Genomic DNA, 1153433 nt, shown 5'->3' with positions numbered 1-1153433 from the left:
ATCAGGAAATTGGCTCATCTCTCCTCTTCTCTGGATTTTTCCAAAGTTTTCCAAGAGTGACTCCACAATCCCAGCTGAAACTTCCATTAGTGCCATGAGATGAATCTGTAGCGATTTAAGGCAGCTAGGAGGTAGCTCATTTACAATCTCTACACCTCCTTGTGGTTTTCAGGTTCTTTTAGTTATGGTTGTGCTGCCCTTTCTAATTTGAAAAACCATTATCCTTTACAGAGAAAACAGAAGTTAAATAGAATTTAGTAGTGTTTCTTTCTCTGTAGTCATCTTTTAACATTATACCATCTGTTCCAAACAATGCAAATCGGCAAATATTTACGAAACGCCTGGAATGTGCAAATATTTTTTATGAGAATGAAAGGAACACAAAGATGACACAGTGTGCTTAAAAATTAGGAAGGAGGTGGGGCAGAAAGCTGAAAAGGAAGTTATAGAGAAATAAATGGATTAAGTATTTTATGAAAGAGAAATGAACACATAGGAGAACAAACTGCTACAGGATCCCATAGAGAAGGAGCCAACTAAGCAATGGGCTGGGTCTTTTTTTTCCTTTTCATCTGTTTCCATACACAACTTTAAATCTTTTTTCATGGTTCTATGTTTTACATGTGTACCCTTAAAACTGGTGTGTGATATGTTTCAGACAACCATTCTCTTCTTCTTTGGTTATCAATTATTGTCAGAATTTTATTATTAGAACCTCCCATATCCACAGGCCATCACTCAATCACCTTTTCATTCATTCATTCATTCATTGACTCATTCCATGAATATTGCTATGTCCACTGAATACCATGCAGTCTTTTACAGTCTTAAGTCATAGGATTACACATATCATATTTTTAGATTATATACTATGGGCCAAGTGCTACAGAGCCACAGGCTCTGTATTTAAGAAACAAAAAACTTTTTTGATTTGGATTGCTTAAAAATCTGCTTCCTAAATTCTCAGTTACAGTTCTAGCTCTATACAGTCTCCACTTGACCAACAAAGTCTCCCTTAATTTAAAATTAAATTGAGGGTTTTCAATTATTCAATTGTTTCCTCAATCATTTGAGAGATTGTTTTTCAAGGCAAAGCATCAATTTTTCAGATTTTGGGAGATAATCTGTAGAGATGAAATTCCCCAACATTACTATACCTACACGATTAACAGTTTTACAATCCCGATAATTAAAAAACTTTATTCATTTCAAAAGTGGCCAAAAACTACTCTTTTCAATTATTTTATCCATACCCAAGTGCTTTCTACTCAAATATGTTTTGATATTTCTGGAATTTCAAAATATTACTTAAATACTATTTATATTGTCAAAGTAATATATGTTTACTGTTGAAACATCTAAAAATACAGAGAAACAGAAAAACAATTACCCACAATTTTACTGCCTGTAGGTAATTTCTTTAGCATTTTAGTGTATTTCCTGCTTCAGAATATGTAGCGTGTGTATGTAAATACACACACTTGTCTGTGTATGCATATATATCCTGTGTGTGTATGTATGTGTGAGTACCGCATGTACATCTATGTAATACATAGCGGGTCCTCTGTATTTTGTAATCTGCCTCTTGCAAAGAGAAAGGTTAGTCCTTACAGTGTAAGTCCTTCCCCTAAATCCTTGGGACAAGATTAGCTCACACTCCTTATGCCATAATTTAGTTTTCTGCTCAAAACCTCTACTTTGTACTCAGCATACAGATATCTGATGGTATTAATTTCATCCCCATATTACTATGGTTTCCAGAGAATTTTCAGGACCTTCATTCACCATCCCTTTTTGTTGGTCAGATATTAATTTTATGTTTTGCTCATTTACTTTTATTTTCTTCTCTTTACTAGCCCCAAATTTCAATTTAAAGCCCTCTTGGTCCTAACAAGCAGCCACTTGTGAAGGTCATTCTTCCCAATCCTGAAAACTTGAAAAACAAATGACGACAGTGTGTCTCAAACCTTGTAAGTTAGAATCTAAAACTTTAGAGATACATTCTCAGGCCTTTCTAACCATCTCACACCTACCAAGGGTAGCAGCCCTTGGCTTGAAACAGATTTAACAGACCAGTCACTAATTCTAATATTGTCACTCCAAGAATATGGTCTATCTTTCATAAAGCAATTTCTGATCCACATACAACCTCCTGCCACTTCCCAAGAGAGATTACTGTACTGTATCTGGAGTATACTAAGAGTCTTATACAACTCAGCACCTGTGAATACTCCTTACAGTTGGGCATAGTACAGAACAGTGCTTCCTCCCAAGGCCTGGTCTCATGCTCCCAGGGAGTATCCCACACCCGCTGCCAGCTCTGGTGAGGCAGAAGTATCTCTTCTCTTCTATGTGGAACCAAGTTCCTATGCTCACCAGCCTCTTAATGTTGGTTTATAATTTCCCACTGATGTTCTTTTCTTCTTGGAATGTTTATTCCATTCATTTTGCTCTCATCAGAAAATAATCTAAGAAGTAATGTTATGACCCAGGTACCTAAAACAAGCAAACCTCTCTCTCTCTCTCTCTCTCTCGGTGGGTCAACAAATTTATTTACTAAAAAGAACAAATACAATTTGTGATTTAATATACTAAGTTTTTATTGTTTAGTCATTTAAGATATGTCATATATCACATTTCAAAGACTATATTAATAATGACTTTCATATAAGTATGTGATCATTATCTTGAGATCAGTTCAAATGAATGGTATAATATTTTATCACAATTGTGGCATTTGAGTAGCTTATTTTATATTGAGGATTAGAAATATATCTCTACAACTTTAGAAGGAACAAAAACAAATTTATATTTCTCTACAATTATTTATATATTTTTCATACTAAAAGCATTATGTTATGAAATAGAATCCTTGAACAAATAGTATATTTGATAAATAAACGATTCCCTTCCTTCTTTGTCTCTGCCATAAAAATGCATCTTAGCATCATCCCCAAATAATATGACAATGTAACATTTTACTATTATCTAAAAATTAACATTTTTTCTTTGTCTATTCCAAACAGGTTCTGGGAATAATTTTTTAAATAAGCTTTTCTAATTTGAGTAATACCTTACCAGAAGGAATAAGGTGAATTAGACTGATCCTGCACTTAAGATGTTTTAGACTAAATTTTGTTGTTGTTCATTTGGACATATATAGAAAAGTGTAAATAGTTTTATTTCTTTTTTCAGCTTATTTTGTAGTGATATTTCCATGTTGTTACTGACATGAAAAGAAAATGACAAAAATTCTGGAGAGTAGTTTGACAATATTTATCCAAATTTAAATGCATGTTCCACCTCTCTAAATTTATCCTAACAAATCTAGTAACTGACAAATACATACACAAATGCAAAAAAGATATCCACAGCATTGTTTATAAAAACAAAATACTGAAATCAGGTTAAACATCCATTAATAAGGAACTGCTTACAGGAAATAATATGCGGTTAAAATAGTACACAACTATAGAAAATGTTGATGTAAAGATTTCTAAATTACATTATTAATTTTAAAAGTATATGAAGATCAATGTATATAGTAAAATATATTTTAAATGGATAGATGTATAAAAAGTTTACAAGATTATCACCAAGTATTTTTAAACGGCTATTTCTATGAGGTGGGATCAAAGGTAACTGTTTTTGTCTTTAAATTTCTGTACTCTGTGTGACACACAATAAGTATGTATTACATTTAAAATCAAAAAAGGGAGACAGTAAAACTATCTAAAATGTAAAATTTTCTTTAAACTCATTATCTTAAACTAGTTAAATGAGCCAAAATATATGATTCTGAATTCCATTTAAGACTTTTTCTTTGAATAGAAATGCTAGGTCTGGATCATTTTAAAACATTTATAAGGGAATCTGTTGTAAACCTTTAATAACTAGAGAAACAGACAAGACAACCTCCAGGGGTAAAGAGATACTGGTATTCATGAAATAATGGCAAACATTCTCATTTGTTGTATGATGAAACCATCTAATCTGATCTGCATGTATTCTTTAGGTATGGAGAAAGTGAGTGAAGAATACAATACTTTTTCTGACTCATTTTACTCATTTAATCAGCATATTTTATTAGCAAGCAGACAAAGGTCCAGTGGAGTAGACTGTTGGGATTTGCTATCCCACAAGGGTATGGAACATTTTCAGTCAGAAAACCCATCTATCCCCACTGCTTTCTCAGTCCCCAAAACACTCACATTCCACTGCTCATGATACTAATCAATAAAGCTGGACAGTGAATCCTCTTTCATGCTTTGCTATGGTTTATATATAAATACATTCATCAAAAGATATGACTTTGAGGCCAAAAATAATATATGCTTTTCCTGATACTGTTTAGTTTGAAGATTCTCACAGGCTCTAAATCTGAAAAGTAGAACTCTAAGTTAAAAGACAGAAAACAAAAAACATGGTTCCTGCTATTTAGCAAGTTATTAGTTCTCTTTAAACTTTAGTTACATCCACCAATACATGGCTTCATTGCAATAATATTAGAAACTGATTGAATATTTGAAGTAGATAGCAACTAGTAACTTTGTTTTGTGCAAGTAGGGTCTCAATTATCTTCCACTCTATACCCCTACTACTTGAGATGAGAAAAGTTAAAACCATAACAAGTGTCACAAAACTCACAGTGCTCCTATATAATCAGTGAAATTATAAGGGATAGGGTAAGGCTCTTTATAATTGTTCTGTGCAGAGCCTGGATGGAGGACACAGGTTGGAGAGAGGAAGGGAAGTAAAGGCAGGCCCCAGGCGTCACTCAACCTAAGCAGCACTGCTCCTATCTGTTGTTCATGCTGGGCTCCTATGCACGGTTTCATTTGGAGAAACAGGCCTATTGCTTAGCGGGGAAAGGGAGAAGAAAAAAGAAAGAAAGAAAAGAAAAAAACCTTTGAGGTGAAAAAGCACATGCTGATCTTTGACAAACCTGACAAAAACAAGCAATGGGGAAAGGATTCCCTATTTAATAAATGGTGTTGGGAAAACTGGCTAGCCATCTGCAGAAAGCTAAAACTGGACCCTTTCCTTACACCTTATACAAAAATTAACTCAAGATGAACTAAAGATTTAATTGTAAGACTTAACACCGTAAAAATCCTAGAAGAAAACCTAGGCAATACCATTCAGGACACAGGCATGGGCAAAGGCCTCATGACTAAAACACCAAAAGCAATGGCAACAAAAGCCAAAATAGACAAATGGGATCTAATTAAACTACAAAGCTTCTGCATAGCAAAGCAGTGTGGACAGGCAACCCACAGAATAGGAGAAAATTGTTGCAGTCTACCCATCTGACAAAGGGCTAATATCCAGAATCTACAAAGAATTTAAACAAATTTACAAGAAAAAGACAAACAACCCCATCAAAAAGTGGGCGAAGGATATGAACAGACACTTCTCAAAAGGAGACATTTATGCAGCCAACAAACATATGAAAAAAAGCTCAGAATCACTGATCGTTAGAGAAATCCAAATCAAAACTACAATGAGATACCATCTCACACCAGTTAGAATGGCAACCGTTAAAATGTCAGGAAACAACAGATGCTGTAGAGGATGTAGAGAAATAGGAATGCTTTTACACTGTTGGTGGGAGTGTAAATTAGTTCAACCATTGTGGAAGACAATGTGGCAATTCCTCAAGGATCTAGAATTAGAAATACCATTTGACCCAGCAATCCCATTACTGGGTATACACCCAAAGGATTAGAAATCATTCTATTATAAAGACACATGCAGACGTATGTTTATTGCAGCACTGTTCACAATAACAAGGACTTGGAACCCACCCAAATGCCTATCAATGATAGACTGGAGAAAGAAAATGTGGCACATATACACCATGGAATACTATGCAGTCATGAAGAAGGATGAGTTCATGTCCTTTTCAGGGACATGGATGAAACTGGAAACCATCATTCTCAGCAAACTGACACAAGAACAGAAAACCAAACACCACTTGTTCTCACTCATAAGTGGGAGTTGAACAGAGAACAACACATGGACACAGGAAGAGGAACATCACACACTGGTGCCTGTTGGGGGTTGGGGTGTTAGGGGAGGGATAGCATTAGGAGAAATACCTAATGTAGATTATGGGGTGATGGATGCAGCCAACCACTATGGCATGTGTATACCCATGTAACAAACCTGAATGTTCTGCACGTGTTCCCCAGAACTTAAAGTACATGAAAAGCCAAAAAGGAAGACACAAACTAAATAAATAAATAAAATAAAATAAAAATTAACAATTAAAAAAAAAAGCACATGAACCCTGGTCTTTCTAAGCTAGAAATCTGAATTTTTTACTCATGTCTGCCACAAACGAAGAGTACACCTTGGGCAGGCCATCTCACTTCTCACAGTCTGCAATTAGAGTACACCTTGGGCAGGCCATCTCACTTCTCACAGTCTGCAATTAGAAGCAACACTGAAGTGGAGAAAAATACAAAAGCAAAAACAAGGAAGGGAAGAAAAGAGTGTATCTAGTTTATAAGTAAATTATTTTCTAAGCATAAGTAGGACAGAAAGACTACTGACAATGGAAAAAGAAGTAGGAAAAGCAGGACTCTGCTTTAGAAATTGCTGATTTCTCATGAATTACAGCAGGTCCTCCAATAATGTCATTTTGTTCAACCTCATTTCCTTATAACACTGATAGGAAAAAAAAAAGCTGATTTCTAGCCAGGGTTGCTGTCTGTGTGGAGTCTGCAAGTTCTCCCCAACTCTTTGTGGGTTTTCTCCAGATTCTCTGCTTTCCTTCCACATCCCAAGGCTGTGCACGTTAAGTGACCTGGCATGTCTAAATTGTCCCAGTCTGAGTGAATGTGCCCTGTGATGGGATGACGTCCTCTCCAGGGCTGGTCACCACATTGCACCCTGAGCTGAGCTGCCAAGATAGATAGGCTCTGGCCACTCATAAACCTGAATTGGAATAATTGGGTTGGAGAATGAATGGATACAAATAATTGTCAAATAAAAATGAAAAAGTATGCAATAATCACACAAATACATGGCGAAAAATGATGCAGTACAAAATTGCTCAATGTGCCACCATATTAGTTATTGTTTATTTTTGAACTGCATGATGGTTGGAAGTGCTTCTTACAATTTTCACTTTTGCAAACATCTATTCCTCGATTTAACTCACCACCATAACTGCGGTTACTCAATGATTCAACAAAAGTTTCATAATTTAACTATCTTGCTTGTTTGTATCAGTCTTTCTTAAATTTATTTAGAGCTCACATTTATGTCAATGTTACTTTTTTTTTTTTTTTTAAGAGACAGTGTTTGGCTCTGTCACTCAGGCTGGAGTGAAGCGGCATGGTCCTAGCTCACCGCAGCCTCAAACTCCTGGATACAAGCGATCCCCCTGTTTCAGCCTCCCAAGGAGCTCAACAACAGTACTGCAGGCCACTACTCCCAGGTTTGGTTTTTTTGTTGTTGTTTGTTTGTTTCTGCCCAGGCTGGTCTTGAAACTCCTGACCTTAAGTGATTCTCCCACCTTGGCCTCCCGAAGCACTGAAATCACAGTCATGAGGCAATATGACCAGCATACTTCAATGTTTAACAGTAGAAGAGTTTGGGATCCTTATTTAGAAGCTTGGTGATGTTTTTGCAACCAGAAATATCTTATGGAACTTAATTCTTATTTCTATCAATTAGCCTATAGTAAAATTGTTTTTATTATGTATCATTTTGCTTAAAGTTACAGCTTCCAAGAATATATCAATAACATTAAGTGATGGGCTTACTGTATTTTTAAGTATGTACCTTCTTACATAGATTGGCTTGAAGTTAGTTTAAAGGAGAATTGGCTTGTACACTTCTCACTTTGACTACTGAAACTATAAATGTTGGTGCTTTTAGAATGCTACTGCCAAATATAACAGATATGCAGTTACATTTCAATGAAAAAGAGGATCTCTCACAACCTATCTCCCTGGTTATGACCCACATCTGTAGGGACGTTCTCCACCCTAGATGTAAACAGAGAGGTTTATGCTAACTATGCAACATCTCCTTCATCCAGAGTTCAGGGTGCAACCAGTAGAATAAATGTTGAGGCAATTAATTAAACTGGCTGTTTGATGCTAAGATGATAATCACATTTTATTTATTGGGCTCTAAAATTTTACCGAATGTCTACTGTTTGCCTGACACTGTTCCATGCATTAGCTCATTGTCTCATCCAATCCACACATACAATTATTAGCCCCATTCTCTGAGGAAGTAACTGAATCATGGAATGAATGCAATGAATCTTGAAGATTATACTGTCTGGGGCCTTTATTTTGTGATGGAGGAAAATGAGGCAAGGAGTTTACTTAGAGTCAGAACCAGCACTAGACCATGGTTATCCTCTGGGCCAGTCTGGTCTTAGAGGTTTGGGGCTCTGGAGTTAGACAGAAAGTATTTACATACCTGCTTTGGCACTCACCAGCCAAACGTTCTTGGGCCAGTTTTGTTATCTCTGTAAACCTAGAATCTTCACCTTTATAATGAAGAAAAAGTGGTACTATGGCCTTGGGCTTAGTGAGATGGAAAAGATAATGGTGTAAAACACTTAGCATCCTGCCTGGCATAAAACTCCTGGTGAAAAACACAGGACTGTAGGGTTACTACTACCACTATCTATGCTACTGCTGCTTCCATTATACCAGCACCAGCGTTAATGTCATTATTGTTGCCACCGTCATCATTACTTACATTAGGCTCCTCTTCCAAAGAGATGCCTAAAGATGCTCTCTGCCTCACTGTCATTGCCTGCAATCACTCTTCCTCCTGAAATAAGCCTTTCTGTCTCCCCATATCAATCCAAACTTTGCACTGAGTTCCAAATCAAGACACAATTCTCTCAAGAAGCTGGCCCTCAACTGCCCACAATGGTCCCCTAAACTGCTTTCTATATTACTGTATGCTTCATTGGTGTTTAAAACTGTGTTGTCTTTCGGTTCTATTTAATTTCTTCTTATTCCCCAGTGAGGCGGCTTGCTCTTTCAGGAAAGGAGCTGTCATTCACATTTCTTTTATTACCATTTATTTTTTCTAATACAGTGAGCAGCTCATACTAGGCCCTCAACAAATACTTGCTAGCTTGAAAATAGAGCCTCTTCTCAACCTATAAACAAGATTCTTTTTATGTTGTTATCCAGTCTGTGTCAGGAATCACATACTACACTAGTTTATAACAGTCACATTTTAAAACAATGTGATGCTAAATTAAGGTACACTGGCATCAGATTCTCACAGATTTCACTTGAGAAGGTAGCATGTTGCAAAATAAGTTTCCCTATCAAAATGTGACACAAGCACAGGTGTAAATTCCTAAGGCCAGACTGACCATAACACTGACATACAGCTCATAAATTGCTGACCACAGTGGTCAGTCTATTACCTTTGCTAAATTATTGAGTTTCTCAAATTTCATAATGTTCAAAGATTTTCTGTACATCCAAGGCCTACACAATAAATAAATCACATGCCCATTCTATGGGAGGTAGAATTCTTACCTAACGTTCATTTCCTGTATTTCCTATAAAACCCTCAAAATTACAAAGACTATAAATTTCATGTGCTACAATTTTAAACTTAAAAATTAGAAGTCCTTATCTTTTACACTGTTTCAGAATGTAAATGTCTGTCTAGCTTTTGTGTATGCGTCATTCTCTAACGTCTTTTTAAATTTTGTGATTTTACATTCTCTTTAACCTTTGACTAACTCTCCTAGGCCCAGTCTCTGCTCAGAGATAATCACTGTTATCAAGTTGGTATATATTCCCCTACGTTTCTTTCTATAAATTCACAAACATACTTTTAACTACAGAAAATATACTGTATTCTTTTGTGACTTTTTGTTTAGCATAAACAGTGTTGTGTTGTATACGTCACTCTAGAACTTGCTTTTTTAACCCTCAAGAAATGATGCTGGGTATAAATTTCCTTGTCAGTAAAATAGTACATGTAGTTCGTTTTGTTAACGGTGCAGATTTCCACAATTTGTTTAACTAGTTCTCCATCAATGAACATTTGGGCTGTTTCTCTTTCTTGCTTTTATAAATAATGTTGCAGTAATAATCTTTGCTAGTGTATCTCTATTATTCTTAGCATTTTATTAGGAATTATTTTAATTAAGCATATATCCTAATTACATACAATTCCTTGGTAAACAATATGATCCAGGGTATTTTTTTTCTTTCTTCTTTAACTGGAATAAATTTAAACTACGGCTTTCATCTACGTTAAATTTAGAGCTCTATCCTCACGCTAGAACAGGAGTTGGCAACTTTGGCCAACAGGCTAATCTCACCCATTGTCTGTTCCTGGAAATAAAGTTTTATTGGAACACAGCCACACTCATTTTTTTACATACTGTCTTTGCCTACTCAGAGCTGAGTGGTTGTGACAGAGACCATATGGCCTTCAAAGCCAGAAATATTTACTATCTGTCCCCTTTCCGAAATATTAATACTTTACCAATCCCTATAGTAGAACATGAAACACTTTTCCTCTGAAATTTTTCATCTGTTTGTATAAAGTATAAGTTAAAGGGTATCTTTATATTTTAAGTGTAAAGCCTGTAGTAGCACTTGTTTCTAAAAACCAAACAAAAAGTTCACATCTGCAGAACAAAACAATACCACTTTTGAATTCCACAACTGAAACTATGTAGTAGAAAGTCATATCTGCTTTGGATCCTTCATAACTTTCGAAGATATTGAGTAAATTAATTAAATTAGAGATTTCCCTTTAAAATAGGAAGTTATCCCTCAGTCTGACTGCTGATTTAGGTCAGCATTTTGAAAAACTATATATAAATTTTTTTAAATGAGGTACCTGCTATAGCCTAGTAGTATTTAGTAATATTTAAGATACTAAACAAAATTACAGAATGAGGCAACGACTTAAGCCAAGTAACTCGTGCTTCAGGGCTTCCCTGCACCTTGTGGCATCTGGGATGCTTGCGCCAGATGCTACTAAGACCCTTCCCAGTCCTCACATTCTGTGGCTCCTACAATCCACACTTAAAAAGGGGTGCTTATAATAGGAACCTCATTTATTTAAGTCAACACTTAAAATTATGACAACATTAACTGACAAGCTCTTTATCATATGTTGCCACTGACTGTGATATTTACGTTAATGTTGGAAAACAGGTGCTAATGGGTAACAAAAGTCATAATTTAAGCTTACTCTATGCTCATGTACAATAAACTAGTGTTTACAAAATTAATTACTAACAGATTCTACCACTTATTTAAAATAATACAAGGAGACCCAAAACATACATAGATGAATTTATACTATTAGAATTATAAATGTTCTCATTGTTTTCATGTTGGCTTGCCAGGTTTTGTTATGCTTGTAGGAAAAAGGAATAATGCTTCCAGCCATTGCCTGATATAAATGTTTTTTTCCACATTTCTCATTATGAAACATTATGGAAGGTATACAGAGGGTCCCAACAGTTATATATAGCACTGAATTCTCATTTTGTTCTTCCCTACCAAGAGATAGAGAAATGAGTCCACCCGTTGCATTTGGTCAAAAATAATGGTAATAATAATCACTTATCAATTATTTGTTGATTGACAGTTGGCAGACTTTTTAACCTTTTCAGATGTGTTTGGTGGCCAGATTGCTTAGTCTCTTAGAAGACCAGGGTGAGGTAACCCACGGTTGCCCCTCCCCCTGCCAACTGCTCACAAAAAAATTAGCACATTAATTTGTTGGTAGTGCTGTTGTTGTGTGGAAAGAGTATGGAAGAGGGGTGGAGAAATAAATGCTTTTCTCTACCAAAGTCTTAGGTCCAGGGTGGATGCAGTTTGCCCAGGACAACCAGGTTTGTACCAGGTTGTCCTAGTGTTATTATGAATTGCCCCCACTTTCCCCTCAAAATGTCCCAGGCAGAACCACAAATTATGTGATCATTCTCTCTAGGCCCAGCTTTTCTCCCTTCAGCTTTGCCTTCTCTAGTCCCTCCTCTCCATCTTTTCTTTGAGAGTCCTGATTAGGAAGGTTCTGAAGGGAGAAGCAGGGAAGCACTGGGTTGGAAAAATCAATAGAGCCAGAGACAAGTAGGCTCCAGAGAGCAAGAGGAGATGAAGGAAGTGGTCAATGTGCCGAGTTAGGGGAGGAGGCTGAGGTCAATGTCAATGGCTCCCAGGCTTCTGGTCAGCCAGCTGGTTCATAGGAAGGGAGTTACATGCTTCCAAGTTTGGCTGCTGAAGGTTAAGTGTGAGGGGCAGAGTTTCTGTGGAAGGCCTTTTGTCATAATCATAAGGACACAGGTCAGTATCATGAGGACAGGTTGCAGGAAAAAACTGAAAAGAATATCCTTGTCCAAAGGTCTAAAATGAGACTGAAGACTCGCAAGTGCTATCATGAAAGCTGATATTTGAAACAAATGAGGAAAGCTCTCTGAATCCTGAGGACCTAAGCACCAAGCAATGTCCAAGGAGCAGTAGCTTTAACGACTTTGAGACTTCCACTGCCTATAAATTTAGAACAACTCCCCACTTCAACCCCAGTCTGCCTCATCCTCTCCTCTAAACTAAAGGTTTTTTTTCTATTTTCCAGCACAGATTATTTCAGAATGAGTTTCCTCTAGAAGGATGCCTTCCCTAGGTGGAAAATGTCATCTGGTTGGGGTTCCAACTCTCTCAGGGGCTGGGGACCCAACTCTCAAACCTACTTCTCATATTAATTGTCATCAGCTGAGTACTGGGCAGCTGAAGAACTGTGAGATCATGTGACTTGTGCTCCCAAAAAAACAACATAGATGCACTAAATGATCACAGAGTAACAACATAGTCCTGTGACACAGAATGACTTTTTCAGTCAAAGGCAGAGCACATATAAGATTATAATGGAGTTGAAAAAAAATCCTATCACCTAGTGACATTGTAGCTACAGTCATAACACGTTACGCACGTGTTTGTGGTGATGATGGTGTAAACCAAGCTTGTCCAACCCATGGCCCACGGGCCACATGAAGCCCAGGATGGCTTTGAATGCAGCCCAACAAAAATCTGTAAACTTCCTTAAAACATTATGAGTTTTCTATGATTTTTAAAAAACCAACAGCTCATCAGCTATTGTTAGTGTTAGTGTGTTTTATGTGTGGCCCAAGACAATTCTCCCAACATGGCCCAGGGAAGCCGAAAGATTGGACAGCCCTGGAGACAAACCGACTGTGCTGCCAGTCACATAAATCATGGCACATACAATTATGCATAGTACATGATCTTTGAAAATGATAATAAGTGACTAAGTTACTGGTTTAGGCATTTCTTATACTGTATTTTCCATAATTATTTTAGAGTGTATTCCATCTACTAACAAAAAGCAGTTAACTATAAAACAGCCTCAGGCAGGTCCTTCAGGAGGTATCCAAAAGAAGACACCGTTAACATAGGAGATGACAGCTCCAACCGTGTTATCACCCCTGAAGACCTTCCAGTGGGACAAGATGTGGGGGTGGAAGACAGTGATATTGGTGACCTTAATACTGTCTAGTCCTAGGCTAATGTGAGGCTTTGTGTCTTTTTTAAAAAAAAAAAGTTTTAAAAGTAAAAAAAAAAAAAGCAACTTTTTACAATAGAAAAAATCTTATAGAGTAAGATTAAGAAAAATATATTTTTATACACCTATACAATGTATTCATGTTTTAAGCTGTTATTATGAGTCAAAATGTTTTCAAAAATCAAAAATATATAAAGTAAAAGTTACAGTAAGCTAAAGTTAATTTATTATTGAAGAAAAATATTATTAAAACAAATTTAGTGTAGCCGAAGTGAACAGTATTTCTAAGGTCTACAGTAGTGAACAGCAATGCCCTAGGCCATCACGTTCACTCACCACTCACTCACTGACTCACCCAGGGAAACTTCTAGTCCTGCAAGCTCCATTCATAGTAAGTGCCCTATACAGGGGCACCATTTCTCATCTTTTCTCTGTATTTTTACTTATCTTTTCTGTTTTTAGATACACAAACACTCATTATTGTGTTACAACTGCCTACAACAGTCAGTACAGTAATATGTTGTACAGGTTGGTAGGCTTTGAGAAATAGGCTATACCACATAGCCTAGTGTGTAGTAGGCTATACCATCTACGTTTGTGTAAATGTGCTCTATGAGGTTCACATGACGACAAAATCGCCTAATGATGATCTTCTTAAAATATATTCTTCTTAAAATGTATCCCCGTGATTAAGCAACACACACTGTACTAAAAATTATTACTATAGTTGTTGCACAGCCAATAATAGAGTGTTCTCTACATATCAGGCTCTGTTCACAGTGACTATTAATAATTCATTTAATCTTCACATGCCCCTAATAACGATGGCATAACTCCCATTTTACAGATTAGAAAACTGAGGTTAACTAATTTGCCCTAAGTCACATGTTAATAGGTGCTGTGACCAAGATTCAAATCAGTGTACGACCCTAACCAGTTAACCACTTTACTACAATACCTCTTTTATATCAAACTCTGCTGAAATTTCAGGGTGAATGCAGTGTTAAAACGAGTTTTAATGTTCAACTTTAAGAGACTAGAATATCAAACTGCCCTAACCCAACATAAGTCCAGCAAATCACATATACTATTCTTGAATTTCTCCCTTGAAAATTAAAATTAAAATGTAAGGGACAATGCTTTGTACTTTCCCCTACTCCTAAGAATCACATAATAATCTTAAATCGTTCAACTGTTGCAAAGCTTACACTGTGAAAATCTTACTTGGATTTCTTCTAAACCAAAATAACCTGCCAAAATATTCAGGGAAGAGAATTCATGATGGTGTTATAGTTCTTTCTGAATGCTTCATTTAGACACCTACCAGAGATCCCTTCATGGACACAGAAAAAATCTTAAACTGTCTCTATTTGATTGTGCTTGCCTAGGGCATTAAGTCCAATCCACCATGTCGCACCTCAGTAACTCAACACAGACTAGAAAATTCTTACAGTCAGCTTCCCCAAGGGATTTGTTAAGTTTCACATGCATTTAGTTGTGCAGCTGGCCTGCTCAAATTGATAAACTTGTAGCTAAATTCTTTCTGCAGCAATGGCCTGTTGGGCTTATTTTTTTTTTTTTTTATCAACAAGAGAATAAATACTGCAAAAGAAGCTGTTACTGTGTGTTAGTGCTACCCATTAGTTTTAAGCATAATTGAGTTTACATTCCAATTTCTCAGTAACTGATAAGTATTTACTTTTTGGATGCAGTTAAAGGGTGAAAGGGTTTAAAAAGGACTAATACTGAAATATATTTATAGCAAAAAAGGGAAGGAAATGTTTGTCTTCAATTCTGCAAAAAAAAAAAAAAATGAATGAAATCATTATTTGTATTAAAACTCTCAAGTTGCTATGATGCACTCCTATACAGGGAGACTCTCAATGATCTGCCCCATGAAGATGCTTTAGCCAAACTCAATAATACACAGAGTGTGAATGACTTGCCCAAGGTCACAAACGCCAACAATAACAAAGTTGGGATTAGATCACTGGTCTGCTAACTCCACAATCAGAGCTCTTCCAAACATACTATCCTACCAATGTCTGTAGAACATCTGCATCTGAAATCCTATTTCAACCTAAACCTGAACATCTATTAAATCAACACATTACAGTCATTCAAATCATCACTCAGTCCCAATTTGTTACCATCAATATTACACTGTTATCAGAATCTGCGGAAGCCACCTATTCCTTCAGTCTCCAGGTATCAGTAAGTCCTATCAGTTACTTTTATATCCTATGTTTCACAACCCAAAAGCCTATCAGAAATCTCTGGCTTCAGACTTCTACTTTCTCTAATTCTGTAGGGCACAGGGCCACTTTGCTGTCTGAAAAAAGCAGGTTCTTTGCTTTGACTCCATCTCTAACATGTTGTATTTGTCTATTTACAACTTGACAGGATCCTACAAACAACCATAAGAATTCTCTTCCCTGAGTAATTTTTGATGCCTGTTCTCAAAAGCCATCAATGGCTCCCAATTGCCTCTTGAATCAAATGAAAACTTCTATCCAAATTATTATCTTTACACCTAAGTGTCTTCATCATCATTCAATACATTTATTCAGCAAGTATTTGTTGAGTAATCATTTTGTGCCTAGTTATATGCTAGGCTCTGTAGGAAATTATGAGCTATATGACATAGTCCCTGCCATTATGGATTTTAACTCTCAATGTGAAGAAACAAAACATGCACACAAACATTTTTATAGCAAAACGAGGCTATATAATTCTAAGCACCCAGAGAAATGAGTAAAACACACAAGTCAAATATTACTGGGAGTTAATGTCTTTCTGTGTAAGGTTCATGAGTTACACATGACATGAGCTGAGACTTGCTCCAGAAAGGTACAAAATAGTACATTCTCTGGGTCACAATTAGCATCCTCTAAATTCAGAGACTAATGTGACCAGTCTGCCTGGAGTAGAGCTTTCCTGTGATTAGTTGTCAGACATGAGGGTAGGAAGGAGGTGATGGGAGGTAACAGTGATTCTTTAGGTACAGGCTGAGGAATCTGGAATGCATCCTCACACTAAAGGAAGGAAAAGTGATTACTAAATGAGAATGGAGCAAGAAGAAAATGATTATTTATGAAGCAGCAATATTTGGGTGGAGTTCTAGGTAGGGACTTACTATACCCATGCCACCATTGGGAGATAAGGTCACTAACAAGAGGATGCATAGTTGGAAGAAGAAAAGAAAGAACAGGCTCAAGAGGCATCCTGAAGGAACACTGTTAACCATGACTGTGAGGTATGTGCTAAGGTAATAAAAGAATAGAGAGACCATTGATTAAAAAAAAAATGAAGCCATGCAAGGAGAGAGTGGTGAGTATGAGGTGATGGCAGGGCACCTAAGTTCCGTAGGAAAATTGGAGAGACTCAAATCATCTAAATATCAGGTGAAAAAGAAGGACGTGCTCTAGATTCATAAGATGCTAGCATAAAAGTGATGGCAAGAGATGATGTGTCCCCAAAGTCCATGCCTTTTTTTTCAGAGGCACCCACCTACATTACCTTTCCCAGGCTCCTGCATGGAGGTGGGACCACAAGACTGAGTTCTGGTCAGTAGAATGTGGGAAGTGTTACTTCCAAGCTTGGCCCATATATACCTCCATTTTCTGTCCATTTTACCAGCTGAATGAAAGAGGCTCTTAGAACCTACAGGAAGACTCCCAGAATCCAGAATTTAACTATTACAAACCTGCATCCCTGAATAATAGAGACCCACAAACACAAAGATTCCCATTGGCTCTGATGTAAAAAAGTAACCTTTTATTATATTAAGTTACCTATACTTGGCACTGTTTGTTACAGCAGTTAGCCTACTCTAGTATAGCTGGTTTTCCAAAAGAAATGTATGTCCTAAAAATACTCAGCTGTTCCAGCAAACCTTACTGTCATCTACAATAGCCTGCCTGATCTCTCTGTATTTTCATTCCATTCTTACTTCCTAGAATAATTTTCTCCACACTAATCCTTGTCCTTCCTGACCTTAAATATTTTTGCATAAGTTTTACATCCGGCATTAAAACAGTTCCTGACTTTCCCCAGCTGACAATAGTCACTGCAATAATTTTCCCAATTCCATAGCACTTGTGCAAATATCTCTGTTCATCTGTAACTGGTTATGACTATGTTTTTATGTTTATTTTATGTTATCATGTATCTCCATTTATATTTGTTTCATTAGATTATAAACTCAATATGAACAAAGATTGTGTTTCCTATTTCCTTTGTAATTTCCTACATGCCTCATATATTGCCCTACACTGTCAGTGCTTCATAAACCCAACTAATTGAAGTTCAAACTTCTACTCATATACTTGCACCAGATGCATAACAACTCACAAAATCTGTGTCTATAACATGAATACATGCACAGTCTTGCAGTGGCACCCTCGTTTATCCAGCACATCAGGGAGTCAGCTGACCCACAGAGTTAATCTTGGCTATCAAATATAATGCAGCAAGGAGAAACAGTGGCTAAACAACCTACCACACTTAGTCGGCATCTGAGTCTGAAATACTCTCTAGTAAATCACATTTTGTCAATGGTCAGTAAAATAAATCCCTACTAGACTTGATAGCAAACAAGTTCAAACTGATCAAAATTAGTGTACTTGTGCAACCTGGACAACTGGTAAAAAAAAAAAAAAAGTATTTTATTTAAGAGGCTGTTGACACTCTCCAGACACCATTAAATCATCTCCAGACACCAGCAACTCCTTCTTTGAGACTCAATTCCACATGGTATGGTGCCACCTCCTCTATTTTCCCAGCAGAGTGAGGGGTTCTCTTTGTGTTCTAGGTCATTTTGTATAAATGTCAATTGCAGCAGCATCATTCTATGTGGCAACCGTGAGCCTTTCTTTCCACTTCATCCCATCCCACTACAAGTATCTTGGAGACAAGGACTGAATCTTTTTCCTTTTCATATCTCCAAAACCTATGCAACACTTATACCATCCTAAGCTATAATATTCAGGATGTTTTTTATTACAAGCAACAGAAACACAAGCTAAACAATCTTAAGGGGGAAAAAAAGAATCATGTAAGAGTAAGGATAACTGGGTCTAAGAAAATATATCACTAACAGGTTTCCCCCCGGCTATATGTAATTTCTGGAGCATCTTTACCAAAGGTAAGAAGCTTATGTTTGAAACTGTTTTCCTCCAAAATACCAAAGGAAATAATTAGAAAAGTATACATGTAATTATTAAAAATAAAAATACTTCAGTAGGGAAATACAGACTGGGTAATCATTTGGAAAATGCAACTGTGTTAGCCAAGGAATATAACATTTATAATAATACCCATCTAATTCCTCACAGTACTCCTACTGTAAATCAAGGTATAGAAAAGAAGTTCAACTGGATTCCTTTTTACCACGATCAACAGCTGAAATAAAGAAACAAAAATTACTGTTTACAAAAGTAAATTACTGTTTAAAAGAAAATTTTGAGTACCCACTATGTTCCCTACACTATACTGGGCATGAGAAATAGAAACATGAATAGGATGTGGTTCCAGCCCTGAGGGAGCACGCAGTGTAATGATGGGAAGAGGCAGGACCATCACAACCCTCAGCACAGTAAGAAGAGGCTGTGAGGAGGCCTCCAGAGCAAGGATGAGCAAGGCGAGGGGGCCAAGAAAGAATGTTACTGCCTGGGGAGGGGCAAGGCAGGGGCATGCACTTCACAGAGGAGCCAGCACTGCTGTTCTTTACCAAGAAAGGAGTCAGGAAGAACAGCATAAGCCAAAGTAGACAAGGATTAAACAACAACAACAATAAAGTGTTTAGACAACAGCAACTATTCCCCTATGGGTGAGAGGAGACTACAGGAGAGGGAAAAGCAGGACAGAAAATGCAAAATTAGGTTGCAGGTGAATTGTGAAGGAAGCTGGGGAAACTGGAGCTTCATTCTGTACACAAGGGGGAGCCAGTGAAAGTTTGGTGAATTGTTTTAATTGAAGTGAAATTCACATGATACAATATTAATCATTTTAAAGTGAACAATTCAGTGGTGTTTACTGAAGGAGATGTGAAACCACTGCCTCTCTCTAATTCCAAAATATTTTCATCACCCCAAAAGGAAACCCCATGCCCATTAAGCACTTGCTCCGATTTCCTGCTTCTCCCATCACCTGGCAACCAGCAATCTGTGTTCTGTCTCTATGGATTTACCTTTTCTGAATATTTCATATAAATAAAATCATAGCATATGACCTTTTGTGTCTGGCTTCTTTCACTTAGCATGGTTTTGAGGTTCATCCACATTGGTACATTTATAAATACTTCATATCTTTTCATTGCTGAATAATATTTTAGTGTACATTTATAACACAATTTCTTTATCTAACCATCTGTTAATGGCATTTGGGCTGTTTTGGCCTTGTGGCTATTGTAAACAGTGCTGCTATGAGCATGCATGAGCATGTACTTGTTTGAGGATCCATTTTCAAACCTTTCAGGTATATACCATGGAGTGGAATTGCTGGGTAATAAGATAATTCTATGTTTGACTTTTTGACAAACCACAAAACTGTTTTCCATAATGGCTGAACCACTTTACATTTTTTATTAGTTTGCTTTCATGCTGCTGATAAAGACATACCCAAGACTGGGCAGTTTACAAAGGAAAGAGGTTTAATGGAGAATTCACAGTTCCACGTGGCTGAAGAAGCCTCACAATCAAGATGGAAAACAAGGAGGAGCAAGTTACATCTTACATGGATGGTAGCAGGAAAAGAGAGAGCTTGTGCAAAGAAACTCCCATTTTAAAAATCATCAGATCTCATGAGACCCATTCACTATCAAGAGAACAGCATGGGAAAGATCCACACCCATGATTCAATCATCTCCCATAATATGGGGGAATTGTGGGACTTGCAAAATGAGATTCAGGTGTGGAACACAAAGTGAAACCATAACATTCCACCCCGGCCCCTCCCAAATCTCCTGTCTTTACATTTCAAAACTAGTCATACCTTCCCAATAGTCCCCCAAAGTCTCAACTCATTTCAGCATTAACTCAAAAGTTCACAGTCCAAAGTCTCATTTGAGACAAGGCAAGTCCCTTCCACCTATGAGCCTGTAAAATCAAAAGCAAGTTAGTTACTTCCTGGATACAATGAAGATACAGGCATTGGGTAAACACAGTCATTCCAAATGGGAGAAATTGACCAAAACAAAGGGGCTACAGATCCCATTCACATCCAAAATCCAGCAGGGCAGTCAAATCTAACAGCTCCAAAATGATCTTCTTTAACTCCATGTCTCACATCCAGGTCACGCTGATGCATGAGGTGGGTTCCCATGGTCTTGGGCAGCTCCATCCCTGTGGCTTTGCAGGTACAGCCTCCCTCCCAGCTGCTTTCATGGGCTGGCATTGAGTGTCTGTGGCTTTTCAGGCACACAGTGCAAGCTGTCAGTGGATCTACCATTCTGGGGTCTGGAGGATGGTGGCCCTCTCCTCACAGCTCCACTAGGCAGTGCCCTGGTAGTGACTCTGTGTGGGGGCTCTGACCCCACATTTCCCTTACGCACTGCCTTGGTAGAGGTTCTCCATGATAACCCTGCCCCTGCAGCAAACTTCTGCCTGGACATCCAGGAATTTCCATACATCCTTTGAAATCTAGATGGAGGTTCCCAAATCCCATTTCTTGATTTCTGTGGACTGGCAGGCTCAACACCACATGGAAGCTACCAAAGCTTGAGGCTTGCACCCTCTGATGCCACAGCCAGAGCTCTACATTAGCCCCTTTCAGCTATGGCAGCAGTGGCTGGGACATAGGGCACCATGTCCCTAGGCTGCACATAGCACAGGGACCCCGGTCCTGGCCCACAAAACCAATTTTTCCTCCTAAGCCTCTGAGCCTGTAATGGGATAGGCTGCCGTGAAGACCTCTGACATGCCCTGGATACATCTTCCCATTGACTTGTGAATTAATACTCGACTCCTTGTTACTTCCACAAATTTCTGCAGCTGGCTTGAATTTCTCCTCAGAAAATGGGATTTTCTTTTCTATTGCATTATACAGCTGCAAATTTTCTGAATTCGTATACTCTGCTTCCCTTATAAAACTGAATACCTTTAAAAGAACCCATGTCACCTCTTGGATGTTTTGTTGCTTAGAAATTTCTTCCACTAGATACCCTAAATCATCTCCCTCAAGTTCAAAGTTACAAATCTCTAGGGCAGGGGCAAAATGCCACCAGTTTCTTTGCTAAAACATAACAAGAGTCACCTTTGCTCCAGTTCCCAACAAATTCTTCATCTTCATTTGAGACCACCTCAGCCTGGACCTTATTGTCCATATTGTTACAAGCTTTTGGTCAAAGCCATTTAACAAGTCTCTAACAAGTTCTGAACTTTTGCACATTTTCCTGTCTTCTTCCAAGCCTCCAAACTGTTCCAATCTCTGCCTGTTACCCAATTTCAAAGTTGCTTCCACATTTCCAGGTATCTTCAGCAACACCCCACTCTACTGGTACCAATTTACTATATTAGTCCATTTTCACACTGCTGATAAAGATACACCCAAGGCTGGACAATTTACAAAGGAAAGAGGTTTAATGGTGAACTCACAGTTCCACATGGCTGGAGAAGCCTCACAATCATGATGGAAGGCAAGGAGGAGCAAGTCACATCTTACATGGATGGTAGCAGGAAAAGAGAGAGCTTGTGCAGAGAAACTCCCATTTTTAAAACCATCAGCTCTTGTGAGATCCATTTGCTATCAAGAGAACAGCATGGGAAAGACCTGCCCCCTGATTCAATCCTCTCCCACAATACATGGGAATAGTAGGATTTACAAGATGAGATTTGGGTGGGGACACATAGCCAAAACATATCACATTTCTATCAGTGAAAGCTTTTAGAGAGTCCACGCCATAGAACAAATAAGGCAGTTAAGAGGCTGTTCTGGTTATCTGGATGAAAGATGGGAGGGCCTCTGCTAGGACCACCATGTTGGGAATCAGAGAAGTAGGCACAGTGAGGGGTAAATAGGAGGCAGAAATACCATGCAAGGAAGAGCCAAACATGACTCCCAGGTTTCTGGTTTAAGTAACTGGATGGATGATTCAACCATTAACTAGTTTACAGAACAAAAAGGATAAAATTGTAGTGAAGGGAGGGAGTTAGATGGGCTGATTTAGACGAGCTGAATTATCTACCAAAGATGTCCAATGTGTCATCAAGAATTCTGGTCAAGGGATGAAAGTTGGAGCCCATATTCCTTTTTCTGTGCTGAGCTGCCCAGCTTCAGTTTCCTACTGAAATAGTCCTCTTTCTCTCCTGTCTTCTTTATAACATTCCCAAGAGCCACTTGTTTCTTTAGTAAAATAACAATTGCTCCAAAGAAAGAATCTCGATTCAAGGAACACAAAGAGTTTAAATATTTAAAATAGAAATACTAGAATGGGCTGGGCATGGTGGCTCCTGCCTGTAATCCTAGCACTTTGGGAGGCTAAAGTGGGTGGATGACCAGAGGTCAGGAGTTTGAGACCAGCCTGGCCAACATGGCAAACCCCATCTCTACTAAAAATACAAAAATTGTCTGGATGTGGTGGCATTACACCTGTAATCCCAGCTAGTTAGGAGGCCAAGACAGGAGAATTGCCTGAGACCAGGAGGCAGAGGTTGCAGTAAGCCAGGATTGTGCCACTGCACTCCAGCCTACACAATGAAGCAAGAGTCTGTCTCAAAAAAAAAAAAAAAAAAGAAAAAAAAATTCTAGCATGGCTAGGCTATCAATTTTTTTTTTTTTAATTTAAGGTCCCAGTAGCGAGCAGTTATTTTGCAAACCTCATCAAAGATTAGCTTCTCTTTAAATCATTTTTATTAATTTAAATTAACATCTATCATGAAAAAATATTTTGGGCTCTAATCTAAAATTTACAAGAGTTTAGTATGTTATTTTTATTTTGATATGTTATTTTTATCTTTTGCTGAAAAGACAAAAAGAAATATGAGTAGTATTAATTTGTCATAATTTTTGTTAACAGGATATTCATTTAATACACAGGAAGTCAGCTGGCAAGTATTCATTGTAACAGAACAGTGAAGTACCATAGAATGCTCATTTACATTTTGTTCTCAATAGTGTACATCAAGTACACTTGCACATTTAAAGTATTTATGGAATTCACAATAAAGTATTTCAAACAAAATAACAAAAACTTCCTATCCCAGTCCATCATCTATACCTGCTTCCTTCAACTCCCCCAGAAAACACCAGCCGCTCTATCACCTTTTAACCTACAAAACTCAAAGGATGGTATCCCTGCATATTTACTGGTTCCCTTTCCCTGGGGCAGAAGGTAATTAATTTGACTTAAAAATCCTCCTCTTCAAATTCCTTCTGGGCTAGATAAGCTAAGATCCTGTTTATGTAAACAAAAGTGCTTAATTAAACAGAGCATGTGAGAGTGCCAAAAAGACCTGGAAATATTTTCATGCTGCCATTTTATTGATCAAAATTTGAGTATATCTACAGAACCACGAAGATACATCAGTCTTTAAAAGGGTAACAATATCTTAATTTTTTCCGTTTCTTAAACTAACTTCACCTTCATTCAAAATTGAATTCAATTTCCATAAAAATTCATTGGAAAGAATGCTTAAATGTGGAAAATAAAAAACCCAATCTGTCAGTAAAGCCCAGTACTTCTGCCTATCAAATGGAAAATAACTCTTAGTTATTTGAACTAATATAAAAATATAAAAGTATTAATATTAATAAATGAATCTTTTGCCATATATGACACTGTCATCAAATTCAGTGACCATTTCTAGGTTTAAAATCTTTTCACTTTGTGCATTTGCTTACAATTTTTTACTAAATTTCTCACCACTTTAGATCTTCTGTCCCTACACAAAGGAGGGAATTTCATTGTATTTGATTATATTTCCCTCTGGAATTCCTCACCTCTTTGGCTTTCCTGACTCTGTTTTCAACTGCCTCCTTGAAAGTTTATTTCATATTTCCTTCCTAGAAATATGAAATATTTCTCTTGTTCTTCCTACTGTCAAACCTCTAAAACTGGTCAGTCCCAAACCTACGTATTTATCCCTGTTCTCACACAGCTCCCGTTCTTGCTTTAAGGGCCCACAGGCATTTTTGCTTTAATATAGCAACATCAATCAAATGCAGCATAGTCTCAAGAGACTATCAATTTCTTTCTTTCTTTTTTTTTTTTTTTTTGAGACAAAGTTTTGCTCTTATTGCCCAGGCTGGAGTGCAGTGGTGCAATCTCGGCTCACTACAACCTCCGCCTCCTGGGTTCAAGCAATTCTCCTGCCTCAGCCTCCCAAGTAGCTGGGATTACAGGCATCTGCCACCACACCCGGCTAAGCCAAACCAGCTCCGTATTACAATCTTCCTATTTTGAGTATTCATATTACCATGCTTCTTGTTATGCAAAACTTTGGAGTTATCTTTGATGCAATTCTCTCCTTCATTCTAAATTTAATCATGAGTTTATATATATTTCATATAATTTTTTCAATAAGGATAATATTTAGAACCTTCACATGAAGATACAAGCCAGCCTGAGTCTTGATATTTACATCAGAAAAATATGGTCACTATACTCCCTGATTCCCTACTTTCTCTTATACTTCCAAAACATCAATAACTACAGTAACTTACCTGTCAGACAGCCTCATGTCAGGCTTTAGGACAAGTGTGGTTTCTAGGCCAAGGACAAGCAGAGAATTAGCCTTGGTTGCTCAGGTCTAGACACTACCTGTACCTGGGTGCTAGGCAGTGCATACCCTAAACATGTAGACATTAAATACCTATGAAATTTCTACCTTAACTAGAACATATCAGAGCGGAAGTAGGCAAAGTCATCTTAAGGAAACAGAATGGCTTCTAAACCATCAAAATTTACTACCTGATGACCTAAAGAAAGAATATGGTAGAAAAAATATTCCTTAACCACAGGTATTACCTAGAAAATGAGAGCAACAGATACAAATTTGAGATGTGCCCTTCCATACCATTCTCCATGGAGGAGCAGCTTTGGTTAATAGACTTTTAGGAGTCCAGTATACTGACCAGTCCATGTGCAGATAGCAGCATCAGATCATTACAGTTTGATTCCTCCAACTCTCCCATTCTGACTCCATGCTCACTGGGCCCCTTCTAAGTGTAATCTGGCTCTTTATTTTGAAAAAGCATGTTTGAGTCTAGCTAAGACAAGCATTCCATCTGTGTGATTGTATTTCTAATGGTAAGTGAATAATTTGGCATTCTGGTTTTATTAGCCTTATGAATGTAGTTAATGTGAGTTCACCCAAAAGAGACGGATTTGCCCTCTGAGTGCTGACAACACCAGACTTCTGAGCTGGCAAAGCTGAATGACAGACCCTGCACCAAACACAGTCAAATTACCAAGGCAACGGATGCCTTACTGTGAGGCCCAAAGGGAGGTGCAATAGTATTTTTTTTAACCAATCCTGAATGATATTTTCATATGTTGAATGTATGGGACAGCATTTACAATTCAAATTGCTTTAAACTAATCGTGGGTTATGATCTAAATGATGCAAATTAAGAGATGGACAGTAAAGTAACTGTCATATTATTTGTTATCTACTCATTAAATGAATTACGTGTATTATTTGTATAGCTATGGAGAGCCGGGGGAAGATTTCTACCTATATTTGATCTCCACTGCCATTACAAGGATATATATGAGCAATCCAGGACACCACTACCTTGTACAGCTTCAAAGGCAGAGGCTACTAGTGTTATTGGGCAAATTATGGCAAACGGACAGAAAGCTAAAGATATGGATGCTGTGTTTTGCCAAAGGGCCAGGTATCCCTTGAGAATCTTCATTCTCCAGAGTGAAGACCTCTAAGGTAGTCTTACAGGGGGATATTACCCTCCATGTCCAGATTACAGCTTACATGGGACTTGATTCTACTGGAATTATAGCCCCAATACCTAGAAAGGCTTTCTGGGGAAGCATCAAGAACATAAAGCAGGAGTTTGAGACTAGCCTGGGCAACATAGTGAGACCCTGTGCCCACAAAAAAAAAATTTTTTTTTTTAAATCAGGCATGGTAGTACATGGCTGTAGTCCCAGCTACTTGGAAGGCTAGAGCAGGAGGGTCACTTGAGCCCAGGACTGTATATAACCATCCTGTATCTATCTCATTGGTCCTGATAAGCCTCCAGTAATAAACTTTGCCAAGAACAAAGTTTGACCTATGGATTAATCCTGCAATCAGAGGCATTTTTTTTTAATGGCATATCATTCTTTTACCCAACCTGTAGTGCAGAGGCATGATCATAGCTCAGGGCATCCTTGACCTCCTGGGATCAAGTGATCCTCCCACTTTAGCCTCCCAAGTAGCTGGGACTACTGGCGTGTGCTACCATGCCTGATTAATTTTTGAATTTTTCTATAGACACAGGGTCTCACTATGTTGCCCAGGCTAGTCTCAAACTCCTGAACTCAAGCAATGCTCCTGCCTTGGCCTCCCAAAGTGCTGGGATTATAGGCGTGAACTACCATACCTGGCCTGACTTTTTAAAATCTGTACTTCTAGTTTATTGGTCATTTCTCTTCAAGTTATTCCTCTACCTACTGGATTTGCCACTGGTAGCCTTCCATTGTTACTAAAACATTCAAAAACTGGGCAATGAGGGAAGGAGGAATAATGGTAGCATCTAGATTAACCAACTTTAAGTACAGAGTTTTGTAAAGTCACATCGACCTATCTGGAAACTTTAAAGCAAGAAAAAGAATTGTTTGCATGACTTATTCTTTCACTTTTATAATACTTAGAATGCTTCCTATTGTGCTGTATGATTTAAAAATAATCATAGCAAGTCAATAACAGTCATTTAAATCATAATGATTGAAGGTTAATCACATCCACTCAATCATTCAATAAGCATTTGCTTGTCAAATACATTCTATTATTTTCATATTCTGGATTAGTCTACAAATATCTAGCTTTCTGCCATTTCATGTTTTCATGGAAGACCTTGGTAAAGCATCCAAAATAGGACTCATGATCTTCTGGCACAAATTTGCTCCTTTTCCCACATTCCATTTCAGGGAATAGAAACACAACGTACGGAGTCAGAACCCAACCTTTGCTTATCCTTACTCCTCCTTTACACGCACCCCTCACATTCATTCACTAATTACTTTGTGTAGATTTGCCTCCGATAATTTATTAAGTCCATCACTATTCACACTGCTTTCAATGCGAGTACCAAGTCTTGCCTGGAACACTGCAGGAGCTTCACACTGTTAGCCCTTTCCGCCAATCTCACTCCCTTCCTTTTTCCTCCACATCACCACCAGAGTCATCTTTCTGAAAGTCAAATCTAACTAGCTCACTCCCAAGCTGATCCTTTCTTTCAGCTTAATTCTTAATTCCTTTCTTTTAGTTTAATTCAATTCATAGGTATGGTGACAGGAAGTAGAAAATAATGGTCAAAATTCATTGCATAGAATACAAAGTTTTAATAACTTTTCAAAATATAGTTTGTCAACCTCATTTCCTGTATATGACTACGTCTGTCCAGTCACAACAGCCTGTATAGATTTCCCTATGGCATTTCTGCCTCTGTGCCTGGAATGTCCATCCCAACTTTATCTACTTGCTTAGTTCTTTCTCATTATTCAAGACTCACAGGGTTCCTTGCACTTGAAATCCACTCCTGAACATCCACAATGCAGCTAGTAGCCCAGCTCTATGCCACCAGAATATCCTCTACCTGCCTCTTGCACAGCATCCATCACACTAGTTGCAACTGTTTCTTCGCACATATTTCTTTGCACACATTTCCACTCCTGCCCCTTCACACTCAGACTGGGAGATCCCAGATGGAAGATACCATGTCTAGGTCATCTGTGATCTCTACTACCCTGCTTAGTGGCTATGCTATAGTGGTACTCAATAAATAATGTGCTGAGTGACTAGATGATAGGGAAGATTCTATAGGAGTTGTGCCATGGGTTACATAACTAGAGATACAGAATAAATAAACCTAGAGAAAAGTATAAATTGGAAGGTCTTCTTGAGAGATACAAATTGAGTATTCCAGAGATTAAGTAAGCCCTAAAGAAGTTTTGGAGAATGTTAGTCAAGTGACATCAGTGTATGAATGTGAAGACAAAAGGACATGTGTCCAGTCTACTTAGTTGCCACTGTGGCTAGTGAGACTTAAAGATGATACACCCCATTGGTGGTATAAAACCAGATTCAACCTCCAGGGTCCTCATAAAAAAGGTATCATACAAATATAAGATTTTCTCATTTCTCTCATATAACAACAGACCAGTTGAAAGACCGAATCCTAAACGTGCTTTTGGATCAATCAGTTTCTTATCCATCATTACATTTTAATCAATCTTTTTTTCTTTTTTTAAATTTTCATCTTAATGGAGAAAAGGTTTTCATTTTAATGTATAGGATGTGTCTGTTTCTAAACTACTATCATATACCAAAAGAATTACTTTTTATAATTTAGTTTTACTGAGAAGATAAAAGATTAAAGAAAATTGTCCTTTTGCTTTGACGTAGGTCTGCTGTGGACATACAGAAAAGGCAATCTTAGAAGCTAAAAATAATCATTTTTTGACTTACATGATGACCAGATCAACTATGTCAACTGCTCAACTAGAAAGGCTTCAATCAATTGTTACCAAAGTATTCTAAATGCTATACACAACTACAAACTTCCCAAATTATTTATAATGTACCTACAAAAACTGTAAGCACATACTTACGAAGAAATTAATTACCAGAAAAATGTGTTAAAAGAATTAAAGTCAAAAGGGCAACAACTATTGAGGAATAAATGGCTTAAATCCATACAAGCGGAACATACATTCTGAAGTGTATCAAAGTTATGTGCTTTGCCGTCTGTGTCTATAAACTTCTCTCATTTTGTTCTAATATTAAAGCAGCTATATGCTTGCCCCCCAAGAAAGAGCCATTAGTAGGCAGGCACCTAAGATATGCAGCACAAGTGACAGGTCTGTGCTGTCCTATCATTTTTTTTAAATCATTTCTCATAGCTCAATTTCCAGAAAGCACATATAAAAAGTAGCCAGAAGTTGCCCTATGCCAGCCTCTGTCAACTGAGACTCTAATGTCTAGTTAAGCAAGAAAACTCCCTTTTCACAAACTCCACTTTCCCACTCACAAGGCACACTTTGAAGGGCCATGGGATAGAGAGGAGACACTCCCTGCCCTTGCCCGTGTTCAGCCCACGTGATCCAGCCATTTGTTTTCTCTGTTTTTCCTTTTCTTAATGTTTAATGTTCTTTCTTTCCATGGAGACAGAAATCCTTTGATTTATTAATACTCTTCTTAGTGTAAACAACTTTACCATCTATTACATAATGATTAATACTTCAAGTCATAATTTAATGGAGAATTACAATACTCAGACATTATGATTTTTAAATATATAGGCAACAAATCACCCAATCAATGTTTTCTGAAATCTTATTTAAGTATTTTACATATTGGCATTTTAATATATTTTACTGAAATTGTTTTTGTTAAAATGTTTTCCAGAACTTCCATTTTCTTCTACTGATGTGGAATCAGGAGTAGAAATTAATAATAATAATTAACTTTATACGGATACCAATATTAAAAAGGAAATAAAAGAAGCATGTTTCTTTCATATGTTGAAACATGACAGAATGTTTAGTTGTTACTTTAATCAGTATGTACTTTATTCAAGTATAAGAAATTTCATGAAAATGCTCCAAATTAAGTCATGGTAATAGCTAAGAAGAGTAAAAAGAAATGTAAAGTATTTTTTGCATATAATCATTTAATGCAAGTCTTGTAAGTTCATAAAATTATACTGTGTAAAATAAAAGGAAAGATTTGATCTTTAAAACTTAGAGTTTTAAGTTTGTAATTTTTATAAAACATAGAATTATATGTTGTCCGATTGTTGTTACTGTCAACAATTATTATCATTTGTTTTATAAAGACCACAGCACATTTCCTGTTTCAAAAAATGTCATATTACTAATGTTCAAAATCCAATTTTGTTATGTTTCTAATCATTGGAAATAAAAAATAAGAAAACTTCTGTAAAGTTCTGAAACTAACTCCCTGCTCTCAGGGATCATCCTTAATTTTTTAATCCATCCTGGAAAATGTAACATTTTTTTCAAGCAGCTGATGCTTTCAAACATGCAGGACTGGGCTGAGCATTCCTTCATCCTGATGTCATGGACCAGCATTTGTCTCAGAAGACATCTTTTGTAGTTGTAACCAAAAGGCAAAAGAAATCAGAGCTGTGAACAGGGAGAGAGGGGGAGAGAAGGAAAATTGCTTAGACCGATTCACTAAAAAAAAATTCTGACACAAACTTGTATATTTTTAGTCACTCAACATGCATACTTTAAAATAAAGCCTTCCGACTTTTATAAGGTATTGTGCTTACTTTCACACTATTGGTTTAAAAAATACTCTCTGCTCTATGGTAATGTGTCACAGGGAAGTTAGCTATAGTTTCATGAAAGACGTTTTCATCCCTGACTGGCATCTTCTCAATAGCTGGGGCCCAGGCACACCACTCTCTTCCCGGCAAGGCCCTCTGCACTGAAAACAGTGCAGCATTCATAACTTATTCTCAGCACTGCGGGGCAGCTCCACAGAAAATCTTCTCCAGCCTAATGGGTTACATCACTGAAAAGTCTTCCATTTGGCCTAGGTGAAAAACATGAATGCATGCCTCATTCATTTCTCCACCTTAAAAAAAAAATAAAGTAAAATCATATCCATCCTTAGCTAAAGACTTGCATTCCCACAGTCCAGCTCAACCAAAGCTACGACGCTGCTGTTAACTAAATGTTACGCAGTGGAACTGCTAACGTTTTTAACTACCATTAAATAATTTTTACAACTATGCCACTATTAAAAATGTCAAATGAGACACCAAAAATAACTTTAAATTTTAATAGAAAAGTCTTGATTAGCGCTAGCATTACCTCTAGATTTAGGTCACATTTTAGAATATAGCTGACATAGAGTAATCAAAACCTCACCCTCCCCACTGACATCAACACACAAAAACCCGTGCACACAGAGGTTTTCCTTTCTCCGTCTCCATATTTTTCCTGATAGTCAAAAGAAATCAGCTGTATCCAACTCTTTTAGAATGTGTCAAATATCCATGGTTCCTTGGAAGGAAGGCACCCAGTAGCTGTCCAAAATATTTAAAATTAAAGAAAATACATTTTCCTTTTTCCTCATTAAAATATGCCTTTTAAGGCTGAATCATAATGAATGACATGAGAACATTCCCACCCTTTTCTCAAAACACAAGCTAAAGTGTGAACACAGGTCACACTTGGAGGGAAACAAAATCAGTTTTCATATTCTCTCCCCTAAATCATACAAATGAAAGTGAGAAACTTAAAGCTGGAGCTCTGGCCATGATTTCTAAAACGATGCGACACATCCAAAACCACAGCTGCACACAGACGGTTCGCAAGGCACACGGTGTTCTCCTGCATGGAGAGTTCAGAATCCTCACAGCAGTACCCATGTGGACTCTTAGGGCTGCTGTGACAATGGCTGCAGCCCCATGTCCTTACTGCTGTCTGTCTGAATGACAAGGGGAAGTCATGTCAATTATGAAGAATCGTGGACCTTATGACTAACGACTCACTCAAAGCCATTTATATCCTTGATCATGTAAATCCATCCTTGCTCACCAAGCCATGACATGACAGAACTTTATAGCTTCTTCTAAGCTATTTCCTTGCATTACGGAGAATCAGGCTGCTTCCACCCATGTTCAGAATCTGAAACCTAAACATCCTTGTAAAATACTTACAGAAATCGACTCTTTGCACTTCTACAGGCCTGAGTTCTTTTTTTCTGCTTTCTTTTCCCTTCCAATGATGTATCTTTTCTTATGAGTTTGTTGATTTTTGTGTTTTGTTTTTGTTTTTAAAACATAATCCCTAGCTGGCACACATTAAAGAAAATCTTCCCTAGAATGTCTGCACTGAAAATTCCAAAAGAAGCTACATTTTTTTACTAGACATATATTTTTGACATTAGATAAACTCTTTACAGAAAACAAGCATAAAGATTAATTCTTGAAACACTAAAAGTTCCCATTTGCAAAAGAATAGCCTAACATCAACAAGGCAGACTATTTTAATAACCAAAGGTCCCCTCTCTGTGTTATTTGGATAATTAAAATTTATGTGTACTATAGATTTCTGATATTTCAAAAATGTTCCATAGCCTCTAAATTGTGTAGCTACACCTCTGTCCTTCAAGATATATCACACAAGCCCTACCTAAATTAAGTTAAAAATGAGTCACCAGCATACATAAAGACCACAGTTACCAAGCCCATCTGTAGGATTCCTTTCTTTGTTCACCATTTTCTCTCAATATATATGAATTGCTTGTTATCTGACTATAAGCATATCGTGCTGAGACAGTGTTACGCCGTGTCATATCATATGGCTCCCATGAATATCAACACATAATCATTACCACAATTTAAAGAGCTCCCAGTATGAGAGAATACATATAATTTGGCCCTCAAATTATTTACATTTTAATGCACATTATACCCAGGACTTAATTTGTTTGCAGTGTAGATATCAAATCAGAAAATCCCCATTGATGCAATTTTCCTTAGCAATTAAATCAAATACTGAGCTTTTAGAACACAGGAAATGGCTACACTGGAGCTGTATACTAGGTGGCTATTCTCCACAAACTCTTTTAGAAGACAGGGCAAAAATTCACAGAATATTCACATGACTATGGATAATTAAAGTCAACCATTTCCACCCTACAAAAGAAAATGGAGCTTCTGTTAAGAATGAACAATAAAGACATTATTTCGGTTCCACTGTGCTTTTTTAAGGAGTTTTCATCTCTAAAAAACACAATAGTACTCCTGCTATCTCAATGTTATACAATTCACAGATAATGTTGTTGGAAAGAATTGTGTGAATACCAGAAGAAAATAAAATGCTTTAAATATTATTTTCATTCAAAATACAGCACAAGAAAGGCTTATAGAGAACTGAAGCATAAGTATTTAGGTAGTTACTCGACTTAGCCACATCTCCAAAGACTCAATGAAACAAAATGTTGATGAAAGAAAACCAGATCTCTGTTATAGTTCATCCCTTTCCCTCTTACTTTTTTTCCCAAAGTAAACTTGTATTTACGTAACCCTATTTGAGCATTTTCAACCTTATAGAAGCACTAAAAATGTGGCAAGATTTATATGACCACATTACTCCAATCTAAGTGGAACATCCTTGAAGAACAGTTGGAGAAAGAATCCTTGCTCTGCTTCTAATTCCATATAAAATTCTAAGATACAGCAGGGATTAAAACCAAACAAAATAAGATTGAGCCATTATAACAGACCCAGGTTGCATCTAAAGATTGGCAACTCTCTTTCACAACATGGGACAACATATAATGTGTTACATACACTAAATCCAGTCAGTTAAGCTTCACTTTACCAAACTGCATTAAATGACTTCTCATCTAAATGAGTTTTTCTGTACGATACTTAATAATTCTATTTGGCAGGGCACAGTGGCTCACACCTATAATCCCAGCACTTTTGGAAGCCAAGGTGGGCAGATCACTTGAGGTCAAGAGTTTGAGACCAGCTTGGCCAACCTGGTGAAACCCCGTCTCCACTGAAAATACAAGAATTAGCCAGGTGTGGTGGCGTGTGCCTGTAATTCCAGCTACTTGGGAGGCTGAGGTAGGAGAACTGCCTGAACCCGGGAAGCAGAGGTTGCAGTGAGCAGAGGTTGCAGTGAGCCAAGATTGTACCATTGCACTCCAGTGTGGGTGACAGAGCAAGACTCTTGTCTAAAAATACAAAAATTAGCCAGGCATGATGGCATGTGCCTGTAGTCTCAGCTACTAGGGTGGCTGAGGCAGGAGAATCACTTGAACCTGGGAGGCAGAGGTTGCAATGAGCCGAGATCATGCCACTGCACTCCAGCCTCGGCAAAAGAGCAAAACTATATTTAAAAATATATTATAATAATAATTCTATTTCATTCAATATGTGTTATAAATTGCATGAATATAGCTCAGCATCAATAATATACAGCCATTATTGAAAAAGAAGGGAAACCAGCATATATCACACAGTTTTAGCCAAAGATTTAAATTTAGACTGTTTAGCAAAAACTTTTGGAATGAATACTAGTGTATATTATTTTTTCATCTATAAAGGGAAATTTTGCACTAAATATTATTGTTAAAGGAACAAAACTGAGTGGAAACCTACAATGACAAATGAAAGGGTTTATCTCAAAAATAAATGATTTAATACAAGTGAGTGTCCTACCCTGAATAGTGGGAATATAAACAGGTTATTTAATGTACTAAATCATTCCATCAATATAAAGCATGTGTGTACACATGCATGCACACATACACAATTTGGTGAAGTAAGGAGTGGGGGAATTTTTATAGTCTAAAGAAAAACACAACATTTCACAAGGAATTTTTTTTCAGGTATGTAAACCCTACAAAATACTAAAGACAGAACTTGAGGATTTTTTAAAAAATAGTCTTTGATGGAAAATATATTCGCTATTGTTACTAGTTGAAGGCAGTGAAAATACCATTTGCTACCTTTGTATGATAGCAATATGATACTCAAACATTTACAATTCTTTGTGTTGAAATAGGTTTTTCTTCTCTAATTATACCTAACAAGCTTTTTTTCCTTTCTCTTCACTTAAGATAACTTATAATTGCATGCCATGCTATAAACTGTTACAACTGGCCAAATCAGACACACATCATTTCTGCTATAGCCTCAAACTTTTAAGTTATTTCTATCATTACAGAACAATAAGTAAAAGCTGCAAGTTACCTACAGCTTTATTTTGGCCAATAGTTTTAACCCTGCCTCCAACATCTGAGTGATATTAGCAACTGGGAAATTGAGTGATGTGAGTTTTACCTTCTTTCTGTTCCTTTATCCTACAGCTAGCAATAAAATGTCCACTGACTGGTTCATATAATGCAGTGGACAGATGCAAGGGACCATGCTGAAGATAAGTGTATAGAATTTAGGAACTAACTGGATTTTAGAAGGAAGAAGTTGTCTCAAGTCTTGAACATTTATAACAGAAGTAAGAGCATGAACATAAGAGGTCAGTTATTTAAATAGTGCATATAGAGATTTTTTTTTTCTTTTGGTAGAAATGAGCTCTCGCTATGTTGCCCAGGCTGGTCTCAAACTCCTGTGCTCCAGCAACCCTCCTGCCTCTGCCTCCGTAAGTGCTGGGATTACAGGTATGAGCCACTGTGTTCGTAAGATATTATTGTAAGGGATATCTTATTTTGGAATTTGAAAGTGCTATGGTTTCAACATGTTTCCCAAAATGCATATGCTGTAAACTTAATCCCTAATACAACAGTGTTGGGAGGTAGGGCTTAGTAGGAGGTGTTTAGGCCATGAGGGCTCCATCTTCATGAATGGATTAATGCTGATTATTAAAGGGTATGAAACTGCAAGTTTGGTCTCTTGCTCTCTCAAGCTTTTGCCCTTCCACCTTCTATCATGAAATGATACAGTAAATAACTCCCTCACTAGATGCCAGCACCTTGATACTGAACTTTCCAGACTCGAGAACTAAGGGATTTAAATTTCTCTTCTTTATAGGTTATCCAGCCTGTGGTATTCTGTAACAGCAACATAAAACTCAGACAGAATTCCTGGTGAGATATCTTGAGAAAGGAGTTCATCAGACAGTTTGAAAGATTAAGCAGAAAATGAGGCAAGAGATGAGAAGAAGAGATGAAAAGGAATGGGCCATCAGCAAAGCTGCTATTTGACACCCTAGGAGTGGATGAGATCATCTAGGGAGGAAGCCTAAAGGGAAAAGAAAATAGCCTGGATTATTTGCATTTGTGCAATTAAGAGTTGAGTGTGCATTGGTTCTGTCCATCAAGATAGTATGCTGCTGAAGTTCTTATCGCCCCCTGCTCCACACCACCCCAAGATGGTGAAGTAAGACTTGTACTGCTGTAAGAACACCTGAGACACATCTATGTGACATATTAAGGAATCTTTTTTGGGTTGACAGAAAGACTCAACAGAGATTTATTTTTAAATACCTAACTTTCTGAGTATTTTTCTAATCAAAAGAACATGTTATTTTTTAGTAAGAATAAAAATAAAGTCTGAAAATTTTCATGTGATATATAATTTATAAAGTTCCTCAGCAAAACATTTATTGCATTATGATACAACTGTGCTTAATATGTAGCTTGTTAAAAATAATTAAATGGCTGCCACATTTTACTCCAGAGGTAGATTCATTTCATTTCCATATTGGACTCAAAGATCACTTTCTATAAAGTAGTCTCAAGATGCATGTTCCATTTGCAAAAGCTCTTCAGATGAAAGATGTTTTTGCAAATGCAAAATATGAATTATTGTCATCATCATCATTTTTATTGTGCTAGGCATGTGAATGGATTTTGCATCTGGTGGCTCGGTTAAAATCTAAATTCCTAAAGCAATACTGTAATACTTTGAACCATAGTGACATCCAAGAGGGATAATGACTTTCTGATGAAGTGAGCAGCTCCTCCATGGTATGAGGAGAAATGCCAAACCTGGAACCTGGTGCAAACTCACTGCTAACTCCTAGCTGAAAGTGGATAATAAATGGCTGTAGGCATTTCTGAGTTCTTCTGTGTGAGCCTCTAACAGCAAGAACCACTGGAGGTCACAGTGTTGAGGAACGTAACAATTTGAAAGATGTGTGTGTGTGTGTGTGTGTGTGTGTGCATACGTGTGTGGGTGTATATATAGCTAAAAAATAAACTGAAATACTATTTTCTAAATACCTTACACAACATAAGTGGCCTGTATCATCTTTCAAGACAGAGTATCAGTTTATTTCAAATTTAGAGATACTGGCCTCGATTCAAATTCATGGCAGTTATAGAAACCAATGTTCCGTGCCTTGATTCAGGTGGCAAGCATTAAATCTTTTTCCGGCTGTCATGCAACAACAACTTTAATACAAATTAGCACTGCCAAACTCAGTTTCCTGGACTCAGAGGTCCTTGATGCTACTCCGTGAATTTTATTCAGACTTTCACATGAACTGTATGTTTTTTGAAATGGTAGCATCCAAGAAGAAAAATCTAAGCAAAATTTAATTTAATTATTCTAATTTACAACTCATTACAAAAAAATGTAATATCTCCCTTGTATTATTTTAATATGAAACAATCATTATATCATACAAGAGAAGGTACTCAAATAAAAATTCCATTTCTGTAACTGCAGTCTGTTTAAGCTATTTACATTGAACAGAGACATGTCAATCAATAGTAACTCAAAAATACAGTGCTTGTGTTAGTACCTCACGGTGTCTAAGTCAAACCTTTTTAAAGCTCAAAACCCTGAGAACAACCGACCAAAATAAGACAGCCACCTCTTTTCACTAGATAGAAAAAGTCAATCAACTCTGAACCTAACATTCCAAACAACTTTGGAATGACTTCCAGGAAAGAAAGATCTGTCAGGGAAACAATATTTCAAGGTAGGAACCAATTCTTGTTTCTTACATTAGTTTTTAATTAAGACACACAAGAGGAAACATAGTAGTTATTTTAACTCCCAGGTCTCTGGATGTATGTTCAAAATTATCATTCTCTGGCAACATTGTAACACTCATAGAAAAGTCTGTCTAGCTGCTTTAGAATTCATAATGATAGGTCATTTCTTTTCTTTACAACAAAAGTGTTTGACAAGTCAATTGGCATAATCCTAAAACAAAGTGACCTCCCAGTTTAGTAGCTGATTTTACTTAATAACCACTTCAAACCCCACAAAATGGGTAATGTAACACACACACAAAAAAAACCTAATTTCAAATTCCGGCCAAGTAGTTTTACCTTTTCATGATCTTGGAAATACAGGATTCAGTATTTTTAGACTGATCATTATAAGAAAAAAAAAAGTTTAAAATTTCAAAACCAAAGAGAAGTTTGGGAAAGTATAATTTCTTTAAATATTTATTCTACTATGATTCATTTAAATCCCTAAACAGGGCACATAAGGACTCTATTATATTACAGCCCTCAGACCCAAAGAAAGAGATGCTACAATAATGGCCCACACATATGTATGGCCCTTTTAAATGGCCTTAGAGATTGTAAAGTACAGAACAGTGGCTTCAGACAGACACTTGCTGTTACTACCTATGTGACCTTAGACTGAGACCTTCATTACCTGAGACCTTCATTACCCGAGACCTTCATTACCCGAGACCTGGTAAGCAAAATTGTAAAATGAGAACACTGCTACCCACCTCAAAGGATTTTTTGCAAGGATTAAATGAGATAGTGTGTCTAATTCAGTGGTGCATATAATACACACTAAGTAACTGTAAATTCTAAATCTTATTTAAACTTTACAGCAATCAGTGAAGGAGGTATTAGTTGTATCCCTATTTTATATAATAAGACTCAGAGAGCTCAATTAGTTTGTTTGAAGGCATAGAGGTTTTAAGCAGCAGAGTCAGGAGTCATCTTTTAAAGATAAACCACAATAATCAGAATAATAACTATAAAAAGAAAGCATTTATTGTATACCTACAGTGTGGCAGGTACTACACTAAGCTCTTTAATGTGTTATCCAATTTAATCCTCTTAAGAATACTGTGAGATTCACACTATTATCCCCATTTTATAGATAAGGAAAACTGAGGCTCACGATGGTTGAGCAACTTTAAATTACTCAACAGTTATTTTTTGAGCCCTTATGATGTCCCAGGTATGGGAGATACAAACACAAGCGGACAGATGGGATTCCTGACCTCTTGACTTGAAAAACATCACACCTAAGAAATCTTCAAAGGGTGTCATCTTAGAGACAAAGGAAAATATCAGCCTAAAACTGCAAGTAGTCATTATCTGACACTGTCATAAGAGAGACAGCAACCAGCAACTTGAAGACCTTTCTCACCAATCCATCCAATGTTTCTCTAATATACAAAGAAATTATCATTTTCATTTCAGAGAGGAGTAAACTGAGATGCAGAAATACTAATATTCTTGGATCAAACGATGGAAAACAGTTTCATCAGTGAAAATAAAATGTTTCAGAGAGAATGGAACCTAGACACCTAGTGAGCCCCACAAGTGTCAGAGACCCAATCTCCTACCCAAGGAGTCTAGGTGGCCCTTCCTCCACCTAGCTTCCTAGCTCCCAAATCTACAAAAAGCTGCTGATATTTATAAATATAGAAACTCCATAACCCCTTCCAACTTGTTGCGCTTGAGACAGAAGTTCCCAGCCAGTACTATCACTTTGCAGAGCTCTGGGGAACCCTTCACGCAAATACAAGTGAATGATTCTTTCTGAGTTGTATACGGAGAGCCTTTCTCCCAGCTGTGTGTTTGGGCTTCTCCTGTGGGGCAGGGTAGGCTGTGTTTGTTTTCCCCAAAGACGTCTATCCCCATCCCAACTTGCAATCTTACAAAAGAGCCAACCCTGCAGTCACAGTAGAAAGGCAGAATAATAGACACCTAACAGGCACTACGTATAATAATATACATTAAGAGGCAGAATATATATACATAGGTAAAAAAACAGACCCTTGACATTTGGAGTCCTGCCTCTTCTCCAACTGACTAGCTGAGTGTCGAAGGCAAGTTTTCTCACGTCCCCACATCTTCACTTCCTCATTTGTAAAGTAGAATAATAATGATAGCACTCACCTCACAGGGTTATTATAAGGATTAAATGAGATAATACAGTGCCTTGCACAGTGCCAGGCACATGCAGGCTCAATAAACAGCAGTAGTAGCAGGTATATTTATTATCATTTTAAGTCCAATTTTGCTAGTCCTCTTCAAATTACCCAGACCCATGCAACAATAATTCTGAGAAATATCAGTAATAAATGGCGTTAAAATAAAAGATGATTTTTAAAATAAGAAACCAAAATAGATTCCCGATCTTCAGACACTGCCTGTGCTATGTGGCTACTAAAATATTAACAATATTAAGAGAAACTGCTCAAGTTTTTCAAACCAGAAATTTATTTATTTATTTAGAGACAGGGTCTTGCTGTCACCCAGGCTAGAGAAGAGTGGTGCAATTATGGTTCACTGCAGCCTCCACCTCCTAGGCTCAAGTGATCCTCCCATCTCAGCCTCCTGAAGGGGTGGGACTATAGATGCACATCACCATGCCCAGCTAACTTTTTTTAATTTTTAGTAGAGACACGGTCTTTGTGTATTGCCCAGGTTGATCTCAAACTCCTGGGCTCAAGCAATCCACCTACCTCAGCCCTTCAAAGTGCTAGGATTACAGGCATGAGCCACTATGCCCAGCCTCAACCCAGAAATTGTATATGTTTACATGTGCCTTTTCTCCTTTATTTACAATTCCATTAAATAAATAGATTGGGGTGGTGTGTGTGTGTGTGTGTGTGTGTGTGTCAGAGAAAAACTCATAGAGCTGGGCACAGTGACTCATGCCTGTTACCCCAGCACTTTGAGAGGCCGAGGTGGACAGACTACCTGAGGTCAGGAGTTTGAGATCAGCCTGATCAACATGAAGAAATCATGTCTCTACTAAAAATACAAAAATTAGCTAGGCGTGGTGGTGCATGCCTGAAGTCCCAGCTACTCTGGAGGCTGAGGCAAGAGAATCGCTTGAACCCAGGAGGTGGATATTGCAGTGAGCCAAGATCACGCCATTGCACTCCAGTCTGGGCAACAAGAGCAAAACCCCGTCTCAAAACAAAGAAAAAAAAAACCTAGAGGGAAAGGTAATAATGGTCTTATGCCTAGAAATACTGACTAGAAAAACCTAGATAAAAATACATGGCATCTTTGGATCCTACAGACTGTTTTAAAGAATAAAAAATATGAGGAGGCAGAGTCTTGATGCTAGCTTCAAAATAAGAAAAATAAAGAGTTTACCCATTGGACCATATTAGTCATTATAGTGACAAATCAGTGTTTTTAGTTGTTGCCATCTGAAAGTATATTTTAAAAAGAAAATTATGCAGTGAAAACAGTGTGTGTACATATGTGTGTGTGTGTGTGTGTGTGTGTGTGTGTGTGTACCTTGACCAGATAATACTTTATAGGAAAAGGTTCTGTGTGAACAGAAGAGGTTAAATCAGGTTTTAAAGACAAAGAATGAGGAGACTCTCTAGAATCCACATTTATTTATATCCACTCGAGTCACTGGGTCACCGTTACTTGAAGGTAAGCTCTATTCACAGCTAAAGTGAGAGCCAGAATCTGAGAGACTGAAAATATCTTAATTCTTCTAATTTCTCCGTAGGAGTTTGTTCAAATAAAGGTGTTAAGTCAGATAACTAACCTTAGCACACAGATATTTCTAGTTGCCATAAATTGCAAACCCTTTTTGTCCTCCCAGTCTTTTGCTCTGCTCTGTGTGTATGTATATAGTAGTAAAAGAAGCATTGACTAATGTTGATACCTAAATGAAAAACAACTAAGGAACAATAAACTCTTGCAAACAGTTGGAAAGAGATACGGATTTTCGCCTTCGAAATCATTGAAAGCAGTGCTCGCCAAACTTCTTTGATCATGCACCACTATCAGTCAGACATTTTCTAGACCAGGCCCTTAATAAATGTGTACCACTCTATTTCTAAAGTATGAATACATAAAACTTTACTAATACAGCATGTATGTTACAAAACACACACAAAAAGTAAATTTTAAACGACAAAGTTAAAAATAAATAGAAATAGAAGTTTCATTATTTCTTTTCTGAATCAAAATGAGTCTCCCTACAAACCACCTGGAGTGATCACACAGCACTTCGGAGACGTCAGATTTCAGAGACCACAGCAGGTGAGACACACTGAGGCCCAGTGCAAGAGCTGTCTTCCTAGCTGCCCCTAGCAGCTCGCTCACTGGCTGCAGGAGTGCTTCTTAAAGCGGAGTCCAGGGACTACCTACAGCAAAATTGTTTGGAATACCTTTAGGTTCCCAATCTCCACTCTTGCCTGACTTAATAAATCAGCAGGCCTGTAAGCCTTCATGTTTATCAAGCTCCCTGAAGGATTTTCACACACACTAATGTTTAAAAGCCACTGATGTACACCAATCACCAGGAGTTGATTGTCTTTGCTCCTTCATAGTTGTGGTCCCCAAGGAGGCCAGAGGAAGAAAAAGGCTACGGTTAGGGTGATTCGGGTAAAACACACGTGTGCGTGCTCTCGCTCTGTCTCTCTCTCTCTCTCTCACTCACACACACACACGCCCCTCACCACAAATTATCAAGGAAGAAAATTACCTTTAAGAAGTAGAAATGCTGTAAAACACGCAGCGCTGTTTGTTCCTGTTGTTTTGTGTTGTTTTATTAACTGCTGGAACTATCAGTCCTCCATGATCTGCTGGACTATAAAGCACTTCATATTCCTCTACTAAAAAATTGTTTTTAAACCGATGTTAGACTAATAAAAAACTGTGAGCAACTTTTGCTCCATCACACTGGTCTAATGACTTAAAAGATAGCAAAGCTTTTTCCTTATAAATCTTCTCTGTTGGCAACACCAGCAAAGGTGGCGATGACCATTTGAAAAGAATAACAGAAACAAGTCCCTTCTAGAAACTGAAAGAAGCCAGGCACAGTAGTTCACATCTGTGGTGGCTCATGCTATTCAGGAGGCTGAGGCAGGAGGACTGCTTGAGCCCAGAAGTTCAAGGCTGCAGTGAGCTATAATGGTGCCAGTGTACTCCAGCCTGGGCAACAGAGTAAGACTCAGTCTAAAAAAGGAGGGAGGGAGGGAGAGAATAGAAGGGAAGGAAAGGAAGGGCAGACAAAGAAAAAAACAACCATGCTTTCTCAAATGGAGACAAGAAATCAGCCAACTGTTAATGCAAGTTCTCTATGCTGGTAGTATTACTGGTAGTATTAAAAGACTTGATCTGCAGGTGACAGGTTCTTTATTCAGATATCGAGCTCTGTGATTAGAGTCTTTAATCATTCAAGTGCTTGTTGTAGACTTTTATGTCACATTTTTACTAGTATGCTACTCCGTAAAACTATTCAACCAATAGCATCCTCTAATATAGACAAATCTAAAGATCACGATTGATTACCCACTAGATTCTGACAGACTACTTTATTAATCAGATACTCCACATTTATTCTCACTAGTAACAATAAAGAAAAACTTCTTTAGTTTGTTCTTTTCTACTGGTGTTTTGTTTTTGTTTCAGACTGATATTTTTAGACCTTCCTAGTATAGTCTGGATGCTACTATGATAATTAAAGGTAGGCATGTGGCTCTGTTCTGACCGATGAGATGTAAGGAGAAGTGAGCTTGGGGCTTCTGAGAAAGCCTTTGCTTTTCTGATAAAAAGTATGAGAGTGGCTAGACCTACAGGTGCCCTCACCCTTCCTGCCTTGAGAGCAGACATGATGGAGCTGAAGTATCCATGGAGAAGAGACCAAGAGAACCAAGGGAGACATTAGCTCTGCCTTCGGTTGTTAAACCAATGTTAACAGTCACCCACATCTATACTTGTAATTATTTGAAAAAAAAAAAACAAACAAACCCTAATCTTTGTTTAAGCCACTACTGGCCACTTTTTCTGATCTCTGCAGTGGAAAGTATCCCTTGCTTTTCTTTTCCTTCATCACATTTCCAAATTCAAATTCAGATATCACCAAACACCTCAACAATCCTTACACTCTGCTGAACTACAAAAGCATTATCTGTAACTTAGCTGTGACTGTCATCATGTTTTTGTGTGTCTTTATTATCACCATTTTTCCAATGGAAAGCAAACTCTTTGATAATGGCATTTGTTTCACTCATCTTGTTTCCCCTCAGAGCACTCAGCACAGTGACTAGCAATCATAAGGGTTCAAATAAATATTTATTGAATGATTTGATAATAAATAACTTCTTTCATCACTTAGATGTCAATAATCAAACTCATTTATAGGTCTCCTCATGTAAATGACCTCTTGGAAGTTTCTTTCTACGCTCTATAGAGCCATTCATGTACTAATTCCTCAATATTAACTGATCACTTCCCTATGTATCAAAGGAACAGAACAGAAATTCATTTAATACAGTTCTTGATTTCAAATAGTTCCTAGAAAATAAAATTTTGTATAGAAAATGAAAATATATTCACTAAAGTTATGCCTTATGGGCTATTTCAGATGTCAGCACTTGAAATAGTTACTTAAACTAGGTTTCCCTGTGATAGAAATGACATTCAAAATTCAAAATGTGGCCACACATGGTGGCTTACACCTGTAATCCAAGCAATTTGGGAGGCCATAGCAGGCAGATCACTTGAAGTCAGGAGTTTGAAACCAGCCTGGCCAACATGGTAAAACCCCATCTCTACTAAAAACACAAAAAAATTAGCCCGGCATGGTGGTGTGCACCTGTAATCCCAGCTACTCACGAGGCCGAGGCTGGAGAATCATTTGAACTCAGGAAGCAGAGGTTGTAGTGAGCCAAGATAGCACCACTGCACTCCACCCTGGGCAACAGAGCAAAACTCTGTCTCGGGGAAAAAAAATCTAAATAGTTACTTAAACTTAGTTTAACTATTTCAAGTGCTGACATCTGAAATAGCCCATAAGGTATAACTTTAGTGAATATATTTCATTTTCTATATAAAATTTTATTTTCTAGAAACTATTTGAAATCAAGATCTATATTAAATGAATTTCTGTTCCTTTGATACATAGGAAGTGATCAGTTAATACTGAGGAATTAGTATATGAATGGCTCTACAGAGTGTAAAAAGAACTACTCATAGAACTAGAAACAGAATTTCATTTACAAGCAATTCCAAACTTAAACAAATAAAATTCTAAAAGTACATTTTTAGATGAAACTTGGAACACTTGTTTCAAATAAACAACTTTTTAGGTTGTAGTTAGGTGTCTGATGAGCCCCAGATACCTGTTAAACCTTAACGTGGCAAAATAATGGACTACATATTCCCAGCATGAAGACTAAGTCAGTAAAAAGGAAATTTAAAAAAATAATAATTAAATTTTTTAAAATCGAATTTTAAAAATTAATTTTAAAAATTAAAAAAATAATAATATGAGACAACAACCCCATTCTACCCCACTCCTTGTTTGGGCTTGGTGTTAGCTCAAGGCAAAACCTCCAAACAGATGAATGTGTCCTTAGAATGTCTCCTTTGTTTAGAGTCTTGTCCTTCTTATACTAAGCTGAAAGTGCCTTTATTCAAATCTTAATCACCATTCCCATTCTCTACATCACAAAGCCCCACCACCACCAAATCATTTTCCCCACCCTAACAGCCAATGCAAAACTCTCTTTACCTCGTATATAAGAAAGAAGGCAACGTGACCAAACTAATCTGCAAGAATGCCTTCCAGCAGTATCTACCTTATAAAAGCAGAATATGTGCTAACCATTAAAATGAGCTGAGTATTTCAGGTAGAATAGCAGTTTTCCATTGTGTGTGTGAGAGAGGGTGCTTTCTTGTGAGTAATCCTGAAATGAATGGAATCTGAGGGTAAACGATCCGATTCCAAACCTTCTGTCACTTCTACCCATTTCCAGTTCCTGAACTCTCGGTTCTTGATGACTCTTCTAAAAAAATGTATTTTGTTCAACAAAGAAATATGAAGGATCTACTCTGTGACCAAGTGTTTCGTTTTTCCCCTTTCCTACAGCAGGTTCCACAGCAGACGAAGTAAAGATTTTAGTAAGGGGGAGAGCAATGGGTGAGCAGGGGCAAACTGCTGGATTCAGCAGGGGTCATTTGAAATTTGGCAACCATCTGTACTTACAGGTTGAAGACTTCAATTAAAACAATAATGTGATTTCAAGGAATTTAGTTTAACTGTTCTTTAATGCTGCAGAATTTAGCAAAAGCTGTATGTGCGTGTGCACGTGTGTGTATGTCACATTGAGCAAACCTGATTTTAGGAATCTTCAAAGATAGAACAGAGATGAATTATTTTCAATATTTTTAAAACTAAATGTTACATCCATTCCTTAATAAAGCTTAACAGGGTCACTAAAACTTCAAGTTTCTTTTCTTTTAACTAGTATTGTATCGGCAGTGTTTTACTACACCAGATAACTCAGGCTGATCAGCAGTCCCACTGATTTAATAGATATCTGTCACTAACTCATAAAGAATGATAATATTTGAATATATCTTAATAAATGCTGCTTACCAGATTAAAATATTTCAAATGGATTTAGAAGGAACATGGTAATTTGAGTTCTTAGTAATAAACAGTTTGGAGACCATGATCATGGATTTTGTTACAATATGAATAAACTGCAGAAATAAAACATATTCTAGAAAAGTGTATATGGATATTAGTCATCAACCGAGGAGGTATTATCTGTGCATAAAAAAATTAAAAGGTGATCCAAAATAGAGTTCACAAAATATCACTTCTACTATTATGCCTGCCGAAAGCTATCAGTATTAAAGTTATTTATCTTCACCTATAAAAGTAGGCATTTTTAATAAATATTATCTCAGAAAATTGAAGATAACATTACAAATGATTTATAATTTACAGTCCTGCTTTTCAAAGCTTATCCATTTCATTTTAAAAAGTCTTAAAAAAATCTTTAAGTTAGAGATGATGCACAGGTAGTAAGACTACAAAGAAAAACAAAGGCCGGGCATGGTGGCTCATGCCTGTAATTGTAGCACTTTGGGAGACCGAGGCAGGTGGATCACTTGAGGTCAGGAATTCAAGATCAGCCTGGCCAACATGGTGAAACCCCGTTTCTACTAAAAATACAAAAATTAGCCAGGCATGGTGGTTCATGCCTATAATCCCAGCTACTCAGAAGGCTGAGGCAGATTTGTCTGAACCCAGGAGGCAGAGGTTGCAGTGAGCAGAGGTTGCAGTGAGCCGAGATTGTGCCACTGCACTCCAGCATAGGTGACAGAGCAAGACTCTGTCTTAAAAAATAAGAAAAAAGAAAGACACAGAAATCATTTTTACTAAAGTCCAATCTTGATTAACCACAGAGAAGAGAGCACATACTTCCAGGTGGTCATTTCTGAAATGATAATAACACCCTGGGTAGGTGTCATGGGTTGGACTGTGCTCTCCCCAAAAAGGTATGTTGAAGTTCTAACCTCTCAGTACCTACTTAGAAATGGTGGTTTTGCAAATGCCGTTAAGAGGAGGTCATTAAGGTGGGTTCTAATCCAGTATGGCCAGTGTTCTTACACAAATGAAAACTGTGTTACAGATACACACACACACAGGAAAAACACCACGTGAAGATGAAGGTAGAGATTGGGATGGGGCATCAACAAGCCAAGGAGTGCCAGAGATTGCCAGCAAACATCCAGAAGAAGGTAAGAGGGAGGCAAGGAACAGTTTCTCCCTTACAGCCTTCAGAAGGGATTAATGCTGCCAACACCTTGATCTCGGAATTCTAGCCTCCAGAATGAAAACACATAAGGCTGCGTTGTTTAAGCCACCCAGTCTGCAACACTTCATTACAACATCCCCAAGAAATGAATACAGTAGGGTAATTATTTTTTATAATTACTTTTAAACTATATATGTGTTCTGTGTGCATTTTTCTGACTGTATTTTTAATTAGCAATAAAAAGCAAAAAGGAAAGGCACTTCTTTGAGAAAGGCAAGAGAAAACCATGAAACTGTGCAAGAATCAAAAGGAACATATTATGTTAGGTCTCTGACTTGGAAAATTAATCAAGTTACACAATTTGAGGGTACTACAAGCAACAATAGTCAGCAACAACAAAACTGTAAGGAAAAATATTTTGTCTTTTCTCAAAAATTGAGAATTTTCAGATATGAATTTCATCTATCTCTAGTTTAGGGTAAAATGATAGAAAACAATCTATCCTATCCATGTACAATGCAGAAAGAGGATTTGGTCCAGACCTTTTGATATAAAATGCAATATTTATGTCACAATACAGGCAATATTTCCTCATGAAAACTTTGGCACATTGTTAGCACATTTTTTTCCTAATACTTGTTGTGACAATCAGTCCCTGGAATGGTTTGCAATAATCCCCACCTCCTAGTAACTGGCACCTTCATGTACTCCCCACCCACACTACACCAGAGTTGGGTCTCTGAGTCCAATAGAATATGGTCTGACATTTCCAAGATTAAGTTCTAAGAGACTACAACTTCTGTGGGGGGTTCTTTCTCTCTCTCACCACTGTACTCTCATGTGAGTAAACTGCCATTATGAGGACACTCAGGCAGCCTCTGGGCCTGAGTACTCTCATGTGAGTAAACTGCCATTATGAGGACACTCAGGCAGCCTCTGTGGCCTAGGAGGTAAGGGACTAAGACTACCAGAACAGCCATAAGGAACTAAGGCTTGTCCACAACCACAAGTTGAGCCATCTTAGAAAGCAGCGGCTTTCGTTATCCTCAGCAAACTAACACAGGAACAAAAAACCAAACACCGCATGTTCTCACTTTTAAGTGGAAGCTGAATGCTGAGAACACATGGACACATGGAGGGTATAACACACACTGGGCCTAACAGTGAAGGGTTGGGGGCAGAGGGAGTGGCAGCATCAGGAAGAACAGCTAATGTATCCTGGGCTTAATACCTAGGTGATGGGTTGATCTGTGCAGCAAACCGCCATGGCATATGTTCACCTATGCAACAAACCTGCACATCTTCCATAGCTACCCTGGAGCTCAAAATAAAAGTTTAAAAAAAAAAAGAAAGCATTTGACTCCAACCTCCTGACAGACCTTGAGCCAGAACCACCCAGGAAAGCACTCCAAGATTCCTGCCCCTCATAGACTGTGTTAAATAATGTTGTTGCACAAGCATATTATTATGCAAAGTAATATGATTTAAAGTGTGGAAATGTACTATTATTAAACTTTATTACTGGATTTAGAAAACATGTAATTCATAATTATATTCCAAGAACAAAACTGATGAATCCATTGATACTCAAGTTAAATTTCCTATATAAGACATCAACCTACATCACCTTCAGAATTTTAATACTAATAGTTCAAATCAAAACATTTTATATATGTTTACATTATATGACAGGTACATTAAAAATTTTTTAATGTTTTATTTTTAATTGACACATAATGATATATATTTATAAGGCATAGTGTGATTTCCAATATATATACACACTAGTTAATGATAAAGTCAGGGTACTTAGCATAGCCATGACCTCAAACATTTGTTTATTTCTTTGTGGTGAGAACATCCCAAATCCTCTCTTCTAGCTATTTTGAAGTACAAAATACATTATTATTGACTATAGTCACCCTACTGTGCAATAGAACACCAGAACTTATTCTTCCTACCTCTCACTCTGCACTCACTGACCAACCTCTCCCCATCGCCCTGCTCCTCCAGTCACCCAGCCTCTGGTAACCACTAGTCTACTCTCTACTTCTATGAAGTCAACTTTTTCAGATTCCACACTAGTGAGAAATGCGGTATTTGTTTCTCTGTGCTTAGCTTACTTTGCATAATGTAATGTCCTCTAGGTTCATCCATGTTGTCACAAATGACACACTCACAATGTAATACTATATGCGCAATGGTATCTCCTCAACATATTAATTTCATTTACTGTTGATATCTATCCAGTATTGGAATTGTTAGATCATATAGTACTACTGTTTTTAATTTTTTAGGATCCCCCCATGCTGTTGTCCATAATGGTTGTACTGTTCCCACCAACAGTGTATAAGAATTCCCCTTTCTCTACGTCCTTGCCAGTATTTGTTACTTTTTCTTTTTGATAATAGCCATTCAAACCAGGCTAAGATGATGTCTCATTATGGTTTTGATGTGCATTTCCTTGATAATTGGTGGCACAGAACAGTTTTTCATGTACCTGTTAACCATCTGTATGTCTTCTTTTAGGAAATGTCTATTCAGATCTCTTGTCCATTCTTTAATCAGATTTTTTTCTATTGAGTTGAGTTCCTTATACAGTTGAACCTTAAATAATGCTGGGGATGGGGTCACCAACCCTTGACAAAGCTGAAAATCTGTGTATAACTTCTGACTCTCCAAAAACTTAACTATTAATAGCCCATGTTGATGAGAAGCCTTGACAATAACATAAACAGTTGATTACCACATACTTTGTAAATTATATGTATTATATACTGTATTCTTATAATACAGCAGGAGAAAATGTTATTAAAAATATTCTAAGAAAAAGAAAATATATTTAATATTAATTAAATGGAAGTAGATCATGATAAAGGTCATCATCATCTTCTCATTGAGTAGGCTGAGGAGGAAGAGGAAGAGGAGGGGTTGGTCGTCTTGTCTCAGGGGTGGCAGAAAATTCTCATATAAGTGGACCTGTGCAGTTCAAACCCATGTTTTTCAAGGTTTGACTGTATCTTCTGGATATTAGCCCCTCGTCAAATGCATAGTCTGTGACTATCTTCTCCCATTTTGTAGGTTGTCTCTTCACTCTGTTGTTTCCTTACCTGTTCAGAAGCTTTTCAGTTTGATGTAATCCCATTTGTCTATTTTTGCTTTTGTTGCCTGCTCTTTTGAGGTCTTATTCCAAAAATCCTTGCTCAGGCCAATGTCATGAAGTGTTTCCCCTATGCTTTCATCTGGCAGTTTCATAGTTTGGGTTCTTGCGGGTAAGTCCTTAATCGATTTTCAGTTAATTTTCGTAAGTGGTGAGAGAGAGTGGTCTAGTTTTATTCTTCTGCATGCAGATATCCAGTTTTCCTAGTACCACTTATTGAAAAGATTGTCCTTTCCCTAAGATGTATTTTTGGTACCTTTGTCAAAAATCAGTTGGTTATAAAAGCACAGATTTATTTTGAGCTTCTCTATTCTCCTTCATTGGTCTACGTGTCTGTTTTCATGCCATTACCATACTGTTTGGTTACTACTACTTTGTAGTATATTTTAAAGTTCAGTAGTATGGTGCCTTAAGCTGTGTTTCTTTCTTCTCAAGATTGCTTTAGCTATTCAGGGACTTTATGTGGTTCCACACAGATTTTAGAATTGCTTTTTCTATTTTTATAAAGAATCTCATTGGTATTTCTATAGGTATTGCACTGATTCTGTAGATTGCCTTGAGCAGTATGGCCATTTTAACAACACTAATTCTTCCAATGCCTGAACATGAAATATCTTTCCATTTGTTAGTGTCCTCTTGAATTTATTTAATCAGTGTTTTATAGTTTTCATTGTATAAAGTCTTTCACTTCCTTAGTTAGATTCTTAGGTATTTTTAATCTATTGTAAATGTGGTTTATTTCTTTTTCAGATAGTTTGCCCTTGGTCTATAGAACCACCACTAATTTTTGTACATTGATTTTGTATCCTGCAATTTTACTAATTTATTTTTTAGTTCCAGCAGCTATTTTTAAATGGAGTCTGTAGAATTTCCTATATATAAGATCTTGCCATCTGCAAACAAGAACAATTTGCCTTCATTATTTCCAATTTGGATGAATTGTTTTTCTTTCTCTTCTCCAATTGCTCTGGCTAGGACTTCAGTACTGTATCAAATAGAAGTGGTGAAAGTGGGCATCCTTGTCTTGTTCCACATTTTTAGAGAAAAAGGTTTCAACTTTTCCCCATTCAGTAGGATGTTAACTGTGGGTTTGCCATTTCTGGTTTTTATTGTGTTGAGATATGTTCTTTTTATACCTAATTTGTTGAGAGATTTTATAATAAAGAAACATTGAATTTTTTCAAATGATTTTTCTTCATCTATTGAAATTATCAAATGGCTTTTATTCTTCATTCTGTTAATGTTATACATCACATTTATTGATTCGTATATGTTGAACCATTCTTGCATCTAGGATGAATCCCACTTGATCACGACGAATGATCTTTTTTAGATGTGCTGTTGAATTTGGTTTGCTAGTATTTTGTTAGAAACTTTTGCATCTATGTTCATTTGTGATATTGGCCTTTTTGCTTTTTGTTATGTCTTTGGTTTTGGTATCAAGGTAATGTTAGCCTTGTAGAATAAATCTCAATGAACTCCCTCTACTTCAATTTTTTGAATAGTTTGATTAAGAATTGGTATTAGTTCTTCTTCAAATGTTTGGTAGAATTCAGCAATGACTCCATCAGGTCCTGGGCTTTTCTTTGCTGGGAGACTATTTTTCATAGTTCAATATTTTGTTTTGTTAGACTTTCAAAACTACCATTTCTTTCTTTTGTGTTTTAGAGACAGGGTCTTGCTCTGTCACCAAGCTAGAATGCAGTGGTGTGATCATAGCTCACTGCAGCCTCCAACTCCTGGGCTCAGATCCTCCCACCTCAGCCTCGCTAGCTGCTCAGCACCACCACATCCACCTAATCTTTTAATTTTTTTTTTTTTGTAGAGATAGGGGTCTTGCTATGTTGCCGAAGTTGGTCATGAACCCAGTTTCAAGCAACCCTCCCGCCTCGTCCTCCCAAAGTGCTAGGATTACAGATGTGAGCCACTGTACCAGGCCTCAAACTGCCATTTTTTTAGGCTTCTCTAATTACACATTTTAAAGTATATAAACTTTCTCTGCAGAATATATGGCTGCCTATTTACAACTCATGTGTCTATTAAATCTTTGGAATTTCTTCTACTCATACAGAATTTTTTAAATCCTCATTGATACATTTCATTATTTATATCATATTGTATGTATATATGTAACCACTGGACTTTTTGAACTTAAAGAAATAGGAGGTGCGGGAGAGTTCAGCACAGTTTTCATAAATATGGTATATTGGACAGGAATGTGGGATCTGGAATCCAGGAGACAGAGCTGCAGTCCTGGCTGTCAAATTTGCTAGTTGTGTGATCTTGGCAATTTACTTAACCTCTCTGTTCCTCACATCCTGATTTATTAAGTGGCTACAACACCTACCCCATAGAGTTGAATAAGAAATGAAGAATGCATGAAACATTCTTAGCACAGAGTATAGCATATAGAAAATACTAAATCAATCATGTTGAGTTTTTTTGTTTTGTTTTGTTTTGTTTTCAGTGTAGTAAAATGTGGAACAAAAGAGCTGAAGAAACTTTCCCAACTGGGGACAATACTGTTTTGGAAATTATCATTTTGTCTGTATTCTGATCAGCAGTTTTTGTAAATGTGATTACTCTGGATTTTTCACTTTAGTAAGGGCAAAATAATTATTCTTCGAATATTGTTTTAAGGTATACCAAGGAAGGATAGTGAAAAACTGAATCTTCCATTAATTAATGGTGTCTCAGACCTCCCAAATCATGGCTTCTCCTCAGTGTATTTTTCTTTATCCTGTAACAAAAACAAAAATCCTAATACTGAAGATCAGGGTGATTCATGCCATGCAATTATCATATTACTTGGTACTTACAGAGAACTTTAGAATCTATAAAGCATTTTCCAATGCATTACCTAATTGAATCATCTACTAAGTTCTAGTTGAATACTAAAGATTAATTTTAAATGTAAAATTAATTTAAACATTAAAATGGGGAGTCCAATTCTGTCTAACTTCAAAGTCAATCATGGCACTAATGACTGCCTCTGTCTCTTGAATTATTTGTCCAGGAGAAGAAGGGTACAAACTGGGTGGAAACTGTGGACGATCATGTCAGTAAGTACATGCAGGGGTTGCGATCTACCCTCCTCAGCATCAATTATACAGGGAATACCCAGTCCATTCCCTCCCCTCACAGCCAGTACTTTGTTGAGGTAAAAGGAAAACCTATCATTGAAAAAGCTGGAGAACCCAGTTTCAAAGTTTCTCTCTTCTTTTTTCCCCCATGATTTTCTTTGGAACAGCCTGATCCATTATCTTTTTTAGCAGCTCATTATTTCAATTTAATGTCCTTATCTGCTGTCTCTTTCCACTTGGCAAAGCTCCTCTTATCAAATGTTACTCTGTATTTAGAATCTGAAAGACAGCTAATGTGGGGCCTATTACAGAAAACACAGAAAAAAATGGATTTTGCCATTATTTATTTGCATTCAGAACTGCCTTCCTTTTTGAAGCAAGTTCTTTAGCCTCAGAAGGTATAGTTTTTATCATTAAATTCTATCTAGACTTTCTTCAGAATCGTCAGCTATCACCACTATGAGAAAAGCCACTGGATAGTACCCACTTAAACAACAAATAGCTTTCCGAAAGAAAGGAGATGAAGGGATCTTGAATTAGAAGGAAATGTGCACTTTAGAATTGTGGTCAGACAGCTGAGGCAGAAGGATCACTTGAACCCAGGAGCCTAAGGCCAGCCTGGGCAATATAGTGAGAACCCACCGCTTTAAAAAAAAAAAAAAAAAAAAAAAGCTTCCCCTGGCCAAGTGTGGTGGCTCATGCCTGTAATCCCAGCACTTTGGGAGGCCAATGCCTGTAATCCCAGCACTTTGGGAGGCCAAAGCGGGCAGATCACTTGTGGTCAGCCAAGGCAGGCAGATCTTCTGAGGTCAGAAGTTCAAGACCAGCCTGACCAACATGGTGAAACCCTGTCTCTACTAAAAATACAAAAATTAGCCAGGCATGATGGTACATGCCTGTAATCCCAGCTACTCGGGAGGGAGGCTAAGGCAGGAGAATCACTTGAACTCAGGAGGTGGAGGTTGCAGTGGGCCAAGATTGCACCACCGTACTCCAGCCTGGGCAATAGAGCAAGACTCGGTCTCAAAAAAATGAAAGAAAAGAAAGAAAAGGGAAGAAAGAAAGAAAAAGAAAAAGAGAAAGAAAGAAAGACAAATCACCCCCCAAAAGTTTGTGGTATAAACTCCAAAATTTTAGCATTTTCTTAGATTTCATAGTTGTTAGTAATCTATCTCTTGTTAATACTTGCATTTAATACACTGTCATTTATAAACACAATATCTTCTTATTAAGACATTTTTATCACTAATTAATGGTTTATTAAGTGGTTTGTCTTGTTCTAGCTTTATGCCAATGTTATTACTTGCAGTTTGAAATAAATGACTCAGTAGTGCTTAATAGTTTAAAAATTCATTTCAATAACAAAAATATAGTCTTGTATTTTTCAATTTAAACCAATATTAATAAACCAACTCACTTTTTGGCATCCTACTCTACAGGCAGAAAATTCTTCAGAATATCACCCACATGTCCTCTCTTTCCCCTTAATACGGTAAGACCCGAAACCCACATAGAAACAGTTTCTTACTAACATCAAAAAGCAACACAACATTGTACCAAAATATTTGTTAATTCAGCCTTCCTTTTTTTCTAATCACTTGTTTTGACTTCATTACTGCAAATGACCATTATTTGAGGACTTTTATATTTGTGTTTATTTATTTATTTACAGTAAATAATTAACTTGTGTTAATTTGTGTTATACTTAGGCAACAGAATATCATATTCTTTTCTGTATTTGAACTTTCAAGTCACTGTATTCACTCTTTTATGTTTTATTTACCCCTAAAATTTAGCTTCCTAAAAATAATCTAAATGAGACTGTGACTGATTAGCAGAGTTCATAGCTTCTAAAAGAACTTGTTCCTCATCTATAAAATGGGGATAGACCTTCCTCAGAGGGTTACTGGGATAAATAAATGAGATAATGTATGTAAAGCTCTCAACATGGTGACTGAGACAAAGCTCAAGAAATGTTGCATTCATGATGACAAGGATGATGAGAATGAGGATGATGATGATGGAGGGTGTGTCCCTGCAGGATATCACATGATACACATAATATCAATGACCAAGAAGCATCCTCAATTGGAGATATGGAGCTATTGATCACAACATGTTACTGAGATTCACTGTGAAAGACAGCAGGACCAACATAAGGTGGCAGTACTGCAATCCAATATGAATTCACATTTTTTTCAGAGAACTGTTATTAGGTTTCAAACTACTGGTCAAATATTACTTTGAGTTTTAAATATTTGTTTCTGTAATGGAAATAGTCACAAAATATTTTCAAATATAAAAATGTTTATTTCAAGAACTACCATGAAATTACCATTTACATGGAGAATTAAGCAGCACAAACACTTCTCTAAATACTTCCAGAGGTTAGTGAACATGTTTAAACACATGTGCCGAGGAAAACAAAACAAACCCAAACTCAAAACGCTGCTGCCAGGGTTCTTGTGATTAAACGAAGCTGTCTTATTACAGGTTTCCATCTGCTAGTATTTCTCAAATGATCACTACTGGGTTTTATGTAAGTTCTTTCCTTTTTTCTAAATCCATATTAAACGTATAAGTATATATGTACTATGAATAAAATTCATGGACATGAAATGATTTTGTTCTACAGTAAAAGATCCAAATAATGTTTTAAAAAACAAATAAATGTATGACTGTATTTGACTAATCGGTAGAGTAATGAAGAAAACCCATTTTTATTACTTCTGAATTAATGAAAGCTGTAAAAGTGCATGAAATAGCTGCTCACCCTTCCCTTTAAAAAATGCTCTACAATTTGACATTCCACTGTGGTGTTCTTGGTCATCTGTTGGAGACACTCTCTCAGCCAACCACCATTAGGGCACAAAAAGAGGTACGTCTTTTTAGTTTCCATTTGTATTCAAAAATGACTCTTTTTACATTAAAATCTGATTTTACTTTTACTTTTCTCCTGCTGTTCCCAGAAATGTTCAAGGATACAAACATAAGACGTGGCTTCTCCATGTCTACTGTAATAAATAGTATTTTTCCTGTTTCTCTCCAGAACTCATTACATGAGTTTGGTAATCACTATAAAGAGCATGTAAAGAATATTTAAGTCAATGAAAAAAAAAACTATATAAATACAAAGAAAACATAAAAGTAAGTAAATCCTCGAGTTATTTCTCTTTTAAAGTTCTTCCACATGTTTTGATTACTATCATATAACCAATATATTACCCTTCTCTTCCAAAGTTCCCTAATACATACTTGGAAGGACAGGAAGAACTATAGATTCTGCCTAATTCAACGATTAAGTATGCATTACTCACCAAAAAAAAAAAAAAAATGAAAATTGAAACTCACATAAAACATTGTTAGACATGGTGTGTCTCTTACGCATCATTTATAAAATGTTTATGCCAGCTGACATAAGCTACCTGACTTCAGTCAGCATATCTCCTCTTTGTGGGTATAGGTAGGCACAGAAAGAACACAGAATCACTAAATGAATGCTTACTACTTGATAAATTCAGCAAATAGAGTTTTTCCCCTCAATAAACCCAAAAATACTCAGGAATCTCCACACAAGGTAGTGATGATGGTATTGAGGAAATGAAGTACATCTGACACTTCTAAAACCAGCACCATGTGTATATTCATGCAGCTACATGAAAGTGCTCACTCTCTTACATCACAGTTGCAATTAATTCTATGTCTACCCAAAACTTGAACACAATTCATGCAGGCTGCAGAAGGTTTCATGACAGAAAAGAAGTTTTAAACTGGCAAAATTAAAATAAAATCAAAGTACATGAAATATTTACTCACATAAATGTAAACAGTTTTCTGAAGGCTTAGCTTATTTCACTTTTCTAACTTTAATATTATTAGACTCAAGGTCATTACTTATGTTGGGAATCTTTACTTGAACTACAGTTGAAGTGTGAACACACACGCACACATGTGCAGACACACCACCTCACAAATGTATTGAATACCAGGCAGCCCCTAGTAACAATCAGGCCAGGTGTGGGATTAAAGGTTTTGTGGATTCTGGGGCATAAGAAGCAAAGCAAAGGTTTACAGCAAGAACACTGAGGCAGAAATAAAGAAGTTCAAAAATCAGTCAAAATAAGCAAATAGTGTGTCTAAAAAACCAGGAGGTCAAAGAGAGAAAGACAGGACAAATTTCAGTGGTCAAGGCAGACAAGACTTACATCAAGTGTGTTCAACCCACGGCCCAACACAAATTCGCAAACTTTCTTAAAGCATTATGAGATTTTTTTTTTTGCAATTTCTTTTTAGTTCATCAGCTATTGTTACTATTAGAGTATTTTATGTGTGGTCCAAGTCAATTCTTCTTTCAATGTGGCCTAGGGAAGCCAAAAGATTGGACACCCCTGACTTACATGTTATAGTCTGGCAGAGCAAAATAACACTACCACCATCACCATTTTGTTATGAGCCTGTTCTGGAGTACTTCATTTTCCAGAGTTTAGTGTTTTTTCCAGCCCATGTATTTATTTATTACCCACTCACTCATTTGATACGTAATATACTGAGCAGGTACTATGTGCTAAATATTGTATAATTCAGTTTTGGATGCCATTGAGTTTGAGGTATCCATGGGAAGTTTGAATGGCCATGGACAATACACAGCTGTGTATATGGGTTTAGAGACTAGGAGAGAGATCTTGATTAGAAATGAGAAACTGGTGTTGTCAGCATCTGCACTCTTTTTTATGAAGCCATGAGAGTGAATTCCAGGGTCCTGGAGGGAGTGCAGAAAAAAAAACAAGGTAGACCATAGGGGTCACAGGCTTTTTTTTAAAGAGAAATAAATCTTTAGGTGGCAATTAAAAGGGCCAACTTTGAGGGGAATTGATGAAATATATTTAAGGAATCGCTGAGTGAGTCTGAGATAAAGGAGTACAGTAAAAAGTGGTTATAATGTTAAAGCTAAACTGGAGCTTTTCTGTACTAAGTTGGAGTGGAGGACAGTGAATGTAACTGCAATAATTCCAAAGCTAGTTTTTCTACACTTATGCTACAAAATGTCCTATCCTATAAATCTCAAAGACAATGAGAACTTCCGTAAGCCCATAATGCTTACTGTGATTTTACTATCAAATTCAGAATTAAGAAGTGTACAGTCCCCACACTAAGAGACAGAAGTCAGTCCAAAGGATAAGGAAGTATCTTTGTTAAACAAATCTGAAAATTAGGCCTGGCATGATGGCTCACGCCTGTAATCCCAGCACTTTGGGAGGCCAAGGCGGGCGGATCACAAGGTCAGGAGTTCGGGACCAGCCTGACCAACAAGGTGAAACCCCGTCTCTACTAAAAATACAAAAATTAGCCGGATGTGGTGGCACGCGCCTGTAATCCCAGCTCCTCTGGAGGCTGAAGCAGAAGAATCACTTGAACCTGGGAGACGGAGGTTGCAGTGAGCTGAGATCACGCCATTGCACTCCAGCCTCTGCGACAGAGTGAGACTGTGGCTCAAAAAAAACTGAAAATTTTTAGCTTTCAAAAATTTTAAGAGAATAGGCAAATGTAAAATAAAATGCTGGAACAGAAAATGAATACTTACAATAAGGCAAACTTAAAAGATGCCAAAGATAAGTTACAAATAACAAACTCAAATGTTAGAAAGTTAATTAAGACTTTATCACTATGTTTGATATACAATAACAGTGAAATAACCAGTAATTATTAAAATCTTATTTTCAAAACTATAAAACATATTTTACACAATTTTTTCCAGGAAGAAGAGCATAGTACAGAGATGGCATATGTTTATCAGAAAAAAAGCTCAATCTTTGAACATAGAAGACATTGAACATAGAAGACCAGTTTCATCTGGACCTGAGAAACCAGAATTAATTTGGACAAAGTAACTAAAATCATCATCATGCTAAAGTGTGGGGCCTTAGCATGATGATGATTTTAGTTAATTTGTCCAAATTAATTTTGGTTTCCCAGGTCCAGATGAAACTGGTCTTCTATGTTCAATGTCTGCATGTTAAAAAAATTGAGCTTGTACAAATGGCCATTCATGGTTATATTTGTTTCTGGAACTCAGTGCTCTCACTGGAAAAACAGAAAGGTTTTGACCATTATATTGAGTTTTCATTATTAACACTGAATAGAATTTCTAACTGTGTTACAGAGTAGACCTCTGTCTGTATCTGCATGGTACATAGAGGGGGCATATTTTAGATGTATTTTCAGACATACTTAGGTATATACATAAACGTAACAAAAGTAATTTGGGTTTCAGAAAAGTGGATGTGTTTCCTTACCTGTACATTAATAAACTGGTATTTAAATTTTATTCCAAAATGTATTCAAGACATATGTCAACATGTCTGAATAAGGCTAATATGCATTAAAGACAAAATTCAGTGTCTACAGATTATAAACTTTGGAGAAAGTAAGCTATGTCCAGAGTAAAGAGAGAAAGGGATAAGTATATTTGAACTGCTGATCCACTCCTTCCCTGGAGCTATTAATGATTTCATTTCTTTTAATATATTAAGTTCAAGCAAGTTTATCAAGGTTTAGCTCACTACTGGTTTGTATGAAATAACAACGTTCACCACTATCAATCAATCATGGTAAGGACCTAAATTAATTGTGGTTATTTCATGTACTCTTGCATGATATTTTCAGTGCAAAGATTTGTGTTATAGGTACTATATACACAAGGTCATGTGATGACTGAATTGTGTCACCAGAGAAGAAATCCCTAGAAAAGCTGTCAGCCCTCTCTGTAACCTGTTCTATTTTACATGATTGAATTTTTCAATTTTAGCCTAATCAACTTAAATTACTATTGGTACAATTTTGTGAAATATAGAATTAATGGAATTCAAATTTTATGGAATTATAATTGACTATAAAATGGGTTTAATATGATTCTAATTTGAAATCGTTCATTGTTCCAGAATGCATGTATTTGGTGGTATCATTTGGAGGTTTTAAAAAAAACATCAGCAGTATATGTGGTTGTAACTGATTTTCCTGATTCCTTGCTTAATAGAATTGTGACACATCTTGAATCTAAAACTATTCTCCATAGAATTACAGGGGTATAATCTTCAGGAAATCCACAACAAAGCATATAAACAATTCAACTTTGAAACCCAAAATACACTAGGAGTTACTAAGCATTGGTTAAAAAATATATTGAAAAATGCTTATATTTCTTCATTATTTTCTTTTTTACATCTGAGATCATGGGGTATGTTAAGTGTGGTTGTAGATTTTTGACAGATATGGGAAATTCCTGGGGTAAAATGTAAATATCAATAGGCAGAATTAGAACTGAAATTCATTTTATTCCTTCATTTTCTAACTCTGTTCCAGGAAGGTGTTTCAGCACTAAAGGCACAAAATAGAGTCAATTTGTTCCCTTCTAAAGAGGTCACAATTTATGTAGAAAGACACATACAGAAGAAGACTATACTTTATGTCTTCATCATTCATCATTTTGGTTAACGGTCCTCAATACTGGTTGTGATATCTTGAGTTTTAGCAATAGGTTCTGATAGTGAACTATAATCAGCTTCTCAAAAGACAGGTAATTTCTATGTTATGTTGTCACCTCTTCATCAGCGTCTTACAGTGTGATGTCTTAGCATATTCTGTAAAAATATTGGGCTGACATTTATGTAAGTAGTCCCATTGCAAAGAAAGACTGCAATGTATCCAACAAAGAATATTTTGGTCTGTGTAATCTCACTATTAGAGTACACTTTGATAATTTGCATTAAATTATGTTAATATATATTGTTATATCCTATTGAGATAAACATTGAGCTAGAAGACTAGAAAGGGAAAAAGCAAAATGCCAAATCAATGGGCATTGATGGCAGGTGAATGCTTAATTTTAAAATTGAATCTGAGCTGACCAGACGCCGCAGGTTCTTTTGGCCAAGCCTTTTAAGTGGACTACAATAACAAATTATGGTATATACAAAAGTGTGATTCCATGCAAAAGATAGGAATATATTATGACCATAAGAATGCCCATGCCACCATAATTCACAAAATGTATGCCTATTCACAACTGAAAAGGTTGTAATAAACTATGCAGGAAACAGAACTACAGATTACAACTTGCTAAGCAAGATTTTAATCTCCTCATAGCTATCTTTTAATGTAATACCTCAGCATTATGCTAGGCGTGATCAAACTTTTGGTCAACGTATTTATGTAATAATTGCAATGATTAGCTTTACAGGACAGTTACTATGAATTCAGAAGATAAGGAAGGTGATGATTTAGTACAATTTGAGAGTGCAAAAATGCTCAATACCTACAATGTCTATGGGAGGTATTACAAGGCAAGATAGTAGAGGAGAGCTACAGGGTCAGCTAGCTTCATACTGGGATGAGAAGAAGGGTATGGGGAAGAGAAAAACAGTATGATGCAGAAAGGTTATGTTGGGAAATGAAGGAGCCCCAGAAGAAAGAATGAACTAGAAAACAACTTTACAAGAGTCAGAAGGAAGCTAACATGGTAAAATAATGTTATTCTCATCAATCCAGACTGAGGCTTAAATCCAGTTTCAAAACTTTATTAGCTATGACCTCATCTACAAAGGAGAAATATTACAGGACCTATCTTATTAGGTTATGGAGAAATTTAAGTGATCTAATATAAAGATGAAAAAGTAAACTTTAAACAAGTTAAAGTTTATGAACAAACCAGGAAGCGAGAATGCTTACAAAAGAGAACAAACACCTACTGTGATAAAATAGAAGACATGAGAACAGGAATACATTAACATCATTAGGACCCCTCCTCTACTGAATCAGCTAAACCAAAACAAGCCTGGTATACTCCATCACATGGTTAATGCTTAAGAAATTTGGAGAAGATTACATATTTGGAACCTTCATCATTTTCTCTCCAAATTGTTAACTTTGTGTTGCATTAAGCTCTCAACTACAGGACTACGCCACCACTAGATCCTCTCATCCCTCTATAATAATCTCCATTTTAGTGGTTCACACTGTTGAGAGACAAGTCTCTATGTCTCTCACATTTCTGCACATCTTGCAGAAAATGTACCATTAACTGTCCTTTGTTAAGGACAAATTAAGGTTGTACAGAGAATAGCCTTGGAAGACACAGTGTCTTCCTCCAGAGTAAAAGGAAGATATGTTTACTGCCTGTTCTAAAAGGTTCAGGTTCCCTAAACTCAAGGGTCCTCTTGTAACACAACCCACTGCACTACTGCATATGCAGGTATTATTTGACCCTCTTTTTATCACCGTGTGGGAACTGGGGCTTAGATAATTAACTTACATGCCAATATCCTGGCTACTGTTATGCTGTGAGTAATAAACTGTCCTTCATCTCTGGCCTGGCATTCATTAAAGTGTGACAGGCCAACTTGTTGGCTTGCAAGTTAAAAATCTAAGATCCTTCACAGTTCTTGGCACAGATCTTTAGGGAAAACAGACTCACTGGAGTAACTGACAAAATGGCATGAAGATGCTGTTTCAGTAGATTACTGGATTTCCTGAAGGCCATTCACTGACTGCTGCAACACTGATAGACCACAGGACAGGAGACACCCCACTCAGTCAGGGCCTACTGAAAGTCTTTATGACCATGTATGAAATAGATGCTGCTTACAAGTGAATAGCAGCAAAATACAGCAGCTTCCCATGCTGGAGACGCCCCACTCAGTCAGGGCCTACGCCACCTGGGCTCAAGCTACCCTCCTACCTAGGCCTCCCACCAAGTGCTGGTATTACAGGCATGAGTCACGGGTATTTCCAACTTTGGTTGATACCACATATCACTCAATTCTAAATTTCTTCACTTGCTGGTAATTTTTACCACAGTTAGTGGTTTTTAAGTCGATAAAAAAATGTGGTTACCAATGAAAATACGTACAACAAATGTATTTAACCCAATTCATGACATTTATCCATTTTTATATTCAATGTTGTGAAGAAATTATTTTTCTAAAATAATGTCACTATGAGACATTGTTTCCAGGGGAAGTACTTCAAAGTATTGACTAATGTTATCTATATGTGTGGTATGGGAGACAAGCAAGGGCACACTAAAGGTTTTTCATGTTCTATTAATTGAAAACATGTTTGTTATGATAGGCTCCTTTTAAAAATTCAGAGAAAGTTCACCTCTAACTCTGAATTGTTCTAATCAGATAATCTAATACCTAGCCAAAATTAGCTTCAAGAAAATAGAGTTTTGACGAGTGATGAGGGGGGAAAATGGAGTTGCGGAAGTCTAGTCCACATTATAACATTTTAAAACATTTTCCTAACTGTTTTTATAAAAGAAAAATAGAAAATTACCTTTTATAGAACTGAGTATTTCTTTAAGGAACAATATTTATCAGTGGCATATTCAATTATTACTGACAAGAGCACTATAGAGTTATAGGGATAAAATACTCTTAATCCACATATAATATGATCTACATATGATTAATCTAATGTAATCTAATGCCATTGGAAAAACAATCTGCCATTCATAGCACCTCATCTCATTATTTTATGTTATATATCCACATAATTCAAATCACATAATCATAGATTTTTGTAGCTGGAAGTAGGTATTAGCAACTCAATATGCAAATATTGAGAATATCTATATAGATAATCCACACACAGATACAGAAATTAAGCAAAAAAGTTAACCATCTTACAAAAATATACTTGCAATACCTATTAAGTATCATTATTGGAAAATTTCAAGAAAACATAAATACGTGATACCTCTATTTTAAAAGTTATTAATCTACTAGATGTAAGAAATCTTATCCACTCGTAAATCTTTAAATCTGTCTGCACTACAAACACTAAATCAGTTCACCTTTACAAGTAAGGGAGCAGAATTAAAAGAAAGTGCTTTTTAAAAACAAGGTTAAAAAGAAATAAATAACTGTTGTAGTCTGGGTAAATATCTCACTACAGAAATTTATTCCTCTATAAACGTTTTAGGAACACACAAAATCTTCAGAGATTAGTTATTCCCTTAAGCAGTTGCCTGTCCATCAAATATTACATTGTTAACTTCCTTCTTCATGGTATATCATCTAGTTTTCCAATATTTTCAGAGTTATTCTTCTGTCTCAATTGAATTTAACCAACAAATGTACTTTTCTCCAAACATTTTTGGTATTTTTCTTTAGTGTTACATTGAGTCATGTGCATCATATGTCACTTTAAAAGTTTAACTTAAGGCATCCTATTTGCTTCCACTGCCACGTACTCTGGACATTCTTGAGATAAAACGTTTCCTTTCAAAGATGTTTTCACAAAGAAAAATATTTAAATACTCTGTATTTTATGGACTGAAACCTGTATGACAAGCATATTTGATATAAAAAAGTTTAATCATTTTATAAATACGGAATTTTTTTAAATGTTAATGTCATTGGAAAAACAATCTGCCATTTATAGCACCTCATCTTACTATTTTATGTTACATATCCACATAATTCAAAGCACATAATCATAGATTTCTGTAGCTGAAAGTAGGTATTAGCAACTCAATATGCAAATGAAGAAACTGAGGCTCTAAAAGGTTAAAAAACCTGTGTAGAATACAACTTCCTACAAAGATAATGGAAGACTGACACTGGTGACCAGGATTTATGCCACTCCATGATGCTGCACTAGTTCCCAAGCAGCAAGTAACCAGTGGTAATTCATAATGTATTGCCCTGACAATCTCGATATCCATGGGCTTCTGTCTTACGTACACATTTATTATTGAGTAATGGTACTCTTGCTTTTTGCCTGCCCATTGTTGTACACAAAGATTGACACCCTTTGGTGCATCTTGACTTCGAGGGCTCTCTACTAACTTCTGTCCTAGTATATATTACGGGCAGTTTAAAAATCCTGATTCAGCAATGCTATGGCAATATTACAGCTATCGTTTAAAATATACAAAACCGCATTAGCTAGAGGATGGTGTCACTATCATAAAAAGGGCTATGTCCCAATCATTTGTTTCAGTTGCTATGCAGCCACATCAATACGGCACAGATTAAGGCCTCAGGAAATTCTTAACACTCTGAAGCAAATACAAAGATGTGGGAAGATTATATCTTTTTGTTAAGAATGTTCTACCTTGCTAGTAGTTGTATCACATCTGAAATGGATGCTGAAACGTAGACACACCTAAATTTTTATAGTTATAAGCTTCCCTACATTTTATTTTTTAAATGATCCTGATTTTTCTTGTCCTAAAGACAATAATATATGTACTGTATGAAATTAAACCCTATGGATGAAACCACATGCAAGAGCAATATAAGTTATGGAAAAATATGCCTTTATAATGTCTTCTGTTATCTGTGCTGCTAACTATAACTCTTGCATATATAATTCCATTATACTTTTATAATTCAGGGTTTTGAAAATGCTTTTGAACCATTAATATATTTTCCTGGTTAAAATTCTTTGAGATGTTCTTAACAAGAGTCTTAGATAATGAATTTGGGCAAACTCTGGAACAGTCTTTACAGTATTATCATTCTCATTAATTTTCAGAACTACCCACTGTGTTGAGATGATTGTCATGGACCTAAGACTTCAATTTGGCTAAATATTTTTGCATATATTTCAACATATAAGTAACAGATGTTTAAATGTTAAGTTCATATGGAAGAAATGGTTAAATATATGTTTAATCTCATGATTTCTTTGCCACACTAATTCTTATTTTACTATTTCTTTATATATTACACAATTTCCTCTATACTTTGGTGTACAATAAACCAAAAATACCAAAATCCCTTCAAAGATAACAATCCTTCCTTTAAAACATTCTAGAATGACAGGCATCTATGCATATATAAATTTAATATATATAGCATAACTAAATTTTTTAAAGAATACCTTAAACAATGATATAATTAGTAATATAAAGTAATTATTTTTATAAAATATATAGTGTTCATATAAAGTATAGGGCTGGACTTTCCCTATTTTCTTTTTCTTTTTTTCATTTACAGAAAGAGTGGTTTCCATTTATATTCTTATTTGGCTTTATCAACCTGATGTATGATACTGCCCTAACCTGCCAGTAAAAGATGGGTAGGAGACTAAAAATAATATTACTTTAAGAGAGTTAATGCAGTACACAGTTCCCTACTTTCATCTAGTTTATTCTTTTCTCTTTGCCTTTTTGGTTATCTCTGAAGACTGCTTCTGTTTCCATTGTTTCATCCTTTAGCATTCACATATCAGAGCAATAAGTATTTCATTACTGGTTTATCTGTCCAGAGGCTTGAGAAGCGGTAACAATTAACCCTCCCTTCACAGTGATTGATACAGGCTTTGCTTTCAATTTGTTCCACTACACAGATCATGAAATTCTGAATGCAATCATCCTCATTGACCTACACTTTCAAACACACAGTTACAATGAGACTAAAGTAATTATTAAAAGGAACACAGGACTACTGAGATCTGAAACAAAGTCTTTTAAAAATCTGTTAGATGACCTTCTGGTAAAATTCGCAAATTTTGATGCTAAGGAAAATGATAGCTTAGTGTCCCTGTCTGGAAATATTCAATGCAAGCTGATCAATGTATATTATGGTGATTGCATTGGCTGTAGTATGCACACAGAAAATAAATAAAGCCATTCTAGAATTGTTACAAACAAACAGAGTTAAACTGTTGACATTGTGCCTTACTCTGTATAAAATTTTTCAAAGAAACTAAAGTTCCTGATTTCTGTAAAAAGAAAAATACACTGACCATAGCAAAGAATCAAGAGTGGAAATGCAAGGGTTTTATTGTCTAAGAGTTGCATACCTGAGCCCTACATTTTCCCTCTCCCCCCTCCCTTTAGATGAAGAGTCACAGTAAGAAATGAATACATTTTTCACAAAGTCTGGAAAAATGGCTTCAAATAAATATTAATCTACTGCAATCGATATATATGAGGAATGGAGAGGGGCTGGTAGGAGAGTGGTGACTACAGAACTATATTAAAACAAGGGTTGCAGTTAAAGAAAATCAGGGCAGAAAGCAAGGCAGCAGGCCTGAGGCTCTAATCACAGAACAGAGTGATGGAGATGAACCAATACTGCATGGATTAGCGACGAATTATTTTGAACCGTAATCATATGCCTGCACAGGAGAGAGGCAAAAACTAACCATTGCCCATAAACTGATCTGCTGATTTCCAGAGACAGAAAGAGAGAGGCAAAGAGAGAGAAAAGAATAAATTCACATGCTAAACTAATTCAGAATACTGAAAACCTAGAGATCTGGTTATACTTCAAGTAACATTTTATTTTTAAAGTTGCCACATACTACATAATATGGAGTGTTTAGAGTATAAACTGTAAAGTGCTTAGATTCAGAAGGATTAAACCAACCATTTCTTCTAAGATTAGGATGCAATATATCTACTCTACATTCTTCGTCATCCAATAAAACCATTTTTGGACAACTTTGACATCTTCCAAATATAAATTTTTAAAGTATTTACTTATAAAGAAGAAACAGCATTCAAGGAATTAACTTTCTTTGGATAATCTGAAAAATTCATATCAAACGAAGATTCAATTGTTAGAACTAATTTTGTTAGGAAGAAAAAAATCAAAACTGCTGGTAGCAAGAGATTCCTAAGATTCTTATGAACAGACTGTTTAAATGAAGAGCACTTTAATCAGTAGAGGAATCCTCACGTTTCTAATGTCTTGCTGTGCATTCTGCAGGTTATAGTAGCAGCTGGTAGAGGTCATATATCTTTTGTGAGCATCCCAAAAAGGCTCACTGCCAGACTGTTAAATTATGAATAAGCAATGAACAAAAGAATGCAGATACGGTGGTGACAAGATAATCCAAGCAAATTTATCTATGACAAATTTCACAGGATTAACAAATTACATTTACACAGAACAATAAAAATGTGCAAAAAAAATGATGAGCCTACTTTTCCTTACAGCATTAGGAAAACAAAAAAGTCACCAATCCACTGCATACATTTAAATTTAACTTGATCTAAAGTAAGACATAATGTTCAAGATATCTTTGTAACATTTTTCCATTTTAGATAGACAAACACAAACATGGTATATCTGGTATATGTTTTATATATAATTTATGTTGTAAACAGTGTGTATATATGTGACTTATATATAAGCTGTGCACACTATATATAAAAATCTTGTATAATTTTTTTAAAAACCATTCATATACATGAATAGAATATATGTTTTTAGAAGTGGATTCTGATGAATAAATTATATTTGTAAAGGGAAAATGCCCCCTCAATCAGTATAATACATACTAGTTAATAAAATATCCTTATTCATTGATGTCTCCATTTTCTAGGACCAAAGAGAGAAGTTCTGCAAACAGTTTCAACCATTCCACTTGCCACCACCAAACTACTGCCATCTTTCTGAGTTAAAGTGCTTCTGAAAGAAGTGTAGAACTAGTGTCCAGCATCCTTTTCTGCAGTGTTACTTTAGCAGAAAGGAAAATTCGGAGATTTGGGGAAGAGAGTGTTAATTATAGCTAGATTCATACACAGATGACCCTTAATGCAATATTAAATTTTTCTTTATAATAAAATTATTTTTATAAATCTTACAAATGAAAATGCCCTAGTTCATCAGATATAATGAACTATTACTGAAATGACCTATAAGTTTATAAAGTGGTCTTAAAATGTGAGATACTACTTTCCAAAATATGCAATTAAGATTTGTAAGTTTAATGTTCTATACTAGGTACCCAACTCACAGCCCTTTAACTCTGCATGAGCATACTGGTGATAATATAATACTGTAATCAGATATAATTTCTTTTAAGATGATCTGATGGCTGTTTAAAATTTTTAAAATAGTCTATTTTTCACTTATACTTCCTATTGACTTTTGTTTTTTATCTTTAATATTTCAGTAAAACATTCCTCTAAGTTTTAAGTCCTTTGCAACATTTTATAAGGCAACTTATCCTTTGGTAAACAAGATATTTGCTGAATGTAGAAATGAATCCCATACACAAGCAAATTACCTTGCAACCACAAATACTCAAGCACTGCTTATCTAGTCTTTTCAAGCCTGAAATTTCTATTATACATGTTATTTTCTAAAGAAGCTATTGAGTTGACAAAATTACATCCAAAAACGTAAAGATGAATGTGGCATGTTTGTCTACTACTTCAATCTTGCATATATGCTGCAATGAACAGCCATGTCAGATGCTATGAAGTTTCCTAAAGTATAGTTTTTGTTAAAGAACTGTTACATATCAGACCAACCCCTAGGGTTCCTGGCATAGAGGAAAAAATGTTACCAAAGGCTGACTTTCCCTTCTTGAAGATGACTCTGTGTGTGTGTGTGTGTGTGTGTGTGTCTGTGTTGTGGGAATGGAGGACTAAAGAATAACTTACCATTTATGTATTTATTGTGGTCCATTTTAACATGTTATGTTTTTAATTAAATGAATTAATGCACGCAAAGCTCTTAGAAGAGTACCTGTCTATTAGCCCATGGTACTATATAAATGCTAGCTGCCATTATTATAATGCCAGATAATTTGGCAGGAGGCCAACTTGTACAAATCCTCATATATTTCAAAAGACAGTGTCCAGAAATAGTTAGGTACTAAAGTGAGTGATTCAGAAAGCTTTATGAAACTTTTTCTCCACAACCAGTGGCAAAACTATTACAAAATAAAAATGCTTCAGCTATAATCTTTAGACAAACTTGTGGCACACTCTGAGCCATGAGTTATACGAGCAGAAGAGGGCCTTGAGAATTTCATATGCTGTGACCAAAGAGGCATATGTACGTGGCAAACTGATTCTTCTGACACTACTCAGCTACAAATCTGCCCTAAAGTATGCATAGCTATGGAGCTTGCCCACAAAACTACTGGAATAGTAAAGGGTGAGGTGAGAATGCTTTCAATATTGATTCTTTCTCTAACTTCATAAACACTGTATTTCTCCAAACATCTGATAAAGGACCAAAACAGAGGGCTATCGTTCACTACGGTCTTTCTGCCATTGGAACTCTCTGATGTTGGCTCAGAAATATCTGAGTTTGGACAGTCTAAAAATGCAGACCCTTCCACACTGGTGTCAAGGTACATTTCTACAAAGACTGTACTGCCCAAGTTCACCTCAGAGACAAACCTGAATTAAGTCTCTAACTATCATTCCTTGGGAACACTAAACCTCTATTTTCTCATGCATAAATGGGGATATTAGCATTTTCCTTGTAGGTCAGTGGAAAAACTCAAGAGAAAATTATAGTGAAGCATGTAATATAGTGTCTGAAATATGGCAGTGTCCAATGTTTATTATAATAATCATCATCATACATAATCTATTTTTATTTTTAAATCCCATCTTTTATAAATTTTGCTATAATTTCACTTCAATTTACATACCATCTTTTCTCTCTCTTTCCTCCAAGAGCCTCTAATCACTTTACAGTCACTAATTACAAATATTTTACAAATTGAATAACTATCCTCCCAGAACACTAAGCTAACAGAAGTGAAAAAAGATAGAAAGACATATATTTCAATGAATTCATTACTTCTTACTCTTTTAGGTGTTTTCTCGCTCTCTACAGTATTTTGTATATCCAATAGAACAGCAAGCCTATAACCAAAGCAACTGCTCTTACAAGGTATATATTTAGTACTGTACCTGGCACATATCACCATGGTCCACGGTACAGATTCAATAAATGAAGCTGAATGAAAGAGCCAATCATTACAGTCTAGGGCCAGGAGAACTGTGGGCCACAGTAACATAAGATCTTCATCTTGCTTCTCCTGATTTCATATACTACAAGACCACTGTATTTCAATTAATTCATCAAGACATGTTTTACAAATGTATATAAAAAACTTCAAGTATTGTTTAATGCTGTCACTGCCCTAGTCATTTCAGACACAGTAGCAGTTACTTTATTCTTACTAAGCCATGTCCTGTTTATGCACTGTAACAGTACTAATATTACTACACATTATTCTAACTATTCTATCAAACTTAATAGTGCAAGCATCCTATTCACACTAATGAGGCCCAGGGCAGTAAAAATACCATTCAGTTACAGTTGGTTTATTACACTGACCAATGAGGGGGAAAAAAAGGCCACTATTTACTGGAAAATACTAACATCATCGAATGCAAACAACTGGATTCTCCCATAAATTCTAATTCTTACTAGTCATAGATTTATATATTTAAAGTTTCACAAATTCCATTATGTATAATTTTGATAGCATTTAAAATTTAAAGAATAATATTTAGTGAACTAAAATTTAACATAATAACTTATTTACTAAGTTTCAGCCTTATTCATCCTAAGCAATTAAAGACATGGCTATAAAACACCTGAAGTTAGGCTGCAGCCCAAATACAATGCAGAACTTTAAAAAATCAATTAGAATGATTAACTGTTATAAGCAGAAAAAGTGACTGTGTAAACATAGCATGGAGGAGGCGGGGGCTAGTTCTGCTTTCATGTGTGCTTAATTTTCTTTAAATTTAGTGAAATTCTGCATAAGACATGTTATTACTAGAATTATAGAAAAATAAAAACAGACTAAGGTCATTATTAATAGTAAAGCACTTAAGGAAGTTAGTAGCTGAAAGTATTAATAGGATTTTGAAACTTCTGTAATATATTCCCCAAATAAACGCCAGGCACAGTGGCTCACACCTGTAATCCCAACACTTTGGGTGGCCGAGGTGGGCAGGTCATCTGAGGTCAGGAGTTCAAGACCAGCCTGGCCAACGTGGTGAAACCCCATCTCTACTAAACATACAAAAAGTAGCCGAGTATTGTGGCATGCACTTGCAATCCCAGCTATTTGGGAGGCTGGGAGGCTAAGACAGGAGAATCGCTGGAACTTGAAGGGCGGAGGTTGAAGTGAGAATCGCTGGAACCTGAAGGGCGGAGGTTGCAGTGAGAATCACTGGAACCTCAAGGGCAGAGGTGAAAGATTGCACCACTGCTTTCCAGCATGCCTGGGCAACAGAGCAAGACTCTGTCTTAAAAAAAATAAATAAATAAAAATAAATAAATAATCACCTATAGCTTAAGAAAATAAATAATGCTTCCCCAAAAGTGTTGCTTTACAGAAGCCATAGAAGACCTCACCACAGAGCAGGGGATCTTAGCAGCAGGTCCCACGTCAAACAGACACAATTTTGACATACCACTGAATGCCAGATCAGGATTTGGCACAGAGAAAAGGAGTCAAGTGGTTCATTGCTATTCCGGCATTCTCATAAAATAGCTATGTTACAGTATAAGGGCAGCCACTGGGTAGAAGAATTGCAGGGGAAAATCAAAATTCACATGACTGAAACTATCAAACTTCTCCAATTTGTGAATTATATTTAAAGTACAGAATAAGTCTTACCAATTCATTGCTGAGATATTAATTACACATAATTTTTGCCATATTTTTAAGAGGATATAAAGACCCAGGAACCAAAACCTTACCAATAATATCACTAGTTGCTGAAAATACTTCATGTAACCAAAAAAAACAAAAACAAAGCATCAAATAATGTTGAATGCAAGTTTGCTCATTTGATCCTCGTAACGAATCAAATCTAGTGACTGGCATATTGCATGTATGGAATAGTCATATGCCTTTCAATTCATAAATCAGAAATTGTAAAGCTGAAAGGATGTTGTAATGTGGGAGGGTCTTACATAATAAAGGTCATTATGACTCCTGGCTGTGGAGCTATACGATCTAATATCCTCTCTGGTGGATCTATGATATGCCCATGCATTACAGTTCTTGTTGACAGTCTGTTGCCTTGGAAATATTTCATTATATCAGTTTTTCCATTTGTAGACCCTTGGCCTTGTGATATGAAGGGCATCCTATTTCATATTTTCGATTATCATTTAAGCAATCTTGTGGAGCTATTTATATATATAAGCAAGTGTTAGACAACACATATAATCATTTATCACCCTGTTTAAGCTTATACTGTAAATAGAAATACCTCCAAAAAACAGTCTCCACCACCACCTTTACTTTTTAAACCAAAAGCCTTGTGCTAATAGGATATGGTCTGCAAATCAGCTTGGGCAAATCACATGCTTGACACTTCTCTAATTTTCTTGGTTATACATCCACATAGTACAAAAACTTCATGGTAGTGCTATATAATTTGCAGTCTATTGGAGTTTAAAGAAAATCAAACAAGTTTATGTACACAAGGTTTTCAACTTGTTCTTTCAGACTCTAAAGAGGCACTTTCTGTATATATCATTCAGAGAAATTTAAGGAGCACTAAATAGTAACCAAAGACATTATCAAGAACAAGCTTCTTTTTCTGAAATTTACATTATAAACATTACTATAAGGAAATGACTTTGGTACTGTATTACTATACACAGGTTAGACATTTCATAAATAAATAATGAGAGAATTCAAAAGATATATTTTTCTCTGTAAGTTTCTGATTACTAATATATTTGAAAAGCAGTAAATAATAAACTGTCCATAAATGCCTCTGTAAAATCAATGATTTGGAAATGATTTTTTAAAATAAATAGGAGGATACTATTTAAAACATATCCACAGAAAGTTATCTTTTATAAACATGCTTGTATTCAACTGCTACAGGGAAATACTACAATTAACCAACAAGTTCTAGGCACAATGTGCAAATAGAGGTGGAATTACTCACTTACTTGAAGCAAGTAAGTATGAAAAACAGCCCCCCCGAACAAACCATCTGATTTCCCATTTCTCATTACAAAACCAAATCAACTTACATGTGTAATGTTTACACTTAAAGTGTTAAGAACATCTAAAACCCTGATAAAAAAGTGAACCCTTGGGGCATAAAACAACTGTTTGCATAACGGGCTAAGTTTGCGGTTATTGCCTTTTGAAAGGCATAGTTTATAACTCCTTCCTTCCTATCTTCTACAAGGCTCCTTCTGCCCCCTACCCCACTGTATTACTCTTCCTTCTCCACACAGGTTAAACCTTCTCAGATCCAACCTTTAAAATGACAGCATCCAAGCTGAACAAGAAGATGCTATTAAAGGGCATTAAATTAAATACAGTATATCCTCCTACAACTTCAATCAGAATTTCAGACCAAGTGTTATTTAGTTCAGCTCTCAAGTGGAGCAGAATAACAAATCGCACACTTTGATTTACCTTCTTCGAATGCCAAATGGAGACAGGTGATAAAGAACGCACTCATGCACAGGCTATGAAGTTTCCCCTAGAAATTAATTCTATCTCCGAGATTCTTATCTCAGAGAAATTCCCAAAATGGCACACAAATAGGCCTCTGCTAGAGAGATTACTGGGGCCATCCCAGTAAATACATTTATTAACAACAGAACTGTGAAGAAGGCCGGAAGGAAGGGAGGGAGGGAAAGAAGGAAAGAAGGAAGGAAGGAAGGAAGGAAGGAAGGAAGGAAGGAAGGAAGGAAGGAAGGAAGGCAGGCAGGCAGGCAGGCAGGCAAGAAGGGAGAGAGGGATGGAGGAAGGGAGGAGGGGAGGAGAGGGGATAGAAGAGGAGAAAATGAAGATAATCAATTACAAACTTTGATGATTTCAAAAAGTACTCATGATCATGTTAGATAAAAAATAATTTTTAAAATCCTTGCACAATGTTCTGAGAAATTATTTTTTCTACTACAAGAGTAAAGTAATATGTGAATTCTTCATGAAACACTAATACTTCTTAAGTAAATGCTCATTTTAGCTACAAGAGTTGTCAGATTTTCAGCAGTTTGGGAGCAATTGTTAATGCTGTACACATTTAACATATTTAAAAACTGGATTATGTATGATTTACCCTGTGATATATGATGTTTACAGAATCATCTAGAGTTAAAAATTAGTCAATTATGTATCTACTTACCAAAATATTTCCTTAAACCTGACAATTCTGCCTTCCCTATTGTATGAAAGAAATAAGCAACAGTACAGTAGAAGCTTTTTAAATGAATGGATGTGTGAATATCTCCTTATTGTCTTCTGATGTAAGCTATAGGTTAAATACTATGTCGCATCAAAAATAAAACCATGTTATAATAATTAAAACTTGCAACTAAGCACACCTCTTGGCTTCTTTTCAAGTTCACTTAAGCCTCAGGAAAATCAACGCGCCTGCTGGGGGTGGGGGTGCATATTTCTGACTGTGTTTGTTTTCCTTATGAATCAATGGGTAACGTTTCATACTTCCTACTGCGCCTTTCCTCTTCGGAGACAGAAAGAGATATCCACTTTGCTCAAACCAATATGCTATATGCAATTAATGTCATTAACGCTACCAATTAATAGTAAATAGGATTCCAAAGAAAGTAGGCTGGGTGGACAGCAGGAGGGAAAACCACGCTGGTGGTGACGGGGAGGGGTGCTGAGTTACTCTGAAAAGCTATCAATGCTACTCACGTAGGACAGTTAAGGGTATTTTGAACACAAACTCCCTTTCCCTGTGGCTGTACTAGTTTAACTAACTTCAAACAGACATGCTCGACTGAGCCCCTCGCCTGGATATGCAATTCTCACCAGGAACTTTTTAAAACACAGATCCCCAAACAGTAACTAACGGGGAATAGATGCTCCAACTGCTGACACATTTTGGATCTCGCTGTTTGTTTGCTTATTTGGATTTGAGGGTTTTCTCCTTTATTTTTCTTTTTCCTTTGGGAGGGATATGGAGAGCAGGGAAAGATGAGAGCGGAGGGCAGAGCCGGAGACCCACAAGTTGCCGAGCGCAGGGCGCAGCCCCGGAGGCAGGGAGGCAGCGAGGCGGCAGCAGCGCTCCTCTGGGCTCGGCCCGGCCTAGCTGCTCGCGCGGAGACGGAGCCGGAGCCGGCCCCTCCGCGACACATTCCGGGCCTGGCGCGAGCTCTGCGCTCCCCGCCCCCGGCCTCCTCCTCCCGCTCCTCGCCTCTTCCCCCTCCTCGCGCCTTCCCTCCCCCTCCCCAGCCTCATTCCCTTCCTCGAGAGCAGCTGCCAGGGGACCGGCGGCGGCCCCGGGGATCCCCGGCCCCCCACCCTCGCCGCTGCTCCCGTCACACGGCAGCGCCTTCGCATCTGTTTGTTTCTCTTTTTCTTTTTCTCTTTTCTGTTTCTTCTTTTTCTTTTTTTTTTTTCTTTTTTTTTTTTTTTTTTTTTTTGTCAGCGAGTCACTCTATTCGCCGAGCCGAGGAGGTGCGACTGCTCGGAGAGCCCGGCCGCCGCCGGAGCCGCTTGTTGCCGCAGCCGCCGCGGGGACAATGCGCGGGGCCCCGGGCGAGCGCTGCGCCCAGACGAGGTCCCCGCGGGCTCGCGGCCCAGGAGGCGGGCGGGCGGGCGGGCGGCGGAGCGGGGCCCTTGGCGGCGGCGGCGGCGGCGGCGGCGGCGGCGGCGGCGGCGGCGGCGGGAGCAGCGGCCGGGCGGCAGGTTCAATAAACAGAAAAGTGTTACCGTTCTCGCCTGGAAGGATCCTGCTGAAAGCTGGGCTTGGTGGGCGCCATCTTCCTGCTATTTTTTTTCCTCTCTTACTTTTTGCCTCTCTCCCCCCTCCCGGGTGGGGGGCGTGGGCGGGCGGGGGTGTGCGTGTGCGTGGGGTGGCGGGAGAGTGCGGCCGTGCGCGGCGCTCGGGGCTGCCCGGCGGGCGGCGGCCGGGCCCGTGGCCGGGGCCGTGGCCGGGGCCGTGGCCGTGGCGGCGGCGGCGGCGGCGGCGGCGGCCGTGCTGCTGAGGCGGGGAGGCTACGGAAAAGTAGTGGGGCCGGAGCCTCGCAGGCGGCAGGCGGTCCCCTCGCGCCGCCGGTGCTCCACGCCGCGGCTCGCCGCCTCCTCCGCCGCCTGCGCCTTCTCCTCCCGCTGCTCGCCCGGCGCCGCCGCCGTCCATGCGCCGCAGAGCGCCCGCGGCCCGGGCGGCCCCGGCTCCCGAGGCTTGCCCGGCGCGGAGACAGGCGACCGGCGGCGGCGGCGGAGGAGGAGGAGGAGGAGGGGGAGGCGGCGGAGGGGGGAGGCGGCCGCGCGGTCCCGCGGGCAGCCCGGCCCAGGGCCCCGCCGCCTCCGGGTTCTCACCCCCGCGCCGCCCCCCGCCCCCCCGCCACCCTCTCCACCACCCGGAGCTGCCCGGTGGCAGGTGGGGCGCACACCCTCCCGGCGAGGGGCGCGGGGCCTAAGCTGGGAGGAGCGGGGAGGGGGAGGACACGCAGGGGGTTCCAGCTTGACCGCTGTGAAAGTATTTCTGGGCATTTTCCAGCTGCTTTGCTCCAGAGCGCTCTCTCGCACGCAGACACACACCCCCTTCTCCTTGTCTCTTCTCTCTCTATTGCTATCTCTCTCTCCTCTCTCTTTCTCTCTCTCTCTCTCTCCTCTCTCTCTCTCCTCTCTCTCTCTCGTTGGGGAACTGGGAGGCTCGGCTGCCGGCGCAACAACGCCACTCAGTTGCAGTTTCAAACACTTCCCTTCTCTGGAGTATTGCAGCCAGGAGAAAAGAAAGAAACAGAAAAAGGAACTGGGAGGCCTCGGGAGCGAGCTGGGGCAGGACGCAGTACCGGGAGCTCCTTGCCGACAGCGGGAGTCAATGCGGGTGGGGGGCGCGCTGGCCCGAGCGAGCGGGCCCCAGAGGCCCAGGGGGGCGCAGCAGCAGCAACACAAGCGCCTTGTGGCTCCGGCGCTCTCAGCAGCGTTTCCAAAGCTGGAGCATCTGCTTCAGTCACGGACGTACAGGAGTGCAGACCCCAGGGTTCACAGGTGAACCCCCACACATTTAAACCCGCATACGGAAGCCCTCCCGACTCCGGTCCCGGGACCTTGGACTGGACCGCCGCCCTCTGGGATCTAGCCCAGCCGCACCCGCATTTGACAGTTCACCAAGGCCTAGAGAAAGGCTTGGCTATTCAGTGCAGGGCCCGCGCTAGAATCCTGTTACCTGGGTAGACCCTGGTCAGAGCGTTTTCTCCACTAAACCAATCAGAAGCGTGTGGACAGCTTTTTACGTAGAGACTTGGGTCTGCCATGTGTCAACCAGGCAAGCAGAAAGGACTCTCAAAGCATTTCCACTTTGAATGAATGAAAGTGCCTGATGGAAAACATCAGTCCTGGGTGAGGTTCTGCATTTGACTTTAAACTTAAGAAAAAAAGACCTGAAAAGGGGTCTTCCATTCGGTCTCTACGACTCCAGTAAAGTAGGGCTGGGAGTTGGAAACTTGCAACGAACATGTAAATGTTTTTTGTGGTAGAGGTGTTTAATCTGCGTGATGGTGTTTAAGTTCTCTTTGAAGTACACTCTACAGGTAGGAGAAAATGAGAATGAGAAATGAACTGGGGTGGAGAGTGTTATGTACAAGACATACATGAGCTGGCAGAGAAGGGAAAAAGTTGCCAGTTCAAAGTTTTGGCTCCAGAACACCCAATCTGGGGCGTTTCTGCCCGAAAATGGCAAATGAGAGAAGCTTGTATTCTCCCAACAGGCCACTCTGCTTGAAAATCCCCCACTGCTGTCACTCCCTTGGCAGACTCCTCAAGAGTACTTAAAAATAATTTTTTGGTAAAATGATATGTCACCATTCACTTAACAAATCCAGATGGAAACAAATCCAAGCAGAAACTAAGTCTGCCCCTCAGAACCCCACAATCCTGTTGTGCCAGAGGACAGGGGACTCCTGACTCACACCCTACCTCCAACACCTGCCAATGACCTTGCCCTACAGGGCTCACTCTCTGCACCCCCTGCCCCCGAAATTTAACTAAAAGACAGTAACAGGTATCATTATGCCTGATTAACGAAATCAAAGAAGGCTATATTTTTCACAGCTATCATCTTCTCTTCTGTCAATATAACATAAAAATCGAAGGAGGGAGTAATACACCCCTAAGGCTGAAGTTTAGAGATGCTAACAATAAATAAATAGCCTTAGTCTTTAGAACTGCAGCGGGATTCAGAGACTTAATAAGGGGCCCAAATGCAAAGTTGAAAGTGGAAAGCACCAGTGCAGCTCTCAGTGTTGAGGTGGCAGACTATAGGGGACTACCCCTGGTGCTCCTGCCTTGAGGGAAAATTGTCTCTGAGGCAATCTTTATGGTAAAGGACAACACCAACCCTCAGAGCAAACCTGATGGCAGAAAATTCCTAATTCCCTGCCCATTTATGCCCGATTTATGTGGTATAGGTTAGCTCAGGTCCCTGAAATCGTCCAAAGGTCAGCTGACATTTCTGACCCTTGACTCCCTATTTCACAGACCCTACTATTGTGACCATTGCCTGCACTTCCTAGTTAAAGTGACCACCAGATTCTATTGTCATTTAAATGTTGTGTAAGTGGCAAAAAAAAAAAAAAAACAAACAAACAAAAAAAAAAAACACCATACCTGAACCATGAAAAGGAAAAATCTAATTATTTTCTAGTCTTTTATGTTTGAAAGATTCCCAGATCTTTTGTATTAAAGATTCCTGTAATCACTGAAGTAAAACAAGACTAAAATAATGTAAATCAAAAATCTCTTTGACAAGGAATAGTCTCTTTTGAATTATTTTCCAAACTCTCAAAAAAAAAAAAAAAAAAACACTTCAGACCGTACGCAGAGCATATAATGAAGTCTTCTACAGAATATTTGCAATACTGGGTATCAACTTGGAAAACACTCAATGTGTTATGCAAAATCTGCTCTGGTCACTGGGCCATTGGTTGGAAGGCACAAAATATGGCAGTGATAGATTATCTTAACCTTTTCAGTTTAAATACTGTTGGTTCAAATCAAAGGTTCTCAAATCAATGAAGTTTGAACCACAAGGTAAAAATAGGAACTGCTATTTGAATTATGCATTGTGTATATTTTAAGTTAAATATCCACTGGCAAATCTCTCAGATGTTTAATCTTGTGCAATCTGGGAAACACAAATATTTAATTTCACACTTTCATGTGTTCTTTTTTCTTCCATCTTTTATAAAACCAAGCCCCACAAATGGGGAGTTTACCTTTCATAGTACATTGTTAGTTTTTCTCAGCGCATTTTCGTGGATTACATATTCAATAAAATCTTGGAACATCAAAAGTTGTCCTTCAAGAAAAAGTTCAGGGTTCTAAAGCTATTGGTGGTGGTAAATTGCTTTCCCTTTCTTTTCTAATTGAATCAAATTACTATTTTAATGTCACATCCATAATTTTTAATAAAAATCTGTACTTTTAGGAGAAATACAAACAATACTTTAAAACTTGCTTCTCACCACCTAGCCTGACTTTGTAAAAATTGCTTCCTAACTTGTAGCCCTGAATCTTAACCATTTGCATTATAATGCGTTTAAGATGCATACTTAACAGCGCCGAAGAGACTCGGATTTCCTGCTGTATTTCCCTTTAGTAACAGGTGATATGATAACACTATTATGTTGAATTGCAAGTCTGCAGCTACACGTGAAAATCGTTCCTATTCTGTTTGGAAACAAATGATCAATCAGCCTCTAGTGATCAATTGCCCCCCTGGCTGTCCGTTTGCGTGGGTCCGCATCCGGCTGAGGCATTGAGAAAATTCCACTGGAAAGGGAAGAGGATCCTAAACTTTGCAAAAGCACCTTGTGCGGCGTCTCAGACTTCGCTGCAACTCCTCCGCTACTCGGAGCTGAGGCTCTGGATTTGGGAGCCAGGCAAAGGGCAAAGCATGATTTCACTTCGCCAGTGCACTGGAGTGCTTTTCAATACACCAAAGTGAAGTGCGTTTTTCTTCCTCATCTGTAGAACGAGGGGCAGGCAAAGTGAACCCTGGCAATGTGCATGTGTGTTGTAAGACACAAAACAGGAGGCAAAGTGAGTCCCACCCCAGCACCCCGGGGCGGGGGCACTATCCCAGCCCAGGCGGGACTACTCACCGCTGCTGGTAGGAGGTGATGCCCTGGACGTTCTGCGGGGTGCCGTTGGCCGCTGCGCCGGCCCTCCCCATGCCCGCGCCGGCCGGCACCCCCGCGGCCGCTCCGCCGGCCGCCGCGGCCGTCACCTGCACGCTGAAATCCGGAAAGATTCGGATCATCGCCGCGGCTTCGGCCCCCGGGCGCGGCGGCTCTGGGCTCGGGCTGGTGGGGGCTCGGGCTCGGGCTCGGGCGGCGGCAGCAGCAGCAGCGCGAGCAGCGGCGGCGGCAGCAGCGGAGCCAGGCACCAGCCTGCAATCCCATTAGTGAGCCGCGGCCACTGTGCGCGGCGGAGAGGCGCTTTGATGTGCGCGCAGCGGGCTGGGTGCGGGGGGGGGGGGTGCCGGGAGCTCGAGGAGGAGGTGCGGGGGGCGTGCGAGGGACTTGCAAACAGCAAAACGTGTCAGGGTGGGGCCTTTTTTCCCTTTTGGGGGGCGGCAGTGCTCCCCCCTCTTTCCAGGATGTTGCTCTCACTGGCTGCTCCGGCTGCGCCGCGCGAGCCCAGCTGAGGGAAGAAGGGGAGGGGGTAGCGGAGGAAGGATGCACCGGGAGGCTTGGCGAGGACTTGGCCGGTGCAAGGGAATGACGGGCAGCGGAGGGTGCGTTTCTTTCCCGCCCCCCTCTACACACACACACACACACACACGCCGCGCACTTCCGACCCAAAGTGCAAGACTCAGGCGCGCTCTCTCTCCCTTCTTTTCTCTGGAGAAATAACAACCATCCAGGCAATCTCGCGCCTCCCGCGGCTTCCAGCAACCTGGAAGCCAGCCCGCGTGTGCAGGAATGGGGCGTAGAGCCTCCCTTCCTGGCCGGAACCCCTCTCTGCCCATCTTATGCACATCGGGCAGCGCGAGGGCTGCCAAGCGCAAGTTGGGCTCCTCGAGAACTTGATACTTATCGAGGAGGGATGGTGGGCAAAGGCGGAGAGAAAAAAAGAAGCCGCTTTTGTGCAATGGAGTTTGTTCCCTTTATAAGAATGGGCTCTTCCCGCTGCTGGTGGGCGGGCGGGCTGGTCCTGGACAAACTTGTGAGGTGAGGACTGTAGGTCCGGCTAGAGGGATCCGATTGTGCCCCGATGACCCACCTCCATACGCCCCTTTCGACCGATGAAACGAATAAATTAGCAGCCTCAACTGAGACGAACTCTGCAAATTCCAACCACTAGGGAAACAAAAAGAGAAAACACGTGCATTTAATTCCTCGCGTCTCTCAGTTACTTCTCCACACTGTTACATCAGTGTTTCTTTAAGGGGTATGGGGGGATGCCTGTGGTTTGGGTGAGCCTTTTTAAGCGACAACTTGCATTCCTTTTCATCCGGCTAGTGGGTGGGGGCGGTTTCCCCCACCCCCTACTCAGGACCCCCGTTGTCCCACTTCCTCTTCTTCCTTCCGGCTCGCGAGCCTGGAATGGAGTTGCGGGCGGTGAGCGCAGCCCTCTTCGGGATGCAGGGCTCCGGCTTCCCTCATCTTGTGCGCGCCACCCTCGCCCCCTTTGCTGGTGCGGCTGGTACTTGCCCCTTCTCGTTTTTTTCTCCTACCCACTCCCCGCGCGCCAAGACCCGGGCCCCGCAGCCGCAGCCAGGGGACCAGTGGCCGCCTTGCTTTCTGCAGGAACCCAAGTTGAGATCGGCAAAGCGTGGTGACCGCGGCCGCGACGCCCCAGCCCTCGGCCAATAGCGCCTCGCCCGGCGAGGCACCTGCTTAACCCTTTGAGCCTAGGGCGCAGCAGGCCCGCCGGGACCTAGAGGGGCAGGGCGGATTGGCCAGAAGTTGCCAAGGCAGAGAGTGGCAGAGGCCGCCTAGCTCAGTGTCCCCCCACAGGGTCTAGGGGCCAGACGCCTGCCCTTGCTGCAGACCCGGGCGTCCCCTCCCACCCTGATGGCTCTCGGGAAACAGCCAAGCCGCACAAAGGCGAGCCTTTACCCTGGCGGCGTCCCGCGCCTGCCGGGGCAACCTCTGAACTCCCCTAACCCAAGTCAGTTTCCGGAGGCGCCTCCTGCGCCCCGCAGCCGTTGGGAAACAGAGGGAGGGAGCCCCAGCTCTCTCTGGCCGGGCCCACGGCGCAGCTGCGTTTCCATTTTCCTTTCAAAGAAAATGCTTTGGACGGCAGATAATACCAGGAGATATGAAACTGCTTCGTCCCCCACGTGTTGCACGTAAAAAGAATCGTAATGAGCATCTGTGCCTTGTGCGAGGGATCCCACGAGTTTGTTGAAGACCTAACCGAGGTCCTGACTCCCTCCTTCCCGGGAAGAGGTCATTTTCTAGCTTAATGGCATTTCGGGGATGCTTATTGTGCAGAGGCCAAACGCAAGGTCTTTTGGGCCGGAATTGTGGACATGTGGGCAGAGGCCCGGCTGGTGGAAAAGATTTGATCACAGAAGTGGGTCCTCATTCCACCCGAAGCACACAGCGCTGGGCGTCGCAGGTTGACTTGGATCTCAGCGCGCTCTCCTCCCTACTTCTCTTGCTCTGAAAAGATCACAAATATCCGCCCCCCCCAACCCCGCCCCTGGCTCTGCGCAGGCTTTCTCAGGACAAGAAATGGGAGTTTATGCCAATTCGAGAGAGGTCAGGAATGTTTTAGGAGTTGGGAAAAGTTTCTATCTCTGACTGCATTGGTCAAGGCCGGCGGCATTGTAGGCCAAAGGAAGTCTAACATGTAAATAACTCATGAAAGAGGCTGAAAATGAACCCCAATCCAGGCAGAACCTTTCTATAAAATAGCTTTTGTTTGAATTATTGGCCCATTGTGGGGTAGTGCTGGGCCTGCCACAGATGTCTAGGCCAACCAGTTGATGGAGGCTTCCAGCAAGTGGCTCCTGGACCCATGTGTACTCCAGGAATATAATGCAACATTCCTCCTTGATCCGGTGCATCCAGAGGCAGCCTCAATGTGCCAAGTGAGTCAAAGGAGGGAAAAGCCTTCTGTGGCCAAAAAAGCACAACTTTTAGAAGATTAGTTTTCCTTTTAAAGGCTTTCTGCACAGTCAACAATGAGTTATATTTACAAAGAATATTACAGCTCTTCTTTGTTTCGATACCAATTCTATGACTAGAAGAGGCCAGCAATTATTATTTTATTTTATTCACTACTTATTTTACAACATTTTATTCACTACTTATTTTACAAAATTTTTGGCTTGAAAATATAGCATCCTGTTTCTCATCCCTTTCAGAGGGCAATTTTTTCTTGGAAGCCCAAAGGGCAAAACTGCCCCAATGGAAAGAAAATGTGAGATTTGTTGTTAGACATTTAAAACTACATAAGCTGAAGCCTTTTCAATTATATGTTGTTATTAAAATAGTTTAATGAGCACATTCAACTTCAAAGTTCCAAGCTTTCAATTACCCATCTTTACGAGAATTAATATGGCTCCTGCCCTCGAGAAACTTTCTTTTCTAAAACAGGAATACACAAAATACTCAGAGAAGATTTGCACAGGTTACCTTACAATGCACATGTTAAGTCTGGTTCAGTATTTTATCCTTACATGTATAGTTTCAGAAACTATATATACCTGAAACATATATAGTTTCAGGTTTGCATGCATGAGAGACAAATTCCTTATTGGATCTGCTTATCCCATGTTCATTAAGGACTTTAAGCAAAATATAAGTTTATTCTCTCATTAGTAATTCAGATTTCATTACTCTGCTCCTTCAGTTAAAATCTTTACATGCTGGCAGCTGTTTTGAAATATTTTGAAAGTTGCTTTGGCATTCACCGAACCAAAAGGACTCCAGTTAGCACTAAACTGTATACTCTTTCATTTTATACCCCTGCCATATCTACATTTTAGTGCATGTAGAGACTTGAAAAAAGATTATATGATATTTTAACCCCAAATACATGCCTATGATATATAGATACACAGCGATCATAATTACATATGTAGATCTTTATCCTTGTTGTCAGGGTACAACTCTGCCTTTTCCTCATACAATACAAACAGCTATTTTCTGAAAATTCATTTCCATGTACTTAAATTGTTTGACTTTGAATTTTCACTATTTACTATCAGAAGGTACCAGTGACAGGTAGGAGTGAGAAGTCTACAAAGCCTGAATGTATCAAATTTTTGCTTTAATTTGGTCACACATTTAGGCAGAAAAAAGTATATACAGAGATGAGGATGAGGTAAAGCAAAACAACATACGTAGAATAAAAATATAAGTAGAATAAAATACTATATGTAATGAATAAAGTAAGAAATGCTTTTCTCTGAAATGTTAGATGTTTGTACTGAAGTAATTATACAGCAAAAGGGGATTTTATTCTATAAAGAAACTCATATAATTTCCAACAACCTGAGAGCTGAGTCTTAATTATAAGAGAAGCCATGAACTAGTATTACACAATCCCTCCATCATATCTTGGGAAGAAGATTTTTATATTCTGAAAGAACTTAATGCTTTGATTTAACCAACTTTGCATTTTTGCTCCTCAATCCAAATGGAATTCTAGCTCTTACTGCTAAATCTGCCATGCTATTAGTATGTCCTTAGTACATTCAAAAGCAAAACAATAATGTCAGGGGAGAAAAAAAAAACCCATAAACTTAACAATATAATCATTCTTGGTATTCCAGAAGAGAAACTAAGGAATTAAGAGATAATTGCTAATAAATTTTTGTTATATATGTGTATCCATATATAATATATAAAGAGTTCTGAGGATTTTTTCATGTTAGTACTACATATATCAAACTGAAATATCTCAAGTGATTATGCTAAACTAATTCTCAGAGGACTTTATAAATATAGCTAGAAAAAGAGGAGGTAGAGTTAGAAAAGTCTGTTAGTTTTTAAACTCAGTAGCAGGCATTAGGGAAGGAGACATTGTTTAGAAAAATTAGTGTGAGTAGGGAAGGGTTTTAGAAATCCATATGAAGATTTTAGTTAAAATCTTTACACACTGTGGCACACATAATTCCAAAGCATATGCAAATCAATATAACTATAAATGAACTTAGATTTAAATGCAAAATAACTACTCTTAACATATTTAAAATAAAAATTTGTCTTTAAACAACAATCTTTTAAGTTTCATTTGCTTATTTTTCTCATGATAGTGGGTTTGATTTGGGGATTAAAATATTTCTAATTTCTTGAAAACTAATTTGAAATTTTCCTGTGAATATAAGATTCCTAAATGTTGCTTCTAGTTGTTTGCTGCATCTATTACTGTCAGTCAGCATAATTAGAGCTTCCATGGAACTACTAAGACATAACTTGGTACCTGGACCACAGATCTGTAGATCATAGCTAGAATATGTTTCACTGGAAATTACACCCAGTACAAACTGGAACTTGAGTTTCTACTTGACTTGGTTCTTCCAGGTAGGCATACTCATGTAGCCATTGGACTCTGTTCTTCACTAAATTTTCTTATTGATATAAAATTATTCATTCAGTGCCTGATTGATTGAAGGAACAGCTAATTGCTTTGGATTGAATTAAAAAAAAAAAAATAACACTAGAGTTCTAGGATGAATTTTTCATTTTTCAATAAGATAGAATATTGCATAAACCTAATAATACAGCAAATCAAACAAATGGTTTTATTAAGCTGCATGCTGAGTCAACTTTTCTGTTTTTATTAAACTGTTATGTTCCTTCACCCTAGAGAGATGATTCTCAGACTTTAGGGTGCATCAGAATTAAAAGAAGGGTTTTTGAAAACACAAACTTCTGGGCTTTTCCTCTACAAAATCTTATTCTGCAAATCTGGAGTGAGACCAATAATTTGCATTTCTAACACGTTCCTAGGTGATGTTGACGCAGTTGGTCCATGCATCATATTTGAGAACCACTGACCTAGCGTGTTTATGACAGAAGATCCCAACTTTGCTACACACACTGACTGAGCAGTCAAGGGCATATTATTTAAGCTCTCTTTGTGTCTGCAACTTGGTATTAATTCAATCCAGCAAAAATAGATTTGTCCTGTGTGGTGGGAATCCAGACATAGTTTCCTCCTTTAGTGAGCCAAGAGTTTATTAGAAGAGGTAGATATGTAAATAAATACATTATAACAAAATATCATAAGGGCAACAATAGATCTATGTAAAATAGACAAAACTGGCATGGGGTTGGGAGCCAAGCCAGATGAGAAGAGCAATCAAACATGGTCAAGAGCACAGGGTGTGAATTATGTATCATTTACAAGCTAAGTGACTTCAAGCAATTTGCTTTCTTTCTCCAAGTCTCAGTTCCTTTATTTTTAAAACTAATAATATAGGCTAGCTACAGTGGCTCATGCCTATAACCCCAGTACTTTGGGAGGCTGAGGCAGGTGGATCACCTGAGGTCAGGAGTTTGAGACCAGCCTGGCCAACATGGTGAAACCCCATCTCTACTAAAAATACAAAAATTAGCTGGGCACGGGGGCATGTACCTGTAATCCCAGCTACTCCGGAGGCTGAGGCAAGAGAATTGCTTGAACCAGGGAGGTAGAGGTTACAGTGAGCCAAGATCATACGATTGCACTCTAGGCTAGGTGACAGAGTGAGACTCCATCTCAAAAAAAAAAAAACAAAAAACTAATAATATAGATCTTAAAGGATTGTTGTAGGCATTAATTGATATGAAGTATGTAAAGTACTTAGTTCAGTGCTGAAATCATATTAATTACTCAATGTAAGGCAATCATTCCCGGAAGAACAACATCTAAGTTCTCTTCCACATTTTTTTCATGGTGATGGAAAAGGTCTTGGTGATTACTCAGACAACTTATGAAATATTTACGTGTTCTTTTTATGAAGGTTGACAAGTCTAAATAGTTATTTATTCTAAACTTACAATATGATATACCTGGAATTATGAGTGACTTTTTCACCAAAGTCAGGAAAGATGCCACATAAAAGTATTTCAAGTGTTCCCTGAAGTCAGGAGCACTTTTCTGGAGGCTTGTAGTTTTGCTTTACACAAAGGGCAGTAATCTTCTGGTATCAATCATATACAAGAAATGTAGAGGCATAAAATAGCTTCACAAAGTATAAATACAATTTGGATAATAGATTCTATATTGGTTATTATTGGAAATAAGAATATTTGGGTTTTATTCCAAATCTTTTTGAATCAATGAGGGTAAGGATAACTGAAATCTTTCACTAAAGTATCCCATAGTGCAATGATTCACATTTTTGTCTCAAGCCCCCTTTAATATTTTTGAGCCACTAAAAGAGATTTGGATTATATACATCACATCTATAAATATTTACTGTATTCAAAGTTAAAACCTATCTATATAAACTTATTTCATTTAAAAATAACAATGATAAGCTGGTCGCTGTGGCTCATGCCTGTAATCCCTGTACTTTGGGAGGCAAGGCAGGTGGATCACAAGGTCAGGAGTTTGAGACCAGTCTGGGCAACACGGTGAAACCCCATCTCCACTAAAAATGCAAAAATTAGGTGGTCGTGGTGGCACATACCTGCAGTCACAGCTACTCAGGAGGCTGAAACAGGAGAACTGCTTGAACCTGGGAGGCAGAGGTTTCAGTGAGCTGAGACTGCACCACTGCACTCCAGCCTGGTGACAGAGTGAGACTCTATCTCAAAAATAAAATAAAATAAAAAATAAAAATAACAATGATAAACTCATCACACAGCATAACACTTTTTATAAAAAATATTTTATCCCAAACAAAAAAATAGAACTGTGATACTGTTTTATATTATTGATGATCTTTAATATCTGGCTTAGTAGAAGACAGATATCTCTTCTGTATTCAATCTCTTATAATGCTATGTTGTTTTGATTGTGCATGAAGAAAATCCAGCTTCACACAGATATGGAGTTAGAAAACAGATAAGTTCAAATGTAACAGTCTTTTCAGATAATTATGGATATTCTTTGCTATTACACCAAAACTCAACAAGTAGTATTTTCTTAAAAGTTAGTTGTAATGTGGAATCTGAAACTGTAGTAATAAGATATTCATAACTGTGGCCATTAAAATCCATTGATCTATGGATTTTTTGTCTATGCATTTTTTTTTTTTGAGACAGGGTCTCACTCTGCCACCCAGGCTGGAGTACAGTGGCAAAATTATAGCTCACTGTAGCCTGAAACGCCTGGTCTCAAGCAATGCTCTTGCCTTAGCCTCCCAATTAGCTAGGACTATAGGCATATACCACCATGGCTGGCTAAATTTTTGTCTATAGGGAAAAGGGAAACTAATGTGTTAGTTTTATTATAAAATAGTGGTGCCCTCACAGGCACCCAAAAGGGTCCTCAGTCCACACTTCAAGAACTGATGCCTTAATACAATGCAATTCTCAAGTTATTATTACTAATAAATTAAAAGATTTAAATTCTCTTTGTGCTATAATTTTTTTAAAGAGTGAACATGTACTTTACAATTCTATATTGATTTACTATCAAATTATAAATAAGTTATTACCAATGTTGTACTTAGAATTTCTATTTCTTCTCCTAGTTTTTATTGTCATGGGTGCAGAGTAGGTGTATCTATTTATGGGGTACACATGATATTTTCATACAGGCATATGATGCATCATAGTCACTTCAGGGTAAATGGGATATCCATCACCTCAAGCATTTATTCTTTCTTTGTATTATGAACAATTCAGTTATACTTTCAGTTATTTTAAAATGTACAATAAGTTATTGTTGACTATAATCACCCTGTTGTACTAGCAAAAACTGGGTCTTATTCATTCTAACTATATTTTTGTACCTACTAACCATCCCCACTACTCTCATCCCACTATCTTCCCCACACTCTGGTAACCACCATTCTCTCTCTAACTCCATGAGTTAAATTGTTTTAATTTTTTGAGCTCTCACAAATAAATGAGAATATGCCAACTTTGTCCTTCTGTGCCTGACTTATTTCACTTAACATAATCACCTTCAGTTCCATCCACGTTATTGCAAATGACAGGATCTCATTTCTTTTTATGGATGAATAGTACTCCATTGTGTATATGTACCACGTTTTCATTATTAGGATTTCTTTGAAACAGATAATAATACTATTATTATCATCCAGGAAGTGACTACCATTTTGATCAAAGGAACTCAATTACTTAATGTTGAAGATCTCAGGTGAAGGATTTCATTTTTTCTCTATTTTCTGAGAAAAGGTATGAGAATGCATAAGTGAGAATGATATTCCAGAAGGCTGGAAAAATGAAACATGTAAGGAGCTAGACTAAGTTTCAGATCAGAAAGAAGTTTCCATGATTCAGAATGTGAAGAGTGCCACCTCTGAAAGAGCCGAGCCTCCCTTACCAGGCACATATTTTAGCAGACAAGAGGACTACCTTCTGGGTATTTAGAAATTTTTGCACTGGGGGTCAATGAGAGTCAATTTCCTCTAAATTTGTAACTTATATAGACATAATCTTTAACCATATCATCTCTATATCATAAACAACACATCACAACACTGTTTTCAAAGTACACAATCTTTCTAACATGTTTTCCACAGGCAACCACAAATAATTCCTTTATGTTTATCATTATTCTAAGACAGGATGATTTCAAGTTCTTGTTCAAAATGGAAAAACTGAATTGTTGTGCAAAGCATCTTTACTTACTCAAAAGAATAAGGAAAAAGATCTGTAACTTAAGTATTTTCAATAATTAATTTTATTTAAGTACCCTGGACAGCTGCTCAGGGTACAGACCAAATAGGGTAAGGCAACCTTTTAAAGTTAGGTCACTATCTATTATCAGTGACTCATATTCAAATCAAGAATATATTTCAAACAGGTGTTAAACCACTGAAGAATTAATCAGCTAACATAGAAATGAATATAATCTTGCCCCAAAATTATACCCTGTCAGATATATACTTAATGGAAAGTTCTAGAAGAATATGCTTCTTGGTTTATTTATAGAGACAACTTTTCAGTGTCTGTGTCTGGAGGGATCAAGAAAGGAAGTGTAGAGAAATTTTATCTGTGTACCTTTGCACAAAGCTAATACACTAACAAAACTTTTAATTCTACCTATTTTGACTGATAAATGATCCCTCCTACAAAGTTACTTGTGTGGTCATGGCCAACAAAAACTATAAACTTGAAGAATATTCACTGAGAATTACAACTTATTATATATAAGGGAAAACATCTAAATCAAAGTTTTGTCATTTTTTTTTTTTTTTTGAGATGGTGTCCACAGTGCAGTGGCATGATCTTGGCTCACTGCAACCTCCACCTCCTGTGTTCAATCAATTGTCCTGCCTCACCCTCCCAAGCAGCTGGGATTGTAGGCACATGCAACCACTCCCAGCTAATTTTTGTATTTTTAGTAGAGACAGGGTTTCATCATGTTGGCCAGGCTAATCTCGAACTCCTGACCTCAAGTGATCCATCCACCTCAGCCTCCCAAAGTGCCGGGATTACAGGCGTGAGTCACCATGCCCACAGTGTTATTTTGTTTGATTTTGAAAAGTGATATTAAGTATTTTCACTTGGAGATTTCACTGTTGCTAAAGATCTTGGCTCATTATGATTTCCTTATTTTTAACTTTTTTCTTAAAAGATATATTAAACAATATAGAAGGAAAATACACTGTATATAACATTACCTTAGCTTTGTGTAACACAGACCCAAATTAATAATTGCTTATATAAGACAGAAGTTTGTTTCTCTCTCATGTTAATATTTAAAAGTAGATGGTTCAAGTCAGATATATTCTTATTCAGGAGTCTGGGCTCCTTCTGTCTTCTTGTTACACCATGTCAGGGGTATTGGGCTAGTCCACAGAGTCCAAGATGATCAGCTACCACATTCACATTGCAGGATAGAAGTACTGGGAGTGAGGGAGAGAAGGTCATCTACACTGCCCTTCAGAACATGTTTTGGTCATGACATGTACTGCTCTCAAATCTCATTGGGCATAATCTAGTCACATGGCCACAAATAGCTGGAATAAGCTGGGAAATTAAGTCTATATTATAGATGATGTGGCCACATAAAAATCAAGGGTTCCATTATTGTAGAAGGAGAGCATTCAATTCAAAAATCCACTTAAAATTAACAGACAAATAGAAATCCACTTAATCTGAAATGAAAATGATAGAAGTAACTCTTCATTGATGCTTATGAGGCTTAAGTTCAACAGTGTTTATTTGAAATAACCAAATTTGAAAGTATTCACCAGTGAAGGAGATAAAGATGGTTCTGATTTTCAATGAAGCCAAAGGGGAAGGGATATAGGAGTAAAATGTGGTGACATTTTTCCTTTTATTAAAAGCAAAAAGGTAATACATTTCTAAGAATTCTAGTGTAATAAGAAGTTTTGTGTTATGAGGTATGATTTTCATTTGATTTATGATTTAGAACTTAAAATCAGGCAACTGTACACATCAATAATACTGTGTTCCTTTGCCCTATATCCGTAATATGAGGGAGGGATATCAAGAATCAAGTTTATCCCATCACCATGTTTATACTTTGTGGCTTCAACCAAGCCTCAACCACACCCTTCATTGCAGAAGAGACTGCAGTCACTTAACAAGTTGGGAAAGAGAGAACCCCCATTGGTGATACCAGATGTCTTACCATTTTCAGTTCAGTTTTACACAAAGACAGGTCTCAGAGTAACTTGCTTCCTCCAGTTTTCTCCATGAAAGATGCTCTTACCTTCACCCTGAGTTTATTTTAAGCTTTTATCTAAACTACACATTTCTTTTCAACCACATTTTGATATGACATACACTATTCTCAGCATTTGAAAGCTGCAAAGAAAGTAATACAAATCCCTCAGATATTTTTTAAATAGTTGAGAAAAGTTCATCTTCTGCAGGGTATATGAAGGGTCAGGAGGGGAAAACTTGAGTTAGAGCTCCTAGATTTTAATATTGGCCAGGGTCTTGGGACAAATTGCTTAACTTCAAGATTTCCTTTCACTGACGCATGAATTTATTTTGATAAAATCTCCTTAAGCGCCTACTATATGCCAAGTATTCTTTTAAGCAGCAGGGCTACTGCAGGGTATAAAACAAAGCCCCTGTTCATCATAGCTTTCACTAGAGGTAAGAGGAGATAGCAATGAACAGGTATGTGTAAAAGTCAGGAAAGACACCTCACAGGGTTATTATATAAGGATGAAACAAGGTAAGCAATATAAAGTGTTTAGCACAGTCTCTAACATGTAAACATACTTCCATGGAAAAGCTATTATTGGTAGTCTTACATGGATTTGGTATAGAATCAATTAAAAATTGGATTTTTAATAATAGTCTAAACTAAAGTGCCTAGTCTGTATTGAAGGCATTGTTCCTATTATCTATTTTTTTTCTGGTAAAAAAATTTTTTAAAAAAAATCCCCAATTCCAATTCTTGCAATATATTTAATAAAATTTGTAACTTCCCCCCTATTTCTCTCACTTTCAGTACAAAATATTTTTTTTAAAATATGACCATAAAGAATTAATGGGGCCGGGAGTGGTGGCTCATGCCTATAATCCCAGTTCTTTGGGAGGCCAAGGCGGATGGTTCACCTGAGGTCAGGAGTTCAAGACCAGTCGAGCCAACATGCTGAAACCCCGTCTCTACTAAAAATGCAAAGATTAGCTGGGCATAGTTGCATGTTCCTGCAATCCCAGCTACTTGGGAGGCTGAAGTAGGACAATCACTTCAACCCGGGAGGTGGAGGTTACAGTGAGGTGAGACCACACCATTGCATTCCAGCCTGGGCAACAAGAATGAAACTCTGTCTCAAAAAAAATGAATAAAGTACAAAAATTAGCTAGCATGGTACCACATGCCTATAATTCTACCTACTAGAAAGGCCAAGACAGGAGAATGGCTTGAACCTGGGAGGTGGGGGTTGCAGTGAGCCAAGCTCACGCCACTGCACGCCAGCCTGGACAACGAAATGAGACTGTCTCAAAAAAAAAAAAAAAAAAGAGAGAGAGAATTAATGGTGTTGAAATGGTTAAAGAAATGAAAACTTAATATTTCTTGATTATCTGCTACTGTCAGACACTGTTAGGCATTCTGTACAGACTCTTCGTTTTAATGTTCATAACAATCCTCCACAGTGCATCTTAGTAAGCCTTACTTTTACAGAAAAACTTCATAAACTACTATTGACTTCAGTAAGTATTTGAGACAACTAAAGAGTGTTCAACATAGCTTACACTTTTTAGTTTCCAGTTTTTATTTTCCAAAAAAACATATACTTTTTTGCAAAAAGCAAAGGAATGCAATATCACCCACCAGACTGAGAAGATAAATGGCAGTTTTATCTGAATAATTATTTGTCCTAAAACAAATCAGACTTTGTAACTTTCCCTATTAAGTTAATTCCGTTATGACATAAAACAGTCATAATCCCCTAGTTCAATTAACCAGCTCTTAGAAATGTGAGGTTTTTTGATTTGTTTTGTTTTGTTTTTTTCCTAGTGGGTAATGACAGCAATGGCATAGATCAGTAGTTCTCAAAGAGTGGTCCCGGGACCAGCATTATCATCATCACCTGGGAACTTGTTAGAAATGCAAATCCTTGGCCTTCCCCTATTGAATAAAACATGCTGAGAGTGGGGTCAGAAATCTGTATTTTAAAAAGTCCTCTAGGTGATTATGATGTGCTCCAAAGTTTGAGGGTCACTGGCATGGACGCTTACTGATAACCAATAAGCAGTGTTACAGATCATTATAATACTGTTTTCTCTGAGGCAAGACTCCTTCTCCCTAGCCCACAAAATGCATGTCATTCGTTTTTACCTGTGGAAAGAGAAAACAAAAAACAAGATATTCCTTTAAAGACTCAAATTTCAAGAAATTTCTAAATATTACCGGCTTGAGAGCTGCTCTGATAGTAGAACTAGAGCAAACATTTCAAAGGCAACCAAAGTCCAGTTTCTGTTTTATATTCTTCTGCTTCTAAAAGGGTAGGGAACATATTGCAAAGACCCAAGATCCTGAAAGTACAGAAGAACAAACCAAAAGAGCGAGTAGAGAGCCCTCACCAGCGTGCTTTAGAGGCTCACCTTCCTACCTGGAGGGCCAGAAAGAACAGGTCCTGTTCAATATGTACGAGGCCAGAGAGCGGGATTGGTTTGTTAAGGCTGTCACTGAGATTAGAGCTTCCCGGAGCTCCTGTCCTAACATCAAGTCAATTTCTTGCTAAACTCATTCTCATTTTAAATGGGAAAAAGATTAGACTGTTGAGTGCTTGGGGAAAAAATATAAAACTAGCTGGTAGGCAAGCTTTCTTTTTTTAAAAAAAAAATTCTCTCTGCCTTCTGAACTCAAAGATAGCTTAATAAAAGCAACAGAAAAGACTAATACCAGAGGAAGAAAAAAATAAGAGGACAAGAAAAAAAGAAACTAGATCCCCCTTAAAATCAGCATTTGTTAAATACTGGTGAAAGAAAACGCCTTTAAAGTTCTTATAAAGGTACTGTTGAGACAGAGAAAGAGACTAACAAATAATTCAAGTAATATTTTGAGACTTGAACTCAAAATGATATAGGAAACAGGAACTATGGATGCAAAAATATGCTTACTATTAAAAGAGGCCATAATTCTTACACGAGCACCTGCCCTTCCATGGTGTTGACGCCCTTCTCACCATGTAATCAGAAATTGTCCTGAAACAGACCTGTTGCACGATATAACTGGAGGAGAGCAAAAATAATTACATTTTATTTTCTTACAAATGTGAAAATAGTAAAGAAAGGATTCCTGGAGGTTACCTTATCACCCCAGTCCATTCAGGAGGCAGGAGTGCAAGAGGATTTAGGGGGAAGGTGTTTTAGACCAGCTATAGAGTCGAGATTTATGAAAGGGAAGTGGGGAGAACTGAGCAAAGAAAGTCTCAGATGCTAGAAAAGTAGGGAGTTAGATAGTGTGTTAAAAGAATCCCCCCATGCCAGGCAGAAGTGGCTGGCCCTGGTACCCGCATCATGTTTGGTCATTGTTTGAGGACCCTCAGAGAAGAGTATGAGCTTGGTTCAAAAGTTGTAACATACCCCGAAGATACTGCTTCAGAAAGCTGTCAACCATCTGTGCGCCTCACAGCTGAGTAGCAGGCTCTTTCTGGAGGAGAGCTGCATCCAGTGCACCTCCCTGGCAGCCACAGGACATTCCTGCGCAGTGTGGATCTACTTCTCCAAAAACATTCAGGGGCAGCCCTGCAGGCTTCCCAAGGGTTGTTCTTCTGAAGGCAGTCCTTCTTGCAGCTGATATTCCCTTCCCTTCTCCTCTCCATTCTCTTTGTCCTCCCTTATCATCTCTACTGGTTTTGATGGTTTTTGAAAAAGTATTTATTTCTCTTTTGCAGATGACTTGGATTTGTTTCAAAATCCCACGGGTCTGGATTGAGATTCTCCAACTGGACATTTCCATAAATACCAATGTATCTTTTCCCACCACTAAACAAAATCATAGGGTCTGCCTGATCACGTGGTCCGAGCAGCAGGGTTGCTTGCACATGAAGTGTGGATCTGATACCTGTCACCTGATATATCAGCTGAGGTAGTATTTCTAGGTATGGAATGTGTTGTCTACAGAACCCAAAGCAGCTTACAAGGCACTGTGCTCCTTTCTTTTTCCTGTAGGGTATACAAGATGCCACAATTTGTTTCTTTGTTTGTTTGTTTTTTACTTTAGAGGGGAAGTCTCAGATGTCTCAGATGTCTCAGCATGTCTCAGCATGTCTCCGACTGTTGGGTCCCTAAAAACTTTACCCATGTGTCAGGCCCCTGAATCTTCAAAGGGTTTATTTCCTGTCCTCTGTAGTACATGTACCTTACTCAATCTGTGTGTCTCGTCAGCATAATATCATCAATGCAATGGATAAACATGATATTCTGAGGGCTCTGCAGATGGTTCATATCACTTAGGACTATATTATGGCAGAGTTAACACAGCCCTGAGGCAAAGCTGTAAATGCATTCTGCTCTCCATACTATATAGATATGGACTTCTTCTGTTCCCCTTTCTTGATGAGAATCAAAAGTAGCATATTTGCTAAATCAAAGGCTGCATATCATGTACCCAAGGTCCTTGCCAGGGTGAAATCCTATATTCCAAGAGAGAGTACCCCTAAGTCCATAAACTCTACTTCTTCCAATCTTATGTTCTGGTCTCCTCTGTCTAGCACCCTCAAAATCCAATCCCAGGAGTACTTCCCAGCTTCTGCTGGAAGATGCTGACTATTTTTTGTAGCAGCTTTTGGACATGATTGCTGTCTCGTTATCAGGCCAGCGCAGATGTGAATTATGCAGAAACTTAATCCTAGGTATGAAAATGTAACCAGGAGAAGTGCAGGCAAACCCTGAGTCAACCCTGATGCCTTGCTGGAAGAAGCCCTTACAGTGTCCCCTCACATGCAGAGAGTTCTAGCTCTTAACAGAGATAAGTGGGCTCCCTACATAGGCTCTGAGGAATCAGGGAAACCAGACTCTTCAAAGGTATCAACTCAGATATCCCTAACCAATATTCAAGCTTCCTAAGATTCCCAACTAGTGCTCGATTATTAGTCATGCCTCTACTAAACATCTCATCATCTCTGAATATCAATGATTCCAAGCCCTGAGGTTGGTTTTCAGATTTTTCTGATGCTTTTTAAGCTGCCAAAGAGACCTCCTGGACCACTTACTGAGTTTTCAGTTTGTTAAATGCCCTTAGCTTTTCATTATTCTTCTGCAGGATTTTGATTCAATCTAATAACAGCAAGCCAACTTTATTGTCCTCTTATGCATTATTCTCTTCTCATCTACTCAGCCTTTTTCAAAGTCCTGAATCATTATAGCAAGCACGGTGTTCTCTTCCCCTCCAACACTGTCCTAGGTCACTGCCTGTGAAGGTATGAGCAATAGGGTCAGCACCTCGTGTCAGTAACTATGCGTGCTCTGTTTACCACCCACAATGAGGTCCTCATTGCTAGATGAGTGCTGAATGACCCAGCCTGAAAGTCCATCTCACCACCAGTGTAGGTTGCCAGGGAGGTAGATGCTGAGACAGAGCCGGGAATGCACAAGGTTTACTGGGAGGGGGTAACACCTGTGAAAGATACAGGGCAAGAAAGCGGGATTAGACAGGGAAAGCTTTCAGACTTGCAGACACACTCTGAAAGTGTGTAAGGAAAATGGGAGGAAGCAAATTGGAGAGCCTCAGACTGCCAATGCAGGCCTATCCGAGCCTTGGCCAACCCAATAGGAAGCTTCCAATCAAAGATTGCCCATAGAGGAGCACAGCATTGGGCAGAAGTATCAGGCCCCAGAACCCCGCCATGCTAAGTCATGAAGATGGGGTTGTGCAGGAAGAATATGGTCTGAGCCGAGGTGCTATGGTGGATCCTGAAGTCAATGCAGATGGAGATCAGCTGATTGAAATCTGAGTGTCACACTTCCATAGCTGCTACAGTTATTTAATGAACAAATATTTATTTCTCACTTCAGGAAACAGTGATGGGGTCAGACTTGGTGGCTCACACCTGTAATCTCAGCACTTTGGGAGGCCGAGGTGGGTGGATCCCTAAAGGTCAGGAGTTTGAGACCAGGCTGGCCAACATGGTGAAACCCATCTCTACTAAAAATACAAAAATTAGCCAGATGTGGTGGCAGGCGCCTGTAGTCCCAGATACTCAGGAGGCTGAGACAGGAGAATTGCTTGAATCTGGGAGGTGGAGGTAGCAGCGAACTGAGATTGTGCCACTGCACTCCAGCCTGGGTGACAGAGCAAGACTCTGTCTCAAAACGAAAGAAAGAAAATACAGAAAAGAAAGATGAGGCAAGCCTGGAGTTACCAGAGAACAGCACGGGGAGAAAACCTGCCTGAGAATGAAGCCGAGGAAAAGGAAAGCAGAGAGGAGGAGAACTTGAGGAGCTGGATTTTGAGGACACATTTGGAGCCCTTTGATCCCTCCAGACTTCAAAAATCTAAATCTACTCCAGGACTTTTCAATTATGTGAGCCAATAAAGTGTTTCTTTGGCTGTTTGAGAAGGGTTTACTTTCAACTAGAAGATTCTTAATTCAAAACTGGCAGAGAAAGGGTTGAGTCTGGAACAGGGGTATGTTATAAGGCATAATCCTCTTTAAAACAAGTCCAGAGAAGAGTCATTTCACATTAGAGCTGGAAAAGACCTTACACAGCCCTAGTCCAGCCCAATCCCTTTAAACAAGAGTCAGTGAAAGGTGAATAACTTGTCTAAGGTCACAAAACCACTTGGTAGCGAATCACATTTTGATTTTAAGTCTGCAGGTTTCTAGGCCACAGTTATTTTCACTGTAAAACGTTATGTCCCTTGAGAGAAAGAGGGAGATTACACAATGTTTACATTCACGGAACTCTCAAAAAGTGGAAAAAATTATAAACAATAGCAGCCAGCTAATGCTAATTTAGTATTAATGCCAATAATCCTGGATAATGTGGCTATTGAAGAACAGTTACTGACACAGGCTTCATACTATAATTTAGCATTATTTCAGCAAGAACAAAATCAAAATACGCACTTTTGAACACAGTGCGAAAAATGTTTAATCCTTATTTTCTTTTTTGCAACTTGTCTGAAAGTGTTTCTTCCCTTTGTTCAGCACATTTCTGTTCTTTAGAACTTGGTGATAAAATCTGGAATGCTGTCAGAGTAAAACTGTTTGGAAAATTAACTTTTTCTAGTGCATTGTTATTTACTTCATTATTGCAAAGCACTACAGGGAGACTTTTCTGTCTTAATAGTGCCACTATCTTGTATTTATAATATATTCTTATAACCGATTTTTAAAAAATCAGCCTTCCTAGATTTTAAAGGTTAAATTAAAAGGTAAATTTTTGAGTGATGACTGCGTCCACATAAAATACCTTCAGGAAAAGGTGAAGAATTTACACATTTATAAGCAATTGATTCCTTTAAATTTTTTTTTATTTTCTAGAATAGGGTTTATGAATCATTTGGGGCTTTATAGGTCGGAGAAGATTTATTTGTAGATTTTCATTTGTTTTACTTAGGCATCATATTTTTAACATTTTTTCTGATTTTAACATTTACAAGGATTTTTTTTTAATATACCATATTTTGAGGGGATTGTCCAGATTTTTCTGAAAGCAACATTATGACCAGTCACACCTCACTCCTGCATAATTAGGTTAGTGCATCCGTTTTACACTGTGGAGTGGAAACAGGAGCAGGCAAAGGCTGAGGAGTGGCCATGAAGACAGTACACACCTTTATGCACACTCCATTTGGAACTCTCTGTGCTTCTATGTTTTAAAATAAATTTAATTTCAGGAATTTTGTCTATGATCTTTTATTCAAAGCCTATTGTTCAGTCTCACCATATCCCAAGTCTTCGTATTCATGGACGTGATAATTGCAAAGAGAAGGTTAAAATATATACAGAAGCACTATCATTGCAAACACCTAGTTAAAAAATACTGATAAGTTGGCCAAGCGCAGTGGCTCACGCCTGCAATCCCAGCACTTTGGGAGGCTGAGGTGGGCAGATCATGAGGTCAAGAGATCGAGACCATCCTAGCCAACATGATGAAACCCCGTCTCTACTAATAATACAAAAATTAGCTGGGCATGGTGGCACGTGCCTGTAGTACCAGCTACTCGGGAAGCTGAGGAAGGAGAATCGCTTGAACCCAGGAGGCGGAGGTTGCAGTGAGCAACTTCAGAGATGGTGCCACTGCACTCCAGCCTGGGCAACAAGACTGAGACTCTGTTTAAAAAAAAAAAAACAACTGATAAGCAAAGAAACAAAACTTGATTAGAGTAGTAAGTAATGAGAAAAGTAGTATATTTCTATTCCACTATTAAGAAAGCCCATTTTTGCCTCCTAGGATTCAAGAAATTCTTTTATACATTCAATAAATATTCACTGAGCATCTATGTTCAACAATGAAAATATGAACATACTAGATCATCACTCACCCCCGAGGAACTCAAAGAAGTAGGGAGGCTGGATGCATAAACTAACCTCTAGGGGACCATGTAGACAGGTGGCTGCAGAACTTAGTGATGATTGATGTGAAAACAGATGAGAAGGTGAATGTGACTTGGACAAATGGAAGGGAGGACAGAAGTAGCCTTCATGGAGGAGAAAAGCAGTCACAATTGCACAGGCATGGAAGCAAGGGCATTCTAGATTAGTAGTTTCTAGCAGGTGAGTGGGAGCATGCATGTCTCATGCAGGGAATGGAGCACAATGAGAGAAGACGGGGTTGTGATGGGCTACAGAGGTGAAGCAACAGAGCAAAATGAGCAACACGAAATTAGACTTGGGTTTGCAAGCTTAGCAGGAGTCATATTTTAAAGACTTGAATGCCAGATCATGGAATGTGGGTTTTTTTCTCACATACATCTGTTAACTGAAAGTCACGCATAAGAATGTTCATGGCCACACTGCAAGCCCCAAACTGGAAATTTCCCAAAAGCCCATTAACAGTAGAATGGATAAATAAATCAACGTACATTCATGATAGAATGAGAAAAAAGTGAACACAACTCCATACAATATGGCTAAATCTCAACAACGAAAGAAGTCACACAAAATAGTATATACGTAACGTTTCAATTTATAGAAATAGTTTCAAAACAGGCAAAATTACATTGTGCTGTTAGGGGACAGGAAGGGGTTACTTGCAAGGTGGAAGAATGAATAGCTTCAGGGGTGCTGATAATATTCTGTTTCTTGATTTGGGTGCTGATTTTACAAGTATAATTTATAAAAATTCATGGAGCTCTACACCTAGATTTTTTTTGCATGTATGTGATACTTCCATAAAAGGTTTTAAAAAATCTTCCCAGTGTCTAACACATGAGTAACATTCTGTATGAGTAAATGTTTTTAAATATATCTATGTATTTACCTTCCAGGCATCCATCTACCTTCAGATTAGGTCAGCATGCCTTTCTGATCAGGTCAGTCCTTCCTGTACAATCAATGGTTTGTTGCAATGTGGAAAAATGTCCAGTTTTTTTTCTCACAGATTGTGACTGGCAATGCTTCCTAGTGGACAAGTGCTGAACTGGGACACCATACAGTGTTTGCTGTGAACTATGTGAAAATACCCTGCTCAGGGCCTTGCATGTGAAATGTGCTTAATATATACCAGCTCAGGGACTATGAAAAATTTGTCCCTGAACATAAAAACATTAAAACCATAACCAACTAGGTTCTTGAATGAATTGGCAATTAAATCATTTTTAAGAGTTGATTTGAAAGCACCATATAAATAAATACATTCCATGCTCTAATCCTCCTTGTACACTCTATTTTATTTTCATCATAATTTACATCATAGAAAATTAATGTTGATTCTACTGTAAAAATGCTTTCTAATTATTGTATCCTGGCAGAAGTTGTCCTATTGATTAGATTACCTTGCTAAAAATAACATGAAGTTTTACTAATTAAAATATTGAGGCAGGAAAACCAACACTTAAAATTAGATAGTTTTAAAAGTTTAACACTGTCAGAGGTTTAAAGCCATGAAAACTAGGGAAAGATTTTTTTTTAATTTCATATGCTGCATTTTTGTGATGATATTAAAAAAGCATCCAGGTTTCTAATTGAATTTTCTTCAGGTATTTAACATGTTTTACTTTGACTTAGTTTAGGGTAAAATTAATGAACCGAGATTGGAAACTTATCTATCAAACTTGAAAGAAAGCTTAACATTTGTTAGATAAATTAAGATTCAAGGATGGAATATAATAGTACCAAAATCTTCTAATTCTTTAGCCCATTTTCCTTGTCCAAACTGAAATAAAAAAGGATTCTAGGTTTGAAATCCTACATGATTTCTTTAGTTAAACTGCTTTATATTTAAAAATCATCTCTAGTAAGAGGAATCCTCCTGTTTGTGTCCTTTCTTATTTCCTTGAGCAGTGGTTTGTAGTTCTCCTTGAAGAGGTCCTTTACATCCTTTGTTAGCTGTATTCCTAGTTATTTTATTCTCTTTGTAGCAATTGTGAGTGGGAGTTTGCTCATGATTTGGCTCTCTGTTAGTCTGTCATTGATGTATAGGAATGCTTGTGATTTTTGCACATTGATTATGTATACTGAGACTTTGCTGAAGTTGCTTATCAGTTTAAGAAGATTTTGGGCTGAGATGCTAGGGTCTTCTAAATATACAATCATGTTATTTGCAAATAGAGACAATTTGACTTCCTCCTTTCCTAATTGAATACCCTTTATTTTGTTATCTTGCCTAATTGCTCTGGCTAGAACTTCCAATACTATATTGAATAGGAGTGGTGAGAGAGGGCATCCTTGTCTAGTGCCAGATTTCAAAGGGAATGCTTCCAGTTTTTGCCCATTCAGTATGACATTGGTTGTAGGTTTGTTGTAAATAGCTTTTATTGTTTTGAGATATGTTCCTTTGATATCTAGTTTATTGAGAATTTTTAGCATAAAGGACTGTTGAACTTTGTTGAAGGTCCTCTCTGCATCCATTGAGGTAATCATGTTTTTTTTTTTTTTGTCTTTGGTTCTGTTTATGTGGTAGATTACATTTATAGACGTGCATACATTGAACTAGATTTGCATCCCTGGAATGAAGCCTACTTGATCATTATGGATAAGCTTTTTGATGTGCTATTGCAATCAGTTTGCCAGTATTTTATTGAAGATTTTTGCATCTATGTTCATCATGGATATTGGCCTGAAGTTTTCTTTTTTTGCTGAGTCTCTGCTGGGTTTTGGTATCAGAATGATGTTGGTATCATAAAATGATTTGGGAAGGATCCTCTCTTTTTGTATTGTTTGGAATAGTTTCAGAAGGAATGATACCAGCTCCTCTTTGTATGTCTGGTAGAATTCAGCTGTGAACCCGTCTGGACCTGGACTTTTTTTGGTTGTGAAATAAAAGAGGACACAAACAAATGGAGAAACATTCCATGTTCATGGTTAGGAAGAATCAATATTGTGAAAATGGCCATACTGCCCAAAGTAATTTATAGATTCAACACTATCCCCATCAATCTACCAATGACCTTCTTTCCAGAACTGGATAAAACCACCTTAAACTTCATATGGAACCAAAAGAGAGCCCACATAGCCAAGACAATCCTAAGCAAAAAGAACAAAGATGGAGGCATCATGCTACCTGACCTCAGACTATACTACAAGTCTACAGTAATCAAAACAGCATGGTACTGGTACCAAAACAGACATATAGACCAATGGAACAGAACAGAGGCCCTGGAGACAACACCACACATCTACAACCATCTGATCTTTGGCAAACCTCACAAAAACAAGCAATGGGGAAAGGAGTCCCTGTTTAATAAATGGTGTTGGGAAAACTGGCTAGCCATGTGCAGAAAGCAGAAACTGGACCCCTTCCTGACACCTTACACTAAAATTAACTCCAGATGGATCAGACTTAAACATAAGACCTAACACCATAAAAACCCTAGAAAAAAACCTAGGCAGAACCATTCAGGACATAGGCATAGGCAAGGACTTCATGAAAAGCACTGGCAACAAAAGCCAATATAGACAAATGGGACCTAATTAAACTCCAGAGCTTTTGTACAGCAAAAGAAACAATCATTAGAGTGAACTGGCAACCAACAGAATGGGAAAAAATTTTTGCAATCTATTCATCTGACAAAGGGCTAATATCCAGAATCTATAAAGAACTAAAACAGAATTAAAAGAAACATATAAACCCATCCAAAAGTGGGAGAAAGATATGAACAGACACTTTTCAAAAGAAGACATATATGAGGCCAAGAAACACATGAAAAAATGCTCATCATCACGGGTCATTAGAGAAATGCAAATCAAAACCACATTGAGATACCACCTTATGCCAGTTAGAATGGTGATCATTAAAAAATCTGGAGACAACAGATGCTGGAGAGGATGTGGAGAAATAGGAACACTTTTACACTGTTGGTGGGAGTGTAAATTAGTTCAACCATTGTGGAAGACAGTGTGGTGCTTCCTCAAGGATCTAGAAATAGAAATTCCATTTGACCCAGCAATCCCATTACTGGGTATATACCCAAAGTATTATAAATCATTCTGTTATAAAGACACATGCACATATATGTTCATAGTGGCACTGTTTACAATAGCAAAGACCTGGAACCAACCCAAATGCCCAACAACTATAGACTGGACAAGGAAAATGTGGCACATATACACCATGGAATACTATGCAGTCATAAAAAATGATGAGTTTGTGTCCTTTGTAGGGACATAGATGAATCTGGAAACCATCATTCTCAGCAAACTGACACAAGAACAGAAAATCAAACACTGCGTGTTCTCACTCATAGGAGGGTGATGAACAGTGAGAATACATGGACACAGGGAGGGGAGCATCACACACTGGGGTCTGTTGCAGGGGACTAGGGGAGGGGAGGGACAGTGGGGGTTGGGGAGGTTGGGGAGGGATAACACGGGAAGAAATGTCAGATGTAGGTGACAGGGGGATGGAGGCAGCAAACCACATTGCCATGTGTGTACCTATGCAACAATCCTGCATGATCTGCACATGTACCCCAGAACCTAAAGTACAATAAAGGATGAGGAAACGGAAAAAAAAAAAAGAGGAACCCTCCTGAAAAAGCATAATTTTAGGTTTCTTGCAGGAGATAAATAATTTAACTGCAATATGTCCCAAAAAAAGGGACAGTTAGTGGTGACAGAGGTAGCTGCACAATATCCCACAGAGAGGAAAACCAACACAAGAAAAACAAGAAATGTGAATATCTGTTTGCCTAAAAGAAGTTTTAATATGGTCACCTCCTGCTGGCCGCGGGTCTTCCTCTCGAATGTGTATCATACACGCATTCTGTATGAAACATTCTGCTATTCAGCTGTCCTCATGATCAGGGATCAGTGGATTGGTCTGGAGGCATTTTTAGCAACTTGGATTTACAGGTACCTGGATATGGCTTTCTAATAAATTTGAAGAAATCCTTTGGTTGCCTGCTTCTGACTGTCCTCTAACTTCTGACTTGGTGAGGACATCTCTAGCAGCATCCCTGATTCTTCCCACACAATTTCTCCTTCCCCTTCTCCTTTTCTTTATTCACCCCATGGTTAGAGTCTTAATGGGGTATTTTTGTTTCAAGCCTTTGTTTCACAACAAAACTTATTATGTTATTTTCTCTTTTGTAAACTTTTGGATTCTCAAAACAAATAACACCCTTCACTAGCTCCCTACCATTGTCTTACAGAAAAACACTAATTCAAAGAAGAAAAATGTTAATGTAAAAATTACAACTTTTAGAAACAACCATTCATTTTCAGTGTTAGAGAAAATGTGGGGGAAATGCAAGTCTTAATAAATAGGAAATTGCAGTGTTAAAGAGGAAAGTGATCAGCAGTTTCAAGTTTCAAGTCAAATAACCACCAGTACCAGAAAGTAATGGCAAAACAAAGGTTAAAAAAGAAGCTGACAGATACGCTGATTAGAAATGATCTTAAAAATGAGCTTCCCTTGAACATTAAATGGAAAAATCCACAGTTGGGATTGCCAACTGTTTACAAAGAAAAGATTATTCAGAAGGACTACGTGACTTAAACAATAACATCTTTCACATTCTTCTGGGAAGATTGGTAGATAATATGAAATTTAAACTAACATTTGGACTTTGTCCATTTTGTGCACAGTGAAGACATTTTTGGCATGCTATTTAAAATATTTTCATATCAGTTTGTCATTCCAAAATATAGTAAAAACACACTTCTGCAGTTATATTCTGTAGTATAAAGAAAAAAAGTCAAAGGCAGAGGCCACTTTACCTTATATAGAAATAAACAACAATTCTTTGTATCTACTTTGCATTTATTTGCACCCTCTAATGTATGTAAGATACAATATGAAGAAATTCTTTGCAAGAGCAAAATCATCATCTAATCTTGACCAAGTTACCTAATCCCTCCCCCCAAAACCATACTATGCTTTAGTTTTCCAGTCTAAAAAATGGAGACAATAGGGGTACCTATTCCTTGAGTTATTATGAGGATTTGATAAGTTGATACCTAAAAACTACTTACCACAGTGCATGCCCATAATGTCAAAAATAAAGAGAAAAAAAACTAAGACAGACGATACTTACTGTTTATATGACTACAAGCTATTAAAACATTTATAACTGCTAGAAAAAGTAAAAAGAAGGTGTGACAGGCCATAGGAGGCCTGCAAAGCATAAACTATTTACTATCTGGCCCTTTACAAGAGTGTTTACCAACCCCTGCTCTAAAAGATCATCTCGACTACAGTGGATATGTTGATTAAGTGTAAGTGAATAATATACATGGAAAACCACCAACATTTAGATTTTCTCTGGGGTTACATAGCATTCACTAAGATTAAAAACTGATTCTATAACCAGATTACAGTTTCTTCTATAACTTCCTATGTTACCAAAGTATTTATCAAAGTAAATCATTCTGAAGTATGCCTGACATCTGATGCCAACCAATTGCTAGTCAGGGATTGTTTTGTTTGTGTTGAACTCTGGCCTATGAACATAATCACCAGGAGTAGCAGAGATGCAGAGAAGGTTCGAGGATATTATTGTCAAGTTAACCTCATTCAGCCTGAAGGGCTGCACAGCTCCAGGGCAACCAGTCATACTATATTTCATGCATATGAGTTATGCTTAGGGGTTACGTTTTGGGCAAAAGACAAGATGAACCAAGCCCCTCAAATTGTGCAAAAACAGTAGCACTGACCTCAGCTCCATTTTAAGTGGAAACAACTTAGTAAATGAAAACAATAATTTGGACAATGTATTTTTATTTTAGCAGACTAACAAACTCAGCCTTGATATATTCATATCAAGAAAGAGAAATATAGGTTGGATGTTAACATAATGATTTCAGCAGATTGAGTAATTTTTTCCAAAGATTTAAGGATCATGGACTCAAGGACAGATGCCAACTGGTTGGGGGTCAGGACGGTAGGACAAGTGGCCTACCACAAAACAATTATCTTGGTCCAGGAAAGCTTAGCTAAGTTTCAATCCACGGTCTAAATGAGGACATAGACACCATGATTATCAAATTTGCTTATGATGTAAAACCGGCAAGACTAGAGAATAGTAGCTACGGTTGCCACATGAAAATTTTAACAAAGGACCAAAAGTAAGCGAAACAATTATAACAGATTTTTTTTTTTTTTTTGAGACAGTCTTGCTCTGTCTCCCACATTGGAGTGCATGCAGTGGTGCTATCTCAGCTCACTGCAACCTCCACCGAGTAACTGTGACTACAGGCATGCATCACATGCCTGGCTAATTTTTTTGTATTTTTAGTAGAGATGGGGTTTCCCCATGTTGGCCAGGCTGGTCTTGAACTCCTGAGCTCAGGCAATCTGCCTGTCTCGGCCTTCCAAAGTGCTAGGATTACAGGCATGAGCCACTGCACCCAGCCTCATAAAAGAAATTGATCCTCTGCATTAAGAGACCTGTCAAATCATGGCTTTCTCAATATTGATATGTGTAACTGATTTTTTAACCTAACTGTATTTAGGCTTCAAAAGAGTCAAGGAATATAAAGAAGACTGGGGTAAGTATAGAAAAAAATAGTCCTAGATATTTAACATTTTTTATTGAGTTTAATACATTTTTTCCAGAAGTGAAGTTGTAAGGGAGAATTTTAAATCCCTAGTTATAAAAACTGAAGGACCACATGCCAGATTTAGTCCATAGATGGGTTTCATTTACTACCCTCCATGTAGTGTCTTACTTAACCTTTTTAATTGGTTGCTCACATTAAAAAATCCCATGCTTTCACATAAGCATTGGATTTTCAGCTTCTCTTGAGTCACAGTAGTGCTGGTGACATGGGCCCCTGACTCCCCCTGGAGCATGCCACTGGGGTATAATACCACCCATTCTCCTGAGGCCAGGCCTGTACCCATCAGGTCCTGACAGCTCCCACCACTTCCTACTGTTTTACACCTGGTCTGCCTTCTCTATGTGCCCAGTACCTCAGCATTTAAATTTGTGCTATTCCTGTAAAATTCAATTTTCCTGAAAAAATGGAATCTGTCTCCAAACACAGTGGGTGCCCTTGAGAGGAAGTGAGCTTCCTATCACGGAGGGCAGCACTGTTGAGGAATACAATGTGGCTGTTAGAGAAGAGTCCTGCATGGGGCCAGAGGTTAGACTACATCAATGTTTATCAAATTCCATTTCATTTGTTTTATTTTTTGAGATGGGGTCTTTCTCTGTCACTGAGGCTGGAGTTCAGTGGCCTGATCATAGCTCACTGCAGCTTTTAAGTCCTGGACCCAGTAGCCCTCCTGTCTTAGCCTCTGAGGTAGATGAGATTACAGACTCAAGCCGCTACCTGTGGCTCTCAAATTTCTTTTTAAAAGAAGAGGCTTGCAGTGTTTTTGCTTAAATTCTTTTTTGCTTTAATGACTCTTAAAATCCATAAGTATACAACCTGCAAAATTCTTGGTTTAGGTTTTTGATATAAATTTGAAATATTTAAATCAAACTTCAAAATTATTGCTGTCAAATAGCTCTACAAATTTTTTTAAAAATCAGATGTTATGTTTTTAGACACTTATATTGGCATTTATGATGTGTAGACACAGGCTATATTTGTGATATTTTATCACTGACATAGTTTTGAATGAACACTTAGGCACTGTGCTTGGTTGGAACTGTAAATTTAGGGATGAGCCGTATGGTCCAAGACTCATACAAAGCTTAGTCATTCACAACCAACATTCAGTAAAGAACAAGAAGATAATCTTCATCATGCCAATTCATTCCAATTATGAATTCCAAAGTGCTGGTTTATACTATTTGAGATTCAGCTGCACATGTGTAGGTTCCTCTTTGAAAGCTCTGACTCACTGAAATGAAGTCAAAGGATATTCATAGTAAGTACTTAATAAGTGGCCACCATTGTTGGGAATACAAAAGATACATAAGGTAAGCCTCCGCTCCTAAGGAGCAGACTCCCTCATTAAAGAGAAGCCACAAAGACAAATAATAATAAAAATAGTGCATAGTCTAATATACTCCAGACTATATATATGATCGATGTTGGGAAAAAGGGAGGATGATCACAAACCGATGTAATTTGTGGAGAATGAATACAATGTGGATAATCCAAAGAAGGGGGTAATGTTCCAAGTAACAGATACAGCATGTGCTAAGAAACATACCCCTCCTACTTGATGTGAGTATGTGGAGAGCTTGATTATAGAGGTCCTGAACACTATGCAAGGTTGCATACTTGAGCACTGCTTTAGTGATTGATGAAAGAAATGATATGAGGTCATGAATGTGACAATATCTGAAAGACCAGCAAGGAGGCCAGGGCCCTGATTCAGGCGGGCATGAGAGGACTCCTCCAGGAAGGCACAGACGGGAAAATATGATTTGTTTCCATATGTGGATATGTTGTGGGTGGCCATGGATTGGCGTAGCATGATAGTGACACATCCAAGAGAAATGCCATTTAAAGTATAGAAGAGCCAGAGCAATCAGGCAAGAAAAAGAAATAAAGGGTATTCAAATAGGAAAGGAGGAAGTCAAATTGTCTCTATTTGCAGACTACATGATTGCATAATAGAAGACCCCATCGTCTCAGCCCAAATCTCCTGAAACTGATAAGCAACTTCAGCAACGTCTCAGGATACAAAATCAATGTGCAAAAACCACAAGCATTCCTATACACCAATAACAGACTTAAAGAGAGCCACATCAAGAATGAACTGCCATTCACAATTGCTACAAAGAGAATAAAATACCTGGGAATACAACTAACAAAGGATGTAAAGGGCCTCTTCAAGGAGAACTACAAACCACTGCTCAATAAAATACTGGTCAACATGGTGAAACCCCATCTCTACTAAAAATACAAAAAATTAGCTGGGCATGGTGGCACGTGCCTGTAATCCCAGCTACTCAGGAGGCTGAGGCAGGAGAATTGCCTGAACCCAGGAGGTTGCGGTGAGCCGAGATCGCGCCATTGCACTCCAACCTGGGTAACAAGAGCGAAACTCTGTCTCAAAAAAAAAAAAAAAAGAGAGGACACAAACAGATGGAGAAACATTCCATGCTCATGGTTAGGAAGAATCAATATCATGAAAATGGCCATACTGCCCAAAGTAATTTACAGATTCAACGTTATCCCCATCAAGCGACCAATGACCTTCTTCACAGAACTGGAAAAAACCACCTTAAACTTCATATGGAACCAAAAGAGAGCCTGCATAGCCAAGTTAATTCTAAGAAAAAAAAAAAAAAAAAAAAAAAAGCCAAAGCAGGAGGCATCACACTACTGGACTTCAAACTATACTATAAGGCTACAGTAATCAAAACAGCATGGTACTGGTACCAAAACAGAGATATAGACCAATGGAACAGAACAGTGGCCTCAGAGGCAACACCACACATTTGCAACCATCTGATCTTTGACAAACCTGATGAAAACAAACAATGGGGAAAGGAGTCCCTGTTTAATAAATGATGTTGGGAAAACTGGCTAGCCATGTGCAGAAAGCAGAAACTGGATCCCTTCCTGACACCTTACACTAAAATTAACTCCAGATGGATTAAAGACTTCAACATAAGACCTAACACCATAAAAACCCTAGAAGAAAACCGAGGCAAAACCACTGAGGACATAGGCGTAGGCAAGGACTTCATGACCAAAACACCAAAAGCATTGGCAACAAAAGCCAAAATAGGCAAATGGGACCTAATCAAACTCCACAGCTTCTGTGCAGCAAAAGAAACAGTCATTAGAGTGAATCGGTAACCATCAGAATGTGAAAAAATTTTTGCAATCTACCCATCTGACAAAGGGCCAATATCCTGAATCTACTAAGATCTAAAACAGATTTACAAGAAAAAAAAAAACAAACAAGCCCATTCAAAAATGAGCAAAGGACATAAACAGACACTTTACAAAAGAAGACATACGTGAGGCCAACAAACATATGAAAAAATGCTCATCATCACTGGTCATTAGAGAAATGCAAATCAAAACTACATTGAGATACCATCTCACGCCAGTTGGAAGGACGATCATTAAAAAATCTGGAGACATCAGATGCTGGAGGGGATGTGGAGAAATAGGAACACTTTTACACTGTTGGTGGGAGTGTAAATTAGTTCAACCATTGTGGAAGACAGTGTGGCGATTCCTCAAGGACCTAGAAATAGAAATTCCATGTGACCAAGCAATTCCATTACTGGGTATATATCCAAAGGATTATATATCGTTCTACTATAAGGACACATGCACATGAATGTTCATTGCAGCACTGTTTACAATAGCAAAGACCTGGAACCAACCCAAATGCCCATCGATGATAGACTGGACAGGGAAAATGTGGCACATATACACCATGGAATACTATGCAGCCATCAAAAACGATGAGTTCGTGTCCTTTGTAGGGACATGGATGAACCTGGAAACCATCATTCTCAGCAAACTGACACAAGAACAGAAAATCAAACACCGCATGTTCTCACTCCTAGGTGGGTGTTGAACAATGAGATCACATGGACACAGGGAGGGGAGCATCACACACTGGGGTCTGGGTCTGTAGGGTGGAAATAGGGGAGGGACAGCGGCGGGTAGGGAGCTGGGGAGAGATAGCATGGGGAGAAATGCCAGATATAGGTGATGGGGAGGAAGGCAGCACATCACACTGCCACGTGTGCACCTATGCAACAATCTTGCATGCTCTTCACATGTACCCCAAAACCTAAAATGCAATAAAAAAAAAGTATAGAAGACTGTGAACATGCTGACAGAGATAGTTTAATAAAGAGTGCATACTGGACCTGTTGCATTTCATTTGACATCATAGCCTTAAAGGGTAGAATTTGCTCCACAAGAAATGGGCCCGTTTTTCCTCAGAGACAGACGCAAAGAGAGTTTGGGTAAGGCTACAAAGTTTGAGATGAAAATAAGAGAAGTTGAGGTGGCTTATGTCATAATGTCACTGTTTTGTTTTTCCAGTTAAGTAGAAAGCAGGGGCTTCAATGAGTACCTAAGATGAAGGGTTGAAGTTCAGGGAACGCAGAAAAGGCAAGCAAGGCACCCACTAGTACAGGGATTCAAAAACACATAAATAAGATCGTTGTTTAAGCAAAGATGAAGGAGTATGAATTTGTAGCTGAGTGTGGCATCATGGTTTTGAGAATTTTCTCCAGCACCTTGATAATAACCAAGGATACAGAACCAAGAATACAGACAGTAGGAAAATGTGATGTAGGATTTTAAGATAATATCTATATATTATTGACATGGTTGTTCATTTCAAGAAGTCCAAGCTAGGTATGAGAGCAAGACAAATCAGAGTTGCTAGGACGTGGACCGGGAAGAAGGAAAGCATTAGAGGGCACAGCAGAACAAGAAGAGTAGAGGGGACAAGAAAGGAAAATGTTGTGTACCAAAATAATCATTACAAATTCCTGTGTTCCAGCTTTACAGTAAAGAAGCCCTGGGTGATTCTATTACCACAGATACGGCTGTGCTGGGACTCACTGAAGTTGGCTGATGACTAAGAAGATGAGGAATTGTGATGCCAGGGAGTTACACAGTCATCACCGTGTGTACTGAAGCCACGGAAAACAGTGACAGAGCCCAGGTTACAGAGGAAGATGGAGGCTTTAGTGCCACCATCATTGAGGAAGTTGGAATAGCATCTTGGAAACAGAAGTGAGGGAGAGAGTGGTTTAGAGAGATGTCATGGATTCCAGAAGATGATTGTTGACTGGGTAACCATTGTTACAGGGGATTGGTTGCCTCTTGTATAGGACACTTCATGTGCCTCTCTTTATATCCTCGTGAGCCACTGCTTACTGCAGGAACTGCTGCAGCAACCAGCTTCGAGTAAGTGTAAGCAGACAGCATCTCAGCTCAACTACACCACTCGGTTCTTGTCTTCTGTTCCAGAGCTTTCTTGACAATGCACTGATGTGGCACTCACTTACGTGCGATCTAAAAACCAGGCGGTAACACTGACTAGAATGACACTTGACCAACACTTAGCTGGTGGATAAATACTCCCCTCTTCCATCTCTTAAGCAAACAATGGAGATGCTTTTTTTCTTTTCTTTTCTTTTTTTTGAGACGGAGTCTTGCTGTGTCGCCAGGCTGCAGTGCAGTGGCACAATCTCGGCTCACTGCAACCTCCACCTCCTGGGTTCAGGCTATTCTTCCGCCTCAGCCTCCCGAACAGCTGGGATTACAGGCGCGTGCCACCACACCCGGCTAATGTTTTTGTATTTTTAGTAGAGACGGGGTTTCATCATGGCGAGGATGGTCTCAATCTCTTGACCTCGTGATCCACCCGCCTCGGCCTCCCAAAGTGCTGGGATTACAGGCGTGAGCCACCGCGCCCGGCCCTGAGATGCTTTCTTTAAGGTTTCTAAGAGCATCCCAGATGGATTGCACTTCAGCTGTCCATCACAGTGATCAGTTTGAAACACATCTTTGTATTGGCTTTCCCTCCTTCCTGATTCACTTTTCCAGTTCACCACCCTGTGCTCTGGATTGCTTCCTAAAATGTCCTATCAGAATGCAAGCCCTTGTTGCAGACCTGCTATCTTGGAGAAACCCAAGACCCCTTATCTGTAAATGAAGCCATTGAGCGAGTAATAAGGAAGGTTTCATGGTCAAGTAAAAGCCAACTTTCAGTTAAGTAGAGGAGAAAGGAGGCTTAAAAGACAGAGAGGGGGTTTTTATAGAACACAAGTAACAAGCGAATCCTCCTGGAACGGGTGGAAGGTCAGGGCAAGAGCAGGGCTGACACAGATGAACGCATAAGAGGAAAAAGAGAAAGGTTAAATATGAATCATATACATTAAACAGGCCCCTCTGCATCAGAAAATAAAGATACTAATATCTATGATGGGCACGTTTTAGACAGTTGTATTTATTGCTGTAGCTTTGTATTTGCCTTCATTTGTTCCACCCAGGCAGGACATCAGTCTCGCCTTGCTGCATATCTCCCTTTCTTGCCAACATGCTGATGTCATCCTGTATCTAGCCCTTAACATCACTTTGAGTCACATTCGTGTCTTTTGTCTTTTTCTTGGTGTCTAATTTACTATAGTTTCACTGAACTTGCTTTTCTCTAAATGGGATACATGGTCAATTCATCTTAGAAAAAGTGTCAAGAAACAAAACAAAAAGTATCCACAATAATACCATGTAGCATCCATTGGGGAAATTTTTTAAATATACATTTGTATATAATTATATAATTTTTAAAAATACGGTATATTTTTTAAAAGCATGCAAACCTTACAGAATGATAGATTCCAGTGGGCAAATTTTTTGAATATCACCACCAAATTTTACCATATTTCTTGAACTTTCAAATTTTGAACCAGTAAGTCAAGTTCTTTTGAGTCATATTTATTCTGAGCTGAAGATGGTCACTTTCAGACATTTTGGTTTAAAATTTTAGGTCATCAGAGGCATTGGTACTAAGTTATAACTGAAAAGCTGTCTGTTGCTACTGCCTGAATCTGCTGAGTCACAAGCCCTACGTGTACACTGGTCCTGTCACAGCTATAGCAGCCTGCAGGCCTGGAAGGGGACCCCATATGTTTAATATCCAACTGAAACTTGAATTGTTATTGCTTAGAAATAATTCACAAATGAGACACATTTGGTCTGGAATAATAGAAAACTGAGATCAAGAGTCATTAGCTCTCTATCTCCTGCCAGTCTTTCACACAACTGTTTAGGTTTTTTTTTTTCTCCTGTACCGCTTACCCTAGCCTTACACCTTTATGCTTAGTGTTCCATTATTGGAAATTATTTATATCTCCATTATATAAATAACTCCATATATATACAACCACATATATATATATATATATATAAAACTACTATATTATATTCTACTATTCAAGGATATAATATAGGATATAATAATTCTATTATTGGCAGTTATTTATATCCTACTGTTCAAGGTCATCACCAAGGTCTGATTTTTCACACAAAATTTTGCAACCTCTAGCATAGATTAAACTTCTTCCTAGATGAGCCTTTATGAAATTATTCCGCAGGATAACATTACTGATAAATACATTTGTAGGTCTCGTGCCCACAGTAATACTAGGTCTGGTCTTTCTAATGGAAAGCAAAGTTTTGATTACTCATTTCTATCACCCCATTCTCTTACCTGCTCAGATTTATGTACACAGAATCATCTCCCTTTCATAGTCATGGCTTAATTAGTACACGCAGCTTTTAGAAGTCATCTCCTTTACCTGGGTTCTATCAGTTATTTCTGCTATTTTTTTAATGCCTCCTATTTTATCTCTCACCTCTCATTGATGATGTTTTAGCATTTTTTTCTTAACGATAATTCATCATCCCATCATCATAGTTAGTGGTGTCAGTTTAAGTCATGAATTTCAAAGCATAAGTCAACAAAATGTAATCCTAACCATCCAACAGGCTCTAATTCAGAAACAGTTTTGTTAGGGCTCCTCCATCCTTCCTTGAATAGCCAAGCTCTCCAAAAGCTACTCGGTCATAGCAATACTAATTATCAAGATTAAAATGTATTTATTAAGCATGTATGCCTAAGCTACATATAAAACAAGTTAGCTTAGTGCTCTGTCACTAGGAGGTAGAAATCTAAGATTGTCCATGAACAGCTAGTTGGAGGGAAATAGTATTTTACTAACATTTACTTATGTGAAATAGATAATGTAGTAGATTTGGGCTGTTTAACATGACCAACATATTGATTTTTTTGTCAGGAGGGTGGGATCACTCCCTACTCCATAGTCAATTCGTGGCATGTCACTGGAACTGTCCATGACCAACACCTCCCAAACCACAAAAACATATGCTCATACATGCTCCACACAAACTCATCTGGAGGAAGGGGAGGGCTGGAGGAAGGGGAGGGCTGGAGGAAGACGAATTTGACTCTGGCCTGGCCATTCAGAGCATTGTACCCACTGGCCGTGGAAACTGTCTTTGGGATTGGAATGTGATACAACTCAGTCTTTCCAATGTTGAATAAACTATACCTTTCCAATGTGGCATGAATTTCCCACACATGAATAATTCTTCATTTCTTAAGAGCATCAGTACAAGAAAATATCCTTCCTTTTTGAGGACCCATGGATCCTTCTGCTTCTCTGGGTGTTTTCTATAATGTTTCAATACAGATATGCAGTTTTAATTAGCTCAGTTTTTGGAACAGACATTTTGAAACTCAAAGAATTCACTTTCAAACCAGTGTCAGAGGAGATGGAATATATGGAGCAAAATCAACATGACTGTGTCAGCAAGTCAATAGATAAATATATTGCATTATATACTGAGCAAAAAACAAGAGAAACAAACAACTATACTGATGAATCTAAAAAAAAAAATGGGACTAAGTAAAATAATCCAAACACAATAGAGTACATAAAGTGTGAGTCCTATAGGAAGTTCTGGAAAAGTCAAAACTATGAGAGAAAGCAGGTCACTAGTTACTCAGATTTAGGAGTAACTTCTCCTGAGAAGGCATCCACTATAAAGACGCACAAGGAAACATTTTAAGGGGATGGGATTGTTCCATCTCTTGCTTGGGGAAGCGGTTTCATGACTGTGTGTAATTACAAAAATGTATGAAATTATACATCTGAATTGAGTGAATTGTATTATATGTGTAAATCATTCTTCATGAAAGTATTATTAAAAAGTGAAATTTAAATGGAGCAAGAACAGACTTTATCAGAGCAGAAGAAGGAAACAAGGAACAGTCTGCAGTGGCATGGGCTGCAGTCTGGGGAAATGGTCTAGGCCTGGAGATCTGGGCAGGTCCCAGCAAAGGAAACACCCTGGCGACTATAAGGAGAAGAGGGTGAAACTCTTCTCCTGGGGTGGCAGCTTCCTCATTTTGCCTTGTCTTATGTTGCTTGTCAGCTTCAGTGCCACACTGATCAGACCTAGAGGAGGCCTGAAGCTCTACCTGAAGGTGATCAAGATCTTCGGAATTTTCTCACTGATAGGAACATAGTAACATAGGAGATGTGGACCAGGAAGGGCTGAAGTAGATGACAGTAACATTCAGAGTGGCATCCCAGTATGGGCACGTGTGGTGTTCAGCTAACGGATGTACTGGGAAGGAAGAGAATACTTTCCAGTCTAAAGGACGTTTGTCCATGGCCTCTTTTGCAGGCTAGTCTCCTTGAAATTGTTCTAACGATGTCAACAGATTATTTGATCTGGAAGCAAGCTCCAAGCTACTAAATGATGTTAGAACAAAGTTCCAAGCCACGAAGAATGCTAGTAAACATAGATTGAGTTAGAAAGTTATTCTCTGGGAAAAAATAACGTTGTAAAAGATACAGAAAATTGCTTCTGAAAAACTGAGGGCATTTAGCAAGCAAGCTTGATTACAGCAGCTTTACCCCAGACCTCTCCAATGAGAATGGAGGCTATTTTTTCTAGAGTACTTTCCCATAAATATCCTGTCTGCATGCAAAGAGAACAAATGAGAACAGCTGAATTCTGTCCATTTCATGAATGCCTTAAAAATAATGGGGTGTCCCCATCAGTAGTGTTTTATGAGCTAGACAATAGATTTGGGCTGCCACGTGGGATAACTTTTTATTTAAACCCCAATTTTCTTATTCACTCATGTGCTGTCATAAAGCAAATGAAATTTGGCTCTTAAAAAAAGTGATAACTCATGTAAAGAAACAATTAGAGGGATTATTAAAAATCCATAAATCATATTAAATTTATAAAAAGCTCTTAGTGCCAATAAATAAGTCATGTCCTTATCTAGACACATTCAAACTGGGCATCCATAAAAAAAAAAAAAGCCCAAGGAAATGAAAAGTTCAAATGGAAGAAGAATCACCAGATGAATTACTTCATCCTAAATGTTGCAATTGGCTTCTTTTACAGGAACAATCTTTTTTCCAGAGGTGATGCAGAACCTCATCAATCTAGCTCTTTACCCTTGGCGGATACTTGTCTTTCTATATGCATATATTTTTTTCTCTTTGGCTCCAGACACAAAACAGGGTATCATTGTGATCCAGGATTTGTTTGAAGAGATTTCATCTGGAAAGAAGTCAAGCAGGGCACTAGCAGGGGAGCTTTTACAGATTATGACCTGTAATCTGGTTAATACTCCGAAGCACAAAGATCCGAATGGTGGGATAAGACTACTTCATACGTGGCCATGTGTCCCACCTCCCCCAGCCCCTAGGAAGTCATCCCAGAGACTGACAAGAACCCAGTTCTGGCATGCTGGCAAGCTAAAAAGAAAGATAATGTAAATACAACGGCATATATTCCAAATCTTGCATAGGATAATAATCTAATAATAGGATTCACTTACTTTGCTGTTACTGCCCTAGGAATCAATTTCCTTTTTGGTTTAAGGACTTTATACCATATCCGTGGTCCTTGATAAAGAGAGGGTATTGGGGTTGAGTGTAAGGCTTTATTTTCATTCAGATAATTAGATGAAACCTTCAAGTTTTACTTTTTTACTAAAAAGTATTTTACTAAAAAGGTTATGTAAAACCAATGTTTAACTTTACATATCCATTTGGAGACCAGTAAATTTTAATTCATCCTCTTTTAGGAACCATCTGCTGAAAGTAAATCTTCATAACATCTAAGTTAAATTGTGAATGTTTTCCTTTATTTAAATGCAAAGAAGTTTCTATAAGACACTAAATGATACAATTTTTTTCAACCCAAAATAAAAGATTAAAGTTTGTTTCCCAAGTCAAACCTCAGGAGTTTTTTAGGTGATTTAGCTTACAAACAGCTTATTAATGGCCATTTTAAAGTCTAAGGACATTATTTCTGTTTTGAAAATAAGAACTGCTCATGAGAGACTAAATCTCAAAAACTCTTCTTTGTGCAAATCCATCTTCCAACATGTTCACCTGCATACCCATGCCCTGTGATCATGGCGTCCCAACAGTGATTCGCCAAGAAATAAATACTTAACAATTTCCATGCAGAAAAAGTTATCAGAGGAAGCAAACTCCAAACCCGTAGTTCCTATGGACACTATCCCTTTATTTCTTAGTCATAATTGAAACTAACCCATTCAGAGGAATACTTTATCTAACAAACATAGTAACAGAGTCACTGGACCTCAAAAATATTTATCCATCTGCTCTTTGAAGGAGTTGTCCTTTGAGTTTGTTCCCTTTAAAGCTGATGCCACTGAAGAAGAGAGATGTGTGGGATGCTAGAGTGCCTGTTGCTCTTAGAATATTATTAGAGCTCCTAAAGGTGTACATCAGCTAAGTACCCACAAACATTTTTAAATTAAAAAAAATAGACCTGCTGATTCACTGTCAGTGAAGTTTCTGTAGACTAGCTGGGGAAGTGAACTGCATTCCTAAAAACACTGCCAAGGAAAGAGTAAATACAACATTTCAGACAATTACATATATACTGACTCTTGGAAGTAGCCCACTTGTAAATCAGAAGCATCTGGGATTATTCTTCTGAGGTCAATTATTTGCCAGTTTGGTTGAGAAACTGAAGTTAGGCTGAAACTAAAGTTAGGCTGAGTAATTTCTGCAAAAGTTTCAGAGACCAAAAACGAGAAATTTGCAGACATGTCTATTCTACATATTATTTACCTCATTCATCCAGCAGATTGTTATTTTGTTCTTATATAGACTTACTTGCTAGAAAAAATGAGCCAAAGCATTGCTCCAAGTGAAATTTTAAATGTGAACATTAAAAAAAATCATTTTGGGTAGGCAGGACAGTAGATTTTAACTGAATTTTTCCATGACTCAATGGAAAGAATCAGATCTAACACTACTGTCACCAACCCAGTGTTCGAATAAACATTATTTTAAACTCCATGTTTTGCACATTTTGTACTTGTAGAGAAGAAAAAGGAAATGGAAAAGCGAGCTTCAATCTGAAGATGTGTGGCTGACTTTGGCACTTAAGAAGTTTGTCTGCTCTATTTTCTCTATTTATGAATGTTGCTTCTCAATGTATTTTTACACTGAATATTTTAAAAACAGATTTATTTTAATAGAGAAGCAACAGAACAAAATTTAAGACATCACTAATACACTTCTGGGATGGAGCAAAGTGTTAATGCAAAATGAACATACATTAGAGAAAATGTAACCTTTCTCAGGATAGACTTCCCACATAAATCCTCCTCTTTCTCTGAAGGCTGTGCGACAAATATCTTGGCTGTCAAAATCAGAAAGCTTTTGCCATGAGGCCCAAGGCAAATGACATATTTTTTATACCATTTATTTCTAAAATGAGGATAATACCACCTTCCTTCTCTACAACACAGTGAAAACTGAAAATTAAAAATAAATAAGTAGTTCCAGTTTTATAGAGGTATGCTCTAAAATATCAGTCTTTAAATTCAAAGACCACAGGACCATTTGACTGTAACTTTATTTATTTATTTATTTTTGAGATGGAGCCTCTCTCTGTAGCCCAGGCTGGAGTGCAGTGGTGCAATCTCGGCTCACTGCAACCTCTGCCTCCTGTGATCCGGTTCAAGCAATTCTTCTACCTCAGCCTCCCAGGTAGCTGGGATTACAGGCACAAGCCACCATGCCCACCTAATTTTTGTATTTTTCAGTAGAGATGGGGTTTCACCATGTTGGTCAGTCTGGTCTTGAACTCTTGACCTCGTGATCCGCCTGCCTCAACCTCCCAAAGTACTGGGATTACAGGTGTGAGCCACCGTGTCCGGCCTGACTGTAACTTTTAAATGCCTGAGCAGGTGACTTCTAGTTCTTTTGAACATCCAAAGCTTTTTCCCTCCTTTCTGTTAATCAACAAGCTAATTAAGTTTGGATATTTACTCTGTTCTCATGAGTCTTTGATGCACTTCAACATACATTATTTCATTTGCTTCTCAACGGAGCTCTGTGAGGTAGATGCAATTTTTTTCAGTGAGGAACTGAAGGACAGAGAAGCTACTATCTTGACCGAGCCTCATAACCTGGCAGCAGTGGAGGTCAGCCTTGAATCTAAGTCTGTGGGGTCAAATTGTCATGCAGACAAAAAACAAAAAATAACAAAAAAACCCTCCAGAATAACGAGATGAGTTCTTGGGAAGGTGGAGGTATATATGGATATATCACTAATAGAATAGAGATTTCGTACAGGAAGCCATGGGGTTTCACATAGCTCAACTAAGAATTGCTAATAATTCCTCTGTTACCTTATTCGTTCCAAACATTTTTTTTTCAGACAATCAAACGGGGAATGGGAGCAGGAGGGAATGATCGAGAAAGAAATGCCAGTAATCACGGTGAATAACAGTCGTAGGGGTAAAGTGACAGCTCAAGGTTTTATTGTTGTCATAAAAGTGGTGCAGTTTTAGAGCTTTAAGATGAGCGAATCTCTGGGGTCTATGTCCACCGTGGTTCTAATAGCATTAGAAAGGGTGACTTGGTATAAACAATAACAAGATTTATGTTAGTGCAAACTGCTGACTATTGACTCTGATTTTGACAAGAGGAGAAAAGAGAAAGCAAACTAGACCAGATTCCTGTTACATCCCTATTTATGGGAAAGTGAGAAACTTGACCGATTCTAGTGGACATTAACAACAGGAAGGCAAGCAACTGATTCTAGTGCCTTAAGATTATAGTCAGTAGAAATAAAATGGAAAAAAGGACAATAAAAAAAAAAGCTGTGGTGTGACTGTTTTGAACTGAAAGTTTCTAACCACAGAAAGGAGCTGACCAAAATTAGCTGGACTAGGTCAATTGTACACCCAGAGGAACAGAGGTTTTGAAATCCTACTTTGTGAAATGTACACCTAACCAAAAGTGGCTACCAGTAGAAAATAAAGCCCAAAACAGTCTTTCATGCTGACTTTTCTTTCAGTTTGTAAAACGTTTTTGAGACAGAAGACATAGGATTGACTTTGACTACCTGAACTTCACTTTTATGCCAAATTAACATATGAGGATGCCATCTCCCTCCCTTCTTCATTAATAAAAAGGAGCCTGAACCAGACTGTTCTCTTTGCAGTGCATTATCTGTTACAAGAGGTACTTTTCTACCCTGAGGAAACATCCTGTTGGGTTTATGGTTATTATTGAACTATCACAAACATTTTGGCTTCATCCATTTATATTAACAATCTCATTAGCTCAGCTAGATATTTTCAGCAACAACAAAAAAATATGACCCTTATTGTATTTGGGAAGTCCATCTTCTTAAAAACAACCACATTATTATAAAAACAAATATGGAGGAAAGAAGTCTTTGGCCACAGGAGGGAACTTAACCAAACTTCCATTGACAGATCTTAGTACAGTAAAAAAGAATTCAAGCTTAAGACAGAGAACTGAAAATTGAGCACAAGATCTGTTCCCATAATCTGGGAATTTTTTTTTTCTTTTTAAGGGAAAAAAGGAAGGAAGAAAGAAAAAGAAAGAAAGAGAGAAAGAAAGAAAAAAAAAAGAATGAAAGAGAGAAAGAAAGAGGAAGAGAAAGAGGGAGAGAGAACGGGAATCTTGCTCTATTGCCCAGGCTAGAATGCAGTCGAAAAATGGGTATTATAATCTGGGAATTTTATGACCTCCTAAAGGAAAGAGTATGTGTTCTGTTAAATCTGATCATAAAATATCTCCTTGAGGCCTTCAAATGTAATGTGTCAGATGCTCAATCCATTCGGTGTGGGCCAATTGGACAGCTAAGATGCCAGCTCCCCCCAATTCCAAGGCAGTCCTTCTGATATTATTGCCACAGTATACAGCCTTCAGAAAAAGGATGCAAACTATAAAGCCAATGAAATATTACAAATATTAGGATAGAAATATACTTTCATTATATATTTATTAAGTGTACCTGAATATTACATCTATATATCCACTTTTCTATATAAGACCTGGAAAGATAGAAACTAAATTTTTAAGTGGTTATCTATGGAGTGTGAGATTGGTAAGCAGTCTTTACTTTTTATTTTGTACATTACTGTATGAGATTTTTTTATAGTGAGAATTTATTAATTTAGCAATTAAAAATAAAGTCAACACAGTTTTTTTTCCTAAAAACATATTACCTAATAGGAGAACAACAAAAAAAAATCTGATTGTCTCAGACAAGTTCAGTGCACAGGTAAAACTAATTATTTTGGGGTGATCTTGTGTCTAAAAAATCATGATGTGAGAAAGGTATTTTTATATTTACTAGAACATCTCTATAAATTCACTAATTTGTCCTAATTTTTATTGCCTTTGAGATTCATTTAGATTCAAGTAGTTAGCAATTATTTCTGCCTCAGGAGGATAAATTATTATGCTAGGTAAAGCAAGTCAGAACCATTACTAAGGGTTCATCTCAAGCAAAGAACATTTTAGAGTACCAATTCTAGAGATGCATGCTGTAAATAGATACACACCAATGGTTTGGGATTGGAAGCTCATGATCAAGAAGTAGAACAACAGCAAGACCATAGCTTTTGTGCAAGATCATCATCAACACTAAGCTACTTAGAAAGTTGGAATATTTGGGGCCTGGAGCCCTCTGTATCTTGACATGTACAGTCTCACACTGAACAAAGCTGGTGTTTAAATACACACATTCCCTGTGAGAATGGAGACTAATAACCAGAGTGCAGTTAGATTTGTTTGCCAGTATTTTTTAAATGCGTAGTAGAAACAAAGGATCTGGTGCTGAGGTACTGAGGTGAGGAAGGAGAGGGGGAATGAAGGGTGAGAGGCAAGGGGGTGCTTAGAGTTGTTCCAACCAATTTCATAAATCAAGCCACTGATGAAGGTATAAGAAGTAAAGACCAAGTTCATGAAAGCCCAGAAATTGAGGATTTGCATGAGAGACATACTCTCTAAAACAATTGAACAAGGAGAAAAAGGGCAAGAAAGAAATACTTCATAAAGCCAGGCCTAAACTAATGCTTTTTGCCCTACACCTTCACATTTACACTTAACCCAAAAAGATTAAAATATCATAATAATTCTGAGATTCCTAGCTCTCAAGATTTCCATTATGACACATCAATAAAGCAAGGCAAGGTGACTGAGGAAGAGCGGCTGGCTTTCATTTCCTGCTCATTTGAAGGTCACTTTTGGAGATAAAGATTATATTTTTGCAGAACCAGAGGATACACGAACATTTCTAGAAACTTGTAACATCAGATGTTCTGAACGAGCAAAGGAAAATGAATGATCCTATTAAGATACTTCTGACCATAAATCAGAGGTGTTAAGCTCTGACTGGCTAACTTCAGCTTCCCATTTGACTCATTTGAAAATGGAACTGATGTGAATGTAGATTGGGGGAAGATGCTCAGTGCCATTAGAGGTGGCTCATAAGCTGCTCCTCACGGATCTCAGATTGAAATACAGTGTGCCTAGCACCCGGGGACAAATATTTGCATCGTATCATTGTTAAGTGACTCTGTCCAAGTAGCAGAAAAACGGGTGTCATGGCTGTAATACAAAAGAACTGCCTGTGTTAAAACATACAGGCTTGCAGGGAAGGGTGGTGAACAAATTACTAATGCCCGGCACTTGGAAAGTGTGATTGCGGTTTCAAGGTTTTTTAATAAAAGACTTTTTTACCCCTCTACTATTTGCATGAGCATCCATTTCTCCTTATGCTCTGATGTCACAAAATTTGCTTCCTCTAATATTCATGATATTTTGCTTTGACCCTCTAAGGGAACAATTCTTCAGCAAGGTATATGTGGACTCATTTTCTGCCATTCTTTCCAAGTTCTTAGTATCCAGGGACTAGGTAGTATCCTTGGTAGCATTTTGAAGTTCTACCACTCACTCACAGGTAAGTGACTTCACCTTTCAGAGCCCCAGTTTTTCCATCTGCAAAATGAAGCTAAAATCATTCTCAGCCCAGAGCCGTGCTTTGAGGCATAGAATTGGATTTGTTAAGTGAAAAAAAACCAGGCACTTAATAAATGGCCAATGAATGTTAGATTTCTTCTACTAAAAAGGTGCCAGATGGGTAAAGAACTCCTTGACAACAAAAACCCCAACAATTCAGTGATCAGATACTTATTTTTCATTGCTGAAAACACTGAATGCATTACCTTTGCTTTTCCAGGGCTCCATGCAGTGTCGGGCACAATAGCTACTCAATAATGTGTGTCTCATAACTGTTGCTTTAAACGACCCCTATCAATGCAAACAAATCAGCCATTTCAGTGGTCAACTGAGGGGCCAGAAGCTACCAAAACAGTTGAAGAAACGTCACTGCGCATCTGTGATCGAGGCGAGTGAGAGTCTCTGAAGGCCTCTCTTCTGAACCATGTGTGATCGCCATGCCACGTGCCACTAATCAACACAACACCCAGGGCAGAACATTAGAAACAGCTGTTTAAGGACTTCATAAATATCGCTTATCCTTAAATGTGCCATGGTGAAATACGTATGTACTGGTCCCTGCAAAGAACAGAGCAGAGACACCCAGCCATGATCTTTAAAAGAAACCAAATGGTATCTTACATATTCTAATAAAACTACCACAGGCATTACAATTAGGAAACCCACATATGAAGGCAATTAAATTATTAATTATTTAAAAAACACCCTAAGAACTAAATAATGACTCAATCTCTAAATTACAATTGCATCTGGCCAGTTTCTTAAACTGCAAGTTGTTGAGAAATAGTGCTAAATATTTTTCATACTTAGAGTTTGAATTGTGAACTATAGTCCTTTAATACCAACACATCTTAAAGAAAGAAAACATATTGAAGGAGAATTCTTTTTATAATAAAGGATTTTTTGACAAGTCTATTAAATTCTAAAAGAAATACTTCAAATTAAGTCAGTCCTTACTGAAAACCCGTAGCACAACTGAACTGAGATTTTTTTTCAGTAAATAAATGATCAAAATGTCATGTTATACATTTCAGAATTTCTGTTTCTATCCCCTAAGAAATTCCTGAAGAGGAAACTCTAATTTCATTTTGACGCGTTTTTGGTGCTTGTGGGGATGACTTTTGCACCTAGGTACAAATACTGTAGTTTGTAAGGCTTTGAAAGTTATTTGTTTCTTCATTCAGTGGCATGCCAAGGTTTTCTTTCTCTCTTTTCACAAGACTAAGTTTTCTTCATTCAAGTTGGAAAATTAAACTAAAATAATTAAAATATTAAATATTGCTCATAAATTCTGAAACTATTCACTAAAGTTGTTGGGTATAGATATCAGAAGCAGAAAATATTTGACAACTAGGCTTGTCAATTTGCCATCTGTGAAAGTACTTTCAAGATCTTTCAAACTTCATCAAAAAAAGAGAATATCATTTCTTGTCTTTATTATGTAATATATACTTGATCGCATACTCCAAGTAAGTTCATACATTCCTCTGAATGTACAAATTTATATTCACACATTGATTTTTTTCATTTGTGTTCATTTTGAAAAATTTTGTTGTTCTCCTATTATGCCCTAAGCTCTGGATATAATTATGAACAAATGGCCCAGTACCCACTGCCTTCGTGGGGTTTACAATCTAATATGGGAGAGAGATGTTGATAAAAAAAAAAATCATAGAAGATAAATAATTATACACCATGGTAGATGCTCTGAGGAAATGCGTTAGGTGTGATGAGAGCAAAGAGCAGGGGATCTGACCTGGTTTGGTGGCTATGCAGAGACTTCGGTGAGAAGGAGAGATGGGTTCCGGTATGAAGATTACTGATGAGACATTAATGATGGAAAAGGCTGGAAGAGAATGCAATTTACTGACCTAGTTTCAAAAATTGGGAAGAATCATTCTACTTTCAAGTAAGCAGAAACAAGACCAGCGTAGCTAGAGACTTTGAAGCAGTCATTCCCCGCCCTGGCTGCACCTGGAAGCTTTTAAAAATGCAGACACCTGGGCCCCATCCCCCAAGATTTAGATATCATCATTAGAGGATGAGGCAGGACTCCAGTATTGTTTTAAAAGTTCCCAGCTGAATCCAATGCATAGCCAAAATTCAGAGCTACTGCCTCAAAGTTAGAGGGAGTGTGGCAAAGAAAAAGCTTGGGGTTTGACCATGTAAAATCTTGAGCACCTTGTCAAAGTTTTCGGTCTTTAAGCTAAGAGCAAGTAGAAGCCTTTGAAAGAGCATGTAAAAAATGAATATGCAAATATGATGGTGGCTGAGACCACGCCTGGCCTTTTCCTCCTGTATTAAATCCTTCACTTCTACTTCAACCTCTTGTGTCAAAGTTGAAGTAAATGCTCTTCAGGCCAGGCTCGGTGGCTCACCCCTGTAATCCCAACACTTTCAGAAGCTAAGACAGAAGAATCCCTTAAGCCCAGGAGTTCAAGATCAGCCTGGGCAACATATTAAGACCTCTTTTCTACAAATTTGAAACCATTAGCTGGCTGTGGTGGTGGGCACCTGTGGTCCTAGCTACTTGGGAGGCTGAGGCAGAAGGATTTCTTGAGCCCAGGGGCTCAAGGCTGCAGTGAGCCACGATCATGCCACTGCACTCCAGCCTGGGTGACAGAGCAGGACCCTGTCTCCCCTGTCTCAAGTAAAACAAAAACAAAAGCAAAAACAAACAAACAAACAAAAACAAACCCCCCCTCTTTTTTTTAAAGAAATTATTTTATTAAATTATTTTATCCTAGAGTGGAAAGGAGGAGATGGCAGTGCCTGCAAGGATTAGGGTCAGTTGGGGTCAGAGTCAAGCAGAAAATCTCATGGGATAGTAAAATGATGTTACAGTGGTGTTTTGGGAGTCCCATAGCTGAGGAATTTAAGGAATGCTTAAGAGTTGGTAAGGATACCTTCCCAGAAATCTATCCCCTCACCCCCCATGAACAACCAATAATTTCTCACTATCCATGTGAGAAATACAGTGATGGTGAGATAGTGAGGGTGTGGATTTAAGGTTCAGTTTAACTTGATTTAAAGAAAATGAAAATATGTGACATGCCTTACATACTAAAGTTATTGTTGTAGATTTGTACCCTTTATATTACATTGAACTATGTACAGTAAGCACCAACTACATGGCAGTCATCATGCTGGAAGCTAGGAACAGATCAGTGTGCAAGACAGACCCTGGATACAGCTTATAGCACAGTGAGAAAAGCAGACTGGAAATAAAATAAATGTTCTGTAAAGAAAAATACTAGGAAGCAAATTTGCAGGGATGGTAAATGCACAAGGAGAGTCTATGGAATTCTATTCCACTGATCTATTTTTCTATCTTTACAACAGTGTGACACTATCTTGATTACTATAGCTTAAAAATAAGTCTTGAAGTCAGTAAAAATTCAACTTTGTTCTTTATCAGTATTGTTTTACTTATTCTAGGTTTTTAAAATATCTACATAGAATCAGCTTGCCAATTTCTGAAAGAAAATCCCAATGGGGTTTTGATTAGAATGATGTGTTATTGGGATTATATCACAAAGTAAAGTTCTGGGGAAAGAATGCCTTGCCAATGTTGAATCTTCTGATCCATTAACACAGTAAATATCTCCATGTACTTAGGGCTTTTTTAAAATTCAGCAATTTTTTAATGTTTTAAATGTACAATTCTTATGTTTGTCAAATTTATACCTAAATATTTTATGATCCCATTGTAAGTGGTATTTTCTAGTTTTAATTTCTAATTATTTGTTGCTAGTATGTAGAAATGCAATTGATTTTTATATGTTTCTTCTACAGTCTCACTAAATTTGCTCAAGTAGCTTTTTTGCGGATTGCTGACATTTTTCTTTTTCCTTTGTAATTAGTATGCCATTTTATTTCTCAACTTATTGCACTGGCCAGGACCTCCAGAACAACTGTGAAAAGAAGTAACAAGAATCGTAGGGCTTTTATAGATGCCCTTTATCAGATGAAGGAAGTTCCCTTCTATTCATAGCTTGCTGGAAGTTATTAACATGAATGGATATTGAATGTTGTCAGATGCTTTTTCTGTGTCTATTAGAATGGTCATACAATTTTCCTGCTTAAGTCTATTAATTTGTTGAATCATCTTAACTTATTTTCAAATATTAAACTAACCTTGAATTCCTGGAATACTTCAGTCATTTTATATTATCCTTTTTATATATTGCTGAATTTAACTGCTACAATTTTGTCAAGAATTTTTTTGTTCATGTTCATGAGGAATATTGACCAAGAACTTTATTATAATATCTTTGTGTGGTTTTGATATGAGGGTAATGATGACCTCATAATATGTATGGGAAAGTTTTCTTACAGTTATATCTTCTGGAAGAAGAGGTGTATATTCGTATTACTTCTTTCTTATATGCTCTGTAGGATTCACCGATAAAGCCATCTTGGTCTGTTCAATGTTTTTCTGTGTTACAAATTCAATTTCTTTCAAAAATATGGGGTTATTCAGGTTACATATTTCTTCTTGAGTGAGTTTTGAGCATTTGTATCTTCAAAAAATTTATCTATTTCATCTAAGCTTTATTGGCATCAAGCTATTTACACTATTCCTTTATAATATTTTTTAAAGTATCCGTAGTGATCTTTTATTTTTTCTTTTCTTTTTCTTTTTCTTTTTTTTTTAAAACCTCAGAAGGACTTGCTCTGTCACCTAGGCTGGAGTGCAGTGGCATGATCACAGTTCATTGCAGGCTCGACCTCCCAGGCTGAGATGATTCTCCAACCTCAGCCTCCTGAGTAGCTGGGACTACAAGTGGGCCCAGCTAATTTTTGTATTTTCTTGTAGAGACAGGGTCTTGCCATGTTTCCCAGGCTGGTGTCAAACTGGGGCTCAAGTGACCCAAACACCTTAGCCTCCCAAAGTGCTGGGATTATAAGCCTGAGCCACTATGCCCAGCTGATATTTCCATTTTCATTCTTTTGGTGGGTAATTGATGTGTATTTTTTCTTTTTAAACATTGTTTTATTTTTATTACTATTTTTAAATTATACTTTAAGTTCTGGGGTACATGTGCAGAATGTGCAGGTTTGTTACATAGGTATACATGTACCATGGTGGTTTGCTGCATCCATCCCCCCATCATCTACATTACTTATTTCCCCTAATGCTATCCCTCCCCAATCCCCCGACCCCTGCTATCCCTCCCCTATGCCCCCTACCCCCTGACAGGCCCTGTTGTATGATGTTCCCCTCCCTGTGTCCATGTGTTCTCATTGTTCAATACCCACTTACGAGTGAGAACATGCAGTGTTTGGTTTTCTGTTCTTGTGTCAGTTTGCTGAGAATGATGGTTTCCAGCTCCAAGTGCATGTTTTCCAGAGACCAAGGAAGAAACTGTATGCCCTTTCATGACCTAGCCTCTGAAGTCACACGGCCTCACTTCTGACCTTTTCGCCTTTTTGAAGCAGTTAGAAGCCCACTCAGATTTGAGGGAAGGGGATAGATCACAGATAACACTGTTTACAGTTGTGTATATATGTAAATAGTAACTTAAATTGCTAGCATTTACAGTTGTGTATATATATACATAGTAATTTAAATTGCAAAGTAAATGCTCTCTTTTATCTGTTTTTTTTTTTCTGCTCAATATAATGATTTTGAGGGTCATCTGTGTTGTTGCAGGCATCAATCAACCTGCTGGACAAACACTAAGGTGACTCTCATGAACCACATCCTTTTATAAACCCCTCCCTTGAGCATGGGTGGAACCCATGACTTGCTTTTAACCAATAGAATGTGGCAAATAAGGGATGCCATGCTATTTATTTTATTTTTCCTCACTGTTAGATTTGGATTTTCAATTCACCTAAAATTTATTTTGAATTATGATGTGAAATGAGGTTCTAAATTTTAAAATAGCTAATAAGTGGTCCCAAAATAATTTATGGATTTCATTTCCTCATCATTTCATAGTGTCTGTTTTATTGTATATTAAATGCTTATATAGAACAGATTCTGGATGAGGCAGGACTTTTAAACCTGAAAAACAGTTTCGAGGGTGGGAGTGGGAATCATAGAGAAAATATAATGAAAAGATAAAAAGCAAGTACTTGAGTCTGGGAGGCAGAGGTTGCAGTGAACCAAGATGATGCCATTGCACTCCAGTCTAGGTGACAGGAGTGAAAAAAAAGCAATTAGTGAGGCAAAAATTTGGCAATAAAAATGGGAAAATAAAGTTTTGTTTTCTATTATAAAGTTCTACAATATTCTGTGTAAAGAAATTTACAAAAAAGAAATTGAAAAAGACACAAATGGAAAGATATACTGTGCTCATGGGTTGAAAGAATTAAATTGTTAAATATTATTGTTAATTTGGGGGTTGGTATTGTCCATACTACCCAAATCAATCTATAGATTCAATGTAATCTCTACCAAAATTCCAATGGCATTTTTTATGGTAATAGGAAAAACAATACTATAATAACATACGTATGGAATCACAAAAGACCTAAAGAGCCAAAGCAATCTTGAGGAAAAAAAGAACAAAGCTGGAGGTACCACACTACCATATTTCAAAATATACTGCAAAACTCTAGTAATCAAAACAGCATAGTGTTGGCATAAAAACACACATATAGACTGATGGAATATAACTGAGAGCTCACAAATAAATCTACACATTTATGGTAATTGATCTCCAATAAGGGTGCCAAGAACACACCATGGGGAAAGGACAGTCTCTTCAATAAATGTTGCTGGGAAAACTGGATATCCACATGCAGAAGAATAAAACTAGACTCTTATCTTAAACCATGTACAAAAATCAAGGCAAAATATATTAAAGATTTAAACATAAGACCTGAAACTGTAAAACTACTAGAAGAAAACATAGGGGAAAAGCTTCTTGAGATTGGTCTAGTTAATGAGTTTTTGGATGTCCCAAAAAGCACAGGCAACAAAAGTAATAATAGGGAAATGAGATTACATCAAACTAAAAAGCTCTTGCAAAGCAAAGGAAACAACAGAATGAAGAGACAACCTATGGAATGAGAGAAAATATTTGCAAACTGTACATCTGATAAGGGCACAGAAAGATATTACCTCATACCTATTAGAATGGCTATTATAAAAAAGACAAAAGCTAACAAGTATTGGCAAAGATGTGGAGAAAAGGGAACCCTTGAACACTGTTACTGTGACTGTAAATCAGTACAGCCATCATGGAAAACAGTATGGAAATTCCTTGAAAAGTTAAAAATAAAACTACTATATGATCCAACCATTTCACTACTGAGTATATAGCTGAAGGAAATAAAATCAGTGCCTCAAAGAGATATCCACACTCCAATGCAGTTTTATTCATAATAGACAAGATATAGATTAAACCTAAGTGTTCACTGAGGGATGAATGAAGAAATAAAATGTGAAATATATGCATACAATGGAAAACTATTCAGCCTTTAAAAAGAAGAAAGTCCTGTCATGCAACAACGTAGATAAACCTAGAAGACATTATGCTAAATGAAATAAATCAGGCACAGAAAGACAACTACTACATTATGTCACTTACGCATAGAATGTGAAAACATTGAACCCACAGAAGCAGAGATTAGAATGGACGTTGCAAGTGAGAAGAGTGAGGTAAAGGGGACTGGGGAGATGTTGATCAAAGGATACAAAATTTGAGTCAGACAGGTTGAATAAGTTCCGGAGAGCTATTATACAGTGTGTGATGGCTATAGTTAATAATAATGGATTGTATACTTGAAAATTGCTAAGAGAATAGATCTTACATGTTCGCAGCACACACAAAAGAAGATAAGTATGTAAGGTCATGGCCATATAAATTAGCTTGATTTAATCATTCCACAGTGTACAGCAGTCTCCCCACATCTGTGGGGGATAAATTCCATGACCCCTATTGGATGCCTGAAACCATAGATAGTATCAAACTCTGTATATACTATGGTTTTCATGTACATACATATCTATGATAAAGTTTAATTTATAAGTTAGGCACAATAGGAGATTAATAGCAAGAACTAATAACAAAATAAACAATTTATTTTGTTGAGACAGGAACTTGCTCTGAGGCACAGGCTGAAGTACAGTTGTGTGATCACTATAACCTTGAACCTCTGGGCTCAAGTGATTCTCCCACATCAGCCTCCCAAGTAGCTAGGACTATAGGCATACACCACCAAGAATAATTTTTTTTAAATCACAAAATACTGTAATTAAAGTTATACGATTGTGGTCTCTCTCTCTCTCTCTCAAAATATTTTATTGCACTATACTTACCTTTCTTGTGATGATGTGAGATGATAAAATGCCTATGTGATGAGATGAAGTTTGCTGAATGATGTAGGCCCGGTATGTAGAATTAGGCTACTACAGACCTCTGACAATATGCCAGGAGAATCAGATGCTTCAGGTGATCCTGGATCATCAAGCCATGCTGATGCCGAGGCTGTATGTCAGAAGCAGATGATGCGGCTGACTAATGGGTGTTCTGACCTAGGCATACAGTGTGGAGGTACTTGACAAGGAAATGATTCATGTCCTGGGCAGTGTGGATCAGGACGGCTTGAGATTCTTCACACTAATCAAAACAATGAAATTTAACAGTTATGAATTATTTCTGGAATTTTCTACATAATATTTTTTGATCCAGTTGACCACAGGTAACTGAAACCATGAAAAGCAAAACCAAGGATAAGAAGGAACTATTGCACACCTATGTCAAAACATCGTGCTGTATGCTGTAAATACATCCAATTTTTATTTTTTAATTATACTTTAATAAAACTGCAGAGAGGAAGAAATTTACAAAAGAGAAAATACAACTTACTGATAAACATAAACATATTAAAAGTTAACGTGTTGAATAGTTCATGTGCCCCAGTCATCAGACTCACTGCTTTACATGGATCTCATTCAATTCTCACAACAACTCCAGAAAGTAACAGAGGCTGAATATACTTTTAATACTCACAATATATATTACTCATTTTCACTTGGGAAATCAGCAAAGTTTACTGAATTTCTGGTGGTAAGACAATTTCTTGGGTGTAACACAAAAAGCACAAGTCATAAAGGACAAGCCACAAAATGGGAAAAAAAAATTGCCTTACATATATTAACAAAAGTACTTATAACCAGAATACATAAAGAAGTCCCATAACTCAAGAAGACAAACACCCCTTTTAAAAAAATCTGCAAAAGATTGGAGGAAGAAACACTTCTCCAAAGATGTAGAGATGGCAAGTAAGAATCTGAGAGGGTTCCACATCAGCCACCATGCGGGAAATGCAAATTAAAACCACAGTGAGATGTCACTACGAACCCATTAATATGGCTAATATTAAAAAGATTGGTCACATCAGGTCAGGTGCGGTGGCTCATGCCTGTAATCTCAGCACTTTGGGAGGCCGAGGTGGGCGGATCATTTGAGTTCAGGAGTTAGAGACCAGTCTGACCAACATGGTGAAACTCTGCGTCTACTAAAAATACAAAAATTAGCTGGGTGTGGTAGCACACACCTGTAATCCCAGCTACTTGGGAGGCTGAGTCAGGAGGATCGCTTGAACCTGGGAGGCGGAGGTTGCAGTGAGATCATGCCACTGCACTCCAGCCCGGGCAACAGAGCGAGACCCTGTCTCAAAAAAAGAGATTGGTCATACCAAGTGTTGTCAAAGATTTGAAGCAAGTGGGACTTTCATACACTGTTGATAGGCACATTCAGTGGGTTTTCACTTTGGAAAAACAGTGTGGTAGTTTCCAATAATATCAAGCGTCCACTTACTATATCATTAGGAAATCCTACTCCTAGGCGTATGCCCTGAAGAAATGAAAGCCTCATATGAAAACCTATAAGCAAATGTTCATAGTGGCTTTATTCAAAACACCCCAAACCTAAAGCAACACAAATATTCCAAAGGGAGAAAGAATAAACAAATTGTGACTCCGCCACTCAGCAAGAAAAAACTCAGCAACAATGAACTTGTCACAAATAACAACTTGGATGGATAGCAAAGTCATTAAGCCGAATCAGAAAAGCCAAACCCAAGAGCATATACACTGTGTAATTCCACAGACAGGAAATTCCAAAATAGTCATAGGTTATTTAGTGACAGATCAGTGGTTCCCCAGGCCAGGGAAGTGAAGGACATTAAGGGACACTTGTCTGATTGGAATACTCTATGTTCTAACTATAATCGTGATTATATGTATTACATATATCGGGTATATGTATTACAAACTCCTTGAAATAAAACTTTAAAAGATTGTTTGTATTATATCACAAGCAAATTATAGCTAAATAAATCTGATCAATAAAAAATATTTTTTTCAACCCAGTGGGATTTTTTTACATTATTGAAACTGAGAAAGTAAAAAATAAAAGTTGAAAAGCAATTTTGCTCTGTAAAAGAAAGCTTTGTTAAAGCAATAATGGCATAGCCCCATGTTGAAGTATTACACATTTATTCTACAGCGTGAATAATATTTAATGACATATGAAAATGATCAAAATGGATTTTTAAGGGAAGAGTCGCACAACAGTATGTGAATTATACCTGTCTTTAATATTTTCAAGTCAGTCCTCACAGCTTAAAATTTAATTTCTTTGTGCCTTCATGCTCCTTCATTCATTTTTCAAATCTTGGCAAAATGCTTGTGTAACTGCATAGCCTTTTCACAAATTATTGTGTGCCCAAAGATACACTTTTTTGTGCCTGCATTTCTATCTCTAATAGAGAATATGGAAAAACATATATACATAATCTGTTTCTTCACAACCTGAGAATTTAGCCACATGGGAAAATACATTTTGCAGTCTTTTTTGTTGTTGTTGAACAGGCCTGAACCAGGCCAGACACACTAAAATTATTTTATATTAAAAATGTGGTATAAATGATAATGTGTTATGTTAAAAACACATTTAGGAAGGGAGTGTAGTGATTATGTGATTTTTCCCTCTTGAAAATTAAAGTTTGTGAATTTTTGCACAGAACACAATTTTATGTCACAAAGTAATTATAAACACGCAGAAGAAATTGTTTGACTTTCTTTCCCATTTAACCTGACATTTTATCATTTTAATTGTCCTTGTGATTGTTTGTGTGTCAGAGAAGAATTTTACATACAAAAAGTTAACCCAATTCTCTTTAATTGAGGGAGTAGAATCAGATATTGAGTCCTTGGGCAAACCCTGGGAGAGAAACTGAGTATCAGCTCCATTTAGGTTTCAGAGAGGTAAAACTACCAATTGGCTATTATAATTCAGGGCATGAAACTTCTACTAATTATATATCTTAAGAATTATTTTACTTTGCTCAAAACACCCTCAGTGCCTCCCAGATATCAATTAAATCAAGTCTTCATTCTCAGTATGGAATTCAAAGCCTTCTACAACCAACACCCGGTTCTATCACTTACCAACTACGACTCTGGGCAAGGTACTTTTTTTTATCTGAGCTTCTGGTTTCTTAGTTGTTTATTTTTTAAGTTTTTGTGGGTACATAGTAGGTATATATATTTATGGGATACCAGAGATATTTGGAAACAGGCATGCAATATGTAATAATCAACATGGAAAATTGTGTATCTATGCCCTCAATCATTTATTCTTTGTGTTTCAAACAATCTAATTATACTTTCAGTTATTGTAAACATACAATTAAATTATTATTGACTATAGTCCATTTGTTGTGCTAGCAAATACTAGCCCTTGTTCATTCTTCTATGTATTTTTTGTACCCTTTAACCATCCCTGCCTCCCCTCCACACCCCCACTATCTTTCACAGCCTCTGGTAACCATCGTTCTATTTTCTGTCTCTATGAGTTCAACTGTTTTGATTTTTAGAACCCACAATTAAGTGAGAAAATGTGATGTTTGTCCTTCTGTGCCTGGCTTCTTTCACTTAACGTAGTGACCACCAGTTCCATCCATGCTGCAAAGGACAGAATCTCATTCTTTTTTATGGCTCAATAGTACTCCATTATGTATAAGTACCATGTTTTCTTTATCTTCGTTGTTTTGAAAAATATTGGCCAGCTACTGTGGCTCATGTCTGTAATCCCAGCACTTTGGGGAACTTTTTTTTTTTTAAATTAGCTGTGCATGGTGGTGTATGTCAATAGTCCGAGCTACTCTGGAGGCTGAGGTGGATTGCTTGAGCCTGGGAAGTCATGGCTACAGTGAGCCATGATTGTGTCACTGCACTCCAGTCTGGGTGACAGAGTGAAATCTTGTGAAGAGAAAAGAAAATATAGAGAGAAAGAAAGAAAGAGAAAGAGAGAAGGGAGAGAGAAAGAAAGAGAGAGAGAGAAAGAAAAAAAAGAAAAAGAAAGAAAGGAAGGAAGGAAGGAGAGAGAGGGAAGGAGGGAGGGAGAAAAAGAAAAACATACAGGGAGAATAATATAATAATATCTTGCTTATAGAATTGTGGGCAATAAAATAAAATGTTGCACACACTATGTGGTATATACTGACTAGTCAGTACATGGAAACTACTCATTTTATGTGTTACTGGGTTTATTTATTTATTTATTATTTTTCCTACTGAGTTATAGCTTAAAGGACTGCTGTTGTTTTTCTTTTTCCTTTTCTCTTGTCTATTCAATGGATATTTATTGAATGCCTACAATTGCCAGGCATCATTCCAGGTGAGGTCACAACAGTAAAGAAAACCAACATGGCTCCAGCCTTTAAGAAGCTTTCAATCCAGTGAGGAAGACAGTCAACAAACAAGAAAAGAAATTCAAAGGGCAAAATAGCTGAGGGGACATTAGCATAAGGTTAAGGGATAGAGACACCATTTCCTCATTGTTGTTTTTAGGGAATGGGCTCTAAAAGGTAAGGCTGAGGCCTGAGAAATGAGGATTTGGACACCATGCAAAGAGCAGAAGGGAAGTGCAGCCCAGTAAAAGGAAAGCTATGGGCCATAGGGCAGATTGAATTAAGAGTGCGGCATGCAAATGTGCAGAGAAGAGGGGCTGGAAATTAATGAGTGGAGGGGAGAGAAGAGGAGACAGTCCTGAGATGTGCCTATAGAAATCTGCAGGGACCCAGGTCTTCATTGTTTGGGAAGCTTTCCTAGGAGTCTGGGTACTATTCTGAATGCCGTGGGAAACCCTGGATGGATGCTAAGCAGAGGAATGGCAGCATGCAATTGACAAAGAAAAAGAACATTCTGCGGAACTCTGAGGACCAAATGAATGGGGCATGGGAGTCAGGAGGGTAGTGGAGAAGGACAAGAGTGGAAGAGGAGTTCTTTCACCTGCCTCCCTGGGAGGTGTGACTATAGAGTATGTTGGGTAGGGCCAAATCTAGAGCACTCAGATTCATAAAGCAAATATTACTACTAGATCTAAAGAGACAGCTAGATTGCAATACAATAATAGTGAGAAAGCACATATTCAACACTCTACTTTCAGCATTAGTCAGATTATCCAGGCAGAAAATCAACAAAGAAACATTAGATTTAAATTGGATTTTAGAACAAATGGACCCAGGAAACATTTACAGAACATTCTATCCAATAACTGCAGAATATACATTCTTTCCATTAGCACACAGAACATTCTTCAGGATAGACCATGTGTTAGGCCACAAAACAATTTCCAACAAATTTTTAAAAATTGAAATTATATCAAGTATCTTCTCAGACTACAATGGAAAAAAACTAGAAATCAATACCGAGAAAAACTCTGAAAACTATATAAATACATGGAAATTGAACAACATACTCCCAATCGACCATTGGGTTAACAAAGAAATTAAGTAAGAAATTTTAAAATTCCTTGAAAAACAAGTAAAAATGGAAACAAAATATATCAAAACCTGTGGGATACAGCAAAAGCAGTGCTAAGAGGAAAGTTTATAGTAATAAATGCCTACATCAAAAAGAAAGATCACGCCTGTAATCCCAGCACTTTGGGAGGCCGAGGTGGGTGGGTCACCTGAGGTCAGGAATTCAAGACCAGCCTAGCCAACATGGAGAAACCCCGTCTCTACTAAAAATAAAAAAATTAGCTATGACTATTGGCAGGCACCTGTAATTTACTTGGGAATCTGAGGCAGGAGAATAGCTTGAACCCAGGAGGCACAGGTTGCAAGTGAGCCAAGATCGCGCCACTGCACTCCAGCCTGGGCAACAGAGTGAGACTCTGTCTCAAAAACAAAAAAAGAATTAAAATTAATGATCTACAACATACCTTAAGGAACTAGAAAACCAAGAACAAACCAAACCCCAAATTAGCAGATGAAAAGAAATAATAAAGATCGGAGCAGACCTAAGTAAAATGGAGACTCAATAAATAATAATAAACAATACAAAGAATCAACTAAATGAAAAGTTGGTTTTTTGAAAAGATAAACAAAATTCATAGTCTGCTAGCTAGACTAACCAAGAAGAGAGAAGATCCAAATAAGCAAAATCAGAAATGAAAAAGGAGATGTTACAACTGATACCACAGAAATATGAAAGATCCGGTGACTGCGGAAGATGGTAGATAGGAGGCAGCACTAGCCTGCAGCTCCTGTTTGGACGAACAGAGCAGCATGTGGAGACTCACATGCTTTTTGTTCCAAGAACTACTGCAGGAATGTACCAGGAAAGCCAAGAGAATCCACAGACCCTTTGAAGGAAATGGAGTACCATTGCAGGCTCCCCGAGATGCTGAAAGGGAGTCTGCTTGCTTTCTCAACTGGGAGGCTTATAATCTGGGCCAAGTTCTCAGCCCTGTTCACCAGCTGCCTGGAAATAAACTCGGTGCTGTTGAAGGGGAACGATGGGAGTAAGACAAGCCTTTAGGACGATGGGCTGCGTGGAAGCAGGCTGAGGCCTGTGACTGCCAGCTTTCCCCCACTTTCCTGGTGACCTGTATGACTCAGCAAAGGCAGCCATAATACCCCTGGGAATATAACTCCATTGGACTGGGAACCACATCCCCATTTCACACAGCAGCCATAGCAACTCCACCCAATGAGACACTGAGCTCAGACACACATATCCCTGCCTACACCTGGTGGTCTTTCTCTACCTGCCTTGGTAGTGGATGACAAAGGTCATAACCTCTTGGGAGCTCTATGGCCCTGCCCAGTGCCTGAGAAACCTGTAACCAGGTGTCCCAAGGGTAAGTTTGCATCCTCCCTGTAGCATGGCAACTGATGCGCTCTTGAAAGCATCACCCCCCGGCTGGAGGCCAACCAACACAAACCCAGTGCACTAAACAAAAACAGAACCAAGGACCCTCACAGAGGCCACTGCACTCCCCTGCTACCTCCACTAGAGCAGGTGCTGGTATCCATGACCAAAAAACCTGAAGATGGATCACGTCACAGGACCCTTTGCAGACACTCCCCAGTACCAGCTTGGAGCTGGTAGCTCCACTGGGTGTCTAGACCCAGAAAAGCAAAAATATTCACTACAGTTCAGGTCTCAGGAAGCCCATTCCTAGGGGAAGTGGGAGTACGCCCCATCAAGGGAGCACTCTGTGGGACAAAAAAATCTGAATAGCAGCCCTGGAGTCCCTGATCTTCCCTCTGACATAGTCTACCAAAATGAGAAGGAATCAGAAAAACAATTCTGGTAATATGATAAAACAAAATTCTTTAACACCCCCAAAAGACCATAACAGCTCATCAGCAATGGATCCAAACCAAGAAAAAAGAAATCTCTGAATTGCCAGAAAAAAAATCAGAAGTTTGATCATTAAGCTAATCAAAGAGGCACAAGAGAAAGGTGAAGTCCAACTTAAAGAAATCAAAAATATGATAGAGGATATAAAAAGAAAATTATTCAGTGAAATAGACAGCGTAAATAAAAAGCAATCTCAACTTCTGGAAATCAAGGACACACTGGAAAGTCTCAGCAACAGAACTGAACAAGCAGAAGAAAGAACTTCAGAGCTTGAAGACAGGCTTTTTAATTAACTCAGTCCATCAAAGGCAAAGAAAAAAGAAATTGTAAAAAAAGAACAAAGCCTCCAACAAGTTTGGGATGATGTTAGACATCCAAACCTAAGAATAATTGGTGTCCTCAAGGAAGAATAGAAATCTAAAAGTTTGGAAAACATATTTGAGGGAATAATCAAGGAAAACTTCCCCATCCTTGCTAGAAAGCTAGACATCCAAATACAAGAAGCTCATAGAATATCTGGGAAATTCATTGCAAAATGATCATCACTTAGGCACACAGTCATCAGGTTATCTAAAGTCAAGACAAAGGAAAGAATCTTAAGAGGTGTGAGGCAAAAGCATCAGGTAACCTATAAAGGAAAGCTCATCAGATTAACAGCAGATTACTCGGCAGAAACTCTACAAGCTAGAAGGGATTGGGGTCCTGTTTTAGCCTCCTTAAACAAAACAATTATCAGCCAAGAATTTTGTATCTAGTGAAACTAAGCTTCATAAATGAAGGAAAGATAGAGTTATTTCCAGACAAATGCTGAGAGAATTCACCACTACCAAGCCAGCACTACAAGAACTGTTAAAAGGAGCTCTAAATCTTGAAATCCACAAAATACATCCACAAAAATATACCAAAATAGGACTTCCTTAAAGCATAAATCTTACAAGATCTATTTAACAACAACACAATTATAAAAAAATAAATAAATAAATAAAATAAAAAAACAAGGTACTCAGGCAACAAAGAGCCCTACTTAAAAGATACAGAACGGCTGAATGTATAAGAATTCACCAACTAAGTTTCTGCTGTTTTCAGGAGACTCACTTAACACATAAGGACTCACATAAACTTAAGGTAAAGGGGTAGAAAAAGATACTGCATCTAAATGGATACCAAAAGTGAGCAGGAATAGCTATTCTTACGTAAGACAAAACAAACTTTAGAGCAACAGCAGTTAAAAAAGACAAAGAAAGACATTATATAATGAAAAAAGGACTAGGTCCACCAGAAAAATATCACAATACTAAATACATATGCATCTAATACTGGTGCCCCAAATGTATAAAACAATTACTAGTGACCTAAGAAATGAGATAGATGGCAACATAATAATATTGGGAGACTTTAATATGCCACTGACAGTGCTAGACACGTCATTAAGACAGAAAGTCAAAGAAACACTGGACTTTACTCTAGAACACACGGGCTTAACAGATATTTACAGAACATTCTACCCAACACCTGCAGAATATACATTCTATTTATCAGCACAAGGAACATTCTCCAAGATAGACTATATACTCAGCCACAAAACAAGTCTCAATAAATTTAAGAGAACTGAAATTATATCAAGTATATCAAATACTGTTTCAGACCACAGTGGAATAAAACTGGAAATCAACTCCAAAAGGAATCCTCAAAACCAGGCAAATACACAGAAGTTAAATAACCTGCTCCTGAATGATTGTTGGATCAATCATGAAATCAAGATGGAAATTTAAAAATTCTTTGAACTGAACTATAATGGTGACCCAACCTATTAAAACCTCTGAAATACAGCAAAAGTGGTGTTAAGAGAAAATTTCATAGCATTAAATGCCTACATCAAAAAGTGTGAAACAGCACAAATAGACAACCTAAGGTCATACCTCATAAAACGAGAAACAAGAACAATCCAAACTCAAACCCAGCAGAGGAAAAGAAATAATGAAGATCAGAGCAGAATTAAATGAATTTGAAACAAACAAAAAATACAAAATATAAATGAAACAAAAGGCTGGTTCTTTGAAAAGATAAAGAAAATTGATAGACCATTAGTGCAATTAACCAAGAAAAGAAGACAGAAGGTCCAGATAAACTCAATTAGAAACAAATGGGAGCTATTACAACTGACACCACAGAAATTCAAAAGATCATTCAAGGCTACTATGAACATCTTTATTTTCATAAATAGAAAACCTAAAGAAGATGGATCAATTCCTGGAAATATACAACCCTCCCAGATTAAACCAGGAAGGTATAGAATCTCTGAACGGACTAATAACAAGCAGCAAGACTGAAATGCTAATAAAAAAAAAAAGCCAAGAAAAAAAGTCCAGGACCAGATGGATTCACAGGTGAATTCTATCAGACATTGGAAGGATTGGTACCAATCCTGTTGACACTATTCCAAACTATAGAGAAAGAGGGAATCATCCCTAAACCATTCTATGAAGCCAGTATCACCCTAATATCAAAATCAGGGAAAGACATAACAAAAAAAGAAAACTCTAGACTAATATCCCTGATGAACATAGATGCAAAAATCCTCAACAAAATACTACTAGCTAACTGAATCCAACAGCATATCAAAAAGATAATTCACCATGATCAAGTAGGTTTCATACTAGGGATGCAGAGATGGTTTAACATAGGTAAGTCAATAAATGTGATACACCACATAAACAGAATTAAAAACAAAAATCACATGATCATCTCAATAGATGCAGAAAAGCATTTGACAAAATCCAGCATCCCTTTATGATTAAAACCCTCAGCAAAATCAGCATAGAAAGGACACACCTTAAAGTAATAAAAGCTGTCTGTGACAAACCCATAGCCAACATTAGACTGAACAGGTAAAAGTTGAAATAATTCCCCTTGAGAACTGGAACAAGACAAGAATCCCTACTTTCACCACTTCTATTCATCATAGTACTGAAAGTCCTAGCCAGAGCAATCAGACAAGAGAAAGAAATAATGGATATACCAATCAGTAAAGAGGAAGTCAACTTGTCACTGTGCTGATGATATAGTTATATATCTAGAAAACCCTAAAGACTCATCTAAAAACTCCTAGAACTGGTAAATGAATTTAGCAAAGTTTCAGGATACAAAATTAATGTACATAAATCCATAGCTTTGCTGTACACTAATAGAGACCAAGCTGAGAATCAAATCAAGAACTCAACTCCTTTAATAATAGTTGCAAAAAATAAAATAAAAGACATAGGAATATGCCTAACCAAGGACATAAAAGACCTGTAGAAAGAAAACTATAGAACATTGCTGAAAGAAATCATAGACAACACAAACAAATGGAAGCACATCCCATGCTCATGCATGGGCAGAATCAATATTGTAAAAATGACTATGCTGTCAAAAGCAGTCTACAAATTCAATGCAATTCCCATCAAAATACTACCTCATTCTTCACAGAACTAGAAAAAACAATCAACGTTTTTATGAAAAAAACTTCATATAGAACCAAAAAAGAGCCCAGATAGCCAAAGTAAGACTAAGCAAAAAGAACAAATCTGGAGGCATCACATTACCTGACTTCAAACTATACTATAATGCCATAGTCATCAAGGCAGCATGGTACTGATATAAAAATAGGCATACAGACCAATGGAACAGAATAGAGAACACAGAAATAAAGCCAAATATTTACAGCCAACTGATCTTCAACAAAGCAAACCAACACATAAAGTGGGGAAAGGATACCTTATTCAACAAATGGTGCTGGGATACTTGGCAAGCTACATGTAGAAGAATGAAACTGGATCCTCATCTTTCACCATATATAAAAATCAATCCAAGATGAATCAAAGACTTAAGACCTGAAATCATAAAGATTCTAGAAGATAACCTCAGGAAAAAACCTTCTAGACATTGGCTTAAGCAAAGACTTCATGACCAAGAACCCAAAAACAAATGCACCAAAAACAAAGATAAATAGATGAGACTTAATTAAACTAAAGAGCTTCTGCAGAGCAAAATAAATAATTAGCAGAGTTAACAGACAATCCACAGAGTAGGAGAAAATCTTCACAATCTATACATCTGACAAAGGACTAACATCCAGAATCTACAAAGAACTAAAAAAATCAGCAAGAAGAAAACCCAAACAATCTCATCAAAAAGTGGGCTAAAGACATGAATAGTCAATTCTCAAAAGAAGATACACAAACAGCCAACCAAGCATATGGAAAAATGCTCAACATCACTAATTATCAGGGAAATGCAAATCAAGGCCACAATGCAATACTACCTCACTCCTGCAAGAATGGTCATAATCAAAAAAATTATAGATGTTGGCATGGATGTGGTAAAAATGGAACACTTTACACTGTTAGTGGGAAGGTAAACTAGTACAACCACTATGGAAAACACTGTGGAGATACCTTAAAGACCTAAAAATAGATCTACCATTTGATCCAGCAATCTCACCACTACGTATCTACCCAGAGGCAGATAAGTCATTATACAAAAAAGATACACACACGTTTATAGCAGCACAATTTGCAATTGCAAAAATATGTAACCAGCCCAAGTGCCCATCAATCCATCAGTGGACAGCCAAAATGTGGTGTGTGTGTGTGTGTGTGTGTGTGTGTGTGTGTGTGTGTAGTGGAATACTACTCAGCCATAAAAAGGAACAAAATAATGGCATTCGCAGCAACCTGGAAATGATTACTCTAAGTGAGGTAACTCAGGAATGGAAAACCAAACATTGTATGTTCTCACTCATATGTAGCAGCTAAGCTATGAGGACCCAAAGACATAAGAACAATACACTGGACTTTGGGCACTCAGGAAAGGGTGAGGGGTAGTAAGAGACTAAAAAGCTACACATTAGACACAATGTACACTGCTCAGGTGATGGGTGCACCAGAATCTCAGAGGTCACCACTAAAGTAACCAAACACCACCTGTTGCCCAAAAACCTACTGAAATAAAATTTTTTTTAAATTTTAAATATAAAAGATCATCAGAGACTATTATGAACAACTATATGCTGAGAAACTGGAAAAACCTAGAGGAAATGGATATATTCCTGAAAACATACAGACTACTACGTTTGTACAGCCTTCTAAGATTGACTCCGGAAGAAATAGAAAACCTGAACAGACCTATAACAAGTAGCAAGATTGAATCAGCAATACAAAGTTTGCCAACAAAGAAAAGCCCAGGACCAGATGGATTCGCAGCTAAATTCTACCAAAGGTACAAAGAAGAACTAACAGCAAATGAAGCCAGCATCACCCTGATACCAAAGTCAGACAAGGACACAACAAAGAAAAGAAAACCAGAGGCCAGTATACTCGATGAACATAGACACAAAAATCTTCAATAAAATACTAGCAAACCAGATCAACAGCACATCAGAAAGATAATGTAACACAATCAAGTGGGTTTTATTCCAGAGATGCAAGGATGGTTCAACATACACAAATCAATAAACATGACACACCACATCAACAGAATGAAGGACAAAAACCATGTATAGAATCATATCAATAGATGCAGAAAAAGCATTTGACAAAATTCAACCCTCCCTTCAACATAAAAACTCTCAAAAAAGTAGGCATGGAAGGAATATATCTCAAAATAATAAAGGTCATATACAACAAACCACAGCTAATCTAATACTGAATGGGGAATAGTTGAAAGCCTTTCCTCTAAGAACTGAAACAAAACAAGGATGACTACTTTCACCATTCCTATTCAACATAGTTACCAGGAGTCCCAGCCAGATCAATTGGGCAAAAGAAAAAATAAAAGGCATCCAAATTGGAAGAGAGGAAGTCAAATTGTCCCTCTTTGCTGATGCTATGATCTTACATCTATAAAAACTGAAAAAGATTCCTCCACAAAGCTGAAAATAGGCCAGGTACAGTGGCTCACATCTGTAATCCCAGTGCTTTGGGAAGCCAAGGCAGGAGGATCACATGAGGCCAGGAACTGAAGACCAGCCTGGGAAACATGGCAATACTCTATCTCTATAGAAAAATTTAAAAATTAGCCAAGCATGGTGGTTCATGACTGTAGTCCTAACTATGTGAGAGGCAGGAGGATAGCTTGAGTCCAGGAGGTTGAGGTTACAGTGAGTTACAATTAGGCCATTGCACTCCAGACAAGTGACAGAGCAAGATCCTGCATTTAAAAAGATAAAAAATAAAAATAGAATTACTATTCAGTCCAGGAGTCCCACTACTGGCTATTTATGCAAAGGAAAGTAAATTTATCAAAGGGATACCTGGTACTTGCATGTTTATTGCAGCTCTTTTCACAATAACAAAGATATGGAATCAACCTAAGTATTCGCTAACAGATGAATAGAGAAAGAATATGTGGTATACATGCCAAGCACACAAAGACAAATATCTCATGTTCTCACCTATATGTGGGAGCTATAAAATTTGATCACATAGAAGTAGAGAGTGGAAAGATAGATAACAGAAACTGGGAAGAGTGAGTGGAGGTCAGAGAGGAGGATGAAGATAAGTGGGTTAAAGAGCACACCCAAAATACTCTGACTTGATCACTGCACAATGTAGACATGTAACAAAATTTCTCATGTACCCCATAATTTGTACAAATAAAAATAAATAAATAAAAATGAATATTCAAATACTAACAATGTTCTAATGATAGACCTTTTTCTGTCACTGATATTGTTACTCAGGTTAGTAATGCAGAACATCTACATGATCACCCAACCAGTAACAACTGACAAGTTTGGGGATGCCAAAAATGACCTCGAAGCAGGTCTTCAGCTATTTGGCCTTCCCAAAGGCTGAGGTCAAAGACAGCGTACAATGTGAAGACCCAGAAAAAAATGTAATACCTCACTACCTACTGCAACTTTATGATCATTACTCTACTCATAACTAACTGGTTTTTCCATGTTCTTACAATTTTCTGTGTTCTTTGTTTAGAATGTTGTTCCATGGGAATAAGGACTCTCATCTGTCTTGTTCATAGACATGACTCTCAAGCCCGGAAAAGTAACTGGCACATTGTGGATGTCCTATTAATGCCTGCTGAGTAGATGGGCAGATAGATCGATAGATAAATACAGCTGTAGTACAGGCAAGGAATGATGGTGACATAAACTTTTGCAAAAACCAAGATTTTGTTTGCATATAGAGTCAATAGGACTAGCTAAAGGAAGTCCTATTGGAAGATGAGGGAATGTTATTAATCAGGGTGACATCCAGGATTCTGGCTTGAGAAACTTTCGTATCTTCAGTAAGATACAATAGTACTAAATATCATCTAGCCTTACACATAATAGGTGACACCCAAATTCTTGTCAAATTAGTGAATTGACCTGAGCTTCAACTTCGATAGATTAAATTAGTAGGTATGAAATTGAGAAGTACCTGTGAGAATTCTGGATATGATTTTCCCAAGTCTGCCCACACCACTGACATTTGAGCTCACATTCTCCTCTCAGTGACTGAACTATGAAGGCAGAGGCTGCTGAGTGGCAGCTTGTTGAACCTCACTGGCCTAGAGAGAGACACAGAAGCAGTACATTGCCGTTGCTATCCTAACTTGTGGTCTTTACCAGGTTGCTATAAAGGTAAATGGTTTGCAGTTCCCCATCTTGTTCCCTGGAGAAAATGAAGAACACGAATTCAGAAAAATATGGTAAATTTTCGAATTAATTATTGGAACAGTATCTGAACCATGAAAAATTCTGTTTCCAGAGAAGGATTAAAAAAGAGCATACAGCACTAATTGTCATAGAGTCCTTGTTACATTTTATGGATTTTCCATTTTGTAAAGCAGTGACTCATTTAAAAGAAAAAAGTTAAACAGCAATTCCAGCAAAACGTGAAATTAATACAGACATTAGCCCAGACTCCGCGTGTGTGATGTTGGCAGGCTCCACACAGCTCTCGTTCCTGTGGACACCACACATAGGGAGATAACCTCCTGGGCTCACTGCTACTCAAGCCATTTACTAGAATGTGATACTTGATGTGTCCTTGCCCCTGAAATTCATTATGTGGGCTTCATGGGCCTGCTGGCCCTCCAATTAGCCATGTTTTCTTGCCTGATTTCTTAAGAAAAGGACAAAGCTATTTGAATGCAGCAGTATCTTACACAATATGGAGTCTTTATCATTTTTCCCCTTTTGATTTTACAAGTAATGATGTGTAGAGCAGAGGGAAGATAACCATTCCAGCAAGCCACCAATCATCTCTTATTGTTTACAAAGAATGGGCAAGTGTTATTCAACACTTTGGGTCAAAAGAAATTTTTAAAAATTTGCTAGAGTTGTATGCACGCATAAGTAGAAAAGTTTCATTCTTCAAACCAACAGTATCACAGTATCTTCTCCCAAGTGGCCTCACTACATCAAACCTTCATTGCCTGTAATAATCCTGAGAAGCTGTAAACCTGACATTGTTTTCCCACTCCTCCATGCTCCCTACGCTTATTGCTTCTGTGCACTTCAGGTGGCAAGCAGGGCAGTGCAGGGTAGATGGAAAATAAGAGGCTTTAGAAGAGATGGGCCTGACTTCAAATATTGGCTCATCCTCATCGTTGCTGTTTGACCTCAGGAGCATTGCTTGTCATAATCTGTGGAGTGGGTTTAATAATAAACATAAAGTGAGTATTAGAGACTGTATATGTATTAAACATCTTGAAAGGTGAGCATCAGAAATTGTACGTGTATTAGAGATAGTATATAAGAAGTTTCTGGTGGGGCGCGGTGGCTCACGCCTGTAATCCCAGCACTTTGGGAGGCCGAGGCGGGTGGATCACGAGGTCAAGAGATCGAGACCAACCTGGTCAACATGGTGAAACCCCGTCTCTACTAAAAACACAAAAAAATTAGCTGGGCATGGTGGCGCGTGCCTGTAATCCCAGCTACTCAGGAGGCTGAGGTAGGAGAATTGCCTGAACCCAGGAGGCGGAGGTTGCGGTGAGCCGAGATCGCGCCATTGCACTCCAGCCTGGGAAACAAGAGCGAAACTCCGTCTCAAAAAAAAAAAAAGAAGTTTCTGCAATGTACTAAGTGATCATAGCTGTCACTGTTGCTGCCTATGTCATGGCCTAAATTCTCACTGCACCCTGATTTGCTCATTTATCAATACCACCATCTTCCCTTCAGTTCCATACTATGAAACTGTCTCTTCTCTTCCATATATTGAGCATCTCCCTGTCTTTCCTCATTTATTCATTTAACAAATGTGAACTGTGGAATTATGATGTCCAAGTCTGACATCAGTCAAACTGCTCTGGAAATCTCCCTGCCTTTTGAAAAACTGTGTCAAACCATGTTTTTGCATATAAAAAATCCGCAGCATTTTTATTTAAATATTTACCTGCATTTCAATGTTAGCACCAATTTATTTATTGGATGCTACTACTTTGGAAGGCATCAGACGGCTGAGATACAGACCACTAGGAATTTGTATTCTAATAGTTGATGCAGCTGTGGGTAAAGTATTTCAAACAAGTAACTTAGTAAACATGTTCATAACTTAGGTCTGGAATATTATAGTTTATTATCTCTATTGCGGGAGGCCATGTAAGATCCAAGGAATCGGAGAACAAAATGTGGAGGGGCGGAGCCAAGATGGCAGACTAGAAGCAGCTCTGGTGCAAAGCTCTCTCAGAGAGGAAACAAAAGAGCTAGTGAACACTGACCCTGCAGGCCGATCACCTGGGAAACTACCTGGGGATCCGTCAAGGCAGCAAGAGGACACAGAGAGCAGAGAGAAGCCAAGCTGGGCACCAGCTTGTCTGGGCTCAGTGCAGAGCCAGGAAAACCTCTCCAACACAGAAGACAGTCAGTGAGTGAGAGCTCTCAGGGGAATTCATGCTCTCTACAGGGACCTGTGCAACACCAGGAATGGGAGAATCCCTCTGAACACCCTCCACCACCCACTGCACTTCTAGACTGATGCAGAGAGCCATCCAGCTGTTTTGCAGGGTCAACTAAGAGGACCTCTACTAGACTTGGGCTCCAGAGCAAACCAGCACATGTGCCATAACACCAATAGAAGCCACAGTCCAGGTGCCTGGAGGCAGTAAGATTGCGCTCGGTGTCAGATTTTTGGCCCAGCAGTCCCACGTTGCCTGAACACGTCCAGCTACTCCACCCACCCCTGCTACTGGTAGCCAGGCAGTCAATGCCTGCTAGAGCTTCTAGCCTAGTGGCCCCACTTCTGTGTAAACTTGGCTAGATGGCACAGCCTCCTGTTGTCCCAGAATACACATGGATGGCAGGGTGCATGACACACCACCCAACCCTGCCACAGACAACCTGGTGGACAACACCTGCTAGAGCTTCTGGCCCAGCAGTCCCACTTCTGTGTAAATTCAGACAATGGACAGTGGACACAACCTTCTGTTGTCCCAGAAAGCACCCATGTGGCAGGGTCGATGACCCCGCCCATCCCTGCTGCTGATAGTGGGTGAGCAATGCCTGTCAGAGCTTCTGGCCCACTGGTCCTGCTTCTATGGAAACTCAGCTGGAGGGTACAGCCTCCAGTTGTCCTGGAAAACAACCATATGGCAGGACAGGTATCCCCACCCACCCTCTCTGCTGTTAGCCAGGTGAGCCAGGCCTGCTAGAGCTTTTATCCCAGAAGTCCTACTTCTGCCTGAATTTGCTGAGGGGGGACAGCCTCCTCTTGCCCTAGAAACACCCAGAGAGCAGGGCAGACAACTCCACCCACCCCTGCTTCCAGTAGCCAGGCAAGCCACACCCACAGGAGCTTCCAACCCAGCAGTTCCACTGCTGCTTGAATTCTGTGGGCAGGCACAACCTTGTGTTTTCCCAGGAAGCACAGGGACAGCAGATTAAGGCCAATCTGGCAAGGATACAACTTCTCTGCCAACTGTGGCCCCTGCCTAAGGGAGCTCTGTGAACTGGAACATCCAACAAAAGAAACATGCACACAGAGACAGTAATTGGAGGGGCCTCCTCCAAGATAGCAACTTAAAAGACTGAGGGAAGATAATGCCCACATAAATGAGAAGGAACTAGCGGAAGAACTTCAGTAACTGAAAAAGCCAGAGTGTCTTCTTACCTCCAGACGATCATACTAGTTCACCAGCAATAATTTTTAACCAGGCTAAAGTGGCTGAAATGTCAAAAACAAAATTTGGGAATACAGGCCAGGGGCAGTGGCTCATGCCTATAATCCCAGCATTTTGGGAGGCCAAGGTGGGTGGATCATTTGAGGTCAGGAGTTTGAGACCAGTGTGGCCGATATGGTGAAACCCTGCCTCTACTAAAAACACAAAAATTAGCTGGGCCTGGTGGCAGGCACCTGTAGTCCCAGCTACTTGGGAGGCTGAGGCAGGAGAATCACTTGAACCTGGAAGGTGGAGGTTGCAGTGAGCCAAGATCACACCACTGCACTCCAGCCTGGGTAACAGAGCGAGACTGTGTCTCAAATAAATAAATAATATACAGTTTCCTCATCCACACATGGAACATACTCTAAATCAACCATACAATGAGGCATAAAACAATTCTCAGCAAATTAAAAAACAAACAAAATCATACCAACCATCCTCTCACACCACAGTGCAATAAAAATAGAAATCAAGGCTAAGAAAATCACTTAAAACCATACAATTTAATGGAAATTAAACAACCTGACCCTGAATAACTTCTCAGTAAATAATGATGATATTGAGTCAGAAATCAAGAAATTCTTTGATACTAATGAGAAAAAAGACACAACACATTAGAATCTCTGGGACACAGCCAGAGCAGTGTTCAGCAGGAAGTTTACAGAACTAAATGCCCACATCAAAAAATTAGAAAGATCTCAAATTAACAGTCAAATATTACAATCAGAGGAACTAGAGAAACAAGAAGTGATCCAAATCAGAGCCGAATTGAAGGAAATTGAGATGTGAGAAACCATACAAAAGATCAAGGAGTCCAGGAGCTGGTTCTTAGAAAGAATTAATGAGATAGGTAGACCACTAGCTAGACTAATAAAGAAAAAAGAGAGTAAGATCCAAATAAACACAATCAGAAATGACAAAGCGGTCATTAGCACCAACCCCATAAAAATACAAAAACTCTCAGAGCCCATTATGAACACTTCTTTGCACACAAGCTAGAAAACCTAGAAGAAATGGATAAAACAAAATACAGGGTCCAGGAGCAGATGGATTCACAGCTGAATTCTACCAGATACTCAAGGAAGAAATGATACCATTTCTACTGAAACGATTCCAAACAATGAAGTGGTGGGGTGGGGAGGGGCGATTCTTTCCTAAGTCATTCTATGAGGCCAGCATCATCCTAATACCAAAACCTCCTAGAGACACACACAAAAAAGAAAATGTCAGACCAATATCCTTCATGAACACAGATGCAAAGTACTTGATAAAATACTAGGAAATCAAATCCAGCAGCACATCAAAAACTTAATCCACCACAATCTAGTAGGCTTTATTCCTAGGATGCAAGTTTGGTTTAACATGCACAAATTAATAAATGTAATTCACCACATAAACAGAACTAAAAACAAAAACCACATGATTATCTCAATAGATGCATAACAAGTTTACAATAAAATTAAACATCCATTCAATCCATTTGTTAAAAACCCTCAACAAACTAGGCACTGAAGGAACATACCTCTAAATAATAAGAGCCACCTATGAAAATCCCATAGCCAACATCATACTGAATAGGCAAAAGCTGGAAGCATCCCCCTCGAAAACCAGAACAAGACAAGGATGCCCCCTTTCACCAGTCCTATTCAACATAGTACTGGAATGCCTAGCCAGAGCAACCAGATAAGAAAAAGAAATAAAACACATCTAAAAAAGAAGAGAAGAAGTGCAACTATCTCTGCTTGCAGTTGATATGATTCTATACCTAGAAAACCCCATAGTTTCTGGCCAAAAGCGCCTCAATCTGATAAACAAATTCAGCAAGGTTTCACAATATAAAATCCCAGGAATACAGCTAACAAAGGCAGTGAAAGAACTCTACCATGAGAATTACAAAACGCTGCTCAAAGAAATCAGAGATGACAGAAAGAGAAAAACATTCCATGCTCATGCACGGGAATAATCAATATTGTTAAAATGGCCATACTGCCCAAAGAAGTCTGTAGATTTCAATGCTGTTCCTATCAAACTACAAATGACATTCTTCATGGAAGCAGAAAAAATATTTAAAAATTTATATGGAATTTTAAAAAGAGTCTGAATAGCCAAGGCAAGCCTAAGAAAAAAGAATACAGCTGGAGACATCATATTACCTGACTTCAAACTATACTGCAAGGCTGCAGTAACCAAAACAGTATGATGCTGGTACAAAAACAGACACAGAGAACAAGGGAACATAATAGAGAATCCAGAAATAACATCTCACACCGACAACCATCTGATCTTCAACAAAACTGACAAAAACAAGCAATGGGGAAAGGACTCCCTATTCAGTAAATGGTATTGGCATAACTGGCTAGCCATATACAGTAGATTGAAACTGGACCCCTTCCTTTCACCAGATGAACTAAAGACTTACACGTAAAACCTAAAACTAAAAACCCTGGAAGATGACCCTGGAAGAAATGCCATTCTGGATATAGGACTTGGCAAAGATTTCATTATGAAAACACCAAAAACAATTGCAACAAAAATAAAAATTGACCAATGGGACCCAGCAGTGGTTCTAGGAAGCTCCTGTACAGCAAAAGAAACTATCAACAAGGTAAACAGACAACCTAAATAATAATAAACTATCAATATAGTAAACAGACAACTTAATAAGTATGAGAAGACATATTTGCAAACTATGCATTCAACAAAGGTCTAATATCCCAAATCTAGAGGGAACTTAAACAAATTTACAAACAAATCCCAAACAGCCCCATTAAGAAGTGGGCAAAGGACATGAACAGACACTTTTTGAAAAAAAAAAAATACACATGACCAACAAGCATATGAAAAAAATGCTCAACATCACTAATCATTCGAGAAAAACAACTCAAAACCACAATGAGATGCCATCTCACACCAGTCAGAATGGCTATTATTAAAAGGTCAAAAAATAACAGATGCTGGTGAGGTTGTAGAGAAAAGGGAATGCTAATACATTGCTGGTGAGAATATAAATTAGTTCAGCCATTGTGGAAAGCAGTTTGGACATTTCTCGAGGTACTTAGAATTACCATTCAATGCAGCAACCCCATTATTGAGTATCTGCCCAAAGGAATATAATGGTTCTACCATAAAGATACATGCACGTGTATGTTCATTGTAGCACTATTCACAATAGCAAAGACATGGAATCAACCTACATGCTTATCAATAGTAAACTGAATTTTTAAAATGTGCTACATATACACCACAGAATATGATGCAACCATTAAAAAGAACAAAATCATCTTTTTTTTTTTTTGAGACAGAGTCTCTCACTCTGTTGTCCAGCATGGAGGTGCAGTGGTGAGACCTCAGCTTACTGCAACCTCCATCCCCCAGGTTAAAGTGATTCTCCAGACTCAGCTTCCTAAGTAGCTGGGATTACAGGCACCTGCCACAACGCCCAGCTAATTTTTCTAATTTTAGTAGAGATGGGGTTTCACCATGCTGGCCAGGCTGGTCACGAACTCCCGACCTCTGGTGATCCACCCGCCTCGGCCTCCCAAAGTGCTGGGATTACAGGCATGAGCGCCCAGCCCAAGATTATGTCCTTTGCAGCAACATGGATGAAGCTGGAGGCCATTATCCTAAGCAGACTAACACAAGAACAGAAAAACAAATTCTGCATGTTCTCACTGATAAGTGGGAGCTAAACAAGTGTCCTTGGAGTCCAAGGACACCAAGAAGAGAACAACAGACACCAGGGCCTACTTGAGAGTGGAGGGTGAGAGGAGGCTGAGGACCAAAAAATTACCGATCAGGTACTATGCTTATGACCTGAGTGACAAAATAATCTATACACCAAACCCCCATGTCATGAAATTTACATATGTAACAACCTGCACATGTACCCCTGAACCTAAAATTTTAAAAGTAAATAAAAAAAGAAATGTGTATACAGCATGTCCTCCACTTTACGTAAGATTACAATTTCCTAAACGATACAAAATACACAATTTTTATGTTCAATAGAGCATCAGAAACAGTTGGATCCTCAGTTATATCTAGAAATAAAAGTACTATTTCTACATGTTACTCAGTTTTTATGTTGTCCCGTAATCTCTAAACTTTTGGGTCATAAATAGATTTTTATAATTATAAATATTCTGGGAGGAAGATATTATAGCCCCATGCTTGATTCCCTGGGTAGTTCTGGGACAGATAAAGCATGATAATTGTTACCTGCAAATAGTATCTCCAAGGCCATTTTAATTGATAGTTTTAATGTTTACCCCTAGTGAACTTTCTACCAGAGCTACTGACAAATAGCAAAATAGATGCACAATGTTAGTGATCATGAACCCGCAGGTGTTGGAACACAACTGCTGTAGCAGTGAGAGTTTAGGACTATAGGGGAGTGTATTAGGGTTCTCCAAAAGGAAAAAACTAATTGGATATATGTACATGAAAGGGAGTTTGTTAAGGAGAATTGACTTACCCAATAGCAAGGCGAAGTCCCACAATACCCTGTCTGCAAGCTGAGGAGCAAGGAAGCCCGTAGTGGCTCCGTCCGAGTCCAAAAGCCTCAAAAGTAGGGAAGCTGATAGTGCAGCCCTCAGTCTGTGGCCGAGGCCCAAGAGTCCCTGGCAAACCACTGGTGTAAGTCCAAGAGTCCAAAGGCCAAAGAACCTAGAATCTGATGTTCAAAGGCAGGAGGCATCCAGCACCGGAGAAAGATGAAAGCCGGAAGACTCGGCAAGCCAGCTGATCCCACCTTCTTCCGCCTGCTTCCTTCTAGCCGCTCTGGCAGCCGATAGGATGGTGACCACCCAGATTGAGGCCACCCTCTTCCTCTCCCAGTCCACTAACTCAAATGTTACTGTCCTCTGGCAACACCTTCACCGACTCGCCCAGAAACAATACTTTATCAGCCATCTAGGCATCCTTCAATCAAGTTGATTGACACCTAACATTAACCATCACAGAGAGGATCCAAGGCTTGGCCACCCCAGAGGGAAGTGAGGTATTTGCCCAGGGCCCTGTAGGGAAGCCTGGTCTTCAAGCAGAATGACAGAGCAACAGAGGGAGCCAGGAATATCTGTGAGGTCCAGTAACTCAGTTTTATAACCTGAGGGAGAATTTCCAGCACACTCTGTGAAGATAATTAAAACCCCTCTGGGAGGAGGGACCCGAACTTCTGAATGCTCACAATATTATATAGAAAATTCCTGGAAATGATTACGCATTTAGTAATAATTAAGTGCCTACTATGTGCAAAAACTCTAGCCTGTGCAGTAATCTAGCATTACATGTGACCTTGAGTCTACTTTTATTCTCCTTGAGAGAGTCTACCAGCAAAATCTTGTTAGGGGGAGAAAAGTGCTCTATTTGTCATTTCTGAACTGAAATGCTTCCATCAACCTTGAATTACAGGAAAAGTCTCTTATACTTAGCTATTGTTTGCATCATCATCGTCATCATTATTTCAGGCTCCTGAAAGGGAGCAGAGAGTGATTCTTTTAATGCCAACTGTGATTTGCATGTTCATAGAAGGTTTGAAGTTTCAGAAATTAAATGTCGGGGTGTAAAATTCTCTTGAAGGAAGAAAGTATGATTGCATCAAACTTTCAAAGTACAATCAAAGTCTAAAGGAAATATAATTATTATTGTCGGTTTATCACCTCAAACATGTTGTTGTAAATGTCATTATATCAGATGAGTTTGGTAACAGGTTTTCCATTTTGCACTTTATTTGACAAGGTGATTCATTGTTTAGTGCAGTTTAAGATGTCAGTCCTTCTGGAAGGAATTGAGCTGAGCGGATGTGCATAAGAACATTCTTCCATCAAAGTATATGATTAAAGAAGGGTTAGACTCCTGAAATATTGTTTCCAAACTTGTTTTGAATAAAAGTGGTTTCTTTGTCGAGATATAATTTATCACAGTTTGCTACATCTGGGAAAGTGTACCTAGACTCTACATGCTGTCTATAGTATAATACTTTGTACGGCTCTAAGCCTGGGCAAGATAATCCTATCTTGGGTAAGTTTGTCTCTATCATGGAAACCTATCTCGTAATTGCCGCTGTGGTTTTTTTTTAATAAAATATCTCACAGTGAACCAGAGTGATAGGGCAAACTATTTGGTTCCGCATTATTGTGTATAGTGTATTAGACTACCATGTGTTGGTCGCCTAATATGAGACACTTCACAACAAAGCATTCAGGTTTTGAGCACTAGAAGGGAGCCAGGGCCCTCTTTTGCCATTTTGATGATGCCACAGCATTTCCTTTTTCTCTTTGTTAATGTCCCATATCAAAATTATAAATAAGAACATAGATCTTCATAATAAAAAAGAACGCCATTTTTATAACTATACCTACAAAATGCCAGGAACTGGCCTTACCTCTCATATTCAAAGTGATCTTGTAAATTATTTGAATCTTCATTATATAATGGAGGGATCTGAGGCTCTGATGGAGGAAGCAATTTGCCTAAAGACATACAGACAGCTAGTGGCAGAGCTGGGACTCCTACCGAGGCCCTGTGACTCCAACGCCTAGAGCTCTTTTCTTTATTGTGGCTGGTGTGTGTGTCCAAAAGGCATCAGGTTTACCCACCTTTTAGCAATGTGGCCTATAGGTTTTACTGTTTGCCTGAGCAATGCCTATATTTATATATGGTATCTTTTAAAATTCCTCTTGATACCTAACTGTTAATGTCTTATTTTAGGTGCAGTAGCACACAACAAACGAACACTGTAAGGGGGAATATTCTTTCCTTTCTCCAGCTGAAATCTATGCTGATTTCAACAAAGGTCAAAATGTCTCCAGCTTCTTAAAGGAAAATTAGATGTAAAGGAACTCCCAAATATCTTCCAAATTACATTATTTAAAATTAACTAGGTGGAGGGTGTCATGTGATGAAGATGTCTTGTTTAGATTGAATTGAACAGCATTTTTATGACAGATACAATAAACAACATTTGAGAATATAAAATAATAGTGATGTATTTATGCAGTTGCCATTAAAAAATGACAGATATGTCATAGCTGAATAATATCCTCTTCAATGATGAAAAAGAGGCAGTATTGACACTTCCATGGGCTCAAGGCTGAAATATTTTCAAGGCCCCTCAGTTTTCCTTGAGTGTAGAAAGTTCAGGATATTTGCAGAACTCTCTGTCCTAACGTGGCTCTGCTGCTTGGAGTTAAGGTCAAGACACCACATTTCAGATCCACTTGAAAACATGTATACCATACGAGAGGAAGGGTCTTGGTGACAGTTCCTATTTCTGTTACTGCTCTGGAAGCTTTGAAATTTGACGTTTGTATATGTGTTTGATCATAGGTTTCTTGGCTTATATTTCTATACATAAAGCCATGTCTTGATAATAGGGATTGTTTTTGTTTTATTCAAAAATTTAAAAGGTGTATCTGTATGCATATATCTACCTACACCCACATATCAACAAATGGACACTTTATGGTTTTAAATTCCCTCATAGAATTAACATGGTCATCATACTTTCTTTATATAATGCTTTGCTCAGCAGGCAGTAGAGGACTGTACAGTGGTTATACACTTGATTTCTGGTGCCTAGGTTCAGATCCCAGTTGTCACTCCACACTATTTCTGGGATCTTGGACAAGTTCCCAACTTCTCTGTACATCAATTTCTCCATTTTTAGAGTGGTGTCTAATTCATAGGCTTATACGAGTTTATATATGTATTTTTTTGTTTTGTTTTTTTTGTTTTTTGATACTGAGTTTCACTCTTGTTGCCCAGGCTAGAGTGCAATGGCGCATCTCAGCTCACTGCAAACTTCACCCCCCAGGTTCAAGCAATGTTCCTGCCTCAGCCTCCTGAGTAGTTGGGATTACAGGCACCCGCCAACACACCCAGATAATTTTGGTATTTTCAGTAGAGATGGGGTTTTACCATGTTGACCAGGCTGGTCTCAAACTCCTGACCTCAGGTCATCTGCCTGCCTCAGCCTCCCAAAGTGCTGGGGTTACAGGTATGAGCCCCTACACGTGGCTGTGGGTTTATATTTATTGAAGAATATTTGGACACATAGTAGTGCTATGGAACTAGGTGCTTAATAAATGAAGTTTTCTTTTAGAAGCAATATAAGTATAATGGATTAGGATAATATGTTTAAAAGCATATTTTTGAGAAGCATGCATTTTTTCAATCCATGTGAGTTTTTTCAATTCAATATTGTTAAAATGTTCATGCTATCCAAAACAGTCTACAGAGTCAATGCAATCTCTATCAAAACACCAATGATATTCTTTACAGAAATAGGAAAAAACAATTCTAAAATTTATATGAAACCACAAAAGACTCAGAATAGCCAAAGCTATTCTGAGCAAAAATAACAAAACTGGAGGAATCACATTTCCTGATCTCCAAATATACTAAGAATTAGTACTTAACCCAAACATCATGGTACGGGCATATAAACAGACACATAGACCAATAGAACAAAATAGAGAATGAAGAAACAAATCCATACATCTACAGCAAGCTCATTTTTGACAAAGTTACCAAGACATACACCAGGAAAACTGGATATCTATATGCAGAAGAATAAAACTACACCTCTCTCTCTTGCCATATAAAAATATAAAATCAAAATGGTTAAAGACTTAAATCTAAGATCTCAACTATGAAACTACTACAGGAAAACACTGGGGAGACTCTCTAGGACATTGGACTGGGCAAAGACTTTTTGAGTAATACCCTGCCAGCACAGCAACCAAAGCAAAAATGGACAAATGGGATCACAATAAGTTTAAAAGCTTCTGTACAGCAAAGGAAACAAGCAACAAAGTGAAGAGACAACCCACAGAATGAAGAAAATATTTTCAAAGTACCCATTTGACAAGGAGTTAACAACCAGAATACATAAGGAGCTCAAACAACTCTATAGGAAAAAATATATGATCTGATTAAAAAATGGGCAAAATATCTGAATAGGTATTTATCAAAAGAAGACATACAAATAGCAAACAAGTATATGAAAAGGTGCTCAGCATCATTGATCATCAGAGAAATACAAAGAACAACTACAATGAGATGTCATCTCACCCAGTTAAAATGGCTTCTATCCAAAAGACAGGCAATAACAAATGCTGGTGAGGATGGGGAGGAAAGGGAACTCTCGTTCACTGTTGGCTAGAATATAAATTTGTACAACCACTATGGAGACTAATTTGGAGGCTCCTCAAAGAATTAAAAATAGTACTGCCATGTGACCCAGCAATCACACTGCTAGGTACATATTGCCCCCAAAAGGAAATCAGTGTATCAAAGAGATGTCTGCACTCCTACATTTACTGAAGCACTATTTACAATAGCCAAGATTTGGAGGCAAACTAAGTATTCATCAACAGACCAATGGATAAAGAAAATGTAGTACATATACACAATGGAGTACTATTTGGCCATTAAAAAAATCAGATCTTGTCATTTGCAACAACATGGATAAAATTGGAGGTCATTGTGTTAAGTGAAATAAGGCAGACACAGAAAGACAAACATTGCATGTTCTCATTCATGTGTGGAAGTTAAAAATTAAAACAATTGAACTCATGGAGATAGAGAGTAGAACAATGGTTATCAGAGGCTGGGAAGTATAGTGGGGAGCAGGAAAGGGGAGATAGCTAATAGGTACAAATATATACCTATTTGTATATATTTGATATAAGTACAATATAGATATTGCATATTACATATTGTTTATATTATTTTATATATAATATATAATAGATACAAAAATATAGTTTGAATGTGGTCTAGTATTTGATAGCACAAAAGGATAACTACAGGCAACAATAATTTATTGTATATTTAAAAATTATGAAAAGAATATAATTGGATTGTTAGCAACACAAAGACAGGATAAATGCTTGACATGATGGATACCCCTGATGTGACTGGATGCCTGTGCCAAAATATTTTGGGTACCCCATAAATATACAAACCTACTACGTACCCATAAAAATTACAGATTTAAAAAAAAAGTAAAATAAATTGAATTGACATCCACAGCAGGGTAACTGCAGAAAGAACCAGAGTAAGATACACAGTGCAAGTCTGTGTGACCATCATTATTCTGAACTTCAGTTCTTGAAAGCAGCAAGGGGCAGTGGTCAGATAATTAATCTGCTTAAATCCAATGTCACTTGGATAAGTTCCCAAATGTTCCCAAATCTACCTAACAGGTAGATACCTGTTAGGTTGTTATGAGAATCAAATGAGATCATATTTGTTAAGCACTATTAATTTAATAACAGCTGTGATCAATACTAGTATTGATAGTTTTATTATTTGAGGCCCTTGTTTGCATGCTTTTCTCATGTCTTTTAAGAACAATTGTAAATAGTATCAATTGACTGAGCTTACAATGCAAATATTCACAAGAGTGATAGTGGACCACAGTAAGAATTGAAGAAGCCCATATATACATACAGAGTGACAGATAGATTTTTATAACATAATTTGTCAAGCTTTGATTTCTGTATTTTAAAAAATATGTGGATAAGTCACAGTGAATTTATAGAAACAAAAATTAAAAGAAGAGTAGATAAGACAAAATAAAATGAAATATTTAGGAAATAGGAAACCAGCCCTGAAATAAATGATGGAAAGAAGCAGCCTCATTTACATGAAGAGAGACTGACAAGTGACCTGCACAAGGCTTCAAAGAATAGTTTTTCTGAGAATGTTGACTTTAATTTATGAGAAGATAAAAGTATTGACTGGAGATAGTGGAGATCAAGTTGGGCCACTAAGGACTTTTAGACACAAATGATGTTCCCACAGCAGGACAATCTCTCAACAGAGATGGTATAATAACGACTTCTAGAATCTTTAAACATGGGATTAACAACCACTGTTCTGAATGTTTAGTAATTAAATCTAATTTCTGGACATGAAAAACTGGAACTGATAACCACTTTCTACTCCAAAATTTTGATTTTGTATGTCACAGACTAGAGCCTCTCCAACTGAGTTTTGTGGGACTCCAGAATGCAGCATTACTGTTGTGCTGAGGTTGGACCTTCTTAGGCCCACAGGGCCAGTCACCACAAGCAGCCTCCTCCATTTACCCTGGTGTGTGATACCATGACTTATGTACGCCATGAGGCCAAAAACATAAAGAAGCATAGACCTGGATGCGTAATGTACTGAAAAATAGCTGGTATCTAAATTCAAATATATCATCAATCAACTGAAAGCTATTTGGAGGCCAAATACAACCATTTGGTATACATATGGGAGCCAGGACAGAAATGAGAAAATTAATGAATTTATAGCTTTCATTATTCAGACCATCTAGGTGTTCTTTGTATTTTTCTCAGGAAAAAAACATTAGAGGAATCCAACTGGAACATTGCAATCACTCGGCCAAAGTGACAAGGCCTGTATCTCCATGTCAAGGGCTGCTAGAGCTAAAAACCATTTTCGAAAATCCATACCTTGAAAGTCTCAAGTGATGTGATTCCGTATTTCCTTGACAGAAAGCCAAAACAACTTGTTGAGCTGAAGGACACAGATCACATTCATCATGTTCTTTGAATGTTTGCCTCTTTCTTCTGTGTTTCCAAATTGTCTGGTTAGAAACTTTATATTTAATCACAACTAAAAGAAGGAAATATTTATCCATTTATTCATTCCTCTGCTAGTCATTCATTCTTTCATCAGACATTTAGAGAAGACATATATTTATAGGATGACTGTCAAAGCTTCAAAGAATCTAATAAAATAAAAAGATAATTCAAGCCATAAGATGTGTGCAAACCTAACTATAATACAAGAGAGTATAAAGAAGAGGCCTGCAGACAGATGAGGAAACAGGTTGTGGACAGTTGGGAGACAGGTGAGAAATCAGCATGCAGCGTATATGCCTGGGGATAAAATGCAGTCTCTCAATCAGTTAGGGGCAATGATGGAATTATTGATCCATCATTGGTCACTGAATCTATAAAGAGGCCTAAGTGTATGATCTCAACAGAGATTCAAGACTTATAATTCTCTCTCAGAGCCATTACTGCTGGCAATATGGCACAAATTAACGTGGATAGGAAAGGCCTTCTTTTTGACAGATGAAATGTCTATGTTAAATGTTATAAAACAGGGCTGGATCACCTAGCCACAGTGTGACAAGTATCTCTCGTGTGTTGATGACATGCCTTCCTATATGATCACAGAAGGGCTCTGACAAACAATTCAACCCATTGGCCAACTTACATGAGGAAAAACTGCTAAATCTTAATTTTTCTAATTAATTTTGGCTGACACACTTTGATGTCCAGATGGATAATATCAAATTAGTCTACTCAACTAATAGCCATAGTTAGTTCCCAAGGACCACAATTGGTGATTTACCTGGTTAACCCTTGGGATGCAGTTGCATTTTACAGGAGTTATGTTAAGGATCTTCTCTGGTCAAGACAAACCTGTGGTACTGCTTATCCTCAAAAGCTTTCAGGACAGGTCAGCTCTTTTGTGCCTTATGGTACAGAGTTATGGTGTTTGCATCAACAATTCGTGCAGATCCTGAAGTGTTTTATGAGCATTGCACTTGATCCCTTTGAAAGTGCTCATTTGGCTCACTGTGAGACAGAAGTGAAGTGACCTTCCATTAAAATAAAAATATCAGATAAGTCTGTTTATTTTCACAAGGAAAAAACACCCTTGTCATCTTCACTCTGGGTCTTTTCTCAGTCAGCAATGTGAGCTGTGAGTAGAAATGGATAGTAATCTCAATTTTGAATTGTCTATTATTAATCTCCTGTCAAAAGCATAGCTGAAGCTATTTAAGGGGGCCACCAATAACTCATCTTCAAGACTCTTCAAAATGCAACCATATTATGCCTTTAGTTCTCATGTAAGCTTATTCTACAAAGTAGCTCTGTGTGGACTTTTCAAAAAAGAATTTAAATTATAGTATTCATTATGTCATTCAGTGACTCTTAAAGAAAGACATATAGGGTGCATTCTCCCAAAGTTCAGGTGCAAGACAAAGTTACTCCTTTTATTAGACGAAGAGTACTCTCATTAGTCATGTTTTCTTGTTTACTTTAACGGCTAAGAAGCTAAGAGTAAATTTTTACGCTCAGTTTCAGTATTTGTTCTCTGTCTGGATTTTCATATAATTTTTCCTTCATCACTTTTATTTCTTGGCTTGTGTCTTTGATTATATTAATGGTTTCCCAGTTAACCGTGATTTTTATTGTAAGCTGCCTAACATCACACATCATTTTTGGAAGTAGAAAGTGTGTAGATGCATATGAAAAATATTTCTTCAACAGATTGGATACCAGAGCAGGCACTCTCTGGAGGACTGTCTCAAAAAGTGTTGTCAGTGTGATACCTAGAAAAGAATATCTTGGGATATTTGTTCTGCAGATTCCTAGGCTCTATGCTAGGTATACTGAATTAGAATCAAGATAGATTGGGAATCTGCCTTTTTGCGAGCAACTCAGGTGAGTCTTCTACACACTAAACACTGAGAACCACTGGCCTAGAATCATTCTCCAATTGATCCACAAGTTAATTGTGTCTCCAAGTTGGAAAATTGCCTTTAAGAGTAGGATATACCTTATGTTTCATCAGCATTGTTCATAGCTCTAGCAGGGGGCAAATTTAGATACTCACCATCAGTCACCCACAAGTGAAAGATACTGTCAGTGACCCACAAGTGAAATATATATATATATTTCCCAATTCTTTCTTTTCTTTTCTTCTATCTTCCTCCTTTCCCTTCCCTTCCCTTCCCTTCCCTTCCCTTCCCTTCCCTTCCCTCCCCTCCCCTCCCCTCCCCTCCCCTCCCCTCTCCTCCCTTCCCCTTCCCTCTTTCTTTTCCTTTCCTTTTTTGAGATAGGGTCTCACTGTGTCACCCAAGCTGATCTCAAACTCCTGGGCTCAAGCGATCCTCCCACCTTGGTCTCCCAAAGTGCTAGGATCACAGTTTTTAGCCACCACACCAGGCCAGAATCAGGAAGTTATAGCCACCATGTAAAAAATCATAGGAGTCTTGTTTTCAGAGTGGGAATGGAAATGAAAAGTATTTAAAAGGGTTTCAAAATGTGGGGAGGAACTTCAACCAGTACCTTTCTAGTCACATTAGGGGATTTAGAACGAGAGAAAGGAAGAGAGAGAGAGAGAGGGACAAGAAGAGAGACAAAGATCAGACACATCCCAGAGTTCGAATCTGGAACAATTAGGAAAATATGAACGCCCTTATCTGAGCTAGGACATGTTATATAAGAGTAGAAAATTATGTTTGATTTTACAGTATGAAGTCCTAAGGAAACCACCAAGTGGAAAAATGGACCTAGACCTGAGAAAAGTCAAGGTTAGAGATGAAATGCTGGAATTTTACACCTTGAGGTGAACTGATATTATAGGAATACAGAATAACTCAGATAGGAACTACAGAGTGGAAAGAGAAGAAGGCTAAAAAGAAAACCTGGAAGAAGACATTCAGTAGATAAGGAAGGAGATGTGTCAAAATGAAGGCGGGAAAGGAGAATTTTAGGATTCAGAAAACAAAAGAAAAGTGGCTCTCAAGAAAGAGTTCAAGCACCAGAAGCTTCTTTGTGTTGGGTAGAATCAAGATTTCCTGAGGAATTGTGGTTGAGCAGTTTCATTAGAGGGAAGGGGGCAGAATAAGGAAGAATGAATGGAAGGGATGCGGCTAGTATGAAACTCAGAAGTCTGATCATGCAGGGTGGAGAGATGTGACGGTAACTCAACAGGGAATGGGGGTTGAGTACACAGCTGCTTCTAGACTTTACAGTATCTTTTTGAAAATTAAGAAAATGCATCCCTTCCTCTTGGTAGATGTTTTTCCATGTGTGTGCAGGCATGACTTGGCCAGATGAATATTGGATGGATATTATCCTGACTGGCCTCTCCAGCTGGGAGTCTTTGTGCAGTGTGCAAGTCCATGCTTAAATATCTGCTGCCATCCAAAACTTTCTCTCAACAGAGGATGCACACTGCACTGGCCTAGGAAAAGTTGCCAGTTGTTGGTAGAGGTGAGGGGGGCATCAAATGTAATTAAGAGACAGGAGAATAGGGGTAACTGCCAGAGGAAAGTCAAAGAGAAGCATGAAAAGATGGACTTAAAGCACAGTAGCTCTTAGACTATGAACAGAGCAGATATGGCCATTTATGTTAACACCTTTCTTGAAAAGTTTTTCTCATGTCATTAATCCTTTCACATAATACAGGCATAGAATGAAATTCAATTTTCTTTTGTATTTTTTCAAGGCCCTCAAAAATGTTGTGATACCAGTATGTGTCATATATTTATAAAAGAAAGACTGAGGAAGATATATATGAACTAATATGAAGTGATTTCCAGAGGATATTAAATTTAAAACTCAAAGACAAAAAAATACATTTAGTATGATAATTTTGGGGCCAGAAAGGAAAAATACAAAAATATACATATATCTGCTTATTACTACAGTAAGAAACAGACGAAGAATCAGCCAGAAGACAATGAATTTGCATATTTACAAGGGCTGGGGGGAAATGGGATGGTAGAGATAGTGGAGGGGGTGATGGTTGTTTGAGTACAACTTTTTGTATAGTTTTAAGTTGGAAAACATGTGTATTATTCCATTTGTGTTGCTATAAAGGAATTATCCTGAGGCTGGATAATGTATAAAGAAAAGAGGTTTGTTTGGCTCACCATTCTGCTGGCTGCACAAGAAGCAGGGCTCCAATATCCACTTCTGGGGAGGTGTCAGGACGCTTTCACTCACGGCAGTAGGCAAAGCGGGAGCAGGCGTGGCCCATGGCGAGAAAGTGAGCAAGGGAAATGGCAAGTTTTTTCCCTCCCTCCTTTCTTTCCTCCCTTCCTTCTTTTCTTTCTCTTTTCTCTCTCTTTTCTTTCCTTCCTTCCTTTTCTTTCCTTTTCCTTCCTTCCTTCTTTTCTTTTCTTCCTTTCTGCCTTTCTTTCTTTATTTTCTTTCTACAGGATCTCACTCTGTTACCCAGGCTGGAGTACTGTAGTGTGATCACTACAGCCTCAATCTCCTGGGCTGAAGCAATCCTCCCCCTTCAGCCTCCCAAGTAGCTAGGACCACAGGCAGGTACCACCACACCCAGTGTGTAATTTTTAATTCTTCGTAGAGACGAGGTCTCACTGCATTACCCATGCTGGTCTTGAACTCCTGGGCTCCAGCAGTCCTCCCACCTTGGCCTCCCAAAGCGCTGGGATTACAAGCATGAGCCGCTGCTCTTTTTAACAACCAGATCTCATGTGAACTAACAGAGTGAGCTCACTGCTGGGAGAGCACCAAGCCATTCATGAGGAGGGATCCACCCCGGCCCACCTCCAACATTGGAGGTCACATTTTCAACATGAGATTTGGAGGGGATGTATATTCAAATCATATCAGCATGTTAATGTCCTACAGGTTCAAAAATAAAATTAGGTCAATAAGAAAGAATGGGAGGGAAGAAAAAAATAAACTAAGCTGAAAGGAAACTGGAACAAATGCACTTAACTTTAATTATTTTAAATGAATTCCATAATTATATTGAAGGGAAAAAATAAAGAAATGAGGGAAAGAAGGAGGAGAGAAGGAAAGAAGGAAGAGAGGAGGAAGGAAGGAAGGAAGAGAGGAGGAAGGAAGGAAAGAAGGAGAGAAGGAAGGAAGGAAAGAAGGAAGCAAGGAGGAAGGAAGGAAGAGAGGAGGAAGGAAGGAAGGAAGAGAGGAGGAAGGAAGGAAGAGAGGAGGAAGGAAGGAAGGAAGGAAGAGAGGAGGAAGGAAGGAAGGAAAGAAGGAAGGAAAGGGGAGAAAGAAACCAATCCAAGTAGCTTATGAACTTTGGAACACAGTATTCAACCACACACCCTCAGTATTGAACAGCACTGGGTATTGGGAAGGGGAGGGTGGGAGATGGATAATTGTAAATGAATCCTGAACTCTTTTAAGTAGGTTGATCATAATGGTTTTGAAGCAACTCTGACATTATTTGCAATGTGTTATGCCATTCAGCAAATGGGTATATATGTTGATGTTGTTATCCAGGGTTCTCATAGTGAAGAAGGGAAGTACAAATATGGAATCAGGAAAGTCAAGAAAGAATCCTGTGAGAATGGACTAAAATTGGAGACATTAGTTTGAACTCTTGATTTCTAAAATAAGTATATGTATGTATGTACATTTATGTGTATGAATATTCCTTTGTGCATATAAAAATTGTATATATGTTTACATTAATGTGGATAGACATTCGCATATCTCCTAATCCTGTTGACTGAAAGCATCCAGAAGCAAAGATACCCCAGTAGCAATAAACACATCTAGCACTAAAATCTTGGCCTCTAATTCTCCATTAAAAAGAACCAGGGATCCTCAGAGACATGGCTGATTCAAGAGTTGGGACCCTTAGGTATATGATAAGACCAGAGCACTTTGTAAGAAATTAAGAAATTATTTTAAAAAGGTCACAAGGACAGAAGACTCAGATTGAAGAGGCTCCCACTGGCCAAATCTGGAACAATTTGAGCCCAAAATAATTTAAGTAATGACTTATAAATAATTGGGGAAAAGGAATTCATAAGTTTCTGTCTACAATAAAGAGGCAAATAAGTAGGAGTGAAGGGAGGGATTTCACTGGGGAATACAGAGGGCCAAGTGAAAAATGTGGACAGAGTACTAGAGTTGGAAAGACAATTTGGTAACCATCTTGGTAAAGATTAATTAGAAAAGAATTACCAATTGATGTTAAATATAGGAGAAAGCTTGAAGAAGGCAGGATATTCACATGGTCTTAAAGCATTTCTACATAAAATAATCAAAATTAACATAACTTATGGGGGACAGATGGGCATTGCATTTCTCCAGATATGATATTCTTAGGAAAGACCACCACCCATGCAACATTGCTGCTGAGAATGCATCATTTTTATCTCATCCTGAGGAAAGGGCAAACAAAAACTGAAGAAAAATTAAGTCAAAAAGTGGGGAGAGGGTCTATTCTTCAAAATTGTCAATGTCATAACAAGACGAATTAAAGCTGGAAAAATGGTTCCAGATTAAAGGAGGCTAAAGAGTAATGACACCTAAACTTAACAAAGCATGTACTGAAGAAGGGGAAAATGTTATAAAAGATACTGTTAGGAAAACTCACAAAATTGGAATGTGAAAGGATTAGATAGAAATAATGCATCAGTGGAAATTTATAAAGTTGATAACTGTACTATGGTTACGTAAGAGAATATAACTATATACCCATTAGGAAATATACAATGAAATATAAAGGGATAAAAGGCCACGATGTGTGCAACTTACCTTTAAATGGTTCAGAAAAGTAAAAATCAGATAAATACATAGATTGATAGATACATCGACAGAGTTCAGAAATGATAAAGGAAATGGGGTGAAATATTAAGAATAGGTGAATGTGGTTTAAGTGTACTATTTTTGGTTTTGCAATATTTTATAAATCTAAAATTTTTTTCAAAAAGTTAAAAACAGTCGTCATTTGTTATTTTAAATGTTTATAGCAGGTGTCCTGCCAGTGGTGAGTCTAGCAACCACGATGCACAAACCATGCTATTCTTGGAAAGCAGCTCTTGAAAATAATGAGAAATTTTGAATTAAACTTTTTGCACACTGAGACTTCAGTATTTACTCTTAAAGCCAGAATATCTTTGGGAGGGGAGGGGTGAAGCCTCCTGTAAAGAAGAATCACATGAAGGGTGCTAGGAATGTAGCAAAACCCACATTTTTATTTCATTACATTGAAATTTAAATTATACTTTATAGAATTTTCTCTCTCTTACCACCTCAGATATTAAACAAAATACACAATGAGAAGTTGCATGTTTTTAAAGTATTTCTTTAGCAAAATGTAATGATAAAAATGTATGTTCATACTAGAACATTAATCCTGTCCTTCCTAATTAACTATTGCATTTTTCTTTCATCAGGCTCTGACCTTTAAGGTGTTCCTGTTGTGTGTGTTTTTAACGTCTAACTTTTCTGGAAAACGTGCAGAGGTCATAATGAGGCATAATTATATACAGTATACAATTTTCTTTGGCCTTTTTCAAGTGCTAATTTAGCTATCATTTCTTCCTATAGAATTTTTATAAGAAATACTTTTTAAATGAAAGTCCTTTCTTCAGTTTTGGTATGAATTATATATTCAATAAGCATTTACTGTAGGCAGGAAATTTAGCAAGGTATATATGGATGTTAAATGAACACTGTTCACTATAGTAGTCCTCCCTTATCTTTGAATGATATGTTCCAAGACCCCCAATGGATGCCTGAAATCTGGGATAGTATGAAATCTTATATACATACACATACACACACACACACACACACACACACACACCATGTTTTTTCCTACACATACATACCTATGATAAGCTTTAATTTGAAAATTAGGCACAGAGATTAACAACAACGATAAAATATAACAATTACAATACTATAATAAAAAGTATTACACACTGTGGCTGCAATTTTACAGTTTGTAACAGCAAAACTAGCACGGATTTCTTTTTCTTCCTTCATAATTTCATAGACGAAGATTTGCTCTTAACATAGATTGTAGCAACCTGGGCATATTATTTGTTTTCTTTCCTTATTGAGAACTTTCATCTTCTCATTTAAAGAAAACACTTTACAGCTTCTCTTTGGCATGTCTGAATTGCCAGCAACACCACTCTGGCACTTTAGGTTCAAGGGTTACCTGAACGGAAGCACTGTGATATCGAGACAGTCACTCTGATAACCAAGATGCTACTGGGTGACTAAGGATTGGCAGCATCTACAGTGTGAAGACACTTGACAGAGAGAGGATTCGCCTCCAGACGAGACAGGGAGGGACTGAGGGAGATGTCATTAAGCAACTCAGAACCATATGCAATTGAAAATTTATAAATTGCTTATTTCTGGAATTTTCCACTTAACATTTTTAGACTGCAGGTGACTGAAACTGAAAAGAGACTGTGGATAAGGGTGGGCTACTGTAAATCCTTATTTATCTCAATGGCAAATGAGACAATTTCCTTATTATATAGAATGGATAGCATCAATCATAGAGCATTGTGAAGATTAAATTGAGTATGTAAAGTGCTTAGCACAGTGCCTGGCATACAGCAAGCACTCAAGGGATAATGATTTATTTTATTAGATTGATTTAAAGAATAATATCCACAGTGTGTTTACTTATTTAGCCTGATTTCCTGTAATTTACTCATCTACAACACTAAACAATAATTGGAAATCATATGGTGATGCTGAACCATCAAGGATTAAATCTTGTTTAAAAATGTTTTAGTTGCCAGTAAGTCACAAATGAGTTAAATAATCAGACCCTAGGTTTGATAAGAATAGTGTGTGGTTCAATCATTCTGAATCAAACAGAATCTGTTTTGTCTTTTTAAAAAACTTTTTACCCACTAGAACATTCTTTCTTTCCTATAGAAAATACCTCAACCTTAAATGATTAGTAATTTAACTTACTAAAAAATATTTTTAAATACGTTCGCATGGGAAGACATCACTGGTAAATTAGAAAAGAATATTTGTAACTTAAAACACTGATAGAAGTGTTTAGAAAAGAGGCAAATGATATATATGTAAAAATGGAGTTATTTCCTGAAAAGTTAAGGAGTTTTCACTTTATAAAACCTTGCCATAAGCATCATTAGTTATTTGAGATTGGCAGGGATAAGAGCACAAATATAAAGACTGATTTGATTTTCACATCATTTTAATGACAAGATAAATTTCAGCAACTTGGCTTTCTATATAAAAAGACACTTTAAATGAAACATATTCGCAAGCAAGCAAACACACACACACACACACACACAAAGGGAATTATTTGTTTTAAATTGCTGACAGTGTAAGTAACTTGATCAACTGATAGAACCAAACTAATTCTATAAACCTTAGAGTATTTTTTAAACCACTGGTTAGGGAATATTGGGATTTAAAAGACAATCTTATGCATTTTTATGTTCCTAATGCCTTCAATCATTTTAAGTCCTTGAATAAATTTCACTGAATAATATTTGTTTTACATCTGTAATGGCCCATTTGTTTATAGAGTTAGGTGTCTTTTAAAATGGCAGGTTAGGTTTAAGTAAAGGGAAATAAATGTTTTAATAATTTCAGGATTCTTATTACATCATATTTTTATGCATTTGTGTTAAATTAATAAAATCCACTATCATATATCTTCATGGCATGAAAAAAATTACCAAATTTACATCTGGTGATACTAGTCAAACTTCCCCATATAAAATGAATAAAGAAGGGAGAAAGAACAATGTTACGTCTAAAACCTTGATGAACATGACAGGTTACAAGGTATAGACACAAAAGGCTTTGAGTATATCTGGAAAATCTTGATGTTCCATTATCATATGACTCTGTAGTTAACAGTGGGCGAAGCAAGTTACCTGGACCAAGTCATCAGGACTGGCCATTTTTCCAATGTAACTTTGAGGCCAAGTTCTGTTGCATTTTACCTTTGCTTTTTGAATTCCTTTTTTTCTGAAGAACATACCAGAAAGCTCAAGTTCTTTGGGGCTGTGGATTTTCTGGGGTTGCATATACATGCACAGTGGGGTTGATTCTCTTGTTCTTTGGGCACCCTGTCCCAGGTCTGGGGGCACTTCATTTCAAGCAGGAGAGTGCAAGCCTCAGTAGCAGTGGTTCTTAAATATGATGTCACAAGCAATTTGTAATTAATAATGGAGTACCAAAATTTTGGACTACTTTGAGTACGAATTAGATTGCCTTTGAAGTTACCCTTAGAGTAATGTCACTCCAATCAGCTGCATTAAGATATTCTGCTTGAGTAAGAGAGAAGGGGGTAGAGAATTCCCTGCACTGAAAATTGTTTAGTAATGTTTGGCAAAAGCCTGGAAATGTCTCACTATCATCTGAATATTTGTGTACCCCCAAAATTTATATGTTGAAAACTAATCCCCAATGTGATAGTATTAAGAGATGGAGCCTTTGGGAGGCGATTAAGTTGTGAAGTCTTCATGAATGGGATTAGTGTTTTCATAAAAGTGGCTCAAGGGAGCTTGTTCATTGCCCCTTCCACCAGGTAAGGATGTAGTAAGAAGGTGCATCAACGAAACAGTGAGCCCTCCTCAGACACTGAATCTGCTGGCACTTTGATCTTGAACTTCCCAGTCTCCAGAACTTTGCACAGTAAATTCTGTGTTTTTAAAAAATTTTCATCTTTATTTTTTTAAATATATTTTTATTTTTGAGATGGAGTCTCGCTCTGTCGCCCAGGCTGGAGTGCAGTGGCGCGATCTCAGCTCATTGCAACCTCCACCTCCTGGGTTCAAGCGATTCTCCTGCCCCAGCACCCCCAGTAGCTGGGAGTACAAGTGCATGCCACCATGCCTGGCTAATTTCTTGTATTTTAAGTATAGATGTGTTTTCACCGTGTTAGCCAGGATGGTCTTGATCTTCTGACCTTGTGATCCATCTGCCTTGGCCTCCCAAAGTGCTGGGATTACAGGCAAGATCCACCGCACCTGGCCCAATTCTGTTGTTTGTAAACAACACAGTCCAAGCAGTCTGGGCAGACTATGACAGTCTTACACATATGAAGAGTGAATAAATAACTGAAATTCTTGATATGTTTTCCAGTTCACAACTTACCTTTATAGCCCATGCTTCATCCATGTAAGGCAAGGGTCAACAAACTGTGGTGCATGGGCCTATTCTGGTTTGACCTTTTAGCTTCAAATAATTTTTACATGTTTCAGTAGTTTAAAAAATCCTGTGTGTTGCAATGGAAAAAGAGACAAAAAGTTGTTTTATGCAGGCAATGATTTACTTCAAAACACAAGGACAAATAAGCTCTGCATAAGTTCTGCTTTGGTGAGAATTCATTAATTAAGGGCCAGAATGGTCTTACGGCATTGGCCAAAATGCTTTTGCCAAAGAAACCATACTATTATGGGCCTGACCCATACACATCACTCTGTTTTTACTCTGGAAATGCAAATATGCGGCAAGTCTCAAATTAAAGGGCCATTGTTATGTAGAAGGTACGTGGTTGCTTTTAAAAAAGTGGCTGGAAGTCTTCCTTGAATGTTCCCTTCCCAGACATGTGGCAGTAGGAGGTGGCAGTGCTATCAAAGGTGAATTTTAAAAAGAAAAGAATAACTATTCTTTTTGAACACATTTTTAATTAGAACGTCCACCTATGGCCACACCAGGATTTGTGGTGAATACTTAATTCCTTGGCAAATTCAGCATCTAGAAGTGAAGGTGTACACCTTCATGTACACCTTCATTCATCAAAATACAATATTTTGATCATGACTTTGCCTTTGTTTGAGTTGAAAAATAAATCTGAAAAAAACTGTGAAATGGACTGAATTTAATCTTGGACTGCTTTAGAAAAAGATGTAAAGAAAGGATTCCAGTTTATTGGTGCATGCAAGTGACTTTAAGTTGTGTCAATTTTTCTGATGGTTTTGATTGAACTAATTATTTAGTCTGTAATTGACTAATCCTCTAAATCAATCAAAACCAGGTAGTAATAGTGAACTAAATTTAAATCCTTAAACTGTGGATGTGAAACAATCTTTTAAGTGCACTTTATTTTTTAAGGTAATATAAAACAAGTTTAGAATGCAATAAAATCTAGAAAGTTAAAAAAAAAAAACGATTGCAGGTGTTTATATATTACATTGACTTGGCAAATAGAAATCCTAATAAAAAGTGTCAGAATTTAGAATATCATAAACCAGGGATCAGACAACTTTCTGTAATAATCCAGATAGTAAATGTTTTAGGTTTTGCAGGTCATATGACTTTTGTTGCAACTACATAACTTTGTATAGTGTAAAAGCATCCATAGACAATATGAAAGCAAATGTGTGTGGCTGTGTGCTAATAAAACATTATACATAGACACCAAAATTTAAATTTCATATGATTTTCACGTCATGAAGTATTCTTTTGATTTTTTTAACTACTTAAAAATATAAAAATTATTTGAAGCTAACAGGTCAAATCAGAATAGGCAACAGGCTGAATCTGCCCATGTGCCACAGTTTATTGACCCTTGCCTTAACATGGATGATCCTTGCCTTAGAGCATGGGCTATAAGGGTAACTTGTGAACTTTAAAACATATCAAGAATGTCAGTTATTCATTCACACTTCATTAAAGAGTGGCTTTGAATGCAAAGTCACCTGTGTATTTACTTGACAAAAAAAGTTTACCCTGAGTTCAATAATGAGAAAACAACTGGACCCATCAAGATTGTGGATCATTCTGTAAAACTGGCCTGGACTCTTCAGAACTGTCAATGTTATGAAAGCCCAAAGAAAAACAGAATAAAAGCACAGGGAAACTGTTCAAGATTTTTAAAAAAGATATTAAAAACTAAAAGCAGTATGTGATCTTTGATCATGGATTAAAAGAAAAACAACGGTAAGAGGACATAATTTGGGAAGAGAAATACTGTATTGATATTACATTTTTGTCTTTGAGATGGAGTTTCACTCTTGTTGCCCAGGCTGGAGTGCAGTGGTGCAATCTCAGCTCACTGCAACCTCCACCTCCCGAGTTCAAGCAATTCTCCTACCTCAGCCTCCCAAGTAGCTGGGATTACAGGCACCTGCCACCACACCTGGCTAATTTTTGTATTTTTAGTAGAGACAGGGTTTTGCCATGTTGGCCAGGCTGATCTCGAACTCCTGACCTCAGGTAATCCATCTGCCTCCGCCTCACAAAGTGCTGGGATTATAGCATGAGCCACAATGTCTGGCCAATGTTGCATTTCTGGAGTGTGAAGATGGTATTCATAGACTTGTAGAATAATGCCCTTGTTCTCAGTTAATACGTGCTGAAGTATTAGCAGATGAAGTATTATACTCTTTAATTTCAAATGATTTAATAATACAAAAAAGTGTGTGTGTATACAGAGAGATGAAGTAAATATGGCAAAATATTAACAATAAATGAAACTGAGTAATGAGTACCAAATATCTTTGTTCTACTCTCAACTTTTACATAGGACTGAAATTTTTCAAAATGAAAACTGAAAAAAGAATATGTAGAAAAAAGATATAGCAGTAAGTTTACTTAATTCAAGTTATATTTAAAATATAAGAATTATATGATATTTGAAAAGTTAGTTTATCTTTAAAATTCTAAAAAATTTCAACTTCATTTAGGAGTTAAAGCAAATTGACTTGTAAGAAATACCTGGATCATTTCACTGTTTTGATGTTTTCATCTAGTTTGTTCCTAGGAATTATAGAATAGGCAAAACCTAGTCTGGATGAACCAAACACAACAAAATCATCAAACTCAGGTTCCCAGAAGCCCTAAATTTAGACTGTTCTGTTGTTGTATAAGATGCATATTTATTCAGTGACCAGAAATCCAAAAAATATTTTTCCTTCTGTAATTAAGACCACTTTACTTTTTCTGAAATATTTTTCCTTCTGTAATTAAGACCACTTTACTTTTTCTGATCCAATCAGATCCAGATAATTTTATATACTGTTTTGCTCACTAGATTTTTTAAAATGTAGATCAATTTAATCAGAAACAAAGTAAATGAGATCATCATTTAATTTAGAGAAAAGTCATGATCACTCTATTCAAGGACACAAAAGGCACTTTCAGAAGAAAAACTGTAAACCTTTGGAAACAGATACCATGTGTTAGATATCTTTATATACTTAATGCCAAACATAGTGCCTCACATAGGCAGCCAATTAATGATTGTTTGCTGAATGGCTGAATAAATGAATAAACGGAGGGAGTGCCCTGCTTTATACGGAAACAGGTTGGGTTTGAATTTGATGTAAGGAGAAGATTCAAGATGACTTAGGCACTGGACTGGGCCACTGAAGGAAGTCGTGGATTCTTATTTATTTATTGGTTGAAATTTACAATAATAGAATAAACATATCTTGAATATATTTCTAGAGAAAACTTAGCACTTAAAGGTTCAGATACTTTTCTACATATATGATGATGAAGACAGTTCTTTAATTTCAAAAATTCTGTCTGTTAACATTCAGTCAGGCTGAAACGGATCTGAAAACCATGACATATGAAGGGCAGCTGAGGGAATAGTGGTTGGGAGAGGATAAGTAACTGGCCTCAATTATCTTCAGGTTTGCCATGAGAAAGAGGGAGTAGAGATACTCTCGGCTGCTCCATAAGACAGAACTAGGACCAATGAGCAAAATGAAACGTAGGGTAGCAGGGTACTGGGTGGATTTTAGCAACCTAAGAAAGAACTTTCTAACAAAGAGACATGCCCAACAGTGGAACAGTTTGCCTTAACAGACAATGAGCCACTGTCACTGGAAGTGTGTAGGCTGAGCTGCTGCGATCGTTTTCCATGGGTAACTGGGGAGGTAGTGCCTACATGGGGTGGGAGATTGAGGCTATTTTTCCTCTTCCAACCTGAAAAGACATTTGTTCAACAAACCTGAAAATCATTCTACAAATTTGGTGTTAATACTAAGCAGATAATTAACAAATACTTTCAATACCGCAAGGTCTTCTAGAGCATGTGACAAGTAAGTAGAACATCACAGACAGTTTGTTTTTTGAATGTTTTACCAGTAGATGTAGACTTGACATTAGTTACTAACCAAAGAAAATTTAGGTTGTCTCAGTATGTAAAATGATGCCATATCCCAACAGAGGTCTCGAAGGCCCTTAGGAATTTCAAAGACTCTAGGATTTGTTCTTTCTCTACATCCTGGGCCACTATACTTGTGTACTCTGTTATTGCAAACTGAGCTTATTTTCCCCGGCCGCCCCTAACTAGACAATTATCTCTAGTCTCTTTCCCCTATAATCCTCTTGAACACTGCAACTAGATGTCTGCCTAAAACCACTTTTGAACAAATTACTACCTATTAAAAAGCCTAGAATAATTCATCCATTTAGAAATACGTATGGAAAAGATTAGAAGAGGCATAAAATACAAACAGTTATTAAAGTGGTAGAATTACAGATAAGCATCATTTAAATGTTCTTGGTGTGGTACTAATGATAAATAAAATCAGGTGCAAAACAGACTCTACAAAGTGTCCCTATTACCTAGCATATTACATACAAAAGCTCCAAGTTAACTTTTTAAAAGACCTTTCATTAAGTCCTCCCAACTTACTTTTTCTCCTATTACCTCTGCAATAAAGTTTCATGAATATTCCACTAACCTTCCACTCTCTCCAAGCCCTTTTTCATCCTCCGTGTCCCTCACTGCTGCTTCTCTCATTGTGCCTCTACCATTACATTTGCTCTCTTCCTCAGCTCTGCAAAAAATACTTCATGTCATTTGTGTGTTCACTTGTACCTAATGTGGGAAAGCCTTCTGAGGGCAGGGCTTTGTCTCTTTGTTCAATATTGCATCTTCTGGATCCAGAACAGTGCCTTGCAGATAAAAAGTGTTTCTGAACTATCTGTTAAATGAATGATTGTCATTACTGTGACTACATGAACCAACAACATTCTCTACCTTTGAAATTCGATATATATTATCTATTGTGATTTTATATTGCATTGTACTTTTTTCTAGTTATGTCCATGTTTTAGTGTCAAAATAAAGAGATAGTTGTCACCATGTCACCTAATATAATCCTTTAATTCAATAAATTTTTATTGAATACCTACTGTGTCAGGCACTTAAGTAGGTGTTACGATATAAATTTAAAACTGCATTTAACAGAAATCAGTAAAGACCAAAGGGAATATTTCTTTGCTAATTTCTTTTACACATATAAATATACTTGAAATCTATAAATAATAGTCAGCTTTTCTACCATCTTTCTTTTCTACCAACTTTCTATCAAACTCATTCAAAATAAATATTTAAAATAAATTAAGACACTCAGGGTATCCTGATATCCAACATCAAATCATTAATGATAAGTAGAAATAAAAAATCTAGTATAAATTTTTATTGGTTTAGGGGAACTGACATTTAATTATTTGCTGTTTCAAGATCTTTATAGTGACCAGAAACATTTTGAAAACTGAAGGCTTTAAGTCTAGTCTCTAGTTTAGGTAATGTTAAGCCTCTTAAGCAATATGAATATTTTCGGAAGCTGCTACATGCTATACTTTTTCAGAACCAGATGCAACAATTTGGTAAAGAACACAGTAGAAGAGATCACTAATTTTCCTTTTCCCCCAATAATCTGTGTTTATTATGCCAATTTTAATTACCATGCAATCTAATGGATTTAAGGCTTATATTTTCCACATCACTAGACATCACAAACATGAAAGCATTTTATACTGTCATTATACATCAATGTTTGTACTTGGTTATACATATATACAGAAATTATTCACACATCTTAACCTTGCTATTTCCTCCTTTCAAACCAACATAATTTTACCGTGAAAGCAGCTTTTTAATAAATGGTATAAGAAATACAGCAAGGCACACTTTTTTAAAAAACTTTTTTCTCATTACCACCTCAAGAAGCATAAAAAATGAAAATGTTGTACATAATTCAATAGTAGTATGTCACCAGTTTATAATATACAACACCGTATTGTTGTTTCTTGAAGTGCTGCATAGATTATTTTTTAAATGAAATAAATAAAATGGCGCTTTTAATAGTTGCTTAATTTTGAAAGAAGGACCAGTGTTTCTTCTCTATGCTGCAATCAACTCAAATGTTGGCTTTTTAGGTAAAACACTTTCAATAAACACAGTCATCATACCATTAAAAAAATCCAGATTGAAACATGAAATTGGTCAAGTACTGGTGGGGGTCATTCTAGAGAGGAGAATTTAATGGACCACCAGTTGGTAAACTGCAGAACTTTAAAGAGTGGAAGAGAGGGGAGGAGGCAACAGAAAAGTCTAGCTGGAGAGAGAGGGTTGGTAGAGGTAGCTTGGGACAGGAATCCATGGGAGAACAAGCAGCTTTGCTGAACTTCAAAGACGATCACCTAAAGAGAACCAGCGCACACATTCAGATCACAAGGCTTGTGTGGAGAAAACACATTTGGAAGGAAGATTCATCTTGGGAGAAGTCAATGTAATAAACGGCAGTGACAAACATGATGGAACCAGAGACCAGCCCAGGGCGGGAGGATGAGGCCACCCCTGAGTTGCAGCCAGGCGTATCTACAAGAAAGAAAAAAGTGACAAGAAAAGGTTTCAGAAATGTCTTTTTCATGAGCAAAACAAAGCCCTTTGAGGAACCATTGAAGGCTGCAATTGTGGGACTACTTGCTAATGTTCTGAAATAAAAAAATACATAAAATATAAATAATAATTGTAATAGCCCAAGCTTCATATTACTGACAAAAAAAGTCTCAGTGTAGATGTGAAAAATACATTGATTTTTTTTTAAAAAAAAAGATATGGTTTCAAAGAAAACAAACAAAATAATAAAGTTTGACCTTTTCTCTGGATCTCATCCACTCTTTTGCCTGTGAACTCAGTTTTGAACATCAAAATAGCTTCAAACCAATATGAAAATGTAAGGCTGCTGATACCAAGTGATGTGGCAAAGTATTTACAATGTACAATGATTCCACAGACTGGGAACTGATAGGCTCTCAGGCTTAACCCTTCCTGCAGTGATTTTATGTATGATATCAAACAATTCCACTATTGTATAGTGGTGAAATATTCATAACATTGTGATTATCCTAAGTGTTTCAGCCCATATAAAGATATTAACTGGGGCTTCTAGCTCCAATAGTAATGCATCATTTAAGGTACATACAGCATTGTGGAAATGAGATGGATTCAATTATATTCGTATATCTCATGGCTTTGATATAAATTTGCTCCAAACTCTATCTGTTCTGCCTATTTCTAAATGGCTAAAAGCAACTGGTCAAATGTGAGGAACACCTAAATTCCAATTTAGGCAATGCAGGCTGCAAGTATTGTAAGTACCCTGACCAGCTCTCAAAGAAAGCCAGCTTTTGCTTGTCTGGGCTTAAACTGAGCTCTGACGTCTGAGATCAGGTTGTTTTACTGCCCTTCAAGAACAAAATATTCTCTTTATTTTTGTCTCTGTTTTTCCACAATCTTTAAACATGTGTTAAGATCCAGAAAAACCTGTTATTAACAAAAAGTGGTTTGGCTGGAGCCATGGGAAGGAAAGAAGAAAAATTAGATAAAAAACGGGGAGACAGACAGAAACAGATGGGACAAAATTTGGTATAGTAAAATAATGCAGTAACACAAGAAAGCCTCGTGCATTGTTCAAATGCTGAGGACATGACTCATTTGAAATCTGGCCACAGAGTAGGGAATCCTTAGGTGAGGCAAATCTGGTCTTACTAAATGCTGGCATTTAAATTCTCTCTGGATAATCAATTCTTTCAACTTGGCCCACTTGGAAATGGGCAGGCCAGATTGGCTGAACACAGATCTGGGGTGTGTGTGTGTGTGTGTGTGTGTGTGTGTGTGTGTGTGTGTTTGATAGGCGATGCCCAATAAGGTCTTCGTTATTTCGCATAGCAGGGCTAGTTATTCAGAAGTGCCGGATAATTTAAAGACACTTCACATCCAGCAAAACCTTGGTTTATGAAAGTGATTTTAAAGGTAAGTTTGAGGCCGGGCGCGGTGGCTCAAGCCTGTAATCCCAGCACTTTGGGAGGCCGAGGCGGGTGGATCACGAGGTCAAGAGATCGAGACCATCCTGGTCAACATGGTGAAACCCCGTCTCTACTAATACAAAAAATTAGCTGGGCACGGTGGCGCGTGCCTGTAATCCCAGCTACTCAGGAGGCTGAGGCAGGAGAATTGCCTGAACCCAGGAGGCGGAGATTGCGGTGAGCCGAGATCGCGCCATTGCGCTCCAGCCTGGGTAACAAGAGCGAAACTCCGTCTCAAAAAAAAAAAAAAAAAAAAAAAAAAAAAAAAAAAGGTAAGTTTGATAAGATTATACCTGTATTTTCTAGTGATAAATTAATACACAATCACCAAAGGCAGTTTCTTAAACTTGCTTGACCAGCTTTGGAAAATATCAAGCACTTGATGTCAATCCAATTAATAGAATGGGAATTTTGCTGTGTACATGAGAAATGTTTTCTCTTACAGCTTTCTCAGTTTGCAAAATCTGAGCAGCAGCATTTAAAACCCTTTATGTGTGTACTTGAGCGTTCACAAATACAAGTAATTGCCTAAAAACTCAAATCTACTGGCCACCAACTATCACATTTACAAACCAATAAAATAGAAAAGGCAATAAAGCTAAAAAGTTCTAAAGGAAATATCTGCACTGTAAGTAAATACAGCTCCTCACCCCACCCCCAAAACACCACACTCATACACATACACATACACACAGTAAAACAAAACTCCAAACCACCAGAGCAGACCAAAAGGAAATGGAAAAGCACACACTGGCTGCATGTGATGAGTTAAATTTTTATACCACGGGATTTATCCAGCCTGAAGTTTAGGGTTAAACCATTCATCAAAGATCAGAGGCTTATGATGAGGATTATGAAGAAATAACTGTCAGAATACAGCAAAAAGATTAGTGCAAAGTACATCTCTTAGGCAGGTCCTAGGAGGCACTCCAGACACACATTATATGTTTCCTCCAAATTAGGCAGAAAGATCTGGATCTATCCAGTTACCTTTCCTTTGATGTGATTTGCTGTAACTGACCTCTCTATTTTTATAGAAACATGACGCATAAGCGAAAATAGTGAAAAGCACAGCAGTATGCCTGGAAATCAGTGCAAATGCAAACTATTAGATCACATTAAAATTTCTCAAACAGTTTCAGTGGGTTTCTAATCAGAACACAGTAAATAAAAAACCTCTGAAAATCTGAAAAACATTTTTCGTTACTATTGTAGACTATCTGCTATTCTAAGTTATAGCTCTTCTGGATGGCATTATAAACATTTCATAATCTGAAAACTTATTTCTGGGGAGGAAAAAAAACCCAGCAAATGGAATTTGTTGAATTTTACTGTGCTGATAAAAAGAGCATCCCAACTGATAGTTTTCAAATGACTTTAAAAACCACAGCTTTTTCTTTTTCTTTTTCTGAACTTGTAGAAAGAACAATAACAATTAAGCTCTTATAGACATGAAACCTCATATTTACCAAGAAATTTTGCTATGTATTCTTGACATTAAATACTGAAGGCATGTCAACATTTCGAGATTAAATAACTCGCCCTGGTTGACAGTATTTTAACAACATGTGACCATTTATACCCAGTTATCCAATGCTAACGTCTGGTGAAAAATTTCAGACATCCAGATGTTTTGTCCACGTGATACCGAAAAAAACCCTGAATAGGACCAATAAATATGGCTATTTAAATAGCTCTAGGCCTATAACAAGTCACTTGGGGGCGATGTGAGTTCTGCAGAAGTAGAATCTGGCTGCTTCTCCCTTTCCCCGATATATGGCCAGGCATCACCAGGGCTTAACAAAAAATACCGCTGACCGGCAGGCGGACTGGCTGCTAGTTTTACACTGTCCCTGCTTGTAAAATGTGAGGGTTACACAGATCCATCAACGCATTCACTTCCTCCAAGTCTAAAGATGGAACTGCTCATCATTTACATTTCATTTCAATTCTATGTCTATGTAAGAGAGAGAAGAAATTCCCAGAGGATCAAAAAAGGGAGAGTGCATCGCAAAGGCTTCTCCAGTGCCAGAGCTTCTGGAGCTCCAGATCTCAGCATGACTGGTGACTTGAGGGTCACAGTCACATGATGTCATGCTTAGAATGGTGTTGCTTTCAAGCCTTTATCTCCTTTCAGAAAACAAAATCAGCCAGGCTCTACCAGCCCTTCTGCAGAGGTTGGCAGAGCCAGCAGCACAATCAGTTCTAATAGAACTTGTTTTGAAGCAGCTTATGGAATTGCAGTTACTCTCCCTTAATGGTCAGTTTTACTGCATACTGATGGAGAATGTGATTATAGGGTGGACATGTTTCACAGAAAATACATTTCTCTCTCTCCGACTTTTGTTCTCACTTGCAGCCAATTGTAAATAGAGTCTGAAACGCAGAAAATTAGTTGAGCTATATTAGCAACTGGGATGCCTTTCTTCAGTTTTGCATACTGAGTTTATTTTTAGGGATATATGGTATAGATGGCCCCCCTTAGTCCCCATTTCTAGCAGCTCTAAACAGAATCACACATTTTAATAAGCTTAGGGCACAGGTGTTGCAGGAAAAAAAATAATGATGTTTGCCATTCATCTTTCAAATTAAATAATGTGTTTTTAAATAGTAACTTTTTTCATAATACATTATGGGAACAACATTTATCTGTCACATTTTAAAAGATGTATTTGTAATAAATGTAAATTACTTTTAGAAAATCAGTAATTAGGCTCATCAAAAAATAAACAATCTGCCACAAAAAAGATAATCTTTAGCATAGTTAAGTATAATAACTGTTATTTGAATAAGTTAACAAATTAGGGTAGATTGCTTCTGTAATTCATTTCCTATAGCACGAGTTTAGGTGACGGCATTAAGCTTCTGGAGAGGGGGGTGGAGGTGGCATCAGGCACCTCATACTTGGGTGAAATATGACTCTCACATTTGAAAGCTCAAATTTTCTTCTTTAAACTTGATTGAGAAAGCATATTCATCACTGGGGCTTAGAAATGGGAAATAACAGAATCTTTGTGTCACTTTTAGAGATACATCATCATCCTGGAATTATCGATCAATAGCTGTCTTATTAAATATGAAGAGTGGAATGACTTTCTTAAAAAAGTTGATGGAAATCAGCCTGTCACCTTCAGGCAAAATTCAAAAATTCTGTTTTTATCAAAACGCCATTAACTTGTCAAGTATTCTCTCTGCATTTGCTTTCTGCGCCTGTTCTCAATCTGTGTGTGGATAAATAAGAGCCTCTTCTTTAGCACCAGCTTTCCCCTCCTGTTTGAATCCTTAGACATGGCCATGATTAGGACTTGTGACAGCACAGCCTTCCACTGGGGAAGCAAATGTGATGATAGTTACATTAGACAGAAGCATAAAAGGAAGGCCCAAATCAGGAGATGCAGCCTTTAGCCTAATCATTGTTCATCTCCAGGCACTGAAGAGAATGGACAGCTCTCTGTGCAGAAAACTGAAGTGGAGAGTATTGTTATTGTGCATGCATTTTGATCATGGAGTATAACTGCAATTTGGATAAGCTTTTTATTCTCCCTCAGTGGAAGAATTTGATGCCTTAAATTGTTCAACTACTTCCTCAAATTTTGTATTCTTGCCAAAATGATGTAATAAAGATAATGTCACTAAGAATGTCAGTGTTCCCTGTTTTTATTTATTTATTTATATTTTGCTTCACAGTTACTTTCATTGTTGGGGGCATTTCTTTTACCTAAATGTCTTATTCAGATAACTCTCTGCCATGATTGGTCATTCTGACTAGCTTTTTCTCCTACCATGGTTTTGTTGACCTGAACTTAATATTTTAAAGACATATATGGCGGAAGGACTATACATACCTTTTAGTGAGATGATTTTCATGCTTGGGGAGGGGGTACATTCTACCTATGCATATTTCTATGTCGTTCTTCACAACGGTTTACAAGATTTTCTTCACAGGTTAAAGTTTTGGGGCTGGGATGCAATGCAGCCTTTCCTGTTGGCTGATTTTCCTTCAAGGAGAGGTCTTGAACTTTTGATTTGGCTGAAGCAGCATTATGCTCTTCTGGCATTCCAGATTCACCTGGTTTTCCTGAACTTTCCTTTTCACTGTCAAGCCTTGAAGGGGTAAACTCTAAGTTTTCTGCACAGCCATTGGAAGTTTGGAGTAAACCATTCATTTCCTTTCCAACCTCAGCTCCTTTCTGAGGGGAAGAACTTGAAAGAGCCACTGTATCTGTATCATCAGCTAAAAGAGAAATATCACTGAACTCGGAAGAACATGCTGTTGCCTGCAGTGGCACTGCAGCTTCACTGGGAACTGCAGATTCATTTGGAGGAGCACTAGAGAAGCAAGGCTCCTCTCCATCAGAGTCATCCTCAACACAGGCCTCAAAGAAGCATTCAATGTCTTCCTTGTCATCTAAGCCTGAGTCAGTAGTGTCAAGTGGCAATGGAGTGCTGCTTTTCTCTTCTATGTAATTAGTGACCTCCCCACAATCACTGTCATGAGATGAGAGAGATAAGTATGAATAAAAGTCCCCTTTTCTCAGCTGGATGGGCCGGTGAGAATGTTCCAACACTTTCTCCTTGATTTGAGTTAATGAAGTAGGAGCAGCCACCTCGTGTTCAGGTTGAGATTTACTTTTTAGGGCTGTTGAAGCCATGTCAATGATTTCCTTAACAAAGTTGTGTACTGAACAATCTTCAGCATCTTTTTGATGGAAAACATCTGGCTCACAGTTGCAACAGGAAATGTCGCTGATAGAAGCATTTTCTTCTGTTCTGTTTTGTTCAAGTGCTAGGCAACAACCAGCAGATTTTCCAGCCATACTCAGTGCATCATCAGATGATTTCAGTGCATCAGAGTCTTGTTTGTTGTTAACCCTGGTTTCTAAAGCCAGTTCTGAGCAAGACTTCTCAATGGGAGTAGAAGCAGTGCTTTGATTTTCAAAATGGTGGTGATTTGGGCATTTCTTTGGAAGATGTCTAACAGCTTGGGAAACAAATTCCTTGCCAGCAATATTTGAATCATCTGAACTATCCATAAATGCTTTACACTTACCATGCTCACTCCCTGAAATCTCTTTCCCATTTGAACCAAGATTTTTTGATACCTTTGAAATTCCATTGAGTTTGTCCTTTTGCCTTTCTGGAATACTTTCAATATTGCCATTTTCCATGTCGGCCACATATGGATCTTTATTAACTTTGAAAATCGTTTTCTTATTTTCACCCTTTGTCCCTAACTCACGGGTATGAGATGAATTCTTGCCATTTCCATTATTTTCAGAGGCACGTTTTACAGAGCCATTTAGAAGAGCCTCAATGTTCAGGGTATCAGAAGGATTGGTCATCTCACTGCTACTAACATCTTTACTGCCCTTCATCTCATCACTGACACTGCACCTTTTCTTATCTCTTGTCAAAGACAATTTTGGCCTAATCCAGGTCTGTAACTCATTCTTTATATAGTCCAGCCCTGACATCAAGTTGCAGTCTTCGTAAATTTCATCATCTGTTGCAATACTGGAGTCATCATCCTCATCTTTGATGCACAGCTCTTCTTCAGTCAAGGTAAGAGTAGAGCTGGAGAGCAGGTCGCTGTCATCTTCATCATCAGTGCAAGCAGAGGTGCAAGAGACATTAACAATCATGCTGACATTGACATCGCTTTCATCAGCCACTGAACGAGTCAGACGCTTCCTGAATGATGCATTCGATTCCAGGATCTTGTTCTTGTGTAACACAATATCCTCTGAGCAAAGAGAGAGCTCGTCACTGCTGCTAAGTTCTGTAAGAGATGCCGCTGAGTCTTCATTGATAGAAGATGCTATGTCCAATGACATCTGGCCAGTAAAGGACATCTTTTGGGAACTGCTTTGAAGAGTGATATCAGAAACACTTCGCTTTATCTTTTGCTCGGAGGGGCTCTGGATATTCTCCAAACGATTCAGGAGATCTAATGTTCTTTTACTTAGTTCACCAACTGAGCCACTGCTCACGCTTATATCCCCAGAGCTGTGACAGCTAAAAAGATCTTCATTGCTTTTATAGGATGTCAACCAACTTTCTAAAGAAGTACTTCGCTGGAGGCTGTCACTGCCATTTTTAAAGATGCTCAATCCAAATAAATCACCCCCTGGAGAAAGGGAGTCAATAGATGAACTACGAGATAAAAGAGAGAGCTGTTTGGCACTCTGCATGCCAGTGTATGTCTTTTCTATATTGCCACTTTTATATGAAATGTGATCCATTTCATGAGATGCACTTGCCAAAATCCTTTCATGGGGAGGTACATCTGGTTGTAACTCTGTAGTCTGATGTTTAGATTTGCAAGATTTTTTATCAAAATAAAAACCACGAAGCAGGGGATCTTCCACATGTGCTTTTTCGCTTTGTGACTGTTTCATTATCATTGGTAATTTGAGTTTTGAGCCTTGGAGGTATGAGTAATCATAAAATGTAAACACATCGTGTTTTCCTTGTAATTCTTCTCCCAAACAATCAGGGGTATGTTTGGTAACACTGTTTAAATCTCCAACTTTTCCATTAACACAACCCACTGGTGAAATGGACGACTGAGAGCTATTTGGAAGCTTAATGCATTCCCCCTCATCTTTAAATTTTTGCTTTAACACGTTAACTGCATCTCCCATTTGTGGGTCCAGATGTTCAGTTTCAAGGTTACTTGGGGACCCATCCACCGCACTCAGCAAGCACATTTCAGAGTTGGTAGTGGTTTCTGTGTCTCCTTCACTGACAATTCCACTCTCACTGCCTGAATTCTGGCTCATGTCTCCTCCATGACATGCATTATAGGGCTTTACCAAATTGGAACCCCCTAGAAGATCTGGCAAAGATTTGGTAGATGAAAATGAAGAGTCTTGACTGAGACTCTTAGTTAAAACATTTGGCTGTGTCATGCCAGTGATCTTTGGACTGTTTTTCAGGAATGGCATGTGGTTATCCTCATAGAGTTCAACATTGTGGAGGCTGTACACCTGGTAAATGTGTGGACTAGAGGGGGCAGTAATATTTGAGGCATACTGAGATCCTCCATGGTTACCAGCCTCCTGGTCATAACCAGGGTCCTCATTACTTGTCTCTCCAAGCTTCAAGGAAGGGATGACAGGTTGAGGTTCTTGATCAAGGTCATTTGATTCTTCATTCAAACTAATTAACTTGTTACTTATATCTGTTTCATCCCATTCCAGGGCATCCTCACTCATCCCATTTAGGTCCATCAAGCCAGGATCAATCACATTCAAAGACTCCTGTGTGAGAGAAAGCAAAAAAAAAAAAAAAAAAAAAGGAGAAGAATTAGGGAACACAAGCATGAAAATTTTACCCATTGAAAATCTCTTGGAAGAGTCAGGAGAGAAAACTGCCCCAAGTATGGACTTGAAAGATAGCCTAATTATCAACTCTGTTCCTCTCTGGAATAACACCTGAAAATTATTGAAATAGGTTTTTCTATCAATAGTAATTTGTTACTGAAGGCAATAACAGAGATTAAAATGTAAGATTATTATTGTCAAACTGTAATTTATGGAATTAGCCATTTCCTATTGATTCATCTACATTTTTAATCTTGGATACAGCAAAGATGAAACTATCAGGTAAATGAAGGTAAAAAGAGTATAGCCTATGACATCTCCGAAGGTATATTTGCACTGATAGTATTTTAGTTCTGCAGTCCATAGTAGAATACTATCTGCAGCCACACGTGGCAAACTCCTTCTTGCCTCTATTCCTGGGTTCTCCATTTTAAGCAGCTTTTGCCTAGAAACTTAAAATAAGAGTTGTAGCCACCATGTAGAGCATTTTATGGGCCAGAGGCACATGACTGTGTACCCCTTCCTCTGTGTTCTGTTTAGGGATCTGTCTTTTCAGCTCATGGCCCTGCTCCCAATCAGATATAAAATTAGCAACACTTGTCTGGTTTCTTCACCTGTGTCTTCCCAGACCCTGAGTGCTCCAGGGCAATTTCTGAGTCAAAGTTCTCTCAGCCCCTTTCTTTTCCAATCTCTCTCTGTGACAGAGATTTCACTTTGGTCCTTGTTAATTTGGCTCACTACTGTTAGTCCTGCCACCATTTCTTATAGACAGGAACCTCTCTCTCCAGCCCACAACGGCCCCAGAATAACTATCTGAAGATGTTCCTGACCACCCCAGGATGAAGTAGCCCATATTCCTTCATGCTGCTCTCTGCCTGCCCACTGGGACCCTTGATGTTTCCTTGGACTTCTTGGCTCCGCCTCTGTTTAGATAGAGCTTGACATATTCTGGGACACAGTAGCTGGCTGGGCTCCTGGACTCTGTTCAGATTACTTCACTGCCCTTACTTGCTCTCCAGCTGTTTGAATTCACACTAGAGCCAAGAAAGGTATCTATAGAAAGGTATATATAGTATATATATAGTATCCAAGAAAGGTATATATAGTATATATATAGTAGGTATATATACTATATATATAGTATGATATATATATGATATATATATATATAGTAGGCCTCGATAGACTCACCTACAGAGAGAAACACAAACAGAGCTTCTAGTTCAGCTTATGCTTATGCAGGGTAGCCAAGCGGATGAGCATGGCACTAGAGCTAGCAGACTAGTTGAAGGGCTGACTTTGAAGATTACCATATACATGACCTTGGGCAAGTTGCTTAACCTTTCTGAGCACCAATCTTATTACCTGTAAAATGGAGATAGCACTACCGATTTTTCAAGATCATTCTGAGTATTAAATAAGCTAGTGCCTGTGAAGTGCTGAGGAGGCAGGCAGTTTTCGGTGGCTATAATTGTTTGTTTGTTTGTTTTTGACACAGGGTCTCACTCTGTCACTTAGGCTAGAGTGCAGTAGTGTGATCATGCCTCACTGAAGTCTCAACCTCCCCAGCTCAAACAATCCTCCCACCTTAGCCTCCCAAGTAGCTGGGACTACAGGCGTGTGCCACCACACCTAGGTAATTTTTTATTTTTTGTAGAGACAGGGTCTCACTATGTTGCCCAGGCTGGTCTTGAACTCCTGGATTCAAGTGATCCTCCCACCTTGGCCTTCCAAAGTGCTGGGATTACAGGTGTGAGCCACCACATCCAGCCAGTAGCTATAATTTTTAATACATGTAGAATTGCTCTAGTGTGGTCTTAAGTCAATTCATAAAGGGTTTTCTCTGCCTGCTTCATTCTCTCCTTTACATCATACCTTTCAATTTGCTATTAAAACCACAAAGGATTCATGACATGGTAGAAAGAGAGAGGTATCACACAGCATAACAACAGGCCAGCATATTTCTATTACAAGTCAGAATTATTTTAACTGTCTGGTTGAAAAACAGACCATGATGCTTTTATTCTTCAGTAGTGGGGGAATAGCTTCACCTGCAGCATATTAGCAAAACTTTCCTAAGAAGCCCTCAATCCTTCCTGAAACTAATAGTTAAAGGGTACCACACAAACACATTAAGTATAAAATACCCATTAGCACTTTATTATATTGGGTATGTAAGATATTATCTGTATAGCCTTCTTAAGAGTCCAGTTATAAGGTAAACATTAATTAAGGGATATTTTTAAATTTTCTAAGAGAAATCTTCCCTGCTGCCAATGTTACAGCAGTTAATCTAGTACACCAGCAATCACCATAGTCGCTTAGGTATGGAGTACATTCACTGTGATGAATTTTTATTAGAATTTCTGTTTATTCTTTGCTTGCTGATAAAGGAAGTACTAATGACCGGTTAGTATGGCTAATGAATGTTAAAATCTTCAGCTGTAGGAACAATCAATCAGTCTAATCAAATAGTATATTAATTTCAAATACTATCTTGGCTGACACTGTACTCTGAGAGTGCTAATAAATAATTGAATTAGTCTTTCAAAGGAGCTTTTTTTGTAACTCTCTGGTTGACTTCAACATTTAGCAGCACAGATTTTCCACAAGGATCCCAAACCTAGGAGCTCACATGGATATGCGGGAATTGTGCCATCTGGATGGGCTGGGAGCTCAGCCCAAGTGACACCTGCAACTCAGACTCATCTTCCATGACACAGTCATTTTCTGACCAAATGCTGCCTTTATGGCTTTACAAATTCAAGTCTAAAAAACTGTAAAACTTATAGCAGCATCTAAAGGAAAAAAATCCTTTGCTCAGTGAAGTACAGTTGACTCTCCATCTCCATGGGTTCCGAATTCATGAATTCAACCAACTGCAGATCAAATATATTTGCAAAAAAAAACTTCCACAGTTACAAAAAGAAAAACTTAAATTTGCCCTGTGTCAAGTGAGTCAAGTGATGTGTAGCCATTGTATTTAACTACTATAAGTAATCTAGAGATGATTTAAAGAGAGAGGATGACCGTAGGCTATATGCAAATAATAAACCGTTTTATATCAGGGACGTGGGCATCTGAGGATTCCGGTATCTGTGTGTGTGTGGTGGGGGAGGGACATTGACAAACAGCTGAAGCTGGAGTGGAAAATTTCCCTAGGAAAAGATTACACTTTTGGATGTAATATTGTTCTTTTCTTAACTCTCTCCTCTTATAAACCTCTTATATTTATTGTGATTTCTGAAAATTTTTTAAAATGTCAATTCCAGGAAATATCTGCCAGGATCCATTAGAAAATCATTCACTTTAGACTTTATATTTTTTCATATAAAAAATGCTACTCACTCTGCCCTCACTCACTCCCTTCCTGTTGTGGATTAAATTCTGTCAATATTTTCAATAAAATCTCCATTTCCTCAGGATTTAACCTCAACCATAAAATAGACCCCTAGGGCAAAAAAGTGGGAAAAGTTTCCAAGAAAGACATTAGAATATTTATATAACTAAAAAAGTTCTCTTTGGAAAAAAGATTTGCATATACAAAGATGTAACTGATGGGAAAATTATTTGGCTGAATGCTCTCTTTGATGATAGCCCAACATAGCCAATAATGCTCAAGCTAATCAAACGTTTGTTTTTGTTGTTTTCCTAGAGGAATTATTTGGTACTTTTTTTTTTAAAAGGTAGAATGTTCCTGTCTTTGAAATAGTGATAAATCTAAATGAATTTAGACAGAATCTAAGAGTACTTGAATGAAACAAATGGATAAGTAGTAGTAAATGAGGTTCAAAAGAGAGCCTGTAATTCCAGAAATAATTCTGAATTAATTCCTGTAAGGGTCTTTTATTCATAAACTTGCTGCATGGGTACAGAATGCTGACCCAAACCAGGCACTATATAAATAATCACACACACACACACACACACACACACACACACACACACACCCCTATTCAGATCTGCTCAAGAAACAATTAATTAATGCTAGTTTATGATTTTTATTCTTGAAAGCATTATTTATATTAGCATTATACAGAGAAAGTAGTAACAGTGGCTAGAGAAACGATGATGATGATGAAAAAGAAGAAAGAACCAAGATTCCAACTGTGGTAAGAAATACACATCTCAATTAACACCCTCTGCATATGTATGGCTTTAACTGAGTTAGGTCTCCCATGATTGCACTTCGATTTTCTTAAAGTTTTCGCTTAAATGGTGGGTGTGTGTAAAAGATGAGAAACACTTTATTAGCTAAAGAGTAAAGATAAAGGAACTTGACCATCTACAAAATGATAACCTAATAGAGAACTGATATAGCTACCTCTGGATACCTTTAATTCCCTTTACAAAGTTGCATCTTTTGAAAGATCTTTTTCTAAAAAAATCTCAAAAAGACTAGGATGAACAGAATGTTACAGTCAAACTTCCAGTACTCAGAATGTGCAGACCATTAAGAGGTCTCATAATATGTGTCCCCTGTTCATTCTAGATCCAAGAGTTTATTGAGCAGCACCACATGCAAAAACCAGGAAGGAGAGATTTATCTGGAGAAAAGTAGAACACAACAGTAACATACAAATAAATAAAAGTGACAAAAACACAAACAGCAATAACTGTAATTGAATAAAGATGTATGTATTTACCCCAGGGTGAAAAGTAGAACACACAGAGGTTCGAGAGGGTGATGGAGAGGTGGGAGATAATAACATATAGATCAGGATAGATAAATAAGGGAAAACTCCAACATTCATGTATTTACTCTGTTTTTTTTGGTACCCCCTCTACCCTGAACCTAAAACCTAAGTGTCTGAGCATTAGTTACATAATTATTTTCCTAATTATACTTAGGTAGAAATTTTATAAAAACAAAAACAAAAGCAGGACAGGTGCAGTGGCTCATGCCTATAATTCCTGCATTTTGAGAGGCTGAGGCAGGAGGATCACTTGAGCCCAGGAGTTTGAGACCAGCCTGGGAAACATAGTGAGACACTGTTTCTACATTAAATTTTTAAAAATTTAGCCAGGCATGGTGGCATGTGCCTTTTATCCTAGCTACTCTGGAAACTCAGGTGGAAGGATTGCTTGAATCCAGGAGTTCAATGCTGCAGTGAGCCATGATCATGCCACTGCATGCCAGCCTGGGCAACAGAGCGATACCCTGTCTCTAAACAAAGAATCCAAATAAGAGCAACGACAAACAACTGCTTCCATCTCTGAAAATGGAAAGATAACTTTTAAGAGAACTCTGAGTGCTCTTATTGAGCAGATAATGGATTCAGAGTTAGCAAGAAAAAATATAGAAGAAAATAGAAATTAGGATAAAAAGAAAAATGTTCACTGTTTATCAGCCACTTTGCAACTGGAGAAGGTATTGATATAGGTTTGGGTTTGAATCCTGGATCTGCTCTCCCATATGTTAGCTGTGTGATCCTGGACAAGTTATTTAACTTCTATATGTCTCACTTCTATCATTTGTTTATCTGAGACAATTACAGTACATTGTATCTACCTTATAGATTGTTGGGAGCTTTAAATTACTAAAATGTATGTAAAGTCCTATGGGAAGAGCCTGGTACACAGTAGGGTTACAATGAGTGGCAGGTATCAGCATACATTCCCTGTGCTGAAGTGAGGAGAGGAGAATATGGCTGAAACCTAAATAACTTTAACAGTGTTTAAGACTGGAGGTTGTTTGACTAATCTTTTTGGTACAACCATATGCATGGGATTCAATGAAATAAACATTGATTGGGCCCCTTACTTACCTCTACTGCCCTGTAAATGGGGTGATACATTTGCCTTTTCATATCCTAGCTGGATTTATCCCATAAAGATAACCAAATGAGAAAAGACACTTGCCCAGTCTTCAGCAAGGCCCAAAGCTCAAGGACTTCCTATTTCCTGAAAATAACCTTTTTTTTTTTTTATTTTTATTTTTTAAAAAAAAAGGCAAGTCCATTGTCTGTGAAATTCTATCACAACTGACACATTAGAGCAATCAAATCCTGCTCACTATCTATCAGATTGACAATAATGTTAAAGTAACTTGTCTCAGCTCAGAAAACGCTTTGAAAGTCTATCTCACACTAATGATCAAAAACTGTTCTGGTGAATGCTCTTTTTCAATAACAAAGCTGATCAGAAACTCAAAACAGACAAGTAAATTCTAAGTCATCTCACAAATCTCACTAAAATGAGTACTGACATGGACATATTTCCTAGTCTTGACTACACAGATATTTCTGAAATAGTTGAAAATGAAAAATCCATTACATGTGGCTTTAAAGTAAGTTTTATAACAGTAAAAATTGCCTTTGTTCTCAAAAGGGATCAGGGACAAAGGGGAGCCTGGTAATAGGAAGCAGGGGTTTTCTTCCTATAAATAAACTTCATGAGGACAGGGGGTCTGTCTGTCCTATCTCCACTAGAGCCTCCGTACTTAAAATAGTGTCTGGTATAAAACAGGTTCTTGAAAAATGATTACTGATTGCCCAGGCATGGTGGCATATGCCTGTAGTTCCAGTTACCTGGAAGGCTGAGATGCGAGGACTACTTGAGCCCAGGAGTTCAAGGCTGCAGTGAGCTACAATTGTACACTGCATTCTAGCCTGGATCCCACAGTGACACCCTATCTCTAAAAAATAAAAAAGAAAGAAAGGAAAAATTTACTGAGCGATTTGAAGGAAGAAAGTAAAAAGACTTGCCTGTTATCTCATGAACTGTTGAAGGGATCTGGAGAAAGATTCTGAGAGGAAACTGTGCTATGGCAAAATCACCTGGAAAATCTCTGACTTTCAAACTGCTGCAAACGCTCAGTTATAAAAGCTAATAGCCTCAAAAACATGTCTGATGAAAGAAGCCAGACATAATAAAGTCATATACTGTATGATTTCATTTATATAAAATATCCAGAATAGGTATATCTGTAGAGATGAATGAGACTGGTAGTTGCCAGGGCCTGGGGGTGGGGAAGGAGGAATGGGACACAATGGCTTAACAGGCCTGGGTTTCCTTTTGGAGTGATGATAATGTTTGGAAGTAGAAGTAGTGGTTGCACCACATTGTGAATGTACTAAATGCCACAGAACTGCTCACTTTCAAATAATTAACTTTATGTGAATTAAGGGAAAGCCACTGATTAAACAAAAAGAAAATCATTTGTAACCTTAGAGAGGACAGGTGTTAGAGGCCGGTGCACAAGGAAACACGTACAGGATGTGCTAGAAAGTAGCCTGAAAAAATTCCGGTTCTCTGGTAAAATTTCACTTGAAATTAGGAGTGTGGCCCTACCAGGTGCTGTTCACCACCTTGCTTGTCCTAGCACTAGTCTTGGAAGGAGAATAGAAGTGGAGAAATCACAGAGGTCATAGAATGTACAGGAAACTCTTCAATTGTTCTAACACCTCTGCCCTCAAAGTACAGTAGCCCATCTCAACTCTACATAACACCCCCACCCCGAAAAAAAATTCTATTTAACACTTTTGAATTCGATTTTGTGTGTGAAGAATAAGTTGCAGAGACCTCGGATGTTCTATAAACAGGGTGATTGTCAAGTTGTAGAAAGGAATTCCAAGAAGAAAGAATGATACCAAAAAATAAGCATTTCTTTTCTTCCCTCTCTTATCATAACTTCAGTTTCACTAGAGGGGCTGACCCACAGAAGAGCTATTTTGATGAAGAAGGAAAAAATGCTCATCATCACTGGTCATTAGAGAAATGCAAATCAAAACCACATTGAGATACCATCTCACGCCAGCTAGAATGGCGATCATTAAAAAATCTGGAGACAACAGATGCTGGAGAGGATGTGGAGAAATAGGAACACTTTTACACTGTTGGTGGGAGTGTAAATTAGTTCAACCATTGCGGAAGACAGTGTGGCGATTCCTCAAGGACCTAGAAATGGAAATTTCAATTGACCCAATAATCCCATTACTGGATATATATCCAAAGGATTATAAATCATTCTATTATAAAGACACATGCACACGTATGTTCACTGCAGCACTGTTTACAACAGCAAAGACCTGGAACCAACCCAAATGCCCACTGATGATAGACTGGACAAGGAAAATGTGGCACATACACATCATGGAATACTATGCAGCCATAAAAAATAATGAGTTTGTGTCCTTTGTAGGGATATGGATGAATCTGGAAACCATCATTCTCAGCAAACTGACACAAGAACAGAAAATCAAACACCGCATGTTCTCACTCATAGCTGGGTGTTGAACAATGAGAACACATGGACACAGAAAGGGAGCATCACACACTGGGGTCTGCTAGGGGGACGGATGGGGAGGGACAGCAAGGGTGTGGAGGTTGGGGAGAGATAACATGGGAAGAAATGCCAGATATAGGTGATGGGGGGAGGGAGGCAGCAAACCACTTTGCCATGTATGTACCTATGCAACATGTATGATCTGCACATGTATCTGCATGATCTGCACATATATCCCAGAACCTAAAGTACAATTTAAAAAAAAGCTATGGTATAATAGGAAATATATTCGGCCTTTGTCCCAGGTCTCTGGCACAGAGCCCCTAAAGCCATTGGAATTTCCTAAGTGATAGAATATCTTTGTTATTCATAATAGCCCCTTTAGATCACACCTGAGTTTACACTAATGAGAAAATTTAGGGTAGGGTCCTGAGATAGCCTCAGGTTGGGGGTGGTCACCAGAAAGACAAAGTGATCAGAGGGCTGGAACTTTCAGTCCCACCTAAGGACCTCTGGGAAGGAGAGGAGTAGAGCTAGAAATGAAAACGTAACTACTCTAGAACAAAGAGATTTGATGAGCTTCCAGGTTGCAGAACACCTAGAGATGCTAGGTGGTTAGTGTACCTGGAGAAACATGAAAACTTGGCCCACACCCTTACCCTGTGCATTTATTTTACATCTGGCTGTTCCTGGGTTGTATCTTTAAATAAACTGGTAATGTTAGTAAAGTGTTCCCTTAAGCTCTTTGAGCAATTCTAGCAAATTATAGCTAGAAGAACCTAAGGAGGGATTGTGGGGATTTACAGCCTGTGGGTCAGAAGGATGGGAACTTGAGTGACTGGCATCTGAAGTGAAGGTAGTCTTGTGGGACTGAGCCCTTTCACATGTGGGATCTTATACTAACTCCAGACAGAGAGTGTCAAAGTTGAATTAAATAGTAAAATACCCAACTCATGTCTGGAGAGTAGATAGTTGCTTGGTGTAAAAACAACACACACATTTGCTGTCACGGTGTGTGCATGGAATCTTTTAAGTGTGTATAGAGAGACTTTTTATAGAGAAGCAATATATTTGTGCCAATAAATTAAAGAATTAGATACTGTCATAATTTCTAAAGAATTCTCAGATGCAATAACTTCAGTGTTGATAGTATTATAGGTAGGTGGCAACAGATGAATGCCTTGCATCAAGCTATGTTTTTCTTAAACAAGTTAATTCTTGTGCAAATCATTATTCATAGTTGTTAAGCATCTACTGTAGAAAAAAGTTACTTTTCCACCCAACTCTGAATGTTTTACTAGAAGCAACTAGAAAAATAATCTGCTTTTCACATTGGCAAATAAATGATCTTGACTGTTGCTTTACATGTGAACATACTGAAATTTTTTTACATTCAGAAGAAACTGAATAGGAAAATTGGTTTATTTTTTTCTTCTCAGTCTGGAATTTCCCCCCAGAGTTTCAAGAAAACACCTAAATTTAGGATTGTTTAAAAATGAATTTTTTAAAAATGTAGGAGGAATTTTTCAAATAAAAAGAATTTCTCTTTCTTACCTCTTTAGTATTACATAGAACTGAAACAAATAAAAAGAAAGTTCAAGAGAAAAATACCATCAATGAAGTTGTAAAAATCCCAACTGCAATGAAATGGTGGCATTTTCTTCATTCTACCACATGGTCAATCTGTCGAATGACAATGACAGAAGCATACATTCTTTTGCATACATTCTTTTCCCCCAGTGATAACATCTTGTTCCATTTTTCTTCCCTGACATTGCTCAGGAATTGACGTAAAATGTGAGTTTTGTACCCCTGGATATAATTTTTGCCTCACTTTTGCCTTAGGGAAAAGTGTACCCTTCTCCCTCCTTTATGATAATGACCTTACATTTTTTAAAACCTATAATGCATATTGGTAGAAGAGAGGAGGTGAATCATCATGAAAACGAGTGAAATTTTCTAACATACGAACTTTTCTGTGAGATAGACTTAAGGTCCTAACTTTCAGACTCAGTTTCGAGAACACAAGATTCTTGGCATGATACCGCGGTAGCTGAATGTACAAGAAGAGCTTTGCCAACATGTGGGTGTACCTGAAAAGCCTTATATCAAATAACAGAGTTCACTCATGTGCCCTTTACAGTTCTGATATAAGGCTTTTCAAGTGAAAAAGCAACTGTCCACTCTCCAGACATGAGCTGGGTATCTTACTATTTAATACAACTTTACACTATCTATCTGGAGTTAGTATCAGATCCCATACATGAGAGGGCTCAGTCTCACAAGACTGCCTTCACCTCAGATGCCAATCACACAAATCCCCATCCTTCTGACCCACAGTTATAGCTGTAACCAAACCATGGGTACATATTTTATTTATTGAGAGCATTTTGTGTCTTCTTTTTCAATGAGGACACATTGGGAGCCAACACTATAACATTACTGTCCTTGTTTGCTCCTCTCAGATAAATAGAGTATGATTTTTGTTTTTGTTTTTGTTTCTTGAGACTGAGTCTCGCTCTGTCACCCAGACTGGAGTGCAGTGGCGCAATCTCGGTTCACTGAAACCTCCACCTCCCGGGTTCAAGTGATTCTACTGCCTCAGCATTCCAAGTAGCTGAGATTACATATGTGTGCCACCACGCCTGGCTAACTTTTTATATCTTTAGTAGAGACGGGGTTTCACCATGTTAGCCAGGCTGGTCTCAAACTCCTGACCTCCCAATCCACCCGCCTCACCTCCCAAAGTGCTGGGATTATAGGTGTGAGCCACCGTGCTCCAATTTTTGTTTTTTTTTTTTTTAATAATTGGATGATTGTAACTTACCATTCAAAGAAAAAAAATAATAAAATGTTGGTCAGTTTGGATTAGCAAATTAAGAATGACCAAAAATGGCACACATTATCTTAGTTTCTTTTTCATCTTAACTAATCCAGTCAAGGAAACTTGTCTTGCTTTCCTCATGCTTATCATCTGATTAGTCCAGGGTTTAAGCTAATTAATAGGCAGGTCAGCTATGATTCATTTTCTTAAGATGGTTTAACCCTTGTTCTACATCCGATTTTATTTCATTTAACATATCTTTGCTTTAATAGCCTCTCATAAAGATAACTGTGAGACCAAAAAGTCTCAGAATTGCTAGAACACCTCTGTTGAGTCCCCTCCATAAGCAGGGTTGGGAAGTTCACAGGTTATACTTGATGCTAGAAAGGTTGCTTGAAATTTCAGGATGAATTTTCCTAGAAGGCAATACACGTTTTTGAATTAAGTTTCCAAGAGATTTTATACTCTGATTCCTATGCTAGAGTCCCTAGACATATTAAAAACATAGGCTCCCTTGGGGGATTTTCTTTCTACGATCTCAAGGGAAGCACCCTTAGGATCCTAAGATCCAATTAAATTTAAGAACTAAATCTTGACTGGAATAGAAGTTCTCATCCTGGGCTCTTACACAGGCTTTCAAGACTTTCAAATGTCAGGACCTTAATTCAAACTGTAGCCCAAATCAAAGATTCCCAAATCAAAGAAATGTACATTTCAATCTAGAGAAAAATAATTTCATAATATGAATTCATTTTGTAAATTAAAAAAAAAAAAGGAGCATTAGGGGATTGGGGTCACTTTAATCCCCTAAAAGCCTTTGTATAAAATAACCAAAGTAACTACAAGTCCCAAACTCTAGGATATGGGTCCTTGAGCTAGCAACTAAGAGGCTATGACTCAGTTTATAGTACAGAGATGCAAGACACTGACCTGCTAGTGAAGCTAATTACCTGGGCCATACCTGCTGAATTTACCTCTCCAGGCACTGGACAATGGTAGCATTTGTGAATATCTCTGCTTTCCTTGCATTCAGTGCAGACTGCAGGATACTTGGCACTACATAAAGCTTGGATGCTGTTTTCTCTTAATAAATAGCAAGTAATCAGGCAAATAAAATACCAGATAACCTCTACCTTTTACCAAATCAACAATATTTCTTAAAGGCCTATTCTGCAAGACATTTTCCTGGCAAATGTCATGGCTGGGATTACTGAGCATAAGAAACACTTGGATAAATGGAGATCCTTTATGTTTACCTGCAGATAGTTTCCATCCTAAGCTGACAAAGACTTTTTTTTTTTCCCTAAAATTGAAGTTCCCCCCGACCCAACCCCACCAAATTAATCATTTTCCTTCGTTATTTGGTAAAGCCACTAGATGAGCTGTGTGTGACTCCATAAACTTTAGGAACTCATTTATTATGTTGCCTGATCAGACCTTGCATTTATTTACACAGTGTACCCATAAAACCCAGCTTTCATTAGTGCTGGGGAGGAACAGCCCTGCTCCTTTTTCTGGGGAAGGTGAAGCTGGAGAAGATAATTAACCATGAAACAATAAGGAGGCTTGCTGGGTAAGCAGTAGTGTGAAAACAGTTACTCCTCACAAAAGAGGGGAAATTAGCTTGCTGGATAAAAAAGGAAGTGTCAGATTGAAGACTGAAAGGCCTGCCAACAGAAGTAGATAGCTCTATGCATCATTAATGAAATTTTTTAACACTTAAACGCCACAGCTGTCCACATTTAAATGCATGTAAATGCCATGTGTTTCCAGAGATTAATATGCAAGTTAAAATATTTCTTTCCCTTAAACTTCTAGCTGTTGTATCTGTCTATTTTATTTCACCTACTTTCTTTCTAAGAATAAAAATGCGCCAGCATTCTCAGCTTTATGTCCTCATTTCCAAAGCCCACGTACACTGAGCATCTTAGAGATGGGCAGCGTGCTCATTATATTTTAACAAACACATTATTTTACATTCATAATACCAATATTTTAGTAAACAAAAAGTTTGTTTTGATTTTGCTGCTTCACAGAGTGAAGACTTATGATGTGCGTTTCCTTTCAAAACTTCCTCCTAGAGCATTAGTGCTCCCTGAAGCAGCCCCATTTTGGCAGAAATTCAGTTCTGTGCAGTGCCAAAAGAAATAGAATAAACAAACACTGCTCCATGCAGCTGGCAAGATAATTTACATATTACTGCACACCAAACATGAAGACCTGAATATGGATTAGAGCTACGGTGATGACACAAATGTCATATAGATAAAGAGAAACAAAATTCAACACATCGTTGTTTATTTTACCACTGCTACTGTATGAGTGCTGCTCAGAAAGAAAAAAAAATAGAGAATTGCTTTTTGAAAATTGGACTCCCTTCCATATTTGAAGTGGGTTCTTTCAGACCGTAAAACAAGAAAATAAAGGAGCAAAAAGCATGGATTATTTTGGATCTCTTAATATTCTCTGCTTTTGCTTTGCGAGTTAAAACAATTTTAATGTGCATCAATTTGGATAAGGTGAGTTAGTAATCTTACAAGAATAACAATAGCCTTTAAAATACAAAAACACCTGAATTCTTACCTAGCATTTTCTCTACCCTTGATAATTTCAGGTGAACACTGAGCTCTTTAATTGAGAATGAGGTCTTTGGTTAGGGAGGTGGAGTAGGCAATATGGGCCCATAAAAGTTCCTTCAGGAAACACCATCCAGTAGACAGGAGTTGTCTTAGAGTGCTCAGCTAACGTGTCTTCTCTCCTCATCCCTGCATGTGCAGATTTATGCAAATCAACTGACCCTTTCTGACCTCAGCTAGATGTAGAGGTGTACTCGGAAAGAAGGGATATCTCTCTGGATATTTATTGCTGTAACTCCTTTTCTAATTCTTGGGGGTGACAAGAGTAAGAAAGTAACATAAATAATAAGGATGATGATAGGGTGAGGCATAAAGAGAATGTGAGATGTTTTAGTCCACACCAAATTAAAAATTCTTTAACCTGCTTTGGACAAAGTTGACTTTTCTATAAATGCAAAACTGTTCTTGAAATGTGGTTATTTTTGGCAGCTTCTAGACCTTTAATCATTATGACCACTCTTTCTTAAGTCTAAAAATGAAGGGATAAGTCAGGATCACATAGGTGAATCTAATTATGTATCATTAAAGTTTAATAGTTAAGAAATGTTCTTTAAAATTTAGGAAACAAACTATATGAGAAGGTTCAAGGGAGTTGGTGTTATTTCACCAGGTGAGTAAAAGGCTACTTCTTTTCTACAGTATTTGAAAAGTTGTTGGACAGGAAAAGTTCATTATTTCTACAACTCTAAACTCAAGAAATGGAATGATATTGCCGCAAGTAAAAATAGGTAAGATACACAAGAAGAATCTGTTACTAAAAAGGCAATTTAATACTCTCATAGAGTCTCATGAAACTTTGTGAAAAACTTATCACTAGACTTTTTTCAAAACAGAAGAGACAACAATGTATTTAGGATAACTTCACACACACACACACACACACACACACAGACACACACAAACACACGTGTTTTTTCTTTGAGATGTAGTCTTGCTCCACCGCGCAGGCTTGGAGTGCAGCGGGGCCACCTTGGCTCACCACAGCCTCTGCCTTCTAGGTTCAAGTGAGTCTCCCACCTCAGCCTCCCAAGTAGCTGGGGTTACAGGTGTCAGCTACCATGCCCAGACAATAAATATTTTTTGAATAATGAATGAATACATAAATGTGGTTTCTACTGCTCTTACCCCAATCCCTCAAAATTTAATCTTAAACTCCTTTAACGATTTCTCTGGTAACCCAGACCTCAGTGATTTCCAGCTTACTTGATTCTTACACTAGAGATAGAATCATATAATTTAGCACTTGCATTCATTGATTCATTCAACAAATGTTCACTGAGTTTTTTTGTGTGTGTAGGGGGACAGGGTTTTGCTCTGTTTCCCAGACTAGAGCTTAGTGGCACAATCTTGGCTCACTGCAACCTCTGCCTCCTGGGCTCAAGCAATCCTCCCACCTCGGCCTTCTGAGTAGCTGGGACCACAGACATCCACACCAGTGCCCCAGGTTAATTTTTGTATTTTTAGTAGAGAAGGAGTTTTGCCATTTGGCTAAGGCTGGTCTCTAATTCTTGGCCTCAAGCAATCCACCTGCCTCAGCCTCCCAAAGTGCTGGAATTACAGGTGTGAGCCACTACCCTAGGCCTCACTGAATATTTATTACATAGCACTGCCCAAGCTCTGAGCAGATATAAAGGTGAATCAAGTAGACTCACCTCTCAAGTATCTTATAGTTTTGTATTTAGTTTTGTAATTGGTGCTGTCATTTTCATCCCAGACATAGTTTGGAATAATTATTATCTCATCTATGTCAATATTATCTTGCAAATTCCTTGAGTGTGAAGCTCATGTCTGGGTCTATTTCTGTGTAGGCAAATCCCAGAACAATGCTGAGCATATAGCAGGTACTCAGACGGTACTTCTTGATTATCTGCCTGCAGGTTCAGTTCCTTCCAATCCATGGAAACATACAACGAACCATCCTTGCAAATAGATTAAATATTTAGAATCCAATACTTGCATAATCAGCAGTGATACATTAATAGTACTAAGGCTATAGGAAGAATAGTTAATAAATACTACAATAGCTTTCAGACCTTTGGCCTATGGGTTTGCTTATACTATTTTGCACTGCTACTCTCCTCTGTGCCATAATTAGCTTTTTCGATATTGATATATCAATGTTAACTCCCTGGATGACTAAACATACCATCTTTTTTTTTTTATATTCTGCAAACTTACCATTTATACATTAAAAATTCACAAACACATTCGAGGGAAACAATGGACCTAAAATATTAGACCTAAATAAAAAAGAAAATTAGAGTAAATCTGATCTTCCTATAGTGGGATAAGAAAATTATTTGACCCCAGTGGCATTTCCACTTAGATGTTTTCTCTTCAATCAAAATTTGAATGTGACTACTGCTTCATGATCAGGGGTGATACTGAGGCTTAATATATATTATTTCTAAACCAATGCTTCTCAACCTTTTTCAAATCATAACACATAGAAAATGCTACTATATATTTGCATAATGGGAAGGAAGGAAGTTGCTCACTGCAGAAGGCAAATAGCCTATCGTTCTTCCAGGTCTCCCCTTCCCCACCCATCTCTCTGTCTTACATGCAGGATAACAATTTCAATATCTTAGCCCACATTTAAATGATTCATGGTACAGGGCTGAGCAATTCTGCATAAGATAAGTAGAGGATTCTTTGGTTGGTAAAACCACGAATATATGAGAAGATGAAGGGGAAGTTCAACGAAGGCTAAATAGATGACACACTGAGATAGGAAGAAAAACTAAATAAATAGACAAAAGCAAGTTATTACAAACTTTTCAGACTTCATTCATTCAATGAATATTCAACATATTTATTAAATACCAGGCATTGAATAAAATAGATATGAACTGAGTAGGTCAGATTAGAACTTGTGATAAAATACAAGACGTAGATTTGATCTATTCTAGGAGGCCAGGTAAAGTCTGCACGAGGAAATGGCTTTGAGCTAGGATAATAAGAATTTTCTTGGAAGGAACTCAGGGTATCGGTGGGTGATGAAGGCAGAAGGAAGAAGGCTCTAGGCAGGAGGGAGCATGTTGCATTTGAGGGCCTGACAGCAGGCAGAGGGTCTGGCCTGCAATGAGAAAGGATATGTTCCTGAAGAAGAAGGCAAGATAGGATGATCAGATTGTGTTTTTAAAAGATTACATAGGCTTCAGTGTAGAGAACAGCTGGAAGTGGGTAAAAGTTGATGTGGGGAAGGCAATATTACAGAGTACAGGTAAGTGGCACAGTTAAGTGGTATTGATAAGAACAGGAAGAACAACAGCTAATGTTTATTGGATACTTTCTTTGTGCCAAGCAATAGCCTAAGCAAGATATTAACTCATTTATGAGAGATTCTGGTAGGTTGGGCTAAGGTGGTGATACTGCAGTTAGAGAAAAGCAGATGGATTTATGAGCTCTTTAGAAAGTAAAACCAATCAGATCCATTAATGGACTAGATGGACTGATAATGAGTGAGGTGTCAAGGATGATCCATGATCTTGGGAAAGATTGAAGAGATTGTGCTGTCTTTCCTTGAGAGCCAGAATAATGGAGAAGAATCAGTTTGTCAAGGAAGATTGGGAGTTTTATTTTTGACAAACTGAGTTTGAAATGCCTTTAGGAAATCTCAGTAGAGCTGTGGAGCTGTAGGTAGGTGTTTAGAGCTCAGATGAGCCGTTCTTGAAGTTATGGGTATGGGTGAGATTGCCTAGAGAGAAAGAATAGAATGAAAAGAGCATCTATACTTGAAAGCTTGGAAGAGAAAGATGAACAGAGAAAATGGAAAGATCAATGTAAACAAGAGAAATCAGAGATTTGACCTCTAAGAAGTATCTACAAAAAAAAATAAGAGTAGTCAGAGAGAAATTTGGGAAGAAGAAGTATTTGAGTTGGACTCTGGGGGTTTGGCAGGATTTTTATGAGAACTTTTCTTCTATAAAATAATGCATTTTAAAATTCTGTAGGAATTTTTTTTAACTTAGCGAAATATAAAGGAGAAAATAAAAATCATTCTTTATAACTCAGAGATAACACCTGTAAATATTTGATGCCTCATTATGCATACATGACATGATCAGCATTACATGCATATCCTGTTTTTCATTCTTTGTGCATCACAAATATTTGTGTGTGTGGTTTTTTTTTTCTTTATAGAGATGAGGTTTTGCCATGTTGGCCAGGCTGGTCTCGAACTCCTAACCTCAGGTGATATGACCACCTTGGCCTCCCAAAGTGCTGGGATTACAGGCATGATCCACCATCCCTTGCCACAACAGTTCTTAATTCATAACATATTTCTTTAAAAACATTTTTTAAAAGACAGAGTCTCACTCTGTTGCCCAGGCTGGAGTGCAGTGGCACAATCTTGGCTCACTGCAGTCTCTGCCTCCTGGGTTCAAGCAATTTTCCTGCCTCAGCCTCCTGAGTAGTTGGGATTACAGGCATGCACCACCATGCCTGGCTAATTTTTGTATTTTGTAGAAATGGGGTTTCACCATATTGGCCAGGCTGGTCTCAAACTCCTGACCTCAAGTGATCTGCCCGTCTCATCCTCCCAAAGTGCTGGAATTACAGGTATGAGCCACTGTGCCCAGTCTTCATAAAATATTTCTAAGAAATATGATTTTTAAGGATGTAAAATACTTTTAAAGGCTTATGTAAAACCCATATTGTTAGAAATTCATATTATTTCCATTTTTTTTTGGTTTTGTAAATAAAGCATAATGGATAACTTTATATGCATTGCTCAGTTTATTTTCTGAGGGTAAATTTAATAAACATAGATACTAGGTCAAAGGGTGTGAACACTTTTCAGGATACTGATAAATAGCTAAAGATTATGTGAGTTTGCAACCAATTCTCACCTCTCTAACCCTGAAATCTGTCTTTAATTTTCCCTCTTTTTGATGAGTAAAAAAATAGCAAATGACAAACTGATACTTTGCATTTCTTTCACTATTATTTAGATTGGATGTTTATTCACAGGTTTAGTAATCATTTATATTTATTACTTTGTGAATCACTTGGTCATATCTTTTGCCCATTTCTGGGATACTTAGAACCAACTGGATCGATAGGCAAAAGATTTATATAGTCATAGTGGGACCAGACTATGGAGGTTTGGAGGGATATGAACTTTGATTTACAAGCAAAATGAAACTAAAACATATCTTTGCTGAGTGGTATAAAACAATTACAATAAATAAAAAATTCCCAACTGAAATGCAGAGAAAAAAGAAATAAAAAAGAATAAAACATCCCAAGAACTGTGGGACAATTTCTAAAGATATAACATATGTATAATTGGAATACCAGAAAGTGAAGAAAGAATGGAGTAGAATATTTGAAATGAAATGGTTGACAGTATTTAAAAACTAATGACAGACAAATCATAGAGCCAGGAAGCAGGATAAATACCAAAATATCTATGATTACACAAATCACACACAAATTGTAGAAAATGAAAGACAAAGAGAAAATCTGAAATGATGTCAGAGCATAAAAAACTGTATCATAGAGGAGCAAGGATAAGAATTACAGTGGGCTTCTCATCAGAAGTCATTCAAGCAAGAAGAGAGTAAAGTGAAATATTTAAAGTGTTTAAAGAAAAAAATCGCCAACCTATAATTCCAAATCTAGAAAATTCTCCTTTAAAAGTGAAGGATAAATAAAGACTTTCTCAGACAAACAAAAACTTGGATGAATTCCTTGCTAGCAGAACTGCTCTGCAAGAAATATTAAAAATAGTTATTTAGGGATATGAAAATAATATAGGTAAGAAACCTGGATCAACATAAAGAAAAAGCCTCAGAGAAGGAATAAATGAAAGAAAAATAAAATCTTTCAGTTTTCTTATTCTTAATTGATCTAAAAGAAAACTGTTTAATGTAATAGCAGTAACAATGTACTGGGTGATAAGGCCATATATCAATAAAATGAATGACAGCAATATTGTAAGAAATGGGAGAGAGGAATTGAGAATATTCTGTTTTAAGTTACCTGCACTATACATGTGAAGCAGTATAGTACTGTTTGAAGGTAAACTTGGATTTGTTTAAAATGTATACAGCAAACTCTAGGATAACCTCTAAAATTTTTTTAAAAAGAAGTATAATTGATACATTAAAAGAGGAAACAAAATGAAATGATATAAAATACTCATTAAAAATTAAGAAAATCAGAAAAAGAGGGAAAAAAGAAACAACAAATGCAATGAATAAACATAGTTATGAATATGATAGATATTAATCCAACAATATTAATAATCACTTTAAATATGAAGGGTCTAAATAATACAGTTAAAATACAGAGATTGTCAGAGTAGACAAAAAGATAAGACCTAACTATATGCTCTCTACACAAACTCACTATTTATTTATTTATTTATTTATTTATTTTTTATGAGACAGGGTGTCACTCTATTGCCCAGGCTGGCATGCAGTGGTACAATCATGGCTCACTGTAGTCTTGACTTCCTGGACTCAAGTGATCCTCCCACCTCTGCCTGCTGAGTAGCTGGGACCACAGGTATGCACCACCATGCCCAGCTAATTTTTTTTTTTTTTTTTTTTTGCATAGATGGGTTTTTGCTATGTTGCCTAGGTTTGTCTTGAACTCCTGAGCTCAAGCAATCTGACTGCTTTGGCCTTCCAAAATGCTGGGATTACAGGCATGAACCACAGCACCTGGTTCACAAACCCACTTTAAATACAAAGACTCTGCTATGTTAAAAGTAAAGAGATGAAGAAAAAGATACCATGCTAACACTAATCAAAAGGAAGCTAGAGTACTTATATTAATTTCAGAAAAATCAGATTCAAAACAAGAAAAATTATCAGGATAATGAAGGGAATGACACAAAAATATATAGGTCAATTCTCTAAGAAGACATACAATTCTAAACATGTATGTACCTAACAATGGAGCATATCAAAATATGTGAAGCAAAAATTGAAAGAACTGCAATGAGAAACCGAACATCCATTATTATTGCTGAATATTTCTTTTTTCTTTTTCTTGAGAGAGGGTCTCACTCTGCTACCCAGGCTGGACCGCAATGTGGGATCTCAGCTCACTGCAACCTCTGCCTCCTAGGCTCGAGCAATCCTCCCACCTCAGCCTTCTGAGTAGCTGGGACTACAGGTGTGCACCACCATGCCTGGCAAATTTTTGTTTGTGTGTGTATATATATATACACACACACACACACACACACACACACATACATATATATTTATATGTAATACATACACACATATATAGATATATGTATGTGTATATATATACACACACACATATATATTGTGTATATATAAATATATATACATGTATATATGTATTTATATATACACAATATGTGTATATATAAATATATATGTGTATATATATAAATATATAAATGTATATATATGTATATATATATATTTGGTAGAGACAGAGTTTTGCCCTATTGCCCAGGCTGGTCTTGAACTCCTGGACTCAAGCAGTCCACCCACCTCAGCCTCCCAAAGTGCTGGGATTACAAAGGCATGAGCCACCACACCTAGCCTCCTATTGTGAAATATTTTTCTTTCTTTCTTCTTCTTTTTTTTTTTGAGATGGAGTTTTGCTCTTGTTGCCCAGGCTGGAGTGCAATGGCATGATCTTGGCTCACTACAACCTCCACCTCCTGGGTTCAAGTGATTCTCCTGCTTCAGCCTGCAGAGTAACAGGGACTACAGGCATGCACCACCACGCCCGGCTAATTTTGTAGTTTTAGTAGAGACGGGGTTTCTCCATGTTGGTCAGACTAGTCTCGAACTCCTGACCTCAGGTAATCTTCCTGTCTCTACCTCCCAAAGTGCTGGGATTACAGGCCCAGCCCTATTGTTGGATATTTCAACACTCCCCTTTTGGTAGGTGATAGATCAGGCGGGCAGAAAACTGAACGGCATTATCACTCAACTTTGATTTAACTGACATTTATAGAATACTTCAACAACAGCAGAATACAAACATTTTTCTCAAGCTCATATTGAACATTCACCAAGACATACTATAACCTGGGCCACAAAATACACTTTAACAAATTTAAAAGAATAGAAATCATACAATGAATGCTCTCAGACCATTATAAAATTAAACTAGAAATCATCAACAGAAAAGTAGCTGAAAATTTCCCAAATATTGAGAAATAGACAACATATTACTAAATAACATGAGTTGAAGTCTTGATAAAAAATTTAAAATATTTTGAACTAAATAAAAATGAAAATATAACTTATCGAGATTGATGGGATGCAACAAAAGTAGTGCTTAGAGGGAAACTTATAGCATTAAGTGCACATATTTGAAAAGAAGAGAAATTTAAAATCAATAATCCAATCTCCCACCTTAGGAAACTGAGAAAGAAAAGCAATTTAAGCCTAAATGAAGCAGAAGAAAAAAATATTAAAAATAAGAGCATAAAAGTCAATGAAACAGAAAACAAGAGAAGAGCAGGGAAAACCAACTGTATCAGCCAGTATTGAAAAGGATGTGTTCAGAATTAATTCAACTGGTTTAGCTTTGGCCTACTCTTGCTGAAAAGGAGAGCAAGGATAATAGTGATGCCTACCATGAAATCCATCACTTAAGACAGGATTTCCTCCTCTATTCACTTCTCTGTCACTTGTTCCTGTGTTTACCAAGCAAAAATACATTCATTGCTTATGATCCCAGACAATGTATTATTTCTAGGCAATTACAAATATAAATAAGACTTAGTTGCTACAATAACATAACTAAACTAATAAAAGCAATTAACATTCATTGACTATGTGGCAGCAGCTGTTCAAAACACTTTTCACATATTAATTAATTTAAACCTCCCATTACCTATGAAATAGGTATTTTTTTCTCTTCCAACTTTTATTTTAGGTTCAGAAAGTACATGTGGGTTTGTTACATTGGTAAATTGCATGTTGCAGGATTTTGGTGTACAGATTATTTCATCATTCAGGTAATAAGCACAGTACCTGATAGGTAGTTGTTAAATTCTATCCTCTTTCTACCCTCCACCCTCAGGTTGGCCCCAGTGTCCATTGTTTCCTTCTTGAGTCCTTGTGTACTCAATGTTTAGCTTCCACTTACAAGTAAGAATATTGTGGTATTTGGTTTTCTGTTCCTGTGTTAATCCGCGTAGAATAATAGCCTCCAGCTCCTTCATGTTGCTGCAAAGAACATTATCTCATTATTTTTTTATGGCTGCATAGTATTCCGTGGTATATATGTACCACATTTTCTTTATCCAGTCTATTGTTGATGGGCATTCAGGTTGATTCCATGTCTGCTATTGTGAATACTTCTGTGGTGAACACATAACACATATATGCATCTTTACAGTACTATGATTTGGGAGTATACCCAGTAATGGGATTGCTGGGTCAAATGGTAGCTCTGTTTTAAGTTCTTGAGAAATCTCCAAACTGCTTTCCATAGTGGCTGAACTAACTTACATTCCCACCAGCAGTGTATAAGCATTACCTTTTCTCTGCAACCTTGCCAGCATCTGTTCTTTTTTTGACTTTTTAAGGATAGCCATTCCGACTGGTGTGAGATGGCATCTCATTGTGGTTTTGATTTGCATTTCTCTAAAAGTTAATAATATTGAACATTTTTTTCATATGCTTGTTGGCTGCATACATGCTTTCTTTTGTGAAGTATCTGTTCATGTCCTTTTAACCATTTTTTAAAGGGGGGTTGTTTGTTATTTCGTTCTTGATTTGTTTAAGTTCCTTTTAGATTCTTGATATTAGACCTTTGTCAGATGCATAGTTTGCAAATCTTTCCTCCAATTCTGTAGGTTGTTTGCTTTGATAGTTTTTTGTTTTTGTTTTTGTTTTTTGCAGGGCAGCACTGTAATTTAATTCGGTTCCATTTGTCAATTTTTGATTTTAGTGTCTTAGTTACATATCTTTGCAAAGGCCTATGTCCAGAATGGCATTTATTATGCTTTCTTCTAGGGCTGTTCTTTTTTTCTTCAACTTTTAAGTTCACAGGTACATGTGCAGGATGTGCAGGTACCTACAAAGATAAACATGTGCCATGGTAGTTTGCTGTACAGATCATCCCATCACCTAGGTATTAAGCCCTGCAACATTAGCTATTCATCCTGATGCTCTCTTTCTCACCTTACCACCCTCTGAAAGGCCCCAGTGTGTGTTGCTTCCCCCATATGTGTCCATGTGTTCTCATCATTCAGCCATTCATTTCCCACTTGCAAGTGAGAACATGTAATGTTTGCTTTTCTGTTCCTGCATTAGTTTGCTAAGTATAACAGCTTTCAACTACATCCATAGTATTCTATGGTATATACATACCACGTATTCTTTATCTAGTCTATCCCTGATGGGCAATAAGGTTGATTCCATGTCTTTGCTACTGTGAATAGTGCTGCAATGAATATACACATGCATGTATCTTTATACATTCCTTTGGGTATACACCCAGTAATAGGATTGCTGGGTCAAATGGTATTTCTGCCTCTAGGTCTTTGAGGAATCACCACACTGTCCTCCACAATGTTTGAACTAATTTACACTCCCATCATCAGTATAAAAGTGTTCTTTTTTCTCTGCAACCTCACCAGCATCTATTGTTTTTTGATTTTTAGTAATAGTCATCCTGACTGGCATGAGATGGTATCTTGTTGTGGTTTTGATTTGCATTTCTCTAATGATCAGTGATGTTGAGCTTTTTTCATGTTTGTTCACAACATGTATGTCTTCTTTTGAGAAGTGTTCTTTATTCACTTTGTAAGGGGGTTGTTTGATTTTTCTTGTAACTTTAAGTTCCTTATAGACTCTGGATATTAGACCTTTGTCAGATAGACAGATAGAAAAAAATTTCGCCCATTCTGTAGGTTGTCTGTTCATTCTGATGACAGTTTCTTTTGCTGTGCGGAAGCTCTTTTGTTTAATTAGACCCCATTTGTGAATTTTTGCTTTAGTTGCAATTGCTTTCAGTGTTTTCATCATGAAATCATTACTCATGGTTATGTCCTGAATGGTATTGCCTAGATTTTCTTCTAGGGTTTTTATAGTTTTGGATTTTACATTTAAGTCTTTTATCCATCTTGAGTTAATTTTTGTATATGGTGTAAAAATGGGGTCCAGTTTCAATTTTCTGTGTATGGCTAGCCAGCTCTCCCAGCACCATTTACTAAACAGGGAGCCTTTCCCCATTGCTTATTTTTGTCAGGTTTGTCTAAGATTAGATGGTTGTAGGTGTGAGGTCTTATTCCTGAGTTCTTTGTTCTGTTCCATTTATCTATCTGTCTGTTCTTGTACCAGTACCATGCATGCTGTTTTGGTTACTGTAGCCTTGTTACATAGTTTGAAGTCAGGTAACATGACGCCCCCAGCTTTGTTCCATTTGCTTAGGATTGCCTTGGTTATTCAGTCTCTTTTTTTGGTTCCATATGAATTTTTAAATAGTTTTAATTCCAATTCTGTGAAGGATGTAAATAGTAGTTTAATGAGAATAGTATTGAATCTATAAATTACTTTGGGCAGCATGGTCATTTTCATGATATTGATTCTTCCTATCCATGAGCATGGAATATTTCTCCATTTGTTTGTGTCCTCTCTGATTTCTTTGAGCAGTGGTTTGTAGATTTCCTTGAAGAGGTCTTTTACTGCCCTTAGCTATATTCCTAGATATTTTATTCTTCTTGCAGTAATTGTGATGGGGAGTACATCCATGATTTGTCTATTTACTTGACTGTTGTTGGTGTATAGAAATGCCAGCAATTTTTGTATCCTGAGACTTTGCTGGAGTTGTTTATCAGTTTATGGAGCTTTTGAGCTGAGATGATGGGGTTTACTAGATATAGGATCATGTCATCTACAAACAAAGATAATTTGACTTCCTCTCTTCCTATTTGAATACCCTTTATTTCTTTCTCTTAACTGACTGTGCTGGCCAGAACTTCCAGTACCATGTTGAATAGGAGTGGTGACAGAGGGCATCCTTGTCTTGTGCTGGTTTTCAACAAGAATGCTTCCAGTTTTTGCCCATTCAGTATAATATTGATTTGTCATAAATGGCTTTTATTATTTTAAGGTACGTGCCTTTATAATCTGTAGTTTATTGACAGTTTTTAACATGAAGGTATGCTGAATTTTATCAAAGACCTTTTCTGTATCTATTGAGATAATCATGTGGATTTTTGTCTTTAGTTCTGTTTATGCGATGAATCACATTTATTGATTTGCATATGCTGAACCAACCTTGCATCTTGGGGATGAAGCTGTCTTGATTGTATTGGATACGTTTTTTGATGTGGGGCTGGCTTCAGTTTGCCAGTAGTTTATTGAGGATTTTTACAAATATGTTCATTAAGGACATTGGTCTGAAGTTTTCTTTTTTTGTTGCATCTCTGACAGGTTTTGGTATCAGGATTATGCTGGCCTCATAGAATGAGTTAGGGAGAAGTCCCCTGTTTTCAATTTTTTTGGAATAGTTTCAGTAGAAATTGTACCAGCTCTTCTTTGTAACTTTGGTAGTATTCATCTGTGAATCCAACTGGTCCTGGGCTTTTTTTGGTTGGTGGGCTATTTATTACTGCCTCAATTTCAGAAATCATTATTGGTCTATTCAGGGATGCAATTTATTCCTGGTTCAGTCTTGTGAGGGTGCATGTGTCTAGGAATTTATCCATTTCTTCTAGATTTCTAGTTTATATGCATAAAGGTGTTTACAGTATTTTCTAATGGTTGCATTTCTGTGGGGTCAGTGGTAGTATGCCCCTTATCATTTCTGCTGTATTTGATTCTTTTCTCTTTTCTTCTTTATTAGTTTAGCTAGTGGTCTATTTTATTAATTTTTTCAAAAAATTAGCTCCTGGATTCATTGATTTTTTTGAAGGAATTTTCATGTCTTTATCTCCTTCAGTTCAGCTCTGATCTTTGTCATTTCTTGTCTTCTGCTACCTTTGGGGTTTGTTTGTTCTTGGTTCTCTAGTTCTTTCAGTTGAGATGCTAGGTTATTACCTTGAGATCTTTCTAGCTTTTTGATTTGGGCATTTAGTGCTAGAAATCTCCCTCTTAACACTGCTTTAGTGTCCCAGAGATTCTGGTATGTTGTTGCTTTGTTCTCATTAGTTTCAAAGAATTTTTTGTTTGTTTGTTTAAGATACAGTCTCATTATTTTGCCAAGACTGGAATGCAGCCACATAATCTCAGCTCACTGCAACCTCTGCCTGCTGGGTTCAAGAGATTCTCATGCATCAGCCTCTTAAAGAGGATTACAGATGTGCACCACCATGCACAGCTAATTTTTATATCTTTAGTAGAGATGAGTTTTCACCATGTTGTCCAGGCTGGTCTGAACTCCTGGTCTCAAATGACCCTTCCACCCTGGCCTCCCAAAGTGCTGGGATTACAGCTGTGAGCCACTGTGCCCAGCCAGTAAATAACTTCTTGATTTCTGCCTTAATTTCATTATTTACCCCAAGAGTCATTCAGGAGCATGTTGTTCAATTTCCATGTAGTTGTGTGGTTTTGAGTGAATTTCTTAATTTGATTGTGCTATGGTCTGATAGACTGTTGTGATTTCAGTTCTTCTACATTTGCTGAGGAGTATTTTATCTCTGATCCTGTGCTCAATTTCAGAGTAAGTGCCATGTGGCAATGAGAAGAATGTATATTCTGTTATACTGGGGTGGAAAGTTCTGTAGATATCTATCAGGTCCACTTGACCCAGAGCTGAGTTCAGGTCTTGAATATCTTTGCTAATTTTCTGTCTCAATGATCTGTCTAGTATTGTCAGTGGGGTGTTAAAGTCTCCTACTATTATTGTGTGGGAGTTTTTAAGTCTTTTTGTAGATCTCTAAGATCTTGCTTTATAAATTTGGGTGCTTCTGTATTGGGAGTATACATATTTAGGATAGCTTTTTATTTTTTAATTGAATTGAACCCTTTACCATTATGTAATGCCCTTCTTTCTCTTTTCAAATCTTTGTTGGCTTAAACTCTGTTTTGTCAGAAACTAGGATTGCAATCCTTGCTTTTTTCTGTTTTCCATTTGCTTGATAGATTTTCCTCTATCCCTTTATTTTGAGCCTATATGTGTTTTTGCATGTGAGATGGGTTTCTTGAAGACAGCATACTGATGAGTCTTGGTTCTTTATCCAGTTTGCCATTCTGTCTTTTAAATTGGGGCATTTAGCCAATTTACATTTAGGGTTAGTATTGTTATGTGTGAATTTGATCCTGTCATCATGCTGCTAGCTGGTTATTTTGTAGACTTGTTTATGTAGTTGCTTCCTAGTGTCACTGGTCTGTGTAATTCAGTGTGTTTTTGTAATGGCTGGTAACATTGTTTCCTTTCCATAGTTAGTGATTCCTTCAAGATCTTTTGCAAGACAAGCCTGGTGGTGATGAATTCCCTCAGCATTTGCTGGTCTGAAAGAATCTTATTTCTTCTTTGCTTATAAAGCTTAGTTTGGCCAGATGTGAAATTCTGGGTTGAAAATTCTTTTCTTAAACCACATGATTATCTCAATAGATGCACAAAAGGCCTTTGATAAAATTCAATACCACTTCATGCTAAAAACACTCAATAAACTAGGTAGTGATGGAACATATCTCAAAATAATAAGAGCTATTTATGACAAATCCATAGCCAATATCATGCTGAATGGACAAAAGCTGGAAGCATTCCCTTTGAAAACTGGCAGAAGACAAAGATGCCTTTTCTCGCGATTCCTATTCAACATAGTATTGGAAGTTCTGGCCATGGCAATCAGGCAAGAGAAAGAAATAAAGTATATTCTAATAGGAGGAGAGGAAGTCAAATTGTCTCTGTTTGCAGATGGCATGATTGTATATTTAGAAAACCCCACTGTCTCAGCCCCAAAACTCCTTAAGCTGATAAGCAACTTAAGCAAAGTCTCAGGATACAAAATCAACGTGCAAAAATCACAAAGATCCCTATACCAAAAATAGACAAACAGAGAGCCAAATCATGAGAGAACTCCCATTCACATCTGCTACAAAGAAAATAAAATATCTGGGAATACAACTTACAAGGGACGTGAAAGACCTCTTAAGGAGAACTACAAACCATTGCTCAAGGAAATAAGAGAGGACACAAACAAATGGAAAAACACTCCATACTCATATATAGGAAAAATCAGTACTGTGAAAATGGCCATACTGCCCAAAGTAATTTATAGATTCAATGCTATTCTCATCAAGCTGCCACTGAATTTCTTCACAGAACTAGAAAAAACTACTTTAAATTTCATATTGAACCAAAAAAGAGCCTATAGAGCCCAGACAATCCTTAAGCAAAAAGAACAAAGCTGGAGGTATTGTGCTACCTGACTTCAAACTATACTACAAGGCTACAGTACCTAAAACAGCATGGCACTGGTACCAAAACAGATATATAGACCAATGGAACAGAAAAGAGACCTCAGAAATAACAGCACACATCTACAACTATCTGATCTTTGACAAATATGACAAAAACAAGCAATGGGGAAATGATTCCCTAGTTAATAAATGGTGCTGGGAAAACTGGCTAGCCATATGCAGAAAACTAAAACTAGACCTCTTCTTTACACCTTATACAAAAATTAACTCAAGATGGATTTAAAGACTTAAACATAAAACCTAAAACGATAAAAACCCTAGAAGAAAAACTGAGGCAATACCATTCAGGACATAGGTATGGGCAACAAAAAAAGCAACTGTAGCAAAAGCCAAAATTGACAAATGGGATCTAATTAAACTAAGAGCTTCTGCACAGCAAAAGAAACTATCATCAGAGTGAACAGGCAATCTACAGAATGGGAGAAAATTTTTGCTATCTATCAATCTGGTAAAGATCTAATATCTGGAGTCTACAAGGAACTTAAATTTACAAGAAAAAAACAAACAACCCCATCAAAAAGTGGGTGATGGATATGAACAAACACTTCTCAAAAGAAGATATTATTGTGGCCAACAAACATATGAAAAAAAGTTCATCACTTGTCATTAGAAAAATGTAAATCAAAACCACAATGAGATACCATCTCATACCAGTTAGAATGGCAATCACTAAAAAGTCAGGAAACAACAGATGCTAGACAGGATGTAGAGAAATAGGAATGGTTTTACACTGTTTGTGGGAGTGTAAATAGTGTAAATTAGTTCAACCATTATGGAAGATAGTGTGGCGATTCCTCATGGATCTAGAACCAGAAATACCATGTGACCCAGCAATCCCATTTCTAGGTATATACTCAAAGGATTATAAATCATTCTGCTATAAAGACACAAGCACACTTATGTTTACTGCAGCACTATTCACAATAGCAAAGATTTGGAACCAACCCAAATGCCCATCAATGATAGACTGGATAAAGAAAATGTGGCACATACACACCATGGAATACTATGCAGCCACAAAAAAGGATATCCTTTGTAGGGACATGGATGAAGCTGAAAACCATCATTCTCAGCAGACCAACACAGGAACAGAAAACCAAAAACAACATGTTCTCACTCATAAGGGAGTGTTGAACAATGAGAACAAATGGACACAGGGAGGGGAACATCACATACTGGGGCCTGTCAGGGAGTGGGGCACAAGGGGATGGAGAGCATCAGGACAAATATCTAATGATTCAGGGCTTAAAACCTAGATGACAGATTGATGGGTACAGCAAACCACCATAGCACATATATACCTATGTAACAAACCTGCATGTTCTGCACATGTATCCCAGAACTTAAAGTATAATAGGCTGGGAGCAGTGGCTCACGCCTGTAATCCTAGGAGTTTGGGAAGCTGAGGTGGGCATATCACAAGATCAGGAATTTGACACCAGCCTGACCAAAATGGTGAAACCCCATCTGTAACTAAAATACAAAAAAATTAGCTGGGCGTGGCAGTGTGTGCCTGTAATCCCAGGGACTCAGAAGGCTGAGGCAGGAAGATCGCTTGAACCTGGGAGGCAGAGGGTGCAGTGAGCAAAGATCGCACCACTGCGCTCCAGCCTGGTGACAGAGCAAGATTCCATCTCAAAACATATATATACATATATATATAATAAATTAATTTAAAAAATTATTTCCTTTAAGAATGCTGAATATTAGCCCCCAATTTCTTCTGGCTTGTAGGGTTTCTGCTGAGAGATCCACTGGTAGTCTGATGGGTTTCCCATTGTAAGTGACCTGGCCTTTCTCTCTGGCTGCCCTTAATGTTTTTTCTTTCATTTTGACCTTGAAGAATCTGACGATTATGTGTCTTGGGGTTGATATTCTTGTGGAGTATCTTACTGGGGTTCTCTGCATTCCTTGAATTTGAACTTTGGCCTGTCTTGCTAGGTTGGGGAAGTTCTCCTGGATGATATCCTGTGGCATGTTTTCCAACTTGGTTCCATTCTCCCTGTCTCTTTCAGGTACCATCAGTTGTAGATTCAGGCTCTTTACATAATCTCATATTTCTTTGAGGTTTTGTTCATTCCTTTTCATGCTTTTTCTTTATTCTTGTCTGCCTGTATTATTTCAGAAAGAGAGTCTTCAAGCTCTGAGATCTTTCCTCCACTTGGTCTATTCTGCTGTTGATACTTGTGATTGCATTGTGAAGGTATCATGTTGTGTTTTTCAGCTCCATTAGGTCAGTTATGTTCCTCTCTAAACTGGCTATTCGGCTTTCAGCTCCTGTGTTGTTTTATCATGATTCTTAGCTTCTGTGCATTGGCTTACAACACGCTCCTGTAGTTCTGCAACATTCATTATTACGAACCTCCTGAAGCCTAATTCTGTCAATTCAGCCATCTCAGCCTCAGCCCAGTTCTGTGCCCTTGCTGGAGAGGTGCTGCAGTTATTTGGAGAAAAGGCACTCTAGCTTTTTGAGTTATTACTATTTTTGCATTGATTCTTTCTCATCTTTGTGGGCTTATCTCCCTTTGATCTTTGAGGATACTGAACTTTGAAAAGGGTTTTTGTGGGTTTTTTTTTTTTTTTTTTTTTTTTTGCTGATATTGTTTTCTGTTTGTTTTTCTTTCAACAGTCAGGCCACTCTAGCATAGGGCAGCTGTGGTTTGCTGGGGGTCCACTCCAGACTCTAGTTGGCTCGTTTTTTTCCCGTACCTGGAGGTATCACCAGTGAAGGCTGTGAAACAGCAAAGACGACAGCCAGCTCCTTCCTCTGGAAGCTCCGTTCCAGCAGGGTATGGACTTGTTGCCAGCCTGCACACACCTGTAGAAGGTGGCTGGAGACCCCTGTTGGGAGGTCTCACCCAGTCAGGAAGAATGGGATCAGGGATCCACTTAAAGAAGCAGTCTGGCTGCTCTTTGGTAGAACAGGTGTGCTGCATTGGGAGAGACCCTTCCTCATTCAGACAGGTTGTATTCTCCAAAGCTGGCAGGCTGGAAGGGCTGAGTTGACTGAACTGCAGAGATGGTGGCTGCCCCTCCCCACAGGAGCTCTGTCCTAGGGAGAGATCAGAGCTCTGTCAGTAGAACACTTACTGGAGTGGCTAAAGCTTCCACAGGGAGAGTTCACCTAGTGAGGAGGAATGGATCGAGGCTCCACTTAAAGAAGCAGTCTGACTGTGATCTGGCAAGGCAGCTGGGGGAACCTTCCTTGTTCATATGGTTTGTATTCTCCAAAGGCTGTAGGCTGGAATGGCTGAGTCTACTGAACCACATAGACAGTGGCTGCCCCTCCCCCTAGAACTTGGTCCTGTCTCAGGCACACTCCAGCCTGTTGCTGTTGGCTAGCTGGAATTCCAAGTCACTGGGTCTTAACTTGTGAGGTGACGTGGAAGTGGGGTCCACGGAATGACGCTGCTTAGCTCCCTGGATTCAGCACTCTTCCTAGGGATATGGATGGATGGATTGCCTGCCTGCCTTGCCAGAGATGCCAACGCCAGAATATATAAAACTCCTAGGTCTCTGTACGTGCCTGAGTGGCTGCTCTGCTGAGACTCCACACAGCTCTGTGTCTTGGATCCAAAGCCCTGGTGATGTGGGCTCACAAGGGGATCTCCTGATCCTCAGGTGGCAAAGATCCATGGGAGAAGCATGGTTTCCTGGGTGAGGTTGCACAATCACTCACTGCTTCCCTTGGCTGGGGGTGGGGGTTCCTTTGGCTCTGTGCCACTCCCAGGTAGGCTGCTGCTCCCGCTCCCTGCTTTTCTTCATTCTGTGTAGGTTGTTTGCTTAGTTATTCCCAATGTGAGAACCTGGATATATCAGTTGAAGGTGCTGAATTCCCTTGTCTCTTTTCATTCCTCTTCGTGAGTTTCACAGGCCACAGATCATGGCTGCTTCTAATTGGCCATCTAGAACCCCCTTTGTCGGGGTTTTATGGTTTATTATTATCTCTGTCTTACAGATAAAGAAACTGAGGCACAAAAAAGTTAAGTAATTTGCCATGATCACACAGCTACTAAGTGCGAGAGTCTAACCCTAGCTCTTAATCACTATATTCTATTATAATACTCAAAAAAATTCCCAGCTTTCTTGAAAATCTACTGTGCCACATTAAGGATACATGTCTTATATTCTTATATTTAATATCAAGCCCTTCATGTGTAATTTAAAAATTATTTCTTCCCTCCCTCCTTTTTTTTTTTGAGATGGGATCTCACTCTGTTGCCCAGGCTAGAATGAAGTGGTGCATTCCATTCACAGCTCACTGTATCCTTGAACTCCTGGGCTTAAGCAATCCTCCTATTTCAGCCTCCCAGTGATTTGGGACTACAGGTTTGTTTTTGGCTATAATAAGTGGAAACAGGAGGGAGGGCATGTAGATCTCTATGTAATATACTTGCACATATTTGGAAAAAATGGTAAGGGCTTTATGAAAGAAAAGTAAATTTATTGGAGATTACTTTAAAAGAGCTTTTTGGTATTGGAAGCTTACCTAGAAATACTCTAAAGAAGAGGGCTGTTTTTGACATGTATAAAGGTTTTTTTTTAACATCGATCTCTCTTGTAAGTAATTAAGTACAAGTAATTACATAATTACTTGATTATGTAGCAGCACTAACATTTTACAGGAGGTTTTTCACTTAAACTCTAGCCTTATAAAAATAATTGCCACAAGTCAAAATTATTTTCTAAATGTAGTAATTCTTTTTGCTTTTAATTTTTTTGAGGAGGTGAAATCTAGATCTATTTTTGTTCAGCAACCAAAGCCAGATAAATACGTATTTAATAATGTGTCACTGTGTTCAGACACTGACATAAAAACTTAGAATGAATCCTCAAGTTACAACTGTGAGGTACAACTAGATAGGAAATGAAATTATAAGCCAAGGTCACAATCTAGAGAATTTCTTTGGTCATATATTTCTGAAATCATTAGTCAGATTAGGATAAGAATGCTATTTATCTTAATATATGCATCACCAAATAATAAGATTGAAAGGCAGAAAAAGTGTGGGGTTTCCCCCCTTACTTTCACTGTTTCTTTCTTTTCTTTTGTAAAGTGAGCTGTCTCATCATTGCAAATTTTCTCGAGTTCTTAGAACTCTAATTAAAATGTGGTAATTGGTTATGTTACCTCAATTACCATGATGCATAGACATTGATGCGAAGTGACACCAATTGAATCCTTTGGGTGTTTTACCCTGGGGCCATCCCATTTACCGTGGCCTTATTATTTTCAATTATGTGACTAGATGTGTTATGTACTTCTGGGGCCAATAAATGTGTTAAGATTTCTCTGGACACAACATTCTGTTTTCGATGCTGGAGTTCTGGAGTGCCAGAGAAAATCAAAAAATACATTTGTGCAAAGAATAAAAACTTAAAACCCTAAAGTAACAAAGGATTCCAAAGCACATGCATTGAAATAAAAAGATTTCAAAGGAATTCATATTGTTTCTGTTTAAAACATTTGTTTGAAAAGCAAGAATAATTTACTTGCTACTGATAACTACTCGTCTGAACTACGAAAACAGTGATAGGACTATTCAAAGGCCTTATATGATAGACAGGTAAGGAAACAGATAGGAAAGGCAAATTTTTCTTGCTCTTAAAATAAAGGTCTGGGTCCCAAAAAGGGCTAAGTAGAGTTGTACTGAGTACTTTACAGATATTACCAGAGATCTGTCCTCAGCATGAACGTCAAAGTAAGAGTGCACCGAAATGGTTACAGAACAAAGTGTTTCCCAATGCGGACACTGCTGGCATTTGTGGAAAAATCTGTCTGCATACAGGGTTGTTTCATGCATTGTTACTGTCTCCCCAGATGCACCCATTCAATGCCAGTGGTGTCCTCAGTTGTTAGGAATGACCCCAGAACATTTTCCTAAAAAATCTAGATGTGAATTGGACATTACTTGGGGACATCATCAATAAATGTAATGCGACACTTTGTCAAACCATTTTCATTTTCTGAGAATGATACCTGCGTCTTCACCAACTTTAAAAAAAAATCACCCTCTCATATTTCTGACAATTAAAGAGAAATTTGTGTCCTCTTACTTATTAATTTATCTCTTGGTTTGACTGTCTCCAAATAAGTACAGCATTTGTTTATATGGTACAGATGACGTAAGAATCTGAGCTGGGAAAGTTGGGACAGAAAGAAGTTGTACTGTACAAAGATCTTTCAAAGACTGGCAGAGCAAGGATATTTACGGCAAAATCCCAGACTATTTCCAACCAACACTCAAAAAGCCTTATATTTACAACACTTTGCAAGTACTCTCCCAACTAAGCTTCATACACATATTAACTATCAGATCATTGTTCCCTTCATTTTTGTCTTTGGATTCAAGAAAACTGCCAACAGGAAACTCAAGAGAGTTTTACATAGAACTCATTCTATTACTTTTGGTAATATTTTAAAAGTAAAAAACATTGAATGATCATATGTGATGACCTTATACAAAGCATTTCATTCATAAAAATACATAAATTTAAAAATCTAAACTGTAACTTCTTATTCAATTATTCAAACTTTCCCAATTCAAAATTTAATTTTTTGAATTTCAATTATTCAAAAGAAATGTTTTCCCTCTCAAGATTTACTTTTTTTATTCAGTTATTTCTCATTGTTTGGTTTGAAATTTTTCCAAAGAATACCAATAGTTAATTCTATTCATGTATTTCTTCTGATGAATCCAACTCTTTATATAAGAGCCAATTTTCATTGGAAGGACATGCAATAGAAAAAAAGAGCCAATGAACAAGAATAGAGGGAAGCACTGGCTTTATTTCCAAATGGCATTCTCTAACTCAATCCAGTCTAACTTGAGTCCTCAGATCTTTAACATGTCACGCAAAAGACCTTAGAACTGATTAATGAATAGAAAATAGTATATTAACAAAAATTACTGTGCTATCAATTATTTATATAATTCTTCTTGTATTCAATTCAAAAAGCAATGCCAGGCAGTCTCCAATAAAAAGAATAACAATATAAATCATTAACACAAGCTTTGCTAACCAATCAAAGTAGTCTTAGGGGGAAGAAAGGCAAGAAATTGTTATCAATAAACCCTTTAAGAGCTAAAAGAACTTTAAGTCTTAAAGTCAGATATGCCTGCGTCCACACCTTTCTCCACCTACTGGCTGCATAACCTGGTGTAATTTATTTAATCTATCAAAAATTTAGTTTTTTCATCAGTTGTTGTGAAGATTAAATAGCACAATGTATTAAAAATGGTAACACAGCAACTGAGAAACAGTACATGTTCAATGCTGTCAGCAAGTAACACAACAGCCCCACTCTATTGGTGACTGACACTTAAGATATGCCACATGGCTTTTTAGAGGGATCTTTACAAGTAAATTAGACAGATAAAACTAATATGGAAAAAAATTAAAAACTGAGAAAGATGTCTCCTCACAACGTATAACACGCTCTTGTGTTAGCAATTTTGCAGATTCCTCTAAGGAAATTGTGTATACTAGACTGAACCTGTTCCGTAGAGAGGTTTGTTAAGATGGCATTTGAGAAGAGAGATTTGATTTGTTGTATATACAAATCACTGCTGGAAAACTGTCCTTCTTACTACAAATTCCATAAATGTCATGAGTTTCTGTGAAGCACGTGTGAATTTAATAGAAGTTCCATGTACTTACAGGAAATGCTTAAATAAGTGTCAGTGAACTATCAGTGGTCAACCAATTCACACAGCAGCCCAAATTCTCTTCTCTATTTTCTCCAGCACTTTAAAAGGGAAAGTGCTTTCTTATTCCTTTTTCTTAAAGTTCTCATCAGAAATTATTGCTTTTCAAAGCCCATTTAGATATAATTTTTGACAATTAAAATTTCTCTATGTCACATGTGATAAGAAAATTAGAATCACCTAATTTCCAAATCTAAGTCACTTAATTTGTATTTATAAGTCTTGTTCATTTACTTGATTTAAAGGTGGCTACATATGTACCATTCTTCTCATTAAAGAAAGCTTTGTGTTACAGAGGCAGTTTAGGATGTTGATTCAGGACACTGACTCTGAAGCCAGAACTCCCAGTTTCAAATCTCAGATCTGTTACAAACCAGGTGGTAACTTTGGACAAGTTGCTGAAATTTTCTTTGTTTCAGTTTTTTTTTCTTCTGTAAAATAGAGGATAATGGCATGTATATTATATGGTTATTAAGACTCTTAAAGGACTTAACATGTAAACTACTTAAAACAGTGCCTGATCTATATCAATTGCTATGTATTAACTGTTATTAGTATTGTTTGGTTCTTCAGAAAAGGAATACCCATTTTCATTTACTTAATCCAACAGAAGGGTACTCACTACCAGACTTCAGGGTAATCTATCAACTCCTTTGTAATTAAAATTCTAATATGTGTTTTTTAAAACAGTTTTATTGAGGCATAATTTGAATAAAGTAAATTATACATATTACAATGTAAAATTTTATGTTTTATATAAGAATACACATCCAAAATGATCACTACAAACAAGATCATGAATATATCTATTACTTTCAAAAGATTTCTCATTTCCCTTTGTAATTGCTCCAGTGATTACAAAGATTTTACCCTATGATTAATTTGTTTTCTAAAATTTTCTACATTTTACATTTAGGTCAATGATATATTTTGCTTCATTTTTATATGGTATATTATATAGATCAATCTATGTCTGTTCATATGAATATTCAATTGTTCCAGGATCATTTTTTGAAAGACTATCCTTTCTCCATTGAATTGCCTTTGTACTTCTGTTAAAAATCTACTGACCATTTATGTGTCACTCTATTTCTAAAATATTTATTCTGCTCCATTGATGTATTTGTTGAACTTGACAGCAATGCCGTACTTTCTTGACTACTGTGGCTTTATTGTAACTCTTGACATCAGGAGGTATAAAACTTCCAATTTAATGCATCTTTCTCAAAAATTGCTTTGGGTATTCTATGTCCTTTGCATTTCCAAATGAATTTTGGAATCAGTTTACAAATTTTTATCAAAAAAGAAAATCACTGAGATTTTCATTGGGATTACATTAATTTTATAGATAAATTTGGGGAGATTTGATATCTTAATATTGTGTCCTCTGATCCATGAACACAGTATTGTCCATTATTAATCTAGTTATTATTTGTTAATAATTTCAGTAATATTTTGTAGTTGTGTGCATACAGTATTTCCATATCTTTTGTTAGATACATCCCTAAGCATTTCATGCACTACTATTAATATTATAAATTCAAAGTTTTATAAATTTAAAGTTCTGATTATTTATCAGTAGTATCTGGAACATAATTAACATTTATATATTGATCTTGTATCCTAAATTCCCTTATTCATTCTAGTATCTTTTGGTAGATTCTGTAGCAGTTTCTACATAGATGGTCATGGAATCTCTGAGTAAAAATAATTTTGCTTCTTAATTGCCAAATAGCATGTCTTTAATTCTTTTTTCTTGCTTTATTGATCTGGCTAAAACTTCCAATACAATTTCAAATAGAAACAGCGAAAGTGTACATCTTTGCCTTATTCCTGATCTTAGAAGAGAAGCATTCTGTTTTTTACCATTAAGTATAATGTTAACTGTTGATTAGCTGTGGATCCCCTTTATTAAGTTAAGGAAGTTCTTATTTTTTTCCTTAGGTATTATTTTCCCCTTTCTCTCCTTCTTTCTTCTTTCTTTCCCTTTTTTTTTTTTTTTTTTTTTTTTTGAGAAAGAGTCATGTGCTATCACCTGGGCTAGAATGCAGTGACACCATCTCAGCTCGCTGCAATCTCTGCTTCTCAGGTTGAAGCAATTCTCCTGCGTCAGCCTTTCGAGTAGCTGGGATTACAGGCGAACACCACCAAGCCCAGTTAATTTTTTTTGTATTTTTAGTGGAGATGGGGTTTCACCATGTTTGCCAGGCTAGTCTTGAACTCATGGCCTCAAGTGATCCACCCACCTGGGCCTCCTAAAGTGTTGGGATTACATGTGTGAGCCACTGTGCCCAGCCATTTTTTCCTTTGGTTTCTGAGAGTTTTTATCAGGAAGGATATTGGATTTTGGCAAATGCTTTTCCAGCATTGAGATAATCAAATGATTTTCCTCTCTTTGTGTGGAAATATAGTGAATCATAGACTTTTTTCAAGTATTAAACTATTATGTATTTCTAGGATAAACCTCACATGATCATGATGTAGTTTCTATTTTATATATTTTTATTTGATTTGATAAAATTTTGTTAAGAATCTTTTTATTGGCATTCATAAGGGATATTAACCAGCAGTTTTCTTGTATTGCCTTTTTGACATCTGGGTAATGCTTGCCCAAAGAATGGGAATGAAAAATATTCTTTCCTTTTTAGCTTCTGAAAAACTTTGCACAAAATTAGTATTATTTATTTTGTAAATGTTTGGTAGAATTCACCTATAAAGCCAACCAGTCCTGAAATTTTCTTTCTGGGGAGGTTTTAAACTAATGACTCAATCTATTTAGTAGATAAAAGATTATTCATAAAATTATCTTCATATTCTTCTTTTAATATTAGTAGAAGCTGTAGTGATGTCTATATTTTATTCCTGATACTGATCATTTATTTCTTCTGTTTTCCCTAATCAGTCTGGCTAGAGGTTTATCAATTTCATTAATCTTCTCAAAAATAACCCCAGCTTTTCATTTCATTGATTTTTTTCTGTCTTCTATTTCCCTGATTTCTGCTCTAATTTTATTATTTTCTTTCTCTTGTTTACTTTGGGTTTAATTTGGTCTTCTTTTTCTAGTTTCATAAGGTTAAAAACTAAGATCATTGTTTCAGTGGCATCCTACAGATTTTAATATTTAATTACTATTACTATTCAGTTAAAAATACTGTCTAATTTCCCTTTACATTTCTTCTTTGGTCCATGAGTTGCATAAAAGTGTGTTATTCAGCTTCCATGTATTTAAGGATTTTCCAAATATATTGCTATTATTTATGTCTGAACAATTCTATTATACTCAAATAACACACTTTGGGTAATATGAATTCTTTTAATTTTTTAAAAAAAATAGATAATAGAGTCTCACTACATTACCCAGGCTAGTCTCAGGTTCAAGCCATCCTTCTGCTTCAGCCTCCCAAAGTGCTGGGCTTACACGCATAAGCCACTGCACCTGGCTGAATTCTTTTAAATTTAAGACTTGTTCTGTGACTCAGAAGAGAGTTTTAGTAGATGTTATGTGTGAACTTGAATGCATATTCTGCTGCTGTTGGATGGCATGACTGATTTTTAAATGTACATATTGTGTACAACATGATGATTTGATATATGTAGTGATTTCTATAGTTAAGCAAATTTACATATCCATTATCTCACATTGTACATTAGATCTCTAGATCTTTTAATCCTACCATAACTGTAACTTCGTACCTTTTGACCTACATCTTCCCATTTCCCTTGTACCTGATTTCTGGTACCTTCAGATTCTCTGTTTCTTCTTCTTTTTTTTCTTTTTAGATTCCATATATAAGTGAGATCATGTAATACTTTTCTTTCTGGGTCTGGTTTGTTTCACTTAGTATAATATCCTTCAGGTTTATCCATGTTGTCACAAATAGCAGGATCTCCTTTTTTTAATTTTAGGCCAAATATTACATTGTGTGTACGTATGTTTATATGCATGTATGTGTATATATATCTATATACACATATGTATATGTGTGTGTATATAGATCTATAGATATAGATAGATATAGATGTAGATCTATATATATATAGATCTATATATAGATATAGATCTATATAGATCTATACACACACACACACATATATATATATGTGTATTTTGATTTCTTTTTTCATTCATCTAATAGACACTTCAGTTGTTCCCATATCTTAGCTATGATAAATAATGATGCAATGAACATGTGAGTAAAGACATCCTTATGAGGTAGGGATTTCATTTCCTTTGCGTTATAGACTCACAAGAGAGATTTCTGGGTCATATGGTAGTTCTATTTTCACTTTCTTTAGGAACCTCCATACTGTTTCCCACTGAGGCTATACCAATCTACATTCCCACCAACAATGTATAAGGGTTCCCTTTTTTCTACACCCTCATCAACAATTGTTATTCATTGTCTTTTTGATAAAAGCCTTGGATAGAGTGTTTTTAAGTGCCAATTAAATTTCTTTGTAGTATCAAAGTCTTTTATATTTTTACTGATTTTTCTGGTCTGTCAACTATTGAGAAAACATCTCTGCCCAAAATGGTCTGTTTTTTTTTTGTCTCCTCACAGTTATATCAATTTTTGCTTTATGTATTTTTAAGCTCTGTTTTAGAGCATAAACATTCAATAATGTCATGTCCGCTTTATTATTTGGCATCTTTATCATTAAGAATGTCCTTTGTAACATGTAATATTCTTTGCTCTGAAATCTACATTGTTTACTATTAATATAGCCACTCTCTCTTTGTGTTAGCTTAATATACATTTTTCCATCTCTTTGCTTTATTATATCTTTATGTTTAAAGTGAGTCTCCCTTTTTTTTTTTTTTTTGGTCCTGAGACAGAGTCTCACTCTGTTGCCTAGGCTGCAGTATAGGAGCACAAATGCTGTTCAACTGCAGCCTCAACCTCCTGGACTCAAGTGATCCTCCTACCTCAGCCTCCTGAGTAGTTGATAGCTGAGACCACAGGCACACTGCCACAATGCCCAGCTATTTTTTTTTTTTCTGTAATGATGGGGTTTCACCATGTTGCCCATGCTGGTCTCAAACTCCTGGGCTCAACTGATCCTCCCGCCTCAGCCTCCCAAAGTGCTGAAATTACAGGTGTGAGCCACCATATCTAGCCTAAGTTCGGTTTCTCAGAGGAGCTTTATAAACTCAATCTGATAATTGTTGCCTTTTAATTGAGACTTTCAGTCCAAGCCCGTTTAACAGGATTATTTATGCAGCTGTTCTAAATCTTCCATCTTGCTATTCTTCTATTTATTGGATCTGGTTTTTATTCCCGTTTTCTTTTACTGTTTTGTTTTAATTGATTCTATTCATTTCCTCTGTTGGCCTAGTAATTATAGCTTTTTGTTATGTTTTTAAAGAGTTATAGCCTAGGGATGGTGGCTCATGCCTGTAATACCAATGCTTTGGGAAGCCAAGGTGGGAGGACTGCTTGAGGCCAGGAGTTTGAGACTAGCCTGGGCAACACAGCATGATGCTATCTCTAAAAAAAAAAAAATTAGCTGGGTGTACTGGCATGCTTCTGCACTCCCAGCTACTTGGAGACTGAAGCAGGAGAACTGCTTGAGCCCAAGAGATCAAGGCTGCAGTGAGCCATGATCATGCCACTGCATTGCGCCCTGAGCAACAGAGCAAGACCCTGGATCTAAAACAAACAAAAACTCAAAAGCATATAGTATATTTTATCTTATCTCATGTCTATTTTTTTCTTTAATTTTCTTTTCAAAAAAAATCTTTAAATGATATTATACTACCTCACATAGACTAAAAACCACATAGTTCCATTTCTTGCTTCCTGGCCTTTGCGATATTGTTGTCACACATTTGACCTCTACGTATGTTATAAATCCACAATAAACTGTTATTATCTTGATTTAAGCAGCCTATTACTGCTTAAAGAGATTTAAATAATACAAAAAAATTTCACAGTAACCCATAGCTACTGTTTTCAGCATTCTTCATTCCCTTGTTTATATACAGGTTTCCATCGATGTTATTTTCTCTTTGGCTGAAGGACTCCCTTTAACATTTTTTGTAGTACAGATCTATGAGTGATGAATATTTTCAGATTTTAATGAATGAAAACTATTTTGTCGTCCTTTTTGAATGATATTTTCTCTGTATATATAATTCTAGGTTATTTTATTCCAATATCTTTATTTTTATTTTTCTGAGACAGGGTCTGACTCTGTTATCCAGGCTGGAGTGCAGTGGCACAAACAAAGCTCACTGCAGCCACAGCCTCTGAGGCTCAAGTGTTCCTACTGCCTCAGCCTCCCAAGTAGCTGGGACTGCAAGCCTGTGTCATCATGCCTGGCTAATTTTTGTATTGTTTGTAGAAACGGGGTCTTGCTATGTTTCCCAGGTTGGCCTTGAACTCTGGGCCTCAAGCCATTCTCCACTTCAGTTTCCCAAAGTGTTGAAATTACATACGTGAGCAACAGCACTCAGCTTTCACCTTCCTTTTATTATCGGATTCTAATTCTAATATTCAATTAGGCTGCCTAAAAATACCTCAGAGCTCACTGATGCTCTGTTTTTATTTTGTATTTTTTTCTTTCTGCTTCATTTTGAACAATTTTTTATTGCTATGTTTTCAGGTTTACAAATTATTTCTTCTGTGATGTCTAATTGCCTGTTAATCTCATCCAGTGTATTTTTCATCTCAGTAATGATAGTTTTCCTCTTTATAATGTGATTTCAGATAGATATCTTTAATGTCTCTACTTAATATGATCAATATTTTTTCTAGTTGCTTGAATATATGGAATGTGAGTATAATAACTTTGATGTCTTTGTCTACTAATTCTATGCTCTGCGACATTCCAGGATCAGTTTATATTGATTAATATTTTTCTCCTCATCATCTGACTTTTCCTGCTTCTTTCCATTCTGGGTAGGTTTTGGTTGGATGTCAGACACTATAATTTTTATAAATTTTATCTCATTTTATGCTGGGTAATTTTATTCCTATAAATATTCTTGAGCTTTGTCCTGGGAGTATAGTTAAATTACTTTGAAACAGTTTGACCCTTTCAGGACTTGCTTTTAAGTTTTTTGGGTAAGACCAGAGCAGCATTTAGTCTAAGTTTACCCCATTACTAAGGCAAAAACCTTTCTTGGTACCTTATCACATACCTTGTGAATGATGAGGGTTTCTACTATGTGTGAGGGAAAACAGAACTATTTCTGGCTCTGTGCAGGCTCCAGGGACTGTTCCCTCTAATCTTTTCAGGTGGTTGCTTCTGCTGAGTACTTGAGAGCACCCCTCTGTATATCTCCGGAGCACTTTCCTGCCTGCGTAGCCCTTTCCTCTTTAGAATCCACTTAGAGACTGGCAGTTTCCTTGAGTTTACGAGATGGGTCTGGGAGTCTGGGGAGGCCTTACTAAACAAGAAAGGTTAAAGATCATCTTCTTGGTGTTCTTATAGAAACATAACACTCAACTACTTTGTGAAAATGTAAAAATTTAGAATATAGATACTCCAAATCAATAGTAACTCCAAATCAAATGCCAGAATGAAACAAAATTTATTAAATGAACACATGTACTCATTCATTCAGCAAATACTTGTTTGTAGACCTACTATGTACAAGTATTTCAGGCCCTGGGGGAATAGTAGTTCATTATTCTATTTTCATACTGCTGATGAAGACATACCCAAGTACCCAAGACTTGGTAATTTATAAAGAAAAAGACATTTAATGAACTCACAGTTCCATGTGGCTGGGAAGGCCTGACAATCATTGTGGAAGGCAAAAGGCACATCTCACGTGGCAGCAGACAAGAGAGAATGAGAACCAAGTGAAAGGGGTTTCCCCTTATAAAACCATCAGATCTAGTGAGACTTATTCACTACCATGAGAACAGTATGGGGGAAACTGCCCCCATGATTCAATTATCTCCCATTGGGTCCCTCCTATAACATGGGGGAGTTATGGGAGCTACAATTCAAGGTGAGATTTGGTTGCAGACACAGACAAACCATATCAAGAAGTGAAAGTCTCTATGTACAAGCAAGGATGAAATGGGAATGGGGACATACAATAACTGTACAGCCAGCTTAGGGGATTCTGATTCTCTGCAAAGGCAATCCCCCACATTCGTGACTTTAAAGCAACTTGGACTCTTCACTCAACCAATGATAAGAAGCAGAGAGGCCAGGCATGGTGGCTCACACCTGTAATCCCAGCATTTGGGAAGCCAAAGTGGGTGGATCACCTGAGGTCAGGAGTTCAAGATCAGTCTGGCCAACATGGTGAAACTCTGTCTCTACCAAAAATGCAAAAACTAGCTGGGCGTGGTGGTGGGTGTCTGTAATTTCAGCTACTCAGGAGGCTAAGGCAGGAGAATTGCTTGAACCTGAGAGTGGGAGGTTTCAGTGAGCCGAGATCACGCCACAGCACTCCATCCTGGGCGATAGGGCAAGATTTCATCTCAAAAAAAAAAAAAGAAGTAGGGAAATATCTCCCACTGAATGATGTACCCTGTGCTCACAATATTGTTGCATTCATTCACTCTTTTCCATTCCTTCTCTGACAGTGATTTTCAACTTTCTTCAGCATAGAGGACCTTATTTGCTACCTTCATTTTTCCAGTCTACACATTCTGTAGCCAGCATAAACAAAAGGAAACACCTTTCTCTGTTTGTAATTTGTATCTACTTGTATATAGTAGTTTGAACCTCTAAGAAGCAGCCAGGGTTTCCTCAAAGCTAAAGCTTGCCTTTACCATAGAAGCAGGATAAAAGACTGAGTACAGTGGCTTACACCTGCAACCCCAGCATGTCAGGAGGCCAAGGTGTAAGGATTGTCAAGAATTTGAGGCCAACCTGGGCAACATAGTGGGACCATGTCTCTATAAGAAGTAAAATAAAAATTAGGCAGGCATGGTGGCACATGCCTGTAGTCCTAGCTACTTGGGAGGTTGAGGTGTGGGGATCACCTGAGCCCAGGAGTTTGAAGCTGCAGTGAGCTATGATCAGGCCACTGCACTCCAGCCTGAGAGACAGAGCAAGAACCTATCTCTTAAAAAAAAAGAAAAAGGATAAAAATGGCTATAATCCCAGCAGGACACTATAAATGTGTATAATCTAGTCTGCAGAGAACTACTCTAGCACCGCGATCATATGATTTCAAATAAGTCCTCAAACGCGACGTTGTGTCCTCCAAAGCAGTCTGAATGCTTCCAAAATTTCAGAACTTTGCCTGCTGCAGTTGATTTCCGCATACATCTTATGGCCACTACCACAGATACAAGCTTAAAAGTATAGAAAGTAATAATAATCTCTTCTGACCTTCCAAACACTCTCAAAACAAACAAAAAAGATGCCAGCTAAATAGCTTTACAACAAACAGGTCATTTCAAGAAAAGACATCTAATTATGTCGACTCTGATTGCTAGTAATAACTTGGAAGTCTTAAGAAATTTAACAACTTCAGCTTAAAACAATTAAACAAAACTACTGAGGATAAAATCACCCCCTAGACTCCATATATCTACAGATGCAAAAAGAATTAGATGGCTTACTGATTCATTGTCCCTTCTGTTCCCAGTCCCCAATGCCAAACACGTCAGATAGCAAATATTAAAGCTTTGTTAAAATTGGAATTTATAGGAGGAAAGAATTTTTCAGTGGCATGATTTTTACATTTGATTTTTCAAGGATCCTGAACTTTCAAAGTTATAGAATTGAAAAATATAAACATATAAGAAAAACTTTCCATTCTATGTATGTATGTATTCCATTTATGTAAGTCAAACATGGGAGTTGGGCCTTCAACTAATAGACACTGACCTCAAGGTCATTTGGAGAATGCAATTATTTTATTGATAAATTCTTTCCCTTAAGGATATGAAGGCTCTCTGGACAAATATGCATCGTATATTACAATAAAACAACTTCTAATTATATCTATTTCCTTCATCTAGCAACAGCTTAAATCTCTATTCAATTTGGAAAATCCTTAAAAGGAATCTCTGCTCCCCACCTTGAGCACTGCATTGAAACTCCAAGAGGAAACCTGCCAATTCTCAGCAATGTAACTATCAGAAGATGCTCTAAGCAGGAACAGTGGGAGATTAGTGTACAAATAGATGATGTTAACTCCTGTCATGTAAGGGAAAGGTAAACTAGATAATTGATTTCATTGTATTATCTGCAGAGCATAAACATTGCTCCATATGTTCTGGTAGTACTATGCTATTTTCTAGACAAATGTTTATCGGTTATTGTATGATTAATATTGTTGGTGAAGGAATGATTAAAAGAATTAATGGCTTAGGTTGGTAAGGTTAAGCAAAATCCCCACGTGATTTTTTTTCAAAAAGGCAATGAGATACACTAAAGGCAAATAAATGTCTGTGTTATGACAAATGGAGTTTCATTTAGTGGACAGCTAGTTAGTAGTAAAAGTACTAGGTTTAGTTACTTAAAACCACTTGTAAGATGGCAAAACCACTTTAGGTTAGTTAGTAAAACCATGTATAAGATGAACAGTTTCCAAGCCTGAAATAATTATTTTTTTGTCTTGGAAAATGAGAGACCATTACACTTAAAAAAAAAAATCACTCACAGGTTCTGTTCCCATCTTCTTTTGTAGACGTGTTTGCCACTGGACGGCTTGCATGACTATGGCTTCCCACCTTCTTTCAAGATTTACAATGATCAGCTGCATGGGCTGGTGGTCTGCATTCAGATTGCAAGTCTCCCGGTCATCCAAAAGATGCTGGCATAGTCGCAGAATGGAGGCAACTCCTCGACGTCGTTGCTTGATTTCATGACACAGGGACTGCAACACAGAGAGAGACCAATCTATGAGTGTTTACAGGGCAGTTTCCCTAAAACACAAAACACCCTCTTCCATCATAATTTCAAATTGTAGGGATACACTCAGCTACCAACAATAGGACAAGAAGAAGAGCTCTGATGTCTCTTTTAGAATGGAGGCCTCCTACAGATGCCCAATATGCTAAAGAATTTAGCTGCAGCCCATTCCTCCACACTTTTTCACTAATTTATCCCTCTGAAATGTAAGTTCCCCCCTTGACACCTATGTAATTAACGATTTCTAGCCTAATGAAATAAATCACTTAGGTCAGATGAATGCCAAACAGATTGATATGTTTCGACATAACGTCAAAGGAAACACAAAATATTAAAAAAAAAAATCCTCCAAAAAGAAATAGAACTTTTCCAAATTTACTCCTACATTCTTCAGAGGGAAAAAGTTCAGTTTTCTACTGGCTGAGAACAAGTTAAACAAGATTGTAAAGATTTTTTATATATAAAATCTATTATCTCAAAAAAAGATAAGCAATATTCCTCTTCCAAAGCTTGATTAACAAATCAATAATGTTCTGAAAGCGAAAATTAAGATACTGGATTATTACTGCACTATTTGTTGGTTGCTGTGTTTCTTTTAATAGACATTCACACTATTTAAGAAGGATATGCATGCATCAAAATAGCATCTTGCCCCCAGAAGCATTTGTATTGCTGCAGTGACCCTAAACTGAATAATTCAAGCAAAATAGTGGGTACACATGTCTAAAAATATTATATCCTTTCTCTGCCTACAGATAGTGTGTAAGTGATATTCTAATTCAGAGCCTTCAGGAGAAATGATGATTATATCCATGAACATCACTGAATTACTAATCTTCTACTGCCACAATTGGACTCTTCTAACAGTTAACAGATTGCATATTAATCAACAAGGGTAAACAAGACAATGCAATTTCATTTAGTGTGAGAGTTTTAATGCCTGAAAGTATTTGTGCTTAAAATGTTAATCTAGATAAGGCTTCATTAGAAGAAATCTTAAAATGATTAAGTGTGGTACGCTGAAATGTGCATGGAGTGGGGGTAGGAGATCAGCAGGTGAACATTTCATACAGGTGTCCCACTTACTGATATAATGCATGCTATAGCCATTTAAATGACCCTAACTCAGTAATAGCTGGAATTCTATTATTTTTGTAATGAGAGAACGCTGTACCTTTAATATTTCTGAATTTTAAATAAGGTGAATGACAAATTTCCAAACCTCTATTTATGGCAAAATATGACTAGATATATTTTATTATTCAATTTATACCAATGCAGCAGTTTCAGTTATGTTTCTTGAACTTATCCTTACTTATTTTCCTAGAGTTTATTACTATTTTCCTGGATAAGTCCTGATATAACCACCATGTCTGACAAATTTCTTTACTGATGCTATTAATTTGTTCAATGTTGAATGACGAGAAATCCCTAAGACATTCAAAGAAAACCTAAGCCTACTAAGGCAACAGGCATTGTTTCCATCTCCTACAACCCTGTCAAATGACTCCCCTCAACCCCACATGCATATTCTCTCTCTTTCTCTCTCCCTCTCTGTCTCTTCTTCTCTCTCACTCACACACACAAGCATCGACACATATATCCATATACACCCTTCAATTTATCTCCTGCTCTAGAACAACTGTTGGGCAAGTCAAACTATGAAGGCCACCTAATACCTGCCAATTTGGGGCCCAATATTAAACACTTCAAGATAAATTATGGCCAAATGAAATTGGTCCAAATGAGCCCTATAAATATTAATATTAAGGATTTGGGGGTTTGTTTCTGTTTTGTTAACTTGTTAAGAGTAAAGGCCTGGAAAAATCAAAAGAGATGTTTCTGTGCCATAGAACTGAATTTTGCAAAACCCTCTTTAAAGTTAACTAAAGTATTTTTTAAGCCAACAAAAAGTCCCAAAGTTCTTAGCTGAATGAAAATTTGCAATGAATGGCACTAAGGGTATGTGCAGAGTTAACACAGGTCACATCAGCTAACATTTGCAAAGCACCCCAAATAGACTTCATTCACCTTGCAGGCATTTTCAAAGTTCTGAAACAGGACACTTGAGGTTGCTAGGAGAAATTTTCATAAAGGTCATTGGCCATGATTTTTTTAAAAGTATTTAGAATGTATCCAGTATTTAAGTGTCTAGATGATCCCCACTCCTATTTTAATATGAATCAATCAAGATGAATACAGTGGTTTAAAAACTGAGAAAGCAGTTACTGTTGATATTCAATATCTGGCTTTTGGATATTCACAATTCTGCAGGGTTTTCTCTTACTTTAAATGAACAAAGGGCTTAGTCTACATTCTGAATTAAAAATGTATGCTACATGTGCACTTGGGAAATATTGCTACTTTTAAAAAGGAGGGGAAAAGAAGCATAGAGAGAGAAGGGAAGAGTGAACAAACACAGGTGACTTCTAGTTTAAATATTGTTAAGAGGGGCCAGGCGGAGTGGCTCACACCTGTAATCCCAACACTTTGGGAGGCGGAGGCAGGAGGATCACCTAAGGTCAGGAGTTCAAGACCGGGCTAGCCAACATGGTGAAACCCTGTGTCTATTAAAAATATAAAAATTAGCTGGGCATGGTGGTAGGTGCTTGTAATCCAAGCTACTCTGGAGGCTGATACAGGAGAACTGCTTGAACCCAGGAGGCGGAAATTGCAGAGAGCTAAGATCGCGTCATTGCACTCCAGTCTTGGCTATAAGAGTAACACTGTCTCAAAAAAAAAAAAAAAAGTCAAGAGAGCAGCTCCATCCCCTAGTTGTAAGACTTCCCTACAATTTTCCATGTGTTTTTGTTTTCTCATTTTCTGTATTACCATTTTCATTTCCTGAGGTGGGCAGCAATCTCTTCTTTATCCACTACTTATGATCAGATTGATCTACATTTTACAACGGGGATCCTCAAAGTACTGTGCCCAGGCCAAGTAGCATTCACATCACCAAGAAACTTAGGACTGCAAATTCTCTGATGCTACTATACATCTTCTGAAACAGGAACCCTGGGGTGATGCCCAGTGAACCATGGTTTAACCAACAAGCCCTATAGGTGATTCCAATACATGCTAAAGTTTGAGAACACTAGTCTATGGGAAATAAACTTAGTTTTTAGATAGGAGGATTAATCTAGCTGAGTAGACTTTTTAAAGTATAAAAATATCAATAGAAGTTTCACATTATAATTCTGGAATGAAACTGATAGCCAAGAACCTAAGGACCACAATAGTTGGTGATCAGTTATTTTCTTATTGTTATCAAATGACTGAAAAGAATGAGTGAACCAATGAATAGATCTTTTCATCCAGTGATATCTTTATGTTATTTTCTTGATGATCTCCAGAATTTCCAGTGCAATTATGTGTTAGGTCATTTGCATCCAGTATTTGGTGATTTTACTCCTTTTTGTCATTTTTATCAAATAAGTCATTTGCTAATTAATGACTCTAATACATATGGCACTGTGCTAAGTCAAAAAGAAGCTCTGCTCTCAGACAGCACATATAATAAAGCAAAACGATAATGATTACTTGGAAGGTACAAGGAATTCAGGTGAAGATAATGTTAATGGCTGAAGCTATAGTCTAATAAGAGGTAGAGCAAGTGGGAAAAATGAGAGGCTATATTGGTACCTCTATGCTTCTTTAGAAGATGCTTTTGTCTGGTTGGTTTGGGATCACTGTTTTGGAGGCAAGGTTGGCAAACAATAATTTTCATAGCAATAAGCATTTATTGGGCATCATTTATGTGCCAAACATTATACTTTTCATTACAGAATTAGCGTTGGTGGATAAGAGGCATGTAACAAAATGTTGTACCTGTTATTAAGAGCTGGTGGCAAAAGAAGACACTGATTCCTCAAAGTGAGAGAAATAAATACAAAGCAAAGGTTTTTGATAAAATATAACCCATCAGGTTGTAGTAGGTTCTAAATAAGGTAAGGAAGGTGAATGTGCTTTGAGAATAGTGAGGCCATGACCCAAATATAAGATATGAATGGTATATATGTTAAACTGTGGGCATTGAGTTGGAGAATAAGGAAGATCATTATTAACTGGAGAAGACAGACTAGGATTCGTGGGACTAGAACCAGGTGTGAAAGTTGCCGAAGGTAAGAAAGGTGGGGAGAAGAGAGGATAGGCATTACAGTTGGGAGCACACATTTTAAAAGGCCAAGAAACCATAATATTTGTAACATTTTAAAACAAGATGGAAGTTAAAGTAAGGTATGGTAATAATCATTATTCAAGTATTGATCTATCCATCCAAATGTGCTTATGGAGTGCCTTTTATTGGCCAAACGGTGCTGTCAGTGGTGGGGATATAGCAGTGAGCAAAATATACAAAACGTTTACTTTCATAGAACTTACATTCAAATTTGTATGCATGTGAGTGATGAGAGGCTGGAAACAAAAGAAAGTATACAAGATAATATCAGATAGTAATAAGAGCTATAAAATAAAATAGGGTGATATGACAGAAAATGTCTGGGGATTTATTTTAGTTTGAGTCTTTGATAAAGCTTCTCTGAGGAGGTGACCTCACATAATAAGTTCAATGTAGAAACAAAATAACACTTAGTTGTCTGATGCCGTAATAGTATAGACAAGATAATGTTCATACAACCAAGACTAATTTATGCCATAAAAGACTTATTTTATGGTTAGTTATGGCATATTGATGATTAAATATAGGATACCTTTCCAAAAAATAAGTGAAATTAAAAAGCTCTGGTATAATTAAGTCAGGAAAGAATAGTCTTTTCAACAAATGGTGCTGGTTAATCACATGCAAAAGAATAAACTGAACCCCTATCCCACACCATCCACAAAACTAATACAAAATGGATCATACACTTAAATATAAGAGCTAAAACTATAAAAATCATAGAAGAAAATATAGAGGTAAAAATATTGGGTTAGACAATGGTTTTGTAGATATGACATCAAAAGTAGAAACAGTTTTTGACTTCTTAGGCAATGGTTTCTTATTTATGACACAAAAATATAAGAAAGCTGGGCATGGTGGCTCATGCCTGTAATCCCAGCACTTTGGGAGGCCGAGGCAGGTGGATCACGAGGTCAAGAGATCGAGACCACCCTGGCCAACATGGTGAAACCCTGTCTCTACTAAAAATACAAAAATAAATTAGCCAGGTGTGGTGGTGCGTGCCTGTAATCCCAGCTACTCAGGAGGCTGAGGCAGAAGAATTGCTTAAAACCGGAAAATGGAAGTTGCAGTGAGCCAGGATCATGCCACTGCACTCCTACCTGGTGACATAGAAAAAAAAAAAAAAATATATATATATATATATATTCAACTTTTATATATACATACATATATATATATATGCAACTTTTCAGTTTCATCAAAACTTAAAGCTTTTACATTTCAAATGATACTGTAAAAAAGTAAAAATCACAGAATGGGAGAAAATATCAAGACAAGTAACTCAATTTTTTTTTTGTTTTTGTTTTTTTGTTTTGAGACAGACTCTCTCTGTCACCAGGCACTAGGCTGGAGTGCAGTGACGTGATCTTGGTTCACTGCAACCTCGGTCTCCTGGATTCAAGCAATTCTTCTATCTTAGCCTCCCGAGTAGCTGGGACTATAGGCGTGTGCCACCATGCTCAGCTAATTTTTGTATTTTAGTAGAGATGAGGTTTCACTATATTGGCCAGGATGGTCTTGATCTCTTGACCTCGTGATCTGCCCGCCTTGGCCTCCCAAAGTGCTGGGATTACAGGTGTGAGCCACCGCGCCCAGCCAAGTAACTCAATTTTTTAAATGGACAAAGTATTTGAATAGACATTTCTCCAAACATATACAAAGCAAAAAAATATATATATATTAAGAGGCTCAACATAATCAGCCATCAGAAGAATGCAAACCTAAGCCATAATTAATTCACCCCACAGTAGGACGTCTAAAAAGGAAATAACACATGTTAATAAATATGTGGAGAAATTGGAACCCTCATCCATTAGTGGTATTGCAAAATGGTGCAGCTGCATGAGAAGACAGTATGACATTTCCTCAAAAAGTTAAACACAGATTTACCATATGATCCAGCAATTTCCTCTTGAAAATATACCAAGAGAAGTGAAAAACATACGACCACACAAAAGCCTACATACAAATATTCGTAACAGCATTATTCATAAAGCCAAAAAGTGGAAACATGTTAAACATCCCTCAACTGTGAGTAAACAAAATGAAGTATATATATATATACAATGTAATATTATTTGGCATTTAAAAATAAAGTACTTATACATATTATAACATGGATGAACCTTGAGAACATCATATTAAGTGAAAGAAGACACATACAAAAGGTCACATATTTTATGATTCCATTTATATGAAATGTCCAGAATAGGCAAATGCATAGAAACAGAAAGTAGAATAGTGGTTGCCATGGCCTCCAGTGAGGGGGAAAAAGGGAGCTCATGGGTAAAGGTTTCTTTTCAGAGTGGTGAAAACATTCTGAAATTAGATTTTATGGTATGTAAACTATATCTCAATAAAACCATTATTTAAAAAAAAACTTTTGTAAGGCCAGAAATTATTATCAACCCCATAAACAATTACATAATCAGAGAATTTGCCATTCTGCTAGGGTGTGTCATACAACAGATGCTAATGATATAACTAATACCATTCAATAACTATGGTTCTGCAACCACGGGTGGATATAAAGATTAATACATTTACAAATGCAAACTTGGAGCTTATTTTCTTTTTAAAGTAATGACTATAAGATGTCCTGGGATAGAGTCATTACTACAAACCTATAAATCTCTGCCAACAGATCAGACATTCTGCTGTATGATAAAAATAATGCAGTGTAATTTTTAATATAGCTATCCTACTTCTAGAAATAGCATAAAACATAAACAGAAAAGTAAACATAGAAGACCATAAATCTGAAAGAGGAGTTAAAGCAAATGTGATAAATGAAGAATGTTAACTAAATCTAATTATTGCAGTGATTAATTTCATATACAATCATATATACCTTATGAAACTATAATCTATTGTGGTGTTAGTTATCAGTACAAAATGAGAGACCTGACATATCAGATGTACTCACGTACTTTACCAAAGATCATTCTGAGTTGCCTATATGCTTCTGAACCAATACAAAATAAAAATAAGGTATGTTCTCTTCAAATATTTCATCACGATTCACTTGAATACAAAACAATAACCTATAATCATTGGGACTTATCAATTGCTGAAGCACTGTTTTTAATATTTTCTTAGTTGTTTTCACTAATCTCCAGTAATAATGACCAATTTTTTTTGTATATTTATGTGTGCCACACATTTTAAAAGGTATTTTATATGTATTGAATCATTTTATCCTCACAGCAACACTATGACGTGTGTGTGTGTGTGTATGTGTGTGTATTACTATTGTCTACCTATTTGACAAATGAGGAAATGGAAACACAGAGAGGTTAAGCAACTGACCATAGGTACACAGCTAATAAGCAGCAAAGGCAGGATTTTAACCCAGGCAGAATCCAAAGTTGATTCACAAAAACAGTATGCTACATTGTTTTTCATAAGAAAGCTGAAGAAGCTTGTAAGATTTCTACATGTTCAGACAATCTTGTCCCTGACTTCTAACTAGAAATGGCCACAGTCATAAAGTTATCATTGATAAGATAACCAACAATCTCTTTCTGTAAAGAGAAAGAGATTGAACCTTTTTAGAGATTCAATCTTCTAAACATTCACAGGCCTACAAATATGTAACAGTTAGTAATCTATACAAAATTTAAGCTCCGGGTGGTTATAATAACAGAGATGGAAAAAATCCTGATTCATTAATTGAATGAATTAATTAAATGAATTTATTCTAAACACTTTTTAGAATAAACAGTGTTGTAAGTACTTCAGATATTTCAGTGAACGAAACAGAAAAAAACTTTTCTCAAAGACCTCATATTCTTACGGACAGTGGGAGTAATCTTTTCCTGAGAAAGATATAAATTATATAAGTAATAAAGAAGAGATTAAAAGGTGGGAAACATTCATTTAGGCAAATGATTATAAACATTTCCAGCAAAGGGTCAGAAGCTCTTTTGGTCCTGATAGCTCTACTCTCTAGCCAATTAAGTGTTTATACCTTGTATATAAATGTTGCAAATAAGAATTTGTATCCTGGAATTGTAAGAAGCAATTCTTCAAAATAGCAAAAAATTAAAATACCTCAAATGAAGTATGAATTATGACTTGCATATTTTAAAGAAAATATAGGCAAATTACATCTGGGTATTTTAACTGATTACAAACTTAAAAGACAACGTCAGCCAATATAGAGATTCAGCTCAGTTGCAAACTCTGGAACGTAATCTATATTGAAGCTAAATATTCTATAAGCATGCAGTGAAGTGCAAAAAATAGCAATTGAAAAATGACATGATTAAATGGCATGACATGCAATCATTTGCTCTCAATTATATCAATGTATCTTCTTCATTTCTAGGAGTCGGGCAGAAATATTGTTTTTTAAATGCCTCTATTAAATTGGTCACCAATAATAAAATAGATGAGAGTACTAATAAGCTCATTTACATAACATACATCATATACTACTATTCTCTCCAAACAGTTTTGCTCATAGATTTGTCTCCTGGTTGTCATGAGTCTTTCCCACATTAGCAGATTTTAAAAGCATAACATTGTCTTCAGAACCATTTGTAGAAAAATGTTTATGAAACTTTTCTATTTAACCCTTGGCAGGATCCTTATTGCTAATTATGGAAAAGGTATTGATATAATATCTTGGCTGTCACATTTTATTATGGTGATGGTAGAAACAGAGTCTAAGTCTGACATTTTGGAAATAGCTAATTGCAAGTCAGAAAGAGAGAATGACAGTTTTAAGTAGATTATAACTTCTTTCAAAATAGCAAACTGGTTTATTTAATGTAAAAGCTAGATTTTAAAAATAGCATGAAGACTCCCTGAATTGGTTCACTAAGCATATCTCTATTGGCTCTTGAAGAGGAGCTGGGTAGTGTGCCAAAAGAGTTTCAACATTGTACATTATAAGTCTAGATTCAAACACTAAATTATTTCTTATAACCATTTAAAACAAAAATATTTTCAGTAAATATTTTCATTTTTAAGAAAAATTATCTTCCCTCTGTTTGTTTACCTAGTCAGCAGATATATGAGGTCTAAACATACTGCAATCACCTTTACCTCCATGGCCTTATTAGCCTGACATTTTGACCTAAAGATCTTAATTTTTCTTGCCATTTAGTATATTCGACAATCAAATTGAATTATTAAGGGCAAACAGGATTATTAATTAATACTGTAAATTCTTGAAGATCCTTGGATAAATAGTGTCATTAAGGGAAAATAATCATTCTTTTACAAACATTAACGTTTGTGTTTTAATAGTTTGTACTTTTTTCTGTTGTAAAAATATGTATTATTTTTACTTGAAAACAAGCATTTCTACTCCTCTTGGCTTTTGTTTAGCTATGGGCCAAAATATAGTAACCATTCTAAAAATGTAGACCCTCACTGAGTTATCCCACAAAAACTGGTTATCTCTGTGTGGCATTCTTTAATTTCTTTGTTAACTTCCCTAAACTAGGTTAGGTACTTTTAAATATGTTTGTTTTTCAGAATTAAGCTCAGTGGCCATGTTTTAGTTCATATTCACATGTAATTAGTAATATGTTATATACTTCCTTTTCTAAATTAAAAACACAATTAAAATTCTAGACATACAAAACAATATGAAGATTAAGTTACTCTAAAGAAAACTGTAATAGCTTACAGATTGCTTGTATCATTACTAAAATGCTGGTATCTATTACAGAGTCTCCCTGGAATAAAGTATGCACTTTTAGCAATAATCTGTTAAAAACATATCCATTATTGTTAAAATGCTAAACTAGTTTGCAATTATAGAAAGGTAACTTATAGCAATAAGGGGAAAAGGGTGCTGGATATAAATGCAACTTAGCCATTATACTAAAAAATACTTTTTCTTAAAACCTCACAATCACACTTTTTCTAAGCAGATAAATGTTAATTGTCATTTATTTTTATATTATTATATTTTGAAATCTATTTACAACACCCACTGGGCTTTTTATCTTTTACTGATTCCATGGGAATTATTTCAAAGTAATTCTGGGAAATGGATGAAGGTGATTTTCTTCTCTAGATTATTTGTTGATTCTAGATACCTGAAATCATCTTTGCTTTTAATAGATCTTGGGTATTCACTGGCCAGGTCAAAGGATATCCAGGACAGTCTTGAAAAAAGGAAGGAAATAATTCTGTATGACAGGGTACAGTGCCATACACCCAGTCAGTGAAATCTATAAAAAAAGAATCATAATAAAGGCCACAACAGGAGAATGAAATAGCATTAAGAAAGAAAGCAAGAGAACACAGAAGCCAGGATGATGACTCAAGAGAAATTCCTAGGGATGATGTAGAACACACAGGCAACCTGACTCATGGGAGAGGACAGATTATCTACTAGTTTCATGACTTGCTCAACCATGCTGCATGGTTATTTTTCTTGCTCTCTCATCCATAGTTGGCTATTGTCCACCCCTTTCCTCTATCAAGCCCTGTTTTTCCAGACTTATCTCTGGCTAACATATTCTTTATTTTCTAAGAAGATGTTCCTAGAACTGATCACAAATTTCAGTGTTACTTGCAGTACAAAAGCTAGGAAAAGATATTTTAGGAAAGTGTTCTTATTATTCCAGAATGCCACAGAAGGGAAATAAATGGATTCAAGAACTCTAGGGACACAACAAGAATGCAGGAAGAGAGTTAAGCTATGGGGACTAACACCTCTAAAGAGAAGGCAAACGATACTAGAGAGAAAAAGTCAACATTAGAAAAGACATACTGTTTATTCATTTACTCCTCTCTGACTCGGCAGAGACAAAGGTATAGACGGCTTTATAAACTTCATATTTTTGTTTCCATTTTCATAGCATCTAAAGTAAATAGCACATTTTCCTGTGAGTTTGGACTAGTGGGAATTTGCTACTTAGCTCTTTCCTTTGCATTTGTGGTGGAAGCTCAAGGCAACTTGACTCCTTTTCACCAGTTTTCAGTATTCCCAGATGTGCAATAATACTATACTCTCAGGATTATTTACAAGTTTAACCAATATATAACAGCAAACTACTCAAATATTATATTAGGTAGTAGAAAGATGATGACTAAATATTAATCAACTGGTAAATTGTTATAATGATTATTTAGCTCAAAGCAATATTCCAGAACCCTGTGAAAAGGAAATATAAGGACTTCATTCATCAAACACTCTCATACCTAAAACAAAGTGAAGATCCAGGAGAATTTTTCAAGACCATTTTCTTGATTAAAGCTAATTTTCCTTTAGAGGAATACATTTTATTCTCTTCTGGGAAAAGATACCACACCTCTCTCCTGTCTGCTCTCCCAAAGAAGATTAAATACTTGGGAGGGTAGTACTCTCATTTATTCCATCCAACATTTGGCAGCAAGACCAGAACACAAGTCACTAATCATAAAGGTGTTTCAGTTGAACATGAGAAGCAATTTGGATTGAAAAACAAACCACAAATGAGAATTTTATCCTAGTTTGGTAATAACCAGTTGTGCCTTGAATACTCTTTCTCTAAAATGCATTGATCCTTTAGCCTCTAACATCTTCAGGCATCAAATATTATATAACCTTATTCTGAGACAGGAAAAACGTCCTGTGGTGATCTAAGATGAACTTTTAAAAAAATTATAAAATGCAACTTTGAATATCTCTCAAATAAGATATAAGTTGGCTCTCATCTTCTTTGACTAGCTTCTAGGGGTGACAGAATATTAATTTCAATATGCCTTTGTAGTTGCCTTTAACTATGGATAGCTGCTTTAACTGGATAAGTGTGTTGTTGCAATAATTTGCATGAAACAACCTTGCTTGGTCTCAGATTCTGTTCATGTCTTGGTCATGTTGTAATACCTTCAAAGTCTAACTCCAAATAACATTATAATGAGAACCACATGTGTAAGCAAAGCAAACAAGAATGAAAATTTAACTTCCATTGTTGCTTTGATAAAGTTTTGCAATCTGTTGTACCAGCATTTTATTAAGAGTTAGAATGGCATGTGATACAGTCTGGATATCTGTCCCTGCCCAAATCTCATGTTGAAGTGTAAACCCCAATGCTGAAGGTGGGGCCTGGTGGGAGGTGTTTGGGTCATGGGGGCAGGTCCCTCATGATTTGGTGCTGTCTTCATGATAGTGAGTTATTGCAAGATATGGTCATTTAAAAGTCTGTGGCGCCTTCCCATCCCCCTTGCTTGCTCCTGCTTTTGCTTCGTGTTGTGCCTGCTCCCCCTTCGCCTTCCACTATGATTGTAACTTCCTGAGGCCTTCTTAGAAGCTGAGCAGATGACAGCACCATGCTTCCTGTGAAGGCTGCAGAACTGTGAGCCAATTAAGCCTCTTTTTTCTTTTTATATATTACCCAGTCTCAGGTATTTCTTTATAGCAATACAAGAATGGCTTAATACAGCATGACTAAACAGACACTCACTGGCTCTCTTGCTGGTGGTCTTGGCAGATAGATAAGGAGTAAATGGGTCTGGAAATATCCCTGATTTCCTAAAAGTCATTTCTCCTGATCATGACTAAAGAAAAACAAAAAAGAACATTTTGAGAAAAGGAGGAGGAAATGAAGGAAAAGAGGAACTTAGGTTACTGTCTAGTCTGTGTTTCTCAAACAAATGTTTAACATCAGACCTTTCAATCTATTACTACACTTTACAATGTTAAATTCAAAAAAGAAAGAAAAATCTACTTGGGAAAAAGAACGTGATATTCTAAATGTAGAGGGTATAACTTGGGATTTAATCAACCATTTAGAGCATCAGTAAAATTAAAAGAGATAAGTTAGGCTATTTTTTTTTCCCAGATGGGAATAATGATTTATGTCTACACCCTCTCTTAGAGTGGTTTTGGGAGGATTAATGAGCTAATGTCTGTAAAGCTCTTTAAGCTCCTTGTATGGAGGTGCAACATAAACAAAAGGTGAAAAATGATAGCAAACTCTATGCTGAGTTGAGCTCCCAAAAGTAAAGCCCCTGGGGATGAGAAACTGTTGCAAGCCAAGATGGTAAATCTCTGAGTTCCAATGCCAGAGGAGCCTTGGTTTGTTGTCATATGTGTTTTTAATTCTGTTTAAAGTTAATACTTAGTAGTGTTAATAAGCATTTCTATATCTCCTATTAATCATAGTATCCCCTGTGATCATCATTTTTTATTTCTATATATCAAATGAGATAGGTTTATTACCTATATTTTACAGAGTAGAAATTGGGATATAAAAGTTACAAAGCCATCAATGATAACCCACAAGAAACCAATGGTGCAACACTATTGGACTGTGGCCTGGATTGGCATTCCAATGTAGGCTGCCATCTGGCTTTGATTGTGTAATCTTGGGCGAGTCATTTAATTTATCAGAGACTGGGTTTTCTTCTCTTCAAAATAAGGAGGCTGACTCAGCTAGATGAGATCAGGTATCAATCAGTGAGGACATTCTACAATCTTCTAAGCACTTATTGAATACCTAGTGACTCCAAGGCATTGTCTATGATACTATAAAGGCCATGCAAAGCAAATAAAACTTCAAGATAGTTTCTATTCTTTTGTCTATTGACAAGATACACAGACTCATAAGTACACACATCTGAATAATATTTTTAAAAGCACACAAAACAACACAGAAATTTCTTCAATCACTATCTCCAGGCCTCTACACATGCACATATTGTTCTGTTTCCTCCTCTCCAGTTAAGATCTCCTTTTACTATCACTTATTCCAGGAATTTCCTCACTTCTCATCATGAGAAAACACCCTAGCCTCCCCAGGAATGTCTTGTGTACTTCCACAGGACACTATGTTAACTCTCATCTAACCACATGCTACATCCTACTCTACTTGCATACTTCACTGTCTGTATCTCCCTTTAGCCTGTGTGTTCCTCGGAAGAGGACTATACATGGCTCAACACAGTTTCTGCAGTGCCCAGGATTGGCACAGATGTTTGCTTAAGAGAAAGATATTGAATAAATTAAAAATATCTCTACCAATACTCCCCAAATAATCTTGAACTGGTCCTTATTTCTAAATGCTAGAATTCCTCCATTCTTACATACATCCTATGACTTACAGTGTCTTTCATTAAACATTCTCTTTGTTATTTAAAGGGGAGCCAGGGCTGATTCAACAGTTTCCATTCCAGGGACAGATGAACTCTTCATGGGAGTGAGGCTTTCTAAGAAGGCCTTCCCCACCCTACCAACAAACCAGTTCAGAATGCTATCATCTCTAACCTAGTTTCCTAGGAGGATGTCAGCAAGATGGCAAACTAGGACTTTCCAGTGCTTATCCCCTAGAAAGACACATTAGTTTGAACAACTATTCATACACAAACATACCTTCACAAAAGCTAAGGAAACCAGATGAGAGATTACAACACTTGGAGGTAGCACAGAAACAAAAAAAGATGTATTGAAAAGGGGAGGAAGGACACTTTTACATTACAGTTGTCACTCCTTCCCCAAGACTGGGCAGCACAGCGTGTAAAGACACCCATCACTTGAGGCAAGGAGAATGAATTGAGTACCTGACGTTTTCTGGAACTCTAGCACCAGGCCAGCCCCCACAACCCCAGGTACCAGTCTGGTCTCTGCAGCCCCAGACTACAGCTTGGCATTCATGGACCCAGCCTCCAAGCCTTCCCCACTGTCAGGCTGGCACATGCACACCCCAGTATGTGAGGTCAGCATGTACAACTTCAGACAGCAGGCTGGCACCCATGATTCCAGGCAGCTGGCTCATATCCATGGCTCCAGTCTCCAGGCCAGCCCCTGCGGTATCACACTCCAATGGACTCAGGGTCAAAATCCATCCCAGGAGACCCTAGCACCAGGGCAGCACCCGAGGAACCAGCCTTGGAGGCCCACTCCAGCATGAGGCTGGCCCCTGCGGCCTTAGGCCAGCTCCTGCAGAGATAGCCTCCATGCCAGCATGTACAAATGCAGCCTCTAGGCCCTCCCCTGCAGAGCAAGGCTTCAGGTCCACATCCATAGCCCCAGGCACCAGGCTAGAACCCATGGGCTGGAGCCCATTATAGAGGTTCTAGACCAACCCCTCCTGGACCCTGGCTCCAGGCCAGTCACTGTTGCCTTAGGTTCCAGTCAGCCCTAATATACTGCACTGGGCTGACACCCAGATATTGAGGCTCCAGGATTACCCCTGTGAGCTCAGGCTCCAGGCTGGTCCTAGTACAGCTCCAGAAGCCAGGTCCACCTCCATGGCCTCAGGCTCCAGGCCTGTCCCCAAAGACCCAAGCATTGGCCCCTCCCTGTGTTAGGCCAGCCCCCACAGACTCAGGGTCAAGGTCCACAGAGTACCAGGTTGACACTAGAGAACCTAGACTACACCCAGCCCCCACAGACACAGCTTCAGGCCTATCCTAGTAGATTCTAGCTCCAGGCTCATCTCAGTAGACCTAGCTTCAGGCATGATCCTATAGACCCAGGCTCAAGACCAGACCCTATGAACCCAGATGCCAAGCCCACCCACCTGCTGACCCAGGTAGCAGACCAGTCTGGCCATGGACTCTACCAGATGTACTCAGAATCTTTAGACCAGTTGACTGGTAAAGAGATTTCCCTGATGAAGTGAGTCTGTAAAAACTGGAATAGGTAGCTACTTCTTGAAATGTGCAGGCACAAATGGCTAGCCACAAGGATCACAAATAATCAGAGAAACATGACAGCACCAAAGGAACAAAATAAAGTATCAGTTAGTGACCCTGAATGTCTTCTTGGCAAATAATTAAAAATAATTGTCTTGGATGGGTGTTGTGGCTTATGCCTGTAATCCCAGCACTTTGAAAGGATCACTTGAGCCCAGGAGTTTGAGATCAGCTGGGCAACAAGGTGAAATCTTGTCTCTACAAAAAATTCAAAAGTAGCTGGGTGTGGTGGTATTCACCTATAGTCCCAGCTACTCAGGAGGTATTCACCTATAGTCCCAGCTACTCAGGAGGCTAAGGTGGGAAGAACCCTTGAGCCCAAGAGGTTGAGGCTACAGTGACCCAAGATCATGCTGCTACACTCCAGTCTGGGAGAAAGTGTGAAATCCTGCCTCAAAATAACAATAGCAATAATAATAACAATAGTCTTAAAGAAGCTCAGTGGGCTACAAGAAAACACAGACAGACAACTAAACAAAATCTGGTAAGCAATACACAAAGAAAACTACAGTTCAACAAAGAGAAACAATAAAAATGAACCAAACAGAAAACCTTTAGCTAAATAACACAATGACTGAACCAAAAATTCCATAAAGAGCTTCAACAGCAGACTCAAGAAGAAGAAGAAGAAGAAAAAACAGTGAGCTTGAAAACATCATTTGAGATTACCTAGTAAGTAGAACAAAAAGAAAAAATAATGAAAATGAGTGAAGAAAGCCTACAATACTTACTTAGCCCCACCATGTGAACTGATGTATGCATATGAGAGTCTCAGAATAAGCAAAGCCAGAGAAGGGGACAGATAGCTTATTTAAAGAAACAATGAGAGAAATTTTCCAAAATCTGAAAGGGGGCATTAACATTCAGACCCAAGACATTCAAATAACCCAAATCAATTAAATATAAAGAGATTTTCACCAGGACAAATTACAATCAAATTATCAGAAGTCAAAGACAGAGAGAATATTGAAAGCAGCATGAGAAAAGCAATTCATCACATACAAGGTTAGCTCTAAGACTATCAGCAGATTTTTCAGCAGAAACTTTGCAGGGCAGGAAAGAGTGGGAAGATATATTCAAAGTGCTAAAGGAAAAGAAAGTATTATTAGCAACCAAGAATACCATATTTGGCAATGATGTACTTCAGAAATAAAGGAGAGATAAGGACTTTTCTAGAGAAACAAAAGTTGTGGCAGTTCATCACTGCTAAGCCTGTCTTACAAGAAATGCTAAAGGGAGATCAAGTTGAAACAAAAGGATGCTAAAAACATGAAAACACACAAAAGTATAAAACTTAGTGTAAAGGTAAAGACATAGTCAAATTCAGAATATTCCAATAAGGTGTTGGTGCATAAATCACCTGTAACTCTAGTATAAAAGGTAAAAGTCTCTAAGCATTAAAAATAATTATAGCTAAAATAGTTTCATAATGAATACATCTTACATTATATATGTAAAATACATGAATTGTGACATCAGTAAAATGTGAGGGCAGGAGAAGTCAAAATGTAGTTTTTGTATGTGGTCAAAGTTAAGTTGCTAACAGTAGTTGCATACTCCATGCAAATGGCAGCCAAAAGAGAGCAGGGTGGCTATACTTTATCAGACAAAAACTTTTATAAGAGACAAAGATGATCATTTTATAATGACAAAGGGGTAAATTCATCTAAAGGATATAACAATTATAAATACATATGCACCCAACATCAGAGCACCTTTATATCTAAAGCAAATATTAACAGAAATAGAGGGAGAAATAGCAAACAATTATAGTAGGGATTTTAATATCCTGCTTTCAATAATGGACAGATTAAAATTTCAATGACATTTTTTATATAAACAGAAAAAAAATTCTAAAATTCATGTAGAATAAATTTTAATAAATTCAAAATTTATGTAGAATAAACCACAAAATACCCTATATAGCCAAAATAATATTAAGCAAAAAGAAAAAAGCTGGAGAGATCACACTCCCTGATATCAAAACATACCACAAAGGTATAGTACTCTAAACAGCATGGTACTCACATTAAAAGCACACACATGTAGTCCAACTGAATGAAACAGAGAGCTCCAAAATAAATCCACCTATTCATGGTCAATGTACTTTCAACAAAGATAGCAAGAATACACCATGGGAAAAGGACAGTCTCTTCAATAAACTGTTGGGAAAACTGAATATACACATGCAGAAGAATGAAACTGGACCTTTATCTCACACCAAGAATCAACTCAAAATGGATTAAAGACTTGAAAGTAAAACATAAAACCAAAATTTCTAGAAACTTTCCTCCTAGAAAACATAAGGGAAAAGTTTCTTGACATTGGTCTGAACGAGTTTTAGGATATGATCTCAAAAGCACAAGAAATAAAAATAGATATATAGAATTACATCAAACCAAAAAGCTCTGCACAGAATGGAAACAATCAACAGAGTGCAAAGAACCTACAGAATGGAAGAAAACATTTACAAACCATATATCTGATAAGAGGTTAATATCCAAACTAAACAAGGAACTTAAACAACCAAACAGCAAGAAAACAACCCAAATGGGCAAAGTACCTGAATAGATGTTTCTTAAAAAAAGACAGGTTTGTGAAAAAATGCTCAAAATCACTAATCATCAGAGAAATACAAATTAAAGCCACAAGGAGATATCACCTCACACCTGTTAGAATGGCTGTTATCAAAAAGACAAAAGATAACAAGTGTTAGCAAAGATGTGGAGAAAAGGGAACCCTTGTACACTGTTATTGGTAATGTATATTAATATAAATATTATGGGGAGGGGACTGGAGGGGAAGGAAAAAATAAAAAAAATAAATATTATGGGAAACAATATGAAATGTCCTAAAAAATTAAAAGCAGAACGACCACATGATCCAGCAATACCACTTCTGGATGTATATCCTAAGAAAGTAAAATCAGTATGTCAAAAAGATGTTTGCACTCCAGTTTTCATTGCATTATTCATAATAGTCAAGATATGGAAAAAACCAAAGTGATGAATGGATACAGAAAATGTGGGATATACACATTCATACACACACACACACACAATGAAATGCTATTCAGTTTTAAAAAAGAAAGAAATCCTGTCATTTGTGACAACATGAATGAACCTGGAAGACATTATATTAAGTGAAATAAGCCAGGTACAGGAAGACAAATACCGCATGATCTCACTTATATGTAAAATTTTAATAAATTGAACTCAGAGATGAGATTACAATGGCAGTTGCCAGAGACCCTGGTACGGTAGGGAGGGGTGAAGAGATATTAGTCAAAGGGTCACAAAGTTTCAGTTAGAAAGGAAGAAAAATGATAAGTATATGAGGTGATGGATATGCTAATCAGCTTGATTTAATCATGTTGTAACATATACATATATTAAAATATCACACTGTACATTGTAAATATGTTCAATTCTTATTTGTCTGTTATATCTTAATAAAGCTGGAGGTGGGGGGTGGAAATCCAATCTCTTTCCTCTCACTGTAATTGTCTGATATCAAGTCCTTAGGGCATATCACCTAAGTTACAGAATAGCAACCTCCTAATAGGACTTTCTCCTTTCAGGCTGGTTGAAATAATGCTCTGCAAGACCACCCTCCTGCTCTGAAACACTGAAGACATCCCTGGTGAATTAGCAAAGAGTAGGCTACTTGCTCTGCTTGCAGCCCCACTTGACATTAGACAGTTCACCCTACGCTTCAATATCAATAAACAATTTGCTATTCCATATATATGGTCTTTCTCAGCCCTGAAGTTTAATAAAATTGAAGAAAATCTAAAATTTTCAATTGGTTTTTGTCTTAGACTGAAATATTTGTATAGAGAGCTATTTATATAATATTTCAAAGAAAATCTATTCCAACACCCAGTGTTAGAAAACAAAAACTTAAAAATGGACAGAAAAATCCACACACACATCAACAGACACTGTAGTTCCAAAGAGGGTCGAATTTGAAGACTCAGAACAATACTGAAATAAATTAATACCAAAAAAGAGAAAACAATTCATGCCTTGAAAATATGCACAAAGATACTGCATTCATGGCACTGAGGTAAGTGGGCATTTTTGAAGACAGAACAGTTTAAGATCAGTAAAGATTATATAAAAATAAAAAGAACTTTTATTGAACTAAAAATTGCAGTGAAAACAATGAACTGCAAAATTAGGCACTGCAGAAACAGAAAACAAGCCTGAGAATTCTACTGGAAGTCCCTAGATGAAGAAATAAAAATAAAAATAGACTTTTTAAAGTGAAGGCAAGATCTAGGAGATTCACTATGCACAGAACAGGACTTGTAAAAGGGGGAACTAAACATATGGGAAATTGCAATAATCAAATAGTGGGTAAAACTTTCCTGATATAAAGGGGGACTTTCAAAATCAATTAGAACTCACCATGTTCCCAGAAAAAAAAAAAAGTGAAAAGAGACAAATACCCAGTCCTATATAAATAAATGAAATTAAAACAAAAGCTACAACTTACACATAAAAGAAAGCATATCTTCTCTTTTATGGCTATGAATTCCAAAAGAATAATTAGCAGTTTTGATGACAAAAGATTACATTGCCTTTAAAAAATGTTATATTCAGCCAAGCTATTGTTTATATTTGAGGTGAAGGTAAAATATATTTTCTGACACACAAAGGTTTGGAAAAAATACTAGAAATGGACTTTTCTTGTGAAAATTATTAGAAGATGACCCAATAGCCAGTACTAAAAATGCATTTTTAATGGAAAGTTGTGATATGAAAAAAACTGAAGTTCAGCAATGAAAACAGTATAAAGAATTAACTCTGAATTACTTTTATTTTTATTTATTAAAAAAGTTAATTAGCAACCCAGTCAGGCTCTCTTGCCCAGGATAGAGTGCAATATAATGAATTAACTCTGAATTACTTTTATTTTTATTTATTAAAAAAATTATTTAGTGACCCAGTCCTGCTCTCTTGCCCAGGCTAGAATGCACGATTTTATCTCACTGTACCCTTGAAATCCTGGGCTGAAGCAATCTTCCCACCTCAGCCTCCTAAGTATCTGGGACTACAACTACCCACCACCACACTCAGATAATTGAAAACAATTTTTTTTTTTTTTGTAGAGACGGGTCTGGGTCTTGCTATGTTGCCCAGGCTGGTCTCAAACTCCTGATGTCAAGTGATCCTCCTGTTTTGGTCTCTGAAAGTGCTATGATTACAGGAATGAGCCACCAAGCTAGGCCTGAATTACTTTTAATATAATGCAAGTGTCAAAAGAAGTTCTTGAAGGTATGAAAAAGGATATCATTATATTAGTAAAATAATAATACCTAAAAATTAAATCTAAGATTATATAATATCAATAAAAATGGAGAAATAGGGTAGAGAACACAGAAAAAGCCAAGCTCATTTTTAAATTTTAAAAGTGGCATCTGCTTTATTCTTGATACTGTAAATAAAGAAAATACGTAATTTTAAAAACTCCTTCCAATTCACTACAATGAAAATAAAGAAAACAACATTCCACGTAGCAAAATATTTAAACTAGCCCATAAGATAAGCTTCATGGTATTGCTCAAACCTAGCCCAGTGTCTGTCACATAGTAGGTGTCCAATAAATATTTACTAAATGAATAAATGAAAGAATGTGATAAGATGAAAAAAGATCAGTAATCTTAATCAAGGAAATAAATATGAATGGGGTTAATATTCTTATTAGAAGATACAGACTGTCAGGTTTGGTTAAAATGCAATTTGTAAGAAACTTGCCTAAAATAATACAATGTGAAAAATTGATAACAAAATGATAGGCAAGGATATATTAAGCCTCTATATATATTGTGAAGGACTTCAAGTTACCTAAGAGATGAGAAAGGAAGAGGCTAGGCCTATGATTGTGGGGTTTCTCATTAGCTCTACCAGAGTCAAATTCTCTCTCTCTTCAACTTGGTCATAATTTTAACCAAGAGTTTTCTGTCTTCCATGTCTTATAGATCTATACATTTGATTACCATCACTGCACTAGCATTTTATTAGTGTATTTCTTTTCACTTTAAAAATGACTTAATCAGAAGATGGCTGACCACTAGCAGCTCGGGATTGTAGCTCCCAGAGAACGCGCACAGAATGAGAGGACACCACACTTTCAGACGAATTTTTGTTACCCATGGACCAGAAGATTCCCAGCGGAGGAGCCCCACGGGTTGCCAGGGCGTCGCAGTTTTGCCAGCGCCCCGGTGCGGCGGTTCTTGGTGCAGAGTAAACGGGACTGAGTCCCCTTTTGATCGATGTTTGGAGCTCCGGGAAGGCAGAGTCACCCATTTACCTGATTGAAGAAGGGACTCAAGAGGGAAGCCAGACCAGAGATTCCCAGGCAGAAAAGCACCACGAATCTTAATGTCACTGTTTTGGCTGGCGCAGTGGGTTGCTCAGATTTCGGCGGTGGGAATCAACAAGTTGGACATCCACTCAGAGACCTAATTTGAAAGTAGGCAATTACAAAGACGACAGTTGGATGAACTTACAATGATGGGAAGAAACCAGCATAAAAAGGCTGAGAATACTCAAGATCAGAATGCCTCCCCTTCTACAGGTGATCGCAGTTCCTCATCAACAAGAGAACAAGGCCTGATGGAGAACGAGTGCATTCCAATAACAGATTTAGGCTTCAGAAAGTGAATAATAAGGAACTTTAGTGAGCTAAAAGAACATGTTCTAGCTCAATGTAAAGAAACTAAGAACTTTGAAAAAAGGTTTGACGAAATGCTAACGAGAATTGACAACTTAGAGAGGAATATAAGTGAATTAATGGAACTGAAAAACACAATACAAGAATGCACAGGTTTTAACAGTCAAATTTATCAACCAGAAGAAAGGATATCAGAGGTCGAAGACCAACTTAATGAAATGAGAAGACAAGATTAGAAAAGAAAGAGTAAAAAGGAATGAGCAAACTCTCCAAGAAATACGGGACTATGTGAAAAGACCTAATTTACAATTGATAGGTATACCTGAATGTCATGAAGAGAATGAATCCAAGTTAGAAAATATTCTTCAGGATATTATTCAGGAAAACTTCCCTAATCTAGTAAGGCAGGACAATACTCAACTCCAGCTAATCCAGAGAACACCACAAAGATATTCCTCAAGTAGAGCAACTCCAAGACACATAATTGCTAGATTCACTAGGGTTGAAATAAAGGAGAAAATTCTAAGGGCAGCTAGAGAGAAAGGTCACGTTACCCATAAAGGGAAGCCTATCAGACTCACAGCAGACCTCTCACCAGAAACCCTACAAACTAGAAGAGAGTGGGGGTCAATATTCAATATCCTCAAAGAAAAGAATTTTCAACCCAGAATCTCATATCCTGCCAAACTAAGCTTCATAAGTGATGGAAAAATAAAATTTTTCACGAACAAGCAAGCACTCAGAGATTTCATCACCACCAGGCCTGCTTTACAAGAGCTTCTGGAAGAAGCACTATACACAGAAAGGAACAACCAGTATCAATCATCCCAAAAACTTACCAAAACGTAAAGAGTATCTCTATAATGAAGAATCTACATCAACTAATGGGCAAAATAGCCAGCTAGCATTAAATGACAATATTGAACTCACAAATATCAATATTCATTCTAAATTTAAATGGATTAAATGCCCCAATCAAAGACACAGACAGGTAAATTGAATAAAAAGTCAAAACCCATCGGTACATTGTATCCAGATCTATTTCACAAGCAATGACCTACAAAGACTCAAAACAAAGGGATGGAGGAAGATTCACCAATTAAATGGAGAGAAAAAAAAAAACAGGAGTTGTAACTTTCGTCTCTCACAAAATAGACTTTAATAGTAACAAAGACTAAAAGAAACAAAGAAGGACATTACATAATGGTAAAAGGATCAATGCAACAACAGGAGTTAATCATTATAAATATATATGTACCCAATACAGGAGCACCCAGATACATAAGACAAGTTCTTAATGACTTATAAAGAGACCTGGACTCCCACATAATAATAGCGGGAGATTTTGACACCACATTGTTGATATTCTACAGATCAACGATATAGAAAATTAATAGGGACATCTATGATTTGAACTTAGACCTGGAATAAGTAAACTTAGTGATATTTATAGAATTCTCCACCCCAGGTCCACAGAACATACATTTTTCTCAGTATCATATTACACCTATTTTGAAAGTGACTACATAATTGGAAGTAAATCACTCTTCAGAATTTGCATAGCATTTCACAGACTTAAATGAAATATTGGTTGGCTGTTTGTTATTTTCTTCCCTTATTCCTTTCTGTCTCCGTTGTTAAGCACAATTATCAGCATAAAAGAAGTTTTTAATACCTATTTTTAGATTGCGTTCCAGCCCGGCAATAGAGCAAGAATCCTGTTCTCTCTCCCCCTTTTTCTTTCTCTTTCTTTCTTTCTCTCATTGAAAAAAAAAAAAATTCATCTCTTGAGTAGTTACACTGGCTTTGCATCCAAGCAGAAATAAATAAATAAATAAATAAGTTGTAGCTGTATCAGTGTTGAGCACTGAAAGCATTCTGGCCTTCAGTTTTACTCCAAAGTAATCAGATTCCTTTGACTTAAAACATTTTTAAAGGAAATAAAATAAAAAAGAATTATACAAAGCATTTTATAATAACTTCAGAGACTTAATTCTCAGGAATATTAGCATTTGATAACTGAATAAGTCAAACACCATATGCTCAAAGAATCTTCTCAATGCTGGATTTATTGGCTACCTAATCAATCATCCTTCAAAAATCATGACATATTAAAAAAAAAAAAAAGAGGAAAAAAAATGACTCAATCAAACATGTCTCTGTTAATTTATAAGCCAATAAAAATATATTCATGTTATCAGTACAACTTTCCAGACTGAAATTCATAACTGGGAAGACTTTTTACTTTCCCATTTTAGGCCAGTGTCTGTATTCAATATTGTAATGTTAGAAAGGAAATGGATACAAAGAGAAAGCTTGCTACTGTGGTACTAAAGGCAGTAACATTGCAATTTTGGTTCAAAAGATGCTTGTTTCCTTTTGAAGCATCATTTTCAATGAATGAAATATAAATCCTGGTATACAGAATTGGCTATTGGCTGATCTACCTAAAATTTTATGCCAAGCTGAAACGGTTTAAAGAAATTAAATGACATCTATAATTGAATACATTTGCCAATGGAAAAAGATAGCTCTTACAGTATCACAGAAGGTTAGAGTTGAAGGGAATCTTTTCAATCATAAAAACCTAAATTTATAAATAATCTTAGGCAAAGAAAAATTACTTACTGGAGATTACACAGCTGAAAGTCCAAGGTCATAATGTTGCCAACTAACAGAAACTAGTGATGATACTCAATAAATACTATTAATTGGAAGAATAATATTGTAGTAAAAGTTACAGAAAATGACCAGCAAATCAATATGGATATTAAAATATAAATTTTGTTTCTCTCCTTAAATGAAGGTCTAATTGTGTGTGTGTGTGTGTGTGTGTGTGTGCACGCTCATGCGTGCAAACATAAAGCAATAATTTTGGAGAAATCAAAAGTAAAAGGAGGGTTTACAAAAGAAGGTCAGGGAGACAGAAGTTGGGGTAGAAGAGGGACTTGAAGTAACTGGTGCCACCTTGCTCAAAAGCAGAAAAGGAGCCCGAATGTAGAGACCTGCCCTTCATAAACTGGGACTTGGTTTTTAGCACCCCAAAAGAGCTCTTCCTTCCCAGATCAAAGGGTAAACTTGGGAGGTATACTGACTACCTCCTTTTTTCCAAGTCTTGGAAGGGAAACAAGTTCTCTTATGGTTTTACCTAGATGGTAAGTAGGCCAATGATCCAATTAATAGATAATTCAGTTCTTAGAGATCATACAACTCATCAAAGTAAGTGAAACCCCAAGGAATTTGCTTAATCTATTTACTATAACCCTGTTTTATTAAATATAAATGCTTTTTTGAAAGTAGTGTCATGTTTTAGCAATTATAATGCTGACTGCTAAAATACATTGAGCTCTTAGTAGGCAGGCCCTATTTTAAGCAGTCTTCATTTATATATTATCTCATTTAACACTTGCAACCACTTCTTAAGGTAAGTAATATCATTCTCCCCACTTGTAAGATAAAAAACCTGGAGCTTTCAGGAAGATCATCCATCAGAAAGCGGTAGAGCCAGGACAAACACAAGAAACTTGAATCCACACTTAAGGATCTAAACTATGATGGATCAGATTCACTGTTCCCATCCTATATTTACTCGAGTGGAGAACATAGAGATACCTTTGCAATTATGTTCTTCCATTTTTTTCCTTATTTGTTTTTAATAACAAAGAAAGTTACATTTAAGTAATTTAAGAGATCAATTAAGAGTAGAAACATTCATTCTCTGGTTTCAGAGAATGGTGTTCTGTCTGATTTTCAAGACAGTAAGTAAAGATGGGTGAGATCTCTCCTTCCTCCTTCTAGGTTAGCATGACAGCCCTTGACTTCCATGAATCTGGTCTGTCTGATAGCAGCAGTACAAACACCACATATAAAATGAGTACAGAGCTGTATCTCTGCCTTCTCAAATCAAAGGCAGAACTCTCTACTTCATAGGAATCATTCAGCATCTTCTTCTAGCAAAATGCGTAATCAGAAAAAATTGGGCTGCTATTCCACTTTCTTTTACTTTAGAAAACTGCACTGGGACTGCCTATAAAAATTTCCTGTGGGTCTTCCCACTACCCTCAGACAGTAATGTGAATAACATTTATTTATAATAAATCTTTGAATTTCAACCTTAACCCTGCCAATTTTTCTTATAAGGCAGTTCTGAACTATATTCAGTTATTTAAAGTTATTTTCAAAGAAGTGCTAGGTGATGTGTTTTTAATATGTGGTGGGGGGAAAAATCTGGTAAAAGGCTGTTGATGAATATATGCAGTTTTCTTTTGATGGACATACATGGTTAATATTATAGTTTTTTAAAAAAATGTATCTATGACATGTAGAAAGGATTAAGTCCTGTTTGATGTACGTTGATTTTGAAAGTGTTTTGTATGCTTTTGTTATGGTTAGATTGAGTTACAGTAATTCTTTCTTTGCAACTTTGCCAACAGCATCATTACAAAGTTTGTAACGGCTCCAGGATAGAGCACCAGAGATGGTCCAGGCACCTGAGAAATCATGGCTACTTTTCTTATACATCAAAACTGCTAAAACATTCTATCCTGTCTTTCAACCTCATCTTCTTTAAATGTGGTTCTGGGGTCAGAGAAAATGGAATTACTTATGATACCATTTAAGATTGGTTATAGTGGATATGAGAAATTCCCCCTAAATTCCTTGATGAAATTTGTCTTATTTTTATTTCTAAAAATTATGCACTGAGGTTTCAGGAAACATTTCTTAAAGCATATGAACTGTTTAGCTCTTTTCTTTATTTATTCTGTAAAAGTGCATTAGTGATATTCCTTTTCAGAGTAATTACTTGGTAATGCTGCACATTTCATTGTTAATTTGAAATCCTTTTTTAGGCCCTATTCTATAAATTTTAATTTCCAAGATTTCAAACACTGATTCATTGACTTCTTCCAGCTGGCTGTCAAGTATTCAGAATGGAATAAGGAACAATAGAGTAAACTATGTGTTTTTCTCTTTTAAGAAATAGATCTTTGACCTAGGGACTTTTGAGTCTACAAAGTGGTAGATTTTGAAACAGTTTCTAGGTGTGACTAATGGCTCTATCACTTACTAACTTTATGACCTTGAGTAAGGTACTTCAATTGTCCCCACCTCAGTTTTCTCATCCATAATAGTGGATGGGGCAGAGCAAGATGGCAGAATAGAAGGCTCCCTAATTGTTTCCCTTGCACCCCTTGACAAGTACAGCAATTTAACAAGATCCACTCTGACTGTCCTGCATCTTAGATACCAGCTCAACCACAGCAGAACAGGGCACCAGTCACAATTTTTGTTGTTGTTGTTGTTGAGGCAGAGTCTCACTCTGTTGCCAGGCTGCAGTGTAGTGGTGTGATCTCGGCTCACTGCCATCTCTGGGATCTCGGCTCACTGCAATCTCCACCTCCCAGGTTCAAGTGATTCCCCTGCCTCAGTCTCCCAAGTAGCTGGGACTAGAGGCCTGCACCACCACGCCTGGCTAATTTTTGTATTTTAGTAGAGACAGAGTTTCGTCATGTTGTCCATGATGGTCTGGATCTCTTGACCTTGTGATCCTCCTGCCTTGGCCTCCCAAAGTGCTAGGATTACAGGTATGAGCCATTGTGCCTGGCCACCGGTAAAAATTTTAAGGCCCCCATTTCAGGCCCTTCCTCCTGGATGACATCTCTAGACATACCCTAGGCCAGTACCTTGCAAGGAAGATCCCAGTCCTGGAAGCATTAATCACCTGCTAACTGAAGACCCCTTGAGCTCTGAAAAAACCAGCAGTGATACCAGATAAGTAGAGGGCTTTGGATGAGCCTCTGAGATTTGCTGGCTTCAGGTGAGACTTAGCAGATTCCCAGGTGTGGTGGCTACAGGGCAAAACTTCTGCTTGAGGAAAGCAGAGGGAAAAGTAAAGGGGACTTAGTCTTGCATCTTAGATACCAGCTTGGTTGCAGAGAGATAGAGCACCAAGTGGGCTCTTGGGGTCTCTGATTCCAGGACTTGACTCTTAGATGGCATTTCTGGACTTGCTCTGGGCCAGAGGGAAGCCCACTTTCCTGAAAGGTGAGTCCCAGGCCAGGCAGCAGGCACCACAAGCTGATTTAAGAATGCTTGAATCTTAAGGGAATATGAGTGGTAGTCTGGCAGTACTCCTCATGGTCTAAAGTGGTGACCATGGGGTGAGGCTCCTCTGCTTTTGGAAAGGGGATGGAAGGGTGGGAAGGACTGCATCTTGTGATTTCAGTGCCAGTGCAGCCACAGCAAAACAGAACACCTGGTAGACTTCTAAGGTTTGTGACTTTAGTTCCCGACTCCTGGAAGGCACCTCTTGGACCCAACTGGGGCCTGGGAGAAATTGCCACCTTGAAGGGAAAGACACAGGTAAAGCTGGCTTTGCCACCTGTTGATTGTAGAGCCCCAAGGCCAAGTGCAAATATAGGCAGTAGCCAGGGAGTGTCTGCAGCAGGCCTTGGGTTGGACCCAGTGCTGTGCTGGCTTCAGGTTTGAACCAGCACAGTCATAGTGATGGTGGTCACAGGGTTGCTTGTGTCACTCAATCCCCAACTTTAGGTGGCTCATAGCGGAGAGACAGAGAGAGAGACAGACATTATATTTGTTTGGCAGAAAATAAGGGAAAAGAACAAGAGTCTCTGCCTGGTAATCCAGAGAATTCAGAGAATTCTTCTAGATGTTGTCCAAGACCATCAAGGCAGTACCTCTATGAGTCTGCAAGAACTACAGCATTACTGGATTTGGGGTGCCCCCTAAAGCAGGTACAGCATAGATCACAGCACCCTAGTCCTTTCAAACATCTGGAAAGCCTTCCTTAGAAGAACAGGTACAAACAAGCCCAGACAGTAAAGATTACAATAAATACCTAACTCTTCAATGCCCAGACACTGAAGAACATCTACTAGAATCAACACCATCCAGGAAAACGACCTCATCAAATGAACTAAATAAGGCACAAAAACCCAGTCCAGGAGAAACAGAGATATGTGACATTTCAGATAAAGAATTCAAAATAGTTGTGCTGCAGAAACTCAAAGAATTCAAGATAATGCAGAGAAGGAATTCAGAATTCCATGAGATAACTTTAATGAAAATATTAAAATAATTAAAAAGAATCAAGCAGAAATTCTGGAACCGAAAAAAATGCAACTGGCATACTGAAGAATGCATCAGTCTTTTAATAGCAGAATATATCAAACAGAATTAGTGAGCTTGAAGACAGACTATTTGAAAACATAGTCAGAGGAGACAAAAGAAAAAAGAATAAAAACAATAAAGTATGCCTATAGGATCTAGAAAATAGCCTCAAAAGGGCAAATCTAAGAGTTATTGGCCTTAAAGAGGAGGTAAAGAGATAGAAAGTTCATTCAAAGGAATAATAACAGAGATATTGTTAAATACCCAAAAAGATATCAATATCCAAGAAGGTTATATAATACCAAGCATATTTGACCCAAAGAAGACTACCTCAAGGCATTTAATAATCTCCCAAAGGTCAAGGATAAAGAAAGGATCCTAAAAGTGGCAAGAGAAGAGAAGCAAATAACACACAATGGCGCTTCAATATGTCTGGCAGCAGACTTTTCAGTGGAAACCTTACAGGCCAGGAGAGAGTGACATGATATATTTAAAGTGCTGAACGAACATTTATTCCTAGAATAGTATATCTGGCAAAAATATCTTTCAAACATGAGGTAGAAATAGAGACTTTCCCAAACAAACAAAAGTTGAGGGATTTCATCAACACCAGACCTGTCCTGCAAGACATTCTAAGGGGAATACTTCAGTTAGAAAGAAAAGGACGTTAGTGAGCAACAAGTAATCATCTGAAGTTATAAAACTCACTGGTAACTGTAATTACACAGAAAAACAGAATATTTCAACAATGTAGCTGTGGTGTGGAAACTACTCTTATCCTAATAGAAAGAATAAATGATAAACCAATAAAAAATAACAACTACAACAACTTTTCAAGACACAGACAGGACAATAAAATATAAATAGAAAAAACAAAAAGCTAATAAGTGGGAGGATAAAGGTAAGGTGTAGAGTTTTTATTAGTTTTCTTTTTGCTTATTTATGCAAACAGTGTTGTTCTTATTAGCTTAAAAGAACGGGTCATAAGATAATATTTCCAAGCCTCATGGTAACCTCAAACCAAAAAACATACAATGGATACACAAATAATGAAACACAAGAAAATGAATTATATCACTAGAGAAAAACATCTTTATTAAAGGAGAACAGGAAGTAAAGAAAGGAGAAAGAGAAGACCACAAAACAATGAAGAAACAAATAACAAAATGGTAGGGATGAGTCCTAACTTATCGATAATAATGCTGAATGTAATAGACTAAACTCTCCAATCAAAAGACACTGAGTGGCTGAATGGATGAAAAAACAAGACCCATTGATCTGTTGCCTACAAGAAATACACTTCAACTATAAAGACACACATAGACTGAAAGTATGATGGAAAAAGATAGTCCATGCCAACAGAAACTCAAAAAGACAAGGAGTAGCTCTATGTATATCAGATAAAATAGATTTCAAGACAAAAACTATAAGAAGAGACCAAGAAGGTCTCTATATAATGATAAAGGGGCCAATCCAACAAGAGGATATAATTTAAAAGATGTATGTACTCAATATAGAGTACCCAGATCAATAAAGCAAATATTATTAGAGCTAAAGAGAGACATAGGCCCCAATACAGTAATAGCTGGAGACTTCAATACCTTCACTTTCAGAATTGAACATAAAATCTTGTAGACATAAAATCAAGAAAAAAACAAACCAGTGGATTTAGCCTGAACTATAGACCTGATGAATCTAACAGATATTCTCAGAACATTTCATCCAAGGGCTGCAAAATACACATTCTTTTCCTCAGCACATGGATCATTCTCAAGGATAGACCATATGTTAGATCACAAAATGAGTCATGAGTCTTAAAACATTTTAAAAAATGGAAATAATATCAAGCATCTTCTCTGACCATAATGGAATAAAACTGGAAATCAATAACAAGAATTTTGGAAACTATACAAACACATGGAAATTAAACAAGATGCTCCTGAATTACCAGTAAGTCAATAAAGAAATTAAGAAGAAAATTGAAAAGTTTCTTGAAACAAATGATAATGGAAATACAACATATCAAAACCTATGGGATACAGTAAAAGCAATACTAAGAGGGAAGTTTATAGCTCTAAGTGTCTGCATCAAAAAACAAGAAAAACTTCAAATAAACAATCTAACAAAGCATCTTAAAGAACTAGAAAAGCATAAGCAAACCAAACCAAAAAATTAGAAGAAATAATAAAAATCAGAGCAGAAATAAAAGAAATTGAAATGTAGAAAAAAATACAAAAGGCCAATGAAATAAAAAGTCTAAAATTGAAAAGTCTTTAGGCAGACTAACAGAAAAAGAGAGAAGATCCAAATAAATACAATCAGAAATGAAAAAGGAAACATTACAAGTGATACTTCAGAAATTCAAAGGATCGTTAGTGGCTACTATGAGCAACTATATGCCAATAAATTGGAGAACTTAGAAGAAATGAATTTTTCTAGACACATACAACCTACCTACCAAGACTGAACCAGGAAGAAATCTAAAACCTGAACAGACCAATAACAAGTAATGAGATTGAAACCATAATAAAAAGTCCCCCAGTAAGGAAAAGCCAGGGATCCGATGGCTTCACCACTGACTGCTACCAAGCATTTAAAGAAAAACTGATACCAATCCTACTCAAACTATTCAAAAAAATAGAGGAGGAAGGAACACTTCCAAACTCATTCTATGAGACCAGTATTATCCTGATACTGAAACCAGACAGAGACACATTAAAAAAAAATCCTACAGGCTAATATTTCTAATAAATATTGATGCAAAAACCCTCAACAAAATACTAGCAAACCAAACTCAGCAATACATTAGAAAGATCATTCATCATGACTAAGGGGGATTTTTCTGAGAGATGCAAAGATGGTTCAACATATGCAAATCAATCAGTGTGATCCATCCTATCAACAGAATGAAAGATAAAAAATATATGATCATTTAAATTAATGTTGAAAAAGCATTTGATAAAATTCAACATCCCTTCATGGTAAAAACCCTACAAAAACTGGGGATAGAAGGAACATAGCTCAACATAATAAAAGCTATATATTACAGAGCCACAGAGAGTATCACATTGAATGGGAGAAAACTGAGAGCCTTTCCTTAAGATTTAGAACATGACAAGAATGTTCACTTGCATTGTAGGCCAACATAGTTCTGTAAGTCCTAGCTAAAATGATCATATAAGAGAAAGAAATAAAAGGCATCCAAATTAGAAAAGAAGTCAAATTATCCTTATTTGCAGATAATATTATCTTATATTTGAAAACCTAGACTGCTAAAAAACCTATTCGAACTGATAAATTCAGTAAAGTTGCAGGATACAAAATCAACATACCAAAATCAGTAGCATTTCTATATGCAGCAGTGAACAATCTGAAAAAGAGATTAATAAAAGTAATACCATTTATAATAGCCTCAAAGAAAATTAAATACCAGGAATTCACCAAAGAACTGAAAAATCTCTATAATTAAAACAATAAAGCATTGATGAAATAAATTAAAGATGACACCAAAAAAAGATACTCCACTTTCATGGATTGGAAGAATCAATATTGTTAAAATGTCCATACTATCCAAAGCAATCTACAGATTCAATACAATCTCTATCAAAATACCAATGACATTCTTCACAGAAATGGAAAAAACATTCTAAAATTTATATGGAACCACAAAAGACCCAGAATAGGTAAAGCTATCCTGAACAAAAAGAATTAAACTGTATACCTAACCTCAAATTATACTACAGAATTAGTAATTAACCAAAACAGCATGGTACTGGTCTAAAAATAGACACATAGACCAGTGCAACAGAATAGAGAACCCCAAAATGAATTCACGCACCTAGAGTGAGCTCGTTTTCAACAAAGTTGACAAGAACATACACTGGGGAAAAGACAATCTTTTCAATAAATGGTGCTGGGAAAAATGGATCTCCATATGTGGAAGAATGAAACTAGATCCCTACCTCTCACCATATACAAAAATCAAATCGAAATGGCTAAAAGACTTAAATCTACATAAGACCTCAAACTATGAAACTAACACAAGAAAACACTGGGGAAATCTCTAGGGCATTGATCTGGGCAAATATTTCTTGAGTTATACCTCACAAGCACAAGCAACTTCAGCAAAAATGGACAATTGAGATCACATCAAGATAAAAAGCTACCGCACAACAAAGGAAACAATCAGCAAGGTGAAGACACAACCCACAGAAAGGGAGAAAATATTTGCAAACCACCCATCTGATAAGGGATTAATGACCAGAATATATAAGGAGCTCACACAACTCTATAGTAAAAAAAATCTAGTAATATGATAAAAAAAATAGGCAACAGGTTTGAATAGTCATTTCTTAAAAAAAGACATACACATGGCAAACAAGCATATGAAAAGGGACTTAACACCACTGATCATCAGAGAAATGAAAATTAAAACTACAATGAGATACCATTTCACCCCAGTTAAAATGGCTTTTATCCAAAAGACAGGCAATGACAAACGTTGGCGAGGATGTGGAGAAAAGGAAACTCTTGTCACTGTTGGTGGGAATGTAAATTAGGACAACCTATGGGGAACAGTTTGGAGTTTCCTCAAAAAACTAAAAATAGAGCTACCACATGATCCAACAATCCTACTGCTAGGTATCTACTCAAAGGAAATGAGTACATTGAAGAAATTTCTGCTCTCCCATATTTGTTGCAGCACTATGCACAATAGCCAAGATTTGAAACAACCCAATTATCCACCAATAGATGAATGGATAAAGAAGATGTGGTATAGGTGAAAGGAGGCTGCAAAGCTGAGCAGAGGAGGCAGGAGCCCGAGCATGAGCAGTAGCTGGGTGGGCACCACGGCTGGGATAACCACCATCAAGGCAGTGAAGCGCAAGATCCAGGTGCTGCAGCAGCAGACAGATGATGCAGAGGAGCGAGCTGAGCGCCTCCAGTCAGAAGTTGAGGGAGAACGGCAGGTCCGGGAACAGGCTGAGACTGAGGTGGCCTCCTTGAACCATAGGATCCAGTTGGTTGAAGAGGGGCTGGATTGTGCTTAGGAATGCCTGGCCACTGCCCTGCAAAAGCTGGAAGAAACGGAAAAAGCTGCCCATAAGAGTGAGAAAGGTATGAAGGTTATTGAAAACCAGGCCTTAAAAGATGAAGAAAAGATGGAACTCCAGGAAATCCAACTCAAAGAAGCTAAGCATATTGCAGAAGAGGCAGCAGATCGGAAGTATGAAGAGGTGGCTTGGAAGTTGGTGATCACTGAAGGATACTTGGAACGTACAGAGGAACAAGCTGAGCTGGCAGAGCCCCGATGCCGAGAGATGAGCAGAGCAGACTGATGGACCAGAACCTGAAGTGTCTGAGTGCTCCTGAAGAAAAGTGCTCTCAAAAAGACAGATATGAGGAACAGATCGAGATTCTTACTGATAAACTCAGAGGCAGAAACCCATGCTGAGTTTGCTGAGAGATTGGTAGCCAAGCTGGAAAAGACAATTGATGACTTGGAAGATAAACTGAAATGCACCAAAGAGGAGCACCTCTGTACACAAAGGATGCTGGACCAGACTCTGATTGATCTGAATGAGATGTAGAATGCCCCAGTCCCACGCTGCTGCTGCTTCTCCCTCTGACCCTGACTCCACCTGAGGCCAGCCTGCGCAAAGCTGACCTTTAACTGAGGGCTGATCTTTAACTGGAAGGCTGCTTTCTCCTTTTGCCACCCTCTCTTCCCTGGATCTTTTTCGCCAAACTGTCTCCGCCTCTTCCCTGAGATTCCAGCTGGGTTAGAGGTTGAGCACCTTTGGAAACAACATTTAAGGGAATGTGAGGACAATGCATAATGTCTTTTAAAAGCATGTTGTGATGTACACATTTTGTAATGTCCTTTTTTGTTGTTTTGTAGCAACCATTTGTAAAACATTCCAAATAATTCTACAGCCTTGAAGCAGCAATCTAATCCCTTTCTCACTTTTGGAAGGTGACTTTTCAGCTTAATGCATATTACCCTCTCCATAGAGGAGAGGAAAAGGTACAGGCCTGTCTAACTGAGAGCCAAACAAAGCCCAGGGAAAGACTCTACTATGGGAAACCTCATTGCTCTGTACAAAGTACCAGCTAAACCAGAAAGGTGATTCCAGGAAGAGTTAGCCAAACAACAACAAAAACCAAAAAAATGTGGTGTGCAAGTTTTCAGCTTTAAGATATCTTTGGACAACATTTCTATTTTTTATTTTTTTCATTAGAAGTGACAGAATTAAGATGGTAAGACCTCTGAGACCAAATTTTTGTCCCATCTCTAACCCCTCCCAACTGCTTACAGAATGGATCACGTGCCCCTTATGTTGAGGTGACCACTTAATTGGTTTCCCGCCTCCTTGAAAGAAAGAAAGATTATGTTTTTGCCACTGATTTAGCCATATGAAACTCATCTCATTACACTTTTCTGGGTTTGTAGCTGCTGTCTCTAACCATCGCATTGTGCTTTGTGGCAGTCAGTGCTGGAGAAATCTTGAATAGCTTATGTACAAAACTTTTTAAATTTTATATTATTTTGAAACTTTGCTTCTTTGGGTTTGTGGCACCCTGGCCACCCCATCTGGCTGTGACAGCCTCTGCAGTCTGTGGGCTGGCAGTTTGCTGATCTTTTAAAGTTTCCCTACCCATTCCTCATTTTCTGGTAAGGTTTCTAGGAGGTCTGTTAGGTGTACATCCTACAGTTTATTGGCTTAAAATGTACTCTCCTTTTATGTGGTCTCTTTAGGGCCGATTGGGAGAAAGAGAAATCAATAGTGAAACTGTTTTGATACTGAATATTGACAAGTGTCTTTTTGAAATAAAAAACCAGTCCCTCCAAAAAAAAAAAAAAAAAGAAAGAAAAGAAAATGTACATATATATAATGGAATACTATTCAGCCATAAAAAATAATGAGATCCTGTCATTTACATATGAATGGAACCAGAGATCATTTTGTTATGTGAAATAAACCAGGCACAGAAGGACAAACATTGCATGTTCTCATTTGTGGGCTCTAAAAATTAAAACAATTGAACTCATGGACATAAAGAGTAGTGGGTATGGTTACCAGAGCCTGGGAAGGCTAGTAGGAGCAAGCAGGATGGTGAATGGTTACAAATGAATACTATTCAATACTTATTCAAGACTTAGTATTTGATAGCACAACCGGGGAACTATAGTCAATAATAACTTAATAACTAAAAAGGTATAATTGGATTCTTTATAACATAAAGAATACATACTTGAGGGGATGGATACTCCGTTCTCCATGATGTGATTAGTACTCATTGCACATCTGTAACAAAACATCTCATGTGCTGTGTACCCACAAATTTTAAAAATTCAAAAAATAAAAAGAAAGAAATAAGAGATCATACTATAATATGTCTCAGGATGGTGATGAGGAATAAGTAAATGAATGCAGATACAACATTTAGAAAGTGTGCCTCATACATAGTATTTGTGGTTGTTACAATTATTAAAATAACTTTTTGTCCCCTAATGCAATTGTAGCATGGTCTCCTTTCTTTAAAGAAGACACAGACTGTATCCATTCCCATGCTTATAGTAATTTTTGTAATCTAGAGAAGGGTCAGGAAACTATGGCTTCTAGGTCAAATCAAGCCCACTTTTTTTTTATTATCTGGCTTTTACAGAAAATGTTTGTCAACCCCTGATTTAGAGTAAAACAAAATTTAAAAGTTTATTTGAAAAGTCAGTGAAAGACAATCGTTTCTCCTTTGTCTCTGTTGCTTGTTGCTATGGGGATTCAAACAAGTCACATTACCTTCCCACAACTCAAGTTCTTCATTCATAAAAATAAATACCCACACAAATAAGAAGGTAATCCTAATTTTCTTACTTACATAATTAGTATATATTTCAAGTATAACAATATGCATAAAAGTGTTTGGCCCAATTTAAATTACTAAAGCAAATTTGAGGCATTAATCATCAACAAGATTATTAAATCTAATCCACGCATTCACCTTCTTGATGACAAATCTTGTAACAGGTCTAAACTTGCTCTGCCTCAGCTGATTTTGGGACCAGGCCAGTGCTGTGGCCTTCTTCAGCTGAAATAAATAATATCTTCCCATTTTGAGTCTTTAGAATAATGAATTTGGTTACGGGATACAAGGAACATATGATTAAGTAATTATTTTCTTTTCTCTCTGAAGGGTCATCATTAAAAAGTAGTGCTTTCCAGCCAATGGCATTGAAGCTGCACACACACAGCTTGAAGGGGCCCTTTGCCAGCTGGCCTCATTGAATCCCTGACATGCTCTCCTGCATTTTGTTGTCAGAGTGTGTTCACTCCTTGATAATTCTGCATTATTGTCCCAGGGCTCTTAGGTTCACACCTTCATGTTTCTTCCCTCCTGCTGGCTTTGGACTCTTTCTTTGTTGAGTAGAATTTTCTCCTGTGTCTAATCCCACATTTCTCAGACTTACTGCTTAAAGAAAAGGAAAATGTTCCACAATTGGTATGTTCTTTTTTCTGAAAACTGAAGATCCTGATCCCTTGTCTCATCCCAAACCAAGCTATTAGAAAGAAACGCAGTTCTGTCTACAAAGCAATGGGTTTTCCTTTTCATATGCAGCACCCTCCCTTCCATTCTCCTGGAGAGTACATTGTAGTCTATCTATCATTACTCTTAGTGTCATATAACGAAATTCAGTTTTGTTAAAAGCCTGAGGATTTATAGAATAAAGACTCAGAAAGCTAAACCCTGAGGATGAGGCCTGTTCGATTCTGTGTAACCAGTTATGGCTGGAGACCTTTGGGAACCCATAAGAGACAGAGCAGGGCAGAGGGTTTCTCACATGTAAAAAGGTTCTTCAGTCATTCTCTTGTCTGAGCTGTTTTATTACTTAGAAAAGCGGAATGTACCTGTTCCCTGGGTTTGTAGGAAGTAAAAACTTTTTACTCCACACATGCTTAATACCAATTATAATTTTGACAGGTTACAAACATTATATTATTATATTACAAACATTTGCTTCCATTCTTCCAGTGAATGTGGTAATACACAGAAAACTGGATTAATCACACACTAAACACTAAGAGTAAACAGCTCAGAATTATTTAAAATCCTGCCTTGGAAAGAGATTTATAACAACAGTCAAGAATTAAATTTTCTTTAAAAACAATAAAAAAAAAAGTACCATTATTCTAGATCCCCTTATCTTATCTGCTCAAACTCTCCCAGGTCAACTTTAGAAAGCAACCAGTTTCAAGTCATAAAGAAAAATCATCAGGGCCCCATAATCTCAAAAAGTTGGAAAAGTTTCATTAAAAGATCTGAAGACTCTATCTTCCTGCAGTAGAGGTTAGGATGGGTCAAGTAGAGCTATAACAGCAATTCATCTGGGTATTAAATTTTAGACCATAAACCCATTTGCCTTGGCAAGATACTTTAACTTCTAGTTTGGTCTTGTCAATTAAGTGGCAAAAGAGGAGATTTTCAACCAAAGCTAATTTATAGGTGTGCAATGCAGATAGTTTATTGGGAAGTATTGTGGTCTTGTCTTTGAGGGTGCCTCCTTTTGGGTTATGGAGGTGAACAAGATAACTCTGCCTGTTTGGCAGAGGGAGGGTGAATCACATGTGACTAAATTTTCTAATAAATTACTGGATGATTGCAGACAGGGTAGGAGGAATAAAACCTGGTCCTACAATGCTTAGAGAAGAAATGGTTGCTTGGTTCCAAAAAGTTCTTTCCTTCTTGGTTTACCTTTTTCTACTCCTTTAGATTTCTCATGCTGAAGACTTATGGCCACCAAATTCAAATTCTGCAGCCCCAAAGCCTCAGGCTGACACTAGCCAGAACCCAAATAATGAAGGCATTTATGGAAAGATTCAGCAGTATGGGCTAGGTTGGGCAATAAGAGAAAACATTCTAATGTTAAATCGCTTTTAAATAGATATTGTGTAAACAATAGAAACAAACCAGGGGAAATGCCTCTCCATGGACATACAGTGAATATGAACATGATTGTGTTGCTGAGGTTGGTATATTCTACAATGGAATACACCTGTAATGTAGGGACCTCTTTTACTTTATTTCTTCCCTCCATAAATAGTTGACTCTTTCATATGTAAAAATTATGTTTCCTTTTGTTAGCAGTAATGGCCTTCAATTAGATCATGTGTTTTTATCATATCAATTTGTGGAAGTATTTTTATTCAAGTTATTTATAGAACAGTTAGGTCTGTCTTTCAAAGGCCTTAGTAATCTTTAGTGTTTGCTGATCTGCTTTTAATTCATCAAAGTCCTCCCTCAACAAGCACTGCAAAAAACACAGATGCAGCAGATATTTCCCCTCTGCAATGTATATTTGATATGCTTAATGTTCATCTTTACATACACAGAGATGTTGGCATATAAGAAATATGGAGGTTGTCTATAAATTCAAGGAAACATTTAGGTGCACAGTGATACATAGATACATGGGCATAATACTTTATGTACTTGATAAATATTTCATCCCTACTATAAAAAGAGCTTTTTATCAACTTTGATTGTTTTTTTATTACCTTAAAGTATTGTAGTTGTTTCTCAGTATTCATTGTTCCTTCCTTTTCTTGTCTCAGACAGGAATTGAAGATGAAAAGCTCTGTATCTCTTAGCCACCCTTTCAGTTCTTTGATCCTGACCTCCAGCTGCCTTACCAGGCTTCCGCTTTCAGGAGAGAGCAGGTCACGTGGACTCGACCCACTGTGCCCTGCCATTGTGTCCTGGATCTTCTCTCCTAGGGTTTTCTAATGCATCAGATTAAAACACAAAAAATGAAACAAACGAAAAAACCCACCACGAACAACAACAACAAAAAAACAAAAACATAGATTAGCTTAGATACCAGAAACACATCACAGTTTAGTTGGTAATAAGAGCCACCTGGAAGTGTCCATCTATACCTGCCACCTCCCTATTGACATTCTGTTCAGATTAGGTCATTGTTCTATTTAGTATTTGAATTCTCAGACGGTGCACGTTGTTCTGAGTACCAGAGGATACTTAAGAAGACCTCATTCACTTACTTTCCTTTAATAGAAAGGAGATTTGGCCCATAGTTCGCCAAATAAAAATTCATTTGAATTTTTTGGTCACAGAGAAAAATTCATTTGAATTCTCATGACAAGAGTTTATAGTAAAGAAGTCTCCACATGAAATGTTCAGGCGATATAAGTTTAATAAATATACTAAAGAGGCCAAGAGTAGATCAAGCATGGAGAATTAAATTCCATTTTTTGTTTTGTGAAGTATTCCCAAAACCATATGACTAAAGGGTTTTAAGTAGAGGTAACCTCCCTGATAATGATGTTGATTTTACCTGACTTGTAAATTGTTCAATCCCACAATTATTTCCATTTTGCATTTGTGGATGCCTGACCTTCTAATACCGAATATGTGTTAAAATAATCCTCAATTCACTATGCTAGAAGCCTACTTAAATTAACCACTATGGCAGGAGAGTGTTCTTGGGGAGGGCTCTTTTCTTTTTTTTCTTTTTGGTGGAAAGCACTCCCAATCAATAGGATTTAAATCTATAATGATGAAGTAAACCTACAAAAATAAGCTTTAAAACACAGATAAAATTAAGTTAACAAACGTTCATCTGTTGTGTAGTGTTCCGCAAATAGTATCTTTAGGAGATCGTAGCAGAAAAATAGCCTTTCTTGGCAACACCCTCATATTTTCATGGCGAAAATATTGATAATTTGAAGACCCTCAGTGGAATCCAGATTTAGCTATTGTTTTTATGCTGTAACAAAAGTAGCAGCAGGAGGTGAAATCAATGCCCTTGGAGGGTAGGGTCACAAAAAAGAATTTATTGCCACTTTTTTGTTCTGGAACAGTTTGCAATCATAAATTCTTCATAAACAGAATACTTCAGAGAATGGTCCGTCTTCATAAATATACGACAGAGGACATCAATTTCATTTAATTCACAATTTGTGTCAGCACAGCAGATGCCAATGCCTGCCTTGATAGGGTTGTTTAATATGCAATTGAGACAGAGTAATATGCAGCACAGGGGACAAAATTTCACAGATTAAACTGTACGCACCACTGACATTTCATTCTAATGTATTTCCATTCCACACTGTTCACCTTAGATGAAAGTAATATTAAAAACCATATCCCTCTATTTTACTATTGTTAGAAGTTAAAATCCTTGTCTTTAATTTTTTTCATGCCAATTAAAATGTAATCATGCCAATTAAAACAGTATGCCTGGTGGTGTTAGCGTGGTTCAGGTTTTAAAAAAAATCTTCCCTCACCCTACTCTCTCATTGCAAACCTGCATGTTATATTTGAATGATATTTTAGTCAAAATGGCAACTAATTTTAAAGTCTCTGATTCATAAAGGATAGCTAAATATTATTTATTTTTTCAATATAATGTTGACTTAAAATTCTGTTGAGGAAGCAATACACATGACATACCTTAAAAATTTTTCTAACAATATTATTGTTATTTATCAAATTAGCAATAGATATATTAAAATGCAATGTAAACAGACTTATCACTACTTTTATCAAACACATAAGGTTGCCATTCTTATCTGTGTAGTAAACAACCTTTTAAAATGCCATACACTAACCACATTTCTCCTGTCTGAGATCAATGAATACTATAGAATTTGGCAGGTTTTAATTTCAGTCACCGTATTATAAAGTGAAAGCCATTAATTATTATTAAAAAGCAACAATACGTTAGATGAAAAACTTTTAACATTTTAAGTTACTTTGCACAACTGCAGAGTGTAGTGAATTTAAATGAGAAGGACTTAAACTCGTAGTTTTTTAATCACCTAGATTAAGCATGGCATAAACAGAATACTGGCATTCCTCCAAATCATCAAGGTACATGAAGAGCTTTTTATTCAAAATATTTTTGGAGTATTAGTTCTCTAAAAATTTTTTTAAAAGGTAGAAAAATGGAAGGCATGCAAAATTATGCTCCATAACTGACATCGCCCATACTTGGCTGTTACAATTAATTATTTAGGTAATTGACAAATATAGCTTACCCTTGATTTGAAGTGAAGGCAATTTAGGAGAGAAGCTGATGAAAAAATACAGTTTAACTTCTCTCTCAGCTGTCTTCCAACAAAAGGACAGTACTGTCTCCTACACAGTGCCATCCTGGTCTCTGGGTAACAGAATCTCTATATTGCCTTTTTGCCAGATTCTTGCATCTCAGTCTTTGGCTGAGACCCAGCCCATCATTGCGTGAAATGAATTACATGAAACTTTTTTTTTTTTGGCTTTTGTTAAAAGTGAGCTGGAAATTGAGGCACAAAACACAGGCTGATTCAATTCTGCAATTCAGATTTGGGTCAAATTTGCATCTTTGTTTTGGTAGCTTTAGTATGACTTGAAAGCTGTAGCGACAACTCCACTTTTCATCTTAAGGGTACAGTAAATAGTTAAACAGTAGATGTCTCTTACATGTACCTTCAGAATAAATTCTATTAACATTCATTCAAGCATGACAATCAGTATATATCAGCTATACTGTATTATAGTTGACTTGGTGCATACCCATAATACATGGCATATTTTACTTACTTTTTCATGTATTAAAGAACCAAAATTATTAAAATCTGAGAGGAGACAAGCTTAGAAAAAAATATCAACAGAAGAGGAAAAGCAGTGTCTTTCCCATAATAGCATGAATAGCTTGTTTGAAATGTAGGTAGTGAATTGAAAGAGAGAGATATTTGTGCCTCAAATTAGAAATCAGACAGATAGAGTACTTCACTACGCAAAAAATGTACACATAACCTACAAATAGTAATAAAAATGCAAATACCCCAAGCAGTTCCCATTTTTCATTAATTGAATCCACTTTTTCAAGGAGATCATTTGGTAGTAAAACGCCACCTTTCTTCAAAGCTTCAACCTTACTAAGCAGCTCTGTCTTTTTCAGGTGTCTGATGGACATTTCCACACTGTACCTCTAAAATGAAAAGAGAGAAAGAGATATCATCAGGGAGAGAGGTATTTTTATAAAATCATTGAACACAGAATTTGTGATGCTTATGAGCATTAAAAGTTTTTGTTCTCAATAAAACGTATGGGGCGGCTAAACCTACGTACTCTGAGTAGATGAAGAATATTGCTGATTACACAAACACACAAAGTTACTGCATTTAGTTGACTAAGATTTATGTCTTAAACTCAAATTATACACATATTTGATCTTTAATTTAAAACGGGGATTTAATATTATTGTTAATTTTGGCTATTATTTAGCTCCAGAGTGCTGTCGACCTCTCATCTCTGCCCCTAAAAGACCAGTCTCAAGGTGGAAGAAATAAAATTATTCATAAAGATTATGTAAGTTTTTTGAGTTCTCAGTTAACATTTTGTTTTCATTTTCTTTTCCTTAAAAATGCTGTGTGGGCTTGGAGAAAAGGTACATATAGAGAGAAAAAGGAAAGGCAACATTTTAGGAATAGTTACAAATCTATGCTTTCTTATTGATTATTGTAAAATATCCCCCAAATAATAACTGCCAAGAGAGTCTCTCCTAAAAGATGTTTTGCTAGAGATAATGTAAGTGCTATTTAATATGACAGTTACTATGGTGATTCTCTTCGAATAACTCTATTTGGATAACTTCATAATCCTATATTATGGATAGCTACAAATGACTATGACTGTACTTTATAAATGTACATGTAAGAACACCTCTGAGTAGACAAATTAGATTCTAGTTAAAATATTAAACATATTTTACATTTTTAGTACATTTCCAAATATAATAGCAATTTGAAAACTTTTTCTTTCAGGCACCAAATTTAGGTCACTGAGTTCCATGGTAGCATTTTGTTCCTTCACCCTAAATGAGCAAGGGTGCCCTAAGATAAGCACCTTTATCAGATTTAATGAGAAAAACTTTCCTCTGGGCAAATAAGTAAATCAGTAAGTTCAAACATGCGCAAGTACTTGGGTGATTTCATTCACCTTGAAAACATGGTATTATATAAGGTCCCAAACAAAAATACAATTGGAAGCAGATTAAAGGAAAAGAAGGTGTGAAATCACTGTTTCAGTTAATAGATCTACAGCATTTGTGTGCATATGTTTGCATACTTTTAGTTTCATATTTTAATCTTTCATTTACACTAAACATGCACATCATTTGTATTATGTAAACTTCTCCAAATGTTAGTCATTTGTGGATCACAGAACAAAATGTTTTAAATGAGGTGATTTAAAGCATTTCATATTATTAATGAATGTTGATCAGAGTGTCAGAGTATCCAAAATTACATGAATATGCATAGTAGAGAAAATCAAGGGTTGCTTTAGAGCGCTTTTAGAATTTGGCCTGTGATACATGAGAAATTCTGATTACGTTTTCTAATGGAAGGCAATTACCAGGACCATGTTACTCCAGCACTTAGAAAACACACTGTCCACTTGCGTTTTCTGGATTCAATATTCAGAAGTATTCTAGAAACCTGGATAGTGTTTTATTTGTCAGACTGATGATTGGAGGAGAGGACAATCGGCTTTATGTGATGAGATTCCCATCTAAAATGACAGAGCTGACAAAGAGTTACATAATTAATTTGGTAAGACTTCCACATAATATTGGGGGAACCAGTATTTTAGGCAGGCAGAAGAATCTAATTCAAATGTTTTACTTATGCCACATGGTATTACTCATCGACAGAGGGAGTCCTCTGGCTGTGCCACTTGGGAATGGCCTCTACCAGTTATCCCTTTAGCTTGTGATAAGCTCATCCCCCCTCTTCACCCCAACTTTAAACAGCTCTCACACAGCAGATCAGTCAAGAAAGGAAGCAGCTTGGATACGTCCCAAAAATGATAGTCTTGTAAAAATAAAAATATGAAAACCAATTAATTTTGGATGTAATAAACTAATCTTCTCTGTTAAATATATATAAGTAGCCACTGCAATAGCTATCATAAAAGGTTATTGCATTTAAAAGAAACATGCCTTTATGTATGCTCTCGGTCTTTGTCACCATATAGCCTACTGTCTAAACAGCCTGATGAAAGATGTGATTGATGGACAATGCCTTTAAACTATAAGATAAAAGCTCAGAGTATCTAGTTAATTGTTAGATGTATTGATATATGAATGAATGGTACTAAAATATTACATAATTTAAGGTGAAAATATTTATTTTAAATTTTAAAGCACTCTGAAGTTTGAATCTAATATGATTTAAGGGCTCAAGCTGTATGTGTAATAATGTCAGGAAGCTTATTTTTTGTTGATGCTAGTATGTTTTTTGCTCTTCTCTCTCTTAACATCTTTTCAGAAGCATTAGGTTCAGAGAATCAACTGCCAGCTCTATCAGTTTTCGGTCATCCTATCAAGTAGGGCTACTTTATCCTGTGGTGAGAAGATAATTTAATCTTCATATTCATTCCACCCACAGCAGTAAGTGAGCAGAGGCTGCCCCATTGTGTCCTGTAGTCTGGGGATGTTATGATATAGACTACTCTTCAATAGGCAAAAATGAGATTAGCAAAGTTAAAGTCAGACGGCTTTTCTTGAGTGCTAAGGTAAATAAGCATCCAGTATTTAATTTCCCTACAGCACCTGCTGTGGGCCTCTCTGTCTAGTCAAAAATAAAATACACTCTCTTGAAAGGCCATATTTACATTATTAAGTGTATTTGCTTGGCCAATTCAATTTTGACTAATGAAGCCTCCTAATAGATATGTGAATGATCTAAATTAAAGACACAGGCTAGTACTATTCTAAATGCCATCCCTGTGTATATAAATATAAAGAAAATTTTTATAAAAGAGTTAAAAACAACTACAAACACTAGCCCACCATTTTAACTAAGAACTGAAGAAGTTTTAGAAAATTCTTATTGAGTGCTTACTTTTAACAACACAAATGCTAAAACTGAATTATAAAGCAAAGCCAGCAAAAACAGGAATTTCTGAAATAAATATACTTAGAAATGCATGAAGACTTGATTGAGATAACTTTTTTGACAGTTATGCTAAAGGCTTCCCCCCCACACCAAAGCCCCCTCCTTTTTTTTTGTTAGAAATCACACCGAAAATTCTGCCCAAATGGAGACTGGAACAATGCCTTGAAACAGTGTTAATTGTCACCATGGAAACCAGAAGAATAAGCCATTTTGAAACTGGTATAGAAGGCACACATTGAGCAACTCAAGCATTTTTCTGCCTCCCTCAATGTTAAGGAACAAGATGCCTTGTCACTATGAGGTCAGAGAAAGAAAACATCATGAAAGGGTTGTAGATGCTCACTGTCTGGTAAATAAAAAAATAAAAATAAATAAACTATGTACAGCTAATGCTATAAGACTCTACTCAGTGAATCTTTTTGAAATAGAAGGATCATCAAAGGATGGCCAGGATTGGGGGATGGCTTCCACCTAAGCAAAACTTCAGGGCTATATTATGTGAACCTTGCCCCCAAAGCTCCCTGGGAATTCTGCTGTTGTAATAAAACTTCAGAAGAGGAAAGAAAAAAGGCAGCATGATGGAATTCAAAATAATGCTCTAAAAGCACACAGAGAGATTAAGACATCCATTGTAAGACTTTTGTATGGTGCTTCTGTTGGTTATGCTGAAAAGAGACCAGACATTGCTGAACAGAGAGTGAAGCTTTGGCTGCAAGAAATACACAAATTAAACTAAAGACACTTCATGATTATTAGAATAGGGCTGTTGTATTCTGTGTCATCAGGGTTCCAGCATTTACATATTACACCGTATTACTTTTAACTGAGCTTCAGTTGACTCTATATTAGGAAAAGTTAAAGCAAGGAAAATGATCTAGTTATTAGAATGACAGGATTGAATATCTTTCCTAGTATAAATAATGCCACAAACACCTGTTTATCCAGCAAGAACCCCCTCCCCATATATACATGATGGATTGACTGATTGATTGATTGATAAGATGGATAGATGGATAGATGGATAGATAGATAGATAGATAGATAGATAGATAGATAGATAGATAGATAGATAGATGGATAGATAGATAGATAGATAGATAGATGGATAGATAGATAGATAGATAGATAGAATACACTGAGAAAATAAAATATATCTTACTTAGTCTATCAACAAGAAAGCAAATGCTAGGAACATAACAAACACCAGACTACTGGCAAAATTATGTGCAAAAATATGCATTTTTGCAAAAAAAATTCAGGGATATGTCTATTTACAACTCTCACGTGTTTTCTAGCTAGTGTTTGCCCTCCTCATTCGAGGCTTCATGGTGGCCCCTCAGCAAGTCCATGCCTAATGCCATTCAGTGGTGAACAAAGAGTCCTTTTATATAAAAGTCCAGGGTCCAAGCTCAGCTGTACATGCAGAGTGCAGGAATCTGCTAAAAGCCAGTATTGCCTTTGCAGCAGCTCTTATGCTGCCCCCCTTTTCAGAAGACTAGTGTGCAGCATCTCACAATGCATATGATGCTACACGTGGAGTCAGTATCACCAACACTTCAAGAAGATGTTCAAAATTGAAGAAGAGGGTTCAAGGCCAGGACAAATAATAGTCATTATTTCTTGCAAACTCCTTGCATTTTACCATTAGAATTTATGGTGAATAACTGCGTAGAGAAATTATAAAGACTCCTACAATTGTCCTTGTAAATTAATAATAGGTTTTCCTGATTGGGATAAATTTGCTGCTGAGCCTTTGGAAAAATTAAAAAGTGCAATGTCATTTAAAATTGCCAGAACTCGCACAGCAAATTACACCTGAGGTTAAGAATTGAGTTTTCCCCCTCTTCTAGCTTATTCCATTTGCATGATCTGGAAATCACATTACACTGGCCATGTATTGTTAATTGGACATAGATTGCATTATCTTTAATATAAATCAAACTACAAATATTAAAATGAATTGCAAATTCCCTAATAGAAGATCATAAAACAATCTTTTTTAAAGTATCTCCCATTAATAATTTAATTCCAATTATATCACTCAGAAAACTTAAGTAGGAGACCTGGCAACTTATTTTTCCAATCATTTCTTTTAAATAACAAATATCTATGCCTTTAAAAATAAATATAGCTAGAGCAGAGGTCATTGTTATAGAACAAAAATAAAAACATCAATAACCAAAAACTTTCATGTCAATTTCATATAAAATACTGTATAAGGACACCAAGTCTACCTGTCTCCTTTCTTTCTTACCCACGTCAAGGGTGAGAAAAAAGTCTCCTATAGGTAAAACTTAGTAAGTTTAAGAACTATTTTGATCATATCCTGTAAAATTATAACATTGATCATTATTTTTCTATTTACTCTTTAAAAAGGTTCTCTATCCCCTTAGATATTTCTATAAATTTGATATCTTTCTGAAGCCTTTGTATGGCCGTTAATGAGTTTATATTAAATATTTAATACTGTTTAGGGTATATCCACTGCTACCAAAAACAGTTATATTCCCAGCAGTCCCACTGTTTCAGGCAGTGGACTTGATTGATCCTCCTTGCCTGAATTGAGTAGAATGAAAAGAAGCAGTTGGAAAATAGCTGCAATCATTTAATGCAGATGACCTCTGACAGCCTCGCAGCTCTTCTATCTGAACAGAAATTTGCATGGGGTCTCTGTGCAGAGGAACAATGTAACCTAAATGGTAGACAATCTTTATTCTAATGAAGTGGGTGTCAAGGTCAATGTAAAACTGCAATGATAAATGGTGCACCACTAGGCAAGAGAAGTTGCATAGGCATTGTAGTGCTTTCACATTAATTGAAGACTGAAATGCACTGCGTGAAAAGCACAAGCCTCTCTTTTCACCATAATGTGTTAATGTGCCAATACTGAAATGATTTCTTCAAGATGTTTGCCTGTTGACACGTATCTTATTGCAAAAATAATACAAATATAAAATTATGGCCAAAAAATTGACATTTTTAGAATTTAGTGTTTTCCTGTAATAACAAAAATTAAATAAAAATGCTCCCAAACGATGTCCTGACACCTAATGTAATTCCTTTGATCCCCTTTTCTTTTCTTTTTCTATTTAGACCTGTCTTTAATTAGTTTCAACCAAGCAACCTTTTACAGAACCCTTCATTTGGGTACTTTCATGTTGAGCAAACTGTAAAAGAAGACTGAAGAGAGGAGAATCATTCAAATATTATTTTTCGCCTTACTTCTAAGTTTTCTGCTTAGTCTGCAGTAAAGATCTTCAGGTGTTGTTTGTCCTGTATAAAAATGTAATGAAAAGTCTATGGTTTGTAAAAGAAAATAACTATTTTCTAGCATGGGAACTAGAAAACCTTAATCTGGTTGTTGGAAATTGCCAAAATAACTGTACAGAAATAATTACACCATTACTTCAGTTGGTCTAGCAATTTTGTGGCAGTCAATATTTGTCATCCTATAAAAATAAGGATAGTAAGCTGCTTTTTAAAAATCCTGATCTACTTAAGCCTATAAAGGGGACATTGTTTGCTAATACACTCATTAGCAATCAAGCACTTTAACTTCATCAATTAAACAGGAAATGGAGTTGCATCAGTTAGTTTCATAATTTGCTAAAATACCGATAAAAGCATATTATTAATGATTTGAGAAACAGTTCCAGGCTCAACTCATAATACCTTATAAACTGCATTTTTATGGTTGATTTTTTTTCAGATTCTGGTAGACTCTATGATATAGCTACATTTCCGACACTACACTTCCTGTTACAAATAGATTTTAATAAAGCAATTACAGTTATTATAGGAATGGTCTGCAGGTCTGAGGTCTTGATGACCAGAAGGCTATTAATATCCTTTACTATAAAATGAATGATATTGCTAGTCTGCAACTCTGATGTAAAAACAAATTGTCTCAAACAGAAATCAACATTCCTGAAATGGTAATTCAGAGAAAAAAAATCTCAACATGAAGGAGGATAGTGAAAAAGAAAAAAAAGTTACTGATGAAACTGTTTAAAAAACTGTACAGCTTCATCTGTGTGTGATTTGTCAGGTCTGAAGCTTTGACGTGCCCAAGGGGCAGACCCCAGCGGGGAGTAGGCTGCCGAGCTAAATAGCTGTGAAAGAAGTCTTAATGTAGGATGGAATTCAAACTAACCTTGACATGACCTCGGGAAAAATATGCAAAAAGTAAAATGAATGCTCTCTGCAAGATACATCCTAATTTTGTGGTAGAGCTGGTTAGTTTTACAAACATAACTGAGACCTTAAAAGAAAAATAGAAAGCTAGTAAAAGGGGAAAAGTTTAGAATTCAGGCAAAAAAAGTAAGCAGGCATGATGTGTTACTGTGAAGGCATGTGAACCATTTGGAAAGAATCCAAATAAAAACCCACACCGAACAATATTGTTGTCAGCCTGTCTATTCAGGAAAATTGGTTTTTTTTAGGTTGAATATAAATGACACAAAGCCAAGATTACATCATTGCATTACAAAGTCTGTTGTGGCTTTTAGCTGAACAAGCCCCATGGATCTATTGGTTTAGGACAGTAATTCAGTAAGGAGGTTTTAATGTGCTATTTTTCCCCCAGTGTCAATAAAAAATAGAGAAATTTAAGGAAGAAATATCCCATGTGCCCTCTAGTCTATTTCTTGCTTTTGATCTGTATTTGATAAGCTGAACTCCAGTTTTAGTTAATACATTCAGTCCTGATTTGCCTCTATTATAAATTTTGCCTGTTTTGAAGTGATCGGCTTAGTAGGAAGGCATTTGCTTAACTCTCCAGCCAAGAACTGGATAACTCACTGGATATATGGAAATTTTAATTGAGTGTCAACTTGTGTAGAAATTCAATCCTATTACCTTTTCAATGCAATTTTGTAGCAATACCAGTTATTTACTACACTACTAACCAGATTTTAAACATAATTAAATTGCTAAGAACATACACCCAAAATCTAATGACTTAAATTCCTACAGCAAGGATGTGAATTCCTGAATCAGGTGTATGAGCGTCTATTAGATTTTCATAAGCATAAAGTGAGCAGATGGATGAAATCATTAGGAAGCACAGAGAGTTTTACTGAGGACCTGTTGAACAATCATATGTACAGATCACTGTTTAATGCATGTTATGCCATAGGTCTCTTCTTTGGTTCATTCTTATTAAATATTTTATTAATGACATAGATAAGGAAAATATGAATATGGCATATTGATCAGATTACCAGATTATACTAATCTCATTGATCAATAAAGTATAACAAATATTTTAGCTCAGAGATCATAAACTCAAATACCTAAAGGTAGAGGTATGGAGTAAACTGGCTCTCTAAGAAAAAAAAAAAGAAGGAAGAAAAAAAAGAAAAAAGTAAAAGAACTGATTTGTAGTGTTCATTGATTCCCTTGTGTAAATACTCCCACTGTGGCTGATTCCAATCTACCAATGGTTATTGCTGCTGCTAAAGTTCCTGAATATTTAACAATATGCTTTCATAAGTCAGTATTAGCCAGCTCCACCTCACTACCAGGCAGATGGTATCAAGGAATTGAGTAGGGCAAGGATAAATCCTCTTCTCTCTTTCATATTCTAACTATTGCTACTGTCATAAAAAAGATAACTATTTTTTTACTAAAATAAAAACAATGCACAAATGTGATTATTACTAATATCTAATATCAGTAAGAGATAAAAGGGCATAGTGTGAACCATGGAGGATGGGAGAGCATATGCCTCATCTAAAAGGGGCAACCCTTACGCAGCTCTGCCAATTGTTACCATGTGGATATATGGCTTGAACATGGGTTCAGTATGGCCAGATACAAATTTTTTAAAGCCTATACATATTTATGTGAAGTCTCAAAATTGTTATATGCTGCATTAAAACTTTTTAACACTACACAGACCAAACTATGTCTCTGGATATGAAGCTGCAGGCAACTACTTTATAATGTCTATTTCAGACGATAATAGACTCTAAAAGGAAAAAACATGCTGCCATAATGAGTTAAATCTAAGAAGGAGAAATGACAAATGTAAAGTCGGACAGAGTTAACAACCATCCCATTTCACCCCACCACTCCCCCTTCAAAAAGATAAAATTTCAAAACTGCATAAAGAATGGAGGTGCCTAGGCTTCACTTGCCTTTAGGTTCAATGTGAGTCAACAGATAACGGAAGGTAGATGTATATCTTTTTAAAAAGAGAGACAGGAGAGTTCCCTTGACCCCTTCACAAGACTTGTGATACAGGTGTGGCTCATTTACTTGGCCACCTGTGCTCAAACCCCTTGCAGGAGAGGGAGCATGCAGGTAAGTGGGTGCAGGAGCCAGGCAAGTGACTTTGGGTGCCAGCAGGAACAAACCCCACACTGGACTGCGGCAGCATCTAGGAGTTGCCCACAACCTCTGAAGCCTCAGAGGGCAGGTGTTACAAACAATGGTCTTTTAGCATTTGCCATCCATAGATGGCTTAAGTGTTAAACAGCTTAGTGAAGAGTCAGGGAGACAGCCTTTTTGGGTTCCTGCACCTGGTGCATCTTGAATTCTTATCAGGCATCCAGGAAGAATGAGGTCACACAAACCCCACACTGGCCTGAGGCAGCATCTAGGGGTTGCTCACAACCTCTGGAGCCTCAGAGGGCACGTGTTACAAACAATGCTCTTTTAGCATTTGCCATCTGTGGATGGCTTGAGTGTTAAACAGCTTAGTGAAGAGTCAGCAAGACAGCCTTTTTGGGTTCCTGCACCTGATGCATCCTGAATTCTCTGGTGTCCAGGAAGAATCAGGTCACACAAACGGATTGAAAGGTGGTGTATGCAGAAGATTGTATTGAGTGATGGAAGAGGCTCTCAGTGCAATGGGGAGCTGGAAAGGGGATGGAGTGAGAAGATAATCTCCCTGGAGTTTGGCCATCCCCGGCTGAACTCCTTTCTGACTGTCCCCAGCCTGCTCAACTCCTCTTGGCATTCAGACATTTATTCTCTTCTCTCCTTCTCTGCTGCATTGCTCTGCTCTGTCAGTGGAGCTTGGGGTTTTTATGGGTTCAGATTGGGCGGCATGGTGCACCAGGATGGTTTTGGAACAGGCAACATTCAGGCAGGAAAACAGGAATGCATGTTCTCATTTAGAGCTGTGGGTCCAGGCTTGAGGGTGGAGCCCTCACCAGGGATCCCACCCTCTTCTACCCAGTATTTCCCTGCTTCCCGTCCATATCAAAAGGAAAAAAGATTTTGGGTTGAATTAAGACAAACACAGAGTTTAAAACAAAAAAAAAAAAAGAAAGGTAATGGATATATTAGTTTGACTGTGATTTGCTAGGTACCAATCTTATACTGCTTGTATTTCATTTTCTAAAAGGGACCTAGACAATGTATTAAATGTACCAAAAAAAAAAAAAAGTGCTCAAGTAAGGAAGAAGATTCAATACTTCCCCAAGGGTCAAGATGTTGAAGGAGCTAAAGGTATTCAGCTAAGAGGGCAAGTAAGAGTTAGAGGTGAGAGAAGAGAGGAAGGACATGTTAGCAGACTTTGAATATTTAGAGGACTTTTGCATAAAAAATATTAATTTGTTCCATCAGACCTCAGAGGTCAGGCTGGGGGTCAAAGGCTGAAGCATGAGTAGGAACACAGCATGGGAGATAGTGACACCAGAGGTGTTCAGGCAGAGATGGGAGGTCTACCTGGCTGGGATATGTTATGGGCAAATGAAGCACTGAATGAGGATTGGCCTGGAAGATAGAGCCTAAAGTTCCTCTCTGTTTTAGAAAGTTGAGCTTCTTTGGATCCACATTCATAAGATCAGCCATAACAATCACATTATTCCAGGTAAAAGAAATGCCAAGACTGAAAATCACCAAGTTAAGAAGAAGCTGTCACTTGCTGGAACAAGATTCTCATGCAGAAAAATCTGAGAGAACAACAATGAAGCAAAGACACAACCACATAAAATGTAAGCTGTATAATCTAAGCTCAAGATGGGATATAGAGAACCAAAAGAAAGGGCAGGGTTAACTGAAAATTCCAAAACTGTCTTCAATCCATCCTGCTTTAGCGAGGTATTTCATTGAATTTGAGGTACAGAATGGAAACTTTCAAGTCCTTTTATTTGGTAAATATAGGAGACTTCTACTACAGAATTCATGTGGTTAGGTGCGTATTTCAACAACGTCCTTCCTTTAAATTTTTTAAAAGACATAAATTTCAAGATAAATACCACCCTCAAAAATTTCCTTCATCTATACAGACATTCTTCAGTAGATATCGAAGATGTGCATTTAAACCCTTGCTACCAGCAGCATGGGCATAATTGCAATCTCTCCTCCATGCTATGAATCTTCATGGTTGTGTTATATTATGTTGAAAATCTACACATCTCAACGGGTTTTCTGTGCATTCCAATGCACTTTAGTGATGATGTGGATCATTGCCATAATACATCATGACTCCTCTAATTATGGTTTCATTATGATGCACCATATCAGGGCTGTTGTAATGTCATGTCAGCACATAGTAAAAATAGTTATGCAATTATGTAATATCTGTTAGAGTATGCAATGTAGAAAGGAAAAAAGACTTGAGGCACAGCAATTAATGTAATGAAACTCAGTTTTCTCCTTTAAACAAGTTTTCAATGTAAAAGTTTCATTTATTTTGTTTTCCATTTCCCAACCTAAACAAACATCTCTAAACATAGCTATTTCTGTTGAATTTGGCACCACTACATAATTTTTTAAGGTTTGAGACAGGTTCTTGCTATGTTGTCCAGGCTGGAGTGCAGTTGGCCATTCACACGCATGATGAGCACACACTATAACCTTGAACTCGTGGGCTCAAGTAATCCACCTTCCTCTCAGTCTCCTACATAGCTGGAACTACAGGTACATGCCACTGCACTCAGCACAACTACATAATTTAGAATTTTCTAAAAATGCAAAGTAAGAAGAAAAGGAAAAAGAAAAATCTTTGACTCTAGCTGTTCTCCATACGTAACAAAAGAAACCCTTTACCTAATATGTGCTATAAGAAATCCAATAACAAGTTAAGTGTAGTAAATAAAAGTCCACTGAAGAATTACTATTATGCAAACTTCAAACACAACAGTCACATTCTTCTATCTTCCTGACCTCTTGTGTGGGCATACCACTATTTGCCTTACCTTCTAAAACTTGATTGACAATCTATCTCCTAAATAAACTATGATAATGAAATGAGATAAAGCAATAATATCCATATTTACATCCCTAAACTACTAAGACCATAAATATTTACTTGCCTTTAGACTAGGCTGCCAAAATATACCCAAATATCTATAAAAGCAGAAATATTTGTCTTGTAAATTTGAAGAATAAACTTTCAAAAGATGGTGGTTATGTCTTCTTTGGTTGATCACAGAGTATCTTGAATATTTGAGACCTTCAGAAAGCCCTGAGTCAATGAATAGGTTCTCAAACTAAGTGATATATGAATTGCTGTTTGTTGTTTTAATATACAATCATAGGAGAATTTATATATCATAGCTTACCACATATCTTTATAGCTGAATTACAGGCCTGTTCAGTGCAAGTATTTATAATGAAAATGCTGATGAAGCCTGAACTATGGATGTGTATGGTTGTGCAGCAGCAGCAGCCATTTCAAATATAGATTTATTTTTAGCATTAGGAGGCACCAAGTTTGTTTAAATCTAAACTTTTTTTTCTACAATTGCAAGTAATGTTAATAGCACACTGTAAATGTTAAGGCTAAGTGTGCAATGTCAAAATAGACTGGATCTCTCTGAAAATTGGAAATTCAGGCTTTTCAGACATAATCCAGATGTTTGGCTTTTATTCAGATTTCAAGAAAGAGGGAACTAATATGATATAAAATTCATACATGCATATTTCATTAGGGCCTTTTGTATCGCTGAATTAAACATTCTGAAACGTGCTTTTCCCAAATCACATAGAGTTTTAAACCAAAGCAGTTGCCAGGATGCTCCACACCTCAAAAATAATGCCAAATTAATTTCATAAGGAAGAAACTATATATTTCTTATGTTAACTCTGTTGATATTTCCTCAAAGAGATATCTTTCTCTTTGAGGATAAGAAGAAAAATGAAAGGTAGAACACTGTAGCCATTGTAGTTTATCAAAAAAGGTGTTGCTGCAGAACATGGTAGCTTTTGAAATCTATGAGAATCAGTCACCTAAATAAAGACTGAATGCACTATTGCCCTTATTGTCATCATGAAAAAACCAACTTTTCAAGTTTCGTGCAAATGGGCATTCCCCAGGGACTATGGACTCTAGCACTGAGAATCTGCACCCAGAATTTACCATGTGATAGTCGGCGCTAAGACAGAGCTGATCAAAGCATTTCCAGGTTGCCTGTTTCCAGAACACAATCAAAGTGCCATTATACCTTTATGTATTCACATTGTGCCTTTTTTATTTTTTGCAGGGTATTTTCAGTGTTCAAAGTGTTTTCACATCTATAATCTTAACAGATTCATAATGCTATGGAGTTTTTCTTGGTGACTGCTCAAATCCCTGTATAGTGAAAATATCTGACTCTTTAGGCTACTTTTTAAGAATATCTCTGGTGCCTTCACTTCAGATGAGGACAAGTGTGGTTTCAGAATTAGATTGTAAGCTTCTACAATGGACTGTATGAGGTCAGAGACCACGTATTATTCACCCTTTACCCCCTGTAATTCTTAGCATTATGGTTTAAATGTAGGAGGTTGTTGGAAAATATCGATTCATTTGAATTTCTCCCAAAACAAAGTCTAGGCAGATAAAGAAAGCTGTTGAAATATATGCCAGATATAGCATTAATACACAGAAATGAGTAGAGTGTGATTGCTTTATCTTTGAGCTTCATTTTCTGTGAAAAACTCATTTGGTAAAACACCCAATACAGAAATATTATTCTCAATTTTCAGACAGAAACCATGAACAAAGTTAATTGTTTATCATGGCCATGAATGGTTAACACAAGAAAAGCTTCTGTAAATATCTATCAAAGAAAAGAGAAAGGTGGCAGTAGTTCTTTGAATATTTTAAAGGTACCTTTTATGAGGCAGTATTTTCTTATAGCAAGAATATTTGATCAAAATGAGAAAAGCTAAGTGTAATTTTTAGTGCCGATACCAGTATGCTACAGACTTAAAAACCTTTCTGTTCTACCCATCCCCTGACCCCTTGGGCCTTTTTGTTTGTTTTGGGTATCTACCCATATTTATCAGAAAGATATTTAAAAAAAATAAATTTTAGGGGCCGGGCGCGGTGGCTCACGCCTGTAATCCCAGCACTTTGGGAGGCCGAGGCGGGTGGATCACGAGGTCAAGAGATCGAGACCATCCTGGTCAACATGGTGAAACCCCGTCTCTACTAAAAAATACAAAAAATTAGCTGGGCATGGTGGCGCGTGCCTGTAATCCCAGCTACTCAGGAGGCTGAGGCAGGAGAATTGATTGAACCCAGGAGGCGGAGGTTGCGGTGAGCCGAGATCGCGCCATTGCACTCCAGCCTGGGTAACAAGAGCGACACTCCGTCTCTAAATAAATAAATAAATAAATAAATAAATTTTAGATATTTTGGGCTTAAAGGCTTAAACACTGTTGCTGCAGCCTCAGAAAACTTGACTGTCATTTCAATGAATGGTTCTTTTTTTTTGTTCTCCTATGGGAAGCCCATGGGGAAAGTTAGTAATATTACTTCTGTCTTACAGATTAAAAACTGATACATAGAAGCTAAGTGACTTGCCCAAGGTCAGTAAGATTCTACTAAAATCTGGAAAGAGAATTTCAGGAGGAATTTCAGCTTAGCTTGGTAAGCCATACTACTGCTCTTGAAAATACATCATTAGATCTCAGTCCAGAAGCCTGAAGAAATTGGTGGGCCCTAAGAATATAATGTAAATAAAGCCAAGAATGCCATTCAAAGTGACATTGGAGTGGCCAACACATACTTAAGAACCCTAATCTTGTAGTCTCTATAGCCAGATTCATTTGGTGTAGGCTCACCCTCTAAAACCCAATAGATTTTTAATAGCCTGAGGTTGAGGCTAAAAGGGCAGATAGAGTTCTCACTGATAGTCATGCCTGCCATTCAGAAAAATGACAACTCACAGTTTAAAGAAGCTCTGGGGTACAAGTGGAAATTCATTGGTATAAACTAAGACCATAAAGAGCAAACCTTGGTTATAACTGCTTTTGAACATTTTTTCTGCTATGTTAAGGAGTCTGCTATAAATATTCAAGGAAGTTTCTTAGAATAGCTCCATCGGAGAGAAACAGAATGTGTGTGTGTGTACACGTGTGTGTGTGTGCACGTGTGTGTGTGTGAGATAAGAAACAAGAGTGATAAAACTAAAGAGGAGGAAGAAGCAAAGATTTGGAGAATGTAATGGTGGAAATGCATAGATGCATGGAGAGAAAGTAATAAATAAATAGGGGAAGTTACAAAGGTTTAGCCAGATACGAAAAACAATTACTAGTCTACAGGGAATAAATCATAAAAACTGCATAAAAATAAACAGCATTGCAGAAAAGTAAGGAAATTATAGCTAGAGAAAAGGTCTTAGTGAATGGCTTCCCTGAAATAATCAGATGAGAGAATATGATGTTGACTTAAAAGTTTTGCATAAAGGCTGAAAAAAATTCATTAAGAGGATATTATAACTAAAAGAAGCACAAGTTACAAGGATGTGGCCATTTAGCACAGCCAAAACAATACATAAATTTTCAAGAAGAAATGAATACTATAGCATGTGATTTTGGAGAATTTTCCCTAAGCACCCTTCAGTGGGCACCATCAGTCCTGCAACTGTTACTTCTGCTTTTGTTCTCTCAGTGGCTTCCCACCTGATCCACCTGATCCAGGGAATGTCATTTCATATTTCCATGGTCACCCCATCTGCAAAACAGGGACAAAGCTATCTTTGCCACTTGTCCAACACAGATATTTTAAGAGGTAAATAGATCATATTTGTAAGAAATTTTAGATCTCTACATAAAATATATCATTAATAAGAAGTCTTTGATTTTAACACATAAGAGATTTGTAATAAAATTTTTTGGTTTGCTATTCATGTGCAAGCAAGACTGAAAATTTTCCATGGTTTTTATTTTCTGCCTTAGAAATAATGTACTGTAACTATTGTTGGAGAGTTAAAAGAAATCACACATCAGGGTAAAGTCATTAGAAAGGTAAATATATATATACAGAGAGAGACAATTAATGTATACCATATAATATATAATTAATATACATTATATAATATAATATGTAATTATATATTATGTATTTTCTTTCTTTCTTTTTTCTTTTTTCCTTAGCCATGCATGAACAAGCATTATGTATTTTCTAAAAGAACAGAATATACACATATTTAGAGAGAGTACATAGTATATAGTACATATATGTAGTATGTACTGAATATATAGTGTATACTATGCTATATACTAAATGTAATTGTGGCTTTTGCCATTATGAGCAATGGCAAAATCCCAATTACTTTTGCACCAGCCTAATAGTATATAGTACATAATACATGTAGTGTATATAAATATATATATACACACACACACACACACACTCTCTCTATATATATATAGAGAGAGATATCTACACACACAGTTACAAAGTGTTACTATTTTTCTCGATCCTTAATGAAAGGAACTTACTGATACTACCTAGTAATACTACTACTCAAAACCTATACACATGTAACCATTTAATCATTCATTATATGAGTGATTCTATAAACATGGTGACAGAAAAGGAACCATGTCAAACATTTAATTTGTAAATCAACGCGATAAAAGGATATTGGTTAAGAAAATTTAAAAATAAATTAAATACATGCCTGGAATCAGAGTGCTCATATTTAAACTTTGCTTGCATTGCTTACTAGCTGTGTACTTCCCTGTGCCTTAGTTGTTCATCTGGGGATACTGTTAATACTTCATTAGGTTGCTGTGAGGATTGATGAGCTAGTATCTGCAAAGATCCTACAACAATTTCTGTTACCTAATAAACACTATATACCAATATTTTTTAAAACTTTTCTTAGCATGCAGAGTTGCATGCTAAGAATATACGACCATTGACATAGCTTTTCTCATCTCTTTCATGCAATGAGTTCCTTTATTTGTGTATATAACTTCTCTTCACTATATGAAACATTGAATCTATGAATCAATATTCACTAGAATTTTAAAAAAATCTTTTCTTTTATTGACTTTCACTGAACACACGGGATAAAAGCTATATGGTTTGTCACTGGTTTTCCACTCCTCTAGCGTGTTTTCCTGGTTTTGGTAAGGTCCTAGGAGCATATCAAACTAATTTCCAGATCTGAGTTTTTCTCCCCATAAATTGCATTATTTTGCAATGCATCTATCTTCATTTCAATTACTTAAATTCTATCTGGTAAGATTCAGTTCAAATATCATTTCTTCCATGAGAACTTTCTAAGACTAGCACTTATTATTCATACCACAGAAATTTGCTATCTTTGCTAATATTTCATGTTTTTTTTGGTTTTGTTTTTCTAAGTAGATTATAAATTACTTAAGGATAAGGTTAACCTTCCTTTATTTGGTTTTCCATAGCACCACACAGCACCCTAACAAATGCTTATTGTCTCATCTTCACAGTCACTAAAATGAGATAACTTCATTCTTATTCTTTTTAAGTAAAAATGAAATAATTAGACCATTAATTCCTGATATATGTATTAGGACATATGGACATAAGTAATTTTCAAAATATATGTGATAAAATGAGAGAATTCAAGTGGAAAATGTCTTCGTGCTTAGACACACAGAACGTGATGCAAACTTCATAAATTGTTAGTTGAATTTGATACCAATTATTGCACTTTGCAAGGTAGAAAAACTTGTAATCAGTTTTTCCTCAAGCAAATATGTATCTGCCTTCAACCATATAGCTCTCCAGAGAAGCATCCCCAGTAGGGAATTTGAAATTAGAGCGATTGCCTGTCACTAGATCTCCCAAGGTGTAGACTTCGAATTCAAACGTGAGTCTGTTCTTTACCAAAATTCTTTAGGGACTATTCAGGTCCTTTCCTCACAGACAGCTAAATGTCTTTAGTCATATTTGCCATGACATCCAATGTGACAATTCAAATACTGTATAAACTACCAATGTGTGTACCACAATGCAAGCAGAAGGTAAGAAAAGGTTGCTCATGTTATGAAATGACCTAGTTTCAATGGAAGTGTAAGTGAATATGTCTGTTCTATGCTGTGAAGACAAACTGAGGGGCATTTGGTAATTCTGCCTAAAGAAGAAGGTAGAAAAATTAAAATGTGTGGAAAATAAGATGTCAAAGAGAAAGCTGAATTTCCATGACAGACAGCAAAAGACACTGCAGAGAATCCTATGGAAGTTATCTGCCACTGAAGAAAAGTGAAATGGAAAGGAAAATGTCTAAGAAGTTTCATAAAATACATATTTATATTTTTACTGCCTGAAATGAACCAAACTAGTGTTGTATTCAGAAATTACATACTTTTTATGGTGTTTTTAAAAAATACAGATACTTGGTTTTATTATGCTTTACAGATTTTACAATGTTTACAGATTGAAGGTTTGTGTGACAATCCTGTGTCAAGCAAGGTTATTGGCACAATTTTTCCAACAGCATGTGCTCATTTCGTATCTTTGTATTACATTTTAGTAATTATCTCAATATTTCAAAATTGTCATTATTATTTTATCTGTTATGATGATCTGTGACCAGTGATCTTTGATGTTACTATTGTAATTGTTTTGAGGCACCACAAACCACACCCATATAAGACAGTGAACTTAACTGATAAGTGTTGTGTGTGTTCTCATTGCTCCACCTACCAGCAGTTCTCTCTGTTCCTCAGGCCTCCCTAATCATTGAGACACAACAATATTGAAATTCAGCCAAGTAATAATCCTACAATGGCCTCTAAGTATTCAAGTGAAATGAAAAGCTAGAAATGGCTAAGCTTTGTGAGCAAGGCAGGTAAAAAGCTGATTTAGTCTGAAAATGAGGTTTCTTGTGCCAGTTAGCCAAGTTGTGAATGCAAAGGAAAAGTTCTCGAAGGAGATTAAAAGTGCTACTCCAGTGAGCACATAAATGATAAGAAAGTGAAACAGCCTTATTGCTGATAGGGAAAAAGTTTCAGTGGCCTGGATAGAAGATCAAACCAGCCACAACATTCCCTCAAGCCAAAACTTAATTCAGAGCAAGACTCTTAACTCATTTTAATTCTATGAAGGCTAAGAGAGGTGAGGAAGCTGCAGAAGAAATGTTGGACACTAACAGAGGTTGGTTCATGAGGTTTAAGGAAAGGCACCATCTCCATAACATAAAAGTGCAAGATGAAGCAGCAAGTGCTGATGGAGAAGCTGCAGCAAGTTCTCCAGAAGATCTAGCTAAGATCATTGATAAAGGTGGCTACATGAAATAACAGAGAAAAAAGAAAAGCCATCTAGGACTTTCATGGCTAGAGAGGAGAAGTCAATGCCTGGCTTCAAAGCTTCAAAGGGCAGACTGACCCTCTTACGAGAAGCTAAAGCAGCTGATGACGTTAAATTGAAGTCAGTGCTCATTCCCTGTCCTGAAAATCCTAGGGCCCTTAAGAATAATGCTAACTCTACTCTGCCTGTGCTCTGTCAGTGGAATAACAAAGCCTGGATGACAGTTTATCTGTTTACAGCACAGTTTACTGTATATTTTAAGCCCATTGTGGGGACCTATGGCTCAGAAGAAAAGATTCTTTTCAAAATATTCCTGTTTGTTGACAATGCACTGGGTCACCCAAGAGCTCTGATGGAGATGTACAAGGAGATTAATGCTGTTTTCATGTCTGCAAACACAACATCCATTCTGTGGACCATGGATCAAGGTGTAATTTTGACTTTCATGTTGTCTTATTTAAGAAATATATTTGGTAAGGCTATAGGTACCATAGATAGTCATTCCTCTGATGGAGCTGGACAAAGTCCATTGAAAACCTTCTGAAAAGGATTCACCATTCTAATGTCATGAAAAACATTAGCAATTCACGGGAGGAGATCAAAATATCAACATTAACAGGAGTTTGGAAGAAGTTGATTCCAACCCTAATGGATGACTGAGGGGTTCAACACTTCAGTGGAGGAAGTAATAGCAGATGTGGTGGAAATAGCAAGAGAACTAAAATTGGAAGTGGAGCCTGAAGATGTGACAGAATTGCTGCAATCTCAAGGCAAAACTTAAATAAATGAGGTGTTCCTTCTTAAGAATAAGCAAAGAAAGTAGTTTCTTGAGATAGAATTTACTGCTGCTGAAAATGCTGCGAACACTGTTGAAATAGCAATAAAGGATATAGAATATTACACAAACTTAGTTGATAAAGCAGCAACAGGGTTTGAAAGGATTGACTCCAATTTTGAAAGAAGTTCTACTGTGGGTAAAATGTTATCAAACAGCATTGTATGGTACAGAGAAATATTTTGTCAAAGAGCCAATCCATGTGGCAAACTTCATAGTTTTAAGAAATTGCTGCAGCCACACCAACTTTCAGCAACCATCACCCAGATTAGCGAGTAGCCATAAACACCAAGGCAAGACCTTCACCAGCAAAAAGATATGATTTGCTGAAGGCTCAGATGGTCATTAGGACCTTTTTGCAATAAAATTTTTTTTAATTAAACACATTTTTTAGATATAATGCTATTATTGCACACTTAACAGACTAAAGTATAGTGTAAACACAAGTTTTATATGCACTGGGAAATCAAATATTGTGATATTCTCCTTATTATGGTGGTATGGACCTGAACTTGCAATATCTCTGAGGTATGCCTGTATTATATTTACGCAAGAGTTTGTTCTTCTAGTCTGTGAAATTAAGTCTTAAAATTCTGATTTTGCCCAATTGCTTATAGGCAAAGTCAATTACTAATTGAAGTAATCTTTGATTTTTTTCACCAAAGAGAAAATATTGAAGTTCAAATGGACCTGAGAGACACTGAGTCCATCCCCCTCACTTTCCAGATGAAAAAAATGAGACCTGAGAGGATAAGAATAATTGCCCGAGGGGAATCTGGATTCCTTCTCCAGGGCTTTATCACATGGCTTCTCAATCTTCCTTTGCTAACACTGGTCTTTAGTGAAGCTTAAAAATAAGATCAAAGAAAGCTCAAAAGGAGATCTATAGAATAAAATAACATAAACTGGGGCACTGAGATGAGGTCCAACCATTCCCTTCGAGAGAAATTAACATAGAGATCTGAGCCTCTTTGGCCTTTGTCTTTTCCTGAGGAAGCTTCGAGATCAGTTAACTCTGTATATCTATGAGAGTGGGACTGAATCATGGCAAAGCTATTAGTGACAACCAAGCTTCTTTATTAAAAATCCATTTTGGGGTGTGTGTGTGTGTGTGTGTGTATGTATGCATTTAAAAGCATTAATTCATTTTATAAAAAGGTCAGTGTAAATTTATTTATGTTTCAAGGCCAAACATGAGGTGTAGGGTTCCTAGAACAATTTCAGAGCAGTCAAGCCACCAGAGAAGTGCTATATGAACATGGTGATAGCCGAAGTTGAAAGAAATGTATAGGATTCACTTTCTGAATTTTCTTTGGTTACCACAAGCACAATAGAGTATAGGAGGCCACCTGGTGGTGAAATGAACCAATTAACCATTTAATGTTATACTGTAAAGCAAGCAAAACAGAGTTTGGGTTGTTACAAAATGAAAACTAGAATCTGGGGCAAGAGAACAATAATCAGCAGATATTACTGTAATACAGCACATAGAAAATTGAGCTGATAAATAATTCAAGTCTGTAAAATAATTATCTATTCCTAAGTGTTACCATAATAGTTATTATTTATACCAGGGATTAGCAAACATTTTCTGCGAGGAGGCAGAGAGTAAATAGTTTAGGTATGCTGGCCACATGGTCACTGTTCACACTACTCAACTCTACCATTGTGTAAAAGCAGACATAGATATTTCATAAATGAATTCTCCTGGCAGTGTTCCAATAAAACTTTATTTTAAAAATGAGTGGTAGGCTGGATGTGACCCGCAGGTCATAGTTTGTCAGCCCCTGATTCTGTTTTATCTACTGAGCACATACTATTTACCAAGGACCAGGTAAAGCTCCAATATACATTACCTCATAGAATCCTAACAACAATCTTTCAAGGCAGGTGTTATTATCCCTATTTCCTAGGTTTAAAAACTGAAGCCTAAAATGTTTCAATAATTTGGAGGAAAAGGCACTAAGCTCATTCATTAGAAATGCTTTGTGTAGCGCCATGGCCATTTTTTCCCACTGTGATTGCACGTGCTTGTTCTGACCCTCTCTCCCATTTATCTTGCAGAGTCTGCTTTCGGTTTCCCTCAGTGGTGACTCTGCTCCTGTTTTTCCACCTCATGTTCCCTTGAAATGTTGTTTGTCTCTTAACATCTTTTTCTCCATCACTTCTTTTATGTTTAAAAACTTTATGTCAGTTTTCATAACAACAGATGTAAGCAAGCAAGAAAAAGAGACAAAAGCAATGTATTAAAAATAGCCACATATACAACAATAAGCCAAGGAAACTGTCATATTGTGTATGCTCCAAATGGAATGTGAGCCAAAAACGCAATGCTCCCTCTTACATAAATAGTATATTACACATCCACTGGGAGAAGAAGTAGCTCTGTCCCTAAATGGAAGAGGTTTTTTTGGTCCATTTTTTATGTCATATTCTTTTTCTTTTTAAAATTTTTTATAGATATATAATATAAGTCATACCATCTCAGACAGGTTACATTCCTCTTCCAAACCATCCATGAACTATTTTATTAACTGTTAATAAGAGATAGTGGAAAAACCTGATGGAGAAATCCATGGAGCTTGTTAAAGCCCCTCAAATATAAAGATTTACCAGCAGTCTTTCAATATTAGCATATTTTCTGCTACAAAAGAGGATGGAAGTGGTTTCAGTTAGATGGAGTGTAGACAAAACTGAAATAAATGACTTAAAAAATTTTTTTTCACCAACCAGCTTTGAGCACCAAAAAATTTCCTACTTGAAACTGCAAAAGCTTGAGAAATGTGACTATATAGAAAATAGAAGAGCTAATTATAGAGCATGGATTCTGGCTGATTTGACAATTAATCCCAACATCAGAGAGGATTTACACCAGATATAAGAAGACTTTCAGGAAAGGGAGAATTAAACATTTTAATGGAAGGTTGTGGAATTCCCTCTGGAAAGATCTTTAATGGAGGACGAATTCACTCCTATATGGATGGATAAAAACAATCCTTGAAAGAGAAGGAATAAAATGAAGGTCCTTTCAAGACACTTGCAGTCCTGAAACACCACTGAAATTCCCACTTTCCATGGAACTAAGTAACTGTACGAAATCTCTTAGAGATCAACTTTGGAATATTCAGGAGAAAAATCAGCAGGTGATTCAATTCAGAAAGTATTCACTGAGTGTCAAATATTACCTAGCACTGGGGAGATGTCTACCCCAGCAGGGTACAGGTCTGAGCAGTTCCCTGTCTGCGGTGTAGACAGCAGACAGGGAACACAATTATTCACTTCAGTTAAAAAAAAACATTGTGTTCCAATCAGCTTTTGGAACTATTTCCTGAACTTGGTGAGCTCAAAACTCCCACAAGAGCTGGCTGTTACATGAGATTTCTGGCATTACTCATGGTATCCCTGGATCTTTTTGTAAACAGAAAAAGCTTCTGACAGTGTTTCCATACTTTATTTCTTTTTCTAACCCAAACTTGGATGGATGGAGCCTAGTGAAACTATCATCAAAACTTGGATTATAAGATGCTAGCCAAATTTGAAATCTTTTGCGATATTTCCATGTTGCAGAAAAGATTTCAATTAACCCAACCCTAGAGACTCATTTATACTTAAGTTAACATGAGGATTTGGCTCCTGGTTTATAAGCATTACTTCACAGAATGGTCTTTAGTACCATCAGGCAGATGAGAGTGAAGAAGAGGAGAGAAAAAGCATACAGACAGGAATGTTTATCATTCATATTTTCAAATTGCAGCATGTCAGCTGAGGAAAGCTGAGGAGGAAGGACAAAGTTCAGTGGGAAAAGAGTAAACCCAAAAGGATGTCAAGGCGGACACAGAGAGAGCCAAGAAGCGAAGTGATTACAAATCTTTGTCAGATGCTAATTTTAAATGATGCATCTTGTAACATTTTCTTAATTGTTTAAAATCATTAAATTTCACAATTAATCATTAAGTAAAAAAAAATTACAAATGGCCATATGTGATTATTTCTTAAAATTATGGATAGTATAAAACTTAAAAAAATAAAAATGTAGGAGAAAGTTTCAAAAGTGTTTCAGCTCTCTCCCGGTATTAGAGCAGTGACATTTAATTTTTAAATTTCCATACTATGAATTAGCTAGCTAGAGCTTTGGGAAGATGAGTCACTCTTTTACTCTCTCTCTCTCTCGTGCACGTGTCTCTCCTTCTCATTATAAACTTGGATTAAAGAGCCAGCCCACAAGTCCCTTCTTGTTTTCCTCACCCCCTTCCTGACTACATTTTCGGAAGTATACACTCATCTGAACTCATATCTAATTTTCTTCAATGAATGAGTCAATAAACTCTCCTGTCAGCTATGGTACAAGAACAAATTGTGCTGCTATACCTACCATTTCTAATTACTATTCATATTTACCTACATCTATTGTCTGATTTTTGGGTTTCACATTTGCACAGCACATGTTATCTTCATATGTATAAGTAATCATATCCATATGTATCTAAATATTCAAGAATACATCAGAGAATACTATGGTTTGAGAGGCTGGAGACTAGCCATAGAATTATGGTGATTAGTTGTAGATTTTTGTACCATTTATGTCTCAGACATGGGTGTCTTTGTCTTTCCCTTCCTCTCTCCCTACCACTTTCTCTTTCTCCCTGATATCAACCTGAGCAAGCCTGAGTACTCTTGGCATTAAGAACTGTCTTTAATGCACTTTGATTTTGCAAGGAGAGAAATTTTTGTTTTATATATAATATAAAAGAAAATAAAGTTTGACATTCAATTATCACAGCATAAAAATAGGATTGTTTTCCTGAAAAAGTAATGAATTAATAGCATAGTTCTGATTAATAGAGTTTAATTAACTATTGAATAAGTGTTGCTGGACATACGTGTTTCAACATATATTTATTGAGTTTCTATTATGTGCCAGGTACTGTGCTTGGCACTGGAGATGCATTAATAACTAATCAATAAATAGACACAAACCCTCTGCCTGTAGTGTGAAGTCTAACAAAAAATATAATCCTTCATTATTAAATTTGGTCTACAAAGTCCATATTTATGATCATTATTTTAAAATATGCATTTAATTAATAAACAAGTATTTGCAGCTAAATAATCCCCAAGGAGAACTTTCTCAGGGAGGCACTTTTGAGTACTAAAAGGGATAATACTGTTGTAATGAAGGCCGTAAATTCCAATATGCCAAGATTTATAACATGGAAATGTGCTACAGAGTGAAACTTGGCACATATGAAGGAATTTTGTACAGTTATTTATATATGCATGATTTAAATGTCTTGGGACTATAGCATATCTGATTCAAAGAATCTGGCTTCATTCAAATTCAATCTTGGTGAAATATTTTTTTAATTAAATAAGTTAATACTTTGTATACATGTATATATGTGTATACACATAAAAGTATATGAATAAACACATTTTATATATGTGAATGTCTTCCACAAACTTCCCAGTTTTTAAGGCTAAAATGAGATGATGAGGGGAATATTAAAATTCACACATTTTCTTTACATAAATGTCTATAAGCATATGGAATCAACTACTTAGGAAAGCAGCTGAAATAGTAAGTTCAGATGAGTTTCAGTAGGGCATAGCTATCCTCCTGGAGAAAGGCTAGAGCTCTGTGGTTTGAGAAACTTTAGAAGTGAAATTGAAATCAACCCAAAGGCTAAAGAGCATTAGCCTGGTTGTTTCTTTCCTAGCTTGCATGTGTGTGTCTGTGTGTCTGTGTGTTTTATGTCTTACGTAAATGAATCAAGGTTTAGCAGGAAGACCACTCCTTCCTTCTTTGCTTACCCCAGTGTGACTCGTTAGGGATAGAGTGTCACTGAAGTGCCTAATTTAAGAATGTATGAGTTTCACAAATGCCCACATTATTAAAAATATGCTTAGGAAGGCTCTTGTTTCTAAGAACTGAAATTGCTTCCTCAACAGGACTGGAAAATGGTTTTTCTGCAAATGATATTCCTGTAGAGCATCTCTCCATGGGGACCCTCCTTCAGTAACTTCCTTTGGCATAATAGGATCCAGAAGGTTGAATCCTCTGAGGGCAATGCTGCCTTTAGTGCATCTCCCAAAAAGCATAAATATTTTCATCCTTAGCTTTCCTGAATCTAGCAAAATGCAGGAGGCCCCAGTGAGGCTCAGCATGGCAACACTTTCCCAGGGTGTTGAGGTACTTAAGAAAGCTTGGAGGCTTTCACAGAACAGTCTGATGATTAGCTATAAGAGCCAACCCAAGTCTATCATCTCTTCATTGCAAATGTACCATCTAACATTTCTTTCTTCTATCTTAGCATAAAAATCGCATATAGAGGAAGAAAATAATGTTCTTACAAGAATCTACCTGTTGGAGAGAAGATGATATGGGACAAAAATGAGCAGGCAAGCAAAATGCGAAGAAAAGACCATGAGCACTGGAGCCACCCAGATTGGGTTCAAACCCCCAACTTACTTAGTTCTTGTGGTAGTTATTAGTACAACTCAGCAAATATTTCTAGCTTTCTGCATTTCAGGCACGTGGTAGGGCTGCAGTTCCCCCTTCTACTTTGAAGTTGGTTGGAGCCATGCAATTAGTTCTGGCCAAAATTTTGAGTGGAACTGACATGTGTTTCTTTCGGGTAGAAGGCTTAAAGGCCAGAGTGAGACCCTCCAGAGCTCCCTTTCCTCTCTGCCATAGTAAGGGAATATTTAAGAGGGTGGCTGCTCCTTTAGCCTAAGTCTTAGAGTGAGGACAATGCTCAGCAGAGCCAAAAGCCAACCTGTGATGGACATGTAGTATGCATGAGAAATAAATCTTTGCAGCTTTAAGCCTCTGAGATTTGGGGCATGTTTGTTATCTCAGCATACCCTAGCCTAACCTGACTAAGGGACTAGTTCTGTGCCTTTCAGGCTAGCTTCTTAACCTCTCTATGTTTTTGGCTCAGTGTCTATGAATTAGGGAAAATAATCAAGATTCCTGTGAGCATTAAGTAAGATAATGTGAATGGGGCACGGACACAATCAAATGAATTAGTAAAATATTACTCTTTGATGAGTTTCTTTCTCCCTCTATCCTATTCCCATCTCAATACCACACAAACATACTCACTCAAATAAATCACACACACAAACACACTTCTCTTTTCATCAAACGTTGAAGAAGATAACATCTGTTTTTGTTCCCTTTTCTGTATTTCTTCTCTCTGCCCACTCTCTTACCTTCCCAATGCCTTTCCATTTTAGCTAGATATTAAAATTGATATTTAATTCAATATTATCCTCCTGCCCCCCTCCCCACAGAATATCTGCATTCAGGAGAGTGCATTCTTCTTTACCGCAAAGAAATGAATCTTGAGAATGGGACTAAAGGCAGTATAGACAGTTGGTAATGGAGCTAGTTAGGTTGGAGAATTCCCTAATACTCCAAAATTGATATCCCTTGGACAACCACAAATCTACTTCTTTCCAAAGTTAGGCATGATTATAAGATAAGGACATAAAGGAAAGAAGTTAATGAGTTTATGCGTGAAAGCACTATGGGAAAGCTTTTCCCTTGGGACTTACCATCTATTCTGAACAGGTACCAGGACTTCTTCTGAAATAACTGAAACGTTACCTAGGTACCTTCTAGCCCCACATTCCTGCTTTAGGAATACATTCAAGATTTTCTAATAAACTACAAAAACTAGAATGATGATAAAGACAAATTATTTAGAACAAATAGCATATGTATCATATATATATATATATATATATATATATATATATATACTTCCTTGTAGTTATAATTATGATAACCAATGCCTTCCTGATGTAATTACATGGAACATTAAGTCTATCATTTATCTTTTTTATATCAATACCCCTTTGTCAACTATAATCCTTGGTTTTCATCTGTAAACTTTGAAAGTTTTTTTTTAAACAAAATAAATAACCCCAATTCATACCATAGCTGTCTGTGAAGTTTAATCACATATCATATAATTTTTTCCCAGCCTCAAACCAGATTAGCCCCAATTTGAATACAACCACTAAAGATAAGTAATTTAAAAATAGGAAATGCTAAAATGTAGGTGATGGCCATTGCTATGAAGTCACTGACCTGAAACATATACATATTATGGAGTCGTTCAGGAGCCAAAGTTGGCAGTGATCCAAAAACCTTTCTTAGTAGGTATTTAAATATTCCTCTAATTTCTTTTCTAGAAACTAGAAAGAAATCTACAAATATCTGGGGCTAAAGCCAAAGCTCTCAGCTTAACAAAAGAGGGAATACTACACATTCCCATCTAATTAAGTAAAAGTCATTTTTCAAAAAATTAGAGGCTGAAATTTTTTTGCAACTTAATCCAAAGTTTTAATAGCAAACTCTAATTATTATCCTGAGTGGAAGTAATAAAATCTCCCAAACAGGTCAACTAATTTGAGTGCTATCTGTAATCATTTGGATTTTAACATGATGGTTATTACTTATTACCCTGAAACCAAGCAGCACAATGAGATATTGATTACTTTTAACCTTTAGATCCAAGGATTCAAGAAAGGTCAGAGGAGGGAAATACTCTACCTCTCTTGGCTGGCAAACAGATAGCCTTCAGGAGAATTCAAATGATTCCCATTGGCCAAGTATTTACTCGTTTATTCTCTGGACTAACAAGAAATGATGATACTTTTAAAAATAACACTCGGCACATATTTAGTGAGCATTATTACATTTATATAAGCAATAGCTTCAGATGTGCTTCACATCACAGCAAGTCTCAAACTGTTAACCCTTTACCAAGTTTTGTTTGTGGAAGCATCGTTATTGAAATGAGATAGTAAATATAGGAGCATTTATTGGAATAAACTTATCTCATTGGGCTCAGAGTTCTTAGTAGATTCCAAAAGGCTGAATACAATCATTGGCTACTGTTGGCCACTAGCATTTCTTTTGGTTTTCTTTTTCCATGACAGCATTTAGAAATATTTTTCACATTTGTGCTGCTAAAAGCAATGAGTTCTAGGTAGGGTCCAGCAGAATTACAGGCAAGAGAAACGTAACTGTTATGTGTTAGATTAATTTGCAGAACACTTGGCATTATTATTGCCAAGTCGTCAAATTGTTCCAAGTTGTTCCGGAAGGTTGTTATTAATAGTATGTTTTCTGAGGAAAGTTCTGTCTACTTTTGGAACTGCATTTCTGTTGCCAAGGAAACTCCTTTAAGCACAGTTTTCTAGGAGCACACTGCTGCTTTTGTTTGCCAGTGTCCTATTCATATCATCTAAGTAAGCGTTTTACGTGCTCCAGCCTTCAGTCCCAAATGTTGAAGTTTTAGCCCATTTAAGTTGCTTTTTCAAACATAGCTAATGCATGCTACGATTTCCCTCTCTCCCTTTCTCTCTCCTCACTCTCCACTCTCCATCCAAGCCCCCTCTCCCCGCCTTCTTCCCACTCTGCCTCCAACATGCCTAACTCTTACTATTCAAGTTTTATTTTTTTAAACAGTTGCATTAGGGCAGATAGTTTTCACAAGTTTTTGATAAATTAACTTTAATTTGAATAATAATTCCATAGGTTGTAGCATTAGTCCTTCAAGTGTTAATTATCTTTTCACTCTAAAATTAATGTACTCATTTCCTACTGACTCCTCTACCCCATTTATTGAAGTGCTGAGGAAAACATGTCATTGAGTCCTGAGCCAGCCCTGTTGTTGTGATTAAGCGTGGTCACATGGCCCATCTCTGCCAAAAGGAGGGCCCTGAGAAAAGGTGACAAAGACAGTGATTTCCTGTCAGCAAAGAGTACGACAGGGCTGTCTAGAAGTGATGCAAATGAGGGGAACTTTCCCCACGGCTTGTTTGATCCACTCTAGGCCAGAGCCAGCTAGGCCAGGGAGAGAAGGAGCAGCACAATGCCTCAGAGGCCAGCCCACAGAGCCAACGCACCTTCCGGACAGTAGCTCACCCGCTAGAGACAAAAACTGCTGGCGGGGCTTCCCTTCCTTGCCCCTCCACACACAGAGCCAACTATTTCTTGGCATCCTATTCTCTTAACATCTTTTTTTTCCTTTTAAAAGAAGTGATTCAAATAGGAATTACAGGCTCCAGCATGAACAGTGTTTCAAACATTGTTCAAAAACCACATTCATCTACTTTTTCTTCCCCTAAACATTTTCAGGGTAAGTTCTGCCCTCTCTCAAAAAAAGAAAAAAAAAAGGAAAAATATATATTCCAGTATTCATAGCAAACACTGATTCATCAAAGCTCAAATTAATATGACAGTTAATCTAAGGACTTTTCAAACTTTAATAAAAATGAAACAACAAATTCATTTCTAGATAAGCAGTGGAGACAGTCTAAGTCTTTCCATTCTGATCACTTTTTAAATGACTAGATAATGTTATTTGAAATATTATAATGAATTTAAGCATATTCTTCTTATCTTAATGGAGTTTTAATCTAACATACAATTAAGCTATACAATTAATCTACCAGGAAAGAGGTAAAAAATTATCATTAAATTCTTGTGCCTGATATATCTAGTACATTTTTACCTTGACTGCTTCAATAACTAGTAATTTGTTTCATTTTGAATATCAGGGTAGAGATGTAACACTCAGCACTGAAATTCCAATATAAGGCCTAATTAACAGAATTTAATTTTTTGACATGTTCTTCTATTCTATACACCAATATGTAATTTTTTTTTAAAGTTAATGAATTTTCTTCTATTTCAAGTCTACCTATGGAGACCTGGACCATAAACCAACCTAACATTACACTTTTAGGAACTCAAGTTTAGTTCTAAGAATGTTAAGTCACATCTGAAATTAGTTAGGTCAATTTGGTGCAGAACAAAATAAAAGAGAACTATTCCAGATTCCAGAGGGTTGAAATGTGTGAATTTATAAAATAGTGTGATTAATCTGTTTTCTGTGATCAGTTCACATGTACGACAACATCGTTTTGATATCAATAGTTATAAAATAGCAAGTCAACTATGTTCCATTTTTCTTCTTGTACTCTGTATTTCCTATTCCTCAGAATTTCTAATTCTATTCCATACATATTTCTATTTAAGAATTATTATGGTTAGGCCAACCGTGGTGGCTCATGCCTGTAATCTTAGCACTTTGGGAGGCCAAGGAAGGCGGATCACCTGAGGTCAGGAGTTCAAGACCAGCTTGGCCAACATGGGAAAACCCTGTCTCTACAAAAAATACAAAATTAGCCGGGTGTGGTGGCAGTTTCCTGTAATCCCAACTCCTGGGGAGGCTGAGACAGGAGAATGGCTCGAACCTGGGAGGTGGAGGTTGCAGTGAGCAGAGATTGCACCATTACATTTCAGCTTGGGGGACAAGAGCAAGCAAGACTTTGTCTCAAAAAAAAAAAAATTACTATTATGGTCAGAAATTTATTTACCATACCATTCTAAGCCCTTATATTTAAAAAAAATCCTAAAGGAAAATGTTTTCACATCTAAGTACCAAAACAAAATTTCTTCAAAGGAAGTATTATCTCTTTTTTTAATAGAAAGTATACATTCTTCAATTGGACATATTTCCCTCTTTGCTTTCACTACCAAGAAACTCAAAATATAATATTAGGATCATGTTTTAGTAACTATATAGGGCTTTACAGTTTATATGCAGGCATAATAACTCTTCCTAAAGATGCAACCTCTAGTCTATGTATATTTTCTCCAGTCTGATTTGTACTTATATTTTTAAAATATTTGTATTATTTTCATGTTGATTCTTACAAACAACCTCAAATTCATAGCAGGGTAAAAATGTAATTGATCTATCTGTTTAGTAACCATTGTATTATATAAATGAATGGTCCTTTTCCTTTTACACCAAGAACACATTTGGACTTATACAAACAGAGACATATGAGTAACTAACCTTCAAAATTAAGTACAAAATTTAGTATAAATTCTCTGAAAGTACAAAGGTCTTAGTTGAAGTGGGTACTTATTTAGTAGTACTTTTAAGCTGGAAGGGTAATTGTTAATCCTTTTGAAATCATGTACAAGTCATATGTTGCTTAACAATGGGGATATGTTCTGAGAAATGTATATCCCTGCTATAATCTCTCCCTTTCTCCCCACCTGACTTTCTGCTCTCCATCCAAGCAGTGTTTCATGATTTTGCCACTGTGTGAACATCCTAGAGTATACTTAGATAAACCTAGATGATAGATTAGATGGTAGAGCCTACTATACATCTTGGCTATACAGTATAGCCTATACAGTATTGCTCCTAGGCTACAAATCTGTACAGCATGTTACTGTACTGAATACTGTAGGCAACTGTACCACAATGGTAAGTATTCGTGTATCAAAACATAGAAAAGGTACAGTAAAAATATAGTATTATAACCTTATGGAACAACCATTGTTCATTGACCAAAAATGTTGTTATGTGGCACATGACTATAATCTTTTATTGATGAGGAGCAGCTAAGCTATTCATTTGAGGAACAAATCTATATGTGGGGTGTTTCAGTGAGCTTCATACTATCTGAAAACAACTCTTGTTCAATTATAACAATAATTATCAGGCTGCAACTTCTGAATTTGGCCCTTGAAATTAACCCTTGGACTCTGGAACTTCATACCAACCTAGGATCACTAGGATCTCTGTCATCTGTGCTCTGTAGGTAGCAGCAAACCGGCAGTCATTTGTGCATAGGTAAGGAGCCCCTGACAGGGCACACCCTCACCATACTACAAAGTCAGCTATAGCTGCTGGGGAGGATAGTGCAGCAGAAATGGCAGCAGTCTGAGCTATAACTCTCCAATCATTGAAATGCTTCTAGGTCACTCAGTCTATAACACTTATAGGGTGGGGGAGGAGGTGCCTTGAGCTTCCCCGAGCCAAAGAATAATGCCACCTTTGATCTGTAGAAATGAAAAAATGGAGCTTTTCCTTCACAAGTGGGTTTTAAATATTTCTCCATTAATAGTTAATGCACATGCAGACCAGCAGAGTGACAGCTCCCTGTGATTATGAATTCTGGCTTCGTAACTCTAGTCCAAATAGGAGCTGAACTTTCAAAATCATAGTGGTTACTTTTGACAAATTAAATTGTCCTACTTAGGAAGGTAGGAGGAATGAAGAGAAAGAAAGTGAGAGACTGGGTGCAAATGCTCCATGGAGGTAATTCTCAGGTTGAGGAAGGAAAAAAATGAGAAAAGACTACACTTGTGTTTTCTAGGCTGATGATCTTGCCAATGTTTGTTAGAAAATAGACATCGAAGGCTTCTATTCAGAGGACAGATAAGGGAGAAGGGAAGTCATTGGCAGTATAACTGTCTCAAAACAAAAAAGAAAGTATATTTAAGGGCATAGTTTTTAATAGGAATTAGATTGCTCTTGTGACTGCAGTTTAAAGTTAACTCAAAAAATGGTCTTACATTTCTAACAATATAAAAATAACAAGAAATGGTTTAAAGTCCACTTTATAGACCATTGCAGTATTAAGGTTTCTGAATTGTGTCATGTTATGCTAATGTAGTCTTTGCCCATTAAACCCAATTATTTGTCTTACAAGTTCCTTGTGTATTTTGCTGGCTTTGAATAGCCTAAATATCACAACAGATGCTCTACTCAGGATATGTGCTGAGTGAATAGTCTAGGGTTTCTGTTTCATACAATCTGTACTTTCATATTTAGGAGGTAAGGCTAGGTGATTTTCTAGTGGAGACCAGGATATAAAAATAGATAGGTAAAGCCAGGAAGGTAATACCTAATGTTGAAAAGGCTAAATAAGCTTCACTCTCACTGACTAGCATCTTACTAGATTTTATCTAACCTGACTTTCCAAATGCAAACCTTGGGGATCAACCTAGGACTCTGTAAGTGCATGAGTCAGGGTTTGGGCGTAACTACTCCAGGAAAAGAGTTCAGTGATGAAATAAAGAGCCACACAGAGAGAGGACAACAAAGGTTTTAAATGCTCTAATAAAAGGAATAAAGATTCAATCCTGCAGTATAGATTCCTAGGATTTTTTACCATCACTCAGCTGAAGATCTTCCTTAAAAGTTTCAGCTCATACCTCATCCTTTTCCTTAATACCAGGGATGATGAGCTTCATTTGCATCCTTCATTTTTAAACTCACAACTGTTAGTTCAATCTCAACTATATAAGGTGTTTGCTCAATAATGTATACAATACAAGTTTAAGGCATTTTCCTTGGTGTTATACAAATACTTTAAGGAATGAAGATGGTATAGATAGGTTGAGATGGAATTGGAAATGCTGTAAAATGGGTTGGGAGGTCTTGTTGACTTGTCACAATACTAGGGAACATGAAGAATAAATGTTCTGTAGTGTAAAAGGTCCACAAACTAACAAAAAATTGTTTTGCTCTAAATGTCAACAGTGCCCTTAATAAAAAATGTTGATAAAGCACTGGTATCTTTTGGGGTCAACAAATACAAAGATTAGAGATAAATAAGATAGTCTCAAATCATATTTAAAAGCTAGCAAGACCTGGGCACCTAGTTGAAAAGCTTTGCTCCTTCAGGGGTCTCTATGATTAACAGACCATAAATGACCCTTTCTCAAGGCATCAGTTCAGTTGATTCCCAGAAAAGCAGATTAGAACAGAGATTGAATAGGATATTGAAAATGTTGACCTAACCTGGAAATCCCTGAGGATTCTTGGGAAGACCTGAAATTAATTTTTCTTGTCAGTTTTTCTAATTTAGGAGCCACCTGAAGGTCTACACGACTCCTCAGTCAATATCCTCAGGATTATTCTGGAGGTTTCCAAGCCTCTGGAAGAATTTGGGGGCACACATAAAGACCCTACAGACTTGTAGCATTTTTTACTGGTTTCTAACTCAATCTTTAATTTTGCTTATAAGCCAAATGCAAAGTTAGTGCTGGTCTAATGAGCAGAGCTATGTTAAGTACCTAAAAGCAGAAGAATAGTGACAGGACATGAGTCACAAATGAAAAATCACAGTACAGAAAATGTTTGGAAAAATACTATAACCCAGAAGTTCTGAGTGGGTGGAATAATGGCCTTCGATATGCCAGAATGGGAATTTTCAGGCAAAGCACTCACAAGGAAACCGCGAGAAAAAGAAGACTGTATTTTTGTTCAATGATTTCCTATTAATTGTGATGTAAATTTTATGAATGTGATTTTGACAAAGAATAGCACTGTTTCTGGGAAAAAAAAGTGGCTTATGTGCAAAATACAAATGCATCAGGAAGAAAAGAAATGCTATTTGGCATCATGAGTGCAATAAAGTCCGAGATAATGGCTTAGGGTTAGGTAACCATTCATATTTTTCCGATTTGGCTCAAATTTTAATACTTTAGTCTTAGGGATAAAATATTTTTCTATCGGCCGGGCGCTGTGGCTCACGCCTGTAATCCCAGCACTTTGGGAGGCCGAAGCGGGTGGATCACGAGGTCAAGAGATCGAGACCATCCTGGTCAACATGGTGAAACCCCGTCTCTACTAAAAATACAAAAAAAAAATTAGCTGGGCACGGTGGCGCGTGCCTGTAATCCCAGCTACTCAGGAGGCTGAGGCAGGAGAATTGCCTGAACCCAGGAGGCGGAGGTTGCCGTGAGCCGAGATCGCGCCATTGCACTCCAGCCTGGGTAACAACAGCGAAACTCCGTCTCAAAAAAAACAAAAACAAAAACAAAAAATATTTTTCTATCACTAAATTAATATAGATTTATAGGCATGTTTTCATACGTAATTCCTGATCATGATGTGAAATGTGAAGTCATCTAGTTTTAGTTACATTAGGTTGAGATTGTTACAGTAACAATACGTTATGCCAGAAGATATATTAGATAGCTTTGTTGTTAATGTAGACAGCTATCCATACAGGAAACAGCTAACAGTCAACAAACTCAATTAATGTTGGATTGAATTCTTTAGAGAATAAAATGTCCCCATTTACTGGGTCCCTGGGGAGCTTATATCTTCTCCTAACTGAGATGATTCCTAGGGGACACTAATTAAAGTCAACCAGACCCTTGAAAAGTACGAATATCTCTCTTAAAGGGAAGTAAAAGTTAAAATAATTTATTAAAGAACAGTAATTTAAAATGATAACATTGAAGAAGAAAGAAGACAACTTTTATTTGACCTTGAATGTACTTCTTATTCTATAAGAAATTTTAAAAAACTAGAGGGTAGTTGTTTCTTGTCATTATACTGTTGCTGATTCCGTGGTTAGTTATTAATTTTATTTTTTATGATTCACAATCTGCTCTTTGAAATATGCCATATGCTCAAAGCAATTCAAGGATGACAACTGTCAGAATTACTCCAATAAAAATTGCCTAAATAAGGATGATTTACTGCAGTCTGATATTTCAGTGGAAAGTCCCTCTTCCCTCCCCATGACAGCTTTTTCAGGCACTGTGAATCCTGCAACCATTTTTGTTTTAAGTCAAAATCACGATTGCTTTATAAGAACTGCTAAGACTATTTAAGTAGAATTGGTAAAATACAGTAGGTTAAGGGTGAATTAGCAGACATGGAAAACAAAATAGATAGTTATTAGATGGATTGCCTGCAATCAATATGTGAGTTTCAAGTCAGTTTTCTTAAATCACACAGAAATGTATCAACTTAATATGACAACGTCTGCTCTATGTATCACTAATAAACATTAAATTGGATGAGCCCTGTACTTTGGCAGCAGCAAGCCAAACCAAAGGCAAATTTCTTTTTTCTCTGGGAAGATCTGAAGGGTAGATAGAATCCACCTGAGTACTCCAATCGTACCATGTTTTGTTAAATGTTACTAGTCCATTTATCCTTCATTTTGTTTCAGTCTATTTATTAATGCAGTTTCATTTATTGCTATTCATCTTGAAGATAAATCTTTGTCCTTCTATAGAATTACAGCAAATAGAATGTGATAAAGGGAACTTTCTTGCAATTATGATGTCGGTGCAGCCTGTCAGCACACAAGGGATGGAAATGAGTTTGGGGACAGGGAAGGGAATTCTAATAGACACCATGATACATACAATGAACAAAAAGATATCCTGAGAGAGAGAGAGACTTGTCAGGCTAATCAGATCTTCCACAGCAAGGTAAAGGCAGGAAGGGTAGCTCTAACCTTGTAAAGATGCTGCTGTTGCTCCTCTGACATCATCAGGTCGTGGCTGTCCATCACAAGGGACTCCATGTCAATCAGCCAATCCCAGAGCTCCTGATATTCTGAATCAAAGTCCAGAAGCCTGAAGATAAGGCACAAAATGTAGTATGATAAATACAGTGTAGTTGTTAAAATCTCATATTAGAATAATATATTCTTGAAAACCCATGATGTTCCTAGTGATATCTATAAAAAGAGAAGAGAAAATTTCTATGTTGTTACACAGTGGGCAAAATAGAAACTCAAACCTGCAAAACAGCCACCTCTTAGATTGTGAAAACATAATATGCAATTCCAATGCTCATAGCCGAGACATGGTATGGCTATTTCCATTTTCTAACCCTTTCTGAGGATTTGCAGCACTTGAACAAAACAATCACCACTGCATGCTTAAAAAAGAGCACTGCCATTTCATAGACTAACGGAGAGTCAGTGACTTGTAGTAGGTACATGGTCCAGAATTTAGGGTAAGAACAGCACCCTCAAAATTTGAACCCTTTTCCCCTCTACTAGATTTTCCATAGATATTACATCCTAATAGGTTTATGATTAAGAATAGCAATTGAATTAATTTCTCTATAATGATCACTATCAGATCCAAACATATTGATATATACTATCAGATCTAACATATTATATTCACTGGGAAATCACTCAATCATTTATCTGTCCCTCTGCTGTCTATCTGCCTATCTCTGCAAACATATATCCTACATTTATTGTTATGGATGAGTAGTCAGCATTTCAGCTTAACACTCAGAGATAGGCTTGAGTGACTCTGGTAAGCCAGTGAGAACCAGTGGCAGATCCAGTATTAGACAGGTGTTCCCCACAGACATGTAGGAAACAAAGGTAAGGACAGGAAGTCAAAACAATGAATCTTTGAATAGCCAGCAATCATTAAAATTCAAAGGAGGATCACTATGGTTTTCAACAAAATAAATCATTAGAATAAGGAGCTTAAAAGGATTAATGTGATTCTCTATTGAAAGCCTGGTGAATAAGTAAAGCCCAGATTCTTCTAAAACACTGTGATCTGAAAATGAAAGTACAGAATGAAAAACTATGACTTTGTCCTTTACCCCCAAAATCATCCCAACTAAAAGAAATCCTACAGTCTTGTCAAATTGTAACTGAGCAAAACCCTATCAGTACTAATGAGGCAGCAGCCTCAGGTATGAATCTGAATTTTTCAATTGAGTATTTTATTACTACCTGTTCCTGTCTCTATACATTAAATGACTACTTTTCATGAAAATGAAAATCTACATTTAATAACTTATAATTTAATCTTAATACATCTGTCAAAAAAAATGTAAGGTGCGCCTGGTGATGGGGGTAAGGGGGAATAGAGGATTGTCTATTTTATTTTAATTACTTTACCATAAAGATCCTTGATTAGAATTATAAGCACCCAAGGGCAAGAATCAATAGTGACTAACATGTGGAGTTTATTAGTAAATGTTTACTGAATGCCAATGATGGGTATAGTTGATGTAGTTAAAACCTTTAGTAAAGCTATGGTGGCCTAGAGCAGTGTTTCTGAAACTAAAATGTGTATATACTGCAACTGATCATCTTGTTAAAATGAAGGTATTGATTTAGTAACTGCTCTAGGGTAGAGCTTGAGAGATTCTGCATTTCTGACAAGTGTTGGCAACACTGCTGGTCTATGGACCACACTTTGAGTAGCAAGGGCTTCCAGCATATATGTGAAATCTGAACTAGTATTCCATTTCAAAATACTAAAACAAAACAAAACCCAACCATTGTAAAAGGGACAAGTAAAATAAATAAAGGGATAAATAAAAAATAAACCATTGACTCTGTGACTAATAAGGAATAACTAATAAACATTTGCTTATGTGATAGGTATAACCATTTAGAAATACTTCCTGAATTATGGTCACTATTTCTCTCTCCTTGCACACTCCCATATTTTAGCCATAAAGAAACAAAAGGTGGAATGCCTCACACAAAATTAGAAGAGTATGATTCAAGGGGTTATTAAAGCAAAGGAGAAAGGAAGAGAAAGCTCACTCTTTCCACGTCAGAGGATTTGGAGAATAAGAAAGAATAAGGCAGGAGGAGCAGGTGCTCAGATGTGTGTTCTCTTCTCTCTTGGCCTAAGACCTAGACAGGAGGTATGTGAGACAGGTTGAGAAGAAAGCCCAAAGCACAAGGATGTCCACTCCATTCCCTGGTCAGAATTCTGTGAGGAAATTGCCTCATACAGTGTCCCCACAAAAACCTGGAGTGGGGATGTTGTGGACAGAGAGAGATCTTTGGTTAGAACTTTCTTTGCTCTGTTGTTCTCCCATTCTCCCAAGAAAAGACTCCACGTTTGCTGAGAGTTCAGCTGGTGAACCTGACAGAGGCACTGCCGTGACAAAAAAGGCAAAACGACGCCCCTCCCCAACAAAAGGAGAGCCAGGTGGGCCTCTGAAGCCAGACCACAGGGAGTTGGCAGGGTCAGTGAGGGCTGAGTTGAGGCTTAGTAAGCAAGAAATATCACCAAAACCTGACCAAGCCAAGAGGTAACAACACGAGCTAGAACAGCTACAGCCCTCTGTGGGCGGAAACCTCATAAAACCCTTGACAAAACCCATTTCAATAAGCCCGCCCGGCTTGTACGTAAGCACTATGTTAAGCCAGGGGACTCCACTACACCCCAGAATTAGAAGATCATGTAAATCCGAATATGCTCAGATGTCATCTTGGAGTAAAGAATGGAGACAAATCAAAAATCTAAAAAACTGAGCATTGATTCCAAGAGAGTATTTCCTAAAGAGAATGTTAATTTATTAGGGAGGCTATAATGTGTGTGAAGACCTAAACTCTGATCTTAAAGCAAGTTTTTTCCTTTCCTTTCTAGAAAAGTGTGAGTGTAGGGTGCCTCATAAAAATGATCAATCAGCAAGAGAAAAGAAGCTTCTTTTTCATACATGTGTACAACAGAAAAAGAAGTTTTGATTACGACTAAGAAATTCAAGGGCAAGAGATGAATTTATTATCTTTGCATTCTCAGTGTCCAGCCTAGTCCCTAATGAATGACGATAAATGAATGTAGATAAAGAAACCAAAAACGTTCAGTGGGGTAAGAATGACTTCAGAAAAGCAGAATGTGTCAGACATAATAGTATCTCATCACCAAATGCCAATACAACCAGTGCAACATGAACAGGCTGCTTTACTCATTCTTAAGGTGAGATTTTGTTTTTACTGTACTAAAATGGTAAATACACTTACTTAAAATGATTATATGTAGTAGATGTTAAATCATTGTTAATTGCCTTCCCCTTTCTTTCACCTCCTCCTCTTTTCTATGGTGAAAGCTAAATAAAGGAGGTGTGTGAACATGAGAATTATTAATGAACAGTTTTCAAATAAATTTAAAAATATAGAAAATAATGAAATGCTCTGAACCATGGAAATTTTTTCACTTCATGCATTTATATCTATTGAACTGTTTCCTTCTATTATTCTCCTTATGATGGGCCTTAGAACAAAAGTCATTTTTTCTAGTTAGATGTACTTAAGACTTTTTCTCAGTCTATACTGGAGACCTGTAAGTAGCAAATAAACCTAATACAGATATTCATCCTTTATCCAGTCTAGTTTGTTTTCAACCTAGCTGAGAATATTTAGATTTGATATTTGATTTGTTAAGTACAGTAAATACTTTGGTACCACATTTAGTATCATTGGTACACGATGAACACCAATGTCCTAAACAACAAATTCTTACAAAGTCTCAAAACAGATGACAAAAACTTTTTTCTTAAAAGCATTTGTGCCTGATTTCAGATTCTTGGCCATGTGTTAATCCACAAGTTGGAAAAGACCTGAGATTTTTTCACATTTAGTGAAATCAAACATACAGTGGCAAATCACAGCCAGGCACAGTGTAATCTCAGCAATTTGGGAGGTCCAGCTGGATAGATCACCTGAGGTCAGGAATTTGAAACTAGTCTGGCCAACATGGCAAAACCCAATCCCTACTAAAAATACCCAAATTAGCCATGTGTGGTGGCACATGCCTGTAGATCCAGCTACTCAGGAGGCTGAGGCAGGCGAATCACTTGAACCCAGGAGCCAGAGCTTGCAGTGAGTTGGGATCATGCCACTGCACTGCCTCGGCGACAGGGCAAGACCGTGTCTCAAAAGAAACAAAAAAACTGGCAAATCAGAAATAAATCACCAAATTTCTTTGTAGGTCCTGAAATGACTACAATTGAATGTGCCCATTATTACAGGGAACTTCTTAAGTAAGGAAATAGTTCACTTTCTCATGTTTATATTACCTGCAAAGGTGTGTTTTTTGAGTGATTTTATAAAAGACAATGTGCTCCAGGAAAAGTTCCAGCTACTCTACAGGAAAACAGAAAAGACCACAAACAAATGAATTTATCAAGGGTAGGGCAGAACTAGTTAACAGTTCTATATTCCCTTGGAGAATATGCTGATTTTATCAGCTGAATTCAGAACCAGAATCTTGTCTTGAGTTTTTAGTGACAACTGCTCTCACCTCTCTGTTTTGAAGGGAGAGAGGTGATTAAAATTGTGGCAAGTAGCTTATAATTTTATAGGAATAGAACTATGACTTCATTTTGGAGGAACTTTTCTCATAAAATTTTCTTTGTGATTATGCTTGGGTTTATGTCAATACATTCACTCTCATTTGTAATCCAGATTTTAAAAGGCCTGTAAGTATTCCATTTTAATACTCTAAATATGTTATATTTTCTATGAAAGTATTATAAAGCAAACTCATATATACTCTATGAAAGTGTTATAAAGCAAACACTTAACCAAAATGTATTCTTTTTGATACTTTTTATTTAAATTGCCATATACTTGATCTTAAATAGGTTCACAATAAAAGAGCTGGACATTCTGTTGTAGGTAGCTTAATCATGTTATAGGGAGAAAAAGTCTTCTAATTTGAAGTCAGTTTTTCTTAGACAAATATAGAATTATAAATGTACTGGTTTTATAGTTTAAGCATCTAAACAGACAAGACTATGGAGAAATAGATGTGCAAAATTTGTCTTTAGTGTTTATTTCTAAGTTTGGGTTTAACTACTCTGGGTAATTGCTCTAAGCATTTCACAACATCTTGCCCACCATTTTACTTTGCCCTTTTAAGGTTAAAAAAGATTCCAAGGCTTTTATAAATAAATAAAGTACTAACAAGCTTATTTAGTCTCATTTTTCTGCAGATTTGATGGTAATATATTACTTGTGAGGCTGGCATAGTTTAAGAAATAATCCTTCCTCTAAACCCTGATGGGAGTTATGTTTGACTAGCTAAGTGTTTGAATACATAAATGCATTCAGCCTTTGGTATTTAAAGTGAGCATCATTAACTCAACATTTCAACTTAAACTTTGCTTAAACGATAAAGTTTCACCCAAGTGAAATCAATGGGAGGTGTGTGTGAATATATGAGGTTTCAACTTGGCTCACTAAGGAATTTTGATGAAAACAGACAACCAAATTAAGAAATCATCAAAATAGAGCAATTATTAGTTGAAAAAAATATGTAACATTAAAAGTCCTCACAGGTTTTCTATCTAAGGCTGAGTAATTTCGTGTGTGTGTGTGTGTGTGTGTGTGTGTGTATTTTGGGGCTCTTAATAATACATCTTTTTTATGCTTAATGTAAATTCACACTAAGACATCTAAATACACCAGACTGGTTCCTGAAATACCACCTGTCTATACTGGGAGTTCTATTAAATGATCCAATTTTCCTAGCTTCTTGAGCATATTGATTTCTTCCCCAAATATTCACTAAGTGTTCACTGTTCACATTACTTGCCTAGGAAAGTTTGCCTCTGTATTTCAAAAAAGACACATAAAGGAGTGGTAACAAAATCTTGTAAAAATGTAGTTTAAGTATTTTACTGAGGTAAACAAACAATAATAGATCAGAATTTCCCATCATCCTCTATTCCATGTGTCATATAAACACAGAAGGGAGATATAACAGTGGTGCCTGTTATATCTCCAATCATAATATCATCAAAGAATAAAATTTAGCTTTCCAGACATGGAATTTGATATGCACAGTTGCATGTAGAATCCCTTTCCACTCTAAACATATTAAAGTGTGGACACTAATTTACTATTTTGAATGAAAATTCATGAGCGACTTCCTCATGAGAAAAGCAGCCTGCCTTTGCCGTTAATAAATAAAAAGGAACATGGAGTTCTTCAGAGCAGTAATTTCCTCAATTTTTATATATACCCAGGTACATGCGAACATGTCTAAGAAAAATAAAATCAAGCCTACAAACTTGTTAATAACTGGCCCCGCTTTCTCATGGACCATCTGTCTATAAATACCTATTATTGAAATAAAAAGCATAAAGCACCAAGATAATATATTAAAAATTCTAACCAACAAGATAATCCATAACATTAGAAATATCAGTGTAAATTTCTGGGTGTATTTAGAGGATTCTGTTATGCTATCAGAAAGTCAAAGGCTTGTCCAAATTTTCAGATAATATGCTGGACTAAGTTCTATCTAGGGAAACAGAAAACATTCTGAAGAATTTTAAAATCAGTAGTTGGAAGAACAAATGGATAAATGTACTTCAAAAGACAAAGAGATGGCTTTTTAAAAAAGATAAACCTCCCTATGTTATCATTTGTGTGTTAAGAGGGCACTGGATCCTTGGGAGGCTGAGGCAGGTGAACTGCTTGAACCCGGGAGGCGGAGGTTGCAGTGAGCCGAGATCGCGCCACCGCACTCCAGTCTGGCGCCTGGTGACAGAGTGAGACTCTGTCTCAAAAAAAAAAAAAAAAAAAAAGGGCACTGGATCCAAACCTAATGGCACACTGGTGTAGGTTGGGCAGTTCACCCTTTCATAAAAGGATTTCCCTACTCTAGGCCTCACTAGTTTTCCAAGTTGTAATAGGTAATAGATCAACAACCTGGAAATAATTGTCTGTTGCCCAATTCTGACAAAAGCCTGGTAGCACAATTAGTATGAAAAGTTATCCTTTATTGAGGCTGACCCTACCCAGAGAGTGCTATGCTTGGACTACAAGATTTTAGTTACTTATAGAACAGTTCTTACTGAATTGTGGTTTTACATCACTTCTGCAGCCTACATCAAAAAACTGCTTTGGGGATTTGACTTCTCTTGTAGGGGTGTAGTATCACAGACACCTGCCTTTGCCTTAAATAACGACAGGAGAAATTCCTCTCAGGTCTCAACAGCATAAAAAGTTGTGCTTCATCTGATACAGATTATTTTTAATCATAAGACACTATATATTATCTGATAGGTAAGCTTCCATTTTATTTTTTGGGTGTGAATAGCACAGAGTCAAATCAGAGCCCTTCTTGAGGACATACATAGGATATACATTTGTTTATTTTCTTACAAGTACTTGACTTTTGTCTAAGTTATTTTAGTCAAACATTTATTCTATTTTACTGTCAATATTTTTGTAAGCTGACTGAAATCCCTGGTTGAAGGGGATAGGGGAATGAATAAAGGAACACATTTTAAAGAAAAGAATTAACCTTAGTATATTAAAATGAAGTAAATTAGATTTGTCTTAGGTGTCTTCTCATTGTCCCTGTTAGCAACTTCCTACTTTTTTCAACTTCATCAACTCCCCAAAACAGTACAAAAATTGATCATTGTTATGAAACGTGTGTGTGTGTGATTATATATACACATATGTGTGTGTGTGTGTATATATATATCTTTATTAGTTGACTATACTGTTAACTTTGAAGTCATACTTCTCCCAAAAGCATGCTTCTACCTCTCTGGTTTGCCCTTTGTTGGCTTTTGGCATGGATGGCATTAGATCACTGAAGTGGAAGACTGTCTAGGTCTCCAATCAATTTAATGTATTTCATATTAAAGGCGTATAATATCATGGCCCAAGTGAATACATTTCTACTGGTCAGATTTTTTTGTTTGTTTTAGTCCAGAAAGACCTATCTTAATAATTACGTAGTGGTCAGAATATCACTTATCCAGGAAGTAGCCAGGCACATTTGGCTCCTTTTGACTGTAGCCTACATTCTTATTTTACTATTTAACAGTTCCAGAGCACAAAGGAAGGGGCAAAAGGGGCCTGAGTTGAACAGGGATCTTCTATTAGACTGAGGTAAGGCTCAGGGGAAGGAAGTAGAAATGCAGGATGGAAATAAGATTTCTTTGGGTTGTCCAGTGACTTAATCTATATGTGAGACTGCTATCAACATTGGCACACACAAGAACAGCACATCATCTTATGGCTGGTATGCACCAAAAAGAAAACACTTCATGTAGTAGTGTTCTAAAAATACCCACTGGGCAGAAATTCAAAATGGTCAGAGTGTGTGTGTGTTTGTAAGAGAGAGAGAGAGAACGAGAGAGAGAGAGAAAGAGAGAGAGAGACTATGAGAGAGCATGAGTATTTTGGCCTGCTGTTCAACAGAAAACAATAAAGATCACTGCATGGCAGAAAATTCAGGGTGATTATGTCCCTTCTCATGTGGTTAAAGTCATCTGGCGTATCTTATCGCTTAATTAATTTAGAGAAACAAATTTGGTCTTTAATCAAGTGATATTTTAAATAATGATTCATTTGTTTTCACTTGTCAATTTCGCTCCTCTTTGGGAATGTTATATTTATATGTATTTTCATACCCATCTAGAGGCACTTCTTTTCCTAAAAGAAAATGAACTCACCTTTCCTGCCAAATTTTTAGACTATAATCCTATTTTAATTTAAAGATCATTTTATTCAGCCTGTTGTTCTTGGGATTAACCTATATATGCTGTTTCTATTTGGGAAAAAAATTTATACTAAAACCTTGTGTGATGAGGGATGAACTCTTCCTGTTATCTCAGATACAAGGCATAAACCTCAGCTATAGCTCCATCTGTAGGCATTGCCCAATTTCATTCACAGCTAGAGGAAGTCAGGCATACAGCTGATGAGACTGACGTATCTTAGCGGAAGTCTCTAAAAACTCTCTTGAAATCCTTCTAATTCCAGGAAGCAGAGTCAGAAATCACCTCCATGCCCTTCTGCTTCAATAGCATCAAATTATTTGTAGTAAACCTCAACAAATACAGATATTTCTCTCGTTCCTGTCTTATGGCTAAAGCTTACGTCTTACCTTGTTCCTGTCTTATGGCTGAAACCCTCACCCTCCCTCTACATATTCCTCTTCTAATTTTTATTGTATTTATTTATTTAAAAATTTTATTTTTAATTTTTGTGGGTACCTAGTAAGTATATATATCTACATGAGCTATTTTGGTACAGCAGTACAATGAGTAATAATCACATCACGGAAAATTGGGCATCCATCCCCTCAATATTTAGCCTTTGTGTTACAATCTAATTATACTCTTCTAGCTATTTTATAATGCACAATTAAGTTATTATTGACTATCGCCCCCCTCAACTTGTGCTATCAAGTACTAGGTCTTATATATTCTATTTTGTTTTAACCCATTAACCATCTACATCTCCCCTACTCTGATGCTCTACTACCCTTCCCCATCTCAAGTAACCATCTTTCTCTTCTCTGTCTCCATAATTTCAACTGTTCTGATTTTTAGATCTCACACAGTGAGACCATGCAATGTTTGGTTTTCTGTGGCTGGCTTATTTCACTTAACATAATGACCTCCAGTTCCATCATGTTGGTGCCTATGACAGAAGCTCATTCTTTTGCATGGCTGAATAGTACTCCATCCTGTATAAGTGCTACATTTTCTTTATCTATTCATTGGTTGATGGACACTTAAGTTGCTTCCAAAGCTTGGCTATTGTGAACAGTGCTGCAACAAACATGAGAGTGCAGATATTTCTTCACTACACTGATTTCCTCTCTTTGGAGTATATGCCCAGCAGTGGGATTGCTGGATTGTATGGTAGCCCTATTTTTAGTTTTTTGAGAAACCTCCAAACTGTTCTCCATAGTGGTTATACTAATTTAGATTCCTACCAAAAGCGTGGGAGGGTTCCCTTTTCTTCACATCCTCACCCGCATTTGTTACTGCCTAACTTTTGAATAAAAGCCATTTTATTCAACTACACAGACCTCTTCTAATGTCTAAAACCTATACATCTTTTAGCAGCTCAGCTATTCCCTCCTCCCCTAAGCCTTCCTGATGCCTTTCAGCTAGGCTGGATTAGGTAGTCCTTCTTAGTACCCCCACAACACCCTATATCTTAAAATTTCCCCATTCTTCATTAAGTAATTTATTTTTTGAGACATGGTTTCACTCTGTCTCCCATGATGGAGTGCAGTGGTGTGATCACAGCTCACTGCAGCCTCAACCTCCTGGGCTCAAGTAATCTTCCCACCTCAAACTCCTAGGCAGCTGGGACTATAGGTGCAAACCACCATGCCCAGCTACTTAAAACATTTTTTGGTAGGTGCGGGGGAGGTCTTACAATGTTGCCCAGGCTGGTCTTGAATTCCTGGGCTCAAATGATCTTCTTGGCTTGGCCTCCCAAAGTGCTGGGATTTCAGACGTAAGCCACTGTGCCCAGCCCTGCCCATTGTTTTATAAGGATGTATCTAAATGTCTGTCTGTATCTCTCTCTCTCTCACTACACTGAAGACCATGGAGATTAAGTCTTATGTATCTTTTTCATTGCTAGCATCTCATACTACTGCCTGCAACACAGTAGTTGCACAGTAAACATTTCAATAACTTATTTTTCATATTATCTATTATATTCTAGGTATTTTAGATATTTTCCTATCAATTATTGCATTTCCTTTCTCAAAAAAACATGAAGTAGACTAGGATAATCATTCACATTTTATAGACAGATATTATATCTTGGTAAGGTTAAATGTCTCAATCAAGGTTCCATAGCTACAAAGCAGCAGAGAGTTAACTTGAATTCTATTCTTAATTTTTAATCTACTTGCCCTCTCTCCTCTTAGGAAATTAGACTATAGTGAATGCATGACTTAACCCTAAAGAAAAACATTATTTGTGTAGTTGGAAGCAATCTGAGCAGACTCAATGCAATCTAATATCTAGGATCAGGAGCTTTTACCTATAGCTTCAAGACAGAAAATAATATAGTCAACTGTCATCCTCAATTCCTGTCTATCAAAAGATTACCTGGAATTCTCAATGGCATAGTCTTTATTTTATAATTATTGAATATCACAGCAGGAAATACTCTAAGTGAAATAAAAATGTTCTGCTTACCCATATTTTTAAAAATAAGCATTCCTTAAAGACAATGTTATGTTCACCTTGCAGGGAGGGCACAGTTTACCACAAGGTAAATTCTTGGCTGTCTCATCTTCTGCTACCCCATAGTTACCATGCTGTCCTTAGTGTTGGCTGAGAAGCCCAAAACACTTCTGAGCTCCAGATCTGCTTTCTGGGCTTTTCTACGTGGATGTTTCCGAGAGCAGGGAAAGAACTATGTCTCAAATACTCTGCTTTTCATCCATTTTACTCCTCCTCTGCATTCCCTTCCTCAGTGAATGCCACATCTGTCTCCTAGAGTGCACGAGTCTGAAATATGGAGGTCCATTCTCAAACAGCTCCTCCCTCAATAATCTCATCTACCCAGTGACCAAGGTTTGTCAACGGAGCTTTTTTCTTTCAGTTTCTATCGTTGTTGTCTTAGCACAGGGCCTATTTCTTGTTTGGATGACTGGAATAGCCTCTTAATTGAGCACTGTCTAGCCTAGGCCTAAACAATCTATTCTCCACACAGCTAGTAGATAATTGTTGCAAACTACCACTCTAGTCATGCTGGGCATCCTTTAGCGATTCTGGCTGTTTGCACACACTGCCTCCTCTGTGAGAAACACCTTTGTTGTCATTTCTGACCCTGGACCATCCTCCATGACACTTCTTCTGGTAGATTTTCCTGATTTCCATATACCTATCACCTTTTGTGTCCCACTGCCTCTATGTCCCCAGTGCCTAACACAGCCTGCACTTAATAGGTGCTCAATAAATATTACATGTTGAATGACACCAAAGTCATTTGAATCCAAATATTCCTGTTTTCTTTCTCTTTGAGCCAATAACTGAGGCATCAGAATGGTTCCTTCTCCCTCACTTTCTTCATCCCGTGAGTTACTGAGGTTTACTGATACTTTCTGGCTTCAGTCTCCATCTAGTATCCATGTGCTGCATTAACTGTCAACCTAAAAAATCTTTAATGCCCAAAGCGGCATTTCTCAAACTTCAGCATTAGATTCACCTGGGAGGGGCTGGGCGCAGTGGCTCACTCTTATATAATCCCAGCACTTTGGAAGGCTGAGGTGGGTGGATCATTTTAGGTCAGGAGTTCAAGACTAGCCTGGGCAATGTGACAAAACCCTGTCTCTACCAAAACTATAAAAATTAGCCAGGCATGGTGGCATGCATCTGTAATCCCAGATACTTGACAGACTGAGGCACAAGAATCGCTTGAACCCAGGAGGTGGAATTTGCAATGAGCCAAGATCATGCCACTGCACTCCAGCCTGGGCAACAGAGCAATACTTTGTCAAAAAAGAAAAGAAAGAAAGGAAAGAAAGGAAAGAAAGAAAGAAAGAAAGAAAGAGAGAGAGAGAGAGATAGAAAGAAAGAAGGAAAGAAGGAAGGAAAGAGAGAAAGAAAAGGAAAGAAAGAAAGAAAGAGAAAGAAAGAAAGAAAGAAAGAAAGAAACAACAGAGCAAGACTTTGTCAAAAAAAAAAAAGAAATAAAGAAAGAGAGAGAAAGAAAGAAGAAAGAGAAAAGAAAAGAAAAAAGAATCACCTGGGATACTTGTTAAACAAAGATTGCTGGTCTCCACTCCTAGACTTTCCAGTTCAGTAGGTCTGAAGTGGGACCTAGAAATGACATTTCTAACAAATTCCTAGGAGACACTGCTGCTAGTGGTCCAGAGACTATACACTGAAAACCACTGAAGCAATGGTTCTCAGCTGGTGATGAGCATTAAAACATAATCACTATCATCCAATTCTGCCTACTGAATCAAAATTTTCAGTAGGGTGGGGCAGGCTGGCTTTTTTTCTGCTTAAAAGTTCCACAGGTTATCCCTGATGCACTATCTTGCTTAAGAACCATGAATTCAATGGTTAACTTCTAGATCTGGACTTCACCTTCTTCCAAAGCCTTATTTTTCACATCTCCCCCAACTCGAATCCTCCTTTTCAGGCCTATGAAACAGTGAGCAGTCTGATGATCCCAGACCTTTTCTCCCTGTCTTTTGGCCCTTGATCAGTTTCATTTATTCATTCATACATCCATTCATTTGCTGAGTATCTAGCACTTGCCAGGCACTGCACCAGATGCAGGAGAGAGTGCAGTGAACATGACAGATGCAGCCCTGCCTTATAGAGCTCATCCTGTTTGCTCTAAGCTCCCTAGCATTCTCTATTTCCCCTTCTCTCTCACTGCACAGATCAACATTTGCTTAATGCCGCACTCTCTTGCTAGACTGTAAATTCAATGAAGGCAGGGACTATGGTATGTCTTTGTAGATGTTCAATATGTGTTTTTCAGGTTAAATTGAAAAGCACGTCTGCTGACCCAGCCCTCTTTCAAAAACCATCTCCAGAGCCTTCTCTCTCTGCTGTCTTTCCTGACCTGCTCTAATTCTACTTGACACAGTCAGAATTGAGCTCTGCTTTCAATGAGTCCTGCCCTCTTCCCCACACAGATTTCTAACTCAACACTTAAAATCCTTTATTATGTGCTGTTTACAGAGATATGGTTCCTCCTACCAAACTGTGAGGTTCTCAAATGTAGGAACCATTTCATTTCCACCATTTTAACCTCTGCACTTCATAGAGCCTGACATATAGAAGGTACTTTAAAATGTTTGTCAAATTCAGCCTGGGCAACATGGTGAAGCCTTGTCTCCACTAAAAATACAAAAAATTAGCTGGGCATGGTGCCTCATCTCCAGTGACTCAGGAAGTTGAGGTGGGAGAATCACCTGAGCTAAGAAGTTGAGGCTGCAGTGAGCCAAGATCACACCACTGTGCTCCAGCCTGGGCAATGGGAATGAGACCCTATCTAAAAAAAGAAAAAGTCTGTCAAATTAATGAATGAGTTAATTTTGTTTTGACTTTAACCTGCTCTGCAATGTTTCGCCCAAACTTCCTTGTGGTTTTAATAAACTCTACTTAAGACTTCCATTTCTCCATAGTAGAAAGATACCTTAATTTAAATATCATTTAGTATGGAATATGTACAAAACCAGATTTTGGGGAAAAGGTTATTAAGAGTCCACACAAATCCTTACAGAGAGGGCAAAGAGTGACTTTATAGATTATCTTCTGCATTCTTGACCCAGAGTTCTGAGTTGAGGTCTTAGCTCCACCTTAAACCTTCTATCCTTGCCTCTCAGTTCTCTCCTTTATATAGGACAAAAGACATGGGTTTTAATCTACATCAGTACTGACAGAAAGAATGATGCTACTTAGCAAATTAAACTGAATCTTTGAAATTCATTAGAAAAATAAAATCAGACAACCTCTCAATAGGAAAAGGTATCTGAAAAAGTTATGGTTACACTTTACAAAATATACAGAAAGTAAGTGTTCTTGATAAACAATGCCCAGAGCATCATGCTATGCACATAGCAGGCCCTCAGGGATATTTATTGGATGAAAAAAAGGCAACCGATAAGTGCTTTCACCTAAACTGAAAAGCATTGGCTTTTGCTACTGTTATAATTACTGGAAATTCACACCCTCCAGGAGATATGGTTCCACTTTGGGATGCTGAAGCCAGTTTCAAATGTTTCCCACAGGTGAACAAACTGTGTTACTAGAACTCATACAGCCTCACATATGATCAGGGAAATCCTCCTACCACATATATTCATAACTGCTAACTACACAATTCATAGTTTCATAATATATAAGCTGTGATATATCACCTTGATACATACCTTTTGTCAAGTTAGAGAGGTTATAAATTCATTTCTAAAAGATATTTTGGTTATGTAAAATTCTCAGAAATTTAAGATCACTATTCAGTGTAGCAGCTGAGTCTTCCCTGGAGTAGTCTTATTCATTTTTCAACTATTTTAGTACACATAATATTTTTAGCATGCATGTAGGCATGAGAAGGAAATAAAATGATATGAATTGTATCACCAACTTAATTTTCTCTTTAGTATATTGGATATCTGCATATGGAATGAAGATCCTTGAAAGCCCACACCATTCCCACAATTATTTATTGGAAACAATGTTCATTCTATGTAACAAAAAGAATGATTAATGAAGTTTATGTATCATTGGAGCAGATAATTTTACAAAGCTACGTTCTTAAGGCTTCAGAGTTAAGGATTTGACTGTGGGAACAGAGAGTTTTAAGGGCAGGACACCCCAGATAACCTCACCCACATGCATTTCTCAAACAATGCTTTTCTGTATGTAAACAGAAAATAGAAAAGAGTATATGGTTTTTGTCCTTAGTATTAAATAGCTGGCTTTCTTTCAGTGCACTCTTAAATTTCTGCACAATGCATAGCCTTCAGCACCCCAGGGAGCATAAACAAAGGATATCAGGCAAGTTCACCTACTCCCACTTCACAGAACAATGCTTGTTGTTAACTAAGCAATTCCCAGGGCAGATTTATGATTTGTGGAGCCCGGAGTGAGTGCTCAGGTTGGGTCCCTGGAATCTGGGGTCAGAAGCACGTGGTGCTGTTCAATCCCCAGGGCTTTACAAAACATGAAAATGTGACCTAAAGTTTGTGCTTGCATGTACACCAGAGGCTATTTAGGCATTTAGAGAAATTAAAGCACATTACAGCCTCAAAGCAGTTTATTGTTCATGCTTCAAGATTTAACCTTTTCTTTCTTATTTGCTACTATGATTTTCCTCTGGTGAATAAGTGACTACAGAATCAAGTAACATGAATTGACTACATATAAAACATGCCTCATGTATTAAAATATACTGATAGAGCAACAAGTTATATAAAGAGGTAAATGTGAAAACTTGAAAAATCCCTTTTCATTTCTTAAACAGAATTATGACTCCGAATGACTAAGAATACAGGAGTTATCTTCTGTATTCTTAGGCACTGGGTTTTTATAGTAAGAAAGAATTTTTCATCAGTGTACTTAATTTATCCCAAAACTTTATATGAGGATTGTAATTTCAGTCAGAACTATAAGCACTTTAAAAAATAAATGTAAACAAGTGGATGAAAAAGCTTCTTTCCTCCTGTTCCTTTAAGAAATATTTTGACTAGAGTTAAATCCCATAGGTTTATATAATGTTATTAACATGTAATGTAATTTTGGGGAGTAGTTTCTCTCTCCTTCATGTTGTCTGAGTCTAGAAGTAAAATAGGTTATTGTTTTCATTTTTATGAGTATAGCTATTATCAAGTAATTAATACTATGAAATTCATCACTACTCTTACTGTCTAAAATCACCTATTAAATATTACAATTGGGCTGTAAAATTATATGCATATATACATATATGTGTTTAAACAATATTCACATAACTTTAAAAGTCATTTGGAAAAATCTAAATACCTGACTTAACTGTTCAATAGTATAGTTAGTATAATACAAACACAGCCATATGTCTCAGGAAGAATGAATTGTTGATGGGTCACTGAAGGTGTTGGGTCCTTTCACATACCATAGATAATTCAAGAGCTAGTCTACTCCAATTGACTTCATGTGAAGCCCATGGTCTCTAAACAATTATTAAATTTCTACATTATTCAGGAAAATTATGTACTACCAAGTTTCCAATGTGGTTCTGGTGTTTAAAAGTTCCTCAAATTGGCTTTAAAATTAACTGTGAAATCTAAAAAAGGGCAAATATAAGGAAAAAAATAATTTATAAAGAAGACAGATCAATACTAAAGGCACACTGTAGTCATGAAAACACTTATAAAATCACCACACTCTATTTTAAAAATTAATATGAAGTCAGAAAGTTCTGAGTTAGATGGCAGAGGCTGATGAAATCCACAGTCTTCAATTCTGGCACAAATGGAAAAGAACATAAATGCCAAATCTATTGAGCTTCTTCTTGTCTGTTAGCTACAGAGGAAATACCAGCCTAACAACTACCAGTGGAAAATCATTGAAAAAGTAGATTAGTGAGAATAAAACAACAAAAAGAATAGTTCCCTACCCATTGCTTCCTACTGAATGAACTTTTGACATATCAGCAAACTCTTCTTTTCTCTTGCTGCTGCTGGCGTACTGCTCACTGTACAGCTTGAGGGACATCTGCTCAACAGCATCTCTTTGTGCTTCCAGGTAGCATAGTTGAACCTCAGCCTGAAAAGAGAAACAAAGAGAAATTGCTGTTTTAATCCAGAAGGAATGCATTTCAAGTGAGGTGTAACAACTCAAAGAATGGGAATTGTTCACATCATTATACGGTTCCTTTTCGAGTTGGATTTAATGGGATCAGTTGGGTATATTACAGAATTATATTTTTGATCTGAATCTTATAAGTTCTTCCTTAAAATATGACCTTAATAAATGAACCCTCAGAAGACTCTGTAAATATCACAAAATATCTCTGAGATCATAATAATGTATGCTAGGACTTTACATAAAAATTCTGTGAAATTCCTCAATCATATTCTTCCTTGTCACATATGTAGCACTTATTTTTTAAAGATCCCCCTCCAACCCACACATTTGCATGGATACATATTCTAAATGCTGCTCTATTATTTTTCCTATAGAGAATAAAAAAAGCTTAGTATTAATTCCAGCGCCTCTTCAATAATCACAATATATGTTCTTTATTTCATATTTTGGTTGTCTATGTTATTGTCTTAATAATTTTAAAGTAATGTGAACAGTGATTTTGCTTACACGCAGGTTTGAACTGTTAAATCTTTCATACTTAGGGCTCGCTGTAGTAAAGGAGAGGTAGTAAGTTCATCGTGCTGTTTTCTATCAAACCCAGGCCAAAAGAATGCTGAATAATATTTGGCATGAAACTGTATTGAATAGATGCTTTATTTATTGCAGCTGTTGTGATCCCTGTGGCTTTCAGGTTCCCTAGAACACCAGATGAGACCGAGAATGATGTCTTCTCAGGGGCATGCTTGGCCATGGTAAAGGGAAGGAAGCAATGCTGAGTTTATGTACATTGTAGACCACGGACTCTTCTTTTAGTGTACTTCACTAAATCCAAGCATGTCCATTAACATTTCTGATAAACCTTAAAACTGCTACTTTACAATTTTATTATATATTCTAAGAAAACATTTCTGGATCAGCTGTTGAGTAGTCACCAGAATTCTATAACATGTAAGAAGAAAAGTCAGGTCTGACATTACCTTCTACTCTTAGTATCCACAGCTGACCAAGGCCTTTTGCCTGATCTCTAGTTTTACAGCCTCGACTATGGAGAAAAAGTGAATATTATAAAGTGGCAGCTGCTTAAATTCCAAATTAGGACTCTATAAAGGAAATAGGTAACCTATGAAAAATGAAGTTTCCACAGGCCAGGTGTGGTGACTCATGCCTGTTATCCCAGCACTTTTGGAGACTGAGGCAGGTGGATCACTTGAGGTCAGGAGTTTTAGACCAGCCTGGTCAACTTGGCAAAACCCTGTCTCTACTAAAAATACAAAAATTAGCTGAGGGTCCTGGCATATGCTGTAGACCCAGTTACTTGGGAGGCTGAGGCAGGAGAATCACTGTACCCAGGAAACGGAGGTTGCAGTGAGTGAAGATTGCACAACTACACTTTAGCCTGGGTGACAAAGTGAGACACTGTCTCAATTTAAAAAAAAAGAAAAAAAAAATGAGGTCCCAAACCATTCTAGAATTCCTATGTTGTTGCTTTTTATAAGTACTTAATTATGAATGCTCTGAGTTGCTGGGAAAGAACTTAAAGAAACACTATTAAAATTATTATCATTATATAATTGAAGTTTCAGAAATCAGATCAAAACTGCAATCTATGTGTTGGTTCATATGAATTGTTCTTGCCCAAACCAATTGACTTGAATAAGAAGATACTCAATTGGATTAAGAACTATGTCAAACACTATAAACAAAGGATAATGTTATATGGAGTACATTCAGTTGGAAGTGGGGGATGTGGTTGGTGGGAAGGCACAAAGAAAATGCTAGATCTAGTGATTTTAGCATCTTTATTGATGATGTGGAAGAGGAGGTATGTGGAATGTTAATGGCACATATAGAAGAGTACCAACTAAGAAGTTTGCAAACATCATGGAACCTGAAAGAATAATAACTACTGATGTAATAATATTTTATTTTTAAAAGTCAACTAAATGTAAAGAGTCAATAATCAGAAACACAACAGGATAAATAACAGAATAAATCTTTTAAAAGAACATACAAATTTTTATGAGATAAATAAGATTACATAGATATTGAGCAATAGTCAAATAACTTAAGAATAATACTCTTCCCAAATGCCACTCCTTTACTTTCACTGCAAAGCTACAAAGTTTAACGAGTATTATACCCACGCTAAGTATTCCACTGACTCCATTAGAATAGTGCATTTGTGCCATTAGGTGCCAAGAGACATGTTTGATATCTAAAGGTTTCTGTTAGTAACAAGCTGGACCATGGTTCATTCCGGAAAATAACCTCACAAATGTGTGCCACTGGTCACAAAAAGGATCATAAAGAGAGAAGTCAACTTCATATAGACTCAACATCATTACAGAAAAATAATTTGCATTTATCTCTGTGATTCTCAGTCATTTCTGTGTACAAAGAGATATATTTCACATATGACAGGGATATGTGGAAAGAAATTCAGAGAACAAAGCTGAGAGTAACTTGAAAAATAATTAGTCATCTTACAAAATGATTGAAATGTTATAATCTATGACTTTTATTGCATAATATCTCACAAGCATTTGACAAAGGAAACTTCCCTGCACTAACAAGGAGATGAATTAGACGGCCCAGGTCTTTCCTATCCATCTCTATTTCTATTTCTGTTTTCAGTGATTCATTCCTAAATGAGACGATAAAAATAGAACCAAAGTAGTTCCTTCTGCTAAGGTTGAATGGCTTTGCCAGTCTAAATCTCTCTCAGTCCGTCTTAACTTTTTCTCATATTATATCTTAGTCCAAAGATAAATTTTTAAGAGAAAGAGTTGAAGAAAATTCAGTTCTTTAAAAACAGTAACACAATCTCTGGTTAAAGAAAAATTTATTAGCATCTATAACAGTAGATACTTTAAAAAGTGACTATATTTTATAAATGGAAACTTAGCCCGATTAAATAACACTTAAGGTGTATAATCAAAATAATTTGGCAACTTACTCATTAAACAGGGGGTTAGGGGAGAAGACTTGGTGATGGAATCTCCTCTTCTAGGCCACTAAAAGACCCATGATGCCATCAATAGGAGTAGGAGTATAAGAAGAGCAATTCAGGTGGATGGGAGAAATCAGCTGGATTTATTTGAGTCTATTAATTTAAGGTACTGGTGGTATGCCCAGAAGGAGATGTTCAGCAAGCAGGTGGAAATAGCAGGATTGCAATACAAACCTACAGGCAATGGGTGCCATTAGGAGATAAAGTGAGAATGCCATGGGAGAGAGTGAACAATGAGAAGAGACAAAAAGAGTTTTCACTTACTCTAGTCTAGGCCCTCATTACCACTGGCTCACCAATGTAACGGATTCTCAGTCATTCTCTCTTTCAAAATTCATTTTATTTATTGTTCGATGACCTTTTTATATCACAGTTGAGATCACTGGTGTGTTGTTGTTTGAGGGCTCGATTCTGGACCACTTTTCTCTATCTAGACTCTCTTCCATGGCTTTAAATGCCAACCAAGTAGTAATGCCTTCCAATCCTCTTCTCAAATCTCCATATTTATATATCCAACCAATCACCTGACATCACTATTTGAGTTACTTTAGACCTTACAACTTAAAACAGTACTCTTCATTCTCATCCTTACCACATTCCCCAAACCTTTCTGTACTTAGGCCTTTAAAAAAAAACAAAACCTTTCCTTTTAAATAAATGGTACTATCTATTGCTCATGTCAGAAACCTGAGAGTCAGTCTTGACTCTTCGTCTTCTTCATTTTCCTTAGCAGCTTATTCCCTAAGTTGTTGACTCCTCTTCTAAAACGTCTATCCAGTCTCTTTCTCCAATCTGCACTGCTGCCAGCCTGGTCTAAGCTTTCATAAACTTTCACCTGTACTACAGCAAATATCTTCTAATATGTATCTCCCTTCACTCATTCCTAGCCCTCTAATCGCTTCTCTTACACTGGCCCAAGTAGTCTTTATAAAACATGAGCTGGTTTTAGACTGCATTCAGACCCAAAAAACAAACTTCTCCCCATGGCCTATGATATTTGGTTCCTGCTGACCTTAGACCACATTTCCCAAGAGTCTCCCTCTTGATCACCAAGTCCCTGTCATCGTTCCCTTATTTCAATACTTTAAACATACTAGTTCTTTAAACAGCCTTTTCTTGCCTCAGGACCTTTACACATATTGTTCCCTTTTTCTAGAACATTATCTTGCTAATGTCTTCTCATCTTTCCAGTCCTCAGTTGACAAGCTACTTCTCAGAGAGGCCTTGCCTAACTTATCAAAAGTAGATCAACTCTATTTTTCCTCTATTTCAGATCCAGATTAATTTCCTTCATAACGCATATTAAAATTTAAAATTCTTGCATTTGTTGGTTTACATTTTTTTCTGTCTCTTTTTCTAGACTCCAAACTCCATAAAGGATTGTTTCTGTCTCCTTTGCCATTTTGCATTCCCAGTACCCTGGCAATATCTGGAACATGAAAGGGGCTTAGTAAATAATTGTTCAATGGATGAGTTGTACATTCTTGCATTCATCCATTTATTATTATTATTATTTTGAGATGGAGTCTCACTCTGTTGCCCAGGCTGGAGTGCAGTGGCACAATCTTGGCTCACTGCAACTTCCGCCTCCCAGGTTCAATTGAATCTCCTACCTCAGCCTCCCAAGTAGCTGGGATTCCAGGCGCCTACCACCATGCCCAGCTAATTTTTGTATTTTTAGTAAAGATAGGGTTTCACCATGTTGACCAGGCTGGTTTTGAACTCCTGACCTCAGGTGATCTGCCTGCCTTGGCCTCCCAAAGTGCTGGGATTACAGGTGTGAGCCACCGCACCGGCTGCATTCATCCATTTATTACTCATACGTTTACTGAGACTTTCTCATGTCTCAAGAACTGTACAAGGAACTATGGGAACAAGGAAGAATAAAACATAGTTACTTCTGAGGCACTGCACTGTAGTAGAAGAGAAAGCCATGCCAACAGATAACTACAAGTATCCAAGTGAAATTATTGTAGACAAGGATGAGAAAAATAATTTATTGCCTGAAGGTGGGGGTGAGGGGTAGGGAGCAAAGGCTTGATAGAAGTGACATTGGAGCCAAAACTGAGATAATGGGTATGACCTTGTCAGGTGAAGAAACAGATGGATATCTTCATAGACAGAGTAACTCATTTGCTCAGGGGCACAGAGTTGTGAAAGGATGTGGCATGTTCAGAGAATGGTGGCTGGGACTTTGGGGTATTTGGAAGAAGAGGCTAAAGTGTATAGATGATAGAGGATACCAGGTTAGAAAATTTGTACACTATCTTGACCACAGTGAAGTGCCAGCAGAAGCTACTGTCATTTCAGTGATGGCCTTAATCTTCCTCTGTCTCCCTTTTTATGTCATGACAAGATAGTTGCCTAATGGATCAGTGCAAATATGTTGGTATAGCTCCTACTGCCTGTTGTACTTAGAGAAAGCTGCACTGAGAAGTTGAATCAGCAGTTCCTATCAGGCTGGATGCCCACCATATCAAATAGTGAGAATGCCTAAGAGATTCTAGTAACTAGAACCTCTGGTAAAGTTTTAACATAATGTTATGGACTAAATTATATCCCCTCATCCTCAAATTCCTGTGTGGAAGCCCTAACCCCCAATGTGCCTATATTTGGAGATAGAATCTTTAAGAAGGCAATAAAGGTTAAATGAGGTCACAAGGGTGGGGTCCCAATCCAGTAGGGCTGGTGTCCTTATAAAAAGAGGAAGAGACACCAGAAGTGTGCATGCAAAGAGGAACAGCCATATGAGAATGCAGCAAGAAGGCGGCCATCTGTGAGCCAAGGAGGTAGGCTTCACCAGAAATCAAACTTGCAGACACCTTGATCTTGGACTTCCAGCCTCCAGAACTGTGAGAAATAATTTTTACTGTTTAGCCACCCAGTCTGTGGTATTTTGTTATGGCAGCCTAATAATATTAGAAATGCTGCCTTCTCATCTGAGATTTAATACAATTGTTTTGCTACTTATCAATAGTAGCATGTTCCCCCCATTTATTTTATTGCATTTAGCACCTAAATCACTAGAGATACTCCTTTTGAAATTTAGACTATAAATTAATAATTAGTAATTTAATAAGGACACAAAATGCAGTGCTCTAAAATATTTTATGGAAATTTGGCTTGGTATGTGGTGACCCAAATTCAATGCCTGGATCATTACTCAGTCATATACTTCCCTCTGATCTTGTGTGGATACATAATAATAAAATTGTGTATAACACATTTTGGGGAGGAAATTTCAGTCAGTCTAATAATCTTCAAAGATTAAACACATAATCACTTTTATAATCACATACAGAAATAGTACTTAATCTTTGTTATAAAAAGCAATTTTTAGTTTGCTTTTTGCTAATTTGACTGATTTATCACTGCATGTCTTGGAATTCTTTGTTGGGTTAAGCATCCTGAGAATATTCAAATTAATTTTACTTTTTCTTAACTCATACCATTGTAGATCTCCCTGTTCACTCATACTAGACTTCATAGGTTCCCACCACATCTACTACTGCCTATCTGTATCTGGGTCCATGTCCTCTTCTATTCCTTCTGTTTCTGCAGAAGCTGTCTATATTTCTAACGCTAATCCCTGTACTTTTGTACCAGACTTCCCTTACCTACACAAAGATGATCATGCCCCAAAATTGCCTTTCTTTCCTGCATCAAGTTTTTTCTTATCTGCTGTATTATTCCTATTACACATTAGCCCCAAAATGCTGTTGTTTTTCCCAATGGTAAAAAAAAAAATACAGAAAGAGAAAGAAACAAGAAAAATAATCCATTGGCACTAATCTATCCTCCAGCCATTTTTTCCACTTCTCTGTTCTCCACTATAGCAAAACCACTTTTACTTGCATTATTTATACTTGCCATTTCCAATGATCTCTCCTCTTTCTCTCTTGAACACACTCCAATCAGATTTTGATCCACATTCCTCATGCAGTGGTCAGTTCTTGGTCCTCCACCTAGTCTATCCTGATTCAGCAGGGCTAGTGGGTGTGCTCTCGGGGCATTTGCTTTTGTTTGCATGACAGCTCAGTCCCTCACTTCTCGCAGGTCTTTCCTGTAATATCCTCTTGCATCCAGTCTTCCCTGACCTGTCACTTAAAACTACAACTTATCCCCACCCCTAGAAATCCCTATCCTCCTTCCTACATACTTATCACATGTAGCCAAACATGTTACTTTTTTTATATTGTCCATCTTCCCTCGGTGGATTGAAAGATCCATGAGGGCAGGAGATTTTGTTTATGTCTTTACTGCTGTATCCCTAGCACCCAGCACAGCATATGTGTCAGACACTATACAAATTGAATAAATTGTACTGAGTTTGAACATCTAAAATGGTTTAAAATTTACAACGAAATAAAACAGATAGTTTGAAGGCTGAAATCTCAGCTTCATTTCAAAAATTATTGGCTTTGCCAGGCTCAGTGGCTCACCCCTGGAATCCCAGCACTTTGGGAGGCCGAGGTGGGTGGGCCACTTGACATCAGGAGTTGGAGACCAGCCTGGATGTGTTGAAACCCTGTCTCTACCAAAAACACAAAAATTAGCCAGGCATGGTGGTGGGCTCCTGTAATCCCATCTACTTGGGAGACTGAGGCAGGAGAATTGCTGGAATCCAGGAAGTGGAGATTGCAATTAACCAAGATCATGCCACTGCACTCCAGCCTGGGCAATGGAGTGAGACTCTGTCTCAACAACAACAACAACAAAATTGTTAGCTTTATTCTCCCTTATGGAGGAGACTTTTTTCTTTGACAAAAAATAAAATAATTGAAATATAGAACTTGTTTACTATTTTCCTAGGTAAAAAAAGAAGAAAAGAAAAGCTTCTTTAATTCACAAGCCATTTGGGCTTTTGGACGACCAACAATGGCAGAGTTTGTATCTGGAAGAGTCCACACTAGCTCAAGATCACCGGGATCCTCCAATATAATGGGAAGAAACCCTACTTTTTTGGTAATAATTTTGTTACTTGGGGACATTTTCCTTCTTTTACTACACTATCTTTTATACCTTAAATGCAGTATATCTAAGTCCCTGTCTTTTCCTTTGCTTCCCTATAAAAATACTTAACTATGCTTCCCTTCTTTCCTCCTGATAGTATCCCCTTTATGCAACTAGCCCAGAATCCTTCTTTCTTCTGGAAAGACCTTCAGGTCTCAAGACCTTCATGGGCTCCACCAAGGACTTTCAGGGTTGATTAGAATCTACACTTGATGATACGGTTTGGCTATGTCCCCACCCAAAGCTTCCTTCTACAGAATCAGAGCAGGGAGTCATAGGACTAAAGAAGCAATGTATTTATTTGGAATAAAGTTGATTAAGGGCCTTCATTTATTCATTCAACAAAAATATCCCGAGTGTCTCTTAGGGTAAGACATTGTGCATGATACAAATCTGGATCAGACACAGTATCAACCCTCAGGGAATGTATGATCTAGAATCACAGAAAAATTACACTATATAAGAGTAGCTCAAATATTCATCCAAGGGTAAGACCAATATTATACTTTGAAAATGTTGCCAAAGAAACACTAAGTTTGTTGGAATGTTCTTTTTATTACTGTATAAGAGTTATAAAAGTATTAAAAAATATAAATATCTCCCCTTGTCAAAAATTAAGTATATATCAAAAATTTAACAAAGAATCTCAAAGCTATTTCAATATTATTACTCAGCAAAGACCATGCATATAGTAATCTTTGTACATTAGGATATAAAACTAATCATAAAACCGATAAAACTAATATCACAAAACTAATCATAATCACAAAACTAATCATAAAACTGATCATATTGGCAGTTCCAAAAAACCTAGCCTAGATTCTCAATGTTTATTTATAGATCTCATGTCTAACAAAGTCAGGACAGCTGCAAATGATAAATGATTTAACTAAAAAATAATATATTGAAAGTTATATAATGTTACTTTAAAAATTCATTTTTATTTCTATTGACCTGGTGTTTGCAAATTATTAGAAACATTCACTATAACGTTTAGAATATTCAATTTTAAAGCCACATCCTTAATGATATTTGTTAAATGGTAAACATTTAAACACAAGGTTGAGAAATTAACATTAACACCATTTTCATTATTTCTTCTCTTTGTGTGTAGAGAAAAAAGTCCTTTTCTTCCATTTTAATGACAGATAAAATGTTTATTAAAAATAACAGCAACAAAACACCTCCAACTAACAAATGTGAAGAACAAATATATCAAACAATTGCATCTGTGAGGACCTTTATCTACTACCACCCTCTTATTTTTATAATGCATGTAGTTAAAAATCATTAAAAATTCAGCATTTTATGTCACGAGCTAGGGTGGGAAGGGAGTACAATTATACTGTGTGGACTGAATAGGATGATTAGAATTTTTGATGGTACTCCATTACTGTTTCCTTAGCAAATCTCTGCACAATAACATAGGCATCATCTGTTTATATTCTATGGCAGCATCCTTATTTCCGTCTTCTAAATTCTTCTACGGCAAATCCCTATTTACTTTCTGATGGAAACTAAACATCAAAGATGTATAATAGAAAGATACAATCTTAGTTTCTCTTGCCCTGCAGGACTGGCACTTCCTTCCTTAAGTACAATTATGCTGGCAAATGCTGCTATTAACTCTATGACTGCAAGACGTGCACACTAGTTCCTTTGAAATTCTATAAAATAGTTGTCCTTAAATGGTGATAGAAAGAAAAGAATGAAGCAGGAACAACAAGAATTACTTTACATACTAATAATAACAATTTAGTTATCAAAACAGAACCAAACAAATGTGCCTTTATACTATTCTTTAAAAAATTTAGCCTCCTAGGGTTCTAATAATCAGGGTCTATGGTTCAGGAATGCACAGTAGCACTCAGTTCAGTGCCTATATCCTCATTTCAAAGAGAATCATTCAAACCGACATCCATCCTGTCAAGAATCTAGACTTTGAGCTGCTAATGTAGAATAAAAATCAATATAAATTTTGATCATTTGATGAATATTTACTTCTTTCTTTAGCATTTGGGGATTTAGAATTGAAAAGTGCTGAATCAAGTTATTTTATTTTTTTGTGTTTGTGCCAACACCAATTTACTACCCTCCAGAAAGTTCCTGAACAAGATGTCTCAGGTGGCATGCATGTTGGTTTTTCCTGTCAATCATAACAGTTTGTCAGCAGGGAACCATAATCATTTCCCTTTCATACTCTTAGTGTTCCAAAAAGGAGTATTTTGATTACTTCCTTGGAAAAGGTAAACTTTCTCATTTAGACACACCATTGTAAACTGGGGTGTCTGTTGTTTTTGGCTTTCAGCTAAGCCTAAATTGATGCAATCTATTAAAAGTTAAACACTTCATTTTAGGCTCCAAGGGTCATGCACAATAAACACAATTTACAAATGGGTTCCTCTACAAGCAAAATTCAGTATTACCCCCAAGACAAAGAGCTTTTATAGAAGCTGCTATACTTCTCCATGTAGTTTCTGAAAAATAACAAGAAAGTATCAACTGACTGCTCTAATTAGCAGAAAGACTTCACAATAAAAAAAGGCTTTACATTTTTATTATAAGTGAAAAGTAAATGCATTATAGACAAATGAAATTTAAAAAGCTTAGCAATTAAAATATGATTCTTATATAAAGCTAGTTACGTGAGTAGAGGAGCATATCACCGTTTTTATTAGAATCTCATATCTGTAGGAAAATATTACTATTCTTACAACATAATTCCAGAGTGATTTTAAAAATAAAAGTCTTTTTCAATTTGTAAAAAGCCTAAATTAATTGCAAGCACCAAAAATGTAAGATATCCTCACTAAAAAAAATATCTTATATATGACATAGTGGCATGACTCTATATTAAGGATGAATTTATGATGGTTCCTTATAAATTAAATAAAAATGACAGCATCTGCCTTTCTCAAGAATGATATACCCCTGGACAATCACTAGATATTATGTAGACAGATGTTTTAAATAAAATGAACTATTTAGATTGCTAGATATGAAGGCAATTATAGGATGTCTTTGTTAAATTACATTTTTCATTTTTGTGAGGGGAAAAAAGAATTGTCCTGGAAACAGTACCAACAGGAAATGATCCTATATCTAAAACAGCTGGAGACTGTAACTAATATAAATTTACTTGAAAATAAAAATGCTGTGTGCCTCTGGAGACATGCAGTAACATGCCATAAAAACAGATGAGAATATAAAAGTATTTAAAAAGGAGAAAATACATTTTATCTAGATATTATACTGAGATGTGAGCCACTGATAAATGACAAATATATAAAGATGAAAAGAGACAAAATCAGATGAGCCATTTGAAAACTTATAATAGATATTTTATTTAAAACTATATTTGTAGAAAATATCAAAAAGATTCTTAGAAAAACCCTTTCCTTTTTAATATATTGGTTATTAATCAATTTAATCATAATAATAATAATGAGCAAATAATTATGTTTACTTAAAATTCTATTGGAAGCAGAAGATGCTTACTATGAATAAGTTAAGGACCTTAAACGTTAGATAAGAAAATTCTAGTAATTCTCAAAATCATATGTAACAGGTACCTCACAAAGGTTCCCCACATGTGTCCATCTCTACCTATCCCCACTCTTGTTAGCTGTTGAATTGGAAAGATATCTGATAGACTACTTCATACCAAATATACACAGGCATTAACAGCTTGTAGTGTTATGATATATACTGGTTTCCATCCAGAGCTCCTGGCTTATAACTCCCATAGCACTTCCTTGGTTATAATGTTGGGTATGCTAGGCCTCCGGGGCAGGCCTCTGACTTCCTGCTCTCCTTTCACTTGCTCCAAGGCAGGACTCTCATGTTGCCTGCCTTTCTGATTGTGACTCTTAAGACTCTCCCATGAGAAGGTCCCATCCTATACTGTGGGGGAATGAATGCTGGCATCATGAAGATTCCATAAAACGCCGAGAGGACAGAGTTCAGTGAGTTTCCAGATAGCTGAACACATGGAGGTTACTGGAGGGTGACACGTCCAGGAAGGGTGTGGAAGCCCCACATCCCTTACCCCATTTCTCACCCTATGCATCTCTTCATCTGTATCTTTTGCAATATCCTTTATAATAAACCAGTAAATGTAAATAAGTGTTTTCCTGAGCTCTGTGAGATGCTCCAGCAAATTAATACAACCCAAAGAGGAGGTCATGGGAACTCCAACTAGAAACCAAAATTTCGGCACTTTGATCAGAATTTCTGGAGGGCCGAACTTTCAACTGGTGTGTTGGGGGTTGGGAGAAGTCTTGGGGACTGAGCCCTCAATCTGTGGGATGTGATACTATCTCTAAGTAGATAATGTTGGAACTGAATTAGAGGGCACTCAGTGGGTGTCCACTGTTTGGTGTATGGGGAGAATTCTCCCCACCCCCAAATACGGTCACAGAAGTCTTCTGTATTGATGATTGTTGTGATGTGAAAGTAGAGGGAAAGCGCTGTTAGTTTTCTTTACACATAGAACATCTTAACATAAAACATCTCAAGTTCAGAATAACAATATTCTTCACTTAAAGACTGAAATGCATTCATCTACAAGATACTTTTAAGAAAAGCTATGGGTGGAAATCTATTTGCACACAGCAGGGGTGAGGAAAGCCTGAAAAAATACCTCCAAATCTTGAGTGTTTACCTCTCTTATCTATGCCTGAGACTCATCCTGGTCTAGTACCTAGGGGTCTGGGTCTCAGACAGAAGGAGACCATGTGAAGCTGGGACTTTCTATGGGCCTGAATTTGCACAGTCAGAGAAGATCACAGAGTCTCAGAAGCTGGTGTATCCACGTCAGCTGGAGAGGAGATCCCATAAAGAACATGGGATGAACGGAATAAGGGCAGAAATGGAAGAGCAAGTGAAAAAAAGCATGCATGTATGATGAATGAATGTGAATAACAATTATCACAAATATACCCATAGAACCCAGAAAGGAATGTTCTTAAACAAAATCTAATTTAAAATTCTTTTCTATGCTGACATTGCAGTAATATGTTCAAAAATAAAACTCTAGAACCTAAATTAAAATTAAAAAAAACATATCCAATAGTCTTCACTTTTCTCTACAAGATCATCCAATGTTAAAAGAAGCTACAGTATTTTCTGGTAGATCTGTGACAAAGCCACATACACACACATGCACACACACACACACACACACACACACACACAAACTCTACAACAATGATTCCCTTGAATTTCCTCTTTATCACAGTATAGATTGATCATCACTGCTGCTTAGAGCTGGTAAAGCTTGACTTATTGCTTAGTTGTTCCTGAAAATTTTCACTACCTCTTTGCTATGATATTCAGAGGAGACTAAAAAAAAAAAAACAAATATACATTTTTTTCTCTTCCATGGCTTGATTCCTATCCTCTAGGCATATTGATATTCTAAGTAAGAGACATGTTAAGCAAAATGATATCCTCCTGCTTTATCTCAGTTTTGCTTATCTCAGTTATATTACTTTCCTGCTACTTATTTTAGAGCTAGAGTGAAAAAAAAGACAAATTATAAAAAGGTTCCTCAACATTGATATTGTCCAAAGCAGACAAATTTCAACAAAAATTGCTCCATTTATTATACTATTTCCCCCCTTATGTAGTAAGACAGCACAATGGTAGGTATTAGATGCTACACTCAAAATCTATTTAAAGGCAAGATCTGACCTCAACCTCAACCAGTGTGTTGCAGACATATCTCTCCTTGGGTATCTGAGTCTCCCAGGGCTTGTCTTCCTTGGCCTTTGCTGTCCATCGCTCCAGTCTCCTCCCTAGCTGTTCTTGCCCTTGCCCACACACAGATTCTCAGGTTCTTTCCCATTTTGAACCTAGCCCCTTCGCACCTTGGACACGTTGTTTCTTCTGCCTGGAATTATCCTCCTATCTTCTTCACATGCAAAGTACCTATATATGCTTTAAGTTTCAGTTTAAATGTTACCTCCCATGGTGAACATCTACATGTACATAAGTCTCAATTTAAAAGTGATTTCTTTCCCTAATCAGCTTATCTCAGGTAGGTATCTCCTATTATACTCTCTTTCGGGCCTTATTTATTCTCTTCCTAACATTTACTGCAACTTACAATTGTATTTATTTAACTGGATGATTTCTACTTTTTTAAAATTTTGCTCGTTTTAATTCTTGCTTGTTTCATTGGGATCCATATCCCACTGATACATAAATACCATAAGGGAAGGCATCATATCTTTCTTGCGCATAATTGCATCCCCAATGCCCCGTATGTTGAATGAATTAGTGAATGAATGAGTTGCTGAGTGAAAATTCGTGAACTATCACAGTAGAAGGCTAGTAGGAGAGGTGATGACCTTGTAGAAAGCAGAGATCCTTGGCCAGTGCTGACAAACACCTCAGGTAGCCAATCTGAAAGGTAAGATATGAGTGGTCGAATTCAAAAGACTTCTTGAGCTGCGGCAGGATAAGGACCCTTAAAAGGGATGCTTTGACCAAAGTCTCCTGAGATTCCTTCAGTTTAAGAAGTGGACTGGGATTGTCTAAGAATTGCAAACAGAAAACCCTTGGAGGGCATTAAACCTCCATGTTACACATTTTAATTTAAAGTGATGATGTTTAATTTTAGCAAGTCTCTATGAAACTTTAACTCTGGAGATAAAAGACCCAGTTGAGCTAAGACATGGAGAAAATACGTCATACTCCAGACCACAGAGGGAAGCAGAATTCTCAAAGTCATAGGGAAGAATAGTTGAACAACACACAATGGGATAGGAAGGTTCAAATCATGAAGGAACCAAGGGAAAATGAAAATGCTAATAAACAGTCAAACACCCTAAACTGGGCTCTCAGTGACTCCCAAATGCACAGAATTCAGCTTCCAATTAACAAAGGGGAAACAGATGGAACAATTTACGTCTTGAAGTGCCAACAACTTTTTATGAATTATATCTCTTCCATTTAGGATGCAAGTCTGAGATATTTCACATCCTTAAACAGAATCTGTTCTATGGATAACTGTCAAAATATAACATCAATTATATACTCACAGGTATTATGGGTGCTGCTTTTCTTTACATGGTTTTAGACCCAGTGATTTTAAGGTTCTTATTTCTGACTTAACAGTTCATGCTCTTTACCACCTTGGAAATGGGAGAGTTATTCCTTGCAATTCTTGATGTGCCAGCCTCTAGTAGCTTGTCTCATCTTTCATATACGATATGTTAAATTAAGCTGAGAAACTAGACAACTTAGTTCTAATAAGTATATAAAACACAAAATTAAGTAGTCTCAGAATAAAAGCATAAGTCTCATTTCCGTTTCTAGGGCTTGGATTCTCAGCATTTTCGTTGTTCAGATCATTTTGCTTTTCTGCTACAGTTTGCATAATTAAAGTTGACCATGCAAGTAACACATAGAGGTATAACTTCAAATCAAGATTTGAAGGAAGAACCAAAAAGGAAGGAGTTCTATGCCTGGGAGAAAGACACCTGGGCTGTATAGAATTTCTCATGGTTGTGGGAAGTTGAACCTATCCTTATTATCAATTAACATTAAAACTCTTTTGATACTGTCTTGCTGTATATGAGACACAAATCACAGGAGTAGTCAGTGCCCTTGCACTTGAGTCATTGACCCACCCCTGGCCAGCTTACTCAGCATCCAACCCCATGAAAAAGGCTTCTATAGGAGGCGTACCATAGCACATCTTGGCACATCATTGTTTTCATTTAAAAATTAATAACAATGAAGAACAAAAGCATTTTAGGGGTTGCTATTTTCTTCAGAATAAAATCAAATGTCTTAGTATATTATAGTATTTAAACACCTGGGGTCATGATTGGATTCCAGTCTACCTTCTCATGTACCCGCATGACTTCCTTTTTTGACAAATAGCAAAACCCACCTACACTCATATTAGACCAAGCTGTGTCCTCCCAGGTACACAGCTTTTCCATTTCTGCTTCCCAGGCTTTCCTTCATTTCAGCAACTCTACATCTCACATATTCCTCTGGGCTCAAGAACCTCTTCCCCACCCTGATACGTGATATGTCCCTCTAATATAAAACATATCTCTCTTTACTTTATAGTACTCAGGACTCCTCTGTCCTATTAGATTTTAGGATCCCCTAGAGTACAATATGAACCAGATTTCTCTTGACATCACCCACAGGTTCCTGACTCACAGCAGACATTCAATAAGTATGTACTGAAAGAATGACTGAGGCAAGGAGAGGGTCTGATATGGCTCATTTCTATCTAAGAGCTGAAGATACTATTTTAAAAATTCTTTTAAAAGTGAAGGCAGGAAAAATATAAGGTGAGCCTGAGACATCTTCTTGTGCCAGAAAACAAAGAAGCATTCCTTGACTAGAAGGGAGCTGTCAAAAGGACACAAGTGTCATCATGAAGAGGCTCCCTTTTGGCAAATATGAGAAATATAAGCACTACAAAGAAAAATTATTGTAAGTAATTATTGTATACTGAATAAATAAAAATCAGTTAGTCCATAATTATACTTAAAGGAGAAAAAAACTGCCACCATTGAGGGTGACTATTACATTAACTCCTTACCCCCAAAATTGGTAAACAACAAGAAAAACATTTCACTTGCTTTTTAAAAGAGGAACTATAGCTCATCTGATGTTGATAAGAGAAAGTCTATAGGAAAAACTGCTAAGTAAAAATGTGGAAGAAATAATAGAATTAGCAAATCATCATTTTACAACCCCTAAAGAAATAACGGATTCCAGCAAGAATCATCAATGTATTATAAATACATTGATCTTAAGTAAATATTTGATGGAAAACTGAACATTCACACAATGCCCAAGCATTATTTTACAGATTACCTGCTAATTATAAAGGAAATCTTGTCTATAGAAAGAGGTACTGTGTCTGGTCATCAGCAAATTAGCATCACAAACAGTGGATAGCCTGGCATGATGGGATGCCATTTGAAGTACATATGCCAAAAATGTTTAATCTGAATCCAAACAAGCCTCTGGACCAAATTTCTAGTTTATAGGAAATAGTGAGTAGAGAAAAAAGTTAAGATACACCACAAGGAAACAATCAAACAAATCTAGAACAGGAAACATTCCAATGATTCACCTGGCTTCTTCAGACTGGTATTTAACAACTGTGAGGACCTCAGTTTGAGTGAGGTTCTAAGGCAGAATGAAATGTGTCAGAATAAAAGACGACAGTGAGAAATGGTCATCTTTTGTATTGGCAATCAGCTACTTCACACTTTGAGAATCAGTACTAAGAGAGAACTGTATTTTTTAAAAATGACATTTTACTATTAGTCAGAATCCCACACCCAAAATGAACCTCTCTACCATTTTACAGGACATTTAAAAAGAACTATAAAATTTTATATTGTACATAATTAGATATTTATATTTTATAGTTTCATTCTAAATAATCTATTATACTATGAAACAAGTATTGATTTTGTCCTCTTATTTGCAACAGTATGCAAATTAACAGATTAATTGAATGTGGTAATCCTGGGTTCACTCACTTCAGTTCACTGTTCACTGAGTACCTAGATAAATCCTTAAATCATCATTGAGAATAAAATTCTGCTTGGTGAGGAATCACTTGGGAATAGGATATTGATACTTTGATAATAAATTACATTTATACTTTTATGGCTTGTGATTTCATATCTATTATCTCATTTGACAATCCTAACAACCTGGTGCTATGCACAGGTAGATGTTATTATCCCCACTTAGCAGATGCAGAAGCCAGAGATCAAATAAATTAGTTTGTCCAAAGTCACATTGCTAATGAGAAGAAGAGTCAGGGGTTTCTGGCTCCAGTGCTTTTCTACTAACCATCCTAGGTATTCTCTCTAACCAGTAGTACTGAAACCACGATTTCCAGTCTCTAGCTAGTCCCTGGCTGAGGCTGTCAGCACAGACATAGAGAACTAAAAGAGCCTGGGTATGGCATCAAGTCTACTGAGTAAGGTATGCACATTGGTCACTTTCTGCAAGGCCTAATGTACTTTGTCTTATGAATCTTGGACTCAATCAAAACTCTCTGCTCCCACCGCCTCCAAGAATGACACTGATTCTGTACCTTTGGTGGTATGCACCACAGTGCGTTCCTTCTGCACACACTGATTACCTGGCCCTATTATAGCTTACCATGCAACCACTTTGTCACACTTTCCCTGTAAATGTCCAGAGTGTGGTAAGCAATGAAGCCTCATTGTGAGAATTTTTCCTTTCCAATTCTGATTGCTAGTTCCCAATCAGCAGCATGATTTATTATTATGTAATTATCATGATTCATTGATGTGATAGGGGGTCCTGTAGTAATTTGGAAATTCAGGGCTGAAGTTGCCGCACATGTGGAGCCCATGGCTTCTCTGCATTTTGACTTCCTACTATTCCTTTCTGGAGACACTACCCCCGTTCTCTCTGACCTCCTTTCTGCCCATTTGCCACTATTTCTCCACTTTCCCAAAATGAAATGTTACTCTCTCTGTGGTGAATCTTGAAAGATAGAGAGGTTATGAAAACTTAGGTGATCCTAGTGAGAAAGCAGGAGAGTGAGCAATGAGATACAGACAGGCAAGGACAAATGGCTGGAATTGGGGAAGGTGGGGAAGAAAAAATATAGAGCTAGAAATAGCCAAAAAGCTTTTAAAATTTCATCTAGATCCCAGAAGTCATAAGATAGTAAATTAAGAAACAGGAATGGTGAATTGAGTTGTTAAATACTCCACTTCCCTCATCCCAGTTTAATTAGCATTTCCATATTCTCTATGAACATCTAAACTTTATATATACTCTCAGAATCTCATGTTTTAAATAGTATTTATGAATCAAGTATCTTCCTAAAGTAGATTCCAGGTTCAGATAGGCCTCACAAACTCCTTTAAAAAGTTTGTTCTTGGCCGGGCGCGGTGGCTCAAGCCTGTAATCCCAGCACTTTGGGAGGCCGAGGCGGGTGGATCACGAGGTCAAGAGATCGAGACCATCCTGGTCGACATGGTGAAACCCCGTCTCTACTAATACAAAAAAATTAGCTGGGCACGGTGGCGCGTGCCTGTAATCCCAGCTACTCAGGAGGCTGAGGCAGGAGAATTGCCTGAACCCAGGAGGCGGAGGTTGCGGTGAGCCAAGATCGCACCATTGCACTCCAGCCTGGGTATCAAGAGCGAAACTCCGTCTCAAAAAAAAAAAAAAAAAAAAAAAAAAAAAAAGTTTGTTCTTATTTAGAACTTGGAGAGAAAACAAATGAATGTTCATAATCTATTTGGTCAGGCTATAAAGTCACTTCTTTCCAGAATTCCCTCAAATTCCTTAACTAGAATTTATTGTTCTGACCAACTTCTTCCTCTCAACAATCAACACATTGAAGTTTCTTTCCAGGCTTTTTGAGTGATTGCCCACAATTAGGAAGAACCCAGCGTACCCATTAGGTTGTCACTTCCTACCAGATGTTTTCCAGCTGTTATCAATGTCTTTTTGCTAATGCTGTGCCAACTGCTACCTTAATGGTGGCACAATGGGGAATGGATGGTTTGGTGACTTTGCTCTTCAAGTTATAAAGACCTGGCCCATTGCCTCATCCTGGGAAAGTCTGATATGCATATTTGTCACATTTCTCCAACTAGTTGTTGCATTTATTCCATCTACTAACCAATATTAAATGAGGTTGTGACATGAAATATGTGAGGTCTCACTATCAAATCTAAACCTGCATCACTCTTCATTAATGGACACATTCACATCTTATTTCCAGCCATCATAGGTCCTGCCATCAGAACAACAGCTGACATCTTCTTGCCCAATCAATACGATTCCCTTCTACCTTTCTTTTTGTTTTTGTAACCAGCATGCCAATAGCACATCAGTACTGTAAGCAGTTATGTATCTTTTGTGTCACCTTGTCAGTTACACCTTACACATGGAAATCTTATGTTTGTTTGATATTCTCTACACCTGAATGAAGACAAATCTTAGCCCTCTGAGATTGATAGTGAGTTATCAGAGTCAAAGTCTGCCAAAGCACAGCAGTTATCAATGCAGATTTGCAGGGACTGTAAATCAGTGTGTAATCTATTTGTATATACTTACTGAGGAGATTATTGCTCCCTTCAATTATGGAAACTATTTTTCTGAAACCATCATTATACTACGTGTCAAAAAGGTTAGTACCTTTAGCTCATAATCCCTTCCAAAGGCCCAATGGGAATGGTTGTTATTGGGACTTTGGCAAACATAACAATAAGTTCGGGAAAACTAATGTCCATACTAATTACAATGTACTTGTCTACAGTAATCTATATTTTTAATTAATTATTTCAAGATTTGAGCTGTTACCACATGATAACTCCATGTTATCTTCTAAAATAACACCAACCTTTGATGGCTCTCTTAAATGGGCAGCTTATTTAAAGTATTTGTGCTTATTGGTCACAAGCCAGATTTGCTTGCAGTAGGGTCAGATTACAAATCTAGGACAAAAGAGGATGTTAGCATCATCCCTGCCAGCACAAACACATGTTCTTTTGTCTCATAATACTGACTATTTTAACTTGAACAGGTACCTTCTTCCCCATTCCCGCTTATATTTAACAGAAACTAATGAAAACATCAATCTTTTATTTGATAAAGCAATAACATCTCAAAGAGCAACTTCATGTTTTACTTGGAGCAGTCATAAGTGTAGCAACAGTGTAATCATCATGTTTTAAAAGTTCACTCATATCCATTTTAGTCAATAAATGTATTTACTGGTTTTACACACACTTAAAGAGTGTCTTCAGCTTACAAAACATGCTAGTGTCTTGTCCAATATGCTGGTCTTTGCAAGTGGTAAAGACAAGGAACTTCTAATTAGCAAACGACACAAATTCTAACAACTAACTATAATACAAAACAGAGTAATATAAAATAAATAAACAACAAACTGAAGCTCTGGTAGTTGGTTGAGCATTGGAAAACACTTAACGGAAGAGGTGGTGTTTTAACTGGGTCTTGGTGGGTAAAAAGAATTTTGGCCAGTAAACAAGAAAGAAATATAGCTGGGCTTTTTTTTTTTTTTTTAAAGGAAGACTTTCTAAATGAACCTACCAAACTCCACTGTGCTTCATATAATCACTGATATTTTGCACCCCTAAGAGTGTTATTTAAGTTTTCAATGCAGTTAATTGAAACCCTACTAGATGCAAATCAAAAGTTTCAGCCTTAATTGAGATATTTTGAAAATTGAACCCATTGCTTCAGGCAGGTGCTACATGAGATTCCATTAATATAGGTAATTAACATTAGCCTCTGCTTTAATTAACATGCATACTTTAATTAGCAAAGCATTAACCAACATTAAAAAATCTGATCTTCATGCATCACAAAAAACTGCTAAGTTATGACTAGTATGTTATTTTTCTCCAAGGTTGTAAATCACAAAACAGTGATCACTTCTAAAGTACACATCAAATTTAAAATATTAAACAGGGAGAGATACAATATGAGTGAAATCATCATCAAAATAAAAACGAATGCTCTTTAGACATTATAGAGCCAACAGCTTTCACATTTTAAACAGGAGTTACATTATAATCTCTCAACAATCATTTGGAAGGCAGGAGACTTTTGGCTTGAAAAATCCCCACAGACTATCACCTTCCTTATATGTAATAAATCAATGACTATACTAGAGTAGCATTATCTATGTGACCATCTACCTCCTAACCTTTTCTTATCCTTTTCAGGGATCAAAGAAAGAACCAGTTTCTGAAGATATTTAATACCTGAGGTCTCAGACTAGCATAAACTTCACTTTTAAAACAATCTATGTTGCCTTGTTTTGTGTTTAAGATCCAAATGTGTTACACTAGTTCTTTATTATCAATCTATCATGAGTGGGACCACCAACAATTAAAGATGCCTTTTTAAAATACAAAATTGGCTTTCATGTTCTTTTCTTACTGTCATAATTAGATGTGCCAACTTTCAAATCCTGCTCATATGCTGTATAGAATTTTTTATTACTTTAATGAAAAGAACATCATCATTATATGGAATAGAAGTACTGTAGAAATGGATCCATGTAGCAGATCATTGTATTCTTTTATTCCAAGACATGATAAAATTATGGTAAAAAAATAGCAAGCTTTTAAAAACATATGTACATTCATAGAAAAAGTAATCATATCCTGATAAAGCATTAAGGAAAATAATCATAATATTGCAGATAGATCAAAATTAAAAACAACAAAGTCTCCAGAGTAAGCCCATACTGGATATAAGGCAGTATTTTAGACGCAGAGAAATCTGAAAGACTATGACAAAAAGTGTCCTGGATCTCATGAGCTTTCGTTTAAATCTAAACTGAAAATCCCAAAAATACATCCATTGTGGTAAATGTTGGTGCAATGAGAGAAAAAGAGCTGGGGAGTAGCACGCACTGATTTGTAGGCTGATTTGCTGCTTTAAACTCTTACTAACATTGGAATTGTTTGCTTCCATTGACTCTAACGAGGGTTGGGCTTCACTTCTCTGGTTCCTGCCACTGGCTATTTCATCACAGCCACTACAGGGTCAGCGTGAGTCAGCATCTTCTCTGTACTCCTTTTCAATTAACAGACTGGGAAATGAATTTTTCTTGGATTTGCAAAGCCATTCCCCAGGTTACAGTGATTTTCTTGGGCCCTTTTCCCTATGTCAAATCAGAGCCTGGGCTCCCAGGAGATCATGTAGGATCTGGCCATTTTTCTGGATCTGTGCTGAGGGCAGTACCCTGTAAATAGGCACATAGACAGCTTTCAATTCTGTTTAAGTGAATTTGAGGAGTCTTTATCAAATTCTGCCCCTATTCTATAAGCTGTATTATGACAAAATTTCATATATTGAATTGCCATATGTCAGTATTATCTATTCTCTGCTAATTAAATTTACTTGGGCTTTCACTCAGGAAAGGTAAAATATAAGCAGGATAAACAGAGAAAAGCATATTTCCACCCAGGACTTTAAGAAGCACAGAACCCTGCTTTACCTGCTTTGTGTGACAAACCCTCACAAACATCCTTGTGGTAGGTTTTAAGTTCATAGGGCCTTCCTTAGAGAAGACCTTCAAAGATGAAGGAGTAGACCAATAGCATCAACCACTGAGCCATTTACTTAACTGCATATAAACACTGAGGCATTTACTTAATTGTCAATATTATTTAAGACAATTGTCTATGAGTGAGAGATTACACTAAACTTTGTATTCCCCTTCCTCCTAGGGCAATGTTTCTCAGAAAGTAGTCCTCAGATTACCAGCTTCAGAATCAGCTGGTGGGCTCACTAAAATGTAGATTCTCAGGCCCAGTGAGGACTGAAAAAATCTTAGTTTCCCAGGTGAGTCAGTTTTGACTGGCACTCCTAGGTGATGTTTACTCAGAGTAAATCTCGAGAACTGTTAAGAAAGAGAGAAATCACTGTCTTCTATTTCTCAAACTATAGGCAGTGGTGATGAAAATGAGAAAACTATTCTGTACCTAATCTCATAACCTCTTTACAGATTAATGTGGGAGAAGAAAATAGGTTTTGTTGGGACAAAGCTTTCATTAAATAGAGTCACCTTTGATAATTAACAAAATCTGATGGGCAGATAATAAAAGTCACATAAAAGAGAAAGATTTATGTTTATGTTTAATATATTTTTATAGTCATACCTGCTATAAATATTGCTTCATGAACGCATTTTAAGCAAGAGATTTTTCAAATACATTTGTTTTTTAAAAATCAAAATTGCTATGTTGGTATTCTACTTTTAACAGTTACTTCATCATTAGATGGCTAGATCTTTATTATGTTTCATGTCAACCAACTCTGACTTTCACTGAAATATCTAGACGAGAGGTATTTATCTTGAGAAAAATAGACAGATTTATCTCTCAAGAGAGGCAGATTTTACACTGATTTTCTTTAGATTTCTGATTATATTCCATATGACATGATCACTATAAATCTGGGACAATATGGTCCATGCCACCTACATATACAAAAGAGTTAGATCGCAAGAAATGCTTTTCCCAGTCTGACCCCAATCTCCTTTTAAAATTTTCTCTCTCATTACTTTCTACATAACCTCCTCCCCCAGGCAATTTGTCTATTTATCACTGACTCCCAAACAGAAAGGCTTCCTACCCCTGAGTTTTTGCAAATACTTCTTTTGCATAAAACACTTTACCTAATCTGCTCTCTTACTTAGATGAAACCAAAAAGTCTTCTAAGGGCCAATACAAACAACTCTTCCATTTCCCCAATTCTACATCTCTATTAATCCACTGTGTATCACTGACCACCTTGCACTGGCAAAGATCTATCTGCTCAGTCTTAGCTTCCCAACTAAATTATGAGCTTCTTAAAGTTAAGAAGACCCTGCCTTACACATCAGAGTTACTTGAAGACTTGACCTCAACATTTAAAAAGATTTACTAAGAGATCCAATAACAAATTGTTCAAATATACTATATGGTTTAACCCTTAGCATTAGTTACACTTAACATCTTTCATCTACACTCTAGTGGAGAAACCACACCCAGTTTCAAAGAGTTTACTGGAGTCATCAAGGTATAAGGAAAATAACAGAATGTTAATTACTCATTCAAGTATTTAAGTAAGTAATTACTCACTTAAATAACAGAATGTTAATTAAGGTAAGTAGGGCCTTTATACCTTAATTCAAATAAAATTCATTTCTTTGGTGAAACAGTAATTCTCTGACACAGTCAACTGTTTCCTAATTTGCTGCATATTCACGCTTTTCCTGATAGTCAATATTTTTAGTTCATTAATCAATTTTACTCATTAATATCTTATTCTTATTTGATGAATTTTTCTGAAATCAACTTCTCAGTTGGGATTTCCTCATGAAAATATTTTACGACCCAAAAATTATCTAATAAACAAGATTGTGGTTGCAAATTCTGCAAACATTATTTTATGAATTTATAGATGTCCTTAAAGCATGATTTTTTTTGTATCCTTAATATATTGTAAAAAAAATAGCTCCTTTGTAATACTTTTTTTTCTCTCTTCCCAAGACAGGGTCTCACTCTGTCACCCAGGTTGGAGTGCAGTGGTGCAATCACAGATCACCACAGCCTCAATCTTCCAGGCTCAAGCTATCCTCCTGCCTCAGCCTTTTGAGTAGCTGGGACCACAGGCATGTGCTACCATGTCCAGCAATTTGTTTTTAATTTTTAGTAGAGACAAAGTCATGCCATGTTTCCAGGCTGGTCTTGAACTCCTGAGCTCAAGCAATCCCCTGCCTCGGCCTCTGAAAGCATGCTGGGATTGCAGGCCTGAGCCAGCTGGCTTAGCCCATAATATTTCTAATTGTGTACAAGGTATCTTTTAAAAAGACTATCAGTCTGGTATATTTCACTTTACCTAATTAATTCACAGAATTGTGTGTTTTGTTTTGATTTAATTGGTTTGTTGCATTTGTGATTGAGTTCTTTCAATATATTTTTCCACAGAGAAGAAAATTTTCATTTTAGTCAATTCCATTTCATTCCATGACAGAACATCCCTAGGGTAGCCCTCAGGGTATGAGAAATATTCTATGGGACTGTGTCAGAAAAACAGACCCAGAGCGTCAGTGGTGCAGGCTTCAGAGTCCAATTCTTGTGAAACTAGAGTTTGTAATGGCTTCACAAACTCCCCCAGCCAGTTGCAAACAACATACCAATAGAGTATGACATTTTTTGAAAGAAGAAATTACACAGCAGATATATAGCTGCTAAAAATCATGGGCATTTTATAGGGCAAAGTCTGATTTTTAATAGAGATCTAAAATAATGACTTTAAGTTTGAGTAATTAGTTAAGAGTTTAAGGTACAATGGTTTCAAATTAGACTTGTGCACATGGCAGAAGAACCCAAATGGCCCAAAGCATGGGCCTTCTGATTTGCTACTATGAATCTGTACAGGTTTTTAATAGACAGAAACTTGGAAAGTGACACTCATTCAACTTACAAGAATGTAAAATGATGGAAATCAATTATTGTTTTTCTGTTGAACTCAAATTATGACTATAAATAAAAATGAGGGAATATTATATTTGCTCTAGTTTTACTAACACAGAGCAGAGAAAGCAAATGAACAAATACAAATCTATTACTTAATACTTCTCGATTTCATTATATTCTTCAAGACAATTATTATTATTCCCTTTTTATAGATAAGAAAATTGATTACGAACTGTATTAGGCAATTCTTGCATTACTATACTTAAGACTGGGTAATTTATAAAGAAAAGAGGATTAATTGGCTCAGGGTTCTGCAGGCTTTCCAGAAACCATGGTGCTCAGCGTCTAAGGAGGCCTCAGGAAACTTACAGGCATGGTGGAAGATGAAGGGGGAGCAAATGTTCACATGGAGAATGAAGGAGCAAGTGAGAGAGTGGGGGGAGGGGAGGTGCCACATACTTTTAAATGACCAGAAAGTGATTTCATTTTATTTCATGAGAAATCACTATCAGAAAGACAGCATCAAGTCATGAGGGATCCAATCCTATAATCTAAACACCTCCTACCAGGCCCTACCTTCAGCATCCGTGATTATAATTCAACATGATATTTGGGTGGGGTTCAAATCTCAGAAACATATATATCCAAACTATATCACAAAACTTATTTATTAAAAAATAAAACAATAAGGAGAAAAAATGGTCAAACATGGTAACTAAACATTTGATGATAGAATACTTAAACTGAGGCCAAACATATGCCTATTAATTGTGACTCTTCCACACTTTAAATGTTATGACATGCAAAATTGTCTCTGGCAGTAAATCAGTGATGGATTTATTTATCTATATTTAATTTTATCTGAGAGAGGGTCTCACTTTATCACCCAGGCTGGAGTGTAGTGGTGCAATCACAGTTCACTGCAGCCTCAACCTCTTGGCCTCAAGTGACCCTACCACCTCAGCCTCCTGAGTAGCTGGGATTACAGGCATGTGCCACCATGCCCAGCTAATTTTTAAATTGTTTTGTAGAGACAGGGTCTCCCTATGTTGCCCAGGCTGGTTTCAACTCCTAGTTGCAAGCTTTCCTCCTGCAGTATTGGGATTATACGCATGAGCCACTGCGCCCCTCTAGTGATGGATATTTCAGAGATGTGCATTCAGAAAGAAGAATGGGAAGAAAATAACAACTCAGGAGAGAGGTGAACAAGTTTAGTGGATAGCAGTGGAGCTGTAGCTTGAATAGAGAGTAGAGTCTTTTTGACTGGAAATGAAAAATTAATTTGGTGTGATGTTTGGTAGTATCTTTAAAGAAAATGCAAAATATATTCGATTTAATCCAATATGATTATAATGCATGGAATTTCCTCATAAGAAATTTTGTGCTTTTATAAAAATCACAAGGCAAAAGAATGCTTTAAAATAATCCAGTGCCCTGATATTCTGGGTTTCTAAGAAAGAGAAGGAAAATTGGGTAAGAGTCAGGTGGAATAATCTAGACATATATAGATAAAGGCCTAGGCTCCTTGGCCAGATGGGGAAATAGAAAAACATGATCCCAAGAGGCTTTGTCAAGGAAGATGCAGCAGTTCTTGGTGGCTGATGGCTCCCATTTGGGAATTAAAAGAGAGAAGAACAGTGAAATTTATTTTCAGCTTCTATTGCTAAGGAGCCTGGCACGTTGGAAGGACACAATGACAGGAAAGGCAGAAAAAAAGGAAGTGGTAAATTTAATTATTATGAAAATTTTTTAGGCGACAACAGTATATAGAACTAGCAGTATTCTAGAGTCAACTGAAAATGGAACCATAGCATGCAAAGTAGGTGGAGACTAAACCATAGATGTAGACCTGTACACAACTGCCTATAGTGGTGGCTAAAATCATCCTAAATGATAAGATTCCTAAGGGAATACGCATACTCTACAAAGAAGAACAGATGGTCTAGAATCCACAGTCAAAAGGTGGCAGGAAAAAGAGTACTCAATAAAAAAATGAGTATAAGATGTAGGGGGAAAAGATGTAAAAAAAATTTGCAATGATTTATTGTTAATAATCTTAACAGTAAGTGGATGTTCTACAATACATGGAGGTACAAGTAATCCCTGCTATGGTTTGAATGATGGTATCCCCTTCAAAATTCATGCTGAAACTTACTCCCTGATGCAACAGTATTAAGCGGTATGGCCTTAGGGAGGTGACTAATTCATGAGGGCTTAACATTCTTATAAAAAGACTCAAGGTCGAAGGGAGTGTGCTCTTGCTTTTCCATTCCTTCTGCCATGTGAGGACACAGAGTTCACCCTCTCTGGATGATGTAGCAACCAGGCACCATCTTGGAAGTGAAGACTGGACCCTCATCAGACCCCAAACCTGCTAATGCCTTGATCTTGGTCTTTACTTCTCAGCTTCCAGACTGGAGAAAATAAACATCTGTTCTTTATAAACTACTCAGTCTCAGGTATGTTGTTATAGTAAAACAAACAACTAATACAACCCCACATAGCATAGACTACACTATCTGCAAAAATTAGACACTCTACTACCACCATAGTGATAAAGAGCCATTCAAACAATTTAGGAGAGTGATGAACACATTAGACCTATGATTCTTGGCTGCTGTGATACTATAATAATCATGAGCACCTTGCTTAAAAACTAGAAAGTGGCTGAAGGCAGATATTGCATAGTTTATAAGCGTATCTCAGTGGGTACTTGAGATGGGAACCATTAAAATATATGTTAAAGGCAAAGAGGCCTGGACAAATCCCTATGACCCATCAGTATGAAGAGCACCAAATAACCTATACAAGTGCCAAGGCCCTCTGATTCTTGTAGCACCATCTCTAGTTGTTTCTCTGTATTTCAATCAAAGATGGAATAATTAGGTATCATGGATACTTCTTTCCTTCATATGTCTTACCTTATGGCTTAAAAGAAGCAAATTTTATAATCCTCTTTGGTAAGTCACAAGGATTACATTTATAAAAATATAAAATAGAGTAAATAGAGTTATCAGAACTAACCAGCCTAAACTAGTCTTTTAAATAGGTTTTGTTACTTTCTCAAAGTATTAAAAATCTATGCACAGGGTACGTGAATGCAAAACAGGGTGAACAATGCTGCTTTCGTTATTATTCCGTCTTCTTGGGGAACCCTGGTCCAGTTACTATACGTTTGAGCTGGTCATTGGTTTACTTTTCTTTTTTAGGTAACATGAATTTTTATAAATTAATGGCATTTATTTTTAATTTTCATTTATTTATTTATTTATTTATTTATTTTTAAACAGAGTCTTGCTCTGTCGCCCAGGCTGGAGTGCAGCGGTGTGATGTTGACGCACTACAACCTCCACCTCCCAGGTCAAGCAATTCTCCTGTCTCAGCCTCCCAAGTAGTTGGGATTACAGGCACACACCACCGCACCCAGCTAATTTTTGCACTTTTAGTAGAAACGGGGTTTCACCATATTGGCCAGGCTGGTATTGAACTCCTGGCCTCAAGCAATCCACCCACCTTGGCCTCCCAAAATCTGAGATTACAGGTGTGAGCTAATGTGCCCGGCTGTATTTAGCATCTAGAAATTAGAATGCCACACTGGTATGTCTGAAAGACAAACTATTGTGATGTATGTTGGGCTTCTTGCATGGTACACAGCTACAGTGAATTAGGGGGAAGTAACACAGGGTAAAACTGGATATCACTGTTTGCTTTACCCACTACTTCAGTGTTTAGGGAGTTTCATTTTAGAAAGGAAAAACTAGAACCCAAAACAAGTTATCTTTTTTATCTCTGAAATGTATAGGTATGAGACAAACTCAAATCTACAAAGTTAAAATAAAAATCCAAACCCTAGATAATTAGTTCAACATCATTTTTGGGGAAAGGAAGAACAAGAGCCCTTTTCAGGCTCTGTTTAAAAAAGTGATCTATATAAAACATGAGCAGTGTGTGTTGCTTAGAGAAACCCAGTGTCACCATCAAAGACAAGGAACTTTCCTCTACAACACAATCTTTGTGCCTTCTCATTTGTTAAACTGACTTTAAAACATTTACCAAAGCAATTTGCAAACCTAGCTTAGTGACCAACCAGCTCTTACTTTTTTATATTGTTCTTATGAAATGCAGTTTACTTCAAGAAAGGGGCTATATAAAATTAACCATAAATTGTGTAAAGTGATTTATTGTTGCATATTTGCTTCATGTTTGCATCCTAAATTTACAGACTAAAACTTCTATTTTATTAATTCATATTTATAAAAAAAGAAACAATTCATAAGATTTGCAGTAAGAAAAAAGATGTTGATTTAACTTTATAAGTGATAAACACAAAATAACAAAATTACATTGAAGTGTATTGTAACTTTTCACTTTATGCCTTAGAAATACAAAGAAATTTCTAGAAATTTAATAAAACCTTTATAGCACAATTAAATGTAAAATAAGTTTTAACATGCATTTCTCCTGCCAATCGGCATACATAATAGAAAAATGGTAGAGAATAGGTTAAACAGTATAAAGGGATTTTAACCTTAAATTTGACAGAAGTTAAATGGCTGTGACATTGGGTTCTTCTGCTTTATTCCAGCTAGTAATCCACCCTCAAAGTTCCTGTCAGGTAAATGACCTTGTATTTCATTAACTGATAATTAAATGGATTTATTCCACTAACGGTTTTAATTAAAATGCTAGAAATATTGATTACCCCTCTCATCCTTATTCCCCCAGATGAAAAAAAGGTTTTAGGAATGTTTATTTAGAGAAGACAGAGAATTAAATTAGATTGAATCTCTATGAGACCCGAAGACTGGTTCTTTCATTTCTGCTGCTCAAGCAGAAAAAGGTTTCAATTTTTTGATGTTTGATTAATTATTTTGAAATCCATTTATGCTTACCTTGGTGTTTAATTAAAAATGTCATTTTTAGCATAATTAAATTGGCTATCTGTGGAAGACTAACTTCAAACTTATATTTTAAAAATGCAATGCCTTTTTTTTGGTAAAAGAAACTTTTTAGTTATTTGCTTTTTCAGTAGAGGTACCGCCTCATGAATGAAAAACTAAGGCGAGCTAGAGCTTAATTGGATTTCCTACATTTGAATATTAGGCCACATATGCTTATGACTAGTCTAAGTTTATTTGGCTGTGCTCTTTAATCTATTAGTGATTCATTCATTCTAACAAACACAGAGTATGCTTTTCCAAGTGTGTTGGATTTCATAGTGTTTACACTGACAAAATGTACCTCATAAAAGCTGTCTTCAACATGCCTGGCTGCTTTTCTACAGCACTGATTCAAGTAAGCTAAGATACAGTTTCTACTGTCAGTTCTGTCAAAGCACATCTAGGCAATTGGAAACCATTTTCACTAAACTTCAGAGCTCATAATGACAGAGTGAGAAGTGTAATAAACAAGACAGGAAGACCCAATCCTTCTTGCTTAAGGTGCTTTACCAAGAGGAATGCCCTCCTATGTGATCATCAAAAAGGCAATTCTGAAAATGATCACCACTATTATTAACAAAATAGTGCTAAAATACTAATTTCTATATAGGCAAATCATAATTTACAAGGAAGCTACAACCTGAGAGGTAACAAATAGAAACAGAACATTACTCAAGAATGAGTTATTTTATTGTAATTTTTAAGCAAATCTAGCTCAAATAAACATTCTTCTAAAATGTCTGTTTTTTAAACAATTCCTTCTAAATTCTCCTCCAGCTAAGTGTGGGACTTAATGCGTAGTTGTAACTTGCTGAAGTCACAGAAATGAGAACACATGCAATTCTCATGCTTAGGACTACTGAGGCCACAAGAACTCACAGTGTCCTTTTGCATTACTTTAAATGGAAAGACAATTAAGGGAATTATACTGATCTAAAGACTCTTGATAAAGCCTTATTTTGGTACACTTCCCTATAGCACAATTTGTCTTTTTTTTATATTGCTTAATGGTATACATTTTAGGGTATATTCTTGTGATGGAGAAAAGCAAGTATAGTCATGCTGATTATATGATACTTTGAACTGTTTCAGAAGGGCTACTGATTACGTTTGTGCTCTGAATAACAAAGCGTATTTCACAGAGTTGGGCAGACTAGAATCATAGTGGCCTAATGTCCCATACACCATGAAGTACTGTGTTTCAATTGCTACAAAGAATAGTAACTTAGCACTCGTGTGGTACCAATATCTGTTGCCTAGATTTTAGCAGTCTAATTTCAACATTGTGAATTTTTTAAAAAGACTTAGAAATCATTGGTGCATCTTTATCCTGTCTTATTAATTCTCAGAAGAAAACTTTGGCCAAAGCTTTTGCCAGATAGCGGCACTTAAAAACTGAAGATGCCACTTAAATTCTGCTCAGTCTTCCTACTAAAAGATAAGGAAAAAAGATTGGACATATTCATCAGCAAAAAGAAGACTGCAAAAAGTGAAAGAGAAGGATTCTCCGCTCTTATTTTTCTTACCAGTAAAAGGAAACAGATTTGGTCATACACCTCAGTTTTCTCATCTACCAAATGGAAACAATGCCTAACAATTTTCTAGCTCTAAAAGCACTGGCATCTGCAGATCTGAAGACCAATGAATACTATTTCCAAAATGATAACGGCATCAGAGGTTCAAATTTGCACAGAACAAAGACACAGAGATAAGGGATGTTGACCTGAGCTAATAAACACTTGGAAAATCTCACATTTAATTTTTATAATATTATATGAAGCAGGGTTTTTCATAATACGTACTATTCCTGGTATATAAACAGCATACACTTGTCAAGATTACTAATGGTTCTATCATAAATTTACTTTCTTGACTATTGTTTTGGGATATAGTGACATGGTATGACCTCAAATATATATGGTACTGCTTTCAAGGTATCAAAATAGTTGTAGTGCCTTTCCTATGAACTTTAAGAAACTACCAAGATTAGTAACTTTATTTTTAACACTGATATATGACATATTTTAACTTGTCTATATATAAAAGTAGAGCTGTTAACAATTGCAACTTTCCTCAAGTATGCCATGAATCACTGTATTCCTTTTCCCTTTTTTCATGCACCATTGCCACTATCTTACCTTCAGCAGTTTTGCTAGATTTCAATGAAGATGGAACTAGAGGGCACACATTAGAATTTTATATCAGTTCAAGAAGGGGAGAAAAGAAAGACATATGAAGGCAGAATGACATTCATTGAAGGTTCCCTAGGGAAGATAACACATGTTTTTGTCTCTCACCTGCTAGGCATGCTAAATCAGTGCAATGATAAGCTAATTTATGAAATATATTTCACTGAAACCTGGACATCTTTACTGTTGCTAGTTGAGTCATTAGAATATCAGGAATAATGGCAGCCTAATTTTTAAAACATAAAAGACTTGAATTTTCTTATATAATGCTTGTGGTAGATCTTGTATGCAGCTTCAGATTTCTAACTAAAATAATTGTTACTACACAGTTGCTTAGCCTAAACTCAGAATCTCTATTTATGTCTCTCTGAAACTTGTCATATTAGTGTTGAATACCATTATTTTTCATTACAGCATCAAAGTGATCGAGTTTGGGAGAATCTATATATCTGTTATATACTATTATAGATCTATTATATATTATTATGTATTATATATTATTATAGGTGTTCTCAAATACACAACTGACATTTAGTTTTTAAATGGTCCTTTACAATGCCTTATAGTTCCATTGTCCAAACTTAGCTTTCTACTCACTTTTTCAATACTCAATATTGACTCACTTTTCTTCAAAACCATGACTTTAACAAAGCTATCGGGCAATCACAACCAGAAGAGTTGGCCTGGAGATGATAAGATGATTCCAGTGGTGCATGCTTCAATGTTTCCAGGTGGGCACCATTAAAATATAACGCCATCATGGTAGTCCTTGAAACCAATCTTGTTTCGTTAGCAATAGAGCAGATAGTTTTTCATATAATCGATGCTTTCTCCAAGGAATGGCAAATTAAATGTGGATCAAATTAAAAGCATCTAAGCATAAAATTAGAGTCAAAATAAGAATTTTCCATTAAAAAGTGCTATTCAGCCTTGTGTGATTTTTTTCTTTCAGACTCCTTTTCCCTGCCAGGCTCTGATCCTCCTGCCAGGTTCCCAAGAATTGTGTATAAACACTGTCTGCCTCCTTTATCACCCACCTGCTTCTCTTGCCAGACTTACTTGAATTCAACACAGCTCTGGTTTGAGGCATGTGAGCTCATCAATACAGCAGTTAAGTTCCCCTGTCACTCATACAAGGCAGTGCCATCAAGAAATATACAACGTAGGTGGGTGTGGTGACACAAGCCTATAGTCCCAGCTACTCAGTAGGCTGAGGAAGGAGAATCACGTGAGCCCAGGAGTTCAAGTCTAGCTTGGGCAATTAGTGAGACCCCATCTGTAAAAAAATAATAAATTTAAAAAATAGAAACATAAATGATAGGAGAAGCTCAGTTATGAAATAGATTGTCTGTTCACCCACAAATATATTGACAATCAAGAATGATGGGAAAACAAATGCAACAAATATTACTGATAGCTTAGTGGCATTTAAATAAAATATTCTAGGTTGAAAATGTTCTCGGTGCTACATTGCCCTTTTAAGTGTATTCCTTCTAGGATGAAATAGCTTTACCTAATACTATATATACAAATAAATAATTGGGTTTTTATTTAATAACCTAATTTTCCTATATACAGAGTCAAAATTTAAATAGAATCGGACCTTTTAAGATTAGGTCCCTATCAAAAATAAACATTCTTTTTCTTTAGCTAGATAAAAGCACCACCTTTAGCTGTGTACTAACGCACGTTTTACAGCAAAGATGATGAAAGATTTAGGTTTGTCACAGAAATAAACCCACAAATGAGAGAGGACTGGCTTGTAACTTCTGTGTTTGAATGATCCATTGACTATGGTATATATACCTGTTAGTCTATCAAAGACCAGAAATATGGTGGCTTTTTAGAAAAGCAGAGGTCTCTCTTGACAAAAACTAAAGGGAATTTTATTGGGTAATCATATGGAGAACTACTGAGCTCTTTGTGAAAGCAATCAGGGACATTAAGTGAGAAGGCTAAAAATAAATTATATATTTAGAGAAATACAGACATTTCAGTTTGTGACGGTTGGTGAGGAGAGAAAATAGAGAAAAGAAAACAGAGGCTAAAGAGTTAAAAAAAAACTTGGTCCCCAAAATGCAATACAGAAATAAAGCCATCCAAGGCCTTGTTATACAGACTTTGTGCAACTTTATAGCAAACTAAGAAAAAAGATTTGAGTACTTAAAACCTTTTCTACTTTCTAGGCTAGCAGAACTCTCAGGAACATCCTAGAAAAAACTCCCCCTGGGCAGTATTCACAGAGATCTAACAAATGTCTCAAGAAACCAGCACCATGTTAGTTTTTTTGCTCCAGGATTGCCAGACATAACCTAGCTAGGTTAGAAATTACTGACAGCTTTCCTCTCTGATGCTAGCCTAGATACACTTGATAGGAGAGAGAAACGACCTTCACAGAAAGTGTCACTTCTCTGGATACTATCTGACAGCACTTGGAGTAGCAATTTCCTATTCCTAACACCCCTTCAAATTCCTGAAGAGTAACTCCAACTCCATCTGAACTAAGCTCTGTGTGGACATTGGACTTACAGTGCTTTTGTATCACTCTGCGGCAAATGGAAGAGCACCAAACAAAATCAGACCATTTAACATCAAATGATCCGTTAGAAATGGTCTACCCCAGCAAATGTCTCATTCTCAAGGGTCTGCAACTGAATAACTTTCATAAGTCAAAATTATGTGCTCTATATATGTACACACATGAGCATCACAGGATTCATTAATATTTCAGTGTGTCAGGTGAACATAGCTATAAGAAATAGTGGGAAAAGGCAAATAACTGTAGTCAGCATTATGAGTTTATTAAAGCCTACAGATTGAATCCTAACAGAAGATGAAGAACTATGCATTTTTAATTTCTATCTCAGATTGCTTAGTCTGAGGAGAGAATCAAGACTAAGTATCAAGTTCATCACAGTTCACATGTCCATTTTTATAAAGGACATGTGTCTGTCTTTATGTCTTCCTGATGACATACAGTTGGCATAAGGAAAACCTGTAACCCTTGATATACAGCTCATATATTTAAAAGCAGTAACAAAGAAAACATGCTCATAAATTAGGAGGGAGAAAAGGAAGAGAGAAAAGGAGAAAAGCAGGAGATAAAAGAATGTATGAAGAAGGAAGGAAAAAAAGGAAGAGAAGGTGGCAAATAGAATACCTTTCTCAACATAATATCCATCCTGGTAGATGGGTTTTACCATTGATTCCTACTTTGTACTTTCAGGGCTAGAAGATTTCAGTCATTAATTCGGACAACACAATGATAAAAGAGTACCTTTTAAGAGATTCAGAGCATTAATCTTCCTTATTACATTTGTTTCATAAGAGTTACATTGAAATGTACAGATTTTTTCTAGTTGCCCTAGTAAGTACAATTTATCCTTTTATGCTGTCACAAAAACTTTTTTATTGTAATGAAAACATTCTAATACTATGTGAAACTCTAATTGTATTGCCAATTTCCTTGTCATATGGTATTCCCATGGTACAGTATTAATACGGATATACTTTAACTGTGCTTCATGTGTAAATTTATACAGCCAGAGGGATATGTACTTTTTAATGGGATTTACCTGAGTAATGTTAATGGGGAATCACATGTGTAAATCCTTGTGCATCAAAATGAAAATATATGTCTACATATTTTCAAATAAGGTTTCTTGGAGGATCATTTAATGTATATGGGGAATTCATTTATATTTGTAACCAATTCTATTCATATGAAGGTCACAGCGTGTGGAGTATTTTTTAAATGTTCTTTTCTGTGGTGAATGAATGAAAGAGACTATGCTCAAATTTGCTGCTCTCCTCCAAGCCCATTTAAAAATAAGATGCCTAATTTTAAGGACATTTTCCCCTTATTTGCAAAATAAATCAACTTAGTGAAAGAAAAAACTATACAGCTGCCAAGTATATGTAAGTTCAAAAGTTTTTATATTGCCTGAAATAGAGACACACAAAATTATATTAAAGTTTTAAACAGAAACAGAAGTTTTCAGCCAATGTAGATCAAAATCTATTAGAGATAAAATTGTTTTGACAAAAACTGTGTAAATACAATGCCACTGGCTGCAAGCCTATTATTGAATGCAAGTGGAAAATAAGAACAGCACTCCTGAAGGGGCATTGCTAAAATGACACAAAATAAACACAACCATTTTGGTATAATTTTTCACATTAATTATGTTCTCTTATCATAGATGTATAACTAGCCAAGTAGAACAACAATAACAAGATAGCACAGAAGTTATTTTGCAAACAGGAAAAAGCAAATAAAATAATACTGATATGCTAGTTATTAGATTACTAGCCTTTTATCTTGTGGAATAGCTTCCCTGAACAAAAAGACTGTATTAATCATTTCTGTTCCTCCAAGTAAATGATACTATACTTTTGGAAAAATAATGTTAACAGTCTTTTTCCTTAAAGATACCTTCATGTATTTGCTGATTTGCTATTTCCAAATCTCTAGCCACTAAGAACAGTTTCATAAACAGCTTCTGGCATATTTGCTTTTTTTCTCTTTCCACATTAAAATGCAATCCCCTAAAAACATGTTCCCCTCCCCACTTTTCTTAGATGGAATTTTCGTGCCTGTTCTTCACAATTTTATCAAGGAAACACATAAAATTACACTATTTTTAGTTTCCTCAAATAAACTGACCTTTTCCTAAGTTCCAATTGTAGCTCTTCTTATTTTTCACAGAGTAAAATTTAGGGACCACATCAAATTCAACCAGTTTCCATCATCAGTCATCAAGGATTGCCCTCTGGAAGCCATTGTTTCTGTTCATTGCTCTTAGAAACAAGCCTAAATCTTAAGTCCAATAGACTTAGTTAATATTAGTCCTTCAGCTTTTACTTAAAAAATTAGCAAGAAAATTTCTTTTTCTTCTTCTTCTTCTTTTTTAAGCAGGGTTTCACTATTTTGTCCAGGCTGGCCTTGAACTCCTGAGGTCTAGCAATCCTCCCATCTCGGCCTCCCAAAGTGCTGGGATTACAGGTATGAGCCACTGCGCCCAGTAAAAATTTTCTTTTTCTTTGGCTAGAAGGTCCTAGTTTTCTGATTCTTTTTCTTGTATTGCATATTATCATATATTCTACCTCTTCCATTTATATAATTTGCATTATTCTTTTGCTTTCAGATCTACCCTCTGAACACTAAGCACACCAGATTTAAATGAATACACACCTGATCACTCATTACCATCATAGTTGGAGAATAGGCACGTTTTTCTTTATCAGTCCCAAAACGTTTTCAGTGAAATCATAAGGACCTTTCAGAGAGTAGAAGAGCATTAATCTATTTCTCCTGCAGTCCCATTAAATACAGTATTCACGACGTCTCTTGAAGGAAATCTGAGGATTCTCTAGGTAGTACATCCAATTGCAATAGTTTATAGAAACACATCACCAAAGGGTCATCAAAGAGAAATGGTGGCAGCTAATGATTCCTCACTTACGTATTTTACATTGTCAGACTTTTGTTTATATATTTCTGTTTGTTTGCACATTTTTGTTTGCATATTTCTGTGACAGAGTCCTATGCTACTATTACACAGATTCTCTGTAGTATTTCTGTATCATTTCTGAATCACATTCTTTGAAGCTTAGCATTTATAAGATTTAGAACCTTGATCTCTTTGGAGGGTAAAAGGATATTAGAATATACTACTGGAGGTACCTAAGATTCTCAATCAATTGAGGGTTATCTGTGAGGGCTAATGTGAGCAAAGGCAAGAGCAAGTTGGTCTCTACAACATGAAGCATATTGAATAACTGACTTATTTTAAGAATTGATTAGAACAGGTGTTTAGATTTGCATTTTATTTACGTAGACATTTATGACTTGTTACAAAAGAAAATTGTTTATTTTCATTTCCTTAAAATACGAGAACAAAAGACATGTTGAGAAGAAAATTGGCAGATCATAGACCCCAAAAAGAAATAACAGAACTCCATCCTCTCTAAATAACAGAACTCAATCCTCTCTAAATAACAGAACTCAATCCTCTCTAGGCCTAAATCAAAGCTCTGGAGTGATTTTAAAATGTTTTTAAAATGCTTTTTTAAAAATGATTTAATATAGTGAGTTGAGATACATTACATTAGATATAATTAGACTTAGACAGGAAAGGTGGTTCTGAGAAGCTAATGAAATATCATTAAGGTTGAATATAAGATTGTTGATTAGGATAAAGCTAATCCTGATTAGGATAAACAAGATAGGAGCTAGAGATCTTATTTTTCCTCTTATTTATTTATTTTATGAGTGAAGAAGAGGTGTGCTTTCTTGCCTTTATTGAAAATTAAAAAATAAAGAATATTTTTATTTTTACATCTTATTAAAATATTCTATCACGATAATGTCTTTTCCATTTTATTTTTTGGAAGGCATTTGCCTTAAGATGTACCTATATTCAGGTAAAAGATATGAACAAAAATGGAATTTACTTGCTGCATATTTTGCCTTCAAAGCAAATAACTACAAGGCTCCAAGCAATCTGGCTGCTCCCTCTATCCCAAATCTTACCTCATACCTGGCCCCGAGTTGCACTCTCCTCCAGTGCCATGGTCCTTCTCCAGTTTCATTATCACCAGTACTCTTTCAGCCTGAATATATTTTCAGTCCTCAGTCCCTTTCCCTATTTAATCTTTGTTTACATTTTCATTCCATTTTGCTTCCTTGGTGAACACTTGCCTAACCTCCCTGACTGGATCAAATTAACAACAAGTTCTTCTAATACTTTGAACTTTTCCCTTGTGGTATTTTTCACAGGTGCAATTTTATGTTTATTTGTGAAAACATGATTACACTCTATCTTCCTCAAGCCCCATGAGGGTACAAATCCTGTCTGGTTTTGCTCACTATTGTTTCCACAAAAGCTTTGTGTGATTTCCAGCACATAGAAGATACTCAATGAACATCTGACAACTGAATGAATAAATAAACATATGAATGATTCTCACTATTGATTGGGATTGTTGTGCTGTGTAGACACATTTCACTTACTCTCACCCCAACTGTGCTGTATAGACAATCATTAGTTCTTGTCTTGGGATAGATGAAGATGGCTATAGCATCCTTTTTCTAAAATTTTGATATATACTTGAAATCTTCTATTCTCTGAAAGCAAACATCTCTATTCTTTAAGCACATATCAATGATTAGCCACAAATCATAAATTCATGTATATTCATGTGAAAACAATGTACATACTTCTGGATCACCTATAATTCCTTTAATCATCTTCAGGGCTTATTCCTAAGTGTTAGTAGGTCATAACATTAGTGTGAATCACGTAGTAGCAACAGCATTTAAATTTTATATATTGTATGTATCTCAATTATCCATACTGTTGAAAGAAAACCAAAGTAAATCCTATCTATATAAAGACAGCTAGATTTTGAAATTTAGAGAGTGTTATTGCTAAACAAAAATTCCTACTAAAAAACAGAAATTCATAAAGGATTTCATATTCTTTAATTGTTCTTTCCTCTATACTTCCATAAGATATCATTTATTCCCTTGTTTTTGTCCATGTTTTTCTGGCATTACAGTTATGTTATATATTATAGTTATATATATTATGAATATTATCAAGTCTGCTTTCTTATCTATAACAATCTTGGGAGTAGGAACCAGGTTCTGTTCATTTTATACCACCTTTAGCCCTCTACCCTACCAACAACTAAGAGCAGTGCTTTGGTAGTTAAAACTCAATAGATGTGCCTTAAATGGAAAGGAGAAGAAAAAGAGAGGGAAAGAGAAAGAGAAACAGGAAGATAGATACAAAAAGTGGTCTTCCTACTTATAATACCATTTTGCTTGGATCAGGCCATTAGACAATATCTACTTTTTGCAGCAGTTATTTAACAAAAATTCAACAATTTTTTGAGGTTTCCTGACAATATGCAATCATCTAATGATTGTATGCTTATTTCTTCTCACTATGTCTGTCCCTCGATTATCCGGCTGAAATGCTAATACACAGTAAAACAGGAAAAATGTTGGAAGAAGAAGAGAAAAAGAAAGAAAACACTGGCATACAAAATACAGAGTTGAATGTATCGTCTGTTAGGCCACAGGCTGCTGACACTCTCCAGCGTCTCTGCCTTTGTCAGAATCAAAGTTTGGGACCAGTTAACTCTACCATGCCTCTCATCCTTGCCATTCTTCATCAGTACTCAAAGAGAGAGACCTTCTTATGTCTTTTCACTTACTCTCACCCCAATAGTGCTCCCAGCTCATGTTCCCCTTGACATCCCCACTAGCCCTTTCCTTAGATGTAGAGGCTGCCTGGTCTTCATCTCTCTACTCACCATAATATGCAGAAGAGAGTCAGTCTTTGTGTTCTTATAGCCTTTTCCAAGTCATTGCTTCTTTACCCAATTTTAAAATATGTCTTTTGAAACTCACCCTGAGTCTCTCTGTGTGACTCACTACTGGATTTATTGGTTGAGGATTATGGCACCTGCCCTGGAATCTTTGTTTCTTCCTCCTCCACCCACTTCCATTCTGCTTTGGACAATTTCAATGTAAGTGATATTGACTCTTCCGACATCCCAGTTTCTTGGTTTCCTCAGTTCCAGTGACCTACAGCATTCTGCAACCAACTCCCATAATCATATTTTTTGCCATTTCTAGAGTATAAACTCCCATGTCCCCCACTCTGACTACAAACTGATTCTCCCAATTCTCACTCTCCAACCTCACCTCATTGTTAACGCACATATTCTTTCCAGACTAGTTCTAAGTAATTCTAATCCCTGCCTCTGTATCAGCTCTCTTCTGCCTTCCTGTTTTTTCAACTTAAATCTCAGGGTTCATCATACCAATCAACCCCGTGCCACTACTTCTGGACTCTTGACTTGATTGAAAACAGTGTTATATGTTACAAATACCCCAATATAAAAACAAAAATAAAATAACAAAGAAAAAAACCTTATCGGCCACATGGGTGGCTCACACCTGTAATCCCAGCACTTTGGGAGGCTGAGGTGGGTGGATCACCTGAGGTCAGGAGTTCAAAACCAGCCTGGCCAACATAGTGAAACCCCGTCTCTAATACAAATATAAAAATTAGCCAGGTGCAGTGGTGGGCTCCTGTAATCCTGCTATTTGAGAGGCTGAGGCAGGCGAATCACTTAAACCTGGGAGGCAGAGGTTGCAGTGAGCCGAAATCACACCATTGCAATCCAGGCTGGGTGACAGAGTGAGACTCTGTCTCAAAAAAAAAAAAAAAAAAAAAAAACTTATCAAACATCTCACTTTGGCTATGATTTTATTTTCCTGCTTCCCTTCACAGTGAAATATCTTGTTAGAGTAGTCTATCTTTTCTATAATTTTTCACTGTAAATTTTATTCTTGAACCTGCTACAATCTGGCTTCTGGCTTTCAGAGTGAATCCTTCCTCTAAAATTACCTATCTCAGAATATTCACGCATTACTTCTTCAACAGTCCACATTGACTACATTCTTCCTTGCTTCCCATCAGTCACTCCGTTCTGCTGATGTATTATGACATATCATAAGCTAATATTTATAAATGTATTTTATGTACTAGGCCTTATGTTAAGTGGTGTTTTACATTTAATCCTTTCAACACAACCTATGGAGTACACAGTAGTAGTAGTATTCCCATTTCACAGATATGGAAATTACAAATAGAGATGATAGGCTAGGCCAAGACTTTTTACCTCTCTAACATCTCTTGGATCCACCCTGTCCTCTCTATATTCCCACTGTTACTGATTTGAAGCTTCATCTTCTCATTGCCTTCCCTGACTCCATTTTGTGTCCCCCTTCCATCCTCTGCACTGCTGTTAGAGACCCCTGTAAATTGCACAGCTGATCATGCCATCCCCTGCTAAAGTACCTTCACAGGTGCCTCTTAACTATCAGTGGTCACACAAGTCTGTTTGTAGTCTGCTCCTCTCTTGCCTCCTGGCCTCACCTTATGCCATTTACTCCTACTCCTACAGCCCAGCGGAATTACTTATTGTTTCCTGCCAGTGTTGTGTTGAACACTTTCTGAAAACACTTTCAACAGACTGATTTTTATTCATTCTTTAAAACTTGGTTCCTTGGGAGGCCGAGGCGGGTGGATCACGAGGTCGAGAGATCGAGACCATCCTGGTCAACATGGTGAAACCCCGTCTCTATTAATACAAAAAACTTAGCTGGGCATGGTGGTACGTGCCTGTAATCCCAGCTACTCAGGAGGCTGAGGCAGGAGAATTGCCTGAACCCAGGAGGCGGAGGTTGCGGTGAGCCGAGATCGCGCCATTGCACTCCAGCCTGGGTAACAAGAGCGAGACTCCGTCTCAAAAAAACAAACAAACAAAAAAAAAAAAACTTGGTTCCAGCACAGCCTTTCAGAAAGCAATGTGATTCCCAGTGTAGATACCCTTCTCTACCATTATGACTTACCACATTGTACTCACAGCACAGAGCAATATGCTGCTCTCTCACACTCACTATGATTACCTGTAGGGCCAGTAGGAACTTTGTCAACTTTGAACCATGAAATGCCACTCTCAGCGCCCATCTATATAGAGGAACTCAAATATTTACTTCATCTCTTCTAACTTAGCTGCCCTGATTCGAATTCACACATCAAAATAATGTTTCTCAAAATCTATCATACACCTAAGGAAATTTAAAAAGTAATTTTCCAGTGCGACAAATTATGTTTTGATAAGTTAACATTCCTAATGAAGACAGCACCCATGAATTTGGAGTAAAACAGACATCATTTGCTTGTTTTGATGGGCAAGTAATTTGATTGCCAGCAATTATGTTATATACGTATAGACTCTTCTGCACATGTACCATTTGCTGCATTTCAAAATCTGTTATTTTTAAAGGTATAGATTTTTTTGTTTCAAACGGCTAATAGATAGCACATTTATTTTGAATAATTTTAAAAATAAGTGCAAAACATTTCTGGGCAAAATACAAAGTCCTTACAAGTATTAGTCTATATACAACTGAGAGAAGAGACCACTATTTGCATGTAAATCAGTGAGCTTAACAGTGGATTTCAGTCTCTTGAGAACTATCTAACATAAAGCAAGGAATAAATTGAATGGTGCTGGATTGCTCTCACAAAAGCTAATAAACATGGCTTTATAACATCCTATGCTTTGAAGTAATCTTCTCTTCCACCATTATTTGGTTTAACCTATATATTCCTATAACCCTTCATGCATATATTCATACTTTTAAAAAATAAGTTTAAATTAATCACTCATTTTCAACATTCTTCATATGTTTATTAAAATATGTCCATTGAACACATAATTTTCTCATAAAAATGTTTGACATTCTTTTCTCCCACTATAATTATCAATTACCTTGAACATATCCACTGTCTATTTTTACCAGTGTCATTTCCATCAGGTTTTGTTGTAACTCATTCATCTAATCTAGGTACAACAGTAACTCCCAGCTTTAGGACAGCTTCCTAGCCACAGTTAAATAAATAAATGAGTTGTCTGTTGAGGGTTGTATTTTCTGAAATTACTTTTGATTTAATAATTACAGATGGATCAGTGATGTACTTGTATCATGTGATCTTTTTAGTGATTGATACAAATTAAAATAGACAATAAAATATCCATATGGAGCCCCAGTTACTTATTTTGTCCATAACTTATGTACCTGTTATTCCCTGAAGCAAGGATTTTTGCTCTATGACTCATACAGCAAGCTTTTCATAATTCCCTGTTCTTCACAGTTGCATAGAATTGGCAAGCTGCTTTTCCATGCCCCTATTCCCCTACTAAAATAAATTGATTCCCATAGTTTCCAGGAAAAGCTGTAATTTTATTTTCTAATCTGAAAACAATTAATAAAGTACTCAGCAGTGAGTCTTAAATAATACAAGACAACTTGACCTTGGCAGAACATACACTTCATTTAGCTAGCAATGATCTTCTCTTTCAAAATTCCCCTGACAGCAATACTGAGGTCGCTCTTGAGTTTACACTGAAAACTAACCCCATGATGGGGGCACCAAAATCTGGGAAATCACCGCTAAATGACCCCAGTACAGGCCTCGCCTAACGTGTTTTTATCTTAACACCAAACCTTAGCTTCCCTGGTGGTCTAGTGGTTAGGATTTGGTGCTCTCTTAACACCAAACCTCTTGTTATAGCTACAGGATTCTTTCAAATTTGAGGTCTATTTAGGAAAAGAACTGAATGACATGACAGGTGTTAACAAATTTCAGAGCAGTTTAAAAGTAATATTCTGTTAAAACTATGGCCATTTCTGCACTGACTCCACCCTACTCCCTAACACCATCCCTCCAAAAAAAATAACTGGCTCTCCAAATGAATAACTTCAACAGGGTAAATATTATCGATTAATTAGACTGGATAGCCATGATGTCCTCAGCCTGTAGGATACAGAGTAGGTTTAACTCACTGTCTTCAAGAAGATTAGAACCAGAAACAGCCTAATTCAAGGAAACAACAATGAGCAAATAAAGGACGCTATCAAAAAACTGTAAGGAAAGACGTCATAGAGAAATGAACTTTGAACTCAAACGTGAAGTTTGGTTAGAACTGAGATAAGTCAGAAGTAAAAAAAGCATTCCAGATAAAAGCAACAACCAGTTAATACTTCTTGAGCATTTGCTGAGACAGGTACCACACTAAGCATTTTATATGCCTTACATCAGTTAATATTACAGCCCTGTGAATTGGGTACTCTTATTATCCTCCTTGAATTATCCAAAATTGAAGCTTAGATAGGTTGAGTAAATTGTTCAAGTTTACCCAGCCAGTTCGTACTGAAACCAGGGTTCAATCCCAGGCTGTCTGAATCCAGAAGCTAGTTTTAACCACTGTATTCTACTGCTCTAAACATATGTGTAGAGATTGTGAGACAGTGAGGAAACTGGCTCAACTAGTGATGGAGGCTGTGTGGGGTAAAAAACGAAAGTAAGTTTGACACAGAAATTAGACTATAGGCTTGCCTTGGAAACAGACAAGTTTCACATTTAAAATAAGAAGCCATGGAAGATTTGTGAGCTCCCTTATTTGTGACATGAACAATGTTGGAGGAAGACTTAGAGATGGGAAAAATGAAGAAGTATAGACTGGTTTGATGAGGATGGGGAAATACATGGTCATGCTTTTGGTAATGGTAGATTTCCTGAAATGATAGAGGCATAGGAAAACAAATGTTTACTTCTCACTTAACATCACATGCCCACTTAGGACACCTGTGAGTAGGTTGTGGGTTTTCTCTATCTGCCTTCTTTCTTTCTTCATTCCTGGATGCAGCCCCTCTTTGGACATGCTATCCTTGTGTCAGAGGGAAAAGAGCCAGAGAGCTAGCGGAGACATGCAATGGCTGCTAAAGCATCCGCTCACTTACCATTGTCCAAAGCTCATACCAGCCAAGCTCAAAGTTGATGGGGCAGGGGTGCATCCTCCTCCACAGGAGGCCTGCAAGTCACATGGTAATAGGCAGGGGTGTATAATCCTCTTACAGAAAAGGGGAGTGCATAGTGGGAACAATAATGCAATCTACCAGAGTAAGCCTGTGCTCTTTGCAGATGCTGTCACTATAAATTAAAGCAACAGACCGAAATGAGTAAACTTCGTAGAAGGGGATGAAATCTCTTGTTTTCCCTGGATAGAGGGCTCTGTCCTAAAGAGAACAACTGCTGTTCTATTTCCATATTTTCTGACGTAAAAGCCTTATGCTGTATGATTTTTATCATTTTGTGCTTAAAAATCTGTCAAAGACTGAAATGTGAATCGAAGACAGTTTATATAAATTGATGGGGTGGATATGAATCCTGTATACTGTTTCATTACAATTAAAATGAAATCAAATTAGAAAAAAAGTAAACAGAGAAAGGATCCAGTTAATGTGTGCCCATACTTTCTTGATTTTTCTATCCTAGATAGCATTACATTAGAATGATTTTACTTGCTGATTCTTTGTGGCTGCTGATCCAATAAATTATTCCAGTCTCATACAAAATATATGTGATACAAATGAGTGATAGTTAAGAATCAACTAATCTAAATACATGTTAGTACAAACAAGTTATTCCCAAATATGCATATGATTAAATTAAATAAAAATGATATAACAGTATTCTTGGAAAGAGTCACTTCCAAACCTTTCTTTGGAATTTTTAAAAACATATAAAGCTAGAGTCTGAATCTAAGCTTTATGCTATCTGATTGGTTTTCCTGTTCAAGTCCCTTGCCCCTGCTCATCACTTACAGCTTTCAAGTCCTTTCCAGAAGGTCAGTGTTTCTGCGGTCCAAAGACTAGTTTTTTTGATCCCCTTCTCAGTTCCTCATCAAGGTCTCCTGTTTGGATTCTTTGATATAGATGCATATCTTTGCAAATTTACCACTTCCTCTAAGCATAAAGTTTGCTGATACCAGAAAATTCTCTTTAAAGATCAATTTTGCCTGACATACAATTAGAAAATGGCCTGTCTCTCTCCTTTCTTGCAATCCTACCAAATGTTTTATAGGAGAAGCCCAAGTTTCCCATGACACAAAACTTGAAAGTCTAGGGAAGACAACATATTGGGACGTATGGTAAGCATTAAATACTTAATAAATATTTGTAGAATAAATGAATACACAAAGGCTAAATCAATTGACTGATCATTCCAACAGTTAAGATCCTCCTATACAGCAAAAGCTCCTAAACTTTTATTCAAAAACATTTAAAAATAATTCAATATATGTTTTTCACATAAGATGCTCACTAAATATTTGTTATTGTTTACCTAGACCAGAAGGGAAGAGTATAGTGCATGGTTCATAGCAAAACAGACATCCCAGTTACATCACTTCCTAACCTTCCTCATTTAAAAAAAACACCAAAAAATGTTTATAAGGTTTGAGGGAAAATAATGAATATACTGCTGAAAATACCAGCATTGGGAAGAGAAAGTTGTCTCACATTCATCTTCTACAATACCTTTTCCTAAACTCTGTAGAATGCTATTACAATGTCATCAAAGTCCAAAAAGGCTTCTTTTGTATTTTAATGATCTACTATATGTCACCATCCTTATGAACGAACATTAACAACTCACAGCCTAACCACATCCAGAGTGTATTATATTTGCTTTCTAAAGACCTTTACCGAAATTGACAATCAAAATGTAGTTGTACATTTTAAAATCATTTTAAACATCTTATTTACATGCCAACTTCAACAGCTTATTCTAAAGCTACTTTCTGCAGAGTAACTCAACTAGTCTCATAAACTACATCTTACTGGTAAAATGCTAGAGTTCTAGGTTCAATCATAGCAATGAAACATGAAGGAATGGAAGAACAGAAATAGAATCCCATCTCTTTATGCTGTAATTACTGCTCTCAGGAGATCAATAAATGTATTTCTCCTAGTTTTATACAACTACACAACTGTAATATCCAGTGTTTACTGTCTTGCTACATTTGTAAAACCTATTTAAAATATAACCAATCTCAATCTTAAAAAATTAGAAACTTTTCAGTCATGAAATCCAATCAGGAAATCATAAACTTTCCAAAAAGGCATTCTGAAAAGTGGAAATTTGATAAATATAAAACCTGTCATTATAACATCATGAGTTTGTTTGCATAAACATAGAAGTGGTGCTAATCTTAATCTTACACACAGTGTGCAAATCTTAATCTTATATACAGGGTACTCAAAGAATAACTTTCTAAAAATAACAAGGTAAACAATAGATGAGGTATTTTATACATCATATGAAATTTTAGTAAAATAAATATGAGAACAAACTTCTCAAACAAAGTGAAATGTTATTTGTGGAAAAAGAGACATGGAAAATATATTTCTCAATAAAAAAGTGAAGTATAAAAAATATTGATCAATTTAAATCTCACCATATAATCTGTGAATTTTAAAAATTTCAACAAAACTATTCGCAGAGGAAAAAAGACTAGAAGGATGCTCAGAATGCTACATCAGACTGTTGTAATGGCTCCATCTAGAAGCCAGAAGAACGTCTGCCGACTACATCAGAATGTTAGCTAGCCTTGTCATTTGATGGTAAGATAGTTGTGATTTTATCTCTTTTGTATTATTTACTGTACTTTCCAGGTTTTCTTCAATGAGCATCTATTACAATTAATATTAAAAAAAATAAATTATTTAAAACATTAGAAGAACTAGCCCTTTCAATCAGGAAAGGGTTACATTGTTAAGAAGACTTTACACATGCTGTGTGGAAGGGCTTCCCTACCCTTTACCTCAGATTTCAAAGAACATTAGAGGCTCACATATCAGGTTATAATTTCACTTCTATTGGGATTATTGCTTGCTGTTAAGTCCTAGCAGACAACAGCCTCGATAGAATTTTTTTCTCTCTGGTCCAAAAGTATCTCATTTTTCCCCTGAACTATTGTAAACATTATTGCAAAAATGTCTTGGAAAATAAAACCAATGCTGATACCCAATTCCATTGCATTAACAAGTTTTTCATCAAATTCTACAAGTAACACATTATATTGCCTTTTTTCCCCACAATAGCAACATGAGGTAATTTCCATCATACTGTTTTTATAGTTGAAAAAAAAATCCTGCATTCTTTAAATGTTCACCAATACAATAAGCTGCTTATATTCTAATCTGGGACCTTATTTCTAATTCCAATTTAAGGATGGTTTGAAGTAAACCAAATGGGCCTATGAAATAAGATCTTTTCAAAACCCAAGTTTAAGATGAAATGAGATCTTCAGTTAAAAATTCTACATGTTAAATTGCGACAACTTATTTAATGGGAGCAAGAAGAGGCAGTTAAGAGCTGGTGCTTTTCGGCCTGTATACTGTTGAAGAGAAATTCACGTATCAGAATAAATTTCCAGATACCACACAGAAATGGTCATATAAACCTAACTACTGGGAAGCGGTTTTCTTTTCCTCTCATAATGAGGTCATTCCAAACTAACACTTTAGTAAGTCAATGAATTATAGCGGAGTATTATCATTATTTTTTTTTAATTTAATTTTCTGTAAAGACAGGATCTTGCTTGTTGCCCAGGCTGGTTCTAGCCTCAAGAGATCCTCCTGCCTCAGCCTCTCAAAGTCTTCAGATTACAGGCATGAGCCACTGTTCCCAGCCAGAGTATTCTCATTCTTAGAAAAGACATAATTTCAAGTCACACTGAACTATTGGGTTATATCGAAAACTCCAGGTTCTAGTTCTTCTGGCTTCCTGACAAAAAAATGCTTTTATGCAATTAGCTGCACTTGAACATGTCATAATCTTACCTGTACGTTCTCTTATTAACAGCAAAGCTTAGGGTTGGACCCTCACATGAATAAAAGAGACCCACTTACAGCTGAGCATCCAGAGATGTGTGACTAGTTTGAGTGCTTAGTTTTACAGGCTCTTGGGGGAAGAATATACTTGAATGCCTTTCATAATGTGAAAACAACATGACTGCCTTCTTTCTTTCTTTTTGTTTACTTTTTTTTTGAGAAACTCGCACTTCAGCAAATCACATTGTTATGCTGTGTGATGATGCATGATGTTTTCATAGTAATATGACACATTTAAATGACAAAATGCTGGCTATCTACCAAAAATGTAAAATAGCTTAAATTCTTTTCCAAAGAAAAAAAGCCATTATCAATTCTCCTAGCAAATTTCTTTGCTGTTAAATGGCAGCCAACCAACTTAACAGCAAATCATAAAGTTTATGATTACAAAGAAACAAAGGGTTTTAGGTATGTATGATTTTTGTTTATGAAATTGTTCACTACCCACAGCTCCTGCCTTGTTGGCTCACAGAGGTAAAATTATAAACCTCGAAATTACCTTTCTTTTGTTCCTATAGGAGTAGTAATAGAAGATTTCCTCCTCAAACTGCATATCCCTCCCGTTTCTCTAAGAGATATGACTGCAGGTGGTTGGTTGTTTTTATTTAGAAAACAGCTTATTTATAGATCATGAATGGTAACGTTCTGGCATTAATTTTCATTTTTATGTGGCTTAAATATTTTAACAAAGTGTTCATTTTATTCTGACTTCTCACAGATACTGCTACATTAATAGAAACAGCAACACACAGATGCATTAAATTTTTAAGAAAGATAACATTCCTTAAAATTTAAAGAAAAAAATTCTGGTGTTTTTGATTTTTTTTCTATTCCCATTGAGTTGCTGAAAAGGAATAAAAGGAAGAGAGAAAGGGATGAAAGGAGATATATATTGTGTTTTAAAGGCTTGGCAAATACATGTAAATCTAGCCATATAAATAGGCCTCTTCACCTTAAAAAAAAAATTAAAGACAAAAACAAAGGACCGAACTTCCTTCCTTCCTTTTTTTTTCCTAAACCTTTTAGTGGTCCAGGTTAAAACTATATCCTAGAATCATTCACCCAGCCCTAATTCTAATAGAAGACTTCAGAGCAGTTTGTGTCTAATAACAGCTCTGTGGAGGCCCTTGAAATTCTAATAAAGACCCATCAACCTATCAAAAGAACATGTAATTTTATGTTCATTACTTCTTGGTGCCCGACTGTAGAATTTGGATGGTTGCACCTCAATTAAAAGTTGAATTGAAGTTAATATCATTTAAATAAAAACTTCAATAAAAAGTTAAACTTCTATTCTTAATAGCATTAATATCCTCTAATGACCGCTACGGTCATTACCACCAGATAACTGACCTCCTTGACCCTTTCCTCACTGAGAAACCTGGCAACACAGTCAATTATTTAGCAGTAATGAGCACTCCATGGAAGATTATTGTGTAATCAAGTACCTTGACTTACCACTTCTGTTATCTCCAGTCTTCAACAACTGTTGCATTTTTCCATTACAGGTTTTTCTGTTTCTAAAAGAGAAAGCTGCTCGGGCTCCACATCCACCCCCCTTCCTTTCTCCTGCCATATAATCCTTTGCTGTATAATTGGCAGAAATTTTAGATGTAATTAAAATGGTGTAAATTAGAGAGGTCTACTATTTGTGGGAAGTGACTGCTGCCTGTTAAAGGCCTTAATCCCTACCATTCGAAACTACTCTAAAAAAGAGAGAGAAAAAAATGAAAGCTTAAAAAGGAAGTTAAATGTGGCTTTCTAGATCTCTTTCTAACTGGGCTTTGCATGTGGTGTTAAACTTAGAAGTGTGGGAGACACAAAGAAAAGTCCAAACAGGTGATTTTAACAAGAGAGACTTCCACGAATCCTTTAAGAACTTAATTTCCTGTTTTCCTTTCCTGGAAACTGCCATGAACTGAGGGTTGTGCTAGAAATAAGAGAAGGGACACTAACCCAATGTTTTGCTAAACAATGTTTTAGAAGCTCCTGAGAACACTGATAAATTCTCGTTCCATAATACACGTTATTTTAGGAGTACTGTTTAAGGAAAAAGAATAAACTCCCCATGATGCTCTGAAATTTTACATCTTAATGAAAAGTGGGTTAAGTTGGTAGAAAATAATTCTAATTTTTGTGGCAACTCAAACCCACAATCTTGGAAAAACAAAATAATGCCATATACTGATTAATTTCCACAAATTTTCTCACAAGTCAAACTGAGCTACAAATTGAAGTTAAGCAATGCTGATATATGAGATACCCCAATTCAAAGTTCATTTATTTTGTTCTTCTGATTTTCACACTGTTTATTTACTTTAGTAGGAGATTATTCAAAGAATAAGGGCAAAATAATCTTTGATTCCTCTAAGGACAGATACAAGATGAACTGAGCATTTGATGGAACATTCAGATGTGAGCAAAATAACAAAGATCTTCCCACTAACATAATGTGTTGCTCTGAGGAAATATATAATCTCTTCTTCCATAACTCTGTCAGGTATATTTAGATCTATATCCATGTTCATAAAGCCACAAATGTAGGGAAATTAACTTGATAGCCTAATAGTTCAGTGATTCCCAATTATTTCAAGTTTAAAAAAGTAAAAAGAAATGTTCATCCATTTGCCAATAAAGCAGTACTTATTACATGTTGTGTGAGGCATTGGTAAGAAAATAAAGATGAAAGGTATAGGTCCTGCCTTCAAGGAGCTTATAATCTAGTGAACATCATAGGATGAAATATGTGAGAAATCACACTGAAGCAATGTGCTTAAGGGATGCATAAAATGTGATTAATTTTGAATGAGGGAGAATTAGGAAGAGCTTAATGAATGAAGCAGTATTTGAGCTGAATTTTGAAGAAACAGAAGTTGGATGAACAGAAAGTAGAGAAGAGCACCCACCCTGAGGAAACATCACGTGTGCTGACTTAGACCGGTGGCTGAGTGTAGTGCTGGAGAAGCTGTGAGCAGGTCCAGTGGGCTGAGGTATAGGCCATGCAATAGAATTAAGGGCCAATGAGCCTGGAGAAGTGATTTGGTGCTGGATCAAGGAAAACTGCAAACATCTTTTCAAGTATTCTGAGTTTATTCATTGAGAAGTCTTTCGAGCTAGAGTTTGAGTGATCTAACATGTATTTTAGGAAGATGACAATGGAAAAGAGTAATTAGTATATTTAAAAAAAAAAAAAAAAGGAAAATTGAAGCTCAGAGACAATGAAGTCGGTGACATAACTCAGCCCTAACACTGCATATATGAAATACCACTGGGGTGGGGGTAGACGCTGCCAACATTAAGATCATAGTAAACGAGACAGAATACTCACAGAAGTTCATCTGTAAAATAAAAATTATTTGCAATGCAATGATTCTATATGTGAGAAACTAGGTCTGTAAGTAAGTCTGCAGCCCTAGCTGACTAGGACGATGAGGTCTGGAGCAAGTATTACCAGTGGGTATGAAAGCGAGAGGAGACATAAGGGAAAAACACCTCTGTGAACATAAGGGAAAAACGTCTCTGTGACTCCACCAAATGCTAGTGTTTCCACTTATTTGTAAATAAAACTACCTTTGACCCATGCTGGTAAGAATCCAAGTTAGACACATATTTTGCTATTATAATGGGCTTCCCATTTAGTCCATTTTGGCCTCTGCATATATTAAACTAAAGCCAGGCTAAGGTACGGTCACCTAAATAGTACCTGGAATGACCCCTGAAAGGCTGGTGAAATATTGTCCCTTTGGTTTAAAGGGTGCTTTAACTCATGTCTTTCCAACAAATGCCAGGAGCAGAAAGAGAAATGTTCTACACACAGCTGGTGCACAGGTATGACCAGAGGTGAAGTTTCCATAGACCAAAAAGAAAAACTGTCAGGCAAATATTTTTACTACACTGAAAGAAAATGGAGCAAGAAGGGTTTTTTTTTATTATTTGTATAAAATATATTGTTCTTCTAGGCTGCAGTGAAATAGTTTCTATTTAATTGCACAGAAATCCTAAGAAGGTTACAGCAGTGAAACATTAAAATTCTAAGGGCAACTAATAACATTAAAACTTTATAGCCCCAGATAGAATAATTTAGACAAAAACAACATGAACATATGTTTTGTGTAATAATAACAAACATTTATAGCTGTCAAGAGAGAAAAACACAGGTTTATGCACACCTTAATGGTGTGCATGGGTGAGCATGAGTATATTTAAAACATAATATATTACAAAAATGACAGCAGGCATGGCTCTTCTGGGTACTATGTTAAATCAATGAATAAATTACCAAAAGTGAGCTGTGGCTGTTTGGATGTGTAATTGAGCTTAACGTATGTAGTGTTATTTCAAAAGAAACTGTTCAAGGAGTTTCTAGCCCAATCCACTCTGAATCTATCCTAGGCAGTTTACAAATGGCAATAAATGAAACCTTTTCACAGTGGGAAGGAAGTTTAGTTACACACATTACTTAAATTGAGGAAAAGTTAATTTTAATATGCTTTGCAGGAATTGAAAACAAACTTATAATAATTTGCTTGTGTTCACCAAACTGGAAATTGAAATGTTAATATTTGAATTTAAATTTATTTTAATTATTCACTGTATGACTCACAAAATCACTAGGAATTATCTGTTCAACTTAAAACAAATACATATACAAACCCTTCATAAATATATGTTTATTATTCTACTTGTTTTAATTACACAATTTGCATGTCACACTTTCTCAAAAAAATTATTAGGACTACAGAATATAAAATAAATTTTAAACTTGTTTGTGCCAACAAGTTAATAGCAATTGGTAATAACCGAGCTGCAGACAAAGCCATTAATGTGATTTTTTAGAATAAAAATAACTTCTCATAATTTTCTTTCTAATTATAGGGTTGTTTGTCTTACTTAGCACTCTACCAAACTATTGTAAAACAGGGAAAGAAGTATGTTTTCTTATTTTTCTCTGCCTATTTTTCTGGCCTTAATCGTCTCATACTTTTCTGTAATATATAAAATTCTCTGACCCTTTTACATAGGAAATCTGAAATAAGATTCCAGAAGAATTAAATCCTGAATCTCTTGAATTATAGATTTTGCCAGGTAGCCAAAAGGGCCACTCAAGAACTGTAATTTCTTTTTAGGAGACTGCAACTTTAAGCAATTTAAAATGTTATTATGGGCTTAGGTAACAACCATCAACCATGCTGACTCCTTATTTTTCATTTCTTTTCTGTTAATGGGGTCATTATATCATGGCAAATGCAGGATGCAGAAACGTCATATGTTTTAAGAAAAGAAGATTATTTTTCTTGAACGGCATATTCTCCTCTGTCCTATTAGTCCCATGCTTTGCTGTCATTTATGGCCACCTAATACAACAAGTATCTTCTAATACTATTAGCAATTGTGTGGGTCCTTGACTCAAACACCCAAAGACTTGCTTTTCATTATGCACTATGTGAATAGCTTCTAACTAACACTAAAAATAAGTTTGTACTCACAAAGATCTGTTTTCTATTCAAAATCATAATACAATTAGATAGGAGTCCATCCCTCTGCATTTTCAAAAACACTTTTACTCATGTTATCACTATTAATTCACTTTGCTACTCTATTCTCTTCTCCCAAAACTTTGCAGAAACCAACCAATTTGCTGACTCTGCCAAACGCTTATTCTCCCAGGGTTTCCATGCTTCTGTGAGCAGATGATGATTAACACAGTCAGGGCAGTCAGATGCAGACAGACAGTGGAGCACACTTACTGCTCAGTGCTTGTTAGGAGACCAAGATATGAAAATTATTAGGATAAGGAATACTCCTTTATGAATTGGAAGTTTAAAGACCTGGCCATATATGCTGAAACAGGTAGAGCTACCTAGAAAAAATTCCTCCTCTCACTCTCTTCTGAGTCTTCTTTACCTGCAAATTATGCCATGGTTCTTTGTCTCCAGGCTTGACCCCACAGAGGTATCACTGGTTTTTAAGCAGCAAGTGTCAAATATTTTGGAGAAGGGAGTTTAGTGAGGCTCTTATGGGCAATCCCAATAAGGTCCAGAGACTTTCTCCAACTATACTCATTTTAGGTGACTCATTTTCCTTTCCTAATTCAAACTGAGTCCTATGAAATTAATGGGTAAGGAGTAGGGGGATGTGGAAAGTGAAAAGGGATTAGCAGGTAAGTCATTGTTAAATCACCAGCCAATTGTCATGTTTCAAATATTAACCCACGGATACTAGAACTAACAAGAGTAAATTATAACCATGGAAGCAATTTATTCCATACACAATCATGGAAGCAATTTATTCTTGATCTCTAAATACATGTTTATAGGTCTTAACATCAAAGGCTCTCAACAAATTATCATAATAACAATTTCCCACTAACAATTACAACAAATATTGAAAACATATTTCAAGATTTCAGACCCTGTATCTTTTAAATTTCAAGATCTCATCACCTTAGGGTTTAATGCTGGAGCTTAAAAGTAGGAAGTCACAAACTGAACCTGTGACATCTATAGGATCAGTATTTTCCACTGAAGAGGAGCCCCAGGAATCACAGGATAGTGTGTGGAAGGCATGGCCTGTGCTGGGACTGACCTTTTGCACACCCTATCATTATCACCACCACCGGTAGCACCCTTGGTCCTATTGTGAGGCATCTGGCTCTGAGTATTGGTCCCTCAAAGTTGTTCTTTGTTTTGAAAAACTTCCTGTTTTTCTTTTCAGATTCATTCTCTCTTCTTGTTGTAAACTCAGTCTTTAAACTGTACCATTAGTTCCCATGCCCACCTTCACCTTTGGTGCTGTGATTCTCCTTTGTTCTGTGTCCCACTCAAAGCTCCTCACCATAGCCCAGCTCATGGCCACAATTCCCCACCTGCCTTGCATGAGAACAAGGAGTCAGACTGCCACCCTGACAGTAACTATACAAGTTTAGAAATGTTATATAGAATAATGTTTGTCTTCTTAGCAAACAACTCTGATATTTTCATATATTTCATCTTATCTATTCAATAACCCTTTGAGGGAGGGAGAGAGGATTATCATTCATTTGCAGATGATGAAACAGATGCAGAGAAGGGATTCTTTGACTTCTTATCCCTAGGGTCAACATCTTACATTTTTCTTATGGCTGATGGTTATACGAGTTTATTTGAAGCTCTCAATTATCTAGTTCGGGAATTATGTCTATTTGTCTCTATCATTGTATCTAGTCTAGTCAATTCCTCCCCAGTGAAAATAACTGATAATACTGTTCTTGAAAAAATATTAAATTTTTCTTTCAAAGCATGTCAATCACTATATTATGACTTCTATATCATATGATATATTCTTATTACAGTTTATTTCAAAGCTCATCAAATCAACATTCCCTTTCCTTGTCATCAAAATTATTTAAAGATATTAGTGACATACATCAAAATTATGAAGCACTATGTAACTAAAATGAAATAGCAGGAACTAACTAGTAGTAGTACAGTGGTGCATTCCTTCTTTCACTGACTTTTGGTATTTTTATTAAAATTAATACAATTCTCAGGCACATTCTGTTAAGGAATGATCATCTTACAAAGGTTATAGGAAACAGGAAAATAAATAAAAAAGGATATATGCTTTATTGAGACTACATATTTGACTGTCCCCTCTGGGAGCTCAATAACAATTATAATACTTAAATGAAAATTAAGTGTTTAAAAATTACAGTATTAGTACATCTGTCACACTTACCATTAAATCATAACTGGTATGCCTAGGATATCAGTGAGCTAACAAACTCTTAAATAACCCTGCTTAAAATGTTCAAGTAGGCAGCAACACAACAATAGTGGGCAACTTCAACACTCTACCGATAGCACTAGACAAATCATCAAGGGAGAAAGTCAACAGAGAGACACTGGACTTAAACTGCACCAGAACAAATCGATCTAACAGGTATTTACAGAATGTTCTAATTAAGAACTGTTTAATTTACACTATTCTCATCAGCACATGGAACATTTTCCAAGATAGACCATACAATAGGCCACAAAACAAGCATCAATAAATTTTTAAAAAATGAAAACACTATCATCTGTATCTTCTCAGACTACAGCAGAATAAAACTAGAAATCGGTTCCAAAAAAAAAACCCTTAAAACTATACGAACACATGGAAATTTAAAAATCTGCTCCTGAATGATTTTTGGGCTAACAATGAAACCAAGATGGAAATTTAAATTATTTGAAATTAATGATAACAATAACACAAATTATAAAAACCTCTGGGATACAGCAAAACAATGCTAAGAGGAAAGTTCACAGCACTAAATCAAATCACTATATCAAAAATTCTGAAAGAACACAAATTGACAATTTGTTTATTTATTATTTATTTATTTATTATACTTTAAGTTCTGTGGTACATATGCAGATCGTGCAGGTTTGTTACATAGGTATACACGTGCCATGGTAGTATTTTGCTGTATCCAACGTCCTGTCATCTACATTAGGTATTTCCCCCAATGCTATCCTTCCCCAATCCCCCACCCCCTGCTATTCCTCCCCTAGACCCCCAACTCCCAGGCCCCAGTGTGTGATGTTCCCTTTCCTGTGTCCATGTGTTCTCATTGTTCATCACCCACTTATGAGTGAGAACATGTGGTGCTTGGTTTTCTGTTCTTGTGTCAGTTTGCTGAAAATGATGGTTTCCAGTTTCATCCATGTCCATGAGTGAACTTCCATTCACAACTGCTACAAAGAGAATAAAATACCTAGGAATACAACTAACAAGGGATGTGAAGGACCTCTTCAAAGAGAACTACATACCATTGCTCAAGGAAATAAGAGAGGACACAAACAGATGGAAAAATATTCCATGCTCATGGTTAGGAAGAATCAATATTGTGAAAATGGCCATACTGACCAAAGTAATTTATAGATTCAATGCTATCCCCATCAAGCTACCAATGACTTTCTTCACAGAATTGGAAAAAAACACCTTAAACTTCATGTGGAACAAAAAAAGGGCTCATATAGCCAAGACAATCCTAAGCAAAAAAAACAAAAAAAAGAAAAACAAAAACTGAAAGCTGAAGGCATCACACTACCTGACTTCAAACTATATTACAAGCCTACCATAATCAAAACAGCATGGTACTGGTACCAAAACAGAGATATAGACCAGGAACAGAACAAATTGACAATTTAATGCCACACCTCAAGGAAGCAGAGAAACAAGAACAAAGCAAACCCAAACCTAGCAGAAGAAAAGAAATAAAAAAGATCAGATCAGAGCTAAATAAAATTAAAACAAGAAAAAACACAAATGACCAATGAAATGAAAAGTTAGTTCTTTGAAAAGATAAACAAAATTGATAAACTATTAGCTAGATTAACCAAGAAAAGGAGAAGATTCAGATAAGCTCAATTAGAAACAAAAACGGAGAAATTATGATCAATACTGCAGAAATACAAATAATCATTCCAGACTACTATGAATACCTCAATGCACACAACTAGAAAATCTAGAGAAAATGGATAAATTCCTGGAAACATATGATCCTCCTAGTTTGAATCAAGAATAAATAGAAATCCTGAACAGACCAATAACAAGCAGTGAGAATGAATGTAATTAAAAAAAAAAAGCCCTGGGTCAAATAGATTGACAGCCAAATTCTACCAGATATTCGAAGAGGAACTGGTGCTAATCCTATGAAACTATTCTAAAATATTGAGAAAGAAGGAATCTTCCCTAACTCATTCCATGAAGCCAGAATCACTCTGATACCAAAGCCAGAAAAGGACTTAACAAAAAAGAAAATTATAGACCAGTATTTCTGATGAACATAGATGTAAAACTCCTTATCAAAATTCTAGAAAACTGAATCCAACCGCACATCAAAAAGATAATTCATCATGATCAAGTGGGTTTCATCTCAAGGACACAGGATGATTCAACATACACAAGTTAATAAATGTGATTCATCATATAAATAAAAATCAAAACCATACGATCATCTCAATAGATGCAGAAAAAACATTCAATAAAATCCAGCACCCCTTTATGATAAACCCTCAACAAACTAGGCATAGAAGGAGCATATCTCAGAATAACAAAAGCCATATATGACAAACCCACAGCCAACGTCATACTGAATGGGGAAAAGTTGAAAGCATTCCCCCTGAGAAGTGGAGCAAGACAAAGATGCCCACTTTCACCACTTCCATTCAACAGAATTAGAAGTCCTACCCAGAGAAGTAAGGTAAGAGAAAGAAATAAAGGACATTGAAATTGAAAAAGATGAAGTTAAACTATCTCTGTTTGCCAATGTTTTGATCATATACCTAGAAAACCCTAAAGACTCTTCCAAAAGCCTCTTAGATTTGATCGATAAATTCAGTAAAGTCTCAGGTTACAAAATCAATGTACCCAAATGAGTAACACTGCTATACACCAACAATGACCAAGCTGAGAATCAAATCAAGGACTCAATCCCTTTTATAATAGCTGCAAATGAAATAAAATATCCAGGAATATACTTAACCAAGGAGGTGAAAAATCTCTACAAGGAAAACTACAAAACACTGCTGAAAGAAATCATAGATGACACAAACAAATGAAAATACATTCCATGCTCATGCAGAAGAATCAATATTGTGAAAATGACCATACTACTCAAAGCAATCTACAGATCAGTGCAATTCCTATCAAATATCAACATCATTTTTCACAGAATCAGAAAAAAAAAATACTAAAATTCATAGGGAACCAAAGAAGAGCCCAGATAGACAAAACAATCCTATGCAAAAAGAACAAATCTGGAGGCATCATGTTATGTGACTTCAAATTATACTGCAAGGCTATAGTAAACAAAATAGCATGGTACTGGTATAAAAGCATTTACATAGACCAATGGACTAGAATAGAGAATCCAGAAATAAAGGCAAATACTTACAATCAACTGATTGTCAACAAAGCATTCAAAAACATAAATTGGAGAAAGAACACACTATTGGTGCTGGGAAAACTGTATAGCCAATGTGGAAAAATGAAACTGGATCCTTATCTTTCACCATATACAAAACTCAGCTAAAGATAGATTAAAGACTTAAATGTAAGACCTGAAGCCATAAAAATTCTAGAAGAAAACCTAAGAAAAACTCTTCAGGATCTTGACTTGGGCAAAGAATGCATGACTAAGATCCCAAAAGCAAACACAACAACAATAAAAATAAATAAATGGAACCTAATTAAACTAAAAAGCTCCAGCAGAGCAAAAGAAATAATCATCAGAGTAAACAGACAACCCACAGAATGGGAGAAAATGTTTGCAAACTATGCATCTGACAAAGGACTAGTGTCTAGGATCTACGAGGAACACAAATCAGCGAGAAAAAAGAAATCCCATTAAAAAGTAGGCAAATGATATGAATAGGAATGTCTCAAAAGAAGATGTACAAATGGCCAAGAAACACGAAAAAATGCTCAAAATCACTGATCATCAGGGAAATGAAATTAAGACCACCTTACCCAAACCAGAATGGCCATTATTTAAAAAGTCAAAAAACAATAAATGTTGTGGTGTGGATGTGATGAAAAAGAAACACTTGTTAACACAGCTGGTGAGAATATAATTTAGTACAATCCCTGTGAAAAACAGCATGGAGATTTATCAAAGAACTAAAAGTAGATCTATCATTCGATCCAGCAATCCCACTACTGGGTATCTACTCAAACAAAATGAAGTAAGTATATTAAAAAGACAGCTGCATGAATATGTGTATCACAGCACAATTCACAATTGCAAAGATATGGAACCAGCCAAGTACCCATCAACCAACAAGTGGATAAAGAAAATGTGACATGTATACACCATGGAATACTACTCAGTCATAAAAATGAAAAAATTAATGTCCTTTGTACCCACTTGAATGGAACTGGAGGCTATTATCCCAAGTGAAGTATGGAAAACCAAATACCTCTGTTCTCACTTATAAGTGAGAGCTAAGCTATGGGTATGAAAAGGCATACAGAGTGGCATAATGAACACTGGTGACTCAGAAGCAGGGAGGGTACAGGAAAGAAGAGGGATGAAAGAATTACATATTGGGTATAATGTATACTACTCTGGTGACAGGTGCACTGAATCTCAGGTTTCACCACTTTATAATTCATCCATGTAAACGAAAACCACTTGTACCCCTAAAGCTATTGAATTTTTTTAATGGTAGAAAAAAGTAAAAATAAAATGTCCAAGTATGGACATAGTAGACTGCTTTGTGAAATGCAAAGATATAAAATATTTTGCACTAAAAAGTAATTTCATCTGTTTTACTTGTTCTAGATTCCATCATATCAATGAAATTTAAATCAGTTGAATCCTGCATAATTTCAAAAGGTATGAATCAATTTACAAAAATGATGCAAACACTTAAAGAACTAAAAAAAGAAAAAAAATGACCTGAAGGGCTGGACGCGATGGCTCACACCTGTAATCTTAGCACTTCGGGAGGCTGAAGGAGGCAGATCACTTGAGGCTAGGAGTTTGAGTTCAGCCTGGCCAACAGGGCGAAATCCTGTCTCTATCAAAAATACAAAAAAAATAGCTGGGCATGGTGGCACACACCTATAGTTCCAGCTACTTGGTAAACTAAGGCACAAGAATCACTCAAACCTGGCAGGCAGAGGTTAAAGTGAGTCGAGATTGCACCACTGCACTACAGCCCGTGTGACGGATCAAGACCCTGTCTCAAAATATAACAAAACAATCTAAAGAACACACATAATTTAAGGGTTTTCATTTGTGTTACAAATTTTTTATCATTCAACAAGCATTTTGTTCAAGAACATTCTCTGAGGGATACATTATGCTGAGCACTGGAGTGTGTAGAATAATGAACAGGAAATGGTTCCCCACCTTAAGAAGCATGTAGCTTGAGGAATATCTTTAACACAAAATTCAAAGACAGAATGTGGTAAGTGCTATAAATGAGGTACAAATGCTATGGGAATTGATAAAATTGAGAGTCATTCTGGTATAGATGGGTACTGGGTGGCAGACAGACCACTGAGATAAACCAGGATAATGGGGAGGATTAAACAGGTGGAAATGAGCAAGGATAGGGAGCTGAATGAGAAGACCATGGCAAAAAAAGAAACTGGGAAGTTTTAGAGACTAGAGGTAGCCTCATGTGGCTATAGCAAAGGAAGAAAAGGGAGTGTCAGAAGAGCAAGGCTAGAAAGGAAGGAACTATTTAGGTAGGCAAAGCCACTGAAGAATTCAGCAGGACAGGCACATACAGTGCAAATGGAGAAGAGGCAGGAGAGGCACCAACATAAGGTCAAATTCGGAGGCTAGTTTTAGGACTATGCCCGTGGTACCTGTGAGCTTTGCAGAGGTCAGGGACAAGGAGCGCTAGAGAAGTCCTGTAGGACAGTAAGCAAAGGGCAAAACCCCAGGTTCTGAGTGAACTGAAAAATTCCACTCTGCTTTTTTCTTTTTTTTTTTTTTTTTTTCAATATGTTGGGGTTTTTGAAAAAAAAAGACTAATTCTTTATAACTTTTATTTAAGTTCAGTGGTACATGTGCAGGTTTGTTATATAGGTAAATCTATGTTATTGGGGTTTGTTGTACGGATTATTTTGCCACCCAGGTGTTAAGCCTTGTACCCCATTAGTTATTTTTCCTAAACCTTTCTCTCCTCCAATCCTCCATCCTCCTAAAGGCCCCAGTGTCTCTTGTTCCCCTCTATGTGTCCATGTGTTCTCACTGTTCGACACCCATTCATGAGTGAGAACATGCAGTGTTTGGTTTTCTGTTCTTGTGTCAGTTTGCTGAGAATAATGGTTTCCAGCTTTATCCATGTCCCTGCAAAGGACATGAACTCATCCTTTTTTATGGTTGCATAATATTCCATGGTGTATATGTGCCACAGTTTCTTTATCCAGTCCACCATTAATGGGTATTTAGGTTGATTCCATGTCTTTGCCATTGTGAATAGTGCTGCGATGAATATACATGTACATGTGTCTTTATGTTAGAATAATTTATATTCCTTTGGATATACACCCAGTAATGGGATTGCTGGATTGAATGGCAGTTCTATTTTTATCTCTTTGAAGAATCCCCACACTGCTTTCCACAATGGTCAAGCTAATTTACACTCCCACCAAGAGTGTATAAGTATTCCTTTTTATCTGCAATCTTGCTAGCATCTGTTATGTTTTGGCTTTTTAATAATTGGCTAATCATTTTTAATTGAAAGCCACCAATCAATGATTTATAGAAAAGAATTTGAGGCTCAGAAACTGATTTGGTAGCCAAGAAGTCATGAGAGAACACTGCTGAGAATAATTTTCACAGTGTAATTGTGAACAAAGTCACCATGTAGCAATAAGTTGAGAAGAGGTTAAAAAGTAATGGTTTAGCTTTGGGGGAAAATGTAAAAAAAAATTATTGTGAGATTCAATATTAAATAGGTAGAGAAATATTCAAATTATATAATACTCAACAGACTACAATCTTTCATTAAGACGGAATTTGTTTTGGTCCCTAATAACAGAAAATTCCAACTCCAACTAAAGGAAAGTTAAAGAAAAGAAAAGAAAAGAAAAAACTAGAGAGAGCTGGCAACCAACAGAATGGGGAAAAAAATTTGCAATCTACTCATCTGACAAAGGGCTAATATCCAGAGTCTACAAAGAACTTAAACAAATTTACATGAAACAAACAAACAACCCCATCAAAAAGTAGGCAAAGTATATGAACAGAAGGTGACAGTTATGCAGCCAACAAACATGAAAAGAAAGCTCATCATCACTGGTCATTAGAGAAATGCAAATCAAAACCACATTGAGATACCATCTCACACCAGTTTGAATGTCGATCATTAAAAAATCAAGAGACAACAGATGCTGGAGAGGTTGTGGAGAAACAGGAACACCTTTACACTGTTGGTTGGAGTGTAAATTAGTTCAACCATTGTGGAAGACAGTGTGGTGATTCCTCAAGGATCTAGAAATAGGAATACTATTTGACCCAGCAATCTCACTACTGGGTACATACCCAAAGGATTATAAACCATTCTACTATAAAGACACATGCGCACGCCTATTTATTGCAGCACTGTTCAGAAAAGCAGAGACTTAGAACCAACCCAAATGCCCATCAAGTATAGACTAGATAAAGATGATGTGGCACATATACACCATGGAATACTATGCAGCCATAAAAAAGGATGAGTTCATGTCCTTTGCAGGGACATGGTTAAAGCTGGAAACCATCATGGACATGGTTAAAGCTGGAAACCATCATTCTCAGCAAACTGACACAAGAACAGAAAACCAAACACTGCATGTTCTCACTCATAAGTGGGTGTTGAACAATGAGAACACATGGACACAGGGAGGAGAACATCACACACCCAGGCCTGTCAGGCGGTGGGGGACTAGGGGAGGGATAGCATTAGGAGAAATACCTAATGTAGATGACAGGGTGATAGATGCAGCAAAACACCATGGCACGTGTATACCTATGTAACAAACCTGCACATTCTCCACATGTACCCTAGAATTTAAAGTATAATAATAATGAAAATAAAATAAAACAGTGCTGAAGATCAAAGACCTCAAAAGTTTGTTCATTCAGTTGTTCAATAATATGAAGAACCCATCTTTCCCCTCTGCCACCTTTGGCATATTAAACATTATCCTCAACTTCGCTCCATTTATAGTGACAAAATGGCTATAGCACCTCAGCTTCTTATCCCTGTGAAAGCATCCAGAGCTTGAAAGGGAATCTTTTCTTCTTGTGTATCTCTCTTTTTTTTTTTTTTTTTGAGACGGAGTCTTGCTCTGTTGCCAGGCTGGAGTCCAGTGGCACGATCTCAGCTCACTGCAATTGCTGCTTCTCAGGTTCAAGCAATTCTCCTGCCTCAGTCTCCCAAGTAGCTGGGACTACAGGTGCCCATCACCATGTCCAGCTAATTTTTGTGTTTTTGGTAGAGATGGGGTTTCCCCATATTGGTCAGGATGGTCTCAGTCTCATGACCTCGTGATCCATCCACCTCAGCCTCCCAAAATGCTAAGATTTCAGTCATGTAATCAAGGCCACAGCACCTGGCCTTGTTTAATCTCTTTCTATGAGAAAGAAAACCTTTCCAAAAGCCCCATAGACTCTCTTCATATCCAATGGCTAGAGATGCATCAATTAGCTGTGCAAAGGGAGCCCTTACGGTTGCCTGATGGACTAACTGTGATTTACTGACTGGGCTGGAGAATAGGGTCTACTTCACCTGAACCACACACCATGAAAGAAGGTAGGTGTGTGGACAAAACAGGTCGTGCTGTTAGGAAAAAGGAGGAAAATGGCTATTGGTTAGGCATTCCACAATACCTGCTAAATTAAGCTTAATAAACAATATTTGTTACTGCTGTTGCTGAGTGTATCATTAGGGCAACATCCCCAACACATTCTCCTTTTACAAGGAGAAGTGTATCTATACTTCCTAATATCAAATGTTACCACTTATGAAAAGAAAGAACTATTGATTGCCTTGGAAAAGTACACAAAACAGGAGCTTTCATTTCAAGGCATTCATTGACAGAAGACGGTTATGAGAAAAAGTCTGCTTAAAATGCAGGATTTCCAGAGATTTCACCTTCAAACTCTTTTACCTGATTTCCCTTTTGTGTATTAGCCAATGGAGAATAGTTGTTAAGTTTTTTGTGTACATCTGAAACCAAAAGTATCTGTAGATAATGATAAAAGATGCCATTTGCCAAAGGTCTGAAGCAGGACTACAACTGAAAACCACCACACAATTGAAAAAAATTCAGAAATAATAAGAAATAAAAACACTTGGAATATCAAATTTATTTTTATTCAGTGATATCTTTGTTAACATTACTGTTCTCTTTGTCCTGTATTATACAGTTAATAATTCTTAGCCTTCAACCAAAAGTGAGGAGAAATTTTCAATTACTGATGAATAGTAATAGTTAAAAAGTTCTCACTAGGATATGAGATGAATTTACTCTAAATTCAACAAAAATTAGTAGCAGCACTATTGGATGATAATTTTGAAAAATACATTTTGTTTTCTGTTCAGTTATTTTAGCCTAATTGACTTGAGAGAAAAAAACATGTGTCACAAGAACTTCATTAACAAAGATGGGTATTGGGGCCCAGAAAGCTGCCACTTTAAATATATACATACAGCTCTCAGAAGAGTTTGTTAAGAAGAACAACAACATGTGATCAAAAAAGATGTTCAGTGTAAAGGTACTTGCTAGCTCTATAACAGGCCAGGTAATAGAACCTCCAAAATCTTAAGGAATGAGGAAAATTGCAACATAGGAAGCAGGTTAGCATTACTCTACAACAGTCATTATCACTGATGCTATTGAGCCTGCTTAGCATCAGAATTACAAGTTTATATCATACTATTAATAGTTTACTTTCAGCTAGAAAAGAAATGAAAGCTTTGGGGATGAACAGCAGAAAAGAAGAAAAGAACTGAGACAGAAAAGTTTTCTAAAATTCTTCATCGTTCAAAATGCATAGTCCCTCAAGTTATGAATAACCTTCAGAAAGTTCAGACAAGCACTGTAAGTTCAAATATGTTGATGAAGCTTAACTAATCCTTGTCTAGTCTTACAACTGGACCAAAAATTCCCGTTAGAAATGAATTGTCTAATTCCCTTAAAAATGAATGGTTTTAGCCCGATGAAACTATCCAGTGAAATTCCATATTTGCCCCCCATCTATCTAACGATAGCCTGAGTATATAGAGGACATATCAAATGAAAGACCGCAGGGAAATAAATTCAACCAAGCTGTTTTGGAAAAACGCCCAAGTGTTTGTGCTTGTGTCTAGTATAAAACGAGAGACTGTGTTCCAGAAAAGCAATCCAAGTCATTTTACAGAGAAGAGAGCTCCCCAACCCTGTATTTCCAACAAAGGTCTAGAAGTGTATAAACTATATTATATTAGCTAAACTTCATTCATCATTTACTAGAAGGATGTATATGTACACAAATTACAATGGACCAAATACAATATGTCAGAAATTAGAGTTTGTTAGAGATTCAAATAGTGGTATGATCTAGTTCTGCCCTTTGAATTTATGTCAATTTAGAGACCTTTACCTTCTCAAGTTCAACCTCACCTAATCTTGTTAGAGAGCTTTGGAGCAAAGACTACAAATTTCATCAACCAGTGTGCTGGTCAGCTACCAAATCACGTTAGATGCTTTTAGTGTTTTTCAAAGAAGCAACTCACAGTATATCCTTTCAGCAAGGCTGTTTAAACAAAGACTTTAAAAAATCTAACAATCTATTAACATAATTAACCAACTAGACCTGCCTCAAGGAAGTATGAATATAATAATAAACTCACACTAGAATAAAATCACATTTTTAAGTTAAAAATACCTAGTTGTTCGGAAAAAACAGGTGAAATGGCTCTTCTAAATGTTGATTTAAAGATTGTTTTATTTATAAGAAAAAACAAGCGGCAAAGGAAATGCAAGAGAAGGGTAGAAAGGAAGAACAGATGCTAAGATGGGATTATGTCATTATTTACACAGCTAAGATAAAGTATCATGAAAGATGAGAAGATAAAGTAGGGTTCTGTCTTTAGCTTTAAAAAGAATAACTAAACATGATATTATTATAATCAAACAAAATTAACTAAAATACATTTTAAAGCTCAAATAACGTGTAAAGTGAATAAAACAAAGCTTAGGATGTAGTTGCTGCCCAAGGAGTTTGCGGTCATGATAGATGGTAATCACCTGAAAAGTTAATTATGAAAGAGATAAATGGAAGTTCAAAACAACAATGAAAATTATGTTTTACATGGCTGTGTGAGATTAATCACCAAATGCATGTTACAAACAGTAAATGAAAAGTTTAGAGGGCACAGTGATCACACAGGACTGGAAAATTTTAGGAAATCTCTTTTAAGAGGATAGGATTCGACTTGTACTCTGTTCTCTAGGCCCTCCTCAGCTTCAACCCTCCCTCTACTCAAATAATTGCTCCACTGACTAATCTCATTGAGTTTGTCTTCATTCTAAATTCTTTGGCTTCCTTCCCTCTTTCTCTCCTATCTCAGAAGACGTATCCTCCTTTCCTGAAAATCACAGCTTCACTGATTCACTTCCTCTCCTCATCTGAATCATTGTACCAATAACTATTCAACTTCTTTCTTGTCCTTGAAATTATTTTCTTCAAGTTTCCCTTTTTTATTAGTCCTAGTCGTCAGTCTATAAACATGCTAAGTTCACTCTTACTCCATGGAAAGTTCCTTTGACCTGCTGTAATATTATTCCCTGGATGCCAGCATTCTGGGCAGCAGGGCCTGAAAGTTTCACTCCTGAGGATGCAGATTCTCACTTAATCCCCCAGTTTCAGTAGGGTACCCTGGCTCTTAGGTACCCTAGGCTTTCCTTAAAGTTCTATTGCACATCTACTTTATTCTCACACAATAGTCTCTTGTTAAAATCAACTTCCAAGGTTACAGCTGTTATTTCTATTTGGACTACCAAACCTACATCCTTAACACTGACCTCTACTCTGAGCTTCAGGCTTGCATCTTCGACTGTTACACAAGAACACATAGTTGATTTTCAGGTTTCTCCTTCTTCTAAATCTTTGTTCTCAAACCTTCCTGTACTTTAGAATCACCTGGGGAGGTTACAAAAATATCTATGCCCAGGTTACACACCTAGATATTCTTATTAATTGTGCATCAAGGTCACTGTACTAAACAGAGTTAATTATCTTCCCTTTCAAAGCTGTTCCTTATCAAAATGTGTCCAACCTCAGTTAATGGTAATGCCATTCTCCTAACTGCTCATGCTCAATTCCTTTAAGTCATTGTTAACTCTTCCCTCAGGCTCCATCCCCTAGATACCAAATCCTATTATTTCTTCTTCCAGACTATCGCTCTTTTTTCTTTATATTGTCACAGCCACTGCTTTGCCTTGGCCTGCCTTTAGTTATGATAGCAGTTTCCTAATTCATTATCTTGACTTAGTCCTTCCTCTTTCATCCTACTTTGCTATCTGTTTTCTATGACCAAATTCAATCATGATAAACATTCAGGGCACACTAGTAAAACATAACTCTTCAGCCTGATATCCAAAGTTGTCCAGTATATAAGTCAAACTTTTTCAGGATCTATCTTTCACTAAATCCTTATTTCTTGCCATAAACACATGGATGTTGTATGCTCAAAAAAGCCAAACTATTCACTGTTTGCTTTCTATGTCCCTCATATTTTCCCTTTTCCATACTTTTGACCATGCTGGTTCCTATGTTGGGAATGCTCTCCCTCCACCATCTTCCTATTGAATATTAGAGACCTCCACAAAATTCATCTTCTCTTAGGCCTTCACAGAGCTTATCAGATTGAAATGTTTCCTTCCCCAGTTTCTGTATGTCTTGTATTTATCACGCAGTCTGCCATAATTGAGAACTACATTTGTGCACATCTGTCTCTATGCTAGGCAGTGAGCAAGGAGAGGTACAGTATTCTGTCCAGAGCTACATCATGACAGTGTAGTTACATTTTAAATATTTACTAATTCTAAGGATGAATAAAAGCAGTATAGATGGAGAGAATAAGAAAAGCCATGAGCAAGAGTAAAGAACAAAGAACAGGAAACATGTATTTGGAAAAGGGTGGGTAAAGTAGAAGAACTAAGAAATAAAACATTGACACAAATCTTGAGTAAGCAGTTAAAATCAAATGATGGGCTAAGAAGTTTGTTCCTTCCCTTGTTATGGAAGGTGTCTAAGAAGACTGCCTTAATGATCATCTAATGCATTTGAAACCTAAGCTTTTTTTGTCAGTAAAGGGAAAATAATAATAGGAGCTAGGATTTCTGGCATTGTTGGGAAGAATGAATGAGAAAATCTAGGTAAAAGGCTTCACATGAACCTAAACCATAGTAAGCCCGTTGTGAGTGATAACCCCATTAATAGAACATGTTATATAAACACACACAATGGTTACACAATAATATCTATGATGTCAAAAGTAAAGAAAGTTTTTCTGGTTTTGACATCCAGAGACTGAGAAAGGAATGAGTGCATGTGCGTGTGCATGCATGTGTGCATGCGTGCGTGTGTGTGTGTTTCAGAGAGAGAGACCTCATGAACACATTAAGGTCTACGAAACAGACTTGGGCAGCCTGTGGAACCAATGCCTCTAAAGACAGCTGAGGAAATGTTTTTTAGCTTCTAGTACATTTCACTGGATACATGTTTCCTTCTTTTAACTTTCTCCTCTCTTCCTTCTCTCTCTTTTTTCCAGTCTCTTTTCTTTTGTCTTAGTTTCTTGATTTAGGCTTCCTTTTTTCCCTCTCCCTCTTCTCACTCAGCGAGGTCCACAACCTTGCTGAGCTCTGCAGGAGGCAATGCAAAACAAGTGTTGGCCTCTGCAGGCCAACTGAGTATAAAGATGAGAAGCCACTGCCCCAACCCAATGCAAAATGGCCTGGAACGTGCAGTGAGATGGTCCCTGAGCTCTAGCCCGGCAGGACCTCCAATCTAGTTAATGTTTCCTGAGAAACGTAAACCTTCCTTTAGGCACAGTGGGAGCTAAGACTGGGAATGTTCTCTGAGTACTGGTGGCAAAGAGCAGTACAGTACCTTAAGAAACACTCTGTCTCTGGCAGCATCACAACCACAAACATGGCTATATTCCAACTGAATTTCAAAGAGAAAGAACAAGCAAAATGTGGACAACTCAATGCCATTTGACTACACTAGATGGGAGAGATACTCTGGGTGTGAGAAAAGTTAAACAAGCATTTTAAGTATTTAGGGTGCTGAGTGCAGGTGTGTATACATTTGAAAGCTGCCATTTAATAAGAAGTCCTAGGCGACTCAATAAACACAAAAGCCAGAGGAGTAATCCCTTAAGCAGGCAGGGCTCTCCCCAGCTCAGCCTGCTCCCCTGCCAGAAACAACACGTTCCAGGAAAAAGTGTAAGTCACACACTGAGGTAATTGTTTCTCACTTTCAAAGAATTTACTTATTAATTTTAAAGTGTTTTTTAGAAGCAATTCCGTATCTTGCATTCTTTTTTGTGCTTAAATACTTATATTAATAGATTTTAGAAATGTCTGACTTCCATTATATAGCACAAAGTGCTTCTAATGTGTTTACTATATATTATCTTTAAAACAGATCAGGCTGAGGTACAAAATGTGAGATCTGCCAATAAAAGATGGCTGCTTTCCACAGACTATAAGTTTGTAAACAATACCAAGTATCTTGCAACTTTAGGTATTGCAGATTCAGAGATTAGGTGTTCTTGGACTAAATAGGAAAAAAGTAAACTACCTATTCCCATCAATGACATTTCCGTGTTGATTAGAGACACCAAAGAATTTTACTTCCAGATTCTTGCTGAGCCAAATGTTTCTATCCTCAAGGCCACCAGCAATGGAAGTATAGCTGAAAAACAAAATAATCTATGTTCTTATACACCATACAGACCATGAAGGGGTGACCATTAGCTGTCTTTTGACATAGTGAATACTTTTACTTTTCCAATCATTTTTTAGTCATCTCAATAAAGTGGCAGATTATTAAAAATTCCTCACCTTAGATCTACCCATACATCTTATAACATGCAAATATAAGTGCTTCAAGGAGGTTAGAGTAACTATTTTTTATTGGATTCTGTCACAAACTTAGTAACCACACTGATCTTCAAAGAAGTAACTCACTTTTGTTTCTGTCTTTCAAAAACTATTTTGAAGAAAAGTTGCCCTTCTGATAACAAAAAAAAAGGGGGCTATTGAAAAATCCACAGAAAAGAAAGAATTCTCCCTAGGTACTGCAAATCAGGACTATCTTTATGTAGTTCAGTGGGAAAGGAACCAGAGAGGATACTGGCTTTTAGAAAGATTTTTACACAGAAGAGGTGGAATTGGTAATGAATTTATTCTCATTTGCTTGCATCAAGAACCCCATTCCATTTCAATCTGCCAACATCCTAATTAAGATGATCTGAATCTTAGGTAATTTATTATTCTAGATCTAAGATAGCCCAAAGTACATTAGACAAGATGTTGCACTATGTGCTTACACTGAAACGATAAGACCACTAAGCAGAAAAGCATGTCTTCTCTCATGTCTGTCCCAGCACTGGGCAGAGTTCTCTGTCAGCACTCAATAAATAATGGCCAGGCCTTTGCCTATTGTTTTTCTTTCTACTACTTTAGGCACAATTTAATCTTACTAGATCATTTCTGGTTCCTTTCGATAACATATACCGATACTCTTTTTTAGCATAAGGAAGACAGCAAAGTGTCTCAAGCAGTTCTTATAAATGTGTGCATCAGTATATATGGGACTGACCTCACATAAATGCAATTCTCATTGATTACATTAACGCTGTTTCTGAAGATCTTAAAGAACATGCTAACTACATAAGCTTCTGAGCCAGAAAAGAAAAGAATGTAGAGACAATACTTTGTCTCACCAATGCTGTGGAAGAATCAGGATCTAGTTCTATTCTAAGAAAATATTATCCAGTTGTGCTATTACCAAGAGAAACCATAAAATACAGAGAAAACATCTTGCCAAGAAGCTCCCCAGATTGACTCCTTTACATCCCTTCAGTTAAAGAAAGTCACCCATAATTCATTAGCATAGACTCTGGGTTAAGACTTGGGCATCTGGTAAACAGACAAACAAAAACACATGCTAATACTGGACTTGCCTCTCTTGACATCTAAAGAAAGGTCAATCGGGTATATTGCTTGCAAGTCAAAGGTACATTCTCAGCCAATATCTAACACTTTCATTCGTAGGGCTGAGCAAACATATGTAAGGATATCCTTAAGCTTACTCTTCTGTTATTGTTGAACAGATAACATTGATGACCTTCATAGTCTGATATCCATTTCCAAAGGAAGATGACTTCAATCTAAGAACCTCAAAAAAGGCAGATAAAATGAGCACAATCCTAGAGTTCAAAGCAGCTAACTCTGTCTCCTTTCACTAAAGAAATGAACGTGTTGGTTGGGACTCAGGCTAGGTCACCCTTGTAGTAGCTGTAAAGTTTTCTGAATTTACAATAAAATCTTCAAATATGCTTCATTCTGGAAACTTATGTGTTTCTTTAAAAAGGGTGAAGGAACTGTTGTTCTGTGCTTTCAGTGATGCAAAGTTGGATAAGTCATATGGGGAAATCCTGGTCTCCATTCTAAGACATCTGTAATGATGCATGCTTTGTAAGTGAAAAGTAAAGAAAGAGAGGATAAGAACATTTTAAAGGAGGCAATGTACAAAATTTAAAGATGCTTTCTTGCTTTCAGAATTTTTGTTTGTTGCCTTGAAAGGACAAAAAAAGAATGTAGCCTTTGTTAGGTATTATTCACTATGTTTTGAAATCCCTCCAGCTATATACCATTAAAAAATTGAACATACTGAAAGCCTAATCTAAGGTGATAAACTTTCACCAATCTATCTTAAAGTAAAAATTATAATTATAAGCATATTTCCAGTTCTTAGATGTGAGTGCTGAAGCTCTATTTCTAGAACTGGTGAATTCTATTCTCTATTTCCATGTATAAAAGATTTCACAGTCCTGGGAAAACACTTCTTTAAAAAATGAAATACAACAAATAAGGTATGCTGCCGAGTCCTAGGGGAGAAGTTTCTCAGAGTCTTTGAATTTACTCCTATCCACCTTCTTTACAAGATTTCTAAAACCAAGTCCTTTTCTGCAGTCTCTCAAACAAGGCAAAAAAGAAAAATACCCCCTAGATATATTCCTTAGATTTTCTATTATGCTTCTCAAGTTCCCAGTAGCTTCTGAAGTAAACCTAAGATGAATTCTGGAGTTATTTTTTATCATGTTTTAATTTTAGTTCCTCTTTAGGTCTAAGATGAAATAGATGATCATAACTGCTGTGCCTGGAGATGCATTTCATGGCACAATTTATACATGACCTGTGCAAGGTCACATCATGGAAAGAGGACTGACATAATGGCTAAGAAGCCAAATCCAGCTTCTAGTAGTAGAGAACTTCAGGGTAACCTATTTAAGCTTGCTCTATTTATTATAATATGGCAATAAAATGTCAGCTTAAACAGTATGTTTAGTTTTATTCTGTATAGAGACCTCACTCTGACTTGGATTATATTAATAGAGACATAGGAAGAATTATTGTCAAACCACTAATTATTAAGGATCATTTTTTGTCACATTGTTGTGCCTTGGTGCAGACTGTGGAAGGCTGGCCTACTCAGCATCTGCAACAGGGTCCCAGGTTCCAGCCACACCACAGTTTCTACACCTCTCCATCTTTCCATATACTATTCTCTATGCCCATTATTTTCACCTTGGCAAAAATCCTGTCTACCTTTCATTTAAAACATGAAAGCCTCCCTGTAAATTGTTCTTTGATAGCCCCAGGTAGAGTTAGTTATTTCCTTCTCAGTGTATTCACAGCACTTTGTTTCTATCGCTATCAGAGTATTTATCAGATTACATTTATTTATTACTTATAATTTATTATTTATTATACTTATTTATTTGTCCCTAGAAAACAAAGTCTTGTCCATTATCCTCAGCAAACTAACATAGGAACAGAAAACCAAACACCGCACGTTCTCACTTATAAGTGGGAGGTGAACGATGTGAACACATAGATATGGGGAGGGAAACAACACACCCGGGGGCCTGTCAGTGCAGGGACGGTGGGGGGCGAGGCGAGGAGAGCATCAGGAAATGAAGCTATTGCCTGCTGGGCTTGATACCTAGCTGATGGGCTGATAGGTTCAGCACATCACTATGGCACGTGTTTACCTATGTAATAAACCTGCACATCTAGCACATGTACCCAGAACTGTAAATAAAATAAGAAAATGAAGCCTTGTATATTTACTCCTACTTAGGATTTACTATATACTGGGCACTCTTCTAAGCACTTTAGGTATGTCAACTCTTTTAAGTCTGTATTACAACCCTTTGAGGTGGATATTATCATTACCTCTATTTTACAAATGAGAAAATGGAGGCACAGGGAAGTTAAATAATTGTTCCAGTGCCACACAGCTAGTAAGTGCCAATCACTGAACTCAAAAAGTCTGGCCTCAGAATCTGAGCCCCTCTATTACTATTGTATGTGTTTGCCTAAGAGAGTAAAGAAGCAGTTCATAAACATCAAACAAACAGAAAGAATGAGCATTCTGTTTTTTTCAATTTCTTAAGCTTAAATTAAGAAATATATTTTCTTTTTCTTAAATTGATTTCACATTCATCCTTGAATATAGATGAGTTCATTTTTCCAGAGGAAATTTAGCCAAGACTAGGGAGAGAGAACAAGCTGGGAGGTAGAGTCCTGGAGTTTTGCTGGCTCAGTCATGTCAGGTTCTCAAAATCTCATAGCCTCCCTCAACTTCTACATCTGCAGATACCTACAAAAGCCTCTCACTGTAGCTGCTTTTAGATGCACTATGCTGTGCATATAATGTGACATGAAAATGCTATGGAATAGAAATACTATTAAGAAAAATACGAATGTTATTCTTGGTAAACTGAGGTCGCTCAAGGTATTTTCACTTTTGGAATAATGTAAGTGGAGAGTTTTTGTTTGGTTTTCTCTTAAGAAGTAAGGTACCCTAATCATTACGAACCAGATATATGGCCAGGTGTGGTGCCTGACGCCTGTAATCCCAGCACTTTGGAAGGCTGAGGTGGGCAGATCACAAGGTCAGGAGCGCAAGACCAGCCTTGCCAACACAGTGAAACCCTGTCTCTACTAAAAATACAAAAAATTAGCCATGCATGGTGGCAGGCGCCTGTAGTACCAGCTACTCAGGAGCCTAAAACAGGAGAATTGACTGAACCTGGGAGGCAGAGGTTGCAGTGAGCTGAGATCACACCATTGCACTCCAGCCTGGGTGACAGAGTTAGACTCAGTCTCAAAAAAAAAAAAGACCCAGATATATTTTTCTTCTTGATATTTAAATTCATATCTCGAGTCCCTTAGCTCAATGTCACCTATTTTACCTCTTAAATCACTTTTTAATTCTTATGTTTTTAAATGTATTCTTATTTTTTAATTTATAATAACTCTTGCACATTGAGAGGTTTGGAAAATTCAATATATTTAAAAATATGAAATTGCATATTATAGGTATCCTCCAATTTTTCCAATTCTCTTCCAAATCATTACTTTTTGTGGCTACACAACCATAATGTTTCATTAGAATGAAATGTAGTATAATTTAATTAAACAGTTCCTATGTTAAACTTTTCAGTTGATGCCAATTGTTTGCTATTATGAGTAACAATGCAACAGACATTCTCTTATTCATGTTGGGTGAGGATCATGTAATCCCTGCAGGAAAAGGGTTTTCTAGGTGCCTATTACAGAAGTTCTCTGAGAGTTTATTGGAATGCAGATTCTGGGACCCCAACCATGAGGTTCTGGTATGGTCTGAGGAGGAGCCTGGGCAGGTAAGTCCTCTATTTAAGAAATGCTGACAATGCTTCTCCTTTGTTAATACTTTCTCCTCACTGGGTTATCAAGTTCATTCTAGCTCAATGCCTCCCTAAACGATAAGCTGATTTCAAAGTGTCCTGGTGAAGGTACTCATTTTCAACATAGCCCTTTCATTAATTTAAGTCATTGTGCCATTTCTGCAGTCCACTTTGGCACACTCCCACCTTATCCCCTCTCACCCCACCCCACCCATGCACGCCCCATACTATAGCCAGTAAGGGGTTTTTATAGTACAATGCAACGACGTCATTTCTCTTCTTACTCCAAAAGCCTCCTCTCCAACAACAGGGCACCCAGCTTCCCTTGCACACTTCTCCCTTTCTAACCACACTGACCTATTCACAGAATGTCAATTCCTCCCTGATGCCCTGATCTAAATCACTTCTCCTGGCCCAACCTCCCTTTTCTTTTCTTTTATAGTACATCACAATCTGTAAAGGCATGCGTTATTGAAGTCTGTTTCTCGAACTTCACCACAAGCTTCATGAAACATGCACTGAGATCAATTGTTCATCTCTAATGCCTGGTCCCACACTTGGCCCTAAGCAGTGCCAGTGAAAGACCAAGTATGCTCTGTGATCAAAGGGCTCAGAAGCAAATCCCTGCTCTGCTACTTAGAAGCTGTGTGACCTTAAGGAAGTTTCCTAACCTCTCTTTGCCCTCATTTTCTCCATCAGGGATTGAAAGAGAATTACTTAAAAAATTTGTTGTGGTAATTAAATGAGATAATACAAAAGTGCTATAGAATAGCATCTGGCATGTAGAATGTAGCCAATACAGGATAGCTTTTAAATAGTAGGCACTCAGTGTATTCTTGTTAAATAAATAAAACACAATGAAGCTTTTTTTAAGTAACTCTCCCACCTCAGCCTCCAGAGTAGCTCAGATTACAGGCGAATGTCACCATATTGTACAGATACAATAAATAACTTTGATTTGTTTGTTTTTTAGAGACATGGTCTGTTACTCAGGTTGGGGTGCAATGATGTGATCCTAGCTCACTGTAGCCTTGAATACTGGGCTCAAGCAATCCTCCTGCCTGAGCCTCCTAACTAGGAGTGTAGGTGCATGTCACCATGGCCAGCTCATCTTTTTACTTTTTGCAGAGATGGGGTCTTGCTTTGTTGCCCAGGCTGGTCTGCAACTCCTGACCACAAGTGATCCTCCTGCCTCTGCCTCCTACAGTAAGTTTTTCACTGTGTCATTTCTCAGCATCTTTCCTCTCCCCACTTCCACACACACCATAACATTAGCCCAGTCAACTTCTCCCTACAGCCTACTCCTTAAAATAGCTCCAAGTCTGCCCTGAGAAGTCTGCTGAATGTACTCTCCATTCCATATTATTAGTTCCAGCTTTGAACCTTTCATTACATCACTTCCTAAAATAGTGCTTTTGTGCCAAGCTACCTCTCCTCCTTCCTTCAAGTATTTCCTGAAATGTGACCTTCTTCATGGAGCCTTCTTTAAGTGAAACTGAGCTCATCATTCTATCTTCTGTTTCCAACAAATAAGTTAAAGGCATAGTTTGAGATTCAAAAGCCATAAATTGTCTGAGCTTTTCACTGGCTGCATGGGTCTCACCATTGCCGGGCTAGTTGCATTTCTCCTCTGCCTGCATTTAAAAACGTGGGTCTAAGAGGGCAAAGTGTTTGTTTAACTTTCTCTGTATACATTTAGCACAATGCCAGTCCACGGGGATGCTGAATAAATGTGATTTGATGATGATTTACTTACTTTGTCCAAGTCAGGAATAAAAACCATGAACTCTTAAATCTGTTTCCCCCATGTTACAATATGTTTTATTCTGAATTTATTATGAGACTGGTTTCCTGTGTTTACTTTCACATAGGAACAGACACAAAAGAGTGATTACATGAAAATATCAAATTAATAAAATTATATTCCACACTATGAGTCCAAAGATACCTTTAGAACAGTGCCAGTTTGTATTAAAAGGTGCCTCATTTAAAGTTCAATTGCATATGTTTTATGGGTTATTTTGTACATCTAAAACAAATAACCAAAACACGTCAACACTCATTTTTAAAGTACTTGTTGTATTCGGTGCATGTACCATTATGGAGAACTTACACTCAGAGCAAAAAGATTTGTAGCAAAGCATATGACCTTCTTCCCACTACAATGACCATCCCCTAATTAGGCAATGCATCTGATAGTCATTAACAGGAATGAGATAATGAATCACTTTCTCTCTTCTTTGTTAATTTGCTGTAACCAAGCGGCTAATGGATGTCAGAGCTGAGTGATTGCACTGATTATAGTGATTTATAGTTGCAACAAAACAATTTAAAACCATTCTGATTATTCATGTTAAAGATGCTTTATGTTTTGTTTACTAAATGTTTTATGTCCCCCTTTCTCTCACCCCTAAAGTACAGTCCCCCACCTACCCTGCCACTTTCAAAGAAAGACCTCTTCCTGGAAAACTTGATAGTTGAAGGCTTTATTGTTTTAAACTAAGCCATTTCATTTTGTTTATATATAGAGAGAGATAGATAAAGTTTACCCAGTAGAAATGAAAAGCCTTAGGGTTGGAAAGAAAACTTCAGTGGTGCTTAGTTCAAAAGAAGACAGAAATAAGAGGAAATAAGGCAAACTTCAAGCCACTTACCTTGGGGCTTCCAGTCCCTTCCTCATCCTCCACAGACACATCAGTAGCCAGTATCTCGGCTTTGATGGTATCCAGAGCCCTGAGAATCCAGCTGTGTTGCCGTTTGATTTGCCTCTGCAGCTCCTTCCATTGACTTGCAATCATCCGCAGCATGTCCTTCAGTCCTTTTCCAAAAGAAGGGGAAAGTAGAAGTTGTGGACCTGAATGAATCTTTACTCATTATTTTTGTTTGGTAAATTAGATGGCTGTTTTAAACAATATAAATATTTTTAAATGACCATTAACAACACCTGCCATATCAGCATTTGTCACTCAGCATAGAGAAAGGCAATTCTTGAAATGAGGTATAAGGATGCAAAAATGTGTTAACCACATAGATGACTGGCTTGGAAATTGATTTAGACTCAGTATATTGATTTAAAAAGTATATGAGAAACAAAAACCACAATGCATAAAAATTAATAACATTACCACTTCGAATTCCAAATAAAAGACTCTGTGTGTATCTGTTAGAGACTTTATAATGATCAGAAATATATGTGGAAATAGGTAAAGTCAATTCAATAAGAAATACAGTAAATAGGCCAGAATTAAGACAACAGTCTTTAACATTGGCAAATCCAATTAATAGTATCTTTTTCCTATTTATCGGTGGTAAGCTCAAACCTAGAGCCAAACTGTAAGTCATCCTGTCTTACGGTCTTCTATTACCAGGATAAGCATAACCAAATGACAAAACTATTTTTTATTTATAATCTGTTCCTTATAAATATATTGATACTGGGCTAAGAACTGGTTGAAGGCCATAAACTCTGCTAATGCAAAGACCAGCAAACAACATGCAAAATGTTCATGTGTATGAAGCGGCAGGGAAATAATCTAGACTGCTTGCCTTATATCTATAATGGTATCTATAAGTACCCTAATGCGTATGCATTATAACTATATATATAATTCTCATTCATTATCTTAATGTTATTTCCAGAGCCCCTACATCAAAGAGCATGTCAATGTGAAGTTTTCAAGAATGTAATTTCAACTGAAACTCAGGCGAACAGCAAGTCCAAAATAAAATGAACAGACCATTTGGAGGCAGTATTTCATCTTATAAGTATCACAGCATTGTATGCAGTATATGAAACATTTATAAATCTTGAAGGTCAATCTGATAATGTAAATATTAATAATACATAAGGAAGTGAATATATGCAGTAATTTACAGCAATGCTTCTTCATTCTTAATAGTCTGGAGACATAAAGACTTGCAATATTTCAGGAGGATTTACCTGCTTTGTGAGATGCAATAAGCTCAAGAAGTTGGTGTCCTTCCTCCTCCACAGCTTCCTTGAGAGCACAATGACTGTCTACATTCAACTTAAAACTCTGTAAGGAAAAACATGAGCATCAAACCCTGGCAAGGCAGTTACACATAAAACATCCATATAAAATTACTTGCTACATTTTATCAAGAACCACACAGCCCAATTTACCCAATAGACAAACTAATTTGCAATACTAAAAGCTATTGATATTTGGGATCTGGGCTCAAAATGTTTCCATTAGATTAGCTAAGTGCATCTGTTTGGAAACAGCTGACAAATCTAGAAATTCATTAGGTTTTTATGAAAAGTCACCTCCCATAGGCTACATCAAGAGTAGCAGTGTTCTATAAAATATACTGAATTTCTACTAGCACATATGAGCTCTTTTCTTCATTTTTTAGAAATGTTAGTGATAGCACTATTTATGAAACCATAAAAAATTGGCAGCATAAAATATATTACCCTTATGTGCACATATATACATCCATTAATACAGTAGGGTTTGGTTCAACTCTGTTTCTCAGATATCGCACAACAAAGAATATAGTGGCAGATTCAGGTGCTGCACCAAGGAGTTAAATGTCTTTCAGGTCTTTGCTTTTTAAAAGTTTATTCCCTAAAATATGACACTGCTTTATAAATGAATACCTCAAGCACAATCAGGGGCATTTTTCACTCATGATGGTTATCCAAAAGACGAAAACTCCTATCATGGTTGAAATCTAACTCAGCGCCATTTCTTTCAGGGTGCCTTCCCTAATGCTTTATGCGGAATTAATTACTCCCCCCTCGAGATGCTCCTTATGTCTGCTTCTATTTTAAAATTTATCATACTATATGCTGCTTTATTACTATCCTTGACTACCAAATTATAAGTAATTTGAAAAATTCCCAGTTTTACATTTATCTGCAATTCTTGTCACATACAAGTTGCTTGATAGAAATTTTCATGGATATCTGATGACTTGATCAATAACACTCTGAAGGGGAAGGCTTCCATTTAATATTTCAAGAAACATAGATGGCTTTCCAAAGATTTTTCCATCTCTGGAATCTCATAAGGCATTCCAACCACAGGAGGTCTAGTGGAAAGTAATCACAGTAACCAATCTATTGAACCAGTGGTTAATTTGGGGGATGAAAATTCATTCCTTGACTTGACTAATTGGAACAAGCATAGATTTTGAAATACTGCGTGGCCAAATTTTGGCTTCTCCTTCTCCAAAATATGTATGTTTTGCTCTCACTAAACATTTATTGAGAAGGTATGCACTGCTCTGTACTTGGTATGAAGAATATTTGACAGAAGTTTGAAATGATACAGTTTCAGGTAGAATATAATTTTGGATTAAAGAGGTAAATAAATCATAAATTGTGAAATCATGTATTCATTCGTTCATTCACTTAGAAACCATGTACTGTGCCCATTCTATACACTGTGCTGGGCAACAGAGATTTAGGGGGTATAAAGCATGGCCTCTGGCACCAACGGGCAACTGCACATATTACTAGGAGAAGGAAGTATAGCCTGAGTCATCCTGGGTGGTCAGTGATGAGTCTAAACTCTCCTTTTCTTAGCAGAGAAAATGGATCTTTTTAAAGTTCAGAAGACTGAAACAATGATCAAAAGAACCTAGAAATGAAGGCGAGAGATGTGCAGATGAAGCCTTGAATTATAAAGAATTATACGCTATTATAATTATAAGCCATTATTAAAAGATGACTCCAGAATGATGAATCATTTCATCTGACTAGAGGCATAAGATACAATAAAGTTTCAGCAGCCAATATAACAGAAAGTGACAATATCAGGTTTCCCCAAGGCTGTTCACCATTTATTGTACTGTCCTATTTTAGCTACAGGTATTTGGTTGGATAAAATAAAATATGGAAATGTATGGGAAGCTTCATGCTTCTGATCAATCCAAACTATGTATTACCTATGAAAAATTAAATGTTTGTTATTTTATAGTTAAAACATGGCTGCACTTACTTTTTGCGACTGCCATGGAAATCCACAACTCTGAAGCAATACCATGCAGAATGAGATATATGTGTGTTTTAGGGAGCAGAGACAGGGCAAAGATAACACCTAAGATCAACCCAAGAGCACAAATTTAGGAAGAAACTTATTCTAGAAATTTCCTCATAACTGTACATTTAGCCTAGGGCTCTCTTTGAGTCACTGTTTACTTACAATAGACTTGTTTTGAATAGTTGGTAATCATGAGCCTCCAAAGAGGTGCATGAGGCCTATGTCTCAGAGCAAATGGGAATCTAAGGAACTGTAAGTAGGTTGAGTAATTTGATATAATTGAAGCCAAGAGTATAGAACAGATGCAGCTGGAACTGGCTCTGCTTCAAGATGACATGGAAGCATTTGATTAGGAAATTGGAAAAGATGAGGTATTCATTATTACGAAAAAGATAATCTGATAAGCTTGATGCTGTAGAAAAGAACCATTTAACATAACTATTACCCAAATGGTACAATATTGCTTGATTTTCAGGTGCACCCATTAACCATTAATAATATCAACTAAGGAATTCACAATGAACCTCTGAGAAGGCAGACTAGCAGGCATATTAACAAAATAGTCAATGAAATTTCTGGCTGCTAAAGCATTCTATAATAAGCTCTCTCCATTTTGTCCCCATCTTTCCCAAGGGAAAGAAGCTTAGATGAAAGGGTTTTATTTTTTTGTTACTGTTCTCTCCTTAAACTTGATACTTGAACATATTTCCATTCCTCAGCAATGTCCTATAGTGTACAGTCCCTCTGCAATATCCATAGCACTCCCTGAAAACGCAGAGCATTCTCTGGAGAACAAATTTATGGCTAGAACATTGCCATAGGCAGGCACAATGGTCCCATGGCACTGATTATATGAAATTCCATAAATACGAGTAATCTGGGTCCTGGATGACACCAGATCTTTTTTAGCATCTTTAAAGCAGCATGTAGCTGAATGACTAGAAGAGAATAACTAAGGAAATAGAAAACCAATGACTGAAACAAGCACAGGATTATCAAAGATTCATCAATGGGCACTTCTATTACTATAAGCACTAGCATCACCAGCTTGCCTGTATCTGAATGTACTACTTATTGGCAGGACCAAATTCGAGTATTTCCACTGACGGTACTTTGGTCATGATCAGACTTGCAAAGCAGATAAAATAATACATCTAATCCTTTCCACTCATATTTATGAATAGCCCAGTTTGATAGTCATGTGTACATAAAATCAAGGAAATACATGCCTTGATGGAATCAGATATCCTTGTACAAGAAAAAGTAGGAAAGATCATACGCACATTCAAAGGCTCAGATGTTCAGAGTGGTTCAATCTTAGCAGTATCAAATCATGAATACAGACTTTCAATCACCTGATGGAAATACTTTTAGTTTCTGCCAGGTCCACTGAGTTCCATGAGTCTTGTGATGTTTGTGAACAAGCAGAAAGGCCAAAAAGAGTTTAGAGGCTTTTCTGGCCTAATTTTTGTTGTTGTTGTTAATAAGGCATAAATTCATATAATAAATATTTATTGAGCAGTCTTTCTCAAGCCTATAGATACAAAAGTTAAATACAATCCTTGTCCTCAAAGAGCTTATATTCTATTGTGTAAAGGAGAAAAGAAAACAAGTAGCTTTATAAGACCCAGCATATAACAAATGTGTAATTAGGGTTTAGTGTATAACACAGAGTAGTGGAGCCTTAAGCAAACTAAACAGTGATATGCCTTGTCCTATTTAAGTATTATGCTGGCCAAGCAAAAACAAGGCTAAAATTAGCTGTGTGTGGTGGCACACACCTATAGTCCTGGCTACTCAGGAAACAGGTGGGAAGACTGCTTGAGACCAGGAGTTCAAGGTTGCAGTGAGCTATGATCATACCACTGCACTCCAGCCTGGTCAATAGAGCCAGACTGTTTCTCTAAAACAAAATGAAATAAAATGCAAACAAGATAGAGAGTTATATTCTGAATTAAGTGCTGGATAGGGGTTGTGGGAGCCCATGCTGGGATCCAGGTTCAGCAGAGCACAGCAGGGAGCTTGTAGAGAAGGAAGTGATTTGTACATGGGTCTGAAGATACTCCCATATTATAGCACAAAGCAGGGAGCCACAAACAGCTCGGTGTGGCTGGGGCAGGGGGCAAGCAGGAGAGACAGCAGCTATGGCTACACAGGACTTGACCCCAAGAACCATGAGAGAGTCAGGGAAGAATATGCCAGTGACATGGGAGAGTGGCGTGTGCAAATCTGTGATCTAGAAATCTTTCTAGCTGTTGCAAATAGTGTTGATTTTAAAAGGGCAGACTGGAGACGAGGAAGCCATTTAGGAAGCTGCTGTGGTGATACAGTCCAGATGTTTCTGCATGCTCATATTTTTTTTAATTAAAAAAGGTATGCTTTTCTTTCTAAATGAATAGAAGGAAAAATGGAGAAAATCTTCTGTCTTTTTAAGTTTTTCTCAGTGCGTGAGAGAAGCATGTGCCAGAATTTAGTTCTTTGGCTGTTCTGATGATAAATACCAGAGGTTATTAGTCAGGAGTCTCCAAATGTGAAAGACATATTGAACTGATGAACTTTTACTCCCACTGTCATTTTAAAGAGATGGTATATATGCTGATGAATAAGACACTTGATGACACTTTTTCTTCACACAAAAGGTTTTTACTACCCTAAGAAAATGAAAACTTGTCTTTTTACAAGGGCAGGAGGAAGAATGTGTGTTCAATCAGAAAAGCCAAGGCTTGAAAAGTCACCTGCTATCTGCCTCAGGCCATCTCTGCCCAGGCTCCACTCTGAGCTGTGCCCAGAACCACTCCCCATTCTCAGAGGGGCTCCTGGGGAAAAGAAAGCCATGATCCCCTGTGTTGTTTCTCTTCTCCCCTCCATAGTGCCATGCAAAGAGGATGGGCAGATGTACCAGTCTTCAAAATATATCTTTAAAATGCCATATATGCCAAGAATTGGAAGATTTATATGAGTAAACATTTAAGAACATCATAAAATTTGGTAAGACATTAGATAGCCATCAAAATGAAGACTACACAATCACATGGAAAATATATGGAGCATTTTACAAAAAAATGAAGATTCCAAATTATAGCTATGATAAAATTACATATATGTAAGTAAATAGTCTTAGTACATAGAAAAAGACTGCAAAGAAACACAACAAAATGTTAACATAACTTGTACAGGGTTAGACTTGGAGTTACCATGGTCTGATCTTATGGAACAAGTTCTAGGTGCTTTAGTTTTCTAAAATATAAAAAGAAAATAATGCTATCTAACTTCTAGGTTTTTGTAAGAATTAGAGATAATGAATATAAAGCAATGAAACAGTGAGAATTAGAGTTAATAAATGTAAAGCATTAAAGCAGTGCCAGGAAATGAGTGAGGCTAAAAAATCATTATGGATTTTAAAATTCATTTTCTCTATTTTCCAAATATTGCATGTAATAGATGGTACTTTGTGACATTTCCAGGTGATAAGTGTCCTTTATTGTTGAGGCACTCTGAATTCCTGAAGGGAACGTGCCAGGCTTCCTTTGCTGTTGTGCTTCTAAGCAGCACAAGTCGGCCCACAGAGGAGCCCCCAAAACATAAATGCTGCTGTATGAGACATGGGGAAGAGCAAGCCCAGACTGAGAAGCCAGTGATTGGGTATTCCTTTTGCCTCAAGTGTGTGCTCTTGGAGGAGTCATTTAACCCATCAGGGCTTCTGTTTCCTTATTTACCATCCAGGCATTTGGACTTAATCTTTTCCAACCCTGAATACTTCAGTTTTATCTTCTCCAAGCCAGGTAGTTAAGCATAGGCAGCTTGGGAGAATTTTTATTTATTTTATATCAGAGAATTTTCGAAGGGGAAGAACCCCAAAGGCTATCTAACCACTCATCTACCCAAGGGCAGCTCTGTCTCTCAGCCGTCCCAGGCAGATGTGTCCATTCTATTTTTAACCATCTCAAGGGAAGTCTATTCTAACATGTCGTTCTGAGTCCACAACATTTCTTCTCAGGAATTTAAGAGCTCTGTGAAGAGCAGGGTGAGCTTCCCACTGCTTCAGATTCTTTTGCCAAGTCATCCCTCCAGTGTATGGGTTGGAAAGCAGAAGCACTGTGAGAATATTCCAACAAAATCCACACATCCAATCAATCAGCAAGCCCTGACCATTTCTTTCCCCTTCTTCACCTCTCCATATTGACTAACATTGCCTTAGATTCAGGATTTCATCGTCATCCCTTGTCGGGTTAACTCAAGTCCCAGCCATCAAAACTAGACTTATTCCTCATTTGTTACATGCCTATGAAGGTTCAGGCACTGTCTTAAGCCTGAAGAATATGGCTATAAACAAGATAGACATGGTCCCTGCCCTCACAGAGCTCACAGTGGTGTGTGTGTGTTGGGGGGAAGGGGTGGGGGAGGGACATTATATAAACAAGGAATTGCAGTCAGCTGTGTCAAGGGAGTTATGACATGATGTGAAACAGGGCTATTGACAAGCAAGGGCTCTGGAGCAGGACAGTCTGGGTTCAAATCCTGGCTCCTCCTTTACCCACTGTGTAGCTTTGGCCAACCTCTGTGTACTCAGTTTCTTCAACTATAAATGAGGGGAAATGTTAATGCCTACTTCATGGGGTTGCTGTGAGGATGAAATGCCTTGATACATGTGCAACAAGGCCTGGCATATTGCAGTAATGCAAATGGTTTTATTATACAAAATGACCTTCCTACAAAACAACTCTGATGAAGATCCTCTTCCTCTTAAGACTATCTAATGGCTTGCCAGGGTACAGAGTAAGATCCAGGCCCCAAGCATGACCTACAAGTTCCTCTGAGATCCCAGCCAACTCAACTTCACAGGCCCCATATCTTCCTTGAAATGTGCCTGGATTGCTTAAAGTTTCCAGCTCACACCAGCTGTCTTGCTTCTCCAAGATTCTACTCTTGCTGGCACTTCTGCCTGGCAAACTCTTCCCCTTGAAAAGCCCGGCACATCCTTTAAGATCCATGTCAGGTATGGTCTTCTCTAGCAAGCTCTCTGACCACCTTCCACCCAACTGGTTTCTCTACCCTTGGCGCCCATAGTACTTATACAGAGCTCAAGCCTTCACTTACTATATTGTGGTAAAATTATTAATGTGTCTGCTTTGCCTACATGAGTTCCTTGAGAGTAGAACTCCTTTTTTCATTCATTTTTATATCCTCAGTGTCTACGACAGTGCCTGGCACACAACACACACTAACAAATGGTCAGGGGAATGAATGCATGTAGATTTGTACCAAAAACCTCCTACATAGCTTTTAAACAGCTTGTGGCATTTTGGGAGATACTGGTACCATCACTCTTCACTTGGAAGTAGTTGATAAATGTCCCCAAATTTTACTCAGTGAACACCATGTAAATGAGCTGTCATGTTCCTTTGCTTACAAAATTACTTACCAATTATGCTTAGATGATCCCAGTGTAATTGCCATGTAAACTGTGCCCTGGCTGAGATAGCCCAAATCATCAATTAACTTTGCCCTCTCATCATGTGGTACTTACCACATAATTAAATAAATGGTCAGCAGCTACCACAATTGTCTATTTTCCCAACAAAATGAAGTGGCTACATTTGTCATTGATTTATCAGTTATGACAATCTGTAACACACCTCTAGGTATAATAACAGAAGCTTTTAAAAAAAGAACTCTGTACTCTTGAGAAAGAAGTTCCAAGTTTTTGATCAAAAAGATAAGCATTATAAAATCTTTGTTTTCCTTTTGAAAAAAAAAACACTGAGATATGAAGACAAAAATCCTCTTTCTTCCTGAGGAGACTTTCTTCCTGAAGCCTCAGACAATAAAAATATTTCCAAGAATTTGAAAGTGAATTTAGCTCTTCAAACAAGTTACAATTTATTTCAAACAAACAGTTGGGTTTTTTTTTTTTTTGGTGCAAAGTAGATGCATCTTACTGAGGCTGACATTCTTTTCTGATAGAATGGCTAATATGTTATGCAAGAATTAGATAGATGGAAGAGATCCTGGATGTTGATGGCGGTTCTGAGTGACAGAATTTTCATTTGCTTCTCTGGATGCCATCTCCACACCTGACACAGGTTATCACATTCACTTCCCAGTATGGCCACATTAGGCCAAATGGATTCCCAAACAGAGGTTCTATCTAAAGGGACCATTTGACTTCCAGAACACACTGCTTAGAGGCCCTGATTGAAAAGGAGGTCAATGCTGGCCCAAATATTTCTCTACCCCCTGAGGTGGAATAATTGATGTGCAGCAGCCCCTACAGATGTGGAGTCACGAGAGTGATGGATTGATATAAGCATATTATTCACACGTACATCTGCTAATATACAGGTCCCAGTGCAAACACCAGGACTTAAGAATATTATGTGGATTTAGGACAATCCCTGAAGGACTCCAGTTCCATTAAAAATTTGTTTGGCAGCCTGGGGCAGATCTATTCCAACTCCCACATGCTTCATGCATTTGAGAGGGGGAACCAAACCACTTTAAAAATAAATTTAATAAATTTTGTAATGTCAAGTCATTAACATACTGTCTAGCCATACTGTCTTCATATTTTGAAACAGTAGCATTAACCTGTGAAATTAAAAAAAATAACTTTTAAATATCTGAGTTTACATTTTAATTTTCCTGGTGTTTTTTTTTTGTTGTTGTTGTTGGCCAAAAAAATAGCAATGTTTTCTTCTGTTTCAGGATCCTGAAACAGAAGAAAACATTGCTATTTTTTCCCACTATAGATGTTTTTCTTGTCACAAATATACCAGACAAAACCTAGAAAGCCCTGTGATGAGTCCATTTTGATTTTTAAGTCATAGAGGAAATAACTTGCAGACATGCTCAATTATTGCTTGAAGATTTAGAACATTAGTTAGAATCTGTTGCCCACAATGATTCTAACACTGCTTTTATAAATGCTCACTCATTCATTTAGCAGATATTTTTAATATCTATCATGCATGTGCAAGGCTAGGAGTTGTGGGAGACACTAAAGAGACAAAAGCCGTCCCTCAAGTAGGTGACAGCATCAAGAGAACAGCTGAGGGGAGGGTGGGCAGGGAGAATTTCAACTTTTTCAAGAACAACGAAGCTTCTCAAACGAAATGTTCTCAGGTCTCCAAGGAAGATGTGCACAACTTCCCCCAGATGATAAAAGCATCCTCATCCTCACATAAAACACGTTTATTTCATCTTCACAACAACCTTATGGAAATAGATCAGGCATTTTTCTGGCTAATGTAAAGATCTGGAACTTTAACTTAATGTTATTTGTATCAGGTGAATTATTTCAAGATTCCAAAATTCCATGTAATGCAGTGGAGATGTAGGATAAGCTTATGAATCTACACATGGAGAGAGATGGTTAGGTGACCACACCCCAGCTCATGTGAGTCTCATCCACACACAGTGTCCCTCAGCCTGGGCATGGACCCTCATAGTGCAAGGCTTGTCTGTAAAATTTCTCTTGAGTATTACACTGCCCTAAATAGGAAGCACTGAATAAATGCAGTGCTTCCCTGGCATTCTAATTTAAAACAGTCATTATTTCCTAAAAAGAAAATAAAGTAACAAATTAGTAAAATGGGCACTAACAATTTTCAAAACAATAACTGCTGGGTATCATGCCCAAGAGTCCTTAAACTAAGTCAGGCAGAAGTACATTCCCAGGTGCTTTAAACAGCACAGGAATTCTATTTAACTGAAAAGGGAAGACAACATTATTTGTCTCCTAGATGCACAAAATTAGAGTTACATAAGTAAAGGAATATAGTCCAAGACTTTTGTACATCCAAAATGAGCCTCCTACCTTACTGTTCCCACATGCCAACCTCAAAATGCCTGCATGCTAAAATCTCTGAAAGACCCTTCCATCCCTGTGCCACCAAAGGAAGAAACTCAAGGCTGGGAGCTGAATGGTATTTCAAGTCCCCCAAAGAGAATTAATGTTGCCACTTCCCACTAAATTCTCTGCAACTACCCTTAAACTGGTGGGAATCAAGGGGGACAAGCAAATGGGACTTCAAAGCCCCCTTAAGGCCACCAGCCTGCTCATCAAGGCTGAGGGAGGTGGGGCAGGCCAACCAAACTCTGACAGTTCATGCTTTTGAAGTTTGACCCACTGCTCCCATTAGCTGAGCAGCACAGCCAAATGTCAGCTGCTGGTCTTGTGAAGCTTAACTTGCTGGGGCCATAGCTGCCTATGGAGAGGCTAGGAGAGATGGGCACCAGGAAGTGAGAAAAAGAAAACCCTGTCATCTCTTAACTTCAAGCAATGAAAAATGGAGCAGAGGTAGAGACAGGAGGGCAAGCAAGAGAAACACAGCTGCAAGTATTTGGGGAAATTTTATTGTATAACTAAAAACTCTGTAAGAAGTATACTGGGTTTTCCATCATTCTCAGCAAACTGACACAAGAACAGAAAATCAAACACTGCATGTCCTCACTCATAGGTGGGTGTTGAACAATGAGAACACATGGACACAGGGAGGGGAGCATCACACACTGGGGTCTGTTGGAGGGAAATAGAGGAGGGACAGCGAGGGGTAAGAAGGTTGGGGAAGGATAACATGGGGAGAAATGCCAGATATAGGTTACAGGGGGATGGAGGCAGCAAACCACATTGCCATGTATGTACCTATGCAACAATCCTGCATGTTCTGCACACGTACCCCAGAACCTAAAGTGCGATAAAATATATATATATTTTTAAAAAGAAGTATACTGGTTTTTCTTATGAGACAAATGAAAGCTGTTTAATCAGAAATATAACATGAAGATCTAAAGAAATACAGATAATACATGTATATATATTTTTGAGAATTTGTTAGCTAGACACTTTATATTTAAATTTAATCTGTTTTTATACGTATTTAGTATGATGACACAATAAAGAAACATTTTCAAACCCTTCCTGGATACTAAGACTGTAAGCACTGTCTGGAGGAATTTGGTGCTCCTGTGCCATCATGTGGCAGCCACCTAAAATTGCAGGCACCAATCTTAAAAGGAACAACAAAGTTCAGGAAGTTGTGTTTTAAAAGTCTACTGCTATAAACATGGCCTGAAAACTCATACACACACAAACCCCACTCATTTTTTAGGACTTAGAGAAAAAGCTGTCCCTGGAGTGTGACAGATTTATTACACAGAGTCTCTGAGTTGCTGTTGTAGGCAGACACTAATGGGACAAGGAGGAGACTCTCAATTGATACTAAAATAAAGTTCATTGAGTATTATTTGCAAAAGCATAAATAAGAAGGCAGTTTAAATGCCCATCATCATATAAATGATTAAATAAATTATGGCATAGCCACAAAAAATATTAAGGAGCTGCTAAAATGTGCAATAGATCTTCATATACTGATAGAAGTATATCTGTGATATATTTAGATACAAAAAGCAAGTTGTTGAACAGCTTGTAAAGTATGAATTAAATAATCCTTAAAGTATATGCATTTTTCCATAAAAAGGTTCAAAAATATATAGAACTATTTACATTTGTTACCCAAGGGAGGGTAAGACTTTTTACTTTTAATTTTATGCTGTTTAACACAATTTGAAATTTTTTTCAGTGAGTATAATTTAATGTTTTTCTCTAAGTAAAGTTCCATAATTATAGAAGTTATATGAAAGACAGTTCATTCTACCTTTAGCACATACCCCTGATACTCACTGTACTTGTATGACATTTGCTCCCTCTTTTCCATGTAAATGCTACTTATAATGTCGTGTTTCCTGGTTTCACACACCCCTAGAATGGTCCTAGGGTCTTGGTCCTGCTCCACAAAAAGAGAGAGAAGCTCTCAGCAATTCCTGCATTCTTCACTACACTCAACTCTTGCCCAGCTGTAGAGCAGTGGGCTGTCCTGTGCTAAAGCCTTAGGGGAAACTCAGACAGACAAAATATGTTGGTCATGAGATTTCTGACTAGAAAAGAGTGAGCCTCAAAAAGAGAACTGTTGACATGTCTCTAATCTGTTCCTCTTTCTTGAATTTATTCCCTTTTCTCTATTCTTACCTACCCCCACCTAACCCTGATCCACCATTTCTCCCATTATTCCAACATCTTTTAATCTACTCATTCGATTATAGTTACCTTGACCTTTAGCTTGTTCCTTCCAAGTCTAAGCAAGCAAACTCCTTAGAACATACTGATCTTTCCAGAACTGGAATCCAAATATGCTTTCGCCCCAGTAGAAACCTATTACATGCTTATTAGCCTGGCCCTCCATGTCTGCCTAACCCTTGATTCTTCAAACTGTTGAGATAACCATACGCTTTTAGAACAGAACCCCAGAATGCTTTTTAAAAATTTCCCTTTCACAGAAAAAAGACTAATTTTCTCAATATAAAAATCCTGAAGCAAAAAAACAATGGCCAACAGAAAAACAGGCTAAGAATATGAGAAGATAGTTCTCAAAAAGGAAATACAGATGACTCCTGAAAACATGGAGAGATATTCAATGCCACTTAAAATACAAGAAATACAGATTGAACTACAGTAACATGCCATCTTTAACTATCAGAGGGACAAAGTTCAACAAATGTGATAACATACTCTGATAGCAAGAATGTGCAGAAATAGGCATTCTCATGCATTATTGAGTATAAACTGGTAAAATCTCTATGAAGGACAGTTTGGTAATACACCAAAATTTTAAATGTGCTTAACCTTGATCCAGAAATTTCGTATGTAAGGTATTTATTCTAAGGATATACTTATATTATCCAACATGATGAATTTCCAAGAATATGCATTAAAATATCAATTATAATAGAAAAACACTGTGAACAAACTAAATTTCCATCACAAAGAACTGGTTATGTAAATTATGGCTTATTTATAAGTGGAATACTGTGCAGCCATCCAAAAGGATGAAGTAGTTCTATTGATTTTGAAATATTACTAATAGAAACTACAGGAACAAAGTTAAATACACAGATAGATCTGTTTCTGTTTTTTGAGACAGTCTTGCTCAGTCGCCCAGGCTGGAGTGCAGTGACACAATCTCAGCTCGCTGCAACCTCTGCCTCCCAGGTTCAAGAAATTTTCATGCCTCAGCCTCCTGAGTAGCTGGGATTACAGATATGCACCACTACACCTGGCTAATTTTTGTGTTTTGAGTGGAGACAAGGTTTCACTATATTGGCCAGGTTAGTCTCAAACTCCTGGCCTCACATAATTTATCTGCCTGCCTTGGCCTCCCAAATCCTGCTGGGATTACAGGCATTAGCCACCTCCCTCAGCCTGTTTTTAAATACCTGAAATAAATCAGAAATAATATAAAGAAATAAGGAACATTGGTTGCCTCGAAGGAGGAGAACCAATGGGAACATGAGTAAAAAGGGGATTTACTGTTGACTTTAACTTTTTACTGCCTTTAATCTTTTATTTTAAACACAATTCACAAAATTAATAAAAGCTTGCCCATACCAGCATATCCTTCAAATACTCTACCTAAATCCATTTTCCTTCACGCACAGAGTTGTTCTCTCAACTAAGCCATGAACCTCATCCAGTTAATCTATGCAAGCTGACCCTACTCCCATCAAATTTATGGTTGATTAATGTTATTCTCCTGTTTAAAAAAAAAAAAAAAAAAAAAAAAAAAACCTTCAATGAGTCGCCATTGCCCTCAGAGAAAAGTTTAATCTATTAAAAAGACATTCAACCTCCCTTACCACCCAACCCCAACCTGTGAGACTCCAACCTAGTCTCAGCTACACCACATAGCTCACCATAGCTCTCTTACCATACTTACAAAGTTTCCTCCCATCTCACCTCCTCCCTTCCCTAACAAAATTACATATGGCCTTTGAGGTCTATGTCAAATTACCTCTTTGAACGTTCTCTACCTCCAGAAAGAACCAATAAAAATGTTCTCTGTACTCCTAAGAATACATTGCTTATCCTACAAAAAGTTTACTGATCAAAATCATTAGTCATTTATGGGTCTATAGATGACTACATATAATCTATCATTACCTCTCTTAGACTGAAAATCCCTGAAAGAAAGCAACCAAGCTCATTCATGGTGTATTCCTAGCACCTAAATAACCACCTGGCACTCACACTCACAGTTGTGTTATATATTTAGTTCACAGTCACCATTTCCCCCCATATTCCTAATTTATCAAATTGAATTAAGAATCTTGTTTCTCCAAGGCTATTTCAATGTGGTTGGTTAATGTGTGTCCAAAATAACATAGTGCTGCTGTCTATGCAACTATATTTCCTAAGTTTAAGCCAGCCCTTTGTGGTTGATTATTTTTCCTAAATCTTGCACAGCTGTCTGGTATTGGTTTGATTTCACTTATTCCTACTGAATATGCTGATTGGTTCCACATAAAGGAAGTGCTGCTTTGTCTTCCTGTGAATGACTACATTTGATGAATTAGGTATGCATAACAACTTGAGAGATCAGAGTTACTGTTTCAGGAGCAAATGGATATGAAATAATATCTTTAGAGGGGGAAGTGCTGACCTGCTCTGCTGCTTTACTCTTAGGCATTCTAATTCTAAAGATACTATATAAAAACTCTCTTAATGGGGCGGGGAAACTACCCAAGAACTATTTATGATAGTTATTTAGTATGTTTCTATTATGCTTCTACTCAAATAGCTTTTGGTAACTCTGTTTCCTTAGGCAGCAAAAAAAAAAAAAAAAAAAAAAAAGAATGGGGAAAACAGCTTGAATGTCCATCAACAGTGAATTTGTGGTATATCCATACAATAGACTACTTCTCAGCAATACAAAGGAATGAATAATTGATACATGCAACAACATAACATATCCCAAAATAAGTATGCTGAATGAAAGAAGACAAACTGAAAAAAAGTACATATTGTTTTATTCAATTTATATACAATTCTAGGAAATACAAACTAACCTAATAGCGTCAAGACGCAGATCAATGATTGCTTAGGGATGGAGGAGAGGCCGGGGTAGGAGGAAAGAATTACAAAGTGTCATGAAGAACATTCTGGGTGATAAGCATGTTCACTCTCTTAATTGCAGTGATTGTTTCATGGGTGTATATATTTGTCAGATTGTCAAAACATAAAATTGTATACAGTAGTTCCCTTTATGCACGGTTTTGCTTTCTTCAGTTTCAGTTACCTGTGGTTAACCATGGTCTGAAAATATAAATGCAAAGCTTCAGACATGAACATTTCATTAAGTTTTAAATTGCATGCCATTCTGAGTTGTGTAGTGAAATCTTGCACCATCCCGTTGTGTCCCACCTGGAATGTGAATCATCCCTCTGTACAGTGTCTCCATGCTGTATATGCTACCTGCCCATTAGTCACTTAGTAGTCATCTGGGTTACCAAATCAAAAACACAGTATACGTGGGGTTTGGTACTATCTGAGGTTTTAGGCATCCACTGTGGGGCTTGGTACATAACCACTTCAAATATGAGGGACCACTATACTTTAAAATGTGCCATTTATTGTATGTCAATTATACCTCAATAAAGCTTTGTGGGTTTTGTTGTTGTTGTTTGTTTTGTTTTGTTTTGTGGTAGGAAGAAGACAGAGCTTAGAGAAGGGAGAGAGAAAAGCCTGTCCAAGAACACACCTATACAATTCTATCTTAAAAGTGGTTTTCAAAGAAGAGAGAATGTTCAATACTTGCAAAATACCTTTCCGGAATGACATTTTCCTGAAAATGTCATTTTCTAGGAAGATAGGAATTGTATTTTTGAAAGGAGCAGCCAGGTTGCAAGCAGATGATTAATTATCATGGAAAATCATTTATGTATCATCGCAATTTCACAGTGTTTCTTACAGTTAAAATAAAGCTCCTTCATATCTCTCATAAAGGTATTATAAAGCTTTAATTGATTTGTGTTGGTGAAAACCCTTAGTTGCCATCATGGAAAATAATTGAATTAAGTATCAAAATATGAACATACAACTTTTGGTATTATTTTTATATTTTTATTCATAATAAATATTGGAGGGTGCCAGTTAGTCTAACACATTATTAACCCAGGGGAGACTCAGACCCTGCAGGCTTGCACATCTGTTGATTTAATGTGAAATTATAAAATCTAGAGACATGTTTAAAGAAACTCATGTAGCTACCTCTACTACTGGACAATCTTGCAAATACCACTTGCCTCCTCATTAAAAAGCAATAATGATTTATGCAGGGCTAACTAAGAAATATAAATCTCTAGCCTTACTCATATATTTTCTTTTATGGGAAGATTGAAAAGAATAACTTAATATTAACTCAGCATGACAGTAAAGAAATACAATAAAAATGACAATACTGATCAGGAGGACAATACAGACTCATATGGAAACAGAAAAGCTAAGAATTTGCTTGAAAGATATTTGAGCCACAGGCCGTATCTAAAGTAACAGACAAAGCATGCAGTAGAACAGTGACTCTTGATTGCGCTTTAAGAATATCGTTCAGTGGCAATCTACACACATTAGGTCTTCAGTAACTGTTAGAAATTATGATTCATTATTTTGGAAGTGAAACTTGAGACTGTAATTTAACATTCAGTAAACAGGTCTGGAGAACAAAGTCCCTCACTATTTGCAAAGCAGAAATAAGGAAGATGTTCCTGTGATAGCTCCATTCCAACCAATATAATCAGACATGGGACAGTAGAGAAAACTCATCCAAGAAGTGCAGAAACAAGACTGTTCTTTAAGAAATAAAAGTCTTAAGAAGGACTCTGCTGCAGATCTTTATACTGGTGACCCACAGCAAACTGGATAATGACTTCCACATTTTGGGATGAAAATGTCAGTATGAGTCAGGTACAGATATTGCAGTTCATTATGGTCACCCATAAAAAGCTCTGCAGTTTGTGAGGTTAGAGACAATACAGAAGTCACTAGTCAAATGTGGCAATTTAAATTTAAACATAATTCAATTAAAATTAAAAATTCATTTCTTCAGTTGCATTAGCCACATTTCAAATGCACAATAGATACATGTAGTTTGTGGTCCCCACATAGGACACAGCAATATAGAATATTCCATCATCACAAAAAACTCTAGTGAACTGCATTGGGCTAAAATGAGGTAGAGGCCAACGTTAGGATGCCAAGTAAGAAACCCTGTAATACCACATTTGAGAGAGTGCTCATTGGTTATAAAGGGGCCATATCACTCAACCTCCAAAGGGGAAAAGGAATCTTGGGTTCATACTCTCCTAGCCTGGCTTTCAATAAATAATCTAGAGTTAAAGTGCTCTTTATGCCCTTGTGCCCTCTGGGACCTTAAAAACTAAATGTGTGTTTTCCATAAAATATTAAGTCAAGAGAAATTAAGACAGCACACTTAATGTGAAATAAAGTTCATATACTCCTGTTTAAACACAGATTAGAATTTCTGTCAGAACAATGCCAGTGAAAAGTTGACATTCTAATTAATACAATTTACATTATAAAGCAGTGAATATCTTTATCTTGCTATTATGAAATGCCCTCTTTAAAAAAAAAATTGAAACTCTACTCAACAGGGAAATGAGTACTAAGGACAGTACGTAAAAACCCAAGTACAAGAGAGGTGGTTAGGGTCACTGGCATTTTTACACATCATCGACTCAGGTCTCTAAAAAGGGAAGCAACACGCTCATCCTCTAAGACCACACAGTCTTGTCATTCTTTATCATTCCCAAGGCTATTTGCAGGCAGCAGTAGGATTTTGAGCCTGTTATTCTCTTATAAAACACACTGCAAAACACAAACACCAAAAACTGAAACATTCTCTCTTGCCCCTCTTTTCTCCCTCTCCATCTCTCCCTTCGCTCTTTCTCACTTAACGTCACAGAGAACAACAGTTCTGGAAGCCTGCGAACTCGCATACAGGTAGGACTCCCACATCATGTTTATTCAATCCAAATTCTGAGTGTGTAAGAGGGGCAGAAAATCAACCCCACAGTTGGGTACCCAAGGATTCATGTTCATTGCCTTTGTCAATTTTATGCTATCAGTGAAAGGAATAAAGATGAGATCCTTAAAGCTTGAATTTTCATTTCCTATGACACGTGCTTTTTCTTCATGCTTTATCACACTCCACTACTTGGTTTCCACCCCTTCATAATTGATATCGGCCATTTGAAACATTCAGTAAAAACCTCATGAGGTTCATTGAATGTCCCTCAGTCTATAATTCTTGCTTTTAACATATTCAGAAGCAAATTCATCTGAGTGTTTTCCACTTCTCCTCCATGCTTTTCTCTATGCACAGGGATGAGTGCAATGACAGTTGTATTAATTGTATGCTGAAAAACTCATATAGCAGCAAAAATGATGAAGATCATTTTAAATATTTTATTAAAATAACCCAGTATAGAACAGATAATGTAGACCCTCTTGATAATGAGAGGTTAATTAATTTTATGAGAATTCTAGAAAGCTTAGAATGGTCATCAAAATTATCTCTTTTATTTGTTTGCTTTTAAGAAAGGGAAAAATCTTCAGTTGCTTTAGAGAACAAGGATCTAATAAAATTTTCTAAGGTATTTTTAAATAATTACGCTTCCAGAAAAAGCTTTGAAAAGGTAGCTTGAAATAGAGAGGATTTAGATTTCACAGTATTACTTGAAATGCCTGTAAATTTTCAGCTTCTGTAACCCATTAAAACTTGTTTTCAGAGGCATATAGTAACCTTTGATAAATAAAATTGATATTCCTCATAAACAAACAAGCAGTACAATAAATCCTTTGATTATTGACAGCAAGAACAACATAATCTCGCCTACCAAGTGTGTCTCCAGATACAGTTTAAGGCCATCCATCTCTGCTTTAGGGGGAGTCCAATTCTCTGTAGTTTCCATGGCTTCATTTAACCATTGAATGAATTCATCCAGCTTGTTTACAAACCCCTTGTGAGAGGAAAGAAAAGGAGAAAAAAGGGGCAAGAAAGGCATGTTAGTTAGTTATTCTGTAAAAAGCCAATATTGAAAGTTCCAAACTTTATCCATGATGAAATTGATCCCACCGCACTCTGATTCTAGTTTCATCTTTGCTGTGATGGGATTTCCACTATTCCTAGCTGTGAAGTCTATCAAAATGAGAAAGAAATTGTCAATACTTTCCTTTCAGTTTTTCTCTAGGATGACTTTTCTGAGGAATTTGGACTGGATTGTGGTGTGTCACTGTATTGGTGACCTCAAAACATCAAAACATTTCTGGTGTCTGACAACCATCCCCCTGCCAAAAAATCAGGTCAGGTCTGCTAGGAATGCTCATTGGCCTTGGGGATAAAAGCATTCCTGTAAAGATGGTGTTCTTCATTCAGAAGCCTATGGGGTTCAGTTACCATAGCTGAACTAGAAATATATTTTAAAATTACATAAGTATTTAAAGGTCCTTGGACCAGTTCTGTCCACAGCCCAAACATCTGTGTCTGAGCCTGTGTGCTAAGAGGGAAGGAAGCATAGAAGAGTGAGACCAATGAACAAACATAAACACTTGACTCCAGGTACCTACAGACATAAAGATATATTCTTGGCTAGGAAGCACAAATCACAATAATCTTGCAATTTTTCAAATAGTGGTTATAAAATTTTATTGGCCATTTAAAAGAATACATCTGTAGAAACAAAATATTTTGAAAATATGAAAGCCCAACTGCAAACCTAAGAGAAAGAAATGGGGCTGGGCTCCTGCTTTTCATGTCTGGGTAAATAGCACCACCTGGAGGTCATAAGGAGCAAGTGCAGGCTTCCACACATACTTAGGAATGAATTGAGATGTCATTTCCCTATTAAACTTAACCCATTCTTCAGATTTGCCTTTTAAATAATCTTGATTAATATTTGTAATGCTTAACTAAGAATGTCCTGACACTGAAGTGGAAAAAGGTAAAAATACATATTCTTTATGATGCTTCTCACAAGCTAGGTTTTTGACATTAAGGTTTTTCCTAGATAACATTTTAAGATTCATAACCCTTTAATTCAAGCATTAGATTACCTCAAAAACATTATGAGAAAAAAAGAAAATGGAATTGTGGATAATGGTAAATAAAAAGACAAATAACATCCAGGAACACAAATAGTCCATTAGAAGGGGACAAGGCAGAGATGTGGGCATAGAGTCCCATAGAGTCAGATCACACTGTCCTGCCATGCTCTGGTGTGTTGTCAGCCTGTGTAGACAGAGCTCAGTCTATCATCCCACACAGTGGTATATCATATGGTTTCCCAGATTCATACATGCTTCCAAAAGCTTTTCCTATTGAAAAACTCTCTACTGTACCAAGTCTCCAAGGACAATCACACCCAGGGATACTTATCACAACCAGATTTCACAAATGCAAGATTTCTCATTTATGTTCTTTTGCAAATCTATCCCAATCAGTTAGATTTGATAAAACTAATGATAAATATCATCTTAGAGACATCTTAATCACAAACTGAGACCTATACAATTGCAATTGGCTGAGCTGGGAACTATAAGGTCGATTAACATGCCTCCAATCCTAGACTCCAACCCTAAACTGATTGATAATATCACTGAGGTTTCCATCGGTTATCACTCAGAAGATTTTCTTCCAGGTGAGGTGAAAATACATCCAACAGAGAAGGTTTCATGAATTTCATACAAGGTATTCTCTTACTAAATGAATTTTCTGGAGATCTACCAAAATCAGCCTTTTTTTTTCCTAATTTTCTATATTGTGACTCTTTCTAAATGCCAAGAATCCATGCAAAATCATTCATTTTGCCCCGTCTCTTATCTTTAGGGTATCAGTTTGTCTGTTCTTTCTCCTTTCTTGAATTTGCATAAATTTGAGAGTTACTTTGCTTTTCATTTCCCCCAAATACTTGACTCTTTTAATGTAGAAGTTACACTTATTCAAGCTCAATCTTCTCAGTAGAGTGTCCCACCTGTTCAAAGTATTATTCCCCAATCTCCTTTGTCTGATAGACTACCTAGGGCTCAGAATATTTTACAAATTCATATCTGACTTGATGTTTACCATAGATTCCTTCAGATGTGTACAGTAAATCTGTAAGCAGAAGTAAGGGCAGAGTCTGTTAGAACTCTAGTCCTAATTCTTGATACTCTCATAATTAAAGTTTTGGTAAAAAATTAAGAGATCCTTTGCTGATCAGATGGACTTAGAGAGATATTGTTTGTCATCTGTGGATGCTAATCAGAAAACTAGAATTTAGATGGTTTATAAATGGAAGATGAAAATAGTGCTTTCCAGTACTTATAGCATTAAATGGTATTTACTATTGTATTTAGACTTGTGTTGTTATATCTGTATATATAAATTGGTTTGGGGGAAAAATTAAGTCAAAAAGTCTATTATTTAGGGAACAAGTAGTTAAATCCAAGAAGAAAAATAAAGAGGTTATCTGAAGTGTAACTAGTTATAAACTATTCATTATCTTCTTTCCCTTCAAAAACAAACAAAAATGACCTGTGTGTGTATATGAATGCACCGTTGCTTCATCGTAAAAGGTTAGTCTTAGCCAAATAGTATTAGACAATATGTCAGGTTTCCTAACAGAACCATGATTATACAGTTAGCTGAAATCTGTGAGATGCAGATTAGATAAAACCCACTGGTCCTGGGTGAACATTTCTGGATGACACCTCTGTGTATCCCAGACAGATAGCAAAACTAAGCTGTCTGATATAGGGGAAACAGGAGTCCTTTCAAGGATTCTCTCTGGGTTTCTTCTGAATTATATCCCATCCTCACAACTTTTTATTTATTGTACATTTCCTAACTCTTTTCTTGCCAATACTAAAAAGTTTCATCACTCACAATAGAAACCTGAGAAATCCCAGTGTTCCCAACTTACAATAAAAGCTAAGCATTCCTTCCCTTTAGGGAGATCTAGCTTTCTACCTCCCTTCCTGCTTCTAAGTGTAGCCTCAAGAATATAAATAGAAATCATGAAAGCAAGCAAAATTGGAGTCCATTCAATTCATGATACCTTTATCATCTGCTATTTTTCCACCTCACTCAGCCCCCTGTATCTGTGTACTCTCACCAGGTTTCTGTGTATAGTGGGCAGTGTACAGGTACTCTTCCCCCATCATGAGATGTTCTTAGAAAGACCAAGAAAGTGCCACTCTATATACAGACCATGTGGATGTGCAGGTATATTCACATTTGAATACATACAACAAATATTTGATGTCTATTTTCAGAAGTTCTGCTGGCATCTTTGTGGTGTGAATGAAAGATGATAAGGCTAACACAGGAAAATGGAGAAAAATATTTAAAAAATTATTTTGAAACAGATCAAATCCTAATGCAACAAATATCGATCACTTATTCATTTATTTAACACATATTTATTAAGTACCTTCTATGTGCAAAAAAGCACACTGCTAGACATTGTTGAAAATATAAAGATAAGGTAAATATCATTGTGGCAAAAATTTCAGCAGAACATAAAGCATGTCTAAGCCCTGAATTCAAGAAATTTTAAGAGTCAAAAAAGAATTTTACAATAAATAAAGAGTTGGGACATTCTCCTGGATATTGTGAAATTATTATATGTGTATCAGAATTCTGTGTGTATCCAAGTTTGTTCTCATTCTCAGTATTGGCCTATCTGTGTGTGTTTCTAATATTCTGAGTTCACAATCACTTCTCTGGAAAGCCAAAGAGGACTATGAAAATCAGATTTTCTTCATGACATAATCCAATGCCACCACTGCACTACATAAAAAGTACATTTTATGCATATTCTACTCTCTGCTACAGGCTGAATTACAAACCTGTAAAAGGCTGCATTTTAGCCTTCATTGTTCAAACTCCTGCCACTGTATCTATTCAGTGTCTTTCTTGTTATTTTCTACCAATGTCCTTATTGTCCCTTTCTGCTTCTTCTTCCATTACTTTTCTTTGACTCCCTGACAAGCTGTCCAAGAGCACAGGGAGGGGGAGGGTGACCCAGTCCACAAGATCCTGTTCTCCTGTCCACTCTCATGGATTAATGGTTTCCTTCTGAGTGAATCTTTGTCATACTCCTATTTTATATAGGCTCTGAGAGTGTAAACCCTTGTTTGGCACCACGCCAGGATTCAACCACCAGAAGAAATCCTGGTCATCAAACTTGGGAGAAAATGGAACAGTGGTTGCCCTTCTACCACTAGTTGTCAGCATACCTCCTACTTTCAAATCACTTGCATTTTGAAAGTTCCTTTGTGAGAGTAAAAACTTACTTTTAAACTTTCTAAAATATCAATCTCCTTAAAGACTAAGAAGCACAGTTAAAATACATGCAAAGGTATACTTACTGGTTTGTGAAAAATAATTTGCTAGAGGCTTTGGCTAGCTAAAATAATTTGAAGATTATTTTCACAGTGAACATTTACAGTCAAATCTTGCAAAGTGATATACTCTCACAAGTTAAGAATACTCATTATTTCTTTTCCTAGCCCTTTCTCCTCTATAACAAGCCTTGTTTGGTTAAATATAAACTAACTGGGTGGTTACCTTTGCCCTCTGGCAAGGCTGTCATATGCGGCTAGAACAAAAAGGAGGACCTTCCTTGTGCCATATATGGAGCCAGAGAACAGCCACAGTGGAAAACAAGATATGGTCCCTGCCTTGTGGAATTGAAAGTCTAGGGGTGATTTTTAAATGGAATTATATAATTATAGAGTAAAATGAAGTGGAAAACTGTCTCTACAAGAGGAAAGGGGAAATATACAGCAGGAAGTAGGTGCTGTGTTGTCACAACTCAAGATGGTGTTGATTACGGTCATTTTACAAATGAGGAAACTGAAGGTCAGAGAAGGTAAGTGACTTGGGATTTCAACAAGGATTTCACTCCAAAGTCTATTCCTCCCACAGTACCACACCACCCTCTAGAAAGTGTTCCTCTAGACAAATTATCAGACCCAGGTAATAAAGAAGTAGTATTTTTGGAAAGGCTGATATTGGTTGTTCCTTTATATGTATAGTGCTTCTTTCAGAAGCTCTTGTAAAGCAGGCCTGGTGGTGGTGAACTCTCTAAGTACTTGTTTGTTCGCAAAAGATTTAATTTTTCCTTCACTCATAAAGCTTAGTTTGGCTGGATAGGAAATTCTGGGTTGAAAGTTCTTTTCTTTAAGGATGTTAAATATTGGTCCCCACTCTTTTCTGGCTTGTAGGGTTTCTGCTGAGAGATCTGCTGTAAGTCTGATAGGTTTCCCTTTATGGGTAACCTGACCTTTCTCTCTGGCTGCCCTTAGTATTTTTTCCAAAAATATATCAAAAAGCAAAGAACTTTAACACAATAAAAAATTTACATCAACTAATGGGCAAAACAGCCAGCTAGCATCAAACGCCGGTATTAAACTTATATATATTTTAATTGGATAAAAAGCCAAAACCCATCGGTATGCTGCATCCGGGCCCATCTTACATGCAACAATACACAAAGACTCAGAGAGAAGGAGGAAGATTTACCAATCAAACAGAGAGTAAAAATAAACCAATAAACAAAAAGCAGGAGATGCAATTCTCGCCTCTGGTAAAGTGGACTTTAAAGCAACAAAGATCAAAAGAGGCGAGGAATGACATTACATAATAGCAAAAGGATCAATGCAACAAGAAGAGCTAACGATTCTATAGATCAACGAGATAGAAAATTAACAAGGATATTCAGAACTTGAACTCAGACCTGGAACAAGTAAACTTAATAAACATTTATAGAACTCTCCACTTCAAATACACAAAACATACATTACCACCTCACACCTATTCCAAAGGTGACTATATAATTGGAAGTAAATCACTCCTCAGTAATCGCATAGCATTTCATAGGTTTAAATTAAATATTGGTTGGCTGTTTGTTTGTTATCTTCTTCCCTTATTCCTTCCTGACTACATCATTAAGTATAATTATCAGTATAAAAGAGGTTTTCAATACCCATTACTAAATTGCATTCTAGCCTGGGCAAGAAATCAATACTCCCATTCTCTCTCCCTCTTTCTTTTCCTTCTCCCTCCTCCCCATTCTCTCTCTCTCTTTCTCTTCCTTTTTCCTCCTTCCTATTTTTCTCTCTTTCTCTTTAAAAAAATAAAAAAATAAAAAAATAAATAAATAAATAAATAAATAAAAAAAAAAAAAAAGAAGTAGTATTTACTCCCAGTTTTAAAGTCTTGGCACTGAGATAAAATTCCCTGAGTCCCAAGTCATTTACCCTTCTCACTCACTATTTTCTGTTGTTTTTCGGAAATGGGATTTGTGAAGACACTAAATGCTTAACGAGAAACACACTTATTTTTAGAAAGCAAAGATTACTGTAAAGTTCATTTCTAATGCCCAAAAAATTTAAATGAAAAATTTAAGGGAGTTACATTTGAGTGAGCCCATTCTACCAGAGCTCAGTTACAGATGGGCTTGACTCGGTTTAATCACACAGGAGATGGCCCCTAGTTCTCAGAAGGCAGTTGAGCCACCCTCCTGAACTGTTAATTCCTTTTGGTATTTGCTGTTTGAAAGTGTATGTGAGTGTGTGTATTCATCCTCAGCGTAATTCATATTTATTAGTGGACAGAGAAATTAGGTGTGATGTCTGATCCAGTCTAGATCAAGTTAGCTGCTTCTGCGTGCTGAAGAGTATCAAAAAGTAAACAATTTTCACTACATTTTATGTACTTATTTATTTATTCATCTATTTTTAGAGACAGGGTCTCTCTAGAGATAAGGCTAAAGTATAGTGGCACAATCATAGATCACTGCAGCCTCAAACTCCTGGGTTCAAGGAATTCTCCTGCCTCAGCTACCTGAGTAGCTGGGACTACAGGTGCACGCCATCACACCCAGATAATTATTTTTATTTTTGTAGAGACAGGGTCTCACTGTGTTGCACAGGCTGGTCTCAAACTCCTGGCCTCAAGCATTCTTCCACCTCAGCCTCCCAAAGAAAAGAAAGCAAAGGTATTACAGGCATGAGCCACTGCACCTGGACTATTTCACTATATTTAAAAAAAAAAAAAACATCTGCTGTTCAATCTTTTAAACTATTATGCTCTCATCTGGACGATTCTAGCTGAAACAAATAACCCTCAGATGGTACTCACTATGTGCCAGAACCTGTTTTAAGTATTTTGTACAAATAGATCATTTAAGTCTCATAATGGCCCTGTGAGGTAAGTACTATAGTCATCCCCATTTTACAGATGAGAAAAGTACGGCCCAAGAGGTAATGAAATCTGCCCAATACCCTACAGCTAGAAGGTGGCAAACTATGAATCCAGAGAGCCTCACTGGCGCCACATGAAATCATGAACAGTCAGCTGATTTAACAGCTTGACTATGTCCCTGGTAGAAATTAGAAGAAGAAAACATTTAAATGAGGATTAATTTTGGGGGCATGGGAGGGTACACAGGGGAAAAAGTAATTATCATAAGCTAGTGTGGACAATGTTAAGAGAACAGTTGCTACAGCCAGACAAAACTGAATTTGATTCATTTAGTTTAGGTGTAAACTAAATGAACACCTTAATGTCTCTGAACCTTAGTTTCTTCATCTTTAAGATAGGGACTGTAACATTAATTGTGGGGTTATATGAGGACTATAAGAAAAACATAGTTTAAAGCCTGATGTAACACAAGGGCTTGATAAATGATTTTTTTTAAATCATTCCCAATTAATAAGTTCCAATCGGACCTTTGATCTCATTGACTCAACAGTTTTTTATTATTCACTAAGTCTACAGCACTTACTAGGTGCTGGCAATGAGATGGATTTTTAAAGTCCCCACACAGTCACAATATAGGGGATGGCAGCAACTGCTCTGGGCATTTAGAAGAGGGAGACATGGCTTCCACCTCACGTCGTCAATGAGGCAGGATGACGGGGGCTGAAAGCAAGAATTTCACCACCTGCTACTTATCTAGTGGATCTGGCAGGGATCACATTTCTCTACTAATTGTCACAAGTTTCCGAATAATCCGACTTAACATGCCACATTCTTTGGAGCCTATCTTTACATCATCAATGGGGCTACCAAAAAGTAACCGCTAAAGGACATCATGATCCTCTTATCCACAGTAAAGGTTTGTTTAGGTTCTAAATAAGGTAAGTAAAACTAGAACTTTATTTAGAAAAGTAAGTAACATTAGAACTTTATTTAGAAGCAAAATTATGCATTGAGATTTTTACATATATATTTACCAACATCTGTATTTAACCTTCCATTTTTCACATAATTCTTTATGTGCATAGTTTCTACATAAAATGACTAGATTTAGATTTTTGCACATCAGCACTCAAATGCAATTTATCTTTCCCAACCAAGTATACACTTATACTTCATGTGCCACCAAGACCCAGAGGCTCAAGACAAAGTGCTAGACAGTTAAAAGTTGTGCTTTGGACTCTACTTACATACCCACATTTCTACCTAGAAAATCCAACACAGTACAAGTAATTGACAGAAGAGGAGAGAGAGTGTATGCTTTTAGAACAAAGATTGAAGAGAAAATAAAATGGTTTCAGTCAGTGTTGACTCTGATGCCACCAAAAGAAAACTCAAATACTGAAATGCCTTGTGAAATATTTAGCTTCTTTTCTAACGGTTGAATGAGATGGCTTTAAAATATAAAAATATTCCTAATAAAATTGTTCCAGAATAAAGGTAAACACTGTCAGTGGGAAAGAGAGATAAAAAAAGGAATGGAATGGTATTATCTAAAGCTATCCAGATGGGAAGTTCTATTCTGAACTCAGCATCATGTAGAAGGAATATCATACTTAATCCACAATTTATTCAAATACTATTTATTCACAGTGGTTTCAACTGAGAAAAGAAGAACCCAGAAAGATTCTTAACTCTCATGATGGGAAAGGGTTTCATCTATCAAATTAGAAATTTTGAGTTCAGTTGCTCCCTATGGTTTATAAAAAAATTATCAATCACTCTAAGGGCAAAATAAGATTGGAATTCATATTATCAAAGTCTAATAAAAACAGTTATGAATAAAAATGGGAATAAACTGGAACAAATGATAGGTTAATATTAACTGAGCACTTACCAGGCACTTATATAATCCTTACAACAACCCTATGACATAATATTCCTTCACTCTCCATTTTGTAGGGAGGAACTGAAGCACAGGCAAAATCAAACACTTACAAGCTCCAAACACGGTCAGATATGAAGCTGGGGACCTCTCACTCAGGTGAAAGAAATCCCCAAAGCTTTGCCAACTTCCTCCAGGTGAGACCTTGCCTCAATCACCCCCAATCCTCCACAGGCTCTGGATAAGCGGATCAGATCATCTTTATCTGCCTCTAAGTCTCAAATGAGGACCTGAGATACTCATAACTCAGAATTTAGGATTATGATAGTTTAATGGTTTAATTGTAGGTTTTTCATATCTAGTGTTATAATTAACAATACTTAACATTTACGTGCTGTCTACCAGCTATTCTAATAACTTGTGAAGTCATTGAATAGTCACATTTTCCTATTGTAGAGAAGAAGAGGTCAAGGCCTAGAGAAGTTATATAATTTATTTAAGGTCATATAGATATTAAATGGTTATTAAATAGTTTTGTTCCAGAGTCTAAGCTCTGGACTACTATGCTATAGTCTCTCTCTAACCAGATTTGTTCCGACAAGGTCCACAGAGAGAAAACAAAGGACAGGCACATTCTCTGTTGTTCACTCCTATTTCCCAAGCTTCTGTGAGAGCCCCAGCTCTTGTCACATAGATCAATCATTCCTATCAGAGCCCTATTTTAGATCATTCTTCCTATACTCTGTGGTCTTTCTTTTCTTTCTTCCTTGACTATTGCTTCTCTTTTGCCTCTTGTCTTCTCTCTTCTCCAGCCCCTCCTCTCCCTTGTTCCCCACTCCTCTCCTCTATTCCCCTACTTCTCCTCTTTTTTCCACTTTCTCAGTCTTTCTTTCTTTTTTCTATAGTTCAAAGTCTCCTACAGCCTTGTTAGGGCTAGTCAATCACTTTAAATCAACATTTCTGGACACGTCTATAAAGTTTTAGTGAAAAGGACTGACTCCTTGACGCTGAAGTACAGACCTGAAAATGTTTTATTCCTTGTTTAGATTAGCTCTAAATGCTTTCCTGATTAGTAAGAACTCCTTGCAAATCAGGTATCTGTAACAAGACTGCATGTGGCTTGATGGTAGTATTTGTAGAATACTAAGATACACGTGATTGTTGAGTTGTTGTTTATGTAAATATTCTAAATTTCCTCCAGGGAACATATAACAAAGATATTATTCAGTAATAACAAAGTTATTATTTTTAGAAAAAAATTGGAATTCCATGTGTAAAGTTTATTGTACTGAATGAGCAGGAAAATGCTATGGCCAACTTTCTACCAGAGAGCCTCAGGGCGGCAAGTCAGTAAATGGTGACAACTCAACCAGTGTACTGTCATGAGAACCAATAAGACAGAAAACAGTATTATCTAAACAAATCTGCTTGGAAAGGGGTGAAGGAAAAAGAAGAGTTCCCACAGAGATTAGAAGTACAGACCCAATTTTCAAAAGCCTCTTAGAATTCATCTAGTTCAAAGCTCCCTCCATTTTACAGATGAGGAATCTGACACTCAGAAAAGGTAAGTAGGCCGGGCACAGTAGCTCATGCCTGTCATCCCAGCACTCTGAGATGTCAAAGCAGGAGGATCATTTGAGTCTAGGAGCTTGAGACCAGCCTGGAGAATATAGTGAGACCCCATCTCTACAAAAAATAAAACATTTGTTGGGCATGGTGGTGTGCACCTGTAGTCCAACTACCCAGGAAGCTGAGGTGGAAGGATTGCTTGAGCCCAGGAGTTCCAGGCTGCAGAAGCTATGATTCACTACTGCACTCTAGCCTGGTGACAGAGCAAGACTTTGTCTCTAAGGAAAAAAAAAAAAGGTTAAGTACTTGACAGATAACATTCACTCACCAGTAGACAGCTGAGTCAGAAGAACTTATGTGTTGTATAATCAAGTAAAGAGACCTAATTATTCATTTTTAAAGTTTTCATAGACATCTTTTAGAAAAGATTTCTAGAGGCCAAAAAAAAAAAAAAAAAAAAAGGGAGAGAACTAGAGTTTTTAAGAACAATGTAAAACTTGAGAGTACTATTGATTTAGCCAATTGAGTACACTATTGGATAGCATTAGGGCAGCTGAAGTAAGGAATAAATTGACTTTTTTTTGGTTCAAACTCCATGTGTATGAATGCACATGCATCTGTGTATTAAGTTGTTTATTCAAAAAACATTTATTGAGAATTTACTATGTATCAGAAAGTGTACTAGGTCCTTGGGACTCACATATACATAACCCAGATTCTTCTCTTAAAGAGTTCAGAGCACCATGAAGTGTGAGCTGTATGATAATGCAGATTCATGGTTCTCAAATTTTTAATCTTTAGCCTCCTATTAAGAATTATTGAGAACCCCAGAAAGCTTTTACTTCTTTGGGCTTTATCAATATTCATTTTAGCAATTTAAAAATATGTATTAACTTACTAAATAATACATATTAACATAAATATATTATTATTAAAAAGAACTATGTTTTTTAAAACAGTGAAAAGAATGGCATTGTTTTAGCTGTATGCAAATCTTATGACTGTCTGGCTTAATAGAATATGGCTGGATTTCTATTTCTACTCTGCATTTAATCTGTTACACTATCACATGTTATAGAGCTTCTGAAAACTCTGCTACACACAGAATGAGAGCAAAAAGGCAAATAACATTTAATATTGATATGAAAATAGCTTTGACCTTGTGGACCCCCGAAAGGGTCTTGAGAGCCCCTAGAGGTGCCTAGACCATACTGTGAGAACCTCTTGCTGTAGATCATCCCAAGTGCTCAGGAGCCATTGAAAAGACATTTAACTCACTCTTTGGGCATCAAGGGGGACTTCCTGGAGGAAATCACAGGAAGTTAGGCCCTGACAGATAAGCATAAGTGATTCAGAAAAAGAATAGAAGGGAGTACGAGGAGCAGAGAATGGTATTCCTAAAATGAAGTTCAAGAGAGAACAGCTTATTCTGAGAACTCTAAGTAGCGGAGCCTGGCTAACTAACACTCTAGAGACAAATAGGCAACACTAAGAAATGAAGTCGCAGTCTGGCCAGGAGCTAGGCCACATACAACATGCTCTGGAGTTTGTATTTTATCCTGAAGACAATGGAATGGTCATTAAAGTTTTGATGCAGGGAGTGAGAGAATCTGATTGGCTTCTTAGAACAGTCACTGTGGCTGCAATGTGGAAAACAATCGCCAGTTGTAAGGCTGCTGCAGCACTCTGAAGGAGTGAGTTGATGAGGCTGAACTAAGGCAGCTCAGTCGACAAAGAGAGAACCTGCTGGGTTACAGAGAGTACTCAAAGGACGCATGAACAGGACTAATGGGATTTGATGGATGATGAGAAAGATGTTAGAATCTGGGATGACTGCCAACTTGCTGTTTTGGTTGGAAGTACCATTCCCTGAAAGAGGAAATAAAAAATTCTAAAACAGAAATAGTTTGCAGGAAGATCATGAACATGATATTATGTATCATGAATTTGGTTTCTAAACTTACTCAGTTGAAGCATCTAATAAGCCAGCTAGTTGTAAAAGCCTGGAACTCTAGTGCAAGATAGTCAGAGAAAGCAACATACAGGGTGTACTGAAGACCGTAGGCATAGATGAGATAACCTAGAACAGTATGTAAAGGGAAGATCCACTTGTATCATCTACATTATGAGGCCCAAGAATGCAATGCACTCAACTTTCTTCACTCTGTCCTTCATTCTGTTGTCTGTCTCAGTGATTCTGACACTGGCTGTGCCTCAAAATCAACTATGAAATTCTTAAAACGTAAACAGAATTCAGAGAAGTGAGATCTCCACAAAGTCTCTCAAGGATAGAAAGATAAAGAGTCAACAGCTGCAGAGCACTGGGAACATTTAGTTCTGATCTTGGGAAAGAAAGTATTTGCTGCCACTTTGTGACAAGCTTGCAAGATCTGGTAATAACCAGGAGACAGGATGCTCTAACAGGAAGTACTGTGGCTTGGGAGAGATAGATTCTACTTGTAAAATGAGGGCATTGAGCTGAATGATTTTTCACGCTTCTGACTGTTAACATTTGAAGTTCTTGCATACAGAGCTTCTTCCAAAGCCTGAGATGTTCAGACAACTCACCTCTCTTCCAGTTAGACAGGGAACTGATCTCTTTGGAGTCTTCTACATACTCCTCCAATGCCTTCTACTCCATTCACTATATCTATTCTTCAAGATCAAGCTCAAATGCTCCTCTCCCAACAAATCATCCCAATCTATTGCCACCTTTCCAACATACTTTCTTCATCTTTGAATAATTGGCAGTCAGGGGTTTGAGGGACAGTTCAAAACCTCTTACGGCTCCTTCCTTTTTCATCCCTTAATACACCGTAATGAATCTCCCTCTAGTTAAAGAGTGCTGTAAGAATTATTATTTATAAGCATATAATCATAAATATGTATTATAAATATAGTCAGGCCTCCATATCTGTGGGTTCTACATCCATAAATTCAACCAAGCTTGGATTGAAAATATTTTTTTTAAAAATAGTTGGTGACATCTGTACTGAACATGTATAGACTTTTTCTTGTTATTATTCTTTAAACAATACAGTATAACAACTATCTACATAGCATTTACATTACATAGTATAAGTAATCTGCAGATGAGTTAAAGTACACACTAGGGTGTGTAGGTTATATGCAAATACTATACCATTTTACATAAGGAACTTGAGCATCATTAATTTTGGTATCCACAGGGGGTCTTGGAACAAATCCTCCATGGACACTGAGGAACGAATGTATGTATAAATACCAATTATAAATAAGTAAGTATATATTATTCATAAGGTTGTTATGTGACAATATTATAAATTAGAATGCTGTTTGTATTTGTCTGAACACACATTCATAGCATAAATTTCCCTACATAAACTTCCTAAGATGTCAAAGAAGTACATTAATTAAAATTATTGGGCCACTTAGAGGAGAATTATCTCTAATACAATACAAGAATCATCTAACAAGGCAAGAAGCCCAGAGTCTTACAGAGAAGAGGGTTCAGGAACCTGGGGTGGCCATCATAGGTCCCACGAAGCGGGAAGGGTGCTCTTAACCATTGTAGGTGAGAGTTGTATAGGAGGCTGAAGCTTCAAAATAACCAAGGTGGCTGAAGGTGGGAGGAGAAAACAGCGTGGTGGCATTTGATGTCAAAAGACCAGTCATCTCTATACAAGGAGCTGCTAAGACCTGACCCCTCCCCTCCCACAGTAGTAATAATAAGAAAAACAATAACAACCACAAGAGCTAACATTTATTGAGTGCTTACTACATGCCAGGTACTATTCTGAGCTCTTTACATATTTTAAGGCATTTTATTATGACTCTCTGTGGCAGACATGATTTTTAATTCTCCTTTGCAGGAGGAAACTGGAGCACAAAGAGGTCAAGTCACCTGCTTACAATAGCACAGGTGATAAGAGTAACACAGGTGATAAGCTGGGACATGGTTTACACAATATGGCTCCAGAGCCCGCATTCATGGTCACCATGCTTCACAACCATCCAGCACCTAAGAACACCCTCACCAATTAACATGAATTCCTCCAGAAATCTCTTACTATGAATGTATCTTTTCCTTTACTATGGAGTTCCATCTACTACTTTTCTGAATATTCATCCTTTTGGTATCATGGGCAAGGTTACTCTTGGAGTTCTTCCCAGCCATGTTTCCCTTGTATAAAAGTGTGTCTAGAGAGTGAAATGGGAACAATATGATTTTTCATGGTCCCTGCATCCTATTAAGAAGATTCTGGTCAATTTTAAATACAATGGCATGCACCAAACAATATAGAACTTCAGATGTAATAAGGATAAGGAAAATAGCTTTAATGAAACTTTGTGAGGTGAATGTGATAACTACTACACTACAGAATCCAGCCTGAAACTTCATTGAGCTAAAGTCTCATTCTGTCACCCAGGCTGGAGTGCAGTAGCACAATCTTGGCTCACTGCAACCTCCGCCTCCCAGGTTCAGGCAGTTCTCCTGCCCCTGCCTCCTGAGTATCTGGGACTACAGGCACCCACCACTACACCCAGCTAGTTTTTATAGTTTTGGTAGAGACAGGGTTTCACCATGTTGGCCAGACTGGTTTTGAACTCCTGACCTCAAGTGATCCACTGCCTCAGCCTACAAAGTGCTGAGATTACAGCCGTAAGCCACCGTGCCCGGCCTGAAACTTAACTTTAAAAGAGTACCAATAGTCTTCTCTATGCTACAGAAAATACATCAAAAGAAAAAGTATTTTTCAACTTGTCAGCTTTATTTCGGGGCTCAGGTAGGAAGAAAAGAAAGAGTATTATGACTCCCTCCCTCTATCACACACACACACCTTTCTCAAGCAAGTCACACTAGATAGTCTCTAGACAAATAAAGAAAATGAGTGTCACCTATAAATGATACCTTTCCACTTTGATTTTCTTAAAGCATCAAAAAAAGAAAATACAACTTCCTTTATTCCTAGATAAAACATGAAGGCAAATAGTAAAATCACTGGGCTTCCTAATAAGTAATGCACTGAGCCTCATCAACCTGAGAATGTAAAGCATATGAACCTGATATTAAAGGCAGCACCTTTCCTGAATAAAGTCGCTTAATCACCATGCAAAATTCAAGCCAACCATTCTGAGATAGAAAATTCTATGACCTCAGACTTGGTCTGACATCATGAGTGACCTTGAAACAGAACCCACACTTTTGAAATGATTTTCCCTCATATTGTCTGAACAGAGCACAAGACTCAGTGCTTAATGGGTAATTTTAAGACATCACAATGACAAGTCTGCCAAGGCAAATGTTTTTAATCTTCTTCACTTAGCTGACCTTATTTACCATAAATTCAGGCTAATCCATATCCAATTTCTACAGGGTAACTCACTTGTTTACTGTCACCACTGGCCCTGGTCTCTTGGCCTCTTATAAACTCTAGCCAGGCCCCAAATTCTCTAGGATGTCTGGCTCTTGTCATATTACAGTGTTAGGAATGCAGCATGAATGGTTCATACCTCCAGGCTTGTTAATGTCACAGCCTCATGTTCACTTACCATTAAGATCTTCTAAGGGGAACTTGAGTTCACCCAAAGTTCCATGGAATACAAAGCCAGCCATGTTGAAGTGATATATGCCAAGGAATATTGTACAAAGAAATGGGTGCTTTTCTTAGTTATTCCTCCTAGTTAGCTTCTCATAACATTTCAGAACAGGTAAGTATTTATAAGTCATTCAATTCTATTCGTTTATTAATATTTATTTTTTAAAACTGAGGCTTGCAAGCTTACATTTCCAAGGTCATAATGCTACTTAGGGGCAGAATTAAAGTTCTTACCCTAGCTGTTTCTAATATATATGATGCAAATTTCCTGGATTCATAGGAAAAGTCACAATAATAATAAAACTAATACTTATGTAGCCTTTAGATTTACAATGACCCCTTTGCTCTTTGTAGTTTTATATAACAATCTGTGCAAAGGCATGACAAATATAATTAATATCTTATTTTAAAGACTAGAAGACTTAAACAGTAAGCTTTAAGTGACTTATTCAAGTTTTTGTAACTAAAAAGAGGACCTCTAAACTGAGCCCAAAGTTTAAGTTCCATATCCTTGAGTAAATTACTAACTTCGCTCTGTCTCTCCTCATTTATAAAATGAGAATATAACAGTATCTGCATCAAGGAGGAATTTTTTCTTGAGAATTAAATGGAGTGATGTATTAAGTGAACAAACCCCTTAGCACGCTGCCCGACATGTTGCAAGGGGGCATGAAATCTCAAAGTTTTGTTTTGTTTTTAAATTGTTGTCTTTGCAAAACATCCTACCACAACATAAAGTATGACTTTAGATTAAAGATAAAGAATAATTCACTAATGTCCCAAGAATTATTTTAGTTGAATTTAAAAATACAATGCTAAAATAAATAAATAAATAATAAAAAAGCAATGCTGACTTTATCCATCTTTTGAGTTCCATCACGATAGTAATATTTGCTATCAAATGCAGTTAGGCACTATCATCACCTTAATACAAGATATTAATGCATCATAGCCTTCCATACCAAGAAAATTACAAAGAACTATTTTCATCTTGATGTTTAAAGCTGCAAACAAAAGGGCAGATCATCTTATCTTCCCTGTATATTTCAGTCCAACAGCCATATGCAGTGACTAGATACAGCCTCACGGTGGTGCTAAACCATCACTCATAACAACTCAAGACCCATTGAAAGCTCTACAGAAACCAAACTGAGGCAGGACTGAAACATTCCTAACATTGTTAACCAGGAAGGAATTTGCTTTGGATCCCTGCGGTTCTTCTGGACCAAACTTGAGCAATGATCTTGACATGCTGCCTCAACAAATCCATTAGCAATGTTAAGTTACAGTTTTTGTCCTGGCATTGCAACCAATAAAATATACACAGAAGATTTTTATTATGCTTAGAAAGAATTGTGCAGCCTTACCTTTGAAAATGTTATGTTGACTTAGATTCTCAAATTGGATTTGGGCCCTATTCATCTACTGTGTATCTTAATTTTACATATCTCTTGGAGACATTTGTTAAATTCCTTGTATCTCCCAGTCCTCAAATTTCAGCTTGAAATTTCAACTCTTTTGACCCCTTTCTTCTTCCACTCCCTTATTTTAAACAGCCACAAAATTTTATCAATTTGTCCTTTATAATGTCTCCCACCTATCTATTTCTTTCTTCAGTCAGCTTCCAAACCCACAGTTCAGACCCTTTTTACCACATGTCTAGGGTACTTCAATAACTCTTAAGATTAGGCTTAGAAGACTACCTCCCAACCACAACGGTACATTACAAATCTTGAAGAACTTTAAAACAAATACCCAACCCCAGGGATTCTGATTTAATTGGTCTGGGGTGGATATAGAGGTTGAAGTTTTTTTAAAGCTCCCCTGTGATTGTAATTTGCAGTCACAGTTGAAAACTACTGCTAGAGGTGTGCCCAGCATGCCACAGTCAGATCAACCTTCTTAAACTACTGACTCTCTGGGCCAAACATTTTAAGTACCTTCTCATCTTCGCAAAGATTACAAATTAGTGACTCGAAGGCCAAACTATCCCAAAGATGTATTTTATTTGACTTGTTTAAAAATTGTTCAGACCCAATATCTAAAAATTGGGAGATGTCACATAAAACCCAGATTTCCTAATTATTTTTTAAAATTCCAAGATCTTGCCAAAAAGGGCCCACATTCCCACACAACTACTACCTGGAGCTGACTAGTGGCTGCCCTTAGACATGTCACATATCTTCCAGTTGATTCTGTCCCATCATTCCCCATTTACAGCTGGTTATATGATTCATTTATATTATCTGCCTGGCCTCTTAATTTTAGTTTGTAGCCCTGATCTAGAGAATAAAGTTCAAACTCAGTGATATATTCACTTACTCATTCCCTTAAATACTCATTTATTCATGCATTCATTATTGTGTCTATGCCATGGAAACACTTGAAATTCAAAGTCCCTCATATTTTGGTCCTATTCTTTTTAACTTCACATTGCCTTTCCTCTAACAAATTTCTTTCTAAGTAGTAGTTTAAGAGACATCCTCCTCCCAATATTCATAGCTTAGAGGCTCATTTCCAAAACATTTTTGAGGTCAGGTAATGCTATGTGACAAAGTGGGTCAGTGGAATGTGAGCAAAAGTGGCATGTGTAACTTCCAAGTCATATCCATAAAAACAAAGGTGGCTGCCCTCCATCTTCCCCTTCTTGTAAGCTGGAATGCAGACATTATATTGGTGGTGAGCCATAGAAGAGCAACAGGGAGAAGCAACCTGGACCTCAGGATGACCTCTATCTTCCCTAGACTACCTACTTCTAAGTAAAAGAGAAAGAGACTTCTATCTTATTGTATTTTGAAGTCTCTTTGTTTATAGTAGCTTAGCCTATACTCCAAAACACCAATGATTTCTCTTTATTATTACCCAAACATACCTTGAATATTCTTGCCCTCAACCCTGGCTTATGCAAAAGTTCCTGTCACTAACACGCCTCCTCATCCCTGCTATATAAATTCTATTCATCATTCAAGGCCCAGATCAAGTAATCCCTCCCCTGTGATGCTTCATATAGCTACACTTGTATTATCATCTTTTCTCTGTTCTCCCACAGCATGAATTTTCACTTGGCACTTACCAAATATTGTCTATGTATATAGACACAGAGCCTTGAATTATGTTGCCATATCTACCTCAAGTCCTAAGTCCAGGATCTAAAACAAAATTTCAGATTATGCATCATAAAAAGTATTCAGAGTTCCTACAGTGTTCAACTTCTATACTTCCTGTTTAATAATTTTGTGCACTGTCAACTCATACTCAATCTGTGATCCTTGAGGATTCTTCAATCTTCTCATTTTAATCACAAAGCTAAACTACCCAATTCTTTAAGAATCTGTCTTTTTCCTTGATATTTAATTAAATCCTAGTTCTCTTTATTCTTGTATCTAAACAATTCCTTGACTTTTTGGATACATATTTCAAGAACTAAGAAATGCACTGAAAAGATCAAGGGCTTAAGCTGGAACGGTAATGAAGAGACAACTCACAGTGCCATCATATTTGGAATCTAAGAATCTCTAGGACAACACCAGAGGAAGAAAGTAGAAAATTCTCTCAAGGAAGGAAAGTTTTTTTTTTAAAAAAATGGGCAACAGAGAGTGAAAACTAGGTCCAGAAGAAAAGTAAAGAAAAGCAATGGGAAAGAAGATATAAGGAAGAGAGAGAATACAGAGACAAGAAGAGGACTAGCAACTGTGAAAGAAAAAGTTAGCATAAGGGAAAGGCACATGCAAAATGGAATGCCGATGAAGAAAAGTGGAATTCCATATCCTGAAAATGCTTCCTATCTGATAAGGATACTCATAAGAGATCACTTCAACGCCTAAGTAGTGTATAGCACACTAGTAATCCATCAACACTAGGAAAACTGGTGTGTGGCGGGTATAAAGGAAACATCAAAGGCAAGTGAGAATTTATAGCAGAACCGTGATTGTAAGTCACTGTGAGTGAATAAAAAAGAATACAGCTGTGTTTCAAATGGGACTTATTTGAATTTCAAATCAAGTAAATAATAGATAGGACTTTTTTTAAAAAGTAGGCTATAATGGGCCAAGCGGTGGCTCATGTCAATAATACCAGCACTTTGGGAGGCCAAGATGGAGGACAGCTTGAGCCAAGGAGTCCGGGATCAGCCTGGTGAAATGCTATCTCTACAAAAAAATACAAAAATTAATATGAAAATTATCCAGGCATGATGGTGTGCACCTGTAGTCCCAGCTACTGGGTAGGCTGAGTTGGGAAGGTCAACTGAGCTCCAGGAGGTCGAGACTTGAAGTGAGCTATGATCACGTCACCAACTCCAGCCTGGATGACAGAGTCACCTGTCTCAAAAAAACAAAAACAAACAAACAACAACAAAAAGACTAACTCTCAAAGCATTTTTTTTTTTCAAGACAAATCCCAGAAGATGACTTAGCCTTAGCCTTGAAGCTGTGTCCTATCCTAAAAGAAGGCCTGGAGTGAGAGCCTTAAAATATGAATGGTAACTACATTGAAATAAAAAAAAGAGAACTCAAAGACTTAACCATAAGACCCAAAATGATAAAACTCCTAGAAGAAAACCCTGAGGAAAAGCTTCATGGTATTGGGCTTGGCAATGATTTCTCAATTATGGCTCCAAAAGCACAAGCAACAAAAGGAAAAATAGATAAATGAAACTACATCAAACTTAAAAACTTGGTGCTTCAAAGGACACCACCAATAGAGTAAAAAGGCTACAGAACAGGAGAAAATAATTTGCAAATCATACATATAATAAGGTGTTAATAGTCAGAATGGGCTAGGTGTGGGGACTCATGCCTGTAATCCCAGCACTTTGGGATTGAGGCAAGTCAACTGCTTGAGCCCATGAGTCTGAGACCAATCTGGGCAACAGAATGAAATCATGTCTCTACAAAAAATGCAAAAATTAACCAGGCATGGGGGTGCATGCCTGTAGTCAGCTACTCAGGAGTCTGAGGCAGGTGGATCGATTGAGCCTGGGAGGTCAAGGCTGCAGTGAACTGTAATCATGCCACCACACCCCAGCCTAGGTGACAGAGCAAGACCCTGTCTCAATTAAAAAACAAAAACAAAAAAAGAATATATAATGAACTCCCACAACTGAACAGCAACAAAACTCAAATAACACTATTAAAATATGGGTAGTGAACTTGACATTTCTCCAAAGATGATATACAAATATCCAACAAGCATATGGAAAAATGCTAAAGATCATTATTCATCAGAGAAGTGGAAATCAAAACCACAATGATATATCACCTCACACCCATTAGGATGGCTACTATTAAAAAAAAAAAAACTAGAAAGTAACAAGTATTGGCAAGGATATGGAGAAACTGGAACTCTGTACTCTGTTGGGATTATAAAATGGTGCAACTACTTTGAAAAACAGCATAGAGATTCCTCAAAAAATTAAAAACAGAACAACCATATAATCCAGCAATCCTATTTTTTAGTATATACTCCAAAGAAATGAAAGCGAAGAGATAATTGTACACCCACGTTCATAGCAGCATTACTCACAATAACCAAGAGGTGGAAGCAATCCAAATGTCTACTGATATGAATGGATAAAAAAAAGAATGGAATAAACATTTAATGAAATATTATTCAGCCCTGAAAAGGAAAGAAATCCTGTCACATGCTACAACATGGATGAACCTTGAGGACATGCTAAGTGAAACAAGCCAGATACAAAAAGACAAATACTATATGATTTCACTTAGATGAGGTATTTAGAATAGTCAAAATTATAGAGACAGAAAGTAAAATGGTGGTTACCAGAGACTATTAGGGAGAGGGAAAGGGTAGATGTTATTTAATGGGTATAGAGTTTCAGGTTGGCAAGACAAAAAAGTTCTGGAGATCTGTTTTACAACCATGTAAATATTCCTAACACTACTAAACTATACACTTAAAAATGGTTAAGATAGTATATTTTGTTATGTATTGTTTTATCACAATAAAGAAAACTAAGAAGAACATGATACTCCTTAATGACTGCTACCATCAGTATGGTGTCACTAATGGATGTGTCAATATACAATTAAAATGAGTGGTGAATGATAGGATGGGTCCCTCTGGACCTATTCTACCTCTTGGAAAATAAATGTAAACATGAATACCAAGGTTAATCACAGGGGAAAACTTTTCTACTTTCATATTGCATAGGTATCAACTACCACTTCCAAGCTCCATCTCTAGCAAGAGCAGTGGTGGCCACCTTTGTGCTGCTACCACAAAATTGGAAGCACACTTGATTGCAATTTTACACAGTCTAGTTAAAAAGAGCAAGCGCTCAGCTAAATATTTGCTGCAATGAGTACAATATAACTTATGTGCAAGGACATCCTTAGCTGGCACCAGAGAAGTTTGTTAAATTAGGTTATATATACAACAGGTAAGTAATTGAACTATAATCAAGATGCCCTAATTTGGCATTTGAAGACATTTACATCTCTTGTGGAGAAACTGGCTCAGATATGTCATGCATTCATCAACTCCGTATCACTGAATTCAACCTAACAAAGTCATATCTTCCAGGACAAATTTTGAGAATTTATTGGGAGCAAAAAGCCCATGATGTGAGAAGTGGACCATGCACTGTATCCCAAAGGACAGATCTCCTGAAATGCTTCACTGAGGTAGCATACCCTGTGCTGCCTTCTGCCAGCTCCCTTAGGAATTATACAGCTATTAACCCAGCATCAATAATTACCCACCTTGTACAAGTGGCTACTTACCAACCAGTTCATTTCTCTTCAGGTCATGAGGAAGAAGTCACTCTGTTTATTTACTTATCTAGTAGTAGTTTGTGGGCTTCATAAATAGTTTCATTTGCATATGTGATCATCGTCTAAATTCCCTGGCATTTGATTATATCTCACAGAGAAAACCAAGATATTTCTGGCATCCCTGCTAGAATTCCAGATCTCACATTTAGCAGCATTATAACCCTGAGCAAGTCATTTGGATTTAAGCCTGGAGTTCTCATCTGTAAAATGGGACCAATAACAGCTCTTCCATAGGGTTGTTATATAAGTTAAATGAAAGAATCTACTTCAGAACCTGGCACACAGTAGATGCTGATCAGAAATTATTTCCCTCTCTTCTTCCTTACTCAAGAGCAGAGGCCAGCAAATTTGTTCTTTTAAAAGGCAAAAGAGTAAATCTTTACTCTTTGTAGGCCATATGGTCTCTGTCACAACTATTCAACTCTATCACTGTAACACAAAAGCAGCCACTGACAAACAGCATGGCTGAGTTCCAATAAAACATTATTTTAAAGAGCAGGCATTGGGCCAGATTTGGCTCACAGGCCATAGTTTGCCAATCCCTATTACTTATATCACATATATCCAGGTATCACGCTAAGTTAAATTTTCACCATTCTGTTTGATTTCATCTGTTCCAGATATATTCTTCCCTTGTATCTCCTTATTGCTTTTATTCTACTTCTTGAATGTATCAGAACAAATGTGTCTGGTTCCATTACTTGACTTAGCTTCTCGTTTTGAATTTTAGGCCTTGAGAAGTTCTGGTAGGTGTTGAGCACGCAGACCTAAGATGCTCTAGTAATTTATTCACAAAATGGGTTCTGGGTAAATCAGCCAGAGTTAAGTAAAATCCCCTCAACCCACACAAAAAGACTGGGAAAGGGGCCATCCCTTGGGAACTCAGAGTTTACTAGGAGATTTTATTTGTGGAGAAGTAATGGTTGCAACTGATTCCCCAGTTTTAAAAATATTCCCTTAAAATTTTGTTTTCATTGGCTTATCTATGTAAAGGCCTTCTTAAAAAATATGTAAGTACTAAAAATGACAGTGATCATGTATGGTGAAGTGAGAACTCAAGATGGAGTGATAAGGATGAGAGGGAACTTTACTGAGTATTTTTAAATGTCTAATTTTAAACCATGTGAATATATTATCTTTTCAAAAATTAATTTTTCCAAAGAATAAAGAAATATTTTGGTTTACAAAATTAGCTTATTATAAAAAGACACAAATGTGAGGTGTGGGGACTGACAGGAGCCTACTGGAGATTCTGTCATAGCCCCACAGTCTTGCTGTTACTGGGCTTCTGTGTGCTTCTTGCCTTCTGCTCTGTGTGACTCAAAGACAGAGTAGAGCACTTTGGCATGACGAGTGAATGGACTCCACTCTCTGTTTGACAGAAGTGGAATTAGAAGCAGGACATATTTTTCAGCATTTGATCATTCTTTATATCAGGCCATAATTCTCCCCATGGATTCCACATACCCTCCCCTCTTTCTCAGTGTCCATATTTACATACTCTTTCTAGCTCCTTCAATCTCTCTTGCCACTTCTGCCTTCAAACAAGTGTCAACTTTTAAAAAAGAAACTTTTATTTGACTTTACTTTCAACTACTGTCGTTTGCCTCATACTGTGTTTTCAATCTAATGCCTGGAAATATTAGGAATGATTCTTTTTCACTTCTTAATTACCTGCAATTCAGCTTCTACTTTCATTCCTTCATTAAGTCAGTTTTTTCCTAAGGTCTTCATTAACTCTTTCAGTTAATAGGTTCCCCCCTTAGTCTTTATTCTTCTTGATCTACCTTTTGCAAAGAACAAAGCTGATGACCATTTTATTTACTATCTCTTTCTCTCTCCATTTAATACCCAAGAATTCTCTCTGTCCCTTCTGGTCCCCACAACTGGATCGCTTCCTTGTTCCTGTCTCATAACTGGGTTACAACTTGAATCTCATTCATCAATTCCTCTTCTTTTCTTCATCTAGCCTCCTTCTTTCAGGGATTCCATCTATTCTCAAGTCTTTATCTTGTGGGAGGAGTAAAGCAGATGGTGGCCTGAAGCCTGGCTCTGTGACTTACTAACTGTGCTGCAGAGGAAAAGTGGTTCATCTTTCTAAACTCAGTTTCCTCTGCTCTAAAATGGGGATTCATTCATTCAATAGTCTTTATTGAGCACTTACTATATACCAGGCATTGTTCTAGGTACATGAGATTCATTAGCAAACTAAACAGATAATATTCCTGCCCTCACAAAGTTCCCATTCTAGCAGAGAGACAGACCAAAAATAATAAATATATTAGAAAATTATATAAAATTACAGAATGTGGTGCGATCTATAAAAGAAAGAAAAAGAGGTCAGGTTACACCTTTCTTTTTTTTTTTCTGAGACTGAGTCTTGCTCTGTTGCCTAGGCTGGAGTACAGTGGCATGCTCTCAGCTCATGGCAACCTCCATCTCCTGGGTTGAAGTGATTTTCCTGCCTCAGCCTCCAGAGTAGCTGGGATTACAGGTGCACACCACCAAGCCTGGCTAGTTTTTATGTTTTTAGTAGAGATGGGGTTTCACCATGTTGGCCGGGCTGGTCTCAAACTCCTGACCTCAAGTGATCTGCCCACCTCAGCCTTCCATAGCGCTGAGGTTACAGGCATGCGCCATGGCACCCAGCTAGGTTACACCTTTTAAAAGATGTTCAGGGAAGACCTCTCTGAGAAGGTAATATTTGAACAGAGACTTGGAACCGGTGAAGGAATTATGAGGGCATCTTCTGGAGAGGATGTAGACAGAAGCAGCTGCCAACAGTCCTAAAGGCAAGAAGCATGTCAAGCATGTTCTAGGAACAGAAAGAGGTCGGGGGAAGGGATTGAAGTGAGCATGGAGAAAAGTAGTTGGAAATGAGGTCAGAGAGGAAATCAGGGGAACAGCCCATGTAGGACCTCTGAATACTGGCAACCCTCTATTGCAGAGTTTTGAGCAGAGGGATGATATAATCTGATTTACCTTTTAAAAGGATCACTCTAACTATTCTGTTGAAATAGACTGTAGTGGGAGCAGAATAGAAGCAGAGAGACCAGTTAGGAGGCTACTGCAGTAATCCAGGAAGAAGGTGACGGTGGCTGGGACCAGAATAAAGCAGGAGAGAAGTCGTTAATATAGGATTAAAAACCTACCTTAGATGGCTGTCATAAGAATTTTATGGGAGAGTTATTATAGGCAAAGTGCCTAGCAGATGCCTTGTATAAAGAAGATGTTAAGTAATATCCTCTGTCATTATATTTTGCAGGCAGACAGGTTCTCTGGGTCACTATATGGAGGAGACCAAAGCCAGAGTGTGATAGCCAAGGTCAGTTGACCTTGAGGTTGGCAGCTGCCCTCATCTGATATAGTAAAGGAGGCTGGCCTGAGGAAGAAACTTGGTCTTCTTTTAGCCCTTCTCTCATATCCCAACTCCAGTGTGGATTTCTAACTGCCTGTAAACCATTTCTTCTTAAAAGTTTCATCATATACTCAATATCTATGCACAGTTTTTAAAAAATTACCTGCACCACCTCTACCTCAAACTAGCTACCCATCCAAATGTCTCCTTCTATGAAAGACAGATCAGTCTCCAGATGCTAAAAACCTGGCTTCATTTTTGCAGAACTGTGGAATCGAATTGGATGTTGGTAGCATAGTCATAAACATCTCTTTTTACAAAACATGAAACAAGGCTTAGAATGAAACATGCCAATCTGTGAGCTACACCAGGCTTTAATCACCAAATGGCTCCTGAAATCTTTCTAGCAAGGTCTAGAACCAGTTTTCTGGACTCATTCACTTTCTCAACACTCCCCTCCATTCCACTTGCCTGATCTCTATTACAGCAGTTCCTCAGATTGGCTGCCACAGGCCAATATCTCTACCCTGGTCACGACCATGGCTGCCAGGACCATCTTTCTTTTATTGGCAATTAACCATTCTGGAAAGACTATGGGAGACCATGGCCTACACTGCTTTAAGAATGCTGGGTATAGGTTCAAATCCCAGCTTTGTACTTACTAGCTGTGAAGACTTGAGTAAGTTTTCTAATCACATTCTGCCTTAGTTTCTTCATCTGAAAAAAATCCTCCCTTCTAGGACTAAAGTAGAGCAAGACTTGTAAAATACTTAGTACAGAGCCAAACACAAAATAAGAGCTTAAGAAGTATTATTGTCAGTCCCTTTCAGAGAAGTTGCTGTGGATGCCTGATGAACAAATTCTAATTGCTTTGGTGCGGCCTTCAGGGCCTTTCCATACCTACTATAGGTATGGAAACTTTCACTGATCTCTGATGACAAACATTCCAATCAGGACAACTCTCTGTGTACGCCCATATCCGTGCTCATTCCCATTTCTACCTCTGTGTTTTAGTTTATGCTCCTTCTACCTGAAACGCCATCTTCCTTCTCCTTTATCTGTCTGAATCCTGCACATCCTTCAAAGCTCCACTTAAGGTTTAGTACTTCACAAGAACTGCCCAGGAAAATTCTAGCTCCACTGGTATTATTACTTCTCTATAATACCACAGTATTTACACTCAGTACTTACTGATCACTTCCTCATGAAGAGGAATGAGGGCATTTAGTTAATAGTATGGGCTCTAGAGCAGACTGCCCGGTCTCTCTCAGCCTTTCTCCTCAGCCATAAAATAAGGTTAATATCGGGGTTGTTTTGAGGACTGGATACACAAATACTTGATATATGTTAATAGTTAATATGTTATTACTGTTATATATTTGTTAACTTTTTCCTGTTTGTTTAATAAACCTGTATTTTCTTCCTCCAGGTTATTCTATCCATATGCACTATACCTTTATCTAGTGTCTAGCACAATGCTGGTCTCAGAGCAGTGTTCAACAATGAATGGATGTAAAAACAAAGAACAAAAACTAGGAGGAGTGCCCATGGCAGTTACATCAATATTCTCTATCCAATCTGAATGGCTCCTGAACTCTTTCTTCTCCCCTACCTTACAGTTTTCTAGTGAGGGAGAAACCACAACCCCTTTCAGGGAGGCAATGTGATACTATAGAATAAAATTGGACTAAGAATCACAAGACATGGGTTTGCGTCTCAGCTTCCCACACAAAAGGTCTGTCTGGTTTGTCTGTCTCTATTTCTGCCTGTCTTTTGGTTTCTGTCTATCTGCATCTATCTGTCTCTATCTATCTACCTACATTTATCTCTGTCTATCTATCTATCTATCTGTATATTTATTTTAGCTTAGGAAAAATCACTTAAGCTCATGGACCCTCTGTTTCCATCTCTGTAAAGGGAGAATAAACTGGCATGACCTGCCGTCTTCACAGAATAGCTGTGAAGATCAAGTAAAAACAAAGAAAAAAATGCATGGGCCGGGTACAGTGGCTCACACCTTAATCCCAGCACTTTAGGAGGCCAAGGTGGGTCGATCACCTGAGGTCAGTAGTTCGAGACCAGCCTGGCCAACATGGTGAAACCCTGTCTCTACTAAAAATTCAAAAATTAGCTGGACATGGTGGTAGGCGCCTGTAATCCCAGCTACATGGGAGACTGAGGCAGGAGAATCTCTTGAACCCAGGAGGCAGAAATTGCAATGAGCTGAGATCATGCCATTGTACTACATCCTGGGCAACAAGAGTGAAACTCTGTCTCAGAAAAAACAATGCATGTGAAAGAGCTTCGCACACCATTAAGTCATACACAAATTATATGTAGCCAGGTGTGGCCATTTATATGACATCAAACAAGAGCCATTAATAATTATCAAGTCAACTGGATCTACTTCCATTGGCCTCCTGAGGAAAGGGCCATTACCACAGTAATCATAGTGAATCTCTTTACCCAGATGCCTCTTAAAATATCAAAATTACTACTTATATTATGGAGCTCAGTCCTTAGATTTTTTTAAAAAATTTCTTTTTTTTTCTTTTCTTTTCTTTTTTTGAGACAGGGTCTCACTCTGCTGCCCAGATTGGAGTGCAGTGACCTGACCACAACTCACTGCAGCCTCAATCTCCTTGGCTCAAGCAATCCTCCTGCCTCAGCCTCCTGAGTAGCTGGGACTACAGGTGTGTGCCACCACTACTGGCTGATGTAGAGATGGGGTCTTCCTACGTTGCCCAAGCTGTCAGTCCTGAGAATTTTGATAAGTCTGTCTTCAAACATTTCATCATATCTAGCAATTTGTCAAAAATATAGATTTACCCAAAATGTCAACTTCACATCCCAGAGTCCTTGGGTGGTACGTAACATACATAACATGAATATTAGCCACAGTTCTCAAAGAGGAGAAAGAGTAAAGTAAAATAAAGATCCCTAACTAATTAGAAATGTCTGGTCTATTTATACAAGAAGTTAACATTGGAGATGTGGAAAGTATTCTGGAGTCAGAAGAAATGAATCAAAACACTCTGAGGGTAACTGGAGTATTCTATGCATATATTCCTGAACTATTTGTGTGTGCATAGCTATTGTTCTATTTAATTTTGTATTAGATCCAAAGGGTTCCAGCACTCATCAGTAGTCATGATAGATTTGAACAATATGAACAGCGAATTCTATACCAGGCAGGAGCATATCAAGCTAATGCACTGACAAGGGCAGTTCTTAGTGATGCATACTCTTTGTCTCATGCAGTGATTATTGTGATTTTTCTTTTCTTTCTTTGAGAAATCAGTTAGATTTACCAAAAATAGCCATATAACAGAGTGTAGAGAGTGTGACTTTCTCCCAGCATTACTTCAAAATATCGAGTGAGAAATCATTTAGGTTAAGAAAATCATCTTACCTCTATTTTTTCCCATATGGCTTCATAGTTGTCTTGGTGCTGAATATCTTGCATCAGTTTCTGAATTAAAGCTGACTTCGTGGCAGAATGCCTCTCATTTTTCTCAGAGGATGAAGCTCTTTCTGACTTCTCATCAGCGTGTTTTTTCATGCCAGAGAGAGGCATACAGGACTCCTCATCAGAAAGAATGTCACTCAGGGGCCCAGATTCAATGCTCTCTCCTAGTGAAGAGGCTATGTCACTGGATGAGCTTGGAGACACCCTGCCTAGCCTTGTATGCTTCTTTTTGACATGATATGTTGGATAGATCTCAGAATCTGAATTCATTTCAGACAGTTCCCAGTCATCAATATTCTGGATGGTTTCTCCTCTGGGTTTCTGAGGCAGAAGTTTTGTTAGGTTTTCCAACTTCAAAGCCAATACTTCTGTCTGCTTAAGGTGAGAGGGCAGTGCTAGGTATTCATCAGAGCCATACCAGGCCTCCACAACCTGACCATTCCTGGTGACGTGACTTGGAGATGAGGCATGACCTTTTTTGCTTTTGTGTTTTGAAAGAAGTGGCACCGGAGACATGATGTTGTCTGAGCCAACAGAGGATTCACTACTCTGAGTAAAAGGTGGTGAACTGGATGTTTCTGACTGCAGTAGCAATTTGGCATTCAGACTTCTCTGATTACAAGGCTCAAGTGAGGATGTGGAAGCAGAATTTATTTCTGGCCCCTCTATGGCCTTGGAAGTACAAGAAAGCTCTCCATTTGGCACTGCTGAGCTCCTTGTACTTTTAGCTTGTTTGCCTGAACCGGTCCCCCGTTTAGGAGTTCGGCATGGAGGCACCTCTTCTGAGGTCTTGTGTGGCTTTTTAAGTCGAGATTTCTCTTTATAGCAGTCGTTAAGCCTTCCCAGGCTGGAAGAAATTTCTTTAATGTGAAGTTTGACTGTGTTTTCAAGATTCCCAACCCCCACTTTGTGCAAACACTCGTAAGACTGGCTGGCAGCAGAAGGGTTGTTGGAGTAGGAAGACTGCAACACCAGGCAAAGCTTAGATCTGTCAGGAGGATCTACTAGTGAAGGGGTGCTTCTGCTCATCTCAGGCTTTAGATCAACCATTTGCTTCTTTCCATCGCTGCTTTTCAGATCATTCTTAAAAGTTTCCTCTTTAAGAAAAAGCCCTCTTTTTGGCAATGTGGGTTGTGTGGGAGAGTCCTCATTATAATTAAAGCAATCTCTGATGGTTCGCTTGGGGGTTGCATTTTCACAAGGAACGGGCTGGTGATTCTTTGCACCAAGATGAGAGGAGGAACTGGATTCTTGCTTCACAGTCTCAGAGGAGGACTGAACAGCATTTGTCAGAGCTTCTCCTGAAGTTGATGACACCCCTGGTGTTAAGCCTGGTTGCTCTTCGACTGCAGAAGCATTGTCTTCCTCACATCCACCTTTGTCGTCTACTGAGAGAGACACTTGAGATACCTCCTCATTAACTGCTTCACTGCCACTGGTAGAGATAGAGTCAGCAGCTACCGTAAGTAACCCGACACTTCGGATAAGCTCAGGAAACTCCTTTTCCATCTCACTGTAGCTCCAAGAGTCAAAGGGTTTGGTTTTGACTTGGCTAGAAGTCATGTCACCTAGGCCACTGAGCAAATCCTCACTTGGACTGTAGTCAGACAGTTCAAATGCAGTAATGCCACAATCCAGAGACAAGTAATTTTGAGAACATTTGATAGTTAATTGTCCTGAGTCATCCACTTCTGTAAGAGAATCAAGCCGGCCCTGAAACAGACAATGGCAGTGGTTTCACTAAATGTAATAGCAAGTACATCAGCTGCTGTTTAAATGAAATCTCAGTACAGGGCACTATAAAGGTCAAAAATGTTATCAGTCCCAATTGCTTCTGGTTTGACATACACAAAAGGATATTAATCAGTTACCACATTGCTTTATATAATATCTTGTTCTTAAATACCTGAAGATTTTTCACTAATCTGGAGCATACAGCCTTAATAGAAATGTCAAGATCAAACCAAAAATATCCATTCTTGCCGTAATTTTCAACTTAAAAATAATATATTCTTCATTTAATAAGCATTTCGTTTAATAAACAAAGCCTTAAGTAATACAATTTCTGGGATCAAAATAATGTAAAAGTAAAATCTCCATGAATGTCTGTTTTGCTTTTCACTATCATTCTAGTACTTACCAGAGTGGCTAACTCATGGTAGATGCTCAATAAATATTTTTAAGTAGAATAATTAATTATATTAAGCTTGTGTTAAATATATATTGATAAGTCAAAGGAAGGTAAACTATTAAATTTGCAAATAGATAACAGTTTGAGACCAGTTTCTGTTTGGCCTCAACCTTTTAAAGGAGAAAATTAATGAGTGTCCAAACTTTATCATCAGAGAGCCTCATCTCCTCCCTCTGCATGTGTTTCTCCCCAAGTCCTGCCCCCACTGGTGTATGTGAGCTATTAAGTGCCCATTTTTCTTGCTATTCATAATTCTGGATAGGCTGATTTGATTTTAAACTCCCTCATCCTAAAAACCAGCATTAGAAGTAACTGTTTTTAACTTGTTAAATTTTTAATTGTGTAATTAAGGCTTTTGTCTCATTACTAATGCAGTTTCTGATTTCATACAACAAATGGGAAGATGTTCACTGATGCTTTGTTTGGGGTAGAAGAGCACCAGAAACTATCCTATTATGCCTGCTGGCTACATAACATCCTGGTCTATCCTAGCGACCTTAAAAAATAAAAAAAGAAAACTGAAAAGTGAAGGGTTGTTACCTCCCCAAATCTCCTTTTTTTCTGGAGAAGGAACTGGGGTGAGCCAACTGAAGCTGGATCCTATGTGGCTGCTGGACCCTGTGATCCTTTCAACCAGGTTTTCCCAAGATCTGGCTTCTCCAGGATCTTACATTGGGTTTTATTGCTCATTTGTTTATTGTGTTTTTGGAACGTTCTCTCCCTTCAGACCTTCACTCCGACTTTATCTCCTACTCTGCTCACTCTCATTCCATAACCTAGATAAACAGATGAAATGCCTAATTTAACTTTTCTAAGCCTCAAAGTCCTCATCTATAAAAGATGATGGTTGATTACTATAATAACTTTTTCATTTCCAATTTTCTTCTGAGGTCTGTACTATTATCCTTGTCTTACATAAGAATAGCTTGGACCAAAAGATGATACATAGTAGTCTATGGCCTCAAGATGAAGAGCGAGCTCAGCCTTGGACTGAGACTGTCCCCAAAGTCTGTATTCTGATCATTATATATTACTTTAAACTGGCATCCCCCCACTCCAATTTATTTTCCACGCTACCACCAGAGTAACCTTTACAAATTGCAAATCTGGTATTGTTACTTCTTTGTTTAAAGTCTTTTAGAAGCATCCTGTTGCTGTTAAGTTAAAAACCCAAACCTTTCCTCCAAAAAAAAAAAAAAAAAAAAAAAAACTAAAAATTGGACTACCAATCCTAGTACTGCATATATATCCAAAGAAAAGGATATCAGTATGTCAAAGAGATACCTGAACTCCCATGTTTATTACAGCACTTTTCATGATAGCCAAGATACGGAATCAACCTCAATGTCCATCAACAGATGAATGGATAAAGAAAATGTGGCATATACCCAAAATGGAATACTATTTTGCCTTCAAAAAGAAGAAAATTCTGTCATTTGTGACAACATGGATGAGATTGGAGGACATCATGTTAAGTGAAATAAGCAAGGCACAGAAAGACAAATATCACATGTTCTCACTCATATGTGGAAGTTAAAAAAATTGAACTCATAGAAGCAGAGAATAGAATAGCAGTTACTAGAGGCTGGGAAAGGTAGGGGGTGGGGACAGCTAGAGGCCAGTTAGTGGATACAAAATTACAGCTAGATAGAAAGAGTAAGTTCTGGTTTCTATAGCAGGGTCAAATGACTGTTAATTAAAAGCAATTTATTCCACATTTTCAAATAGCTAGAAGAGTGAATTTTGAATGTTCCCAACATGAAAACATGATAAATGTTTGAAGTGATGGGTATGTAAATTGCCCTGATTTGATCATTTCATTGTGTACATGTATCAAAATATTATACTATAACCCATAAATATGCACAATTTTTATGTGTCAATTAAAATAATAGAAGCAAAAAAAAGACACTTAAATACAATGATACATTGCTTTAACATTTGAAAATCTTCCAAGTATATGACTGAGAACAGAAATAAACCATATTATAGATAAATATTTTTAAAACACAACCAAAAGCCTTCAGAGGCCAGGCACAAACAGGCCCTTTTTATGCTATTCTCCCCTCGCAGGCCACACTCAGCCAGTGTCCTCCTTCCACTTTTTGAAAATACCATGTTTCCTCCTACCGCAGGCCCTTGACGCACGCTGTTTGCTCTGCCTGGAAAGCTTCCAACCTATACCCCTTGAATAGTTGACTCTTCCTTGTCACTCAGATTTCAGCTTAAGTTTCACTTTTTCAAGATCCCAGATCCACATATAAGGCAGAATCTTTTATTATATGCTTGCTCTGTTTCTCTTCAAGCATCTATCTCAATTTATTAATAAATATTATTGTGATTATCTGACTAATTTGTTTTTTCCACTAGTTTATAAGTACCATGAGAGTATAAATTACACGGAAAATGTCTGCCTTACTAGGGTACCTGTAGCATCTAGCATAGTGATCTGCACATAGTATGTACATATGTTGAATGAATGAATGAATGAATGATGACATTTTGGAATGTCTCTCTATGTTTTCCTATAATTTTTTCTCTGATTATGTAGTTTTAGTTAACTCCAATAATTAAAAGCCCAAGTTTCAATTTCTGGCTCTGGCACTACTTAGTTATGTGACCATGAGCCAGTAGCTTGATGTTGCTAAGCTTTATTTCCTTCATCGATAAAAAGGAAATGATAAGCCACATCATAGGGGTGTTGAGAGGCTTAAAGGAGATAATACGTGTAAGATAGAAGTGTGGTACGTGGATGGGTGCTCAATGAATGTTCACTTTTATTATTTTTAGTAATAAAGTACACTGAGTAGGAAAGTTTCATCAAGATGACAGTTATCGCTAATGCTAAATTACACTGCACAAAGCAAGAAATCAATATTAACTGCCAATCTCTCAACAAAAATTATCTAAATGGAATTGCATAACTTTTGTGCTTCATAACTGAACTAGGAATGAGTCAGCCAAACAAAAGTTATACTTCATGCAATTTTTAAAAGAGTAAAAGTGAGATTCCCAATTCAAAAGCAGATTGTATTTTCTTTAATCTTCTAATTTGATTGTTCATTACTCAGAATTTATTCTTTTACAGAAATAGTATTATAAAATGATGGTTAAATTCCAAAACTATCCCATAAAACCTATTTAAATATATAGCTGAAATTTGCAACATGATTTTCTATTACATTCATCATGATTACTGCACTGCAGTGCTTATATGAGGTTAAAGAAAAGTGTTTATATGATATATAAAGAAAAAGAAATTTGAGAGTTCAGGAAAAAATTAGACTACAAAAAGTGTCAGCTACCTGCCTTTGGACAAACATGGAACAGGATAGTCTTGCAAATACATTTGATCCCCATTCTGGTGGTTACAGTACCTTAAGACCAGGGATACTGTCTTGCTCAAGAATAATAGATGCTTAATTAGTGATGCTATATTAATATATTGAATATATATATACACACACATATATATTAGATGAATATATTGCTTAATGAATAAACCTCAGAGAATAGAGTATGGCTGCCTTTTCTGAAATCTTCAGGAATTTCTAGCCAGTCCCTGGTTTGGAAAAGAAAACACCATACTCAAAAACACTTATAATGCTTCAGATGACGTTCTCTCCATTCTGTCCCACTATACCAGTCCACCCAACCATCTCAACTAGTGCGTAAATACCATCTTAACTGGTGAGATAGTTGAGTGATTGTCACTCAGGGGTAACTATTGTTTTATTTTTATTTATTTTTTTTATTTCCATGGGATATTGGGGAACAGGTGTTGTTTGGTTACATGAATAAGTTCTTTAGTGGTGATCTGTGAGATTTTGGTGCACTCATCACCCAAGTAGTATAAATTGCACCCTATTTTGTAGTCTTTTATCCCTCAGAGGGAAATTATTTTTATTCAAACTATTTTTTAATGCAAAAAATATCCCTCCCTGAAAAAAACAAAGCAAAAACACTATATAGTATTTAACCATACAGAGGCAATTGTAAGAAAAGAAAGTTCACTGAAGTTTCTCAGAGCAGATGAATGATTTTGATCTCTGAAAATATTGCTTAGTAATGTTTTCAGTTCCATTGTTTCCTTTCAGATCATCTTCCCAGATAGTTTTCTAACATGTGTATATAATAAAGTCTCAGGAAGATACAGAGTTAGGGGTGTTGCATGTTGGTTTTACTGCCCTTATTTCAGAAATATCACATGTAATTATGTAGTACAGATAGCTGGGTGAGAGCTGCCTAGTTATGTCCACACTCCATTTAAATATACCTCCATTTAACATGTTATGAAGCAGGCTTGGTGTAGTGGTTTACACCTGTAACCCCAGCTCTTTGAGAGGACGAGGCAGGTAGTTCACTTGAGCCCATAAATTGGAGACTAATCTGGGTAACATGGCAAAACCCTGACTCTACTAAAAATACAAAAATTAGCCAGGCATGGTGGCATGTGCCTGTAATCCCAGCTACTGGGGAAGCTGAGGCATGAGAATTGCTTGAACCTGGGAGACAGAGATTGCAGTGACCCAAGATCCTGCCACTATATTCCAGCCTGGGCAACAGAGCGAGACTTGGTCTCTCTCTCTCTCTTTCCATATATATATATACATAAATATATATACATACATATATATGTGCACCATAGATTACACTATGGTCAAGCCGTGGTGACCCTTGTGACCTGCACGTACACCTCCAGAAGAGAATGGCTAGCTCCTGCAGTGCCTGATTAAGTGACCTTGCAACATTCTGCCATTGTTCCTGCCTCAACCATTCCTGCCTCGACTGATGAGCCAACCTTGTGACACTGGACCTTGTGACACCCCCCACCCCCTGGGCAATACACCCCTGGCTTGCAAAAAGTGCCCTGAACTGTAACTTCTGTAACTTTCCACTGCCTACCCCAAACCTATAAAGCCAACTCCTATCCCACCATCCTCCACTTACTCTCTTTTTGGACTCAGCCCACTCACACCCGGCAGGAATAAACAGCCTGTTACACAAAGCCTGTTTAGGTAGTCTCTTCATTCACAGCATGCCTAACATTTGCTGCCAAAACCCAGGACGGGGTACTCCTTTGGGAGACCGACCCCCTGCTCCCCCTCTTCCTCTGTGAAGAGACCCACCTGCGACCTCAGCACATGAGACCAGCCCAACAACCCTCTCGCCACCTTCAGATCGGGTAAGCAGTCTCTCTCCCTCTCTCTCTCTTCCTTTAAATCCTCCTTCTTCTAAAGAGAGAAAAAAGGAGACAAGTGTCCCTCTCTCTTTCTTCCTTTAAATTCTTCTCCTTCTAAGTAGAGAAAAGGATACAAGTCTCCCCCCACCTCTCTCTCTTTTTCCCTTCCAATCCTTCTCCTTGTAAATAAAGGAGACACTCTTTATCCATGCGCTAAAAAACTCCATCATTGGTCACAGACTCGAGAAGACAGTCTCCCCTTGGTGACTGGTCAATAGCAGGGAAGCCTGCCTTGACCACTCACCCACGGTACAGCCCAGGACTCAGTCAGGGACGCCTACTGAAAACACTGGTAGCTGCTCTCCTCTCATTCTTCTCATTTCTACTCCTTTCCTTAAAACTATTTCCCTTGCTATGGTCAATATTCTACCCTCTGTTCCTCTGTCTTCGCCTCTAGTCTACCTCTTCAACTGTTGCCTAATCTGAAACCTAAACATCTCATTTTTTTTTTCCTGCAATACAGCCTGGTCCCAATACAAATTAGTAAATGGTTCCAAATGGCCAGAAAATGGCACTTTCGATTTTTCTATTCTGCAGGACTTAGACAATTTTTGTCAACAAATGGGCAAATGATGTGTTCAGGCATTTTTTACACTTCAATCACTCTCTAATCTCTGCTCTCAATGCAACCCATCCCAAATTTTCCTCTCTCCCTTCCATCCGCCCCTCCTGCCTCTGCCAGTGACTCAGAATCATCCTTGTCCATCGACCCATCTGATCTTTCTCCTCCCGCCTGTCCGAACCAGACCCCAATCTAGGCCTTCTAACCCCCCGCCTAGAGTCTCTCTCCTCTTCTTCTGCCCACACCCCACCTCCTTACGCCCCTCCTGTCACCTCCCCACCTCATACCCAGTCCAGCTTACTGGGTAAGTGGCTGGACTTAGTGTAGTCCTGTGGCTAATTCCTCCAATCCTGCCCAACAATTCCCCCTTCAAGAGGTTGCTGGAGCCAAAGGCATAGTTAGGATGAACGTTCCTTTCTCTTTATCCAACCTTTCCCAAATTGGCCAATGGTTAGGCTGCTTTTCATCAGATCCTACTAAATATATACAAGAGTTCCAATCTCTAACCCAGTCCTATAACTTAACCTGGAGTGACTTAACTGTCATCTTCACCTCTACTCTCACCGCAGAAGAGCGGGAAAGAGTTTACACCCTAGCCCAATCCTATGCTAGAGATCAGCGGTGCCTCAAACCAGGTCTACAGGAAAGTACCAGGGCAGTTCCCTAGTAAGATCCCCAATGGGAATACCAGGCAGGTTCCCTGATATAACCAGGCAAGATTACATGACCTCCTGCCTAGTTGAAGGACTAAAAAAATCAGCTATAAAGCTGTAAACTATGACAAACTTAAAGAAACTACCCAGGGCAAAGATGAAGTCCCAGCCCAGTTCATGGCCCGTTTAGCAGCCGCCCTTAGATGATTTACTGCCCTTGTCCCAGAAGGGCCAGAAGGTCGTCTTATTCTTAATATGCATTTTATTACCAAGTCGGCCCCTGACATTAGGAAAAAACTCCAAAAACTAGACTCTGTCCCTCAAACCCCACAACAGGAACTAATCAACCTCACCTTTAAGGTGCTCCATAATAGAGAAGAAGCTGCCAAGCAACAGCATTCTATCTTAGAATTACAAATGCCTCTGCTGTAAGACAAACCCCAGTCACATCTGCAGCTTAAAAAAAGCTTCAGAATGCCCAAACCCTGTGTCCAGGCTCTTCGTCGGGACCTCCTCCCCCAGGACCTTGCTTCAAATGCCGGAAAACTGGCTACTGGGCCAAGGAATGCCCGCAGCCTGAGATTCCTCCTCAGCTGTGTCCCGTCTGTGCGGGACCCAAAAGTCTGATTAAGTCCTTCTCAGATCTCCTTGGCTTAGCAGCAGCAGATTGATGCTGCCTGATCACCTCAGAGGCCCCCTGGACCATTATGGATGCCAAGCTTCAGGTAACTCTTACAGTGGAGGGTAAGTCCATCCCCTTCTTAATCGATAGGGGGGCTACCCACTCCACAATGCTTTCTTTTCAAGGGCTCATTTCCCTTGCCTTCATAACTGTTGTGGGTATTGAGTGTCAAACTTCTAGACCTCCTAAAATCCCCCAAGCCTGGATCCTATTGGGCAGTACTCCTTTACACACTCCTTCCTATTGCTACCTGTTCAGTCCCCTTACTAGGCCGAGACATCTTAACAAAATTATCTGCCTCCTTAACTACTCCTGGACTACAGCCACACCTCGTTGCCACCCTTCTACCTGATTCAAAATCTCCCTCACAACCCCCAACCCCACATCTCCCTACCTCAACCCAAAGGTATGGGACACATCTGCTGCATCCCTGGCAACTGACCACACACCTCTTATCATCCCATTAAAACCTAACCACCCTTACCCTGCCCAGCGCCAGTATCCCATCCCACAACAGGCTTTAAAAAGCTTAAAGCCTGTTATCACCCATCTGTTACAATATGGCCTTTTAAAGCCTACAAACTCTCCTTACAACTCCCCTATCCTATCTATCCAAAAACCAGACAAATCCTACAGGCTAGTCCAAGACCTTCGCCTCATCAATCAGAGTGTACTTCCCATTCATCAGGTTGTACTAAACCCTTATACCCTCCTATCCTCCATACCCACTTCCACAACTCACTATTCTGTTCTTGACCTTAAAGACACCTTTTTCACCATCCCCTTACACCCCTCCTCTTAGCCTCTTTTTGCCTTCACTTGGACTGACCCCGACACCCACCTGTCTCAACAACTCACCTGGACCGTTCTGCCCCAAGGTTTCAGAGATAGCCTCCACCACTTTAGTCAAGCCCTTTCCTGTGACCTACTCTTCTCTGTCCATCTGCTTCCCACCCCATTTAATATATGGATTAAACTTCTTCTTTGCAGTTCCTCTTATGAATCCTCCCAGTAAGACACTCTCCTGCTTCTTCAACTTCTGTACTCCAAGGGGTACCGTGTATCCCCTTCTAAAGTCCAAATTTCTTCCCTATCCATTACTTATCTCAGTATAATCCTTCATCAGCATACCCACGCTGTCCCTGCCAATCGTATTCAGTTAATTTCCCAAAACCTAACCGCATCCACTAAACAAAAGCTTCTCTCCTTCCTAGGCATTATAGGATACTTCTGCCTCTGGATACCAGGTTTTGCCCTTCTAACCAAACAACTTTATAAACTTACAAAAGGAAACTTAGCTGACCCCATAGATCCCAAATCCTTCCCATAGTCTTCCTTTCGTTCACTAAAGAAGGCCTTAGAAACAGCCCCTACACTTGCACTCCCCAACTCTTCTCAACACTCTTCCCTTCACGGAAGAAGTAAAAGGCTGCACAGCTAGGGTTCTTAAACAAGAGCCAGGCCCCAGTCACCTTCTTGTCTAAACCACCTGACCTCACACAAAGCCTGTTTAGGTGGTCTCTTCATTCAGAGCATGCCTAAAAATATATATATGTATACTATTTATATGTATAGAAGCAGCTTTCCAGATGAAAGTTATATTTTATAAAGGTAGGAATTTCTTTATTGCTGGCCTCAATCTTGTCTCAGACAGCAAAGAACACCCTCCCTTTTCTTTTTTCTAATTCAAATCAAGAAATTTTGCTTTGTTTCTTATCCATAATTAAGTTAACTGAAGCCTAGTTCCAAATGCCTTCTTAGATCTTTTTTTTTAACACCACGTTTTGCTGCCAACTGAACATGAGATTTAATATTCATAACTTAAGAGATGTGGAGATCCTGAGTCCTCAGACCTGGGGTGGGGGGGGCTGTGGCATTCTAGTAAGAGGCCCATCAATTTACATGTTAGTCTACATGGACTAGACTTTTTCAGATTCCTTTCAGCTCTACCATGTTGGGATTCTATGATTCCAAATGCATCCCAGAGAACAGCAGTGGACTGAGAAGAGCAAGTAATGGCAAGCAACTGTGAAGTACAACAAAGGTTTTGTTTCTCATAGGCAAGGGGGAAAATAGACAGATATCTTTTAATATTTTTATTTATACTATATTAATAATTCTGAAGATAACTTTCATGCTGGAATTCTACATGCTGAAATTATGAATCAAATAATTAATCTCCATGATTAATTCCCAGTCCATCAAACTGAAATTATATCTCCCTCTTCCACATCTAAAGCAGGGATTACCTACATTATTTAATCCAACTAATCAGGCTTTTTTACAGCAATATGAACTAGGTGCTATGGGAGATACAAAGATAAACATAATCTGGAACTAACCTTCATGTATTTCAAAATATAGCACATATTTTGGCCAGATACAATTTGGCCCATTATAAGTGCCAGTGGAGGAACCCACAAAGTACTATGTTGTGAGCACTCTGGAAGGACCAATGCATCCCCACAGAGAAGGTAAGTGTCATTTAGGTAAGTGCTTACCACACCATCTAGCGCATGGTATGTTCTCAATCAGTATTTGCTATTGTGTTGATATTATTGAGTTACCACTGTTACCACCTGTGTGACATTACCTCTCTTGACTTCATTCCTCTCATCTGTAAGATGAATACAATCATAATAGCTGTAAATTGAAGATAACAGCACTGGCTCTGTCTACCTCCCAGAACTATGTGATGACCAAACAAAATTATGAAGCTCATACCTAACATGTGTTATTCATCTTTGAATGCATAGAGTCTTATGCATAGTTAGAAATCAATAAATATTTAGAGAAGATAGAAAGGAGGAAGAAAGGCAGAGAAGAAACAATTATTATTAAAATAGAAATCAGTTAAAAACTGGTTTTGTTTTATTTAATTAAGCCTACATTTATATCCTTAAGTATTCACTTAACCTCTTCTTTTTTAAAATTTAAATTTAATTTTAATTTTTAGTTTGGGGTACATATGCAGGATGTGCAGGTTTGTTACATAGAAGTATTAACCTCTTCTTAAATTCAGTTTTTCCATCTATAAAATGGAACTACTTTTAATATTCCTTGCCTTCTTTCCTAAATGAAACAAATATAAAGTGCTTATCATGATGTCTGGAATATAGAAAATTACAGAACAACATATTTTTTAAACAGTTTTGAGCTTTGCCTTAAAGTGTTCTTTATTTGTTTTTTGGTTATTGATTCATTTTATTTTAGTAAGGTATTGGCCATTTTTTTTTTTTACTAGATATGGTGTGCTCTTTATTTAAATAAAGAAAAAAATGTATATATTGTACTTTTCAAGAAGAGAAGAAGATGGAACTTGCCACTCTCCAGAGTTTCAAACTTACTCTTTAATGTGGCTCTGAAATTAAACTAACTTTCAAAGAAAGAAAAATGAATCCTCCTTCACTGTAAGGACATCTACTATTCTAATTTATCAGATTTTTTTTAACTTGGTTTCTTTTGTTTTTGGCCATTTCCCTCATCATTCTACAAATCTTTCGTACTTGAATTTAATCTGAGAAAGCTGATAATCTTATCCTAATTCTCTTCCTGTTTTTTTACAATTCCAGTGTGCTGGCAGAAATAAATAAAACTAAGCAGTCTTTTAAATGTTCTCATAGAGTCACGCTTAGACACAGAAATATAGGATCAGAAATCCAGTTTCAGGAAGTATGGTTATAGAGGCAGAACTTTAATTAATAGAAACATATTCACAAAGCGTTTAACTGAAAATCTACTGTTCCTTTATCCCTCACACAACATATTCTTCAATCTCTACAACAGGACTAAAGACAGACTTCAAACATAAGAATGCACTAAACTGCTTCCAATCAAATCCATTAATCATTGCTGAGTTTGTGTTATGAGAACAGATGCTACTTATTATAAATTCACAACACAATTGTAAAAACAATTACCCTCCATGGCTCCTCATCATTTCTTGAGCTACTACTTCATGAATGACACAAGTTCAATTAAGTATATGATAAATGTATTCCACAAAACAATAACAATGATAACAATAAACCTTAGGGCACCTGCTATATCTCCAGCTCCTATAACAGAGCTGATGATCAATACACGCTTATTGAATTAATAAATATATGATCTGAATCAATGATTGTTAATCTCCTTCTAGTAGTAGAAAGCAGACAGATCTGATCACTGACCAGCATTGGATGTTGGACAACAGATGTGGAGAGGGGAAGAAAAGAATGTATAGACTTGAGGATGCCAGGTAGATATCTAAAGAAAGATCTCTCTAGAGGTTAGACAAACCTTCCTCATCTCTGATCTCCATTAGCACATTCTATCATGGAGATCAGATTTAGGGCAAAGTTGGTCAGCTTGAGATTCTTTTTTTTTTTTTTTTTTTTAATTGCATTTTAGGTTTTGGGGTACATGTGAAAAGCATGCAAGGTTGTTGCATAGGTGCATACGTGGCAGTGTGATTTGCTGCCTCCCTCCCCTTCACCTATATCTGGCATTTCTCCCCATGCTATCCCTCCCCAACTCCCCACCCCCCCCCCCGCTGTCCCCCCCAACAGACCCCCGTGTATAGTGCTCCCCTCCCTGTGTCCATGTGTTCTCCTTGTTCAACACCCGCCTATGAGTGAGAACATGTGGTGTTTGATTTTGTGTTCTTGTGTCAGTTTGCTGAGAATGATGGTTTCCAGGTTCGTCCATGTCCCTACAAAGGACGTGAACTCCTCGTTTTTAATGGCTGCATAATATTCCATGGTGTATATGTGCCACATTTAGTCTCTCATAACACTCACTTGAGAACCCTCTAGGGATCTAACTTGGGAGGGATGGCATCTGGGAACTAACACACAACTCACATATTCATCCTATGGTTACTCTACTGAAGTCTGTAACACTTCCTTGCTGCCACAGTAACAGGGAGAGCTAACTGAAAACAAAGACTGTGATTTAGAGGTAAGCCTAGTAGATTTTGATTCCTACAGACTTCTAGACCCTGCGGGGAGTTTGCCACAGCAAGAACCTTTATTTTGAATAAACAAAAATCAACAAGAATAACTGATTTATGAGAATAGGTACAGATTTGTTCTGTGTTGTTGACAATGTTGGAGCCACTGAAACATTAATAAGTCAATAAATTAATGAATTATGCAACACTCATTAGAAGGCCTTTTAATCTCATATATTAATGTAAGCGCCTTCTAAACTTGTAGAATACGTTTTCCACAAACTAATAGTAGAACACTAAACTGAGTATTAAGAGCCAAAGGACTAAACACACATGCCCACACACACACACACCCCCACCCCACCACACACATACACTGTATCCATATATAGTATCCACCATATGTATATGTATAGCCCCTGCTTAGCAAGCACACTTTTTTCTATAAATATATGTCCACTTTATCTAAGAATGAGAGACTTCACTTGGATTCAAATTTACGGGGTCCATTTTTAAATTATTCATCAAGAATAACAATAAAATCTTTCAGGTACTCAATATAAATAATAAAAATCAAATATATTTTATATAATATTCCAATGTCCCTTTGATTCACTGTATCTAGAATGATTCTTCTAAAACATGAATCATGGGAGTTCCCTGAACAAACACTTCTTTTGTCTTCAAAATAAAGTCCAAATCTCTTAAATAAATTTAAAAGCTCTTTATCTTCATGATCTGACCTCAGCTTATCTATTAGCCCAAATCCTGCCTCCTGGTTTTTGGGCTTTTTGCTCCAGTCCCACTGGTAGCTCTCTGGGCCTGCCATTCTCTTTCTTATCTATGGGTATTTGATCATGCCACGTCGTCTGCCTAGAACATTTTCTGCCTCTGTTCACTAGTCTATTCCTGTCTCTCCTTCAGGTTTCAGGTAGACTCACTTCTGGAAAGCCTCCGCTGTATGAACTAGGTGCCTCTTTCTCTGTCCTCCAGTGTCATCTTGTAGACTTACCACAGTTTGGCTTTGATGTCTGTTCCCTTGGCTGTATTTTCCATTAGATTCAAAGTTACTTGAAGACAGAACATGTTTTGATCATTACTATATTCTTAGCACTGTTTGTCACATAATAAATACTCAATAAATATATATTAAATAATTGAAGAGGAAAAGGAAGCCAGGTTAGCATCAATAACAATGAATGGTATGTGTGCAAATTACCAGTTATGAGCTAACTCTGGTCTAAAGCCCCATTCATACTGGAAGTGCCCTAGCTTCTAATCACTATGCCTAGATTCAAAGCCCATCAGGGCCTGCTTATTTACCTACAAAGAATTTCTTTCCCACATCTCTAAACTGAAAACATTCTCAAATGGTCACACCTAGCAATGCATTGCTTAACTCTAAGGAAAACACTTACCTCCTTTGTCTCTTCAGAGAAAGCTTGCAGAATGTCCGTCTGCCTAGTGTAGTTGCCATTGGCGTCCTGCAGACCTTGCAGAATGCGCTCCCGCAGAACCAGCACTGAGACTCGAAGCTGGTGCCAGAGGAGCTGCACTGCGTGGATGTCCACTATCACGTTGACGGAGTAAGACAGCAGCTTTAGGGAGAACTCTGTTTCAAGGAGGGCATGGATTTGCTCAACATGATCAGAAATATCTTCACAAATGTCCTGCAGTAAAGAAAAGCAAAATACGTGAGGACTACTTTGCCTTATCCTGGAAGGAGGTGAGGGAGGGTAGAAAAGCTTACTCTTACCTAACACCAATTATCAGGGCCAACAGTAGCATGTTGGATATCTGGGGACTTTGTTTTAGTTCAGATACACAGTTGAAGGCCATATTCCTCTGCACTGGGTCTTTGGTCATTTAGGTAAATTAATCTTTTTCTAACCCACAAAAAGCCTACGATTCCATCAAATGCCCAAACTGAAAGTTTGGTCAAGGTGAGAAGTGCATCTCTCCAATTCTCTGTTCTCTTTTTTATTGTTTGTTGGGGATTCTGGAAGGGAACCAATAGCTGTTCTATTTGCTAGTGGTGAGCTACACTGGGTACACAATATTTCAAGTTAGAAGCATCATCTGGACACCTTTGAAGAGAGAGGACCTAGAATGTGTGCTTCATAGGAACTCTCAGCCATTCTCAAGGAGCTATGGGGTATTTCATTTAAGGAGCAATAGTCACTCTCACTCTCATTTAGATATAAGTATACAACTTATATCTAAATTCACGGTGGATATCTTTTTTTTTTTTTGAGATGGAGTTTCACTCTTGTGAAAGGCTGGAGTGCAACGGTGCATCTCAGCTCACTGCAACCTCTGCCTCCCGGGTTCAAGCAATTCTCCTGCCTCAGCCTACCGAGTAGCTGGGATTACAGGCAGCCACCACTACACCCAGCTAATTTTTCTATTTTTAGTAGAGACAGGGTTTCACTATATTGGCCAGGCTGGTTTTGAACTTCTGACCTCAGGTAATCCACCCACTTCGGCCTCCCAAAGTGCTGAGATTACAGGGGTGAGCCACTGCATCCAGCCTAAGTTCACAGTGGATATCTAAATTTTCAACCCACACTTTGCAAGCAGAATCACTCTTATGAAGCAAAGCCAGAAAAATTCCAGAGATGAAAAAAAAACAAAATACAATTTTGTTTTGTTTTTAACATGCAGACATTTTAAATAAAAACATCACTAAGTAAGTCTCAATCTCCTTGACACATTCTATTAGGTAGGAAGATTTGGTATCTGACATGTCACTTGTTCTTACAAGTCCCCAAATTTCCATTGTGCTGTCAGAGGCCAGCAGCGTGAAATGAGTGGCATCAATGGTAGTATTTACTTGGGCAATTTAAGAGACCATTAAGCATCAAAATGATGGTGTCAGCTAAAAGGGCTGTTACTCATTTTTAGTTGTACATTAGTGATTTTTTGAAATTGAGCTTTTATTTGTGATTTTTTGAAATTGAGCTTTTATTTGTGATTTTTTAAGGCCAAAATTTTGAGTTCTGCACCCTACCATCAGTGTCAAAACACTCATTCTATGCTGGAAATATAACCTTCTTATTTCATGTAATTCAGTTACTTTATTTTAAAAAGAAAAGTGAAAATACATAATCTGGATTTAAAATGTACAATAACAACAGGCAAAAAAATCTGTTGAAGAATGATAACAATTTGTGCTAAATCATGAAGATTAATAATTGTATAATTACAATGAGTGCTCCAGTATTAGCTCCTGAAACCCAAGAACTAATTGGTGACAGTGGTACAAATTGGTGATCATAACTTGAAACAGAACAAAAGTTTAATCTAAATGAACTCTGAAGCTCTAATTAGGTAACTTTCTCCCAAATGTGACCCACAAGCTAATGCAGTCCAAAAGAAATTTAGGGCAGAAAATCTATTACCCCATTAGCCAGTACATGGGAACCAATCACAGCCAGATTAGCTCCTCTCTGCTGACCTCATCACGAAAGAGCAGGGCTCTCATTGCCACCATCAGATACTCCACATTGCCTGGGATTTCTGGTTGGAACAACTACTCTACGTATTTCCCACACTTCTTGACCACCACCCCAAAGCAAATGCCTGTATCTTTTGTCCTCTTAGGATGTTCATTTCTGTGTTGTTATATGTTACTTTGAGAAACTCCCTCCCTCCCACTGCTGAGTTTGTCCAAATTTTCTATACTTTGCCCTATTCTGTTGTAAAAAAAAAAAAAAAAAAAAAAAAAAAAAAAATACCCCTTAACTTCTTCACAGAATGCATCTGCTTCCTGGTCTCACCCAAATCTGATTCTGCCCAAGAATCCTGCTTCCCCTGCTTCCCTCCCAGGGGAGGCTGCTCATTCTCCCAGTCCTCACCTGAGAGTCTGAAGTAGGGATGATGGGGGAAGGGCTGGCCTCAGTGCCTCTTTGGCACTTTGGCACTTTCTGATCATTACTCTTTCACACCCTCATACTAGCACCTTTCTTTCCCAGTAGGTGCCTAGTTTGATAAAGCTTACTGTCTTCCTCCCTCATTGCTCTTACCTACCTTCTTCCCTTTTACTCCTCTACATTACATTGAAGAATGCAACTGGTTCACATTTTACTCTCTCTATACCATGCATGGCATTATCTTTGGTGTTGTCAATATTCACACTGATGAACCAACCAACACAGTAGCCTCAAATTTCCTTTACTCCACAACTCCCAGAACCTTCATACCCATTCTACTGGGATAACTCTCTACCCTAACTCTACTGTGGACTTCATCATCACTTAACCTGTGTAACAATATCAGAAAGGGTCCTATGCCGCCAACCTCTATTTGTTCAACCTTTTCACTCCTGTCTCCCACTACAGGTGCTCTTCAACCCCATCCAGGCCACCAGCTCCTCCAGAGACATTTTCCTCAAATACTCCCCTCCTCCTAGCATTTATGGGGTATGCCAACGCTATGGGCAGCATCTATGGTGATCACTTCAACTACTCTCTTAGCAGTGGTCTCCACTTCCTCATACTCTTGAGGTATAACTCAGATTTGCTAGCCTCTGTCTCTGGAGTCTCACTTTGACACTAAAGATGCAGAATATCTTACATACCTAGCAGAGAAAAAGACTTGAGAATCTTTATGCTACCAGCTCAGAATAGCCATCCATGCATTTCTCATTTACTCTACACCATCCCTCAATACAAAATGTTACACAGAGCCTTGTCACCATGAAAGGACATGCCATCTGTTCCTCTTATATATGATTTGGCTCCTTCATAACAGATGTAGAAATGTAGTCAGAATCAGGCCATGGGTCAAGATTGCCTGGAAACTACCCTGGGGAAACAATGTAGAAAGGGCACTAAAGTATCACTGGTGCCAGTTAACTTAGGTTTCCACACCCTACTCCCTACATAACTGGGCAAGGTAAATTGGCCCTATTCCCACAGAAGCAGATGGACCCCCAAGAGGAAAAGAACACCCTTTCCACAAGTGATGACCTACCAATGTAAATATAATGATGGCAAATAAGCACATTACAAAATCTTCAACTACGTAGGCCAAGATGGAAATGTAAATTAAAACCACAATGAGATACCAGTTTACACATATTAGAATGCCTAGAATAAAAAAAATTACTGACAGCACAAACTGCTAAGGACTTCTAGAACAACTGGAACTCTCCTATGCTGCTTATGAGAATTCAGAATGGTACAATCACACTGGAAAACAGGTTAGCAGTTTCTTATAAAATTAAGCATACAATTACCATATGACCCAGCAATCCCACTCCTGGGTATTTATCCAAGAGAAATAAAAACTTATATGCACACAAAAATGAAGCTCCACCCACAATCGCTAAAACCTTCAATGGGTAAATTGATCATGGGTAAATGGTCCTTAAATGGGTAAACAGATAAATGAACTACAGTATGCCTATACAATATGCAGCAGTTTTTTAAAAAGTGAACCACTATACGTGTAACAATTTGGATAAATCTCAAAGGCATTATACTAAGTGAAAGAAGCCAGTCTCAAAATGTTACACACTGTATAATTCTATTTCTGTAACATTCTCCTAAGACAAAACTGTAATGATAGACAATACATGAGTGGCTAGAGATTGAGGAGGGGAGGGCATGATTCTAAACTGATAGCACAAGGGAGTTTTGCAGACTGATGGAACCATTTGGTATGATTGTGGAGGTGTTACATAAATATACCCATGGGTTATACTGTACACCAAAAAAGAAAGTCAATTCTACTGTATAATAATTTTTTTTCTTTTGAGACAGAGTCTCACTCTGTCACCAGGCTGGAGTGTAGTGGCATAATCTTGGCTCACTGTAACCTCCGCCTCCCAGGTCAAAGTGATTCTCCCGCCTCAGCCTCTCCGAGTAGCTGAGATTACAGACATGTACCACCACACCAGCTTTTTTGTATTTTTAGTAGAGATGAGGTTTCACAATGTTGACCAGGATGGTCTCGATTTCTTGACCTCGTAATCCACCCACCTCGGCCTCCCAAAGTGCTGGGCTTACAGGTGTGAACCACCATGCCCGGACAATAATTTTTAAGCTAATAAAAGAAAAGCAGTTTATAGTCTCAGGAAAATACATATAAAATTCATTTTGGGTCACACACTGCCTTTGTATTCTTGGAAATTACAAAAAGCACAACTCTTTAAGGTCATGGTAGTACTGTGATCATCAGCACTAATTTTATATAGTAATTCTGTATAGCTTCCACATTATTTTCTAGCAACTATAAAGGAAAATGAAGCTAATCTGGAGCCCATCTCAAAGTGAATTAATGCAAATGACAATGGTTAACAATATCTTCAAAGTTGCATAAGATTTTTTTCCACAGATATTACTGTGCTAATGTGGGAAAGTAACCTTCTACATTGCTTTGTTTAATTCACATACAGCACAATATCCCTGTGGCATTCAGTACTCACAGAACAAAACACATTGAATACATTATGTTGCCAATTGCTCACTTCACTCAACCTTTCAGATACCTTGCTGTCTCAAAATTGCAGCTGCTCTCTCCTGTGAATGAGACAGGAATCTTCTGTGGTTACTGAAGCAGCTGATACAAACACTGAGGTGACCTGAGACTGTTTACAAATAAACCCTTGTTGGCTGAGTCAGTTGGTTTATTGTTTTCTTTGTTTTTTAAAATTGGATTATATGCTTATGTGAGAGGGGCACCGTTTCCTTTTGTAAAACATACTATTGTATACTTTTTCATTGCATCTTATTTCTAAACAAATGCAGGGATGTTAAGGTAACTCTTATATATTTAACCAGTATGTCCGGTTTCACCAGCTAGGGACAAAAATGAGGCACCCTTCTTGTGATTGCTCTGATTGTTTACTATAAGAACTCTTGAGTGTGACTTCTCAGCTTCTGCTAATTGTCCCTGGAAGGGGATCTCTTGGCTGCCTCATCCTGAGGCCATCACACCCTTTCTCACCATTCTCAAAACATCTTAAAAGTTTCCCTGTGAAATTACAAGTGTATATGGATCAACACTCTGCCAAGGTGCCTCAAATTGCCAATCTCCAGGGCTCCATGTGCATCTGGAAGGAACTCTGCCCTCCCAGCAACCTCCTCACCCAGGTACTGAAGCAACACTTGGCACCTCAGTTTCACAAAGTCCCACAAATGTAATCCTTTTTTTAAAAAAAAGGTAAATTCCCCTAATGGCTGGGTAAGGTGGCTCCTGACTATAATCCCAGCACTTTGGGAGACTGAGGCAGAAGAATTGCTTGGACTCAGGAGTTTGAGACCAGTCTGGGCAACACCGGAGACCCCATCACTACAAAAAAATATAAAAAATTAGCCAGTGTGGTGGTACACACTTGTAGTCCCAGCTACTTGGAAGGCTAAAGTGGGAAGATGTCTTGAGCCCACGAGGTGTAGACTGCAGTGAGCCATGATTGTACCACTGCACTCTAGCCTGAGCAGAGCAAGAAAACAACCTGTCATAAAACAAGAACCTGTCTCTGAAAAAAAAAAAGTAACTTTACCCATATGCTCACCATACATGTGTGTGTTTATTTCAGAAAGCTAAAAAGAGATTCTTACCTAATATATGTACTTTATATTTTAAAACACAGATTAAAGAAACATCACAGTTATTTGTAATAAAACTCACAAGTAAACCATTTGAAATTGCAACTTTATACAAAAAACCTTCCTATCACAGTGTTAGTTGACTGTCAAAACTCTCCTTTCTCCAAAAACAGACTGATAGATTTCTCTATGGCAAAATATTCTTATTTCCCTAAAAATAAACTATCCCTCTCAGTAAAGGAGAAGTAGAGAGGAACTTTCTCAACTTGATAAAGATTATCTACACAAAACCTATAGCTAACAGCAAACTTAACAGTGAGAAACTAGACGTCTTCCCACAAAGATTGACAGCAAGGCAAGAATATCTCCTCTCAGCACTGCTTTACAACATCATACTAGAAGTCCTAGCTTTTGCAATAAGATAAAAAGAGGAAAGAAAAGGCATAGATTTGGAAGGAAGATATGAAACTGTCTGGTTCAAAGATGACATGATTGTCTATGTAGAAAATCTGAAAGAATGGAGGAAAAAAAAAACCAGACTCCTGGAACGAATAAGCAATCATAGTAAGGTTGCAGAATATGAGGTTAATACACAAAAGTCAATTACTTTCCTATATACCAGCAAAGAACAATTGGAATTTAAAATAAAAAAACACAATACCATTTATACTAGCACCCCCTCCTCCAATGAAATACTTAGGTATAAATCTAAAAACCTATGTACAAGATCTATATCAGGAAAACTACAAACTCTGATGAAAGAAATCAAAGAAGTAAATAAATGCAATAGTATTCCATGTTCATGGATAGGAAGATTCAATATTGCCAAGATAGCATTCTTCCTAACTTGCTATATAGCCTCAACTCAATCAAAAACCCAGCAAGTTATTTTATAGATAACAAACTGATGCCAAAGTTTACGTGATGAGGCTGGGTGCAGTGGCTTACACCTGTTAATCTTAGCACTTTGGGAGGCCGAGGCGGTGGATCACCTGAGGTCAGGAGTTTGAGACCAGCCTGGCCAACGTGGGAAAACCCCGTCTCTACTAAGAATACTAAAATTAGCTGGGAGTGGTGGTGTGTGCCTGTAATCTCAGCTACTCAGGAAGCTGAGGCAGGATAATCATTTGAACCCAGGAGGCAGAAGCTGCACTGAGCCAAGACTGTGCCACTGCACTCCAGCCTGGGCAACAGAATGAGACTCCATCTAAAAAAATTAATAAAGTTTATGTGAAGAGACAAAAGACCCAGAATATCCAATAAAACATTTAAAAAGAACAAAATAGGAGGGCTGACACTATTCAACATCAAGATTTACTACAAAGCTACAGTAATCAAGAAAACGTTAAATTGGCAAAAGAATAGACAAACAGATCAATGAACAGAATAGATAGCCCAGAGGTAGACTCACATAAGTAACAGTTAAGTGATCTTTGATAAAGGAGCAAAGGCAACACAATAGAGAAAAGATAGTCTTTTCAACAAATGGTGCTGGAATTGGACACCTACAAGCAAATAATAATAATGATAATCCTGGACATATACCATATACCCTTAACAAAAATTAACTCAAAATAGACCACAGACCTAAGGGTAAAATACAAAACTATAAAATCCTTTAAGATATCATAGAAGAAAATCTAGATCACCTTGGGTTTGGCAATGACTTTTTATTAACAGATACAACACCAAAGGCACAATCTATGAGAGAAAGAATTAATAAGCTGGAGTTCATTAAAACATTTCTGCTCTGTGACATCATTAAGAGAATGAAAGGACAAGCCACAGACTGGAGAAAATATTTGCAAAAGACTTATGAGGGATTATTATTCAAAATAAAGAAAGAAGTCTTAAAGCTTAATAAAAAGAAAACAACCCAATTAAAAAACAGCCCAAAAGCTTTAACAGATCCTCACCAAAGAAGACAAACAGATGGCAAATAAAAATATGAAAAGATGGTTCCACATCATAAGTCACCAGGGAAATGCAAATTAAAACATTGAGATACCATTACATAACCGTTTGAATGGCCGAAATTCACAACACTGACAACACCAAATGCTGGTGAGGATGTGGATTAACAGGCACTCCTGTTCATTGTAGTGGGAATGCAGTATGGTGGTTTCTTAAAATGTTAAACATATTCTCACCATAAAATCCAGCAGTTGCACTCCTTGGTTTTTACCCAAAGGTACTGAAGACTCATATCTAAACAAAAACCTGCATATGGATGTTTATAGCAGCTTTATTTATAATTGCCAAAACTTGGAAGCAACCAATGATTTTGGTAGGTGAATGGATAAACTTTGGTATATCTAGACAATAGAATATTAGTCAGTGCTAAAAAGAAGCTATCAAGCTATGAAAAGACATGAGGAACCTTAAATGTATATTAGTAAGTAAAAGAAGCCAATCTGAAAAGACAACAAACTGTATTATTCCATTTATATGACATTCTGCAAAAGGCAAAGCAGTGGCTACCAGACGTTTGGAGGCAAGAAGAGAAGACTAAGTGTAGAAGAGGATGTTTACGGCAGTGAAACTATTCTATATACTATAAAGGTGGATACATATAATTAAATATCCATGAAAATCTGTATAATGTACAAGACAGAGGGAACCCAACATACACTATGGAATTGGGGTGATAATGACGTGCCAACGTAGTTTGTCAATTGTAACAAATGTACCACCCTAGTGGGGGGTGCTGATAATGTGAAAAGCTATGTATGTGTGGGAACAGGGGATACATGGCTGTCTCTCTACCTGCCTCTTAATTTTCCTGTGAATCTAAACTGGTTATAAAAATAGTATTTAAAAAAACACAAACTAGACTACACCTTTTTTTCTTTTTCCTCTAGAAAATACACTTTTCTAATAGGTCTAGTTTTTTTCTTTTGTCATATCAAGAATAACTATAATGGGTTGAACATGGTGGCTCACACCTGCAATTCCAGCATTTTGGGATGTCAAGGTGGAAGGATCTCTTGAGCCCAGCAGTTTGAGACCAGCCTAGGCAACATGGCAAAACCCCATCTCTACAAAAGATACAAAAATTATCCAAGCCTGGCCCAGTGCAGTGCCTTATACCTGTAATCCCAGCACTTTGGGAGGCCAAGGTGGGCAGATCACTTGAGGTCACGAATTTGAGACCAGCCTGGGCAATGTAGTGAAACTGCATCTCTACTAAAAATATAAAAATTAGTGGGGCATGGTGGCAGGTGCCCATAATCCCAGCTACTCAGGAGGCTGAGGCAGGAGAATCACTTGACCCCAGGAGGAGGAAGCTGCAGTGAGCCAAGATCTCCCCACTGCACTCCAGCCTAGGTGACAGAGCAAGACTGTCTCAAAAAAAAAAAAAAAAAAGTTATCCAGGCCTGGTAGTGTGCACCTACCGTCTCAGCTACTTTGGAGACTGAGGTGGGAGGACCAATTGAGCCCAGGAAGTCAAGCTATAGTGAGCTGTGATCACATTACTGTACTCTAGCCTGTGCAACAGAGTGAGGCCCTGTCTCAAATTTAAAAATAATAATAAAAAAGAATGACTATAATGGAGAGCAATGGGAATGATGCTGAGACTTATGATCATCACAGAACTTCTCTCCAAAGTTTGAAGAACTCTATAAACAGTAGTTATCCTTTTTAGTGCTAAAATTATGAGTGTGATGACTAAAATGAGCTAATTTATGTGGAAATGATTTGCTATTATTATTAGCTGTTACTCAGCCATCTCCCTAACTAGATGGCATCTTTCTAGAAACAGAAAATGTGCCTTATTTATCTTTGTTATCTATAATGCCACGTTTGTTAAATGTGTCTTATTTATCTTTGTTATCTATAATGCCACACTATTAGGACACTGCCAAACAAAGGCAAAGGATGTTTGTGGAATTGAATTCAATTGGATAAAATATTGTATTTTACAAACTAGAGATAAACCCCTAAAAAGCAAATAGTAGCTTAACTTTCTTTCTGAAGTACATTCATCCTAACTGGCACTTAGTCAGCAAGTAATATCAGCAGTCAATAACACTGGGTCACCTCCTGCTTTCATTAGGAGAGGATCTGAAAAAGCAAGCAGATTTGGAAGCATGGGAGAGATGACAGAAAGAGGCGGATAAAGATGCAGAATACAGTCTTGGAAGCCTTCACAGTTCTGACTTCACATCTCTGATAGTCTCCTTGCCTTCAACTGATAAAGGACCAATTAGAAGTTCTGTCAGGATATACCTGGCCATATACAAATATAGATTGCTTTTCTTTCAATGATTTGAAAACTTTTGCTTCAAATGGTTATTAAAAAGCTTCAGAGGATTTACTGATTGAGCTATTATTTTAAATACCTAATTTCAGGCTCTGGCTTATTTGAGGAGGAATAAACCCTAAGCAAAAAATTTAGAGGAAAATTGACCAGTGCTATTGTACATTGAAGAAATTGTTTTTCTAAGCAAGTTACTGCTTAGTCACACTTGTATTCAGTATTCTATATGACACAATTAAATACAGATTCAAAATCTGAGTTCATTCAATAAAAAAATAATGGCTATAGTCTTGACTCTCAATGGCTCTTCTGGAAATTATTCAGATTATCTATACCTTCCCCAAGACATCTTCATAGAACTGATTTTCTTTAGCAATGTTTCAGGTAGAAATTAATAGAGAAGGGGGTGGTGATTCTTACCTTGCAGTGTGCTTGTTAACCATGCATATTCCTGGGCTACTCCTTTTGAAGACAGCTAGGGCCAAAGAACCTGCATTTTCTTAAGCATGTGGTAGCCATCATGCTGGTACTCTCTGTTCTATGCACCACACAATGAAAAACAAGGAGCCAGAAATGGGTCATCTGTCTAGGCTGACTGACACTGAAATAGGAACTACGTGCAAGCCTGCTGCTTTGCACCGTAAAAACAAAATCTCCCAGCACTTGAAAGTTAGCCCACCACTGATATATCTACAGTAGAATTTCCATTCTTTGTGCACCAGAAAACAACATTTCATAACTTTATTTACCCAGTACTGATAATGCTGTAATAATCTCTAGGGCAGCATCAGGTTTGTGGATTTTTCTAATATGCTTTATATATATATATATATATATATATATATATATATATATATATACTTTATTTTCAAATGAAACAGATGACTCTCTCTCACACACACACAAGTATATTTAATATATGTATGTGATATATGCATATATGTAAATGTATTGTTTACATATATACTATATATTTATGTATATGGTTTAGCAAATTATTATTAAACAGTCTTATAACAACCATCCAGGTCAAAATTTAGAACTTTGCCAGCCATTCCCACCCCAGAAGTGCTTCCATCTGTCCCCTTTCCATCACAGAGGCTCCATCCCTCCAAAAGTGACCACTATCCTGATTTCCATAGCAATCTTTCCCTCACAAGAGTGCCTGAATAGAATAATTTACTTTTTCCCAGTTTTTATCTTGATATGTGTTTTAAGTCTCTTCTCCATTTTTTTTAAACAGGCTCTCACTGTTTTGCCTAGGCTAGTCTCAAATGATCTGCCCATCTTAGCCTTCGCAGTAGATGGACTATAGGCATGTGTTACCACACCCAACTTAAGTCTCTTCTAATCTCCTTTTCTATCTATATTTCTTTTTCATACAATTTATCTGTTGACGAACTTGGGGCATTACACCTGCAGAGTTTTTCACAATTTGGATTTGTTGACTGAAGCCATATGAAGCGGTCCAGCCTGCTGGTTCTTCTGTCCTCTTTACTTCCTACAAACTGGCATCTGGATTCTGAGGCCTAATTCATCTGAGCTTCAATTTACTTGAAAAAACTTATCATAGTATTTTTTTTTTAAATCGAGAAGGGTATTTAACTTCATTGCTAGGCATGGTGGTTCACACCTGTAATCCCAGGACTTTGGGAGGCCGAGGTCGGCAGATCGCCTGTCTCAGGAGTTTGGGACCAGTTTGGGCAACAAAGTGAGACCCAATCTCTATAAAAAATGCAAAAATTAGCCATACATGGTGGTATGTTCCTGTGGTCTCAGCTACTCAGGAAGCTGAGGTAGGAGGATGGCTTGACCCTGGGAAGCGGAGGTTGCAGTGAGCTAACACCAATGCACTCTATCCTGAACGACAGAACCAAACCCCGTGTCAAAAAAAGAGAGGCATTTAACTTTGATTTTTGCTCTTTTTTTGATAGTTGGTGATACCAACTATTTTGGTAGTTGATGGTCAGTGGTGCCTAGATCTATCAATGTACTGGGAGTTTTAGAATAATGATATTCTGTCATTTTGTTTTCATTTATTAGCTAGAATAATTTCAATGGAAGATGCTTCCCTTTATCAACTGTTTGATCACTGAGGTACAATTCATAAAGGAAAGTTAAGATAAATATTTGATTCTTTCATTCTTTTTACCTAGTTTTCGAGGAAATGAATTGGTCCTGTCATACTCAGAAGGTAACCAACTGGCTGCCTTACTTGATGTCACTGCATACTTACGGATTTAAACATTTTTGATCCAGTTTGATTCATTGTAGTTCTTGACCTTACTGGGGCTCAAATTGCCCATCTTTGGACAGTGGGATCTCCCTCAGTCTAGCTTCAAATTGAGTATTCTGTAATAGTAGTCTTTGATAGCTTCTTTGCTCATCTTGTATGTGATGTAAAATGAAATATTTTTCTAAAAAGCCTTGGTTTCCTTTAATGGGAAAAGTTTTTCCAGACCACTATCAAGGCAATAGTGCTGTTCATTACTACTGAATTGGTCACAGTTTCTAGGCTTTTTTAATTAATAGAGCTAGAAAAATATATATATATTTTAAAACAAAACACCTATGAGTTCATAACTGATACATCCAATTCAAAGTCAGAACTACAGGGTTTTTACCTAATATCTTCTATAGTACACCTGTATTTCCTTTCTTCTACCCCAAAAATTTGTGATGATGGAATTAGAAGATCCCATACTTACTTTTTGTTTTATTTCACATTACATATACGATAGCTTCAGAATAACAAAACTATCTTAATACTACTAGTGCTGGTCCTGAAGCAACAGACTAGGACAGGTATTTATAAGATACCTGATTAAGGTGCCTCTTATCACCACAGAAGAAAGCAGGTTCACCTCTGATTTGTTTTTAACTGGTCTTTGAGAGCAAAGAACTTATATCCTAGTCTCGCTGTTCACCACAGTTCATATTATACAGTTTAGAAAGTTGGGAATTTTATAAGTTCCTTTAGCATCTTCAAGGTCCATCCAGCAGGAAAAAAAGGCTCAATAAAAATATGACTAAGAACATGTGATCATTAGTTCTCCTCCAAAGAGGGAAAAGCCCTTTGGTTTTAGAAGGCATACCCTGAGAGGCTTTCTGTCTCAGTAAACCTTTCCAGACTTTGCAGATCATCAGAGAATATTCAAAAGGACAAAAATCACTGAAAGTAGTGATCAACAACATACCAAAGAAACTGCACTCTAATGCTAGGTATGCCAGGTGAAGCATTCTTTTTTTTTTCTTTCCAATATAATTGCTATAGGTCACAGGGTTATGAAGATGGGTCTTCTCTTCAAGCAACAGACTGTGAACATCTCTTCATTCACCATCTCACATGGCAAAAATTGTACAATTTACATATTTGCCTTGTTTGTTCAGTGGTCTATAGGTCATTTCTATCTATCTTTATTATGTCTCTCTGCCTTAGGAAATTCTTGTAGGTCAAGTACTTTGTCTATTTTGCTTTATAGAGTATAGTACCACATGCAAATAGAGTCTTTTTAAAAAAAAAAAAAAATACAGAACGCTTCACAAATTTGCATGTCATCCTTGCACAGGGGCCATGCTAATCTTCCCTGTATCATTCCAATTTTAGTACATGTGCTGCCAAAGTGAGCACACAAATAGTCTTAATACATGCTGACATTACCGACACTGAATTCACAAACCATGAAACAAAAGCCTGAAGATGATCATGAAAAGAATAAATGAAAGAAAAAATGTATCCAGATCACTTTATACCATGCTAGGCATCAAAGAGTCTGAATTCTTGGCCCCTGTGTGTATTGGTTATCTGTGTCCCCATAGATTGCTGAGCCTCAGTTTCCTCATCTATAAAGCCAGTGCTAGATGGGTGAGCTCTACTCTCAAGCTCAAAGATTTTCTTTTGTTTTCTTTCTCTATTATTTTGTGTACCTACCCATAATTCAGCCCAAGCTTTAGTTACTTAGAAGTTTTTGCATATCTCTGAAAAACCTTGTTAAATTCCTATTATTTCTTCCCAGTAGTAGAATGAATACTAAGCGGGAATCAGAAGACTTGAATTCCAGTCCTGAAGACATTGAAAGTTATCTCTCTGATATGGTTTGGCTGTATCCCCACCCAAAGCTCATCTTGAATTGTAATAATCCTCATGTGTCAAGGGTGGGGCCAGGTGGAGATAACTGAATAATGAGGGCAATTTCTCCCATACCATTCTCCTGGTAGTGAATAAGTCTCATTCGATCTGTTGGTTTTATAAATGGAAGTTCTCCTGCACAAGCTCTCTTGCCTAACGCCGTGCACGACTTATCTTTGTTTCTCCTTTGCCTTCCGCCATGTTTATGAGGCCTCCCTAGCCGTGTGGAACTGAGTCCATAAAACCTCTTTGCTTTAGAAATTACCCAGTCTCAGGTATATCTTTATTAGCAGCGTGAGAACAGACTAACACACTGTAGGACTCCTGCAGGTCACCCTGCCACAGGCTCTGAAATAAGAGTGCAGATTCAAACCACCAAGCTGAGGAGGAAAGGTCTTGGTTCATTCAGAATGAAAGTTAAGATCCCCACCTTCACTCCAGGATTAATGTTCTGAGAGGCCCTTTTGGATGTGTTTTCCTTAGTTGCCATGCTGGGTTCAGGCCATTACTCCTCCATCCTACTTATCCCTTCCCAGGCAACAGGAACACACAGATTCCTTTGAGGCTCATTTTCATCTCCCTATACTACCTGCTGCTCTTTCTTCATTACAGTCATTCAAGATTTTATCTTCTAAATAATCTATCAATCTCCATTAGCAATTTAGATTTGTTTTATCTGATGGAAATTTCTAGTAACTCTCTTGAAATTTTGGAGCATTTCAAGGTATAAAGGACCTTACAGGTTAATTTACAAATGCTTTCTCTTCCTATTCATTAGTACTTTTATACTGCGAGAAGGAAGTGAAAGAAATGAAAGTTCTACTTGGGATTTCACTGCTGACTCATTGTATGACCTTGGGCAGCTCTCTTAGATGTATTTTTTTTATATATATTTAGATCAGTAAGACCATGGCACAGCTCCTAAGGATGTGTTTCTATGCCTTCCTCCCCCATATAAATAAATATCCACAGCAACTGGCTTGACTCTTGATTTGTATTTAAACACCTACAACATGTCTGTTGGAAGCTAACATTACAGACACAAGTTTTTAGGTCTCACATCTGAGAGTCCAGAACAGGAAATGAAGCCTCATAGGATCAAAGTCCTTTGGTTAGGACCCTGAAAATTAGACAACAATAAATCCAGATTCTGAAGCCAATATCGTTCTTTCATGTAGGGTAGATGGGAATGCAGGGAATGCAAGCTGTCAGTTAACCTTTAGAAAGCTCCCGTTACCTCCCATTGACCCAACAATTTTATTCATACGATTCTTTTCTAAGGCAATAATGAATTTACCTACTGAAATGCTATCAAATACTTGTTTATTTGAAAATAAAGTATAAGAAGAGAAGTATAAGAAGAAAGAAGATGAGTTTAACATGATGTGGTATTTCACATAATGAAAACAATACAGAGATGCTAAAAATTATGTTGTAAAATATATTTAACGGCATCAGAAGATGCTCAAGGCATATTGTTACCTTAGAAAAAGTAAGTTATAAAAGAGTTCTATATAGAAAAAAGTAAAGCTATGCACACTGAAGTAAAAAATATTTCAAAGTTGTTCATAGTATTTTCTCTAGGTGGCAGCATTACAAATGATTTTTATTGTACTGTTATCTATATGTTTAAACTTTTCTCCACTAGAGATTTATTTCTTTTGTGAGAAATAAAAAAAGAAAATAAAAAGTTAAACAACAAAGAAGTTAAGTCAGTTGCATGGCAAAACAACAGTAAAGGAATGCATGCCAACCTATGCACGAGAAGGATATAAAGTGTTATATCAAAGCAGGCAACTGAAAAAGACCAGTGTCAAAGCAACAGGATCCTTAGATTCTCAGCATTCTTTCAGTGCAAGCAGGGGCCTCTCACTTCACAGCCATCCTCATTCTTTTAGTGCTCTGTGTCAGGTGGCTAGGTACTATTAGCCAGGTATACAGATAAACAATGCATCATTAATTCCAGTTACTAGGATTATTAACTGTGTTTGCTCTGATTGATTGTTTTTTTTTTTTTTAAGTTTAGCCAGATTGAAATAAAGACATAGGTCAGGAAAATACACTTATTAATCTGAAATAAGAGTGGGAATGTAAACCTTACTCATTCCATCTCCCTTTTAATTTGATTGATTGCTTTGCCCCAGAGTATAGCTGAATAGATTACCAACCCTTTTCTACATTTTCATATAAACCCACAAGGCAGGAGGTAGTTCTATGGACAGATGCCATCACTTGACAAAGCAAGATCTTGTTTACCTCCTGGAGTGACCCCAACACCCTAAGATGCAGAATCTTCCACTTTCAACCTTTAAGTAATTACTGGTGGAGTATAGACATCTGAGAACTTAGTGTTCCCTTGGGAATACCCTTTGCATGACTAAAATTTAAGCCCTTCACAATTCCTTAGGGATTATTGCAACACATAATTTTTGCTAATTGATTTATATAAACTTATGTTTATTCCCAAATAATTAGTACTGATAGATTTTCTATCTAGAACATTTTCTAGAAAATTTATTGCTGAGCATTGGAGTCTAAATTAAAACACAGAATCCAGCTTATGTCTGAATTATGAAAATCTATTTTGGTATTTTGCCTGCTCCATGCTTGACTGACTGTTCATATTATAACTACTCTTCAGCAAGCCCTAGCCATACAAAACAAGACTAAAGTTATCGAATTCCAATAATGTGGTTTTAAATCTACCCTCATTGCCTTTTTCCAGAGGCCCCTCTGGGAAATAAAAATAGATCAAAATAACATATCTGACCACCAAGTACAGCAATCATTCATTATTAATGTCTTAAAGTCATGCCAAAATGGAGGATGAAGGGTCCATTAAAACAATTCTATAACATTGACTAAGATTCCTCAAAGGACACTGTAGTTTTGAAATCAGCTGCCAGCTAAGAAACAAATTCAATTTCAACGCACTTTCTAAACCTCCAGATTAATTTTATCTATAAAGTCATTTTTAAACTCATTGCTTACTTAGATTGACCATAAACTTAGTGAGGAAGAACTTTCTTCTCTCTGATTATACACACAGAATTCTACTCATATCAAACAATGAGTGGAGTTTCAGAAGGTAAACAAAAGGAAAAATGGATCAAAAAAGCTCTGAGTAAACAGAAATATCAACCAAACCTCAAGTCATCTCTTTCAACATTAATCAACATGATTAAAAAGCACCTCTCCACAGTATCCTAAATCTTATGCCCATCCCACCACTATTTAACTGCAGACAAAAACCATCTTGTGAATGTCTAGTGAAAATCCAGATGTTCACAAGTAAATTAACAAGTAAGTAATAAAATTAAAGAAACAAAATAAAAGGGACAACTGAGCTGGAGATACAGAAAATATGGATAAGAAAAGACTATGTGAGAGATTTACAAGGATGGGACAATTTATATGATCTCTCTATGATTTATACCTTATCTGCTTCCAAAAAAGGGGGGAGATTGCAGGTGACTTACAAATAGTAAGGTATACTATTGAAGTTAAAATTTCAAAACACGGGAAAGAGAAAGATGAACAAGATACTCAAAATGAGATTGTTGCCGCAATTGAGCACTCAGTTTAGCTTGGTGAAAGGAGGAGAAAATGTGTGGCAGAAAGTAGATGACTGAACAAAAAGAACTGGTGTGGGGAATTAAAGATACAAAGGGATTATCAATAGTTAATACAATCCTAGCATTCTGTCCATATTATAACTACTCTTCAGCAAGCTGTAATCCTAGCACTTTGGGAGGCCAAGGTAGATGGGTCACCTAAGGTTAGGAGTTTGAGACCAGCCTGGCCAACATGGTGAAACCCCATCTCTACTAAAAAATACAAAAATTAGCCAGGCGTAGTGGCTCATGCCTGTAGCCCCAGGTACTTGGGAGGCTGAGGCAGGAGAATCACTTGAACTGGGAGGTGGAGCATGCAGTGAACTGAGATCTGCCATTGCACTCCAGCCAGCCTGGACCGTAGAGTGAGACTCCATCTCAAAAAGAACAAAAAAAGGTAAATACAAGAGGGTGGCAGTAGATGATTTCTATAAACAGAATGAAGTAAACAAATACCTGAAACAACCAAACAAGGAAGATCTTGCGTCTTTAGAATTGCATAGCATCTTTGTGACTGTAATCCAGACTCTGGAAGACAGAGGCAAGATTCAACAGAGAAAGCTAGATGTAGAGAGGTCTGGTCTGAAAAGAGCTGAACTCCATAATCAGGGAGAAAACATTGACAACAAGGACATTCCTAAGGAAAATTTATTTCTGAAGCTAGCAAAAAATGGACTCTGCAATTAAAATTTGTCCGTGTTGCTTATTCATTTACTTACACTACATCAAGGATTTGTGATCTAGGACTGCTCACACAAATGTCAACAATGTTCTCACACTCTAAGCAGAAGGTGGAGAGTAAGTGTGGAATGATTTTGGTCAGAGGAGCCTCTTCTCCTTCTTCCCCCTTCAGGTTGGTGCAAAGCTCAAGATCATCAGTGACTCCAAGGAGCCCTCCGTGTCATCATAAAATCCAAAGAGTAAGGATTAGATTGGCCAGCTTGACTCCAGAGATTTCACATAGCTAACACTGGAAACTATATGAACGCTTCCTTGAAATGAACAAATATTCTGTGATTATATGATGAGGGCCAAGAGGCCATCTTGAAGTCGGAAAAAGTAGTTAAGTACCAAATTATAAAAGCATCTGTTCTCTATAGAAAGAATAAGCCTCTCTTAGGTGGGAAATATTGGTATAGACACAGCTTAAGATCTATAAATAGGCTATATAAGTGGCAGAACAAAAGCTTAGAAAAAACCATGTGGGCAGAAAGCAAAAACAAGTATACAGAGAAAATATAACAAAATAACTCCGAGGAATAAGATTGTAGGTAATTTTTTCTTCATATATATATATATATATATATATCCATATGTTTACTTACATATTATAATTTATTATAGGAACATGGAATATTTTTAAATAATTTGGTGGCTTTGTGCTTGCCTGTTTGTTCTTTGGCATATACAAGATCCAGCATTTTAAAAATAGGAGGCAATGATAAGTGCATTATAGCAGAGAGACACTATTAATAGTCATGGGAGAAGAGCTGGGCAGAGGGAGGAAAAAATAACACAAAGGCTTTTGTGTAAGAGCCCTGGAATCTGGTGCTAGCCAGTGCTAGATCCCCTTTCAAGTGCTCCGCCCACAAAGATACTACAGCCAAGTCCTTGCCCATGAACTGGCCTCAAAACTTCCTTTAAATGTAGCCAGAATACATTTTGTTTTTCAATCTGCACAAGATCAGCTGCATGGCGGTGCAGCAGCTAGGGCTTATGGAATGACAGAGATTTCCGGGAGAGGCAGCTTCAACAGGAATGAAGGAGCGTCAAGTAACATACAGCAAATGTAAATGGACACCAAGGGTGGAATGACCGGACCCCTGAAAGGGCTATAAACAGCCAGCAGAGTCCTAGCAGGACTCTATTTGGAGCTAAACCAAATCTGGGAGTTCTGACCACGCTGGCTTGCCAAAGGGCAGACAGTGCCCTAATCTACCCTAAGCAGGAGACTGGTGTCCTGGAGCCACCTCCTATCTTGTGAAAGACCTGGAAAAGACGCAGGACAGAACAGTGTAATTTTAAAAAGTGCACTCTCTACTCCACATGTACAGTCAAGGAAAATTCATAAAACACACATACCACACAAATGGCCAATGGAAAGATTTGTAAAAACTTTTCTAAGAAATTATTTTGCAAAAGAAATAATGTGAGTTCATTACAAAAAAAAGTTAGAAAATATAAGACAAAAAATTAATCAGAGACTGTGTCCATCTTGTTTACCACTTATCCTTAAAAGCCCCAAACAATCCTTGGTACAAAGTAGAGACTCAATAAACAGGCTGAGGTGGGCAGATTGCCTGAGCCGAGGAGTTCAAGACCAGCCTGGACAAGACAGAGAAAACCATCTCTACTAAAAACACACCAAAAAAAAAAAAAAAAAAGAAAAAAAAATAGCCAGGTGTGGTGGCGTAGACGTGTAGTCCCAGCTACTCAGGAGGCTGAAGCACAAGAATCGCTTGAACCCAGGAGGCGGAGGTTGCAGTGAGTCAAGATCGCGCCACTGTACTCCAGCCTTGGAGACAGAACAAGACTAAGATTCTGTCAAAAACAAAACAAAAAACAAACAACAAAAAAAGTAGGTACTAGGTACTCAATAACCAGTGAAGAGTAATTAGACAAACCACTAATAATCCTATTGTTCATAACAAATATCATTTTCTAGATCGTAGTCTATGTTTGTGTGTTTACTCAAAAACATTATCTCTCATGTAAATAAGTATGTTTCATACTTCCCTAGGGCTGCCTAGTATTTCATTTTATGAACATACAACATTTATGTAGTCAATCCTTTGTAGCTGGACATCTAGCCTTGCAGTAGGTGTCATTCTCTTAAAGGCACAAATACCCTATTTGTCAATCACCAAATCCTGCTGAGTTTTTCCTTTTGTTAGAATGTAAGTTCCACAGGAATAGGGACCTTTTCTGTTTTTTCTACAACTGGATCTTCAGAACCTAGTATAGTTTTAATGATCAACAAAGAATGAATAAACAATGGTTCTAGTGTCTGTCTCCTTTTGATTTCTATTTCAACTACCCTGTTCCCATATGAACTACTGGCATAGCCTTCAAGCTGGTTTCCTTCCTCCAGTATGTCTAATCCCTTTTCCCAAGGCAATCATTCTTCACTGAATTTAATACCAGTAATTGCCCCTTTCACTATGTGATGAATTCCCTCTTTCATTATGTGATTTTCTTGTTCAGAACAACCTTAAGGGCTGTCAGGATAGATTCAAAAGTCCTAATACTAGTTTATCAAGGACCACCATAAAAGAATCACAAAATGCTTTAAAACAGAAAAGCACCTTAGAGATTTTTTTAGTCTGAAAGCATCATTTCACGTCTCAGATAACTGAAGCAGAAGATTCAATGTTTGTCAAAGTCACAGGCCTGTTAGTGACAGAACTCAGGTGTCTGGGCTTGCAGGCCATGGCTTGTTCCTTTAGACCATTTTCAGCTGCTTCCCAGTCTACCTTGCCAGTTTCACCTCCTACCCAGATCCTCATTTCAGAGAAGACAGTTTTCATACTATCCCTGAAATAAGTCTGACTCATTCTGCCTCTTGCCTTTTGCTCATGGCATTACTGTTGCTTGAATCATCGTCCTGTCCCTCTTCTGTGCTCAATCAAATATTTTTCAATGTCCAATTTAAACACTGTCTCCTCTACAATGCTTGACACAGGCCACACTGAATTCTTTGTCCTCTGATCTCCAATAGCACTTGACTGCATCACTCATAATTAAGTGCATCATCACTTAATTAATTATACAATGCCTTGCAATGGTAAATATTTCACGGCTGAGTGACAAAGCTTGCTGCATGTGTAGGAAGAAAAAAAAAAAGGATGAAAATGGAAAAAACCACCACAATGTGCTGAATCAGCCAAATACATTCTGAGGCTTGAACACACCACTTAATAAGCACAACTACCCAACCACTCCATCTTGATGTTTCCAACATCCTTATTTTAAATGTAGAACTTAATTTGAGGCCTGTGTTTCTGTTTTGCTAATTGTAAAGCCTTCCATCTTAAAACCAAGATTATTTCTTACATTGTGAGATGCTGGATGGTAAAGTCTCTTCGGGGAAGAATTGTGCCTTACTTATCCTAGTGTTTACTACTGTGCCTTGTGTAAACATTGAACTACAAATTTTGGAACAGGTCTGATTACTTTTCTATCAGTAATTCTATAAATGCCCAATTGAGGTTTGCTATGCTATAATTACCTGACTAATATCACTGACAAATAACAAGCAATTGTTGAATGGGGAGAGACAATACATGTACAACTGACTAAGCTGAAAAGAAGATGGTCAAAAATTTCACTCAACTTTGCCAGCCAACAAACAAAGACCCTCTAATATATTTAATATATCTTATGCTAGTCATCAGTTTCTCCCTCTGTTCTATAACTCAGGAAAAGATGGTTTTTAAGTATTTACCTAGATAATTTTTTTCTTTTTCTTAAGGTTTTCCTAAGAAGTGTGTGTGTATATGTGTGTATGAGTATGTATAATTATATTTGCACACAGAGAAAAAGAAATGGGCAACCTTTTTGAGGTAAAAGAATTAAAATCAGGGGCTGGTCATGGTGGTTCACACCTGTAATTCCAACACCTTGGGAGGCTGAAGTGGGTGGATCACTTGAGGTCAAGAGTTCAAGACCAGCCTGACCAAGTGGTGAAACTCCATCTCTATTAAAAATATAAAAACTAGCCGGATGTGGTAGCAGGCACCTGTAATCCCAACTATGACAAAAGTCATAGTTCTTGAACTCCTGGCTTCAAGCAATCCTCCTTCTTCGGCTTCCCAGAGTATTAGGATTACAGGTGTGAAGTCATCACACTTAACTCAAAAGTCATAGTTGTATTTGTTTTGTCATGATGTAGAAACTGAAAATAAAAGACTACAAAGAATAGCAAATGCTCTACTATGGGGTGACCAGTCCTTACCACATCTACATAATCTGTTCCCTGTCCCTAACTCCAGAATTTCAGTCATGCTTGGTTGTAAGATCTGGCCTTGATTATGTATGCATATGTGAGTATCTAGACATACCTAGACTTATTGGTCATTAGGTGAGGACAGTTCAATCATTAACCAATAAATCTGTGAGTGGATCAGTTATCCAGCCCCTGATTCAGAAACACATGAAGAGGAGGAGATCCAAGATGACCGAATAGGAACAGCTCTGGAATGCAGTTATCAGTGAGAACAATGCAGAGGGTGAGTGATTACTGCATTTCCAAATGAGTTTTTGCTGCCCACAGATCAGGAGATTCCCAGTCTGAAAAGCACCACGGGTTTCCAACATGGCTGTTTCATCCAGTGCCATGGGTTTCCCCACAAAAACTCACACAAATCTGGGTGGCCATTTTAACTGGTGCCTGGAATGCCTGAGAGACAGAGCTGCGCATTCATTTCTATCAGCTGCCCCTGAAAAAAAGGGGGCTGAAACAGGGAACCAGGTGATCTGGTTCAGCAGATCCCACCCCTACAAGCACCAGCAATCTGAAATGCTCTGGATTGAGAGTTTTGCAGCAAGTGCTGCTGGACCCCAGATGGTCTAGCTCAGTGCGGGGAAGGGCATCAGCCATTACTGAGGCAGTCCCCCACTACCAAGACAGTCTGCCAATATTGAGGAGGTCTGCCATTACCGAGGCAGTCCACCTTTACTGAGGCAGTTCGCCATTACTGAGGCAGTTCTAACTGTACCTCTGTAAACAAAACCACAAGGAAGTTCACACAGCAGCTGGGCAGAGCCCACGGCAGCTCAGCAATGTCTCTGTTGGCAGACTGTGACTATGCTACCTCCTTGCTGGGCAGGGCATCTCTGAGAAAAGGCAGCAGCACATCAGGAACTTAAAAATAAAGCCCCACCTTCCCAGGACAAAGCACCTGGGAAAAGAGGCAGTTATGAGTTCCGCTGCAGCAGACTTAAACGTACCTGCCCAGCAGCTCTGAACAGAACAACGGAGCTCACAGCTAAGCACTTGAGCTCCTATAAGGGACAGACTGTCTCCTCAAGCAACTCCTCAACCCCCATATATCCAAAGAGATACCTCATAAAGGAGAGCTCAGGCTGACATATGGCGGATATCCTTCTGGGATGAAGACAACAGAAGAAGAAAGCAGCAGCAACCCTTACTGTTCTGCAGCCACTGCAGGTGATCCCCAGGCAAGCAGGGTCTGGAGTGGACCTCCAGCAGTCCTACAGCAGAGGGGCCTGTTAGAAGGAAAACTAAAAAACAGAAAGAAATAACTTCAACATCAACAAAAAGGACAAGCACTCAGAGACCCCATCTGAAAGTCAACAACTACAAAGACCACAGGTAGATAAATCCACAAAGACAGGAAGAAACTAGTGCAAAAAGCATGAAAACACCAAAAACCAGAACGTCTCTCCTCTTCTAAGGGATCACAACTCCTTACCAGCAAGGGAAAAAAGCTGGATAGAGAATGAGTCTGATGAATTGACAGAAACAGGCTTCAGAAGGTGGGTAATAACAAACTTCTGTGAGCTAAAAGAACATGTTCTAACCCAATGCAAAGACACTAAGAGCTTTGAAAAAAGGATAGACAAAATGCTAATGAGAATAAACAGCTTAAAGAAGAATATAAATGACTTGATGGAGCTCAAAAACACAGCATGAGAACTTCACGAAGCATATACAAGTTTCAATAGATGAATCTACCAAGCAGAAGAAAGGATATCAGAGATTGAAGAGTAACTCAATGAAATAAAATGAGGAGGCAAGAATAGAGAAAAAAGAGTAAAAAGAAATGAACAAAGCCTCCAAGAAATATGGGATTATGTGAAAAGACCTAATCTACATTTGATAGGTATACCTGAATGTGACAAAGGGAATGAATCCAAGCCAGAAAACACTCTTCAGGATATTATCCAGGAGAACTTCCCCAACCTAATAAGGCAGGCCAACATTAAAGTCCAGGAAATATAGAAAACACCACAAAGATATTCCTCAAGAAGAGCAACCCCAAGGTACGTAATCGTCAGATTCACCAGGGTTAAAATGAAGGAAAAAATGCTAAGGGCAGCCAGAGAGAAAGGTCAGGTCACCCAAAAAGGGAAGCCCATCAGACTCACAGAGGATCTCTCGGCAGAAACCCTACAAGCCAAAAGAGAGTGGGGGCCAATATTCAACATCCTTAAAGGAAAGGACTTTCAACCTAGAATTTCATATCCAGGCAAACTAAGTTTTATAAGTGAAAGAGAAATAAAATCCTTTATGAACAAGCAATTGCTGAGAGATTTTGTCACCACAAGTCCTGCCTTACAAGAGTACCCGAAAGAAGCACTAAACATAGAAAGGAACAACCAATGCCAGTCACTCCAAAAACATACCAAATGGTAAAGACCATCAACACAATGAAGAAACTGCATCAACTAACAGGCAAAACAACCTGCTAGCATCAAAATGGCAGGATCAACTTCACACATAACAATATTAACCCTAAATGTAAATGGGTTAAATGCCCCAATTAAAAGACACAGACTGGCAAATTGGATAAAAAGTCAAAATCCATTGGTGTGTTGTATTCAGGAAACCCATCTCATGTGCCAGGACACACATAGGCTCAAAATAAAGGGATGGAGGAAGATTTACCAAGCAAATGGAGAGGAAAAAAAAAAAAAAAAAAAAAAAGCAGGAGTTGCAATCCTCGTCTCTGATAAAAATAGACTTTAAATCAACAAAGATCAAAAGAGACAAAGAAGGACATTACGTAATGGTAAAAGGATCAATGCATCAAGAAGAGCTAATGATCCTAAATAGATATGCACCCAATACAGGAGCACCCGGATACATAAAGCAAGTTCTTAATGACCTACAAAGAGACTTAGACTCCCACATAATAATAGTGGAAGATTTTAACACTCTGCTGTCAATATTAGATCAAGAAGACAGTAAATTAACAAGGATATCCAGGACTTGAACTCAGACCTGGACCAAGCAAACCTAATAGACATCTACAGAACTCTCCACCCCAAATCCACAGAATATACATTCTTCTCAGCACCACATCACACCTACTCTAAAATTGACCACATAATTGGAAGTAAATCACTCCTCAGCAAATGCAAAACAACGGAAATCATAACAGTCTCTCAGACCACAGCGCAATCAAGTTAGAACTCAGAACTGAGAAACTAACTCAGAACCACACAGCCAGGTGTGGTGGCTAATGCCTGTAATCCCAGCACCCTGGGAAGCCAAGGTGGATGGATCACTTGAGCTCAGAAGTTCAAGACCAGCCTGGCCAACACGGTAAAACCTTGTCTCTATTAAAAATGCAAAAATTAGCCAGGTATGGTGGCACATGACTGTAGTCCCAGCTACCTGGGTGGCTAAGGTGAGTGAATTGCTTCAGCCTAGGAGGCAAAAGTTGCAGTGACCCGAGATCACGCCACTGCACTCAAGCCTGGATGACAGGGCAAGACCCTATCTCAAAAAACAAGCAAAACAAACAAACAAACAAACAAAAATTAATACCTGAAAATCAACAGTAATAAAGCATACAAATAACAAGCTCTTTTTAGCTATAACTGAAGATTCCATTAACAACACAGCCACAACAGTCCAGACGCAGTGGCTCACGCCTGTAATCCCAGCACTTTGGGAGGATAAGGTGGGTGGATCACGAGGTCAAGAGATCAAGACCATTCTGGCCAACATGGTGAAACCCCATCTCTACTAAAAATACAAAAAGTAGCCGGTGTGGTGGTGTGCGTCTGTAATCTCAGCTACTCGGGAGGCTGAGACAGAGAATTGCTTGAACCCGGGAGGCTGCAGTGAGCCAAACTCACACCACTGTACTCCAGCCTGGCAATAAAGCGAGATTCTGTCTCAAAAAAGAAAAAAAAAAAAAAAAAAACCATTAAATTAAATTTAAAAAAAAAAAAATACATATATATATATATGGCAACGACAAAGATAAAATAACTTAGAATAAACTTCAGAGAAATGTGGAAGACCTAAATGAAAACTTTCAAGTACTACAGAGGAATTCTTTTAGATGAAAAATGGAATAATAAAATATATGATTGAATAGGAAAAATCCACATCATTAAAATAGCAACCTTCACTAAGCTACTTTATAAATGTAATGTGTATTATATTTATAAAATAATTAATATATTAATATAATGTATTAATGTACATTAATATAAATAATAAGCTTGTCTTTCTATGGAGGGAAGGACTGAAAGAGGATAGGAAAGAGTCTGATTCTAACATAAAAATGGACAACAGGAATAGAGGAAACTTAGTCTAACAAATACTAAAATTTATTGTAAAGTCTCAGTAATTACAACTGTGTGATACTGATCCAAGAATGCAGACAGATAATTGGGAAGAATAAGTCAAATTTATCAAAGAGATAAACTCAAATATATTATATATACATGAGTATTTGGGCATTTGATAAAAAAGGCACCTCAAATCAGTGAAGAGTAACAACTAGGTAAATAACTGACAAAAAGTAAGTTGGATCCACTACACATTTTGATAAATTCCAAATGTATCAAAGATTTAAAACGGGATCAAAATGTAGAAATTACTAAAAAAATAGATAAGTCATATATAACCCTGTAGTGAAGAAAGCCTTCTGAATTCAAAATCCAGAGCCATTGAAAGAAAGATAAATTTGACTACAGTAGAAAAAGAAAAGGAAATAAGAGAAAACTTCTGCATAGTAATGAAAAAATACACCATAAGTAAAGACAAATGACAAACTGGTGGAAAAATATTGCAGTTTATACCATACAGCTTATCTCCCTAATAATTATAGAGCTCCTATAATTCAAAAAAGAAAAGACTAACAACACAACTGAAAAATAGGGAAAGGATATGAGCACAGTTCACAGAAAAAGTAATACAAAGAATCCTTAAACACATGAAAAGATGCTCAACCTTTCTCACAGTAAGAGAAATGTAAATTTAAGCTACACTAAAATATGATTTTAAAACGCAAAGCAAAAAACAAAAAATTTCATAACATAGTCTATGGGCAAAGGAACAGGAAATAGGAACTATTAAGTATTCCTGGTTGGAGGGTAAATTAGTGTAACCACTGTGGAAAGCAATTTGGACATTTCTATTAAGTTCCAAATGTACATACTGTACACGCTGACTAGCAATTCTACTTCTGAGAATTTACGTCTGCAATATGTTTACATTTTTTGTGAAATGACTTAAATGTTCATCAATATAGTACATTTATTCAGAACACTACACAACTGTAAGAAAAGAATTAGGATAATAAGAAGGCTCTTTATATTCCAACACAGAAAGATCTTCATGATGTATAAAGTTTAAAAAGGAAGGTACAGAATGATGTATATAGGATAAAACAGGAGGAAAACTAAGAATATATATTCACATTTACTTATAAATACATATACAAACTCTAGAAGAATATGCAAGGGGAGGAGAATCAGTACCTACCTAGTTGCGTTATAAAAGGGAGAAACTGTTAGAAGGGCCAACTCTGCACTGGAGGATAAAAGGTGGAGTTTTCACTGTGTATCTTTTCATATTTTTACATTTTCACTCTGTAAATGCATTTCATATTCACAAATACAAGAAAGACAGCAACAAAAACTATAAACTAGTTTGCTGTGGGTAATTCAAAGCTAAAGGGCAGTGGTCGAATTACACTGTCTTCAATAAAAGCTGCCCTTGATGGACACTTGTGTTATAATCAGTAATCCATGGAGAGCAGTCACTCTTTACCACGAGTCTCCTTTGAGGAATATTATCTCATTTCTCCATCAAAAATATCCCCTTCCATTGAAGAAATAAAACAGCTTATCCAAGCATTTCAGTTCAATAATTTCACCATTAAGAGTACTTCAGTTACTATTCTTCTAAGCACTTTTAAAAAGCTAAAAACTTCGATTGAACAGACTGCTCATTATAACATAAAATACAATTTATACATTGATTGAAATGGCTTGATGAGGACCTTAATAATCCTTTGCTTTGAATGAGGAGCTTCAGTATCAGGAAGGAAAAGGCCCACTCAAAATGATAATGCAATGCTGAAAATAGTACTATTAGTTGAACTATCCAGTAATAAGACATTTGCTTCATTATACTGGGCACTGGTCATTTTCTAAAACAGAAGTAATAGGATACTCTCATTAAGTCAGAGAGCAGCCTAGGAGAGCCAATGTGATAAAATATTAAAGAAATAAGGTTTACTGCAAGAGCTGCATCTGCATGAACAGAGTTAAAGGGAAGGTTGAAGGACAAATAAAGGAAAGAAAGCAAGATAGTCTGACAGAGGAAACAGCACTCCAGAGTGAAGACCTGGATCTACTTACATTTTTCCATTAACTAGAGTATCAGTTAATCTGCCTGGGCATCAATTTCTTGATCTGTAAAATATGGTAATAATAATAATAATACCTTATATGCTGTGGTAGAGACTCTACTATGTACTCACCAAACCTATTTTTTTTCCTCCTGGGCACACGGCTAAATGACATTTTCCAGGTGCTCTTGGCAGTTAGTTAGATCAGGTTATATGACTGAGTACTGGCCAATGGAATGTGGGTAGTAGTGATATACTTCGGTACCAGGTTGAATCCCTAAAACTTCCTTTGGGATATTTTATGGCCTCTCTTTTCCTTGCCTGCTGGCTGGATTCAGAAGATCCAGAAGATTCTGAGGTCCTAGAAAAATGGGCCTCTAGGTCTGTACTGTCCAAAATGGTAGCACTTGAAATGTTGCTAGTTCAAATTGAGATGTACTCTAAGATACACAATGGATTTCAAAGACTTTGCATGCAGAAAAGAATGTAAAATTTTTTATTAATAATTTATATTAATTACATGTTGAAACAATATTTTGGACAAATTGGGTTAAATAAAAGATATTATTAAAATTTATTATTTGTTTGTTTTTACTTTCTTGATTTAGAACATTTAAAAATCACAAGGATGATTCATTTGTGGCTTGTACTGTATTTTTATTGGACAGGATTGCTTAGGAGGGAAGGAACCTCAGTCCATGAATAACTGTATAGAGCAGAGCTCTCCAAATACATTGTTGTGCCACAGGCTAGAATGCACTTGCAACTTCAGGGCTTGACCCTTGTTCTTTAGGAGTCCATTTGAAACTTCCCTGTATACATACTCATCCCAGTCAAGATAAAGGAAAAAGGAATTTGTTTATACCAAGTCAGGGTAAAGGGAATGGGGGAAGGTATCTTACGATATGATGGTGACTATGACCATCATACCTTTAGACACTAGAAACATCTGGCATAATTAGCAAAGAAAAAGAGAAAAAGTTGGGAGATACAAAGATCAGCTGAGAATACAGAGCCTTTTTGATACACACTTTTCTCCATACGTGGTAATTAAGACTAAAGTACAAAACTTCTCAGGGAAGCTTCTGTACTCAAATCTTCACCATTTTAACTAGTACTGGCACCTACACTGGCAACACCATACCAATTCTGGGTAGATATGCTGCATGAACACAACTTTAACCATTGGCACCTGTGCATCCCACATAGTGTGCCCTCCTTCCAACCAGGGACACTGGGGAAGTTATGCTCAGTGTCACAGAATGATTGAAGTGCAGGAAATGATAATTGGTTGACTATCATATTATCCCCCTATCCTTGTAATAAGAATCACATTCAGACATCGCAATATTCATTTTAAGCTAAATATCAGTAAATAATCTTATCAAGTAAACACTTCATGGCAATCTGCCAAATGAACAGGTCATGGTTTATGTGTGGGTAACTACTTCTCTAAAAGGCACTTTGTTAGCAAGATCTCTGCTAAAAATAATACGTTTATATTTCCTGCTGATAACTCCATGGATCATGCTGATGAAACATGTTAAGTAAGTTTTCCTTCCCTCTTCTGATCTGTCTTTTCTTGAAAGTAAAGACTTAGTCTAACTGGCTCAAGCACAGGGATCCTGAAAAAAAAGAATCAAAATCTGAGTTTTTGGGTATTTCTTAGACATATCAATTACAATTAAAGTTTTATAGATAAGAGATATAGATATATTGTTTTGGTACATACAAACACAAATTCTTACTGCAAAGCTTTAAAAAGCTTTTTTTCTTTTTGGCGATGGAGTCTTGCTCTGCCAGCCAGGTTGCAGTGCAGTGGCGTAATCTCAACTCACTGCAACCTCCACCTCCTGGGTTCAAACAACTCTCTTGCCTCAGCCGCCTGAGTAGCTGGGACTACAGGCATCCGCCACCACACCCGGCTACTTTCTTGTATTTTTAGTAGAGATGGGGTTTCACCGTGTTAGCCAGGATGGTCTCAGTCTCCTGAACTCATGATCCACCCGCCTCGGCCTCCCAAAGTGCTGATTACAGGCGTGAGCCACTGCGCCCCGTCAGCTTTAGCTTTTTTAATCAGGTACATATGTACATACTTAACAAGTTCTACTCCTAATAATAGGTCTTTGGTATGAATGAGTATTCATTAACTAAAATTGTGAACTTTTTTAGGTTAAAAACCATGTAACAATACTGTGTCTAATCTCACTCTCTTTTTAAGTGACTAATGCTTAGAAAAGTAAATATAAAATATATAATAATATTCAGTATCATTTTTAGTTTTATAATAAATACATAATACCAATAAGATTGATAATAATTGTTATGTAATAATATTTCAACCATCATGTAATACATTAAGTGATATTTATTTAATATTATTACAGTGTCAAAAATATTGTCCAAGTTCTATTCTGAGCATCAATAACACTGCTTTGTATTATCTACCATATTTATCTTCTAAACAGTCTAAATTATAATACAGAAAAATCTGTCTACATAAGACTAAAATCAAACATCATCCAAAAACTGAAGCAGAGAGCAGAACAACTTTCCTAACTGTATAAAGAATGACATCCCAGGCTGGGCACAGTGGCTCATGCCTATTATCCCAGAACTTTGAGAGGCCAAGGCAGTAGGATTGCTTGAGCTCAGGAGTTCAAGAACAGCCTGAGCAACACAGTGAGACTCCATTTCTACGAAAAGTTAAAAAAATTCGCCAGGCGTGGTGGTGCATGTCTGTAGTGCCAGCTACCCAGGAGGCTGAGGTGGGAAGATTGCTTGAGCCCAGGAAGTCAAGGCTGCAGTGAGCCATGATTGCACTCCACTGTACTCCAGAGCAACACCCTGTCTTGAAAATAAATAAATATATACATACATACATACATAGAACTGCCCTTAAAATTAAAATTTCTTCTTCCTCTCTTTCCCTCTCTCTTTTTTTATTTTTGCTGTTACGTTGATTTTGTTCTCATATGTTTCAAATTTTTGTGCTGTGAAATATAGCTTCATAAAAGTTGATAAATCATAACAAATTTATCTATGAGATAAATTTGCTTACCTTATGAAGGTAAGCACATGTGTAACCACTACTTTGCTAAAGAAATTGAATACTGCTAACAGCCAAGATGCTTCCCATATCCCTTTTGCCCAGGGATCAAGGTGATCAAGCCTATTTATATTAATCACTTCCTGGTTTTATTTTTTATTTTACCTACTTAGCATGCACGCCTAAATAAAATAGTTTAAGTTTTCCATTCATTATCTTTATATAAGTTGACTCATAGAGTATATATTCTTTTTTCTTACTTCTGTCACCTAACATTATGTCTGAAAGAGTTTTCTTCAAATGCTGGATATGTTCTATAATAAAAATATTCGGCCGGTCGCGGTGGCTCACGTCTGTAATCCCAGCACTTTGGGAGGCCGAGGTGGGCGGATCACGAGGTCAAGAGATAGAGACCATCCTGGCCAACATGGTGAAACCCCATCTCTACTAAAAAATACCAAAAAATTAGCCGGGCATGGTGACACGTGCCTGTGGTCCCAGCTACTCGGGAGGCTGAGGCGGAAGAATCACTTGAATCCAGGAGGCGGAGTTTGCAGTGAGCCGAAATTGCATCACTGCACTCCAGCCTGGTGACAGAGCAAGACTCCATCTATCTATCTATCTATCTATCTATCTATCTATCTATCTATCTATCTTATTCTACAATTCAGAAGAATATATTTTTATAGGTAAAGCATAAAGAATAAGAAGATGACCACACATGTACCCACCACCCAGCTTTAGAAACTTCCATTTTTAAACTGTGTTTATCTAACAGTTTCCAATTAACAAAAAAAAAAAAAAGAGAGAGAGAGAAAAATAGGCAAGATTTGTAGAACTCTTTAGCCACCAACTTGCTGACATAATAGTTCAGATCTTCTAGGCATCTTGGTGCTCTACACAACTTTACCAGTAGTATACCACCACCAGTCTGACCTCCCAACCCCAGCCTCTACCCTAGATGATAACTGAAATGAATTCATTTCTGTGGCCAAGGCTGCTGAGGCTACATTGTCTGGAAAGAAACAGAGGCATGTGTCAATCTCACTGGGGGCCTGAGGTGCTGTAAGTTGCTTTTCTCTGAACCACCCACTCTACTCTCAGTAGGCAGAAGTCTCTATTCACAAATTATCTGTTGATCTAATTTCAGTCCTATATGCACATTATAATAGCTCATTCCTGGGTCCCTGAGAATGCTTTCCTTGAGTACTACAGTGGTATATCTTCTGGTGATATTCAATTTCTTCAGGTAATACCCAGTTCATGACAGGGCTGAACAATAGCTCCAGTTTTTTCCTATATCCTCCATGGTGCCAGGGGCAAATATTCATTCATTTGTTCAACCAATATTTACTGAGTGCCAAAAATATGTGAGTACTCCACTAGGTAGTATACGCTACATGGAGTATGGAAAGCAGAGAAAGGGCTCCAGTCAAACCCCAGACGAAGACCAAAAAAGAAAAAAATTACTGAAGGTGTGCTGATTACAAGGTAAGTGAAATCTCTGGATGAATGGAACAAAGTATAGATTATAAAATAACTGCCACCTTTTTGGAAATAGGTGAATGAATTTAAATTCTTTTTGGCTCTTACACCTTGAGAGATCATGAGGTCAGAGGATGCCCTCTTACACTCTACCACCCACACACCCCCTGCCACATGTTATCTTGAGTGCACCAGAACTGGCAATAGTTCTCGCTCCCTGACTACAGTAGTTTCTTAAGGGCAAGACCAAGTAGTGTTGCTCATCCTCAGATTCCCAATGGCAGACCTATAGGAAAACCTCAATTAAAAAAACAAACAAACTGGTGAATTAATCAACAAATATTTGCTACATAAAATAGTCAATATCTAAAATAAAAGTTTTAAAGCCAATGTATAAAATAAGTTCTGTTATGGAATTTTCCCTTAAAATAAAGAAGTCATGCCTTAAGATGTTGATATACATACTGATATGTTTGATTACAAAATAGTTCTTAGAATGCTAAGTGCTAAAGATTATTTTAATTTTTAAGGTATCTATAGAAGCTAGAGTTTTATATGAATGAATGGAAAAAATGACTACTGCACCTAACTCAGGAGATATTAATTGTTATACATTCTGGACTGATATTCAGCCAGCATGCAACAGTGAGGCCATACCATTTATATCTGCCACTCATTCTAATTGGCCAGTGCTCATTTCATGCTAAATGTTAAGTACATGAAAATGATGCATTTTATGTACTGTAAAATGACAATCACATGACAGTGGAGGAGAAAGGACTACAAAAGTCATAACATTATAGAAATGGAATTGTAGAAGGACAACTGAAAACTATCAGTGAATTCTACTTATACTTTGATTAATCAAATAAGTATATTAATAAGTCAAATGGTTGTACAGTTTATTTTATATAAATAAAATTATATAAATATTATAAATACCTTTGATTGAAACTCCTTAAAAAAGAAAAGCCTTTCAAAGAAAGTTGAAATGGCTATATTGATATAAGAAAAAGTAAATTTCCGAGCCAAGGCCATTACCAAGGATAAAAAAGGTCATTTTATAATGATAAAGGGATGATTTCATCAAGGGGCATAGCAATCCTAAACGTTAATTCACCTAATGAGAAAGCTTCAAAATACATAATGCAAAAACAGAACTTCAAGCAGAAACAGACAAATTCACAATTATAATTGGAGATTTTAATGACTCCCTTTCAATAATTGATTGGGAAAATATATATATAAAGCCACTAATGGCATAGAGAGAAGATTTGAACAACACTAGCAACCAACTTGACCTACTGACAGTTTAGGTCAATTAGGTGAGTCAACTAAAACAGTAGAATATACATTTGTTTCAAGTGTCCATGGAACATTTACCAAGATAGATTATGATCCTAAAATAAGTTCAATAAATTTTAAAAGATTCAACTTATTAAAAGTATGTTCTCTGACCACAACTGAATTATAGACTTTTGGAAAATCCCCAAATATTTAGACAATAAATAATGCACTTCTAAATAATCCATGAGTCAAAAACAAGTCAAAATGTAAATGAGAAAGCATTTTAAATGAATGAAAATAAACATACAACATGAGAATCTCACTAAAAGCAGTACTTTGGAGATAATTTATAGCACTAAACACCTATATAAAAATGAGGAAAGGTTTCAAATCAATGACTTCAGATTTCACTCTAGAAAACTGGAGAAAGAACACTAAGATAGTATGCACAGAGAAACCCTAACACTGTGACACACATTCGATTACTGGCAAGCTATCCAGAGGATGAACTTTCTCAAAGATAACCCAAATCCTGCTAAATATCAGCTCTCAGCCACTGAGGATGTATGCCCACAGTCTCCGGATCTCATAAACACCGTAGGCAGCACTTGGCAGAAACAGTAAGTTCTTTTTAAGAGACCAAACAAAGAAGTTAAGAATTGAAAGAAGGACTTAACACATGCATACTGGATTTATTCACAGGAAGTAACCCTGAATGATCTACCTTTTAACTAGATAGCTTTAATTATATATTTAACTAGATAGATATACTTTAATTATCCAAGTATATTTGGTTCATATTACTATTCTTGGGCACTTAAGATTAACCTTTCATTAATATGAGTTAATGCTCATTAAACAACTAGGTTGAGCTATACAAAATTGCCATTTTTATATGTAAAAATTGTCAAATATTGGCAATTTCATATGGTTCAAGCTAATAATTCCTGAGGCTGCAATATGTTAATGTATTAGATGAGCAATAATATTGCAGCTTTTCAAGTATATTAAAGTGACATTAATGTACAAACAGTAGAATAATATTCTTTTCAACTTTTATTTTTTTATCTCAAACCATGACCCTTGTCTCCAGAAAATCTTTCCTCACTAAAGGCACAATTTAACATTCGATATATCTAATAGGCCACTTCCAAATCCCCTTAGATATCCTTCTAAGAACCCCCAAGGGCTTCATGTGATCATATAATATACATATACATACACACATGTACATACACGTATATATGTGTGTGTGTACATTTCAAGATATTAAAAATGCAGTTTTTGTTCCTGAGAAATTTATCCAAAGTTTTGTACCATCAGTGAATCTCAATTTAAGAACCTGACATGCAAAAAAGAACCATCAGAGCATAAATTTAGTCGCAACTCCCTATTCATTTTACACATAGATTCCTTAAAAGTGATCAGCTTTCTAACTATGTGTTAAGTCATTCTAATTACAAAACCTCATTTACATATGTTTTAGGAATATGTCTGTCATGTGATATAAGCTTTGAATAAATGCTGGATTAAATAACCCACTCAGGTAGAAGTTCAAAAGCATCATTTACAGCATTCATACACTTATTATACAGCAGTTACATACTTATTTTATGTGCCAGACACTTGAAGCCAAAACTAAATTTGATACTCTATAATACAGGTTAACACTGGGGTAAGAAGAACAACAATACTGCAGCAATTTAAGTTAATCACACTGATACGGGCACAAACAGTAGTTCAAGTGAGTTTATTTGGAAAAGAGTAGTGTTGATTTTCATCTTAGTCTTAAAATAAAACCCAGACCCTATTAATCAGTTTAAAAATATAAGAAAACCATATGTTCTGGAATGTACTAAGAGGCTTAACATTTTCTCCCACTGTCTCCCACAAATACAAAAGCCTGCCTTTTGGAACAAGAGTAAGGAAAATTAAACAGAAAAAAGGAAGGTAAATTTTAAAGAGACATTTTACCACATGCCAGATAAATCACACTTTGTGATTTATCAGTCTCCCTTATACCCTAGAATTTAAGTGAACTTGGGTAACAACAATACAAAGACTTTCATTTGGCATATTGTCTAGCTAGAGAGTGAAGCAGTGTCCACCAGCAGTGCACAGCGCTATGTGCAGGAGAGAAGCTTGAGACTCTCATGCCCAACTCTGAAACTGAACAGTTTAATGACTTCTGTCAGTCTTATAAAGAATGCCACACAAACAACAGCCTACCTGAACTGCATGGCAAGAGGTCCAAAATGCGGTGTGGTCCTAAACGGGCTGCTGCAACTTCATGTCCCTCAGCCAAGCCATTCGCTTCTTCTGTCAGCTACTCCACCACCAACCAACAGGTTGAAAGCAGAGCAGAGAAAGGCCAGATTTGTAACTCAAGTCGATTTGGTTTTTAATCAGCTGTCACTGGTTAACCAGCTTTACAAACAGAGAATCTAAAATGCAACATATGACTTTCTTTCCATACCTGAACACTTAAGGGCTTTAGGTCTAACTGCCTAGAGGCTTGTTATGAACGGTACTATAGTTAAGGTTTCAAATCCTCAGTTACTCAGCTCCCAGACTGCTAAGTGGAATTTCATTCCACATGTGCCCTCACAATTAACGGGGTTATTTTAGGCACTGACCTAAGTTCTCAGAGAATGTAAGCTGATGGCAAAGGGGTGTCTAATGTGTCAGTTGCTTGGTTACAATAGAAAGCTCGGATGTAAAGCTTAACAATCTGTGTGCAGTGCTTCCTCAACACCCCACAACATGGGGTGTAGTTTACTTTAGCTGACGAAACACTGAAGTTATACACCTGTCTTTAAATACCCACAGAGAGCTTAGACTCATCACAAATAAACATAGAACTATTATAGTTTTGTTAGAGAGGTGGATTGTTAGGGAGTATAGAATTCAAGAGGGGCATGCAAGTGAGTTGCCCAGCTGTTTTATGGAGCAACTTCAAATTCTGACTGGCAGTATCTATTCACATAGAGCATCATTCCCCAGGAAGTCCTAGTAAAAGGAAACTAACTGCCCAGGATCCCATCAAGAATATTCACTCCCTTCTAGGGTACTATAGAGAAAACTATAAATATAAGAATGCCCTAAGCATTTTTCATAATTATGAAACTTAGTTCTCCTTTACAATTTGACACATAGCTACTAAAGCATGCTACCTCTAATAAAGTACTCCACCTACTGGCTAATGTAACCGTTTTGTAGAAAAGAAAAGAAATTAGCAGAAAATAAACAGTAGAAGGAAAATACATAGGGCCTCCTTACGATGTGAGTTCCTCCATGCCAGCACGGAGCATTCTGAATCCTGGAAGTAACACAGGATAAATTCGCAAATCTTCCAAATTTGTCATCAACACCCTACTCAGGGTTTCCACAAAAGTCAGAACTCCAGGAGAGAGTCTGGATTTCCGAGAAGGGGTGGGCATAGCTAGATATAAGGAAGAATTTCCTGGGTTGGAGATTTGCTGAGAACTACTTGTAGAAAGAATGAGTCAAACCTCATTATGAGAAAGGTAAATAAATCTGTTGGGAATGGATAGTGGTGGTCTCCTGAAAGAAAGAGCACCAAAATGGATAAAGTCTGAAAGTCCCTTCTCTTTCCTTGGCTACCACTCTCTCAAACTTCCTGACAGTCAGTTTAGTGGCCCCCTCTTCTGGAAGCCTCATGATTCTCCTTGCCTGGTGTAATGCCCCCTCCTCAGTGCTCCCAGGCTTTGCCTCTGCCTGACATCTTAATGTTCTCTTTACCCGCCTCACTCTCAACTAAGAGAATTGTACTTGGCAGTTGCTATGTCAGGGTCATCTCTGCAGAGCTGGTTTAAAACAGCACTAGGCCCTTAACAAATTTCAATGAATGCTTGCTAAATGAATGAATTCTGGAATGTTTTAGAATCAATAGAGCACAGGTAGCCTGCTTCTGGGTTCAGCAGGCTATCCCCACCCAACCCCCAGTTTCCCGAGATATTGTTAGTTCAGAGTGACCAGCAGCCCTGAGGTGACATAATCATGTAGACTTCATTATAAAACACATTACAAAATTCAATGAATATCTGAAGAAGGAACAAAGAAATGATCCAATCGCATAACAAATCTTTTTAGTAAGAGTGTGCCTTATGCCGGGTGTGGTAGTTCACACAGCACTTTGGGAGGCTGAGGGAGGAAGATCACTTGACCCCTGGAGTACAAAACCAGCCTGAGCAACATGGTGAAACATCATCTCCACAAAAAATCAAAATAAAAAATTAGCCAGGTATAGTGGCATATGCCTGTAGTCCCAGCTACTTGGAAGGCTAAGGTGGGAGGATTGCCCAAGCCCTGGAAGTCAAGGCTGCAATGTGCTGTGATTGCACCAGTCTGTAGCCTGGGTGACAGAGAGAGACCCTGTCTCAAAAAAAAACCCAAAAAACAAGCAAACAAAGCGTGTGCCTTACAGCCCATTCCCAGCCCCAATCTTAAGCCATGTTTGCTCCAGTCACTTATGACAATAAATAAGAATCTAACTTCCCCAAGCCAAAAGGCTTTTACACACACTTCCTTCTCAGACATACAGTTACCCTTTTTCTCCGCCACCACAGTTCCCACTTTCCACATGCTGAGGTTCTTCCATTTGTGATAATAATACAGAAAGGGAAGACACATCCCATAGTCAAAGCGAATTCACAATGTGGATTAATCACAGATTATAATGGTGGCATTGCCTTTGTATGTGTTTCGTCAACACCAGTTTGACATAAACTGGTGGCATTTTAACCTTTAAATTATTTGAATATCCTTTAAGAAAAAGGCATATTTTCTAATAGGAGTGGCAAAAGTATTTGGACCACTAGAATATCTCTTAGGAGTTATTTTTTTCATCACTAGATTTTATCCACATTAGATAGCATAGCCCATGGAGATATTTTTTTAAGAGAGAGAGAGATAATCCCAGTTCTGTGGTCATTTATATCCTGGCAGGGGAAAAAAAAGGAACATGTACTTCACAGGGTTCTATTTTTAATTCTCATTTAAATAGCTGTCAGCTCTTGCCAGCACAAAAGAAAGATGACAAAATAAAGACAAGATTTTCTAACCAGAACCAAGTATTAACATTAGTCTGGAAAGCTATGCTTATTTGAAAATTTACATATTCCTAAGAGAATTTAAGAAAAATCCAAACATTATTTTCCATAAATCTGCCACACACCAAAAGTTATGTGATGTGTGTGAGTGTGTGTCTGTGTGTATCCAAATACCTCTCTAATATCTCTCTCTCTCTCTCTCTCTCTCTCTCTCTCTCTCTCTCTCTATATATATATATATATATATAATAGAGGCATTTCGCAAATTAACTATAAGGAGGTTTCTTCTAAGATTCCTATAAGGATAATCTATTTCTTTAATAGCTCTCACTGTGAAATATATTCAATCATTTAAATATAATTTGTTTATTTTACAAACATTATATGTTATATATTAGGTTCTGTGCTCAGCTCTCAGAATTTAATAAACAAAAAAAACATGGTCCCTGTCCTCCAGGAACTTAGAAACTAGGAAGAGAGAGAGAGAAAAATGTAAATAATTACAATGTAGTTTGAGAAGCACAGTGATATCTACAGAGTGTGTCAAGAGAACAGGAAAAAGAGGAGGGACACCTAACTCAGAAAAAGACAGAGAAGCCAATTAAAGGATGTGAGGCAAAGCTGAATTCTAAAGACCAAGTAAGAGAGAGTCAGACATTGGCAAAGGGAGAAAGCATACAAGGAAGAAAAGGCATCACATGAGATGTAGAAGAATAGCATGAGGCACTTCTGCTGCGGGGGCTGAAATACCACAGTGTGAGAAGAGCTTAGTTTGCAAGGGTGGGAATAAGTAGAGAGGCAAGAGAATAGGAGAGTAAGATAACCTCTCACACTTCAGGATAGCCCAGAAGAAGGGGTTTCTAGGATCACAGCTTCATGGATCTTAATCCTGAGGGACTTCTACAGGCCTTTTAATGGTGGAGAACTTCAATTAAAATGATTTAATTAAATCATGATTTAGTTTCCCACTTGAGTCATGAATCGTTGCAGATAAAATCAATTGTTGTTATATAAAAATTACATAGTTGATGTCTGAGATTGTGCTATACAAAATTTGCACAGCCTATTATGGGTGTTGGTATAAACATAAGATTAATTTTTGAAAGCAAACTTACTATCTTTTAAGGCAATGATTCAGAATCACAAAGTCACTGGAATTGGAAATATTCTGGTTCAATTTCCTCATGAAGTAAAGGAGGAAATCAAGGTCCAGAGAGGTTGTCATGTGCTCCGGTCATATGCTGGAAAGGGGTAGCCCCTGAACAAGGACAGAAGTCTCTGAATATCCCACATCACACATTGCCTGCCTTCAGTATCTGATGCAGGGAGGATATCTACATAACATATGTAATTTTATTCTATGGGTTATAGAGAGCCATTTTTGGTTTTTAAGTACAGTACCAAAACTTTGTGTGAGATTTGTATTTTAGAGAGATGCTTGTTTTGATAGAGGAGTAAGGTCTTTTCAATAACTCAGACAAATCATAACATAGCTAAGCAAAGGCAGTGGGGATGGAAAGGAGTGAACAAACTATATAACACAGAGAGATATAATAGACATAATTTGGTAACCAGTTGGACATTGTGGGTGAGGATGCATAGAAGTTAGAATAAGTAACTTCTCATTTCTTGGCATGGGTAATTGATTAAACCAGAAGGAAGCATCTGGTGGGATGCACATGAAGCAATTAGGGAGAGGGGAGATTCCACCCAGCTTTTGAGATGATCAGAATTAATCTGAAATTGATGGGGTGACAGATGCCACAGCCAGATCACCTTACCACTCTTAGGATAATAAATGTCTTTCCTGGTATTTGAGGTAGCTTGTGCTACATTTGTTCCTCCCGGAGACATGGACATAAAATTATCATCACTATTCCCTAATACTATTGCACTTTAACAGTATCTTAAATTGCCAATTTATATTATTTCTTGATTTTTCCTTCTGACTCTAGCAGACTAGCCTATGTAGACCAACCACCTCACTGAGAACAACTAGACAAGCTGGACAAATAACAGTGAGTATAGAGTAAATATCTTCATAGAGAATGCAAATTTAGAGAAGCAAGCTATTTGGCACCATTTCCCCCCTCAAGGCCTTTACAGAGGTTGAGAAGCTAAGCTGAACTTCTAGCAGTTTTCAGTGCTGTAGGGACAAAAACTGGAGCTCAGAACCCCTCAAGGAGAAGAGGACCTGGTAAAAATCTAGGCTTTCAGAAGGATCTCTAAAGGACCACTTCAAAGGAGTAAAGGTAAACTAGAAATAGACCAGTCCTCACAAGATGAATCCAGCAATACATAAAAGTAATACATCCACGTTGAATTGATTCATTGCAGGAAAGTTAGATCAGTTTCATGTTTGAAAAAGAAATTTTTAAAAAATTATATGATGATCTGAACATATTCATTTTTAAAAAGTGTTTTATAAAAAGGCAACATTCACAGATCAACCTCATAAACGTAAGTTGAGCAAAAGAAGCCAGATGCAAAAGAATATATGTAGCATGATTATATTTATCTGAAACACAAGATCAGGCAAACTGTTATTTAGAAATGCTTACATGGGCAGTAAGACTGTAAAAAGCAAGGAAATGACGATCACTAAATCAAAAGTTTATTACTTAGCAAGGGCCAAAAAGTATTCCATGTACTCTGTTCTGATCAAGAGTTTCTATTTTCCTTTCTCTGACAAAGTTCTATTTATTCTTCTCTGACAAAGTTCTATTTATTTTTTAATTTAGGAAGTTACAGGTCAGGTGCTTGTTTTAAAGCTTTTTTTAATTAAAAACATTTTATATATACACATATCACAAATATAGTAATTTAAAAACATGAGAAAGAGCTGAGCATGGTGGCTCATGCCTGTAATCCCAGCACTTTGAGAGACTTGAAGTGGAAGTACTGCTTGAAGCCAGGAGTTCTGGATCAGCCTCAGCAACATAGAGACACATCATCTCTGTATAAATTTTTAAAAATTAGCTAGACATAGTGGCATATGCCTAGAGTCCTAGCTACTTGGGAGGCTGAGGCAGGAGGATCACTTAAGCCCAGGAGTTTGAGACTGTAGTGAGCTATGAGCACACCACTGTACTCAGCCTGGGTAACAGAGCGAGACTGCATCTCTAAAAATTAAACAGTCAATCAATTACGAAAAAGGGAATGCATATTGATAGAAATAAAGGAAGACATGAACAGTAAAAAATACTATGTTTTAAACATAAAGACTCAAGATTACGGAAATGTCAAGTCTTCCTAAATTCATCTCTAATGTAACATTATCCTAATAAAAACACCAGAAATATTGTATTTGGTACTAGACAAGCTGATTACAAAATTTTAATGGAAAAATAAGGTATAAAAACACAAAACTGGGGGATTCCTGGGCAAGATGGCTAAATAGGAACAGCTGTAGTTGGCAACTCCCAGCAAGACCAACACAGAAGGTGGGTGATTTCTGTATTTCCAACTGAGGTACCTGGCTCGTCTCTTTGGGACTGCTTAGACAGTGGGTGCACCCCACAGAGGGTGAGCAGAAGCAGGGTGGGGCATCACCTCACATGGAAAGCACAAGGCATCGGGGAACTCCCTCCCCTAGCCAAGGGAAGCCAAGAGTGAGGGATGGTACACTCCAGCTCAGATACTACACTTTTCCCACAGTTGGGTGCAATCCGCAGACCAGGAGATTCCCTTGGATGCCTACACCACCAGGGCCCTGGGTTTCAAGCACAAAACTGGGTAGCTGTTTGGGCAGACACTGAGATAGACACATAGTTGTTTTTTTCCCCCATATCTCAGTGGTACCTGGAATGCCAGCGAGACAGAACTGTTTACTCCCCTGGAAAGGGGGCTGAAGCCAGGGAGCTAAGAGATCTTGCTCAGTAGCTCCCACCCCATGGAGCCCAACAAGCTAAGATCCACTGGCTTTAAATTCTGGCTGCCAGCACAGCAGTCTGAAGTTGACCTGGGATGTTCCAGCTTGGTGCAGGGAGGGGCTTCTGCCATTACTGAGGCTTGAGTAGGTGGGTTTTCCTCTCACAGTGTAAACAAAGCCACCAGGAAGTTCAGACTGGGCAGAACCCACCACAGCCCAGAAAAGCTGCTGTAGCCAAACTGCCTCTCTAGATTCCTCCTCTTTGGGCAAGACATCTCTGAAAGAAAGGCAGCAGCCCCAGTCAGGGGCTTATAGATAAAACTCCCATCTCCCTGGAAAAGAGCACCTAGGGAAAGGGGCTGCTGTGGGCACAGCTTCAGCAGACTTAAACCTTCCTGCCTGTCAGCTCTAAAGAGAGCACCAGATCTCCCAGAATAGCACTTGAGCTCTACTAAGGGACAGACTGCCTCCTCAAGTGGGTCCCTGACCCCGATGCCTCCTGATGAGGAGGCACCTCCCAGCAGGGGTCGACAGACACCTAATACAGGAGAACGTCGGCTGGATCTGGCAAGTGCCCCTCTGGGATGAAGCTTCCAGAGGAAGAAGCAGGCAGCAATCTTTGCTGTTCTGCAGCCTCCGCTGGTGATACTCAGGCAAATAGGGTCTGGAGTGGACCTCTAGCAAACTCCAGCAGACCTGCAGAAGAGGGACCTGACTGTTAGAAGAGAAACTAATAAACAGAAAGCAATAGCATCAATACCAACAAAAAGGACAACCACACAAAAACCCCATCTAAAGGTCACCAACATCAAAGACCAAGGTAGATAAATCCACGAAGATGAAGAAAAACCAGCACAAAAAGGCCAAAAATTCCAAGATCCAGAATGCCTCTTCTCCTTTAAAGGATCACAACTCCTTGCCAGCAAGGGCAAAAAACTGGGCAAAGAACAAGATTGATGAATTGACAGAAGTTGGCTTCAGAAGGTGTGTAATAACAAACTCCTTATAGCTAGAACAGCATGTTCTAACCCAATGCAAGGAAGCTAAGACCCTTGATAAACGGTTATAGGAACAGCTAAATTAGAATAACCAGTTTAAAGATGAACATAGGGGAGACGGATCCAAGATGGCCAATTAGGAGCAGCTCAGGATTGCAGCTCCCACTGAAAGTGTGGAGGGTGAGTGGACGCCACATTTCCAGATGGATTTTTATTGCCCACAGACCAGGAGATTCCCAGGCGGAGGAGCCACACAGGTTGCCAGCTCGGCTGTTTTGGCTGGTGTGGCTGTTTTGGCCGGCACCCCAGCATGGCGGTTCTCCATACAAAATACATGGGTCCAGGCGCTGTTTTAGCTGGCGATTGGAGCTCCTGGGAGACAGAGTCACCCATTAAACTGATTAAAAAGGGGACTGAAACAGGGAGCCAGGCCAGGAGATTCCTGGGCAAAAAGTACCAGGGATCTCAGCATGGCTGTTTCAGCTGGCGCAGTGGGTCGCCACATGGGAAATCACACAGATCCCAGCACCTTTTCAACAGATGACTAGAACATCTGGGAGACAGAGTCAACCATTCAACTTAAAAAAAAAAAAAAAAAAAGAAGGTTCTGAGGCAGGGAGCCAGGTGATCAGGCTCAGCTAGTCTCACCCCCACAAAAAAAACAGCAATCAGAAATGCTCTGGATTGAGAGTTTCACAGCAAGCACAGCTAAACCTGGGATGGTCCAGCTCTGTGAGGGAGGGTGTCTGCCATTACCAAGGCAGTCCATCACTATGGAGGTAGTTTGACACTGCTGAGGCAGTCCACCATTACAGAGAGAGTCCGCCACTACAGAGGTGGGCTGCCATTGCTGAGGCAGTTCTAACTATACCTGTATAAACAGGACTGCAGGGAAGTTCACACAGCAGCTGGGCGGAGCCCACAGCAGCTGAGCAAAGTGTCTGCAGGCAGACAGTGACTAGCCTGCCTCCTTGCTGGGCAGGGCAGCCATGAAAAAAGGCAGCAGCACAACGGAAACTCATAAATAAAGCCCTAACTCTCTGGGACAGAGCACCTGGGGAAAAAAAAGGCAGGGGGTGGGGGTTTATGAGTTCTACTGCAGCAGACTTAAACGAACCTGCCCAGCAGCTCTGAATGAACAACGGAGCTTATAGCTCAGCACTTGAGCTCCTGTAAAGGACAGACTGTCTCCTCAAGCAGCTCCTTGACTTCCGTATATCCAAAGAGCCACATCATAAAGGAGAGCTCAGACTGACATTTGGCAGGTATCCTTCAGGGACAAAGATAGCAGAAGAAGAAACAGGGAGCAACCCTTACTGTTCTGCAGCCATCACAGGTGATCCGCAGGCAAGCAGGGCCTGGAGTGGACCTCAGCAGTCCAACAGCAGAGGGGCCTGACTGTTAGAAGGAAAACTAAGAAATAGAAAGAAATAACTTCATCATCAACAAACTGGACGTCCACTCAGAGACCCAATCTGAAAGTCAACAACTACAAAGATGACAGGTGGACAAATACACAAAGATGGGAAGAAACCAGTGCAAAAAGGATGAAAACACCCGAAACCAGAACGCCTCTCCTCCTGCAAGGGATCACAACTCCTCACCAGCAAGGGAACAAGGCTGGATGGAGAATGAATGTGATGAATTGACAGAATCAGGCTTCAAAAGGTGGGTAATAAGAAACTTCTGTGAGCTAAAAGAACATGTTCTAACCCAAAGCAAAGAAACTAAGAACCTTGAAAAAAGATTTGATGAAATGTTAATGAGAATAAACAACTTACAGAGCAATATAAGTGAACTGATGGAGCTGAAAAACACAACACAAGAACTTCGTGAAGCACACACAAGTTTCAACAGCCGAATTAACCAAGCAGAAGAAAGGATATCAGAGGTCGAAGATCAACTCAATTAAATAAAACGAGAATGCAAGATTAGAGAAAAAAGGGTAAAAAGGAATGAACAAAGTCTCCAAGAAATATGGGACTATGTGAAAAGACCTAATCTACGTTTGATAGGTATATCTGAATGTGATGGAGAGAATGAATCCAAGCTGGAAAATACTCTTCAGGATATTATCCAGGAGAACTTCCCCAACCTAGCAAGGCAGACCAATATTCAAGTCCAGGAAATACAGAGAACACCACAAAGATATTCCTCAAGAAGAGCAACCCCAAGGCACATAATCGTCAGATTCACCAGGGTTGAAATGAAGGAGAAAATGCTAAGCGCAGCCAGAGAGAAAGGTCGGGTTACCCACAAAGGGAAGCCCAACAGACTCACAGAGGATCTCTCAGCAGAAACCCTACAAGCCAGAAGAGAGTGGGGGCCAATATTCAACATCCTTAAAGAAAAGAACTATCAACCCAGAATTTCATATCCAGCCAAACTAAGCTTCATAAGTGAAGGAAAAATAAAATCCTTTACGAACAAGCAAGTACTCGGAGATTTCATCACCACCAGGCCTGCTTTATGAGAGCTCCTGAAAGAGGCGCTAAACATAGAAAGGAACAACCAGTACCAGCCACTCCAAAAACGTACCAAATGGTAAAGAGCATCAACACAATGAAGAAACTGCATCAACTAATGGGCAAAACAGCCAGCTAGTATCAAAATGGCAGGATCAAATTCACACAGAACAATATTAACCCTAAATGTAAATGGGCTAAATGCCCCAATCAAAAGACACAGACTGGAAAATTGGATAAAAAGTCAAAACCCATTAGTGTGCTGTATCCAGGAAACCCATCTCATGTGCTAGGACACACACAGGCTCAAAATAAAGGGATGGAGGAAGATTTGCCAAGCAAATGGAGAGAAAAAAAAAAAAAAAGCAGGAGTTGCAATTCTAGTCTCTGATAAAATAGACTTTAAATCAACAAAGATAAAAAGAGACAAAGAAGGACATTACATAATGGTAAAAGGAGCAATGCAACAAGGAGAGCTAACGATCCTAAATATATATGCACCCAATACAAGAGCACCCAGATACATAAGGCAAGTTCTTTTTTTTTTTTGAGACGGAGTTTCGCTCGTTACCCAGGCTGGAGTGCAATGGCGCGATCTCGGCTCACCGCCACCTCCGCCTCCTGGGTTCAGGCAATTCTCCCGCCTCAGCCTCCTGAGTAGCTGGGACTACAGGCACGCGCCACCATGCCCAGCTTATTTTTTGTATTAGTAGAGACGGGGTTTCACCATGTTGACCAGGATGGTCTCGATCTCTTGACCTCGTGATCCACCCGCCTCGGCCTCCCAAAGTGCTGGGATTACAGGCTTGAGCCACCGCGCCCGGCCTATAAGGCAAGTTCTTAATGACTTACAAAGACACTTAGACTCCCACACAACAATAGTGGAAAACTTTAACACCCCATTGTCAATATTAGACAGATCAATGAGACAAAAAATTAACAAGGATATCCGGGATTTGAACTCAGACCTGGACCAAGCAAACCTAATAGACATTTACAAGACTCTCCACCCCAAATCCATAGAATATACATTCTTCTCAGCACCACATCACACCTACTCTAAAACTGACCACATAATTGGAAGTAAATCACTCCTCAGCAAATGCAAAACAACGGAAATCATAACAGTCTCTCAGACCACAGTGCAATCAAGTTAGAACTCAGAACTGAGAAACTAACTCAGAACCACACAGCCTCATGGAAACTGAACAACAGGCTCTTGAATGTTGATTAGATAAACAATGAAATGAAAGCAGAAATAGATGTTAGTCAAAATCAACAAGAACGAAGACACAACATACCAGAATCTCTGGGACACATTTAAAGCAGTGTCTAGGGGAAAACATATAGCAATAAAGGCCCACATGAGAAGCAAGGAAACATCTAAAATCAACACCCTATTGTCAAAATTGAAAGAGCTACAGGAGCAAGATAAAAAAACTCAAAACCTGGCAGAAGACAAGAAATAACTAAGATCAGAGCAGAACTGAAGGAGATAGAGACACAAAAAACCCTTCAAAAAATCAATAAATCCAGGAGCTGGTTTTTCAAAAAGATCAACAAAATAGACAGATCACTAGCCAGATTAATAAAAAAGAAAAGAGAGAATAATCAAAGAGATGCAATAAAAAAACAATAAAGGGGATATCACCACAGATTCCACAGAAATACAAACCATCATCAGAGATTATTACAAACAACTCTATGAATATAAACTAGTAAACCTGGAAGAAATGGATAAATTCCTGGACACTTGCATCCTGCCAAGCCTAAACCAGGAAGAAGTCAAAACGCTGAATAGACCAATAACAAGGGCTGAAGTTGAGGCAGCAATTAATAGCCTACCACCCAAAAAAAGCCCAGGTCCAGATGGGTTCACAGCCGAATTCTACTAGACATACAAAGAGGAGCTGGTACCATTCCTTCTGAAACTATTCCAAACAATCCAAAAAGAAGGAATCCTTCCCAAATCATTTTATGAGACCAACATCATCCTGAAACCAAAACCCAGCAGACACTCAACAAGAAAAGAAAACTACAGGCCAATATCCATGATGAACATAGGTGCAAAAATCTTCAATAAAATACTTACAAACTGATTGCAACAGCATATGAAAAAGTTTATCCACCATGATCAAGTAGGCTTCATCCTGGGGATGCAAGACTGGTTCAACATATGCAAGTCTATAAATGTAATTCACCAAATAAACAGAACCAAAGACAAAAACCACATGATTATCTCAATAGATGCAGAGACGGCCTTTGACAAAATTCTACACCCCTTTATGCTAAAAACCCTCAATAAACTAGGTATTGACACAACGTATCTCAAAATAATAAAAGCTGTCTATGACAAACCAACAGCCAATATCATACTGAATGGGCAAAAACTGGAAGCATTCCCTTTGAAATCTGGCACTAGACAAGGATGCCCTCTCTGACCACTCCTATTCAATATAGTACTGGAAGTTCTAGCCAGAGCAATTAGGCAAGAAAAAGAAAGAAAGGATATTCAAATAGGAAAGGAGGAAGTCAAATTGTCTCTATTTGCAGATGATATGATTGTATATCTAGAAGACCCCATTGTCTCAGCCCAAAATCTCCTGAAACTGATAAGCAACTTCAGTAAAGTCTCAGGATACAAAATCAATGTGCAAAAATCCCAAGCATTCCTATACAGTTGTTTAAATGAATAAGACAGCTCTTAGTATTCTGATTCGAGTTGTATTCTGATTTGGGATGTTTTCTGGGATGTATTCTTATATTAAAAATCTGTAATACATTTATGTAGAAGATATATTTCCATGAAAAAAAGAAAACTCATTCACTCATAAATATTACTTGAACATATTTTCTGTGCCAAGCACTTTTCTAGGCCCTTAGAATACAGCAGAGAACAAAATAGGAAAAGACAGTAAGTAAATAAAATACAGCATGTGTCCAACAGTGTTGACTGTTTAAAGGAAAAGAAAAGCAGAACAGTAGTGAGAATGCTGCTTTATATAGAGTGGTCATGAAAGAATCTCTGACAGGTGATATCTGAATTGAGACCCAAAGGAAATGAAGGTTGAGACAGGAGGGTATCTGGGGGAAATGTATCCCAGGAAGTCAGAAGAGCAAGTGCAAAAGCTCAAAATGTGACTAGTCTTAATATATTTAGGGAATGGCTAAACAAAACTGAACAAAGGGGAGAGTATAGGAGACGTAGCCAGAAATGCTGGCAGTGAGAAGAGAGGGACAGTTCACACAGAGCCATTGCAAGGACTTCAGGCTTTTATTCTCAGATAGGACACCATCAGAGAATGTCACAGGTTGTTTTCCTGAGAAGCAGACTGAAATATGGAGATTATTGTGCAGGAAGTTTATTAAGGAGTTATCTTGGATGACTTCCTAAGCAAGGGAAAGGAAGTAAGCAGGGCTGAGGAAAGATGGGCTGTAAGGCAGTCTCAACTAATGTGCCAGTCCACCCACATATGGAACTTTGAAACTGAGGTGGCCCTTCAATTTGTTCTAAGTTGGAATAAAGGAGCCAGACTTGTATAGCTCCCATAACAATGAGTTCTTAAATATGGGATGAAAACTGAGATCACAATGAGAAAAGAGGAAGTGGAAACAGTAATTGGAGATAACTTTTCAAGGATTACTGCTCTAAGAGGAACAAAGAAACTGGGTGGTAGCTGGAAAGGAATATACAAGTCAAAGAAGAGTTCCTCCTCTTTCAGGCTGGGAGATGTTACAGCTTGCTTGTATACAGAAGGAAATTGATATGGTTTGGCTGTATCCCCACCCAAATCTCACGTTGAATTATAGCTCCCATAATCCCCACATGTCATAGGAGGGACCTGTTGGGAGGTAACTGAATCATGGGGGCAGTTTTTCCCATGCTGTTCCAGTGATAATGAATAAATCTAACAAGATCTGATGGTTTTATAAAAAGGCAGTTCCCCTGCACATGCTTTCCTGCCTGTTGCCATGTAAGACGTGCGTTTGCTTCTCCATTGCCTTTGTCATGATTGTGAGGCCTCCCCAGCTATGTGGAACTGTGAGTCCATTAAACCTCTTTTTCTTTATAAATTACCCAGTCTCGGGTATGTCTTTATTAGCAACATAAGAACAAACTAATACAGGAATACAGGAATGATGTCGTTTATATTTGCTCTGGAAGGATGTATATGAAACTGATAGCAATGATTGCTTCTGGATCATTGGATCTGGGAACTAAGAAGCAGGAGAATAGGGGTAGGGAGAAGTGTCCTTTCAGAGTTTACTATCTTGGAATTTTATTTCTTTGCATGGCTTAGCAAATCATGGGTCATAAACCAATTGATACTGAACAGATAAAGTAGATCTTTATATATGGATGCAGAAATACATCCTAAAATATATAAAGAGAGTTGGCTATATAATAGTAATAAATGTTTTTTTAATTATATAAATATGAATTTAAATATAGACTAAAAGTCTAGAAGAATACAAACCAAGTTGTCAATAGGAGTTATCAGAACATGAAAGGAGAATTCTCACTTATGATGTTTTTTATAACAATCTTATATCTCAGAAAGAAATATATATTTCATTATTTAAAGTATCTTTACCATATATGAATCTGTAAATATGAATGAATTCTTTGTGTATTAAAGCAGCAAGAAAACCAACTAGACATTTTCCTGGACCAGTAGGATCTTCAGGTTTGGGTGGGCAGAGATAGAGGCCCAAGGAGAATAAGAAGAATCAGACCTCAGCTGATGGCATAAAAGTATATTGAAGTCTGACTCCTGAGAGCATGTCTTGTATCACGTTACATACCAAACCTTACCTACCATAGTGATACCTAAACTCAAATAAATGATAAATGAAAATGAATTTTTAAAAATCTTTGGGTTCTAAAAATATTTTGGCTCTATTCTTGTTTATACTAAATGACCAAACTGCTTCCTTCCCTCAGAATAGTGGCATGAGTCACTTTACACAAATAACTACAAATCCCAGTAGGAAATTCAACATCAGAGCACATAACTGACCATCAGTGGACACCTTCATTATGACTAGGGCACAGCTTTTTAAGAAGAGGGTCCTTTGGATACTGTTTGAATCATCAGACCTCAGGGCTTAACCCAGATCATTCATCAATGCAAGATCCCACATTAGAGAATTTACTAGTCAGGTCAATAGTGAATTTTTTCCTCTTTAACTGTGACCCCAGCATTTTTAGTTGGGGCTACTTTTTTTCACCCAACTCTAAAGAATTGTTCAACTGCTTCTTCTAAATATCTGACATAGTAGTCAATACTTTTCTCTCAATCAAGCAGCTCCTTATCATTTGTTTGAATTTGGAAATAGGCATTTAGTAAAATATCTCAAAGACATACTAGTAAGAGACACAAATCCCAACTCCAAGATCCAATTCCCTTACATTTGCAGAGATGTTTTTTTCTCACAACTTAAGGCACCCAGCAAATCCTAAAATGGCCCCACAGGGCCTAAACCATCACACACCAGTATGAGGAAGGTAAAGATTTGTAATCTGTCTTGCCCCATCTAGACAACTATAATAAAATACCATAAACCGGGTAGATTATAAACAGTAGAAATGTGTTTCTCATAGTTCTGGAGGCTGGGGAGTCCCAGATCAAGGTGCTAGTAGATTCCGTGTCTGGCGAGGTCCCTCTTTCTGATTCATAAATGGTGTCTTCTTGTGTCCTCATGTGACAGAAAGGCAAGTGGTCTCTCTCAGACCTTATAAAAGCACTAATCCCATTTATGAGGGCTCCACCCTCATGACCAGATCTCCTCCCAAAGGCCCCACCTTCTAATATATGACCTCAGAGGTTAGGATTTCAACACAATTTTGTGGGGAGACACAAACATTCATACCATAGCAAAACCCTTTAATCATTAATTTAGTAGAGATTTTCTGAGCATAAGAATTGTGAGAAAAATAAATACATGGGCCCATATATATAACACACACAAAAAAATTTAGGAAATAATATTAAGTTAAAGAAACAATGTATAAAACTGTTACAGGTCTAATTTTTTATTATATGTGAATAACTAGAAAAAGGAAATATATCAAAAATCGTAATAGTAGATATGTCTAGTGGTCCACTGATTTTTATTTTCTTCTCATTTTTATAAGAATATGTATTAGTCATACAATTAAGAAAAACAATAGAAGTGATTTTTAAAAGTAATTGTATATAATGCTGAAAATCAACCAAAGTGAGGATTCAATGTTTACTTGGAATAAGTCACATCTTTCTAAGTCTAAACCCTGAGTCAATGGAATTCCTTCTCAGAAAGCGTTCTCCCCTTATTCCTAGGAGTCCTTTAATATGTCAAATTCTCACCTCCTCTCCTCCCAATATATTTTCTTCAGCTCCCTCTAATTTAAGACTATCTCTTTCTTCCTGGATACTAATTTTATTCAGAGCCAAAGAACACACAGCAGAAATCAGGAATTCTTGGCCATTATACCAAGGGATCCTGTTAATTCTTCTCTTCCATTTCCTATCTTACACCAACCATTTTCGCTCCCTCTACCTATACAGCCAGTCTCTATCCAAACCCATTTCCTGCCTAAAAGAGCTATAATCGTAATTCTTTATATTTAGTCATCACAATGTAGTTTATGTGTTCTAGGAGCTCTCTATCAAATCATCCGGAATGTTAACCTTCTTTCCCCTAACCAGCACCTTCAGCAGACCTATCTGTTGGGCTAAATCTAGTATTCTACTTGCTGATTATCACTTTCTGGCATCAAATTACATTTTTGTGTGTGTGTGTGTGTGTGTGTGTGTGTGTGTGTGTGTGTGTGTGTGTTTTTGTTTTATTTTTTGTTTTTTTTTGATAGAGGTCTCCTCTGATGTGTCTTTTACAGCATTTAGCTTTTCCCCTGGAGGACATTCAACCCATCTTTTATCCTTGTCACCCATGGGTTGTTAGTGTTAATGCTGCTGCTTCACATCTTGACTCCAGTTGGAGCTTGGAATTTTCCTTCTCACTATTCACTTAATCATTCAGTCATCTGTTTAGCAGATGGACCCTCATTTCCCTGACATCTATTCCATAGTTTCACAGATCTGGGCATGATGTCTTTCTAATACATCTGATGGCAATCACACAGGGACTTCACTTGTGGGCACGTGTGTGTGTGTCTGTGTGTGTGTGTGTGTCTTACTTCTTGGCAACAACCTTCACTAATGTTGGCTGTTAATCACTGAATAAGAACACCCAAAACTCCATACAAGGCAAATGCTCAGCACATGCCTATGCTTTATCTTCGAGTTTGCTTTTGGCATTTAGCCTGATGCCCACTATCAAGCTATGTGAAAGATTCACTAGGGAGGGTAAACCCCAGCCATGCAATGCTTGTTGACAGGAGAATCTAAGACTCTCTCATCATTCTAACTATATTTATAGTGCTCACTATGGCCAGGCATCATTCTAAGCATTTCACAAATACTATCTAACTTAAGGCTCAATGCAGCCCCATGAGGTAGATGCTATTATCATGACCATCATTTTACAGAAGAAAATGAGGCATAGTGAGCTGCCTTATGTGGCCCTGTAAGAAGTGAAGCTGGAATTTGAACCCAGACAGTTGGGCCCCAAGAATCAACTCTCTCAACCTTCATTCTAAATTGCCTCTCAGCTGTAGCAAGATTGCTATAAATAAAAATGCTTCGTTACTGAAAAGATCTGGCTAAATATGATTTTTGGAACCAAAGTAATAAATATGCCAGAAGGCATTTGTGCAAGTCAGTGATACAACACCATCTTGAAATTGCAGCACTAAATTCATTTGTTAGGACAGACATTCACATACATATAACAGCCAAGTTGCCTAAGAGTTAAGCTCCAACCTGCCAGCCTCAGCCACTGCTTGGGAGAACTGTGAACCCCAACTTCAGCTTCCCTCTTCAGTTACTTCTATGTATAAGATGGACCTGGGACCCCTTGTAAGAGCCTGTTGTCCTCCCTTCCGCACCCCCTCCAACACCACATAGAAATAAAGGAAAACCCTGAGCTCCTTCAATGGAAAGTCCAGGCACCTAGCTAGCCCTGAGAAGTAAATGAGCAACTTGATAAGCAAGAAGGTAACAGTAGCTTAAAACAATAGCCAAGGAAGTTAGAGTCATGAGATGTTCCCTACAGAAATTAAAGATAACATCTTAACATGAGTTGTTTTTCAGCACCCCCGACCCCTGCCAAATGGATCCACAGGCATGCAGACCTCAGATAGAAGGGAACTGAGGACTGAACCCTGACTACTGTTCTTTGTTCTAAATTTCTTCCTGAGGAGCCTGGAAGAGGTCATATCCATGAGTCAGAGCTAACTTTCTTTTCTGCTGATCACAAATTTTTAGACAAAGCTTCATCTCCTTAACCAAATGCAAATCAGGAAACCTTTGAATCTACCTCTGACTTGTAAGCCCCTGCTTTAAGATATGTCCCTTCTTTAGGCCAAACCAATGTATAGCCTCCGTGTATTGATTTATGACTTTGCCTATAACCTCTGCCTCCTCACCTTTCAAAGTCCTTACCTGTAAGCCATTGGGGAGGTTGGGTTTTAAGTGTGAGCTACTGATTCTACTTGCTTGGCATCCTGCTATAAATGCTTCACTTTCTCTTGCTGCAATCCCTATGTCAGTGTTTGGTTTTGCTATACCAGGCAATGGGATCCCAGTTTGGTTTGGTAACACTTATGGAAATTCCCTCCCTCTCTATTATTTTAGCATTGTGACTCAGAAAGATCTTCAACTTGAGGTCCATTGTCTAAAGGTTTTAATCTTTATTTGACACAAGTCAAACATGACTAGATAAAATTCTATGGGAAACAGGGCTAAAATCCAGTAGAAGATTTGCATTTCTATACAAAAATCTTAATGCAATGTATCTTTGAGGATGCTGCACATGAGGAAAGTTCAACTTTGCCTCTTCCAGACCCTATTTTGCTGTTTACTCATGTCCAAGTAGGGTCTGAGATGACTTTGGGGGCTTCCAAATAAGGAGGCACTATGCATTTCTCCCCAAACCTCTCAGCTCTATCTAAGGAAGTGCTTCTATATAGATCCATCCTCCTTCCCTAGTCTTCTACGGATTTTTTTTTTTTTTTTGAGACGGTGTTGTTTCGCTCTTGTTACCCAGGCTGGAGTGCAATGGCACGATCTCGGCTCACCGCAACCTCTGCCTCCTGGGTTCAGGCAATTCTGCTGCCTCAGCCTCCCGAGTAGCTAGGACTACAGGCAAGCACCACCATGCCCAGCTAATTTTTTGTATTTTTAGTAGAGACGGGGTTTCACCATGTTGACCAGGATGGTCTCGATCTCTTCACCTCGTGATCCACCTGCCTATGGATATTTTTAAAACTAATCATTATAAAAACGTTAACAGCATGAGGTCAGAATTTTTGTCAATTGTGTTTACTGCTATGCCAAGAATAGTTTCTGACATATGGTAGGCATTCAATAAATATTTATTGAATTGATTAAAAATAAGATCCTAGAAAATGTATCACAGAAATATTTAAGAACAATATATTAAATGTTTATTTCTGCATATAAACAGAAAAAGTTAAAGGCACCAAATAGATAATATTTATAATACTACATGAGCACTGCTAGTTAAAAGTGTATATAAAACATTTTTATGAGTAGTTAAAAGAGCTGAAAATGATTTCTGTCTGCAGACTCTGTTCATCAGATTAAGATGTAAGGATGCAGGTGAGTGGGCTGGTTGCATGCCAGTGCTGCAAAGAGAAGCTGGTTTTGCTTGATCCTCCACATTGATAGAATTCATAGGATGCTTTTTAGGAAGCTTTGCTCTGCATAGAATTGTCAATGTGCACCTGCCATCAGTCCTTCAAGACATCTTGCCAAAAATGTCACCTTCAAAATAAGAACCCACAACGAAAACTAAAATTCACTAAAAAAGATTAATGGAGGGGATGCCTGAATCAGCTGTAGCCAATGTGAAGGTAGAATGGTGTCGCAACTAAGAGAGCAGAAGGCCTTAGAGACGGCCTGAAGATCAGCCTTAGCGGTATTATAATAACAAATGTGGGTCTTTGGAAGAGAAACTTTACCTCTGTGCCTCAGTATCCTTCCTGTGCTGTGTGTTAGGACTAGGACCCAAATCACAGGATAAGAATGAAACATGATAGGGCATGCAAAGTATCTGACATATAGTAAGTGCTGAACAAAGGTTGACTGTGATTATATATTCATAAACCACTGAAAGTAAATTATAGATGAGTGCTACACTGAGATGTACATTCCTTTGTGTAAGGAATGTTCATGAGGTTGTAGCTCTATGTATGTATTTCCAAAGAGAAAATTTAAAGAAATATACTTCCCTTCCTGTGTCTCAAGTAAAAGTACAAAATTGAAAACAAATGTACTAGAGATGTGGAAGCGAACATATGTACACCTCTCCCGAATGAATGGTAGGTTAGAATTTTCATCCATTTTGCCAAGAAATTGATATACTTCCTATTCTCCAAAGCGAATAGCAAATAAACAAATTTATAGAAATTTAACACAGAAATCTGGACTCAGAACAAACTTTGGAAAATGAGCGAAGTGCAAATGTCAAACAGAATTTCTAAAATAAATGCAGGACCAAATGAACTGGAAACATAGTCCAAGAAGGAAACTTAAATCCTTATCCCCTTGGGGAAAAGTGCTGGTTTCCTGCATGATGCAATCCCTATTTCTTTTATGTGTGTGAACTATAAGCCAGCCCCACCTGGAATATAGTTTGATTACCAATAAGTTCATCAAAAAGATGTATCTTGAAATCTTTCTTCTCTCCTTAGAGAATTCTAAGGATGATATTTGCAGTCACTCAGCTTTTCCATCAGAGAACTTGTTTGTATACATAGATGTTGAATAACGTCAGACTACAATTCAATGTCTTTGACCCACAAAAACAGAAATTTCATATGGTTCCACTTCACTTTTTCTACATTGGATGGATGTGGTCTAGGAATAGTTGAGGGGTTAAGGAAGTGGATGGATAAGTTGAAGAGATTTATTCTTTGTTAATGAATTTCACCTCTTCCAAGTTGTTGTGTCACAAAACACATGTTGAGGAAGTAGAATCACTTCATGTGGAAAGAATTAAATTATCAGCGTTGATGATAAAAGACAGTGTGCTGGGTGAGGTGGCTCATGCCTGTAATCCCAGCACTTTGGGAGGCCAAGGTGGGTGGATCACCTGAGGTCAGACGTTTGAGACCAGCCTGACCAACATGGTGAAACCCCATCTCTACGAAAAATATAAGGGTTAGCAAGGCATGGTGGTGCATGCCTGTAATCTCAGCTACTCAAGAAACTGAGGCAAAACAATCACTTGAACCTGGGAGGCAGAGGCTGCAGTGAGCTGAGATCATGCCACTATACTCCAGCCTGGGCGACAGAGACCCTGTCTCAAAAAAAAAAAAAAAAAAACAGCGAAAAAGAAAAAAGACAGTGATGCTCACATTGAGAGCAGCAGCAGATCCGTGACCCAGCTGTATGAGAAGGTGTCAAGGAAGTGTAACTACTAACCAAACAAAGAAAACAATGGCTTCCTGCCCACTGTGCTGGGATGAAAGCCACATATGTGGTGGATGAACAAGGTATTCTGAGAAACAAGACCAGGCAGTTACCTACCATCTAAAACACTAGACTGTCAGTCTGCACTACCCTCAGTAATCCACACCCCTTCAAATGAACCTTGTCCCAGCAGGTTTACTAGAGTTGCAAAACGCTTGGATCTGCAGGAATGCAAGAAACAGGCACCTCAACCCACTAATTTGGCATTTCAAGCTCTTATTCCTTTCTCTCTTTCTGCTTTGGAATTTTCATTAGAGTATGACATTTGACTCGTTCTGAGAGCAAACATTGTATTTTCTGGCTTTTCTAATTTGAAAAACAGATGGTCTCACTGGCCCTAGGAAAAAAAATAAAAACTTGTTTTAACAATTTCATCTGGCTTCTTCTCATTTTCTGGTTTTCAAACATTCAATTCTATTATTACCTGTTGTATGTGCGCCCGGCAGGCTTCATAGGCTGTGCGCAGCCTCTGAAGTTGGCCTCCTGCACAGCACTATGTCTGAGGGCCACACCTCATTTTCTCCCATCTTCACCGCAGTCTCCATCCCCATTGCTCACAAAAAACAAAGTAAAAAATAACTCTAAATTATCACCTATGTTATATTAGAAGAATTGCTTCAAAACTTGTGGTAAGAAAGCTGTAGGTCAGTCTTGGACGAACTACAAAAACACAGAAACTGTTTTCCACATTATAGTTCCAACATTCCATAGGGATTTATATTTAGGCAGATATGTATGTTTGGGTGAGCTTCTGGGCTCAACTTTAATCATTCTGAGAGAGGAAGAATCCAACCAGTTTAAACTAGATTTTCACTCTTTGTAACCCATGTGGCATTCCAAACATTTCTAAGCATTAGGATTACATCACTTTCTCTTTTTTTTCCTTTAATACAAACAGCCATTATATTCTATTTTCACAACCTTTAAATTCCCAATATCAAATTACCCAGCTGTTGTTTCAATCTCCTTTAGTTGCTAAGAGATGGAGATGGTGGCAGACCAGACCGATTTTCTTCAACATAGAATTGAAAGCTGACATAAGAAGGAACTAAATTCAGCCAGAGCACAATAAGCCCAACAGTTGGCAGCCAGGCTGTGTGTCTTTTCACAGCTGCAGGAGACAGTTGGTGCAGAGAACCTCGTTGCCATCTCCCTGCCAACATCACTGCCATGTTTTCATGCATTCTCCACAGAGGGGCATTGCCATTTGCATTACAGGGATCAGTCTGCTGTAATATCGCCTCTCCTAGAATTAAGTTCCATGGCTAAAGACCATGATCTTTTCTGGGTCAAACCATTCTTTAATAATAATACAAAAAACATTTGCATTGAATGCGGCGGACAGCATTCATACTTGCCTTCCTCCTACCCCACCTTATGATCAAGACACTTATTTCCCCCAGCTGCCAAGCAGTGTTGGCTAATTATTGCTCTCAGCTGAGACCCTCCCTGAGAATTGCCCTCAGCTGCCTCACCCAGGGTCATGACCTTCCCTGGGAGCTTTCTACATCCAATGTCTGCTCCACAGGAAGGGTATAAAGCCTGGGGGAATGGGGGAGCCACTTTAGAGTTCTGGGTAGGAATGATTGCCATCTCTGTCACAGCTGTAGTTCAACTCCTCCCTCTCGTTGACTGATTTCTCTCATCTCTCAGAGGTGCTTTTCCCAAGAACTCACCCTAATAAACTTCCAGCATGCATATCTCAGAGCCTCAGAATCTAATTCCTGGGAATTCAACCTATGACAAAAAGTAAATTCTCAAACTTCTCATTTATTTTAAGAAACAATCCACTAGGTTCCTGTGTATTGAAATCTGAAAGAACTCTCATGAGGACTATTTTTCTTGGTTTACTCCCAATTGTGCCAGCACAGAAATCATCACCCAGAATGCTTAACAAACTGCATTATCTGTGCTTCCTTAGTACAGTACAGTAACACAGTGCCCAGTGTCTTATTAGCCAAACTCCAGTCTGGAAGCAATGTCAACAGAATTACCGTTAAAATGGAGGTAAATGAGACATAATAAAATAAAAACAGTTTATACCGTGGATGGAGGTACAGGTCTCAATAACTGCAATGAGGACATTAGCTATAGCCCTGGTGGAGGGTACAGGATTCCATCCACCCAAATTGGGTGAGAGAGTGTTGAAAGGGTTTACAATAAAAATTGAGTTAAGGTATAATACACTTAGGAGACAAGGCAATGGCCTGTGAAACAAAGTCTCAGCTCTCGTCACGGGCTTGGATTCCCCCACTGACAAGAAAGATTTAAACTATAAAAAAGTTCAGCCTGGTAATTCAGTTCAGGAAGCAGCACCATGATCTTGGTTTGGTCCACAGTGTCTTATAGCTTATCCATAAATGCATTACAGAGCTGGTCATGGATCAAATGACTTCTACTTTGTTTAGTTGTGTGACTATGAAACACTAGGAAAATGCAGAAATACAGAGATAATGACATAAGCCTAACCCATTGTACTTTGTGCTAAATTAGTATATTTTATGATTATGGAGATATCTTGGTGTTTATCATTTAAAATTACTGAAATGTTTTTTAAACTCCAAAATACAAAATTGCCTTGAAGTTTTAATTTGAAATGTTTAATAGATATCGGTCATGATTTTAATAAAGAATTTGATTAAGTTTGTAATATGAAAGAACCTAGTTTACCATAGTTATAAATTTGGTTTATTACATTTTCAAAACTGGCATAAGTTCCCTGAAATATTTGGCCTAGTTAGGTTTCTGAGTCTATCCTCTTATGTATCTAAAGTATTTGAGATTATTAGATGGATTAAATGTCAGGAAAATTAACTCAATTTGTGAATGACATTCATTTGTTAAACTTATGAACTAATTCAACACCCAAAAAACAAATGGCTGTTACTGCTCTCATGGTAAACTTACTAGATTTTTAAATAGAAGAAAGAGATGGGTTAAAAAAAAATGCAGATTTAAGAAAAAGCTTTAAATTTTCCAAATTATTAATAATTCTAGCTCTATGTGTTTCTTTCTACTTCAAGTGTCAGAAGTAAGCCTACCTCTACTGTCTGTTCAAGCTATGATTCTATCATACCAAACTTAAATATTTGGTTAGCATTTACAAGCCCTAAAATTTCAGAGTTGGCAGTTTTCCTCTCAGCTGTTTTAAATGGCTCCCTGATTACTTTCCCCAGAGATGAAGCTGACAGATCAGTGGGAAAGGACTGTGCCTTCTTTGTTCAGTTGCTTATGTGAGCTCCAATGACAGCAGTGATACAATTTACATTAAATAAGCCATGAGTCAGAGAAGAACATCATCTAACTTTTTCTGAGAATAAGATACTGTAAATTCAAAGTTGTAATGAAAGACCTTACTCTTGGTTTGACTGCTGTTCAGTCTTCCAGCAGGGGTGAGTAGGGTGGAATATAAGAAATGCCTGAAACATTGCTTCTCAAGTATTAATGTGCACACGAATCACCTGTAGATCTTGTTAAACTGCAGGGAGACAGTAATCCTGCAGTTCTAACAGTTCCCAGGTGTTACCCAAGCGTCCAGTCCACAGATCACACTTTGAGTAGTAAAGATCTAAACATCAAATATCCTAGTTGATGTTTTGTGGATTTTTTAGTGATTAAGATTCTGTTGAGGGTGGAGGAAAGGAAATGATGGTAGGTAAGTGCTAACCCTGGATCTAATATGACATCATTTTATATTAGTAATTATATTCAGAGGAAATGTGTTGCCATTCAAGTATTTGTTCACTGAAAGAGCAAGTGCAGTTAAAACAAATCAGTAATTTCCCAACATCTACAGGTTATTTTATTAGAAAATAAAAATCTGATTTGGAAAGTGAAAAAATATGTCATATATGCATGTCAAATAAGTGTCAATCCTGATCTTTAGGTAACTGAAGGTATAATCTTTCATTTTGGAAACAGGCATAATACAATCTCTATATCATAACTTTAGAAACATCTCCGAGCAGCTTGTCTGGCTAATAAGCAAAGATATTCCTTTAATTAGCAAGGCAGGAAAAAATGAGAAAGCTGTTGTTTCTCTACCAACAGTAGGTGGTGCTACAACACAAGTAAACAGTAAATGTACAGCAAGTACTTTCCTTGTCAGCAAACAGTGATTTCATTACTAGATCTTGCCTACTTTCTTACAGAGGAAGATCAAACTGTCTTGAGTTTATTTATACAGATTATTGGACATGTTTTCAAAAGTTTCCTACTACCAAGAAACACTAGGAATCTACTGGTAGTTTAGTATGTTACATAATCTAATTTTTTTTTTAATGTATGAACTTTTGTGTGCCTATCTTGTTTTTAATTCTTCTTAAATTACTTGGGGGAATGCTAGTGATCACAGTTTGTTATACACTGGCATACCAAGGAAGTTGTGAAAATTTCCTCCATTGGAGATTGTTGAAAAGCAACACAAAACCCTCTATTGCTTTCACAGGACTTCTTCAAAGCAAGTTGATGAACTTTACCAGGAAATGCCTAGAAATTATTTCCTGGCACAAAGTCTAGTGTCAGGACAGCAAAACACTTCCCCAGAGTTGCAATAGTTCTCACAGTACACCTCATTTGTCAGGGAGGTATGACAATACAGATGAGGGATCACAAACTTTCTAGTGGAATGCCTAGATAATACCTCTTCCAATAGTGTCACTGTTGAGTTTAGGACAGTTTTTTTACACATCCACTAGGCAGAGATTAATTTGGACTAAACCTGCCTATTATTTGTATATTATTAAGCATCACAAGAGATCGAGACCATCCTGGTCAACATGGTGAAACCCCGTCTCTACTAAAAATACAAAAAATTAGCTGGGCATGGTGGCGCATGCCCGTAATCCCAGCTACTCAGGAGGCTGAGGCAGGAGAATTGCTTGAACCCAGGAGGCGGAGGTTGCGGTGAGCTGAGATCGCGCCATTGCACTCCAGCCTGGGTAACAAGAGCGAAACTCCGTCTCAAAAAAAAAAACAAAAAACAGATGCTCTAAAATCAGTACCCAGAAATAATTTTGATGAAGGTAGAATAGGATTGTTAGAGCAAAGGGGGGCAAGTCCAATTAGAATGCAGGACATTTGAGGACTGGCAAGTCTTTGCAAGTGGTTGTGGTTCTGTCAGGGCTTTGATGAGGAGAAATCAACATAAGGATATGGAGTACCTGGGAGAGAGACTGGAGGGACAAAGATGTGAGGAGGGAGGACAATAAAACATAACAAAAACAAAAGTCCTGATTTGCGCTTTTGTCTTAAGTCATGGTAGCACAGACGTGTAAATTACCAAGTCCTTTGTAACACTTGATCTATGCAAGAAAGGTAACATCCTGCAACATCCTGCAATTACGGGATGTCTAAGAACAGAGATCTAAACTTGAATCAACAAAGTCCCTGCCGTCAGGAAGCTCCCAATCTAGCGTTTCTATGCTATACTGACAGAGGTGGGCTAACCTTTACTACATGAAAGAGAAAGGCATTGTCTCACAGGACTTTGGTGTATTCACTTCCTAGATACAGAAAGCAAGTCATTCAGGGATGAAAACTAAGTCCCACACCTCAAAAGTCACAGAGTAAGAAATAGTTTTGGCATGAAACTACCTCTTCTGAATATGTCATTTAATTTTCTCTTCATTGATGTCACCAGTAAATATTAACAGAGTACCTACCTACTATGTTCAAGGTGCCAGTGTTAATCATTTTTCAGTAGAAAAATCACAAGTTTTTCTAGATGCTAAATGCTACTGTCTGGGTTCCCATCCTAAGGACTGCCTTGCGAGAGCTCCCTTTGCTGGTTTAGTTTATCAGACTCCTTGAAAGGCAGATGATAATTAGGGTGAAAATGAGGGAGAAGTAACAATATCTATAGCATATCCAAGAAGAGAAGGGCTGTAATCAGCAGTTGAAAAGTCCCTTGATGAGAAAGACTACAGAGAAAAGGAAATATAGAAGAAGCGGATTAAAAAAAAAAAAGAAATTAAATGCAAATAAAACCAGGAAAATTTAATATGCAAGGGCAAAAGAAAAGAAACAGAGAGATGCATCCTGAATGGAAGCTGAGGAAATATTGGGCGTCTCATTGAAAAGTAAAAAGCGTGATACTGCAGGAATTACAGACCAACTTCTTGGGATTCTGACCTCTTCCACACTGAAGATCAGAGGACAAAGAAGAGTTATCCACACAACCAAAGAAAAGAACCATCCTGTTTTTTAGGACAGCATGATTTAGACAAGCAGAGACAAGACAGTGTCAGAGGATCGGGGCTGGATTCCTGATTCTGACAATTTAGTTACATGTCCTGGGGCAAATCATCACTTATCTAAGATTCTGTTTCTTGTCTATGAGAGTAATAATGTTTCACTACAGGTTTATGAAAGTCTTTATATAAATGTTAGTCATTCTATTTTTAAAATATTTTATGGAAATTTTCAAACATACAAAAGCAGAGAGAAGAGTATAATGAACTCTCATGTACCCAATACCCAGCAATAACAGGTATTAACTCAACCAATCTTGTTTCGTCTTTGTTCCCACTTATTCCCCCAACCTCAAATTAATTTGAAGCAAATTCTAAGCATCCTGACATTCCATCTAAATAATATTTCAGTATATATTGCTAAAAGATAAGAACCCTTCTTTTTGTTCTTATCTCCTTTTATTTTAGGTTCAGGGGTACATGTGCAGATTTGTTTCATGGGTAAATTGTGTGTCACAGCAATTTGGATTTGGTATACAAATTATTTTGTCAATCAGGTAATGATCACAGTAACCAATAGGTAGTTTTCCCATCCTCACCTTCTTCCTACTCTTCACCTCAAGTAGACTCTGGGGTCTATTGTTCTCTGTGTCCATGTACACTCTTTTCAAATATAACCACATTACCATTATTATAATTCCATAAAAATTAATACCTTTATATTATCAAATGTTCAATATATGTATACATTAGTTCAATTGTTTTGTGTTTTTATATATATATATGTATATATATAAATAAGTTAGTCTTGCCAAAAGTGTGTGTGTGTGTGTGTGTGTGTGTGTGTATATATCTTGTTTTTACAGCTTATATTTTGAATCAGCATCCAAACAGGGTCTACACATTGATTAGTTAATATCTTTTTTTTTTTTTTTTTAAGTTCTGGGATACATGTGCAGAATGTGCAGGTTTGTTACACACATATACATGGAGCATGGTGGTTTGCTGCATGTATCAACCTGTCATCTAGGTTTAAGCCCCATATGCATTAGGTATTTGCCCTAATGCTCTCCCTCCCCTTGTCCCCCACCCCCTGACAGGCCCTGGTGTGTGATGTTCCCCTCCCTGTGTCCATGTGTTCTCACTGTTCAACTCCCACTTATGAGTAAAAACATGTGGTGTTTGCTTTTCTGTTCCTGTGTTTGTTTGCCAAGAATGATGGCTTCCAGCTTCATCCATGTCCCTGCAAAGGACATGAACCCCTTTTTTACAGCTGCATAGTATTCCATGGTGTATATGTGCCACATTTTCTTTATCCAGTTGATCATTGATGGGCATTTGGGTTGCTTCCAAGTCTTTGCTATTATAAATAGTGCTGCAGGAAACATACGTGTGCATGTGTCTTTACAGTAGAATGATTTATAATACTTTGGGTATATACGCAGTAATGGGATTGCTGGGTCAAATGGCTATTTCTTGTTCTAGATCCTTGAGGAATCATCACACTGTCTTCCACACAGTTGAACTAATTTACACTCCCACCAACAGTGTAGAAGTGTTCCTGTTTCTCCACAGCCTTGCCAGCATCTGTTGTTTCCTGACTTTTTAATGATTGCCGTTCTAACTGGCATGAGGTGGTATCTCATTTTGGTTTTGATTTGAACTTCTCTAATGACCAGTGATGATGAGCTTTTTTTCATGTTTGTTGTCCACATAAATGTTTAATTTTGAGAAGTGTCTGTTCATATCCTTCACTCACTTTTTGATGGAGCTGTTTTTTTTTCATGTAAAATTGTTTTAAGTTCCTTATAGATTCTGGACATTAGAACTTTGTCAGATGGATAGATTGCAAAAAATGTCTCCCATGCTCTAGGTTGCCTGTTCACTCTGACAGTAGTTTCTTTTGCTGTGCAGAAGCTCTTTAGTTTGGTTATATCCCATTTGTCAATTTTGGCTTCTGTTGCAATTGCTTCTGGTGTTTTAGTCATGAAGTCTTTGCCCATGCCTATATTCTGAATGGTATTGCCTAGGTTTTCTTCTGGGGTTTTTATGGTTTTTGGTTTTACATTTAAGTCTTTAAGCCATTTTGAGTTAATTTTTGTATAAGGTGTAAGGAAGGGGTCCAGTTTCTGTTTTCTGCATATGGCTAGCCAGTTTTCCCTGCACCATTTATTAAGTAGGGAATCTTTTCCCCACTGCTTGTTTTTGTCAGGTTGTCGAAGATCAGATGTCTGTGGATGTGTGGTGGTATTTCTGAGGTCTCTGTTCTGTTCCATTGAACTATATATCTGTTTTGGTACCAGTGCCATGCTGTTTTGTTTTGGTTACTATAAACTTGTAGTATACTTTGATGTCAGGTAACGTAATGCCTCCAGCTTTGCTCTTTTTGCTTAGCATTGTCTTGGCTGTACAGGCTCCTTTTTGGTGTCATATGAAAGTTAAAGCAGTTTTTTTTCTAATTCTATGAAGAAAGTCAATGGAAGCTTGATGGAGATAGCATTGAATCTATAATTTACTTTGAGCAGTATGGCCATTTTCATGATACTGATTCTTCTTCTCTTTGAGCATGGAATATTTTTCCATTTGTTTGTGTCCTCTCTTATTTCCTTGAGCAGTGGTTTGTAGCTCTCCTTGAAGAGGTCCTTCACATCCCTTGTAAGTTGTACTCCTAGGTATTTTATTCTCTTTGTAGCAATTGTGAATGAGAGTTCACTAATGGTTATGACTTGGCTCTCTATTGTTGGTGTATAGAAATTCTTGTGATTTTTGCATATTGATTTTTGTATCCTGAGACTTTGCAAAAGTTACTTGACAGCTTAAGGTGTTTTTGCACTGAGATGATGGGGTTTTATAAATATATAATCATGTCATCTGCAAACAGAGACAATTTGACTTCCTTTCTTCCTATGTGAATACCCTTTATTTCTTCCTCTTGCCTGACTGCCCTTGCCAGAACTTCCAATATTATGCTGAATAGGAGTGGTGAGAGAGGGCATTCTTGTCTTGGACTGGTTTTTTTTTTTTTATTGCATTTTAGGTTTTGGGGTACATGTGAAGAACATGCATGATTGTTGCATAGGTGCATACGTGGCAGTGTGATTTGCTGCCTTCCTCCCCTTCACCTATATGTGGCATTTTTCTCCATGCTATCTCTCCCCAACTCCCCACTCCCCACTGTCCCTCCCGTTTCCTCCCGACAGACCCTAGTGTATAGTGCTACCCTCCCTGTGTCCATGTGTTCTCATTGTTCAACACCCGCCTATGAGTGAGAACATGCAGTGTTTGATTTTGTGTTCTTGTGTCAGTTTGCTGAGAATGATGGTTCCCAGGTTCATCCATGTTCCTACAAAGGACGTGAACTCATCATTTTTGATGGCTGCATAATATTCCATGGTGTATATGTGCCACATTTTCCCTGTCCAGTCTATCATCAATGGGCATTTAGGTTGATTCCAGGTCTTTGTTATTGTAAACTGTGCTGCAATGAACATTCGTGTGCATGTGTCCTTATAGTAGAACGTTTTATAATCCTTTGGATATATACCCAGTAATGGGATTGCTGGGTCAAATGGAATTTCTATTTCTAGGTCCTTAAGGAATCGCCACACTGTCTTCCACGATGATTGAACTAATTTACACTCCCGCCAACAGTGTAAAAGTGTTCCTATTTCTCCACATTCTCTCCAGCATCTTTTGTCTCCAGATTTTTTAATGATCGCCATTCTAACTGGCGTGAGATAGTATCTCAATGTAGTTTTGATTTGCATTTCTCTAATGACCAGTGATGATGAGCATTTTTTCATATGTTTGTTGGCCTCATGTATGTCTTCTTTTGTAAAGTATCTGTTTATATCCTTTGTCCACTTTTGAATGGGCTTGTTTTTTTCTTGTAAATCTGCTTTAGTTCTTTGTAGATTCTGGATATCAGCCCTTTGTCAGATGGGTAAGCTGTAAAAATTTTTTCCCATTGTGTTTGTTGCCTATTCACTCTAATGACTGTTTCTTTTGCTGTGCAGAAGCATTCCCTTTGAAATCTGGCACTAGACAAGGATGCCCTCTCTCACCACTCGTATTCAATATAGTACTGGAAGTTCTAGCCAGAGAAATCAGGCAAGATAAAGAAATAAAGGGTATTCAAATAGGAAAGGAGGAAGTCAAATTGTCTCTATTTGCAGACGACATGATTATATATCTAGAAGACCCCATCATCTCAGCCCAAAGTCTCCTGAAACTGATAAGCAACTTCAGCAAAGTCTCAGGATACAAAATCAATGTGCAAAAATCACAAGCATTCCTATACACAAATAACAGACTTAAAGAGAGCCAAATCAAGAACGAACTGCCATTCACAATTGCTACAAAGAGAATAAAATACCTAGGAATATAACTAACAAGGAATGTAAAGGACCTCTTCAAGGAGAACTACAAACCACTGCTCAACAAAATAAGAGAGGAACAAACAGATGGAGAAACATTCCATGTTCATGGTTAGGAAGAATCAATATCGTGAAAATGGCCATACTGCCCAAAGTAATTTACAGATTCAACGCTATCCCCATCAAGCTACCAATGACCTTCTTCATAGAAATGGAAAAAACTACCTTAAACTTCATATGGAATCAAAAGAGAGCCCGCATAGCCAAGTCAATTCTAAGCAAAAAGAACAAAGCAGGAGGCATCACACTACTGGACATCAAACTATACTACAAGGCTACGGTAATCAAAACAGCATGGTACTGGTACCAAAACAGAGATATAGACCAATGGAACAGAACAGAGGCCTCAGAGGCAACACAACATATCTACAACCATCCAATCTTTGACAAACCTGACAAAAACAAGCAATAGGGACAGGATTCCCTGTTTAATAAGTGGTGTTCGGAAAACTGGCTAGCCATATGCAGAAAGCAGAAACTGGACCCCTTCCTGACATCTTACACTAAAATTAACTCCAGATGGATTAAAGACTTCAACATAAGACCTAACACCATAAAAACCATAGAAGAAAACCTAGGCAAAACCATTCAGGACATAGGCGTAGGCAAGGACTTCATGACCAAAACACCAAAAGCATTGGCAACAAAAGCCAAAATAGACAAATGGGACCTGATCAAACTCCACAGCTTCTGCACTGGTTTTCAAAGGGAATGCTCACAGCTTTTGCCCATTCAGCATGGTATTGGCTATGGGTTTGTCATAAATAGTTCTTATTATTGTGAGATATGTTCCCTCAACACCTAGTTTATTGAGAGTTTTTAGCATGAAGGGATATGGAATTTTATCAAAGGCCTTTTCTGCATCTACTGAGATAATCATGTGGTTTTTGTCATTGGTTCTATTTATGTGATGGATTATCTTTATTGATTTGCATATGTTGAAACAGCCTTGCATTCCAGGGATGAAACCACTTAATTGTGATGTATAAGATTTTGATGTGCTGCTGGATTCAGTTTGCCAGTATTTTATTGAAGATTTTTACATCAATGTTTATCAGAAATATTGGCCCGAAATTTTCTTTTTTTGTTGTGTCTCTGGCAAGTTTTGGTATCAAGATGATTCTGGCCTCAAAAAATGAATTAGGGAGGAGTCCCTCTTTTTCTATTGTTTGGATAGTTTCAGAAGGAATGATACCAGCTCCTCTTTGTACCTCTGGTAGAATGCATCTGTGAATCTGTCTGGTCCTGGGCTTTATTTGGTTGGTAGGCTATTAATTACTGCCTCAATTTCAGAACTTGTTATTGGTCTAATCAGGGATTCATCTTCTTCCTCGTTTAGTCTTGGGAGGGTGTATGTGTCCAGGAATTTACCCATTTCTTTTAGATTTTCTAGTTTATTTGTGTAGAGGTGTTTATAGTATTGTCTGATGGTAGTTTGTATTTCTGTGGGATCAGTGGTGATATCCCCTTTATCATTTTTATCATGTCTATTTGATTCTTCTCCCTTTTCTTCATTAATCTGGCTAGTGGTCTATTTTGTTAATCTTTTCAAAAAAAAAAAAAAAAAAAAAAAAAAAACCCAGCTCCTGGATACATTGATTTTTGGAAGGGTTTTTTGTGTCTCTATCTCCTACAGTTCTGCTCTGATCTTAGTTATTTCTTGTCTTCTGCTAGCTTTTGACTTTGTTTGCTCTTATTTCTCTAGTTTGTTTCACTGTGATGTGAGAGTGTAGATTTTAGATATTTCCAGCTTTCTGATGTGGGCATTTAGTGCTATAAATTTCCCTCTAAACACTGCTTTAGCTGTGTTCCAGAGATTCTGGTACATTGTCTCTTTGTTCTTGTTGGTTTCAAATAACATCTTTATTTCTGCCTTAATTTCATTATTTAACCAGTAGTCATTCAGGAGCAGGTTGTTCACTTTCCATGTAGTTGTGCAGTTGACTGAGATTCTTAATCCTGAGTTCTAATTTAATTGCACTGTGGCCTGAGAGACTGTTTATTATGATTGCCGTTCTTTTGCATTTGCTGAGGAGAGTTTTACTTCCAATTATGTGGTCAATTTTAGAATAAGTGCTATGTGATGCTCAGAAGAATGTATATTCTGTTGATTTGAGGTGGAGAGTTCTGTGATTTAGGTTTGATTGGTCCAGAGCTGACTTCCAGTCCTGAATATCCTTGCTAATTTCTGTCTTATTGATCTGTGTAATATAGATAGTGTGGCATTAAAATCTCCCACTATTATTGTGTGGGAGTCTAAGTCTCTTTTTAGGTCTCTAAAAACTTGTTTTATGATTCTGGGTGCTCCTGCATTGGTTGCATATATATTTAGGATAGTTAGCTTTTCTTGTTGCATTGATCACTTAACCATTATGTAATGCCTTTCTTTGTCTTTTTGATCTTCGTGGGTATAAAATCTGTTTTATCAGAGACTAGCATTGCAACCCCTGCTTTCCTTTTTTTTTTTCTCTCTTTCCATTTGCTTGGTAAGTATTCCTCCATTCCTTTATTTTGATCCTATGTGTGTTTTTGCATGTCAGATGGATCTCCTGAATACAGCATACTGATGGGTCTCGACTCTTTATCCAATTGGCTAGTCTGTGTCTTTTAATTGGGGCATTTAGCCCATTTGCATTTAAGATTGATATTGTTGCGAAGGAAAAATTAAATCTTTTGCGAACAAACAAGTACTTAGAGAGTTCACCACCACCAGGCCTGCTTTACAAGAGCTTCTGAAAGAAGCACTATACATATAAAGGAACAACCAATATCAGCCTTTCCAAAAATATATCAAAAAGCAAAGAACTTTAACACAATAAAAAATTTACATCAACTAATGGGCAAAACAGCCAGCCAGCATCAAATGCCGGTATTAAACTTATATATATTTTAATTGGATAAAAAGCCAAAACCCATCGGTATGCTGCATCCGGGCCCATCTTACATGCAACAATACACAAAGACTCAGAGAGAAGGAGGAAGATTTACCAATCAAATAGAGAGTAAAAATAAACTAATAAACAAAAAGCAGGAGATGCAATTCTCGTCTCTGATAAAGTAGACTTTAAAGCAACAAAGATCAAAAGAGGCGAGGAATGACATTACATAATGGCAAAAGGATCAATGCAACAAGAAGAGCTAACGATTCTATAGATCAACGAGATAGAAAATTAACAAGGATATTCAGAACTTGAACTCAGACCCGGAACAAGTAAACATTTATAGAACTCTCCACTTCAAATACACAAAACATACATTACCACCTCACACCTATTCCAAAGGTGACTATATAATTGGAAGTAAATCACTCCTCAGTAATCGCATACCATTTCATAGGTTTAAATTAAATATTGGTTGGCTGTTTGTTTGTTATCTTCTTCCCTTATTCCTTCCTGACTACATCATTAAGTATAATTATCAGTATAAAAGAGGTTTTCAATACCCATTACTAAATTGCATTCTAGCCTGGGCAAGAAAGCAATACTCCCATTCTCTCTCCCTCTTTCTTTTCCTTCTCCCGCCTCCCCATTCTCTCTCTCTCTTTCTCTTCCTTTTTCCTCCTTCCTATTCTCTCTCTTTCTCTTTAAAAAAAAAAAAAAAAAAAAAGATTGATATTGTTAGGTGTGAATTTGATCCTGTCATCATGATGCTAACTGGTTATTTTGCACACTAGTTGATGCAGTTTCTTCGTAGTGTCATTGGTCTTTATATTTTGGTGTGTTTTTGCAGTGGCTGGTACTGGCTTTTTTCTTTCCATATTTAGTGCTATCTTCAGGAGCTCTTGTAAGGCAGGCCTGGTGGTGACAAAATCCTTCAGCATTTGCTTGTCTGTAAAGGATTTTATTTCTCCTTCACTTATGAAGCTTAGTTTGGCTGGATATGAAACTCTAGGTTGAACATTCTTTTCTTTAAGAATGTTTAATATTGGCCTCCACTCTCTTCTGGCATGCAGGGTTTCTGCAGAGAGATCTACTGTTAGTCTGATGGGCTTCCCTTTGTAGGTAACCTGACCTTTCTCTCTGGCTGCCCTTAACATTTTTTCCTTCATTCCAATCTTGGAAAATCTATGATTATGTGTCTTGGGGTTGCTCTTCTCGAGGAGTATGATAGTGGCGTTCTCTGTATTTCCTGAATTTGCTAGGTTGTGGAAGCTCTCCTAGATAATATCCTGAAGTGTGTTTTCCAACTTGGTTCCATTCTCCCTGTCACTTCAAGTACACCAATCAATCATAGGTTTGGTCTTTTCACATAGTCCCATATTTCTTGGAGGCTTTGTTAGTTCCTTTTCATTCTTTTTCCTCTATTCTTGTCTTCACATCTTATTTCAGTAAGTTGATCTTCAATCTCTGATACCCTTTCTTCTGCTTGATTGATTCGGCTATTGATACTTGTGTATGTGTCACGAAGTTCTTGTGCTATGTTTTTCAGTTCAATCAGGTCATTTATGTTCCCCTCTAAACTAGTTATTCTAGTTAGCAGTTTCTGAAACCTGTTATCAAGGTTCTTAGCTTCCTTGCATTGGGTTACAACATGCTCCTTTAGCTCAGAGGAGTTTGCTGTTACCTATCTTCTGAAGTCTACTTCTGTCAATTAGTCAATCTCATTCTCCATCTAGTTTTGTGCACTTGCTGGAGAGGAGTTGCGATTATTTAGAGGAAAAGAGGCACTCTGGATCTGGGAATTTTCAGCATTTTTGCATTGGTTTTTCCTCATCTCTGTGGATTTATCTACCTGTGATCTTTGAGGCTGATGGCCTTTGGATGGAGTTTTTGTGATGGAGTTTTACATTGATGTTGATGTTGTTGCTTTTTGTTTGTTAATTTTTTTTCTAACAGTCAGGCTCCTCTTCTGCAGGTCTGCTGAAGTTTGCTGGAGGTCACTCCACTCTGTTTCATGGGTATCACCAGTGGAGGCTGCAGAACAGCAAAGACTGCTATCTACTCCTTCCTCTGGAAGCTTCGTCCCAGAGGGGCACTGACCTGAGGCCAGTCAGAGCTCTCCTATATGAGGTGTCTGTCAATCCCTGTTGGGAGGTGTCTCCCTATCAGGAGGCACAGGGGTCAAGGACCCACATGAGGAGGCAGTATTTCCCTTAGCAGAGCTTGTGCACTTTGCTGGGAGAATCCCTCTTGTCAGGACTGGCTGCTCTCTTCAGAGGTGGCAGGCAGGCAGGCAGGAACAATTAAATCTGCTGAAGCGGCATCCACAGCTGCCCCTTCCCCCTGGTGCTCCATCCCAGGGACACGGGAGTTGTATCTGTAAGCCCATAACAGGGGTTGTTACCTTTCCTTCAAAGATGCCCCATCCATTGAGGACGAATTCAGAGAGGCACTCTGGCCACAGTCACTTTGCTGCACTGTGGTATGTTCCACCCAGTTCAGATCTTCCAGCCTCCTTAGCACTGTCAGGGGAAAACTGCCTACTAAAGCCTCAGTAATGGTGGATGTACCTCCCCGCATCAAGCTTGATCATCTCAGATCCACTTCAGACTGCTGTGCTGGCAGCAAGAATTTCAAGCCAGTGGTTCTTAGTTTGCTGGGCTCCATGGGAGTGGGACCCACTGAGCGAGACCACTTGGCTCTCTGGCTTCAAAACCCTTTTCAGTGGAGTAAACTATTCTGTCTCACTGTGATTCCAAAAAGAAACTGTGGGGTATAAAAAGAAACTCCTGCAGCTAGTTTGGTGTCTGCCCAAACAGCCGCCCAGCTTTGTGCTTGAAACCCAGGGCCCTGGTGGTGTAGGCATTCGAGGGAATCTCCTGATCTGCAGATTGCAAAAACCATGGGAAAAGGATAGTAACTAGCCAGGCAGCAGAGTCAATCACAGCTTCTCTTGGCTTGGGAAGAAAAGTACTCCCATCTCCTTGCACTTCCTGGGTGAAGCAGCACCCCACCCTGTTTCTGCTCACCCTCTTATGGGTTGGACTCACTGCCTAACCAGTCCCAATGAGATGAACTGGATACCTCAGTTGGAAATGCAGAAATCATTTGCCTTCTGCATTGTTCTCTCTGGGAGCTGAAGACCAGAGCTGTTCCTATTCGGCCATGGCCGGTTAATATATCTCTTATATCTTTTAATCTGTACATTTCATCTCTCTCTGTCTCCCTCTCTATCCTGGAAATTTTGTTGAAGATACAGCGTTGTTTGTCTTGTAGAGCTTCACACAATCTGGGTTTTGCTGACTGCAGGCCCATGATATTATTTATCTAAATCACTAATTCACATTCCCCTCTCTCTATCCAATTCTCCTGGAAATTGACAGTTAGCTCTAAAACCTTGATTATATTCAGTTTTATTTTTCTTTTCTTTTTTGGAAAGACTAATTCATTGATGGTGTTGTATGATTTTGTCAAGACTTGCCTAGTTGTCTTTATTTTTGTGTATTTTGATCAGCCGATCACTGCCAGCAGTCCTTACGTGGATATTTCTCCCATTATTCTGATTACCTAACATGTATTCTCCAGGAGATTCTACAGTGACTATTTATGAGAACAGTATGTCCTGATTTCTTGCAAGTTTGTCTGTGGCCTTTATACCTGAAGTTCTATGTAGCTGAACCCTTAGCTCCCATTTTTCTCCCCTGAGTATCCTGCATATGTCACTCCATTGTCTTCTGGAAAAAAAAAATCAGTTAAATTTTGGTGACAATTTGATATTCTTTTTCTTATTAATGACTTGGCTGTTTAGATTAGATGACAACTGAATTTTTTCTTCTTTTCCTTTGTATAGTCCAATGGTTTTTACTTTTCTGGGGAGATTTTTTTTTCTCATATACATATTCCCTTTCCAATATGTAATTTTAATCACTTAAAATTTTATTTCAGGGAAGTCTTCATAAGGTAGATGTTAATATTGGTTCTATTCCACTGCTTTTATTTTTGTTCTTTGGGATCCCTATTATGCATGTGTTGAATCTGCTTAGCAATCTGCCTGTATCTATAACTTTTTCTCAGAACTTTATCCCTTTATTATTTATTTTTTACTGAAGTGTAGTTAACATACAATAGAGTTCATCCTTTTATAAGTATATAGCTTGGTAAATATTTACAAATATAAACAGCAGTATGATCAAACTCTAGAACATTTTCATTGCCCCAAAAAGTTCTCTCATGCCTCTTTGCAGTCAGTTGCCTCCCGCTTACCCCCATATACGTCATTCCATCTCTAGCAACCACTGATGTATATTTTGTCCCTATGTTTTGCCTTTTTTTTAGAATGTCATCTAAATGAACTCCATCGCACAGTCTTTCCTATGTCTGACTTATTTCATGTAGCATAATGCTTTTGAGATTCATATTGTTGTATGTATAAATAGTTCAATTATTTTTACTGACAAGTAGTATTCCTTTATGAATGAAATTTTCTCTATCTTTTTACCAATTGATGGATATCTGGGTTGTTTCTAGTTTGGGGCTATTATGAATGTCTTTCCTCCTATCCACACTCCATTTTTCTTAAACTAGTATCTGCTGAATGTACTTGTCCTTGCATTCCCTCCTTCTAGCACAATCTTTATTCCTGAAATTCTTTTTTCCTTTTATTTCTAATTCTTTCCTGACTTTACCTCCCTGTTAAAGTCTTCCTTCTCTTCAATTATTATATTCCTGAGTTTTTTAAATTCTGATTCATGTTTTTATTTCATGGTTTCTATCATTTTCTCAATTGTTTTTGTTCAGTTGGCAATATTGGGCATCGTCTTCACTTATTTTGTGGGCATTTATTTCTGGCATGCATTTATTGTCTGCAAAGATGTTATTCTGCTCCTTAACCTCTATTTAAAAAAATAATAACTTTGTATGGTAATCAACCCTTTATGTTGTTCATTTTCTTCATTACTATTGTGACTACTAATAATACTTTCAGGGACATTTACAATCACAAATAATACAGGAAAACTTCCTAAGAATATAAAACTAAGTATAGCATCAGCAACATATATAATTATACAGCTTCTGTCATCTGCAGAAATTAGGTAACATCATTACTGCTCATGAATTTTATGAAGTAAATATTTATCCTTACTTTACCGAAGAAAAACACAACATACCAAAATTTAAAAGCTTCTTCAAGTTTATAAGGAGACAACATTACAACTCTAAGCTCCTAATTATCAAAGTATATATTAAAGATGTACATAATTAGAACGAAGATCATTATCCTAGTCTAAAAAATTGGTTTTTGTCAGTAGACTTTTCTCTACTTTGGGTTCCCTTTTTAAAAATGAAAGCAAATTTGAAATATTTCTGAGGCTAATACAGTTCTAGGGTGGTAAAAGAATTTCCATCCTAAACAAGTTAACTTTCTTTTATATACTTACATGTATTTGCCAAGGCTTTTCACTCACACTAACTTGCTATCAAGTAGGCAGATAGAGTAAGATACAAGTTTGGTCACTGTATAATAACTGTAGCATAGGACGTCTGATGTAATCCCCAGATGGCAAAGTAAATAACTGTGAGTTACTGAAATGACAAAGTCAGCCTTGCAAAATTAGGAGAAGGAGGTTTCAGGCAAGTGAATGGAAGAGAAATGTTTAAATTTTTTATTTTAGCATGATATGGGTCCCAATTATAAAACTAAGGTTTATGGCCTCTAAACAGAGATGAAAATGCCAATGGAACAATTCAAAAATTTCATGTTAATGACGTAGATGAAAAGCATGTGGTCTGGAGACCAGGCACTGTCTGCACAGCTTCATCCCAGGCGCCTGAACTCTATCAGTACGTCAGTGCCAGCAGCACACAGGGAGGAATTTCCAGTGTGGTCATCACTCAAGTATCCGTTTGGTTTTACTCTCTCCTCTAGTACTGTGTTGAAGTCCTAAAGTTGACCCTTTAATTAACAATAAGGTTAAGATTTTTTTTAGTTCAGCCTGCCCTAGCACATTGCTTGGGATGATGGGAGAGGGAATATTCATACTGTATTTGTTACATCAAGAATTCTCAGTTACCCAAGGCAAGTTTCTAATTCTGAGTTACCTCTATTCCACACCAGGGCCATGTGAAACCAAACAGTGAAGGAGATATGATAGGGTTCAGAATCCTCGAGACCTTACCTGATACTGCTAAAAATGTCATTGCCAAGGGAACTTCAGCCTTCCCCCCTCTCCCATTTGATCAATATCTACCTCTTCTATATTAGATTTCCTCAGGCCCTACTCAGTAGATACAATTTAGTAGTAACTCAACCTTGTCTTCACCAAGAAACCTCTATTATGCCAATCTGACAAATTCAGTCTGTGAAGTTATGTCTTGGCTAAATTCATAATTACCATTCCATATTTTGAAGTTTTAAAAGTACTTTGAAGACTATCATTTATTTGAATATCATAAGTTGAAGATTACTGATTTTTTCATAATAAATTATTTCTCCTAATGCATGTAATTCCCATGTCTTGGGTAAGTTAGTATCTTTCTTTGATTAAAAATGCATAAAATTATTAGTACTAAAGAAGTAGCAAGTCCATTAAGAGTTATATTTGGGGTCCGAGGACAAGATCCACTTCTCTGATTCTGGTCACAACCAGTCCTACCTGCCAACCACAGATACATGATAATTTAAGGTACCTATTTTGAGACAGATATTTTGACTCAGCCATTTGAAAAACCATTATTAAACTATAATATAAACTTGATTAACTTATATTTCACATCCACCAAAATTTCAATTTGATAGCATAATACATTTTAAAAGGCTTGCCATCAGTTAATTTTTGTTATTTGATAATAAAACAAAAAAATTATGTATGTTTACTTCTGAAAACAGTTGTATTTGGTGATTTGTTTAAATAGCATTATAGCTTTGTACTTTGTATTTTGTGTTTTGTAAAAAAGGAAGTTTTTTATCTTTTTTTTTGAAGCCAAAATTGAACTATATTTCTGAGACCTAAAGACAATATTTCTATTTTTTCTTCATTTTGAAAGATTTGACAAATTAAGTAAGATGGCACTAATGACACTGAAAGTACTATAAGACTGCTCCACATTAAAATTAAACCACGGTGAATGTTGCTTTTCACATAAGGTACCGTGATAATATTTAGGCCAATTTCCATGGATCCTATTGGCATTAGCACTATTATTGTATCTGCTTTGTAATCCACTATACTCATGCATTTATCAAGTCTTAGCCATTTCTAAATTTTTTAAATGCATATATATCTGCCCTTTACTACATATGCTCTTCTACCACTGAAAAAACAGAAACAAATAAAATCTTTAGCTCTTAAAAAAATCACCAGGTTAAGATTACAATAAAATCCCTTCCTCTAATCAAAGTAGACACTCCAGAATGTCCTTCTTTGGTCAATCACCTTTTCCCCAAAACCATTTTAGCTAGGCAGATGCATAGTCAGTAAATTCAGTCATTTGTTTAGGATTTATACTTCAGTACTTCCAAAGTAGGTTTGAGGCAGATTATAAGCGTTATATAATTTTAAAATAGGACAGAACTGATAAAAACAGATCAGAGTAGATCTAAGGAAAATAAAGGGGACAGAGATTACAAGGTTTACCATATTGTTCCCCTAGCAACAACATCACAAAGGAAAATTTTTAAATGAACCAATTTTGCTTCAAAAAAAGGGGGATAGGGAAAGCAAATTTATTTTCAAGGAAGAATGTCTTAGGATTTTGAGTAAATTATGCTTGATGACAATTTGGCAAAGACACTGAGACAGTATTCCAATTCATTCAAATCATCACACTATCTAATTGCTGCATATTCAAGAAAAATAGACAACCTAATTTTTAAATGAATAAAAGAAAACAATTTAACATAAAGAAGCACTTAGGGAAAATAATCTTACCCATTTCAAATCTATAATTATATACCTGTCAAACTATATATGGCAAAAGAGAAATCTGAAATTTAAAAAGCAACTCTTTAAAGACCTAAATATGTGTATTATCTGCATATTTTCAGATTATGTACAAATCAAGTTTTTGGCCAGGCACGGTGGCTCACGCTTGTAATCCCAGCACTTTGGGAGGCCAAGGTGGAAGGATTGCTTGAGCCCAGCAGTTTGAGACCAGGCTGCGCAACATAGTGCAGCCCATCTCTAAAAATATATATATTTTTAGTTAAAACAAAAATAGCCAGGCATGATGGCACACACCTGTAGCCCCAGCTACTCAAGAGGCTAAGGTGTGAGGATAGCTTGAGCCCAGGAGGTTGAAGCTGCAATGTGCCATGGTTATAATACTGCATTCCAGACTGGCCAAAAAAGCAAGACCCTGACAAAAAAAAGAAGGAAGGGGTGGTGGGGAGGTCAGGGAGGGATAACATGGGGAGAAATGTCAGATGTAGGTGATGGAGGAATGGAGGCAGCAAACCAGATTGCCATGTGTGTACCTATGCAACAATCCTGCATGGTCTATACATGTATCCCAGAACCTAAAGTACAATTAAAAAAAAAATGTGGCTAGTGTGACTAAGAATTTTTTTTTCAGTTTTATTTTAATTTATTTAAATCTAAATAGCCACATGTAACTACCATATTGGGCAATGCAGTCAACATAGTTATTTTATGTGTTACTTTAAAATAAAAAAAAAATGTTCTGTTTAAACAACAACAATAAAAACAACCAACTTGTGTCTAGCAGATAACTAGAAGATACAGGAATAAATTGGTCCACAACAGCTTTACCTAAAAAGCTGCAATGCCTGCAACATTAGGGCCAAGTGCACACTTTATACACATAATTTCTATACTTTGGCATAATTATGCTAATTTGACAAGTTTCCTAGATACTAGTCCATTACTAGCAAATAAATAGCGGTATACAAATAAAGCTATCTCTTTTGTGCTAACTCTGCAGAACAGGCCAGAAAGAAAGAGTGATAAATGGAAAAAAGCAGAAAACAGGAACTGGAACATCAAAAGCAGGATCAAGCTTTTTTTTTTTTCCAAGGATAATAAATTATTCAATTCACTGAGTGGATATGTAGTAATTAGAAAGCTCATTTTTTTCCCTGACAAGTTTTGATTATATCAAAATTACTGAAGCAACAAAATATCTTATTTTCTCATATACGAGCCAGTATAAAATGTAGTCTTGAGGTGTCATGCAAACTAGCTAAATGCTCATCTGACTTTCAGACCTGCACAAAGTAGGAGGCATCTGTGTTTGTTCATAAGTATTTCCCAATTCCAATCCACTTGTAAATATAAAGCAATAGAGTAATTTTCTCCACTACCAGATATTAGCTAGATAAAACATAATAAAAGCACTTTCCTCATTTATGTTATCTTCAACATTTTACTATTATAAACAAGATCCAGTAAACATATTCATATAGAAGGGATTTTTTTTCTATATTTGGGATTTAAAGAAGCTTTCTTAAAGACTGAATTGGCCCAAATTGTAGCATTCTTAACAATGAAACTATAACTAACCAAGGCTCTCAATTAATTGGATTCCCCCTCCCTCTACTTTTTAGGAGGAAAAAAAGAAACCTCAAGAAAAGATATTGAAAGAAGGAGCAAACTTGCTGTAAATTTCTTAATATATCCAAATCTGTTGCTCTTACATGAAAATGGCATTTCAAGTGATGACTTCAAAAACTTCAGTATACTTAATCCTGAGAAAGCTTTAGGTATGTTCAGTACTATGCACTTGAATTTTGGGAGAGAAAGTATACTAATACATAGTAAAAACAAAATAGTATAATGGGAAATCAAATTTATTTTTATCTCATTCTGTTAACTAAAAATTTCAAACAAAATATGCCCTGCCCCTTGCAGGCCTTGTTAATTGAGGCTGTATTTCCTACATTTCACTGTGTTTTAATGACCAAAACCAAATTATAGAAGAGTGTATTTTGACTGGTAGTATATATAAGTTAGCACAAATCAATCTCCCTCTTTCTCTCTCTCTTAAACACACACACACACACACACACACACACACACACACACATCCAGCTCACCCTACCACCATCACAAAATCAGCAAGCAGTATTTGGATTGGTATAGAATCATAATCAGAACTACTAACATTTCATGTAGCATTAGAGAAATTTCAAAATTCTTCTAAAGAATGATCTTACTTGATTTTTACAATAGCCTTCAGAAGTGAATATTTACAGCTAAGGAAATCAAGGCTCCTAGAAATTACTGAATTGCCTGGTGTCCAACTTCAAGTAAGTAGCAGAAACAGGAGCAGAACTAGGCCTGCCATCTCCAAATCCTGGATGCTTCCCACTCTGCCTCACTCCTGGAACCAGCCAGCAGGCAAAAAGGAGGCATGAGGGTAGGCATGACAACTGACTATCACTAATTCGAAGAACTCCTATTCCAGCATTAAAAGCCGGCTGATCCTAAGGAGGCATCAAGCTTTTATTGCTCTCCGTGTGCTTCTGAAATCTGAGGCAGTGTGAACTAAATTAACCACTATCAAGAAAAGGGGCCAGAACATCTCAATATACACTATAAGTTCTAGAAGACAGCCCCAATCCAGTTTCAAGAATACCTTCAACTATTTTAGCAGTTACTACCTACTTGCTTGGAATCTAGTTTGTTTTACTTAAATTAGATTATCAGTCTTCAGGCCATTTGACTCCAAGTAAAAATGGTAGCTTATTGGCAGGGCCTCTTTCTGAAGCCTTTCCCTTCCCTTTTTATGGGACCAGAGCTTTCTTCTCCATCAAAAAACATCTTTTAAGGAAGTCTCAGGTTTTTCTTTCTTTCTTTTTTTTTTGAGATGGAGTCTAGCTCTGTCGCCCAGGCTGGAGTGCAGTGGCGCTAACTTGGCTCACTGCAACCTCTGCCTCCTGGGTTCAAGCAATTCTCCTGCCTCAGCCTCCCAAGTAGCTGGGATTACAGGTGTGCACCACCATGTCCAGCTAATTTTTTTTTTTTAAGTAGAGATGGGGTTTTACCATGTTGGCAAGGCTGGTCTCAAACTCCTGACCTCAAATGATCCACCTGCCTCGGCCTCCCAAAGTGCTAGGATTATAGGCATGAGTCACCGTGACTGGCCTGGTATTGATGTAAATGGAAGTGAATGCATTACTTATCCCAATGATATTGATTTTTAATGCCTAACCTCTGATTATAGAAAGTCTTTGTGGAGGGTAAAAGAAATTCAGTCATTAAAGAGCAGACTGGAGAGTGAATTTTTCAAGGTGAAGATCTCTCCTGTAATCTCATCTTTTACCTGGGAATAATAGCTTCCCCAAATCTTCTGATGCTCATATATGTAAGGAAACCTAATGCAAATAAGAATTTAGGTGTCTATCTTTTGCTAAACATAAGATAGTGGAATCAAGTATGATTGTTAATATCGCCCTTTCTCTCTCAGAATCTTTCCATTTTAAAATCAGGAAAAAAGTGAACCAAAAAAGCAACATGATCTAGTATACTACAGGTATTAACTTGGAGTCCCCCGTGAATGGGCTTCAAAGGGTCTCTTGATATAGTATGCAAAATATTACTAGCATGTGTGTGCAATATCTTGAGAAGATTGTTTACAGTTTTCATTATATTCTCAAAAAAGTTACCAATCTAAAAAGGTTAACACAGACTTTAGGGTTAGAAAGATCTAGTTTTTATTCCTAGCTCTGTCATTTTGTAGTAGTGCAACTTTAGGCAAGTCAATTACCCTCTCTGTACCTCCAGTCCCACACTAGAGGGCCGGGTATTATTTTAAAGATTAACTGAGATAATCCATGTGCCTTGAGGAAAAGAAAGCATAAAGGATAGGTAGCTCGCTTGCATTGTTACTAGAAGAGTAAAGGACTTGAGAAACTTTAAGAGGAAAAAAGGGTCTTCATTCAGATGCAGAAAGAGTAGACTGGGGATCAATGCCACAAACTTGGCAAAATTTACAGTTTGCTTAGGGTGTACCTGATTATTGTCACAAAACGTTAGGGTTAGAAGATACTCTATAGTTCCCTCTGTTTATAATGAAGAAGCTGAGACCCAGAAAAGAGAGACACTGCCACATTATAAAGTTAGTAATAAGATGTGGATACTAGATTTTGGTTCTAGTCCAGGCAATTGAGGACAAAAAGAAACTGCCACTGAGGTATTGTTATCCAACTACAAATGAAAATCACTCAACTTCACCTCATTTATAGATGTTTTCCCTTCCCTGAAAAAGGACCTTTTGTCCTGGGCATCATTAATCACAATGTCCAGTGCATTTCTAGTTCTTCCCATTTGCTCTCCTTATTACAGAAAAAGCAGTGTGTGGGGGTAGATTTGTGACTGATTTAAATATGTTGGTGTACTTGTTTTCACCTTTGAAACCAAGAGTCTCACTGTAGGAGCTGTTAGAGAGAATGCCATGAGTGAGCACATCCTCTCACTTGAACAGAGAATGGATGTAAATGAATATTAAGCTTCCAACTAGTCCAAGATAGAGGGAGATGCATAACTCTACTTTCTCTCAAACATGATTATGTGATATACTGATAATTTTGAAGAACTGAATTAATAAAAGACTTTCAAAGGGTTTCAAGATTTAACTTGACCAAAACTTTAGGTTATATTAACGGGAGTCTGCTGTCTTTGAAGAAACTTAAAGTTACTCAACATCTCATTCTTATTTTTTAAAAATGTCAAATTTTGCTCTGGGTTAATTCCAGCAAAATTCTGCTTTTTTGGCCAAGCGCTAACCCCAAAGCTTCTGTGAACAATTACAATAATTTTTTAATACTTGTGAATATATTTTATTATTTGCTAAAATGTCCTTGGGAAGTTTTGGTTTCCTTAGTATGCCAATGACACTTAGAAAGAGCAGAAGAAAAATTTAAAATCATAACATGAGGATTCAGTCAATTAGTTAACCAAAATAGAATTTGCAATTTTATACAAAAAAAGTAGGAGAAACTGCCCTTAAAAAGCATTTAGCTTTGTTTGAGGAAACTAGAAAACAACATATGAAAAAAGCAAGTAAGAATGGGAAGTAGTAAACACTGGTGCTAAATTATGTATGAAGAAACAAGGTGCTCTCAGAGCAGTGTGGGCTGAGTGTGCATGAAGATTTTTCAGCAGGGAGACAAGTTGTTTGCTAGGCCTTGAATCACTAGTTTTAAGTCAAATATGGCTGAGAACAGTTGTGAATGTAGAATTCATGCAGTGATGTCTAGCTGGGTCATAATATGAGGAAAAGGAAACATAATCATCTTAAATAGTTTCATTTCAGAATAAGATTTTTTTGCTATATTCGGCTGACAAATCTATAAAAAACATCAGTAAAAGACCACAAACAAACCAATAATTTAAGTGTGATGAGTAAAACATATACCATGTTTGCCTTTTAAAATAAAAGCAGAAACCATAAAATTCTATCAAATAAATACATTGTCTTTATAAAGTCTTGTGCTTTAAGTGTCAATAAACTTGTTCTAGAAACCTGCAACACATTCATGGAATTGCATTTCTAAAGGTGTACTGAATTTTAAAATAACTACATTAAACAGTTAAAAAATATTTATACTTTTGATCCTGTGGCAGACAAAAAAAACCAGTTACTTGTAGAGCTATAGGAAATGCTAAGCCCAACAATCTTGAAAATTAAAAAAAAACAACAACAAGATGTCTATTAGCTAAGAAAATTTACCATTTTCTAACAATCTATTCTTACATGTCTATAACTTAATCTATGACAGTAAAAAGAAATATTATTTTAAAAATACAGACATCTCAGGTTTATAGCTACTAAGAAGAGATATATGTAGATCAAAAGAAGCAGAAAGAAGAAAAATGAAAAGGAAACCTTGTATCCTACATACACAAAATAATATCTTCTGTATTAATCCATATAAAGTTTAGATTCATTTTTTATTTACCTAGCTCATTACTCATTATAAAGGAACATAATCCAACAGATGTGTGTGTAAATATATATACACACACAAGGGAGAACTACCAGAATTAACACATTTATATAGAATTGAACACATCAAGTCCATATGATATTTAACAAATAGTTTTTGCCATAATGACGTAACTATTTACCCACTTATACAAATCCCACATTTGTCAATACAAAATATTGCACAGAAAATTCAAATAAGCTAAAATACATCATCTTTGAATCTCATCTTACAGTAATGACATCAAGTTATCAACTAACATAATTTACCTTTAAATATTCTTTGATGTATTACATATAAAATTGCAAATAGAACTTTTGAGGTGAAGATTTCTTCCTCAAATCATCCCTAAATACAAAATGTCCAACACATCCAGGAATCTGATTCAAACACTCAGATTTCCAGTATAGGTATGGGAACTAACTTTCCCTAAGGAAGATCTGCCAATTATTTACAAGTCTATTAGTTTCTATGTATTTAATCAATAAAATAAAGGAAACATGTTTTATGCTAATTGTTTTCTTCTCTGGATTTCGAAGTCATACAAATGTATCAACACAGATATATACTTATGGAACAGTAAAAAACAGTTGGAGTAGTAATATCTCAAATTGAATGTTGTGTCCATGATTATGATATGATAGACGCCATATGAAAATAAGGGGAGAATCAGCTGGGAGCAGTGGATCACACCTGTAATCCCAGCACTTTGGGAGGCCAAGGTGGGCAGATCACTTGAGGTCAGGAGTTCAAGACCAGCCTGGCCAACATGGCGAAACCCCTTCTCTACTAAAAATACAAAAAAAAATTAGACGGACGTGGTGCCACATGCCTATAGTCCCAGCTACTCAGGAGACTGAGGCAGAAGAATCGTTTGAACCTGGGGAGGCAGAGGTTGCAGTGAGCCAAGACTGCCACTGCACTCCAGCCTAGGCAGTAGAGTAAGACTCCATCTCAAAAAAAAGGAAAGAACCAGGAAACACACTGAAGGACAGCTTGGCTGGCAAGATGTATTAATGAAGCAGATGGCATTTTACATATGATTCAGAGGATGTACAGCAATTTTTACAGGCAGAGAAGTTTGGAGTAAAAAATGAGGTAATTTCCCAGAGACAGAAGAAACCATATTCCAAGATACGTATTTCTGAATAGGCATGGCTTGTTAGAGGTGCAGGAAGGGAAATGTCAAGAGAAGGAACAATGGGCCAGCTGGTCTAGATTTTGAAGGAAATTAGAGGCCATGCCCAAGCATTTGGATTCTGGGAGGACAGATAGAAGCTAACGGAAGTAAATACTGCACTTAAATGTTTTATGAAACAATACTTTATTCCTACTTATTTCCAGGATGGGAGCATAGATACATACCTAAGAGATAGTCTCCTACATGGTATCATTTGAAGGACTCAAGAATCACCCTTGGTGACAATCTCTCTCCTCATCATGTAACTAATGCCTGACTCTCACCATTACAGAAATGGATTCCATTTTCCCTTTGCAGAGGTGAATGTTGAAGATGCAGCCGTTGTTAAACTATTGCTTGAATTGCTTTATAGACCCTTTTGATAGAAATTACATTTTTGGAAAGAAGAAAAAATGCAAGAAACACTGAAGACCTTCTTCATAATTTGCCAAAGGCCAGTTTGTCAGACTTACTAATTCTCCAGTAGACCTTATAATCATTCCCTCTTTCTTGAGAGAACAGCAGATCACTTCTCATACTGCATTTCATATATTCCTTTTCCATTTAATATTTGGCAAATCTTCCTTATTCAAGTACTGAAGAAAAATGATACACTAAAGTATCACAGAAAAATAGAAGCAGCTTACACCAAAAAGCCCACTGATAACAGCCACATTGTTAAAGTGGACACAGAGGAGATTTCTATTCTGTTCCTTTTTATTCTATTCACATTTATACAAATAAAAACAACCCTCAGCCCCAATACCAAGTGACAAGGGACATATAAGTTCAGTCTGAGCCTGATGAGGGCAATTTGAACTGAGAAGACCAATCGCCTCTAACTCCCCTGCTTGCCCTGTGGTCTGACGAACTTCTTCTTGCTTCCCACTTCCACCACCCAAGTCCAGCTGCTCTGTATCACTTACTCAACAGCCTCATAACCGTCTCACATCTCTCCCCTTTCCAGATGAACCCACACACACTTGCAAAATCATCCTAAGACACAGGTTTTTACCACATTATTACTTTGTTTATGGATGTATTTATGACTACTGTATCAAGCCCAGACTTCTTTGAGCCATTTTAAGTTTTTGTGGTCCTTTATAATGTGTTTCCACCAAGCTCAGTTTTATACATATATGTAGCTCCCATCATTCCTTGGCTCCAGACAAGAAAAGGACCATTCTGTCTTTCATATTCAAAACACCCTTGCCTATACAAAGATGTTTTGTATCTCCCATACCTATACAAAGTAACCACATAAGGCCCTGCAGGTGGTACACTGCACAATTTCAACAGGTGCCATTCATATGTAACCTGCAAAACCATAGATGGGCAGCCCTCCTGTGCCTGGACTGCTCTGTAAAATGATTTCTAGTTCAATGAGTTGTGAGAATCAAATGAGAGAGAAATATTTGCTTTATCTAGACTGGTTTTTTCTTTTGTATTTAAAGAGCTGAGATAATAACATAGATAGTACATTTAAAGTATATAGGCAAGTGTTTGGCATGTACTTATTCCCTTCCTTCCCTTTGCTTATACTGACTTTATGAAGTTACTTAAAAAACTGAAGAAGTTCAAACAAATCAGGTAGAAGCCCTTGCTCCTGAGGAAAAAAAAATGTATTTAAATTCTTGGCTGTCTGTTTGGAAGGAAAGGGAGAATGAATGGAACAAGCAAGATGTATCCCAAAACCCTCTGCTCTAAAGCATCTCCTTCCAGGTGTTGTCAGCTTTGGCTATCCAATGGAATCACCTGGGGAGTCTTTAAAAGACTGATGTCTGGGTCCAAACTCAGATTCTGAGGTGGCTGCTCTGGAACATGGCCTGGGCAATGGGTTTTTTAAAGCTTCCCAGAAGACACTACTGTGCAGCCAAGGATGAGACCATGGTCTCTACATATGCCATAGCTTGAAATCAATGGATTTGTTAACAGTTCTCATTAAAAATGTTCATTTCATGCTTCACTCACCTCCATGTTAGGATACTAGTCATTCACATTCACACTTTACTTCCTTTTCACTTTAATTAGATCATGTTTCCCCTCTTTTGAGATGCAAAATTTTGAAGATAGCAGAGTGGGCAAGGTAGCAGCATAGGTACTTTACTCAAGGTAGCTATGACATCCCTATTCAAAGGGACCCCAGGACTTCATCTATGTCCCTATTTCAAATTGCTCACATTCCTACTTATGATGAATTAAAATACACATAGGTTGGATGTTCTTAATAAAATAAGCCCCAACCTTCACATCCATTCCTCTTAACTGTCTAGTGTAAGAAAACCAGATTTTTTTTTTTTTTTTTAGAAACAGGATCTCGCTATGTTGCTCAAGCTGGAGTGAAGTGGCTATTCACAGATGTGATCCCAATACTGATCAGCATGGGAGTTTTGAACTGCTCCATTTCCAGCCTGGTTCAGTTTACCCCTTCTTTTTTTTTTTTTTTTTTTTTTTTTTATTTATTTTTAATTTTTTTTTATTTATTTATTTTTTAATTGCATTTTAGGTTTTGGGGTACATGTGAAGAACATGCAAGGTTGTTGCACAGGTGCACACCTGGCAGTATGATTTGCTGCCTCCCTCCCCTTCACCTATATCTGGCATTTCTCCCCATGCTATCCCTCCCCAACTCCCCACCCCCCCACTATCCCCCCTCCCCCCAACAGACCCCCGTGTATAGTGCTCCCCTCCCTGTGTCCATGTGTTCTCCTTGTTCAACACCCGCCTATGAGTGAGAACATGTGGTGTTTGATTTTGTGTTCTTGTGTCAGTTTGCTGAGAATGATGTTTTCCAGGTTCATCCATGTCCCTACGAAGGATGTGAACTCCTCCTTTTTAATGGCTGCATAATATTCCATGGTGTATATGTGCCACATTTTTCCTGTCCAGTCTATCATCGATGGGCATTTGGGCTGGTTCCAGGTCTTTGCTATTGTAAACTGTGCTGCAATGAACATTCGTGTGCATGTGTCCTTATAGTAGAACGATTTATAATCCTTTGGATATATGCCCAGTAATGGGATTGCTGGGTCAAATGGAATTTCTATTTCTAGGTCCTTGAGGAATCGCCACACTGTTTTCCACAGTGGTTGAACTAATTTACACTCCCACCAACAGTGTAAAAGTGTTCCTATTTCTCCACATCCTCTCCAGCATCTGTTGTCTCCAGATTTTTTAATGATCGCCATTCTAACTGGCGTGAGATGGTATCTCAATGTAGTTTTGATTTGCATTTCTCTAATGACCAGTGATGATGAGCATTTTTTCATATGCTTGTTGGCCTCATGTATGTCTTCTTTTGTAAAGTATCTGTTCATATCCTTCGCCCATTTTTGAATGGGCTTGTTTGTTTTTTTCTTGTAAATCTTTTTTAGTTCATTGTAAATTCTGGATATCAGCCCTTTGTCAGACGGGTAGGCTGCAAAAATTTTTTCCCATTCTGTTGGTTGCCGATTCACTCTATTGACTGTTTCTTTTGCCGTGCAAAAGCTGTGGAGTTTGATTAGGTCCCATTTGTCTATTTTGGCTTTTGTTGCCAATGCTTTTGGTGTTTTGGTCATAAAGTCCTTGCCTACGCCTATGTCCTGAATGGTTTTGCCTAGGTTTCCTTCTAGTGTTTTTATGGTGTTACGTCTTATGTTTAAGTCTTTAATCCATCTGGAGTCAATTTTAGTGTAAGGTGTCAGGAAGGGGTCCAGTTTCTGCTTTCTGCATATGGCTAGCCAGTTTTCCCAACACCACTTATTGAACATGGAATCCTTTCCCCATTGATTGTTTTTTTCAGGTTTGTCAAAGATCAGGTGGTTGTAGATATGTTGTGTCGCCTCCGACGTCTCTGTTCTGTTCCATTGGTCTATATCTCTGTTTTGGTACCAGTACCATGCTGTTTTGATTACTGTAGCCTTGTAGTAGAGTTTGAAGTCCGGTAGTGTGATGCCTCCTGCTTTGTTCTTTTTGCTTAGAATTGACTTGGCTATGCGGGCTCTCTTTTGGTTCCATATGAAGTTTAAGGTGGTTTTTTCCAGTTCTGTGAGGAAGGTCATTGGTAGCTTGATGGGGATAGCATTGAATCTGTAAATTACTTTGGGCAGTATGGCCATTTTCACGATATTAATTCTTCCTAACCATGAACATGGAATGTTTCTCCATCTGTTTGTGTCCTCTCTTATTTCGTTGAGCAGTGATTTGTAGTTCTCCTTGAAGAGGTCCTTTACGTTCCTTGTTAGTTGTATTCCTAGGTATTTTATTCTCTTTGTAGCAATTGTGAATGGCAGTTCGTTCTTGATTTGGCTCTCTTTAAGTCTGTTATTGGTGTATAGGAATGCTTGTGATTTTTGCACATTGATTTTGTATCCTGAGACTTTGCTGAAGTTGCTTATCAGTTTCAGGAGATTTTGGGCTGAGGTGATAGGGTCTTCTAGATATACAATCATGTCGTCTGCAAATAGAGACAATTTGACTTCCTCCTTTCCTAATTGAATACCCTTTATTTCTTTTTCTTGCCTGATTGCTCTGGCTAGAACTTCCAGTACTATATTGAATAGGAGTGGTGAGAGAGGGCATCCTTGTCTAGTGCCGGATTTCAAAGGGAATGCTTCCAGTTTTTGCCCATTCAGTATGATATTGGCTGTCGGTTTGTCATAAATAGCTTTTATTATTTTGAGATACGTTCCATCGATACCTAGTTTATTGAGGGTTTTTAGCATAAAGGGCTGTTGAATTTTGTCGAAGGCCTTCTCTGCATCAATTGAGATAATCATGTGGTTTTTGTCTTTGGTTCTGTTTATGTGGTGAATTACATTTATAGACTTGCGTATATTGAACCAGCCTTGCATCCCCGGGATGAATCCTACTTGATCATGGTGGATAAGCTTTTTGATGTGCTGTTGCAATCGGCTTGCCAGTATTTTATTGAATATTTTTGCATCTATGTTCATCATGGATATTGGCCTGTAGTTTTCTTTTCTTGTTGAGTCTCTGCCGGGTTTTGGTATTAGGATGATGTTGGTCTCATAAAATGATTTGGGAAGGATTCCCTCTTTTTGGATTATTTGGAATAGTTTCAGTAGGAATGGTACCAGTTCCTCTTTGTATGTCTGGTAGAATTCGGCTGTGAGACCATCTGGGCCTGGGCTTTTTTTGGGTGGTAGGCTCTTAATTGCTGCCTCGACTTCAGACCTTGTTATTGGTCTATTCAGGGTTTCGACTTCTTCCTGGTTTAGGCATGGGAGGAGACTACTGTCCAGGAATTTATCCATTTCTTCCAGGTTTTCTAATTTATGTGCATAGAGTTGTTTGTAATAATCTCTGATGATGGTTTGAATTTCTGTGGCATCTGTGGTGATATCCCCTTTATCATTTTTTATTGCATCTATTTGGTTATTCTCTCTTTTCTTTTTTAATAGTTTGGCTAGTGGTCTGTCTATTTTGTTGATCTTTTCAAAAAACCAGCTCCTGGATTTATTGATTTTTTGTAGGGTTTTTCGTGTCTCTATCTCCTTCATTTCTGCTTTGATCTTAGTTATTTCTTGTCTTCTGCTAGGTTTTGAGTTTTTTTGATCTTGCTCCTCTAGCTCTTTCAATTTTGATGATAGGGTGTCAATTTTAGTTCTCTCCTTTCTTCTCATGTGGGCACTTATTGCTATATATTTTCCTCTAGAGACTGCTTTAAATGTGTCCCAGAGATTCTGGTATGTGGTGTCTTCATTCTCGTTGGTTTCGAAGAACATCTTTATTTCTGCCTTCATTTCAGTGTTTATCCAGTCAACATTCAGGAGAAAGTTGTTCAATTTCCATGAGGATGTGCGGTTCTGGGTGGGCTTCTGAATTCTGAGTTCTAACTTGATTGCACTGTGGTCTGAGAGACTGTTTGTTATGGTTTCTGTTCTTTTGCATTTGCTGAGGAGTGATTTACTTCCAATTATGTGGTCAATTTTAGAGTAGGTGTGATGTGGTGCTGAGAAGAATGTATATTCTGTGGATTTGGGCTGGAGAGTTCTGTAAATATCTATTAGGTTTGCTTGTTCCAGGTCTGAGTTCAAGTCCTGGATATCCTTATTAATTTTCTGTCTCGTTGATCTGTCTAATATTGACAACGGTGTGTTGAAGTCTCCCAGTATTAATGTGTGGGAGTCTATGTCTCTTTGTAAGTCTTTAAGAACTTGCCTTATGTATCTGGGTGCTCCTGTATTAGGTGCATATATGTTTAGGATCGTTAGCTCTTCTTGTTGTATTGATCCTTTTACCATTATGTAATGTCCTTCTTTGTCTCTTTTGATCTTTGTTGCTTTAAAGTCTATTTTATCAGAGATGAGAATTGCAACTCCTGCTTTTTTTTGCTCTCCATTTGCTTGGTAAATCTTCCTCCATCCCTTTATTTTGAGCCTTTGTGTATCCTTGCATGTGAGGTGGGTTTCCTGGATACAGCACACTGATGGGTTTTGGCTTTTTATCCAATTTGCCAGTCTGTGTCTTTTGATTGGGGCATTTAGTCCATTTACATTTAGGGTTAATATTGTTATGTGTGAGTTTGGTCCTGTCATTTTGATGCTAGCTGGCTGTTTTGCCCTTTGGTTGATGGAGATTCTTCATTGTGTTGCTGCTCTTTACCATTTCGTGCGTTTTTGGAGTGGCTGATGCTGGTTGTTTTTTTCTATGTGTAGTGTCTCCTTCAGGAGCTCTTGTAAAGCTGGTCTGGTGGTGATGAAATCTGTGAGTACTTGCTTGTTCACAAAGGATTTTATTTTTCCTTCACTTATGAAGCTTAGTTTGGCTGGATATGAAATTCTGGGTTGAAAGTTCTTTTCTTTAAGGATGTTGAATATCGGCCCCCACTCTCTTCTGGCCTGTAGGGTTTCTGCTGAGAGATCTGCTGTGAGTCTGATGGGTTTCCCTTTGTGGGTAACCCGACCTTTCTCTCTGGCTGCCCTTAGTATTTTCTCCTTCATTTCAACCCTGGTGAATCTGATGATTATGTGCCTTGGGGTTGCTCTTCTAGAGGAATATCTTTGTGGTGTTCTCTGTATTTCTTGGACTTGAATCTTGGCCTGCCTTGCTAGGTTGGGGAAGTTTTCCTGGATAATATCCTGAAGAGTATTTTCCAGCTTGGATGCATTCTCTTCGTCACATTCAGGTACACCTATCAAACGTAGATTAGGTCTTTTCACGTAGTCCCATATTTCTTGTTGACTCTGTTCATTCCTTTTTACCTTGTTTTCTCTAATCTTCCCTTCTCGTTTTATTTCATTGAGTTGATCTTCAACTTCTGATATCCTTTCTTCTGCTTGGTCAATTCTGCTGTTGAAACTTGTACATGCTTCGCGAAGTTCTCGTGTTGTGTTTTTCAGCTCCATCAATTCATTCATATTCCTCTCTAAGTTGTCCATTCTCGTTAGCATTTCGTCAAGTCTTTTTTCAAGGTTCTTAGTTTCTTTGCATTGGGTTAGAACATGTTCTTTTAGCTCACAGAAGTTTCTTATTATCCATTTTCTGAAAGCTGATTCTGTCATTTCATCACACTCATTCTCCGTCCAGTCTTGTTCCCGTGCTGGTGAGGAGTTATGCTGCCTTGTAGGGGGAGAGGTGTTCTGGTTTTGGGTGTTTTCATCCTTTTTGCGCTGGTTTCTTCCCATCTTTGTGGATTTATCCGCCTATTGACTTTGTTGTTGCTGTCTTTCTGATTTTGGTAATTTTAAGTCTGCAGCAGCTGAACTCATAAACCCCCTTTTCTTCTCCCCAGGTGTTCTGGCCCAGGGGTTTAGCACTTTGTTTTTCAGCTGTGTTGCTACCGTTTTCCCTGCCCACAAGGTGGCAGTCTAGTCACACTCAGCCTGCAGAGGCTTCGCTGAGCTGCTGTGGGCTCCGCCCAGCTTCTGTATGAGCTTCCCTGCAGTCCTGTGGGTGTAGTTAGAACTGCTTCCGCTATGCTGGCCCGCCCCTGTAGTGACGGAGTCTCTGTAGTGGCGGGTTGTCTTGGTTACGGAAAATTGCCCCGGGAACTGCAGGGTGTTTCCCGATGGAGGACGCCCCTCCCCCACAGAGCTGAACCGTCCCGGGTTCAGCCGTGTTTCTAGAGGGGCCCTCTTTCTCCTGTAATCTCTTGGCTTGCCTCCTTGCCACAGTTCCCCTTGCTGGCCCAGAGGGGACACAGTCTCGTTCACTTTGTTCAAGGAGCCGCTGCTCCCCGCCCCCCGTGCAGGCCGAGCGGCTGCTCCAGTCCAACCAGCGGCGCTGGGAATGCGGGGAGCTTCTCCACGCAATTAAAATCCGCTGCCCTGTGTGCCGCTGCGTCAGCCGAAGCAGCGGCTCTGAGATTCGTGGCACTCCCTTGCCCGGGGGTCTCCTGGCTTGGCTCCCTGCTTCAGCTCCCCTTTCTGGCTCAGAGGGAACTCTGTCTCTCTCGCTCCCCGCTCCAGGGCGTAGGCTGAGCAGCCACTCCGCTCAAACCAGCGGCGCTGGAGACCCGTGGGGCTTTTCCTCCTGTGAATCTCCTGGTCTGTGGGCAGTAAAAGTCCGTCTGGAAATGCGGCGTCCACTCACCCTCTGTGCCTTCTCTCGGAGCTGCAATCCCGACTTCCTCTTAAGTGGCCATCTTGGATCGATCCCTCCAGTTTACCCCTTCTTAAGCAACCAGATGGTCTTCTGCTTCCAGGAGGTCACCATATTGATGCCGAACTTGGTGTGGACATCCAATTGGCATAGAGCATTACTTCTCAGAACTCCTGGACTCAAGCAATCCTCCTGCCTCAGCCTCCCCAGTAGCTGGGACTACAGGCACATGCCACTGTACCTAGCCAGAACTATTATCTTATACTTTATAGCCACTCAAATTTCTCACACCTGTAGAAGGGTATGAAGCCAGTGCACCAAAATAGAAAGAATATGAGACTTGAGGCTTAAAATACATGGTTTGACTCCCAAGTTGTCAAACCTTTTGAGACTCAGTCTCCTCATTTCTAACAGGGTTGTTGTGAGGATTACATAAGATATTGTAAGTAAAACTCCTCGTATATATTAGATACTCTATGAATGCAATTGAAGTGAAAACTCTCGAGGCAAGGGAAGAGTTAACTCATATCCTACCTCTGGTGAATGCCCCTGCAAATATCTAATTCCGTGGGACCACAAAAACAGATGGCTATTGTTGTTCAGTGAGAGCTCATGGTGACATTATTAAACAAACATCTTTTAGTAACAAAACCCAGTAACACTTCTGTAATAAAGTAACGCCAGTTTCTTTAGATTTTTCTCAAAATCCTTTTATGAAATATATACTTTTCTCTAAACTGTTTTCATTATTTCTTTCGAATTGTATAATCTGTGATAATCATCAGTTTCCATGCTACTTTTGCTAATGAAAAATTAAACAGCTAGAAAATCTGTTAGACTGATTGAGCCACCCTGACAATTAATACTTCCATCCTGAGCTCTAAATACATAGTGCATATGGCTAAGATTCATGTATAGTCAAAGATCTTTCATAATAATGTGCCAAGAACCACCAACATTAATTTTTCTATATCTTAACCAAGAGAGAGTTCATAAGTAGTCCAAAACAAGTGCTAGGTCTGAGGCTTAGATCATCTCCCCAAATCATGATGAAAATACATTAACGATTCAACAATCAAAAAAGGATTTATTTAGCACTCAACCTGTTTTCCAGCATTAGATGGGAAAGAGAGAGATATATTACTCAACAATTAACTGAGATAGATTTTTCCCCATAATTAGGTATTCTAAATATATAAAATTAGCCATTCAAATATCAGATATCCTTTTTATTTTAACCATTTTTATTAGTTGATGATACCAAATATTCTTACACAATCTTAGCACTAATTGTATAAAAAGCATTTCCACTAGTAAGCACCATAATAAAACTACACCGCCTATATACTTGCCCACTAGTATCCAGCTTCCATAAGAAGACATCCCCTAAGGAAAACATATAGTCAGTCATTCAGACTACTATAACAAAACACTTTAGACTTGGTAATTTATAAACACTAGAAATTTATTTCTCATGGTTCTGGAAGCTGGAAAGTCTAGGATCAAGGCACCACCAAATTCTGTGTCTGGTGAGAGCTTACTCTCTACCTCCAAGATAGCACTTTGTTGCTGCCTTAGCTTCCTGGAACCTTTCTTTATGATATTACTAATTTCATTCATGAGCATAGACCCCTAATGACTTAATCAGCTCCTAAAGACCCCACCTCTTAAATAGTATCACATTGGCAATTAAGTTTCAACATACAAATTCTGAGATCAAGGCACCCATCAACCAAAAAAAGGATTACAGCCACAAATCTGGGCTTTGGGAAAATTATAAATGTTAACATCCTCATACCCATCAACAGCTTCATCTTCCAATTTATAGAGATTTGGGATATGCTTTTGGGGTTGCCAATTTAATGGATATTTCATGTAAATTTTAATCCCATATAAGAATCAAAACAATAATGTTACACAAAACAGCACCAGATTACATTTCCTTGCATAATATGTTCCAAAATTAAAGTACATATCAAAGATCTTAAGGAAAGTTGGGAATGGCCTACAGCAGTCACTATCAAACTGTTCTGGCCTTGACACAAAGAAATACATTTTTACACCATGACCAAGAACTTAGTTTTAATTAAACCAAGTTGTACAACATAGCACTTATCATTATTCATGTAATCCTATTCTAATTCATTGTTTAGCTTTTTAATTTACTAAATTGATTTCACAACCTGCTAAATGGGTTAAGACCTATTTGTTGAAAAACAGTAGTCTAAAGGACAAAAAGGAAAATGACTCTCTTTCCAGAAAAAAAAGATATTTTGCCTTCAATCTTAAACCAGGGCTTATTATATTTAAGATGTACTGGAAACCACTCAAAGATGGTATAAATTGAATGCTTCAGGCTTTAACACACAGCCAAGTTAACATTAAGATCAGAATCCTCCAAGCCAGTAACTTTTAATGTCAGAAGTTTAGTTCCGCTCAGAGTTAATTCCCCTATCAAGAATTTATGAGAATACAAGGGTGTGTTTAGATATGCACATGAATCAACCCTGGTTGTTGCTCACTGTCACAACTATGGAGCCTAGACTCCACCATTGTCACCTTGGTGGCACCACTGCCATCTTAGGCAGAGCTTACTAGTTATGTTCCAGCAGTGGGAGAAAGAATAATCTTTCCTTTTGTACCTGCTGAATAAGGCTTCAGCCACTGGGGAGGTCCTCCAAGTCACATCCATAGCACTTTCCCCTCATTAGCTATCCACGCTGTCCTGATGCCAGCCCAGGTTCCAGGGCTAGGAACATACTGTACCACAACTCACCATCCCCTTTCCTCCCCTCACACTAGGGCAGACTCCTTGCCCCATGATAACAGAGAATCCTCTCCCAGGAGCCCCATCATCCTTGGACTTCCATCATCTTCAGTCCATCAGGTCCATCTGATGTGCCAAATCCCAGTTGTGGAGAAGATTCAATCCTTTTTCCCAGTATGCCCTCCAGACCCCATGTGATCACTGGGTATGTGCATTCAGATGTCAGAGGCATCTCAGTCTAGGTACAGTCCAGTCAGAACATCTTGTAAACAGAGTCTCTGTTGACTACTCTAACTTTGAGAATCATGTCAAAATCAAAGGTATAGACCCAAATCTCACATGGAGGTGGCTTAGAATAGAACCAATCTAATGTAGGTTTTGGGCAAGCTGATTCCAGAAAGTCACTTCAAGACTTCTGTCTGTTATCCAGCCACATGATTTAGCCTGTGCTAGCTAGTCTACATCTTACCTCTTTCCTGCTATCACATTTCCAGTAAAACAAATAATATTCTTCCTAAGAACACTGTTAATCAGGAAGCAGAGATACCTACTTTGCCTCTTTAGCACCCAGATACATTCAACCAAACCAGAGGTCTCAGTTAAAATCGAAACCTTTTAAGGTTCTTTATCTGGTTTTCCTGTACAGCACAGCTTCTGAATCCAAAGAAGGGGGAGAGATTCTAAATTTGGTTCAGCAGGGTTCTCATACTTCTTACTGAAGGATATTTGGAAGCTAAGAAGCAAAATATGTAGGTTGCATTTTCAGTTATAAAAATAATGGAAAAAAATACTCAGTATAGTATATTTCATTGTTTCCAATTTTTAATCTGTTTTTATTAACTCTCAAGAACAATCATTCGCTGGTGGGAACTTTATAACAGTTGTCTGTAGGTCATTCTGGAGGTAAAATTTCCCCTAAGAACTTGGAAATAAGGGAGATAAGAGTGGCCTCTGGGAAATAAACTTGAGGATCAACACAATGACCAGAAGATAAAATCACTTTTAAAGTAAAAGAGTGGCTCTGGGTTTAGAAGACCTGAGAGTATGCTTATTAACCAAAAGCATTACCAAAGAAGGAGTACAACAAAAAAGGGGATGTGAGAGGGGCCAGGCACAACCATCTACAGAAGAAGAATAGATTTTCCTGGGCAGACTCCCTAGGCAAGATCTCCCAGACTTCTGAACCACTCACAGACCCTTTCTAATGGGAGAGCAATGCCCCAAATATATTAGGCTTTGATTCATCCAATCCCTTTGTCCTAATTCAGTCCTCACTGAGCAGCCTTCCTTATGTGGGGAAAGAAGGCACTGATCACATAGGCTCGGACTCACCTATACAACCACAGATGTGAACTGAGTCTTCTCTAAGTGCCTGACCCTGTCCTAGACAACAGACATACAGTGGAAAATTCAACATTTCAGGTCCTTAGGGAAAACACAAACAAGCAAATAAATAAATAACCACATCTAGTAATAAGAACCATTAAAAAAATAATAAAGGCCAGACACAGTGGCTCACACCTGTAATCCCAGCACTTTGGGAGGCAGAGGCTGGAAGATCACTTGAGTCAAGATCTTCAAGACCAGCCTGGGCAACATCGTGACATCCCATCTCTATCACACAAAATACAAACATTAGCTGGGCATGGTGGCATGCACTTTTAGTCCCAGCTACCTGGGAGACTGAGGCAGGAGGATGTCTTGAGCTTGTGAGTCAGATTGCGGTGAGCCCAGATTGCACCACTGCACTCCAGTCTGGGCGACAGAGTAAGACCCTGCTCAAATACTAATAATGATAATAATAATAATAAAGCTAGGTAATGGACTAGATGATGGCTGGGTGGTAGGCGTTTTAAGAAGAGGGATCAGGAATAGCTTATTTGAAAAAGTGACATTTAATACAAGAGCAGAGACAGAGCCTACCCTGAGCATTTTCCAAAGTATTTTCCAACTACGTTTTTTAAAAGGTTATGTATTGACATGATGGTAGAGAAGAGCATGATGAAAAGACTTAGAACCAGCAATGTGAAAGGGAGTATGAAGTGTGTAGACAAGTTAGGCAATGGGTAGCTTCTTTTTCTGTGCTAGCCCTTCATCATGCACAGCACAGGCCCTACTTCCTCACTGCCAATCCCTGCCCAAACCTCTCCCAGGCTTGCACCTCCAGATGTTAAACATGACTGTGCCTCTAGCTGATAGCTTGGTGAGGATCCAGAATCTGCCATGTAACAATGGGGAAAGAGAGTTTCTCTGCAGAGGGAACAGGAAAAGCTGTCAGACGAGAGCAAACCCAACATTTCTTTGAAACTTACAGTGAACCTGGAGCTTTATGAACAAGGACAAAAGTACAGAAGCCAGGACCAGAGAAGCAGCAAAGAACAGAGTCACAGGAAAAACCTTTGAGTTTTATTGTAAGTCCAATAGGAAGCAAGGAAGTGACATGACCTCATTTACATATTTTTTATTTTTTGAGACAGAGTCTCACTTTGTCACCCAGGCTATAGTGCAGTGGAACATGAGCAGCCTTAACTTCCCAGGCTCAGGTAATTCTCTCACCTCAGCCTCCCGAGAAGCTGGGATTACAGGTGCATGCCATTATGCCCACTAATTTTTTTACTTTAGTAGAGAGGAGGCTTCACCATGCTGCCCAGGCTGGCCTCAAATTCCTGGCTCAAGTAATCCACCCACCTCAGCCTCCCAAAGTGCCAGGATTATAGTCTTGAGCCACCATGCTAGTTTACATATTTAAAAGATCCCATTGGCTACTGGGTGGAGAATAAACTGCAGGGCTAAAGGTAAATGAAGCAGCAAGATTAGTTAGAAAGTTCTAAAAGTAACCTAGGCAAGCAGTGATGTGACTTGAGTAGGATGGCAGCGGTAATTCTGGAGAGAAGAGTTTTAAATTTAGGGCATATTTTGGAGACGGATTCCCAGGACTTGTTGATAGACATGTATGTGGGGTAGAGAGTCATGCTTTGGCTTAGCAGAGTGGTGACATTTACTGAAACTGGTAAGATTGGGAGAGGATTAACAGCTGTTTGATGGGCTTGAGATGCCCACTAGAGACACAAGTGGATATGCAAGTTAGGCAGCTGGGGCTCCTGGGAAAACACTGAGATGAACGTATAACTTGTAAAATTAGAAAATTATCTGTGCCTAGATGATCTTCAAATCCATGGGCATTCCCATCCTTGACATGGTTATTTTTCACTGTAATTGAATAAATTGAGTAACTTATCAAGATAGTGAGAGCCAAGCTAAGATGCCCTTTGTCTGCGTTGCCAACGGCCTCCACTGAGAGCTGCTTCTACAGGTTGTTTTGTTGTGTTTCTAAAAACAATGAAACTCTGTGCCCAAGTTCCCCTTTATTCTTATGGATCAACGTGGAAATCAAGAAAAGTGACATTTATTCAAAATATTTTTGAAAAAATGCATGACAGTGCTTATTTGGTGGAATAAAGAAATATTACACAAATAAAAGAGAAACTTAACTAAGCAGATTAAGGGACAGAATGGAATACCTGTGTAGACCTTTTTTGAGGCCACATGCAGTAACCAGAGCTCCCTGACTTTATACTCAATGTGGAAGGGCTCTATTGGTTAAGTAACCTAATGAAATTAGCCCCCAAAAAAGTCACGATAGACTTCCTAGAATAAAAAGAACATAGGACAATTTATATTTATCCTCTTAATAGTTATTAATTGTGTAACTACTATGTGATTACTGTGTTGACTTCATGCCCTCCTGGGGCTCCTTTCTCGGCAGAGGAGACAGACTATACTAAGGGATGGAGCTGATGGCGTGGGTGTGAAATATCTTTTGACCAAGGTAAGAAGGTGATAGGCAGTTCCAATGAGAAAAAGACAAATAACCCTAGAGCTGGTTTCTCAAACACTAAATATAACCCTATGTTAATTGTACAAAAACTTTATATTCTTATTTGGAACTAAAATTTAAATTTTCAGTTCCAAATTATTAATGTAATTAAAGTTAATTGACCTATTAATGTTTTTAATAGCCCTTAACAACACTTTTTTTTTTTTTTTTTTTTTTATCTGAGACTTCTAAAGATATTTCCATTTTGTCCCCATTCTCCTTTATTGTTCACCACCTTTTCTGTGTTAAGTCTGAAAGATTCTAGAGAGCAGTAGACTTTCCTTACAAGCCTAACCCTATATTTACTTATGGGAGCCACATGTACGTATAGCCTGAGAGGGGACAGAGAAGGTAAGGGGGCAAAGAAGAGCCTCCAGATTTCCATTTCACTCTAACCTCAAGGAGTTGGAGAGCTGCTATTCTGATTATACAAACCATGTTTCACAGACAGTCAAATCACTCCATGCTGCCACAGCAGAATGGCTGGGGTTTGCATTCTGTTGACGCTAACTCCTAGTCATCTCTCTGTTACCTTTTTCTACTTTTTTTCACAATAACCTGTAGACAAGAGACACCAGGCCTGATCAGCCTGGGAGAAGCCCAGTCACCTTTAAGATTTTGGCTCTTTTGTTCTCTCCCCCAACCCCACACACTTGAACAGTTTCTGTAATGGAGCAGCTGGGCTCAGGATCTGCTGAATCAGCGAGAGAAGGCTGAATCTGCTCTGCTCTAGGATCAATGCTTCGTTTTAAGTGCCCATCTTTCCCACTCAGGCTGATGGCTGCATCCTATAAATCACTTAAGTGTTAAGATCCAAGAATGTTTGACCTTTCATTTCAAATTATTTAGGACGAATCAGTTTAGGTAAAGGAAGTTTCCTTAGTATCATTTCTAATCGACTAGAAATTTACCACGGGGTTTGTGGCCAGTGCCCTGATTGGTTATAAACTTGTCTTGCTCTGCAGGTAACTGACCTGAGTATGTATTTCCTCAAGGACCTGGGAGAGAGGATTGACTATGGCAGGGCAAGGTTCACCTTATCCTGAGGTCCCTAGGCCAAAAACTCTATTAATAACACTCTTTACTGGCACCTCCATTTCATTATTGCCAACAGTCAGGCTTTTAAAGGGCTTCAAAGGCCACAGACATTTTTTTTAATGTCTGAACTTTCGATGAGTTGTTATAAAATCACCTTTGTTCTACATGATGCATTGAGCCTGGATGAAACAACTCATTCTAAAAGGAGAACATTGCCCTTCCCCACTCTGCCAGCATTCATTGTTTTCCACAAAGGCAGCATAAGCTTTAACAGAAGATAATAGTCATATACAAATACAATCACTGCTGAGTTTGATATTTTACCTATGAGAATCTTTTATCAAACCCTTTGTAAGAGTTTTTAAATATTTTTATTCTTTATAACTTATTTTGATATGCACAAAATGCCCCTCCCTTTCCCCATTTCTCTGTACTATCACCAAGGGCCAGTTTGTATTCTAGATAATCAGCACATGAAGTAAAATCAGAAAAGAATTATTTCTTTCCGTATTTACCTATAAAGATAATGGTTTGAAACCTGTTACTGTACTTTTCTTCCTGAACAATTCCTCATTGGAAATTACAGAACTCAGTTGTAGTTGCCACAGCCTTTTGAAAACTTCTATCCGGAGAGTATCACAGACTTTGCCTTACCTTTAGTTGAACTAGATGAGCATCCACATGCTTGCTGTCTGAATCCTGCTGGACTGAATAAGTTAGGTCTCGGACCCTCTCTGAGGTCATCCGGAGCCAGGTCTCAATTTCAGGTAAGTGGAGGACAATCTTCCAGTCAGCCCCTGTGTGTAGTGGGGGTGGCTTTTCATACTGCTGGTCAGAGTCCATGTCCTTCATTGCCTCTTCTCCCTCACCCTGCTCCACAGTGGGTGTCATGTTGATGGCCATGGGTGAAGCATCAGTAGTCATGGGATCCAGGTCCTGTGACCTCAGTGGGGAAAGTGTCACACTCATGGTTAACATGGAGAAGTCTAAACCTTACTTCTTTCCAAAACAGCTGAAAGGCAAGAGGAATGAAGAAAGCAAGAGTCAGTCAAGATTGCCAAATAAAGAAATGATACTTCACAGAAGAAACAGGATTTCTAAATTAAGCCAGATTTCTAAATTAAGAAACCATAGCTCATAATAAAAACAGAAGGAGGTGTTTTGATTTTCTGCATGGTAGTCCCAAAAGCCAGGAAGTAACATGAACACAAAACCATTGTGATATTGACTACTCTCCCCTCACCACCCCCATCTATTCTTCATACATTTCTTAGTAACAAAATCCTGGTTGTTAGCTATTCATGTTCCTGACCAGAACTTAAAACTACATTCCCTATCTCCTTTGCAGCTATGTGTAGCCATATTCTGGCCAATGATATATAAGTGGAATTGCTGTGTTGAGATTCTGGGAGAGCTGCTCACAGGAAGCTGACTCAATTAGGAAGGGCCCCCCTTTATGCCCTTCTACTTTCTTCCCCTTCTTCCAGCCTGTAATGTGAACTTGATAGCTAGCAGCTAGTAACTCAGACCCAGAAAGGCCTTTGAGTATGATGGGTAGAGGATGGTGGTACATGGGGGTAGAAATATCGAACCCACATGATAACAAGGAGCTACTGCCCCAGGTCTGATTGCTGCCCTGGACTTCTTTTATGTGAGAGAAAATCCAAACTTTTATCTTGTTCAAGCTAGGATTATATTGGGCTTTTCTATTATAAGTATCCAAACATCATTTTGACTATAATACCAACATATTCAATACATGGGATAGCTACAACAGAGGGAAGATGTTCTAATTACAAAAAACCCTGAGCTGAATTCAAGAGATGTGTTAGTTAAATAATAACCTGTGACAATCCCAAATCTTTACTCTCCTAGAAAGTATAAATCATGGCTTGTACTGAATAGATCTAATTAACTCTCAATCTAAATTATATTAATAAATATTAATGGTTATATGGAATTTTTAGAGGCTTCTGGAATTTTAAGGGTAACAAATTGAAATACATAAACAGTAAAATATTACAAATATGTTAAAATAACATAAGTACAATTCATTATAAAATAAGGTTGCTTTTTATGATAAATTATATTAGTTTAATTATCCAGCTATTAAATTTCTCTTTCTTCTGGAACCAATCTAGTATAAAATAACAACTTTTAGCCTCTTATACTTTAAAATAAATAAGCACTATTTTTATTTTTTTAGACTTTTACAAAATTTTTTTTATTGTATTTGGGCTCTGGGGTACATCTTGTGCACATCCTGCATCCTGTAGGATTGTTGCATAGGTACATACATGCCATGGTGGTTTGCTGTCTCCATCCCCCCCATCCCCACCCCCCATCACCTACATCAGGCATTTCTCCCAGTGTTATCCCTCCCCATCTTCCCCGACCCCCTAGCTGTCCCTCCCCTCTCCTCCCCTCCTCCACCTAGCCCTGTGAGTGTTGTTCCCTTCCCTGTGCCCAAGTGTTCTCATTGTTCATCACCTGCCTATGAGTGAAAACATGCAGTGTTTGGCTTTCTGTTCTTGTGTCAGTTTGCTGAGAATGATGGTCTCTAGATTCATCCATGTCTCTACAAAGGACAGGAACTCTTCGTTTTTTTATGGCTGCATAGTATTCCACGGTGTATATGTGCCACATTTTCCTTGTTCAGTCTATCATCTGTGGGCATTTGGGTTGGTTCCAGGTCTTTGCTATTGTAAACAGTGCTGCTATGAACATACTTGTGCATGCATCTTTATAATAGAATGATTTATAATCCTTTGGGTATCTGCCCGGTAATGGGATTGCTGGGTCAAATGGAATTTCTATTTCTAGAACCTTGAGGAAGTGCCACACTGTCTTCCACAATGGTTGAACTAGTTTACACTCCCACCAACAGTGTAAAAGTGTTCCTTTTTCTCCACAACCTCTCCAGCATCTGTTGTCTGCAGATTTTTAATGATTGCCATTCTAACTGGCATGAGGTGGTATCTCAATGTGGTTTTGATTTGCATTTCTCTAATGACCCTTGATGATGAGCATTTTTTCATATGTTTGTTGGCCTCATATATGTCTTCTTTTGAGAAGTGTCTGTTCATATCCTTTGCCCACTTTTGAATGGGTTTGTTTGTTAGTTTTCTTGTAAATCTGCTTTAGTTCTTTGTAGATTCTGGATATTAGCCCTTTGTCTGATGGGTAGATTGCAAAAATTTTTTCCCCTTCTGTTGGTTGCCGGTTTACTCTAATGATTGTTTCTTTTGCTGTGCAGAAACTCTTAAGTTTAATTAGATCCCATTTGTCTGTTTTGGCTTTTGTTACCATTGCTTTTGGTGTTTTAGTCATGAAGTCCTTGCCTGAATAAGCACTATTTTTAGTCTCAGGAGCAGCTTCTTCTACTCAACGTAATGAATTTCTTTTTCTTTTATAATTTTTTTTCTGGTTCTACATATTCAAGGTAGTTTATACCATTATTCCCCCAAAGATGAAAGATGACTGACCAAAAGATCGGAAATTAAATGTGATTGTCTAAAAGTAGCTCATATTTGTAGAGTAATGAATATTCAGCAAAAAAGCGAAATTATTTTTACATACCAAAATAGAGGGGAAACTTTTATAAATGCTTCCAATTTGGCTAGAAACATCTATCTTTTCATACAGGAATGAGGAGTGGAAATAAAAAAGGCTTGTTGAGTTGACAAAAGCCTGAAGACTAAATTACTCCTATGACATATTTTTTCAGAATCTTTCCAATACTGCACCATAATCCCTTTCCCTAATTTCTTGAGCATCTAACATTTGAGTTAAATGATGAGGAGAATTACAGATAAATTTTTTAAAATTTGTAAAATAAATTTTAAAAAATTTTTTTACTTGCAAAAAGCAAAATATATGTCATAAAGTAGGTTTATCACTTTGATAACTGTCTTAGAGAATGACTTCAGATTTCAATTCAACAGCTTTCTCCACCTGACTACAAAAGACAGAAATCCATACCCCACACATTTTTCTCTCCCATGAATATAAGGCAGACACACCACATTTTTAATCATACTTGTATTCAGTTTTAAAAGTAACAATAATACTAAACCTGGCTATTAAAAAAATTTAGAAGATAACAAAATTTCACTGACAGGGATAAAACTCCAGGAAGAGTGGGCTACCATACCACTTCTTCATAAGCCATACCACAGCCTCAGACAGACTGATGCCAATTTCCCCAAAACTCACTGTCCTCTGAGGGTAAGTTTAGAAGCACAATCCCAGAGAAGGAATCTGATACATAAAGGTTAATAAGATTTCTAGTTCAAGAATATGGAAAGGGTTACAATGAAGATACTGGTGTCACAGTGGTTCCCTCTTCTAGGAAACTAGAGTCATTGAAACAAGAAAACTGAATGCTGAGCCAGGCCATTATACAATTAACTGTTTAAGCTACACTCACACATACATACTCACCCACAAAACCCTGTCCACAAGACCTGCACAACTGAAAAACAGTGCTTAGTAACTGTGTTTTCTCTGAAACTCCTAAATCAAGGCAGGGCCTTCTTTGGAATACACATCCTACTGTAAACTAAAAAACACACCAAAGAATTAGCTCAATGCAGTTTTTGCCCCAACCTGCAACATTTCCATATATACTATCAGTCTGTGCACTAAGCACACTGCAGTTTTATATGATTTGGGGCAAAACACTCCACACATTTCTTGGCCTCAGTTTCTTCATCTGTAAAATGATAAATTGAACTAGATAGTCAGTAAGATCCCATTTGCCCTAAGAATTTGTGACTGCCTAAGATAATTTATCCAGAGATTTCAAAGCTCTTAGAAGCTTCCTGCCTATCCTGAGAGCTGTGAGCTACTAAATGATGGTTCTCTATTTTATCCAAGCATGCAAGCATTATTGATAAATGTGTCCTACTTAATGAAAAGGAATAAATTATGATTATGAAAAAAGCATTTTGTAAGTCATTATTTACATATTTTCTGTTGTTAATTCTTCCCAGAGAAACAAACATGGGAGATTCTCCCCTCTAGAAATTTGCCACTAAGACTGACAAAACAGATATAGTTATATATGTAGAAGACAAACCAGAATAAAAATAAAAATATGAAATAAAAGCATGGAGAGGAGAGGGTGTGCATCCTACATTAGCAAAGTACAAAGAAATCTTGCATTCAAGCTAGCAAAGCAAAATTTTTCTGTAACTATAAAACTTCAACCTGGATGTGATGTTTCCACATTTAACTGATCAGACTATACACAAGAGAATTTCTATAACTCATAAAAATAAAGCAAAGCATGCTTTACTCAAGTTTCATTTCAACTTCTATTTAGTTTCCCTCGCATATACCTTTGCCACTAGGAAAGGAATGCTACATGTGTCATTAAGAACAGCAAGCCTGGGTAGTAGCATAAAATGGATTAATTGCCCATTTTCATGAAAAGCAATTACTACAAACATTTTTCAATTATAGTAATTCGCATTTAAATGTAGCATACATGGATAGTCATACTTTATTTCTGATTTTAACAAAATCATATCTGATTTTAAAGATAAATTATAATTTTAAAAAATGCTTCCAATGTGGAAACCTATAGTAACAGTCTTTGTGAATATTCTTCCTGCCCTTATCAGGACTATTCAAGTTTCTTTCCTATTAAACTAATTACTCCATTTGAATGCAAACAGAAAGCAAGAAATTGAGCACAAGTCTTTATTTCTAAATAATATAAGTTTTGAATTCTTTTTTATAAGTCATCTTGTAATAATATTCCTTTCTAGTCACAGTGACATTTTTTTAAAAGCTTAGACTACAACTTCTGATGGTGAAATAAAAAAAAATTGACCAAGTGCACACAGGTACCCACCGAGTTACAAATCTGGCTCCAAGATGGTGTGAAAGGAGTGATCGGCCAGCTTTCTGGAACTCAGTGACCTCTCATCTCCCTCCCCCTATGTCAAATGCTTGTTTGCAGTCACCTTTCCAGCATTAGCGATAATACCACCTTTATCCCAGCTGCTGTTAAAAATAACATCCATCAAATCCTTTCCTTTACACAAATTCAAAGAAGAGGCAACAATTAAAGTGCAATAGCTGAAAGCAGTAATGATTTTAAGGCATTTTTAAAAAATTATAAAAGGGTTTTTCTACCTTACTCTGTCATCCTATAGAAACATTCCATGGATGGCTTACTAACAAGGACTGTTTCTGTGATCTTGTGTCCACAAGTTTGGGTTGGAGACTAATGTTAGCAGAATCCATTTGACTTGAATAAACAGACATATTTAAATCAGAAAAGTTGATTTGACCAAATCAGGAGACAAAACTTCAGCTACATCGCCATCAAAGCTTCCCACCTCTCTCTCCTTTCTTTGACAATTTTCTCTCTTAAATAAAAGAACAGAAAAGCCGGGTATCTTGCCGACTATACTCACTGTAAATGCTTTTGTCCCTAATGGTCCTTCAGGATTAATCATCTGGCTCCTCCTCTCTCCTGCTGTTTATCTTCTTGTGGCCAAACAATACAAAGGCCAGTGTCGGGGCTGCACCATGCTGGCAGGACACTGGTGCCAGTAGAGCACCAGCTTCATACTCCTTTAGTGGCCTAAATCTCTTGCTCAGAGAGGGCTGCTATGCAGTCCCTATTTGGAAGCTAATGTATAAGCTCCAGGATTGTGCAGTTATAGGCAAACCTTTTGCAAACAAGCAGTGATGAGTGTGCTGAGAAAAAGGAAACAGTTGCCAAAACAAGGATCACTGTGGAAAAGAGTGTTTGGGTAGACAGAGAACTTCCAGTCATGGTTCAGAAGAATCAAGACTATACTCTCAAAAAACCAAGCAATCTTAAAGCAGGATAAATCAGTAGTACTGTGTTAACATGACCAGCTGACAAAGCCAACTTCAGCCAAATAGATTCCTGCTCTGCCTCATCAAGAAACTGTTTTTTCCATGTAAGAGCATTATCATGAGTACAGTTTGAGAGGCAGTCTTTTCATCTTATCAACCCTAAGCCTAAATTCTTATTCTCAGTCTTTCTGTGCCTTGCTTACTCCTTAAAACATAAGCCAGTGATTAAAGAATAATTCTAGTCAGATTAACAGATGTGCTTGCTATGTAGCACTTATTACAGAAGTAGAAAAATTATATTAAGCATTACATAAGTTTCCTTTTTCTCCTCCTACATTTCTTCTCTTATATTCTTATAACCACTCTTCATAGAACCTATTCATAAAGACACTGAATTTAGAAAGAAAAAAACTCTCTGGCCTGTTTCAATTTTTTTCTAAGGTTGGCTCTTATAATTTGATTGCATTAAGGAAAAACAAAGAAACTCGAGAGGTGTGCCCTGTATCTGATTCCAGGATACCAAAACGGGGCTCTGTACATAAAACACAAAAACAAGTTTAATAAATTGGTTAATTAAATGCCACTGCCTAAGAAGATGAATGAGGATCTAATTCATCACTGAGTTTTAAATCTTGCTGCCTGTCTACCTCCCAGGCCTCTTGTTGGGTCCAGAGCTGGGAAACTTTAAATAGCTTTAAGCTCTTAAATAGAAGAGGCAAAGAGTTGCTGCCAAGTATTAAGTTAAATTTGTACTTAGGGAAAAAGTTAAAGTGGCTTCTGTAAGATGCGCCTAAGAAAATGTCCATAATTGCTGCCTGATGCCTTCTTCTCCTTTGCTCTCTTTCCCTGCCAACCCCAATGCCCTCCAGCACTCACATAGAGTAACACTGTTTAGTGAGATCACTGCAGTAGCTCCAGAGTAATCTCACTTTCTAATCCTCCTGCAATAACAGGCCGGTCTACAAGTGGATATCAGTGAGGAGAAGGACTGCAAGTGCCCCGGGGGGGAAACAGCCTGTCAGTAGGGGAGCCCAAACAGATTTCCATAATTTAAAAGATCTTCTTGGCGTTATCATTGGTGTTTCTCTCTTTTTCCCCCTTGAATAATTCCTTTTGTACAGCTGTGCCCCTCAGCAGGGCAGACGGGTGATTACATTCTACTAATCACTTAGAGACCATCTCCTGGGTCTTCCCTCAAATACCCGCTAACTCCTTTGCCTAGAGCACAGTCTTCTGTCAACCATAATACACTTAATCAATCATCTTCTCCCTTCAAACCTTCCTCCTACCCCTCTCCCCAATTATTCAGATCTTCCTGTGACAGGGATACCCAGACTGACTCAGATACTCATTACGCCTCCCTGTGCTTTCTTTCCTCCCCCATAGCAGTCAGTTCCTATCACACAGAGATTCATTTGGCTGCTTCAGGCAGGCAGCTGCAGTGTCATCCATGGTCATCAGTATGTGGACCTGGATGCAGTGAACACTAGTGAGCATTCAAAGGCATTCTATGTATATATGACTCATCATATTCACTCTCAAGGACATTATAACTTTATAGAAACAATCTCTCTCATGTCTCCCCTTCCCCCAACCCCCACACATACTCATACCTACTGCACCAGCAGGCTATGGTCAAATATATGGAGGGCAAATACGAACAAAACTCCAGTAAGGCCCCAGGAGTATCATTAATCCTGAGTGGAGGAAAGGTAAGTGGGAACCCTTTCTAGAGAAGGTAATATTTCAGATGGGCTTATAAAAATGGGCCTGAGATTCCCTACTCAGTAAATGGTGCTGGGATAACTGGATGGCCATATGCAGAAGATCGAAACTGGACCCTTCCTAACACTTCCTAATATTCAAAAATTGACTCAAGATGAATTAAAGACTTATATGTAAAACCTAAAACTCTAAAAACACTGGAGACAATCTAGGCAATACTATTCAGGACATAGGCACAGGCAAAGATTTCATGATGAAGACACCAGAAGCAATCTCAACAAAAGCAAAAATTGACAAATGAGATCAAATTAAACTAAAGAACATCTGCACAGCAAAAGAAACTATCAATAGCCTACAGATAAAATGTATGCAAATTATGCATCTAACTAAGGTCTAATATCCAGCATCTATAAGAAACTTAAATAAATTTACAACAGAAAAACAACCCCATAAAAAAATGGGAAAAGGATATGAACAGCTACTTTTCTTACTTTTTTTTTTTCTTTTTCTTTCTTTCTTTCTTTCTTTTTTTTTTGAAACAGGGTCTCACTCTGTTAACTTGGCTGGAATGCAGTGACACAATCTTGGTTCACTGCATCTCTTACTCCTGGGTTCAGGTGATCCTTCCACCTCAGCCTCCCAAGTAGCTATGACCACAGGCGCATGCCACCACATCTGGCTACTTTTTGTGTTTTTTTGTAGAGATGGGGTATCACCATGTTACCCAGGCTGGTCTCAAATTCCTAGCTATCGGCCCACCTTAACTTCCCAAGGTGCTGGAATTACAGGCATGAGCCACCGCAGCCAGCCAATGAACAGATACTTTTCAAAAGAAGGCATACATGTGGCCAACAATCATATGAAAAAAAGCTCAACATCACTGATCATTAGAGAAATGCAAATCAAAACCACAATGAGATACTATTTAACACCAGTCAGAATGGATACTAAAAGGTCAAAAAAATAACAGATGCTGGCAAGGTAGTTGAGAAAAAGGAATGCTTATATACTGTTGGTGGTAAATTAGTTCAGCCATTGTGGAAGTCAGTGTGGTAATTCCTCAAAGACCTAATGATGGAAATACTATTTGACCCAGCAATCCCATACCCAAAAGAATACAATTCATTCTATTATAAAGACACATGTATATGTTCATTGCAGCACTATTCACAATAGCAAAGACATGGAATCAAGCTAAATGCCCGTCAATGATAGACTGGATAAAGAAAATGTGGTACATGTACATCATGGAATATTATGCAGCCAGAGAAAAGAATGAGATCATGTCCTTTACAGGGACATGTATGGAGCTGGAGGTCATTATCCTTAGCAAGCTAACACATGAACAGAAAACCAAACACTACATCTTCTCACTCGTAAGTGGGAGCTAAACGATGTGAACACATAGATACATAAAGGAGAATAATACACACTGGGGTCTTTTGGAGGGTGGAGAGTAAGAGAAGGGAGAGGATCAGGAAAAATAACTAATGGATACTAAGCTTAATATATGGCTGATGAAATAATCGGTACTACAAACCCCAAAGACACGTTTTCTTATATAACAAACCTGCACTTGTATCCCTGAACTTAAAATAAAAGTTAAAAATAAACAAAACAAAATTTTTAAAAAGGGTATGATTTAAATAGGCAGAGATAGAAGGGAGGTGAAGGAATTCTAGGCTGAGGAAACTGCATAGACAAAGATACTTCAACACCAAGAAGCTGGAAGATTCAGCAAATAATTGAGTGTTGAAGTGAACAGGAAACCTGATGGGGCCCAGAAACATAATAAGCTACAAGCTAAGTTGCTGCCATATTATAAGTGGGATGGAATGCCACGTTATGGAGGTTGGAATGAATCTTGCAGAGAGCAAGAATTCTAAAAAGATTTTCAAAAAAGAATAATTCAATTACAGTTGTATCCTAGAATGGTACAGGAAAGTCAATACATGCACTCTTATTTACCAAGAAAATGAAGTAAGAAATCAGCATTATGAGAGAATCAATATCCTCTTTTCCAAGAAAAGACTTCATTAACAAAATGCAACCTTAAAAACCTCTTTCTAGCCAGAAAAGGAAAATAGAGAGAGAGAATGAATACAAGCCTGACTTTTGAATTAGAATGATTAAAAGAGTTCTGTGCTCTGTCCTACCTACTCCATTAAATATAAAAAGAATTCTCCATTTTTAGTTCCCCATTATCCCTACTCACAATCTTAGCATTATAGATTTGAAGTGGAAAAATTTTAAGGATCATTTCATGCAATGTTTTTACTTTCTTTCTTGTTCTAAAATTATTTTTAATTAAAAAGGAATATATATATTAGTTCAAACATTGTAAAAATAGGCAAGATTGAAGATAAAATATCCCTCTTTAGCCCCACATTCTTATGCCCAGTCAACAAGTTATTAGAAGCTATCTATATTTTTGTGACCTCAATATGTAAAGTAGGAAGGAAATGAGCCCTGAAGGAAATGATCGATTAAGCCCAGGTCATCTTGAAAGATTCTGAAGTCTGAATTAGTTACTTGTATTAATTCAGCAATACAGAAGTATTTGCTAATTTAGCATTTACCAGGTGTTAATAGGTATCCTACAAAAAAGTTGCTAATAAAAGTAAGTTGGGGCCAGGCGCACTGGCTCATGCCTGTAATCCCAGCACTTCAGAAGATGGAGGTGGGAGATCGATTAAGCCCAGGAGTTCAAGACGAGTCTGGGAAACATAATAAAACCCCATCACCACAAAAAAATACAAAAACTTAGCCAGCCATGGTGGTATGCACCTGTAGTCCCAGCTACCAGGGAGGCTGAGGCAGGAGGATCACTTGATCCCAGGAGGTCAAGACTGCAACAAACTGTGATCTCACCACTGTATTCCAGCCTGGATGACAGACTGAAACCCTATCTCAAAAAAAAAAAAAAAAAAAAAAAAAAAAATTAGTTGGGAGAAGCCTGGGCAATTTCTGAGTAAAGACAGCCAACTGAATATACAAACCTAATTTTTCTCCTTGCAGAAACCCTACAAACACTACTCAAAAAGGTTTTTTGTAAAGTATAAACACTCAAGAATAGGAAGAAAAACAATATTTTGGAAGCTAGAAATTAGACGAATAAATGATAATGACTTAACCAATTCACAAAAACTAAATCCTAAGTCAGCAATGCAGAGAACAAAGAAACAACCTGATTTTTACTTCAGAATCCTGAAAGTATTTTGAAATTGGTGGTCCCAGTTACCTCTGGAAGTAGATGTGGAGGGGTGTGTAGGGAAGCATTACCTTTATCCAGAGAAAAGTCTGCCCTTTGCCCCAGCTCCCAGGAAGAAACCTCTAAACCACTGGAATTTCCCAAAAGTTAGGAATATCTGTATTATTTACGATGGGCCCCTGAGACCACACCTGATAAGTGTATGCTAATGAGGTGACTCAGAATGCGGGATGGCCAGACAAAAAGACTAACTATGTGATCAAAATGTGAGGCTTTGGGCAACCATGTAAGTGGTGATTCAATCAATCATATCTACATAATGAAGCCCCAATAAAAACTATTGACAATGAAGCTTAGATAAGCTTCCCAAATTGGCAGTATTCTATGTGCATTGTCACATATCAACAACAGAAGGGTAATACATTCCTGAGGACCTGGAAGATTTGTCCTACTCCAGATTCTTCCCTATATGTTTCTTCCTGTGGCTGGCTCTTATTTGTATCCTTTTGCTACAATAAAACTGTAATGATATGTACAGTACTTTCCTGAGTTCAATGAGTTGTTCTAGTGTATTATCAAATCTGTGAGAGTCTATGTGAACTCTCAAATTTATAGCCAACTGGTCTGAAGTGAGGATGGCCCTGGGGACCCCAAAATTTGCAAGTGTCATCAAAAAATCTTGGGCAGAACTGTCAGTCTTGGAGGTCTGTGCCCTTAACCTCAAGCTTGGCCCAACTCCAGGTAAAGAGACAATGATATGTTAAGAAGATTAATCTTGATTTTTAAAATGTTTACAAATCAGTTAGAACTATAGATCTCTCTTTACTCTGTGTTGCTGGGTAGTTGCTTCCACTCCCCCAGTTCAGACAGAAGACTGGAGGTTTATTCCTTAGAAAGAATGAATCACAGAGTCTCTGGACTGACAGATGCCAGGCACAGTTGAGGAGTATTCTGAAAATAGGAGAATTCAAATAATATAAACATTCTGAATGTTGAGACCCCCAGCCCTCTTCCCTGACTTGGTTCCTCATACACTGGGACCAATTCCTTTACCCTCCAGTAAAGAGACTAGAGATTCCCTCTATAGGAGACCTGATCAGTCCAAGAAGACAAGATACTGAAATTGACACATCCAGACTACCCTATAGTGTCATTCAGTCAACAGGCCCACCTACACATTCAGAGCATGCAATCAGCTTTCTAGTCTTGTACTCCTAAATATCAGCAGGCAGTTGAGGATTAGCAGAGATCCAGGGAAAGCTACAATTTGTATAACAGAGTCACAGCAAGCAACAAAAATCTCAATGTGGAGGAAACACACTATGCATGGAAAATATGATTTGAGTAAAAAAGAAAGATAATCAGAGATAAGATATTATATCCATAAAATAAGAAAAAGATCCTATATTTCAAAAGAAATATTTGTAGAACAAAAAAACAACACTGGGAAAATAAAAGCAAGTATAATAGCAAAAATGAAAACCACAATATAATAGCTAAAAATAAAGTTGAGGAAATCTCACACAATGCAAAGTAAAAAGGTAAATAGATATAAATTCAGAGAGAAAAAGTAAGATAATTAGTGACCATTGCAGGAGATCCAACATCTAGAGGAAAGGAGTTCCTGAAGGCAAGAGGAAAGAGAAAGGAAGAATCATCAATGAAATCTTTCAAGAAAATTAAGGACATGCGTTTCCAGAACTAAAACACCTGCCTAGTTATTCAAAATAGATACACACCAAAGACACATTATTTGAAACCTCAGAATATCCAGCGAAGTATGCTTTGGGGTGGATGTAGAGACATGTACAAAGGATGATAAATCAGATTGGTTTGGATTTCTCAACAGCAACATTGAAAGCCAGAAGACAATTTGTTTTACATAAGAAGGAAAAATAATTCGAACCTAAAATTTTATATCAAGAATCATATAGACTAATAATCAATGAGAGGGTAGAATAAAGGCATCTTCAGACACCAAAAAAAAAAAAAATCCAGAAAAACATCAATCTCCCACACACTTTTCTTAAAAAATCCAGAGGCTATGCCCTACGAAAACAAAGGAGTAAAGCAAGAAAGAAATAGTCACAGGATTAAGCAACAGGAGGTCTACCTCCCCAGGGTGAAGAGGAAGGGAAATCCCAAAATGGCAGCTGCATACCAGGCAAGGAAGGGCTTCCAGTCCAGACTACAACAGGTCAGAAGGTTCCCATCAAGACTGCCTCAAACAGATGATGTTGAGAGAAAATCTGATGTAAATAAACAAACCCAGAAAAGATTTACCCAACTAGTAGAAAATTGGGGGTTGAACTGGAGATAAACACATAGAAAACTAAGCAAACAACAGTAATTCTAAATTCCAGAAAGAAACAAAAGGTTGTTCAAAAATAGAACAAAAATCATGTTCCTCTGTGTGGTTTAGCTACAAACTTCACTTAAATAGTCTTAATAATTTAAACACTAAATGCTACAATAACCCAAAATCATGACATAATTTTAAAGGAAGGAGGGATGGGAATTGTGTGTATGTGCATGTACATACCTATGAGAAAGTAAGAGAAAGAGAGAGACAGGGTAGGAGAATGAGCTAAATAAATTCTCAGCTTTTAAAGTGAGAGGTAAATAGATAAAAGTTAAGAAAAAATAATACTCAGGGAGTAGCCATATCATCCTATTATTTCAAGATAGAAGTAGCTACTGAAAGAATCAGCTAAAAGATACAAACTGGTTACCTCTGGTGAATGGGAAATAGAAAAGAAGAGAGGCTGGGGACTGTTGTGTATGTTAAGAAACCTCAGAACTACTTGACTTAACTATTTGTATACAAACATAAAACTAAAAAAAAAATCTAGATTAAAAAGTGAAAGAATTTAATTACAAGACAGGGTTTTAACACTCTCATGTACATTGAGCATTTCCAAACGGGGGATAGGAAGATAGAGTGCATTAGTTCCTAAACCTATTTGACTCTGAAAATAATAATTATTATTTTTTTCTTTTTTCTTTTTGTAGAGAATGTCATAAGACTGGGTGTGGTGCAACTTAGTTGATGTTAAATTTGAAATGTTGAAAATTCTAAATTGTGCCTATCCACTCCTAAAACATTGTATTTTTAAAAATACAAAATGCTCGCTGTGACTCAATTCAATAATGAGGTTGCATTTGCTTCATTCAATCCCTTTAAGAATGAACTGCTTACAATGAGAACACATGGACACAGGGAGGGGAACATCACACACCAGGGCCTGTCGGGGGGTGTGGAGGGCTAGGGGAGGAATAGCAGGGGATTGGGGGATTGGGGAGGGATAGCATTAGGAGAAACACATAATATAGATGATGGGGTGATGGATGCAGTAAACCACTATGGCACATGTATACCTATGTAACACACTTGCACGTTCTGCACATGTACCCAGAACTTAAAGTATAATTAATAAATTTTAAAAAATAAAAGAGAGAGAGACTTAAAGAGAACTGCAGCCAAGGAATGAATAAATCGAAAACACACACACACCAAAAGAAAGAGAGAGAGAGAAAGAAGGAAGGAAGGAAGGAAGGAAGGAAGGAAGGAAGGAAGGAGAGAGGGAAGGTGGGAGGGAGGGAGGGAGGGAAGGGAAGGAAGGAAAGAAAGGAAGGAAGGAAGGAAAGAACTGCTTCCTATGAAATAAACCTGATCTCAGGATGAAAACCACAGGTGATTAAGTGATCAAGCTGAAAGTGTTATTTCAGTATTTGCCCCATGAGTAGATATATTGTGGAGTGAATAACTTTTATTTTTTAAGACAACTGAATCAGACTGAGATATCAAATAATACATTAAGCCAAATCTTCCAACTAATATTACATTTGTTTTTGCTGTTCATGCTGCAACATGAGAACACATCAAATAACTACTCACACTGCTGTTCTTTCGTAAACAGAAGGCATTTTACGGGTGATGAACTTTCATAAAGAGCAGGATTTTCCAAAGCATTATTCCCATTCACTATTATTTCCTACTCACTATAGACTCCCAGACATGTAAAAAGAGTTTTCTTTAGAAAACTCTGATGTCAGTTTTAAAATACTAATGAGAGCTAGCAAGGGCTCTTAATATCCAAAGATTTGATGTGATCAGAGATCCTCCCGCTGAATATTCGTTATTACAGAAAGAATAATAAAGGTCTTCTACTATGTCAGCTTTTAAAAAAAACAATTTCAGCAAGGTAGAACCTATTATTGCAAATATTTTATATTGGTTTTGCTTAAAATGCATCAAGTTCCTTACAGTCAAACATTTCAGCCTAATTAGCCATCTAAATTAAAGGTGGGTGTCTGATAAAGTATGAATTGTTTCAAGATGAATTGGTATTCTGAAAAATAATCCCTAGAACAAATAATTTAAATTACATATCATGGATAAATAATTTAAGTTACATAAAATGCATATTTTCTGGTGGAAAGCAGATAGCACATGCTTATAAATATTTTTGTTCTGTTTAAGCTGGTAGATAATAAAAGCATGGGAAACGAACCAGCTCAATACAAATTCACCTTCATTGAATTTTTGTCTCTTTTTATATAATTATTTACTATCTTGCTCAATGAAATAAATAGCAACAATGAGAACTGCTGAGTAAGAGCTAATGACTTAAATGCCTCTAAAAAGAAACTAGTAGACCCTTCATCAGCCCTAGAAAATTAGTTACAGATTAAATATTACCAGATACTTTGCCAACTCGTCCATTCAGCAAAGACAGAAACAGGATTTTTTTTTTTTAATTTAGGAGTATCTCTAAGTCACAGGAATATAAGGGACAGAATGCTGAACATTATAATAGGTCCACCCATACTCTCTCCCCTCTGCCATGAGAGTGCTAAGGCCTAAGTTAAAGCAAAGACCCATTAGCCATTGGCTTTTATTACTTACCACTAACCAAAGTCTAGCCTTGATGTGGAAGGAAGGGAGCAGCAGTTTCTAAGAGTGGTCATGATTTCTAAGCCTTTCACTTTTTGCCCTCTTTAGGTAGGTCTTGGATAAGACTTCGACATCCCAGCATTTGAGCAGTTGGCTGCCATCCAAGAGTGATTCAGATGTTTGGAAGGTAATTGTCCCTATGCTTTTTAATTTTTCATTCTTTCTTTTTGTTAGCAATAGTTTCTCATAATTGACATGACACTCAGAAACAATTGGTCCTTTTCAATGGGCTCTAGAAATCGTCTATTTATAATTTTCCAGTTAATGCTTCACAATCATAACCATCACATGACACTGCAACTGTTGGTCTGTCTTAGTCATTTGCAGCCAAATGCAAATGAATCTCAGACATATTCTGCTTGTTATAACTCTATTCATTGTGCTCTTTGGCCTAATCTTATCATTGTTAATGATTCTGTATGATTTAGACACTGATTTGGATACTCAGGGTCCTTTGACTGAGTTTCCTTACTAAGAAATGATACTTCATATGCCTGAAAATGAATAATCTAGAATATTGCATTAACAATTCAGCTGACCAGTTTTAAATAAGAGCATTTGGGATTGCCTTCAATTAAACTGGGGTCTATAAGGTCTATAAGTTTTATTTATGTATTTAATTTTTTTAACATAATGTAAAATAAAAACAGCTCAAAGAATATGATTTTTCTCTGTGTCAATGTGCAAAATAATATAAAAATTTAAAAGAAAAACTTAGATAGGTTTATAAGGAGGCAGAGGAGTATACTGGCCTGATAGTTTTGTGTACACTATAGTTAAGCAGAATAAAAGGTATTTATTGAGCATCTCACTTTGTTTAGCACTCACGTGTTGAGCTCCGGCTAACAAGCCAGTCAATATTTTTTGTCCCTCCACCCTTCAGAAATGTCAAGTCCATGAAAGAAAGAACTGGCAGCTTCCTTGTGTATTTACTTCTCAACTGAATTTTACAGAGAAATATGTGGAGAAAAACTGATCTTGAACCCAAAGAAGTCTTTGTACTTTTAAACTGAGTTTCTCAATCTATATTTAAAACAAAAATAGTATCTGCCTATCGTTTCACAGGGATCACCTAACAAGGTTTATATTTAACCTTGTTAAAATATGACAAGATTTAGATATACTTAAATATAACAAGGCTTATAACAGGATCTCTGTGTTCAAGCAAGATTACTACAAAATTTAGAGTATTTACCTTTATGAGGACAGAACTTTTAAAAATAGCATCTTGGTGCTGGAGAGGATGTGGAGAAATAGGAACACTCTTATACAGTTGGTGGGAGTGTAAATAGTTCAACCATTGTGGAAGACAGTGTGGCGATTTCTCAAGGATCAGAAATAGAAATTCCATTTGACCGAGCAATCCCATTACTGGGTATATACTCAAAGAACTATAAATTATTCTACTATAAAGACACATGCACACGTATGTTCACTGCAGCCCTGTGTACAATAGCAAAGACTTGGAACCAACCCAAATGCCCATCAATGATAGACTGGACAAAGAAAATGTGGTACATATACACCATGGAATACTACGCGGCCACAAAAAATGATGAGTTCGTGTCCTTTGTAGGGACTTGGATGAATCTGGAAACCATCATTCTCAGCAAACTGACACAAGAACAGAAAGCCAGGCACTGCATGTTCTCACTCATAGGTGGGTGTTGAAAAACAAGAGCACGTGGACCCAGGGAGAGGAGCATCACACACTGAAGCAGTTTGGGGGTTTAGGGGAGAGACAGTGGGGGATGGGGAGGGAGGGGATGGGGATGGAGGGGAGGGTAGGGAGGGATAACATGGGAAGAAATGCCAGATAAGTATGCACCTAAAGTTAAATAAATAAATTATTTAAAAAAATAGCATCTTGGATTCAGACTGTGAAGCAGTCACTTGAAGTAAATAATACTTGTTTTTATTATTCAAAAAGTAATGAAAATCTGGAAACCATCATCCTCAGCAAACTGACACAAGAACAGAAAGCCAAACACCGCATGTTCTCACTCATAGGTGGGTGTTGAACAATGAGAACACGTGGACTCAGGGAGAGGAGCATCACACACTGGGGGCAGTTGAGGGGATAGGGGAAAGATAGCGGGGGGAGTGGGGAGGGAGGAGAGGGTGGGGAGGGAGAACATGGGGAGAAATGCCAGATATAGTATGCACCTAAAGTTAAATAAATAAATAATAATAATAAAAAAGTAATCAAGGTAATCCCAGCACTTTGGGCGGTGAGGCAGGCAGATCATTTGAAAACAGTGGTTCAAGATCAGCCAGGCAAACACAATCAAACTCCATCTCTACTAAAACTACAAAAAATTAGCTGGGTATAGTGGCACATGACTGTAATCCTGGCTACTGGAGAGGCTGAGGCATGAGAATCAGTTGAACTCAGGAGGCAGAAGTTGCAGTGAGCCAAGATCACACCACTGCACTCCAGCCTGGACGACAAAGCAAGACTTTGTCTCAAAACAAGACAAAAAGAAGTAATTTTTTAAAATGCACTTTGTGAGGCTGAGGTGGGCAGATCACTTGAGGTCAGGAGTTCAAGTCAGCCTGGCCAACATGGTGAAACCCCATCTCTACCAAAAATACAAAAATTAGCTCAGCATGGTGGTGGGCACCTGTAATCCCAGCTACTCAGGAGGCTGAGGCAGGAAAATCACTTGAATCTGGGAGGCAGAGATTGCAGTGAACCAATGTCATACCACTGTACTCTAGCCTGGGTGACAGAGAGAGATTCCATCACAAAAAAGAAAAAGAATAAACAGACAAATTGGACTTCAAGAAAGTTTTAAAATTTTGTGCATCAAAAGACCATATCAACAAAGTAAAAAGACAATCTGTAGAATGGGAAAGAATATTTGCATATATCTGATAAACGATGAATATCAAGAATATAGTAAAAACTCCTAAAACCCAACAACAACAAAAGACCCAATTCAAAAATGGGCAAAGGACTTAAATAAACATTTCTCCAAAGAAGATGTACAAATGGCCAATAAGCACATAAAAAGATGCTCAACATCACTAATCATAAGGAAAAAATGAAAATCAAAACTATAAGGTATTGCCTCATACTGATTGGTATGGGTACTAACAAAAACATAGGAACAGAAAAAAATAAGTGTTGATAAGAATGTGGAGAAACTGGAACCTTTGTGCACTGTTGGTAGGAATGTAAAATAGTACAGCTACTGTAGAAAACAGTATGGCAGTTCCTCAAACAATTAAAACTGCAATTCGCATATGGGCCAGCAATTCCCCTTTGGGTATATACCCAAATGGACAGAAAATAGGGTCTTAAAGAGATATTTGTACCCCATGTTCATAAGCAGCATTATTCACAATAGTTACAAAATGAAAGCAATCCAAGTATCCATTAATAGATGAGTGGCAAAACAGATAAGCAAAATCTGGTATATACATATGACAGAATATTACTCAGCCTTAAAAAGGAAGGAAAATCTGATATAGGCTACAAGATGGATGAACCTTGAGGACATTATGCTAAATTAAATAAGACAGTGTATAAAAAGATAAATATTGTATGTTTCCACTGATACGAGGTACTTAGAGTAGTCAAAGACAGTAAAATTGTGGTTTCCAGGGGCTGAGGGGAGAATGAAATGGGGAATTATTGTTTAATGGTGTATACTTTCAGTTTTATAAGATGAAACAAGTTATGAAAATAATGGTGGTGATGAATGTAGTTAATACCATTGAGCTGCATACTTTAACATGGCTAAGGTAATAAATTTTATGTTATGTGCATTTTACCACAAGTTTTTAAAAGTAGAAAAGAAAAGCACTGGGAAATAGGAATGTTGTTAGCAATATAAGTATGGATAGGTAAAAATATCTGTGGATCTAAAACTTATCAGCAAAGTTAACATAAAGTCTCAAGTTGATACATGAATTAATTTTAATTAAAAAACAATTCAGGATACAATCTAAAAATAAAAATTATCAAAAGTCTTAAGATAACAAAGATAATTCCCAAATACTTATTGAGTATCTGCACAGTTAAGGCACTGGTGTAGGCACATATATATAAACCTCAGGAGACTCATGTGTATTGCTTGCAATAACATGGTAGGATGACATCATCCATGGCTTATAGAGAGACTTCTGTACCAGTGTAATGCATTATATCTCCCAAAGAATTTGTAAACTGTGCTGACTTAGCCCACTCTTCTTGTCTTCTACTTCTTTTCCATCACTATTGCCAATTATGTCTCTGTCCATGAAATATTTAATGAGAAAAATAGCCAAAATTTCATTCTTGGGTTGTAATCAGATCCATTAGCTCTATGCAAAACTCATTGGCGGGTTAAAAATACATAATATAATTACTTGTGCTTAAAACGAAACATGCATCCAAATTTAGTTCTTGGAACAAAGGCAAGTTAAATTCAGTGAGTGCATTAGACTGGTGAGTTATTCAAGGTCATTTACTCGCTAGGGCAAAACTAAATAGAGATCTGAATTGCCCAGAAGTTTAGGTTTGATCATTCTCTCTTTTAAGCTTGGCTACAAAGTGAAAGGGCTTCACATTTTTTCTCAATGCTTTGTGTCATCTTAATAAACACTGCCCACATAATAAGGACATAAAGTGTTAATTATATACATATATGTTCAAAATGAAAATATCCACTGAAATAGAACTATTTTGAGTCAGCTGTTTCCCATTCAAATGCAAACAAAAAGACCAATTCACTCACCTGTAAAATTTCATAAGGTGAGCTCTGACGACCAGCAGGAATAGTGTATCTTAAGATGACTCTGACATAAATATAAATAATATCCAGAGCATCATTTCCTGAAACATGGCTCATATAATACCAGTTCTGCAAAGTACTTTAAAAAAATGTTTGGAGGTTGATACCTGCGGGAAATCCTGCTTACACACATCATTTATGGGAGATAAGCAGCTCACATTAGTTTCCCAGAGACTTCAGAAACTTATTTTTGTGTAATTCAGTCTTTTCCAAACACATATTTCTTCATTAACAGAACCAGCATTCCTTGGTATACACTTTGGGGAATACTGCTCTAAAAAACTCCAAGTATTCATTGTATTCAAATACAGTATGATTCTAGACCTTATGAAATCAAAAGCTAGAGGCCTTTCTTATCCTTTGAAACCTTTGACTTCAGCAGTCCCCACTTCATGGCCAAGCTTACTCAACCTCAAGCTACCGTTATGAAAAGAATAAAATACTGAAAGTTGTGCTGGTTTCCGATTTTATTTACCATCCAATTTCCACTCAATCTCCCATTCTATTTTTAATAAACTTATGTCCCTTTCTACGTTCTCTTAGTTTCAGACTAGGATTCTATTTCTGGCATTCTAGATTCTGGCTAGCCAAATCCATGACTACCTTCTGATATTGGACTCTTTTTTAACTCAGTGTATAGCTTTTACCTTTGATCCTGTGCAGAAGCCTGTCAATTTAAATGTGTCTCTACTTTGGGCTCATCCTCCCTCCTGCCTGTGAATAAAGGCAAACCTCAAACTGTGACAAGGAGGATATGCTCCATAGAGACAGAGAAATCCAGTGATGTTTCTTGCAGCTTGGATTCATCCACCAATCAATGAAGAAATGCTCAAAGAGCTCCTTCTGTCCTCAAGACATTATGCTAAGAGCTATGGATAATTTAGCAGAAAGAGCCATGGAAGGGCGCTTCATTTTGAGTTACGTTTTGGGAAGAAATTGGCCCAGAAAGCAAAGGAGAAATTTGTGATTCAATAACTTGAGGTTCCCCCTTCTATGACTGTATATTACAAGGTTTTAAGAATGGTTTTAGGCCAGGTACAGCAGCTCATGCCTATAACCCCAGCACTTTGGAAGGCCAAGGCAGGAGATCTCTTGATCTCAGGAGTTTGAGAGCAGCCTGGGCACTGGAGTGAGACCCGTTGCTCCAAAAACTTTTAAAAATAGCCAGATGTGGTGGTGCATGCTTGTGGTCCCAGCTACTCAGGAGGCTGAGGTGGGAGGAGCATTTGGACCTTGGGAGGTCAAGGCTGCAGTGAATCATGATTCCACCACTGCACTCCAGGCTGGGTGACAGAGCAAGACCATGTCTCAAAAAAAGAAAAAAAGATTTTAACCAAATATTTTCTTTTTGTTCCTAAGACTGTCCCTAACCTGTTTGATGCTATTCTTACATGACATCTTTTGGTTATAAAGACAACATGAAACATGCTGTTAAAAAAGAAAGGCATTTTTAGGTGAGGTGCAGTGGCTCATGCCTATAATCCCAGCACTTTGGGAGGCCAAGGCGGGCAGATCATCTGAGGTCAGCAGTTTGAGACCAGCCTAGCCAACATGGTGAAACTCCATCTCTACTAAAAAATACAAAAAAAATTAGCCTGGCATTGTGGCGGTCACCTGTAATCCCAGCTACTTGGGAAGCTGAGGCAAGAGAATCGCTTGAACCCAGGAGGCAGAGGTTGCAGTGAGCTGAGATCATGCCATTGCACGCCAGCCTGGGTGACAGAATGAGACTCCATCTCAAAAAATAAAAATTAAAAATTAAAAAAAAAGAAAGGCATTTTTAAACCAGTATCTCCACTCTTAAGGACCTCTGGATAGCCTCTAGAGTAGCAATCTAGGAGACATGTATATAAAATGGCACATTGTGAGATTGATTACCTTGTGTAACTATTAGAAGCTCCTTTGAAGTATGCGGCAATGAATTTTTAGCTTCACTTCCTATGGACTCAGTAGAGCCACAATGAAAGTGAATAGTAAATTTCTTTTGGTTATGACATCTGATAAAATAGAGTCCCTTCATAGAATGCATAATGCCTGCATTATTTTTGTAGACATAGCCTTGCCAAAAGATGTTCTTCAGAGTTGATGTTACAAAAGGAGAGAGTAGTATTGTGTCAATATTATGCACAAAAATTATGACATATGTCCAATTATGGAAACATGTCATGTAATTTATTTTCTAAAGATACAAAAGAGATTATAAATTCCTTAAAAACTAGGATTGTGTGGCATAATTTTGCATCCCACATGGTATCTCATGCAGACCCTTGGGCATAGTAAGCATGTGATAAACTTGTACTTAATATGTAAATGAGTCAAGAAGTGAGTGAGACATTGAGTGCATGAATGATTGAATTAGTAAAGAAATAAAAATGCAATAAAGTCTTCAAATAAATAAGCTGGTAGACACTTGTATGCTACCCACTAAATAAGAGAATGTGAAATAATTAAAGAGAAAAGAAAATCCAGAAAAGCTGAAAGCAACTACTGGAAAATGTTTTTTTGTTTACTTGTTTTAAGTAATAAGGGAAACTTTTGAGGTAGCACTCAATCTAGACCCTGTCTCACAAAAACCAAGATCCTGACAAATCCCTTCTACTTACCAATGTGTTTTGTTAAAGCCATTTCCTGGTTATTAGCTTGTAAATGAAGCAGCTAGCATTACGGAAAACATATTAGGGAAGAAAAACTAATTTTATACTTCTGGTAAAGACAGAAGATCAAATGTTCTCATTAGCTTCTGCTCCCTCCCAAAACCCTCAAAAATAGCATTAAAGAATTAAAAAAGAAAAAAAAGAGAGAGAATAAGAGAGATGGTAACAGCAAGAAGACTGTAAAACCAGAAAATAAATGGGCAAGAAGTAATTGATTTAGCAGATCTAAGAAAGTTAAATCCTAAACTGGCAGTGGGGAAACTGAGAGTCAATCAAATTTACAAGTAGAGCTCCCAAATGCCCAAAAATTATGATATCTTGTTCCCCTGGACAAAGGGTGAAGGTGGGCCTAAAAATAAGATAATCACCTAGAAGCCAATTTAAGAACTAGCTAAAACGCCAGATTCCCTCTCTTGGGAGTCTGCCTCTCTCTACAGAGAATAAAATGGAGGGTTTCTAGACTAACATATACCAAAGTTGAAGGCAGGGACACCTTATTCTAAACTGAGAAGTTAGGTCACCATATGCTTATTAAATGTTTAAATCTTTTCTTCTTCCCCTATTCAATTCCCAGAGTGCAATCAGCAGGTTGGAATCTCATCAAATCTAAAGGAAAGACCTAAAGATATAGATGCAGAAGGATGTTTCATCAATAAACAGCCCATGTCAACCCATATAGCAGGATTTCTCAACCTTGGCACTTTTGACATTTGGGACCAGAAAATTCTTTGTCATGGAGAGCTGTGTACTGTAGATGTCTAGTAGTAGTACCTGTGGCCTCTACCCACTAGATGCCAAGTAGTACTCCCAACCTCTCCAGTCATGACAAACAGAAACGTCTCTAGATATTGCCAAATGTCCTATAAGGAACAAAATCACTCTTAATTGAAAATCACTGCTTTATAGTGAGGCTCATATTTGACAATTCCCTCTCATATACTCAGATTTTCAAATCAGCTTCTTAGATATTAATGGATACTAGTTGAAGTTATACATGGTGTTATGCATGATACTAGTTGAAGTTATGCAGATGCACTTACAATTTATGCTTGAATGAACCATTTAAAAAGCATAGTGTGATTTAGTTGTTTTCAAGTAAGATGATTTTATGAAATCTAAATATTTAAAATATCTTTCTAACACACATCATCCAAAAAGTTAAGAGTATCTTAAAAAAACTAAAAAGTAAAAAACAAAAACAAAACAAAACTATTAACATGGTATACCTATGGGCAATAAATTGGGATTTACTTTACCCCATAAACATCTAAATAGTTTGCTCTTTCTCACTCAAGGAACATTTGTTATCTTAATATAATAAAAATCTTTTTAAAATCTCATTATACATGTCAATGAAAAGAGTCAAACTCTATAAAATAGTTGAAGAGATTTATTCTCAGCCAAATGTGAGTGACCATGGCCCATGACACAGCCCTTAGAAGATCCCAAGAACATATGCCTGAGGTGGTTAGGACATAGCTGGTTTTATAGGTTTGGGGGAGACATGAGACATCAATCAAATACATGTAAGATGTACACTGGTTTGGAAAGGCAGGACAACTCAAAGTGGGGAGTTTCCAGGCTATAGGCAAATTTAAAAATTTTCTGGTTGACGGTTGAGTTTATCTAAAGACCTGGGATCAACAGAAAGGAAATGTTGGATTAAGATAAAGGAATAGGTAGACCTAAGTTTTATTGTGCAGAAGAAACGTTCAGATAGTGGACTTCAGAGAGAATGTTACAAAAGGTTTCTTACTGACTTAAAAATGTTCCTAACTCTTAGCTAATTATCTACTGGATCCGGAAAGAAAAAAAAGAGTGAGAAGAAGGGTATTCTCTACAGAATGTAGATTTTTCCCGCAAGAGATGACTTAGCACGGAAATTTCAAGATATGACAAGGAAATATGTTTGGGGTTAAAATATTTTTATTTCCATCCTTATTTGTCATTAGATGTTATGCCAGAGTCAGGTTGGAAAGTAGGCCATGTTATATAGGGTTAAATAAAACCCCTCTGATGACACTTTATGATTTGCAGGGCATGATTCCCTAGGTCCCTTAGGTAGGATTTGGGCAAGATAAGATAAAAAAGGTCAGAGTTTAGTCCTCATACATAATCAAGAGAAGTGAATAAACCAAGTGGACTCTACTGAAATGCCTCTGAGGTTCTGGTCTTTAAGAGATGAGCATCTGATCGAGTGCAGTGGCTCACTCCTGTAATCTCAGCACTTTGGGAGGCAGAGGTGGGCAGATCATGAGGTCAGGAGATCGAGACCAACCTGGCCAATATGGTGAAACCCAGTCTCTACTAAAATACAAAAAAATTAGTGGGGCATGGTGGCATGTGCCTGTAGTCCCAGCTACTCAGGAGGCTGAGGCTGGGGAATCGCTTGAACCCGGGTGGCAGAGAATGCCATGAGCCAAGATCGTACCACTGCACCACAGCGTGGGTGACAGAGCAACATTCCATCTCAAAAAAAAAAAAGAGAGAGAGATGAGCATCTGACGTCAGTTGGAACATGTGGAATTTTATTACCTTTCACACTGTTTACAAGTTTTAATGCCAGTTTCAAATTAAAAGAGGAAGAAAACCTTTGTTATTAGGCCATATCACTATGTGAAATACATTTTGAATGTAAGGAAAAAGTTTTTAATGAGAACCATACAATTTCAGATGGAAAGGAACCTCAGAAGCCATCTGTCAATCTCCTGCCCAAGGAAGGAATCACCACTTGAAGATTCCTGGAACATGTTCAAGGATAAGAGGCCACTGTTTTTTGAAGAAGACGGTTCACTTGTTAATAACCTAGAAAGTTACCCAAGTCTGCTTGTATAACTTTTACATACTAGTCTAGCCTTTAAAGAGGAAAAAAGTGTTTTTCTCTCTAATCCATCAGTTTCAGTTCAAGAATTCTGGGCTCCTTTGTCATCTATGTAGTTCTGCAGTCCCTAAGATATGTCTAAGCCTATATCTAACGCCCTTCAAACACATCCTAGTCATCTAGGTAGCTGGCATTTTTGAAGGTGAAGGGTGTCTTGTATGAAATTGGGCATTGGGCATATGAACTAATCTTTTCCTTTTTTTTGAGACAGAGTCTTGCTCTGTGACCCAGGCTGGAGTGCAGTGGCACGATCTTGGCTCACCCCAACCTGTGCCTCCCAGGTTCAGGTGATTCTCCTGCCTTAGCCTCCTGAGTTGCTGGGATTACAAGCGTGCACCACTATACCCTTTCACCATGTTGGCCAGGCTGGTATCAAACACCTGACCTCAGATGATCCACCTGCATCAGCCTCCCAAAGTGCTGGGATTACAGGCGATATAGGCATGAGCCACTGCGCCTGGCCTATATAAACCAATCTTAATGGGTTATATCAACTAATTATCCCACACATGAAGCCTTTCACCAGCATTTTCCTTGCCATGGATAAGAAAGCTCCACCTTTCACCAATATCCCTCTACCAAACCATGATCTACAACCTACTCCAAGACCATTAGAGTGAAGGCACAAAGATCATCTACCTTCCCTACACATACCTACTTGGAGATATTTCTAGACTAGAGCAAAGTATAGTAACTCTGATTACAATAACAAACTAAGGTCAGGTCACACTCAATTTACTTGTATTCTTAGGAAAAACTCCAGAGCTGATACCTGAGTTCTCATCCTTATGTTTAGAGTGGTTGCTAACTGAAAATTATATGAGCTTCCAGTAATTAAAATTATCACCCAAAACCAGAGTCCATAAGTTACTCTGAACACTGAAAACTTTTTGTACAAATATTATGGCTAATCTGAAACCTATTCCTTTCTTTTAATCATTTTTAAGTCTCTGGCCCAACTGAGTAAAAGTCATTTTAAAGTTAAATTTACAACTACTTTTACAAGACAATGCAACATCTGAAGAATCATTTAATTTTTTATTATCCCTCAGCAGAGTTTTGTTTTCTTCCCCTCCTTCCCCATTCATTCCCAGGTGAAAAATCCTGGCTCCCAGCCAGCCAGAGTCTTGGAGGAGTTCTTATTCAGCCACCCACTCCCCACTGCTAGCCATGGTGTGCCAAACAGAAATTTTTACTCATGCCATGATAATTACCTTCTTAGAAGTTTCCCAACCTCCCTTGTGTTACAGTTTGGGGGTGTTACAAGGCCAATGATTTGCATGGGGTATAGAAGATTCTGACATCCCCTAGAAAGAGCCTAATCATCTGGCACTTTTCTGCACATGATCTGGCAATAAACACCATCTGCAGTCCAGCAAAGAAACTCCTTTAGAAGTTTAGTCCTTTAGAAACTTTAGGAAGTTTCTAAACTCCTAGCGGTGATTAAAAGCAATTATTTCACCCAGATTCATTCTACCTACCAGTGTAGAAACACTTTTCCTCCAGGATGGTATCTCCCGATCCAGAATCCTTAGGGATTTTTGTATGGTTGTTGTGTGTTTGTGGAGGTTGGCAACAAGAGATGAGTACTATTCCACTGCTCTAAGGTTGCATGGTACCATTTGATAGAGAGCTTATAAGTCTAAAATTATGAGTTTCCTGAAAAACACTAGGAATGGAAATGAGAAGGAGAGATAGATCAGGAAGTGGAACAAAGGAAGAAGCAGAGAAACCGAAAAAATTTCAAACCATCTCACTAACATACAGTAAATATCAGTTTTAGGAGCTCTGCAAACACGCCTGCACCTCTGTTCAGGTCAGCCTCCCCAGGTTCCTCTTCAGATTGGGCCAGGTAGGCTCAGCCTCTGCCCTCACACTCATTGTAGAGGCTGAGGCTCTTTTCTGAGCCTGTGTGGGGATCTCCTCAGACACAGCCGAACTGGAGAGCTGATACAGCCCAGGCCTGAGAACAGTGGGGACTGGACGGTTTGTCTAATTCTCTGAACATAAACTTGGCAGGAGGTTCTTTGAGTTACTAAGCAACTGAACATCTGACATGAAGCCTTTTAACAACCTTTTCCATAGATTAGTAAAAGTTCCCAGAACAAATTCATGTCTGGTCCAGTGAAGAAAGAAGGAGGAAACAGAGGTAGCCAAGAAAGGGGGTGGGAAAGGAAAGCCAAGATGGGAAAAGGAATTAGCTTGTCCTTGTGTCATGCAGAAGCAGGAGGAAGAGGAAGGCACAGAAATGGAGGCACCTGGATGAGAACTGGAGGCATCCAAGGAAGGAAAATATGAATAAACTGTGGTACAAAAAGATCCAGAATGGCATTTGTCGCAAGCTCTAGGAAGCAGTCTTACAACAAAAAGAGAACTTCTAAGGTTTTCATTTGTTATGTAGAAATTTAGATCCTTCTTCCATTTTGTTATAATCATCCCCACTCAAGCACTCACCACAAGTAAAAGGCTGTCACAAAAATCTGTAAGGATAAGACACTAATGGGCTTGACAATTTCATGAAAACAGATAAGGAATGACTTGGAAAGTTCTCAGTTTATAACTTAATGTCCTGGGTAAGCTGCCTCCCTGTTGCCCCTAGAATCACTCTTTCTTTTCTACCTTACTCTGCTGTCTCCAGGGTACAGACAATCAGGGAGTGAATTGTTTACGGAGAATTTTAAAACAATAATAAACTGACCAAGAGTCTACCTGCTTTATATTAATACCATAGCTAAATTCTTAAAGTAAGAATTACTGCAGTTTTAACCATATATATGTAAGCCTCCAATTCTCTCTCTTTTTAAAATGTTCTTTTTAAAAACATTTTATTTGCTGGCTGTGGTGGCTCATGTCTGTAATCCTAGCACTTTGGGAGGCTGAGGGAGACCAGCCTGGCCAACATAGTGAAACCCTGTCTCTACTAAAAATACAAAAATCAGCCAGGCATGGTGGCACATGCCTGTAGTCCCAGTACTCGGGAGGCTGAGGCAGGAGAAACAGTTGAACCCAGGAGGCGGAGGTTGTGGTGAGCCAAGATCATGCCACTGCACTCCAGCCTAGGCAACAGAGTGAGACTCCATCTCAAAAACAAAGAATAACAACAACAAACCCTTGTATTCTACATGGAAGGTAATTCAGAGAACTTCTAGTTATACTGTCAGTTCTAACATACTTAAAGTCAGCTACGTTCCTTCCCAGGATACATTCTAAGGGTTTAGACCCATTCAAGTTTACTGCAGGAGCAGTTCCTGCCTCTGGCCTCCAGAGTGCTACCTATTCCTTGTTTAAACAGTAGATTAGAAACTGAGTGTCAAAAGGAAGAACTGAAACTTGAGTTACATTAATTGTGTCATTCTTTATGGACACTTGGGATTTTTAATTTATGTTTAAAATTTAAAACAGTTGTGTATTAATCCATTCTTGCGCTGCTATGAAGAAATACAGGAGACTGGGTAAAAGCAGGAACAAGAGGAAGGCACATAAATAGAGACACTTGGGTGAGAGTTGGAGTCATCCAGGGAAGGAGAATATGAATAAAATATGGTAAAAAATGATCCCAGAATGGCATTTGCTACAAGCTCTGCACTCTGCCCTCTGGCTTCTGATTGGGTTCATACAGGACCATTGGCTTGAGATCAGGAAAAGAGAAAATGAGGTTAGGGTATTTATCCCTTCTCCTCCCTGCAGGCTTGCTCTAGTTTGGCAACATCCTTTGACTTAGACCAGAGGTCACAGCTCTCATTAGAGGCCCTTCCCACACAGCTGGTTCTCAACATTCTCTCTCTTCTCTTTTCCACCCTTCATCCCTCCCTCCTGGAATATAGCTATTGCTTGCCCGTCTGTCTTGTCAGTTCAGACCCGGGGATGAAACAACACTGCCCTCACCTTACTAGCCTAAGAATATTGCACTACCCTTTGTACTTTTCCTATACCATGCCCATACCTTTATAAATTTAGTTTTATTTTAACTCTCAAAATTACCCAAGTTTCATCTATCAACTATTTCCTGCTGACATCCTGACCAATATATATATATCCTGACTCCTCATAACCCCAATTTCCATCACTTTTCATTATCCTAGACATCAAATGGAAAATTTTGTCCTCCTTAAATATGTATATTCTAATTCCATAGGCTCTGAGGATCATGGAAATGGAGCAGTTGATACTAGTTATTTAATTGCAATTTCACTGATAAGGGAAGAGTGGTGGAAATATCACAGAATGTGCACTTAGCTGAGGAAACTGCTGCAGCACAGCCTTCTACAAAACACCCTCCCTTCTCAAATGTTTGCCAGTCAACTCATAAAAATAAAATCTGACAAATTGCCTCATTTATCAGAACCCCTCCCCAGACAAAAATCACTTCAGTATTTTTTTCTGCTTCTCCCAAAGGTGGGAATTAAGAATTCTAGGATTAATCAAAACCTTTCATCATTTTAAAGGGGTTAATCTTAAAGCTAATGGAAAGAATTAATTCCAGGCAGTCATGACTTCAATCTGTCCAAATTCCTTGCATTTCATTTTATCCTTTTTCAAGTTGACTCCAACTATAAAGATGACTAAAAGACTCTAATAAAAGTTTTTCTTAGAATAAAGACTATTTTTGTGAATATTTTTGTTAATATTTTTCAAAAAAAAATTTGTGGGATAAAAAAGTACATTCATTGAAATTCAAAAGATCTTGATTCTCCATTCTGGCAATCTTTAAATGACTTAAATACCCTCAGAGTGTGAGAACTTGATCTCAAAGTGCCAAGCAAACTCAAGCAAGGAAACGTAGAATTATACCTAGCAGACAACAAAACCATGTAATTTCTGCAAAATAATTCAGCAGTCTGATCTGACCCCAATGTGATTACCCAGAAGAGAATTCAGTGGTGAGAAGGGCTTCAGAAGATACATTTACCATGGCTAATCTGCGTTCATGAAAATGAGAGCTAGAGTTGAACAACAACAAATGCATCAGCAATATTAATAGCTAACACTTACATTGTTTACTATTAACATGTACAAAGCACTGTTTTAAATGTTTTTCATGCATTGATTCATTTAATCTTCAGAGCAACCCCAAGCATTAGATCACTATAAGTATTTCTATCTTACAGATGAAGAAACTGAGACTCAGAAGGTTTAAGTAATTTGCCCAAGGTCACACAGCTAGTAAGTAACAGAGCCAGGATACAGCACAGGCTTGGTCCTGAGCTCACATCTAACCACCATGATATACTGTCTACCAGAACTTGAGAACACAGTGCTTTTAATGGTGTGCAATTTAAAAAATACAATTGGTTTAATCACAGCACATGAATTCAATTTAATCTCTGTTTCTCTTTTAGGAGCAACAGTTAAAAATGGGAACTGAGGTATCCCAAGAGAACTCTTACTGCTATAATATTTGTGAGGTCATGACAGTATCATCAACATCTGGACACCTATTAATAGTTTTGTCAAGAAGAAAAGAAAATGAGTAGCCTAGTTCAGTAATTCTCCTCATTTGGAAAGGAATCAAGAACCCCTTTGTGATTCTGTTGACAGCTGTGGTCTCTCTCCCAATAAAATGTCTACTTTGCATTCAATTTCAATAAATTTCCAGAAGCCCTGATGCCCATCCACATGTTCTATGTGCGAAAACCCTCTTTTTACATGATTTCCAAGTCTACAGTGTTGTGTACTTCACAGGAATAAAGAATCAACCAACCAGCCGAGTGGGGTGGCTCACACCTATAGTCCCAGCTCTTTGGGAGGCCAAGGTGGGCAGATCACTTGAGGTCAGGAGTTCAAGACCAGCCTAGCCAACATGATGAAACCCCATCTCTACTAAAAATATAAAAAACTTAGCCAGGCATGGTGGCATATGCCTGTAGTCCCAGCTACTCAGGAGGCTGAGGCAGGAGAATCGCCTGAGCCCAGAAAGCAGAGGTTGCAGTGAGCTGAGATCGTGCCACTGCACTACAGCCTGGGTGACAGAGCAAAATTCTGTCTCAAAAAAAAAAGAATCAACCAACCAACCAACATTTGTTGAGCACTACTATGTGCAAAACACTGTAGTGGATCTTGTGTGGAGAATACAATAAAAGATATTATATGATTCCTGCCTTTAAAGAGCTGTATAGTCAAGTTTGCAAAATAAGACAAGAATAGGGATATTAGTTCTCCAGGTACTCAAAAGAAACATCATTTCTAGCTCGGCTTGTCAGGCAAGGCTTCAAAAGAGGACATGAACTATGAACTGGTCTAGACAAATTACTAGAATTGGAGAAAAAGTAGAAAAAGACATTTGGTATCAGGAAATAATAAAATTCTTCATTTTAATACTTGCCTGAATTTGTGGGCTGAAAATTTTAATTTAAAAAAAATGCTATATGTTAACTATAACTAAAAACTTTATTTCCCGACCAGAGAGTGTGCTTCATGCCACATCAGTACAATTTGTTCACCTTAGCCCAGCTATCTGCTGGGAGGATATCACACAACTGGAAACCCTTGTCCTCCCTTCTCAGAAGCCAACTAAAATGTGCATTGCACAGTTAACCGTGATAAGAATACCTGTTAATAGAAATTAGCTTGAGGTTCTTTTTTTTTTTTTTTTTTTTTTGAGATGGAGTCTCACTCTGTCACCAGCCTGGAGTGCAGTGGCATGAATTTTGGCTAACTGCAACCTCTGCTTCCCAGGTTTCAGTAATTCTCCTGCCTCAGCCTCCCGAGTAGCTGGGACTACAGGGGCATGCCACCATGCCCAGCTCACTTTTGTATTTTTAGTAGAGACAAGGTTTCACAATGTTGGCCAGGATGGTCTTGATCTCTTGACCTCGTGATCCACCTGCCTCGGCCTCCCAAAGGGCTGGGATTACAGGCGTGAGCCATCGCACCTGGTCAGTTTGAGTTTCTTAACTCACTTCTCCTTGGCTGGAGGAGCCAACAGAGAGAAATTTATTTTTATTCCAAGGTGGCTTTGTATCTCATTAGCAATCCCATGAGCCTCTGCCCTTTTCATTCAACTGTCAGCAGTCCTTGACGTTCTGAATAAAGAGCTGTCCAAACTAGAATTATACAGAAGAAGAGGAAAAAAAATCACTGTTCTCATTCTGAGATTCCATGTGGGGGTGCTGAGCTAGTTCAACTGCCCTGAGAGCTACCTTTTTATTTTCTTTGCAGTCCTGGTCACAATTCAGGATTCAGGCATTTGCATCATGAGGCTTGATTTCTGCTACAGTTCTTTCCAGCAAAAATACAACACAGTAGGACAGGATACATTTGAAATTCAGATAAAGTCAATGTTGACTTGATAGGGAAATTCTAAAAATTAGAATTAAAGTCTAAAGAGAGAGATTAAGTCATTCATTAGCTAGGGTTGCCAGAAAACAGCAATATATAGAAAGAAAATACAAGGAAGAAGACTTCCTGTAAAATTGTCATCATGCATTCAACTAGAAATGGATCCTGCAGTCCCACATGTGGAAATGAGATACAAGTTTGGAGTAGCTGTCAAGAGAGTTACAATTTTGAAGTTCTTACAGAATATTCCCAGAGGGCTGGGTGAGACTGGGTGTATGGTGGGGTAAAGCGGGGAAAGAAGTGTTACAGAAAACTAGTAGTTTGAAAAAAGAAATAAAAACATAATTTGAAATGAACTCACTTTGGTACTCTGTAGCTGGGAGTGGCAGGTAATAAGAGTCAACATACCCACATGATAGCTGTATCACTCAGAATCTTTGGGGCTGTAGGTAACCAGAAAACCCTGACTCATTTCAATTTTTTAATTTTTTTCTATTTATGGAGTATCGCACATAATGAAATAACAGAAGTAGGTCAGAACCTAACCAAGAAATAGCTATCAAGATTCCTTCTCTGCTGCCCTGAGATTCTCTTGGCTCTGTCCTCTACCCTAGATTAGCTTCATTCTCACGAGGAAGGTAAGAGGCCTGTGACAGTTCTAAGCATCATGTCCTTACATGACAATGTCCAGATGAAAACAGAACCATTTTTTTCCTATGCTTTTTTCTCAGGATTGAGGTAACCTTTCCTGGAGGCCTCCAGCAGACTTTCCTCTCATCTCTTCTGGTAGATTTAGATCATATGCCCATTCCTAAACTAGTCTCAAGTGGAAAGAATAGGAATACCATGACTGATTCTTATATCTGGTAGTCCCCAGGCCACCAGCAGCACTTCAGAAAAAATGCAAACTATTAGGACCCACTCCAGACTTACTGGATCAGAATCCCTATAGAGTTGAAGCACAGAAATCTGTGTTTTTAACAAGAATTCCAGGTGTTTCCAATGCACTTAAGTTTGTGAACCACTGGTTTAGAGCAGAGTGGAATGGATGTTGGATTCTCAACCACAATTAGGACACTGGTCAAGGAGTCAGCAATTAGGAAGACCATAACTATTAAAATAACCAGAGTCACATTCAATTTGCATTTATGACATTTATGAATGCTTACTCCCTTCCTTTTCTTCTTTTTTTTTGGCTAAAAGTGGACCAAATATCTTGAAATACTCCTGCCACCAAACACCTGGAAATGCTGCATAAAATATCCTCAACGATTTTTAAAATGTATAAACTCTCAGGAATGAAAAGTGAAACCCTCAAAGGCCCAAAACAAAAAGAAATCTTTAAAACAGGTACTCAAATTTTTGTTACTCTAAACGTCATTACCAGTCTAAGTAACAAAAGCTTTTGTGTGTAAATGACACAGGGAGTGGCCGCAAGATAGGGTGATAAGACTGAGATTCTTATGTTGAACCAGGACTATAGAGGTCTATATCCTCTGAAAACAGGTGGACTGAAAAAAAGAAAAAACAAACCCACAAAAGTAAGCAACAAGTAATCTCCTCTAGCTCAGGCTGAGATCTGGATGAAGGGAAAAAATTGCCCCTGAGAATTTATAACCACATGCCTGCCCTCTTGTGGGTTTGACATACAGACTTACACTACTACAAGGACAGGTAAACCCCAGGCAGATAAATTAACATGAAAATGGATACCCAGATGTCATTGCTGAGGTCCTGGCTGAAGAAAACAAGAAGACTCTTGGTAAAAACACCCTCAACTAAGGTCATATAGGATTCTAACAGACAATAAAAGCTTGCAACCCTAACTCACAAAACACTTGGGGAAACATAGTACCATAATAAAGGCTCAGCAGAAAACAGCAAAATATGAACTTCACATAATAGAATTATCAGGAAGGGCTATAAGACAAGCTGGTTTTAAACTATTTTTATAAGTACAACAGGGAATTAAAAGCAGGAGAAAGGAATAAGATATTATTTTTTTAAAAGAAACAAGCAGACTTAAAAGAGATACAAAAGAGAAACATCCAGCTTCTATCATCCTCAACAAGAAAGGTATGACCTCAATAAAAAAGAAATCAGCCTGGGCTGGAAAAGAAATTGTCAGAGAACCTGAGGAAGCTTGAGGTTATTCTCCACACTTTGTAAAGTGTTCTATAATTTGGGTATCTAGGTGGGGAGTCCCCAGAAGGCCTTGCTTGAGGTGATATCCAATGCTTACTCCTACTAAGACATGAAGAGATTTATCCCCATTCTCTGCTGTAATGTGACAAGACACTGGATGACAGCTAAATGACTGCTGATGGTATTTTTGAGAGTATGGGGAGAGCATCTTAGAAAAAGCTCTGTGAAATCTCTTTATCTGCAGAACCTCTTTATCATGTTTTAACCTTTCAGCCCAGCTTAATAGTTATATTTTATACTTCACAACAAAGTCCAATCTTTCAATAGTACCATATTAAACTCATACCTTTGTGTATTTGAATGAGTCTTCTTAATGAAACTTATTATAGTTTTTGCTGATTCTCTAAATAAGAAGTGTTTATTTAAAATTTATTTCTAGTAACTTATAGAAATATAAGGGCAAACATATAGTGTGCAATAAGTACCATCAATTTGTTCCAAATCAAAATTCAATTATATTGTTGGAGAAATATGACTATAAAGGCCTATGGTTTGATATTATCATGTATTTACGTATTCACAGAGACTGTTCCTTCCCTTTCTGCTGGCTAGACCTAGGAGAAGCCTGGAACCATGGGAGAGGCCTCAGTACATGGTGTGGGTGGCTGGAAAGGACAGGAATGTGTCAAACCACATCCATCACATTTGATGTTTCTGTCTTAATCCTTTCCTGGCTAAGGGAAATGCCACTCCTTTGGGTTCCTCTCTGCATTTCCAGCATATATGAATCACTTGGCAAAACCTGATGTTAAAAGAAATGCAAAGAGTAACAAAGTCAAGAAGCGCTTGTCTGACCTTGCTTCAAGGTAAACAAAAACCTGGTTTAAACAGAGCCTTGGAGGAAGTAGATCCTTCCAGCCAGGTAGAAGGCCCCTTACCAGTCAAATTCCTTCCATCACAAGTCAGAAGCAGAGCCTCACTGCATTTGGGGCCACTGTTTGCTGCTTGGAAGAAAGCACGGGGCCATTGGACAAATACCAATTATGTTTCTCATTTAAGAAAGTTATTTGTCTGAATGTAGACTACATAAAAGGCAGAGGGTGTTCTCTTCTCTTACAGAGTTATAGTTTGTTATTTATCTGAAACACAGGAGGTTTCCCTGACTGTAATCTTGGGAGTTGATGTGTCCACTGGGGGAGTAAATTCTTGAAGGAAAAAGCAATATTGCCTGACCAGTAGAGCACTATCAGAGATTTATTTTGTGGTTAGTATGAAAAAAAGAAGACAGGTGATGACAGTTTTTCGGAGCAAAGCCAAAGGCTTCAAACAGGAGACCTCAGTGTTGCATTTTCCCTAAAGGAAAAGTTACTGGAGCTTCTTAGCAAGGAGGTGAGCTCTTATGTACATAATTATCATCCTGGGCTACTTTTAGCCTTCCTTATATTGTACTTACCCTTGCCTTAAAACATCCAGTCACAAAATTTGGCAAACAGGGCTTTCTTTCCAGTGAGTTAACCAAGTATTATTTCCAGTGAGTTAACTCTATAATACTGAGTGCCTACAGTGTGCTTACAGGTGTGTGTTAAATCCCATGGGGAATAAAGATATTCAAGTCATATGCTCACTCCTCATGGAATTTACAGTTTAGGAAGACAATAAAAAGTTTAACCAGGCATGGTGGCAAGTACCTATAGTTCCAGCTACTCAGGAGGCTGAGGTGGGAGGATTGTTTGAACCTGGGAGGCAGAGATTGCAGTGAGCCAAGATCATGTCATTGCACTCCAGCCTGGGTGACAAAGTGAGACCCCTATCTCAAAAAAAGAAAAAAGACAATAAAAACTATTTTGATAAGTTTTGTACCTTTATGTGGGTTTACCTGTTCAACCTGCTTTGAGGGGCCCAATGGCTCTTCCAATGAACAGCTACTGCTCACTTTTCAACACTATGGCCCTGCCTACCACCCTTGACTATCCTGGCATAAAAGGCAGAATGCTTGGAAGTTTAAGGTAGTGGTTTTCAAAGTCCTTGGACCAGTAGCATCATCACCATTGCAGAACTTTTTAAAGGTTCAAATTCTCAGGCCTTCTCCAGAGCTACTGAATTGGAAGCTCTGAGACTAAGCCCCAGCAATTTGTGTTTCAATAAGCATTGGTCTAAAGAAACTACTTTTTTGTCCTCCTACCTGCCAAATTGTCTTTCACCGGCTCTAGTTTCTACTTTCCATCTATTCAACATTAGAGAAGTGGTTTGTTTGTTTGTTTGTTTGTTTTTTTAACAAGTTAGAACAGTTTAGGCTATAAGTCACAGCAGACACTTATCAAACTAGCTTAAAAAGTGAGAACAATTATTGACTGACTCATGTAACTGGAAAACTAGCATAAGGGCAGGTTCTATAGCTGACTTAATCTACCAGCCCTGGCTTGATTTCCCCCAAATTACATCAATTCTGCCCTCTTCTGAGGGTTAACTTCACCCTCAGACTCCCAGTGAGATGGCAGTGGCAGTTCAGTCTCACATCTGCATACAAAAGCCTCCAGAGGAAGAGAGAGAGCTTACTTCTGGAAACTCTCCAAAAGAGAGAGGGAAAACTTTCCCAGAACTCCCCAGTCACCTTTCCTCTTTTATCAAACTGCAGCACATACACATTCCTGAACTGATCACTGGCAGGATTGGATTGATCACTCAGGTCCATACCTGCATCTAGGGGTGGAGTCCACCCACAGAGGCCCCTGCTCCATGTAGAAAGAGGGTAGATGGCAAAAAAAAGGCGGGGTTCAGTTAGGAAGAAGAAGGGAAGCATGACTGATAGGTAGACAACCCCAAAGTTAATGAGTTTCCAAGAACAGGCTTTTAGGAAAGGAAGTCATCTGCTCTTGGCATGGCAGTGAAAGGTAAAAACCATGAGGCTGGCAAGCCATGACCACAAACCCCTTAGCATTGAATGGCAATCAGTCTGGAGTGAAATTTGTCATATTTCACAAGCAAACTCAGGTAAGTGAAAAGGAAAAACTGTTTTTTTCTCCTCCCATCATTCTCCCTCTTCTCACATCCCAAAATAGTTTAATTTTATACTAAATAATGGCAGTCTTTTGGTCATTTCTTCACTGATATATATACACATTATAGGTCATTAATGACATATTTCTTTCACAAAAAAATGTATTCTAGAACTATTTCCATAGATTACCAGACATTAAGTATAGCAGCAATTCTAAGCCAGGCACAGTGTTAAGTAAAGGATATACAATGATAAGTAACAGTGGGTCCTCATCTCCAGAACTCACGTAGTAGTCAGGAGACAGACATGTGAACAAATGGACATAATGCAGTATGCAGTGGGCAATAATGGAAGTATGCCAACACTATATATATGTTACAAATGCCAAAGTAATGAACTTCATCTGAGGTATAAGGTATGAAGGTGATAGACAACCCAGGGAAGTTTTAAGGGATAAATAGGGGGGAAAATGGGTTTAAGTTTTTAGATAATCCTTAGACATCAACACAGAAAACAAGGCATAGACAGCATAAGATTAATTCTGTACAACAAAGCAAGGAAACTGTCCCAGAGCAGGATGCTCCACTTTCACGTGCAGGTTCAAGGGCTCTATCTATCTGTTAGGAGATGTGTTGGAAATAATTTGCTACTAATGATAAAATGCTAGAATAGATTATACAAATAATTCAGAGCAGGTTCTGATAATTAATTAATAACTTGGAGCAGGTTCAAGCTTATCACTATAATCTTATTATTATCCTCTGCATCCTCATTTGCATTCAGAGGTGGAAAAGAAAGAAGGTGGAGTTCTATTTAGCCTGCTTGGAACTGAACATATTCCTGGGTTTCTCATTATTGTATACATGGGGATAAACAGGGTCTAAAGGCCCAGTAGGAAAAGGCTAGGGGACAGCTGTAGAATAATGCCATATTACTACTTAATTCCTGAAGTCAACTCCTAAATTGTGGTAACCAAGGCCCCTGAAAAGGAAACCAAGGTGGCCCTAAATTTTTCCAGGATCCACTCAGTGATGAATGATGATGCTATTTAGCAGACACGATTTTTTATATGCACAATTTGTTGTGCTCCATAATTTTGCAGAGATAATTTCCTCCTTTTCCTTTAGTTTTGACGAATGGCAAATATATAGCCCTTAAAATAAAAGTAAACCCATAGCTACAGGTCAGGAACTACTTCTCCATCTTAATGATATAACCAAAAATCAAGGTAAAACTACATGTTTTCACTGACCAGGAAGTGGTCAACCCAGTAAAAACAGACACAAGCAACAAACAAATGCAGCACAGCCAAGTTCAGAAGTAACTGTATGTGTATCTATACATGAGTGTGTACATTTAGGTACAGAGAAGAGAAAGGGAAGAGAACTACTATCTGATGTGAATATATATTTCTCTAAGAGTAGGTAACCTGGATTGCTGTTAGGTCTATTTGTCATGTACATCAGAGTCCCCACATTTTTTATTTTATTCTTTTATTTTCTCTGACACTGATGCTCCATCTCATCCTGTGGAAGTACAAGGCCACTTATCATACTCTACTCCACTCCATGGTCCCAGTTTCGGACCTTTAACTCCCTAAAGTTATAATCATACTTGCCAGGCTCCTTTGGAATCTTAAATCTTTGGAAGCATAAAGCATTTGCCTCAAGCAATCAGAGAACATATCTCTTGTGAGTGACCCTCAACACATTATGAATGTTCAATCAATTTTACTGATGATGGTAGCAGAAAATGTCCCTTGGAAGAAGAGCATCAGAAAAACACCTCCTGACAGATAACTACCAAATAGCTTTGAATTTAGTACTTTACTCAGATCTCACATTTATGAATGTATAGTGCCAGTTGTCAATTACGTACTCAAAAATGCAAAATTCATGCACCGTATTATGTATAATCATTTAACGTGACTCTGTAGGTGACAGCATTTGATGATTATCATTGATTTTAAGTATGAAGGTCAAAATTTGCTGTGTGATTTCATTTCTTTCCATTTAATTTCCACATCTAATTCTATTATTTAGTTATATTCAAATTTGCCAGTTAGAATTAAAACAAATAACTTTAAATTCATGACAAACCTAAAGTGTTTACAAATATATCTCTCTCTTTAGAAAATGAGCACTTTCTTCTTTTTTTATTAGTTATGTCAAAAAATAATAATAGCTAAGAAGATAATTAGAACCTGCATTTGCCCTTAAATCTCTCCCCATTATAAATTTTCTTCTTAATTTTTTTGAATTTTAACTTGTAATTTTAAGTAACAAGAGTTGCAAAATAATACAAGAAAGTGTAGTAAACTCTTCACCTAGCTTACCTGAATGCAACATCTTATATAACCACAGTACTTGAAATATTATAAACTCATCTACAAATCTTATTCAGATTTTGCCATGTGTCCCACTAAGGTGCTTTTTCTGGTCTAAGATCTACTCAGGGTCATTCACTGTGTTTATTTGTCATGCCTCCTTAGTCTGCCCCAATCCAGGACATTTCTTCAGTCTTTCTTTGTCTTTTATAACCATGACAGTTTTGAAGTGTACTAGCCTGTTATTTTATAGAATAAATACAGAATTTTATAGAATAAATACAGAATTCCTCTATTTGGACTTGAGGTTTGCTCATCATTAAAATCAGGTTATACATTTTTGGCAAGATTATCACTTAATGATATTATATATCTTTTTCGGTGTATCAAGGCAAACATGTCAATATGTCTCAGTATTGATGATGTTAACTTTGGTCACTTGGTTATGGGCTGTCTGCCAGGCTGATCCAATATAAAGTTACTATATCTCTCTTTGAAATTACTAGGTATTTTGTGGAGCTATACTTTGAGATTATCCAAATACTTCCGTCCAATTGTTTAGCATTGAGTGATGAGTCTTACCTATAACTCTTATCATTACAGTATTTAATTAATGGTAGGGAGTTTTGAGGGTAATGTACAAAAGAAAAAAATTAAATATTCAAAAATAATAGTGATTTTTCTATTTCCATCACTTCTTCTACATTTGTTAGAGTTCTGCTGTAAGAAGAGATTTCCATTCTCTCAGTTTATTTATTAATTTTAACCCTGTGAACATATGGACATTTATTTTAGTCTATGAATTATAATTCATTACCATCATAACTTATTTTGTTGCTCAAATTTGTTCTCAATTTGGCCAGTGGTTGCTCTTTTAACTGGGCTTCTGCATCCACTTGACATGTCCCAATCATTTCTTGAGCACAGCCTTATTTTCTAGTGTAATAAGATGCTCTAGGGTCATCTTATACTTCCTCAGCCTCAGTCCTGCAATCAGCCATTTCTCTGAGAAGGTGAAGTTTCCTCTATTTGGGAAGGACATTAGAAACCAAGATCTGAGCTGGGAGAGCTCATGGCTACTGGGCTTTTACTGTTTCTAGGCCTCTCAGTGGACAGAACTGGAAAATGTATGTATGTATACTAAAGCCATGCATACACAAGCACTTGTATCTATTCCTTTATATTTGTGTATATATATTAGGAATTGTGTGTATATGTTAGTTGTATTAATTGTGTGTATATATTAGTTCATATTCATACCTACAATTCTAATCCATCACAGGGGTCATTCCAGCCTTCCTTCTTCCCTTATTTGTACTTTCTTCCTCTGAAAATGAGAAACTTAGTTTTCATTATCTGTAATATATTTACTTAATTGCTCTAAAGGACACATAATTTCAAAATTACTAACCCTGTGAAAAACAAGCGATTAACTAAAAAGCATTGTGTGCAGTTCTTTCACCTTTCAATACGTAATCAAAAACTGTTTTTCCAAGTTGCTTAGATGAATTATTTCCTTCACTATTCCACTCACTGTTGTTACATTACTCATGTGTAATAGTTAGGTTGATTTATTACTATTTGTTTTCCACTTTGGGTTTCCCCACATCCTGAATAATTTTTTTAAGTAAGTGAAATACTAACATAGTTCTAAAAGTCAGAAATATATAAAAAGATATATTAAGACTCACTCCTGCTTCATCTCTTCTCTATTTCCATTCCACTTCACTTTTTCCCTCCCATATTAGTCCATTCTCGCACTGCTATAAAGAAATACCTAAGACTGAGTAATATATAAAGAAAAGAGCTTTAATTGGCTCATAGTTCTGCAGGCTGTACAGGAAGCATAGTGGCTTCTGCTTCTGGGGGGTGTCAGTAAACTTACAATCATGGCAGAAGATGTGAAGGGGTAGCAGGCACATCTTACATGGCCAGAACAGAAGCAAGGCAATGGGACAGAGGTTCCACACACTTTCAAACAACCAGATCTCATGAGAACTCCCTATCACCACAGCAGCCCCAAGGGGGACGGTGTTAACCATAAGAAACTGTCCCCATAATCCAATCACCTCCCACCAGGCCCCACCCCCAACATTGGGAATTACAATTTGACACAGATTTGGACGGGGACACAGATCCAAACCATATCACCTCCCATATACAACCAGTCTCATTTGTTTCTGTCTTCTCCATCCTGTGTTTCTGTTCATGAATGTACATTTCTTAGTTGCCTGTCTCTCTTACAAGAAAGGCACCATACTACAGTTAGTCATTTACACTTTGCTTTTTTTCACTTGATATATCAAGGAAATCATTCCATACAAGTTCATAGAGATTATAATTTATTTCTATTTATTTATTTTTTTTGAGACGGAGTTTCACTCTTGTTACCCAGGCTGGAGTGCAATGGCGCGATCTCGGCTCACCGCAACCTCCGCCTCCTGGATTCAGGCAATTCTCCTGCCTCAGCCTCCTGAGTAGCTGGGATTACAGGCATGAGCCACCATGTCCAGCTAATTTTTGTATTTTTTAGTAGAGACGGGGTTTCACCCTGTTGACCAGGATGGTCTCGATCTCTTGACCTCGTGATCCACCCGCCTCGGCCTCCCAAAGTGCTGGAATTACAGGCGTAAGCCACTGCGCCCGGCCCCGATTATAATTTATTTTTAAGTCTTTTGTTTTAGGGATAAAATTTTCTTCAGACAGATAGAGGAAAATAATACGACAGCTTGTTCAAATTCTGTAATATTTGAACTAATATTTCTCAGAAGAAAATGTTTCTTAAAACACCACTGGCACAGATAAGGCAGAATTCCACATTTATTGCACGAATAAAGCATCTCACATAAAACAGTATTCCACACAGACTTTAAAGCACGTTATTATTTTTGCTATCTCTGTTTTAAGGTATATTTTAACTGCCTGGTAATTTAATAAATTATTAAAGAATACTTATTGAAAATCTTCCTAATGCTTGTAATTATGGGCTAAGACACTCTGTAGCTAGGAAAATAAGAAGTTCTATTTTACTTTCTAGAAGAAAGTGTTCTGATTCTCTAAAGCCCAGCTATATGCCCAGAAAGTGATGTTAAAAGTGCCATAGAAATTCAGATGGACAGGCATATGCTCAATAGATTGGTTAGAGACATCAGCAAATCTGTGCTTGTTACTAATATTACTGAACCAATGGTGTTTTGTTGTTATTGTTGTTGTTTTACTAATGAAATATTATAGGTCTGAAAAATAAGCTATTCTGCCACCTGTGGCAGAATGTAACATTAACAGATGATTCTAAACTCCAAACTAATCTAACAACTCAATAGACCCTGACTTGATCTCGTTAATATATAACTTAATCATCACTGGAAAACAATGAAAAACAGTCACAAGAACCAACAGGCTAGAAAGAAAACACAAACATCAACAGGCTCGAAAGCTAAAGGAAGGACATGAACAACAACTAAACTCCCACACAGTCAGCTTTTCTATGGTCTGATGATCATTAACACAGATAACACAGCGTTGGTGGAGGAGTTATTCTGAATCCTTCAAGTTTTACTTCTTAAAAATGATCTTTCTTGGTTATAAACTAGTGTTTCTCAACCTTTTTTATATTATCAATGCTCCTCAGGTGCTGTTTTAGACATATTTTTTCTAATCACCCCTTGTAAAATGTTAATACCAAAGATATACATCTACTGTACATATGTATATCTGTGCTTTAAACATTTAAAAAGTAGAATATGTTTTGCTCCCTAAGAACCAATTTTCACCCATTTGGGGACAATACTGCCTCTGTGAGGATGCAGGCTCTAGATAGTCTCCATGAAACCATTTCCTGTTTAAAACTCTTTCATTTCCAAAATGAGTATATATGAGAAATAACCAAATAAATGTCAAACCACAGAGCAACAAATAAGAAGTAGAAGAAAATAGCTAACCATTGAAAATAATAGGCTGAACGCAGTGGCTCATGCCTGTAATCCCAGAACTCTGGGAGGCCCAGGCAGGATAACTTGAGCTCAGGAGTTTGAGACCAGCCTCAGTAACATGGTAAAACCTCATCTCTACAAAAAAAAAAAAACAAAAGCAAAAATTAGCTGGACATGGTTGGGAGGGCCTGTAGTCCCAGATCCTCAGGAGACTAAGATGGGAGTATTGCCTCAGCCCAGGAAGCAGAGGTTGCAGAGAGCCAAGACTGCACCACTGCACTCCAGCCTGGGTGACAGAGAGAGATCCTGTCTCAAAAAAATTAAAATAAACTATAATTCAAATATAATCAGGGATAAATGAAAACAGATTTCTGCATTAATAAGACTCCACAGCAGTTGTAAGTGACTACATGGTAAAGTTAGCTGGCTTTGCCAAAGCTGAACCTCATTTCACTATTAAAGAAAGCTGTCTTCACTAATAAAACTGCAGTTCCACTTTCCAAGGACAGTAAACACCAAATCTTCTAGCCTTGACTCATATTTAGCTATGTCACTCATGGCCTTACTATCAGAGAAAAGTTAATAAACAAGGAAATTAAGTCACCTTTTTAAGATAATTCTCAGAAAAGGATCATTTTATCAGAGATTGTAAAATCGGACCTAAAGAAGGTAATTTGATAATAAATGACTCACTTTTCAATAGGAAGCATGTAGGTCTTTTAAAAATTATGAAATGATAAAATTAGGAGATTCTTTTTAGCATTAGCCATGCTGAGGATAGAAGAAGCTAAGAGGAATTCAAGACAGTCATTTCCCAATAAACTGGGGAAACATATTGATCTTTCCCTCCTAGTGTCCCAATCTCCCTAGAAACAAATGCTGGGGAAGAGTTGGTATAATTGACATTCATGAAATTAAAATAAGATACCAGAATTGGAATAGAGAAAAGCAATGTACACTGAGTGCCAAGAAATTTCATTGTTAGTATATTTATTTTTTAAAACTACCTCATGAGGTGATATTTCACTTCATTTTAACATATGAGAAAAATACTGCTTAGAAAGGTGATCTAACTCATAAGGGTCACACAAGATGATGGAACATGGAGTTAGATCCAGGTCTAAGCCCAAAATTAAATTCCTTGTTCCACCATGGGTCCAGGACCTTTCTATAGTCACCTACTGTTCTTACTCACTTTTTCATGCCACTTCTTCCTACACTTTCCTCTTTCTTTCCTCCTTAATATACTGGTACACAAAACCTGCATGTCTTCATATGCCCTTAGCTATTTGGTTGTTCCTCCACTTTAAAACTCCATGAAATACTTGAAGGTACAGGTCTTTCCTCCAGTTCTTTTGGAGAAGTCTTAAGAACAACTGCCTGCTGAATGATTTGCTTTTCATGGTCAAGTGCCAGCCAGTAGAGAAATGCTTTGCATTGCATAGCTTAGCATTTTTCTTTACTTCATTTTCCTTTTACTTTCAATCCTCAGGACCTGGGTTTGCACCTTCGAGTAAAGTACCTGAATTTCTTGCCTTGGGTTCTGTTTTCTAGAAGAACTAATTAAGACTTTTATGCTTAGCTTTATAATATTTAGGATTTTTATACAGTGTTATATTGAAAAAATTTTTTTTATTATCATACTTTAAGCTCTGAGATACATGTGCAGAATGTGCAGTTTTGTTACATAAGCATACACATGCCATGGTGGTTTGCTGTATCCATCACCCCATCATCTACATTAGGTATTTCTCCTAATGCTATCCATCCCCTATCCCTCAATCCCCTGCTATCCCTCCCCTAACCTCCGACTCCCTGACAGGCCCAGGTGTGTGATGTTCCCCACTCTGTGTCAATGTGTTCTCATTGTTCAACACCCCCTTATGAGTGAGAACATGTGGTGTTTGGTTTTCTGTTCTTGTATCAGTTTGCTGAGAATGATGGTTTCCAGATTTATACATGTCCCTGCAAAGGACATGAACTCATCCTTTTTTATGGTTGCATAATATTCCATGGTGTATATGTGCCACATTTTCTTTATCCAGTCTATCATTGATGGGCATCTGGGTTGGTTCCAAGTCTTGGCTATTATGAACAGTGCCGCAATAAACATACGTGTGCATGCGTCTTTATAACAGAATGATTTATAATCCTTTGGGTATTTACCCAGTAATGGGATCACTTGCTGAAATGGTATTTCTAGTTCTAGATCCTTGAGGAATTGCCACACTCTTCCACAATGGTTGGACTAATTTACACTCCCACCAACAGTGTAAAGGCTTTCCTATTTCTCCACATCCTCTCCAGCATCTGTTGTCTCCTGGTTTTTTAATGATCACCATTCTAACTGGCGTGAGATGGTATCTCAATGTGGTTTTGATTTTTCATATGTTTGTTGGCTGCATAAATGTCTTCTTTTGAGAAGTGTCTGTTCACATCCTTCACCCACTTTTTGATGGGTTGTTTATCTTCTTGTAAATTTGTTTTAAGTTCTTTGTAGATTCTGAATATTATCCCTCAGTCAGATGGGTAGATTGCAAAAATTTTTTCCCATTCTGTTGGTTGCGGATTCACTCTAATGATAGTTTCTTTTGCTGTGCAGAAGCTCTTTAGTTTAATTAGATCCCATTTGTCTATTTTGGCTTTTGTTGCCATAGCTTTGGCATTTTAGTCATGAAGTCCTTGCCTATGCCTATGTCCCAAATGGTATTGCCTAGGTTTTCTTCTAGGGTTTTTATGGTGTTAGGTCGTATCTTTAAATCTGTAATCCATCTGAAGTTAATTTTTGTATAAGGTATAAGGAAGGGATCCAGTTTCAGCTTTCTGCATATGGCTAGCCAGTTTCCCCCAAAACCCTTTAGTAAATAGGGAATCCTTTCCCCATTGCTTGTTTTTGTGAGGTTTGTCAAAGATCAGATGGTTGTAGATGAGTGGTGTTATTTCTGAGGCCTCTGTTCTGTTCCATTGGTCTATATCACTGTATTTGTACCAGTATCATGCTGTTTTGATTACTGTTGCCTTGTAGTATAGTTTGAAGTCAGGTAGCGTGATGCCTCCAGCTTTATTTTGTTTTTGTTTTTGTTTTGCTTAGGATTATCTTGGCTATGTGGGCTCTTTGTTGGTTCCATATAAAATTTATGGTGTTTTCTTTCCCAATTCCATGGAGAAAGTCAGCGGTAGCTTAATGGGGATAGCATTCAATCTATAAATTACTTTGAACAGAATGGCCATTTTCACAATATTGACTCTTCCTTAATATTGAGCATGGAATGTTTTTCCATCTGTTTGTGTCCTCTCTTATTTCCTTGAGCAGTGGTTTGTATCTCCTTGAAAAGGACCTTCACATACCTTGTTAGTTGTATTCCTAGGTATTTTGTTTTCTTTGTAGCAATTGTGAATGGGAGTTCATGGTTTGGCTCTCTGTTTGTCTGTTATTGGTGTATAGGAATGCTTGTGATTTTTGCACATAGATTTTGTATATTGAGACTTTGCGGAAGTTGTTTATCAGCTTCAGGAGATTTTGGGCTGAGACGATGGGGTCTTCTAAATATACAATCACATTGTTTACAAATAGAGACAATTTGACTTCCTCTTTTCCTAACTGAATACCTTTATTTCTTTTTCTTGCCTGATTGGCCTGGCCAGAACTTCCAATACTATGTTGAATAGGAGTGGTAAGAGAGGGCATCCTTGTCTTGTGCTGATTTTTAAAGGGAATGCTTCCAGCTTTTGACCATTCATTATGATATTGGCTGTGGGTGTGTCACAAATAGCTCTTATTATTTTGAGATATATTCCATCGATAACTAGTTTATTGAGAGTTTTTAGCAAGAAGGGTTGTTGATTTTGTCAAAGGCCTTCTCTGCATCTATTGAGATAATCATGTGGCTTTTGTCTTTGGTTCTGTTTATGTGATAGATTACATTTATAGATTTGTATATGTTGAACAAGCCTTGCATCCCAGGGATGAAGCTGACTTGATCATGATGGATAAGCTTTTCAATGTCCTGTTACATTCGTTTGCCAGTATTTTATTGAGGATTTTTGCATCAATGTTCATCATGGATATTTGCCAAAAATCTTCTTTTCTGGCTGTGTCTCTGCTAGGTTTTGGTATTAGGATAATGTTGTTCTTATAAAATTAGTTAGGGAGGATTCCCTCTTTTTCTCTTGTTTGGAATAGTTTTAGCAAGAGCAAGAACGGTACCAGCTCCTCTTTGTTCCTCTCGTAGGATTTGGCTGTGAATCTGTCTGGTCCTGGACATTTTTTGGTTGGTAGGCTATTAATTGCTGCCTCAATTTCAGACCTTGTTATTGGTCTATTCAGGGATTCGACTACTTTCTGGTTTAGTCTTGGGAGGGTGTAAGTGTCCAGGAATTTAAACTTTTCTTCTAGATTTACGGGTTTATTTGCATAGAAGTATTTGTAGTATTCTCTGATGGTAGTCTGTATTTCTGTGGGATTGGTGGTGATATCCCCTTTATAATTTTTTTATTGCATCTATTTGATTCTTCTCTCTCTTTTCTTCATTAGTCTGGCTAATGGTCTATCTATTCTGTTGATCTTTTCAAAAAACTAGCTCCCAGATTCATTGATTTTTGGAAGGGTTTTTTGTGTCTCTATCTCCTTCAGTTCTGCCCCGATCTTAGTTATTTCTTGTCTTCTACTAGGTTTTATATATTTGTTTAATCTTGCTGCTCTAGTTCTTTTAATCATTATGTTAGGGTGTGGATTTTAAATCTTTACTCATTTCTCTTGTGAGCATTTAGTGTTATAAATTTCCCTCTACACACTACTTTAAATGAGATTCTGGTACATTTTGTCTTCATTCTCATTGGTTTCAAAGAACATCTTTATTTCTACCTTCATTTCATTATTTATCCAGTAGTCATTCAGGAGCAGGTTGTTCAGTTTCCACGTAGTTGTGCAGTTTTGAGTGAGTTTCTTAATCCTGAGTTCTAATTTGATTGCACTGTGATCTGAGAGACTGTTAGGATTTCTGTTTATTTGCATGTGCTGAGGAGTGTTTTATGTCTAATTATGTGGTCAATTTTAGAATAAGTGTGATGTGGTGCTGAGAAGAATGTATATTCTGTTGATTTGGGGTGGAGAGTTCTGTAGATGTCTATTAGGTCTGCTTAGTCCAGATCTGAGTTCAAGTCCTGGATAACCTTGCTAATTTTCTGTCTCGTTGATCTGTCTAATATTGACAGTGGGGTGTTAAAGTCTCCCCCTATTATTGTGTGGGCATCTAAGTCTCTTTGTTGGTCATTAAGAACTTGCTTTTTGTATATGGGTGCTCCTGTATTGGGTGCATATATATTTAGGATAGTTAGCTCTTCTTGCTGCATTAATCCCTTTACCATTATGTAATGTCCTTCTTTCTCTCTTTTGATCTTTGTTAGTTTAAAATGTGTTTTATCAGAGACTAGGATTGCAGCCCCCACTTTTTTTTGCTTTCCATTTGCTTGGTAAATCTTCCTCCATCCCTTTACTCTGAGCCTATGTGTATCTTTGCAAGTGAGATAGACCTCCTGAATGCAGCACACCGATAGGTCTTGACTCTTTATCCAATTTACTAGTCTGTGTCTTTTAATTGGGGCATGTAGCCCATTTACATTTAAGATTAATATTGTTATGTGTGAATTTGATACTGCCATTTTGATGCTAGTTGATTGTTTTGCCCGTTAGTTGACACAATTTCTTCATAGTTTCAATGGTCTTTACAATTAGGTATGTTTTTGCAGTGGCTGGTACTGGTTGTTCCTTTCCAGGTTTAGTGCTTCCTTCAGGAGATCCTGTAAGGTAGGCCTGGTGATAACAAAATCTCTCAGCATTTGCTTGTCCATAAAGGATTTTATTTCTCCTTCGCTTATGAAGCTTAGTTTGGCTGGATATGAAATTCTGGGTTGAAAATTCTTTTCTTTAAGGATGTTGAATATTGGCCCCCACTCTCTTCTGGCTTGTAGGGTTTCTGCTGAGAGATCCATTGTGAGTCTGATGGGCTTTCCTTTTGGGTAGCCAGACCTTTTTCTCTGGCTGTCGTTAGCATTTCTTTCCTTCATTTCAACCCTGGTGAACCTGATAACCATCTGTCTTGGGGTTGCTCTTTTCAATGAGTATTTTTGTGGTGTTCTCTGTATTTTCTGAATTTGAATATTGGCCTGCCTTGCTAGGCTGGGGAAGTTCTCCTGGATAATATCCTGAAGAGTGTTTTCCAACTTGATTTCATTCTCCCTGTCACTTTCAGGTACACTGATCAAACACAGATTTGGTCTTTTCACATAATCCCAGATTTCTTGGAGGCTTTGTTTGTTTCTTTTCATTCTTTTTTCTCTAATCTTGCCTTCTTGCTTTATTTCATTGAGTTGATCTTGAATCTCTGATATCCTTCCTTCAGCTTAATCTATTCGGCTATTGAAATTTTTGTATGCTTCACGAAGTTCTCGTGCTGTGTTTTTCAGCTCCATCAAGTCATGTATGTTCTTCTCCATACTGGTTATTCTAGTTAGCATTTCATCTAACCTTTTTTTCAAGGTTCTTAGCTTCCTTGCATTGGGTTAGAACATGCTCCTTTAGCTCAGAGAAGTTTGTTATTAACCACCTTCTGAAGCTTGCTTTTAACAATTCATCAAACACATTCTCCATTCAGTTTTGTTCCCTTGCTGGTGAGGTGTTGTGATCCCTTGGAGAAGAGGAGTTCTAGTTTTTGGAGTTTTCATCCATTTTGCACCACCTTCTTCCCATCTTCATAGATTTATCTGCCTTTGGTGTTTGAAGTTGGTGACCTTTGGATGGGGTCTCTGAGTGGACTTCTAACAGTCAGGCCCCTCTGCTAGAGGTCTGCTGGAGTTTGCTGGAGGTCCACTCCAGACTCTGCTTGCCTGAGAATCACCAGTGGGAGCTGCAGAACAGCAAAGATTGCTGCCTTTTCCTTCCCCTGGTAGCTTTGTCCCAGGAGGGTACCTGCCAGATGCCAGCCAGGGCTCTCCTGTATGAGCTGTCTGTCAGCCCCGGCTTGGAGATGTCTTCCAGTCAGGAAATACAGGGGTCAGGGAGCCACTTCAGGAGGTAGTCTGTCCCTTATCAGAGCTCAAGCGCTATGCTGGGAGATACATTGCTCCCTTCAGAGCTGTCAGGCAGGGACATTTAAGTCTGCTGAAACTGTACCCACAACTGCCCCTTTTCCCAGGTGCACTGTCCCAGGAAGGTGGGGGCTTTATTTATAAGTCCCTGACAGGCTGCTGCCTTTTTTCAGAGATGCCCTGCCCAGTGGGGAGGGAGTCTAGTGACACAGTGTGCCAGCAGTGGCCTTGCTGAGCGGCCATGGGCTCCACCCAATCACTGTGTAAACTTCTCAGTAACTTTGTTTACACAGGCAAGGTTAAAACCACCTACCCGAGCCTCAGAAATGGCAGATGCCCCTCCCCACACCGAGCTTGAACATCCCAAGTCCAGCTCAGACTGCTGTGCTGGCTGCGAGAATTTCCAGGCAGTGGATCACTTTTCAACAGACTCCTCTTCCAGAACTAAAACCTCACCCTGCCCCATCACAAGCTTCTTAAAGGGGTTCTTTCCCTGAAAATCTCCTTTATCTCAAACTTGTTCTTACTACAGAACATTTCAGTGTCTCCTGCCTTCACCTCAATTCCAATTAATCTTTTTTTTTTTTTCTGGACTCTCAACCATTGTCGGTTTCCTCGCTCATGTATGCACATAAATCCAAGGTACAATAGAAAGCCCACAGAATACAAGTCAGAAGAATTAGTCAACCTCATCTAGTCTTAGAAGATAAGCAGGGTTGGGCCTGGTTAGCACTGGGATGGGAAAGGACTTGTATGTAGTCCCTGATCTGTCTCTGACAAGCTGGTGACCTCTGGTAAAATCACTTAGCATTGCTATGCTTCAGTTTCTGCTTCTGAGAAATAAAAAGCTAAATTAAAATCTTTTCCAGCAATTATGCCAAAATTCTAGAGATATTTTCTGTTCTTCTTTGGTATTTTTTATTCTACTTTTTTTATTTTTTTAAATGGAGTCTCCTTCTGTCACCCAGGCTGGAGTGCAATGGCACAATCTGCATTCACTGCAACCTCTGCCTCCTGGGTTCAAGCAATTCTCTTGCCTCAGCTTCCTAAGCAGCTGGGATTACAGGCATCTGCCACAACACCCAGCTGAGTTTTGTACTTTAAGTAGAGATAGGGTTTCACCATGTTGGCCAGGCTGGTCTTGAACTCCTAACCTCAGGTGATCCACCTGCCTTAGCCTCTCAAAGTGCTGGGATTACAGATGTGAGCCACCGTGACCAGCCACTTTCTGCTCTTTAATGACATTCTGGAATATAGCCGAAGTCCACCTGTGGTATATCTGAAAGTCTAGCATATATATTTTTGTCTTTAAAAATGTACTTGAAATCTATCATCTTCATTTTCAGGATTGTTGTTGAATAATAGGGTCAATTCCCAAATTAACATACTCTTGTAGAAGATAAAGTCTCCTTTTTCATCTTTTTCCTATCTTCAAACAGATATTCTCTCTGCCTATCTCTCTCCCTACCCTCTTTACGCTCATCCTGCTGTTAAGGCAAACTAAATATGGCCTGAGAAGGACTCTGTACTTCTATATTTGAATCCCTGTGGATGAATGGTAAACTAACTTAATAGGCAGACAAAACTGGAAAGCTAACTTAGTAGTATGCACCTGTAACAATAACTAAGTCTTGGCCAATCCCAGCAGCCATACTTCAATCATTCATAAACTGCTGAGTGTTCAAATTGTGTTCAAATAAAGCAAATGCTGAGCTGTAGCCAATCTAGTCACTCTGTACCTCACTTTCAGTTTCTGTACGTCATTTCCCCTTTTTTTTGTCTATAAACCTTCTTCCACCATGTGGCTGCACTAGGGGCTCTGTGAATCTGCTGTGATTCTGCAGGCTGGAGATTTGCAAATCATTCATTGCTCAATTAAAACTCCTTTAAATTATCACTGCCCACAACTCATGCTTCTTTCTACCTCTCCTTCCCTCTCTTTACTCACTCACAGAAATCATGAATAAAGCAGCAGAGACAAAATTAGAAAGCTAGTAAACATGCTGAACTATATTTGGGAATAAGATTCATGACAAACTCATTTGTGTACTAATAGTAATTTATTCTGATTTAACTCACCCAAAAATGAGTTGAAGAGTTGTCCCCATCCCCAGGTGACTCCCACTAGATCTATATGGATATTTTCTGGTTGTAGCCCAAGGGTATCATACATAGACTCAATGACTTCTGTGAAGAGGAAGAGGTTTTAGGTCAGAGCCTATTGAAAAGTTGCTTTTGTCCCAAGCAGAGTCCAGGCAGACCACAGAACTGCTCTCTCAACCGCCCAATGGTCAGGGAAGAGCCAATTCCAAAGAATATGCTTTGAAGGAAAGCAAACCTCTTAATATGCTGGATTTCACATATTTGTGCAGAAACATGTAGGAACAGAGATAATTAAAACCAAAAAGAATATGAACTTCCACCTACTGCTATTGAAGACACTGCAAGATTTCCCAGTTGGTAATAAAAGCCTGGGAATGGGAAAAGCTGAAGTTTCAAGACCAGGACATCAGAGAAAAACATCGAAATAAGACAAGAGCAGAGACGCTCCAGCAAAGGAGTTTTGCAACTTCCAAATCAGGAGGTATTGAAGATTGAATATGAGAATGCTGTTGCATGTTATCTGCCATTTGCTTTAAGCTGACATTAAGCAATCTGAGGTTCTTTGCACTTAATCCCTCAGCTGCTCTAACAAAAGTTCCAATTAAAGCACCTGGTCATGTGTCATTGAGGAGAGACATCTAGGTCTCAGGGAACAACTGTAGATCCTGTACCTATATTACAGAGAAGTAGCCTACCTTGGTACCTAAATATGTTCCTGCTGGGTGTGGCACATTCTACATTAGTGGTAAATGCAACATTTAATAAACAGAGACAACTAGATTCTTGGGAGATCATGGCAGATGGAAGGCAGGACTACACTGAAACTCTGACTCAGATGGACAGAGCAGCATGTGGAGGCTTGCCTCATGAATTTTTGCTCCAGAGTGACTGCAGGAATAAATCAGGAAACCTGAGAGGACCCACACACTCCCTGAAGGAAAAGGATTGCTCTGTAGGACCCAGGAAACACCTCAAATACTGTGCTGTTATTCATGGCTGAGAGACTCAGATAGTTCACATCACAGGACTCTGTGCAGACAACTCCAGTACCAGCCCAGTACCTGGTAGACTTGCTGGCTGGCTAGATTTGGAAGAGAGATAACAATCACTACAACTCAGCTCTCAGGAAGCCACATCCATTAAAAAAAAAAAAAGTGGGGGAAAGTACTACATCAAGGGAACACACTGTGGGACAAAAGAATCTGAACAACAGCCTTTGACCCTAGACCTTCCCTCTGACAGAGCCTACCCAAATGAGAATGAACCAGAAAATCAACTCTAGTAATATGACAAAACAAAGTTCTTTAACACCTCCAAAAAATCACACTAACTCACCAGCAATGGACCCAAATCAAAAAGAAATCTTTGATTTACCTGAAAAAGAATTCAGGAGTTCAGTTATTAAGCTAATCAGGGAGGCACTAGAAAAAGGTAAAGCCCAATGTAAAGAAATCCAAAAAAAAAAAAATGATATAAGAAGTTAAGGGAGAAATATTCAAGAAAATAGATATCATAAATAAGAAACAATCAAAACTTCAGGAAACAATGGATGCACTTCTAGAAATACAAAATGCTCTGGAAAGTCTCAGTGACATAATTGAACAAGTGGAAGAAAGAAATTCAGAGTTCGAAGACAAGGCCTTCAAATTAACCCAATCCAACAAAGACAAAGCAAAAAGAATGAGAAAATATGAAGAAAGCCTCCAGGAAGTCTGGGATTATGTTAAACAACCAAACCTAAAAATAATCAACGTTCCCGAGGAAGAATAGAAATCTGAAAGTTTGGAAAACATATTTGGGGGAATAATCAAGGAAAATTTTTCCGGCCTTGCTAGAGACCTAGACATCCAAATACAAGAAGCACAAAGAACACGTGCAAAATTCATCACAAAAAGATCATGGCCAAGGTACATTGTCTTCATGTTATCTAAAGTCAAGACAAAGGAAAGAATCCTAAGAGCTGTGAGACAAAAACACCAGGTAACCTATAAAGGAAAATGCATCACATTAACAGCAGATTTATCAGCAGAAACCCTACAAGCTAGAAGGGATGGGGGCCCTATCTTCAGCCTCCTCAAACTAAACAATTAGCAACCAAAAATTTTATATCCAGTGAAACTAAGCTTCATATATGAAGGAAAGATACAGTCATTTTCAGACAAACAAATGCTGAGAAAATTCGCTACTGCCAACTACCAGTAGAAGAACTGCTAAAACGAGCTCCAAATCTTGAAACAAATCCTGAAAACAAATGAAAACAGAACCTCTTTAAAGCATAAACCTCACAGGACCTATAAAACAAAAATACAATTTAAAAAACAAAAAACAAGGTATACAGACAATACATAGCATGATGAATGGAATGGTACCTCACATCTCAATACTAACATTGAATGTAAAAGGCCTAAATACTCCACTTAAAAGATACAGAATTGCAGATTGGATAAGAATTCACCAACTGTCTATTGCCTTCAAGACATTCACCTAACACATAAGGACTTGCACAAACTTAACGTAAAGGGGTGGAAAAAGATATTTCAGGCAAATGGACACCAAAAGTGAGCAGGAATAGCTATTCTTATATCAGGCAAAACAAACTTTAAAGCAACAGCAGTTAAAAAAGACAAAGAGGAATAATTATATAATGATAAAAGGCTTTGATATCACAATCCTAAACCCATATGCACCTAACACTGGAGTTCTCAAATTTATAAAACAATTACTTATAGACCTAAGAAATGAGATAGACAGCAACACAATAATAGTGGGGGACTTCAATACTCTACTGATAGCACTAGACAGGTCATCAAGACAGAAAGTCACCAAAGAAACTATATTTGGAATTTAAACTATACCCTGGAACAAATGGACTTAACAGATACATACAGAACATTCTATCCAACAAAGTTGAAATTATACCAAGCACTCTGTCAGACCACAGTGGAATAAAACTGGAAATCAACTCCAAAAGGAACATTGAAAATCATGCAAATATATGGAAGTTAAATAAGCTGCTCCTGAATGATCGATCATTGGGTCAAAATTGAAATCAAAATGAAAATTAAAAAATTATTCGAACTGAACAACAATAGTGACACAACCTATCAAAACCTCTGGGGCACAGCAAAGGCAGTGCTAAGAGGAAAGCTGATAGCCCTAAATGACTACATCAAAAAGTCTGAAAGAGCACAGACAATCTAAGGTCACACCTCAAAGAACTAGAGAAACAAGAAAAAGTCAAACCCAAACCCAGCAGAAGAAAGGAAATAACCAAGATCAGGGCAGAACTAAATGAAATTGAAAGAAACAAACAACAACAAAATACAAAAGAGAAATGAAACAAAAAGCTAGTTCTTTGAAAACACAAATAAAATTGACAGACCATTAGTAAGATTAACCAAGAAAAGAAGAGATAAAATCCAAATAAACTCAATAAGAAACAAAACAGAAGATATTACAACTGACACCATAGAAATACAAGGCTACTATGAACACCTTTATGCATATATACTAGAAAACCTAGAGGATATGGATAAATTTCTGGAGAGATACAACCCTCCTAGCTTAAATCAGGAAGAATTAGATATCCTGAACAAACCAATAATAAGCAGCGAGATTGAAATGGTAATTTAAAATACCAACAAAAAAAGTTCAGGACCAGATTGATTCACAGCAGAATTCTACCAGATATTCAAAGAAGAACTGGTACCAATCCTATTGACACTATTCCACAAGATAGATAAAGAGGGAACCCTCCCTAAATCATTCTATGAAGCCAGTATCATCCTAATACCAAAACCAGGAAAGGACATAAAACAAAACAAAACAAAAAAACAACTACAGACCAATATACCTGATCAACATAGATACATAGATGCTAAAATCCTTAACAAAATACAAGCTAACTGAATCCAACAACATATCAAAAAGATAATCCAACATGATCAAGTGGGTTTCATACCAGGGATTCAGGGATGGTTTAACATATGCAAGTCAATAAATGTGATACACCAGATAGACTGAATTAAAGACAAAAATCACATGATCATCTCAATAGTTGCAGAAAAAGCATTTGACAAAATCCAGCATCCCTTTATCATGAAAACTTTCAGCAAAATCAGCAAACGACATACCTCAATATAATAAAAGCCATCTACAACAAACCCACAGCTAACATAATACTGAATGAGGAAAAGTTGAAAGCATCCCCTCTGAGAACAGGAACAAGAAAAGGATGCCTACTCTCACCACTCCTCTTCAACATAGTACTGGAAGTCTTAGCCAGAGCAATCAGACCCAAAAAAAAAAAAAAGAAAGAAAGAAAGAGCATCCATGTTGGTAAAGAGGAAGTCAAACTGTTGCTGTTTGCTGATGTTATGATTGTTTATCTAGAAACCCTAAAGACTCCTCCAGAAAGATCCTAGAACTGATGAAAGAATCCAGTATAGTTTCTGGATACAAAATTAATGTACACAAATCAGTAGCTCTTCTATACACCAACAGTGACCAAACCAAGAATAAATTCAACAACTCAACTCTTTTACAATAGCTGGAGGCATCACATTACCTGATTTCAAACTACGCTGTAAGGCCACAGTCACCAAAACAGCATGGTACTGGTATAAAAATAGGCACATACACTAATGGTACAGAATAGAGAACAGAGAAATGAACCCAAATACTTACAGCCAACTTATCTTCCACAAATCAAACACAAAAATAAAGTAGGGAAAGGACACCCTTTTCAAAAAATGGTGCTGGGATATAATTGGTTAGCTACATGTAGGAGAATATAACTGGATCCTCATCTGTCACCTTACACAAATATCAACTCAAGATGGATTAAGGACTTAAATCTAAGACCTGAAACTATAAAAATTCTAGAAGATAACATTAGAAAAACCCTTCTAAAAAGAAAATATAATAACAACAACAACTAAAAAAACACATTCTCTTCAGCTCTGGGAGTCTCCAGGGAATGTTTGTTTTGATGAGATTTTGAGCCTGATTTTCAAGAATAAGGAGATGCCAACTGTTGGTAAAAGCTTCTAAAACGGCATGATCTCTGGCCCTTAGGAGATTTATCTTTTATTTATACAGAGTATTTTTGAATGCCTGTTACTGAGGCTAAGAAGTAACAGAGGTTTCATGTAAAAGGCAACACAATGTTTTTAGAGCCTACATCTAAAGAACATACGTACATAATATTATAAGCCAGATGAGTTGAAAGATAAGTGGGTTTTAGTTGTTCATTTAAACATCTTTAATTCAGCACTATTAGGCATGGGGGAGATGAACTGAAACACAAAACTTGTTTACTGTTATAGGGAAATGTAGAGTCTAAAAAAGGAAACTGACTTGTAAAAATACAAACTTCAGTTTTAAGTGACATATGGTAGGAGAAAGGAGCCAGGACACAGAAAAAGAAGGAACAACTCCCTCCCTGATAGACTCCATTAAGGCTTTCCTGAGTAGGTTGCTAGTGTTTGGTCCCAAAAAAAGTACATCCCCTTAATATAGCAATTATACTAATATTTTATTTTATCTATTGCCATATGATAAAGTATCATGAAATTTAGTGGCATAAAATAGAAATAAACATTTATTATCACAAAAAAAAAGAAAGAAAATCCCCTTCTAGACATTGGCTTAGGCAAGGGTTTCATGACCAAGAACTCAAAAGCAAATGCAATAAAAACAAAGATAAATAGCTGGGACTTAATTAAACTAAAGAGCCTTTGCATGGCAAAAGGAACAGTCAGCAGAGTAAACAGACAACCCACAGAGGGGAAAAAAAATCTTCACAATCTATACTTCTGATACAGGACTAATATCCAGAATCTACAATGAACTCAAACAAATCAGTAAGAAAAAAAAAATCCCATTAAAAAGTGGGCTAAGGACATAAAGAGACAATTCTCAAAAGAAGATATACAAATGGCCAACATACATATGAAAAACTGCTTAACATCACTAATGATCAGGGAAATTCAAATCAAAACCACAATGCAATACCACCTTACTCCTATTAGAATGGCCATAATTTAAAAATAAAAAAATAGATGTTGGCATGGATGCAGTGAACAGAGAACACTTCTACACTGCTGGTGGGAATGTAAACTAGTACAACCACTGTGAAAAAGAGTGTGGAGATTCCTTAAGGAACTAAAAGTAGAACTACCATTTGATCCAGCAATCCCACTACTGAGTATTTACTCAGAGGAAAAGAAGTAATTATATGAAAAAGATATTTGCACACACATGTTTATAGCAGCACAATTCGTAATTGTAAAAAAGTGGAACCAACCCAAATAAACTGGTGTGTGTGTGTGACACACACATATTTTACATACATACTTACACACATATGTATATGATGAATACTACACACACACATATATATATATGGTGAATACTACTCAGCCATAAAAAGGAAAGAGTTAATAGCATTCACAGAGATCTGGATGAGATTGGAGGCTATAATTCTAAGTGAAGTAACTCAAGAACGGAAAACCAAACATTGTTTGTTCTCACTCATAGTGGGTGCAAAGCTATGAGGATGCAAAGGCATAAGAATGACACAATGGACTTGGGGGACTCAGGGGAAAGGGTGAGAAGGGGGTGAGGGATAAAAGACTACAAAAAGGGTGCAGTGTATATTGCTAGGGTGATAGCTGCAACAAAATCTCACAAATCCCCACTAAAGAACTTACTCACGTAACCATACACTACCTGTTCCCCAATAACTTATGGAAATTAAAAAAAAAAAAAAAAAAAAGTAAAATAAAAAACAGAGACATCTAGTTGCAAGTAAAAAATAACAATCTCAGTAAAAACAGAATTTCTGTTCAAACCAATGCCATCAAAACATAAAGGGGAAGAATTTCTCTCCGTTTATGGCCATCCGACCCGAACTCTGGTGCTTCAAAGCTTGAGTCAGAGTAAACATTTAAGTAAATGCTGCCAATCTGTGTAATAGATGCTGCTTTTCCCTCTCAAAAAAATGTCTCTTAGGCCTACCCTCTTTTTTTTCCAGAGTGTCATGAGGCTAGATGGAGTTTATTATTGAAGGTGAAGTCCAAGCAAGAAGAATGACAGCATCATGACAGGTGAAGCACCAAGAAAGTAGTCTAGAGTTTATTATCCCTATTTCAAATTTGCTCCTAGCAGGTCTCCCTAATGCCAAGTAGATCAAAGCATGGAAAATTCATAAAACCCCATTAATTCCATAAGCATCCATTACCATAAGAGGAATCAATTTTTGCAACTGCAGCTTTCATTACAGGCATCATCCGTACCCCTTCACCCATCCTAACAGACCCCATTTTAATCCCTTCCCACCCCTGCACATACAAGCACAAAATATCTTTAGTCTTTGTGCACTTGACACCTTGCCAGTGACAATCATGACCCCTAAAACTAAAACAAGTAATAATAATATGGACTTTGTTCTTTTCAGGGAGCTCATTGTAGAGTGGAGCTGAACCACTATGAGAAACAGGATAAACCAGTTTCTATTAAACCAATGCATCAGAGATGCTGAAATAGCACAAGTAAACACCAGTCTGAGGCTAGGAAACTGAGGTTCTGGTCTTAGCTCTGTCATGTATTAAACAAGTCATTTATCCTCCAAAATTCAAGAAATAGGATTAAGGTCCCCTCCATTACCAAAATTCTATGATTCTATGATTTCTTGTAGGTAGCCATTATCAGCTATCCTTTGCTTCTCTCCTCCCCATATGACTAAGCAACAATAACAAAACATGAGGTGACAACTGTAGAATTTCCCAAATTTTAGCCACCACTCCCTCATGAGAATTTTTCTAGTGGTATTAAGATAATCCTGAATACTCTGCAGATGAGGGCAATGTAAGACACATCATCTCTATCCTAGAAACTTTACCTATTGCTCTGATATCATGAAAATTAACCTAGTATAGAAAGAAAGCCCTCCTCCCATTATTCTAGCAAGAAGGGAACACATTGACCAAAGATTCCTCTTGGGCCTATAGCCTCCTTTAGACAGGCAAGGGATTTTGCTCAATCATAGCATTTACCAAACCTAGGCCTTCAGTTAGCAGGGTGCTAACTCTTAATCCGGTGCTCCTAATTCCAGCACTGTACACCACATTACTGGTGGATGTTTGCTTGTCATGAACCAGTCCATCAACAGCCTACTCTTGGTTGCTTATATGCACAATGGCAAAAGCAGAGAACACTGGAGCATTCATCAGAGCTTTAAGTTCTCAAGGCAGCAGACATGGTCAAAGATGCTCACTTTGAAATCCATTAGCAAAGTGCCACATTAGAGATTGATACTTGGCCTCTCAATAATGCTATTTTCCTCTAGGATTAGAATAGATGATGACCCTTTCCTGAGTTAAGCAAAAAAACGTTGGCTTTCACTCAAGAGCCATGTTTAAACACCAGAATTACCTTGAGTTCAGGGAGATGCTCCCACAAGGAGAGGAGCAAGGGAATTGAGATCAACCAAGGAAAAGCAAATACATGCCTACTACCCCCAGAGAGCTCCAAGAGTAGGCCTAGGCTCACTGACTAAATTGATATGCAGAATTACTCATGATATTTAAATTTATTTCTAAATGCTCCCAGTTGAATTGATATATGTTTAATATCACATGATGTAACTCCACTGTAATGTCACTAAGGCAAGCATACTGAATTTTCTGGGATGGGCCAAATTCAGATATTTTGTCTCAGCCTCAGAGTATGTGATATATTATAGGTTTCAGAGACTGCAGTCATTCTAGAAAACAATATCATCCCTTGAAAGATAATTCACCCACTTTTCCAGAATAGATTAGGAAATGACATCGTACCTTGATACACTCACACAGTTCTATCTTGTTTTCTATTAAAAAGCATTAATCTATTGCTGTGACAAGTATATGATATACTATTTTTGACAGTTAAATAAAAGATATTCTCTTAAAGCTGTTGTAATACAATTCCATTTTTATACAACTAAACATTTTGCTAATATATTGAAGAAGTTTCATCTTCAGCCTCTCTCATTATTTTTCACTGGGACAGAAAAAAAACAAACATAAAATCTGCCCTCCTGATTAGAACCTCAAAATTCTACCTCTAATTTTAGAATGAAGCATGATATCTCTAAAGCAGTTATTATTATTTTTTTAAAGCAGGGGTGTAGGGCTCTGGTGGTTTTAGGAATTTTGAAGCTAGTGTCCAGAGGGTAAAGCTAGTGGAGATACCAAGAGCATGCAGGTGGTGGCAGCAGCACCCTTTGCAGGCCCACTCTCCTCTGCCCAGCTGCTACCACATCTCTCCTGTTCCAGGCAACCACATCCAAATCACTGCATCCTTCCCCTGTACCACAGTTTCCTCCTATTGGTACAGTTTCTTTCCCATGCAAGACAAAGCAAGTATGCACTTCCACGCTCCCCTCTACCACAGGCAGTAAAACCCAGCAAGCATCTCTCAAGGATCTGCTCTAGACATGCCACTGTAACTGGCACTTGAATCCTACCAATTTTTCCTTCTGAGATGAAAAGATGAAGCCGGAGCATTAAGGGCATCATGTCATTGGGCACAAAGCACTCGACAAATTTTCTAAATTGAAGTATCTACCAATGATAGCTAACATTTATTGAGCACTTACAATGTGTTGCGCATTATACTAAACATTTTCGTGAAGTAGCTCACTTAATCCTTATTATAACCCTATGCAGTAGAAATCATTATTATCTTCAAATGATAGATAAGAAAACTAGGCCTCAAAGAGAGTGTTCGACGCAACGTGCTCAAAGTTAACATAGTGAGAACATGGTGGGACCAGGACTTGAACCCGTGATGTCTTACTCTGATGCTGGTACAGAAATGTCCTCATTTCAGAGCCTCCCTCTGTAACCTTACTCTCAGACAGAGGGGTAGGCTCCAAGCAGAATTCAAGAGGCAAATTCCCAGCAGATGGCTTAACTGGTCAAAGGACTGAAAAGCACTATTAACCAACAGAGAAGTGAAAGAATGGAAACAGCAGCAAAAGCAAAGCCGGAAAGGGAAATGAACGTTTGTTAAGGACCTAGTAGGTGACTCACAGTCTTGTAAGGTATTACTAATCCCTTTTCCACAGATAAGATTACTGAGACCCAGGAAGTTAAATAACACACCACAGGTAAGTTAAGTTAGGACTCCACCAAACTGGAGATGAGCAGGCAGAAATTTTCATTCATCTAGGAAAAGAGAGGGAAGAGATGAGATCTTACAGTGAGTAGGACCCTGGACCTGAGTCAGGTGAGGGTTTAAGGACAGAGGTGAAGAGAGACACTGATTAAAAACCAAAGGAAGAACCTGAGAAGCCTTGGGTACACAAGTCATTGGTGGGGGGCGATTTGGGCCAGATGAGGGAAGTTAAAAGAAAAGGAGGCACAATGAAGCAGAGAACTAAAATAGAAGGTTTATGGAGGAATAGGGTAACTAAAGGAATGAGCAGAAAAGCAGAAAATGTTGGTCTCGTCTTCCTCCTCTACTCTCCCTCCCAGCCTTTCCCTCTAACATAAACTTCACTCTGTCTCCTGGTTCACCCACTGCTCTACCTCCAGATCTTAGTCTTATTTTTTTTTCCTCTCCTTTAATGGCCCAAACAATGGAACCGAAATATACTTTTATTTTATATGTTGATTGAATAAAGTCATATGCTCTCAGTTTGTTTGTTTTTTGTTTTTGCTTTTTTGTTTTTTTATAAATGGAGTCTCACTCTGTAGCCGAGGCTGGAGTGTGGTGGCGCAATCTGGGCTCAATGCAACCTCTGCCTCCCTGATTAAAGCAATTCTCCTGCCTCAGCCTCCTGAGTAGCTGGGATTACAGGCATACATCATCATGCCCAGCTTATTTTTTTTGTTTGTTTTGTTTTGTTTTTGTATTTTTAGTAGAGACAGGGTTTCACCATGTTGACTAGGCTGGTCTCGAACTCCCTGACTTCAGGTGATTTGCCTGCCTCAGCCTCACAAAGTGCTAGGATTACAGGCATGAGCCGCCACACCCAGACAATATTTTCTATTAATATATACCTTTATATTTGTCTTATTCCTACCATAAACTAGGAGCTTTGAGTGCATGTTTCTTCTACTGAATTGTCATTTTTAAAAATAAGACTTTGGAGATTTATTTTATGTGTAAGCCCTGCTAGAAACACCAAGGGGGAAAAAAAACTCTTTTGTAAGAGGGTCTTAAGTGAAATCTTCACTGAAATCTGAGAAATCTTGAGAAGTAGAAGTTCTAAAGCAGACGGTTGCTCTCTGTAACTGACTACAAGTGGTTTCAATGGTAGCAAGTTGCTTTTCTCAGTGACAGGACTCTAGCAACAAATAATTCTGGAGGTGGTACAGTGGCTTGGGGAAATCAATAAGGACCAGCACTTTCTATCCTTCTGTGTGTTGGCATTGCTTTCCCTCATGAGAGGCAGAATTTCTATATCTTTTCTTTCTGTATGCCTCTTGAAGGGAGAATCTGTTTAAAAATATTTTACTAATGTCTGAACCACCAACTTCGATAACATAAAATATAACTTCAAGCCCAAATGTAAGTAAAAAGACCTTTCAAAATCTTCATTTATGTATTCATTCATTCACCAAACATGTACTTGTTTGTACTTGATCTGAGGTAGGCACTGAGATGGATATTGACAGTGAAATAAACTATAAAATGTTGTCTCTAGGATCTTTCATTCTGGTGCAGGAGACACATAAAAACAATTTATCACAGGTCACTCCATCACATACTATAAGTGAGGAAAGAACAAGGGGTTGGGAACTCAGAAAAGGGGAAGTTAATGCCTGAAGACACTGGGGAAGGCTTCATAGAAAAGATAATCCCTCTAGTCTTGAAGGATACACAGACATGTTCCAAGTACATTTTCAATGCCAGGAGAAATAGGCTCACAGGATAGAAAAGGAGCCAGAGACTCAAATCAGATAGTAAAAGTCTTTAGATGCTCAGCAGAGACAAATGGATTTCTTAAGTCTGAGAATGATATGGTGAGCTTCAGGTTTGAAGAAAAAAACTTACAACATTGTAAAGACAAATTTATATAAGGAAGTAGCCAGAGAGAAGGTCACCGTGGTCATCTCCAAGATGTGATAAGTGACTAGATAAGACAGAAGCAGGGAGGAGTGGAGAAGATGGGCTGATTGTGAATTTCTAAGGCAGATGTGACAGGGTTTGATACATGATTAGAGGTGAAGTGATAGGAAGGAGATGCTGTCAATGGCAGTTCACAGATTATCAGGCTAGACAGAAACTAGATGGAAGGTGATGTCATATATAGAGATTAAAAACAAAGTTCTTGGCAGGAGTTGCTGAGCTTAGTTCTGAAGTGTTGAGTCTGAGATGCTTAGAGGCACCCAGGTCAAGATCCAGTCAGAGATACAGAGCTTGAGCCTATGACCAAAGTCTACAGACCAAATAATGATGGAGACACCCTCTCCTCATAGGCGGGGCTAACAGCATTAAAGAGGACCAAAGGGGAAAGGAAAAGAAGCAGGAAGCCCAAGGAGAGGAGGGACAGGAAGTGAAGAATACAATGAGATGAGGTAAGAAAAAGGAAATGAGAGAAGAAATAGTCATTATGCTTTACTCTAATGGAAAGGTATAAATTTATCTCAGGACTCCTGGCTCTTCTTCAGGCAACTCTGTGTAAAATAAGAGAGCAGAATAGAAACAGAGAACCTCTATTACAGAGGACAGTTGACAGCAGCAAAGAAGATGCAGGAAAAATGAAAATAACTAACTTTCTACTTTGTTTCAAAGTATTTAATGAGATTTTCTTTAAAAAGCTAAGTAGTCTGAGTTAATTTCATATTGAAAAAAATAATCCTACAATCATGGCCGGACACGGTGGCTCATGCCTGTAATCCCAGCACTTTGGGAGGCCAAGGGGGCGGGATCACCTGAGGTCAGGAGTTTGAGACCAGCCTGGCCAACATGGTGAAATCCTGTCTCTACTAAAAATACAAAAAAAATTAGCCAGGTGTGATGGTGCATGCCTGTAATCCCATCCACTCTGGAGGCTGAGGCATGAGAATCACTTGAACCCAAGAGGTGGAGGTTGAAGTGATCCAAGACTGCACCACTACATTCTAGCCTGGGCAACAAGAGCGAAACTCTGTCTCAGAAAAAAAAGAAAGAAGAGAATCCTACACTCTTCAATTTCCTTAAAGAAATTGCTCATTGCTCTATTAGATACGTATTAGTTTCAGTTATCCAGAAAATTCACGTAGACAAAATGTCTGTGAGAGTGTCAAGATAAAAGAATTATTTTCATTTATAAGTATTATTTTTTTTTCCCGAGCCATTTGAAACAAAATACACTATCCTAAAAAAAGTTACTGGTTTTGGTCATCTTAATAGCTTTACAACACTAGAAAATAAATCAAACCAATCTGAAAGTCACTTTGGTGTGCAGTCTAATAGATTATGCACATGAGGGCAATCAATAAATATTATTTTCTGGTGATGATTAGGCTGGTTCCTGTTCCCCAGCAGGTACCCAATCCTCAGCCACTTTCGTCTCTTCCAGGCACGAGCTCCCACTGACTTCAAAGGCAGCTTTAAAAATGGATTAAAGCAAAGATCATATATTGACTTCAAAGGGAGCTCTGAACACACAGAAGATATTTCATGCAGGAGGGGATGAAGATGGAAATTTTGTCCCTCTTATTATTCCACACTTAATGAATACCATCAGCATTTTCCATGTATTCAGCCAAAGTGTATTTCTTCCCTTTGCAACACTTTCCATTTTGATGACATCATAATAGTTGCTCATTCTAGAACAAAATCTAATACTTGCTCTAAATATTTCAGTATTATTGTAATGATGCTAAATGTTAGTTTTCTCCCTATATAATATGGCAGCCATGACAGTTAGGTTTTGTCACACCATGTAAAATATTGTCATTTTAATTACATACCATAATGTCACTATGGAACATTTTGAGAGTTACTCTTCAGAGCATAATGTTCTTTTAGTATACACAGCCAGATCTGATTCTCAAGACTCTCTTTCTCTCCCCACATGCAAATAATTTAATATAATAAATTTAGAATTTTCAGTATAAGTGTTCACCATGTCTACTGCCTCTCTGCATGATAATTGTCAATATATCACCACTATCACCTTAACATATGCAAATTTAAATAATTTACTCTTCATGGCATTGAAGAGACTCTGAAAACAAGAAAACATACTCCAAGTACAGATTATGTTCTCCATAAAAAATATCAGACTCATTCTAAAATAACAATTATGATTAATTAAGGACTCTTAAACAAGTATTGTAAGTTAATAAAACTCCTACGGAGCCCTCTGAACTCACAAGGAGTCTGGTGTTCTACTACAGAAGTAGGGCATCTAGCTAACAAACAAGGAAATGAAACTTGAACACAGGTGGAACTGATGTCTGTGTAGGAGGAAAGCAGCAATTTTTTCCCAAATGTGCAGCACTTTTCTAGGAATCTACATGCTCCTGTGACTGTCTGCACTTATAGCTGGCCTTTCTCTCAGCATGACACCCTGGCTTCTCTCTCTCTCTCTTTCTCTCTCTCTCTCTTTCTCTCTCTTTATCTCATACACGTACATATATACATACTTCTACATGACTTAACCATACATGGGAGTGATGAGCCACATGATGCAAAAAATAACGTGGGAGAGAGTCAGAGAAGGCTCTCTTCTATTCTTATGGGGAAAACAAAGGAGGGCATGGCTGAATGTGTTATACAATTCAAAGGAGAAAAAGATCAGACACAACATCACGTTTGACTAAATTCCATATAAGGCCTCACAATTGAAATAATGAAACTAGTAGAACTGCTCCCAATAGTAAGCTAGAATGAGTAAGAGAAATAATTGCATCAAACCAATAAGAAAGGTTCAAAGGGAACATAGGCACTGAATTAGTTAGGAGATCCAAGTCTGACTTTAAATTGTAAGACAAGACCAGAGCCACTTAGGAAAAGTGATGTTTCCACAACCTACTGGTATATTCCATATGCAGTCATGACAGAAATAACAAAAATGTTGCCTTCCTCAATTTACTCTTCAACTGAACCCAAAAGCAAATAGTTCAAAGGAAAACAAAAACTGCAGGCTGGGTGTAGTGGTTCATGCCTGTAATCCCAGCACTTTGGGAGGCTGAGGTGGGTGAATCACCTGAGGTCAGGAGTAAGACCAGCCTGGTCAACACGGTGAAACCTCGTCTCTACTAAAAACACAAAACTTAGCTGGGCATGGTGGTGGGTACCTGTAATCCCAGCTACTCAGCAGGCTGAGGCAGGAGAATTGCTTGAACCCAGAAGGCGGAGGTTGCAGTGAGCTGATATCATGCCACTGCACTCCAGCCTGGGTGACAGAGTAAGACTCCGTCCATATATTCTCCTTATTCTCAAATAAAAGCCTGGTTTGAGTCTAAATTTACATCTACATTTTGAACCAGATAAGTTCTTTTATCTGGTTTTAATAGAGAACTTAGTTTTATTAAAAAAAAAAAAAGTAATAATTTTCTCCGTGCTTTATCTATTTTATTTATTCATTCAATAGACACTGACCAAACATTTATTATATGAAAGGCACTGCAATAGGTCCTATGTAAGAACCCAAAATGAAACAGATATAGATTCCCTTAGATTCCATTTTCCTGGGGCCACAGGAAGGCTACTACAGGGCACAAATAATAATATTGCAGGGGAGAATGTATTTTATGACCATCAGGAATAAGATACAGATAAAGCTTATTATATCTCACTTAAAAGTAACTAAGGAGAGGTAAAAACTAATTTTCCTTTCAGAACCCTAGTTCTGAGGGAAGTTTATATATTTTCTAAGGGATTGGGGGGGTGCTCCAAGGTCAAATAAGTTCAAATAACTTTGGGAAACACTTGGTAGACAAGTTAGAATATGTTCTTTACTCTAAGACTTCCCAATACCTTTGAGGAGCTAATTAAACTTGCAAATTTCCAAGAGGATAGTAGAGTTGGCAACATTTTTCAAACTCATTTGACTACAGGCCACTTTTTTTCAGAGCATCTTATGGAACTAGTGTCTACAAAACACTTTGGAAATCCTAGTAGAGTTTGAGCTTGTGCAGAAAACGGAGCATTTTAAACTGACCAGTCTTAAGTAACTGAAGAAGACAAAGTTGGGAAGGTAGGTTGAAGTCAGATAACAATGGCTGTGACCTGCTGACTACTCTCTCCTGGAAACTCCCTTTCCTTAGCCACCATGATCAGGCAAGTCTGAATGACTTTGGTTCAAAAACTGCTTTGCCACTTACTTACTAATCTTAAGACTTTCAGCATATTACTTTTATTTCTCTGAGTTTCCTTCTTTCCACACCTATAAATAGGATTAATATGAGGAAGGATTCAATAAGCCCATGAATATAAACTCCTTATCATACCTGACAAATAATAAATGTTATCTATCTTTTCACCTGGGGCAATTCCCTTTCCTGCCTCCTGAATATTGCCCTCTGTCTCCCTAATTGACGGAGTATTTTCTTCAGGTTCCTTAAATATAGGCTTTACTTAGAATTCCTTTAGCCACTGATTTTTTTTTTATTTTTTGCTTAGTTTAAATATTCTCCTTTAATAATCACTTCAATTCCCTAGCCTGATACACCCCTATTTACAAACCCAGCCCTGATATTTCTCTAAAATTCCAGAGAGTGCTTCCAAACAACACCTGAACATGTGTACCTGAAATGCTCTATAGGTACTTTGAGCTCATCATGTTCAAAACTGCACATAATATCTTATGTTGCATTATACCTCCATACACTTCCTTTCCCTTCTATATGACATGTGTCATTATCAAACACCAATTGTCAAGGCTAGAAAACTGTGAATTCATTTTTTACTTTTTCTACTCTCCCAACCTTGCCTTTGCATCCACTACTTCCCTTCCCACATTCCAGTGGTCAACTGATCCACCGATTCCATTTCCAGATTATTTCTTGAATTAATCAGTATTGTTTCATTCCTACTACTGGCTCTCATCATATTCTCATCATCTCTCATTTAGATTATGAAACAGCCTTCTAGTTTGTTTCACTCTTCCAATCGATCCTCCACACTATGATGTTTCTTAAATACAAAATTGATTATCTTATTTTCATATCTTAAAACCTATAAATATTATGATTTTTATATCAAATACCTTAAACAAACAATGAACACTAGTTAATGATAGTCATGCTGAAGTATTTAGAGAGGAATGAACTGAAACCTATAATTTGTTTTGAAATGTATAAAAAATAAAATGAATTTTTAGATTATAAAGGGATAGACAGGTGATTAAACAAGTATAGCAAAATGTTAACAGTACAATCTAATGCTAGTATTCATTGTAGAAGTCTTTCCATTTTATTTAAAAATAAAAGCCATGCTTTAAAACTGTTCATAACAAAATGTTGGGGAAGGAGGAGTAAGACTATGAAGGCTCCCTGTCATCTACAGGAGATCATCCAAATACCTTAGGTGGGCCCTTCACAACTTGGCTCCAATCTAACACTCCAGTCTTCCATTCTCCTACTGATTTCACTCTATGTTCTAACCAGTGGAATGAATCAACGTCCCCTTCATGCCTTATAGACTCTTCAGTGGCTAAGGCTTTGTCATCCTTCTATCTTTGCCTGGAAGAATCTTTCATTATTTTTCTATCTGGCAAACATCTAATCATTCTTAAAGCAGCAGCATCCCCTCTGGGATGACTTCCTGGACAAAGTTGACTGATTGATATTTTCTCTCTCTCTCAATTGCGTCGTAGCACTTACTGTGTTGAGCCGTGATTAATATTTACGTATGTGTTTTTCCCAACTGCACTAGCTGCTCCTTAATGACTATCTCCCAGTCTTTGTATACACAATACCCTCCAAACACATTTTAAGCCCTCAATATATGTCCCTGAATTAAACTGAACACCAGAGTAAGAAGTATGCTACTTCTATAAAGACTTTAACATGTGAGTGAGGAGAAGCTCACTGACAATTAGCTAATGCTTGGTCTATCTCTAGAAGTGCTAAAAATGACCTTATGAAACTGTCTTTGCAAAATTATGACAGACAGTGAAAGAGATCTAACTTAGCTGACTCCATCTTGCTTCTAACCTCCAAGCTATCCTTGTTCACTCCTGGGCATAGGCTTAACTAACTTTGGGAGAAATTTAGTTTATAGTTTAAACAATGATAGTAACAACCCTTTCCCAAAGCAGACCTCCTTCTTGCCTGGGGACTAGATTACCTTTGTAGGACTAACATTAGCCAGAAGATTAAAAATTACTGTTTTGGAGTCATGCAGCTGGAGGCTACAAGATTCTGACCCTCTCTAAACTGCTCTAAGATCAGTGCTTGAGATATTTTGCAGTCCCTGCACTTGATGGATCAACTGGCACCACCCAGATCAATAAACTGCTCATCTGATTTTCTGGACCCCCACCCAGGAACTGATTGAGCACAGGAAGACAGCTCCGACTCCCTGTGATTTCATCTCTGACCAATTAGCACTCCTGGCTCATTGGCTCCTCCACCCATCAAGTTATCCTTAAAAACTCTCCTCCCTGAATGCTCGGAGAGACTGATTTGAGTAATAATAAAACTCTGGTCTCCTGCACAGCTGGCTCTGCCTGAATTTTCTATTGCAATTCCCCTGTCCTGATGAATCAGCTCTGTCTAGGCAGCCAGCAAGGTGAACCTTTGGGGGGTTACACTTATACCAAAAAAAAAAAAAAAAGTCATAAGTTTTGAAATGAAATTTATATTATAAAGAGCTAGAACCATCAGATTCAGAAACCCTAAAAATTCTCTCAAAATTTCTACCAAGGATTGTGTCTAACATCATCTTTTCCTAAAACAGGCAACAGCTAGCAATAGCATTTCAACCACTCATTTAATTTCCCCCTAATCATTCTCAGTGTTCTCAAAAGAAAGTTTCCAAAACTACCCAAATCTCATATTGCTTGCTCTCTCTTTCGTTTTCTTTCTCTCCTCTCTCAGACATGCTTACAAGCACATGTGAACATACACACACACATACAGAGCAACAAAAAGATGTAGAGGTAAAACAGAATACACCATTAATTCTTGAAAGGTAATGTTATTTTGCTTGTGGGGATCCTAATTCTTCATCCTAGTTTTTTTAGAAAAATTCTTGCCAGTTAATAATTCAATGCTCGATTCCAAAAATCTGAATCTTGCCAGTTCCTCTACTTTGTCTCTAGCTTCTAAATTTTTTTTTAAATGTGATCTTAAAGAATTATATGATCAAGAAGTTTAATCTGTTAAAAAAATATATAACTGTTTTCAGAGTTCATTGTTACGGCCATTTGATTTGGATAACTTGTACTTCTCACCCACTACAAACACTACATCTGACCCATTAAACTGACATTGGTCCAAGTTTTACTAAACTAAAACATCCCCTCCTCTGGCTGCTAATGGTGTATTTCTTTATAAAAATCTTAAATAGTGACTCATAACTCCTTTACAGAAGAGTCACAGAAGCTCACAAAGAATGCATGGAAAGTAAAAGAAAATGTTACATTAATAAACAGTGTTTACAAAGTGGTTACAATTTTGATTTGCATAACTAGTTTTCCCCAGCTCCCATCCTGTTAGCCAATGCTTCCTCAAGCAAGCCTCCTCAGGACCATGTGCATCCTTCTGTATGGCAATTTATTTGTTCATCTCCTCTACAAGGGCCTGACCCTTGTGGGGCATTCTACATCCCCAGGGCACAGTACAGTGAAGGAATAAAGTAGGAACTCAGTAAATATGTGTAGGAGAAAAAGAAAGGGAAGAGAGGAAGAGGGAGAGAAGAAAGAAAAGAGAAGTATAGAGAGAAAGAGGAATAGGAGTGAAAAGAGTTATAATCTTCATGTCTTGCAGATGAGAAAACCACCCTTCAAATCAGGTAAGTGACTTGCCTAAGGAGATTCTACTCCATCCCACTTCACCTGGAATCTTTGACTTCAAGCTATACCTTGGTTCTTTCTATTCTCCACATTTGAAGTATCTGCCTCTTTCTAACTTCCTCTTAACAGCTCATTCTTCAAACCACAACAGTTAATTCCACCTTTTTCATAAAGCTTTCCTCACCTACTTCAACTCCCCATGATTTTTCCCTCCATTGAAGACCAATGTCACCAATTTTTATACAAGCATTTTATTTTATTTAGAAACAGGGTCTTGCTCTGTCACTCAGGCTGGAGTGCAATGATCATAACTCTCTGCAGCCTCAAACTTCCGGGCTCAAGCGAACCCCCAGCTGTAGCCTGCTGAGTAGCTAGAACTACAGGTGAGCACCCCCATGCCCAGCTAATTCTTTTGTTTTTTGTTTCTTTGTTTTGTTTTTGTAGAGACAGGGGTCTCACTATGTTGCCCAGGCTAGTCTCGAACCCTTGGCCTCAAGTGATCCTCCTAACTTGGCCTCCCAAATATATAAACATGTTAACATTTAAATAAAAACAAAGAGTAGTCTTCATGTTTACATTTTATATATTTACCTATCCTTTTCTCAGAAAGATTATAAGGTGACTTTTTACATATGCATGTTCTGGCTCTCTAAAATCCATGAATATTCATTAGGGGTTGGGGTTATGGTATATGTATCTTGCTTATGATGTTTTATCAGTCATAGAAAACAAGATAAGAATTTATTTTTAGGACTTAGTTAATTTTCATATTTCTGAAGTTCTCTTGCCATAGTTTAATATTTACTCTTCTACTTCTCAGTATTACTATTTAAACTAACAAATAATATCCCTCAAAAGAAATCAACCAGAGTGAGTTTTAAAAGGATGATTTGTTGACTCAGTTTTGCACCTTCAGGAATCTACTGAAATCAAAACCAGGAGTCACAATGAGTCACTCCTCTTCCTCTTACACAAGGAAAGAGCAATCATGAATGGGATATACAACAAATGTGGCAGGTCCCTCCAGTACTAAAATCTGCCCAAGTCTTTACATGCCAACAAACCTAAAAAATACTAACCCCAAAAAGATCTTTCAATCACTTTCTCATTTGTTTCCCTTTTCAGAGGCTTCCTAACAGTATTTTTTTTTTTTTAGCTTTAAGAGCATTTACTATCCCTCCATTGTTTACAGTGTGATAAAAGATTTATTTTATGCAAGTTACTCAGTCTTTCTTCCATTGCACCAGAACTAATAGAGCCACTGGTTTCTTCCCTGATCAATTAATAAGTTATTAATGGCTGCGCCTCAGAATTGTGCAATAAAAGACACTGCAGAGGTCTGCTAATGGTCACATATTAGGAACAACGGTTCTGGTTTGTAGGGAATCAAACTCGGTCATTATTTGTGTTCACTTCTTGTAATTAAGCATTTAAATAGCACTTGACATTCAGCAACCATTTTCATAAGCATTCCTCTTAAGAACCTAGAACACTATCAGATCAATAGCACCATCTTTATAAGGCATAAACTGATGCTGGCTAAGGACCAAGAAGGCTTCTTCCTTCTGAGTGGAGGTGATGCTCCTCCCATTAAGGAAACCACTAAGCTTCTTTTCCAACAGCAGTTTCTGGTTTGTGCTAATTTGTTGACAGTCTTTCTTTTACCAGGTCTTCTCTTGACAGATGGCAGGTGTTTCAGAACCTTTGACCCTGTCCTGCAAATGCCAAGCATCATACAGCCAAAGTGGAACACAACATACTGACTTAGAAATAATGGTCATGTAATGGCCACATGTTAAGCTGCTCTAGGGGGTTATGATTGTTTTTCTTTTTTTGAGATGGGGTTTTGCTCTTGTTGTTCAGGCTGGAGTGCAATGGCATGGTCTCAGCTCACTGCAACCTCTGCCTCCTGGGTTCAAGTGATTCTCCTGCCTCAGCCTCCCGAGTAGCTGGGATCACAAGTGTCTGCCACCACATCTGGCTAATTTTTGTATTATTAGTCGAGACGGGGTTTCACCATGTTGGCTAGGCTGGTCTCGAGCTCCTGACCTCAGTTGATCCACCCACCTCGGCCTCCCAAGGAGGTTATGATTTAACAGTAACTTAGATATTTTGTTTTGTTTAAATCATGTAGAATAACAAATAGAACTGTTATTTATATTTGGAGAAAGCCAACTACTAAAGGAATAAACATAGTGCTTAAAATGGATTGTTTTCTCCCACACCTGTTGAGGAAAAGATTCTTTAAATGAATTTAAATGTACTATGCACTAACCACAAGCCAGCACTTAGAAGGAAACAGTGATCCAGGATCAAAAGGATGATCACTGCGAATAAGTTGTGTCAGGCTAACTACCTCCTACTTTGTTTTTAACAAGTTTGCTAAATTAACAGTTTAGGAAATGTAATCCATAGTATACCTATCTAAATTTTATCAAAGATTTTAATTAAGTTGATTGTGATGTGAACAAGATAATGGACAACAGGAAACCTGTAACAGATCTAATGACATTATCTAGCAGTTACTGGTTTCTGGGTCTTTATCGATTTAAAAGGAGGTTTTTTCTAATTGTCCCTTGCTTATTGTGGACAACAGGTCTTTCCTCTAAGCGCTTCTCAGGTCCATTCACTTCTGTCCACCTCACTGCATATCTTGGTAGCAGTCCTGGCTATCTTTCATCTGGGTCCCTGCAACGGCCAATCTCTGCCTTCAGTCTTGCTTTCCTCTGGTTTTTAACCACATTTGAAAAGAGTGTCCATCTTTCCTGATTTTCCCAGTTTATGCCAATTGTCCCAGAATAATTATTAATAAAGCCCATTCATTCTCAAAAGTGCCTTCATTGAGTGAAATTATATGCCTATCTTTAAAGAGCATGATTCTAACCACATCTCTCCCCCACTTAACCCTTTCAGTGGCTTATTCCTGTCCTTAAAGCCCACATTTATTCAGCATTTTTTTAAACTTCTTAATATCCACTAAACTGTAAGTTCCATGAAGGCAGGGATTATCTGGTCTTATTTGATAACTACCAAAACCCCAGGGCACATAATAGCACCTAGAACATAGTAGGTGCTCAAACCCAGGTTGAATAATTAGCTTGCAAGAAGTCTACAGTTTGGGTACTGCCTACCTATCCAGCTTCATCTCTGCCCTCTATTCACAGTCTAATCTTCAGTCAGATTGTACTGTATTCAGTTACTTTCTCAGTTCTAGGCCTTTGCATATGTTGGTACATGTTCCTCCTTCCCGCCCCCACCTCCACCCCCACCTCTAGCATCCCCCAATCTCCTGCCTAATTCCTTTAAAGTCACTTCCTTTGGGAGGCCTTCCCCAACCCTCTAGTTAGGAAATGTCCTCCCACTGTGTATGCCCACATTACTCTGTACTTCTCCTAGACTAATACTCACCATACTTTACAGTTAATAATTTTTGGTCTCTCACTCTGATAGCCTGTTTATTCTGTGATCACACTTACACATACTTCCAGCACCCAGTACAATGTCCACCACCTAAGACACAATTAATAAATAACTGCTGAATTAATGAAATAGGCTGATATGATCTTAAAGGTGCAATATAAAGATAAAATGGGATGATAGTCCTCCCTTACTCTGCAACAGATTATGTTCAGTTCTAGGTGCTATGTGTTAAGGTAACATAGCTCCTACCTCCTCAGAGAAAAGAATCAGGAGGATTAATAGAGTGCTAACCAGAAATGGAGATGAGAGAGAGAGAGAGAAGAAATGAAGGATGAACTGCCTTCAAATTTCTAGGAAAAAAAAAGATTAAACACATTTCGTATGACTCTCTGGCAGAACCAATAGAAGGAAATTCGAAGACAAGATGTTTGCACTTTTTAACAGTCAAAGCTACCTGGAGGTAAATGTGTTGTCTATGAGGCACTGAGTTTCCTGTCTCCAGAGGCATTCACAATAGGCCAAACTGTGAGTTGGTAGAGATGTGAAGCTGGACTATTTTTAGTAGTAAAAAGACTGAAGTAGCTAAGCAGCTTGGTCAGATTGGAAAGGAAATCCAAAAAAGGCCCCAGTGCATACCTCACTGAGCTAGCTGGGAATTCATCCCTGTCCCTATTCCACATGTCTGTGAAGGAAAATAGGCTGGATCAAGTAGAACAAAAAGGAAGGCTTAGTAAGCAGGCTACTAATGGTGATGTAGTCACTGAAGAGAAAATGTGAATCATAAAAATGCAGTTGATGGCAATCCGTTCCTGTTTACAATAAAAATGTACAAATAGATATTGAAATCAGCAGTCAACTTTTAAAAATAACAAAGAAAAAGACAAATCTGTTCACTTTAATTCTAGGTGAAAAGAAAGATCCGATCTTTTTCAAAATAAGTACTATTTGATAATGCTTATGTTCATAAACTTAGCTCCTGAACAATTAATAATTTGTTTTAGAAAAAAGCAAAGAGATGGAGTTGACATCCATTTAATTCTATGAGCATGAACACTTCTAACCACTTCATATTCTTAACTCATGCTTTGAGTCACTGGTGTAGAAGTGCATGAATTATTGAGCCCTGGGTTAAGACTCCAGGAGGCAAACTGATGACACTGATTTATGTTTTGGAGGCTCTGCTGTTTTGTTGACTTAGTGGAACAAAAAATAAATTCCCAGCCCTGAAGTCTGAAGAAGTGAGTGGGCTTCTCTCATTCATGGGAGCAGACCACTGTTCCCAGGAGGGCTTCCAAAACACCTTTTGAATAATTCATGGTCTGAACTGGAGCAGCCTGCAGTAAGGAATTTTATAATGCCCTCATGTTGGACTATCGTGCAGGCCCTTTTCAAGAACTTACTCCATAGCTGCACAAAGAGGGATGTTGGCTGGTCTATAAAACCACGCTGAAGTATGCCCTGGGACTTATTTTCCCCCAGACTCCTCTGAGCTGTGCTATGACCTTGCATAGGTGTCTCTTTCTCCGAAGGGACAAATCTCAGATTTGAACACCTCAATTTTCATAATTAATATTTTGGCTAAACATAAATGAAAATGCTTTTTACAGCTTTGATGACCATATCACGTTCCACCACTACTTCCCAATACAAACACACACACACACACACACACACACACACACACACAGAGCATTTTCAAATCCAAATACAAAGAGAGAAAGATTTCACTCTCTAGTTAGAAAAGAAGCACAGCAAGAGATAAAATATGCAATGTCAGTTAAAGTAAACATTCTAAAACTTGGAGGGCTTGGTTCTCAGGCCAGATTGCCTTACTCTCACAATGGTTTTCTAAAGACCTTGGACTGAAGTCAGAGAGTGTATCTGCCAGGGATCACAGCCTTCCCCCACAACCCACCGCACCCACAGTCACTATCAGTCACTGGGTGGTGTAGGAGACAGGCTATCAGCACACAGTCTGAGAACCCATCTGGAGGAGACTTTTACCCCATGAGGGACTCCCCAACAAAGAATTAACTCCCAGGAATCCTCAGCATGAAACTTAGTTCAAATGTAGTGTTCTAAGTGAAGGAGGACTTGTTAGCTAATAAACTAATGAAATCTGTCTATCAGGCATCAGCTCACTGCAAATGGGCAGTGACAGGATGAACAGGGGAGCGATGGCATAGGGCCTGAGCACAGGTGGCTCTCTTCATGGAGGAGGTGCAAACAAGGAAGGGTAGGAAAGAGAGGAAATGGTGGTGGGGGAAAGATAGGAACAACAGATTTCTATTTAATGAGTGTGGTTTTGCTTATCTATTTGTTTATTTTAGTGGGAGAAACCATGAGAGCGTTTACATCTTAAGGGGCAGGACTAATAAAGAAAAAGAGAGGTTTGAAGACACAAAGACTAGAAAAGGGTTTGACCAGTAGGCAAAAAACCCAAGAAGTGGGAGACGGGTGGATTAACTGTAAACAGGACAGTGACACCTGTCCCCTAAGAAAGAAGGAAATAGTAGGTAAAAATGGTGGTTACCAAGTCTGGGTCAGCCTGGAAGCTGAGATGTTCTCACTCAATGATCAAAAGCTGCCTGGTGAAGTAGGGGGCATGGTCTTCCTCCAGAAGAAGTGGGGAGGTGAGATAATGGCGGGGGAGGGTTGAGACAAAGGTTTGGACTGGTTACTGAGAGAACAGAGGCCCTTCTGACAGTCGGCCTGGGTAGAAGTGGCCCAGGAGTGGTACCCATGAGAGATTACAGTACAGGAAGACAATGCGGTCCCTGGGGTCCAGGGCAGCAGAGGGAAGCTATTCAGAGGAGGTTATACAAATAGGAAAGAATTGGGATCAGTAACCCAGAGCATTTAACTGACCACCCAAAGCACACATTATATGGTAGTTTCCAAAGAAATGCTTGACAGCTCCTGGGGCTGTCAGTAAGTCATAGTGAGACATCAGATACCTTCAATGGCAAGTGTTCCTGTCAGTGCTGTACAAAAGGGAGAGACCCAGCATAAAGACACAGTGTGGAAATGCATTCTAGACTCCTAATTGGAGAATCTCTCTCCTTCTCTCCCATGACTTGATCATTAGATAAAGTAACTTTATTGTCCAGACATGACTCACTTGACACAGTTACTGCCATCCTGTAGCCCAGGAAATCATGGGAAAGATAAGACTAACCCTGGAAACAATTAGACAACACGGCACTGTGTCCTGTCATCTGTAGCATCAGGTGAACAGTGAGGAAGTCCAGGTGGGGAGTCAGTGAGAGCTTACCTTGTTTCAATATGCTAACTTGGGCACACAGCTTAGACTCTTTGAGTGTCAGCTTCCTCTTATGTAAAGTAAGGGGTTGGTCTAGGGCCTAGCTAATTTCTAAGCCATTCCCTGATTCTATTATTATCTACAATTTCATCATTAACTCTTTTCTTATAAATTACATGCCTGATTCCAGAATCAAAGCAACTCTGGCAACCTAAATCTACCCGTTAGCAACAAATAAAACAGAAACATTCTGACTGGGACTTCAATGTAGCTGTCATGATTTGCTGTTCATGTTGTCAATTGTCATCTAAAAAAGTAGTCTTCCTAATTGGGACTTCTAGAATATAAATTGTGGAAAATAATTTAAAAATCCTTCTCCTCAAGATTTTTCTTTGGAATAAAAATCTTATCTCCTTTCCTTGAAACACCTGCACTTCAGTAGGGGCAGGATGGGTAGTATCGGAGTGGAGAGGGAGGATATGGTCTAAGTAAACAAAAGGCTGAAAAATACCTCCAATGTGAAAGATAAAAAAAATTATGACAATTTACCTTAGACAAAGAGATAAGCATTTAATTATAGATTCACCAAAATAATCCCACTCCCTCTTACCACCACCGCTCTTTCAACAGATTGGGTAGGGAACTGAGGAGCACTGACATTACAGCTGCCAGCCTATAGTCGGACAGACTACTCTGCCCCTGCCCACCAGCAGCAACCACAGTCTACAAGCCAATCAAATTCTCCAATGGTCCTGGTTGTAGTAAAATGTAACACAAAGTTACAATGGAATCTTCTCTGTATCAATAGCTAGAAGAATCCCAGAAAGTACTATAATGAGCTGGTCCAAATCCATTTCATTTTTTACATCAATTCATTTTCCCCCAAACCCTGCCTTCTTTTTCATTCCTTCCATTTTCTGCTCAGCTTTTACAAAAAGCAATCCAGATTCATTGTGTCTACATCCTCACCCGAGTATAAAGCAGCTTACCACTCCACTCTTGCTTCTCCTGTTCTCACTCCTGCCACTCAGACTGGTGATCTGATACAGAGTGAGAGACACAGCCCCTGACTTCATCCTTCTTAAAACTTAATGGGGGAAACCAGCTAATACCTTTATAATCCATCTCCTTCCATTACCTTCTTTCCTATACAAATGTTACTCCCTCACCATGGAATAAATGACCACTGCCCTCTTCTCTCCCTAGCAACCACCTATTCACCTTTTCAGTTGAAGCTCAGATGGCACCTTGTGATGGTTAATACTGTCAAACTGATTGGATTGAAGGATGCAAAGTATTGTTCTTGGGTGTGTCTGTGAGAGTGCTGCCAAAGCAGATTAACATGTGACTCAGTGGACTGGGAAAGGCAGACTCACCCTCAGTCTGAGTGGGCACCATTTAATCGGCTACCAGCACAGATAAAATAAAGCAGGCAGAAAAAGGTGGAAAGAGCAGACTTGCTGGGTCTTCTGGCCTTCATCTTTCTCCAGTGCTAGATGTTTCCTGCCCTTGAACATCAGACTCCAAGTCCTTCAGCTTTCTGGACTCTTGGACTTACACCCGTCGTTTGCCAGTGGCTCTTGGGCCTTTGGCCACAGACGGAATGCTACACTGTCAGCTTTCCTATCTTTGGGATTTTGGGACTCAAACTGGCTTCCTTGCTCTCAGCTTGCAGGCAGCCTATTATGAGACTTCACCTTGTGATTGTGTGAGCCAATATTCCTTAGTAAACTCCCCTTAATATATACATCTATCCTATTAGTCCTGTCCCTCTAGAGGACCCTGACTAACACACACCTCTGCTGTGAAACCTTCCTCTACTCCCTCTGGTAGATTTAAATGCTGGCTTTCCTGTGTTTTCACAGCACTTAGTACACAGTCAACCTGGGATCAGTAGTAAGAGGGTTAACTGACCACCCAAGGCACACATTATATGGTCAGTTATTGGTAGGGGTTCTATTTGTTTGTTTGTTTTTGTGCTTCTGCTTAATCATAAGTGAAGTGGATTCTGTAAGGGAGAGAACATGTGTTTTCTCTCTGTAGCTCCAGTGCCCAGAAGAGCAAAAGCTACAAACCCCAAAGTCATCTTTGGCTCATCCTTTTAGGTCCTACTTGGACTGAAGTCTTGACTTACCGACTCTCTTTTCTGCTCTCCAGCTCTACAGTCATAGTCTCATGTCAGCCCTCGTCTTTTCTCACCTGACCTATAACATTCCCCACTTTCAGCCCTCCCCCAACTGACTAATCTTTCAAGTTGTCGAAAAAGTGATTTTTTTAAAACATGGATCTGATTGTGTAACTTCCCTATTCAACAGGATAAAGTCTTAACTTCTTAGGATGGCTCCAACTCACCTCTCCAGTCCCATGTCCTCTCTGTGACTTGCCTGTTCCCACCAGCTACTTATTTACCTAATACTTCAGTTCCATCAGCTGGTACATGCCATGTTTGCTCATGCTTCCATGCCTTTACACGTGCTTTTCATCCTGCCTGGAATACCACTACCACTAGTCTATTCTCTCTCCTCCTCAAACATACACATTTTCCTGGAAAATTACTATTTGGGATAAGAGTCCAGCTCAAATGTTGCCTTCTCTCTGAAGCTTTCCCTGAGTCTAACAGAGTTCATTTGCTTCTTTCATAATGTACCCACATTACTTTGTATTAATGTGCTATATTTTAATCCTGTCTATAACCCAGTATCCCTTAAGAGTACTGTAAACTCACTGGCACCCATTATATACTTTATTTATCTTTGTAATGCATACAAGTCATGTCGTACTGACATATAGGAGGTTCTTAATAAATGCACTGCTGGAGATGGTTGTGGAGTCTTTATGACTGGAATTATGCAAAAAGAAAATATAAAACATTTAACGTGAAGCCTAGGGACACTCACTGGTCCACAGGTAGAGGGAAAGACTAGACAATCCTTCAAGGACCCTCTCAGTTCTAGTCTGATTCTCATAACATTTCCCGAATATCTAAAATAGCCCAAGCACTGTGCTAGGTAATCGTTTAAAATCAATCATTTCTTATAACAAATCTGACAGGTAGGCAAATTATTTCCCTTTCAATGCTGAAGAATAAAAACTCAGAGAAAAGACTTGCCCAAGTTCCTGCACCCACTCAGCACCAGAGCCCCCCTAACTGACATACAATTCAACAATAAGCCTGCACAACAGGAAGGAGCCCTTTTTAAGCACTGAAGGATGGCAATACCCCACTGACTCTCAATGAATGGGAAAGAGCAATCAACTGATAATAAATGAACAAACAGAAATCTAATGATTTTTCCTGTAGCCTAAGTGAGCTCTGGTCTCTGTTGGGATAGAGCCTTATAACGTGCAAAGCAACTTTAATAAAAACCAATAGAAATTCAATTCTAATCATAACTGCAGGTAGAAATATCCCCTACAGGAAGGAGAAAGATTTCAGAGGCAATGAAGAAAGCTAATTACTCCCTCACATCATACTTAGCAAAATCCAACACAAAAAACTAATTGGCCTCCCTTTAATGGCCCCTGATTCACTAGTTACTGTGCTTTGAAACAGCTACCACTTTGCCTGTTTGCTGCCTCCTTTCCAGCACTGGCATCCTGAATTCTGTTTCTACCCTCCACATTCCCCTTATCCTATGCCATTTATAGCAGAGCCTTACACTGATTCCTTGATCTCACTAGGTTCCAACCCTTCAGTCTAAGATGACCGTCCACAGCTTCTCATATATATATATTCAGGTCTGGCTTGCATCTGTAATGCCAGTACTTTGGGAGGCTGAGGTGGAAGGATCACTTGAGCCCAGGAGTTTGAGACTAGCCTGAGCAATATAGTGAGACCCCCAACTCTACAAAAAAAATTTCTTTTAAATTAGGCATGGCAGCACATGATTATGGTCCCAAATACTCAGGAGGCTGAAAGGAGAATATCGCTTGAGCCCAGGAGCTTGAGGCTACAGTGAGTTCCAGCTCAGGCAAAAGAGAAAAAGCATGTCTCAAAAAATGCCGTGCGTGCACATGCATACACACACACACACACACACACACACACACACACACACACACAAACACATTCAATGGCCAAAACTGGAACAATTTGAGCACTGTATTAAATAATAAATAACCATAGCATTGGAGTATAATTCAAGAATAAAATAAATATCCATGAGTCTATACTGATATAAATGATTGAATAAATAAATGCAGAAGTGACAAATTCCTTACAAAAAAAGTTCAATTAATAAACGTAGGGGAATGAGGGAAGTAGAAAATCACTAATATAACAAGTGATTGCTACAGGCAAAATCTACTGATGAATGCTACAATCGATGGGTAAAATTTTTAGGAAAAAGAGAATAGGTCAGGCACGGTGGCTCACGCCTGTAATCCCAACACTTTGAGAGGCCCAGGTGGGTGGATCACATGAGGTCAGAAGTTCAAGACCAGCCTGGCCAACATGGTGAAACCTCATCTCTACTGAAGACACAAAATTAGCTGGGTATGGTGGCAGGTGCCTGTAATCCCAGCTACTTGGGAGGCTGAGGCAGGAGAATTCTTGAACCCAGGAGGTGGAGGTTGCAGTGAGCCAAGATTGTGCACTGCACTCCAGCTTAGGTGACAGAGCAAGACTCTGTAGAAGGAAGGAAGGAAAGAAGGGAGGGAGGGAGGGAGGCAGGCAGGGAAGGAGGAAAAAAGAGGGTAATTTCATAGCCTCAAAATATCTACCCTAGATTTACTTATAACTATGATGATTTTAACAAGCATCCACGCATTCTTTGATAGACCTCTCTCCAATAGATAGAACTTAATTTCTCTCCCCTTGAGTGTGACTGAACTTAGTGCCTTGCTTCTAAGGGACAGATCACAGAATGGGAAAAATATGAATTATAATGACAAATACCATGTTTACCATGTGATCAAGGTTAAAATCACCAGTAATCTGTTCTATGGCTATCACAAGTCCTCTAATCAAATATGATGAGAAAGGTACATCACTTTTGTGATACTCTCCTGAAAACTGGTAACATCAGCCTATACAGGAGGAAACACAAGACAGACTCAAATTGAGGGACACTTTACAAAATACCTGACCATTAGTCTTCAAAAGTGTGAAGGTCATAAAAGACAAGGAAAAGGCCGGGCACAGTGGCCCATGCCTGTAATCTCAGCACTTTGGGAGGCTGAGGCGGGCGGATCACGAGATTAGGAGTTCAAAACCAGCCTGACAAACATGGTGAAACCCCGTCTCTATTCAAAAAAACAGACAAGAAAAGACAGACAAATTACCATAAATTATAAACTTGAAGAAACTAAGTACATAGGACGACTAAATGCAGTGTAGGACTCTGGACTGGATACTGGAACAGAAAAGAGGGTATTAATGGAAAAAAAAAGTCTATGCAGTAGTTAATAGTAATGTATTAATATTAATTTCTTAGTTTTGATAAATATACCATGATTATGTCTATGTCAAAATTAAAGGAAGATGGGTGAAGGGTACATATGAGAGCATTCATTATTAGTTTTATAATTCTTTTATAAATCTAAAATTATTTCAAAATAAAAAGTCTTTTAAAGTATGCCTTTTCTTTTTCTGCTTTTTATATGTATTTTACACTTCCATTAAAAAATTTTTTTTTTAATTTAGCATGTTTTTCTTCAAAAATCAGAAACAGAAAAAATGTTCATTTTTAAAGACCCAACTTTCTGGAGAAGGCTCCTCTCAGGAGGATAAATTGCTCTTTATCCTGTACTTCCTCAAAATTCTTTTGTTCAAAAATTCTATTATAACACTCAGTTCATCCTACTTTATTTTATAGTTGTTATGTACCTTTTAATCCCACCCAGCACTTAGAATCCAATGTGTTAGCTGAGTTTTTGTCATGGAAGGAAGCCTACATCCATCTAAGGCCGGTCTCTGAGCCAACCCTGGCTTTGGGACCAGCCTTTCCAGATGCTCATTTCTCCAGACCTCTTCTGCTCTGCTCTGATGCAGCGTTATACCAGAGCTCTAAGGCCAAGCAGTCCAACAGTGATTCAAATCTCTACCATATCTGCTTAACATTGAAAATACGTCCTGCATGATGATTAATCCTTAGACAGTAGGCTTCTCATGCTGATGCAGGTATCTTTTAATCTAATCCACATCTCAAAGTTTTCCCTCCCTTCTCACTATCCTCTGGGGAACCCCACCCACCATGCTAGCTCCAAAGTAAGCAAGCCCACCTACAACCTGCACCTATGCTCAGAATGTTTCATCCACCTCCCAGTGTTACTGGAATCATGGCTATCCTGTTATGACAGTCCTCTTGAAAGGCTAAAAACCAGAATACACCTAGGGTAAACTGCTCTGGCTCACTGCCTACCTAATCTCCTATTCAGCACAGGTCAAAAACCAAACACAGAGGGGAAAAAACAAGAGAAACAAAGTATATCCAAATTCCTTTAGATCTAAAACTTCATAAGAAAATAAGCAAGAGTCCATTTTTATGCAGAGAACAAACAGTTTTTGGCTTTATATGTTGAGTATCAATCACAGGATTTGCATAAGAACAGGGATTCCAAGTTCTGAACTAAGCAAGTCTAAGAAGTGGCAAAAACCAAATTCTAGCCACAACTTTTGGTGCTTTATCACAGCCCTAAAATTTGTAATTGGGAATATATCCCAGAGTTCCAGAATAGGAAGTAGAGAGCTGAAGGTATACCCTCTGTGGAGCCATAGCTAACACACATGATGTTTCAGAACCCTTGAGGCTTTAATACTTTTCAAGCTAAGAAAGCAACAGCCTAAAGATAGTGCTCTTTAATGCCCCCTTTCAATTCTGTAGGACACAATGGTCTGGATGTGGTTTCAGAGTCACCTGGATGTGCTGAAAGTTAGCTTCTTCTCCCTCTCAGTAAAGTGCAGCTGGTACTTTTTCTTTTTCAACTGAAAACCTTCACTATCATTTGAACAGTAAATAACTGGTAGCAAAACCACATACAAGGAGAGAATGCTCCATCCCCTGGCTAAGGCAGTCATAGATGCTACAATGCAGGTTGTGCATTACACATGGGCACCACTACCAATGGGTGTCCTTCATATCACAAATACCACAGATTTGCATATTTATTAGTGTGACTTTCCGGAAGATGCCAGATGCTTATTCCAGTTAAGTCAATCTATGATGACTATTTAGTAAAGGTGGATGTTAGGTGTTTCAAGAAAGGAATGTCTTTTTCTAATTTTCATATAGGTGCCACAAGGGTTAGTAGCAGCCATGATTCGATTTTATGCTGTAAGATTATCTTCTATTCACTAATTCTATCTTTAAGTTTTTAAACATCAGTCCACAGTAAAGATTTGCAAATATTCTTGACTTTTCTGGCTATTTCTCTAAGAGTTTCCACTATATCTAGCTAAACAACAATCTTAAAACAGACATGGTTGACTGAGCTTTTATATATAGAAACTCATACCAGCTTTTTTAAGATGTCTACATTTTCATTTTCTCTCCACAGCAACAGTTCCTTGACCTAGTTTCTCCACTAAAGAAGTCCAATTATTTTACACAATAAGGCTAAAAATTTGTCCTAAATTCATAATGAAACAGACTCATTAATTTGCTCTCACCCTTAAATGTACTCTCTGTGTGAACTATATGATAGCGATTTTTTTGTAACTCTAAATATGTCAAAAATATTTGTGGGGAACAATGACTATATATAGTAAGAGTTCCTATTATGCTAAAAACTGGAAACATATAAATAAATAGAATATGGTTCTTTTCCTCAAGAATTTTATACTTTAGTGGCAAAGAGAAATACATGAATACATGATTGTAATTCACTGTAATATGAACTTTACTAGAGGCATATGTCAGGTTCAAGCATGTGAATGAAGAAGGAGGGTCAACTATACATAAGGCATCAAAGAAGTTCCCCTAGGAGACAGCACTCGGGCCCATCTTGATAGATGAGTACAAATTGGCAAGTGAGCAAGGCTAGGGCATACAATAAATAGCCTATGCAAAGGTTTAGGGCATGAAAAATCAAGGGATATTCAAAAAGTTTAAACATGTTTTAATGATTAAAGCAAGTTGTGCAAGCAGAAGGTATCAAGTAAAGGGAGTATGGAAAGAGGAAAGTGGCAAGAGATGGAACCCGTCACATTGCCTGTGGAGGGCTTTTTATGACATACAATGAACTTTGAATTTCAACTTGTAGGCAAAGGAGAGTCACTGAAGAATCTTATGTAAGGAAATGATACACTCAGATTTTAGAACCTATCAGATTTTTAGAATTATTCTGGCAGCAGTATTAAGGGTGTACTGAAGGGAACAATATTGGAAGTTAACCACAGAGCAGATGAGAGACGAGAAACCACCAGGAAGAAGAAATGTAAGAAGGAAATTCAGGGGTAGACACGTAGAGCGGGAGATGTCTGTGAGACAAAGAGAGGAAGGTTTCTGTATATAGATGTCCAAGCTGAGGATATAAACCTGTGAGTCCTCAAGACATAGATAGTAGGAGCAAGCCCTGGTATGAATGAGAAACCCTAAGCAGGGGACTTAGGCAGAGATTCTTCACCTAGAGTCCTAGGACTTCTGAGGATTCTGTGGATAGAATGCAGCAAGTGTGAGAACATGAATGGGGAAAAAATTACATTCTCGTTTTCATGAACTGAAATTTCTCTCAATTATAAATATAGGAAACAAGTCAAAGAAGTATCAACAGAACTTGTGATTAAATCACAATACCTACCAGGTATGGTGGCTCACACCTATAATCCTAGCACTTTGGGAGGCCAGATCACCAACAGAATATCTCAGATATTTTCAGATTACATTAAAGTTATTAAAGATATCTTGAAATAGCATTTATACTCATTATTGCTTCAAAATTACGGTACTTATTAGGCCTATCACTAGATCTTGTCTACTATGTTAATAAAAAAGCACACATATTACTACATCACAATTTTAAAAAATATTTTTGTAATTACATTTCAGCATATTTTGATTTTTTGTCAACCTATGCATTTCATTCAAAACATTTAGAAACACTGGAGGGATTCAGAGGCCTCCCCCTTCTGCCAGAAGGTCTGTGGCACAATTCAAGAACACCTGGGATAGCATGAGAACAAGACCAAGAGAGAAAACTTAGGGAACAAACATTTATATAGTGGGGCTTGGTGTGCGGTGGAACTAAAAATAGTCAGGTAGACAGGTAAGAGAAGAAACAAAACTGCGCATCATTGAAGGCTTTACATACAAGAACAGAAAATTTCAAGGATGATGTGGTCTATAGTATCAGAAAACAAATTATATAAGTATTGAAATGTTTCCCTTTAATTTACCAATTACAGCCGTCTAAGGCACATAAAAAGAAATGTATTGAAGGAATATGAGGTAGATCACAGACTCAAAAAAAAAAAAATCAAAGAATTAGTCCATAGGAAGGACAGGAAATGAGGATGTCCGGGAGGACTAGGGTAGCAAGAAAGAAATGTCACCATCTGTCATTCCCCTGACTTGTCTACTTGGCCTGACTCAGGGTCATATGTCCACCCCTGGGCTGGGAGACAGCAGGGCACCTGAACTGACAGTTATACCAAGATCCACAGAGGAGGGCAGCTCCCCGGGATGTCATGCTGTCAGAAGGAAAAAGGACACTAGGCAAACAGAAGCACCTGTCCACTTCGGGGGGTCCTACTGGCAACCTTATGACAACAGTTTCAGTGTTAAGTGGGCATGAAATCTGGATTGCTTTAATCTACAAGCTGACTTAAAGTGAAGCAGAGTATCCCACTAGGTCAAAAAGCTTGATTACAAGAAAGAGAAATGGAATAATGATAAGAAATGAATACAAGATCAAGGGAGGGCTGTAAAAAAGATTTAAGCATACTTATAGATAGAGGAAAGAGCCAGAGCAATAGAAGTTTCAGATCTGGGTAAGCCCTAGAAGATGGGTTGAATTTGAACAGAAAGAAATTATCATTGTTGCTTAGCATGCCAGGTACTTATTGTGCCAGACACCATGCTAAACAGACTTCACCTGCATTATCTTTTAATACTGCCTGTTAGGTCATATAATTATCCCCATTTCACAGAATGGGGTAGCAAGTTTCAAGTAAATTGTCCAAGGTCACACAGCTATAGTGGCAGAACAGAGAACAGGTAACTTTCCCTACAAAAATCCATATTTTTAACAATATTTTTCCACTTTTTATAAAACTCAGAGAGAGGAGGTAAAGAAGAGTGTACCAATTTGTAGGTTTGTACCAAGGAGGGAGGACATAGAAGGGATTCCTATGACTTAGCTTCACTAAGTCTCCATTGGTGGAGAAATGGGACTCCAACTAGAATGGCTATTATCAAAAAGACAAAAAATAACAAATGCTGGTATGAATGTGGAGAAAGGAAACCCTGATACACTGTTGGTAGGAAAATAAATTAGCACAACTATTATGGAAAACAGTATGGAAGTTCCTCAAAAACTTAAAAATAGAACTACCATTCCAGCAATTCCACTACTGGGTATTCATCTAAATGAAATGAAATGAGTATGTCAAAGAGACATCTGCACTCCCATGTTTATTGTATCACTATTCACAATAGCCAAGACATGGAATGAACCTAAGTGTCCATCAATGGATGAATAAAGACATGTGGTACATATGCAATGGAATATTATTCAGCCATTAAAAATGAAATCTTGTCATTTTCAGCAATATAGATGAACCTGGAGGGCATTGTTAAGTGAAGTAAGCCAGGCTCAGAAAGACAAATACCACATGATCACACTCATTCGTGGAGTCTAAGAAAGCTGGTCTCATAGAAGTACAGCATAGGACGGTGATTACCAGAGTCTGAGGACAGAAAGAGGGAGGGAAAGATGGAGAGAGATTGGTCAAGGTGTGTAAAATCACAGTTACATAAAAGGAGTAAGTTCCGGTATTCTATTGCACAGTACAGTGACTACGGAATCTTGTATATTTCCTAATAATTAGAAGAAAAACTTTTGAATGTTCTTACTACAAGGAAATTATAAACGTTTGAGATGATGGATGCATTAAATACCCTGATTTGAACAGTACATAATGCATACTTATACTGAAACATCACAATGTACCCTAAAAATATGTATAGTTATTGTATAAATTAAAAATAAAATAAAACTGAAAAAAAAAGAAATGAGAGGTTGGGAAGGGCACAGTGAAGCTAGTCAATGAGGGACTGTTAAAATCTGGGCTAAGAATGAGAGAGAACTGGCTAGAAAGGAGAAAAGGCCTAAATACCTGCCCCCATCCCACCCCCACACACGGTCCCCCAAGACTGCACAAAACTAGTGCCCACAGCTGTGGAACTCTCTACAGCTTCTACGGCAGGGCTACCCAGTGGGAGTGGGAGTATTGGAGACAGACCCAAGCTCAAATCTCAGCTTTGCCTGTTATAAGGAGAAATGAAAAATAAAGAAAACCTATAATTATTACATTAGTAATTTATTTGAATATGAGATCGGATAATCAGTGTTTACCATTCTTATCCTGTCTTTTAAATTTTATAGGTATAATTGTAGTGTGTATACACACACATGTACACACACACATATATATCCAATTTCTGTCACTAACAACTTCAGCTAGACAGCATTCATCAACAAAGTTATGGTCAACTAGCAACATCTTACATAATTCTGTTTATTTAAAGATTAATACATTTCTTTTCTTAGTCTTTACTAAAAAATGTACCATTCCAAAATTTTAGAACAGAGCAGGTAACAATTTTTTTTTGAGATGGAGTCTTGCTCTATCTTGTCCAGGCTGTGCAGTGGGGCCATCTCGACTTGCTGCAGCCTCCGCCTCCAGGGTTCAAGTGATTTTCCTGCCTCAGCCTCTCAAATAGCTGGGACTAGAGGTGTGTGCCACCACACCCAGCTAATTTTGTATTGTAGAGACAGGGTTTCACCATGTTGGCCAGGCTGGTCTCAAACTTCTGACCACAGGTGATCCACCTGCCTCAGCCTCCTGAAGTGCTAGGATTACAGATGTGAGCCACCATGCCTGGGCTAGGTAATAATTTTGACTAATATAACAAAAATTTAGGAACACCTAAATGATTCTTTTAGACCTCTAGGTTAGAAGAAAGAAAGGAAAAACTATTTAACATCTATAAGATGTACATCTAGGCAGGGCGTGATGGCTCACAGCTATAATCCCAGCACTTTGGGAGGCTGAGGTGGGCAGATCACAAGGTCAAGAGATGGAGACCATCCTGGCCAACATGGTGAAAACCCATCTCTACTAAAAATACAAAAATTAGCTGGGGGCATGGTGGCACGAACCTGTAGTCCCAGCTACTCAGGAGGCTGAAGCAGGAAAATCACTTGAACTCAGGACACTGAGGTTGCAGTGAGCTGAGATCACGGCACTGCACTCCAGCCTGGGCAACAGAGTGAGACTGCATCTCAAAAAAAAATAAATAAATAAAGATGTACATCTAAAATGCTTAAGAATAAAGTAAGATGTGGACTCAATGGTTTAATACCTTTGTGGAAACAATACTCTCTCACAAACATTTAAAAATCACCTGGAAAATCACTATATTATGTCTGAAAACCAAGTTCAAGATTTAGGATTTAGTAGACAATATATAACCCACAGGACAGAATGAAAAGCAAGGTTCCATATTTAAAATACGTATCTATACATCATAAAAATATCAGGGAAAACACATGCCAAACTGTTAAGCTATTTACCTGTGCTATTAGAATGGGGTAGGCTTGGAGTTCCCAGTCAGAGAAGGGAATTTCTACTTTTCATCCTACCATACTCTGATTTTTAAAAAATAAAACTGCATTACCCTGTTAAATCTCCAACTATTTATATTTTTATTTACTTATTCATTTTATACATTTTTTAATTTTGTATAATCTTGTATTTAGAGAAAAGTTGCAAAGATAGTACAGAGAGTTCCCATACCTCTCACCGTGTTTCCTCCATTGTTAACATCTCATGTTACCGAGGCACATATGAAAAAGTATAAAGCTGATCTTAGTATAAAACTATTAATTAAACTCCAGACTTTATTTGTATTTCACCAGTTTTTCCATTAATGTTCTCTTGCAGTCCCAGGACCCAATCTAGAATACCACACCACATTTAATTGTCATATGTCCTTAGTCTCCTCTGGTCTATAACAGCCTTTTAGGCTTTCCTTGTTTCTTATGACCTTGATAGCCTGGAGGAATACAGGCCAAGAGTCCTTAGAATGTCCCCAGTCTGGGTTTATATGATATTTTTCTGATGATTAAAATGGATTATGGATATTTGTGAAGAATACCATAGAGGTGAAGTAGTACTCTTCTCACCACATCACATTAGGGGTATACAATATCCACACAATATCAATGGTGACATCAACCTTCATCACTTGGTTAAGGTTATATTTACGAGGTTTTACCACTGTAAAGCTACTATTGTTCACTTTCCATATCCTGTTTTCTGAGAGCAAGTCACTAAGTCCAGCACACCCTCAGGAGTGGGTTAAGCTCTTCCTCCTAGAAATGGAAGTGTTTCTATATATTATTTGGAAGTTTCTGTAAGAAAGATCTGTCTCTTCACCTGTTTATTTATTCAATCGTTCATTTATATTAGTATGCACTCATGTATATTTATTTTATATTTTAACTTAATACTACATTATTTATAAGGTTTGGTCAGTAGAAGCTCTTTCAGCTTGGCTCCTATGTCTCTTTGACAATTCCATCCTTTTGTTTTTTAAACACTTCCTTACATCCTTGAACTACATCATACTCACTCATGCTCATCTAAAGTTTTTCCCTGCCCCTAGTATTCACCATTACTCCAAGGAGCCCTGATTCCTTTTATTGATGAAAGGTTTATAGAAACCAATACCTGGGCATTAATGTGTTCCTTCAACTATCCTCAAAGTTTGTTGAAGCTGCGAGTTAGCGTATATTAATGCACTTCTTAACACAGAGCCTGACACATAGTAAACACTCAATAAATGAAAAAATCCATCACTGTTTTTATTATTTTTATGCACATTTGTAATAAATTTGGAATTTCCAACTGCTAATCCAAAATTGTATCCCATTACTTATTGCATCAAGCCCTAAAGTGACCACATATCTTTCTATATCTCTTTCTATATTTCTGAGGCTCAGGACTGCATAAGGCCAAGAAACAGACACTCTCCATCCTCTGGGCCAAAAGTCTGCATTCTTTCACCATAGAACATTTTCCCTCCTTTCCAAGCATCTATGCAGAACAATAAAATCAAAAGAGCTTTGTGGAAAACATCTCCTGTGATCTTTTAGTTTTTAATTTTAAATGAAATGTTTTGAAAGGTACTAAAAAAAAATCCTCCTGTATACAAGTCAAACTCACTTTGGATCTATACAGTTCAGTTTTGAATTCCTTCCCAAAACAGCTTTTGTTTTGAAGTGCTCAATGTCATTGCTTTGGAAATGGCCATTGCCCTATAGATCTATAAAATGCCCCTTTAAACAAATCCTGTATGTCAAACATCAATGTCATTGTTCTTATTGAGTAACAGGTACTAGAGAGTCTCTTTTATGAATTATAAACAAGTAACAAGGATCTTAAGAGGGTGACTTAAATGGTGCCTCTACCTCAAGCACTCTGTCTGGTTAGAGTGGCTGCCAGGAATCCCATGACACAGGAATCAGATGAGAGTCCTGAGAGATCTGTGAAGAGGATCCTGGGACTGACCGGCTGGCATCAGGACACAAGAATAGGAATAAGTCAAAAATTTAGGGCCACTTGCACCTCTCAGGGAGTTAACTGGGCCCTGCAGAATGTTGGGTGGGGAGCAATGTGGAAAAAGCACTGTGGTTTAGCATGTATCAGAAGCCTTGAGGGTCCAAAAGACACTTCTCAAAAGAAGACATTTATGCAGCCAACAAACATATGAAAAAATGCTCATCATCACTGGTCATTAGAGAAATGCAAATCAAAACCACATTGAGATACCACCTCATGCCAGTTAGAATGGCAATCATTAAAAAATCAGGAGACAACAGATGCTGGAGAGGATGTGGAGAAATAGGAATGCTTTTACACTGTTGGTGGGAGTGTAAATTAGTTCAACCATTGTGAAAGACAGTGTGGCAATCCCTCAAGGACCTAGAAATAGAAATTCCATTTGACCCAGCAATCCCATTACTAGGTATATACCCAAAGGATTATAAATCATTCTATTATAAAGACACATGCACATGTGTGTTCACTGCGGCACTGTTCACAATAGCAAAGACTTAGAACCAACCCAAATGCCCATCAGTGATAGACTGGACAAAGAAAATGTGGCACATGTACACCATGGAATACTATGCAGTCATAAAAAAGGATGAGTTCATGTCCTTTGCAGGGACATGGATGAATCTGGAAACCATCATTCTCAGCAAACTGACAGAAGAACAGAAAACCAAACACCACATGTTCTCATTCATAAGTGGGTGTTGAACAATGAGAACACATGGACACAGGAGGGGAACATCACACACCGGGGCCTGTTGGGGGTGGGATAGAGGAGCTAGGGGAGGGATAGCAATGGGTGGGGGAATTGGAGAGGGATAACATTAGGAGAAAATACTTAATGTAGGTGACAGGGGGATGGATGCAGCAAACCACCATGGCATGTGTATACGTATGTAACAATCCTGCATGATGTGCACATGTACCCCAGAACTTAAAGTATTAAAAAAAAAAAAAAAGAAACATGAGGGGGTTAGGCACAGTGGCTCACACCTGTAATCCCAGCACTCTGGTAGGACAAGGCAGGTGGATCACTTGACGTCAGGAGTTTGAGACCAGCCTGACCAACATGGTGAAACTCCATCTCTACTAAAAATATGAAATTAGTGTGCATGGTGGCACATGCCTGTAATCCCAGTTACTCAGGAGGTTGCGGCAGGAGAACTGCTTAAACCCAGGAGGTGGAGGTTGCAGTGGACCAAGATCTCACCATTGCACTCCAGCCTGGGCAACAAGAGAGGAACTCCGCCTCAAAAAAGAAAAGAAAAGAAAAAGAAACACAAGGGGATGAAAAGAAACAGAAGTTCCCCATTCAGAAAAAGTCTTATGGTTTTTCAGTATCCACATTCTTCTTACTAAACATTCCTAGTTTGGGATTCCTGCTTTTTGTGCTCAGTACCTTAAAATATGCTTAAAATATGTTGGTTATTCTTGCTCTATCCTAAAACCTACATTGTTCTGAGCAAGGCCAGGTGATCCCTGCCATAGGCTGGAACCTCTAAAATCCCATGGCACCTGTCTAGCATATTTCTGGTCTAGCCCACCTTGAACTTCTCATTTTTGCTCTTGGCATAGTCCCACCCAGCTATGTCTTCCAGGTTCTTGACCTGCCCAGCACTTCTTCTCTATCTCTCTATCCACATCAGTCCCTGCCCTTGGGTCATGGCTTTGGGGCGCCATGTGGCTACACACAAATGTCCCTCAGGGCCTAGAAAATGTATCCCGATTTCCTTGAGGAAAAGAGTTATAAGAACCAAAGCAACTGAAGTCACCTATAGGAAATCTAAGCAAAGCCTCATAAATATGGTAGGGATTATTTTTCCTCCCTTCAGAAAGAGGTACAAGAGGAAAAGAATTACAGAAAATACAAATTTCTTACTTTTAAACATTGGACTATGACTATTAATTAAATTTTAGAATTTTTTAAAAGCGGCTGGCCAGGCGCGTTGGCTCACGCCTATAATCCCAGCACTTTGGGAGGCCAAGGTGGGTGGATCACGAGGTCAAGAGATCAAGACCATCCTGGTCAACAAGGTGAAACCCTGTCTCTACTAAAAATACAAAAATTAGCTGGGCATGGTGGCGCGCACCTGTAGTCCCAACTACTCAGGAGGCTGAGGCAGGAGAATTGCTTGAACCCAGGAGGCGGAGGTTGCGGTGAGCTGAGATCGCGCCATTGCACTCCAGCCTGGGTAACAAGAGCAAAACTCCGTCTCAAAAAAAAAAGTGGCCAAGGGACAGAGTGCCTCAGTCCCAAGAGGTCGGCATTGGAAGTAGCCATATAGTCAGGAGCATTGGTATTACAAAGACAGCGTAGAATTGACAGTCATTTACATCTGGGTTCAATGTCTTATCCTCACTTACCAGTAGAAAAACTTTAGGCAAATCATAGATCATAAGCTTCAATGTCTGTAAAATGATAATCCAGTATTACAAGCTCCATAATTTATTTTTAAATACTTCATTATAATTGGTATGATATATGTGACAATTTAAGTTTCACTTCTAGGCCAAATCAATTAAAGCAATGCCTGAAATGTACAGTCTAAAAGTGAGAGTAGCTGTCAGGCAACATTACATCAGAAAGGAAATGGACTCACTCCTACTTCAATCAACAACCATTACTTTACTATTTAGCAAGCTGAAAGTTAGAAATGGGTTTTACTCGGTGAAATTGAAGGTATCCAAGACCTGTGGGTTAGCTAAAATAATTTAGAAACATGTAAGAAAAAAGGATAAGACTTCTCTGATGCCTCAACTTTGTACCCTTGAGTGATATTGTCTGAGACTTAATCCCTAATCTGTCCTTGTCTCCGACCATTGATTTAAAAGGATTTCTGATTTACATACAAAGGATGCAGAATCCTACATAGAGCAAAGCTTTTTTAAATTTAATATATAGTTAGAGCACCTAAAACAAAATAGAGCTGAGAGTTCATCAACCTACCAAACAGACTGTATGAAATATTTTGTACCTGCTTTGCTAATTAATGCTAGTCTAATAAGTATCTTTCTATGCGTGAGATTTTGGTCTAAGCCTTAAATTCATTACAACTTAGTATCAAGCCTGTAGAGGAAGTAACTATTACCACACCAAACTTTTTGGGTGGTTACTATGATTTCCAAAATAAAGCTGAAATCTGAGTGTAATCAAATTGCCTTAAAGAAATTCTCAATTTCCATCCTTCATATCCCACAGAGTTGCTGGGAAGTCACATGTGAAAGTGCTTGGTAAATTCTAAAATGCAGTACAAACATACTGTCTCAGATTGATTTTTAATTTGTACAACTCAAGTTCCTCCATGGCTCACCAGCTTGGAGGTTCAAATGGAGTGACATTTTTGGTAATGTACTATATTTCCATGCATCTTTATTTTAACTGCCTCATCAGAGTCTCCCTGAAAACAGGGCCCTAAGTAGAATTTCATGAAGCTCCAGTATGAATTTCACATGTATGCACACTCACTGCATCATGGGCACCTTTACCAGGAAGAGCTACTATTTCTGAGCACTGCCAGGCCCCTCCCACTAATGCTTTAGAGCAGTTTTCAGGATGGGAGACTCGTCATAAAGGGGGATACAAGGCAAACCTTTGGAGGTATGATGAAATATTAGAACTTCTGTTTAATTTTTATTTTAACCTTTAAAATTTTTACTTCTATATGTTTTATAAAATATGTAAGATATTAACACATGAGAGAGCTCAGTCATTTTTTAACAGATAAATATGTTAATCAAAATAGTTTGGAAACCTCTGGTTTTGAGCATCTGTGGATAGAGGGAAATATGCCTTTCTCCCTCTAGTACAGTATACTCTCCTGAGGGCTATTGCAGCAATGGTCCTGTGCTCAAATGACACACAGATTCTTTAGTGGAAGAGCTCTTACATGCAGCCCACTCACCCCTCCCCAGCTTTTCTAGGACTCAGCCCAGAAAGAATCCAGAGAATGGCTGAGACAGGACACTTCCTCATGACCCACATAGAAACTGGCCTCAGAATCACACCACCCTCTGGTGTCAGAGCTTACTGTGGCTGACTCCACCTTTCTCAGGATGCGTTCTCTCTAGGAACTGCTTTTGACTCTAGTACCAATACACTGATGGGACAGACCACCAACTCATCATAGACACAGGGCAGACATTCAGCAGACATGCCCAAACATGTTTGAAGTTCAGTGACGGAGACAATTCAAGCTCAGATGCTAATGGCTACATCATAGCTGACAGCCTAAAGAAATACTAATCCCTCATTGCTAAGTCATGCAATCATTTCCAAGGAAATGCTTTACCTGTACCTGGGAAAAAACCCTTGGGCAATTTTGTTCCTCAAGAGTTAACCCAGCATCTGCTTATATATTCAATACCTGCGGGAAAAATGTGAAGTTAACTAGATAAGCATTTTAACACCTGTGTGTGTGACAGACTGTGTGAACTGAATCTGTATTAGAGAAGTAAATGCACATTTTAAAATATGGAATTTCCCTTGACAATATTGTGTTTTAACTATGAGTTTTAATATTCATTGGCCCTAAAATCCTTCCTATGAAAACATTTCCCCAAATTAGAAAGGAAGCATAGGAAAGACAAAATTTGATACATATTCATTTTACACAGCCATTTTTTGACATGTCCTTCCAAATCCCATCCAAGCTCCTCTGAGCCTCATTCTAAACACCTACTCTCTATATCATCATTCTCCTTATATAGCCTCTTTTTTTTTTTTTTTTTTTTTAAGACAGAGTCTCACTCTGTTGCCCAGGCTGGAGTGCAGTGGCACGATCTCAGCTCACTGCAACCTCTGCCTCCCGGGTTCAAGCAATTCTCATGCCTCAGCCTACTGAGTAGCTGGAATTACAGGCACATGCCACCACATCTGACTAATTTTTGTAATTTTAGTAGAGACAGGGTTTCGCCATTTTGACCAGTCTGGTCTCAATCTCCTGACCTCAAGTGATCTGCCTGCCTCAGCCTCCCAAAGTGCTGGGATTACAGGTGTGAGCCACCATGCCCCATCTCCTTAAATATACTCTTATACTCCACTTGCTTACACAGTGGGCACTCATACTCAGGAATGCCCTTATCTATACCCAGCCGAAATCCTCAGTCACGTCAGATTTTACCTCCTGTTTAGACCCTGAATCCTGACTGAATTAACTGCACCTTCATCTACCTTCCTATAGCTCTTTGTACTTACTGGACTAATTAGATGGTTTTATAATTTCTCTGACCCCCCATTATCTTGCTCAGCTACATATGTCCTGCACAATCATGGCATAATCATGCCACTGTGTAGGTATTTGATCAATGCATGTTGGATTGGTGTTATATTCAGGACATTGCAAGAATCTCTTGGTCTTACAATTCACTACTTATCTGGACAGCTTCCAAAACATCATACCTAGAATGATGACAATGATGTATGGATGGATCCTAGGACACTGCCTTGGGCAATGCCTGATGGCAGGCTCCAGGAACAGCTTCCAAACATCCATGAGTAGCAAAAGGGACCAGGAACACAGGGAGAATAGGTCAAACTGCACCTGTCCCCAGTTTCACACAGGGGTCAGCTGTGAGCAACACTGTGCCAGACTCCTTGGGGAATACAACAGCCAGAATTTTTGCCAGAGGTGCTTCCAATTGCTTGAGGAGACATACTTACACATGTGAAACAACCTCAGAGTATACGAAGTAGTAAATCATGATAAAAAAGCATTATTGCTTTAGGAATTCAGAGAAGTTATGACCACATAGAGCTAGAGAAAAGGCAAAGGTTTTAGGAGGAAACTGGGGCTGTAATGGGCTGTGAAGCATAGGCCAAAACAAGCAGAGATACTGCTAGCCTCCCCAGTTCTTTACAGTTGATACAGTTGTTCCTGTCCAATTTAAGGAGGAAGCAGGGCAGTTGGATTAGATTATAGTACAAGAATTATTGACCACTGATATCCCACTGGTCTGGAATTGGAATAGAAACTATCCCCAAACCAGGGCCAGGAAAGGAGGTTGACCACCAGTTAGCCTTCTGCTTACATTATGAATAGTCTCAGTCTCCACTGACTACTCTGGAGCACCTCCTGTATCCTAGGCACTCTGCTAGGTACTTTACATACATTATTTCTAAGTCTCACTATACTTGACAAGGAAGGTACTGTGAAGAAAATAGGACTCAGAAAAGTTAGGCAACTTTCCCTAGGCACAGAGCTAGTGGGTGGTGGGACTGAGATTTGAACCCAGAAAATCTAATTGACCCCAAGTCCAAGCTTACCAACATCCTATCTGCCTTCCTTGAGGAAACCAATCTTTTGAATCCTTAAGAGGAAAAAGATTGCTGCCTTGTTCTATTGCAAACATTAGTGTGAACAACAATGCCAGTGTTGCAGGCCATGGAATTAAAACTGGCTCGTGTCTACTGAAATTAATTCCAAAGACAAATGATAATTGTGCCTACAAAAAAATAAATACATTCTGGTGCTGAAGTTAGTACTATGTAATTCCCTTGAATTAGGATGTAGTAATTTTACATATCAACTTAGGTAACTCTAATCAGACAGATGTTTATTTTAAAATTAAAAAAAAAAAAAAACCCTTTCTATCTAGGATAACATATCTCTCATTCAGTAGAGTCCTCATCCAGTGCTGACACTGCATTTTCTCCATCTCTTTACCACAGTGCACCAGCCACACTGGATACTTGAGGCTGTCCTAGACATGGGCTTTAACACAGCTGGAAAAGGTTCAAAGAGAAGCTAGAAAGATCATGCAGATAGGAGGGCCTTCATGAGAGAATGTCTAATAATATTAGTTGTATAGTTTAGAGAAATGAAGCCAGGAAGTAGAAGAGTATGACCCAGATCTATCACACAATAAAAAATTATATAGGGTGATCTTAAGCTCATTTTTACCAAATCCCAGACACTTAGAAACAAAACAGAACTTGGTGACTCAAAAGGACTGAGGTGAGGATAGACCTGGAAGAAAGGGCTTAGAATGACTCCCAGTCTCCACCCTAAGGGCAGGGACTAAAGACAATGCTTAATTCTAGACAGGAAGTTCAGAAAGGATGAGATCATTTCAGGTGTGCTAAGTGAAAAGTACCTGTGGAAGATTCAGGAGAAGACATACAGAAAGCAGGAGAAATACAAGTCTGAATCTGGAAGAAAATAACCAGAGGCTAGAAATCTAAATTTATGAGTCATCAGTACATGGCAATAGAAGCCATCAACAAGCATAGATCATTCAGAGAAAAGGCGGAGAGTCAAAGATTTGTCCCTTCCAGTCTGGTACCAGACTCATGGACTCAAGAGAGTTATTTTATTTATGTATTTATTTTTGAAGACAGGGTTTTGCTCCATCACCCAGGATGGAGTGCAGTGACATGATCACAGCTAACTATAGCCTCAAACTCCTGGGTTCAAGCAGTCCTCTTGCCTCAGCCTCCCTAGTAGCTAGAATTACAGTTATACACTACTATACCCAGCTAATTTTTTACTTTTTTTTTTTTTTTTAGGAACAGTGTCTTGCTACATTGCTCAGGGTGGTCTCTAACTCCTGGCCTCAAACAATCCTCCCTCCTGAGCTTTTCTAAAATAATGGCCAGGCCTGAGCCACTATTCCCAGCCTGAGAGTCATTTTAGACCAAATAAAACATTAAACTTGTTTACCTAGTAGGCATTAAACATATAGAACACTTGTGAATATTTAACCTCAACAACTTTATTTAGCTCCAAGAATTTTACAGAACAAATCTTGAAATCTATTTGTTTTAAATACATGCACTTTAATAGCCTGTAGTTTTCTTAATCTAAATTTGTTGTTACTCTCAAAAAAACAATATATAAAAAAGAGGAGTTAAATTTGCAGATGTCAGATGAATTACGGATTTATTGCTCCTGAAAGTTACTTGAGGCTGACATAAAAGAAAACCTTCCTATCCACCCCAAAAATGTCCCTTGTAAACTATCAAAAGCATACACTGCTTTAGCAGATATGACACTGTGCCATGCTACCAGGAAGGACTCTTCTTTCCAGGAATCTGCCATTTCTTGTAACTACTTCTCTTCTAATCCATTCAGATCCACTTGTTTGTTTTAATAGCTAAAATTTAGATATTTATAATTGAGGAACACTAGGACGGTTACTAGTAACAATATCATGACCATTTACTGAGTGTCAGGCACATATCAGACACCATTCTGGGAGCCTGGGGTATTCTTCTCAGTGAGCTTGAGAGATAGGCATTATTATTTTTATTTTACAAACAAGGACACTGAAGCTCAACAAAACTCAGCAACTTGCCTATGGTCACAATGTTGGCAGTAGAGAAGCAGAATTCAATCCCAAATCTATCTTTCACCAAGGACCTGGTGTGCTCTTTGCACCACTTCACTAGTTCATTGAGGGACTGGCTCTTATCACTGAGTTATAAAAATAGTAAAGACTAACATTGTTATAATAATGAAGAAATTATTGGAAACTGTTATCAAAGTATCATGAAACTCTCAATATTTGGACTTTTTTGACAACAAAAATGGAAATTCCATATGGTTTGACCTAACAACAGCACATTCACTTGTATTATATGTGAATGTGTAGAGCAGCAGTGTAAATTTCTAAGGAAATCCTATACCCAATAGAAAGCGTAGAGGATAACCAAATACTTCACCCAACTCATTAACAGCAAAAATATGTTGTGGCTAAAAAGAGAAAAAACATATAGAAACACAAATTTGCAAGATAAGGAAACTCTAAAAAAAATTTCTTGTGAAAGACAAGAAAGTCTTCACTTTGTCAGTTTAAGTGAAACTTTATGTGTTGACTATAGGCTGACCACCGAGAGTAATGTGAAATATAAGCTAATAAAACATGGAAGTGTGAAACATAAATGGTATATAAACACTATTGTCTGAATTTTGTGTGCTCCCAAAATTTATATGTTAAAATCCTAACCCCCAAGGTGATGATATTGGAGGTAGGGCCTTTGGGAAGTGATTAGATCATAGGGTGAAACCCTCATGAATGGGATTACTGCCCTAATAAAAGAGGCCCAAGAGACTCTTTATCCCTTCCATTATGTGAGCACACAGCTAGAAGGTGACAGCTGTGAACCAGAAGGTGGACTTACCTGACACCAAATCTGTGGTGCCTTGACCTTCAGCTTCCCAGCTTCCAGCACTGTGAGAAATAAATTTCTGTTCTTTGCAAGCTACCCAGTTTATGGTATTTTGTTACTGTACTCCAAATGTACTAAGATAATAAAATACGTTTTCATCTACATGAGCACGCTAAGGAAATTTAAAATATTCTATGGAACAGATTTTTGGAAAATCATAAGAATAAATAAACAATGGAGAAATATAGAGAATCCTATAAATGAGGCATAAAATACTAGAGCTATCAGAAAACAAAAATTATTTAAATTTTACCCTTTTGTTTTACAGTGGAGGAAACCAAGATTCAGGAAGAGTATGACAGCAGGGACTAAAAATTCAGGTGCCTTACTCCCAGTCGAGTGCTCTCTGAAATAGATTAGAATAACATGCTATTTGAACAAAATAATGTCTTTATATATTGCAACTGGCCATGCCATATACTGCAGATATAAGAAAATTTTTGTGAGGTATAATTTTTATTTTGTAGCATGATGTTTGTTAGTATATTAAATATTTTTATTATCCTAAAATAAAAACACTGTGAGCTTTAAATTTTAACAGAATTACTTTTCTTATTCAGCTTATTATGATTATAGTATAACCAGAATACTGCCTTCTCCCAAGATGTCTTTCTACTGCTTTTGGATATTGTTTGTCTTTTTAAAGAGGAAGGCATTCTAAAAATAGTATGCTGTCAAAATGGTTTGGATTTCAAGGAAAAAAAAAAACCTCACACCTGCTCCCTGAGAAATAAATACTCAGTTTGAAAGCATGACATTTACAATATGCCTTTGGTACAAAATTCAGCTGCAGATATCCACTACTAAAAGATTGTTTTGATTCTAATTCAAAGTAAGTATCAGAATTAGGCTGTCTTAATTATTCCCTTCATTTATGAAGCTGTATGTTCTTCTGGCCAAACAACTGTATCATTGTGTTCCTGTGCTTTGCTTTATTTCTCATTAGAGCATTTTTAACAGCAACAGAGAAGGGCTGACCGTCATGGCTTATGGCTTATCGCCCTCCCTATCTGACACTTTCATCAAATTGTCTTTCAAATTCCACCAATCCATCAATCTGAGATTTACAGCTGAGAATTCATGATTTAAAGGAGAATAAATAACCCTGTTCCTGAAGGGAACCCAAATTCACTAAAGAGAGAAAGATAGAGACAACCACCAGTACAAGAATCAATGTATCTTTCAAATGGCCTGTGAAACTCCAGCTCCCTTACAGAAACCCTTTAGAGAGGAGGACAGCAGAGCTTCCCAGGCAACATTCCTGCTTGCAGTAGAAGAATTTAGAATAATCGGATGGTACATGATAACCTAACCATCAGCCACAAGTATTTCTTGGCACACTATCTGGAATAGCAAGAACAACTCAAGGGTGTTCAGTACCTTGAAAAGGACCACTGCAAAGGAGAATTAATTTTTCAATACTGAATACCATCATGTTGCCCACAGGGTTATGTGGATTCATTTACTCTTGTAACAAATATTTATTGAGCACCTACCACATGCCAGGCACTATTCTGGGAGCTAAGGAAATGTCAATGAACAAAACAGACAAAAATCTCTGTCCTTGTATAAGTAATATTATACCAGGGAGAAACAAACAAACAACAAGTAAAATGTTTTGTTTGCAGAAGGTGATAAGTGTTAGGGACAAAATTTAAGCGGAGAAAGAAAATAAATGAAATAATATATAGACTTGACACAGTATAGCATTTAAAATATATTAAAGAATTTCTTCTCTAATAAAAGCTCTAAAAATGATTTTCTTGGTTTCAGGGCTGGAGTTGAGGAGAAATTGCATTTTCTTCTTGAGAGAGTAATAATCTTATCCCACTACTTCTAAATAGGTGAAATAATAACTTTCATTTATCAAATGCTCACTTTGTGCCAATAACTTTACATAAAATACTTCATTTCATTTTGTAAAATGGATATTCTCCTTACACATGGGGAAAATGAGGCTCTAAGAACCTTAAGATCAGAGCTCCGATAATTTTATGGTAGAGCTAAGATTCAAAGGTAAATATACCTAGCTCCAAAATCCATCCTGCCAGTCTCTGTTTTTGTTCAGTGTTGAGGCATAGAGTGTCAGGAAATGAAGTAAGTCAAGAAAAGAAACAAGACTATTATTCTCATGGTACTGCCTACTACCTGCCCACCTCCCCCACCACTAATCTCTCCTCAGAGAATATTAGTCTATATACATATGTGTAAATTGCTGGATATTAGGATTCCAAACCCAAAATGGAAACCTCCTATTTGATGCAAGCTATTGCAAAAAAAAAACCAATGACTTTAGATTTGGGTATGTGACATTTCCAACACCATTTAAGGTTCAAAGTGGATAAACTTCTTTTGAAAGGTTCTTTTCTCCTCAAGTTGGTTAATAGCACTCAATTTACTACTTCTTGTTGAGTATCTGAGCATATACGGTATTTAGACAGGATGGTGTTAAGGTCTAAGAACCAGAGAAAAACATCACACCAAAGATAATAATTTCTGTAATTTTCTTAAAGAATAATTTTTTTAAAGAAAAACAAAATATATGGATATATTCACGTTTACAACAAATCAACCAAATGATATTAACTAAAGCAAAAAACAAAAGGAAAAACTCTCTGAGTAAACAACAGCAACAACAACAACAACAAAACCCAGAGCAAAAGGTGTCTTGTTTTGGTTTGGTTTGGTTTGGTTTGTCTGAGTCAGGGTCTTGCTCTGATACCCAGGCTGGAGTGCAGTGGTGCAACCATGGCTCATTGTAGCCTGAACCTCCTATGCTCAAGCAATCCTCCCCCATCAGCCTCCTGAGGAGCTGAAACTAAAGGCATGAGCCACCTGCCAGGCCTGTTTCTCTTCTTAATCTGGTTATGTTACCTTTTTCTCCATCCTCTGCCTTTCAATCTATTTTCAGTTTAGTCAAAATTCAAATGATTAAAAATCCTGTTATCAATTATTTATTGATATTAATTTAGTAAATTAATATCAATTAATTACAATTAATTTACTAAATTAATATAAGCCATAACATCTTAATTCACCAATCTAGTCCTTTATTTGTTCTCAGAGGACTCATACCTCTTTTTGTGGTAGTTTTTATTTTTACCTTTGTTTTCAGATCTCCCTTTTTTTTTTTTTTTGAGACGGAGTTTTGCTCGTTACCCAGGCTGGAGTGCAATGGCGTGATCTTGGCTCACCGCAACCTCCGTCTCCTGGGTTCAAGCAATTCTCCTGCCTCAGCCTCCCGAGTAGCTGGGACTACAGGCGCGCACCACCGTGCCCAGCTAATTTTTGTATTTTTAGTAGAGACGGAGTTTCACCATGTTGATCAGGATGGTCTCGATCTCCTGACCTCGTGATCTACCCGTCTCGGCCTCCCAAAGTGCTGGGATTACAGGTGTGAGCCACAGTCAGATCTCTTTTTCTTGGAGCAGCTGCCCTTCTGAGGCAGGTGTTCCTCTGCAATGTTCTAGAAGCTGTGTGCTACTACTAGCCAAGCCTGAAGAAATGTGCATCCTTTGGCTTCTTTTTGTGTTGCCCATCTTCTCATCACCACCCCCTTATTTTTATTTTAATTTAAAATGAAATGTACCAGTAATACTAAGAGACAAATTTTTTAAACTACACTTGCACACCTATTTTCATTGTTGCATATAGTCTTCTACCACATACGGCCCCCTGCTGTTTCAGTTATTTCTAGTTGATCCTCCATATAAGCTGCCTGCAAGACTGACTAATATAAGTTTTAAAGGGTCATTCCCTTTCAATTCACACAAAGACAAAAACAGATTAAATACAAGGCAGTATTTGAATTAACTATTAAAAGCTAAATGCAAGTGGATTACTTCCAAGGGACATATCAGAGGAACTGCAGTGTCATTTGGTTTTCCATGGGCTATTTTTATGCTAATGTAATAGGAATAAACAGTGGCAGGGAGATGAGGGCCTCAGAGCTGCTGGTGGGGAGGACTGTGGTGAGTTCAGAACTGTCCCAGAAGGTAATGTTGATGAGAGACTAGGTGGGGTAGTAACCAACTATGAGCACTCAAGATTGAGAAAACTGAGATAGGGCCGAGAAACAAGAATGTTGAGTGGGCCAGCAAAAGTAGTTAAGTTATTAGAAAGACACTTAAATCAAGAAATTGGATGAAAACAGAAGATGAGAGGGCCTCCGCAGATATGCGTGGAGCTCCACATCCAGGTATGTTCAGAAAAAAGGAAGAACTAATTGGGACCATCTATAGGCACAGCCCATCCAACACAATGTTAAATCTATGTCAAGCTCTCCAAGTAAAATACATGTGTGTGCCTATAGTTATTCTTATTTGTAACATGTTTGTTCCCTTAGCATATGATATTGTACATGGTAAACATTTGATGCATTTGTCAATTGTTGACTACTGGTGAAATTATCTGAAACAGCTAGTTTTACAGCTTGTAGAGTGGTAGACCCAGTAAGCATAGAATTGTTCAGGGGTACAAGGTATTGAGTTCCTGGGCTTGATCCTTCAGGAAGACTCTATTCTTAGGCTTTTAAGAGGTGACAAGAGCCCTTTCTGGATTTGTCAGGTTTTTACTCACACAGTCAAAAAAAATTTACCTTTTTCCTGCGTAGCAAATGCTATCATTCATATTCATTTTCTAACAACTGTCTGCAAATCTGTAGATTAATAGATTAACACAGCCACTTCTCACTGTGACATGATGAGTGGGAATGCTTCACCTACCATAAGGGCCAGGAGTCAGTCACCAACATCTCATTATTATAAACAGTAATGGCAGATCTGGACTTCTGAACATTAGCATGGTTGGAACTGCCTTGCTAGAAAAGGATTCATTTCAAATATTGACTATAATTCCCTTTAAAATTAAAAAAAAAATGAACTTTTCCTGTAGTAATATAACCTCAAATTATAGGCCCTCTAGCCTTCTGGAGAGAGAGAATTTAAAAAGAAAAAAGGATAGTACAAAAAAAAAATACCCAGATAGCATAAATATGTTGTGTAATTTAAATGACAGTTAAACAAAGAAGGTGATTTAAGTAATCAAGTAGTAAACAAAGGGCAAGAAAATTAATACTAACAGGAACCAACAGGATGGTTAATTAGCTTGCTTTGCAAAGATTTGATTTCTCCCCTGAAAGCAATGGTGATGACAAATAAACATAACCTACTAAATATCTTCAAGTATAATGTAATATATCCCCATTGCCTATAAAAGAAATGCCTCTGAGTTCCTATACATGCCACTGAATTACCATGTACAAGGGCCTTGCTCTGGGTTGTTCTGACAATGGTCCCTTACTTTTTCTAAGCACTATAATTTCTCTTTGAATTGTTCCAGAGTAGGAGGAAGGAGGGAGTCTCAAACTCAAACACCTACCGGGCTCAGGCAGTATCAGTGGGGACACCAAAAGGGTCATATGGGACTGACTACATAATGTCTACTGTAAAATAAATATATGGAGCCTCTTATTCAAAACTTATTAAGAATTTCAAGATGGTTACAGCAGAGTATTAAATTAAATGTGGACCTTTCTCAATGCAGGGCCCTATCCAACTATGCAGGTTGCACACCCATAAAGCCTGCCCAGCAGCCATACAAAACAAGCAGCGGGCCAGGTTTAGCTCATGGATCAGCCAGTTTGAGACACTGTTCTAAAGGCTCTACTAGCCAGGTGGGGTAATGTGTACCTGCAGTCCTAATCACTTGAGAGGCTGAAATGGGAAATGATTGTTTGAGCCCAGAATTTTGAGGCTGCAGGGAATAGTGATTGCACTACTGCAATCTAGCCTAAGCAACAGAGTGAAACCCTGTCTCCAAAAAAAAAAAATCTGAAAATAAAACAAAAGTTCCAAATTCTCTCCCTGCTTCCGCTTAGGACTCAAAGCACATCACTGCAAGATGGCTGGAAGAGTTTGGAGAATGTCCCATGACTGAAGAGCAGAGAAAAATATGGCTGGTGGCTTATGAGGAAAACAAATTCTGTCCTTTACTTCACCAAGTCTTAAAACCAACTCAGGAATTCACTTGCTGACCAGTATGTGCTTGTGGAGAGGAAACTATATGCCTTATTAATTCAAAATGCAGTAGTCCCCCCTCATCATCAGAGGATACGTTCCAAGACCCCCAGTAGATGCCTGAAACCATGGATAGCACCAAACCCTATATATACTATGTTTTTTCCTATACATATATACCTATGATTAAATTTAATTTATAGATTAGACACAGTAAGAGATTAACAATAATAATAAAATAGAACAATTATAATAGTATGCCAGTATCTTGTATGCCAGCATATTGTAACAATATGCCACTAATCTTGAGCTTTGGTATCATTATTAAAAGGTTACTTGAACATAAGCATTATGACAGCAAGATAATTGATCTGAAATCAAAATGGCTATTAAGTGACTTAACAGGTGGGTAGCTTATACAGCACAGATATGCTGGAAAAAGAGATTATTCACATCCCAGGCAGGACAGAACAGAATGGTGTGAGATTTCATTGCACTATGCAGAACAGCACATAATTTAAAACTTGTTTATATCTACAATCTTCCACTGACTACTTTCAGACCATGGATGACTATAACCACAAAAGGCTAAATCACCAGTAAGGGTGGGAGAGGGGCTACTGTACCTAAAACTCTGTTGCCATGGCCAAAGTCCTATAAGAATTGCTATTCCTCTGAAAAACCACACTCATGGCCCATCTACAGAGTTCAGTCAATACAATTATTTAGAGAAATGCTTCCCATTTAAAGTGATACTGTAAGGCACACTAGAGTGATTAGATGAGGATGAAGGTAATTGGTATACCTGCCTTTGTACGATACACACCTCCATCAGCAGGCTGGCTGGAATGCTCAATTAAGAGGGTTCTTTGGACAAACAGTTTTTAAAGGTGATAAGTATCTTTTATAAAAATAAAAATATGGAGGAGATGGAAGACGACTGATAGGAACAGCTCTGGAGTGCAGTTCCCAGCGAGAACATAGAGGGTGAGTGATCAACACAATTCCAAACAAGTTTTTACTGCCCACAGACCAGGAGATTCCTGGACAGAAAAGTGCCACGAGTCTCCAGCACAGCTGTTTCAGCCAGTGCAGCAGATCTCTGCACAAAAACTCACACAAATCTCGGCAGCCATTTTAACTGGTGCTGGAACGCCTGGGAGACAGAGTTGCCCGTTCAACTGAAAAAAAGGGGGCTGAAACAAGGAGCCAGGTGATCTGACTCAGCGGGTCCCAACCCCACAAAGACCAGCAATCTGAAATGCTCTGGATTGAGAGTTTCACAGCAAGCACAGCTGGACCCAGGATGTTCCAGCTCTGTGGGGGGAAGGCCGTCCAGCATTACCGAGGCAGTCCACCACTACCGAGGCAGTCCGCCATTACTGAGGCAGTCCAACATTACTGAGGCAGACCGCCATTACTGGGGCAGTTATAACTATACCTCTATAAACAAAACCACAAGGAAGTTCACACAGCAGCTGGGCAGAGCCCACAGCAGCTTAGCAATGCCTCTGCTGGCAGACTGTGACTACGCTACCTCCTCACTGGGCAGGGCATCTCTGAAAAAAGGCAGCAGCATGTCAGGAACTTATAAATAAAGCCCCACCTTCCCAGGAGACAGCATCTGGGAAAAAAAGCGGTTATGAGTTCCACTGTAGCAGACTTAAACATACCTGCCCAGCATCTGTGAGTGGAACAACAGAGCTCACAGCTCAGCACTTAAGCTCCTATAAGGGACAAACTATCTCCTTAAGCAACTCCTCAACCCCTATATATCCAAAGAGACACCTAATAAAGGAGAGCTCAGGCTGACATCTGGCAGGTATCCTTCTGGGACTAAGATAACAGAAGAAGAAACTGGCAGCAACCCTTACTATTCTACAGCCACTGCAGGTGATCCCGAGGCAAGCAGGGTCTGGAGTGGACCTCCAGCAGTCCTATGGCAGAGGGGCCTGACTGTTAGAAGGAAAACTAAAAAACAGAAAGAAATAACTTCAACATCAACAAAAAGGACATGCCCTCAGAGACCCCCATCCAAAAGTCACCAACTACAAAGACCACAGGTAGATAAATCCACAAAGATGGGAAGAAACCAGCACAAAAAGGATGAAAACACCCAAAACCAGAACGCCTCTCCTCCTCCAAGGGATCACAATTCCTCACCAGCAAGGGAAGAAGGCTGGCTGGAGAATGAGTCAGATGAATTGACAGAAACAGGCTTCAGTAAGTGGGTAATAACAAACTTCTCTGAGCTAAAAGAACATGTTCTAACCCAATGCAAAGAAACTAAGAACTTTGAAAAAAGGATAGACAAAATGCTAATGAGAATAAACAACTTAGAGAAGAATATAAATGAATTGATGGAGCTGAAAAACATAACACGAGAACTTCATGAAGCATACACAAGTTTCAATACCCAAATCGACCAAGCAGAAGAAAGGACATCAGAGATTGAAGAGCAACTCAATGAAATAAAATCAGAAGGCAACATTAGAGAAAAAAGAGTAAAAGAAATGAACAAAGCCTCCAAGAAATAAGGGATTATGTGAAAAGACCTAATCTACGTTTGATAGGAGTACCTGAACATGATGAAGAGAATGAATCCAAGCTGGAAAACATTCTTCAGGATGTTATCCAGGAGAACTTCCCCAACCTAGCAAGGCAGGCCAACATTCAAGTCCAGGAAATACAGAGAACACTACAAAGATATTCCTCAAGAAGAGCAACCCCAAGGCACATAATCATCAGATTCACCAGGGTTGAAATGAAGGAGAAAATGCTAAGGGCAGCCAGAGAGAAAGGTTGGGTTACCCACAAAGGGAAGCCCATCAGACTCACAGCAGATCTCTCGGCAGAAACCCTACAAGCCAGAAGAGAATGGGGGGCCAATATTCAACATCCTTAAAGAAAAGAACTTTCAACCTAGAATTTCATATCCAGCCAAACTAAGCCAAAATTAGTGAAGGAGAAATAAAATCCTTTATAAACAAGCAATTGCTCAGATTTCGTCACCACCAGGCCTGCCTTACAAAAGCTCCTGAAAGAAGGACGAAACATAGAAAGGAAGAACCAGTACCAGCCACTCCAAAAATGTACCAAATGGTAAAGACTATGGAAACCATTTGAAGAAACTGTGTCAACTAATGAGCAAAAAACCAAGTAGCATCAAAATTGCAGGATCAAATTCACACATAATAATATTAACCTTAAATGTAAATGGGTTAAATGCCCCAATTAAAAGAAACAGACTGGCAAATTGGATAAAAAGTCAAAATCCATGGTTGTGCTGTATCCAGGAAACCCATCTCACATGCAAGGACATACCCAGGCACAAAATAAAGGGATGGAGGAAGATTTACCAAGAAAATGGAGAGGAGGGGGAGATCCAAGATGGCCGCTTAGGAGGAACTCGGGAATGCAGCTCCGAGAGAAAGCACAGAGGGTGAGTGGACGCCGTATTTCCAGACTGATTTTTACTGCCCACAGACCAGGAGATTCACACGCAGAGAAGCCACACGGGTCGCCAGCGCTGCTGGCGCCGCTGGCTTGAACGGTGCAGCCGCTGGGCCGGCACCCTGAGGCAACGGCTCACTGTACAAAGTGAGAGAGTCTGAGTCCCCTATAAGCCAGCAAGGGGAGCTGAAACGGGTAGCCAGGCCAGCGCCACGAATCTCAGAGCCGCGGCTTTAGCCAACGCAGCGGCTCCGGAGGCAGTTCAGATGAGACGGTGTCCCCTCTTACCCAGCAAGAAGACCTGAAACACAACTGAAACCGGGACGGTCCAGCTCTGTGGAGGAGGGGTGTTCTCCATAGGCACCCTGCTGTTCCCAGGGCAATCTAACAAGGCAATCCGCCACTACAGAGACTCCGTCACTACAGGGGCGGGCCAACATCGCGGAAGCAGTTCTAACTACACCCAGAAGTTCACACGGAAGCTGGGTGGAGCACACAGCAGCTTAGCGAAGCCTCTGCAACCTGAGTGTGACTAGGCTGCCACCTTGTGGGCAGGGAAAACAGCAACCGCACAGGGGAACATCATAAAACCGTAACTCCCTGGGACAGAACACCTGGGGGGAAGAGCAGGGGGTTTATGAGTTCTGCCACAGCAGACTTAAAATTACCAAAATCAGAAAGACAACAACTACAAAGTCAACAGGTGGATAAATCCACAAAGATGGGAAGAAACCAGCGCAAAAAGGATGAAAACACCCAAAACCAGAACACTTCTCCTCCTACAAGGGATCACAACTCCTCACCAGCAAGGGAACAAGACTGGATGGAGAATGAGTGTGATGAAATGACAGAATCAGCTTTCAGAAAGTGGATAATAAGAAACTTCCGTGAGCTAAAAGAACATGTTCTAACCCAATGCAAAGAAACTAAGAACCTTGAAAAAAGACTTGATGAAATGCTAACAAGAATGGACAACTTAGAGAGGAATATGAGCGAATTGATGGAGCTGAAAAACACAACACGAGAACTTCGTGAAGCATGCACAAGTTTCAACAGCCGAATTGACCAAGCAGAAGAAAGGATATCAGAGGTCGAAGATCAACTCAATGAAATAAAACGAGAAGGCAAGATTAGAGAAAACAGGGTAAAAAGGAATGAACAAAGTCAACAAGAAATATGGGACTATGTGAAAAGACCTAATCTACGTTTGATAGGTGTACCTGAATGTGATGAAGAGAATGCATCCAAGCTGGAAAATACTCTTCAGGATATTATCCAGGAAAACTTCCCCAACCTAACAAGGCAGGCCAAGATTCAAGTCCAGGAAATACAGAGAACACCACAAAGATACTCCTCTAGAAGAGCAACCCCAAGACACATAATCATCAGATTCACCAGGGTTGAAATGAAGGAGAAAATACTAAGGGCAGCCAGAGAGAAAGGTCGGGTTACCCACAAAGGGAAGCCCATCAGACTCACTGCAGATCTCTCAGCAGAAACCCTACAGGCCAGAAGAGAGTGGGGGCCGATATTCAACATCCTTAAGGAAAAGAACTTTCAACCCAGAATTTCGTATCCAGCCAAACTAAGCTTCATAAGTGAAGGAAAAATAAAATCCTTTGTGAACAAGCAAGAACTCAGAGAGTTCATCACCACCAGACCAGCTCTACAAGAGCTCCTGAAGGAGGCACTACACATAGAAAAGAACAACCAGTACCAGCCACTCCAAAAACACATGAAAAGGTAAAGAGCATCAACACAATGAAGAATCTGCATCAACCAAAGGGCAAAACAGCCACCTAGCACCAAAATGACAGGATCGAATTCACACATAACAATATTAACCCTAAATGTAAACGGACTAAATGCCCCAATCAAAAGACACAGACTGGCAAATTGGATAAAAAGCCAAAACCCATCAGTGTGCTGTATCCAGGAAACCCATCTCGCATGCAAGGATACACAAAGGCTCAAAATAAAGGGATGGAGGAAGATTTACCAAGCAAATGGAGAGCAAAAAAAAGCAGGAGTTGCAATTCTCATCTCTGATAAAATAGACTTTAAAGCAACAAAGATCAAAAGAGACAAAGAAGGACATTACATAATGGTAAAAGGATCAATGCAGCAAGAAGAGCTAACGATCCTAAATATATATGCACCTAATACAGGAGCACCCAGATACATAAGGCAAGTTCTTAAAGACTTACAAAGAGACCTAGACTCCCACACAATAATAGTGGGAGACTTCAACACACCATTGTCAATATTAGACAGATCAACGAGACAGAAAATTAACAAGGATATCCAGGACTTGAACTCAGACCTGGAACAAGCAAGCCTAATAGACATTTACAGAACTCTCCACCCCAAATCCACAGAATATACATTCTTCTCAGCACCACATCACACCTACTCTAAAATTGACCACATAATTGGAAGTAAATCACTCCTCAGCAAATGCAAAAGAACGGAAACCATAACAAACAGTCTCTCAGACCACAGTGCAATCAAGTTAGAACTCAGAATTCAGAAACCAACCCAGAACCGCACAGCCTCATGGAAAATGAACAACTTTCTCCTGAATGTTGACTGGATAAACAATGAAATGAAGGCAGAAATAAAGACGTTCTTCGAAACCAACGAGAATGAAGACACCACATACCAGAATCTCTGGGACACATTTAAAGCAGTCTCTAGAGGAAAATATATAGCAATAAGTGCCCACATGAGAAGAAAGGAGAGATCTAAAATTGACACCCTATCGTCAAAATTGAAAGAGCTAGAGGAGCAAGATCAAAAAAACTCAAAACCTAGCAGAAGACAAGAAATAACTAAGATCAAAGCAGAATTGAAGGAGATAGAGACACGAAAAACCCTTCAAAAAATCAATAAATCCAGGAGCTGGTTTTTTGAAAAGATCAACAAAATAGACAGACCACTAGCCAGACTAATAAAAAAGAAAAGAGAGAATAATCAAATAGATGCAATAAAAAATGACAAAGGGGATATCACCACAGATTCCACAGAAATTCAAACCATCATCAGAGATTATTACAAACAACTCTATGCACATAAATTAGAAAACCTGGAGGAAATGGATAAATTCCTGGACAGCTGCCTCCTCCCAAGTCTAAACCAGGAAGAAGTCGAAACCCTGAATAGACCAATAACAAGGTCTGAAGTCGAGGCAGCAATTAAGAGCCTACCACCCAAAAAAAGCCCAGGTCCAGATGGGTTCACAGCCGAATTCTACCAGACATACAAAGAGGAACTGGTACCATTCCTACTGAAACTATTCCAAATAATCCAAATAGAGGGAATCCTCCCCAAATCATTTTATGAGACCAACATCATCCTAATACCAAAACCTGGCAGAGACTCAACAAGAAAAGAAAACTACAGGCCAATATCCATGATGAACATAGATGCAAAAATCTTCAATAAAATAATGGCAAGCCGATTACAACAGCACATCAAAAAGCTTATCCACCATGATCAAGTAGGATTCATCCCGGGGATGCAAGGCTGGTTCAATATACGCAAGTCTATAAATGTAATTCACCACATAAACAGAACCAAAGACAAAAACCACATGATTATCTCAATAGATGCAGAGAAGGCCTTCGACAAAATTCAACAGCCCTTTATGCTAAAAACCCTCAATAAACTAGGTATCGATGGAACGTATCTCAAAATAATAAAAGCTATTTACGACAAACCGACAGCCAATATCATACTGAACGGGCAAAAACTGGAAGCATTCCCTTTGAAATCTGGCACTAGACAAGGATGCCCTCTCTCACCACTCCTATTCAATATAGTACTGGAAGTTCTAGCCAGAGCAATCAGGCAAGAAAAAGAAATAAAGGGTATTCAATTAGGAAAGGAGGAAGTCAAATTGTCTTTATTTGCAGACGACATGATTGTATATCTTGAAGACCCCCTCATCTCAGCCCAAAAGCTCCTGAAACTGATAAGCAACTTCAGCAAAGTCTCAGGATACAAAATCAATGTGCAAAAATCACAAGCATTCCTATACACCAATAACAGACTTAAAGAGAGCCAAATCAAGAACGAACTGCCATTCACAATTGCTACAAAGAGAATAAAATACCTAGGAATACAACTAACAAGGAACGTAAAGGACCTCTTCAAGGAGAACTACAAATCACTGCTCAACGAAATAAGAGAGGACACAAACAGATGGAGAAACATTCCATGTTCATGGTTAGGAAGAATTAATATCGTGAAAATGGCCATACTGCCCAAAGTAATATACAGATTCAATGCTATCCCCATCAAGCTACCAATGACCTTCTTCACAGAACTGGAAAAAACCACCTTAAACTTCATATGGAACCAAAAGAGAGCCCGCATAGCCAAGTCAATTCTAAGCAAAAAGAACAAAGCAGGAGGCATCACACTACCAGACATCAAACTCTACTACAAGGCTACAGTAATCAAAACAGCATGGTACTGGTACCAAAACAGAGATATAGACCAATGGAACAGAACAGAGGCGTCGGAGGCAACACAACATATCTACAACCACCCGATCTTTGACAAACCCGATAAAAACAAGCAATGGGGAAAGGATTCCCTGTTCAATAAGTGGTGTTGGGAAAACTGGCTAGCCATATGCAGAAAGCAGAAACTGGACCCCTTCCTGACACCTTACACTAAAATTGACTCCAGATGGATTAAAGACTTAAACATAAGACCTAACACCATAAAATCACTAGAAGGAAACCTAGGCAAAACCATTCAGGACATAGGCGTAGGCAAGGACTTCATGACCAAAACACCAAAAGCATTGGCAACAAAAGCCAAAATAGACAAATGGGACCTAATCAAACTCCACAGCTTCTGCACAGCAAAAGAAACAGTCAATAGAGTGAATCGGCAACCAACAGAATGGGAAAAAATTTTTGCAGCCTACCCATCTGACAAAGGGCTGATATCCAGAATTTACAATGAGCTAAAAAAGATTTACAAGAAAAAAACAAACAAGCCCATTCAAAAGTGGGCGAAGGATATGAACAGATACTTTACAAAAGAAGACATACATGAGGCCAACAAGCATATGAAAAAATGCTCATCATCACTGGTCATTAGAGAAATGCAAATCAAAACCACATTGAGATACCATCTCACACCAGTTAGAATGGCAATCATTAAAAAATCTGGAGACAACAGATGCTGGAGAGGATGTGGAGAAATAGGAACACTTTTACACTGTTGGTGGGAGTGTAAATTAGTTCAACCATTGTGGAAAACAGTGTGGCGATTCCTCAAGGACCTAGAAATAGAAATTCCATTTGACCCAGCAATCCCATTACTGGGCATATATCCAAAGGATTATAAATCGTTCTACTATAAGGACACATGCACACGAATGTTCATAGCAGCACAGTTTACAATAGCAAAGACCTGGAACCAACCCAAATGCCCATCCATGATAGACTGGACAGGAAAAATGTGGCACATATACACCATGGAATATTATGCAGCCATTAAAAACGAGGAGTTCGCGTCCTTTGTAGGGACATGGATGAACCTGGAAACCATCATTCTCAGCAAACTGACACAAGAACACAAAATCAAACACCACATGTTCTCACTCATAGGCGGGTGTTGAACAAGGAGAACACATGGACACAGGGAGGGGAGCACTATACATGGGGGTCTGTTGTGGGGGAGTGGGGGGGACAGCGGGGGGGTGGGGAATTGGGGAGGGATAGCATGGGGAGAAATCCCAGATATGGGTGAAGGGGAGGAAGGCAGCAAATCACACTGCCACGTATGCACCTATGCAACAACCTTGCATGTTTTTCACATGTACCCCAAAACCTAAAACGCAATAAATAAATATAAAAAAAAAAAAAAAAAAAAAAAAAAAAGAAAATGGAGAGAAAAAAAAAAAAAAAGCAGGAGTTGCAATCCTAGTCTCTAATAAAACAGACTTTAAGCCAACAAATATCAAAAGAGACAAAGAAGGGCATTACATAATGGTAAAAGGATCAATGCGACAAGAAGAGCTAACGATCCTAAATATATATGCACCCAATACAGGAGCACCCGGATACATAAAGCAAGTTCTTAATGACCTACAAAGAGAATTAGGCTCCCACAAAATAATAGTGGGAAACTTTAACACTCCACTGTCAATATTAGATGAACGAGACAGAAAATTAACAAGGATATCCAGGACTTGAACTCAGATTTGGACCAAGCAAAACTAATAGACATTTACAGAACTCTCCATCCCAAATCCACAGAATATACATTCTTCTCAGCACCACATCATACCTACTCTAAAACTGACCACATAATTGGAAGTAAATAACTCCTCAGCAAATGCAAAAGAACAGAAGTCATAACAGTCTCTCAGACCACAGTGCAATCAAATTAGAACTCAGGATTAAGAAAGTCACTCAGAACCATACAACTTCATGGAAACTGAACAACTGGCTCTTGGATGTTGACTGGATAAACAATGAAATGAAGGCAGAAATAAAGATGTTTGTTGAAATGAACAAGAACGAAGACACAACATACCAGAATCTCTGGGACACATTTAAAGCTGTGTCTAGAGGAAAATTTATAGCAATAAATGCCCACATGAGAAGGAAGGAAAGATCTAACATCAACACCCTATCATCAAAATTGAAAGAGCTAGAGGAGCAAGATAAAAAAACTCAAAAGCTAGCAGAAAACAAGAAATAACTAAGATCAGAGCAGAACTGAAGGAGATAGACACTCAAAAAATCAATAAATCCAAGGAGCTTGTTTTTTTTAAGATCAACAAAATAGACAGACCACTAGCCAGATTAATAAAAAAGAAAAGGGAGAAGAATCAAATAGTTGCAATAAAAAATGATAAAGGGGATAACACCACAGATTCCACAGAAATACAAACTACCATCAGAGATTACAACAAGTCTATGCACATAAACCAGTACACCTGGAAGAAACAGATAAATTCCTGGACACGTGCACCCTCTCAAGACTAAACCAGGAAGAAGTCAAAACCCTGAATAGACAAATAACAAGGGCTGAAGTTGAGGCAGCAATTAATAGTCTACCAACCAAAAAAAGCCCAGGTCCAGATGGGTTCACAGCTGAATTCTACCAGACATACAAAGAGGAGCTGGTACCACTCCTTCTGAAACTATTCCAAGCTATCCAAAAAGAGGGAATCCTTCCCAAATCATTTTATGAGACCAACATCATCCTGATACCAAAACCTGGCAGAGACTCAACAAGAAAAGAAAACTTCAGGTGAATATCCATGATGAACAGAGACGCAAAAATCTTCAATAAAATACTGGCAAACCAATTGCAACAGCACATCAAAAAGCTTATCCCTCATGATCAAGTAGGCTTCATCTCAGGGATGCAAGGCTGGTTAAACATACAAAAGTCTATAAACGTAATTCACCACATAAACAGCCAAAGACAAAAACCACATGATTATCTCAATAGCTGCAGAGAAGGCCTTTGACAAAATTCAACAGCCCTTTATGCTGAAAACTCTCAATAAACTAGTTATCGATGGAACGTATCTCAAAATAATAAAAGCTATTTATGACAAACCAACAGCCAATATCATACTGAATGGGCAAGAACTGGAAGCATTCCTTTTGAAATCTGGCACTAGACAAGGATGACCTCTCTCACCACTCCTATTCAATATAGTACAGGAAGTTCTAGCCAGAGCAATCAGGCAAGAAAAAGAAATAAAGGGTATTCAATTAGGAAAGGTGGAAGTCAAATTGTGTCTATTTGCAGATGACATGACTGTATATTTAGAAGACTCCATCATCTCAGTCCAAAATCTCCTGAAACTGATAAGCAACTTCAGCAAAGTCTCAGGATACAAAATCAATGTGCAGAAATCACAAGCATTCCTATACACCTATAACAGACTTAAAGAGAGCCAAATCAAGAACAGACTGCCATTCACAATTGCTACAAAGAGAATAAAATACCTAGGAATACAACTAACAAAGGATGTAAAGGATCTCTTCAAGGAGAACTACAAATCACTGCTCAACGAAATAAGAGAGGACACAAACAGATGGAAAAACATTCCATACTCATGGTTAGGAAGAATCAATATTGTGAAAATGGCCATACAGCCCAAAGTAATTTATAGATTCAATGCTATCCCCATCAAGCGACATATAACCCTCTTCACAGAACTGGATAAAAACACCTTAAACTTCATATGGAGAAGTTTAGAGAGAGCCTGTATAGCCAAGTCAATTCTAAGCAAAAAGAACAAAGCTAGAGGCATCACGCTACCTGACTGCAAACTATACTACAAGGCTACAGTAATCAAAACAGCATGGTACTGGTACCAAAACAGAGATAGAGACCAATGGACCAGAACAGAGGCCTCGGAGGCAACGCCACACATCTAAAACCATCTGACCTTTGACAAACCTGACAAAACAAGCAATGGGGAAAGGATTCCCTGTTTCATAAATGGTGTTGGGAAAACTGGCTAGTCTTGTGCAGAAAGCAGAAACTGGACCCCTTCCTGACACATTACACTAAAATTAACTCCAGATGGATTAAAGACTTAAGCATAAGACCTAACACCATAAAAACCCTAGAAGGAAACCCAGGCAAAACCATTCAGGACATAGGCATAGGCAAGGAATTCATGACTAAAACACCAAAAGCATTGGCAACAAAAGCCAGAATAGACAAATGGGACCTAATTAAATTCCAGAGCTTCTGCACAGCAAAAGAAACAATCATTAGAGTGAACCAGGAACCAACAGAATGGGAAAAAAGTTTTGCAATCTACCCATCTGACAAAGGGCAAATATCCAGATCCAGAATCTACGAAGAACTAAAACAGATTTACAAGGAAAAAAAAACATTCAAATGCAAGCGAAGGCTATTAACAGACACTTCTCAAAAGAAGACATATATGAGGCCAACAAACATATGAAAAGGTGCTCATCATCACTGGTCATTAGAGAAATGCAAATCAAAACCACATTGAGATACCATGTCACGCCAGTTAGAATGGCAATCATTAAAAAATCTGGAGACAGATGCTGGAGAGGATGTGGAGAAATAGGAACACTTTTACACTGTTGGTGGGAGTGTAAATTAGTTCAACCATTGTGGAAGACAGTGTGGCGATTCCTCAAGGATCTAGAAAGAGAAATTCCATTTGACTCAGCAATCCCATTACTGGGTATATATCCAAAGGATTATAAATTGTTCTATTATAAAGACACATGTACACGTATGTTCATTGTGGCACTGTTTACAATAGCAAGGACCTGGAACCAACTCAAATGCCCATTGATGATAGACTAGGCAAATAAAATGTGGCACATATACACCATGAAATACTACACAGTCTTAAAAAACGATGAATTTGTGTCCTTTGTAGGGACATGGATGAATCTGGAAACCATCATTCTCAGCAAACTGACAAAAGAACAGAAAAGCAAACACCACATGTTCTCACTCATAGGTAGGTGTTGAAAAATGAGAACACATGGACACAGGGAGGGGAGCATCACACACTGGGGTCTGTTGGTGGAGACTAGGGGAGGGACAGTGGGAGGGTAGGGAGTTGGGGAGGGATAACATGGAGAGAAATGCCAGATACAGATGACAGGGATGGAGGCAGCAAACTACATTGCCATGTAGGTACCTATGCAACAATCCTGCATGTTCTGTACATGTACCCCAGAACGTAAAGTGAAATAAAATATATTTTTAAAAAGAAAGAAGAATGAAAATATGTCTCCTTAACTGGTCTGCCATACACATTTCATATTTTCATATGTCAGGTTTGTCAAATGAGACAGACATGCACTATTTGACTAATTATATTTCTCAAAATAGCTTATACCCAAAAAATGGTAATTGCCTTTTTGGACTTGTCCACATCCAGAAAGATTAGAATCCAAACCCAAGTAAAAATTTAAAAAGTTGGAGAAAAAGGAACACTTTTACACTGTTGGTGGGAGTGTAAATTAGTTCAACCATTGTGGAAAACAGTGTGGCGATTCCTCAAGGACCTAGAAATAGAAATTCCATTTGACCCAGCAATCCCATTACTGGGTATATATCCAAAGGATTATAAATCGTTCTACTAAAAGGACACATGCACATGAATGTTCATAGCAGCACAGTTTACAAGAGCAAAGACCTGAAACCAACCCAAATGCCCATCGATGATAGACCGGACAGGAAAAATGTGGCACATATACACCATGGAATATTATGCAGCCATCAAAAACGATAAGTTTGCGTCCTTTGTAGGGACATGGATGAACCTGGAAACCATCATTCTCAGCAAACTGACACAAGAACACAAAATCAAACACCGCATGTTCTCACTCATAGGTGGGTGTTGAACAATGAGAACACATGGACACAGGGAGGGGAGCACTATACATGGGGGTCTGTTGCGGGGGGAGTGGGGGGGATGGGGGGGTGGGGAGTTGGCAAGGGATAGCATGGGGAGAAATGCCAGATATAGGTGAAGAGGAGGAAGGCAGCAAATCACACTGCCACGTATGCACCTATGCAACAACCTTGCATGATTTTCACATGTACCCCAAAACCTAAAATACAATAAAAAAATAAATAAATAAAAATAAAAATAAAACCTAGATTAAAAAAAAAATTTAAAAAGTTGTTATTTAATGCAGTATGTTTACCTCGATATATAAACCATATATGTATATGCACCTATACAAATATGCACTGATAATGGGCTTATCTAATAGCATGAGGGATAAACAGTAAAAAGAAATAGTATTGCAGTATTAGAGGGAATAAATTATTTTACAAATTTACCCATTTTTGCCTTCCCCTCTAGAATGTAGTCTTGGAAGCGATTTGCATCTGTCTTGCTCATTGCTATAGATTCTCTGACAATGTCTGGCATATAGGAGATATTCAATAAATATTTATTGAATTGAATTGAATCCATGAGATCAAAACAAATTGCCTTTCATGGGTTCTAGGATTGTAAATAGAAAAAAAGAATCAGAGACATGTAGGAGGACCACGAACTTCCCTCAATTCCACTGGCTATTTTGTTTCCTAATTGGAACCTAACTCCTGTAGTCATTGCACCTAGCAGTTGTGATGCTTTCTGATCAGCCTCTCATTCCTGTACCTCATGCAGACACAAGCTTGGGCTGCTTTGCAGTAGGTTAGGACAAAGGTTAACTTCTTCCTGGAACCTAGAAAAGGCTAATGAGCCCGGTGGAATAATATTTCTAAGTATTCACCATACTGGAATCAATATCAACATGCTGTCAGTGTGTGCATTAGCCTCACACTCAAACAAAGAACAGCCCTTAGAGCCCAGTAATGACACTGGGCGTGGATAGCTGGGGATGAGCAAAATGATACAGAAATGACTATATCAACTCTTCTCAAACACAAAGCTTCCAGGATATTATACAAGACTGCCATTCTTGTACTTTGTCAGAGTAGACAGAGTTTGGTTTCAGCCACTGATAAATTCAGCAAAGTAAATCCTCTATTTATCTTCTTAACCCAAAAGATATATTCAGATTACACCTTCCAGACTGTGAGAGAAGTTTCTGCTTCTGTTCTGTTCGTATGCCCTGGTGTTGCCTGGGCATACAAACACCTTAAAGTTAACAAAGCACCACAAATACAGCTGGTAAGACAGGTATATAACAGAGTTGAATCATTACTGACTCGGGTAAAGACCTGCTTTGAGTTCAAATCCATCATGCCCACACTTACTGATATAACATTTTTCATACAGAGATCCTGCTACAAACTTATGTCAAGCAAGGGTAATGGCAAAGGTCTAAGCATCAAGTCTTCATTACTTAAATCTTTAGGTACAAAGTAAATATTCACATCTGATCAAGATTCATGCTCATCCTTACAGTGAAATCAATCTTAGTGTTGCAAATGAGATTTCATTCTACATGTGAAATCTGATTTTTCAATTAGAATGAGGAGGGGTGGGGTACATATGATAGAATATAGATGACTGGTCTGTATGGTACACACAGTTAAGATGTCATAAAACTGAGATGACCATGGGTAAGCATGTGTGCTGAATGGCCAGATTGTGTCGGTTTGGAATCCTGGCCCAATCACTTATTCACTACATAACCTTAGCCAAATTTATTCTCCTGGCTAAGGACTGATTTTTGCAAAATGTGAATAATACCACCAAATTCTATAAAGTAAGATTATTACTCTCTACTTCATAATAATAAGGGCCAAATAAGATATACACAAAACTTAATTAAGTACCTGATACACAGTAAGAACTGAATAAATGATAGCTATGATTGTTATTATGATTATTATTTTTATCATCCCCTCCACTGTGGCCTAGTTACCGACAAAGAACTGATTTCTTTGTAATTTTGTGACTTATTTATAAAAGCCATAATCAAAAGTATAGAGGACATTAACTTCTTGTGAGGCTTCCATGGCCTAAACTTGGTCCAATAAACATGGTCTTGATCTATCATTACTGTGAAACGTAATTCTTTACATTGTAGAAAGTTTCAGTGAGACACCAATATATACGGCCATAGAGAAATCTCTCCCTTCCCCTACACACACACACACACACACACACACACACACACACACACCCCATCCACCCCTTGGGGATATATTAAAACTAAGACAACTGAAATAGCCTTAGCCAGTAATTAAGACATGCAACTAATCAGAGAGCAGTGCAGGCTGTGGCCCTCTGCAAAGAAACGAAGACACAGAGCATTAGGATGATAGCTCCCATTACCAGGGCTTTGTTCTCCTGGAGCAAAAAGAGCACAAAAGCATAAAGTTGGAGAACTGTAATTGCATTTTGAACATTTGCGGACGGGAGAAATTGCAGGCTTGTCTGAACTGGGAGGATGTTCCACTAGATAACTGCGTCAGTCCACACCCACCAGCGCCCTTCCCCACCCTCAAAGCATGACTCCACTTTTTCTAACACTGCCCTTAAGGAATCTAGCTTTTGTAACTTCCAGTAATTGAACAAATCACCCATGATGAAGCAGCTGAGAGCACTTTACACAAAAGAGACAAGAATTAAGCAAATAGAAAACTCATTAAAATGCTGCCTTTTGCTTTTTTTACTCCTAGAAATTCATGTTACTAAACAAGTCTTTCTTCACTGCTTTTCTTCAGAAATAATAATTTAAGAGAATTCTAAAAGGCACTAAGTTATTTTCTCCAGATTTATAATCTAGCTACAAGATATTTTCCCTTCCCCCATCACCATCTAGCACTCTTCCCTGTCACCTTTGAGCTTCTGACTTAGATGCGTTCATACCCAGCAGTCCCAGCAGAGCTTTCTGCTCACATTATATGACATAAAAAAGCAGGCAATGAACAATTCATGCTCCTAAGTGCTTGTGATAAAGCCAGGCTGAGCTGACCTCTCCCATCTTATACAGCTGCATGTGAGAAACCTAAGCTTAAAGGACTGAGGGTAGCAAGCATGTGCGTGATGTGGTATAAACAAACAAATTAAAATCTGAGGCCTTTCCTCTGGCTGGTGCCTAATATGCTCAACTCTGTGAAAAACAAAAAATCACTCCAAGCTAGCTAAAGGTATTGCTTTTCTTCTTTAGCCTCAATAAACAGACTAAAAGAAGAGGAATTCAATGGTTGCCATTCTTTCCTGTAAGACTTTTTGAGTAAAAACTATCAATTTGGCAGCACTAAGCCACCAGACCACTCCCTGATTCTAAGTGGACATATTGATCAATTGAACTGACATGTGCCTCCTCCTTTCTCTCCCCTAGTAGCAATCAGCTGCACCGGGGAAATCCATTTCATTTCCCAAAACAAAAGGCAACATACTGCTCCTTATCTGACACTGTCAGACCACATTTTTTAGAAAAAAATAATAATAGTGAAGACGCCTAGAAACAGAGCTAGGAGTTGAAATGAAAATGATACATGTTTATCTAGAGTTTCGGAATTGAGTTGAGGTTATGACTGAGTCCAGAGATCTGTATTCCCTACAACCACTGAGGACCCTGATATTTATTCATCATACCAGATTTTTGTTAAAGTTAAGCAAGGCATGGCAACACCACTGTCACTTCAGAGGCTCTCCCCAGGGTTACCCTTCACTGCAACTGCCGCAGAAAGGAGACTTGTTCCTTTCTCAGTTACAAGTCAGCCTGCAAACAACTCCAGCTATTTCAGAGACTAGCTAGAGATGGAAAAATATGTGGCAGTCTTTCAACTAACTGTGAAGGACATGGGTTGAAGAACTACCATATAAATCAAAAGGCTCAAATAATTTCATTTGGTTTTGGTCTTTATGCTTTTAATAAATTCTGTCTTGAATATGCAAGAGATCCCCTTTCACATCAGGGTTATGTCAAATGCTTATTCAGCATTTGTTCCTTGCCATGAAGAACCTGAAACCCAACCGAGGTAAATACTGAATTTCATACTGCAAATCACTGAATATTTCATAACTCACAAGAGCAAAGAGGGGGCCAATTAGCTGTGCCTCCCAAAAAGAAATCTATATTTTTACAATCCTTAAATACTGTTAACTACTCCTTTAAAGCTTATTTGGGGTTTTGCAATTGAAAATCATCTTATGCTTATGAAAAATTCTGTAAGAACACTTAAAAATACAGACAGAGCTGGAGCAAGAATAATTCTACATATTTTAATTCCTATATGACTCTTATAGGCCTTTGTCTTAACCCGGCAGCCTGAAAAACAGTTTTAGGTAAAACAGCCCTTCTTTCCCCAGTCCATTTTAAGCAGAGACAACATCCCCCAATCTCCGCCTTAGCAGACACCGACTAACCAACAAAACAGCCGTGCAATTAAGGCCCAGACATTTAACACTCACCATTTCCTGATCCCACCGTCTTCTTTTGATGTTTACAGCACATCTGTAGGATGCAATACTAGGAGATGCCTTGTTTGACCTGCTGCATGATGCTGTGACATCAGTTCAGATGATGCAGCTCATTATGGGAAAGACTGCTGTTGCTATGGCAACTGGGATGTGCTAGGAATCCTTGCTGCATTTCCAGTGGAGGCTGAGACAATACGGAAGCCCTGTAAGAAACAGACGATATGCAAAATTTAGACCAAAGGAAGAGGATTCCTCATTGGACTAAAATCCATAGGTTTAAAAGGGATTTCCCTGAAAGCATTTTGGAAAAAAATAAAAATTATCTCCCTCTTTGTTGTTACACATTTAGAAAAAAAGGTGGGAGGAGAAAATAGAATTAGTACTAAGCAAATAAAAACTCAAATGTATAATGTTTCCTTTTTAGACAATTTGATCACTTTTTCCTTCCTGGTCAGCACTGGGATAGCTTTTTTAAAGTTATTAAAAAGAATTTTTGCTCATCTGTCAAACACCAAAAGAAAAAAACAGCGAGCACAAAAATATTTAAAAATGGAATATAAACAGCTGACCAAGTGACTCTCACTCTCAAGTAAATGAGTTTTAATTCTCAAAACATGGGCAAACCCTTGGCCAACAAAGTCTGTCCTGATCATTTTCCCTGATGAACACCAACCCACAGAACCTTCTCATACAAAGTAATCTCAGCTTTCACCTGGCTATAAGATAGGCAGCAAAGGAAAGTTTGGAATCTAGAGGGGCATACCATATCCCCCTCAACTTCTAGTGACCCTTCCTTTGGCCTACAGGTAACCCTTCCCTCTCATGGCCAAAATTCATGTGAGTCTTTTCTGGGGTTGGAACAAGTAGCAAACCTGCCAGAAACTTCCTAAGTCACTGGCATTCCAAACATTGGGATCTGTTTTCTTCTTTTCTGAGCAATACAACTGCCTACCACATAGATTATTCGTACCACTCTCCACCCCCAAAAGCTGGAACTGTGTGAAAAGCCACATTTAAACAAGACACAGTAAGGTATTTCTTCAGGTGGTAAATGAAAAGCAAATCTAAAGCAATCACTTCTTTCCAGTCCTGAGCAGAAACAAATGTCATGTGGTGAGAACTCGGGGGAAGGAGACATGGACAGAGCGCCCATGTTTTGCATATTTAATATTTGCAGTCCACTGATAGAGAAAAATAGAATCAAGCTGACCTGTATCCACTCTATCTTCACAACTCTGAAAAAGAACAACATTCCAAAAGCTTAAATATAACGAGACAATTATGTTGTCTCCTGCTTGAGATTTTAAAATGGCACTGTTCACCACTAGCATAGGGGGTGCAGGATGGAGTGGTAGAAGGAATTCAGGCAGTGTCTCTGTAAATAGGGGCTAATAAAATGCCTGAGAAGTGCCAAGATCCCAGCAGGGTGCACCATCAGCCTCTCACAGAGCAGCCCTGCCCTAGATGGGAAGACAGGCTTGTTCTTGCTTCACCTAGAGGGAATTAAGAGACCAAAAGCAGGAGGTGAATCTGCCTGCCTAGGTCCTTAGTGGCATGAGCAGAGCCTGACTCCCCTCCCTTTATCTGAGACCTCAGATCACATGCCACACACAAGGAGAGACGTAGCAGGCAGCTACCCCAGTGCAAAAAGCACTGATCAGAGAGTCAGGAAACTCAACTCTAAATGCCAGGTCCTCCTAGAGTATCTGTGTAACGTCAGGCCAATTGATAAACTTCTTTGGGCCTCCAGTTTTTCATCTGAGAAATGACTGATTTAGCTAATAGCCATAGTTTTCAGTTTTTTTACCAGTAGTATAACCTTTTCTTTTAACCATACATATCAAAGCTGGACTGCCTTGGTTGAGGCGAGATAAGAAGCCCAGAGCCAAGACTGATGAGCCCTTCTCAACCACTGCCTCCAACCTAATTTGCTATAAGCTGACTTTTTAAGGTATCTTGAAGAATCTCTCTGCCTCTGTAGAAGATAAAGAGACTTGGATCTACTATAGAACAAGATTAACCTTTCCAGAGCTGAAATTCACATGCTATAAAGAGGAGAGGACAGAGTAGGAGCAGATGTTCCAGATTTGAATATGGCTTCTCAAGATGGTAAGTATCTTAATATTCTTTGCCAGAAGTAAGTCAATTGTTTGGTGGAAAAAAATGGATGGCTCATCAAACCTGAGGCCAGATCAAACCTTTAGCAACCTGAACTAGCTAAATTGCTGGCCCACAAAATAGCACTCACTAATGAAACGGAAGTAGAAGTGGAAACCATCACTTCCAAAGGTGGCTAAGACCAAGTGTCTCTTCATATTTTCCTGCTGCTAGCTGGATGCAAAGAATCCAGTGGAACTCTGAAGCCCAGAAAGATAATGGCCACACATTGTGGATGGAACCTGGGTCCCTGAATTGGAACTCAACCATCCTCTCCCAACCACCCACTGACCTACAGTGGGCTGCAATGAGTGAGAACAAATGACCACCGAGATTTGGGGGTAGTTTATTCTGAATAAATTATCTATTTGTAGATAAAATTATAACAATTTAGTAAAATATAAATTTTCTAACAAGATTATATTATATATCATTATTTATGATAAACTGACACTGTTAAAAACAAGTTCCTTTATTGCAGACTTTTTTTAAAATTTTTATTTTACTTTAAGTTCTGGGATACATGTGCAGAACATGCAGGTTTGTTACATAGGTATACATGTGCCATGGTGGTTTGCTGCACCTATCAACCTGTCATCCAGGTTTTAAGCCCTGCGTGAATTAGCTATCTGTGCTAATGCTGTTCCTCCTCTTGCCCCTGACCCACTGACAGGCCCCAGTGTGTGATGTTCCCCTCCCTGTGTCCATGTGTTCTCACCGTTCAACTCCCATTTATGAGTGAGAACATGTGGTATTTGGTTTTCTGTTCCTGTGTTAGTTTGATAAGAAAGATGGCTTCCAGCTTCATTCTCTTTTATGGCTGCATAGTATTCCATGGTATATACATGCCACATTTTCTTCATCTAGACTATCATTGATGGGCATTTGGGTTGGTTCCAAGTCTTTGTTATTGTGAACACTGCTGCAATAAACATATGTGTGCATGTGTCTTTATAGCAGAATGATTTATAATCTTTGGATACATATCCAGTAATGGGATTGCTAGGTAAAATGGTATTTCTGGTTCTAGATCCTTGAGGAATTGCCATATTGTCTTCCACAATGGTTGAACTAATTTACAATCTCACCAACAGTGCAAAGCATTCCTATTTCTCCACAGCCTTGCCAACATCTGCTGTTTCCTGACTTTTTAACAATTGCCATTCTAACTCGTGTGAGGTGGTATCTCATTGCAGTTTTGATTTGCACTTCTCTAATGACCAGTGATGATGAGCATTTTTTCATATGTTTGTTGGCTGCATAAATGTCTTCTTTTGAGAAGTGTCTGTTCATATCCTTTGCCCACTTTTTGATGGGATTGTTTTATTCTCGTGAATTTGTGTAAGTTCCTCATAGATTCTGGATATTAGACCTTTGTCAGATGAGTACACTGCAAAAATTTTCTCCCATTCTGTAGGTTGCCTGTTCACTCTTACAGTAGTTTCTTTTGCTGTGCAGAAGCTCTCTAGTTTGATTAGATCCCATTTGTCAATTCTGCCTTTTGCCAAAAGCAATTTGGCAATTGCTTTTGATGTTTTAGTAATGAAATCTTCGCCCATGCCTATGTCCCGAATGGTATTGCCTAGCTTTTCTTCTAGGTTATGGTTTTGGATTACATTTAAGTCCTTAATTCATCTTAAGTCAATTTTTGTATAAAGTGTAAGGAAGGGGTCCAGTTCCTGTTTTCTGCATATGGCTAGCCAGTTTTCCCAGAACTATTTATTAAATAGACTCCAGATTTTCTAAGAGTTTTCAATCTGCTAATATGCATTGAGACTCTCCTGTAGAAATATAGTATGCAGTAGTTTCCTAATTTGTATGTAACCACAGAATCCTTTTTTCATGGACTTATGTTCCATTGGCTGTTCATCCACAGCATAGTAAATATGACTGTAAACAGCAATGAGCTAAAACACCACTAAATCTCCATTCAGCCTAGGGCTGCAGAAGAAGGAAAAAATAAAATAAAACTTCTCTCACCTTTAGCACACAACTCAGTCTGTCTCCAATCTTTCTCTGCCATCCTGAACTGATAAGACAGAAATCTGGTAGTATCATTTGCAGACAGCAACATTTACAGAAATGTTTCTTCCTAGCTATTTTTTTCTATTTGTAAGTAAGTGTTGGCTATAGTTTGAGTGTTCCCTCCAAAATTCATGGTTTTTTGTTTTGTTTTGTTTTTCTTTCTGGGTGTTTTTTTTTTTTTTTTTTTTAATAATTAGCTTAATGTGCTTTAAATTTTTGAAGCTTGACTTTTCTTAAATTTTTTTTGTTATTGCATTTTAGGTTTTGGGGTACATGTGAAGAACATGCATGATTGTTGCATAGGTGCATACGTGGCCGTGTGATTTGCTGCCTTCCTCCCCTTCACCTATATGTGGCATTTCTCCCCATGCTATCTCTCCCCAACTCCCCACCACCCGCTGTCCCTCCATTTCCCCCAACAGACCCCAGTGTGTAGTGCTCCCCTCCCTGTGTCCATGTGTTCTCATTGTTCAACACCCACCTATGAGTGAGAACATGCGGTGTTTGATTTTGTGTTCTTGTGTCAGCGTGCTGAGAATGATGGTTTCCAGCTTCATCCATGTCCCTACAAAGGACGCAAACTCATCGTTTTTGATGGCTGCATAATATTCCATGGTGTATACATGCCACATTGTCCCTGTCCAGTCTATCACTGATGGGCATTTGGGTTGGTTCCAGGTCTCTGCTATTGTAAACTGTGCTGCAATGAACATTCGTGTGCATGTGTCCTTATAGTAGAACGATTTATAATCCTTTGGATATATACCCAGTAATGGGATTGCTGAGTCAAATGGAATTTCTATTTCTAGGTCCTTGAGGAATCGCCACACTGTCTTCCACAATGGTTGAACTAATTTACACTCCCACCAATAGTGTAAAAGTGTTCCTATTTCTCCACATCCTCTCCAGCATCTGTTGTCTCCAGATTTTTTAATGATCGCCATTCTAACTGGCGTGAGATGGTATCTCAATGTAGTTTTGATTTGCATTTCTCTAGTGACCAGTGATGATGAGCATTTTTTCAAATGTTTGTTGGCCTCATGTATGTCTTCTTTTGTAAAGATCTGTTCATATCCTTCGCCCACTTTTGAATGGGCTTGTTTGTTTTGTTCTTGTAAATCTGTCTTAGTTCTTTGTAAATTCTGGATATCAGCCCTTTGTCAGATGGGTAAGCTGCAAAAATTTTTTCCCATGCTGTTGGTTGCCGATTCACTCTAATGACTGTTTCTTTTGCCGTGCAGAAGCTCTGGAGTTTGATTAGGTCCCATTTGTCTATTTTGGCTTTAGTTGCCAATTCTTTTGGTGTTTTGGTCATGAAGTCCTTGCCTACGCCTATGTCCTGAATGGTTTTGCCTAGGTTTTCTTCTAGGGTTTTTATGGTGTTAGGTCTTATGTTTAAGTCTTTAATCCATCTGGAGTTAATTTTAGTGTAAGGTGTCAGGAAGGGGTCCAGTTTCTGCTTTCTGCATATGGCTAGCCAGTTTTCCCAACACCACTTATTAAACAGGGAATCCTTTCCTCATTGCTTGTTTTTGTCAGGTTTGTCAAAGATCAGACGTTGTAGATATGTTGTGTTGCCTCTGAGGCCTCTGTTCTGTTCCATTGGTCTATATCTCTGTTTTGGTACCAGTACCATGCTGTTTTGATTACTGTAGCCTTGTAGTATAGTTTGATGTCTGGTACTGTGATGCCTCCCGCTTTGTTCTGTTTGCTTAGAATTGACTTGGCTATGTGGGCTCTCTTTTGGTTCCATATGAAGTTTAAGGTGGTTTTTTCCAGTTCTGTGAAGAAGGTCATTGGTAGCTTGATGGGGATAGCATTGAATCTGGAAATTACGTTGGGCAGTATGGCTATTTTCACAATATTGATTCTTCCTAACCATGAACATGGAGTGTTTCTCCATCTGTTTGTGTCCTCTCTTATTTCGTTGAGCAGTGGTTTGTAGTTCTCCTTGAAGAGGTCCTTTACATTCCCTGTTAGTTGTATTCCTAGGTATTTTATTCTCTTTGTAGCAATTGTGAATGGTATTTGGCTCTCTTTAAGTCAGTTATTGGTGTATAGGAATGCTTGTGATTTTTGCACGTTGATTTTGTATCCTGAGACTTTGCTGAAGTTGCTTATCAGTTTCAGGAGATTTGGGGCTGAGATGATGGAGTCTTCTAGATATACAATCATGTAATCTGCAAATAGAGACAATTTGACTTCCTCCTTTCCTATTTGAATACCCTTTATTTCTTTTTCTTGCCTGATTGCTCTGGCTAGAACTTCCAGTACTATATTGAATAGGAGTGGTGAGAGAGGGCATCCTTATCTAGTGCCAGATTTCAAAGGGAATGCTTCCAGTTTTTGCCCATTCAGTATGATATTGGCTGTTGGTCTGTCATAGACAGCTTTTATTATTTTGAGATACGTTCCGTCAATACCTAGTTTATTGAGGGTTTTTAGCATAAAGGGCTGTTGAATTTTGTCAAAGGCCTTCTCTGCATCTATTGAGATAATCATGTGGTTTTTGTCTTTGATTCTGTTTATGTGGTGAATTACGTTTATAGACTTGCGTATGTTGAACCAGCCTTGCATCCCCGGGATGAATCCTGCTTGATCATGGTGGATAAGCTTTTTGATGTGCTGTTGCAATTGGTTTGCCAGTATTTTATTGAAGATTTTTGCATCTATGTTCATCATGGATATTGGCCTGTAGTTTTCTTTTCTTGTTAAGTCTCTGCTGGGTTTTGGTATCAGGATGATGTTGGTCTCATAAAATGATTTGGGAAGAATTCCCTCTTTTTGGATTATTTGGAATACTTTCAGAAGGAATGGTACCAGCTCCTCTTTGTATGTCTGGTAGAATTCGGCTGTGAACCCATCTGGACCTGGGCTTTTTTTGGGTGGTAGGCTCTTAATTGCTGCCTCGACTTCAGACCTTGTTATTGATCTATTCAGGGTTTCGACTTCTTCCTGGTTTAGGCTTGGGAGGAGGCAAGTGTCCAGGAATTTATCCATTTCTTCCAGGTTTCCTAGTTTATGTGCATAGAGTTGTTTGTAATAATCTCTGATGATGGATTGAATTTCTGTGGAATCTGTGGTGATATCCCCTTTATCATTTTTTATTGCATCTATTTGGTTATTCTCTCTTTTCTTTTTTACTAATCTGGCTAGTGGTCTGTCTATTTTGTTGATCTTTTCAAAAAACCAGCTCCTGGATTTATTGATTTTTTGAAGGGTTTTTTTTGTGTCTCTCTCTCCTTCAGTTCTGCTCTGATCTTAGTTATTTCTTGTCTTCTGCTAGGTTTTGAGTATTTTTGATCTTGCTCCTCTAGCTCTTTCAATTTTGACGATAGGGTGTCAATTTTACATCTCTCCTTTCTTTTCATGTGGGCATTTATTGCTATATATTTTCCTCTAGAGACTGCTTTAAATATGTCCAAGAGATTCTGGTATGTGGTGTCTTCGTTCTCATTGGTTTCGAAGAACATCTTTATTTCTGCCTTCATTTCATTGTTTATCCAGTCAACATTCAAGAGCCAGTTGTTCAGTTTCCATGAAGCTGTGCGGTTCTGGGTTTGTCTCTGAATTCTGATTTCTAACTTGATTGCACTGTGGTCTGAGAGACTGTTATGGTTTCCCTTCTTTTGCATTTGCTGAGGAGTGATTTACTTCCAATTATGTGGTCAATTTTAGAGTAGGTGTGATGTGGTGCTGAGAAGAATGTATATTCTGTGGATTTTGGGTGGAGAGTTCTGTAAATGTCTATTAGGTTTGCTTGGTCCAGGTATGAGTTCAAATCCTGGACATCCTTGTTAATTTTCTGTCTCGTTGATCTGTCTAATATTGACAATGGGGTGTTAAAGTCTCCCACTATTATTGTGTGGGAGCCTAAGTCTCTTTGTAAGTCATTAAGAACTTGCCTTATGTATCTGGGTGCTCCTGTATTAGGTGCATATATATTTAGGATCGTTAGCTCTTCTTGTTGCATTGATCCTTTTGCCATTATGTAATGTCCTTCTTTGTCTCTTTTGATCTTTGTTGCTTTAAAGTCTATTTTATCAGAGATGAGAATTACCACTCCTGCTTTTTTTTGCTCTCCATTTGCTTGGCAAATCTTCCTCCATCCCTTTATTTTGAGCCTTTGTGTATCCTTGCATGTGAGATGGGTTTCCTGGATACAGCACACCAATGGGTTTTGGCTTTTTATCCAGTTTGCCAGTCTGTGTCTTTAGATTTGGGCATTTAGTCCATTTACGTTTAGGGTTAGTATTGTTATGTGTGAATTTGATACTGCCATTTGATGCTAGCTGGTTGTTTTGCCTGTTAGTTGATGCAGATTCTTCATTGTGTTGATGCTCTTTACCATTTGGTATGTTTTTGGAGTGGCTGGTACTGGTTGTTCTTTTCTATGTGTAGTGCCTCTTTCAGGAGCTCTTGTAAAGCAGGCCTGGTGGTGATGAAATCTCTGAGTGCTTGTTTGCAAAGGATTTTATTTTTCCTTCACTTATGAAGCTTAGTTTGGCTGGATATGCAATTCTGGGTTGAAAGTTGTTTTCTTTAAGGATGTTGAATATTGGCCCCCACTCTCTTCTGGCTTCTAGGGTTTCTGCTGAGGAATCTGCTGTGAGTCTGATGGGCTTCCCTTTGTGGGTAACCCGACCTTTCTCTCTGGCTGCCCTTAGCATTTTCTCCTTCATTTCAACCCTGGTGAATCTGACGATTATGTGCCTTGGGGTTGCTCTTCTTGAGGAATATCTTTGTGGTGTTCTCTGTATTTCCTGGACTTGAATATTGGCCTGCCTTGCTAGGTTGGGGAAGTTTTCCTGGATAATATCCTGAAAAGTATTTTCCAGCTTGGATTCATTCTCTTCGTCACATTCAGGTACACCTATCAAATGTAGATTAGGTCTTTTCACATAGTCCAATATTTCTTGTTGACTTTGTTCATTCCTTTTTACCCTGTTTTCTCTAATCTTGAGCTCTCATTTTATTTCATTGAGTTGATCTTCCACCTCTGATATCCTTTCTTCTGCTTGGTCAATTCGGCTGTTGAAACTTGTGCATGCTTCATGAAGTTCTCGTGTTGTGTTTTTCAGCTCCATCAATTCACTTATATTCCTCTCTAAGTTGTCCATTCTCGTTAGCATTTCGTCAAATCTTTTTTCAAGGTTCTTAGTTTCTTTGCATTGGGTTAGACCATATTCTTTTAGCTCGCGGAAGTTTCGTATTACCCAGCTTCTGAAGCCTGATTCTGTCATTTCATTACACTCGTTCTCCATCCAGTCTTGTTCCCTTGCTGGTCAGGAGTTGTGATCCCTTGTAGGAGGAGAGATGTTCTGGTTTTGGGTGTTTTCATCCTTTTTGTGCTGGTTTCTTCCCATCTTTGTGGATTTATCCACCTGTCGTCTTTGTAGTTGCTGACTTTCTGATTGGGTCTCTGAGTGGATGTCCTGTTTGTTGATGATGAAGTTATTTCTGTTTCTTAGTTTTCCTTTTAACAGTCTGGCCCCTCTGCTATAGGACTGCTGAGGTCCGCTCCAGGCCTGCTTGCCTAGGGATCACCTGCAGCAGCTGCAGAACAGTAAAGGTTGCTACTAGTTTCTTCTTCTGCTTTGTCCCAGAAGGATACCAGCCAAATGTCAGTCTGAGCTCATAACAAAGAGTTATGAGGTGACTCTTTGGATATACGGGGGTCAGGGAGCTGCCTGAGGAGACTGTCTGTCCTTTATAGTAGCTCAAGTGCTGAGCTGTGAGCTCTGTTGTTCATTCAGAGCTGCTGGGCAGGTACGTTTAAGTCTGCTGCTGCAGAACTCATAAACCCCTGTTTTTCCCCAGGTGTTCTGTCCCAGGGAGTTAGGGCTTTATTTATCAGTTTCCGCTGTGCTGCTGCCTTTTTTTTTTCAGGGCTGCCCTGCCTGGCAAGGAGGCAGCCTAGTCACTGTCTCCCTGCAGAGGCTTTGCTGAGCTGTTGTGGGCTCCGCCCAGCTGCCATGTGAACTTCCCTGCAGTCCTGTTTATATGGGTGTAGTTAGAACTGCCTCGGCAATGGTGGCCCGCCTCTGTAATGACGGACTCTCTGTAATGGCAGGTTGCCTCGGCAACGGCAGGCTGCCTCAGCAATGGCAGACTGCCTCCGTAGTGGTGGAGTGCCTCAGTAATGGCGGACGCCCCTCCCCCACAGACCTGGAATGTCCTGGGTTTAGCTGTGCTTGCTGTGAAACTCTCAACCCAGAGCGTTTCCAATTGCCATTTTTTTGTTATTGTTTTTGTGGGGGTGGGACCAGCCGGGCCTGATCACCTGGCTCCCTGCCTCAGAGCCTTTTGTTTTTTAGTTGAACGCTCGGCTCTCTCCCAGGTGTTCTGGTCACCTGTTGAAAAGGCACCGGGATCTGTGTGATTTCCTGTGCGGTGACCCACTGCGCTGGCTGAAACAGCGGCTCTGAGATTTGTGGCGCTTTTTTGCCTGGGAATCTCCTGGCCTGGCTCCCTGTTTCAGTCCCCGTTTTCTTTTTTAATCAGATGAGTGAGCGACTCTGCCTTCCCGGAGCTTACCGGAGCTCCCTTTGCTGGCTAAGAGGGGACCCAGTTCTGTTTACTCTGCACTGGGAACCACTGCGCCAAGGCACCAGCAAAACAGCCACGCTGGCCAAAACAGCCGCGCTGGTGACCCGTGGGGCTCCTCTGCCTGGGAATCTCCTGGTCTGTGGGCAATAAAAATCTATCTGGAAATGCGGTGTCCACTCACCCTCTGCACTTTCACTGGGAGCTGCAATCCTGAGCTGCTCCTAACCGGCCATCTTGGATCTGTCTTGTCCTGTTTTTTTTTTTAAAAGAGATAATATCTCAATATGCTGCCCAGGCTGGATTCAAACTCCTGAGCTCAATCAATCCTTCTGCCTCAGCTGCTCAAGTAGCTGAAACTATAGGCTCATGTTGAAACTTAACTGCTATTGTTGATTATATTAAGAGGTAGGGCCCTCGTGAATAGACTAATACCACTATCTTAGGAGTAAGTTAGTGACTGCAGGAGTTCAGCCCCCTTTTTCCATCTCCTGCACTCTCACCTTCTCTCACCATGTGATGTCTTCCACAGTGTTATAATTTAGCAAGAAGGTCCTTACAAGATGCAACTCCTTGATCTTGGGGTTCAGAACTCCATAACTGTTAGCCAAATAAACTTCTGTTGCTTATAGATTACCGAGTCTTAGATATTGCTATAGCAGCAAAATATAAACTAAGACAAAGTTGTATCCCAAATTCTTATGATTCCAAAAGCAAATTAGTATTATTTTCAAATCATCAGTTCATGATGTAAACATACATCTTGTGTTTGCATGTTAGGGTTTTAAAAAATCTTCTTAAAGCCATTCCTGAAAACACAGCAGGACTGTATCTCCTGGTACACAATGAAAAATGTATAGATCTGAGGAATGTGTTAGTTAAGGAAGTACTAATAGATTTCACAGCTAAGCCCCCAAATTACTCTGGCTAAATATAATTGTGTATGCCTTATTTATTTGAACTTTAACTGAATACTCCTGACTGCAGATGACCTCTCTTGAGGTTTCACCTTCTTCTAATGTCTTAGATTCTTGGGCTTCAGTTGACCAGTTGAGGAAAGATGGGAGAAAGTACAGAAGAGGTTTTCAGGCGCTAGGTCTGGAAGTACCTTTCTTTACTTTCACCCCCACATTCTCCTCATTAGAACTTTGTCAAATGGCTACATCTATTGCAAGATAAGCTGGAAAACAGAGTTCCGCTTTGTGTCCTGAGAGAAAAGGAAACAGCTAAAATGCATAGTTATCCAGTTCTGCCACATCATGAGATCAGGAATCTGATCCTTGCTTCAGGCTGCATTTTACATATGTGTCTGCAATACCTTCAGTGAGTCTTCTTGAGTTCAACTGAACATTCAAGTGTATAAGACTACCACAGTCAATATTTGGCACCAGCCTACTCAGAGAGTTTGCCAACAGAGCAGCATCAGGCATTCCTCTTCTCTGGAGTCTTGTGGTAATCCATGGAACAATCTATACAGTGTCCAAAGCTATTCTATCTGGCCCCTAAGTGACAGTTCAAGAACAGAGGTAAAAACACATTTGGCAAGTTCAAGAGCATCCAGCCTTGAAAGCCTCATTCCTCACAGGAACCAATATCTTTGTAAGAACTTCATAGGCATAACTTCCAAGATCCCTCCAAGAGACACGCCTGGTTACAAGAGTCGCTGCACTCAGAGAAGCCCACAGCTACAGCTTCCTCTTAGAATTTATAGTTTTCTCAAACTAGCTACTAAGGAGGGCTTACTCCTCATCTCCCATTTCAGATGTAACCAGGGAATATAAGGAATGGAACAGGGCCATGACAGAGTGAACAAACAGCCCCTCTTGGAGAGCAGAGTCAGGGCCAGACCAGGTAAATTCCCCTTCTCCAAGGCAGTCATTTTCACTAACCAATGATCATTTTTACCCTAACCAATGTTACCTCAACAACATGAATGACATTTAACTGTTTTCAAGGGAACAGAGCTACAGAGTTAACCAAAGGTCAAAATCTTATGCAGAAGGAGAAAGGGTTTAGTGAATCCTCTACCAACAGTGCCCAATTCTGGCTTTAAAAAAGACCTTCATTCACAAAATAGAAAAGTATTCAAACACTCTAACCACATGCCTATATGATCATACACCCATGATGACTGTGGATGCTGCTTCAATCAGTATACTTTCTATGCTTTCTGAGAGATTGGGAGGCCAAAAGTATTTGGACATCAGATATTTAGGCACAGTGCACATGTATGGCTGCTATTGTTGAATGCTCAGCATCCCTCTGCTTTATGTAGGTAACCATGCAAAGCAGAAATTATTGCCTGATGATTGTTAATCACTGGCAATCAGAACAGAACCTGCAGCTGTAATAATGGTATATAAATTCAGTTATTTTGTTACCAAATGTTTGCATTTATTATTTCCTCTTAGATATCACCTTTTCTACATTCAAACTTTTATGCTTTGGGTGGGAATCTACCTAAGGAATGGAGTATGTGACCCAGTCAGTCTTAAGCTAATCAGTTTATTACATTCCCCTGACCCACAGAAATTAGTTTAGAGGTGTACACGGGATTCCATTGAAGCCACTGAGATGCAGTGAAACATTTTACTGAAAATCACTATTGGCTCCTGATTTTGAACAGGAAAGGATGTCAAGTCTGAAGTTGCTTACACTTTTATTTTCTTTCTCTTTTTTTTTTCTTTCTTTTGGAGACAGAGTTTCACTCTTGTTGCCCAGGCTGGAGTGCAATGGCACAATCTCAGCTCACCGCAACCTCTGCCTCCCGGGTTCAAGCGATTCTCCTGCCTCAATCCCCCAAGTAGCTGGAATTACAGACATGCGCCACCACGTCCGGCTAATTTTGTATTTTTTAGTACAGACAGGGTTTCTCCATGTTGGTCAGGCTGGTCTCGAACTCCCAACTTCAGGTGATCCACCCGCCTCGGCCTCCCAAAGTGCCGGGATTACAGGCATGAGCCACCATACCCGGCGCTCATCCCTTTTACATTCATGAATGAAGAACCTGTCTAAGAGTAAAGCCAACACAAGGAGAAGAGCAGAGCTGAGTTGAGAGAAAATAATACTTTTCTCTCACCACTTGAGCCAGAAATCAACCTTACTCTCGTTCTGTTGGCTATGAGTCCAAAAGTCCCTCTTTCTGGAAAATGTAGCACATATACACCATGGAATATTATGCAGCCATCAAAAACGATGAGTTCGCGTCCTTAGTAGGGACATGGATGAACCTGGAAACCATCATTCTCAGCAAACTGACACAAGAACACAAAATCAAACACCACATGTTCTCAATCATAGGCGGGCGTTGAACAATGAGAACACATGGATACAGGGAGGGGAGCACTATACACTGGGGTCTGTTGGGGGAAAATAGGGGAGGGACAGCAGGGGGTAGGGAGTTGGGGAGAGATAGCATGGGGAGAAATGCCACATATAGGTGAAGGGGAGGAAGGCAGTAAATCACACTGCAACGTATGCACCTATGCAACAATCTTGCATGTTCTTCACATGTACCCCAAAACCTAAAACGCAATAAAAAAAAAAAAAAAGAATTTGACATTAAACTGTTTTCCACTTGAAAAAAAAAAGAAAAAAAGTCCCTGTTTCTGCTTAATGCAGTGTATGGCTTGGAGGTTAAGTAACAGTAAACAGAGGACTAACTGGTCCATAAAGTCATCTGAGAAATTGTGTAATGTATAAGTAGGCACCAGTAGCATGCAGCTTCCTCGGAAGGGGAAAGAAAAGTTCTTAGGTCCCAGAAGGGTTCACAGCCTCAGAGGTGAGACCCCTTCAAAGGGTTAGGTTCAGGGCCAGAACTGGTAAGGTCTTCTCACAAGGAAAATGTAGGACATTACTCCTCTACTCCTGAACATTTCCAAATTTTTCACTGACCACCATCTCAATGAGCCTGAGCTCCATTCCTCTCCTTTCCCAGGCAAAATTCCCATCAGCAAAGATAAAAACCTCAACAACCTGAGCAAGGGTAGATCAGATCTTAAATGAACATTAGATTTGGAATCTGAAGTGGATCTTGGGGTGATTCTGCCCACAGAAACTTGCCCTAACCAGTTCAAAGATTTCCCGACATCCTTCTGAATTCAAGATTTTCTCTTGTCTGACTTTATAGAACTTTATAGTGCTTCTGTTTGTTTTTGTTTTTGTTTTGTTGTTTTGAGACAGGATCTCACTCTGTTGCCCAGGCTGAAGCGCAGTGTCACAATCACACTTCACTGCAGCCTCAACCTCCTAGACTCAGGTGATCCTCCCACCTCAGCTTCCTGAGTAGCTGAGTGCAGCTACTCAGGAAGCAGCAGCATGCTCAGCTAATTATATATAAGCAGCATGCTCAGCTAATTTTTGTATTTTTTGGAGAGCAGGGTTTCACCATGTTGCCCAAGCTGGTCTTTAACTCTTGGGCTTAAGCAGTCTGCCTACCTCGGCCTCCAAAAGTGCTGGGATTACAGGCATGAGGCACCACACCTGGCCAACCAGTGTTTTGCTGTTTCATTTTGATTTTAACTCCAAACACAAACATTTGACCTGAAACCAAGTGGCTTTAATGTGTTAATGGAAACATAACTGTGCTGCTTTATACAGGCAAAGGAAAACATTGAGGATGAACATATTAGATAGGAGTTTACAAGCTGTTTGAACCCTGCACTGGGACTTTCCTGTTTTAGCATTTGATGTTTTCATAGGTCTTAATCTTGCCTACTCAAGTAGGCAGCTTTTTATGGTACTGCTATTTTGGTCACATTCCTAGGCATAAAGTAATTTCTTAGTAAGTCCTTCTTAATTCTTAATTTTTTTGATAAAAATAACATTATTTCCATTCCAGGCAATGATAAACTTCCTACAAGCTTTCTCTTTATCACCCTAGTGTTTGAAACGTTGTAAGATTCTACTGAGGTTTACATGTGTAAATCTTCATCCCTTCCTTTGCTGCCTGAAATACTAAAATGTAATTTGCTACTGAAAAGATCAGACCTAAAATTACAAAGAGAATCAGCAAGAAAACACCTACCATGTGTCATCAGAGTTCTTATTTGCAGGAAATAAAGTATGCTCATGAAACCTGTTTTCAAGTTATTTACAACTGTCTTTTAACTAACACAGCAATTTCAGGCCACAAGTTCTTTTAATTTAATCTCTGCCCCTTACCCAAGAAAATAATATTAATAATCAATCCTCATTTACAAATATTCTCCCAGGATAAACATAATACATTCTAGAAAAATGGAAATTTCCAAGATAATTTTAAAGTTGTTCCTTTTTCTAAGGAAAAGAAGCTAATGATATCATGCTTACAAGGTAAAAAATCCTTCAGTAAATAATATATTAAAGGGTACACTATAACAAAATCACAACAGCTCTAACAAAAAAGATTTATTTATGGGGTAGAAACATTTCCTTTAGTGAATAATTCAGTTTGGCAAATATACTCTTAAAAATCAGCTCTATAAAGTGTAGGATTATACACCATTCACAGGTCTTTCTATTTGCTAGGGTTCTATGAAACAAACAAGAGCTGAAATCCTATATCTTATTATAGTGTCAACTCCCTTTTACCTCTAGCTGAGCCTTTACATCAGCCTGCCTTGTATTCCACTAAACAGATGTTTGTCTGTCGCAGAAACAACTTCACAACTTCAAGCTCCTTTGGGTCAAGGACTATGTCTTCCATAGTAGCATATGTTGTGTAGCAAGCACCTGTTGGGTACCTTGTCTGGTAAATGCTTTTTATCTCAGTTTGTCAAACTCAGCAACTTAATCCTCCTTCCCATTCTCCAACCCCTGGCCAGTTAAAGACGTGCAACAAAAATTCCAAAACTGGCCAGACAGAGTGGCTCATGCCTGTAATCCCAGCATTTTGGGAGGCTGGGGCGGGTGGATCACCTGAGGTCAGGTGTTTGAGACCAGCCTGGCCAACAGGGTAAAACCCCATCTCTACTAAAAATATAAAAATTAGCTGGGCATTGTGGCACATACCTGTAATCCCAGCTACTTGGGAGGCTGAGGCAGGAGAATTGCTTGAGCCCAGGAGGCAGAGATTGCAGTAAGCTGAGATCATGCCACTGCACTCCAGCCTGGGCAACGGAGCAAGATTCTGTCTCAAAAAAAATAAAATTCCAAAACCAACAGTCAAACATAAACATGTGTGCATATAAATACATACACATACACATATAGATTTAAAAACATAGGTGAGAATGAATTTTTGCATATAATATGAATCTTTCCTTCTTATACTAGTCAATGATATCATTTTATATTTATTTACTAATTTACTACTGAAATAAACATTCTATCAATGTATTTATTATGAAAACATTTCATAATACAAAATATTATTGCTTCATAGAATTCTTCTGAATTAGATTACACAGACACAAGCATAAAAGTAAATACATAATATTCATAAGTATACATGTCACAAAAAGAACACATATAATAATATATACATTGAGATATAAAAAGAACAAAATCAAGTAATAAAATCATTGCTTTACTCAGTTCTCTGTTAATAGTGCTTACTTACCCAGCTCTTTTTTGGAAGTTGGCCAAAGAGATCAACCTTTTTCCCAACAATATAAGATTAAAATAATTCAGGACCTGTTTTATTGGCATGTTGACTTGGCTTAATGTCTTTGTTTTTTTTTTTCTTTTTTTTTTTTGAGATAGAGCCTTGCTTTGTTGCCCAGGCTGGAGTGCAATGGCCTGATATCACAGTCTCCGCCTCCAGAGTATAAGCAATTCTCCTGCCTCAGCCTCCCAAGCAGCTGGGACTATAGGCATTCACCACCATGCCAGGCTCATTTTTGTATTGTTAGTAGAGACGGGGTTTCACCATGTTGGCCAGGCTAGTCTCGAACTCCTGACCTCAAGTGATCCACCAGCTTCAACTTCCCAAAGTGATAGGATTACAGGCATGAGCTACCATATCCAGGCTTGGCTTAATGTCTTAAACCACCCAAGAAGTGTGGCATAAACGAACCATACCCACTGTGGTTGACCAGCACTAGAATAATGTGTGGTTCAGGATTTGAATTGTTAATGAGATGCTGCAGAATATCACTAATATACTACAGCAGATGAGTTAGACTGAAGAAAAAGATGATGCCCCAAGGTGAAAACGAGCCAGCACGGTTCACATATGTGAGATTTCAAGTGTTGACCTTATAACAGGTAAATACTAAATCCCCACTCCCACCCAAAAAGGGGCCACTCTGAGTTCCTAAGAAAGCACTGTTTCTGATGCTCTGTAAGGCTCCCATGCACTGCAGACTTTGAAATTAGCTTTGGAGTCCTCTTCCTCTGCAGACACCAGCCTTATAAGTAACTGCCACTCAGATAGTGGGATCTGAGGAGAATGAGTCTAGTTTGCCTCATGGTCTCTCTCACAACAAACCTGCTTTAGTTCCTAAATTACCTCAGAATTTAGTCCACTCAGTTGGAAGCTAATGAATGTATTGAAAGAGAGGTATCACCGTCGGCCATCCACAACCACTGATATCTGCAAAGCAGCACATGCTGTGGGAAAGATACTAACTAGACTAGTGGGAAGATAATTAGGTTGGAGCCCCAGCACTAACTAGCCATGGGAAATCAAAATAACTGCTCTGCTAACCTAACATTGCTGTCATCTACTAAGAAGTAAAAGGCCGTATTTGTGTTTTAAGGGAAAGGGGAACCAGTAAAGGAGAAGAGAAAAGTGAAGAAAAAGAAGGGAAAAAAAGAGGGAGAAAGGAGACTGAAAAGGATTGGGCAAAAAAGGAGGAAAAAGGTACAGGGAAAAGGGAGGAAGGAAAGGAGGGAGAAGAAAAGGCAGGCAACAGGGGAAAATGGAAGGGGAGAAACAAAGAGAAGGGAAAGAGGTGAGGTTGGGGGAGGAATCAAAGAATGTACGCTTTAAAACCTGAATTCCTATCTAAACACTACTCCCACCTAAAATCTGCCCTTGGGCAAAGAATTTATCTGGATTCTATGTTTTTTTCCCCTCTGGGAAATGAGCTAATACCTGCCTTACAAGATTATTATAAAGATTAGCAATCATTCAGCCATTCAACAAATCTTTATTGAGCATCTACTATGTACCAGTCACTGTTCCAGGTGCTTGGGATACATCAGTGAACAAAACAGACCATGATCCCTGCTCTTGGGGAGCTCATATTCTAGTATAAGTTAAAGTATCCAGCATGGTGCCTGACATATATCAGACATGCAACAGGTATTGGTTAATATTTTCAATGATACTAATAACATATAAGGTGTTATAAAATGTAAAAGTTAGCCCAAATTAATAAGATTAGCCGGATTTCATTCCTATGGAGAAATGAAACTTAGAAGAGGTAAACTTTGATGTGCAGGGGAAGAAAGGTCTGGCAAACCAGATGGTGCCAGACCTTTCCCATCTAACCTGGAATAGTGACTGGTACATAGTAGATTCTCAATAAAGATTTGTTGAATGGCTGAATGATTGCTAATCTTTATAATAATCTTGTAAGGCAGGTATTAGCCCCATTTCCCAGAGGGAAAAAAACATAAAACCCAGATAAATTCTTTGCCCAAGGGCAGATTTTAGGTGGGAGTAGTGTCTGGAGAGAGACTGAGGTAGAGTCCTGTGTATCCCCAGGAAGGACAGCCCTGCATCATCAGTAGGAGAAAACTGCTCTTCGACCAGAAACATCCACTGTGGACAATTAAATGAAGAGAAATAAACTACCATAATACAGATGCTCCTTGACTTACAATAAGGTCACACCCCAATAAATCCATTGTAAATTGAAAATATCATAAATAGAAAATGCATTTAATACACTCAACTACCAAACAACATAGCTTAGCTAGCTTATGTTAAACATGCTCAGAACACTTACATCAGCATACAGTTAAGCAAAATCATCCAACACAAAGCCCATTTTATAATAAACTATTGACTATCTCATGTAATTTATCAAATACAGTACTGAAAGTGAGAAACAGAATGGCTGTATGGGTATTCAAAGTAGTTTCTACTGAACACATACCACTTTAACACCATCCCAAAGCTGAAAAATAGTTAGTGAAACCACCGTTAAGTAGAAGACCAGCTGTATCTGAGCTGCTATATTTATTTTCCTAGACCCCTGGGTTATTCTAAAGATTAATCATGACTGAGAAACATTGAACTAAATAATTAACGTGTGAATAATTGAGTTATTATGGCACACTATGTGAAGTATAAGTAGGTAATTACATGAAGATAATGTACATGAAGAATCACCACAAACTCTGTTTGGCTAGAACAGGAACTTTTGAGGTTTTCTACTAAGCATGACACATTTGCATTGACATACTTTCTATGTTCACTTGACTTACTGAAGGTGAGGCAGAGTGTGCAGGATGAGGCTAGACAGTGAGGCAGAGTGGATCTTAAATGTGCCCACAGAGAGCTCATTTCTAAGGGGAGATATTTAGCATTTAAACCAGGAAAAGGCATAATCTGAATACTATTCTCCTAATAAAGTTTCCAAATATTTCCTTCTCATCTGGGATTCCTAGAACCATTTTTAGGGCTCTTGTTTGTTTGTTTGTTTGAGACGGGTCTCTCTCTGTTGCCCAGGTTGGAGTACAGTGGCGTGATCTCAGCTGACTGCAACCTCTACCTCCCAGGTTCAAGCGATTCTCCTGCCCCAGCCTCCCAAGCTTCAGGGGTTACCAGAGTGCACTACCGTGCCCAGCTAATTTTTGTATTTTAAGTAGAAACAGGGTTTCACCATGTTGGTCAGGCTGGTCTCGAACTCCTGACCTCAGGTGATCCACCTGCCTTGGCCTCCCAAACTGCTGGGATTACAGGCATGAGCCACCACACCCCAGCCGGGCTCTTCTATTAATGTCTAAATTGATATGTTTCTCTCATTTTTAATTTTTTCTAGAAGCTATCTTTTAATTGGAGTGGGCAAAGATTTCTTGAGTAATACCCCACAACCAACCAAAGAAAAAATAGACAAATGGGATCACATCAAGTTAAAAAGCTTCTTCACAGCAAAGGAAACAATCAACAAAGTGAAGAGAAAACCCACAGAATGAGAGAAAATACTTGTAAACTACCCATCTGACAAGGGATTAATAACCAGAATATATAAGGAGTTCAAATAACTCTGTAGGAAAAAAATTCTAAGAATCTGATTTTAAAATGGGCAGAAGACCCAAACAGATATTTCTCAAAAGAAGGTATGCACATGGCAAATAGGTACATGAAGAGGTGCTTAATATTACTGGTCATCAGAGAAATGCAAAGGAAAACTACAATGAGGTATCATCTCAACCATTAAAATGGCTTTTATCCAAAAGACAGGCAATAACAAATGCTGGCGAGGATGTGGAGAAAAGGGAACCCTCATTCACTGTTGATGGGAATGTAAATTGGTATAACCACTGTGGAGAAGAGTTTTAAGCTTCCTCAATAAACTAAAAATAGAGTTACTGTACAATCCAGACATTCCACTCCTAGGTATACACCCAAAAGAAAAGAAATCAGTATATCAAAGAGATATCTGTACTCCCATGTTTATTGCAGCACTATTTACAATAGCCGAGATTTGGAAGCAACCTAAGTGTCCATCTACAGATGAATGGATAAAGAAAATGTGCTATATATAAAAATATACAATAGAGTACTATTCAGCCATAGAAAATAAGATCCTGTCATTTACAGCAACATGCATGGAACTGGAGGTTGTTATGTTAAGTGAAATAAGTCAGGCACAGAAAAACAAACTCCACATGTTCTCACTTATTTGTGGGAGCTAAAAATTAAAACAATTGAACTCCTGGAGATGTAGAATGATGGTTGCCAGAGTCTGAGAAGGATAGTGGGGGGTTGAAGGGAAATGGGGATGGTTAATGGGTACAAAAAATACTTGTAAAGAATGAATAAAACTTAGTATATGCTAGTGCAACTGAGTAACTATAGTTGAAAATGATTTCATCTTACATTTTAAAATAACTAAAAAAGTATAGTTGGATTGTTTGTAACACAAAGGATAAATGCTTGAGGGGATGGATACCCCATTTACCCTGATGTGATTATTACACATTGCATGCCTGCATCAGAATATCTCATGTAACCAGTAAATATATATACCTACTATGTACCTCGTATAAAAATTAAAAAATAATAAAAATTCAAAATAACAGCTATCTTTTAAAGACAAACCCTCAGTTGAAACTACTAAGGAAGCATATACAGAGAAGAGGTAGAAGAGTAAGGCATTCAAATATTTTAATCAAATATGAGTACTCTTGACCAGGAATCAAACCCACACTATGGTAGTGAAGATGCAGAATCCTAGCCATTAAACCACAAGGTAAAGTATCTTTTGAGAAAGGAATCATAAATAAGATTTTTTAAAGTATTATTATTAATGATTATTAAAGCTATGTACATAATAGGCACAGTCAGGATATGTATTAGCTTTTTAAATCCTTAATCAATCCTGTGAAAGAAGCATTGAACCTCATTTTATAGAAAAGGAACAGAGGCCACCAGAGCTGCCCAAGATCTTGCTGCTATAAGCAGTAGAGTCAGAATTCGAATCCAGATGTGCTAACTACAGAGCCTATATTCTTAACCTCCAAGACACCACATATAATCCCCAAACTGTATTCACCTTTGGAACTCACCCTCATTACCCACCCTCATTAACATCTGTCCAGGCATCTTGCCCTCACCACCTCTATTCACCAGCAGCAGCACAGAATTCAGCTAGTAATGGAAAGAAGAGGCACACTCACTCCAGTAATCCACAATATGTGAGCTACATACAGATCATGGAGAGAATACTGTGTCTTAAACATCTTCCAATGAATCCTCATATTTTAGGGGCCACCAATTGAAATAAACCTTGCTTAAGAAAACTTTGTTGGTACAATCAGACACTGGTGGACACCTACTAAGTTTTCAGTAAATTCTTATCGATCAAAGCAATCGGCAGATTTCTAAACTATTCAGCCACCAGACCAATTACTACTGGGTATTTATTTCCACATAATAGTACCAATACCACTCAAAGGACAAAGATGCTGTAAAAATGATGCTGTTAATCAAAGTCAGGATGGCTGCACAAAGTATATAACATGGCAAGCAGACAAGGAAATACAACCCCAATAATTGCTATGTTGTCCTGGTGTAATTTTCAGGGTTTGGGCCTGTTAATTTGCAAGATTAATGTGTAAAGACAGAGTCAGTAAAACTGTTGCTGCTCCATAGAGAAGCAGAGCACAAGACAAGGAACTGGGAGCCCTGAGTCTCGCTCCTGTAACTAGCTCTGAGGTTCATCCATATTCTCTCTTTGCATGTGTTTGTTTGTTTTTCATGACACATGCCCTGCCATTTCTGGGGAGTATTGTAAAGGGAAATGTACTTTCTTTTTTTTTTTTTTTTTTTTTTTTTTTGAGACGGAATTTCGCTCTTTCACCCAGGCTGGAGTACAGTGGCCTGATCTCAGCTACTCCAACCTCTGCCTTCTGGTTTCAAGTGATTCTTCTGCCTCAGCCTCCCGAGTAGCTGGGATTATAGGCATGTGCCACCATGCCCAGCTAATTTTTGTATTTTTAGTAGAGACGGGGTTTCACCATGTTGGCCAGGCTGGTCTCGAACTCCTGACCTTGTGATCCACCCTTCTCAGTCTCCCAAAGTGCTGGGATTACAGGCGTGAGTAACTGCACCCTGCCCGAAATATACTTTCTGAATTTAAAGATAGCCTAATGAAAATGGGATAGGTTTTAGAGCCCAACAGACCTAGGTTTAAAACCCAGCTCTGCCATTCACTTGCTGTGTGAACATGGGCAAGTTGTTTACCCTCTCTGAACCTAGACTCTACATCTATTGAAAAGAGATAGACCTATCTCTCGGGGTTGTCAAGATAACTAAATGAGCAATTTATATAAAGCATCTGGCACACAGTGGTGCTATGTAAATGATAATTATTGTTTGCCAGCCATTAGTTTAGTTTTATGTAGACTAAACATCTTGAAGACTTAGACAATGAATTGTTTTAAATCCCTACAGCATCTAGCATAGAACTGAAAATGTGAACGGTGACAGGTAGCAGGAGCAAAAGGAGCAGTATTTGGTGCAACAGAATCAGCCACAGCAGAATCAGCCACAGCAGCATCAGCAACAATCATTATTAGCACAGCAGATAGCAGCAACAATAATAGCAGTAGCAATCATAGTAGGGCAGCAATAATAATAGTTTTAATAATTGCAATGCTGTCACAGCTTGTTCCTTGTTATGCTATGGATTGTCTATCCCCATACAAGAAGATAAAGTCTTCCATGCCAATAAGCATTGATCCATAGGCACTTTGATCAATAAGAAATTGAGCAAACCTTACAAGTTGAGGAAGCTCAAATGCTAATGGATATTAACTACAGGTTTCTCCATACTAGTCTAGAGCGTTGTCATTCCCACTAGTATCAAATGCAGCATCTTTATGCCATTATTAAATGTAGAAAGCAATAAAGAAAGAAGCTGGTAGAATTTTGAACAGAATGGCAAACCTGATTTATTTAATATGTGAAAAGAAAAGAATCCTGGCACTTGTGCTCTCAAACTTCAACCTAGATCGGATCTTTCTTTTCTGATTTTCAAAATCCCCAAATCTTAAGAGGGTATATTCCTGCAGGTTTGAAGTCATTTCTCAAATGTCAGAAAAGGAACAGAAAGGCCCAGATCACCAGCTGAAAGAGAGGCCCAAGTTGGTCCTGAGTACTTTGGGGAAAATGACAAAGAGGTTGGGAGAGTTACCAGAGTGCAGACAAGAACATAAAATACTGGATGATTCCTCCATCCATCCTCCCATGCAAAGTTTTCTTTCTATGGAGAAGATTTTAATCATTGCTTGAGAAAGTAACTAAGAACATAGATGCACCTATGCACTGGAATTTTCTCTTTTTCTTGCATTCCTTTTATATATGGCTTTCCTTAGGGAAAATGGGGGAGGGGAAGAAGTTTATTTAACAATATATACATGGCTATATGTTTAAAAAGAAAACAACCGCAAAGAGCCAAATGTGAGCAAAGCTTGATCATAAGCCACATATTTTTAAAAATCCTTCCAATAAGGGCAATTCCAAAAGGAAAAACACACTTTCTGCTTAGCAAATGTATATATAAAGACACTAGGCTCAGCATGGGAAATATAGCACATGAAAAATGACAACACACCATGAAATAAATATCCTAATGAAATAAATTAATTCAAACAAAATATATCAGGAAAACTCTCACCACTACTGGATAGTATTTTTATTAACATGCAGATGAGAAACAACAGTTTGCCTTTTGAGAACAAACAAGTCAGAAGCCCTGTTTTCTGTGCAGGCTGATGAGTTCTCCATTACCCTGCATCTTCCTGTTCCCTCAGCAATAGGAAACTGAGATCACAAAGAAGGGTCCATTTGGCTGAACCCCAAAGAGAGGAGCAGTTCTGCTCAGAACGCTCTGAGCAGTCAGACCAAGGGACAGAAAGCTCCAGTTCTCTACTGTTCTGTAGTGGACACACGAGTAGCGATCCTGGAAGTGGCAAAGAAAGTGTTCACAGAGCAAAACCTGCCATCTCTATCCCATCATCACATCCCCAAGGTCAGTAAGGGCTCACAGATCTGGAAACTTCCTGTGGTCCACCCAGGAATGGACTTCCTGATTCTGGATTCCTGTCTCAAGCTCAGTATTTGCCAACAGTGGGCCTCAGCTGGGTAATGCAAAAATACAGAATGTGGTGGCATCAAATGCATATGTACTGGCAAATATCCATCAAATGGCTAACTGTGAGCCAGGATGAATACATAAGTGCAAGGGTCTGGATTAACAGTTCCAAGTTCAGTCTAGTAACATGCTTGTCTCACAGACAGTGCATTCTTCATTGATGGCAAAGAACCCCTCATCCCTTGTTGTTCCCAAAGGCAGGTAATGGCAGGGCAGAGAGAATAAAGTAACCTAGTAAAAGCTGCGGTAACACTGGGGGATATGATGAGGAAAACTATGCCCACCCCATAACATCCACTAGTTATCTGAATGATGAGATTTGGAGTTACCAGCTTGGGCTGAAGCAAAGTGCTTATCCCTAAAATAGACCTGGTGGCAACCCACAGAACGTTGTGTAAACTCTAAAGCACTATATAAATGTACTTGTTATCTTTACTATTGTTACCAAAAAGGCAATACCCAGACTCAACCATTTGGAAATTGTATTTTACTCATTTTTGTTTTTAAGCTATTAATGATCTAGGTGGTTTCCTTATTGAACTTTGGAGCATTTATTAGTCATGTTAAATAGTCCCTACAGAAATTCTAGAACAATCAATCAGTGAAGGAGGAAAACACTTTTAAAAATGTGTCTTTCTCTCCAAAAGACATTAAATTTCCATTACTAAACAGAACACTTACAACACAGCCTGAAATATTTATATGTGGATGACTTTACCAATATTCAAGGCTATTCCAAGCAACAAAGAGTCAGTTCTTTAATTACAGCTCTATGACCTAGAGGGCTTACAAAAGAAAAACTGTGCTTTGAATATTATTCCTGCTTCCACCTATTACCTACACAGAAAACACAGTTATGGAAGCTTTAGTACAGGAGTTTTGTCCTTCATTCCAGCCAGTTCAGAGATGCAGAGATCTAGCTTTAGGGATTAAAATACTACATTATGTGATTCAATACTAGACCCAGGCAACATAAAGCATAATGTGAGTTCTGCTTGCTCCTAACATTATCCAATATTTGATGAGTAAATCTGAGTGGAGGGAATGATGGAAGGAAGGCCAGCATGTGAGTACTAGAGGCAATTATACCTGCTCAGATACAGGGACTTAAATTCTCTTTGGAATAGGAAGAACTATTGTTTATAAATAAATAAATAAAAATTTTAAAAACCTGGTTATCATATACCATCTTTTCTTGGAGAAGAATGTGAAATTACCTAAATGCAGTTGTTTCAAACCAAAAATATAAATATTCTGTTTGGTAGAGAACATTTTCATATTGGGTTGAGCTTGAGTGGTTTTTTTTAGAGACATTTTTGTCCTTATTTTGGAGGGGAGTTATGGATTGAGACTAAAGTTCCCCTAAAGTAAATTCACAATCCTTGGATGAGACAAAGCCTTGGACAAAAAATAGGGACTCATAAAGCCAACCTTAGACTTGGAGGAGAACTTCCTTCTCTTTCTGGACCTTGGAGTAGGTGTGCTTAGATTCTTACGAGTAGACATACTCAGAGCACTGAATGTATGTATCGTCAGCTGGCCTCTGCCACATAGAAACATGCAGAAAGCTAAGCAGGCAGGCACTAAAAAGGTATCTGAAGGTGCCCTAGCTATGTATGCTGAAGGTAGCCACAGTGCTATGGACTGAACTGTTCCCCAACACTGCCAATTAATAAGTTGAAGCCTTAATCTCCAATGTAACTATATTTGGAGAGAGGGCCTATAAAGAAATAATTGAGGTTAAATGATATCTTAAGATTGGGGCCCTGATCCAATAAGATTAGTGTCCTTTTGTCACCACAGAGTTCACTCTTTCTTCACCATATGAGGAAGCAAGGAGAAAGCAGCTGTGTGCAAATGAAGAGGACCCTCACTAAAAACTGAGCTGTCCAGCACCTTGGTCTTAGACTTCTAAGACTCTAGAACTGTGAGAAAATTAATTTCTGTTGCATAAGCCACCCAGTTTATGATATTTTATAAAAGTAGCTTGAGCAAACTAAGACACACATATAGTAACTGTTTCAGGATGCTTTTTGTGTTGTATTGGTTTTATTATTCCTTCACCTTAAGGGGTCCTGTTAAATCTGACATTATAGCAGACCATTCAAGTATTTGAATAGTTAGTATGCTCCAGGTACTGCACTATACAAGGGAAAACAATGATAAATAAGAGAGTCACAGTTCCTAACCTTATGAGAGGTCTAGAGAGAAAGACATTAAACAAATGCATATATAAGTAAGTCATGACAATTGTGACAAGTGCTACAACAGAAATGTTCCCTGCACATGTGAGAGCACACAGTAATCACTGCCATGCTGTGCAGAATTAAGGGAAGATGCTCCTCCCTGTGTGGCATCGTAAAGAAGGGGCAAGGCCAACGTGGTGGTGGGGGCACCCACAGCATGAAGGAGATCAGAGATTCCAGGGTTACAGGACACAATGGCAAGAGCCAGATGGCAGCTTGATTAGACTAAAAGCCCCATGAAGGCAAAGACAATCTCTTGTTCACTGCTACATCTAAGGGGACATTCAATATGCATTTGCTTGATGGATGAATAGACGGACACAGTGACAAGACCAGAGAAGAAACCTCAGAAATAAGTGGAAGATAACCTGAAGTGACTATAGTCCTTACTTTAGCATATAAAAACACAAAGTTGTTGTAATAAAAATATGAAGAGAAAGTGACACCTTATTGTAATTCCCAGGGACATTCCAGTAACATTAGACTGTGATTTGTTTGTGGAGCCATGTAAAAAAAATGCTCTGTAATAAACACCTATTATTTCTTTCCAACAACCATTTCCAAAGTTTCCAAGGGATCCAAAGTTTCCTTTGGAAAAGAGGATCTAAAATTTCCTTTGGGAAACCACCCTCCATCATTCTCCAGTCATATGGTTTCCATGGAACTGATTCCACCCCTAGCAACAGGGGAGTCCTGGACTGGCTTATAATAATACCATATCCCATCCCCGTGGCTACATTGATTAGTTCCAGCATGGCACATAACCCAGTCACAGCCAAGAAAACATGTTTACTTTTCTTCTGGAATTCGTAATGTGAGGATTAAACTACAAAGTGAGTCAGTAAAGCTGACAGCTAGACAAAGCAAGCAGAGAGACAGATCCTGGTGATAATATTTGAGTGCTGGACCAAACTACACTGGAAGCAATACATTTATGTGAACCAGTAAATTCCCATTTTGCTTACAGCACTTTGGGTGGGTTTTTCTAGCACTTGCATTCTAAAGAATACTAATGAACACATGCCTTGTTTGCTCTGTCCTCTACTCTCTTCCAAGCTGAAACAGGTTGGGTTACAGGAGCCGTGGCTCTCACTGACTTATGCCTCTCAGCAAGGGCTGCTGGGATTTCTCTGGCATATCACTAGTCATCCTGCCATCAGTGAATGTCTTGGGTAGGGCTCCCTATGCCTTTATGATTAAGAGCTCCAGGTTACAACTTGCCTTCCCTGCATCTGTTTCCTATGGCAGGAAGGCAAATGCCCAATATGAGATAACTGGGGAAATTCCTAGACTCAAAGCTCAGTTACTGTTGCAATAACAGATTTCAGCTCTTTCTGTCCCCACCCTGTCAGTATCACAGCTACTAAAAATCAAGAAACAAGAACATTAGGGACCCAGTAGGATTACAGAAACAAGGAGCACAGCCCCTGAAGGCAGAGGGGCAGTTTCAACTCCTCTTACACTGCACTGCAGCCCAAGATTAAACAACCATGGCCCTTTTTCCTTCAGTTCTCCATCACAGATCGCTAGCACAGTCTATGATCAGACGATGCTAGGGGCTGAACTGTGTTCACCCAAAATCATATGTTCAAGCCCTACCCCCAGTGTAACTGTATTTGGAGATGGGGCCTAAAAGGAGGTAATAAAAGTTAAGTACAGTCATCAGGGTGGGGACCTAATGCACTAAGACTGCCGTCCTTATAAAAGAAGGAGAAACACCCTGGATATGGCCACGTGAGGACGTAGCAAGAAAGCAACTGTCCACAAACTAGAAAGAGAGTCCTTACCAAAAACCAAATCAGTCGGAATCTTAGTCTTGGACTCCTAGCCTCTAGAACTGTGACAAAATAAATTTCTGTTGTTTAAGTATCCTATCTATGTATGGTATTTTGTTATGGCAGCTCAAGCCAACTAATACATAGGAGGTTACACAGTAGCCCCTTTATCTGTAGTTTTGTATTTTGCAGTTTCAATCACCTGCAGTCAAGCTCAGTCCAAAAATACCATATTTTGAGAGAGAGACCACATTTACATAACTTTTATTACAGTATATTGTTATAATTGTTCTATTTTATTATTAGTTATTGTTAATATCTTACTGTGCCTGATTTATAAATTAAACTTTATCATAGGTATGTATGTATAGGAAAAAACAGCATATAGCATATACTGTATAAGGTACAGTTTCAGGCATCCACTGAGGGTCTTGGATCATATTCCCCTCAGATAAGGGGGGGACTACTGTAGTTACCTAAAGTTGATGGAAGCAAACTGTGAGAACAAGTTGTCCAAAAAGCTAATGCAATCTCATTTCAACCTATATTGAGAAAGGAATAAAGTACTATTGATGAACAATAATAATCATATTTTACTGTACCAGCCATAAGAAAAAGACAGTCAGTAGGCCAACCAGGGTGATGTGACACCACTGATGAAAACTGGAGGTGCTGGCTTAGAAAAGAGGAGGTAGTTGTTTTCAAGTAGCAAAGGGATGTCATGTTGAATAGGGAGCTAACCTTTTCTGGGTACCTCAAAAACTAGATCAATGAAAAAGGAAAGGGTAAAGCTGGTTTCAGGTTAACATTGGAAAGCTGACACCAAGAGCTGCCCAACAATTAACAGGGTTGTCTCATTGGGCCAATGAATACTTTGTTACTGAAGACAGACAAGCAGAAAATGAATAAGGAACTCTCAAAAATATTAAGTTACTTAATATTAATTAACTCCCACTGTGGGGCGTAAGGTTGAACTATAAAATCTTTTTCTTCTTCCAACATTATGATTCTATCACTTATTACTAATTAAGAACCAGACTACTGGTTTCAAATTCCAACTCTGTCATTTACAAGCTGTGTAATTATGAGCAAGTTACTTAACACATCTTCATCAGTTTCCTTATTTGTAAAACTGTGGCATTAACAGTATCTTCTTCATCTTATGGTGGTAAAATGAGCTAATGTATATAAAGAACCTTCCAGGAGCCAAGCACCTGGCCCATGGTAATCCCCCAGTAAGCATTAGCTATCAGCCACTGTTATTAATAGTTGAATGACAACTTTGTGCTCAGTCCCATTATAACTAAAGTTGGATATCAAAATATATGTGTGGCCCTGGTCCTCAGTACTAATATATGAAAACAGGAGCAAACAATGATAGCCACCAATTTTTAGTTCCTACTACAAATTGAACACTATAGTGTTTTTTGAGCCACCAGCAAAATAGGTTCTACTATTCCCATTTAAGGTTTAAAACAAAAATTATAAAATTAAGGAACGTGCAGCTAGTTACAGGACAATGGTAAGAATTCAAATCCACCTTTTTCAGGCTCCAAGGGGTAGGCTCTTTCAATTCTAGTAGCCTTCTCAAAACTAGTCTGTTCTTTTACTATTACCTAATTTTATCTTTGCCACACTCTCTTAGGTAAATAGACTGGACAGTATCATAAGGGAGTTGCACATACAGGCTCTGGAGTCAGGCAACCTAGGATCCAATGGCAAGCTCTATCATTCATTAGCTATATGACACTGGGTAAGTTACTTAACTCAGGGCTCACCTTCTTCACTATAAAATAAAGAGGATGATAATAGCACCTATATCAAAGGATTTCTGGAGGATTAAATGAGCTAATACATAGCAAGTACCTGGCATATGGCTAAGTACCTATTATTGCCATCCCCAGTGATGGATAAAGAAACTAAGATAAATCAGTTAAATAATCTAGACCACAAATCAAGTTTGTTGTTTCTCAGGCATTTTTCCACCAGATCATATGGGTGTACTGAAATGACACGTTAGTGTTTTTCTTCTAAAATAAAAGACAACAAATTATATTTCCACAAACTTGAATATTCCTAACACTGAGACCTTAGTAAAAACGATTATATTTCTACAACCCTACAAAGTTCAAGTATTCAATATGTTTTAATGCTAATAACTTAATCTCTAACCACAAAAAATTAGGTCCCTGACTGCCCCTTTTTTCCTCCAGCATCACTCTGTAAAAGGAGGAGTCTTCTGGTTCTCCTGGCCCAGCCACAGCCTCAAGGATACTCTCAGGCCTCAGTACACTGCTTCCTGCCCTGCTACATATTCAAACATGTGACTGTTACATAAATCCTACTTTCCTCAAGTCCACCTTCCATTTTCTTTACTAAATGGTCAAGCTTTCACTTGGTGACCTTTCCAGTGATTCCCGGTAGCATTCTGAACAAACCTACCATTGGCAAACATTTCCATGCAGTGAAACTCCTTGCCAACCTGACACCTACTATTGTTTTTCCTTATTGTAGTCCTTGATGATGACAAAGTAACACTTACTCCTCTCATCTGTTGTGGCTTAGGGACCAGAATAACAGTCCTTGAATTTAAAAAAAAAAAAATTTTTAAGAACCCATTGGGGATTATTGACAGGACCTATTCTCCTCTCTTTTCCCCTCTCATTCTCAAATGAGATCTCTGCCCCACATTTTCACATAGACAATGGTGTTAGTACCAGCCTGAGGATGCCAATTCCACAGCCAATCTTCCTCCACCCATATGGCAGAAAGGGCTGCTGCCATGGGACAGCTGCTGAGCTGTGGCTAAATCCTGTATGGAGTACTTATGGTCCAGAGGGTGTCACCTCCAAGATGTTCAGGGCTCCATCTCTCCCTCTCCGCCTGCCTATTATGCTTGGAAGCAGGCGTGCAGCATAATCACCCCTGCTTCTCCTGGATCCCTGAGGGGAGCCTCCTCCTCAGGGTGGAACGTCTGTCATATGGCCACTAGGCATCTGGTTTTAAGCAGATTTTTGTTGAGAGGTGAAATGGTGCCAGTATTGTACTGTTTCCCTTCCCTGTGGACATTTGTCAGGGTAAATGACAAGAGTAGATTAGCCCATTAAGGATCTGAGTTCCACTGGCTAAAATTTTGATTATTTATATCAAGAATCTTAAACTTCATGTACCAGGAATCCCTTCCAGTGTTAAAGTGTAAGTGGGGCTTGAGTTGTCTTTCAGAGTTTATATCCTTGTCTGGTTGCCCCCTACACACACACATTTTGCAACCTATAGTTGACTTCATTTTTTTACTTAAAATTTATCTGTGTCTTTGTTACTGAAGTGAAAACATTTTGTACTTCAAACTCAGGTTGATGAATATTGAAGCTTTCAGGCTAAATCAGCAAGAGGCTGGGATACAGTAAGGTCAAAAAGATCATCTCTTCACTCAGCATCAGAGAGTGCTGGAACAGGAGGACTGACAAGGCAGTATGGCTGGGGACAGACACAGAAGCAGAGATCAAAAGCCCGGAAAAAAGTAACATTGTCCAATGATATCAAGAAAGAAAGGAGAGAAGGGATAGAAGGGAGTAAAAAGAATGGTGAGAGGGAAAGGGAAGAAGAAATAAACATTTACTAAGCATTTACTGTGTACCTTACAGTACACAAAACCTTACAAGATGATTCCATGTATGTTTAATCCCTACTGGCACCTCATAAGAAAGATGGCACCCCATTTTTACAGAAAAGTAACTTGTCTGGAATTGTTTAATTTTGCTAATAAATATGACATAGGACCTAAATTCAAACATGGGCTATACAAAATCTCTTTCTTTTCAATGAATCACTTTCACTCTCAAGTCTAAATGATTGTTCGTCCTAAGCCACTGAAAAATGAATATAACTCTGGATACATAAAATGTTAACATTTAGAGGAAGCTGAGTGAAGCATTTTTTGGAACTCTCTGTACTAGCTTTGCAACTCTTCTGTAAATCTAAAATTATTGCAAAATAAATAGTTTTTATTTTAATGAAGTAACTGCATTTCACAGAGCATATGTAGCCCACACAAGGAGCTGGCGATATTGTGGATTAAAAGTCCAGTGACTCAAGGATCAATAAACAGACATTATATAATTTACTTACTGTCCTTTTGACCTCAGATGCTAATAAGCCCAAATATTTCTTCTAAGATAAAATAAATAAATGCTTTAAAAACTGCTCTGAATCTCAAGATATTTCCCAACTAAACCTGTTAATGCTGCCAATTTAAGCATAGTATTAAAAACTGCAATTATTTACAATGCCACATTCATTTAATGATTATACCTCACTGCTTCGAGATATATGCCCAGGGGCTGGGTGTAGTGGCTCATGCCTGTAATCCTAGCACTTTGGGAGGCTGCGGCAGGTAGATCACCTGAAGTCAGGAGTACAAGACCAGCCTGGCCAACATGGTGTAACCCTATCTCTACTAAAAACTACAAAATTTATCCAGGCATGGTGGTGCACGCCTGTAGTCCCAGCTATTTGGGAGGCTGAAGCAGGAGAATCGCTTGAACCCGGGAGGCAGAGGCTGCAGTAAGCAGAGATCATGCCACTGCATTCCAGCCTAGGCAACAAAGAGAGACTCTATCTATCATACACACAAAAGAAAAGGAGGGGGGGGTTGCCCAGGAATCTCATTCATATTAAAAGCAACTGAATAATGTAAAACATTTAAGCTTTTGGGGTGATGCTATGGTTTGAATGTGTCTCCCCAAAATTCATATGTTGGAACCTAAGACCCAAGGTGATGGCATTAAAAGATGGCACCTTTAGGTGGTACATCATGTGGGTTCTACCCTATTAAAGTTTTATGTGTTGAGCTAACATCATCTTTTCAGATATTAGACAAAGAAAGGGGACACAGATCCTTCAGAGGACACAACAAGGTGAAATAGAGTAACAGCCATCTAACTTTCCTGCTGCTTTTCCTGCTACCACTTTTTATGTTTCTAAAGGGATATTTTAGAATCCTGTCTTTCTTTATAGGATGTTGCCCTTCCATCTTCTGTGTGGTACTCTCTGCCTTGACATCCTATCCTGGCCAAGGGGTAGGTATATAGACAATCGAGATCTGATCCTCTCCCCCAGGAATTTGAATATTGGGCCAAGGAGGGAACAGATGGAAGGTTAGTGGAGTTCACCCATTCTGATGGCAGCAATCAGTTTCTGTGATCCTTTCTGTGAGTTCCACCAAAAGAATTACCTGGAGCTACCATGGCTTCTACATTTGTGAGATTCTGTTTTCTATTACTATATGAGCTACACAAATCTATTTAACAAATTTATTTTTTAAAGTTAGTCAATTTCAGTTATAAGCAAACTTAGAGGATCAGAGCATCATATCTGGAAGGCATCTTAGAAATGACTTAATAACAATGTCCCTTACCTCTAACCATTATGTTGTAATTAAAGAAAATTACTTTAATTGTTTTTAGCCCTGATATATGGAAAGTCAATATTTTTGTCCTTGAGACTAACAGCACTCTACTGTAAACAGTCCCTAAAGGTCTAACTGTATGCAGGTATTACTGAGTTCCAGTGGTATTTGCCATAAGCAGAAAATTTCTTGGTTTGAAAAAGGAGCTGAGGGGGAAGCTATCTGAGATAAATTTCTTTAGTGTAATTTATCCCTACTAAAATGCAGATTTCCTTACTTGAATTAGCTACACACAGATGCTTTTTAAAATATTTGATTTTTACAATGACACGAAAAAAACAATCTCAGCAATCAAGGTATGCAAGTTTTGTTGAGTACACAAGGACACAAAGAAGGGAACAACAGATGCCAGGACCAACTTGAGGGTGGAGGGTGGGACCAGAGTAGGATGGGAAAACAACCTATCAGGTATTATGCTGATTAGCTGTGTGACAAAATTATCTGTACACCAAACTCCCACAACATGCAATTTACCTGTGTAACAAACTGAACATGTACCCCTGAGCCTAAAACATGGAAAGAAAAAAAAAAAATGCAAGTTTTTTTCTTGTTAAACAGCGAAAGCAAAACCTTACTAGAATCTAAGGAAAGTTGAATGATTAAGCCTCAACTGGAGAAAAAGGCTATTTTCACAGAGCCAGTTTGGTTTTGCTTACCCCATCTCTTTTGATTTCAAAATAATAATTACCAATAAAAGGGGTGGGGGGCAGAGAATCAAAACCATAGAAAATGTGTAGTCAGAAAGAGGCTATAGTAAGCTACAATTTTCCAATTGTGATATAAGGCGGTTTAAGGGAGCACAATTCTGGAGTTAAGGAGTAGAGAGGAAACTTATGAGCAGAACTTCCTGTCTTGTAATAGACCCTCTGAATCCCCCTCTTCCACTCTTCCATTTCCATTGTCACATGGGCAGCCACTATACTAAACCAGATTCAGATACTCCTCATGTGATTAATTGCTATGTAACTCATTCTGCTCTGCCACCTTCAAATGAGTAAGATCCTTGTTCTCTGTCTTGTGTTCTTCCTTGGGCTTTTCATGGGCTGTGGTGAATGTGAGAGCATTCCATAATGGGGGCCTTGGAGCCACAGGAAAGAGTAGCAAAGAAGAGTAGTTCTCTTTTATAATCTAAACACCTAGGAGTATCTAGTCCAGTTGCTAGGGAGTACATGATGTTTCTCACTCAAATAAGATCTTTGGCTCTGGTCATCTCTAAGATCTCAGGTCTGAGATTATCCACTAACAACCCAGGGTCTGAATGCCTCCCTCCTGGCACACCACACCCTAAAGAATAAAGCCCCCCAATTCCCTGTATTTTCTGTTGATGATCTGTAGCACAGTAACTTAGAGGGAGAGAAAGTGAAAGACCAAGGTAGGGTGGTCCAGGCCAGCAGGCCTGCTTTGGAAGCAGCCAGCGGGCTGCGCTGGCAGCCACTCAGAGCCTGCTGCTTTCCACCAGGGGTTTTGCTGACCAGATCAGAGCAACACTCGAGAAGGCAGCAGCTGTGGCTAGAGCCAGCTCCTCTAATTCCTTCTTAGCTAATGAACTGGAAGGATCCAAAGGGAGCCAAGGAAGAATGGGTCCCCTGAGGCATACAGAGAGGCCTCTCCTTCTATGAATTTTCCATTTTTAATTAGGCTTGATGGTCTAGTCAGAATAAGACTTTCTAGATAAACTGTCATAGTGAGCAGGGATGTCCAATGCCTAATTCATCAGATCCCTCAGGATCTCAGACCCAATATTCCCCCTGATTAGACCTCCTGATTTGTTTTGACGGAGCCAAGAAGAAATGAATAGGGTATTTTTAAGTATGTTTTTTATTTCAAAAAGAACACATAATTATTAGAAATCAAAAAACACTTTCAAAATATATTACAGAGAAAGAAAATGTGCCCCATAAACCTACCTCCCCAGAGGATGACAATTGTGTTTATTTAGCTTTTCTAAATAGATATACAAAGATATCTGTGTGTGTTATTCTATACACATATTAGATATTTAAGACAGAATTGACCATATGATATACTCTTTTGCAACTTGCTTTTTTGCAGTTGTTATAGTTACTTATAGCTCTATCTCTTTCACTTCAATAGCTAGTGTCTGATTCTAAGTTTATGCCTTTGTTTGACCAATCTTTTACCAACTAGTATCATTGAACACTTTTCATATGGTTTTAGTAGAATAAATTATTGATAGAGGAATTGCTAGGTCAAGGGATTATATAGTTGTGTGTGTGTATATATATATATATATATGTATTTTTTTCTATTTTAATAGACACTGCCAAATTGTAAAATTTTAATATCTTGTTCACTATGTTTCCAAATCAACTCTAGGGCAAGTTATTTGAATGATTTAGTCATGAAATAAAATCATCAGAAAAGTTTCTGCCTAAAAAGAATGATACAATGGACTTAGGGAACTTGGGAGAAAGAGTGGGAGGGAATTGAGAGATAAAAAACAACACAATGGGTACAGTGTTCGCTGCTGAGGTGATGGGTACACCAAAATCTCAGAAATCACCACTAAAGAGATTATTTATGCAACCAAACACCACCTGTCTCCCCAAAAAACTATTGAAATAAAAATAATAATAAAAAGTTCCTGCCTAGATAAGTTAACTGTTTTCAACATCTAGGCATGTGGCTATGGAAACAGTCAGCATGACCATAAGCAGAGAATCCACTCAAAATAGACAAAGCTATAAATGTCTATGTGAAGAGACAAATCATTTGTATAATTTTATATTCAATTTCTGATCCCGGAAAATATTCACAATTGTACAATGTTAACTCCTTTTAAAATACAAATCCTGTCCCTCTATGTTTCTATAAAAAATTCAGTTCCGGATAGTTTGGAAACTAGAAATAGAACAGGATCTATAAGGAAAAAAAGATCATATTCCCTGCTCATAGCATGAAATACAGAGCGGGTCCTCTGAAATAAAATAAATGGGAAATGGGAAAGGTCCTCTACCTGACAAACACTTCACTGAGGTAGATGCTAGATGTTCCTGCCCTGGGCATGGGATCAGAGTGTTCTTGATATCTCTGTCTTTACATTGTAACAGATGGAGAAAAGAAACCAAGAGAACGAGCCCCACACTGCTGCTTCTTGGGACCACAAATCTGCAACTCTCCCAAAATCCAGCTTTTTTTGCCTCCCTTACTTTCCTCGCTCCATAAACAATGGAGCAGGTCTGTATCCTCACTTTCCTAAGTCACTGCTGAACTACCTTCCCCAATACACAGTGGCCTGGATCCAATCCCAACTAGTGTGTGTGACTAGTAGAGAGGTCAGTATGGCAGCTTTTGACATCGCAGGAGCCAAGTATCACCATGGAAGAAACAACTGGTGCATCTATTCTCATCCAAGCATGTTTCAGTCTTTATAGACCATAAAAATTGTAGTATTGTAATAACAGGAAAACAGAATAATGTGCTATATGGATGTGTTTGGAAAATAGCAATTATAAATTTATTTAGTCTTATATATTTACTTTTTCTACTCAAAATGTACAAAAGTAATGACTACTGATTATACTGAAGCTCTGTGTAAATTGAAGCCAATAGAACAAAAAGTCAAAAAGAAGGAGAACGAAAGGAAACTTCTAAGAGTGGATACACTTAGGTTTTGAATAAGTTAATTTGGGTAGTCAGTACTTTTCTTCATTTTCAATTTAGAAATAAGATACACGGCGGCTCACGCCTGTAATCCCAGCACTTTGGGAGGCCGAGGCGGGTGGATCACGAGGTCAAGAGATCGAGACCATCCTGGTCAACATGGTGAAACCCCGTCTCTACTAAAAATACAAAAAATTAGCTGGGCACAGTGGCGCGTGCCTGTAATCCCAGCTACTCAGGAGGCTGAGGCAGGAGAATTGCCTGAACCCAGGAGGCGGAGGTTGCGGTGAGCCAAGATCACGCCATTGCACTCCAGTCTGGGTAACAAGAGCAAAACTCCGCCCCAAAAAAAAAAAAAAAAAAAAAAAAGAAATAAGATACAAATAATTAAGTAATTTCTTGGAGTTGATATAATTTGACAAGAATGCTGATAATCATGGTTTGTTACAAGTTAAATTTAATATATAGATTTTAAAAGAGAACAGTATTCTGAATGCCATGAGCAGACATCCATGTTAGCATACAAATGCTAATGTAAGAGTTTATGTACATAAACACACACCTTACAAATAACTCCCTTTAAAATAAAAAAGAAAGAAAAACTACTGTTTTACCATCATGCCCTCTTAACATAGGCTTATTTTGTTTAATGTAGAGACAATCTGGATAATCCCTCTCCCTAACAGAAAATATGTGAGCATGTGAATATGTATGTATACACACATAAACACAACTTACCGTTTTATTTCAAGTCCATGCATTCAAATGTATTATCTTGTAATATACCTATAATGAACTTTACTAAGGAAATCCAAGTTTACTAGGATCAGTCCTAATTTTTTAAAACAAAATAAAAGGGTTTTGGAATCATACAGAACCATGTTCAAATCCCAGTTCCACAATTTACCCTTTTTTTTTTTTTTTTTTGTGATGGAGTCCCACTCTGTCACCCAGGCTGGAGGGCAATGGCGCAATCTTGAAAGTCACAAGGAGATGTGACTATGAAAAAAGGGCACAGAGAAATGCAACACTGATGGCCTTGAAAATGGAGGAAATTGGCCACAAGCCAAGGGATGTGGACAGCCTTTAGGAGCTAGAAAAGCAAGGAAATGGATTCTCTCTTAGAGCCTCAAGCAATTCTCATACCTCAGCCTCCAGAGTAGCTGGGACTATGGGTGTGTGCCAGCACACTTGGCTAATTTTTGTGTTTTTAGTAGAGATGGGATTCCACCATGTTGGCCAGGCTGGTTTTGAACTCCTGACTTCAGGTGATCCACCCACCTTGGCCTCCCAAAGTCCTGGGATTATAGGTGTGAACCACTGCACCCAGCCTCACCATTTATTCTTCAGGACACAAGACAAATGAATGCATTTGGGAATATTAATGGAGACTCTAAGGCATGGTTTTCTCTGTTGTACACTGGAGAGCTACTCCCCGCAAGCTTGTGATGTGAATTAGTGAGAGGAGGACACCTAAAATGTGCCAGATAAATCCAAGGCATTCAATAGATGGAACACCTTCCCTTTAATTCAAACGTGATTTTTGCAAAAATGCTTTCTAAGTTCTACATGGTACCTTTATTAATAAGTGACTATAGCTAATACTGTTAATAAACACAACATGAAATTCTGCAATATGTGTCTTATGAGACCATTACTCTGAGCTAAATATACAGCCACTTAACCTTTAGCACTATACTGTGTTGCATTTACCGACCAAAATAATTCAGAGAGAGGGAGTTTATCCTAACTATAGTCTTTTTATTCAGTGACCAAAAAGCAATATCAAATGTAAAATGGACTGTAACCAGGATTGTTAAAGTATTATATATCATTTCTGTTCACTGAAGAGAAACAAATGATTCAGAGTTGATTTTTAAATCATTCATATGCCTTAGAACAGCAAAAAAAAAAAAAAAAAAGGTAAACAAAGGAAACCACCTAATAAAACACCTGAAATGTATGATTTTTGAATTAATACTTTCCCTTTCCCCAATATGCTTCCAGAGAACCAAGCCCTTGACGTTTTAGTTCAGGCCCCTAATCAATGCACATTACCAATTCTAATGTTTAAATCTGCCAGTGTTGTTAAATGTTAAAAAGTTCAAATTTAGGGAGATAAAAAGTCAGGAATAGCAATAGATGCTAAGTACCTCAAATACTGGAATATGAGTATGACTGAATAGACCTTAAAGAAAGATAAGAGGCAATGAGAACTTGCACCAACTCTTCCTCCATGACGGATCTGGATCCCACTCAGGCTTGTGATTCTTGCTCTCTTGCATTTCACTTTGTAGCCATCTTTCCTTCCCTGCCTACATTGTATCCACAAGCTTCAGTACCGGACTTGAAGATGACAGCCTTCCAGAGACTCTCTGACCAGCTACCACAATTATATAAAGTCACATCCCTATAACAAATCCCTTCATTTATGTATGTGTATGTGTATACATATGTACTTGTATGCATATGTACATACATATGCATAATATATATACGTATGTATGAAGGGACTTATTGTAGGGATGTGACCTTATATAACTGGGGGATCTGGGAATAAAGATATATGTACATTTATCTGATAGAACCCTGACTGATAATAACACCCATATATTTAAAATATATTATTTTTCTTTCCTTTCTTTTCTCTAGGTATCTCAAATCTTTTTGCCCTCTTCAACATGAGGTGAGGGCTAAATAATTAAACAAAAACCACCTCTCTCTCTCTCTCTCTTTCTCTCTCTCCCCTCTCTGGCCTTCAGTTTATTCCATCAATTAGTGGATAATTAGCAGCCATTATCATGATGACATTATAGAATAAAATATACCCTGAAGCAATTTTCTACCTTTCTTGTTACCAGAACCTCAGTATGATTCAGGTGTCAGAGGCTCACTTTCCTCACAAGAGGCTGGGCCCTCCTCAGCCCCAGGAAATAGATCTTGATTAGACCAAGCCATGATAATATATTTTCTTTGTCAGAGATTAGGTTTGAGATAAGTATGTGACAACTCTGGAGAGTAAAATGACGGTAAAGCTTTAGGAAAATTTCCCCTACTCCTTCTTAGAAGAAGAATCAGCCCCTATTCAGTCTTTAGATGTTATTGTGTGAGGAGATGGTATCTGGATCTACTGTAGCTCTTACGGTAGGCAAATGACCCCCAAAGATGTCCTCATTCTAATCCTCAGGACCTGTGAATAATTAGGTTACATGGCAAAGGAAAATTAAGGATGCAAATGGAGTTAAGGTTGCCAATCGGCTGACCTTAAAATAGACAGAGTAACCTGGTTTATCCAGATAGGCCCACTGTAATCACAAGGATCCTTAAAAATGAAAGAAGAAAGTAGAAGAGGAAAGTCACAGGGAGATGTGACTATGAAAGAAGGGCACAGAGAAATGCAATACTGATGGCCTTGAAAATGGAGGAAATGGGCCACAAGCCAAGGGATGTGGACAGCCTTTAGGAGCTAGAAAAGCAAGGAAATGGATTCTCTCTTAGAGCCTCCAAAAAATAATGCAGACATGGTGACACCTTGATTTTGGCCAAATGAGACCCATGTCAAACATCCGACCTATAGAAATATAATAAACTTACACTGTTTTAAGACACTAAATTTCTGCTAATTTGTTTCAACAGCAATAGAAAAGTAATATAGCACTCATTGACTACAATGCTGTTCCAGTAGAATTCAAGAAATCAGTGGCAGCTGTAAGATAAGATAGAAGAGATCTGATTTCTCCTTCGGGTCCTAGTTGATCCAAATTCAGTACATTCAAAATAATTACTAAAGAAAGTGCAGACCACATTACTAGTGCAGTGTAACACTCCCACCAAATTCTGCACTTATGGATTGCTATGTTCAGTTCTGAGCACCATGTTGAAGAGGAACACTTATAAACTAGAGTGCTCATGTGACATCACAGGAACATGACAACCCTGAGGATGCTCATCTTGGAGGAGGCTTGAAGGAAGGTGGTAATATCTGTAAGCCTTATGAGGCTATCATGTAAAAATGGAACTGAGCCCGTGTTCTCCATGGGACAGCATAGAACTCACGGGTGGAAATAGAGAAATCAAGCTCCATCACAATATATGGAAAAGATTTTTATCAGTAAGAGATGAGCACTGTTGGAGAGTGCTGCCTTTGAATATCAAGTACTCAGTGTCACTGGAAGACACTCGTAGATACAGTGGATCTCAAATATCTCTTCTAAAATCCCTCCTAAATCTAAGGCTTTACTGATGTATCTTTTAAATGAGAGTTTTAGAGAGTAGCACAGTCCCTAGCATCTAGTAAGTACTACATAAGTGTGTTGAATAATTGAGTGAAGTAGGTATTATGGTCTGAATTTGTCCCCCTAAAACTCCTCAAAGTGATAGTATTAGAAGGTGAGGCCTTTGGGAAGGTAAGTCATGAGGGAAAAGTGCTCATGAGCAACATTAGTGCCCTCATAAAATCAGCCCAAGGTAGCTTAAACAAGCTTCCCTTCCCTTTCCACATGAGGACATAGCTAGAAAATGCCATCTATGAACCAGAAAGTGTGACATCAACAGATACCAAATCTGCTGGTGCCTTGATATTAGACTTCCCAGCCTCCAAAACTGTAGGAAATAAATTTCTGTTGTTTATAAGCTACCTAGTTTATGGTATTTTGTTATTATTAGCCCAAATGGACTAAGATGATAGACTTGGAGGTGTAAGTATACACTGCAAAATTCATCTCCTCTACAAAATTTATTTTGTTACCCCTCAGATGGTCTCAAACCAGTGGTCACACATCAATCAAACCTAGCTATTCATCATTCTGTGCAATCCTCCAGTAAAGACAAAACAATGAATTGCTTAACAAGTAATATTTGGTGATGATAAGGTTGAACTGTATCTTTGTGTTTGTCCCAACATTAGGACTCTTTTCAATACTTCCATTGAGGGCTAAACCAAATGACAATGCTGATTTGTTGGCCTGTCCAGTTTCCATGCATTGTTTTGCCCTTTTGGTTCTCCCAAATCCAAGGCTCCTTTGATTCAGAGGGTTTTTGTTATTTTCAATTTTGTTTTGTTTTGTTTCGGGCCCAGACATTACTTTCAGTTCCCTCAGATTAAATATCAAGTTGCCTGTATTAGTCCATACTCACCCTGCTATAAAGAAATACCCATGAATGGGTAATTTATAAAGATAAGTGGTTTAGGCTGGGTGTAGTAGCTCACACCTGTAATCCCAGCACTTTGGCTTACTGCAACCTCCGCCTCTGGGTTCATGCAATTCTCCTGCCTCAGCCTCTTGAGTAGCTGGGATTATAAGCACCCACCACCTAACCCAGCTAATTTTTGTTTTTTAGTAGAAACAGGGTTTCACCCTGTTGGCCAGGCTGGTCTTGAACTCCTGACCTCAGGTGATCTACCCACCTCAGCTTCCCAAAGTGCTGTGACTACAGGTGTGAGCCACTGCACCTGGCCAAAACTGAATGCTTTTAAGAGCTCCCAAGTCACCTCTTGAATGCTCTGCTGCTTAGAAATTTCTTCTCCTGGAACTACAAACCACTGCTCAAGGAAATAAGAGAGGACACAAACAGATGGAAAAACATTCTATGCTCATGGTTGGGAAGAATCAATATTGTGAAAATGGCCATATTGCCCAAAGTAATTTATAGATTTGATGCCCTCCCCATCAGGCTACATATAACCCTCTTCACAGAACTGGAAAAAAACACCTTAAACTTCATGTGGAACCAAAAGAGAGCCCACATAGCCAAGACAACCCTAAGCAAAAAGAACAAAGCTGGAAGCATCATGCTACTTGACTTCATACTATACTACAAGGCTATAGTAATCAAAACAGCATGGTACTGGAACCAAAACAGAGATATAGACCAATGGAACAGAACAGAGGCCTCGGAGGCAATGCCACACATCTACAACCATCTGATCTTTGACAAACCTGACAAAAACAAGCAATGGGGAAAGGATTCCCTGCTTCATAAATGGTGATGGGAAAACTGGCTAGCCATGTGCAGAAAGCAGAAACTGGATCCCTTCCTGACACCTTACACTAAAATTAACTCCAGATGGATTAAAGACTTAAACATAAGACCTAACACCATAAAAACCCTAGAAGGAAACCTAGGCAAAACCATTCAGGACATAGGCATAGGCAAGGACTTCATGACTAAAACACCAAAAGCAGTGGCAACAAAAGCCAAAATAGAAAAATGAGATCTAATTAAACTCCAGAGCCTCTGTACAGCAAAAGAAATAATCATTAGAGTGAACCAGGAACCAACAGAATGGGAAAACATTTTTGCAATCTACCCATCCGACAAAGGGCTAATATCCAGAATCTACAAATAACTAAAACAGATTTACAAGAAAAAAACAAACCCATTCAAAAGTGGGTGAAGGATATGAACACACACTTTTCAAAAGAAGACAAATATGAGGCCAACAAACATATGAAAAGATGCTCCTCATCACTGGTCATTAGAGAAATGCAAATCAAAACCACAGAGATACCATCTCACGCCAGTTAGAATGACAATCATTAAAAAATCTGGAGACAACAGATGCTGGAGAGGATCTGGAGAAATAGGAACACTTTTACATTGTTGGTGGGAGTGTAAATTAGTTCAACCATTGTGGAAGACCGTGTGGTGATTTCTCAAAGACCTAGAAATAGAATTTGATCCAGCAATCCCATTACTAGGTATATATCCAAAGGATTATAAATTGTTCTATTATAAAGACACATGTACACGTATGTTCATTGTGGCACTGTTTATAATAGCAAAGACCTGGAACCAACCCAAATGCCCATCGATGATAGACTGGACAAAGAAAATGTGGCACATATACACCATGGAATACTATGCAGCCATAAAAAATGACTAGTTTGTGTCCTTTGTAGGGACATAGATGAACCTGGAAACCATCATTCTAAGCAAACTGACACAAGAACAGAAAATCAAACACCACATGTTCTCACTCATAGGCAGGTGTTGAACAATGAGAACACATGGACACAAGGAGGGGAGCATCATATACTGGGGTCTGTTGTGGGGGGAATAGGGAGGGACAGCAGTGGGTAGGGAGTTGGGGAGGGATAACATGGATAACATGGGGAGAAATGCCAGATATAGGTGACGAGGGGATGGAGGCAGCAAACCACATTGCCATGTATGTACCTATGCAACAATCCTGCATGTTCTGCACATGTACCCCAGAACCTAATGTGCAATAAAATATATATTAAAACAAACAAACAAAAAATGTCTTCTCCTGGCCAGGTGCAGTAGCTCATGCCTATAATCCCAGCACTTTGAGGGGCCAAGAAGGGCAGATCTCAAGGTCAGAAGTTCGAGACCAGCCTGGCCAACATAGTGAAACCCCATCTCTACTAAAAATATAAAACATTAGCCAGGTGTGGTGGCAGGCTCCTGTAATCCCAGATACTTTGGAGGCTGAGGCAGGAGAATCACCTGAGCCCAGGAGGTGGAGGTTGCAGTTAGCTGAGATTTCACCACTGCACTCCAGTCCAGGTGACAGTGTATTACTCTGACTCAAAAATAAAAGAAAAGAAAACTTTAGGCCAATATTCCTGATGAATATTGATGTGAAAATCCTCAGTAAAATACTGGCAAACCAATCCAACAGCATATCAAAAAGCTTATTCACCACAATCAAATAGGCTTCATCCCTGGGATGCAAGGTTGGTTCAATATATGCAACTCAACAAACATAATCCATCACATAAATGGAACCAATGAGAAAACCACATGTTTATCTCAAAAGTTGCAGAAAAGACCATTGATAACATTCAAGATCATTTCATGTTAAAAACTCCCAATAAACTAGGTATTGATAAAACATATCTCAAAATAATAAGAGCAATTTATGACAAACCCATAGCCAATATCATACTGAATGGGCAAAAACTGGAAGCATTCCCATTGAAAACTGGCACAAGACAAGGATGCCCTCTCTCACCACTCCTATTCAATACAGTATTGCAAGCTCTGGCCAGGGCAATCAGGCAAGAGAAATAAATAAAGGATAGTCAAATAGGAAAAGAGGAAACCAAATTGTTTCTGTTTGCAGATGACATGATTCTATATTTAGAAAACACCATCGTCTCAGCCCAAAGACTCCTTAAGCTGATAAGCTGGTTATTCTAGTTAGTAAAAAGGAAAGGGAAAAAAAAAAAACTCCTTAAGCTGATAAGCAACTTCACCAGTCTCAGGATACAAAATCAATGTGCAAAAATCACAAGCATTCCTATACACCAACAACAGACAAGCAGAAAACCAAATCATGAATGAACTTCCATTTACAATTGCTACAAAGAGAATAAAATACCTAGGAATACAGCTAACAAGAGATGTGAAGGACCTCTTTCAGGAGAACTACAAACCACTTCTCAAGGAAATAAGACAGGACACAAACAAATGGAAAAAATTCCATCCTCATGGATAGAAGGAATCACTATCATGAAAATGGCCATACTGCCCAAAGTAATTTTTAGATTCAATGTTATTCTCATCAAAATACCATTGACATTCTTCATAGAATTATAAAAACTACTTTAAATTTCTTATAGAACAAAAAAAAAGCCCTGTACACACAAGAAAATCTTAGGCAAAAAAAAAACAAAGCTAGAGGCATCATGCAACCTGACTTCAAACTATATTACAAGGCTACAGTAAACAAAACAGCATGGTACTGGTACCAAAACATACATATAGACCAATGGAATAGAACAGAGACCCCAGAAATATCACCACACATCTACAACCACCTGATCTTTGACAAACCTGACAAAAACAAGCAATGGGGAAAGGATTCCCTATTTAATAAATGATGCTGGGAAAACTGGCTAGCCATATGCAAGAAAAAACTGAAACTGAATCCCTTCCTTACATCTTACAGAAACACTAACTCAAGATGGCTTAAAGACTTAAATGTAAAACCCAAAGGCATAAAATCCCTAGAAGAAAACCTAGGCAATACATATTCATGACATTGGCATAAGCGAAGACTTCATGAAAAAAATGCCAAAAGCAATTCCAACAAAAACCAAAAGTGACAAATGAGATCTAATTAAACTAAATAGTTTCTGCACAGCAACAGAAACTATCATCAGAGTGAACAGGCAGCGTACAGAATGAGAGAAATTTTCTGCAATCTACTCATTTGACAAAGGTCTAATATCCAGAATCTACAAGGAACTTAAACAAATTTACGAGAAAAAAAAAAAAAACATCAAAAAGTGGGTAACTGATATGAACAGACACTTCTCAAAAAAAGACATTTATGTGGCCAACAAACACACACAAAAAAGCTCAACATCACTGATCATTGAGGAAATACAAGTTAAAACCACAATGAGATACTATCTCATGCCAGTTAGAATGGTGATTATTAAAAAATCAAGAAACAATATATACTGTCAAGGGAAGGAGAAATAGGAACACTTTTACACTATGGGTGGGGATGTAAATTAGTTCCACCATTGTAGAAGACAATGTGGCAAAATTCCTCAAGAATCTAGAACCAGAAATACCATTTGCCCCAGCAATCCCATTACTGGGTGTATACCTAAAGGATTATAAATCATTCTACTGTAAAGACACATGCACATGTATGTTTATTGCAGGACTATTTACAATAGCAAAGACATGGAACCAACCCAAATGACCATCAATGATAGACTGGATAAAAAAAATGTGCCACATATATGCCATGGAATAGCGTGCAGCCATAAAAAGGAATGAGATCATGTCCTTTGCAGGGACATAGATGAAGCTGGAAGCCATTATCCTCAGCAAACTTACACAAAAACAGAAAACCAAATACCATGTTCTCACTCAAAAGTGGGAGTCAAACAGTGAGAACACATGGACACAGAGAGGGGAACAGCACACATCAGAGTCAGTTGGGGGTTAGGGGAGCGAGGGGAGGGAGAGCATTAGGACAAAATGCTAATGTCTGTGGGGCCTAAAACCTAGATGACAGGTTGACAGGTGCAGCAAACCATCATGGCACACATATACCTATGTAACAAGCCTACATGTTCTGCACTTGTATCCTGGAACTTAAAGTAAAATAAATAAATAATTTAAAAATTTAAAAAAAGAAATTTATTCTGCCAGATATCCTAAGTCATCCCTCTCAAGTTCAAAGTTCCACGGATCTCTACAGCAGGGGCAAAATGCTGCCAATCTCTTTGCTAAAGCATAGCAAGAGTCACCTTTATTCCAGTTCCCAATAAGTTCCTCATCTCTGAGACCACCTCAGCTGGACTTTATCATCTGTATCGCTCTCATCATTCTGGTCAAAACCATTTGGCAGGTCTCTAGGAAGGTCCAAACTTTCCCCCATCTTCCTGCCTTCTTATGAGCCCTCCAAACTGTTCCAACTTCTGCCTGTTACCCAGTTCCAAAGTCGCTGCCACATTTTCAGGTATCTATAGCAGCACCCCACCCTCTGTGGCACCAATTTACTGTATTAGTCTGTTCTCATGCTGCTATAAAGAAATACTTAAGACTGGGTAATTTTTAAAGAAAAGAGGTTTAATTGACACAGTTCCCCATGTCTGGGGAGGCCTCAGGAAACTTACAATCATGGTGGAAAGCGCCTCTTCACTGGGTGGCAGGAAAGAGAATGAGAGCCAAGTGAAGTGGGGAAGCCCCTTATAAAACCATCAGATCTTGTGGGAACTCACTCACCATCATGAGAACAGCATGGGGGAAACCACCCTCCATGATTCAATTATCTCCACCTTGTCCTGCCCTTGACATGTGGGGATTATTACAACTCAACATGATATTTGAGTGGGGACACAGAGCCAAACCATATAATTGTGTTTTCTTATTTCTCTCTAAAAATGCAGATTACTCTAGTTCAAAGTGGGGGTCAGAAGATAACTTATTAATTACTTTCCTAGTCCTGGAGGGACTGGGGCATCAAAGCTCTGAGTACTGCAAAAGGGAAAAGGGTGAAAAGTGGAAAAACAAAAACAAACTGCATGATTCAAAACCACAGTGTTATCTGGGCTTCTCTTGTGTTATAGCAGCTTGCTGAAGAACAAATTTTAGAACAAATTTAGTTGACAAACCAATTCTAGAAACTCCTTGAGTGAACTCTCATTACTGGTCTGCTTCTCTCATAATGGTGGATACTGCTTCTGGAAGAATTTTGTATATGACTCTATCTGCACTGGACAAGAATAAGCAGGATGTCTAAGCTGGACCAATCAGAATCCATTTACCAATATTTGAACTGAAATAGTCAAGAAGGGAAAGACAGAGAGACAAACTGGCTTAGTCTCTCGGGATGCCTCCTCTAGTTACCATAAATATAACCTTAGGACCTGTGGGCTGGTCAACTCCACTTGCTATGTATATCAAAAAGGCAAAGGAAATAAGCTTACAGAGAGAATGAAGAAGCTATGCCAAGAGGCAGCAATGGTGTGATTCCAGGCTCTCCATAGACCTGGATGCATTCTTACTCTGGATTACTTGAGTTGCCTCAGTATCTTGACAATTATTTTTTCCTTAACTAGTTTTGGAGTCTGTTTCCTGGCACCAAAACAATATCAGTAGCACACATCTTTAGTGGGCTTTGTAATGTATCAAATTGGCTGTGCGGAACAACATCTCCCAGAATTCCCTCTCCTGTGTATTTCTGATGAGGTTCAGAGACAGAATGATTCCTGTGGGCAATTTAGTGTGCAGAAATGATGGAGCAGTCATTTTTTGCTCACACAGGTTTGCTGCTTATCTCTGTTGTTGCACTTCATTGGTATGAAGCAGCAGATGCGCCTACAACTTGCTCTACTTTCCCAGGGATCTTTCTTCAGCTGTTCCAATTCCTGGGCCAGGTGTATGTGTTTAGCTGTGTGACAAAGAATTCTAAATGTTACTTTTATCCATATATTATTTCATCCTGTTGATACCAGGCCCATGCCCCCAGCCTATCAAAATCATTTTGATTATCTGTCATTGTGTACATTAGCTACCTAAGCTTTGTTATAGCTATAATCTGACTCCTCTCTGTCTTCCTCATTCTCTTCTTATTAATACTTCTGGAGGTAACTCCATCTCCTGGCAATCTATTAAAGGCATTGGACAATAATGGAATGAGATCTAATATATTAATGTACTGCCCCTTCCTATTCACGTAAACAAGTGTTTCTGAAGATATCAACAGCTCAAAGTAATGACTTCTGTAGAAATGGAAATTTCAGTCACCAGATCAGGCTTGATGGCAAAAGGAGGTACCAAGGTAAATGGCCACCTATTGTGACTACTCTTGCGGTAAGCTTTGGCCACCATACCAGAAAATTGGAAGCTCCAGCTTCTCCTATCTCCTAACGTGGTGAACATTCCTGGCCCTTTTATTTTTCTTTCTTGGAACTGTAGGATAATGAGGTCAGGGAAAGTATCTGATTTGTTCCCAGCCTTATATACCATATCTTGAATATTTGCCTTAAGGAGGTACTCAGTAATATTTGTTGTTTTTTGCTTGCATAAGCTTGCACAAAACCCATTTTGACGTGGAGGACTCAAGAAAGTTTAGCCAATCCTGAAAAACTGCAGTACAGACACCATACTCCGAATCCACAGCAGCAGACACATCTCTAACACTGACTGCTAACATTCGGAAGTAAGAAAAGGAAAGAAGAAAGGAAAGATGATTTACTCCTTCTTATTAAGCAAAAAATTCCAAGCTAAAACTAGAAGCTAGTCAAAAAAATTATCCTTAGGCCTTTTAATTGGTCCTTAAAATTAATTTAAATTAAAATATATCACTTAAGAAAAATGAGGGTAGTATGATAACTGTTTATCTAAGAATGAACAAGGAGATGTAAGATATGTAGACAGTAAGATATATAGAGATCAAAAAATATAAAATGGGCCAGGTATAGTGACTCATGCCTACAACTCCAGCACTTTAGGAGGCCGAGGTGGGCAGATCACTTAATCCCAGGAGTTCAAGGCCAGCCTGGGTAACACAGCAAAAACCCATCTCTACAAAAAAATACAAAAAATTAGCCGGGTGTGGTGGCATGTGCCTCTAATTCCAGCTTTTCAGCTGAGGTGGAAGAATCACTTGAGCCCTGAAGATTGAGGCTACAGTGAGCTGAGATCATGCCACTATACTCCAGCCTGGGCATCAGAGTGAAACCCTGTCTCAAAAAAACAAAAATACAAAATGGTTACCTATAGAGGGAAGAAAAGAATAAAGTGGAGAAGACAAGAATAAAAGCTAGACTTCTTTGCATACACATTGTTGATTTGACTGTGGAATCATGTAAACATTTTACATCATTATAAGAAAAATTTAAATTTTTAAAAGCAGTCCTTTTATGCTAAGAGTCTATACTTTAAAAGCTATATACCATATGATTCCATTTATATGACATTCTGGAACAAAGCAAAACTACAGGGAAGGAAAACAGATTTGAGGTTGCCAGAGACTTGAGAGTGGGGAGAGGAGTGATTACAAAGAGCTTGGGGCAATTTTGGGAGTGATAAACTGTTCTATATCTCGATTTTTGGTGGAAGTTATATTTATGCATTTGTCAAAACTTGTAGAATTATACATTAAAAAGGATTCGTTTTATGGTATATAAATTATACCTTAATGAAACAAGTATGAAAAAGCAATCCTTAATAATAATAAGTAAAAAAAAGAACCTAATCCTATGTACAATTGGTGGCAAAGCGATCAGAAACAAAGCATTCCAAGTAACTTTAAAACATAGTAATGTACCTGGTCATTCTTTGGGTGATATACTCAAATTAAAAAAATAACTGCAAACAATTTTAAAATTTTTAAACCAATTATATCGTTGGGAGTAGCATTTGTAACATTACTCTCAGACACCTGTGCGTTCAGTATGGGATAAGGAAAATGCATACTTAAGTTGGTGTTAAGAAAATATTTCAATATAGGAGAAAGGAAATATGGATCAACAAAATTAAGCAAAAACCCCATTTTTTTAATTAAAAGAATCATAATGGCTTTAAGTACATCAAAGTAATGCATTTTATCCTAAATTTTTTTTCCTCTATCTGCCCACTGAAAAGACCTAGAAGTAATTACCAAACTAGAAACTACAGGTAACCACTGTACCCAAGTAGTGGTCTCTGAAATACCTAAGGACTCCCTGGAGAAATGGTAGATTCAGGTCTAGAGCAGGAAACGTAAAAGATGAGCCTGTAACAACTTGTTATACCAGAAAATAAGCAAGTCCTCAAACATTACTACAGTTGTAGCTAAAGGACCCAGGAGCCAACCTGAATGTTCCCACTGGCAAAATATAGGAAGTTTAGGCACCAATAAGGATTATACCAGCAATAGATTAAGAACAAAACACATATGTTTAAATCTGTAAGTTCACAAGGACACTTTAAAAAGCTCTGGTGTACTGGATTGCGTCAAGGTAAACAAACAAACAAAAAAAGTTTTTAAAAAAAAAAGCTCTGGTGATTACTGCTGCATGCTAGGAAACAGCTTCATATTTTTTAAGCTTGTCAATAAAGGGAAAGAATCAGCTGCCCTTCCTTTGTGAATTGTAGCTCAGAGAACACTGGTAGTAGTAATTGAGGGGAAGTTTTTCTGTAGCTGTAAGTATTCCAGCTAATAAAGGAAAAAGTAAAAACAGAATATCCCCCTTTAGAATATGGGGATTTGCTTTATGAATGTAGAAAATAATCAGCAGCAGTTGCTAAGAGTCAATATCAAACATGATGTACCTCCTGGTAGAGTACCCAACACAATAATCTATGAAGTAAGTGAATCTGATCAACTACTAAACTTAACTACCAATTTTTTCTTTTTTTGAGAAAGAGTCTCACCCTGTTACCCAGGCTAGAGTGCAGTAGCACATTCTCAGCTCACTGAAATCTCTGCCTCCTGGGTTCAAGTGATTCTTGGGCCAAAGCTTCCCGAGTAGCTGGGATTATAGGCACACACATCATGCCTGGCTAACTTTCACACTTCGAGTAGAGATGGGGTTTCACCATGTTGGCCAAACTGGTCTTGAACTCCTGACTCCAAGTGATCCACCTGTCTCAGCTTCCCAAAGTGCTGGGATTACAGGTGTGAGCCTTTACGCCTGGCCTTAACTACCAATTTATAGTAAAAACAGGGCACAGAGGGGTACATGTCAGCAACACCATGGAGATGCAATCAGAAAATACAGACCATGGGAACTCTTCAGCCTGATTACTTCAACAACAAAAAAATTGCAAGGGGAGAAAAAGACATGGAAGTGGGACCATAGATTAAAAGAAATGCAATCACCCCTAAAAGAAGCCCAATATCCATTAGTGGTCATTATCATCACTCTCTCATTGCCACCCCAGCCGTAGGCAACCAATAATCCACCCTCTGTATTCTGGATTTACCTATCCTGAACACTTAACATAAACAGAATCACACAACATGTGGTTTTTTTGTGTGTGTGTGTGGTATGTGGTTCTTTCACCTAGCATATTTTCAAGGTTCATCTATATTGTATTATAATACATACTCCTTTTTAGGGCAAAATAATATTTCATTGTATAGATATATGACATTTTATTTACCTATTCATCAGCTGATAGGCATTCAGGTTATTTCTACCTTTTGGCAATTGTAAATAGTGCCACTATAAACATCTGTGTGTAAGTTTTTGGGTAGATATATGCTTTTACTTCTCTTGTTTATATACCTAGATGTGTAATCTCTAGATCATACAGTAATTCTATGTTTACCCTTTTGAGAAACTACTAGACTGTTTTTCCAAATGTTTGCACCAATTTACATTCCCACCAACAGTGTAAAGAGTTTCAATTGATCTACATTCTCATCAACCCTTGTTATTATCTGTCTTTTTTATTCTAGCTACCCCAGTGGGTATGAAGTGGTATCTCTTTGTGGTTATGATTTGCATCTCTAACAACTCTTTAGTATGCAGACAAATCATTTTTCTTGAGCCTTTATTGCTGAAAGTGAGGAGGGAAGATACTTTCGAAGTGAGAACAAAGTGTTTCACACTTCAAAAATATAAGGTGAAATTTTTTTTTTATGTGAGGGACAGTCAAGATGGATTTCAGGAACAAGAACTTATTTAAGAATCTGTCCTGTAAGGAAAAAAAGGTGAAGAGTATGAGAAAATAGGGTAGGTATGTCTTTTGGTCATAATTTGATACCAAAGAATTACACTGAATAAAAACTTTTACTCCCAAAAACTGATTTTTCAATAAAATAGTGTCAAAATGAGCAGAAAACTCCTAAATTTAACTGACAGAAACCAGGGATGGAAGAAGTTGGTGGGTAGGTAGATAGGTATAGTAGCTAACATTTGTATTTTGAAACATTTCTTACTAAAGTTGCAACTGAAGAGTCTGAAACTGAATTAACAGAAAGGAGATACCATCGAAACTCTCAAGTTGACTAGAGAAAAGAATTCCAAAGCGTCACTGTAGTGTTTCGGTGTGCTAAAAAGTTGGAAAAGGACTTGGAGAAATTTTGAAATCAATATTTAGGGAAATCTAAGAGATTGAGTTTATAACATAAACTGTCTAATTCAGATAAATTGACAGAACAAACTCAAACATCCCAATACCACCAGATTTTGACATTCTTGATGTAGTACTTAACTAGGTGAGCCTCTCTAACATAAGAATACGAAGTAAGCCATCTGGTCTCCCAAAAGAGAAGGCAAACTTTGAAAAATCAGTCTTCACAGGTGACTGTTTATATACTCTCACTTGTTTTTTGTTTTGTTTTTTTTGAGGTAAGTTTCATTCTTGTCGCCCAGGCTGGAGTGCGATGGTGCCATCTTGGCTCACTGTACCTCCACCTCTCAGGTTCAAGCGATTCTCCTGCCTCAGCCTTCTCCTGCCTCAGCCTTCTGAGTAGCTGGGATTACAGGCATGTGACACCACGCCTGGCTAATTTTGTAATTTTAGTAGAGACAGAGTTTCAGCATGTTGGTCAGGCAGGTCTCAAACTCCTGACCTCAGGTGATCCACCTGCCTTGGCCTCCCAAAGTGCTGGGATTACTGGCATGAGCCACCATGTCCTGTCTATTTATATACCCTTTAAGGAAAACTAGAAAATGGAATTGAAGAAAAGGGACCTACCAAAGGCCCAGAGAAGAAGATATGTTAGGGTCATCTTCCTAAAATAAGAGGAGAAATTCTCTGACATTTTGTGTTAGAATCACTCTTTTGATAAATCAGAGATAATTCAGAAAGAGGAAAGTTTTGAATACTCTAGGAAGAAGACAACAAGGTAAAAAGAGAGTAAGATAGAATTAAAATAAAGGAGACATCAAGAAAGATGAAAAAATAAAGTTTCAGTAAAGAGTATCTTTCTTAGAAATATAATAGACTAGACAACTCTTTGAAATCTATTGGAAGATTTCCCAAACACACAAAATCAATGAGACCAAAAATATTTCAACAAGAGGTAGGTTAACTATATATCAGAAGGAAGAAAGGAAAGTGAAAATAGGATGATGACTTTGGAGAGAGGAGCCAAAGAAGAAAAGATGGAAGGAAAAACGGCAAGGGTGTAGGGGAATAATTTGAGAATCACTTGATTTATTCAAGGAAAGGTTGACATGAGAGTGTACAGCTTTTTAAAAGTTAGAATATAGACAATAAATGTAAAAATGTCACAAAATGATTAGGAAATATAGGTGAAGAAAACATTTTGAGAAATTATCAACTTGAAGAAGAGAGGGAAATAATATCAATGAAAATTATCACTAAGAAAAAAGGTAGCTGATCTTTTGGAGGAAAATAGAAATGAATAAAAATGGAGGCTGGGTATGGTGATTCATGCTTATAATTCCAGCACTTTTGGAGGCCCAAGCAGGTGGATCACTTGAGGACAGGAGCAGGAGTTCAAGACCAGCCTGGCAATATGGTAAAACTCTGTCTCTATTAAAAAGTACAAACATTAGCCCAGAGTGATGGCACGTGCCTCTAGTCCCAGCTACTCAGGAGGCTGAGGAAGAAGAATCACTTGAACCCAGGAGGCAGAAGTTGCAGTGAGCCGAGATCATGCCACTGCACTCCAGCCTAGGCAACAAGCCAGACTCTGTCTCAAATAAATAAATTAATTAATTAAATTTAATTTTAAAAATGGAGAAATTGATAGTTTAAAGCAAATAATAATCGTCACTTAGAGGTAAAAAATATAGATGTTTTTCTCAAACCTTGAATTCTGACAATTTTTTAAAAATTTATTTTTCTTTCAGCAAAAAAATCAGGGGAATGTTCCCCACTATCACAAATTATGAAGATTGACAATGTTTATTCTTTACCTCAATTATATACAAGGTTTTTTTTTTCCTTTGCAGCCCAAAATCTTCAACCAGTTCATTCTGTTGATTGTTTCCTTTGCTGTGTCGAAGTTTTTTGTCTGTAGTCTTACTTGCAGAAGAAAATACTGCATGATTCCACTTATGTGAGGTATCTAAAAGTCAAACTCACGGAAACAGAAAAAAATGGTTGTTTCCAGGACTTGAGAGGAGGAGGAAATGGATAGTTTCTATTCAATGGGTACAGAATTTCAGTTACACAAGATGAGTAAGTTCTAGAGATCTGCTGTATGACATTATGCCCATAGTTAATACCGTATTGTACAGTTAAAATTTTGTTAAGAGGGTACATCTCATGTTAAGTGTTCTTACCACAACAAAAATAATAATTTTCAGCCAAAAGAGGTAATAAAAACTATTTCCCTCTAATTAATACAATTAATGCAAGGTAGGCAATTCCTTCTGTCTGCCCTGTTCAGGAGCGATCTGAGAACTATGATCTTCATAAACGAAGAGATACTCATCTTTGTAATCTGGACTAGTATATAACAGGCACTCAACAATGAATAAATAAGAAATCAAATGAATGGAAAAATAGACATACACCTAAAATGCTACTTTTTCCTTGAGATATCACTCAAGATTTCCATCACATCAAAGAATAGCAAGAACTATTTTCAACTAAAGGAACTAAATTATATTTTCAACTAAAAAAATACATAATTCAATTAAACAAAATGCAAACCTTCTCAGACATGGATCGATTTTTTTAAATATTATATTTTGACAGATCATGAAAAGAAATTTCAGAATTAAAATTCTGGCTATTACTGAATAGGAATACAAACATCCATTTTCTTACCTAAGATTAGAAACAGGATACCACCTCATTCATTTTTATCTTACACTGTATTCACCAGCCTTAGTTAAATCCCGGTTAGAGGCTCCTTTTTGAATAATGCTGCTGGGAACACTTTTAATTTACAAGTTTTGTAAACTGGCCTAGAGACAATTAGGACTAGTCAAAAGCTTGCACAATGACCATAATTTTTTATCAATAGAAATCTCCCCACATTTTTAAATAGGTTAATCATTATATTCCAGATAATGACATCTTTTTTTTTTATCTTACAGCTACTCTGTTAGGTTAGATATCATGTGAGGGAAGGAATATTTTAATTCTAAGTATGATACCTGAAATAGGCTTCCACATAACCTCAAAAAAGCCTTCTGGTACTAAATGAAGCAAGATAAATCTACCTGTCCCTGTCGTCATTCAGGGGCATCCCTTGCCTTAACTCTACCTTACAAAAAAAGGGGGGTGATAAAAAAAAGATAATCTAAGGCATGTATTTGCCTGCCTCCAGCCACTAGACTGAGTCCCTGAAGGCACAAACCAAATATGATTCTCTTTGATCCTGGCCCTGAGGAAAGGCCCTGACAAAAGGATGCTTTGATTTAGCTTGAGTGAATGAAGATTGGTCAGTTCTGAATACAAGATTCAAACCAGACATTAAATTGTGAGGACATTTGTTGTGGTCCCAGGCAATAGGGTTTAATATTCTATTTAGTTTCCTAACCTGGAAAGCCTGTTCTTTCATCTGTCAAGCATTAAGCATCTTCTTGAACCAGGTACTGTTACATTGCTTCAGATACGTTAGATAATAAAATTCTTTTCCCCAATAGCCTACATTCTATTGGAGGAAGACAGATGATAATAAAAACTAAGTATAATCATTTATATCCTATGTGAAATAATAAGTGGTATGGAAAAAGAACAGAATAAAGCAGGTTAAAGGGGATCAGATATGCAGAGGAGAATGACTGTGGTTTTAAATAGGTTAGTCAGAGTAGGCTTCCTTAAGAAGGTCACATCTGAACGAAGACACAGAAAAAGTGAGAGAATGAGCTGTGAGAATATTTGTGGGAAAGGCAGCAGGAGGAAACAGCTAATGCAAAGGCTCTTAGATGGCAGAGAGCTTGGCCTTCATGAAGACTAAAGGTAGAAAGCTAGTAGAGTGGGGCAAAGAGAGAGTTGAGATCAGATGAAGAGGATAGACTGTGTAATGGGAGCCTTTGTAAAGACTTTGGCTTTTACTCTAAAACAGAAATCCTCTGGATGATTTCGACCTGAGAAATGACATAATCTGACTCATGTTAAGCAAGATCATTCTTGCTGCTCTGTTGGAAAAGACTGAAGCAGAGAGATCAACAGGTTCTTGTGATAATCCAAATGAGAGATGACATCTGATTAGTTCGCTAGGGCTGCTGTAACAGAGTACAACAAACTAGGTGGCCTAAACATCAGAAGTTTATTGTCTCACAGTTCTGGAGGCAAGAAGTTTGAAATCAAGGTGCTGGTAGGGCCATGCTCCCTCTGAAGGGTCTAGGGAAGTATCTGCTCCAGGCCTTTCTCCTAGCTTCTGGTAGCTTCAGGCATTCCTTGGCTTGGAGATGGCCATCCTGTGTCTCTTTTTTTTTTCTTTTGAGACGGAGTTTCGCTTTTGTTGCACAGGCTGGAGTAGAATGGCGCGATCTGGGCCCACTGCAGCCTCCACCTCCTGGGTTTAAGCAATTCTGCCTCAGTCTCCTGAGTAGCTGGGAGTACAGGCATGCGCCACCACACCCAGCTAATTTTGTATTTTTGGTAGAGACGGGGTTTCTCCATGTTGGTCAAGCTGGTGTTGAACTCCCAACCTCAAGTGATCCCGTCTGCCTAAGCCTCCCAAAGTGCTGGAATTACAGGCATGAGCCACCATGCCCGGCTCCCTGTCTCCTCTTATCAATAAGAGCAGTAAAAAGAGTGAGAGGTGATACTAGATAGGATTTGAAGGTTGGGTCACAGGTTGTCATGTCAGATTTAATTCAGGGAATGTAAAAAAGAAAAAAATTAAAGATGATTCCATGATTTTCACCTAAGCAACAGAAGATGTCATTAAGATAGGGAAGACTACAGACAGAGAAGTGGGGATGTGACAGCCATGGAGGTGCACCATTGAGGTCTCCAACAGATGCAGCTCCAGCTTCTGAGGGAGCATTCAGGCCAAGGCCATGAACTCCCCGGCTTGCTCTCAGCAGGGGTTCTAGAGGGGGCTATAGCTGTCAAGGTAGATGCTTCTAAGCACAATCTTTGCTCTGGCTCCTCATCTGCCTGCTGAGATTTTCCCAGGTCTGCAATGAATCTGAGGCTCTTCCTTTCCTCCTTTCACAGGTATAAAATTGACAATGCCATCCAAAGGCTCTCCATTCTACTCCTGCTCTCTCTCTCTCCCCTTTCTTTCACAGGTGTTTCCTACTATAAATACCTTGCACTTCTAATTCCATCTGGGCATCTACAACTCAAGAACATGGACTCTTAAAATTGGAAGCAGTAGTGGTCTGAGAAAGCAGGCAGAAAGATGAGATTTTAGGACTCGATCATCTGGCAAAAAGGACTACATCCCAAATGGTTTGTGGCGCACAGACACACTCTGGCCCAAAGTAGTGTGCCAACAGCTGAATATTTTACTGGTAGTGATGTGGGAACATGTCCTATTGGAAGGAATGCCCTTGCCAGTAAGATTCAAGCATTTGAAAGGTAGGGGGAACAATGCATAAAAGGACAGTGAAGCTGGCTGGATATTAGTAAGTTGTATTGCCCTGCAGACAATGAACAACCTGAGAGCAGTCACTAACAGTTAAAGACAAAATACAAAAATCAAAAAGTCTTTTGGTGGTTTCCAAAGTGTCTCTTATCTCTTGCAGTAGTAGACACAGCTGAGCAGCAAGCCCAGGGGCCAATAATCCCTGGGCTTGCTCTATAAATATTTAAACACTTAGCCAAGGCAGCTCTGTTAGACAAAAGTCATAGCTGGAAAAATTTGCAACCCAGACAGGGCATCTGGATCAATGCTCCTGATGATTTTGACTCTACAGACTCCCATGAATTCTCTGAGCCTGCAGAGGTGGCCCACCACTCCAGGATCTAACACATGCCCCATGCAGGAAGACTACAGAAACCTCTCTGCCTCAAGGCAACACATGCAACTTTCAGGAGCTGCCCCACCTTGTACCCTGGCTGCCAAAACTTTGTTTCATAAACAAAATTATTTAAAATATTGTATAAAATACTTTTAGGCTATGTGTATATAAAATAAATGAATTTCATGTTTACACTTGGGTCCCATCAACGAGCTATTTCATTATGTATATGCAAATATTCCACAATCAAAAAACAAAAAAGTCTTGAATCCTAAAAACACTTCTAGTCCCAAATATTTCAGATAAGAAATATACAACCTGTATTTTATTCTTTTTGTGGTTTTTTTTTTTTTTTTTTTTTTAAGTTCTGGAATACATGTGCAGAAGCTGCAGGTTTGTTACATAGGTATGCATGTGCCATGATGGTTTCCTGCACCTATCAACTTGTCATCTAGGTTTTAAGCCATGCATGCATTAGGTATTTGTCCTAATGCTTTCCCCCTTGCCTCCCAACCCACAACAGGCCCTGGTATGTGATGTTCCCCTCCCTGTGTCCATGTGTTCTCATTGTTCAACTCCCACTTATGAATGAGAACATGCAGTGTTTGGTTTACTGTTCTGTCAGTTTGCTGAGAATTATGGCTTCCAGCTTCATCTATGTCCCTGCAAAGGACATAATCTCATTCCTTTTTATGGCTGCATGGTATTCCAGAGTGTCTATGTGCCACATTTTCTTTATCCAGTCTATCCTTGATGGTCATTTGGGTTGGTTGCAAGTATTTGCTATTGTAAATAGTGTTGTAATAAACATACATGTGCATGTGTCTTTATAGTAGAAAGATTTATAATCCTTTGGGTATATACCCAGTAATGGAATTGCTGAGTAAAATAGTATTTCTGGTTCTAGATTTTTAAGGAACTGCCACACTGTCTTTGACAATGGTTGAAATAATTTACTCTCCCACCAACACTGTAGAAGCATTCCTATTTCTCAACAGCCTCACTAGCATCTGTTGTTTCCTGAATTTTTATTAATCACCATTCTAACTGGTATGAGATAGTATCTCAACGTGGTTTTGAATTGCATCTCTCTAATAACCAGTAGTGATGAGGTTTTTTCAATGTTTGCTGGCCACATAAATGTCTTTTTTTGAGAAGTGTCTGTTCAGATTCTTTGCCCACTTTTTTATGGGGTTGTTTTTTTCTTGTAAATTTGTTTAAGTTCCTTGTAGATTCTGGATATTAGACCTTTGTCACATGGGTAGATTGCAAAAATTTTCTCCCATCTGTAGGTTGCCTGTTCACTCTGATGATAGTTTCTTTCACTGTACAGAAGCTCTTTAAGTTTGATTAGATCCCATTTGTCAATTTTGGCTTTTGCTGCAAAGTAACACAAAATTGCTTTTGGTGTTTTAGTCATGACGTCTTTGCCCAATCCAATGTCCTGAATGGTATTGCCTAGGTTTTCTTCTAGGGTTTTTATGGTTTCAGGTCTTACATTCAAGACTTTAATCCATCTTGAATTAATTTTCGTATAGGGTATAAGAAAGGGTCCAGTTTCTGTTTTCTGCATATGGCTAGCCAGTTTTCCCAACACCATTTATTAAATAGGGAATCTGGCCGGGCATGGTGACTCACACCTGTAATTCCAGCACTTTGGGAAGCAGAGGCAGGTGGATCACAAGGTCAAGAGATTGAGACCATTCTGCCAACATGGTGAAATCCTATCTCTAATAAAATAGCAAAATTAGCTGGGCATAGTGGCATGCACCTGTCATCCCAGCTACTTGGCAGGGTGAAGCAGGAGAATCACTTGAACCAGAAGGCAGAGGTTGCAGTGAGCCAAGTTCGCACCACTGCACTCCAGCCTGGCAACAGTGAGACTCCGTTTCCAAAAAAAAAAAAAAAAAAAAAGGTGGGGGGGATCCTTTCCTTTTCCCATTGCTTGTTTTTGTCAGGTTTGTTGAAGATCAGATGGTTGTAGACGTGTGGTGTTATTTCTGAGGTCTGCTTTTGTTCTACTGGTCTATGTATCTGTTTTGGTACCAGTACCATGCTGTTTTGGTTACTGTAGCCTTGCAGTATAGTTTGAAGTCAACTGGCATGATGCCTCCAGCTTTGTTCTTTTTGCTTAAAATTATTTTGGCTCTATGAGCTCTCTTTTGGTTTCATATGAAATTTAAAGTAGTTTTTCCTAATTCTGCAAAGAAAGTCAATGGTAACTTGATGGGAATAGCATTGAATCTATAAATTACTTTGGGCAGTACGGCCATTTTCACAATATTGATTCTTCCTATCCATAAGCATGGAATGTTTTTCCATTTGTTTGTGTCCTCTCTTATTTCCTTGAGCAGTGGTTTGTAGTTCTCCTTGAAGAGGTCTTTCATGTCCCTTTTAAGTTGTATTCCTAAGTATTTTATTCTCTTTGTAGCAATTGAAAATTGGAGTTCACTCATGATTTGGCTTTCTACTTGTCTGTTATTGGTATATAGGAATGCTTGTTATTTTTACACACTGATTTTTTATCCTCAGACTTTGCTGAAGTTGCTTATCAGCTTAAGGAGTTTTCAGGTTGAGATGGTGGGATTTTCTAAGTATACAATCCTGTCATATGCAAACAGAGACAATTTGACTTCATCTCTTCCTATTTGAATATTCTTTATTTCTTTCTCTTGCCTGATTGCCCTGGCCAGAACTTGCAATACTATGTTGAATAGGAGTAGTGAGAGACGGCATTCTTGTCTTGTGCTGGTTTTCAAAGAGAATGCTTCCACCTTTGGCCCCTTCAGTATGATACTGGCTATCACTTTTTAAATAGCTCTTATCATTTTGAGACATGTTTCATCAATACCTAGTTTATTGACAGTTTTTAGCATAAAGAGATGTTGAATTTTATCAAAGGTCTTTTATGCATCTATTAAGATAATCATGTGGTTTTCGTCATTGATTCTGTTTATGTGGTAGATTATGTTTACTGATTTGTGTATGTTGAACCAGTCTTGCATACCAGGAATTAAGCCAACTTGATTGTGGTGGATAAGTTTTTTGATGTGCTACTGGATTGGATTCGGTTTGCCAGTAGTTTATTGAGGATTTTCGTATCAATGTTCATCAGGGATATTGGCCTGAAAACAGAAAAAGAATGTTGTGCCTCTGCCAGGTTTTGGTATCAGGGTAATACTGGCCTCACAAAATGAGTTAGGGAGGAGTCCCTCTTTTTCTATTTTTGGAGTCATTTCAGAAGGAATGGTAACTCCTCATCTTTGTACTTCTGGTAGAATTCGTCTGTGAATCCGTCTGGTCCTGGGCTTTTTTTGGTTGGTAGGTTACTAATTATTACCTCAGTTTCAGAACTTGTTTGGTCTACTCGTGATTCACCTTTTTCCTGGTTTAGTCTTGGGAGGGTGTATGTATTCAGGAATTTATTTGTTTCTTCTAGATTTTATAGTTTATTTGTGTAGAGGTGTTTATAGTATTCTCCGATGATAGTTTGTATTTCTGTAGGATCAGTGGTAATATCCCCTTTGTCATTTTTTATCATGTCTATTTGATTCTTCTATCTTTTCTTCTTTATTAGTATGGCTAGTGGTCTATATATTTTGTTAATCTTTTCAAAAAACCAGCTCTTGGATTCACTGATTTTTTTGAACGGTTTTTCATGTCTCTGTCTCTTTCAGTTCTGCTCTGATCTTAGTTATTTCTTGTCTTCTGCTAGCTTTTGAATTTGTCTACTCTGGCTTCTCTAGTTCTTCTAATTGTGATGTTAGGGTGTCAATTTTAAATCTTTCCAGCTTTCTGACGTGGGCATTTACTGCTACAAATTTCCCTCTTAACACTGCTTAGCTGTGTCCCAGAGATTCTAGTACGTTGTATCTTTGTTCTCATTGGTTTCAAAGAACTTATTTATTTCTGCCTTAATTTCATTATTTACCCAGTAGTTACCCAGGAGCAGGCTTTTCGATATCCACGTGGTTTTACGGTTTTGAGTGAGTTTCTGAATCCTGAGTTCTAATTTGATTGCACTGTGGTCTGAGAGACCGTTACGATTTCCATTCTCTGCATTTGCTGAAGAATGTTTTACTTCCAATTATGTGGTTGATTTTAGAATAAGGTGATCTGTGGTGCTGAGAAGAATATATATCCTGTTGATTTGGGGTGGAGAGTTATGTAGATGTCTATTGGTCTGCTTGGTCAAGAGCTGAGTTCAAGGCCTGAATATCCCTGTTAATTTCCTGTCTTATTGATCTAATATTGACAGTGGGGTGTTAAACTCTCCCACTATTATTGTGTGGGAGTCTAAGTCTCTTTGTAGCTCACTAAGAACTTGTTTTATGAATCTGGGTGTTCCTGTATTGGGTACATACATATTTAGGATAGTTAGCCTTTTTGTTGCATTGATCCTTTTACCATTATATAATACCCTTCTTTGTCTTTTTTTATCTTTAATAGTTTAAAGTCTGTTTTATCAGAGACTAGGATTGCAACCTTTACTTGTTTTTTGCTTTCAATTTGCCTGATATTCCTCCATCCCTTTATTTTGAGCTTATGTGTGTCTTTTAATTGGGGCATGTAGCCCATTTACATTTAAGGTTAATATTGTTAGGTGTGAATTTGACCCTATCATCATGATGCTAGCTGTTTATTTTGCACACTAGTTGATGCAGTTTCTTCATAGTGTCATTGGTCTTTATATTTTGGTGTGTTTTTGCAGTGGCTGGTACTGATTTTTCCTTTCCATATTTAGTGCTTCCTTCAGGAGCTCTTGTAAGGCAGGCCTGGTGGTGACAAAAATCCCTCCGCATTTGCTTGTCTGTAAAGGATTTTATTTCTCCTTTGCTTATGAAGCTTAGTTTGGCTAAATGTGAAATTCTGGGTTGAAAATTCTTGTCTTTAAGAATGATGAATATTGGCCTCTACTCTCTTCTGGCTTCTAGGGTTTCTACAGAGATGCACTGTTAGTCTCATGAGCTTTCCTTTGTAGGTGATCTGACCTTTTCTCTCTGGCTGCCCTTAACATTTTTTCCTTCATTTCAACCTTGGAGAATCTGATGATTATTGTGTCCGGGGGTTGCTCTTCTTGAGGAGTATCTTAGTGGTGTCCTCTGCATTTCCTGAATTTGAATGTTGGTCTGTCTTGCTAGGTTGGGGAAGTTCTCCCAGGTAATATCCTAAAGTGTGTTTTTCAGTTTGGTTCCATTCTCCCCATCACTTTCAGGTACACCAATGAATCGTAGGTTTGGTCTTTTCACATAGTCCCATATTTCTTGGAGGTTTTGTTCATTTCTTTTTTCTCTAATCTTGTCTTCATGCCTTATTTCAGTAAGTTGATCTTCAATCTCTGACATCTTTTCTTCTGCTTGATCAATTTGGCTATTGACACCTGTGTATGCTTCATGAAGGTCTCATGCTGTGTTTTTCAGCTCCATCAGGTCATTTATGTTCCTCTCTAAACTGGTTATTCTAGTTAGCACTTCCTGTAACCTTTTATCAAGGTTCTTAGCTTCCTTGTACTGGAAGTTAGAACATGCTCCTTTAGCTCAGAGGAGTTTGTTATTACCCACCTTCTGAAGCTTACTTCTGTCAATTCGTCAATCTCATTCTCCATCCAGTTTTGTGCCCTTGCTGGAAAGGAGTCACAATCATTTGGAGGTGAAGAGGCATTCTGGTTTTGGGATTTTCAGTGTTTTCATGCTAATTTTCTCTCATTTTCGTGGATTTATCTACCTTTCATGTTTGAGGCTGATAACAGTTAAATGGGGTTTTTGTGTGGGGTCCTTTATGTTAATGTTGATGTTGTTGCTGTTTGTTAGTTTTTATTCTAACAGTCAGGCCCCTCTTCTGCAGGTCTGCTGCTTGCTGGAGGTCCACTTCAGACCCTGTTTGCCTGTATCACCAGTGGAGGCTGCAGAACAGCAAAGATTGCTGCCTCCTCCTTCCTCTGGAAGCTTCCTCCCAGAGGGGCACCGGCTGATGCCAGCTGAAGGTCTCCTCTATGAGGTGCCTGTTGACCCCTATTGGGAGGTCCCTCCCAGTCAGGAGGCATAGGGGTCAGGGACCCACATGATGAGGCAGTCTATCCCTTAGCAGAGCTGGTGTGCTGTGCTGGGGATCCCTCTTGTCAGGACCAGCTGCTCCCTTCAGAGTCACTGAATCTGTGCCCACAGCTGCCTTCCCCCAGGTGCTTTATCCCAGGGAGATGAGAGTTATATCTGTAAGCCCCTGACTGGGGCTGCTCCCTTTCCTTCAGAGATGCCCTGCCCAATGAAGAGGAATCTAGAGAAACACTCCAGCCATAGCAACTTTGCTGTGCTGTCATAAATCCCGCCCAGTCCAGACTTTCCAGCCTCCTTAGCACTGTCAGGGGAAAACCGCCTACTAAAGCCTCAGTAATGGCGGATGCCCTTCCCCCCAACCAGCTCAATTACCCCAGGTTGACTTCAGACTGCTGTGCTGGCAGCAAGAATTTCAAGCCTATGATTTTTAGCTTGCTGGGCTCTGTGGGAGTGGGACCCAATGAGTGATACCACTTGGCTCCCTGGCTTCAGCTGCCTTTCCAGGGGAGTGAACTGTTCTGTCTTGCTGGGGTTCCAGGTGCCATTGGGGTATTAAAAAAAAAACTCCTGCAGCTAGCTCAGTGTCTGCCCAAACAGCCGCCCAGTTTTATGCTTGAAACTCAGGGCCCTGGTGGTGTAGGCACACAAGGAAATCTTCTGATCTACAGATTGCAAAAACCATGGGAAAAGCATAGTACAATCACTCATGGCTTCCCTTGGCTGAGGGAAGGAGGTTCCCCTGGCTCCTTGCAATTCCTGGGTGAAGCAACACCCCACCCTGCTTCTGTTTGCCATCCGTGGGTTGGATCCACTGCCTAACCAGTCCCTGTGAGATGAACTTGGTGCCTCAGTTGGAAATGCATAAATTACCCACCTTCTGCATTGGTCTCGCTGGGAGCTGCAAACTGGAGCTATTCCCATTTGGCCATTTCTTTGCAGACTTTTTTCTGTTATTGTTTTCTTGATTTCCTTTTTGGATGCTTCATGTCTATGTTGATTTTGTATTCATTTATTGGTTCTAACAGTTTATTTGTTGAGTTTTTAAGGCTTTCTACATATATGATTATGTCACCTGCAAATAGAGATAATTTTACTTCTTTCTGATGCAGATACCTTTCTTTCTTTCTTTCTTTCTTCTTTTTTCCCTTTCTTTGTCTTACTGATCTGGCTAAGTCTTCTAGTATTACATCAAAAAAAAAAAAAAACTGGTGAGAGTGGGTATCTGTACCTTGTACTGGATTCTAGAAGGAAAGCTTTGTCTTCCCCCACTGGTAATAATGTTAGCTGCAGGCTTTTGATATATGGCCTTTATTGTGTTGAGGGTTATTCCTTCCATACCTATTTTGTTGAGAATATTAATCATAAATGGATGTTTAACCTTGCCAAAGTTTTTTTCTGCCTTTGTCAAAGTCTTTTTTCTGTCTATGGAGATGATCATGTGGTTTTTTTTCTTTGATTTTATTAACATACTGTATCACATTGATTTGTGTATGTTGAACCATCCTTGGGTTTCAGAGAGAGATCCTACTTGGTCATGGTATATGATCCTTTTAAGTGCTGTTGAATTCAGTTTGCTAGTATTTGCTTGAGGATTTTTACATCTATGTTCATCAGAGATATTGGCCTGTAATTTGCTTTTCTGATAATATCTTTGTCTGGTTTTGGTATCAGGGTGATACCAGCCTCATAGAATGTGTCTGAAAGTGTTCCCTCTTTTGTTTTTGAAAGAGTTTAAGAAGGATTTGTATTAATTCTGCTTTGGATATTTGGTAGAATTCATCAGTGAAGCTATCTGATTCTGCACCTTTCTTTCTGAGGAGATATTTTATTACTGATTCAATCTGTTTATTCATTATTGGTCTTTTCAAAATTTCTATTTGTTCTTGAATCGGTTTTGGTAAGTTGTATATTTCTAGGAATTTTTCCATTTCTTCTAGTTTATCCAGTTTGTTGGTATAATAGTATCTTATAACTCTATTTCTGGGATACCACTGTAATAACTCTCTTTCTTCTTGATTTTGAGTCTTCTTTTTTTCTTAGTCTAGCTAAGGGTTTGTCAATTTTGTTTATCTTTTCAAAAAAACAAGTCTAGTTTTGTTTTTCTATTCTCAATTTATTTCTGCTCTAATCTTTATTATTTCCTTCTTTCTGCTAGCTTTGGGCTTGGTTTGTTCTTCTTTCCTGTTCCTTGAGATGTAAAGTTAGGTTGTTTATTTGACATATTTCTCTTTTTTTAATGTAGGCATTTATTGCTATAAACTTCCCTCTCAGTATTGCTTTTGCTGCATCTCATAGGATTTGGTATGTTGTGATTTTGTTTTCACTTGTCTAGAGGTAGTCTGGAAATTCTTTTTTTATTTCCTCTTTGACATAATAATTTAAAAATATGTTGCTTAGTTTCCATGTATTTGTAAATTTCATTCTGCTATGGTCAGAAAAGATACCTCAAATGATTTCAATTTTCTTCTATTTGTTAATATTTGTTTTATAACAAATGACCCATGTGTTATATGCTAACATGTGATATATCCTTGAAAATGTTCCGTGTGTGCTTGAGAAGTTTATTTTTCTGCTGTTAAATAGAAAGTTCTGTGTATGTCTGTTAGCTCCATTTGGTCTACAGCATTGTTTGAGTCAGCTGTTTCTTTATTGATTTTCTATCTTGATGTTCTATCCATCAGCATAAGTGGGGTAGTGAAATACCCTACTACAATTGTATTGATGTCAGTTTTTGACTTCAGATCTATCAATATCTGCTGGGCATAACTAGGTGCTATGATGTTGGGTGTGTATATATTTAAAACTGTTATATGTTCCAGTTAAATTGACCCTTATAACATTTCACAATGACCATCTTTTTTGCTACAGTTTTCCACCTAAAATCTATTTTGTCTGATACAAATATAGCCACTTCTGCTTCATTTTGGTTACCATTTGCATTAACTACATTTTCCCATCCCTATCATTTTAGTCAAGGTGTCTTTCAATCTCAAGTGAGTTTCTTGTGGATAGTGTATCTTGTCTTTTCATCCATTCAGCCACTCTATGCCTTCTGAGTGGTGAGTTTAATGGTTTTACATTTAAGGTAATTATTGCTAAGTGCAGACTTACTATTAGCATTTTGTTAATTGTTTTCTATCTATTTTGCTGTTATTTTCCCTCTTTTCCTCTTTTGCTGTCTTCCTTTTCTTTAGTTCTTTTTCCCCTTATTTTTTGTTTACCTATGGTAGGTTTTTCTTCTTTATGATTAGCTTGAAGATTGCATAAAATATCTTGTAGTTATACCCTTCTAGTTTAAGTTGATAACTTAATTTCAATTGCATACAAAAACACTATGTTTACTCCCCTCCTCTCACACATACTTTATGTTTTGTAAGGAGAGTTTGTTTCTTTTTATATTGTGATTCCATTAACAAATTTTTATCTTTTAACTTTAATATTAGGGTTAAAGGTAAATTATGCACCACCATTACAGTGTTAAATATTTGTATGTCTATATATTTATATTTACAGTGAGATTTATGCTTTCATATGATTTTGTGCTGCTGATTGGCATGTTTTCATTTCTATTTTTAAAATCCCCTTTGGGATTTCATGTAAGGTACATCTAGTGGTGACAAACTCAATTTTTGTTTTTCTGAGAAAGACATTAATCTCTTCTTTTTAAAGGACAATTTTCCCAGGTATAGTAGTCTTGAATGGCAGTTTTTCTTCTTTCAGTGCTTTGAATATATCATCCCACTCTCTCTCAGCTCACAAAGTTTCTGTTTAGAAATCTGCTGCCATGCAAACCACATTGCCATGTATGTAGCTATGCAACAATCCTGCATGTTCTGCACATGTACCCCAGAACCTAAAGTGCAATTATATAGATAGATAGATACAGATAATCTAGAACAAAAATAAATAAATAAATAAATAAAGGTAACAGTTCAAAACAAAAAAAAAAAGGAAAGAAATCTGCTGCCATAAAACTTGATGGGGATTTCCTTATTTACAATGAGTTGCTTTTATCTTTTTGCTTTAAAAATTCTTTATTCTTGACTTTAAACAATTCTAGTATAATGTGTCCTGGTGAAAATCTCTCAGTATTCAGCCTATTTGGGGTGTTTTGGGCATCATGGATCTAGATAGTCATTTCTCTAAACAGATTTGAGAAATTTTTTCTCATTACTTCCTTAATTAAGCCTTCTGCCTCTTTCTCTGCTCCTTCTGGAACTTCCACATGCATGTTGTTTTGCTTAAAGTTGCCCTAAAAGTCACTTCAGATATATTTTTTCATTTCATTCATCTGACTTAGTCATTTCAAATGATCTGTCAAGTTTACTAATTCTTTCTTCTATTTTATACAATCTGTTGTTGAAGCTCTCTATTGAATTTTTCATTTCAATCATTGTATTCTTCAGCTCCAGAATTCATTTGGTTCTCTTCTATGGTTTCTATCTCTTTGCTAAACTTCTCATTTTGTTCATGTATTATTTTCCTGATTTTTGTTTCATTGTCTATCTGTATTCTCTTGTAGCTCAGAGTTTAAGATGACTTTGAATTCTTTTTAGGTAATTTGTAGATCTCAATTTCTTTGGGGTCAGTTACTGGAAAATTACTGTGTTCCCTTGGTGGTGATATGTTTCCTTGATTTTTTGTTTTTCGTAGCTTTGTGTTCATGTCTATACATTTGAGGGAGATGTCACCGCTTCCAGGCTTTGGCTGGTTTCAGTGGGAAAGAACTTTCACCCATGGATGAGTGTGAGGGTATTTTCTGGGTGGGGCATGGCAGTTCCAGCACTGAGGAGGTCATAGCAATGTAATCTCTTGCAGCTCCATCACCTGAGGTCAGTGTCAGCTAAGATTGCAGGTGGTGTCCTCAATGGCAGCAAAGGCTATTGAGATCTTCAGTGGTGAAGGCTGCTGGAGTCCTCCTGTTCTGTTTATCCTCATAGGCAAGGGAATCCTTCTTGGAGCTGCATCCAGGGTCTGGAGCAGAGGCATGCATGGAGTGATTGTGGCTTTAGAATCCAGGGTCCAGGTGTGCCCACTATGGTGGCATTACCAGAGTGTGATGCACAGGTGCTCTCAGAAAAACTATGAAGCCAAGGAGTGCAGGCACACCAGCTATAGCAATGGTACCTGTGTCCAGGGTGCAAGCACATCCATGGCAGTAGTGATGCTGGTGTGCAAGACACAGACATTCATGAAGCAACTGAGAGTCAGGGTCTGGAGCACAGGTGTATGCAGAAAGACCTTGGCTCCATGGTACAGGCATACATGCAGTTGCCAAGAGGGTAGAGTTATGTCTCCAGCCTGAGTTGTGTAGCAGCAACTCCTTCTCAGGGGGCAGGAGGGGAGGCCTGCAGCAGTGTCTCCTTCTCTAGGAGGTTAATAGCAACTGTGATGGCTGCTGAGGTCCTTTGCAGAGCAGTCCACTGGAAACCATGGCGGCACCCATTCCATGGCCAATAGTGATATTGATAGCACCCACCCTTCTATTTTGTTATCTGTCTCTAAATGTCTCAGTTATGCTGATCTCATCAATACTAGTGCAGTGAAGCCAAAGAAGGTCCTTTAGGCAGCGCCTCAAAAAGGCTAGGGAAGCAGGTTGCTCACCCTGCTCTACTTTGATCCATGAGGGGAACTCACAGGCCTGGGAGTACTCTCCTGGTGCTGAGCTCTGCAGGCCTGGGGGATGAAATAATCCTGGCAAAATGAAACTGTTCTTCCTACCCTTTCTGTGCAGTGCAGTTATTCTCCCCCAACCCTTTTTAAAAAATTCTCCACTATGTTGCTGCAGCTTCTTAATTGGACTCCTGGGCTCTCCTAAAGCTATTTTCATTCATGGATAGCTGTCTAATTGTTGCATTGTGGAAGGACAAAGGCTGGGACTCTGCCATCTTGTTGACATGACTCTCTACTCTCCCCCAGTAAATCTCTTGAATTCTAATTCCATCTTGGCATATATTCCCAAATAATCTGAACTGACCCAGGAAGGGAGATTTTAAAATTCGGTTTTAGATATGGTAATTTTGAGATACCTACTAAACATACAAGTGGAGACATCAAGTTAGATATTAAGGAGTCAAGTAGACTTAAGGAGTGATGTTTGGTTGAGACATATAAATTTAGGATCCATCAACATATAGGTAGTATTTGAAGCCACAAGATATCACAATCGGAGTGAATATAGATAAAGAAGCCTTAGAACTGAGTCCTGAGCACAATTTAAGAGTCCAGTGAAAACTGTAATCAGCAATGGTGACCAAAACAGTGACAAGTGAGGTAGAAGAAATTCAAGAATGTGACATCCTGAAAGCCAAGCGAAGACACTGTATCAAGGAGAAGGGAGGAATTAATCATATGAAATGCAACTGATACATAAAATTAGTTGGCATCAAGGAATTAACCATTGGATTCAACAAATAGGAGGCTACCTGTGATCTTGGCAAGAGCAATATCAGGGCTGTGGACCATGGGGAAAGTGAAAAACTTGAATGCAGTTTATAAAGAATAGAGAAAGGGGAATCAGAAACCACCAAAAGTAGACTTTTCCAAGGAATTTTGCTGCAAATGGGGAGCCAAAAATGGGTTCATTTCTGGAGTGGAAAGTGACTCTAAAAAGGATTTTTTAAGATGAGAGACAAGTTTGTGTGCTGATGTAGGTGTCCTACTAGAGAGGAAGAAACTGATGATGTAGTGAAGAGAGGAGACTCTCTGGAGCCATGTTCTTGACTAGGTGAGAGGTGGTAGAATCCAATGCAGAAGATGAGGAACTTATTTTTGACAAGAGAATGAATAGTTCATCTGTAATAAGAAAAGTGAAAACAGAATGTAGGGGTACAGATGCTGGTAAGTACATGATTGAGAGCATAAGTCTGTGGGCATCCTTCCTGACTGCTTCAGCGTTCTCAGTGAAATAGTATGCAATGTCATGAACTAAAAGCAAGGATGAGGAAGGGAAAGTTAGTAGTTTGAAGAGAAGATGTAAATGGTTGTTTTATTGACAATACATAAAATATATAATAGATAATATCCAAAGTACTCTCAGCTTACTTTGTATAACTCCTTAAATTCTCTTACCTGTGAAGAACTTTTGGTAAACATTCAATGGGACTAGATTATCCAAATAATACCATCTGAGGCACCATCCCATGGAATCTACCACAGCCAACATTAGAAACCATTTGATTTAGTTTATCTCAATGCTGCTGGATGAGAGCTTACTAAGAGACTTAAACATGGCTGCTCCCCTATAAATGTAGGTCCTGAAGCCCCTCTTTTTCTGCCCTTCCATGGCATTGTGAAACACTCTCTGAGAACCAGGTTAGTGACAATAATAATGGCTGAAATATGACCTACAGAATTCCTGAAGGTAGATGTGTATATGTGTGAGAGTGTGTGTGTCTGTCTTCATATCAATGCTCACGCTATAGGGCGTGAGTTTGTGTGTCTCTGCGTGTGTGTGTTTATATCAATGTCCAGTTGCTATAGGGCCTACCATTTCCTGTCATCTTACATCGGATATGGTTCACTAGGATGTTAACTGTATGGCCCATGAAGGTACTTAAAGTCACAAGACTTCTTTCAAGGAATAATAAAGGAAGTTAAGAAAAACTAAAATAGGCTGGGTGAGGTGGCTCATGCCTGTAATCCCAGCACTTTGGGAGGCCGAGGCGAATGGATCACAAGGTCAGGAGATCAAGACCATCCTGGCTAACATGGTGAAACCCCATCTCTACTAAAAATACAAAAAAATTAGCCAGGCTTGGTGGCATGCACCTGTAGTCCCAGTTACTCGGGAGGCTGAAGCAGGAGAATTGCTTGAACCTGGGAGGCAGAGGTTGCAGTGAGCTGAGATCTCACCACTACACTCAGCCTGGGCAACAGAGCAAGACTTCATCTCAAAAAAAAAAAAAAGAAAGAAAGAAAAACTAAAATATTTGTCATCTTTAATATAAATATCCACATATTGGATACCTGGTTGTAACTATAGTATAGTTCTAGTGTTAACTACCCATCCCACCTCACAGAAATAGCTGCATATTCCCCAGCCAAATGTTATAAGTCTTGATCCTCTCTTTTACCTCCTGGTGATACATCCATCTTCTTGCTCGGTTTAAAACTGATTTGTTCACTCCTTGATCCCATGTTGGTCATTTTCTTTGGTATCATATGTAACCTTCTAAACACAGAGTCCCTCATTCCCATTCTTCAATTTGGGATTCAAAAAACAAGGAGGACGTCACCAATTACATTTCCATGGCTCATGACTGAATAATATGTGCAATACAGAAATCTCACGTTTGGGGTTCCTTTTGCAACTGGTTCCATCACTAATTTATAATATGTTTAGGCATGAAAAGATTATCTTCTAGTTTACATGCATGCTGCTTACAAAACTGCCAAGTTACTTAAACTGCCTTCTTCAAGGACTATTTCCTGTAAAAGTCCCAGTTTAGTGAAAGATCAAAAGAACCACCTGCTGCCTGGGGCCAGAGCTGAGTTGGTTGATGAGTCATAGCTTATCTATTTAACTCTTTCCCATTTGCCAGATGTGAGTGACACTACCTCCTCTCTAAGGAAGCAAAAGAGAAAACATGGCATGATAATGAACATCTGAGACATTTAAAATAATGAGCTTTTTCTGTAATAAATGGAATGTTAGAAATCATGCTCTTAATATGCAAAAGCTAAAATGAAACGTCAGTTTTCTGTAGTGAATTAGTAAGTGAGAAGATGCTTTTTGACCATGATATGAGAAAGAAGGCAGCGTTCTGGCCACACTCTTCCTCCCCCTAAAACTTTAGTAACACTTGTGATATTTTGTCGTGGTGGGTGGCTGAGATATTTGAATTTTCGAGTCATGGGGAAATTGAAGAGTTAAATCTCACTAGCTCACAGAACCAAGCACAAAGATAATTAGACAGTTTAAAGGTCTTTTCTCCTTCTAAAACAAACAGTACAGAGTCAGGCATTTAAGGCACCTTCGATTATGGTGAATTTTGCACAAACAGGGTCTAGAGTATGTATTCTACAAAATTATTCCTTTTGGAAAATTCATAATCAACAAAGTAACAATAGATGGCTACTATGATGCAAAAACAGAAGCAGTCCAGAAAGGATCCCCATTTTGGAATTAGCTTTGTACCCAAATAAAATTACATGTTTACAGACCAAGGGTCTGAAAGAGAAAAGCTACATTTCCAAAGATAAATGGGTTAAAAGCTGGGAAGTCTGGATGACATCCTCTGAGATACTATTTACATGCATCAGGAACGTCCAGTTTTTCAGTCAAAGCTATGTCTACGGTATGAGACAGACAGTTGTTGGTTTTAAGGTCTTTCAGCAGTTTCAATTTCCTGGAATGCCAAGGGAGGAAAATTCAGGCCAACCCAGCTTGTCTTTACTGTCTTTATGCCAAACTCCAGTGATGATCTAATTTGAGTAGCCAAGAAGTCTTAGTTTTCATTTTTTGTAACGAAAAGTTGAGACTCTGCCCAAGTCAACAGAAAAGGGAAGAGGCGAGGATGGGAGTAAAGCTTATGAGATGATGCCTGTCTACACACTGGGCAGGTATGTCCAGTTTGAGCCCTCTGGCTTGCCTGCTTACACTTTGGCCAATTACTGACCCTCTACATAGAGGATATATTCATTTATTTTGTCTCTGACATGCTGTTTTAAAACATCTAGAGATGGTTCTTACCTGTGATAGATGACCCTGAGCTCAAGAGCAGGGTCCTGTTACTTTTCCAGAACCCTTTTCTGGAAGGTCTAAATCAACCCTTTGCTTCTCTTAATGTCAGAAATAGGAGGATAGTAACAGGCTGGAACCCCAGTAAAAGGCTGCTGGATTCAATTGGCCTGTGGAAGGAAGTTGCTTTCTTTGTAGCATATAACTAGACAGACATATGGTATAACAGTTTCAAGCACAGGCCATTAAGTCAGAGATGGATCAGTTCCCAGTTCTGCCACTTACTAGCTTTGTAAACTTCAGTAATGTTTACTGTAAGTTGGCCAGGCACGGTGGCTTACGCCTGTAATCCCAGTACTTTGGGAGGCCCAGGCGGGTGGATCACAAGGTCAAGAGATCAAGACAATCCTAGCCAACATGGTGAAAACATAAAAATTAGCTGGGCGTGGTGGCGTATACCTGTAGTCCCAGCTACTAGGGAAGCTGAGGCAGGAGAATAGCTTGAACCAAGGAGGCAGAGGTTGCAGTGAGCCGAGATCATGCCACTGCACTCCAGCCTGGTGACAGAGAGAGACTCTGTCTCAGAAAAAAAATTTGTAAGTCACTCTTTCCTCATCTGAAAAACATCGGAATATAGCTATCTCACAAGAGATAATAAAATAATACATGTAAAGTGTTTTGGCATAAAGTAAGTTTTAACATCTGTGTTATCCTTATTACCAGTAAAACAATGAATTGAGGAAAAGGGAGACAGGAAAGCCATTCTTGATTTGTGACTCTGTTTCTCAAGTTTTAAAATAGGAACATGAGTACTCTACCCATTTAACTTTACCTTTACCCATAAGTTCTTTATCATTTACCTGAGATGACAGAAGTGAACTTCATTAGGACAGAAATACAAAATGATGTCATTAATTAGGCTATCACCTGAGGAAACCAATATGATGTCATTAACAGAAGGCTATCACCTAAGGAAAGATGGCCTTGATATTTGTCAGTTTTCTCATTTTCCTACTACATGAGAATTCACATTTTCAATTGCTATTCATCACATGCTGAGATTTTAAAATGATATCAAAATGTTTCTGTAAAGAAATAAACTTTCAGGAAAAGGAAAAACCAACAGGTGATAAAAAAACAAACGCTCCACATGACAAGACTTTGCTGAGTCACTAGGCAAACTTTGATCAGGTCAACCTCAGTGAAAGAGAATTTAAACTGACCTAAATCTATCAAAAATGAGATCTTTTTTCTCCCCCTCTGGGGGTAAACAAAAATCCAAAACCAAAACAAACACATTATCTTACCAAAGTTATGATGCAAAAGCTAACAACCCCACAGTGTTTTGTTTTTGTTTAAAAAAAATTCTACAGTTGATTGCCTTTCCTTGAAAATAATATACACAAGGTCCTAAATATTTACCAGATGATACAGATCTGCCAGGGTTTTCAGCCAAGTTTCAAAGTTTTATGAAATCACTTCTTGGACATATTTCTAACAATCTGGCCCATGAAAATTAACTGGGGAAGATCTTTCCACCTTCTTCACATGGCCTTATCTTTGTGTATGCCCATAAGAAACCCACATCCTTATCATCATAAATGTCCTTGCTCATTCAAAAGCAGTTGTTACTACTGATAGATAAATACACACACAAAAAAGTTTATTCTTTGAAAACATTTATTTCCAGTGAAGATACCATGTGTTCTGGCTTCAGTACAAACTCATTTTCCCAGCCTCTACCTACTTAGATCTCAACTATCTGCTCTCTTTAAATATCTTCTCAAAAATAAATCTCAATTTAGGTTTTCTACGCTAGCCATTTTCAATTCAGACTCCACAAAGCCAACCACAAAACCTCTCTCAATCGGAATAGACCCAAATTTTTTAATTTAAACTTTACAATTTTATTTGAATTGAGGCTATAAAACATTTTTTAAAATAATATTTTTCTGTAACTATATCCCTTAATACAGAAGAAAGTATGTTTTATTACTTCAGTTGATAAAATTGTTTTAATTAATCATAGATATTAAAATGTCTTATTCCCATTTAAATATCTTTCAAAAGTATTGTGTGCCTCTGAGAAATTTCAAATAACAGGGAGGCTGATCCTCCATATCCTGTCCCAGTTGCTTTGAGGGTCTGGCTGCCAAAAATCTAAGTCTTGCCCATGGGAGTCCCACATACACATCCATCCAGGAAGGTCACATTCCATCCAGAACTCCAGAGGAAGAAAATGATCCAAAGGGGTATAAAACCAGGCCAAGCATTTACTCTAGACCAAAATTTATCTATAAAGCAGTGACCCAGTTAGTGAAGAAACATCATCCTCATTCCTCCACACTATTATTTTTGTGTTTCTATGTGGGTCACAGCACAGGAAAATCCATGGAGAATTTGACAGGGAAAATAAGGAAGTTACAACTGAGGATTGTTGACCCCACTTTTCTGCTCAAGTTGTCACATGAAGGGAAAGGTGAGATTGACCATAGGGAGCAGCAAACTGCATTTGCCTAGACATTGGTATTTTACAGATAGAAAAATATTTTAAAAGAATTAGGGAACTGATTAACATTTGCTAACTTTTTCTTTTGTCAAACAAATATACATTGACAGTGATAACTCTTGCCTTTCAGCATTATTTTGTAAAAATGCATTTTAACACTAAAAAGCAGGGAAAACTATAATCTCAGGAAAAAAAGGTCATTCCTTTCCTGAATAAGTCAGTTGTTCCTCTTACACTGATATCACAACAAAGGCTGCCACCCTGCCCCCTACTTTGGATTTATTGTTTTGTTTTGTTTTGTTTCCACTTCCAACCAGTGAAAAGTATTTCAAGGCAATCCCAGACAACATACTGGATACCCAGAGGAATGAGGCCAGAGTATGATGTGAGCGGGGCTCACAAAGTAGTCTGGGCCTGAGGTGGCTGGCCGTGAGCTCAGCAGGCTGAAGGGGAAATCCCTGTGAGATAACTCTAGTTGCCAGTTAGGGAGATCCAACAGAAAACCAAGCACACCACAGCATTTTGTGAGTTTTCCTGTACTCTGCCCAGCCCTAGGAGAGAGCTGAAGGAGCCAGATTGTACACCCTCCTCTGCTTTGCCAGCCAGCTTCCCAAGCATGGTGATCCTTTTCCAGCAGGTGGCAGAACACACACATAGAAAATTACAAAGCCACCCAAGGTTTCAGTCTTTCAGTTGGTCCACTGTGTTATTTCTTTAAAAGTGAGCCATGTATAGTAAGAAATTTTGCAAACAAAAAATCTACATATATTAAATCCTGGAATCCTGTTTACACAGGTACTTTGGTCTTCACAGAGAGGTTGAAACTCTACAAGGAGGAAGACCACAAAATAAAGAAAAGCCTCGCCAATAAAATATGAAGACCAGAACCCACATCTTCCAGCTGTTAAAGATCCCAGCAAATAACTCCTGTATTTCACTCTGTCACCCACGCTGCAGTGTGGTGGCATGATTGCAGCTCACTGCAGCCTCAACCGCCCAGACTCAAGAGATCTTCCCACCTCAGGCTCCTGAGTAGCTGGGACTACAAGTGTGTGTCACCACTCTCGGCTAATTTTGTACAATTTTTGTAGTGATGAGGTCTCACTATGTTACCCAGGCTGGTCTCAAATTCCTGGGCTCAAACGATCCTCCTGTCTCAGCCTCCCAAAGTGCTGGGATTACAGGCATGAGCCACCATACCCAGCCTCCTGCATTTCTAAAATGTCTAAACCCAGTGAAAGCTTTCACTAATCTTCATCACATGCACCAATAAGGGTATATTTATAAACCGTCTTTTCTAAAGAAACCCATAGATTTTACATTGCCTCTTTCCAAGAAGAAAAGTCATACAGTATCCAAAGTTACACAATGGGTCAGGAGAATAGGCCATAATACCTGTCAGTGTCTCTCTATTGAAGTGTTTATTCACAAAAGCAAAGTCATGTTTCAAGCTGAAAAAGTATTTCCTAAAATATACTCTAGTTGAATGTTTCAGGTACAATAGTAAGTAGGTCACTTGCTCTCTAGGATTCAAAGAATATGGGCCTGCATACTCTATTTCTGCCCTGAGCAGGAAAGTTAAAAGGAAACACTGCACAACAAGAAAATCCACAGCACACAGCTCTTTAAACAGCTGCGGCTTGGGGGTCAGGTCTATCACTCTAAGCTTTATAGATAATCTTCAAAACTAATTTGACCCACAAAAGTAAAACTAATTGGGCTTCCCCCAAAAAATCTGCAACAACCATATTCATAGTACCACCCTCTCTTCCAGATTATTTATAGCCAGAAATTAAAACCAAGAATAAGTGCCCTAGAAATATTTTTTTAAATAGCCTAAATTTGATGGTCAAATCATGTTCCTTCTCCATGTTTTTTTTTTTCCAGTGTCTAATCTGGTCCTACTCCTACCCCCAAACAATTATCCAGGGTTCCCAGGGGTGCCCCATGCTCTACACCTTCTCGGAGGCTATCTGCTACAGAAGATAGAATAAGATCTAGAAGGACCAGACAGGAATACAGCTACTTCTATAGATAAGGAAAACTTGGTCCTGAAACAAACTCCCCAAGGCTACAGCTTGTTAGTCCCAATGTTGTAACTCCACCCCTCAGTGTTCCATTCTTCTAGGTCTTATCAGGTCATTCATTTTCACTAGAAAGTAAGTGTGGGTCAAAGCAACTAGATTTATTATTACTTCTCTCAGAAAACAGATATTTAATCAACAGGGGTTTTGGTTTAGAAATTTCATATAAAACTGGTTGGCAGGGTAGGGGACAATTTTGAACATGGGTAGTTTCCATGTCCTCAAATCACATTCTGCCTGTAAATACATCACACTTTGAAAATACAAACGTAAGAACTGAGCCACGGTGACCTGACTCTTGGCAACTGTAAAGAATATAAGCTCTATGAGGAGAGAAACTCTGTTTTATTCATATCTGTATTTCCAGTATGTAGAACAGAAGCTAGCACTGAAGAGCAGCTCAACAGCAAATATTTGTAAAATGAACAAAATGAAGAAAGAAAGCATCCCTCTTTTCTTCTCTCTATAGTCCATCTCCATCCCCATTTTGTTCCCTAAGGCCTAGTTTCTTTAATCAAAACTCTGTTATGAGGTAAATATCTACCTGTCATTTATACCTTCTTAGCCTTTAAGTCACTGCTTGGAGTCTGGAATTTCAGTTTCACATCTAATAAAAGGCTTTGATCCTCATGGCAGGCCCCCAGTCTCAGGCAACAATGGAAGACCTTTGTGGCCAAGCCTTTCTGTGCACATGGCCAAGCTTTGGATTCTTTGGAAGAATAGCAAACTGTTACTGGAACAGCTCCCTTCCCCAGTGACCTCTTGATTCCCTACTGTGGCTCTCCTTAGCCTTCACATCCTTGTAATCTAAAACTCTATCTTCCTGCAGTCTCTATCTTCCTTTCTCAGTTGTCAAAACCTGGAAGACATGCTGCTGTCGCATGTTTAGCCTCAACTATATTGTTTAGTAAATGCCAAGTTGCCAGTTTTTCACACTCCACTCTGAAGCCAGAACACCTCACCCTATTGAGTTAACCAGGAACCCATCCTCACCCTATAATACACTAGAGGGTGCTGTTGCTATATCCAGACCCAGTTGCTATAACCAGACTGGAAACAGAAAAAGGAAACAAGGGAGCTTTCAGGGTCCTGGGAGACATTTCTAGATGGGCCACTCTCTGCACAAGCCCTCGGCACAGTTCCTCAGCAACAAAGAACATTACACCTTACCAAGCCACACAATTCCAGAATGAAGCTCACAAATGGTACAAAAAGAAAGGAGGGGCTCAAAATCTCCAAGCAAAAGGCTTTAATGTAAGACTCATTAACATACATGGGCATACACAATCACATTTATAACAACGGCTGGATGTGAATAATAAATGATCACTCTGCTACCAGAGTTAAAACTCTGTTTAGACAATCAAGTGGCAAATACTGTCAGGCAGAATTGGATACATCAAATGCAACCATAACAGCCGGGAAATACTTGAGTTTGTCCCTGCTTTTCACAATCATCTTTCCTGGTGTGTGATATCTAAGACTTTGGGAATGAAAGCTTTATATACAAACAAATGGATATCAACCTCTCTCAGCCCACAGCTTGGCTACTGCACAAAGCTTCCAACCTGCCAGAGAAGCCTCCTTGGCCTCAGGTAACTCTTTGCTCAAATGACCAGTAGACCCATATGACAGGGAAAACTCTCACATCCATCAAAAAGTCTTTTCAAATTTCTGAACAAGGCATCATGACAAAAGAATTATTTTGTTGGGTTTGTAGATTTTTTTAAATAAGTCTTAAAATGTGTATTTTAAAAAAATTATCTGAATGAGACCCTCACCTAACAGTTTGAACAATAAACAGTCCCACACAAAGAAGAATGGATCTGCACCAAGAGAAATATGTCTGGTATTAATCCAAGAAGAAACAATCCAGCTCACCCTCCCTACCCTACCAGCCAGGGTTTCACACCCTTTGTGAAGTGATTTCAGTACCTCTCACAAAATGCTAATAAGAACTCGCTAATGCTAATAATTGAATTGGAACTATCTTTGGCTCCAAAAGCAACCCAGCCAAGCTAGAAACTTGAAGGATCCCAAAGTAACTCAAGGAACTAAGACAAAGGTGCTATTCTAGGGCAATTCTTACACAGAATGGTTTTCCTTTTGCCCTGAATCCTATCCCTAAAAGAGACAGAATCCCAGCTGTAGCTACATCATACTTTCAAATGAAATTCAAGGAATTTCTGAGCCCAGGTTTTTCCATAACTACTAGATTGACATTTCCACATAAAGCTCTAAAAACAAAATTAATATGCCACACTTAAGAGTCAAGGCTCTCAACATAATTTCTGCCTTCAGATACCCAAAAGATACACGCCATCAGCTACCAGGGCTGATTACTTCAGTTACATAACCCAGGTCCACATCAACCTAGAGAGCAGATTACAATGGGGGAGGTTGGTGGGTGTGCTGGAAGGTATAGTTTGAAAAAATCTTAACTCTGAAAAAGCTACTCAGAAAAGTCCTTTAGGGGCACTCTGCTCAACTTCATTGGGAATCACTAAAGTTAACATAATCATATACCAAAGAGAGCACACAGATGGTTAACACCAATATGTGCATGGTCCAAGGTCCTGATAAATGGCAGGTAGGTATTTCCAGTCTTAGTGCTACAGTATGTAGCTAGGCACGCACGAGCACGTCAGGAGAGGTCCCCCACCATCCCCAATGTATGGCAATTGTTAAACTGACTCTCTAAAATAATAATTGGTCACAGCCAGTGACAGGGAAAGCCAGTCTCCCAACAGATAAAAAGACACCTGAGGCTAGTGATCAGCAGCTTCCTGATAAGATCTCAGGAGTTGAGCAAATGGGCTCAGGCATGTGCACTAAGAGGCAAATGGCAGAGTTTAACTGGTATATAACCATCCTCTAGGAACACTCAACTGGTAAGGACTCAAATGAGCATCTGCACAACTTCAGTAAACACCCTCCATGCAGCCCCTCCCAAGAGCTGGCAGGCCATTTCACATGTGGACAGCCCACCTCAAGGAAAACTCAAGGGAGGAGAGATACACCCCAGAAGCATGCCAGTGTATAAAACCCCAAGTCAAAGGTCAAACAGGGCACCTGGATCTCTCAAGTTGCTCACTTGGCCCCCTTCCAAGTGTACTTTACTTCCTTTTATTCCTGCCCTGAAACTTTTTAATAAATTCTCACTCCTGCTCAAAAACTTGCCTCAATCTCTCACTCTGCCTTTGCTCCTCGGATGAATTCTTTCCTTCAAGGAGGCAAGAATCAAGTTGCTGCAGACCTGTATGGATTTGCCACTGCTAAAATACTTTGATGTGTGACTCAGATATCTTTTGTAGTGGTAACATACCTCTATCTCACCATCTTCAGCTGAAGGCATTCAACTCCAGTACATGGTTTCCCTCTCCTCTTTCTTTCTTACTAACCAATCCCCAGATCGAGTTCTCTCAGCCACAGATGCTCTGGTCCCCACTGGGCTGATCTCTCAGCTCACCTTGATGGATGGCTCATGGGGATGGGAAGTCTGCACCAAGTAGACCTGAAACACTAAAAGCCGTCCTGAACAGAAGGCTTGCAAGAGTCATAGGGCTTTTTTTTTCCATTGAAGATGGCTGGTTAGGAGCAGCTCAGGATTGTAGCTCCCAGTGAAAGTGCAGAGGGTGAGTGGACGCCGCATTTCCAGACAGATTTTTATTGCCCACAGACCAGGAGAATCTCAGGTGGAGGAGCCCCACGGGTCACCAGCGAGGCTGTTTTGGCCGGCGCGGCTGCTTTGCTGGCACCCCAGCATGGCAGTTCTCCATACAAAACACACTGGTCTGGGTCTGGCGAGTGGAGGTCTGCGAAGCCACAGTCGCCCATTCATCTGATTAAAAAAGGGGACTGAAACAGGGAGCCAGGCCAGGAGATTCCCGGGCAAAAAGTGCCACAAATCTCAGAGCCGCTGTTTCAGCCGGCGCATGGGAAATCATACAGATCCCGGCGCCTTTTCAACAGGCGACCAGAACACCTGGGAGAGAGCCGACCATTCAACTAAAAAACAAAAGGCTCTGAGGCAGGGAGCCAGGTGATCAGGCCCGGCTGGTCCCACCCCCACAAAAACAAAAACAAAAACAAAAAAACAGCAATTGGAAACAGTCTGGATTGAGAGTTTCACAGCAAGCACAGCTGAACCTGGGAAGGGTCCAGGTCCGTTGGGGAGGGGTGTCCGCCATTACCGAGGCACTCCACCACTACGGAGGCAGACCACCGTTGCTGAGGCAGCCTGCCGTTGCCGAGGCAACCCGCCATTACAGAGAGAGTCCGTCATTAAAGAGGCGGGCCACCATTGCTGAGGCAGTTCTAACTACACCCATATAAACAGGACTGCAGGGAAGTTCACACGGCAGCTGGGCAGAGCCCAGAGAAGCTCAGCGAAGCCTCTGCAGGCAGACAGTGACTAGGCTGCCTCCTTGCCAGGCAGGGCAGCCCTGAAAAAAAAAAAGGCAGCAGCACAGCGGAAACTCATAAATAAGCCCTAACTCCCCGGGACAGAACACCTGGGGGAAAAAAAGGGCTTTATGAGTTCTGTTGCAGCAGACTTAAACGTACCTGCCCAGCAGCTCTGAATGAACAACAGAGCTCACAGCTCAGCACTTGAGCTACTATAAAGGACAGACTGTCTCCTCAAGCAGCTCCCTGACCCCCGTATATCCAAAGACTCACCTCATAAAGGAGAGCTCAGACTGACATTTGGCAGGTATCCTTCTGGTACAAAGCAGAAGAAACTAGTAGCAACCTTTACTGTTCTGCAGCTGCTGCAGGTGATCCCCAGGCAAGCAGGGCCTGGAGTGGACCTCAGCAGTCCTACAGCAGAGGGGCCAGACTGTTAGAAGGAAAACTAAGAAACAGAAATAACTTCATCATCAACAAACAGGACATCCACTCAGAGACCCAATCAGAAAGTCAACAACTACAAAGATGACAGGTGGATAAATCCACAAAGATGGAAAGAAATCAGTGCAAAAAGGATGAAAACACCCGAAACCAGAACACCTCTCCTCTGACAAGGGATCACAACTCCTGACCAGCAAGGGAACAAGACTGAATGGAGAATGAGTGTGATGAAATGACAGAATCAGGCTTCAAAAGGTGGGTAACAAGAAACTTCCGTGAGCTAAAAGAACATGTTCTAACCCAATGCAAAGAAACTAAGAACCTTGAAAAAAGATTTGATGAAATGCTAACGAGAATGGACAACTTAGAGAAGAATATAAGTGAATTGATGGAGCTGAAAAACACAACACGAGAACTTCGCGAAGCATGCACAAGTTTCAACAGCCGAATTGACCAAGCAGAAGAAAGGATATCAGAGGTGGAAGATCAACTCAGTGAAATAAAACGAGAAGGCAAGATTAGAGAAAACAGGGTAAAAAGGAATGAACAAAATCAACAAGAAATATGGGACTATGTGAAAAGACCTAATCTACGTTAGATAAGTGTACCTGAATGTGACGAACAGAATGAATCCAAGCTGGAAAATACTTTTCAGGATATTATCCAGGAAAACTTCCCCAACCTAGCAAGGCAGGCCAATATTCAAGTCCAGGAAATACAGAGAACACCACAAAGATATTCCTCAAGAAGAGCAACCCCAAGGCACAAAATTGTCAGATTCACCAGGGTTGAAATGAAGGAGAAAATGCTAAGGGCAGCCAGAGAGAAAGGTCGGGTTACCCACAAAGGGAAGCCCATCAGACTCACAGCAGATTCCTCAGCAGAAACCCTAGAAGCCAGAAGAGAGTGGGGGCCAATATTCAACATCCTTAAAGAAAACAACTTTCAACCCAGAATTGCATATCCAGCCAAACTAAGCTTCATAAGTGAAGGAAAAATAAAATCCTTTGCAAACAAGCACTCAGAGATTTCATCACCACCAGGCCTGCTTTACAAGAGCTCCTGAAAGAGGCACTACACATAGAAAAGAACAACCAGTACCAGCCACTCCAAAAACATACCAAATGGTAAAGAGCATCAACACAATGAAGAATCTGCATCAACTAACAGGCAAAACAACCAGCTAGCATCAAATGGCAGTATCAAATTCACACATAACAATACTAACCCTAAACGTAAATGGACTAAATGCCCAAATCTAAAGACACAGACTGGCAAACTGGATAAAAAGCCAAAATCCATTGGTGTGCTGTATCCAGGAAACCCATCGCACATGCAAGGATACACAAAGGCTCAAAATAAAGGGATGGAGGAAGATTTGCCAAGCAAATGGAGAGCAAAAAAAAGCAGGAGAGGTAATTCTCATCTCTGATAAAATAGACTTTAAAGCAACAAAGATCAAAAGAGACAAAGAAGGACATTACATAATGGCAAAAGGATCAATGCAACAAGAAGAGCTAACGATCCTAAATATATATGCACCTAATACAGGAGCACCCAGATACATAAGGCAAGTTCTTAATGACTTACAAAGAGACTTAGGCTCCCACACAATAATAGTGGGAGACTTTAACACCCCATTGTCAATATTAGACACATCAACGAGACAGAAAATTAACAAGGATGTCCAGGACTTGAACTCATACCTGGACCAAGCAAACCTAATAGACATTTACAGAACTCTCCACCAAAAATCCACAGAATATACATTCTTCTCAGCACCACATCACACCTACTCTAAAATTGACCACATAATTGGAAGTAAATCACTCCTCAGCAAATGCAAAAGAACAGAAACCATAACAAACAGTCTCTCAGACCACAGTGCAATCAAGTTAGAACTCAGAATTCAGAAACCAACCCAGAACCACACAGCTTCATGGAAACTGAACAACTTTCTCTTGAATGTTGACTGGATAAACAATGAAATGAAAGCAGAAATAAAGATGTTCTTGGAAACCAATGAGAATGAAGACACCACATACCAGAATCTCTGGGACACATTTAAAGCAGTCTCTAGAGGAAAATATATAGCAATAAGTGCCCACATGAGAAGCAATGAGATCTAAAATTGACACCCTATTGTCAAAATTGAAAGGGCTAGAGGAGCAAGATCAAAAAAAAACTCAAAACCTAGCAGAAGACAAGAAATAACTAAGATCAGAGCAGAACTGAAGGAGACAGAGACACAAAAAAACCTTCAAAAAACCAATAAATCCAGGAGCTGGTTTTTTGAAAAGATCAACAAAATAGACCACTAGCCAGATTAATAAAAAAGAAAAGAGAGAATAATCAAATAGATGCAATAAAAAATGATAAAGGGGATATCACCACAGATTCCACAGAAATTCAAACCATCATCAGAGACTATTACAAACAACTCTATGCACATAAACTAGAAAACCTGGAAGAAATGGATAAACTCCTGGACACTTGCCTCCTCCCAAGCCTAAACCAGGGAGAAGTCCAAACCCTGAATAGACCAATAACAAGGTCTGAAGTTGAGGCAGCAATTAAGAGCCTACCACCCAAAAAAAGCCCAGGTCCAGATGGGTTCACAGCCGAATTCTACCAGACATACAAAGAGGAGCTGGTACCATTCCTTCTGAAACTATTCCAAATAATCCAAATAGAGGGAATTCTTCCCAAATCATTTTATGAGACCAACATCATCCTGATACCAAAACCCGACAGAGACTCAACAAGAAAAGAAAACTACAGGCCAATATCCATGATGAACATAGATGCAAAAATCTTCAATAAAATACTGGCAAGCCGATGGCAACAGCACATCAAAAAGCTTATCCACCATGATCAAGCAGGCTTCATCCCAGGGATACAAGGCTGGTTCAACATACGTAAGTCTATAAACGTAATTCACCACATAAACAGAACCAAAGACAAAGACCACATGATTATCTCAACTGACATTCAACTGATGCAGAGATGGCCTTCAACAAAATTCAACAGCCCTTTATGCTAAAAACCCTCAATAAACTAGGTATTGATGGAACGTATCTCAAAATAATAAAAGCTATTTATGAGAAACCAACAGCCAATATCAGACTGAATGGGCAAAAACTGGAAGCATTCCCTTTGAAATCTGGCACTAGACAAGGACGCCCTCTCTCACCACTCCTATTCAATATAGTACTGGAAGTTCTAGCCAGAGCAATCAGGCAAGAGAAAGAAATAAAGGGTATTCAAATAGGAGAGGAGGAAGTCAAACTGTCTCTATTTGCAGACAATGTGATTGTGTATGTAGAAGACCCCATCGTCTCAGCCCCAAATCTCCTGAAACTGATAAGCACCTTCAGCAAAGTCTCAGGATACAAAATCAATGTGCAAAAATCACAAGCATTCCTATACACCAATAACTGACTTAAAGAGAGCCAAATCAAGAACAAACTGCCATTCACAAGTGCTACAAAGAGAATAAAATACCTAGGAATACACCTAACAAGGAACGTAAAGGACCTCTTCAAGGAGAACTACAAACCACTGCTCAACAAAATAAGAGAGGACACAAACAGATGGAGAAACATTCCATGTTCATGGTTAGGAAGAATCAATATCGTGAAAACGGCCATACTGCCCAAAGTAATTTACAGATTCAACGCTATCCCCATGAAGCTACCAATGACCTTCTTCACAGAAATGGAAAAAACCACCTTAAACTTCATATGGAATCAAAAGAGAGCCCGCATAGCAAAGTCAATTCTAAGCAAAAAGAAAAAAGCAGGAGGCATCACAGTACCGGACATCAAACTATACTACAAGGCTACAGTAATCAAAACAGCATGGTACTGGTACCAAAACAGAGATATAGACCAGTGGAACAGAACAGAGGCCTCAGAGGCAACACAACATATCTACAACCATCAGATCTTTGACAAATCTGACAAAAACAAGCAATGGGGAAAGGATTCCCTGTTTAATAAGTGGTGTTGGGAAAACTGGCTAGCCATATGCAGAAAGCAGAAACTGGACCCCTTCCTGACACCTTACACTAAAGTTAACTCCAGATGGATTAAAGACTTAAACATAAGACCTATACACCATAAAAACCCTAGAAGAAAATCTAGGCAAAACCATTCAGGACATAGGCGTAGGCAAGGACTTCATGACCAAAACACCAAAAGCATTGGCAACAAAAGCCAAAATAGACAAATGGGACCTAATCAAACTCCACGACGTCTGCATGGCAAAAGAAACAGTCGTTAGAGTGAATCGGCAACCAACAGCATGGGAAAAAATGCTTGCAGCTTACCCATCTGACAAAGGGCTGATATCCGGAATTTACAACGAGCTAAAACAGATTTACAAGAAAAAAACAAACAAGCCCATTCAAAAATGGGCGAAGGATTTGAACAGATACTTTACAAAAGAAGATATACATGAGGCCAACAAACATATGAAAAAAATGCTCATCATCACTGGTCATTAGAGAAATGCAAATCAAAACTACATTGAGATACCATCTCATGCCAGTTAGAATGGCGATCATTAAAAATCTGGAGACAACAGATGCTGGAGAGGATGTGGAGAAATAGGAACACTTTTACACTGTTGGTGGGAGTGTAAATTAGTTCAACCATTGTGGAAGACAGTGTCGCGATTCCTCAAGGACCTAGAAATAGAAATTCCATTTGACCCAGCAATCCCATGACTGGGTATATATCCAAAGGATTATAAATTGTTCTACTATAAGGACACATGCACACAAATGTTCATTGCAGCACTGTTCACAATAGCAAAGAAAGTCCTGGAACCAACCCAAATGCCCATTGATGATAGACTGGACAGGGAAAATGTGGCACATATACACCATGGAATATTATGCAGCCATCAAAAATGATGAGTTCATGTTCTTTGGAGGGACATGGATGAACCCAGAAACCATCATTCTCAGCAAACTGACACAAGAACAGAAAATCAAACACCGCATGTTCTCACTCATAGGCAGGTGTTGAACAATGAGAACACATGGACACAGGGAGGGGAGCATCACACACTGGGGTCTGTTGGGGGGAAATAGCGGAGGGACAGCAGGGGGTGGGGAGTTGGGGAGAGATAGCATGGGGAGAAATGCCAGATATAGGTGAAAGGGAGGAATGCAGCAAATCACGCTGCCATATGTGTACCTATACAACAATCTTGCATGTCCTTCACATGTACCCCAAAATCTAAATTGCAATAAATAAATAAATAAACAATGACAGTGTCACTCTGGGTAAAAAAAAAAAAAAAAAAAATCTGGAGACATCAGATGCTGGAGAGGATGTGGAGAAATAGGAACACTTTTACACTGTTGGTGGGAGTGTAAATTAGTTCAACCATTGTGGAAGACAGTGTGGCGATTCCTCAAGGACCTAGAAATAGAAATTCCTAGCAATCCCATTACTGGATATATATCGAAAGGATTATAAATCGTTCTACTATAAGGACACATGCACACGAATGTTCATTGCAGCACTGTTTACAATAGCAAAGACCTGGAACCAACCCAAATGCCCATCGATGATAGACTGGACAGGGAAAATGTGGCACATGTACACCATGGAATACTATGCAGCCATAAAAAACGATGAGTTTGTGTCCTTTGTAGGGACATGGATGAATCTGGAAACCATCATTCTCTGCAAACTGAGACAAGAACAGAGACTCAAACACCACATGTTCTCGCTCATAGGTGGGTGTTGAACAATGAGAACACATGGACATGGGGAGGGGAGCATCACACACTGGGGTCTGTTGAGGGGAAATAGGGGAGGGACAGCGGGGGGTGGGGAGTTGGGGAGAGATAGCATGGGGAGAAATGCCAGATATAGGTGATAGGGAGGAAGGCAGCAAATCACACTGCCATGTGTGTACCTATGCAACAGTCTTACATGTTCTTCACATGTACCACAAAACCTAAAATGCAATTTAAAAAAAAGAAAGAAAACTCCCAAATCCAACCTCCAGTTTACGAGAACAAGTCTCTCAGGGTTCATTAAATTGGGAAGGAACCTGGAAATGGTTTAACTGGGTTCTTCCCTTTTTAGGCCCACTTGTTAGTCTCCTACTTCTGCTCCTTTTTGGTCCATGTCTTTTAAATCTAATAACCCGATTTGTCTCCTTTCATCTTCAGGCCATCAAGCTCCAGATGATCCTCAGTGACAGATAGTGTCCTCTCAATATTCAAGAGTCACCCTTCTACAGAAGAGCCCTAGACTGCTCATCAGTGAGATGACAGAAGCAAAATCCTGCCTGTATCCCTTTGACCTGGCTGGATACCACTTTTACCAACCCATGGAGCCACCCTGCCCTGACAGCTAGCAAAAGGCCAAGACCCACAGAAAAACCATCATTGCCCCTCTGTCAGGAGAAAGCAGTTACAGAAGACTGACCTCTATCCATTCTCTCAAAGAATTGGGTCTTGGACTCTTCAGGGGGAAAATGTTAAAGTAGATAGCTAAGCAGACATAAGCAGGGCAGGACCACCCCTGCTTCCCTCCCACATACCCACCCCCGCATACCAATGAATGTCAGGCAACTATCAGATGATAGTCAGGCAGTTGTTAAACTGACTCTCTAAGATAATAATTGGTCACAGCCAGTGCAGGGAAAGTCAGTCTCTCAACAGATAGAAACACCTGAAGATGATGATCAGCAGCTTCCTGATAAGATCTCAGGAGTTGGGCAAGTGGACATAAGCATGCACACGAAGAGGCAAAATGGCTGAGTTTAACTGGTTTATGACCTTCCTCTAGGAACACTCAACTGATAAGGGAAAACCACCTCAAATGAGCATGTGTACAACTTCAATAAACACACTGTACATGCAGCCCCTCTCAACTGCAAATGCAGACAGCCCACCCCAAGGAAAACTCAAGGGAGGAAAGATGCAAAACCCCAGAGCATGCCAACATATAAAACCCCAAGTCAAAGGTCAAACAGGGCACTTGGATCTTTCAAGTTACCCACTTGGCCCTCTTCTAAGTATATTTACTTCCTTTCATTCATACTCTAAAACTTTTTAATAATCTCTCACTCCTGCTCAAAAATTTGCCTTACTTTCTCACTCTCCCTTATACCCCTTAGACAAATTCTTTCCTTTAAAGAGGCAAGAATCCAGTTGATACAGACCTGTACAGATTTGCCACTGCTAACATTAGTACCCTGAAGGTTTACTCTTTAAAATGAAAAACACTACTGCTTTCTAGAAACTGCTGCTGTCTAGAAACCTTCATTTGCAAAAAGCCGATTGATTTGAAAAGTAATGGCAGAAAACAAGTTTTAACCTTATCAGCTACATTTTAAAAATCTGTTTTTATTCATATAATTTCCTCATCCAAACAGTGAAAATTAAGTCTTGCCCTCTTGGTAAATTCAGCAGTGATTCTTAACCCTGTTTGCCCATCAGACTCAAATGAAAAGATTAAAATACCCTTGCCCTGACACTACTCCGATAGATCATCATTTTTAATTAGCTTGAGGCAGGACATGGGTATTGGTATTTTTTTTTAACTCCTCACGTGTACAGCCAGGTTCAGTACCACCAAACTGGTACAGAAAAAGAACTGAATTCAGGCCCATCATCTGAACATAATTAGCTGCCTTCTTTAAATTTCCCCATATCTGAATTTCATTCCACAAAATGACATTAATCAAAGGTTAATTCTCCTGACTGAATATAGTTAAGATAAAACTATAATAATAAAGAACTCTGAAGTAATGGAAAAAAAGCAAGTGGTTACTGTTATCTTGATATCTGAAACCAACTGTTGGCATTGCTGACAATGAAACCACAAGATTTTGATAATGGTGAGATTATATAGCAAGCATGCAGCAAATCTGTAATTTTGAGGTAGAAATATATTACATCTCCTTACCAAAGAATTTATTGCATTGCAAAATTTAGCATTAAATTCAAACAAAGAAACAGTAGAGGGACAGAGAGAAGAAAGGGATGTGAGAAGCTTGGACCATGAAATGTCGAAGCACAGATCGAGATGATAGCAAATAACCTGAGAAAGAAGCCATTAGTACCAAGGCTTGCCTGCCTTTCCTTTGCTTATTCTTCCCTACCCACATCTCCCTGAAAAGCCAATGGGATAAGCAGGGCTCCTTACTGAGACCATAACCCCTCAGATTGCCTCTGCCCTCAACAGTGGAAAACAGTCAGCCCCTCACTGCTGGCAGAGGTTAGATCCCCCTGGAATCTAAAACATCACTCAAGACCAAATCAGATTTCAGAAGTGAGAATCAATAGACTGAACTCTAGAAATCAGGATTCTCTGAGTCCCAGTGTAGCTTCAGAAGAAGAGGGCAAGTGGTACCTCTCAGATATGAAAGCTATGCAATGGTGAATTTCACCTTCTCTGAGATTGAGAATAACAGACCCACTTGGCCTGCATAAGATGGCATATTTCCACTCTCTTACACCAGGAGCATCACCATGACAGTAACACAGCTGGCTACATAAGGACAAAACATGAGAAACACTTCACTCAATCAGAGATATGCAGAAAGGTGGCAGGTATGGACCTGTGGTGGAATTTCACATGGGCAGAAGTCTCCACTTCCTTCCAAATATGTTTTTAATGACTTAATTTGGTCAGGATTTTGGTGATACAGCTTAGCAACCAGCACAAAGTAACTTCCCTATCCCTTCTTGCAATACACCCACAACTCCTAATTCGGGTCTTCTCACTCTTTCCCAGTCAGGGTAAGCCCTAGGTTTTCAGTTTCCTAAATAGGGCCTGGGCTACTGCAATGATCCTTCATGCAGTCATGACTGAACACTTGCTTCTAGGAGACTGAAGCAGGCTTCTAGTAGCCACCAATTATCAAGTACCTATTATGTTGATAGTTTATCTCTATTTATGTTAATAAGTTATCCCTATTTTACAGAGAAGGAAGTTTGAGCACCGAGAAATTTAATAATTTCTGCCTATGGTCACATCATTAGTAAGTAGTAGTAAAGCAGGTTTTCAACTCAAGCTTGTCTGATCTTTAAAATAATAATGGTGGGTGCTTATATAGCACTATGTGCCAGGCACTGGTCTAAACACTCTAAATTATTTAATCTTCACAATAACCCTAGAAGAGAGGTACTATTTTTACCACTGCCATTATACAGATGAGAAAACTGAGGAGTAGAGTTCAGCAACTTTTTTAAAGTTACAAAGCTAATAATTGGCAGTACCAGAATTCAAATTCAGACAGGCTGGTTTTGGCATCCATATAGGCCTTAACCACTGCACATACTGCCCCCTCTTTCTCTCTGTAACTTGGTTCTTTCTATAATGATTCATTCAAATATTGCTTAGGTCCCTACTATGTACATAACATCTTACCAGGAATTGAAGAAAGATTACCAGTATTTGGCAGGATACCTCCCTCAGAGAGCAGTAATGAGATGGACAAAAGCAGTGAAAGAATATAAGAAGGCTGTTACTAAAATGTGAAATCAGGCAACGCATGCTGGGGTACAGGAAGATTTGAGCACTGGGACAGGCAGGAAGATCTCATTGAGCACTGAAGGTGAGTTTCTGGTAGGGAGAATAACATGTGAGCAAAGTTAAAAGTGAAGAGAAGAATTGTGGGAGGAGTGAGATAACCCCTTCCCAAGCCAGACTCTGCATTCCTGTATACTATATATTATGTATCTCATTTAATCCTCCTGCAGGTCTATGAAACATCCTTAACAAAGAAAACGAGATGCAGAAATTCCAACAATTCCTACCGATCACACAACAAGAAAGTGGCAGAGCTGGGTTTGTCTGCCTCCAACACCCTTTCTCTAAACCTGGAACCTCTTCACACGAGTAAATACAAACTGATAAGGCCAGGGTATTAAGCAAACATTGATAGGGCCAGGAAGAATCTAACCATTCTAATTTCTAGACCCCTTAGTGGGCTCTTTGTCTTTCTTCCATTTCCGAGAGGAGAGTACCTGTATTTTCAACTTAGAAATCTCCTCCTATGGTGTTCCCATTGCAAACAAGCTTCCTCTCTACAGACTGACAAATAGTAATTTGCCTCTATGCAACCCTCTAAAGCCAGCCAAGCCAACCAGAGAAGGGCCTGGCTGAAGGCAGGCTCTGGCTGGTAGACCCAGCTTGCGGAGCAGGGATACAGGCCAGGCTTAGGGAAACTCAAGGATCCCCTAATCCAGTTCCTTTCCCTCCTAACAGGGAAAAACTGGGCCCAGTGAAGGGCCTGAGTCATTCAAGGCTGTATATTCCTCTACCCCCAACACATACAAAAAATTTCTTAAGTCCATAAAAGTGCTTTGGCATGCAGGGATCTGAAATTCCTGCAACAGCTTGGGGAGGAGGTAACTAAAGATCTGCCTTCCCACAGAGTCTGTCTTTAGATTCCAGTGCTGCTAAGACTAACAAGTGCAAATCTGTTTACTTAGCAAGGTTGAGGCTTGACTTAAATTTTGTGCTGTCAGGATGGGAATGGGGGTGGAAGGGCATCTAAATGTGAATCATTAGCTCTTAATCAGCAACCAGGGGAGTGGGATGTGTTGGGAAAGTGCACCTTCTTTAACACCCTGGACTTGCTTTCTTCCTTCTGCAGGGAAAGTAGGTCTGATGGTACAGCAACCACCTGCAGCCTCCTAAAAGAGACTTGTAGTGCTCACCACTGACTATAACAGAAATACAGATATTGTGATGCTTCTGCTTGTACCCTTAGGTGGCCGGCCCTCTAAACAAGCTTTAAGTAGTAGACCTAACTTCAGCAAAGGAGACTCTGCTGGTCAAAGAGTAAAAGCAGCACCGATTACTTCATTGTCAGAGTGTTTAAAATGTATATCAAGGCCATTACTCATTAAACTTTCCCTCTGCGAACAGACAAAGTCCGTTGTTCTAAAGCCAAAAGACTGTGTGCTGCCTGCCATTAATATTTCCTGTCACTCTTCAGTTCCATTTTCACTAATCATCACATTAGACCACAGCCAAAAGACATAAATTAGAAAAAAAAAGTACTTACCTTAATGTGCTCAGAGTATTTATAGGTCAATTTCCCTGCTGGCTACTATTAGCACAGTTTTATAATGTATAAAGAGTATTTCTTCTCATTCTCTTTAGCATTAGGTAAAATCCTCAGAGGGAACAGAACCTAGATATGTTTAAATAAAACAGACCAATGACCTAGGGCTATAGCATTCACACAGTAGTGGTTTGATATGCTTTTTTTTTTCCTAATCTAGGACTTACTAACCAAAAGTAAACTGAAATATTTGGGAACCTAGACACTGGATGACCCAAAGGTGAGGAAGGCGGACCATTCCCTCTATCTTTTTATTCTCTATTCCCCGAGCATGCCTCTCTGTGTTTCCCTCCTAGCTCTCTGACCACTCACAGTTAGGTTTAATTTTGCACCTTCCTCTTTACCAAGCCAATAAATGTGGGTATTTCCTTGAAAAAAATGCATCTACTCCCATATCTATTCCCATATCCACATCATAAACTCCCAAATCTGAAATTCGATTGATAGCGCTCTTCAGAATTTCAGGTCCATTCATCCAACTGCCACCTACATATCTCTAGGATGTCCCACAAGCTCCTCAAACACAAACTGCAAAAAACTGAACCCACTGTTTTCTCTACCACCTTTCCTCACCAATTTTTCTTTCTATGGTCCCTGTCTTATTGATAGCACCACATTCCCTCATTGCCCAAATTAAAGACACGGGAATCATGCTTCACCCTTTACTCCTCCTCACCCAAACTTCCTCAAATCCTGCCAACTCCCTCTCTTGAATCCATCCACTTTTCTCCACTCACTAGCCTAGTTCAGGTCAAAATTCTCATTTCCCCAAATAGCAATAACAGCCTCCTCACTTGTCCCTACTTGTGCTCTTCCAATCCATTCTTTACATTAACCCCAGTAATTTTTATAATGTATACATCTAAGCATGTCACACCCCATGCTAAAATCCCTTCTGTTACTCCACTCTGCTTTTAGGGTGAAGCCCAAATGCTTCACCAACTGGAAAGACCTCCATAAGCTGGCTTTCAGGCTGGGCACGATGGCTCAAGCCTGTAATGCCAGCACTTTGGGAGGCCAAGGTGGGCGGATTGCTTGAGGTCAGGAGTTCAAGACCAGCATGGCCAACATGATGAAACCCCACCTCTACTAAAAATATAAAAATTAGTTGGGTGTGGCAGTGCACGCCTGTGGTCCCAGCTACTCTACTCAGGAGGCTGAAGAAGGAGACTCACTGGAAACCGGGAGGCAGAGGTTGCAGTGAGCCAAGATTGTCCTACTGCACTCCAGCCTGGGCAACAGAGCGAGACTCCATCTCAAAATAATAATAATGATAACAATTTGGCATTCATATACCTCTCCAGCCTCATCTCTCACCAGAATTCCTTCACATTCCATGTTTCAGCCACACTGAATCTCTTTCCTATTCTCAAACCCGCTGCTTTCTCCATTGCCTCCTGGCCTTGCTGGAATCATAGAATTGTATAGACGAAAGGGACTGAAAAATAACAAAATCAGAACTCTCCACCAATTTGCTTCTTATCTTCAGAAAACTCAATCTAATTTATTATTTATTGAGTGTCCACCGAGGGTAAAACACTATCTTAGTAGCTGCAAAGACACTTAATGAGTTTGCAATCTCAATGCTTTTCTTAAACTTGAGTTTAAAAGTTCAAGTTCCTGAAATTTAGCTCCCTTCCTCAAACCTAAATCCAAGTTACACCAGGAAACTACCTGTTCTTGACTAACCTGGCTTGAGCCTTTATAGAGTTTTGCCAGAATTAAACTTCTCTATCAGTCCAGAGCCCACATATCTCCTCCCAATCTGCAAGCCTCACCTAGCTGTTTAGGCTTACATTAAACAGTTTCCAACATAGCCTCACCTGGCTGTTTAGGCTTACATTAAAAACTCTCTAAGCGTCTGTTGGCTTTCTCAGCTGTTGCTAGAAGCACTAAAATTGGCATCAATTGCCAGGGATTCTCAGGAACCAGAAACTCTGTATTTAGTAGCTATGTGTGGTGTGGTATCAGTCAGAGCTGAATAGGGTTTTTAAGTTTAAAATTATGAGGCCCAGAAAAGGGGGTGGAGGGAAGAGCAATCCAGAAGAAATTCAATAGCCAGCATTTCTGTATTGCTCCTCATGACAGAACAAATTGATGGAGCTAGGCAAAGATCACCTATCTGGAATCAAATGACTGTATTCTGCGTCTTTGCTGATTCAGGAATGTGGCTTGATAATAGAGACAGATCTAGGTGGTAGCTTTCCTTCTTCTTGGTAGGCTTAGTATTACTACTATTGAAAAAAGGCAACCGCTCTGGGGAAATAAAAAGTCTCCCCTTCCTCCTAAGGGCAGGGGCACACACTTGGGTGACTGGAGATGGGTTTTGTGCAAGGACACAGAGTTGGCCCTGTATGACACCCCTTTGTCTACCAAATTCATGGCTTTTACTATGTAAATACATAAAATACTATCTCAAGTTTCTTAACACCCAGACCTGAAAAAGAGAGAGTCTACTTTCCCAATAGAGAAAGTGGCTATATACATTTTTGCCTATATGTTATATACTTGGAAACTCATTTGAAATTCCCTAATACTGCATGATCTTCATTTGTTCGTAATGGCCAATCTCTCACCATCTCCATCAGTGAAGCAGAAATTTGTATTGTTCTCAAATACAACACAAATAGAATTCCCAGCAACCAGAGTTTTATCCAGAGACAGTAATGAAGCATGATAATCTCCAGTTGACAAGAAGCCCAATGACTATTAATAGAGAGAAGCAATATGAAAGTGTCAAATAGAGTAGAAAGCAAGCTACAGCTGGGTTGAAACACTAAATTATTAGGAATAGAATCAAGTGGCAAACTGTCCTATGTCTTATTTTCTTTGCTTTTTGTTAGTCTTGATTGATTACCATCCAGTTCAGGATGGGACACATACTAGCCTAATTTGATTTGGGAGCCAATCAAGGTTGCCAGATGCTTCTGTTAAGGCAGGTCCCAGGCCCCAGTTTAGCTGAGTGTTCCTGGGTCTAAGATACCTTTCCTACCATCCATTGCAAAGTGGGGTTGTGTGTATATATTAGGTAGCAACAGCAGTAAGCAGGAGAGTGAAAAGATTAGATGTGGCGCCAATGCCATGTTTTACCTGCATCTTTAGAAGACTGAAGATTCTGCACCCAGGGTAGCAAAAAACAACTCTATAGGACTACATACGGAGTGACTTTCATATTTTCCACACTTTTTGGCAAGGCCTTATTGCTCAAAGGACATTTGAGTGGTTAACGCTCAAGGGGTTATACTGCATTCCATCTAAGAACCTTTCAGTGAGTATGAGTCTTTCACTATAAGAAAGCATCAAATAAAGGAACTACTGATTTACAGACCAAAGATATTTACTGAGTTTAGAAACATTTATCAATTATGTTCTCTGTGGAAAACAATGTATTTAGCACTAGGGTGATGAAGAGCTTTAAAGATGACAGAGACACAAGAACACTCCCCTCAAGGAACTTTACAAAGGAAAGAAACAGGCATTAATACCAGTAGATAACGAGAGGAACAGCGTCCAGATGTCAAGGGCTGTGATTGCTGAAAGAGAACCAAATTTGGAATTTATCATTAACACCTTTTACATATTTTTCATTCCTCCGGAGTAAAACCTTATCTCTCCTTACCTGCCAAAAAGAGAAACTACAATAAACAGAAATATGTGCCTTGGGGAAGATTTGTCTGTACTCTTTTGCTATTCCCTAGACAGAGACCCGGAGGCCTATTTTCAAATTAAGTTGGTTATGATGTGTGTGAATGATATGGTTCATAAGACAAACTAAGCAATAGATCAAAAGGATAAGAAAGGCCCACTAAGGCAAGATTGTGATCCATCTGCCAGCAGTTTCCTGTATTGTACAGCAGGGCTAGGAAGGACACATACCTATTGATCCAAGAAGATCACACCATAACTGTGTGCCCCAAGGCTCTGTCACTATTTTACACCCTGGGAAGACAGTAATTGTGGTCCTGGCAGGAAAATATGTGAAACCAACTTCAGAGCTTCCCAGTACACTACATTTGAAAATAAGAGACTTTGTTGATAAGACAAGAGGAGCATTGAAAATAACTTGGGATACTGAAAATCCTCTGCCAGACCAAATTCAGCTTCATTGTAATTGTTGACTCTAGGCCTATCTCTGAAAGACATCAAACACAAAAAGAAAAAAAAGTCTTGAGAAAAAAAACACAGCTTATTCCATTTGGGGGATAGAAATTAAGACATGTAACAGATGGAATGGGGAAGGGCAAAGGGCTTAATAAGATTCACTACAGGATTAGGCTTTCGTTTGATTAAAACCAGCCTATGCAGGGCAGAGGTAGAACAGAAATCACACAGCTCTGACTCATCAAGCTTCAGCGTGTGCAGCCACCACCAGTGGGGCAAGACCAGGTAGAAGCCATATATGCAAACACCCTGCTAAGAAGAATCATAATTGGTGGACTCAGCTCTGAAGGTTTTGCCTTACTTTTCCAGAAAGTCTGGGCTGAAGAAAGAACAGCTCATATGGTACAAAAACAGAAGCTGTCAGCTTTACATTCTCAGTACCTAATGTAGTGCCAAATGCATCCATACTTATTAACTGTTTTTTGAATGAATAAAAGTCTAACCTCTCAGTTATGTCCATGAGGTCTGGGAAGATGTATAGGTATAGTCTGTGACCAAATGTTCGGATCTGACAGTCCCATAACTTTGTATCAGCGTAATCAGTAATGCTCCCTTTCATGTGCAAATGTGCGTCAGTTTTTGACTTACAGAAGACTTCACCTAAAAATGAGTGATAATAAAAGAGAAGAAGGAAGAAAATAGAAAACCTATCTTTCTACAAATGAATAAATGAAAAAATAGCTTGAGTAAGGTCTACATGTGGGTAAGGAGATAGACTTTCAGCTCTGTGAATTTTTCCTACTACCAGAAAAAAAGTATTGACTTACGTGTTTGCTTTTTTAAAGGAAGCAGTATGATTTATTCCTGGGACTTATATCTATTTCCATTTATTTAGCTTAGAGCTTACACCAGCAGGATTCAAGAACAGTTCTATTTTGTTCAAGACAAATCATTGTTCACTCTGGGAAGCGCAAAAACATCACAAAAATAAAGAAAAGTAGCAGGAAAAAGGAATGTTAATAGGAATTGTATCCACTAATGGATTGGGATTTTTATATTTTTTACCTTTTATATTTTACATAAATTTTTTCAACCTTTCTCTCAGACCATAAGTAGGAGTTTATTATCTGGTGTGTAAACCTCTTGTGCGCTTCTGGTATGACTACTAACAAGAAAATAGTATTTTCTTTCTTAAGAAAACAAAGCACAAGATTCATTTGGCCATATCAGACGCAGAACTGAATTAGAAACCTTGAAAAAATAAATTCTACTTCACAAAGTATGGCATAAAATTAGACTCTGAAGACATGGTTTGGAATTCTACTATCTATTCCCATATGGCCTTGGGCAAATATCTTGGAGCCTCAGTTTCTCATCTGCACAATTAGGGAGTTGCCTGCTAAAGTTCCATCCATCACTGAAGCTCTATGAGTCTATGACTTGATCATTTTGTCAGTAAGAATTTCTTTCTCCCATCAGCCCTTTAGAGAAGATGGTTTGTTCCCATTCCCTCTGCCCACATACTACTAGTCATCTTCTAACATCCTTAAAAATAGCCCATGGTGGGGGCATGGAGGCTCATGACTATAATTCTAGCACTTTTGGAGACTGAGGTAGGTAGACAGCTTAAGCCCATGAGTTTGAGACCAGCCTGGGCAACATGGCAAAACCCCGGCTCTACGAAAAATACAAAAACCAGCCAGGCATGATGGCACGTGCTTGTAATCCCAGGTACTCAAGAGGCTGAGGTGAGAGTCTCGGGGTCAGAGGTTATAGTGAGCCAAGATCGCACCACTGCACTCCAGCCTGGCTAACAAAGTTTTATGTCTCCAAAGATACATAAAAATATCCTCTGGGATCTCTATGTTCTCTCAATGCCCCAATCTTTCCCTGAATCTGATGCTTCGGATTACACAATTCCATCAGAGTGACTTCTGATAAATGAAAACTCACCGTGCCTGGCTATACCTTAGCTATGAGCTCTCTGAGCATAGCAAAATATTTCAGATCAAAGAGTCCATCTGTCTTTAGATAGAAAATAAAGCTTGAATAACCAAGTTTACAACAAATTGGTCAGCTCAGATCGACTACTGAGAAATAAATTGCTCAGTCTTCCATGTCTTCCAATGTATGTTCAGTGGATTCACCAACATAACAATTTCAACCCCTCTCCTCCTCAGCAAAGAATATTACTTCATTCAACTTGCCCAGAAAGGTGCCAACATTCCCTGACTTACTACTTAACACCCATTGATTCAAACCGAACTCTTAGATGTGTTTATTTAAAACAGCCTAAGCAAAGTCTAGGTTATTCATTTTCCATTAGTGAGAGTAGATCTTCCAGGATCTTCTGCAGTGATCTTTGTCAACCTGGTTTGAAAACGGTGGTCACAATTTGCTAGTAGCCTCTGCTCCTGTGAGGTGGAAATACTTTTACATGGTCAGGCCCAGGGATTTTAAACACCACTTGGATATTTCCTGAAAGATCCTTCAGAGTACTACTTCTTGGAATTGTGGGGACTGTGAAATAAGATGATATATTTATTTATTTTATTATTATTTTTTGAGATGGAGTCTTGCTCTGTCACCAGGCTGGAGCGCAGTGGCGCAATCTCGGCTCACTGCAACCTCCACCTCCTGGGTTCAAGCGATTCTTTCGCCTCGGCCTCCTGAGTAGCTGGGACCACAGGCGTGTGCCCGGCTAATTTTTGTATTTTTAGTAGAGACGGGGTTTCACCATGTTGGCCAGGATGGTCTCAATCTCTTGACCTCGTGATCCGCCCACCTCGGCCTCCCAAAGTGCTGGGATTACAGGCGTGAGCCACCGTGCCCGGCCAATATGATGTATTTAAAGCACACAAAGCCTGCAATACAGGAACTCATTTTTTTTTTCCAGTGTATGCGAAAGTTACCTTAGAGGAGGTAGATTGCAGAAGCTCTTTTGATGATGGTGGGGAAGGATTATTGTGAATACATGGTAAAATGGTAGGAATAGGAAAGAAGGAATGGATGCTTATGTAGATAGAAAAGTAGAAACTGATAGGAACAGATGTAGAATTAAACCATGAACACAATGTGGGAAAGTTCTCCCAGACTCTAGGTTTTCAACATCTCAAAAAGCACATGCAGGAAAACTTTACTTTCTGGTGGGTCCCAAATTCCATCCTCATTACAAAGTCTGTAATCTACCAACAAACTTCCCCTTTCTGCTCTCTAAATGTAGTGGTCATAAGAACACACTCTTTGCCCCCTAGTTCTTATGCATAATTTCTCCATCTCCCCCACAGTACCAAGAGCATTCATATCTCTGTATTTGATTTCTGTGGTCTCAGTGGAAACAGATACCTGAGATTCTATTTTACAGGTAATTTGGCAACTTCCATAATGTCAGGGCCCATGCCCATCTAATTCTCCAGGAACTGTATCCACCACTGCTCTCCTGAATTTGACAGCCCATGTTTGATATTTTCTTTATGGTAATTATGGAAGGCATATATAGACTATAGCATTTGTTCTGTGACTAGCTGAAAACAGCTTCCCCCACAAAAACTGTCCTACTCCAAACATCAGTGCTTTCCCCTATCCCCCACCCTGCTGGTAAAATCTTTTTAGCCAAATAAAATGCTTCCCAAAAGACAAGTTCATCAAAAGCCCTCACAACTCTAAACATTAGTCTTGCTAGGCTGATGCCCCCCTACTCCCACCCCAGTTATATAAGGTAGATTCCTAGTGGTCACTGAATCTCATCTCCTTGTCCCTATAAGCTGGTTTCAAGGACAGTGGCTGGTACAAGACATTCTTGAACTAAGACTCCCAACTCAAATCTACCAACCACTACATGAAACCCTTGTATTGATTAAATTTGTTCCCAGTTTTTTTTCCTTGATTTTCTTTCTCTAGCTTCTTGTGTCTTCATATTACTATTTTTCCTCTTGCTTGCAAATGAGCCACTCCTTCCTTCTGTCATCTCCTAAACCTCCCTGAAGGAATTCTCTGGTGAGTTCTGGCAATTGTAAAAAGTAGCAAGGATGCTAAAGATCAGTTTTTAAAAAAATGAAAGTAAGTGTGCATTTGGTTCTGGAAACCACATGCTTTTATGCTATCTTAACCACTAGCACAGAAGGGTCCCTTGACAAGGAATCAGGCTACAATATTATTTAATACTGAGTTTCAAGGCAGGACTGCAAGGTGATATTTACCACAACTTTCTTTGTACCAAGGGCTGGATTCCTAGCAACTCCTTCCCTGGAGCCAATGTCTAATACTTTTACGGCCAGAAGAAGTTGCACGATAAGTCAAAAGAGACGAAGGCAGGAATTAGATCCAGGTCCAAAGTGTCAGTGGCATTGTGCATGAACAACTGACTCCTAGAGGGAATAAAGGTCATAGCTTATCTGAATACCTGGCAATTTGAAAATGTCATTAGTTGGATAAAATGTCTGAAGTCTAACCCAATCAAAAGGGGTAGCTGGCACCTCACCTGCCAGCTCTACACTGAAGAAATAAAAGAAGCCCAGCTTCTGATGCTTCTTCCAGCAGTCAGTAGGGTGGCTTGACAACACACTGCCAGACCCTAATAATCCTTTACATCAGTGGGAAAGTATCCTTAGTACAGGGTTCAACAACACTCTTGTCTCTAAGGGTGACAAACAAGAGGTTTACAGCCTGACCATTTTAACTGAGGTGAAGGGAGACCTGGGAAGAGGTAGGCGATGTGTCCTTGGATGGCCACACTTGTCTAGTTGATGTCTTTGTGTGAATTAGAAGGCCTCATTCTGGGCCAGGTGCGGTGGCTCACGCCTGTAATCCTAGCACTTTGGGAGGCTGAGGTGGGCAAATTGCCCAAGCTCAGGAATTTGAGACCAGCCTGGGCAACAAGGTGAAACCCTGTCTCTATCAAAATACAAAAAATTAGCTAGGCATGGTGGCATGCGCCTGTAGTCCCAGCTACTCAGGAGACTGAGGCAAGATAATTGCTTGAACCGGGGATGCAGAGGTTTCTGTGAGCCAAGATCACACAACTGCACTCCAGCCTGGGTGACAGAACAACACTCCTTCTCCAAAAAAAAAAAAAAAAGGCCCTTGCTCTGGGTGCACACAACGCCATGTGTGCACAGCTTGGATCGAGCTCTAGCTGGATTTTAGCCCCCACAGCTTTCTATACTCCAGAACAGTGCACAACACACAGCCATGCAGAGCTGCCCCATTCCATAGTTCGTGAACTAGAAATAAATTAGGTTCAAGGCAGTGTTGAATAAGACAGTAGGTCTCATATCTGGATCAGCCCAACCCAAAAGCGGCCTTCTCACATTCTTTTGCATACTCCTCTGGGGCATTAGTCTGTGCCATGCTAGCTGAGAGAAGAGGGTGTTAGGAGGAGCAAGAGTAAAGGGGACATGTGGCCCTGCTATGACTCACACTCAAGCCAGGCATGTCCTAACCATACTTTGATACAGCCACTGAGGCCCAACACACATCAATCATCAGCTCAGTCACCACCATGTATTCCTGAGGAAAATTATCAAGAACAACTCATGCTTGCTTACTCTGGGATACATTTGGGGATCCAACAAGGATATATGAAAAAACAAATAGGGAAAGGCACTCAAATCAGGATCTAATGGATTCTAAAAGAAGAGGAATGGGACTATACCCGTCCTACCACTACTCCAAACATGAAGAACAGAAAAAACGTAAACAGATATATAAAAGGTAGGCTCTAAATCAAGATTAGGATCTCTTTGGACCCAACTGATTTCAGCTCTTCAGGATTCATGAGAAATTCCACACATGGTGGATACCCTGAGCCATGCTCACTATGAGAAATCAGGACTAGACCAGTGTCTCCCATCCACCCCACCAGTGACATAAGAGCTACTACAGCCACTGCCTGATGTTAAGTCTTCTGTGAAGCTGCAAACAAAGGGAGACAGAAGGAAACTGTCACATTGCTGAAATTAAAGTAACTTGTCCTGGGCAAGCTGCCACAAATGCAAGGACTGGACTTGTGACATATTCAGTCCCTACTACAAATATAATACCTGGTTCTGAGCTGACATTCCAGGGCAACTAGGGGAGAGACAACCATTCAGGAAGGAATGAGTGAAGAAAGAGGGAAAGAGGGACACTCTCTAAATGAAGAAAACTAATGAATGTCAGCCAACACAGCAAATGCAATGGAAATAATAATCTAAAAAGGGTTTATATATTTTCAGGATCTTCACAGAGATAATGGAAGGAATAATATTCATTTAAAAGGTAAAACTAAAACGTGCACAAATGAAATTAGAAGAGGTCGATGGAAAATATAATAAATGAAAAATACAGAAACTAAAAAGCTTAATGAATGAGGTCACCTCTAGTCTGTACACTCTCAAAAAAAGATTAGGAAATTGAAAAACTATGCTGAGGGTATACTACTGAGAAGGAGAAAAAATTATGAATGGGCAGTTAAAAGACATGAAGAATATATAGATACACTTCAAAATAAAATCAATCGCAGAAAAACAATTCGAAGAGAAGCAGTATTCAAAGGATGACTAATAATCTGCAAGAATTGAAGAAACACAAGAATCCACATTTTGAAAATGCATTCTGTAAAGCAAGGTGAATCAATAAACATAAATCCACAACCATAGTGTGTTGTCAAACTACAAAACATTGTAAAAACTACTAAAGAAAAGACAAATTCCTATGAAGGAATGACAATTAGACTAACAATGGATTTATCATCAGCTACAATCAATGCCAAAAGAAAATGGAGTAATATCTCCCACATACTGAGAGAAAATAATTATCTAACTTGAATTCTATATGTAGCTATTAGGTATAATAGACTAAGAGAGTTTACTACCCACAGACTCTCACTGAAAAAACATTTAAAAACTGAAGAATGTATTTCAGGAAGAAATAATGCAGAGGACAATGAGCAGAGAAATTGACAAAAATATAATAGTGGTATATTTAATCCTTAACCATAAAAATAACTATTTTGGGGTTTTTTTGGGTATTTTTAAAAGGTAAAATAAAACCCTAGACAAGAAGAAGAAAAATATGTGGAGTATCTGTACAGGGGGAAGAGAGGAATCAATAGATTCTTTTCTTATCCATAGTAGAAGAGATGTACTGAATAAACATGGGCCTTTTAGACAGTTCAGAAATTAAATATGTGTTAAAACTGTAAAGGCACCAACTTAAACAAGAAAAATACATCATATATATTCCAAGCCAACAGAAGGAATAAAGGGGAATAGAGAGAGGAAAAAAAAGATCAATCCCACAGAAGGTAGAAAAGAAGAAAAAGCAGCAAGGAGAAAGGGTGATTGTGACAGAGTGTCCAGATGTCAGTCAAAGGTCTGTGTTCCTCTACCACATGATGAAGTGTCATTGGGAAGTGGCTATCACAGTAACTTTATTTCCTAGGTCCCCCTTGCATCTAGGTGGGACTATGTGACTACTTCTCATCTATGAAATGTGAGAGGTGACATAAATGACTTCCAGGCTGATGTAGTTAAAGAAGCAGGTGTATCTACTCCACTGCCTCTTTCCCTTTCAATGGTGATTATGAAACCCATACACTGGGTGACAGAGCCACTAGATGGAAGGAAGGAGCCTGGGCTCCTGAATGACTGCAAGGGGCAGGCCATCTATCCTATCTGTGCCACTCACTGGATTTCATATGATAAAAAAACTGTTTTATATTTTATAATGGATAAAGTATAATTATTTTATAAACTATATAAGTATTATAAAATATAAATATTAAACATAATTATTTTATCATATAAAATCTAATCTTCAGTGTGCTGAGCCACTTAGGTCTCTGGATTAATCTGCAACCTCAGCTAACACTGCCTTAAGTAATATAAATGGTAAACAGAAAACACAAAATAAGCCAAATATATCAACAATCACAAAAATGTAAATGGGTTAAGCCAGGGGTTGGCAAACTATAGCTGGCAGAGCAAATCTAGCCATGCCCATTTATTCATGTGGTCTGAGGCTGCTTTTGAATAGCCTTAACAGATACTATATGACCTGCAGAACCTAAAATATTTACTGCCTGTCAGAAAAAAGTTGCCAACACCCAGATTAAACCTGCATATTTTTAACTGAAATGAGATTGGTTTAATTTTTAAGATCCAAATAATGCTATTTATGAAAAACATCATTTTGAAAAATCACACTGAAGATTGGAAAATAAACGGAAGGATAAAGGCATTCCAAGCAAATATTAACCAAAAGGAAACATACTTAGCAATATTAATACAATATAAAAGTTAATGCAACCATGTTAATATGGATAAAGAAGTAAACTACATTAAAAAATAAAAAGATATACCCACAAAATATAACAATCTTGAACTTATAAGTGCCTCATTACACAAAGCAAAAATAAGAGTTACAATGAAAACTTCTTCAGAACTATAAAGAGGTAAATTTTACCACAAATCTTTCAGAAATGATAAACCAACAAATTTTGGTTAAAGCAGCAGCAGTTAAAAGATTTGAAAGCTGTGAGAGAACAGGTGAGGGCTTCAGAACCACCTGAGGGACTTACTCAAATAACATATACACTGCCCACCTTACCCAGAGAGGAGAAAAAGGAGAGATCCTTTGAGAACAACTGATTCAGTATATCTCTTTGACTGTGGAAGACACGTTTACCTTAGGGGTCTTATGCTATTGTCTTCATATGTTTTGTGCTACTATAACAAAATCCCTAAGACTGGGTAATCTATAAAGAAGAGTAATTTATTCTGTCACCGTTCTGGAGGCTGCAAAGTCTAAGATCAAGGCATCAGCAGCTTCAGTTGTCTAGAACAGTCTGGTCTCTGCTTTTTTTTTTTTTTTTTTTTCAATCTCCAAAATTTGGTCTCTGCTTCTAAGAGGGCATCTTGAATGTTGTGTCCTCATATGGCACAATGTTAAGCCCTCCTTGAAGACTTTTTATAAAGGCGCTGATCCCATTCACAAGGGATGGAGCCCTCATGACCTAATCACCTCTTAAAGACCTCACCCTTAATAGCATCACATTAGCCATTAAGCTTCAACATTTGAATTTTGGAAGGGACACATTCAAACCATAGCAGCTATGATTTAAAAAAAAACAAAAAAGGTTAAGAACTGTCTTTCTTGAGGTGGGGAACAATAGTCAATCTCAATGATAAGTGCTCTGAGAAGAAACATATGTTGATTTACCAAGTATTTAAATAGTTTCCAACAGGAATTTCTGCATGGCTACCAGGGATATGAAAGGACTGGAATAAGAAGAACAAAACATCTGTTATAACAGTGATCAGTTATCTCTCCTGAATTTCTGGATAATTGTTCCTAAAATTCAAAATAGGTCAAAGCTTTGTCTTATTATTACAGATTCAGTTTAACTAAATAAGAATGGCTCAGAACAGGAAGTATTTTTTAAGTTGTTCAAAACAATCTGTATATTGACTATATATCTACTGAAAAATTTTACCAATAGACAATGTTTTAAAAGGTACTCCATTCCCTTTAAAAGTTCAAGGTCAAACTACATTGAGCAAAAGAAATCTAATTTAGTCTAAGGAAACCACCAAAGGGCAGTTTAACTTGGTGACAAAACAGAAGAATGTAAGGTCCTCCTCTAATCAGCATCAGTCCATTTGGTTTACCTTCTACTTCAACTCAACTCTACGTGTTGCTTATGGGAAGAGATTTATAATAATGTAGTCAATATAGCAAAATTCTCCTATACCAAAAGTAAGTTCTATGACAATTGAAGTTTCTAACGAATATATTTTGAGAATATATAGTCAAAGGCAGGAGTAAAGAAATTGTGTGTAAACGATGGACTGTAGGCATTATTTTGGAGTAATAAGGAATGCAGTTGATAGAAAACAAAATTCTAATGTGGAAGGCAGAGAATCACTACTGTTTCTTAAATAGATGAGTGACATGGTGAAAACAGTGTTTGTACAAATGACAGACAATTATGCACAAAAGCGATTACAGGAAGAAGAGAGAAGCTAGAAGCCTTCTGTTTAGATGGGCTTTTTGTTTGCTTTTCGAGACGGAGTCTTGCTCTGTCACTGAGGCTGGAGTGCAGTGGCGTGATCTCACCTCACTGCAACCTCCGCCTTCCCAGTTCAAGCAGTTCTCCTGCCTTAGCCTCCTGAGTAGCTGGAATTACAAGCGCCTGCCACCACGCCCTGCTAATTTTTGTATTTCTAGTAGAGATGGGTTTTCACTGTGTTGGCCAGGCTGGTCTTGAATTCCTGACCTCATGATCCACCCACCTTGGCCTTCCAAAGTGCTCGGATTACAAGCATGAGCCACCAAACCCAGCCTGGCCTTTTTTCCCTTTTTCTTTTTCTTTTTATTGCATTTTAGGTTTTGGGGTACATGAGAAGAACATACGAGATTGTTGCATAGGTACACACATGGCAGTGTGATTTGCTGCCTTCCTCCCCATCACCTATATCTGGCATTTCTCCCCATGCTATCTCTGCCCAACTCCCCACCTCCTCACTGTCCCTCCCCTATTTCCCCCTGACAGACCCCAGTGTGTGATGCTCCCCTCCCCGTGTCCATGTGTTCTCATTGTTCAACACCCGCCTATGAGTGAGAACATGTGGTGTTTGATTTTCTGTTCTTGTGTCAGTTTGCAGAGAATGATGGTTTCCAGGTTCATCCATGTCCCTACAAAGGACATGAACTCATTGTTTTTTATGGCTGCATAGTATTCCACGGTGTATATGTGCCACATTTTCCCTGTCCAGTCTATCATCGATTTTTCTTTTTCTTTTTGGAGACACAGTCTTGTTCTGTCACCCAGGCTGGAGTGCAGTGGCACAATCTCAACTCACTTCAACCTCCGCCTCCCAGTTTCAAGCAATTCTTATGCCTTAGCCTCCCGAGTAGGTGGGATTATACAGGTGCATGTCACTAAGCCTGGCTTTCTGTATTTTAGTAGAGATAGGATTTCACCATGTTGCCCAGGCTGGTCTCCAACTCATGAGCTCAGGCAACCTATCCACCTCAGCCTCCCAAAGTGCTAGGATTATAAGCGTGAGCCACCACGCCCAGCCTTAAAGCTAGAAGACCTTTGGATAGTTAGGTATGAAACGGTGGGAATGAGCTAGAGGGCCAAGAGAATGAGATGTAATGTGAATGAAGCCTGAAGAAGAGGAAACAACTAGACTTTGTGAATAACTGGATGAGAGAGGAGGAGGAGGAGGGAGGAGAAGAAAGGAGGAAGGCAGGATGGAGGAGGAAGAAGGTGACTACATTTTCAAAGCTTTGGTCCAGACAAGGTGAAGGGGAAAATAAACCTGTATTGACTTGTGGAAGGTTAGTTTTAAGCTCCTTGAATGTAAGAAAAAAGACAAGAAAAAAGCAAAGATTAAAAACTGGGCCAGCAGTTAGAGAACACGGTGATTCACAAAGGGTAGCCCACAGAGCCCTGCACCAAAATCCCCTGGGTACCTATTCAAATACAGATTCCAGGCCTCCTCTCCAGACCTACTAAATCACAGTTCCCAGTGTTGGGACCCAGGAATCTGGATCACATGAATTCACAGAAGGGGCATATACTGGAGCGTATCCCCTATTGAACCAGAGATGCACATATGCACACCCTATAGACCAAATCCCAAGTGGCTTAGCTTACCCAAGGTTACTGAAGTGGAAGCAGGATCCAAGCACTAAGGCTGGGAGTCTCAGTGGTTATGGATCATGGGTGGAGTAGTCAATGAAGGATATAGAAAACAAGAAGTTCATAAACTTAGCATGAACCAGTATTATACAGTATCACAAGAATGAGGACATTTCTAGTGGAAATATTATTGGATAGTTGAATGTTGGGGTTTTTCCCCCTCTGAAGTACTTGGTGATTATACTGGGACCTTAACAGCTGACCAAGAATACAGTTTGAGCCTGCTAATACTCTAGACAATAACAAAAATCAATTGGCTAATAGTAGGTACAAGTAGTAAGACATTTAGGTCTTAATTCCCTCAAAGGGACAGCAAATCTTACCTCTCCCATTTTCATCATGTATTTAACAAAGAGAACTCAAATGTACGAAACTTTTGTGTTAAAAAAATTAAGAAACATGTTTAAACAGATAATACCTAATATTCTAAGCTTTGGCGGGGTAAAAAGTGACTGGCTCTAAGTCTGCTGGCCCTTAAAGTTACACTTTTTCCTTTCCAGTGTTGTTGTTTTTAACTGGTCATAATTTTCAAGACAACAGCTAACTACTGGGTTGTATTCCTCAGCTTAAGAATTGTAGGCAAGTGCTCTTCAGGATGTAATGAAGGTCTCTGATACAAATGCCCAAATGTTCTTCTTGAATTAATGAATCTTAAAAATCCAGCCAGGCGCAGTGGCTCACGCTTGTAATCCCAACACTTTGGGAGGCCAAGGTGGGTGAATCATGAGGTCAAGAGATCAAGACCATCCTGGCCAACATGGTGAAACCCTGCCTCTACTAAAAATGCAAAAATTAGCTGGGTGTGGTGACACACATGTAGCCCCAGCTGCTTAGTAGGCTGAGGCAGGAGAATTTCTTGAACCTGGGAGGCGGAGGTGACAATGAGCTGAGATCGTGCCAGTGCACTCCAGCCTGGCGACAGAGCGAGACTCCATCTCAAAAATATAAATAAATAAGATTTTTAAAATTCCAATCATCGCAAACCTTAAAAGTGAAAAGCTTTTCACCACCACAACAGGAATTTATACACCTGCCATGCTTTGCAATGTACAAGGCACTTTCCCAAGCATTTCTCACAGATCTTTCTGTCAACCCTAAAAGGCAAGCAGGGTAGACGTTATTATCCCCATTTCACAAGAGAATGTGGGTTGTTGAAAGGCTGGAACTGGGGTTGGAACTCTGACCATTAGACCTAATATCGTTCCATGACACACAAAACACACAATTAATTAAAAAGAGATTTTTTTTCCCTCTTTAAAAATAATTGGAGAGAAAGATTTGATTCATAAATGTTTTACTTGCATTTAACACTATCAAATACAACAACAGGGGCAGACAAAGTCTTTTTGGTAGACTGAAGCTTAGACTTGTGGGAAACAAAAGCCTTCAGCTGTGTGAATGAACAGAATTTACAGGGGAAGTGAAACCACAGCATCAATAAAGAGATGTGAAATGTAAATGCTTTATACATCTTGGGTTTTAGCATGAGAAATTAACTCCTATCCACCTTTACAACCTGGGAATATACAGAGCCATTCCTAGAAGCAGTGAAGCTGGCCCATAGAGGGAATCATGTACGATGGCCTGAAGAGCCTCTGGAGGAAGAAGTAAGTGGATGCTCATAATAGGAGCCTAGGGGAAGGGTGTTTGTCAGTCAGATCCACTGTTCTAGAATGATTCAGGAATAAACCTAGCTACAATAGAAGTGGCTAAGATTAAAAAGAATTATCTCATTAATAGCTTTCTGAGACCCTGAGAACCCAAGACGACATTGTTTTGTGATACTGGGTCCACTGAAGAACAGCATGAGAAGATACCACAGTGTAGAAGCTATTTCTGAAATCGCCCCCATGCAAGCAGAAGCTGCCTTACCATGAAGTAAGTGAGGCAGAGTCATGGAAAGATGTTGTTACAGTTGTGTGACTTTATTATACATTAATTTATTTAGAAAGTACTGAGGTCAGACTTTGTGGCAGGCATTGTTGTACACAGCTGGAATATAGCAATAAACAGAATAGACGAAGTCCTGCTCTTTCGAAATGTTATTCTACTTGGGGAAGACAGACAGCAAGCAAACAAATAAATATGTGTGTCATGGAAAGAGCTGCCACGAAAAAAGTAAAGCAGGAAAAAGGGAATGTGACTTGGCAAAATACAAGTTGTGTTTCTGCTTTAAATCTGTTTTTATAAGTTATTGAAAATCCATTTGAATAATCTTAGTAGTTGTGAATGTTGAGGATCATTTCATAATGATAACAGAATCAATTCATCAGGAAAACATGGCAATCCTAAATATGTATATAACACGAGAAATTCAAAATACATGAAGAAAAAAACATCGGAACTGAAAGTTCAGATTGAGAACTCTGAAATTACAGCTGGAAATTGAAACAGCCCTCTCTGAATAACTGATGAAGGAAGTTCAGAAAATCAGTAAGGATATGCATGATTTGAACATTATCAACAAGTTTATATTTTTAAATATAAACACAGCACAATAAAATTTGTAGACTACAGCTAAAGCAGTGCCTAGAAAGAAATATATGGCTTTAAATGTTTGTATTAGGAAAGAAAAAAGGTCTAACATCAACAATCTAAACTTCTACCATAAGAAACTAGAGTAAGAAGGGGAAATTAAACCAAAAGTAAACAAAAGGAAGGAAATAATAAAGAGCAGAAATCAACAGAAAATGAACAATTCTATTTGGGTTTCAAAAAACTCCAAAAACTAGTTTTTCGAAAAATGTAAAAAAAACTGATAAATTTCTACTTAGATGGATCAAGAAAATAAGAGAGAAAATACAAAATGCCAACATCAGAAATGAATGAGAAGACCACACTACAAATACTACAAAGATTAAAAGAAAATAAGGTAATATGAAAAATTTTCATGCTGCTACTTTATGACAAAACCACTTCTTTCCTGAAAAAAACAGAAGCACATAGAGTTATAGTTCTTTGAAATAACTGTTCCTTAGTCAACCAATTATAATAACTATCACTTTTAACCAAAGTAACTTCTATTTTGCAGAGAAAAGTGAGGGGTTGGATAATTGTGAACTATCACACCCCAGCGTTTTATCAGATTAGCAGAGCTCATCAATATGCATAAAACAACTTTCTACAGTAGCGAATATCCCTAATACAACTTCTCAAAGTGGCAAAAATAAACACGTTCCTTAATATGACCCAAAGAGGCAGCCTGTCTATAGCATATAAAAATAAAAAGCAGAAGTTAAGCTATAATTATGCTTAATAACTAATGTTTTAGTTATTACTTAGAAATTATCTATGTATGCACTGATTTTTCCATTAATTAGCCCAATTTAAAATAGATCCAAGACTTTACCTAGATCTTGAAAACTTATCTTCAATCTGACATACTACAGAGCAATGACTAATGAAAAGAAGTTCACCAAAGCAAGTGTGCACCTTGGTCAAACACAAATTTACATTTTTCACAAGCAAGCATTATAGCTTATTTGATCAGTAAACCTGCATACACTTAGAAAAACATACCCAAGTACACTTGTATTATATATAATAACACTGATAAATCAAAGAAGACATAGCTGTTTTTACTAAACCAAATTAATAAAACAGTCTAGTTTACCAAAGATTTACCTAAATTATGTGAATCTGAATTCTTAAAATGTTCCTAAGCTGGCTGCTTTCAGAATACTTTTTAAATCTAGCACATTCAAATTTTTAGAAATTCTATTTCTTATTTTCTGGGAATTACTGGCCTCCTATGCATATGTGAGCATTTATATATCTCTTAAACCAGCAGTCTCCAACCTTTTTGGCATCAGGGACTGGTTTCCTGGATGATAATGTTTCCCTTGGGTTGGCAGGGTAGATGGCTTGGGGGTGAAACTGTTCCACCTCAGATCACCATGCATTAGATTCCCATAAGGAGGGTCCAACCTAGATCCTTCCCATGTTTAGTTCACAATAGGGTTTGTTCTTCTATAAGAATCTAATGCTGCCGCTGATCTGCCAGGATGCAGAGCTCAGGTTGTAATGCTCGACTGCCATCTGCTAACCTCCTGCTGTGCAGATGGTTCCAAACAGGTCACAGACAGGTATCAGTCCATAGCCTGGGGTTGCGGACCCTTGTCTTAAACCAATCAGAACCAGACTCCTTTAATGTAGGAGATTTTATAATCTAAGTTATTAACACCCTCTGGATTTAGGAAACCAATACACACTCATATAATGAGAGATAAAGACTTTTCTGAATTATAAACATGCAGACATAGAGTTTATAATTTTAATTCTAAAATTTCACTCATAGGTCAATAAACACAGAAGCACAAAAAATTTACCAATTCAGATATCAAAGAACTATTCCCCTTCTTGGTGGGCACAATATTCTTAATTGATTTGAGCCCAAAATGGACAAAAGGTTTACAAACGAGACTAATAAACTAGTTTATCTATAGTCTCTCACCCAGCAAAGACCAGATCTTTATAAATATTAATCCACTCACAGAGTTTACCAAATGTTCAGACTCTGACATGAAATTCCCAATCATTGTTTCCAGCCAGTACATCTGCTGTACTGGCTGGAAGCAAAGCAAAGACAAACCACAAACTTAATAGAGAAAAATATTAAAATTAGAAAAACAGAGTCAGCAGAGTTCTATTGTCATTTGGGAGCCAAGAAAAAAATGTGTCTGGGCTTTAAGCAGCCCACAAACTTCTTTGGTAAAAAGTATATCCAGTTTTGTTAGATGAATCCACAGACAGCTCAGTGGAAGACCTCCAAACTTTTAAAAAGACAATTTTTAATTAATTAATTTATTTATTTTTTGAGATGGAGTCTTGCTGTTGTTGCCCAGGCTGGAGTGCAATGGCACAATCTCAGCTCAGCGCAACAACCGCCTCCTCCTCCTGGGTTCAAGCGATTCTTCTGCCTCAGCTTCCTGAGTAGCCAGGATTAAAGGCAAGCAACACCATACCTGGCTAATTTTGTATTTTTAGCAGAGATAGGGTTTTTCCATGTTAGTCAGGTTGGTCTCGAACTCCAGACCTCAGGTGATCCACCCACCTCGGCCTCCCAAAGTGCTGGGATTACAGGCATGAGCCACCGCACTCAGCCAAAAAGAAATTTTTTTAAAAAGCAGGTAAAATCATGCCTCTCATACAGATTAAAATGAGCACATGTTAAAGATTTTATTTATCATGAATCAATGCAGAAACATGGTAGATGTTACAACTAATTCAAAAGAGAAATAAAAAAATTATGTGAAAAAAAGATTGAATGTGCAAATAGAAGAAAAACTGGGTTCTTCCACAGTGGTGAAGAGAAGTCAATTGAACGTCTGGTCAGGAGAGAATTTGGACAGCTATAAATAGGAATTATTAACTGCCATCAGTTATCTACAATTTACAGAGTTGTAAAATAGTTTCCATTGAATGGGAATCAGCTTTCGGTTTTTCCAGACAATCCAATTTTCCACCTGGGCACAAGTTTTTTCCATACAAATAACATCTCTTCTCTGATACCAGAAAAGAGGATGAGTGCATATAGAGGTAAATTTGTAATAATTACAAGAAATTAAGAAGTTCATTTCTGACATGGTTTTTTCCCTACCATAAAACAGAACATGAAATTTAGGGAAGTGGTTGCTGTGAAAGGGCTCCAAGCACCAAAATATCTCACATCAGCTTTACCAGAGTGACTTTCTCATTTCATTAAAAGTAGCTATTAAAACACAGATAGGTCATATGGATGATATGCCAGATGATCCTTTGAATACACAGGCATAGGCCAATCCTCCGGAAACTTTAAGAAGTTGAGTCTGGGAATCTATCACTAAGAAAGCTTGAGAAATACTGTTCTAGTATATTTTAGGTTGTGAAGTTAGCAGAGCCCCGAAGAAATAAAACCCAGACTGGTGAGTCTTTAAATATCCTTGGAATTGTAAATGGGACATTTAGAAAGGGTCTTGGGGAGCCAGTGAGTGCATTATGAAGAAAGGCAGTATGGCCATAAAAGGAACGTAGTAGCAAAGGAAGGAGCCTGGTGGGGAAGTTGAAACAAGCTTCACCTGATGTACAGTGTGTCTAGGAAAAGAGAGGAAAGAAGGAAGGGTGCCGACAAGCCCAAAGATCTTACAAAGGCTAACAGCTCACAGGAAGCGTGGAGAGAAAGAGAGAGAGAATGCAAAGAGAGATCTCACAGACACCCCGGCCGCACTCAGGACAATTAAATCAGAATCTCTTGCCAGACACAGTGGTGAGCACCTGTAATCCCAGCTACTTGAGAAGCTGAGGCAAGAGGATCACTTGAACCCAGGAGTTCCAGATCAGCCTAAGCAACCAAGTGAAGCCAAGTGAAGACCCTGTCTAATAACAACAAAAATAACAAAGGCAGAATCTCCAGGGGCGAACTCAGTTACTGGTGTTTTTAAAAGCTCTGTGATTGCAACCTGCAGCCCGGGTTGATAACCTTTGTTCACCAATTGCACATCAGGTGATGCTGGTCATTGATGCTGTGGTTTTAAATGACTCCTCTGTTCCTTGCTAAAGAGGATGTGAGGATTTAGGATGAGTTTCTTCTTCTTTTTAATTAGAGCAAAATTCATGAAGAGGAAATGACCTGTGGTTTTTGGCTTTCAATTGTGTCACATCACCGAATGTGCCCTTTCTGTGAGTAAAAAGAAAAAGAACAAGGTCAACTTTCTACTTAGTGTGTGCTGTTCAGTTGTTGCAGTCAAATGAGCAGAACTCAGAAATATAATTGTAAAATGGCAGGCTTGAGGTCTTTATCTTTTTCTTTGTAGTTTACTGCAAATAGTATGACCTAATAATACTACAAGTGGTGCAGTAAAAATAGCAATGAATTTGGCATCAGAAGATGGTAGGACCAGTGCCAATCTTGCCCAGGGATTAAAATACACTGTAGTTTAATCAGTGTATTAAAATACACTGACATAAGTGTAGTTTATATAAGCGTAAAACTGTATATACACTTTATATAAGTGCATAAGTGTAGTTTATATAAGTGTATAAACCACACCTACATCAGCCTCAGTTCCCTTTTCTGAAAAATAAGATGCATCTCTTTGGATCTAAAATGTCACTGATTGCAAAATGCACCACAGTTTTACATATCACAAAGAAAAGGTAGTTGTTTTATTTCAGTTAATGTAAATAGTTGAAATTATGTTTATTGACGAGTTCAAATGTTCCAGAATATAAAAATAAAACTTGTCTCATTGAAAAAAACCCTTTAAATAAATTTCTTAAAGCCAATTTGTTAATAATTCCTATTAAGACTCATGGCAGAAGGGGCATGGTGGCTCATGCCTGTAATCCTAGCACTTTGGGAGGCCAAGCGGGTGGATATGAGGTCAGGAGTTCGAGACCAGCCTGGCCAACATGGCAAAACCCCATCTCTACTAAAAATAGAAAAATTAGCCAGGGTGTGGTAGCATGCACCTGTAGTCCCAGCTCCCTCTGGAAGCTGAGGCAGGAGAAGAACTTTAACCCGGAAGGCGGAGGTTTAACTGAGCCAAGATGGTGCCACTGCACTCCAGCCTAGGTGACAGAGAGACTCCATCTCAAAAAAAAAAAAAAAAGACTCATCTTTCTCAAATGAGTCAAATCATACAAAATATTATTTAATTAAATAGCTACCTACCTCATAACTTTCCTATAAATATGTGATAAAGAACACTATTTCTTCTTAAAAAAACATGATTGGAAATTCATATATACTTAACCACGGGTACTAATACAAGAGTTGTTTTTGTCAAAATGTAAATATAGGATCTTAAATATTTTTGAGTTTAGCAGAAGCCAATAGCGTTTTAATGTTTCAAGTGTGCAGTGTGAAGACATGCTAAACGCAAAAATGTTTAAGATCGCATATTTGCATTTTGGCTAAAACAACTTTAATCTAGCTTAAAAAGAAAGTAATTTGTTAGAACAAGTAACCAAACAACTATGGAAAGCACCTGGTCATGTTATCAAATGATCCAGAGACTCAAATGACAGCACTAACTTCTTTCCCTGATCTTATCATTCTCTCAGTCTTCCATGTGATACAGAAATTGGCCACCATAGGCCCTGGGGTTACATCCTTATAACTCACAAACTCACAATGTTTGTTTATAAACATTGGTTAGGGTACAAAGTTACAATTAAAGAAGAGGGAAAAAATTCTGATGCTCTATTGCACAGTAGGGTAAGGATGGTTAACGGTGAAATTTTGTATACCACAAAATAACTAGAAGAGAGGCTATTGAATGTTCTCATCACAGACAACGGATAAATGCATGAGGTGGTGATACACTACCGATTGGATCGTTATACACCATAAATACGTATCGAAACATCAAATTGCACCCCATAAATATGTACACTTATGAGTCCATTCAAAACAAAACAAAAAACAAACCACCAGACCTTCTACCTGGATATCGTTCATGGATATATTCTAAAACCATTAAAGGAAAGATTTCTGGGAGACTTCATAGTGTGAGGGGTCAGACTGCTGACCCCACCTGCATCCACGGGTCGGGGCAGGCATCACTCACACCGGGACAGCCCGCGGACACACGACTCGTGCTGAGGTGCAGTCAGCACACACACTACCACTCTGTTTGAAGCCGTGCGAGCTTCAAAACAAAACACAACACAACTGAACCGGAATCTAATGAGCCCATTACGCCTAACTATAAATTTTCAAGAAACATAGAGACTACAGAAACAGGTTAAACGACGCCATCAGTAAGTAATGAGCCAAATCCAAGATTTGTGACATTCCACAGGGCAAATATCCCTCAATATATGAATAACATGAAGAAAAACGAGGCGCGGGTAATTAGGGGACAACCGAGAACTGGGGTCCTAGCAACCGAATACAACGTGGGACCTTGTTTGGATCTCCATGACAATTCGACTATAATAAGGAATTTCTGAAATAAGAAAACTTGAAACTAGACGAACTATTAGGTGTCATGAAAGAATTACCTTAACTTTTTTAGGTGTGACAATGTTCGGTTAATTACTTTTTTATAAAAATTACTCATTAGAGGAAGTTCAAGGTGAAACAACCTGTTCTAAAAGTGTCGCGCCGACTCCGGGCCAGCCCTCTCGGTGCCGCGGCAGCCTCTCCATCAGGGCATCTCCAGCTCGCCTGGGCGCTGGACCCCGCCAGCGTGCTCTGAGACGGCCGCAGCGCGGGTAGCCCCCGGCATGCTCCGCGGGCTGAGCTCGTGGGCCCGAGAACTCAAAGCACCTGGCCTGGGTCCCACGCGGGGCCCCTTACCCAAGGTGCCCCGGGCGCTCATTTGCATGTCCCACCCAACAAGTAAACCTCACAGGTCAGTCGCGGCCGCGTACGGCCTGGTGGTCAGAGCACCAAACGTGCAAGCTTTGTGATGAGGTTCCGTTGTATGAAATTCCTCTAAAGGCTCCAAGGTGTATAGGAAAGCGCACGGTTCGGTTACCGTAACTACAATAGGCGAGAGCCTCCCGGTGCCTTATAAGGCCTGTGGATGGCGACAATAACGTGCTCGCTTCGGCAGCACATATACTAAAATTGGAACGATACAGAGAAGATTAGCATGGCCCCTGCGCAAGGATGACACGCAAATTCGTGAAGCGTTCCATATTTTGCGCAGTCTGCGAAGATAATTTCAGTATCTGCTAATCTAGCACTGAAGAAATAGGTTAAGCAAAAACGAGTGACACCCAATAACGAAATTGTGATTTTCATTATAAAAATATTTGTCTAAGGTGATACATGAAGTGCGAACGGAGCACAGTCACACTTGGAATGTTGTGTGCAAATATATCGTTAATACGCATTTTGGACATGGAAAAAGGTCGATCACCTTGTGCCTTCCTAAGAGAACTTTTCATTCTGAAATAGACACGGTCTTGTCTCCCCCAACAGCACAAACTCCAGAGCCCCAGTTTGTTTGGTTTTTGTTCAATAGAAGACCACCTGGCACAAGAATTGTTCAACGACTCCTCACTAAATCTTTTCTAAATTAATAAATCTCTACTAGAGGAAGGAAACATTAGAGCTCATTTCTTGAGCCTACTTTGTGCCATTCTTCATCATCTTAGACCGGAGTGCTTACACCCTCTTTTTTCTTAGACTGCGAGCTGCACAGAGGAAAGGAATGTTACTAAGGGCTGGTATTATTGGAGATCACTGTTGGTCTTTGCCTATGGATTCAAAAGTTCCAGGACCCATTTGAGTACTGGCCAGAAGCAGCAAGCCCATTTGGATCTGTTTTCACGAGTCTTCTGTTTTCATGTAGCCTCTAAGAAGTACTTAGAAAGGCCAGTTTACATAAATCGGACAGATTCTGTGACGGGAAATTTGATTATGAGGAATGTTCATTGCCCAGACTGAAAGCAGATTTTAATCAATAAAAACAAGTATTTGAACACAGATACGAGGATCACCTAGGTAACTTAATAGTAACGTGAATGGCTGGGAGCCTTGAAGGTGGAGGCTGACGAGGACGGGCGCCCACTGGGCGACAGGACTGGCGGGAGGCCAAGAAAGCATCGTAGGTGTCCACGCGGCCGAGGCCGTGGGCAAGAAAGAGCAGACACAGAAGAGAACTCGGGCAATCGCTCCAAAAACCGCTGTCTTTAGTCCAGCGACCTTCGTAAACTGCACAAAATATGGAACGCTTCACGAATTTGCGTGTCATCCTTGCGCAGGGGCCATGCTAATCTTCTCTGTATCGTTCCAATTTTAGTATATGTGCTGCCGAAGCGAGCACGTTATTGTCGCCATCCACAGGCCTTATAAGGCACCCGCGAAACTCTCGCCTGTTAAAGTTACGGTGACCGAACTTTGCGCTTTCCTATACACCTTGGAGCCTTTAGGGGAATTTCATGCAACGGAACCTCATCACAAGGCTTGCACGTTTGGTGCTCTGACCACCAGGCCGTACGCGGCCGCAACTGACCTGTGAGGTTTACTTGTTGGGTGGGACATGCAAATGAGCGCCCGGGGCACCTTGGGTAAGGGGCCCCGCGCGGGACCCAGGCCCCGGGCTTTGAGTTTTTGGCTCGGAGCTCAGCCCGCAGAGCATGCCGGGAGCCTGCAGTCCTTGCGGCTGCAGTAGAGCGCGGAGGACCGGGCCGGCCTGGAGCACTTGGCGTCTCTCCGAAGTCACTGTGGGAGCTGGGGAGGTGGTTGACCCGCTAGGTCACTAGGGCCCTGGGTCGAGTAGGGGTCCTCCCCAATACCAGGAAGATTTCACCGATATTTCGCTGGTGACATTGGGGCCTTGTGCCAACAGACTTTTCTGAAGTGAACCCAGAGTTCAACCCTCCGAGAGAGACCTTCCAACGATTCGACCACTCAGTTCTGGAGCTGTCGGCACCACATTCTAGGTTGCCGTGGACTCCGCTGGCGATTCCGCTGGCATCTCCGCGACTCTCTTCACTCCGTCGGGTTGGGGGCTGAGCACCTTGCACGAGACGGCCACACCCCTCTCTCCCCTCGCCTCCAGATGGTACAACAGCGCCTCCGTCCTTTCAACGCAGGCGCCTCTGAGGTCACGGGGCTCTTCAGCCACGCCTCTTCACAGGTTTCTTCCTTTCAACGCTGAAGTAGCCACGCCCCTTCACAGGTGTCTTCCCCAGACCGCTACTTTCGCCCCGGAACGCTGAAAAACCAGCTGACAGGTGGATTTGAGAAATTACAATAGTTCACTTAGAGTTGAACTGGACAAGCATTCTTGTACGACCTTATACCTCCTTGCACTCTAATCCTAACCCCATTAAGATCCAAACAGACGGGACAGACCTACTCGCAAGAAATACTCAGTTAGTGTTAAATATTCTGATTTTTAACTACAGCAAAAATCATATTGTTCATATCCCTGAGCGTTGTGAGATGAGGGCCCAAAGATCAAAGCCTCTGGTATTTATTTGGTTACAGTATTTCATATATTGAAGTAAGTGAAGTGCAAATGTTTGCCTGTGTTGTGTTAAAACGGCACCTTGAATGAGGAATATGGCACATTTACCAATAGCTGGAGTTTTGCTGCTTTTTCTCCTTCATATGGTCCTTTTACCCCTTCCTGTAACAATACTTTGATGTAAAAACCTGCTAAAAAAAATCAGTAATTTTGAGAAAAACTTTAATTGGTATCCAATTTTCTAATGTACCAAAATAGTGTGAAATCATATAAGAGTTTCTGGTATTGCTGAGCCAAAAACAGAAAAATGAACAGAAAGGAAAGGCAGGAATTACTGCTAAACCAATTTTATTCTGTGTTTGCGGTTATAATTCTTTTCTTTAACAGCTTTTGAAAAATAATAAAACACTATGTTCTTTCCTCACTCAAAATAATTAGGCAAAAACGATATTCCTGTTGAGTTAAATTGCCCGATTACAAACAAAAGGTGCTTTGATATATCTCTTCTAACGCCCTGTCTTTCCAATAAGCTATTTCTGCTTTGTGACTTCAAAGCTATTAGGAAGCAGTAAATTGATGTTCAATTTTATTATTTTGAAGAAGTATATCAAAATTCTTTCATGTTCTCTTTTAAAAACTTTACAACTAATTAAAGAATACATGGTTAGAAGAATCTAGAATACATGGTTAGAAGAATATATACTTAGAAGGATGTTCAGAGTTACAGAGTCATGAACTTGATGTCCCTACAACCTATATGCGCCTTCAGAGTCAGGCTGCACTCCCAGATGACCACTTATAACCCCTTTCCATTCTAAAAAGAGGGAAAAGACTTAGCACATACAAGAAAAAAAAAATGGTTGAAGATTGGCAAGAGATAAATCCATTGGGGGAAAAAATCATAAATGGTTGTAGACCTGGTGAGGTCCCAGTGTTTTGGGAGGCCAAGATGGGAAGAGGACCCCTTGAGGCCAAGTGTTCAAGACCATCTGGGCAACTTAGTGAAACCGCAGCCTCCTTATCTCTCTCTGTCTCTCTCTGTCTCTCTCGCTCTCTCTCCCTCCCTCTCTCTACACACACACACACACACACACACACACACACACACACAATGCCCAGTGGCATGCTCCTGTAGTCCTAGCTATTTGGGAGGCTGAGGCAGGAGGATAGCTTGAGCCCAGGAGTTCAACGCTGCAGTGAGCTATGATCAAGCTATGACACTCCAGCCTGGGTAACAGAGTGAGAACTTTGTCTCTTAAAAGAAAAAATGAAGTAAGTGGTTTTAAATGCTCAAATGTGTACAGAAATAATAAAACTTAATTTTAGAGTCATGTTATTACTGAACAATGCAATGTTGAAAGAGCTAGAACAGAATTTTTCACAGGTGATTTATATATGTACTCTTTTAAAGCACAAAATTCTCCCAAGATCTCCAGTGTTCCTTAAATTCCTTCTATTGTTCTTTAAATAAATATAAACACAAAACAGCATAAACTCCTTTTTCTTATACCTGTTATACAGCTCTAAAACAAAAGCAGATTTACAAATTTGACACAAAAGTACAAATCAGTAAAATTCAAATTAACAGCATTATTAATTTATTGCAGTAGATAATGCATTTGGCTGAAACTACATCAACACTGTTGAGTTTGCCAACATATTAGCAGTATCTTTTTTATTTTTATTTTTTGGAGACAGAGTCTTGTTCTGTCACCCAGGCTCACTACAACCTCCACCTCCAAGCCTCCGGCAATTCTCCTGCTTCAGCTTCTCGAATAGCTAGGATTACAGGCATGCACCACCACACCCCGCAGATTTTTGTATTTTTAGTAGAGACAGGGTTTCACCATGGTGGCCATGCTGGTCTCAAACCCCTGGCCTCAAGTGACCTGCTCACCTTGGCTTCCCAAAGTGCTGGGATTACAGGTGTAAGCCACCACGCCCAGCCTAAAGCCATATCATTTAATTCAACATGGAGTTAGTATAACAATATAATTTTAATCACCACTAAATATATATCCAATCAAATTTTACCGAAATTTGGAAAAGGAAAGAAGTTAGTTTAAATTATTAGGACTATTTTTAAGCTATTTTTAAAGTTTCAGCCTTGAATTTATAGTTAGACCATTGAAGGTAAAGAAGAAACAAGAAACATTGTGTTTTATTTATATCTGCGTGGGACTCTATTTGGCCAATATTGCAACAATAGTTGGCAAAAGACAAAAAGATTAATGGGGATAGTCTGTGTCCTCAAAAATTCCCTCTCACTCTCAAAACAGGGCAGACAGGTTTCTGTAGTGAAACAATTCTGACACAGGCATCACACAGCTTGTGGTTTTTCAAACAGGCTCAGCCCCATGTCTGCCATTTGAATGAGGCTTGAGAGGGCAGAATTTCATAAAGATAATTAGTAGATACTGAAAGTCACTCATTTACACCATTTCAAAATTAATCATAAACCAAATTTTATTATTATTTCTATTCTGCTATCATTTTAGAATATTCAAATTACTGTTACACCTTTATTGGTACAATATGTCTGAAAGCATTTGGCTTTTGCTTGGTGCAAATACATCACTTACCCATTATTCAATCTGTCTCTGTTCATTTCTTATTAGCCCCTACAAAGTAATACATTACTCAATCATATGTTATTTTCATCATGTGAAATCAAAGTATTGATTTCACAAACCAACGTATTGATTTCACAAACCAAAAGAAAGTCTTTGTAATTGAAAATGTTATTCATGTATGCATTATTAATGAGAAAAAGAAATTTTGACTTCATTAACAAGTAATTCAACATAAGCATAGAGACAGAGTGGCAGAAACTAGCCATTGCTGTCCTTTAGATATCAGTACATGCCAACCTAACAGCAGCCAGTTACAAACACTGTCACATTGACGGTCCTTTAGCTAAGTAAGATGACTTGGCAAACAATGCAGATTCATATTGAAATCTCATGGCAATATTTAGTTATAAGGTGAATATTCAGATGTTTTAGACCCTGCCTATTTCAATATTTTAAGATGATCATCTCAATAAAAACAAGTTCTTTCTAAAAATCCTCTAGATAACCCTCTAACCCTTAAGAATATGTCTGAAGACTCCAGTAGATTCTAGATCCTAGTCTGAGGAGCCCTGTATAGGCTGATATAGAAAATTTTAATTCCTGGAATAACTCAAGAATTAGAAATAGAAACTGTGGCAGAAAGGTATAATATCTATGAAACATCAAATACTTGACAGGTATTTTACATACAAGATTGCATTTAGTATTTGCAATAATTCTGACCTAGTTATTACCCATTCTACAGCTGAGGAAACTGATGCTCAAAAGAATTATTTACCTTACTTAAATGCATACTGGTAATAAAAGGAGGTTAGAAGAAAGACAACGTCCAAATTAAGGAACCTCAAAATCCTAATCTCAAGCTTTTTCTATTATTCTGTGATTTAATTTAACATTAAAGATAACCAAATACATCTTTTACAAGGAAAATCTTTATGAACTGATTTGAAATTCAATCAATACATAATAAAAAAGAAAAACTTCAATCAAGTCTAGGTGTTCTAGATTATGAAGGTCAATCTCAGACTTCCAAAATGTTTCTGGACTACCTTCTTCAAACCACTGATGCTTACACATGAAATCAAAGGTAATATAATTGTCATAGAAATAAAAACAAAGGAAAACAAAACCTGCAACCATAAACAACAATAATGAAATTATCCTACACATCATCTGTGCCCATGTTAGTCTCCATTAATACAAATGATTCAGAATTGCCTTACTGTTCAGTTCTTGAATAAAGTGACTAAACAATAATTTGATTATTTGAATGCATATTTCATCAATCAAAATCACCTTTATTTTAGGCAATAAACTTTTGTTTTAATAAAAAAGTTTTCATTACAGGATCCCAGTAGAGTTACATAGTGTCCCAGCATTTCTGAGAGCTTCTACAAAGGTAGATAAAACTGTTATCTTTTTTGTAAATGCACAAAAATTAATTTGAGATGGAAATTCTAAAAGAAAACATAGGAAAATAATTGTGCAACTTTGGGCTTAGCAAAGATTTCTAAGACAAGACACAGAAAGCAGAAACCATTAAAAAGTTAATAAATTGACTTCACACAAAACTTCAAACTCTGCTCATTAAAAGATACCCCACTAAAAAACAGGCAAGCTAGAGACTTGGAGAAAATCATAATCAAATATCAGAAAAAGGGACTATATCAAGAATAAATCAGGAACTCTCACAACTCAACAATAAAAAAAAGAACCCAAAGAAAATAAGGCCAAAAGTCTTAAACAGACACTTTATCAAAAATATACAAATGGTTAATAAGAAAACGAAAAGATAACGTCATTAATCATCAGGAAACTGCTAGTTAGTGCAATGAATACAACACCTGCTAGAATGGCTAAAATTTAAAAGACTGATAATACCAAATATTGTAAATTACATGTAATAACTAGATCTCTCATACATTGTTGGTGGGATTGTAAAATGGTACAACTTTTGAAGAACTATTTGGCATGTTTTTATAAAGATAAACATACACTGACACTGTGACCTAGCAATTCTACTCCTACACATTTGTCCAGGATAAATTAAGACACATGTCCACAAAAATTCATATATTAATGTTTACAATTGCTTTATTTCTAATAGTCTCAATCTGGAAACAAGCCAAATGTCCATCAACAGGAGAATGAATAGATTGTGATATATTGATAGAAGGGAATGTTACTCAGCAATAAAAAGAAACACATTCGTGGTATGCACAACATGGATGGATTTCACAGAACAGAATAACAATTGCTTAAAAGGGAGGGGGGAAATGAATTGACTAGAAAATGGTACAGAGGAACTTTCTGAAATGACTTAAAGCTGTATATCTGGATCAGCATGTAGGTTACATGTGGGTGTTGGGTATATTCATTTGTCAAAACACATCAACTATATACTTGAGATCTGTGCATCTCACCATTATAAATTATATCACCAAAAAAGCATGCTTAAACAAAAAGAAGAAAGCATCAAAAACAAAAAAACAAATCTGTTGCTGAAGTCTAATGATGCCAAAGGATTTACTGTTTCTAACCAGAGTACCATCATTTTTGGAACTTTATACTCTACCTGTATCCCTTCACTAAACGTGTATCGATCCCATCATTAGAAAGCATTTAGCTAAGCTGATAGACATTGTGTCTGTGGAGGCGTCAGTTGAGTCAAGAAACATATAAATAAACTTCTAAAGTAGTTCATGGAATGCTTTTTAATTTATATTAATTCCTTTATTTAATAAGTATTTACTGAGTACCTATTTATATGCCAGGCAATGTTCTAAGCACCAGGGGTTCAGCAATGACCAAGACACTACACCCCATGCCTCATGGAGTTTCATCTGAGTATGGAATAGACAGATAATTTAAAAGTATACATACAGACCCATCACAGTGTCTCATGCCTGTAGTCCCAGCATTTTGGGAAGCCGAGATGGGTGAATCACCTGAGGTTAGGAGTTCAAGACCAGCCTGGCCAACATGGTAAATCCCTGTCTCTACTAAAAATATAAAAAAATAGCTGGGCTTGGTGGTGCACACCTGTAATCCCAGCTACTCAGGAGGCTGAGGCTCGAGAATAGCTTGAACCTGGGAGGCAGAGGCTGCAGTGAGCCAAGATAGCACCACAGCACTCCAGCATAGGCAACAGAGCCAGACTCAGTCTCAAAAAAAAAAAAAAAAGGTATACAAATAAATAAATGAGGTAATTTCAGATGGTGAAAAATACATTGACAAAAATAAAATATTTAGAAAATGAAATATTTGATCACATTTTACTCATTTCTGAGGGTGTGCGAATCACATATTTGCTTGTAATGTTATACTTAGTGCCATTGATTTGAAAGATCAACTCTACTTTTATTCTCACGGTGCAATAAAAACAGTTTCAGAATGAGAACATGAGGCCATATTTTACCAGTGCACATTTATGTACATCTTATTTTTTTACACGCTCTTTTAAAAAGGACAGATTGACAATTCACCAGATCATTACACACAAATTAAGAGCATATGGACTGTGTGTTTAACTAAAGCACACCACAGTGTTAAGATCCACTATCATCCCTCAATTCCACTTGGAACCCTCACTTTTTCCTCAGGGCTCAAGTATTTAGAGAGTTATACTTGTTAAGTGACTAGAGATATTTAAAACCTACTGGCTTGAGATAACTCATGAAAATCAGACTACATACCAACCCCTCATTCATCGTATCATGCATAGTATAGAGAGTAAAGGTTTCAGACTCTAGAAGTCTTACTAGCACCTAGCACATTAGAATTGTTTGAGAGACGTACAGTTGTCCCACACTATTTCACCAGCTTATGCATCTATTACCACTCAACAGTGTTGTTGCTTTTGATCTTTTAATGTTTATATTGGTTCACATGAAAGTAGAAACAGAGATTCCAGACATTAGAATTTTAGCTATGTTTGACTTCATTAAAAAGCTAAAATTGTAGTAATCTTGACTAAGATCTCAAATCTCATAATAAAACCAGCTTTCTCAAAGCCAAGCAAATTGGTGCAAGACAAAACATTGGTGAGATTATTTCCTATTTTAATTTCTACTATGGTTTATACCATTTTGAAAAACAGTGTTATCTTTCATTACTTAAACTCTATGAGCATTTCATGGAAGACAACAGGTAACAAGCATCATTAGTCATTGCCTGCTTAGAAACAGAGACGCTGCCAGAAGGCAACACCGTCAGCCTAGTGGCTTACTAGTAGAACTGAAGTTAAGCCAGAGTGCTGAGTTGTCCTTTCTGGGCTAATCTTCTATCATCCCTTCTATGCCACAGAACTCATGGAAGAGAAACTTTTGCTGATTGTTAGCTGATTCTATACATGATGAAAATCTATATTTATGTTCATTTGCCTTGCAAAATGATGATAGTGATGGTAGCTCTCAAGAAACCGTAAAACAGGTATTCAAGTGAAGGCAAGGAATTGAACAGAGAAGGACACTCAGGCTGCACAGTCACCTGAACAAAAAGAAAATTAAGAATCAAAATGGCCACTTATATAACAATGAAAATGAAAATGGACCCCTACAATTTATACAGGAAGGCTGAGTTAGGTTTTTTCCCTCTATTTTATAAGAACATATTCAGCATGTTGGTAATCACATGAAAAGCAATCACTTGCGTCTTTTTAAAGCAGAGTTTGAAACTGATGGCAGATGCAGGAAAATGCCTATTGATCAGATCTTGCTCCATGTTTCCCAGCTGAAATGTGTCACACTCTAAACTGAGAAAATAACTCCAGGTCGCCCTCCTTGGAAGGCACACATGATGATGTCTGAAATCATCATAGAATGTTTTATCCTCTTTGGTCCTTTCTCATCATTCTGAGATACATGGTCAATAAACGACCCCCTTTTGGTAGATCACATGGCCCTTAAACCTTTGGAGTTGTTAGAAACACATGCTTTGGGGCAGGACATATCTGGATTTGAATCTCAGTGTGCCATTTACTAGTGTGGCTCTGGGTAAGTTATTTGTGGTTCCCTAGTTCCTTGAGTTGGACGTAAGACCTACCTCCTCACATTATTGTAAGATTGAAATAAGATGACATTTGAAACATACCTGGCTCATGGGAAGTACTCAAATAACTATTGACTCATTTCCCCTCTGCTGCTTTCTCATAATTCTTATCACACATTGACTCATATTAAGTAGTTATCTATGTTATGTCTTATCTTTACCCCTTATTAGACAATAACCTCCTCAATGGTTGGGGTGGCAGCCACTCATTTTTGTGTCCCCTGGGCCTCCCCCACATAGTGCCTTAGAAAGAGTGGGCCCTTGGAAACTGTATATTGAATGTTATTTTTTCTAACTCAGCATATACTCAGCAATTTAGTGAAATAAAACCATAGTCAAAATGCCCAGGGATGTATCTTTTCTCAAGTGGGTCGGCTGCTTTTATTTTTAGAAGTGTCTTTCTGAGCATTCACTTAGACTAATGGCCTTTTACTTCAGGCAAGCAATCTTCCCAGGTTAGATTGGACTATCTGTTTTCACAATTCAGATGAGGCTTTGCTTTTGTCCTGAGTTTGTGACATGCATGGTTAGATGAGTCCAAAGAGTAAAGCAGCCAAACTCTTCCACCTTTTGTCAACTGAACATTCATTACCTACACTGGCAGATTTCTAGTATGACCGACTATATACATGACTCTACATATGACTATATATGTATGTATATGAAACATACAAACATAGTTTGTATAGTCTTTTATATATAAAATATATTTTAGAGAAATCTAAATGTGTCCAAAATTCTGTGATCCAAGAAAAACATTTTTAAGTTCTACAGAGATAAAATAAATGGCAATTATATGAATACTTCGAAGAAGCAAAATGAAATGTAAAAATCAGTCACATTTAACTATGCTTTGTGCATTTTACCTTTGAAAATATGTAAGTAAATTATATTAGACTTGAATATTAATAAATTGAATACAACTTTTCTTTCCTTTACCTTTCTATTTGGCTCCTTGTCCTTAGAAAACCTCCATTTTCTCATCTCACAGAACTGTTTTAGGGATTAAATGAGAAAAGTTTACACAATCCCCAACACAGTGACTGCTACACATTACAAACTCAAGGTGGAATAGTTTGGCTGCTTTACTCTTTGGACTCATCTAATGTGGCAGGCTGTATTGCTGTTTATGGCATGCATAAGCCTGAGCCTTCCTTTTAGTATTAAAAAAAAAAAAAAAAAAAAAAAAAAGGAAGTGCTCAGGAAAAATCCAGCCAGGAACTTCCCAATCCCTTCTTTCTGATCCCACAGACATTCTAAATATCTTTGCATTGACATAGTGTAAGAATTCTGGTCCCAGCAAAAGCTTGAAAGATTATTACCTTGAAACAAACAAAGATACCATCTTGGGGGAAAAAAGCAAGGAAGTGATTGCCAAGGTTGGTGGGGGCACTCTGGGAACTTCTAAGAGCTACAAACAAACAAAGATACCACCTTGGTTGGACGAGGTGGCTCATGCCTGTAATCCCAACACTTTGGGAGGCCTAGGTGGGCAAATCACTTGAGATCAGGAGTTCGAAGCCAGCCTGACCTTGTCTCTACTGAAACCTTGTCTCTACTAAAAATACAAAAATTATCTTAGTGTGGTGATGCATGTCTGTAGTCCCAGCTACTTGGGAGGCTGAGGCAGGAGAATCACTTGACCCCAGGAGGCGGAGGTTGCAGTGAGCCAAGATCGCATCACTGCACTCCAGCCTGGGCAACAGAGTGAGACTCTGTTTTAATTTAAAAAAAAAAAAAAAAAAAAAAAAAAAGCTCAGAAGTTTTCTAGAAGCCAGGAGCTGGCAGTATTCTAGATCTGGGTTGTGGCTACACGGTTTCACTTTATAATGTTAATGTTTTATGTACTTTGCTGTATGTGGGCCATATTTCACAATGAAAAGATTTAAAATGAGGGGTGTGTGTGTGTGTGTGTGTGTGTGTGTGTTTCTTGGGAAAAAAAATACCTTCTTGGATTTTTAGAGTGTTTTTTGCTTCTCAGAAGGCTTTAAAACAGGTGATACACTGTGAATCAAGTAGGACTTCTATTTGATACAAAGATGCTAAAAGACATACCTGAGGTTACATTCAGCTAGTTCCTGTTAGGGCCTAGGGTTTAGGACTAAGATGTCCTAAGGTTAGAGCTCTATTTACTTCTCCAAACTTTCTTCCAAACCAAGATGTGTACTTTATACCATTTTAATATTATGCAAACTAATATCTTAAATAATTTTAAAATTATGAAATATTTCAATCATATAAACAAGTATAGAGAATATAAGGAAAACCACATATATAATCCTATTTGCTTACCCAATTTGCCTCAAACTTTGAAAAAAAATAGTAACATTGTACATATATCTTAGACCCTGTGTACCTCTCCTAGCTTTCTTTCTCCACAAATTTCAGTTTCTGTGAGTTTAAAAAATAATTTTCCCTCAAGCCTGTAATCCCAGCACTTTGGGAGGCCGAGGCAGGTGGATCACGAGGTCAAGAGATCGAGACCATCCTGGTCAACATGGTGAAACCCCGTCTCTACTAATACAAAAAATTAGCTGGGCATGGTGGCGCGTGCCTGTAATCCCAGCTACTCAGGAGGCTGAGGCAGGAGAATTGCCTGAACCCCAGAGGTGGAGGTTGTGGTGAGCCGAGATAGCGCCATTGCACTCCAGCCTGGGTAACAAGAGCGAAACTCCGTCTCAAAAAAAAAAAATAATAATAATAATAATAATAATAATTTTCCACATATGTAGGTATCCGTAAACAATGCACAATATTCTTTACCAGGGTTTACAATTTTAGTTAAATTGTGTCATATTACAATTATAATATTCTCCTGCAACTTTATTGTTTTGGTTAGTTTTGACTCAAAATTAATTTTTTTCTATTTACCATGCTAATTCATGTAATTGCTAGATAGTATTTCTTGCCTGAATATATAGAGTCATTTTAAAATGTATTTGCTTAGATTGTATCTAACAAAGAAGACTTAGGTTGTATCTATTATTTTGCTACCAAACAAGACTGATGAAAACATTCTTATAGAAGAGGGGTTGGCAAATTACAACCAATGGACCAAATCGAGTCTGCCACCTATTTTTTGTGTAATGTGGTCCATGAGCTAAGAATGGTTTCTACTTTTTTTTTTGAGACAGGGTATTGCTCTGTCACCCAGGCTGAAGTGCAGTGGCTAAATCTCGACTCACTGCAGCCTCGACCTCCTGGGCTCAAGCCATCCTCCCACCTTAGCCACCCTAGTAGCTGGGACTACAGGTGCCTGCCACCATGTCTTGCTAATTTTTTGTGTTTTTGTAAAGGTGGGGGTCTCACCATGTTGCCCAGGCCTCAGCCTCCCAAAGTGCTGGGATTACAACTGTGAGCCACTGCACCTGGCTGGTTTTCACATTTTTAAATGGTTAAAAAAATTCAAAAGAAAAATAACATTTTGTGACACATGAAAGTTATGTGAAAATCAAATCCCAGTGTCCATAAACTTTAATTGGAACACAGCAAAACCTATTTATTTACAAACTATCTAAAACATTCACAGCAGAGCTGAGTAGTTGTGCTAGAGATCATGTAGTCTATGAAGCCTAAAATATTTGTCATCCAGCCCTTTACAAAAATAAAGTATACTGACCCCTATTATACAGGTCTCTTGATGTATATATGTAAGAGTTCCTCCAGGATACATTTCCAGAAGCTGAATTATTGGATCTTAGGATACTAGAATCTTCAACCTTACCTGAGGCAGTCCAATTGGTCTCCAGATAATTATTCCAGTTCACACTACCACAAACAATATATGAGAATTCCTGTTAATTTACTTGGTAATCCTTAATGTTATCATATTCTTAAGTTTGTGCCAGTCTGATTGGTATGAAACAGTATTGTATTATGATTTTTATTTGCATTTCTATGATTACTTAGGAGGACAACCATTTTTTCCACAGGTTTACTGTCAATTGCCTATCCATAAACTTTTCTGATTTTCCTGTTAGGTTTTCATTTTCTTATTGATTTTCAAGAATTATTTTTGCATTATGGAAACTAATTCTTTCAGGATTATGTTGGTTACTAATATCTTCTATGTTTTTGAGTCTGATCTAACCTTGTTTGTGGTGTCTTGTGTACAAATATGTATTTGAATATAGTCAAATTTGTCAGTTTTTTCTTTAAGAATTGTATAGGTTTTTTTTTCCTTTTTATTTCTTTTTTTTCTTTTACCTTTTCTGAGATGGAGTCATGCTTTGTCACCCAGGCTGGAGTGCAGTGATGTGATCTCGGCTCACCGCCTCCCCACCTCCCAGGTTCAAGTGATTCTCCCACCTCAGCCTCGCCAGTAGCTGGGATTACAGGTGCGCACCACCATGCCCAGCTAATTTTTGTATTTTTAGTAGAGACGAGGTTTCACCATATTGGACAGGATGACCTCAAACTCTTGAGCTCAAGTAATACACTTGCCTCGGCCTCCCAAAGTGCTGGGATTATAGGGGTGAGCCACCACACCTGGCCAATATTTTTTCTTATCTAAACATTATTCTTGGCCAGATGTGGTGGCTCACTTCTGTAATCCCAGCACTTTGGGAGGCTGAAGTGGGTGGATCACCTAAGGTCAGGAGTTCCAGACAAGCCTGGCCAACATGGTGAAACCCTGTTTTTACTAAAAATACAAAAAATCAGCAGGGTGTAGTGGCACATGCCTGTAATCCCAGCTATTCAGAAGGCTGAGGCAGGAGAATCACTTGAACCCTGGAGGCAGAGGTTGTGGTGAGCTGAGGTGGGGCAACTGCACTCCAACCTAGGCAACAGAGCAAGCCTCTGTCTCAAAAAACAAACAAACAAACAAAAACAATATTGGCTCACCTCTGTATCTGTTGGTAGAAATTTTGATTTCTACCTCATGCAATACTTGAAAGTCATTTTCAAATAGAATAGAATGTGTATCTAAAGATAAAAGGTAATAAAGCTTCTAGACAATAATAACATAAGAAAATATCTAAGTGACTTTGAAGTAGGGAATGTTTCCTTAGACTGAAAGCAAAAAGTATTAACTATTGATAAGGAAAAGATTAGCTACATTAAAATTGGGAATTTATGTTCCTTCCAAAAAAAATCACCATTAAGATGGAAAGGCAAGCTCAAGAGTAGAAGATATTTGTAATACATATAACCAACAAAGGGCTCAGATATAAAGGATTCTAGCAAATTGATAAAAAAAAAAAAAAAAAAAAAGACAACTGAATAGAAAAATAGGCAAAACACCTGAATAGGCACTTTACAGAAGAAGATATCCAAATGGCCAATACACATATGAAAAAGTCTCATTGTCACTGGTCATAAGTGAAATGCATATTAAAACTATCTTAAAATACTGGTAACCCAGGGTTGGCAGAGATGTGGAGTATTCTAATTTTCATATAATTGCAGTAAGAGTATAAATTGATGCAACCATTTTGAAAACTGTGAGTATCTGTTAAAGCTGAATGTACACATACTCTGTGATCCAGCAACCCCACATATACATTTACACATGTTTATTCACAGAAGCATTGTTCCTAATAACCCAAGTATCTTGTCTTCAGCAAGAGAATTAATAAATTAATTAAGAAATATGTATACAGGCCAGGAGCGGTGGCTCGTGCCTGTAATCCCAGAACTTTGGGAAGCTGAGGCAAGCAGATCACGAGGTCAGGAGATCAAGACCAGGCTGACCACCATGGTGAAACCCTGTCTCTACTAAAAATGCAAAAATTAGCTGGGTGTGGTGGCACATGCCTGTAGTCCTAGCTACTCGGGAGGCTGAGGCAGGAGAATCGCTTGAACCTGGGAGGCAGAGGTTGCAGAGAGCCAACATAGTGCCACTGCACTCCAGCATGGTGAGAGAGTGAGACTCCGTCTCAAAAAAAAAAAAAAGAAATATGTGTACAACACCACAACAACATAGATGAATCACACAAACATAACATTGAGTAAAAGAAGCCAAACACAAAAGAATCTTTCTGCCCCATTTTTATGACATTCGAAAACTAGTCTACTATGCAAAAATAGTCTACTGTGTTGGAAATCAGAATAGCCATTATCTTTTAATGAGGAGTGTAGAAAATGACTAGGCATAAGGTGGGCTTCTGGAATTGTGATATTCAATCTATTTATGTGGTAGTTACACTGGTGTGTTTGTGTGTTTATTCTTCAATAATTCATCAAGCTATATACTTCTGATTTGTGCAGTTTTCTATATATGTGTTAAACTTCGATTACAGTGTTCATTGTGAAAAATTAAAGCTATCTATTCTGTCATAAACAGTGTCATCCACATAAACATTTTGTACTTTTCTATTTACCTTACTTATATATCTAGTCATTTCTCTATTAATCTTGTTCTTCTAATTGCAAGAATGAGATTAGAGGATGAGTGTTACTTGTCTTCTGATTTTCTGTGGGTCTTTGCACATAGCAGGTGTTTAATAAATGTTTACTGAATTGAAATTTTAAAACAATATATTGGAATGCTCTCTGGGAAGTTTTAGACAAGCATGTTATCAAATAATTACTGCTGATTCATCCTTCTCACCAACTGATCTCTCCTTTATAATGTCCTGACATGAGATGAGCATCCACAAACACTAAACAATCTATTACTGTTGCTTTGGAACATAACTCTTTTGAAGAAGTTTCTTTAAGTTTTGTAAATTTTTTTCTGGGTCATGGACTGGTGGATATATATGATCTATGGGTATAATTTGTCCCTATACAGAAGTCAGGGACAGCAGCAAAATAATTCTTAATTGTCAGAATATTAAATATGTATCTAAATGCTTTACTGAAAAGCCAAACTGTCTGTTCACTAGAATAAATATCTTTTATTCTTCACTTAAAAAGATGTTCCTATCCACACTGCACCACAAGGCCATCTGCTCTAAGCTATTTCTTCTAGTAAGAGTAAAAATGTGATGGATACATCCATCTCTCTTTTTCTAGGCCTATGGTTATCATATGTTGCATGTGTTTGCAGGAAGTCTGATGTCGGAAAAGAGTAGCATTTGTGACCACAAACTATGGCTAAGATAAGAAGCTTTTGTAACATGTTGCATACACAAAACAGAACAAAACAAAACAAAACAAAACCAAAAAAAAGATAAAATAGGAAGCTTCGGCTGGGCACTGAGGCTCACACTTCTAATCCCAGCACTTTGGGAGGCTGAGGCAGGCGGATCACGAGGTCAGGAAATCGAGACCATCCTGGCTAACATGGTGAAACCCCATCTCTACTAAAAATGCAAAAAAAATAGTTGGGCATGGTGGCACATGCCTGTAGTCCCAGCTACTCTGGAGGCTGAGGCAGGAGAATCATTGAACCCGAGAGGCAGAGGTTGCAGTGAGACAAGATTGTCCACTGCACTCCAGCCTGGGTGACAGCAAGACTCCAACTTTGCAGAAAGGAAAATGAGAAGTTGGCCTCAAATACAACTTATCCTAATCAATTGGCCAAATCAGGTTTTGTTAATTATGTTGCTGGCAGCAACTTTTTGTGCAACCTGGCCCTCTAAGAGAGTCCTCTCACTTTTACTGGAGTGTGGGTTATGTGACTTTTTCTGAGCTCCCTCACCCCCTGGGGAAACAACACTAAACTGCAATTTTCTCTTTATTGGTCCATCTCCCCCTCTAGATCATGAGGATCTTGGGGATCATGTCTTTTAAAAAATATCTCGAATTCCTAGCATTGTACCTGGAACAAAGTTGGCATTTACTAGAATTACATATTATAAATGCAAGTATTAACTGCAGACTTGATCTGTCACATTCCTAACTTAAACAAGGCTCCATTGTTAATATTTAGCCATGCCTGGAGATTATTAACTCACAAATCTGAATTTTTAGTGAGGTGTTTAATAGTAGAATTAAACTGAACATCTCGGAAGCAGAACATGAGAGGGTATTGACTGCTAATCTTATAAAATTACACTTCTGTTTTGGCAATATGAGAACCAGATACCCTGAGGAATTCTCTTAGAACAGAACCCCATGGGGGGAAAGGTACATAAGTGTTATTCAAAAGTCTCTATGAATGCAGAGCTGATCTGGCAAGAAAGCTACCTCCAGATAGATAATGAACATTGGAGATGATATATGCCTGAAGCATCTGACAGTATCTGGTGGCATGAAGCTTTTGGTTTTAACTAACTGCATGTAAGAGTCAGGAGACAAAACTGAAGGCTTGTAGAATGTGGGAAGTCAAAATAAAACCTTGGCATAATCGAATACTCTAAAAGGCATCATTTTAGTGTAAGGATGAAATTGGGGGAAATTCTCACCACATAGTAGAAGATAATTAGGAAACATGTCAATCTCAGCATTATTTATAAATAGAATGGGAAAAAATGTTCTCTTGAGTATGGGTTCCAGGATTGAATTCATATTAGATAAGCTAAATTTCTAGTTTAAAGTGCTGCCAGTTTGACAGTGACTATGTTTAAAAAATAAGTGGGTATTAAGGCCATGCCCAAGGAACAACAGACAATAAAAAATTATCAAGTAGATCTAGTAAAAAAAAAAAAAATTAAAGACAACATCTAGAAATAAGATGTGAAACTAAGATCAGAAACTCAATGATTAGATTAAAATATCAAATTGTCCATAATTAAAATGAAAATTACTAAAATAGAAATTAGAATAAAAAAATACACAGAATGTAGCACAAAGATATTAAAACTTATATAAAAGAGAGGTTATGCAACCTGGAGAATAAAGTGAGAAGTCAAAAATACATTTTTAGAATATAGGTATATTCGTCTGCTAGGACTGCCATAATGAAATACCACAGACTGGGTGTCTTAAACAACAGAAATGTTCTCACAGTTCCAAAGGCTAGAAGTCCAAGATCAAGGTACTGTCAAGGAGGTTGGTTTCTGGTGAGGCTTCTCTAGAGTATAGACAAGCTGCCTTCTCATTGTGCCCTCACATGGCCTTTCCTCTGTTCATGTGGAGGGATTGGAGGAAGAGTGAGCACAAGCATGCTCTGGTCTCTCTTATTCGTCTTATAAGGACACCTGTGCTATTGGATGAGGCCCCACTCTTATGTCTTCATTTAGCCTTAATTATTGTACCTTCCTAAAAGCCTATTACCAAAATTCAGTCTACAACAATAGGCAAAACTAGATAGAACAGGAAAAAAGACAATATTTAAAGACATGATTAAAAACTGATGTTCAACAAACTTAAGAAACTTAAAGCAGTATAAATGAAAAGAAATACTTGCTTTGACACATCATACTGAAACAATAGAATACCAAAGACAAAAATAAGATTAAGAACAAATAACGAAGACAGATTATCTACAAAAGAAGCATTATTAGGACAGCCAACTTATTATCGTTTTCAATGGAAGTAAAAAATAATGGTATAGTATTTTCAAAATTCACTGCCAAAAAAAAATGAAGCTTGGTTGTGGTGGCTCACGCCTGTAATACCAACACTTTGGGAGTCAGAGGTTGAAGGATTGCTTAAACCCAGTAGCTCAAGACCAGCCTGAGCAACACAGTGAGACCCCATCTCTAAAAAAAAAATTAGCTAAGCATCATAGTTTGTGCCTGTGATCTTACTTAGTCCTGAGGCTGAAGTAGGAGGATCCCTTAAGCCCAGGAGTTAAAGGCTGAAGTGAATTAGGATCTCACAATTGCACTCCAGCCTGGGTGACAGAGTTAAACACTGACTCTAATTTCAAAAAAAATTAAAGGTCTTATAAAACAATTTTACAAAGGTAAAACAATTTTACACAGGTCTTATAAAACAATTTTACAAAGGAGGATGAGAAAGAAATCATATATCAACACAAGAGAACTCCATCAAACCACAAAGACAAACAGAAAAAAAAAAGAGGGAACAAAGATTCTAGGAAGCAACTAGATAATAACATTATGACAGGATTAAAGCTTCACATATCAATATTAAACTTGAATATAGTTGATTAAATGCTCCACTTCAAAGATATAATTGGCAGAATGGACTAAAAGAATTTCAAAACTTGAATCTTCAAGGCCAGTATTACACCGATATTAAAACCAAAGAGACATCAAAAAAAGAAAACTGTAGGCAAATATCAATAATAAATATTGATGCACAAATTCTCAGCAAAACTCTAGCAAACTGAATTCAACAACACACTACAAAGCTCATTCATTATGACCAAGTGGAATTTATTCCTGGGATCTAAAGATGGTTCAACATATGAAAATTAATTAATGTGATACTTCATAGCAGCAGAATGAAGGACAAAAACCATGTGATCATTTCAATTGATACCACAAAAGCATTTAATAAAATTCAACATCCCTTTATGATAAAAACCCTAAAAAATCCCTGGATATAGAAGGAATATACCCCAGCAAAAAGAGCCATATATGACAGACCTACAGTTAGTATCATACTGAATGGAGAAAAACTGAAATCCTTTCTTCTAAGATCTAGAACTGACAAATATGCCCATTTTCACCACTATTATTCAACATAATACTGAAAGTACTACCTAGAGCAATCAGACAAGAGAACAAAATACAAGGCATCAAAACCGGGAAGGAAGAAGTCAAATTATCTTTGTTTGTGGATGAGGTGACCTTATATTTGGAAAAACCTAAAGACTCCACCAAAAAAAGCTATTAGAACTGATGAATAAATTCAGTAAAGTTGCAGGACACAAAATCAACATGCAAAATCAGTAGCCTTTCTATATGCCAACAGCAATCTGAAATAGAAATAAAGTAATCCCATTTACAATAGATATAAATAAAATAAAAGAGCTAGGAATTAAATTAACCAAAAAAGTGAAAAAGCTCTACAATGAAAACTATAAAACACAATGCAGGAAACTGAAGAAGACACATAAAATTGGTAAGATAGTCCATGTTCATGAATGGGAAAAATCAATATTGTTAAAAATGGTCATACTACTGAAATCAATATACAGATTTAATGCAATCCCTATCAAAATACCAATGGCATTGTTTTCAGAAATAGAAAAAAATCACAAAATTTATATGAAATCACACATACACACAAAAAAACTCAGAATAGCTAAAGCTATCCCAGGCAAAAACAATAAAACCAGAGAATTTATATTACCTGACTTTAAATTATACTACAGAGCTATCATCACCAAAACAGCATAGAACTGGCACAAAAACAGACAGATCAATGGAACAGAATAGAGAACCAGAGAAAAATACATACATCTACAGTGAACTCATTTTTCACAAAGATGCTAAAAACATACATTGAGGAAAGGACAGTCTCTTCAATAAATGGTGCTGGAAATATTAGATATCCACATGTAAATGAATGAAACTTACCCCTATCTCTCACAGTATATAAAAATCAAACCCAAATGGATTGAAGACTTAAATCTAAGACCTCAAACTATAAAACAACTATGAGAAAACATTTGGGACACTCCCCAGGACACTGAACTGAGCAAAGATTTCTTGAATGGGACTTCTGCCCCACAAGCACAGGCGGCTAAAGAAAAAATGGACAAATGGGATCGAATCAGGTTAAAAAGCTTCTTCACAGCAAAGGAAGCAATAAACAAAGTGAAGACACAATCCACAGAATGGGAGAAGATATTTGCCATCTGACAAGAAATTAATAACTAGAATATATAAGGAGTCCAAACAACACTATTGGAAAAAAAAAAACCCCAATAATCCAATTAAAAATCAGCAAAAGACCTGAATAGACATTTCTCTTAAGAAGATATACAAATGTCAAACAGTTATATAAAAAAGTGCTCATCATCACTGATCATCAGAGAAATCCAAATCAAAACTACAATGAGATATCATCTTACCCCAGTTAAAATGTCTTATATTCAAAAGACAGGTAATAATACATGCTGGTGAGGATGTGGAGAAAAGGGAACTCTTGTACTCTGTTGGTGGGAATGTAAATTCATACAGCTACTATGGAGAACAGTTTGAACATTCCCCAAAAAAACTAAAAATAGAGCTACCATACAACCCAGCAATCCCACTCCTAGGTATATACCCAAAAGAGAGGAAATCAGTATATCAAAGAGATATCTGTACTCTCATGTTTATTGCAGCACTGTTCACAATAGCCAAGATTTGCAAGTAGGCTAAGTGTTCATCGACAGATTAATGGATAAACAAAATATGGTACATATACATGATAGAGTACAATTAAGCCATAAAAAATGAGATCTTGTCATTTGCAACAACGTGGATGGAACTTGGGGTCATTATGTTAAGTGAAATAATACTTGCACACAAAGACAAACTTTGCATGTTTTCACTCATTTGGGAGAGCTAAAATTTAAAACAATTGAACTAATAAAGTTAGAGAATAGAAGGATGGTTATCAAAGGCTGATGGGGAGGGTGAATAGGAAGTGGGGTAATGGGTACAAAATATTAGAAAGAATAAATAAGACCTAGTATTTCTACAATTGTTATAATAAGACCTAATTATTTCTAATAATTAGAAAAAAGAAATAAGACCTATTTGCTAGCACAACAGGGTGACTGACTATAGACAAAAATAATTTCATTGTACATTTAAAAATAACTGAAAGAGTATAATCGGATTGTTTGTAACACAAAGGATAAATGCTTGAGGTAATGGATACCCCATTTGCTCTGACGTGATTGTTACACATTGCATGTCTGTATCAAAACATCTCATGTAACCCATAAATATGTACAGCTACTACGTGCCCACAAAATCTTTTTTTAAAAAAATGAATCAACTACATGCTCCTTACAAGAACTCACCTTATTGGTGAAGACACAGACTGAAGGTAAAGGGGTGGAAAAATATACTGCACACAAACAGAAAGCAAAATTGAGCAGGAGTACTTATATCAGATGAAATAGACTTTAAACCAATAGCAGTTTTTAAAAAGGTAAATTCATCATATTATGAGAAAGGGATTAACTCAAAAAGAAGACGTAACGATTCCAAACAAGTATATATCCAACCACTGACTGAAGCACCCATATTCACAAAACAAACATTACTTGACCCAAATAAAGACATAGACAATACAATCATAGTGGTTGGGGGGGGCCTCAACATTCCACTGACAGTATAAACAGATCACTGAAACAGAAAATCAACAAAGAAACACTGGGACTAAATTTTAGACCTAAAGGACCTAACAGACATTTACAAAACATTCTACCCGACAACAGAATATACATACTTCTCATCAGTACATGGAACATTCTCCAAGATAGATGGTTTATTAGGTCAAAAACAAGTCTCAATAAATTTTCAAAAAATCAAAATCATACCAACTATTTTCTGAGACCACAGAGGAATAAGACTAGAAGTTAACGCCAAGAGGAGCTCTCAAAATTATACAAATACATGGAAATAAAACAACTTATTTCTGAATGATTTTTGGGCAAATGACAAAATTAAGATGAAAATTATTATTATTTTTTTTTGAAACAAGTGAAAATGGAGACAAAACATATCAAAACCTCTGGGATACACCAAAAGCAGTCCTAAGAGGAAAGTTTATAGTGTTAAATGCCTAAGCCAAAAGAATAGAAAGACCACAGATTAACAACCTAACATCTCACCTCAAGGAGCTAGAAAAACAAGAACAAAACAAACACAAAGCTAGGAGAAAAGAAGAACTAACAAAGATCAGAGCAGAACTAAATCAAATTGAGAACAAAAGAATACAAACAATCAATGAAACAAAAAGTTGGTTCTTTGTAGTGATAAAATTGATAGGCTAGCTAGACTAACCAAGAAGAGAGAAGATCTAAATAAACATAATCAGAAAGAAAAAGGAGTCATTACAATTGATATTACAGAAATACAAAAGAGCTTCTCAGAGACTACTAAGAACAGCTATACACCCATGAACTAGAAAACCTAGGGGAAATTGATAAATTCTTGCAAAATACCCCAAGATTGAACTACGAACAAATAGAAATCCTGAACAGACTAATAATGACTAGTGAGAAGGAATCAGTAACAAAAAATCTCCCAAAAACAGCAAAAATCCCAGGATGAAATGGACTCACAGCTGAATTCTATTAAAAAAAAGTCCCACTACCAGTCCTCCTGAAACTCTTCCAAAAACATGAGGAGGAAGAAATTCTCTCTAATTCTACAAAGCCAACAACATCCTGATACCAAAGCCAGACAAGGACACAACAAAAAAGAAAACTAGAAACTAATATCCATCATGAACAAAGATGCAAAAGTCCTCAATCAAATACTAGTAAACTGAATCCAACAGCACATCAAAAAGATAATCCACCATGATCAAGTGGGTCTTATTCTAGGGATGCAAGGATGGTTCAACATTTGCAAATCAATAAATGTGAGTCACCACATAAACAGAATTAAAAACAAAAACTATCTCAATTGATGCATAAAAAAAATCTGATAAAGTTCAGAATCTCTTCATAATAAAAGAGCCTCAACAAATAAGGTGTAGAAGAAACACACCCCTCAAAATAATAAAAGCCATCTATGGCAAACTCACAACTACATCATACTGAATGGGCACAACTTGGGAGCATTCTCCCTAAGAACCAAAACAAGATAAGGATGCCCACTTTCACTGTTCCTATTCAACACAGTAGGAAATTTTAGCACGAGCAATCAGGCAAGATAAAGAAATAAAAGACATCCAAATTGGAAAAGAGAAAGTCAAATTATGTGTTTGCTGAGTATATAATCTTATACTTAGAAACACCTAAAGAAAAGCCAAAACCCATCGGTGTGCTATATCCAGGAAACCCATCTCACATGCAAGGATACACAAAGGCTCAAAATAAAGGGATGGAGGAAGATTTATCAGGCAAATGGAGAGCAAAAAAAAGCAGGAGTGGTAATTCTCATCTCTGATAAAATAGACTTTAAAGCAACAAAGATTAAAAGAGACAAAGAAGGACATTACATAATGGTAAAAGGATCAATGCAACAAGAAGAGCTAACGATTCTAAATATATATGCACCTAATACAGGAGCACCCAGATATATAAGGCAAGTTCTTAATGACTTACAAAGAGACTTAGACTCCCACACAATAATAGTGGGAGACTTTAACACCCCATTGTCAATATTAGACAGATCAACGAGACAGAAAATTAACAAGGATCTCCAGGACTTGAATTCAGACCTGGAACAAGCAAACCTAATAGACATTTACAGAATTCTCCACCCCAAATCCACAGAATATACATTCTTCTCAGCACCACATCACACCTACTCTAAAATTGACCACGTAATTGGAAGTAAATCACTTCTCAGCAAATGCAAAAGAACAGAAACCATAACAAACAGTCTCTCAGACCATAGTACAATCAAGTTAGAACTCAGAATTCAGAAACCAACCCAGAACCGCACAGCTTCACGGAAACTGAACAACTTTCTCTTGAATGTTGACTGGATAAACAATGAAATGAAGGCAGAAATAAAGATGTTCTTTGAAACCAACAGGAACGAAGACACCACATACCAGAATCTCTGGGACACATTTAAAGCAGTCTCTAGAGGAAAATATATAGCAATAAGTGCCCACATGAGAAGCAAGGAGACATCTAAAATTGACACCCTATTGTCAAAATTGAAAGAGCTAGAGGAGCAAGATCAAAAAAACTCAAAACCTAGCAGAAGACAAGAAATAACTAAGATCAGAGCAGAACTGAAGGAGATAGAGACACAAAAAAAACCCTTCAAAATATCAATAAATCCAGGAGCTGGTTTTTTGAAAAGATCAACAAAATAGACAAACCACTAGCCAGATTAATAAAAAAGAAAAGAGAGAATAACCAAATAGATGCAATAAAAAACAATAAAGGGGATATCACCACAGATTCCACAGAAATTCAAACCACTATCAGAGATTATTACAAACAACTCTATGCACATAAACTAGGAAACCTGGAAGAAACGGATAAATTCCTGGACACTTGCCTCCTCCTAAGCCTAAACGAGGAAGAAGTCCAAACCCTGAATAGACCAATAACAAGGTCTGAAGTTGAGGCAGCAATTAAGAGCCTACCACCCAAAAAAAGCCCAGGTCCAGATGGGTTCACAGCCGAATTCTACCAGACATACAAAGAGGAGCTGGTACCATTCCTTCTGAAAGTATTCCAAATAATCCAAATAGAGGGAATCCTTCCCAAATCATTTTATGAGACCAACATCATCCTGATACCAAAACCCGGCAGAGATTCAACAAAAAAAGAAAACTACAGGCCAACATCCATGATGAACATAGATGCAAAAATCTTTAATAAAATACTGGCAAGCCGATTGCAACAGCACATCAAAAAGCTTATCCACCATGATCAAGTAGGATTCATCCCGGGGATGCAAGGCTGGTTCAACATATGCAAGTCTATAAACGTAATTCACCACATAACAGAACCAAAGACAAAAACCACATGATTATCTCAATTGATGCAGAGAAGGCTTTTGACAAAATTCAACAGCCCTTTATGCCAAAGACCCTCAATAAACAAGGTATTGACGGAACGTATCTCAAAATAATAAAAGCTATTTATGACAAACCAACAGTCAATATCATACTGAATGGGCAAAAACTGGAAGCATTCCCTTTGAAATCTGGCACTAGACAACGATGCCCTCTCTCACCACTCCTATTCAATATAGTACTGGAAGTTCTAGCCAGAGAAATTAGGCAAGAAAAAGAAATAAAGGGTATTCAAATAGGAAAGGAGGAAGTCAAATTGTCTCTATTTGCAGACGACATGATTATATATCTAGAAGACCCCATCGTCTCAGCCCAAAATCTCCTGAAACTGATAAGCAACTTCAGCAAAGTCTCAGGATACAAAATCAATGTGCAAAAATCACAAGCATTCCTACACACCAATAACAGACTTAAAGAGAGCCAAATCAAGAACGTACTGCCATTCACAACTGCTACAAAGAGAATAAAATACCTATGAATACAACTAACAAGGAACGTAAAGGACCTCTTCAAGGAGAACTGCAAACCACTGCTCAAGGAAATAAGAGAGGACACAAACAGATGGAGAAACATTCCATGTTCATGGTTAGGAAGAATCAATATTGTGAAAATGGCCATACTGCCCAAAGTAATTTACAGATTCAATGCTATCCCCATCAAGCTACCAATGACCTTCTTCACAGAACTGGAAAAAACCACCTTAAACTTCATATGGAATTAAAAGAGAGCCCACATAGCCAAGTGAATTCTAAGCAAAAAGAAAAAAGCTGGAGGGATCACACTACCAGACATCAAACTATACTACAAGGCTACTGTAATCAAAACAGCATGGTACTGGTACCAAAACAGAGATATAGACCAATGGAACAGAACAGAGGCCTCAGAGGCAACACAACATATCTACAGCCACCTGATCTTTGACAAACCTGACAAAAACAAGCAATGGGGAAAGGATTCCCTGTTTAATAAGTGGTGTTGGGAAAACTGGCTAGCCATATGCAGAAAGCAGAAACTAGACCCCTTCCTGACACCTTACACTAAAATTAACTCCAGATGATTAAAGACTTAAACATAAGACCAAACACCATAAAAACCCTAGAAGAAAATCTAGGCAAAACCATTCAGGACATAGGCGTAGGCAAAGACTTCATGATCGAAACACCAAAAGCATTGGCAACAAAAGCCAAAATAGACAAATGGGACCTAATCAAACTCCACAGCTTCTGCACAGCAAAAGAAAAGGTCATTAGGGTGAACTGGCAACCAACAGAATGGGAAAAAATGCTTGCAGCTTACCCATCTGACAAAGAACTGATATCCAGAATTTACAAAGAACTAAGACAGATTTACAAGAAAAAAACAAACAAGCCCATTCAAAAGTGGGCAAAGGATATGAACAGATACTTTACAAAAGAAGATATACATGAGGCCAACAAACATATGAAAAAAATGCTCATCATCACTGGTCATTAGAGAAATGCAAATCAAAACTACATTGAGATACCATCTCACGCCAGTTAGAATGGCGATCATTAAAAAATCTGGAGACAACAGATGCTGGAGAGGATGTGGAGAAATAGGAACACTTTTACACTGTTGGTGGGAGTGTAAATTAGTTCAACCATTGTGGAAGAAAGTGTGGTGATTCCTCAAGGATCTAGAAATAGAAATTCCATTTGACCCAGCAATTCCATTACTGGGTATACATCCAAAGGATTATAAATCATTCTACTAAAAGGACACATGCACATGAATGTTCATTGCAGCACAGTTTACAATAGCAAAGACCTGGAACCAACCCAAATGCCCATTGATGATAGACTGGATAGGGAAAATGTGGCACATATATACCATGTAATATTATGCAGCCATCAAAAACAATGAGTTCGCGTGCTTTGTAGGGACATGGATGAACCTGGAAACCATCATTCTCAGCAAACTGACACAAGAACACAAAATCAAACACCGCATGTTCTCACTCATAGGCGGGTGTTGAACAATAAGAACACATGGACACAGGGAGGGGAGCACTACACACTGGGGTCTGTTGGGGGGAAGTAGGGAAGGGACAGCAGGGGGTGGGGAGTTGGGGAGAGATAGCATGGGGAGAAATGCCACATATGGGTGAAGGGGAGGAAGGCAGCAAATCACACTGCGACGTATGCATCTATGCAACAATCTTGCTTGTTCTTCACATGTACCCCGAAACCTAAAATACAATAAAAATAAAAGAAACACCTAAAGAGTCCTCCAAAAGACTCCTAAAGTTGATGAACGAATTCAGTACAGTTTCAGGATACAAAGTAAGGTACAAAAATCAATAACATCTCTATACACCAAGAACAACCAAGCTGAGAACCAAATCAAAAAGTCAAATCCATTTATAATAGCTACCAAAAAAAAAAAAAACCACCTAGGAATTTATTAAACCAAGGAGGTGAAAGATCCCTACAAGGAAAACTACAAAACATTAAAGAAAGAAATTGTAGATGACACAAACAAACAGAAAAATATTTCATGATTATGGATCACAAGAGTCAACCTTGTTAAAATGACCATACTGCCCAAAGCAATCTACAAATTCATTTCCTATCAAAATACCAATGTCATTTTTCAAAGAATTAGAAAACAATCCTACAGTTCATATGGAACCAAAAAACAGCCCAAATAGCCAAAACAATCCTAAGCAAAGAACAAAGTTGGAGGCCTCACATTACCTGACTTCAAATTACACTACAGGGCCATAGTAACCAAAACAGCATGGCGCTAGTATAAAAATAGCCATACAGATTAATAGAACAGAATAGAGAACCCAGAAATAAAGCCACATGCCTATAGATCTTTGACAAAGTACACAAAAACATGCACTGGGAAAAGGACACCCTATTCAATTAATGGTGCTGGGAAAACTGAATTGCCATATATAAAAGAGTGAAATTGGACCCCATCTGTCACCTTATACAAAAATTAACTTAAGACCTGAAACTACAAAAATATTTTAAGAAAACCCAGGAAAATCTCTTCTGGACACTGGCCTAGGCAAATAATTCATGAGTGAGACCTCGAAGGCAAATGCAACAAAAACAAAAATAGATGAATAGGCCTTAATCAAATTAAAAAGCCTGTGCAAAGAAAAAGAAATAATCAATGGAGTGAACAGAAAACCTTAAGAATGGTAGCAAATATTTGCAAACTATGCATCAAACAAAAGACTGATATCTAAACCTACAAGGAATTCAAGCAGCTCAACAACAAAATAACTCCATTAAAAAGTGGGCAAAAGATACGAACAGACATTTTTCAAAAGAAGACATACAAACTGCCAACAAACATATGAAAAAATGTTCAACACTACTAATCATCAGAGAAATGCAAATCAAGACCAAAATGACATATGATCTTACATCAGACAGAATGGATATCATTAAAAAGTGAAAAAAAAAAAGATATTGGTGAGGATGTGGAGAAAAGAAAATGCTTATACATTGTTGTGGGGAATGTAAATTAGTACAATCTCTATGGAAAACAGTATGGAGATACCTCAGCAAACCAAAAATAGAACTACCATTCAATCTAGCAATCCTGAAACTGGGTATATACTCACAGGAAAATAAATCATTATATCAAGAAGATACTGGCACTCATGTTTATAGCAGTGCTATACACAATAACAAAGATATGGAATCAACCTACGTGTCCATCAACAGAACACTGGATGAAGAAAATGTGATACACACACAGACACACACACACACACACACACACACACACAGGAATACTGCTCAGCCATCAAAAAGAATGAAACATGTCTTTTGCAGCAATGTGGATGGAATTGGAGGCTATTATCTTAAGTGAAATAGAAAGTTAAATACTGCATATTCTACTTCATAAGTGGGAGCTACATAATGTGTACATGTAAACATAGAGTGTAGACCGACACACGGAGGACCCAAAACTAGGTGATTGAAAGGGAGTGGAGGATGAAAAATTACTTAATGGATACAATGTACACTATTTGTGTGATATTACAATGAAATCCCACAATTCTCCACTACAATATGGCCATGCTATAAAACTGCACTTTTATTCCCTAAATTTATTTAAAATTTTAAAAATCAACTGTAAACCTAGACATGATTATCTAGTGAAACTATTTTTTAACAAGTACAAAGCCCATTTTTCTGACAAACTAAAACTTAGAAATTATTTCTAAGAGAAGTTCAAAAGAATATATTTCAGGAAGAATAAAAATGAATCCAGAAGGAAGATCTGAGATTTAAAAAAGAATGGTGAGCCAAGAAGATAAATATGTGAGTAAATAAAAACAAATGTTGTCGCCAGGCACAATGGCTCACACCTGGAATCCCAGCACTTTGGGAGGTTGAGGTGGAGAGATCACGAGGTCAAGAGATTGAGACCATCCTGGTCAACATGGTGAAAACCGATCTCTACTGAAAAATACAAAAATTAGCTGGGTGTGGTAGCACGAACCTGTAGTCTCACTACTTGGGAGGCTGAGGTAGGAAAATCACTTTAACCCAGGAGGCAGATTTGCAGTGAGCTGAGATAGCGCCACTGCACTCCAGCCTGGGCAACAGAGTGAGACTCTGTCTCAAACAAAACAAAACAAAAGCAAATGTTATAATAAAAATGTTAATTACCTTACAAGATTATAAATTAAAGCCAAAACACTGGAAAACAATAATATATAGGTGGAGATGGGGATGATCAGAGTTATAGATTATAACTCTAGGCTTTTACAATGATCAAGAAAAGGGTAAATGTATTGACAAACTTTGGAATTTGTTAAGAAAATGTTAAAATTCCAAGAGTAACACAAAAGAATAGACATAGAGTGCAAAAATTTACAATTAATAGAGGAGGAAAAAAACAATAACAAAAATTCAGTCAAAGCCAAAAGAAAGCAAGAAAAGAAGAAAGACAAAGAGGGAGAGAGAGAACATGGAACAAGTGGAGAGCATAAAACGAAATGTTAAACATAAATTCGAGCACATAAATGATTACAAAACATATAAACGGGACTCTTTAATCCAAACATAAAAAAACTGTTACCCTTGGTTAAAAAACAATTCATCTCTATGCCATTTACACAAGCAGCATCTAAAGTTTGAGGACACACTACGGTTGAAAGTAAAGGTTGAAAAAAGACATACCTAGCAAATGTTAACCAAAAGAAAGCAGTAGAACTTAATAAAGAACAAAACAGATTTTGTGCCAAAAGGCAGACACAGGGCTATGGAAAGACATCATAGGATAATATTATTATCTACCAAGAAAGTTTAACAATTATGACCTTTTATGTACCTAACAAAAGGAATTCAAATTACATAAAGTAAAAACTGAAAAAACTGAAGGAGCAACTGGCAAACTCCAGTTCTGTAATTACACGAAAACTTTAGTAGACTTGTCTTAGTAATTGCTAGTAACAGACCAAAAAAATCTGTAAAAGTATCAAAGATTGAAGAATATCACAATTGAATGAACTTAGTATAATGAACATGTATAGATGACTGCACCCAAGAATTAGACACCTCACATCTTCCCAAGTGCCTGTGGAAAGAAAAGTGACCACATACACAAAATATATCTCAACTAATTTCAAAGAACTGATATTAGAAACACTGTGATCTCTAAAATCTTAAACTAGAAACTGCAAAAAAATATAACTACAAATATTCTGTACATAAAATATTAAAATGCTTCCAACAAACATGAAATTAGAAAATATTTTAAAATAAACAACGACTTAAAACACTTATATCAAAATTTATGAGATACAGCTAATGTGCTACCCACAGGAAAACGTATTTTAAGTGCATATTAAAGAAAATAGAACTAAAAATTAATTGTCTAAGCAAACAACTCGAGGAATTAGAAAAATAACATGACAACCCGGAAGCAAGTAGGAGGGAAATGATAACGTAAAAGCAGAAAATAATTAAAAGAAAACAAAGACACATTCAGTATGATATTGGCTGTCGGTTTGTCATAAATAGCTTTTATTATTTTGAGATACGTCCCGTCGATACCTAGTTTATTGAGAGTTTTTAGCATAAAGGGCTGCTGAATTTTGTCGAAGACCTTCTCTGCATCAATTGAGATAATCATGTGGTTTTCGTCTTTGGTTCTGTTTATGTGGTGAATTACATTTATAGACTTGCGTATATTGAACCAGCCTTGCATCCCCGGGATGAATCCTACTTGATCATGGTGGATAAGCTTTTTGATGTGCTGTTGCAATCGGCTTGCCAGTATTTTATTGAAGATTTTTGCATCTATGTTCATCATGGATATTGGCCTGTAGTTTTCTTTTCTTGTTGAGTCTCTGCCGGGTTTTGGTATTAGGATGATGTTGGTCTCATAAAATGATTTGGGCAAAAACTGGAAGCATTCCCTTTGAAATCGGGCACTAGACAAGGATGCCCTCTGTCACCACTCCTATTCTGTATAGTACTGGAAGTTTTAGCCAGAGCAATCAGGCAAGAAAAAGAAATAAAGGGTATTCAATTAGGAAAAGAGGAAGTCAAATTGTCTCTATTTGCAGACGACATGATTGTGTATCTAGAAGACCCCATCATCTCAGCCCAAAATCTCCTGAAACTGATAAGCAACTTCAGCAAAGTCTCAGGATACAAAATCAATGTGCAAAAATCACAAGCATTCCTATACACCAATAACAGACTTAAAGAGAACCAAATCAAGAACGAACTGCCATTCACAATTGCTACAAAGAAAATAAAATACCTACGAATACAACTAACAAGGAATGTAAAGGACCTCTTCAAGGAGAACTACAAACCACTGCTCAACGAAATTAGAGAGGACACAAACAGATGGAGAAACATTCCATGTTCATGGTTAGGAAGAATCAATATTGTGAAAATGGCCATACTGCCCAAAGTAATATACAGATTCAATGCTATCCCCATCAAGCTACCAATGACCTTCTTCACAGAACTGGAAAAAACCACTTTAAACTTCATATGGAACCAAAAGAGAGCCCACATAGCCAAGTCAATTCTAAGCAAAAAGAAAAAAGTGGGAGGCATCACACTACCGGACATCAAACTCTACTACAAGGCTACAGTAATCAAAACAGCATGGTACTGGTACCAAAACAGAGATATAGACCAATGGAACAGAACAGAGGCCTCAGAGGCGACACAACATATCTACAACCACCTGATCTTTGACAAACCTGATAAAAACAAGCAATGGGGAAAGGATTCCCTGTTCAATAAGTGGTGTTGGGAAAACTGGCTAGCCATATGCAGAAAGCAGAAACTGGACCCCTTCCTGACACCTTACACTAAAATTGACTCCAGATGGATTAAAGACTTAAACATAAGACCTAACACCATAAAAACTCTAGAAGGAAACCTAGGGAAAACCATTCAGGACATAGGTGTAGGCAAGGACTTTATGACCAAAACACCAAAAGCATTGGCAACAAAAGCCAAAATAGACAAATGGGACCTAATCAAACTCCACAGCTTCTGCACGGCAAAAGAAACAGTCAATAGAGTGAATCGGCAACCAACAGAATGGGAAAAAATTTTTGCAGCCTACCCGTCTGACAAAGGGCTGATATCCAGAATTTACAACGAGCTAAAACAGATTTACAAGAAAAAAACAACCAAGCCCATTCAAAAATGGGCGAAGGATTTGAACAGATACTTTACAAAAGAAGACATATATGAGGCCAACAAGCATATGAAAAAATGCTCATCATCACTGGTCATCAGAGAAATGCAAATCAAAACTACATTGAGATACCATCTCACGCCAGTTAGAATGGCGATCATTAAAAAATCTGGAGACAACAGATGCTGGAGAGGATGTGGAGAAACAGGAACACTCTTACACTGTTGGTGGGAGTGTAAATTAGTTCAACCATTGTGGAAGACAGTGTGGCGATTCCTCAAGGACCTAGAAATAGAAATTCCATTTGACCCAGCAATCCCATTACTGGGCATATATCCAAAGGATTATAAATCGTTCTACTAAAAGGACACATGCACACGAATGTTCATTGCAGCACAGTTTACAATAGCAAAGACCTGGAACCAACCCAAATGCCCATCAATGATAGACTGGACAGGAAAAATGTGGCACATATACACCATGGAATATTATGCAGCCATCAAAAACGATGAGTTTGCGTCCTTTGTAGGGACATGGATGAAACTGGAAACCATCATTCTCAGCAAACTGACACAAGAACACAAAATCAAACACCACATGTTCTCACTCATAGGTGGGTGTTGAACAATGAGAACACATGGACACAGGGAGGGGAGCACTATACACTCAGGTCTGTTGGGGGGGAGTGGGGGGAACAGCGGGGGGGTGGGGAGTTGGGGAGGGATAGCATGGGGAGAAATGCCAGATATAGGTGAAGGGGAGGAAGGCAGCAAATCACACTGCCACGTATGCACCTATGCAACAACCTTGCATGTTTTTCACATGTACCCCAAAACCTAAAATGCAATAAAAAAAAAAAAAAAGAACGAAAACAAAGACACAGTAGGAAGAACCTAGAAAGTGAAAGGTCGAGTTTTTAGAAACATTAAAAGGCTGGGCATAGGGGCTCACACCTGTAATCCAAGCACTTCAGGAAGCCAAGGTGGGAGGATCACTTGAAGTCAGGAATTTGAGTCAACTGCACTACAGCCTGAGCTCAGAAAAAGACGCTGGTCTAAAAATGAGTAAATAGATAAATAGAAACATTAATAACATCAGCACAGTTTTGGTGAGACAAAAAGAGAGAATAGGCACAAATAAGTCCCCCCCACCTTTTTTTTTTTGAGACGAAGTCTTGCTCTGCTGCCCAGGCTGGAGTGCAGTGGTGCAACCTCAGCTCACTGCAACTTCTGCCTCCTGGGTTCAAGCGATTCTGCCTCAGCCTCCCAAGTAGCTGAGATTACAGGCACCCACCACACCTGGCTAATTTTTGTATATTTAGTAGAGACGGGGTTTCACCGTGTTGGCAAAGCTGGTCTCGAACTCCTCACCTCACGTGATCTGTCTGCCTTGGCCTCCCAAAGTGCTGGGATTACAGGCATGAGCTACTGCACCCGGCCACAGATAATCATGTTTAGAATATAAGGGAGTGCATTGCAGATTTAGCAATAATACAAATTATTATGAAAAACTTTGTGCCAACAAATTTGAAAACTTAGATGAAGGACTATTTTCTTCCCTAGATGAAGGAAACTTTCACATCTGTGTTGTATGTATGAGTGTATAGGTGTGTGTGCACATATGCACACTGGGTCATAATGTCAAAAGTATTACTTTTGGAACTTTTGAATCTTGATTGAAATGAAAGTTGCAGCTTTGTGTGAACTGGTAGAAAGATTTGGGTTTTTTGCCCAGTTTGTGGGCCAGCAGTAAGATTCTCTCCTGTGGTTGAGGTGAATATTTCGGAAAAAAGATTCTTAATCATATCAGATTGACATGATTACAGAATGGTGTAAATTGGAAGTTCACTTAAGAATGTTCAGGCTCACACCAAAGAAGAGATCTTCTTCGGTTATCATTTAGATGATCTTCTAAGATTGTTTGAATAATTTCTGACCAGAAAAAGGATTGACTGAATTCTCAAATTTTACCCTAAGCCTCTCTTAGGGTATTGAAAGACAAAGGCAGTGGCTCACACCTGTAATCCCAGCCCTTTGGGAAGCTGAGGCAGGCGGGAGGCAGGGAATCACAGGTCAGGACTTCAAGACGAGGCTGGCCAATATGGTGAAAGTCTGTCTCTACTAAAAATACAAAAAAAAATTAGCCAGGCATGGCGGCACAAACCTGTAATCCTAGCTACTCGGGAGGCTGGGGCAGGAGAATCACTTGAACCCGGGAGGCGGAGGTTGTAGTGAGCTGAGATCACGCCACTGGGCTCCAGCCTGGGTGACAGAGCAAGGCTCTGTCTCAAACACACACACACACACACACACACACACACACACACACCAAATATTATCTGAGAGTAGGAGGTGGGAAAGGACTAAATATCAGCACCCACCCCCTCAACCATGAAAAGCAATACAAGAATTATATTAGTGTTCTTAGTGAAAGAATATCCCACTGCTCATTTTCATTATTTTGTGCAACCTCAGAAATTCAAAAGTTTCAGCCTTAATTTATTTTTAGAGTTGGATTTCTTTTCCAATTTCATCAAAACTGAAGCAATATCAGCTTTGCAGGCTTACCTGTCACTTCCTGATGCAGTAAGAATTCACAGCATTGTAGACGTTATCACATGACTGAGGTTTCTACCACCTCTACCCAATTAACAAATCAAGTGATTGGAGAAGTGGATGCGGCTGTGCAAAACATGGGTTTTGAAGTTAGAAAAACCAGGGTTCACACCCACCACATATTTTGCATGGTTGTGTGAATATAGCGTTGTTGATAGGATTACTAAACTCAGAAGAGAAAGTGTTTAGGCTGTAGATGATCTATATAAGTTCTTGTCCCTGCCACTTCTCAGTCTTGGTGGAGATGAACATGTTTCTAAGTGGATCCTTCTCATAGGATCTCACCTAGGAAATTCTAAACATCACATATTTAGTAATCCTATTATTTGGACAAAAGTTTCAGTTTCCAGAAATTTTGCATTTTTTGTTTTGTGTGAACTGGTAGAAAGATCTGGGTTTCTTGCCCAGTATATGGGCCAGGGGGTAAGACTGTCTCCTGTGGCTGACAGCCCTCAACACATACTTCACACACATACCTGAACATACAGAAGGCAGTTTCCAGTGTTCAAATTTGTTTGTAGGGGAGTTTCGGGGTGCTCAGAATACCTTATAAAAGAGAAAGTCTTATCGAACCAGCCCACAAAAGCCTCTTTAAACTAAAATGTGCTGCCACAATAGTAGTAAATACCCCAAGAACTGTGAGCAGCAATGTTCCATAGGGACAATGCAATCATTTTCAATTTATGAAGTGAGAGACTCACTAACCTGGCGATAGCTGCTTAAAGCAGTTATGTCTCTGGACTCAGCTCTCTTGCGGTGAAATATTGGAGATCTTTAATGTTTCTTCTGGCTCCATGACAGTCCGACATCTTACTGTGCAGCCTTCCTCCCCACAATAGAGTCGGGTATATGGGTAGAGGGAAGAACACGAACTTAATGCACTAGTTATGAGCCACTTTCTACATCCACTCTCATTGGTTGGTTAGTTTCACTCTTTGCTATCCCAGAACAATCCTGAGTTTTATTACTACCAAGACAAAATAAATTTCTGACTCAAGAGACTATTGTCCAATATAGAGAATAATCATCAATTTAGCCATAATATTATAAAATGCTTCTGAATACTGATACTTATAAATGTTACTTGCATTTGACCAGTTATTATTCTAGACTGGGAAAATGAAAATTAAAATGCCAGGTGTCAAAATTTGAAATATTCTGTTAGCAAGGAGTTGGGAAAGCTTAAAAAGGGAGAATAAGAACAAAAACGATGAAGGAAATGTCTGCCAAGCCTCCAGCCTGGCTGGTGTTTCCTGTTGGAGAGCAGACGGTTGTAAAGAGATAGCGTGCCTTGTGGTTGATTACAACATTGAGAATTCATTCTGATTTGGCCATGGCCTCACTGCGATAGATGATGCATTTGGATTTATGACATGAATTGTATTCTGTGCAAACTTGAGTCCTAGACTCTGGAACTTATTACCTAAGACAGGGTCTCAGTTTCCACTCTCATAGAATAGGTACACTTAGATCTCTGAACGTTGTGAAAAAGAACTTCAGTACTCATTTGCAGTTACCAAAGCTATCTAAACTCTAAAGCCAGGGCCATTTAGTTTCTCCTATAAGTTCAGCTTTGCTCCAGACTCAAGCAGCTCTGAATTGACCCAGTTTAGGAAATTGTCCTACCTCAAACTATCCATAGCTTCTAGACATTAGGCTCACATATAGTTCCTTGTGATTAAGCCATTGCCTGAATTCTAGTTCCAGTATCTAAAAGGCTGCATTGTGTCATTTTTTTTTTTAATTTCTTGCTCTACTACTCCTTCACTTGGGCCTTATCTTATCCTTGCTAATACTCTAGGGTACTGGAGTCCTGACCTTGAACCCAGCCCCATGCCCACATGCATTCTTCTTAGAAGTCTAGGCCCACTTGATCAGACAACTACCTACAGCCATCCCTAGTCTCTCTAAATGCATCTTTCCCATGCTACCTCAAAACACCTGCCCTACTTAGCAATCAGTCCCACACCTGAGGCTTTGCTTTCCCTGCTCTAGGTTCTTACATACTAGGGTGACCGACAGTCCCAGTTTACCTGGGACCGCAAGGATGTGGGATCTTCCTGGGATGTGAGACTTTCCACGCTAAATCCAAGAAAGTCTTGGGCAAACCAGAATGAGTTTGTCTTGCTGATTTTGCAAACCACTTTGTCTTCTTACTAAGTTCTGATTTGAATTTGTCCATTCAATCAAGGACCTCTTCTTGTGCCTCATTGCTATGTATGAGGTTGTTGATATAAAGATCCATTACCACCTGAATATGTGTGTCAGAAAACAGATTCCCTGGGATGCAGACCCAGACACTGATTAGCATACAGGAATTTTATTATGGAGTGCTCTTGTGATCAACATCTGTGGGCAGCGGCATGTTGGTTTTGCTGATTTGCAGGGCTTGCTGATATCCATGGTATAAATACCATGACTGATTTTAAGCTGCCAACTTGACATCAACCAGCTTGTAAAATCCCTGCAAAATTAACAATCGGCTCCCATAATCCAGTACAAATCAGCTCCAGGATACTGTTGCCAATGATGAAAAAGAAGAAAGCAGGATTGAACAGAGGGAGGAGGTGAGTTATAAGGCAATCACAACACAGGCCTCAGCCAACTGCACCAGGAGGTCTGAAACCAACATGGCCCTTCAGTATTATCCCAAGTTGGGGTGAAGGTGAAATCTTGTTGCTCGGCATCACTCTCAGAAGTTAGAAAACTTCATTGCTACAATGGGGATGTGGGCAGTGTGTCATGGTACCCACCACAGCCCACCCTTTCACAGCTCAGATCATATTTTCTGAGAGCATCTATTCTTCCTTTGTAGAGGGCTTCTTTTTATGGGGAAAACTTAATAAGAAGATTAGCAGTGGGACTCTAGTGTCTATAACTACAGCCATTCTTGAAGCCACAAATGATTGTCATAGTCTTTCTCCTCTACATTCCATTGCAGATTGCCCTCACCCTGAGCTAGCACCTCAGGTAGTACTAGTACTCAGGTGTTACTAAAAAAGGAGTACCAAGAGACACCCAGGTAGATCACTTGAGTGCCAAACATATTCCTTCCTGATCTCACTGTGTAACAGCAGCTCTCCTTTCCCTGTCAGGATAGGGATTATTTTTTCTTGTCTGCTGGATCACTTGGCACTGAAACCTGGTCACTGGTGGTAGCCATAGATCACATTTCAACAATGTAAGCATTCCCCCTTTGGGAAACACAACCTCTAAATTCACAGAGCCCAAAGTTATAGACATAGGAAGCACAAACTCCCCAAGATCACTAGGAGTAACACCAAGGTTTCTGAACTCATGCATTCTACCAACAGGTGGACCAAACACTCTGTATCACTCAGTGAATCCATTCTGAGAAAATGTATCTTTTCTAAGCAAAGTGAGTCACTACCCCTTTCAGAGTGGTACAAAATAATCAATATGCTGCCAAGTAGTTGATTTGTCTTTTTGAGAGATGATCTCCTTGAAAAATGGGAATGGGGACTCTGTGGCTAGAAGACTGGACAGGTTGGACATTTGGAAGAGGTGGTAATTACATCAAACTTGGTAATTGGGATCATATGTAGTTAGGTTAGGCCCATGAAGAGCCTCCAGCACCGCCATCACAGCAGTTCTGCTTGTGTATCCATTGTGCCAGACTGGAGTGGCCAATGTCAGAGCCCGGGTGATTTAACCAGTCAAATCATTCTGTCTAATTGGTTGTTCTGTGCCTCTTCCATGGCATATGCACTCTGATGGACATCAACACCCAATATAAAGATCTTCACATTTTGTGTTCACTTCAGTAAGTCCATCCACAATTCTTTGCCCCAGGCATCTGTGTTCCTAATATTTTAATCCTTGATCATTTGTCATTGCCCATGGGTCTGTATATATGCTGAACTTGAGTCACTTTTTTTTGTGAAAATGGATAACCAGGTAAACCACCTGAACCTCTGCCCACCAAGAGGATTTCCTCTCACTGCTACCTATTAATGCCACTCCTAAGCGAAGCTGAAAGGAAGTTTCCATTCACCATTGGTTTGTACCTACATACAAAGACAGCCCACTTATGAAACAAGCCTAGATTTTTTTTTCCTCTTCCATGCTCTGGTTATGTGGGTCCTCCCTAAGCAGCCTATGTTAGTGTAAGGTCTCTAGGAAGTGGACACCAAGAAAGAGTTGGAAATACAAGGTATTGATTGAGAGTAACTGTGAAAGATAAAGAGAAGAGGGCACAAGAGTAGGCAGGAAAATCCTGTTAGGCCAGTAGCTTCTGGATGATGTGATAAGTGATACAACTAGTGGGTCCCTGGTCATGGTGCATTCCTGCACCTCTTTCACTGGATGCTATGTTATATGGGATTTCATGTTTATTGACCTAGCACTCCATAAGTCCTCAGATAGTGGTGCTGCTGAGATTCTGGGTATAGAAAAAGACAGTTTTCACCATTACTTGTCTTTTTTTTCTTTTTCTTTTGCGACAGTCTTGCTCTCTTGCCCAGGCTGTAGTGCCACGATCTTGGTTCATTGCAACCTCCACCTCCCAGGTTTAAGCAATTCTCCTGCCTCAGCCTCTGGAGTAGATGTGATTACAGGCGCACACCACCACGCCCGGCTAATGGTGAAAACTGCTATTACTTTTGCACCAACCTAAATAGCTTATTCATGCTGGGTAGTCCTGCATAGGTGCAATCCCAGATGTATGATTTCCATCTTACAATGGATTGCTGCTGGGCCTGCCTATTTTTGTGAATTGATGGGTCTAATAAAACCCAGTCATTATGGGCCACTCCAGACACGGCCAACGTTCCTTTCTCTGTTAGGGTCCAGGAACATATCGGGAACTGTTTTTCAAAGCCGTAAGAATCTCCACTGCAGCTAGTGTAGGCTTCCTCCAGAACCCCAGGGGCCTCCATTGTAATTGTCCCCATGGGGCTTTCCATGATTTCTATGTTATACCTTTCCATTACTGACACTTGTAACACCTTTGGGTCAGCTGGATTATATGGTCCAGGCAGTAGAGTTGCTTGTAGTAAAACCCCTGACCTTCTGCAGAGTTCTTTTCCTGTCTGGACCACCCTGAAATCTGGCAGCCTTCCTTTTCACTTGGTATATGGGTCAAAGCAGAATTCCTAGGTGTAGAATACTGATTCTAAACTAGACATAATTTTGTTCCCCAAGAGACATTTGGCAAAGTCTGGAGCCATTTTTTATTTTTATGACTGGGGTAGAGGGAGTGCTATTGGCATCAATTTGGGTAAAGGCTGAGGATGCTGCTAAACGTCTTCTATGGTTTGGATGTGGTTTGTCCCTGCAAAACCTCATGTTGAAATTTAATGTAACAAAGTTGGGAGGTGAAGACTAGTGGGAGGTGTAAGGATGAATCCTCATGAATGTCTTGGTGCCATTCTCGGGCGACTGACTAAATTCTTGCTGTTGAGAGACTGGATTAGTGCTGAAGGGAATGGATTAGTTCCCACAAGAGCCAGTTTTTGCTTCTTCACATGTGTTCTCATTCATCTCATGGACTGGTTCCCACAAGAGCCCCTTCACATGTGTCCACTTCCCCTTTGACTTTCCACCCATGTTATGACACAATGTGAAGCCCCTCACCAAAAGCTGAGCAGATGCCAGTGCCGTGCCTCTTAAACTTCCCAGCCTAAAGAACCATAAGCTAAATAAACCTCTTCTCTTTATAAATTACCCATTCTCAGGTATTTTTGTTATGGCAACACAACACAGACTGAGACAACATCCCATTCTACAATGCACAGGATGACTCTCTACACAAAGAACTATCTGGCCCAAAATGCCAGTAGCACCAAAGCTGAAAAAGCCTGAAGTAGAATGTATTGCTTTCAAGGCCTGAAGAAGCCTTCGAGGTGCTGTTTCCTTATTTACAGAAGGGGATGCAAGATGCAGCACATCTTTCATACTTTAGAGGGTCTCTCCTGGCATGTGCCTGACCACTGACCTCCCTAAAAGCTCTACTAATGTGGCAGCTCCCTGATCTTCATAGGACTTTTCCCCCATCTCTGGAGTGCATTGTCTTATCAAGGACTCCAGAATGCTAGCTCTTGATCATTCTGCCTGATGAGCATGTCAACAATTTAATAGATCAAAGTGATGTTCCATGGAATGTTTAGACACTCCTATCTCTTCAAAACGTATTATGATAGGAGAGTTAGCATAAGTTATGAGGTAAAACTGTAAGTGAATATTGTTGTCTGCTCCACATGATGTCAAACCGTTTCTGATTTTCTTTCCTAATTGAAATGTATTCTCTTACTTGCCAAATCAGTGACCATGTAACATGTACCTGAGGCCTCATTAATCTGTTCTATCAATGATATCATGTCTGTCATTACATCTGTGATTAGTGCTACCACTTGGCTGAGCATACAGGTTTGTAGTCATTATCCAGGGTCCATATCATTTCTTCAGGAGCCAGGCTAGTGAATTAAACAGAGATATGACAGACACCACTCCCTCTGAGTCTTTGCATTTTATGGGTGGCACTAATCTCTGCCACCCCTATCTGTGAGATGTAATGTTTCTGGTTTATGTTCTTGGCTGGGTCTTGAAGATAATATCATAGGCTTCCACTTGGCCATCCCCACTATAATGTCTCTTACCCCAACAGGCCAATGACCATGTGGAGGTTGCTTCAACACTTAGAACTGGTCAAATAACCATGGGATGGGTCTGTGGAAACAATGAACCCACTATAAGCTGGACTTTGGCCAGGAATCCATGTATTACTTGGCCCCTAGATATCTCCATTTCAATAAATGGGTGTTGATAATGCTTTGAGTTTCCAGGTATTGAACATCAACTCAGTCCCTATGTCCAATATTCCTCAAAATGTAATATACTCCTCTGTCCCAAGTGTATAAGCATCTGAGTAAAAGGCCTAGAAAAATCTTACAGTATGTATTTGCTGGAGTGTTGTATGGTCTTTCCTTGAGACTTGTTCAGCTTTTCTTTTTCTTTTTTTTTTTTTTTTTTTTGGATAAACAAGTGTATTTGTAAATTTAGTCAACATACCTAAAAACTTCAATAGAAGGATAAATTTTAAAACCACTTGGAAGGCCATCTCTGTAAAAGTGACTTTCCCAGGACAGTAACTAGATGTAACCTAACCCAACACCATCTTAACTGGCAGAGGTTCAGTGGGCTGGAGCTCTGCTCTCCTCTCTACACCAAGTTTGTATAATACAAATGCCACAAGAAAAAGAACACCAGCAACTGTTCACCTTTTCAATTGACTGAGCCTGAACACTGGCTCAGGTTAGGGAACTGAGCAAGAGATTTTAACTTTTATTGCAGCAGTTGCCCTTGGCCTCTTTCTTCTCCATACTTGCTCTTTTTTAAATTTCAGATGTTTGGCTGGGCATAGTGCATCATGCCTATAATCCCAGCACTTTGGGAGAGTGAGGCAAGCAGATCACTTGAGGCCAGGAGTTTGAGACCAGCTTGGTCAGTATGGTGAAACCCCATCTCTACTAAAAATACAAAAATTAGTTAGGCATGGTGACGCACACCTGTAATCCCAACTACTCAGGAGGCTGAGGCACAAGAATAACTTGAACCCAGCAGGCAGAGGTTAGAGTGAGCTGAAATCGCACCACTGCACTCCAGCCTGGGTGACAGAGTGAGACTCCATCTCAAAAATAGTAATAATAATCATCATCATCATCATAAGGACTTCTGCCAAGACAGTCGAATAGGAACAGCTCCAGAGTGCAGTTCCCAGCAACAGTGATGCAGAAGGCGAGTGATCTCTGCATTTCCAACTGAGGTACCAGCTTCATCTCAATGGGACGGGTTGGACAGTGAGTGTAGCCCAAGGAGGGCAAACTGAGGCAGGGTAGGATACTGCCTCACCCAGGAAGTGCAACAGGCCGGAGATACCCCATGCCTACCCAACGGAGGCCATCAGGGACTTTTTTGGCCACTTCAGCACTCCAGATACTATGCTTTGCCCATGGTCTTTACAGCCCACAGACCAGGAGATTCCCACTAGGCCAATAAGTGCTGTGGGTTTCCAGCACAAATCTGAGCAGCCATTTCAGCCAGTGCCATGGGTTTCCAGTACAAATTTGGGCGGCCACAAAGACCATCGACACAAAGAAGAAACTGTGTCAATGAATGGGCAAAACAACCAGCTAGTATCGAAATGGCATGATGAAATTCACACATAACAATATTAACCTTAAGTGTAAACAGGCTAAATGCCCCAATCAAAAGACACAGACTGGCAAATTGGATTAAAAATCAAGACCATTTTTTGGTGTGCTATATTCAGGAGACCCATTTCACATGTAAAGACACACATACACTCAAAATAAAGGGATGGAGGAAGACTTACCAAGCAAATAGAAAGCAAAAAAAAAAAAAAAGCAGGGATTGCAATCCTAGTCTCTGATAAAACAGACTTCAAACCAACAAAGATCAAAAGAGACAAAGAAGGGCATTACATAATGGTAAAAGGATCAATGCAACAAGAAGAGCTAACAATCCTAAATATATATGCACCCAATAGAGGAGCACCCAGATACATAAAGCAAGTTCTTAATGACCTACAAAGAGACTTAGGCTCCCACAGAATAATAGTGGAAGAATTTAACACTCCATTGTCAATATTAGACAGATCAACAATACAGAAAATGAACAAGGATATCCAGGACTTGAATGCAGATCTGGACCAAGCAGACCTAATACACACCTACAGAACTCTCCACCTTAAATCAACAGAATATACATTCTTCTCAGCATCACATCACACTTACTCGAAAACTGACCACATAATTGGAAGTAAATCACTCCTTAGCAAATGAAAAAGAACAGAAATAATAACAACCGGCCTCTCAGACCACAGTGCAATCAAGTTAGAGCTCAAGATTAATAAACTCACTCAAAACTGCACAACTACATGGAAACTGAACAACCTGCTAGTGAATGACTACCGAATAAATAATGAAATGAAGGCAGAAATAAAGATGTTTTTCGAAAGCAATGAGAATGAAGATACAATGTACCAGAATCTCTGGGACACATTTAAAGCAGTGTCTAGAGGGAAATTTATAGCACTAACTCCCCACATGAGAAGTGAGGAAAGATCTAAAATTGATACCCTATCATCACAATTAAAAAAACTAGAGGAGTAAGATCAAACAAAGTCAAAAGCTAGCAGAAGACAAGAAATAACTAAGAATAGAGCAGAATTGAAGGAGATAGAGACACAAAAAAACCTTTCAAAAAATTCAAATCCAGGAACTGGTTTTTTGAAAAGATCAACAAAATAGACTGCTAGCCAGACTAATAAAAAAGGAAAGAGAGAAGAATAAAATAGATGCAATAAAAAATGATAAAGGGGATATCACCACTGATTCCACAGAAATACAAACTACTATCAAAGATTACTACAAACAACTCTATGCACATAAACCAGTAAATCTAGAAGAACTGGATAAATTCCTGGACACTTACACCCTCCCAAGGCTAAACCAGGAAGAAGTTAAATCCCTGAATAGACCAATAACAAGGTCTGAAGGTGAGGCCTACCAACCAAAAAAAGTCCAGGACCAGATGGGTTCATAGCCGAATTCTACCAGACATACAAAGAGGAGCTGGTACTATTCCTTCTGAAACAATTTCAAACAATACAAAAAGAGGAAATCCTTCCCAAATCATTTTATGAGACCAACATCATCCTGATACCAAAACCTGGCAGAGACGCAACCAAGAAAGAAAATTTCAGGCCAATATTCATGACGAACATCATTGCAAAAATCTTCAGTAAAATATTGGCAAATGGAATGCACCGGCACATCGAAGAGCTTATCCATTACAATCAAGTCAGCTGCATCCCTGGGATGCAAACCTGGTTCAACATAAACAAATCTATAAACATAATCCATCACATAAACAGAACCAAAGACAAATCACATGATTATCTCAATAGATGCAGAGAAGGGCTTCAACGAAATTCAACAGCGCTTCATGCTAAAAACTCTCAATAAACTAGGTATCAGTGGAATGCATCCCAAAATAATAATAGCTATTTATGACAAACCCACAGCCAATATTCTGAAAGGGCAAAAACTGGAAGCCTTCCCTTTGAAAACTGGCACTAGACAAGGGTGCCCTCTCTCACCACTCCTATTCAATATAGTATTGGAAGTTCTAGCGAGAGCAATCAGGGAAGAAAAAGAAATAAAGGGTATTTAATTAGGAAAAGAGGAAGTCAAATTGTCTCTATTTGCAGATGACATGATTGTATATTTAGAAGACCCCATTGTCTCAAAAGCCCAAAATCTCCTTAAGCTGATAAGCAACTTCAGCAAAGTCTCAGGATACAAAATCAATGTGCAAAAATCACAAGCATTCCTATACACCAATAACAGACAAACAGAAAGCCAAATCATGAGCAAACTCCCATTTACAATTGCTACAAAGAGAATAAAATACCTAGGAATACAACTAACAAAGGATGTGAAAGATCTCTTCAAGGAGAACTACAAACCACTGCTCAAGGGAATAAGAAAGGACACAAATGGAAAAACATGCTCATGGTTAGGAAGAATCAATATTGTGAAAATGGCCATATTGCCCAAAGCAACTTATAGATTCAATGCCATCCTCATCAAGCTACCATTGACCTTCTTCACAGAACTAGAAAAAACCACCTTAAACTTCATATGGAACCAAAAGAGAGCCTGAATAGCCAAGACAATCCTAAGCAAAAAGAACAAAGCTGGAGGCATCATGCTACCTGACTTCAAACTATACTACAAGGCTACAGTAATCAAAACAGCATGGTACTGGTACCAAAACAGAGATATAGACCAATGGAACAGATCAGAGGCCTCGGAAGTAACACCACACATCTACAACCATCTGATCTTTGACAAACCTGACAAAAACAAGCGATGGGGAAAGGATTCCCTATTTCATAAATGAGGTTGGGAAAACTGGCTAGCCATGTGCAGAAAGCTGAAACTGGACCCCTTCCTTACACCTTATTCAAAAATTAACTCCAGGTAGATTAAAGATTTAAACATAAGACCTAACACTATAAAAACCCTAAAAGAAGATGTAGGCAATAGTATTCAGGACATAGGCATAGGCAAGGACTTCATGACTAAAACACCAAAAGCAATGGCAACAAAAGCCAAAGTAGACAAATAGGATTTACTTAAACTTAAGAGTTTCTGCACAGTAAAAGAAACAATCATTAGAGTGAACTGACAACCAACAGAATGGGAAAAAATTTTTGCAAGCTACCCATCTGACAAAGGGCTAATATCCAGAATCTATAAAGAACTAAAACAAATTTACAAGAAACCCCATCAAAAAGTAAGCAAAGGATATGAACAGATACTTTTCACAAGAAGACATTTATGTGGCCAACAAACATGAAAAAATGCTGGTCATTAGTGAAATGCAAATCAAAACCACATTGAGATACCATCTCACGCCAGTTAAAATGGTGATCATTAAAAAATCTGGGCCGGGTGCGGTGGCCCACGCCTTTAGTCCCAGCACTTTGGGAGGCCGAGGTGGGTGGATCATGAGGTCAAGAGATCAAGACCATCCTGGTCAACTAGGTGAAACCCTGTCTCTACTAAAAAATACGAAAATTAGCTAGGCATGGTGGGCACATATACACCATGGAATATTATGCAGCCATCAAAAATGATGAGTTCGTGTCCTTTGGAGGGATATGGATGAACCTGGAAACCATCATTCTCAGCAAACTGACACAAGAACACAAAATCAAACACCGCATGTTCTCACTCATAGGCGGGTGTTGAACAATGAGAACACATGGACACAGGGAGGGGAGCACTACACACTGGGGTCTGTTGGGGGGAAATAGGAGAGGGGACAGCAGGGGGTGGGGAGTGGGGGAGAGATATCATGAGGAGAAATGCCACATGTAGGTGACGGGGAGGAAGGCAGCAAATCACACTGCCACGTGTGTACCTATGCAACAATCTTGCATGTTCTTCGCATGTACCCCAAAACCTAAAATACAATAAAAAAATATATTAATAAAATAAAATAAAATTAAAAAATCATAATGCAGTTCTTTACTGTATTTATATTTATTTTTGTATTTATATTCATTGTATTTATATTTATTTTTGTATTTATACCAGTAAAAATACAAAAATACTAATATTATATATGAAAGCATTTTCTTTGACCTAAAAGTTGTTTTTTTCTTCTGATTTTAAAAGAAAACATTTTTGTGGGCCCCTAAATTGTTGTGAGTCCTAGGAACTGTGCCTACTGTGTCTGATGGAGAATTAGGTCCAGGTGAATAATGTGTTCTCTGGACCCTCTCATGAAACATTCCTCTAGTGGGTCTGGCCTTACATAAATAATCTTTTCCAGCATGTTTATGCTCAACCTTTTAATCATTTCCTCCACTGTCTGCCATGGCAACTCAGGCATTTCAATTTTGCTGTGGGTTATTGCTTTCTTTGGGCTTCTAACAGCCAACCTCAGTTTGCCCCATCCCCTGGGGCCTGCTGGAGTATTAAATCCCATATTGCTATGGAGTGCCCTGTCAATGAATTACTGCTTATCCAGTTTTATGATCTAGCTCCCTTTATATAAAGCACATAGCTAAAGGTACTCCCCTAGCTCTTGCTTGTACATGCAAGGTAATTTTTGCAGCTCTTTTGGGGTGTGATCTCTCCTCTTTCAGGCCCACAAGTCCCTAACCAGGTACTAAAGAGATGTGACACTGGCTATTGGGCTGACAACTGAGAGGAGGTGGGAGCTGCTTCTGAGAATACCTGTTGCTTTCTAGGGGTAATATTTCTGTGGTGTCTTCTTGCACAGGCAAAACATTAGTTCTTAATCAGGAAGGCTTGGATACCTTGTCACCTCTGTGTGTTCAGGGAATCTGCACAGCCACAATTCTTTGGTCATCCATCCAGATGTCTCCATTCTATTTTCTGGGGTTCCTGTTGTTAACCAGGATGCTGGCCTTAGCATAACAGATTTTTACTTGGTTGAGCATTTAATTTCCTTTGAAAGTCTGTGACCCTAAGTATTAAATCCTGAATTTACTTCTTAGTTGTGTCCACTCTTTCACTGTGGGAGACAAATCTCTTTGTAAATTGCTAAAGGCTCTTAGCCTTTGTTTGTTATCCATATGCAGCTTCTCACTATCGTTTTGTAGGACCAATTGTCTATAATAGCCTGCCAGTCTCATTGAACTAGTATGCTTTGTTTTCTATGTATCTTTCAAACACTAGAGTCATTAAATCCAACATGGCATTCTCCACTGGAACATTTTCCCAAGTCACCATTGGTGAAAGTGGCCTGCCATCTTATGCTAGGATATGTTCATATCCAACATACCACTCAAAATAGTGTCTTCCTTGCCAGCTGAGTGGTAAGTGATCTACGCCCTCAAAGCCTCATCTTAGCACCTGCTTTCTCAGGCCACTCCTAGTACAGAGAAGCAGACACCAAGGTAGAATAAGAGGTACAAGAAATGTATCTGTGAAAATGTCTGTGAAAAATAAAAGAGGAAGCAGGAATAGTTAGCAAAACCCTTTAGATAACAATGCAAGACTGATACATGTGACACTCAGTGGGGAAGAGAGGATTGGAGAGCTTTCTCAGTGCAGCTCTGAGAAAATCTTGGCCAATCCAAAAGGAACTTAAGCATAAGAATTTCCCAAAAACAAGACCCTGGTGGGCAAAATGTTTAGATCTTAATACCTGTCCCACTCCCACCCCATGCTTGATTATTGGCTATAGGTGCTCAGGTATAGTATGTCTTCAGTTTAAATGTCACAGTGGATTCTGAAAGGGCTGCAGCTGAAGACTGCAACTGACTGCAATCCAGTAAGCAGCTTTTTCTCAAAAGGAGATCTGAACAGTGCACTTCCAAGGCTGCCCCATGGACGTGGTTTTGAGCTGAGGAAGAGGCACTAGTGCAACAGTGATTGATGAGATGGGGGTCCAAACTACTTGCTCCTGCAGCTTAATTGGGTTCTGTGTCCTTGCAATTGCCCACAGATTAATATTTCAGTCTTAGCAAATCACACTGCCATGTGTGTACCTATGCAACAATCTTGCATGTTCTTCACATATACCCCAAAATCTAAAATGCAATAAAAAAAAAATTTCAGTCTTATGATAGACTGTTGCTGGGTCTGTCTGAAACTATGACTTAATGAATTTGAAGGAACCAAGCTCATCATAGGTAGTTCTAGCTACATGGTCACTTGATAGCCCATGTTCATGCTGTGTTTTCCAGGGGACAGAAAGAAGCATGCCAATAACTGTTTTTCAAAAGGTATATAATTCTCAGCTGCAGATGGCACAGACTGCTACACAACTTGAATCTATGTCCCTTTATTGGGGACTGCCATAAACTCCAGTACCATTCATTGCGCTGTCATATGAGCCTTTCTAACAATATAGGTAACTCTCCTTATTTTTCTTTTCAAAAGTAAGAGTGATGGCTTTATTCTGTACATTTATTTTCTATTTCCTTCATTTTTATTTTCTCCTGATAATTTTTTCAGGTTTCCTAATATATGCATTCAAAGCCATGCATTCTCCTAAGCGTGGCTATAGCTACCTTCCACAATTTTAACTCACACAAGATTGTTTTCACTCTTTTAGTTCCAAGTATTTCTATTTTTCATTTTCTGTTTGATGCCTGATTTCCAAACATTGGGAATTTTCTTATCTTCTTGTGACTGATTTTTATCTTAATTCTAACATGACCAGAGAACTGTGTAGATCTCAAACTATTCAATTTTTTTGTGGTTCAGAATATGATCAATTTTGTAATTTTCATGGAAATTGCTACAATTATCATTATTGCTACAATTCATGGAAATGCATTGTCTAATATAAATCCATTATGTCATGTTTGCTGTCTGGTTTAAATCTTTGATATCATTACTGACTTTTTAAAAATTGCTTGTTCCAGTCATGAGATGTGTTAATCTCCTATGTGGACTTTGCTCTCTCCTTGTATTTCAGTTTTTGCTTTATTTATTTTAATGCTGTTATCAGATGCTACAAATTTAGAACTGCTGTTTCTTCCTCCTTAGTTGATACTTTTATCATTATCAAATGTTCTCCATCTCTAGTGATGCTTTTTGCTTCACTATTATGAGGCATTTGACTCTGTGTCATAATGGTATGGCAATATCAGTTTACTAGTATTTGTATAATTTTTTTATAAAATGCTTTTGTCTGTCAGCATGACCATACTTTCTCCTTATTCTGTAAATGTGATGAGTTACAATGATTGATTTTTGAAGTTAAACCAACTATTTTTTCCTTTTAATACCTTCCTAAGCACTAATATTTAAAACGTTGGCATTTATATTCATGAAGGTACCTAATAATTTACATCCTCTTTAAATTTGAATATCAAGATTGTGCTGGCCTCATACAATGAATTAAAGTTTTTTTTTGTTGTTGTTGTTCTACTGAAAACTTTATAAAGGATTTGTGTTATTCCTTTAGTAAAATCCACTTACAAAGCCATGTGGGCCTGTGTGAACAAACTCTGAAATTAGAAATTCAATTTAATAGGTATCAGACTATTTGTGTATTTTACTTTTTATATAAGTTTTGAAAGGTTGTGCTTTTCGGGGAATTTTCCTGTTTCCCTCAGAGTTCGTGTTGGAAAGTCCTTGCGTGTCCAAGAGGGTAGCAAAAATTCAAATACATTAGCATTGCTTATAATACCATCTTTTTCCTCCTAACCCCTCTGTATCCAATTTTGGTATGGCCCTTGTGAATAGTCTGTAATTTTGTTTTGTTCTGTTTTAAACTCATCTGCTGTCCCGTTAAAACATTTATTTTTTAATATCATGCAATAAAGTTTGGGTTTAAATGTACAATGTTGCATTTTTGTTCTATTTGTCTCTGTTGTTTCCTTGTCTTTCCCCCTCTTTAAACGTTTTCTATTATTCCATTTTGTTTTTCATTCCCATTGGTTTGAATATTATTCTTTTTACTATTATTTTAATGATTACAATAGAAATTACAGCCATCCTTGACATAACAAAGTCTAACATTAATTGGTATTATCCTCATCTTGGAGAAGCAAGGACTTTTGAACATGAACTCTAGTTACATCTCTTTCAATTTAGATACGTTATTTTAATTCATTATATATTTAAATCCATGACATTTTTTAATATTAACACTTAGATTTAACCACATATTTGCCATTTCTGTTGCTTTTTATTCATTCTTACATATCAACATTCCACCTGGGGGTAGTTCTCTTGCCTGAAAATCTCTCTTATTATTCCTAATAAACCCTCGGATTTATAAAAGCATAATTCAGTATTTCATTGTGGAATTTTCTACTTTTCTTAAAAACATCTTTTATTTTACATTTTTAAAGGTTATTTTTGTTAGGCATTAAATTCTAGGTAAAGATACCACTTCATTATTTTTTGGTTTCTGTTTTGATTAAGTATCTTTCAGTGAAGTGGTACAATTTTGAAGATAATTTCTCTCTGGCTGCTTTTAAACTTTTTTTCTATTTTTCAGTTTTATTATAATACGCTTAGGTATGGATTTTTTTTTCTTTCTTGGGATTCATTCAGAAGTCTCCCCAAATCAGTTGCTTATCTTGACAGCTATGGAAAGATCTCACTAATTATCTATTAATATATATTGCTTCTGTCTCTGCTGTTTTCCTGGGATGTTAAATTTATGATAAACATTTCTTATCTTCTATATTTTATGTTCTTTCAGTTCTTGTTTTATTCTATTTTCTTCTCACCAGTCTTTCAGTTCAAGAATTCTATCTTCAGCTGTAAGTAATCTGTCACAACACTGAGTTCCTGATTTCAGCTCTTATTGGCAACTTTTCTGTATTTTCCAGATATGTTAAATTTTTCATTTTGACTTTTATCTCGTTGGACTAAGTAAGCATATTTTAAAATCGGTATTGTCTTTGATTCATGTTGTCTTGTCTCCACACATGCCTTATTTTGTGGTAAACATCCAATTTGCAAAACTGTAGAAATACTTTAAAGCTTTAAAAGGTCTTTAACTCCAATTCCTGTTCACTTATGTCTGTAGGATGCCATCAGATGTGCTGTGATCCTTTGGGATACCTCCTCCAGAATTTTCCAAAAAACTCAAGGAGAAAATGGCTCCCAAAACATGCTCATCTATCCTGGGTGTTCTCTCCCAACTTATGGTTGTAATTTTGTGCTGTCTTGCTAGCTTTCTAATGGCCTTCAAATGGATTTTTTTTGAGAAACCATTTTCTCCATTTTGTCTAGATGCCTTCGGTTGGAGGATTGGTCCAAATCATCTTACATTACTGTAAGTGGAAATCCCTTCTTGTTGCTGTAAGCCACTTATAATCTAACTACATACGAATTTGGCTTTCTTCAAGTAAAGGTGGTCTGAGACAGCTATAAGTATCTGAGAGCTGTGGTTAAAACAAACAAAAAAACCAAAAACATGTATAAACAATTTTGGCGTCTTTTAAATTCCATTTAAGTATTGACAAAAAATGCTCGAGGTCATAACCAATTTTGGTACACTGAAGTAGGGGACTATGCAAGAAGTTAACCAGGAGCTAGGACCATTTGGGGCCATCATAGAGGATGGCTACCATTCAATAAGCAAGTTTAATTTGTGGTTGACAGCCTTTCCACACTCACTATGTGATAAGAGTCTGCTGCCTTCAGTATGACATTCTGGTGTACAATGAATTGTGACTTGCCAGTGTGAATGCTCTGATGTGCAATGAGACCAATTTATAGGTGAAAGCCATTTTAATACATTCATAGGTCTCTCTAGCACAAGCATTACGGTATAGATACATAATCTTCTGTTGACCCTTTCCCCTGCAATATTTAACAAATATATATTCCTCACTTTATGATGAGACCAAGTCCTGATAAACCCATTGTAAGTCAAGGAGTGCACTTAGTGTGTATGGCTTTCCCACCATTGTAAAGTTGGAAAAACCTTGAGTCAAATCATTGGAAGTTGGGACCATTATTTTCTTTCGCCGGGATGTTCGCTGACATTCACTGAGGTGTGACTTGGAAGAACTTCCCACAACTACTATATTTATGTTTCTCTCCATTATGAATTCTCTTTCAAATTTATCTTCTGAATAAAAGCCTGCTAACAATCAGTACACAGTTTCCCTTCTATATGCATTCTCCAAAGCAATTTGAGTAGACTGGTGAGTGAAGCCTACAACATTGGAGAGACCACCCATTAAATAATGATCACATACTTTTAGACTAATTATGGACATGATTTTGTTAAGTGTTAATAACTTCATTAATCTATGCCACAATTTATTGAAATACTATGTGGTCATGATGTATATAATGTGGAGACATAATTACTGCCTGGAAAAATCATTGTTATCCTTAGTAAGGCTGTTGAAAACAAATCAGTTCTGATGTGTATAACTGTATCACCAGTCCTACCTTCCAGATGCAGTTTTTAATAAGAGCTTTTAAAGTAACCATTTCACATAGCTCTCCTTATTTACTTACTACTAAGTAAACTAAAAGAGAATTTCCATTGGAAACAAGGGTAAAAGGAACAGATGGTAATCATTGTGTAAAATTTTACTCCAACCTATATTGAGTTACTCTATCATAAAATATTCCACATAGATAGAAGTTGAAGAAGCTAATTTGGAGAAGCTAATTTTACTAACAATCTATACCAGGATCAGTCAATAATGTCTGTGGGCCAAATCTGGTCTGCTGCTAGTTTTTTATGGACAGTTTTATTGGAACAGTCATATTCCTTTCCATTTCTGCACTATGGCTATTTGTGCACTATAGCAGAGTTAAGTGCCACAAGATCATACGGCCTGCAAAGCCAAAGACACTGTCTTTCCCCCAAAAAAGTCTGCTAATGACATAAAAATTTTACACAATAGTCACTTTGTAATTATAAAGTACCGGATAAAACATTTTAGTGTGTATTTTTTTGAGACAGGGGTCTCCCTTTATCTCCCAGGCTGGAATGAAGTGGTTTCATTTTGGTTCACTGTCACCTCTCCTACCCAGGTGCAAGCGATTTTCATGCCTCAGCCTCCTGAGTAGCTGAAACTATAAGAACCCGCACCATGCTGAGCTAGATTTTATATTCTTAGTAGATACGGGGTCTTGCCATATTGGCAGACTGGTCTCAAACACCAGACCTCAAGTGCTGTGCCCGCCTCACCCTCCCAGAATGCTGGGATTACAAGCATGAGCCACTATGCCTGGTTTTAGTTTGTATTTTTAAAGTACATTGCTGGTAATGGTTTCTCTCACTTCAAGTATTATAAACCAAAAAAGATTTGGCAGCTGTGCCTGTGATTGCCAACAAATGAAAAATCTCTAAGTCAAATTTCCAAGAAGGGTATCTAAAGACTACATTCTGATAGGTATTTTTTATTCTTTCACCTACACATTTATAAATAACCCAAGTCCTACACAAATAATAACAGTATGATAGTGTGTACTGCTTCTGATTTTACTTATTTTAGGGAATTAAAAAGAAGTCTTCTTCTTAGAACAGCTAAATGTTTATTTGGATAAAATAAAATATCAAGAATCTGGAGAAAAGAAACTAAGAGCCCCAAAGTTAAAGCTGGTAAAGTAGTTCAAGAACTTGCAGGAAGTACCTAAAAAATATTAAATGGTTAGGACAAAACATTCACAGTTCAAGGTCCCAAGAAAATGATCTGGCGAGCAAATACAGATATACAATTAAAATTAATCTGGATGAATTAGTGAAGCAATGAACAAATAAGTCAATTACTAAACCCACATCACTTATTCAAATAAAATCTAATACAAAAATAAACTTGAAAAAATAGGTTAAAACACTAAGAAAATCTTAACTATTAGGGAAACTAGAACAGGAGGGCCATTATTAAATTGTGCACAACAACTTTTACTACTTGAGACAAAATTGAATAGAAAATCTGAATTGTGAGAATAAACAAGGTGTTTCTCAACTACAATTCTTTGACAGTTACTCAAAATGTGCATACACTGCAGGTCTTAATACTGCTAACTACTGGTAAAAATGACTAAACCAGAACTGCCAGCACCAAATTAATTTCAAGTGTTATAATTCTATGCATTTAGTAATAACTAAAATGCTAATTAACATTGGTTAGTTTTTCAATTCTAACTGACTACAGAATTTCCACAAAAGACTAATATAACACCATTAAATAAGATGTGAATATGAGATTCTGTGGCTCTCCCCACCTCTCTCCCCTGACACAGAAAATTCATATAGTGAAGGAAAAAAATGGAGTCATGCAAATAGGACAATGACAAGGTTCAACTGACTAGTGGAGACTCCCAAAGTTAATTAGATTTTAACTGCTTTAAAAAGACCAGGGTACTTGGATCACATCAAATAACTGGACATTGGAATATATTATATTAATGCTTTACATAGTATGTAAAGATGCTATCATAAGAAAATGATTTTGAATAGTACCTTCCTTTACTAAATCTTAGAAAATTTTACTTTCAGATATTTGATAACCTGAAAAGGCCTCAAGAGTTCTAATACAATAAAAAAATGAAGCATGTTCCTTATGTACTGAAACAAATTAGAGACTGTTAAGTCTAAGAATTTAAGTAACTTAAAACTATTAAATTCAAGACAACACAAAGATTCAAGTCAAACAGACCTCACCAGATCCACAGACTGACAACATATAGCATAAAATTTGGCTTAATAGTCACAAACCATGAAGAGAAGACACATATTCTTTAATATTAGCAGCTCTGCTATAACTAAAATGGTCTTCAAAATATTTCCAGTGGCTCAAAAGAATGTCTAGCCACAGCTCAAAAATCAGATCCAGGTAAAATTTGGGTCTTAGAAATCCGTTCATTATATTGTTTTCTTAACAATTAAAAAAATCAAATTTTCACCTATATACATCCCGAGAAAAAATTTTGAATCTCCTTTCCAGATACAGTGAAAACTCAATAATACATCTTCTTAATAAAATTTCCATCATATTGATAAATTTATATTTTTATTTTTCATATTTTACTTGAAAAATTAGCTAATTTTTACCAATGAAATGGTAAAAATAGAGGCAACTATAACTTAAAATTACACAGCTTCTTAATGTTTTATTCATAGCATTCTTTATACATCAGAAGCTTCACTGATATTTAATTTACTGCAGCATCCTGTGGGTGAAGCACAAAAATTACATTAATTATAAACAAAGAAACAAAAGCACTTTTGACTTTTTAAAATTATATATATATTTATATCCAGTTGACAAATAGCATCACAATTATTACTGTATAAAAAACTAAAAATCACCATGGAAGCTAAGGCCTAAATTCTTATTCCAATTGTTCCCTTTTGTTTATATCTAAGAGATATTATTAATTAGATTCCAGTACCTCAAAAAAAAAAAACAAAAAAAAAAACAAAAAAACAGGTCTACATTATTTACATACAGTATGAAAAAAAGCTGCTTTTTGGCTAACTTAGATTGCTGTTACCTGCAGTATTTACACTGTAAATGTTAAGGGGAAGATGCATTACTAACAAATACCATTTCAAAAGAAAATATATTGTGCCTGGAATTTTATCTTAGTTGTATATCCTATTAAGTGTCTGTTGAATAGAATTTGACTTCTAATAAATCTACTGAAAATGTGAAACAGAGTACCACTATGCTTCTTTATATTGCTAATCTAGATCCTGTTAGGTCCAATATTGTATTAACTATAAGCACTGAACCTTAAATGAAACAATGGCAACGTGTGTGTAGATGAAATTTTATTTAGTATTGTAAAATATAATGCCTTGATGTTTATGCACAATTATGAGACTATCCTACTAGTCTTTTAAACCTTTAAGAAGTCTCACATGACAGGTCCCTAAACAGTGAAACCTTCCAGTAACTTACTAGAAAAAAGTTTAATTATGTTATTCTGTTTTTAGATGTTTCTAGTATTTAAAAACATATCTAAACCCTTGGCAAAAACAAACACAATCAATTCAGTGTAACAGACTGAGCTTTAAACTGTACTTTAATTTTCAATAACTGTTACCTACTGGTTAACTGAACCAAATGTAGAATATTTAAATGACTCACTATGAAGTGTGTCAAATCAATGATAGAATGCATAGAAAAGTGGAGGTAAGTTTGGGGGAAGGTGCAAGGTGGGTTAATGTGAAAAATGGTAAATGCTAGTTTTAATAACAAAAATGGTACTAAATGCAGATGAACATTAAATTAATACAGTATAAAAGAGAATAGCTTAAATAAACTGGTATTCACATATTACAATAGCAAAGTTATGACAGAATGAACTGAAGACACGAACAGTTTTGAAAATTCTCTTTTTCAGCCTACTTCCAATAGAAATAGTCAGGCTTTTTTCCTGTACATAGTTTGATGCTTTGTCTATACCATATATAGTAGAAAAATAAATTCTTTAGCAACCTAGAAACAGTTTATAAAACTCTTAAAGTTTAATTTTCTTTGCCAGACATGCCAATAGTTAAACTGACAACTATAAATTAAAGCTATATAGACAATAGGTATAAGTAATATAGAACAGGTTAAGAATACTACATTTACCGGATTTTTTTTTTTTAAAAATTACTGTACTTTCTTAATTCCTGTGTGCTTTGCAATAGGAATAATAGGGACTTTGTTTTCTTAGAAAAGATAACATGTAAGAGTATAACACAAATAAGATAATTTATAAAATACATGTACTTCAACAGCAGCCTGGTGCACGTCAACATCTTCGTTCTGAAGTTAAAATTGGAAGTACAATACCTAGAACATAATGGTTGGGAAAGACAATATTTATTTTAGAAAAAAATGGAGCAAATCAAACTCTTAGGAGCCTTGAATCTGAAAATCATCTATTTACTATAATACATGTAAGATAATCTTAAAATTGTAGTCTCAATTAAGATTATAACATTGACCAAAGATTTTTTTTCTTTACTACACAAAATATAACCTAGCAAAATTTACCTGTGCCACCTATTCTGAAAATTTTATCCACAATTTAGTGTTCTGGTTTTATCTTCACTAACAAAATGTTTACCCCCCAAAGCAGCAGTCATTTATAGTAATTCTGGTACCAACGTCAAAGGAAAAAAATTGGCTTAAAAATGGTGCAAAAGCCAGTTTGGATTTTAGTACAACACATCACAGAAAAGAACATGAATACAAATTTGTAATATAAACACTCCAAAGAGTCTGTCAGTACCCAAAGTATTTTTATTGCTATATTAGCAATGGGTTTTTTGGATATGTTTTTAAGGGCCACATAAAAATAGATTCAAGGAACAAATTAAATTGAAGTTCTAGATTTAAATGTTTGGTTTAAAGAATTTTCTACAACAAATTTCATGTTTATGTATGAAAAGTTATATAACCTTATATGAAAATGTCATGAAGTATTTTCTACACTATACTAAACGTATTCCCCAAGAGGGAAAAAATTAAAATATCTAAAATATATTAGATTAAGATTACAAGACCATCATAGATCTTTTGAACATGCATCTGTTTACAGAATTAACAGTATACAAAATGTTTATTTCATTATGGACCATAAAGAAATGAGTTGGTGACAACTATCCTTTGCACAACATTATCAACTTACTTTAGCCACAAGCATGTCCTTGGTATGTGTATAAAAGAATTAGGTTTATTTATCCCTCATCAAATCAACCACAGGTTTATTTGGAAGTAAAGATGAAGGTACAGAAATGTGAAATATGTCAACTGTATTTTTCCTTTCTTTCAAACAACATCCCAAGTATGGCCTCAGTAGCCTGAAATTATAAAATGCTTAACTGGGCTTTTAGTTATCTACACTGACTGCCAGAAGGTAAATTAAGTTGCCCAAATTAGCACATCAAATAACAAAATCAGCCAGAAAGCAGGCTGAAAAGCATTAAATGTTTCATATAGGTGAGTTTTTAAATCATTTAATTTCTATAGAAAAATTTTATTCACAATATAATGTGACAGAAATTGCCACAGGAATGATATACTGATTGCAATAAGGTTGCATGCAGCAGCAGCTTTGTATTTTATAGCTATTTTTGTTTATAAAAATTAAACCTCTCCAGTCATGCTTATCACATGTTCTTAGATTTGTAATGTAAGTGAATAAGGAATACCATCTAGGTCAAAGAGAATATGTCATCATTTTGAATGTGAATTATCTGTATGAAACATGAAGTATACTACTTGAACCCTGAAACATGCATGTCTAGATTTGCTTTTTGTCCAAATCCAGCCTGTTTGCAATCAATTCCTACTCATATAATACCAAGAGGATCCGTTTGTAATTGTGGTTGTATCAGCTGAGGTTGCAATGGTGGCGGCAACTGAAGTGGAACCATTGGTTCCACCAACTGTCCTGGATTCGAAGGTGGTGGTGGAGCCACAATGTTGGTTGTTTCTACAATTTCTCCATTGTAAAAGAAAAACTGACACTGTTGAATGAATGTTTCAACAACAGACTGATGAATCTTAGTAGTAGACAGAAACTCTCGATTTTCAAAATCAGGTCTCATCAAGGTTGGCCAAAAACAGATGGATAAGTTGTCTGCTGTCATTAGGTTGATTTTATTTTGCTGACTAACTCTGAAATTTTGAAAGGAAAAAACATTTAGAAATCAAAACTCATTACAATCACAGAATTCCAGAGCTAGATATGATCTCAGATTTAGTGTTACCTTTTATCCTACTTCAAACATGGGATTTAAAAATTTACACAAGGAAGCATCTTTAATTTGTATGTAAAAAACTTTTCCTGATGTGACAGATTTTAATGAATTTCTGGAAACAGAAACAACAAACTCTAATTGTATATGCAACTTCTTTGACTACTGTGGGAGACGAAAAGATAAACCAGAGTAAGCCATCTCTCTCAACCAGCTTTGGAAAAATTACTATCATAGGTGTTTAACACTAATATCAGGCTAATTTTCCTTCCTACCTTTCCTTCCTTCCTTCCTTTCTCTCTTTCTCTCCTTCCTTCTTTTGTCCCATCCCTCTCTCCCTTCTTTCTTTCCCTCCCTCCCTCTCTCCTTCTCTCCATTCCTTCCCTCCCTCCTTCTTTTCTCTCTCTCTTTCCTCCCTTCTTCCACTCTGTCCCTCCCTCCCTCCCTTGCTTTGAATTGAGTCTATGTTGCTCAGACTGGTCTCAAATCCTGGCCTCAAGTGATCCTCCAGCCTCCCAAAGTGTTGGGATTACAGGAGTGAGCCACCACACCCAGCCAAGAATTTTTAACTTAAAAAACAACAACAAAAAAAAACAAAAAAACCAACAACTGGTTGCTAGCATTCCACAAGACAATCTCTTTTTCTTCTTTTGACACAGAGTCTCGCTCTATCGGTCTGGCTAAAGTGCAATGGCATGATCTCTGCTCACTGAAATCTACCCCTTCTGGCAATTCAAGCAATTCTCCCGCCCCAGCCTCCAGAGTAACTAGGATTACAGGTGCTAACCACCATGCCCAGCTAATTTTTGTATTTTTAGTGGCGATGGGGTTTCACCATGATGGCCTTGGTCTCAAACTCCTGACCTCAAGTGATCCACCCATATCAGCCTCCCAAAGTGCTGGGATTACAGGTGTGTGCCACCATGCCTGGCCAGAACAATCTTTAATCTTTCAGTATCTTGTTTATCAATTTCATTTGAAGGATAACTCTGAGTTTATAACACTTTCCACCTTATATTCTTATGGATTAACAATTTATATATGGTTATACATTTATGAACCGATTTACATCTAGTCCTTTAAACCTGAGAAAGAACTTCTACCATTATCTTTAATAAACAAGAAACATAAGAGGCAAATCTTGGACTATAATTACAAATTATTACACTGAGAAGGATCTTAGTGAGTTTATCCAGCCTCTTCATCTCACACATAAAGACCACAATTCAGAAGTATGCAGGAACCACACATGGTGACTTAGGCCTATAATTCCAGCATTTTGGGAGGCCAAGTCAGGTGGATTGCCTGAGGTCAGGCGTTCGAGATCAGCCTGGCCAGAAGTGGTGAAACCCTGTCTCTACTAAAAACACAAAAATTAGCCAGGCGTGGTGGTGCGCACCTATAATCCCAGCTACTCAGGAGGCTGAGGCAGGAGAATCTCTTGAACCCAGGAGGCAGAGGTTGCAGTGAGTGGAGATTATGCCACCACACTCCAGTCTGGGCGACAAAGCAAGACTCTGTCTCTCAAAAAAAAAAAAAAAAAAGCATGCAGGGAAGCATGAAAATCTTAAATTTTATGGTTCAAAAAAATTTTCATTCAAAAGCAATGGAAAACCTGCAAATACAGAAGTTGCTCATCTAAGGTTAAGTACGTGGCTTACAAACATGTATTATATGATAAAAGTCATAGCTATTTGTTAAAAGACTAAATTAGAATATTCAGAATAAAAATAACTTTTTGTTAAAAGATGCAAAGTGGCTACTAGGCCCAGTTTGGTGTTTCTATGTAGTACACAAGTGCTAGTTTCTGCAAATACCTATAAAGTTGAAAGACGTAAAGGTATGGGCATCAGGTCTAACTAAAGAGTCAGAAAGTACAAAAAAAAGGGTACTAAATCAGTTAAAGAGGAGGGTGGCTAGGGAAGGTTTCCTGAAAGAGGTTATGTTTGAGTTGAGTCAAGGATGATAGGCATGAGAAGAATGGTAGGAAGAAAGGGAAATTCGATTAAAAAAGTGGTTAGTGGCCGGGCGCGGTGGCTCAAGCCTGTAATCCCAGCACTTTGGGAGGCCGAGGCGGGTGGATCACGAGGTCAAGAGATCGAGACCATCCCGGTCAACATGGTGAAACCCCGTCTCTACTAAAAATACAAAAAATCAGCTGGGCAGGGTGGCGCGTGCCTGTAATCCCAGCTACTCAGGAGGCTGAGGCAGGAGAATTGCCTGAACCCAGGAGGCGGAGGTTGCGGTGAGCCGAGATCGTGCCATTGCACTCCAGCCTGGGTAACAAGAGCGAAACTCCGTCTCAAAAAAAAAAAAAAAAAAAAAAAAAAAAAAAGTGGTTAGTGTGTATCAGAACTTCCTGGAGGGCCTGTTAAAACAGCTTGCTGTGGAGTAACTTCTGGTTAACTGTTATTAGTTTAATATAGCAGAGTTTACTTGGTGTGTAGGGGAAAAGGTAAAGAGATGTAAACGAAGTCAGAACCAGATCACTTAGTATTAAATAATTTGGATTTTATCCTAAGGAAATAGGGTGCTATTTAATCAAATGTGATCTTTACAGAAAGATCTTTTACAAAGATCATTCTAGTGTCAGGATCAAGGGAAGATCAGAAGGGAAAGCTGGCAGAGAAAGAACTCAATTACAACTAAACTGGAGGTCTGAGAAATGATAAAGCTTAAACTAAAGCAGTGGCAGGGGAAAGAAAGTAGAAAAATAATTAGGAGAAAAAACTGATTTGACACTCACTGGATGTGAAGAGTAAAAGAGAATATACCAAAGAATAACACCGTAGATTAATTTTTACAACCTTTTTGATTTGCCAGTCATCCATTATACATTTATATTTGTTTTTCTCCCATACTAGAATGTAAACTCATGAGTATTTGGTTCACTGCTGTGTCCCTAGCACTTAGCGCAGTGCCTGGTATTATCCAATTACAGTCTGCTTGAATGTTCTTTCTAAAATATAAGTCTGATTATATATTCCATTGTTCTACTCTCCAGTGTCCCATACCACTCAGAGTAACAGAGAGAATCATACTATGCTTATTCCATTAAGAAAGCCTTCCCCTCCCTAGCACTTTGGGAGGTTGAGGCCCACAGATCGCTTGAGCTCAGGAGTTCAAGACCAGCCTGGGCAACATGGTGAAACCCCGTCTCAAAACAAAAATACAAAAATAAGCTGCGTGTGGTGGCACCTGTCTGTGGTCCCAGCTACTCAGGAGGCTGGGGCAGGAGGATCATTTTAGCCTGGGAGGCAGAGGTTATACTCCAGCCTGGGTGACAGAACGAGACTTCATCTCAAAGAAAAAAAAAAGAAAAAAAGAAAGCCTGCCCTTCTCTGCCCAAAAAAATGTCAGCTGAACTCAACAGTATACTAAGGGATAAGTGATTCACATTTTGCATTCTGAAGCAATCTCTTTATCTTGTTAATAAAACATTTTAAGGAATATTAACCAATGTTTACAGCTATAATGTTTACTATCAATATAGTAAAAAATTGTGTTAACATTTCTTATAACCATTCCCTACGAATATACCAGCATACATAATATTGTAGTATAATTAGTGAAACTTCCTTTTTAGAAAAGTACAATGCTATATGAATGGTTGGTGGTATGGACCACACTCTGAATAGTTCTGTCCCTCTTCCCATACTGACCCTTATCTTTTACTCTGCCCATCCTTCACTCTGTTCCAATCACAGAGGCCTCTTTGCTGTTCCTCAATGCATCAAATATGCTTCTGGCTGTATTGTTAACTGCTGTGACATTAGAGCCCTTCTGGAATACAGTCAGTATGTAAAAATAATGCTGATGGTGGGCCAGTACTGATTCTCTGAACATGCTTGGCCCTTTGCCGATGAAGTCAGACACTCTTCTTTTAGTTAGACAATAAACCATCCCTACAATCCATATTGGACAAGGTCTCCTATTTATAGTACCCTTTGCACCTCTGTTGCCACACCACCAACCTCTCGTATAGCATTGTACTTTTCAAAAAAGGAAATTCCATTAATTATACTACAGTATTATGTATGGTGTAGTATTTTTCTCAGGGAAATGTTGTAAGAAATGTTAACACAATTTTATAGTACATTGCTAGTAATAGTAAGTTTTAAACATTGGTTAATCCTCTTTTAAGAGGTACAGGCTAAAATGTACTTGGTTTGGGTGCTGATACTATTAGTTAGCAAAAAGCAAAAAACTACAGTTCATTAAAATGCCAGTAGAAAATATTATGAAGAGGAGACTTTTGAAAAAATTAGTATAAATACTAGTAATTCCATTTAGTCCTCAGAACAACTTTGTGAAGTGCTGTTAATCTCATCTTTATAGTCGAGACAATCAAGACTTAGCAAGAATACGCAATTTGCCCAAGATCACAGAACTATCAATTTTTCAAACCAAACCCTTTTCCAATTCCAAATAGATTGATCTGGTTAATTATCGAAGTGTCGTTTCATAACTAAAATTCTAAGATCCTACAGAGAATGTGGTAAAAAAAGAAAATAAACTTGCCACACATACTATTTATATAATCATTACATGTACAAAACTAATCACATCTTTTTAGGTATAAATTAGAAAACCAAAATTTAACCGTATGTTTAGTCTGAGTCCTCTTTTCTGTTAATTATCCAATTTATAAAGTTTACATGTTTGAAATGTGTAGTGCAATTTATTTGCCAAAAAAACCCCTAAAAAAATAAAAATACCTGTTTAGATGTGTTATCACGTATCTGAATACATCATAGTTTACAGGATGAAATTTCTTAACAATTTCTTTCAAGGCATGAAGACGTTCTGTTTTATCCAGTATTTCTGTAAAATTAAAACAGTGAAGAATTTTTATCAAAAATGTTTGATAAAGCTTCCTGCTGTATTTACTATAACAATCAGAAATGTGTTTAAAGCATATTAAGACAGGTAAGCAAAATCAAGTAACATGTTCTAAAGCAGCAGTCCCCAACCTTTTTGGCACCAGGGACCAGTTTCGTGGAAGACAGGTTTTCCACAGATGGGTGGGGAGATGGTTTTAGGATGATTCAAGTGTATTACATTTATAATTAGATTCTCATAAGAAGTGTACAACCTAGACCCCTTGCACGTACACTTCACAGTAGGTAGGATTCCTACTCCTATGAGAATCTAATGCCGCTCCTGATCTGACAGGAGGTGGAGCTCAGCTTCACTCACCCACCTGCTCACCTCTTGCTGTGTGGTGTGGTTCCTAACAAGCCAGGCTGTGTGGCCTAGGGGTTGGGAAGCCCTGTTCTAAAGAATTTGCTAAATTATCTAAATTAAGAAATCACTTCAACTAACATTATCTATTTCTATTAATGTTATTGTTTATTATTATAGCTTTTTAATAAGGAAAGCTAATCACTGAAGATCAAAGTGACTCAGCACTGACAAAATGGGAAATGGTATACTGGCAATTTACATAACTAAATATTGATTCAGAATTAACTACTTACAAATCTGTTAGGCTCTTAACAGTCATGCTACAGAGAGTAACTATTTCAGGCTTTATGGGCACACTTACTCAACCCTGTGCTGCAGCACAAAAGCAGTAACAGACATGTAACAAATGGGAGTGGCTATATTCCAATAAAACTTCTGAAATTTGAATTCCATATAATTTTAATGTGTCATAAAATTTTCTTTTTTCTTGGTGTAAAAACGATTCTCAGCTCAAAAGTCTGCCAAAAACTGGCAATAGCCTAAATATGGCCCTTGGGCCATAGGTTTGTCTATACTACAATTACTTGTAATCCATTTTGCTTATAAAAGATTTTCCTTTACAGGCAGTGTAAGTATTTAACTTAGTTACTCTCCAAATCTATGCAGTTATGAAACGCAGTAACTGAAATGTGACCCTGAAATAAATGAGATAGAGAGTATTTTCCTCCTTTTCCTTATTTTGGAGACCAGTGTGTATACCACATCATTATGGTAACATAACTGAGTACTACTAACAAAATCTCCTTTGTTACATATTACTTCTAAATCAGCCCTCAAAAATTTCCTAAGTAGGAAAGTTCTGAGGTTCCTATTAATGGTCAATAGCTAAGAAAATCGAAGCTATCGATTAAATCATTTTTCCACTTTATCTGAGAGTATGTGTAAGGCAACTATACCTTGTGACAATATACTGAATTAAAAAAAAAAAAATCACTGAGAACTTTAATATAATCAGAACTATAATGAAGCAGTCTCACTTAAAAGAACCTGAAGACTTGCAACCAAAAGGAAATAGTAGAGTGAAGTATTCAGCAACTCCCTTAATTTTTTGCCACTGAGAAATCATGTGGATGAAACTGATGCCCGAACAGACTTTAGGTCTCATTTTCCAGGTAAATGAATATCTGTTTACTGGAAACATCTGAATGAATGATGCCAAAGTAGGAATAAATACTAAATAAGTATTCATGTTCTTTCCCCAAATGACTTACAACACGTGGTCTGCTATGGTTTGAATGTGTCCCCCAAAGTTCTTGTGTGGGAAACTTAATCCCCAAGGCAACAGTGTTGAGAGGTGGGATCTTTAAGAAGTGACTACATCATGAGGATTTTGTCTTCATGAATGGATTAATGCTGTTATCTCTGGAGTGAGTTAGCTATTTTGGGAATGAGTTCCTGATAAAAGGCCCTCACCAGATGAGGCCTCCTTGATCCTGAACTTACCAGCCTCTAGAACTGTAAGAAATAAAGTACTCTATAAATTATGCAGTCTGTAGTATTCTGTTACAGCAACACAAAATAGTTAAGACAAGGCCAAAGTAAATTTCTCTGACTTATAATTTGAAGGATTTGTTTAATTTTCTTACAATGACCTTAAGTTTGAATTAAAAACACAAACATCAACCTTCTAGTACAATGATTTTCTAACCTCTAGGAGCATTTAAGTCACCTAGGGGGCAAGCTAAAACAGAATATTCCTGGAGGCAATCTCCAGGGATTCTGATTTAAATTTAGAGGAAAATACCTTTAAGAAACAGAGTTCTGGTAAGCTAATTTTTATTAGCTACATATTCTAGTACATGACGATTTTAACACTTAGCAATCAATATCCAAAAACTGCCATTATCATCCCTCTCATAAAAAGGAAGTTTATACTTACTGGCTGCTTCCAATAGCTCTGGATGAAGAGAATATGGAATTAAAGGATCTGGCAGATCTGCAAAGAAAGCTTTAAGAGCTCCAGCTACAGCATTTACTGTTACTTCCATTGACACGAGATTGATATTATGATCTACAAGACAAAAATTAAATAAATTATATACTAAAACTTTATATTTATTATAAAAGTAAGCTAAATGGTTACTTCTAAATCAAAAGATAACTTTAAGTCTTGGCCACTTTTCTTTTTCCTTTTTCTTTTGAGATGAAGTTTCACTCTTGTTGCCCAGGCTGGAGTGCAGTGGTGTGATCTCACCTCATTGCAACCTCCACATCCCAGGTTCAAGTGATTCTACAGCCTCAGTCTCCCAAGTAGCTGGGATTACAGACACCTGCCACCATGCCCAGCTGATTTTTTGTATTTTTAGTAGAGACAGGGTTTCACCATTGTTGCCCAGGCTGGTCTCGAACTCCTGACATCAGGTGACCCACCTGCCTCGGCGTCTCAAATTGCTGAAATTACAGGGGTGAGCCACCGCACCAGGCCCCACTTTTCTTTTTAGGCTGACAAACTACAGAGATCAGGGAAAAGACAACCAAGCAAGAAGTCTTTTCTGTTACTAATAAAAAAAATGCTGTTAGGCTTATTAGTATATTGGGGAACTTTACTAATATCTTTGTTTGTATACATAGCTATTTAAAAGAGGCCAAGAGGCAAATGATGAGTACTTGCAGAAGTTTAAGTTCAGCCTGGGCAACATAGTGAGACCCTGTCTCTTTGGGACCAAAAAAAAAAAAAGAGGCCATATGTAACTAGAAAGACAAAAGAAATATGCATACAGGTTGATCTGAAACTTGTTCACTGGAATATTTTGTATCTGGGATGATAACTGCTAAGTAAAATGGACATATTCCAAAATTTGAAAAAAATCCGAAATCCAAAATACTTCTGGGCCCCAAGAATTTTGAATAAGGGATACTCAATTTGTATAAATCCAAATTTGGACCTTTTAACTTTACAGTTTAAAATTTTATGTAAAATGGTTTAAATTTAAGTAGTTAGTGAAGTTCTGACTAAAAAAAAAGTCAAGAATGGAACATACTGAAGGTGTATCATAAGGTTAATTTGCTATCAGTAAGTCATTTTAATATAAAAATACAGACCAGCAAAAAGAAAAAAAATTTCCCCATCACCTAGAGAGAAATGTTGTTTACACTTTAGCATGTTTCCTTTCAGCCTTTTTCTGCTCATTAAAAAAATTGTCAAACCAATTATTAACATTTTTCCCTATATCAACAATTTTAATGGCTATAAAATATTTCCTTAGATTATATAATTTACATAATATTCTATTACAGAACATTTAATTTATTTCATTTAAATATATTACAATAATATAAAAATGATATGACACTATGCTTTAATACATATAAGCTTGTTTCCTTAGGCTACATTCTTCATAGTAATAGCTATCCAATGAAGATATTAATATGGTGCTCGGACAGAAAACCCTTCATATGCATTACCTCATTATTCTCATAGTTACTCTCATCACTCCCATACTAGATATGAAGAAATTGAGATTTAGAAAGATTAATTTGCCAGGGGCACAAAAATAGTGGCAGGAACAGAAAAAAACAAAATCAAACTCAAGAGCCTTGGTATTAACTACAACCATGCATTCATTATTGGAAGTGAAATTCTATCAACTTAATATCATTAAGTCTAAACAGTTTTTTAAACACATACACTCTTTCTCTCTCTATCTATACATTTTTTCTTTTTTCTTTTTTTTTTGAGATGGAGTCTTGCTCTGTCACCCAGGCTGGAGTGCAGTGGTACAATCTCATTTCACTGAAACCTCTGCCTCCTAGGTTCAAGTGATTCTCCTACCTCAGCCTCCTAAGTCACTGGGATTACAGGCGTGCACCACAATGGCTGGCTAATTTTTTGCATTTTACTAGAGATAGGGTTTCACTATGTTGCCCAGGCTGATCTTCAACTCCTGAGCTCAGGCAATTCACCCACCTCTGCCTCCCAAAGTGCTAGAATTACAGGTGTAAGACACCAAATTTTTTAAAAATGGGATACCAGACTATAAAATACTCTTTGGCAACAAGGTGCATTGTTGTATACACTTAGACACACATCACTCAACAACTGACATTTTGCCACTTCAATAGACAAAAATCTTTATTTTACACGCCGCCTTAGTATTCATTCTACTTATTAAACCCGAGTGGTATTCCCCCAAAACCCTTTTTAAAAAAACTAACAATACTGCAAGGAAGAGCCTTGTAAGTATATCTTGGCATATTTATGCAAAAACTTCTGTAACGAATTCCAAGAAGTGAAATTTCTCAAGCAAAGCTATCTGAATCCTGGTATTTACAACTGCCTCTCAAAAGGCACCTACAACCAACAGTGTACAAGATACACATTTACCCATGCTCTACTAACAATTCTCTTCATTCTAATAAAACAAATAAACATAATCTTTTTGTTTTAATTTTTATCATTAATAGAGGCTAAGCATATTTTCATTTATTTATTGGTTGCTCTCTTCTGATGTGAACTACTTAAGCTAGGTATGTCACACCCTGTTTTAGCCACATTGTCATACAAAATTTTTACATTTTTGTAAAATTTTAACATGTACATAGTCCAGTCTATCATCTAGTTCATGTTTTTTAGGTTTCATATCAAGTTTAGGTTTTTCTCTACTCCAAGACTATAAAAATATTCACTCATTTTTCTCCCTAGTACTTACCATTTTCATTTTTTACATTTAAATCTTTAATCGTATATAGAATGTACGTTAATGTAAGTAGAAAATTCGTTTTTACCCCTAATGGCTAAGATGTCAATCAATTATAAGTCAAATTACTGCTTTTCTAAATCTGCTGACAGATTTATATAGGTACAGTCACAGTCTTTTATTTGTAAGATAGTTTAATGTATTAGGAATATGAAATTTGGAAAGAAACTAAGAGTATATGGGCCATGAAATATCTAATCTTACATCAGAATATTTTACAGTATTCCCTTCAGTCTTGGTAAAAGACAGTTTCTCATGATTTCTTTTTTTATTTTTCTATTTTTTCAGTTTCTCATTATTTCAAAAACAAAATCTATTCTACTGCATTCCATTCCTTCTGGGCGTGATGGACTTTGCTTCAATAACGAATGCCTGCTTTTCCAGTACCTCCTTTCTTATTTACTAAATCCTTTTCTGTCTTCATATTTACATTAAAAACACATACAGTATTGTATTTTCATGATTCAACTGTCTTTTGTTTTCACTCTTTTCTTCTATTGCAAATGTATTTTAAAAGTTTCATATCACCTACTTCCTCTTATAAATCCCTAGTACCGAGGCCCCTTAATTCAAAGGCTCTAAAGTAATCAGTGACTTCCTTGCTAGTGTAAAATAAGACTTTCCCTAGCTGTTCTGTACCTTTATTGTGATATCTATTCTACTTAGTGCTTCTAATCCCACTTTGAAACCCTCTCTCTTCAACATCCATATCCTTAGGAAGTTTTCAAATGAAAATCAATCTTCCAACCATGAATTCTAATAAGGGAAACATAAAACAACAATTTTATTTCACATAATTATCTTCTTACCCTGATCAAACTGCTTTTGAATATTGTCTTGGTCAGTTTTGTTCCCGCTAACACGGTAGAGTCCTTCGGTACATAACCCTAAGAGAATGAAGAAATATACATACTTTAATAAACACATATACATGGCTGGGTGCAGTGGCTCATTAACTTATAATCCCAACACTTTGGGAGGCTGAGGTGGGACAACTGCTTGGTCCAGGAGTTTGAACCCAGCCTGGGCAAAAACACAAACAATAAACAAAAACTTAGCTGGGCGTGGTGGCACCTGTAGCCCCAGTTACTCGGGAGGCTGAGGCAGGGGGATCACCTGAGCCTGAAAGGTCAAAGCAAGAGATCAAGACCTGTCTCCCAAAAAACATCCAACTAACCAAACAAAAAAACCCATAAATTACCTATAACAACGAATGTACTTAATCTTATGTATAGCTTAGTTACAAATTTATAGTGGTAAAATATTTTTAAGATAATATTTTTTGAGCATTTAAAAAAAGCAAGTTCTTAATGGACTACTTTCTATTTTAAACCATTTAGGACATTCAGTTCCAGACAAAATGAATAGACTTATTTCTTCCTACTATCCCACTAAATACAGCTAAAAATCCTGAACCCAACATGTAAAAAAATCAAACCTAAGTAGTTTGTGAATGATGGAGAGAAGGTGGACTGGCTAATGACCTAGCAAGAAAGACATGACAGTTAGTTCCCTCATTTTTGGGAGGTCAGGGAGACGCTCATATCGTGACCGGGCATTAGAGAGGCCTGCAACCCAGAAATACTAATGAACAACAAAAACAAAACATCTAAAACTAACAAAAACAAAAACAAAAAACCTAACAACAACAGCAACAAGAAAAGTTTGCTTTCCCTAGTGAAAGGATTAGAAGAGGTACAGCCTAGCAAGACAAAAAAACCTTTTAAACTGTTATTGCCCTACTCAAGCCACAAAGCATGGAATCCCTCCTCACTCTTGTCAGTGAAGGCCAACTTGGAAGCCTAGACTTCTACCTCTGCTAATCAGTAACAAGGAGCTCTTTACCCTTTCTCGACTGTCAGCAGCAGCTGAGTGGAGAGTCTAAACTTCTATCACCAATCCCAGGTAAGAAATGCCCTACCAGCCAAGCACACTGACTCACGCCTGTAATCCCAGCCCTTTGAGAGGCCGAGCTGGGTGGATCACCTGAGGTCAGAAGTTCGAGACCAGCCTGGTCAACATGGTGAAACCTTGTCTCTACCCAAAAAAAAAAAAATTAGCTGGGTGTGGTTGTGGGTGCCTGTAATCCCAGCTACTTGGGAGGCTGAGGCAGAATTGCTTGAACCTGGGAGGCAGAGGTTGCAGTGAGCCAAGATTATGCCACTGCACTCCAGCCTGGGTGACAAAAGTGAGACACTGTCTCAACAACAACAACAAAAAGAGATGCCCTACCTACCACACCATGCTATTATTAGTGAAGGCCAGTGGAAGCCAACAGGCAGTCTGAACTTCCACTCCCACATTGCAGACCCTCTCCCTTACACCTTCAGGTGCAATGTCAGAGGAGGCCTGCTAAAACAGATTTAAGTAATATTCAAAAGTCTCAGAACATGATATCTATAGTGTCTATGAAACAGTAATAAAACAAAAATCTCTCATATCAGAAACCAAAAAAAAAAAAAAGTCAACTTGAATGATAAATGACATTTAACAGATACCAAACACAAAGGTGGCAGTTATGGAATTACTGAACAGGACTTTAAAGCAGTTATTATAAAATACTTCAATGAGCAATTATAAACACAAACATGAAAAAACAGTAAGTTTCGGCAAAGAAACAGAATATATAAGGAAGAACTAAATGGAAATTTTAGACCAGGAGTGGTGGATTCCACCTGTAATCCCAGCACTTTGGGAGGCTGAGGTGGGTAGATCACTTGAGGTCAAGAGTTCGAGATCAGCCTAGCCAATATGGTGAAACCCCAGCTCTACTAAAAATACAAAACTTAGCTGGGTGTGGTGGTAGGTGCCTATAATCTTAGCTGCTTGGGAAGCTGAGGCAGGAGAATCACCTGAACCCAGGAAGCAGAGGTTGCAGTGAGCTGTGATCACACCATTGCACTCTAACCTGGGCGACAGAGTGAAACCCCTTCTCAAAATAAATAAATAAATGGAAATTTTAGAAGAAATACAGTGACAGACACAACTCACCAAATGGGCCCAACAGTGAGATAAAGATGACCAAAAAAAAAACAAAAAACAAAACCTGAACTTGAAGATAAATCAGTAAGAATTACCCAATTTAAAGCCAGGCACGGTAGCTCACACCTGTAATCTTACCTACAAAATAACTATACCTCACTGTTCTCTATATAATATTTATCCTGACTTTGTGAATGTATTCTTTCACATTAAGTAATAAGAATGAAAAATTCTTATTAAAACACTTCTTCCTCATTGACACGTTCCCTGCTATCTCCAATGAGAAGCAATTATTTTCTTCCTTTGAACTCTTGTAGCACTTTATCTATAGCTCTCTTACCACTCAGTAAAAGTCATAGCAGTACCTTTACATTCCCAGGGTTCTTCACACAGTGCAGAGGTTCTCAGCTGGGGGCATACTGCACCTCAGGGAACACTTGGTAATGCCTAGAGACATTTTTGGTTGTCAAAAGTGGAGGAGGGCCATCTAACAGCAGAGGACAGGACGATGTTAAACATCATCCTAGAATGCACAGGACAGCCTCTAACAGCAAATAATTAAATAGCCTCACATATCAATAATGCTGAGGTTGGGAAACCCCTTCCACAGTGATAAACATCTATTACTATTTGTTAAATGGAGACTATAAGGCCCTACCCACACTAAAATCTTGCTCTTTACTCACTATTAACAGTGATTTGAAAAAACAAAAACACAGACTAAATTATATAGATGTGAATTATCCAAGTTTTATGTGGCCTTAAATCACCCAAAGTATCTATCCTGGACCTCCAAGCAATAAAGGGATTATAAACCTATCCAAATATTCCCAAACTAAATATAAAATTTTAGTAACTTAAAACGTTGTCTTTTAACTATCGTTTTTTCCCTTTCATTAGAAAAGGTCACTATCCCTTAAGTAACCCAGAATATTACTGTTATCTGAAGTTTCAGAATGGCCTAAGTTCTATCTGAGTTGCTAACAGATATAAAACCAGGGTTTCACCGCCTGTTCCCTTTCACCTTCAGGTTGAAATAATTATTTAAGTCATATAATAGATTACAAAGGTTAACAGAGATGCAAGGTCTGTAAATAATCCACAAATTTGATAAACATGTCCATGGGACATGATGTCATCAAAAGTGGTAGAGAAGAGGGCTCAGTCCCCCAACAAAAGTGACTAATGAGCTGCCAAAAGGGTGGGAATCAATGTTTGCAGAACTCTGGAATCTATTAAAAAATTACGTCAGCTGTAGTCTTGGTGAAGAAAGAAGCTTTAAATTATCTACCATTCCCTATACCCCAGATTAGTGACAATCATGAGGACAGTAGCCTGCACTGTGAGTGCAGGTTACAAGTGCCAGACAGAGCAATACGAACCTTATTCTGAAAGAACTGTGGTCGTGGATTTAGTGGATTTCAACCTGTCTGTTGGCTCTCTGAAGGAAAAGTACAAGTGCTTGCCTTTGTTTCACCCACAAGACTTGGAAAGTGTCATTTAAAGAAACTAACAAATCACCACCAGGTGAAGAGAACTGACTTCAGTGGCAACAAATGACAAAGAATGCAGACTTTACAAAAATAGTTTACAGAAGTCTCTAAACAAGCAAACAACAAATCCACACACAGCAAAAGCAAACCCTGGTGAGGGTAAAGAATCTTATTTTCCAGGGCTGCCATATTGTAATCTTTTAAGTGTCTTTATTTTCAACAAAAAAAAGGGATATAAAGAGAAACAAGAAGGTAGAGTTTAATACAAGAAAAAAAGAAATTCAGAGAAACTGTCCACAATGAAGCCCAGTTGTTGCACTTAGTAGACAAAGACTTTAAATCAAAAGATTAAAAAAAAAACACACAAAGAGAACCAAAGACAAAAACCATATGATTATCTCAATAGATACAGAGAAGACCTTTGACAAAATTCAACAGCCCTTTATGTTAAAAACCCTCAATAAACTAGGTATTGATGGAACGTATCTTAAAATGATAAAAGCTATTTACGACAAATCAACAGCCAATATCATACTGAATGGGCAAAAACTGGAAGCATTCCCTTTGAAATCTGGCACTAGACAAGGATGCCCTCTCTCACCACTCCTATTCAATACAGTACAGGAAGTTCTAGCCAGAGCAATCAGGCAAGAAAAAAAAATAAAGGGTATTCAAATAGGAAAGGAGGAAGTCAAATTGTCTCTATTTGCAGATGACATGATTGTATATCTAGAATCACCCCATCATCTCAGCCCAAAATCTCCTGAAACTGATAAGCAACTTCAGCAAAATCTCAGAATACAAAATCAATGTGTAAAAATCACAAGCATTCCTATACACCGATAACAGACTTAAAGAGAGCCAAATCAAGATCGTACTGCCATTCACAATTGCTACAAAGAGAATAAAATACCTAGGAATACAACTAACAAAGAACGTAAAGGACCTCTTCAAGGAGAACTATAAACCACTGCTCAAGGAAATAAGAGAGGACACAAACAGATGGAAAAACATTCCATGCTCATGGTTAGGAAGAATCAATATTGTGAAAATGGCGATATTGCCCAAAGTAATTTACAGATTCAAGGCTATCCCCATCAAGCTACCAATGACCTTCTTCACAAAACTGGAAAAAAACCACCTTAAACTTCTTATGGAAGCAAAATAGAGCCAGCATAGCCAAATCAAATCTAAGCAAAAAGAACAAAGCTGGAGGCATCACGCTACCGGACTTCAAACTATACTACAAGGCTACTGTAATCAAAACAGCATGGTACAGGTACCAAAACAGAGATATAGACCAATAGAACAGAACAGAGGCCTCGGAGGCAACACCACACATCTACAACCATCTGATCTTTGACAAACCTGAGAAAAACAAGCAATGGGGAAAGGATTCCCTGTTTAATAAATGGTGTTGGGAAAACTGGCTAGCCATGTGCAGAAAGCAGAAACTGGACCCCTTCCTGACACCTTACACTAAAATTAACTCCAGATGGATTAAAGACTTCAACATAAGACCTAACACCATAAAATCCCTAGAAGAAAACCTAGGCAAAACCATTCAGGACATAGGCATAGGCAAGGACTTCAAGACCAAAACACCAAAAGCATTGGCAACAAAAGCCAAAATAGACAAATGGGACCTAATCAAACTCCACAGCTTCTGCACAGCAAACGAAACAGTCATTAGAGTGAATCAGCAACCATCAGAATGGGAAAAAAGTTTTGCAATCTACCCATCTGACAAAGGGCTGATATCCAGAATCTACAAAGAACTAAAACAGATTTACAAGAAAAAAACAAACAAGCCCATTCAAAAGTGGGTGAAGGATATGAACAGACACTTTACAAAAGAAGGCATATAATAAGGCCAACAAACATATGAAAAAATGCGCATCATCACTGGTCATTAGAGAAATGCATATCAGAACTACATTGAGACACCATCTCACGCCAGTTAGAATGGCGATCATTAAAAAATCTGGAGACAACAGATGCTGGAGAGGATGTGGAGAAATAGGAACACTTTTAAACTGTTGGTGGGAGTGAAAATTAGTTCAACCATTGTGGAAGACAGTGTGGCAATTCCTCAAGGAGTCAGAAACAGAAATTCCATGTGACCCAGCAATCCCATTACTGGGTATATATCCAAGGGATTATAAATCATTCTACTATAAGGACACATGCACACGAATGTTCACTGCAGCACTGTTTACAATAGCAAAGACCTGGAACCAACCCAAATGCCCATCGATGATAGACTGGACAGGGAAACTGTGGCACATAAACACTACAGAACACTATGCAGCCATAAAAAACGGTGAGTTCGTGTCCTTTGTAGGGACATGGATGAATCTGGAAACCATCATTCTCAGCAAACTGACACAAGAACAGAAAATCAAATACTGCATGTTCTCACTCACAGGTGAGTGTTGAACAATGAGAACACATGGACACAGGGAGGGGAGCATCACACACTGGGGTCTGGGTCTGTCAGGGGGAAATAGGGGAGGGACAGTGGGGGGTGGGGAGTTGGGGAGAGATAACATGGGGAGAAATGCCAGATATAGGTGTTGGGGAGGAAGGCAGCACATCACACTGCCATGTGTGTACCTATGCAACAATCTTCCATGTTCTTCACATGTACCCCAAAACCTAAAATGCAAAAAAAAAAAGAATAAACTATCAGCTAAAAAAAAAATCACAAACAGATAAAGGAAACCATGAACAAAAAACTAAAGGAAAGCAGGAGAATGATGACTCAGAGAAGTGAATATCAATAAATACACAGAAATTATAAAAAGACCATAAATAGAAATTCTGCAATTGAAAATTACAATAAATGAAAACTTCACTGGAGGGGTTAACAGAGACATGAGCAGGCAGAAGGAATAACCAGTGAACTTAAAGACTGGTTGAGACCATCCAATCTGAGGAACAAAGGGAAGTGAACAAGAAAACAAGAAAGAAGTAACTATCACATATAAGATATATTCAACAAGATTAACAGCCTATTTGATCTTCAGAAACCATGGAGGTTAGAAGGCAGTAGAATGATATACTTAAAGTGCTAAAAGAAAAAAAAAAACCCTGCAAACCAAAAATTCTGTGCCTAGCAAAACTATGCTTCAAAAATAAAGGAGAAATTAAGATATTATCATCATATAAAACAAAAGTTGACAGAGTTAATCACTAGTAGACATGTCCTACAAGATATGATAAAGAGAGTTAAAGAAGTTCTCTAAGCTGAAATGAAAGGGCACCGGACAGTAACTTGAAGCCATAAGAAAATAAATAACCAATGTTACAGCAGCTAGATAGGCAAGCATATAAGCCAGCAGTAGTATTTCATTTTTTATTTATAACTCCTTTTTGTCCTATGATTTAAAAAGTACATAAAGAATAATTACAAGTCTATGTTAATAGACATAAAATGTATAAAGGTATAATTTCTGACAATAACAAGAATGGGAAATGAAGCTATAAAGAAGCAATTTTTGTGCACTTTTGAAACGAAGATACTTTCAATTAAAACATGATTATTATTAAGATATTAACTGTAATCTGCCGGTTAATGACTAAGAAAATACTTTGAAATCTCCTATTAAGACAGAGATTGGTATAATGGATAAAAGAGAAAAACAGCATCCAACTATACATAATCTGCAAGACAATCACTGTAGAACCAAAGACACAAATATGTTGAACGTAAAAGGATAGAAAAGTATATTCTATGTAAATAGTGATTAATGAGACAGTGGGGGTAGCTATTCTAATATCAGAAAAAATAGACTTTGAGATAAAATGTGTTACAAGAGCACAGAAGGACATTAAACATCAGTAACAGGGAGAACCCATCAGTAAGATATAATTATAAACATACATGTACTTAACAAGAGTCCAAAATATATGAGGCAAAAACTGACAGAACTGAAGGAAGAAATAAACATTTGAACTATAAAAGTTGGAGACTGCAATAGTCCACTGCAATAGAACTAGCAGAAGATTACCAAGGAAAACAGAGACTTTGAACACTATAAACCAACTAGATCAAACAGACATAGAATACTCCATCTAACAACAGCATAATATGCATTCTCTTTAAATGCACATGTAACATTCTGGAAGACAGACCATATGTTAGGCCACAAAACAAGTTTAAATAAATTTTAAAGGTCTGAAATAATACAGAGTATGTTCTCTGATCACAAGGGAATGAAACCAGAAAGAAGTAACAAAAGGAAAATTAATAAATATATGAAAATTAAACACCACATTTTTTAATAGTCAATGGAACAAAGAAATTACAAATAAAATTAGAAAATACTTTGACATGAACAAAAAGAACAATATACCAAAACCTATGGGATGCAGCCAAAAGATTTTCAGAGGGGGATTTGCAGCTGTAAAAGCCTTCATTAAAAAAGATTTCAACTTTAAGAAATTAGAAAAAGATAAAGCTAAACCCAAAGCTAGCAGAATGAAAGAAATAATAAAAATTAATATGGAGATAAAATAGAAAGTTAGAAAAAGAGGGAGAATCAAACAGAACCAAAAGTTGGTTCTCTAAAAAGATCGATTAAATTGACACACCTTTAGCTAGATTTACCAAGGAAAAAAAGAGAAGACTCCAGTTACTCAAATCAGAAATAAAAGTACAGATATTACTACTGAAATACAGAGATGATAAAAAAATTACAAGAAAATACTATGAACAATTGTATGCCATCAAATTAGATATGTTAAATGAAATAAACAACTTTTTAGAAATATAACAAATACCAGAAATGATTCAAGAAGAAATAGAAAATCTCAACAGGTCTATAATAAATAATGAGATTGATCTAGTAATCAAAAGCTCACGAAAACAAAAAAGCCCAGTATAAGATGGTTTCACTGATGAATTATGCCAAACCCTTAAAAATTATTAGCAATAATTGATCTTAAACTGAAAAACAGAACAGAAACATTTCCCATGAGGCTGTGACTACCCTAATGCCATAGCCAGATTAAAAATACAAAGTGAAAACTATAGGCCAATATCACCTACAAATATAGATTTAAAAAATCTTCAACAAAATACTATGAAACCAAATTAAGCAGCATATTAAGATTATTCGTCATGACCAAGTAGGATTTATCCAAATAAAGCAAAGGTGGTTTGATATATGGAAAACAATTAGTCTGATAAACCACATTAATAGAAAAATGGGGGGGAACCATATGATCATCCCAACTGATGTAGAAAAAGCATCTGAAAAAATTCACCACCCTTTCATGATAAAACCGCTTAAACTAGGAGCAGAAGGTATCTTCTTCAACATGATCAAGGACATTTATGAAAACTCCACAGCTAATATACTTATTAATATACTTAATAATATTAGTAATAATATACTTATTAGCTGTGATGAAATATGGTGAAAGAATCAAAGTTTTCTCTTAAGATCAAGAACAAAACAAGTATGTCTGTTTTTGCCACTTCCATTTAACATTACACTGGAGTTTTAGGCAAGAAAAAAATAAATGCTATCCAAGTTGGAAAAAAATGAAGTAAAATTATCCCTATTTACAGATGACATGACTTACATGCAGAAAATCCTAAAGAATCCACAAAAAATACTAGTAGAGTTGATTAGGTGAGGTGACTCGTGCCTGTAATCCCAGCACTTTGGGAGGCTGAGGCAGGTGGATTACTTGAGCTCAGGAGTTTGAGACCAGTCTGGCCAACATGGCGAAATCCCATTTCTACAAAAAATACAACAACTAGCCAGGTATGGTGGTGTGCACCTGTAATCCCAGCTACTAGGGAAGCTGAGGCAGGAGACTCCATCTCAAAACAAAAACAAAAACAAACAAACAAACAAACAAAAAACCTAGTAAATACAAAATTCAGCAAAGCTGCAGGTTATAAGATCAACACATAAAAGTTAGTTGTATTTTTATAACCTAGCAATGAGCAATCTGAAGATGAAATCAAGAAAACAATTCCATTTACAACAGCACCCAAAAGAATAAAATACCTAGAAATAAATTTGACTAAGAAGGTATAACACTTGTACAATGAAGATGACAAATTAGTGTTTACAGAAACTAAAGAACTAACTAAATAAAAGATACCCTCTATTTGTGGATTGGAAAGCTAAATATTTTTTAAATGGCAATTTCTACCCAAATTGATCTACAGATTCAATGTAATTTTTATCACAATCTACTGTCTGTTTTTGCAGAAATGGAAAGGAAAATCCTCAAATTCACATGCAATTGCAGGAAACCCTGTAGCCAAAGGAATCTTGAAAAAGGAGAAAAAAAAAAACAACGAAAAAACCCCAAAGAATCTATGCTTTCTGATATCAAAATGTACTACAAAATTACAGTAACCAAAACAGCATGGTACTAGCAAAGGTATATATAATACATAGATCAATGGAATAGAATTGAGAGTCCAGAAATAAACCCATATTATGTATGGCCAACTGATTTTCAACAAGGATGTCAAGACCATCAAATGAGGAAAGGATACTGTTTGCAATAAATAGTGCAGAGACAGCTGAATATCCACATGTCTAAGAATGAATTTAGATCTCTACTTCATACTATATACAAAAATATATTAAAGACTTAAATATAAGAGCAAATCCTATAAAACCTAGGGATAAAGGAAAAAGTGATAAATCTTCATGACCTTGCATTTGCCAATACATTCTTATTTATGATACTAACAGCATAAGCAACAAAATATATCCATTTAAAAATAAAATAAACCACAAAAATTTAAAACTTTTATACATTAAAAGATATTATCAAGAAAGACAACCTACAGAATGGGAGAAAATATTTGCAAATCATTTACCTGATAAAAGTCCAGTACTAGGAATATACAAAGAACCTCTTACAACTCAACAAAAGATAACCCAATTTAAAAAGGGCAAAAAACTTCAAAAAATAAAAACTTCTCCAAAGAAGATATACAAATGGCCAACAAGCACATGAAAAGATGCTCAACATCATTAGTCAACAGGGAAACGGAAATCAAAATCACAATGAAGTATTACTTCATATTTACTAAGGATGGCCATAATTTAAAAATGGAAATCAGCAAGCGTTGGTGAGGATGTGAAGAAACTGAAACACAAGTACACTGCTGACAAGAATATAAAGTGTAGCTGCTGTAGAAGACAATGTGGTGGTTCTCTACTAAGTCAAACATAGAATTACCATATGATCCAGAAAGTCCATTCCTAGGCATATACCCTCAAAAACTCAAAACAGGTATTCAATACTTACACACAGATGTTCACAGCAGCACTATTCACAATAGCCAAAAGAATGAAAACAATCCAAATATTTATCAATGAATACATAAATGTGGTCTAGCTATATAATGAAATTTATGTCATAAAAAGAAATAATGTATTGATACATGTTATAATGAGGATTATCTAAATAATATGCTAAATGAAAGAGTCATACACAGAAGGTCACATTTTGTGATCTCAGAATATGAAATACCCAGCATGGGCAACTTATAGAGAAAGCAGATTGGTGGTTGCCAGGACTGTGAGAGGAGTGAATTGAGGAATGACTGTTTAATGGGTACAGGATCTCCTTTTGGAGCAATTAAAATGTTCTGCAACAAGAGGTGATGGTTGCACAAAATTGTGAATGTACTAAATGCCTCTGAATTATATATTTTAAAATGGTTAACCTTATGTTACATAAATTTTACCTTAAAAAAAAATGTTAAAAGCATGCTGGGAAGGAAAAAACAAAACCAGAACTAGTAGTACATAAGCTTATTAAACCTATATCCCACTGAATTGAAAGTACCTTCTTACTGTTTGATATAAGGACTACAGGAGGAGGTCCATGAGTAAATAGTAAAATATTTCAAGAAAACTGTACAATGCAATATGCATTTTAACACAGTAAAACATACCACACATTAATCAGTTATCAAAAAATTATTTGATTATTTCTTTGGAAATGTAAAATTAAGAATTAACTAGGCTCTATGCTCAATATACTGTATTCATCAGATATTCTCTTCTGGAAATTTGGAATTAGAATTCAAAGATATCAGGTTAGGTTTAGCACGTGATTAAAACTTAGACCTAAAAATCGGCTGGGAGTGGTGGCTTGCACCTGTATCCCAGCCATTTTGGGAGGCCAAGGAGGGTGATCATCTGAGGCCAAGAGTTTGAGACCAGCCTGGCCAACATGGTGAAACCCTGTCTCTACTAAAAACACAAAAATTAGCTGGGTGTAGCGGTGTGTGCTTGTAATCCCAGCTACTCGGAAGTCTGAGGCAGGAGAATTGCTTGAACTCGGGAGGGAGAAGTTACAGTAAGGCAAGAACACGCCACCGCACTCCAGAATGGGCAACAGAGTGGGACTCCGCCTGAAAACAAAAAACAAAAAACAAAAAACATAAACCTATAAATGTAGGATTTGTGAACAGACTGGGTGATTCCAGACAGAGAAAAGACAAGAGAACTAAAAAGAGAACACTACCTTTTTCTGGCCCACTAGATGAGTTGCTTTCAGCTTCTCTAAGATATATTTTTTTCAGTTAAATGTATTTTTTTGCATTAGTGTTTGCTGATTAGTAACCAAAATAATTTAAACCAAAAAAGCCTTAATTCCTGGGCAATGCAAGTTTTGTCCTTTTTCTTTCTAGGCATTCAATACTTTTAAGTAGGAAAAACATTTGGGAGTGAGGAGACAACTGGATTGGAAGGAATAATATAAATGCTATATAATGAATCTTAATGTGTTAATGACTGCAAAACAGATGTTAAGACAAATATTGCTAGGATGGACAAGGATGGACAATTAACGGTATGTGGGCACATTGGTTAAAAAAGAAAACAGATTAATGAGACACCTGAGCCTGGACAACTGGGAGAATGAAACTGGCATTATCAGAAAGAAGAAAATCAAAAGAACAAAGTGCTTTGGGGGAAGATGAACTGCATTTTAATATCATTAAGTCCAAGATATTGCATCCACATAGAAATGTTCAGTAGGCAGTTAGAAATATAAGAACACTTTGAAATGTGAGAGATAAAGATCTGGGGCTGGGCGCGGTGGCTCACGCGTGTAATCTCAGCACTTTGGGAAGCCGAGGCGAGCGGATCACAGGGTCTAGAGATCGAGACCAACATGGTGAAACTCTGTCTCTACTAAAAATATGAAAATTAGCTGGGCGTGGTGGCACACGCCTGTGGTCCCAGCTACTCAGGAGGCTGAGGTGGAAGAATTGCTTGAACCCAGGAGGCAGAGGTTGCAGTGAGCTGAGATTGTGTCACTGCACTCCAGCCTGGTGACAGAGCAACACTCTGTCTCAAAAAAAAAAAAAAAAAAAAAGATCTGGGAGTCATTATTATAAATGTGATGGCCCAGGCCCAATAGCAAATATAATTAAGAGATGCATAAATGACATCAACATTACATGGAATGGCTATAAATTACTCAAATTACTTAAAAATGTATTTAGGAGAAGCAGAATAGATCAACACATGAAGACATACTATGATGAGACATTGTGATATATTTTTATTTGAAACAAAATTTAACGTTCCTTAAATGGCCACTATGTGATGTGTTTAGAGAGTACATATGTGTGATACAAGACAAAATATATTGTCTTTGATATTGTATAGTTCAACAGGCCAGCTATTTTGAGTTTTAAAACAACAGCTGAAGTAAATGTGTTCATGCTGTTTTTAACGATGCAATACTAATGGGGCTTCACTTAAGCTAAGTAAAGTGAGATTTTTTCACATGTTAAAACGCTGATAGGGATGAAGCACCATCAATAGACCAAGAGTTTTTAGCAGTGATACTTGACATTTCAGGTACAATGTCATTACAGGAGTAAGATGAAAGGCAATAATTTCTTTTCTCAATTTCTCAAAAAAGAGTTTCTTAAAATTCCATGTGGGGAGGGGGATATATATATTATTACAACTTCAGTTTACTGAAATAAAATGCAACACTACTTTCTAGCCAAATAAAATTTAAGAATATTCTGCAAAAAAAAGGCTTTGAATTTTCAAAAAATATTAAGAAAGGAAAACATACACTCAAGGTTAGAAAACTATTCTAGATTTAAGAAGACTAAAGAAGTATAACAAGAAAAATAATGCATGATCCTTGGTTGGATCCTGGATTCACACAACAAGAAAGCCCTGAGAGGACATTGTTGAGACAAAAACTGGGAGAATTTGAATATAGACATTAGACGACAGATTTATATCAATATTAAATTTCCTAATCATGGTTATTTATTTTGCAGTTATGTGAAGACAATGTCCTTGTTAGTGGGAGAATCTATGCTAAATGAGTTAGGGGTGAAGTGTTCTGATATTTTTAATTGAATTTCACATTTTCAGCACCTCCCACCACCTCCCAAAAAGCTGGAGAAGAACTGTGGTAAAAAGTTTAGTTGGTGAATCTAGGTAAGGGTAAACAAATACTCAATAATACTATTCTTTTTGTTTGTTTGTTTTTGAGACAGAGTCTTTCTCTGTCGCCTAGTCTGGAGTGCACTGGGTAGATCTCAGCTCACTGCAACTTCTTCCTTCCAGGTTCGAGTGATTCTCCTGCCTCAGCCTCCCGAGTAGCTGGGACTACAGGCACGCACTACCACATCCAGCTAATTTTTTGTATTTTTAGTAGAGACAGAGTTTTGCCATGTTAGCCAGGATGGTCTCGATCTCCTGACCTCATGATCCACCCATGTCGGCCTCCCAAAGTGTGGGAATTACAGGAGTGAGCACTGCGCCCGGCTTCAATAATACTATTCTTGTAACATTTCTAAAGATCTCAAAATTTTGAAAAATGTGAGAAAATAAAGAAAAACATGGTTATTTAAAACACAGACACACAGACACACACACACACACACACACACACACACACACACACACACCCCTGGGCTGGGCGAATCCCTGCACTTTAAGAGGCCGAAGTGCAAGGATGACTTGAGGTCAGGAGTTCGAGACCAGCCTGGCCAACAGATGAAACCCCGCCTCTACTTAAAAAAAAATTAGCCAGGTGTGATAGCAGGCGGCTGTAAACCCAGCTCCTCAGGAAGCTGAGGCACAAGAATCCTTTGAACCTGGGAGGTGAAGGCTGCAGTAAGCCAAAATTACACCACTGTACTTCAACCTAGGGAAGACAGTGAGACTCTGTCTCAACAACAACAACAACAGCAGCAACAAAAATCCCTTATAAATGCAAGGGATTCAACGAACAAATTTACTAGGTAAATGGGAAATAGAAGATGATTAGTTAAGATGCTTAAGATAGGTGGTTATATATTTCAGAGAGAGTCTCATTCTGTCACCCAGGCTGGAATGCAGTGTTGTGATCATGGCTCACTGTAACCTCGAATTCCTGGGATCAGGGAATCCTTCCACTTTGGCTTCCCAAAAGCACTGGTATTACAGGTGTGAGCCACTGTGGCTGGAAATTTGGTCATACTGAAAATGAACTGCATGGTTTTTCTATAGCTATGATCCCCTGTTCTGGTCCAAACACAGTAACCACAGGGTTTAACCAAATTTGAGGTTTTGCCAAGTGAGTAAAATGGTGGAAGTTTTGAGGAGGTATGCAAGGGAGTGAACACAAAAATGGATTGAGAAATATCCAGACAAGGTAGGGCAGGAGAAACAACGGATTGATATTTAGTGAAAAAGTGTTGTAGTGGTTAAAAAAAAAAAAAAGTGCAGTTCTTAAAAGCATCTAGTGGGAAAGCTTAAGTTTAAACAAAAAGGTTTTACTTAAGGAAGTTGTATTTACATTAGCAATAACATGAAGATTCATTCAACCATTTTCATCTTATATTGGTATGGTGAAACAACACAAAAGTTTTAGACCAATATACAGAGAATGCTATTAATGTTTATCCTTCCAATTAACTTTTACCAGAAATATAACTGCTATGCTTTAAAGATAGTCTCTATTTCTTTATAATTCATTTGTAATAGTGGGGCATTCCATATTAACTGCAACCACATGCAAATACAAATTTTGGCAAATAGAGTAATACTTTACCTATCTGGAATTTAGTCATCTGATCACCTACTCTATCATAACTGAAAAAATGGAAACAGAAAGGACTATGAAGGTCCAATAATGTCACAAAGCCTTTCCACTAGAATATATTATTTCACTTATAAGAGAAACACCTTTGGTTTTTCCACAGATTCTATGTAACCTAATCAAAAGCACAATTTAACTCTGTCATATGTTTTCTTGACTCACAGCAGATTATAAGTTGCACACTGGAAAAGCAAAAATGAGGCATGCAGCAGCAGGAGATATACTGACAACAAAGCAGGAAGCTGAAAAACTAAAAATGCAGAAAAAAAAATTTAGAAAGCGTTAAGTCTCTAACACAGAAATGCCTCAATAGATTCTGAAGACAGCACACTTTTAAAACCAGGGAACACAGTCATTAAATGTACCATTCTAAAAGTAGAAACATTTCCTAACTCCTATGAGGTCAGTAGCATCCTGACAGTAAAGCCAGACAAAAACACCAGAAGAAAACAAAACAGATCAGTATCTTTTATGAATACAGATACAAAAGTCTTCAACAAAATACTAGCAAATAGAATCTAACAGCATACTAAAAGGATTATATACCATAACCCCAAAAGCATTTATTCTCAGGAATGCAAGCGTGGTTTGATATAAGAAAAATCAACCTATGTAATACATCAATAAATGAAAGAAAAGAAAAATCACATGATAATCTCAAGTGACACAGAAAAATAATCTAACAAAATCCAACACCCTTTCATAATAATAACCACTGTCATCACTCAACAAACTAGGAATGAAAGGTATTATGGGTTGAATTTTGTCTCCCAAAAAGACATGTTGAAGTCGTTAACCTCCATACTTCAGAAGGTGACCTTATTTGGAATAGGATCACTGCAGATATAGTTAGTTATGGTAAGATATGATCATACTGGAGTAGGGTGGGGTCCTTAACCCAGTAAGACTGATGTCCTTATGAAAATAAAACAGACACATACGCACGTGCGTGCGCACTGCTGACACCTTACTTTCAGCTTTCAGAACTGTGAAAGAATAAATATCTGTGCTTTAAAGTTATCCACCTTGTAGGACTTCATTATGGCAGCCCAAGAAAATAAGACAGAAGGGAACTTTCTCAACATAGAAAAGAACATTAATGAAAAAAAAACCCAGAGCTGATATACTCCACAAGGAAAGAATAAAAGCTTCCCCTGAGATAAGGAACAAGACAAGGGTGTGCTCCTTTCACAACTGCTATTCAGCACTGCACTGGAAGTTCAAGCCACAGCAATTAGACAAGACAAAGAAATAGAAAGCATTCAGATTAGAAAGTAAAGGTATTACTATTCACAGAAGACAAATATATATATACAAAACCCCAAATACAAAAAATAGAGCTAATAAAATAATTCAGCAGCATTTCAGGATACAAGATCAACACACAAAAATGAGTTCTACACACCCACATAAACATCCTGAAAATCAAACTAAGGAAATTCCATTTACAATAGCATTCCAATAAAATACCTAGGAATAAATTAAGCCAAGGCAAGACTTGTACACTGAAAACTACAAAATAGTACTGAAAGAAATCAAAGTTTTAAATAAAAAAGACATCAAGCATTAATGGATTGGAAGACATAATATTGCTAAAATCACAATACTGCCAAAGTAACCTACTTAGTGATTAAATGCAATCCTTATCAAAAGGGATGACAGCTAGAATTAAAACACACACAGAATACATATAAGTGTTGGCAAATATGTGGAGACATTTGAACCCTTGCACATTGCTGGTGGGAAGTAAAATGGTGCATACACTGTGGAAACAAATGAAAGTTCCTCAAAAAGTTAAACACAGAATTACTATATATAATCCAGTATTCTACTTCCTAGATAGATACCCAACATAACTGAAAACTGTTACTTGAATAGTTGTACACATGAGTGTTCACAGCAGACTGTTCACAATAGCCAAAATGTGTAAACAACCTGAATGTCCACCAAACAATGACTGAATAAGCAGAATACGGTGTGTGTGTATATACACATAATGATACATGTTGCAATACAGATGAACCTCAAAACAATAATGCTAAGAAGCAGAACAAAAGGTCATACTTTGTATGATTCTACTGATATGAAATATACAGAATTAGTAAATTCACAGAGACATAAAGCAGATTAGCTACTGCCAGGGACTGGAGTAAGGGGGAAATAAGTAACTGCTTAATGTGTACAGGGTTTTCTTTGAAGAAATGAAAATGTTTTGGAACTGGATGAGGTGGTGGTTACACAACACTGTGAATATAGTATCTGCCACTGAATTGTACACTTCAAAATGGTTAGTTTTATGTTATTTATGAATTACACCTCAGAAAAGCAATGCAAAAAAATCATTCTCATTCAAATGCTGAAAATCATACTTCTCTCTTAAAATTTTCCTTCTCTGTAGTGTTTTAGGGCTCCACTCTTGTATAGCCTGTTTGCATTGTGAACTTTTCTTCCCCCACTAGATATTTACCCTGAATTATATCAACATATAGCTTATATTAGTATCTTGACACTGACAATTGCCAAAATCATATCTAAAGACCAAACCACTTTCCAGAGATCCACAGCCATATATACAATTGAGTATCAGGCTTTTATATGTTCCATAGGCACCTCTGAAGATTTAACATGTCCAAACATGAATCCACTATGAAACTGCCATTTCATATTATAATTTCTATTTTCATTAATGGAATACCATCTACAGTCACCCTAACAGAGCAATCTGAGAGGCACTTCTGAGCCCTCTTTCAACCCAACATCTATCAGGTTTATCATCCTTATTAACTCCTCAAAAAGACCTCTTATTCCCTTTCTCTTCAGTTTCTCTCTTCCACACTACTCCTGTCTATTTTAACTTACATTTATATTTCAAGGATCACTTCCCAAATGGAACCTAGTACAACTTATTAAGATAGTACTCTTATAAAAAATAGGGACACCTGCTTCCACCACGATGCCCTGATTAACTGCTATGGAAACTGCCCTCCCACAGTAAAAAACCAAAAACTCGAAAAACACCAGTTTTCAGACACTGAACACTGATCACTGAACATGAACATCAATCACAGTTCAAAACCATGATCCATAATTGAAAAAGCAGCAAATAAGGAAAGCGGTTTGAATGCCCCAACGTAGAGCCTGTAGAGTTTTGAGGTGGTAGTGATGGGAGGTGGAATCCCAATAGATCACAACAGTCTACAAGAGCTGAGGAGAGCTAACAGTTCAGAAAAGCTGAGAAGGCCAGAATTTGTGGGGTAGAATACCAAAAAGATGAAGAAATACACAGAGAAAGAGTATCAGATATGCAGAAGAGGCTCTGGAGTCTTTGGCTGAATACTGCACATGTATGAGAGAAAACTTCCTGAGGCCAAGAGCTGAGAATAGTTCAAGTTTTATTCTCAGAAGATCTTTTAACATATGGGGCACAGGGTCAAATCTCAAGCTTTATTGTAAGTATACAAGTATCAGAATAAAGTCTGCTTTAGAACTGCCATAACAAACTTACAATGCAGCTTAGAAAGGACCAGCTGACTCACAAAATACTTAACACTTGAAAAAAAATCAAATACTCATAACTTTTTTTTCTCCACCAGCCAAGCAGAAGCACCAAGCAAATCTAACATTCTTTAAAGAAACACTAGAAACATCACCCAGTAAAAATTCAGAAGACTAAATAATGTAAAATTCAGAATTCTGACATCAAATCAAAACTATCAAAACAAGTAGAAAAATATAGCCCATAAGAGAAAAAAAAGAGACCCAGAAATGATATATGACAGAATGAGTAAACCAAAGACCTTAAAACAGCTATTATAAATCTTACATATACAAAGACATATATACACAGGAGAATATCAGTATAATAGGTATAGAAATGAATATATAAAAAGAAAACTCAAATGGCATTTCTACATTTGGTCATACAGAAAAAAAGTTTTAAACAATTCCTAGAGGTCTAATTCATGAGTAAGGAGTAGGAAATGGGAGAAGAGAAAATAATACTTCAAGAAATTATGGCTCCAAATTTTCCAAATTTGAAAATTATAAACTAAAAGCTAAGATATTCCAGAAACCTCAAGCAGAAGTAGTTTTTAAAACACACATTCTAAGATTATTAAAATTAAGTAATAATTTTATTTTTAATAAAATTGCTTAAAACTAGAGAGAATAAACTAAAGTAGTTGGGGGTTGAGGGAGAAAAGAGAATAAATCACATTCAGAAGAATACAGATTAAGAATTATAGCAAACATCTCATTAGGTATGATGAGATATCATAACAAGCAGTCTTTAAAGAGATGAAAGAAAAGGAAGAAAACAAACTATCAGCCTAAAACTCTGTACCCAGGAGAACAAGTCGAAACAGTCACACTTCTTGATTTCAAAATTTACTATAAAAATAATGAAAACAGACAAATAATAGCATACATAGATAGACATATGGATCAACAGAATGTAAGTCAGTCCAGAAATAAACCTTCACATTTATGGTCAACTGATTTTGAACAATTGTGCAGAGGCAATTCAGTAGAATAGTTTTTCAATAAATAGTGCTTATATAATGGATATCCGCATGCAAAAGAATCAAGCTAGAACCTTTCCTCAAACCACAAAAATTAAGTCAAAATGGATCACAGAACTAAACGTATGGGCTAAAACCATAAAACTCTTAGGAGATATATGGAATAAATCTTTGTGACCTTAGATTAGACAAAAACCTCCTGAGACATGACCCCATGCCCACCGTTATAAATTTTAGAAATAGACAAAATGTACTTCATCAAAACTGAAAACTTTGTTTCAAAGCATATCATCAAGAAATCGTATTAAAAAAAAAACTACCAAAAGAATAGGGAAAATTTTAGCAAATCATATTTGAAAACAATTTGTCTCCAAAATATACAAATAGCCCTTAAATTCAATAGTAAGACAACCCAGCTAAAAAGTGGGCAAAGGATCTGAATAGATATTTCTTCAAAGATGTATACAAAAAGCCAATAAGCACTTAAAAAGATGTTCTGCATCATCAGTCATCAGGGAAATGCAAATCAAAATCCTATGAGATACATTTCACATCACCACTTATATGGCTATAATCAAAGAGAAAAATAAACGTTAGCAAAATGTGGAAAAACTGGAACTCACTTTGCTGATGGTAATGTCAAATGGTGCCACCTCTTTAAGAAAATGGGGCACATATACATCATGGAATAGGAATACTATGCAGCCATAAAAAAGGATGAGTTCATGTCCTTTGCAAGGACATGGATGAAGCTAGAAACCATCATTCTCAGCAAACTGACACAAGAACAGAAAACCAAACACTGCATATTCTCACTTAAGTAGGTGTTGAACAATGAGAACACATGGACACAGGGAGGGGAACATCATATACTGGGGCTTGTTGGGGGATGGGGGCTAGGGGAGGGATAGCAGGGGGGTGGGGGGTAGGGGAGGGATAACATCAGGAGAAATACCTAATGTAAGTGACACGGGGATGGATGCAGCAAACCACCATGGCACATGTATACCTATGTAACAAATCTGCATGTTCTGCATATGTACCCCAAAACTTAATAATAATAAACCAGTCTGGCAGTTCCTTAAAAGGCTAAACATAGATCCAACAATTCCACTCTAAGTATATACCCAAGAGGTGAAAACATGTCTACATACAAACTCTAACAGTAATGTTCACAACAGCACTCTTCACAAGAGTTAAAAAGTAGAAACTAAGTGTCCATCGATGGAAAATTATTCAGCAATAAAAAGATATTAAATGCTGATAGATGCTACAATATGAATGACTTGAAAACTATGTTAAATGAAAGAAGCCAGTCACAAAAGACCACATTATATATGACTCAATTTATATGAAATATCCAAGAATAGGAAAGTCTATAAAAGCAAAAAGTTAATGGGGGGTGAGAGTAGGAAATAGGAAGTGACTGCATTATCAGTATAGTATTTCTTCTTGGGTTGATGAAAATGTTCTAAAATTGATTGTGTTGATGCTGGCACAACTCTATGAATAAACTATACACTTTAAATAGGTGTATTGTATAATGTGAATTATATTTCAATAAAGCTATTACATAAAAGAGAATTCTAATCTAAGAAAGAATCTTTCAAAAACAAGGACAATAATCTGTTTAAAGCAAAAATGATAAACATGTCTTGTGATTTTAAAACATTATAGATTTAAAATATATAACAATACAACAAGGCATGGGGGGGAAGTATACCATTCTAAGATTCTTATAAAACACATTAAAGTGGTATATTACTTGAAAGTAAACTATAAAGATGTATACCACATTAGAAATGAAGATATATAAAAGCATAAGTAAAGAAAAAGATATACCACGAACACTACTCAAAGGAAAAAACATTGGCTATATTAATACCAGGCAAAGTAGACTTCAGAACAAAGAATATGACAAAGCATTACAAAAAATGCTTTAAAATGATAATAGATAAGTTCATAAGATAATCCTGGCCAAGCGTGGTGGCTCACATCTATAATCCCAGCACACTGGGGGGCTGAGCTGGGATGAGGCTGGGCAAAATGCCAAAACCCTGTCTCTACTAAAAGCAGAAAAGTTGGCTGGGTGTGGTGGCATACTCCTGTAGTACTTGGGAAGCTGAGTTGGGAGGATCACCTAAGCCTGGGAGGCAGAGGTTGCAGTGAGCTGAGATTACACCTCTGCACTCCAGCCTGAGTGTCAGAGAGCCTTCTTTTTAGAAAAAGAAAAAGAAAAAAAAAAAAACAAAACAAAACCAAAAAACCATAATCCTAATGTGTATGAAATGAAAAGATCTTCAAAATACATGATGTAAAATTTAATAGCACTGAAAGGAGAAACACAAATCTACAATCATGATTGCAGATTTCAACAGTATTTAATTTTAAAAAGTAAACAAGAAAAATAGGATATAAACTAGGATACACAAGACTTGACCAACACTCTCAAAGAATTTGATCTAACTGACATTTATAAAACTCTTCACACTATAATATAATAAACATTCAGTTCAAGGTCCCATGAAATTCTTCAAAAAAGACCATATTCCAGGCTGTAAAACAAGTATCCTAACCTTTGTTTTTCAAGTGCAAAAGAAGTAAACTAGAAATTAACAAAAAAGATGTGGAAAACCACCAAATATTTAGAAATCTAATAACTGATGAGTTAAATTTAAAAAAGGGAAATTACAAATTATTTTAAATTAAACAAAAATGGAGCACAACATATCAATATCTATGGAATACAGCTAAAACAATGCTTAGAGGAAAATCTGGACCATTAAATATTTACAGCAGAAAAGAAAACTGGTCTAACACAGTGATCTAGGCTTCTATTTTAAGAAACTTCAGAGAAACGAAAGAAGAAGTAGAATTCAACGAATCAAAATACGAAAAAAAGGAAAATCAATAATTAATAAACCTCAACCATAACAAAAGACACAATTTCGGAAAGAAAGACATCACTACAGATGCTACAAGGCACTAAAAGGATAATAAGGAATTTTATTAAAATCCTTTTGTCAACTTAGATGAAATGAACAAATTCCTCAAAAGACACAACCAATGTTACTCAAGAAGAAATAAAAAATCTGAATAGCCCTATATCTACTAAAGAAATTTAAATTAAAAACCTCCTCACAAACAAAACTCCAGGTCAAAATTGTTTCACTGATGAATTCTACTAAAATTAAAGAAATAAATATTACCAATTCTACACAAACTCTTCTAGGAAATAAACTCAATCTATGATGCCAGCTTTTTACTCTGATACCAACCAGACAAAGACACTGCAAGAAAACTGCAGACCAAAATCCTTCAGTATGCAAAAATCCTTAACATTTTAGAAAACTGAATCCAGCAATACATAAAAAGGGTAAAACATGACCAAGTGGTATTTATTGTAGGAATTCAAGGTTAGTTTAACATGTGAAAATCAATTAATATAATTCACCCTCCACAGTAAAAAAGGAATCATAAGATCACCTCAACAGATGCAGAAAATCACGTGACAAAATCAATGCCTATTTTTCATAAAAACTCAGCAAACTAGGAATGTTAGAATTCTTTCTCAACCAAATAAAATTCATCTACAAAAATCCAACAGCTAATTGTATACTTAGTAATAAAAGACTAGATGCCTTTTGGGGTGATGAAAATAACTTAAATCTTGATTGTGGTAGCAGTTATAAAACTATGGATTATCAAAATTCATACTATACAATTCAAATTAGCGAATTTTATTGTATGTAAATTATACCAATAAAGCTAACTTTAAAAACTATCAATATATTCTTCAGGATTGTTTTAAAAGTTAGTCTTTTGAATAAGAGGACTGATTATAACAACACAATTACTGATCATTTACATTACTTTTCTAAGGTTCTATAAACAGCAAAATATCACAATTTAAAAATAATGGCTATCTGCAATATATTTACAAGTTGAACCTTAAATATTAAGAAGATTATGCCATAGTCCATTTTGAGAGTTGTAAATTGAGCTCATAGGCAATTAGGAATTTCTGCTAAAGCTGCTTAGTACTTTTAAAATCAGCAATAAAATCAAGCAAACTACTACAATGACAACAAAAGAACTAGATTAATCTTTTATTCGATTTTATAATCTACGTTATCTTTCTACCAAAGCATTTAAATATATAAATTACCTGAGGGTTGACCTAAATTAATTCAAGTTGTGTTAAGAATTAGACTAAACCTGCATTTTATTCTCTTTGAAATTCATTTACTTTCCTCAAACCAAATCACTCTACTATGAAATATTCAAGAAATGGAAATTTTAAATAATAAATGTACAAAATGCTAATTGATCATTATTTTATTATTGCTTTTCAATCACTAAAGGAAAGTATTTTCTAATTGTTCAATTGTAGCCATAGGCCCAATTATAATCCTAAAGAAAATGATAATTCTTTAAATCCAAAGCAGGAAATTAATATTTTAATAACCTTTGCATTTGTTACATTAAAGACGGATAGAATCTTTAATTCATCTAATAACACTTCTCAAGTATTTGTGGAAGGCAAAAATAAATGATAAAGAGTATATCCAAATGTAGCCTGTATATATTAACACTAATTAACTGAAGGCAGAAGACACATGGTATTTCAACTACAACACTAGTGGATAACGGAATTTCCTTTTTTTTTTTTTTTTGAGATGGAGTCTCGCTCTGTCACCAGGCTGGAGTGCGGTGGCATGATCTCAGCTCACTGGAACCTTTACCTCCTGGGTTCAAGTGATTCTCCTGCCTCAGCCTCCTGAGTAGCTGGGACTACAGGCACATGCCACCACACTCAGCTAATTGTTAGTAGCTAATTGTTAGTTTCACCATGTTAGCCAGGATAATCTCGATCTCTTGACCTTGTTATCCGCCCACCTCGGTGGCGGGTGCCTGTAATCCCAAAGTGCTGGGATTACAGGCATGAGCCACCGTGCATTCTACCCTCTTATTAAAACTGAAAGTCAACACTCCTCACCAAATAGACAACTCGGTATGTATACAACTTAGCTGACAGACTGAAGGGCAAGGTGTACATGTGAGTAAAAATGACCATGATTTTTTAGCAAGGACAGGAGTATCCTACTTCGTTTTTTGAATAATGCTTATCTATCAAGGGATCATTAGTAACAAATAAAGCCAAAACTGACTTAGCTCATGTTTTTAAATCATTCAAATGTGTAGTACATTCATTCGCTAAGGTTTCATACTTAACTCATGTTCATTTTAAATGCACTCAAAAACAACAATTTTCTGTCCCTATTTCCCACCTCTAACTTGCCTATTTTGTTTGTTTGTTTGTTTTAAGGGATTACATTAGGCAAAGCAGACATAAGAGCATGCTTGTGCTTAAAACAGTGAGGCTATCTATGCATTCCTTAAAAATACAACTCAAATCATATACATCATGTCAAGCTTGAACTGCTGAATAAATAGTAACATCACAAATAGAACAAGTTACCTTTTACAACTATTGCTGTAAATTTTAAAAGAAAAAATCCATGTATAAAATGGGTAATGCAAATAAACAGTATTGAACTTAAAAATATTGAAAACTTTCAAATTATTTAAACCATAACTGTATCTCTTCATTAAACAGCATAACTTAATAAAGTTATTCTGAATTCCAGAATAAAGTAAGTTTAACATTTTTGTATTCAACTTTATTACTTCAAGGGAAGTCCAATATAAGCATTATTGGTCAACAACAAAAACTGCTTTCAAATATCAGATGGTTACCTGATCAGATGGAGTTAATATAAGACAATCCTAATGAGAACTATATACCGCTTTCAAAATTTACTTTTAACAAATCACATTTGACAGACTGTTGGTGTAGCAAAAGTGAAACTTAAAATCAAATCTCTTGCAATGATTCTTCTTCTATCCTACCTGTATCTTCAATAAATTCCACACATTTCTCAACAAATAGTGGTATGGGCTTCTCAGCTGTAACCAGATCCTGGAGGGGCATCCCAAAGTAATTACTTTCCCAATTTCTACGTGTTGGTGGATTGAAGTTCTTAGTTTTCTTTTTCTGTTATAAGAAAACATATTTAAGTTAACACTATTAAAATTATTTTCTTTCAGAGTAACAGTATAAGCAATGTAAACACACAATTTGGATCAAAAGAAAAATTTTAAAGCCACATCCAACCTAAATATCCACCAATGACTCACTAAATAAATTCTGCCAGAAGTAGCAACTTGATTGGCGACATAAGTGAACAGAAAAAAATGGCTTACTGGAAAAAAATGTTCTCTTTGGAAAGTAACAGAAAACTTGATAGGTCAGGAGAGAATAGAAAATATCACTTTTCAATGCCAACACAAGGAACAAACTAGGAGTAAACAATACCTGATTCAGTTTAGGTGTGATATATTAATTTCATTTGGTCTTTGAGGCAGGTCCAAGTGAGTTTTTTGTGTCTATCTATATTTGTAAGAACATAAGAGCTCTAATTATTGATTGTATAATGATGCTATGTAACTCCATGAACCGTTAGTTCCGTCAATTGTCCCTTCTTATTTTTCCATTTTCTTCCTACCTACTGACGCTTTCTTAAATGTTAGGATAACATTCTCAAGTAATGTACAAAACATTTTCACAACAGTAGAAAACAAAATTAAATACGTATTGTCACAGTTTAATTTCAATGTAGCATTGGAGGGAAAATGATTCTTAATCAAAGAGTGAACATCTCATAAACTTAAGGAAGTATTTTTGGGACTCAAACTACTGAGGAGATTCTGATTCACTCTTCTAGAGTAGGGTATAGCAAGGATTCCTACAGATGACTCTACTGTGCACATCCCATTGAGAATTTCTGAAGTATACAAAGATGGTAACGTTGTTAGAAATTCAGAGGATATTAGGGCACTTTTATTGACAGCCTTGATTCGTTTTTCAGTTTGGTTTTATCTACAAATTTTTATTTTCTCTGGCATAAATCACAAATCTATTATTATTTGTCATAAGTATCATTACTGGGTTACGAATTGGACAATATACCATTTTTAATCAGAAAAATATGTATGTGTGGGCAGGGGAAGGCGCACAGGCAAGGCTTTCAATGCCTGAAAACAATGGTCTTCATCTTACTTTCTCATTATTTCTGGAAGTCTTTCTTTTGAATGGATACCTCAATGTAGTCTTCTGAGTCTCTGGATATCTTAAGTAATTAAATCCTTTCAATTTCAGGTCATTCCACCCAGCAAACTCTCAGAGCTCATGAAATCTAACTTCTAAATCCTCTTATACTATCATTCTCTGGTGATATAGATTACATGTAACTCTGTATAATGCAGATTAGACCGAATACAACTAGTATCTGGAATGTTATCAAGGGGGCATTGGAGTGTTTGTTTCTGGCACAAGACTTAACAAGCCAAGTGCCAAGTCAAGTGGTATAGATCTTTATTCCTTAAATCATTCCTCCACTTCCACCATCATCAAAACAGAAAAATGTACAAGGAAGTGGAAATGAACAGGCTATAACCTCAAAGCTGAGGTAGCGGTATGGTCACTGAGTTATTTTCTTTCTCAGGAACACAAAGGTACTTTGCAGCCTACTTACTATTAGCTGCATTATCATTTGATTAGAAAAATGAAAACTGAAGCAAAGATGTTTTCTGTTTGGAGATAAATGCAGTGGTGAAAGAGATGACACTTAGGTAGATTAATGAAAATAGCAATGGCTAGACTATGGTGGGAGCAAAAGGAAGGAAGAGATCTAACAGTCTGAAATACCATCTGAGGAATATAAAGTTTTAAGAAAAGCAAACTAGCTAGCCAAACTTACATGTTCCAATCACCTCTTAAATCATCCTCTTTTCAGTACTAGCATTTAGGAGTCAATTTAAACTTTCCAATGATTCTGAAATAAGTCTATCCCTATCCATGGGGTCACAGGAAAGAGGAAAAAGTGAAGTCTAAACCTAATCCAGACAGCCTTGAATACTTAATTAAGATTAGGGGGTTGTAACAGGAAAGCAAAATGATAGATTCTCTGGCTTATGCCAGTAAATATGTCTCAAAGTCCATAAAGTTATAAGGGCAAATTATTTAAATCTGCAGTTACACGAAGATTCAGAGCCAGCAATCTAATGTAATGAAAGGCTAAGCAGCCTATAGTAAGGAATTTCTGGCCAACTCAAAAGAGATACTTTTTAGAAGCACAGATCTGCTCTGACAGTCAAGTTACAATCCATATATATAACAAGGGGAGGGGAGCCTACGTGACTTCTATTTTTTCCACTAATTAATGACACTGTAACAAAGAAAAATTCTATGCAGAAAAATAAATAGTTTGGGATTAGATATTCCTATACTAGCTTTTATAATGAACAAAAGTGTATACAATTCCTTTTTTCTGTAAGTGATAGTTTTAATCATCATAAAATCACTTCAAGGTGCTCTTTTAAAGCAGGTGACTTTTGAAAAACTCTCCACAAAATTCTGATATGTACCCTTTGGTTAAGACAACCCAAAATGAATTATATAACTAGAAACCTATTTCATAAAGTATCTAAGACTAGATGATTACAACTGCTACAAAATGCTATCAAAGTTCTGAAATGCAAAAGAAAAATTAGTAGCATGGTATTCTGTTTATATCTAGTTTTTGATAAACCTTTAGTTAGAAATGGTACCTCCAATTAAATAATTGTGCCAGTGGAAAACAAATTCTGATGCATGAAAATCCAATTTTTTATTCATTCACATCTGAACTTCTACTTAAATGCAAATGGCTGCAGTCTTTTTTCCAGCCACTTAAGCAGATTTCCTATCTGCAAAAGCACATCACAGTACAAGAAACATTCCATTCAGCAATTATATAAGTGTTCAACATATTAAAAACTGTCATTTGTATAAGTTAATGGGACTAGGAAGAAAACAGCCCTTTCCAGAAACTGCTCTTCCTTCTTTAGTAATATCAGCAACACAAGGGGTCACCTAAGCAACATCTTCAAATAAATACTATAGTAACATTAAAAAAAAAAAAAAAAAAAAAAAAAACCTCAAATGCTTCACCAGTAACCAAAAATTGAACAAAACTTAAGCAGCAAAATGCAGTTGACTAGGCTTTCAAAGAACCAATTCTGGAAACAAGAAAATTGGATATTTTCTTACATGTGATTCTTGAAATTAAAAAAAAATCAAAGAAGAAACATGACAACGGAGATGAAATGTAAAGAAACTGAAAGAAAAAAATCCATCACAGAAACAAAAACCTTTTTAGAAGTAGTAAATAAAAGATTCAATATGATTGAAAAGATCAAAATAAAATGGAAAAGACCATCAGAGTTTCTTTTCCTACTATATCATTCCTGTTATACACGCCACAAAATACTGGGTTTTGCTCTCATTTAAAAAAGTCTCAATCTTCTACTCCCTTTTGCAGACAAACTAGGTAGAAGTAATCTATACAAGACATCACCAATTCCTCTCCTTCCATTCATTCCGAAATGTGCTCAAATTAGTTACCACCCTCAAAACTCCACTAAATGAATCTGCTCTTATTAATAAGGTCACCAAAGATTGTTTTCCATAACTAGCTTTCAGTTCTCATCTTGACCTTTCAGCAGTCACTTCTTCTATGGACTTCGAAAGACACCACCCCTATTATCTAACTTGCTCTTCTCTTTTTAGTCTCTTTTTCTAGTCCCTCCTCATGAACACTGTAATGTTGTGAATATCCTCATCAGTCTCGGTCTTTTGTTGCTCTTGTTTGAGACAGCATCTTGCTGTGTACTCAGGCTGTAGTGCAGTGGCACGATTATAGCTCACTAAAGCCTCAAACAACACCTTGGCCTTAAGTAATCCTCCTGCTTTGGTCCCCCAAAGTGCTAGGATTACAGGTTGAGCCACAGTGCCAGGCCTGATTGTCCTCTTTTCTCCATCTATACTCACCCTCTTGGTAACATCATCTATATGCTGATAAGCCAAATTATTATTTCCAGCTCAGCTCTTTCTCCTGAAGCCTAAACTAACGTAAAACATCCTAACATCAGTTGAAAGTTTAAGAAAAACCTCTCAGGCTTTCCTTGAAATGTAATCTATCTGCAGCCTTTTCCATCTCAGTTTTTGGGATTCTCTCCTTTCAGTTGCTTGGAATAAAAATCTTCAATCATCTTCGATCTTTCTTCTTTTTCTCTTACACCCTACTTCCAACTGTTAAGCAAATGGATAGACATAGAATCTACTCTTTACCCTCTTCATAGTTAACTCCCTGGCCCATAAAGCTATCATCATTTCACATACATGGATTATTGCATCAACTGCTTAATATCCCCTACTTCTACCATCATTCCCTACTGGCCATTCTCTACAGAGGGCAAGCTGGCTCCTTGAAAAGACATACACAATTTGCATGCCTTGGACTCTGCTCCTTTATATTTTGACCTAATTTCTCTTATCACTCCCGTCTTCAAGTCACATACTTTCCTTGCTATTTTAATATGCCAGGAATGCTCCTGCCTTAGCACGTTTGTACTGGCCTTTCCCTTTACCTTCTCAATGAGGCCTATACTGAACACCCTATTAAAAACTGTAATCCAATCCCAGGTACTTGGGAGGCTGAGATGGAAGGATAGCTTGAGCCTAGGAGTTTAAATTCTAGCCTGGGCAACAAAGCAAGATCGCATCTCAAAAAATAAATTATTTTTTAAAAAAGCAATCCTACTGCTGTCTTTACCAGCCCCTCCCAGTACTCTGTTCCTTTTGCCCTGCCTCTTAGTCCCACAAAACTATGTAATTACTCATGTATCAATGTATCCTCTTTTTTTTTTTTTTTTTTTGGTCTCCCCCTGCTGTAATTTAAGCTCTACACAAGGGCAGGAATTTTTATCTGCTCTGTTCATAAACATACCTCAAACGTCTGGAACACTATGAAATTAGTACAAATGGTAAATTAGTACAAATGGTCCAGAAAGAGATACTGGAGGTCTCTTCTCAAATAATGAGCTTAATTTGTAGATTAAACAACCTTACTATGTACTAGGAAAAACAAACAACGAATAAGAGTGAATCATCAAGTTAGGGGCAAATCATGCTGAACTTGGTAAGCTATGAAGACTCTTAAAAGCATCTAAGCAGAAGAAACAAGTGACCAACAGTGGGGGGAAAAAATAGCAGGACAGCCTCAGAGTTCTCTGGAAAACTGGAAGCCAGAAGATTCATCTACAGGAATATTAATGGGAAACATAAGAGTTCAAGAATTCTTAGCCAATATGTCATTCGTGTGTGTATAACTCACAATTTATAACATTTTTTAAAAGCTTACAGATATGTAATAATTAAATTATAGCAGTCTCAAACTCCTGAAAAATCTTAACTACATGACACATCATCAATTAAAAAAACTTACACTGGAGAATTTATGTTATGAAAAATGCCAGAGTAAACACTGAATATTGTAAAACTAATTCTAATTAACAGTGGTAGGGCTAATATAATTTACAATTTTGTAGGTAAAGCTATAAAATGTAAAAATAATTTGATAACAGGCCAGAACGAAAAGCCTCAACCTACTGTATATAAAGGAGGAGGAAGGGTGAAATGTGAGAGATAATGTAATTATACTAACGCATGATAGGTACAATGATATACTATTTGGGGGGTGAAGTAGGGATGATAAACTGAAATAGGAGTTCAATATATTTAACGATTAAAAATATGAATCACATAAATTAATAGCTCCTTCCTTTTTTTTTGGCCAGTGGAAAAAAAAACTAGAGAACAAGAACATAGCAAGCCAAAATTTATAAAATAAATATATATGTAACAGGATCAGATATAACAAAAAGATTCTCAGGCTTGGTGAAAAAAGAAACCCAACCAACCATGTGCCATTTAAACAAAGAACTCCAAAGAGTTAAAAATCAATTGGCAAAAGTAATATATACATATATTTTAAAAGAGCAATATTAACATTGGAGTTGTTAAGGCAAAAAGCCTTTAACCATACAAACAGACTCACTTGACAAAGATCTAGAATTCAATCTATCAAGCAGCAACAAACTATAGCAGAAATAAGTAAACAACTATGGAAACAAAGAGTCAGAAATTTTAAAAGATCTCCTTTACTTTGTCAGCTCAAGTACGCCCAAATTAAATATAAGCACTGAATGAAGGTTAATTTAATAGATTCACACATATACTCGATAAATTTTAAGACTCTTATAAAGAGTATAATGTTCATATAAGTATAGCAAAAGTTATACAAATTTTAATCCTTCTCTTTTCAAAAACGAAAGAGATCTGAAATCACATTTTCTTTCAATGACCTCCAATTTGAGTTTCCTCTGGTCCCTACATACTGTCTCATACTTGAGATTCTCCACATATTCTAGCATATTCTGCAATTTAAAAAACCCAAGTAATACCATGCACTACCTACTTTCTCCTCCCTTCATAATGGTCTGAAATCACATTTAACTGAGAAGTAGAAAAAATACGAACTCCCTTTTATTATTGCCAGGACCAATCTAACTATAACCCTACTCTATTTCATGTTTTCCCTCTATAATAACTGCAGTACAGTTATTATACACATCACCTAAATCCTGATTCTCCTTCCTCTCTTTCTTCTCCTTCAAAATCACTCCTATTCCCCATCACTTTTCTCCTATAGCATCAATTTGTCCCTCTCCTGCATCATTCTTAAGAACATATACTCTCTAATCTCTCATCTTTAAAAACAAACACGAAAACCCTCCTTTGATCCCACATTGTCTTCTAGTTACTGACCCAATTCTTGTTTCCTTTCACAGCAAAGCTTCTTGAATATGTCATCTACATCCATTGTCTCTACTTTCCCCATCACATTCAGTCTTCAACCCACTTCCATCTGGCTTTCCCTACCATCCTTTAAACTGCTTGTCAAGATCAGATACTATCAGATGAATAAGAAACATTTTTCTTCATCCTTGAGCTCTCAGTAACATTCTTTCTTGAACTTCTTCCTTAAACACCTGCTCTGTTGGCTCCCATATCACTCTTCAGTGGCTTTACTCTTTTCCCACTAAGGATTTCCTTTTCAGTCTCATCTACCAACAACTCTTCCACCCAAACTCAGTTCTGAGCTCTCTCTTCTTCTCTAGCTGTACTCTGCCCTTATGTGAATTTACCTACTCCCAAAACTTTAAATCATTTATACATACTGATAACTCTTCCTCTGAGTACCAGACTCATACATCTAATTTTTAGACTTTGTCACTTCCACTTGCATGTCAAAATAGATATTTTAAACATGAAAAGCATAGAACAGATGTCTTTATTCTTTCTAGTCTGAATCCTTTCACCCTTAGTCTTTGCTATCTTAATAAATCTACCCAATTGTTCAAACTATAAATCTAAGAGTCCAACCTTGATTGTCCTTTTTCCTTTACTCTCCACAGCAAACGTATCACAAGCCCTATTGGTACAACTTCCAAAAATCTGTTCGTATTTCTTTTTGGTACCTGTAATAGGCACAATAACCAGCACATGGTAGATACTCAGTAAACGTTGACAGAAGCAAGCAACTAAAAACAGGCACCAACGGAAAGCCTTTACCATATGAGATTTCTGTTAATATACAAAGTACTATTGGTTTATGTACCATTTATGGTAACAGTTTCATTTACCTAATTCTTCATTCCTGCGGGAGTTACTAGACAGGTATGTCTAAGCTTAAGCATTCTAACCTAATCAGGATTCATATAAAATAATGATTACTCACATCATCAAGTTAGAGGAAGAATAGCCAACTCTATGTGAATTCACTTGGAAAAAGGGTGGTGTACTTTCAATAGTCTGTAAGAACTGAGAAATTACTATGTGCACAGCATGTTAGGTGACTGTAAAGGATATTAAAATCAGTGGAATTTAATGTCCTTGAGAAACATATAATCTGATATAATGAAAAAACACCTAACTACCAGTCATTTTATTAATAGCACAAACGAAATAATATGTGATTAAATGTCAAAATAACTAAATGTAAGACTTAAACCTGGATTCAAAGGGTAGAACTTATATATGAAGGGATGAGGTCAGGGAAATTTTGGGAAGTTAAAAAGGATCTAGTCTGTAAGAACATACTCCAATCTCTCTCATCTCTGTAAGTCATTTACTCATCTAAACATTTGGGTGCCTACTGTATGTCAGGATGAAGACTAAGAAATCACCAGAAATTGCCATTTATCTACTGCTTACTACATATTAGGCACTGGCTAATACTATGTGCACAATCTTAACCTTCACAACAGTTCTGAGCCAGCTACTATTTTCCATCTATTTTGACATACCTGGAACTTAAGAATATGTGTGTGAATGAATAAAGATAAAAAGTTTGGCAAGGGCCACACTGCAAATGGCTTTAGATGCCTAGTTCAAAAATTTGAACTTTATACGGAAGTTACAAATATACTTCATAGGGAGAGAGATGAGACACTTCTATTTTAGCACTACCCCCAAGAAAGCAACATAAACAACAGTTTGTGGGGCTGGGCACGGTGGCTCGCATCTGAGATCCCAGCACTTCGGGGGGCTGAGGTAGGTAGATCACGAGGTCAGGAGTTCGAGACCTGTCTGACCAACATGGTGAAACCCTGTCTCTATTAAAGATACAAAACTTAGCTGGGTGTGGTGGTGCATGCCTGTAATCCCAGCTACTCAGGAAGTTGAGGCAGGAGAATCAGTTGAATCCAGGAGGTGGAGGTTGCAGTGAGCCAAGATCACGCCACTGCACTTCAGCCTGGGCGACAGAGAGAGACTCCATCTCAAAAAACTAATAATAATAAAAATAACAGTTTGAAAAATATGGTGAATGGAACACAGAAATTTAATTAAAAAGTTACTGCATCACGAATATAGGTGAGGACATGGAGAAAACTGGATCCATCATACATTGCTAGTAGGGATTTAAAATAGTATACCCACTAAGGAAAACCGTTTGGCAATTTCTTATTAGACTAAATACGAGATTACTATCCAACCCAGAAACTGCAATCTTGGGCTTTTATCTCAGACGCATGACAACTTTTATCTCAGACACATGAACTTAGGTTCATATGAAAAACTGTATTTGAATGTTCACGGCAACTTTATTCAAGATGGACAAAAACTGGAACAACCTGATGTCCTTCAACAGGTTAAAAACCTGATATATCCATATTATAGAATATTATTCGGCAATAAAAAGAACAAACTGTTGATACATGCAACAACTTGACTGACTCTCAAGGGCATTATGCTAAATGAAAGTCAATCCCAGAAAGTTATATGCCTTGTGATTTCATTTATATAACATTCTTGAAATGACAAAATTACATAAATGAAAAACAGATTAGTGGCTGTCAGTAGTTAGGGATGGGTGAGGAGAAAAAAAATATCTTGTAGTTATAAAAAGACAATACAAGTAATTTGCTAGTGATGGAACTGTTTTACATCTTGACTATGGTGGGGGACACATAAACTTATACACATGAAAAACTGCAAAGAACGAAACATATGCATGTACAAATCAGTACAACTAAGGAAATCTGAAGGAGATCTGTAGATCATATTAATGTCACGTTGTTTTGATGTCCTGGTTGTGACACTGTACTGCAGTTTTGCAGGATGTTACTATTGTGGGAAAATGGGCAAAGAGCACATGGGGTCTCTCCGCTTTTTTTCTTTTTAACAATAGCATGTGAATCTACAATTAGCTCAAAATAAAATATTTATTTAAAAAAAGGTCTTTGTGATAATGCAGGAAAGAAGTAATGACAACCTCAACTAGGATTATGAAAATGGAATGATAGCAACACATTTTATAGCAGAATAAAGAATGATATACAGCTGAGTATGATAAACGACAATAGCATGTAGCTCTGGCCCACAGTTAACATACTCCTGAAAATAAATTCTTACCAAATCATGGTGATGCTAGGAAAGAAAATGCTATGAACTATAAGGAAAACCCTGCCTTTCTTATTGAACAGATACAAACATGCCTTATATGACTGACTTCTAGAACTTCATATTCTCTTAAAGACATATTTTCCTACACCAGGGTTTCTCAACTTCAGGATTATTAGCACTTTGGGCTGTATAACGCTTTGTTGTGGGAGATGGTGTGTGAAATCGGCAATGTTTAGCAGTAACCCTGGCTTCTACCCACCAGACGCTAGTAGCAACCTCCTACCTCCAGTTGTGACCATAAAAATGTCTCTAGCCATTGCCATATGCTTCCTGGAGGGCAAAACTGACCCTGGTTGATAGCCACTGTGCTAGACTAGCAAAAACAAGGACCAGTAACTCAAGTTTGGGAAATGGCTACAGATATATTGCTGAAAAGTCTGAGAATTTTAACTTTAAAAAAGGTCCACACATGACTCAAGACTGAGAAACACTACTGCAGGTTATACAAAGATGAATGATAACCATACTTGCCCTCCAAAAGGTTATAACATAGTGAGAAAAACAAAAAACTACAATATAAAGTGAGTAGGCAATGAGAAGCAGCACTACATTAGAGTTTAACACATAGGTCTAAGAAAGAAGCCTTTAGGGGACCCAGCACTCTAAAGGTTTATTTAATCCCCTTTTTAAGCCTATAAAAGCTGTAAGCCCTGGCTCAAAGTCCAAACACAATTTGGAAAACATACATTGCGAAGACTCTCTCACACCCTTTATGCTAACACCAGATGAAAAGAGGAAATAAAAAATAATAGAGAGTAAATAAATGTGGTCTAGGTTTTTGTATATGCTTATCAGGCAAACTAATTACAACCTTGACTCAGGAACCTTTATTCTCTAAGATAACATCTTCCTAAAAAGCATTTCAACATATATATGTGGCAGATATTTTATTAATGCCATTAACAACCTAACAAAAAATAAACCTGGAGTCACTTGGACAAAGTTCTAGCAAAGCAACTCACTATTTAAGTGAATGAGTGGGTTTTCCCAGCTTCCCCAAATTTCAGTATCTTCCTCCTCCCTCTCATCTTATAACAGGAGTTTCTTAAACTGGGGTCCACAGGCCTTTAGGAAGTATCTGAAACTGTTAAAACTCCAGTAAAATTCTGTGCATGTGCATTTTTCTAGGGAAAATACCCAGATCTTCCCTCAGATTTTCAAAGGCTAAGAACAATCTCCAAAAAGTTCAAAACAATTATGTTACACAATGCATGCAAGTCATACCCTTTATTTTGACTAAGATACAATCATAAGATCTTTTTTGTCATATCCTTATATTTTGTTGTAAGGATTCTAAACACTGAAAATTACTACTACATTTAAATAGCAACTCTCCTATGCTCCAGTTTCTTTTCTTTAAAAGTCACAGATTAAGCCCTATTTACTTGAGTACTCCAAACATTAGCTGAGATGACAGAAAAACATTACAGAGCAAGAAATCATAAAACTACATCTACTGTAAAATACCTCTTGTAGGATTGACACATTTTGTAGTATACAAAATTTGGGTTTGCATAAATTGGCAAACCTATAAATTTACCTATAGTCTTCCAATAGTAACAATTGTCCATTAACATAAGAACACAATTATCTATGTTATAGAAGTGCATCCTTGACACATATTTAACAATTACTATTAATCTGCTGCAAAAATGAGTAACTTCAATAATTTGTACTATGCTAGCTTTTGCTAAATATTCAGTATGCTGCTATAAACACTAAGAAAAAGTTTGTATAGAAAGCCACACTGAAGAAATTTGAGTTTGACAAATTAAGTAAAAATATATGTCACCGACATATTCTTTTAAATTAAGTCTCAACAAAATATATAAATCAGAAATATACTTTAAAAACTAACCATCTAATTACATTTCTGAATTTGAAAAGCAATAAATCATGCTCAAATGTCCAATACAGAATTCAAAGAAAAGACAAATAGTAAAATACTGCCAGAAATACCTGCACTATATATCCATGTTATAAATTGGTGTAGCAAACACCAAAAATACTACTGAAGAAACAAATTTTAACTTTATGAGAAATTATAGAAACACCATAGATCTAGTTAATCAGGTAGACCAAGTTAGCCAGTTAGCCAGGAAGAAAGCAACAGAAATAGTGCTAAAGAAAGCCTAAATAAATTTTCAGGAAAGCTGAGATATGAGAAAGAACCAGAAGTTTTCCTAAACCTTGTTGAAAATATAAAACATATTTAATTTTCAGCAAAATCAATTTTACTAGACTGAATTTCTTGAAAGCAGAGCCAATGAATGACCAAGTCATCCCGTATTAGTTTCTAACAGTGTTCAGGCATAGTAGGCATTTACCAAAATGCTTGTTGAATAAAATGACAAGTTTTCTTGAGTCAAAATAAATTGTAATTATTAAACAAATCCATGAACAGTTCTTTAATCACCACTACAAAAACAAAGGCTATACCTTTATGCTGACTTCAACTGATCATGGTACAACACAGAGTACTGTGTTAGGCCACGGAGATCAACTATAAACAAGATACATCTTGCCTGCAGTGGAGTAGACATTGTGGTTTTCCCACCTTAGAAATTACCTTAATTTCAAAGAAAGAGAATTTCACCCAGAGCTCTCAGGATAAAGGCTCAAACCTGAACTCATTTTTCATTTTTTTTTTTTTTTCAAGATAGGGTCTTGCTCTATCGCACAGGTTGGAATGCAGTGATACAGTTACGGTTCACTGCAATCTCAAACTTTTGGGTTCAAGTGATCCTTCAAGGCTTATCACTACGCCTAGCTGAACTTTTAAATTTTTGTAGGGATAGTGTCCCACTATGTTGTCCAGACTGGTCAGACCTAAATTCAACTGCACAGTTCTACTCCCCTGGACAGACTGTACTGGTTAGGAATAGATGCAGGACCTAACTCAAGGCAGACTAGAAAAGATGCTGGTTGAAGGGTCTAGAAAAGAAGCTTTCTCATTTATCATTCTTCTAAACACACTTCCTATGACTCTCACTTTCTACCCTAAGGGGATGTTTTCAAGGTAACCATAGATAAAATGAATATTCCACATCAACTCTGAAGAAATTAACCAAGGTACAGAAAATAGGTATAAAAAAGAAAATCTAAAACTTTCAAGCAGTTCAAGACTTTGTTGAAGAAAGAATCTTTGCTCATTAAACAAAGTATAAGCCTACCCCATCAGACCTGTAAGTATTGTTCATCCTATAGTAAGTTTTTTATTTTTTCGAGTCTCGCTCTGTCACTCAGGCTGGAAGAAGTACAATGGCATCATCTTCGCTCACTGCAACCTCCACCTTCTGGGTTCAAGTGATCCTCCTGCCTCAGTCTCCCAAGTTAGCTGGGATTACAGACACACACCACTACGCCTGGCTAATTTTTGTATTTTTAGTAGAGGATTGACCACGTTGGCCAGGCTGCTCTTGAACTCCTAACCTCAAGTGATCCACCTGCCTCGTCCTCCCAAAGTGCTGGGATTGCATGTGTGAGCCACGCACCTGGCCTGCTCTTTCTATATAGTAAGCTTTTTACATCCAATTTTTTTTTTGCCTTCATTAAAATTATTTAGAGAACCTCATTTCTCTCAGATACGAACACTAATAGTTAACCTAACGACTCTCGAGAGGTTAAATGATACACACTAAAAAACAAAAAGCATGTTTTTCTCATAACTTATGCATTCTGATATAGACAAATGACAACCGAAACATTTTCATATATTTCATTACTTTTATATCTTGAATGAACAATTTACAGAGTGAGGTTGTAGAAATCAGAAGTCAAATAATGCTAAACCTAAGATTTACTACATTAATATAATGGCATGGTATCAAGTCATGATTTGCTAATATCAAATTAATACCTTGTGACTCAATATATACATATTAATATCTATCTTCAGTTTTTTAAGAAAACGTACTTATTTTGGTTTCATTCTTCTGCCAGTCTCCAAACCCCATTACAATGGCTAAAGCAGCAAAATCTTTTAAGACACTAATTGATGGTGGATTTAGATAAAAAGGAAGCAGTAAAATACAAAGAAAAAAACATTGACTAGAAGGAATGCAAGTTGGTAACTGCTAATATAAAGAGGAGGAAAATATTCAGGGCCTGGAAAAAGATAACAGAACACCAGTTTATACTAACACATCGTAAAATTCACCAAGTATTTTACTATTTATCTGAATCAAGTGAAAAATAAAATGGACAAAATAGATACTAAAGAAAAATCAAACCAGCTTAAACACAAGTGTTTAATACATTCACTGAATGTGTTAAAAACTGGCAATTTTAATAATACAACTCAAATTTTCTCAGAAAATTTCAAGCAGTTCTCTTAAAGGACTGCTTTTCAAAGACGAGTAGATTACTAATTCAGTAGATTTTAAGAAGTATAAAAGTACTTTTTTTCACTGTAATAGACTAGAAAATCAAAATAACATACCCATTTGTCCCAAAGCATCCAAAGGGGATTGCCTTCAGGACCTCTGTGGGCACTAAAATCCAAGGACACTCAAGTCCCTTATATAAAATGGTATAGTAGTTGCATATTATCTATGCCTATCCTTCTGTATACTTAAATCATCTCTAGATTACTTATAATACCTAAAACAGTATAAATGCTGTGTAAACAGTTGCTACGCTGTTTTTTAAATTTGTATTATCAAGCCAGGCATGGTGGCACACAAATGTAGTCCTAGTATTTTGGGAGGCCAAGGTAGAGGATGGCTTGAGGCCAGGAGTTTAGATCAGCCCAGGCAACATAGTGAGACCCCCACCTCTACAACAACAAAAAATTAGCTGGGCATTATTACTACTAATACCGGTCGTCCCGGCTACTCAGGAGGCTGAGGCAGGAGGATCACTGGAGCCCAGGAGTTTTGAGACTGCAGTGAGGTCTGAGGGTACCACTACAATCCAGCACGGGCAACAGAGTGAGATTATATCTCATAAATATCCATTTCTGTTATTGTATTGTTATTTCTGGTAGTTTTTTTCATGAATTTTTCAGTCTGCAGTTTCTGGAATCTGTGGATGTGAACCCCATGGTTCTATTGTATAGATGGCACACTATTGTATAGATGGCACACTATACAATAAAGTTAAGTACTGTCTTGTGAAATTGCATTTCAGTTATGTAGAAATATTTGTGTGTATAATGGGTCATGATTAAAAAAAATAATTCTCATTGCCAGTTGCAATCACAAACATCTTAGAGGTTTTGTTACCGTAACTAACACTAACTTCATTTGGGTATAAAACAAAAGACAGCCAAAACTAAAGGCTTCTGACTGGTAAGAATGACAACGAAGCTCAGTTTAAGAGCAACATATCTGAATCTTCCTTAGATGCCACTAATGCCCAAAAGCTATGGTTATCCAGGTTTCAAGGAGTCTGAGAAAAGATTCCTAAACTATGACTCAAGCAAAGCGCATAAACTTAAAACGAAAAATTACAGGAGTATTTAACTTAAAAATGAGTCAAGAAAATGAATCCAGCAAATGGGGCAAAAAACTGTTCTGAGATACAGGCTAAGTACATTGAGATATTTCAGGCCTGATGTACATTATAATACTATTTATTGAGCACTGCTCTGTTAGACACTTACAACACTCATTTCTAATGTCTACCACAACTCCAAGGGAAGTATTATAATTCCTAATTTATAGGTAAGGGAACCAGCTAAGAAAGGGTAAGTGGTTTACTCTCTGTCTACTGTTTTTAAGGATCATCTCTCTGCTATTTGGCCATTCAATATTAACAGATCCTCAAAGGTCTGTGTTAAGCAAGTGTCTATATTCACTCCCTAGGAGATTTCATCTATTATCGTTTTTAGTTCGCTGTCTCCTATGTATCTCCAACTCAGACCTCTGCTGAAGACCCATAACTGCCTACCTGATTGACATCTCCACTTTAACTCTAAAACCAAAATTGTAATTTCCACTCCCCAACTCCAAACTTGGCAAATTTCTAATGCTCTGTCTCATGAACAGCATCCTAACTGATGAAGCTGAACAAGCTAGAAACCTAGGAGACATTTTTCCCATCTTATTCATTATCCTTACCTCCCCCTATATGCAACACATCTTATGCATTTTACGTATCTCTCATATCCACTCCATTCTCCATTGCCACCACTCTCCCTCCCAACTCCAACTGCTTCAAGTTTTCATCATGGTTCACTAAGATTACTGTAATATACTAAACAGTCTTCCACAGTCTCTCTAGCCCTCACTCAACCCATTCTTCATACTGTAAGTGATCACAAGAAACAAATCTACTCACTCTCTATGTTCAAATTACTCTTAGGTTAAATAACAAAAATTTCTAACATTGGTAACAAATCTCTCATCTCTCCTTACACTACTCTTCCCCCTAGAGAGTTAGCAAATTATATGGCCTGGGGGGCAAATCCAGCCTGTCATATATTTTTAAAATGGTTTATTAGAACATAGCTATGTTCATCAGTTTACATATGGTCTATGACTGCCTTTGCAAGACAACAGACATGACCAGTTACAACAGACTGTATGACCCTCAAAGCCTGAAATATTTACTGTCAGGCCCTTTACAGAAAGTTTATCAATGTCTGCCCTAGATCAATGACTAAATACATTGAACTCCTTTAAGAACATACTATGTTCCCCTCCTACCATGTGTACATACTATTTATTCAGCACTACATACTCTCCATTCTATGCCACCAACCCCTTAGTTAACTATTTAGCTAACAGATCTGACTAAAAATGACTTTTCAAGAAGACCTTTCCTCACCATTTAGACTAGCACATCCTAATTCAAACTAGCCACATTTCACGTGTTCAGAAGACCCATGTGGCTAATATGTTCAAAAGATGGCTATAAACCAGAGGTCTGTTTGTTTCCAGACTTTATTCTGTTGTTCAATATGCCTATCTCTGTGCCAACATCACAACGTCTTAAAGTTTTCTATGATAGAATGAGCAAACATACCACCATTCCAATCTGCCTTTCTTCTTCAGAAGTGTCCATGCTATTCTATTAATAAGTCCTTTACTCTTTCATTTATCAAATCAGCATGTAATATTTCTTAAAAACTTTTGAAACTTCCAATGAAATAACACTGAATTTGGAGCCCAGTCTGAAGAACAGTGACTTCTCTATGATATCCCATATTCATGGACAGGAAGGAAATAGCTCTGTCATTTATTTAGGTCTTTTAAATGGCTTTCAATAACATTTTGTACTTTTCAGAGAGGTTACACATGTATTAATTATTCCTGGGAACTTGATAAACTGCCATGTTTTTGTAAATGATGTCTTCTATAATTACTTTTGCTAGTTATCTGTTGCTAATGCATAGAAATGCAACCTATTTTTGATTACTGATCTTGTATCAAGTTAGTTTCTTAACTTGATATCTAATAGTTTATCTAATAAATATAGATAGTCTATCTATCTAACTAATAGATAGACTAATAGATAGTCTATCTATCTAATAGTTTATCAGTAGAATCTATACTACTTTATTAATACTAATCCTTTTTGGCTTTTACATTGATAATCATCATTATGAGCTAATAATGACAATTTTGTTTCTTACTTTCCAACACTCATGCTTTTCTTTTTCTTATCTTTTGAGTAGGATCTCCATATAACACTGAATAGAAATGGTGATGTTTTATCTGCCTTGTTTTTTATTAAAAAGAGAATTTATTTCCCCATTTAGGATGACAGATGTTTATTACAAATTTTGCTTGTCTGTGTACATATGTATTTTCAAGAAAGTTCTTACTTGTTAATTTATTAATTTTCCCATGAATTGCTAAATTTTATCAAGTGCCTCTTCTGCATCTATTGCCATCATAGTATTTTTCTCATTTAGTTTGTTGATGAGGTAAACTACATGTACAGATTTTTCTATTAAGAGCTAAGCTTTGCACATACGATATAAATCCAACATAGATATGATTTTCCTTTTACATACTGTTCAGTGTTTTTATGCTATTATAGGCCGCAAATCCCTTATTTAAACCCCTGGAATAAGCTGTTTCAGAAATCAAACATTTCTAGTGACTAGCAACAATGCATGGTGCAAAAACTGTATATTTTGTAACAACCTTAGTAAACCGAGTATCAGTCTCCAGTATTCAAACACATTCACAGTGAACTGTGTAGATATTCACTGTAAACAATGATTGTAAGCAGACTTACATCCATTCAAGTCAAGTTTTCCCATCAATGAGAATAGGCCAAATCAGGTTATGCTGCTAAGTTCCGAAATTTTTGGTTTTCAGAGGTTAGGCGATTTCAAAATTGCGGTTAAGGGTCTGTAGACCTGTATTTCATTTAAGACTTTGGCACATATACTCATAAGTAAAATGGGCCTATAATTTTCCTTTTTTAAGCCATTCTTGTCTGGTTTTAGAATTAAGGATAGATGACTTAGAGAATAAATTTAAGAATGTATTCCCTTGTCGTCTATTCTCTGAAACCACTTATAACATTGGAATGACCTGTTTCTTAAAAAATCTGCAAAACTGTCTGGGACTAGTATTTCCTTGGTGAGAAAATTTACTACTTCACAATTTATTTAATACTTACAGGATTATTCAAAGCATTTTTGTTTAGATAAATTACATTTTTCCAGGACTTTGTTCATTTGGTTTAAACTTGCAAATTTGTGGCACAGAATTGTTGATAGTATTCTCTTTCATCTTTTAATCTGATCTGTCTGTAATTATTTTCTTTTTATTCAGTGTTTGTTTATGCCTTCTCCTTTTTTCTCATATCACTATTACCAGAGGTTTGTCTATTCTATTTTTTAGTCTTTTCAAATAATCACCTTTTAGCCTTGATTTTTCATATGGTCTCTGTAACTCTTAGCACTTTGCAACTGAATGTCTTCATCTGCCTCCTGACTAAAAGTATATAAAATTATACTAATACTGTAATTAGAGACACTATGCAGCAATATGAAAAAATATGACTGTACTACTGCTATTAAGGAGAATGTTTCTGTTCTTAGGAAATACACAATAAAATATTTAATAGCAAAGAGTCCAGTATCTCCAGCTTAATCTCAGAGGGCTTAAAAAAAATAACCAATAGACATGAAAACACACACACACACACACACACACACACACACACACACACACAGAGCTCCATCAAGTGGGGCAAAATGTAGAAAACTGGCAAATCTAGGTAAAGGATATATGGATTCCCCTTTTACTATTCCTCCAACTTTCACTGAAATTACATCAAAATGAAAAAGTTACAAAAGCAATTAGGCTGTGAACAAAAATGGAAAAATAACACAAAAATAAAAGCAATTTAAAAATGGATAGCCTGTGTTACATTAAGTAGTTTTAATAATTTAAACCAATTAAGATAAAAATATTAAAGGTTTTTGTCAGTGACAGAATGTACAAATGTACAGATGGGACTAGTGATAACAGGGTAAGTGTGAAGAGATCCCAGGGAGCAGCATGTTATGAGTTGAGTATGTGCTGTTAAGTCTAGATTAGCATTATTTTAAAAGTTTACATGACTCATCCAGAAAATTTGCTAAAGACAAAAAAAGGTAATACTTAGAAAATAAAGCAAAGTCTATCCAACTACAATGGGCAGTTACTGTATGTAGGAAAATTACCTAGAATAAGCTATCCAACTACAACGGGCAGTTACTGTACGTAGGAAAATTACCTAGAATAAGCTTACTCAAATTATCTTTAATTGGGTCTGATAAACAGCAGTCAGCTGTAGAAAATAAATATTGGTAATCTACAAGATTATGGACTTAACCTATGAAGAAATTACCAACATATTAGCATAAATATGAATGCTATCTTAAGACCACAAAATCCTTGAATAAAAGTTTGTGTGCAATTAAGTGTCAAACAGTATTAAAAGTGGAGCTGCTAAAATACCCCATGAAAAATATCTAATAAAAGTTAAAATTATTAAATACAACTTAAACAGCATTTATATTTAGGTTTCAAATGCTTACTACCATCAGATGGATTAAATGTAAAAAATGAAAGAATGCTTACTATCTGGTCAGAATTCTGCAATTCAAATTTCAGAAACCTTTCTGTATACCTTCTGTCAGTATACCACTATCCACAAAGAAGCTGCCTGGAAAAGTTAATAAATATCCAAGACTATGAACTGTCATAATTTTATCATATTATTAATATCCTTGAGTGAAACAGATATATCAAATTAATACTGCAAAACTGGTAGGTCAGAAGAGAAAAACAGAAAAATAGGATGATTACAAACGGAAAAATTAAGAACCAAATCACTTCATATCTGCGTTTCTGTAAAAAGAAAAAACATTCACCCAGACTTTTTATGCTGAAGAATATGAAATCAAACTCTATCCCAACAAAGCACAAAAATAACTTATCCCCACAAAATATTCAGAAAATTAAAAAGGGCTACAAATTATATGTATGGAACAAATGAGACTAAATTCTAACACTGATGTCAACATTTTAAAAAGCAACAACAAGCATTTTTATAAACATCACTGACCATAAATTAACCTTACCTTTTTATCTTCTTTCACTTTGTGGGTTTTCTTCTTTATCTTCTTATCATCTAACTCCTGGTCAGAAGTGATTGCAGGATTATCAATGCCACCTTTCCAAGTTTCAACAGGAGAAAGAAGTGGATCTTCTTCACTTCCACGATGTCTTCCTTTTCTTTTTGTTTTAGAAGTGGTGAAAGCCTCATCATCACTTGCATCTGAATGTGTTCTTCTATAGTATGACTTGGCTTTACTAAACAAGGTTTTAGATTTATATTTGTATTTTGAAGGCCTCCGTTCCCCATGACTTTTTGAGGTTCTATCAGAAAATCCATTTTCTTCATCTCCTTGAGTGTTATTTACAAATGAGTTTCGAATTTTAATACGATTTTGACTATCATCTGGGACAACATAAATCTCATCAGAATAGCCCTTCTGTTTGAAAATTGTATCAATGGGTTCCGCATAGTTATCTGAAGGATCCATATCTTCAGGATGTGCCAAAGGCACCCGGGAAGTCTGCTTTCTTGGGTTTTTACCAATACCAGCTTCAATTGTTTTTAAAAGGTTTGGATCCAATTTTTTCACATTTGTCTTAGGTACAACTGGTTTAGGTTTTATAGGTGGAGGCACTTTATGGTTGCGTTCATGGTCATGACAGTTTGGGGTACTATGAATAGGATATTCATTTCCTTCCAAATCTAATTTATATCTGGAACGGTCACTAGGTGTTGGAAGCAACTGTACATCATCCCCAATTGGACTATAAGGAGGCGGTGCTTCTGTGTCATCATCTGAATCAGGGTAGTTGTTGTAGGGAAAACAATCTCTGGGAGATGGTAGAAAAACATCTTCACTTTGATGGGTTGAATCCCTTGTATTATCAGACAAGTAAGAATTTTCTATCATGTTTTTTTTCTCTAGAACATCACTAAAAAACAGAGTAAAGACCTCAGTTTGCCTATGATACTGAGATAAAGAATACAGTGCTGTAAATTTAGCAGTGATCTCAGTTGCAATGTGTTCTCCTTCAGTCATTAACTCTTTGATAGCCTCATTTTCAAAAAAATCTGCTTGGCTGTCAGTAACTGCCACCAGCTGTACAGGAATGGTGTCTTGAACTTCTGATAGAAATGCTCGAAGCATTCCCATTGATGCTTTCCGTTTTGCAGAGTAAACTAATATATATCCGTGAACTAGTTCATCTTTTCTTACTCCAATTGAAGAGTGGTATGATAATATTGTGATCTGTATTCGTCTCCTTTTTTCACCAATGATTTTATCAAGCATTAGGGAATTATTCTGTCCAGCTTGAGCAGCACTGCAAGAATGAGAATCAAGGAAGGGTGAAAGAATAAGATCCACACTAAATGGATCTCCACACATGGCACACATGACAATTCTCAAGTCAGCTTCTGATATGTCCTTATTGGCAGGAACTGGGCTTACCACATCCAAATTGTGTTTAACTGATTCCAATACTCCTCTTAGAGCTTGCTTTATTTGAGTTTCATTAAATTTACGAGGATATGTACCAGTAGGTACATCTACAAAAGGACATTGTAACTTGTTTGCCAACTGCTGCCCTTGGTGCCTGAGAATTGGTAGATTCTTACTAATGGAATCTCTCTGATTAGCCAGAATTAATGTAAATGGAAGATTAGCCATGTATTTATCTTTTCTGATCTGAGAAGCTTCAGTTCTTATTTTCCCAATAAATTCCCCAATAAAACTCAATGACTCAATGGAATTAAATACACAGAAGCACCCATGTGGTTTAAAGGTGGCAGTCCATAATTGACTCAAAAAGTAAGGCGATTTGGCATCAACCGGCCGAAGATCAAGTTCATAAATTTTTCCATCTAAGGCATACTCGTCATCAGTGGATTGTGTCCTTATCTCATTTGCTAGTTCTTGGGCAAGGCCATCCTTCCCTAAAATGAAAAGGTTAACTTTATCTATATTAGTACTATCATGATACAATCTTAAGCGGCCACGATCCAACTGTAAAAGACTACTAGCAAGTAACTGCTCCACTTTAATGTCAGTACAATTTTGGCCACTAAGACATGTTTCTTTAGTGGGATGATAAACAAATCCTATATGCTTAAGTAGAAGAGATTCTCTATCAGGTGCAAGTTTCTGTAAAGCTTTATATCTAGGTTCTTCACTCAGAACTGTATGAATTTCACTCATTTTATCTGAACTAGGTGTTGCATTAAGATCTAAATCATAAAAAAGTTCGGAATGCTCAAAAAGCATTTCTTGAAACTCTTCTTTGGCTTTTTCAACTATTTCTCGCTGATGCCTACCATATACCTCTTTGCTATCAGCTTCAGTGATATATTTGAAGGCTTCATCCTCCATAACAAAGCACATAACTTCCTCCCACGGCTGCCCAGGTGAAATGAATTGAATTTTTTCCAAAGTCTTTTTGAATTTTTCCTTCATTTCTACCCTCCTCTTCTCAGATATTAGATGTTGTACATGGTTCTGATAGACTTTTTCAGCTTCTAAAGTGCTCAGGAGGTCAAATGGAATCCGCCTATCATTAATTTTGTCTATATGGTCAGTTTCATCCCAAGGTGTTTTTTCTAGCACCACAAAACATAACTGGAAATCTGCTCTCTTTTCCATTAACTTCAAAGCTTCTGACCAATTCAAATGTTCAATCTCTTCTAGATTTGGCAAAAGAGTGTTAAAAGCTCTTGGTAAAGTATTTATATACTCTTCTCTCCTTTTTCTTATATGTTCCTGTTTAAGTTGTTCTATATGTTTAGAGAATGTATTTCTGGCCTTTCTTGTTCCCTCTAAGTTGATGTATTCTTCATAATCAGGATGATTTTTTAATTTATTACTAACAGTTTTCCAAGTTGCATGATAATCTCTCACAGTCTGTACAAGTTTTTCAAACTTATCTGTTGCTGTGACAACAAGTTGTCTCTGTGTTTTATAAGCATCCAAATAGGGAATAATTTTAGGCTTGCTACGAGTTTTATCCAACATTTGTACCAGTGCAGTGAAACATGTTTCAATGTTGACATTAAATCGTGCTGATGTTTCCACTACAAGAAGATTCTTTTTGTTTGAAGCAAATGCCTGAACTTCTCTAAGATAATGATCCACACATTCATCACATTTAGTTGCCGCTATTATTACAGGTTTTTTTGATTTTGATAACTGGACAAAAAGGTTATTCACAAATTTAAGTTGATCATCAAACTTCCTATTGCATCCCTGACTTACGTCAATGCATAATAAAAATCCATCTACATTGAGCTTCCCTTCAGGCATCTGCTTCTGTTCAAAGTCTTGTTCTAAACCTAGTTGATCAGTGCAAATGTACATTAGTTTTTCTGCTGACTGCAATTTAGATGCAGCTGCACGTTTTATATATGGTTGCAAATTCGTACTCCGATGAGGCAAGAAAGTCTGGTCATCAATGAACTCTGTTTGTTCAATGACATGAATTTTGCATTCTACTCCATCTTCACCATTTTGTGTTATGTCACCCCAGTACAAAAAGTGATCATTGTTTACTACTCGTCCTCCAAAGTCAATGGTGCTAAGCACAGAAGTATGCTCTGGATAATATTCATCTGCTTTTGAGCGTACAAATCTATTGCACAAACAAGACTTTCCAACACCACAGTTACCTTTGTCTTTTTCAGTCCCAGAGAGTCCAACTACACTGATAGTATAGGATGGGGGACGAGGCTCTTTGTTTTTTGCCATCATAACTCTCTTCTCATGTCTCTACATTCATAAAGGTAACTAGATAAGCTTCTCATTCTGAAAACAAAATCATCTCAAAATACAGATCCCAAATTTCAGAACTGTATTTGGTTCTTTGTATTTCCCTCATTTCTGTGCAGAAACATCTTCAAGATCATAGGGATCATCTTCCTAGAAAGAGGGGAAAAAAGAACAAATCTTAATCGCAATTTACATACACTGAATTACAAATAAAGATGTTTACAACAAAGCACCATGCAAGTTAATAATGATACGTATATTTTAAGACATAACTACATGAATAGTTTGATTTACTGTTATAAATACAAGAGGACCTCAAAATGTAAGACAAACCTAACAAATACAAAATCTAATGTAATATCTCACAAACCTTAAAATAAACCTCTATTAAACTAAATGTGCATTTTGCTTCTAATTACCCCTTCCTATGAGTTTGAAGAAACAGCTAGTCCTTCTACTCCCTTAATTTTCCTGCCTGTCACTGGAGGCTATGCTGGTGGTAACTAAAATGTCCTAGTTGCCTTGCAACTCTCTCACAACTTTAAAATACAACAACCTGCGTTTTCTATTACCTGCTATTTCTATTTGAGAGTTCCTCAAAATGTATTCCTTAAAACAGAATTTCGTAAGAATTTGACAAGATTTACAATATAAAAAATTTTTTCAATAAATTTCACATCTTGTTTTTAAAATCTATCAAATGTTACACCTTAAAACAAAAACATTTAAATACTTAAACAGAGAAAACAGAAATAAGTGAACAGTTAATATGACTAATAACAGCATTTACATAGATCACTGCCTCTTAAACTCTCTAAGGACCAAATTTTATTTCAAACCTATAAGACCAACTGCAAAATATAATGAAATTTATTTTTACATCCAAGCCTTGATTTTTTTTTTTGGTTCAAGAAACATAAAATTGCCAAACTGTTCCTGAATGCTCTTAATTTCTGGATATATTTCCTCTCAAAATGGTTACAAAGGGCACAAGGACCACATTTCGAGTAGCACCAAGCTAAATAATTTTAAAATGATTTAGCTGAGGCAATCTTTTAGAATTATTTGATATACCAGCAACACAAAATAACATTTAAGAATTGCATAAAATTTAATTTTGATTATTTATTTTCATGTAAGCAATAAATAAGTCATTTAAAAAAGTTTTTAGAGATTCTTCACCTTCTTTTGAGGCCAAATTAAAAGCACTACATCATTTCTACCACCTCCAAATTTCATAATATGGGAAACAAATCTCTAGAAATGTACATTAGTACATATGAAAAGTATCTTCAATCCAGATAAAATAAGGAACAAAAAAATCTAAGAAAAGTAGGAAAAGACCACTTCCTCCCCTCCCCCACAAATAACTGCTGGTCCACTGACCTCTGTTTCAAGCAAATATCTGTTTCGACTACATCAAATATATGTTATACTAATGGTGAAGATAGGCTGTTCTTAATTTAAAATCTTGACTAATATTTCCAGTAAAATTATAATACATAATTTTTAAAAATAAAATTTCAGATTTATTCTCATATTTTATGTTTATTCCATCAACCTCAACTAAATATTAACTTTAATTAATAGTCAGCCATATGACAGTCAGACAAAACATATATTAGGTTCACTTTTGTGATCAATATTACTAGATTGAAGCAGCAATACAAGGATGTAGAAACCATATATAAATAGAATTAATTTCAAAATCCGACTCCTATCATTTACTAGCTAAGCCCCAAACCTCTTAAGACATAGTTCCCTCATCTATAAAACAGGGCTTTATCTATAAATCATTTTTTAAAATGTGAAGTGCCTAGTGAAGGGCTTAACAAATATTAGTTCCAGTATTTTATTTGATTCTTGGAACCATGGAAAGCTGTTGAAGATTTATGAAAAATAATGTGATGAGACTTGTGACTTACAAACATTTATGTGGCAGCAGTGTATATATGCAGTAAACTAGGGCAGTCATATCCAATCCTATTAACTTTTTTTTATTAAGTAAATAAAATTTTTACAAATCTTAATCTGGCCAAATTGAAAATTTGTACACAGCATCAAATTTAACATTCTTTGCCTAAACTGTGTAAAAGATCAAGTGAACACTTTATTTATAGATATTTACAGAGAAGAAAACACAGTATATTAACTGGACAACAAAGTTATATATACAGTGATAGAAAGGGAACTTAGTACATGAAAATAGCACAATGATTCCATAGCTAACAATTAAGGGAAACATTGAAAACACAAGAGAATACAAGATCTATTCTTTTTTATTAAAGCACAATCTGCAGATGATATACTTTAAAAGGTACATTGAAAGAACATTTATCTGGTGTTTACTGTGGGGAATTTTTACAGTACAGTAAAAACACTTCAGTTACATAATGAAATATAACTCTTTATTAAACAAAACATCTATTCTGAAAACTAAGAGTAAAAGTAAAACTGTCCCTTGTTTTCCAGTTTAAGAAATACAGGCTGGTTAACAGAAGATTAACAACACGATATAGTGAGGACTTGAGAATCGTACAAAATTTTCAATTACAAACCTAATCCTTACCCTAACACCCGCATCTTTATTAATTTCTTATATATGTTTACACACATAATGTAGTTCTGAATGCTATTATTCATTAAGACTCACTTCTGCTCTTCAATGGCATAAACCCCAAAATACTGAGATGTGCTCTATATAAGATAAAAAGGTAGAGTAGAAATGAAAACACTCTACCATAAAATATATTTTTAAAGTTTCAGAAAGAAAAGGGTCTTAAATGAAGAGTGGAGGCATTAAGTCATCACCTTTTCAGTGCCATTAGGTCACTGAAAACTGTAAGGGTTTTTATTTGAGCTAAATAAAACTGTAATGAAGTTAAAATACTAAGGCTTCAACACATCCTATTTGACAGTGGCAGTCTGAATCTTAAATGTTAAAGTTCAAATTAAAAATAAGGTAGTTTCACATGACTTCTACGGTTTCCACAACAATTAACAGTAAAATGCCCATTAGATACAGGGAGGAACATTCTTATCCTTCTAACAAGGCTGTTAGGCAGACTACCTGCTGGTATTTTGAAATCAACTCCAGAGTTTATGTCATGAGTCACCATATAGTGATTTTCAAACTGTGACAGAAAAATTCTTCCACCTAGAGGTGGGAAGGGTATTGGAAGAGTGCTTCCAACTCTCACCAGAGGAGTGCCTTCCTTATCTGATTTATAGGTTTACTTAACTCAGGAGGCTTTGGTTTGGGGGAGCGGGGGGCGGGGGGAAGGAGAGTTTCAAATCAAAAAAAAAGTTTGAGAAAGCCCACAATAGGGGGAAAAAAAAATTGTTGTCACCTTGCCCTCAAAACGATTTGGCTATTTGTTTGGATGACTATGGTATTATCACCTCAAGGGACAAAAGATCTCATATGAAGTTGGCTGTGGTTTTAAGGGAATTTCATTTTAAACACTAGGATAGTTTATATATACATGAATTATCCATTGGCCCCTAACATCCAGATCAAAACTGTCCTATATTAACCAAGGAATTTTTTTTTTTCAGTGCTAAGAACAACAAAAAAATCCTCATTTTTTTCATGTTCTCACTAATAAACTAATGGCCAATGTCTTCAATTATAAGTAGGCTGTTTAATTTAAAAATTCCTTTCAAATAGGCTTAATATCTATGTCAATCACGCACATCTTTTCTATTTTTGATCTAAGCTTACTTTTACGTAACTTGTTCTTACAATATCTAGCACCATGTTTATTTTTACTGATGAAGAAACCAAGACAAAAGTAGCAATAACCTACTAGAAATTATAAGGTTAGAAAAAAAAAATCTCTTCATGCCTAATCTTTACTTTGTTAAGCAATAGTGCTGCTTTTAATAGTTTGCAATGCAGTCTCTCACTCTGCCTTTAAGATTATCTTATACACTAATATTTCAATGAAATAGTTAAGTATCCTTATAGAAATTAAAATTGTGTCAAAATGAAACTATCTTCACAACTAAGTTTTCTAAGACATTTTACTAGACCATTCAAACACTGCATCCTCCTTTGCAAATCAAGAAAAAAAAAGTTCTACAAAGAATCTAAAAAAAATATATTATCAGTAAATCAGAACAAGCTAAAACTTGTACCTTTTCACAAAACTGATGCATTCATTAATAAAAGGTATATACTTAAAAATATTTTAGGTTTTTAAATTATTACACCATGCCAGGAAATTCCTAATGGTCCTATCTTCAAAATACATCCATAACTTTTCAGTTTTTTTCTACTTTTACTGCTCTTACTCATCAATATCTGTCTCAAGATTGCTTCAAAGTCTTCTAAACTAACTTCTATGCTTCACTCCTGCTCCCTTTTCCCAGTCTATTCATATCAGAGCAGCCAGAGTATTCCTTTTAAAACATAAATCAAAGTTTCCCATTTTTTTGTTTAAAACTCTAGAATACTGCTAAAAGTATAAGGCAAGTCCTTTCAACGGCCTACTACTACAACAACTTCTCCAACCCTCTCTCACCTCTCTGGCCTACCCTAATACTATCCTCTCCCCTTCTCATTCTGCTTCAATCACACTGGGGAAAACACACTAAGACATGTTCTTGCCTTTTCACAATATCCCCAGAGACCTCCACTGCTAACTCTTTACTCTCCTAACTTACTATACATCTTATTTATGTTATTAACTCTATCCGTCTCTGCATCCCACTCAAAGAGACACAAGGCACAAATCTTTATTTCACCAGTATATCAAAGCCTACCATAGTGCCTCCCACATAATAGCTACTAATTAATGCATGAATCCTAATTTAAATTCATATATTTAGTCAAAAATGAAATCTTCAGATGAAAGCTAACTATAATGTATAATAATGTATTTAGCCAGCATAACACTCTAATTTTTATTTATGACATCTTAAAAAATTTTTTTTTCAAAAGTGAAATTGAGTACAACCCCAAATATAGTTAATTCAAAATTTTTGGCTGTTTAAAGACTTTGGTAAAATCACAAAATTTATTATAAGAAATTACATTTCTAAGACCTAATTACACGGAAGGAACTTTGTAATTACGTGCTCTTTCTTCTTTAAATCAAATAAATATCCCTTATGTAAACAAGTATTCAAAAGAAACAAGAACAAAGCCCAAAGATTATCATATATTGTACAGTCTTAGGCAAACTTGTCTAAATCAGTTTAAGAATAAAAAAATCAACTGCACACTAAACAATGAATAATTTGTTCAACAGCAATAGAAAACAAAAAAAAAAAATAAGAGATGAATAGAGTGTAAGGCTAATGCATTACTTTTCTTTTTTTTGTTTTTGAGATAGGTCTCTTAATCTGTCATCTAGGCTGGAGTGAAGTGGCAAGATCATAGTTCACTGCAGCCTTGAACTCCTGGGCTCAGGTGATCCTCTCATCTCAGTCTCCTGACTAGTTGGGACTACAGGCATGCAACACCATGCCCACTAGTATTTTTTAAGTTATTTTGTAGAGAGGGGTCATCTTATGTTCCCCAGACTGGTCTCAAACTCCTAGGCTCAAGCAATCCTCTTCCATCTGCCTCCGAAGGTATGGGAATTACAGGCGTGAGCCATCTCCCAGCCTACCTTTTCTTAATGTTGCTAATTCTGGTAAATTTATCAATGCTGTGAAAAGTGAGAAGAAATCAAAAAGTCATTTTGACACACGTCAGATAGCTAAGTAATTCAACAATATAATACCTGTAGGAGAGTAACTCATATTCCATAATCTTTTCTCTTTTCTAAAAAACAGGGTCTCAATCTGTTGCCCAGTTTGGAGTGTAGTGTGGGATCACAGCTTAATGCGGCCTCAAACACCTGGGCTCAAATGATCCTCCTTCCTCAGTCTTCTAAGCAGCTGGGACTACAGACGTGCACCACCACACATAACTAGTTTTAAAATTTTTTTGTAGAGATAAGAGTCCCACTATGTTGTGGTGTCAAAGTCCTGAACTCAAAATAATACTTCATCTTTGAAACAAAGTTTATAACACAAAGCACACAATCTTTACGCTGAAATGAGCCCTAAAAAGTCATTATTCCTATGAATTAGCTTTGAGACAAGACTACAATCAGGCAAATGAAGAGAGAACCTATCAAAAATTTGAACACTTTAGTGACTAAATAACCTAGAAGCATTGGGATTTTGTTTGGGAATTCTATCTCCAGCAACAGTGCCTGACACACAGTGAGTGCTCAGTAAATATTTGATGAATAAATGAATCAATCTCCAGACTGAGAATACTCAGCTTTTAAACCGCTAGGTAATCCCGAAGTCACACTTGTAAACACAATTAACAAAAATTACATATTTCTTTGGGCCCATTACGTCTAGTACAGCAAAATATACTAACATGAAAAGTCCAGTTTTTTCCCCAAGATTATAATGCGATCATTAACACACATGATGGGTATATAAACAGTACACCTAAAGGTTTGACTGAAGTACTGCCAAGTAGGCAGTATTCTGGGACTCCACAAATCCACGCAGCAAATGTAATTCTGCTTTTACCCATTTTTATCTTCTGATATTTCAATTTGTTTTAAAAAAAAAAACTTCACTGCTGAAAATACGTGAAAAACCAATGACCAAAACTACTCCCAAACACATGAACTGCCTACCCTATTATTTAATCTACACCCATCTCTGATAACACGTTATGTCCCTGAGGTCTTGTGTGCAAGTCATTCTAAATTCTTTCATTTCTGTATGGAAAATAGAAGGACCAAAGGTCATGTTCATCAACTAAGGTAAACAACCCATAAGCATTTATTTACTGTGCTTAGCTACTATCAGTTTAACTTTGTCAGAGATTTTGAAGGTATAAAAGTACACATAGAGAAGTCTACCAACCAAAAGTATGGCTTGGTAGTTCACCTCCCTTCCAGTGCCTGAGTTCTTTTCTCTCCACCCTGGAAAACCGTGAAGGGCATAATTTGATATTCAATATTATAATGCCATATAGTAGAGGAACCATCATTTTCATTATACAAACAACTTTAGGTAAGGCTTAACAATTTTTAAAATAATGAGAGCACCTGATTGAGTAAGAATCTCAGCAAGAGGTATAAGCTTTAAAGAAAGCACGGATTAAGATTTAAAAAAGGCTGAAAAACACTTTCCACACTATATTCTTAAGAAACTTTATAGTACTATAACTGAGGAGATAAAGGCAATGGGCTACACCATGGTACTGATAAATGCAAGTGTTATACCATGGTACTGATAAATGCAACAGCAATTCAAAGAAATGAAAAGTACAAGTTGAAATAAATCAGAATTTGGAAAGCCTTTTCTGTAAAGGGCCAGGCAGTAAATATTTTAGGCTTTGCATGCTGCACAGTATCTGTCACACTACTCAACTCTGCTGTCATACTGCAAAAGCAGTCACAGACTATACTTAAATGAATGATCATGATTATGTTACAGTAAAACTTTATTTAGGAAAATTTGAATTTCATATAATTTTCACATATTACAAAGTATTATTCTTTTAATTCCCCACCTCTAACCGTTTCAAAATGCAGAAAGTTATTTTACAAAAATAGACAGCAGGCAAGATTTGGCCCAGATGCCATAGTTTGTAGACCCCTAAAACAGATAAATGGTTTCAATAAAGAGGGAGGATTTGAGTGAACCTTAAAAAACAGACTAGATTTGGATTGTAAAGAAGTCTCTCCAGGTATAGGATTACGGTAGAATGGTCGAGCATAGCAGCCATGTTGGAAAGAAATACTGTTTTGAGCATATAAACTATGACTGTAGAGAAGCCACTACAGATTAGTCTAGAAGAGGAATACAAGATTGGGCACAAAGCCCAAGAGATAGACAAATATGGCAGGCTAAAAGCACCTGAACTATCACAGAATTTAAAAGAGCAATCCAGCAGGGTGCAGGGGCTCATGGCTGTAATCCCAGCACTTCGGGAGGCTGAGGCAGGTGGATCACTTGAGGTAACAAGTTTGAGACCAGCCCTGCCAACATGGTGAAACTCCATCTCTACTAAAAATACAAATATTAGCCGGGCATGATGGCACACACCTGTAATCCCAACTACTCAGGAGGCTGAGGCAAAAGAATCACTTGAACCCATAAGGCAGAGATTGCAGTGAGCCAAGATCATGCCACTGTACTCCAGCCTGTGCGACAGAGCTAGATGCCATCTCAAAAAAGTAAAGAAATAAAAATAAATAAAAGAGCAATCAAAGACAAAGAAAGCTTGGTAACTGGCTACTAGACATAAGAAATAAAAGACAACACATTAACCCAGTGTTTCTTAATGAAAAACAAATCAGTTTTAGCAACAGATGGTTCATCTGACTTTCAGGTGTTACAGGTGTTATTTCCAAAGACAAATGAAACTTCAGTAACGAAATAACGCAAGGTCAGGATTAGTAACATAAATTTCAGCATCATAAACTTCAGAAAATTTCCTATGAGATCATTTGGTAAATAAACTCTTATTTTCTTTTTTCTTTTTTTTTTTTTTTTTTTGAGATGGAGTTTCGCTCTTGTTACCCAGGCTGGAGTGCAATGGCGCGATCTCGGCTCACCGCAACCTCCGCCTCCTGAGTTCAGGCAATTCTCCTGCCTCAGCCTCCTGAGTAGCTGGGATTACAGACACGCGCCACCGTGCCCAGCTAATTTTTTGTATTTTTAGTAGAGACGGGGTTTCACCATGTTGACCAGAATGGTCTCGATCTCTTGACCTCGTGATCCACCCGCCTCGGCCTCCCAAAGTGCTGGGATTACAGGCGTGAGCCACCGCGCCTGGCCCAATACTCTTATTTTCTAAAGAAAAGAATTAGATACTTGGTTAATACAGAAGGGTAGAAATCCAGATCTTAAATTCTCTGGATCAGGGGTCCTCAACCCCAGACTGGTATCCATTCGCGGCCTGTTAGGAACCAGGCCACACAGCAGGAGGTGAGAGGTGGGTTGGAAAGGGAGCATTAGGGCCTGAGCTCTGCCTCCACAGCAGCAATAGATTCTCAGAGGAGCCAGAACTGTAGGTTGTTTGCTCCCTTTGAGAACCTAACTAATTAATGCCTGATGATCTGAAATGGAACAGTTTCATCCCAAAACCACGCCCCCACTTCCATGAAAAAACTGTCTTCCACAAAACCAGCCCCTGGTACCAAATAGGTTGGGGATCACTGCTCTAGATCATAGTAATGTTAATTTTTTTACTAGTTATCTAAAAAAAAAAGACGTATCACTGTGGCTCTGAAAAGATAAGTATAAAAAGAATCATACAATTCTGAATCAGTAAAAGAACATGATTAACAAGAAGAAAATGAACAAATCATGCCATATCAGAAGCCAAGGTAAGAGTTTTTCCAAGGCTGTTTGACGAGCCAAATACAGTAACTAGACAAAGTTATGCCAATATTACATGTTTATTTCCACATCACCCCTTCTATCACTCTTGCATTAATACCTTCCCCAAATCTTTCACTCTGGCTCATAAGGTACAAAACTGATGCTCTTACATTTTTATCTTATATTTTCTTCCCACATATTAATCTGTCCTCTACTTACCTGTGCTTTTAATCCACACTGTCATTAACTTACCTAAATGTCTTTTTTTCCTTCACTATTCCAATTGTATGCTACTTCCAAGTAATACTTCCTTTAGCTAAATTCCTTTATATTAAGTTTTCAATCAGTGTGTACTGCCTTGTATATAGCTCAGATTCTTATAGTGTCATGCTTGCAGTCTCTCCACAAAAGTTATAAGATCTTTTAAGGGGGCAATAATTTACACTTTTTGTATCACTCACAGTGCCTAGCTGCTCAATAAAACATTGGTCAGGGATAACAGGTTAAATCTAATCTAACATTAGAAAAATGAATATCCATTTTTATCATTAACTCTTCATGATGAAAAGCTTGAGACTCTAAGTGACATAATAGTCATATTTTAACCATAAAATTACAAAGTTATGCTCTTTTTCCCAAGTAAGTAATTCTAAGAAGTAAAACATACATATATGACTAAACATTAACAATCCGTTTCATTTCACTGCAAAGCTAAAGTATTATAGACAGCTTCCAAAACACAGTGAAAAAAAAAAGATTATCTTTTTCGGTCTCTCTTACATCTAAACTCCTACTTGCAGTTAAAAGTCAAATAAAAATGTTTCTTCTGTGAAAGATTCCCAGAGGTCCTGAGAAAAACAGGTGTTCTCTTTTTCTGCATGTCTTAGTACTTTTAACTATTTACTCCTTTATACAGCTTGAGCTATTATATCTATCTCTAATTTATCTTGGTATTTCCAGGGCTAGGCACATAGTAAGTGCTAAATAAAGGTAATCTTAACTAATGAATAACAAATCAGAGACTTAAAAAAATTTTAATGCAGATGAGTTTTTTTTAAAAGAGGAATTCTTTTTTAAGTTCAGGGGTACATGTGCAGGTTTGTTATAAAGGTAAACTCCTATCATGGAGGTTTGTTGTCACCCAGGTATTAAGCCTAGTACCCATTAGTTACTTTTAGAATTCTTATACTTAAATACAATACATGTAATACATAAAAATAGAAGCTGTCCTGGTTTGGGAGGGTGGGTTATCATAGGAAGTCTCAAGGCATCCAGGAAAAAAAACCATAGGAATCCAAGGAGCAGAGTTTGAAAACCAATTAAAATTCATACTTAAAATTTTTAGCATAGCTCTCTTAATTTCTAATACAGTTTTTCTACTTCAACAAAATGATCAACAAAAGCCTGCACTTAAGAGCTTGATTACTCAAATTACTGAATGATGAATCACTTTATTGATGTTTCTTCACAGTTCTTTTAGAAATTAAATTCCTTTGGTGTACTTGAAATATATATTACAAATATATTTTAGGAACACAGACATCGTTAAAACACAACACTGTACAATGCTTCTTCAGTCAACTATATTACTGCATACCTTCTTGGTAGGCAAAGAAAAAACTGTGGACCATACCCAAAGACATAGTTCTTAAAATAGTACCTATGGAAACTACAGTTGAGACAAAACTTATTCTGTAGCTACCAAGAAAATCTCTAATTATGCATTTCACATTTAAGAAATGACCACTAAAGGGCAACACTCATCTTACATCCTGCTAATGTTGGAAAAGTTTAGTAAAGTCTTTACGAGACATAACTTTTTCTTCAATTAAAAAGAGTTAGAAAACTTATTATAAGCTGTATCACAACTTCAAATCCAAAAAAAGAATACAAATACATTATTAATTCCTTAAATAATCTTAACTTCAATATTAATTCCTTAAATAATCTTAACTGCAGTCTCCAAAACAATGACTGTACTAATATGCTTTTCAAACACAAATAAGAAGGGGAAACGATTTTCAAAACATTTAGGATAAGTATCAGGTGACAGAATTAAGGTAATTTTGCAACACATTTTAAAAATGGATAAAGTTGCTTAAATGAGGGACACGACAAAACTGATAAAGATAATAGAATTCTGCCACAATTCTTACATCAAAGTGTAACCCACCTCACTCCCCAGTGCTCTTAATAATTAATGTACAAAGAATGACAAAATAAGACATGCTGATCTGAGTAAAAATGTGGCCTAAACAAGACAACCAAATCAATAGTTATTTAATCATCTGAACGGTCTGATTCTGTTTTAAGTCAATTAGATCAATAGTGCTATCTCTTGAAAGTTAAAAGCATAGGTATGCACAGCCTTTCACTCCAGTGTTTAGTCATAACCTGCTCCAGTGCCTTTGCAAGTTTTTGGTGACCCGCACTTACCATTCTTTTTGTACTATAGATAAAAGTAATGGAGGTCAATTATACAAAGGTTAGATGAAAGGAAAAAATGAGAAAGGAATTTAAAATGAAAGCAAAATCTTACTTAGGAAACTGTCTAGTAGGTTACCTACACGGGTAAGCATGTTTATCTACAAACACTGAATAAGAATACCGTTTTATCGTATTACAGTACAAATAAACTGGAATTGACAGCAAAACGTTTCATTAACATATTTTTAAACCAAACATTATTGCAAATGTCTAATCGTTGCATCTAGATAAAATTTTTGTTAGGAGAACCATTTTAAATGGAAATGTAGAGCAATCTCCCATGAAGTGAACAAGATCCTTCATGCGGATAACCACCACCTAACATTCTGTTCTAACTGAATATTGGTTCTGGATTTAAGTGGAACTGACAAACTCGCCCTCCCCTGCCCCCCCCCCCCCGCGCCCACACACCTGTAGAAGGCAACAGAAGCAAATACAATACTACTAACTACAGAGAAGCATTTTACTGTTTCACACTTGAACATTTAAAAAAAAAAAAATTGTTTCCTGCACATCACAAAGGAAAAAGCAAATGACCAATGAGAATTTAAACTTAAAATTCTGAGCACAAACCCATCTATATGCCTATCTTGCTCTGTCTCAAAATATTTATTCCCATTTATTAAGCAACGGCCAAAGCCGAATTTCTGTATCACCTGGTAGAAGTATAAGCGTCTACTCTACAACTTTCTCGGGATTTTACTAAACGTCCTAATAACAGTTTGCCCTTACTTCCGTGCACCTTTCAGCCTCAGCTACACCCCGAGCCTCCAGCTCACTTGCATTTCTAATAACGCTGTAGAGGGAGGGTGAAAGGGAGTATTTCTGTGTGGATAAGTGCGCGCGCGCTCCCGCGAGGCTCCCCACCCCCACCCCGATACTTTTCTTTAGTGGAAAGAGAGGAAGAATCTGGACGTTATTCTAGCGAAAACTCAGTATCAAAGCCTCAACCCAGTCGCAGTTAACCCATAGGACTCTGGGATCTGGTTGCGCAGCCCAACTTCTCATATCTTACTGCAAGCTTCAAGAACAGATGGAAAATTGGTGAAGAGAACCCAGGGAGGAGTCGGGGAGACGAGGGAAAGTGAAAGGGCCGATCCCCCTACAAGGCGTTTAAGTTTGCAACCGAGACTGTGTTTCCGCGAATCTGCACCCGCCCCTTGTCCCCCCTTCCAGGTGGAACTCGTTAACAGCAGCAACCCGGCCAACGGACACCGCCACCTCCCTTCCCCACGGACCACTGGAGACCCGGGCAAGTGAGGGCGGCGGGCGAGAGCGGACGCCTGCCAGGGCCGGCCATCCGAGGCCAGCACCAGGCCTTTGCCGACCCCGGCCCCGTCACCTGTGGAGAAAGCACCCCCTCCCCCGGCCTCTCTGCCCTTCACGCCGACCGTATCCCTAACGCGGCAGCTGCTGCCCGCCCGGCCTGCGAAAACCGAGCGCGGCGCCAGGCTCCCCTCCGCGGCCGCGGGGCCCCAGCCCCTTCAACTGGTTACAACCGGCGGCGGCGACCGAGCGGGGCAGCTAGAGGCGGGAGGGTCCCCGTCCAGGAGGGGGCGGGCAGGCTCAGAGGAGCCGGGGCCGCAAGGTCCTACCTAACAACGTCGGTCTCCTCCGTCTCCTCCTCAACGGCAGCGGCCCCGGCGGTGGCGGCGGCAGCGACATTCCTGGGGAGCGCTCCCGCCGCCGCCACCTCCTCCTCCACTCTCTGCTTGCCTCTCTTCCCCGGCGCGCTCACCGAGCGGCGCGTCCCTTCAGCCACCTCCCCCCGCCCTCCCGACACACACGCCCCGAAACCCTGAGCCCCACGGCTCCAGCAGCCTGCTCACCCACCCTCCCTCCCTCCCCGCCACCAGCGGCGGCCCCGTCCCTCCCCCCTTCCCCAGCGCCCGCTGCCGCGCAGGGCTCAGTAATGGCGGCCACTCGGGCTCCCTCGCGCTGACGGATTTCTCTCCCTCTCTCCCGAACTTTACCTCAGCATCTCTCCCGGCGCGCGCAGCCACACACCCGACCGGGGGCGGAGCGGCGGCGCAGCCGGGACGGGACGCGCGCGCGCGCACCCGCGTTACCCGCCCCACAATCCTCCGCCCCCGCCCCCTCACCTCGCGACGCCTCCCGCGCCGCGCGCCCGGCACGGCCCCGCCCCTGCCCTCGTCTCCCGGGAGCCTGGGAAGGCGCAAGCGATCCCGCCGGAGGGAGGAGAGCGAGCGCGCGAGGCCGCGTCCTCGCTCGCGTCCCCGCTCCTTCCTCCCCTCCCCTATGCTCCCCCATTGGCTTCTGCCCCTCCCCCTTCTTCCTCCGCCTCTCCCACCCATTGGTTCCCTCTCCTACTCCATTCCTTCTCACCTTTTCCCTTTTACCCGTTGGCGTGAGTATTTTTCCTCAGCTTCCCTCTTTCTCCGTTTTCCGCTCCTCCTCAGTGCCATCCTCCCAGCTTTGAAAGCTGCTGCCGTGCTGCCCGGAGCGCCGTCGTCCCTGAACCTCGCCTGCTTTCTCCCTTTCCTTCTGTTCCGGTTACTGGTGGTAATTCTGAGCAAGCCTCTGCACTGCAAAGGAACCTAATATTGTGCTCGCCGTTCCAAACAGGGCAGGGGCATCGAATGCTTCTCGATAAATCCCCTTGTGGTCTCTGAACATTAGAGAATGCAAAGGAAGAAAACATGAGCCCAAGCTCGTTCGCAGGGACATGTTCGCGTGTCTGCGCCTGTGTGCAGCCAGTTTTCTGGCTGAGGATCGCTCACCAGCTACAGACATCACCGGCCCAGGACCTGGTGCCACACTCACCCAGAAGACGAAACTCCACGGGAACGAGGAGTCCATTTCTCTGTCGGCACGGCACGGGGATGCAGGCCCCTGATTCAGTAGGTTCTGTGGAAATGGAGTGAGAAGCCAAGACTTGGGGCGGGTTTCAGGGTGGCCCAAAAGACCCCTGTTCACGCCACTACCGCCCAACTTTAGGAACTGTCGGCCACCCGGTGTTTATTATACTGCCTTAAACATATTTACTTTTTTGAGACTTCTAGAAATTTCATAAGTTTGGGGGTTCAGCACACTGGGCTTTGGGTGTGTTTCTCACGAGGGCACTGACGCTGAATGGTGCAGTGAGAAAGGACGGTGGAAACCGCTGCCTTTGCTTTTACCATTGAAGAAACTGAGGTCCTGTGACTTTCCCGAGGTCATCGGAATCTGCATTACACAGGAGACTTAAAATAATTGCCAGCAGATAAAAGAATGAGCAAAACCACATCTATTCCAATTTGTTAGGTCTAAAAGAAAGTAATTGAGGGGGAATTCCTCTTTGGGGAAAGATTTATTTCCTGCATTGAGAATAGTTTATTGTCAGTAAAGTTAACATATAAAAAGTATTTTAAATTCAAGTTATTCTTTATGTTACATAAGGTAATGAAGTTAGCCAAGGTTGTTTTTTAGTGTTATAATGATGCAGCTACTGCCAACCAGAAGTACATTTACGGTCTGTCAGTAAAGAAAACAAAAACTGCCTGTTGGTAAAAATCTGTTAGAAAATATTTGTCAGTAAATCTGTCACAATATTCCAGCAGAAGTTCTGTTCATTTTTCCATCCTCCTGCCCCCTTCATATTTCTCAAAGGTAAACTTAATAAAGGCAAAAGAGACATTTCTAATTTTTCTATATGTCTCTTGCTCCCTAATTCCTAAAAGCCATGACTATAATCTCTTACTCAAGCCACTTACTTGCGTCTGAATGCTGCCTACCAAGTAGGTTAAGAGTAGGTTAAGTAAGGTCTGTAGGTACTTCTTTCTTTCAGTTACAAATTGTAGGTAGGAAAGAAGAATGGGGAAGGAAACTTAACAATGAAAGTAAACAGAAGGGAGAAAAAGAAGTAAAAAAGGAGAGAAGGGAATTTGATGGGTGGTCCAACCATCAAAATGTGGTACTAATATCATAGGTATCTACACCACTTATGTAGGTTGGAAAGTTAATGCATTCCAACACACGTTTTTATCTTTGTACTAAAAGCCCTTAAGAATACATGAAGCCAGTTCAAAGTCATAACCTGAATAAAATGTTAAGTACTATAGAGTGTATACCTTAAAGATACCTTAAAAATTATGTCCCAAATAATCAGAAATTTTAATAACCATGAACATGTATCAACATAAACCAAAGCCAAATATATCAGGGCTTTTAAAGAAAACATTAAAAAGGTGTAATATTCAGTTATAGGACATGATATTGGAGGCAGGGAAGACTTGAAATCTCATTTTCTCATAATGAAGACACCAGAAGATGGTTTAAAAAAAAAAATCATGATTTCCATTATAGTCGACATTATTTTTAGTTCTTTATCTTGATTTAGGGAGCTTGGAAATTTAGGACTTCGTTTCTTATTAATACTAATAGTCTAAAGGTGCTTACCAGTACAAATAAGTTATTGTATGTAATTTACTCTTCTCAAAAAATAGAGTTTTCTGTATCAATAAAAATCTGACATGGGAATTCGAGGCCACAATTCTGTGGCTAATAATGCATATATATCTATAAAAGGCATTAAAGAGCAGGAGGAGAAAAGATTTAAGATGGCATCTATAAAAATTGATCAGGATCCATGACTTCAGAGAAAAAGCTTTAAAACACTCACCTTCCCTACTCAAAAGGAGAATTTTTAAGAAAATAGGAAACATTATTTACACACACAGACACCCACACACAAATATGGGAGAGAAATGGAATATTACCAAGCCTTCTGAAATAAACTACTTTTCTTATCTAGAGTAAAAAAGTTAAGCATGTGTTCTGCTGTTTTGGGTAATTAAAATCACTGGAAGCTTTGTTCTTCGTTTACTTTGAAAAAATTAGAATAAGATTTGTCAGGCATTTTGGGTTTTTAATTTAAATTTTCTTCATAAATCTCTAGTTCTTCATCACATCCTAATAAAGTACTAATATGCATGGTCTTTTGCAATCAAAAGACATGACAGTCATAAAAAATGTTATCCTAATTCCAGCTTCTACCATTAGTGGTAATACTGCAATATTCAAATGTTTCATATGAGTGGCTTCAAAAGAACTTACCCTATAGAGGCGGCTACACCCCCTGCTGGAAATCTTCAATCATAACAACTTTGGCTTCTGCAGTCTCAATCAAGAACATATGAAAAACCAAATAAAGGATCTTTCTACTCATGACAGAATTTGCAATACTTTTGCCTATCTAATACAAGACAGCCTTTTGGAGAACAAACTGTCTCAGAATATCACCTTGATTACAGACAAAATACACAAAGAGGATGGAGAATAATGATGTAAATAACTAAATAGCCAAAACACTCGTAAGATATTTGCTTAATTTCCAACTGTGTTTCCACTCTTTACCTTATCCCCATTGCCTGCCTAGAGTTCTCTTTTTCTATCTCATACAACTGGGCTACTTGGAAGAAGGCAGGATAAGGTGGGATGTTAATCCTTCAGGTAGGCAAATAATGGTGTATCAATCCCCAGTAGCCACTCGCTGAGTTAAGGTGTTTAAGAGCTTTCCCCAAATTTGTTTTATGGCTACCAATGATATTTTCAACATGAAGAAAAGGTGCTAATTATGTCTTGGCTGTTACTGTAGAAAATATTTTGACAAGAGTTAAGGTAATTGTGAGCATGGGACTGGAACAGGAGGAAAGTAGTGCATGGACCTTCTTGGCATTTTGTTCCACAGAGCCTTGTTCTGTTGATTTTCCAAAACTGTATTTTCACACCGAAATTCCAAAGTGGTATCAGAGTCTAGCTTCAAAATGTCAGGCTCATGGAGTCTAGTCCTAGGACATAACTGAAATAGTGAAAGCAGCACACTATTTTTAAATAATTAGTATTTTATAAAGATTATTTGTAATGCAGACTCGTTTTAAAGGAAAAACAATTCATTCAGATCCCACCAGCACAAATACTTTAATTAGACAAAAATCTTCAAGTTATTTCCTCTCACAAAAGGAGGTATTGTTAGGCCATCTGGACCCTCTATTGAGTTTTTATGAAAGATCACAGCTTGAATTTAATCAACCCCAATAAAGTTAACCCCATAAAGCTAAAAAATAATTGCAAGGGTTGCTATCTGAAGGATATAAATTTTCTCTTTGAGATTGTTACCATTGTCATTTGTAAATCATTACAATGGGAAACAAGAACTTGTATTGTTTGACTATTTAACCTCAAGAACATAATTTTTGTGAATTTCCCACTCTCTTTAGACCAAATTTAGATTGTGAGTCTCTCGAGGTAGGAATAACAAAATGAATGTTGGCCTCTATATAATAACTGGAAGATCATTAGTAGAAAGTTCAATAAATGTTTGATAATAATAACATGAAAGGTTTTATGGATTTCTGTGGATTTGTTGCTAACAGAAGGCTTTAGATTATATTTTGAAGTACCAGCTGAGATAATCACTTTGGAAAATAGAAATCACTTAAAGAAATCGCTGAATTCACCTGTGAAAGTTGAGTTATATGTCCTTCCTCAAGTACAATCGACACATCTCCACATAACATCTCTCTAGTAGGTAAATATGAGTTACTAATAACAAATAACTATGGGTCTGAAACATCTGGAAACATTCTAAAGAACTGGTACAGTATAGTTCCTAAAACCAACAATAAGAACGCTAATCACTTTGCAATTAAGTCTCTGTCAGTTTTCCCTATTATTTCAAACTACAATAGATGGTAAATACTTGTTTTGCCAATTCACACTTTGCATTTTCTTCAAAAAGGTAAAAATATAGCTATTTTTCTAGTTCAATAAATACATACATACTTTTAAATACAGATGGTCCCTGACTTACTACGGTCCAACTTAAGATGTTTTGTCTTTCCTCATGATGATATAAAAGCAATAGTAACAGTATTTGGTACAAACTGTACTTTAAGCACATGTACAACCATTTTTGTTTTTCACTTTCAGGACACTGTTCAATACATTACATGAAATATTCAACATTTTATTGTAAAATAGATTTTGTGTTAGATGATTTTGCCTGACTGTAGGCTAATGTAAGTGTTCTGAGCATGTTTAAGTTAGGCTAGGCTAAGCTATGATGTTTGGTAGGTTAGATGAATTAAATGCATTTTTGACTTTACAGTATTTTCAATGTATGATGTGTTTATTTGGAAGTAACCCCATCGTAAGTCGAGGTGCATCTGTACTTCTGTACGTCTCAAATTACAATGTGATTCTTTTGATGGACACATACCTTCTCATATACATCTGTTATACAGTGAGAAATAAGAATACTCACCTGCTTTCTCCAAGTAGGCTTCTTACTCCTCTTCAGCACAGCCCAGGACAGGCCTATATCACATACATCATTTGTTTCTGGATCTAATACTTAGAGGAATAGACATTAAATAATGTTTTTTATGCTATGCCACAAAAATATTTACATTAGTTATTCTGAGACTTTACAAACATGAGAATAATGTAAAAGTGATGTAGCAAAAGCTTACAAAGAGCTATATATATCCTATAAATTAAATTCTTATAAAATTAAATTTAAAAGGAAGCAATTATTTAAAATGATATTTTAGAAGCATGTATTTATTGAGGTAGAAAAATAGTTATAATATTTTATGTGAAAAAAAGGTACAAAACAATACAAGCTGTATGACTCTTATAAAAAGAAAATGTCCGAAAACAAGATGACAGTATTATTGACCAATATGTTAATAGAGATTTTAACTAGATGGTGAGATTATAGCTAATGTTTATTTTTTTCTCCATGTTTTCAATTTTCTACAATGAACATAGTATTTCTTGTACAATAAAAATTTGAATTATAGTCGGGTTGAAAATTGAGAAAGACAAAGAGACACTGTGTTAAGCAGGATAAGGTAAATTGTCTTGAAGAAACGGCCTGCCTACCATGTATATCTCTATTTTCTCTTTTATCCTTCTCTTTTCTTCTCTCTTTTTTTCCCTCTCACTCCCACTTTAGGTGTTTCTTCCTTCTTCCTTTCTTTTTATTTTTTAATTCTCTGTATTCTTTTCCTTCTTTATTAATTATCTCTTGGGCCTCTTAGGTATTGCCTGGTTCTGTTTGTAGCAATTTGTGATATTGCCTGGAATGAAATGGTCTATGCAAACATCTTCTTGCCACTGAATTCTTTTGCCTTTAATGACTTTTTTTAAAAGTTCTTTCAGAGCAAAACATACCAAGCAAAGAACACACATTTTATTATATTTAATGACTCTTTTATTTTTAATATGTAAATGTGCCAATCAGTAGCATTGCCTATATTGTAGGTGGCCTCACTGTGACTGTGTTGAAAAGCTTTCAGATATAGACAATAGTTAGTTTTCTCTAGTGCTAATAAAGCTGAGCGGATCTTTCCACCTGCTTTAGTCTTTTCCTTTTGGGCCACAAGGTTTATGATAAAATATATCCCATCTGGATTTGTTGACACTTGAATTACCTTTGAATTCCACCACATTGGTAACTAATGGTTGCTCTTCCAAGTTGCGGCATTTCTTCAGTAGAGCTCCTCCTCTACTACATTCTCCTTAGCAGAGCACATTCAATTACCAGCGTAAAGAAAAAGGTAAAACTGTCTTACTACAGTTATTCTGAGACTTTACAAACATGATAATAATGTAAAAGTGATGTAGCAAAAGCTGATAAAGAGCTAATGTATCCTATAAATTAAATTTTTATAAAATTAAATTTAAAAGGAAGCATTTATGAGGAATTATTTTATTCCTTTTATAATATTTTATTTTTATATAATTATTATTTTGTTCCTTTTATAATAATTCCTGCAAAGGAATTATTATGTGCACAGTAGTCTGTAGTGGAAAGACCACTGAACTGGGGAGTCAAGAAATCTGAATTTTATCTCAGGTTTGGAAACCAACAATAAGGTGTTCACTTCACAGTTAAGTCTCTGTTAGTTATCCCTATTATTTTAAGCTACAATAGATGGTAAATACTTGTTTTGCCAATTCACACTTCTGCATTTTCTTCAAATGCAAATACTGTGTGATCTTCAGAAGTCACTGAATCTCCCTGAGCTGGTTTCCTCATCCACAAAATGGTCCCTTTGCTGCTCTAACATTATTTAGTTTGAAGTGATTTTGCCCAAAGACCAGGCTTCCCTTCTTCCTGGATTACCCTAAATTTAACACTCACCCATACCCACCACCACACCTAGAACAAAGCTATTACTTTTTGCTCCACGTTTGGTTTTGTCCATGGCCCTTACCCCATCCCCCTCCACAAAGATAATTTTTCAATGCCATATGCATGGAACCCAAGTAAATAGATATTCATCTAAATCTCATTCCTAAAGTCTATTTCATTAGGTTTGGATCTCTGGATTTCCCACAACATGCCTGTCCCATTCAGGTTATAAGGCCAGTGATTTTGCACCTTCCTTGCTAAAAGGTTGCCTTGTACTTTCTAACCCATGTTTCTTTAATTTTTCAAAATTTAATCATCACTTTGCACCCTCACCCCGCCCCGCAGTACAATCCAGAGCATCCAACAGCCCATCCTGGGCCCCCTATATAACCCTGTTTAGTAATCTATTCAGGCTGTATCTTTTGTCCCTTATGCACGTTTACAGCTAGTCCCATTTTCATCCTTAGCCCCAGGCAACCACTACTCTTTCTGTCTCAAGAGATTTGCCTATTCCGGACATTTCATATAAATTGAATCATACAATATATGATCTTTTGGGTTTGGCTTATTTTACTTAGCATAATACGTTTAAGTTAATATATGTTTTAGGATGCTTCAGTGGTTCCTTTTCACAGCTAAATAGTAGTCCATTGCATAGATAAATAGAGTTTGTTTATCCATTCACCACTTAACTGATGTTTAGCTTGTTTCCATTTTTTGGCAATTATGGATAATGTTGCTATGAGCAACCAAATATTTGTGTACATATGTTTTAATTTCTCTTGAGTAGATACTTACAGGTAGAATTGATGGATCATATAGTCAATTTATGTTTAACCTTATAAGAAAATGCCAAACATTTTTTCAAAATAGCTGCATCATTTTATATTACCACCAGCAATGTATAAAGGACCTAGTTTCTCTATAATCTATAATATAATATGGCCAAGACTTGTTGTTGTCTATCTTTTTTATGTTAGCCATTCTAGTGGATATGAAGTGATATCTCATTGTAGTTCTGGTGTGCAGTGGCATGATTATAGCTCACTGCAGCCTCAAACTCGTGGGCTCACATGGTCTTCCCACCTTGGTCTGCTGAGTAGCTAGAACTACAGGTATGTGCTGCCACATCTGGCTAACTTAAAAAAATTGTTTTTTTTTGTAGAGACAGGGTCTTGCTTATGTTGCCCAAGTTGGTCTTGACCTCCTGGCCTCAAGTGATCTTCCCACCTCAGCCTTCTGAAGTACCAGGACTACAGGTGTAAGTCACAGCACCCAGCCTCTCATTGTAGTTCGAATTCATATTTCCCTATGTGACAAATGATACTAGGCATCTTTTTATGTGACTATTAGCCATTGGTATCTCTTTTTGCATAAGGTATCTGTTCAAATCTTTTGCCCATTTTAAAATTGGGAAGTTGAGCTGAGCTTCCTTGAATTGTAAATTCTTTGATTGAATTCTTTAAACAAATCCTTAATTTTTTTTCTTAACACAATTATGACTTTATTTTTTAATTTTTTGAGATAGAATCTCACTGTGTTGCCCAGGCTGGAGTGCAGTGGCCCAATCTCAGCTCACTTCAACCTCCATCTCCCAGGTTCAAGTGATTCACCTGTCTCAGCCTCCTGAGTAGCTGGGATTACAGGTGCACACCACCACGCTGGGTAATTTTTGTATTTTCAGTAGAGATGGGGTTTCACCATGTTGACCAGACTGGTCTCAAACTCCTGACCTCAAGCGATCTGCCCACCTGTCTCCCAAAGTGCTGGGATTACAGGCTTGAGCCACTGTGCCCCCCTGATGACTTTATTTGAATATTTTCCTTGTACCACTTCCCAAGAATCATTTCTTGCATTAGCAGTACTTCTTTTTCCCAAATTGCAAAAAGTTATTAAAGATAGATACAAGATCATTGAGTAAAATACTCTCTATGAGGGCTTCTCACAGTCATTCTACTTCACTGGTAACATGTGGTTGTTAAGACTTTCTGTTATTCTTCCTTCTTAAACAGGATAGCTTCATGCTAGTAATCCTATTTGATTTTGTTGTAGAAGCAGTGCATTCATTCTATCAGAAAAATCTAGGTGAAGAACTATTAAACGGTAAGCAATATGCTACCTGATCCACTTATAATTGGGTTCTCCATTGCAGTAACATGAGCCTTGAGCAGGACTTTTGAAGCATATCAATCAAAAGTGAGTTTACTACCACTAACCTTCTTCTCCTTGATGCCTAATTCATTTTCAGTTAGTAAATGTCTCTGAAAGTGAGTTAACTCTTTTAAGCCAAGAGAATACAAATTTAGTAGTAGTTCAAAGTAATCTTTTCATTTGATACCTCAAAATAATGCCATGCCTTTTAATATTTTGCAGTGCGAGGCAACTTCTTGGCCCCAAAGAAGTCATGTGCCACAGTGATTTAGGGATTAGAAAGAAAAGAGGTTACCGCAGTTTGGATACTCACTTCTGATTTACTGTGTGTACGTCCACAGTGTGGCCCGCAGGTTCATATTATTGTGGTTAGCATCCCAAGTGTCATCCTAATTCTAATAAAAGAGCTCTGGCTTTGACAGTGTTCTGTATGTTTGCTTTGTAATGGAACAGGCTGCTAACAATTCTTTGAATTTACCTGAGGGTAAAACTCTTCAACCGACCCCACTTCTCCACCAGTCACTTCATCAGTTAACTCAGTGTAATCGACTGTTGCAATCCACCATTCAGATAAGCATTTTTAGCTAAATCATTACAATAAGTATTTGCAAAGGTATTTTTTGATCAGCTGCCATTATGTACACCTGCAACTTAGTGAGAACTCTTGTCTATCAAACTCACCTAAAACTCAGAGAATAAATACTCTGTAAGTTACTAAGAAAAAATGTCCTCATTTGAAAGTGGAATCTTCTTATAAAGTAGAAACACTTTAGGAATACTGACAATCTAGAGCTCCAGAAACACTCCTGTCCCCCTAGTTCTATCACATTGATCCAAATCTTATTTAGTTTTAGTTTTTATTTTAATTTTGTTGAGAGTTCTTGTTTTAAAGTGCTATGTGTTAAGTATAAACTGGTCATAGGGTAATTAGTTTTAGTTTATTCTGCATTATTTTATATATGAGATCTACCATATATGGTTTTATATATTCTGGAAATTCAGTATGGTCCCAAATTTATACAAATATTAAAAACAAGTATGGCCTGGACAACACAGCAAAACCTCATCTCTACAAAAAAATATAAAAATTAGTCAGGACTAGTGGTATGTGCCTATACTCCCAGCAACTTAGGAGGCTGGGTAAGAAGATGGTTTGAGCCAGGAGGTTGAGGCTGCAGTGAGCTGAGATTGCGCCACTGCATTCCAGCCTGGGTGATGGGAGTGAGACCCTGTCTCAAAACAAAACAAAACAAAACAAAACAAAACAAAACAAAACAAAACAAAACAAAAAGGTTAAATAACCTGGAAGGAAATATATCAAAATATTAACAGTGGCTATCTCTGGGTTATTTTCTTTAAAATATATTTACCTTATATGTTTTCTTATATATTCATTTTACGTTCTTATACATCTTTATACTTTTTTAGATTTTAAAAGAGGGTATTTTTTTTTTTTTTTTTTTTTTTTTTTTTGAGACGGAGTCTCGCTCTTGTTACCCAGGCTGGAGTGCAATGGCGCAATCTCGGCTCACCGCAACCTCCGCCTCCTGGGTTCAGGCAATTCTCCTGCCTCAGCCTCCTGAGTAGCTGGGATTACAGGCACGCGCCACCGTGCCCAGCTAATTTTTTTGTATTAATAGAGACGGGGTTTCACAATGTTGACCAGGATGGTCTCGATCTCTCGACCTCGTGATCCACCCGCCTCGGCCTCCCAAAGTGCTGGGATTACAGGAAGAGGGTATTTTTTAATGCTGCACATGTTAATCACGTCTTCTCATTTAAAACATTCCTTAAAATTACAATGATTGGTAGAATACAATTAACATGAGTTTGGAATTCTAGGTAGACTTTCTCTTTAGAATACTACTTTGAGACATTCTCTCATTCAACAACTATCAATTTGCATCCACTATGTGCCAAATACTATGCTCAAGCAAGTATTTGAGCATAGTATGTATTTGCCTGCAGCAAGCTCATTTTCATGTTCTAGGATTGGATCTTAACTGAGAAACTGGCCAATAGATTACATTTCTGTTACAGTATAATAGCTTCATCATTTATAATTTCTCATTTAAATATGACAAGCGTAAAAAAGATAGATAGATGATAGATAGGTAGATAGATAGATGGATAGATAGTAGATGATAGAGTCTTGGAGAGTGACAAATTTGAATGGAAAATAATACTTTAACAAACTGACCAACTAACTTGCTCAAATTACTTAAGTTATTAGTGTGTTTTTAAAACTCACATTCTGAATGTTAGAAGTGCTTTGAATCAACTCTGCTGTTTTTCTTTTCTACTGTCAGATTTGTAGTCTCATGGTTTTGTTTTCTGTAGTCATTAGGGTTAGCTCCATGCCACCAAATGACATAGAGGCCATTCTGAGACTGAGTGAAATATTGTTTTAACTAGCATATAACTGTTTTTATTTGGGTTCCTGTGGAATTTGAAAGTCTGCGACTCATCCAAAATAAGAGCATTCCACAAATTCCATTTCCTAAAAGCCATCCATCCTTCATATACTGTTTCCATTTCTTTCAATGTAACTAAATTTTTAGCAGGACATTCTAAGAAAAGTTATGAAGGAAGGTCTTTTAAGATGAGTAAAACACTGATTTTATCCACAAGTCCTCCTGGTGGTATTAATAGTACAGTTGTAGCAGTAGAATCAGTGGTAATAGTAGTATAGAAAATAAAAATAGTAATATAGTCAAATACTTAAAACATCAACCTTTTTAAATGACTTAAGGAAATTCCAGAATTAAAAATATCAACATATGTACATGTATTGGTTGACTTAATACAAATAATATTCATAATTCTTTAGTAATATGTGCTATTTCTCAAACTGTTTAAACAAAAACTGTTTCTATGTTTCCCAACTTTTAGCCTAAAAATCTGTTTTTATTTAATTTGTGTATTTGTGTGTGTATGTGTGTGTGTGTGTGAGAGTGAGAGAGAGAGAGAGAGACTCATTCTGTTGCCCAGGCTGGAGTACAGTGGAATGATCTCAGCTCACTGCAAACTCTGCCTCCCAGATTCAAGCAATTCTCCTGCCTCAGCCTCCTGAGTAGCTGGGACTACAGGTGCACACCACCATGCCCAGCTAATTTTTGTATTTTTAGTAGAGATGGGGTTTCACCATGTTGGTCAGGCTGATCTCGAACTCCTGACCTTAGATGATCCGTCTACCTCAGCCTCCCAAATTGCTGGGATTACAGGTGTGAGCCACCATACCCGGCCTGTTTTTCTTTTAAGTGCAACAATTTATCTGAACTCTAAACACTTTAAATGCAAGGAGAGGCCAGTTTCGGTGGCTCACACCTGTAATTCCAGCACTTTTGTAGGCCGAGGTGGGAGAATCTCTTGAGCCCAGCAGTTCAAGATCAGCCTGGGCAACACAGTAAAACCCTGTCTGTATAAAAAATTCAAAAATTAGTCAAGTGTGGTGGTACACACCTGTAGTCCTAGCTACTTGGGAAGCTGAGGCAGGAGAATCACCTGAGTCCAGGGAGGTCGAGGCTGCAGTGAGCCATGATAGTGCCACTGCATTCCAACCTGGGTGACTGAGTGAGACTCTGTCTCAATCAATGCAAAGATAAATAGAGGGGCAGATTCTGCTATGGGGAGAAAGCCTTAAAAAAGACCTTGGCTGGGTGTGGTGGGTCATAACTACAATTCCGGCACTTTGGAAGACCAAAGTGGGAGGATTGCTTGAGGTGAGGAGTTTGAGACCAACCTGGGCAACAAAGTGAGACCCCTCATCTCTACCAAGAAATAAATAAATAAAATCTGGGTACTGTGGTGTATGCCTAGAGTCCCAGCTACACAGGAGTTTGAGGTAGGGGGATCTCTTGATCCCACAAGTTCAAGGCTGCAGTGAGCTATGATTATACCACTGAGATTCAGCCTTGGCAACAGAACGAGACCTTGTCACTTAAAAACATTTTTTTAATTAGGAAGAAAGAAAACTCTGGCTATATTTCAATGTAACATTACTCCTGTGGCATCCTGTTTCCTGAGAAATTCTGCTAGTGGCAGCTCCCCACATGGGAGTCAGTCTCTTCTGATGTTCTAGTGAAACTCATGAATATTAATGGATATGAGGCATGTACATCAAGGTAAGCATAGAACCCACAGAATATAATAGCAGAGGAGATACTGAGAACATTCCGATTGTGAATGTCTAGTTGGTTTACTGAATGGTAATGTGTTTTATTCTGGTTCTTGTTTCATCTAGGAGAAAGCCTTGGCATGTTTTTTCCAATTCTGTCTTTGTGCAGGTTCATGGCAGGATGTTTTGTTGTGGCGATGTGCTGCTGCTCACTGTCTCGTCACTGAACTCAATTTATTTTTATTATTTTTGAGACAGAGTCTTCCTCTGTTGCCCAGGCTGAAGTGCAGTGGCACAATTACATCTCACTGCAGCCTGGACCTCCTGGGCTCAAGTGATTCTCCCCCCTCAGTTTCCCAAATAGCTGGGACCACAGGTGCGTACCACCATACCTGACTAATTTTTAAATTTTTTGTAGAGATGAGGGTCTCACCATGTTGACAAGGCTGGTCTTGAACTCCTGAGCTCAAGTGATCCTTGAGCCTCGGTCTCCCAAGTGCTGAGATTACAGGTGTGAGCCACCACACCCAGACTTGAACACAATTTAATACAAATACTTCTGAGTACACTAATTTACGGGAAATACGCTCTGTAAGAACTGAAGCAACTTGAATTCTTTTGCTTGAGAAAAAGAAAACTATTTTTAAGCATATAAAAGATGCTGTGATGAACAAAAGAAAATGAGCTTACACTCCATAAAGTTAGAAAGAAAAAAGAATGTCCTGACAGTGCTAAGTACAAAAATTAGATTCCATAAGGTTTTGTAGGCTTCTGTAGAGGTGTTTAAAAAAAGTCAGAGAAAATGAGGTGTGCTGCTGGTAAGTCAGGATAAAAGATGGTGTATGTTCCTATGATAGATACTTAAGTGAAAAATGCCATTAAAATCAAATGTTCAATGTATCTTAACATGCCTATAAAACAAGCACATTACCTTTCACTTGGTATGAGCTCATGGTAAATAGTGCTCTAGTGGCACGTTGTACATACTGATATCAAAGTGCTTGTCATATTATAACATTTCATTGGGTTATTTGTCTGAGTCCTTGGTCTCAGATTCACCTTTGCAACAGTACTACAGGTCCTCTGTTCCCATAGTTAATAATAATAATGATAAATAATAATAATAAATGAGGGATTAAGTCATCATCCCATTCCATATTTGTAACTTTTTTTTTAAACCTACACTATTTGTGGCATTTTGAATCATCCAAAGTTGAATAAATAGTCAAGAGAAGGGATGCTGTGCCATAGCTACCAAACTTTTCGTATTCACTTCAAGAAATTTCAGTAGTTACCATGTGATATTTTGTATTTTGACAAAATATGGGACAAATACAAAATGACAACAAACCCACAAATTTCTTATCATTTTAAAAATGAGCAGATTTTGTTCATTCTAGTGACATTTAGGTGCATTTGAAAAATAGTGTCTGTGGGACACTGTATGTTAAGTCTCCAATGCTTGGTATGCATGAATAAGGATTCCTAGCAAAAGTCTCAGGGATCTGGATCAACAGGTTAGAAAGAACAACCAGAGTTGAGGAGACCTGGATCTGCAGTAACTCCCTAAACACATATGAATGTATCTTTTCTCTGAATCTTAATTTTCTCATACATAAAATAAGGAGGTTGAATGGAGTAGCTGCTCTTTCAGAATCCTTTGAGCTCTAAAAATTCTTTGATTATACCAAGCCCTTTATTTAGCAACCACACACAAGTGAATTTGAATGTCATATATGGATGTAAACATCAATATGTGGCAATATTAATGTTTTTCATGCTAGAGGAGTTGTTCTTATTAAAAATCTATCAATACTCCTATATATTTATGCTTAGTGAACCCATTATAAATATTAAGCATGACTATTCTTTTTTTTTTGAGATTGAGTCTCGCTCTGTTGCCCAGGCTGGAGGGCAGTGGCACGATCTCAGGCCACTGCAACCTCTGCCTCCAGGGTTCAGGAGATTCTCCTGCCTCAGCCTCATGAGTAGCTGGGATTACAGGCATGCACCACCATGCCTGGCTAATTTTTATATTTTTAGTAGAGACACAGTTTCACCATGTTGGCCAGGCTGGTCTCAAACTCCTGACCTCAAGTAATCTGCCTGCCTCGGCCTCTGAAAGTGCTGGGATTATAGGCATAAGCCATCTCGCCTGGCCAAGCATGACTATTCTTAAATGACATATTCTCATTTAAGAATATGCTTTATCTTTTATATTTCATTTAGGCAATGTCTTAGTCCATTTGGGCTACTATTAACAAAAATACCATTGACTGGATAATTATTAACAGATTATTCTCTACAATTCTAGAGGCAGGGGAGTCCAAGATCATGATGCCAGCAGATTTGGTGTCTGATGAGGGCTCATTCCTCATAGATGGCACCTTCTCACTATGTCCTTACATGGCAGAAAGGTCAAACAAGCTCCCTTGGGTCTCTTTTAAAAGGGATTAATCCCATTTATGAGGATTCCACCCTCATGAACTAATCACCTCCAAAAGGACCCACTACTTAAGTCTACATATGAATTTTGATGGGACACAAACATCAGACCATAGCAGTCAGTACATCTTAAAATTAGGTTTCAACATTTTTATCCTTATATTTTAGATGGAAACATTGAAGTCTGTCCAAAGGATCACACAGGAAGTCAGTGACAGAGGTCAGAACAGGGCTCTCATTAGGATGTGATTTCTGCAAAGAATGCTAAAAGAATTTGTTTATCCTCTCTTCATAGTAATAAATTGAAATAATAATTGGTGATTTTCTTCTCTAAAATTAACACTTTCATAATTACTGATTATTAACAGTATTTTCTAGCTATGCTATTTGATTATAATGTATTAAAATATTATAATGTTGCTATATCAGGGTTTGTCTATGTTTTTTAAACATTGAAGTTGAACTATACCTTAAAATACTGATTTAATATTATTATTACTTATGTAAATAGCATTTGCAGGAAAATTTTGTGAGTAAATGAGTTCACAAAATTCTAATAAGTGCTTTCTTAGTAAATTTCAATAAATTATTATACTTTTTAATTTAAAAATATCAAGTTGCATTTAATTCTAATGTTTACAGACCTATTTGATATGTTTACTTTCCTTCAGTAATATGATTCCATAGTAATCATTAGCATGTATTTTATCATTCTGACCATGTTTTTCTTAAAGTGAGTTTATATACAAATCGAATGTAACTTTATACACATACATATTTAATATCTAAATGCCATACACAGATTTCTTCTTTTTCTTGATCATTTTGAACTCTCAGTGGATAGTCAGGCACCCACAGGAATACATTTACTGTGTCATTGTAAAACCTAATAGGAAAGCATATTTTGTTTTAAAATACTGGGAGTCTAGAAGTGAAGAGATTTCTACTCAGATATTTGGGATAGCCAGTATTTTAAAAGCACTCAATGTACGGGGAAGAAGAGTAGCTTTCAATCTGGAGCAATGGAACTACTGTCCAGAATAAACCAGTACCAGTTTAACAAGGGCTTAGTGTGTTTATATTTCACACTAAGGTATAAAACATTGCATTAGAAAGCTAAGAAGTCATGTCAAGCTAAGATAAGCACGATAAAGGTCCAGGGGTTTAGCTGGCCATGGCAAGGAGAAAAATAGAGCCTAAGAAATGAGGAACTTAAACCTAGAACAATTCCACCAAGCCAGGGAGTATGGCATTGAGACATTTGTCACTTCAGCCTGCCCTTCTTTTTATGTTGTCTCATTTCTGAATGAAGTAGAAAGACTGGACCACACTGTAGGTCCTATACAGGGTCAGCCCCCTTTACACTCACTCTGTTGTGTGGAGATAGATGCATTTATGGAAACTGACTCTCCAAACCAGAGGAGCAGGCTTTGCATACCGATTAAGCACTTGCAGATTTAAGTCTGCTGAGCAGTCTCTTCAAGAAGCTTTCCCAGGATTGCTTGGCAGAATCAGCAGAGGAGGATTTTCTTCAAAAATATACTGAGTAAGGAATGGTTCAGATACAAACTGAAAAGTGCTGCATGAGATAAGTAGGGTCAGAAGAAACTCATTAGAAACTCATAAGGGTATAAATAGGCCCTTGATTGGCCACTGCACCATGAAGAGGAAGCCAAATGGGATTCTAAACATAAACACAAATAAAACTTTCCAACTCTTTAGTTGAGAAACACTACTATAGTTTTTAAGGCTAAAAGAGAAAAGTTCAGAAATTAACTTCACCTTTATATAATCACACAGGAAGCAATTAAATGAAATGAGACAACCTGCTTGTTCAGAAATTAATTTCTATGCTAATCTTGAACCCCAAATTTTTGCTAATCCTGTTTTACTTGAATTACCTTTCAAAAACACACACACTTATCCATGTTTTCCAAATGTCACTGTTTAGCAGTTTTCACAACATATTTAGTTCTGATACAGACCTTATCATTTTTATAGTAATCTTAACAAATAAAAAGGGCAATCAAACCTAAACACAATCACATACAAATTTTGAAATGCTTCCTGGTATAGATGCCCCAGAAAAATTCCAATTTTTAAACATCAGTTAGGCCCAGTCCAATTGATCAGAGGACACTGCTATAAGTCTCTAAAATCACTTCTATGGGCTGAGGGAGAATCCAGCAAATTACCAAATGATGGATGGACAATTGCTGTCATGATGCCTTTTAGCCCATCAGCAATCAGTAGGTAGATCATGCAGAAGTCATTTTCCAAAGTAATGGTTATTTCCCTCTATACAAAGTCTTAAAAAGATATATAAGTAAAATGACTATAGCTTTAATATAGATTCAGATGGGGATCTCTAAACCATTCTTCTTCCTCTAGGTTGTAATACATGTATGACATCTAAGAAATAACTATTTGTCCAATTAGTTTACTCAGTCAATTGTTCATTCATCCATTTCTTTAACCAACATTTACTGAGTGTTGGATGTTGTGCTTGGTGCTGAAGATGTTAAGATAGAGACAAATCCCCTATCCTTGTTGTTTAATGTGAGAGGCAAACAGGAAAACATCAAACTATAGTGATAATCATGCTAGGACACTTTTCACTGGGTGTGAAGGTGCACTGAGGAAGGCCTCCCTAAGGAGGTGAAGACTAGCCAGAGTCTGAAGGAGGAGAAAGAGCCATCAGAGTGAACAGAGTAGGGAAGGGCCAAGGGACAGGCACTTCTCCAGAGGGTATAGAGAGGAGGCAGTTTTTAGTTTTGATTTAATTTCATTTTGTTCTCATTATCTATCCTTTTTTTTTTTTTTTTTTTTTTTTGAGACGGAGTCTTGCTCTTGCTGCCAAGGCTGGAGTGCAGTGGCATGATCTCAGCTCACTGCAACCTCCACCTTCTGGGTTCAAGCAATTCTCCTGCCTCAGCCTCCTGAGTAGCTGGGGTTACAGGTGCCCACCACTACACCCGGCTAATTTTTGTATTTTCAGTAGAGACGGGGGGTTTCACTATGTTGGCCAGGCTGGTCTCGAACTCCTGACCTCATGATCTACCTGCCTTGGCCTCCCAAAGTGCTGGGATTACAGGCGTGAGCCACCATGCCCAGCTTATCCATACCTTTTTAATGAAAAAAAAAAGGTAAAAGAAAGAAACTTAGTAGGAAGCATTTGGAAAGACAAACTGTGATTGCAGTGAACTTCAGAACATAGTTTTATTGCTTCAGGCCAGAGAAAGGAGTTAGTATCTCCAAAGACTCCTTTTCTATTTTAAAATTTTCTGATTTTTGAAGCTGTAGCACAGGCCTAACGATAAAAGTGATAAAGAAGATTAATTTGCATTTGTGACTATAGCAGACAGGTTAGGTGGGAAAGGGTACAGGGATGATACAGGAGGAAGTCCAGGAAGCATGGCCAAACGGCCCACAGTTTAAGTATCATCCAATATTTTTCCAAAACTATATGGCCCTAGTTCCTCAGTCCCCTTTGAACATTAGTTATAACTTCCCATGTGAGAGGTTGCAATACATCCCCATTCTTAGAAAACTCCACGGCCATTTAAAAATAGAATTCAAAACATGACCCCTACAGTTGTAGCCTGAATTTCTCATTTTTTCAACACTTTAAACTTCAGACTTTTTAGATGTCTTTCTTCATCTATTAGAAATGAAATAATGCAAGCATTTGGTTATTTTTTTAAAAAGGCGTGGTGGCTCATGCCTGTAATCCCAGCGCTCTGGGAGGCCAAGGTGGTGGATTGCCTGAGCTCAGGAGTTCAAGACCAGTCTGGCCAACATGGCGAAAACCTGTCTGTACTAAAATTCAAAAAATTAGTGTGGCACGGTGGTGTACGCCTGTAATCCCAGTTACTTAGGAGGCTGAGGCAGGACAATTGCTTGAACACAGAAGGTGGAGGTTGCAGTGAGCTGAGATTGCACCATCTCACTCCAGCCCGGGCAACAGAGCAAGACTCCATCTCAAAAGCAAAAACCAACCAACCAAACAACAACAACAAAAAAACAGAAAATACACATTAAGTTTAGCAGCAATCATGTCATGGGGCTTCAGTAGAACTGGATTGCAATTGTCTAATCTACTGAAAAGTACTTTATTCCAATTTTGCCTCCCCGCTCAAATCCATGCCATGGGATAATTTTTTAAGGGACTACTTCATTTGAATAGTTAAATTATCCCTGGATGTAGTACAAGATAGAATAAATATAAAACTGAAACTGAATTCAGCATTAAAACAAATCATTATGATAAAAACCCAAGTAATAAGATATCACTAAAACTTTCTGATTAAATTAACAGAAGTGGCACAATTTCTCCTTTGTCTTCCTTCTTTATGAAGCTAAAGTTTCTTTATGATGGCATCTCAATGTATTTGAGGCATCAGTTAAACCAGAGTGGAATTTCAACCTCCTATTAAACAGGAAAGAATAACAAAACAAAGGACCATTATTACTAAGTGTTGCAATAGACAGTTCAGGCACTCAAAAAATTGTTATGTCCTTTAACCATTTATGTGAGTAAGTATATGTATATGTACTTATATCTATAAATGTAATATATGGGAAAAGGTTTGGATGGATGCACATTTGCAGAGGAAAGTGGATAGAGTGCAAGGAAAAGGGGTAAGGACATGGCAAAGAGGAATTTGTAACTTAGGCTTTTATGCTGTTTAAATTTTTATGATTAAAACTTGTTTAAAATTAAAAAACATAAAACAAGCAAACAAACAAAAACCAAGGCTGGGAGTCATGATTGCACCACTGCACTTCAGCCTGAGTAACAGAGCAAGACTCTATCTCAAAAAAAAAAGAAAGAAAGAAAGAAAGAAAGAGAGAGAGAGAGAGAAAGAAAGAAAGAAAGAAAGAAAGAAAGAAAGAAAGAAAGAAAGAAAGAAAGAAAGAAAGAACAAAACACACCAAACCAGTATGCATCAATTATTAATCAAGAGAAAAGAACAACATTATTGGACATGGTGGCTTGCACCTGTAGTCCCAGCTACTCCAGAGACTGAGGCAGGAGGATCACTTGAGCCTGGGAGGTAGAGGCTGCAGTGAGGTGTGATTGTGCCGCTGCACTCCAGCTTGGGTGACAAAGTGAGACCCTGTCTCAAAAAAAAAAAAAATCAGTAACCAACTGATGAATGGAAATGGGTGAATAGAGTCTCATTTAGACTCAATAACTCATCAGGGTATAGGCCAGAGCTCTGTAGCCCTGAACTCTGCCCTAAAATCTGTTCAAAAAAAACCAAACTGGCCCCTGCACTTGGGAGGCCAAGGTGGGAGGATTGCTTGAGGCCAAGAGTTCAACATCAGCGTGGACAACATCGTGAGACACTGTCTCTACACACACACACATACACAAAACAAAACGGAACAAAAGTAACAAAAAGCCTAACGTAAAGAAAGTTAGGGTCCATAGTACACATTAGGGAAGGGGTACTAGAAGTCTATTGGAAAAGGTTGAAAACTATCTTGGTAGCAGCTTCTTGTTCTTTTCTTGCTATTGGGTAAGTTATTTTCTTTTTTTCTTTTTTCTCTTCTTTTTTAAGACTAGTCAAGTGCAGTAGTGAGAAGGGGGAAAGAGTAGAACAAGGAGTTCGATCTGTAACTGACTGTGAACAATTAATTGAGATAACTCACTACCTTTGGACCAGCCGGGTAAGCTATTTTCAAACACTGAATTAGGTAACCCAAAAGCATAACATCTCTGATTGGTATGAATTGCAATTTTATACAATACAGATTGTATCATTTTGTATTATGTGTCAAGTATGTCACTGGAAAGTCATAAAACACATGCATTTTACCTGTGATAAATCACCTTGACTAGGTTACAGAAGAAGTAGATTGCATACTGCAGTTTTCTAAGTGCCATGTAAGAGCCCTGAAACTTAGTGACACTTGTCTCATTTTGCTGACATAAATGACACATACCATCAAAATCATGGCCCCATCTCACATTTGTTACATTTTCGACAAGCAAGTTTCATTCAATAATGCTTGTTCATGTATATTTGCATAAAACAACAGGAGACATATAACAGTTTTTTTCATTCATAATTGTAAAGGAGTATACAACTATATATTATATAAAGTTGGTCATTTCTTAGAATTATTAGAATTAATATGATAAAACATAAATAACTAAACTATAATAACTTATGTAGGGATTTTTATTCCATGGTGCCCAATTGTACCTAGTACTTAATTCCCTCATTTCTTCCCTTTTTTTCTTTTTTTCCCTCTTGTATTAGTCCCAGCACTTTGGAAGGCCAAGGCAGGAGGATTGTTGAGGCCAAGAGTTCAACACCAGCCCAGACAACATTGTGAGTATTAGTCCATTTTCATGCTGCTGGTAAAGACATACCTGGGACTAGGAAGAGAAAGAAAGAGGTTTAATGGAGAACTCACAGACCCACATGGCTGGGGAGGCCTCACAATGACGGCAGAAGGCAAGAAAGAGCAAGTCATGTCTTAGATAGATGGCAGCAGGCAGAGGGAGAGAATGTGCAGGGAAACTCCCGTTTTCAAAACCATCAGATCTAATGAGACTCATTCACTATCATGAGAACAGCGCAGGAAAGACCCGCCCCCCATAATTCAGTCACCTCCCACCAGGTTCCTCCCATGACACACGGGAATTGTGGGAGTTATAATTCAAGATGAAATTTGGGTGGGGACACAGACAAACCATATCACCTCCTAGCCTGTCTTCCTGCCTTCCTTCTTTCCATAAATATGTCTTAAATACCTATTATGCATCAAGTAGTACACTGGGTGCTGGGAATTCGAAGATGAATATAATATAATCCCTGCCTTAGATGATTTTACACTGCAGTGGGGTAGACACATATGTAAACAGGTGAATTCAAATAAAACATGCTGTCATAAACAAAATCTTGAGGAGAAAGAGAATAATATTTATTGGGCATGCCACACACCAAGTTAGATTTTTTTTATTATTATTAATAGCACCAGTCGCTCTGAACCTGATATTTTATGTACGTTATTCACTTAGCCTTCACACCTAACCTTCATACCTTCACATAAGTATTTTTACCTTTTTTTTGCAAATGAGGAACTTGAATTGCAAAAATAATAAATTGTGTTAAAAAAATTTCAAAGCATTTAAGAAATAATCAGCAGTACTATTAGGATGTAAACTATAAACTTGGCTGGATTAATTGGTTTGTCAACACCTGCTCCTGAACTAGAGCACACTGTCAAAGCTCACTTTTAGACAGACAGAAAGAGGCTGCTATAGCTCATTGCAAGGAAATATAGTATTCATTTTAATCATTTAATTTTATACTTCAAGAAGAAAACAGTATCATTTTATTAATAATTAAGAATAGAAATGAATTGATAATTGGGTAACTAAATTTTCCTGAAAACAAAAACACTGATACTCTATATGGAAAATAGAGGACTCTAGAAATGCTATCGAATGATGATATAGTTTGAGTATTTATCCTCTCCAAATCTCATGTCGTAATGTAATCTTGAACGTTGGAGGTGGAGCCAAGTGGGAGGTGTTTGGGTCATGGGGGAGGATCTCTCCTGAATGGCATAGTGCTCTCACTGCTGTAATAAGTGAGTTCTTGTTTTATTTGTTCATGTAATATCTGATTGTCAAAGATTCTGATACCTCCCTCTTCCCTCTTTCTTGCTCCCTTTCTCACCGTATGACATGCTAGCTTTCCTTGCCTTCCATTATGAGTAAAAGCTTCCTGAGGCCTCACCAGAAGTTGAGTAGATGCTGGTGCCATGCTTCTTGTATAGTCTGCAGAACCATAAGCCAAATAAACCATTCTTTATAAATTATGCAGCCTCAGATATTCCTTTATAGCAACGTAAAACAGACACACAGATGGCCTATCTGATCTCCATTTTACCAACATTCTTTAATTTCACAGTTTATATGCATCTTTAAAATGGGAGATAACTTTTCTTCCTTTTGGGGAGCAGTATTGGTATAGTTTCTATAGCCAAGAAGTATCCAGAGGCCTTAAGGCCCTGTAATTGTTTGCATACTATATCTTATAAGCTTTTTTGGGAGTTGGGGCTGGCATTTTATAGCTGGTAAAAGTGAAGAGCTAAGAGTTTTAACTGAAAGGTGAAAGAGTAAGGACAGTTAATGAAATTTCCTCCTAAATGTAATGTAGTTTAACATTTTTTCTTCTTTTTAAATATAGATGAAAGTTACCTTGCCTGCTTTCTTCTTTCCTTACAACAAACATATATTAAACGTCTACTGTGTTCTGGGCTTTATGCTAGATACTGTATGTATAAAAATGAAACATCTCACAGCCTAACAAAGATAGACCTACAAAGAGTTTATTATATGATAGTAGAGGTACTATTGAGCAGTCACCACAGTTGCCATGTTCTAGACACTGTACTATGTGTTTTACATGGATTATTTTATTTAATACATGAAACAGTTCTGTTCAGGTGGATATTAATATTGTCTCCATCTTACAAATGAGAACAATAAAGCCAACAGAGGTTAAGTACTTGTCCAAGATCACACATCCATAGAGTGGCATTGCTATGTGTGTTTGTATTTTAATTACTACAGGATGCTGCTGTAATAGAGATATAAACAAAGAGCTGTGGGAGCCAGAAAGGCCTAAAGGGGACTTGGCTTCCAGGCAGTTCAGAGATGCTTTACAGAGGAGCCCATATTTGAGCTTTACTTTGAAAGAAGAAATAGTGGATATTCACTGGGTGGAGAAGAGTAGAAGAGTATTCCAGATTGTCAAAAAAAGATATGCTGGCCGGGCGCGGTGGCTCACGCCTGTAATCCCAGCACTTTGGGAGGCCGGGGCGGGTGGATCACGACGTCAAGAGATCGAGACCATCCTGGTCAACATGGTGAAACCCTGTCTCTACTAAAAATACAAAAAATTAGCTGGGCATGGTGGCGTGTGCCTGTAATCCCAGCTACTCAGGAGGCTGAGGCAGGAGAATTGCCTGAACCCAGGAGGCGGAGGTTGCGGTGAGCCAAGATCGTGCCATTGCACTCCAGCCTGGGCAACAAGAGCGAAACTCCGTCTCAAAAAAAAAAAAAAAAAAAAGATATGCTGGGCCGGGAGTGATGGCTCATGTCTGTAATCCCAGCACTTCGGGAGGCCGAGGTGGGCAGATCACCCTACGTCAGGAGTTTGAGACCAGCCTAACCAACATGGAGAAACTCCGCCTCTACTAAAAATACAAAATTAGCTGGGTGTCATGGCGTATGCCTGTAATCCTAGCTACTTGGGAGGCTGAGGCAGGAGAATAGCTTGAACCTGGAGGTGGAAGTTGTAGTGAGCTGATATCACACCATTGCTCTCCAGCCTAGGCAACAAGAACAAAACTCTGTCTCAAAAAACAAAAAGATATTCTAAGGCACAGAGGTGTAAAAGGGCACAGCAAGGTTGAAGAAACAGTTCAGGATCTGTAAAAAATGAATAGACCAAAAGCTGGATGTGGAAGATTTTCAGGCTTCAACAAGGAGCTTGGGCTTTATCTTTAAGGCTGCAAAAAACTGATTGAGTAGAATAAAAAATTGTGTGTGTGTGTGTGTGTGTGTGTAATCCCATAGATTATAAGTGGGAGCTGAACAGTGAGAACACATGAACACAGGGAAGGGAACAACACACACTGGGGCCTGTCAGTGGAGCAGGGGGAGGGAGAGCATCAGCATAAACAGCTAATGCATGTGGGGCTTAAGAAATAGGTGACGGGTTGATAGGTGCAGCAAACCACCATGGCACACATTTACCTATGTAACAAACCTGCATTTTCCATGCATACATATATCCTGGAACTTAAAAAAAAAATTTAAAGTGTGGGTGTGTGCATTTGTGTGTAAGAGTATGCACATATGTGTAAATAATGGTTACGGCAATGTAGAGAGCCGGCTAGCATACAAAGTTTACCTGAGATTCTAGTTCTGGAGATGTCAAGGTATTTAGGCAGCCCATACTGTGCGGGATGCTGAGAGGGCAAATAAAACGAGGTAATAAGGCAAGCTTTGTTTAATTATGTTCACACCTTATACATGCCATGTTATTTGGCTAATCATTTATACATATATTATTTCAGTTGACCCTCACAACAACCCCAAGAAGTTATTTCTTTCTCCATTTTGCAGAGGAGCAATCCGATCATTAAGAAAGTGATCTATGGTCATATATGTGATCACTAGCTGAGCTGAAATCTAAACCACCCAAGTCTGTCTACCTCCAAAGTCCCATGGCCTTTCCACAGAGAACATGTTCAAGGACACTACAATTTAACAGTTCCATTCATTCCAGTTTACCTTCACTGAATTTAAATAAATTGCCTTCAAGAGCCAAAGTATTAAAGCAGCAAACGGACATGATAAAATAAGGGTCACATAGCAGATCTATAAAATACAAGACTAGTTAAAACTCTTTTTTAAAATGTGCTTTATATTTCACCTTTGTTGGCATATTGCCATCCTCCTAAAAGGGAAATTTCTACAGATGAATATGTCATTTGCATTCATAGTTTTGGAAACTTCCCAGAAAACTATGATTTGAATAAAAGAATGTAGTATTAGGGTAAAAATTACACTTAGCTTTACCTAGCACCCCAATTCCCAGAATCAAAGTTACTACCAAAATGATTTTGAATAGGCTTTGTGCATTTATAAACACACACACACACACACACACACACACACACACACACAAGCATTTGCATGCACATATACATACAGTGTCTATTTAGGGAAACCATACTAGCCTGCTGCCCTTAGGACCTGTTTGCAAGAGCACATTCCTGTGACTGAATGCCCTTGAGACCACAGTATATCAAGTTTCACATTCCTGTGGCAAATTGCCATTACACTTATTATCATTCATTAAGTTTCACAAATGGATTGGGGAAGATAGTCCACATTGTGTAAGTGCTATGTAACTGTTAGTTGTTCCTGTTGCTATTTTTGTTACTCACCATCATTATCATTACCATTACTTTTCAAATCCACCAGCATTAGTACTACCAGGAGTAGACCCTAACACCTTGTTTGGAGGGTGTAGCTGTAGCAGGAATTCCATATGCCTTTGCCCAAAGAAGTATCTTCTTTTATCTGAAAAGGGCATTTTCTTCAAATTGGCTCAATCAAGCCAAATATCATTCCAAGATTTGATTTCCCTCTTTCAATTTTCCCCCTCTTCCTTTCTTTCAAAGAGTATCTTTTAACCCTGATGTTTACTTCATCTGTTTATTCAATAAATATTTATTGGGTACCCATTCCAGGCTAGACCCAGTTCCAAATGCAGTAGATAGACAAAAAGACCTGTCCTCAGGAAGCTGCTATTCTATTGCACTGGTCATGCCACACATCAGATTGTCAGTCAACCTGAGGGCACGTGTCAGACATTCTTTCAGGACCCAGGACTGGCAACAGGAGAAAAGTGGGGAGGACAAAAGATGAGGCCTCTAGATAGCCCTCAGTCCCTACCTGCACCCTCCTGCCAGAGTCTGGCTACACACCAGAATGCCAGAGGGGAAGAAAAACTTCCCCTCTTGCCACACTCACCTTTGTGTGATCCTTTGGGTTGTTACTGCCTCTGGAGTCTCCCAATTCTTGCAGTTGCAGATAAGGCTCTCTTACTTTCCAACTAGTAGATGCCTAATACCAAGTACCTAGGACACAAAGCTTTACCTGAGGAAAAATCTGAAGATTTGAAGGAGCTGAGGGCATTTTACATGAAAATCAGGACTTGTGGCTGTAGGCCTTGTTCAGACACCTTCTCATTAGGTTAGAGCCCATGCTGCAGTCTAGGAATCCATTTACACACAGCCCACCTCTGCTGAGTAAGAAGCCCACGTCAGCAATGCCTGAAGGGCACTACCAGGGAGATTAAATTTGACCTACTTCATACTCAGATTCCATCTCTGTAGGATCTTAATGAGCTTTGTTCAACCAAATCTTCTCAGTTCCCCTAAAAATTAAGGAAGGAAACAAGATTCAAAATGATTCATTTAGTATATTTTTTTCTCATGCAATGTTGATTAAAATTACTGTTTTTAAGCAAGGATATTTCATTATAAGAGCCAGAATGGAAACTGTCTAAAAAATAGGTAAATTAAGCTCTTGGAAAACACAAAAATGTTATTTTGGCCAGTGATTCAGCCTCGTCACTTCAAATCAAATCTTTTACCAAGAGTAATAGCATATGAAGAAAATAGATGTTATGAATTGCATTTCTTATTTTCTCTTTCCTTCTTCTAGTGGAGGTGTCTAATGAACAATGAAATGGCCAAAAGGTAGGCAGGAAGCCACAGAGGTGAGGAGCAGGAGCGAACGATACAAATAATCCACTAGGTCTGAAACAATGAACAACGAAGAATTCAGTGTATTTCTACTTTTCAAGGTAAGGGAAGAGGAAAATAATAGTTATATTAGCTTAGGTAATGACAGTAATTAGTAGTTGCATGCTTTTACTAGGCCAGGCCCAGTGCCTGCACCGTATTTTATTTCTATGATATCTCAGCAGTTCTGCAAGGGTGGAATTATAGTTATTTTAAAGAAGAAAAGTTAAAGACTTAGAGTGTTTAGTATCTTGCCCAGGCCGACATAGCAAGGCTAGCCTGGATTGGAACCCAGATTTAACACCCTTCGCTTTCACCGTAGGTCTCCTCTGTACCAGTCTTTAGAATCTAGTACAAAACAGCGCAGATTCTCCAAATGGGAAAATGTTAGTACATCAGTCTAAAACATACTAAATAACATTCTAGAAGAATATATAGGATATCATTAGCCTATCGAATGCAAACCTTAGTGTACATAAAATTTATCTAGGGAGCTTGTTTAAACAGCATATTCCTGGGTCCCACCCTTGGAGATTGAGATTCAGTCTGTCTGGGAATCTAGGAAAAGTCTAGGAATCTACATTTTCAAAAGGCATCCATGTGATTAACAGAGGTGATCCTCAGATCATACTTCGATTTTACCCCAAATTGCCAATTCTCAATTTACCATTCCTTTGTCTCAGTCACTTCATTCTAACACATATGAAGCTTTGCCAATGAGATAGTCTAGTGTAGCTAGAAAAAATACAACACTGGTGGACAGAAGCCTAGGATTCTAGGTAAAAATCTGTTGCTAACCAGTTGGGAAAACTCAAATAATTTCTTTAAATTTTGTGGGCTCTTTGTTCCCTTGCATGTAAAATAAAGTGTTTCACACACCTATGATTTTATTCAGCTGAAGTAAGCCAAATTTTTAAATGATAACAATCCATAGAGTCTAAACATTTCAATGGTAACATGTAAGAAGCAGAATCTACTTTCGTTATAAATTTGTAATATCAACAAAGTGCTTCCAAATATCGTAGGTTTGGGAGAAGGAAATGGGAATCCAAAGATGAAAGCAGATATAACTTAAATTATATCATAAAGGCAATTCTGTTTTTTGCTTAGCAGTGGATTTCCTCAATCAGGTAGCTGCATCTGTAACTAAGAATGTTTCAAGTATATAGTAATTCAAATCTTAAAAATCAAGTTTTTGTTCATCTTAAGAAATAAAAAACAAAATCCTGCATAAAATAAAAAAATTTTTAAAGGCAAAAAAATCAAGTTTTTGCATAATCATTCATTCTAATTTTCAATAGCATCTTGAAGTTTAAAGCTATTTTGAGCTTGTTTAAAAAAAAAACTAGGCCGGGCGCGGTGGCTCAAGCCTGTAATCCCAGCACTTTGGGAGGCCGAGGCGGGTGGATCACGAGGTCGAGAGATCGAGACCATCCTGGTCAACATGGTGAAACCCCGTCTCTACTAATACAAAAAATTAGCTGGGCATGGTGGCGCGTGCCTGTAATCCCAGCTACTCAGGAGGCTGAGGCAGGAGAATTGCCTGAACCCAGGAGGCGGAGGTTGCGGTGAGCCGAGATCGCGCCATTGCGCTCCAGCCTGGGTATCAAGAGCGAAACTCCGTCTCAAAAAAAAAAAAAAAAAAAAAAAAAAAACTAAAGATACCTCTCCTCTTAATTTATATTAATACACTCCTGGATATTAAAAACACAGGTTAAGAACTGCTCATTTATATGTTAGATAAAAATGCTCACAGTATGGCATATTGGGTGGTTAATGTCCATGGAAACCAACTTAGTGAAATGAGTCACACAAATGAAGTCACAAGTTATAAAGGAGAAGGAAGGCCACTGATGCAAAAAATATGTAGTTCTAACTCAATGAGGAAAACCACAAAGTGAACTTGCTGCACCTTCAGAAAACTGTATATATATTTACCTCCCTTGAAATATTCCTCTTCGCTGTGTGACTTATTAATACCTTCCCAGGAGGCACTAATTTGCTTCTTCAAACATACTAATTTGGCAGCAGAATATGGTTGCAGAAAGAGACAATAAAAAGATGTATTATTATGTAGGAAATCTGAATTACCAGAAACGAAAGAAACAATTCACTCAATTATAAACTAAGTTAAGATGCACTACTTATAGCAATGTTGAGGAAAACATTAATTTCACATTTAGATAGTGTATAATATTTTCTCCAACATTTTGCAGTATAATTTAACAGCTCTTATTTATAAAGGAACTTTTCAACTCCATCGATGCCAGTTTTATATCCAAAGCTTTCAATTATACCACATTCCCAAAAGCATTCTATTAAATAAACTCAATGCATTCATAATCTTACATAGCCTGTATAGTATAGTAGAGTCATTTACGGAAGTGTACTGAGATTATTTTGCATGTATCACAGGGATAAATATACTTTTCTATGTATTTTCTAGCTATTTCTTTAGCAAGATCTTGGAGAATTCATAAACTGACTTTGACTTCTTCAGTTTATGATTCTGTAGCATCCACGAAAGATAAAATGTTTTCTGCTGCAGCTAAGGAGTACAATATTACTACAGTCTATTTACTTGTAAGGTAAGCTCAGAAGTTAAAATGAAAAGATTGCTGTCTTAGGTCAACAATTCTAAGAAAAACAATTTTTAAAATATGTATACTAATCTTTAATAATATCCATGAATTCTAAGCCTTAAAAAATCAAAGCAACTGAGTGTTTTCCTGACTTAAAAAAATTCCAGCCAGTAACCTCTAATTCATACACAACACAAAATATGAAACATAAGAACCGAACCACTGACAAGCCATCAAAGACCAGCGAGGCACCAGGCTCTGTAGATGCTTAAGCACCTTCCTCCTTCACATTTTTCTGCATCTTCTAAAGAGAGAAAACAGTTCTGTGAGCCCGAAAGGGGCTGGTGGAACTTCAGAGCTCTCTTTACCAAGACAAATTAGATGAGTATGCCCTCAGTGGACCAAGGACTTCTATAATTATGACTTTCAGAAATCATTGGAATGCAACTTGGCCTGCAAAATTTGCCTGCAAAATTTGCATTTAATTACCTAATTTCTTAGAGACTCTGGCCCACTTAAACAATTTAGGGTATAATTATGGTCAAAGGATATCCTATCAATGCTGAGGGAAACACAGAGAGACAAGCCTTTGCTGGTAATGTGTCTATTTTACACCTAAAGTCTAAATTGGTAGACTAAGTAATTCTGAAGAATAATTCTAAGTAATTCTGGTGTCTGAAAGGCCAGAAAGACTATCAAAGTAGATAAAATGAATTAATTATAATGGCAGCTAAAATTTATCAAATGTTTGCCATGAATGATCTTGATTAATCCTAATGGTAATCCTTTGAACTAAGGATAAGTATATATTCTGTTCTACAGAGAAGGAAACTGAGGCCCAAAGAGGTTAAACAGCTTGTCTAAGGATTCACATCTGGTAATAGCAGAATCAGCTTTTTTTTTTTTTTTTTTTTTTTTTGAGACAAGGTCCTGCTCTCTCCCACACAGGCTGGAATCAGAGGCACGATCTTGGCTCACTGCAGCCTCAATTCTCTGGGTTCAAGTGAACCTCCTGCCTCAGCTGCCCAAGTAGCTGGGACTACAGGCACTTGCCACCACACCCAACTAATTAAAAATTTTATTTTGTAGAGACAGGGATATCCCTATATTAGCCAGGCTGGTCTTGAACTTCTGGGCTCAAGGGATCCTCCCTTCTTGGCCTCCCAAAGTGCTGAGATTATAGGCATGTGCCACCACACCCAGCCCAGAATCAGAATTTAACCCAGGCAGCTGGGTTCCAGATCTGACATGTTTAAAAAGTAAGATATACTACCTTCCAAGAGTGAAGAATAGAAAGGAAATTCCTCTTCTGTTTCCATAAGTCCAGTTGTACAACAGTTAGCTTATCTCTGCCTACACATCATTAGTTGCCAAGGAAATGAGACAATCTCCAAGGTAAGCATCATATAAGGAGATTTAAAAAAGGAACTTATATTTTTAGTTTATGCTACATTGTGCTTTACTAAAGGCAATTTATTTCATTCAGTACTTCAGAAGTCATACTATTAATTTTGGAATGTTAAATTATCATTGAAGGTTTACTTGCCCTATTCAATCTGTTACCTTTTCGATAGGTACTTCTCTAGCACTGAGGTTCCAAATTTCAGGGGGATGGAATTACAGCCTCTGTGAACACATTTCAAGTTGTAAGCTCCTTGCAAAGGGGTAGGGAAGACAGGGCAACTCTCTACCTAAAATTTGGGGGAATTGGCCTTAAGACAAATAGAATTCTCATTCATATGACTCTGACTGGGGAAATCTCACTGCCTGGAGGTGCCTAGAAGAAACTTCTTGCCAAATCTGACCAGGGAGCTTGGGATATCCCAGCAGCACCCCTTCAGCAGTGGTGCCCTTACAGCCCATGTCTCACCTTTAAGGACCAGTGTTTCTCAGCCTGAGTAGAGATGCTAAGGATTCCCAGCAACCCTGTGTAATTCCTAACATCTTAGGGGCAAAGCTAAATAGTAAACACTATTTTCTCTCCCAACCTTTCTCTTCTGAATTTCTGTTATCAGCAATCATGCAGATCTCAAGCCTTGAAAAGTGATAATGACCAATTTCTCTTACGATCTATTCATTTAAAGCTTGCAGTCAAAATAGACAAAGAAATGACTAACAAAGGCTGGAAAGGAAGGTTAAGAAGGTTTTAGAAATTATGTAATATATTAAATTGCCTAAAAGTTGCATGTGCCTTTTCAAAAGATAGCATCCTCGTTTGTGATCACATTCTTATTGTTAGACACAAGTTCATCCTATATTTCATGAAACATTTTACTATTTCCTTATCTGGCAATGGTTACTCTTGAACCTGTGATCAGTTTAGGAGATTAGGCAGATGGTACCCTCAATTTAAATGCAATGTTTCCTCTACGTAAGAAGAGAATTGACTATAAAAGTCACAGGCCCTGGACCATTTCCTGTGGGATTTTCCCACTATCCTTCCAATTAGTCAAAATGATGTTTCTCTAAACGTGATCATTTATTTTTCTCTAGAGGGTTGCCTTCCATCTCATTCAAGAAAGATGATCCTGGAAAATAAAGGAGGCTTTCTACTTTCCGTGCCCTGGTCCTGTGCAATATTTATGATTAATTGCAGCCCCTACAAATGAATGACAAAAGAAAAAAGCATTCAGTTTCCTTGTTCTTCTCACATAAAAAAGCATTTGTTGCAATTTGAGTCCCAGCCAACTTTCATTGTTTAGGCAATAATTAGTCAAATTATAGCAATCACTAACAATCATAACAGAAATCATATAATTGTAATTTAGACCAATGACCTTGGACTTATGAAAATAGAATGTGGGGTATTTAATTGCTTAATGTGGCACTACAGTTCTATACCTATAAACTCGAGTTTTTTATATTTGTTGATTAATTTACAATACCCTGAACCTAAACATTTCTGAAAGTAACCAAACAATATAAGTTTCACAAAAGATCCAAATAGCATCTTGTTTCAAACAAACTGAGCCATATTAGAAGTAAAATAAGATTCTCATATAAATAATAACTTCAGATATTTCAGAAATGTGAATTAATTTGTAGCAAACATTTAAACTGTTTCAGGAAATTGGATCTAGTTTAAATTATTGAATGATTAAAGCAAATCAACATGCTTTCTAATCAGAGAAATGCTGAATCTGTTCAATACCTATCTCAGTAAAGTTCACCTTAAGAAACAGAATGGGCTACACAGACAAAAACAAACTTCAAGTTGGATACTTCCCATCAACAAAACGATGAATAAAAGACTCTTCCAGCACAGTAGGCAAATTTCCCCTTTAATAAGTAGCCAGGAAAAAAGCAATATTTCAATGTTTGCTTTCCTTCCTCTGAGGGAGAAGGTTTCACTATGACTTATTTTACTTCCTTTTGATTCTGTCCTATTTTCTTGGCTCTCACAGACAGCTCCAGTAGCAACATGACAATACCACTTTGCACTTGCCGAAAGCGCCTTTTCTCTAAGACTCTCAGCTGTGGTCTATGCGAGGAGAGTATAAAACAGGGGAAATGATGCAAACATTGAAGTTCATCCTCTCATACAAGCATTTTGAGAAACTCAGAATCATCTTAATCCAAGGCTGGGAATGAGGGACACCCTCCAAAGACAAAACAAACAAAAAACTTTTTTCCCAGAGTTCATGCTTAGTATCCTTGAGGCCTCTGGCAAGATTTATCATTACCTTAAGCTCTGGCTCACATATAAAATAAAGTAATATCCATTTCCGTATGAGGATGTGAAGAGTAAATAGACTGCCTTTTCTAAAGTAAAAGTTGGGAGTAAAAAAAAATTAGACTGCTGGAATTCTAAACATAAGCCTTAAGTGGGTACCTAGACAGAATCAATCTTGAATGCATGTTTCGGGAGTAGGGAACACTCATATTTCTATATAAAAAGAAAAGAAAAGATTTACTTGTCCAGGAAGAAACAACTCACAGTAAAAAATGTTTCAAAATAAAATTTTTCAAAAGATTGTTGATGCTGCTCTCCGTGTGTGTGTGTGTGTGTGTGTGTGTGTGTGTGTGTACACACACAACTATATCTATCTATACAGTATTTTTTAATGGAATAAAGAAAACTTTCTTTACAAATATCAGAGCTATGTGATGTATATTTAAGGTTATTACTTAAGGTTATCATCATAAGACAGATTTTGGACTCGCCACACATCTGATGAGTGCCTGGATTTCGAAGATTGGTGCTCATCCCTTTGCTCTTAGCATTTATAATGACCTTCAAAACTCAGAACAGTTTCCTCTTCACATTTTGTCAAAGATACAAATAATTTATTTCAAAGTTTATCAGTTAATTAGAAAAGTTGGTAAGTGGGGGTTGAAAATTTATCATTCCAGTTTTTGAATTTCATGAACCTGAACCAAAATATGCATAATAACTATCTACTCCCCCATTATAAGAAAACGCAGTGAAGAAATAAATCTACTGGCATAATCAGAAAGAGCTTTTCTTAAAATTATAAATTTATTTTAGATTAAAAATATGATTTTTCAAAAAGAGATTACAAATCAGTATGTATAGCACTATTCTGTTTTTGTTTTGGAAAAATGCTGTTTGTTTTGAAAGATATACAAGTCAAATACAGCAACATATAGAAGAACAATATATCATGGCCAAGTGGGATTTATCCTGGGAATGCAAACCTGGTTTAACACTGAAAAATTAATTAATATAATTAGCCATATCAACAGACCAAAGAAAAATCACATGATCATCTCAAAATTCATACAAAAGCATTTGAGAAAATTCTATATCCATTCATGATACTCTCAGCAAACTAGAAAATAAAGGGAAATTATGTAACCTTCACTGATTAATAAAAGATGTTTACAAAAAAACCTACAGCTAACATCATATTGAATGGTGAAAGACTAAATGCTTTCCCCTCAAGAAAAGAAACCAGATAAAGACTCCCACCACTTCTATTCAACATCATACTGAAGGTCCTAGCCAATTCAGTAAGGTAAGAAAAAAATGCATATGGATTGGAAATAATAAAATTTTTTCTGAAGAAAAATGAACACATGTAAAGATGCTCAATGATATTAGTTATTGGGGGAAGTACAATTAAAACTACCATATTATATACCTACATACCTATTAGAATTGTTTTTCAAAAAATGAGCATATCAGGGTGTGGAACAACTGAAACCCTATTCTTGCTGGTGGGATATAGATGGCATAGCTACTCTGAAAAACAGTTTGACATTTTCTTATAAAATTAAACATGTACTTAACATATGATCTAGAAATCACATTCCTATTACTCAAGAGAAAAACTTAGGTCCAAACAAATTCTTTACTTTATTGTTGTAGTGGCTTTATTCATAATTGCTAAAAACTGTAGACAACGCAAATGTTCAAGTGACAAATGGAAACAAGCTGTGGAACATGTATACAATGAAATATTACTCAGCAATAAAAAGAAATGAACTACTTATATGTGCAATAACATAGGTGGATTTCAAATGCCTTATGCTAAGTGAAATAAGCCAGACTCAAAGGGCTACATCCTGTATAATTCCACTTATGTGACATCCCAGAAAAGGCAGTTATAGGAACAGAAAATAGATTGGTGGCCACCAGGGGGCTGAAGGTAGGAATAAGAGCAGGGGTTGACTACAAGGGCAGTGAAAGGAATTTTTTAAGGGTGATAGAACTGTTCTCTATCTTGACTGTGCTGGTGCTTACATGACAGCATTATGTGTGTTTGTCTAAACTCATAGAATGGTACCCCAAAAGTGTGAATTAGTAAATACAGTAAACTTAAAAAGTGAATTAGCACACACAGATACAAACATAAAAGGATAAATGCCAAAAAACGGATGGTGGTTATCTCTTAGAGATGGTATTATTCATGATTTTAATTTTCTTCCTTGTCCTTTTATGGAATTTTTAAATGATTCCCAAATAATAGGTATTATTTTTGTTTCTACAGGGAAAATAAAGTTGCATTCCTTTCACATATTGAATGTGAACCTAGTGAAGACCTAGTGAAGATGGCAACTGCCTCTTGGAGACTCCTGGATTCCAGTTTCCCTTCCATTTTTCCCTCCTGTCCTTTATCCTTTATAATGGTTTCAACATATCAATCCATCAGTTCAAGAAGCTGCAATTGTTGCCAAACGCCTTCTCAAGCAACCCCTAATTTCTTTGCTGCCATTTGAGTCTATTCCTGACATAGTAATAAGATTAAACAAAGATTTGTTGAGCTCTTATATGTTCTAGGCACTGCTAGGTATTCTACATGCAGTATCTTACACATCTCTAACACAGCAACCTTAAATGTACATTTTTTTTGTCTTCAATCTATAGATGCCCATGGTCACAAGCTAATAGAGACAGAAGTTGGATAATTCCAGAGTCCAAATTCTCAAACACTGTAGTGAAGTGAGGTAGTTAAGGAGCATGGCATCTGGAGGAAAGCTGCCTGGGTTCTAAAGCTTGGCTCCCTTTAGTTGTGGGATCTTGGGAAATTACTTCTCTGAGTCTGTTTCCAGAGAATAAAATAAGGATAATCATAGTAACTACTGCATCAGTTGGTTAGGAGGATTAAATTATATTATACATGTGAAGTGCCTGGTACATAATAAGTGCTTCATCAATCCCACAACCTGGCTCCAAGTCTTCTTCCTTCTTCAGGTATAGCAAGAACCTTCAGCTTCCATCAAGGTGATTTCCTAACTGTTCAGTAACGGCACCAGGCTCTTCTTACCTCAGGATCACTGGCATATTATTCCCTCAGCCCAGAACATCCTCCCTTTTCTTTAAGATACCTTCTGTCTTGCCCTGTCCTACAAGGTTCAGCTCAAGTTCTCCTCCATCCAAAATGACATTGCTTCATATACTTCCAAGTGGTCACAAATAGTTTCATGGGCATTAATTTTGTCTTTGATTAAAATGGTCATCCAATAAAGTAGTCAGTAGCCTCATGTAGTTATTTAAACTTAAATTGATTAAAATGAAATGAAATTAAAAATGTACTTTCTTGCTGGGTGCAGTGGCTCATCCCAGCACTTTGGGAGGCTGAGGTGGGCAGACCACCTGAGCTCAGCCTGACCAACATGGTGAAACCTCAGCTCGACTAAAAACACAAAAATTAGCCAGATGTGGGGTGGACACCCGTAATTGGCTACTTAGGAGGCTGAGGCAGGAGAATCACTTTAATCTGGGAGGGGGATGTTACAGTGAGCCGAGATTGCACCACTGCACTCCAGCCTAGGCAACAGGGCAAGACTATCTCAACAACAAAAAAAAGCCCTTTCTCAGTTACACTAGCCACATTTCAAGTGCTCCCATAGCTGGTATCAGCTATTTTGGATAGCACCACTATCCAGAATTTCCTTCACTATAGAAAGTTCTATTGAGTGCTTGTCTAAAATGTAAATGAGGGCAAGGACTACAGCTAAAGTTCTGGAAAACCAGCAGTGGATAATCCAGTGATTACATAGGAGGAACTTTTTTGAGTGCTTGTGTTTTGTTTCATTGATTCACCAAGGGGTTTCACATTTGATGGAAATCCTATGTGGGCATGACCTTTTGACCTAGGCTACAAATTATTGATTGATTAAATCATTCACCCAATCTTAACTTTGGTCTTCAAGAACCAAATTTCCAAAAAGCCGAGCCCATCTTTCGTTTTTAGGATAATGCAATAATTATTCTGTTATTGACCCCTTCAGTTAGGAGCTGAAGTTCTCTATAACACACACAATTCATACAAAATTTTAGATGTGGAGCTGTTTAGGTTAAATAGTCTTTTGCAAAACCCAACCTAAAATAAGTCTCTTAAAGTGTCCTGATAAATTGCAGCATTTCAATAAACTATATTCACCTTCTTTTAGTGGTGAAGAATCAAGGTCAAGTGATTTACCCAAGGTCACATTTCAGTGCTGCTTCTGGATCCAGTTCCCTCTGACACCTGAGCCCCTATCTTCTCTCTGCTGAATCCCAGAGTTCTAAATCACTCCCATACCCTTAGGGCATTTAATGCCCACTAATGATACCACTTATTCTGAGTGCCTACAATTTGTAAGCTCTCTGCAAAAGCAGCAATAGCTGAGGCTGCTGCATCCCCCTCAAACCCCCACCCCATCGTATAAACATCTTGGCTTTATCACAGCTGAGTCACTGCCACAGAGTAAAAGATTCACAAAAAAAAAAAAAAAAATCAAACCAAGCTTAAAGCACTCCACTAAAGCTGCTGCAGAGAAGTAGGTCATTAAAAAATAAACATAAAATTAGCAAAACAGCATTCCTCCCCCCACCATATGCTAAGAGGTTTCACCAAATGATAACACACACACACACAAATCCATACACCAGACCGGAAGGTGAAGTGAGAAAGTGGCTTCAGGGATACATTGATTGAGATCTCAAGCAAGATGAATTGCTTTTTGATAATTAGATTTGAGGAAATCTTTTCTTTTGTGATTCCATTGCTGTATGTATTGCAAAAAGACTCAGCATTCTAAGGAGGTAGAGGTCTTTCTCCTTGTGCCTCATCTCTTTGTGCTTACATCCAAGACGTTATGATGAGAATTTTCATAAATTTTCTCTTAAGCTTGTTTGCCAAATATTTACAATGTTAAATGCTTCAGTTTTTTAACCAAACTGTAATTAAGACTTGAAGAAGAAAATTATTCTAGGGTACGTCATTATTTACATTCAAAAAGAATAAAAGGGGGATAGATGTGAGTTTCAACAAATGAAATTAGCAATATGAACCTGATTTAATATTTTAGGTATTCCCTAATAGCTGCTGTAATCATGGCATAAGTAATGGCCCCAATTATTAAAACCAAGAAATTTAACAAGGCACAAGATCAAAGTGCACACACACTGGGCTAACTTCACACTCATTCAGTCACAATTACTAAAAAGTGCTTTCAGCTGGGCTTGCACTTCGAATTGGAGGAAATTTCTTAACTGACAGCAAATTTACAGTCTTATTGCAGCAAAGTTGCTTGACTTTTGGACTTTATGCTGACATTTTGACATACTAGTACTCCAGTTCCATCGAGAAATAGCGTGATAATCTATGACAAACACACATAAATTTTTAAAAAGGAGCAAACAGCTGGATACCACAGAACTCTCCAGCATCAGAAAAAGTAATCAACAGTATCAACAAAAACTTACTGGCAGCCTCTTTGCTTTCGTCCCTTTTGAAATCCTGCTGACCCCCATCCCCTGGGAGGTATGCTGGATCTTTTCATTAAGGAGATTGGAATAGGGAGGGAGAAAGAAATCGATTCAGAGGACGTAGACGGTGATCAAGAGATAGAGAGAGAGACACAGAGACAAAGGGGAGAGACACAGAAGCAGACAGAGCCCAAGACAGATGATGTGGAAAGAGGTGCAGAGAGATAATTAAAACTTCTAATTTAGAGCTAGTTAGTATTAGGTTAGGAGTAATAATCTATTGGGAAGTCCAAGAAACAGTGAAAAGACGGATGTACTCAGCTGAAACTGATTTGCTCAGAGGTCCAGCCATATTTTCCCTGACTTTTCCACCACGTTGTGCCCTCAGTTCATGCTCAGGGTCTCTCTTCTGAGCAACAGCATCCAGCCTTGGAGTTTTCACTCGCGATGTTCCTGTCAGGTCAGTCTCCAGGGAGTGAAAAATACTAACTTACAACCTCCCAGATATTTGGATCAGCAAGATATTTTTCATTTGAAAACTCAACAGCCTGAGCTACTTATCCTCCATACCATTATATAGCACGTATGCGCCCGGTGGCTCTCAGATCCTGGCATTTCATTAATTACTACAAGAGATGATTCCTTCTTACACTTTCTTTTGACAAGGCATGCTCTTCACCAGTGAAGCAGTAGGTAGAGATAGTGTAGGATCAACTGATTCTGGTGATTGACAATATGAAGCAAGAGTTCGTGTGATTTGTTCTACATCTGGGGGCATTGGCCTATTTTTTATTCAAACTAGAATATACAGAGTATTCTAGTGAACTCCATTTTTAAATGCAGGCCAATAGTATTTACTGTGCCTGTGATTCTCACACTTTAGTATTCATCAGAATCACCTGGACTGGAGGGCATGCTAGAACACACATTGCTGGGTCCTCCCCTAAGAGTTTCTGACCCAGCAGATCTGGGGACCACCAAGAGAACAGTTGATCTAAGCAATCCTTGGCAATTTAAGAGGAGAATGCTGTGGGGGGAAACCTGATATGTTCATGTATGCAAAGAGGGAAGAAGATGCCTCCTCCAGATCCGTGCTTTTTAAACTTGAAGGTACCTAGGAATGCAGATTCTGACTGACAGGCCTGGGGTGGGTCCTGAAATTCTACAGCCCTAACAAAACTCTCAGGTGATATTGTTATTGATGCTGCTGACCCAGGAACTACACTGAGTTTCAAGGCTCTACATTAACCAGGGGAATGTTTCTCAAAGTATATCCTGAGAACTATCTACAAGAAAAGAATAGGGTTGTTTGGGGGAGTGAAGGGGATTGTTATTAGTGCAGATTCCTAGGTCCACCCCTAGATATACTGTATCAGAAACTCTAGAGGTGGAGTCTAGGAGTCTGCATGTCAAACAAGAGTTTCTTACATTCTCATACAGATTGAGAGAGAACCAGAGACACGGGGCACGACATCAACAGGTGGATATTAAGAGATCAGTATTTCCAGGCACTGACTACTTAAGGCCCTAGTTATTTTCTCTCTCTTATTCCTTCTACTGTCTGTTTATTTATTTATTTATTTATTGGCTGTTGATGACATCACCAGAAAAGACAAAGACAATTTTAAAAGAAAGGGTGAGGCCAGGCGCAGTGGCTCATGCCTGTAATCCCAGCACTTTGAGAAGCCAAGTTGGGTGGATCATGAAGTCAGGAGTTTGAGACCCACCTGGCCAACATGGAGAAACCCCATCTCTTCAAAAAAAAAAAAAAAAAAAAAAATACAAAAATTAGCTGGGCGTGATGGTGCATGCCTGTAATCCCAACTACTCGGGAGGCTGAGGCAAGAGAATGGCTTGAATCCGGGAGGCAGAGGTTGCAGTGAGCCAAGATTGTCGCATCATTGCACTCCAGCCTGGGCGACAGAGCGAGACTCCATCTCAAAAAAAAATAGCCAGGCATGGTGGTGCGTGCCTGTAGTCCCAGCTACTCAGGAGGCTGAGTCAGGTTAATCACTTGAACTTGGGAGGCGGAGGTTGCAGTGAGCTGATATGGTGCCACTGCATTTCAGCCTAGGCAACAGAGCAAGACCCTGTCTCAAAAAAAAAATAAGTGTGAAACTTCTAATGATCTGTTTTACTCTGCATTAGCCAAAAATTAGTAGGGGAAAATAAAATGGAGACTGAAGGTGATGTTTTAAAAAAATTTCCATAGACTTAAATTTTTCTGTCTTACCTATCCTCTATTTCTATAGACAACCACAAATTGTTGTCTAGACTGCTTTTGTTAATGGTAAGTGAAAAATATTTTTGTAATGATTATTTAATATGTTGCTAAATCCTGAAGACAGAAACTGTCTGCCAGCAAGTGCCATATTGAAGTTTCCTAAACACTACAGAAAATAAAAATTATTTACAGTTAGCACTAAACATTGGCAAACAAGTCATGCTATTAGAGATGTATTTGCATATGTTATATTAAGAAGCATGCAAATATATGTGCAAAACTACATATAATTGGGCATAATTAATCATTTCTACCAATGATGAATATCTCATTTCCCAGTCTTGGCATCCAATCCTCCCTTTCTTTTGAGCATAGACATGTGTGTTTCTAACCTCCTGGGATGCCAATGTTATGTAAAATACCTCTCCCTCCACCACTAGCTTCTGTACCTACATCTACATTTCAAGGACTAACCACTAGATCAGTTTCATGTTTTCATTTAAAGACTAAGAAAATAAAATTTGAACAGCAGTAAATATGGACAGTTGTTTCTAATTATTGTTCTTATTAGAGAACAATAATTAGAGCTTGTTCTAGGGAGCTTTCTAAAAGTTCGGGTTCCCCAACCACATCAAGATTCAGATTCAGTTGGTCTGGGGTAGGCCAGGAAATTCAGAACATCCCATGTGACTCAGCTGTTCAGCTAGGTTTGGGAACTGTATAAAAGAGCATTGGCTAGAATCAGGGAACTTCAATAATATTGTAGTTATTATTTTGCTGTTAATGTTTGTTAGTATTCATTTTCTTTCTGTCAGCCGTTTGCAGATATCTGTCAGACATTTGTCAGACTAAGCACTTTACATACATTATCACAGAATTATCAAAATAGCCTTTCATCTTGTGAATGAGAAACCTAAGACTTGGAGAGGTTAAGTGATTTGCCTAAAACTACAGAGATAGTGAGTGGCAAAAGCAGGAATTTGGTTTTATCACTGAGTAATGTGCAGGTCATTTAAGTAGTTAGGTGACTCATTTAAATCATTAAGTTTTCTCATTTGGAGAAGAGGGGCATTGGACTCCACACTAATTCACATCCAAGCTTCCTTGCAGCTCTAATGTTCACTTCCAGAATTGAACTAGAAGACCTGGGATTTAGGCTTCTGGAGTTCAACATGCATTGTTAAGCTTCCTCACCGTTCTTCCCATTTTAGGTTTAAAGCACCACTTCACTTATGGCTCCTCATTCTCCACAGAGCAAAAACTCCTTCAGACCAGCCCTAATCCCTCCCTGGAGCTTCTGCTCCCAGTGCCTCAGGGCACACCCCCACAACCTCTCGTCCACTAGGTAACAGGTGTTTTGAGGTCCATGCCCTTGCTCAGTGTTTGTCTCAATGCTCTGCCCTTCTTGGTTCAATGGAATAATCCTGCTCACCATTCAGACAACCCACAGAGCAGCAACTTCTTTGTAAAGACATCACTCTTTTCCTGGTCAGAATTAGTTTCTTAAGATTTTGTTTTGTTCTGTGTTATCGATAGAATGAACTTCAGACCTGGCTCTCTGGCAACTTCAGTTTCAGATACCCTGTCAGTGCATCCATATAAGCATGCCAATACTTGGCAGTCTTGATTTAGACAACATGGCAACTGTAGTTATGGCATATATCCCAAGAGGGGTGGGAATTATTTTCCTTCTGGTGAAATTCTAGAGGGCTGAGGCACTTACATTATCTGACTGTTTTTCCATCCATCCATCCATCCATTCATTTATTTGCATATATGTTAAATTATGTATCCCAAATTTAAATTCCCTATACTTGGCACATAATAGACTCCATTTTTTGTTGCATTAATATTAAATGCTTTTATATTACTCTCTTAGTAAATCTTTTACAATCGGCTTATTTTATACCACCACTCCTGCCGTCATGGATTAAAAACTTCCTTCTGAATAAGTAGGTAACCAAGTAGCAAAAGAATGATAGCACTAGAAAATGAAAGGAAGGACAAAAATGTTATATTTGATTAGTGCAGTCTTCTGGCATAATAAAAGTCACAAAGCTGATGTGTTTTGGTTAAAAGACAATGATGAAGGTCATGCTTTTCAACTGGACCTGTGCCCAGGACTGCTTTGTAACAAGTCTAGAAAAGGAGTCAGAGCAGCATGCCACCAATGTGACCTGTAAGACTAAGTGAAGGGAAGCAAGGAGCCACCAACAAGTCCTGGGGCTAGAGTCATCCAACTCATCATAGCACAGGGTGGTGGTATTCAGGGAAAAAAATCTAGTGGCTTCTAAAAGGGCTCTCTGTGCACTTGGACACCAAAAGAACAACATGCATAAAGGGGAAAATTTTACTACATTCTGAATCATCACAAGTCATTGTTGCTTGGCAACTTGTAGTAGCTATCACTAACTTCCTAAAGTCTTCTTAGGCATTTCCCTCTGAGTTCCCAGACTTCCCCCTATTAACTACCAGGCTCTGGTTTCCTATTATTTTATCCATCACTCACACTAAACTGAAACTCTATGAGGATAAGGATTAATTCACTTTGGTATTCCCAAGGCCTAGCAGAGACATGGCAGCTACTCGACATATGTTTGATGAATCAATGAAGGAAAAATTAGCTACCTGCAACTGTCACAGTAGTTCCTTTAGTTCTTTTTAACAACCAAGGGAGTAGAGTGGGAAGAGTTCTGTTTATGTTATCCTGATGAAAATGTAGGCTGTTTCAGACTAGAAGTAGGTGTCTTACCCTGGGGAGGCCTAAGCTTAGTGGCAATGCGGTAGAAAGGATCAATGCATAGCTGGCCTAGTTGGACTAAATCTTTAGAGAATATCAAATCTCTATTATCCCAGTCATGGCTGAAAAGTGGTTCTCATTCTGATTTTATCATTTGTTTGTTGTTGTTTTAGAGGCAGGGTCTCTCTATGTCACCCAGGCAAAAGTGCAGTGGCATGATCATAGTTCACTGCAGCCTCAAACCTGAGCTCCAGTGATCCACCTGCCTCAGCCTTCCAAGTAACTAGGACTCTGGGCATGTGTTACCATGCCTGGCTAATTTTAAAATATTTTCGTAGAGTTGGGATCTTGCTCTGCTTCCCAGGCTAGTATTAAACTCTTGGTCTCAAATGATCCTCCTGTCTTGGTCTCTCAATGTGCTGGGACAATTCTGATTTTATTCTAGTAGAACAAATGTTTCCTTTGCAAGGATTTGTCCCCTTCTTTCTGGCTTGGGTGAGTATCCAAAGAATTTTTGTAGAAGTAGCAAATGGTCTTCTTGTTCCAGATGAGAACTAATACTCTGATGCTTACTCTCTCTTACCCAGAGCCTGAAAATCCTGAGTCAATGATTTCAAAGACTAAATGAGATGGCCTTTGCTTTATAATGTGTTTTTCTATTTCACTATCCATATACCTTGCTATTTTCTTTTTGCGATAATCAACAATTAGTTTTCTGTTATGCTCTATTTAGAACGGGATGCATTTCCATTGATCATCTTCTTGAATATTATATACTTACTTTGTGTTTGATGAAACCTATGTTTTAAAAAATAGGTGGACACAGATTTCAATATTTTCTTGTAGGGAAGCATGGAACTAGTTTCTGAGGTTTGCATTAGGAGCTAGTGGCAAGTCATAAAAATGCTGGCTTTTGACATTCTCCCAGCAAGGCCTCTAACACATTTTAAGTCAGCTTCACTGTATCTCAGTCAGAAATCAAAGATACGTGATTCCTGCCTCAGCTCTATTAAGCAAGATGATATATTTAAAAACACATGGTCTATGGTGGTTGGTCAATACATTGACTCTTGCTTTTTTTTTTTTTTTCATTTCCCTAATTCGTGCCTAAAGAATATGACCCAGCCAAAAGTCAGTCAGTGGAAGTGGAAGGAAAAATAATGACGTGTGTGTGTGTGTGTGTGTGTGTGTGTGTGTGAGATGTTTCTCTCTTCTGTAGGAATATTACATAAGATATAACACTCCTGAGTTCCTTCTGGTTGGAAAGTTTTAAAGTCAAATTAGATCTAGATTGAGTTTTAAGAGGAGTCTTCCAATGCTAAAATATAACAAAGCATTTATGAAAGCATATCTACATACAAATGGTTTATACCTTCAAAGGCTATTTTGTTCTTTCTAACATTCAACAATCCTGGCCATTTCAATAGGCCATATATGCAGAAATTATAATCCTCCTTTCCCTACTTTATTATTTCTACTAGTGATAACACAGACCAAAGGATCATCAGAATTGGGTCCTGGATTTTTTTTATATACTTCAAAGGGAGACGTCTAGATAAAGTTTATGCTTTTAAAATCAGCTTTCACTGACAAGTCACTCTTTAGACTGTTCAAGTTGCAAGAACTTCCTTCCACAAACATCATTTACTGTTTCTAGAAAAAATTTAATTGTTATGGTAAGAGGAAAATAATGATGTAAGACTATTCAGAATTGTTGAGAGGCATAATTTACAAGACATTATGCAGTACTTTGCAACTCCATCACTTCTCAATCATTTGAGTTCCGGTTCTCCAGCCTGTGTATGATTGAAATCTTTTGCGACTGCTTGTCCTATTAGAGCCAGAGGTCCTTTCTCCAGACTCTCTGGGACATTGTTTCTCAACTGGTGTTATGCAGAGAACTAGCCTTCAGGATGGTGGAAAAGACATAGATCAGAGTGATTGAGACCATATTGGTTATGGGCACGAGCTTTAGATGGATCAATGACAAGGTATGCAATGGACCTAGGATACTGATTAATCCAATTCCATGAACATGATGTCAAAAACATTTGTAAACTTTAATGCAGATATTGTCCTAGCTCTGGCACTTCCAACTCTGTGATTTTAAATAAGGTACCCTCTCTAATCCTTAGTCTCGTTATTTATAAAATGAGCATGATAAAAACAGTCCGTCTTGCTAGTTGTTGTGAGAATAAGATGATGTATGCCAATTTTTTTGTTCATGTATTTGTTTACTTGTTTATTGTCTGTCTTTCCTCTACCTCACTCTCAGGTAAAAATCAATAACTTTATCTTTTTCATGGTGGTATCCCCTATGCGAGGAACAATGTGGTGTACATAGCAGAGTTCAACAAATATTTTTAAAATACATAAATGAACTAATATATGAAATGTTCTTAGCATGATGCCTGACAAATAGTATGTGCTCAATAAATATTAGCAAAAAAACCAACCTACTTCTGTGAGACGTTTCTCAAATAAAGGATTTGTGTAGTTATATATTAAAAAGACTGAGATATCCTTCAGGGAAGGAATTTGTATAAGTTATTTTTAGCTCCATATACCCATCTTATTTGGCCATAAAAACCCCTTCTTCCCAGCTATATCTGTTAAATAACATTCTGCAACATTAGTGTACTGTTGAACATACTTTGGGAAATCATGAATTAGCCTAATGTCCCTATTTTAGAGGCAAGAGGCCCAGATATTAAATGGTTTGTTTAAGTAACCAGCAGCAGAAATTTCAAAACTAGAAGCAAATCTCCCATTTCCCGAGACTGTCTTTACCCAGGCCACGTAAACAGTTGTGTGTTGACAGTGACATTGTACATCAGCATTAGAAGGTATTGAATTTAAATCACCTGCATTTTCTAGCATTGAGATCTGTATCAGACACTACTTCTGACCCACCTCATATCCTGTCTTTCCTTAATGGGGCCTCTTTGACGCCTGAGCATAATATACCTAGTGGAACCGGCCTTCAGGAATGTGTAACCTGGGAGTGGAAGGGTCTTAACACCCTACAGGGCAACCCTTGGCCAGAAAAGGATGAAAGCTAATGGGTAAATGCTTTATCCTCTTCTGCAGGCAGACAACTCAGCGATGCATTCTGTGTCCTTTGAGGGTCCTGGTAGGGTCAATCCCAGTTGCCCATATCATTGACATAGGCCAAAACTGAGCAACATGTCGCTATAGGCAAACTCTCCAAATTCCTAGCTTTTCTCCTTTCCAGTTATGCTGCCTTTTCCCAGGTGTGTTACTCTTTCGCTTACTATTGAAAACAGCTGTGTCATCTCTTGTGAGCCCATTAAACAGGTGCCATGTTTCACACCAAAGGTGGCTGCGATTCGGCAGGTGGGGGTGTAAAATAGGAAATAACATCTAAATATAAATTGGACTAGAATGAAGAAGGCTTCTAACAGATGAGAGGTGCTACGAGGCTCAGCGCTCTGTTGATTTTTTTCCTCCTGAGTTTTCAAGGATTTGGGGAAGGCATGAGTCCAATGTGTTTACAAACATACTCTGTGTTTATGACGCCTGGTTTTTCTGTTATGCTGAATGAAAACAGAGAGCTACTCTTGGTTTGGGAACACAGAGCAAGTGAGATAGTTTCCACAATGTTTCAGCAACTCATTGGGTAACCTACCAGAGCACCACAGCTTTGAGCTTTAAGGCCGTTTGCTGCTCTCAGCTCCCAAGGCAAGAAAGGGAGGCAATGTAGCTGTAGTAGTTAAACTGAGGGAACAAACAGACCACCAAATTCCAGTTTATTTCTAGCTCATGTGATAATACAATCCAGGTGCTCTTGTTCAGGAGTTTTCTTCTGTTGTGACTCAGAGACATGGGCCTTTCCACAATGTGCTTCTGTTGTTCTCTGGAGACTTGTGGTCTCAGCATTGAGCTGGCAAAAGAGGAAGTTGTGGAGCAAGCATTCTCAGCCCACAGGTGACCCTCAAAACCAAAACACATATTCCACTGGCAAAAACTAGTCACATGGCTCCCCCTGGAAGCAAGGAGGGTTGGGAAATGTGATGACCAGCAAGGCAGAGACTTCCCAGCAACAACTATGTTCTGTGGAAGGTGAAGCGCCACTGCACGGGAGCATCTAGTCATCTCTGCTGGGTCCAGTTGTCAGGAATGCCCGTTCTAGAGCCCGGTGGCCCTGGATTCAGACCCCACTTTGCCACTGACTAGCCCTGTGAATGTGGGCACATTATTTCACTTCTCTGACCCCCTCTCCTCATCTGTAAAATGATGATAATGGAAGACTCTGTCTCACAGGGTTGTCATGGGTTTAAATGAGATTATGTACATATAACTCTTGTCACAATACCTGACACATAATAAGCACTCAGTAAATGGTGGCTGTTTATTATTATTATTATTATTATTAGAGACAAGGTCTCACTCTGTCACCCAGGCTGGAGTGCAATGGGGTAATCATAGCTCACTGTACCCTTGAACTCCTGGGCTCAAGTGATCCTCCTGCCTCAGTCTCCTAAGAAGCTAGAACTACAGACGCACATCACCATGCCTGGCTAAATTTTTACATTTTTTGTAGACATGGGGATCTTGTTATGTTGCCCAGGCTGGTCTTGAACTTCTGGCCTTAACTGATCCTCCCACCTTGGCCTCCCAAAGTGCTAGGATTATAGGCATGAGACACTGCACTTGGTCTGTTTTCATTATTAACTATGAAGCAATGCTGCTATCTCACTCAGTGACGTGCTTCGGTTTCCTTTGGTTTGCAAGAGACAGTACACAAGTTATCTCAGTTAATTTGAATTTTTTTTCTTCTTAGAGACACAGAAAATGAGAAAGAGCAGGAAAAAAAATGTGAGCAGCCAAATAGCCAGCTTCTTGGCATCAGAACATTGCACAGGTGACGTGGAGGGCTCTAATTGTGGAACAACAGTCCTGGAAACTCAAGAGCACCTGTCTGGAGGGACATTGGCTGCCCCATCCATAGGACTCAACTCCTCACTGGCTCAGCATCTTTCTTTCCTGCTGCTTCTGACTGGCCTCTCTGCTTTTCTCAGCATCTCCAGAGTTCTTACTCATAGCTTCTATGAGCTTTTCTTTTTGTGTATCCTGGCTTCTTTGCCATTGTGTTTTCTGTTGATGTCTTATGCTCAGATGCTCTGAGAGGATCTAACTGTTAGACAGACCTTATACAAACAATAAAGGGCACCTGTCGTTGGTCAGAACCCAGAACTAGTCCACCCAGGATGTCAACAGCTACTTTTCTTCCTGGTGTAAATCTGACTCAACCAGCTGTGACTACAACAGTGGGGATATAGCATATAAACATGGTGATGTGGTATAAGAAAATGCATCTATGGCTCCTTGTTCAAAAAGGAACAGTGCTTGGAGCTGACACTCAGAATATGAGTAATAGGGTAAATCATTAAACATTTCATTGGTGAAACTCTTCAAATTTATTATCTGCCTTCAATTTGCTATGGATTTGCTTGGTTTCCTAAATCTTCTTAGGATGAGTGCTTAAACGTGAAGTATATACCTTTTTACCCTATCTGAAAAAGGAAAAACAAAGTGAAGTATGCAAGTCACTCTCACTTAACTGGTATCCTGGCCAAAGTTTGTCTGCATCTACCCAACTTCCACATTTCTACTAGAGTTCTTATCCGCATATAAATCTGATTATTTTGCTTTCTTGCTTAAAACTCAAAATTGGTTCCCTTCTAGGTATAATATAAAGCCCTGACTTCTGAGCCTGCTGCCCTTACTCATTTTCTACCCTCCTCTCCACTACCCTTCCACCAGTGTCCCACCCACACTGAATTTTCTCTATTCTCTTACACACTTTTGTGATCACACATCTGCTGTTCTCTGGTTGGAATGCTATTCCCTACCCCATCACTCCCGCAAATGCCCATCTATCCTTCAAGGCCCAACTCAATGGATACCTTCTCTCAGAAGCTTTCCCTGGATCTGCCAGTCTCTGCCTCCCCCTCCCATAACATGCCCCTATGCCTGGGTGAAATCACCTGATTTCATCCTTCACCAGATCCCTATACACCATACAGAGACCCCCTTGGTGGTGTCGATTATTTTACACCCTGGTTAGCCAAGTGTCAGTCTCCCAGGCACAACTGTGAGCCTCAATGACAGGAAACATGATTTATTCCTCTTTTACATTGCCAGGACCCAAGAGCACGTCTGTCTTCTTTAGCCCCCAATACCTGGATGTTAAATTTTATTGGGATTCAAAACCCTGCTGCCACAGAGGGATCTGGAACATGAAAACAAAATCCACTCCTTCTCCTGTGTGGTTTCCTATGCAGGATCTTTACTTCTGAAGAATCATTTTACGGTCAACCACAATCTATTCTACAGAGTGTGAAAGAGAAACTAGTCTACGTTTTCCATAAAGTAACACGACGAGAGGTTCCATTCTTAGGTCTAGAAGAAGTGTTTGATTTGCTATAAATCATGTGATTCTCAAACGTCCACTCTTATGATTTTTCTCTTCGTGTGTCATCATATAGGGAGCAATGACATGGTCAAAATGCATTAACTGGAGATGTGGGCTGGAATGTTTGAAGCCACATATACACACATACTCCACATATACACACATACTCCACATATACACACATATACACACATACTCCACAGATACACACATACTCCACATATACACACATACTCCACAGATACACACAGAGTCTCTTTAGGCTTTTGAAAATCAACCTCTTATTCTTCGACCTCTTTCCTTGAGAGGGACTCTCCCAATTTGGGCTCTTTCAGAGAATTGCATTCGGAAATGAGCGTGGAGCTGGGATGGTTGTCACAATGATTAGGGAGTGCTTCTGGCAATTATTAGCGGGTAGGAGTCAGGGATGCTCATCCCATACAATGCATGGGACCATGATACAGACTGAGTGTTGTCTCACCCACTGCAAATAGCCCCCTAGGTGAGAACCACTGAGTTAAGGGATATGTTTAAAGTCCAAAAGGAAGCTCCTGTCTCAGTTTAAGGTCTTCTGACTCAAATAAATTCATAGTTTTTTCTTCTTTTTTTTTTTTTTTTTTTTTTTTTTTTTGAGACGGAGTTTCTCTCTTGTTACCCAGGCTGGAGTGCAATGGCACGATCTCGGCTCACCGCAACCTCCGCCTCCTGGGTTCAGGCAATTCTGCCTCAGCCTCCTGAGTGTCTGGGATTACAGGCACGCGCCACCATGCCCAGCTAATTTTTTGTATTTTTTAGTAGAGACGGGGTTTCACCTTGTTGACCAGGATGGTCTTGATCTCTTGACCTCGTGATCCACCCGCCTTGGCCTCCCAAAGTGCTGGGATTACAGGCGTGAGCCACCGCGCCCTGCCCTCATAGTTTTTTCTTCTATGTCGAAAATGTGTGCTTATATCAAATTCACTGGAAACCAGATTTTTAAAAGAATCAACAGGAAAAAGCATTTAGCATGCCATTTTGCTAGTAAAAAAGACAGAATAGTGGAATAAAATGGCCCTTTCTTTGAAATGCATTTAATTTAATAAAATACGAAATTAAAGGTAGGACAGTCTCATCCCTATTACAAAATAACCTGCAGAGTGAAAACTGAGACATGCACAATTTCATTAACCTTCCATTCATAAAGCATAATGTACGGAAAATGCCATTTTAACATCTAACTGAACAAGGCTATTTCCATGCCTTGAAAGGGTTTCACATATTAGCATTATTTGTCAGTAAGGATACAGGAAATAGTAGGAAGAAGAAAGGTCTTGGCCACACAAAGCATTTATCCTTTTCATAGTCTATTTCTTGAATGAAGATTTTTTTTTTTTATTATATAGTGTTTTATCTCTTTGTTACACATTCTTAGCAGCATATAGAAAAGCATGTCAGTAAAATTTGAAAACTTTGTTAAATCCTGACTCAGTGTGTAGCATCACTGAATGTTGGAACTTCAGAACTTCAAAGGTCCTGGAGATCACAAGCTTCAGAGATCATGGAGTCCACAGGATTTTGGATGCCTGTTTTGCAGATGAGAAAACTGAGTCTCAGGGAAATTAGTGACAGTGGAGGTGATAGCTTACTAGAGCCTAGGAGAGAAAACAGAGCTGGATAGGTTTGCTTTGTGAGCTCTGTGTCTTCTAATTACAGACTGTCTTCAATGTACCTTTAGTTATTGTCTGAATAGACAATGGCAGTTCAAAACTCTGCTCATTTTATAGCATTTCTTAGCTGTTAATACGATTACAATGAACTCCTGACCAAAAAAAGAGAAAGAAAAATTGGGGCAAAAATGAACAACCTTGCAATTTTTGCAAAACATAACTGTTACGGGAAAGGGGTCCCAATCCAGACCCCAAGAGAGGGTTTTTGGATCTTGCCAAGAAGGAATTCAGGGTGAGTCCACAGTGCAAAGTAAAAGCAAGTTTATTAAGAAAGTAAAGGAATAAAAGAATGGCTACTCCATAGACAGAGCAGCCCCAGAGGCTGCTGGTTGCCCATTTTCATGGTTATTTCTTGATGAAATGCCAAACAAGGGGTGGATCATTCATGCCTCCCCTTTTAGACCATACAGGGTAACTTCCTGACGAAGCCATGGCATTTGTAAACTGTCGTGGCACTGGTGGGAGTGTAGCAGTGAGGACGACCACAGGTCACTCTTGTTGCCATTTTGGTTTTGGTGCGCAACCTGTTTTCTCAGCAGGGTCTTTATGACCTGTGTCTCGTGCTGACCTCCTATCTCATCCTGTGACTTAGAATGCCTCAACCATCTGGGAATGCAGCCCAATAGGTTTCAGCCTTATTTTACCCACCTCCTGTGTAAGGTGGAGTTGCTCTGATTCACATGCCTCTGACATAACCACCTAAACGTTTGAAAAATGTGTCATATTTTATTAAGATACTGTATTGCAGTGAAATATGGTCATCGCAGAAGGATGCAGCATCATTTACTTTCTCTGGCTCTAATGTGTTGGAACAAGCCAAGCACATCCCTTGGCGCCCACCTCTTCCTCCATCCCCCAACATGTCATTTGCAAATGAATTGTACACCTAACATTTGCTTTGTGCAAGTGAATTTTAAACCCAGGAAACAATACAGTATGTTTTAGTATATTATAGCAATAGGCTTCAAGTTTAATGAGCTTGGGGTCTAATGTAGCAATTTGGAAGTCTCTTCAAGCTTACAAAATGAGATTCTACCTAAGTTTATAAGCAGGTACAGTAACACTCTGAATGTAACTGTGTCAGGTAACTGAGAGGCTTTTTTGAGCGTATGCAGAACAAATTGCCTATGTAATACTCCTCCTTCCTTCCTAGCATTTTATTCCACGACCACTGGCACTGGAACAAAATGTCCCTATTTGACAGGTATTGTAACATTTTGGTAATTAGCTTAAAATGTTGCTGATTTGTCCTCCTGCTGCCTTCCTCTATGGCAACCAGTATCTGAAAGCTTGTTTTATAGCCATTCAACAAGCACAAAGAACCATACCTGTTGCATCTGATTTCCTCTCCATTAAATCAGGATGAATAATTTAATAAGAACTGCTTATACACAGGTACTCCAGTAATTGCATGGAAGATAAGACTGTGAGGCTGCTGGCATTTTCACTACTTCTAGCTGGTTGTGAGTGGAATCTTGGTTTTTCTCTCAAAGGCAATAAGCCAAATAGCCCAGTGACCTCGGCCTTTCACCTAAGGGTCCTTAGTGCACCAGGACCTTTCCCGTGTAACAAAGTCCACTGCTTCTTTTGTAACCATGGTGGACACTATTGATTGGCTACTCAACTGACCTTCACAGCCCCCATCTTCCTTAAGGTTGAAATAGGCAGTTACTTGTATTCCCTCAGCCTCCCTTGTTGCCTGGCAGTCATGTGACCCAGGTCTAAACAATGACACATAAGGTAAGGTCTGTTGAGGTGCTTCTGGGAAACCTCTTCTTCCCTAATGGAGAGGTGGTTTGGCACTCTAAGGGCTCTGGAGCTGAATTGCCAAAGTCCCAGTTCCACCTCTTCTTGTCTGTGTAATACTGAGAAAGTTAATTCTCCTTTCTGTGCTTTTTTTTAATCGGCTATAGAATTAAATGAATACCTACAAAGTGCTCAGGATAGCACCTGGCATACAGTAAATGCTAAGAAAATGTTAGTTACTATTATAATTAATAAAAGAAAAGAAGGCATGTGATGAGCATTCTGCTTCCTGCTTTTGGAAATGGCTTTGTGAGGTAGGATGGCTGAGTTATGGCAACCATTTTGTGACCGAAAGGGGAAGAGCAAGAGAATTGCAATGACTCTGACTCAGTGTTCCTGCATTGCAGAGATGCTGGCTCAGCCCTGGGACCACCTACCTCAAGATTTTCTTAAGTAAACAAATTATAGATATAGTGGATTTTCTGTTACTAGCTGCTGAACAATCCCATCTAATATATATTTATTTGAGACAAGGTCTCACTCTGTCACCCAAGATATAGTGGCATGCTCACAGCTCACTGCAGTCTCCACCTCCCGGGCTCAGGTGATCTCCCACCTCAGCCTCCCAAGTAGCTGAGATTACAGTGTGAGCCACCATACCCAGCTAATTTTTATTTTATTTTTTGTAGAGATGAGGTCTCACTATGTTGCCCAGGCTGGTCTCAAACTCCTGGACTGAAGCAATCCTTCCACCTCAGACTCCTAAAATGGGGGGTAATAGGCATGAGCCACTGCACTCAGTCATCTTGTCATTACTAAGCCAGGGTTTAAGCCCTGCCTTCTTTGACTCTAGCTGCTTTGTTGGTTTTGTTCACCATGTACTCCTTCCTCCTCTAGGAGAAGCCTCCTCCTCTCCTAGAGGTTTAGACTAATTTTCTTTAATCTGCCCTGGGAGTTCTCTCTTAAATAGACTGTGGGCCTGATCACAGCCTCATGTGCAGAAATCAGGGTTTAATGGAGGAGGGTGTGTAATTAAGCCCTTGTCCTACTTCAACTGAGCAGGATCTAGCTGCAGGCCTTTTTGGCTCCCATAGGGCTGGCTGCAGTATGTAAGCATCTTATTGGGAGGCAGGGGTCCCAATCTGGCAACCCAGAGGCCATGTCTGAGGCTGCTATTGGAGTCTATTTGAGAGAGGAGAAAGTAAGAAACTGGTCAAGCAGGCAGTTAGGGTTAGTCCTCAGCTGAATTCTTTCAAACAAAAGAACAGCCTGAAAACTCAAGCTGCAGGCACAGATAAGGGAACTTGCACAGGGGGGCTTGCCTAAGACATGCCCACAGCTGCACGGATAAGACAGCCTACACAGGTGACTTGCCCAGACATGCCTGCAATGGAAAATCCTGTCCCCTAACACATGCTCGGTAAAAGGAACAAAGCAATATGGAGTAACTCAAGCTAAGGGCCTGCATGTGCACTAGGAAGACAGGGTGGAGCTACCTTATGCAAATGAGACACCCAGCCACCATCAGTTTCTTCTAAAAGCTTTTACATTCAAATGTAAAAGCAGCAACCCTCTTCCAGGCCCTATCTCCGCAGTGGAGAGTTCTTCTTTCACTTATTAAAGTTTTGCTCCAACATCACCCTTTGTGTCCTTGCTCCTTAATTCTCTTGGTTGTGAGACAAAGAACTCCAGGTGATACCTCACAAAGACTGCTACATTGTGGTGCACTGGTGAGACTATAACATATTCAATCTCCAGGTGCCATAGCTCACAGACTCTGCTGGGAATTCAAGGCCACCATCTGTGGGTATGAAGGGGAGGATTGATCCCAAGTGCTTTCTTGCCAAAATCACAGCAAAGCTGCTCCACCCATGCCCCCCAGTGCACTTATGTTTCTTATGGCAAAGTTTGTTCTCCATGCTTCTTTGTTTTCCAGATCATGCCTGGGCAGACTGTTCTGAAAAATTTTGAAGACAATGATCTTGTAGAATGACAGAGGAAGGAAGAATTACAAAAGTAGAAACTCTGGGACTCCCTTTCCTCTAGACAATTGGATTCTTTCTGGGTGCCTTACTTTTCTGTTTCTATATCTAAGTTAGATGATAAGCCCCTAAGGATTTCTGTCATTCTGTTCTTCACTGAAACCTCTACAAAATTACAGTAAAAAAAAAAACAAGGATAATGAAGAGAGGATCACTTCATAGCCTACCTGGGTTCTATAATTAAATCCAGGTCAGGTCAGGAATGAACCATGAGATCCAGTAATTTTCACCTATTATCAGGCTTCAATAAAATTATTTTCAGTATTTCCAGTGTAGACCTGTAAATGGTTTTCTATCACATAAAATTCAGAATGACAAAGAAGTTTATCTAGAGAAATTCAGAAGAAAGAAAGGTACATTCATCTATTGCCTGAATCTATTCTTATTTTTTAAGCATATCAATGTATTTATTATTTAATTAAGCACCCACACGATGTCAAATGAAAGGATGAGCATATTGCCATGGGCCCCATTCTCAGAAGAGAATGGACCCTTCTGGGGTCCAAGCTGACACCAATAATTTAGGTTATTAGGGTGCTGGTTAATGAATTGACCTAATAGTTGGGCACCCTATGTGCCTGATAACTCCCTGGCTGGGCTTCCTTGAGAGAACAGTTTAACTCAATGTACTTAATAGATATATTTCTGTGTACTATGAGGTGACTCAGGGTTGGACAGTAACCTGGGTTTTTAGAACAATCAGAAAGAGAAATAGAAGCTCGTTGGTGGCTTTTCCAGCCCACAGTGTTAGCCTTGCCTAAGCCCTCTCTCTAGCTAAACAACCAGTTTTCCCCCCAGTGCTTCCTGAGTCCTTATTCCTTTTACTGAGAAGCCAGAAAAAGAGGTCAGTGCAAACGGGTGCTGAAAAGAAAAAACCCTGGCTCTCTTTTAACCAAGAAAAGCAGAGCATTTCTGAATTCTGGCTCTGACACAGAAAAGCCCTGTCTCTAAGTCCCTGCTTATGACGATTGCCTGGGGACTTGTCAGAAAAGTATTCTGGCTGATATTAACTGCCACGATCATGTATCCCGGGAGAAACACTTTCAAAGAACCCAGAGCCAGTTTTTTGGAAGCAAGTAGGCCAAGTAGTCTACTATACATGAAGTTTAAATGAGAACATGTCTGTAAAAAGGCTTTAAGACCTGTAAAGTCTTAGGTGTGTGCTTCATACTGTGCCCAGCCCTTGAGCACTGAATGTAGAAGAAGACTCAGAAGACATGCTTCCTACCCTCCTCACTCCCTCCTAGAGCTTAGACTCCAGGAGAGACAGAATCATTCTATGAAAAATAATTAAACAATTAAATGTTTGACTATGTGGTTGTAAGTAGAGTTATGCCAGGTGGATATGAGAGACCACTGGCGCCGAACTTGGGAAGAGATGGTTTGTGGAGAAGCCACAACTCCCATGGCTGGTGCCCTGTTGGGGAGATCACAAATTAGAAAGGATCAAGATGGGCAACTTGTTTTATATACAAGGGATATCTATGTGGGTCAGGAATGCAATCAGACAACTTGTGTTGGTTTGACTCAAACTTTGTACTTAAAGATATGATTTATAGCTTCAAACACTTATCTATAAACACAAAGACACCAACAAAACAATTTGAGTATTTAAAATAAACAGTTGAGAGCTGGTTTAACTACGGCATGTGGCTCCACAAGAAGTAATATGTTTGAGGCCTTTTAGTATGAAGATGACAAGTCAGGACTTTAGTTTTCAGGAAACATTCATAGCTTTGGTCACCTGCTTGCTAGAGAAAAAATAGGAGGGGCTGAATTCATTTTATCCATGTCTTTCACTTTGTCTCGATTTCTAAAGTAGTGAATGAGTTTTTAAGCAGCAGTTGCTGACTATTTTGCTTTGTCCTGACATGCAGACAATCTAAGAGGAAAATCAAGTCAGGGAAGTATTTAGAGAAGAATGCTGATGCCTGCAATTTGCTTTGAAATCTATAAAAAAGATGGACTATTGGGTGGATAAAGGGGGATAGATATGTAGATATGTGACAAAGCAAGTATAGTAATATATTAATGAAAAAATCTAGACGATAAATACAAGGCTGTGCATGTAAAATTGTTTTAATTTCCAACTTTACTACAAAAAATGTCATAAAAATATGGTGAAATATTATTGTAATTTTAATAATTAATTTTAAAATTAATTATTTTAATTTCCAACTTTACTACAAAAAATGTCATAATAATACGGTGAAATACGGGAAAAAACTGAATTAGGGTTTTCTTTGTCTTGCCCCTTCTTCTAATAGTTAAAAATCATTATCTGAAAGGACACAGAAATAAAACAGCTTGGACTAAGTCCTAGACATAAATGAAAAGTAATAATTGTGTGTGTTATTTGTTTAAAGAACCCTCAAATCTGTTTCTATTAGCCAACTGTTGATGCTAGGTATTCCGCTATTAGAAACTGTGTTTTGAGTTAAGGGCTTATTCTGTAAAAACCTCTTGGCATTCTTGGAGAACTACCAGATTAAACTCAATTAGTCATTAATACTCAACTGCAAATCAATTTAAGTGATCACTTCCAAGCAATATAGAGCTAAAAGGTTTGGAATAAAGGAGAGGGAAAAGAGAACATAAGCGCTGAGAGTCTTAGGGGAGGGATGGGAGATGCTGAAAGACGATCTGCAAAGGCATTAAGGATCAACTTCACCATCTTTACAAGGTTACTCTGGGCCAAACTAAATCCTGATATTAGTGTTTGCTGCTCTTGAATTCTATATTTAGAATTTCTGAAGCTCCAATGAAGGTGTCCTATGGCACTTAAAGAAGGCTCTTAAACTGCCTTTCTGTAGTTCTTGTTACCTGATACTAAGGACTTAAGCCCAAATCTTATTCCACAGGGGATGCTGTGGACCATGGGCTGTTCATCTATGGTTAGGTTTAAACTTTGACTGACTTACTTTCCCTCTATGGAGGGGAATATTTTCTTTTCTTCTTTTTTGAGACCGAGTCTTGCTCTGTTGCCTAGACTGGAGTGCAATGCTGTGACCACAGATCCCTGCAGCCTTGATTTCCCTGGCTTAAGCAATCCTGCAACTTCAGCCTCCTGAGTAGCTGGGACTACAGGCATGTGCCACCACATCTGGCTATTTTTTTAATCTATTGTAGAGGTGGGGTCTCACTATGTTGCCCAGGCTGGTCTTGATCTCCTAGGCTCCAGCAATCCTCCTGTCTTAGCCTCTCAAAGTGCTGGGATTACAGGTGTGAGCCACTGCGCCTGGCCCATATTTTCATTTTTGCACATTTCTCTATTTTTCTTTCTTTAGAGACACCTTTTTCTTAGCTGGTTTCTTCAGAAAGTAGAGTCTGAGGCAAGGGGTTATGTGCCACAATTTTGTTAGAGAGCATACATTAAGGACCAGGAGGGAAGCATAAATAATATGAGACAGAAAAGAAGATAAAACCAATACAGGTACAAGGAAGTATATTTAACTAGCTACCACTAAGCACAACTGATTGTTTGATATCACAGAGTTATCGTCAATGAAGCCATGTAAACAATGTCTCTTTAGGTGAAAAAAGGGGAAGAATTTATCCTCTGCTCCCGTATCCCATTGGTCAAAGGCTCATTCTAATGGGTCCATTCTCCTGTACTCCCAGATTGTACATGAGTGAAGGTTGTGAATTTCTATGCCTTGTTATCAAACAGAGAAGTCTCAGAGTAACAGGTGAGAGTGCATGGGGTGAGCATGAGGCAATGTGCCATCTGGGTGTGCCTTTCGGAAGCTGCTTGCTGAGGTGACAGCTGAAACAAGGAATGAGTGAAGCTGAGAGGTCTAAAGTGGTGAGTGAGAACAGTCTAATGAGTCCACCCCTCACACCACGCAGCCTGCTTGCCCTCCATTATCTGGTTCACTTGGTACATTCTGGAGCCTCTATTTTTCTGAGAACAAGGTAGCCTTTTTTCCCTAAAGGAGGAAGTATGAGTATAATCTGTCACAGAGTCTCCTTCAAGATGGTGGTAGTTGAATTTCCAAAAAGGTTAAAGGTAAAAGGATTAGTGAAGTAAGAGGCAGTCCCTCCATTATAGCTGATCCTAAGGCCATAATTGACATTTGCCACCCCCCACTTCTACCTCTCATTTTAGATTTCTATCACCCTTGGTCAGCAGTTTGCCACTGATCTGCACTGCTTACCCAGTAATATGATCAACACCTACATCACCAAGAGGCCCGAGGTCTGTATTGCTTTGTCCTTGGTCTGTAATTGCAACAATTACCTATTTTCTATGGATACAACAAAACACATCCTTGTGAATCAGGTGGATTCCAGACATAGTTTCCCCTGCTTACATTGTGCAGAGCAACCATAGCTCCTAGAGGTCACGTGCTGTTAAGGACAGAAACTCTCTTTGCTTGCTGATCCACCAGTATGAGGAGTTCAAAGTAAACCAATGGCAGTCGTAGTTTTAAGTTCCGTAAACCTTACTGATCTCTGGGAACATGTGCTTCTAAACCTGGAAAATTCTATTTGTAGGAACGGAAAACACAGATTCCACACAAATTCCATAAGAAGGTCACTATGAGTAATGATGAGCAAAGCCATGCCTTTTTTTTTCAGAGCCAGGTATTCTAACTACTGGGGCCCATATATCAACTGTTAGTTCTACATATATATTGCATGCCCAGAGGAGAGTGTTCCAACTTTGTGGACTATTTTCCTTGAGCTGGAGTCTTGGCTGAGCTTTCAATAGGCCATTCCACCATTCTATTAGACTGGTTGCTTCTGGTTGGTGAGGTCCATGGTAGATGCTGTAGTTATGTGCCTATTTTCACAACTCTTTTGCTGTTGCTGTAAAATGGGTCTCCTGTTCACATCACAGGTAATGTTGTTGAAGGCTACCACACCTATATTTATCAGGCATTGTGAAAGGCTTTAGATGATTATGCTGGTGGAGACACTATGGGAAGGGAAAACAAACAACTGATATGTAAAATAGGTATCAATTCCAGTAAAGATGAATTGCTGCCCATTAGGGTAGAAGGAATAAAACATAACCTCCTGGTCACTAAATGGCTGGTCTCACTGAAGAATAGCATCATGTCAAGGAATCACTGTCAGTCTCTACTTCTGGCATTGACAGTGGGGATGGTATCAACAGCCTTGATGAGAAGCAGCCCATACTTCTGGGCTCATGCATAGGCTCCAACCTTGCTACCTCGGTCACTCTGCTTATGAGATCGCTGCACAGTTGCTGGGGAATTTGAGGAGAGACATTTGCTTATCTTCACCGGATCAGGCATCTGTGCCCTTGGTTGTTGAAATCCTCCTCTGTGGTGGATACTCTTTAGTAATCATTAATATTACACACAAAGATCTGCACAATTTGCATCCAGTCTCAAAGGCTGAGCAATATATCTCTTCTCCATATCTTCTTGCTCCATCTGGCGGACCATCCTCTAAGAAACAGTATAAATTACCTCTCAAGGACTGTCTTGTGTCTTGGGATGGGGGGAAAAAGAGAGGGACAAATTGCTCCACAGCTCTTGTTTCCCACTGGTCAAAGGTTTAACCCGCAGGATTGTTAACTGTCTTCCATTTCTAGGTTGTTGGTCATACCTGGAAACCAAGTGGAGTCCTAAGTCTTTGTGTCAGCTGGAAAGCCCAGGAAGAAGATGAAGGGTTTACAGTGCAGTTATGGGGCTAGACAGTGTTAGCCCATGCAGAGCTGCTCATTGCTGTAGCAGCTGGAACAAGACAAGTGAGGCTGAGAATATCTGAAGTGAAACATAAGTGTTGGAAATACCTCTCAAAAGCACACTTCCATAGGAGTGTGACCCAACTGTCTCTGGGATATAGAAATCGATGAAGCAATTTTGTCCTTATTATGGAGTTTTGCTAGCTCATAGGACTCCATCTGCATTACTCCTTCTCCACAGCCCCTCACCCCATAGGTAATCTTGGGAGCCTCAGAGGATGTCTCAAAAGTGTGTAAGATTCCTTCTAGGCCTATGCTTACAGTGACAATGCCTCTGCATGCATCCCGTTTCTACCCTGCCAGCCTTGGCCCCTCCAGCTTGATCCTCTGCTATTGCCAGTGCTCTGCTCTAGAGGCCAGCCTTGCTAAGTACCTTGGTCATGTAGCTTACATCTACAAAGAAAGAAAATAGTGTTCTCTCTTGCATCATGCTATGTCAGGGGAGAGGCCTGCTCCTGCACTGGACTTGATTGGGCTCCACGGTGTTACAGACTTTGGTGACACAGCATTGCCAATTTTTTTTTTTTCTTCTCTCTAGGGCTAGCATATAACACAAAGATAATTGGGCCAGGGTGGATTCAAATAACAGCCTTTGTGCTGAACCAAGGGTCATTACTCCTTTTGATCCTTAAGTCCTATTGCTAAACCCAGCTTGCTGTGCCTGAATTTTTCTTCCCTCAGGATAAATTTTCTCCCAGGAATTGCACAGCTCTTGCAATGTAGCATTTGATGTATCTTTCTTCCTCCAATCTCCTTCAGTTTGCTAGAGGACTTCATACAAATTTTTTATCCAGGAGATTCCTGAGGACTCTTATAAACCAGAACTACTGAGGGATGGGGTGCTACTGAAACTGCCCCCACAGGGTTGATAAGAATTGCATGCTGGGTTGTGGACAGAAATATAGTTATAATTAAGCATCAATCAGGCTGTACTGTGGGCCACTTCCAGTAAAAGTTACTAGATTATGACCATTTGCATTCCCATTGTCTCTATAGATAGGATTTCTGACATCAGGGTCATAAGACTGTTTGAAAATTAATTTGCATCCCTATTGTTCCCGCAGACAGGATCTCTAACATTAGACTCATAAGGCTTTTGTTGGAAGATCACTTAAGATTTTTTTTTCAGACCTGAATTCCAGCACCAATTTGAAGACTCCCACAGGGTCTTACTATATTTCTGTCTAGAACCCAGCATGCAACTCTTGTCAACCCTGTGTGGGCAGTTTCAGTAGAACCCCAGCCCTTAGTAGTCCTGGTTTATGAGTCCTCAGGAACTTCAGGAATGGGATCAGCATGGGAACACGGCTTCTTCATCTTCCTGTTCCATGATGCCATTCTGCATTCTTCAACCAGTCAACGATCTCCATATTTCAACCCACTTCCAAACCCCAAATTCCCTGGGGAGATGGATTTGAGGCTGTCTACCATCTCTTCATTCAGTGACCTTACAATTAAACCTCTTTCTCTGCTGCAATCAAGTGTCTCTGCATATTGATGTGCCATGTACCCCAGTCAATGACTCTTTTAGGGATACAGTACTGCCCTAAATCCTCCCACCAATCATATCTGACCCTCAGCTCTGGCCCAATCCTAGAGCTTCCTAATTCTTAGGAAAAGATAACAGAGAAACTATCTCTTATACACACACACACACACACACACACACACACACACACACTCAGTAGCAAGTGAGTGACATAAAGGTTTAAGTTGGAAGCCATGTTTTAAAAACTCCTATTAAATGTTTACAAAGCTTTTGTATTTGCACAGCATCCTTTCCTAGTGTTCCCACTTTGATAATCACTCCCTCATGGGTTTTTGGTACCACTCAAGTTAAAATATTTGGGCCTTTGTGATACACAGAGATCAGGGAAGCAGAGAAAGGTATTCAGGAAAATGTGCAATGGACACCCTCCATGCCCAGGTGCCAGTCATCATCTGCCATCACCACCTCTTAGGAGACAGAACACAACGGATGGTCCCAACACAAAGGAGATCTTATTGTTCCCTACAAGTTATCATGGATCTCAGGCCCTGTCATTTTAGACTTTGGGTGGGAACTTCCCCTTTGCATTTCTGTTGTCCCCTGGACAAAGGAAACGGAATTTTATGTCAGCCATGATTCAAGTTAGTCAACACAAATCTGGCTGACACACTATTGAAGAAAGCATTTTATATGCTGCTGCAGGTAGGTGTGTCCCGGAATTTTAGCCGCCTTCAGCTAAAATACTCATGTAAATGCTCACTTCAAAATGTATGTGCAGGTCAGATCCTGGGACAGATGCCAAGATGCTGCTAATATTGTTTTATCAGGCCACGATTCTGTGGTGGTTTCTTCAATGCAGTGGTGTTAGTGCCATCTTCCTTTCAACAGCACTGGGCATACAGTTAGTATTAAACATGCTTAATAAAGAAGTAGTGGTAAAAATTATCTTTTGAATTAGATGCCACGATCTGGGGATCTTTCCTTTTTAATGATAGAGAAATTTTCATTGTAGGAAACTTTGGAAAAGAGAATTGACATAGAGCCCATTTGAATATTTGTTTAGACAATGACAAACATGGACTAACACACGGTCACAATTCCAATGTACAGAGAGGGAAAGAACATAGCTATGACTTATTTATCATTTCATTTGGATGTATTTCTGTGCTTCAATAAGTTACAATATTAGAGCTGGAGAAGATTTGCCAGATGCAAAATCTGAGGTCCAAAGAAATGAAGTGACTTGCCCAAGGTCACACATTAGTGAGTAGCAGAGTCTGGACTACTGCCCGGACATCTAAATGCATACTGGCATTTTCCCTTCTATTCCTTACTCATAATGAAGCTTTCCCCTTAGATGTATTTTGGCTACCATGTTACATGAATGTCTCCCCCTTTAATTTTGAAGTTCACTGTTCCAAAGGCAAGTCAGTCTCACTCCTTGAGAAAGGCTGCTGAAAGAAGTTTTTATTTTACCTTCTATCACCAGATTTTAGTCATTCTCTGACTTAATAACATCTCTGATGAATTGGTAGAAACACTGCTGTCTGAAATATTTCTTAGTCACAACATAGCTCTTCATTTCACAAACTATGCTACTTTTAAGAGGGGAAACATTATTGTGGAAACAGTTTGGTTAGAAATGCCATGAGTCTCTCTTCTCATTTTTTCTCTCTCTCTCTCATCACACACATACAAACACACACACCCCAATTATTTCCTGCCTTCAAAGGTCTAAAAAGGAGCCTGGAAAATTATCTATGTTGTGCCACACCTGTACATCTCAGATATGAGCAAATTTGGCTGTTTATACAAAGAAATCCTCCCTCAGAAGTGCCCTTGGCTTCTAATAACTCTCACTAGGAGTGAGGCCCCACGTGAGTGCACAGCACACACAGGCACAGTGTGGGTGGCCAAGGTAACCAGAGAACCGCCACCACCACTGGAAGCCTGCTAACGGCAGTACAGACGGAGAACGGTAGAAAGTTGACCCACAGCTACATTTTCTACACACATGATGCCGGGCTCTATCAGGAAGCTTTTCCTGGGAGATATGCCTGAACAGTCACACCCTTCTAATTGGACACACCCCAGGTGTGCCTCGGAGCTTGTATCTAGTGAAAGACTCTTTAAATTTGTCATATCATCATCTGATCAAGAAATCTTTCCTATTCTAACCTCTCACAGGAAAGGCCATTGCTATCACTTCTCACTGACCACTGTGAACAGGCAGGAGAGGAGGTGACTATGTCTGAGTCACTGTTGACTGTTAGCTTTCTCCAGGGCAATCATCTTCCCAAGAGGCACATCTATCCTCTTACTAAGATCTAGCAGCCACTGATGTGAACTCCATTGAACAGACCTTTATTGAGAGCATCTATGTGCTGAACTCTTAGTACACGAAGATAAATAACGTGAACCCTGCATTTGAGAAACTTATGATAAGCAGAAAAGATGATACAATTAATGATAATGATAGTAATGATTGGTACATGCCAGGCCTTTTACTACCTCATTTTAATTCCCACATCCACTCTATTAAATATTATTATTGTAAGGAAGCTGAGGTTCAGAGAGGTTATGTGACTTGCCCAAGGTCACACAGCTAATTAGTGACAAAGCCATACTACCTTTTCCCAAAGACCATGGTGCCAACCACTGTGAAAAAGTAGACAATTTCGGCAGGTGGTAAAAACTGTAGAGGAGTGTGTACAAGGCACCTGAGGAGCACAGAGAGGCCATCCCACACTCTGGGGAGTTCAAAAAGGCTTCCTGGAGGAGATGTTCTCTGAGTGGCCTCAGGCCTCAAATCCCCAGTCCAAGGGCAGAGTGACTCATGCAGTCACAAAGCGTGGTCATCACCTCTACCTCCGTGAAGCCCATTGAGTCTCGACACACATTTCCCTCCTCCACGTCTTGGTTGCACGTGACCTGCCCAAATTGCTGTTGGTCTTGGTACCAGACTCTTCTTCAGAGGGACTTACCCTTCTTATCCTTCTGCACCCTTGCACCCCCAACTCAGGTGGCTTGATTTTGTACAATCTAAAGCAAGTAAGAGAATCGGCTGCTTTGGCTGCTGCCTCCTTTTCACCATTAAGCGAACCCGAGTGGCAGGGGAGGAGAATCAGTGCATTGAATCCGCATATATCTGGGATGGAGTGACTCCATTACAAACACATTGTGTCATACTTGAACAATATAAGGATTCTTTCCTTCTCTCTCAGAGCCCACAGCTGCAATATTTCTATGCTGCTTTGCAGACTGTTATCACAGTTTTAATGAAGTGCAGTTGATTTGAAGTAAAGTCTGTCAGTTCTCACGAAAAGACTTACATTTGGTCTTGTACTGCATAGCCAGCGCTAAAACAGGACTCAGAGCTCATTATTCAGCAAACAGCAATTTGTTTTCATCCCCAAAATATTAATTGTGCTGCTGCATTTTCACCTGATGGGACAATGAGCTCATTATTGAGAAGGGTTTGCCCATAGGAAACGATTGATTACAATTATCTAGAAACCAATTCCTCAGAAAGAATTTGAAAGGGCCAGACACTGCAATGCCAAAGGGGCCCTCAGCTGGAAAAATAAAACTAATTACCATTCACAAGCTAGTGACATCCAAGGCAAACTAGTATGACCATTAAGATGTTTATATTTGTAAAAGTTCTCTGAGGGCACTTTGTTTTATAGCAATAATCAGTGATTATCAACATAGGGCCAGGGAATAAAACAAGGTTATTTAAGACAACCCTTAATCTTCCATTAAGCCTATACGTCAAATCAGTAAAACTATTTCTCTTCCGGCTTATAGGTTGCCAATACCTTTAATCTCAGGGGTCTGCACATAAGTAGCTGCTCAATAAATATTTGTTGAATGAATAAACAAATCTGAAGGCCTGTTCTGGCTTTCCTGGCTTTCCCAGAAGTGATTTTCAACCAGACATTCTACTGTAGATTCCAAGAAGCAATCTAATTTTTCCAGCCATGGCTCTGGAAGGTGCAGAGAACATGGTTTATAAGGGAAAAAGAAAGAAAAAACAAGGAGAGAGAAAGAGACACAGAGAGAGAGAGAAAGGAAGAAAGGAAAAAGGAATGGAGGGAGAAAGGGAGGGAGGGAGGGAGGAGGGGAAGGAAAAGGAAGAAGGAAGGGAGGGGAAGGGAAGGGAGGAAGGAAGAGAAAGAGAGAAGAAAGAAAAAAAGAGAGAGAAAAAAGAAAGAGAGCGAGACTGGGCATGTTGGCTCATGCTTGTAATCACCAGTACTTTGGGAGGCTAAGGCAGGAGGATTGCTCAAGACCAGCCTGGGCAACATAGTGAAACCCTGTCTCTATAAAAATAAAGATAAATTTAAAAATTAGCTGGTGTGGTAGTGTGTGGTTTTAGTCCCAGCTACTCAGGAGACTGAGGTAGGAGGATCACTTGGGCCCAGGAGTTGGAGGCTGCAGTAAGCTATGATCATGCCACTGCACTCCGGCCTGGGTGACAAAGCAAGATCAGAGAGAGAGAGCGAGAGAGAGAGAGGGAGGGAGGGAGGGAAGGAGGGAGGGGGAGGGAGCGAGCTATTAGGAGAAGATAAGCGACAGGAAAAACAAAAGGGGTTGCAGACAGTCAGGAGGGACAGGGAAGAATATAAGAGGAAAGAAGGTTGTTGGCGGGGCGGGGGGTGGGGGGTGACCAGGCTAAAAAGAGGAGGGTAACTTGGAAGAGCAGGCATCTAGTAAAGCAATTAATGGCCTAAAATCAGCTTTAAATAGCTCTGAGTTAATCGAAAACAAGTGATATGACCTGGTAGTCTCAATAAATGAAAAGCAGAAATAGCCCTTTGGGAAGAATCTGTGTCCCTGGTGGTTTAACAGACCAAATAAAAAGGTTAAAAGAAAGAAAGAGAGAGAGAGGAAAAAAAACCCCTCTTGGGTTAAAAAATCTACAGTCTTCCTAGAACTGTGAGGGAGTTTACTTTCATAGTGATAGGAAAGGCTCTAGTTTCCAAAAGTGATTTTTCTAGAGAGAGACTCTAAAATAATTGTCACAGCCACAGATAGGAGTGCTGGTTGTGGGCAAATAAAGTTTGCTTATGCCAGAAAGCAGACCTAACTTATTCAGGTAATATAGCCTTTTTTTTTTTTTTTGTCTGTGAGATTTGACTGGTATCACTGCTTTCTATACTGGCCACAGCCTGCCCTGCTCAGCAACATAAAATGCTCATAATCAGCAAGTTCTTCATTATGTCTAACCTATATCTCTCTTGCTTTAATACAAGTTCCTTTTGTCCTCTCCAGCCTCACAGAGGAGGAGATTAGTGTCTACCTCCTGCACAGTATATTCCTTTACAGTCTTTACTCATTCATTAGCCTTCTCCCCCAAGGAAGGCTTTGAAAAATAAATAGATAATGAGACCGGTTCCTGCTGCCTTTTTCTAACACATTCTAATACACAGCATCATGGACCTGCTATGGGGAAGAGAATCACAACAAAATAATTTCAGATTAAGAATTAACTTCATATTTCTTAAGCATTTGGTATAGATTATCACCCAAACATTAACCATATAATCTTCCAAACATTTTTATAAGACTGATCCAGGCAGGAATTATCACCTCCGCATTAGGGAAGAAAATAGAACTGTTCCTTTCCCTAGCAGGTCATTAGCACAGCCAGGAGACCCCCCCACCCCGCCAGCCAGTGTCTGGGCTTGAACTTTCTTGCCCTGCCTGCAGCCCAAAATATTCTTAAGAAAGAAAAATTCTCTTTCAAAATGAGCATGTCTTTAAAAGTCCAGAAAACTCTCAAGGAAAATCTGAGAGCCACAGCGATGACAGGAGCTTGTTCCCGCTCCCTGGACCATTCTAACTCTTCCCTCCACCTCCCAACTCATCCTCCCATCAGGCCAGCTTTTTCACCCTGAAATCCTCTTTCTCCAGAAAAGAGGCTTTGCAGGAAATGCTCTAGCCATTGAATTGGTTCATAACGACAACTTTCTCAAAATTTTCCATTAAGCACCAGCTGCTCTTTAAGGTAAACTGAAGAGAAAGGTCATGGTCTTTCTTGTGCTTAAACTAGAGCATGACTCAGAAGAACAAACAGGGAAGAGATGGCAGTAATCCCGACATTATTTTTTAATATTCCATGTGCTATCGCAGGCCCCACACAAAACCCAGGACTAAAGTAAGTCTTTCTTTCCTTATGTAACTGTTTACCTTTGCACAGACTCTCTAAGTTCCTAGGACGTGCAGGTGCCTACAGAAAAGGCACTCCGTTCCTTTTCCCTCATCCTAGACAGAAGCCCACCAGGCAAGACTGGCTTCCTCTGGGTCAGGGAAACAGATGCCCAAACCCAAGTCAGAACAGAAAGTGTGAAGCTGAGTGTGGGAGTGTGAGCAGACCGTCTCCGAGTCAGAGAAGGTGGTAGAGACTGCGGGGAGATGAAAAGGCCCTATCCCCAACCAACACTGCTTCCCAGGCTCAGCAGCACCTGTGAAATGCCGTCATTAGAGACTCTTTGCCTTGTATCTCCTGGAACAAGCCACACAGTGAATCATTAACAAGCCAGTGGGAATTCGCTGATTAGTTCACTCCCTCTGGAAGTGGGTGGGCAGAGGCAGGAAGTGCTCCCAGGTGCCCGAGCTGCTGGACGTGGGGAACAAAGATAGGAGGGCATACAGGTGCCCATCAGCAATGTTGCCCAAGCCCCAAGTAAGAGGATGCAAACTGGAGCTATGGAAGGAGTGGGAGCAGGCCTCCAGGTCTCTCTTCTCCGTCGAGCCAGTCAATGGTTTCTAAGACTCCATGACCAGTTTCTCAACACTGGCCTGTTAGACTAGCACACCATTTATACACACACTCAGAACAGTTCTGCTCTCAGAATGCATCCCTTACAATCTTGATCCGTGGCCATAGGTTTTCAGTATGGGCTTTCCCTGGGTACGATGTCAAGTTAGGTCAATAGAATCTCAGCTTTGGTACCTTGGCAATTCTGAGATTTACCCTTTGAGGCTTAGCTTTGCAAAAGGAAAAAGATTAAAGAAAAAAAAAAAGGAAAGTTGATACCTGCCCATCTACCTTTTAGGTGAGTAGGAACTATTTACCCTGTGAAGTCTTAGCCCTACTCACTTAATCCTGAACAGGCTGCATGGCCTGGAAGCCTCCTTTATACTCCAAATTCCTATATAGCGTCCAATTGGCAACTTCCAAAACACAGCATGTGAACTCTCTTCTTGATTTTTAGGCTGTAATTTCAGAAGTGATTTCAAGTTTGATTGCTGAATTCTCATTTTCTATGGATTTTGGCAAGCCAGCATTCCTGACAGTGTTTTCACCTGCGAGTCCTTACCCTGCTGGTAAGCATTTCAAACTGAGGCAATCCCCTCCTGAGCTATGTCTCTGGCTTCATTTAAAAGAGCAAGTCTTCCATGAATCAGCCTATAGGCAAACCTCTGGGTTCAATGATAGCCATTTGTCTTCAGCTTTGGTGGGTGTTATGATTTCCTCTTAAATTGGACATTCCCACATGAAAATGTATCCTCAGCCTTGTGGTGGAATGCCTCCTAGAATTTGCCAGGGGTTCAAGTGGCATTTCAAACTAGAGAGGAGAAAAGTAATGGAATGAGAAACACATTCATAATTCTTTTCTTCTGCAACTAAGTTTTTCAAGGAATTGGCCAATTATTCTTCTGGCAATGGTATGTTTCAAATAGTTGCATTCACTTTCTTCATTTTGGGCAAGCTGTCTTTGGTCATCTCAGTTGACAAGGGAAATTGGGTAATTAGGCCATTTGGGCAAAATCTCACTTGTGTCTGAGTCATTGAGGTTAATTTAGGAATAGGCTAGAATTCCACCTGATACCTGTCTCTAGGTTCTGTTTTACTTTGAAGACATGGCTTTTTAGAAACAACTGGAGTCTCCCTGATCTATCTCACGTGGATCACCTGAACCAAGGTGGTCATATTGAGAGGGGATTAGTTTCTTGCTTGATTTACTTTACTTTTTTCTCAGTTTTTATCTTATTTCAGGAAAGACGGAAACTACCCATCTTCTTTTATGCTCATTATATCCACACCAAAATGAAAAAGGAAGGAGTTGGTGACCAAATGCTTTTGATCTTCTCTGTCTCAGAACATTCTGCATAGTTCTATCCAGAGAGAACAGAGGCTGTATTGATTCTGTCTGTGAAAAACTGAGATAAGTGGGTTTCAATAATGCACAGCTTTTTAATCTGTTAAGGAGGTAGCCTAGTAATTGTTTGTCGTATCTAAATGAGAATTGGCAGGTACTGCCATTCAAATGACACCAGTATGAGCACACAGGATGGAAAGGAGCAGCAGTGGTGGTGGCAGCAATAAAGCGACGACTCATTAGCGACGGCATCCTTCTCCCCACAGACACAAGACCACATTTCTATTGGTAGCACTACTCATTTCCATTATGCTCTGTTCTCAAATCAGAGCACAGCACTGCCCCTTCTTGAGAATATGTAGCCACGTGTTAGGTACTGGTAGCCAAGGGGTAAACAAGTGCATTTTCCTGCAATACAACTTTTTCCTCAAAGATTCAGGGGTTGATATATATAAAGTGACTTAATTGGTGAATTAAATAATTTTATATTTAAAAACAATATATGATGGAGTAAAGTATAGCATGCTAATGCATTTTTAACACAAAAGGGGAGCCTGGGCCAGTCACGGTGGCTCACGCCTTTAATCCCAGCACTTTGGGAGGCTGAGGCAGACGGATCACCTGAGGTCAGGAGTTCAAGACCAGCCTAACCAATATGGTGAAACCCTGTCTCTTCTAAAAATACAAAAATTAGCTAGGCATGGTGGTGCATGCCTGTAGTCCCAGCTACTCAGGAGGCTGAGACAGGTGAATTGCTTGAACCTGGGAGGCAGAGGTTGCAGTGAGCAGAGATCGCGCCACTGTACTCCAGCCTGGATGACAGAGCGAGACTCTGTCTCAAAAAAAAGCCGGGGGCAGAGGGCAGAGAGTGCACCAGATTTTCCCACTGAAGTAACTCTTCTGCTAAGTTCTAGGCTTCCAGACAGTCAGATTTCCTTGCTCCTGCAGGTGGGATACATGAGCAGAAACACCTGAGAAGCATATCCTGCTCCATGTAACAAAGACTACCTGCCATATCAGTGTTCTGAGGCTGCTCAGCAGCTGGGCTCCTGGTGGACAGGCCTGACCCATGCACGTGGCTGAAGGGCTAGTCGCATGACACTGGGCCAAAATGAGTCCTTCCACTCTTCCTGCTCTAAATAGATCCCCACTTGCTGGTCTGTTGCTATTGCTTCTCACTTGACAGTAGTTATGAGGCCATTAGTAGAAAACAAGAATCTGCTCTTACCCCATCTGCATATTGGACAAGTCCTGCACTATTTAGCTTGTGAGGCCTGATAAGAAGTCAGCACAATCTGCCCATTGACTGCTGACCTTCTTTTCCAGTCCCAAGTACCAGAGTCTCCTGGCTTAGACTCTAATTTTGCATGTCTCTAGCTGTCCCCAATTGAATCCCTTTCAGTTGCACCTGCATGGTACTTGTAATAGAAGAGAAAGAGCTCCCATTGAGCTAATTCAAACTTCTGGCCCTCACACTTGTTCCACTCTTGTGTGTCTCGGGAATCTCTAATTTAAAGCCTAAGCATGTTTAAAGAATGCTGTTTTCATGCCTCCACAATGCACTGTTTATTTTGACCTATACTCCTAGGAACATGGTGGGTATTTCTTTTGTATTTTTTTCCAGAGAAGGAGGCTAAGCAGTGATGACTGGGCTCTTTTACCCTCTCCTTCTTCATGATGGCTCCTGAGGTCAGGAGCTATGCCTGTGACCAGGTCTTCAAGGAGGGTTTGTAATAATCTCTGGGCTTAGTATCTTAAATATCTATTCTGGATCTGGTTCTCCCTTTGTTGGATTTAAAGTAAAGAAACTTACTTGGGACATGAATAGCCCACTGCCATATTCCCATGAGGGCTTAACACATTTAAAAATTGTGATGATAATAGAATATTAGATGCTATGATAAATTAGGAAGTTCAGATGCCAATTTGTAATGTAGTGAGGTTTAAGAAGAATTACTATAATAACTCTAGCTACTAGAACTTCTTTGGTGACGAGAACTAACTGGTAAGTTCCATAAAGGTAGGGAGTTCTTTGAATACCCAGTGCCTAGCAAAGCACTGGGCACATAGTAGGTGCTCAAAAAATACTTGTTGAAAGAAATGAATGCATAAAAAAACATAGCAATGGGCCATTTGGATAGACAGAATACATCATCTGGAAGGAGACAGCAGAACAAAGGAAAATCTAAATGGCTATACATAAGAAAATAGAAAGGACTGGTCCTTATGAGAGAAGAGAAAAGGAGGAGTGAGAAGGCTAAACAACACTTCAGGAGGCAGGAATGGATATTTAAACTAGGAATGTACTGAAATCAGTTTTAAGTTGTTTATGTTTCAGGGGGCATAAATACCTCCATTTTCCCATATTTATATGAAGTCTGCCGCACACACAAAGGTCTCAAGTGAGGCCTTTCCATTGCTTTATTTGCAGACAGTGAAAAGTGCTGAGTTTCATGTGTGGGAAACACCCAATGAGCGAAGACTGCACACATGATGGTTAGCTGATCCATAAACTATTTTGCTTGAAGCAGGAACCAAGAGCCAGAGATACCACCTCCTCCTTTCTCCTCTCCCCCAATTCCCAGAATGTTCAGTTAGCATGGAGTATACCCTGCACATAAGGGATGGGTTTTATTTGATCCCACTGGCATCTAATCATGGTAAGGAATGACCTACCTCATTGGTGTCTGATATTGCTCAAGACTTGTTTTTTCTTTGGAGGGCATCAGAGGGAGGGAGAGCATCAGGAAAAAGTAGCTAAGCTAATGCATGCTGGGCTTAATACTAGCTGACAGGTTGATAGGTGCAGCAAACCACCATGGCTAACTATATTTAACTATGTAACAAAACTGCACATCCTGTACATGTATCCTGGAACTTAAAAAAAAAAGAGAGAGACTTGTTTTTTCTTTCAATCCTTCTCATTATCCTCCTCTCCCATTGTGTATAATGTCTTCAATAATTTTCACTATTATGAAAAATGAAAGGTTGTGCTAGGAAGAGAAAAACAACAAGATGAGAAATCTGTTTAAGTATTCCCATAATCTCTGAGACATTTAGACCCAGGATTGTCACTTAGGAAATCTATTATTGTCTTTTGTAAGACCCAGTTTAGTATAGGTTAGAATGGCTTTTGAAAATGGCTTATCTTGAATCCAAAGTAATAATTAATTGGTGTAAATAAATACAATAAGAAGTTATGACAACATCTAAAACTTCAAATGAGTTATGTTTAAAAAAAATCTTTCTGATCACTGAAAAAATGTGCTTTTTCCATCTCCAACCATCTCAACCACTATGATGGATTACTGTGATTAAAACAGTAACTCTCTCCCCACCATTGACTATGAAAATAAGTGTCCTTTATCATATCTCTTTATTTAAACCTTTAAAAAGGAATTTGATTAAATTTAAACTTATGGGAAACTTGAATACCAAGAGACAGTTTAAAGTTAATGTTCTTTAAAATTATTTCAGGCTTTTCTCCAAATTCTCCAAAGACTTTTCCTAGAACAATATCATGGAAGATAAATGGGCAGAGTAGACCTCTGGCATTTGAGGATTTAACAGTGGCATACTTAAAATCTGCAATATCTGCTACTTGTAAGTGACCCTGGAGTTCTATGACAGAAACAAATTTGTCATTTTGAACCTCATCTTAATGTGGCTCTGTTGTTCTCTACTGCTCTGCTACTCAATAACTTTCTAGAAATGATAAGCTTTCTTGAAAATTGAAAAGGTGGTTAATTTATGGTGTGAAGGAAGGTACGGGAAACAGAATATCATTGGAAAAGTGGTTCTAGAAAAACCTGGATTCCCCAAAGTAAAGAGAAGCAAGCACTTCAATTATTAAGAAGTTGTCTGCATTTCTCAAAAGAAGACATACAAATGGCCAACAGGTATATGGAAAAAATGCTCAATATCACTAATCATCTGGGAAATGCAAATCAAAACCATAATGTGTTATCATCTCACTCCAGTTAAAATGACTATTATCAAAAAGACAGAAAATAACAAATGCTGTCGAGGATGCAAAGAAAGGGAAACATTTTTGGTATGCTGCTGGTAGAAACAGATATTAGTACAGCCACTATGGAAAACAGTATGAAGGTCCCTCCAAAAACTAAAATAGAACAACTATATGATCCAGCAATGCCACTGCTAGGTGCACATCCCAAAGAAAGAAAATCAGTCTATTGAAGAGATATCTGCACTCCCATGTTTATTGCAGCACTATTCGCAATAGCCAAGAACCTAAACGTCCATCAACGGATGAATGGATAAAGAAAATGTGGTATATATACACAATGGAATATTATTCCACCATAGAAAGAATGAAGTCTTGTCATTTGCAACAACATAGATGGGACTAGAGGACATGATGTTAAGTAAAATAAGGCAGGCACAGAAAGACATGTTGCATGTTCTTCCTCATATGTGAAAGCTAAAAGAACTGATCTCATGGAGATGGTGAATAGAACAGTGGCTATCAGAGGGTGGGAAGGGAAGTTAATGGGTACAAAAATACAGTTAAGTAGAAGGAATAATATCTAGTAGCACAATAGGTGACCATAGTTAATAGTAATTTATTGTATATTTCAAAATAACTAGAAGAATTGGAATATTCCTAACATTCCCATTAGAACTGGAATGTTCCTAACACAAAGAAATGATAAATGCTTGAGATGATGGATATCCCAATTACCCTGATTTAATCATTTCACATATGATTTTCTCAAAATATCACATATATTCCATATATACATACAACTATTATGTATCCATAAAAATTAAAAATTAAAATAACGAAAAAGTTGTCTGCTGGTTCTGAGTTAAAAAAATTAAGATTCAGGTAGAATTATTTTCACTACCAGTTCTTAGCTGACACTTTAACACAGAGGGATAGTATTGTGGGGAATGCTCCCATGTGAAGCCCCTCGGGCCATCACTGCCATCATGGCCAGCATTTATGAGCTTGTTCTGTGAGTTAGGCACTGTGCTTAGCTCTTTGCTAGGATTATCTCATTGAAAGCTCACAACAACCTGATGTAGTGGGCATGTTACTATCCACAGAAGCAAACAATACTGGAGGTCAACAGCCAATATTTATTATCATGAGGGGGTATTATGGCAAGAGCTTTAAGTGCATCATTTCACATAATCCTTATAATAATACACCGAGTCTTATGAAACCTCTATTTAACAGAAAGTTGAGGCTTAGAGAGGCTCATTAATTTGTCCAAGGTGACCACAGATAGTAAGAAGTGAAGAAGGATTTTGAATTAAAAATTATCTGACTTGGAAGCTCAAGATCTTTTATGCCACTAGGCTCTGCTGGGTATAAAAATAATCATACTGAAAATTACATAAACACTGGTGTTGGCATTCTTGTGTCACTTAATTGTTATGTCATATAGACAGTATTTCCCATTGGAAGGGTCAGACCTTGGATCAATTTCCTCATAATTTTCATGAAGCCAAACTCAATGTGGCTTCCTATATGTGGCCAACAGCAAACACTTAGGGCACAGCTGGTTGAAGTTCAGGTAGTAAAAATACTGACTGTTAAGCTGATGGCACATAAGGGATTGAACCTATGCTCTGATCAAATTTACCATGTACTTTATCCAAAGAAACAAATTGCCTTAGTCAAATCCTAAGTGTTAACTTGAGCAATTTCATTTTTTGTACCCTGGCAAACAGATGGCAAGAATCTGTGTTTCTGACAACTGAGCAAACTTTCTTTTTGCCTTTCTTAGCTTGCAAGAGCAAAGGAATAGAAAACGGAAATTCACTAGGATGAACAGAAGACAGATTTCTAATGTAGATGCTTCAAACCCTACATATACAGAGTCTCTCTCACACAAACACAGACACACATACACACAAATACACTCACATGTCCTGTGTGTACACACACACACACACACACACACACACACACAGCCACCAATAGCAGAACAGCAGACAAGTGACCAGCGATTTGTCTATCACAAGAACACAGCAGGAGATTTGGTAATATTCCATTTTCATGCATTTTCTTTATGGGATCACAGGTCAAAGTTTAGACTTTTCATAGAAATAAATACAATCTGTTAAGATTGATTGTAAATCTGAGAAGCAGTTGTATCCAAATTATAGTTATTAGTGGTATTTCTGTCTCTGGGGAAAGATACATTACATTCAAGTCCATTACTTAGCAGAGTTATTATGCATTTAGAAACTTAATTTAGGGACAGTTTTCATTTTCTTTGGAAGAGAAAAGACAGAATCATCCTTTGGCTGAAGCACAACTATTTTGGGTTCTAGTTGGATATCATCTTCTTGTATGAGACTGGCCAAGTGTCAGTCTTTTCCCCCACGGGTGGTGCCGATGAAAAGAGGAGGCACATGCAGGGGATTTGTTCTCAGCTTCATAATGATACTCTTCCTGTATCTGACATTCACTAAAAATAACATTTGAATGAAGGAACTGGGTCACCTGGTGACATTTTTGGTAGTAGCACAACATTGTGGGAGAAAGCCTTTGTATTTTCATGCAGAATTGCACAGGTTCTACATGTTGGGTTTGTACAAGGCACTTCCAGAGAAAGCTATGGAAATTCCTCATTTGGATCCTTCAAAGCAAAGGAAAGAGGGCTGCACTTCTGGGGCAACGTGAGGACACTCCCTCACAGAGGCAGGGGCTGAAGTGATCAAGAAAACTATAACATCTCATTTCAATTCTGCAATTCTGTATTTTTTTTTCCATGTGACATACTGGCCCCAGGAAGTAAGTGAATCATTCAATTGCTTTCTCTCTCCTAATGCACTTGTTTCATTTTCCAAGTACAAAGTACAAGCTGTAGATTATTTTAGTGTCACAGGCTGGAATGAAATTTAGAGCCTTTGAAGACAGAATATACTTGTATCCTAATTCCAAGCTCCAGGAACTGTCAGGATACCTGGCACATAATAGGATTCAGTAAAGGTTGTTGAATGAAAAATAATAATCAGAAGCCTCCTACACCCTCTCTGATGTATCTTCCACTGCTTTTACCTTCACTCACTCAGCCCAGCCCAGCCACATAGGTGCCCTGGCTGGTGCTCAGACACATGAAATCATGTGTCTCTTTTTGCATTCACCATGGTTTGGGCCTGGAATGTTTGTCCCATGTATTTGTAGGATTGGCTCCTCCACTTCTTAAGATCTCTGTTGAAATGTCACGTCATCAGTGCGAACTTGTCATTTCCTTCACTCCTCCCCAATTCCCCACATTCTTTCATCAGACTTCCCAGCGACTGATATAGTATATATTCACCTGTTTATTTAACATCTTCATCCTCCCACTAAAATGTGAGCTCCATAGGAGCAGCGACTTTGTATCGTTCATTGCTGGATGCCCAGAGTTTAGAAACAAATATTGACTGAGTGAATGAACAAATGATTGAACAGATGTTTTAGTCATGATTCCTCTGGTCAATAGGAACACTCACTCAAGCAAGCTCAGGTAAAGGGGATTCAACTTATTAGGAAGAATGTTACATAAATCCAAGAATAAGAATATCAGCCGGGCGCAGTGGCTCACACCTGTAATCTCAGCACCTTGCGAGACCGAGGCAGGTAGATCACTTGAGGTCAGGAGTTCAAGACCAGCCTGGTCAACATGGTTTTTAATACAAAAAAAATTAGCCAGGCATGGTGGCAGGCACCTGTAATTCCAGCTACTTGGGAGGCTGAGGCAGGAGAATCACTTGAACTGGAAAGCAGAGGTTGCAGTGAGCTGAGATTGTGCCATTGCACTCTAGGCTGGGCGACAAAGCGAAACTCTGACTGAAAAAAAATACAAAGAGTCCAGGCATAACAGCTCATGCCCGTAACCCTAGCACTTTGGGAGGCCGAGGGGGGTAGCTCACTTGAGGTCAGAAGTTCCAGACCAACCTGGCTAACGTGGTGAAACCCCATCTCTACTAAAAACACAAAAATTAGCTGGATGTGGTGATGTGCACCTGTAATCCCAGCTGCTCCAGAGGCTGAGGCAGAATCACTTGAAACCAGGATGTGGAGATTGCAGTAAACTGAGATGGTGCCAGGTTGCAGTGAGCTGAGATGGTGCCACTGTACTCCAGCCTGGGCCACAGAGTGAGACTCCATCTCAAAACACACACACAGACACACACACACACACACACACACACACACACAGAAACAAAGAAACAAAAAAAAACAAAAACCAAGCAAAACAAAAGGAATGTTGACAGCCTCCTGGGTAGGGCTGGGCATCCTGGAGGCAGGAACTAGAGAGAGCCGCCAGGGCATCAATGGAAGGGTGGGGAAGATCTTGCTTCCAACACTGTGCCATTATCACATTGCACACCTTCTCCTCTCGTTGGCTGCCTGTTTCCTTGAACTCCGGCTTGTACCATGCCACAGGACAGCTTCAGCTTTGAGTCTGTCTCATCACCTCTCTATTGGCTCTCAGCCTCAGTTTACCAAAAAAGGAACCAGTGATCTCAGATCATCTCTACAGGCCTAGCCGGTGGTTCCTAGTCTCTAGATTCTCACCTGATGGGCAGCTGCCCTGCCTGGGTCCACTCACCTGTGCTGTGGCATAGGCAGCATGTGGGACAACTTCTAGAAGGAGCAGGCCATTGACCTCCCACATACCATCCTCCTCCTCTTTCTCCGGGATGCTCTTTTAATTCCTACATTTCCCTTTAAAGACTGTAGGAGGCTCACTGCATTTTTTACGTTTGTTTGATTGATGTTTTAAATCTATTAGTTTCGCTCAAAAGTGCTTTTAAAATTATAATATGTGTTAAAGTCTTATAGCTAACATGGAACCAAGTATCACATGGACGCTTTTTTTGTCTGGGGCTTCATGGGAAGATTCTCTAAGGAATCTGACAAGTACAGCTGATGTGGCAGGTCCTGCATCATTCCTGGGCTGAGAGGCTGTCACAGACACAACTGGTCAGAAATGCCATATCTAAGAGGCATGCTTGTCTTCTCACTTAGGAGGACTATCTGAGCTTGGGAGAAGGAATACACTGAGACAGCTGTATTTAAAGCAAAGAGCCTGGCAAGAGACAATTATTTTGTTAGCTCAGATGCTGGGAGCTAAGTCTCTTGAAAGGTGTGTGATTAATCCCTTACATGTCCTCTTTAAGTTTCCTCTCAAACCCAGGATTTGTTTTCCTTTCTGGTCTCAAGAGTGTATAGTGGGGGATCCTGAGCTAAGCACACTGAGGGCCAGTATAGACTCTGATGATGTTCCTGGCTGTTGTCCTCAGTGCTCTGCAGAAAGCAAGCAACAATGGGAGACAGGCAATGACTCCTGGAAGCCCACAGGTGCATTCAGCAGACCAGCCAGTCACTCCCACTCTCTGGGCCTCAGCTTCCTCATCTCTAAATCTCAGTGTTATCAGGATCAAAATCTAGGTGACACATGTTGTGTGGAAAATGCTAGGTTTTAAACTGACCAGGTAAGGGATTTTATCTTCTAGAGCAGGGATTGACAACTATGGTCCAGGGCCAAGGGCAGCTCACTGCCTGTTTTTTAATGAGCTATGATCTAAGAAGGGTGTTTGCACTTTTAAATAGTTGGAAAGAATCTAAATAATAATAATATTTTGTAACATAAAAATTATATGAAATTTTAATTTCGGTGTCCGTAAATAAAGTGTTTTACTGGAACACAGCCATTCTCATCGGTTTATGTATTGCCTATGTCTGCTTTAGCACAATGACGGAGTAGCTGGAACAGAGACTACATGGTCCACAAAGCCTAAACACATTTTCTGTCACTTTACAGAAAGAGGTTGCCGACTTCTGATTTTGAGCATGGAGCCTGGGTCACCCACACCTAAATTCAAATCATATGCGCTTTCCTACCTGTGTGACCTTGGAAAACTATTTAATTTTTCTAAGTCCCAGTTTCCTCATCTGTAAAATAGATGAAAAGAGTCTTTACCTCAAAGAGTTGTTGGGAGAAATTGAATGAGATCATCATGAAGCACTAAGCACCACTGAATAAACCAATGTGTGATTCCAAGTCTCTTATCCTCAGCTTCTAGATCGGCAGCTGGCACAAAACAGGTGCCACATATATATATATACACACACACATATATATATATATATATGTGTATATATATATATATATGTGTGTGTGTATATATATATATGTATATATATATGTGCGTGTGTGTGTGTGTGTGTGTGTGTGATAAATAAACTGTAAAGTATAAATTTAATATTTTATCATTCTGAAGGTGTTTGGGGCCGAGTAGTCAATGAGACAAGCCAGAAGTCCAGGATGGGTCAGTCCCAAGTAGAGCCAGACCAGTCATGGATCTGTTGCTGTTTCTACTCTTGCTCCCCAGGGTCAACGGAGGCATGGGGGTGGCTATCACTGGACACTGAGATTTTTTTCTCCTGCTCAAGCTTATCATAGTACCATCTGAAACTAGAAGCCATTCACTCACTCACTCACCCATCAGGAAATCCTTTTGGATTTACCTTTAAAAATATATCCAGAGTCCTTCCTTTCTCTCTTCTCTGCCATTCCTACGACTCTGCTCTGAGGAACTCTATCATCTCTCACTTTGATTATTGCCTCATCCTTCTAACAGGTCTCTCTGCTTCCGCCCTCATTCTCCCAGAGCCTATTCTTAGTACAGCAGCTAGAATGACCCTTTAAAAAGGTCAGATCACGTCACTCCTCTGCTCAAACTGTCCAGTGACTGACCATCTCATGCAGAGTGAAAGCCGAGGTCCTTACGATAGCTCACAACTCTCTACCTGCTCTGTCCCATCCCACTGCCTTTGACCTCCTCTCCTGTTACTCTCCCCATTGCTCACTGTGCTCCAGCTATAGCGCCTCTTTGCTATCTTCATATGCACCAGCAGTCTCTTGTCTAGGGCCTTTGTCTGGTCTGTCCCTTCCATCTGGACGCTCTCCCTCTAGATATCTCTGAGGCTAACTTCCTCACCTCCTTCAACTCTTTCCTCAAATTTCACTCTTCGATGAGATCTATCTTGGCCACCCTGGTTAATCAGTGCTGCTTACAGTCAGAACTGTGCCCTTCCAATACTCCAATATCCCTTGCTTTATTACTCATTTATTTATTTTGTTTTTATTGTTTGTTCCCATTCAAATGAAAGCACCATGAGGGCAGGAATTTTTGTCTCTTTTGTTCAGTGATGTATCCCAAGCATCTAAAACAGTGCCTGGTAGGCACCCAATAAAATTTGGTGATTGATAGTTAATGATCTAATATTTTACAATACAACAGTTTTTCCCCTAGACCCAGAATCTGCCTCTCATTGAGTCTGCCAGGAATCTGACTACCTTCTAGAAGCCTTTGTGCCAACGGCTTAGTCTACAGAGGAAACTATAAAGGAAACTGTGAGGAAAACTTCCTCTTCCTCAGGGAAATCTGAGAAAGCCCAAACTGCACCCCAGAGACAACTGTACCCTCTGGTACAGAAACAGCTGCAGTTCCTGCTCACTGAGAGAGGATAATCCAGCATTAGACTATTCAAACTCTTTCATTTGCTTTGTTTTTGCACCAGCATTATTGACAAGATCTGCATAACTTGAGCAAAGAAGTGGAGAAAGACAAACCTCAATAGCAATGATTTTCCATCTTGCATAAAAGATCTGGCAGGAAAGAGTTTGAAATATTGACAAGAATTAACGGTAGAGTCGGTGAGTTATCACATTTATCCCAGATAATGGTGGGGTCATATTATCATCACCTCTAGGAAGGATGAAAGAAAACTGTGAAAAACCTGTGACCTCCTCAGGTTCTGTACCCTACCAAGCATACCACAGGCACATCATGCACTTCAATCTCAGGAAGGAGGCCATTGCTCAGTCACAGACACTCAGTTCCCAGTTGTCATGCAGTAAGGAATCCTGTCAGTGTTAACAGGAAACATCCCCAAGGCTCTTCTCCTCTGGCATATGTCCAAGAGAGATGGCTGTGGTCAGAATCATCATAAAGTGTTAAGTACATATGAATCATAAATAGTGATGAATAGCCACATTATAAATTGTGCAAGCCTTGTTTTACTGGGATGAGATTTATACCTAAAGATACTGCCAGTGAAGTCTCCCTCTACCCTTTTAAGACCTCAGAAGACTTGGCAATAAACAAGGAAAGGAAATAGCCTGAAGAATTTATTGAGCAAAGCCTCTGACCAGACAGAGTTTAGAGCATTCCTAGTGCTTCTCTCTCTAGAAGGCAGAGTAGGCTCCCAAGGTAACGCATGGACTCCTCCTTCATCTTCCGCAAGTGTTCTGTCCTTTTTCAATTTGGTATTTAAGGAAAGGGGTGGAGGAAGAAAGATTCTCATGGGAAAGTCGAGTGTAGGCTACATTTCTGGGCTTCTCTTCAGAATTTGCAGGTTTGAGGTAAAACTTCAACGGTTCTAATGCATATAGAATTATTTACTGATGTACAGCAGGCATCTACAACTTTTTTCCAACTATCACTTTTGTGAATGTGCTTAAAGAAAAAGAAAAGAAAAGCCAAGCTGTTACTCTTCCCTGCTCCTGCCCAGTCAGAACATAAGGAAAACAATCAGTGAAATCTTCATGCTTTATAATGCCCTCAAAGGCAGTGCCCCCTTCACCCAGGCCAGTGAGTCTATTTGCAAAGCTTATTTAAGATGAAAAGTGAAATGCAGAGAACAAGCTGTGCCCCTCTGCCTTGTTGAATATTTTCTAAGGGAACTTTGACCAGTCTCAAACTTCTTCAGAAATTCAAGAGGAAAAGGCATCAGGCTTCTAAATGGCCTGGATCAGGTTTCCATAGTAGCTTGGTTAGACAACAGACCTTTCTCCAAGAGTTATGCAGATCTTGTCAATAATGCTGGTGCGAAAACAAGAAAGCCAACAATGAGGTCTTGTTCGTTTTAAGCTGAGTCATGAAAAATCGTGCGCTAAAACCATCCTTGGAGAAAGACCTGATTGGTAAAACAACAGCCACTAAACTTGGAAGGGATTTCTGAAAGGAAATGTTACCCTGAAATGTACTCTGGAAGGCATTTAAAGCAATGAGAGATTTAAGAAAAATAATTTGACACCACACTTCTCAATCTCATAAAACATTTTAAAAATGAACTCATTACAATAATTTATAGCAGGAACTAGTCTCTTAAGTCTCAATGGACAGTCTGTCTGACATCACGGTCCCATTTGTATGATTCACTTTTTTAAAAGGCAATCTTGCCAGACCATTAAAAAGTAAAACAATTAATTACTTTTATGATAGTTGGTTGCCTTCTAGTTCCTAGTTTTTCTCTTCCAGGAACATTATCACTCATGTAGCCTTGCCTTATATTTCTGCCAACACATGTCAGAATGTTCTCTGTTCATAAACACAGACCATCCAAAACCTGCAAAATGAAGCCCTTATTTCTTTGGGCATTGCGAATTTCGTACTGTTCCTATCTCGTGTTGCTTACAGTTTCTGCCTTCTACTTCAGGATCTCTTCACAGCAAGCAATTGTTCAAACTGACCTGCACTAGCATTACACCAAATGTCACCATTTATCCCAACAAATAGAAAAGCATTAGTTAAGGACAGAGCTGTTTTCACTGGTGCTCTCTCAAAGAAGACAGTGAGAAGGTTGTGGTGATGCAGAGTAAAGGATTAGGAAATTATTCCTTCAGAGATTCTGTTTGTCTGCATCTACCTCCAAGGGAAAGTCAGATGCTATCTCATTCGAAGCAAGTCCAGTTTTCATCTCTCAACCCTTCCTTCTCCCTTCCCAATCTTCTTTATAATTACAGAAAAAGTAGAAAACCACCACTGTTGTACTTTTTTTATTGCTTACTCTAATTATTATGACAACAATTGCTGGGTGGATTTGCAAGCCCTGATGTTTTACCACAATGAAGAAATCAAATCATCTTATGAACATGATCTCATTAGTTCCCATAATGACACATTATTCTAATATGAAGCAAGGACTAAGAACTTCAATACTCACTCTCTTTACAGATGGGGAAAGTGAGTCAAAATTCTGGGAAGCGGGAAAGCAATTATCCAAGCTGGAATCAAAGCCTAGTGTTCTAATGCTCATTTTGTGATAGTGCTACCCTAAATGACTCTAAATTCTACAAGTACTTAGTAAATACATGAGGACAAGCCAGGATGAAGTGAAAAGAAAAATAATTCCATGGAGTTCTAATAGCTTTTCTGTAACTTTTGACTGTAGCTCTGACTGTAACTTTTGACTGTTGCCTGAAGCATCACATACAAAACCAAAACAGAGTAGACTGAAACCTTGACACCTCTCAAAGAACTAGATGGTTCACTCTTTTACATAGAAAATAAATGAAGGAGAAATCATCAATGATTGATGGGAGCATAGTGCAAAATTTAAGTTAGTGGTTTATTTTTAAAGCTGTGTAATATGGACTACAAAGGGCACTTTTGAGCCATGCAAAAGCCACCCACACGCTACTCCATTCAAACTAGCTTTTCTTTGAGATAAACCTTCCGTTTGATCTCCTCCAGGAAGCCATCTTTGACTTGTATAGCCTGGAATAATTTCTATCTTGGCTGGACTCCTACAGCACTTTTCATCTAAACAGTGATTCTAGTTAGTGTATTTCACTACATGGGAGGAAAAACAAACACTAAAGCCATCTCAAGTAAAAAGAGAGTTATTGAAAGGATACTGTAGACTATTACAGGAATTTAATATTAGAAGCACAAAGAAGACTTAACTGGAAAATTATCAGATAGGATTCTATAGTTTTCCCTTTGCCTCCGGAATATTTCTATTTCTCTTGGTGTATCTACCCGAGTCTCCCTGCAGACTGCTCACCTATGGTTCTTACTCCTCCATAGCCACAACTTGGCCATGACTTAGGCTTTACCTAGTGCCCATTCCATTGCCAACTCGACGTGATATTACTGGCCAAACATCTACTACCAACTGACTGCAATCTCTGAGCCTCTTAATTCAAATCCTTAGTGGGAAATCTCACTGGTTAAGCCCTATCTATAGATTGGTACCTTTTGGGTTAGGTATCCAATTTTAGTCCAGCTCTTATGACTTGGGTGTGTGTGGGGAATTGCATGTGATTCAGAGGTACCCCTCCAGCTAGAAGGGGAAGTTAAGCCAGGTTTGCCTCATTTATTTATTCCAAACAGTCTTACCATATAATCATATTCTGCCTTGCCTTCATATTTAACTCATTTTGTATGTGTGACCTGTCTTTCCTGATAAAACAAAAGCCTCTTGATCTTAGGCTCTGCCTTATTTTCTTTACGCCACTTTCAGAGCCTTATAAATGGGTTATCAAGAATATTTCTTGAACCAATTTTACCTTTCTTTGGCATATAACAAATACAAAATGTAGACATTATTTAGCTATTTGATGAGTGAATTAATGGTGTTACATTTTCAATTGCAGTATTTTAAAAACATTTATTAAAGATCACAGATAACCATATTTTTCTTTATAGAAGTTTGGTCTTCTCATTGGCAAGCATCACATACAAGCAAATATGTATGTATGTTTAACCACATTTCAAAAATGGTTTTAAGATAACGTGTTCAGAGACTTTAGCTTCCCACGATGACAGAGTAACTTATACCTGACTTTTCTTTCCACTGAAATAAACTATAATGATGAACAAAATACATGAGGCAATTGTTTTGGAAAAAGAAAAACAGGCATCTGTATTAGGCTGTTCTTGCATTGCTAAAAGAAACCCAGAGACTGAATAATTTATAAGAAAAGAGATTTAATTGGCTCACAGTTCTTCAGGCTGCTTAGAAATTTCCACTGCCAGATACCCTAAATCACCACTCTTAAGTTCAAACTTCCACAGATCCCTGGAGCATGAACAGAATGCAGCCAAGCACTTTGCTGAGACATAACACATATAACCTTTGCTCCCATTCACAAATAAGTTCCTCATTTCCATCTGGTACCTCATCAGCCTGGCCTTCATTGTCCATGTCACTATCAGGATTTTGGTCACAACCATTTAGCCAGTCTCTAAGAAGTTCCAAACTTTCCATTATCTTCCCATCTTCTGCTGAGCCCTCCAAACTCTTCCAATCTTTGCTCATTACCCAGTTCCAAAGCTGCTTCCATATTTGTAGGTATCCTCACAGCAATTCTCCATTCCTCAGTACCAATTTTCTGTGTAGACCACTCTTATGTTATTATAAAGAAATACCTGAGACTGGATAATTTATTTTAAAAAAGGGTTTAATTGACTCATAGTTTTGTAGGCTGTACAGAAAGCACAGCATCAGCATTTGCTTCTGGGGAGGCCTCAGGAAACTTACAATCATGATAGAAGGTGAAGGGGGAGCAGGCAGCTCACATGGTTTGGGTGGAGTAAGAGAAAGAGAGAGTGGGAAATGCCGCACACTTTTAAACAATCAAATCTCATGTGAACCCATTCATCACCAAGGGAATGAAGCTAAGCCATTCATGAGGGATCTGCTCCCATGATCCAAATACCTCCTGCTGGGCCCCACCTCCAATACTGGGGATTACATTTCACATGAGATTTGGTGAGAACACAGATCTAAATCATATTAGCAGCATAGGACTGTAATTCTTGAAAGAAGGGAAGCATGAGGTAAGCTCCAATATTGCCCGCTTTCTGCCTGGGACATATTCTTGCCACAGCATAAGGAAATGAAATGAAAGCAGAGTGAACAGATGAGGCAGAAATTCCAGGCTGCTAAAACAGTTGTAATTTGTGATCCTGGGTGACAGAGAAGCAATTGCGCAGAGGGGAAGTCTCAAAAGTCTGAGGGAGAATGCACCATGGGTCCTTGCACAGGTCAAATTTTCATGAGGCCTGGCAGAGATCAATTGCCACAAGGTTGAAAGGTGAATGGTAATACCAGAGGCTGTATGGTGCTGAGAGATACTGGAGTTTCCAGTCTAGAATTCAGTCAACATTGCAGAAAAATGGTGCCATAAGAATAAGTCTCTATTTTAGAAATAGGAAACTTAGGAGTAAGGACTACATCACAAAGAAAGAACATACCTTGGACTAAATCAAAATCAAAATAGACCTCCACTAACACAGAACAAAAGTGAGGCTGACAGAACCAAAAAGAATCTACCAGTGATTTAACAATCCACAATAAAATTCAATACTCAACACATAACCTAGCATTCCTATAATGTATCATCTACAATGTTCAGGCTACAATAAATTTTACTAAACTAACACAAAGAAACAGAAAACTCTACCCAAATTAAAGAAATGAAGAAAACAATAGGAACAGAATCCAAGATGATCCAGATGTTGGAATTATTAGACTGTGACTTTAAAGCAGCTACTACAAATAGGATCGAAGAGTTAAAGTAAAAAATAGTCAAAATGAGTATACGGATGTGAACTGTCAGCATGAAAACAGAAAAAAACAGAAAATAACTAAATGGAAATTCAAAAACTGAAAGTACATATATGAAATGAAAATTTTACCAGATGAGTTTAGCAGCAGATTAGAGACTTCAGATTAAATGATAAATATACTTGAAGAAAGATAAATAGAAGTCATCCAATCTGAAAATAAAGGATAGGCTCTAAAAATGAACTGACCTCAGTGGTCTAAAAGGCAATCACATCTAATATACATACAACTGGAGTTCCATAGGAAATTGATAGAAATAATGGAGGAGGAAAAAAAATTGAAGAAATAATAGCCAAAATTTCTCCAAATCTGGTGTCTAGTATCAAACTACAGATCCAAGAAACTCAGTAAATTCCAAACAGGATGAAAAGAGAATTACATCTGGGAACATCATAGTCAAACTCTAAAATCCAAAGATAAAGAGCCAATATTAAAAGCAGCCAAGGAAAAAAGAGATATACTACTGTTACAGATGGGATGTTTGTGTCTCCCCCCAAATTTATAGGTTAAGATCTAATCTCTAGCATGATAGTATTTGTACATGGGTGTTTTTTTGGAGATCATTAGACATGAGGGTGGAGCCCTGATGGAGGAGATTAGTGTCTTTATAAGAAGAAGTCAGAGAGCTAGCTTGCTCTTTTTCTGCCGTGTGAGGATACAATGAGAAGTTAGCACCTGCAACCAAGTGGGCCCTCACCAGATACTAGATTTGCCAGAGCCTTGATCTTAGACTTCCTAGCCTCCAGAACTATGAAAAATAAGTGTCTGTTATTTAAGCCATCCAGTCTATGGTAATTTGCAATAGCAGCCTAAACTGACTAAGACAAGTACATATGGGGGGAAATTATACCTATGATTACAAATTTCTCATAAAAAATATTAGAGGCCAGCAGACAATTGAATGGTATCTGTAGAGTACAGAAAAAAAGAAACACTATCAACTCAGAATTTTATACCATGCAAAAATATTCCACATAATAAGACTGAAATAAATTTTATAAATAAGAATGGAAAGAATTGGATACCAGCAAATATGCGCTAATAAAAAATGCTAAAGAAAGTTTTTCAGGCTAAAGAGAAATGATACCAGATGGAAATTCAAATCTGTAGGAAGGAATAAAGAGCACTAATAACTATAAATACATGGGTAAATAAAAAATATCATTGTTTAACATTTTCCCTTGACTTCTTTGAAAGGCCACAGACTATTTAAAACAAAAAATAAATAATTTTATCATAGAGTTTATATCCGAGGTGGATACAAAATATATGACAAGAATAGTACAAAGGATAGGGGCATGAAAAATGGAATTTTACTGTAATAAGATTCTCACATTTTACATGAAGTGGTACAATATTACTCCAAAGAGACTGTGAAAATAAAGGATTCATATTGTAATTCCCAGAGCAATCACTAAACCAAACAATAACAACAACAACAACAACAACAACATACACATACACACACAGCTTTAAAAAGTAAAAAGTCAGTAGGAGAATTGAAATGGAATATTAAAAAGCATTCTGTTATTAACTTAAAAGGAGTCAGAAAGTGACAAACAGGAACAGAAAACAAATGCCACTGCTAAACAAAAAAAATAATGGGACAGTATACTTAAAACCAATAATTATGTTACATGTAAATGAACTAAATATTCTGAGCAGCTACTCACCTGGGACTAGTGGGGAGCTAGGAGAAGCTCCCTAACATATGGAAAGAGTGAAACAATAGGAGTTCCTGGGGGATCCAGTTCCCCATTGGAACTTCCCATTGGAACTTTTGCAATTCTGGGAATGGAAGAAGCCCTCCTCTCAGTCTCTAGACTGACAGAGACAGCCACCTGGAGTTTTTGCAGAGGCACTGCTCAAGACCATAGGGAGCCCCACAGGCCCTGAATCCCTGAGCAGCCCAACACCAGCTGCCATAATGCCAATGGAGGCTACAGTCATGGTGTTGGGAAGCAGTCAGACTGCCCCACTCCTCCTTGCCAGAGAAGGCTGCATTCAGCTTCCAGCCCAGCAACTGTGCCCCCTGCTTAAACTCTATGGGTGGGCACAGCTCTGTGTTCCCTGGGAAACACCCTGGTGGCAAATCTTGTGACTCCCCTTCCCCCACTGTGCCTAGTCAGGCAAGTCTTTCTGGATTGGGCTTCCAGTGTGGGTTCAGGGAGTTCCACCCGAACCTGAATTCTACAGATGGGCACAGCTCTGTGTTCCCCAGGGAACTTCCTGGATGGCAAACTGTGCATCTTGTCCCCCACTACTCCTAGCCAGGAGAGACCCACTGGCTTGATGGTGCCCAAGTGGGGAAAGAGCCTTCACTCTCAGAACAGAGAGAGGTTAGACGCTTGGGTTCTTGGACTGGCGCAGGAGCAGGGCATGCCTTCCTTGACAGGGCCAGCCCAGGAAGAGGGTAGGCTGTCTGTCAGCCATGGCCTTTCCCCAAGAGAGCCCTGTGACCCAGAACATCTAACAAAGGAAACACAGATGTGGTTCCAGTGATTAGAGGGGGCTACTCCAAAGCTCAGGAGTGAACCCAGTGACGGAGTCATCTCTCTCCTCTGCCTCACCACAGTGTACTACAGCAAATGTGCTGAAATACAAAAGAGCCACATGGCTAAGGGCCTGCCTCCTAGCCATCATTCTTAAATGCCATCTACTATACTGGATCACAGCCCTAATTAAAACACCAAAAATATTTTGCCAATATACAGCACCTGTGAACTGAAAGCAAGAATCCAGCCACAAATAAAGATCCTGTACAGAGCCTTGGCCCTCTGAAAGCAACCAGAAATGAAGCCAACTAACTATACTCAACTTATACCACAGTTAAAGGAACAGCCCTCTCAGATGAGAAAACCAGCACAAGAACTCTGGTAATTCAAAAAGCCAGGCTGTCTCTCCTTATCACCAAATGAGCACTCTAGCCCCCCAGCAATGGTTCTTAACCAGATTGCAATGACTGGTGGCTCACGCTTGTACTCCCAGCATTTTGGGAGGCTGAGGTGGACAGATCACAAGGTCAGGAGTTCAAGATCAGCCTGGCCAACACAGTGAAACATAGTGATTTTTCTATTTTCAGTAGAAAATACAAAAATCAGCTGGGTGTGGTAGCACGCACCTGTAGTCAGTCCCAGATTCTCGGGAGGCTGAGGCAGGAGAATTGCTAAACTCTGGAGGTAGATGTTGCAGTAAGTCAATACTGTACCATAGCACTCCAGCGTGGGTAATAGAGTGAGACTCCAATTCAAAAAAAAAAAAAGAAAAAAGAAATGACTAACTGTCAGATATAAAATTCAGAATCTAAATGGCAAGGTAGCTTATGAAGATCCAGAATGAAGTTGAGAACTGATACATAGAATCCAAATAATCCAGTAAAAACAATCCAAGAACCAAAAGGTGAAATAGCCATTTTAAAAAAGAACTAAACTAAACTGCTGGAAATGAAAAATTCACAATAATACTTTCATAATACAGTCAGAAGCATTAACAGTAGAATTGACTAAGCTGAGGAAGGAATCTCAGAGGTTGAAGACTGGGTCTTTGAATCAACTCAGTCAGACAAAAATTTAAAAAAAGAATTTTTAAAAAATGAACAAAACCTGAGAAATATGAGATTATGTAAAGTGCACAAATCTATGACTCACTGGCATACTTGAGAGGAAGGAGAGAGAGTAAGCAATTTGGAAAACATTTTTGAGGATAAAGTCCATGAAAAATCTCCCAATTTTGCTAAAGAGGTTGATATGCAAATTCAAGAAATACAGAGAACCCCTGTGAGATAATATACAAAACAACCGTCACTAAGGCATAGGTTATGAGATTCACCAATGTGAACACAAAAGAAAAAAAATCTTTTTTTTTTTTTTTTTTTGAGACAAGAGTCTTGCTCCGTTGCTAGGGTGGAGTGCAGTAGTGCAATCTCTGCTCACTGCAACCTCTGCCTTCTGATTCAAGCGATTCTTCTGCCTCAGCATCCCAAGTACTGGGACTACAAGCGCACACCACCATGCTTGGCTAATTTTTGTATTTTTAGTAGAGATAGGGCTTCACCAGGTTGGCCAAGATGGTCTCAGTCTCTTGACCTTGTGATCCACCTGCCTTGGCCTCCCAGAGTGGTGAGATTACAGTTGTGAGCCACCGTGCCTGGCCAAGAAAACAATTCTTAAAGGCAGCCTGAGAAAAAGGTCAGATCACTTACCTAGGGAACCTCATCAGGCTAGCAGAAGACCTCTCAGCAGAAACCTTACACACAGAAGAGACTGGGGACCTGTTTTCAGCATCTTCAAAGAAAAGCAATTTCAATCAAGAATTTCATATTCCACCAAACTAAGCTTCATAAGCAAAGGAAAAATACAATCCTTCTCAGGCAAGCAAACACAAAAAGAATTTATTATCACCAGACCAGTCTCACAAGAGGTCCTTACGGGAGTACTAAACATGGAAGTGAAAGGTTGATACCTGCTACCACAAAAACACACTTAAGCACATAGCCCACAGACAATATGAAGCAATATACAATAAAATCTACAAAACAGCCAGCTAACAACATGACTACAGGATCAAATCTCACATATCACACATCTCACATGTCTCATTACTTATACAAATTTCTGCAGCAGGCTTGAATTTCTTCCCAGAAAATGGGTTTTCCTTTTCTATTGCATCATCGGGTTCAAATTTTTGAAATTTTATGCTCTGATTCCTTGCGAATGCTTTGCTGCTTAGAAATTTCTTCTGCTAGATACCCTAAATCATCTTTCTCAAGTTCAAAGTTCCACAGATCTCTAGAGCAGGGGCAAAATACCACCAGTATCTTTGCAAAATCAGAGCAAGAGTCACCTTTACTCCAGTTCTCAACAAGTTCCTTTTCTCCATCTAAGACCACCTTAGCCTGGACTTCATTGTCCCTATCACTATCAGCATTTTGGTCAAAACCATTCAACAAGTCTCTAGAAAGGCTCCATACTTTCCCACAATTTCCCCTCTTCTTCTGAGTGTTCCAACCTCTGACTGTTCCAACCTCTGACTGTTACCCAGTTCCAACGTTGCTTTCACATTTTTGGGCATCTTTATAGCAGCACCCCATTCTCTACCATACCAATTTACTGTATTAGTCCATTCTTATGCTGCTATGAAGACACACCTGAGACTGGGCAATTTATAAAGAAAAGAAGTTTGAACAACTCACAGTTCTACATGGCTGGGGATGCCTCATGAAACTTACAATCATGGCAGAAGGCATCTCTTCACAGGGTGGCAGGAGAGAGATGAGAGCTGAGTGAAGGGGGAAGCCCCTTATAAAACCACCAGATCTCAAGAGAACTGACTATCATGAGCACAGTATGGGGGAAACTGCCACCATGATTAAATTGTCTCCACCTTGTCCCTCCCACAACATGTGGGGATTATGGGAACTACTATTCAAGATGAGATTTGGGTGGGGACACAGCCAAGCCATATCAGACCTAATAGACATCTACAGACTACTACCCAACAACCACAAAATATGCATTCTTCTTATCAGCACACAGAATATATTCTAAGATTGACCACATGTTCAGTCATAAAGCAAGTCTCAATAAATTAAAAAATATTGAAATCATACCAAGTGCACTCTCAAATCACAGTGTAATAAAAATAGAAATCAATACCAAGAAGATCTCTCAAAACTACACAAAAACATGGAAATTAACTTGCTCCTAAATAACTCATGAGTGAAAATTTAAATTTAGGCATAAATCAAAAAATTCTTTGACACAAGACACAACTTACCAAAAATCTTTGGAATGCAGCTAAAGCAGTATTAAGGGGAAAGTTTATGGTGCTAAATGCCATCATCAAGAAGTTAGAAAGATCTCAAATTAACAACCTAACATTGCACTTAGAAGAACTAGAAGAAAAAAAAAAATCTCTAAAGCTACCAGAAGAAAATAACTAAAGCAAGATAAGAACTGAATGAAATTGAGATGCAAAAATCCATACAAATGATCAATGAAACCAAAAGTTGATTCTTGAAAGAATAAACAAGATTTAGACCACTAGCTAGATTAACAAAAAAAGAAAAAGAGAAGATCCAAATAAGAGCAATCAGAAATAACAATGATGACATTACAACTGATCCCATAGAAATACAGAAGATCCCCAGAGACTATTATAAACAACTCTATACACACAAATTAGAAAATGTAGGGGAAATGGATACATTCCTGGAAACACACAACCTTCCAGGAACAAAGTGAAAACCTGAACAGACCAATAACAAGTTTCAAAACTGAATCAGTAACTTAAAAAACCTACCAACCACTGGACCAGATGGGTTCACAGCCAAATTCTACCAGATGTACAAAGAACTGGTACCAATCCTACTGAAACTATACCCAAAAATGGAGGAGGAGAAGCTCTTCTCTAACTCATTTTATGAAGCCAGCATCATCCTGATACCAAAATCTGGCAGAGGCACAACACAAAAAGAATACTACAGGCCAACATTTTACTGTGTTGGGAGGTTTCTCAGATAACTTAAAACAGAGCTAGGACCCAGTAGTCCCATTACTGGTTATATACCCAAAGGAAAACAAATCATTCTACCAAAAAGACATATGCACTCATACGTTCATTGCAGTGCTATTCACAATAGCAAAAACATGGAATCAACCTAAGTACCCATCAATGGTAAACTGGATAAACAAAATGTGGTACATATACATTATGGACTACTACGCAGCCACAAAAAACAATGAAATCATGTCCTTTGCAGCAACATAGTTGCAGCTGGAGGCAATTATCCTAAGTGAATTAATGCAGGAACAGAAAACTGAATACTGCATGTTCTTACTTATAAGTAGGAGCTAAACATTGAGTACACATAGATGTACAGATGAGAACAGTAGACACTAGGGACTACTAGAGAGGGGAGGGATTTGGGTGTGGGCTTAAAACTAGCTCCTGGATACTATACTCACTACCTGGGAAATGGGATCATCTGCACCCCAAACTTCAGTATCATGTGATATACCCATGTAACACACTGACACATGTATCCTCTGAATCCTACATAAAAGTTGAAAAAAAAGTGAGACCCAACTATATATTATCCATAAGAAATCAACCTGAGATATAAAGACAGAGATAGGCTAAAAGTGAACAGATAGAGAAGATAGATATGTAAACTGTAATCATAAGAAAATAATTGTGGTTTATTAATATCAGGAAAGGTGAGGAGATAAAAAAGGACACTCCTTAATGATTAAAAAGTTGTTCCAATCAGAAAGACATAACAATTCTACATGTGTATTTATCCAATTACAGAGCTTCAAAATACTTGAAGCAACAATAAGCAGAACTAAAGTTAGAAATAGGTGATCATGGTTGGATATTTTAATGCCCTTCTCTCAGTAATTGTAGAGCAACTAGATACAGAAATCATAATGGATAAAAATAATTTGAACAAAACTAACTTAACCCAATTGCAATTGGGAAACCAGTTCACACAACTAAAAATACATGTTTTCTCAATAGTTCATGTAATGTTCACTTTGAAAGACCATATGATGGGCCATAAAATAACTCTCAATAAATACAAAAGATTGGAATCTATCTTACAGAGCATGTTCTGCAACTACAATGGAATTCAATTAGAAGCTTTTAGAAGAGTATTACCTGGAAAAATGCTTAAATATTTTGAAATGAAACAACACACTTTAAAATAACTCATAGAGTCAAAGAAAAAGTCACAAAGAACATTTTAAAATGTTCCAAAGTGAATGATTATGACATACAACACATCAAAATTTGCATGATGCAGGTAAAGCAGTGCATAGAAGGAAATTTATAGCCTTAAATTTAGCTTATACTAGAAAATAAGAACGATTTAAATTTAAAAATCTGTTTTCACCTTTTAAAGATAGAGAAAAGGAGCTAACTAAACCAAAGTAATTTGAAACAAAGAAACAAGAAAAAAATCTATCAATGAAATAGAAAGCAAAGAAACAATAAAATTAATAAAGCCAAAATTGGTTCTTAGAAAAGGTTAGTAAAAGTAGTAATACCCTAACACAATTGATAAAGAAAAAAATGAGAAAATAAAAATTCAAATTAAGAATGAAAGAGAGAGGAAAAAAGAAACAGAAAGAAGTAACAACAACAGCCAGGTGTGGTGGCTCACGCCCGTAATCCTAACACTTTGGGAGGCCCAGGGGGATGGAGCACTTGAGGTCAGGAGTTTGAAACCAGCCTGGCCAACATGGGGAAACCCCATCTCTACTGAAAATACAAAATAACTAGCCAGGCGTGGTGGTAGGAGCCTGTAATCTCAATTACTCAGGAGACTGAGGCAGGAGAATCTCTTGAACCCAGGAGATGGAGGTTGCAGTGAGCTGAGATCACGCTACTGCACTCCAGCCTGGGCGACGGAGTGAGATCCTGTCTCAAAAAAAAAAAAAAAAAAATTTGAAAAAAATTTGAAAAAGTAACAACAGCAACAACAACAGAAGAATAGAAGAGAGATAGCACTGCAGATCTTAAAGACATTTAAAGAAAATAAGGTAGTATGACAAAATTTTCATGCTAATAAATTTGGCAATTTAGAAGTACTGGAAAAATTTCTTTTAAAAAATCCTAATTGCCAAAAGAAAAACAAAAACAAAAAGAAAAATTTTACTAGTTCCGTGCCTATTAAAGAAATTGAATTTGTAATCTAAAATTTTTCCACAAAGGAAACTTAAGGCCCAGGTAGGGCATGAAATTTTTTTTACAAAAATTTCTCTTAAACTTTTGAGAAAGCAGTATTACAACTATCAAGGACTTTAAAGATGCAGAGTAATGATTCCTACCACATCCCCATTCAACTTGCCTATTTGGCTGTATAGAAATCAGATGAATACTGGATAATGATACTCAATTACTGTAATCTTAACCAGATGGGGATTCTAATTGCAGCTTCTATTCCAGATGTAGTTTCATTGTTTAAGCAAATTAATACATCCACTGGTACCTGGTATGCAGCTATTGAGTGGGCAAATGCCTTTTTCTCTATTCCTGTCAATAAGGACAACCAGAAGCAGTTTGCTTTCAACTGGAATGGTAAGCAATATACCTTCACTGTCCTATCTCAGGGATATATCAATTCTCCAGACCCATGTCATAATTTAGTACATAATGTGATTTTCTTTCCCTTCCAAAAGATATCACATTAGTTCATTACATTGATGACATTATACTCACTGGATCTATTGAGCAAGAAATAGCAACTACTCTAGACTTAATGGTAAGACATTTGAGTGTCAGAAGGTGGAAATAAATCTGACAAAAATTCAGGGACATTCCACCTCACTGAAATTTCTAGGGGTCCAATAGTGTGGGGCATGCTGAGAGATATCTCATCAAAGGTGAAAGATAATTTGTTGCATCTAGCCCCTCATACAACTGCAACAGAAGCATAATACCTGGTGGGTCTCTTTGGATCATGCAGGCAACATATTCCTCATTTCAGTGCACTACTTGGACCCATTTACCAACTGAAACTAAAGAGTAGTTTTCAGTGGGACCAGAACAAAAGAAGGCTCTGTAGTAGTCCATCTAGCAGATCTAATGGTGCTCAAAGTGTCAATGGCTGATAGAGATGCTGTTTGGGGTCTTTGACAGGCCCATATAGGTGAATCACAACAGAATCTTAAAACTTTGTAGCAGGATTATGAAAAGAAGAGAAGATAGCCGAATAGAAACAGCTCTGGTCTGCAGCTCCCAGCAAGATCAACACACAAAGCAGGTGATTTCTGCATTCCCAACTGAGGTACCCAGCTCTATCTCACTGGATAGACAGTGTGTGCAGCCCACAGAGGGCAAGCTGAAGCAGGGTGAGGTGTCACCTCACGTGGGAAGCACAAGGAGTCAAAGAACTCTCTCCCTGAGCCAAGAGAAGCTGTGAAGGACTGTGCTGTGAGAAATGGTGCAATCCAGCCCAGATACTATGCTTTTCCCACAGTCTAAGCAACCTGCAGGCCAGGAGATTCCCTCGGGTGTCTACACCACCAGGGCCCTGGGTTTCAAGCATAAAACTGGGTGGCTGTTTGGGCAAATACTGAGCTAGCTGCAGGAGTTTTTCTTTTTATACCCCAGTGGTGCCTGGAACACCAGCAAGACAGAACCATTCACTCCCCTAGAAAAGGGGCTGAAGTCAGAGAGCCAAGTGGTCTAGCTAAGTGGATCCCACCCACATGGAGCTAGCAAGCAAGCTAAGATCCACTGGCTTGAAATTCTTGTTGCCAGCACAACAGTCTGAAGTTGAACTGGGACAAACAAGCTTGGTGGGGGAAGGGGCGTCTGTCATTACTGAAGCTTGAGTAGGCAGTTTTCCCCTCATAGTGTAAGCAAAGCCAAAATGAAGTTCAAACTAGGCAGAGCCCACCACAGCTCAGCAAAGCTGCTGTAGCCAGACTGCCTCCCTACATTCCTCCTCTCTGGGCAGGACATCTCTGAAAGAAAGGCAGCAGCCCTAGTCAGGGGCTTTAGATAAAACTCCCATCTTCCTGAGACAGAACATCTTGGGGAAGGGGCAGCTGTGGGCACAGCTTCAGCAGACATAAACATTCCTGCCTGCCAGCTCTGAAGAGAGCACTAGATCTCCCAGCGCAGCACTTGAGCTTTGCTAAGGGACAGACTGCCTCCTCAAGCAGGTCCCTGACCCCTGTGCCTCCTGACAAAGAGATACCTCCCAGCAGGGGTTGACAGACACCTCATACAGGAGAGATCTAGCTGGCATCTGGCAGGTGCCCCTCTGGTACAAAGCTTCCAGAGAAAGTAGCAAGCAGCAATCTTTGCTGATCTGCGGCCTCCACTGGTAAGACCCAGGAAAACAGGGTCTGGAGTGAACCTCCAGCAAACTCCAGCAGACCTGCAGCAGTGGGGCCTTACTGTTAGAAGGAAAACAAACAAACAGAAAGGAATAGCATCAACATCAACAAAAAGTATGTCCACACAAAAACCACATCCAAAGGTTACTAACATTAAAAACCAAAGGTAGATAAATCCACAAAGATGAAGAAAAAAAAGTGCAAAAGGCTGAAAATTCCAAAATCCAGAATGCCTCTTCTCCTCCAAAGGATCACAACTCCTCACCAGCAAGGAAACAAAACTGGGCAGACAATGAGTTTGATGAACTGACAGAAGTAGGCTTCAGAAGGTGGGTAATAACAAACTCCTCCAAGCTAAAGGAGCATGTTCTAACACTATGCAAGGAAGCTAAGAACCTTGAAAAAAGGTTAGAAGAATTGCTAACTAGAATAACCAGTTTAGGGAAGAACATAAATGATCTGATGAAGCTGATAAACGCAGCATGAGAACTTCATGAAGCATACTCAAGTATCAATAGCTGAATTAATCAAGCAGGAAAAAAGGACATTAGAGACTGAAGATCAACTAATGAAATAAAGTATGAAGACAGGATTAGAGAAAAAAGAATGAAAGCAATGAACAAAGCCTCCAAAAATTACGGGACTATGTGAAAAGACCAAACACAGTTTTGATTGGTTTACCTGAAAGTGACAGGGAGAATGAAACCAAGTTAGAAAACAGTCTTCAGGATATTATCCAGGAGAAGTTCCCCAACCTAGCAAGACAGGCCAACATTCAAATTCAAGAAATACAGAGAACACCACTAAGATACTCCTTAAGAAGAGTAACCCCAAGACACATGTTCATCAGATTCACCAAGGTTAAATTGAAAGAAAAAATGTTAAGGGCAGCCAGAGAGAAAGGTTGGATTACTTACAAAGGGAAGCTCATCAGACTAACAGTGGATCTCTCTGCAGAAACCCTAAAAGCCAGAAGAGAGTGGGGGCCAATATTTAACATTCTTAAAGAAAAGAGTTTTCAACCCAGAATTTCATATCTAGCCAAATTAAGCTTCATAAGTAAAGGAGAAATAAAATTCTTTACAGACAAGCAAATGCTAAGAGATTTTGTCACTACCAGGCCTGCATTACAAGAGCTCTTGAAGCAAGCACTAAATATGGAAGGGAAAAACTGGTACCAGCCACTGCAAAAACATAACAAATTGTAAAGACCATCGACACTATGAAGAAACTGCATCAACTAATGGGCAAACCAATCAGCTAGCATCATAATGACAGGATCAAATTCACACATAACAATATTAACCTATGGGCTAAATGCTCCAATTAAAAGACACAGACTGGCAAATTGGATAAACAGTCCAGATCTATTGGTGTGCTGTATTCAGGAGACCCATCTCACGTGCAAATACACACATAGGCTCAAAATAAAGGGATGGAGGCATATTTACCAAGCAAATAGAAAGGAAAAAGAAACTGGGGTTGCAAACTTAGTCTCTGATAGAACAGACTTTAAACCAACAAAGATCAAAAGAGACAAATAACGGCATTACATAATGGTAACAGGATCAATGAAACAAGAAGAGCTAACTATCCTAAATATACATGCACTCAGGAACACCCAGATTCATAAAGCAAGTTCATAGAGACCTACAAAGAGACTTAGACTCCCACACAATAATAGTGGGAGACATTAACATCCCACTGTCAATATTACACAGATCAACAAGACACAAAATTAACAATGATATTCAGGATGTGAACTCAGCTCTGGACCAAGCAAACCTAATAGACATCTACAGAACTCTCCACCTCAAATCAAGAGAAGATACATTCTTCTCAGCACCACATTGCACTTATTCCAAAATTGACCATATAATTGGAAGTAAAACACTCCTCAGCAAATGCAAAAGAACAGAAGTCATAACAAACAGTCTCTCAGACCACAGTGCAATCAAATTAGAACTCAGGATTAAGAAACTCACTCAGTACTGCACAACTACATGGAAACTGAACAACCTGCTCCTGAATGACTACTGGGTACATAAAGAAATTAAGGCAGAAATAGATAAGTTATTTGAAACCCATGAGAACAAAGAGACAATGTACCAGAACCTCTGGGACACAGTGAAAACAGTGCTTAAGGGGAAGTTTATAGCACTAAATGCCCACATCAGAAAGCTGGAAAGATCTAAAATCAACACCATAATATCACAACTAAAAGAACTAGAGAAGCAAGAACAAACAAATTCAAAAGCTAGCTGATGACAAGAAATAACTAAGATTAGAGCAGAATTGAAGGAGATAGAGACACGAAACCCCTTCAAAAAGTCAGTGAATCCAGGAGCTGGTTTTTTGAAAAGATTAACAAAATAGATAGATCACTAGCCAGACTAAAACAGAAGAAAAGAGAAGAATAAAATAGACACAATAAAAAATGATAAAGGGGATATCACCACTGATCCCCCCAAAATATAAACTACCCTCTGAGAATACTATAAACTACATGTAGGAAAATAAACTAGAAAATGTAGAAAAAATGAATAAATTCCTGGACACATGCACCCTCCCAAGACTAAACCAGGAAGAAATTGAATCCCTGAATAGACCAGTAACAAGTTCTGAAATTGAAGCAGTAATTAATAGCCTACCAACCAAGAAAAGCCCAGGACCAGATGGATTCCCAGCCGAATTCTACCAGAGGTACAAAGAGGAGCTGGTAACATTCCTTCTGAAACTTCCAAACAATAGAAAAAGAGGGACTTCTCCCTAACTCATTTTATAAGGCTAGCATCATCCTCATACCAAAACCTGTCAGAGATGCAATAAAAAGAGGAAATTTCAGGCCAATATCCCTGATGAACATTGATGCAAAAATCCTCAATAAAATACTGGCAAATTGAATCCAGCAGCAATTGAAAAGCTTATCCATCATGATCAAGTCGGCTTCATCCCTGGGATGCAAGGCTGGTTCAACATACACAAATCAATAAACATGATCCATCACATAAACAGAACCAGTGACAAAAACCACATGATTATCTCAATAGATGCAGAAAAGGCCTTCGATAAAATTCACCATCCCTTCATGCTAAAAACTGTCAATAAACTAGGTATTGATGGAACATATCTCAAAATAATAAGACCTATTTATGACAAACCCACAGTTAATACCATACTGAATGAGAAAAAGCTGGAAGCATTCCCTTTGTAAACCCTCACAAGACAAGAATGCCCTCTCTCACCACTCCTATTCAACACAGTATGGGAAGTTCTGGCCAGGGCAACCAGGCAAGAGAAAGAAATAAAGCGTATTCAAATAGAAAGAAAGGAAGTCAAATTGTCTTTGTTTGCAGATGACATGATTTGTATATTTAGAAAATCCCATCGTCTCACCCCAAAATCTCCTTAAGCTGATAAGCAACTTCAGCAAAGTCTCAGGATACAAAATCGATGTGCAAAAATCATAAGCATTCCTATGCACAAATAGACAAACAGCCAAAACATGAGTGAACTCCCATTCACAATTGCTACAAAGAGAATAAAATATCTAGGAATACAACTTACAAGGGATGTGAAGGAACTCTTCAGGGAGAACTACAAACCACAGCTCAAGGAAATAAGAGAGGACACAAATGGAAAAATATTCCATGCTCATGGATAGGAAGAATCATTCTTGTGAAAATGGTCATAATGCCCAAAGTACTTTATAGATTCAGTGCTATACCCATCAAGCTACCATTGACTTTCTTCACAGAATTAGAAAAAATGACTTTAAATTTCATATGGAACCAAAAAAGAGCCCATATAGCCAAGACAATCCTAACCGAAAAGAACAAATCTGGAGGCATCACGCTACCTGACTTCAAACTATACTACAAGGCTACAATACCAAAACAGCATGGTACTGGTACCAAAATAAATAAATAGACAAATGAAACAAAATATAGGACTCAGAAATAATGTCACACATCTACAACCATCTGATCTTTGACAAACCTGATAAAAACAAGCAATGGGAAAAGGATTCCCTATATTATAAATGGCATTGGGAAAACTGGTTAGCCATATGCAGAAAACTGAAACTGGACATCTTTCTTACACCTTATATACAAAAATTAACTCAAGATGGATTAAAGACTTAAATGTAAGACCTAAAATCATAAAAACTCTAGAAGAAAACCTAGGCAATACCATTCAGGACATAGGCATGGGAAAACACTTCATGAATAAAACATCAAAAGCAATTGCAACAAAAGCCAAAATTGACAAATGGGATATAATTAAACTAAAGAGCTTCTGCACAGCAAAATAAATGATCATCAGAGTAAATAGGTAACCTACAGAATGGGAGAAAAATTTTGCAATCTATCCATCTGACAAAGGGTTAATATCCAGAATCCACAAGCAACTTAAGTAAATTTACAAGAAAAAAACAATCCCATCAAAAAGTGGGCAAAGGATATGAACAGACACTTACCAAAAGAAGACATTTATGAGACCAACAAACATATGAAAAAAAGCTCATCATCACTGGTCATTAGAAAAATGCAAATCAAACGAGATACCATCTCATGTTAGTTAGAACGAAAGATCATTAAAAAGTCAGGAAACAACAGATACTGGGGAGGATGTGGAGAAACAGAAACGTTTTTACACTGTTGATGGGAGTGTAAATTATTTCACTCATTGTGAAAGACAGTATGGCAATTCCTCAAAGATCTAGAACCAGAAATACCATTTGTTCCAGCAATCCCACTGGGTATATACCAAAGGATTATAAATCATTCTACTATAAAGACATATGCACACGTATGTTTATTGCAGCACTATTCACAATAGCAAAGACTTGGAACCAACCCAAATGCCCATCGATGATAGATTGGATAAAGAAAATGTGGCACATATACACCATAAAATACTATGCAGCCACAAAAAGGATGGGTTCATGTCCTTTGCAGGGACATGGATGAAGCTGGAAACCATCATTCTTAGCCAACTAACACAGGAACAGAAAACTAAATACCACATGTTCTCACTCATAAGTGGGAGGTAAACAGTGAGAACACATGGACACAGGGAGGGGAACATCACACACTGGGGCCTGTCAGAGGGTAGGGGGATAGGGGAAAGATAGAGATAGCATTAGGAAAAATATCTAATGTAGATGACAGGTTGATATAACAAACCTGCACATTCTGCACATGTATCTCAGAACTTATAGTAAAAAAAAGAAAAAAGAAACAAAAATTTGGAGCAAAGCTTTGCCACGTTTTCTTTATCCAGTCTATTACTGATGGGCATTTGGGTTGGTTCCAAGTCTTTGCTATTGTGAATAGTGCTGCAGCAAACATATGTGTACATGTATCTTTATAGCAGAATGATTTATCATCCTTTGGCTATATACCCAGCAATAGGATTGCTGGGTCAAATGGTATTTCTGGTTCTAGATTCTTGAGGAATCGCCACACTGTCTTCCACAATGGTTGAACTAATTTATACTCCCACTAACAATTTAAAAGCCTTCCTATTTCTCCACAAGTCTCCTATAGATAACTACTCTCTCTTTGAGAAACAGTTTTTCTCAAAAGAGAAAAAACTGTTTTGAGGACCTTAGTAGAGACTGAATGCTTAAGCATGGGCCACCATGTTACTATCTATGCAACCTGAGTTTCCCAGTATGAACTGGGAGTTATCTGACCCACCAAGCCATGAAGTTGGGTATAGCTCAACAACACTCCATCATCAAATGGAAGTGGTATATACGAGGTCAGGCTTGAGTACGGCACAAGTAAGTTATGTGAAGAAGTGGTGCAAATGCCGATGCCCACAATGCCTGCTACACGACCTTGTGTCTCCCATCCCACCTCTATGACCTCATGGAGAGTTCCCTACAATAAGTTGACTGAGAAAAGGAAAACTCAGGACTGGCTTACAGATTGTTCTGCATGAAATGCAGGCACCACCTGAGAGTGGACAGCTGCAGCACCACAGGCCCCCTCTGTGACATTATTGAAAAATAGTGGTGAAGGGAAATTCTCCCAGTAGGCAGAACTTTAAGCAGTGCACCTGGTTGTTCATTTTGTTTAGAAGAAATGGTTAGAGATATGAGTCTATACTGATTCATGAGCTATGGCAAATGATTTGGCTGGATGATAAGTGACTTAGAAGTAACATGAATGGAAAATTGGTGACAAGAAAAGTCTGAGGAAGAGATAAAGGGGTAGTCTTCTCTGAATGGGCAGAGAAAGTGAAGATATTTATGTCCCACATGAATGCTCACTGAAGGATGACCTCAGCAGAGGAAGATTTTTAATAATTAAGGACATAGGATGACCCTTTCTGTGTATGCAAGTCTGTCTCTTTTCCCAGCCACTCATGCCATTGCTCAAAGATTTCATGAACGAAGTGGCCATGGTAGCAGACAAAGAGGTTATGCGTGGAATCAGCAACATGCATTTCTATTCACCAAGGCTAATCTGGATACAGTTACCACTGAGTACTCAACTGGCTAGCAGCAGAGTCCCTGATATGGCACCATTCCCTGGGGTGAGCAACCAGCTACTTGGTGACAAGTTGACTACATTGGGTCACTTCCATCATGGAAGGAACAGCGATTTCTTCTTACCAGAATAAATACTCTGGATATGGATTTGCTTTACTTGTGTACAGTGCTTCTGCCAAAACTATCCTCCATGGTCTTACAAGAATTACTTATCCACCATCATGGTATTCCACACAGCATTGCTTCTAACCAAGAAACTCACTTCACAACAAATTAAGTGTGGCAATGATGACTGTGGTGGCTGATCTGGAGGGGCCACTGTGGAGATGCCAGCTGCAGCAGAGGAGGCATGGACCAGGGTTGTGCACTCTGTGGAGTTGGCAAGGGCCAGAACAGATGATCCCAGTGGGAGCCCCACACCCTACCAAGTTGGTGGAGCAGGAACCCATGCTCCTGGGTGCAGCTGCAGCTGCCCAGCCAGGGCCTATGACCCAAGAATCCCTGTGCTCTTGGGGACCCAGGAAGCTCCTTGCCCCTGCAGGTTTGAAGGTGCCTGCTCCTGCTCCCTGGACTCTCCCAACTCAGGGTGCTTGCTCTGGTACAGAGCACAGTTGTAGCCAAGCCTGAGCACTGTCGTGACCCAGCAGGGTGTGTGTGCACTTGGGGTGGCACTGACACTCCAGCCTGCCCCCCCCACCCCACTGCCTTAGCCCCTTCTGAAACTTTGGGTGCTGAGTCCAGGGAGGGACTTGGGGGGTGCTGAGGGCAGCTCAGCACAGGCCTGTGAGTGCCCCTTCAGCATGGACAGCCTGGGCACTGTGGATGGCATGTTATTTGTGGTGGGGGGCAGACAGGTTCCTAGGTCAGAAGGGGCAGGTTCCTGGTGAAACCCCACCTTCAAGCTAGGGACAGCCTAAAGCATGGGGGCTGGGCTGCCAGTTCCTGGTGGAGTCCACCACCCAGGTGAGAACTTCATTGATTCCTTCAGGCCAAATGAATAGTGCTTTTTCCAGTCCCACCCATGGCTACCCATGAACCAATCAGCATGCACTTCCTCCATTATGAAAATAGTAAAACCCCAATCTCAGCCAGACTCAGACATTTCTAGGGATGACCTGCCTTTGGGAAGTCAACTTCTGGGGTCTCCTGAGAGCTGTTCTGTCACTCAGTAAAGCTCCTTCCACCTTCCTCACCCACCAGTTATCTGCATAACCTCATTCTTCCTGGACATGGGACAAGAGCTCAGCACTGACTGAACAGTGGGAGTGAAAGTGGTGGTAACACATTCCTTGCTGGCTTGCTGAGCTGCAGGCAGTGACATGCTCCTGGACTGTTGGAGTAAAGAGTAGCAACCATTCTGGGGCCAAGATCTCAGGGTTTCCTAAGCCAGAGCTACTGTAACACCCTCCCACCCTCGACCAGTGCTGGGTGACCACTCCAAATGACAGGAAGCAGTGGTGGGGCCCGGCCAGTCCAGGAGCTGTGGGCTGGAGCGGGGGTTGGGGGTGAGCAGGACTAAAGGAGCTATAACACAAAAGGACTGAAATACTCCCTCCTCCCCCAAGCACACCCCTACGCCACTCGCTGCACTGCAGGCAGCAAGAAGGAGAGAAGAGCTGCAGCCCTTTCTGGGGGCCCAGATCTTGGGGCTTCCTGAGCTTGGGATATGACATGCTGTAACACCCTCTTTGGGGTTCTGAGGTTCCTGGCATCTCTGAGCTTTTGGGTGCCACCACATTGCCCAGTGCCTGCAGCAGAAGCTGCCTGTGGTATGCCTGGTCCGGCCACAGCCTTGCACAGAGCTGGGCACCTGTGCTGGTACCTGGAGCTGCCCGCCCTACCTCAGCAGGCATGCCTGGCTGTGCACAGTAGCTGGACCCTGTGCTTGCTCACTCACACACCCCTTGTCACTCCATGCCTGGCTCACCCTGGGCAGGCACAGGATCTGGGCCAGTAGTGCAAGCCAGTACAGCCTGCCAGGTCAAGTGGGCAGAACGAGTCCAGGGGGCATGAGCAAAACCCAAGCAGAGATGCCACCAGCCACAGGGGTTTCCAGCTGGCAAAGTGACACCCTAAGGATACTGTGACAGCAATGGACCTAAGCTTATGGAATTCACTAGTCTTTTTTTTCTTTTTTTATTCACCAGTATTTCTATGTTCTCTACCATTCTGACGCATTTGGATTGATAGAATGGCAGAATTGCCTCTTGAAAACTCAGTTACAGTGCCAGCTAGGTGGCAATACCTTGCAGGACTGTGGTAATGTCTTCCAGGAGGCTGTATATGCTTTTAATCAGCATGCAATGTGTGGTGCTCCTTCTCCAACAGTCAAAATTCATAGGTCCAGGAATCAATGGGAATAAATGGGAGGAAATAGCATCAGTCACTATTACCTCTACAGCTCTACTTGCAAAACTTTTGCTTCCCATTCTTGTGACCCTATGGTCTGCTGGTCTAAAAATCTTGTTTTCAAAGTTAGAAATGTTTCTACTAGGAAACACAAGAATGATTTAATTGAACTGGAAGTTATGACTGCCATCTGGCCACTTTGAGCTCCTCATAACTCTGAATCAACAGGCAAAGAAGATGATTACCGTACTGACTGGGGTTACTGGTCCTGATTATTAAGGAGTAATTGAACTGGTGCTACACTATTGAGGTAAGGAAGAACATGTCTAGAATAAAGGAGATCCTTTAGGATGTCTCTTAGTACTACTGCTATAGACTGAATGTTTGTGTTCCTCTAAAATTCCTATGTTCATAATCCCCAAGGTGATGGTATTTGGAGGTAGACACTTGGGAGGTAAGTAGGTCATGAAGGTGGAGCCCTCAGAAATGGAATTAAAGTTTTTATAAGAAGAGACACAAAAGAGATGATCTCTCGCTCTCTTGGCCATGTGAAGGTACGGTGAGAAAGTGTCTATCTGCAAACCAGGACAAGATCCTCAACAGGAAGCAGAGTCAGCCTTAGACTTCTCAGCCTCCAGAAATGTGAGAAATAAATTTCTGTTAAGTTACCCAGTTTATGGTATTTTGATTTAGCAGCCTTAGCTAAGACAACTACCATTCCGTGAGATTGAAGTCAGTGGAAAACCACAACAACCCAACCCAAGCAGGACGGCTGATGTCCCAGTTCCTTCAGGAACAAGTGTTTGGGTCACTTAACTAGGCAAAGACTACAACCAGCTGAAGTGCTTGCTACAGGTTAAAGCAATATGGAAATGGTCATGGAAGCAGGTAGTCATAAATAACAGCTATGACTATGTGACAAGTTGTAGAAACAAGGATTGTAATTGTTATATCTCTTTCTTATTTTGTTATAATAAATGTGTATACATATATCTAATTTGATATATATTTCAAATATTTTTGTTTTCTTCCCTCTCTTAGCCTCAGATCATCTAATATAACATGTATTAGAAATAGTTAACATTACACCACAGTATTTAAATTATTGGATATCATGGAGAAGAGTGAACATCACTCAAGGCATCTTCACTGGAGGAAGATCTGTGGATTATCATATATATATATATATATATATATATATATATATATATATATGATAGTTGCATAATGTTAGATGGAAGTATGGCTTTGCTGTTGTCTTTATTTGGAAACTGAGTATGCTTTAAGATGTTATGGGTGCTAAGCTGACAAAGGGTAGACTGTGATGGTGTTTTATGTGCCAACTCTACTAAATAATAATTTCCAATTATTCAATCAAACACTGATGTAAGTATTGCTCTGAAGATGTTTTGTAGATTTAACATCTTCAGCCAATTGCCTTCAAATAAAGGAGATTATCCTCAATAATTTGGGTAGGCCTAACCTAAGCAGTTGAAAGACCTTAAGAGCAGAACTGAGGTTCCTCTGAGGATGAAAAACTCTGCCAGTGGACTGAAGCTTCAGCTCCTTCCTGAGAGTTTCCAGCCTGCCCTTCCTGATGACCTCCCATACAAATTTTTGACTTGACTAGCCAATACTGATAATTGGATAAGCTAATTTCTTCTAGTCTTCCTATCTTTCTATCTATCCACCTGCCTAGCTATACAGACAGACAGACACACACACAAACACACATACACTTGTATATACATGTATTATACATATATACATATGTCTTATGGTTCTTTTTCTGGTGGAACTCTGACACCCCTAGCACCTCTTATGAGACCAGAAAACCATGACACCAATATGCCACAAAAATATAAAGGAAAAGAAAACTTCAGACCAACCTCGCTCATAAACACAAAAATTCATAATAAAATTTTAGCACACCAAATACAGCAATATAGAAAGGATAATACATCATGGTCAAGTAGGTTGATGCCAGAATTAAAATTGGTACAATATTTAAAATAAATCACTTAAATTTATCACTTTAACAGAATAAAAGAGAAAAGCCATATCATCCTCTCAATAGAACAGCCAAAACACTTGACAAATTCTGCATCCTTATGTGGTAAAAATTTTCAGCAAATGAGAAGTAGAAGGAAACTTTCCTGAGTGTGATAAAGAACATCCATAAAAACCTATAACAAATGTTAAACTGAGTAGTGAAATACTGGCTGCTTTCCCTGTAGAGAACAGAAACAAGGCAAGAACATCCATTCTTATCATTTCTAGGCATCATTGAACATAGAGATTGTAACCAGTGTAATAACACAAGAAGAGAAATAAAAAGCACAAGGATCTGAAAGAAAATGTAAAACTGTCTTTATTTCATTGTGGCATAATTGTTTATGTTGAATCATGACTCTACCATTTACTAGCTTTTAGATCTTGGCCTAATTACTTAGTATAACAAGCTTTCTTGTCCTCAGCTGTAAAATGGTGATACCAAATTATGAGCATGAAATGAAGTAATGCACATAATGTGCTTAGCACCATGACAGACTCATGAAATGTTAGTGCCAATAATGACAGCGGTAGTGGTGGTGGCAACTTAAATAATCCAGGACTTTATCCAGAGTTTTCACCTCTCTATGCCTCAATTTCCTTACCTGTTAAACAGTGACAATAATATTGCTTGCTCATAGGGTTTTATAAGGAGTATAAGCAAATGTATATAAAGTGCTTAGAACATTGTCTAACACAAAATAAAAGCACTGCTACTTTTATTTCTCTAATTTTATGTTCCACAGGCTAATATTTTGAAATTGTTCTCTGATAAGCCACCCTAATAGAAAAGACTTGGGATTCAATCTTCTTGGTGAGAAATATAGTGAAACTTCTCTAGAACCCTAAAGTAGTCTGTAGCCAAAAAAATTTTATCAGATTCAGTACGTATTTATTGAATACCTACTCTATACCAGACAGAGCTAGGCACATTTTATTCTTCCTTAAAATTATAATCTCTTTTAATCCTTAAATCCACTTTTAGTTGGATTCCATCTTCAGGCTCTTTTTATGGGAAACTGAGACACAGAAGGCTTAAATAATTTGCCCCAAGTCCCATTGCTTGTAACTGGCTGAGTTAAATACCTCTAAGCCCTCTATATCAAGTATTCCCACTGCTTCTCAGTCATGTACGACATGAATACCTCCCACTAACCTCAACAGATTGTGTTTATTCTTTGTGTACAGATAAAATTAGTTAGTCCTAAGCATTCATTCTAAATGTCCAAATTAACACTCCAAGTTGTGTCAAATGAATCCAAACTGTTGCTGAGGACGGGGAAAAAGGGAGGGAGGAGGTTTCTCTCCATCTCAAGTGATTTGGATCAAGACCAGTGTTTCTACCCCAGCTTTAAAGACTCTATGCTATGAGAAAGAGAAATCAGGGCCCATAGTAAATGGAATCTCACCAAACTCCATTTCCAATTCTGGCCAGGAAAATAAAAAAGCAGCAGCTAAAAATGTAACCTGTACTGGAGCTTGCACAAAGTCAGCTTTCATTACTTACTGCTACATGTTGGTCTAGAAGAAATATTTCATTAACTACACTCTTGCTGTAGATTTTATCTAGTTGCCATAGAAACTTTGGAAGAAAAGCTTGTTTTTAACCCTTAGACTAGGTTTGCCACCCGGTTTTATAATTCTATTTAAAAAGCCCCCTTGTTATTTTAAACGCTTCCTCTTCTGCTCACCTGTTTTTCTCCTCCTGTTAGACAGCTGGACAGAACCTGTTCATGACCTTCAAACTACCACTTATTGTGACTTTCAAGGCACAATTCCTGAGGGTGTATGGCTACAGTCAACAGTGCTTTTCTGTGCTTATCTGTGAGATGGGCTCTGTGAGATTTTTTTAAGCTGAAGTTTCACTTTATCCAAAATAAAAATGAACTATCTTGTTTGGATTGCCTCAGCCAAGCAAACTTCCCCACTTAGCCCAGGTCCTTATAGAAGGCATCATGAGTCCCAATCCAGCTTCTCAGATAGCTTCCAAATTGGAAGTGTCTGGTTTCTAGATGCTCTAAGTATTCCTGTCCTCCCACTGGCCCCTCCTCCCTGCTTCTGGAGTTTCCAAATACACCACCAGGACTGTGCTTGCCTGTACAGCTTTTTCTTCCCTGGAGCACACACACATATCTCAGAGTGGTTTACACCAGTGGGCCCCCAGAGTGTGGGTTCCTGCCTGTCTCCCTACTGGGCGACATCTTTTCAACACTGTCTCTTTGTTCTCCTGCCTAGAGGCTCATTTGGCACATACGGAAATTCTCATCTGGTTGCAATTGATTTTGTTCCTGAGGAGAGAGGTGGGTGTTGAACAACTGGGTTATATTTAGTGGGGTCATTCAGGGCCTGGCCTTGCTCTGGTTGGAGAGAAGGTTGAAGCACAGATGTTAGACATTTCCAGAAGCTAGAAAGTGTTAACCTGTGGAGGGTAGGATTCTTCCAAGCTCTTTTAATTTTGATCATGATGGAGGTATGGTTAGGTCCCATGGTTGAGAACAATTTCATGCAAATAATAGGTTACCACTGCAAAGATAGATCCAGTCTCCCAGACAGGAAGTAAAAGTAGGGCCTCATTGTGTCCAGGTCATGACTGCCACTCAAGCAGACTTAACCCCTCAAAATGAGGATGAAAATTAGGTCCAATGGCTAAGGAGCTTGAAACTACCAGGCAATTCCACCTCGCAGGAGTGCTATCCACTCAGGAGGACATCTCATTTTAGAGCTCTCTCTACCGAATTTCTGCATTATGGAGCTCCAGAGAAAAGCTTGGATGACTCTCACAGGAAGATTCATTGAAGCCAGCTCTTTTCTGTGATTATCAAGTAACCACTGAGATAAGCCAGCTCATCAGTGAAACACTCCCTGCAGATGCAAGGGCTTCAGGGTTGCCAAAACTAGGCAGTGTCTCTCTGTTAGCAAGTTCAAAGGCAAAAACTGTGGCTGAGGGAATATCCCCACATTTGTCTCTAAACTGACACATTTCTAGGTAAGCCTTAGATGTGGGCAAGGAGAATTTCAGTGCATCTCTGGAGCTATAAACTTGCTGTTTGTCTTATTTCTGAATGCCTTTCATGCTTCAGACAAAGCCTGGTGCATAGTAGATGCTGAACAAGTGTTTGTCAAATGTGAATTAGGGTTTTTTTTTTTTTTTTTTTTTTTGCTATAGATCATAGATTTCTTTTTTAAAATAATGGCTTGAGATATACTTCACATAGCATAAAATTTACCCTTTTAAAGTGTTCCATTCAGTGGTTTTTAGTATATTCACAGAGTTGTACAGCCATTACCACCATCTAATTTTAGAACAGTTTCCTCATTTCCCCACCCCCCCAAAAGAAAAACTCCATACTCATCCTCCCCTTCCCTCAGACTCTGGTAAACATTAACTTACATTCTGTCTCTGACCATAGATTTCTGACCCTTACATTCAGCAGTGTTCTGGATCTCTGTATAAGCACACAAAGCAAAATTTCTACCAGGGTCACACTCTTCAGAAAGCATTGCTTGTATTTTCTTGGTTCTAGCTAATTCTGTCTCATCCTTTCTATCACTTAAAAGAACAGATGGCTTAAGCCTTCTCTAGGCCAAGGCTGTGTCTCTGTATTGCCAAACATGTTGATGAGCACTGAAATTCAGCCCAGAATCACAACGAAAGCAAATGTGAAATACCTGGACATCGCCAAATTAATTCAGGCATTTCCCCACACTCTGGCACCATTTGGCAACTGCATGGGTGACCCATTCTGGTGCAATGGCTCTTACCAGAAATGAAATTTGGGCATCCCAGGTTAATAACAGCGTGTCAAGCTTGGTCTCAGAAGGCAGCATTGAGAAGTCAGCAGCAGCATTAACCATGGAATCCACATGAAAAAGCACCAAGTGCTGTCTTGGGAGGAAGCTCCCCATCTGAAGGCCGGGGAGTGAGGTTGCCCTAGGAACAGGGGGCATAGCCTGAAGGTCTCAAGCCCAGGGCAGAGGTGTCCAGGAGCCATGGTAGGCGGCCACATACTGAGCACTAGAATCTGTGGAGGCTGAACCGGATGAACAGGATTGTTCTGAGAACTGTTGCCAAAAAGCCTGTTGCTACCACCATCAGATTTATTAGCCCAGTTTGGCAGTTTTTGCCTGAAAGCATTTTAAAGGCACTATGGGATCTTCAACACTGGGAAATGAGAATCACTGATAGGATAACTTGGAGGAAGTAGTTCTTCCTTCAACAGCTTAACCTCTTCAGAAAATGTAAGTTGGTAAGAACTGTTCTCCAGTTCTAAGTACATTACGGAGGCTTCCCTTAGAGAAAGTGATAAAGCTTCATGTCATGTCTATAGTTGGTGGTTAACATGTGGTTTTTCCAGAATAGAACATGGGCTTCTTGCAAAAAGAGTTAATGTCATTTTCATTTTGGTATCTTCAGTGCCTAAAAGTGCCTGACACATAGTAACCACTCAGTAAAGACTTAGTGAGTGAATATGTTTCTAGGACCTATTTCAAAGATTTCTGCAGAACTCAGTGGCAAAAACAGTACCCTTCCTCCAAAAATTGTTGTATGGAGGAGGAGAATTATGACAAAATGTAAATGTATAATTTTAAATATGCTACTCTTATCAGGGGAAAAATGATACTGCACATCCAAAGGGAAAGTGTGTGAGCTGAATAAAGATTAAAAAAAAACACTGAAAGCTTGACATAAGGCCAAGGAAACAAGCTTACTGCTGGTGCAGAGACAGAAAATTCCCAGCGTGCATATAGGCTCTCTCCCTCCCAAGGCCGTGAGGACACTGCTAATCAAGTCTAGCCTACTGTCTCCCACCAAACTGAGGCTTAACCTTGGACTCCTTGTCAATACCGTATTTCAGGCAGTGACTACTGGGTGGTTGGTGTTGATACATACAATGTAACCTATTAGCTATGGCTGAGCCAGAGGGTAGGCAGGACAAGGCCAGTGGGAGGTCATCTAAGGAAGATGAGGAGGGGACCTGCGAGGAGCCTGCTGGGCTGGCTGAGATTGTCAGGTTGGCTCCAGCTTTTCTGTGCAGGTTGTTGGGTGAGTTCAGGGCAATTTCAGCCGAACTCAAGGGAGAGCCCTAGCTCTGGATCTGAGATCCAGTCAGGAGCAAAAAAGTCTGGATTTGAAGATAAAAAGACCTCAATTTCCACTTCAGCACTTACTAGCTGTGCAGCCTTAGGTGCTTACTTTCACTTTCTGAGCAACTGTAAATCACTTAAATTAGTTTCTCAGCAACTGTACGTTTGAGATACTACTACTCACTTAAGGGTTGTCCTGAGAATTAACAGAATATGTAAATAGCTTAACATATCAAACATAATCAATAATGCTAAACCCATTCATCCTAGGCAAAGATGGAGGCTGGTGGCTCTGTTCCTATAACGTAGGCAACACAGGAGAAGTCAGTGTAGGAGACAATTCTGGACTCCTAGGTTTCCAGATGTTCAAGCCAAAGCCCTTTCCTCTTCTTGTTCTTTCTGCTATCTCAGCTGCCCGCAGGCTCAGGATCCGGGTAGGGGAAGCGGGTGGAGGCAGAACTCAGCAAGCGGATGGGCCTTCTGACTCCCAAGGCCCTAAAGGGAGCCAGAGCCTTGGGAGGCGGAAGGCCCAGCTGCCAGCTACGCCCTGCCCTCAAGGCTGCTTTGGGGTTTACTTCAAATGAAGCACAATTTGGAGAGAATTACAATCGTTGTTGGGAGGTGACAACACCATGAGAATCTGAGGGGGCAGGAAGAATTAAGGAGAGCCTGGCAAGAAGCCACACCATGTTGGTGACCCTCGTCACTGGGAATGCCCCAAAAGAGCATCTAAGCTGTTTGCTCGATGAATTCTCTTCCCGGCTCAGAAAGCACAAGCGTGTTTCAGAGTCCCTTCCCAACTTCCTCCCCTTCCTCATGAGCTCTGGGAGCTCCCCTCTGCTGGGCTCAGCCTCTGGCAGTTTCCTCAGCCAAGCCCTACAGCTTGCCAGGAGATAAGATCCAAAACACAATTGCAACAGCTACAGCAAAGGCTGAGCAAACAGCCTTGAAATGATGATGAAAAACTGAACCAGGGGAGCAGGCAGGCTGTCCGAGAATGACACCAGAATGATAAATCATGGCAAGGAGGCCCCAAGTTCTCCAGACCAAACGCTTAGCTGCGAATGTTGGTGCACGGGAAATGGTTAGTCTCCCTGAGCACATGCTTGAAGAGTGGCTCCTTCTCTTCTAAAGTAAGGTGTTGATGTCAAGGTTGTTAAGACCACAATGAGACATCACTGCGAGAAAGTGTGAAAGCAGGGCCATGAGACATTAGAGTAGGCAGTCAAAGGCTGGTATAGTTTTAAAAAATAATTCTTCTCTGGCAACCACTGGTACAGTCCTTGCTCCCTGCTAAGCACCTGAACTTTAGGTTCTACTTACATTACTGCATGTTCTAAGCCAGCGTCATCACAGCTGAGAGTCTCTTCTCACCCAGCTTTGATGCGGGGTGGCTCCCATGTCTGCAGCTGTGGTCCAGAGGATGTCTGTGCTGAATACAGAAGTTGCCATGACACTGGGCACAGCCATCTGCAGCATCTCTTTCTTCTTGAAGCATCCCTCTTTGAGCACCGGTATGTATGCAAGCACTTACAGTACAGACTGGCGTGAGGATGCTGTGGCTGGGGGTAGCATGTCATGGGAGCACATGATGAGGGCAACTAACCCAGTCCTGGGAGACTATGAAAGTTTTCCTAGAATCCATGTTTCTTAAAAAAAAACTTTGATGAGTTAGCTAGTTAGTGGGACTTGGGAGAATGAGAGAAGACTACCTTAAAAGAACTGAAAGATTTAGTGTGGCTTGATCATTTGGTAGGAGTATCACCTCGGTTTCTATTTATTTAAAATACCTTTATGCCATAAATAGTAAATGATAATGTAGTTATCTGTCTCTATCGATTTATCTATCTATCCATTCATCTATTCTCCACTTTGTTCTAAAAACGGGATATAAGCAGACTTAAAGATGCCTATCACTTAACTAGAAGTCAGTAGAGAAAATGAGTTAAATGGAATAAGGGTAGGAGTGTGGCATGGAGACAGAGGGAGCTGAATTAGCTAAGTATATGCCACAAAGTGCTGTGTACCTGGGTAAGAGCATGAGGATACATCTTTTGTAAGATCCCTGTAGGTTTTCATTCCTGCCTGCCTATGGTGTTTGAGATCACGTTGCTTACAAACGGAGGGTGGGAAGGAAGAGGGAGGGGAGAGGAACGGATTGGATGCTCACTCACAGTATGCTCCCGTCCATTGGTTCCACATGCTCCACTGCTATCCATAGTATTTCTTTTGCAACCAAAACGTAGGAATAATCTGACTGCCAAGCTGTTATGGATAAAATGAAGAGGCTGCCTACGTACAAATCAGTATTCCCTTCTATTACTGAGAGCCAAGGGGCTAAGGCCTATCCGAGCTGGGTTTTCACATGTGCAGATTAGCAGGGCAGTTTGTTCCTTGAATAGAAAGAAGACAAGAGATTTATACATCACCCATTCCTCAGAGCATGGAGTCACAGTCTGGATGTACTGGTGTTTTATTATGCTGCTTCTGGATTCTTTATTTAATACTATTTCATTAAATTTTAAAGAACACAAGTGGTTTTACAAATAAAACATGAAATACCAGGGTACAAAAATGGATGGTTAAATTCAACAAATATTTTTAAGTTTCTGAAGGAACTGAAGTATGATACCTGTGTGTTTATGTAAGAGAACAGATAATATTTTGTGACTAAAGATCCTTCTAGTCACGTTGAGACCTGTGAATACAGAGGCATGGTGCTGCCTAGCAAACTGAGCTCTACCCTAATTTGTCTAAATACCACAATCTTCCATTCCCATACAGAGTAAATGGCTAGACTTCAGCATCTTATGCTAAGTATTCAGGGCACACACATCAAACTTGTCTTTGTTTTCCATGGGGATGGCAAAAGGCTATGAAACACACTCAAGAGCCCACAACTCTATTGACTGGTTTGGAAACAGGAAGGCCCTGGCTGTGATATTCAACCACATTAAATGACCAGCATTATCCGGAGCCCTGCAACACGAGTTAATTGTGCTTGCCGGGCTTTGAGGCTGAGAACACTGGAGAAAGGGCTGTGCGTAATTAGGAGCTGGCCTCCTGAAAAGGGCTTCGCTCACACCACATGCCTAGTTTTTGTCCTCAGAGGCGGGTGCCAATCTGAGAAAGGGTGAGCCCCTAGGGAGATCCATTTATAAAGAATTTTGAAGATGTGTGGCTATCTTGTTACAGTGACTTTGGGGTGGGGAAAAGATTCCTAGTCAGAATTTAGGCCATGCCACTTGCAGGTGATACACTCATAGAACTCTGCTGGTGAGTGCTGTGCACAGTGAAATGAGGCTCCTATGTTGAGGGATTGAGATGTGTTTTCCTAATAAATTCTTCCCAGTCCAATGTGAATTGTTTCCTGGTATGTAAATGACTCAACGACTTAATATTTCATTTTAAACCGTGCTCTGCACAGGAAACAAGGTTGACATTATTAGGATTTTCAGATTTAGCATGTGCCACATCCAGGTTATTTTCAAACCCTGAGGTGGCATTACAGAAATATTGCTCATAAATGCTAAATAACTCACCTTGTTCTTGAGAAAAGCAGAATCAGTCTTTTCAATGGCTTGAAAAAGCCTTGAAATCAGGAGTGTATGGAGAGTTTTAGCACTCTGCAGACATAAATATAATCCCTCTGAATGGAGAGCCTCCCACCCATTTTGTCAGCTTTCATTTGCTCGACCGAAAGTTTCTCTTAATTTCTGGGACACTTTAGCTTGTAATTTTTTCAATAGCCAAATATATTCACTTTTATGAGGATCCCCATAATCTGAACAAGCTAACAAGCTTTCAGTCCCTCTCTAATCTTGATGTGGTTGTGATCTCCAAGCAGACTCCATTATCCATCATTCGGTTCCACCAATCTGGCTATGGATTCCTATGCTCAGAACTCTGAGTAGGCATGGGTATGCAGAGACCAGCTGCTGTGGCTTAACCATGAGCAAATTCAGGCCTAAGCATTTGAAGGGAACCTGAAATGTGCTCCATCTGGTTCAATGTTCTTCCCCGAGAGGACGGTAATCTCATCTCTACTTAAAACCCTCAAGCTTCATATGCAAGTCTGCAACAGTTGGACATCGCTAATTGCCATAAAGTTCTCCCACCCCTCACCGCAGTGGCTCTCCTTCTGTCATCTCATATTCCTCACATATCCCTGGTGCAGCTCTCTCCATGATAATCATAACTATTGTTAATATTTATTTTTTCCCTGCTGAACTCCTGATGGCAGGAGCCCTGTCTTACTCATCTTTGTATCTCCATTGTCCCTGACAAATGCTGAAAAGAAATGAGCAATTCTTCTTTCCACTTCAGCACTAATCCACCTCACTCTATCAGTCAGCCAAACCAATCTACTTAAGTATTCCATAATTCAATACACATTTCTCTGACTTGTCTATAAACATATCATAAATGATTCTGTCCAATAGCCTCTTATAACCCAAATGTATCTCCCTGATCTTTGGGTTTAATATTTAATATGGTTTGGATGTATATCCCCTCCAAATATCATGTTGAAATGTGACCTCAATGTTGGAGGTGAGGCCTAGTGGGAGGTGTTTGGGTCATGGGGGCAGATCCCTCAAGAATAGCTTGGTGCTCTCCCCAGAGTAAAGAGTGAGTCTCACTCTACAATTTCACATGCCATCTGGTTGTTTAAAAGAGTAAGCGGCCGCACGCAATGGCTCATGCCTGTAATCCCAGCCCTTTGGGAAGCCGAGGGAGGCTGATCGCTTGAAGTCAGGAGATTGAGACCAGCCTGGCCAACATTGTAAAACGCTGTTTCTACTAAAAAATACAAAAATTAGCTGGGCATGGTGGCACATACCTGTAAGCCCAGCTCCTCATGAGGCTGAGGCAGGAGAATCGCTTGAACCCAGGAAGCGGAGGGTGCAGTGAGTTGACATCATGCCATTGCACTCCAGCCTGGGTGACAGAGTGAGACTCTGTCTCAAAAAAAAAAAAAAAGTATGGCATCTCTCCTCACTCTTTGCTCCCTCTCTTATCACATGACATGTGGCTCCTCTTTACCTTCTGCCATGATTGGAAGCTTCCTGAGGTCTCACCAGAAGCATATGTTAGTACCATACTTCTTGTACAGTCGGCAGAATCATGAGCCAACATAAACTTCTTTTCTTTACAAATTACCCAACCTCAAGCATTCCTTTATAGCAATGCAAACAAACTAACACAAAATTTCAATAAAAAGTAAAAATGAAGTTAATTTGTGATCATTTATTTTTGGTGCATGGATATTAGAACATAATAATCATGTCTCCCCTTTTCACATATTTTAGCAAACTGTTTGATAACCCATTCTAGAAATTTGCTGGTGGCTAATCTGAAGATTATCAGCCTGTAATTTCCAGAATCTACCTTTGAAATGTGAGGTAACAATCTCCCCTCTGATCTGTGGATATTGATTCCTTGGTAACTTGTTCAAAAACTGTTAAAAGTAGTTCTTTGGTCATATCTTTTTTTAAATTATTATTATACTTTAAGTTCTGGGGTACATGTACAGATTTTGCAGGATTGTTACATAGGTATACACATGCCATAGTGGTTTGCTGCCTCCATCACCCCGTCACCTACGTTAGATATTTCTCTTAATGTTATCCTCCCCAACCTCCCCACCCCCTGCTATCGCTCTCCTAGCCCCACCCCCAACAGACCCCAGTGTGTGATGTTCCCCTCCCTGTGTCCAAGTGTTCTCATTGTTCAACACCCGCTTATGAGTGAGAACAGGTGGTGTTTGGTTTTCTGTTCTTGTGTCAGTTTGCTGAGAATGATGGTTTCCAGATTCATCCATGTCCCTGCAAAGGACATGAACTCATCCTTTTTTATGGCTGCATAGTATTCCATGGTATATATGTTCCACATTTTCTTTATCCAGTCTATACTTGATGGGCATTTGGGTTGGTTCCAAGTCTTTGCTATTGTAAGCAGTGCTGCAATGAACATACGTGTGCATGTGTCTTTATAATAGAACGATTTATAATCCTTTGGGTATATACTCAGTAATGGGATTGCTGGGTCAAATGGTATTTCTATTTCTAGATCCTTCAGGAATGCCACACTGTCTTCCACAATGGTTGCACTAATTTACACTCCCACCAACAGTGTAAAGGCGTTCCTATTTCTTCCCATCCTCTCCAGCATCTGTTGTCTCCAGATTCAGTCATATCTTTAAATTATGTTGGTTCTCTGGAAAGTAAATTTATCTGATCTTAGAGACTTGAATACATTTCAAATGGCTAGCTGCTGTCAATATCTTTGCCTCAACTGGGGCTTCACCCCACCTCTTTAGGGCGTGTCCCCACTGATGAGAGAAAACAAAAGTCAATTTATTCCTGCCCACTGGGGCAGTGCGACTCTGGGATCTGGCATGTGGTGACTGCTAGAAAGAGGGCTGCTGGAGAGTCCTGCTAGGTTTTGGCAGAAGTGGATTCACGGTGAAGCTAAGGAAGTTTAACCTTCAGATTCATCACAAGTTCTGTATTCTTTTTCTTAAAATTGGTCTGCCAAGCTGTGTAACCTGGATCTGTCCCTGACTCTTGTTTAAGCTCAAACATTATGCCTGTACGGGAGGAATTCTTATGGGCATTATGATAACCAGCTTATCAAAGGAAAACATGAAAATGTAGGGGTGCTTTATGGGCTAAATAGGAGGCTTAAAATACCCAGTGCTGATACCAACATTTCACCAAGGAGTTAGGAAATCCACTTAACCTCACAATTCATTTTTTTTAACCTATAATATGAGGATGATAATCCTTATTTCAGTCTTAGTTGGCATTGAATATTGACCATTATGGGGTACATTATGCATATATCACCTTATAACAACTTGGTAAATAAAAATAAATATCTGTCGACATTACACACACACACACATACACACACACACACACACACACACACACACACACCCCAGAAAAATTAACTTGGCAGAATAACCATTTACTCTATGAAGGAATTAATTTAATTAATGAGTATAGAATAAACACAAAAATAAGATTTACAGTCAGGGGAACATATTTCTAAACACAAGCCAGGAAGCAGCAGCTGGTTGAGCATATCACTTAATCCCTGTGAGTCTTAGTTTCCTCGTCTGGTAAATAGAGACGACAATATCTCCTCACAAAGACATTGTGAAAACTGAAATCCTATATACTAAAATGTTTCATAAATTTTGGAAGTAATTTATAAATGTATGGTGTGACTACCCTTTATGGATTAAAATTATGATTGACATAAAAAATTCAACATACACAAAATTTTCTAAAGCAAACTATACATATTATTGGCATTCATGCAAGGCAGGAGTTAGAAATTTAGTGAGTGACAATGCAAATACCAAATGCTGTACAGGTGGGGCGTGGTGGCTCACACCTGTAATACAGCACTTTGGGAGGCCAAGGTGGGAGGATCACTCTAGGCCAGGAGTTTGTGACTAGCCTGGCCAACATGGCAAAACCCTGTCTCTACAAAAAAATACAAAAGTTAGCCGGGCATGATGGTGCACACCTGTGGTCCCAGCTACTCAGGAGGCTGAGACAGAGAATCATTTGAACCTGGGAGGGGGAAGTTACAGTGAGCCAAGATTGTGCCATGGCAGTTCAACCTTGGCGACAGAGCAAGACTGTCTCAAAAAAAAAAAAAAAAAAAAAAAAAAAAGATAAATATCAATTTTAAAAAATCAATAAAATATTCATTTCTCAAAAGCAAATCTCTCTAGTCCAGACCACATTTCTCTTGTTCTACATAGTAGAAATGTTAGTGATGGTGGGAGTTAGACTGGGAGACCAGGGTCATAGATTTGTTATCTGACCTTGTCATAAGATAAACATTCCTGGCCAGGCACAGTGGCTCACACCTATATTCCCAGCACTTTGGGAGGCCAAGATGGGCGGATCACCTGAAGTCAGGAGTTCGAGATCAGCCTGGCCAATATGGTGAAACCTTGTCCCTACTGCAAATCTAAAAATTAGCTGGGTGTGGTAGTGAGTAACTGTAATCCCAGCTACTCAGGAGGCTGAGGCAGAAGAATCACTTGAACCTGGGAAGGGGAGGAGGCAGTGAGCTGAGATCCCACCACTGTACTCCATTCTGGGTGACAAAATGAGATGCCGTTTCAAGAAAAAGATAAACATTCCTTCAGTCCCTTTTTTAATGTGCCTTAAAGTCTGGGATATTTTGTTGATACCACCGCCAGCCCAGATAACATCTCTCTAGATTCCCACGGAAGTGCTTATGCCTGAAATTCTGTCTCTTTTTGTTTGCCCCATAACCTTACAAGCTTCCAACTTAAGGATGTCCCTCCACTCAGAGAAACAACCCTGGAGTTGTCAGTTGCCTGTGAGAGCTTAATCCTATTCATGACAGAGGAATTTTGCACCTGTTCCCTTTCAGAGGTTGCCAGAAGATTTGAGAAGCTTTCAAGCCTCTTAGAGATTTCCAAGCACCTAGCTTGCAGGATTAATCTGTTGAGTTGGAAGGCTATTGCTTGACTTTTCTTAGCTCAGCTTAACAGCAGTTTAAGCACAGATTCCTCTCCTTACAATCTGTTGTTCTACAAGGAAGGCCTCATTTCACAGAGTCCCATGCATAGTGGAGCTTCTGGGTTCAGCAGAGACAACTGCTTTCATTATCGCCAGCCCTGACTTTCAGTTCAGAGAGGAATCCTGTTTCAGTTCATTATCTCTCTGAGTTCCAGCTTCATCCGTCTCCATTAGGAAGTACCTTGCCTTTCTGCCAAGAGGCACCAAAGGTGAGTGGCCCAATTCCCTACCACAGGTGCTGGCTGCCAGCAGCCTCCTCCCTGCCAAGCACTTCCTTCTCTACCATCCCGTCTTCTTGAGGCCAAAACCCCATCTTCCTCTTTAGGGTGAATATGTCTTTTCTTCAGAAATCACCCTGACATGCTGGGCCTGGACAGCAGACTCTTTCTGTACCTCCCCATTCCCTTTCATTCAGTGGGCCCCAACCATTTGGCACCAGGGACTGGAAGACAGCTTTTCCACAGACAGGGAGTGGTGGCAGTGGGGAATGGTTTGGGGATGAAACTGTTTCACCTCAGATCATCAGGCACTAGATTCTCATAAGAAGAATGCAACCTAGCTCCGTTTACATGCACAGCTCACAATAGGGTTTGTGCTCCTGTGAGAATCTAATGCCACCGCTAATCTGAGAGGAGGTGGAGCTCAGGCAGGAATGCTCACTCATGTGCCACTCACCTCCTGCTCTGCAGCCCAGTTCCAGACAGACCTAGGAACTGGTCCCATGGCCGGGGGCTTGGGGACCCCTGCTTTCATTCATTTGCATATTTTTTTATTCCTGCCATTGAAGGTTACCTCACCATGTCCCTTCTCACCTCACATAAAACCCTGGCTCCCAAAATGATCCAGACTTGGTGTTCGAGCCTCCTGTCTCAGCATCTCTTCCTGATTATAATAACCCATGTCTCTCAAAGAAGAAAAAAGAAGGAAGTAAAGAAATTAAGGCCAGTTGTGGACAGAGAGGAAACAATGAGAGAGTGAAAGAAAAAGCAAGATGTGGGCTGAGAATCTTAGGACACGGTGAGGGGGTGGGCACTGGATGCTGAATCAGGAACTGTTCCAAGGAGGGCAGAGACTGTCGGCTCACGGACCAGAGACAGGTTTTTAATTGGCATGAAAATAAGGCTCATCAATCCTTGATTTTATGTAACAATCAAGAAGGTGGAACTAAAATATGTTTATGTTTGTGGACTTGTGGGGTTTTCTCTCATCTTCACTTTGGTCATTTCTTTTCCTCCTCTGAAGTTTTCTAAAACAAATTAAAAAACAGACCCTGTTTAGCCCAAAACACATCAAAGATTTGCCAGGAGAAACAGCACACACACGTGAGTGGCAGAAAGGCATGTCTGTTCTGTAGATTCTCCAATCTAAGGATCTAAAAACTCCCTCAGCCTTGCATGGGAGAGAATTTATGCCATCCTTTACTGGATGGCATCAGGAAGCAGAACCTTTGGGATTCATCACACACCCAGTTGAGCAGATCTCCTTCCCCTCGCACACAATCTTTGGCTGTGCCTTCTCTCCCAAAAGACAGCCCCTGTTCTCCTGTTAAAGGACCACCTTCAGGCCTACACAGAGAGCTGAAGCATCCGGGAATTTCCATGCAGAGGAGGAAGCTAGGAGTCACCCTAAACAACAAATAACTGTTGGTTGCAGGGGTGTAAATGACATCAGCACCTTTGTTCACCCCTTCCCAATGATGATGACTCTGATGTACAGAGTCTTCTGTCTCCAAGATGCCTCTGTGGGACTCTGCTTGATACCACACCATACTTCATCTCTTGATCCCACTCCACCACCAAATTTTCCTGGAAATGCTACCTAATACATCACTTTTACATGATTCCTTTTTTAAGAGGCAGCCTCTGAAGAACCCAATCCAAGACACTCTAGAATGGAGCTAAGAGGCTGCAGGGAGGGAAGAGAAAAGAATCTCCAAGAGGTGGCAGGACAGGAGATGGAGGAGGAAAATGAGAGTGAAGGGCTTGACATATGGACTGAAAGCCTTGATGGACAACTAAAGGAACATTTTGTGCCACTTTCCAGATCCCTGTGTCTTCTAAGAAGCTGTGTGTATATACTCTCGCATGTGGGTGTATGTTTTTCCATCTCTCTAGTAAAGGACTGCATTGCATGCCCTTCAGATACAGGCATAACTAAAGAGTTGCATGTTATTTACATTTTCCTAATTTTGGTAAAAAAACAAATACAGGCATACCTCAGAGATATTGCGGGTTTGGTTTCAGATAACCACAGTAAAGCAAATACTGCAAAAAAGCAAATTTTTTTGGTTTCCCAGTGCATATAAAAGTTATCGTTACACTACAATGTAGTCTATTCAGTGTAACAGCATTATGTCTAAAAATGTACATATCTTAAATTAAAAAATACCTTATTGCTAAAACATGTTAACAATCATCTGAGCCTTCAGTGAACCATAATCTTTTTGCTGGTGGAGGGTCCTCCCTTGATATTGATGGTTGCTGACTCATTGGGGTGGTGGTTACTAAAGGATGGGATGACTGTGGAAATTTCTTAAAATAAGACAATGATGAAGTTTGTCACATCAATTGACTCTTCCTTTCAGGAAAGATCTCTCTGTAGCATGCAATGCTGTTTGGTAGCACTTACTTACAATAGAACTTCTTTCAAAATTGGAGTAAATCCTCTCAAACCTTGTCACTGCTTTATCAACTAAGTTTATGTAATATTCTAAATACTTTGTTGTCATTTCAACAAATGATCACAGCCTCTTTACCAGGAGTAGTTTCCATCCCAAGAAACTCTTTTCTTTGCTCATCCCTTAGAAGCCACTCTTGGCTGGGCATGGTGGCTCACACCTATAATCCCAGCACTTTAGGAGGCCGAGGGGGGCAGATCACCTGAGGTCAGGAGTTCGAGACCAGCCTAGCGAACATGTGAAACCCGTCTCTACTAAAAATACAAAAATTAGTCAGGGTGATGGTGCATGCCTGCAGTCACAGCTACTCAGGAGGCTGAGGCAGGCAATATCTACCGTGAAGTACAATAAAGTAAAGGGCAATAAGATAAGGTATGACTGTAGCTTTGACAGGAAATAAAATAAGTGAAAACACAGATTAAAGAAATAGCATTATATGAGCCTTTAGCCAAGTAACTCTAGGGTGTTAAGACAGGACTAGGGGACAGGAATGGAAAGGTGTCTCCTTTCTGGCTTCACGTTTGGTCTTCCCGCCCCTGAGCTGTCAGGGCCAGCCCCAGCTCTGCAGTGCATTTGGGTCCCAGTGCTTTACAGTATTAATGCTGTTGACTTGTGCAACAATCCTCTGAGTAGATATCATTACTATCCTCTTTTTGCAGATGAGGAAATGGAGGCATAGAGAGAGAGGATAACAAAAGTCTACTTTTCCTACTTCACGCAGTTATTGTTAGGATAAAAAAAAAATGAGAAAATGTTTTGACATTACACAACAGTGGTATACAGTACAATCCATCTAGTGTAATTGTCAACCAGGTTCACATTTGCTTTCAGGGTTATAGACCAATCCTTGGTATAAATGATCATTCCCTACAGGTCTTTCAAAACAGAAAGACTACATTACTGGCCACAGGTGCAGTGGAATGTGCTAACTAGTAGTTTTTAAGGTTCTTTGTGTCTGCAATAGGAGCCTGGATTTGAACCTAATGTTTCTTTCTATTCACGATGCACTCTAGCATCTAGGGTCCAGCCAAGTCTAAAGGACTAGCAATGTGGGGTCACCACAGAGCTCCTGCGGACTCCCAGGAGAGGAACTAGAGAGATGTCTGTTGGCCCTGTCCTTAGACTCTCTTATGAGCTGAACTGTGTTTCCCAAAAGATGCTGAAGTCCTAACCTCGAGTACCAGTGAACATGACCTTATTTGGAAACAGGGTCTTTGCAGATGACCCTATTTAAGATGAGGTTATTAGTGTGACCCCTAATCCTATATTACGGGTGTCCTTAAAAAAAAGAATTTAAAAAGTTATAGGCACATATAGAAAGAAGACAAGATGAAGACACAGGGAGAACGCCATCTATAAGCCAAGGAACATCTGAAGCTCCAAGAAGCTAGGGGAATGATACAGAACAAATGTTCCCTCACAGCTCTGAGAAGGAAACAATCCTGCTGACACATTGATTTCAGACTTCTAACCTGCAGCACTGAGACAATACATTTCTGTCATTCAAGCCACCCAGTGTCTGGTACTTTGTTACATCAGCCCTGACAAACCACTGTAGCCTCCCACTAAGAAGCTGCCCCACTCCCAGCCTAATGAGAAGGCAGGGGACCTTTGTAGCCCCCCGCTTGGGTTCAAGCTATGGGGGAAGAGAGTGGGAAGGAGTTCTGAGCCAAGGACAACCAATCCACAGAGAGATGACTCAGCACCACTACATTCTTAGACAATAGGAAGCTGTAGTGGGTGGTGGATGCTAATTTAGAAGTTCATGTAGACCCTGGCATGTGGCAGCTATTCTGGGTGTGTACAAGATGAGTAAACAGAGGATGCTGGTCATGAGAAAGCAAGGAGGATGGAGAGAGGCAAAGCGGCCAAGGGGGCAGGGTGCAACTGGGTGCTAGTGTTGTCTTGGTTTCGCCCTTCCTGAAGCCAGACTTCTATGGGTTCCACACATACACATCCTTTAATTAGTGCCCCTTCTTTCTTTCCTCTGGTAATGACTTCTTTTTCTTGCACTAAAGTGGCCTAAGTATGACAGCTCAAAAAGAAAACTACAGAATGATGCCTAGTAAAGCAGTCACTTGGACATTCACTTGGTCCAGCTTCCCAAGTTCTGGTTTTAATCTGAGAAACAGTGGAGTGGGTGAATTCAAAATCTTAAAAATTGCTTTATCTAAAAGCCCTGAGATATTAGGCACAAATTAGAATTGTTTTGGAACTCTGTGACAAAGCATAACCCCGAAACAGGGAGAAAAAGAGGGGTAGGAGAATGAGCACATTGGTGGGGGAGCGCTTGAAATGGTTCTGGGGGCCTAGTCCCAAAGGGCCTCCTAGGCCTTTCTATTAAACAGTTTGATCTTTTCCTAGAGAAAGAGTGACCCAAACTGATAGGCATTTCAGAGATTAAGATGTCAGCAGGGTGTAGAACAGGTTAGAGGGAAACAAGACCAGAGGAAGTATGATTAAGAGGCTGTTGCAGGAATCCAGCCATGGGATAATGGCCGCCTGAGATGAAGCTGGGACCCTGGAAAGGGAAACAGGAAGAAATGAAGAGAGGAGACATTAAGATGGTAATGTTCAGGGAGGCTGGGGCATGTGGTGTGGAGGGGAGGGACGCAGGGAGGAGGATGTACTCTATGAGGGGACTGGAGAGAGAGGCAAGTCCTGAGGCCTGGGACGGAAGAGCCAGGCACTCTTCCCCTATCACTGCAAGAACCAGTCCCCGACAGTGTGGCCCCATCCCTAAGGGCTGATCACATAAGCCACCCCCCCAACAGCAGAAAAGCTGCTTCAAGCTGCTGCCTGCTCAGAGCCTCGAACTAGAGTTCTGTGTTTACACATTTGAGAGAATTGAATCTCACATCATCATATATGTGACAAAGGCCTCCACTATAAGCAACATTAATGAAGACAAATGAATCAGCCAAATGCTGCAGCTTGCACAGCAGCTCTCAGGGCCCCGCCTTGCATGCAGGGAGGCTGCTTTGTCGGGAGAGCTTGTTTCTGGCTGCAGCTCTTGCCTTTCCTGACAGAGATGTATGAGGAGCCTCCCACAGAGGGGGGCGCCTCAGCCACTGCCTCCACAGCCCCAGCTCAGGGGGGCAGGCCATCACTGGAGGCTTTGAGGGAATTTTAAGAAGATCCTCAGAGCATGTTTACACATTTTTATGAAAGCTATTTTAGGGGAGACATGCAAATAGAGATTAGTTGGATCCAGTGGTCTCATAGTGTTAAATAAACAAGCTCCCTGCATCCTGGCAGCTGCCGATTGGGAAGGTAGTTATGAGAATTCTCATCCCAGCCAGTGAGCAACTGTGCCCCAGAAGGCATCTTACGGAGCTTACTGAGTGCCTGAATCAGGCCTGATGGGGCTGGCCTCTGCTGAGTCCTCTGCTCGCCTTTAGGCCATTTGTATTGTTCTTCCCATCCGTTCAATCCATTTCTCTTTGTGATAGAAGAGCAAACACTCAACTTTGAGACTTTCACTCCAACCTCTCCTGAGGGGATGAAGGGACACAGCCAATTAAAAAAAGGCATTTATAAATCAAGTGGCATGAGACTGGAGCTGGTGGAGTGGCCGTGGCTCTGTCCTGGCCCTGGATGGCTACGTTTTGACACTTAGCAGCAGCTCAGACAACCTCTAGAGGTGCGAAGGCGGCATTCTCATATGCTTCTGGTGAAAGGACATAAAAAACTGGCCCACGAACAGGCAGATCTGCTTGTTGTGAAAGCATTCAGCCCTAGCAGCAGGAAGCATCCCGCCATTCTTTTGGCGTTTGCTCTGTGTAATTCAAGAGATGGCAGGAAGGACAAGCTCTCCCTCCTAAGGGATATCTCCAGCAGGACATTAAAAAAAATGTACCTTATCAGAGTCTAAATGGAACATTCTCAGAAATTTCCTGACACAAATTAAACAAGCCAATTTTATTAGGTCAATATGAAGGGGCTTGAAACTAATTAATCAATGTAGAGATCAGATCAGCCAATGACAGTGAGACAATGGAATGAAAACTTGGCAGGTCAGTGAAAGGCCTGGGTTCAGGCAGGGAAACTGCACTAGGTTTCATTCCCCATCGAATGAATTCCAATTGCTCAGGAAAAGACACTGAGTTGGGTGACAAATCTAATGTCATCAGCAATCTTCTTCAGGGAATATGCTCTTAATGACACTCAGATTGATTTTCCATTCCTAGGAGGAAAACAAGGAAGTAGAAGTGAACAGAAAACATAAATATCTTTTAATAAACCCAGGTTGGCTGCTGGAAGAATACATGTATACAAGAGAAATAAACAATAAAAACCATGTACTTGGGGAAATGAGTTTCCAGCATCAACAGAGTGAATGAGTCAGTAAAATCGGAATGAAAACAGTGTGGAGCATCTTCTTATAGGACTTAGCAGCCACACCCTCTCAGTGGAGGCAGAGAGAAACTCACACATAGCCCTGGGGCTCATCTCTCAGGTGCCAATTTCCTCCTTTCCTAAAAAAAAAGGGCTGAGCCAGATGAACTCCATGGTCCTATAGTCTTCCAGAGCTACCCTGAGAGGTGGCCAGGCCAGCAGTATAGAAGCTCGTGATGACTGTATTATGGGAACACACAGAGTAGGGACTCCAAAATCAGTGGCCTCACATACACACTCATCACTTCATTTATCAGAAGCCTCTCAAAACCTAATCAAATTGTAGCACATTATTTTATACATGCATAACACCATGCCAGCCATGGGATGGTTCAAAATGTACACAACCCTCATGTCTCCTGGAGTGGTGAAAAACACTCAGCTTTTGGAGTCAGAAAAAAACTGGGTTCAAATCCCCGCTGTCCCACTAGCTGGTGTTGTGATCCTACACTAGTCACTGTCATACAACAAAATATTAACCATTAAGAAGAATGAGGTAATCTACAGGAACTCACATGGAAAGATGTCTACAATATATTATTTAAAAGTAAACAACAGACAATTGCCAACAGGCAGACACAACTCTAGTGTCTGATGATGGATATGGAAACCATGAAAAGAAAGGAAATTCTGACACATCCCACAACATGGATGAACCTTGAAGACAATATGCTAAATAAAATAAGCCAGTTACAAACAAATACTGTGCGAGTCCATATATGAAGTACTTAAAATAATGAAATCGATAGAAAACAGAAAGTGAATGGTGATTGTCATGGGCTAGCAGGAGAGGAGAATGTGGAATCGGTGTTTTAATGGGTACCAGTTTCAGTTTGGGAAGATGAAAAAAGTTGTGGACATGGATGGTGGTGATGGTTGTATAACATTGGAAATGTACTTAATGCCACTGAACTATACTCTTAAAGATGGTTACAATGGTAAATTTTATGTTACATATATTTTATGACACTTAAAAAAGTAAATGGCAGAATGGTAAATATAGCATGATCTAATTTTGGTTAAAAAGTTTGAATCTATATACTGTCTATGTATGGAGGGAAATCTGAAAGAATATATAGAACACGAGTAATAGGGGTTACTCTAAGGGAACAGGATCAAGAAGGGGTAGTAATGGATGACACAATTTACAAGTTTCATGTGCCTCAGGGCATGAAGCCTTGTGTTTGACAGGGCAATGGCAATAAATTCTGACTCTCAAAAGCTCTCTGTCTCAAAAGGAAAAGGTATTCCTCATTTTCTGGTTCCTCCTTCCCGGGATGCCATCTATGACTCCCCTAACATTTTTTTTTTAACCAAATACAGTCTAAATGCCTTGCCTGGTATTTAAAGCCCTATACAACTGGGTTACAACCAGACTCTTAGCATTCCCTTTTAGCTGCCCCTAGGCACCAGTATAACAACCATTCTATATTCCCTGAGTAGATTTTTGCCTCCACAGCTTTGATTAAGCCATTCCCTCTATAAACTGTCATTCCTTCCAATCTATGCCTATAGTTATCTTGTCCATTCTTCAAGGATATAGTCTCTGAATCCCTTGGTGGAAGTGGTATCTCCTCCCTCTCTCAAGGCAATCATCACATCTGCCCATCTTGGTTTGTTTGTATACATGTTGTCTCTTCCCTCAGGCACCTTATGCTCCTTGAGAGAAAAGGCCATGCCTTATATAGCTCAGGAATGCTCATGACACTTACCACAGTGTAATTACACGACTGCAACAATGATGACGGTGCTCCCTAAATTCTACACCCGAGGCACTTCGCTCACCTCACCTAGTCCCAGCCTACTACCATTCATCGAATGACTTCACTGAGTGTGTCAGGCACTGTTAAGAAAGAACACATATCACTTCCCTTTATCTTTACAGGAGTTTACTATGTAGGTATTAGCCACATTTTGCAAATGAAGAAACCACAGCTTAGAGATTAAATAACTTGCTTAAGAACATATTGCAAAAGTGGGGATTTGAACTCAGGATTGACCGATACCAAAACGTGTAGTTCCAATAATTACAGCTCACTGCCTTACCAGTGGGCATTCAATACTTGTGTGTTTAATGAGTTTAACTGGAGAGAGGTAGGCATACTGCTGGAAGAGCACAGTGACTGTTGCGCTGGTCCTGTCACAAACCTCACAGGGCTCTGGGCTCCTCTGGCAGGGGTAGGCACCAGAAGTACCGGTGTCATTCTTGCTTGCAGCATTTGAAAGAAACTCCATCCTGGTTCTCAGTCCAACCACAGTTTTCCCCTCATTCTCTTCCTCAGTCCATTTCAGACATCCATTTCTCTCCAACAAAAACCCGGCACTCATCTCTACAGATGGTGAAGTAAGGAAAGAGAGTGGGAGTGGCTATGAAAACCTCTCGGATTCTGACCTCAGATGCACAGACATGAGGGAACAAGCTCTGCAGACCTGATTAAACCCACTTAATCATCTGTGCTGTCCAGAGCATCGATGGTAAAGAATGAAAGAGAGATTCTCAGGTGCTGAAAACTGATTCCAGGAGCAATGACAGGTGTGGAAGGAGGGGCCATGTGCTGCTGCGAGAAGTGAGGACCTTTGTGATCAGTCCTACTTCAGGGGCAGATGGCCCCAGTACTTAGGTCTATCCAGGCTGGCACTGTCCACATGTGGCCATTGAAATGTGGCTGGTGTGAAATGAGACGTGCTGTAAGTGTAAAACACATGTATGATTCCAAAGACTTAACATGAAAAAGGAATGCCACATATCTCATTAATAATTGTTTATGTTGATGACTGTTAAAATAAGATTTTGGAGGGTTAAGTTAATAATATAGATTATTAAAATTAATCTCTCCTCTTTCTAGTTTTTTCAGTATGGTTATAATATATGAAATTACATAAGTGACTCACACTTGTGACCTATATTATATTCTCACTGGACAGAGCTGATCTGTAGCCCCAGACTGTTTCAGACCATGCCTTACCCCACCAACCAGGGTCTAGCTGCTGGGGCTCAGCTCTATCCCAGCTTGGATCGTTGCACAGTGACAGCTTTGGTGACCAATGTACTCTGTAACTGCTGTAACTTAGGGGTGTCCCTGCCTCTGAAGCCAACTGCAGAGATTGAGAATAAGAAATAACTATATTTTCATGCATCCACTCATATTTCTCTTCCCAGACCATCTCCGTAGCTGTCCATCATTTAGGACAACTGTTCTAAATACATGATCCCCAGAATGGTAGCATCATATCACCTGAGAACTTGTCAGAAATGCAAATTACCAGGTACCATCCAGAAACTCTGAATCAGAAACAGTGTCCAGCATTCTATGTTTTAACAAGCCCCTCCCAACAAGGACATTATTCTGATGAATTCTAATGTTTGAGAACCAGCGTCTTAGGGCACTGTTTCGGAAACTTGGCTGCATATTAAAATCATATGGGGTGCTTTAAAAAATTCCAATGCCCAGGCCACAACCTAGGTCAAGTAAATCAGATGCTCGGGGGGTAGAACCCAGACATCAGATTTTTGGAAAACTCTCCACTTGATCCCAATGCGCAGCCACGGTTAAGCCTTACTGCCTAAGAGTAAAGAGCTCAACAGTATTAGCTGGCCATTTCCCCTACCGTGGACAGCCTGTAGCTTTGGGCCCGGCAGAGAGAAGCCTTCCTGTGGGAGGAGAAAACAGTGCGTAAAATGAAGTAAGAAAGGGGCTGAACTGGGTGTGCCTAAGCTTAGAAGGCCTCCTTCATTATAGGCTGGCTGCTGTAATGAAACAGGCAATTGCATCTGAGAGTTTTCTGAAGTTTAGATGACAATGTGGAAAGGGAACAGCCTCCCTCCACAGTCCATCAAGAGGGGAGTGGCCTGGGGGCTACTTGGAGGACAAAGACCAGGGACACTTCCATTCTCTGAGGCTTCAGGTATATTAAAATGAAGAAATGCCCGAATAGGGTTTCAAAAATTGTGATATACTGTATTTTAGAAGTTTACATTTAATAAATTCAGGTGTTAACACATGTAAGCTTTTAAAAAAAACAGGTAAGGCCGGGCGCGGTGGCTCAAGCCTGTAATCCCAGCACTTTGGGAGGCCGAGGCGGGTGGATCACGAGGTCAAGAGATCGAGACCATCTGGTCAACATGGTGAAACCCCGTCTCTACTAATACAAAAAATTAGCTGGGCACGGTGGCGCGTGTCTGTAATCCCAGCTACTCAGGAGGCTGAGGCAGGAGAATTGCCTGAACCCAGGAGGCGGAGGTTGCGGTGAGCCGAGATCGCGCCATTGCACTCCAGCCTGGGTATCAAGAGCGAAACTCCGTCTCAAAAAAAAAAAAAAAAAAAAAAAACAGGTAATATAATCATCCTATTCACAAGATAATAGCAGGATTAATTTTAAAACATCATGGGCCTGGTACCAAAATCAGGCATAAGTTTAAAGCTGACGATCATTTCCATCTTTCAGTTTTATTAGCATATCTTTGGAGATAAATTTTTAAAAATCCAAATGTGAAGTCTCTGTGAGTGTGAGACCCCTGGATGAAAGGCCCATCTTTGCCGTGCCCCTGGGACAGCCTACGAGGACCCCCTGGAAAGAGATCCTAAGTGTGGCCCTGGAGCAGCTGTGCATGATTAAGTTGCGGGAAGACAACTGGCATCTGGGTGCCTTGCGGCAGCCTGCCTGTGAAAGTCTCAGGGAAGCCAGAGCACCCCGTGGATGATCCAGAGCAGTGCCTGCCCAATACGCACCTGGCCTCTGGCATCCCCTGTCCTCAGACACACTTGGCTGCTGACAAGAGGAAGCAAAACAGCCACACCCTCCTTTTACCCTATTAAGGTAACTCCTAGTTTGATACCTAGGCATCCAGGAAGGGAAAGAAATAAGGGAGACATTTCCCTTGCGCAGCACCTGCAGTACTGTTGGTTTATAAAGGCACAAAATCTTCTGTCTCAGAAGCTAGACTGGGCTCAGGACTCAGGACTGCATGTGAGATCGTGCTTCGGGAAGAGAAAGCAATCTCAGACTGAACAACAATTTCCTGGTGGCAGGTGCATCCGTGAGGAGCTACAGTCAGTCCCAGCAGCAGATGCTTTCTCCTCTGGAAGGGGGACTCGAAGACGTGCAGACTAATGGGACCACCCGGCTGCGAGCCTCAGAAACCTCTCAGGAGGCCCCTGGCAAGGCCTGTGGCATCCTAGCAGTGCAGGCACCCTGGGTACTACAGGACAAACTGGTGGGGAGTGGGGCAGGGAAGAAACAGCACATAGGAAACAGCACACCTTGTTCTCTGACTCGGAATCAATGGCTGCCCAAAGACTCTTATTTCCTGAAGATTCAAGCCTCACGCTGTCCTGTCCTCTCTCCTAAGTAAGGCTTCCAGAGAGTAAGGGCCATAGCTAGGCAGAGCTGGGTGAGGCTGGGGTTCAAAGTACAGAGCCAGCTCCTTTATCTCACAGGCAGAGGGATCATCCACTGTAAACCCACAGCGTCCTCCGCCAGGGCAGCCTTTGATTCCTCTGTCTCATATCTCCCCTTGCCTTCCCTCTGGTTCAGTAGTTCCTGAGTTTTTCTAGTCTATAGAAAACATGAGGAGGAGGGGGAAAGGTGGAGGAGGAAGAGGAGGAGGAGAGAAGGGAGAGAATGAGCACACGGGCTGCCCAGCTCCAGCCCCATGGCACCAGGATGGTAAACACTTGGAGGGAGGCCAGCCGTCTGGCGCCTCCAGTCTTCCACATCTCCCCAGCCAAGATTCAGACCTGTATATTCTGGGCTATTTCTGCCCCATTTCACCCAGGCTTTAAATTACCCAGACTTGGGTCTGGGTTACTCTATCCAAAACTTTCCTCTGAAATCTAGATTGTGATGCAATGTATATGTTCTCTAAATCAGATTTCTGAGGACTAAATGCCAGACAGTTTAGCGTAGCAGTCTGGCCGTAAACCATTTCAGTCAGCCCAGAGGAGGAACACACAACAAGGTGCTCATCCCTGCAGCCATGCACGGGAGACAGCAACAGTCCAGGTAAATTAGAAAGGCTTAACTGGAGCCAGCTAGTCATGGCGATTTAGGGAGAGTAAGGACTACACAGAGGCTCTGAGATGGCTTGCGGAATCAGTGCCTACGTTGCTGGATTGCTCCTTCTTTGGCTGTGGAACTAGTGGTTCCAAAATCTACCCCTTGATTCCATAAGATGGAAGACATTTAGACAAGCTGAGCCAAAACTCAGTCTTGGAACAAGCCTGTAACAATAATGGCAGCCGTAATGATAATGATTCTTAACATTCCTCACTTAACAGGTCCTGGCCACCGTTCTCATGCTTCACATGGATTTACTTGGGGAATTTGATCGCTGGATCTCTGAGAGGTGAGGACCACCCTCACTCCTCAGTTCCCTGGAGGACAGTCCCTTCCCCTCTGCTAGTCCTCTGACACAGACCCATTTTGACTCTTCAGCTTCAACATTCTACTTCACGTCTTGGCCAGCTGTCAGCCTGGGCTTGTTTCTTCTCATCACGAGAGAAGAAACAGGGCTACAAAGAGTAGCCCTTAAATGAGCTAGCCTTTAGGGGAAACACCGGAAGGCCAGGAGGCAAGTACTGCTTACTCCTGGCTACCGTTCCTCTGGGGAGCTGTGAGGGTGGGGTGAGTGGGCGAGGGGCTCTCATTTTGTGAATACACAGTATATAAAAAGCTGAAATGAAAATAATTCAGAAATTATCGTTGTCTTTATGAAACAACCTGTTCTGGGTACTTTTCTAAATATGTTTAAGTATATTTAAAATACAATTTTAAAATACAATTTAACAAAACCTTATCAAGATACATGCATTGCATTGTGCACATCTGTATAAGTGCTCTTAAAATGCTACTTTGCAAGAACCTTATTTTTCTAGAGGAGTGTATCCTGTTGAGGATGGAGGGAAAAAAAGCAGTAAAAATAGCATCGTGTAGCTGCTGACTGCATTGGCCACATGGCTGAGCACAGCGTGCCTAGAGAGCTTTGGCAGGATCATCACGTGTTGTTCTCACAACAGACCTACGAGGAAGATACATCATCCCAATTTTCAGATGAGGAAACTGAGGCTCAGGAAGATCAAGTGACATCTTCATTATCACACAGCCATTAAGAGCAGAGCTTGGTGGGAACTCAGGCTTCCCTGACTCTAAAGACTAGAACTATAGACAAGCTGCAAAGCAAGATCAGGTCAAGATATTCTCCAAAGTTATATCCCGTGGCTCCTCAGTTACAGATGTGATTGCTGAAACCTGCCATTTCTTTTCTTTTTGGGGTCCTTATTTTCTCAATCCAGTCAGAATGAATTTTAGATGTGTCCCAAGTGCAGTCTGCCCTCAGCTGCGAAGAGCCACTCAGACACCTGGAGCTAGCCCAAGTAGCAAGTCTGTGAATAAACGTCACTTCTGGAATTCTTCAACAAGTACAGCCTGACTAGAAAGACTCAAATGCCTGCAGTGGTCCCAAAGAGCCATCACCCAGTGCTGCCAAGTCTGACCAAGAGGCATCCTAGCTAAGGAACTGGTCACATCATTGGCTCTCACACCGCACCTAAGAGGAGCACAGCAGGAGTTTCTCCAGGAAGCTTCCCAACATTCAGATGAGTTGCTCTCCATGTGGATTCAGCATCCTGACGAGCTGACACCAATTCCGGGCCTGGCAGGTCTAACAAATGAAGTATTCAAGCCCAAGACACTGAAATTGTTACCTCATGTTATAAAGGACCTGAAGCTGCATGCAATTAGCACTGCATCTGTGAGACTTGGGAAAGACAACTGAGAGAACAGGGGCTTAAAATGACTATTTTGGTCCATATGGAAAACTGGTGTGTTGCATGCATGGTGAAATCCTTTCAGATGTGTTTTTAAACCTTATGTTTTTAAAACTGGCGATTTAAATATTATTCTAGGAAAAGCAGCACGATTCCTTTAACATCAGAAGAAGATTTGTAAGTAAACTAAAAAATTGTTGGAACCTTGTAAATAAATTAACATTGTGAATGAACTTGGGCATTAGTGCAAATTAATCAAACTGCACACATTACAATTTTTAATCAGTCATGGAATCTCAGTACTCGAAGGGATCTTGGAAATCAACTGTTACAAGAGCAAGAATTATGGAAGATAAATGGGCAGGTGGAGGAAAACCTCCTGACTAGAGAAATGCACAAAGAAACAGAGTTGGGAGGTAGCATGTGCAATGGTTTGAAAGCTCAGGGGTTTGCACAGACAGCCTGGGTTTGAAGCTCAGCTTTGCTTTTTGATGGCAGTATGAACCAGGCTGAGTTGTTTGACCCTCCTAGGTGACAGTTTATAAACAAAAGGTTATTCTGAGTCTTAAGAGAGACTATCCATAGAAAGGGCTTAGTATGGTGCCTGGGACACCATATGGTGCCTGGGACATCAGTGCTGAGTAAATATTAGCTCTATAGAAAAGGGAATTTCACAAACATAATCTGAGTCAGCCAGACTGACACACTATGTATAACTGTGGTCTTTCTCTTTTATTTGGCCATGAAAGAAAAGCAAAATGCTTTACATCGAAGCACTCAGCTTTCTGGCCATGAGACTAGAACATAGTAACCAAGGTCTTTTCTGGAATAAAAAATGATCTTCATAAAAGGAAACCACACTTCAGCTGTAAATAAAGTCAAAGCTGATAATCAAGAAAAGACGACCCGATGGAGATGGTCAATCACTTACATGGGTCAGTGAAAGCTGCCTCCAACAGGTCTTGGTGCAAAGCTGTCCATGGTTTAGAACTCTGGACAAATTTCTGGCCAAAAGAGGTTCAAAATCATCATTCATGGTGTTCTGTTTTAGCCTTAAGATGGAACTAGTGCTGCATTAAGTGTCTGGTTGGGAAAAGTTAATGATTAACAAATAAGATATAACTCTCTGGGACATCTTGATATAAATTTAATTTAGCCTTATAACAATTATTAATTATGCTGAGGGAAGGAACATAGATTGGTGGAAGACTTGTAGGCTCTGGAATAGAACAAATCCTGAAACTGTCAATTGGTACTGTGAGATCTTAAACAAGAGATATAATCTCTTCAACCCTCAGTTTCCTCATAGTTGCTGTGAAGGGCCAGCACAGTGCCTGCCACACAGTTGGTACCCAAAAGGCATTCATTTTCTCTTTGCATTCCTTCCAACTTTGTTATATTAAACAGCTCTATTTTTTAAATTTAAATAGGTTTTTGGAGAACAGGTGGTGTTTGGTTACATGAATAAGTTCTTTAGTAATGATTTCTGAGATTTTGGTATACCTGTCACCTGAGCAGAGGGGGTGGAAGGGCAGGTAAGGGATAAACAGCTCTGTTTTTTAATGGAAAAAGATGGCTATACTTGCTTGACTTAGTTTCCAACACAGATAGGAAGCCCAGCAGTTCAGACCAACACTAAGAATAGACAACACTCTCTATTTGGTAATAACACACGTGAGTTACAGACACAGTGTTTGTGTGAGAATCAGCTCTGGGCTACTAATTTCCCAAACCAAAACTTACAGTGGCAGAAAAGACAGCTGTACTCAGAGCGAGAGACAAGAGTCTTCATCCCATTTCTGTTACTAGCTATTTTTTTTTTTTTTTTTTTTTTTAACCTTAGGCAAGCCACTTAACATTTTACCTGTGTGTCTGGCTCCAAATCTACAAAATGAGGGCTTTGGCCAGATAACATCCCCAGTCCCTTAGAGCACTTAAAATTCTATGTTTTTGTGGTTTTGGTTCATGCTGTTTGTTAACTTGTGTAACTACTTCTACTCCAAAAGCCACAGGGCCCTGTTCTGTGTCCTCCACCTTGGTTCAAGCCATGATTTGTTTCCTAGGTTAGCGGCTCCATATTAACAGCAGTTGCACAAACAGAATCTAAGTGAGCCAGGCTGCCAGCTGTCACTGCTATATCTTCTGCTTACTCTGGAGATCAGCTGAAGCTGTGTGATCTGGGAATAAATGGATCTGCCACAAAGATAGGATTTTACTGCGAAAATGAGTTTTTTGATGAGTTGAAAGCAGTAAAAATACTCTGAAGGCTGTTTTATACCTAAATCATGCTGTATGAATTAAAAAGTAAAACACCACCTCTCATGCCTCTTCAGGTTTTAGTTTCTTGTGGCTGACATAAATTTCACTTAACTCCCAACCAATGCCCCCCAAAACATTCTTTTGGTCAGAATTCAAAATAAAATAGGGGCACATGCCATTAGGTGTTCACAAAACTAAGGGTTTGACTCATCACTGTAGCTTTATAGTTTCCCCAACACTTAGCAGTGTTTTGTGCCTACCAGGCTGGAAGCTATTTGAAGGCAGAGATGATACTTCATTTATATCTAGCTCAGTGCACTGGTATATTGGAGATACATATATTAGTTTGCTAGAGCTACCATAACCAAATACTGCAGACTGAGTGGCTTAAACAACAGAGATTTATTTTCTTACAAGTTTGGAGGCTAGAAGCCTGAGATCAAGGTGTCAGCAGGGTTAGTTTCTTCTAAGGTGTCTCTCCTGGGCTTGTAAAAGGCCATTTTCTGTCTGTGTCTTCTTGTATTCTCCTCTCTATACACATCTGTCCAAGTTTCCTCTTCTTATAAGGATACCAGCAAAATTGGATTAGGGCCCACCCTAATGACCTCACTTCAATTACCTCTTTATAGACGTATCTCCAAATATAGTCCACATTATGAGGTACTGAGGGTTAGGACTTCAACATATGAATTTGGGTTGGTGGTGGGGACAATTCAGCCCATAACATTGCTGAATAAGTAGTGTATGCATAAATGGTAGATGGATGGGTGGATGAATAGGTGGATAAGTGAATGGATGGATGGTAAACAACCAGGTGATCAACAAATACTTGATACATTGAGTAAATTTATACAATCACTTGTGGAGACTGGGTTTTAGTATAATATCACCCCAAGAATTTTAAATTATACCTTTTAATCCACCCTTACAAGACAGTTTAAAAATCATTGCCTATCAAATTCTATCAAGTTAACAAAAAATAGCCACATCCAGACTTACCAGTGCCATTTCCCTATCCTAATCATTCCCATCTTTAATGACTTCCTATAGCTAAGAGAGTATCAGTATTTGCCTACTTCTCCCATGAATACCTACGTACTTAAAACCTTCACATTAAGAAAACAGAAAGAATTAAGAGAATAGTTTTAATTAAATCTGTTGCCTGATATTTCATTTTTTGTTTGCTTTTAACTGAACCTGGCCAGTATTTAGTTTCTAGGTTGCCTTAACACTTTGATTCCATTCAACAAACTACAGAAATGCCCTATAGAATTGAAGGTAAGAGGAAATATCCCTACCAGGGACCTCAAGGAATCTTTCTTCTGATTCATCTGGTCACTGTGAGTGTTTGTTACATCTCTAATGACGTAGAAATTCATAACCCAACCCTTCATCACCAACATTCCTTCTCTGTTTTTCCATCTATCAAATGAAGTTGGTCACATGAAAACCTATCAAGGGAGTTGTAGGTGCACATCTAGACAAGGGTCAGAGGAGTGCCTGAGCTCCCCTGCCCTGACCCCGATGCCCTGAGTCATGTTGCTGGCTGCAGTTCTGACTCAGAGCTCCCCTAGTATCAGCCTACATCACAACAGGAAGTACTGCCAGAAGTCACGCCCAACTCTATTGAATGAACTGTTTGTGTCACAGCTAGTACGAAATTGATTCACTGGTGTCATGAGACCATGTGGGCACTCCTTCCTTCATTCACTCATTCTTCACTCATCCATTTCCTACTGGAATCTTCTCTAACAGAAAAGCCATAGCGTAGCATCTCTTGAAACAGGTGTGATAATTTTACAAGTTCCATTATGATTTATACCATTTTTGTCCTTAAAAATTATAACAGAGAGATAAATGGGTTGTGTGAGTTCTATCTGTATAATATGTGATTTAGGTATTAAAATGTGAAGACAAATTTATGGAGGTCTTTTGTCTGTGACAATGATGAATTATCTTGGCTCTGACCCTTGGGCAAACTGGCTACACTAAACTTGGAGTTAACTCATGTGGTGGTTCCACTGCTGCATTCCCCAAGGCTTCCTGAGACCAGATAGCATGAATGAATATTTTTACAGGCATTGCTAGGCATGATGCCACTTGATTTTAACTCCAGGTATAGGGTGGGGCCCATGAGGTTCTAGGTTCCCCGCTTCTGCAGAGCTCTTTCCCTATTCCTATATACCCAGACATTTGGATCAGGAACTGATCAAAAATACGTTCATGTGCTATAATTTCTTGTCAGGGATTCAAACCAAGTGATTTCCGACCTCTCCCCATCTGCCTCTCTTTTTAAAATATGTTTTAACTGTCTTGTTTTAGACATGTTTTATTGTAAACGACTTTACATTCTTTTTGAGAATAGGTGGCATGTAAATCATAGTTAAAGAAAAATCTTCAAGCCCCCATAATATTTCCAGAGCACAAAAAGCTCAGTGAGTGAGTAGGGGGAAAGAAGAGGCTGGTTGCCCTCAGGCCCACCCATTAGGCATACCTGTCACTCCCACCATCAGGCTCTGTTCTCTGCAGGCTGAGGGATGACGGAAGAACAATCCAGAGGTCTGTTAGGAGCCCCAACTCTGTCAGAAGCAGAGCATCCAATTCACTCAGGCCTTGCTCTACTGACAATTTCATGTTACAGAGGAACAAGGATGTTGTCAGAGAGCTACTGCTTGGATCTATTTTTGGCCATTGAATATGAACTAGGTGGATAACATAATGGAAGTGACTGGCACTTAGACAGAAAAGGACCTTGTCATCATATGATTCTCAAGAGCCAAGGAAGTAAATGTGAGCCATCTATGTTCCTGAGACTGCAGGAATGCAGAACTCTACAAGTCCAGAGGAAAGAAGGTGATTCAGTGGATTAAATCTCAGAGGGCAGCAGAATGTGAAGGTTAAAGTACATGCTCAGGAATCTGGACAGACCTGAGTCAGGCTCTTGGTGCTGTCCTTACGGCTGTGCAAATATCACCTCTCCATATCTCAATTTACTCATCTGTAATCATGAACAATAAGACCTACCTTATAAGTCAATAGTTAAGAATTAAATGAGATCACATAGAGAAAGCCCCTAGTATGGTTTACAATTACAGGTGAATACTCAAGAAAGGTTATTATGGTTGTTACTATTGCTACCTTATTGCAGACTTCCTATGTGTAAGGCATGAGGCTAGATGCTCTTTGATTCCATAGTCAGAGACTCTAATCATGTAGAACTTGGTTCTAGAAAGATTGGAGGCTCCACCTAATTTAATTCTGACTCTACTGGAGAGGAGGAAGAGAGGGAACTATCCAAAGAAATCACGGTCTCCAATGAGCTTAAATTTTATAAGAAAACTCACAAAGGCAGGAAGGAGGAATTTGCTGCCAACAGCAGATAAAAAGGAGTGGCATAAAAAGAAAGAATCAAGTCACGGAAGTAGAAGGCCGAGGCACGGAGAATGCATACATAAAATAACAATAAGAGCCACGGGGGTGGGTTCAGAACAAGAACAAGAACAAGAGATTTGGCCTACTGCTTGGGGCAGATGACACAGTTAACTTAGAGATGATACAGTGAAAACAGAATTACTCAATTCTTAGTTTGCTTCCATCTTCTTTATCAGGAATGACCTTCGAGCCAGAAAGAAGAGCAAAAACACAGCCAAGAGGAAATTAAAGTCAGTGATAGTGAGTAGATAGGAGGAGAGAACCTGGCTGCTGCATTTAGGTCTCCAGGCTTAGACGAATTACATCTCAGCACCGTTTGTACATACACCCCAATACTCACTGCAACAGGAACAGTAAAGTAAGCAGCCCTAGCACCCTAAAATAACAGGAATCCATTTATAATATCTGACATTATCTGAAAAAATAGAAATATTATAATATATGAGACTTTATGAAGCATGGCAGACCTTACAGAAACTTGCAGAGGGGCAAATGTCTCAATTTTATTAACAGGGACTTTCAGCAAAATTCTAGCACAGGTTAGACAACTTATGTTGACTCAGGAGGATGAATGCTGGTCAGACTAACCTCATCTCCTCTCTGACAGGGTTCCTCAGGTAGTAACTGTTCCATTGTCCAGTTAGAAAATGGTGACAAACAAGGCTGCACACTTTCTTCATGGACAAGGTACAGAAATACAAGCTCCATGATAATATAATAAGGGACATTCAGAGGAGCTCAACTATAATCCCCTAAAAGGACTGGAGAACAGGATAATATTATGCTCTACAAAGATTTGAACAGTACATGACTTGGTCTTCAGTGCTTCTCTATACAAAAAATAGTAATGACCTGCAAGACAAAGGAAGTTTGCTGACATCTGCTGGGAGAAAGAGCAGGAGGCAGCTGGTGAGGTGGAGGAGAGACGTACAGACCTGTTTGAATCTCAGCTCTACCACTTACTAGTTGTGTGATGTTAAAGACGATACTTATACTCTCGGACTCAATTTCCCTATCTGGAAAATGGGGATAATAATTGTATATATCTCACGAAATGAGGTAGATTAAATTTGTACGTAAAGCATTTAAAACAGTACCTGATTATAGAAATTATCATTATAAATAGGATCCCAACTACTTCTGTCAGGCTAAAATGATGGAATCTCACAAGATGAAAGCTATAAAAATAAAATATTGACTATAACTTATACTACCCCAAAAGGAAAACAACCTAAAAGTCTAACAACAGGAAACTTACAGTACATACATATAATAGAATATTACAGCCATTAAAATCATGTTACAAGCAACAAAAGCAAAACTAACAAGTGGGACTACATCAAACTAAAAAGCTCTACACAGCAAAGGAAACAATCCAAATGAAAAGGCAGCCTACAGGCTGGGAGAAAAATATTTGCAAACCATGTATTTGATAAGGGGTTAATGTATTTGATAAGGGGTTAATATCCAAAATATATAAGGAACACACACAACTCAACAGCAAAAAAATCAATAACCAGATTAAAATATAGGCAAAGGACCTGGATAGATATTTCTCCAAACAAAGTATAAAAATGGCCAACAGGTATATGAAAAGGTACTCAACATAATTAATCATAGGGAAATGCAAATAAAAATCACAATGAGCTATTTCACACCTGTTAGGTCGGTAATTATAAGATGACAAGAGATTAGTGTTGACAAGGGTATGGAGAAAAGGAACTGCTGTGCAATGTGGTGGGAATGTAGACTGGTGCAGCCATTGGGGAAAACAGTATGGAAGTTCCTAAATAAATTAAAGATAGAACTATAATATGACCTGGCATCCTCTTTTGGGTATATACCCAAAGGAAATGAAATCACCACCTCATAAACATAACTGTGCTCTTATGTTCAATGCATTATTCACAATAGTCAAGATATGGAACAACTAAAGTTGTCCTTCAACAGATGAATAAAAACAGAAATTGTGATGTGTATATATACACAATGGGATATTAGTCACCGTTAAAAAAGGAGATCCAGCCATTTGTGAGAACATAAAAAGGAAATTATGCTAAGTGAAATAAGTCAAACACAAAGAGAAAATATTATCTCACTTATATGTGGAATCTTAAAAAAATCAAATACGGCTGGGTGAGGTGGCTCATGCCTGTAATCCCAGCACTTTGGGAGGTCAAAAGTTCAAGATCAGCCTGACCAATATGGTAAAACCCTGTCTCTACTAAAAATATAAAAATTAGCCAGGCGTGGTGGCAGGTGCCTGTACTCCCAGCTACTCAGGAGGCTGAGGCAGGAGAATCGCTTGAACCCAGGAGGCAGAGGTTGCAATGAGTCGAGATGGCACTACTGCACTCCAGCCTGGGTGACAGAGCAAGACTCCACCTAAAAAAAAAGGTCAAATACATAGAGGCAGAGAGTAGAACAGTCATTACCAGTGGCCACAGGTGGGAGAATAGGAAAATGTAGATCACAGGGTACAAATAAGCAAGCAAATAAATACATAAATAAATAAAAATAGAGTCATGTTACAGAAGAATATTTAATTACTGTAATAAGGAAAATGAATCAGGGAAAGGGAGAGGAGAATGATGGAGGCAGAGGTACTGTTTGGGGAAGGTGGTCCTTGAGAGACGGTTTGGCATCAGGGACTGAAATGGACTGAGCCATGTAGCCCTGGGAAGAGCAAAGGCTCCCAACAGGAAAGGACTTGAACTGGGAAAAAGCCCTGGAGATGGAGTAGATAAGCAAGGGGAGAACAGAAGGAAATGAAGAAAGAAGCAGGAGAAGGCCCATCACACAGGCCCCTGCAGGCCAGAGTAAGCAGCAACTGGGGTTTCATTTCGTGTGATATGGGAAGCCACTGGATGGCTCTGAGCAAGAGAGAATCATGATTTTAAAGGATCACATGGCTATTTTTTGGAGAATAGAGTGTAGTGGAGTAAGAAGGAAGTAGGGAAACCAATTTTAGGGGATAGTAGTTTAGTAGTTTTACAATAGTTTAAGAAAAAGATAGAGGTGGCTTACACTGGGAAAAAATGGTGGAAAGTGTCAGGCTCAGAATACATTTTGAATGGCAAACAGCATGATCCTAATTTTGTAAGAAAGAAACACATACCATATTGGAAGTTTTTATATGCAGATATTAATAGAGGTTATCTCTGGATCATGCTATTCATGGTGACTTTGATTTCCTTCTTTGTAATTTTCTGCATTTTTAAAGTTTCCACAATCAGAAAAAAAAGAGGATATTTTTGGAAAAGATGTCTCTCTCTTTTTTTTCTAAAAAAAAAAAAATCAAAGGCAGGCCACGTGAGGTGTGGACGAGCAACAGCTTAAGTAAAGAGATGTCAAGGATTTGATTGACCACAATTTCAATACTGACAGTGTAAATGGACTAGCTAAAATAGTAATTTCTCCTAAGACTGTAGGTATAGGACACAGTGCCCTGGACAGGGAGGTGATTGTTCCCTTCCACTACACTTTATCCAAGCCCACCTGGTATAGCATGCCAGGCTGGGTGTGGTGGCTTGCCTTATTTGGATCTTAGACTGGATCTTAGATCCCAGCATTTTGGGAGACTGAGGCAGAGGATCACTTGAGGCCAGGAGTTCAGGACCAGCTTGGGCAACACAATGAGACCCTGTTTCTACAAAGAATAAAAAAAGTTAGCTGAGCGTGGTGGCTATTTAAGAGGCTAAGGTGGGAGGATCTCTTGAGCCCAGGAGTTTGAGACTGTAGTGAGCCATGATCACACCACTGCACTCCAGCCTGGATAACAGAGTGAGAACCTGTCTCAAAAAAAGAAAGAAAGAAAAAATCCAACTGAACTAGAGGAGAACAGTCAGGACTGGGAGGGGACTTCAAAGCACAGACTGTAATAATGGGAGTAGTTACCACCCACTGAGCACCCACTCTGTGTCAGGCACTTTAAAAATGTGCAGTATTTAAGATATGAGATGCTCACTTGAATGGAAGGAAAAGGGTGGCAAATGAACATTTTTTGAACACTTACAGAGCCAGTGCTAATCACTTTTCATACTTTATTGCATCTAATCCTTACTGCAACATTCTGAGATAAGTATCTCTGTTCTATAAATTTGAGTTAGAGATACAGTATTGCATCACTTTGGGTTCTGGAGCCCGAGAGCCTGTGTTCAAATCCTAACAGATATGTGACCTTAGGCATACTACTAAGCCTTCCTAAGTCTCAGTTACCCTTTTTGTAGATGGGATTGTTTAAAGACTATACTTGTTAATATATTAGACTATATTACAGCACTTAGCACAGTACTGGGCAAATAGTAAGGTCAATAAACATCAACTGTGATTGTTAAAAATGTGACTAAGATTACCCAATGAGTAAACTGGGGAGCCAGTGGAGAATAAAATAATCTGAGGCCACTGGGTATTTATTTGGTAAAGAAGGAAGAGGTTCCAACTGACATCAGGAAGTAGAAAGAGGCTGGGCAAGTTGGTTCATGCCTGTAATCCCAACAATTTGGAAGTTCAAGGTAGGAGAATCATTTGAGGCCAGGAGTTTGATACCAGCCTGGGTAACACAGAGAGACCTCTTCACTTAAAAAAAAAATTCAATTAGCCAGTTACTGTGGCATGTGCCTTCCAAATCCTAGCTACTTGGAAGGCAGAAGCAGGAGGATCACCTAAGCCCAGGAGTTAGAGGCTGCAGTGAGCTATGCCCTCACCACTGCGCTCTAGCCTGGGCAACACAGCAAGACCCCATCTCTTAAAAAAAATGTAGAACCAGACCCAGTGAACAGAGTGTAACACAGTATCTGGTAGGAAGCAACCTGAAATTAATTAGCTGGGTAATGACAGTTACTTTTCTGTCTCAGTGGACACAGATCCTCCCGATCTGGTGAAGAGTCATTAAGTGGCCACTCTTACTTATGATGCTATAAGATATTTATACTCTGTTGCCTTGGAGGGGAGAGTCTAGTAGAAGTTACGTGTGGCCTGACAAAGCCTGCCCCTCCAATGTCCCTGTTATGCAGAGCTGGTCTCTGATGAAACGTGGAATAATTGCAGGGAGGTCAAGGAGCCTCCTTGGGGGAGACATTATTAGAATCTTCCAGATGGGTTAGGATAGATCCCACAAGAAGCCAGGGGGAGAAAAGGACACCAAAACTTCCAAAGAGGAAACTCACCATGAGACATTCCAAAAGACAGTCCAGAATGATGATCCAGGGTTACCAGCAGGATTAAGGATACCAGGGATGTGAGAAGGCTGGTCCCATGTATCCCATGGCTGAGACTAGAAACCCTTCTCATTGTGGGTGTGATTTGAGAACAATGACTGAGCACTATGAACTAAAGAGCTGTAATCCTGAAGTCCAAGTATAGGTCCATGAAGAGGACCTAGGTCAGTGAGAGAATCCTTGCAGTGGTGGGGAAGTGGCTGCTGGCCTGTGTAGAGCGTTTTCAATATTATCCCACAGGAAGAAGCAGCAATATTGGCAGACCACTTGGACTCCTCAGTTTTTTCTCTGCTTGCTTTTAGAACTGGCACTAGCCTTTTTGGAATGACTTAAGACCAGAGTGTTCTTGGCAATCTTGGATGTTTAGAAGAGGTGAGAGGTGGTAGGCTCTTAAGAGAGAGATATTGGGCTTCCTGTTAATATGAGCAGATAGATATCCTGGCAACTAACAGGGGAATAAAAGATATATCTATTATTTGTAGTACTCCCCAGGTAATTAAAGTGGGTTATGTCATGGGTTATATCAGTTGTATATAACTTAGTAAGACTTAAATAAGCTTAATGTTAAGGACTTTCTAAAAATCAGAATTAATAATAATAGCAGCTAGTATTTATTTAGTGCTTACTATATGCCAAATTCTACCTCCCTTTGCTCATTAATCATCACAAAACCCTATAAATACGAAAGCAACATAAAAGTCCATGGATAGATAAATGGATAAACAAAATATGGCATATATATACAAAGGAATACTCTTCAACCTCAAAGAAGAGGGAAATTCTGACATATGCTACAAAAAGGAGAAACTTGGAAGACATCATGCTAAGTGAAATGAGCCAGTCACAAAAAGACTATTTTCTATGTATGTGAGATACTCAGAGTAAACAAAATCATAAAGACAGGACTATCCAAGATTGCCAAATAGGAACAGTCTGGAGTGCAGTTCCCAGAGAGAATGCAGAGGATGAGTGATCACCGCATCTCCAAATGAATTTTTACTGCCCACAGACCAGGAGACTCCCAGGTGGAAAAGCACTACAAGTCTCCAGCACGGCTGTTTCAGCTGGTGCAGTGGGTCTCCGCACAAAAACTCACACAAATCTGGGTGCTGTTTCAACTGGTGCCTGGGAGACGGAGTCACCCATTCAACTGAAAAAAAAAGGGGGCTGAAACAGGGAGTCAGGTGATCTGGCTTGGCAGATCCCACCCCCACAAAGACCAGCAATCTGAAACGCTTTGGATTGAGAGTTTCACAGCAAGCACAGCTGGACCCAGGATGGTCCAGCTCTGTATGGAGAAGGATGTTCGCCATTACTGAGGCAGTCCACCACTACCGAGGCAATCCACCATTACCGAGGCAGTTTGCCATTACAGAGACACTCCGCCATTACTGAGGCAGACCACCATTACTGAAGCAGTTCTAACTATACCTCTATAAACAAAACCACAAGGAAGTTCACACAGCAGCTGGGCGGAGCCCACGGCAGCTCAGCAACGCCTCTGCTGGCAGACCATGACTAGGCTACCTCTTCTCTGGGCAGGGCATCTCTGAAAGAAGGCAGCAGCATGTCAGGAACTTAAAATAAAGCCCCACCTTCCTGGGACAGAGCACCTGGGAAAAAAAGGTGGTTATGAGCTCCACTGCAGCAGACTTAAATGTACCTGCCCAGCAGCTCTGAATGGAACAACGGAGCTCAGAGACCAGCACTTGAGCTCCTATAAGGGACAGACTGTCTCCTCAAGCAGCTCCCTGATCCCTGTATAACCAAAAAGACATCTCACAAAGGAGAGCTCAGGCTGACATCTAGCAGGTATCCTTCTGGGACAAAGATAACAGGAGAAGAAACTAGCAGAAAACCTTACTGTTCTGCAGCTGCTGCAGGTGATCCCCAGGGAAGCAGGGTCTGGAGTGGACCTCCAGCAGTCCTACAGCAGAGGGGCCTAACTGTTAGAAGGAAAACTAAAAAACAGAAAGAAATAACTTCATCAACAACAAAACGGACGTCCACTCAGAGACCCCATTCAAAAGTCACCAACTACAAAGACCACAGGTAGATAAATCCACAAAGATGGGAAGCAACCAGTGCAAAAAGGATGAAAACACCCAAAACCAGAACACCTCTCCTCCTCCAAGGGATCACAATCCTCACCAGCAAGGAAACAAGACTGGATAGAGAATGAGTCTGATGAATTGACAGAAACAGGCTTCAGAAAGGGGATAATAACAAACTTCTCTGAGCTAAAAGAGCATGTTCTAACCCAATGCAAAGAAACAAAGAACCTTGAAAAAAGCTTTGATAAAATGCTAACAAGAATAGCTTGGAGAAAAATATAAATGAATTTATGGAGCTGAAAAACACAACACAAGAACTTCGTGAAGCATACACAAGTTTCAATAGCCGAATGGGCCAAGCAGAAGAAAGGATATCAGAGATTGAAGATCAACTCAATGAAATAAAATCAGAAGGCAACATTAGAGCAAAAAGAGTAAAAAGAAATGAACAAAGCCTCCAAGAAATATGGGATTATGTGAAAAGACCTAATCTACATTTGATAGGTGTACCTGAATGTGATGGAGAGAATGACTTGAAGCTGGAAAACACTCTTCAGGGTATTATCCAGGAGAACTTCCCTAACCTAGCAAGCCAGGCCAATATTCAAGTCCAGGAAATACAGAGAACACTACAAACGTATTCCTCAAGAAAAGCAACCCCAAGGCACATAATCATCAGATTTACCTGAAATGAAGGAAAAAATGCTAAGTGCAGCCAAAGAGAAAGGTTGGGTTACCCACAAAGGGAAGCCCATCAGACTCACAGAGGACCTCTCAGCAGAAACCCTAGAAGCCAGAAGAGAGTGGGGGCCAATATTCAACATCGTTAAAGAAAAGAACTTTCAATCTAGAATTTCATATCCAGCCAAAATAAGCTTCATAAGCGAAGGAGAAATAAAATCCTGTACGAACAAGCAATTGCTCAGAGATTTTTTATCACCACCAGGCCTGCCTTACAAGAGTTCCTGAAAGAAGCACTAAACATAGCAAGGAACAACCAGTACCAGCCACTCCAAAAGTGTACCAAATGGTAAAGAGCATCGACTCAATGAAGAAACTGTGTCAACTAATGGCAAAACAACCAGCTAGCATCAAAATGGCAGGATCGAATTCACACATAACAATATTAACCTTAAATGTAAATGGGCTAAATGCTTCAATCAAAAGACACATACTGGGAAATTGGATAAAAAGTCAAAACCCATTGGTGTGCTATATCCAGGAAACCCATCTCACATACAAAGATACACATAGTCTCAAAATAAAGGGATGGAGGAAGATTTACCAAGCGAATAGAGAGCAGAAAAAAGCAGGAGTTGCAATTCTCATCTCTGATAAAATAGACTTTAAACCAACAAAGATCAAAAGAGACAAAGAAGGACATTACATAATGGTAAAAGGATCAAAATGCAACAAGAAGAGCTAACGATCCTAAATATACACACGTCCAATATAGGAACACCTAGATACATAAAGCAAGTTCTTAACGACCTACAAAGAGACTTAGACTCCCACACAATAATAGTGGGAGACTTTAACACTCCACTGTCAATATTAGACAGATCAATGAGACGGAAAATTAACAAGGATATCCAGGACTTGAACTCAGATCTGGACCAAGCAAACCTAAAAGACATTCACAGAACTCTCCACCCTAAATCCACAGAATATACATTCTTCTCAGCACCACATCACACCTACTCTAAAATTGACCACATAATTGGAAGTAAATCACTCCTCAGCAAATGCAAAAGCATGGAAATAATAACAGTCTCTCAGACCACAGTGCAAATCAATTTAGAACTCAAGATTAAGAAACTAACTCAGAACCACAAAACTTCATGGAAACTAAACAACTGGCTCTTGAATGTTGACTGGATAAACAATGAAATGAAGGCAGAAATAAAGATGTTCTTTGAAACCAACCAGAATGAAGACACAATGTACCCATACCAGAATCTCTGGGACACATTTAAAGCACTGTGTTAAGGAAAATTTATAGCAATAAATGCCCATATTAGAAGTGAGGAAAGATCTAAAATCGATGCCCTGTCATCAAAATTGAAAGAGCTAGAGGAGCAAGATCAATCAAACTCAAAAGCTAGCAGAAGACAAGAAAACTAAGATCAGAGCAGAACTGAAGGAGACAGAGACACAAAAAACCCTTCAAAAAAAATCAATAAATACAGAAGCTGGTTTTTTTGAAAAGATCAACAAAATAGACAGACTGTTAGCCAGATTAATAAAAAAGAAAAGGGAAAAGAATCAAATAGATGCAATAAAAAATGATAAAGGGGATATCACCACCGAATCCACAGAAATACAAACTACTATCAGAGATTACTACAAACAACTCTATGCACATAAATCAGTAAACCTGGAAGAAATGGATAAATTCCTGGACAGTTACACCCTCCCAAGCTTAAACCAGGAAGAAGTTGAAACCCTGAATATACCAATAACAAGGTCTGAAGTTGAGGTAGCAATTAATAGCCTATCAATAAAAAAAAGCCCAGGTCCAGATAGGTTCACAGCCAAATTCTACCAGACATACAAAGAAGAGCTGGTACCACTCTTTCTGAATCTATTCCAACCAATACAAAAGGAGGGAATCCTTCCCAAATAATTTTAGAAAAACAAGAGCATCCTAATACCAAAACCCGGCAGAGACGCAACAAGAGAAGAAAACTTCAGGCCAATATCCCTGATGAACATAGATGCAAAAAATCTTCAATTAAATACCGGCAAACCGACCGGGCGCGGTGGCTCAAGCCTGTAATCCCAGCACTTTGGGAGGCCGAGGCGGGTGGATCACGAGGTCAAGAGATTGAGACCATCCTGGTCAACATGGTGAAACCCCGTCTCTACTAAAAATACAAAAATAAGCTGGGCATGGTGGCGCGTGCCTGTAATCCCAGCTACTCAGGAGGCTGAGGCAGGAGAATTGCCTGAATCCAGGAGGTGGAGGTTGCGGTGAGCCGAGATCGCGCCATTGCACTCCAACCTGGGTAACAAGAGCGAAACTCCGTCTCAAAAAAAAATAAATAAATAAATAAAAATAAATAAATACCGGCAAACCGATTGCAACAGCACATCAAAAAGCTTATCCATCACGATCAAGTAAGCTTCATCCCGGGGATGCAAGGCTGGTTCAACATATGCAAGTCCATAAACATAATTCACCACATAAACAGAACCAAAGACAAAAACCGCATGATTATCTCAATAGATGCAGAGAAGGCCTTGACAAAATTCAACAGCCCTTTATGCTAAAAACTCTCAATAAACTAGGTATCAAAGGAATATATCTCAAAATAATGAAAGCTATTTATGACAAACCCACAGCCAATGTCATATTGAATGGCAAAAACTGGAAGCATTCCCTTTGAAATCTGGCACTAGACAAGGATGCCCTCTCTCACCACTCTTATTCAATATAGTATTGGAAGTTCTAGCCAGGGCAATCAGACAAAAAAAAAAAAAAAAGAAAGAAAGAAAAGAAAGAAAGGGTATTCAATTAGGAAAGGAGGAAGTCAAATTGTCTCTATTTGCAGACGACACGATTGTATATTTAGAAGACTCCATTGCCTCAGCCCAAAATCTCCTGAAACTGATAAGCAACTTCAGCAAAATCTCAGAATACAAAATCAATGTGCAGAAACCACAAGCATTCCTATACGCCAATAACAGACTTGAAGAGAGCTAAATCAAGAACGAACTGCCATTCACAATTTCTACAAAGAGAATAAAATACCTAGGAATACAACGAACAACGGATGTAAAGGACATCTTCAAGGAGAACTACTAACCACTGCTCAAGGAAATAAGAGAGGACACAAACAGATGGAAAAACATTCCATGCTTATGGTTAGGAAGAATCAATATTGTGAAAATGGCCATACTCCCCTGAGTAATTTATAGATTCAATGCTATCCCCATAAAGCTACCTATGACCCTCTTCACACAACTGGAAAAAGCCACTTTAAACCTCACATGGAACCAAAAGAGAGTCCACATAGCCAAGTCAATTCTAAGCAAAAAGAACAAAGCCAGAGGTATCATACTACCTGACTTCAAACTATACTACAAGGTTACAGTAATCAAAACAGCATGGTACTGGTACCAAAACAGAGATATAGACCAATGGAACAGAACAGAGGCCTCGGAGGCAATGCCACACATCTACAACCATCTGATCTTTGACAAACCTGACAAAAACAAGCAATGGGGAAAGGATTCCCTGTTTCATAAATGGTGTTGGGAAAACTGGCTAGCCATGTGCAGAAAGCAGAAACTGGACCCCTTCCTGACACTTTACACTAAAATTAACTCCAGATGGATTAAAGACTTGAACATAAGACCTAACACCATAAAAACCCTAGAAGAAAATCTAGGCAAAACCATTCAGGACATAGGCATAGGCAAGGCCTTCATGACTAAAACACCAAAAGCATTGGCAACAAAAGCCAAAATAGACAAATGGGATCTAATTAAACTCCAGAGTTTCTGCACAGCAAAAGAAACAGTCATTAGAGTGAACCAGCAACCAACAGAATGGGAAAAAATGTTTGCAATCTACCCATCTGACAAAGGGCTAATATCCATAATCTACAAATAACTAAAACAGATTTACAAGAAAAAAACAAATAAAGCCATTCAAAAGTGGGCAAACAATATAAACAGACACTTTTCAAAAGAAGACATATATGAGGCCAACAAACATATGAAAAGATGCTCATCATCACTGGTCATCAGAGAAATGCAAATCAAAACCACATTGAGATACCATCTCACGCCAGTTAGAATGGCGATCATTAAAAAAATCTGGAGACAACAGATGCTGGAGAGGTTGTGGAGAAATAGGAACACTTTTACACTGTTGGTGGGAGTGTAAATTAGTTCAGCCATTGTGGAAGACAGTGTGGCGATTCCTCAAGGACCTAGAAATGGAAATTCCATTTGACCCAGCAATCCCATTACTGGGTATATATCCAAAGGATTATAAATCGTTCTATTAAGACATATGCATACGTATGTTCACTGTGGCACTGTTTACAATAGCAAAGACCTGGAACCAACCCAAATGCCATCAATGATAGACTGGATAAAGAAAATGTGGCACATATACACCATGGAATACTATGCAGCCATAAAAAATGATGTCCTTTGTAGGGACATGGATGAACCTGGAAACCATAATTCTCAGCAAACTGGCACAAGAGTAGAAAATCAAACACCGCATGTTGTCACTCATAGGTGGGTGTTGAACAATGAGAACACATGGACACAGGGAGGGGAGCATCACACACTGGGGTCTGTTGCAGGGGACTAGGGGAGGGACAGCGGGGTAGGGAGTTGAGGAGGGATAATATGGGGAGAAATGCCAGACATAGGTAACAGGGATGGAGGCAGCAAACAATATTGCCATGTATGTACCTATGCAGAGATCTTGCATGTTCTTCACATGTACCTCAGAACCTACAGTGCAATAAAATATAAAAAAATTAAAACAATTTTTTTTTAAATCACAAAGACAGAAGGTAGAATAGTGATTGCCAGTGGCTGGGATGAGGCAGAAATGGGAGTTATTGTTTAGCAGGTTTAGAGTTTCCATGTTACTAGATGAAAGAGTTGTGGCGATGGATGGTGGTAATGATTGCACAAAATTATGAATGTATTTAATATTACTAGACTGTTCACATAAAATTGAGTAAGATGGTACATTTTGTATGTATTTTACCACAATTAAAAAAATGTTAGTTAAAAAAACAGCTATGAGATAGCAGTTGTTTTTGTCATTGTTTTACAGATGTAGAAACTGAGGCTGAAAGAGGTTAAAGTATCTTGTTCAAGGTCACACAGTAGATATGGTGGAACCAGAATTACATGATAGGGCCTCCTGATCACAGAACCTATTCTTTTATTTTTTATTTTATTATTATTATTTTTTGAGACAGAGTCTCACTCCATCACCAGGCGCCAGGCTGGAGTGCAGTGGTGCAATCTCAGCTCACTGCAACCTCCGCCTCCCGGGTTCAAGCAATTCTCCTGCCTCAGCCTCCAGCCTCCCGAGCAGCTGGGACTACAGGCATGCACCACCATGCCCAGCTAATTTTTTTGTATTTTTAGTAGAGATGGGGTTTCACCATGTTGGCCAAGATAGTCTCGATCTCTTGACCTCGTGATCCTCCCGCCTCACCTATTCTTTTACCTCTGTCCTCTTCTCCCTTTCTGTAAAGATGGAGAGATGCAATGCCCATGGGGATGCAATTGATGGGATTAGAATAGATGGGTGGTTGGACTGGAACATCTACAAAATCCATTTCTATGCTGCAGCACTTCCTTCCAACCTTAAGAATTTGTGTGCTTCATTTAGCTCTACAGAATTACTATCAAAATGAACTGTTTGCTATGGTTGGAAAAGCAGCTTAGGAACTACTGCTAAGGAATGTAATGATAAACCACATATTGAGACACATTATAAGTCTACAGGTCAAACCTATTACAACAACCTTTAGAGAAATAGTATTTGTTCATCCAACACATATTTACTACATGCCTTCTACATGTATTGTTCTAGGTGCTTAGTCTATATATAGATGTGAACTAAATGAACAAATATCTCTGCTTTTGCAGATTTTACAATCTTGTGGGGGGAGAGAAAATAAACAGTAAACATAGTAATTGCATAAATGATATAGTACATTAAGAGGCAATAAGTACTTGATCACAGCTACAGTGTTAAATTAGGTTGGCAGGGAGACCTTATTGAAAAGATGACATCTAAGTAAAAGCTGAAGGCATCAGAGGCAGCCACGTGTGAAGGAAGAACATTTCAGGCAGAAGAAACACCCAGTGTAAAGGCCTAAGACAAGAGCCTGTGTGGCTGGAGTTGCTGCAAGGAGGCCTATGTGACTAGGGCAGGGTTGAGGATGGGATGAGGAGTGGGAGGTCGGTGCAAGCAGTGAAGGAGGGGTTGATTACACAGGTCTTCCAGGCCACTGTAAAGATGCTGGCTTTCCACTGAGTGAGATGGGGAACGATTGCAGCATTTTAAGCAGAGAAGTGACATGATCTGACTCACATGTGATATATTAAAACATACCATACTTAATATTGTTTTGACTTGAAAAGATTCTTTATCACTGAGATCACTGCTCGTGAGGAAATGGAGCCTACACCTAAGCAAATGTCATCACGATGTGCTGAGAATCCCACTGATCCTGTGAGTGCAGTGGAAGGAGAAGGAGTTGGGGGAGTTGAGTAAAAATAGTTGTGTCATTTTGTACAAAGAGCTGCTGGGAGGAATAACTAATAACAATAGCTGTAAAGGTCACTGCAAATATTAACTGCTATCAAATGCTAACTACTATTTAAAAATAGAAAGCCTGTCATTATTCTTTGGCCCAGGAGTCAGGACCTCTGGCAGCCCGCATGCCTTGGGCAGCCTGTTAATGTTTCAGTGCCTTTAAAGGACTTTCCCATCAGACTATGTTATCTGATGGCTGTATCTCCAGTCTACAGCTATGGTAGAAGGAACTGAGTTATTTATTTCATATACTCTGCAGCGAAACACAATCGCAAGGGTAGGGGTTGATGATCATTTGTTTTTGTTTTCTTAAAAAATCATTAATTCTTAAGCTGCACTTACAAAACTCCCTGAAAGCACAGAGCATTTGAAGGAATGATACAGGTTTACATGTAAAAAGTTCCTGCAGTGAGTTGTTTACACCAATCTATTGGGTCATGGAAATTTTGCTCGATATTTGTTTGTGTGGGAATAACACTGAAATACTAAGTTTCAAAGCTTGTTGGTGCCAGCTTTGCAACTAACACATTGAATAGCTATTGTCCCGACAGAATATCCGGCAGCTCACGTCTGCGTACACTGAAGATGACCTTCCTCTTTAGAAATAACTTCCAGTCATTATATATTTTTTTAAAGTGTTATTGGTGTACCCAATGTTCTAGGTGCCTGGGGAGAAGGGACATTGTATAAAGATACTTCAGTTTCTCTCCTAAAAGGATTCCATACAACTACTCTATTTGGTAAGTCAGGTCACCAATAGTACTGCATTCTTGGTATAAAACGATATGTTACAGAGATAGAAAATAAAGAAAAGGTAAGTTCATCATTTAACACTTGTTAATTACCAGATTCTATGTTATGATATCATTTCACCTCACCAGCACACCCTAACAAAAACAGATACTGTCCACCATTTTGCAGATGAGGAACTAAGACTTAGGGAGATTATGTCACTTGCCGACTTTAGTTAAGTGACATTTACTAATTTAATAAGTGACAGAACTGGGATTTGAACTCTGTGCTGTCAACTCTAAATCTGTGCTTTCTTACCAGACAGACCTGCCCTCAAAAAGACTGCCAACTAGGTATGAAAAGACTTAGGTACAGAAATCAACTGGAGAAAAACACAAGCAGCACATAACCAAATGCTTAATCCATATGACCCCAAGACACCTGGGCTTAACTCTACAAACAAGTACAAAGGCCTACACAAAGCAAGGCTGTAAGCACAGCACTTGCAGGGACATTAATGGAGTAGAAGAACTAAAGGAGGTAAAGATTTTTCTATCAATGATACATACGCCTCAGATAATCCAAGACGACTGAGAAGCGAGGCACGAGGTTGTAGACCCAAGATGACACTGCTCACCTTTTGATGTGCCGGGCCAGTTCATGTCTTACACCTAAAGTTCCATGCTCTACAAGACAACAGTCTTGCGAGGTGGGATGTGAATAAGTCTTATGCAATAAGTCTTAGGAAATCTTTAGTTCCTAGGATGCCTGTCCTGTTTTTTGTAATCCACTGATGCTCACCCTGGGGATGGCAATTGTGCTAGTTATGAAACTATAATCTCTCATCTCTAAACTTCTATGCTTTTACTTGTGGCTCTGGGCTGGGACTCTGGCCTGGTGGCTCCAGAGTAGGCTTTGTCAAGGAGTGCTAGACAAAGAGAGCAAGGCTGGAAAAGGAAGAAGGGACCTGCTTTTTCTCGTTTGCTTTCTGGTTGCTTCCTACTTGTCACTGCCTCCACAGCCTACTTCCTCGCCCTGGCAGAGGCAGTTCATTCAGTAGCAGTTGATTATAGTTTGAAGTCTTTCTAATATTCACAAACTTCATAGCGTACAAACCCCCATCACCATTCTCCCATCCCCAGAAACTTTTCAAGTTTTAATAATTCTGACCTCTTCCCATGTCCCTCTAGTCCTAGGGCTGTCCTTCAGTTACTACCAACATGAATACTTTAATGTACTCTTTGTCTTTTCAATTCTTCCACACTGAGTTAACAATTCTTTATATTAAATTCTCTGTTAAAAATAATTGATGTGGTTTCTGTCTGTTGACTGACATACAATTAATTTCACTGTTAATTTAAAGTGCATTGGAAAGCTGTTTAGTGTATGCTAAGGTTCAATACAAATGTTTGGAACAGGAATATTTAGTTAATCTCCTGCACATGAGGCTGATGATTCATGTCCGACTGACCATGTCCCTGCCCTGTTTAAGACCTTATAATGACCTCCCCATTGCATAATGGATAAAGGCCAAACTCTTAGCACCAGGATCTCCAGGACAGTCTTTGCTTCTCACCAGACCTATCGGCCTCAACCATGCCTTCTCCGAACCGACCATGCGTTTTTCATACTCCATACCTTTGCCTGGGTTGTTTCCTCTGCTAAGAATTTATCCTTCAAAGTCTAGCTCAGGTGTCACCTCTTCTAAAAAGTGGTGTCTTCCCTGTTGTTACTCTCCAACAGCTAAACACTCCCTACTCTGTACTCCTGGTGCTCCTAAGTCTAAATGTGCTCTTCTATCAGACCACAGGTCTCTTAAGGCCAAGGTAGACATCACATTCTATCATGTTTTAGTACCTGGTATAGTGCTGGGCACTCAGTAGGCCTTTAACTAATGTTTGGTGACTTAGAATTATCTGTAACTTTTTCATTATCCAAGTTTCTTGCAACCCAATTGAAGCATATAGTTAAACAAAAAACAACTCAGTTTTCAGAGAATTTTAAACCTCATTTCCTTTCCTCTTCCACTGGGATGAAACACTTCTCCAAATCCAACGCTGTGTATATTTGCACTTGGTTTTATCCTAAGAGGTGAGGACATTATAATTTCCTTAGTACAGTACAAAGGAGAGCTCACGGCACCCTGAGTGCAAAAGCTGTAGTTGACAAAGGAGTAGAAATGGCATTCCAGGATCTTGGCTAAAAGGAAAATGTCCTCTGGCCAGGGCAGGCCACCAGAATGCTGAGCAGCCCTCACAAAACTCTTAAGTCAGACATGATAGCCATCTTGTGAGAAATTACATGATTTGCCTAACTGGAATCTAGAACTCAGCTCTCCCCTGTCACCAGCAGTGGGGATAAGAATGTTACTCCTGGGTGTAACTGGTCCAAACACCCTAGTGTGGCTTAGGGTCCCTCATGGATTAAGGCAGTGGCAATACTCCCAAATTAACTATGTCATTAGGGCGATAGGATTTTTTCTGTCCCACATCTTGAAAGCCATTTCTCCTGCTGCTAGCTAGCCACACATGTGCCCCACTACCCCGTCGTTCCCTGAAAGTCTGAAGGTGCCAAAGGAGTGTACGTGGCAATAGATAACTGGAACCTGGTGCCAAGTAGCAGGCAGCACAAATCACAGACCAAGGCTGCTGGATGCTCAACATTTTGAAGGTGGGGCTAGAAAGGAACAAAGGCAAAAAGCAGCACAGTTTCTCTTTGGCCTATAATCTATCTCTTGATCTTTCAATATGTAAATAGTAAGCATCTGTTCTGGTATGGGCAAGAAATATGAGTTAGTATGGTCAGAAATAACTGTGATCTCTCCAAGACAGATAGTATGTTTTTACCCACAGAGATGTATTTTCACACTTGCAGATATCACAAGGACTCAGCTTAATCTTATGGAGAATAAATAATTACACTGCCCTACTACAGGAGTAATTACATCTGTCAGTTTCTGTCACTTTATTTTCAGGAATCTCTGCTGAACAATTCCATATTTATTTGTTCTTTAGCATGTTAATATCAAAATTTGGTGTAAATCTGATTGTGAAAAATCAATTTGAGAGAAATGCATTTGGCTTGGTATTAAGTATAACATGGACAATGAACTTAGTTAACAAAACAAAAAGATGCATATCCTAATCTGATGTGATACACCTAAAGAAATGAGCTAAATCTTTAATATTTCATCCTTGTGAAATGTAGAGCAATTCATTTGGGATATGAACTATTTCAAAAAATTCCACAGGAGAAGGGCAATGATTGGATGGTGGGCTGGGTGTCTTCCCTTTGCCCATCCAGGTCCATTCTCCAACCTCTTCACTCTGAGCACTGCCCCAGGAGGCACAACCTGTAGACCATGTCAATGGGCTATCCCACTTCTTAGCTTCCTACTGGGTTGTGCCAATGGAAGATCTTAAAGGAAATAGGCCTCCGAGTTGTCCACAGCTAATCACAATCCCGGCCTTTAGAGTTGATTCAGATTGATTGTCACTCTCTCAAGACAGCCTTCTCTAGATTACAGCCACCCCTCCTCCATCCACTAGCACCCAGGGTGAGGGCAGCTTTGCTGCTCTTAGCCCTGGGTTACTGAGCTACCCCTGTGGTTCTCCCTGCCCCACTCACACACCCACCTGCCCACAAACATCTTGTAAATAGTTCCCTTTTAAATAGACTCTGATCAGATTATCTTAATTTCAGTGTGCATCCCTTTCCTGTTAGGAACTTGAATGGATAATCCTATACTGCTCAATATTGAGGGGTAGAAACATTCTAGTCTTTTACTGGAAGTCTCCTTTCCAGAAAGTTTGGTAATATGCAGAGGTGCTATCAAAATATTGAACATAATGCTCCAGCAAGGTCCTGGAGTCCTTGCTGTACTAGGCACTATCCCTTTAGTGGCTGGATTATAGTAAAATCTAGAGGGTCACATGGGAGTAGCTGGGACAGCCAGGGCAGATTATACTTGGAGGTGTCAGGATCATAACAATTTACCAAACAACATGAAAAGGCTTAGTGTTTCACCAGCTGGTACATCCCAGCTGAACATTAGCCCAAGTAATGTGCCTACTTATTTTCACCTTTGGCTTAGTAATTTCAACCAGAAAGTTCATTTCTATGGTTACTTAACATACTCTAATGGCAGAACTGCAGCCAAAACATTAGCAGGGAACAGATGTTGCCTTGTACATATAATGAATGAGCAACAAATTTTTCATTCCCTCCCCCACACCCCAAATGAACCAAGAAAGAACCAATTTTAAGCCTGTGGCAGAACGGATAGTATACTGACAAGCACAACATATGAACCAAATTTCAAAGGCTGCCCAGCGCTACCAAGCAATTTTTAGAACTGTGACATTTGCATCAAAGATGGTGTCTGTACTAAGCATTTTGTATCCCTCATGACAGTCCTTTTAATCTTTGGTTTGGAACTTATTTGTTTGAGCATATAAAATAAAGCACTGTTTGATCCTTAGTCACATATAAGATGTTTCTTGATTCTTTTAGAACTGATCCTGTATAATATAATTGGTTATTCCTCCTCTGAAACATACTTATATCACATATTTTTATATTTCCTTCTGCTGCTTCTATGGTGACACCATTTACATATCTCAAGTGATTAGTCACGAAAAGGGGCCATATGCTTATAACACATACTATCTGGGTTTTTAATCCTGTTAAGTTAAGCCATGGACAATTAAATAAACTTTCTTATTCACCATGTTGCAAATGCTGAATGACTAAACTATCTTGCTAATGAAGCATCACATTTAAGAAAATGAGACATCTCATCTAGTGATTTCACCAGAATTTAACGGTGGATCTTTAGCTACAGGACAATGGTTGAATGAGAAAGAATACCCATTCTAGGAGCTGGTGTTTCAAATAAGTAACAGGATGACATACAGGACTGGGCGGCAAACGTGTGCATATATGTGCGAGATGCTAAGTGATACAGGACAGACTAAGCTACAGAATAAAAGACTCTGACTATCACTAACTATACAGTGTTGTATACAAGCCATGTATCTAGTATGAATGTTCAGGTTAGCTAATTTCTATAATATAATTCATACATTGTACTTCTGTTTTGGTTTCTATTCTATGGCTAACTGATCAAGGAGGATATCCTGTCTTGATATGAAGACATGTTCTTCAAAGTTTATTTGTTGAGTATGTTTCCTTAGCGTAATATATGAGATTCATGAAATCAAAGTCTTCCCTATAAAGAAAAATATTATGCCACAAGCCTTTAATTAAACAACCACCTCTGGAAATAGAAAGGTAAATAGAAATACAATTAATTGTGCTAACTATTCTTGCCTGAGGAATTAGCCATGTCTTCTGGAATTATTTAGAATAATATTAATGAAACAGAATTATCAAGCTACATCTGGTACTTTTCAATCTTATAAAACATTTCCAGGAAAGATGGGTACTTGGTTCAGTAGAGAGTAAATTCTTTCAACATTTCTAAGTATATTGTGTCAAAATTCTCTGAGAACCATGGCAATTCCAGGGTCATTGATAGTCTCCCTTGCCAACATGTTCGAAAACACACCACACAAAAGATTCTAAGAAAGGGAAATAAATCAGCAATCTTTTTGGTTTATACTAAAAAGTTAGTTGTTCTGGGAATAAAATGTACTTTTACCCAACCTCCAAGTGGGAAGACTCAAAGTGCAGTAAAGCATAAGGTAAAATAGGCAGCAAAGTAAACCCTTGACTTCGAATGCTGCTGACAAGTAGCTGCTGACCACCCAGAGACAACAATTACAGAAGCTCCCATGATTCATTACCTCAGTCAAGTGAATTCTCATTTATTCCTAAGGAGTAGAAGCTATAAATTTTCCTATAAATGTGCTGCCCTAGCAAATCTGTGACCAGAAGACGCCAACATTGCTTTGGCAACCGCCTTGGCTCCCCCATCTGACAGCACTTCAGTTCTGGGACTGCCTTTCTAAAATAGCCTTCGGGGACTTTCTTTAGTTAGAAGCAGACAACAACCAATTCAATAAAATAAAAGCATCAAACCAATTCATTTTCCAGGTTAAAAAAATACTGCTGATATTATAGTCTCAAAAAATTCAGATCCTGAGCCATCCGGAGTTTCAGTGTGGACTATTTGCAATGAAAACAGGAGATCAGGAGGTACAAAAGTCAAAGGGTCTTCTGAGGGGACGGCCAACCCCACAGAGATCACTTCTGTGTCACTCCTGGCAAATGATTTCACTGTCAGGGAGGCTTTGACAAGGCAGTCCATGGCTGCTTGGGTCAAACTGACAGTTGTTCAGATGGATCTACAACATTCATCCCTGTAACACACCCTTTGGGGCTCACTTTTCGTTTTTCCTGGGAAATAGAAACAGTCCAGCCCGCTTCCCCTTAGAGCTCTGCATGAAGTTGATGCCTACCATAACGTCTTCTTTCAACCTTATCTCTTCGATCCAAAAGAACAAATGCTTATTGGTTACCTCTATCAAGTTAAACATAGGGATTCAAAATGATGCAGTATAGCAGACATACATAATTAAACTTAATACAAGAAGATGACTGCTATATCCACATACAAAGTCCTTTGGAAACTGCTTTTTAAAGTGTTTTTAAAAATTTTCCCATAGCAATATAAACTTTCTCACAGTCTTATAGGAACACAATATACAAATCAGACTGAAGCAGAGCTGCTGTGGTTGAAAGGGGGTAAGGGGGGCGGGTCAGAACCTCACCTGCTCAGCCTCCCTCTATTCTGTTTAAAGGCCCTAGAAACACCCCATGGAGACCCAGGGTCCCGTGCAACACAGTGTAACAACCTGCTCTAAAACCTGAGAGGAGAGTGAAAGTAACTGCTGGTCAGATGTGGAGTGATGGGGAGGGGGTGATGGTATTAAGAGCAGGAAACAGAGAAAACCTCCCTAAAATCAGTGGCATTTTGTGATAGAGTTTATACCATAGCATGGAACAAAATTATAAAAGTTTATAATGAAATGATTGCAATAGGTGAGATGATGCAAACTTGTTGGCAGGCCGTTTTGGGGACAGAATTAATAAAAGTTGCTGGTTGTTGGATTAAAATAGAATTCTAAGATAATGGCAAAACTTCTTGTTCATTCATTCATTTAATGGGCATTTGCTGAGAACCTAATATGTGCCAGGTACAATTTAGAGATGAATAAGAGTAGTTTTTGTCTTCAAACAGGTTACAGTCTAGTCAAACAAGAGGGACAGGTAATGAGGCAGGTAGTAGAACATGAGTGCTAGGTAACATTATGGAAGGTATGCATGATGGGATGAGCGCATAAAGAAGTGGGAGGCAGATACATGTACTGGATCCCTGTACTTTACTGCAACCTCCTTCTAGCATGCCTTTCTGCTTCTCTGGGACTGGAAAACTAAAGACTACACTTCATAGTTTCCTTGCAGCTCCATTTCCCCTCATGGACCTAGCCTCTGCCAAACAGAAGCAAAGACTGAAAGACTTGGAACATGTATGTGGCTACTATGAGGGAGAGGCCACCTATTACTGCTGCATTGTTTAGACTGACAAGCATGGTTGTGGAGGTTTTTGATTTTTCAGGGACAGTGGTGCCAATGTTTGGCCCCTGGCTTCCTGGATACTATGCTGACATGGATCTTGGCAGAGGCAGTATGGACCTAGAGCTAAGAATTGTGGTCACATCTTTTTTCTTTTCTGACTTCCTAATCATGGCAGAGGCAGTGATCTCTTGGTGAGTCAGTTCTGCAGTGTTAATTCTGGAGTCACTACTGGAAACCCAGCCTACAGCCTGCTCCTCTAACCCTTCCAATAATTTTAGAAGGACCCAATCCTTCCCACTCCCTGCCTTTTTTAAAAGCTAGCTAAATAGATTGCTAGCTGCAACTAATTTCTAACTGAATCAAAGGCATATTTAACACAGGCTAGAGGTGGTCAGGGAAGGCTTCCAGGAGAAGATAATGCTTAGATAAATCTTAGGACTGAGTATAATTCAATCAGAGAACCAGAAAAAGATATTCCAGGCAAAGTCAGGAAGGTAAACAAGAGAGAGAATCACAGGGCATGGTGGTACGTGCCTGTAGTCCCAGCTACTCAGGAGGCTGAGGTGAGAGGATAGCTTGAGCCCAGGAGTTTGAGACCAGCCTGGGCAATGTTGTAAGACCTCATCTCAAAGAAAAAGAAAAAAAGAAAAGACAGAAAACGATGTGTTCAGAGAAGTGCATAGGATTTACAAAGGGGAATGCTTGAAGGGAGAGGCAGAAAGGCAGGCAGGGACACATTCATGAGAGCCTTGTGTCAGTCTAAGCAACTTGAGAGTTTTATTCAGAGGGTTATTGGAATGTGTAAGCAAAGAAATAATATATGCATATTTGCATGTTAAAAAGACATCTCTGCAGAATTGTAAAGTGTCGATTGGCACAGCTGGAGTGTAAGTGGGGAGACTTAACAGGCGGGAACTGCAATAATCCTGGCAAGAAATATTGAATATTGTGAGATTAGCTAAAAGACAGTAGAAGTAGAGTGGTAGAAACAGATTTTAGAAGTAACAAGGAAGCAGAATCTTCAAGACTTTAAGACCACCTAGGTATCAAGGTAGTGTGAGTAAGGTGTTGTGGAGGATGGCATTCCATTTTCTGGCTTTGGCAACAGGTGGATGGTGGTGCTATTTATTTGTATATGGAATAAATAAGGGGGAATATGTTTGGTGGGAAGAGGAATAGTGTAAGTTTGGATATGAGAAATTTTAAGGAGCCTGTAATTAATTTTACAATTCTACAACTAAGTAAAATTGTAAGTAGGCCTTGGGATAGATGAGTTTGGAATTCAGAGTTCAGTTTGATAGTCCTCTCATGTAAGTGGACAAAGGGGATGTGGGTACAATTATGTAAGATTATAATGGATACTCTGAAAAGAAGGCAGGGTTCATATGGATGTGGAGTGTCCAGTGATAGACAGTGAGACTCAGAAAGGTGAGGAAGTAGGAGGCAGGTGGATGGTGACAGATTTCTTAATGCGTACACTGTACATTATCTGGGTGATAAACACCCCGAAAGCCCTCACTTCACCACTACACAATCTATCCAAGTACCAAATTACACTTGTACTCCATAAATTTATACAAATAAAAAGTAAAGTAAAAGAAGGCAGGGTTAATGACAGCCCTGAGAATAACAACCATATAAGAGAAGCAGAGAAAAAGACGGGAAGATTGGGCCAGAAAGATAAGAGAGAGAAAAGAAAATGGTGTTTTGGAAGGCCATGGGAGAGACTTAAAGAATGAAGATGTGGGCCAGGCGCGGTGGCTCACGCCTGTAATCCCAGCACTTTGGGAGGCCGAGGCGGGTGGATCACGAGGTCAAGAGATCGAGACCATCCTGGTCAACATGGTGAAACCCCGTCAATACAAAAAATTAGCTGGGCATGGTGGCGCGTGCCTGTAATCCCAGCTACTCAGGAGGCTGAGGCAGGAGAATTGCCTGAACCCAGGAGGTGGAGGTTGTGGTGAGCCGAGATCGCGCCATTGCACTCCAGCCTGGGTAACAAGAGCAAAACTCTGTCTCAAAAAAAAAAAAAAAAAAAAGAATGAAGATGTGGTTTAATGTCAGATGCCCAGAATGGTCAATATAAGAATATGCACACGTGCGTGCACACACACACACACAAATTGGTTTTTATAAGCTATAAGCAAAAGTAGCTTAATGGGAGAGTTGAGAAATACATTTGACAAAGAGGAAAAAAGTAAGCACTAGAACAATGGGGAAATGCCAAAGGCTGTATATTTTTTACCAGAATCTTGAATGTTAGGGGAAGAGAGATAAAGGAGTTGCTAAGAGAAGACATATGTATGAGAGTTTTACTTTTTTATTGGAATGTCTTACAATAATGTGCAATTATTGAGAACTTGCTAAATGCCAGGCACTGTTCCGTGTTTTCATTAACTAATTCATACAATCCTTCCAACCACCCTATGAGATAGATACAATGTTCTCCCTATTAAGAGGAAGGTGAGCAACAGTGAAGTTATTAAAGTAATTTGTCCAAGGTCACAGAGTCAGGAAGCAGCAACTCCAGGGTCTGTACCCAAAAATTAAGGGTACAAGGGTACCTGCCTAGTCCTGTGCTTTACTGCCTCTCACACCTCCAGGATGAGCAGAAAAAGCAGAGAACAGGAAAGGCTGAAGATGTTGGAGAGTAAGGCATTTGCAAGGATCTTAGATAAGATAGAGTCCTTAGGAGAAAGAAAAGAGTAAGGATGAATATAAATGAAAAAAGTTATAGCTGCAGGGATCTAAAAGTAGATGTTGTATACACCAGATCTCTTTTTGTTTTTTCTGTCCAATAAGAGGTAAGAACATCTACTCAATGTGAGAGAGGACATGGTAAGGCAAAGCCCTTGACATGAGCATTGAAGGACTGAGATAACTGCTGGGCATAGGACAACAGCAGGCATTACTGAGAGACAACTAAAGAACTGATGATCTGCACAGGTCTCAGCTGAGGCTGCAGCTCATGAGGTTTTACTGCCCTCACTCTGCCTGATGGGTGATTTTACCAAACAGAACTGCTGGGGCAACAGAAAGTGGGAGTTTTTCAGAGGCAGGGAAAGTTAAGAAAATTAACATATTGGAAAAAATAAAATTATTAATTTATTTACAAACACTAAATGGTAATTACTATACGCCAGGCCTTGTTCTAAACATTTCTAAATATGAACTCCTTTAAAAATTATCATTGGGATGTAAGCAAGATGGCCAACTAGAGACTCTTAGGGCTCTCCCCTACTCAACAAAAACACCCCCAAACAAGAAATAAACTACATTTGGACCAAAATAACTAAAGGAGAGCACCAGAGAACAACAAAGAAACAGGGAAATAATATAAAGCACCGAATCCCAGGACGGCCACCTAGAGAAGGGAAGGCAACACCTTGCTTCTGCCACCCCATCTCCCTGGGTGGAATCAGCTCAGAAGTAGGAAGGACTCCTTGCAGGGAAAAGGTAAGCAAGAGGACCTCAGTATCCCCCATCACCACTGTGAGCACCTGAAGTCTTTACTCCTGTAGACTCTAGGAGTCCTCACAGGATCTGAGGTCCCTGGAGTCCGCACACTGAGCTACCCCCAAAGAAAGAGCCAGCCAAGCTACTGCAGACCTTCTCCATTTCACCCACCCCAGTCATTGGTGCATCCTTTTTTTTATGGCCAAGCTGAAGCAGTGCCCCATCCCTGGGGACCTGGAACACTGAGCTACTGGAGCAGCAAAAACCCTGACCTGTTGCCACAGTGAAGCAGTGCTCCACCCCCAGGAACCTCAGGCATCCTGCATAGTGGAACAGTTGTACTTCTGAGCACAAAAGGAGGTACTGCTGAGCCATGTAGCTGTGCTTTCTGGGGCTGAGAAGATGCAGTGTGTCACATCTCAGGAAATCAGAGACTTTGCTGGGTACCACCCTGCTCTCCATTCTGCAGCCAAAGCACCCCACCTACATGAACTAGATTAGTCCCACCACAGTCCCAGCTAATGAGGTACCCCACTTCTCCAGGGAGTGGTCATTGCTGTGCTGCTTCCCTCCCCCTGGGGCCCAAGACACAGCAACATCTTGCCATTCCTTAGTCCTTGCTGCTGCTATACCCGGTCTCACAGAGCCTGGGCTAATGCTGTGTCCCACCATCCCAGGGCCCAGGGTCACCACTACCTAGTACCTCGTTTCTCAGATCCCGAGCCAATCCTGTGCCCTGTTGGTTCCAGGTTCCAAACTGAACTGTTCCCTGCTCCTCAGGGCCCAAGCCTCCTAAGCATACCCCTTCTTCCCCAGAGCTGTGCCAGTGCTATGCCCTGGATCCCCAGGTCAGAACTACAGCTGTATCTCAGGCCTCTGGACCCAAGCTACTGGGGTGTGGCTCAGAGGAACAGACCCTGGCTTAGTGAAAGAACTGTATCAACTTGGCTTGGAGAGTGAAACGGTATGGCAAGTCCCAGGTGATACAGTAGTTTCACAAGACCTTGAGACCAGGAGCTCAGCTCCACAGTCATTCAGAACACCTATACCGTGGATTGCAGTGCTGCTGTGGCTGCCTGTGAGTCTGCTAGATCCAATACCAAGAGATCCCTTCAGCTAAGATTTCCAATTATGAGGAAAACAAGAAGAAAGGACCCCTAAAGCCGTGCCCTAATAACCTACTCAGCCATGATCACTGCCACAAAATCCTGCAGTCTAGGCCATTTGAGTCACTCGCAGTTATTGTTAACATTAATAATAACTGAAGAAGCTACACAGAGATCACACCACTAACCCACACAGAGCCAAAACCACCACACCCTGCCCAAGTGATTCCATTAGGCCCTCTGGAGGTAAAAATCTTCCCTTACAAAAGCCACTCTGTTAAGTTTGGAATAGGTAACTGCACCACTAGATGAGCAAACATCAATGCAGGGACACAAGACACATGAAAAAACAAGGAAACATGACACCACCAAAAGCACACAATAATTCTCCAGTAACTGACCCAGGAAATTCACGCAATGCCTGAAAACAAATTCAGAATAATAATCTTAAAGAAACTCAATGAGATACAAGGGAACACAGACAATTCAATTAAATCAGGAAAACAACACATGATCTGAATGAAAAATTCAACTAAGAGATAGATATCTGTATTTCTCTTTCTTGCATTGCTGTAAAGAAATACCCAAGACTGGGAAACTTATAAAGAAAAGAGGCTTAACTGGTTTATGGTTCTGAAGGCTGCACAGGAAACACAGCAGCATCTGCTTCTGGGGAGACCTCAGGAAGCTTACAATCATTGCAGAAGGGGAAGGGGAACAGACACATCACATGGTAAAAGCAGAAGGAAGAAAATGAGGGGAGAGGTGCTACACACTGTTAAATGACCAAATCTAATGAGAACTCACTTACTATCATGAAGACAGTACCAAAAGGGATGGTGCCAAACCACTTATGAGAAATCTGCCTTCATGATCCAATCACCTCCTACCCATAACCACCTCCAACACTGGAAGTTACATTTCAATATGAGATACGAGCAGGGATACACATCCAAACAATACCAATATCATACAAAAGAACGAAACAGAAATCTTAGAGCTGAAGAATTTAATCAATTAGATAAAAAATACAATAGAGAGCTTCAGTAGCAAACTAGATCAAGCAGAGGAGAATCTGTAAACTTAGATCGTTTGAAATGATGCAGGAGAAAACAGAATAAAAAAGAGTGAAGATGGTCTATGGAACTTACGGGACACAATTAAACAAATTTTGCATTATGGGAGTTTCAGAAAGAAAAGAGACAGGAAAAGGTTGAGAAAGCTTATTTAATGAAATAATTGCTGAAAATATCTCAAGTCTTGGGAGAAATATGAACATCCAGATTGATGAAGCTCAAATGTCCCCAAGTAGATTCAATTCAAAGAAGTCCTTTCTGAGGTACATTATAATCAAACTGTCAAAAGTCAAAACAGAGATAATTTTTAAAGCAGCAAGAAAAAAGTGTCTGGTCACATATAAGTGAATCCCCAATAGATTATCTGTGGATTTCACAGTGGTAAGTTTGCAACCCAGTAGAGAATGGATGATATATTCAAAATTATGAGAGAAAAATGAAAGAATAAAACTTGCTAATCAAGAATACTAACCCAGCAAACCTGTACTTCAGAAATGACGGAGAATAAAGACTTTCAAAAACAAGAAAAAGCCGGGGAAATTCATTGACATTATACCTGCCTTATAACAAATGCTTGAAAGTTATTTAAGCAGAAATATAAGGATGAAATTACTATCATGAATATACATGAAACTATACAATTCACTGGTAGAGGTAAACACATAGTCATATTCAAAATACTCAGATGCTGTAATGGTAGTGTTTAAATCATACATACCTCCAGTATGGAGGTTAAAAGTTGACACAGTAAAAAATAACTATGATAGTCATTAAGGGATACACAATATAAAAGATGTAAACTGTGACATCTGTAAATCAAAAATAAAGTTCAAAGCCCCCAACCAACTAGTGGACCCTCCTCTTGGCCAATGGCATTCCAAAGTTTACCTGAAACACCAGTTAACTAGTTTTTCATGGCCATGATGGGAAGCGGGGTGAGACATACCTCATTCCAATGGCATTCCAAAGTTAAACTGAAAAACTAGCTAACTAGTATTTCAAGGCCATGATGGGAAGCAGGGTGGGACATGCCTCATTATTCCCTTCTCCCTTTTGTAATTCAGGCACAGCTGACAAGCATTAACATTAAAACAGATGGTAAGAATGACAAAGCAGACTCTTCATAGCAATATGACACCAAATTTCAGCCTGACTCTAGTATAGCATCACATGACAGATAGCAGACCCTAAAGGAAATCAAAGTATTTTGCCCCAAATAATATTTATTTGATATATTCTGAAATGGCCTTGCAAAACTATCTCTTGTGAGGAAAATTATACTTTTTGTTGTCTACATAAAGTATTTTTCTATATACTTTATAGAGGAATGTTCATATAAACATTCCTTTCTATGTCTTTTCCCTGATCCAGGAGATAATTAACTGAGTCTGACACCTTTTTAGGTCTGATAAGAGCTCTGAAGCCTGCTACCGGGAGGATTTACTTGCATAATAAAACCTTGGTCTCCACAACCTCTTCTCTTAATCCAGACATTCCTTTCTATTGATTCCAGGTCTTTAGATAATAACTTTTTCAACCAATTGCCAATCAGAAAATCTTTGAATCCACCTATGACCTGGAAGCCCCCTGCGTAGAGTTGTCCTGCTTTCCAGATCAAACCGATGTATATCTTATAAGTATTGGTTGATGTCTTATGTTTCCCTAAAATGCAGAAACCAAGCTGAAGCCTAATCACCTTGGGCACATGTTTTCAGGATCTTCTGAAGGCTGTGTGTGAGCCACCAGTCACTCATATTTGGCTTAGAATAAATCTCTTCAAATACTTTACAGAGTTTGATTCTTTTTGTTGACACATCAAAAACATAAATGGTGATGAAAAATAAAAGTCTAGAGTTTTTTTGTATGTGACAAAAATTATCAGTTTAAAATAGATTATAATTGTTTTCTGTAAGCCTCATAGTAACCAGAAAACAAAACTACAGCAGTTAAGCAAACAGTAAGAAGAAAGATATCAAAGCCTAGTACTACAGAAAATTGTCAATTCACAAAGGTAGACAACAAGAGAGGAAGAAAGGAACAGAGGAGCTATAAAACAACCAGAAAACAAATAAGAAAATGTAGGTAGTAAGTTCTTACCTATCAATAATAAACTTGAATGTAAATTGATTATAGAGTGGCTGGGCTTGGTTGCTCATGCCTGTAATCCCAGCACTTTGGGAGGCTGAGTTGGGTGGATCACAAGATCAGGAGTTCTAGACCAGCCTGGTCAACATAGTGAAACCCTGTCTCTACTAAAAATACACACACACAAAAGAATTAGCCAGGAGTGGTGGCAGGCATCTGTAGTCCCAACTACTTGGGAGGTTGAGGCAGAAGAATCACTTGAACCCAGGAGGTGGAAGTTGCAGTGAGCCAAGAACATGTCACTGCACTCC

The 1153433-nt window shown here is 38.2% G+C and overlaps 3 protein-coding genes, 2 long non-coding RNA genes, 3 other non-coding genes and 1 pseudogene across 24 annotated transcripts in view; 4 read left to right on the top strand and 5 right to left on the bottom strand.

Moving 5' to 3' along the window:
• Nucleotides 1–82118, bottom strand: part of NPAS3 (neuronal PAS domain protein 3) — an 859804-nt gene extending 777686 nt beyond the window's left edge. For 6 of the 11 annotated variants that reach the window (XM_021674908.2, XM_021674909.2, XM_064365776.1 and 3 more), the window contains exon 1: nt 77651–78150. In XM_021674908.2, the coding sequence (XP_021530583.2) occupies nt 77651–77700 (50 nt within the window). In that variant the 5' untranslated portion in view covers nt 77701–78150. Of the gene's footprint in view, nt 1–77650; nt 78151–82047 lie in introns of those variants that run through there. The other 5 variants (XM_021674907.2, XM_064365773.1, XM_064365775.1 and 2 more) reach the window with 2 other exon arrangements.
• A 97388-nt stretch (nt 82119–179506) lies between these two features.
• AKAP6 (A-kinase anchoring protein 6) lies at nt 179507–718130 on the bottom strand. 4 transcript variants are annotated; one of them, XM_012468645.3, is made up of 14 exons: nt 717942–718130; nt 588753–589110; nt 483934–484185; nt 468196–469965; nt 438250–438372; nt 419433–419529; nt 418147–418310; nt 337346–337494; nt 320177–320297; nt 282668–282814; nt 279381–279605; nt 238939–239154; nt 188089–191505; nt 179507–182753 (listed from the first exon to the last, which is right to left on the bottom strand). In XM_012468645.3, exons 2-13 carry the CDS (start codon nt 589074–589076, stop codon nt 188131–188133), a joined length of 6963 nt encoding a protein of 2320 aa, XP_012324068.2. In that variant the 5' UTR covers nt 589077–589110; nt 717942–718130; the 3' UTR covers nt 179507–182753; nt 188089–188130. The 4 variants fall into 4 exon arrangements, with proteins under 4 accessions (XP_012324068.2, XP_012324077.2, XP_012324081.2 ...); XM_012468654.3 differs by lacking the exon at nt 717942–718130 and adding an exon at nt 631155–631241; XM_012468658.3 differs by lacking the exon at nt 717942–718130 and adding an exon at nt 631159–631241.
• LOC105728342 (tropomyosin alpha-3 chain-like) lies at nt 273945–274453 on the top strand (annotated as a pseudogene).
• Nucleotides 443013–468100, top strand: LOC105728351 (uncharacterized). Of its 2 annotated transcripts, none has more exons than XR_001110004.2 (4): nt 443013–443265; nt 447561–447680; nt 452241–452309; nt 467359–468100. It is a non-coding gene; the product is annotated as an uncharacterized LOC105728351 (long non-coding RNA). The 2 variants fall into 2 exon arrangements; XR_010338555.1 differs by having other exon boundaries at nt 467355–468100.
• Nucleotides 497854–497960, bottom strand: LOC135270523 (U6 spliceosomal RNA). The gene has a single exon (XR_010338684.1). It is a non-coding gene; the product is annotated as a U6 spliceosomal RNA (small nuclear RNA).
• A 122300-nt stretch (nt 718131–840430) lies between the features above and the next one.
• Nucleotides 840431–840537, top strand: LOC135270514 (U6 spliceosomal RNA). The gene has a single exon (XR_010338675.1). It is a non-coding gene; the product is annotated as a U6 spliceosomal RNA (small nuclear RNA).
• Nucleotides 840538–841557: 1020 nt separating this feature from the next.
• On the bottom strand, nt 841558–841664 carry LOC135270513 (U6 spliceosomal RNA). The gene has a single exon (XR_010338674.1). It is a non-coding gene; the product is annotated as a U6 spliceosomal RNA (small nuclear RNA).
• Nucleotides 841665–898284: 56620 nt separating this feature from the next.
• Nucleotides 898285–977529, bottom strand: ARHGAP5 (Rho GTPase activating protein 5). 2 transcript variants are annotated; one of them, XM_012468624.3, is made up of 7 exons: nt 977382–977529; nt 959460–963344; nt 938866–939010; nt 912653–912730; nt 909026–909157; nt 906618–906723; nt 898285–901819 (listed from the first exon to the last, which is right to left on the bottom strand). In XM_012468624.3, exons 2-7 carry the CDS (start codon nt 963174–963176, stop codon nt 901492–901494), a joined length of 4506 nt encoding a protein of 1501 aa, XP_012324047.1. In that variant the 5' UTR covers nt 963177–963344; nt 977382–977529; the 3' UTR covers nt 898285–901491. The 2 variants fall into 2 exon arrangements, with proteins under 2 accessions (XP_012324047.1, XP_012324055.1); XM_012468632.3 differs by lacking the exon at nt 977382–977529 and adding an exon at nt 976631–976760.
• Nucleotides 977530–990389: 12860 nt separating this feature from the next.
• LOC110569138 (uncharacterized) lies at nt 990390–1012906 on the top strand. Of its 2 annotated transcripts, none has more exons than XR_010338552.1 (4): nt 990390–990452; nt 999163–999234; nt 1005162–1005303; nt 1012685–1012906. It is a non-coding gene; the product is annotated as an uncharacterized LOC110569138 (long non-coding RNA). The 2 variants fall into 2 exon arrangements; XR_002479288.2 differs by lacking the exon at nt 1012685–1012906 and adding an exon at nt 1007688–1007823.
• Nucleotides 1012907–1153433: the final 140527 nt, after the last annotated feature.

Source organism: Aotus nancymaae, unplaced genomic scaffold (assembly GCF_030222135.1).
Source record: "Aotus nancymaae isolate 86718 unplaced genomic scaffold, 86718_ANA_hifiasm-v0.15.2.pri h1tg000062l, whole genome shotgun sequence".
Classification (NCBI taxonomy): domain Eukaryota; kingdom Metazoa; phylum Chordata; class Mammalia; order Primates; family Aotidae; genus Aotus; species Aotus nancymaae.
This window is presented reverse-complemented; position numbering and strand designations above follow the sequence as displayed.

Excerpts from the sequence above, each read along its gene's own strand:
- AKAP6 (XM_012468645.3), bottom strand. The coding sequence starts at position 589,076 with ATGTTAACCATGAGTGTGACACTTTCCCCACTGAGGTCACAGGACCTG. Across the intron at positions 337,495-418,146 it reads AAGGGACTGGAAGCCCCAAG|GCTGAGGTTCAACTATGCTA; the intron begins GTAAGTGGCTTG and ends TTCTCTTTTCAG. Across the intron at positions 282,815-320,176 it reads AACAGCAGCATCTTTACAAG|AGGTACAGTGTGGAAATGTC; the intron begins GTTAGAGCTACC and ends TTTTCATTTTAG.
- ARHGAP5 (XM_012468624.3), bottom strand. The coding sequence starts at position 963,176 with ATGATGGCAAAAAACAAAGAGCCTCGTCCCCCATCCTATACTATCAGT. Across the intron at positions 912,731-938,865 it reads GGAATTTATTGAAGATACAG|GGTTATGTACCGAAGGACTC; the intron begins GTAGGATAGAAG and ends TCATTCTCTTAG. Across the intron at positions 909,158-912,652 it reads TCAAAAGCAGTTTGATCAGG|ATCATAATATCAATCTCGTG; the intron begins GTAAGAAGATAA and ends TTTGTCTTGTAG.